At 44.0% G+C, this 1,096,053-nt stretch overlaps 9 protein-coding genes across 29 annotated transcripts; 6 read left to right on the forward strand and 3 right to left on the reverse strand.

Annotated features, from left to right (window-relative positions):
• The first annotated feature begins 58,961 nt into the window (after positions 1-58,961).
• WNK1 (WNK lysine deficient protein kinase 1) lies at positions 58,962-204,681 on the forward strand. 8 transcript variants are annotated; one of them, XM_059726498.1, is made up of 29 exons: positions 58,977-59,868; positions 100,040-100,212; positions 109,700-109,920; positions 111,853-112,010; positions 146,706-146,794; positions 149,914-150,133; positions 150,318-150,654; positions 151,500-151,687; positions 161,057-161,134; positions 162,525-162,674; positions 163,763-164,236; positions 165,287-165,568; positions 165,707-165,760; positions 166,224-166,312; positions 166,947-167,109; positions 167,825-167,941; positions 170,237-170,410; positions 171,094-171,139; positions 171,294-171,434; positions 171,901-173,336; positions 176,322-176,405; positions 182,189-182,275; positions 183,137-183,206; positions 188,442-188,515; positions 189,390-190,039; positions 191,513-191,715; positions 192,476-192,670; positions 200,758-200,945; positions 201,599-204,681. In XM_059726498.1, the coding sequence occupies exons 1-29, from the start codon at positions 59,164-59,166 to the stop codon at positions 201,911-201,913; spliced, it is 7,161 nt and encodes a 2,386-aa protein (XP_059582481.1). In that variant the 5' UTR covers positions 58,977-59,163; the 3' UTR covers positions 201,914-204,681. The 8 variants fall into 8 exon arrangements, with proteins under 8 accessions (XP_059582488.1, XP_059582483.1, XP_059582481.1 ...); XM_059726500.1 differs by lacking the exon at positions 176,322-176,405 and having other exon boundaries at positions 58,976-59,868; XM_059726499.1 differs by lacking the exon at positions 165,707-165,760 and having other exon boundaries at positions 58,978-59,868.
• On the forward strand, positions 154,284-161,050 carry LOC106740227 (uncharacterized). Its single transcript, XM_059726513.1, has one exon. It carries the CDS (start codon positions 156,518-156,520, stop codon positions 157,844-157,846), a length of 1,329 nt encoding a protein of 442 aa, XP_059582496.1. The 5' UTR covers positions 154,284-156,517; the 3' UTR covers positions 157,847-161,050.
• Positions 204,382-235,129, reverse strand: RAD52 (RAD52 homolog, DNA repair protein). Of its 3 annotated transcripts, none has more exons than XM_014609154.3 (12): positions 234,995-235,129; positions 225,381-225,468; positions 224,211-224,312; positions 222,200-222,293; positions 219,963-220,030; positions 219,556-219,674; positions 219,377-219,452; positions 211,606-211,805; positions 210,513-210,649; positions 209,799-209,879; positions 208,209-208,454; positions 204,382-207,876 (listed from the first exon to the last, which is right to left on the reverse strand). In XM_014609154.3, the coding sequence occupies exons 2-12, from the start codon at positions 225,465-225,467 to the stop codon at positions 207,818-207,820; spliced, it is 1,269 nt and encodes a 422-aa protein (XP_014464640.1). In that variant the 5' UTR covers position 225,468; positions 234,995-235,129; the 3' UTR covers positions 204,382-207,817. The 3 variants fall into 3 exon arrangements, with proteins under 3 accessions (XP_014464640.1, XP_019344929.1, XP_019344930.1); XM_019489384.2 differs by having other exon boundaries at positions 204,382-207,879; XM_019489385.2 differs by lacking the exon at positions 209,799-209,879 and having other exon boundaries at positions 204,382-207,879.
• Positions 235,130-235,198: 69 nt separating this feature from the next.
• Positions 235,199-725,243, forward strand: ERC1 (ELKS/RAB6-interacting/CAST family member 1). 9 transcript variants are annotated; one of them, XM_006258283.4, is made up of 19 exons: positions 235,201-235,310; positions 256,634-257,459; positions 349,280-349,696; positions 371,195-371,269; positions 376,245-376,400; positions 377,994-378,077; positions 380,837-381,004; positions 396,122-396,289; positions 425,441-425,578; positions 427,508-427,648; positions 429,191-429,331; positions 439,236-439,429; positions 488,369-488,504; positions 511,875-512,006; positions 536,698-536,858; positions 599,721-599,865; positions 640,161-640,262; positions 661,113-661,301; positions 691,271-698,377. In XM_006258283.4, the coding sequence occupies exons 2-19, from the start codon at positions 256,791-256,793 to the stop codon at positions 691,406-691,408; spliced, it is 3,354 nt and encodes a 1,117-aa protein (XP_006258345.1). In that variant the 5' UTR covers positions 235,201-235,310; positions 256,634-256,790; the 3' UTR covers positions 691,409-698,377. The 9 variants fall into 9 exon arrangements, with proteins under 9 accessions (XP_059582493.1, XP_059582495.1, XP_059582490.1 ...); XM_059726507.1 differs by lacking the exons at positions 377,994-378,077; positions 691,271-698,377 and adding an exon at positions 702,535-707,191 and having other exon boundaries at positions 235,200-235,310; XM_059726506.1 differs by lacking the exons at positions 377,994-378,077; positions 691,271-698,377 and adding an exon at positions 680,538-680,714 and having other exon boundaries at positions 235,200-235,310.
• An 8,863-nt stretch (positions 725,244-734,106) lies between these two features.
• Positions 734,107-824,466, forward strand: WNT5B (Wnt family member 5B). Its single transcript, XM_006258286.4, has 5 exons — positions 734,107-734,237; positions 804,351-804,505; positions 804,591-804,838; positions 810,867-811,159; positions 820,546-824,466. The coding sequence occupies exons 1-5, from the start codon at positions 734,232-734,234 to the stop codon at positions 821,002-821,004; spliced, it is 1,161 nt and encodes a 386-aa protein (XP_006258348.2). The 5' UTR covers positions 734,107-734,231; the 3' UTR covers positions 821,005-824,466.
• On the reverse strand, positions 776,800-780,159 carry FBXL14 (F-box and leucine rich repeat protein 14). Its single transcript, XM_006258285.4, has one exon. The coding sequence runs from the start codon at positions 779,537-779,539 to the stop codon at positions 778,337-778,339; it is 1,203 nt and encodes a 400-aa protein (XP_006258347.1). The 5' UTR covers positions 779,540-780,159; the 3' UTR covers positions 776,800-778,336.
• Positions 824,467-827,985: 3,519 nt separating the features above from the next.
• Positions 827,986-901,344, forward strand: ADIPOR2 (adiponectin receptor 2). Of its 2 annotated transcripts, none has more exons than XM_006258287.4 (8): positions 827,986-828,069; positions 866,251-866,495; positions 890,902-891,021; positions 892,467-892,638; positions 894,360-894,546; positions 895,954-896,141; positions 897,391-897,584; positions 898,614-901,344. In XM_006258287.4, exons 2-8 carry the CDS (start codon positions 866,325-866,327, stop codon positions 898,743-898,745), a joined length of 1,164 nt encoding a protein of 387 aa, XP_006258349.1. In that variant the 5' UTR covers positions 827,986-828,069; positions 866,251-866,324; the 3' UTR covers positions 898,746-901,344. The 2 variants fall into 2 exon arrangements, with proteins under 2 accessions (XP_006258349.1, XP_014464655.1); XM_014609169.3 differs by lacking the exon at positions 827,986-828,069 and adding an exon at positions 851,912-851,933.
• Positions 901,345-910,928: 9,584 nt separating this feature from the next.
• CACNA2D4 (calcium voltage-gated channel auxiliary subunit alpha2delta 4) lies at positions 910,929-1,090,668 on the reverse strand. 2 transcript variants are annotated; one of them, XM_059726514.1, is made up of 38 exons: positions 1,090,015-1,090,665; positions 1,080,648-1,080,729; positions 1,062,722-1,062,838; positions 1,059,372-1,059,431; positions 1,057,444-1,057,606; positions 1,053,211-1,053,342; positions 1,052,239-1,052,299; positions 1,051,113-1,051,263; positions 1,048,960-1,049,034; positions 1,047,864-1,047,953; positions 1,036,517-1,036,630; positions 1,034,877-1,034,955; positions 1,034,032-1,034,165; positions 1,028,201-1,028,278; positions 1,026,707-1,026,787; positions 1,025,010-1,025,084; positions 1,023,439-1,023,525; positions 1,014,309-1,014,380; positions 1,010,062-1,010,123; positions 1,009,043-1,009,110; positions 1,008,824-1,008,869; positions 1,002,863-1,002,960; positions 996,441-996,534; positions 994,141-994,236; positions 988,761-988,888; positions 985,227-985,307; positions 944,555-944,616; positions 938,804-938,848; positions 936,823-936,885; positions 927,927-927,997; positions 927,005-927,080; positions 925,656-925,708; positions 924,649-924,704; positions 923,195-923,215; positions 918,485-918,602; positions 914,084-914,196; positions 913,091-913,173; positions 910,929-912,321 (listed from the first exon to the last, which is right to left on the reverse strand). In XM_059726514.1, exons 1-38 carry the CDS (start codon positions 1,090,119-1,090,121, stop codon positions 912,226-912,228), a joined length of 3,288 nt encoding a protein of 1,095 aa, XP_059582497.1. In that variant the 5' UTR covers positions 1,090,122-1,090,665; the 3' UTR covers positions 910,929-912,225. The 2 variants fall into 2 exon arrangements, 1 of the variants encoding a protein (XP_059582497.1); XR_009461800.1 differs by lacking the exons at positions 910,929-912,321; positions 913,091-913,173; positions 914,084-914,196; ... (2 more) ...; positions 924,649-924,704; positions 927,927-927,997 and adding an exon at positions 943,059-943,073 and having other exon boundaries at positions 1,090,015-1,090,668.
• LRTM2 (leucine rich repeats and transmembrane domains 2) lies at positions 961,173-975,719 on the forward strand. Of its 2 annotated transcripts, XM_019489618.2 has the most exons (4): positions 961,173-961,656; positions 963,147-963,306; positions 968,760-969,350; positions 971,627-975,719. In XM_019489618.2, exons 2-4 carry the CDS (start codon positions 963,240-963,242, stop codon positions 972,079-972,081), a joined length of 1,113 nt encoding a protein of 370 aa, XP_019345163.1. In that variant the 5' UTR covers positions 961,173-961,656; positions 963,147-963,239; the 3' UTR covers positions 972,082-975,719. The 2 variants fall into 2 exon arrangements, with proteins under 2 accessions (XP_019345163.1, XP_006258351.2); XM_006258289.3 differs by having other exon boundaries at positions 961,173-963,306.
• Positions 1,090,669-1,096,053: the final 5,385 nt, after the last annotated feature.

Genomic DNA, 1,096,053 nt, shown 5'->3' on the forward strand with positions numbered 1-1,096,053 from the left:
TAGCAATTTGTTCTTTACCCAATTTAAACGTTCTGACTGGAACCTCTTTCTATATGAATAAGAAATTTCCCTTTAGACATAACTGTTGCAAACATTAATACAGAGAATTACCTGCCCTAAGTTGCTTTTCTTAAAGAAGTCTATAAAAAGAGGCCACAGCTCAGCTTATTTATAAGCATAGTATATTAATAGGTAATATATACATATCCAGATATACCTTGTCTTTTCAGCCAAGTCATGAGTTCTGAGGACAGTTCATGCAATTGTTCTTGTAAGCAGGTCTGTGAAAAAAGACCCATGAGTCCTTGCCACAGATTTGCTGTCCTCAGATATCCTCCTACCTGTTTCATGGTAGGCTCAAAATATATTTCTGTGGTAAGAATGGAGGAAGTATCTAACTGGGTTTTTTTTAGAAGACAAATATCAGTACTAATTTCAGTCAAGACCGCAAGATATCTAACAATGCACCTTTTAGATCAATTTCTCTCAGTACTTATCTGAAATTTTTGCCATGCTCTCCAGAGAGATATCTCAAAGAGTAAAATCTTAGACCATGCACTCAGAACAGCTGAAGAAATCAAGCAAAACTTACAGTAACCCTTCTGTCCTTCCAGATACCTAAATCAAACCCGCGTTCCCAGTACCCTCTCCCAAGATAGCATGAAAGAGTCTTTCTTCAGGAACATAATATTAGTAATGATGGTATGCAACCTCCCTCAGAGTGTCTGGAGCCGAACACATTAAAATACAACAACTTCAAACAGCAAAATCTCTTTTGGAGATTATTTTTGTATCTCATATTAATAGCAAAGCTATGAATCTGAAAAAGCAGAAAGATAGCAAAATGGGTTTGTTTCCATTTAATTTTCATAACTACTAGGGGAGGAAGATGGAATGCCTCAAAGGAAAATTCCAGTGTAACAAAAAACATGATTATTAGAAGAATAAATAGATGTCTCCAGTAATTATTAACTATCATACAAGAATCTGCCATCAACATGGTGTAAAAGAATAGTTTGGGACAGTATTTGCATGCTGGATCAGTTTACAAAAGGAATTATGCCATAGAGTTGATGGCGATAGGAGTGACTGGCAGAAGTTCCTTTCCAGTTTCAAGTTCCTAATTCACCAGAAAACAAGAGAATTCTAAAGGCTGTTTTTTTCTATAGCATACAAAAGGATAGAGTAAATGTTATATACACCTGAGAACACAAAAGGGAGATGGGTGGGTAAAGTGTATCTGGAAAGCAAAGGGATGTCACAGGAATGATATGGGAGCTATGTGCCACTTAGGGGCCAAGTTGCATGCAGCTCTTGTGGTAGAGGGTGAGAGGACACAAAAAGAATCTTCTTTGTGTTCCTCCCACCTCCCATAGGATCTTGGCTTCTGCTAAAGGGGTATGGAAGAAGGCAGAGCCAAGCCACTGTTGCCTCAGCACCAGCTAAAAGAGACTGCTGACTGCAAAGAAGAATTAATGCACATTGTTTTAAGGGTGCTGCAGCAACTACAGTCCCTAACAGCTCTGACGTGCACCATGATACTCTAGAGGGAGCCGCAGTTTTGTCCTCCTACTCAAAAGCAGATGAATCCTACCTTAACTCCCCCGCTACAAGAAAAAAATACTTTTGAGAACTCCTTCCAATCTCTTCCAACCCCTGCAGTCTAACCAGAAACTAAAAGAGGGTGATCATTCTAGGTGCGCAGAAGGGATTCTAGGATGATCAGAAAAATAGTCTATATTTTGAGAGGAGACTAGAATAGCTTGCCTTGTTTCACCTGATGGAATGAAGGCTGGGAGGGGATATGATTGCTGTCTATAAATACATCAGGGAAGTAAACACCAGGGGGAGAGAAGACCTATTTAAGCTGAAGGACAATGTTTGCACAATAACAAACGGGTGTTTCTAACCATGAGAGTAGTACATTTCTGGAATGGCCCTCCAATAGGCCTCCAGTAGGGGCAGGAAGCCCAGCCAGTTTTAAGATCAAGTTGGATCGATTTACGAAAGGGATTCTAGTTGCCTGCAATAGCAGGGGATTGGAGTCAATGGCACTAGAGATCCTTTCCAAGTGTGTGTCCTATGTTCCTATGTTCCATTTGTGAACTTCCTGTGGGTCACACTTCTGGCTTGATAGCCCATGTTGTAGGGTATATGACAGAAAGGGCAACATTTTTTAAAGTGCTGTGACTGAGGAACCTAAGGCACTTTTGCAAAATTAACGCGGAGACTAAGGAACCTAATTCCTCATGGCATTCAATAAGCAGTACATTTTCAAACATCTAAATCCTGTCTGGCAGGACTGGCTTGGCTTGCAATTGCAATAGGCCTACATAGAGCTTATTGCAGGGCCAGGCAATTATTTTGGGCAGAAGGCCTCTTACTGAGTTTTGGCAAGCCATCAAGGGCTGCATAACAGGCAGCCCAGGGCAGATAAATATTAATTTTCTAAATTTTTTAGGGGCCCTGTGGGCCAGATAGAATGGCCTGGTGGGCCACATCTGGCCCCCAGGCCACATTTTGCCCACCCCTGGCTTATTGTAACGCTTAGTAATAATATTTTAGAGGCCTCTTGAGAGTAGGGGAAAAAACCTAATGATTTCATTAAGAGATCAAAACCAAAGCTTACCTAAAATTATGGAGTAAGAGGTATTTGAATTCAGTTCTATTCTTGCAAGAAGTCCAACTAGTCAATATTCCCTGAAATATACTGTATCAAAACATGCTCTGCCAGTGAAAAAGATAGAAGAACTATATCAAAAGAATACAGTGCCTCTGGCTGATCACATCCCAAGGGTAGGACAGTTGCATTCTACTCTCTCACTCACCTCAGGTGAATAATTTTAACAGACAAAATAACATTAGTTTGAATTCCCTAAGCGTCTTTCAGAAGCTGATGATTTTACAAATCAACCATTCAAAGATGTTAAATACAGAACAGTTAATGGGCAGCACATATTGCAGGACTCACCCTTCAAACTCCTTCAGTAGAGGCTCTCAACTCAGTTCAGAAGCTGGCTAGATGGGAGAAGGAAAATATGAGCCATGTCTTCTGGTGGTATAAATCAGAGTAGGTCCATATAAGCTTACTGAGCTATACCCATTTACACTAATTTACAAGAGAAGGGAGAAATACCATAGTAGTTATATGGAGGGCTCTGATTGTCCCTTGCGTGCACTATGTATAGTTACTCACACTGAGGAAGACAGACTGTAAAATACTAACAACAGTATGAGTTAGTGCAGGGGTCAGCAAAATGTGGTCCAGGGGCTGGATGCGGCCCACCAGGCCATTCTATCCGGCCTGCGGGGCCCCTAAAAAATTTAGAAAATTAATATTAATCTGCCCTGGACTGCCTGTCATGTGGCCCTCGATGGCTTGCTGAAACTCAGTAAGTGGCCCTCTGACCAAAATAATTGCCCGCCCCTGAGTTAGTGGATAATTTTGATTTGATGGCATTTTATACCCTCTTTTACAGGTGAAAATGGCCATGCAGCGTGCAAGGCAATGGAGAAATCAGTTCTGTGTGTTTAGATTGATAGTGGGAGTTTGGGACCCAGTCTGTAATTACTGTGGGGATCTGGCGCAGAGTGAATTGCCTGTCCTTTAGAGAAAATCACTGCTTCCAAACAGAATGTCAGGATAGATCAGAGACAAGAAAGGGATTCTTTCTGCATCATTCAACTCTTTTAGATTTTGTGGTCAACCATAAAGAAACAGACAGTGAGAATAAAGTAAGGATGGGTCAATATTTGGGAAGTCAGAGGTCATCTCCCAATTACCAGCTGAAGTCCATATTACTGAATGGCTCCTGAAAGTCCCAGGAAAACTTTGCAATCTTGTTTGTTTTAGTGTCTGACTGAAGGATTCAGAGAGGGGAGACTGTGATCATTCTGAAGCACTTTATGATCAATTCTTTGATGATACAAGCTTGTTTATCTTCCCTAGACAACCATCTGTCATGGGAAATGAGTATTAAGAAAGTTGATTCAGTGTCATCTCCACTCTAAGCTTTCATACCTCAGTAATGTCAGAAGAGCATATCACTGAAGAAAGAGGAAGCATAATCAGAATACAGGGAAAATGTCTCCTGTATGGGTTCTTTTAAGATGCGAGTGAAGAACAGACATCAGTCCTGATGCATGTAAGAGAAGGGCTTAGAAGCCAGAGCAGGACTGCTTATGTTCTATGGTATCTACTCTCAACTCAGTTACCTAGTTGTAGCCTGAAAAATTCCAGGTCTCCACATGCACTGTTCCTTCTTGATCAGTATGGCTTCCTACTGGAAGCCCATGGATTGAGATGGAACATTTGCATACTTAGTTCTGTAGTCTCCACAGGATGCAGTCTCCACAAGCTACAGATGTACTGGAAACTGCATTTGAAGGTTCTCACACAGCTTCCATTTGACAAATATCTTTTGGAACATGACAACAGGTTCACTAGTCTATAGGTTCTGCAGGCAACCAGTTGTGTGCCTACTGGTTCTCCAGTAGAGGCTGGTAGAAATCAAGGAGGCCAAATAAAGGATTCTAATAGATGACTGAAATTTTTGATTGGCAAAGAATAAATAAGGGCAAAGGAAAGAGTAACTGCAGTCTGCAAGATACAATCCTCATTCCTAGGCTGACAATAAGGAAATCCAGGACAATTGGGACATTCATCCTGGACATCCAGGACATGGCTCCCCCTCCCACCCCACCCTGATCTCTCAAAAGTTAGTGGGGGTGGGGTGTTGTGCCAGGCAGGCAGCAGTACCTGCTAGGCCTGTGTGCAGCAACTAGTATTCGATTCAGATTCGGATTCGGGCAATTCGGGGGACAGTGATTTGATTTGGTGATTCAAATCACTGTCCTGATTCAATTCGGCCGAATCTGATTCGGAGATTCGACAGCAGCCAAATCTCTGAATCAGCCAGGCCAGGCCCATCCCCTGCCCATCTCCCAGCCCAGCAATAACTGCCCGCCCCCTGCCCCCCGGCTCCCAGCACTTGGGGGGAAAAAAAGCCCCAGTGCTCACTGGGTGCCGCTGGGCAGGGGCCAATCCCCACTGGCCCCCACATTGCATGGGGGCCTCTGCATGAGCCCCCGACCTCCCCCACCCCCTCATGGGTGCCCCACACGGGCCACCTCCAGCCCTTTAAGAAAAAAAAAACCTGAAGAAACCCCGGGACTCACCGCTGCTGCCGGCGGGGTGCAATCCCCACTGTCCTGCACCATGTGGGGGTTCTGCAGAAGCCCCCGAAGCCCTGAGGCTGCACCAGGAGCGGTGAGTTCTGGGGCTTTTCTCGGCTTTTTTTTTTTTTTTTTAAAGGGCCAGAGCCCTGGCAGCCAGGGCAGCCGGGGGTGGGGGGAGTTCGAAGGGACTTGTGCAGAGCCCCCCATGAAGTGGGAGGCAGTGGGGATTGCCCCCCGCCCAGCAACACCTGGTGAGCACTGGGGCTTTTTTTTTAAAGTACCGAGCTGGGGCGGGCAGGGACAGCCATGGGGAGGCTCTGGGAGTGGGCATGGGTTGGGGCTGGGGGAGATGGTGGTGGTCAGGGGGACTCCCAGGGGTCGCCCCCATGATTCTCTCCCCCCTCTCCCAGCCCCCACTTCCCTGCCCCTAGTACTTACCAGCTTCCTGCTGCAGCCACTGGGGACTGCCCGAATCATCAAAGCTCTCCAAATCTTTGCTGAAGATTTGGAGATCTTTGAATCAATCCGGACCTTTAAATTGGTCCCCTGATTCTATTTGGATTTGGAGATTCGGCCACCGAATCTCCAAATCCCCTCCAAATCGAATCACCACCCAAAGCTTCGCAGAGCCCTAGTACCTGCCTGCCCATCTACAAGGTTCCCTGCACTGCCCCGACTCCTGGCCAGACTGTGCTCTGCACCTCTGTGTTTCTGGGATGCCCATTATAAATCTCAACAACCATCTGGGAACACCCTCTGAAATCCAGAACTGACCCAGCTAAATTGGGACATATGGTCACCCTGCTCATTTTCCAAACAGATTGACATTATGGACTCTGACAGGACAAAGTCACCATGCTTTTGCATTAGAAAAGAAGAGAAGGTAAAAAGACTGGAGAGAAAAGGTTTTCTTATACTTGAATTAACAAGGCAAAGACCTAGTAAGTAGGGTTGTAAAAAGCAGACCCTATTTGATTCAGATTTGGCCCGAATCAGGGACAGTGATTTGATTAATTGATTCAGATTACTGTCCCTGATTCGATTTGGCTGAACCTGAATCTGAAGATTCAATGCTGATTTGGAGAATCAGCGATTAGGACATAGACACAACTTTAAGTTTTTTCTACATACCTCAAGGTACCAGCACAACTTGTGAATGCTGCAATGCTGGGGTGCATGGAGGATCCGACAGGAGTGGGGAGGTAGGGGGGGCCTCCACATGCTCGGCAGCAAACCCAGAAGTGGACTGGAAGTACTTCTGGTCCACTTCCGGGTTCACTGGGGAGCATGATGGTCCCCCCCGCCCCCCGGCTCAGTGATTGGCCACAGGGGTACCCCAGACCCAGGAAGCATCAGTTGCCGAGCTGGGGAGTGCCCGGGGGGGGGGGGGGCCCAGCACACCTCCTGATGCACCTGGAAGTGAACCAGAAGTGCTTCTGGTCCACTTCCAGGTCTGCTGCTGAACACGCTGGGGAGCCCCCCACACTCCTGTGAGACCCTCCATGTACCCCAGTACTGCAGCATTCATGAGCCACCTGCTACCTAGAGGTATGTAGAAAAAACATTTAAAGCTGTGTCTATGTCCAAATCGCTGAATCGTTCTGAATCTCTCCGAATCAATTTGGAGGGTTCTGATTCAATTTGGAGAGACTAAAGGTCCTCTGATTTGATTTGAATTTAGAGATTTGGCCACTGAATTGGGCCGAATCTCTGCTGAATCAAATCAGGCACCAAAGCTTTGCACAGCCCTAATAGTAAGTTCAAGGGACTGTTTCAGGTTTTCCTTTACCAGGCATTTAGATTTTTCTGTAGTTAGATATTTGACTATAGTCTCTTATTTATATATCTGCACCAAACCCTGGTACTTTATAGTTACTAGTGATGCAATTATTAGATATTTATAAAAACCTCTTCAAACATTCAGAAGACCCTCTCCCTCAGTAGAGAGAGGTAGCTAATTGTACTAGTCTGAAGTCAGGCAGAAGACAGGGCACAGATGCTCCTTATAGACTAAGTGAATCTGAGATGCTTAAGCTTTTGTGAGCAAGAGCACATTTCATCAGCTGCTTAGCATCTGATGGAGTGGGCTCATGAAAGCTTATGCATCTCTGATTCAGTTACTCTGTATGTATGGTGTACCTCTACCCTGCCCTCTGCCGCCTTTCTCAGTGATAACTCTAAACCTAAAATGCATCGTCATATCCATAGTGATGAATTCCTGTCTAGTATATCTGTGCTAAATTCACTGGATTTGCACTACTGGTATGTCTTTGGCCCTGGCAGTATTTCATAACCTGCAGAGATTAAAAACCACTGCCCTGTGTGAGGGCTGGAAACTAATCTCATGCAACTCACATTCAGACTCTCACTTTCTCTTCCTCCAGAAGCTTCCTCTGAATTTGTCCTTTGGGAAGTGAACAGGTTGGTAACTTCCATGCTTTCCATTTGAATTCTCTCATTCTGGTTTTCTCAAACACAGCCTCTTCCCCCACCTTTGAATCTGTCCCTAGTGGCAGGGCCAGCTATACAAGAAACTTGCACAACATGATCCAATTTTAAGGAATCCCTTCTGCAAATAAGGCTTAACGTGGTTTAGCTGGCATAATTTTGAGTCAGGGTGGGTGCATCTACACATGCTGATTTAAGGTGCTTTAGTCTGATTTAAGGCGCATTAAGGGCACACATCTAAATGTGTGCACCCTTAATGCACCTTAAAAATGGTGATTTTAATCTATTTGAGCCTAAATTTGATACCTGTGAAAGCTGTTGGCCAGGAAAGATGTTGGCTCTGCAGAGGCAAGAGGCAGAAGGTTTTTGTGAGTTTGCAACATTTGAGAGATAAGATGCTCTACTTCAAGGCCCCGGGCACTGCCTGGCCTCAGATTGGATGGCAACAACATGTGGGCACCCAGGGAAAATGGTAAGCTGGCCAGGCAGGCCTGGACTGAAGTGGGTACCGCCCAAGGCCCCCATCGCCACTTGTCCCCTGGGGGCCAACTGCAGGCTACCTGCTTCCCCTGTCTGCTTCCCAGGGCAGGCCAGGCCAGGCTGCTGGCAGCACCTGCTACCACAGCCTCAGCCCTTGCTGACCCCTGCCTCTGCCCCTGCAGGACCACCACTGTGCTCTGCTGCCACCCAGCCCCTGGCACCCAGGCTTGGGGTGCACAGGGCTCCCAAACAATGGGGGCGAGAGGCTGGCCACAACCTCACGCTCACTGCAGAGGTCCTCTCCAGGGAGACACCCTGTGACTGCCCCCACCATGCTGTCACTGCAACCCAAACATGCCCCTGCTGCACATGCCGTGGATGGTGCACGATGGGCTGATTGTGCAGGTGGAGGGCTACCCCAGCCACTATACCCCACTGCTGATGATCCTGCTGGTGCCCCAGGCACAGCTGCACTCCTAGATTGGGACCCTGAGCTATGACAGCACAAAGGGCAAACCCAGCCTGCCCCACAATGTCTGCTGCTGCATGGAAGGCTACCTGTCACAAATGCTACATGTTCCTGCCCCCAGCCACTGAGGAGATCATCACCAGGCAGGATTGACAAGTTCCTCAGTGCATGAGAAGCCTGTGCCCACCTAGCTGAGGGAACCCACCTAGCTGAGGGAACACGGCCTGCTCAATAAGGTTCTGACCTGTGTCCTGCCTCCCTGCATGCTGTGGCAGGAAACCCAGGAGCAGAGGAGTGGGGCCAAGTGGGACAAAGGGCAGGGGCCAGGGCTGTGGCCAGGGACTGGGCCTGGGAGGACCTGCCCCCCAATGCAGGACTTACCATGGGTCTGGGGCTGATGAGGCTGGCAGCTTGGCACAGGACTCCCTGTGCCAGGCAGCGTTCAGCTCTATCTGGTGTCTGCAGCCTGTGGTGGACCAGGGCTGGCACCTGGCCAGGGCCTCCCCCTGGGGAGGAGCTGGTGCTGCTGGCAGCCAGCAGTGGTGTGGCCAGCCACTCCTTGTGGGCGGCTGTGGGGTAGGACTGAGGCTGAGACAGCCACTGGCCAGGGCTCCCCAAGCTTCCAGTGGGCACAGCAGCTGCAGAAGGGTGCAGGGCAGGGTGCTGGAGGTCCATGGCCCCCTCCCCTGGTGACAAGTCACCAGAAGTGTCAGGGTGGTGTATGGGCATGGCTTCCCAAGGTGCCAAAATGTGGGTCAGCTCCCGCATGAAGGGCATGATCCTGGGGGGACCACCAGACTGGCAATTGTGGCCAGTGACCCATACCATAGAGTGTTCAAGCACCCAATGTGGGTGTGGGTGTTGAAGTGCCCAACCTGGGCAAACTGCCTCAAGACATCCTCTCCACCCCACAATGCCACATATGCAATATATGTGATATAGCTAGCTCAGCAAAGCACTTTATATGTCAGTATGTTTGATATCTTGAGAGTGATTATTGGCTCTTGCCCTACAAAGGCATACTTACCCAGGTCTGCTCTCTGGATGGCAGTGGCAGGGGCCAGGCCAGCTGAGAAGGGGTAGGAGCTGGGCTGGGAGTGATGGTGGCTGCTGTACGTGTTCACCATTTAAGTGGGTGCCTGGGACTGATGATGTCCTTGTCACCTATGCCTTGTTAAGCTACTTTTGACCAGTGACACTCTGAGCTAGCTACATTATAGTCATTTTTCCGTTTTGGGATGTGGCATATATATATGGGGCAGGGGTGCTGTGCTTCACTGCAGCATTCCCTAGCATGGTTCTTTGATGATATATACATGCCCTCATTGACTACACAGTGGGCTTTGTATCAGCCCTGTGGGGAGATAGCTGCAAGAAGAAAGCATTCTATCAAAAATGGAAACATTAAGAAGGAAAGGGAATTAGTTAGGGAAAGAAAAAAGGGAGTTAACTAGAGGTAATAGGATGAAATTTAAAGGGATACTTTGGCTAAATAAGTGCAAATGCTCCTGACAGTAACATATTCTGGCCTTTGTTGTAATACTTCCCCAGGGAAGCAGAAGGCCTTCCAGAAACAGAAATCTGGGAAATGTCTGATTTGATTTAAGAGAATGTTAGTAAATATACAGCAGTAACAGAGGGGGATGGGACTGGAGACTCTAAGCTGTTATTTGTACATACTATATTTTCTTGCATACAACACACCCTAGATTGAAATATGCACCTTGTTTTTGAAAGGCAGAATGAAGAAAGAAAGATATTTCCTTGTAGTGAGTAGCTGAGTAGCAGCAGCAGCTAGGCAGCCAGCCCAGCTTTTTGCTCTGCTCTCTGTGGAGGTGTAACTTTAGGTTTCATCTAGTAAGTGGCAAAACCTGTTCTTACCATATTTCTCACATATAATACGCATTCATATTTCCAGCAACTTTTTTTTTTTAAGGAAAAGGTGAGAGTTGTTTTCAAGAAAATATGGTACATTCATAAATTTCTTTGCTCTTTTACTGCTAGAAGCTAGGGTGAAGACAGAACTCTTAGGAATAAGTTCCAGCATGATAAACTATGATAGATCCTAGCACAGAGGAGCAGTGTGTCTGTTTCAAAATGGGGAACTTATACGGATTTAATTTCTGGAGCCTTCAAAAAGTTTTGGCAATGCATCTGAGAAACACCAGCCTTTTAAGACTATCTGTTCCAATTAAGCCACCATATGTTAGAAATGCTGTGGTTAAGATAGTACATAAAGCCAAGACAAAAAATAAAAGGAACAGTTATGTATATCATTTGAAAAGGCTTGATATGAAAGAAACTGTACTTCAAAATTGATCCAGAACTCAATGAAGTCAGCAAAAAGACATTCTTTGGCTTCCAGGGCATTAGGCTTGGGCCCATAACAATGAAGTAACCAAATGCAAAATATGTGCTTAACCTGCTGACAGACTTCATTTCTTGTACTGCAAATTGCAAATCAGAAACTTCTGCCTTATCTGTGATGACAGGTACCTTGCATTTTGCAGTGCAAACATGAATCCTAATAAAATGGTTTTACTTTTATAGTATCACTTCCGCAGCATTTGTGACATTGGTTGAAGAAATGTTATGAAGATCCTAGCAATTAAAGCTTTTTAGTTTAAGAAATGTGCATTTCATTGCTAACAACATGCATGCTCCTCTCATAGTAGTTCTCATAATATTTTGGGTTGCATAATCATTTTAAGCTTGTTTATGAAGTGCATCTCTACCCTGCCTTCTGCCTTTTTAAGTTTGTTGTGCTGCTGTGTGTACCACAATGATTCCATGTTATGAATTTTTTAAAAAGCATCACTTAATGTCACTACAGCCACACTGTAACCTCTCTAACCACCTCAGAGGTATTGCAGAGTTATTGTTCATTTTAATTTTTTGTCTTTTTCTCCATTTACATTTCTCCTTTCCTCCTTCTGTTCTCACACTTTCTTCTTTTGCAAACTCTATAGAAGTTCCCTATGGACCTCCAGAGATCTGTGTACCCAAGTTTGAGAAATATTGGTCTGTAATTGCTGATTTTTTAAATTGGGCCATGTGTATTTTCATTGTCCATTTGTTGGTCTTGGCTCTTGAGTACATTTACCACTCTTCAACATAATGGGCATGTCTATGAGATATGCTATGTCACTATAGCGACAAGCTACGTTGCCTCAACTCGTTGATACAGCAACGTAGTGTCAGTGGGCATGAACCATGCTGCTAATGCTATTGCATAATAGCTTGTTGCTGCTGCACAGTAGCATGGAAAAAAACCCGTGCAGCATCAGAACTGTTTAGTAATAGCTGTTGCAGTCAGACGCATGTATAGACGCACCCAGTGTTTTTGAAACATCAGGTATACTATTGAGACACAGGAAGACTGCAAAGAACTACCAGAGATTGGAGAGGCTCACTCACTGAAACCAGCCCTTTTTGGCGCAGTGGTAAATAGTCACAACATTTTTATATTAGTCTAAGATCAGGATCTGTCCTTGGTTTCAAGGGGACTTGATGGTAGGAATATATTACAGACCTCCGAATCAAGTGGAGAAGCTTGATCTGGAATTCTCCAGAGAGCTGGAAGAGGCTGCATGCTCAGGGAACATGGTCATTATGGGTGACTTTAATTACTCAGACATCTCATGGGAAGAGCACTCAGCTATATCCGAGCGGTCATGTAGCTTCCTCACTTGCATTGAAGTGCATGAGCCAACCAGGGGAAAGGCACTCCAGTGTTTAGTTTTGGCCAAAAAGGATGATCTATTGAGTAACCTGAGGATCAAGGGTAATCTAGGCCAGGGGTTGTCAACTGGGGATATGCATACCTCTGGGGGTACTTTGAAAGATTCAAGGGGGTACGCGGGGGTGGGTGGGGATGGATCTCTGCCACCCCGCACTGTTGCTCACAGGAGCAGGGCTGGGGCGAAGCAAGAGCAGGGCTGCACAGACACTGCACTGTGGCCGCTTCGCTGCCCACCAGGTCCCCACTCTGCATCTGGCCACTTTGTCACCCCCCTCTCCCCCTGCTCCCCATCCGGCCACTCACCACTCCCCCTCCCCACACTCTGCAGCCACTCACCCGCCGCCCCCCCCCCCCGGGGTACAGCTATTAAAAATGGGGCTGCAAGGGGTACATTTCTTTTAAAAGGTTGAAAACCCCTGATCTAGTGACTGTGAGATAATCCCCCTTGATCAGTGACTGTGAGATGATCACTTTCACTATCCATCATAAGGCAGGGAAATCAGTAGAGTAGAAACCCTTGATTTTAGGAAAGCTGACTTAGGAGATTGGTGGATGAGGCCCTGCAGGGCCACGGTCTGTTGGGGAAGGGAGTCCAAGAAGAGTGCTCATTGCTCAAGGGCTGGGTCATTCCTCAAGGGCTAGGAGACACCCTCCCCCCTGCCCCCGCCCCCTCCCCTGGCTCAATAGGGAGGTCACGGACCTCCTGAAAACAAAAAGAGAAGCTTATAAGAGATAGAAACTGGGATTTACCCCAAAGAAGGGGTACACAGGAATGGGCTGCACCTGTAGGGAATGGGTTATAAAAGCAAAGGCAGAAACTAAATACAAACTGGCAACAGAAATCAAAGACAACAAAAAATTCTTCTTAGATACATAGGAAGCAGGGAAAAAATAAGGGAAATGTAGGACCTCTGCTGAATGCAATGGGACAGCTGATAATCTATGCTCAAAAGAAAACTGTACTCCTAAATGAATACTTTGCATTGTATTCCACCAGACTAAGGATATTAACTTGCCTGACAGAAAGCAAGATGGACAAGGTGGGAGTGATCACCTACCTATAATCAGTGAAGATCTTGTAAGCGAATACCTAGAGAGGCTGGATACCTATAAGTCAGCAGGACTGGATGAACTACAATCAAGAGTGCTGAAAGAACTGGCTGATGTCATCGTACAACTGATGGCAAAGCTATTCAAGAACTCATGGCGCTTAGGTGAGGTCCCAGAAGACTGGAGGAGGGTCAGCGTGGTACCTATCTTCAAGAAAGGAAAGAAGAGGGATGCAGGGAATTAAAGGCCAATCAGTCTGATCTCAATCCCTGGAAAAATCCTGGAAAAATGTATCAAAGAATCCATCAGTGATAGGCTAACAGAAGGCAGTATTCTAAAAGACAGCCAACGTGTCTTTGTTATGGACAGGTCGTGCCTGACCAACCTCATCTCCTACAATCAGGTAACTTACCACCTGGATAAGGGAGATGAGGTTGACATCATATATTTGGATTTCAAAAAGGCCTTTAATTTGGTCTCCCATGATGTCATAGTATCATAGTAGCTAGGGTCAGGAGGGACCTGAACAGCTCATTTAGCCTGACCCCTTGCCACAGGCAGGAATGAATGCTGGGTTCACAAGACCCCAGACAGGTGATCATCCAACCTCTTGAATATACCCAGGGTAGGGGCGAGGACCACCTCCCTGGGAAGTTGGTTTCAGATTTTGGCCACCCTAACTGTAAAATACTGCCTTCTGATCTCTAACCTAAACCTATTCTCCATCAGCTTATTACCATTGTTCCTTGTCACCCCAGGTGGTGCTGGGGAAAAAAGGGCTCTACCTATTTGCTGTTGATCTCCCCTGATGAGTTTGTAGGCAGCCACCAGGCCCCCCCTCAGCCTCCTCTTGCTGAGGCTGAACAGGTTCAGGTCCCTCGGTCTCTCCTCGTAGGGCCTGTCCTGCTGCCCTCTCACCAAGCGGGTGCCCCTCCTCTGAACCCTCTCCAGGCTGGCCACATCCCTTTTGAAGTGCGGCACCCAGAACTGGGCGCAGTACTCCAACTGCAGCCTGACCAAAGTCGCATAGAGGGGGAGTATCACCTCTCTAGACCAGCTTGAGATGCACCTTTGGATGCATGACAAGGTATGGCTGGCCTTGCTGGCTGCGGTCTGGCATTGGCGGCTCATGTTCATCTTGGAGTCAATAATGACTCCAAGATCCCTTTCCGCCTCTGTGCTTTCAAGAGGGGAACTCCCCAGCCTGTATGTATGCTGTGGATTCCTTCTCCCAAGGTGCAGCACCCTGCATTTGTCTACATTGAACCCCATCCTATTCTTGTCTGCCCACTTTTGTAGTCTGTCTAAATCTAGTTGCAGCCTCTCTCTCCCTTCAAGCATGTTCACCTCACCCCACATCTTAGTGTCATCAGCAAACTTGGACAGCGTGCTTTCCACCTCCTTGTCCAAGTCGCTGATGAAGATGTTAAACAGTGCGGGCCTGAGGACTGAGCCCTGGGGTACCCCATTGCTCACATCTCGCCATGTTGAGTACAACCCGTCCACCACTACTCTCTGGGTGTGCCCCATCAGCCAATTTTTTACCCATCCAACTGTGCAGGCATCAATGCCACAGTCGCTTAATTTATTGATGAGGATGGGGTGAGAGACAGTGTCAAAGGCCTTCCTAAAGTCTAGAAAGACCATGTCCACAGCGACACCATCATCCAAGGATTTAGTTACTTGGTCATAAAAGGCAATCAGGTTGGTCAGGCAGGACCTGCCTTTGATGAACCCATGCTGGTTGCCCCTGAGCATGATCTCCTCTGCAGGCCTCCCACAGATATGCTGCTTGATGATTCTCTCCAAGATCTTCCCGAGCACCGAGGTGAGGCTTACAGGCTTATAGTTACTTGGGTCCTCCTTCCTCCCTTTCTTGAAAATTGGGACCACGTTAGCCAGTTTCCATTCCCCCGGCATCTGACCAGATGACCACAAATGCTCATACAGCCGGGCCAAGGGCTCCGCGATGACCCCTGCCAGCTGCCTCAACACCCTTGGGTGGAGGGCATCTGGACCTGCAGAATTAAAAATGTCCAGCCCTTCCAGAAGATCCCTAACTACATCTGTGCTGACTGAAGGCCTGACAGAGATATCCCCAAGACTGTCCCTGCCTCTGGTAGGTGGGATATCCCGGTCCCTGTTCAAGAAAACAGAGTCAAAGAAACTGTTAAAAATATAAGCTTTCTTGTCTGGCGTAGCCACAAGATTACCGTTTGCATCTTGGAGGGGCCCTACATTGCCTGGTGCCCTCTTCTTGCTCCCAATGTATTTGAAAAAGGACTTTTTGTTGTCCTTAATCCTAGATGCTAGCCTGAGTTCCATCTCTGCCTTGGCCTTCCTAATAGCCCTCCTACACTCCCGGGCCGAGGAGGAGTACTCCTCCTTGGTGATAGCTCCTCCCTTCCACTGGTTGTACGCCCCCCTTTTAGTCCTCAGGCATTCCTGAATGCCCTTGCTGAGCCAAGGGGGTTTCTGAGTATTCTTACCCCCTCTGCTTCTCTCAGGGACTGTTATCCTTTGGGCCTGGAGGATCACCCCCTTAAGGTACGACCATCCCTCATGGACTCCCATCTCCTCTACCTTCTGGGCCCTCAGTGCCTCCCCCACTAGTCTCCTAAGCTCGTTGAAGTTGGCCCTTCTGAAGTCAAGGGCTTTAGCCTTGGTGTAAGCCCTTGACGCCCTGCATTGGATAGTGAAATCCAGCAGGTGATGATCGCTATCGCCCAGGTGGTCGAGGACCTGCAGTCCCCTCACCAGGTCATCCCCTGTGACCAGGACCAGGTCCAGCAAGGCGTTACACCTAGTGGGGCTGCGCACTTCCTGGATAAGGTGAAGGGCCTGTAATACAGCCAGGAACCTACGTGAGTGGTCAGACCTGGCTGTCTGCTGCTCCCAGCAAATGTCTGGGTAGTTCAGGTGACCCATGACAATAACATCCCTTGACCTAACTGCCTCCATAAGCTGGGTGGAGAAGTCCTGGTCCAGATCTTCTCCCTGGTTGGGTGGTCTGTAGTAGACACCCACTGTAAGGTCCCTTTCACCACGCCCCCCTTGTAGTTTGACCCATAGTGTCTCTGCCCGACCTTCCTCTAACCCGAAGCTAATCCTTGATGATGCGAGGTGCTCTTTGACGTAGAGCGCAACCCCTCCACCTTTCCTCTCTGTCCTGTCTCTTCCATATATGGTGTATCCCCGAATGCGCACCACCCAGTCATAGGTAGGGTCCCACCAGGTTTCTGTGAGTCCTACTAACTCTGGGTTCTTACTCGCAATCAGGAGGCACAGTTCCTCCTGCTTGCTCCCCATACTACGAGCATTAGGGTAGAGGCATCTGAGGCCTCCTGAGGGTGTACGTGCCTACCTCCCACTCCCAGGACAGTTGTGGCCCCCTACTCCCAGGACATTCATGCTTACCTGGGCTTCCCTTCCTCTTGTCACCCTACATGCTGGTGAAGCATCCTCTCCACTCAAAGCAGCCCCTTCCCCCAGTGAAGTGGCCCCTTCCCCCTTCATTTAACCATGTCCTCATGGTTAAATTGAGAAATTGTAGCCTCAACAACTTAACAGTCCAGTGGCTGGGAAACTGGCTCTGAGGTCAGACCCAGAGACTGTTAATAGATGGAACCAGGGTGATATGGCGAAAGGTGATCAATGGTGTCCCTCAAGGTTCAGTACTCAGACCAGCGCTTTTCAACATTTTCATCAACAATTTGGTTACGGGTGTGGAAAGCATACTGGCAAAGTTTGTGGACGACACCAAGTTATGGGAGAGTACCATCATGCTGGAAGACAGGCTGAGGACATAGGCTGACCTGGACAGGCTTGTAAAATGGGTGGATCTAAACCTGATGATGTTTAACACCAAGAAATGTAAAGTGCTCCATCTGGGGAGAAATAATCCACAACATATTTACAGACTCAGTGGTGCTAGACTAGCCAGCACCATAACTGAAAGAGACCTGGGGGTCATGATCGACCACAAAATGAACATGAGCCACCAGTGCAAGGCTATAGCTGGCAAAGCGAGCAGGACTCTGGCATGCATCAGCCAATGCATTACAAGCAAGACTAAGGATGTCATCCTGCTGCTCTACTTGGCATTGGTGAGGCTGCAGTTGGAGTACAGCATCCGGTTCTGACTGCCACACTTCAAGAGGGACGTAGAGAAGCTGGAAAGAGCCCAAAGGAGGGCCACGTGAATAATTAGAGGTCTGGAGAACAAATCATATGAGGAGAGGCTGAAGGACATGGGACTGTTCAGCCTAGAAAAGAGAAGACTCAGGGAGGACTTTACACAGATTCACAGAAGTTTAGGGCTGGAAGGGACCTCGTGAGATCATCAGGTCCAGCTCCTCTACTCTGGGCTGGAAAGATTGCTGGGGTCAAATAACCCCAGCAAGGTGAGTGTCCAGTCTCCTTTTGAAGATCTCCAGGATAGGTGCCTGCACCCCCCCCCAGGTGGAGCACTTTATGGTTCTCAGTGTTGAACAGCATCTGGTTCTGGTCCGCTCATCTAACTAATCTGTCTAGGTCCTCCTGGTTCATCAGCCTACCCTGATGCATGACTGCACTTTCCCAAAGCTTAGTATCATCAGTGAACTTTGCCAGTGTACTTTTCACCACCACCTCCAGATCATTAATGAAGATGTTGAAAAGCATTGGTCCAAGTATTGAACCCTGGGGACCCCACTGGCTACCTTCCACCAGGTCGACACAGATACATCCATTAGTACTCTCTGAGTCTGACTGCACAGCCAGTTTCCCACCCATTTGGCCATTGAATTGTTCAGCCCATAGCTGAACAATTCAACTACATTACCTGGAGAGCGTCATGGGACACCAAGTCAAAGGCCTTCCTAAAGTCCAAGTAAATGATGGCAACCGCATTTCCCTTATCCAGGTGGTGAGTAACCTGGTTGTAGAAGGAAATGAAATTAGTCAGATATGACCTACCTGCAACAAAACCATGCTGGCTGTTGTTCAGAATTTTGCCTTCTACTAGTTAATCACATATGGACTCCTTGAGAAATTTTTCAAGGATTTTTCCTGGGATGGAGGTCAGGCTGACTAGCCTATAGTTCCCTGGGTCCTCTCTCCTCCCCTTCTTCAAGATGGGCACAACATTGGACTTCTTCTAGTCTTCTAGGACTTTTCCTGAGCCCCACGAATTCTCAAAGAGGTTTATCAGCAGTCCTTCAATGACTTTGCATATTTCGTTCAGCACTCTCAGATGGAGTTCATCCATCCAGTCCTGCTGATTTATAGATATCCAGCCTCTCTAGCTGTTCTTTCACCAGCTCTACATTGACTGTTGGTAGGTGTGACTATTTTGTGTCATATTTGCATTCAGTAAGCTATTACTCTTAGACTGGTGGAATACAGTTTTGTCCTTAGTGTTGGTGATCAGATGTCCAGATGCATTGAGCAGTGGTCCCATGTTTCCACTGGTTTTCCACCTGTTACCTATGTACCTATAGAAGGACTTCTTATTGTTCTTGATTTCAGTTGCTAACCTGAATTTGGTCACTCCCTTTGCTTTTCTAATCTACCTCCTGCAGGTGTGGGCCAATCTTATGTAGTTCTCCTTGGGGCCTTATATATTCCTAGCTTCCATTTTGTTAAGCCTCCCTTTTCTTTTTCAGAAGACATGCAACTTCTCTATTGAGCCAAAATGGCCTCCCAGCCCCTATGCCACCTTTTTTGTATACAGGTATGGACAACTTCTGTGGACTGAGAATCGTGTCCTTGAGGAATGACCACTCTTCAAACACACTCTTTCCCTGCCACCCATGATCCCGTAGGACATTACTCACTAAATTCCTTAGCTTATTGAAGTCAGCATTTTTAAAGTCCAGAATTTGTACCTTACTGACAAATTTCCCAGCCCTACAATGGACAATGAAAGTGACAGTGTCATGGTCACTGTCGCCCAGGTTACCCTCTATCATCAGATCACTCACCAGGTCATCCCCCTTGGCAAGAACTAAATCTAGGAGCACATTTCCTCTGGTCGGCATGTATACTTCCTCAGACAGGTAAAGCTCATTGATACAAGTGAGGAATCTATGTGCTTGGTCAGATCTGGCTGAGAGTGCTTCCCTGGAGATGTCTGGGTAGTTAAAATTGCCCATGATGACCATATCCCATGCTCTTGCAGCCTCTTTCAGTTCTCTGGAGAATTCCAGATCTAGGCCCTCATCTTGATTCAGAGGTCTGTAGTATATTCCTACAGTTAGGTCCCTTTTGCATGTCCCCCCCATATCTTGACCCAGAGGGTCTCAAGTTGCCCTTCCTTAGTACCAGTTTTGACTTCCAAGGATGTTTACTACTCCTTTTCACATAGAACCACACCTCCACCCTTTTTCCCTGTGTGATCTGTCCTTTGCAGGGTATAGCCCTCTATAACTATGGTCCAATCATGGATAGAGTCCCACCAGGTCTCTGTTATCCCTATGATATTGTAGTCCCTTCTGGAAAGCAGGAGGGTCAGTTCCTCCTGTTTTTTCCCCATGCTCCTGGCATTTGCTCACAGGCATTTGAGCCCTTCACTGGAGGTCCTCGGTTTCCTATCACATTGAGGGAGCTCCATTCCCTCAGCTCGTGCTGTAGTGTCTTTCCTGTCTTCTCTTGTTGTAATGGAGGTTTATTTGCTGGCCCCTGGACTTGTTCCATTCATTGTCCCCCCACCCCCTGGCAATCTTAGTTTAAAGCTCTGTCCAGGAGGTCTACCATCCTGGCCAAGAAAAGAGCCTTCCCCTTTGGTGTGAGTTGGATACCATCTCTTCCCAAAAGGCCTCTGTCTCTGAAGTGCATGCTGTGGTCAAGGAAGTCAAAACCCTCTCAGTAGCACCATTGCTGGAGCATAGGAAATGCATAGGGGGGCACAGGGGAGAGCATGTGCCCCCCTGAGATTGGCCTTTACCAGCCAGGGCGTGGGGGCATTGAGAGAAGCAGTGCCCCTCCTGAGAAGCATCAGTGGCACTTCCAGTTTTGCCACCAGCGCTTCCGGCCAGCGATTGGCCGCGGGTGTGCCCCCCAGACTCAGAAGACACCAGTCACCCATGCGCTGGAGCCTTTGGTTCACCTCTTTGATACATCCATCTCCCTTAGGTTCGCAGCCTGCAACTAGGAGGATGGAGTAAAATACTACCTGCATCCCCAACCCCTTAAGCCCAGCCTCCAGAGCCCTGTAGTCACTCATGACCAGTGAGGATTGCTCTGAGCCATGTCATTGATGCCCACATGGATGAGGAACATGGGGTAGTTGTTGGAGGGCCAGATAAGTTTAGGAATCCTCTCTGCCATGTCCCAGATATGGGCCCCTGGGAGGCAGCAGACCTCATGGGCCAGAGGGTCAGGGTGGCAGATCGCTCCCTCTGTCCCTGACAGGAGGGTTTCGCCCATCATGACCACCCGGTATCTCTTCCTAGGGGTGGCAGCTAGATGCCTTCCCTCATCCAGAGCCAGCGTTTCTGCTGATGTCTCTGCTGGTGGTGCATACCTGTTGCCCAGTTCCAAGGGAGGAGTGACCCTGGTATTGAGTGTCTTGGGACCTAAGATGACAGGACCCTGATCTGACTTGATGGCAGCCTTTAAATATATAAGGAGTGAACATCAGGGGCTAAGAGAACATCTGTTCCCCAAGGCACCCCACAGGAAGACTAGTAATAATGGTCATAAACAGATAGAAGATTGCTTCAGATTAGACATAAGGAAAAACTTCTTTACACTTTGTGTGTCCCGAGTCCGGAACAGAATCTCTTCAGAGGTGGCATAGTCAGCTTCCCCGGAGATCTTCAAAAGATGACTGGATGCACACCTTGCTGGGGTCATCTGACCCCAGCAGCCTTTCCTGCCTTAGAGCAGGGGGACTGGACCTGATGATCTTGTGAGGTCCCTTCCAGCTCCTAACTTCTATGAATCCCAGGAATCCCCAGAGGCATCAGCAGGGTTAGACTGGTGTTGGATCAGTTAAATCCTGCAAAGTGCTAAGCACTCAGATCTCAGTCCAGCAAAGCACTTAAACCTGTGTACATAAGCAGCACCTTTAGCTTCAATGCAAGCCAGATGATCTCTTTGTAGGGTCAGGACTATAATGTCCCTCACTTTGCATGATTAAGACCAGGTTGTCTGTGACTATATGAAATAATTTGTGCTCTGATCTATTACCTCATCATCAAGATGTTTGTTTATTCTAGATGGGGTACCCCAACACAAGGGGTGTGAGAGCACTGCCACTGCCAATGACTAGCCTTTCTCAGAGTGAGGTTGTAGAGCTAGGGCATGAATTAATGGAAAATAACAACCTGAGGGCATCAACAGCAGTATTCATCTGTGTATCTCAAATCAGAAATGAACTTTCTGACTACAAGGGCAAGCAGTTGTTAAAGCACAGTGTTTCTTTAATTAGTCTTCTGGGATAAGAAATGTTTTGAACCGTTTCTTGTAGCCCTGGGAACCATGCAGGGAACAGCAGCCAACTAAGTACTATGGGGCCACATTTTTTTCATTAGATTCTAGTTCCTCCAAATTTGTCTTGATCTGGCTGAGGTCAGAAGTCTTGGAGTAGGCCAAAAGTTTTGGACTAGGCCAAATCCTGCTCTCCTCTGCACCTGTGATGCTCCATTAACATTACTAAATGGGAGAAGAATTTCGTCCTCTGTGGGTGCGTCTACACATTCATTAATGCACAGTAGTTACTGAGCATTTAAATTAGTACTTGTATAATCAAGTGCTAAGTAAGTGCACAGTAACTGGAGTTACTGCACAGTAGTGCCACCAGACACCTTTTTAGTGATGCTACTGTGCAGTAGCCTAATAATACTGTGCAATAGCATATTAGCACTGTCCATGCTGTGATGTGCTACTGAGCAGTATTATTAGGCTACTGCACAGTTAGCGTCTTATGTAGACATGCCCTGTATCTCTGTATGCATCTTTCATGGAACCTGATTGAACAGATGAAAAAATCTGCTCAGCTGCTGCTGAGTCAGTACCTGGGACAACCACAGCCATGACCAGTGTGCTAGAAGTTGAACCAGGGATCTCCTGAGATAAAAGTATGAGCTGCTGCAGCTTAAATCTCACCAGGGGCTGAAGCTGACTCATATCCTCTGCACACTGGTGCAGCAGGGGACCTTGTAACGTATACTCACCACTGAGTTACATCAGCAAAGTTGTTCCTCCATGCATGCATTTTGAGTTGAACTGAAAAAAAAAAAAAAAATAGCTTACTTTTTTCTGATGCACTACTAATAATCTATGTACTCCTCTTGATCTGCAGCCAGCAGATGACTGACCTGACTACTTATGGGCTTGTCAATCCATGCTGAAATCCAATGGAACTGGTACAGAGAAGGGAAAGCCTCTGCCCTGTCTGTTTGTAGTGGACCTGCAATAGCCCTCTTTTATAATATACTTGAGTGTTATAAGACCTCAGGAAAAGGCTACTGCCATAGGAAGCTATACACACAAAACTCAGTAGGTGCCACTCTTACTTGTGAGCCAATATTGAACCAATCCCAGCTTGGAGTTTAAGAGAAACCATGCGTTGAAGGTTGCCATCTTTCAATTCAGAGGTAAAACTAAGTGTGTCAATTAAAAAAATCCTGTAGCACTTTTTGTAAGAGCAAGGATATAATATATCCTATTATCCCAATTAAATTCTAGTTGGGTAATTAAATTCTGTCCATCTAAAATGGAGCTGCTGGGAAGAGATGGTCTCCACCTCTCTCCCCTAGGGAGGAGGCTCTTCTCAGCCAGACTGGCTGACCTGCTCCACCGGGCTTTAAACTAAGCCTGCTGGGGGACGGGGGGACTACCGCCACTGCTGGCCCGCTGAACAATCCTTGCAAAGCCAGCGGATCACGGCACTCAAGGGAGCCCACCCCAGCCCCAGCCCTGGTAAAATCTGTGGGCAAGGAAGGAGCCCCCCAGGGGGCGCTTGCCTGCCTGTACACAAATGCCAGGAGCTTGGGGAATAAGCAGGAGGAGCTCATCCTCCTGCTCAGTGCAAACAATTACGATGTCATAGGGATCATGGAGACCTGGTGGGACTCCACCCATGACTGGACCACGGGGATAGATGGCTATACCCTGTACAGGAGGGATCGTGTAGAGAAAAGGGGCGGGGGTGTAGCTCTCTATGTTAAGGAAAGCTACGCGTCCCTGCAAGCCGATATTGGCGACCAGGGTGGACGGCTGGAGACCCTCTGGGTTAAAATCCGTGGGGAACACGGCACAGGGGACACAATGGTGGGAGTCTATTACAGACCTCCCACCCAACGTCCTGAGCTAGACCAGGAGTTTGCCCAGGAACTGGCTGAGGCAGCTTGCTCCAGGACCATGGTTGTCATGGGTGACTTCAATTACCCAGACATCTCGTGGGAGGATCGCTCAGCAAAATCTGAGCGGTCGCAGAGCTTCCTCTCGTGCGTGGATGACCTCTACCTGACTCAAGAAGTCTATGGGCCAACGAGAGGCAAAGCGCTGCTCGACCTGGTGCTGGCTACTGGGGAGGACCTAGTCGGCGACCTAGTGATCGATGGGAAACTGGGTGACAGCGACCACGAGCTGATCACCTTCACCATCCGCCGAAAAGCTGGCAAGTCGGTCAGCAACACGCAAGTCCTTGACTTCAGGAAAGCCGACTTTGACAAGCTCAGGAGGCTTGTCAGTGAGGCCCTAAGGGACTGTGACCACAGGGAGAGGGGAGTTCAAGAAGAGTGGTTGCTCCTCAAGGGAGCGATCCTCAATGCACAAACTAAGTCTATTCCATCTCGGAGGAAAGGCAGCAAGAGGGCACAGCAGCCCCCCTGGCTCTCCAGGGACCTAGCAGACCTCCTGAGGCTAAAACGAAAGGCCTACAAAGGATGGAGGATGGGAGTCACCTCCAAGGGGGATTATTCTGCACTGGTCCGGTCCTGTAGGGAGCAGACCAGGAAAGCCAAGGCTGCAACTGAACTCCAGCTAGCTTTGAGCATCAAGGACAATAAAAAGTCCTTTTTCAGATATGTGGGGAGGCGGAGGAAAAGCAGGGGCAACGTTGGACCCCTGCTGAACCAGATGGGGCAACTGACAACTGACGCCCAGGAAAAAGCCAACCTATTAAATAGGTACTTTGCCTCGGTCTTTCATCAGCCCCATGGGACGCCCGTGCCTGCTACAGGGCCGGGAAGTCCGGGTGAGGGTGATCCCCTGCCCCCCATTAATGCTGACTTTGTGAAGGAACATCTTGAGAAGCTGGATACCTTCAAGTCAGCCGGCCCTGACAATCTTCACCCCAGGGTACTCAAGGAGCTGGCGAGCATCATAGCCCAGCCTCTAGCGCGGATCTTTGAAAACTCTTGGCGCTCTGGTGTAGTGCCCGAAGACTGGAAGAAGGCCAACGTGGTGCCTATCTTCAAGAAAGGGAGGAAAGTGGATCCGGCTAACTATAGGCCCATCAGCCTGACTTCTATCCCGGGGAAGATCTTAGAAAAGTTTATTAAGGAGGCCATCCTTAATGGACTGGCCGACGCCAACGTCTTAAGGGATAGCCAGCACGGGTTTGTTGCGGGTAGGTCTTGCTTGACCAATCTCATTTCCTTCTACGACCAGGTGACCTATCACCTGGACAAGGGAGATGAGATTGATGTCATATATCTTGACTTCAAAAAAGCCTTCGATCTGGTGTCCCATGATCGTCTCTTGGAGAAACTGGCCAATTGTCGTCTTGGGTCCCCCACGATCCACTGGCTGGAAAATTGGCTCCGGGGTCGGACCCAGAGGGTAGTAATTGATGGAAGTCACTCATCGTGGTGTCCTGTGACCAGTGGGGTCCCCCAGGGCTCTGTCCTTGGACCCATACTGTTCAACATCTTCATTAATGATGTGGACACTGGAGTCAGAAGCGGACTGGCCAAGTTCGCCGATAACACCAAACTTTGGGGCAAAGCATCCACACCAGAAGACAGGCAGATGATCCAGGCTGACCTGGACAGGCTCAGCAAGTGGGCGGATGAGAATCTGATGGTGTTCAACGCCGATAAATGCAAGGTTCTCCACCTTGGGAAAAAAAACCCGCAGCATCCTTATAGGCTCGGCAGTGCTATGTTGGTTAGCACTATGGAAGAAAGAGACTTGAGGGTCATCATTGACCACAAGATGAACATGAGCCTGCAATGCGATGCTGCGGCTAGTAAAGCGACCAAAACGCTGGCTTGCATCCATAGATGCTTCTCAAGCAAATCCCGGGACGTCATTCTCCCCCTGTACTCGGCCTCAGTGAGGCTGCAGCTGGAGTACTGCGTCCAGTTTTGGGCTCCACAATTCAAAAAGGATGTGGAGAAGCTTGAGAGAGTCCAGAGAAGAGCCACGCGCATGATCAGAGGGCAGGGAAGCAGACCCTACGATGACAGGCTGAGAGCCCTGGGGCTCTTTAGCCTGGAAAAGCGCAGGCTCAGGGGTGATCTGATCACCTACAAGTTTATCAGGGGTGACCATCAGTATCTGGGGGAACGTTTGTTCACCAGAGCGCCCCAAGGGATGACGAGGACGAATGGTCACAAACTGCTACAAGATCGTTTCAGGCTGGACATAAGGAAGAATTTCTTTACTGTCCGAGCCCCCAAGGTCTGGAATAGCCTGCCACCGGAGGTTGTTCAAGCGCCTTCATTGAACACCTTCAAGATGAAACTGGATGCTTATCTTGCTGGGATCCTATGACCCCAGCTGACGTCCTGCCCTTTGGGCGGGGGGCTGGACTCATAGATTTCATAGACATTAGGGCTGGAAGGGACCTCGGAAGATCATCGAGTCCAGCCCCCCGCCCAAAGTATGGGTCCAAGGACAGAGCCCTGGGGGACCCCACAGGACACCACGATGAGTGACTTCCATCAATTACTACCCTCTGGGTCTGACCCCGGAGCCAATTTTCCAGCCAGTGGATCGTGGGGGACCCAAGACGACAATTGGCCAGTTTCTCCAAGAGACGATCATGGGACACCAGATCGAAGGCTTTTTTGAAGTCAAGATATATGACATCAATCTCATCTCCCTTGTCCAGGTGATAGGTCACCTGGTCGTAGAAGGAAATGAGATTGGTCAAGCAAGACCTACCCGCAACAAACCCGTGCTGGCTATCCCTTAAGACGTTGGCGTCGGCCAGTCCATTAAGGATGGCCTCCTTAATAAACTTTTCTAAGACCTTCCCCGGGATAGAAGTCAGGCTGATGGGCCTATAGTTAGCCGGATCCACTTTCCTCCCTTTCTTGAAGATAGGCACCACGTTGGCCTTCTTCCAGTCTTCGGGCACTACACCAGAGCGCCAAGAGTTTTCAAAGATCCGCGCTAGAGGCTGGGCTATGATGCTCGCCAGCTCCTTGAGTACCCTGGGGTGAAGATTGTCAGGGCCGGCTGACTTGAAGGTATCCAGCTTCTCAAGATGTTCCTTCACAAAGTCAGCATTAATGGGGGGCAGGGGATCACCCTCACCCGGACTTCCCGGCCCTGTAGCAGGCACGGGCGTCCCATGGGGCTGATGAAAGACCGAGGCAAAGTACCTATTTAATAGGTTGGCTTTTTCCTGGGCGTCAGTTGTCAGTTGCCCCATCTGGTTCAGCAGGGGTCCAACGTTGCCCCTGCTTTTCCTCCGCCTCCCCACATATCTGAAAAAGGACTTTTTATTGTCCTTGATGCTCAAAGCTAGCTGGAGTTCAGTTGCAGCCTTGGCTTTCCTGGTCTGCTCCCTACAGGACCGGACCAGTGCAGAATAATCCTCCTTGGAGGTGACTCCCATCCTCCATCCTTTGTAGGCCTTTCGTTTTAGCCTCAGGAGGTCTGCTAGGTCCCTGGAGAGCCAGGGGGGCTGCTGTGCCCTCTTGCTGCCTTTCCTCCGAGATGGAATAGACTTAGTTTGTGCATTGAGGATCGCTCCCTTGAGGAGCAACCACTCTTCTTGAACTCCCCTCTCCCTGCGGTCACAGTCCCTTAGGGCCTCACTGACAAGCCTCCTGAGCTTGTCAAAGTCGGCTTTCCTGAAGTCAAGGACTTGCGTGTTGCTGACCGACTTGCCAGCTTTTCGGCGGATGGTGAAGGTGATCAGCTCGTGGTCGCTGTCACCCAGTTTCCCATCGATCACTAGGTCGCCGACTAGGTCCTCCCCAGTAGCCAGCACCAGGTCGAGCAGCGCTTTGCCTCTCGTTGGCCCATAGACTTCTTGAGTCAGGTAGAGGTCATCCACGCACGAGAGGAAGCTCTGCGACCGCTCAGATTTTGCTGAGCGATCCTCCCACGAGATGTCTGGGTAATTGAAGTCACCCATGACAACCATGGTCCTGGAGCAAGCTGCCTCAGCCAGTTCCTGGGCAAACTCCTGGTCTAGCTCAGGACTTTGGGTGGGAGGTCTGTAATAGACTCCCACCATTGTGTCCCCTGTGCCGTGTTCCCCACGGATTTTAACCCAGAGGGTCTCCAGCCGTCCACCCTGGTCGCCAATATCGGCTTGCAGGGACGCGTAGCTTTCCTTAACATAGAGAGCTACACCCCCGCCCCTTTTCTCTACACGATCCCTCCTGTACAGGGTATAGCCATCTATCCCCGTGGTCCAGTCATGGGTGGAATCCCACCAGGTCTCCGTGATCCCTATGACATCGTAATTGTTTGCACTGAGCAGGAGGATGAGCTCCTCCTGCTTATTCCCCAAGCTCCTGGCATTTGTGTACAGGCAGGCAAGCGCCCCCTGGGGGGCTCCTTCCTTGCCCACAGATTTTACCAGGGCTGGGGCTGGGGCGGGCTCCCTTGAGTGCCATGATCCGCTGGCTTTGCAAGATTTGCTCAGCGGGCCAGCAGTGGCAGTCGTGCCCCCGTCCCCCAGCGGGCTTAGTTTAAAGCCCGGTGGAGCAGGTCAGCCAGTCTGGCTGAGAAGAGCCTCCTCCCTAGGGGAGAGAGGTGGAGACCATCTCTTCCCAGCAGCTCGCTGCCTCTCTCGCCAAAGAGCGGGCTGTGGTCATGAAAGCCAAAGCCTTCCTGACGACACCAGCGCCGCAGTCTTTGGTTGACCACATAGATCCTCCTGTCCCTTCTCAGCCCATAGCCTGAGACTGGGAGGATCGACGAGAACACCACCTGTGCCCCCAGACCCTTAAGCCCCGCTCCCAAATCCCTGTAGCGCCTCATGACCTGGCTGGGAGTGCTCCGAGCCGTGTCATTGGTGCCCACATGAATAAGGAGCATGGGATAGCGGTCTGTGGGTTTGAGGAGCTTGGGGATCCTCTCCGCAATGTCCCGGATGCGGGCCCCTGGGAAGCAGCAGACTTGCCGGGCTAAGGGGTCAGGGTGGCAGATTGGTTCTCGATGATCTTCCGAGGTCCCTTCCAGCCCTAATGTCTATGAAATCTATGAAAATTCCATTCTAGCTTCACAGGATATGACGCTTTCCAGTTTCTGGCCAAAACTGTTAAATAATAGTACCACCCCCTGCTTAAAATACTGCCTCCCATCCCAGAGGTGGCTGAATTTCAGTGGTGAGTAAAATGATCTTTGTATACATAGTTAGCAATCAGTTGCTTATTTTATTAGGTGCTTGGAGGTCTTTGGATGAAAGATACCCTATAAATGCCGGTCACTGGCAGGAGCACTTGCAGAACCTTTGAGTGATGGGCAAGGCAGGAATTTTAGGAGTGCTGAGTATCCATGACTGGTGAGGCACTGGCCTAAAACTAGGTATCCTCAGAATGATCATGATTCATAGCTCTCCCCATTTTCTTTTATTTCTGTAGTTTTCAATTTTTTATTTTAATTCCAAATAAAATTAAAGGGATCTTTAAAATTAGTTGGGCAGGTATATTTCCCCTATACTACCCTGTCATCATGTCTCATCTTTAATTTGAAGGATTTACCTCACTAGATAAGAAGGCAGGGCAGGGTAGCACTTTAGGGTTCCTATACATGAGCAGTGAGGCTGCTCCAATGCACTGTAATTTCAGCACATTGGAGCAGATTCAATTAACCAAGTCTGCTGAAGAGGGGCAATTACTGCACTCCAGCAGCCTCGTGCATCTTGTATATCAGTGTCCCCATGCTTCAACATGGTGGCAGGGGCATTTTATCTAAAGCTTATTCAACAAGCCATTTTGAAGCACAGGGACGCTGACACACGAGATGCTCCGGACTCTTTAATTAGAGCGGTTCTCGGAGCTACTCTAATTCTACATTCTAGTTTTGAGCCTGTTGCCCAAGGAGTAGCCAAACTACAGCTCACAAGCCATGTGTGGCTCTGGGCAGTTAATATGTGACTCCTGAAAAAAAGAGAAGCAATTAAATAAATACATTTTTCCCCCACTGTCTGTTCAATTATTAGTTTCTATTTTTTTTTTTCATTCTTACTTATTATTTATTCTAAAGGGTCATCTAACAGCAAGAGCCAGGGAGCTGTATGTAGATCACTGGTTCTGGGTCATGTTCATGGCAAGACCTGCGGCTAGAATGGCTAGAAAATTTAGCCAACCTCACCTTAGTCCATGATTGCTACTGAGTGAGTGTCATTCTTTGAAAGCTGCTAGGTTAACAGCAATGCATCCTCTTTTTATCCAGAGATCACTGACACCACAAAACTAGGAATGAAAGCTTTCTCCACACTGATCTCTGATCAGATGTCTTAATATTGAGGAACATTCATATTCCGGGCCTATTAAGTCCTTGAATACTCTGCAGCAAAGGTGCTTATCATGACAGTGTTGTTTGTGATACATCTCTGCGCTAGGACCTGGACCAAGATACCTCCCCACAAATTGTTTCACAGAGATGAATTCTGTTAAACATTAGCATGTCTGGTGCTCTAAAACAGGGGTCAGCAACCTTTTAGAGCAGCAGATCCAGCTGTTGCCACAGGTTGCCAATCCCCTGCTGCTTTGATCCCTCCCCTGCTCTTTGCCCCCCTCTGCTTACCAGGTCCCACTGAAAGCTATACCAAATACCAGTATGGAATGGCAAATTCAGCAGCAAGGGCACAGAACAAAAAGCCTGAACTACCCTCTTTAATATGCCCCTTTTAAATCATCAGTTAATGCAGCTTCTTTAAAATCAGTGCCCACTGCATCTCCCCCACTGAATCAGACCTTTTCTGGTTGGATCCAGCCTGTGGGCAATAGGTTACTGACCACTGCTCTAAAATATTTGAGATTAAATTAGTTTAGCTTAGATTAGATACAAAACTATAAAAGACAGTTCAGAAAATTAAGTTTGTTTTGGAACAAACAGGGAATTTTTCTAACACTATCTCTATGCTAGAAAAAAATGGTTCCCAAAGGAAAAATGTTTTGTTTTTGTTTTCAATTGCCCACTAAAAATTATGAAGTTATTTTTGGATTGAAATGCCTGAACTTTGAACACCAACAAATATGATTATGGAGGTATTTCATACAAACATTACATCTTATAAAAATGATAAGTAAAACAGTGATTGCATTAGACATCTGTGATCCTTTCACAGAAATAATCATTCCCTGGGTATTGTAACATAGCACAGGCAAGAAAGAAACAGTTTTTGCTTGGCCAAATACATAGGAGAAGGGTGGAAACTACCTGTAGGAGATGTTGAATGTTCATTCCAGCCAGCTTGGCAGGCCAGCCATTTTCTAGATCTGAGACAGGCGAACAGAAAAAAAAAAAAAAAATCAGCATTTAAAGTAATTAAACTTTATCCTGGTCTCGCTTTGTTTTTCTAAGTCAATATTAGAATTACTTTTGCAGACTCACTCCTGCACTTTTCTTTGACAACTGGGTTGGAAAATTCTTTATCACTGCCCCAAGTTTCAGTCTAAAATGGCTTCCTGTAAAACTGAAATGTTATCCTAATTACCTGAAAATGTAAGTTAGCCTTCAGTGCGTCTCTACCCTGGAAGCATCAAACCCAGCTGCTTTGTCTCACCAGTAAAAGCTGCTGGAACTATGTGCTATTCAATATTGCTGGCTTATAGGATGGAGAGAGAAAGGAAAAGTGGATCACCAGCAATCAAGACAAGGAGGGAACAGTGGTTACTCTTAGCTGGAAGCTGCAAGGAGGGACAATTTCTCTCTCCCACTGCAGTCCTGAAATGAGAGAAGCATTTTACCTTTCAGCACAAAGGGACCAGAGGTAGAGAGGAACGAAAAGAGTGAGAGATTTCCTATCCAAAAGAAAAAGGAGGGCATAATATCCTACCACTTAGTAGCCAGAAGGATCCTGTTTTCCATGGATACCTTGCTACCTGTGCAGCAGGGGCCAAGTCATTTTTTCGTAGGAGTGGACTTTGTGGAGCTAGAGAACTGGAGTGTAAAAGTGGTTTGCTTTCTTGGAAGTGGAAAAGACAGGAGATGCTCCCATCATCACTCAGGATTATGACCCTGGTTTATTGTTGTTGTTTATGTGTGTGTGCATATGTAAGTGTAACTGAGAGGCAAGAATTCTTGTGAGACACAAGCTATTGAGTATCACAGTACCCTTCTCGGGCCTGTGTACTGAGGTGTACCATGCAGCTGTATCAGGCCCTGCCTTCATTGGGCCCTGGCCCCACACAGCTAAATGAGCCCTGGCCAGGTTAGTGTTGTTTACCAGATCAGGACCACAGACTGGATCCAGCCTGCAGACCAAACTGGCACCACTCATCCAGGCAGTGAGGTGAAAAGGTTGGGCACCACTGTCCTGGACCATCATGATAACAACATCACCTCAATGCTACTAAAAGATGAAAGTAACTGAGACACCCTGGGGCCTTCAACCATCCCTTATGCCAAATGATAGATTGATGGTGTACATAGTAGAAAATTTTAGAACTCTAGACATTAGAAAAGGAAAACAGAAAATTAAAAATAGCACTTTTTAAACAAATAATTACATTTTACATTTACAAACATAAAAACCATTGAAGTGCAGCCTCTGGCTGGGTAGGGATCACTTGTGCACAGACTGCAGTAGCACAAAGGGGTAGTAGTAATGTTGGCCATTGACACAGGGAACAAAATTAATCAAGTGAGAAAAATGTAGAGTAGACAGGACTTCAGTTTTGAAAGTCCCATTGGAAAGATTCCCCTGTGGTAAGCTGTAAGGGACTGTACGTCAGGGGATACCACAGAAATGCGCAGAACACACTAAGATTGAAACTTCTCTCACAACCATGAAAACTTTTTTTTTAAATGTTTCAAGCTTTCTTTATTGTGTTTAGCTATGTTCTTTATCTATTTTAAATGTCTTCTCTGTATAAAAGTTTGATTCTCCTTTTCCCTCTGTTAGTGTAAATCAATGCTGTTTCACTGGTGTAAAAACCAGAGTGATAATCCTGTATTTTTTGCTTTTCCAGCAGCATAGGCATTTCCTACACCTCCCTTATCCCCCTCCCTTTTTCCAGTCATCTACTCTGTATATTATTTTAAGTACACCAATAACAATATTGATATAAGTACAGAACTGGCTGCTTAAAACACTAGAAACCCACCAGCCAATCTCCTCATTTGTTTCTGTGCTCTGCATGGAACCATTAGTACAATAGTCGACAACTGATAATGAAGAATCCCATAGGGAAGAATCCTGGAATACAGAATTGTTTATACAGCCTGATCCAAAGCCCAGTGCAATCAATAGGAGTCTTTCATACTTGGAGTTCCAAGGTTATGGGATGGTATCAGTTTTAAGAGAACATATAATAAGCTAATTGTTCTTAACAGATAAAAGCAATTTGCAGCTGGATGGTTATAATGTAGTATTTATAAAAAAAAAAAAAAAATGTATATTTGGTAAAAGCAAGTTTGCTAAGTAGATTTATGGAGGATTATAATACAAGAAGAAAAAAACAATTCTTTCTCTGGATCAAATTCTTCTCATAGATATGCCCATTAGCACGAACTGATTTTATCAGGAGTTGCATATGCACACGAGACAGAATTTGGCCCTTAAAATGAAAGAACAGCTACAATTAAAATGGCACCACAAGCTCTTTGTGAATTTCTCTGCGTTTCAAAGGTGTCTGTCTGAAGAATTACTAGACAATATAGTGAAAGATATTCAGAAATGCATTATGAATTTTATTTGTCAGAAATAATATGCAACCCAAATTACAGGGTGAATGTTGGTTCTGTTGTTGGTTATAACTCTGCAATCTCTGACCTTTGTAGAAGTAACATGGATTTAAATAAAGGTTGGAACACACAACATGTTAATATCAGTGTAATTTAAATCAGTTTTGTACAATGTTGTAAGTTACACCAGTATCTAGAGAAGACAGAGGACTAGTTCTCCTAGAGCAGTGATGTCAGGCTGGACCAGATCCAGCCTGGGGAGCTGCTTCATCTGACCATCTGGGCTACCAGAGGGCTACTGTAAGTTGGGGGTGGGACGTATCCAGGGGAGAGTGACTTACTGCAGAATCTTTAGCCAACATGATGATAGGCAGCAGAAACGTGAGTGAGTATTGTGCAAATACAGCCCCATTTACCCTGCAGTCTGCTTTCCCTATTGCCACTGGTCTTGCCACAGCCACCATAATCTTTGACAGACCCCACTATCACCCCCCCCCCCCCCCCTGTGTCAGTCCTGACACCCCACCATAGCCACAGGTGTCACTGTCCACACCACTATCTGCACCAGTCCCACTGCCACTGCTGGCCCCAATATCAGGCCTGCTGCCATTGCCAACCTATGCTGCAATCCAACCCAAAAGGAACTCCACAATCCAGATCCAGTCCAGGGTATGGGTTGAGTTTTATAACCTAGTCCCAGGGTATTTGCCACAATATGTGCTATTACCAAGCCTCACCAGCAGGTGATAGGGGAACAGATAATAGCCTGTTTACATTGTGCAAACTGCCACTCCAGGATAGAAGCAGGCATATAACTCCTAATGTAAATTGTACCAGTATAGTATTATTTTTGTTTTTTCCTAAAGCAGCTTGTGACAGACTCATGTTCTACTTACTGCTGTACCAGCATCCAGGTGTCGAGTCTAAGGACAAGCTGGCTGGCATCAAGCAGCCAGAGGAAGCCTTGCCGGTTGGTACGGTGCCTGGCTTAAAAGGCTCCAGGCTTAAAAGAAGCCCAGAAGTTGAACCAGTGGAGAGAGACATGGGAGTACTAAAAGCAGAGTCAAATGCTCTCACTGTGGCTGGAAGTGATATGGCACATCTGTGCAGGGCCAACATGCCCAGAGAGGCAGCACCTGCCTGTCTCATTGCTGAAGCATCCAGGGAAGACCTGAACATGTACTATATATCCAGCAGCAAGCTGGATGCTCTCCCCAGGGCTGAGCACCCCAGAAAAACAGGGAAAGCCCAGATCACCCCAGCAGCCCCAGGAATTGAAGCAGGCATCAGCTTGAGTGTTGCAGCTGATGGGCCAAGTGGCCCAGACCTGACACTGTTTTCCAGCACCTGCAACAACCCCCACAAGAGTATAGACGTCAGCTGGGGATGGGGGAGGGCAGCCCAGTGGCCATGGCCAGAGTCTGCCAAGGGGAGGACTCAGCACAGGACCCCCAGCACCACACATCCAGATGGAGCATCTGCGGACCTAGAACCTCCCAGCAGGGAATTGGCAGAGCCATGAGTGCCACATGGGTGTGGAAGAACACACCTCACAACATCACAACAGTTGGTCAGGCAGAATCTGGTCCAAGGCATATGCCCAGCAAAGGGGCATCCAGGATGTGAGACCACATGGAGGAAGGGTGCACCCAACACCAACAAACCCCATATGCTGAAGGAAAGCACTCAGTGTGGCGGGCACTGTTACCCTGGCCACCGCATCACCTGAACTATTTTAGTTGAATTATTGTTGTGTTGTAGTTTTCTAGCCTACAGGGCTGCAGCCAGACCTCTTGACATCACCCTCATTACAGGGCCTCAGTGCAGGAGAGGGCCCCATCATCACATGGGAACACCATCAAGGCCGATCTGTAACACCTGAGTGGAAAAGGGTGGGGTTTAGGGGAGAAGCAGCCCCACAGAAGACATGCCAGCAGAGTCACCTGGGGTCCCAGGGAGACCACTAAATGCCTCCGGAGGTAAAATCCCACTCTACAACAAGTCATGGCAGGAAAGTAGAGCTCAGTGTGACAGCCAAAGAGGAGGGGTATGCCATTGGCAGTGGGGTGGTCGTAAGCCTGTCACACAACTCTATACTGGATTCAAGCTACACTGGTGTAGGATTATTTAAGTTGTGTGTCCACTCCATTTTTATACTAATATAACAACAGATTACAGTGGTATAAACATGTTGCACATCCAGGTGCTAAGAGTAGCATTTGACTCAAAGGACATATGCTAGTCTTTTGATAAAAGGGGGTAGAATAGCTCATGAACAGCAGACAGGAGAGTTCCAGAGTGAGTGACCACTGTTAAAATGAGAAGCAGGTATAGTTGCTGTTCTTGGAAAATGCTGGGTGCCTGAAAATGAGAAGTTGTTTGGTAGACTCTGTTTTCCTTTGTTTGGAAGTTCTGAGGGGAGAAAGGAGAGAAATCAGCTGTTTGAGTAACTGCTTATAAAGAATGGATAAGCTTGAGGCAGTTATAGTGGATATAAATCATGAAATCCTTTGAACAGCAAAAAGAGAACTTCCAATTGGAAGTATAAAAGTTACCGTATCTACTCAAATGTAAGACAATTCCTACAGTCAACATTGGGAAAAGGCCCCTTGTTTTAAATTTGCATACAAGGAAATTTCATCATTTCATGCTAATCCTATCCTGTCGCATAGGATTAGCATGACCTTGCCCCCCCCATGAGGTGAACCTGGACCAGGTTGCCTTGCACCTCATCTGTATATCAATTTTTGGAGGATTCCAGGACTCATGACAAACACCTGGTTCCAGTCATGAGTGAGGAGCTAATTACCACATGGATCCTTTGTGTGTGCCTTGGTGGGGAGGGGTGTCTGGAGTACACACACACATACTGAGAAGTGCTGAGCTCTGTGGTCATCATGGCTTGAAATGCTGTTGACTTTGCTGAGGTGCAGACCAGTGAATTATATGCCTTTGGACTAATATAATGCATAGTTTGTACTATATACAAATAGGTATAGAAGTGCTATTTAAAAGTGCATTTAGGGAGTACCTGTGCTAAATCTGGCAGCAATCTCAAAAAAGGTAAAATGCATCATTTCTGTATGAACTAAGTCTATGGGTACTATATGGAAATTACTACAGCTATGTTTATTTCAATGTCAGGTTTTTTTCCAGATTTTCTCATCACTTCCATGTGCTAAGGGAGAGCATTAAGGATGGTGGATGGGGATAGGAGGAGAAGTTGATAGGACAGAAGGCAAAAGGCCCTACCTGATCCCCCATATTTATTTTCTCTGCTGTAGCAGTGGGAGAGGGATAAATTCAAGACAGACCTCCAATAATTAGATTCTATACCTGGAAAATTACATCAATTTTCCATATATAGAACCTAATTGTTGGGGGGGGGGTTGTCTTATAATCAGTGTCATCTTATATTTGAGTAAATACAGTAATTCCTTGAAATCAGATGAACCAAGAAGAATGGCATCATCAGTGTTCTTAAGCAGAGGCAAAGAATTGAATTATCAGGTGTTAGGCAAAGATTAAGGAAAGTAAGAAAGATGTGACCACTATGAAGTGGCGGAAAAGAACCTTGCATGGTGTCACTCAACTAAACATCTACAATAAAGGATACCCTTGAAAAGGAAATGTAAGACAAAAAGGAAAACAACCCAGCCAGTGAACAAGAAATGTCTGAAAGGAAATCACCAAGAAAAAGTAAGAAGCAGGGGCTCCTACTGTTCACTGTACTGTGAACAGATTTTTATGATCTTTATAGATGTGTCAGGCTAAAGACCCTTCTGAGACCAGGACTCAGATAAAAGATATCATAGACATTCATCTCAATATTTTTATAGTATAAAAGTGGTCTGAATTGCCTTCCGGGATGGAAGGTGATTGGATGGTGATGGAAGTGATGAATCTCTTATTGATATTTGATTTTTTTAGAAGTAATATTTACTTCTTGGTAGATCCTTTCGTCACATGAATACTCATGTACTTGTTATCTGAAGCACTTTATTGTTCCATAGAGAAGAGTTTGTGATTTGCTCTTGTAGTGGAATTGTGACAGCAGTTAAGGAAAAACTGCAGACTAATGTAGAGCCATCATAGTACTTGAAAGACCCAGAAGTAGGTTCCATAGGATCAGCACATCAGTAACTCTGAAAAAAGGTAGAGGCACAATGTTATCAAATGTGAAATCCAGCTGGTGCCATGAGGTCATTGCTTGGAAATCTGACAAACACTGTTCCTTCTGAGAGGCTGTTGAAACATTAGGGAGAATTATAGTTGCTGCAACATGTTAATATCTTGCAGTTCCTTGTGAGCTGCAAACTCCTTTGGGAGTTGTATGTAAATTTCCTCAAATAAAAACAACAAGACAGTAAGTGAAGAAAGAGAAGAGAAGAATGGGGCAGAATGGATGGAAATATAGGATAGTCAGAGCCTCAGCTCGTAGAAATTAGCATAACTCCACTGAAGTCATTTTACATTAGCTGAGGTTTTGGCTCCATGCATCTCAAGCTGGGCTAATCATCTGATTATTCAATTGGAGCAGATAATATGGATACGGGGGCAACAGAAAAGGAAATGGAATAGATATCAAATTAAAGCTTTCAAGAAGCTGTAAGAGTTGTCAAAACCTTAGCAGCATCCCTAAAACTCATTGAAACTATAAGATGTATTATCTGTCAGATGTAACTGTCCCATGTGTGAAGGGAAAACTGGGAGAAGACCCTCCTTGCATTTGAGCTAAGCAAAAAAAAAAAAAAACAGGCCCCAAAAGGAAAAGACTAATGAGGAAGGTTGGAAAAAAGCACACTGCTGGCTAAAACAGACAGAGACAACCAGCACTTCTGTGACAAGTACTCACTCTGGGCCGCCCTTAATGTGGCCCACACACCTGTCTCTGGGGCAGCCGCCCGCCTACTCGCCTGCCATGCCTTGATGTCAATTAATTAATTAGTATTAATTAGTGGGAGGCTGCCCTTATACTGCCCCACTGCTAGGGGGTGCTATCTGCGGCTCTGCTTCCTCCGCTACACCACAGTCCACACCTTGCCAATGGAAATCGCTGTTGTCTCAGTTCTCCCGCTATTTGGCCCCTTACTGTTCTCCCTGGGCCTTCCTTCCTTTAACGCACGCTCCCTCTGGTGCTAGGGCTCCCTCCAGCCCTCTCTCGCTCTGTGCCCTCTTCTCTGGAGCCTTATCTACAATGCTGCCCCTCCTGGGGCTTTCTGTGCCCACCCTTGGGCTTCCCAGTAAGGCTACCCCCTATCTGGGGCTCTCTATGCCTATTCTTGGGCTCCTCGATAATGCTGCCCCTACCTGAGGCTCACCATGCCCAACTTGGGCTTCCCAATAATGTGGCCCCCTATCTGGGGCTCCCAGTGCCCACACTTGGGCTTCCTAATAATGCTGCCCCCTTTCTGGGGCTTGCCGTGCCCAACTTGGGCTTCCCAATAATGCTGCCCCCTTTCTGGGGCTCGCCATGCCCACACTTGGGCTTCTCAATAATGCGGCCCCCTCCCGGGGGCTCGCCACACCCGCACTAGGGCTTCTCAATAGCACTCCCCTCTCGGGGGCTCGCCACACCCGCACTGGGGCTCCTCAATAGCACTCCCCTCTCGGGGGCTCGCCACGCCCGCACTGGGGCTCCTCAAACACCCCTCTCTGGGGCTGGGGTCTATGCACCCCGTGTGCTGCGTCCGCTGGCGCTGGGGTCCTCACACTCCACTGTGAGTCCCCTATGAGGCCTCCTCCATCCCCTTAAAGCCTCACCCAAACCAGCGGTCTAACCAACAACAAAACACAAGCCCCTGGGCTGTAACATAAATTGAAGCCACCTGGCTAAAACAATATTGCTCAAGCATCTTAGAGCTGCCATATGCTGTACCTGCGGTCAGGCTTCTTCCTGCACCCTGGCTTAGGGAGCTCCTGCCTCTCTGGCTGCTGGCAGGGAACTGCCTCAGGCCTCGGCTCCTGGGCTTTATAAGGGCCAGGCCCTGCCCCTTCTGGTCAGCTGACCTTCTTTGGTTGCCCCGGCAACCCACAGCTGTGCTCCTTAGTCACTGCTAGGGCTCCTTCCCTAGCAGTTTTCCCCTCTTCAGGCACAGGGCACCTCAGTGCTGTGACAACTTCCCTACAGACTGAAGGAGGAGCCACTGTCCTAGTATCACTATCAACCATTTTTTTTTCAAAAGAAGCCTCTTTGTGGGAATCAGGAGGCACCATTCTACTGGCTGAAGAACAAGTTTCAGTCCTGAGTTATTGTTCTTTATTCTTTGTCCACATGAAAGTTTTCCTATGTCTCAATAATTGTCTATGCCCCATCTCTCAGTTCCTCTGTTTCTGCTTTACCTTTTTTTTAATGGGGAAACTGGAACTGAGTAAAGTTTTCCAGGTGAAGATGCACCCTGATTTATATTGTAGCACTATAATATTTTCAGTGTTATTTTCCATCGCAGTCCTTGTGTGCCCTAATATTTTTGTTTGCATTTTGAATAACACAGTGTACTATGAATGACTTTCACTGAAAAGTCTACAATCAATATGGTTGCAAGAAAAAAGATGCAAAATCAGAACTTGAAGATCACAGTGATCCACAGTGCTTGAGGATGTCTGGAACATTTAGTTTATAGCACCGCCTTACTGTATTCTTTTGAACAAAGGCTATTGAATAGTTTCTAAAATAGTAGGACATTTGTTGTAAGTACTGAATGCCTTTTTCAAACATGACGCAGCCCACTAGAAGTTATGGTGTTTCACACAAGAAGCAGTGGGTGAAATTATATTGTCTTTTTTTGGTAGGAAATAAAGGTTGGATTATCATAATGGCGTTTCCTCCTTCTGGCCTTAAAAACTGTGAATCCTAGAATAAGTAGTCAGTAACACCACGTTTTGCATCACAAACACTAGAATGAAAAACACCACAGAAGTGCACTAACACCCAGAAATGATGGCACAGAGGAACCATGTGGCTTTAATAAGTCAAAAGAGGTAACAATGGAAATCAGAAGGAGATTAAAAATCTTGCAGTTAAAATCATAGAAAATCACCTTGGTCACTGGCAAAGGACATATTGGCATAGACTGATTACAGCAATCAAAATCCATATAGAGTAGGTTAAGCTAAACAAGATTTTATTAAAAGGCTGTTCAGACATGCTCTGCTCTTGCCAGCTCAACTCAGCCCACATAGCGAGAGTGACCTTAGAGTCTTACAGTCACTTCCTATGCTTCTCTCAAAGGGACAGGGCACCAGTTATCTAACTGTGCATGAGCACAATACATAAGAGGTGCCTTCAGATAAATAATAACTGGAGACACCTGATGGCAAGGCCCATCTAATGCATTCCCTGGCTTTGAACTATACTAAAGTAACCAAATCTGCTGTGGACCAAGTCCTAATCTGTTTGAGACTAGGATGATGTAATGGTGGGAGATGGGCTGACACTGAGTAGCTGAAGAACTTCCAAGGACAAAGGACACTTCTTAGTATTTTGGTGTAGAGCATGGGCCTGTGGAAAAGTTGGGGATACCTGCTTCAAGGAGAGTCCCAGTAAAAAGTAAAAGAGAGGAAGAGGGGTCAGCAGTAAGGGAAAACACCCACCTGCCAGCCAGGACTGAAGTCCCTGGGAATGGGGCAGCATACTTATTTGGTCTACAGAGCTTGGAGGAGCTCAGAGGAGAAAAAAACAAAGGAGAGGGAACTCCAGCTCCACACTAATTGACTGCAGCAGGTGTTCAATTAAGCTGGCGGGATAGCGATTAGCGGGGAGCAGAAAAAAAAATGCTCGATTGCTGGAGCCGTGATCGAGAGTACCCAGAAGGTAAATGGGGAAGGAGAGCAGCCCCAGAGGTCCTGACCTGTGGGCAGAGAGAGAGAGAAGGAGAGAAAGAAGATGCTGTCAGGATTTTTGAGTTTTCTTTATTTTTCTTTTCATTTTTTTTATCTGGCTGCACCTTTGATCTGAATAAGTGGCAGTCAGTTTTGGGTCAGGTAAACCACCATCCTCCCAAATTTAGTTAAATCATCAAAGTCATGGCAGGCGAGATAGCGGAGAAGAATTCTGACCTAATTTTGCTGACTGACACCCGCCCTGGTACAAGCAAGGCAAGTGAATGTCATCAGGATGTAGGGGCCCTTGTCCATATCCTGTAATATCCTGGCAGGGCCTCTGTCACAACTAGAGCTGACCTGGATGCAAACAAGTTTGTAGAGATGGGTAATGATATAAATTGCTACCTGCTGGCACACATTCTTGGCATGGCCATGGCCACCATTGAAGATGTTGTACAAGTGCAACAGAATTATATGAGTGTTCACAAAAATATCCCTGAGACTGTAAAAGGCTTTCAGAAATTAGTTGGGATTCTCCATCCATGATACAAATATTCCTCACTTACCTGTTTAATGCCCATCACAGAGATACCCCAGTATGTCAGCCAGAAAGGCTACTCCTTCACTGTGATGCAAGACTGGGTGGCTCACCACTTCTTTGAAGTTTATAGCAGCTGGCTTGCCAACATGCAAGGTGTTTGGTTTTCTAAGGGCTCTGTCTCATAAGAAAGGATGGCAAGGGACATTTTGACCACCTTAAACAAGAGAAAAACTCGGGTCTCTGCTTATATGGGAATCCTTGGTAACCTACTTGGATTACAATGTACACATTCTTATTAATGAGCCCTTGCCTGGATTACACCAGAATTGCTTTGGATAGCAGTCAAGTGCTGGCTGAATGCAACTCTGAGAGGCAAAGCTGAGAGAGGAAGAATCTTCCCTGTCCCTAATGTTATTTTGGTATATTTTATTTGTCTCAGTATTGGGAAAACAAAAGAGGTTTTCTATAGGGAGAGGAGTAAGGAAGCAGGAAGGGCTAGTAAATATGACCAGCCAGAAACTCTTAGGGTGTTAGAGTCCAGCAGTGCTGCAAGTGTCAACAGCTCAAATATAATACAGGAAGTCCTCTGCCAATATTTTGTTGCTGAAGCAACAAATGGTGAGGAAAATATGAATTAACATCCAGTACCAATGGGCTCGGTTCCATCTTGGGACCCTGTGCTCCAAAGGGTTACAGCAGCAGAAAGTCTGCAGGTCCTAGTTCAGGGAGAGTGTCGCGGGGCACCTCGCTACCCCGCTCCTAGAGAGTGGAAACTGCCAGGGAGAGAGAGCCCTGGCAGGACATAATGAGCACAGCTGTGGGTTGCCCCGGCAACTGAGAGTCAGCTGGCTGGAAGGGGCAGCGCTTGGCCCTCATAAAGCCCAGGGCTGAGGCCAAGCTAGCAGTTCCCTGCCAGCAACCAGAGGGGCAGGAGCTCCTGGAGTTAGGATGCGGAGAGAAGCCTAACAGCAAGTACCGCTCGATCAGAGTTGAGCAGTGTTAAGTTATAGCCAGGTGGCTTTGAGTTGAGTTATAGCCAGGAGGCTCGAGTTTGTTTGTGTTGTTGTGTATTACACCGGTGGTTTGGGTGAGGCTATAGGGGTTGGAGGAGGCCTCATAGGGACCTACAGGAGGTGGGGCCCTAGCACCAGTGAGGGTGAAGTATTCTCAGGGGGAACCCCAGTGGTATGGGAACCCTGGCGCCAGTGAGGGCGTAGCGCCAGTGATGGCACAACTTGCGGGGTGCGTAGACCCCAGCCCCAGAGAAGGGCAGCTTTGGGAAGGCCCAGCGCGGGCGCGACGAGCCCTAGAGAAGGGGCAATATTATTAGGAAGCCCAGTGCGGGCGCAGTGAGCCTCTGAAGAAGGGCTAGTGCTGCGACAAACCCCAGAGCAGGGTAGAGTGCTGCGGTTGCCCCAGTGAGAGGGGGTAGTGGCGCGGTGGCCCTGGGAGAAAGGGGTAGCAGCGTGGTGGGCCCGAGAATCAGGCGGCGTTGCCGAGAAGTCCCCAGAGTGGGCGCAGAGAGCCCCAGACGGGGGGCTGTATTTTAGAAGCCCGAGTTCGGGCGACATTGCAGGGGGAGCCCCAGGAGGGGGCACTAGTGTAAAGGCCCCAGACAGGGGGTGACACTATAGAGAAGGCCCCAGAAAGGGGCAACAGTACAGGGAGGCCCCAAGTGGGCTCGGAGAGCCCAAGAGGGAGCAACACAGAAGAGGAGGCCCCAGAGAGCGGGCAAGAGTATATAGGGAAGGCCCGAGAGATGGGCCGTGTACATATAGAAGGACATACCAACGTCTATCCCATCAGCGAGGCTTGGGGTGTGGTATTAGGGGTTGGTAGGAGCCACGCGTAGCCCATAAGGCTAGGGTGCCTGGGGAGCACCCAACATACTGGGAGACCCCCCAGGGGGTCCGGGAACACACAGGGACAGAGGTCCCAGCTAACCATGCCCAGGGAGTCGTAAGGCAGCCTCCCAACTTTATCTAACCATCAAAGACGTGGCGGGCAAGAATTTGAGGGTGCCCTTGGGCCGACTTGGCACAGTGAAGGGGCCGTAAGGAGATCATGGCCCTCCTGAAGGACCCCGCCGTGACAGAGAGCCTGGCACAGGGCTGGCCAGGGAAGATCATGACCAGGCCTCCTCAAGGATATACTTATGCAGAATATCCCATTAGCAGCCTCTATGGCAGGGTCCTCTCCCAGCTGCTGTCTCCCAAGATAATGTCTGGGGTTAATTTACCCTTTCTGAAAATTCCACCCTTCTGCACCAGCAGGTGTGAATCAGCCCAGTAGCTGCTGTGGGCAACAGATTGAGCAGTAAATTAGCTCATGTTAGTCATCTTCTTTCCAATTACATACAGTATAGTGCATGCTGATTTCATCATCACTGGATGTGGGTGGGGGCATGGGAACAATTTTCTGACAGTAAAATCATCAACTCTTTGAAAAGATGTCTCTTGTTGATGCTCATCAAAGCATTTAAAATAAAAAGCTGTTTTCCCTGGTAGAACAATGGCATCACAGATTTTATAACAAACATTCAACAAACAAGAATCCAATCCAGCACCTAAACTAGGGCTTAGATGCGGGTATAGGTGACACTTGTGGAGATGTTGTGTGTCCCAGCAATCAAAATAACATGTGATCTGTTTGAATAAGTAGCAAAGGGATGCAGGGTTCATTGCATGTGAATAAGGCAGTCTGGAAGGTGTAAAAGAGAATAAAAGCAAAGTTGTTAGACAGGAAGATACTTAACCAACACTGGTGGAGGAAATGCTAGGTTACGAGGTTCAGCTATGCTCTCAGTGTTCCTTTCTCATGCCATCATGAACATTCTCAATGGTCTGACTAACAAACTGAGCCAAATTCATCACCATTTGCCTGATATGGATCTCTTATTTTTGTAGTGTCTTACTATTATTAACATTGTGGTGTTTAGTCATGATACTGATAAGACAGTGTATAAGTAGGAAAAAATAACAGTACAAGTAAAAGCAGTTCTACAGGTTTTGCTTCCTGTGTTCATCTGCAATCTTAGTGTCTAATCCTCCTCCTGCTTTTACCAATTCTCCATATCCTGACAACCATTTTTTGTTTTTCTCTTACTCAAATGCTACTCAGATGCCTTCCTTATCTCCCACTCTAGGAATATTTTATACTTTGGCAAGTCTTTCTTCCTTCCAAAGGCCTTAAGGTGCCCTGCATGGCCATTCTTGGGATGTGGCCATTTGTAGGGTGTGGAGACATCTACATGGCTACTAACACTTTCTTCCTCTAGTTAGTTCAGCAGAGTACTGAAGTCATCAAGTTGTAATAGATTCTAAAGAAAAACATTAAGACTTAATTTGGATTCTGTCCAGTCCCAGTTTCTCAGATTTAGAACAAAGCTACCTGCTGACCACATCTGCATGAGACACTGGCTGCACAGTAGCCCGATACTGCTGTGCAGTAGCATCATGAGGCAACAGTGATGCAATGCTATTGTGCAGTAGTCACAAAAAAGATCCAATATCTGTATTTAATCCATGATTTTTTGTATCCCGGAGGTTGATGAAGTGAAGTGCATAGCCTCGTCTCTGAGAAGTGTTTTGTAAATTTCCTTTGAGGATTAGAACTGAGAGATCCAATCTCTCAGTTCTAATCCTCAAAGAAAACTTACAAAACACTTCTCAGAGACAAGGCTGTGTACTTCACTTCATCAACCTCCTGGATACAAAAAATCATAGACTAAATATAGACATTGGATTTATGATGCATTATAACCTGCCTGACATCTGACTCCCCAGGTACCTTTCCACTATTTAACTGCTACATTCATCCCCCTTCTCCCCACCCACCCAGCCTGTCTCTCACCCACTGACTCCTCAATTTACATCTTCACTGACTGCTTGTCTTGCATGAGTACCAGCCCATCATCTGGCTCCTTCATTATTCATTCCATCCAGGAAGAGCACACACCAACTGCAGAGACTTCCTCAGCCTGACGAAGGGTTTTTAAATCCGAAAGCTTACTAAAAAAAAAATCCAACTATTTAAGTTGGTCTAACAAAAGATATCAGATTCACTCAAAGAACCTCATCGGCCTATATCCTAATGCCATTCACTTGTAGTGGTGCACTTACTATTACTATTAGTACCTGAGCCACATTGGTGGTTTATAGCATTTAATGTAAGTAAGTATGGATATGAACTTTTAATGGACTTCAGTTAGATAGGTCTTTTATTTGGATTGTTTTAACTTAGTAGATTTTAAGTGACATTTTTGGTGTGTCATCCAAAGCATGTCAAGTATTGGGGCATCCATTCCCTCCTTTTGGGAAACAATTCCAGAGCCAGATACATCTGCAAGAAAGCTCTTTCTGTCATTCAGCCCACATTTTCCTTTCTGAAATTAATCCCAGTACTCCTAACACTACTTCCCTGCATCACAGTAAGTAACTCCTTTCATGGGTGTTTCTACCCTCTAGATTCATAGGGCTGGGAATGGTCCCTCAGGTGTCCTGAAGTCCATGTCCAAACAATTTCCAGGTTGTTGGTTAGCTAAGGAAATGTAACTCTTTAACCCTTCTTTGTAGTCCATTTGGCAACAGGTGACAGGTATGACAGCTTTCTGGAAGCAAGAAAGAAAATAGGAACTACAAAAGGAAACAAAGATACTGTTGATACACATGATATTTTCTTTTGGAGGTCCTTCTGTTGCTGTGTGTAAGGGAAGAAATGAGAAAATAGTTACTAAAAGCTAACTGGTAGTAGAGGGAAGAAAATTAGGGAATCATGGACCACTTGTGTGATACAAAGAGGTTCTTAGGGAGATTGATACCATACATACTCCATTCAGATCCAGTCTTGCATGAGTAGAGCAATTTTACAAGTGTTTGTATTTGGTAATAATAATGGCTAACTTTAAATAGATCACATGTACTTTTCATATGAAGTACTTTATGATCCCACAAACAAAAATTTAACAAGCTGTTAATTTGTTTCTTATGTGATGATCTGAAGTTAAAACTAATCATGAATAATATACTTAATATGCTTAATAACTACTCTTCAACTATTTAGGTTGGTCTAATAAAAGATATCAAATTCACCCAAGGAACCTTGTCTGCTCATGAATAATATAGCATTTTTGTGTCGCATGTTGGTAAGAACAAAGGGGGGGGGGGGGGGGGAGACCTTGTCTGACCAGGGTTTCATTTTTAATTTCTGTGAGAAAAGCCCAAATTTGGCTGAGAAATTTTCAGTGCTGGCAAGAAATCTTCTGAAAAACTTAAGTGCAGAATTTATACAACATCAGTCTTTTATGGTACTTCTGCCTCAGTTTATATCAAATCTAGCTGGTACGGCAAGATTATTTCTTGGAGCACTGCCAGTAGCATTCTTTTCTGGAGGCTATTCAGTACTGCTGCAGAGATTTATGTTGCAAATATATTCCCAACAACACATTTAAATGTAATTTAGCACCAATAAATTAGAGGCCTTAATGTATGTGTATTTGTGTTTGCTGAAGACTTAAAAATTTCACCTGAAAACTACAGCCATCACTATGATCTTGCATTGTAACATGGTAATCAGTGTTAGCAACTGATGTTTGGTTCAGGATTTTTAATGTAGTATGAGAGTTTAAAAGTGCTTACATTTTCATGGCATACACTGCTTTTTGTTTTAGTCGCAGCACTTGGAATCATGTAATCACTCAAAGCCTGATCCTGCAAACACTTACAGTAGTAAGCACCATTCCCGGAAGAAAGTATCTGCAGAATTGGTTCCTGATAGTGATAACATACTCTTATATACCATGCTCCAGCCATACTTGTAAGGCTACTCAAGAAAAGAGGGAGTGCAGAGAGCCAGCTTCTTATGACTGGGAACTTCAGGCATGAGAAGTCAAAGCACCATCTGTGGTACAAGATACTTCAAAGAAGGTGGAGTCATGCTAGGAAAAAATCACCCTGCCATAGTGACTTGTGCCACTCTAGGCGGTCAGACTGTTTTTGTCCACCTCAAGCAGAATGTTTTATGGCTATTGTTGCATTAAAGCATACCAGGCATCTTAGGCTGTTAGGTGTACAACTGCATTAATATAATTCACAAGATAAACCTAGAGTTTTCAAATAGGAATCAAGTGTCAAAAACTTTCTGGTACCTGTTGTAATCTTTCTGAGTTCTTTGCAGCAGAGGAATTATTTTTTCCCCTCATCACAAAATGGTGAAAGCTAAGAGCTGGCATTTTCTAAGGCATGTCTTAAATCTAACAAGGGGTGCCTTGAGTATAAAAAGGCAGAGAATCATTGACATAGTGTTTGTCCAGTTGTCCTGAGCAGCAGTTAACAGTTTATGGGAAGAAATAATTGAAGAGAGACCAGAGGTAATTGCCAGAGAAGTGCTCCTGGAAAGCTTATATATTTTACAGGACATCATTTACAATATAAAGAAGAAGAAAGAGGAGGAAGAGGGTGAGGGAAGAGAAGTAATAAGAAACAAGAAAATTCCTGACAGTGGAGTTATTAATGGCTTGAGGGGAAATCAAATAAATGAAATCAAGAGGAGAGGAGGCTGGAAATGAAGGAACAGATGGATTGGAAAGAGGTTACAAGGCTGACAATCAGTGCTTAACATTGGAACTGGAGCTGGTAAATGAGATTACACTTTTGAAAATAAGGATCCTAACAGAACAGAAAAGAAACAGATGAAGGACAGAATGGACAGAATAGGAGAAATTGTTAATGGTGTGGACTTGGAATTGGAAATAGCTACCCCCATTCAAAGAGAAAGCAGTTGAGATAGTTGAGATGGAGGAGATGAAGTGGAAAAAGGGCAAGAAAGAATATGAAATAAAGCAAAAAGTTAAAGCGTAGGTTTACAAGACTAAAAAGAAATTTCAGGAGTGAGTCAGCAGAACCCCATAAAATGTGTCTTGGACTGCCTTTCCCACACCAGAAGAGAAGGCTGCCCAGCCTGGATCCACCAGTAGGAATACAATAAGGCTGAAAAGACAAATACAAGTGTTAGCTATCACTCTCCCCACTGTCTCAAGATAATGACAGCCAGCAGAGCTCAGATTCATCCCACCTGCTAGCTAAAAAGCATGACAACTATCAGGTTCAGCTGTTTTCAATGAATGTGACAAGAGATCACTACATCAAGGAATGTAATATGGACACTATATACTTCACACTGAGTTATGTCAATAACTAGGGAATACAAGAAAGATCTTGTATTGACCTTGCACTGTTTCAACATTTATTTGCCCTGAAATAGTATTATAGTAATGTTTTTTACAAAGTGCTGCAGTTGTGGGAGCATAACAATCATATCCTTCTCCTTGGCCTTATTCTTGTCCTTGCCTGACATATAACACCGTGCATAGAGTTTTTTCCCTCATTTGCTCCAGGGATAATTTTTTTGGGGTGTGAAAAGATTTAAAAATACAGTGTAGAAAGAGCATGAGCATATTTGTTAAAATTGTTACAGCATATTCCTTTGCATTTATTTTGCTTCAGAGTTAATGATTGTCTTCAGTGGAAATACTCCTGATTTACACTGTTGTGAGGGAAAAGCCAGGTCATATAAACTGGTTGTGATAAGGCTGATGTATTAATATGTGGTCATTAAATTTTCCATGTGTGGTCTTTTGCCAGAGAATTGTTTTTATGGAAATGTTGGGATGAATTGGACAAGTTGTTCCTGAGATAAGAACTTGAGAAAAAAAATACATGTTATTGAAAATATTTCTAAAGATTTTTTTTGTCACATCATATGTAAGAAATGGTTCAGCCTAGAAAGTTCACATTTGTTTTATTCAAGAATCCTTGATGAGACTTCATGCACAGCAGTTGCTTGGAGAGGACAGTATTTTGTTATGGAGTTATTCACTAGCAATTTGCTACGGTCCTAAAATTCTGTCAGAGGGTTGCCAAAAATGTTGAAGCCCTGTCAAGGCTGACATAATTCAGGTGCTATCCCAAGAGCCCGGTGAAGATTGGGAAGTGTGCCAAAGGTTTAGTATTAACATGCAAACCTGCATAGATATCTCCTCCAGGGTTCTTCTTTCCCATGTGGATTTTTATGGCATTCAGGTCTCACAAGAACTCTGGTGGACATAATTCCCTGTGGAATTTTGCTTACTTTGCAGAAGAAAGCAGAGCACTGTCAGTGAGTCAACTACAGTTCCTTGATCCTTTGCACTGCCATGGATGCAAATGAGAGCTGTCTGAAAGCTGCTCTAATCAATGCCAACTGAAAGTGGGCCCTAAAACCACTGTACAGAGGATTGTTTGCACCAGTATAGTTACACAATATAAATGCACCAGAGCCAAAATATCCTACTACAAACAGCTGGCAGTAGAACGGCTTACCCTATAAACTGTCAGAATCATGGAAATTATGGCTGGAAGAGACCTCAGAAGGTCATGTAGTCCAATCCCCTGTGCACAGTGGGATCACCCTTGTTTAAACAATTCTAGACAAGCTGCACTGGTTTAAGTCCTTTTTAGTACTGGTGTATTATATTTACAATAAGGGTTTGCTCTGCAGCAAGAGTTGCCACTGTAGATCATCCATCAGCTGGAGACTACCAAGGTACATTACAGTCCAGCCTCTTTTTTCTCTGTGCTCAGACACCCACTCAGTTATACCGCCTGAAAGAATCACACAGACAATGGGGAAACTGATTCCCTCCCTCTGCAGGGGAAAGGATGAAAATGACTGTACAAAGTTCTGCAAAATACATGAACTGAACAGTTCCAATGATGGCCAGGCTGTGTTAAGGATTTTACAAAGAGAGAAAGAATGATCCAAGAAGTTCACAAAACATTTATAATGCTGTCTTCAGTCAGATGGTTACATATTGCTCTTTCTGTTGTGCCCTTGTGTTATTAAAGGCTTGATCCTATAAAGTGTCAAGTGCAAGCAAGAGGGCCTGAGTGTTTTTTTTACTCCCACAGCCTTCAGTGGGAATTGAGAACACTCAATATCCTAAGGAATGTTTTGCATTTAGAAATGCTGAGCACCTTCCAGTTGCATAGCTGGGATAGATAACAGAAACAGACTCAGGCTTTTCCTTTGGCCATATACTGTACTGCTAAAAAACCTTGGGCTCTTGTTTATGCTGTTCTTCAGGCCTTCTCCTGTTTTGACTGAAGTCAATGGTATCTTTCTCAACTGGATGAAGAGAGGAGCAGGACTGGGTCCTCCATTAGAAGCCATTGATTTCCAGTAGCTACAGTTGGAAAATGGCAAATAAGACAGGGTGAAAGCTCACAGCAGCATAATACAAGTACAACACCATCTCCTTATGAAATTCTTTTCTTTATCATGCCTCTCTCATCTCTCCTTATTTTTCATCCCATGTCTACATTAAACCAATGCCTCTGCCTTTGTGCTTGCCTTAGTTGTATTATGAATGTGATACAACTGTGAAGTGCAAAGCTCACTCAAGCATAAGAGGCAAAAAAGAAAAAAAAAAGACAAAGACAACGCCCCACACATTCACTGTAGGCACAGAAAAATGCAGAGTAAAATGCTGATTCCAGCAAGCACGTGAGATTGAAACAAATGCTATCTAGGAAACGCGCACACACACACACACACACACACACACACACACACACACACACACACACACATGCGTGCAAGGATCCTGGCATGAGTGAGCATGAAGATAAAACATAATACCTGGAACAATCTTCAACTACTGCACAAAGTGGGAGCAGCAATGTATTTGGCCCTAGTATCCACCATTATTGTTCAGTAGCTCTGAAGTAGAAAGTTACAACATAATTCAACTTCACTCAGATAAGATTTACAGTGTTGCCATTTTTTAAACTATCCTATGTTTTCCCATGGTTTGACCTTCGCTTCCTTGGAAGGACCATGCTTTCTTATACATGATGATATATATATAATAAATATTTTTAATTGCATTTAAATCTCAAGTAGACAGAAATAGGATCAGCAAGAACTCCAGACTACAAATGGTCACTAATATCAATGAAAATTATATCTCTGCCATTAAAAAACTTTGATGATTAGCCTCTGGTGCCCTATTGAACCAGGTCTCTGAAAGCAGTGTGCTTTCCCATGCCTGGGATATGCTTGCAAAGAACTTTGATCTGTTCTCCCTTGTCACAAGAGACAAGTATGAGTGGGGGAAAAGAGAAGATAAAATTAAGCTTCTTTTCTGTGTAGGTAAAATGACAAAAGAGATGACAAAACCTTAAGCTTCAACTTGGCCAGCAAGCACATGCTAAACAAGTGTAGAACAGGATAGAAAGTGGTAGTTCATGTGTTCTCAAAAAAGCTGACACATTTCTTTAACCAAGAGAAACATTCTGACTGCAATCCCACTCCTCTGAAGCTTTTCAGTTCCAAATTAGTCCTAGTCTTGTCTCTGTCTGGAATTCATAGAGCTTGTCTGCATCAGCCCCAGGCCACCTGTTGGAGTGCACTGCTAAGAAGTGTTCCTTGGCGCACCTATTCCAGGCCATCTTTTCCCTATGTTGCTACAGAATGTATAGACCCTGAAGGCCAAAAGAGGTTATTTGAGAGGAGGGCTTTAGTTTTAAGCCCTGCCATACCCAAGGCTCTTGCTCTTTGGCAGATCATCTGGACCAGAGAAGCTTATAAGGTTTGTGGCTGTCATCCTTCTGAAGGATATTTCTGCTTCTTCAAACTATGTGCCCTATGAAAATCTCTTGAGGACAGACCAGACTTCAATAACTTTGTCAGGGCCCTTGAGGATTTCATTAAGGCCATCCATAGATGCAGGAAACCTCTCAGAAATTCAAATTAATATTTACAAAAGGAACAATCAGCCTTCTAAAACTTCATGAAAGCACTAATACCTCATTCAGGACAAAGAAATATAAGAAAAGTGAAGAATGTAGGTAGCAATTAAGCATGATGTTCTGAAAAAGTCAGACTTTCCAGAAGGTAAAATGCTTGTACTTCCCAGCTAACCTCAAGCTGTAAGAACTAACTAAATAAAAGAAATACTGTGCAGAAAATTAGATATGAGAAATGTTAAGGGGGAAAGGGGCTGTTTTGAGGAAGTTGTGGTGGGAAGACTGGGCTAGTTACTGACTTTACTGCAGAACTGCTATCAAAACCTCACAATGAGCAGTAAAACTTGGAGATGCTAAGCACTTTTCTTTGCAAACCTTTTAAATCATGAAATAAAATCACATGCAGCTAAGCTATGGCATTGCCATTTGTACTGCATTAAATATTGCATAAGTGGGAAAAATAATAACTGTTTCACATTAGGGCTGTGTCATGTGCGCAAAACATGAATGCCAACAGCTAATGAAATCTGTGCTATACAAAAACAGAACAAGAAAAGGAGAAAAGGCTTCTGATTCAAGAGTTTTGGTCAACTCTAAAAAATCACACTTCATTCAAAATTATTTTTAAGTCCTATTGTTACAAGTAACAGCAAGATGAAATATAACCAAAAGAGATTAGAGGGGGAAAAAATCTCCTGTTTTTATTATTTGCATGTGTCAGCTCTTTGAGCTTACTCAAAGACCACTAGAGCCAATGGGAGTCTATTTATCCCATTTAGTTTCCCCAGTATAGTCTGACTTCCTCTTGTTTGTGTTGGGATTTGACACAACAAAAGTAGAAGAAAACATTTTTGAAAAATAGGAAAAACGTATTGTTAAGCCACAAAAGCTGGCAAAGTAGCTCAGGGACTGCTGTAGTACCTGAAGCTATTTTTTTTCTGATTATATTTTAATTTAATAGAGTCCCTTTACTGTTGATGTGTTGCTGAGAGGGAATGAGTCATTCCTAAAATATGTGGATATGCTCTTTACTGAGGATTTGATCCTATACCTTGAAGTCACTGAGGGTTTTACAATTGGCTGTAGTAGCCCAGAGTCACTGTAGTGCTGTGGCCCTGTCATGCTGGCCCCATCCAGACAAAGGTATTGCAAACTTGATGAATTAGGCACCAGTCCCTGTCTGGCGCAGGCGGCAACTGTGTAATGCCTGATGCTGAGAGTCTGCAGGGCCATAGTCATGATAAAGATTAATTGAGAGAAAGCAACCCTTGGGGCCCTGGAAGCTAGGAGCAACTCAAGTCCACCCTTTGAGCTGCACAACCTGATTCCAGAAGAATTCAGAAAAGGTAGTGTTAAGACTCCTCTCCTTCCCCTCGAGGCCTGTGCCAAGTAGAATGTGGCTACACCTGAGAATCAAGGAGGATCAACCCCTACCTAGTAGAAACTACTATAAATATTTAAGTCTATATCCTCTATCCAGCATCTCACACAGACAGAGGAGCCAGAATAAGCTGCAGGCTGGAAAAATTCATTGGATGCTCTGGGAAAGGGTCACATGAATAACCTCTGCTACCATATGCTGTCCTCTTAACATCTGGTCAATAGGCAGCAGTGGAGCCTTAGAGGAAGCATGTTTGTGCCAGGGCTAGTGCAAGGCCATGGTCCTGTCAACACTGCTGCTGCAGGAGGGTGAACTCTGGTCACATCTGTTTTGTAACATGGAGTATGTCACTTAGTACTCTAAGAGGCATTTTCTGTCTTTTAAAGCTGTAATTGGTCTAACCTGTGGTGCTAGAGCAGAGCTTCCTATTCCCCAGTGCAGATCAGCCTTGAGAGGTAAATATTTAGGCCCTTAATAAATCTACCCATATTCTGTATTTAATTTCTGTTAATGTTTAAAATGAGGGTCTGTGAATATTTTATGCTAATACTTTATGACATTTTGCAGCAACATTGAAAAGTAAATTCCCACTTAACCTAAATACAGTTGGACAGATTAAGAGAACAGAAAATTGAACTACAGTGGAAGCAAAAACCCTGAAATGTAAAAATACCCACAGTAGGAGGGCATCTATTATGAAAGAAACAAACTCACAAATAATAATAATAAAACCACCCACATAACACAGAGATGCGCAAATCATTCCGCGTAGACTTTTCAGAGACAGAAAAGACAAAATCCAGAATTCCCACCTCCAGGTCAGATCCTAAAGCAGGGGCAGGCAATTATTTTGGGCAGAGGGTCGCTTACTGAGTTTCAGCAAGCCATTGAGGGCCACATGACAGGCAGCCCAGGGCAGATTAAAATTAATTTTCTAAACTTTTAGGGGCCCCGCAGGCCAGATAGAATGGCCTGGTGGGCTGCATTGGGCCCCCGGGCTGCATTTTGCCCACCCCTGTCCTAAAGCTTCTCACCAGACACATTTGGCACAGAGTGCTATTCACACCTCTCACCAACAGAGGTGCTAGTGAGGAGAGTTAAGAATTTGGGCTCCACTGGAAATCACCACACTCAGATCACTGCATTTGACTTTAATGGGATTGCTCATGTGCTTAAGCATTTGTAGGATCAGATCCTTGGGGAAGGTACCTAATTTGAGTAATGGTCAGCATTTCTGATGAGAGACAGCCCCCAGCCTCCTTGTGGTTAGACAGTGCAAGGCTTCAAATCTTTTGTAAAAGGGCTTTGCTTAATTAAGGCTGGAAAAAATATTTAATTACTGTAGGTGAAATTCACTTGTGTGCAGACAGCCTACACATGACATACAAACACCACTTAAACCGTATGTTAAGACCCAGGGGCTTGCTTTATCCTGGTGTTACTTCAATTGCATGAGCCGAGAGTTACTGGGAAAAGGCTGGGACAAATATGACTCCATGTCTCTTTCTCAGCATGGATCAGAATAATTGAGCTGTGGTTTGGGGATCTGTATCAAGGGAAAAAAGGAGTCATGCCTCCCAGGCCTCAGAGCTGTAGCAGAGCCATTTTGTATCTGCTGATTGTGCTTAATAGCTGGAACAGTGTGCAGCCCAACTGGACCCAGGAGAGGGGAAAAAATGGAGGATCTGCAGACGTGCCATAATGGTGGTGGGAGGGCAGCGAGTGGGGTGACTGTCCCAGACACCGAAGTGCAGGGGAACCAACAAATACTGCCCAGCCGGGGTGGGGCGCAGGACAGAGCCACAAGCGGCTTGTTTAGTGGGGCATTGGGACAGGGGGAGGGCGGTTCCCAATGCTGTATGCAGTCCCGGGTAAGCATGGGGGGGGGGGGGTGTCCCCCCTGGATTTGTGTGTGGGGTGAGGGCAGGCTGCTGCTGTGAGCTTTGCCCTGGGTGCCAAACTTAGTTGCTATGGCACTGTCTGCATTAAGTCTTCTATATCGCTGTCCTGTCTTTCCCACAGGATCCCATGTATAACAATAACTTGGGAACTCCAACAGAGTGGTGTTCACTTCAGGGGTTGCAAATGTTCTGCTCTTCCCAAATTCTTCCCCACCTTTTGCCCAGTGGAGCTGCACTTATTCCATCACAAAAGAAGGAACATATACCTGGAGATGTTGGAGCAGGATTTGCCTTCACTGCATCCTTATCTTGAGGTATAACTTTAAGTTTTGCCTGTAGCCTGATTGCTACCCACACACACAGAGTATGCCTATAGAGCAAAATGAAGATATGACTGCAGTGCAGGCAGGCAGGCATTCCAATGTTAACTTTACTCTAGCTAGCAATGTTAACAATACCAGTGAAGAACCACAAGTACAGGCTGGCAAGTAGAGTATGCAACAAGGTCCCTTGAGAGCTGTGGTTGCTACCCTATGTTCAAGCCTGTATTACTTCATTTCCACTGGTATTTCCTTCCCTTCTTATTCATGATGGTACTCCCATTGACTATGATAGACAGCTCTTATGAGTCAGAACAAAAGTGCTTAGTCGTGATATTAATATGAAAGAGGAAGATGATAAAAATATACCAAATGAACGTTCTGTATCACTGATTCTGATGCCTTGGAAGTCCCTGATTTGTGTGAGAGTTCCCACCGCCTTCTATTGCTGTTCCATTGCATACTCTTCGTTTTCAACAGAACAAGCCAGGTTGTGACTCAAACGAGGCAAGAATAATGATCTTAATGGCAAGATTTGCAAATGCTGGACTTTTTGGAGCTGCAAAATAATGTGGGGCACACATTTGCATAGCAGTCATTTGCACCTACAGTTTATATCACTTCTGTATCTCAGTAGCTGACTGTGTCCACGTGCCCAAGCAAGGAAAACTGAGACAAAAAAAATATTGTGAGTGTACCACAGCACCAATCGTGATTTGTACCCATGATTTTAAGGAAGCAAAATGGGGCTGAGACCTGGGTGAGAACAGAAAGTTGAATATTTAATTCGTAAACCAAAAATCTTCTCTCATGGAAAGAAGTCACTCAAAACACCACTTTTAAGGGCCTCAGGGCTTTATCCTACATGTCCAATGGTTGACTTGCATCATAACTGAAAGCACCTACTTAAATGCTTTGTTGGGCTGGGGCCAGAGAGCAAAGGGCTTTTCAGGATTGAGCCCACAGATTAGATAAATTTACCTGTGTTACCTGGGACTCCTCTTTATGAAACTGATTTTATAAACTGTTGCACCCTGTGCTATTAATGCTGTCTGCATAACTGTGCGACTGCACTGGGTTTGTGCAAATTAACAAAACATCACCAATAAGTTTCACTGTTCTTCCAGGTTGTTTCAGCCAGCTTCACCACTCTCAGAGGCTCAGGCCCAACCCGAGCGCTGCACTGCCACAGAACTACTCAGTGCCAGAGCAGGGGTAGAAACTGAGGGCTGGTCCCCAGGGCTGTGCCCAGGGGTAGATCCAGGGGAATGCACTGGTGCACTTGCACCCTGCTTCGATTCCTGCTCCACCCAGTTTCAAGCCAACTGCCTGGCACTGGCAGCAGCATTTCTAGTTAGGCAGTATTGAGGGGGTCAACTGACTCCATGTCTTATTATAATCTAACTTTCATTTCACTTTGTTAATGGTCTGGATAGTCCACCAATCAGGCTAGCCTTTGTTCTGCAAGTCCGCTGTCTGTTAGCTGCTCCTGGTAACAAAGCTCCTATGTCTCAGCTGTGCAAGTGGTTTTTAACTCATCTTCCAGTGACGTTATGTTTGTTTTTTGCATCAATTCTACACTGAATAATGCAGCCCTCAGCCTCTAGGATACTGATAAAGCTTCTAGGTTGTTTTTTTTTAAGTGCGGAAAAATAGGTGTTGTTTTCTATGTGAGGATGCATCTCATCACTGCACCTTCCTTTTCAAAATTTTACATCCGCCCATGGCTGTGCCGGCTGCACAAGCTGAAAACATAGAACAGGCAGATTTGGGATTAAATGAAAACAAACAACAAAAACAACCCTTTTTGGGGCAGAGGGGGGCAAGGATGTCTCAGGCCCCGCCCTGTCATTGGGATAAAGTTAGACACGTTTTCCCATGCAAGACTTTCTTCCTCAGGTCTGATCACAAGAAGCCAGACAGCGTCCTGCATGTGAAAGCGCCTCGATTTATCCTAAGCATGGAGTGGGTCCAATAAAACATAGCACCCCGAGACACCCTTGCTTCTGCTGTCAGTCCTGGGCCATCCAACAACAGCCTTGCTCTTGTACTAGCTATTTTTTCTTACAGGGGTGTAGGTTGTAGCCGTGTTGGTCTAAGGACATAGGCAGACCAGGTTCTTTGGGTAAATCTGGTATCTTTTATTAGACCAACTCAAACTATTTGAGCTAGTTTAATAAAAGACATCAGCACCCAGGGAACCTTGCACTACCTATTTTTTTCTTGACATTCAAAAAGAAACCCAAGACCATCCATCATTTCCCACCCTTAGATTCTCTTTTTGGAGAGAATCCCTCCCAGCTTCTTTATCCCCTTGGATTTGCTCATCCCCAGCCCGAATCAAAGACTTTTCCAAGTAGATTTACAGCAAAAAGCGGAGGTGGGGCCTGCCACAACGGTGCGCGCTGCGAATTAGGCCCTGCGGGCTGCCGCCCAGCCTGCCCCGCCCCCCCCCCCGCATTGTGCGAGCGGCAGGACCCAGCAGGAAGGCGCCGTCGAACTGCAACTCCCGCGCTGCCTTGCACCGGCGCGGTGCATCACGGGAGCCGTAGGCCGGCGCGGGGCTCGGGCCGCGGCGGAGCCCAGCCGAGAAAACTCGACCTCCCGGCGAGCCCCGCGGCAGCAGCACAGGCGCAGAGCGGCGAGGGGCGGGGCCGCGCGATGAGTGTGTGTCGGTTTCGGGCTCCAGTCGCCATTTAACGCCGAGGGCCGGCAGCAGCGGCAGCTTCCGAGCCACTCCCCCACCCCACCCATTGGCGCGCTCGCGAGGGGCCGGGCCGGGCCGGGCCGCGCCGCGCCGCCACTTCCTCGCGGGAGGCCGTGGCCGCCATGGCCGTGTGAGGCGGGCCGGTGCGGGGCCTGCTCCATGTCGGCCGCACCGCCCGCCGCAGCATGGGCGCCGCCGCTGGGCCCGCGCTCGCCCCGCCGCGCCCCGCGCTGAACAGCCCGCGGGACCCTCCCTTGTGGCAGCAGCTGCCGCGAGCAGGCGCGGCCTGAGCGCTCCCAGCGCCATGTCGGGGGGCGGCAGCGCGGGCCCCCGCCTGCTGGCGCCGCCGCCGCCCAAGAACGGCTCCAGCTCGGACAGCTCCGTGGGCGAGCGGCTGGAGCAGGCGGGCCCCAGCGGCGGCGCGGGCCCGGGCGGCGGCGCGGGCGAGGAGTACCGGCGCCGCCGCCACACCATGGACAAGGACAGCCGCGGCGCGGTGGCCACTGAGCACCGCTTCTTCCGCCGCAGCGTCATCTGCGACTCCAATGCCACCGCCCTGGAGCTGCCCGGCCTGCAGCCGCCGCCGCCGCCCGCCGCCCCGCTGCGCAGCGCCCCGCCGCTCACCTCCCCGCCCGAGCCTGCTGCCCCGCTGCCCGCCCCGCCGCCGCTGCCGCAGCCCGCTGAGGAGCCGCCTGCCGCCAAGGACCCCGCCGCCGCCGCCCCGCTATTGCCCAAGGAGGAGCAGGAGGAGGACGAGGCGGGGGAGGCCCGGCTGCCCCCCAGCAGCAGCGCGGGCAGCGCCGCCGCTGCAGCTGCCAGCCGCGAGGCGCAGGAGGACCGCAGCCGGCAGCAGGAGGACATCGAGGAGCTGGAGACCAAAGCCGTAGGCATCTCCCCCGACGGCCGCTTCCTCAAGTTCGACATCGAGATTGGAAGGGGCTCGTTCAAAACGGTCTACAAAGGGTTGGACACCGAGACCACGGTGGAGGTCGCATGGTGTGAGCTGCAGGTAAAACATGACCCGCAGCTGGCAGTTCAGTGGGCTTGTGTCTTGCCTGCCCACCCACTAGCCGCTGTCAGGGATGCAGGTGCAGCCTGTCCTGCCATGCTCACTACCCAGCCACTCCTCAAAAGGAGGGTGCAGCTGCTTCCCTGGGTCTGGCTGCCCCCTCTATTCCCAGGACACGTTTCCCTTGAGAGACCAGCCTTGGAGAGGGGAACAGCATTCAGTTTGTGGCTACACTTTTTGTTTTTGTTTGTTTAAGGCTTTACATCTTTGGGAGAATGGGAGGCAACTTGGAAGACTGAACAAATTCTCCTAGTCTTGGGGAGGCATGTCCAGACTAGAGAGGGGCTCCTAACATGACTTTGCATGGATTGCAATCTAGTTTAGGTTTGAATCTGTTTAGGAGAGGGGATGTAACTTGGAAAAAAAATGACTGGTGTACATAAGCATGCACATGTGATGAAAGCATCTGCTAGAAGCTGCTATGAAATATCCTAGCAAAATTCAAATAAAGTACTGGTAAACGGATGTCAAACTAGTTGGTGCAGTGCACTACTATTGACTTGTAGCTCCAAGTAGGTTCTGCTGCTCTTGCTTGATAAAACAGCTAGTATAAAGCCTCCTATCCTTAGAGCTGTAAAAGATAAAATTCAACATTTTCAGGTGACTACCCAGTTAAACTGGTAACTTGCTGTACTTTCCAGTTCTTGGCTATGGTTTTGCTAAACTGCACTCCCATGATGTCAGGATCAGCCTGAGCTTCTTGGCAAGTTAGAGCATGTATAACTGAATTAGAGGCAGGTTGCTGTGCAACAAGGTTAATGGGGAGGGAAGAGCTTGGAGTACCAGTTACAAACACCTGACATGTTAGTATTCTTGCTAACTGGGAGATGGGAGTCTCTGTGCCAAAGAGTGAAGAGTGCCTCCCTTTGAGAAATTAGAAGAGGCAAAAAGAAAAGCCCCAGTAAACAGTAATCTCTTCCATTAGTGTCTGAGTAGCAAGCTGCGCAGTGCTTGCTCCTCACAAATTGACTAGCTGTAATGTCATGTGCCAAAACTTGTTTATATTTTTCTGTGAAGAGCAACTATTACTGTCAGACAAAAACTACTGCAAGACTTCTCAGCTCTCTTTTGCTTTCTGAAGTGTGCTGTGAATAGTTTCTTTTAAGTGTTCTGGCTAATGGCTAGTACATCAACACATACTAGGTTTCTCTTAACTTCACAAATCTTGCGCTCCCACCACCAATTTCCGGTGCTAACTTATTATACCAATGATGCCCTTGTCATTGTTCCAGGTTGCATTTAGTGATGTTGCCCAATTAGATTTTACTTAGACCTTCAGTGCATGCTGTACTGAGAGTGGATTTTAGTAATCCCTCCAAATTAACTTTGATTTGAAATTCTTCTCAATGGTAGAAACTCTCTGATCTCATCCTCTTGGATTTGTTTCCCCATTTGTTACTGTTGTTAGCTTTGAAGTAGTGGCTTCTGACTTCAGCAGAAGTTATGACAGGGTGCTGTTTTGAATACTTTAAGGAACAAAGTAGCCTGCAGAAGTACCAGGTATCTGAAATAAATTTCTTTATAGAATTACTTTAGGGGCATAGCATTGGACTCCAGAATATGGCTACAGTACTTCAAGACATAGCATTTAATAATGGTGGTGGTAATCTTTTATTACTATATAGTAATAATCACTTGCTCTGCGTGTGTGAACTACTATATATAATGTAGAAATAGAGATTACTACTATAACTAAATTCTGTGTTTTGAAGTATTGTAGCATTCAACATTCAGCTTAGTGTATTTCTGTCTTGGAAATTTCCTTTGTACATAAAGGAAAACTTTCTGAGAGAGAAATACATTGAGCTAAATGCTGTCACCCAGCTGAATTTCAGGAATGTAATGTAGATTATATTACTCTCTCTCTGAGTTTGCTCACTGTGAAAAAATGCAAGCCTTAGAACATGAATGGAGACTTGCCCTATAGCCATTAGAAATAAGCCCTTCATTGTAAAAATATATATACCTTTTTCATTTTATGACTTTTATATGTTGGCCCCTTGCTGCTTTTGGTTTTTATTAGAGTGGGATTTGGTAGTCAGTGTTCCACTAGCTACATACTTGTTTTGGTACTAATTGTAGGAATGTGCATCACTGATCTGTCACTTGCATTGAAATGTTCTTGTACCGGGTTTCCATCACTAAAATACTACTGTATGACTTTTTGGGGATGAGCTGATGTATAATAAATATGATACTGGGCAACCAGTGTTGCAGTATGGTGACTTAGCAGGTTCTCTGTTGGCCTTGGTTGTATTAGTTTCTCCTGTGAGCATAAAACGAGCTAGGATTCCTCTATAGTTGCCCTCTGTTATGACAAGTACTTATAGTTTAGTTTGTTTTCATACTATGATATGCGATTTTTAAAAAAATATATTAATTGGCTTTATAGTTGATACAAATGGGGAGGGGAAAGAATTAAAATAACTTCATAATAATCTTAACTTCATTTACAGAAAAAGCTTTGTTTAAATCTTTCACTTATATATATTAATAATATTATTTCCTTTAGAGCTCTAACAGTACCACTGGTGTGTAAATTGGGCTAAAGGGCACTGTAGGCATTGGAAAGCTATAGAGCATGACTAACTGTCCTTTCAGCTCAGGATGCTTGTAATCAGTTCTACCATAAATCATCTCTGCACATGATTGGACCTTACCTATGTATCTATGTATATAAGCCATAGTCAGAAAACTAGTCAGGGGTGTTGGCATGAAATAACCATTTAGCCCGGTTCATATAAATGTTGACAGTCTTTTTCGATTTAGGAATGTGGGGTAGGGGGTGAGCTGTGAGGCAAAAAGTGATGTACCTTCTTGAGACATGTACCTAAAGCTCTATAGATATTGTCACAATCAACTGTCTTGGGTATATCTTTAATATCAGAGAAGCTTGAAATGCCTTTTCTCAGGAAAGTATATGATGCTAATCTTGTCCAGTTTGTCAGTAGTTCATGACTTGAACACTATAAACAATATTGCAGCAGGGCTGTCATAGGCCTTGTTCCAGGATTTGGTGCCTTTTGCAGGAAAGTCTAGAATGGGTCAGTGGGTTAACCATGAGCATTTTTAATTGGATGACATGGCTATCTTTAACTGTCTTCTGGAAACTCAGTAGACAGGAAGGATAACATCTACCAAAGCAGCTAAATATCTTGTCTTCCAAAAGCAATGGAGCGCGTAAGATGCATTTAGGTGAAAGATTGCTGTGGTTTCTGTCACCAGTTCTGTTCACTTTCTGAATGTGTGAGATGGTTATTACAGAAAAATAAAGTCTTCAAATTCTTCATACAGGTCAGGCTCTCTCTCCAGGAAGATTTAACTGGAAAGGGCCTTGCCTTTTAATGGAGAAAGGAGGACTGGTTGCAGAGACAATGGTCAGTTGTATGAAGTTAAGAGGCATTTGCTCATATATGGGCAGATGCCGTGCCACTCATTTCCCTTTATTCTTTGGTACTGCTGCTCTAAATAAGTTGCATGAATACACTGTATTGCTGATGTACCAGAATGGCAAAAGTAGATTATGTGGCATCAGTGCAGTATTAATCTGGTTAGTGTGAATCTCCAATAGGGAATAATCAGTCCTGTCCCTAGAGCAGTGTGAATGAGTATTCCAAAAGCAAGACTGGTAAAACAGTATCATGCAATAGTGGCTCCTGTGAAAGGAAGATGAAAATGGACTAGTTCAGCCATAATTTTTTTTTTTGTGCGCTAGTTTTGTTTATAACTTTTAAATTTTTCTTTGTTCTGTCCTATGATGTAAAAACCAAGTTCTAGTTATAGGTTACACTGCACTTGGGTTTGCCATTGAATCCATCTAGCCCCTCTTCCTTAGCAGTAGGTGCCTTTGCTTTGTTAGCTGTGATATAAAAATGAGTAGGTACAAACTTAATAGCATTAGTGTTCACAGTTAAGTGTGAGATTCTCTCACATGCAGCTGAGCTCAGAAAAAATGAGAGAGCATCCGGTTCTTAGACTTTTACAGCAGGAAGTAGTGAGGTGCAAAATACTTTCATATACCAAAGCTCTACTTGCAGAACACTTTGGTTTTGATGGAACATGTGCAGGAAACTTCTTATTGAGTGCAAAAAATACTCTTAATCTTCAAACAGGATATGAAGGGATCTCTGGGTATATTGGTGTTGCCCTTGGGTAATTGCTGATCATCCTGTCATGCTAGCTGTCTAACTTAATTTTATTAATGTAGCTTTAACTTGGAAAATGAAGTCTGTAGACATAAGAACAGAAAACAGTTTGTGAACATAAACATCTCTTCATCCTCATTGTGCTTCAATACTGGCTGACAGGAATTCAAATAATTATTAATATCTTGCTTTCTGAGCAGGTTGAAATTGCAAGCATTTCAGGAACTGCATGGTCAAGACTTAAGGCAAGAAAGGGTCCTGATATCTGCTAACCATACAGTCAGTTTCGATGCCTGTCCAGGTTGCACATTTAGGGAGGCCTGACTTGAAAATATGTTAAAATGCAGGTCTGTGTAGATGAATTACAACACGCCTATTTACTCTTTGGCTTTCTCTGGTTATCTGGGTCTGGAATAAGTTTTGAAATATTGATTTAATTCCTGGTTGTGCACCTTGTTGGAAAAGTGGAGGCTGTTGCTGTTCAAGATATGGAAGCATAGTCAGATTTTTCTAGAGGAACATTCTTGTTAAACAAGAATGTTTCACCTCTAAAACAGGTGAACTATTCTGCAGATATTGAGACTATCCAGTTATAATTAATAGGGGTGCACTGATAAAGATTTTCTTGGCTGATACTGGTAGCCAATTACTCACTAGGCATATCAGCAGATACTGGTCTGATAACGATTTACAGGAGCACAGCCAGGCAGCATGGAGAGCAGTGCCCTGCAGGTAAGTTGTTGGAGGGGAAGAGGTGGGGGGAGGCATATAGAGGCCTCCATGGTGAGGGAGGGAGTGGGGCTGGGCAGTAAATGGGACCCCAGGGTGGGGAGTGGACAGAGCTGTGGGCAGCTCATCCAGGGGATCAGTGTCCCAGCACTTAAAAATTGCAGTGCGGGTGCTTGAATTAAAGCTCATTAAATGAGCTTTAGCTAAAGCACTGCTGCCACCATTTTTAAGCGCTGGGATGCTTTTAACTGGAGTGCAGCTGAGCAGGGCAAGGGCTGCCTGCTGCAGCTCCTCACCCTGCTGCCTTTGCCCCTGCAGCCTGGCTTCAGCTGCGCTGTCCCCTGCCCATCCGGTGGTGGCAGCGAGCTGTGCCTCCCACTGTTGGATGGGCAGGGGATGCAGTGTGGCCGGTGCGTGAATCCCAGGGCCAAGGCAGCAGGGTGAAGAGCTCGCAGTGGGCAACCTGCCTCTGCCCTAGCCCTACTCAGCTCTGCTCCAGTTAAAAGCATCCCGGTGCTTAAAAATGGTGGTGGCAGCACTTGAACTAAAGCTCATGTGATGTGTTTTTAATTCCCTGGGGTCCCATTCACTGCCCTGCTCCTGCCCCACTTTCTCCCTCACAATGGGGGCCTCAATCTGCCCCTTCTCCTCCACAGACTTACCTGCAGGGTGCTACTCTCCATGCTGCCTGGCTGCATTTCTTGGCTTGTACGCGCATGCATGTGGCTGCTTGCATGCAAGTGGTGTCTCGGGCCTCAGGCTGGGAGGCATATTATATTTATTGGTGAACCGGACAATAAAAGCCAGCAGCCGATAATGTTAATCTTTTTATCGGTGTTGATTCAACATGGCACCAACGTTGGTGCAGCTCTAATAATTAAGTAATTTTTTTGGAGGATGTTAAGTCTCAGGCTTAACTTTGTGTTTAGTGAATGGGTTGAGATCATCTTACATCTATTTGAAGGATTTTTGCTGCCACATCTGGTAGAGTGTCTATCGGACAAAACCCCAGACCAGGTGGGCATTGAATCTGATTTGATGTAGCAGTTCCTATACCTACCTAATACTATTCTGTATGAATGAATGTCAGAAATAAATTTAATTTAATTGCCTTCTGAAATGGTGGTAGCCAATAAAGGTTTTGCAGTTGTGTACAAGTAAATATTGAAAATGTTGATAACTTTCTTTTAATGTCATGTAAAGATATAAATATTACTTCTTCAAGCTTACATGTGCATAACTAATAACTTTTTATGAATGCAGGTGCATATTGCAAATGTACCTTAACATGAAAAGCATGGAACTCAAATTTCTGGTCTTCATTCTTGATCCGTTTTTAATGTAGCATTTTATTTTTGACATTTGTAACTTGTTGAGCTTGAAACGGGGAAGGGGGGAAGGTCTGTAACCACAAATCCATACCTTGGATTGTATAACCTACCACTTCTGATTTTGAGACCTTAGTTGCATTAAGTTTCAACAGATTAGAATTTTTATTTTCAAGATTCTTTCTTCTAATCGCATAAGGCAGTTGCCCTGGATATCTTTTTCCATTGCTGATCCAAGTGGCATAGCAGAACTAGTTATAGTACTGAAAGACTTAAAGTGCCTGTAGATGTGAGAACCCATTGAGTGACTGACTGAAGAGTATAGCAGCAGCTGCCTTGGCCTTGAGTGGGCTTTAATTGAGACTATTAAGGATCTTGACAAATGAGACGGTGAAGGCAAAGTAATAGTCTTCAGAAATATGGAAAATAGTCAGGCTGCTAATTTGCACAATGAAACAAACAAAAAATGGTGCTTTAAAGCAGAGTCTAACATGAGGAGCCAGGGGCCACACTGCCTGGGGCCTGTGGGGCTTCCCAGGACCTTTTGCTGCATGTAGCTGTCTTGCTGCCCTCACTGTGTGGGTGACCTCCCCTGCTGTTGCCACTGCTGCAGTAGCTGGAGCCTTGAGAATAGTGGTGGGGCAGGAGCCTTTGGGCCACATATTCAACTGGCAGCCAGCAAGGGATTAACATGATGCATGTGTAGGGGTTCAGTACCTCTTAGGCAGAAGCATCTCTAGGGGCTTGATGCTTGCTATCCTTGTCCTTGCTTTCACTCCTTTTAAACAGCTTGCAAAAAGACCTTCAGCAACAGTTACCACCTATGGCTGTAAGTTGGATCTATGCAATGTATACCCACCATTTTGAAGATGACAGTTTTCAAAATACAAACATTTTTAAGCAGGTTTCTTACTCTTATAAAGAGTAGTCCAAAGACATGATTAAAGCTTAGGTTCTAAGTGCCTTCTCTGTTTTTGAATCTTTAAGGTTTATATTTTTCAACCTGTTAGCAGCCTTTTAGTGCTAGATACTTTTTAAAGATAAAATTAATTCTAATGTAATGGCATAACTCCAGCACTTAATGGTTTTTAAAAAAGCATTGCAAGACTTGCAGTAAACTTTTTATAAATATTTAAGCTTATAGCTCTTTCTAATTCATACTCTGACAGTTTCTTTTACTTTGTGTTACATGGTATACAGAAACTAAAAAGGTGCTTTTCCTGTATTTTTTGGGGTTTTTTTGTTTTTGTTTTTTATGACTAAGGCTGAGAGTCTGAATTCTAAGCAGTGACCTCTGTGTAATGACTTCGTGGCTCTAACATCATTTTCTGGATGAAGCAATGATGTTGTATAACATCATGTGTCCATATGTTTGGTATGCAATTCCTCTTCTGACAGGTTAAATATTGCTGCTTAAAACTGACGTGTTGATGCACTGGCAGTTGAGCATCAGGAATCCTTTATCAGGCAGGATTGACCTTCTCTTGAAGCTATCTGAGTGAATAGGATTTAACCTTTTTGGTTCTGTACTTGCACTGCTGATTTAGGAGCTAGTTGTAATCCTGACTGTCCTGTTTTAGCACCCATTTGGTGTTCTACTTAGAAGAGTGATCAGTGCTTCCTTTAGAAGGAAACAGTGTGTGCAGTTCCTAAGAAAGGGGACAGAGCTATTTAAAGTCTGGTTTGACTTAATATTTTAGACTTGAGGTGTCCCTTTGCATTGCTGTCTGTGTACTTAGGCAGAAAGTGGCAAAATTACAAGCTGTAGAAATATATATTTTTTTTTTATTGTTTGAAGCACATGTGTCTGTTTAAAATGTCTGTGTATTGCCAAGTGATGCATAGACAAAGGTGGCAGGAGGAAATTGTTGCGGGGGGGGGAAGGGCACCCTCCACTGCTTGTTAAGTGGTATTGCAAGTGCCTGAGACCTTGGGTACTGATTCATACCATGGCTATCACCTGGGCAACAGCTGTGCAAACATCTTCACTCTGTCCTAACAGTAGAACTAAAATGTGGTGGAAGAGCTGCCAAGAGATGTATGCTGAGATTGCACGTTTCCATGTGCACCACACATCTGTACACTGATTTGATAGCAGTTTGATCTAGAGCTGTTGGATACTACTTCACTTAGGCCAGTGAGCATTTATCAAACTAAAACTTCTGACAGCTCTCAAACTGGGTATCTAGCTTTCTGCTGTAGTATTGACCAGGGTGGGAAAGTTAGGACCCCTTAGGCAACTGATCCAGGGGGAAGAGGTCCTGCCTTATTCCTGCTTTTGTTAATTTGAGTTAAACTTGCAGCTTCTTAAATTCAGCGTACTAGTGGCTGAAGACGGTGGGCTTCACTTATTCAGTATATGATGAGAAAGTGGACAAAAAATAGGGAAGTTAGACTCCCAGCTAAGTTAATGTGTTTTTTCTCTCTGCCTCTCAAACATGCATAATAGTAGCATAGGAATATAGGTATTTATGTGTGTTGGTATAGTTAAAATGGTCACGGTGATACTATTTGGAATACAAGACTGTAGATGAGACTATAGTTTTGGCTGTTGAGCAGTCTACTGAATTGTATCAGTGTTACATGGCTCTTTCTCTGCTGGCCCCTGTCCATATTAGCCTGCTATCTTCTCATCTCCTGTCTTGGTGTAACCATGTGATTGTTTTTGTTATATCGACTCTTGCTGGCAAGCTGCTTATGACACCAACACATGTATTTTGAACGCTATGGAAACGCTTACTATTTCTATCCTGGTGAAGGCTAATAACATACAAATGATATAATCCAAAAATATTGCAGTCAAAGCAGTAAACCAGGTAGGCTTTAAAAAAATAATCTTAAACATTTAAACACCGTGTATGTTTATGTAACCTGCATCTCTCTTATAGCAGCTTTTACTGCTAGTATTTAGTTAAATATTACAAAATGTTAGAATATCTTTTATTCTTCATATTGGCTTCTTTTACATAAGGTTTCAAGTCTTGAAGGATACTTTTAATGAGCAACTTTTTTTTAGTTTTGCTCTTCCTTCAGTGGACTTCTTACAATCTAATATCAAGATGCAGTCCATTTTCCTTGGTAACAGTGACTTCTTTTAGTGTTTGGCTAAAACAAACTTGTTTCACCTGGGAATAATACCAGTCTATGATGAGGCACTAACCTCTGCAATACTGAGTGGGATTTACTGAAGCAACTTGTTCTGTTTTTACTAAAGCAGGTTAGGGCCCACAGAGAATCAGATCTCTTTAGATAGAGAAGGAAACTATGACAAATAAAACTAAACTCAAGTTGAAGGAAGCAGTTGAGAAGCAGGCCATGCTATAGTTGGCCTACAGTAAAAAAAAAAAAAAAAAAAATTTTTTTTTTTTTTTTTTTATCTTTTTGTTATATAGGAAATGCTAGCCTAAAACAACTCTTTTTTTTTTTCCCCTTTTCTGTAGTATTGCCCTCTACACACCATAGCACTTATATATGTTTTAGAGTGGTCCTTGATGGAAGCTTCCTAAATTAACTGGTTTAATGAGTTATGTGATTTCACCGAAGTCTTATGCTATGCTAGAAATTGTTTAAACCAAACACTGAAGTGGTTGATTTGGGTATTTTGGTAGTGTTCCCATTCCTTCCCCTCCCCCCCCCCCCCCCCCCCACTTCCTCTTAGCTCATCTGTCATGGTTTTTCAGTAGCATCTCTTATCTGACCTTTTTTTAATGGCCATTATGGGATGCATTGGTTTTTTAGTATGGCTTTTGCAGTTTTTGGTTCTCAGTGTGTAGGTCAAACAGTGCTACTTCTATTTTATTTTTGGTGAAAAGGAATAGTGGCTAATATTGGGGTGAGATGTTTGGTTTTGGAGCGCAAATGCTTCTAGGCCTTGCTTGCGTCAAATTCCTGGGTTTTTTTTTTTTGTTTTTTTGTTTGTTTGTTTTTTTTTCAGCCATATCCTTAGAAGCTACGATGGAGAGTGCTAGTGTAAAAAGGGGTCTGAGTGTCTGTTGACTTAAGTACCCTGTTTATGTATATAATGTAGAATTGTATGAATCAAAGCTCTTAAAACTGTGGCTGCTGCCTGAGAATTCACCCAGACACCATTGATGTCAATAATGGAACTGTAGCATCCCCGGTGGGCCTGTTACTTGACCTCCCCATTGCCTGCTCCCCTGTAGCAGTGCTGGGCATGAATTGAAGATGACCCCCCCAGTAATTAGATTCTATACTTTGAAATTTATAACAAATTAAAAATTTCCATGTATACAGTATAATTATTGGGGGGTCACCTTAAATTCAGGGGTGTCTTGGATTGGAGTAAATATGGTAATTTTTGTTTGGTTAATCATCAGAGGCTTTTTCCAAAGGCCCTAGATCAGATAGTGGGAAATCTTACAATCAGCCGTTGTATTCTGTATAAACTCATCCTTATTAGTACTGTTAAGCTAAGGAGCTCTTTTCTGCAACTTGCACAAAGCTTTGCAATTCATAGACTGCAGGGACTGGAGCAGTAGTGGAGTTCAGGACCACTGACCTGAGCATGGAGTTCTGAGGGTTGGTAAAGCAGGGGAGGAGAAAACCCTTGGTCCCAGACCTCATGATCTTAAACTTGAAGTAGATCGTGAAACTTAAATTACATTAGTGGATCACACAACAAAATTCTGCTTATGATTTTCTCCATGAAATTAACTGTATAATGTGCTTTTGTGTAAACTGTAGAAGACTTATTCTAGATGCTTGGGAGTTAACAGTTTAATTTGAATTTTGGATGTAGTGACATCCACTTGTCTTGTCTAAGCCACTTAATTTTGCTAAACCTCAGTTTCCTAGTTTACACAATTATCCTTTTGGGGTCATTGTAGATTAAATGTCTGAAATTCTGAATGTGAGGAAATGGAAATATACTCATCTTCTGAACTAGGTGCGGCAACAAGTTTTTAGTAGGGTTGCACCGATAGATATTTTGGGGGCCAATACCGATAGCCAGTTTTTAAGGAGGCATATCAGCTGCTACCAATCTGATTTTCTGATACAGCTGCGTCCAGCTGGTAAGTCTGTTATGGTGAAAGGGGAGGGGGAGGGAAGGGGCATGGGGAAGTCAATCAGTGTGCCCTGCAGTGAGGGAAGGAGTGGGGCTGGGGTAGGTGCTGCCCAGTCAGGGCAGGACGGAGCTGCAGGAGGCACAGGACCCTGTGCCCCCAGCTGCTGCGTGCCGTTCATCCAGCAGCTCCTGCTGCTGCTCCCACCACTTACCTGGGAGGGCACGGGGGGGGAGGCCAGTATAAGTATTGATGTGTTCATCTGCCCCCCCCGCCCGTGCCCCTTCCCTCCCACTTCCATCACAACATACTTACTAGCTGCATGCAACTCTCCACCCTGCTGGGCTGTGCTTCTTGCTGCCTGTGTGCTGTACTGCGGCTACGCTCATGCACGAGCATTTATCATCCACTTTAGGCCAATTTCCAATATAGTCAATTTTATTTATATTGGTACCAATCCAGTATCAGACTGAGTATTGGTGCATCTTCTCGTTTTTAGGCATTATTAATAAGAACATCTGGTCTCCTGTTGTCAAAGTCAAAATGTTAGCATATTGTGGAGCTGCATAGTTCATCTTTGGCTGGAGGTAAGACTTGCTGGTTATAGTAATCTATTAAGAAGCTTATTAGAATTGCAAGGAGCAGTCAATCCTGCAACAGCATCCATGGGCTGACTTGTGCTTCATGATTAGGGAACTGTGGAAAGCTTTCTACAGGAGTTGAGTTCTTTGAAACCTTTTAAAGGTGTCCAGGCAAAAGATTAAGTAGCATGAGATTAAACTCCTTCAGTTTAACTGCAAATGTAGAAATTTTCATTAACATTTTGCTTAGGTGGGGAGACTCGGTGCACAAAATGAAACTGCTGCATTCCTGTTCCACCTCCTCTAGCCCCCGCCCCCCCCCCCCAGCAGTGAGGACATAGGTGTCATGAAAGAGAGGTTCATGGCTCTTCAAGAATCAGTAGTTCAACACTAATGCTGAAGTGTTACTTGTCAAGTCTTCTACCTAGAATATCTGCAAGTCCGAGAGTTGCCCTGGGTTGTGCTGTTCTCATACTTCCAAAATCTAAGTTTTTAATTTGGTACCTGAGGCATTTTCCTTTTGAATCTTTTTAAATCCAGTGTTGCTTTTATTCTGAGCTACCTTGTGCTTATGCTAGGAAAATGGACTGTGCACACTAAAACAGCTATTAATTGTGCTGCTGGTAAGCTTCTGTTGCACTTCTTTTTGTAAAGATGCTAAATTGTCTGGTATCTTTTACCTAATGTCTTTTAGCTGTATCAAAAAGCAGTTGTGGCCTTTTTGTAGGAGAAGATGCAATTATTACAGTACTAGACTTCTGAAATGCCTTTCATCTTGATGTTATTTCTGTGTCTTTCCATCAGCCAGACTTCTGTTACCCATCCCTTTTAATCTTGTTGAATTCCTTTTTTTATGGAGTTGAAGATATTTCTTTATGGAGGTGGCTCTTCTGCTCTTCATCTGGTCTTGACAATGTTTCTTGCCATCTGTCAGGAGCATGGGAAAAGCTATGAGGGCAGTTTGTAATTATAGTGCTGTCTTGCCAAAATCTGGTTGGCTGCTATCTGCATGTGGTCTGTGCAAAAACATCTGTTAGAGCAGTGAATGGTTTCTCTACGAGTCCTGCACACTTTGTGGAAGAAGGGGAATTCTTCAGGTATACCATTCACAAGAGTAGTGATTACATTTAAAAACTTTAAAAAGTTTAAAACCTATGAGCAAGAACACTAAGATTTGTCTGGTTCCAAACTTCAGCTGGTAAAGCAGTCCTATAGACCAGCGATGGCCAACCTGTGTGACACATGCCACAAATGGGACAGCCAGCACAGCAGCAGATTGGGCAGGGGCAAGGGGATCAGAGTGTTACTTTAGGAGAGTACGGGGCTAACACCTGCTGAAACGGTTGCCCCCCACTGTAATGGCCAGTAATGTCTGCAGGTGTCTTTAAGAATCTGTTTCTTATCGTTTCTTATTTTCACTTCTCAAATCTCTTTCCAGGAAGGGAAAAATCCATGGACCATACTAGACTACAGCTGAAGGGGTGTCTCATTTCAAATATGCCTTCCGCTGCTGCTTAGATGACCAAAACATAAGCGACAGCTGAGTTTTTCCCTTTGTGTGTGGGGTCAAGGGCAGTCCAGCTCAGCAGTTTCCCTTTCCTCTTCCCTTCCTGAGGGTGTTTTTTAATGTTTGGAAGTAGCTGTAGATTGTCATTATGAACAGTCATCCTCATGTCATCAAGACTAGATGGAAACATGTCAGTTGTTTCACATGGAACTATTCAATCCAACAGCTGTGAGTTTATCAGGTTGGTAACTTGGGTGTCACTTTCAAGGATTGTAGTCATTGCTTTAATAAAAAAAAAAAAAAAATGGGAGGAAATTGTTCCAGAACTGTTCTGATAAAGCAGAACTTCAGCAGCTGTTGTTACTGGCAAGACTCACCAAAACAGATTATTTTGAAGGAGTGAGGTTGGACTTTTTTTTTTTTTTAAGTGAATTCCTTTTTCTGTAGTCCTCCAGTAAATGTGCTTGTGAGCCTGAGGTCCCAACCTCTGCCTCTGGATGATGCAGGATGAGGATTCTATGGATGGCCATCTCAAGCAGCCACCGGGGTGGTTGTAGAGTCGCCTTAAACTTTTCATTGCCTCTTCAGCAGTACTCTTGCTTCTGGAGTGAGCTTTGCTGTTGTTATTCAATCTAGGTTAAATTGGCATCAGCTGGTTACTTTTTAAAGCATAAATAAGCGGCTGGTTACTTTATCTAAACATAAATAAGCAGGACCCATATCAACAGTAATGATATTTTACTTGACATTACTTGAGTTTACTTGACGTAAATGGCAGGGGTTAACTTTTATTTTGCCAGTGAAGTGAGTTTTCTGCTGCCACCGGAGTGCAAATGAGTCTTAATTTATTCCAGTAGCACTGGGGAAAGGGGATTGAAGTCTGCCAACAGCCATTGGCTATTTTGTTTCAAAATGTGATGTGTTGCATGCACTGTTGAGCATAATGTGAAACAAAGTACCATAAAAAATTTAAGTACTGAGTAAAAGGCTGGAAAAAAACCTTTAATGGGAGAACAGGCTGGGTCATTAATTTTGTGCAATAGGTTTCTGTGGAGGCAACTGTGTTGTGTATCAGTCATTTCTGACTAGTAGAGGCGGAAGTGATCAGAAATAGAAGCTGAATTCAGCTTCTTTCTCAAATTAGTAACATGCTTATCCTAAATTGTTGGGGATCTAATGCTATTCCACTTGAATCAGTTAACTTTTTCCTAATTTCACTTAAAATGGTCTGCTTAAGTTGTGGCTTTTTGATTGAACCCAAACGGGTGCTCAAAGATTTCTTGACCTACAAAGTTCTAAGATGATCCTTTCTTTAAGTGTGCAGTTATTAACCAGCTCCACTTCCTTAAATGTTCCAGCATTCACTGAACTGATTTAAAACCAGTGACTGACCTGACAGTAACTGTGGTTCAAGATAGCTTTCTATAAGGATTCTGCTTTTTGTGCACATGCACCTCATACATTAGACCAGATCCTTTGGTTGACAGTATATATTGGGGCCACCTATGTAACTGATATGACAATAAATGACTTGCAGGTCTTGAGTTTATAGACTAGTTTAGATATTTAACACAAATTTAAAGAGAGCAGAGCCATGATCCTGAACTTTAACTATAACAAGTGAGCTTTTTGTGATGTCAGAGGACCAGAATGGGGTGCCAACATCCCCCTTCTCTTTGGGATGAAATAAGATGTCTTTTTAGTGCTTTGAGATCTAGGATAATCCACCTCCTTTCTTGAGTAGTAACTTGTGAAAGGAGTCCCTGGAGAGAGAACAGATGCATGAGTAAGATGGTATTGGAATGCTCCGCAACAGTGGGTAACCAGTTGCAATCTTTCTGATCCATTGGTCCACAGTGATCCTAGCCCAGGCTTCTGGAAGAGGAGAGCTTTCAAAAAGGAGAGTAGGAATATCACAGGCCTGAAATCCATACCTGTGTTGCTCAAAAGTCAGCTTCTGGAGTCAGTCTAACCTGCTAACTTGCAGTTTGGTGTCCATGGAGAGCAGAAAGGATGAAGATTTACTCCATCTTTTTAAGGCTCAACAATGCCTGGGTACTTACTACTACTCATTCCTTCTCTCTTGGTTGGGGAAATAACATGCCGTTGTCTCAATTTCTGTATATGGTACCTTGGATTCAGTAACTAAAGGTTTGAATTGGTACAGCTGAGCTACAAGATAGAAATGAGATCTTGGTGTTGTAACCTGTATGATGGCTTGGTACTAAGTTTACTTTTTGACCTGCAAGCAACAGATCAGAAAAGAGGAGAGATGTCTGTGGGTTTAATTGTTATTGCAGGTACTTTGCATAGTCTGTGCCAGGCAGCCAGCTAGGATCTGTTTTTGCTTTTTCTTAAGCTGTACAGACAGTAGCCAATGTGTTGGCAGTGTCCAAAAGAATAAGAAAGTGAGCCTTTGTGTCTTGGAAAGCTTTTCTAGGTGTTCTATATAGAATATTTTTGGTGAATATCTTCATTTTTGAGTGTGCCTGGAAAAAAAAATGGCAGATGGAATCAAGATCAGAGATGTGCCTGTTATCTGCACAAAAAATGTTGCATGGTTTAAAAGCACCTTGTCTTTTAAACCTTGGATCTAGTTTCAAGTGGTTGTTGTTGGGTTTGTTTTTTTGGGAGGGGGGAAGGGGGGAGAGGTGGAATAAATCTTAGTGAAGTCTATCCATCTTAAAAACCCAAATGAGCAAGCTAAAAGAGTTCTCTAAGTAGAGAGAATAAAGAAAATGTTGGTAGTGGCAAAATGACACCCTTGATGTAGCAAGAAGGAATTTGAGAGATTATTGGATCTGGTTTTTTTTATATAGGAGCAGGAGGATGTGTCTTACATGGGTATAGCCTCAGTGGATTCTGCTGGCCAGGAAGATTTGCATCTAGTTTGAGGGAGGGGAGGTAAAACTCATAATTACAACATCTAACTTCAAACCGTCAAAATGATTAGAAGACTATAATTGCTGCTCACTTTGTGAAACCATCTTCTCCAATTTTTAGTTGGTATCGGTTCTGTTTTTCCTGGAAGTATATTATGGCTCACTGAATCACCATGCCTCAAAATCATGGTTTTTTCAGAGGAACTTGTACATCTGTTTACATAATGTCACCACCACCAAAAAAAATTCACCTATCTCTTGCAGTTGGCATGGGTACAACTATATGTAGTGTCTGACACCAGTCTGTTTGCAAATACAGGAAACAAAGTCTGTTCAGCATTATAAAAATCAGTGTGGCTTCTAACTTGGGCTTTGAAAATTAGTGTGAGTCTTTATTGCTTGGCTCGGAATTGAGGAAGCATTTTTATATGCCAGTTGATATTCTTGTTCAGTACAATGCTGCATATGACGAGTATGCTTCTACTCCAGATGACAAAATAGGTGCTCCTCACAAAATATTGCTGTTCACTAGGAGAGTGAGTCCAAATAGTGGAGTATGAGCCGACAGTGTACCCTTGTTTTGAAGAGGACTAGCAGCATACTGGGCTGCATTAGTAGGAATATTACCAGCAGATTGAGGGACAAGATTCTTCAGCAGTGACTCTAGAAATCAGTAGTTAAATTCCAAAGATATATGAACCTTTTTCCCCCAAACTCAGGCATGCGCATTGTGGAGCAAATCTGTCACAGCAGTGCAGCCTTGGTGGCAGTATGCTGGGCTGGGGCTGTGTGGTGGTGCTTTTGAGGCAGGGTTCCTTGTTTGTTTCTTTCCCTTGCCTCTGGTTGTTTGGGCATTTTGGAGTATTTGGAGCATTTTGGAGTTGCATAACTTGAACGAAGAAGGAACAAGAGTCAGATCTGGGGAGAGAAGGTGAGGGTGGGGTAGGAAGAGGGGTTGTGGGGGGGGGGGAAAAAAGTAGGGCGGGGACCAGATTCATAACTGGAGGGTGGAAGAGAAGGAAACAAATTGGGAATTAGGTGGAGAGAGAATGCAATTGACTTGCTAAAAAGAATGGATCAGGTTATAGGATGGAGGTTAATCTAGTCTGATATCTGAGATTGGGACTAATCAAGCAAACGGGCAAATTGGGAACCTCTGGGATAGAAAGATGTGTGGGGTAAGATGGAAACAAAGGGTAGGGGAATGATACCTGATTCTTGGCACTTCCTTTGTTTCAGTGTGTGTGTGTGTGTGTGTGGGGGGGGGGGGGGGGACGGCAGCCTACTACTGCTAGTAGCTAGCTTAAATGGTATTGGCTTGTGTACTGGCTTGAAAGATGGTTGGCCTGCATTGATTATAATATTCTATAGGATAGAGTTTTGGCTTGCTTAAAAAAAAAAAAAAAAAAAAAAATAAGGTAGTTTAAATAACCGAGTTAAAAACTTCAGCCATGCTCTAATGGAGTCCCTCAAGTTGGGAAATCAACGGAATAAAGGTTTTCTTTGCAACCCTAATTCAGTCTGTGTGTACATTTTATGATGGTCTTCAATTACCATATTTTCTTGCATGCCAGGTGCTCCAAATAGCATGCACACCTTTGTGTTTTGAGAAGGCAGAGTAGAGAGAAAAAAGGTGGTTTTTTTTTATGGCTGCATAGAGCAGGAACAGAGCCCAATCTTCAGCTTGCTCACTTGCCCTTTTCCTGCTCAGGCAAAGGCTGCAGTTAGTGCTTTCACAGCTGAATTATCTGCATCTTTTGGTTGCTTAACCTATAGTTTCAGCTTTTGGTGCTGATGAGGTTTGGCCTCCATAATTGGATGTAGGGTTTTGAAAAGAGCTACAAACAGATTGCTGAGCTACAAAATAGCAGGGGAGAGACCAGGAGTAGCTAATAGCCAAAGAAAGGATAGCTCAATTTTAATGTAACATGTTGATCATTAAAAAGGAAAGGGGGTTGTTAGCACCTATGAAGTAAAGAGCAAATAGGAGAAATTGAGTGTATTTGAATTGTGGAGTCAATTGTTTTCATAGTTGGTAGGGTCGGAAGGGACCTGAGCAGATCATCAAGTCTGACCCCCTGCCATGGCAGGAAAGAGTACTGGGGTCAAACGACCCCAGCAAGGTGTTCATTCAGCCTTCTCTTAAAGACCCCCAGGGTGTAGGAGTCAGCACCACTTCCCTTGGAAATTGGTTCCAGATCCTAGCTCCCCTGACAGTGAAGTAGCGCCTCCTGATATCTAGCTTGAATCTACCCTCTGCCAGCTTGTGACCATTATTTCTTGTCACTCCTGGTAGTGCTCGGGGGAACAGGAACTCCCCCAATGCCTGCTGGTCCCCCCTGACTAGTTTGTAAACAGCCACTAGATTCCCCCCTCAGCCTTCTCTTGTGGAGGCTGAACAGGTTCAGGTCCCGTAGCCTCTCCTCTTAGGGCCTGCCCTGCTGTCTGCTGATCGTGCAAGTGGCCCTCCTCTGGACCCGCTCCATCTTGTCCACATCCCTCCTGAAGTGCGGCGCCCAGAACTGGACACAGTACTCCATCTGTGGCCTGACCAGTGTTGCATAGAGGGGGAGGATCACCTCCTTGGACCTGCTTGAGATGAATCTGCGGATGCATGACAAGATACGGTTGGCCTTCCTGACCGCTTCCCCGTACTATCGGCCCATGTTCATTTTGGCGTCAATAATGACTCCGAGATCCTTTTCTGCCTCTGCACTGACAAGAAGGGAGTTCCCCAGCCTGTAAGTATGCTGCTGGTTCTTCGTCCCCAGGTGCAGTACCTTGCATTTGTCAGTGTTGAAGCCCATCCTGTTCTCATCTGCCCACCTCTGTAACCTGTCCAGGTCCGATTTTTGCAGGCTATTCCTCTCTTCTAGCATGATTTCCTCAGCCCTGTCTGAATAGAAGTGCTGCTGCTGCCAAGTGGTTAGCTGGAGCAGGAATGCTCCCCAGCATGAAAAAGAGCAGCCAAGATAGTGGCCGTGCCACACACCTGCCCTCCCCTTTCCGATTTAGTTAAGAGGGCTGCCTTTTCTGTGGCCCTGCCCCTTTCCACCAATCGGTGACGAGGGCTGGGGCTACTGGGTGCCCCTTGGCCAATCAGCGGCTGGGGGAGAGGGGACTCTCGCCAAAAAATGGTGCCAGGCACCACAAATGGCCCAGGACTTTTACATCACCTCTGCTGTTTTGAACATTTTAAATTAAAATGGTTTAACATCACTTTTTGACCTTGCAGTAAGTTGTACTTTTAAAAAAATAATTCAGAATTTATTTTTAAGAGAAATCTGTTTGATTTAGACCTTCTTGCTTTGTAGAAATATATCTACTGACCATTAGTCTGATGAGATCTCTTGGAGAGGTGGTGATACTTTCATGGCGTGGAGTACACTCGTATGAAAAGCTTTGGTAGTTTTATGATAAACTGAACATGGGACTTCTGTGCTGCTTTTTTGAAACATCATTAGCTTTTAGGTGTATTTCATGGTTGTTGGACTAGATTTATGATTTAAGTTCTTGTCAAGCTAGACTGTAGATGTGAAAAGACTTTACTTCCCTAAAAGGTCCTATTTTATATTAGTTTTGGTATTTGTCAGTTGCCAAATAGCAACATGTCCAGTAAAATTAAATTGTATCCAGAAGCCCTGATTCTCTGTAGGGATGGCTTTTTGGACAAGTTGAGGTGGCAATTCTTATTTATTTTTTTTTTTTTGAGTAAATGCAGCCAAATCTAACAAACTGTACTGGAACTGCAAGGGATGACAGATTCTTGTATTAATTGTCTGACATACTTCTTTGAAGTCAATTAACTCCCCTGGGATTGTTACACTGGATCAGACTCCTAGTCACAGTTGGGTCTTTAGTGGTAGTCAGACTCAGATGCTTCAGGGAAAAGTGCAAGTGTCTTACCATAGGTAGATGGGTGGTCATATCTAAATAATCACAGTTTAAACCAATCTTTAGTTAGTAGTTAATATCCCCTTGTCTAACTGTTAATGATGCCCAGGTGCCGCTTGTAGTTTCAAACAGTTTTTTTTTTCATCTTTTGAGGATGGACAGCATGGATGCCAGCAGTGGCAGGGAAGTGGGGGTGTGCCTTTTGGGGTGCCGGTAGTGGAATTCTTGCCTCCTTAGGACTAAAGTCCCTGGCTGCTACGTCAGCCTGTTCCAGAAAAGGGAAAGAGGCTGCGAGTAGAGGATGCAGTTACCTCTGCAGTGCTGGTCACTGCTATCATGCTCCCCTTTGTAAAATCCTGACCTTCTCTGAATTTTTTTCCCCTTCTCCTTTGGAGTATAACAAAGGAAAAAAGGGTTCACTACATACCTTTCGGAAAAGGAAATGCAGTCAGCAGCAGAAGAGGTATTATGCAGTCCTGTTGGTAGCATAAGACTTTAAAAACTAACAAACCCCCCCTCAGCCAAACTACCCAAAAAAAACCCCAACCTTAGCAAGCTTGTAGGGATCCAAGTAAGCAAAATGCATGGCAAATCAGTATAGAGTAATGCACTTGCCACAGTTACTTTTGCTATAAAATGTGTCTAGAAATGTGCTGTTAAAGTGCTGGGGGGGGGGGTTTGTTTGTTTGTTTCTTAGAACTTTTTAACTAAACCTAGCTTAAAAAGCATAATTGTGTTCTCTAGTGTAGGTAGAGCTTGGCAGAAAGCATTGGGTGAGCTGAAAAGGAGGAAGCTGTGTACAGGGTGTGATGACCCATTGAATGGAGGCCTTCTGGACCATGCCAACCTTAAGGTTATAGTTTGAGTCTTGACAAAAAAAAATCTCAAACTGTTCTTATTGAAGCTATTGAAATATGAAATGGCAGGAAACCAAGGACAGTGTGTGACTAAAACATTGCAATAAGAAACAGATTTTCCTGTGGGTAAACTACAAAGTTGAAAATAACTGATTCATAGGTATTTTCAGCTCTTAACCTCTGAACTTCTTAGGTTGTATCTATTTTCTTGCTTGTGCAGGATTTTTTCCCAATAATGTTCTCTCGTCAAATACCAAATGACCCTAGTAATGACTGTGACAGAATTTAGATTTTATATTGGGGGAAATACTTTCTAAATATCCAGCTTAATCTCATTATCATTATCTTAATTTTAATTAAATTTTGCCTACCCGTCCTCTTCAGATCACTTAAATCATTGCTTCTTTGTGTCTGTTCTTGTATCTACATGGGGTTTTGTCCTATGCAAAACCCCTTGGTTCTGCCACACAATATATATATATATATACATCCGTACTCTGTGTATGTTTGGGGGTTTTTTTAGTGGTGTGTGTGTGTGTGTGTGTGTGTGTTGTGTTTTTTTTTTTTTTTTTTTTTTTTTATTCAATACCTTTTTACCCAAAATACTGTAACTTCTGTCAGGCTGTAGAAGGGGTTGTCCCTTTATTGGTTTATTGTAATCAGGAACTCTTTTTCTACCTGGCATTCTGAGCTTATTTCAGGAGCTCATCTTCACTTCTTCAGTCTTTCTAACTCACTTGGACACACCACAATCAGAGGAGGCATCAAAATCTTCAGAGACAGATTGTGTATAATCTGTGAAGCCTGTGCCCACTGTTTTAATGTCAAGTGCCATATAACCCTGAAAATCTGTAACGTGTTAAAGGTGGGTTCCCCCTTTCCCCTTAAAGAAATCAAATTAAGATTAATTTTTGCTTCCCTTTTAAGATGATCTTATACCCTTGAGAGAGTTATGATATTTGCTCATTGCTTTTGTCTGGATCTGCTATTCATGCAGAGTAGAGGAGGTCTAACAAGAAGTATTTTAGTTTAGATTAGATTAAAATACTTTGAGCCATTCAATCTATGCACACCTGTTATGACAAATAATAGAACACCATAGAAAGGTCCCACAGAGCTAACTTTTGCTCCGTGCTAAAATTGTTGGATGAAGGTATCTTGGTTTTTATTTTACTTGTAGAGATAGAAGCTAACTGTCTCCCTTTTTAACTAGTTTAACCAAGGTGCCTTATGAAGCCTTAAGGTAAAAGCAGCTTGAAAAATTAGCATCTAGAAGTCTTTAACAGCACTTTAATGTCCTGCCTTTTTTAACTCTAGTTCTGTCTTAGAAGGGAACTGCTTACTCACACTTACATGAATCCCAACTATTTAATGGTGTTCTGATGGAATTGTATTAAGGTCTGAATTCTGTGTGCTCAAATCTGAGCCTTGGGGGAGTCCTATGCTGAGCTGAGGGAGGGAGTGCTTTTTTTTTCTTCTTGCTCTCCTCTTAGCTCTCTGAAAGTCTGAGGGGAAGCTGGCAAGAGGCAACAGCAAAAGTTGTAAAAAGGCCCACGGGAATGCAGGTTACTTGGGAAAGAGGTTATTAGCAATCATGGTGGAAGGCTCAAAATCTGACTTGCTGCATGTAGAACAGTTGGAGGAATGGCCATTAGAACTAGTTAATTAGACTATTTGCATTACTTGAACATTGACAGCAGATCTCAGACTTAGTTTTACACAACAAAAGATTACTTTTTGTCTGCATTGGGCTCCATCTAAACTTTAAAATTGTGTATGTACTGCCAGTACATGCATGTTGGACGTGCAGTGGGCTGCAGATAATGCTGGGTCACATGTTTTGGTTGGGGATGTGAATGGTTAAATGCTTAAACATTTAACTGTTCACATATTGATAACCAGTAATACCTTTATAAGGGAGAGGGAATTAGTACCTAGTACAGAGGGGAAAGTGGTGGGGAGTCATGGAGGGGCCCGATCCTTCTTGTGGCAGTGCAGCCCTGGCTCTTTTTTCTTGCTGTGCATACACCTAGTGCTGGCAATGAGCTGGGACAGGGCTACACAGACCCCAGAGCAGCTGCCTACAGCCTCTAGGTAGGCCTCTGCCCACTATGGAGCCTGGGCTACTCATGGCAGATTGCAGGGAGGCTGCAAGCAGCTGCACCGGGGTCTGTAGAACCCTGGTCCAGCTTCTTGCCAGTGGCAGGTGCATGCCCACCTCAGTGGATGGTGGGGAAACAGCCAGGGATGCACTGCCACAAGAAGGATTGAGACCCCACTGCTTCCCTGCCATCCTCCCCAAGGTGCGTGTGTACTTGCTGCCAGCAACAAGCTGGGCTGCAGCTCTGTGGACCCTGGTACAGCCACTTGCAGCCCTGGCCCCTGGGCAGCCATGTGCCAGAGGTGGCAGCGGGCAAGGGGCTTTCTCAGCCTGCTGCTGTCACCAGTGCATGGCTGCCTAGGGGCCAGGGCTGCGGGTGGCAGCAGTAGCAGCGAGCCCTGCCACAGTCCCATAAAGCCACGGGCCGCAGCAGCCAGCAAAGGGCTATTTCAGCCTGCTGCAGCCACTAGTTCATGGCTGCCTTTGGGGCTGAGGCTGACTTCAGGCAGCAGCAGTGAGCCCTGCCACAGCCCAGTAAAGCCATGGGCAGCAGCAGTGGACAAGGGCTTTCCTAGCCTCCTGCTGCCACCCAGAGAATGAGTGAGTACAGGCACATTATCAGTTAACTGTTTAACTGATAATGTTAGTGGAGTTTGAAAGGGTACTTAATTGGCATTTACACCCCTAGTTTTGGTCATGCCCTATTACTGATTCTTTTTGGAAAGAAATCATAACTACAGTTAACATAGTTTTGAACACAGCACTGACACCTTTTGGCAATTGTGTGTCATTGGGTACATCTCCAAGGAATTCAAACTGGTCCTTCCCGGATCGCAGTCTTACAGTGCATGTTATTAGTGGCATGCATATTACTGTGTTGGAAGAGTAGGAGTTCTCCAAAAGTCAAAATCTGGTATGATGAGAGAGTCATGTTTATTAGATTTAACTGCTATGAAATGCTTTGCTGTAATTTGGAAAGAATTATTAGATTATTTTGGTAACTAAAAAATTAGTCCTTGCATACTTCTGCCCTGTTTCTTCTGTCCCTCCCTCTTTCTTCTTTGTTTCTTTTTTCTTTTACCCCTTTATTATTACTTATTGTAAAGTATATACATAGTTCATATTTCTTATTTTTGTATCTCTGCTAATGTTTGTGTGTACAGTTACATGTGCACACAATAAAAAGGAAGAGGAGATAGTTAATTGCAGACTGGAAAGCTGAGCTGGAGCTAACAGGATAAAGGTCCTTGCTGACAAGCAAGGTGCTGCACATTCAGAATAATAATCAGAAACACAAAATGGGGGACAACTGACTGAATGGCCACACTATGTAGAAGTAGCTAGACATATTGGTGGATCACAGACTTTATATGAGTTTGCAAGCTGATGTAGTCACACAAAACAAATGTGGTTTTGGGATGCATCAGTAGAAGCATTGAGTCCAAGACATGGAATGTGATGGTGCCTCTACTTAATACTGGTTAGGCCTCATCTAAAGTATTGTGTGCACTTCTGGACTCCATCTTTTAAAAAGGACATGTAGAAGATGGGGTCTAGAGGCAGGCAACAAAAATAAAGGGCTCTGAAAGCCAATTTCAGTGAGGAGAGTTTGAAGGAAATGGCCATGTTCAGCTTGTGGAAAAGGGGCTTGAGGGAACATGATGGCAATCTTCAGATATTTGAAGGGCTGCCATAAAGAAGGGAAACACCTTCGCTGTCTTGCTGCGGAGAGCAGGATGTGCATCAGTGCCTTGAGGTTGTAGCAAAGTAGGTTTAGAGTAGATACCAAGAGAAACTTCTCTGTTAGAGCAATGAGGCAGTGCAATAGACTGCTTAGGGATGTTTTGGATTCACCATCAATGGAGGTGTTTGTGAAGAGTTTAGATAAGTATTAGTCAGGTATGATCTGGGATAGGCAACCTCTGGCACACATGCCAATTAGTGGGACATGGAAATATTTTCCTGGACATGCCAGGAGATGTGTGATGAAACATTTAAAAAAAAAAATAAAAAAAAAAATTGTTGCTCTGGACTCTCTGGAGCAGCCACCTGTCTCAGTTCCCAGGGTCTGTGGGGCTCCTGTGGTCAAGCCCTTTCATCAGGGGCAGCTCTGCCCTACTTGCCCTATGCCCAGCACAAAGGGAGGCTGAGCCGGGTGCCTCCCAAACCCAACGTCCTGCCCCAGCCAGGTGGCATCCCCTCGTGGACAGGATAACTGGGGCTCATCCCTGCAGAGCTGCACAGGCCGGGCCCCACCTTGAGTGCCGCTGGGCGCCCCCTGCCCACCCGCCATGGCTTGAGTTTACAGGGCCCTGGAGCAGCCTGTGCTTCCCACCTGGTCCCTGCTCTCTTCTAGCTGCCATCTTCCCAAGGGCCTGGCTGGGGTAGCCTGCATGTGGCGCTTTGCTCTGGGCCTGCTTCTCCCCGCTCTGGCTGGACCTTGCCCTGAGCACTTGGCCCCAACACTGGGTGCCCTGGTGCTGCCCCTGCATAAGTGGGATGGGGCATCTGTCTGCCTGAGCCCTCTTTCCCCCCCACCCATCCATGGGCCCAGGCTCCCCCTGCACTAGGCATGTCAGGGAGGTCTGAGCACCCCAGCATTGGCAACTGCTGGTGGGATGTCACTGCTTCCCTCCACCAGACACTGCCCCAGACCGGTGGGCCTGAACTGCAGCCAGTAGCAGTGGGAGACATGGGGGCGAGGGACAAACCCTCTTTCTCTTTTTTTCCTTTCTTTCTCGCTCTTTTTCTCTCTTCCCCCCTGTTTATCTCCTTTTTTTTCTCATTTTCTTTTTTCTTTCTCTTTTCCTCTGTTTTCCCACCCTTCTCTCACCCTCTTGTCTTTCTCCTCACAACATGCTTAAGAGAAAAAGAATACACAATGAGAAAGGTAGTATATGAAGTTTTATCTATTGTCACCAGGCTTAGAATTTTTAGAAAACCCAGTATTTGCTTTTTTTAAAAAGAAGCAACATTTATGATTATTAACTATATTAATATGAAGTGTGGCCTGCCATGTTACCCCGGTTTTATTTTTCTGGCAGGAGGCCAGAACATTTTCATGTTTATCCCGAATGTCAGCTATGTGTAGAGGCTAAAAGATGATGGAACACATTTTTATTTGGGAGAAATGCAAAAATTCTTTCAGACTAGAGAGAGGGACCTACATAATTCGCCATTTCACATACAACTGAGAAAGCCGGGATTGGCTCCCAGCATTTTCTTTTAGTTTTTTATTGCTGTTGATTTCGGGGACAGTGTTCCTTGCTGACTGGTGGGCAGCAGACAGGATGGCAATCTGCCAGGGCCTCTCCACCAATCAGCACCGAGGGGCAGAAAAACACAAAAGGCCACCAGCAGTCAAGATGGTGGTCATCTTATCCTTCTTGCTCCCTGGGGTCTGTCTGACCTAACTATATATGATACTAACTTCAGAGTACAACCATCCTAATACAGGTTTCCCTTGATTTATATGATGTGTGTTCCTGGAGCACGGCACATAAATTCAATTAGCATAAAGTTAATCTATTTTATAATGTAACAAATAGGGATGCATTCCCTTGGTGATGAGGGAGGGAACGAGGCTGGGACTAGGAAAGGGGAGGGGTGTGACTCAGCCTGTTGGCAGCTTCCTGGGCTGCAGCAGGTAGCAAAACGGCAGGAACTGTGAGTGGGTATGGGGTAGGGAGGCACAGCTCTTACTGCTACACGCCCCCTGGGAGGGTTCCAGGCTGTGCCGGGTTTTTCTCGGGGCAGTGTGGGCCCCCGGATCTGCACACGGGACGACAACAGGCTGCTGCTGCAGCCTGGGGCTGGCGGTGGGACCAGGCTTTCCTCTGTGGGCAGGTTGGGTGGGATACAGCAAATTTTGGGGTAGCAGCAACCCCCACCCAGTGCCGCTGCCTACCCACTGCACTGGGAAGAGCCTGGTGCTGCCGCAAACCCCAGCCTTGCTTTCAGGAATGAGGTGGTGTGCTGGGAGGCGGCACTGCCACCCCAAAACTTGCTATGTCCCGTGTCATCGCCCCCCCCCTGGGCGCGTGCCTGCTGAGTGCTAGCAAGAACCTGAGCCCACAGCAGCCTGCTATTGTCCCGCGCTTGAATCTGGGTGCCCGCAGCCAGCCTGCAGCTCTCCCACGGTCTCGTAGCAGCAAGAGCTGCACCCATGATTCCTGCTGCAGCCCGGGGCCTCCGCTTCTCTCTGCTCACCCCAGTCCCTTCCGCTGCTGCCGCAGGAGCAACCAACGCCAGCTGCCTGTAGCCGTTGGGCTGTACCATGCCCCAAACTTCCCAGGGCTCTGCTTCTCCCCACTCACCTCAGCTGCTGCAGCAGACCTGGGAGCAGCTGATACCACCTGCCTGCACCAAGGTACAGTGCAGCCCTGTTGCATAAGAAAAAAGGTGATCACATAAGAGCTAATTTGCATATATGAAACCTGCATAAGTTGAGGGAAACCTGTAGATGAGAATTCTGTAACTTTTTTTTTTTTTTCTTTTCTTTGTAGTTTTCTAAAAGATGTAAGGAACACTTCAGTCTTCAGTTTTTGCAAAAAATAATTCATGGTTTGAAGCGGGGGGGGAAAAAGCCCAGGTTTCTAGTTCGGATGCTATAAATACCTATGGATATCAAGTCCACTGCTCACTTTGGAGACTGCAGGTGGCTCTAGTGCTGTGCTCTTGTTCAGAGCTCTGTTTAGCAACTCATTGAAACTGGCAATCTCCATTTCATAATCCTGTGGGATTGTCCATCCTAATATTAGCTTCAGTTTTGGGCTGCTACACGAGAAAATTGAATAGCAGCAGCCTCTGCAGTAACTAATTGCAGAGAGACTACCTACCAGAAAGGGCAGAGTCAAAATTATGATTCATAAAGGCGCTCTGCTTTCCCACCCACAGGATCTAGCACTGAGTTTTCCTGGTTACATTCACAGTCTCAGTGCCAGGGTATATACAGTATGGTTCTTGTGCTGCTATGGAAGGGTTGATTTGCAGCAGTCTGTACAGCCACTGGAAAGAACCAGGTGGACCACTTTGTGTCCGAGTCACTTATCTTACTGTTTTAGTTACTTAGCAGCTCATAGTATAGTTTGGGTAGCTGGAATCATTTGCCTTTTGATTATCCTGAGACTTAGATCCTTAACCTGACAGGTAGGCTTAGTACCATTGGGACAGGTGCTACTATCTCTTCAAGAAAAGCAGAATACATGTGTGGGAGGAAGCTGCCTCGTCTGAAGTGTGAGCAGCCTCTTTCCTGAGAGGAAGGAAAGAGCAAATAACTTCCTCTCTTTTCTTCTTCTGTGCTAGGGTCTTCACGAAATGTCTCTGGTTAGTGGAAGCATATCTGCTGCAAAAGTTTTTGAAACCTAAACCTAGAATCCGATCTCACCAGTTTCTCTAAATTCAGTAACTTGCAGTACATTTCCTGTGATCTGCAGGTTGGTGATCAACCACAAGTCATCTTTACAGCCTGTACAAATGATCAGCTTTGTCAGGACAGTTCTAGACCACCGCAGCTGGGGCTTTACTTGCAAAAGAAATTCCAAAAGACTCAGGAAGAACTGCATTGAGTCCTTCGTTAGGACTTCTAGGTCTCATGCTTCTTCGGCCAATATTAAATATTTTTGTCTACAAATATGGCTTATACAATGCTGGGAATGCCAAATAGTATTTCTCTTCTGAGGTACAATCTGAAAAGGTTCACTAGTCTCCTGTGCCATTCTTCTGCAGCCTCCCCCCACACCACCACCCAAGGTGCTTCAGTTGTGTTAAGAGGTTAGACCGACTCCAAGAGGTGTTGTTCAGGTCCCCTCTACACGTTACAGGTGTTGCATGATTACCTGGAGATCAGCTACATGTCCCAAGTAGCTGCTGTCACACAGTAAAAATCTCTTGCCAGCTATAAAGTTGGACCTCGAAAGTGTGTACTAACTTTAAAGCTCGATAGCAACAAGCTATAGTTTGCATGTGTAGCAGGGTCTTCTCTGCTGCTGGGAGCCATATCAGCTGACAGGGCTCCCAACCATAGGGGTGCACCTTGTCCAGCAGAAAAAAAACCCTTGAGCCCAAGGGATTATGGCTACTGCAGTCACCAGGGTCCAGGGGTTTCACACCTTTCTGCCCCCCCGCCCCCCCCCCCCCCCAAAAAAAAAAAAAGCCTTAGGGCAGCCACGATTGCCAGAGTTTGGAGGTTTCCCTACACCAAAGGGGTGGGGGGATACTTTGGCCCTGAAAGTTTCCCTACACCCCCAGGGCAGGGGGATTGTCGCAGCAAGAATCTACCCACCCTAGGGATGCCTGGAGTTCCCCTGCGGCTGGGAGCCTGCTTCTTGCTGGTGCAGTTGGAGCCCAAGATTGGGCTCCCTTTGCAAAAGCAGTGAGGCACGATGTGATATAATGCACCATCCCAGAGTTGCATCTCCTGCCATGCACGCATTAGATCCCATCATGCCTTTATCTGCACATTTAGATAAAACTCAGTTTTAGATGAGTCTTAAACTCAGTTTTTAACACCCTAGTGTTAAATGACACAGGCTCCTCCAGTGTGTGTTGGAGATCTTGTTGGGTGGCCACTGCAGCACTTGGCAGTCCAAACCCCATGTTGCTGTTCTGGAACTCAAGACTCTGATTTGACTAGAGGCAAGGAAATCTTGACTCCAGTGCTCACCATCAGACTTTCCTACTAACCATCCCCTCTAGGTAGAGAACATACAGGTACATGCTGTCAGAGGAAAATCTTATTACCAAGATTACTGATCAGTTTAGAGATCATTTAAAGTTTCATTTCTTCTGTTGGGATCAACCACACACTCGCCTAACTTGTGTCTAATTGGAGCGTCAAGGGTCTTCTGTAGTACATCGGAGTTATAGGAACAAGAAATCTTTGTTACTGGCTCTTCTTACAGGATTAGAGCAGTCATCACCCTGCTTCCTGTTACCTTGCTACTCAAAAAAAGGAAAACGAGAGGGCGGCTAATAATGCACTTGAGTCTACATCCAGCTCTGCCAGTCTTGATAAACAGATTTCTCGGAGAACCGCCAGTTCCTCTCCTTGATGCTCAGTATTCAATTCTGAATAAGGGGAAGATTCGTTATCCAAAACCAGAGATGTTATGTTGGGTTGTATGAAGTTTGGTCTGCCAACTTTTTGTTCATAATTCAAACACTACTGTTACAGTCCAGAAAGCGGTATTTTGAGCTTGAGTTAAAGGGGGCATTTTACAGGCTGGGCAGAAAAGAAATGCTTAACTCAATAAATGAGAGTTCCTATGATTCTAGTTGGATTTTTTTGTTTGTTTTTTTTTTTTTTGCTTTATGAGACTCCAGCTTTAAATAGCTTCTATTTGGTTACTTCTCGGTACAGTGGCTTTTAGTTTTCCTCTGTCTGTTTTGGAGATGAGCCTTTCTTTTGCTTCAGTTTTCATGGAGGTTTTTTTTGTTTTGTTTTTTTTAAGGCATGATTGATCTTCTCCTCTACTAGAGAACTGTCTCCAATCTTGGCCTTGAATCTGGTTTGAGTGAGGCTAGTAAGTCCACCTTGAGTCCTTTCTCAAATTTCTTGACACTTGTTCATCAGAACATCATTTCTGAATAGCTATTTACTACTTCAGGGAGGTTTTGCTACTCCATGCCATGATAGTCTGTTTACCTCACTCAGTAATGCATGAATCGTTTTGAGACTTCACCTCAGCTTTTTGGCTAAGTGACCTATGAAACCACACTGCATTGCCCTCCATTGTCTTCCTTGGATTCCATATTCACCCAAGGGAATCCTAATCATAGACTCTGTAGCTATAAAAAATACCCTGAACAGGGTTAAGTGCTTCAGGTAACCCAATAGATTTTGTTGTCCATTTGGAGCAGGGCAGGGGAGAACTTATTAGTAGGTGCTTTTTTTCCCCACTGTATTAAGAAATGTTGAGCATTGTTGTAGCTTAAAACCTGTACCTCTTTGGATTTTATTCTATAAGCGTCTTCCACTAGGGTTACACATGCCTCTCTCTTGCTTAGCTGGCTTCTAAATGAGAAGAGATTTGCCAAAGAGCCCCCTTTTGCGGGTAGTATGTGGGTATTATTTGTTTGCACTTTAAGTAATATTTTTCTTTGGGTTTGGTTTTTCTCTCCAGGAGTTTAAGTAACTAGTCTATTTTTTGTTTTTGTTATTTTTTTTCCAGAACTGTTTGTTAATGGGGGAGCATGACTTGTTAAAGAATGCATAGATGCTGTTGAAGAGGAGCTTATTAGCATGGGTTTTTTTACTTGCTTTTGTATTCACGCTGTCCACTCATCTTTCTTCTCTCTTGGTTTGTTTCAAGATTCAAGGGCCAGGTACAGACATTATACCAATAAGCATGTATGTGGTTGGAAACCAGTCTGTGCCCATAACAGAACAGAAATTTGGCGCGCACAGACTAGTTTTAAAATTAGCGGGATCTGGTATAAGATTTGCCACCCCTAACAAATGTCTTCTATTCAGAACTGATCTAAACTAGGCTGCTTACAGAAAACTGCGTAACCTAGATTGATTCTGCCTCAGGCTTTTTGAATGTGTGTACGTAGCACAGAAGAAGAACAAATTGAGGCAGTCCAGGAATTAATGTAGACATGTTGTCTTTATATAGAGACTGAGGTCTGTCTGGCCTAGTTGGTGGGGATGGTGGGGGGAGCCTAGTATACCCCTCTAGCAGCCACAGCTTTGTACAGTTTCATAGCTTAAAACTAAAGGTGTGCAAAATATGGCCTGTCAAGGGATTTTATCTGGCCTCTGGTGTGTTGCATGGGCGCAGGGGATAGATAGCCTGTACTATGGCATGTGAAGCTGGTCCCGCTGCTCCCCAGCACTGTGGGGCTGGGGTGGTGTGACTGGACTTCAATTGTGCCCAGGTAGCTGCACCCCTCCCCCCCCAATGCGTACATGTGCACATCTTCCCACCCTCTCTGTAGGGCAGGGGCATGATGCAGGGAGTGGATCGTGATTCTGCCCCTGGCCCTATGCTGTCACTGCCCTGTAACCCTGCTCCATGATCCCAGCTTCACCTGCCCATCTCACTCAAATGTTGCTCCTCACCCACAGCCCCATCCCACATAGCCTACAACTCATCAAACCTCCCTATGTCAGCATCTCCTCACCATTCCCCACCCCTTCAACAACTTGCCAAAACTCCCTATGTGGGCCCTGGGCCCAAATAATTGCCTACAAATATTTGTTTAAAATGTAAGATGTGTTAATTTTCAATGCAACTTTATGGCAGGCAGGTTTTTTGGTGCATCTGCCCCATTCTGTCTCTAGCAAGTAAGTTTTGTTCCTTGCATATGTGCATGCAGTACTTGATTTAAGGGTTCAAGCAACCCCCAGTCTGAAGATGGAATTGATGGTGGTTGCCATCCTGTAGATCAATTTGACCATAAGCTGCAGTCTGGCATGCTGCGAACAGAACTCTTCCTAGTTCTTACTCTACCAGTGTTCCTCCCACGGCCTTTTTCAGTAACCATTCCTGCCTCACAGCTTGACTTGTCTTATTTACCATCTACTTGAATACTGAGCTGGTCAGTTTCTGTGAACTGAAGATATTACTAGTTGGTTTTTTTTTCTCCTTACTTTAAAATAAAGTAAGGGAGACATCAACCTGTTTTCCCCAAGGAAATGTACACAAATGTAAATATGCATAAATCTTGGAAACTTATTGTGGTGCTAAGTGCTTGTCTCATAGTTTCCCTGAGATGGGCAGGAAGATGGAGTTAGTTCTAGAACCTTAAATGTCAAACTGTGCTGAGGCAAATGCTTTCTATTAGACATGCAAGTTCTGGTTAGTGATCGAGTGTCTGCTCTACTCTGCTTCGCTCTTTGGCTTGTGAAGTTGCACAGCACTTAGTCCTAGAAAGGATTACCTATCTTCTATGTAAATTTGAACAACTCTACTAGCTGTCATGAAAAACTTGTCATGCATTGGGATCCCTAGGTGCTGTTCAGCTAATTTTAATTACACTTTTGAATAAACATAAGACATGAAATTAAATATCTGTGGAAGGAGCTATTGGAGAGATTTTTTTTTTTTATCTGTTTTTGGGCCTACTTGATTATTAGGCCTACATGGTTATTAAAGTATCTTTTTTTTCCTGTGAGTCTTTCCCATAGCAAACTGTGGAGTTGACATTAAAGAGTAGATGCAATTGTCCTCTGTCTCTGGGCCTCCATTTCTTGGTTCTTAGCTGCAGAGAGATGAATAGTTCTTGACGACAAGCTCAGTGGATTCTTTGTTCGTATGCTTGATAATCTAGTTCTGTGGACACTGCTGCATTTTCTTCCCTGTAGTGCTGAATTTTTTCAGGATGAGAACACTGCAGCCTGCAAAGCCTCTGTGCCATTGACAAATTCCATTTGAATTTGAGCTCTGCCTTGCAAGTGTCTCCCCTAGTGACCCCTCATTAACCTTGTCTGAAAAGCTTGGAAAGTTTTCTTATCAACTGGAGAAATCCACACAGAAGAACAGTTGTCTCTGCAATGTAGCACTTTTTTCTTTTTTTTTTCCCCTCTGCATAATGGGCAAGAAGCAGCGATGCCCTCCCCTCAATCTTTTAAATATCCTTGGGAAGCTCTGATACAGAGCCTTCTGTGGGAGAATGTTGGCACAGACGGCAAGCTTCCTTTTTAATAAGGTCTGGATTACTTATACTACCAAAACACCTAGCTGCCCTTGTCATTGACCAAAATCACATTGTGCTAGGTGCTGTACAAAAGTAGTCCCTACCTGTCTGTCTTGTACAAAAGCTGCATGTGTTCATTTTGTAAGGCTTGCTTTCACTTGCTGCATCCTGTATCTATAGGTAGATGGATAGTACCAAGAGTGTTCTTCCTGTTTAGTGAAGTGTCACTTCTCATTTCTTATTTTTATCAGTGTCTAGTAGAAGTTATGACTGTCTCCTGTGTGCTGGTCCTTTTTGGGGGGTGGGAGAATTGTTGCTTTTTGTTTCTTGGATAGCATATCGGTGCGCACAGGAACAAGGGTTTCGGAAGAAAACCTCGCCATACTAGTTTCTTACTTATTACACTTTTCAGTACAGTGGAATGATCTTTGAATGCAGAAAAGAGAACAGCTCTTTTTAAGGGGATCAACCCTGGGAAAATGCTGAGCTATCAGATTCTCCCCTGTGCTGCCGCTGCGCCATCCCCCCCCCCCCCCCCCCCGCAAGTTCTTAAACATTAATTCTCAGTCGGAAACTGCTGTAATTCATCTGGGTGGGGGGGGGGTAGCATACTGGAAGACATCAGCTATTTAGTAAGAAGTATGGTGTGGTGGAAGTAGCTGGTTCATTGACTACAAGTTAGGACAGGTTAACCATGCAGGATATCAAACAAGCATTTTCAAAGCTGGTGCAGAGATCTGTGCAGAGATGTGCAGACCTGAATAAATTGGTCAAGTTCAGTATCTCCTGTTAAATTTCTGTTGCCAGAGACCTGAATTCAAAGATGGCATGTTCCTATAGAGCAGGGGTTGGCAAAGTTTTTTTTGGGCATTGTCAAAAATACCCACAACCTACTTGTAAGATGTTGGCGTACCAGAGGTGGATGGCGGAGGAGCCACAAGGGCCAATCCTTGTGGCAGTGCAGCCCCTGCCCCCTTCCCCACCATCCACCCCAAGGCTCATATGCCAAGCAAAATGCCTTCACATGCCATACTCCAGCACAATTGCCTACCCCTGCTATAGATGTCTCCAACAGGTGGCTTTGTGGAAAGTAAATAGTGCACAAGTGGCTTTTGTGTTTAACATTGGTTCTGGGGTGTGGGGGTGGTGTGGAAATCCTAGGTAAGAGCTGTGTGGACTTCGGCTTCATTCAGAACTTGGTTGGTTGGCATTCCAGGCAGACAGAAACCTGCAGGAGTTTGGTCTGCATGTGTTTGATAGTTTGGGTTGTCAGCCGGGGGTACGCAGGAAGGCCCTAGGCAGTATGCATGGGTAGGCGGAGACGGAGCACTGCCACCAACTACCCTGCACCACGTCCCACCCTGGCCCTGCTCCTGGGAGGCAAAAGGCAGCTGCTCCTGTTTGTGGGCTGCGCAGACACCACCCAGCTGGCCAGACGTACCGGGTGCGCGGGGAGCTTGCATGTGACGGCAGCTGCTGCCACCATCTACCATGCCACGCTGGCACTGCGCTATACCTGGCCACGTGCCAATGTGCCCATCACCGCTGCATGCATGCGCCCCTTCCCCCCCCCCCCCAGCTCTGTGTCTGGCCACCAGGAGTACACTTATTAAAAAAAGGTTGAAAACCCCCGAGGTAGAACATAAAAGGTTAGCAGCACTTTCTGTGCCAAAAGTTGAGAAATTTTAATTCAGAAGTCTATGTGTTAACCTCCTAAAAATAGGGAAATGGAACACACTTAACTAAGTGCTTCCTGGATGAGAGCACATGCGCTGTCCTGTCAGGAGGCATATTTATGGATTCATAGCAGGAGGCGCATTTATGGATCCATAGCAGTGCCTTTTATGTAAGGTACTACAGCTATTTGGAAAGGGGTAGGGTGATGGTGGTTGAATACAACTTGCACGGGCAAGCAAAGTAAGAAAAGGAAGAAAGAATAGTGAGGTTGTGCCTGGCTTAAAGACACCCAAGGTGGATCTTTCAAATGTTTTCCCAAGGTGTACAGCAGTTCTGATGCAAAAACAGCTGCCTTAGCTGAAGAAATTACAATGGTAAATATATGGATAGACAATCTGCCAAGAAGAAAATTGAATAGTACTGAGCTGAACAATTGTTTCAATTGCTGCCTGTTTCTGTTCCAGGCCCCTGGCACTGCAGAAGTCCAGGTCACGTGCTGGGTAGCCTTGCATTTTGTTGTTCTGGCTTGTCAAAACAATTTAATGTAGGTGGAAAGGAATGAATGAAATGAACAGAGTGGGTTTGATGCATCTGTTTCAGTTTGTTCTAAAAGCACAACCCTGTGACTGGGATAGGACACTCGAGTCCTTGGGAGCGGTTATCAATTCAGGAAGAACAATGCTTTCTGTCTTGTGGAAAACTAAAAATATACAGGCTATTGGATGCTTCTAGATTTTTATTTTATTTTTTTTCTTCCTAAAATGGATTTTAACTACTTGGCTATGTATGTAGGCAAGGCACACATAGGTTGACAACCACTAGTCTTAACCATCTTAGCCTTAAGACTACTCTTCATAATTCTTCTGTGTTGTAAAGCCCCTTGCAAAGGCTGTGCGCGCTGATTTTTATGGTTGGGGCTTTCTTGTTTTTGTTTTTTGTGTGTTGTGTTTTTTTTCCTGCTACTGCAGTTAGGTTACCTCCCCAAATGACAACTTGAACTAACAAAGCCCTCTTCTGTCTACCGAACTACAGCTGAGGAGGGGGCGGGGTGTCCGCATAGCTGCATTGTTTACAGCAGTGGGGGCCAACTTTTTTTTTTTTTTTTTTGTCAGGATTGCTACAAATTGGCCCCACACCCTCCTCAAGTGACTTTCTAATCCCCTTCCCCTCCCCAGCTCTGCTGATCTGCTTTCTGCTTCCTGACCTGACCCATTTGCTGGTCCCTTTCTCTCCTGCTGGATGCCACAGGTTGACCACCCCTGGGTATGAGAAGATGATATCCTTAGCTGACAACTGTGCTTGCAAAACTCCATAGTAGAACCCTGGTTGGAGTTGCAAAGAACACAAGGAAGTCCTTTTAAGCCTCCTAAGACAATTTGGTCTTGCAGTCGGAACTAACATTCAACTCCAAAAGCTGATGCAAGTGCCTAAAATATGTTTGCTGCTTTTGTACTTCTAGATTGAAACTAGAAGTGCCATGCAGTCATTCTTGGCCATATTGAACGTTAGCAGATTTTTACAAGTTAGGAAAAGATAAATGATAGAAAAATCACAAGCTACCTTTTTATGGCTTAAACTTTAGCACTTCATTTCTTGGTAGATGATGAGACCAGGATTAAAAAACACGTGCAGTATCTGAATAGATCTTGAATGCTTTCCTTAAACTAGGTTACGGAGAGACGTTTGCGAAGTAGTCAGTTTTGAGCTGCGTGCACAACTCCAGTACTTGGTACTAGTTACTTTTAAAATGGATTTAACTCCAGTTTTCACCAGGAACAGTCTTTGTGGTTTTTAAATTAGTGTTCCATCTGGGAATAGTTCAAATTCTTCCAGAACCTGAGACTGATGTATGGACTTCTTGGAACCAATTAAAGATCTAAATGAATGGGGGATGGTTTAGAGTAGGAGTGACTACAGAGCCCTGTCACTCAGCCCATGATGCTGCTTCTGGGTCTCAGATCAGCCCCACATGCTGCATGCAGCAGCTGTGCTAGATTGGCCCTACGTGCTGGATCTGAGGCTGGTCTGTCTTGGCCTCACAGATCAGCTCTGTGTACCAGATACGATATGCAGGGCTAGGCTGTGCATTACATATAGCATGCTGCATATGGTTCCTGGAGCCAAAACAAGTACACACGCTGCATGCAGTGCACAGGGCTGGTCCAGGGTACATGTTGGATCTGGCATGCAGGGCTGCTTGTGGAGCCTGATCTAACCTGAAGACCAGCTTTGTGCACCTCATCTGCCCTGCAGGGTTGGGTGAGTTTGATACCCCTGATTTAGAGAGATTAGTATGGCTGAGTAGTATTGAGAAAACGTACTTTCTAGTAACAAAAAAGGAGGAATTATTGCCCTGACAGATGATCAGGATTTTTTAACACTATAAAGATACAGGATTTATGAATACTACCTATTCCAATTAAAAATAAAACCTGCAATTAAGTTAGCTAAACTTCACTTTCACATAGTGAGAGAGATCTTGTGAGAAATTGTTTTAATAACTGATGGTCTGTTCAAACTATAAAAATCCTTGGTTTCTGAAAAATTTCTCTTCTTTTAACCTGTTTGGTATTGATCAGAACTAGGTGACTGAAGCATGATTCCGATGAGTGAGGTAGTTGTAGTAAAATGACAGAAGCAACTCATGAATATACTGAAGCTATTTCTCCCTTCCCCCTTCTAACCCCAAAGATGTGCTGCTGACACTAGTAACAAGTGTTCAATCTGGATTATATTAGATCCCCAGTTGCTGTCAGATGATATAGCAGTAGTGTCCAAGAGCACATTTTTAACAAATCTAGCCAGAGAAATGATACTACTTTTCAAATACAGACCTTGTTTTGTCTACCTCTGGGTGGTGCTGACTGAAGCGTGCTTAATGTTGGGCTATGCTTCAGGTCAATTTGTTAATTTAAACTAGGGCAGAATGCAGTGGGTTGTGTCTAGGCATTGTCTAGTAGCAGCATGAGATCCTGGTGTTCCAATCTGGTTTGGCTGCCTATTGATGCTTGATCTGTAAAGCTTTAAATGGCTTGGGACCTTTCTGCTTTCATAGAATAGGATGGGGAGGCAATCTGTTGCTTGCAAACGGTCATATTTTCCAGTCAGGCCCTCCTAAACGTAAGAAGGAGGGAAAATGCAGTAGCATTTTAAGAACCTTAAGTTCTAGAATGAACACTTATTGCTACATTTGACCCTGCTAGAAATTCTTTTAGTCTGTTGACTTTGCAAGATGGCTATGTACAAAGGCTGTTACATGGGTGCCTTTTGGGCAGAGATCAGGTTTGTGAGGAAGAGGGGTGAGTCCGACTTGGGAGGTTGGGGGGGGGGTAGCTTGCTTCGGTTTGCCCTCCTTCTCCCATGACCAGGGCATCTTTGAACACTGAATAGTCATTTTTATGAGTATATCCTGCCCTGAATAGTATATACTCTTTAAAATAAGCCAGAGGTAGGAGGAGGAAGATGAAGGCACAGTAAAGCGAGTTGCTCAGGGTCGTATAGTAAATTAGTGACAGAGTCGAGAGTGACAGTTCTCTCCTAATTCCTAACCCAGTACTCTGTCTGGTGTCTCCCAACTACTATCATCAATTCTTGAAAAATATTTTAATTCATATTTGTGCAGTACACTCAAACAGTTGATTGGAGATAAGAGAATGTTTTAAAAGGACTGACCGGTTTTCAAGGCTAGTTGGGAATCTACAGTTCCAATCTAATATATCAGTCTGAAAAACTTGCTAGTAGCTACTGGCAAAAACCTGAAACTAATATGTTTACCCTTTCTAGGGATCCAGAGTGCTCTATCATGTGGACAGTTCCAAGTTAGGGTGTGTGTATATGGTTCTTTTTTTTTTTTTTTTAAACATGTATACTGCTTTCAACATTAGATTAGCCACATGGGCATCCATTAATCTAGATTTGGCACATTTAGTCTTCAGTAAATAGATGCTGGAGTGCTATGAACACTTAAGCATACAGAATAAGCTGTGTCTGGTAAATAGCTTCTGCTTTGCCACTGCCCTTACGTGATGGAGATCAAATCCTTTCTGTCTGCTGATTCTTCTTCTCTTTTTCTGCTTTTAGCAGTCTTATTTTTGGGTAATAAACACATTAAGTGTTCTTTTACCGAAGAGAAACTAATCCCAATTCCCTTATCCTGTACAAGTTTCAGTCAGGAGTTTGGTTCTGTGGCCAGAAGGAAGAGCAGAGTATAGCACCTTGGAGGCCAGCTGCTTCAAAGAGGCATAAGCTTTTATAAACAAGACTAAACAGAAGAAATTCTAAGACATGTTTTTTGGGGGATTTTTTGTTTTTTAAAGATTCCCAATTGCCTTAAAGCAGTTAAGATTCCTATTTCTCATGCAACAGCAGCTGTAAATCCAATTTTATTGGGAGAGTAATAGCTTTAGAGTGTGAATAAGAAGTTACACTTTATAAAACAATCAGACTGTGTAGACTATCAATATCCAGTAAAAGCCTCACTGTATAGAATATATTTGTACTTAAATAGTGCATGCAGTGATGGGGAGTGTGCACCACGCTCAGTCAGCCTTTGAAAGATGGTTGGGTACTCCCAAATTATTAAGCAAATCTATATGGATGGACACATGCATTTTTGCCTTTGATCTAATAACCTGATTGATAATTTTTATTTAATATTTTTGGCTTGTGGCCTTCCTCTTCTGTTGGCTAGCTACTTTCTTGTAGTTTTTATGTGTGTAACTTTTTTTTTTCCTTTTCTTCACTAGGACCGGAAGCTGTCCAAATCGGAGCGGCAGAGGTTTAAAGAAGAAGCTGGGATGCTGAAAGGGCTCCAGCACCCTAATATTGTTCGGTTCTATGATTCCTGGGAGTCTACAGTGAAGGGAAAGAAATGTATTGTTCTTGTGACAGAACTTATGACATCTGGAACCCTGAAAACGTAAGTGAGCTCAGACCAGCGAGGTGTGTGACGATGCTTCGCGTAACATCAAAGTACAGAAATGAAATGGAAACTACTTGCCATATTGAGGATATGGCTTAAGACTAATTTTACCACAAGATAAACGGGAAGGAAACTTATTGTGCCTATACATGGGCACAGTTGCCTCATAAGTGGGAGGTAGCTTGTGTCCCACTTTCACTGAGCAGCGAGTTACCTCGTGCTTACTTGTGGGTAAAGCGCACATAGGCAGTTATCAGTTCACTATGTAGCTGATGTGCTGTAAAGTCACTTTTCTTCCCTTATGGTAACTTTTTACTGTAGCCTTGCCAAAGAATCCTGTTGCTGGAAGTGAAGGGGAAATAAAGCTTTTACAGTAAAAGTGAGCAGGCAGTATGCCCTTGGCACCAAAAAAGAGCAGTGGGACAGCCTTTAAGGAAGTGAGTTTGACAAATCATAATCAATCACTTCCTATGAAGCAAATGCAGAAAAGCCTTTTAAATTTCAAGGGTAAGAGCACTATGCTTGTTTTTCTGTTTTAAATCTGTTCTTGCTTCTGCCTTGCACTTAAATCCTAGATGTTAGTTTTGTTGCTTTTGTCTCACTAAACAGCAACTGTCCACATATCAATGCTGTTTGTCCCACTTTAAAAAAAAAAAAAAAAAAAAAAAAAAAGCTGATTTCTCTTCTGCCTTTCAAATTGACAGATTTGCAAGAGGTTGCTGTTTTGAATAATAAAGTTGTTATGGAAAAATCTTGTGATGGATTTAATGTGTGGATGGGTCTCCAACCCTCAGTATCCCACATGAAAGCTGCGGCAACATTTTTAAACTGTCCTGGTGCTTTAACTATCCCCACTGGTGGAGACTACCCAACTGACCCTTGCTCCCATGGGTAGCTAGTGGGCAGCCCCATCAGCTGTTGCTACAATGGCAACAGCTGATAGGATAAGCCTGTCTTGCTCACTGACAAGCTCCCCCATAGGAGAAGGGAGCTGAGGAGGAGCCCCCCACCCCCCCATTATTCCCTGGCTGGGAACCTACCTTTGATTCAGCTAGTGGGCTATGCATGTGTGCACACCCCCATAATGATCTCTCTACCTGTGCCACAAACTTTTGTAGCACTCCAAAAATAACATGCCTAGTAGGGGTGTGTGAAATGGGCCGTATTCGATTCAGGACCGATCTGAAATGGGGACAGTGATTTGATTTGTTGATTTAGATCACTGTCCCCGATTTTTATTTATTTATTTTTTCAATTACACTGAATCCAATTCTGAAGATTCGATGCTGATTTGGAGAATCAGTAATTCGGCCATAGACATGACTTTAAATGTTTTTTCTTCATATCTCAAGGTACCACGTGTGACTCGTGAATGCTGTGATGGTGGGGTGGATGGAGCGTCCCATAGGAGCGCGGGGATGCCCCCCACGTGCTTCGCAGTGAACTCAGAAGTGGACCGGAAGTACTTACTTCTGGGTCCATTGCCGAGCGCACTGGGGGGGCCCCCCCTGCACCTCCCCCTGGCTTGGCGATCGGCTGCAGGGGGACCCCAGGTGTACCCTAGACTCGGGAGGCATCAGTTGCTGAGCCGGGGGAGGGACCCCCAGTGTATTCCCTGGCAGACCTGAAAGTGGACCGAAAGTACTTTTGGTCTACTTCGAGGCCTGCTGCTGAGCACGCTGGGGACTACCTCATGCTCCTGTGGGGCACTCCATCTGCTCCACCATCTTGGCATTCACGAGCTGCTTGGTACCTTGAGGTATGTAGAAAAAACATTTTAAAGCTGTGTCTATTGTCAAATCTTTCCGAATCGATTTTTGGAGGGTTCTGATTTGGTTTGGAGAGATTAAAGGGTCTCCTGATTTAATTTGGATTCAGAGATTTGGCTGCTGAATCTCTGCCAAATCAAATCAGCAACTGAAGCTTCACACAGCCCTAATATCTAGGGCCTTAGATAGGAAGGTGTTTTGTACAGTGCCTAGTATATTCCGGTCCTGATCCTTGACTGGGGACTTGTGGTGCCACCATTTTATTTTTGCACGCGCACACACGCACACGTGTGTGTGTATAAAATAATTTCTAGACACTTGCTTTACTTTCAGTAATGCCTTCATGTCCTCCATTTTTAGCTCTTCGTACTGCTTCAGTTGAAGAAGCTCTCCAAGTGAGCTCTATTCCTTTGTATTCTGTATGTAAAAAAATACATACAAGGAAGAGTACTCACTTGAAGAGCTTCTCACTTCAACTGAAGCAGTACGAAGAGCTAAAAATGGAGGACATGAAGGCATTACTGAAAGTAAGCAAGCATCTAGAATTCCACACTGTCATTTAGCAAAGTGAAATAGACTCAAGTGCAAGCTGAAGTTGGCCCAAGGAAATCAGGCCCAAGGAAATCAACCAGGAGAGCCCTCTAGTGGTGAGTAACACCCGGAGTGAATTGAATTGCACCGGAGTCCAGTACTTTGCAGCCTCCTGATGCATAGCCAAGAGCTGAAGTGTGGTCAATAAAGATCCAGTTATGGCTAGAAATACTTCAGTTAGTATTTCTGGGCAAGAGGCTGATAAGAAATTAATTTAAGTCTGATGGGCATTGCATTTTAACAAATAAATATGCAGCTGGTGGGAGCTGGAAATAAGTCCAGAAGCCAGACAGCTAAAATAGTTTGAGTTTTGTCTCAAAGATGAGCAGTGTTTAACTTAATCGGAGAGAATATAGCACACAAGGCATTGTTTGGTGCTTTTCGGACTGAAATCAAGTCCTAGGACTAGATAATTTGAGTCTTAAGTAATTTAGATGCTTGAATTTAAGCTAAAATGTAGTGGTATGAACAAGATTTCCATGCACCTGTAGATAAGTGCTTGCTGCTTTCAAAAGGAAGGGAAAACATAGAGACGTAGAGAAATGAAATATGCTGAAGGAACTCTGGGTATCCTTTTACATGAATGTTACCTAAGTCATTCCATTTGGCTCAAAACTACAGAAATTGCACATCAGATCACCTCCATATGACAATGTCCAGTACCAGATTCTTCAGAGGGTCATAATCTAAGAAACCCTGTAGCAAACCCTGTTTGGAAAACCTGTCTGCGGGAAGGTATTTTCCCTGTAACACTTTACACAGGTCATCTTGTGCTTTTGAACTATGAAGGTATATTTTAACTTCTATCACTAAGAATTATATGAAACTTAATTAGAAGTTCCAAAGGCTTCTGATTTGTATTTGAGACCACAGTTTATCTATCATGGATACAATATTTCCCTTTTATCTACTTGTTGCCTTGAAATGTCATTGAATATTCTTTTGTTCCTGAGGCATGTCTGACTGTCATTTTAATATCCTTCAGTATTTTGTGTACCTCTCCCAGGTCTCTCTAAATATACTGTATGCTTTCCTGGAATTAATAAACAGTGTTTTTTAGCATACCCAGAAATGTGAAAAATGTATGTACTAACTTCTAATGACTGGCTTTTAAAGTATAACAATTTAACCTGGAGTTCTCTGGCTTTTGAAGAACTGTTTGAAACTGCTTGAAAACCCTCGGATAAAATCCTGGTCTCACTATTGTATTTTCTAGGAGCAGAATTTTTTGGGTGAATTCTTTTATTGGACTAACTGTGTAATTGGGTTAGTTAGACAAGCTTTAAAATTCAAAGTATTCTTCTTCAGGTCTAGGGAAAGCAAGCACAGTGACTTTTTTTTTTTTTAATTGTATTTGAGAACAATTTATCCCTTGTCTAATGGAAAAACTTATTCAATCCTTATTTAATTCAAATACAGCCTTAAAGTCTTGAGACTTCATTGAATTAATTACTTAGTGATAATGATGCAAATTCATAGCTTCAGCAGCTTTTATTTAAGGAAACTTTTTTATAATTGTCTACTTGCCGGTTCTCCATCTAATCTTGCTCGTCCTTAGCTGTATTTTGCTAAACCTTTGTCTCTGAGGGAGGCTTAAAGATCTTACAGCTTTGTGCTGCCACCTATGGGTGTAGTGTTTTCAGTGCCTCCCACATATGAAACCCACTGTGGACCTTTTATTCTTCTTAATGCATTTCCTCTGAGTGTGGGAAAGTCTCCTCTTATTAGAGGAAGAGTATTCAGGTCCTCACAACTTTTCATACCAAGAAACTATCAAGTGGACAACAGCAATTTTTATATTGGAATCTTGTAGATCAGTGATTGTCAGCTGGGGGAACGCATACCCCTAGGAGTACTTAAAAAGGTCACGGGGAGTACAGAAGGGCTCCTGCTGCTGCACGCACCCTGGCAGAGGCCCAGAGGGCACATGCCCCCCAGATCTGTGCACTGGGTGGAGGCAGCTGCCACTGCGCCAAGCTTTGCGCACTAGTGCAGCTGCCGCAGGAGCTGTACAATGTCATGTGCATCCCGCTGCTGGGTGGGCAGGGGGCGCAGCACAGCCTGGTGGCGGCAGGCATATGGCGTTGCAACGCTGCCAGGGCAGCTGCAGTGGCACACGAAACCCAGTGCACAGCAGCAGCCGCCTCCACCCCACACAAAGATTGTGGAGGCACGTATTCCCCCGGGCCTCCACCATGGTGCATGCAGTGGCAGGAGCCCCTCTGTGCCTTTGGACAAGCTGCCTGGGCTCTGACTTTTGTCCCATGACCTGGCCCGGCTGGAGCCCCACTCTCACCCCAGCTCTTGCCTGTGCCCCACTCCCTCACTGCAGGGGCCTTGACCTGCCCCAAAGGCCTTGCCCCCTCCCCTACAGACTTACTTGCTGAGGGGTGGGACATGCATGCACATTGCGTGTGTTAAGCCCCCCCCCAAATAATTTTAATATAAAGGGGTACGTGAGCTAAAACTGAGACGGAAGGGGTACACTTGTTAAAAGGTTGAAAACCCCTGTTGTAGATCATATTTTGCTACTTCTATTAAGCACTCATTTTGCTAAGGAACCTGCCCACCTGAATCTTAACAGGTCTCAAAGTAACTTTTGGCAGCATTTAAAAGGCATAATGTAGTCAGACTTGTTGTTTTTTTTTGTTTTGCAAACAATATCCTATACATCTCTGAAATGGAATGGAAGTTTAATAGCAAACATCGCAAGTATTCATTAGTTCTACAGTCTTGTGCTTGTGCACAATAGAACGCAAAGACTCTGTTTACTGAGAGATGGAAAAATGCAAAAATGTAGAAAGCATAAGTAGAGTTTTTGGCTTTAAGGTACTACTGCCAGTAGAGGACGCTTTCTTAACATGACTTGGAGCAAATACCTTCCTGAGCTGTACACTGGAGGTGTTGCAGCATTTGTTCTCTCTTCTTCAAAGAAAGCTACAATAATCAGTCTTTACCATTTCAAGGCATATTACAAAAATTGTTTTAAAAAATAGTAATTCTGTGCTTTCTTTATTAGTTTGGGGTAGTTTTACTACTTGGGAGAGAGTAAACTCCATTTCTGCTAAGATTCACATTGAGACGCATACAGTTGAACAATGAATGGGGAAAATCCCATAGTACATATTCAGTTTTACTGAAAAAAATAATTTGCCTTAACCACAATTTCATTCTTTTGCTAGGTTTTTTAGTTAGGTTTTTGTGTGTGCATGTGTTTTGCTGCTCTATGCCATGAAAAGATCAATTATAGATTTTTGTGCTAGTTTTTAACTTGAAGGGTCTTGTGGTACCTTTCAAGGTGTGTGTGTGTGTGTGCGCGTGCGCGCGCGCGCATGTGCAGGGGGGAGCAGGAGCTAACTCTATAATATTGGCTCTCAAAACTTAACTGAAGGAGAAGGATCCTCAATCTTTTTCAAATGACCTCTCTCCAAGATGTTGTCAATACTCATTTCTAAATAGCTAGTCAATTTTTTTCCCCCTTTCTTTAGCCATTCAACTTTCACTCCATTAATATTTCACTACCACTAATGATTATTAGAGTGGAATTGAATTGCTAATTTTAAAACATGAGCAAGGTTAGGGGAAGGGGATGAGAGGACTTTTAGGTCCTTTTTATACATAAGAGGATCAAGCCAATTCTCCTCCTCCTCCTCCTCCTCCTCCCCTCCCCCCCCCCCCAAAAAAAAAAAAAAAAAAGAATTCAGTGTAAGGATGCCTTGGATATGCATAGTTTGGAAATCTGACTTCCTATTCTGATTGTGCTGCATTTACGGTTGGCTAAGACTACATCACTTACTGTCAGGGTAGCAGCTTTCTGCTTCATGGTTATTTTTGAGAGAGTTTATAGTTGCTAGTTCTGCTTTGCAATGGGATGTTTAGAATAACTTGCTATTGGGTTCCTTTTTAAATGTTAGTGTGAGCTTTAAGAGTGACAAGTGACTACTAACTTTTGACATTGTTTTGGAAAAATTATAGCACTGCCACAGGGATTCAGGATGATGGTCTGGGCCCAGGTCCTTAAGGAGTGAAGAGCTGGCAGTATACCAGCATGTTTGAGAACCAAGAATGTAATTAGAGATTCCAAATGCAGAACTCAAGTGCCTCTACCATGTGACCCTTGAAACGGGCATGAGAGATGAAAGTGTGTTGTGTCAGTAGCAAATTTCATGAAGCCAAAAAATGAGTGGTAGCTGACATGACCCGGAGCCTTTTTTTGTTCCATCTCCTTCCTGGACTTGCTTTCACTCGCTTTGTCCTTATTTTGCTTCAGGATTTTGCTCCCTTGCTGTAACTGGCTCCTGATTTTATTTTTGCAGAATTGTTTTGACCACAAGATTATTGCTAGCAGCCTAACTTTTTTTTTTTAAAGACCTTACTATGATTTTCTAGTTCAAAGAAATGGGGGATTTAATGTCTGAGCTTATGCTGGGCACTGGCCCAGATAATTTTGTAAAGTCTGGCTCTTCACAAAGTGGATAGGCAGAAACCACAATTTACATATCATTTGTATGAGATGGTACTCTCCACCCAGGGTAGGAGTAATACATAATACTAATACTCTAAGCTGGTTACAGGGTTTGACGCCTCTCCTGTAGGTTCTATGCAACCTTCCTCCATATGTGTAAAGCACATCTCAATATTGCTTTATCCAATATACACTCTTAACAGCATGTTGATTTAACAAAAGTTAAACCAAGATCCTACGCTCCCATCCTGGAGAGAGGATGGGAGACCAAGCAAATACATAACAAAGGTTAGGTGATGCTTATTGTGCTACTAGAAAGTAGAGATGCACCAATTTTATATCAGTTGCATATTGGATCAGCACTGGTAACAGGAAAACTTAACGTTTATAGGCAATTGGTGTTTTTTGCCCAATTAACATCACCAATAAATGCTGTGTGCATGTGCGCAGCTGCAGCATGCACGTGGCCAGGAACGCAGCCTGGCAGCTTGGAGAGCAGTGTCCTGCTGGTAAGTCTGTTGGTAGGGGAGGGATGTGGGGGAGCTTAGGGCTCCAGAGGGAAAGGCAGCAGAGCAGAGTGCCCAGAGCATGAGTGGTGCTAAGGGGGGATTTGGGAGGTATATAGCCACCCCAAAATTCCCTGTAGTCACTACTTCCAGCGCTGCCATTGCTCACCCTGCCCCTGCCTGCTCTGAGCGCAGCCCCAGCTCGGCCTTCTCCACTAGGAAGAGGCTGGTGCAGCCCCTGGACCTGAGTCTGCAGCAGGTCGTCTGCCCTCACCCTTCACACATCTGGGGCGGGGGGGGGGGGGCACATGCCCCTGGTGCTCCCCCAAGGTTGTGTGTGCAGTGGCAGGGAGCTGCCCCTCCCCTCATGCCCCCTGGATGAGCTGCCCATGGCTCTGTCCTGCTCCCAGCTCTGAGGTCCTATTCATTGCCCTGGCTGGGCAGCCTCTGCCCCTGCCCCACTCCCCTCCCTCACTTTGGGGGCCTCAATCTGTCCCTTCCTTCTGTACCCCATTCCCAGAAGAATCTCTGTTCACTAGAGTAGAAGTGGGCACTGTGCTAGTACCCTTAGTTGTGTCAGTGAATCTTGTATCTTGGACTTTTTTTTTTTTTTTTGACCATAAATTTCAAATGGCAATGAGGCGGAAAGAGAATTATTCACATCAGGCTTGCTGATTCAGCTTGTGATGTGTGGTGTTGGTTTACCTGGATCTTCTACACACATGCTTTTGTAGGGATAGAGGCCTCTTACCTTTCCATCTTCCACACTTGGTATAAAGAGTGAGTTCAAGTAATCGAACCCTGGCTTGCAGTTATCAAGTGATCATTGAGAGGTTCTGTATGCTTTAAAAACTTTAATGATTCAAATAGAGATAAGCTTGAATTAAACCTTGCATCCCTGGTTGAGCTGCTTGGATGAATTTTGAGTATTGGAGTGGTTGTTATTTTGGCTTTGTAGCTGTTGTCATTGCACTATGCCACAATACTCTTTTCAGAATAATTTATATTTTCTAACTTTTTTCTTTGCTTACATGAAAAGACATTATATATAAGATTAAGCACTGAAGGAGATTATATTCTTTAAGATGAAAGATGACTGTTAAATGAGAATGTAGGACATTATGGAAGATGACAGGTTTTGAATCGGTAATTGTAGAGGAAGTGTTTTAGAATTAGGAACAAAATTTGTAACAGCAAGTCTCACTTTCAGGTCTGCATAAAGCTATATTTTAATGAATTGCTGAGAACTGTGAAGTTGGTATTCCATTTCTTCCCATAACTAATGAACAGTTTATCCTAGGTAACAGTAGATGCATATGCCAACCTGGCTTTCAGGACTATTAAGATGCCTTGGGGCCAGCTTGTTTTAAAGCCATATCCAAGCTTGTACTATATAGGCAGATTAAGCACAACATGATGTGGAGACTTTAATTTTGTTTTAATCGGTATTTTTTTTTCACTTTTTTTTTTTTTTAAAAGAACTGCAGGCAGTTGATTAGCCTGGTGTTGGCCAGCAAGACCAGAGCAGGACAGTAGTCCAAAAACAGCATGGAACTTTGAGTCATACTTATCACAGTCTACTCTTTTTTTTTTTTTTTTTTTCTATGAAGAGGGCTTGAGAGAGTCACTTTCTTTTGATTTGTGCATATTTAAAAAATCACTGTTTATTCTCATGGTGTACTTAGAGCTGTGACATTGCCACCACTTTCCCCTCTGGAGACTGATACTCTGTAGTGGAACAGAAACTTGGAGTGGGACTTGCTCTCTTGAATGTAATAAACGGGCCGTAAAGAAATGGTAGTCAATTAGTATTACAGGTTTGATTGTCTATACCAGAGCTGGTCGGCCTGCGGCTTGGGTGTCACAAGTGGTATGTGTAGCTCCTATGTGTGGCACACGTAGATCAGAGAAGGGACTGGCAGCATGGTAACAGGGCAGAGGAGAGCATCAGATCAGGCAGGAAGCAGAAAACAAAGCAGAAAATTTGGGGAGGGGAAGGGAATCAGTGGCACTCAGAGGGTTAGGGGCTAATTTGTAGTACACCTGCCAGAAAAGTTGATCCACACTAGTCTATACATATTATTTAGTTGGCAAAGCTTAATGACTTCTGAAATGTCCATGATCTTATTTTGCAACTTTTTTCCCCCCCTCAGGTATTTGAAAAGGTTTAAAGTGATGAAAATTAAAGTACTAAGAAGCTGGTGCCGTCAGATACTAAAGGGCTTGCAGTTCCTGCACACTCGCACACCCCCTATTATCCACAGAGACCTAAAATGTGACAACATCTTCATCACTGGCCCCACTGGATCAGTCAAGATAGGAGACCTGGGTCTGGCAACCTTGAAACGAGCTTCCTTTGCCAAGAGTGTAATAGGTAAGCTTTTATTGTTTTGTAGGCTGGCAAGCCCAGTCAATCTACTTGGAAACTTGACCCTTCTAGTAAAATAAAGTACACTTCATATATGTTGTCTGAGCCCCAAAAGTGCAGGTCTTGCTCTTGTATTATGGGCCTTGTTTTGCAGGCTTAATGGTTTTATAGGATTATGTTTGCTTCTAATATGGATATAATCTTTGGTATATTTGATTTATTACCTTGCCCCTGAGGTTTTGGTTGAACTCTGTTGATAAAACCACTTTATCAGCGTCATACTAGGGAGTAAAATGGAATTAAATTGGAAAATGAGTGGCCCATTTGTGTACTAGATGTATACAAAGGGTTTTGGTAACAAATTATCCTTTGTAACTATTGTACAGTGCTTCTGATTTTATAGTTTAGCACTTTTGGTCATGTATCAGAATCTGTTAGATTGTCACCTGTGACATTGTAAAGCTCCCTATTTCATTTATGAGCTAATTTGAGATTGGGACACATTTTAGATTATTTTAAAGGACTCGTTTTATCAGCTCTGTTCTAACAGTCTGAATACAGTGCAGACTAATCATGGAGCAAAGTGCTCTTTTTTTCGTTCAAGCTCAACACTACAATTTATTAACATACAGCAAGCTAGTATTGCTCAAGCCCTATACGTGTTTTCTCAAAGTTTCATTAGAGATACCCTCTTGCAAATTTCTTGCACATTGTCACTAAAAAATTTCCTGCTTCCTAACCAGGTTAAAAACAATTATAGAAGTTGAAAGTATGCAATGGAAATATATTTTATATTTCCTTAAACACATCCTTTTCCAGACTTCTAATCTGAAAATCATCCTAGTGTACTTACTCATAATTATAACCAGTTCACCAAATACTAACTTTTGGATTCTGAGGGAAGAGGAAGGAGCAGTGTGGTTAGGCTGATTTGATCTGTAAATTGGCTTAAATCTGGCTTGTTTGCAGGAAATAACTCTTTTCAAGTAAAAGAATCTTGCACCTATAGCTTGAAAGAAACCTGATCGTACACTGCAGTTCCTTCATTCAGAGGGGCTGTTGTGATTGAGGCTTCAGGGGCAATGCATCTTCTGCAAACTATTTAAATGGGACTTGTTAAATCTCACGCTCTGTCTGTAACTCAATCTCTCTGTATTTCTAAGTATTTTTTTGCCTGTAGGATATCCCTCACTATTTCCTGTATCTGCAGTAGGCCTTTAAATATACTGCAGGTGAGAAGGTAAGTATGTGAAGAAAAGGGCTCTGGTGAGTGGCCTTCGCAGAAAATTATATTTATTCATTCCTTACAAAGCTTTTTATCTGTAGTAACTGGGTTTTTCATTGCAAGGCCTTTTCTGAATAGCTGCACTTCAGAAACAAACAAAAACCAACCTAACCTGTATGAAGTCTTATAGGTCAGAGACTAGCTATGGGCTCTTACCAGTACTACTTCTTTGCAGCAGAGGGCAGTTGGAGGGCAGTTGGCACTTCAATATGCCTCCTTTCTAACAGGGAGGAAAGGTAAGTGTCTAACTCTCTCTCCCGAGTACTAGGTTTGCAGCCTAAGGCTAGTCTTAAGTTTTGTTTTGGTTTTTTTTTTTTTTTTTTTCTTCAGTTGTTTCAACTAGATCTTTATCTCCTCAGCCAATTCTTTTAACTGAATTTTTCTGTTTTTGGCCCCTACATTTAGCAGTTTTTGCAAAGCGGCAAAAACATACTGCCACTCACCCTGTTTTCTCCTTATAAAGGCCTTGCAATGGGAGACTCGTGGGGCATATTGATGCAACAGACTGACTAAGGGTTTCCTTCCTCTTCTTTTTGCCTCCACTTTCTCTTCTCTCACAGGTCTGCCCATCCACTGCCTTCTGCGGTGAGTAACGCCAGCAGCCTCTACTCGCTTTGAGACATTTAGAGTCTGAATCGTTCTTTTAATTTAAGGTACCCCAGAGTTCATGGCTCCCGAGATGTATGAGGAGAAATACGATGAATCCGTTGATGTATATGCTTTTGGAATGTGTATGCTAGAGATGGCCACGTCTGAATATCCTTATTCTGAGTGCCAAAATGCTGCGCAGATCTACCGTCGAGTGACCAGTGTAAGTCTTCCCATACCCCCCTCTGCTGATTCTAAAGCTGTGCCACAGTTAACAGAGGATTACAAACTGGACAGCATCATACCGTGCAAACATGGGGGGGGGGGGGGAAGCAAGCTGACTCTTTTGATGGGAATATGAAAGTCCAATTTAAGAGAATTTTAGAAGTGCATAAACAGTGCTCAAAGGAAAATTGCCAATGGGATGTAATGCACTATTAAAAGTAAGATCTTTTAAAGCTCATCTTTGATGCAATACCTCGTTACCTGGTTTTGCCAGAATACAATACAAAGTAATATTCAAAGATTTAAGGATATTTTCTGAAACAATAGAAATATGTTTTGGTCTTTGAAAGTTAATTTGATGCTCTTCTCTGAAATGAATGAACTTGGGGTACAGATGCTAGAAACTTCATGGTTTCACTGCCATTCCAGACTATAAATATTTATGGAGTCATTGTAAGTTAATAGTTTACTGCTTCCTATTTTGCTTTTGGCTACTGTGCTGTCAGGTGCACTTTCCATAGTTGTTGAGTGTAAATACCTTAGATAACAGCAGCTAAGTAGGTTACTGAATGCAAGGTAGAGCAAAATGGAGTGTTTAAAAAGGTGGTGGTATCCTGACCAGACATGGGTGGGTAGAGGGTTTGAATTTCTCTATTATTCAGAAGGGGTGTGAACAGGCTAAAAAAACTGAGTCTTGGCATAAAAACAGGGTTTTAATGTTGAATAGTTTTTGTTGGGCTTCTAAATACATCATGAGGGGACCAAAGTTGATCATAAAGATGAGAACACTTCTGCCTTGCAGTGGGTTGTATAGATGTCCTCTGAGTGCTCAGAGATGAGATATGAGGTGGAGGCAATATAAAGAAATACAGCTTTTCACATTGCCCATTGTTCTTGATGGGTATCTCTGGAAAAGATATTCGTTTAAAAAAAAAAAACCAAAAACCAAGGTTTTCTACTTGCATATTATACCAACACAGACCTTCCTTCATCTCCAGGTGGAAGTCCAAAAAGTGCCCAATGCATTCTCTCTCTAACCTTTTTATTTGCACTAGCTTTTGATATGTTGATAGCTTAAGTAGCAGTGATGTAGGCAGCTTTAGGAAATACATTAGAACTTAAATCACTTGCAGGGTTTGTTCTGCAGCAGGCAGCTGTATAGGACAGTTGAGAAGCTCCAACTTGGTGGAAAAAGCAGCAACCATAGAATTAAAAGCCCCATTTGAACAGCTGCATAGATGTGTTCTCGACTCAGCAACTGACCATGAATTAAGTGGGTTGCAGATGATAAGCATATGACTTTTATTGGTGAACCTGAATCCTAGTCTGTAGCTCCTGATACTTGAATCTACAGGGAAGATAGTGAGAAGACTGACTGAAATAGAGGGAGAAAATAACTTTTCCTGTAGGCTTCATGGAAGTGGTGAACATGAGGGATTTGAATACTAGAAGGGGGATGGTTTGAACCAGACTTAGGATTCCTTTTAAGGGGAGCCTGGAGAGGCACAAAAGCATAGTTAGGAGGAAATAGAATATTTAGGTTGGAATTGTCAGCATAAGGGAAAAATTCTTGCTCGTCAGGAATACAAGTGCTGTTCTTATTTAATCTGTCTTGCGCTTATGGGCAAGGTAAATCCTGGATCATCCCAATTCTTCAGTTTTTTTCAAGGGCTTTTGCCCTTTCTTCTCTCATTTTTGATTTCTGCTTTGTATGTGGTTAACCATGGCTGATGGTGATCTCCATCAGAAAAAGCAAAATCAAGTGGAGGAGGACCTCCACAGCTTCAGTCTTGGGCCTTTTGAAGTAGTCTTCTGCTTTAATTATGAAGCCTCTGCAGCTTTAGACTGCATTAATTGGTTTTAAGACCTGTGGGTAAGTTTGTCTCAAGGGGAAGAAACAAGAAGGGCAGAAACTCTTCTAAAATAATAAACCAAGGCAGTAGCTGATGCTGTGACTAGCTGTGCCAGCTTACTCAGCTGATGTGAAGAGGGTAAACAGTTGGGCATAGTGGGGTAGGAAAAATTTTCATCAGGACTCTGATTTGAAAGAAATGGAACTCTAGAGCTTCTACTAGTTACATGATCTGCTTTTCCCTGTCCTGTGAAATGCTTGAATAGTTTGAATTTCTTATTGTAAATTTAGCAAAAAGCTAGTATTTAGAGAAGTGAGGAGTTACCTGAGAGAGATTCACAGATACTTTCTCCCTCCAGTTTTTGTGATCAACTTCCTATTATCTCTTGCATACTGGAGTGAAATGTCCAACACTGAATTAGACTCTCTTAGAAAATAAGGAATACTTACTGAAGTATGTTGGTTGCAGAATTCTATGTTAATCCTTTTCTCAGTGCAGCATACTAACAGCCACTTCCTTTTGAGAGGATTTTGTTTAAAAGTATCCCATAACAAATACAAATGATCTCTACTAAACCCGGTTTTGAATTCATGATTTCTCCTGAACTTGCGTAGCTGCTCAGTCCTTGGGCTGCTAGTCTGTAAGAGTTTCCTGGGGACAACATAACAGCAAAATTTGTTCTTGTTTTTAATGTGTATTTTTTTTCCCTTTTCAGAATCATAGAAAATTAGGGTTGGAAGGGACCTCAGGAGGTCATCTAGTCTAACCCCCTGCTCGAAGTGGGACCATCCCCAACTAGATCACTCCAGCCAGGGCTTTGTCAAGCTGGGCCTTAAAAACCTCCAAGGATGGAGATTCCACCACCTCTCTAGCAAACTTGTTCCAGTGCTTCATTACCCTCCTAGTGAGAGAATTTTTTTCCTAATATTCAACCTAAACTTCCCTTGTTGCAACTTGAGACCATTGTTCCTTTTTCTATCATCCATCACCACCTGAGAACAGTCTGGATCTATCCTCTTTGGAACCACCCTTCATGTAGCTGAAGGTTGCTATCAAATCCTCCCTTAGTCTTCTCTTCTCCAAACTAGATGAGCCCAGTTCCCTCAGCCTCTCAAGTTATGTGCCTCAGCCCCCTAATTTAGTTACGTTTTTGTTGCTCCCTCTGGGTTCTCTCCAACTTGTCCACATCCTTTTTATAGTGGGGAGGGGGGAGGAACTGGACACAGTACTCCAGATGTGGCCTCACCCATGCAGAATAATTACTTCCCTTTAATCTGTTGGCAGTGCTCCTGCTAATGCATCCCAGTATGCTGTTAGCCTGCTTGGCAACAAGGGCACACTGTTGGCTTATAGCCATCTTACTGTCCACTGTCACCCCCAGGTCCTTTTCTGCAGAGTTGCTGCTTAGCCAGTGGGCCTTCAGCCTGTACTGGTGGATGGGATTGTTCCTTCCTAAGTATGGGTGCACCAAACATTTTTCTTGGTTGATACTGATAGCCAATTATTAACCAGCCATATTGGCCAATACTGATCTGATAACTGACTTGCAGGAATGCAGCTGGGCAGCATGGAAAGCGGCTCCCTGCAAGTAAGTCTGTGGAGGGGATGTGGCGTGGGGGAGGGGGGAACAGATTGAGGCCCCCATGGTGAGGGAGGGAGTGGGGCTGGTGGTGCTGCCCAGCCAAGGCAGCGCATGGGACCCAGGGCCAGGGCAGGGAGCAGGATGTCCTGGCACTTAAGAATGACAGCAGAGGCACTTGAACTAAAGCTCCTCAAATGACACTATTCTAAAGTACAGGGATGCTTTTAACCAGAGCAGAGCTGAGCAGGGTGAGGGCAGATGTGGGCTGCCTGCTGTCGCGTGTGCAAATGCCCCCGCTGTTGTCGGGTGGGCAGAGGATGCGTGGCCGGCATGGGACTCCCAGGGCAAAGGCAGCAGAGCCCCAAGCCCACTGGGAGCAGCCCACATCCACCCCATGCACAAATCTGGGGAGCACATGGCCCCCAATGCCTCCCCTGGGGGGGTGCATGCAATGGCAGGGAGCTGCTACTTCACACTGTCTGGACAAGCTGCCCATAGCTCCATCCCTCTCCACTCACTAGCCCCAGGTTCCATTCACTGTCCTGGCTGGGCAGCAGCCTCAGCCCCTGCCCCATTCCCTTCCTCATCGTGGAAGCCTTGATCTGCCCTCCCACGTGTCCCCTGCCCCAACCCTTCTGCTCCAGAGACTTACCTGCAGGGAGCTGCTCTCCATGCTGGTGTGGTTGCACACATGCATGCCGCGTCCGAGGGCCCTGGCCAGAAGCCATAATTAATTATATTTATCGGTGAACATTATTGGCTACACTGGCCAAAAATAGCTGATGGTCGATAATGTAAGTTTCCCTTTCATCGGTGCTGATCTGATATGCAACCGATATATTTATGCACCTCTAGTTCTAAATTCAGGACTTTGCACTTGTCCTTGTTGAACCTTATGCAATTCTTTTGGCCCAGTCTTCCAATTTGTCTAGGTCACTCTGAATCCTAGCCCTACCCTCCAGCATATTTACTTCACCCCCCCCAGCTTGGTGTCATCTGCAGACTTGCCAAGGGTGCACACTATGCCATCTTCCAGGTTGTTGCTGATGATATTGAACAAAACTGGCCCCAGGATCAACCCCTGGGGCTCTCATTTGATACCAGCTGCCAACTAGACAGTGAGCTGTTGATTACCACTCACTGAGCCTGACTATCCAGCCAGCTTTCTATCCACCTTGCAGTCCATTCATCCAACCCATACTTCCTCAGCTTGCTTGCAAGAATGCTGTGGGAGATGGTATCAAAAGCCTTGCTAAAGTCAAGGTATATCGCATCCACTGCTTTCTCTGCATCCACAGAGCCTGTTTTCTCATCGTAGGCAATCAGGTGGGTCAGGCATTACTTGCTTTTGGTGAATCCATGCTGATTGTTCTTAATCTCCTTCTTCTCCTCCAAGTGCTTAAAAATGGATTCCTTGAGGACCTGCTTCATGATTTTTCCAGGGGCTGAGGTGAGGCTGACCCATCTGTAGTTCGCTTTCTTCCCTTTCTTAAAGATGGGCACTATATTTGCCCTTTTCCAACTGTCCTGAACCTCAGACCCATTTAAAGGAAACCTCACTCCTCTTCAGATGTGTCTAGTAGCTTGATTACCTGGCTTACTGCCAAGTGTATCTGGAAGGCTAATTGAGCTCTTGCCTCCCCACACGCAAGTACAGGAAAGGCTAATTTGCCCCTTCATGGAGCCTGTCCAGACAGTTACCTGAACTGTTTCACATAGGGAATGTAATTCAGGGAAAAGAGACCACCTTAAATTCCTTCAGCATGTGGAAAATGTATCCACTTGCATCTGACACTATTGTAGTAGATGTACTAAAAAAAATGGGCTAGCAGCCCTCTTAAAGAATCCCTCCCCCCCCCCCCTTTTTGGTTCTTTAATAAACAATTGTGTATCATTTAGGCTTTATATTGCTGTAACTACAAATGCTGGTTATATTTTATCCAGGAGTTGTTTCCATGGATTTATTCTTCAGTATAGTCCCAAAAAGGGATTTTTTTTTTTTTTTGTAGACTTGACCATAAAACTTCACTACCAAGACTTGTCTATGGACACACAAACCTTGGTTGGAAGCCTAGATGCTTTGTATTGGTTTACTATGAATTTGCCACCTTCTGTGGGGTGATGACTCATTGTAATCATAATGAAGGTGAATCCGATATGCAGACCTGCTAGTGCTTGTCCACTTGATATACTCCTCTGCACATAAAGACCTTCCTTGGCATGGCAAGTTTCCCCAAGTTTTAGACATGGCATAATGCTATTTGGAGGAGTTTTAGTACCTACGATCTTTGGTCAAGACAGTGCTGCTCCACTGGGAAATCTGTTATGGTTTGTATGCAAAGGAAGGAGGGGAGGAGGCTTTTGTGTGGTGGTGGTTTTGCCCATTTCCACATAAGCAGGGAACTTTCCCCACCTTTATGTTGGAACTCTGGCTCATGATCTGAAGTATCCTAGAAAATACTTTTTAGTTGAAACTTATTCTGTAGCCTAATTTAGCAACTTCTTCAGGGTCTAAGCGTTTTCTGCTGAAATTTTTTTTTAAGGCCTTTCTGCAGGGTTGCAGAAATCTCGATTGGTTCCACACTTCGAAAGTGACTGTTTTGTGGTCTTTCATTTTGTAACTTTAGCTTTATTCAAGCCTAGTTCTTCATTTGACATATGTGGATGTGTGTACACATGCACACCTGGTGCACTTGAGCCAGAAATTTTAGCCACCAGGTGTTAGTGTGGAGCATGCTGATATGTAGTTGGCATTGTAATATACTTGTAAAGAGTTTTCAAATATTTGATTAGTAGTTTAAGTGAAGTACCCCATAGATTTTAAAACAATGTGTAAAAGTCTCCAGGGTTTAAGCCTGGTGGCTTATGTATGCAAATAATGGACATTCTTCCTGCTTGTTCTGCCTTGGGGAAGGGCATCTAACAGTCATGTGACCTATCTGTAAGGTGTTTTGAAGTTTGTTTCATGATGCAGGTGGGGTATGACCCTGAGATGCTTTACCTGAAGGAGCATCTGATGGAGCAAGCTATGTGATCTTCCTTTGTTCACATGGTTCTGTCCTGGAGAGTCCTCTTAATAGAAAACCCTTTTCAGTCCTGCTTCTGGAGAAATTGCACAGATGAGACTAACTAACAAGGTAGACATGTCTGACTTAAAGTGTGTATGGAGTGGGGAAGGGGGCGATGGACTCTGAAGAAGGGTCCAAGAAGCCTGCCTCATGCCTTCAGATCTTACAAGCATAAATAATTTTCACTTGGTTTAGGATTGCTTTACAGAAGAAACCATCTGGGGTGGTGTTTGCTGTGATTAAAATAATGGTCACTGTTTTGAGTCCAGCACCATCTCCATTCTCTTGGATATAATTTACTATTGTTCTACCTTCAATAGTATTGTTGAGTTCTTTAACTTCTTCTGCTTCTACATCCTTACACTACATTCCTCCTATCACAGAAGACTTCCAAACTATTTCAGTCCTTCTGATATTGCAGGTAATCTTGGTGACAACTGCTTTTGTCTTTGCCTTTGCCCTTCCATACTAGCCTCTCGTGATTGGGTCAGCAACTGGTTACTGGTATCTACTGGTGGAAAAACTTCATAAGGATTGTAACTTGAGAAGTAGTTTACATTTATAGTTATTGCTTAACTATCGTCATCTACAATGACACTAGCAGCAACTAGTAACTAATACTGCTTGCGGACTTTTTTTTTTTTTTTTTAAATAAAACTCCAGAAAACTACCCATCACTTTAAACTGTGCCCGTTCCTGTGCCAAGCCCAGTGCATGCCCAGTAGAGGCAGTACATTAGCTGGACCCCAGCTCAGCTGATGTCTGTATAGATTGGGTGCTGTAGTGGGTTCTTTTGGCCCTTTTATCTAATAGCTGATTTGAATTGGCTTTAGATAAAAAGTTCCAAAAAGTGCCTGGCTGAAGCACCTGATCTATGCAGATACTGCAGAGCTGGGTCAAAGTAATGCACTGCTGCTTCTGGTAAAGTGCATGGGGTTTTCTGTGTTTTTTAAATGTCTGCAAGCAGTCTCTATTCCTACGCAGTTGAACAGTTCTAAAACTGCAGTAATAAGACCTCCTTTTTGTTCTTCAGGATTTATTTCTCACTTTCATAAACTCTTTCTTACTTAAGATCCTCAATCTCCTTCAACTCTAATCTCCGCAGTCATAGATCCTGACACTGGCTTCAGGATGTGTACACTTAATTAAACCTGTGCACGTTTAATTAAACCTTTCTGTTAATGAGAATGATACAGACATTAACAATATGAACATGAGCCTTCAATGTGATGCTGCTGCTAGTAAAGCAAGCAAAACGCTGGCTTACATCCATAGATGCTTCTCAAGCAAATCCCAGGACTTTGTTCTCCCGTTGTACTTGGCTTTGGTGAGGCTGCAACTGGAGTACGGCGTCCAATTTTGGGCTCCACGATTCAAAAAGGATGTGGAGAAGCTTGAGAGAGCCCAGAGAAGAGCCGTGTACATGATCAGAGGTCAGGAAGACAGACCTTATGATGAGAGCCTGAGAGCCATGGGACTCTTCAGCCTGGAAAAACGCAGGCTCAGGGGTGATCTGATGGCCACCTATAAGTTTATCAGGGGTGTTCACCAGAATCTGGGGGAATGCTTGTTCACCAGAGCGCCCCAAGGAATGACTAAATCGAATGGTCACAAACTCCTCCAGGACTGTTTCAGGCTGGACATAAGGAAGCACTTCTTTACTGTCCAAGCCCCCAAGGTCTGGAATAGCCTGCCATTGGAGGTGGTTCAAGCACTACATTGAAAGTCTTCAAGAGAAATTTGGATGTTTATCTTGCTGGGGTCCTATGACCCCAGCTGACTTCCTGCCCCTGGGGCAGGGGGCTGGACTTAATCTTCCAAGGTCCCTTCTAGCCCTAATGTCTATGAAATCTATGAAATTAGTTACCTTGTTGACTGCTGAGCTTTTTGTAGTCTTTTTGGCTAAAACCTTGCTGTTGCTGTGCCCTGCCGTGCCCCCGCCGCCCAGAAACCCATGCCATATTCCAAGGGGATTTAATATCATATTCTAGGCCTGGCTGGTATGTCTCAGGCTTCAGAAGGAGAAATTGCCTGTTCCTCCATGTTCATTTTGTAGCATTAGTTCTGCTGAAGGTAAAGATATTTTTGTCTCGCATTGCTTCTGCATCTCCAGATGATATGGTGGGACCAGAATCTGCCTCCTCAGTCCCAGAGGACTTTCAGGTCTGTCAGGCTTAGTCTTATCCAGAGAGTAACTTTGGCATTAGGGGCTGCAGTAACAGGCGTGAGAGAACCAGTAACATCTTGTAGCCATTTTACAAATCCTTGTGTCAATTAACATAATGCTGCCTGCAAATGAAGCCGTATTTGCCAGGACACTTTGGCATAAGCAGGCATTTACTGCCAAGTTTCAGAAAGGCAGGTGATTAGGTGTTATGAAGTTGAAGCTCAAGGATTTGAAGCTCTCCCCCCCTCCTCCCCACCCTTCCACCTACCTTGTTAGTCTCCAGGGTTCCTTGTAGTAGCAGCCATGAATGAATATGCCAAGCAACTTCAGGCTATACCTAAAGCAGACAATAAAGATTAGAAAGAACTAGATCTGTTTGAATGCAGGTTGTGATCCGTGGCCTGCTTGCATATAAGAATATCAAATTATCTGGCTTTATTGTCCAGATAATTGTTGACTGGGATTCCATCTCTAAAATTTCCTGAAGATAAAATTAGCATTGCTGAAGATCCTCTTGCAGTAAGACTCCTATAATCTGCATCTGATTACTTTGGATGCTTACCTTCCATGCTGTAGTTGTGATCTTCATTGCTGCTGGCTGTGACAGGAATTTTCTGAGGAGGTTCAAAACCAAAGACTTACTATGTGAAGAACTAGGCCTTTTCTGACATGCATGAAGAATTCCAAAGCCATACCTTACTCTCTCGAAAACCAGTGCCAGAGGAGAGAAACTTGTATTGAGGATCTGATTTACTACAAATACTTCTATCTGTGTAAATAGGTAGACCCTAGTTGAGAGGCATGATAAGCCTACTGAGCACAGATGCACATCATTGACTGTTGTTTCCACACAGTGAGGATTGACCACTTGCTAAATAACTTTTGGTATGTGTATCTAAGTTGGGAATCTGTTTCCTAAGATTTCCAAAAGGTAGAGGGTAGGTTTTGTCTTTTACAGTACCTGGACATCCAGTTCTTCCAACAAATTGATTCTAAGCTTTGTGGTCAGAGATGATTCAGTTCCATTTCTTTCCTCAGCCTCATCTACCTTCCTTCCCCAGTTTAGTGTAGTTTTACAAGAAAAGTTCCTATTACATAAATCTGAGTATTATTAGTATTACTAGATCTGGGAGCTGTAGAGGAAGTTGGACCACAGTATGTGAGGGATAGTTGCTTATTTCTGTTCCTTCATCTGCAGTGAAAGAGATTAGTCTGAGACATCCTGGATTTAAAAAAAGGCTAAAATCTTATTATAGTCATAAGAAGTAGGGTAACTTTTATTCTTCCTTTTGTTCTCTTCTTTGGTATGCTTCCTTTTGAACTGTAGGATGTGTGTTTTATATAAAAGGGTTCACCTAAGGCCCTAGAAATCCTTAAGATTTACTGTGAGAATCCCAACAATCTTGGCTGAAAAGGTCTTAAAGGAATTGTGTTTTATTGATCTTTACCAAATCTATGGTGGGGAATGGCTGCCTATCTTTTGATCCTTGGGTGTCCAAGCCTTCCCTTTCTTGGGTCATAAGCTTGTCTAGGTCTGGTCAGAGATCAGGTTACAGACTTCACGTACATTTAGCTCACATTTTATGCAACCAGAGTTTTTAAAAGTGCTTTTTTTTAAAAAATAAAAACTCTGATAAAATAGTCATAGGAGCTGCTTTTGAGGAATCAAGGACTACTTCTTCTGTACTGCCAGACAGACTTGGAACAGTTCTGCAGAATGTAAACAGTAGAGCCAAGAGTGATTGTGGCTTTCAGGCTTGCCTTGCTAGAGATGCTATTGCAACTTAGTCAAGTACTGTACCTTTTCAAAAGGTGGGTAAACCCTGTGTGTGTGCCTGAAGGTCAATCTACACTTTCACTGATCTTGCTAATTTAAGATGTCCCAGTCAGTGGCTGAGGTGTTCATGTCATAAGTCTAAAGCATTGTGGCATGCTATACACATGAAAACATGCTGGAACTGCAGGAATGTGCTAAGCATGGAGCATATTTTCTCCTTAAGGAAAAGCCGTGTAGCATAGGTGCTGCCATGTATTGAACAGGCAGGCTGGGGCAAAATTCAGTCTGTACTATTGAGATGATAAATCTATAGAATCTTTGTATTCACATGGAAGGCATTTCATCTCCTAGGAGAGAAACTTGGTAGTGGAGTCCTTCAGCTGGTCCTCTTGTCTCAGCCATGAGTGGCAATTACAAGTAGTAGCAGCATTCATAAAACATTTTGCAGGTGAACATCATCTGTGGCCAATCTCTTCAACACCTTTCAGAACAACAACAGTCAAATATATTGCTTCAGAGTAAACTAAAGTACAGGTGGATTTTGTGATGGATGAATTTCTTTTCTTCATGGTCCAGAGACTTGTCATGTGTTTCCTGAATTCCCAGCATTATTGAAACACAAAGATGGTTGAGCCTTAAAGATATTCCTAGTGTTAACTCAACCAAGACAAGGCTTGTATGTTGATGTGAAGCCTGTCTACACAGATATGAGCTGCTTGCACTGTTATATGGCTTGCTGTCACAGAAGCAAGGCTATTTAGTTAATTTAAATCTCTATAAGTTAGTTCTTATAGCTTGGCTCATCGATTTCTGAATTCACTTGAGAGTCTAGATAGGATAAGCTTAAAATACACTTTATATATAACAGGATGAAATCTGACAGCAACTTGTTACTAAATTAAAGATTCTCAATCTGTGCCTAATCCAGCCATCCATCTCTGACTAAGCAGGTATTGCAACACCTTTTTGCTTCTGGTTTTAATTGTCTAGCCAGTAAGGATTCTACCACATAGCTCCCAGTAAATAAAGCACCATCTCTCTCAAGGGGCTCTTTAACCACCAATTTTCAGACATGGGTCACCCATAGGATTTAAGCTTCATCCTTTCTTAGCTTTTGTTTCTTGATCCTTGTGTACTGCCTTGTTTATCCACCTTTTTGGAGAAAATTACACTTTCATGACAGTAATACTAGCTAAAAAGAATTTCTGAAATACAGGCCATGATAGTCATTATATACATTTCATGAGGATAAGAGTTCTTTGAGGCTTTATCTTAGTCGTACCTAAAATCATTATACATATTAATCTGAATCAAATAGTACTTGCTATTGATTTTCCTAAACTACTGATGCCTAAAGATTAAGAGACTTTTATTCTTTTGATTGTTCTCAGTGCTGTTTGCCAGCAGTAGAGCAAGCCTATTCAAAGTTTAGTCAAAATGTATCTTTCTGCTTGAGAAATTTTAAATTCAAAGAGCCAGGATATTTCAGCTCAGGATGCCAAATGTTTTACAGTATATATAAACAGCGTTCTGCTACTCCCTTTGCTTGCAGATCTCCCGCTTTGAAAGCTTCTGCACATTTCACTACAGCACAAATTTAATTCAAACCATCAGTTGCAGGTAGAAAGAACTGAGGAAGGTGTTGCAGCCATTCCATTTTGTGCCAGGATGGTGTGTCAAGCACGTAGTCTCCCTCCGAACATTAAAGGGAATAGATTCTTCCCTCTGCCTCCCCCCACTCCCCCATCCATTCCAAGGCTTACGAGCAGGCCTTGTGCAACTAGATAAACTTTATCCATGATGTTTCTGGTAGTCACTAGGAGCCTTACAAGTCCACCAGATCTCTCACAAGTGTCAGTTAAAAAAACATCTAGCTGAGCAGTGGGCAGCAACTTGGCTGAAGAGGCAAAATGTCTGGACAAGCATTGCAGGGGTTTAGGCTGTAGCCGTGTTGGTCTAAGGATATAGGCAGACAAGGTTCCTTGGGTGAATTTGATATCTTTTATTAGATCAACCCAAATGGTTGGAGAATAGTTATTAAGCAAGCTTTCGGGTTCAAAAACCCTTCGTCAGGCTAAGGACGCTGCAGCAGTTGCTGCGTGCTCTTCCTGGGTGGAATGAAAAGTAAAGAAGCCAGGGGCTGGGCTGGGCTGGGGAGTCAGTTGCCAGGCAGATTGTAATGTATCAAAAATCCAATGTCTGTGTTTAGTCCCTGATCTCTAGTATCCAGCAGGTTGATGAAATGGAGCTCATAGGCTCGTCTCTGGGATGTGTTGTGTAAATTTCCCTTGAGGATCAGGACTGAGAGATTGGAGAGAGAAAGTGGCCCTCCTGTGAGAAATATGCCCCCACCGGTAATTGGGTGTTTCTGTCTTTGATGGATTTCCGGTGTGCGTTCATTCTGGTGCGCAGTTGTTGTCTGGTCTCTCCTACATATCTTCTATCAGGGCATTTGGTACATTGGATGAGGTATACTACATTCCTGGAGGTGCAGCTGTAAGATCCTGGGATGCTGATGGCTCTGTTGTGGGGTGTAGTAATAGTGGAGATGGTGGAGATGTGGGGGCAGGTTTTGCATTTCTTGTCCTGGCACGGTCTGGATCCTTTTGGTGTGTTCTGGGGCTGAGGAAGTTTGCTTCTTGTCATTTCGGTGGAAATGATTTGATGGTATTGTTGAGTTTTTTGGTGAAAAGGGGAGTAGAACAATGAAATAATCAGCAACACGCGCCACCACAACAACCTCTCTCCACCAGAGAAAAAGGCCATAGAATCTCTAAGATCTAACCACCAAATAGTAATAAAACCAGCAGATAAAGGAGGAGCCATAGTCATCCTAAACCGTGAGGATTACATAAAGGAAGCCAACAGACAGCTCTCTGACACCACCTACTACAAAGAACTACAAGAAGATCCTACTCCCCTTTTCACCAAAAAACTCAACAATACCATCAAATCACTTCCACCGAGATTACAAGAAAAACTACAGACCTTGATCCCCCCACTACCTAACCCAGGGACTTTTTACATGCTCCCTAAAATCCACAAACAAGGGAACCCTGGCAGACCTATCATATCCAACCATGGGACCCTAACTGAAGAAATATCAGGTTTTTGCTGAATCCGTCCTAAAACCGCTTGTCACCCACAGAGCAAGTTTTGTCCAAGACACCACAGACTTGCTACGGAAACTTAAAAACATAGACCACCTGCCCAGCAACACACTCCTAGCCACCATGGACATTACCATGTAAGCATAATCTCAGACCAGGAGTCAGCATTGCTTTTGAGCAGAGCGCCAAACACACAAATCGAGGTTATTGGTGTAAGATGTTGGCATGCCAGGGGTGAATGGTGGGGGAGTCGCAAGGGGTCTAATCCTGGGGGCAGTGCAGCCCTGGCCCCTTCCCTGCTGTCTGTCCCAAGGTGCGTGTGCCAAGCAAAATGCCTTCGAGTGTTACACTTCAGCACCTGTTCTGGGGTTGCTTACCCCTGTCATAGACAAATCCAGGAGCTCTTCAGAAGTTTGGAATAACCCTGCAAAAGTAAAAAGATCAGGCAAAATAACCTGGAAATAAAAATGAACTCCACAAATTGCATCTTAATATTTTCCCCCATCCCCCTAAAAAAAGCTTTAGATGTGTTGTATGCAACTAGCTTGGGCACCAAATGACCTACCTGTATGCTGTTCCTAGAGTAATAATATCAAACACAATTTTTTTTTTCTTACGTTTTTTCTACCATTTTGTAATATCCGAATTCTCAGAGCATTACTAATAGTGGTAGCAAATTCCTTTGTCAGGTATGAAGGGAAACTTATAGTTGTTTAGTTTTGCAGTTGCTTGTTTAAGGGCTGCACTATTACTGGGCAGCACAGTGTAGGACTCGCGTTAAAATCGTATGCAGAGTCTGCTAAGCAGCCTTTGCTGTCACATGTCCATTTTGTCTGGTCTGGGTTTACTGTTAGCCGATGTCTTTATCTAGGCGGCTGTACCTGATTGTAAGGCTTTTGTAGCTCATAAAGGTCTCAAGACTGATTATGTAAGACTCAATTTATAGATAGCCCCTTGAAATGATCAGCCATTACTAACTTGGAATGAAATGCATCTAGTTTTAAAAATATTTTGTGGTCATATTCTAGGATTTGCTAATGAGTTTACGGATATGGAAGATCTAGTTTCTTCCATTACAGAGTTCAGCTGTTGACACGACAAGATGTTGGAAAGGGGCAGCATTGAAATGGGCCATTATTCCAGGTAATGAGGGGTGATATAGTTCCTTGACTTTTTATTAGCTGTTAAAGGAACTGGATCATTAGGTTAAAATATTAAAGTGTATCTCTTGTTTTGGACTTGGTAGCCTCCTCTGAATATAGCCTATACAAGTGAAATAAAGACTTTTTTCTGCTGCACTCTTGGTGTAAAACTTAAACAAGCTGGTTAATCAAGTCAGCCACCCAAACCATGTTAATTACTCAGTGCAACAGTATTGAGTTAAGCTATTAAGTGTTTTTGCACCTTTCTTAGTGTAAATAGACAACATTTGGACATTAGGCTAACAGCTTGTACCTGCTGACTGTAGACTGTCTTCAAAGCAGTTTTGAATGGTGACTTTTCTAGACAGCCAGCTGAGTGGAAGAAAAAAGTGACTGTCTCAGAGTATGGTATAGAGCAGATAACCATGCAACTATGTCGTCGTTTTGCTTTACTTCCTCTTTGGCAATACCTCACGGTTGAGGATGATTGTCTCCCATGATTGCCTTACCTGTGGGTCCAAACATGGCTGATAAGACTGATCTAGGATCACTAGACTCTGTTGCAACTCAGGGATGCGTTTCCCTGCAGGCTGGGTGGTTCTGGATTCTTGATTCTGTCTGCAACCAGCTGTTTCTACCATTCCCGCTTGTCTGTCTTGTGTTGTTGTCTTAAGGTTTCAAAGTACTGAGATCCTTGCAACAGACTCTTCTTCCATTTGGGGTGGTCCTGGTTGGTGGTCTCCGATGAATTCATGTTGATGTTGCATCTTTCAAGTTGGCCTTGAGGATGTCTTTGAAGTGCTTTCTCTGCTCTCCTCTTGAGCATATGCCTTGACTTAGATAAGAGAATAAACCTTGTTTTGGGAGTCTGGAGTAAGACATACAGGTGATGTGGTCAGCCCAGTAATGTTGATGTTGGATGATCATCCCCTCAGTGTTCATGGTGTTTGCTTGCAAAAGGATGCTAATATTGGTGTGTCTTCACACTGGATTCGAAGGATCTTCTGCAGGCAGCATTTATGGTACTTCTCCAATGACTTGGACAACATACAGGAGACACCTCATGTCTCAGCTCTGTACAGTAAGGTGGTTATCATGACTGCTTGGTAGACCATGAGTTTGGTTTCAGATCTGATGTTACAATCTTTGAGCACCCATTTTCTCAGTGTCTCAATGATGCACTTGTGCATTTGAGGAGATGTTGGATTCCTTTGTCAATGTCAGCCTTCTGTGAGAGATGGCATCTGAAGTACAGGAAGTACTCGGGTGTTATGGTGTCCATTATGCTATTGAATGTGTACTAAGGCTTCTGCAGGTACAAAAATAGATACTGTACCTCACTCAAAGATTTGACTGACTTGCAGTTACTAGCATGCTTGAGATGGTAAAAACTGATGCTTAAAGAAAGCAGCCTGATATGCAGTTAAAGCAATAACTCCAGTTCTTGTGCTCTTGGGTCAGCTCCTCATATTGCTTTGAATGAGTAAAGAAGATGAAGATCTGACAAAGGTGTGGGGAGGACCAATCAATATTGAAAGAAGCCTTAGACTTGTAAAACAAATGAAAACATTCTTAAAAGTGAAGTGAAAGAGAAGAGGTTCACCATCAGCTTTTTTGAAGTTGAGTCTGCTCTTGAAGAAACACCTCTAGAAGTGACCTTGTAAGAAATATGTTGACACCATCTCAAAATTGTCTAGGCTACAGGTCAAAACTGTCTTATCAATGCCAGGTCTACAAACTGAACTTGGAATCTAAGGCTGCGTCCAGATGAGGGCAGACATATGGTATTAGATGCTGCAGACATATCTGTGGCACCACATATTGCATATTTAGCTGTTCTCTGTGCTGCAAGGTAGAAGTGCAGGAGGCTTTTGACCCTGGGAGATCCTGGGGCCAGAAATGCGCAAAAACTAAAGCGGAGCGTTGCACATGGGGACAGCACGCATTAGCTACAGCCAGCCAGGCTCCAGTTTTAGACACACTCCAGCTGCCAGCCAGGCTCCAAGCAACAGGGTCATCGCTGCTGCAGCCCTGGGAGGCCCCTGAGGCCAGCCATACTGGCTCCAGCCTCCTTTACCCCACCTAGGGTAACCTGTTGTGTGCCAGAGGGCATGTGGCACAAGCATTCCCTGGGGACCAGCAGCAGCAGCAGCTCCTGCTGGTCCCCAGGAAAGCGCACAAGGTGTGCTGCTGCTTGTCCCCAGGAAAACAAACGTCCAAGCTGTTGTGGACTCAGCCTAAGAGTCGAGATGTATCTCAAGTCAGGAAGAATTCCTCACATGTATGTGTTTAAAATGGACCTCTCTGCAGAGGAGTTCACACTTTTGGAATTAGATGTGACCTGAAATGACAGAAAAACAAGGAGGACAGAATTTGGATTGGACTTCATAAAATCAAAGGGGTTAATATACCACTCAAAACTTTATCTGAAACTTTCATAAGTAAGGATCCCCAACTTGTTTAGGCACCCAAATTATATCCAGAATGTTTGAACGGAGTATTTAGCTTCCTCTGAGCTGAATGTGAATTGGGGGTGTTCAGTTTCTTTTAAAATTGGGCTCCGTTTGATTAAGGAGCCTAACCTTGGATACTTGTGTTCAGAGACTTTTGGTATCATTAATTCTTCGTTCTGGTCTCTCACTGGAACAGTAGGGCTGTGCGAAGCTTCGGTCCCTGATTTAAATTCGGCCCGATTTCAGTGCCTGAATCTCCGAATCCATATCGAATTAGAGGATCCTTCAATATCTCTGAATCAAATCAGAACCCTCCAAATCGATTTGATGATTCAGACATAGACACAGCTTTAAATGTTTTTTCTATGTACCTCAGGATACCAAGCAGCTTGTGAATGCTGGGGCGGATGGAGCATACCACAGAAGTGCAGGAGGCTCCCCAGCGGATTCCACAGAAGACCCAGAAGTGGACCAGAAGCACTTTTGGTCCACTTCTGGGTCCATCGGAGTGTGCTGCATGTGCCCCCCTTCCCCCCCCACACACACACACACTCCCCCCCCCCCCGGCTCAGCAACTGGTGCCTCCTAGATCTGGGGGGGCACCAGGAGTCCCCCTGCACCCAACTGATGAGTTGGGGGGGTACGGGGGGGCCCCCCTTGCGTGCTCCCTAGTGGACCAGAAGTACTTCTGTTCCACTTCTGGGTTCACTGCTGAGCACGTGGGGGGGGTCCATCTGCCCCAGCTTTGTAGTGTTCACAAGCTGCCTGGTACCATGAGGTACGCAGAAAAACATTTAAAGCTGTGCCTATGTCCGAATCGCTGATTCTCTGAATCGGTGTAGAGTCTTCAGATTCAGTCTAATTGAATCGCTGTCCCGGAATTGGGCCAAATCCAAATCGAATCAGGCCCGCTTCACACACCCCTACTGTACAGGCTTCCTGGTTTTTCTTTGGGATTGAACTGTGTAACTGAGGGCAGTAATTGGTCCTGCATTTGAATTTACTTTTAGAAAAGAAAGCAGTAGCCAGTAGCTTTTCCAGTACTAATAGAAATAAGAAGACTTTACATTATTTCACAGAGTTGCCACAAGGAGCAAGCTGGGTGTTTCACATGGTCACCTCCTGAGTGTAGCATTGTAATCTTAAATTTTGCCTTATTTTCTATCTTGAGGAAAACTACAGGTAGAGTGGTGAGTTCCCCAGAATTTCCAGTCTTGTGGAGGCTAACAGTAGCTTGGGGGAAGAGGGCAACCAAATGCTTTGATACTGTAAGGATTCCCTAGAATGGTTGCACAGTTATTACATGATAACCTCTTTTTTTTTTTTTTTTTTTTTTTGAGAATTATTTCTAGGATTTAATTACGTGGGCAACTATATGCTAGTGTTCATTTTCAAAAACAAAAGCTACTGAAATACCTCCAACTGAGTATTTGTGAGGACTTTTCACCTGGATGGGTCTTTTTTTTTCCTCTCCCATTTGGAGAGTAGGTTATAACCAAGGATCCTGGTTTACTCTGTTTAAAAATCCCACATTCTCTGATTCTTAAAAAACAAATCCAAAATTCTCTGACTAAAACCCCCAAATTCTGTTTTTTCTGCAATTTAAAGTGAAACGCCATGATAGAATTATTAGATGAACACAATATTTTGTTGATATATTTACAAATTTAAAGCAGTTCAGAAGCCTACCAGTGCCTCAATCATGATGATAAACTACATTCTAAATACCTGTATATTTTGGTATTTGATTTTGTGTGTTTTTTATCATGGAAAATCAGAGCTGAGCAGCCCTGATATGCCAGTGCCCTGCTCCTCCCTTCCTCCCCCAGTGGAGGGGGGCCCCCAGCTACCAGGTCTATGGGACCATCTTGTCTGCTCCTTGCTCCATAGGCGCCAGCTGCAGCTGGTCAGCAATGGCCGGACCCCAACTGCTGCTGGAGCTGAGCACAGAACCCCCCGCCCTTTTGCGGGAAGATGTTGGCTGCCTACTGTGGGGCTCCCTGCCCTGCTCTGCTCCCCTCCCATGGGCTTCCACAGGTCAGCCAGTGGGACCCAGCACAAGCGGGCAGAGTGGGGTGAGGAGGTTCAGTGTTGCTGCCACTGCAGCCAGGACCCCTGCACCAGCTACAGCTCCATGGTGATATGCCCCCTGCCTGCCTGTCAGCAGCTGGGAGTGGTGTGGGGGGGTTGAGGGGGGCAGTGTGGAGTTGTGCCCCGATGCTATTGCTGGGTGGGCATGGGATGCCTCGCCATGATGGCACAGCCAGTGCAGATCGCCCAGTAGTGGTGTCACTGAGCCTCCATGCTCCCACACTGGGTTCTGCTGCTGGGCAACAGGGCAGAGAGTCCTGAGCCTGCAGTGGGCAGCCTGCATCCTCTCCCACCCTGTGCATAAATCAGGGAGGGGGCACATGTCTCCCCTTATCCCTCCAACAGATTGCCTCTAGCACTTAACCCCTCCCTGGGAGTATGTGCAGCAGTGGGGAACCAGCCCTTGCTGCCCCAGCTGGGCCCTGCAGCTGCACATTCTTGCCAGCACCCCCGGTCGACCCTGCCCCACTCTCTCTTTCCCTCATTGTGGGGGGGCCTCTGTGATGCTCCTTTAAAAGAGAAAAATCAGTGTTTTTCTGTGGCAAACAGAAAACCTGGATCCCTAGTTATAACTGTGGTCTTGCATTAAATCATTTAATCTCTAATCATAACTTCTAGAGACACCCAAAGAGTGTAAATTTGTCCTTTAGTTTTGAGGGGAAACTATCCATAGTACACCAAAGTATGTTTTTAATGAGAAGTCAATTATTTAGTTTTGTATTTTAAGCATGTGTTTGGAAAAGTTAGGACCCTTGGAGTTGTTGTTAACCTCTGAACTTTTAGTTGGATTGAAAAGCAAGACCCCAGAGGAAATCAGACTGTTGTTTTAGAGGTGGTTACAGTGCAGCTTTTGAATCGAATGGGAGCCATTCTTTGTCCTGAACACATTTGCTAAAAGCTGTTTGGGGAGGTTGCTGATATAATCTGCTAGCCAACAGTCTGTAATAGAATTTTGGACAGTTTGACTCCATTTGGTAAGCTGTAATTTTTTTGGCACCTTCCTGTGGCTTTCTTGAAGACACTTAAGCAGTGTGTTTACTGTATAAACTAGTTCTAGAATATAACTTTCCTGTCAGGCTTGCAGCTGTGTGACAGACAGTGTAGTTTGGAGTCAAGTGCCACTGTCTCCAGAGTTTTTTGGAGTATTTTACTCATAGAATCATCATAGAATCATAGGGCTGGAAGGGACCCTGAAGGATCGTGTCCAGCCCCCTGCATGAGCAAGAAAGACATCTGGGGTCAGGTGACTATCCAGCCTTCTCTTGAAGACCTCTAGGGTAGATGATTGCACCACATCTGGGGGGAGCTTGTTCCACAGTCTGGACACCCTAGTTGTAAAGACGTTTTTCCTAATGTTCAGCTTGAAAACCATCTTCCAGGAGTTTTTGGCTGTTGTTTCTAGTTTTCCTCCAGGGTGCCCTGGCGAACAGTTGTTCACTGAGCCCCTGATGTATGCCTCTGATATAGCGGTAAGCCTCAATCAGGTCCACTCTCACTCTTCTTTAGGGTGAAGAGTCTGCGATCCCTCAGCCTCTCCTTGTATGGCTTGCCATGCAAGTCCCTGGTTATACGGGTGGCCCTTCTCTGGACTTTTTCGAGCTTTGGCACGTCCTTGAAGTGCAGCGCCTAGAACTGGACGCAATACTCCAGCTGTGGCCGCACCAATGTTGAGTAAAGCGGGAGAATCACTTCTTTGGATTTACTGGAGATGCATCGATTGATGCATGCCAGAGTTTTATTGGCCCTAGTGGTTACTGCATCACATTGCTGGCTCATATTCATGCTGGGGTCTGTTGTTACCTTCAGATCCCTTTCATTTGTAGTGCTGGTCAGGTTAGTGATGCCCAGCCTGTAGGTGTGCCGGGGGTGCTTCCTTCCCACTTTGCATGCGGCACTTCACATTTCTCTATGTTGAACCTCATCTGGTTCTGTTCTGCCCAACATGCCAGCCTGTCTAGGTCTGCTTGTAGGTCTAGGTCACTGAAACCTTACTTTTTTTTTTTTTTTTTTTTTAAATCAAGTCCTTAATTCTGTACATCTAAACACTGCATTGAAACTAGTGTCTGTCAGTGTCTTGCTGTCCCCTTACTTTGAAAAAGTTTTAAAAATTACTCTAAACAACTAGGGTTGTTTTTATGCACAAGCCTGCTCCAGCAAAAGCAAAAAAAAAAAAAAAAAAAGAGGCATTTTATTCATTAAATTTTTGATGCCAAACAAGATTAGATTTATAAAAATACAGGGTTACTTTGGTCCATTTTGTCCTTGGAATCCATGTAAGAGTGAACACTGGACACCAGTCCGTTTGTCCAAGGAAACGGAAGTTTTTCTCTTGCAAACACAAATACTTTGCACACTGTTATCCTGCTCCTTCTGAAGAAAGTCCCTTTGGTTGTTCTGGTAATGAACTTTGGTATAGTTTTCTATATTTGCTCAAAGGCATTTCTGTGCTCTCTCTCAGCCAGGCACTCCCATCACTATTGCAATATTTCTGTGTTTTGGATTGGGTATATGTTACATAGAACACTAGACAAGGACTCTGTCTTGCAAGATACTATTAGAGGGTACACTATGACTGGTTTGTCTCTATTCAGGTGTAAATGTATCCTTAGTTGCAGAGAGTTCAGATCCTGATTTTACTTGGAAAAATACCAAAAGACTTCTAAAAATTCTCTATACAGAGAGTATGTATTAAAGTTTTGCTTTAAAATGTGCAAGAAGGCCTGAAACAGCTTCTCCTGAAAAAGGGTTTCCAGGATTTGTAGTATTTTCACACTTTTTATTTTATTTTTTATTCCACCAAGATGCACCATATTCTTAAGCTGTAGATGTTCCTCAGTTTTCTATAATGCTAAATATTTGTTTAGTCAAGTAGAAGCTTCATGGGACTTAACAGCTAGCCTAGTGTTTTAATATAACCTATTGCAATACAGCTGTCAATTAAATAAATAATACTTTTGATTAATCCAAATAGGATTAATGTTTTTTTAGATCAAATCTTAGCTCTTTAAATTTAATGAGGGTCACTCATTCAAGCAGCAGAGATATTTAATTTACTCCAAGATAGGGGGAGTATGTCACATGCGCACACTTGTTTGGATAGCCTTGGATTTTAAAATGATGATAGTAATCTTCTGATGTCATCTTCTATGACTTCAGTATGAGTAGGAAGAGGTAGTTAGCTGTGTTAGTCTGAAGTCAGGCAGGAGGCAGGGTAGAGATGCACTTTGTAGTCTAAATCAGAGATGCATAAACTTTCCTAAACTCGCTTCAGTAAATATGTAGTAGAGACACTTAAAATTTAAGTGACTTTATATATAAAATCCTTTTTAATGTTTTTAACATTTATCCTTTTTTCTTTTGTCCACAAGAGAAATCGGTATACTTTTATCTGAAGAATGAGATGCACAATAGTCTTGCAATGACTGTTTGCAACTAACTACCCTGTTGACCCCTGTGTGTTAATAATTAGTTGACTCTTTGAAGGTTAAGCAAGAAAGCAGAAAATGGAAGTGGGGTGGGGGGGAAGAGATACTGCCTTAGTTTCCATGAGAGAACTATTTTATTGACATGGCTGTCTCTTGAGGGTGAAAGTTCTTCTGTGCTCCCATTGGTTTAACGCAGAAGATTTTGAATCTTTCTGGTAGCATTGAAGAGTGGTTCTAAAAAGTTACTAAGACCTACTTTACTTGGAGGAGAATAGATTAGTTTCTATGCCTGAAGAAGGGCATTTGTGCCCAAAAGCTTACAAAGAACAATTTTTTCCAAACTGTTTAGTCTAACAAAAGAGATCACATCTACCCAAAGAACCATGTCTGCCTAGAGTACTAGATGCCATAGTAGTGTGAGATTTTTAAATTTAGAGAGACAATGAAGTGAACTTCCACCAGTAACAATTTGTGAATCAGCGTATAAATGCTACTTACCTTTTTGGCTTTTGTAACCCCTCCTTTCCCTTCTCTACCTTTTTTGTTCTCCGAATTTCCACCTATTTACTTTGCCAGTGACATCCTGTCACACTTTTAGCTTCTCTCATTCCTTGGAGTTGCGGAGCAGCGGAGACTTCCTATGTTTAAAGAAGGGCGATTGTGCCTGAAAGCTTGCAAAGAACTTTTTTCCAACTACTCAGTTGGTCTAATAAAAGATATTGCATCTAACCAAAAAATCTTGCCTGCCTAAAGTTATAAGTAGAACTTGCCGGAATGAAAACCAGTATTATACAGTCTTTCATGTAGTCTCACTAATGGACATGTTTGTCATATACTCCAGCTGTGTCTATTGGGAAATTATGCAGTTTGGAATGAGTGATAGTCTGCATGCAGAGTATAGAAATGAATACCTAAGAAAGCATAAGAAGCTCTTTCAGTGCAGCTTAATTGGGGGTTTAGGACTGGTATACTGAGCTGAGGATGCAGTCAAACACAAGGTGCATTGGCAAGATCGTGTGTTTATGGGAGATGGGGATGTGGAAGAGTTCATAGAGGCAGAGGCTGAACCACTGACTGTTCTGGTAAATTACAAATTTATGCAAGTTATTAGGAGAAGAAGAAAGGTGAGTTGGTCCTTTTTTTCTGCGTAAGTGTTAATGTTACTGTTCAAATTTTTTTCTAATGGCGATATTGGAGCTGGGTTGGACCAGCATAAAGATAAAAGAGAAGATTTGTACCAGGAGACAATCATTGCACATGTGAACCTCTGGCTTAAAGCATTTTCTGCCAGTGCTCCAGGAAAGAGCATAATGCAAAGGTTTTGTTTCTGGAGAGCCCATCAGAGTTTTATGGTTTATCTTTTTTTTTTTTTTTTTTTTGTTTCTTTTTCTCTTCCCTTGACCTGTTGCACTTTATCCTAAGAAATGGTTCAGTTTTATAGGTTCCTAGATTGGGCAAGTAACTAATAGCAAGTGTAGACATTGTAGCATATCGTGGGGTAAACTAATCTAATTGCCTTGCATAGAGTTGCCTTAGGGGGCCTTTTGGCTGGATGAGGGTTTAGTTGCATGTTTTTTACATAGGTTCTGTTTTAAATTCTTTAATAGTTATAGCAGCCCAGATCTGGCTTAAACCAGCATCTTAACAGCCAAACAAAAGAAAAAAAAATAATTACCTTGTTTGTGTAATTTGACTTTGCAGTCCAGAGGCTAATAGAATCAGTGACCAAGTCTGAATGTTATGTTTGAGAAGATTAAATGGTTACATTAAAATTCCTTTTGGGCCATGTACTTCATGTACTTGAGTAAAGCAGGCACTCTGGTTAGGTAGGGGGTTGAGAAGTTGAAACAATAAAATACGCTGTACAACTTGTACTGTGCCAGGAAAATTAAGCCAGAATTAAAGGAAATAAGCTTATTTAAAAAAGAACAGAATCTCATTCCTTATTTTGATTCCAGAAACAGGTATTGCATTAAGCTCTACCAAAGAAAAAACTTAAGTTAGCATGACTTGTCATTGAGGCTGCTTACAGATGTGGGGAAAAAAAACAAATGGCACTTAACATTCAGCTCAGCATGCCACCCCCACACTGAGCTCAGTGCATGCCCAGAAGAGGTATTGTGTTAGTTTGACCCAACTTGCCCAAATGTCTGTATAGATCAGGTGCTTCCACAGGTCTTCTTGGTGCTTTTATCTAACAACTGATTGAATCGGCTTTAGGTAAAAGCACCAAAAAGACCTGTTGAAGTACTCTATCTGTACAGATGTTTGGGGGAGCCGGATCAAATTAATGCAGTGCCTCTTCTAGTAAAGCACTGGTGTCTTTCACACCTGTCAGTGGCCTGAGTTATTCAGTTTCAAGTTGCAGGATATTGTGACAGCAGACTGTTTAAAAGTAGCTGATTTATTCACTTTTTTTTTTTTTAGCTTATGTACAATATACTTAATATGAGCCACTAGTGTGCTGCTACAGTTAGCAGAGCAAACAATATGCTGGCATGCATCGACTGATGCATCTCAAGCAAAACTAAGGAAGTTATTCTCCTGCTCTACTTGGCACTGGTGAGGCTGCAGCTGGAGTACTGCATCCAGCTCTGGGCGCCACACTTGAAGAAGGATTTGGAGAAGCTTGAGAGTCCAGAGAAGAGCCACTCATATGATTACAGGCCCGAACAGCAAGCCATTCAAGGAAAGGCTGACAGATATGGGGCTGTTCAGTCAAGAAAAGAGAAGACTTTGTGGGGATTTGGTGGCAAGTATATCTGGGGCTAGGTGAACCAAAGTGCCCCAGGCAAAAACCAGGAGCCACAGTCCTCAACTAGAAGGTTTCAAACTGGATGCAAGGAGAAACTTCTTCATGGTTTGTGAGACCACACTCTGGAATAGACTCCCAGCAGGTGTGGTGCAGGCACCTACCCTGGAGATCTTCAAAAGCAGACTGGAGGCTCACCTTGCTGGGGTTATTTGACCCCAGCAGTCTTTCCTGCCCAGAGCAGGGGGAATGGATTTGATGATCTCACAAAGTCCCTTCTAGCTGTAAACTTCTGTAAATTGGACTGAGGGTCAAGTCAGCACAACAATATAGTAAATAACCCTTTAAATCAGTTTTCCACTGATTGTTCATAAAGTAAGCCTTTTTAGTGAGCTATCCCAGAATGTGCTACTAGATCTAAATGCAGCAATGTACTTGTATTTGCATGCACTTGTGGTGCTTTCAGTCAGGAAGGAGAACCAAGAGGAGTTTGATGTGAGGTGGGCTTAATAGCTTCTAAAGTAGTAATTCAGTTGCATGAAACTGACTTTTCACTGACTAATACTTACTTCAGGTCTTAATTCAGTGGTGGTCAGTGAACAACTGAGAATTTAAAAATTATATCCAGTAGATTATTGTTAATTTGATATGGTCTCAGGACTCTGTTGAGGAATCTTCATTATAGCTGTTCCAAGATCTTAATAGCTGTATGGATTAATGATGCTGCATTTTAGAATCTTAAGGAACTTGGATATTTATTAATTATCTGTTTCATAATGCCTATCTGAAATTGGGTAACAACAGATGTTTGAGTCTTGGGGAATGAAGAGATAAGGGAATAAAATATTGTGATAAATATAGGCATCATCTTGAAGATTACAGGGCACTTTGGACAATTCCTTGTTATCTAATCGTTTGGTCTCCGATCTTCAGGGAAAAGGTGGAGTGACAGATGTGTTAATTATTCAGGAAACAGTAAATATAATATTAAGGGAAGGGACCAGAGTTGCTAATTGAGCTAGAACCATGCTGTAATCGGCCTGAGTATGTAGACAGAATGCTTATAGCTCCGTGCCTGTTCTGAATAAATTAGTCCCAGCCAACTTTTTGGTTTAGGTGTTGCACAAAGTATTTAGCCTTTTCCTTTCATTTCAGTAGTATTTTTCTGTCGTGGGAGTTGAGCCAAACTGTTTTGAAGTTGAAACTGGCAGCAAAAGTGGGTGGAGAATGGGGAAGGTGGGACTGTGCAAGTTAAGATCATTGTTCTGCCAGGCCCTGTTTGTGTCCACAGTTGGGGGGGGGAGAGAAGAGGAGGAGCAGTAGTACTTGTTGCCTAGCATTTCCTTGCTGTTCAGAGATTTGAGGCAGAGCAAGCAGATAAGTGTCTGGAGTTTTTCAGACTCATGTACAGAACTTGGGGAAGTACAAGTCTTGTCAATTGGGGAACAATGCTCCCTTCTAACTTCTATGTCTGCTTTCCTTCTGCGGTGCGTTAAATCTGCAGCTTAAACTCCCATATTGGAATTTTCTTAGACCTTCTATTTATTTTGATGCCGGTCTTTCCTCCAATGGATATTACAAAGAGAGAGATTTGCCCTGTATTTGTCATAGTTAATTCCCACTGTTGCTATTGCTCTCACAAGGACTGTGCTAAAGAGGTAAGTTAGAATTTCAAATGTACTCGATAGATGAACATAGCTTGAATAATGGATGTAGTTGTAGATGGGTCAAGACCCTTTATGGATGGAGTCTCCTGAACTTAAGTCTGCATTTATGTAAACTATTCAGTGTTTTAAACAGTTGAAAGCATTACTTTCTTTTTCTTGAAGAACCAAGTTCCTTTTTTTAAGTAGAGTAAGAATTTGGGAATATCAAAAATTGAGTCTGAAAATGGAGGTTTTACTTCAATTTGTTTGTGCCTGGCATGGAGATGTGATTGGCTCTGAGTAACAACTCTTGAGTGAGGGTTATGCTGTTGTCCAGCTACTTTTATACATCGAAGGCTATGGGTCATACAACCTTTAAAACTAATCTTCAGGAATAGTTTTTATTGAAATAATAAGTTAACTAGCCATTCATTTTGCACAGATTATACTTTGCCTTTTTAATGGAATGCAGTAGAAGAATTCAAAGACACTTGAATAGTATTTAGATCCAAACAAAGCAGCTCTAATATGAGACATCTAGTTTACCTCTTAATTTGGTCAGACTCATTCAGCATTAAGCGCTCTTATGTAACTAGTGATATATTTTTAAAACAGTAAAGGAAGTTGCATATTTCCTGGATGTAAGTGTGGTGGTACAACTAATAAACAATAACTTATGCTCTAGACTACAATTGTGTGCAGAGATGCAACACATTGGTTTCAAATGGGCATTCAGCAGGGTGGATTTGATTTAAATTGAATCTTTTTTTAATCTTTTTTTTTTTTTCTACAAGAAGTGCATTCTTGTTTTGATATCCTTTATTCATTTAACTTCTTGAAATTTTGCAGTTCTAGAGAAAAGTAAGGGCTTGACTGTGTGTACACAAACTTGCAGAGAGACAATAGGGCTGATGGGTAGGTAATCAGGTCTGTTGTCTCTCATCTCCGTATACTGCTGTTAACAAGGATGTTATCTCTGAGGAGGACAAACTCTTCCTATGGCTGAAGAAGGGCGTTTGTGCTCAAAAGCTTGCAAAGAAAAATTTTTCCAACTATTTAGTTGGTCTAATAAAGTATCACATCTACATAAAGAACCCTTCTCTGCCTGTGATCTCTGGAGACACACAAATCCATGGTTTGAGAACTGAAACTAAGCATCACAGAGATGGTTAATGGGGTCTTCCAGACTGAGCACTGAGTTCCATTAGGTAGAGTGGTTTTCTTTAATCTTTACTAATCTATAGAGGAGCCTCTGGGGAACCCCATAAGATTGGGCCCCTAATATGGTCCATAGCTTGATGTGACCTATTTATAAAACTTTTCTAAAAAGGTTACATGAATAAGTTGTCTCAAACAGTATATAATTAGAAGTTATAATCCCTATTCCATGATGATATCTTTGGGCTTTAACATACCTTAATTTAAAACTATCTTTATATAAGTTTATTTTTTTTAAAAAGCATCTTAATAAAAAAATAAAAAATTAAATAGATTGATTTTTAAATAAAATATGACTTATTTTATTTTTAATTGGGGTTTTTTTTGTTTTTTAATCCACCCTAGCATTTAGAGTCTTTTGAAAGAACAGAGTTCAGAGAGGTTATATTTGTATGTGATTTGTTCAGTTGTTGTGAAAGACAGATTTGAAGTCTCCAGTTTGATATTTTTAAGTTCTTAAACAGATCTTCAGCACAGCATATAGGTATTTATAAACATAAATGACTTCTGACTCATTTAATATTCTACTATACCTCCAGCAACCTTCTATTTACATATAGACAGTCATTGTTCTTGCGACACAATTGGTTCCTGAAAACCGCATCTTAAGTAGAAACGTTGCAACTCAGAACCAGTTTTTTAAAGTTACTTATTTATTTATTTTTCCATACAAAACAATGTTATAAATAGGGGACTGGTTTCTGAACCAAGGCCTGATACCCTATTTTCACCAAAAATAACCCAGAATTTTGTACTTGGTCAATTATAGATGAGTAACATGGATAGCTACATTAATGTATTTATATTGTAAATAGCAATCATATTGATTTGGAAGGACTTCTTTCAGGTAACTTTGCTGGACTTCTTGAAGGGCTCTTGGCTGGAGTCTTCTCACGAGTCGTGGCTGCAGGTTTTTCTGGAGTCTTGTCTGCTTTCTTAAAGTGTCCAAGGAAGTTTTGGACAGATGTTCTCCAGGCAGATGGGCAACACAGTGAACTTGTTCGCTGGTGCTGCGTCACGTCAGATCAAGTGTTGTAAAGTCTAAACTGACGTCAAAGTTGAAACAGGGTGTCAATTTATAAAAGTTGTAAGTGCGAAACGTTGCAACTCAAAACATTGTAAGCCAGGACTGCCTGTAATTTACTCTTCATTCACTTTCTGAGCTATTCTGAGTAGCTGTTAGAACAGGTTAGACTAGGAGTCGGTAGTCTACAGCCCATGGGATGGATCTGGCCTACAACAGTGTGGGGAGTCAGCAGAATGCAGCTTGGCCCAGTGCATCCCTCTTTTCTGCCCTGTGAAGTGCTGCTGACTCTCACCCTCCACTCCCCTGTAGTGTGGCCTACCTTACTTCTCACCATGGCAGGTGCTGCTTACCATTACTACCAAATTCAGCCCTCCCCATTTTCACTGGATGGGTGTTGGCAGTGTGACTTCACAGTGCCTACGCTACTGTGCCTGCTTAAGAGTGTTGCGGGGGGGGGTCTCCAGTGGTGGTTAGGTCACATGGGGTGGCCTGCTTCTCTGAAAGGCTGCTGACCTTGGGGTTGTAATGTTTGGTGTGAATAGAATATTGACTTGCTCTGGCTGCTTCTTAAGATAAGAACTTCTAGTAACCAGGGACTAGCAGTATTTAAAGTAGAACAATTAAAATGTTGATATCTTCCCAAAAAGACTTCTGTATGCCTAGAGCAGATATCAAGCATGTGTTGTTCTCTTTAAATCTGCTGTGGGCAAGGACACTTTACTACAGATAACAAAAAGGAACAATATACAAGTGTTGGTATGGGGCAGATCCAGAGGGGGTGCAGCTATGTGTTGCACCCTCTTTTGGACTGTGCTGTGGGAGCAGCAGCCAGGGAATTTTTTTAAGTCCTTGAAGCAGGTAAGAGTCCACCTCTCCCTGCACACCTCTCCCTTCCCTTCACTGCTCAGTGGCACTTCCCCACCCCTCCCTTTCTCCCTTCCCCTAGCTGATGCTGCCACTGTCCCTGCTGTCCCCAGCTGACCTGGGGGGGGAAAGGGGGAACTGCTCCATAGCCACTCCTGCCCCTCTCCAACCAACTGGGCTGCTTGAGGTGCTGGGTTCAGTTGGGGATAATAGCAGTGGCGGGTGGGTTCTCTTCTCTGGCAGCCCAGGAGCAGACATGGAGTGGGGAATGCGTGTCCCATTGCTGTCCGTGGCCAAGCCTGACTCCTCACAGAGCTGCTGTCTGCAGCTTTGGCTGGAGCAGGGCAGGAGGATCTGGGACAGCCCAAGTGGCTGGCAGGTCTCCCTGGGTGCAGGGAGTAAGTAGAGATGTACAAGGAGAGGAGAAGAGGGGAGGTGCTGCTGAGCACAGAGAGGAAGGGAAGGGTTGCTGAGAATGGTGGGCTGGGGGAGGAAGGGAGATGGGGTATTCTTATTGCCACTGAGAAATGGAACTGGTAGCTTCTAAGAAATGCAGTTGCTTTTTCTTCTTTTACTGCTGTCTCCTGATGCTGCTTAGCAGGCTTGGGGAAGGCTGAGAGGTAGGATCTGCCAAACACATGACACTCTACTGCATAGCATGACTTTTAGTAGCAAAGTATGTTCTGAGTGTCTGTCTTTTTTTTTTTTTTTTTTTTTCCCCGTAGGATTATTGGGAGATTGTGTGGTTATTCACAACTTGAATGAATTGGTCAGGGCATGCCCGTGTCTCCCTTTTTTGCTCCTCTTTTGGCCTGAGCAAGTAAGAGCAGGGAAGCTCTAGCTGTAGGAGAAAAGTAGATCGCATTTTTGTTGCACTCTTATTTGAGGAGTTTAACACAAGTTTTAGTGTAGCTAAAGCAGTGCCCTGAAGGAAGTACCTGAACAGACTATGGGTGTTGCATTTAATCCTTCTTGGAATGGGAGAACAGCAGTCTGGGGTCTTCTGGTTGTGGGCCTTCTCTTCTTGCCTCTCAGTGCTTTTCAGATTTTGATGCCACTGCAAGAATGATGCATGTGATGATGTATCATCAAATGAGGAAATTCTTCTGCTAGTTTCCTTGACCTTATATTCTAGTCTGGTTTATATTCTATCTTTATAGTATGTATATGTACACTGTCTCAAATGAGACATTTCATTGCCACTGTTGGTGCTGTAAACTGGAGTGGACTGTTGCTATGTTACAGCTCAGGTTTTATTTTACGAGTTCCTTGCGCTAGAAAGTAATTTACCTGTCTGTGAATTTGGGTACAAATCTGCACCAGAGACTATGTAGTCAAAGTAACCATCTTACAATCTGAATGCCTGGTCTTAATTTAAGATGGACCATAATTTAGCCTTGACAAGAGTTAACACTTCTTTAAGCAGTAATATGATCACAAACAAACAAACAAAAAAAATGCACCAGGAATTTGGAGTAGAAGGTGAAGGTTAAAAATTTAGCTGCCTTGAATATCTCTTGTAGCATCGTATGGTGCTGCTTAATGTCCTGCTGGAAGGCTTTGCATGCCAGGCTGTTGTATCAGATTCATTCTTACAAACATTGGCCTGATGTCTTATCGACAGAGACATTGGCCTCTGAAAGTCTCATGTTCAATAACATTTTTAAAAGCATTAAGCTAATGTTCACTATGGGGCTGTACTCCAGGGCTTGCTTGCTTTTTTGTTGTACTGTATTGCATTTTCAGTTTTTGAATCTTAGTTGCAGGAGGCTGTAAGCAAGAGTACAGCTTAGAGCAGAGGTGGGCAAAATATAGTCCATGGGCCAAATCCAGCCTGCCAACTGATTGGATTTGGCCTGTGAGGGAGCACCTACCAATTGATTAGACCCAGCCTGCGGCTGCCCTTGCAGTGCTCCGCATGGGGACGAGCCTGCACTGCACTCCAGCCCATACTATGTTCCAGCCTGCACCACATGCCTGTGGGCCCAGCCCCAGTCACAGTGCACAGCTTCCAGCAGGGCTGCTTCTAGTGTAGCTGCTGCTCAGCTTTCCTTGCATCCAGTGGCAGCTCTGCCTCCTGTTCCTGCTGCACCACTTGAGCTGGGTGGCTCCTGCCCCAGTGTGTGGGGCTCTGACTCTAGCTCCTGGCTGCCATCCACCCACTCTGCCTTCCTGGTGCGAGCCACCGAGTGGATGGAAGGCAGCCAGGAGCTAGAGTCGGAGCCCCACGTGCTGGGGCAGGAACGTCCCAGCTGAAGCTTCCTGCTGGGCCAGAGCAGCACAGCAGGAGCAAGAGGAGCTGCTGCTGCTGCTGGAGGCATGGGGAGTGAAGCAGCAGCTACACTGGGAGCCTACCAGAAGCTGTGCGCTCTGGCCATGGCTGGAGCAGCACTGGGCTGCCCTGGGTGGGGCTCAGCCCCATGCGAAGTGCTGTGGGGGTAGACATGGACTGCACCGCCTGGGTGAGCTCTCCTGGAAAATAGACGAGCAACATGTGAAAGGTCAAAAGAAAAAAATCCTTCATTTTGAAATCCGTGCTAAAAATACCATGATTCTAGCTCCCTCTCACTTTAAATGGTAGACTGTTGGCTTGAATGCTATGGTTCAGGGCTCTCCATCTTTGCTTCCTGCAACCTCTTTCTCATTAGCAGTATGGGAAACGCATGAGTGAGGGTGTTGAAATGACCACTTTGAGAAGACGTTGGCCTAGTTCAGGGGTGTCAAAATTTTGGAGGGCTGCATTCCCTCTTTTTCAGGGACCTATGGGGTGCACACCATCTCTTGTATTGGCAGCCCTAGCAGTACCAAGGACAGAATCCCTGCCATTGTGGCCACAGCTCAAGCTCTGGCTGGGAAGGCAGCATTTCTCTCAACAGCAATCGGCATACCAGGGCAAGGTAGGGTGTGGGCAGCCACAGCATCACCAGAGGGGAAGTCCTGCCACTGGCCATGGTAGAGAAGCTTCCTGTGGTGGCAACCTTGTGGGTAGAAGTTTCACCACCATGGCTAGAGGCCCCTAGTTTTGGTCATGGTGGCCATCCTAGCAGCACTGCTGGCAGAAGCAATGCCTGGCTGCAGTCAGTGCCTCAGCTGCCACAGTGTGTGCAGCCTCAGCAGGCCAGAGGTGAAAGTACCACCAATTGTGGCCGGAGACCCAGATCTGGCTGTGGCGGTGGGGCTTTCTGCAGCAAGAGCTAGGGCAAAAGTCTGCAGGCCAGACCTGGCCTGTGGACTATGTTTAACATGCTTGTCTTTGTTGCTATTAAACATGGGGGAGAAACAGTTAACTGGGACCCAAAATGTTGTAGGTTTGAAGTACGACTTCTGACTCTGTTCCCTACCAGCAAATTCAGTGTTAGCTCTTGCTTTTTCTCATTGTCATATGCCTTTGTTGCAGGCTTAGATGCTTCAGTCATAGAGCTACTGAAGGTGGCTGGCACCATAAATAAAAGATTTGCTTACTGAATTTCAGTTTAGTGTGGTTGGCTGCAAAATGAGATTTGAGATAACTGATCATGAATAAACAGGGATGGCTGCTGCCTTTTCACTTGGTATACTGCTGTCTTAGGCACCAAGTTGAAATGAAGACTGTATAAAGTGAAACTTAAGCCAAAGAAAGTTGATAATAGTACATAGTGAAGTTCAGCCCTTCTTTGGCTGATTTTATTTTTTATTTTTTTGGGGGCTTTTTTTGGTGGGATTGGGTTTTTGGGTTGTTTGTTTTGTTGTTGTTTGTTGGATTAAGTCTGTTTTAGTTCAGCATATAGGAATGCATTATACATATGCAAGGGCACATAATGCTTGCTTCCTTCTCTGTTTTTATGTGCCTGTCTAGCCAACAAATCCCTTTTCTAGGAGTTAAAAGATGTTCTTGGAATAGCAGTTAGGCTATATTCAGTTAACACTCTGAAGGAATAGGAACATTGCTGTTTTTGAAAGATAAGTAAAGAATGACTGAATAGTGGGATCGTGGGTCAAACTTCTTTGGAACTTGCACTAAGGGAAAATGTGTCTGGATATCTATAGAACAGTGGGCTTTGGAACTGGATAGCTGAAATATTTACAGTGGTATTGTTGATATTATGTGGTTGGTTTAAAAAAAAAAAATAGTGGACATATGATACCACACCACTAAACTGGGCTAACAATCAAATCGGGGGGGGAGGGAATTGCCTCTGAAAGACTTGGTGTAAGTTTTTAGACCAGTTAGTTTCAGCTGTTTAAGAGTCCAACCTGACCTAGCTGTATTGCTAAAGGCAAACTGCTTCCTCCTGTACACAACACCAGTAGCAGACTTGAGTAATAGCTGCCTACTGTGAGAGCCACCCTGGGATAGCTGCTATCTCTCTTCTCTGGAAACTGGTGGAACTTGCATTAATATATGTAAAACTGATGTAAACTACACTGGTATATGTGTCTATCTGTCCGGGGCCCTTATGAATGTGCATTACTACATGGGGTTTTAAACTTTATCTCAAGTGTACCTGTTTGTGTGTTCTCACTGTTTCTTTATTTTAGGGAGTCAAGCCAGCCAGCTTCGATAAAGTAGCAATTCCTGAAGTGAAGGAGATAATTGAGGGATGCATTCGGCAAAACAAAGGTGAAAGGTACGGTCCTTTTTCACAGTCTGGAGGCTTGTATTTTAGTACAGACCAAAGTTCCGGAATATCCTGTAAGGCTGCAGATTTCCTGTAAGCTCTCCTCTTTCGCTATGAATGTTCATATGCAAGACTCTGATTTCTGGATCTGCCCCATGTTTACTGAAAGCATATTTATTGGAAGTAAGCATTTTAAGGACTCTAAGTGACAGTTCTATGAACTTTGCTCTTTGGTAGGTTCCATTTTAGCACAGTTGTTAAGAAGACTTTGCAGGGGCTGGCAGTGAAGATGTATGAAGGTACTAAGGATGCAGGTCCTGTATACGAGTCAGCACATAAGAATTTCCAAATTAATATCTTTTGTGTAGTCAATAAAATGGTTAGGGAGTAATCTCTGTGGGTTCCTTGGGTCACATACTCAAGTTTCTTCTTACTTTTTGAGCTCTGATTCTACAGGACTGTTTGGGGTTTTTTTGTTTGTTTGTTTTTTTTTCTGTATCTCTGGTGTTCTAGGCATTGCCCCCCTACTTTGTGGTGTCTCCCCCATGTTACCTACACTGAGTAGAACAATGACTTCTGAACCATTTCCCCTATATTAGTGATGACTTACACAATGCCTCTTAGCATTTAAGTGAAGCTGTTCCAATACTTAGTTCTCTGTGCTGCTAGTAGTAGTTGAAGTAAAACAATCTAGTTTCTGCTTAGGTTAGGTGTTTTTTCCCATGCACTAGCCTTGTTGGTTCTTGATGTTAATACTAAGTTTCTTCCATTAACTCCTTTCAGTCTTAGGAAACTCTTTAGCCACATGCTATTTGCTGAAGTGCTGTGCTTCTTGCAGCCCTTCTGTAGACCATCCTTTTTATTCCCCAGCCTCAAAAGGGTGTTGCTTACCCAGAGGACGGTACTTTTGACTGTCATGAATCCCATTTTTACTTTGGTAGCTTTTTAAGCTACTCTAGTCCACTAGTCATACTTGTACCATACTACTGTCATTGTCTTCAGGTTCGCTTCCTGATTCTGGTTAGATGATCTGTGTTGTTTGCTCCTTGTTCTGTGCTGACCATAATGTTGTGGCCCATGTTGGCTAAATCGATTCTTTGCAGTTGTAGTCTGACTTGGTCAACTTTTGCACTGGAGAGCAGTGACTCTGTTTTACTGTACCTATAGTGTGACATCACCATTTACGTTCTACAGGGATCTAGTTTGGACATGCTTTGCACTGGTGTTTTCCAGGTGGTGGCAGCAGTGACATCAACTGCAGATTCCAGTGTCATCTTGACTCTGGAAGTACCTTAATTGTTTCTATCTCTTCCTTACTCCTCACCATCTTTTTGCTGTAACTTCCTCATAAGAACCACCTCTTAAAGTAACTTCTTCCTCACCTTGTCTTCTATTTTTTTTTTTATGTTGCTTTACCTGTGCTGCATTGTCTTTTCATATGTGCATCTTTGACATTTTGTGTAATATCCTGTCCTTGCATATCCTTGTTACATTTTCAGACTACATCAGCCTTGCTTTTCTGCAATGGATCGTTTTGCTCTCCTGACTTAAACTGCTTCAGAGACTGTTTTTCACTTTGAGCTCTACTTGTAAACTTCACAGCAGTTGCCCTTGAATTCACTTCTGTAGCTTACTTCCAATTGAAATTCCTCTTTCTTGTGGTCCAGAGGCACATAACAAATGTGACTGGGATGATTACAAGCATTTAGATTTGAGTTAGTTTTCGTGGGGTGTGTTTAACTATCCTGCACCAACCCTTTAGTGCTTCTATAAAGGCTTCTTGCCAGTTCTTCTCCAGTCTCTTCATTGCTTTTGATCACCAAGCTAGGATGCTTAATTTCAACAGCATTTAACTGGGTCGTCCTCTAAATCTAACTTTACCATCTGTGATTGCCTTTTTCCTTGTTACAACCGTTTTCACATTTCTGACTTGATCTTTATCTCCAGTTCTGCATTTGAGGCTCCATGCATCAAGATAGTATTGCAGTATTTCCATGCTTCCATCAGAAATTATCCCATCAGCCAACATGGCTTTCACTTCCTTGCCATAGCCTCTTTCTTTTAGTGACCTTATGGTTCTTCAAAAGATAAGGCACCAAGTGCATTACATGCTTTAAACAGTGCTTTATATATAAAATCAAGGGAACAAGTCTTCCCTTACCAAAAAAAAAAAGTGTAATATTTTTATGGCTGGTTTCCATTTCCTTTTTTGTGGTGCCATTTATTGCCTGGAAGTGTGGCAGGGTTGCTATTTGAGATGCACTTAAGGATGTAATTAGTCTATTAACTGTAACACATCTGCTAGGGGCCCAAGCCACACAAGCTTTAATTGCATTTAAGCTTTCTAGATCTTCTCATAGGCTGCTTACAGATGTTTAAAAAACAAGCAAACTGCACTTTACCAGAAGAAGCAGCACATTAGTTTGACCCAGTTCCACAGCATCTGTATAGACCAGACGCTTCAGCTTTTTAAAAAATCTAAAGCTGATTCAGTCGGCTATTAGATAAGTGCCACAAAAGCCCCACTAAAGCACCCAATCTATACAAGTGTTGGGCAAGCTGGGTCTGACATGCTGCTTCTGGACAAGTGTTGGGCTTGGCACAGCAGCACATTGAGTTTAAAGTAAAGCATGGGTTTTCTTTTGCTTAACATCTGTAAGCAGCCATAAACTTTAATTGCATCTAGCCATTCTAGTTCTTCCCAGAACTCTTCTCTTGCTATCGTATCATACACTTCACATATCTACTAAAGGGAAGGTAACATTTCTTATACTCTCAACTCCCAGTGCTGTCTCAGTTTATTAGAGTACCTGTCTCTTCTAGTTGCGCTAGTATGCTGTTTATTATTGTAATTTAATTAAAGTGAAATACAACTGATAAGAACTTGAATGGCTATGCAGGTGAATTTTTAAGCTGCATGAATCTGGAAAGCTTTGATTATTTTATTGCACGTTCCAGTTCCAGTTGCTTTAAACAGATTTCAGTTAAGAGGTTCATTTTCCTCTATTAGAGCAGGAATTTTAGTTGGAATTTATATGGAATGTTGTAAGTTTTTGGAGTTGCCATTATGGAAGACGGTGGTCATATTGAAACCTAATATTCTTATTTCTTTCTCCTGGTTTGCCTAGATATGCCATCAAGGACCTTTTGAACCATGCTTTCTTCCAGGAAGAGACTGGTGTACGGGTAGAACTAGCAGAGGAAGATGATGGAGAGAAAATAGCTATCAAGCTCTGGCTACGCATTGAAGATATCAAGAAACTTAAGGGCAAATATAAGGATAATGAGGCAATAGAGTTTTCCTTTGATCTGGAAAGAGATGTCCCAGAGGATGTAGCACAAGAAATGGTAAATACAGTTGTCTTGTTGACTACTTGTCACTGTCCTCAGTTTGGCTGGAACTAAATTTCAGAGGAGATGGGAAAAGTGAGGATTGTTTGGGAAAGACGTGCTGCTTTTTGGGTATTGCTATAAAAGGCCATGTGTCTTTCATATTATGAATCTTTATGAACACATTCATAATCTCCCTTAGGTGGAATCTGGGTACGTATGTGAAGGGGATCACAAAACAATGGCTAAAGCCATCAAGGACAGAGTGTCTCTCATCAAACGAAAGCGAGAGCAGCGTCAGTTGGTGCGCGAAGAGGAGGAGAAAAGAAAACAAGAAGAAAACAGTCAGAAACAACAATTGGAACAACAGCTACAGGCAAATGCTGCTCAGGCAGGGGTAAAACATCCACCATTGGTTACTGGCACCACTTCTATCCCTACTACTTCTGCCTCAGTTTCCACACAAGTAGAGCCTGAGGAACCAGAGGCGGATCAGCACCAACAGCTACAGTATCAACAACCTAGCATATCAGTTCTGTGTAAGTATCGCCTGGTTCTATGCGTTTTTGTGCATGATTCTAATGCCTTTTTGATAGCTTCTTACTGACTTTGCTTTCAAGGGCAAAATAGGCCATGATGATAATCCTGCCTACAATAGCACTTTTAAAACCTTGTTGATTTTTCCCGTTGTATTAGAATATGATAGTTGATCAAAGTGTATGCATTAATTCACTGGGGAAGAGAAATGAACTAGTACTTGCTGTGTAGGCAGTTGAGTTTTAAGATCACTATTCAGTATACATCTTCTGCTGTACAGGTGTTCATCCCATGGAGGGGTTCTAATATTAGATTGCAGAGCTTTTTAAATTGGAATACGTATGGGTATTTCAATATGCTTTTATTGCTCTGGGAGAAGAATCTTACTTTTGCCCTGGCTTACTATTCTTTAAATGTTGCTAATATGCTGGCAAAATAGAAAACCAATTAAGATCTTAATCAAACACCAGATGTGTTGGAGAATGGAGAAGAAGTTGGGATGTTAGTCACACCAATGGCATTGTTGCATGCAGATGAAAATGAAGTGATGGAGGCTTAAAGGTTAGGATTTTCAAAAACGGGTGCCCAAAATTGACTTGTAAATCCATACTTAAACCTGAAAATGGCCTGACTTTAAGAGCTAAGTATTTGGAAATTCAAATTACAGTAGGAACTGATGTGAATTTGACACTTGTGATATATAATTGCTTGATATTCAAAGCCTAGTTTTAGACACCTACTTCTGAAAAATCTTGGCTTGAGATGTAAATTCAAGAAAAACCTTAGGAGTTGTGAATCTACAGTGCAGCTTTTAAAAATGTAATCTTGTGTTCTTTAATATTTGCAGCTGATGGGACAGCTGACAGTGGACAGGGGTCATCAGTTTACACTGAATCATGTGTGAATAGCCAGCACACTGTGTCATATGGTTCACAGCATGAACAGGCTATCCCAACAGCTACGATTCAGGGGTACACACCTTCAGTTGGTCAAGTGCAGTCACAACAGCCTGGAGGCTATCAGCCACCCACAGTGGTAAGCACACACTTGAAATCATGCATAAGAAAATAAGCCTTGCTGCGTGGTGCATTTCTGGTTGTGGCATCTCAATCTGCATTATGTACATTGCACACAATATACAAAGTGCAGACTTCACCGGGAATTAGGGAGGGCATGGTAAAACACTTCAAGCTGTATGCAGACCTAAATGAAGTGTTATATTAGGGGACAAAAGAGGAAGTAATTGTTTGTTTCTGAGCATGCATGGGTGGGGAAAGAGATGAATTGATAGAAAGCTTGAATGGCAGCACCCTCAGTACATGGTTTCTCACTTTTTCAACTTTATGGACTTAGCTGCATTCAAGGTGGTGGTGGCGGTAGTGTTTCAGCATACTGAATAGTGAGTGGGAATTCCCACTCATGAAAACTTTGTAAGAACTTGGAAAGGGTTAGAACAATTTTTTAGTGAGAGCTACTCTATAATGTGCGATTACTATGTGTTGTTTATAAGGTTTTGATTACAGATCTTACAGGTAAGAATTTTGAACCATTATAGAATGCTGCATGTGAGAACTCCAGACTGAAGAGATCCCACGCCTGTCTTTCCATTTTATTTATAGCTTGTGTTGAGTTGCTCATCAGTTGTCATGCATATTCCTTTCCCTGGAAAGTCTGCAATGGGCTCAGATACCTTTCCTACTATGTTCATTTGTATTACCCTTTTATTTAATACCTTGTTTCCTTGGTATATTGTTAACGCAGTCTTCAGAAACATACTCCCCCCTTCCACAGTAGAACTTAAGCTTCTGAAAAGGTGCTATCCTCGCTAGCTCCCTTTAATCTTTCTGGCTCAGAGACTTTGCAAATATCTTGGCTTCAAACAACGATACTATATTTGGAAGAAGAAGACTGATACCTACATTTGTGAAGTTTATTAAAGAGTTTGAGAAATTCTCTTCTTCTGTGAAGATACTTGCCAGTTTTGCTTATAAGCAAATGGCCTCTCCATCCTTTCTGAAGGCACTAAACTAATGCTTGATAAAATGTTTTATTTGATTTTATTTTTGTTAGAGTCCCTAAAAACAGCTCATGAGTTGCTCCCAGACTAAAATATGGATTCATAGCATGTCTTGGATCCTAAACTATTCCACAATCTTGGCATGGCCAGCTTCCATATTGAATGACTAGTGACCTTTGAGAGAGGATGAGAGAACAAATATATTTAACAGATAGTCATGTTGCTTAATGTATTACTGGGTGGCATTCATGTACCAGAGTGATGAGACTGGTATAAGAACCTTCACAGAACACAATAGTAGAGAAATCATGAGCAGTCTTTTGGATCAGTCAAGTAATTGGTAGGGCAAACTTTGTTAAAATTAATTGCAGCTCTTCAGACAGCCACCCATCTAGTAGACTTCTTGCAAAACATAGGACTCCAGCTCAGTTCCCTTTTGAGGGAAGGTGATGGGCCAGGTTACTTCAAGTCTCCAGAGAGAGAAGTACATCTTGAGATTTTTGGGCTGTCCTCTAGACTAACACTTCCGTCTTTTATTTATTTTAAAGCAGTACAATTCTTTAATTTGGTCAGATCCTGATGTTAATGGCTTCTTGCCAGGATGTGGCAAAACTACCAAATTTTAACTTTTTTTTTAAATACAGTTACTAGAAAATACATTCTTATTTTAACAGTAGTCTCATACTTTGAAAATAACTTTACATTTTGCTTTACACTCTATTGTGGATGGTATGTTCTATTTCTTATGTAATGAGTTGGCTGAGGAAAGCACTAACTGCTTTCTGTTAGTTTAGTTGTATGTTTAGGAAACCAAACTGCTTTCTCAAAAGCCTCTCTCAAAAGTTGGAGGGGCAAATGACACTAAGAACTTTGACGTGCATCACTTATTACCACCTCCTCCCTGACCCTAAAGCAGGCATCTAAAGCCTCCTTTTATAAGTTTGTAGGGCCTTTCATGGGCTGAATTGTCAGGCACTGGAAACACCACTTCACTGGCTCTGGAGAGCTTTATACTTTGAGCAGATATATCTTCTCATCTCTGCTGTGCTCTTTGTGTGCATATACAGGTTGTCTTGTAAAAGCACAAATAGAAATTTCTTTGCTGTTCAGTTTTATCTAAAGCAAACTTGAGTCCTCACAGGTACACACACCTTATTCAGTGTGTGTACTGGCCTTCATTAAGCTCCTTCATATATCCTTTTGTACACATAGCAGTCGGTACTAGCTGATCATTGCGTGCATCTACCTTTCTATCTCATTAGTTTTGCAGTTTGTTTTCATTTTCAAAATATTCAATTCTTTAATTTTTGTTTTCCTCCTTAGCCTCAACGTGGTCGTAGCATGTCAGTTTGTATCCCCCATCTTTCTGCTGTTCCCTTTTTGTCCTGCATCCCTCCCAGTGCTCCTTCCACCCCACCGCCAGCGCTGTCTGCACCTCTTTCTCCTTCCTACCTTCGGACTGCCCCTGAAGAAACCTTTGCAGAAAAGCTTTCTAAAGCCCTGGAGAGTGTCCTGCCCATGCACTCTGCCTCTCCACGCAAGCACCGACGCTCCAGCCTGCCATCCCTCTTTATCAGCCCCGTATGTGTTACCATATGCCTCCTGGCACACTAAGATAAGTTACCATTAAATACATCCTGGGCTTTGGGCGTTTTAAAGAAGAGTAAAGGAGATGACTTTTTAACTTGTGCCCTGTGCTACTGGAGTGCTGATTCCTTTTATTTGGGAAGCAGTGTGCTTATATGGGTAACAAATAATTTTTATTAATATTAGGAGTATTTGACAGCTTAAAGCTTTAGGGAAAGGACCAACAATACCAGTGAAGGTAAAAGGAGAAGCTGCAATCCAGTCCCTGTCTTTAAAAGGTTAGTGAATCGCCTCTCTGCATCTGCTCCTGAGCAGTCAGTGAGATTAACAGTTGTATGCAAGATCTGACAATGTTGTTACAACAAGCATTAAAATGTAACCTGTTTGTAGCTAGTTTGCCCAAGGCCTGTTTCATGGGGACAGTGACACTTATTAATTTTCAATGTTATAACAAATATGACTGTTCCCACCAGTGTGAATAGCAAATACCACTTCAGCTTCCTCCTGTTTGATTCCTAAGGGAAATTGTAACTTTAAGCTTTTGTTCATTTCCATATAAATATTCTCTGGGAGGGATTTTGACTTTTTTGGGAGGAGATTTTTTTGGGTGCCAGTCCTCATAAAGTAACTTAATTTTGAATCCAACTGAAGGGTGTTAAATCCAAGAATATATAAATTGAAGCTGAGGAAAATTTCTGGCTTCTACCCTATCCAGTAGAGCACAATACAACTGTAGACTCCCCCTCTGCCTGAAGAAGAGTGTTTGTACCTGAAACCTTGCAAAGAACTATTTTTTCACTACTTAGTGGGTCTAATAAATATCAGATTTACCCAAAGAACCTTGTCTGCCTATGTCCTTAGACCAACATGGCTACAACCAACACCCTCAAATCAAAGAGGAAGTTGGAGAGCATGGACTCAGTTTCTAGAACACGATTTAGTCTTTCTTTCTTGCTCTTTTCCTTATTCACAACACTGCAGTATGGGAGTTTGTTGCTGCTTTTCCAGGGGGCAAATGGAATGACCTAGTTGATAAAATAAGCACAAACAATTCTAAATGTTGTTGTAAAGAAATCAATTGTTGAGAGAATCTACAAAAGTTTCCTCTGAAAAGGGTAATATTGTGCCATGGCTCAATATGCTGCACATTAAGATAAAATGATCTGCATAATCTACACCTTTTTATTTAATACCCTGTTGGATATTCTTGAACAAAATCTTCCTTATTTTGAACTCTTTGTTGGTTGGGGCAACCTTCTTGATGTTTTTTATCCTGTGAGTCTAGAATATGGTACAGAAGGTGCGCACACAGTTGCTACTGTTCTTTCAAGAGCAGTTAAAAATACATATTTAATATCAGTAGAAAAGTATGAGGCACTGCTGTAAATCAGCGCAACATTTCAATTCACAGTAGTTTTTAGTAATTGTGTGACTTCCCAATTTTAGTGTTTGACCTGGAAAAAGGAAAAGGTTTTTTTTTGGGGGGGGGGGAGTTGTGTGGTTTTTTGTTTGTCTTTTAATCCATCTGTCTAATGCAGGGGGATGGCTTGAGGACTTCACTGTAGCACTGTCATAAACTGTCTGAAGTTTGATATCCAGGTTAAATGCACAGGAATGGTGTAACCAATCCCAGTGAGTGTTGATAACTAACTAAATGAACACCAAAAGGAAAGAAGTAATAGTAGAAATCGACTGTTGAGGTGATGCAGTGTAATGGGCAACTGTATCAGGTGGCTTAATCTTGTAGCCCAAAGAGGAACTTTTTTCTTTTCCTGTAGTCTGCACATGTAGACGCTGGGGCTCCTTAGAGGCCAGCAGTACTGTACCCTTTTATCCATGACTAACTGAATATAATGACCCCCAAATACCCCTGAACATCTCTTGCTGTTGCTTGTCTTTTTGTGGGCTTGCAAATACAAAATTGTTGCTGCATTCTCACTGCTAGTTCATTCTGAACCTTTCTTAAAGCAGTTGCAAATACTCCTGGACAACTTATGATTGGTATGTCCTATTTCATTGTTACTGGCAAAACTATCTTCCTTTTTTGTGAGAAAGTGGGCAGGACTGGAAAAGCAGCTACTAGCATAAGCAAATACTTCCGTATTCAGCTGTGATCGCCATGGATGTATTTAATGGATATTTACAGCATTCCTAAACCTAAGTATGTATGTGTTTGAACATGCACTGAGTTAGGCATTCTATAAGGTTACTACCCAGAGCTGCCTAGTGAGCTGTGCATGTTAATGTAATTTCACTTCTAAATGTATGAATTACTTGTCTTGTTCATATCAATACAGCCTCAGTCCATGGTGCATCCACGTGGGGGAACACCAACGTTCCCAGATTCACAGATATTTTTCCCTACCGTTCATGAACGGCCAGTGTCTTTCTCGCCACCACCTGTTTGCCCGCCAAAGGTGGCAGTTGCTCAGCGGCGCAAGAGCACTTCTTTTCTGGAAGCCCAAACCTGCCATTTCCAGCCCTTGCTGAAGACTGGCCAAAATTTAGCTCCCCCAGGTGGTAGTCCAACAAATTGGACCTCAGAGGCAGTGGTTATGCTGGGCACACCTCATAGGGTCACTGGAGAGCCACTGCATGTACAAGTCAATCCAGTGTTTGAGCCTGCTCCAGTGTATAGTGACTGCAGATCTGGTCCAGCACCTCCTGAGGATGCTCACTATAGAATGCATCCAGAAGCAGTGTATTTAGTGGGTATGCACTATCCACCGCAGTTGCAGGAGCACTATGATACAATGGCATATAATTCCCAGGGGACTGAACAGCATTTGAAACAGGTGCCTGAACAGAAGCATGTGCAAGGTGGCCTTCCCCAGAGCTCTGCTTTTGACTACCAATCTGGGCAGACATTCCTGGCAAGACCCTTTCAGACGCTAAGACTGGATTCTGGGATGGGCCCTCTTTCACCATTATTGAGTGCTTCAGCTCCATTAAGTGCAGATTCCACACAGATGAAGTTCCACCAGGTATTTGTTCCACATTCTGCTCCTGCTGTGCTAACCCACAGTGGTGATGGGAGAGCAAGCTGTGTCTTCGAGTTCCATGTGCACACGCCAAGTTCTGCTCCAGGAGAAGGGGGCGTCTTACCCCAGCGTGTCTACAGAAGCCGTTGTGGCTCCACGGATTTTAATCAGGAGGAGTCCACTCAAAGCATAGGGCTGCATGGTCGTCTTCAGCCTGTGACAGAGGAGCAGTGTAACTACCTTGGTCCTGAGCTAACAGTGCCTAGAGGAGGATCTTTCAGATGGAGCTGGCCAGAAGGAAGCCCAGAATACTCAAGTGACTCATCACAGCTGACTTCATCGGATATTGGCGATTTCCAGTCTCCTCCTCCTCCTGCAGGGCAGTCTTCTACAGCTTTTGCTTCAGACTTCTCATTCCCCATTGTTCAGCTGCCTCAGAAGGTATTGCAAGAGTCGCAGCTCTTCATCTGCTTCCCACAGGGAGCCTCAGCTCAGCAAGCCTTGTCCACCTTGCTTTCATCAGGACCATCTGCACTCTATCCTCAGGTTATAGGAGCAAGCCCTTCCAGAATTTCTCTGCTTTTTTTTTTAAGTCATCCTTTACACTAAGGAGAAGGGTTCTTTTTCCTTTCCCTTGCATTTTCCTCATCCTTGTTGTCCCGTCCCGTCCCGTCCCGTTCCCCCCCCCCCAACACTCAATCCAAGTTGTTCTAGATCTTGGAGCTGAAAGAGAGATGTGTTTCAATAATAGAAATTAAAAGGATTTTGGTATCATACCGGGTCCCATCTAAGTAATGGTGGAGCATCAACAGTTTCCCAAACTATTGTCTGGGCAAAAAACATCTTCGTAGGAGAGGGCCTTCTGACAAAGGTAACAAATAATCAGTGCTGTTTAGGCTGGTCAGCTTGGGTTCAAGTTGTTTGAAGTACAGGTTTGACCTTCAAACCTGGAAAGTTGGTTGAGTTGCTATAAAAAGGCCTGACTCATTGGCAGGGGTCTGCTTAATTTACAGTTATTGCAGAAACCGTGAAAACAGCATTGCCTGTGATGGCCTGGAAATATTGCATTGCCCGTGATTTCCTGTGAAATCAACTTATTTTAAAAAAAACCAAACAAACCCAAACCCCAACGTATTATTCATATAATGCACTGGGACATTCTAGAAGAGTGTTTACTGCAATGTAAAGACAGTGTGAGCATAGATTGTGATCGAGGGTTACTGTCTGCTAGTGATTTAAACTAAGTGAAGGTGCCAGTCAGTGAAGTGAAAATGTTTCAGTGCCATCTTTTAAGATGTTAAATGCAATGCCACTCTGCCAATTGGAGGCTGGGGTGGGGCTGCCAGGAAATGCCTGCAAAATCTGTTCTTGTGCCACAACCAAGCTGCAATAATTGTTTTGTCTTCCCGTGAGTTAACTAGTCCCCTAGTCACTGGTAGGAGGAAATGCTTGACTGGAGGATCTTGCTTACTTTGGTCACACAGTAAGAATATCCTTCTTTGAATTTTATACCATAGCAAAATACATTGTACACCATGTAGAATAAAAAAAACCTGAAATGCCAGCTGACTTCTTCAGTGTTCAAAACCAAAAAAAAATCCTTTTTAGGTTTAAGGGATTTTGAGGGGTGGAAAATGTATTTATACACATCTAGAAATGTATGTGTTGATGGAGAACTATATGTAATAGTAATATTACTATTAAATATTAATATTTAATTTAACAAAACTAGCCCTTAAACAAAAGCCAGCAGCTTTTGTGATATTTGAGTTAAATAATTCATAAGGTAGCACTTGCACAGCTGCAGGATATGGGGCTATTGAAAAATGACCTCATCCTTAGATGTACGTGTTTAATCAGCATGTACAGGACTTCCCTTTTTGAGTGCCTCTGTAGTATCCCACACTACTGTGTGTACCATCAGTGGTATATTTTAACTGTGAGGTATTTACGTGATGTACATAATTTAAGTCTCACAGCTTTGTATACTTAAAAAAACAAAAAAGCAAAAAACCCCCAAAACAGGCCTCTCTAAACAGAATTTCTATAATGGAAGAGGAACTTCCTGGAAGTAGGCATCTTATCCCTTGCTCCCTTCCCTTACCTCTTTGTTGCAGGAATGAAATAAAGGCTCTCTCCAACCATGCCAGTTGTACAGGGTCCTAAAAAAAGCCTTTTGGAATGGGAGATGATACCTTGGGAAGGAAAATAGCTTTGCTTTCCTACTAAACTAAATAAAGTAAAATCCATAAGTATTTCTTTCAAGTCAGAACATGAGATGGTATAGTTTTGACTTTCTTCTTTCCTTCCTTCAGTCTGAGGAGAGAATGTGTTGCATGCAGCTTTTACTCATCAATCTTAATGGTGGTTTCTGCTGTCCAAGAGAACTTGCCGAATGACCATTCAGCACAAGTCCAGTGAAGTGTTTTGAAACCACGTGGTATTGTAATACTCAGCTGGCCTTTCATTATAATGAACTTCAGTAGGTAGTTTCTGTTATACATGAAATAGCTGAGTACACATGAGGTGATGAAACACATTGCCTATTAGAGCTCTTGATTGATACATTAAAGTAGTGCAGGTTTTATAGGTCTACGCTTTAACCCAATGTGGATAGATGGTTAAGCAGCTGGACCTAAAACGTACCATTTAAAATCATAGATAAGAGAGCTTCAGGCCCAACTTAATATTTAGGGAATTTTCTTTGGGGTGGCACTGTGCTTTCCAAAGGGTTCCCTGCCCCCAGTTGCATAATAGGAATGTTTGTAAAAAGTGTTCAGAGAAGAAACACTGCATTGCAAGCTTCTATAGCTTGTATCCAATCAGAGGACATCTATTTGTTATTAAATTGAAATTGTAGGGGAAGATTTGCCTTCCCATTTCAATACTTTTAGATGCATTTATAAATATATCAGATATTCTTTGTAGTCGGGCTTCCCACTGAAGTGACAGAAATATAGGGAAAGCTGCTAGAAGATCTTTCTCCTGTCCCCTCCCCCTCTCCTCTAGCTCTGTCCCAGTATCTGATAAAGAAATGTAATATTGGAATAAAAAAAAAGAATGAATCTGCAGAAGTGTTGATTGCCATAACATTTCCTCAATCTCTTTCACATTCATTTGTAGTGTCATTCATCCATTCTTTTCTTTGCTTATTCATTCAAAATTGTCTGTTTTTAGCTTGGACTCTGTGGACTGGGGCTTTCTGTCTCTCTCCAATAGCTGATCCTTTTGATGGTTTCTGAGCTCTCCTGAGAGCCTAGAAATGATCTAGCTTGTATTTTTGGCATGCCTATCAGTGAGCCCATAACATGCACGTGCACACAGAGTAGAATTTAATAATGATCTGGAATTCTGTATATCTTTGGATGGTGCTCAAAGATATAGATTTATTTCCTTTTCCTTGCCTTCTCTCTGCCCCTTGCCACCTGTGTGTGTGCCCCCATTTGGGGAAGGAGGGCATGTGAAAAATAAAGTTTGTGTTTTGTTTCCTGGTCTTGATCCTGATCCAGATCCTAAAGAGACGCTTCTGAAGAATGAAGTTGGTAGGCTGATTTACCTAATGGGCAAGATTTGGGTTGTAAAGGCATTCTGGGGTGTTTTTGTTCTGAAATACTTGACAAATGGAACTCGCTACTTCCCATAGTGCTTTGTTCTGGATTAGAAGTTGCTATAATAGAATCAAATTATAGAATACAGTCATGAAAACTGTGTAGGAACCTGTTCCAGTTAGGCCATCTTGGCTAAAAAGGAATTTTGGTTGCTTGTTGCAGAAGTTACAAATTGCAGAGTCTGATTCTACTTTCCGTTTGATTCCTCTAGACGCAGGTGCAAGGCCAGGCAGCTTCCAGTACTTTATCAGGTGGTGTGCCATCCCAGCCTACCCCGCTCGCTCAGCAGGTAAGAAAAATGGTTCCAGAACTGAATACACATTTAATTTTTAAAACTTGCTGGCTGGCTGTTTTTGCTAGTCCTAAATATTTTCAGTGTTGCTTTCTGTTGACTTGACAGGCAGGGAGACATCTCTGTAGTTTCAAATTGGGGAAGGGGTTCTTGAGTTTAGATGGTATGTACCAGTTGGTCTGGCCCCAGTCAATGGTGCAACTTCTGTATGGTTTAGTGACTTGTACTGCCTTCATCTCGACTAAGATACATCAGTGAAGACCTGTTTTGGATAAACTCTACTTTTGCAGCTCCAAGGGGGCTCCGTTTTTGTTTTAAATAGGCAAAAGGGGACATCTTCTCTACTCCACAGACTCCTTAAAGTTACCATATTTACTTCTAATATGAGCTTGTTTTAGAAGCTGGAATTTTGAAGTATGCATTTTGTAATGGTATATGTGGAAGATGTGAGGCAATCTTAATGAGAATTTCTAAGCATGTACACTTTGTAGGTAATGTTTGAAGACTTCGGTCTCTTGCCTTGGGCTTTTTTTTTTTGCTTTTTACTATTGAAAGATACTAGTCATCTTGAGCTTTGGTACAACTATCTTTCAGAAGTGTTTTGTGAATACTGTTTTTTTATGCCTTGTAGGAAAGGCATATAATCTTTCCCTTTTATCTTTTGGAAAGGGAATTCAGACTAACCTAGTATAAGTAACCTAATTTATAATAATTAAAGAATGTAAGTTGGTGCAGACATGAATTGGAAGCACCAACCTTATGGTAACTCTATCCTTTTCACCATTTTGGTATTCCAGTTCCTATATGTGTAAAATCTAACTCTCTTTTTTTCCAATTTCAAGGTTCCACTTGATGTCAGATGAAAACAGACTTCAGTCATTTTTTTTTTTTTAATTTCTTGACTTTCTTTAAAGTTACACTATAGCTATCACAGCTTTTAATGTTAAACAGCCAGACTTGAATCCTACAAATTAATATCTGTATGTGCATTGTTTTTTGCTTGGGTTCACAGAAAAGATTCCACTCAAATTGTCAGTTGTTCTCTTGACACCTTAGTGTGCTCTCTTCTGGGTAGCACTGTATCTGTCTTTATATACTGCACAGTATCGTTTATTACTTTTGCACTGAAAATCTGTGTATATGCATTAATTTTTGCTGTGACAACCTTGGACTAGGGATCAGTGTTGGTGTTAGGTTAGTACTGATTATTAAAAATGGTTCTCCTGAACAGACTGCAGTTAAATTTTTGAGAGCTTAGTTGCCTGGGTGGGGGGGAGATGGGCAAGGAGGAGCTGACTCATCTTGGGGTGTTTTTTGAAAGTGGGGAAACTTGAGAAGCTTTCTCTACAGAAAAAAAAAAATTCTTATCACCTCCTTTCTGCCACAGAGTGCACAGCAGCTACCTGCTTCCCAGCAAACAGGACAGTTTCAGTTGCAGCAGCCACCAGGTTCCAGTGGAGGTGCCCCAACACAGGCTGTTACTCAAACCCAGGCTCCACAGATCATGCCAATGCCTCAGGCACCAGTTGGGTCACAGGTAAACAAGCTTGGTCTTTCTGATGCGAGGCATACTCTCTTCTGATGGACTTCCTGGCTGTCCCTCTTATGTTCCATCTTCCTTCTCTAAAGATTCAGAGTTGCAGGAGGTGACATGTATATCTTGCTTACCAATTTGTCAGGAAATGCTGCATGTGTGTAGCTAGAAAGAAATGTTCTTTGGAACATGTAGCAGGAGTTCAACAATATAGGTTGAGGAGCCATAGCACCTGAAAGGAGACCTTGCTTATGCAGATCTGTCATAGTGTCTGAAATGTGACTAAGGTACGAGTTCAAAGATTAACGTATACTGTATTATCTCCATTTTGAGAAGTTTTGTTTACCATTATTTTGAAGCCCTGGATGAATTGCACTTCTAGGACAATAATATTTATATAAATATCAGAAACATCAGCTCTTTAGGTGATGAGCCACATGTACCTTCTCTTTCAGACCTATCTTCTTGCCTAGCCAGCCTTTCCTTCTTCCTTGCCTAAGATGCTTCTCTTTCTGAATGGTTTTACTGCAAACTGGCTTACATCTCTATCTTGAATGTGTGAACCTTAATAATTTTTTTAAACTCCTTTTGTTGCCTATTCATCACCTAAATGCTTTTTCCAGTTACGTTGGTTTGCTTCAATTTATGATTTATGCCATTCTTTGAATGCTGGCTCAGTGACTTTTTATTCCTCATTGCTTCATGCTTATATCCAGAGGAGGCCGATTTCAATGCTCTTTGTTGGGGGTGGGAGGGTACTTTTCCATAAGAAAAAAAGATTGGCTTCAGGGAGAAATTGAGGAGATCAGAATCTGTTTATATACGAGCAGATACTGTAGCAGTGGTGAGACCTTGCTGGTCCATCACGGAATGTGCATTTGTTGGAAAAACTCACTTGAAGACCTTCAGGGAAAGTGTTTCAAAATGAGAACTTTGGGACTGTAATCTGTTTTCCAGCCACTCTGCCAAGTGCACCCTCCACCCCACTCCTGAAAACTTGTGGTAACTAATTCTTTCTTTAACTAATGCATAACAATTCTGCTTTCTGCAGCCCTGCTTCCTAAAAAGTCTGTTTTTCTTTACCTCCCCAGCTTCCTGTTTCCCAACCAGTACCGATCATCCAAGGCGAACCTCAGTTACCTGTTGCAGCATCTTCTCTCCCTCAACCATCAGTTGTCCCAAATATCCCTGTTGGTTCTCATTATATCCCTGTGGGACAACCCTTGCCAACTTCCCTGCTCCCCCAGTTCTCAGCATCTCAGCTGCCCATGGCAGCACCTCATGTGTCAGTGGCTCAGCCAGGTTTCCAGTCTCTGCCCATGTCTATGCCAGCTGCCATTAATCAGCCACTACTCACTCTAGCCACATCTGCTGCAGCAGCTGCTATCCCTGTAGGATCAACTGTTGTCCCTAGCCAGCTTCCTACGCTTCTGCAGCCTGTGGCCCAGCTGCCTAGCCAGGTTCTCCCACAGCTCCTGCAGCCAGCTGTTCAGTCCGTGGGATTGCAGGCCAGCCTTGGACAAGCTGCTGAAGCTTCACTTCCAGCTGGAGATGCTTTGTACCAGGTATTATCGCAAGCCAGAGAGAGCCCTTTTCCACGTCTTGCAAGTTCCTCTAGAGCACTAAGTCTGAGTGGGCGCTGCAAATATTAGTGGATATCTGAATTTGGTATGAGTCAACAAGTCACACTTGCACTAAACAAGAATTCTGTCATTACAGATAGCATGAGAAGGCTGTAGTTTCACAAAAGCTTTGTTGAATGGCTAATATTGTTCTTTTTAATTATTATATTTTTTGGCAATGGAATTTTTAAAGTGTCGGGGAAAAAAAGTAGATGCTCAAAGATACTGCTGTCAATTAGAGTAAGAAAACAGTAGTGTCTGTGCCAGTGATCTCAACGTGGTTCAGTGTCTTGGAAAAAACTGTGTGATTACACCAGTAATTAGCCAGTCTGTTGATCCTAAAATTAGCTGAAGTGGCAGATGCAAGCCATGAAGTGGAGGGATAGTGGAAAGCACTTCGACAGCTTCTGGTTTAGTCGAATAATTTTATTTTTGTACTCAGTGTGAAAGTGGTAGACTGCATAGCAGAGGAATGTTCAAAGTGTGAGCTTCGCTGTTTTTAATGTAATGCATGCACAGTGAAATGCGCACAATTCCAGAGCACGTGGTGGTAATAAGTACTGCTTGCTTGTATGTAGAAGCGTTCTTAATACTCAAATAAGTTCAGTTGATGATGGATGGGTAGTAGGGACATTAACTATAAGTTACTGAATATTAATAGCATCAGTTGTGTAACAGTGGGCATTCAGCCTGCAATTTCTTCAGATTTTCCATTTCAAGATTTCATAGATAACTATGAGGGAAGGTGAGGATACTTTCCCCTGGGAACTCCGAGAGCCTTGGAAAAAATCTTCTGGTTCATACTGCATGGTATCTCTGGAGGTGGGCTTGTAAGGTGGTCTCTGAAAAGCTTGAACAGTGAAGGGCATTAGTTTGGAAGGTGCATCTGCTGCTTTACTTGCTATGTTTTTTCCCTTTTCTCAGTTTGTTTCTTGCTGGTTTCTTAATTTTGTCTTGAAATGCACTAACTTGGCTCCTTCATTTCTGTCCCAGGGCTTCCCATCTCGGTTGCCGCCGCAATACCCAGGAGACTCAAATGTTGCTCCCTCCTCTGCTGTGGCCTCTGTTTGCATCCCTTCTGCAGTACTGTCCCCTCCCATACCCACTGATGCATTGGCTCAGCCAGGCTACCTTACAGCAGTGGTTCAGCCTTACGTGGAACAGAACGTTTTAGTTCCTTTGGGTGGTGTAGGAGGACAGGTCCAAGTGCCCCAACCTACAGTGAGTTTAGCACAGCAGGCCTCAGCTGCATCCTCACAGCAGGCAGCCTTAGAGGTAAATGCAATCTCTGTGTTGGGTAAATGTGTAAACTCTACATTTCAAGGCATGTGGGTGTATGTGGGGGAAACTAACCCCTTCCATGTTGGTCTTCAGATGGGCATTAACGAATTTAAAAATGACTTTTTCTTACAGCAGAATGTCATGCCAGTGTGGGGACCTTGTTGCCACTGGTTGTTCTGTTGGGAAGTGAGTGTGCCTCCCAGAGGCAAAACCTGCTAGCACTTCACTTCTTGCTAGTACTTTAGATCCTTTTTGTCTTATACAAGACACTGCAATTGATAATCCTTTGAGAATCTCTCATTATACCTGTTCCCTGCAGCATTGCTGTTGCTGGGGGAGAGATTTGAATGGTCTTTGTTCTGCATTGGCTTCTCTGTTGCACATTCTGCTAGTAAGACTGGCTGCATGGCAAACTGTAGTGTCACGTTGTAGCAGATAGGATGGCTGACCTCACCAGGCACTGAGATTTGCTCTAGAACTCTTTGTTGGATGCCAAGATTTGAGCCTACTAGATGCTGGTTGTTTAATTGTTTGAAGGGTAGTGCTTTTGGCTTCACGGATTGATTGAGGGAGAAATAATGAAATGTGAGTGAGAGCAGTGAGGATACAAGACTCAGTGAGTTTCTTGAAAAGTTTTCTCTCTTCACAGGGGGTTTCTCAGGCTTCTGTTCCAGAGTCTCTACCACCAACACAGCAACCTCCTGCACAAACTACTCCATTGACTTCTTCTATGGACAGGCAAGCGTGGATTTTTTTAAATAACTAAGTTGAATTCAAATGCTTAGATATTGGCTAAGAGAAGACTTTTTTTTCTTCTAGGGTGGTTATTAAGCATCTGTTCTTTACGTGAGATGATTATCAAGAGCTTGGAAAATAGAAATAGACGTAACTTCCATTTTCCATTGAAGGCTTTTCTCCAGTGCTGAGAAGTATTATTTTTAAGCAGGGCCTGGGGAGAATGCACATTTTGTGCAGAGACCTGATTCTCCTAATCTGTTGTAGTTGCACACAGTAGGGTGCTACTCAGTCCTGTTATTACTGATACTTACTTCAGGGGTTGTATCTTACAGAGCTTGATGCCTCATCCAGGAAAATACGCTTGAACTGATTAACTTCAAAAGATGTATTTTACCTTAATAATGTGTGGTAAAATACTTGTTATTCAAATGACCATATAATATAAGGTTTAACCCTCCTCTCCCTCCCTCCATCCCCCTCTTTCTTCAACTAACCAACATTATCCTGAGAAGGCAACCAATCTCTTGGGGTGAGGGGAGGCAGGGATTAGTTGGTCACAAAATGCTGAAGAAATAGTTTTATATTAATGAAACCAATTAATGAAAATTTAAAATTCTTGCTTTCATTTTTTTAGTGCCCATTCTGATGTTGCTTCAGGTATGAGTGATGGCAATGAGAACGTTCCGGCATCTAGTGGGAGACACGAAGGGCGGACTACCAAACGGCATTATCGGAAGTCTGTACGCAGCCGCTCTCGCCATGAGAAGACTGCTAGGCCAAAACTGAGAATTCTTAATGTGAGTTAGTACTCATTTTAATTGTTGAAAACTGTTTTAGCCAGTCTGCTGAAGATGAATGGCTTATTCCTATCCCCTTCTGATTTTAATTAATCATAAATACTGATCAGCTTCCTATTTGAAATGATTACTTTTACCCAGCTTTTTTTCCCCTGTGTATACCAACATATAGCTCAATGGCACAAAGCATTCTTTCAGCTTTAGAGGTCTTTGTTCTAGAGATCAACTGAGAGGTGTGCAGGGGAGCATTAAATACAATAGAATATTGAACTAGGAAGTTAAGCTAGAAGCTGCTCCTGAGTATTTGGTTTGCATGGTGGTTTGCCTTGCTCTCAGAGTTAGGTTAGAAATGGGTTAATTTTAAGTCTGGAGTTTAAGAGATCTCATAATGCTTATTGTGTTACCAGTATATTTTTTCTCTAAAACGTTGAGGGTAGACTTTTTTTCCATTTCTTGCTTCTGTATAAGCTGTAAGGGTTAAAAAATCAGCGTTCCATAGAAAGGTGATAGAAATAAGGCAGTCATTCAGATTGGTGTGGTTTAGAGTTCCCCATGAGTTTTGGCATTCAGTGCATGTGATAGCAGGTTAGCAAGTTAATAAAAGGGCTGTAGGAGGTAAAGATCCTTTTATCTTGCCTCCCCTTGCTTTTAAAAACCAGGGAGGTTGTAGTGTCTTCTGCAGTTCAAGCTGGAAAGCATATTTCTTTTCTTCTAGGTTTCAAACAAAGGTGATCGAGTGGTAGAGTGCCAGCTAGAAACACACAATCGGAAAATGGTTACTTTCAAATTTGACTTGGATGGTGACAACCCTGAGGAAATAGCATCAATTATGGTAAGTCATAATTTAGATGTAAATGAGGAATTGAACCTTGTTGTTAACCATATTAGTAATGCAGAAGTAGTTTTGGACCTGCCTTCCTGAACTGCTGACATGGTACTGGTTTCTCTCTGTTACACTGTCTTTGTTTTCTGTTCCACTAGTTTTACCAATACCACAAGCAAATTTGTATCTCTTGGGACTATTCTCAAGAGTAGAGAATAAGTCCAAAGTTGACACATTGTTATATTCTTCTAAGGATTTGGGTCAGCTTTTGTTTGAGAACTTTTGTCCTCTGACTTTACTTCAGTTCTTACATACTTTGTGGTCTCAAATCTTATTATGTTGTCTTGTGAGCTGAGATAAGCTGCAGCCTCCATTTCTTCCAAATGTATTTATTTTCCTGTTACTGGGGGAAATGTCATTCTCTTTCATACCATAGGTGTGAATGCTATATGGCTTTTATCTACTTTGTGCATTATCTTCAGTGGCAGAAATACTTTAACTGCTAGTTATTAGTGGCTTGGCCTAGACAGTTGAAATACCACTTCTTAAAAACTGAGTTTGTGAATGGGACTCTGGGCACAAGTAGACTATCAGCCAGCTACTGAGTCCTCATTTGGACAATATATATGCCTTAATTGCTTAAAACTAGTATTGGCATAGGTTAAAGAACATAGCTCTTTTGTTCACTCACCATGTGAAATATGCATTGACATAACTTTTAATAAATACTTTTAGTACATGTTATTCATTAATAGGGGTAGTACCTCGAGAAAACACCAACAGTATATATAACACTTCAAAGTAGTCATGCAAACCTTGTAAAAGGGGCATCCCAACCAAGCCATAGAATGCATTTGTGATTTATTTAACTAGTGTCTGTATCTTCCATATTCACTGTATATCAGCAGATGGATATTTATAAAAATAACACTCGCCTCCCACCTTCCCCCCCAAAAAACCCAAACCCCAACAAAACCCTTAACTGTACTGCACATGTTTTCCCTGTAGAGAGAATGAGCATGTGACAGTCTTATTGCCTAACATGGTACTTGATAAGGATTGGATGATATGGTGATGAGGGTAGAGTAAGAACTTTGGAGTGTTCTATCCATCAGTGTCCCATTTCCCTCCCTCCCTCCCACCTCCTTCCTTAGGATTAGTTCTTGGTGTCTTTAACTGGTAATTAAACTTTTTAGATGCTTTTTGAGCGTGTGTCTGATTCTTAATGTAAGAAGCTGCAAGAGGAACTAGTTGAGCTGCCAATTTTCAGTTTAACAAACTGCACCAAGAAATTAACCTGTGATGCCAACTTCTTTAGATAAATGAGACTTGGACTAGAAATGAAGTAGATCAGCTGTGCCAGGATGCTAGCAGAGCTGATCTGTTTCACTGGGTGAAACATCTGTCACCCATTACCCACCTGTTGATTTTGTGGGACAGTGGGTGTTATGTTCTTTTGGAGCTTGAGGGGCCCAGTCCTGCATGCCCTGGAAATCCTTGCATGGGATCAAGCCCTGGGAGGGCCTGCCTAGCTTTCCAGTCTTAGAAATGTGCCCAGGGAATCTTGGGACACATCTCCACAAACAGGGAACCTGGGCTTTCCTTGCTTAGACATGTACCTTGGGGAATCTCAGGGTATGACTGAGTGGGGAAAGTTCAGCTTTCCCCACTTAGACACCTACCTCTGGATTCCCCAGGGCACATCTCTAACTGGGGAAAGCCAGGCAGGCATTCTTAGAGCTTGGGAGGGCACCCAGTCCTGCTCAGGAGTTCCTTGGGTGCACAGGATCGGGCCCTTTCAAACACCTGAAGCACCTGCCTGGGGCAGCTGGAGAGCTGGGCTACCCTGGCTCTCACACCACAAAGCAAATGGAACCCACTGCTAAATAGCAGCACAAATTACTACCACCTTTGTTGTGGCCACAAATTTTGGGCATTTATGGAGCAAAAAGGGACATGGATACTTGTTTGCTTGGCCTTTGTGCCACTTTCCTCTTTGAGTGATAGACCAGTGCAAATAATGGAGGACCAACTCAGCGCAAACCTTGCTATTCTTGTGATGCTAGAAAAAGACACAATCCCTTTCTGCATAATTTGCAATTAAAGCAGAAGCATCTAGTTAGCTAGATAAGTGGTGTTTGTTTTTTGTTTTTTTGGTTTTTTTTGGCGGGGGGAGGAATATAGGAGTAATTGAAAGATAAGTATAGGTATTTGAATGGCTCGTGACCCATGGCTTTGATGGGATTTATTATTGTCTCCTACCTATTTTTATTTATAAGTCACCAGGTCTTGCTTTATCTGCAGGTGCAGAATGAATTTATCCTAGCGACAGAGAGAGATTCATTTGTAGAGCAAGTGCGAGAGATCATTGAGAAAGCGGATGAAATGCTTAGTGAGGATGTCGGTGTGGAGCTAGAAGGTGACCAGGGGTTGGAAAGTGCACAGGCAAAAGATGACAGCTTCTACCCAGGAACCCAGGTAAGTGGATGAATTGGCCATACTCTTTATGCCTTCCACTTTGAGTGTGATACCAGTGTTTTTGTGAGTACAGTTGCCCAGAAACTGGAATTCCCATTTTATAGGAAATTCCAAAATTAAAAAACAAAACAAAAAAAACAAAATAGAGAACTTCATTTAGAAAACAAGAACACTTTGACTCTACCTTTCTGACTTTTTTTCTAAAGCTTCCCCAGCTATCTGAAGCCCCAGCATCCTGCTAGATGGTGAGCTAGAAGCTTTTAAGGTAGTCTACCCAATAGACTGCCAAGAAGCTGGGTAGACAAATTGGCAGGAATTTGTGCAGGTGTTGAAATCCCCCTGGAATGTGGAGTGTTTATATAAACTTTTGCATAACTTTGAAATTGCCATGCTTCCCTGGAATGCTTTGATGAATATAATTTTATCAGAATTCTGTTCTGATGAGAAGTCCATCAGAAAAATGAATGTTAACTTTGAGACCTACTAAACGATTAAGTGAGAGGAAGATATAAAACATGCTAATGAAGGAATTGTGCTTGTTAACTAGGTACATTTTCACCAACTGGTTACTGTAACTGGATTTATGTTATTGTATACATTTTATCAAGACAATAAATACTTCTAAATATTTCCTGCTTTTAAGTGCAACCACTTAAATTTTAACTTTTTTTTTGTCTTTGCAGAAACTGGAGGGGGAATTCAAACAGCCTTCTATGCCCCAAAGAATAGGTAAGTTTTATAATGCTTTTCCAATTGCCTACCAGTCATGGTTTCATTCTACTGATGGATGCAAGCACATGTAGCGTGCATAGCCTTCATGGTGGGACATGTTGTAGCAAGCAAGATATGGTGCGTGTTTGATTACTGAACTTCTTTTGTTTAGGTGTGCCCCCTAGCTCCTTCACCCAAGTTGTCCATTCTGCTGGAAGACGATTTATTGTCAGTCCTGTCCCAGAGAGTCGGTTAAAAGAACAGACGTTTTTCACCACTCCTATTCCCATAGGAAAGGAAATTCCAGATGTGGGTAAGTTAGCCTGGGCCCTCATTTTGGTCCCTAAATATTTCATTCATATGTTCAGTTAGTGAGACTTAATTCAAGTGGGCAGTTCCTAAAACAATAAAAACAAAACCACAAAGTGAAGTATAAAGAACTGACTGTTCCAGTTAAAAATAAGTATTTCTGGACAATGCTATCCATGATTTCTCTTTACCCCCTCCCCTTCTTCCCCCACAAAAGCCCAAGATGTTTCCTAATTTTCTGATATGCTAGGCTTTCACAGGGTTCTTAGGGTGTCTTAATCCCGATTTTTTTTTACAATACATACTCTGGTTTTGTGGTCCTAAATCTTTTCGTTTAAAAAAACAAACAAACAAAAACCATCTTTATCAAGCCATAAGTAAAAGTGGTCTTAATTGAGTAGTGGGAGATGAGACGTACTTTAGAAAACGAATTCAGGTGAACTAATTCTCTCTTTGTCTCTTTCTTTCAGTTGCTGCCTCTCCATCCCATGGTCCTGGGATGAACCTCTCTCACTCTGCATCATCACTCAGCCTGCAACAAGCCTTTTCTGAGATCAGACATGGTCAAATAACTGAAGGACCCAGCACAGCTCCTCCAGTTTTTAACCAAACTGTACCACCATTTCCACCTGCAATTACTAGCATGGCTGGAGGCCAACAGCCTTCATCGGTGACTCCTTCGGCATCTGTCCCCTCGACCACTGGCATTTCTCTTCCAGTAACTCAATCTGTTATATTGTCTGCAGTACAAGTGACGTCTGGAGTGGCACCAAGCACAGGTGTATCTGATTCTAGTCCTCCACCATCGCAGTCTGGGCAGCAAATAGCTGGAGTGACTTCCAGCATTAGTGCACCTGCTTCTTTTTCAGTAGCTACCACTTCACAGACTGCCCAGACGACTGGAGAAATTATCCCTAGCGTCAGCATGCCTGCTTCCTTAGCACAAACACAGCAGATTTCTGGAGTGGCTGCCCTTGTTAGTCTGACGGGTGCTGTACCTCCACCTGCAACATCTCTGTCTGTTCAACAGATTGGTAGTAGTACTGCAGCTCCAGCAGCTCCACAAATGTCTATCCCACCTATAGTTCAGAATGTGGTTTCACAGCCTTCTCAGCTGAGTAGCAGTAGCTGTACCCTCAGCCAGGCAGAAACAGTTGTTGTTAGTGCACCACAACCTGAGAGTACACAAATAGTAGATAAATCACAGCTCTGCAGTGCATCTGGGCTGTCCCTTCCTATCTCTGCACCATTGTCCTCAGCAGTAGTGTCAAGTATGTCCAGTTCCTTCACTCAGCCAGCAGTGGCACATCCTTTACTCATCCCATCGGCACTTGTACCAACACCCATTTTACCCCAAGCAGTAGGTGCAGTCTCAACACCTGTATTGCCTCAAGTTCCTTTACTTGGCATCCTCCCACAGCCAGTTGCAAACCTACCTGCAGTACAGCAGACTTTGATACACAGTCAGCCTCAACCAGCTCTACTACCCAATCAGCCTCATATGCACGGTCTTGAGGCAGATGTTGACACGCAGCCTAAAGCACCTGGTATTGATGACATAAAGACCCTGGAAGAAAAGCTACGATCTCTCTTCAGTGAACATGGCAATATTGGAGCAACTCATCCATCAGTATCTCTAGAGTCATCACTGGTAATGGAGACTCCACTCATCCCTGGCATACCAACCACTGCTGTTGCACCAACTAAGCCCATGACATCCATCAGCACTTCTCTACCACCTACAAGTTTGCCCCTTGGACCAACTGGTTTAGTGGCAATGACACCAGTAGCCACACCTGGGCAAGTAGGAACCCCAGTCAGCTATGTTTCAGCACAAGGCAGCATTGCAGCAGCACCAGTGAAACCAGGGACTCCTCCCTCAAAACCACCTCTTAGCAGGGTACCGGTAAGCAATGTAGCAGTTTTGTAAACAGTTTCTAGTGTACCTTGCCAGTCTTTCAAAGAAGACTTTTCTTTTGTAGCAAAACCTGAAATCCAAACAAATGTGGCCAGTCTGTGCATTTCTTTGTTTTATTTCAGTTATGATGCACGAAGGAAAGAGAATCTTCTGTTTTACCATATCGCATTTAAATCTTTTCCTATGGAAGCAAATATCAAACTCTATATTATATCTCAGCAAAACCAAATAGGCTAGTTTTGGAGGAGGAATAAATGAGCAGGTTTATTAGGAAACAAAAACAAACAAACAAACCAGCAGATGGGTGTTTTCAAATCTATTTGACTTCGGAAATCTTTAAAGTAGCAGTCTTATTCCATTCTCTATTTTGGTAGTCAGGCATAATGTATAGGGAGACTGAAGCTTCTCCATAGTTGAGCCCTGCCTTCTGTTATAAACCTAGTCTTCAGGTGTGGCATTGTATCCTCCAAGACCCTAACATCATTTGTGTTTTGAGGTCAGTTTTTCTGTCTTCCACATGTGTAGATCTGAATAGCCAAATTTTGAGACACTTTTGTTTAGAGAAGACTTGACAGTCTGCAACATCCTTCCGTGGAGGAGGTAGGGGGCAGAATATTTGTACTTGCACCTTACCAGGAAGAGTCCAGGACAGCTTTTTTCCCCTCAGGTACAGGTAGGAAATGTGGCATCTCTCCATATGGTGATGGCACTTATGTTTGCTTAAGACCAAGATAAAAAAAAAAAAAAGACTAGAGAAGGAGCCAAGGAACTTAATACAGGCCATGAAATGAATTCCATTTTATGATATAATGAGAAGGCACCAGCATTAAACAAACATTTAGTAGGATCAGGACAAGCAGCTGGACTTCTAGACACAAGTAGACTGCCTTAAAGATTTCCACTACTTCATTTCCATCTGCCAGTGTCAGGAGTTCCTGAGATCTGCAGGTTTCCCTAACCTCAATTGATCTTGCAGTCTTTTTGCTCCCTCTTATAATTTTTTTCATTCAGGTTTTGTATTCCTGCTACCTGTCTTAGATTTGTATCCTTGAGGATTTAATATAATGTAATGTATAGGTGTTTCCAAGGACTTCTGTCTCGGGTAGCTCTGTTTTTACTGATCTTCCAAGCTCCATCTTGGAGCCTGGTAACAGGGAAGTAAATCAGCCTTGGAGAAAAAATTAAACACGCAGAGGTGGAAGATGGATATAGTAACTTGAGAGACTGTTCATGAATAGGTTGAATGGCAACACGTTGTTGCTGTAGTTGTTTGGCTTCCAAGGTTTTTGTGGAACTTTGGACCATGACAGGTATCCATCTCCAGTTAAGGCTGCGATTTATGGATGAGTCTTAAAATGCAAGCAGAAGCTTTGCTAAGCTGGTAGATGACTGATGTTAAATAACCATAAGTACCTGTACTCACTTCATTTGTCTTATGGTGGCAACTGGGACCAGGTCTTCATGGTACTAGGTGGTATTAAAACACAAGAAATACCTGCTGTGAAACACAGATTAAAAAGCTTTACAAGAATGTTGCACATGCAGGTGTTTGAGGAGAGGAATATAAATGCAGAAAAATCAGACTAAGTTGAAAGAGCCAAATATCTGAAAATAAAGTAACAGAAGATGAGAACTGGTAATGCGGTGATGTGGCTGTGATCCTTAGCTATAATTTCAAATGTTTGTATTTAAATTTATTTGCATCTGAATGATATGTAATGTTCTGTTGTGGAAAACTTCTTTGTAAATTTATTTACCTGTAAATTGTTTACTTATTTTTAAGTTTAATTTTAGGTTAATGAAGCTTGCCTAGAACAGTTTACTGTGTTTGAAGTTAATCTTCACATTCCTATTTGAGGTTTGGGGAGAGCAACAGGAGTGTGCCTTCAAAGCATTCAGTGTAGTTTAAGGCATTAGTATCTAATATGATCAATATGTACATTTCAGGGGCTTTTAATGCCTTATCTCTCAGTTTGAAGTGTAAGAGAATTTGGGGTTTGCTTATGAATGACATTCTATAGACTTCTGGCAGATGGACTGAAGAAAAAACTGATGCAACAAGGGACTCCCCATGGTTTTTTGTTTGCTGGCCTGCAACAGAGAAGGCTAGTAGCCAGTGTCATAAAGCTATTGTACCTGCATTCTGAAGTCTGCCAGTTGTGCCCTTGAAGCTTGGACATAAGATGGGGAAAAGAGTTAACTGAATTGCCTTGTATGGATTTTTATTTCAGTTGTTACTGAAGTGGGAGGGCTTAAGAACTGACTGGAATGTGCTGCTGGACTCTGCTATGAGGCTTAGGTGCCTCATTCTACCATTTCTCAATCTCTCTAACCCTTTCCATATAACCTGGCTAGATTTCCCCTTACCAACTTGCATGTCCCAGTCATCTGCCTGGGCTATCAGTGACTGCAAGTTCATGAAGATGATGGGTTAAAAAAAGTGACGCAGGGAGGTAACAAATAATGTATCTGTATGGGTGAAAACTTCCTCATGCATTAGAAGTGCCTGTTTTCTTCCTGTAAGAATTGCTTGGAGCAGTGTGCTACATTGCATGTGTTCTGCCACTATTAAACAGCAGTGGAATCTGGATATAGAGGTGTCACAAGGAAACTGGGTACAGTTTGATCCCTTTCTGGGTGGCTTTGCTTAAAGGTCATCTGCCTTTCTATTGGGAATTATTATAGTAGCACTTCTCATGAACCTTCCATAAAGATGTTAAGGTTCTGGTTCATAACTCAAGTAACTGATTTAAATTGAATTGTGATAGGCTGTTTGTTTCCCTGTGGCACCTTAAAGTAAAAAAGCCAGTAAGTATCCTAGTTGCAGCAAATGTTACCTTAAAATCCTTGCTTTCTTCCTAGGAAGTCTCCAGAGGAGAACTTTTTCAGGGTGATATGACTTATTGTAACATACTGTCTGATTCTTCTGTTTCCATGTCTGATGGACTCGCGTTTCCTGTTCATTATCCATAGGTGCTACCAGTAGGTCCTGAACTTCCAGCTGGCACTCCATCCAGTGAGCCGCTGCCACCCTTTCCAGGACCTTCACTAACTCAGGTGCTATATAACTTGGCAGACCTTCTCTCTTTCAAAGAGCATGTTCCAATTAAACACTTCATTGCATGGTCTTGGCCTTCACTTTCTCCTCTTTCAACTGTATAACCCCTTTGTATAATTGCAGCATGGACCAGAAGGTTGGAAAGGCTCACCTTTGGGATAATAGACTTTAATTTGAGCTGTAGGACCAGTGAATCAAGCTTAATTTTTGCCATTTTTTGTTTTGAGAGGTCTCTTAAATTAGAGACCAGTGTGTCCACAGAAGTTTGCACCAGGATTTTTTTTTTTTTTGGAGAGCTTTAGCATAGATGCTAGTTTGTCACATAGCTAGGTTTTGAAGTATATGTCTTCACAACGGTATATTTGCAAGTACATTAAGCATTGCCTTTCTGAGTTTCTGTTGCCAGTTAAAACTTCTGTAGAGCCCAGCAAATCAAAATAGAATATATTTCTGTAAGACACTTTCAATTGTGCTTTCTATCATGTAAGTTCGAAATCTTTTTGAATCCAGGCGACAACTTCAGAAATGGCCATAAGTCAAAGTCAGTGAAGCTAGCTAAAGCAAAAAACAGTTTTTGGTTTTCTTTGTTGGTTTGTTTTCCAGGGACACAAACTCTTTTGCCAAATAAAATGCACTTAATGAATGAATTGTAAGTAAGTGAAAGGAGGCATTTAAACATAATGCTGCTAGGGTGGTCATCCTAGCTGATATAGTAGGATCTAGTAGCAAAACTAACTCTGGAGAGAAGACTAGATATTGCAATACAAAACTTTATGCTGCAAATGCAAAATCACTACCTAGCTTCACATTTTCAGAAAGCTCCATGGGTTTTCATAAGTATTGCCAGAGATTGCAGTGTTAGTTTTGTACCAGTTTTTAGCATAGCTCTTTAAAACATCAAGTGCTGATTTTAAGGGCTGTTGTTCAAGCAGAATTGAGAGATGCATTGGGTGAACATTTGCCACATGGATAGCTGAGAAATTCTTTTTTGTCTTGTTAACTGGAGTTTGGCTTACTGCCTTAAAGATGCACACCTTGCTGACTGTTGCCACCTTTCTTGTTAAAGTTAAAGGACACTTCATAAAATGGGTTGTGCAACTCTTGAGTATGTTTGCAAGCAGTAAAGACTGGCAATAAAATAGAATATTTTCTAGATATGAAGCTATGAAGATAGAGACTTGTGCTGTGTACACACGTTCAAATGATCTGGAAGAATTTCCCCTGGCTCTTTTTGTTCCTTATCTGGAGATGCATGAACAGACATTAGAATGCTGAGCCCCTGAAGAGCAGAGAGCTTGCAGTGCTGATGCTGGACAGCCAGGGAGCCCCTGTGCACACGTTTTGGTGGGCTCTGCAGATTCCCTCAGTCTATCTAGAAACAGAGGGCAGCAGTGCATACAGAAGCCCCGATTGCCTGACCCAGACTGCTCAGGGTCAACCTGTGTTTCTCTGCAGCACGATATGGGATTGTCAAGAGGGTGTGTTGCTCCCTGCTCAGCTGAAGCATCAGTGTCTAGTGAGCGACACTGGCTCCTGTGCCCCAACCCCAGGGAGAAAAGCACTCTGGGATACTGGAAAACCGCTGTGGCCTCTCTCAGAAGGAAACACATACATACATTTTCTCCTGGGAGTGACTTGACCCTGGTTGTTCCTGGGTTATTTTTCTCTTTGGAGTGGCCATTTTTGCTCTGGGGAAAAATCCTGAACATCATCTGCACACTTGTGGCTGTTCTTGGGAGAGCAGGAACTCTCCCAGGAGAAACGGAGTGTTTGCACATGGCTGTAATAAGCAACAACTTTAGTGTCAGACAATTATTTTGTGAAGAAATGCAAGCTCCATTTCTCTTGAAGCCGCTGTTCAAGTGTACTTTGCTTGCAAATGTAACCCGATTTAGAGATTTAAACTTGTTAAGGAAATATGGATGCAAGTAAGCATCTGTTAATGCCTCCCAGACCTGCAAAATGACCCTGTTATAGATGAACCTTTTCCATTTATTATTAAAACTTTTCTAAAAGTATTAACCTTTTTTGGAGATGAAAATTTTCATGCATGTTTTTTGTCCAAAAGGTGAGTTGTTCTGCAGTTCTTATCTAAAAATCCTTTCCGCCACATTTGGTAGACATGAAACTATAGTCTCCTTTTAAAAAGATGCAAAAAAATCATGTTGTTATAGCCATTTTGGCTGTAACTTTTAAAGCCTTAATATTAACATTGAGTTTTTTCTCACTAGTGGGAGGGGCAGAAAAATGAAAATTGGAAATCTGTCTGCATAGCTTTAGTGGGTATTACTTCTAGCAGAACTGAACTAGGATCTGGTGCTTGGTACTGCAGTACACTCTCTCCCCACCCAATTAGACATGCATAAGAACTGAAAGTGTCAGACTTCTGCTGGGGAAAGTTGCACTCAGTGGGCCTTTTTGACTCGTTGTCGTCCCTTTTTTCAAGTCGGCAGAGGAGCTTATGGCTCATCAGCAGCAAAGATTATGCTAGTTACATCAGTGTGGTGTGAAAGATTATTCCTAACTGAAGCCATTAAATTCCAGAAAATGAGTGGTCATAGGGAAAAGTAGCAATTAAACTACAGGGGTTTGTTTTTTTTGGTTTTTTTTTCCAACCTTAATATTAGATACTTTCCTACTCCTGGGTATAGCTAGGATAGCAAAGTGTAGCCATCTTATTGGTTGAGTCCTCTGGCCTTTCAAAAGATGTTTACTAGAATGTCTAATAATAAATGAAAGGTGTTTTTTTTTTTTGATGGGGAGCAAAGAGATCTCCTCTTGCCTTGTACAAACAGGGTTGTATCTTAATCTGTTTTACTAAAACCAGAAGGCTATAATTTAAGATTAAGATGAAACTCCTGGTTCAGGTACCAGTCCCTGCTATGGTTAGTTACCACTTTACAGAACATGTTAATACATTTATCAAACTCAGCAACTTAACTAGTTTTAAGGCTTGCCCCTCTCTTCCTGGTTGGGGGACAGGTGTGTGTGTGGAAATCCACTTTTGGTTAGGAACCTTCTAATTCCTGATCTTTCTATATATAAATAATATATTTTACTTTTTTTTAGCTTCCTCCCTCTATGATGTGTACAACAGTGCAGCTAGAGAGAGCAGCCCTTCCCTCTCAGCTTTTGCTTTGCTAGGCTAAACAAGCCAAACTCTTCTAGTCATAAGAGGCTCTCCATTCCCCTGGCATTTCAAGTAATCTTTCTCTATACTCTTTCAGTTAACTTTTTTCTTGAACTTGGATAACTACACCTGTACACAGTATTTCAGAGAAGGCATTACTTAAGGCCTTATGCTATACCATTGTACTAAGTAGTCTTATGTTGCATGTTACACTTAGTTACATGTAACAGTTGTATATTAGATTTGTATTAGTCATTTAGTATGACTTAAAGCTTGCTGAGCAGTTGTATGTTAATGTTTGCTACAATCTAAATATAGAAATACAGATCTTAGTACTGCTCTGGAGTGTTGTTGGCTCCCATGCAGTCCCAGGGCTGAGACCTGAAACTCAGATGATTTTTGGGTCTCAGCCCTGGGATGGTACAGGAGCCAGTTCAAGACTCCAGTGCAGTCCCAGAGCTAAGACCTGAAAAATCAGTTTTGAGAGAATTCCCTGTAGCCCCTCCCCGCTCCCCTGCATTCTTGTCTAGGTGCAGGGACCCACTTGAGCCAGTTGGGAACTTCTGTGCAATCCTGAGGCAGAGACTCAGTATTATGGGTCCTAGGCTCAGGACTGCAATATTTGTATTATTGCAGTGGAGCAGTCTTGTATTATAGAATCATAGAAAATGGGGGTTGGAAGGGACCTCAGGAGGTCATCTAGTCCAACCTCCTGCTCAAGGCAGGATATCCCCATCTGGATCATCCCATCTAAGGCTTTGTCTAGCCAGGTCTTAAAAACCTCCAAGGATGGAGATTCCACCACCTCTCTGGGTAACCTGTTCCAGTGCTTTACTACCCTCCTAGTGAGAAAATTCTTCCTAATATGTAACTTAAACTTCCTTTGCTGCAACTTGAAACCATTGCTCCTTGTTCTGTCATCTGCCACCACTGAGAGCAGTATAGCTTCATCTTCTTTTGAACCCCACTTCAGGTAGCTGAAGGCTGCTATTAAATCCCCTCTGTCTCCTTTTCTCTAGATTAAATAAGCCCAGTCCCCTCAGCCTTTCCTCATAAGTAATGTCCCCCAGTCCTCTCACCATTTTTGTTGCCCTGTGCTGGACCCTCTCCAATTTGTCCACATCTTGATACTCCTCCTTCAACATAATTTTACTATGATTCAAGAGCACTCAGCAGCATGTCATTCTACTTGAATGCTTGGACTAGTATTTTAAGTGTGGTTAACGCATCAAATATAATTTGCAACAACCCCCTAAGCTGTTTGTTGGTCATGAGCGAAGTCAAAGATAAGTAAATCTCCACAGTGTTTTGTCATCAGGTTTGTAAGGAATCAGGGTCTTTTTTGAATTCCCTGATTTTTATGTGAGATTAATATGATGCTGATGAAGATGCCCTTTGAGCCACTGAGTACCTATGCACTCTGGTTTCTTATAAAGGTCATTTTCTCTTGTAGCAGTGTCCTTGGCTAAGAGCATACATTTCAGGACTTAATGATCTAGTTTATATGAGAGTGGAAATGAATAGTGGTGCTGTGACTTGCAGATGATACCTTTTAAGAGATTCCATGAAGGTAGAAGTCTCACAGCATCAATTTTTCCCCCCCAGTCTTTGTGCCCATCCTGGCGATGCTAGGAAGGGAATCTCTTGATTTTTGTCATACATTTACAAATGAGCTAAGCCCTCTTCTTGCCCTTGGAATCTTTCTTTTAGCGTGTCCTCCTTAAGCTGACCACATTTTAGAAGGCTCCACCTTGAGTTGTTTGAAGTTTCAAGACTCCTTCTTGGGGAGGCATCTCCCTCTTTCAAGCAAAATCCTTTTTCATCTACATGGTTTGCTTTGGCTTAATGTTTATTGCTGTTTTCATTTATGGATGTTCCTCTTTCTTGAAGGGTTTACTTTGAGCTGCTTGCACTCCTGACCAGATGGTACCTTTAGAAAGACTGAAATGGATAGATTTGTAACTGCTTCTTTGTGGAAACTTTTGAAATGAATTCTTCACCTTTTTTGCATCAATTTGAAGAGGAACCTACTTCTGAAATGGTTTTGCTACCCTTCTAGCACCTTTTTACTTGCTTGTTTCTGTGATTCTGCAGTGGACTCCAATGAAGAGCCTTTGCTAAAGTGGGTGCGCTGTCCAGTCTATAAACTACTGCCAGTGCCACATCAGCCTAAGGAAGCAGCAGGCACAGGCAGCATCAATTTCTGGTTGCTGCTGCCACTGTGATCACAATTGCATGGCTGTGGCAAAAGCAGTCTTTTCTGTGTTACCACCCTCGCCCTCACACCACATTCAGATTCATCTGAAACTTAAATTGGTGCCCAAGGTGGTTGCCCCTGTCACCCTACCCTACTTACACCACTGTACTGTCCTTAAGGACTAAAACTGGAAAGCTTGGGAGGCTGTTTGGACTGAGTCCATTAAGAATCTTCAGAGAAATAGCATTACCAGTGAAGTGCTCCTTCCTGTTTCTGGTTTCTCTGTATAGCTTAATATGCCACTTGTATACAGTAGATATATACCACAAGAAAGCTAGGAAACAAAGGTACTGGAGGTATTGTAACTGTACTGTCTGTTTATACTACCTCTGCTCTTTGTGGTTGGGACATTGGGCAGCTGATAACTGTTGCTTTTTTTTTTTTTTTTACTTCAGTCCCAGCAGCCACTAGAAGACCTGGATGCTCAGCTAAGAAGAACCCTCAGTCCAGAGACTGTCCCAGTAATGTCTGCTCCTGCCTGTGTAAGTATCTTCAGTGTTTGGTGTTTAGTAGTCTTAAAATGATCAAATCTGTGCTCGCTTAAATTGTCATTACAGGGTCAGTTTTTCAGGGTGCTTATTGCAGTCACTCCTTGCTTTCAAAATAAAAATACTTTGAAGATTCAGAAGCTAGTAAATAGCATGCAGGATAAAATACTGCATGGCTTGTCCACAGTGACTCTTGGAAGCTTTTGAAAAGTTTTCTACTCTGTTGGTAAAGATTCCCCATTTAAAACAAAAATACTAGAACTGTTCCAGAGGCTTTGAGGATGCAGCAATTCAGAAGACTTGGAATAAAGATTGACCTATGGGCCTCTGGTACTGAGGCAACTGGAACTGATAAGTATATGCAGAATGTGTACCTTAGCTTATGTGGAAGAGGAAAGAAACTACTCTTTCTACAAAGGCACTAGGAAATTGTAATACCAAATCTGAAAGTGTACTGTGGATAGAGGGTGCAGGGACAGGAAAGCTAAGTTTTTTGCATACACCCCTGCATACTTAAAATTGAGTAGGAAAACTCAAAAGATCCTAACCAGTGCTGTATAGATAAGAGGAGGGGGTGAATCTCAATTTGATGCTGTAATCTGCTGAAAAGGAGGTTACATATTCAAGTAAATGGTGTTTCTATAACAAGTAAAACTTTGCTGTGCACAGAAAGAGGAGTTCTACTGGCCACCAGATCGAATTGGTTGTGCAAGAGATTCACTGAGATCACCTGTTACTTTTGCCTGCAGTTGTCCTGAAGGAATTGAGAAAAACATTGATCCTTATCACAATCTGCCTAAAGCATCTTGCAATACCCAAAGGACAGCTAAAAGATTTTTTTTCTTGTGTTCATAGCCTGTGCCAGCAGTTACCGCTCCAGTAACCATTGTAGCAGCGTCTGCACCTACACAGCCCCTAAAAGATGGTAAGAATCCTCTTGATCTGGTGCTTCTCACCTCACTTCTTTGGAGGAAAGTGAATAGAGTTGCTGGGCATGATTAAATGTCAAAACCTGACATTGCAGGGTTCCCTCCTCTCTTCCCCCAGGGAAGGTACTAGTTTTGATACAGTAGGCAGCCATTTTGTAGTATGGCAGGCTGAGGCAAGGGATATACTAACGAGTTTAGCTCATACAGGTTTTAAAACTCTTACAATGTTAAATTTTTATATTTGTTTACTTGAATGTTCATACATTGCTCACTAAAGTATAATTTCAGAACTTGGAGTGATTTGTTTTAATCTTCTGTGCATGTTAATTACTTGACAAGAATAAAGATTACATTTCTTATCATGATCTTTGTGTACTGCAAAAAGAGGCTCTCTTTCCTTTTCAGTGGAACCAGATTATTTCTCCTCTTTTTCCTAAACAGAGTGTAAGCCTGATATTAAAACAATACTTGGAGAAAAGATTTGCTTCCTGACTTTATTCAGAGCAGATGTTGGATTTTCAAATCCTGAATCTATCCATCTGCTATTTGTACAATCCTGTAAAGGTTCTAGGAAGTTTCAGGTATGTCCATTAAGGCTGTGTGAAACACCATTTTGTTTTGACATCTGTTTTGCTGTTACGAAGGGACAGTGTTTCGTTTAATCATTTCAAAGCACTGTCCCATTTTGTTTCATCAAAACTGTTTTGCTGTTTTGACTGACTTCGACATTTTGCCCATAGGGTATAATGGAGAGTCATGAAGATGCCTAAAACGTTGTCATTGCTTGCCTGATTCAGATGCAAATTGCAGGGATGGTAGCCCCTTTTGAGGGCATGAAGCCTGCCAGGTTTCAAGGAGATTAGATATAGGGGTTTCTCAGAAACTGCACCCCGAATTTTTTTTAAAGCAAAATTTGCCAGCAGCCTTATGTCATCTGGCATGGAGATCCAGGGGCTCACCAGATCCAGCCTTCCAGAGGGCTGCAGGGCTGTGCTGGACTCCTCCTTGGGGTGTGGGGCCCCCAGATCTGCGCCAGATGACATAAGGTTGCCACCTGGGACCAGTGCTGGGTGCAGCCTGCACCCAGCGCTGGACTTTGTGGAGCTCAGTCCGGCAGCAGGAGATAGCGCAACCCCAGCTCTGCCCACCTCCTGCTGCCAGGCTGTGCTCCGAGCAGCTCTGCAGCCCTATGGAGCTCAGCCTGGTGGCGGAAGGTGGCCAGAGCTGCGGCTGTGCTCTGCCTCCCACCACGGGGCTGAGCTCCGTGGGGCTGGCAGAGCCAACTGGAGTGCAGCCCGGCTGCAGGAGGCAGGGAGAGCCAAGGCCGTGTTACCCACCAGACTGAGCTATGTGGGGCTGCGGAGCTGCTTGGAGCACAACCCTGGCTCTCCCCTGCCTCCTACCACATGATGTTTTGATGCTTTTGGTTTCATTTCGATTTTGCTGTTTCGAGCTCGAAATCAATCGAAACAGCTTCAAAACTAGACACTCAACAAAATTTTGCACAGCCTTAATGTCCATGTCTCTACAAAAATAGTCGATGTACCTGGCTAGTTAAGTCCATAAGGTATGGACTTACGGGAGTGTTGAAGTATCTGTTGCAGGTTGTCTTGTCTAGTTTTAAAGAACCTTGGTTACTTTTTCCACGAGTGAGTTGTTATACTGTTAGCTTTATTAATAATGAAATAATTCTAGTAGTACTCAATGATTTTGCCCCATCTGTGTTGAACTTTAAATTTTAGGTCAGTTGAAATCTTTAATACAATGAATTTACAGCTTTACCATATTCTTGGGCAACTTTTAGTTGTATGGCTGGAATGTAGTCCTGTCTATACTGTTCCTTCAGCCATGACTGCCTTTTAATGGGATTTTTAGCTGTAAAGACAGAGATGTAGAGCTATGTTGTTTCTTCATGCTTCAAATAATCTTCCGTGGTAATTAAGCTGATCTAACAGAACACACAGTGTGGTGGGAGGGGATTGCATGTTGCCAGCCCTGAAGACAGAAAATGAGACTAATGTACTGAATAAAAACAGCAGTCCTGAAATTGTTTAGTTTAACCTTTGAATCTTTTTGCATTAATAAACTGGCTCCAGCTTTCATGCTGCTTAACACCTGGTTATCTAACATTTTGGTACTAGAGATTAAATATAAAACTATAAATATATATATCTATAAATACATAAATATACACCCATATACGATTTATATATTTGTGTGTGTATGTATATGTATATATAGATTTTTATCTATCGGGGGTGTGTGTGTGTGTGTGTGTGTGTGTGTGTGCATATATATAAAAAAAAAAAAATTATCCTACTCATTATGTTTGCCTCAGATGCATATTTCCAGGTTTAAAAGATTCCATTTTGCTGGCAGGGTCACCAAGGCAGTGATGCATCTTAGAGTGAGAGAAGTCAGCAAAATGAGATGGCATAGGTGTAACTTCTGCTTAGCAGAATACTAAAACTGTTCATCGTTCTGGGTAGCCGAGTACTAATTCTGCTAAGTAGAATTTACACCTATGTGGTCTCATTTTGCTGACTTCTCTCACTCTAAGGTGCATCACTGCCTTGGTGACCCTGCCAGCGAAACAGAATCTTTTAAACCTGGAAATATGCATCTGAGGCAAACATAATGAGTAGGATAAACATACTGAAAGAACAGTGTGGTCTCAAGCTCTGCATAACAAATCACTGTGAGATCAGGTGAGGTATACCAATACACTGGTCTGTATCACATCAGCACAGATAAAAGGAAAATTGACATTATTGGCAGTTGGCTTTTTTTTGGCTGAAGTGGCCAGTAATGTTGCGGATAAATACTGCGTGCATCATGGGTGCAGTCACAGTATGCATACAGCCAAGAGTACAGCCCGGCAGCTTGGAGAGCAGCATCCAGCTGGTAAATCTGGGGTGGGGAGGACAGATTGATACCCCCATGGTGAGGGAAGGAGTGGGGTTGGGGTAGGGACAGACGCTGCCTGGGTGGGGTGGGGCACAGGATGGAGCTGCAAGCAACTCGTCCCAGTGGTGTGGGGAGGGGGGCAGCTCCCGCCACTGCGTGCATCCCTGGGGGAGGCATGGGGGACATGGGGCCCCCCCAGATCTTTGCGGGAAGTGAGGGTGAATTGCCACTGTGGGCTGGGGCGGGGGTGGTGTTAGGCTTTTCCTGGTGGTGGGGAGCTGTGCTTGGGGTGGGCAGCAGTGCTGCAAGAGGGGCTACGAGGTGGGCTACAGCTACCCCAAAACTTGTCGTAGCACCCCCCCTCTCCCCTCCGCTCCTTCCCAGTGCTGCTACCTGCCCCAAGAGCAGCCTCAGCCCAGGACTTCTGCTGGGAAGAGCCCAGCACCAGCCCCAGCCTGTGCAGAGGCAGCCCGTCCTCACCCCACGCATAAATCCAAGGGGTGAATGTCCCTCATGCCTCCCCTGGGGGTATGTGCAGCAGCGGGAGCTGCTCCCAGATGGAGCCACTTACGGCTCCGTTCCACACCCTGCCCTGCCCCAGCTGTGCAGCCCCAGTCCCTGCCCCAGCTCCACTCCCTCCCTTGCTGTGGGGGCCTCAATCTGCACCCCCCTCCCCCCTTAATGCCTCTTCCCTCCGTCTCACCACTTCCTCCCCACAGACTTGCCAGCCAGACGTTGCTGTCCAAGCTGCTGGGCTACGTTTTGGCAATCGGACCAGTATCAGCCCAAAAAGATCTTTATTGGTGCACTCCTAGAGGTCAGATGAAGTCCATGAATTTGGAAGACTTAGGATCTGAATAATGGATTCACGGAGTATTTGGTCTGGATTAAGTAAAGCTAAATGAAGTCTGTTCCATTCCTCCCTCCCTCCCCTGCGCAAAATGCAAAACTGGGAATATCTAACTACTTTCCTTATGCAAATTTCCTTGCATCTTGATTTGCTTTCAAAGGAGTGAAGATAATTAAATTACTCTTGTATAAAACTTGTGGTTAAAACAGGTTTGCATCAGGTAGTCATATCTCCCATTAGGCTAAAGGGGTGTGGCAGATTGGGTAAAATGAGGCCCTGGAGTAATTAAATAAGATTTAGCCTGTGACCCTAATGACTAGTTGGAGGAAGATTTAATTTCAGTGGAGTGATTTTTTTTTTGTAGCACAGTTGACTAGTGAGTATCTGAAAATGCATCAAGAATAAATACAACAATTGGTGGGGAAAAAATACAGACATTAATTAAGCATGCTGCGCCTTTTTGTATTTCAGTTTTTAGGTGAAATACTGCTAAAAACTCCCTCTTTAATCTCCCATTTGACTGAAGCAGAGGAATAAAGCAGTAATTTTCACTGCTTTGAGTGGCGTTGTGAGCTCCTTAAAAGGGTACCATGGCCCAGTCTCCTGACAGCCCTCCCCACAGCCCTTCCCACCAGCTTCACAAGAATGGGAGGAACAGGGAAAGGAGCTGAATTAAAAAGCACAGCTTTTGTTCCCAGCAGCCCCTGTGTCAACTGCTCCTGTGCTTCAAGCTGTGCAGTCTCCTGTGGGTGGACAGGTGAATGCAAGGTTGTACTTTCTCAGCCCAGCTCATTCCCCGCTCCTTCCATGCTCCCATGGAGTTGGTGGGAGGGACTGTAGTTAATGGTGCTCCAAGCACTGACATTCAAGTCCCTAGAGGAGCAGTCACAGCTGAAGAGGCCATGGTAGAGATGGTGGCAGGGCAGGTTTCTACCCCTGCCTCCTTTACATGACACGAGCAGCCACTGTTGCTCCCGTCTGCCTCCTGCAGGGACAGCTGCCTCCTTCAGAGGTCTAATGACCCACCCTAACCTCCCTAATCTGCCCTGCTGAGCAGCCCCTACTCGCATGGAGCACCATACCAGGGTCTCAGGAGTGCCGTGCCCACCCTGCCACACCATGAAACTCTTTTAGGGGTGCCACAGAGTGTGAGGAGATGAGCACTGTAAGGGATTAGACCTTAAATGGGGTGGCACTAAGTTCCAAAAAGTCATGGAGGGTGCCTCAAGTTTAACACAGTTGGGAGCCACTGGATTCAAGAAAGGATGCCCTCCAGTAGTGAAGGTCTTACCTAAAGCTGATGGAATGCAAAGACGCTTCCTGAAATTTTGCACAGTAGCAAAAACATGAGTACTGGGCTGGGGGCAGTGTCTAGGGTGACTGTATCCTTGACTATGAGGGCCAGGAGGAGAGAGAGGGGATTGCATTTCTTTCTTAACCCACTTCTCCCTTCTACCCGATCTGTCTGTTTCAGCATCACAGAGTGCAGAGAGCAGTGCTGCGACCACCACTGCAGGGACTGGAGTTTTTAAGATGGGCCGATTTCAGGTAAGAGATGTTACTTTGGAATTGCTTCTGAAATGGGAATTAATATAGGACTATCACTTCCTATTAGGGTTGGGCAGTACTAGGCTGAAACCATTTCCTGAAAGGTAGTGCCAGTGTTGGAGCACAGAATTCACATCAAGCTTAAGGGTAGAGTTCACAAGCGAGGCTAAGTGTATAGGTACACACAAGCTGTTTGTCATGAACGATGGGACATTGCTGTTCTGTGGTAACTGCCTGCCTGCATGCTCTTACCTTGCAGCAAATGAAAACATGTGGAGTAGCCCTCTTCCCATTAATGTCTTTCTTTTTATTTACTATAGAGGCTGCATATGGGCCCTTATTATGGAGCTGCTGATGTGCAGTAGTATCCCATATTCCACTGTCTTCAGTAACTTGTTGCTATGTCTGTGCCCTGAGATTATACTGTGGTTTATTTACTTGATTACTTATTTTTATATTTTGCGACCCTTTAAGCCTTGACATGCATCTTGTGTGATGACTGTTGGTTGTCAACCTTACCTTAAACATCAGTTACTTGTTGATTGTAACACATCAGTGGTCTCCACTCTTTATTATTTTCCATGTTTTATTGTGAAGGAAACCTCCTGATCACTAATTCTTTCAGGAAGAAGGCATAAAGGTGGTTAAAAGCTGGATGATTTAGCTCTGGAAAAAATGAAAAATGTTGTTCTACCTTATACTTGCGGAGATATGAGTCTAGGAAATTGAGAAGGTAGCTTGCTTTGCATTCCTGCAGGGAAATGAATCACTTTCTCACTTTGACATACTTCTGACTGGGGAAGGTGAAACGAGAGCCTGTCATTGTTTAGGATTTGAGACTGCTGTGCTCACTGAGTGTTCCTGTCACTTCCAGGTGTCTGTGGCAACTGATGACATGCTGAAACCTCAAGAAACTAAGCCTGTGCACTTTGAGACAACCTCCTCTGATTCTTCTTTGTCTGGCAGTAGTCCAGAGAGTACTCTGGTGAAGCAGACTTCCAGTCAGCCAATGGAGACTGTCATTGGCACTTCTGTGGATGTGGTAGACAGTGTTCTTGCTCAGCCAGTTCCTGCCACACAGTTGCCATCAGAGGTTGGGCAGCCAACTAAAGTTGGGCGCTTTCAGGTGACGACAACAACAGACCAAGTGGGTCGCTTTTCTGTTTCTAAGACCCAAGATTCAGTCACCTGTGGGGAGAAAGAGCTTCTTTCTGTGGACTTGGAGCAAGTTTCTTCTCCAGGCCTGACTCCAAAGAAAGGTGTACCAGAGTTGATGGAACCAGAGCAGTCTCCGCATGTAAATGGTCCATCGTATGAGCTGGAGGCTGCCTTCCTGAGCGGAGCAGCTAAGGACTTGGATGATGGCTCCGGCAGTCCAGACTCTCTGCAACCAGGGGGTTCCAAAATCAGCCTCCCCATCCAAAGCCTTAGCAACTCATTCAACTCTTCCTACATGAGCAGTGACAATGAGTCGGATATTGAAGATGAAGACTTAAAATCAGAGCTGCGGCGGTTACGGGAAAAGTAAGCTTCTTTTTGATTGGTCGTTAAGTTTGTGGGTATGTTTGAAGTATGTGCAACAACTTCCTAGTCAAGTGACAGAGCTGCTTTCATTTAGGAGGCAACAAAAGACACTTTTCCCCTTAAGGGTAAACCCCAGTTAAAACACATTTTTTCCTGTAGGGTTTTGTTTAAAGTTGTTCTATGGGCTAAAAAAATAACCTCTAAATACACACCTACAATTCATAGTTTATGCACAAACAAAGAAAAATGGTACCAGGTAAACTGTCTCACATAATACCTTAAATGCAGACTTACAGCTTACTGAAATTTTCTGGGATTATGGAGGCTGTTTTTTCAGTTTTGAAAATGGTTCCTAAATCTCTTAAGCCCAGGACCAAGAAGGGAATTGCACTGAGCTTTCTGGTGTCTGGTTCTGAGAGTGGAGTTTACAAAACAAGCGAGGTGTCTGTACTTTCAGATGGGCATAGCTGGACATGTGAATTCTTATGCTGAAGGGGTGGCGGTGGCTGGAATCTAGTCTTTAGATCTAGGTTTAATTCCCCCCTTGGCCTGAGTGTATTCATACCCACACCTCTTACTTCCTTAGAGTGTCTAAACCACAGCCTTTGTTGTCAAGGTTGCATAAAGTACACTCTTCACCCCTTCTGTTTGAAACTTGGCTACTTTGAATCTTGCAGTATGCAGTTGGTAGATAAAATGCATATATGGCCTTGGAAGCATTAGTTGGAACCCAGGAGTCCTTTCCTTCCTTTTCCCTGAGAATACTCTTATCACTAGGCTATGGAGTTAAGTTAATTGCCCTCTTCCTTACCCCTGTGGCTTACTTGGTGAGTTCTGTGATTTGCTTGCTTTGCCTGGAGCTGCACCTTTAGCTACGTACATCCCTTTTAGATTTTTTCCTTTAGGGACATCTAAAAGTTACTCTAAACAAAGAGGGATAGGGAAAAACACTGTAACAGATCAAGGAAATGTTGAGCTGCTGATTTACCTTTTGCTCATGGATCTAGGGTGTGAGGATTCATGCATGAGTGTCTGCAGAGAACTTGCATGTAATCTTACAGGAAAGGTGGTGGCTTTGGATCTTGTTCATATCTAACTGGAAATATCTTGGATGGCATTAAGCCCACTGGGAAATACAGGAGCCTAGTCTCCTCTCTTTTTTTTCCCTTTTACAAGAGTGCTTTTTCCAGCCCTGCAGCATTTATGTAGAAGCACTAGACCATTATAGTTCATTCTTGGCTGGTATAATTGCAGTGCTGAAGGGGAAATGTTACATTGGCACTTAAGGCAGTATTAAAACAAGAACTTTTGACATGACTATCCAATAGCTAATTGTGGCCAAGAATTCCAGTCCTGTTCCTCACCTTAATGGATTGCCCAGGGGGAGGGGTGGGGCATGGAGGGTGGAGCTTAGGAGGGAGAGAAATTGGTAGGTGTAACTGCAAGCACCTACATGTGTTCATAATTCCTCAGGCACCTTAAAGAGATCCAGGAGCTGCAGAGTCGCCAGAAGCAGGAGATTGAATTGCTTTACACAAAACTGGGAAAGGTTCCTCCTGCAGTGATTATCCCCCCAGCTGCTCCTCTCTCAGGGCGAAGGAGGAGACCTACTAAAGGAAAAGGTAGCAAATCCAGCCGCAGCAGCTCCCAGGGCAATAGGAGCCCCCAGCTGTCGGGTAAGGCTTCCTACAAGGCTCTGAACTGGTATCGCATGCAATGAGTTGTTCATGGCAACTTTTGATTTGGTCTTAAATCCTTTTCCAATGTGTCATGGGACTCTCAGTGCTCAAGCTGATGAAGAAGTTGGTTGAGGTGGTGGCTTCATCAGATTTCCCTTTTGAATAGTAGACTCAATTGAGTGATGTTTCTCATTTGGGGTGGGAGGTGATATATATTTGCAGCCTTTGCCCATGTGTAGCTTCTCTGGTCACTCTGGTTTTTGAGTTAGAAATTGGGTACATTAAATTGTCTTGGAAAATCAATTTTAAAGACGGTTCATTTTGAACAAACTGATTTTTGCATTTAGTGGAGGGTAGTCATCATGTTTCCTGCTGGAACTTCAGTCTAACTATTGAAAATGTGACCTACCTAAATATCTGATAGTCCAAATAATATTCTGGTTTCTTTCTTAGCAGCTGCATTAGCCTCTTCATCCCTCAGTCAGCATGAGAGCCTAAATATGAGAATCTTGCCAGAGGCCCTTCCCTTCTGGTTTTCCTGCTTGTCTTTTATTTTTCCCAGCTCTTCTCCCTTCTGCATACCCTTCCAGTGATACCTACTTTAGTTGCTACAGATATTTCTGTCTGAATCACCCAAGTATACTTAGCTGCAGTTGTGATCCTCCTATGTAGTGGAAAGAGTCTGGGCTGCACTGAGGAGACCCCAAACTTTTATAATGTACCCTTGTGTCCTGATTTTTATGATTTCTTCTTGTAGGTAACTTGTCAGCTCAGAGTGTCCCTTCAGTCTTGCCCCCACAGCAGACTCTTCATCCTCCTGGTAGTGCTCCAGAGACTGGGCAGAACAATCTGTTACAGCCCCTTAAACCATCTCCTTCAAGTGAGAACCTCTACTCTGCCTTTACCAGTGATGGTGCCATATCAGTACCAAGCCTTTCTGCGCCAGGCCAAGGTAAGACTTTGGATGAAATTTAATGCCAAGTTTTCCAGCAGCCTCATGGCTCAGGAAGTTCTCAGGCCGGGGGACACCCAAGATAAAATAAAGGTCCTAGATAAGGGGTGTCGTTTGTGCTTAGAAACTAATCAAGGTGCATATGTGCACCTCTGGGCCACATGTTTGCTGCTGTTGGATTTCTGTGTTTTCGGGTAGGGAGAGCTGCAGGTGAAGTAACCAGGGGGTATATCGCACAACCCTCTGCTCAGAGGCAGTTGCTGAGGGGAGTGTAGAACCAGAGAGTACTGTTGGACATGCTCGTTACAGTGGTGCTGAAGCCCACTGAGAATGGATCCTATTGTGCTAGGCCTTGTGTAATACATAGTTAGACTCACAGCCAAAAAGCTTTCAACAGACTAGACAAGGTGAGAGAAAGGGTCCAACACAAGCAGAGTGCATGATGTGGTAATTCAGCATCTAGATAGCTTCATGATTTTGGGGTGGGAGGGAAGGTTTAGTTAGTTTAAACGATTGGTGGGGGTGGGGAAACTGGGAAGAAGAGGATAAGAGGAGAGGTGTAACTTGAACCAGAGATGGAAACTGGGGGAGAGGTTAGACCAAACAGTCAGGGAAGTCTAGATGAAACTAGATAAAATTTCGCTGCCAGTGCAAAAGTCCCTGCTTTGGTAGCTCCTGCCACCTGAAGTGTTCTCGTGATGGGGGTATAATTTACGAGCACAAACTGGGAGGAGTAATAGCTCTTATGCTTGTAGCCTCCTAAGTGGGAAATCATATAAGCCATTTTCAAACATTCCCCCTGAAAAGCTAGTTCAGTGCAGTGGTCTCAAGTGGGTGGTGTCTGGTTGGCACAGAATTGCATGGGGTAAAATGTAGGCATTGATGATGAAAAAAAGGATGAACAAGTGAAAGAGGAATTTCTCATAGGAATTCTCCCATGTTAATCTCTTCAGGAATATTGGGGCTACTAATTGTTGTTAAGTTGCACAATGTCACATGTCACCAAGTGCCTTTGACAGGTATGTTGAATTAGACATGGGAGATTTACCAGTTCTTTGCTGTTAAAAATGGTGGTGTAAAGGCTGGAAGGATTGAAGGAAACCTTTGTATTGTGTTTATATATCACTCACTGCTTCCTGAGGTTTGTTCTCGTGTGCCATGTTAATGCATTTCACCCCTCCAACCTCAAGTTGCTAACATCTTGTAGTTGTCTGTCCCTCCTCCTCTCCTTTTTCTGTTCTTCCCTTTCTTGTTTTATCACAGGCTGTGCGAAGTTTAACTGTGCATCTGAGAGGGTGACGTTCAAGCCTGGTGGCAGGAGGACCCGATTTCTGAGTACGCCCTGCTTGGCTCTTTGTGTGTAACACCTTTACTCCTTCCTTGTCTCTTCTTTCTTTTTTATTTCCTGCTGCTTGGGTTTGTCTCCTGCAGCCTGTTCTCATCTGCTTCTCTGTATTCCCTCCCATCCCATGGCTTGGCTCAACTGCTCTTTGTACACTTTAGAAGTTTGGATTCTTGGATTAAGCCCTCCTATTTGTAACTGCCCTATAACAAGCACTTACCTTCCATAAAGTTTGAGGGAGACTTCCCTATTGTGACTAGTATTCTGTAAGGAATCTGCAGAAAATCAGGAGGGATCACAAGGGCATATGGATTCCTGGTGCTTTCATATGACCCAGTTTATGATCTTGCTACAACACATGCTTGTGGACACACACATCATTGAGAAAAATCTGGTTCTCTTGAGTGGCAGTGAGGGCTGCCTTGACCAGATGGTGGCAGCAGCAGCAGGGATGTCCAGGGTGTGCTCCCTTGTATTAAGACGGTTTTGTTACTAGTATTTAAATGCTAAATAAAATGACTGCTTCTGCAGTGCATCTCCTCAGTAGGTTGGGTTAATTATCTACAGCAGTGCATCTCCTCAGTAGGTTGGGTGAAGCTCAGCATCTCATAAACAATATTTTGGGGTTGCACCAAAAGCTTAGCAATGATCACTGCCTTCAAGTTCATGGAGTTAGCTAGTTGCTAAAAAAAAAATGGAAGTATTTAAGGGAATTATACATGTTTGCAAAGGATCCTTCAGAAACGCTTCCCATATTAGTAGCCAAGGATATGATGCCTATATTCAGAAAAGGCTACTCTTGCTGGGGGTTGGAAACTAGCTAAACATATTATTTGTGAAGTAAGGAAGGGAAATAAGGGTCTCCCAATGCCTTTCCAACCCCCCAGAATTCTCCACACCCTTACTTACGGTTTTTCCAGTTAAGCCTCAAACTTCTGATGTGGTTATCTGGAGTATAGAAATGCATGGGCGGAGGCTGCAAACATATTGTGCTGCTTCTTGGGGGTGCTACCAGATCTTCCATGCTTCCTCTATAGGCTGGACTTGTGAGTGCTGTGATATTCCCTCTTCTGCCCCCTGCCCCTGGAATGACTGCATCTGAGAGCTGGAAGCCCAGTGAAGTTGACCACCTTTTGCCACATTTCACACCAGTTCCTCAGATTTGTATCATCTGTCTGTCTTCAGCAAAGTAGCAACTTGGCTGTGCCAGGGGATCTGTGTATGGATGAACTCCAATAAAGAAATCGGTGATTTACAGAACTAGCTTTCTACAGAGACAGCTGCAATGGAACGAGCTAAAACATTCCCCTTTGTTTGGGAGGAGGGAGAGAAGATTCTTTTGTTGCTTTTTCTCTTCAGACAATCACCCTTAGCTGGATTTCCAATGTTGGGACAAAGTATGTCTTAAGACGCAACTGACCAGATCACTTTTCTTTCCCTTCTCCAGAATTTCAAAACATGTAGTTCAACAGTGTTGGGCAGGTAGAAGGGTTATATACTGACTGGCCACTTGGGTTTCCAAGCTTTATAACTTCTTTTAGTGGAGAAATGTTAAGACTTATAAAAGTAGGCTTGGCCTGGCCCTTTCTTGGGAAGGGGAATATAAAGAACAGTTGGGGTGGGACTTGATCATTCTCTGGAGATGACAGGATGGCATTTCTGAGCCGGATGTACTTATGGTCAAGGTGCTTGCTTATATAGTAAAACACGCTGAACTTGTCACAACCTCAGGCCCACTTTCTGAGGCCAACTGTAAAGTATCATGTCTAGGGGAGGCTTTGTTTTGTTTTTTTCTTTCTGTGCCCCTGCCCCTTAAACTTGGGATTGCCAAATGGGGAAGGGTGGGCTAAGGTTCCTTCTGAAAAATTTGTTGTAGCTGTCCTGTAAAAATGGGTATTGCTTATGAAAGCATGGCTTGGCTTGGCTTGGCTTGATGCTTAATTTTTACAGGTTGCTCGCTTCCTGGAATCTTGTACCTAAAATGTTATCACAGGCCATTCTGGGCAGTTGGGGAAAGATGCTTAGTATAGAATCAGTAGTGTTGAGGAAACAGTGTAGTGATCAATAATGATGCTTTAAACTCGAGAGAGAGAGAGGAACAGGCCCAGCAGGGAAATGGCTAGCTTTTTCTGTTGACATATTTCAGAAAATGGGGAAGGGAGGAGTGGTTATAGTTAAGAGCAAACAATCCAGTAGCCAAATGCTTGGAGTATCTCAGTTTTGGGCAAACGTTACCCATAAGAGACTCTCTTCCCACTTGTAGTCTCCCATGTCTGTCTACCTATATCTGCCCTATGTGCTTACACTTCCTAATGTTCTGCACTAGAGTCCAGGGAACTATTGAACTGGCATGCGGTCTCTCCTTGTTGAGAGCACTACCAGAGAAATGCTGCCAGAAAGTTATACAAATATCTAGCCCAGGAAGCAAAAACATGCCACTAGTGGCCCTCGAAAGCATACCTGCAGCACTGCTCTACTGTGCCCTCTCCTCTCTTTCTCACTGGGCTTTTTGTACTGTTTGCTGATACTAACATTTCTCACTGTTTCTCTTATTTAACAAATTACTCTCTCTTTGTGCTTCAGGGAAGATGGTGAAAAAAGTCTGTCCTTGCAACCAGCTCTGTAGTAATTATCTTATCTGTTACTTCTGATCCTTGACTGCAAAGCTGTTCATGAGTCTTCCTCTGTCATTAGAGCCTAATCTCTCTGATTCTGTCTCCAGCACAGCACCTGTCTCTGTCATGCTCTCTAATGTGTGTTCATTTTGTTTAACATGTTAATAGGGTCCAGCTCCCCAGGCATATTTACAGATGGATGGGTGGGGAATTAAGCTGCTGCTCTATGCTTGCTAGACATCACCTTAGTTATGGAGCTGATTGCATAATTCAGTGTTTCACCAGTAGAGCCAGTTGCACACAATAACATGGTGAGCTTGCTTCTTGTGCAGCTTGCTCATAGTGACTCTGCTTGGGGTTTGCCTCCTGTCACCTGACAACTAGAGAGAGACTCCTCCTTACTGTTTAAGATCTAGAAAGCCATTAAATGACATGCCACTAAAGCAGGATATGTTTAGATGTATCTAATTTGATTACTGGTCTTATCTAGGGATGCTGTAAATCTTTCGAGAACAGGTGCTCAGGGTTGGCCTTGGGGGGTAGGATGAAATTAGGTTGGGGTCACAGGCTGAAGGGAAAAGCCTCACTTTTGTTTCCAATCCTCCTTATCAGACCAGATATGGGGACTTTTGCTGTGACTGAGCAGGACTGGAGGGATGTTATTTCCACTGAATGCTACGTTTTAAGTGCTCCCCCTTTCAGACTCTTCTGATGGCCTTTTTTATAGGTTGGGATTGCATCAGGACAGCCAACTAAAATCCAAAATTCCTGAGAATGAGGGGTTTTATTTATTTTGAACTGTTAAAAATGGGGGCTTTGTAATGTTAGGTTTGACATCTAACAACATGAACCAATCTGTCTCTGTCCCTCTGGTGAGCCTGAGACAAGAGCTCCCAAGCAAAATTTACCCTATAAGCAAGAGAACCGGGATGTTCATATCCCATTGCATATCTCTAGCTGAGTACACCTTGATGTCTCTTGACTAACTGTTTTTGCCTCTTCCTACGCTGGCTTGGGTGCACTCTTTGGCCTAGACCAAAGCCCTCAGAGTGTGTGCTGTGTAATGCATGACCAAAACAAAATGTATGCTGTATAGAAATGTTCCCAGCAGCAAGAAGCAGATTATTGGCCATCAGGAAGGGGTTGAGAGGTGCTAGTCCTTGCATGAACCTGTGACTGGAATGTGACTTGTTTGTTTTGGCACCTTCTTTTGAGTAGAGTTCTGTTTTGTTTGCCTGTGTATGTACTAACCTCACCCTTTCACTTTTGTGCTGCTACTTTGTTCAGTAATTGTATGTTTCAGGCCCCATGTTAATGTCACACGTGCTTGATATCCTCACTGCTCCATCACCCTATATATGATGTTCCTTACTGCCCTGTCTGATGTTATCCTGTTACACTGTGTTCTGAACTCCCCCTGCACACTGGTCAGGGAGCCCCTTCATCACCACTGTGGCATGAGGCTCCTTGTACCCACACAGTTAGGCAGCGCTGGTGAAGGGCAGCATGCCTCTCCTTCCAGCACTGTCTGCTCCAATAGCACCTTGCTCAGTGCCTACAGGAAATGTTCTTTTACTTCCTTGGTGTCCCTTGACAAGAGATCCATTCTCACAGAAAAGCAGAGGCTGCTCTTTCCTAGGCAGAAAGGTTTTGCAGAGATGGTTGGGCACAGAAGCACTGCAGTTGACTAAGCCATAGTCACTTGGCTGACTTAGGTGTGTGTGAAGTGGGCAGTATTTGATTTGGATTTGGCCCTATTCAGGGGACAGTGATTTGATTCACTGATTCAGATCAGTGTCCCAACTCAATTCTGATTCAGAGAATCAGCAATTTGGCCATAGACAGCTTTATATGGGGTTTTTTCCATGTACCTCAAGGTACCAGGTGCAGCTTATGAATGCTGAGATGGTGGTGCAGACGGAGCATCCCAGGGGAGGGGGGTGGGGGGGGGTCCCCTGTGTGCTTGGTACCGGACTGGAAGTAGTTCTGGTCCACTTCTGGGTCCGCTGCCGAGTGCGTGGGGGACCCTCTGGCGCGTGATCGGCTGTGTGGGGAACCTCAGGTGCCCCCCTAGACCCAGGAGGCACCAGTCACTGGGCAGGGGAGGGGGTCCCCCACACACTTTGCAGCAGACCTGGAAGTGGACCAGAAGTACTTCCAGGTCCACTGCTGAGTGCACAGGGGACCCCTATGCGCTCCCATGGGACACTCCATCCACCCCACCATCTCAGTGTTCACAAGCCACACTTGGTACCTCAAGGTATGTAGAAAAAACATATATAAAGGTTGTGTCTATGGTCGAATCTTTGAATCTCTCCAAATCAAATTGAAGACTTCCGATTCGATTCAGAGAGATTAAAGGGTCTCCTGATTTGATTTGGATTCAGAGACTCGGCCGCCATATTGGGCTGAATCTCCTCCAAATTGAATCCGCAACTGAAGCTTCGCACAGCGCTACTAGTGACTCCTTGGTATCTTGTGTTGTGCAGTAGGGAGGTGATGATTCCTCTGCTGGGGTCTTTGGTGCTCTGGAAAGGTTTGCCCTGCTCACATCAAGTTTCCCAGGTGCTGTTTCAGTTCCAGCCTCAAATCCTTGAGACCTTTTAACCCAACTCAAGAGTCAGGTGGCCTACACAAGCTTGATTCCACACCATGGTGAGCATCTTCCATGGACTTCCAGATGAAGAGAAGTCTGGTGCCAAGCAAGGGTTCAGAGATGTAGGGTCTGTTCTGGGTTTTCCTTCTGACGAGAAGTGGACAATGGATTTGGGGGGGGGCTGTGATTATCTTTTACTAGACCAGCTGCAAGGCTGGAATAAAGTTAGACAAGCTTTTGAATGCGCAGCATTTTTCATCAGGTCCTGCATTCAAAAGCTTGTCTAACTTTTTTTTTTTTTATTCCAGCCATGCAGTTGGTCCAGTAAAAGATATGACACTCCCCTCCCTTCCCCCCCCCCCCCCCCCCCCCCCCAAATCCTTGCCACTCACAATTCTTGGACTTTCATGGCTACATCTTCACTGTAAGACTAGAGTGATATCCTCACCAAGACTACTTGCCCCCTTGGTAAATTGAGGATCCCTCCAGTGCTGTTGTGAATCTTGCGTGAAGTGCTCAGATCCCTGCAATCGTGGTTGTTGTAGAAAAGTTTAAATCTTGAATGCAGCTCTTCTTGTTCTGCAGTTGCAAATATAAGGCTCAAGGTGTGTGAGGTTGCACATGACTGAGCTGCTTATCACTGTCTCCAAGGAGTTGTCTTTTCAAATAACTTTCAGCAAACTCTCTGGCAGAACTGAAAGCAGCCTGTCCACTGGCTCCTAATATTGTAGTGCAGTCAGTTCTAGATGGGGAGTGGCATCCCCATGTCCATTTTAGGAGCTGCTCTCCTTCCCCTTCAAGCTACCTTTGCTGTGTACATGTGAAAACGCCTTGAATCATGATAACACAGCAACCTTCCAGGAGTTCTCCATATGAAAAAGCAAGCTTCCTGTGAAGTGTACGCTGCCTGCTAGGTGGAGACAGACCCTTGCACATAAACCCCTGGGAACACGAGGCTGGTAGCGGTTGGGTGTCACAGCCCTGGCAGTTACTGTTGCTCATGTACATGTGCTTACTTATAATCTGTGAGGGAGCAGCTTTTTCTCCATTCACAGGATGGAGATGGCTGCATTGTAGAGCAGTGTGGCCTGTTTCTCTATTGCTTCTTCCCTTGTGCTTTGAGTTGGATTTGAAGTGTGGTGTAACAGTGGCTACTACTACAGTTGTGATGTGCAGTGAGAGGACTTTTGCTGCCATTCATCGCATGTCCTGTCACTTAATAGTGAAACCAAATTCCACTAATCTTGCTTCCAAAAAGAAATATGTAGGCAGGAGCCATTCCTCTCCTAGACAACTACAACTGCTTGCAGAACTCCTTGGAAAACTCATCTACAAAAACACTTAATTGAGGCAAATGGCAAAGTGAACCCTTGGAAATCCCACTCCAGTGTATACTGGAAATGAAATCTAGAATTCATGTGCATGGCTTTTTAACTTGTGTCTTTGTATTTTTCCACCATTGCCATAATGCTTAAATTCCCTGGGAAAACAGAAATCTCAGTGTAAAAGCCACTGTTGTTCCTTTTAATTCCAGGGACCAGCAGCACTAACACAGTTGGGGCTACAGTGAACAGCCAGGCACCCCAGTCTCAGCCGCCTGCTATCTCCTCCAGCCGAAAAGGGACCTTCACAGATGACCTGCACAAGTTGGTAGACAATTGGGCCCGTGATGCCATGAACCTGTCTGGCAAGAGAGCTGGCAAAGGACACAGCAACTATGAGGTGAGAGTCTCTTCTCCCCCTGCCCGCTTATGGCCCTCTATTACACCCTTGAACATTTGGAGAGACCTGTTGGTGCTAGCACTAATGCTCACTCAGTGTGTTTAATATATGTAACTAATAGAGCCAGACCAAAATGATGCTCTAGTACAGTGATTCGCAACCTTTTTCACACTGGGACCCATTAGCATAATTATCAGCTTGGTACCACTGGGGACCCACAACTCCCTAGTCCTGACGGTCTCTCTCCCAGGGTCTCCCCCCTCTGGCTGCTGCATCTGGCCCCCTCCCTCTCCAGCTCCTGGGGCTGCTCTCACAATCAACATGCCTTCGGCTGCGTGCCAGTTCCATGCAAGCTGCCAGTGTTGCAGCCTGCAAGGGGAAACTGCACAATTCCATGGGCACTCCCTGTGACCCTTTACAATGTTCTTGTGACCCACTTGTGGGTCATGACCCACGGGTGGAGAAACACTGCTCTGGGAAAATACTGGCATTTGCTTAAATGTGGAGGGTTCTGCTGCTGCCTCTTCTGTCGGGTACTAAAGAAAGGAGAGTTTTAGGTGGTTATCTTCCTGCATGAAAGAGCAGGGGTGTGGGGTGGTTGCTGTTTCTGCTACATTATAGTAACTTCTTTTGGGGACTGGATTTTCTTTCAGGGCCCTGGAATGGCAAGAAAGTTCTCGGCACCTGGCCAACTCTGTATATCTATGACATCCTCCCTGGGTGCTACACCCATCCCTGCAGCATCAGCTACCTCTTTAGGTCACTTCACAAAGGCTATGTGCCCACCACAGCAGTACAATTACCCAGCAGCATCCTTTGCAGCTCCATGGAGTGGGACAGGTGGTCCAGCACAGCAGTCCCTCGGCCAGTTCCAGCCTGTAGCTGCTGCCTCTTTGCAAAGCTTCAACATCGGCAGTTTGCAGAAATCTATCAGTAACCCCCCAGGCTCCAACTTGCGGACCACTTAGCCACACCCAGAGACTGAGCTGGGTAGACCCTGGGACAGGGAATGAGGCCTGTATCAATACTAGTGCTGCAACAAACTAGCTGTTTCTGCCACAGTGGGAATGAGCTTCCCTTGTCCAACCAGTGCTGTTAGCTCTCTGTAAAGAGCCACAAATCTCAAGGGGGAGGAGGGTAATGGACAACTTTGTGATGGGACAGTGCTTCTGACTAGATGCTCCTGCTCGTGCGACAAGCGATGAAGATGGATGTCATTTAGTCAAAGGAATCTCGCTGTAAAACTTCGTTCTTGGTTTGAGTCTGAATCCATGTGCTGGTGGGAGAGTTTAGTCCTAGTTCATGGCTTTAACACATTTCTCATGCCCTGAAGAATCGAGACCAGGAGAGGAGCTGTCCAAATCCCCCTCCTCTTCCTCTCTCTAAACAATCGTCTTTGGCTCCTGAGTGGTGGGGGACACAAATAGACTTGCAGTGCAGCCCATGCTTGAGATAGGTCATTACTGCTTTAAGTAAAAGATATTAACAGCTTCAACAGCAGCATTAGAGCAATTTAAATTGTTTAAAAAAATTTAAAAAGTTCCCAGCGGACATGTACTTACCATCAGTTTTGATGTGGAAACACTGTGATATATAAATGTTGTTGGACAACAGTAGCTTAAAATGAGTGGAATATAGAGGGTTAAAAAAGTTAAAAAGTAAAAAAATGTAAAAAAAGCTAGCTATATCCTTATACTTATTGGAGACACTTTAACTTTTTCCTTTGTATTTTCATTGTATTAGATAAATAAATGTGAATGTAAAATTGTATAAATTAATGTACTTGAATACGTCTGTTCTCCCAGTATGCTTGCTGGATATTTTAGTGCCTTGGACTTTTATTGCTTCTGCAGTTAGCATCACCTTCCCAGCAGACCCCAGATGAGAGAGGGCAAGCTAAGAGAATGAATTGTTTGTACCTAGTGACCAGGATACCAAAGGGTCAACAAGTTGGATGTGTTGTTATAGTCATAATGTAACAGTCTAGGGTAGGTGTCAGAGAGGAAGCAGTTGAGGCTGTAGGTTGAAAGAGTTCTGGTGCTGGGGAAAGCTGCCCATATGAACACATTTCAGAATTGATGAGTCAATGCTGATGTGACTGGGGGCAGGCTGGGGGAGGGACATAGGCCACGGACAAAACTAACAAACGCTGCCTTGAGACTTAATAGAGCTGGATCAAACTAGAGGGTGGGGAGAATGTGTGTATATATAGGAGAGGTTCAACTTCAGATGTGGTTTGACTCAAGTTAGGAAGGTGTGGTAAGCATGTGTGCATGAGGTTGGAGCCATTGGTTTTTGTGGAGTGGGTTGTCTGCTGGGACTGCTTTTCTTACCTTTTTTTTCTAATCCATTCGTGCCAGGAGTACGCTTTCCCGGTGCGACGTCCATTGCCGGCAATGGATGCACTTGAAACAGCCGGCATCAAGGAGTTCCCTCTGTGTTATGCATGCAGAGGACTTAATTTTGTTCACTCTAAAAAATTTCAAGCTGGTACCAGGACCGTAACTAACTGTGCCACCTGAGTATAACTGTACTGTACCTTCTGCTTAGTTCATTCTCTTCCCTTCTTCATATTTACAAATACTGGTTCCCTGTTCAAAGTAATAATACTGCAACCAACCAGTATTACTTGGTGTAGTGCTGCAACAAGCTGTGAAGGTCAAAGTACTGCTTCCTGGTACTTGAGAGTAGTTCAGTGGCATCCTGGAAGCGTGTGCATCAAATAAGTCTTTTTACTTGTCTGAATTTTCTTCTGTGAGTAATGCTTCCCTGGGGGGAGAATTAATTTGGGGTTTCTACTTCCTTTCTGTGGATGTTTCACATTTTACCTATAAAGCCCCCAAAGGCACAAGATCTGTCTGTTTCCCTTCATCTGGTTTTGATGTTTACAACATCTTTGTTTGTCAGCAAGGGTGTAGGCAAACTGAAGAAGTCCTGGCGGATGAAAGATAGTGGCCAGATGACTGGGTTCCAACAGTTTCTCAGATGTTTGTGAGTGGCTTCTTCCTCCTTTAATTCCTTTTAACTAACATGCAGGCTCCATAAAACTACAGGAGGAGAAAGAAGGCTCACAGTTGTATGTGTGATGGGAAGAGAAGGAGAAAAGGGGTCCCTGCTGGTAAAGTTAGTAGAAAGCAGAGGCTTTCTGATTCCTAAATGGGTGAGGAGAGGAGGTTCTTGGATACACCAAATATGGGAGAGGAAAAGTGTCCTGTATAACAGAGCAGTCACAGGCCTGAAGCAGTAGTGGGAGAAGGGCAACACTTCATGGCAGAAGAACTGATAACTGAAAGCAGCACATGGTTATTTAATTGATTTAATAAGTTTGAGGTCGGTTTTTTCTCTTAATGTTATGCAAGAGCTGGTTTTATTTACCATTGATTTCCCTCCTGTGGATGAAATAACTGAAGTCTAGAGGAATAAACTAATGCTACTGAACTGTTAAATTATTTTGTGTTTAATATTACACTTTGAGTATCTTTTTTCCACATAAAATCTGTTTCTGAATTTACAAATGTTTTCTTTACATTATTTAACAATGTACACTGTAAAAAGGCAAAAAAAGAAAAATAAACTGAATTCAAACTCTGGGCTTCCCTGGCCGTAGTTAGTTGTATGTTTTGCACTAAATCCAGGCATTGCGCTTCTTGTATGATTGCGCTTTGTGCTGCAATTTGTTACCTTTGTAGAATATTTAATGAAATCATTCAAATAAAACAAACCTGCTTTTGTTGAACTGTGGGTTTTCATTTTCAGCTGGTTCCTACCTCTTCTGTCTCCCTTCTCTGGATAATTATCTGCAGGTGGGTTTTTGTTGCCCAGCTCCTAGCTAGTTTCCTCAGGAAAGTACCTACTTTAATGAGACACCAAACTTGTCAAAAGCAGTGGTCAGAAATAACAGTTTGACCTTTCAACAAACTACTCTGAAAAATAAGCAACAGTAAAAGACAGTTCATAGATGCTGGGTCAATGACTTTCTGCATCAGGAAGTCTAAAGGGTCTTGGCTAACAGGTAATTCAGGCAACAACACATTTCTGGTGTGGTGTAGGTTGGCTTCAGTATGAAGTTTTCCTGCTCTGGGGACAGATGGTTGGACAAGGTCTAAATAGCTGGCATTAACCCCAGGGGGTTGGCAAACTCCCCTGTCTACTGTAACCTCTGGGTCCTGGCTAATTTTTGGAGACTTTGTGCTGCCTCTTAGCAACTCTGTCAGAGAGGAATCTGTCCCTGATGAAAAGGGGTTGGCGAAGGTCAGTCTTTGGTTAGTTCTGCTTTTCTTTCTGCATCCCAGCTCCCTTGCTTGGAAACTAAGCTAGAGGGATGCGTGCCTACAACACCATGGAGTGGAAAACCTGGTGAAGCAGAGCCCAGATGAACTCCACCACAAAGACTTCTTGCTATTGTCAACAAACATAGAGGGTCAAGCTTGCTTGGCTGGTCAGGGTCCTTCAAGCAGCTGTAGTTGGAACTAGCAAAGAGCTGTCTGAGAGGAGTAATGTCTTTACTAGGAATGGGGTAAGAGGCATCTTGGGAATTGCAAAGAATCTCCATGTCTGCTCAAGCCATTCTCTGCCTCAGTGGGATTTGCATGTCCTTGAGGCAGCGTGTGGTAAATTGCCATTTCAGCAACTCTCGTAGCACTAGATCATATGGGCCCCTAGTGTCTTCTGGAGGATGGCAAGTGAGGTGCAGGGTTTTTAAATAGTAACAATTTGCTAAATCTCCTTTCTTTAGGAAAGCTTTTGTTGTTCATGCTGCTGCAGGCTGGGATCCTGTAGGACTCCCTCCTTACTTAGGGTTCTTAAAAGCCCTCCAAAGAAGATGCAAGCTTTGGGGGTAAGCTTTATGATGCACCAAGGTGGGGCATCTCTCCAGTCTTGAACCAGTGGTTCTGCATGCACTTGAGTTCCTATGACTACAGCTTTTTTTCCAAAAGTTAACCTTGTGGCTCGATCCTCCATTTTCTTTGTGTGATCCAAACATGCTCTTCCTTAATAGCCTTTGCCTTGGCTTAATGTGGGATGCATGAGCACTGACTATAGTAAGTAATGAGATTTTTCTTAACCAGTGTCATAAGCATTCTCTTCCCAGGGATGGGCTGGGAAGTGATAAAGGCAGGCTATACACTGACACCTTAAACAGGAGTGGTCACCTTCAGCTATCCTCAGTTTTATGAGTAAGGCAATAAAGGCTACTGACAATTTTATAGGCAGATGTTCTGGCAAGGAGGCAGCTTCATACAGCCAATGGGGTATTGAGGCCACTTGGGTATTTTCAGTTCTACATTTTGCTGCTGGAAACAGTAGTGTGTGCGTGCGCACATGCTTGGAGGTGGGGGATCGGTTTTTTCGTTACTGGAGAAACATGAGATTCTGTTAACAGGGAAAGAGCATGGTAAAGCTTGCTTTCAATTTCAGTGTTGTATATCTGACTTACTGTTTAGCTATGAGACAGGACATATGTCTTATGATTCACTGTCATTAAGACTAGTCTTGTACTATACTATCACTGTGCTACATGGGCAAGTTCCTGCTTTAAGCAGAGCACTTGCCACTCTGGGTGGTGATTTTAAAGTTGGGACTGGAGTGGGCTCATCTACTTGAGATGCTTAATGTGTACTGGACTAATTCTACTACAAGTTAGTGCAGCTGGCAGAAACCGTGCTAATGCACAGATTTAGTCTAGTGTGCATTAAGCATCACACAATGTTCATCTGCACTAATATTCAGTAGTGCTAATTATGGTACATTAAGTTAGTACCTGTTGTTACAGGTACTAAACAATGCACTGTAATTACAGTGTATTAATGAACTGTTAATTAATAACAATCTCATGTTTCTCCAGTAATGAAAAAAACGATCCCCCACCTCCAAGCATGCGCGCACACTACAGATATGCTCAGTAACTCCTATTCTTTGCTTCTAATGCTTGCCCCGTTTCTCCTGATTATGCTTCATCCCACATGTTTAACTAAAAGTGTATAAACCTCTTGTATCTCCCCTGGTGTTGCAGGCAATGGTGTGATGCATCACTCTCCTCCCTTAAGCTACAACCTGGGAGTAGACAACAAAACACTTGTGGTTTGGGCTTCTGTTTAATTTCAGACTTGTTATTAGGTATATAGTGCTAATCTGCCTTCGGCTTCAGGAAGAGGGAGTTGGGTTGTCAGGCTGAGTAGCATTAAACCACAAGAAGTCAGTGTAATAGAAATCTTCCTCTGTCTAGAGGACCTGTCATGTATTCAAGATAGCTGTGTTGTTGACCCACTTGAACAGCTACACCATTTATTCATGTTTGCCATAATAAAAAGGGGATAAAAGTTAATATAAAAACAAATTAGTAAAGGAACAGAACAGGTCAACCCCACTCCTCATATAATGGACCTGGCCAAGCAGAATTTTAATACAGGATGGGGTCAAATGATTCCTTCCCCAGTTTAACTTTACTAAACACTGTTTGCCTTCAAAAGAGAAATGCTTCCTCTACAACATGAAACTGCAGAGGAATGACCCCCCCCCTCCACCCTCACCCTTCATGCATTTCATTCTAGGAACCAGTTTCTTAGAACAGCACAAAGGAATTTAAAATTACAGTGTTTATGACCTGATACAAGCCATGACTTGAAGAGCCTTTCCACAGCCTCTGAATCTGGAGTCGGGGAGAAACGCATTTGAAACATTTTTGACCGCACAAAAGGGGGGGTGTCAAGCCCACGACTGTGGGCCAACTTCCTGTCCTGCATTCATAGTTAAGCTTATGCATCACCGAAGGAAGGGCCTGGTCTGCTTGATTATCTTCCTCATGCCACTGAACAGATTGTTTGAAATAATGACAGATCCAGAGGCAAGAAGTCAGGAGCTGCTGTCATTCCTTAGGTGGGTTCCAGTTTCCTTTTCTTCATACCTTGGCTCCTTCTGTAGGGGCTGTAGTCTGCTAAACAGGAAGACAGCTGGTTAGAATTGGACCAATAGTTTTTGTGCTTTTCTCCATGGCTAAAACTGACCTATTTCAGGTTAAGCAGGAGAGGGAATGGCAGGATAGCTAGGTTCCTTCTTTGGCAAATGTATAAGAGGAAGTTTTCGCATTGGTTGTGAAACCTTAAAGCAACCTGGGTGAGAACAATAGGTATGCCTGAGACAGAAGCTGCTTAGAAGCCTTGTCTGTGAACAGGATGCTTTTCTGGTCACCCTCCAAGAATTACACTCCTCTAATCAAAAGAGTTGCATCATTGGCCTCTGCAGATATTACACAGCTCCACCTACCTACTGTATGCTGGTTGGCACAATGGCTAAAAGTCCTCTGGTCGACAGACACTTGCCAGGGTGTAGGCCTTGCACCTGGTTTGTGATAGCTCATCTTCTGAGGAGTCTTGCTCCGAGTAGTCATGTGATGCTGTCCAAGTGGGGTTGCAGGAGCCTGTGGCTGGGCTGGCATATCTGCCATTTTGTGGCTAGCAGCATCACTGAGATTGGTGGCCTCTAGAGGAATGTCCCAAAGTTCAGGGTCATCTGGAACAATTCAAACAGATATGCCTCAATGAGGGAAGAAAGCTGTGACATCACAGGGATAGAATTATAACAGGGATAGGTCCAGCACACCTACAGCCTAGGGAATGACCTGCTGAGTGGCACGGAAGTGGAAAGGGACCTTGGAGTCCTAGTGGACTCCAAGATGAACACGAGTCAGCGGTGTGACAAAGCCATCAGAAAAGCCAATGGCACTTTATCATGCATCAGCAGGTGCATAACGAATAGGTCCAAGGAGGTGATACTTCCCCTCTATCGGGCGCTGGTCAGACCACAGTTGGAGTACTGTGTGCAATTCTGGGTGCCGCAATTCAAGAGGGATGCGGATAACCTGGAGAGGGTCCAGACAAGGGCCTGCAGACCAAGCCGTACGAGGAGAGACTAGAGAAACTGGACCTTTTCAGCCTCCACAAGAGAAGGTTGAGAGGCGACCTTGTGGCTGCCTATAAGTTCATCACGGGGGCACAGAAGGGAATTGGTGAGTTTTTATTCACCAAGGCGCGCCCCCGGGGGTTACAAGAAATAATGGCCACAAGCTAGCAGACAGCAGATTTAGACTGGACATTAGGAAGAACTTCTTCACAGTTCGAGTGGCCAAGGTCTGGAATGGGCTCCCAAAGGAGGTGGTGCTCTCCCCTACCCTGGGGGTCTTCAAGAGGAGGTTAGATGAGTATCTAGCTGGGGTCATCTAGACCCAGCACTCTTTCCTACCTATGCAGGGGGTCGGACTCGATGATCTATTGAGGTCCCTTCCGACCCTAACATCTATGAATCTATAACACCAGCACAACCCCTTCCCATACACTGGCAAATGGAGAGGCCAAAACAAAACCTTGACAGCTTTTACAGCAATGGGAAAATTAAGTGAGCAACATCTGAAAATAAATCTGTTGCACTGTGTGAGACTAACATGGCAGTAAGAAGGGATGCTTAAGCCTGCATCGCTCCTCAAGCTCTTGGTAGGGGGTGGGGAGGGAAATACTGGAACGCCCAAAATGAGGGGGTGGCTCCCAAGGCTGTTGCCAGCCAGAAAGCTGATGATTCCTGCCACTTGTAGCACCTGTGTGGATAACTGCTTGAAAAGTAAGGTCCTCTGAGCAGGAAGGGTCAGAGTGGTACCCGTCCCAGTCAGTGTAGAGGCAACTCATTCCTGCACCCCTCCATCTTGGTTTTTCTCCAGACTATGACTATTAAGACCATAAGATCCTGCAGCTTGCCACAGCCAAGCCCGTGTCCTTGCCCTCTTCTCCCAACACCCTGATATGGCTTGCCTGCCCATCAGAGTTGATGCCATTTGCCACAGCTCAACTGCCATGTTTTGCTGACCTGCAAAGAACTCGTCTTCTGCAGTCGGTTGCTGTTGTGCTGTGACTGGAGTGCTGTGCTTCACAGGAGGAGGTGGTGGCACTGAGTAGCATGGGTAACAAAGGGGAGAGATTCATGCAAGGAAATGCAGATGGGTACCTCCACCTCCCACTCCCTCCGTTTTAGGAGAAGAAAGTAAATCTGTTCAAGACAAGTAGGATGGACTAGCCATCTGACTGCCAATCCCAGCCTCTTGTTAGAAATGGGAAGCAGGGGGGAAGGAGAGGTAGGATAAGGACAAATGGACTACCCTGAGGTTTCCTGCACCAGGAATTGAGGTATGCTACCTTCAGCCATGCTGCCTGACGGGGAAAATTTGGGTATTCGTACTATCAGGACACAGTGGCAACTTTTGCCAACAGGTAGGGATGCACCTGTGTTAATGGTAGTGACAGCCAATGGCTGCATTATAGAATGTTCTAGGCTGATCAGAGCATTGCGGTTTGGCCATGTTGGGCGTGGGCCCACCTCTCTGCCACTTCGGAAAGAGAAGCTATGCTTGCTCAATAGGCAACTAATATCTCGTCTCTTCTTCCTTTGGTCTCTCTCTCTCTCTCCTCTAGCTCTCTTCAGTCAGTAAAATAGTGGCAGTTAGGAAGCCAAGAAAGGGTCCTGCACAACTACCTCCCTTAAGTGGATGGTGCTGGAGCTGCCGAGTCTCTCTGTGCATCATACCATGTTTGCAGACTGGAGCAACTATTGGGATCTGAAGTTTTTTCTCCATCTGTTCCCGGAACTGCTGCTGTAGCTGCTTCTGCCGCAACTTCCGCTGGTAAGTGGCATCACACTCGGTGGCTAAAGAGTCTGTGTTTCTGCTCCCACAAAATAAATGCACCATTAACAATGTGACTTAAGCAGGTTTAAATTATATACAGTAGGGATGTAAACATCAATGAAAGCAGGGAAAATAGAATAGTTAGTTTTGCTATGGTGCCTTCTGCACAGAGGTCTTTGGATGCTTTAGAAGCACTGCCTGTTTGCTAACCTCAAAGATTTTGTGACAGTGACATTACTGTTTCATAAATAGGAAAATGTTAGTGGGGTGGCTAAAACTTATACTTGTTCCTGCAGGAGGTCTGTGGGTAGAAACCAAATCCTCTGACCCCGAGTCATAAACGCAAACCCCATTCTTCCCCCATGTCCCACACTCCAGGAGCGGAGGTTGGTTTGAATGCTGCCTGCTGACCACATCAAAGGGTAGGCCCTGCAAATTCCAGGGCTAAAACCATTGCAGGCACTGGAAGTGCAGACAAAAATAGACCCAAGTACTTTGCTTTTGTACAAGTAAGAGTCTGGGAGCCTCATGATTCTGCTCCCACCCACTGAAGCACTGCAAAAACTCCTCGATTCTGCCACAAATGGGTAGTACAGTGGGCTCTAGAGACTCCCTTAAGACCAATTGTGTCCTATGAAAACACAATGACTCCTCTGGAGGGAAATATGGTATAACAATCATGGCTGAACTATACAGAGTGAAATACTGCCTGCATTAAGGAGACAAGATGCAGAACACTCTGTGGAAAGATCCACCTAGTAGCCATTAAATGACAGAAGAGGAGGTTTACAAAGGGCTGGATTGAATTTCTTTTAAATCTTAGAAGTACAGGGTGAGTGTGTACTTGAGTACTGGGACTTGATGGGGGAGGGCAGGAGGGAGCAACGTGTGTATATTTCAGTCCAGCACCAAGGAACACCTGAATGTGGTATGAGCGCTTATTTTTAGCACAGCATAAATGAAGTACCAGACCTCTTGGGGTAACAGTCCCACCTGGTGCTGTGTGGATGGTCCTGTTCCATTCTGTTCAAGGAAGCTTCTGCCTGGTCAGATTTGCAAGAGAGCGCCATCTCACACTGCTGCTGCTGCTGCCCTGCACTCTGCTTCTGTAAACAGCTGTTGTATCTTGCCTTCTCTATTGAGGGCTCAAAGTCTTGCCTTTTAGCTTTGGCCACATCCAACGCAGGGAAAATCTAGTAAAAGAATTGGGAGGAAAAAAATCCATTCAGAAATTTTCCTTCTCATATCAACTTGCGTAAGCACCCACAAGCCTTGTCTACCTGGTGCAGTTACAGCAATTTAATTGTTTTGCTCTGAATGCAGCTGTTTATCTGTAACTAGCTGGGGTGCATCCATGCAACTGTGCGAGTCTGAATTAGCAGCTCAGCTATGGTACATAAACCACAGTGTACTTCTACATTGGTTATGCTCTATGCTCTTATTTTTAATTTTTTTTGCATATGCCTTCTGGGATGTATGCTAAAGCCACAAGAAGTCTAGACCTACAGAGTCCTATGATTCCTCTTGACTTCCATTAATTTTGTTGGTGATATATTCAAACTGATGTCAGACTTCAGGAAGGAGCTAGCAGGAAATGGTGTAATCATGGGAAGCTTTAATATGAAGGATAAGGCACCTGCATTTTGAGCTTGCAGGCTGATTGACCTAAGTCTGTGGTTACGTAGGACTGTTGATGCCATTGCAATAAAGTAAATAGAGGAGGAAGAACAGATGGATTTAGCTGAGCAATTACATTGACAGGCATGTGCCTGGAGCACCTTTATTATGTGGCATGCTGCTTACAGGCTCAGCTGAACAGCACCGACTGGCCCAAGAAGGTAATGGGACAAAGCCAGGGTAACAGCTTTGGTGGCAGAACTTTAGGATGACACAGGCAGCTTTCCTAGAAACCTTAGAGGAGCAGCTGTAGCAAAGTAACAGGAGCTGTCCTTAGTGTAGCAAAGCATGTTACTATCATCACTATCATCGTCTGGAGGTTTGCCATGCAATGCATCACTAGCTAATACCAATGGTGTTGGTCAACTGGCAGGGGTGCTGTCATGGAGATTTGCAATCCTAGGAGTTCTGCTGTGCTATGCCAAAGCCTGCCAGTGCACAGGAGGTCACCGGTTTGAACAAACAGAATTCACTTAACTGTTCTTTGTCCCCTCTCCACATAAGGTCAAAGCCTACTGACTGGAAGAAGTATGTTACTATGATGCTGAAAGGCCTGCTAAATCGCTACAGCGGACACCAAATATGGTTTGGAAAGGTGACTGCTTCCTCTGATAACTGCTTCTGAGAATGAGCAAGGGAACTTCAGCACCGCAGAAAATTGTGAATGTTAATGGAATGAAGAGCTGCTCGTTTATAGAGGGTAAGCTGTGACTGGAGGGTTTTGGCTTGCTAGATGGCTGGACAAGCAGAAGTGGCAGCTTAACTTCATGCTGAGTAAATGCAGAATGTCTATGGAGTCTGCCTGTGGAAGGCTAAAGAGAGCTGTAGTGGATTCAGAGAAGCCTGGATGTTTCTCATTTTTCTGCATTTTGTATGATAGATGCCTGCTTATTCTGCACAACACCTCTGTGTCCAACAAAGAAATCCTGGAAGATGGCTGCGAGCAGGAAGTAGAAAGACACTCAAAATTAGGACAGCTGGAAAAGGCCTCTTGCAATAAAGTCCAAATAGTCAAGTATGCATGATACTACTTCAATGAAAGCAGAGCAGTGCAAGTTTAAGACCAACAGGAGTGAAGTATTACAAGAAGGAATCACAGAATTCCTGACAGTAATGCATATAAAAGGTTTTCAATCTATTGTGGGGGTGGATGCAGTAGGAAGGTTCTGAAATTAGATTCACTGAAATGTGACCTGAAACAGAATCACAAAAAATTAAGGTTGGAAGGGACCTCAGGAGGTCATCTAGTCCAACCCCCTGCTCTCAAAGCAAGACCATCTCCAACCACATCATTCCAGCCAGGGCTTTGCTGAGTCAGGCCGTAAAAACCACCAAGGATGGAGATTCCACCACCTCTCTAAGTAACTTGTTCCAGTGCTTCACTGCCCTCCTCATGAGAGAATCTTTCCTAATATCCAACCTAACCTTCCTAAATAAGCTCAATTCCCTCAGCCTCTCTTCATAAGCCCTGTGCCCCAGCCCTACCCATTTTTGTTGCCCTCCGCTGGACTCTCTCCAACTTGTCCACATCCTTTCTGTAATGGGAGGCCCAAAACTGGACACAATACTCTGGGCGTAGCCTCACCAGTGCTGAATAGAGGTGAATAATTACTTCCCTCAGTCTGCTGGCAACCATGCCCCTACTAATGCAGCACAGTATGCTAATCGCCTCTTTGGCAACAAGGGCACACTGTTGGCTCATATTCAGCTTATTGTCCACTGCAACCTCTTGGTCCTTTTCTGCAGAGCTGCTGCTTAGCCAGTCAGTCCCCAGCCTGTACTAGTGCACGGGATTGTCTGTCCTAAGTGCAGGACTTTGTACTTGCCCTTGCTGAACCTCATGAGATTTCTTTTGGTCCAATCCTCTAATTTGTCTAGGTCACTCCTAGCCCTACCCTCCTATACCCCTCAGCCTGGTTTCATCCACAAACTTGCTGAGGGTGCACTCCATCCTATCTTCCAGATAGGTATTGAAGATATTAAACAAAACTGGCCCCTGACCAACCCCTGTGGCACTCCACTTGATACCAGCTGCCAACTAGAAAGTGAGCCACTGATCACTACCTGTTGAGCCTGACAATCCAGCCAGATTTCTATCCATCTTACAGTCCATTCACTGAACCTATACTTCCTTGATTTGCTTGCAAGACTTCTGTGGGAGACTGTATCAAAAGCCTTACTAAAGTCCAGGTATATCATGTCCACTGCTTTCCCTGCATCCACAGAGCCAGTCATCTCATCATAGAAGGCAATCAGATTGGCCAGTCATGACTTGCCCTTGGGGAATTGCTGATCACTTTCTTCTTCAAGTGCTTAGAATACCCTGGTGATATGTTCTCTATATTCTGCAGGACGTTATTGTAGCACTTAACATTTGTAATTAAAGGGTCTCTATTATGGCTGTTTGCACAGTCTTCCTTTCCAGGGCCATGTGCTCCATTTTGAACACTTGGGAATACTCCAGGAAAGCTTCTTTTCACATCTGCTTTCCTATGTTGTGAGACATTAAACATTTCATGTTAGAGTGTGTCATTAACTCTTTTTTCTTGTAGAGATATTTTCAGAGAAGCTGTCAAACTCCTTTGAGTGACTATAGGGGCTAGGAAGAACTGGAAGAAGCAAACTCACATACTTCCCTACTTCTCACAACCTTCATATTGAAATGTTTCATTTTCTGCTGTGTCCTTTTTCAGAAGGGAAAGCATTTTCCAATTTACCTTCCTATGCCATAAGACCCCTCTACTTTTCTGAAGCTGTGTGCCTAACTTCTTCATTCTTGTATGAAATGGGGGCTATAAGGCACATGCTTGGAGACCTCCCATTAAAGGTGGGTGTGGGGTGTTGGGCTCTGCACTTCTGCTTACGCTGAAGGATGTTATCTGGAGGATCCCCAGGAGGTGGGAGTGCCTTGTTCCAGAGATCATTCAGTAAATGTGGAAGACAAGCAGTGCAAGGATGGTTCCATCTCCAACCTGGTCAGAAACGTAAGGAGAATGCTGTCTCTTTAGGTAGTGCTAATGATTTGGTTTTGCCAGGTAATATCTTTGCCTTAAGCTTCCTTCATTGTTGGAACAGGTTGGCAAAAAGTGCCAAGAAAAATTTAGGGTTCTGCAGTGACTTATACACCAAACTGCATTATAATGCCTTAAAAGTATCTATATATTTTGAAATGCCTCAGAATCATTTAGGGGAATCTCTAAAGTTCTGTAAACACTGAGTGTACCGAGGAGAATGTGGACTAATTTGTTTTTAAATGTTCTGTATTTGGGCTAAAACAATGACACACATATTGTGTTTTGCCTCTTTAACCCTGTTTTGTAGTAGTAACAGGAAAATACTGTAGGTGCAGGTAAATCAAACAGCTCAAAAATTAGGCAGTAAGTGTAGTTAATGGTTGAGTGATTTCACACTGCGGAGAAACCTTCGAAGCGGTTTGATTTTCCATCAAAGAGAACTTACCAAGTAAAAAGGGTATCCATGGCAGGCTTGGAGCAGAGAGCAAGGAGAAAGCAGATCAGTTATGGAGCAGGGTATAGACATGGATTGTTTGACTGGTAGTTGTCATTTGTGGGATGAGATACTGCAGAAAAAACAAAATGTCTAGCCTGGATACAATAGAGACCATGCTGGGCAGGAACGGGTTAAATGGTGAGAAGACAGCAGATGCTCCAAACTCTGCCCAGTGCTATATTGCACAGTCCATAACTAGGAAAAGCAGTTTAACTCTTTAGATGGATGTACTGTAATATAACTTATGTTATTTTTTGGCACTGCACCCCATGCAGCAATGTCAGGTAGGGTGTTGATATAGTAGTCCTCCATAGCGGTTCTCATAGTGTTGTCCCCATGGGGTTTCACCCTAATCTGCTAAAACAAAGATGTCAATTGCCCCAATAATCCTGGTCAATCCAATAGTATATTTAGGATTCAGGCTGCTGTTGGTGGTTGCAGTGCTTATTCACATCACTCTTAGCTTTAATGGTAGCATCACTTAACAAAATTAGCTCTACTGCTCTTAGTATGGATTAAGATATCTTGAGATGCCTCCACTGGAACTCCTATCCTTTGATTCAGCACTTGGGAGTGTCCCATCAACTTGCTTTGCTATGACAGTGGCCTGCAGAAGTCTGTGTTGCCATCATTTTTCTTTCAGTAGGACAGGATGTGAATTTATCCAAGTACAAGCTCTTTCAAAGAGTTCATGCAGAAACATGTGGCAGGAAGGAATGGCTGCATGCAATGGGCATGTGGACTCCTTACTGTTGGTAGGCATCAAGAAGTGCCCCTTTTCTACTGTGGACAGTCATTGCCTTCTTGGTTCCACAATAATTATAGCCTTTTCCCACATTGGGCACATACTATAGCCAATTCAATCCTTGCAAGGTCTTCTGTGGCCCGATAGTGCCTGCCAATATTTAAAACAAAAATAACATCTGGTCCAGATGCTCTCAGAGTAGGGAGCACACAGGGAAAGAGGTCAAATCTGGTGTGAAACAGTTCAGCGTGGAATACTAGCTGGAGGACTGCCACCAGCACAGTATATAGAAACTGGTTCACATGAACCTTAATGAAAACTCACCTAGTGCAAAAGTGAATTTATTTCTGTTCCAAGGAGGATTATTTCCTACAACCTATGGTGTCAAATCAATTTCTGTAAGAACAGTTCTGGTGTGGGTACAGGATACTTCAGCACAAACTAACAAGTGTTAGTACAATAGCAAGGCTTCAAGGTATAGCATCTTGTAGAAGTATTTCTTGTTTTTCTTCTCTATCAGTACCTCTCTAACTGTTCTCAAAGGGCATACGTCTAAGAGAGGATGGCAATGTGCAATTGATACTAGCATTGGACATTTCCCATAACTAAATGAACTACAGTTAACCAGGTCAAACAGCCTCCTTTCACTGAAAAGCCCCAAAATAATTTATCCCCAAACTTTTTCAGCAAAAAACAAATCTCACCATTAAACCAGATTCAATAAAATTAGATTAATTAGAAGTAAATGTAAGTGATTCCCATTCACCAGACACACTCCAGCCCACACCCATCACTAGACCCGGTGATGGATACCTTACATTCACACGTGATAGACTACTGGATAGGTGGGAATATGAGCATTTTGGGTTACAGTAGGTAAGAGAGTCGCAAGAAGAGAACTGTGATTTTGGATTGTATTAACAAGGGTACCATATATTAAAAAAGGTAACTATTGTTTTTCACTACCTGACCCAGGCTAGCTCAAGTCCTCCAGTCCTACCCAGATTACCACATTATAAGAGAGAAACTAGAGAGTGCCCTAAAGACATCAGACATCAGGCTGAGAGCTAGGCCTGTTTATCACCTGCTGGAGAAGAGAGAAGACTGCATACCAAAGGGTATTCATCAAAAGAGAGCCAGGTCCTGTTCTGATGAAGCACTAGGCAGCACTTGACCTCTGGAACAAAAGGGCCTGGAAACCAGATTTGTAAGTCTGTACCTTTGGCTTCAGTTCCTCCTCCTAATTTCATCATGACATGTTTTTAGTTTTAACCATTAAAGTGACCTGTTACTCTAGCTGCCTCTGACCAAACCAGCAAAGGCCAAAGGACCATCAGAACCAGTCAATCTTAAAACAAGCTGGACATGCACAAATTTGGGGATTTGCAGTTTCTACATTTAATTCTCTAGGAAGCTTCAATACTGTATTTCAGTTGCAATGTAGTGCATAAGTCCATATAAATCAACAGTTCCAAGCCCACTCTCACAATTTCAATATGGCACCTTACGGTTCTTATGGCTACTTTATTCTGTTTCCTATTTTAAGGGAAAGAAAACCCAGGTCTCTATTTCCATATGCGAATTTCTAGTAATCCCCTCAGATTTCTGTAGCAGACTACAAATTCCATGGTATCACCAAGCATAAAGAATCTGGAAGATTTTTACTATAATGAAAATGAATACTACAATCAGTGTGGTCAACTGCAAAGCTGTGTTGACATTAAATCCAATTCTACCAAGCACCTCTATTTTCAGTGCTCTGTATATTGTACATTTATATATGGCAACACAATATTTATGCCAAATGATACAACTAGAGCAGGGGTATCAAACTGTTCTGGGACCCTGGACCAGATCTGGGTTGCAAGGGTCCTGCAGACTGGATCCAGCCCAGGACACAAGGGCAGATGCAGTGGCCATTGTAGCAGCAGCAGTGAGTGGTACAGAGTTGGTGGTGACATTGAACCAAGCTCACTGCTGATAGCTGTGGCCAGTGGGGCCAAAAGGCCCTGAATTCTGCAGCAGACCACACTGCCCAAGCTTCAAGTGACCCACTGGTAGCCTGTTGGCCAGCTAGAGTGACTTTGCAAACTGGATCCAGCCTGTAGGCCATATATTTGACAACCCTGAAGTAGAGCTTTTGATTGCTTTGAAAAGGAGAAAATATTGTGCACACTACAGTAACCACAGTGGTCTGAGATGCTGAATACATGTGTACCTAGGGCGGTATCTGCACTGACTACAAGATTAGGATCTTTTGAATAGCAGTGTCCATCAGGGTTGCATGTACACCCTGCTTCTCCTCATGCACTTAGGTTATAAGGGGTGGATTTGCTATGACTGTGTTTCAGTTCCCTCTCAATTTGAAGCCTATGGTAGGTGAGGACTGTGAAAATGAGACTGTGGGTGGGTTGTTGGATCCATGCTGACCACATTATCATTGTTATCATGCAGTGAGCAATTTTTCTTTTCTTTGAATCTGCATTAGTGTGGGATCCCAAAGCAGGTGACTGGCAAACAATGCGTCTTAGGATAGTAAGAACGTGTGTCAACTACTTTGGTCAGAGAAAGGAGTGTTGCCCTCCCAGACTTGGTCCTCAATCCAGCAGCTACATATAGAGCACAATTCAGATTATCTAATAAGCAGCCTAGGTAGGCTGTGGAATCATCACTGGAGACAGAGATGAAACCACACAATCAGCCATCAAGGATAGTTTAAGCATAATTGTTTCAATTCCTTTCACTAACTTCACTGGACCAAAGACCAACTAGAGGCTCCTTACAACCTCAATTATTCCGCTTTTCTCTTCTCCAAAATTCCACCTACCGCACCTGACGAGGAAGTTTATTCACTGCTTGCAGGTAGTCTTTGTCCAAGATGCAGTTCCCAAGCACATTTCCAAAGCACCTATGGGATAAGAGAGCGCACCATGACTAAGAATTTATCATCTTATTCTTACATCACCTCCAATGTGTGCAAGTTATAGCAGTGCACACTGATACCCACTTACCTGAGTGCCCTCTTCAGTCCATCTGTCACTGCTTCCTTTCTTGCCTTCTCTAGAGACAAGGCCTTAGACTTCAGGCCCTCACTCACTCCATATCCCACATCTTCGTGGTATGACCCATCCTATGGCATGAATTAAAAATACTGAATAGGCTCGCTTGTAGTCCTACAAACTTATGTCTCTGTGTGCCAGTTTTTGCTTTCATGTACAATTGATTATAAGTCTTGACATCCCATGTGAATTCAGAGTAGAGTGGATTGGTATTTTATAGTAGGCGTAGCTTTCCAGGGACCCCCAGTAACTTAGTGTATTACAATCTAGTTTCATCCTTATGACTATATCGTCAATCATGGCTCTAGGCAACTATAAGATCAGCAATAGATGCAGCAAATAAAAATTCATCAACTTGCCTTAAGTTGAACTTTAACAAATGCACAGACCCCCACATAGAATCTGCCATTGTTCAGGTCAACAAAATCTGGAAGATTGAAAAGGAGATACTGTTAATACAGTTATCCGAACAACATGACATGGGGTGAAACTTCTGACACATTCAGCTTTGTGGGAAGCAAGAAATTAAAAACCAGTAAGAGGAAACTTATTCATAAAAGTGCGAGGGGCAACACATTTGCAAAATGTACAAAGTATGAGGGGCACCCCTGTTTTAGAGCTGAGAGCTGTCTGCTTGGCATTGCGGAGTGTATTTGCCTCTTCTTCAGGGGTGACATACTGTGTAGACATATTCTCCAAAAGCAGAATCTATTTGGACAATTACTTGAACAACGAATAATTATTTACCCTAGAAGAACAATGGTTCTTCAATATTTATTTTCACACAGATTCCTTGATCTACTTTTCTTTCCTGCTACGTCAGAGTTTTAACCCCATGTGATTCTGTATTAGTGAAGGGCCCACCCTACCCTTTGTGTTTGGGTGGATATCATGGGAAAACCAAAGATGCAAGTTCAGCCTTGATAGACTTTGGCCAAAAAAAAAAAAAAAATCCAATTTCCTGGGTTTGGGGTCCACAATAGAATTTGGAGTGCATCTTTGAGTGACTGTTCACATAGCCATTGTTAGGGTAAATAACTGTCCTTCCCCTTGTCTCTTGCTGGGACCTATTAAGTTTAAGAAATGTTTGTATCAGTCTGTTTCAACACTACAGTTCCCTGCAGAGAAAGAAAGTAGAAGAGCTGAGGCATTACCTGCATCACAGGCTTCTACTCTATTTCTATATCTTGCCAATTCCAGCTAAGATGGACTTACCTGGCATTGTGTTAACCTCCTTAGGTGTAAAAGCTCTACTAGTCTGAGAGCGATCTGGCAGCATGCTTCTCAGATCTTTGAAACACAGGGACACAACTCTGGGCTTCCTGAACAGACCTTGTTACTGAGGGAGTCAGCACAATTGCACTAAGACACCTGGTTTAGGAGCTCCTGAACATAATTCTTGCACCAGACTTAAGAAGATACAATGTCAGTGTTAAAAACTGCTCAATTTGAACCAAGCTGAGTCTCAGTGTAGAATGTGTTGAATGGATCTCAATAGTTTTTTAATAGCATAAAGAATCTGAGATTGCTTCTCTTCTCTACCCTAAAGGGTGAAACTGAGGCACAGACCACACACAATTTGGATGTGGCCCTTCAGACAGGCACCTGAAAGCATTGTTCAGGGTCATCCTGGTAACAATGCACGGTGCACATAAACTGAAACTCATCTTTTTACCTGCAACAATTACAACAGAAGCTAAGAGAGGGGGAGAAATAACTGGGCCTGAATAAGAAATAGAGTGCTGGCCACAGCCTCAGAATAAATGGGTTGTGGCCAGTAGATTCATACCCCTACAGAGAAGCAATAGTACTTCCTAAATATTAAGAAAGCAGTGAAAACTTAACTGAAACAAAAGACCACCCTAATTCAACCAAAGGAGAGCAAAGTGAAGAAAGTATGGGGGATGCTTCAGCATACCAACTCACAGAGCTTACAATGACTGGAAAGAACTTAGAGCAATCAGTACTGTGCTCTCCTACTTGATGCCTGGCAGTGAAGAGGCAGTATGTCTAGCACAAACACGTAGCTATACAAAATGTTCTGAGCTTGTGCACCTGAGTGTGGGGATACATAAAAGTAGCCAAAGACTCTTAGGACAGGATGTTTGTGAAACCAAAGTGCTTGTTAGAAAGACTTCATTGCTGAAGAGATGGAGGGGGCAAAAGCTGGTATGTCTGTCTTTTAGGGGAGCAGCTGTAGGCAGACATGAATGTTGCTGAGGTCTACTGGTGGTTGAACAGGCAAAAATCCAGTTGCAACTCCTTTGGGCCTAGTCATCAGCACACAGATGGATAATTTAGGAATAGGATTACTCAAATCTGGGCCTGCAAGTATAAACTTAGGTTTTCTTTATACTAAGACAGGTGCTAAAACACAGACATTCCACCACTGCCCCATTTTGCTATCTCTTCCCAACTGTCAAGGAACCGGAAAACTCCATCTGCTGCTTTTACAGAGAGAGTCATATTAAAAGTATGCCTCCCACAGTTTCAAGTAGTCAGATTTCAGAAGGATGAACCCACAGTCTATCACTTCACACCTTCAGTATGAAACAGTGGGAATGCAAATTTTCTAACCGCAGGAGAAGATATTTACCGACATTCTGCTGAGTGACTGAATGAGCCCAGCCATTGAAGCCAAACATCTCATTGGCCAGACTGACGACCCTGTGACCCTCGATGTAACAAACCTGAAAGAAGAATGAATTCAGAAATTAATGTAAAGGTCACAGCTGCCCTGCATGGAGATGCTCTCCTGATTTCAGGTAAGATTCTGATTCCTTGAATGAAAAGGGAACAGAACAAATCTGCTACTGACACAACTACAATAGATTTAATAGACTCAAAGGGAAAAAAATAAACAGCATCTAGCATTTGTGTGTTGTGAAGCCTTGTGTATTCTATGTACTGAACAATAACGTAACTGATAACTCTCCCATTTAAGAATAAGGAGACTGAGACACCAAATAAGGGATCTGTCCAAAATGTCAAGGACTAAGTGACTGAGGTGCCAGAGGACTGGAAAAGGGCCAATGTGGGCCCCATTTTCAAAAAAGGGAGGAAGAAAGACCCAGGAAATTATAGGCCTGTTAGTCTTACCTCAGTCCTGGGGAAGCTCTTTGAGAAAATTATCCAGGTGCACATCTGCGAGAGGCAAGCAGGGGAGTGTATACTTAGGGGCAACCAACATGGGTTCATTAGAGGCAGGTCCTGTCAGACCAACCTGGTGGCCTTCTATGACCAGGTCACAAAATCCTTGGACACAGGTGTTGCTGTGGACGTAGTCTTTCTGGATTTTAGGAAGGCCTTCAACACTGTCTCTCACCCCATTCTTGTTAAAAAATTTGGAGATTGTGGTGTTGATGCCTACACAGTCAGATGGGTCACCAATTGGCTTGGAGGGCTGCACCCAGAGAGTGGTGGTGGACGGGTCATTTTCGACCTGGAGGGATGTGGGCAGTGGGGTCCCCCAGGGCTCGGTCCTCAGGCCTGCACTGTTCAACATCTTCATCAGTGACTTGGACGAGGGGGTGGAAAGCACCCTGTTCAAATTTGCGGATGACGCTAAGATGTGGGGAGAAATGGAGGAGAGGGACAGGCTGCAATTGGATCTGGACAGGTTACAGGGGTGGGCGGATGAGAATAAGATGGGATTCAATACTGACAAGTGCAGGGTACTGCACCTGGGGAGGAAGAACCAGCAGCATACCTACAGGCTGGGGAACTCCCTTCTCGTCAGCACAGAGGCAGAAAAGGATCTTGGTGTCATTATAGACTCCAAGATGAACATGGACTGCCAATATGGGGATGCAGTCAGGAAGGCTAACTGCACCTTGTCATGCATCCACAAATGCATCACGAGCAGGTCCAAGGAGGTGATCCTCCCCCTCTATAAGACATTGGTCAGGCCATAGTTGGAGTACTGTGTCCAGTTCTGGGCGCTGCACTTCAGGAGGGATGTGGACAACATAGAGAGGGTCCAGAGGAGGGCCACTCGCATGATCAGGGGCAGCAGGGCAGGCCCTATGAGAAAAGGCTAGGAGACCTGAACCTGTTTAGCCTCCACAAGAAAAGGCTGAGGGGGGATCTGGTGGCCATCTATAAGCTGGCCAAGGGAGATCAGTAGGCAATGGGAGAGTCCCTGTTCCCCTGAGCACTACTGGGAGTAACAAGGAATAACGGCGATAAATTGACGGAGAGTAGATTCAACCTAGATATCAGGAGGCGCTACTTCACAGTCAGGACGGCTAGGATCTGGAACCAACTTCCAAGGGAAGTGGTGCTGGCTCCTACCTTGGGGGTCTTTAAAAGGAGGCTAGACAGACACATTGCCAGGGTCGTTTGACCCCAGCATTCTTTCCTGCCATGGCAGGGGGTCGGACTTGATGATCTGCTCAGGTCCCTTCCGACCCTACCAACTATGAAACTATGACTGAGCTAAAGCTGGAATTTATAAGATCATATGCCTGCACTTATTTCTCTAAATGCAATGACTATGGAGGACCAAACACTTTTTGTCCCAAAGTACTTTTATAAGCTTTTCATAGTGGAGAATTTCTCCCCCACTAAAAATTAAATAATGTTTTCGTACACACACTCATCCATACCTTCTGTCCACCTCCAGCCTGCCTGCTGCTGATGTACTCTGGACCAAGTCTTTGACGCAGAGCATTCTGGATGGCCTGGTATTCATCTGCTGTGTACTGGTACTTGAATAGAAACATAGCAGAATGTGATAAATTTAGTTTCTTTATTATATTTCCTCACTCCTACATAATGCCATTTTTGTTTTGCTGTCTTCCAAGAGAAGGTAAGTAATCCATACTCATACTTCAGGATGTAATTGGTAGGGAAAAAGCTCAGGGAGGAATTAATTTTGCCCCAGGAACTGCATGCATTATTCTGGCATTTTGCCTTACATAAGACAGTCAGTTAGGCATTACTTCTGCTTACTGCCGAGACAAAAATGTTACTTAAGCTCTATGTCCACTCTGCAAAGAAGCAGGCAGACCTACATCTGTGAACCCCGAGAGGTTTAACAGCAGAAAACCTGAGTTCCTAATTTTTATTGATACAGGAATGTGTGGGACATTTTAGCTCCTGGATGAGGCTCTCTTCTGCCTAATGAAGGAAAGAAATGGACTTCTCCAAAAGTAGTCCTATCCATTCCTTAGCCAGACAAAATTTGTCTGGTTTTTTAAACTGGAGAGATTGAGGGACCTGTATCCTGTACTTATTCTTTCTGCTAAAGGAATCATTTTAAATTGTACACTGTTTACTAGAAACTTTAATAACTTTAACTCTCTTTAATATAGGTTTTAATTCTAATTTATATTTCAGTATAGTGTATCATTTAACTTTGCCCATTTCTTTGTCTGGCACCAATACATAAATCTGTAACATTAGGAAAAAGGGGGAACAGGGCACTTATGTATCCTGTTCATTTGCTCACTGCATACAGATGGCATGGGGAAAAGAATTCATCACTTATTTTGAATAATAAACTTAATCTGTATATAATTTGGTTTGTTCTAATGGTTGAGGGAAGGCAGCAGTCTTCTCTGAACTGGTAGAGAGAATTCATATAAATAAGTGAGGCTGATGCATACTTCTTGCTCTTTAATTATCAAAATCAAAGGCTTTATCTGTACAGTCCAAATAAAACTAGCTTTGTTAAGGAAGTATGTAGTTCTGTTATCACTGGGAGAAAATGTAATGGAAATGAAATTATTACAGGTGGGCTGGAAGATGACTAATCTAGGTGGAGAGTGACTGACCTGTCCAAAGTACACCGTGGAGCTGGCATTGCTGGGACTTCTCTTGCTGACGTGGCTTCCACTGCCTGAATTTTGACTTCCAGACATCCTTATAAATGGGAGGGGGAAAAAAAGTTAACATTAGACACAAAGCAATAGAACCAATAACCCCACTGAAGACTTCTACAATGGGGAACCGGAAAGTCCCAGTTGGTAGCACATTCCCCTCCACATGTGTAGAAGAAAATTCCCTCATTAGGGATGTGCCGAATATCAAACCCATATATGCTATTCAATTGAAAAACCAAATCACAGCACCAGTAGGAATTCAGATGTGATTTGTTCTTCCTCTTACTGCATCCCAACAGCAAAACAAACCAGTATGTACAATGCAAGATATTGTAGATTAAGTTTAAGAAAAGTAATTTAAATTTATGCAGGTACTGATAGGTGTTAACAAGAATTCCATCATCTTTTTTCCATCCAGCAGGGAATCAAGGATACCAGTGTAATCTCAGGCAGAAACACAGGACATTTTTCAGACAATGCTTAGAATACCACCCCCCGCCATACATATGTAAGAGGTGTTCCTTTAGATAGTTCTAGGTTATCTGGGCATTTGACTTGAATTATTATAACTCCTCTTTTAACTTTGATCCTACCAAAACATGTAACATTTGAGGAAGTTGTAGATGCTCTAAGTCTCATTCATTTTGGTTTCATTGTAAAAATGAACCACAGAAAGAATGCATCGTGACACACAGTGCTACTTAAGGGTTTGTTGCTGTTGGTTCTAGTCAAGGGATCCTGTTATTTTTTTAACATATGCAGAGTTCTTCATTTTAGGGCCCTGACTGTTTTCTTTCAATGATGCCAACTGAAAATTCTCTCTCTTACCTAAAAGAAAAAAAAAATTGATTGGCATGAGATACACCTGGACTTTTGTCATAGTATCTCTAAGGAGATACAAGTTCAGCTGAGTTGTGTGAAATATTTGTTTCTGAGTCACTAGTGTGACAGTGTGCACAAACTAGACATAAGTCAGGAAAGAGTTAATAGGCTTTTGGGGGCTTATCACGCCTGTCTTGTATTCTTTTTATTTATAATATTATTAATAGTTTTAAATCACTGAAAATACATTTTAATACTGCATGGAAATATTTATTTAAAAACAATGGCATGCAGGTATTACATAAGAATCAAAGAGACCAGAAAAGGTGAGATAAGTGTTCATTCTTGCATTGCACAAGATGAAAAATATAAGATTCTAAACCAATAGTGCAAAAAATGAGAAATAAAGCTTTTCTGGATATAACTGAGTACAGCAGCTTACTAATACAAGTGAGAGAATTAAAAAAAACCCCCAAAAACCCATATCTTGCTATCCTCTTTTAAACCCTTCTCCTCCAAGATTCATATTATATTTGAGATCTGGCAAGCAAAAGTAATAGGATTCAAAAGTTGTAGCTAACCCAGAGGCATGAGCTTGATGGTTAGTATTCATTTTAGACTAGTGGCGTTTATTAATTTTGCCTGAGATCACATTGCTTGAAGCTATATTATCCCATTTCACAAATGAAGCAGAGTTGGACACCACATGGAACACTGAACTGCTATTGATTTTTTGCTGGTAATTCAGCAGATGGCACTCTTTCCCCTGAGCTGGTAGTGAATCAATACCCGCTACAGGGAGATGCAGTTTTTTTTAGCCAAGATAGAAAACTGATGCAGAAGAGCCAAAATGACACAGGTGAATTGTTTAGAGTGGGGACAATCTTTCTGTTGTGTTTGTACAAGGTCGAGCATGAGGCCTTAGTTTCTCTAGGATAGTGGTTCCCAACTGTCTTAGATTCAAGGCACCCCTAGAAAAATACCAGCTCTTAATTTTTGTTCTTTTTTGACTACAAAGTAACAAAGAACAGATAACAGAGCAATTCTCATCTTTGCATACTATTAAATGGATAATTCCTATTCATGCTCTAAATGGGATCCCATGGTAAGTGAAATCTAAAGCAGAGCAACTTAGCCTTTTTCATTCAAGGGAAAATTGCCCCAACTTATATTCCATTGGGATATTTGCAGACTTGGGGGCAGCTACTGCAGAGCAGCTAAAACACAGAAAATTCCATAATTGGCACGTAATGTTGTTATTACACACATGAAATTGTCTGTAAGTGGAGATGCAACTGACAAAGGTTTGAGAACTTCTGCTTCAGGCGTACAAAGACACAATCTAGTTATTTAATAACAAAGTGCATAGGTAGGCAGGGTCTGGATGAATGTGGCAGGTATACTTAACCAACTCTGTCACTAATTCCCCAGTTTCTAAAAAGAAAAAAAAGTGATATTTTGTAAGGGAAAAAATGTTAAAAGAAGCATTGTATCCTTTGACCCTTCTATATAATGTGGCCCATTGTTGGTAGTTTAAATTCCAAATGAGATCCTGCTTTTGAGTGAGTTCCAAATAGGGCATGGGAATCAGTTTGTGCATGTCCAGTACTGGGAAATTGCCTAACTCATCAAGCAGCATTAAACCACCCCCCTGCATTTTCCAACTATGACATCAACTGTGTTAATCAAATCTATATGCCTCTGCTTCTTTATTGTACTCTTTAACTTGATACATGTGGACACTTCAGGCAATAGACAAGGTAATAAAAGCAGAATTTATCATCTAAGGACATTGCTCCAATACTTGTTTCACTTGATTATGATAGTTTTCATTTTTTCACAGGGAATTTCTTTTCAGTGTAGCCCCATAATGCTCCCAAGACAGTTTTATCTCTTCACTGTGAAACAAGACTGCACAAATAAAAGGTTGTGCATTGTGCTTCAAAAACATCAGGACTCATGCTATCCCAATTTAGTAAAAATTCTATAGCCAATGACACATTTAGATTCTTCTTCATGCCTGCTATTGTAGTAATTTAATACCATAGAAAGTTCTCTTTATAACCTATTTAAATTGCTTGTAATTTTTTTTTTTTGAGAAAGTACTTGTTTTGGGAAGACCAAATAGAACATATTTATATTTCTATATTATTCTAAGAGAATTTAGGTATGTAGGCATTCTTATCTATTGTGGCAGTGAGTTCCACAGCCTTTATTTTCTGTTCTGTCTGTTCACAAGTCTGTGATTCTGTTTCACTGTTCAAAATTAACATCACATTTGTAGGAAGCTATAGTCAAAGATACATATTCACTAAATATATACATGGAAAATGGCTTTGCCATTCACGATGCTTCCCCCCCACCTCAGCATTTCTTTACTATGTAATAAGAAGTTTCTTTAAGACTGGAGCTGTGGTTTGCTGAGCAAAAATATTTTGCATTCTTTCAATAGCTTTCATTCCACAAAGGCCACCCAGAGCAAAATGGTCATGCACATAGGCAAAAAAAGTAACTTATCTGGAGATAATCTAGCATACTTTTGCCCAAGACTCCTATTTATCTAAGGAAAGGAAACCAGGACAATTATAAAGGGTATTTCCTCCTAAAGGATCCCATACCATTTTACAACTCCTTCCCCAATATAAACAATATATGCAGACTGCTTCATCCACTACTGAAATGCTGCCAACTTTGCAGTGCAAGGTGGCAAGTGTTAAACGAAGCAGTACTGAACAACAGTTTAAGACAAATGGTGGAAATATAGTATCAGATTAAAAGTACAAAGGGAATTTAGATACAATGTAACTCTCAATTTGACTATAATTAGTATTTCAGGATAGGATTTGCATCAGTCAGAAAACCCCTGAGACTTGTTTTCAACCAGAATAGGTGGTACTCTACATTTCTACAGACCAGGGATGTAAAACTCATCTGGCCCTATGGATGGGATGAGGAAAATGAGCTGGTTGGTAGGTTGGATAGGGACCATGCTGCCCCCTACAGGGCTGATGCAGCATGGGTGCTGCATGTAGCACGGGTGCTGCATGTAGCACACGTCCTGAACTAACCCACATGCTGCTTATAATATTCATGCTGGCTCCAGACCCTGCACTGGATATAGCACATACTGGCCCCAGCCCTGTGTACAGCATGCAACACCTGGGGCCGAACCAGGGAGTGCACTAGTTATGGTGGATGGGGCTGGTTTAAGGCACACATTACGCACAGCACATGGGACCAGTCTGAGGTGAGCACTGCATGTGGAGCTTGCATCAGACCAGCCCTTCACACCAGATCTAGCACATGGGGTTAGTCCATCGGCCTGACCTGGACTGACCCCAGATTCAGCACGAAGGGTTGGTCTGGTGTGTGCACCAGACTGTCCCCATGTTCAGTACATGGTGGCCCCAGCCCCACATGGTGCACAGCTCATTCAGGGGGTGTGTTGTATAGGGCACCGGTGCCAGACTGGCCCTGCATGCTGGATTTGGCATGAGTAGCTAGTCTGTGGGCCTAATCCAGACCAGTCATGGATCCAGCATGAAGGGTTGGTCCAGCACAGGTGCTGGATGCCCCAGACTGGCCCTGTGCCACATGCAATCTTTGCCAGATGAGCTTGCTTGCTGTGTGTAGTATATTGGGCTAGGGCCTGCGTATGCTGCATGTGACACACTGGTTTGCAACTCACAGGCAGCACTGTGGGCTGGGTAACATGGCTCTGTGGCAGGCCTCATCTTTGACACCCCTGCTGCAGACCATCTGAAGGATAGCTTCTATCTTGCCTATGGTACTCCCTACCACTATGCCTGCATATGTGGTTGATACTGTACAAGGACAGAGATTTCAAACTCACTTTGTGCCCTGGGCCAGACTTGGACTGTGAAGCTCCTTGTGGGCCAGTCTGGCTTGGAGTATGAAGCAGAGTATGCCAGTGGTACTCCCTACCACTATGCCTGCATATGTGCTTGATACTGTACAAGGACAGAGATTACAAACTCACTTTGTGCCCTGGGCCACACTTGGACTGTGAAGCTCCTTGTGGGCCAGTCTGGCTTGGAGTATGAAGCAGGTTCCAATACAAATTGGCCAGACCAGCTCTGCCTGGGGCATACAGCAGCAGCTGGAGTTGCAGCCATGAGCCCGTTTCCTGTGCTGTAGGGGCAGCTCTGGCTCCTGCACAGGACATTCAGTGATGGCTCCAGCATGGCACAATGGTGAAGCCTGGTGGCTGAGGACAGGGCTGCAGTGGTGGCAATGGACAAAGCAGTCAGCAGGTGACTGACACTGTATCTGCTCTCATTCACCCTTCTGCCACTGACTGCCATGTCCACCAGGACCCAAAGGCTTTGGATTCTGTGGCAGGCCCTCTCCCCTGGCCAAGCCCCTCAATTTCTGGTTGCTTGTCAGATCCCTCTCACAAGCCATGGGTTTGACACCCCTACACTACAGAATCTGACCTGAATCAATACCAGCTGCTACATTAGCTATGTTTTTCTTTGAAGATTTCAGTCAAATACTGATCCATTAACACAGTTAATCTTATAGAAATTGACAGAACCAGAGCAGCCTGTAGGTAATATTCATACATTTTATATTAAGAGCTTTTGAAGCATCCTTTCTTTCTATGAACATAGGTAACTCCTCCAAAATCTGCTCATAATTTAGGGCCAAAAATCAGATCTGGTCAACATTCCCACTGACTTAAGTGGAAACAGAAGTTGTGTGAACTCAAGAACAGAATTTGACCATTTCTCAGACCTGTCAGAATCTTTGTTTACTTGTACTTCCAGGGTGATAACATCCTTCCTATGATATGGGAACTGATAAGAATTTTAACAGAGAATTTGGCTGATGAAAGTTGTCACAAATATTGCATCTCAGTATAAAGCCTTTTATTCCCTGCTTGTAGCCTGGCTTAGTGGTATAAAAAACAACATATACTTTGTACTGTAGTATCTCCACAATAATAGCATTTCTCTGAACTGTTCATTCACTAACAAAGATTAAGGGTTTTATTTCTAGAATAATACGACTGGTATTGAACCATAAAGAAAAGGCTGTTAACCCCATAATGAAAATGGACATCCTCTTACTTCCTGCTCAAAGGCCTATGTGTTTGTAGCAACACAAACTGCATTTATTATGAGGCAGACTTCATCATGACTACATGACTTTTTGTTTTTGTATTCAATAAGAGTCTTTCTAAAGAAAGACTAAGCCAGAGAATCAGTGCTTTTCTGATAGCATAGCCCGTAAAATTCAAGGAAGCTACAGACTGTGCAAAGTAGTATATTATTTTCGCAAACACGGACAATTGTGAACTGCAACGAAAAAACTGTATGGGCAATTGGTAGAATACATGTGTTGATATGAACAAAAACTTTTTAACCTGTGTAACGTATACATGAAAAAAAGACAGTAAATCCAGGCAACCACAGGTATTCAATCCATCTATTTAAGAAGGCAAGAGTCATAACCAATTTGCAGAATTAGAATACTTAAGCAAAAGAAGTGAAATTACATAGGCCTAGAGGGGACCTGCTGGGGCTTCAAGTTCAGTCCCTGCATCCATCACTGGCAGCTAAGTCATATAATATTTTTCATAAATGGTTTAAGCTCTATCGTACAACTACCTGGGTTTCTTGTCCTCACTATTCCTGTTGGAAAGTCCTTCCAAAAAAATCTCTCTGCTTTAGCAGCTAGGAATATTCTATGAATTTCCAGCCTAAAGTTATTTGTGGTTAATCTATACCCATTTAGTTTGTTTTTTAAGCCATTTGTTCTTTTCTTCTCCTTGGTGATGGTCTCATGTTCTTGCATCTAATTACTCTGGTTCCAATACAAATAATATCTTTCTACAACATGATTTAAGCCACATTTTTTATTTTAGCAAAAGTGATGCTATGTTATAAAGAGAACCAAACTGATAATGGAACAAAACCCCTACATTATACAGTTCAGTATGGGATCGATAGGGGTTTTATTCTGTAAAATGGGTACACTCTCATTCACCATCTTGAGGGTTGTTGTTTTTTTTTTTAAAACAAGGCCATTGAGTGGGTACTGGAAGTGAAAAACACAGCACATGTAACTGCAGTAGCAATGTAGTTTTGTAGAATGTAATTACCAGAGCAGAATAAACCCAAGACAAAATCTACCACCTACTACTTTTATAATTTAAGATGCTATACAATGTTGCTTAAGACACAAGTAGTTAAATATTTTTACATCAGATGCCAAAACAACACTTTCAGCAGCAGAACAGGTACAACCCAAATGGAGCAGGGAAATAAGTTTAGCGGTAATTAATAGTTCACTCTTTTGAGGTCTAACTTTGCCTCTGTTCTACCCATGCTTAACATTATCTTTCTATAACTAAAAGTTATTTAAATTTGAAGTTGGTAGAATACTTTAGTCCTGTGAAAGCCAATGCCTGTTTCTTCCCTTTGAGGTCTCCATGATATTAAAAGAAGTAGATCCACCTCATCTTTTCACTCATACTTTGTTTTCCCTGCTTTGCTAGAGGATGTGGGGTGTTCTCTGTCAGACTGCATTATAAAATTTTGTGCATGTATTTGCCAGGATACAGACTGGACTAAAATATGGCAGTACAGGTAGTCCTCAACTTGCAAAGTTTCGAGTTACAACGTTTCTAAATTGACACCGTTTCAACTTTGCAATGTCAGTTTTGACTTTACGACACTTGATCAGATGTGATGCCATGACAGCGAACCCCCAGCCTCCTAGCCAAGCTTCCTAGCCAAGTTGCTGTGTCACCCATCTCCCTGGAGAACATCCATCCAAACTTCCTTGGACACTTTCTTTAAGAAAGCAGAGAAGACTCCAGTAAAACCTGCAGCCAAGAACCCTTCAGAAAGTCCAACCAAGAGCCCTTCAAATAGTCCAGCAAAGTCACCTCAAAGAAGTCCTTCCAAATCAATATGATTGCTATTTACAATATAAATACATTAATGTAGATGCGTAATATAGGTATAACTGATTGAGTACAAAATTCTGGGTTATTTTTGGTGAAAACAGGGTATCAGGCCTTGGTTCAGGAACTAATCCCCCATTTATAACATTGTTTCCTATGGGAAAAATCGGTTCCGAGTTGCAACGTTTCAACTTAAGACGCTGTTTTCAGGAAGCAATTGTGTCGGATTGCCCCACTCTCAAGTTGCTAGTCATTTCTCCTGAACCTCAGTTGCTATTTTTTAAAATTAAAACCAAGTCCCTATTTTTTTCAATGATTAAAACATGAACCAAAGCAGAGACCTCTATATCAGTCTTTAGAGCAGGGGCAGGCAATTATTGCCAGTGGAGGGCCGCTTACTGAGTTTTGGTGAGCTGTGGAGGGCTGCAAGGGTAGCCCAGCCCCTTGACAGGTATCCCACGCCCTGGTTGCCATCTTGGGACGGGAAGTCCCCAAACCCCCTCCCCTGCATCCCTGAGCTTTACCCTGGGAAGCACCCTCCCTTTGCCCCCAGAAGTACTCCTTTTGGAACCAGAAATAAACAAATCTCATACTAAAAGTCAAACACGTACTATAACAAAGTTTAATTTTATTACAAAAAATATTTGCTGTATTTTGCACAGCCCTGCTTTAGAGGACCTTCAACAAGAGCTCTAAAAGGTCCAAACTACCTTATTTATTCTCAGTGAGTGATAAGCATCTAAAGCAGGGGTGGGCAAAACGAAGTCCATGGGCTAGATCTGGCCCACCAAATGATTTTACCGAGCCCCTGGCTGCTCTTCTGAAGGCGAGTTGTATATGGCCCACGGCTGCCCTGGCTTTCGGTGCCTCTCGTCCTTCTACCTTCCTCATGCCAGCTGCCTGCAGCAGCAACTCCTCTCCATGGTGGGCCTGCCTTGTCCTGTCCCCCAGCGCCCAGCCCATGCTCCAAAGCAGGGGGTGCTGAGCTCCTAGCCAAGCTTCTGGCCAACCCACTGGTTGCAGAGTGGGTGCAGGGGGAATAGGGACAGGAGCAGGGGCAGGAGCCCAGCAAGTGATCTGGGTTCTGCCAGGCCAGGGTCTGGCAGGGGTGTGGGCGCTGCTAACATGGTGCTGCACTGTGTTCCCGCACACTGCTTCAGGCTGCATAGCACGGGCACAGCTAGAGCGGTGGGCACAGCTCCTACCCAACCCCGAGTGGCTAGCACATGGCCTGTGGGCACAGGAGCCGGAGCGGCTGCACCTATGTGGCCCCAAGCGGCACAGGGGGGCATAGTGCAGCACCAGCCGGGCCGCGTGCTGGGTCCGGAGCAGGGACGGGGTACAGGCACGAGAGCCCAGCCGAGTCCAGATAACCCACAGCTCCCAGCTCCCTTCTCGCTGCACTCTCCCCCCTGCCCCGGGTCCTCGGCATACAGCCAGCCTGCCCCGCGCTCCCCTGGGAGCCGCCCTCGCGGATGCGGACCCGGCGACAGCCCCGCGCCGGCCGGCCCCCCCGCCCGGGAAAAGCGAGGGAAGCCCCAGGTGCCGCCGGGACGCGGCTGCCCAGGGCGGGAGCCCGTGAGCGACCCCTGCGCCCCGCAGCGCCCAAGGCCCGCGGACGGGCTGGCGGAAGCGGCGCAAGGCGGGAGCCGGGGACCAGCAAGGGCCGGGGGGGCGTCTAGGCACGCGGCGGGAGAGGGGGTCGCTCCGGCGGCCGTTACAGCGCGCACAGCCCCGCCCCGCCGCGTCCTGACAGAGCTGACGTCACGGTGCTGTCCCACTTCCCCCGCCCTCGGGCACAAGCCGGTACCTGCGCGTGGGGTAGGAAGGAGCAACCCCGTCCCCTCCAACCGCCCCTCGTCCGTACGGCGAGCGGGAAAAGTCAAACTTCCTGCCAGTCTCTGCCGAGTCCAATGAGGACACAGGGCAAGTTCGGCCGCCGACGCATGCGCAGATGCCGAGTGGGCGGGAACGCACGGGGTGACGAGCTGGGGGGCGGGGCCTGGCGGCGGCTCGCGCCGGGGGCGCGGGAGGGGCTGAGGAGCCGCGCGGGCAGCCGGGAGCCGGGTTCGCTTGGTGTCGCCGCTGCCGCCCCGCGCCCAGTCCCGGTGCCTGACAGGCGGCAGGTGAGAGCGGGGCCCGCGGGCGGGGGTTGCCCTTGAAGCCTCCGCGCCTCGAGACGCCCCCCCCCCCCATCTTCTTTTCCCCCGGCCCGCCCGTCTGTCCCTGGGTCGGGGGCCAAGTCTAGCCTGGGGCCGCCCCCGCCCCCCCCATCGCCCCTCCCGGGGTCCGGCCGGGTGAGCGGCGGGTGGTAACGGGCTCGCGCGGCCCTTCGGGCCTCCCCCGGGGGTGGCCCGGGGGTGAGAGGGGCGGACGCCACGGCCCAGGCTTTGCCTCAGGCCGCACCCGTCGCTTTGAGACGAGCCACGCGCCTCCGTTCTCGCATCGCCCGGCGGGGTGCGCAGCATGAATCCTCCCGGCGAAAGCCCCTGTGGTGCCAGGAGCCCCCTCCTCCTGGCCCGTGGTCGCTCCCCGGGGTGAGGGGTGGAGGAGGCAGCAGCTCCCTGCGGGGTGTGTAAGGGGCTGTGTGCCTGGAGGAGTCGGTGAAAAGGGGAAGCCTAGGAAAGAGGGTGGTGGGAGGGGAGAAAGGAGAAGTTAGTTACTTGAGACACCGCTTTGGATTTAAACTTAGGGTCTGATTCACAGCCCGGCACAACGACAAGGATATCAGACAGTTTCCAGCACCCAGCAGGGAGCATCACCTGCTGTCAGTTAAACTGGCACCCAGTGTGGTTAGTGGGGACAGGGGAAAAGTCAAAATCCAGAAACTTGTGTGTGTTAGGGTTGTAAAGGCAGGTCGGAAAATCATCCATTTTTATCAATCATACTTCACTTGAATTCAGCCACTGGTTTCTAAGCCATGATCGTTATTGGTGAGGGTGCTGTGCCAAGTGCAAGTACTGTTTTGAACCCAAAAGCTTGCTTAAATTTTTTCCCCCCAACTATTTGAGTTGGTTTAATAAAAGATATCAGATTCACCCAAAGAACCTTGTCTGCCTATACCATATTACAGGTTTAATTCAACAGCTTAGTTTGGTTCATGGGTTGTCTGTGCTGCTTGATATGATCCAGTCTTTCTCACAGTGGTTGGCCAACCTGCATTATAGCTAACTTACTTAACATGGAGAAGTGGTAATAGAGGCTTTGTATAGAGGTACAGTGGTGAACTCCTCTTATGCATACTGGGGAATTGCACCTCTTGCTATGGCGGGCCCAGTTTGTTGCCTGGTACAAATTGCAAAAATAATAAGAAGCACCCATTACCCTCAGGCCTGTTAAGTGTATAATTGACTTAATGCAGGGCATCTTTCAGCCTCACTGTCTACTTTGTAACTAAATTTTATACTCCAGTTAACTGCTTAGTAACTGTAACCGCATCCATCTCCTTTGTAACTAGGTGTATTCCCTTTAACTGCTCCAGGAATAGTAGAAGGGGAAGCGGTTATCAAGGGGCTCCTATTAGAAGTCTACAAAATGAGGGAGGCTAGTCATGCTTGTAGTTGCAGTGCCAGCACCAGAGCTGTTTTGGGTGATAACATATTGTGGGTAAATGCATAAACTTTTTTCAATTACTATGCCATGCAGTTAAGCGCAGTGTGATGTACTTAAAAACCCCAAATCTGTTACCCAGAACTATTTTAAAGTATCATGTGCTTTTCAGAAAAGTGTTAGTACTGTTTTGGTGAACCATAACCTCTTACTACACTCTGCTCACACAAGAACTTTACTTCTTCAATAACTAGTTAGAGGCATGGTTGGCTAAAAATGTAGTTGGTGTTCATGTAGTACATAGTTACTAAAGTGTGAATCATAATCAGGGACCACCCCAATAGTGGGTAGAGAAGTTCTTATAAGCCAGTGGTTCTCAGCCAGGGTGTTGTAGGGTGCCATGCAGTATTAGCACTGTTAGGTATGCAGACACTGGCCACACACATTCCTGCCCAAAAGAACATGCCATCCTTTTACCCTTCTGTGAAATATGAAACATGATAACCAGAAGGAAACATGACTACATCCTGCTTGCCACCAAACAACTTTGAGGTAAACCGACGATTCCAACTTTTCTCTGAGCCTAACCTGCGTAAAATAAACTGTTCCAAAATGGAGATTTTACTACACCTTCAACTCTCCTATGAAATATAAATTTTCATTTTTACCTAGGAGAACTTTTATAATCTTTTCTCTTATGCCTAAAGAAGGGTGCTTGTGCCTGAAAGCCTGCAAGTAAACAATTTTTTGCAAAAATCTGGTTGGTCTGATATCGCCTCTATCATGAGTTTGGGTTCCTTTTGCCTCTAGACCAGTATGGTTACAACCTGGATACCAGACACTTACCAGTGATACACAGTATAAACCCAGAGATTTCAAATAGGATTTTTTGATATTATGGATTCCTGATTTTATTTTTCTTTCTGAGATTTTTTTGCAACAGAAGAATAGTTCTATTACTTTTTTTTTGACTATGGGAGAATAAGTGAAAGCTAAGAGCTGGCATTTTCTCAGGGATGTCTTGAATCAAAAAGGTTGAAAACCATAGTTACAAGTCACTAGCTGCACAGTTGTGTAGATTGGCATCCTTAACTGTGCCATTGAAGCAAATACATCAGATCTTCCCTCTTTCACTTATTCTGTGCAGTGAAACATCTTGCTATATGGTTTTCCTCATGCATCACTGAGCCTAAACCATGAAGGTTTTTTTTTTTGGTTTTTTTTTTTGTGTGTGAACTTCACCAGAACACTTACCAAGCTATGTCACTTGGAAATGGTGGATAGATTTAAAATATCAGATTTGTTTTGTTGGACTTGCTTTGCTCACAACAGTATGGATACACACCACTGTCCAAGTAGCTGTACAGAAAAATAGAGATGGTAAACCTGTGGTTCTCGAACATTTTTGTGCCAGGACCCATTTGTAAGCATGGATAGCCAGTCCCTACCCAGTTCTCTTCACTCCTGACCTGCTGCCCCCTGCCCCTAGGCCCCAGCCCCCCAGCGTGTGGGGTAGGAGGTGTGTGTGTAGGGCGGGATGTGGGGCACGGAGGGCCCCAAGCAACCTCTTGCAGGCTGCAACTCTGACAGCATGTAAGGGAAAAGCCAATTTCCCATGTTTTTCTCCTTTAAAAGAGAATACATTTTTAAAGTTTGTTTGTGACCCTTGCATATATTCTTAAAGCCCACTTTTGAGTCATGACTCTCAGCCTGAGAAATGCTGTACTAAACCTTGCCAGCTGTACTGGAGTAAGAAGTGCTTTCAAGCAGGCTTGGTTCTTCTGAAATGTGAACAGGAAACATTTCATCCAGACTGCTAATAAGTGCTGTGTGGTGCTACAAATAATTTTTGGAAATAGAATGTTTAAGGTCTGGCCTATATTGGAAATCAAATAGTCAATTTACTTGCATAAACTTTGTGCAACTATGGCTAGCACTGTTGGGTAGCCTAGTTGGGACTTGATTATGGTACAGATTCAGTTGGATGGAGCATGTTTTGCTCAGAGCAGAGGTATTGTCAACATTAAAAATTGCACTTGCAATTAGCCACCTGCAGAAATTCATGGGTGATAACAATGGAGGAAATGAAATTTGGAACTCTGGCATTATTATGCTGTTCACAAAATATTTACTTTGTGATTTTTCTGCTGTAATGAGTAATTGTAAGTTCAGTTTCCTATAGACAGATTGACACCATATTATAACTGTTGAAGAAATAATAGTCCTGTTACTTTTTGCAGCATCATGCATCTTTATCTCATAATGCATATGCTTATAAGAGGACACAAGGTTCTTTGGGTGAATCTTATAATACACTTATAAAAATCCAGGTCTAAAGTTTGTTGATTAGAAGACAGAATTATTTGAACCAGAGTTAGTTACCACAGGTACGTTTATGTCCTCGTGTGACATTCATTATCTTTTATTACTGTGTCTGCTTTTCTCTGATTTCTTTTTGAACATGCTGATTTTATACATCATTTATGTTTTGTTGGTAGTTGTTCAAAGTGTGTGTGTTATGGACATGTTCTATCTGTTATGCAACACAAGCCCCAACTTTTCCACCCACAACAATCTTATTTTTAACTAGTGAGTAAGAAGAGAGATACCTCTGGAAAAAGAGTTTGGATGACAACTAGTTTGAATAAATCTAAATAATTGGATTGAAGAACAAGCCAACAGTAATAAAGTAATGTTTTGTGCTTCTCTGAAAGTCTGGAGATTAAACCAAGTACACAAATTTCAGGAAGGTACAAAATCAGGAGGCATTTGGCAGCCATGGTGGGGCTGGGGGAGCAGGTAGGGGATGGGGCCTGGCAGGGGTCCTCCCTTCTGTAGCCCCCGCTCCCCTGCCCCTACGTGCCAGCTCCAAATCTGGCTGCAGCGGGCAGGGATTGTCCGAATCATCAAAGCTCTCAGAATCTTTTTTGAAGATTCGGACAGCTTTGAATCGATTTGGACCTTTTTATTGGTCCCCTGATTCTATTCGGATTTGGAGGTTCGGCCACTGAATTGGGCTGAATCTCCTCCGAATTGAATCAGCACCCAAAGCTTCGTACAGCCCTAGTACGTATATATTATAACAATGAATAGTCTAATTAGAAAAATAGTTTGCTTTAGACAGTGGAATTGAGGAAAAGATAATAAAGGCGTTGAATGAACTGTAGAGAGCAAGAGGTCCTGGTTCTATTTTTGGACAGACAGCTAAAATGAATTTTAAAGAATACATGCAAGACTTACTTTTGGACAAAAATCTCTGAGAAATGAAAGAAATAAATCAAGCTACATCTCACTTCACTGTATGAGTATGCAGTGAGTCAGGTAAAGCAAGTACATTAAGTCAGGCCTCTTCTTCTCACAAGAACCTGTTTTGTTTGGTCATGTTTCAAATAGGTGAATTTAAATTTGAGTTTAAAAAAAAACAAACCATTTATATAAAGGTTGCTAGACATAATATGGTGTTGGTGCATAAATAGATATCAAAAGTACTGTACATCTGGCAAAGAGAGATGAGTCTTATGTGAACGGTTGGCATTTCTAGTTTTTCTCTCACTATTTTGTTCATTATTTATTTTAATTATTTATTGCTGTCAGGACAACAGGGATAACAATTATTTGTTTTGAATTGGACAAACAAGTACAAATTCCACTTATTCAATACCTTGTTTATATAGGATTCTCAACATAGGCTGGTTTGCAAACACTTCTCAAGATGCAATCCCTTCTCGTTTCTTTTTTTTTTTGCATTTATTATTCACTAGTTTATTTTAACAAGAGGAACAATGATCATTCCTTCATTCTAAGCCAAAACGCATCCAGATTCTAGAATACAGAAATGAAAATGGTTGCACTAAATTCTATAAATACATGCTCTAACATTATAATTATAATGTTGCACACCAAAAATAGCAGCAATTCACTTGTTTCCTGTTCATTTTGGTTGGGGCACCTATAAGTTGTTGTGAATCTTGTTTATTTTCCTGTGCTGTTCCCTTGCTGTATAGTGAATGTCCATGTACAAGTGTCTGGAGTTTTGACTTGAATGAGATTTTATATATTTTTCAACTCTCCTTCCCACTTCTTTCAGTTCAAACATCCAGGGCCCTTTCAGTGCTCTAGTAATGCCATTTCTTAATTAGCCACCAAAGGAGACAACACTTTTTTTTTTTTTTTTAAATAGAAGTTGCACTGTGCATTTGGTAGGCTAGCAAGGTCACCATCAGAATGAAGGTCGCTTCCTTGAAGGTTTTTTAAACTGCCACCATGATAACAATATGAGATTCAAAATAGTCTTGGTGCAACACCAGAGGTCAACACCAGAGATCTGACTTTTCTGCAAACTGAGCTTGTGGCTTCTGTCATGCTAGCAGGAGATCACAGAATAGTGCCTCATAGCTACTGTTCCTTTAGAGCTGGCTACTCTTGTCTAGCTAGCAATCAAATTGTTTGACTGTTGAACAACCATCAGTAATGCTATTGCGAAGCTAAAGTGGAAAATATGTTGCTACCATTTTGTTAAAATTTACCTGTAGTGGTCTCATAATTTGTGTGTATGACCAGAGATGCAAAAAATAGCATTTCCCCTCACCCTGTAACATAGCAAAGATTTTCCTCAAAATTTTTAAGACTCTATTCCCCCCCCCCAATCAGTGCAAGCAACTTCTCTTTTATAGTGGTTGGCATCCTTAGTTTCAGTGCTTTGGGGTTTTTCCATACCCAACTTCTGTGTTTTGCGGTTGTTTTTCATTTGTTTTCGGCTTCTCAGCCCGAGGTCAGTTTGGTCTTCAAAGTTGATATCTTAGCCTTGGAGTGTCCTTGCTGCCCATCTGGTAGGATGGGTGCATTCCTTCTCCTCGTTATCTTCTTTGTGCCCTAGGCCTGAAAGAGATTCTTCAGCCATTCATTAATTAGTTTACTGACTGGTAACTTACGTTTGATGCCTTGTTACCTACATAAACAGTTAAATCTTTTCCTGTCTCTACTTCATTCTCTCACCATTCACCCTTTTACACACACTCATACATAAAGGCTATGCAGAGTTCATTCACTTATGTCAAGCAGAAAGATACAAAATGGAGTTTTCAAATTACAGGACAGAACTAACATGGCTACATTTCATTACTTACACTTTATGTTAACATTGGCTACATTAGTTCAGTTCATGCTACAGTAGTATGTCATAAATCCAATGTCAATATTGAGTCCATGAGTTTCTGTATCTAGGAGGTTGATGAAGTGAAGTTCATAGGCCCGGCTGTGAAAAGTGGTTTGTAAATTCAAACAAGCACCGAACCTCGCTAACCTCATCACCAGAAGCCAACTTACTACAGCCCAAAACACAAAACCTGCCAACATATCTCCAGTACCCCCATAAACTGCTCATCAGAATTATCAAAAACAAGAATGCCCAACTACCTGTGGGGGCACATTTCTCACAAAAAAACCCACTCCGTCTTCAGTCTCTCAGACCTGATCCTCAAAGGGAATTTACAAACCACTTTTCACAGCTGCGCCTGTGAACTTCACTTCATCAGCCTCCTAGATAATAGGTACTGAAACTCATGGACTCAATATAGACGTTGGATTTATGACACACTACAACCTGCTGGACATCTGACTCCCCAGGTACCTCTCCACTTTTATCTGCTGCATCCCCCTTCCCCCTACCCCAGCCTGTCTCTCTCATCCCCTGACTCCTCCATTTCCATTTTCACTGACTGGCTTGCTTGCTTGCATTGCATGCCAGCCTCTAGCTTCTTTACTATTCCTTCCACCCAGGAACAGCACACACACCAACTGCAGGTGCTTCCTCAGCCTGACAAAGGGATTTTCAACCTGAAAGCTGGCATCCCAGGTAGCTAAGGTGAGCTCACCTGGAGCCTCACAACTCCACTGCAACCAGCAAGCCTCAGGCCTGTCAAAGATGTGACGCGTCTGGGCCTTCCTCAGCCAGAACTGTGTACGTGCATGTGGTGGCTGGAGGTGATGGCGCCTCCTACCTGCTTTTTACCAGGGGGATCCTCGGTCCTGGCATTTCCTGGGGCTGCCACACCGCCATCAGTCCCACCAGGCCTTCTGACCCTGGCAGAGTGCAGTTTTAGTGGTTATGCTCAGGACCAAAGGCCTCCTCCTTCCCCATAGCCCCAGGCCACACCTCCAAGTTTGTCCTGGCACGGGAGCTGAGCAGGGACATGTTCTTCTCCTGCTGGCTGGTGATGCAGTGAGTACCTCCTCCAGTTCAGAGAGTAGGGAATTAACTGCTTTAAAAAAAAAATGGAAATGGGTGCGGATGGGGTGAGGAGGGTGGCACTCACTCCATATGCAGGTGGAGCTTGGGGAGCCCCAGCAGCAGGAGTTTCACCTTGAGGAACACCAGCTGCTCCACCAAACCAGGGTCCAAGGAGGTGTGGTGGGGTGTTGCAAGATCCCCAGCAATGCTGAACATCCTTTTACTCAGAACACTGGTCGGTGGGTAGGACACGTATTACCAGGCAACCATGCCCAGATCGTGCCACATCGGGCTATGGGTTGCCCAGTAGGCCAAGGGGTCGCAGTCCAGTGGTTCTACGTCCTCGGCAAGATAGGTAGCCACCGAAGCCTCAGCGCTACCTGCCTGAGGCTGGGGTCTGGTACGTTTGGACCCCAACATTGAAGCCATGTCCTTGGCAGATGCTGGTGTGGAGGAGATTGGCTGGTGCTGCTGCTGGGAGTGCTGGCATGGGAAAGTGGATCTTTCACGTCCTCTTGCCTCTGCCCTTCTGCCTCTCTGACTGTCGACCAGCACCTCCGTCCAGTGATCAAGGGTTTTGGTGCTGCCAGTGCACATGCTCCCCTTCACCCTCAGGTCACACATGCCCGCCAGCATGTGGACCATACTGAACCACAGGGGATCCAGCCATTTCCTGATGCCTTCAGCCGCCTCACCAGTGTCTGCACGTCTGGTGACAGGCTTACCCCAGCCAGGAACATTGATCCCCTGGAACTTCTCCATTTGGTTCTCAAGTTCCCTCACTATGGGGATCACCTGGCTAAGGAGGGCATCGCCAGCGCTGATGGTTTTGGTGGCCTCGAGGAATGGCTTGAGGACCACCAAAATCTGGGAGATGGTATCCCACCCCGCTTTATTAAAGGGCCTGCTGATCCCAATCTCCCCAAGCAAGGCCATCTCATGGGTAGCCTTCTGTTGCTCCACTAGCTTTTCCAGCATCAGGTATGTGGAGTTCCACTGAGTCTCCACATCCTGCATGATTTTGTGCTGCGGGATGCTCAGTTCTGCCTATTTCTCCTGCAGCATCTTGCCCCCCTCGATGCTGCAGTGGACAGCCTGACACCTTCCTGTGTTTTGAAATCAGCTGGGTGGTGGTGAAGGTGCCATCAACTGGCAGCTCTGTCCCCCTCCAAGGCATCCCTGACAATGAGGTGGAATTTGTGTACCACGCAGCGGATGTCAACAAGATTGGCATCATGGACAGCCTGGACCATATTGGCCCCACTGTTGCTGACCATGAACCCGCAGGTGAGCTCAGCCTGCCCAGCGAGCCACCCCTGCACCATGCGGTTCATGGCCACCATTATCTTCCTTGCTGTGTGAGACCCATCGGCTTGGAGGAGTGCCCACTGACGGCCTGACTGATTGCACCGGTGCCCTCTGAGGGAGAGGTAGGCGTGATCACCTCCAACATCTGGAGCAGCAAGGGTGGAGAAGTGCAAGGCTACCTGCAGCCCTGCCTTGAGCAGGTCCTCTGTCAAGTACTCCCAGCATGCCTCATACAGGGAGAGCACCACCATCCTGCTAAAGGTGGTATGTGTGGGCACTTGGTAGGATGGGGCCACGAGCGCCATGAGCCACCTGATCCCTTACTTCCTAACTAAGGAGAAGGGCTGGCCATCCAGAGCAAGCATCTCTCCAATGCTCTGGATGACCTCGCTCGCCTTTGAAACACACCTCCTTCTGTCTGCAGCTTTCCCCCACTGCTCCAGGGTGGCCTGCCCCTGTTTCATGGGGACTGGGGCTTTGGTGCAAGAGGGGGACTTTCCTTTGGGCACGCTTCCACTGGTGCCAGGCCAAGGAGGAACAAGGGCAAGGGGGTGCTGCTTCCTGAGATGCAGCAGCATCGCCATGGTGGTGAAGTGTTTCACTTCCTTGCCCCGGCTGATCTGCTTTCAGCAGTGCTAGCAGATAGTGTACTTGGGATCATCTGCCACCTCAAAATGATTCCACACTACACTACCCCCCTGCTTCAGGGTTGAGGGTGGGGATCCTGCCTTTTCCCCCCCTCAGCAGGTAGAGGTACAGCAGGGGAAGCTGAGCCACCTGCCCCCACAACCTCCTCTGAGGTACCTTTCTGAGAAGGAGACCTGGTTGTAGGGGAACTTTGAGGGGTGCAGAGGCAAGAGAACGTGGAAGATCCGCTTTCCCACCTCTGGCGGCAGTTTGTTCCAGGCCTTGGGGGTTTGGACAATAAATCAGTTCTTCCTTGTGTCCAGCCTGAAATGGTCTTAGAGGAGTTTGTGACCGTTTGACCTTGTCATCCTAGGAGGCGCTCTGGTAAACGGGCGTTCCCTCAGATCCTGATGTTACACCCCTTATATACTTATAGGCAGCCACCAGGTCCCCCCGAGCCTGCACTTTTCCAGGCTGAAGAGTCCCATGACTCAGCATCTCATCATAAGGCCTGTTCTCCTGCCCTCTTATCATGCATGTGGCTGTCCTCTGGACTCTCTCAAGCTTCTCAAGGCCGAGTACAGCAGGAGGATGACATCCTGGGATTTGCTTGAGAAGCATTTGTGGATGCAAGCCAGTGTTTTGCTCCCTTTACCAGCTGCGACATCGCATTGTTGGCTCATATTCATCTTGTGGTCAATCATGACCCCCAAGTCCCTTTTGGCTGTGGTGCTAGCAAGTGTAGCACTGCCGAGCCTATAAGCATGCTGCGGGTTTTTTTCCCCCCCAAGGTGGAGAACCGTGCATTTTTGGTGTTGGATGCCATCAGGTTTTCATCCGCCCGTTTTCTGAGCCTGTCTAGGTTGGCCTGGATCACCATCCTGTCCTCAGGTGTGGACGCCTTACCCCAAAGTTTGTTGTCATCGGTGAACTTGGCCAGTCCGCTTCTGATACCAATGTCCACATCATTAATAAAGATGTTAAAGAGTATATTCCCAGGGACGGAGCCTGGGGGACCCCACTGGTCACGGTGCACCATGATGATTTACTTTTGTCGACTGCCACTCTCTGGGCACGACCTTGGAGCCAATTCCCCAGCCATCGGACTGTGATGCAGCCGAGGCCACAGGTGGCCAATTTTTCCATGAGATGATCATGGGACATCAGATCAAAGGCTTTTTTAAAATCAAGATATATCACATCAATCTCTTCTCCCTTGTCCAGATGATATGTCACCTGGTCACAGAAGGAGATGAGGTTGGTCAGGCAAGACCTACCCACAACAAACCCATGCTGGCTGTCCCTCAGGATGTTGCCATCAGCCAGTCTGTCAAGAATGGTCTCTTTGATAATTTTTTCCAAGATGTTCCCTGGTGTGTGTGTCTGACTTCTTCTGTGTTGTGTTTAGTCTGTATCTGTGTGTAACTATATAATATCTCCTCTTCTTTGCTGTGTATGTGTGCGAGTATGTGTAATGTATGTGCTTTCCTGCACAGTAATGGATCACACTGCCAGGGAAAACACAGCTTTCTTTTTATAAAGTGGTTGTGGGGAAGGAACCAAACAAGAAGAAATAAGAGGTTTTTCGGGGAAGAGTAAGTTGAAAGAAACAGATTGGATAGGGATAAGTAGAGGGATTCTAGTTAATAAGCTGTATCCAGTCCTTTCCAAGAACAGAAACTATCAGGAGACTGACTAAATAGGAAGCCAAGCCAGTCCTGTACCTTTCAGATGCAGTTGCTCAGGCAGAAACAGCTCACAAAAGGCACAGAAAGGCTGCAGACAGAGGCTTATATGCTGTTTCTACATCCCTCACCCAGAGCACTGTGAGTGGAAGGGGACTCGGGAAAAATGACAGTCACTGGCCAGCTAGAGATGTCAGTCTTTTCCCCCCCGCCCCTGCTCCCTCTTCTCAGTTTCTGTTCCCCTGAAAAACTGCATTCTGAATCTTTTCCAAATCGATTCGGAGGCTCCAAATTGATTCGGGGGGGGGGGTTCTTCCAATTCAATTTGGATTTGGTGATTCGGCCTCCGAATTGGGCTGAATCTTCTCCAAATCGAATTGCCGACCAAAGCTTTATATACCCCTAATATCTTGGTCCGGGAGGCCCCAAAACCCTCAGACCAGCCACCACCTCTCTGTTCAATGACAGGCAAATTTTATTGATACAGAGTGATAGAAGATAAGAATAATGCAAACAATTCTATATCTACCAGGCCTAGAGCTGTCACGAGAGGGGAAGGTATGTCTGTCCAGTATGTGAGCAGCATCTTAATTTCATCCTAATTTGGTTACTTACTGGTTTCTCCTATTTTGATCTATCTACCGAAACTGGAAATCCCAGGGGCTCTGCAGTTTGGCACTGTGACTTCCAGAGAGTCCCTTATCTCTGTTTAGGTACGCTGTTCATAAAATGGAACAGTGTGGTACATATCTTCAGTTTCCCAGCCTGTGGTCTGCTTGCTGTTTGCCTGTGTTGGACACAGTGGGCCTTAATGGAAATTTTGTCACAAACAAGCCTTTAGAAATCAGTTAATCCTAGGCATGGCCCTGGACTGTTCTAATGCAATATCTACTTTATCTACAAGTCAGCTCCCAAAAGCAAACCTCTAAACATTGGGGATGCACTGAAAGATTTTTTGGGCTGATAGCAGTGGCTGATTATTGACCAGCCATATTGGCCAATACCAGTTCGATCGCCTATATGCAGCCCAGCAGCTTGGAGAGCAGCATCCAGCTGGTAAGTCTGGGGGGGATGTGTGGGGGGGTGGAGATTTCAATGAGGGAAGGAGTAGGTCCTGGGGCAGAGGCAAGTCCTGCCCACCAGGGCAGGGTGTGGGATGGTGCCATAGGCAACTTGTCTGGGGGGCAGAGTGGGACACAGCTCCCTAACACTGCACACATACTGGCAGAGGCATGGGGGACACGTGCCCTCTGGATCTGCATGCTTGAGGCCATGCTGCGCCAGGCTCTTCCCAGCAGTGGGGGCTGGGCAGACAGCAGTGGCACTGGGAGTGGGGATTATGGGGTGGGCTACAGCCATCCTAGAATTCACCATAGCCCTTCCTCCCAGCTCTGTTACCACCTGACCCAAGCGCAGCCCTGGCCCAACCCCCCTGCCAGGAAGAGGCTGGTACAGCCCCAAGTATGCAGTAGGCAGCCCGCCCTCACCTCATGCACAGATCCAGGGACCCTATCCCCCCATGCCTCTCCCGGGCTGCGTGCAGCAGCAGGAGTCACCATCCCTCCTGCGGCCCCCAGATGAGCTGCCCATGGCTCTGTCCCATGCCCTTCCTCCTGCCCCATCCCAGCTGGGAAGCACCTGCCCCAGCCCCACTCCCTCCCTCACCGTGGGGGCCTTGATCTGCCCATCTCTCCCCCACACCCTTTCTCCCCAACAGACTTACTGGCTGGACACACTCTTGGCCTCGTGTGTGTTGCAGTTGCACGTGTGCACGTGGAATTTATTAGAGACATTATTGGCCACATCAGCCAAAACCACTTGCTGATAATGTCAATTTTCCTTTTATCAGTGCTGATACGATATGGATCAATGCATCAGTGTGCCTCTACTAAATATCATTTTCTAGCCATCAAGCAGCTGAGCCTCTGGGCTCCCCCTCTCTTCTCTGGCTAACACCTTTTTCTTCTGATCAAGGGTGGAGTGACATAAGATGGGGTGCTTAGGGTCAGGCTGGGGCTGTGCAGGTACATGGTGCAGTGGTTGGGATGGCTCCCACGTAGTCATGCAGTGCAATCATGGGAAGAGGGGGCTCCCATACAGTGTGGGCGGGGAAATTGCATGGCATGTTGCCTTAGAGGACTTGGGGGGTGTTTCCGTGATTTTCTGTGGCGTGGCCCACAAATATGTGGCCTCTAGCCACTTAGAAGTCGGACAGGCCTGAATTTAACTAAGATTATTTAAATTAGCCATTTTGGCCCTTTGTACACGCCATATTTTTTGCCCTTTCTTGCACTGCGACTGTATGAGCGGGTTTTCTGGACACTTTAGAAGTCTTTCTGGTGCAGTGAACTAAAACTCCTCAGATGTAGTTTAGTTTGGCTCGTTGGGAATTAAATCGTTGCATCCATGGATTCATTGCATGCAAACACAAAGGCACTCAAATATGTGTAATGAGCCTCTTTGTCCGCCAGATGGCGCTGCGACTTTTTTGTAGTTCATCCCTTCGAATTGCTTTCACTTTTGAATTGCTTTTGCTTTTTTTTCTTACATGGTTTCCTGGCTCCCTGCTTCCACAGCTGTGTGGTGGGGCATGGGCACAGAGTGCGTGGGGTTCCCCAGGCCGGGGGGCAGCACCAGACCATCCCACTCTCCTGTGGCACTGGCCAGGGACCCAGCTTAATTTGTTTGACAACCTAGTGCATGTAAACACAGATGCGACACTCCAAAATAAACAATTTTAAATTTTATAAACCTATTTAATTTAACGAGGATTAAAACCTGTGGTGTGTACAGGTGCCCTTTAGTCTTGATTTAAACAATCAACTAGAAATCCGTGACTTAAATAATTTTCATCAACTCTTCGATTTGTACTTTAGCCATTTTCTGAAAAGATGAATCCACATTCTCATAATGGTTCTATTGACCAAAAATTTGCAGTTAAGTCCTTTGTGCTAGACTTGGTGTATCTTTTTGGTACCAGGAAAAGTATACTTTTAACTATATAAATTAAGCAATTATAAGGACTAATATTTTCAGGACCGTATTTTTTCATTACGTTAGGAAAAAGAGGTGAATGATATATTGTTTATAATTTACTTTTCGCTTCCTACTAAATCTTTCATTACATAGGAAAAATAAAGGCTATATCTCACCCATTGACTCCTCAGTCTATATTTTCACTGACTGCCTGTCTTGTATGCATACCAGCCCAGCCTCTGGCTTTTTTACTTTTCATTCCATCCAGGTAGAGCACACATCAATTGCTGAAACTTCTTTAGCCTAATGAAGGATTTTTGAACCCAAAAGCTTGCTTAAATATTGTTCTCCAGCTATTAAGTTGGTCTAATAAAAGATTAGATTCACCCAAAGAACCTTGTCTGCCTTTGTCCTTAGACCAACACAGCTACAACCTACACCCTGGCTATATCTCAGTGTTTTTCACAAGGTCTAATAGAGTTGGCTTGCTTATCTTTTATATTTATCTGGAGTTTCTACTTTTTGGACGTAACATATTTTGTCTTACATTTAGAGTTTTTAAATGCAGAGGAACCTCTAAATGATAAAAAAAAAATCATGTTTAAATAATGACTTCTTTGGTTTGGTTATCTTCCCAAATTAGGAGCTGTTTTGCGGTTTTTTTGCCATCCCAAAGGCTACTGTAACCAGATTCCCTTTCCTTGGCCTGTTCATAACACATGGACTAATTAGTTATATAGGTAGGGGCCTCCTCCAGTCTCTTGATGGGTTGGAGAAAATGAGAGCTGAGAGAATTTACTGCACTTTAGCTTGTTCTTTTGCCTCTATTGGTAGGCTTATAGTACTTTCTCTTTTGCTACCTCAGGGAAATATTTGTGACAGAATACAGGAACCAGATGGGTATGAAACAATAGGTAATACTAATCAGTGTTTTGGTATCGACAAAAAGTTGCCAAGTGTTCTATTTCTCCTGTTGGCACCATAATACTTGAATCTTTGTTCCTTCCTGGTAACTACAGATAAATTCAGTAGCTGGTGAAATAGTTGTCTGAGTCCTTGGAGCAATTTGACAAATGGTGACTTAGGAGAAAGAGAAGAAATATAAACTAATCCTTTGTTTGAAGTCTAGTTGGACTTTTGTAAGGATATTTAGCTGACCCCAGATGTGTCTGTACTGCCAATAAAACAAATCACTTGTAACTGTTTCCACAGCATAAATTTTGGTATTTCACTCCCAAGTCCTTATTTACTGGTGATTCCCAACAAAAAGTGAAACAGCTAAAGGGTCCAGAGCAGGTTGTTTTGTTCTGTCCAGCAAAAGTTTCTGAAAAAGTTGCTATGTAGACATGGGTCATTACAGCCTTACCACTTCTAGCTGTGAGACTGGATACCCCCATTCTGATAATCTTCTTTTGAGATCAAAACATGGTTGCTGAGACTTGCTTTTTAAGTGTATCCTTTGTGTTTTATATCATTACTTGGTTATATTGGTTTGATGTCTGATATTATTCTTGTATTGTTGGTATAAGTCACCAGGTGAAAGATCTCTCTTGTCTCTGAGGCTGTACTTGGAGAAAATGAAATTAGAGTCATAACGTGGTCTCTAGGAATGGAACAGTCCAGGCAAAAAAGGGTTGATACTGGATTTTGAGTGTTTTTGTTTTTAGAAAAATGGACATTGAAGTAGTCACTGTCCCAGCCCATTTGTAGAGGGTTGCAAAATTTCATGAGCCAAACTAATGACATAGAGGGAATTAGGTTAATTAAAGGTCCAATTCTTTAGCCCAGTGATCCTTGGCACTCAACTGCCTTCAGTTGTGATGGATGGACTAGGAATCTTTATCCAGTCTTCATTTCTGCTACTCTGCTTTTTTCTTCTTTCCTTGATGGTTGTGTTTCCTTTTTCTCCTGGAATTACCACAGATTTTAAAGTTGGAAATTCAGCTCTGATACAGATTATGGTTATGGTTCTATTTCTCCCTCTTTTGACCCTTTGAATAAGGCATTAAGAAGTGCAGAAGTTCATTCCTTGATTCAAAGTGAATAGTTGCAGATATCAAGAACTGTCCCAGGCTCCTATCATTTCTACTTTTTCTTTGTGAAACTTCAAGTTCCATGGTTTCATTAGACTAACCTATTGAAAGCACTTTGTGAAATATATTAACTAGTTAATTATCTGACCTGTTGTTCCAACTTGATTCTTTATTCCTTCCTCTACCTTCTTGCCAGAATGGTTAAATTCATATTAGGCAACAGGTAGGCAATTTAGTACTGTGTCTGTCTCTCTAATGCACTTAATTCATAAGACTGACACATGATGCAGGGGTTGTTCAGTTTACCGGATGTCTGTTAGTCAAAAGTTTATATAAAATGTGGGAAATGTCATCAAAGCATAGAGAATACTTTGCTAAGATTCCTGCTAAGGTGCTATCCATAGACTTCATTAGTTCTATATCTATATCCAGGGTCTAAGACAAATTTTCTTACCCTTAATAGTCCTTCTCTCCTTCCTGGGATTCCTGGAAGGAAGCTAGGAAGCTTTCATTCCATTCTTCCAAATCCTGCCTATTGCAAATGAGAAAAAGAGTCTCTGTATCTTACGTGGTTCTATTTCTGCAGAGGTTTTGCTAGTGAATACATTCAGCACCTACCTCTGCTCCTCTTTGTAGTGTTTCCAGATGGAACCAAGGTGAAATTCACATTCTTTGGTAGTAACCCTGTTACCAGGGTTTGGAATAGCAACTACCCTGTTACCAGGGTTTGGAATAGCGACTGAGTACATAGTATAAATTCCATACTTCTGTAGGTTGATAAATCTTTTCTTGACAATAAAAGGCACTGAAGCTGATTGTATGCTCAGGTAGGTGCATTTAGTTAATATTTGAAGAGTATCTACAGCCACAAAGGCTAGAAACTTTTTTTTAAAACTGAAAACTTAAAATTCTAGAAATATTGAGAGGCTCCCAATCTTCAGGGACTCGTTCACTGTTAATTTTGAGTTTATGACAATATAACATGAGGAAGGGATGTAGCGCAGTTCCTAAAGAACTTCTTTGCATGTTATGTTTTCTCATTTAAAAATAAAAACAAACTTCCAGTGGCTCCCCACAAAGTCTTAACTGAGCACCAGGTTCTGATTTAGTTGTTGATATCTATGGTTAAGGTAACTTAATTCCCTTGAGTGACAAGGAGGGTTTGTCTATCTACTAAGCAGTACTGAGAGCTGAATTGACATGTGCCTTGTTTGCACTTAAGGTGTAAAAGTATAAATCTGTTTGCATGGTAGATTAGCACATAGTTTTAATATAGAAGATTGTGTGGGACCAGCTGCCTTCAGCTACTTGGGAAGTTACTTTTCTGTCAAGGACATGACATTTATTCTCTAAAGAAGCTATTAATAGTTTGACAAAATGCTGGCTAAAGCAAAGAGGGCAGTTTTTTGAATCTGTATTTAACTGTGCCTTCTGGAGTCATGATTTATATAACAGTCCACCAAAAGATTTTTGTTTTGTTGTGCTGATTTCAAATTCATTATTCAGAAATGTAAGGATTTAGTTGATGCTTTTTTACTTTCCAATTTTGTACTTGTATCAGTGTTGCCATGCTTTTCACTGCATTAGATATTATATACACTTTTAAGCAACTAAGCTGAGTTTAAGTATTCTGTTAAATTGAAATGCATAGAACAAAATACATAGTACCCTTCAGTTGAATTAAGCTAAACCTAATTAGGGATGCTTAAATTCAGAATTAGTGTGCTACTGGAGTTCAGTGCTATTTCACTCATAAGCTTTATATTCTCCCCCCTGTTATTTCAGACAGTCTTTCCTGAGAGTCTCCATGTACACAAGCCATCAGTGAATGCACTTTTGTTTTGGCAATTATGTGTTATCTGTTTTTCATGCCCAGTGAGGTGGAGTTGCTTTTAGCAAACTAATCATTTAGACACTATGAGATTAGTTTGAGGATGACTTAAGCTGACTTCCAATTCATTTCTTCTAAAAGAAAAAATGGTCTGTTTGCCAGTGTTCAAGATCTGGAGTGTAGCATATTGACCGTTGCAATTAGGCTGACCAAAGCACTGGCAGCTGGCTCACATAGAGGTAGATAAACCTTTCCATGTCTTCTCTCTCTCTCTCTCCTCCTGTGTAGCCAGTAGTTTACTAAGATCAGCTCTTTTCCAACTACCTAGATATATTTTGACCACTTCAAGAAAAGATTTAGGTAAGAAAATACTTCAGTATGGATGGAACCAGTTCTGAATTCAGCATTTTAGCAATACTATATTTATCTGCATACCACATGCATATTACCCTCAAAAATTAGCTCCCTGAAATGGGATGTACCAGTTTCCCTCGATTTATGTGGGTTCTGTATGTGCAAACTCGCTCTTATGCGATGACCCCTTTTTATACCCCAGATTTGTTATATGCGAGGTAAATTCACTCCTATGCCATCAGGTCCAGGGCTCTGCTTGTCCCCACTCACCCCAGCCCCTGGGATACGTCATCCTGTGGTGCAGGCAAGTGGTGTCGGCTGCTCCGGGGACCACTGCATCAGGGGGTGGGGTGAGTGGGGAGAAGTGGAGGCCTGGGGTACAATCAGGTAAATCTATAGGGGAAGTGGTAGGAGGAGGGGTGCGGTGCAGCCTGTTGGCCACTCCCGGGGCTGCAGCAGGGAGCAGAGGAAACTGGGTGCAGGGTGTGGGATGGGACAGGGGTGGGGTCTTGCTGCGAAGCACACCCTGGCAGGGCTGTGGGCTGGGGGACTGCTGGACTCTTCTCTGGGGGCACATGCCTGTGGATCTGCTTATGGGAGGAGAACAGGCTGCCACTGCAGGCTGGGGCTGGCAGTGGCATCGGGCTCTTCCTGGCACTTGGTGGCAGTGCTGGGAGGGCAGGTTGGGGTGGGAGCTATGGCAAATTTTGGGGTGGCAGCAGCCCCCCTCCCATTGCTGCAGTCTGCCCTGAGCGTAGGGAAGAGCCCAGTGCTGCTGCTGGCTCCAGTCTGCCGCAGCAGCCTGCTCTCCTCCCACGTGCAGATCCGGGGGCATGCGCCCCCCGGGAAGAGTGTGGCGCAGCCCTCCCGGGGTGCACGTAGCAGCAAGAGCTGTGCCCCCTTGTCCCACACCCTGCATCCACTTGGTTTCCTCTGCTTTGCTCTCTGCTGCAGCCCCAGGAGCGGCTGATGGGCTGCGCTGCACCCCTCCCACTGCCCCTTCCCTAGTCCCAGCCTTACTCCCTCCCTCCCTCACTGCTGTGAGAATGTATCCCTATTTTTTACATTGTAAACTGAGTTCCCTTTATGCGAATTAGATTTATGTGCAGCTTTCTGGGCATGCATGTACTGCATAAATTAAGGGAAACCTGTATGTCTTAAGCGGGGAAGGCAGTTTCTACACTGAAATAGAAGCATGGACACGCTAAAATGGCTGCTGATGGCGCTACTTCTCTCCCTTCTCTGGGGCTAGCATTCATCTGGGGCAGAGTTCAGTTTCAGCCTCTTGTAGCTGCTGCTGAGTTGATAGCAGCTTTTGGTTTCTGTGCTATGTTTGTTTATATTTCATATATTTAAAAATGGGACTCTTTATATTTTTCTTTCTTTACTCAATTTTTACAGCTTGTTATGTATATTTTCTTTGTCTTCAGTATTTGTCCTCTCTCTACTGTTGTCCCAATCACTGGCGACATGTAGGGGGTGCACGCAGGTGCACGTGCACCCCTTGCTCTCAGCCATGCACCCCCTGGAAGCGCCAACCAGAATCAGAAGCACATTTCTGGTTTCGCCACTGGTTCGGTGATTGGCTGTTGGGGGATCCCCTCCGCCCTCTTTTGGCGATCGGCTGGCTGGTGCCTCCCCCAGACTTGGGAGGCACCAGTTGCCCGTGGTCCCAGTATTTTTCTCCATATTGGGTCTTCTGATTCACTTATTTGTTTCTCTACCCATTTTTACTGTCTCTTTCAACACTGCTCTTTCTTTTTAATATTTTCCATCAGTTTTTTTTAAATTCACTTTACTCACCTAGTCATAGAAACACATTCGTATAGATCTGGGCAATTTTGCTAGTGACACAGCCAGAGGACCACATTTACTGGCAAAAGCTGACAGAAGGGAAAGGATGAGACAGTAGCTAGTGTAAGTGCACAAATGAGACGTCAGCTTAATTTCACTCCAATTCATGTGAAAGGAGAAGGGCTGTGATTCATATTACAGTGCTCTCCCTGCACTTTATTCAGGGATTCTATTTTTATTAGCTCTGTCTAATGTGTGTGAAAACACTTGAACTTATGATGCATTTTGAAAGGATGAAAGGGCATTGTTTTTTTTTCTTTTTTTCCCCTTTGTGCTAAATGGATAGACTTGAAGATATGGAGTAGAGATATATTTACATGAGTAAGTGGGTAGAAATGAGGACAAGACTCTCTCAAGCTTCATATTTGGGTCTTTTACAGCATAATAGAGCTAATATCTGTACCGTTTGCTACTTAGAACTTTGCTGGTAGCAACAGAAATTAAAAGTGCTATGGTCTTGTCAGTTTTGCTGTTGACTACTTAATGTAAATGGCAGCAGTAAAAAATAAGACAGTTTTAGGAGTGGTAATAGGACTGGAGCTGCCTACCAGTAGACTTAAGAAAACACTGCATTAGTGTATATTACATTTGCAACTATGGGAGGGTTTTCGCAACCATTGGGACTGAAGACTCGGAAGTGTAGTATTCTTACATAGGGAAGAATTTTGTCTACTGAGCAGGTCCTTCATCTTAATTATAAAGTTTAAATTCCAGGCATAAGTTGCAGATGACGATTGAAGTCTTCTTTGCAAGGGAAAAAATTAGGCTGTTCTGGTTCAGGCTGTGCCTATAGCAATATAAATAGCAAAGTAGAGAAGGAATAAAAATTTTACCTGAGTTTCAAATTTTCTGGTTTTGAAAACTATTTGTAAATTGCATTTTTGAGCATGACATCTAGCTGGGAGCATATTAGAGAAATGGAGCGCTAATTGAAGGTGTGGGATAAAAACTGATGTATTTTGAGAAAATGGATATTTAATTTGTGTTGCTTTAATTGATACAGATACGAGCTCAAACACCATGAGTACATGACTTCAAAAATGGACAACTGGATCTGCAATAAATTGTGATTGGCCTTAAACTGACTTTCAACCACAGAAAAGCCTCACAGGATCTCTCCTTTCTGCTTTATATAGTCACCTCACACCACCTGTCCAGCCATGTATGGAAGCGCTCGGTCAGTTGGTAAGGTTGAACCAAGCAACCAGAGTCCAGGGCGTTCGCCAAGGTTGCCACGATCACCACGCCTGGGTCATCGTCGAACCAACAGCACTGGTGGGAGCTCTGGAAGCAGTACTGGAGGTGGCAGTGGGAAGACACTTTCCATGGAAAATATTCAATCCTTAAATGCTGCCTATGCCACATCTGGCCCTATGTATCTCAGTGACCATGAGAACGTGGGTGCAGACACCCCTAAAAGTACCATGACTCTTGGTCGATCTGGCGGACGGCTGCCTTATGGTGTGAGAATGACTGCAATGGGTAGCAGCCCTAACATTGCCAGTAGTGGTGTTGCCAGTGATACTATTGCATTTGGAGAGCATCACCTTCCTCCAGTGAGCATGGCATCCACTGTGCCTCACTCGCTGCGCCAGGCCAGGGATAATACTATAATGGATCTGCAGACACAGCTCAAAGAGGTATTGCGGGAAAATGATCTGCTGCGCAAGGATGTGGAGGTGAAAGAAAGCAAGCTGAGCTCCTCCATGAACAGCATCAAGACCTTCTGGAGTCCTGAGCTAAAGAAGGAAAGAGCACTAAGAAAAGATGAAGCTTCTAAAATCACTATTTGGAAGGAGCAGTATAGAGTTTTACAAGATGAAAACCAGGTTAGTCATCTAAGATCTTTATGTGAAGGGGGAAGGAAGGGAGTTATGTAGTTGGTGAAGGAGAGTGGGACTTGCATGGGTTTCTGTTTTGCACTGGAAGTTAATATTGGGTTCCACCCCCTGCTTAGACACTGATAGAATTGTTGGGGATTTTTCCACGTGAAGGGAATAAGTGAGTGCTGTTTTTCAAACCAAAGTGGTGTTTGCTGAAAAGAAGTTATATTGGAATCTGCTTAATTAATTGCTGGGAAAAATAGTCACTATGGTCTTATTATGTGGTGCACTGAATCCTGACCAGATTCCTGTTGAATTGTACACAGAACACTTTGGCTAATCCATCATCTGTTAAAGCATACTTGTTCATTTCCAAATGAACATCCCTTGGCCTCCAGCTGGGGAGGCATACTAAATCAGAATTGAATTTGTTCCTCATAATTAGATGGCTTTAGAGGTACTGAACTATGTCCTCCATAGCACCTGTCAAGCCAGCTGATGCTCACAAAGCATTGAATACTCTTCAGCTTTTCTTGGCTCAACAAGACATAGGTGATTCATTATTCCATTATGCAAAATTATCTTTTATGTTGGCAGTGAGTGCATGTAAGAGCAACATGCTTTAACAGACTATTTTATTCCCTTATAATTATGTAATTCTTATATAGTAAGCACTCTGAATTTTTGTAGTAAGAAAGTGTACATTTAGCATTTATCTATGTTATGTAATTCTCAAGCCAGGGTGCATACAATTTGCACTTGAGATTTTTATAATATATCTTCATTACAAATGTCAAAAAAGGTCTTTATTATATTCCAATATGGCATGGAGAATAATTAAAAGTGGCTAAATACTGGTGATAAATGACTGGATTACTAGCTGTCATTACCAACCCTGTGAGAGTGATGTATTTAACCCAATTTTAGTGTATACCAAAAGATTTCCTGACTCTGAGCATGGGTAGCTGTTTTACTCTTATGTCATGTAATCTAACCAGTTAGATGATTTTTCTTTAAAAGTCAGGTTCCCAAGCAATGCAGGGAGCTTGGGGGTGCAGGCGGGGAATGAGGCCAGGTGGGGCAGTGATCCGGGGGCAGGCAGGGGATGAGGCCGGGTGGGAAAAGTGATCCGGGGGGGGCAGGTGGGGGATGGCGCCAGGTGGGGCAGATATCCAAGGGACAGGTTGGGGATGGGGCCGGGTGGGGCAGTGATCCAGGGGGGCAGGCGGGGGATGGGGCTGGGTGGGTCAGTGATCCCAGGGGCTTGGGGAGTAGGCAGGGGATGGGGCCGGCAGGGGTCCTCCCCATGGTCCCCTCCCCCTCCTCCAGCCTCTGCCACCCTCTGCTGTAGTGGCATAGAGCCCAGGTCCAGCTAACTCTGGCTGGCACGCTGCTTGCCCTGAATGGGCAGTCAGCATGCTTCAGCATTGGGGTGAGGACCAGCCATCAAGATGCTCTGGCTGGCTACCAGGGTGTCTCGGTGGAGGACCTGAGTCTCCAGTTGCCTTAGTGCCCCATGCCCTGCCCTGCTTTTTTTGCCCGGGGTATTTTTTGACCTCTGGATATCCAGGGGTCTAGTTTTGCCCCAATGCTGCAAATTTGAAGTGCGGGGAACATTTTTTTTTTGTTCCCGACCGTGCCTCTTGCAGCATCTCAAACAGCTTTCAGATGCTGCAAGAGGCATGTGCTTGCTCATCTGGATGTACCTATGGTGTGTAGACCAGGCTGGCGTGCCCTAGAAGACTAGAGGCGTTATTTTAACCTTCTAGTAGACATAACTTTTTTCTCTCTCAAGCTTCTGTTTTACAAAATATGCCTTTTGAGTCTTTTTTTATATTGTGTTTTATGACATAGGTATGGGTTTAACTTGAGAACAAAATCTGTCCATATTTACCCAAAGTAGAGAGAGAGAGTTAACTGTGTTAGGCTGAAGGAAGACAGGGCAGGATGGCACCTCATTGACTAACTTATGAATTCTCTAAGGTGCCATCCTGCTTTGCCATCTATACGTGTGCATTTATGCTCAGTAACCGCAATTACTGTGCAGTACAGGTGAATGTCTACAAGTGCATGCCCATACTGTGCAGTAAATATAGTGACTTATGCCAACTTGAGCAAAAATTTGATACCTTTATCAAGTAGGTATCAAATTTATGGCTGATTAGTTACTGCACAGTACTGCACATGTAGATGCCTTACTGTGCTGTAACACTGTGTGTGTGGCCTGATTTGGGACTAAAATTAGCATTAATGTGCTTTAACTCCTGCACATGTAGATGCCAACCTATTCCCACTTACTGTGCAGTAAATTTAAGCCAGCATAAATGCACTTGTAGACACACCCATAGTGAACCAAACTGTTACAAGTGTGGTTGGCAGACAAGGTTCTTTGGGTAAATCTGATATCTTCTGTCGGACCAACTAAAATAGTTGGGAAAAATTCTTCTTTGCAAGTTTTTGGATACAAACACCTGAAAGCTTGCAAAGAAGAATTTTTCCAACTAGTTTAGTTGGTATAATAAAAAATACCAGATTTACCCAAAGACCCTTGTCTGCCTATGTCCTTAGACCAACACAGCTACAACCAGTAAATGTGGTTAAGCACAAGCATGAACAACTATTAGCTTCTGATTTAGTAGGCCAGTTTGGACTTGAAATTTTCTGTGCTATAGTTCACACAGTTGCATTCAGTTGTCCAGTTAAGCAAATTGGGTGAAGACCTGATTCTTTGTAGTTTAGGAGCCTAGAATTTTCTCCTAGCCTTCCTCAGTGGTCAGCATTGTGTTCAGGAAGTTATTCAGGATGTTGAGAACTTTGTGATTAAGTCTCAACATACAGTCTCAAAAGTTGCACCTAAGTCTGGGTTGACTTTTATTTGTCCATCTCTGATTGTCTGAAGTAAGTGATTGCCATAGTTAAGATGTGGCAATACCTTGTAGTTCTATTTATATATTCATTCGTTTAGGCAATCTTCACTTTTGGTCTTGGAAGATGGGCATAGGAAGAAGGTGTCACAAAAAAATAAAGCAATGGCATTGGCATATTTTAAAGTTGCATTACTCTCTGCTTCCAGATGAATGATTTCATATTTGAAATCACACAAGACTTGAATGATTCAGTAAAATCCATTCATTTGACATACTGTAAGCATTTGTTACCTTGGAAATCACCTGAGATTATTTTTTTAATCTTATTTTCTGCTGACTTGAGTAACTGTTTAGGGGGAAAAAATCAACATATTATTTAAGCATAGGGCAAAACAGAGTTTGTCATACTGGTCCATAGCATTACTCCTAATGTGTGATAGTATGCATGAGAACATGCAATTTGTGAAAGTTCAGTATCCCAATATGACACGGTTTGTGTATTATTGGATTGATAAATATCAAAGAAGGAAAAATGAAGTAAATGGAAAAAAACTTATTTTTTAATATTTAATGTTCAGACAACTGTAAAGTTTGTCTATTGGTTGAACTGACATACCAGCAAAATGAAATCTCAGTTCTTATCTTTTATACCAGGTTGGGCAAAATGGGGGATCTGGCCAGTAGCTGGACTCCATTTCCCAGCAGCTCCTGCCTGTGTTGCTGCAGCTGTTTTTTTTTTTTTGGAGACCCCAAAAAATGACAGCGTAGGGCTATGACAGTGTAGGGCTGGGGCTTCCACAGGAACCATCCCAAGCAGTGGTGGTAGGGAACTGCTTCGGGGCTGAAGCTGGGATTTTGTGGTGGTGATGGTGTGGTCCTGAGCCTGGGCACAGCCATGATCCACTGCCCACATGCCCACTGGAGCAGAGGTGTGATTTCCTGCCTGCACACCCCTGCAGGGTATACAGGTAGCAGATTGTGGCTCTGCCCTGACTCAAAATCCCTGCTGCAAAATCCCATCTCCAGCTCTGGAGCAGCTCCCTGCCCAGCCACGCAACCTGCAAGTGTTGCTTGGGTTGGTCTCCGTGGAAGCCCAGGACTTTGCCTACCCCTGTTTTACACTGTTTTACCAATGGGATAGTATTGTAGAAATCTCAAGATTCTCCTGTCAGAACTGTCAGACTTAAATACTTATGTTTGCATTACTTTTCATTGGCATTAAGAGGTTGAAATTCCACCTGAACAAGACAGTTGAGAAAAATGTCTTGTCTTAAAAGAAAACCTATTTTTTTTCTTCAAATGCTTGTTACAACATTTGAACATTTTATGAAAATAGAGTACAGGTATATAGTACACAGTTGGCTTCCTTGGTAGCTTAAACCCTTTGGAATAGAACATTCAAGTGGTTTGTTATACTATGAAAATCATATGTAGCGATTGAAGAATATTGTTTTTCTTTATTCTCTTTCCTACTCTTCCCCCATACTCTAATTAAACACTTAAGACTATTGCAGGACTCTGTTCTCAAGGCACCCACTATAATTACCACTGCAGTGTTGGGATTGCGTAACTTTAGTCCAAAAAAGGAAGGGTGCAATTTAATAGTAAGTGAAGCACTGCAATGAGATGTAAAAACTAGAAATGCTAATTAATAGATTATAGTTAGCTAAGAGTATGCCCTAATTAAACTGAATTCATTATGTCCTCTGTAGCCCTCTGGAGTTGATCATTTCACCCTTTCTAAAGGAGATCAGTTTAATAGGATTTATTGTAATTAAATAGATTTTTCTATTTAGACTCTGAACCTGGCGTTTCTCTGAGATCTATGGGGGCACCTGAGATATGTCCATTGCCCCAGTAAAATTGAATTACCCTCATATTATCTTCCAGAATACTTGTAGGAATTGATTTTAGATGCCAATACTTGTCCTTCAATACATCTTGTTTAATAAAGCACCTGGCCATTGACAAGGCCTAAATGTTATATTGAGTTTAACTAAACACAGAAGCATCTGGAAACACTAGCTTTGTTCATGGAGCCAAAACCTGGGGTGTCCTCTGTCAGGGGAGAGCTCTTAGCTTTTATTTGTTGCTTGACTATGGAAAACTAATAGCTCAATTCTTCTGTTGCAAAGAACTCTGAAACACCACAACAGGTCAGAATGCTTTTGACAATATCTATTTGAAATCTCTGGGTTTATCTTGTGAATCATGTACACACCTAATAGTGCTAATACTGCACAGCACCCCAAGGCACCTTTGAAAGGATCTTACAGCACTTGCTGGTGCTGTTGCCCTAAACCACTCATTGTCGAAGACCAGTGGTGCTCAGTGCTCAACCTTTTTGGCCAGTGGACCAGATGAGCAGTGCCCAAGCCATCTGTGGGCTGGATCTGGCCAGTGGTCCCAATCTGGTGCTCAGGGAAGGTGCAGTGGGTGAGGAGGCAACCTGGACCCAACTTGGGCCCCTTTGAGGGAGGGAGGGAGGGAGGGAGTGGTGTGGCCTGGCTCTAATCTAGTTATGGGGAGCTTGGTGTTTGGGAATTTGGCAGGGAAGAGGGTGTCTATGTTATCTGCTACCGTTTCCCTGCTGCTGTAATTTCTGATGTGGGGAGACTGGTGGGCCAGATGCAATGGCTCTGCAGCCAGCACTTGGCTAGCAGGCTGGAGGTTGAGCACCCCTGTCATAGATCAGTGATTCTTAGCCTTTTTTAGACTTGAGGCACCCCTTGATAGACTCCAGGTACCTCTTGGAAAATGGCAGCTTCTAGTTTTCACTCAATTTTTATTATGGAAAAATAACAGCAAATCTTCTGTTGCAAAGAGCTCAGAAGGACCACATTAGGTCAGCATATTTTTAATGCTATACAATACTATTTAAACTCCCTGGGTTTATCTTGTGAATTGTGTTTGCACACCTAACAATGGTAACATTCCATGGCACCCTCGTCACTAGGGGTGGACAGTTGTATGGGCCGGAGGGCCACTAAAGGGCATTCTGGTGAGCTGTCATGGGCTGGGTCAGCAGCGCCCCCCACCTCCCCTGCAACAGCTCATCATCATTTCCTCAGTGACCCTCCAGCCCAAATAATTGCTTCTCCCTTCTCTCTAAGGGCAGAGAGCACAAAGGTTAGGGGATCCTAAATTTCTGTTCCCCCTTTCTTTCTGCACCCCCTCCCCTGCCCTGGGTCTCTGGCACGTGGCTGGGCCAGTGCTGCACTATATTCCTGTCCACTGCCTTGGGCCACATGGGCACAGCTGGCATGGCTCCTGTCTGATCCAGCTGTGTGCCAGGGACTTAGAGTGGAGGAGGGGATGCATGGAGAAAGGGGGGAAATGGAGTGTGGAACAGGCCCAGCTGAGCCTGGATTACCTGCAGCTCCCAGCCTCCATCTCTCTATACCCACTCCCCTGCCCTGAGTCCCTAGTCACTAAAAAAGTTGACTAAGATGCTTTTAGAGACTTCTAAACTCCTTTGAGGTGTCTCTGCTTGTTTTTGCTAAGTAGGATACTTGACATTTGCAATATGACAACTTAAAAAAGAGTACCTATTTAATATTTATTTATTTATTTATTTATTTAATTTACAAACCAAAATGTGTTTAGATTGTGATATTGAAGTCTGTGATGGTCACATTATGGAGCTGTGTGTGCTAGAGACATTCTTTCGTATTAAAGTTTTTTATGCTCTGAATGAGATCTTAACAAGGAGTTAGGGCTGACAGTAAGAGGTGTTCTGATGTCTGTCATCTTCTTCCGCACCTTACTGTTACTTACCATATATGTTATCCAATTTTTCCTAAGATATTTCCAGTAGCAGAGAAAATGCAAGAAGGAAGGTTCTTCTGAGAACTTGTCTGTTTTGTTACATGTCAGATTTGTTCATTCTTTTGTTTTTCCATAAAGTATTTACCTGTCCCTGACATTGGTGCAAAAATCTTGCTACTGTTGAGAGTTAATGAGATGAAGAAGGCATTTTTCTTTTGGAACTAATTACTCATTTTATGGTAAATCCCAGGTAGACTTACTACCAATTTGAATCTTCTGTAAAGAAATGTGATCAGTCAGTTTGCTCTTTGCTTTGGGATTTGTCTTTAAGGTAATCTTGTTCTTTCACAAAAGAATAGAGAATGCTTTTTATACAAGTTTTGAGAACACTGCAGTTGCTAGCATCTTCAGAAATGTTTTTTTTTCTACTTTATGGTGATCAGCAGGCAAATATTGCCTGGTATTCATAGATTTTTAAGGTGAGAAGGTGGGTGATCATCTAGTCTGATCAAGTATATATAGGCCACAGAACTTCCATAAAACAAATTTGTGCTTCAAATTCACTTGTAGTTGAACTGAAATGTATCTTTTTGGGGGTGGGGAATGCAATTTTGCTTTAGACTTCCAATAGAGAATATACCACAACAATTCCTAGACTGTCCCAGTAATTAACACTTCACTAATAGAAAAATATACCTTATTTCCATAAAATAAATATTAATTATGAACTGCTAACCTTCTTTCTGGTTTCTTTACTGAAAATTCCTTTCTTGAATATGAGATTGTCATGCTTCTTTACCTGGTTATGCAACTACTCAGTGTCTCTGTTCCCAAATGTCATTACATATCCATATATATTTTCTTCCTGTACAACTACAAAATTTCACTTTATACAAGTGAATTTTCTTCTGGCTTCAGGCAGGAAGCATATAGCATGCATTGCAGGTCATAAGAATTGATCCGTTGCTTGCTAGCACAATATGTATTAAGTGTATGACTATATGTAAAAGGACAAAGCCTCACAAATTCATTCTCAGATCCTTCAACTCCCCCTTATTTCCTACTCAGGTTTGCTTGTACTGCTGTATCCCAAGCAAATCCAAGACTGAACGCTTTTTTGGGTTGTGTCTATTTTCTTCCTTTGTTATAAAAGTGTGTGCCGCACTTAATTGTTATCACATTATCAGTACTACAATTCTGTACCTGTGGTTTTCCTGAAGTTCAAGGACCAAAATATACTATCCTCTTTAGAAATGGACATGCTTTTATTTATATTGCTTTGAGATAGAGAGTAAGTTCTGAGGCATTCTGTATAGAATATATTGCCTTTCGTTATTCTTCCAGAAATCTTTATATGGCAGTGTTTCTGAAGCAGTTCAAATTAGGAAATCAATTCTGCTTTGCTGGAAGTCCAAAATGAATGTTTATACCTACTCAAGTCTAACTAAGCCTTGAGTATACAGGGAGGAATTTATGGACCTAACAGTAGGAACCTGTTTTTGGCAAAGAACTACTTGCCTGAATGCTGATGGGGGTGTTGAAGTACTCTCTCATTATGTCAGTTGAACATATCTTCTTCTAAACTTATTTTAGAATCGATTCAGGACAGTGATTCGAATCACTGTCCTCTGAATTGACTGAATACGAATCTGAAGCAAATACTAGCCACTTAGCACAGGCCTAGCAGGTAGCACTACCCCAGTGCACTAATATTGGGTCCCAGGGAGCTGGTATTACTGCCTCTTCCCAGCCTCCCACACCAGGATTGGGATCTGGGGCCTCACACTGCCCCCTCTCAGCACCCTGCATGCTGGGATTGGGCACTGGGCACAGCACCACTCCTGCCTGGGCATATAGGCCGCAGTGCCACTGGCTCTCCAGCCACCAAATTTCTGGGTCTGTGTGGAGGAGCCTTGTGGGCCAGATGACACAGGACCACAGGCTGGAGGTTGAGCAATCCTGATTTGGACCTGTACCTTTTATATCTAGATCACGGGAAGTGAAATAGATAAGGTCCTGCAGCATCCCCTCTCTGCTCTTTGAGAGAAGAATAATGTTCTGCCATACTTCCTAATTTAGAAAACATTGAGAAACTGGATTCAAGAAGAGTGCTGCTTTGCTACTGCTGCTCCTCTGTCAGAGGAAGAGAGGTCAAGAATATCACTGATGATGTGATATGTGAACTATGAAAGGGGAAAAATCTATCCCACAAGTCTGAATACTGTTTCTTTACTCCTTTTCCTTAAAAGATCCAAGGATAAACAAGGAAATGAAAATGGGTACATTTCCCTTCCACTAGCTGCTTATCATGCATTGATAATTGAAATATATTTGATATGATAAATTGATTTGAACTAACAGTATTTCCAGATAATCAGTTTGGCAAGTTACTTTTTACATTCATTCATAGGTGTTAAAATATTAGGAAGTTTTGAATAGACAAAATATTTTTTTTCATACAACTTGATTTGCTAATTTTGAGTTCTTTTCAGGTTTATGTTACAGGATATAAGAAATGAAAGAGCACATTTCATTAAATTGAAATAAGGGAAATGTAGTTTGAATATTAGTAAGAACTTTCTCACCTTGTAGGTTAGAACAAAGTGCCCAGAGGGGTTGTGAATTCCCCATCCTTGGACATTTAAGAACAGGTTGGATAAACACTTACCTGGAAAGGGTCTGAGTAGAGGGTTGGGTTGGATGAGGTAGCCCTGTTTCTCCATAATATAAAATAAGCAGTTCTTTCATGCAGAAAGGGCCACATTGTTCACAATTTCAGCTGAAGTTAGAAGCATATCTGGCAATCGTAAAGAGAGGGGGTGACCTTGCCCTTTCATAGCCCACTGGGTATTTTTCCCCCTTTTTTGGCTGTTGTCATGACTGCTGAAAAGCTTAAATTTTGAGAATTTGTCTCAATTTCTTATTGAACTTTCCAATTTTTTCTGTTTTACCATGTGAACTGTTTGTTGTGGAAATCTCATTGATATAGAGTCTTGTGAATATCCTGATGCAGGGCATTTGCTCCTTTATGGTTTGCCCTTGTCATCTTTCTTGCTGTTGCAGTAGGTAGGAATTGTCTCCCTTCCTAAAGCAGGGCTGTCCATCTTCTGAGGAGCCAGGGTCTGCATGTCCTGTAGTTTCATAGGTGGCACTGCCCTGCACTCAGCGGTGGGCACAGGAGTGGGAGCCCAGTGGTCCCAGGCACAGTTGTAGTTGAAGTGATTGAGGGAGGCTGTGCTCAGGTAAGAGCTCATGGGATCCAAGTGGCCTGCAGGCTGCCAGTTGAACTGCCCTGCCTTAAACCATTTCTTCTTTCAGAAAAACGGAGAATGACAGTAGAAAAAATAACTTGGCTGCATTCAAGTTAGTTTGACTTGGGGTCAGAGGGGACCTGGGTTAGGGTCAGAAGGGAGAGCAACAAGTGTGATGTCATGGGGGACAAGGATCTGTTGGGAGGCTAGTCTGAGGGGGGAAGGAGTCCAGGAGAGCGAGTTGTATTTTTATGAAACCTTACTGACTGTCCAATAGATACTGTGTACTGCTCTGTAATCCTGATTAAAAGAGGGAAAGAAGTGCTTGAAATGAGGGTGGCCAGCAAAGTACCAGTAGCACAAGCTTGAAAATACCGAAATGCATGCTGGTGTTTGGGTTCCACAACTCTAGGTTGCAAGATTTTTTTTGTCATTAAGGAATAAAAGGACACTTCTAAAAGCTTCATAGAAATGAGAAAAAGTACAACAGAGGCCAGATGCAATACTGTCATTCAGTTCTGACTCACAGGAAGGAAATACAATGGGATTTACTTGCAGGAAAATGAATGACTAATAAACAGCCTGATTATGGTTTACATAACTCCTGAAGTATTAGTGAAAGAGAAGCTGTGTATTGACAGTGTGCAAAAAAAAAAAAAAAAAAAGCCAGCAGCATACTGGAGTGTCACTTGCAGATTAAGGGAAGTGATTCTCTTGCTCTGTTCAGCACTGGTGAGGCCTCACCTGGAGTACTGTGTCCAGTTTTGGGCCCTGCACTTCAAGCAGTATGCGGACAGTTTGGAAAGAGATTACAGAGACAGTGGTGATGGGCTTTTCTTTGTGGCCATAGGGGACAGGACTAGGATCAAATTGCCTAAAGCTACAGCAAGGGACATTTCGTTTGGAGATTAGGAGGAACTTTCCTAGTCAAGCGTTGGAACATGCTACCTAGAGAAATTGAGGTAAATCCATCCTTGGTAGTTTTCAAATGTATATCTGTCCTTGGAACTTTTCAAGGCACTTGGCTGGGATTAGTCAAGGGTGATCTTGCTTTGAGCTAGATGACTAGCTGACTTTGTGAGATCCCTTCCAACCCTGCTTTCCTATGATTACTGCCAAATACAAACATATGTGTCTTATGGTAGTGATTCTCAGCCATGGTGCCATGAGACCCTTTAAGGGATTCAAGATAAGAAACCAAGGTGCAATGTTCTGTCAGCAAGTAGGCATAAAGGTTAATTTGGGATTACTTTCTGTGTGCAAAGATTAGTTGTCCTTTGTTGTCATCTTCTGCAAGTGTCAGAGAAGCTGAAAAATAACAGCAGATTGTCAATCACAAGAGCATTCCTCATATTGAACTGTATCTTTGTAATCTAGTTTTTCACAAGACTTCAAAGTTATTGTGTCTTGAAATGAGAATCTTTGGAAAATAAGTCTCTAATTATTATGGACAGTTTGCTGGCAGCATATTAAGGGTCAGGTGGACTTGTGGTTGTTCATGTTGTACATGGGTTTGGGGACTCATCTTCATCTTCCACAGCCAAATCACATAGCTTTGTACTCTGGACCCAGCCTGTGGAGCCAGAAATTTGGTGGTGGGAAAAGCACTGCTCATCCCACCACCAAATTTCTGTCCCTGTGGGCTGGAATCAGCCCATGGACCGCATTTTGACACCCCTGCTTTAAAGGCTCCCTTTTGTTACAGTTACCCACCTCAAAGGGCTTTTTGTTAACAATATAGTTCTACCTTTTGATATTTTATCAAATCTACACTTCAGCAAGCATTATGAAAACTTTTCCACTAAATTGAGTTTTGGTAAGTATTCACTTCACTTGTACAGAGGTTGTCCCCATAAATTGTTTGTGTGGTGGATTTTTGGAGGACAAGAGCTTGCTGAAAGAAAACTTGATCTTGACTATTTAAAATTGGACAGAGCACATAAAAGTATATTTTCAATAAGCATTTATATGCTAATGTGCTGAAGCAGGGGTGGGCATCCTGTGGCATAGGCAGCCTCTGTCTGTAGTATGCAGCAGACTAAAGAGGGGGCAGGCAATACAGTGGCAGATAAGGTGAAGGGACAGAAAGCAGAGCAGCAGATCAGGCAGGGAGTGCAGAGCAGGCAGCAGAAAGAAGAGCAGTGGCTTGTGCAGGGGAAGGGGTTTGGAGTGGCATTCAGGGAGAGTGTGGAGTTAATTTGTGGCACATCAGCCAAAAATGTTTGTCTCCACTGCCCTAAGGAGTAGATGGTCCAAGAACACTTTGAGGTATTTGCACTTACTGTATACCTACACATTTATATATAGTTTGAAAGAGTACTGGAGACAGGCCAATGTAGTGACCCTACTTAAAAAAAAAGCAAAAAGGAGGACCCAGGGAACTACAGACTAGTTAGCTGCACCATCTGGGAAATTACTGGAGCATATCCTAAGGAAGGTCATTTGTGAGCATCTGGAGGAGGAAAAGCTGAACCCAAGCAGCCAGCAAACAGTGAGGCTTTTGACAAGGTCTCACATGATGTTCTCATAGCCAAATTGGAGAAATGTGGGCAGCAAGGCCAATTTAGATTGGTTATCCAGAAACATTTCTTCACTGTGAGAATAGTGAGGCAGCAGAATAGAGTGCTTAGGGAAGTTGTGGGCTCTCTGTCACTAGAGGTGCTCAAGAAGAGGTTAGGCAGCCATTGCTTGGGAATGATCTAGGCGTAGCTATGCCTATGTAATTTCATGGGTATTTCCCATTCTTCTGTGGGCTTTGCTGGTTGTTACCCCCTTCCCCCCCTTTTCACTCTTCCTGTTAAATGTCAGGGTGTTTTTAAGCCTTCCTCAGAGGCATTGAGTGTTGGTTACAGCTAAGGCTGGGCATTATGACTGGTCGTGCCAGTGCTCCTGCTGGAACCAAAGCCAGAGGTTTCTGGCTAGAGGGTCTTTCCTATCTGTTCAGGGTCAGTCTGATTGCCATATCTGGTGTCAGGAAGAAATTTTACCCCATGGTCAGATTGATGTAGACCATGGAGATTTTGCCTTCCTCTGTGTCACAACCCAAAGTTGTGATTTTTGTTTTGTGTGTGCTTCGGCACTGCTAAATTATTTTCCCGCTAAATTGCAGCTTCTTTGCACAGTGGAGTTTTCTGCTGCAGAAGAGAACCCCGGTGCAACAGAGAATTTCCCGCCAATTTGTAGCTTTCTTTGCATGATGCATTTCTTTTTGCATCTAGGAAATGCTCAGTGCAAAGAGTTCCCGCCATTTGTATTCAAATTTGAGCTACATTATTGGTTCATGTTAAATTATGCATACGTGGCGGCTAGCGATTGGCTTGCTAGCCGTATAAAGAGCTTGGGTGGTTTCCGCCCAAGTTGGAGAGAAATTGGAGAACTCTGAGGAGAACCTCCGCAAGGGAGGACTACACGAACAGACTTCACGCTGTGTGAAGATCTCTAAGCGCTGCGGATCCTTACAGACCCAACGCATTTCTTAAAAGGCAACGGGCCTGACCAGCCTCTGGCCTCTCCCCGTCGCCGATAGATTCCTAGATGTATCCCTTCCTGCGAGAAAAAAAAACGGACCCACTGAGCTTCAACAACTCCGTGGGAGAGAGTGAACTTGTCGTAATCCTCAAACGAGGATTTAAGCGGAGCTGTGCCTGGAAAACTGTCCAGCCTACATCACGACCATCTTTGGTGTAAGTAAACAATCTTTAAATCAACCACTATGCGTCTGTGACTAATTCTAGCTTGCCCCCGGTCTTCTCCGACCCCACGTGCCCGGGCTGCTGGCCACAGCCCGCGTGCGCAAAAACAGGCCCGGATCGCTCCCGGCCTGTACACTCTGTAGTGGAGGGTTTTGCCCTCTACCTGGGATCTCTTGAGCATATATATACAACATTTCAGAGGAGCAGAACATTGGCTGTTGTGGTTCCCCCACTTTACTTTTAGCAAGTCAGAGTGTTAATTCTGTGTTGTGTCAGGGTAGTCTTACATGGAGTTCAGATTATAGATTGTATGGGATGGTTTGGATAGGGATGATCATGCCTCAGGCAGGGTGTTGGAGTAGATGACCTCTGGAAGTCCCTTCCATCCCTAGTTCTCTATGATTTGACTACAGAGTATAGACATGCACACAGTGCAAAAAACTGCAAAAAAAAAAAAAAGAAGTCTGAAAAAATGTGAGAAATTAACAATAACAGCAGCAGCCTTAGAAAAACCATTATGCCAGGGTTCAGCCACATACAGCTGATGGAGCCCCTGGGTCTGGCCAATGGAGCTGCAGGGCTTTACCTATGCTGGGGCTTAGCAGTGAGAAGGAATGGCAGGGCCAGGGAGGTGGAAGCTGTGCCCACGCTGTTGCTGCTTCTCTTCTCCATCCCCAAACTGTGGTATGGGCGCAGCTTCAGTTGGAGGGGAACTGTGACACGGCCAGGCTGGATGAGATGGGACAGGGAGAAACGGGAGCAATACAGAAGCAGCTTCCAGTTCCTCAATCTTGGCTCAGCTGCATTACGGGTGGAAGCTGCATTCACACTGCAGCCAGTGGCTCCTGTTTAGATATTATAGCACACTGAGTGATTCCTGCATGACACAATGAATGCTGAAATACAATTCAGAGGGAAAGTCAAAAAGTCATAGCATTAGAATTGGATATCAGTCAGGTTTTACCTGTTGTTCCCCACTAGTTGTGAACATTGCTGACTGAGGAACTGTCTTAAGATGTCACCATTCTGGAAACGTTTTAAAATATTGAAACTTCACTGTAACATGAGAGCAACAGCTAGAGCAGATGAATTGTGCTACTTATCTCGAGGATTGGAGAGAGGACCAGGCCTACATACAGAGATTGCTCTGATCTTATCAGAGTACTAGAAAACTTCACAACAACACTTAGAAGTGATAACAGGAGAGGCTACTGGAAAGTATATTCTTTTGCCAAGCATCACATTATGCCTTTCTGACACAGTTCTACCTTTTAAGATATCCAAGAGGCAATTTTGGGTCAGAGGAGCTTTTGCAATGACCAATAACAAAGGCCAAGGTCAGCCACTTGACAGAATAGATGTTTACCTTCTACAGCCTGTGTTTAGACACAGATAGGTGTATGTTGTACTGTCAAAAGTGAAAATCATTTGTCAATCTGAAAATGCAAATTATACAGACAAATGATCTATTACCAAACGTAGAAGGCATTTACATGAAAAACATGATATTTTGCAAATTCTTCCAATGATGTTTTGTATTATACTGTCACCCCCTCAAGATCGCATATTATTTATCTCTCCTTCATAATTTTCAAAATGATTGAACCTGCTTATGTTTAATTCAGTGATGTATTTGAAACCCTTCAAATGACTCCAAGTTCAACAAGTTTATTTCCAAAGGCAAGTGAACTATTTTGTTGTGTTTTTAACCTAAGTTTTGTCATAGGATCCTGTGGAAATATTTAAAAGTCTGTGACTTTAAATCTCTCCTCAGTTGGTTGTACAGTAAGGTTGAAAAATTGAAAATTCCAATGGACCGGGACAAATTTTTAGACAGAATTGGTTATGCTCTGCTTTACTCATGATTTGAAGGGGTTTTTTTTACATGACCTTTACGTGAATTCAACACAGAATTTGACTGAAAATCAACAGGAAAATCAGGAAAGAGCCGAATGGTAAAAGAAAGAACTATGGCACTGTTGAAGGAAGAGGAGGAGATATTGTGAAACCAGATGAATGAGTTTGAGTTGATCAGCGGCATAATGTTTAAGCCTTCAGAGAGCTCTCAGTTGGCAAAGAAAGTTGGTATAAAGTGTTATTTGAGAGAGAATCTTATGTCTAAAGGAACTGTGCAACCACAATTAATGCTTTTAGCAAAAATGTACTGGTTAGACACTTGCATAGGAAACCTGAACAGTTATGCTTGTGCAGCCACAAAGGTAAAAATACTCTATGATTTGTTTCTTCAATTTTAATTTTAGCAACTCAGGCTGGATGTCAAATAGCAGAAGATATGTTTACAATTTAATAATGAAGAAATCTGAATATATCAATGCATGACATATTTAAGACCAAAGGTTGATCAAATAGAAGTCACACTAACTTTTTTTTTAATAAGGCTATTTATGTTATTTGTTCTTTACTTTCTATTGAAATCTGACAGTGCTAGAGTAAATGTTTTTATTTAAATTTCTAATTTAGTAAAATATTACATTTTACATAGCAGCATTTTCTACTAAAAAGTATAAGCTTAAAATGTTCCAGTGTGGTACAAAAGCAAGCTGAGGGTACCATTAACAGCTTACTGTGAGAACACCACAAATCCAGTTGCACAATTCTTCATGCTAATTTGCTACTTCATCTTGCTCTTGCATCAGTGTAGTCAGTCACTGGCAGCAGAAGAATGCTTTCCCCAAAAGTTCAAAACAAAACACAAAAACATAGCAGCCAGCATTTCATTTCAGTCCTCCCTGCTGCCTTCCCTGCCCACCCCTCTTCCCCCCTTGGAAAATGATAAATATTTATCTTTAACTCTTTGACTAGCAGTTTGGCAAAATCTATTGGTCTTATTCCTAGATGTATTTTAGGTTTTGCAACTGCCCATCTCCTCAGCTTTGCTGCATCTTCTGAGGTATGTATGATAGCTGGTGCCCTCATAATCTTCAGGAAGAGGACTAGGCCAGTATAACCCAGGGGCTAAAGGAAAGGCCTGTGCCTCCTGTACAAAGATTTTTCTATTTAGTATTGCAGTCTGGCCCTTGGCATGAAGAGGTTGGACACAGCTGTTTAAGGTCCTCTGTTGGGCACACACTAAACTGCTAGGCTGAGTCCTAATCCATTAGACCTGATGTGTATTAAACCTCTCAAGTCTGAGCAGAGCTTGGTATTCCCCTAGATTGGGGAACAGATTTTGTTTAGCACACCCTCCTGAGAGGTAGAGGTAGAAACTGTAGTCCAGCTGTCTGTCTTCTGGGTCTAGTAGTGACCAATCAGTTCTCCCTTTGCTTAAACATACCCTCTTCTGTAACTTACCATGGAAGATGTGAGACCTGGTTTACCGTTTAACTGTTCAGGACTACATGATAAATGCAAGTGCACCCAAAGGCCTTACACAAAGTTTATGAATACACTGTTGCTCTTTACTTAATAGCAGGAGAATTGCAGAAATTTAAACAAAAATAAACCCTTTTGTTCTCTTGATCATTCTTTGTCCTGTAGTCAGAGACATAACTAGCTATTTTGGCACCTTGGGCACTACAGGGAAGAGGACAGTGTCAAGCTCCTGCTTGCACTAAACACCTATGACTTAGTGGAGCTAACAGAGACCTGGTGGGACTCATCCCATGACTGGGCGGTACATATTGAGGGCTATAGATTGTATAGAAAGGACAGGTCGGGGAAGAAAGGGGGGGGGTTGCACTTTATGTCAGTGAGCAATATACATCAACCCTCATCAAGACAGAATCCGAGTTTGAGGAAGTAGAAGGATTGTGGGTTAGGCTACATGGGGGGCAAGGAGAAAGGGATTTGGTGGTAGGGGTCTGCTACAGACCCCCACACCAAGGGGAAGAAATAGATGCGGGGCTCCTAAGGCAACTCTCGGAGACCATAAAAACTAAAGAGGCGGTAGTCATGGGGGACCTAAACTACCCAGACATCTGCTAGGAGACGCAGACAGCAAGGTCCCATCGCTCACGCAGGTTTCTAACCTGTATACAGGACCTCCACCTGACACAGGAGGTGCATGGTCCCACTAGGGGGAATGCCATACTGGATCTGGTATTGGCAACAGGAGATGACATGATAGGGGACCTCCAGATCGGTAGCCATTTGGGAGACAGTGATCACCTTATAATAGAATTCAACATAAGACGGCGAGTGGGTAAGGTAACTAGTAGGGTGAAAGTGCTAGACTTTAGGAAAGCTGATCTCAATGCACTCAGGTGATTAGTCAAGGAAGCACTGCAGAGTAGGAGTTTTGAAGGGATGGGAGCCCAAGAAGGGTGGCTGTGCCTAAAGGAAACGATCCTTCGGGCACAAAGCAAGACGATCCCCGAGCGAGGCAAAAAAGGGAAAGGGGCCAGGAGGCTTCCATGGCTGACCAGAGAAATCCAGGGCAGCCTAAGGGCCAAAAGGGGAGCACATAAAAAGTGGAAACAGGGTGAGATCACTAAAGATGAATATACCTCCTCTGCTCGTGCTTGTAGGGAGGCAGTTAGACGGGCCAAAGCTACCATGGAGCTGAGGATGGCAACCCAAGTAAAAGACAACAAGAAATTGTTTTTTAGATATATTGGGAGTAAAAGGAAGGCCCAGGGAGGAATAAGACCACTGCTAAATGGGCAGAAACAATTGGTGACAGACAGAGGGGACAAGGCTGAACTCCTCAACGAGTTCTTTGCCTCAGTGTTCCTAAGTGAGGGGCACGACAAGTCTCTCACTGGGGTTGTAGAGAGGCAGCAGCAAGGCACCAGACTTCCATACGTAGATCCTGAGGTGGTGCAGAGTCATTTGGAAGAACTGGATGCCTTTAAATCGGCAGGCCCGGATGGGCTCCATCCAAGGGTGCTGAAGGCACTGGTCGACATCATTGCAGAGCCGCTGGCGGGAATATTCGAACGCTCGTGGCGCACGGGCCAAGTCCCGGAGGGCTGGAAAAGGGCTAACGTGGTCCCCATTTTCAAAAAGGGGAGGAAGGAGGACCCGGGAAACTATAGGCCAGTCAGTCTCACCTCCATCCTTGGTAAAGTCTTTGAAAAAATTATCAAGGCTCACATTTGTGAGAGCCTGGCAGGACAAATTATGCTGAGGGGAAACCAGCACGGGTTTGTGGCGGGCAGATCGTGCCTGACCAATCTAGTCTCTTTCTATGACCAGGTTACGAAATGCCTGGACACAGGAGGAGGGGTGGATGTCGTATACTTAGACTTCAGGAAGGCCTTCGATACAGTATCCCACCCCATACTGGTGAACAAGTTAAGAGGCTGTGACGTGGATGACTGCACAGTCCGGTGGGTGGCGAATTGGCTAGAGGGTCACACCCAAAGAGTCGTGGTAGATGGGTCGGTCTCAACCTGGAAGGGTGTGGGCAGTGGGGTCCCGCAGGGCTCGGTCCTTGGACCGATACTCTTTAATGTCTTCATCAGCAACTTGGACAAGGGAGTCAAATGTACTCTGTCCAAGTTTGCAGATGACACAAAGCTATGTGGAGAAGTGGACACGCCGGAGGGCAGGGAACAGCTGCAGGCAGACCTGGATAGGTTGGACAAGTGGGCAGAAAACAACAGGATGCAGTTCAACAAGGAGAAATGCAAAGTGCTGCACCTAGGGAGGAAAAATGTCCAGCACACCTACAGCCTAGGGAATGACCTGCTGGGTGGCACAGAGGTGGAAAGGGATCTTGGAGTCCTAGTGGACTCCAAGATGAACATGAGCCGGCAGTGTGACGAAGCCATCAGAAAAGCCAATGGCACTTTATCGTGCATCAGCAGATGCATGATGAATAGGTCCAAGGAGGTGATACTTCCCCTCTATCGGGCGCTGGTCAGACCGCAGTTGGAGTACTGCGTGCAATTCTGGGCGCCACACTTCAAAAAGGATGCGGATAACCTGGAGAGGGTCCAGAGAAGGGCAACTCGTATGGTCAAGGGCCTGCAGGCCAAGCCCGACGAGGAGAGACTAGAGAAACTGGACCTTTTCAGCCTCCGCAAGAGAAGGTTGAGAGGCGACCTTGTGGCTGCCTATAAGTTCATCACGGGGGCACAGAAGGGAATTGGTGAGTATTTATTCACCAAGGCGCCCCCGGGGGTTACGAGAAACAATGGCCACAAGCTAGCAGAGAGCAGATTTAGATTGGACATTAGGAAGAACTTCTTCACAGTTCGAGTGGCCAAGGTCTGGAACGGGCTCCCAAGGGAGGTGGTGCTCTCCCCTACCCTGGGGGTCTTCAGGAGGAGGTTAGATGAGTATCTAGCTGCGGTTATCTAGACCCAGCACTCTTTCCTGCTTATGCAGGGGGTCGGACTCGATGATCTATTGAGGTCCCTTCCGACCCTAACATCTATGAATCTATGAAAGTGCTGAACAGTGTGTGGGGGCGAGATAAATGACAAGTACAAGAGAGTGGGGGTGCAGAAAGCATCCCTTCCACTTGCCTTTCCATTTGGTATCCACTTGCTTCAACTTAGTACCAGTGTTGGCTGCTGTCATGTCCTCTGGGGATTCCAATATCCTTCTTTGCAACTCACTGATATAACTTATCTTGTTCGTGTTACAACAGGGGCAGGCAATTATTTTGGCTGGAGGGCCATGTAATGAGTTTTGGTGAGCTATGGAGAGCCACAAGGGTAGCCCTATCTTTTGACAGGTACCCTGCCCCCTAGTCGCCATCTTGGAGCTGGAAGTCCTGCCCCCTAACCCCTGACTTTTGGAAGTACAGTACTCCATTTGGGAAGGGGGGTTGCCATCTTGGAACTGGAAAAAAACCCAAATCATATAGTAAAAATAAAACAACCACAATAACATATCTGAATTTTTTTTTTAATTTTTTTCCCTGATTTGTGAGTATTTGCATCGTGTATATCAGAAGTGTCCAACCTTTTTGAATGTGGGGCTGGATCATGAACTTTTTATCACCCAGTGGGCTGGCAGGAGCGGGCGCTCATGCAGCCTGTCCAGTCTGGCCGCAGCCTGGGGGCGCAGGGGGTCAAGAGGTGCCGCCTGACCATGCCGTGTCCTCCCTGCCACCTGGGCGGCCTCAAGGATGCTCCCACACCTGCGAACGTGGGCTCAGCAGCCAGGGGAACATGTGGGGAGTCTACAGGGGGTGCAGGATGTACAGGGACACCCCCCTGCTCCCTCTCCCCTGGGGCAGCCTGAGCCCAAGCGGCAGGGGTCCCTCCCTCCCCAGGGTCCACGACTCGCCACCCCCAGCGTGATGTCTGCAGGCACGGGGTGATGCGGGGAGGAGGGAGTGGCACCGGCTTCCCGCCCCGAAAGCCACAGCAGCAGCAGCATCTCCCACAGGCCTGGCCCCAGCATCCCTCCAAGCCAGCATCCGCGCTCCCTGTGCCCACCCGCCCGCAGCACTGTGACCTGCTCCAGCCCACACGGCCGGCAGGGACTGGTGCAGGGCGGGGCTGGCATGCAAATAAGGAAGGGAGGGGTGGGGCTAGGAATGGAAACCCTGCAATGTGGGAAAGGGGAGGAGCTAACATGCAAATGAGGAAGGGAGGGGTAGGGCGAGGAAGGAACACTGTGAAATGAGGGGGAAGGGGAGAAGCCGCACCGCATCGGCAACATCAAGCTGGCGTGGTACGTGTGGGGAACCTTGTCTCTTCCCCAGCCCTTCAGCAGCCATTAGGAAGCTGCTGAGGGACAAGGGATGGGAACGAAAGTAAACAGCCCCAGAAGTATGCTGCTGTGTGTGTGGGGGGGTGTGGCAGGAGGGGTGTGGGGTTTGTGGGGAGGATGTGGGTGGGTGCAGTGTTTGTGAGGAGTGTGATTGTGTGGAGGGGAGGGTGTTGTGGGGTTTGTGGGGGAGGCTTTGTGGGTATGGTGGGGTATGCATGGGAGCCCCTCCACATACTCCCATCCCCTGCCTCCCCTGAGCTGGTCAGCACCTGTCCCCACCCCACAAAAGCCTGGAGCCTGCCCTGCAGTGCCACCCTGCCATCACCAACAGTGTGCAGCTCCTGTCCCTCTCCATGTCCACTCTGGACTCACCCTGGCAGGAGTGGACCAGCTGAAACCTGCATTATAGCCCCGACCCTAGCCTGCCCTGTGCCTGCTCCACACTGCCTGCCCATGGCGCATCCTGGGCATGCAGTGGGGCTGGGGCAGCTCCCTGGCTGGACTGCCTTCCTAGGTAGACCAGGCAGCGGCAGCTTTTTCCATCTACTGCCGCTGCTGGCTCCAGCCCTGTGGTACCAGTGGGGACTTGTACCGCACAACCTCAACCCGGCCCACCCCACGCCTGCTCTGAACTTGCCCACTCATGCTAAGCAGTTGCAGTAGCACCAGTGGGGCAGAAACTGTTGCTCAGTGCAGGGGGAAAAGTGGCCCCTCCCCCTCACCACTGCCCATGACTTCCTGCTACAGCTGACTAGAGCTTATACCTGGGCTGCACTGTGGCTCCTCTCTGTTGCCGTTGCTGCCGTGTGGGGCAGCCCGGCGGCAACAGTGACAGTGGCGGAGCTGCAGGGCATATTTTGCCCACTCCTCTGTTAGAATGATATAGCTGTGAAGGTCCAGAAAGTACACAACAAGAGAGGCTTTTTGGAGGAGTGAGACTTTTTATTGGACAGACTGCATGGTTGGAATAAAGCAAGACATTGAATCTGATGAAGAATATCTTACAGAATGTTAGACAAATAGACAAGCTTGTCTAACTTTTTTCCCCAACTATTCAGTTGGTCCAATAAAAGATATCCCTCCCCCCCACCCTCCACAATCCTTGCCTTGCACACTTTTCTCTGACATTGGTAATCTAATGGTTGAACTAGTCCTTCTGCTACAAAAGCCTGCCCATCATTTTCCCCCTCTTCGGTTTCTGAGAGATTTGTCCCAGGTTTGCTTTGTGATTCTGAGTCTGTTTATTTGTCCCAATCACATCATAATTTTTTTAAGCCATTCTTAAGTTTTCTGTTTTTCAAACTATAGCCTCTTTTCAGATAAACCTGGTAGAACTGGTTTGTTTAGGCTTTAGCTATGCTATTGTTACAAGTGGTTTGCATATCAATAGCACAGCCTACAGTTCCTGGTCTTCCAAGTAAGTGCTAGAAGCCTAGTCAATTAGATGAATATGAATTCAGCAGCATTAATTATTCCATATATTACATAACTGTAACATAAAGCAGAACTCAGAAGTGGCACATAGGTTTCCAGAAGTGCCACATTTTCCACAGGCATATATTGTGGTAGAAATATCCAGGCCCTACACATTCTAAGTATTCTAAGCATCAAGGAAAAATAGTTCTGTAAGTGTAGACTATATAACAATTATACTGGTATCCTTTAATAGGGATGTAAGTTGTTACTATAAAAACTGTTGTCTCTCCACACCTCTATAGCAATAAAAGTGTAGCACAACCTCTCCAACTTTAACCCTGCTTCCTCCAGGGTCAAAGTTAGGGTGATTTAGCTACCTTGTATTGCTACATGTAACAATTAGATCTTAATAGCTGTTTGTGCACTCCTGAGCAGCAGGTCCCCTCCCATTCTGAAACAACTAAAATGTATGTTTGCCCATACCCTTTGCTAGGGGAGATAGACAAGCTCTCCAAATCAAAATTAAGTGGTGAAATATATTACAGAAACTAAAATGTCTCTCGTAGTTGGACTGTCTTTAGAAATGTGCTGAAACTATGCTTAGGAGATGGAGTTGCCCTAAACAAATATAACCTGTATGCCCTGGGAAGGCATCGTAGAATGATGGATATTTTCTGCTGCTACTTTATCAGAAGCCCCCTCCCCCCCCCCCCCCCCAAAAAAAAAAAAAAAAGAAGATAATATACTGGGAAATTTTTATTGGGATGAACCCAGGTGATCAGGGATCTGGAGCAGCTGGCATACAAGGAGAAACTAAAAAGGCTAGGATTTGGAAAGAAGAAGGCTGAGTAGGATATAACAGAGTTCTATAAAAGCATGAAAGGTATGAACAAAGTGAATAGGAAACTGCTGTTCATCAAGTCCCAGGATACTAGAGCTAGGGGGCACCAACTGAAATTAGCAGGAGACAGGTTTAAAATAAACAAGAGGAAGTACTTTTCATGCAGCACATAAATAACTTGTGGATATCGTTTACCACATGAGATTGTAGAGGCAGATAGTATAACCAAGTTAAAAAAGGACCTAGACAGTGGAGACAGATCCATTAATAGCTGTTAAATGGTGAGACAGGAACAATAGTCTTTATGTGGAAGATAATGATGATATTTTTCTTTTTAGCTTCCACTGGTTGCCCTTTTACAAGGCCAGAAGATCCCAGTATATACATCCAACCAAACGTACCCTAGTATTCCTAAGAAAGCTAAATATGGTCATCTGGGGTACTCAGTGCTTCAAATTTGGGAAATTTTTCCATTGAAAAAAATAGCGTCCTTCTTATAAAGGTCCATTATGTGGGGGCCGAGGGGGAATCGAGGATCAGGAGTCCTTGGGAACGCTAGCTGGGGTTGCGGCTGCGATCCCATGACGGGTAGATGGTTACTCTCTATCACCGGAGCGGAATTAGGCACAAACGAGACACGTATCAATTGGAAAAACAGAGGTAGCTTTACTTACACTGTAGAGTCGTATACAGCGCAGGCAATCGTAGTTGCAACAATTCTATTCTTTAATCGTTAATCGAGGAGCTGGTTGTAGACAGGGTAGCTCGGGTCTAACTCGGGCATGCAACACGGAGGATACGTCGCAAGGCTTCGCCGACGGGGAGTCGTTGGCAGGTGATCAAGCTGCCGGAGTTCTACTCCAGGGGGAATCGCGGAGTTCTTCAACTAGGGCGGAAACGCCCTTAACCTTTTGTACGGCTAGCGAGCCAATTGCCAGCCGCCATGTGGGAATAATTTAACATCAGCCAATCACATTATGCAAATCTGCATTTCCTCGGCGGGAACTCTATCCACGCCGGAACTCTTCACCATCCCGAGACTTCCCCTGCCTTACTGTGCCTTGTGCTAGAAAGTTCCACCGTGTCGAGGCACTGATTCAAATCAGCTCTGACACATTAAAGCAGCTTAAATCCAAGTAGGTATATTGCTTCAGTACTCTCCTTTAGGTATGAAGATTCTTGGGTGGCATCAGATCGTCCAAGTAAGTAAATATAAATGGTCTCATGATGCTAAGTGGCCATCTCTATGTTTTCATGAATGTTATGTGAGAAGCAGTTTTGGAAATTTGGTCATTCTCAACCTGAAAATCCTGTCGCTAAAATGTTTGTTAGGAAAAAGGAATCAAATTTATTTTATGCAGATGTATGAGCTTTGGATCTTGAAATCAAGTGACTGGGCAAGTCAAAAGCCAATTATCTTGGGACCTTGTTGCTTGCAGCACTGTGTTAGATCTGTGGCATATTATGTGGCATTAAAGTTAGAATGAGTTCTGAGTAGTTGCATGGTAATGTTTACTATGAAGTCTACATGTGCAACTTGCACTCCGCTTCTAGAGGCCTGGTGAACAGCCATCCCAGCATGCCATGATGGATTGACTTTCTCCTATTTCTGACAATGGCTGAAAACAGTTGAGCAGAGACAAAAGTGCCAATTGGCTGACCATCTCGCTGAGGTGAGGATACAAATTCCAGTCCCTCCCTTGCCTGACATGGGACCTCCAATCCCTCCTTGACCAACTATTTCAGGTGGGATCAAATTTCCAAGGGCTTCCTGGAGAGAATGAGTGCTGGAAGCAAGCAAATCCTTGCCCTGAGCACTCTAATCCCCAGGCACTCGGTGCTTTGGTGGTATGAGTTTCTGGTCCCTTTGAGGATCATGATGCTGTGCAGGTCAGGGTGCTGTGGGCCTAGTATTGGATGCCACCTTGTTACTCCTGGGCAAGATTTGTAAACTTGGACTGGTCTGAGAAGCTTATGCGCAGAACCTAGGACAGTGAGCAGTAATGGCAAATTTTTTAGATGTCCATGGCACATTTTATGGACCTTTGTGCTGAGTTGTACCCCCTGTGCCAGCACCAGAATTTTGGGCTCTATCATCCTATGTCCCTTGAGAGGATGCATGACCCTGGTGATTTGGCAGCTGGTGAACACAGACAGCTTCTGTTCTGTCACCAACCTGTTGTAGCAGACCATGGTGATGACAGCTATGTGTGAAGTGTGTGATGCTGTACTTGAGGACCTGTAGCTTCAGTTCATCTGGTTCAGGGACCCACATGAGGTCACTGCTGGGTTCACATGTATGTGCTTGCCAAACTACATGGGTACCATGGATGGGGCTCACATACCCATTCTGTATTCCACCTCACCATGCCTTGGATTACATAAATCATATGGGGTTCTGTTCAGTTACACACTAGGCAATTGTTGATCATCATGGGTGCTTCACTAACATCACTATTGAGTGGTTGGGTCAGGTACATGGTCCCCGTGTATCCAGAAGCTCTGGCTTTCTGGAGAAGGTAGAGTTTGCTTCTGGCATTCCCACTGTAGATTTGGGTGGGCTGACCATTTCCCTCTTCATCATCAGTGACCCAATCTACCCAGTACTCCCCTGGCTCATAAAGCTATATACCTGTTGGTTGGACACCAGGAAGGAGTTCCTCAATTACCAGCTAAGCAGCTATTGCATGGTGGTGGAGTGTGCGTTTGGGCACCAACAGGCATACTGGAGGTCCCTGGGTTCCACCTTGAACTTGGTCTGAGGAACATTCCCAGCTTCTTGGCTGCTGTCTGCAGCATTCACAACATATACAAGATGAGCAAGAGAAATCTTCCTGGAAATTGGGCCAGCTCCAGATGAACCAATGGCAGGGAAAGCCTGTGGAACTTTGCTGAAGTGGGTGCTGCAGTGATGTCCTGGACTGAACCACCACTAAACAGTTCTGATCGGAGAAGCCTTGACTGACTACTTTTTGGGACACTGTTCTGCCTGGCAGGAGGGGGTGCAGGGACCTCTGAGTGATTGTGAACTCTTTACTTGTTGCACTGTACATTTTTAATGTGCTTTTCAAAAATATCTTGGTACACATTTTTTATGCTATCTGTTGGGCTTAATGCCCCCTGTTGTGGGGAGATGGGGCAAGAAGGACTAGTGGGGAGAACAAGGAATAGGAATGCTGGAACACTCATGAGCGAACTGTGGTTCTGCACTGGAAGTTTGTGAGTGCTGGCCGGGAGGGAGAAATAGAGGCATAGACCACTGGGTGGTCAGGGTTCTGAGCAAATCAAGTTGAGGCCTGGACAGGAAGCACATGGGACAGATCCGATAACTGTGAAAGTGTTGTTTCTTCAAGTAAACTGTGCAAACTTTGCTAAGTGTACAGTTGTACTAAATGTGCTTTGGAGTAGCTTTGGGTTCACCCAAATCTCTTATCTATAGGTCTCCTTGCTGGATTGGAGGGTCCCTGGGAAGGTTATGATGTGGGCATATACTCCCCCAATCTGAGCCAGGTGACTCCAAGGCACGGGATAGCCACATCTTTATGGGTGGGTCTGCTAGGGAGCTGGATGGGGGCAAATAGTGCCAGCATCCATCCTCTCATCTCATCATTTAAGTTCAGGTACCTTTTTATGGTGCTTTCCTCCCCTCTTTTGGGGTGCAGGCACTGAGGAGAGAGGTGGCATTCCCCATTGTGCCAGGGAAGGGCAGTGCCATGCCACTCCTGCCATGGTGTTCATCTGACCTGCCACTGAGACCTCCACTCCTGCTGGGCACAAGGGAATGTAAGGCTCTGGCCATCCAGAGCTGGACAACTCCAGGACAGCTGGAGTATAGGGAAGTATGCATACAGTGTGCCTGGCCAGCCTCCCCATGTTCCCACTGATCATCTGGCAACAGTTGCTGACCAGAGAAGGTAGGGAGGAGGATGAGTAGAAGGTGACCAGTCTCCATGTTAGCCTGAACTGGATTGAGGCTGGTGCCATTGCCTCTGCTTAGATGGGGGATGGTAGGCAACTATAGGTTCCTGCTGCCTTGCTCTTTTAGTATGGACATACTCCTTAGCAGCAGTAGCCACCCTGTCCAGGAAGGAGTTGTATGACTCCACAACAGACCAGAAAGGACACATGGGTCTGGGGTGCTGATTCTTAGACCTTCCCTCAGCTCTTCACACATCCCTGCACCAGTTCCAGGAACAGACAATCCTGAGCTGCAGAAGAATGCTGAAGAGCTCTTAGTAGCTTCTCTGACAGGTCCTGCCAGTTGTTGAAGGCAGCTATAGGCTATGGGTTATCCTCTGAGTGGGAGTACCCTTCATGTTCTTGCGGTAGCATCAGCACTGGAACCTCCTGAGCTCTCATGGGCTAGAGCTAACTTGGAGTGAACATAGTAGAAGCAACCTAGTGTGTTTCCATAGTTAGCAGATAATGTGTGTAGGTTCTGGATTCCCACACATGCTCTGCAGGTGTGCAGACAACAATGCACTGACAACAAAGCAGACTTTGAAATGTTATAGACTACTTGATATTATGATGGAAAACCTGAGCATCTTGCTCTCCCAGCACACTGGGCACTATTCTTGCTGCTAAGTTGCTATGCAGTGGCCAGTACTACTGAGTGTATATGATCATGGCATCCATGCAGGACTTTTACGTTGGTCTGTTTACTTTGCTGTTGCTTACTTAAATCGCTTTAGTTTGTGAAATTAAAAGTTCTCTGTCCAAGGTGAATCTGAGTGGCAGACACTGTTCTATGCACTTTCTATTCTAAAAATCCTGTGGTATCTTAGTATGGTGGAAAAGAGGTTGCATATCTGTGCTTATCTGAAAATATCCTTTTCTTGAGTAATATGATTCATGCTTCTGGCCCACCCCTGAAACAGATGGATTTTCCAGATTAGAAATTAAAATCGACAACCAAGTATTTGGGTTTGTTGTCAGTAGTGAGAAGGGAATGGAATTTCCCATGCTTTGCAATAGAAGAAACTGTTAAGCTTCAAAGGTTATTTAATTCAATCTGTAGTTTAGGAAAGATGAGTTAAATCACTCTGGCTATGGAATTTATCTCTATCAGAAGGAACATTTTGAGGCATTCCTCTTCTGTCAGTGACCCAAGGTCTGTTTCTTTTACCAAGCTGCAAGTATACTGAGATACCATAGTAGCAGATTTGGGGATCACTATTCAAATCTTCAGTGAAGCACAAATACATCTTCATATTGATAAAATATGTGGCCATAGGAGACAGGACTAGGAGCAGTGGACTCAAGCTGCAGCGGAGGAAATTTAGGTTGCAGATTAGGAGGAACTTTCTGACTATGAGGGTGGTCAAGCATTGGAACAGAATACCTAGAGAAACTATGAAATCCCATCCTTGGAAATTTTCAAGAGCAGGTTGGATAGACACTTGGCTGGAATGGTTTAGTTGGGTGCAGGGGACTGGACTTGACTTTGTGAAGTCCCTTTCAGCACTACTTTCCTGTGATCCTATAAGCAAATACGTGTACATCTGTAACACATCATCCTCCCTAAGATAAGAAAACTGTAATATGTTGACCTCTCTACCTTGTTTTGCATGTTAAAATCATGGAATTTGTTCTCCAGTTTACTCTGATACATGTTAAAATCCCATTCTTAGGAATCTGCTTTTAAACACTTATTTGAAAATTTTGCATTTTTTTAAAAGTTCCCAGTAACTTTAATGAATTCAAATCTAAATGTCTCATTAACACTGATTAAATTTTGATTTGAAGTGACAAATATTTCATGCTTGAGTTTTTAATGAAAAATCATAGTTTGAGTTCTGACAATAAATACGTGCACAAATTTACTATGGGATTATGCCAAAGATTAGCACTAACTTTAGGTGTTTGCAAGATAAGGGCATTAATTTTCAGTATGTTCCTTACATTTATATTAGTTTTGTAACAACAAGATGAGATTATACTAGGACTTATAATTTAAAGCATTGTAAATTTTATTCTTAAAGTACAGCACATTTTCAAATTAATCTTGCAAATTATGTTATAGAGTCATAGAAAATTCAGTTTGGGAGGGTCCTCAGGAGGTCATCTAGTCCAAACCCTTTCTCAAAGCAAGACCATCCCCAACTATATCATCCCAGCCAAGCCTTTGTCTAGCTGGGTCTTAAAAACCTCCAAGGATGAAGATTCCACAGCCTCTCTGGGTAATCTATTCCAGTGCTTCTACTACCCTCCTAGTGAGAAAATTCTTCCTAATATCTAACCTAAACTTCTCTTGCTGCAACTTGAGACCATTAATCTTTGTTCTGTCATCTGCCATGACTGAGAGAATAGGTCCTTTTCTGCAGAGCTGCTGCCCAGCAGTCTGTCCCCAGCCTGTACCAGTGCATGGGATTGTTCTGTCCTAAGTGCAGGAATTTGCACTTGTCCTTATTGAACCTCATGAGATTTCTTTTGGTTCAGTCCTCCAATTTGTCGAGATCTCTCTGAATCCTAGCCCTACCCTCCAGCCTGTCTACTACTACCCCCAGCTTGGTCTTCTCAGGAGTTTTGGCAGCAGGTTTTTCTGGAGTCTTGTCTACTTTCTTCAAGAAAGTGTCCAAGGAAGTTTGGACGATGTTCTCCAGGGAGATGAGCGACGCAGCAAACTTGTTCGCTGGTGTGGCATTGCATTGGATCAAGTGTTGTAAAGTTGAAACTGACGTCATAAATTTGAAACAGGGTGTCAATGTATAAACGTTGTAACTCAAAACGTTGTAAGTCGAGGACTGCCTGTATACACAAGAGTATTCCTGAAAGTTCAGATTAAAACATGTCTTCAGACTTTTGACTTGAGTAGATACGCATTCTATGTTTAGCTGATTTCATAGTGGAACAAGAGGTAGAATCCATTAATTTTATTTGCTTAGACATTATTCTTCAGATGCTTTTTTCACACTTAATTTTTTTTCTTTTGAAACACCCATTTGTTATTTAACAACTGCAGAAACTAAAACAATAAGAATTTTTGTGTTATAATTTTCTTAATTTGCCAATTAATCAACTGATTTCATTGGACAGATCTTTTATATATGAACCCTAGCCACTTACCATGCTAGCCCATGTTTTGAAAGCTGACCTGAAAAATGGCTGTATTTTTCATTTGTACCATATTTGACAGCTGAGGTCCTGAAAGGACTTCACAAATATGAATGAATTAAATATCACAATACAAAATATCCCAATACCCCGTGAGTTGTCTTATACTGTTTCATTAGATAAATTATTTTAAGTTGCTTTTTTTTTTTTGCAGTCATGCAGCTAGTCAGCATATATAATTAATTGAGTTCAAGTAATCTTTACTTTTTTCCTTGATCAAACCATTAGACACAAATATCCCTCTAATAACTATAGCAATTGAATGTATTAAGTGCTATGAACTTTACACTAGAATTATGGATCGGCTTAATGTAGGCTTTGCTCTAGTGGTGTACCGATAGAGATTTTTGCAGCTGATACTGATAGCCGATTTTTAAGGATGCATATTGGCCCATACTGATCTGATTTCTGATACCCAGCCCAGCAGTGTGGAGAGCTGCCTCCAGCTGGTAAGTCTGGTGTGGTGGAAGGGGGAGGGAAAGGAAGGGAAGGAAAGATAAGGGACATGGAGGGGGGCAGATCAACGCCCCCACAGTGAGGGAGGCATGGGGCTGGGGCAAGAGCTGCCTAGCTGGGACAGGGGGGGCATGGGACAGTGCCACGGCTTGTGCAGGGGGGGCGGCTCCCGCTGCTATGCACTGCTTGACCAGGAGCCACTGGTCCAGTGGCTTCTGCCACTCATCCAGGAGGGCATGGGGGTCATGTGCCTCTAGATCTGTGCAGGGCAGGCTGAGGCCAGGGCTGTGCCAAGCTTTTCCCAGCAGGGCAGGGCTGTGCTGTGCTGGGAAGGGGCTATGGTGAATTTGTGGCTGCAGCTCTCCCCTCCAGGAAGAGCTTGGCGCAGCCCCGGTCCCAACCCACCCCGCACAGATCTGGGGGCACACGCCCCCTCCCCGCCCTCCTGGACCAGCGGCAAGAGTAGTGGCGGGAGCAGCGGGACGAGCAGGCGAGCACCGGACAAGCTGCCAGACCAGTGGCTCTTGACTGAGCAGTGTGGAGCGGCAGGAGGCGCCCCCCACCCTGCACTCCCTGGACAAGCCATGGCACCGTCCCGTTCCCGCCCCGCCCCGGCTGGGTAGTGCTTGCCCTAGCCCCAGTCCCACTCCTCCCTCACCACTGGGGCCCTGATCTACCCCCCCCCATACCCCTTCCTTTCCCTCCCCTTCCACCACACCAGACTTACCAGCTCTCCACGCTGCTGGGCTGTGCTTCTTGCTGCTGTGCTGCACTGTGGCTGCGTGCATGCATGGGTCATTTATTGGCCAAATTATTCGCCTGATGTGACCAATTTCTGATATAGTAAATTTTCTTTATATCAGTGCCAATCCAATGTCAGACCAATATATTGGTGCACTTCTACTTTGCTCACTTGAAATAAGTTCATAAGAGTTCTGAAGAGCCCTTAATTTCAGCTGGCATGTGAAGAGTATTATTTTTCCTTTTTCCCCTACCCCAACTTATTAAGAGTGTATTCAGCTTCATTTTGTCCTAACTTGCTGTCAGATGTACTTGTCTGTCCATGGACAGTAGAGGCAGAGCTCAGTCTTTAGGTCTGAAAACCATGGTTGAATGGGGTTGCTATAATATGCAACTAACCATTAGAATAGGTTGGTATATTTTATAGGTTCCTTCAGTCCATAAATGAGAGGATGAGGGTCTAATGAATTCTTTCTCTGTTGTCTTTTCTTTCTTGACTTAAATCTTGTCAGCTAGTAAATGGTTCCTAAATGACACTTCAAATCCTTACTTGTATACTTTGTGGGAATGTGTCTTATTTGACTGAATTTATACGCAAACCATGTGTCAAAAGAATCTGTTTTTGTTGTTCTGTCCTGACAAGAAGGAATCTGTGGCATTTTTCTTGAAACTCACTCTCAGGTCCTGAATTCTGATTCAGTGGTTGACATCTTTACTTCTTCCAATAGACTGCCATAGGCTTGATTTTTTTTTTTTTGTCTTTGAAAATATAAGAATTTGATTTCCAAGAACTAGGTATGTTAAAGATAGAAGATGGATATAAGTAGCCAGCAAACGGGTCATTTTTGTTTCATCATTTAATTTGCAAAATTTATATGAGCCTGGTCCAAATTAAATCCATAGATATCCTTTTGTTGACTTCTTTGGGAAATAGATTAGGATCTAATTGAGTAAATTGCAAGATTAGTAGTAGTTAACAGGAAACAACAATTATTTCTGAATTAAACACATTTATATAGTACTAATCCTAAAATTATGAAATAAAATGAGTCAGGAAAAGCAAAAACACATAAATATTAGATTATAGTCAGTCAGCAAACTGTGCCTTATCACCTCCTGAAAATTAGTGTTTTTACTCTTGCACTTCAGAACTAGCTAAAGGGATTTTACTATCCTTAAAAAAAAAAATCATTTGATTTCTGAGAGGATCCAGGTTTCAAATATTTCAGCCTTATAGCGGAATGTAATAGAAAGGAGTGTCTTGAGTGAGAATTATATAAATGGAAAATGTTTAGGTAATATTTTGTTGATGCAATGCTAATATTGCAAATACTTTTTTTAAATTGCTATATTTACCCTAATCCAAGATGACTTCAAATTTAAGACGATCTCCCCCCAATAATTAGAGTCTATACATGGTCTATACAAGGTTATAAATTTGTTTTAATTTTCCATGTATAGAGTCTAATTAGTGGAGGGTCATCTTGCATTTGTCCCTCCAGCTGCTCTGGGGGTGGGGGGTGACAAGCATTGCTTTTCTGAGGCAGTCAGCAACTGTGGCAGCTCTTGCCTGGCTGAGCTCAGCCTGGCCAGGAAGAAGTAGGGTCACCTCCTGGCCAGACCAGGTTGTGGCTGGAGGGACCAGAACCAAAGCAGAAGGTAAGTGGGTGGGGGTGGGGGGGCAGTGTGGGGGAATCAGAGGGTAGGGAGACAGGCACAGACATGGGGGCAAGGGGTGGGGGGGTAGGGTATAGGATCCCCCACACACATACATCCTGTGTTCACCCTCATGTTTCCCCCTACTGCATGGTCCCTTCCCTGCCAAATCAGCCTTCCTGGTCTAGGACAGAGAACAGATCAGCTCGGGCTTCAGCCCTGAACCTGAGGCCAAAGCTAGGGTTGAGCTGCCACCTGTCCCAGGCTCATACTCAAATCTAGGATGAGGGTTTTTTCTCCGTGCAGGTTGAGGGGGGGAAACCTCGTCTTGGCTTGGAGTAAATATGGTATACTATACTCCTTTTTTGTTTACTTGTATTGTCACCATAGACTAAATGTAGCATCAGTTTTTATTATGCTGATTTTAATTTTTTTTTTAAATAGGAAAATAAGTGTGTGGGAGTGGAGGGCAGGGGAAAGGTGAATGTGCATTTGCTAGAAATCTCTGTGGTGTTACTGCACTGGTGATATACCATTAAAATCTATATGAAATGAACATTAAAATCTATATGAAATGAACATTCCAGTTGCTGAACTAAGGACTTAGAATTTAGGAGATGCCAGAATTTATGGCTTCCTATATATTCTTAATTAAACCCCATTGGCATATGAATTTTGATATTCGTTTTTAATTATATACTTGTATACTATTTTCAGTGGGTCTGTGTCATGTTAAGTTCACAGGATAGATAGAGCTTATTAAATAGATAATTTCTATATTTTTTTGACCTCACTTGATTTGTCTACTGCCCAAAACACCCACAACCCTTGACTTGTTGACATTCCGGTGTGGATGGCAGGGGAATTGCGAGGGGGCCCTATCCTTTCTGTGGTAGCATAGCCCTGGTCCCTTCCCCATTATCTGCCCCACAGTGCTCATGCCCACCACAGAGCCTGGGCTGCTCGCGGCAGTCAGTAGGGAGGCTGCAGGCAGCTGCACCAGGGTCTGCAGAGCCCCAGCCTGGCTTATTGCTGGCAGGTACTTGCATGCCTCAAGGTGGACAGCAGAGAAGGGACTGGAGCTGCTCTGCCACAACAAGGATTTGGCCCCTCACAACTACCCCGCTGTCCACTGTGCCTGTAGGAGTAGGCAATAGGGGTACACCGATAAAGATTTTCTTGACCGATACCCATAGCTGATTATTAACCAGCCATGTTGGCTGATATGATCTGATAACCAATTTGTTTACATGTGACACTGGAGACTGCTGGAGCACATAAAAAAAAAAAAAAGGTTTATTTATGTCATTACTTTAAAATGTACTGACATAAACCCTTTTTCTTTGATGTGCTCTAGCAGTCTCCAGCATCACATGTATCAGTGTCCTGGTACTTAAAAATGCTAGCAGAGTCACTTGAACTAAAGTTAATTGAATGAGCTTTAGTTCAAGCACTGCTACCACCATTTTTAAGTGTGGGGATGCTTTCAAGTGGGGCAGAGCTGAGTGGGGTGAGGGCAGATGCGGGCTGCCTACTGTGGGCTTGTTCTGCTGCCTTTGCCCTGGGAGTCCCACACCGCCCATGTGTCCCCTGCCTGTCCAACAGTGGGAGGCACAACTTGCCACCCTCACTGCTACCGGGTGGACAGGGGGCACATGGCCAGCACGTGACTCCCGGGGCAGAGGCAGCAAACCAGAGAGCCCCAAGCCCACAGTGGGCAGCCTGTATCTGCCCCGTGTACAGATCTGAGGGGGCACATGCCCCTCATGCCTCCCCCGGGGGATGTGCACAGTGGCAGGGAGCCGCCTCCCCACCCCACAGCCCCTGGATGAGCTACCTGTGGCTCTGAGCAGTGCCCCCAGTCCCTCCCCTGCTTAACTCCCTCCCTCACCATGGAGGCCTTGATCTGCATCCCAACATCCCTTCCCTCCCCCATACCCCTTCTCCTTCATATACTTACCTGCAGGGAGCTGCTCTCCATGCTGCCTGTTTTCCTGGCCATATGCATGTGTGTGGCTGTGAACATGCACACAGCGCCCCCTGTGTCTCAGTCCTGGCAGCTCCAAGCAGGCCCCCTTGCAGGCTAGAAAGCTGCCCTCCTTCAAGGGGAAACCTGCCATTTCCTGAGGGAACCCAGGGATCCAGGTGCCCCTGCCAGAAAGCATAATTACAGCAAAAGCTTTGTTATCTGGCATCCGTGGGGAATGGGGGGGTGCCAGATAATAAAATATGCCAGTTAATTGAGAGCCCCAAACAGGCATCTTTGCCTGTTTGGACCACCGCTTCCAGGGCATCACCGCCCCTCCTGCAGGCCCCGAGGGACAGGGAGGCGGGCCCCACAGAGCCTGCCACAGTGGGCACTTCCAGTTTCACTTTTAACTTACAAGCCGGCATGCCAGTTAATAGAGCATGCCGGCTTATAAGGTGCCAGTTAAGGCAGTTTTTACTGTAATTATATTATATTTATTGGAGAACATGTTGGGTATAACAGCCAAAAAAAGCCAATAGCTGGTAATGTAAATTTATTTTTTATTGGTGCCTATCTGATATGCAACCAATATATTGGTGCAGTCAAGTAGGCAACCCTCAAGGTGCATGTGCCATGCTCTTTCATGCGTGGTGGGGGTTGCCTACTCCTAGTCTACTGCGTTATTTTACAATACACCATCCAAATCATGAATTTAATGCAGATTTGTTTCTTCATGTATTGGTGTCCATCAGTGTATACTGAATGAAAGGGATCCTATACCAAACTGCGAACATGTAATTAGATTCTATCATAATATACAGGCACAAGTGGACAGAATTAATGTTTTATAAGCAACCTTAGTTTTAGTATTTCCTAAATTTGAGTGCTTAGTTCTTCCTCTTGAATGTTCTTTTAATGTGATTTTTTTTTTGGATTTCCTAATGAAAAAAGCACTAAAAATATATCATACAGAGCCATATTGACCCCACATCAGTGGGGCTGAAACCTTTAGATCCACAGCATAGACTGTATAGGTATAGTAAAGTATAGTACAACACAGGCTTAATGGGAGAGGTCTTGTTTCCTTCAAAGTTCAGCAGCTAGAACTCTAGTTTTGGCAGCAGAAGCTTGTATGCACGTACACATGGTTTCTTCTGTTGGTGGCTGTAGCCGTTATTTCTTTTGGCAACATTATACAACCTCTCTTAATGACAGAGGCAGTAGATGCACGTAAATGTTCCTTTGTTTCTGGTGGTTTTAGCACACCTCCAGCAGCAATACAGTAATTCTGCTGAAGCTCTGGACACCAGCTTGCACTCTACAGGTCAAAATTCAAACTATGGAACTCCGTCCTACCATTTTGGAAACCTTCCTTCCCTGGCAACACGTATATGAGTGTGCGCATGTCTGAGCACACGTGTAAAAGTCAGAGAGAGAGAGTCAGCATATTTGATGGAAACAGGCTTGCAACCAAGTCCTATGGCCCTGCCTGGGGCATGAGGGAGGCTTTGGATCTCAGGCTTTGGGATGAAAGGACTGGTTAATTACAGTTCTGTGGCAAAAAGAAAACTGCTACATTTACAATGAGAACATGGCAGTGAGAAACAGCAGGTAGTGCTTAGCCCAGCAACAGACCCTGAACTAGCATGCCCCTGTGCCCCCGAGTAATTTTTATTACAATATGAGTTGTGCAAAATCCCCCCCTGAGTGTTTGGGAGATTCCCCTGTGCCATGTGCCTGCTTTAAGAAGTTGTACCATACTCAGTTTTAGGTGGCGGGACCCCACCATATCCCCTTTCTAACCATGGATACCTCTGAGGAGTGTGTTCAGGAATCTGGGGATGGTGACAGTCTGTCTGATGAGGAGGAACAGGCGGTGGATGGGAGCCTTGGCCCTGAAACTCCCTGATGGCCATCTACTTACTGTTTTATGGCCAGGCCACCCAAAGTGAAGAGCAGTGATTGTGTTGCAGAACATTTACTGGCCTGGAACTTTTGAAGCATATGAACTTTTGAATCCATTCAGAGGGAGAATCGGTCCTAGAGTATGTGCTGCTCAAGGGTTCGTGCTCAGTTCATTTTTAAAGGAGGGAGAGATGTGATGGACTGTGCAATTTATGATAACATTTCTATGTTCATGTTACAATATGGTTGCGCATCTCTGTTTCCCTTGACTAACTAATACAGGAGGAAGACTAGGTTAAAGAGTCTGTGAAGTTAGAGTTCCTGGTCTACTAACAGGAGACATGTTAGGACATACAAGGACTTGAATGGTCTTGTTGACACATCAACAAGGTGGGCATGGGAAATGCTCAGTGGACTTCTGTGGAAGCTGAAGGAGATAAGTTTGACAGGGGCATGGCTATATAAACAAGGAGAGTGTCTGCCTGGCAAAAGTGTGTGTGGACAGATACCAGTGGAGCAGTGTTAGGGACCCTGGCTGTGTGGACTGTGAAGGGACTGCTGAGTAACCTTGCAGTGCTCAGGGCCATGCAGGTTGGATTGGCTTGGAGGCAGAGGGACTGCTTAACCCTTTGCAGGGGGCAGATAATCTTTAGGTGGGTGGCCTTTGCCTCAGGATATGCTTCTGTTGAAGAGGAGGTCTCTGTTTTGCTGCTTGGAACTTTGGGTTGCACTTGATCTCTCCAACAAGTGATTAAAGTCCCTCTCTCCTGAGCTGAACTGGAAGCTAGCTTCTTGAGTCAGGGCCACAGACACCCAGGAAGGTTTGGGGACTGAAAGCCCAGGGTCTCAGAGTGGGAAGAAGGAAAGGCTTTCTCCTTCCCTCCCTTCCCCCCTCCTCCCCTCACAGAAGCCATGCCCAGGATTGCTTTAGGGGGCACTCAGAGACCAGACAATGCCACAGAGGTCCCAAGTGAGCACCCTCCTGGGGACTCCATGACAGATGGACAGTAAGGAACTTATGGCCTCCACTTGATGTTATTTTTGCAGTGCTATAAAATATACAGCACTACAAAAAAAGAGCTATGGGCAGGCTGACATTACAGATACCTGGCTGAAGTGTGACAAATGCATGCTGTCCAGCCAGGAGGTGATAGAAGCAAACTGGGGAGTTGCTCCTTGCACCTGGGACTGCCTGCACATCCTTTAAAATTCAGGTCTTTAAAGAGGCTCAGGGCAGCTTAAAATATGAACCTGATAAATTGTTTTTAAAAAAGGATAAAATATTAATATAAAATATAATGGAACAGACTTCCCAGGTAATTCCCCCAGACCTAACCCTTTCTGCTGAAAGTCTGCTTGAATAAAAGGGTCTTACAGTGCTTCTTGAGGATGTCCAAGCTTTGGGCTGACAGACCACAAGGGGGAGGGAGTTGCAGAGCTGAGGAGTGACTATACCAAGAATATACTCCCACATACTTCTGCCAAATACAACTGGTGCACAGATGGTATTTTCAGGAGGTTGTTCACAACCCACCCTAGGGATTGTGATGTAACAAGGGAAACTGGGCCCTTTGATATGTAGTTCCCTGACTGCTTAGGTCCTTAATATGTTAAAACCAGCACCTCTATACTTGTGCTGAGAAAGCTACTGAAAGCACTGCAGACTAGAGCACTGGAGTAATTTGCTTCTGCCAGCCCACCCCATCAAGGTGGGCTGCCACACTGTGCGCCAGGCTTCATGGCAGTCCTCAAAGGCAGCTCATCTAGAGTGCATTGCAGTAGGCTAGAGCTACAAAAGACTGGACATTGGTGAAAAAATCTGAACATGAAAGAAAGGGTCATAGCCTTCTCACTACATGGAGTTGCTCTTCTAGCCACTGCTGTAATCTGATAAGCATGGATCTAATTTTCCATGATAAAAAACCCCAAAATTCTCTGATTAAGAAACTCTAACAATCTGCATTTTTTCACAGTGAGCCCCTCCTCAACAACACTGATTGGCGGAAGGGCCTTGCCCCATGCCACTTATTGGCCAAGAGGACTGTTGTTCATGTCACCTCATCACTGATTGATGGAAATGGGCAGGGCAGCATGAGGGGTAGCCCTCCCAGCCAATCAGTACAGAGGGAGGAGGAGGGAGGGGGTGCCCCATCTAGGCAGCTTAAGTGCTTGCCTGCAGCTTCTCCCCACTTGCAGGCTGCTGCAGCAGCTGAGAGAACCTCTGTCTTCCACTGTGGAGCCAGCATTTTATTCTTAATACGTTTTTTTTCCCCCAGTGATTCTGAAAGAGTCTCTGTAAAAATGCAAATTCTGTGTTTTTCTGCATTTTTCCATGGCAAACAGATTTCTAGGTTCCCTGCTGATGAGCATCCAAAAGAGACAAATCTGAGTGAGAAAAAGGAGGCTGACCCCTGTCAATGATGGGTGTGCCTATACCCCACAGATCATGAGGTGTGCCAGTTGCTATCACCTTCATCTTGTCTGGATTTAGCTTCAGTTGGTTCACTTCTATCCGGTCCCCAGCTCATATTCAGGCACCGAGACTGCAGGGCCTGAGTCGAATGAAAAGAAGAGAAAGTTGGGTGTCCTTAATGTAATATAAGATGGCACCTCTTTCCAACTTTCCGTGTGATCCTAACCAGTGGCCTCAGGTAAATGCTGAAGAAGAGTGTTGACATAGTCCGTGCTTATGCAATGCAGGAACGTATTTGGAATGCATTAGCTTCAAAAAGGATTTTTAGGGGTTGTTATAGATGAACAACTGAAAGTTCTCCCAGGGTGTGATGCTGTGGCATAAAGAGATAACACTGATACTTTTTATGCATTAAAAGGGAAATAATGGTCTTTTTCTAATTAGAAGTATGTGTTTTGTTTTTCTCCAAAAGAACCATAAATCTCGCAGCTTACATTGAGCTTGAGTCAATGTATAATTGGGTCCTTGACAGTCCTGCATGTTTTACTTGTAATTTTTTTATGCATGCAATAAAAAAAAAAAAAATCACTGAATCACTGCAGTTTCTATTGAAGTATTTTAGTGCATTTAATTTTTGTGTCCTTTCCTTTTCTTGGTTATTTCATTCTTTTGTGGGAGTTTGTAAGGGCAGTAGCAGTTCAGCTGACCTATAGTCAGGAGAAAAAAAACCTGTTTCCCCAAAATTGAACCTGAAAATGTGGGCTCAACTTTATAACGGTATGGTACAGGACAGTACAGAAAAGGGTCTTTTTTCTCTTGAATTTTATGCCCATGTCTACCCCAGGTCTTCCACTAAGGAAGTAAGTTCCGCTTCAGGTAAGCTAAGCACCTAGTGAGTGGCTCTGTGTCACTCTCTTTCTGACCCTTGAGAGACCCCTTGGCTGCTGCTCCCTCTGCATGGTTGAAGAAAAGAAGGGGTCCATCCTTATTACTGCATCCCCCTGGATCTACCCCAATGCCTCCAGTAGAATTTGGTTTTCTGTCTTTAATACTGTAGCCAAAGTCCAGTCTGTCCTGAGAGCTTTTCAATTTTTTAAGGCTTTAATGATTTTTGTTATTTCTTTTTTACTTGGTTTGTGTATCTTGCTCTCAAGAGCGTGTCTCTGGGGTATGTAAAATGAATCAAAATGAATTTTCCATTTCTAAAATTTTATTTTGGTTTATTTTTAGTATTATCATATTTCAATGTTTATCTTAATTGGCTTGGTTCAGTTAGCTTTTTAACCACTTTAACTGCACTGTTTAGTAAACCATCTTTTTGCTTTTTTTTCTAGGGCAGTACTTTCATCTTCTTGGGTCAAATTGTACTTTTAGGGCAGTACTTTCATTTTCTTGGGTTAAATTTTTCTTTTATCCTTCCTTCCTATTGTATGAATGGTCTCCCTGGAATTTTTCATCCCTTGATTTGATTCAAGAGTTTCTTAGCATTTTTTTACATCCTCCAACTAGTTGCCAAGTCTTGTGGGACAATTATTCTTTTGCATGCCTCCTTTTCTTCCAGAAAGTTTTATTATAGTTTTCCTGATATCCTTTTTTCTGCTCTTCCATTGTTATCCACTGTCAAATCTTCCATTCTAAGGGTTTTACATTTTTTTGGTAACAAAATCTAGAAGTATTGATAGATATGTTTCCCTGTACTAGATCTTCACTTTTCTGTTTTTGCATTGTCATTAACTTCATTCTAAAGATGTCTGTGGCCAGGGTATGATGGTCACAGCTTCAGTGTCCCCTTTGTGCTATAATTCTCTGTTTGACTTAAAAACAGAAGATGCCACTAATTGGAACAAATAAAAAGGAAGGTCCAAAGGGCTTGATGCTACAGCTCGTGGTAGGACTGAACACATACGTGTGATAGAGCGAGGGTGTCAAATTCATTTGACCTTGTGTGTGGGATCCACCAGACCATGGGCCTTCTCACAAGTTCTCAATTCAGTGATTGTAAAAGAGGTGGTAAAGGAAGAAGGGCAAGTGCAGTGGTGTTAATTCTCTGGGTTCTGGAGCTGCACTTCGGCAGCTGCAGTGACAGGCACCACACCCTGAATCTTGACAAAACTCCCTTTTTTATCCCATAGAATTGATGGTTTAAGGCAATTTTTTTAAGTCAGCATAAGTATGCTTGCTTGTTTTTCATTTTATCCTTTGAAGGGTATCGGTTGTTGCTAAAATCCCAGAATCAAAGGAATGTGACGGTTTGACCAAGCAAACACAAAGGGGCAGAGTTGTGAACTGTATAAAAATTAGAAAAAAGTTAAGTCAGGCTATCTCTGAAAGGGCACCTTCATTCCTTGGAAATATGCTATTGGGGCATGTTACCAGATTTGACTTGGTTTGCTGTTTTTTCTCTGTGATGTGTGAAGGAAAAGCAATGTCAATTGTATGTAAAGATTTCTGGATGCAATTGAAACTTAACTGGCTGCTGATTTGAACAAAACCTGTCTAACTCTTCTTCCTATCCTTTTTTATGGACTATGTTCCTACAATATTAGTTTCATAGTTGTTAGGGGCTGGAAGATCATCAGGTCCAGCTTCTGTGCACTTGGGCAGGAAAGACTGCTGGGATCAGATGATCCCAGCAAGATGGGCATCAAGACGTTTCTTTTCTTACAGTTGTTTTTAATAGTGTAATGGCATTTGATAATTGCTCTGGACTATATCTTTTTATTAGTATTCTATATATGTATTGTCAGAATGAAAATATGACTCTCATATGGAAGGTGTTTGTGCATGCGTGTGTGTGTGTGTTTTATATATATATATTTTTTTTTTTTTTCTTTTCTTCCCCTTCAAGTACTGTTAGGGCTATTTCGCCTTCCTTTAGACATTAAGCTTAGAATTTTTTCTTTCTTCAAAATGTTTCCAGTCTTAATGCTGAGTTAATTTATCCTTTAGAGAATTTCCATATTCCTGTTCTGCATCTGAGTCTCATTGCCTCAAATTTAAAACTGTTGGAGTGGTTATGGCGAAGCACCAACGGGGTGCTCATCACTTAGTGGGCTGTAGCAGGCGATGGTTGAGCCTTCATGGTAAGCAGCAGAGAGATCTCCCCCAGTAGCCATTTTAAGGGGGCAGGAGTGTGGCACAGCACCTTTGGTGTCTGCCACTTTAAGACTGAGAGGAGGCAGCTGGCAGGTGTAGGCCAACCCTGATGAGGTGGCCATTTTAGATCCAGGCTCTCAGGGCTGAGGCAGCTGTCTGCTGCAAGCAGTCAAAGAACAACACCTGGCTGAGCTGCTGCTCACAACACCTTGGAGGTAAGGGCAGGAGCAGTGGGGATGGCAGGAGGTTCCTGGTCCTGGGTATGACAGAAAACTGCACCCTGCTGGGGAAGGATGGCCTGGTAGGGCTGCCCATTGTGGGGTAGATCCCCAGAAATGCTAGGCTAGTTGCCTCTCCAGTGAAAGGTGGGTAGGGGCACCTTAAAACCCCAGCCCCCATACCCTGGTGCATTACCTGGTAGTAGGGACCAAGAAGACGAGCCCACGTGAGAGGGAGTGGACAAGCAGTGCAAGAGGCTAGGCAAAACCCTCGATTGGTCAATGCCGGGTCCAGGACCAGGATAGTCAAAAGGGCTAGAGTGCCCACCGCAAGGGACACCCAGAGCCAGGGGGCATGGGGTTCCGACTGGCTTTGAGGTGGGCCAGGGCCTCTGTGGCCAAAGGTCCCAGAGGTGAGCCATGCCTGAGAGGGAAAGAGGTCTAGGGAGCTGACAGCCCTGCATGATGGCAGGGATTGAGTCTGCCTGATTAGGAAGGATCCAGTGGGGTTCTAACACCAGACTTTGGGGCCCAGTGTGGGGCTGAAGCCACATAGTGGATGCCATCTGTGAGGCATGGGACACAAAGGGAGGTTGGAGTTGTGTACAGTGCCCCTGGCATTGGGACAGTGAAATGGGCAGCCTCTTGCATGTTACATCAGTCTTTTATATAAGTTGTGGCAGGCAAGACTGGGTGGACTGTCCTACTTAGACAGATGGGCAGGCCAGTGCTGTGGTAGCCCCAAGATTGTCCCCCTGTCAAAGTGATGGTTTTTGTGGGGGTGAGAGGGGTTGAGACAATTACAACATCTGTTAGGGTAGACTTTGGGTGTGGAATGCTGAGTATGTGAACAGGAGTGGCAAATAATTAACCAGTCTGTAGCTGAGTAAGAGTTAAGATTTCTTCACTTGGGAAACTGAGTGAATATAATGCAATAAGCTATTCTACTGCTAATATTCAAGAATAGCTTCTGGTGCAGACATGGTATTTTGGAATTAAAGCGACTATTCCAGGATAGTTATCTCACTTTCCGTTGATTGAATTTCCCAGTGTAGATGAAACCCTAAAGTATGTTAGATTTGTGTAGGCTGGATAGTTCTGAAGGTGAGTATGAAAATCGGCTGATGAAAACCGGAAGAGAGCTTTAAAAGATGTGATAATTAAGGCGAAAGAACTTATATAAGAAATTAGTTGATGGTGGGTTGCACAGCAGTGAGTACTTTTCTGCATCTTGAAGATTATCCATACCTTATATATTTATTAATTCTAAAAAGTAGTGGTAACTTTAGACTTTCTTGGCTGGTATCTTTTGAGGCATCTCTAAACTTTTGGAGGCATCTGACATGTAACCTGGTTTACAAAGATTATCAGAATTATTTGGATACTACCTATTTGGAATATAGGAGGGAAATGTTGCTAGAAGTGGAAGGATTCTTAGGGAGGTCAATACAACTTGTAGACATATTGTAGTAGGAGTGCACCAATAAATCAGTTGGCTATCAGATCAGCACTGATAAAAGGAGAAATGATGTGATCAGCTGTTAGCTTTTTTGGCCATTGTAGCCGATAATTATGTCTGGGTGCCTGGAGCATCCTAGTGAGCACAGTCTAGTCCCTACGCCCTGCCATCAGCCTGAGCCCACAGGTTCTGGTGAGCAGTGGGAGGAGGAGGGGGTGCCAGGGAGCAGTCACAGCTCAGCAACAAAGGGGACCATTACCAGCTCCTGCTGCCGCTGCCATGGCAATGCTTCATGCGCCTGGGACTGCTATGGAAATGGTGGGCTGTGTGTGGGTGGGGTGAGGCGTTGTGTGAGCAACGTTCTGCTTCACTGGGTGCTTTTGCAAAAGTGGCTTCTTCCTGGAGGTCACAGGAGCTTGGCTGCGCAGGGCTTGCCAGCGCTGAGGCAGCACCATGTTCTGGGGCTCCAAATGTGCCTGGTGCTGCTGTTTGCACGAGGGTCAACCCTGCCCACCAAGGGACGGCAGCACAAGCTGCGCAGGGAGCAGGACTGTGGGTAGGAGTCATGGGCGAAGAAATGATGTGCGTGGGAATAAGGTGGTCACTGCCTTCCTCATTGAGGGCTGGAGTAGGCAGGACCTGTGTGTGTGTGTTAAATGCAAAACAAAAAAAGGTTTATTTATGTCAGTAGTTTAAAATGCCTTGCACTATTACTACACATTGGTTATCAGATTGGCATTGGCTGATATGTGTCTCGGACGGCCGGAGCCGACCCAAGGTGATTTAGAAATTGCTCATTCGTCAGGGCGGGCTGGTGAATGGAGAGGCAGACGAGGTTTAATGGTGGTAAAAACTTTACTTACGTCGCGGGTGGTTGCGACGGAAACAGTCCGGTCATCTGAACAACAATGTAAGTTGTTCCAGCTGGTGAGGCCAAAGCCAGCAAATCCGTCTGTAACTTAAGCCGGCGGGAAAAGGGTACATCTGGGATTGCGCTCGGCGACGGGAAGAAGGATCGATAGGTGATCAGTCTATCGACCAGCTAGCCGCAAGTCAGATCTCTTTAGAAGCACTCTGCAGCGTGCTCAAAGTTCTTCGACTTGGGCGGAAGTTGCGCGAATTTTTAAACGGCCAGCAAGCCAATTACCAGCCGCCACGTGTGAATAATTTAGCACTAGCCAATAGCGGGACACAAATTTGCATTCGAATAGCGGGAACTCTTTGCACCGTGCACTCCTGTGCTGCAAAGGGAAAATGCACCCTGCAAAGACAGCTGCAAATTGGCGGGAACTCTCTCTTGCACACGGGTTCTCTATGCAGCAAAAACCCTCGCTGTGCAAGAGGCTCTCATGTGACTAGAAAATTCCATAGTGCCGAGGCACCAAAATCACTGGGTTGTGACAATATGATTGGTTAATCATTGGCTATCCATATCAGCCAAGAAAATCTTTGTCGGAGCACCCCTACATTGTAGTTCATCATTAATTTATTTGCCCTTGCGGCTGAGCTCTTTCAGAGTTCTCAGAGAAATATTGCTGTCTGAGGCTGTTTGAAAAATAGAGAAACAATGAAAAAATTCTTAGCTTATATAGGTCTCAAAACTTATTTTTAAGAATGAGCAATGTGTACCTAGGGTTAAACCTTCTGGGTATTTGCTGTCAAGCTTCTAAAAAAATCAGATCTGTGTGCTTGAAGCTGCCACTGAGCTTAGAGATGCCAGATTCTTCTAGTACAGCACCTGCTATTAACATTGTTCCAGTGGTTGACTCCACACAACATCAATTCCATGCCATAAAATGACAGTACACACGTATCTTAAAGCAAAATTGTAACCATTGTACCCCTTGCCTTCCAGAAAATTGTTCTTGGGGAAAGTATGAATGATCCAAGAGCAGGTGTTTCCCAGTCTTATTTTCCTCTGTCAATTTAGAGGAGATCCAGGAACAAAACACATTTGTGAACTGATATTGAGCACTGAACAGCAAAAGCAGGATTTATGAATGGAAGTGTAGGCAGCTGTTAACCTTATATCATCAGATCTAGATTTCAGAGCAAATGGATATAATTCAAAATGTCACATTAGATTAGAATTTCTAATAGAAATTGGAATAAATGATATAGCCTGAGTTGGACTAATGGGGGAATTGACCATTTTATATTTCATCAAGGACAAATCTAAGCTTTAGCCCAAATGAGGCTCTGATGCTGAAAGCAAAACCAAAGAAGAAAAAAGAAACTGTTGCAGTAGTCCAGAACAGCAAACAAAATGCAGAGGAACGTCCTTAGACCAGCAATTCTCAACTAGGGTGTCACAGCACTTTGGGGTACCTTCACATTTTTTCAAGGTTGCTGTGTGTTGCCACTCAGTGTTAGCACCGTTAGATGTACCAACATGATTCACACCATAAACCGAGAGATTTCAAAGAGGAATCCATAGTGTCAAACACTTTCTGATCTGGTATGGACTTTGAGGTCTTTGCAACAGAAATTGTTTTATTATTTTTCTGTTGTCCAAAAAACAAGTGAAAACAGAGAGCTGGCATTTTCTGAGGGGTGCCTTGAATCTATTGAGGGGTCCCTTGAGTCCGAAAAATGTTGATAGCTGCTGTCTTAGACACTCACAATAACAGCAAAATGTAGTCTTATGGTTTTGGTAATTGTTCTGTTTTCTTAAATAAGTTGAATGATTTTTTTGCTAAACAATGTGGGCAGTGATCAGAATCCCCCATCTACTCTCCGGTCGAACTAGGAGAGAGAATTGAAGTGCTCTAATAGAAACAAGCCTTTTGGAGAAGGACTTCAGTATGGGTCTTGAAAAGAGCCTTCTGGAGCACATAGCTTTTGCCTCACTTCTTGTGATTGCTGTGAGTCTTTTAGTTAATGAGCATCTAATTCATTTGTGTTCTGATTTTTCCAGTGTAAAAGCATTTTCTTAGTTTTCCACTAAAGTGTTGGTCTGACAGGTTACCTGCTGGGTGTTCACTTGGCATCTGCAACACCAGATGGTCGCCGTGATATTACACTGCAGAATGCCCATTTGCTAATATGTTGGTAATCTTCTGAAGACTCTTCTAGTGAGGTAGATTTGTCTCCTTAGATTTATGCTCCTTCAGCTCCTGATCCTATATTTATTTAAAGTCCTTGAGAATTTTGCCATGGACTTCAAAATGAGCTGAGGCATACTCTTAGTCAGCCACTGTATTAAGGTAACCTGTGGTAACATGATAATTTGTATATTTTATATACGTAGGTATGGGAATTCACTGTAGCTAGAGTTTTATCAATAGAGAGTCTTATTGCGAGTGGAAATGGAGCAGTGAGCTGCAAAATCCTGCAGTCAGTCAAGTAGTTAATCTCTCAAAACCAGGTTGACTGAAAGTTCCCACAATCATTAATACTAAGTAACTGCTTATAAACAAAGGACTCTCCTAGAGTTCTCTTTGCCAGTTATGCATTTTGGCAAGTCAGAATATTTCTGTGACAGCTATTCCCTTCACACAAGGCTTTGTGATGTTCAGGCGATCAGGGAAGTAAGGCTCACAAGCTCTATTTCAGTTCAGAAAAACATTCTTCAAGTGTGTACCCCTGTTCTAATGGAGGGTCAGAGACTCACTGATTTTGCAGCACCAAATTTCTGCACATATTACTGATATTAGGACTCCCTAATAATATGGCCAACTTTGATCGTTTATCTGTACAGTGCCCATGAATGGTGTGGTGGAGAGATTGAGGGACTTTTGATGGGAGGATAAGGAGATGCAGTAGATGGTAGGGAGAGGAAGCAGTCAGGACAATAACAAACATTGGATATACTAGCCAATATTGGTATGGAAGTTGCGGTCTTTCTGATCTGTAGTTGCCCCTCAAGGAAATCTTAGCATATAAAAGGGGGGAAGCAGCAGTGTTTTTGGGTACAGTGCCAAAAACACCTGCAATCTCAACTTGTAAGATGTTGGCAGCAGGGGAGCCACAAGAAGCCCAATCCTTGTTGTGGTGCTGCAGCCCCAGTCCTTTCCCAGATGTCTGATCCAAGGTGCACGTGTACCTGCCATCAGCAGTGAGCCAGAACGGGGCTTTGTAAACCCCAGGCAACCACTTGTAGCCTCCTAGTTGCCTGCCACAGACGGCCTGGGCTCTGAGCAAATCCCTGACGCACATCACAGATTCTGGGCTGCTCATGGCAGGTGGTGGGGAGGCTGCAAGCAGCTGCACCGGGGTCTGTAGAGCCCTGGCCTGGCTAGTTGCCAGTGGCAGGTGAACATGTGCCTTGAGGCAGACGATGGGGAAGGGGCAGGCCTGCACTGCCACAACAAGAATTGGGCCCCTTGCGACTCCCCCACCATCTGCCCTGAGGTGTGTGCGCCAAGAAAAATGCCTTCAGATGTTACGCTGTGGCACTCATGCTGGAGGTTGCCTACCTCTGGCATGTAATTTGTCTCCCACTTAAAGAGAATATGTTGACATTCTTAATAAGAATATTTTCCCACTTAAAGAAGGGTGGAGGGCAGATTCTGCTCAGGATGAACCTTTGTTTTGCATGTACTTCAAATGAATCTGATATTTTAAATTGCCTCACAAAGGAGCCACCTTTAGTTTGTAATATATTAGCAGATGTTATCTTTTAGTCGCTGTATACCCTGCATTGTGGCTTTAGTAAACGTAAAAAGAAATTAGCATGCGAAAAGGTTGTTTTTGTTCCTCCCTTCAATCCATCAAATGGAAAGAGATGTTATATTAAATTAACTCCTATTATCAGTGACACTTGTGATAAACAACTTACAGCTCTTTGGTTACACTTGTCTAGTTACTACCTGAAAAAATCGCTTACCTCTTAAAAAACAGGTCAGGAGAAAAAAAAAGTTGGGAGCACTGTATTTGCACAGTTAGGCCCCTTCTACATGTTACATTTATGCTGTGATTAACGTGTTTAACACACCATAAAATGGGGACTGGGCCATAAAAATGTTCCCCATATAATGTAGATTGTTTTTATTGCTCATTTGTATGGTGCCTTAAATATAACATGGCCAGTGGCCAACAATCAGCTGATTGTCAGCCCAGCAGGGACTTTAAACCCTGCATGGGGTAGCACTGGTTGGGCTGCCCAGCACTGGGAAGCAAAGGCTCCAAGCTTTTTTCTTCCCTTGTCAAGCCTTTAAACCCTGTGCAGAGTAGCACTGGCTGGGAAGTGGTGGGGGAACAAAGGCTTCCCCCCACTGGAGACTGTAAACCCCATGCCATACAGCTCTCACTGGGTAGCTTGGCATGGGGAGCTCCTGGCAGAGTGAAACAGAGACCCCACTCCCAGGGAATTTAAGCCCTGCACTGGGCAGCTCTGGTCAGCTGGGTCTGGGACTGCAGCTGATTGTTGGCCCAGTGGGGACCACACTGGAGCTAGTTCCAGACCCCAGTTCAGTCACTGGACTGACCTGACAGTCCAGGCCCCCAGTGCAGTCCCATGGCCAAGCTTACAATCAACTGATTGTTGAGCACTTGACTTTCAACTTGCAAGTGCAGGGGAAGCCGGGGATGGTGCTCCCAGTGTCCTCCTGCACTGGCTAGTATGGCACTATTTGGATCTGATCCATGATCCCAAAATTGCATGTCCTGCCATGCATGTGTGGCATGGCAGGAGGAGCGACTGATGGGATTAGGGATCAAATCTCATCATGCCTTTAAATGTCTGTCAGCAGCCTTAGAAACCTAAAATGTTATCTTAAACGAAAAGAAAATCTAGTAAATGCTCTTCTGTAACTTTCTTTATAAGTCTTGAAGTTGTATCTTCTCTCTTTGCATTGCTTCTGTTTTGCTCCTCCACCCATATGGGAGTGCATGTATACACTTACCAGAATGGTAAAGTTGGAATTCTGTTTTGTGTTTCAGTAAACTGATCATTTTAAACCCACCTTCTCCCCAGTGGGTTAGTTCAACTTGTTATTTGCTTATCTGGTACATTTTTGAACTTCAGTAGATATCTTTTGATTTGCTAGAGCTTTATAAACAGTTTGTATGACATATCTATTCTTTTCATCTCCTGATTTACAGCTTAATAAATGTTTCAATTTTAAAATAGCTTCAGAGGAAGGGAACAGAGTCAGAAGTTTTGGTATTCTTTAAGCTTTGCTGTTCCAATACATACTGTAATATAATATGAGTATTTGGAACGCATGTAGGGGCATGTAGGGGTGGCGGAGCCCCGTAAGTGACCATTGAGTAGACCACACCCAACCGAGTGACCCCGAGGAGGCAGCCCCCACTGGGAATATTCAAAGTCGTGGCAGGAGAGATACGGGCAGTCCGCCTCGGGAGAGAACAGCTACTTGAGCAGCAACCAGAGCGGGCAAGGAGAACATCACCCACCATACGGGGTAAAGCCACTCGAGACTGGGTGTTTAAGACCCGATGGTCACACACAGGCATCTCGATTGGCCTTCAGTGGATTGGAAAAAGTCTGTCGGGATCCAGATTCTTCTCCCCCTCTTCTCAGCAGCCAGAAAAGAAATGTTTTGAAGGATTGTTGAAAAGTTATTAGTATTTTATAATTACGTTTTGCCTTTCTAAAATGTTCTTTTTCAGTTGGAGAATATAATTGTAACTTCTTAAAAGAAAAAAAAAAGAAATTAGTGTAGCTGCTCATTGGTGGTCCATTGTCAGTGGTATTCTGTCAGTGAAAACAGTCTTATAAACAAAAAAAGGCAAACACCAGTTGCCTAGTAGAGGGTATAATAAGATAAATAATTACAGCAAAAACAAGTGGTTCTTTAGGACAAGTGTGACCCGTAATACTGACTTTATTGTATGTCTGAGAGGCACAATGTTTGTTCATTTATTATCAGTGATTACTGGAAAGGAGAAGAGTTTTTTACATAATTGGATTGAAACAGAACAGCTGCTCTTGGTTGAACAAGGCAAGAGATGTAGAATCATCTTTCATTACAGTGGATCTGGAAGACTGGAATATTACTTTATGAATGAGGAGGGGCATTTATAAGTTGATAGAAGCAGAAACTTGGTCTTTGGATCACAGAAACGGTTGGCCTGCAGTTGAAGTGATGGTGAATCATTGCCGGTCTTAGTGCTAAGAAGGAGAAGAAAATGAACCAGCCATTGATGGCAGAGAATGAATCACAAATACTTACATTGTAAGGGAAATGATTCAAATGTGGTGCAAGGGTTAAATTCTTCCAAAAAAAAAAAAAATCAAATCAGATGTTCCAGTAAAGCTGGCTGATTCGTAGGAAAATGATTTTTATGCTTTATGAATAATTCAGGTGGCATTCAGTCTTATTTCAATCAATTTTGCCTAAATATTACTCATATGTTGTACCATTCATTTATATATTGTTTTTTTAATGGGCTGTTTGATCTTGTACAGAGCCATGACAGTAACAGCAGACTTAAATCAGTCATAATTACCTTCAGGATAATTGCTAAAGATATTGTCATACAAAGTAATATTAGAATCTGTGGTATATTTTTATCTGAATAAATCTTATCAATTTATACTTAGTTTAACACTGTTTTCTTGAAGCATGTGAGAGGTATGGATTTATTTCCATTTTTCAATTAAAAACTCACAAGGCAAAGATATTAATTTAAGCAACTTGCTATAAACTCCACAACAGGGAGGGAAATAGAGAAGTGATTTTAGTAGTAGTTTTTAACTCTGTTTTTGCTCTGAATCAGTTTGTCTTTTTTTATTTTTGAAAAAGGTGCCGTAGTGTTTTTTATTGTTTATATTGAACTAGTATTTATTGGTGCTTGTCCCTTTGTGCTGTGTGCTGTCCAGGCATGACAGTTTCAGCCCTAAAACATTTATAACCTATGGCAGTGGTCACCAACCTGTCAATGCTGATTGACAGAGTGATGCCAGAGCCTCTTTTGGTTGATCCTGGGCTGGGAGAGAGCTAGGCATGTGCACATCTGCCCCCCTCCCCAGCCCCAGCAAGTCAATCTGTGGGGGAGAGGAGGGGTGGAGGCCAGATCGAGGCCCCTGTGGTGAGCAACTGACTGTGTCGCCCAGCCAGAAGCAGGGAGAGGTAAGTGGGACCCGGGTGCTGACTGGATTGGAGCCCAGAGGGATCCCCTAGGAACATGGGGGGGCCCATTTCTGCAGAGGCTGCTGCCGCTGAGCCTCGAGCCCTGCTGCAGTTGGCCACGTACAGGTGCAGCTCAGCTCAGCCATGGGGACTCATGTGGGTGTGACCCCAGCCCAGCTGGGTCTGGAAAGATCTGGTCAGCCAGGGGCACGTATGGGGGGGCTCCCACCACTGGACACAGCCTGGCGGAGGCCCTGGGGACCCATGCCCACCCCACCTGTGCTTGGGACAAGGTAGCTACTGCTGCGGGCTGCCCAGAGCACAGGTGGGGGAGGGAATGGACCCCTAGGGTGTCCAGCAACGGGAGCCTCCCCATGCACCCCTGTGCTTGTGATATGCAACTCAGTATGGTACTTCTATCTGGGTCACATACCCAAGTCTCTTCTGACTGAGAAAAAAGCTTGTGCATGCAGTGTGATCACTGTGTCCTGCCCTAGCAGAATGCTGAGGATAGCGACACTCAAACATTTGAAAAGCAGGAAGTGGAAAGTTATAGTATGTACCAGCATAGCCTTAACTCTGCCTTGGTGAAACTGGCAATAGCCACTGTAAATTATCTTTATACAGCCCATCTACAATCATTACATTAAGTGTGCCTGAATTGAAAGGTGTTGAGAGGTATCTTCAACATCTAGCCAGAATCTGTGGTTCAAGGAAAACTGTTGGGGGGTGGGGGGTGGTTAGTCAATTTCCTAGTTGTTGGAATGGAGTTGGGGGGAATGTTTGAGTTTAGGAATTAATGATAACTGAAGCAGTTAGTATCATATAGCAATGGTGGCCAAACCATGGCTTGCCAGCACATTTCTTGCGGCTTTCTGGGACTTCTCTGCCGAAGCCCTGACCACTTCTCCCTGAGGTGGCTCAGGGGGACACTGGGCTGTGGCCTTGAGGAGAAGTGGGCAGGGCTTTGGCAGAGAAGCCTCCCCCCTGCCTCCCTGCTTTGCAGCCGCAACCCTTACCCCAGGGCTTGCTCCTGGAGTGGCTCAGCGGTGCGGGGGGTGGGAGGACCACCTCCACTTTGGGGCACTCAACACCCCCTACCCCCCCTTGCTTTCTGGCTTCGGTGGAGGATTGGCTCTGGCTCCCAGGGTGAGTAACTCTGGCCACCCCTGTCATAGAGACTTGCATTTGGTATGCTATTGTGGCTTGGTAATAAGATCTAGCTCTTGTGTAGCACTTTTCATCAGTAGATCTTAAAAATGCTGTGAAGCATTATCCTCACTTAACAGATGGGGACACTTTGGATTGAAGAGGTTAAGTGATTGGCACGCAGATGGTGGAGCCAGGAATAGAACCAGGTCTCTCTTATCCCAGTCAAGTGTCCTTTCCACTACACCACTTTGTGATTCCAAAGTGCACTTCCACAGTTATGTACATTGTTAGAGTACAATGAGATATGTGCAGTGCTTTGAAATATTTAGACTACCATGTTTGCCCAAATCCAAGATGACCCTTATTTTAAGATGTCCCCCTAATAATTAGATTCTATCCATGGAGAATGTATACATTTATTATAATTTTCCAATGTATAGAAATGAATTATTGGAGAATCATCTTACATTTGTTCCCACTACCACGGCAGTGGGGGCAGGCGTTGGAGGACTGGTGGTGAGGAAGGTAGTAAAGGGACAGAGGGTGCAGTGGGAAGTGGGGAGGCAAGCAGTAGGGCAGGTAGGGGGAAACAGGAGGACAGGCTTTAGGGGTGCAGGTGGTAGAGGGAAGCAGTGGAGGGGGGCAGGTAGCTCTTGTCTGTCCCTCTCTGCCATTTGCCCCCCTTATGCCTGCTTCACCAAAGCCTCAGGCCTGCTTTCCCCTGTCTCTCTCCTCTTCCCCATCTCTTCCCTCCACCCCACTCCTGCAGCCTCTGCCCCCTGCCTGTCCCCCAACACTCCCCCCCCACCTTACCCTTGCTGTGGTGCAGGGGGTGCAGAGGTGGTGGGGGGCAGGCAGCAGCCACAGCTCTGTCTCCAACCTGCAACAGGTGCCTGCTTTCCCACTGCCTTGTCTTTCCAAGATGAAGGGCTTTTTCCCCCTATGTTAAATGGGGGGAAAAAAACCCTTGTCCTAGAATTGTGTAAATACCATATGTAGCAGGTGTGGGTCTGGTATAAGAAATCCTTTTGGGTATGAGCCAAACATATTAATATTTAATTACATGGTGATTACCAAGAGGCCAAGATTCCTGAGACCGATACCTTTTACTGGACCAACTGCATAGTTGGGACAGGGTTAGACAAGCTTTCAAATGCAAGACATTATTCATCAAGTCCTCATGAAGATGACCTAATGAAGAATGTCTTGCATTATACAAATCATCGATTTCATCCTCACCTACAATAGCTTTCAACAACTGACGCTTCCTCCAAACCATGGGTATACCGATGGGCACAAAGATGACCCCCAATATGCCAACCTCTTCATGAAGTACCTGGAAGAGGAATTTTTAGAAACCTGCATCATCAAACCTGCACTATGCCTGTGTTGCAAAAATTATATTTTCATCATCTGGATGGAACACCTGAACTTGCGTACTGACTTCCACCACAAGCTCAACAATTCCCACCCTTCTGTCAAATTAATCTAGAATACCCCTACACTACCGTGAACTTTCGAGATATTGTGATCCATATCTGGGATGACACCCTATAATGTACTATATACAAAACTCTCCCCGCAGATCCCCATACTTTCATCCACAAAACTGGCAGTGAGTCATCCTAATACATCAAGAAAGCTGTAATTTATGGTCAAGCCCTCAGATACCACTACATCTGCTCTGAGAATACTTGGGACACCACCTCACCAACCTGAAAATTGCCTTTACCTAGCAAGGAACTCCAACAGAGGAATAAACAGCATCTTTGAATGAGACGTGAAATACCCTACAATAATCTGCTATAGGACAAAAAGAAACTCCCCACTGACTGCAGACCCCTGGTTGTCATTCTACTGGTGTATACTGGAACCTATGAGAAGGATCTTGTGCAACATCTCTTGCAACTATACAGTTGGTCCAGTAAAAGATACCAAAGATAGAATATTGCCTTGCCTACATTTCCTGGGCCATCAAGACTTTAACACTAACATGAAACAATCAACTGATCCATCTTTATTCCCCAAAATGCACTCAGTGCAGGGGAAAACAAAACTCTGTACTCTGTCCCAGTCTCTAGTTCATTACGTTGACAGAACCATTCTTTTCAGGCAGTCTGTTCACCTCTTTCTGTAACCATATCTGGCCCTGTGAAAAAATAAATCTTGTGACAGAGAATGTCCAAGTGGATTGTGTGATTATATTTTTAAAAAATTGGTGAGCGTCTCCCTCCAGATGTCAAGGTGTACTTTCCTGGGGCACAGGAAATACTGTCAGACTGCTTTAAGAATGTCTTCATATCTAGTATCAGTCACACGACAATGCAGAGCATTCTCTGACTTTTGTCATACATTGTGTTTCTGATTTAGTGACTAAATCAGATACCAGGTTTGGAAAATAAGTGATTCAAGCATCAATTTGACAAGTGAAGAAGAAACTCTATTTCCACCATCTAGAAAGGGTTGTACTTACCTGTGGTGGGATCAGCATTCACATATACTCAAAAAAAAGAACAGTTACTTAGGGCAACTTTTGTTCTTTCAAATATATTTTTAATATTTTCAGATTAAGACTCTACCGGACTTCATACTTTTTATGTTACTGGATTCAAAGCTTTCCTGAAAAGCCAGATCTTCAACAGTCACTCTTTACAAAGAGGTCAGTAATTACATCTTCTTCCCATTAGCAGAAGTAAGAAACTAAACAATCAGAAGTAAAAGCTATTATTCTACAGACCCTGTGACCTTGTGATCATGACTTGGAATTTATTGAGCACATATCAACGTTGTACTTTGAAATAAAATAAATAACTGGCAAGTAACTGTGCTACAAATATATCAGACTGGATGAATAATAGAATAACCTCCTTGGACCAAGGTGATGATAGGTGATATAGAAAACAGCTACATACGAGTAATTGTAGATACCTCTCTGACATCGCCGTCTGGAGCCCTCTAGAACCATGGGCTCTATAAATTGTGAGGGGATGTTAAATAGGATAAGAACTGCTTTGCCCTTTTTACCATCACACAGGAGCACAAGGAGACAAAGGGTGCACAGCTTGGTCAATTAATTCAAAGTTTCTAGTCTTCCTCTTATGAGGTATGGTGCATGCACACCTACAATGGGATCCATGCTGATAACATTTCAAAGAACCATAATTACTCACATGTAGCTAACTGTTTTCTGTATCACTTATCACTCATCATCTTGGTCCACGGAGGTTATTCTATTATTTATCCAGTCTGATATATTTGTAGCACAGTTACTTGCCAGTTACTTGTTTTATTTCAAAATACAATGTTGATATGTGCTCATGTCTTGAAATTTATTGAGCACAAGGTTACAGGGTCTGTAGAATAATAGCTTTTACTTCTGATTGTTTAGTTTCTTACTTTTGCTAATGGGAAGATGTAATTACTGACCTCTTTGTAAAGAGTGACAGTTAAAGATCTGGCTTTTCAGGAAAGCTTTGAATTATAAAAAAGTGTAACATAAAAAGTGTAATGTCCTATAGAGTTTTCTTTAATTGCAAAATATTAAAACAATTTTGAGTATGTAGAGATGAAATCAATACTTTGTTAGAATGCTTGAAAAAAGTCATTGCTTTATGAATGACAGTTTCTTCTTAATTCTTTTTGTGAGAGGCAAGGATCTGAAAGGGCAGGAAGGATACATTGTTTGTATTTTAAAAGACTGTGCATTTAACATTTAGAAATAAGATTTGAAGTAAATACATTGAAACTATTTTAACAAATAGGTCTCATGAACATAGCTCAATGCATAAATATTAATGGAAAAATAAAACGTGATTTTTCAAAGCTTTTTTAAATGCATCTTCCATTGGTTGTCTTGAATTTAAATAATTCTTTTGTCACTGAGGAGTTGCCATTTAAGTGAAATTTTCTGCTCAGATTCCACTGTGCTAATATAGTTGATGACAAAGGAAATGGTACCTGTCAGATGAATGATCAGGAGACTGGACTTGTAATGAATTACCCTATTGTAATATTTGAAACTGTGCATATACACAGGTATACTGCTTTTGTCACCCCCCAAAAAATTCTAAGTCAGCTTCTGCATGCAACTGTAAAATCATTTTCTATTTAACATGGTCACATTAACCAATCTAGATAGTTTAATAGAGAATGAAGCATGAAGTTCTCTAATCTTCCTCATTTACCTCTTGTCCCTTGCTGTAGATGATAGCTGGCTCATAAGAAGACAGCTTCCTGTTTTAATAATTTATTAAATACTGTGGCTTTAGAAACTGGATCTTGTGGTTTTAAAAGGATGAAATGATTTTTTTTCTGCTGCTTTGGCATCAGCCAACCCATAGGAGTGTTTCACTATTGGGCACAAAAGAGGTGAGGGTAATGTGTAATTAGCTTTTCTGCATAAGGCAAAGTAGACAGCTGGGGTGGAAAGCTGTTAGGAGCTAAACTGAGATAGATGTTCACTTGCCCTTTCATACATGAACCAGTGCAACAGCAGATTTATTTTGCTTATCCATCAAAAAGGTTTTCTAGCCCTAGGAGAGAGAGGGTTTTTTCAAGAATAGATTAGCCTTGATGTCAAGATCATCCAAAGAACAGCAAACACTATCCTTAAGTGATTTAAGATCCTCCGCATCCCCTTTTCTTCTCTCAAGAAGTTGAAAGGAAAATAAGGGAAGCTACTAAAAATAAGGGAAGCTACTAGACAATAGAAAGAGGAGGAACCAGTTGAGCTTATGGACAATAATGCTGTCATCTTCAGGATGTGCTAGAACATATTTCATTGGTTGGGTAAATTTGGTAAATTTTCACAAAAAACTGTCAAGTGTGGACTGATCTGTTTTAGTATAAAGCAATTTTAGGATTGGAATGAGGTACTGATGTTTTGAGGGGAAGGGCTTTTGAGAATGACACCAAGTTATGGAGAAGCATGATTATGCTTGAAGATAGGCTACAGATACAGGCGGATCTAGACAGGCTAGCAAGTTGGGCGAATCAGAAGCAGATGAAGTTCATCATTGAGAAATGTAAAGTGTTCCACCTGGGGCAGACAACCCTGTACACACCTACAGGCTTGGAGGCACCAAGCTGACCAGCACCATGAACGAAAGGGACCTGGGGGTGATAATAGACAACAGTATGAACATGAGCCATCAGTGCGACGCTGTTAGCAGCAGGGCCAACAACACCGTGGCATGCATCAATTGATGCATCTCCAGCAAAACCAAGTAAGTGATTTTTCCGCTCTACTCAGCATTGGTGACGCCCCAACTGGAGTAGTGCGTCCAGTCCTTTAACAAGGACATGGTACAATGAGAGTCCGGAGAAGGGCCACCCATATGATTAGAGACTTGCATGGCAAGCCATACAAGGAAAAGCTGAGGGATCTGGGACTCTTCAGCCTCTAAAGGAGAAGTCTGAGAGGGGACCTGATAGCAGCATACCGCTACACTAGGGGAGTACTTCAAGAGCTTGGTGAACAACTGTTCAGCAGAACACCCATGAAGAAAAGCAGGAGTAATGGCTACAAACTCCTAGAAGACCATTTCAGGCTTAACATTAGGAAAAACTTCTTCACGGTTTGGAGTGTCCAGACTGTGGAATAAGCTCCCTCCAGAGGTGGTGCAGTATCTTACCCTGGAAATCTTCAAGAGGAGACTGGACAGTCATCTTGCTGGGGTCACCTGACCCCAGCTCTCTTTCCTGCCTGGTGCAGGGGAGCTGGTCCCGATAATTTTCCAAGGTCCCTTCCAGCCTTACAATCGATGAATGTAGAACAAAAAATGACTTAGAAATAATTCAGTCTTATTGAGATCTTTACTTGGCTTAGCACAAAATTAACTTTATTTGGGTTTTTAATCCCTTTAAAATTCATAATCTGCAAATTCATTTTGAATTGAAAATATCTGATTTTTCCCAACCCCTTAGCCCGGGAGGTCTACTACTTCCTGGGGGCCCACATCCGGGATATAGCAGAGAGGATCCCAAAGATTATCCAGCCCTCCGACCACTACCCTATGCTCCTTATCCAGGTGGACATGAACAACACGGCTTGGAGCAATCCCAGCTGGGTCATGAAAGACTACAGGGCTCTGGAAGTGGGGCTTAGGGGGTTGGGGGCACAAGTGGTCTTTTCCTTGCTCCTCCCAGTTGTGTGTCATGGGCTGAGGAGGGAGAGATGGGTCAAGGTAATCAACCAAAGACTGCGGTGCTGGTGTCATCGTGATGGCTTCAGCTTCCACGATCACAGCCCGCTCTTTGGTAAGAGAGGCAGTGGGTTGCTGGAAAGAGACAGCCTCCACTTTGCTGGGGAGGAGGCTCTTCTCAGCCAGACTTGCTGAACTTCTTGACTGGGCTTTAAATTGAGCCCACCAGGGAATGGGGGGGGACTACTGCCCCTGTAAGCCTACTGGGCAGCTTTTGTAAACCCAGCAGGCTAAGGCACTCAAAGGAACCCACCCCTACCCCAGAGTGATCTGTAGGGAAGGCAAGGGCCCCCAGTAAGACACTTATGTGCCTGTATACCAGTGCCAGGAGCTTGGGGAAAAAACAGGAGGAACTGGTCCTTCTGCTAAACAAAAAGGATTACAATCTCATAGGGATAATGGAGACCTGGTGGGACTCCACCTATGACTAGGCCACAGGAATAGATAGCTATACCTTGTATAGGAGAGATCGTGTGGAAAAAAGGGGTAGGGGGTAGTTCTCTATGTCAAGGAAAGCTACGTGTCCCTGCAAGCTGACACTGGCACCCAGGGTGGACGATTGGAGACTCTCTGAGTCAAAATCCTCAGTGAACAAGGCACAGGGGACACAATGGTGGGAGACTACTACAGACCTCCTAGCCAGGATCAAGAGCTTGACCAGAAATTTGCCAGGGAACTGGCTGAGGCTGCACACTCCCTGTGCATGGTTGTCATGGGGGATTTCAACTACCCTGACATCTCATGGGAAGAGCACTTGGCCACATCCAAATGGTTGCAAAGCTTCCTCAGGTGCATGAATGAGCTCTATCTGACTCAAGAAGTCTATGGACCAATGAGAGGCAAAGTGCTGCTCGACCTGGTATTGGCAATGGGAAATGACTTAAACAGTGACCTAATGATCAAAGGGAAGCTGGGAGACAGCGACCATAAGCTGATCACCTTCACCACATGCTGTAAAGCTGGCAAGTCAGTCAGCAAAGCAGAAGTCCTCAACTTCAGGAAAGCTGACTTTGACAAGCTCAGGAGGCTTGTTGATGAGGCCCTAGGGGACCACAACCCAAAGGGGAGGGGAGTTCAGGAAGAGTGGTTGCTCCTGAAGGGAGTGATCCTGGAAGCTCAAGCAATGTCTATCCCATCTTGGAGGACAGGCAGCAAAAGGGCACAGCAGCCCCCTTGGCTCTGCAGGGCACTAGTGGACCTCCTGTGTCTAAAAAGAAAGACGTATGAAGGATGGAAGACTGGATCCACCAAAAGGAGGAGTACTCTGCACTAGTCCGGACCTGTATGGAGCAAACCAGGAAAGCCAAGGCTGTGACTGAACTCCAACTGGCTACACATATCAAGGACAATAAAAAGTCCTTTTTTAGATATGTGGGGAGCCGGAGAAAAAGCAGGGGTAACATTGGACCCCTGCTAAACCATATGGGTTAACTGACAACTGATGCCCAGGAAAAAGGCAACCTGCTTAACAGGTATTTTGCGTCAGTTTTTCACCAGTCCCAAGGGATGGCCCTCCTCAATATGGTATGGGACGGCCAGGGCGAGGGAGAACTGTTACCCTTTATCAATGTTGACCATGTGAAGCAACACCTTGAGAGGCTGGACACCTTCAAGTTAGCTGGCCCAGACAGCTTACGCCCCAGGGTACTCAAGGAGCTGGCAAGCATCAAAGCTCTGCCACTAGCATGGATCTTCAAGAACTCGTGGCACTCAGGCGAAGTGCCCGAAAATTGGAAAAAGGCCAGTGGGGTGCCTATCGTCAAGAAAGGGAGGGAAGTAGATCTGGAGAACTACAGGCCCATCAGCCTGACCGCTATCCCAGGGAAGATCTTGGAAAAAATCATCAGAGAGACCATTCTTGACAAACTGGCTGAAGGCAACATCCTGAGGGATAGCCAGCATGGGTTTATTGCAGGTAGATCTTGCCTGACCAATCTCATTTCCTTCTATGACCAGGTGGCCTATCACCTGGACAAGGGAGAAGAGATTGATGTCATATATCTTGATTTTAAAAAAGCTTTCGTTCTGGTATCCCATGATCATCTCATAGAACAACTGACCAACTGTGGCCTTGTCTACAGCACAGTCCGCTGGCTGAGGAATTGGCTCTGTGGTCGGACCCAGAGAATGGTAGTTGACGGAAGTCAATCATCGTGGTGCACTGTGACCACTGGGGTCCCCCAAGGCTCTGTCCTTGGGCCTATTCTTTTCAACATCTTCATTAATGATGTGGATATTGGTATTGGAAGCGGACTGGCCAAGTTCTCTGATGACACCAAACTTTGGGGTAAAGTATCCAGACCCGAGTAAAGGATGGTGATCCAGGCTAACCTTGACAGGCGCAGAAAATGGGCGGATGAAAACCTAATGGCCTTCAACACCGAAAAATGCAAGGTACTCCACCTAGGGAAGAAACACCCACAGCATGCTTATAGCAAGCATAGCACTGCCGAGCCTAGCACCATGGCCAAAAGGGGCTGGGGGGTCATGATTGACCACAAGATGAATCACCAACGTGATGTTGCAGCCGGCAAAGCAAGCAAAACTCTGGCTTGCATCCATACATGCTTCTCTAGCAAATCCCAGGATGTTATCCTCCAGCTGTACTTGGCCTTGGTGAGGCCACAGCTGGAGTACTGCATCCAATTCTTGGCTCCACAATTTAAAAAGGATGTGGAGAAGCTTGAGAGAGTCCAGAGGAGAGCTACGTGCATGATCAGAGGGCAGGCCTTATGATGAGAGTCTGAGAGCTATGGGACTCTCCAGCCTGGAAAAGCGCAGGCTCAGGGGGTACCTGGTGGGTGCCTTTAAGTATATAAGGGGTGTACATCAGGATCTGGGGGAACCCCTGTTCACCAGAGCACCACATGGGATGACAAGGTCAAATGGTCACAAACTTCTTCAATACTGTTTCAGGCTGGGCATAAGGAAGAACTTCTTTACTGTCCAAGCCCCCAAGGCCTGGAACAAACTGCCACCAGAGGTGGTGCAAGCACCTACTCTGGACTCCTTTAAGAGTCAGTTGGACATTTATCTTGATGGGATCCTGTGACCCCAGCTGACTTCCGTCCCTGGGACAGGGGGCTGGACTCGATCTTCCGAGGTCCATTCCACCCCTAATATCTATGGAATCTATGAAATATACATAATTTCGGAAATGTTTCTCTTGGGTGTGATTTTGTACATTAATACAATTGATAAATATAAAATTTGCGGGTAACTAGTATGGAAAAAGGGGGAATGATGGATGAAAAATGTGAGTTAACTTTGTACGATATTAAAAATGGGTTAACAGTATGTTTGAGTAGGGGGGTTAAGTTCACTGCTGCTGGGTGGTTCATGAAATGACTTGTGGGACTTGATGCTGTTATCATTTTGACACCAGGGTATAGATTCTTCGCTTTTTTACTTTTGGTTTGTTTTGTTTCAATTCATTTGATTACATGTACTTTTATATTCTATGTTATGATCTTTGCAATGCACTTGAGATTCTTTGTCAGAAAAAGATCTTGCCAAATCTTTATTCCTTTCACATCAGCTTTGCTTACCTGCCTTTTCCCTATTAAAAGAAAAAAAGTGAACAAAGAAATTGTCTTTAAAGCATATTTTGAAAGTCTGTGCTATGACAAGCAGTTAGGAGAAGCAAATATCATAGCATAACTGAAAATGTTAATTGAAACCTTTTTATTAATTATACAGATTTTATCTCTGGTGTTTCAGCAATCTTGTTTGTCATGGGGTTACCTTGGGAAAGTTGTAGTCTGGGATAACCAGGGATCACATTCAATCTTCTGTAGATTAGAAGAGACTTTCCGAATGGCATCTTAAAGTTAATTGGAAAAATCATAGTCTGCACCTCCTAATATTTTTCAGTGTTCTTAGACATTAGCCCCATGCACTGGAAGAATGCATTGTGGCAAAGAAGTCCATGTAAGAAAGCAAGATGCATTCTTTTCAAGGTACAGCTAACAAGTGCTCCTAGCTTCTGCAACCACCTGCCATTCAGAAGTATCTGAGATGGCAGGTCTCAAATTTGGAATCTAATAGGTCAAAATAAATGTTTGGCTTTTCACTGCAATCAGCAAGCACAACTGGAATATTTAAACCTGGTATCTTGTATGACAGATTGCTGTGTACTGCTGTCACAAGACTAATCATCTTGATTTTCAATGGAATCCTTGCAGGAACATAGTGTTGACTTTTCAACCAGTTTGTGTTTTATACCAGTTTCCGTGCTGTTTGTGTAATGCTTGCACTAATGCCAGTCACTTCAGCCTTTCTCAGCTCCTTACACTTCATGAATACTTGTGCATGTCAGGTTTAATCTCCTATGCAGGTGCAGGGACGCAGACTTTTTGTTGTTGTTGTTGAAATGTCAACATATTCAATAATCCATGCTTATTTGCATATTTACTGATTAGACAGCACTTGGAGTTAAGAATAATACAGCTTATAAAGTGTTGGCAAAGCAATATATATCTGCCTTCAGTTTCTTCTCAAGCAGATTCTAACTCCAGCTGTGGAGGAAGGTTATTAGTCTGTACTTCAGTATTCCAGTTCTACATGCCCAGCTGACCCCTCTGACTAAATGGCTGATGGCAAAATGGACTTGGAGACTAACTTTTATGCTAAAGAGCACTCAGAAGCAGAAAACTAATTATCGTCTGTTTTATCTACTACTTTCTTCTTTTTTAATCTTTGGAAGCTCTACATTTGTCTGAATAGAACTTTAATTTACTCAGATTTTCTCAATTAAGTAATTTGATTGTCAGGAGAAATAAATTTAAAGTAGGTGAACATATAACAGTTATTTAATGCTAATTCCAGGGCATTTCTGGCAGTTGATGCTCATGTACACAGAAATAAATATATATAAAATAGCAGATTAATGTCAACTACCATCAGAATTGCAGCAGTCCATGTGGGGGTTAGAGATAGTAAGATGAATGACTTTGACAGGGGAATTGCTAGCTTGGTGAAATAGCTCTGAAGCAAACTTTGAGCCCTATCTCACTCTTCTTCCTTGAAACTAAATTATAAGGCTAGATTCCCAGAGGTGAAATAAAATAGGTGCTGTTTGCCCTGCTAATCATTATGAAGTGCAGCATGGCAGGTCAAAACAGGAAATCTAGGTTGCAGAATCTTTCCAGTGCATGCATACGTACACTAAAAAGGAATTTCTCCTACGTTCAGAGATAAAGGCCAGTTGTCTAAATTAGGGTTAGAGGTTATTTTACTAAAATACATTAAAAAAACCCCCAAAGTCCCTCCTCCCAGCTCTCGAGAACAGTTTGTTTTAGACTAAGTGTACTGAATTCAGAATTCATTCTGAGAATCTCTGAAACCATTCTAGACAAGGTATACCAATATATCCTCTTTACTTATTCCCTGGGAAGATATCTTAAAGGGGTGGTGATTTCTTGCTGACTCTTAAAGCTGCATTGTTGTCATTCTCCAATTATTAAGCTAATATTGCCAGATGTAAGTGTGACTAACCAGAAATTGGTTTAAAACTGTAACAGGACATAAGCTCAGTGCACATAAACCAGTTTCAAAATGGATGAAACAGGTTTAAAATACATTCAACCAGATTTATCAGAATTAATTGATATAAGCCAAACCAGTTTATGAAACTTCTGTCCCAGACCCTTTCCCAGTTCATGTTAAATCACAGTCCCCCAGCATCCAAGCATTTTGCAACCTTGGGCTGGGTTGTGCTGTCTGCTCTAGAGAGCTGGGCTGACTCCACTCCTTGGCTCCTAGCTGGAGCAGTGAGGGCTGGCTCACTGGCCCCATTGGCTGGCTTACTGCCCCCCCTGGCAAACCCCTGCTGGGTTAAACTTCCCCTGAGTACAGAGCTGCCCTGTTGGCTTACTTAGTGCTGTCTGTGTAACAGGAGGGCGGGCAGGGTTGTCATGCTCTCCCCTGCCTTTCTTCTTTACCGTGCCAAGTTGCTGACAAGCACCCTCAAATCCTCGCCCGCCACGACTTTGATGTCATATGTATTTTATAGGGAGGCTGTCCTTCGTCCTCTGGCCGCGGTTCTCCTGTTATCGCTCGTCCTGTTCCTGTACTGGGTGTCCTATGCACCCCAGCCTTATGGGCTATGCATGGCTTCAACCACCCCTGTACCACGCCCCAAGCCTTGCAGATGTAACTGACGTTATTCGGTCTCTCTCCACGCCCTCTCCAGCGCTCGGGCTCTCCGTGGCCCCGTCTCTCTCCGCACACTCTCCAGCGCTTGGGCTGTCTGCGGCGCTGTCTCTCTCCGCGCCCTCTCCGGCGCTCGACAATCGCTGCCCCTTCTCTCTCTGGGGCTTCTCGCTGCCCCCCCCCCCCCCCCCCCGGGGCTAGGGTTCCCACACTGCTGCGGGTCCCCTATGAGGCCTCCTCCATCCCCTCTTAGCCTCACCAAACCACCAGTTACAAACAGCAAACAAAACACAAGCCCCTGGGCTACAACACAAACTCCAGCCGTCTCTAGGGTGCTCCATCCTTTACCACTCTCACTGCTAATACATTCAGGTCTCTTCCCTCTGCTCCCACAAGCAGAGCTCCTTCCTCCGTGTCTGCCAGCAGGGAATTGCCTCCTGGCCTCCTGCCTGTGATTTATATAGGAGCCAGGCCCTGCCCCTTTTGTCAGCTGGCTAGGCAGGTGTGGGTCATTAGTTCCCTCTAGGTGCCTCAGCAGCCAGCACCTGAGGAGTTATCCCGGCTCTCCAAGTAGCAGGCACCTTAGTGCCCTGCTACAGGCTGCAATTGTGGACTACAAATCCAAGAGGCACTGAAAGCAGGAAGAGGAAGTGATGAGGAACCCTGCAGAGTCCTGCTGCTGTTAGTCTGGACTGAAAATCCCAGAGATCTCAGGGGTAGCTGGAAGAGGAAGCAAACACACAGCCCATGCTGGCTACATGCCAGAGAGCTGTGCTTTAGCACACCCCCTGGGCTTCTGGCTTGAGCCACTGCAGGCATGTGGCTGTATTTCCTGAATCAAACGTGAATGCCTGTTCATTGGCTTATTGGTTCAATCTTCGCATCTTAGACTAACCTGCCAAGAGTGAATCAATTTAGCCTTGGACTTTTTGATTGTCTGTACTTAGCCAGTAGGTTGCCATACACTTACCACCATTTTCATTTCTCCTCTGGCCCTCGAAGTGTCCAGAGAGAGGCAAGAGCAGAACAGTCTAAGATATGGCAGCAAACAGTAAGGCTTCTTTTTACTCATCATTTCTTTTTGCTTTTCTCTGGTTCTCATGGTCCTAAGTCAGTCCAAATTTCATTAGTCAAAATACAAATGTGTATTTTAATACCACAACTAAATGCAACTCTCTTCTGGTGGTCAGGAACTCCCTCTAACTAAGGAGATGATTTTTACCCAAAAGAACAGCCTCATAACTATATAGACCTCTTGTAGGCAACTAAGTCCAAGTAGCAATTGCCTTAGCCCCCTTTGGGCATAAAAACTAAAGATAATATCAGAAAACCAAAAGTTATGAAGTCAATCCACATATTATCACAGTCAGTACTGACATGGGTAGACAGTTGTCACTGGTTATTGTCCAGGAAGGATATACTATTGAGCTGCGTAAGCATGACAGGAACAGCTGTGGTAGCCTCTTGTTCTCAAACAATCTATGGAAATGTCAGGACATAAATGAAATCATACATCATTTTCAGCTTGTAGCAATACAGCCCACTCACCATCTTCCTATCCTATTTCCAGCCTCAGAGAATTGGGAGCAAACCAAACTGAGCTCACTTTGAAACAGCTAAATATGTTCCTAAACAAGGTTTCCTTCACTGTCCTACTTTATTACTGCATATTGTCCGTCGTACATATTGATGGTATTTTTTTCCCCAGCTTACCTGATTACTAGTTCTTCTATAATATATTATTTGGGTTTCTTCCTGGATCCTATTAGTATTAATACTAGTGTTAAGGAAGAAGGAAATCCACCTTCATTTTCTTCCCAGACAAGTTTTTTTGGTCAAGGCTGTAAAGAGTCTAAACTGATACCCAGTATTTTTAATGCAGATGGATACTCATACAACTTTTTCTGTTAAATATCAAAGTCTATTGTTTAGGAGCACGAAAACCTCAGGAGAAGAGAAAGTGTGTCTCCTGAGAGCTGCTAAGTGGCTAGATGATCATCAGTGCAAAAAATAATTAAATTCTACATGTTGGTGATACAATGAAAGCTCTCTTTGCCAGTGATATTTTTGGCAAAGTTTTGTCCATGTGCCTTAGTGTATGTAAGAAGATAGAATATTTCTCATTTTGGATTAACATATTCAAAAGAGGGTGCTGCTTTCTACCTCAGGGCTGTACACTTTGAAAATTCTATTATAGTCGGCTGATAGATCTCAGTATAATAAGAAATTGGAATATTATCTGTGTTTATCCGGTGAATTTTCTTCAAGTAATAAGGTCTGACCATGGAAACATAATGATCATCTACCATCAAAATATAAATTTAGATATTTCATTGGGGAGAATTTTCTGTGCACTGTGTTAAGCGGAATTTTAGTTTTCCCCTCAAAGGATATTTAACACGGTGTGTAATTTAGGAAAATACAGTTGAATTGTTCTGGCTGTTGTCTCAAGTGAATGGAACTAGAAAGGGTAAGGAATTTCCCTGCTGCCAGTGGCTAACAAGTCTCATTCAGGATCCATTAATAAGCTCAAGGTTCCTTTTTTAATACATCTGGTACAAATTCTCCTACTGCTCTAAGAGAATTTTGAGGTAATAATAATACCTAGTTTTCATATAGTATTTTTGCAATCAATAAAAGTATGGCCTTTTTTTAGCACACTGAACAGTCTCTTAAAATGAGCAGATATCTTAAGGTTTCAGCAGGCAAATTCCAATCCCTGCATATAGGTGCTTGAGGCTATAAATCAAATGTCTTTTACATGGCTGTCTTCCATGAGGATATAGCTTTATAGCCAGGGTAATTTGTGAATATCTTGAATACCTCAGAATGAGACTACAAATGGAAAATAGATTATTAATATCCATATTTTGTTTTGAAATTGGGTTTTTGCTTGTTCCTGAACCATTCTCTTGTTGTATACTTTGTACTTCAGTAGTATATGTATGTGTAGTTAGCAAACCTCTCTCAGTGGACCACCATGACCTTCATCAGCTGGAATGTGTGATTTCAGAACTCTGTATATATGTTTGATCCAAAATCACAGCTCAACAATGTATTCCTCCATTCACCAGAAGAGTATTCAACTGTTCATGCACTCTTCCTACTGTCACTCTCAGGATTTCTGCAAGTAATGCTAGAATATCTGTCATTATCACCTCTCAGATGACTCCAGGGACACATTAAATAAAAAAAAAACATGTGACATGAGGAGGGCATAAAGCAGGGGTGGGCAGTTATTTGGGCTGGAGGGCCACTTAAGTTTTGGTGAACTGTTGAGGGGTGTACATACTCCATGGCCCAATGCACACTGCCCCCCTGAAGCTGGCACCTGCCACCTGTGTCCACAGCTGGGGGGATGAAGCCTGGCCATGAGCCTCTGCACTGTTCTTCCCCATCGTCAGGGCTCCTGGCCCCATCCTCCCCGCAGCTCCCAGGAATCCTGATGTTGGGGTGGGACAAGACAGTGTGGAAGCCCACGGACAGGGCATGGATGAGCCACACTTGGGCCCTGGAGGATGATGGGAAGAAACAGCCCTGCCTGCCTGCCTGGTACCACGTGGTGGCCAGAGCCAGAGCTGCCAGGGCCTGCTTGGTGGAGCTGCTTCCACCTGGTATCCCTTGTGGAACCTGGGAGATGTAGTCCAGCCTTGTAGACCCTGGGCAAGCCACACACAGTCCCTGGCCTCTGCTGGCAGATGGCTCCCAGGGTCTGTGGGCCAGACTGCACCTCCCAGGCGCCACGGGAGACTCTGGATGGAAGCAGCCCCAGCTGTCCAGGTAGTGCTGCATGGCAGGCCCTGGGTGAGCCGCGCTTGACCACCCCACCTCTCCTGGTGGACAACACAGGATGGAGCTCTGGCTCCAATCTCTGCTGGTGCTATGCAGTGGGACTTCTTCCACCCAGAGACCCCCACAGCGCCTGGGAGATAAAGTCCAGCCCTGCAGGCCCTGGGTGGGCCAAACTCCACCTCCCAGGCTGGCATGTGGTGCTGAGTGGGTGGGCAGGGTTGCTTCTGCCCAGTGCCCTCCATGGCAGCAACAGAGGCTGGAGCCAGAGCCACCGCTGCCTGCCAGCGAAGGCAGAGGCCCAAGCATGGCTCACCCAGGGCCTGCCCCATGGTACCATTGCTGCGCTGCCCACCCGCAGGCCAGATAAAAATTAATTGATGGGACAGATCTGGTCTGTGGGCCATATTTAGCCCACTCCTGGCATAAGGAGCCATTCTAGCTTCCTGTCACATCCTTCTCTCTATGCATGGCTGCACGTTATAAGTTTCCAGCTATATCTCTGAAGATCACTGTTCATCACTTGGCAGCTTTTTGTATAAATAGAATTTGTTTGTACTTAGCACTTAGTTTTAATAGCCCTTTATTCGTTTTTCCTTTGCTTTGTCTTCTATTTCAGGCAAAAAGGGTTTTTTTTTCTCATTTATCTCTTAAAAGATACTCTGGCATGGTTTTATTTACATGGGGCTTCAAAGCCTTCCCAACTTGGGAGGCAGCAGTGTTTCTAAATGATGAAGGCACAAGGTGTTCCTTCTCTGAAGTGAAAATCACATTACAAAAAAATATACCATATGAAGTTTCTTCTGCCAAAGGATCCAGAACATTCAGAGAGTCCCATGTAAAGATGTACATCATGGAGAGTTACTTGGCTGCCCTGATCCAAGCACCTTTCTCAGATGTGCTCCTGTAGTTATTCAGTCCTTCATTTCTGAAGAGGAGAAGAGGAAAAACCTCCAGAAATAGAGTGCTGGTCCTAGTTTCCATAACTGTCATCTAAAGCCTCTTAAGTTATGTCAGTTTTGAGAGTGAGGGGGAGAGGAGGCAGAGAAGGAAAAGAGAGAGGGGGAAGGGGCAGCCTTAGACTCTCTTTAGCATTCATTTGGGCTGTGAGCATTAGGAATCACTATGACCCACTTTCTGCACTCTAAGCTTTGCTGTCTCCATCTCACAATGTGATTGTTGAGTTGCTAATGACATCAGAGAAAAGAGTCTGTTCTAATAATATTGAAACACCCTTGTTAATAGCAGTGAAAATTCAACCTAAGAGTACTTGCATAGCTAAGATTTTCTCTTTGGACCCAGCATCACCGATTGTTTCTGTCTTGTTTATCTAGCACTTTTTTTTTCTGCCCCTCATTTACATGCTTAAGGACTAACCAAGTTCTTGCATGCTGCTGCAGGAGGACTTCTGAAAGATTTAATAAGTATCTTTAGCACTAAAAGAATTTGTACCTCCCTGGATCCTTCTCTTGGCTTTTGGCAAATCTTATGGGATTGTCTTTGCGGTGACTGGCCTCTTGCTTCCTTTTCCATTTGTAAGTTTAGACAGCCTATCTGGTTGTGGTAATATTAGCCTTTGGGGAAAAACTACAAGCCTTAGTGATTCATAGATTGTTAGGGGCTGGAAGGGACCTTGCAGATCATCAGGTCTAGCCCCCTGCACTAGGCACAAAGACAACTGGGGTTAGGTGTCCCCAGTGAGGTGACTGTTCTGTCTCCTCTTGAAAACCTCCAGGGTAGGTGACTGTACCACCTCTGGAGGGAGCCTATTCCACAGTCTGGGCACCCCGACTGTGAAGGAGTTTTTCCTAGTATTAAGCCTGAAGCAGCCTTCCAGGAGTGTTGGAACCCCTTAGGGAGGAGCTAGAGAGAATTTTCCATAAATAAAACTTTTTTCATTTGAAGTATTCATCAAAAGCAGTCTCAGATCCCATTCGAATCACATAAATGGATCTATTGGTATTCTTTTCTTCTTTATCTCTGTGTGTGTGGTTTCAGACTGCATTCTTGGGCATTTCAGAGTCTCTTTTTTCTTTTATATTGCCAGAACAGAGTAGGCTAGTCCTGTGTGACTCCTTGTAGCTTATATTAAAAGTACATGAGGGCAAGCTATAGCAGCTTAAGTAACTTCCAAGTAGTGCTCTCTAGGTGTCAGGACTTATTGCCTCCACATTCTACCGGAACTCGGGAGATGGAGACCAAAGCCCTAAGGTAAGTGGGGAAGTGGGAGACTTGGAGGAAGAGCAAGCAGAAGGGGGCAACAGGTAAGGTGCTCTCATACTTCCAGAGAAATCAAGGCAATCAACTAGTTACTTCAGGTGACCGTACACAAATGCACAGAGCCTGGGAAACAAGCAGGAAGAACTGGAAGTCCTTGCGCAGTCACAAAACTATGACATGATTGGAATAAGAGAGACTGGTGGGAGCTCTCGTGACTGGAGCACTGTCATGGACGGCTACAAAATGTTCAGAAAGGACAGGCAAGGGAGAAGAGGAGGAAGAGTTGCATTTTATGTAAAAGAGCTGTATGTTTGCTCAGAGCTGTAGTATGAAGTTGGAAATAGGCCTGTTGAGAGTCTCTGGGTTAGGGTCAGAGGGGACAGCAACAAGGGTGACGCTGTGGTGGGGGTCTGCTGTAGACCACCAGATCAAGAGGAAGTGGTGAATGAGGCTTTCTTTAAACACCTAGTGGAAGTTACCTGATCACAGGCCCTGGTTTTCATGGGAGACTTCAATCACCCTGACATTGCTGGGAGGGCAATACAGCAGTGCACAGGCGATCCAGAAAGTTGAGTGCCCCAGGGGTTGGTCCTGGGGCCAGTTTTCAATAACTTCATCAGCAACTTGGAAGATGGCACAGAGTGCACCTTTAGCAAGTTTGCAGATGAAACCAAGGTGGGGGGAGTAGTAGATATGTTGGAAGGTAGGGCTAGGATTCAGAGTGACCTAGAAGAATTGGAGGATTGGACCAAATGGAATTTCATGATGTTCAACAAGGACAAGTGCAAAGTCCTGTACTTAAGATGGAACAATCCCATACACTGGTACAGGCTGGGGGTTGACTGGCTGAGCAGCAGCTCTGAAGAGAAGAACCTGGGGGTTACAGTGGACAAGAAGTTGAATATGAGCCAGCAGTGTGTGCTTGTTGCTAAGACGGCTAATGGCATACTGGGCTGCATTCATAGGTGTGTTGCTAGTAGGTCAAGGGAAGTGATTATCCCCCTCTATTCAGCACTGGTGAGCCCACATCTGGAGTACCGTGTTTAGTTTTGGCCCTCCCACTACAGAAAGGATATGGACAAATTGGAGAGAGTCCAGCGGAGGGTGACAAAAATGGTGAGGTGGCTGGGGGACATGACTGATGAGAAAATAAGAAATGACTGTGGGAACTGGGCATATTTGGTCTAGAGAAGAGACTGAGAGGGGACCTAATAGCAGCCTTCAGCTACCTGAAAGGAGGTTTGAAAGAGGATGGAGCTCTAGACTGTTCTCAGCAGTGGCTGATGGCAGGACAAGGAGTAATGGTCTCAAGTTGCAGCAAGGGAAGTTTAGGTTAGATATTAGGAAGAATTTTCTCACAAGGAGGGTAGTAAAACATTGGAACAGGTTACCCAGAGAGGTGGTAGAATTTCTATCCTTGGGGGTTTTCAAAACCCAGCTAGACAAATTTTGGCTGAGATGATCTAGTTGGGGATGGTCCTGCTTTGAGCAGGGGGTTGGTCTAGGTGACCTCCTGAGGTCCCTTCCAACCCTAACTTTCTATGTTTCAAGCTACCTCGGTGATCTTCCTGAGGAATGTTCTGGCTGTATATATTTGCAGAACAGCAACATAGACCTCAGTATCAACAGCAGACTTCAGAAACAGCCGTCCTATAATCTCCATTCATATAGATGGTGAACATGCACCACTGAAGGAGAGAATCACCTTGAGAGGCAGAAATAGTTACTCACCTGTACAGTGAGTTTGTTTTCTTACAGAAATTAAGATGATAAAACTGAGAATAATTGATATTCATTATAAAGCAAGAGTGTAGTTAATTCTTAATTTCCATATCATGTTGACTAGGTGGAGAGCATTGTACAGTAGAAAATATACCATATTCTTATCTTTTCATTGCCCATCTAGATCAACTAGCTAAGTAATGTTGCCTAGTACTGGCTATTTTCTCCTTTATCCTTGTACCTGTCTCAGAAGAATTCTAGTTCATTGTCATCTTCTATGAACAGAAGAAAACACATACACACACTTTAAACAATAACTTTCCTCCCTTTCTTCAAATGCTTTAGTATCTGTTCACATTTGTCTTTTTTCCATAGATGTTCTAACCATAGAGAAAAGATAGATCACAATTACTTCTGTTCTAAGTCTGCTTTCTAGGTAAAGCAGTTATGTAGATTCTGAAAGCTGCCAAGGAACTAAACAGTCCTTTGATTTCCTTTGTTTAGTAAGGGATCCTGTAGTAACTTTACGGTAGATGCTTGGTATTGTGCAGGACCAGATTTCTAAAACAGTAGTGATAAATATGCCTTGAGATAAATGTTTGTATACCTGATGTCCACTATCCAAATAAAAAAGCCTTTAATATGTTGTGCACCAAAACAGCCAATACTTTCATTATTTTTAGGGGGCAGGCAGAGGTAAAAATACTGCAGCAATAAATGTTTCCATTAGAGACATTTTGAGGAGAATTGTATTCTACAGCCATTGCAGGGAAAGGCAAGCTCTGTAGATATTTTTCCTTAATTAACTTATTTCTTAGCCATGAGGCACCTGAGTCCTTTAATAATATTTAAGCTCAGAGAAGGGAATTGAAATCTCTATTTTGCTGTTCCCCCTGCCTACCCTCCTCAAAAATCCAATTCCCCTCATTTAACATTCTTCAGAATGCTTCTGAAAAACATCATTTTTCCTTTCTGTATTAGAATTTGTGGATTTTTTATTTGGCTTTGAAAAATATTCAATCTTATTCTTAAAAAGAACATCCCCTTTTAAATCTCTTATTTATAATGTCTGCACCTTTCTTGTTAGATAGTTCAGAGGAAACAAATTAATCCTGAACACATGTGCATCAAAGGGCTGCATCTGAGCATCCTTAGATTATACAAACCACAAATTTACACATGTGTAAAATGATCTGAATATGAAGTTATAGGCTTAATCTAGGGTAGTATTCAGATGACTTTAAGATTCCCAGACCATCAGGTATTGTTGGATCCAGGAATCTTTTTTTTTATCTTGTGGAAATGGCTTCCTTTGTAGACTATATTCAGACAGCTGTTGTGAGTCTATTATTCCTTATCTAGTAAGACTGTTATAATTGCTTGTCAACTAATATGCTTGGGTCAACTATTGCATCCGTTCTTCTATAGAGAGGTTCTTAAGTCCTTACAAATGACGTAATTTTAAATTCATTTTGTTCCTGAAGTTAAACTGTTCCTGAAATTAGGAGTTTGTCATTACTTTTGTGATTACTTCTCTATAGGATCTACATTGTTTAGATATTACCCATCTAAGAACTGATTTGAATAGCACTGAGTTGTCTAGGAATTCACTCTGTTTTATTTGGTGTCTCAAAGAATGTATGGTATCCAAAATGTTAGTTGCTAGGTGGATATTCTACATCTGTTGTTAGGTGGAGAGCATACTGGGAATCAAGGAGGCTTACAAGAGGATTGCTGTTCTGAAAGGAATAGAAACACTTCAGTAAATGGTCAGTGGTGACTTTGACATTAAAGGTTAAGGTTTCATTAGGCAATACATACAACTGCAAAGTGGAACACTGTGTTTGTATATGTATTGCATATAAAAGGTTAAAAGAACATTACAGTTTCAAAGTTATGTATTCAAAATTAGGAAACACTTGTGCTGTCTTAACTTGGTCCCTTTTTTGCACATGCTCATTAGTTGAACCCTGTTTAGAAAATAGAAAATAATTTACATCATGGGTTTTTCTGTAAATCTTAGATTGGATTTCATGCAAATCTCAGATTAAATTTCAGTAGTCACTGCCATCCATCACCCTGCACTGCTGCTGTTCCAGCCTTGTGCCACTGCCCCTCCCCCACCCCCCATCCCCGCCTCCGGCTCTGCATCCTACCGTGTGCCACCTCCCCACCCCCCTGCGCTTCATGTCCAGCCGTTGGAGTGGTACACTTTTATTTTAAAAGGCTGAAAACCCCTGATCTATGTCGTAGGCTGCAATATCCACCGTGTCTTGCAAATGAAAAGATGCCATTGGATTGAGTTTTTCTGTAATACCTATTACTATAATATGAGTACTTCACAGACATTAATGAATTTATCTTTATAAATGCCCCTCTAAGCATGGGGCAACTGAAGCACAGAGTTTAGGTCAAAAGTTTCCACTAATTTGGGGTGCATGCATTTAGAAAATTAAGATTAATTGTATAGTGCTTATCATGTTTGAAGCAGAACTCTAATGTTTTACCCGTGAGTGCTAAGCCTTTACATAAATTAGACTCTAGCATAGCAAGTTGGTTACACAGAAAATGAAGGATATGCAATTCGTCACTTTGAACCAAGCTACACAAAACTTTGTGGCAGAGGCAGGGCAGAAGCCAATTCTTCAGGGCATTATTCAAATTAATTAGCCATGACACTGAAGGCCTATCCTAGGGGGGCTGCAGTGGTGCAGTTGTACCCCTCCCTAATTTGATTCCTGTTCCACCCAAACTTTAAAACCAATTGCCTGGGAGGGGTGGCAGCACTTCTATTCAGACAGTGCAGTGTGTGTCTGCTGACTTCATGAATCATTATAATCTGCTTGACTCCTGCTAATCTCTCTTCATTCCACAGGTGTTAATGATCTATTAGTCTTGATGTTCCACTAATCAAATTACCTTTCTTCATATTATCCTTTCTTCATAATCCCTGTGCCAATTTTGCCCTCTGTTAGCTCTTCTTGGTAATGTGTCTCTTCTATTTCACAGCCCTGAAAACAATTTTAGTTCTTGCTAAAAGACTCAAGTGTGGTAATATTAACTCAGGTGAAGAAATGACTGACAGTGAAGTATTAGAGATGCTGTCAAGACGCTTGAGAAGACTAGGGGTTTTTTTTACAAATTTGAATAAGAGATGTACACTTAAGTGTAACAGTTGCAAGATTAATTTTTTTTTGCTTTTTGCCTAGGTTGTTGTGTTTTTTTTTTTTAACTTGATGTATAATCTAGCAAATTAGTGCACATTCCACTGAAATTATATTTGTTTTTGCTTTGATTGTAAACCAAATAATTGTAATGCCAGGCCCCTAGTGTATTAGTAAAATGTCTAGTTTCTCTTCAACTAAAGAAATTGAACGTTATGTTACATGTGGGCACCCACCCATATTGCAATTGCGCAGATTTTGTGGAACTCCTGAAATCAGGTGATCTCAGCAAAGTCTGCAAGGGGGGAAAAAAAACTTACTAAAAATAAAATGCTGACTCCCCAGTGGGCATCACACTCTGCCCATGAAAATGGATGCCAAGTCCACATTTTCCTGTGTAAAGCATCTGGCAGCCACCTCACGTTTGGTAGGACCCTACATATAAACTAGTTAGGTTGTAGTAAAATTAAAGTGGGGGGGGGGGACAGGAAGTTCAGGGTTTTACTGAGCATAATTTTCTGTGTGCATGCTCTTACCGTGTGCTAAATGAAAGTTAGCCTGTAGTAGCCAGCTCTCTTTCAGCATAAACATAAACTACCATGGTTTCATTTGCTGCATGTTAAAAGCTTGCACATGAGTAGTTAATAAAGAACAGCTGACTTCTGAGAATCCCTACCCCTTCTTTCTTCATGGTAATTAGTTTTTGTGTATGTTATTGCCTAGGCTTTTAAAAAAGCAAGCTAAAAAATACCAGAATTGTACTATTAGCCAGGTTGAAGCCCTTGCACTCATAGTGTGAAACACTGAATGGTGTAAGTGATAGTAGTAGGTGATGGTTGTCCTTTATGTGGACGAGCCATTAGCAGGGGTTGTCACAAACTTTGCCAATAGCTTTCACAGGGGGACAGTGGAGGAGTTGCAAGGGGTCCAATTCTTGTTGTGGCAGCTCAGCCCTGGCCCCTTACTCCCTTCCAGCAACAAGCTGAGCTGGGGCTCCGCAGACCTGAATACAGTGGTTTGCAGCCTGCCACAGATAGCCCAGGCTCTGGGCGGGCCCCCGCCGCTTACTATGGAGCCTGGGCTGCTTGCAGCCCTTGCCCCAGGAGACAGGGCAGCAGGGCAGTACAGGGAGCTGAAGGTGAGTGGGGTATGGTGGGAAGGCACAGTGCCCATGAGGGTGCACATTACAGTGGGGGAGGGAGGGGAAATTGTGTACATGCAGTGCAGCAGGGATTTGGGGTGCATAGTGGGGTGGGGGGCATGCCTGCTCAGCCAAGCATCTTATAGCTCATCTATGGCCTCTGCTGGTGTAGTAACCGAGGTGTGTGACCTCCAGGGGCTTAGAAGTTGGACAGCCCCGCGGTAAAATATGCAGCTGTAGGCAAATACCCAGGCTGAAAATTTTTAGTCCAAATGGTTTTAAAGTTATGCAGCTAAAAATAAACCTTCCAAATGTGAAGTTTGGGGCAACTGATCGTAGATAATATATTCAGGCATTTGTTATGAAATTAAATCTATAGTTTCCAACAGAGACATAATTTTACCAGCTACATTCTGTCACCAGTTCAGCATTCCCCCTTCCCCCACACCTATCAGTCTCATACCTATTGTCTCCTGTTCCCTCTAATTCTCACTGCTGTGTATTTGCATTTTCACAGACCTGCATTTTGCATATTGGCTTCTGTTCCACCCAGGAGAGCACACAAAACACCAGCAGACTCTCCCTGTGTCTGAAGAAAGGTGTTTGTGCCGAAAGCTTGCAAAGAACAATTTGTTCAACTGTTTTTGGTCTGATAAAAGATATCATGTCTACCCAAAGAACCTTGTCTGCTTGTGTCCTTAGACCAGGGGCAGGCAATTATTTTGTGCAGAGGACCACTTACTGAGTTTTGGCAAGCCATCGAGGGCCATATGACAGGCAGCCCAGGGTAGATAAATATTAATGTTCTAAATTTTTTTAGGGGCCCCACGGGCTGGATTGAATGGCCTGGTGGGCTGTGGCTGGCCCTGGGCCACATTTTGCCCACCCCTGCCTTAGACCAGCACAGCTACAACCAACAACCCTAATTTGAAATATAAACTTTTTTTGTACTGGGATCTAGCAATGGTTTTTCTTTTTGTTGATAAAATTGATACTTCAATCTGTCCAGGTTTAAATTCATACCTTTATTTTCTTATCTAAAGTTTTGTCATATGCTAATTAGTTTGTGGTATTTTATGATTTTTATATAGGAACACATGTTTTATGCTGCTGTTTACAAAATAGGATGTACTATTATTATGACACTGAAAAGGTTAATGCAAGTTAAATTCAGTTGACTCAAGTTTTTGCTGATTTTTAGTTATTCCAATTAGGCTGAGGGAAGTTCATCATGCTCCATCAACTACTAAGTATTCTTACTGTCCATTTGCGAGATGGTGTGTAGAATAAAGGTCGGCAACCTACAGCCTGTGGGCTGAATCCAGCCTGGGAATGTGGGGCTTCGGTGGCATTCAGCAGTGGAGCTTCAGCAGTGGTCACTTTTCCCTGCCCCTGTGGAGAGAAGCACTGGCTGCAGGCCAGGCACTGTCCCTGTGCTGTGGTGGGGAGAAGCATCAGCTGTAGCAGGGTCCTAGTACCCACCTGCCTCTGGCCCAAACTGGGTCACAATCTTTTCTTTAATACTTGGAAAAAGAAAAAAAAATCACAGAATCAAAATTAGATTTTTGTGTTCTTACGAGGTCCTTATATTGAGGGGTTTTTTCTTCACTGTATGAGAATTAAGGTATACTTAGAAACTGTAGCTGGAACTGAACGACATGATTCTAAAAATAAAAATAAAAAATCCTTTGCAATCTGTAGCATAGGAGGGTGTTTGCCTTTTGTCAGATAATATTACAAACCAACTTACTCTGAAACCAAGTGAATTAACACAAGTGTATTACAGGCCAAACTATGGTAGCTAGACAAATTTTTCAAGAAGCATTTTTACTAGATCTGGCAGCATTCAATTCAGAATTTCTGTTTGTCCTGCAAGCTTTGAAATCTTAGGGTAAAATGGTCTACATAGCAGTCTTGGTTCCTTTTGGACTATAAGACTCTCTACTCCTGTCAGTTTATATTTAGGCTTTTAAATTTACTCTTGATGCTTTGCTTTTACACTTTCTTGTGGATGTGTAGTTGCTGTAGAGAACACCCCTTGAACCAAATGAGTCATTTGTGTGAGTCTAATTCAGCTGACAAATATACTACTGACAATCTTAAGCTTTTTCTTTATAGCATTGCTTTTTCTTCTGATTCTATTGCATAAGACAGAATTCAGTGTAAGGTTGTTTTTTTTTTAAATACAAGTCAATTTATTTGCTCCCACTTAAATCCTTTTAAAATTACAGTTTTGCTTCAAAGCTAAGCTTAAACACTGAAAAAATCCCCCCTTATTTCCATACAAACAAGGATTCCAGTGCGCCACAGCCATCTTACTGTGAGCACACAGTGGTTTTGGAGTCAGCTAGTTCTGTTTCATCACAACCCTGCTGGACACCTGACATTAGCCCTTTTGTCGGTTTATTTGCGTGGGCTGCAGCTGAATGTCAGCAGGGACTCCCTTCAGACAGCCAGGCCTTTGCCTCCAGTATGAATTCAGCAGAATTTACTTCCAGATAATGTTGCCAAAATGTTAACTCTTTAAGAGCGAGGAAGAGATATCCCTGTTTCCTCTCTTGTTTTGTGTCTGAAATACCAGTATGCCTTTAAAATCCAGTTTGTTCTAGCTGTTGGAGCAATGATTTCTACCAAGCTCAAGGCAGTTCATCGTTTTAGTAACCTTTGGTGCACAGGTACTGTAGGGAATGCTGAAGGAATCATTTCTGCGAGTGTTCGAGTTTTCATGTGTGCTGAGCTGTTGGCGGGAAAAGTAGATGCATGTTCTTCTGGAGAGTCTGCCAATTTCTGTAACTGCTAAACATCTGAGAAAGGGAGAACTTGGTATGGGATCCCTCTGCTGGTTATTCTCATGCCATAAAATACATCATACAGTTATTGCATCCTTCATTTTCAGACACTTTCTGTAACTTTCCGAAGAATTGTTGTCCTTTTTTATATAATTTCCTTTCTCTAAATTTCCTTGTTTTTACTTTATGCTTCCAGAATGTACTATTGATCATAGAAATGTATGTTAAACTACAAAGAATATATCATTAGCTCAGGTCTTTCTTAGTACATAGCATTTTGCATTTGGAGAATACCACGCTTATTGAACAGTAGCTGGATAGCATGTATGCATCATGAAAGCTGTACAGGACATGCTATATTCTCATCATGTAGTTGCACTTAAGCCACTTAAGTAAATTTTGACAACATGGTTTTCCATCAGAAATACAGATTATTAAAAAAACAGAATATGTTGTGTAAGAATACCAGTTTCAAGAAAACTCAGTAAAGATTTCTCACATCTTACCTAGAGACATGAGACACGTTTCTGGTTCGAACATAAGAAAGTGAAGAGTTTAACCAATAGTCCATTAGCCAGTCGTCTTGTCAGGTATACTACCATGGGATGTGGAAAACAGTTGAAGTTCCTTCTTGATCTAATTCAGACGTGGGTCATAAACCTCAGTCTCCCACAGCCCTAGTGAATATCTTGACTACCAGGCTATTGACTATTCTATAATGGTTCTGTCTCAGTTCCTCCTCTTGAGGCTGTTTCACTTTGTGTAACTGTACACATTGACCATATACCCCAGTGGATATGCAACTTAAACTGGGATGTAGGAGACCTGCAAGTCCTTGCTCCAATATATATTTTGATTATTTATACAAAAGTAGATCATCTTTAGCAGAAGGTTTGAGAGACCCATCCCAGAATACCTTGTAATGGTTAGAGAACTCGCTTACAACATGGTAAGGTGGTAGAGTAGACCTCTGGGATACTCCGGTTTGTATTCCATCAACCAGGCATTTGGCTATTCTGAAGTGAAGATTTCTCCTGTATGGCATGTGGCAAGAGTTAGGCAGCTGTGGAGGGAGTTCACAAATGCAGCACACTAAATTGAGAGCAGCCTAAAATTAGTGAATAAAAACTGGTGAGGGTAGGGATGTATTTTAATGCCAGAGGGGGACACTGACTTTACTCTGGTCTTCAGGGAGGGACCTCCCTCCATTTCAGATTCAAAGCCCTAATACTTCTTCTGGAATTAAGCATTTAAAGACCTTTCTTTCAAAATTGGAGCTAAGAGCTAGTCGTTTTTTTCAGAACAGTGGTGGTTCCCTCCTTTTATCCAGTAGCTCACTAGCTAGAGCATTCAAGAAGTAGAAGACCCATACTTTTCTGTCAAGGGATAGTTATATCCACATCTACCTCCCCAAGAGAGTGCCTTTGAACCAGATTACAAGCCTCTCTGGGGTGTAAATCTCTCAATTTCTCTCTAGTTGAATCTGTTCAACTTTGCACAAAATAATTAAAGATTATAAATGTTTATATGTAAATACTAATTGAGGTGGGCACTTCTAAGTGCCCAGATTTTTCTACTCTCAGGCTAGATTAACAGACATGCTTCTGTTTGTTCCTTCCTTTAATCTCACATCCCACGAAGTGGAATAACTTTAATAAGAGAGATTGGGAAACCACCATCCCAGATTGGCCTATATTCTGACAGTTATGCCACTTTCTTGAGAACTGGGAAACTTGGATTTAAATCCTTAGAGACCAAGAAGAGGAAGACATTTTTGAACTCAGGTCTCCTGGGTTAATTTATTGCACATCTTCCTGCTTGTATGGAATCTGATTCATGAGATGTATGCTGAAGGCACCTACTACTGCATTGGTTTATTCACCCAATACAAGTGCAAAATACCTTTTTTCTGTATGTGGGTGGAACTGAGACATAATGTAGGTGATCAGTACTGTCAATATTGAGATGCTTTTAGCCATGTGTAAAAACAGACCTTTAGACCAGGGGTCAGCAAACTACAGTCTGTGGGCTAGATCCAGTTCTCAAAGAAGTTGGATCTGGCTTGCAAAGGTCTGACTCATCCAGATTGGCACAAGGAATTAGGTAGAATGCAACTATGTTGAGCTGCTCATCTCTGCTTATCACCCCCAGAGGCCTCCCTGCTGTTCTCTCATGTGTGTTCTTACCCTCACTGCAGAGGGGTAGGGTATTTACCGCTCTGCAGGGGTAGGGACTCAGAGAGTTTTAGTGAACTGATCTTTGTCATCCTGGTGAGAATTGGGCAGAGGTGTTCTGCAGGGGTCGGTGCTTGGTCCAGTTTTTTTCAACATCATTAGTAACGATTTGCATGTGGGGGTGAAGAGCTCACTGGCCAAGTTCGCAGATGACACCAAGTTGTGGAGGAAGTGTGGTCATGCTTGAAGATAGGCTACATATACAGGCAGACCTAGACAGGCTAGCAAGTTGGACGGATCAGAATCTGAAGAAGTTCAACAATGAGAAATGTGAATTGCACCTCCTCGGGATGAGAAACCCTCAACACACCTACAGGCTTGGCGGCACCAAACTGCCTAGCACCACAAATGAAAGAAACCTGGGGGTAATAATAGACAACAGTATGAATATAAGCCGATAGTGCGATGCTGTAGCCAGTAGGGCAAATAATACTTTGGCATGAATCAATTGATGCATCTCCAGCAAAACCAAGGAAGTGATTCTTCTGCTCTACTCAGCACTGGTGAGACCTCAGCTGGAGTACTGCATCCAGTTCTGGGCACCACACTTTAACAAGGACATGGACAATCTTGAGAGAGTCCAAAGAAGAGCCCACCTGTATGATCAGAGTCATACACAACAAGCCATATGAGAAAAGGCTGAGGGATCTGGGACTCTGCAGCCTGAAGAAAAGAAGGCTGAGAGGGGACCTGGGAGCAGTTGTACTCTACACTAGGGGAGTACGTCAAGGGCTCAGTTAGCAACTGTTCACCAGGGCACTTGTGGGGAAAACTAGGAGTAATGGCCACAAACGCCTGGAAGATCGATTCAGGCACAACATTAGGAAAAACTTCTTCACAGTCAGGGTGTCCAGAATGCAATAAGCTCCCTCCAGAGGTGGTGCAATCACCTGCCCTGGAGATCTTCAAGAGGAGACTAGACGGTCATCTTGCTGGGGTCACATGACCCCCAGTTGTCTTTCTTGCTTTGTGCAGGGACTGGACCTGATGATCTTCCAAAGTCTCTTCCAGCCTTATAATCTGTTGCACAAACGGCTAGTTTCGTGCCTCTGGAGGCTTGTCCAATCCACCCCCAGGAGAGAGTCACACACACAGGCTAGGTCCAATTTCAAATTTATTGTTTGCAAACAGATCGACCCGGGAGCTAAACCGCTCAAATCAGAGTCGACCCCAAACTGTGTCTGCAACTTCTTTTTATAGCCAATGTAAACAATAGATTTCAACGTGTCGTGCAATTATTGGCAGACTTAGCATTACGTCTTGCATCGTATGTCTAGCAGTTGCATGTTCTATGACGGTTTACATACATGTCTCATTTACATCTTAAATCCCCTCCCAGGGGCAGTTCTTAAGCCCCCCCGCGGTCATCCTTCGGTCAGGGTCTGATCTCTCCACATCAGCATCTTTCCCTGTCCCTCTTCTCTTATCTCTCGTAAGGAGTTATTTATTGCATCTGTTCCTGGCTCTGTCTGCAGAAGTTTAGTGTTACTCGTAAATCTATCATTAGCATATATGCCTTAGCAAAAGCAATTGTGATAATTTGCAGAAGCAATTATAAAAGCAGGATGTATAGATTATGCTATATTTTTACCACAATTATTCCCCCCTCAAGATGCTTTCTAACTCTAATTTTAATAATTTTTAGCTATGGCTAACTTCTGATAACGCACAAACATCTCTCGGTTGACGACCGACTGTACTGTTCGTCTCACAAGAGCCATGATGCAGGGTATAATACAGGGAATCAAACAAAGTATCAACATTAGCAGACAAAAGATTAAGAACGCTCCCCTTAACCATCCAAAATTAGGGAGCCAGGATGTAAACCAATCAAAATTCCACCTGTTCCATGTTTGGACTGGGACATGTGCTACCTCCTCTATTTCATCCGCTAAGGCCTTTATCAGTTCACCATTATCATCAATTTCAACACAACAATTTGATAAATTCAACTTCCTGCACACCCCTCCTTCACTTGCAAGTAAGTAGTCAAGAGCTAAGCGGTTTTGCAGTACCGTAGTACGTAGTTGAGTGAGCTGGTTGCCAATCAGACGCAGGGCTGCGGCAGTTTTATTGGTGACAATTTCTACTACGGCCTGGAGTCTAATAATTCGATTTGTCAAATATGTGGGCTCTCTCCCAACCACGTTTGGCTCCCAAGTTGCTGGACCATAGTACTGAATGATTCTCTCTGCTGGCCACTCATCATTTTTCCACTTTTGGCCTCCCCCTGCTGCAATGCCCTCAAAAGAAACATCAGTATTGCATTTGGCTCGATGAGTTTTGGGTTGTGTTATCTAAACACCCGGAATTAAAGCCCCCAAATAACAAGTCCCAGCCCAATTGACGGGAAGCTGTCTATATGCCCATCGCCCACAAATCCACTATAGCCCACAGGCTTCATTTGTGATGGTGGAACGAGAGCTCATTAAAGTTAGAGTTAGTGAGCTTCTTTTTGTTGAACTTCCACTCACCTTGGTACCATTTCGATAGTGGGTACAATTAATGCCCCAAACTGAAATCTACTCCTTACTCAATAGGCAGCTACAATTGTCAAACTTGTTATGTGCTGGCTGCGTTTAGTCAACTTCATAGTTGGTTTCCATTACTGAGCATGTGCTACTTTTGGCAGCAGTTTAATGATGGACATTGTACTTAATGTGCTTTCCTTGTATGTGATAATAAGATGAGAGGTTTTTCTCTCTATACTGGTGGGGAGGGGAACCTCATCTTATATTCAAGTAAGTGCAATAATTTAAGTCTTATTTCTGGTGAAATTAAATAGTGACTACTAAGTATTATAAAATTACAAAAAAGGGCATATAGACTGTGTAAGTGTGCAGTAGCACTCACTGGGTGTGTGGGTTGAAGGAAACCAAGCCCTAGAATCTTTAAATATCCTCATAGTGAATAAAGGAAGACTGGAATAGTTTATAGCTCTACTGTCTGCTTTCATACATCATTCTCTGTAACACCAGTAGTTGTTAAAATCCCTAAGAATACACTAAATGAATGCATGTGTCTATCAAGTACCAAGCTTCGCTCCCTATTTATAGGCTTTCCCATAGGAGTTGGAACAGATCATTTCTAGAGGAATCACTCCACTCAACCTAGATTACCTCTTTTCTTCATAACAAATATTGCAATGTAATTAACATTCTGGACTGTTCATATAAAAATGAGTTTCCTTGTTTGAATAGTTAAGGATTTTATTTAGGCCATAAACCTCAGGAGTATTGTATTTACTTGTGTACCAAATGCAGTATTTCTTCAAAAATTAGCCTTCCAAAATTGGGGTGAGTGTCTTAAATGGGGAAGCTAATTTTCTGCCCAGAATAGAAGCATGGAGATGCTATAAGAGAGCTGCTGCTTCTTTTGCTTCCTTTCCTTCCAGCAGCTGCATAGAAGATGGGATGAAGTAGAACAGGGGCAGATCAAAGTGTTGGGGGGCAGTGATGTGGTGACACCCACTTTGATTATTGCTCCACCCAGAGTTTAAAACCAGATGCCTGGCAGCAGCAGTGGCATTTTTATTCAAACAGTGCTGAGGGCATCAAATGACCACATGGCTCATTACAGCAGGGTTGGACAATTATTTCAGCTGGAGGGCCACTTAATGAGTTTTGGTGAGCTGTCCAGTGCTTCAAGGGTAACCCCACCCCTTGACAGGTACCCTGCCCCCTGGTTGCCATCTTGGGACCTGAAGTCCCTTACCTAACTCCTGGCCTTGGCTACCAGAAGTCCTTCTCTTTGCCCCAGGAGTACTCCTTTTGGGAGGGAGAGGACAGAGGATCTTGAAACTGGAGAAAAAACAATTCATATACTAAAAAATCAAACATTTACTATTACTTATTTTAATTTGCTCTAAAAAAATTGTGTCTTGATTGATGTGTGTTTCCATAGTGTATCTAGAGGCAGTTGCTCAAAATACAGTCTTTCTTTTGTATATTGTGTGGGGGGGGTGTGTGGATGGGATGGGTATGGTGGGGGTGGCTGTGAAGGGGTGTGGGGTATGTGGTTGGGGTGGGGATGTAGGAAGGTGTGTGTAGGTATGGTGTGGGGACTGTGGTGGGGTGTGGGTATATTTGGGGGTATGGTGTGTGGGAGGGTGTGGGTGTGTGTGGGTATTGTGGGGTGTGTTGGGAGGGTGTGGGTATTGTGGAGGGTGGGAGTGTGTTTGGGGGTATGGTGTGGGGTGGGAGTGTGTGTGGGCTGTGGGGTTATGGTGGGGGTAGGAGGGTGTGAGGGTGTGTGTGGGCGGGGGAGAGTCCTCAGAGACTCTCATGTATGCAGGTCTCTGAAGCTACATGTGATGGCAGCAAGTGGGGCCAGCCCTACCCACCTTCATAGAGCGCAGCTTCCCGTGCTTCCACCCCAGTCCTCGGCTGCAGGTGATGACAGTGTGCAGGGCCAGCCCCACCTGGTCTAATAGTACTGCCACCCCTCTGAGTTCCCAGCTACATGTGGTGCAGGACCAGCTCTACCCAGCTCCATAGTGCACACCTCCCGTGCTCCCACCCCAGTCCTTGGCTGCAGGTGGCGACAGCATGTGGGGCCAGCCCCCCCAGTCCCATAACATGCAGCTCCTGCCCAAGTCTCTGATTGCACGTCAGTAGTGTGTGGGGCCAGCTCCACCCAGCCCCATAACGTGTAGCTCCTGTGCTCCTGAAGTGTGTGATGCCAGCCCAGCTCAGCCCCATAGCTACTGACAATTCATGTGTGAAAGGGTTAAAATTATGCCTTTGCCTGAACCGGAAAGGGGAGAGTGAATAAGCTGAAGATTAAGCTCTGTCCTTGCTCTGTGTGGGGGAGACTAGAGAAATCTTTTTTTTCCATCACTCTACCTGCCCCAAAACAAGTGTACATCTTATTATGGAACATGTGACGTGAGAAAATATGGCGTTTTGCCTCCTACACATTATCAAACAGTGGAATGGGGTGAAATCTGTTTCGACTAGTGCTTTCATTTTGGCTACCACTAATAACTGAAAATTGATTTCATACAGGCAGTTTTTCTACCGAAGAAGTCTTGGAGATCAGTTGAGCTGTCCTGTTCATATACAAACTGACCTGTGAGAGTGTCTTTGCCTTTCCCAAGAGGAAGGAGTAAAAAATATAATTCTGTTGTTGTCTCATGACTGGCAGTCAGACCTGTGTTCTCTGCTGCCTTTCTCGATAGAGGGCCTGCCCCTGGTCAGGTTATTTCAACCTGTGCCTTTATTTTATTTTCTATAAAGTGAGAGTAATGCTTACCAAGTCACATGTGTATTGTATATGGGTTTGAATTTAGTTATGTTCCAGAAAGCTTTTAAGGTTTTTCTGCTATCATCCAATATTGTCTCACTTATCCTTGTTTTCCTCTTTGTACTGCATCTTTCTTGGGGATAAAGCAGTACAAAATCTATAACCCCTTTTTCATCATTTGATTTTCTCCTTGCCCTACTATGGTTTCTCCTCTTAGTACAGGGGTGCTCAAACCCTGGCCACAGAGCCAGGTCATCTGCTCTCAGGTTTCTCCACTGGTTTGAAAATTGGGTTGTGGGGGAGTATTGGCAGCATTAATTGCTACTCTCCTGCTGTTAAATTTTCAGACATATGGGGAGCCCTGCAGGTCAGATAGTGTTGTCCTGTGCATGCTAGATGGGACATGCAGGGCCTAATCCAGGTGCCAGTCCCACATGGAATCTGGCCTATGGATTGTTTCCTCGCCATTCATCTGGCCCATAGGGCCAAAAGGTTTAGCATCGCTGCCTTGGTACATGAAGATGTCAGCACTAATTATCAGTATACTCTTGTTGCAGAAAAAGCCAACAACATACTGGGTTATATAAATGGCAGTGTTACTTACAAGTCAAGAGAAGTGATTATTCTGTTCTGTTCACTGGTAAGGGGTCCACTTTTGGGCCCCACGCTTCCAGAAGGATGTGGACAGTTTGGAAAGAGTCAAGCACAGGGCAACAAAAATGATCAGGGTCCTGGGAGAAGAGATTTATGAGGAAGGACTTATGAGGATTTGATAACAGTCTGGAAATACCTGAAGGGTGATTATAGAGAGGATGGAAATGGGTTTTTCTCTGTGTCTGTAGGGGACAGGACTAGGAGCAATGGACTCCAGCTGCAGCAGGGGAAATTTAAATTGGAGATCAGGAGGAACTTTCTGACTGAGGGTGGTCAGGCATTGGAATAGGCTAACTTCAGAAGTTGTGGAATCTCCATGTTTGGGAACTTTCAAAAGCAGGTTAGACAGACACTTGCCTGGGATGTTTTAGTCAGGGATGATCCTGCCTTGAGCAGGGGGCTGGGCTAGATGACGTTATGAGGTCCCTTCCAGCTCTATTTTCCTATGATCTTATGCTCATCATTATGCTTTTGCTTAAGAGTTGTAAGCCTAGACTACCCCACATAGTTTTGCCAGAGGAATTTTAAGTTTTGCCTGCAAAACTGAGAGTCCTTCCCCACTTTCAGCTTGCCTCTTATTGCAAAATCCTTTTTTTTTTTACGGGCAGAATAATGCCACCTGCTCCCTGACAGCTGGAAAAAGTGTGTGTAGGCACATTCCTACATTTTCCTGACTGCCACAATCTCTTAAAAAAGCTGGTCCCTCACGGAATGCACTGTGCACCTTGCTGGCTTGGTTGTTGTAGTACAGCCCTGTCAGTAAGTACATGGTCTGGCAACTTTCCTGTGGCAGCTACTATCTGTCAGCAGAGATTTTGCCAGCAGAAGGCATGTAATGTATATACACCTTTAGTTAGAAACTAGGATAGCTTGAGCTAGTCGGTGTGAAAACTCTAGTATCAACAGCTGTGTGTTCCTTGTATGTTTGAGGTCATCGAGTTAGTTGCTGTAGTTCTTTTGACCTCTGATTCAGAAGCTGCTTTGGCTAAGTACAGACAGTCAAAAAGCCTGAGGCTGAATTGATTCATTCTTTGCAGGTTACTCTAAGCTGCAAAGATTGAACCAATAAGCCAATGAACAGACATTCACTTTTGATTCAGGAAATGCAGCCACATGCCTGCAGTGGCTGAAGCCAGAAACTGGGGGGCACTAGAGCACAGCTGTCTGGCATGTAGCCAGCATGGGCTGTGTGTTTGCTTCCTGCTGTCTGTGAGGTCTCTGGGATTTGCAATACAGACTCACCACAACAGGACTTTGCAGTGTTGCTCATCACTTCCTCTTCCTGCTTCCAGGTGCCTCTAGGATTTGTAGTCCACAGGTACAGTCAGCACTAAGTAAGCCAGCAGGGCAGGGCAGCTCTGTACATGGGTGAGTCTAACCCCTCTCACTGGCCCCAGGCCCCAGCTGGGGTTTGCTGGGAAGGGGCAGTGAGCCAGCCCTCACTGCTACAGGTAGGGAGCAGAGGGACGGGGCCAGCCCTGCCCTCTGGAGCAGACAGAACAGCCCAGTCCAGGGCCGCAAAGCATGCTGGGATGCTGGGGGGCTGTGATTTAACTTGAACCAGGAAGGGGTCTAGGACAGAAGTTTCATAAACCATTTTGACCTAAATCGGTTAAATCTGATACTACCTTTTGCCAGATTTATCTTAAACCAGTTTCAGCCATTTTGAAACTGGTTTATGTGTACTGAACTTATGTTCTGTTACAGGTTTAAACTAGCTTCTGATCACTTAAACTGGTTTATGTGTAGCTTCTGAGGCTAGAAATAGATGTCAAATGAAGATCAGCTGTGCTGGGATGTGTCCTGACATAGCTGATTGGCTTCATTGGGCAAAGCAGGACATTTTTAGATCAAGCATTGTCCTGCCCATTGGTGCTGCAGGACAATGGGCAGTATGTTCTCCTGAGGCTTGACGGGTCTGGTCCTATGTGCCTCAGGTATTCTCATACAGGATCAGATCCCTCAAGCCCCAGAAGCACCTGAACATCTTTCCCAGCTCACAGAGGGGTGCCCCAAGGAATTTTGGCATGATTTTCCATAAGCAGAGAAAGCCAGGGTTCCCCACTTACAGAGATATGACCCAGAGATCCCAGGAGCGCATCTCTGCCAGCAGAAAACCCTGATGTACCCTGCTTATGGGAATGTTCCCCAAGATTCCTCTGGGCACCTTCTGTAAGCAGGGAAAGCTGGCGAGGCACTCCTGGGACACGAGGCACCTGATCCTGCCTGGAACTTCCTGGAACTCATGGAACAAGGCCCCTCAAGCCCCTGGAGCATCTATCTGAGACAGCTATAGAACTGCCCCCACTCTCCTGCCATAAAGCAAATAAACATCTGCCACTAAATAGAGACACAAATTAATACCACCTTTGTCCTGACCACAAATTTTGGGCATTATTGTCATGACAAAGGAGTGGAGTGTCTGTTTGCTTGGCCTGTGTGCCACCGTAACAATTTTTATGGTAGTGTGAAAGCAATGAAAAGTGATACGTTTTCACCCTTAGAGTAGTAAAGAGTGCATTTATTCTTGCAGTACTCAGATTTTCCCTGGCAGTATTTTTATGTTCCAAATGCCAACTTGCATTACAGGAAGAGGAGTGTGACAAAAAAGTTGTGTTTAAGGGATTTCTAGAGTTAAATAGTCTTTCCCAATCATAAATTGAGGGAATTGAAATTTGCAATTGGATAACTTAGTTCTTCCATGAACAGAATTGTCTGCTGTCAGAAATTAATGTTGTGTGGTTGGCCAAGAAGATTTAAGAACCCCAACCATTTCTACTTTTTCTCTAAGGGAGGGAATTCACTGATTTAGGTTTCTATTTTCAGCATATGCAGATGACTATCCAGGCTCTCCAGGATGAGCTTCGGATCCAGCGGGACCTGAACCAGCTTTTCCAGCAAGACAGCAGCAGTAGAACCAGTGAACCCTTTGTGGCAGAGCTAACAGAGGAGAACTTCCAACGGCTCCATGCAGAGCATGAACGCCAGGCCAAGGAACTTTTCCTGCTGCGCAAAACATTAGAAGAGATGGAGTTGCGCATTGAGACTCAGAAGCAGACCTTAAATGCTCGTGATGAGTCTATCAAAAAGCTGCTGGAGATGTTGCAGAGTAAAGGGCTGTCGGCAAAAGCCACAGAGGAGGATCATGAGCGGACAAGACGGCTGGCTGAGGCAGAGATGCATGTCCATCATTTGGAGAGCCTGCTGGAACAGAAGGAGAAAGAAAACAACATGCTGAGGGAGGTGAGTGACCCAGCCATGCATTTGTCTCAGAATTTTTCATTCTGTGGGCCCTCTCCTTTTCACTGCTCCTTAGGCTTAATCCCTAGTGATTCATATTTTTCTGTCTTGCTTTTCTTTTTTTTCCTATCTTAATGCTCTTTACTTACTTACCCCCTTTCACCAGTGTGTGGAAGGTATTTTTCATTCTGTTTGTAGGCCACCATTAAAATACGACCCCACTGTATTTGTTCCCTCAACCAAAGTCAACAAACTTTTTGATTGTTTCTCTGGTTTTCTTTTCCTTCATTCTGTCTAAGGTCCCCTTTGCCCTTCTTCCTCACACAAAGCCCTGGAAGTTCACCATTTCAGAGAATGTAACATTCACTCCACTGTTTTCTTGTATTTTGAAAGCAAGTAACTACCTGTATTTAGGAAAGAGCTGCAGGAAATCTTGGCAGCAGTAATGGATGATTGCTCTGCAGTTTCTATGGAAACAGTTGCCTTGCTGTGAAGGGTATTTGATCAAACTATTAGCTGCCCTGGATGCACAGCCAAAAAAATATTATTTAAAGGTATATTGCAAACAAAATGAAAAACAAATTTAGATTTGCAGTGTATGTTAAGGATTTATCATCCCCAACCAATTATAGGAAAATGTGGACTAGTGATCCTACAAACAGTACTTACCTATCTTAGAGAAATGCATGAAAATGAGCAGTGGGAGTTCCTCAGTATGCAGCCCGAGTCACTGAATTTCTTGTCAGTGTTAAATGCATTTCTCATGTCACGTAAGTAACACATTTCCAAATTAATTTTATCATTAACTTCTACAATGCTGATGTTTTCCTGTTGACAATATGTATACATGCATTTAGCAAAAGCAAGATTTTCAAAGAAAACAACTAACTTGCATGAATAAGTTACTTGCATACATAATTCGATAGCTGTACATACTTGTAATTAGGTTAATAATTTCCTGATTTGCTTTGCATAAGTATATTCATCGCAAAATTAAAGTTATATTTTTTACTCCAGACTTTTTTGAAAATCAGCATGTTTGTGCACTTGCACATAGAGGATCAAACCTGTTCCTGTGGAAGCCAGGTTATGCACAGAGTTTCCGAGATGAGCATGCTGCACCCATCCCAGGGGTGAATACCTTCTTCTTGTGCACTTCCCATAAACTGTTCATTTGTCTTTGTCTTCCTGTAGCTTTTCTCTAGAGAAGCTAGAATCCATTGCATTTCTGACCCTGTCTTAGGTCATTATTAGTTCTGGAATATCTGGAGTGAACAGAAATCACTTCCATTGAAAGATTTTTTTCCCTCTTTGTAGCAAATAGTGATAAACCCTTTCCCTGCTTTTTGTTTCTATATTTTTATGTCAAAATGGCTTCTGTTTGTTTCTGTTCTGTGAAGAGTATTGGTAGTGGGAAGTCAGCAAGAATGTATGATTTTTTTTTTTTATTTAAAGCCAATGGAACATTTTCTTTTGCAGCAAATCTGTAGATGTTGGGGATATATTAGAAGGTAAGGAGTTCTTATATAGTCAGGCAGATGGCAGTTTTATGGCATATATTATTTAATCCCTAACCTGTCTCAATAAAGGAATACTTGTGAAGAGAGAAATAGAGAGAGAATTGTTTGATTAGTTTTATATGTGATAGAAAAAAGGGCACGTGCAACTTTTCAGTTATTGCTTGCTGCAAACCCAATTCTGAAGCATCAGAAGGATCTAGCAGGACATGGCATAATTTATAGCTTTAAACCATTTTCAGGTTTTTGCCTTCTCTGCTGTGTAGAATCAAGGTGTTTGGAAAAAACAACAACTTCTTTTTGGATAAGTCTCAGAAATAAAAATATTTTTGAAAATAAGGAATACTGTAAATGGGTAACTTATAGTTTTGAAGTGCAGTACAGGCTAGGATTTAGAACGGGTGGGCAACCCCACGGCACGCATGCCAAGAGCGTGGCACGCATGCCTTGGAGCAGTCAGTGAGGAAGGGGCTGGGGCTGTGCTGTCACAACAAGGATCGGGCCTCTCGCAGCTCCTCCACCATCTATCCTGATGCATGCATGCACCTGCCATCAACAGCAAGCCAGGCTGCAGCTCCTCAGACCTTGGTGCAGCTGCTGGTAGCTTCCTCACTGCCTGCTGCAAAGCAACCTGGGTTCTGTGGTAGGTGGTAGGGGCCTGCCCAGAGCATGGGTTGCCTATGGATGTTGTAAACTGCTGCACTGAGGAATACAGAGCCTTGGCCCAGCTCATTTCTGGCAACAGTTGCATGTGTGCCTCTGGGTGCATGGTGGGGAAGGGGCCGGGGCTGCATAACCACAACCAAAGTTAGGTCCCTTGTGACTTCTCCTCTGCCCACCCCAACACGCTAACATCTTCCAAGTTGAGGTTAGGGTGTTTGTGGCACTCTTCTAAATCAGGGGTCAGAAATATTTTTGGGCAGCTTGCTGAGCTCCAGAAAAGCCAAAGAAGTTACTTTGTGTACTTCAGGAGCTATATTTGTGAATTAGCAATCTACCACTGCTAGTAGCTGATGACATGGTTTTATACTTAAAATTCGTATTCTGATTTTTTTTTCCCCATCTGATTTGGGTAACAATGCCAAATACTAGGTTATATATTAAATAGAAGTTGTGTGCCTCTGTTTCTGTGTATACATTGAGAAACATCTGTCTAATTGAATTAGATGTTCTCTGTTCTTCTCCCTTAAAAGTGTTATATTGTATAGGACTGGAATTTGTGATAACATTCTAAGTATGTATAGCCTAAATTTTCAAAAGCAACTAGTGCTTTTACATGACATCTGTTTTTGGATGTCCAACAGTGAGATGCTTCAAAGAGAGCCCATTTTCACAAAATGTTGGTCCCTTGTCCTCTCTGAAAATAAGGTGCTTCTGTGGTATGTCAAATGAGGTCACCACAAGTGGAGGCTTTCAGCATCACTAGTCACTTACGAAGCAGTAGCTTATTATGTATTTAAATACTACCATTTCAGTATTAGTATAATTTAAAACACTTTATGTGGGAGCTAAATGAAAATTATGTTCTTAAATGGCTTCTGTATATTTCTGCTTATGAGACATGGGTATGCCATATGTTGAACTATGGAAATAATTTCAAAAACTGTCTTAGTTGGAAGGTGCACAAAAGGTTTAATCTGAGGATTATGTCATCACCATACTCCATAAAATGAAGAACATCCTCAATACTTCAATTCCAGTGCTACTTCTGAGAGCAAGTGAAACTCATTTCTGTGTCCTTCAGCTCAATCATCTTCTCTTATAACTGCTATAATTGGTTTATCTCTGAATGGCCTTTGTACACTGCCACTCTTGGAATGTGTGATGGTACACTTTGGAAAAACAGGAAAGAGAGTCCAGATGATCAGTTTCCAGTGAAATATACTGAAGTCTCTGGTTGCTTTAGTCTTTGTTTTTGTAAGCTTTTCCTTTTCATCTGGAGATGATTGTCATTATGCTAGAATATTCAAATAGAAGCAACTTTACATGGCAAAAACTGCACTAGTGTAAATAGTAGCTTTATGTGTCCAATGGTGTTGTTTTGCATCATTGGAACTATCCCAGTCACTGACTGCTTTGGGGGAAAATTCCCTAATGTAAAGGAAGCCCACATAAGACTATATAATAATAATGTGTGTTTTTCTCTATGTAGCTTCCAATTGCTTAGATCAAGGGTGGGCAAAATGCAGCACGTTGGCCACATTTGGCTGATGGAGGGACTTTGCCTGGCCCAGGGCAGGTCCCTCAGTCCTGCCTAGGCCCAGGTGCCATCCAGCCCATGGCATGTCCCACCACCCGCTGGGCATGCAGCAGGGCTGGAGTAGTTCCACAGCTGAACTGCCTTTCTAGGCAGCCCAGGAGGCAATAGTGGTGGCTCTTTCTGGCTGCCACCACCAGCCCCAGCCCCATGGTATTGGCAGGGACCCACACATGCAGCCCTGCCCCTGGCCCACCTTGCGCCCATTCCAGACTCACCCTGGCCAGAACAGACTAGTTCTGGACCAGCCAGAACTCATGCATACAGCCCTGACACCAGCTTGCTCCACTTCTGCCTGCTCCAGGCTCACCTGCTTATGCTGAGCAGCAGTGGCAGCCGGGCAGAAGCTGCTGCTTGCCACGGGCAAAAATAGGCCCCTCACTGCTGCTGGGTCCCTCTTGCTGCAGCCCCTTGGAGCCCATGCCTGGGCTGCCCTGAGGCTCCTCTGCACTGCCACTGCTGCCCCACTAGGCAGCCCGGAGGTGACGATGATGGCAGCAGAGTGGAGCCCCAGGGCAGCCCAGGCACAGGCTCTAGGTTGGCTTCAGCAAGAAATGCCTGGCAGTGGTGAGGTGGAGGGGCTGCCTTTCCCCTGTACTGAGCAGCAGCTTCTGCTTGGCCACTGCCCCTGCTCAGTGTTGGTGGGCAGTCAGGAGCAGGCATGGGGCAGTCCAGGGTCAGGACTGTGTGTGCAGGTTCCAGCTTGTCTGCTTCGGCTGGGGTGAGTCTGGGGTGGGCCGGGTTTAGGGCTGGGGCTGTGCACTGTTGGCAGTTGCGGGGAAGAGATGCAAGGCACGTGGGCTCTGGGCTTTTGAGGGTGGTTAAGGGTGCAGCTGCTCCCCAGAACTGCCGATGTGGCCTGTGGTCCCAAATAATTGCCCATCCTTGGCTGAGATACAAGTTCAGATACACTACCAACAAGTATAACTAACATTTGATGAAGGTAGTCAAAATCCATATCTTGAGTCTGCTGTTTTGGTGTGACACAGACATTGTACAGGAATAGTTCTCCGTTTTTATATGAACTTTTAATGATTGAAAGATTTATAAAAGGGCATCAGCACATGAGCCGTGGAGATTTCAGATATTTATTTTATTAAATTAATACAAATTCTTTCTACCCTTACTCTTTGGGGTTGGGCTCCAAATTGTAAATGATTTCCCAAAAGCAGGGTTTGAGATTTGAAATTTGTGACCTACATGCACAGTTTATTAATGATGTTTTCTTTCTTATGTAACTTGCTCTATTAATAGAACTTAGAAAACTTTACAAATGAGATGAGTAACATTATTCTGTTTTATAGATGAAGAAACTGAGGTACAGAGAAGTGAAATGACTTGCTTATAGGTCCACAGCAGAGGCAGAGGTAGGCCTCAAGTCTCCTCAGTTCTAAATCTATACCCTGCTTATTCAGCTTTGTCTCTGGGGAGGAAGCAGTAGGTTTAAAGGACAGAATTGCATTTTGGGTGTTCAGACTGGGAAGGGCTGTGACCAGTCTTGCCACAGGGTATATGTCTGCAGACAAATGTCACCATAAAAATGCTTGTGGCATCACGAAACCTGAGTAAACAGATATCTGTATTCCTTCTTTCACCGCAAATGCCCAAAATTGGGTCCACAACAATTTCTAGTAATAGTTTCTGCTGCCTTTTTGTGGCACATGTCTGTTTACTTATGGCACAAGTCCATGGGTAGCCTAGGGCTGCCTGAGCTCTCCAGTTGCCCACAGTGGGTGCTCTTGGGGCTTCAGGGGCCCAATCCCGCATGACAGTCACACCAGATGCCTTGCCCCAACCTGGGGCCTGATTCTGCAGGTACAGAAAGGGAAGCGCATTGGTTTACCCCACTCTCCATTTGTAGACGCACACCCTGGGGATTCCTCTGCAGGTGTGGAGCAGGTAAGACCAGTTCACCACTCCACATCGGCAGGGTAATTTCCAGGGTGCATGTCTGCTGCTGGGGAGGGATCCTGTCCTGCAGAGGGACTCCTGAAGCACATGTTTACAAAAGGGGAGAAACCATGGGGGATTCCTGGGAGTATGCATTTTGTGCTGCCATTCCCTGGGATGGGCCATGGTCAGCAAGCGCCACACTTGCAGACATGTGCCCCAGCAATCCTCCTGTAGGGGATTCCCACACCATGCGTATCATGCTGCCACACCCTGACCTAGGTCACACATCTGCAGGTGTGTGGGGTGTGTTCCCCAGTTTGAGGTGTGCACCTGGGGCCACTGGGGATATGACTTATGAGGAAAGACTGGGGGAACTGGGTTTATTTAGTCTAGAGAAGAGGAGACTGAGAGGGGACTTAATAGCAGTCCTCAGCTACCTCAAGGGGGCGTCTAAAGAGGATGGAGCTAGGCTGTTCTCAGTGGTGGCCGATGACAGAACAAGCTGCAACCAGGGAAGTTTAGGTTAGATATTGAGAAGAATGTTCTCACTAGGAGGGCAGTTAAACACTGAGCACTTGTGCACCCTTGGTAGTATTGATGTGTGGGACAGTGATGGTGGCTCGGCCTATATAGTACAGTGGCTACTCACTTTTGCACCTCTTCTACCAACTCAACAGAACAGTCATCCCCTCCCATTAGCTATACTACTGATTGTTTGAACTTGATATTGGACAAACAGGGACAGTCTTTTATTAGACTAAAGAATTTCAGGCCTCTAGAAACTATACTTTGTGCAACAGAAAAACCAAATGAGACTGTCTCTAGTGGGTTATGGAATAGAGAAAATCCCACACAATTTACTGATTCGTTTTGATGCACTGGCTGGGGGAGTAGTTAGCTGATTGCACGATTTCACAATGATTACACACTTAATTCATACAACACAATTTTATTTTAAAACTCTTTGCTACGTATATAATACTGCTTAGCTTTAAGAAATACCACAAACATTAAGAACACAATAATTACTTATATCAGAAACAATGCTCCGAATGCACTTCCTTCCCAAACAATGCTATAAGAATTAGTATTACAAAAACAACTACAATTACAACTAAAAGTTAAATTTGAATCAATACTGTTATTTTTCATAATATACTTACAATCCGAGAATTCCGAGAAGCCAAATACCAAAATATGGTTTCATTCCTCAGTAGTACAATTTAATGGGTTGGCCTCAGTAGTACGAATGGGCTCGCCTCAGCAATACGATTCAGTGAGCTGGCCTCAATACTGATAGGAATAAGTCCCCTTCTTTCAGTCCCTTTCGGGCGCTCTGCAGCTTCAGCGTGAACTAAGAGATTCGTGTTCACGGAGAGGTTGGTTCAGGTAATCAATCTGATCCGGCCTACACTTGCGATTCTTCCTTCGTTGTTCTGCAAGTGAAGTCACCTCCAAATTGGGACAGTAAGTTACAGTTTTTATTGAGTGAGCTGCCGTCTTGGGCCACTCCTACTCAAGCCTGTCATTACTCCCAAATTTGGGCTCGGATCTTACTCAACAGATTCTTTTGCTTAGTAATTAGTTTCCTTTGAGCATTTTAAATTACTTTTGGGAAACTTCCATATCACTGCAAGTGCCCTTTTCTTACCAATCTGTCAAAAAGGCTCTAGGGTTTGATCTCTCAGAACTCAGGATATTTGCTCTTTTTGTAAAAGACTTCTAAAGATAGCAAAGTCAGGACCTTTTGCACGTAGTCCAAAAACAATGACTTAGATAAGGAGATAAGTCTTATCTTCTTCCTGAAACTGGCTAATGGGCAACCATTACAAACATTCAAACTATTTCATTCAATATGACAGAGACCAAGATCCTGGGAAAACATACATGCCCTACAAAGAGCTCCAGAAATAACCCTGAATGAAACAGCAGCTATTTGGAAGTGTGTTATTTTGAAGCACTTACAGTTATGTCCCTATGCTCTACAGAGCAGGACAGAGGTTTGATTGGTCCTTTGGCATCTCATAATGTTCAGCTCTTCCCCTTTCTACTCCATGGGGGAAGTCAGAGAGGGGAGACAGTGTTGCAGAGAGTCAGTGAATACTCTCCTGTGGGCTCATCTATCCATGGAGCCTGAGATGTCAGGAATCCCTGCAATGCCTCTGGTCTCCTGTTTCCAGCAGGAGGGCCTTGGCCATCCTCAGCAGTTTATAGAACCTGAGAGCTATTCTTTCCACCCCCCTAGCTGGAGAACCCGCTATTGCATGTTATCATGACTAACTTGAAGATCTCTGGCAGGAAGCTGCATGTCTGTTTGTAGCACAAAGCAATCCAAATTGGAAGTGCTTCAAACATGCATCTATCCAAGGCCCAAGGTATTACCAGTGCTTGAGTGGCACAGGATTGATTAGGTGAGATATGCTCATATGATCCCAAAATGAGCTACATTCTAACTGTGATTTGTCAGCTGTCTTGGAATGGAAACTGGAATTCAGTGAAAATACAGAAATGTTATTTCTTTTATTTTTTCATACTTAAATAAAACTACATTAATAAAATTAGTTATTTAAAAAATTATAAAATCTGAAAATGTTTTTATGATTGTTCACCCTGGAGTATCGATATTTGCTTTAAAAGATTTTTTTAATATGAGCCACAAATGCTCTGACCATCTGGAAGGCAATGCAAGTAATATTCTTTTCCCTTTGAAAAAATCAGATGAACAGGAACATTCACAGATTCAGATTCTAAGGGCAGAAAAGGCCACTATGTTTCATGACAATGTGGCAGATACAGGTTGAAGAATTTCTTTAGGCAAATAGATTACTATTTGATCCATTTTCAGATGCTATTAGGTTCCTTTGTTCTGGAGGTTTTGGATTGTCGAGAAGCAGAAAAGGGGTCCCTTCAATAGTTCCTACTAGGAGCTACTAGGGTTTAGCCGTGGCCGTCCAGGAAGGGTACGAAATGCAAGGGATTTTTTTGTGATATCTTTTACTGGACTAACTTTATGGTTGGGAGAGCTGTTGGACAAGCTTTTGGTCACCACTAAATTATTACTTGCTACAAATGTTTGCCTGTCTTTCTGTGACAAGCAAGTGGTCTTACAGAGCAATGGATAGGTATGCTAACTGTTGTATTATATGCTAGTGAAAGGGAAACTACCTTTTCTGAATGTCAGAGAGACAGTTAAATAATTGTCTTAGTTGGAATTGGATGGCACGAAGCAGGATGACGTGGGCAATTACAGGTTGGCTAACATGACATCATTCCTGGGCAAAAGTAGTGGAAAATTCGATACAGGATTTAATCAACAAAGAATTTAGTGATAGAGATATAACTGATACTCTTCATCATCTTTTCAAGAGAAAGGAGTCTTGTAGTGAGGCCAACGTGATTCATGTGTTGGTAAAATAACAAGCTTGATTAGGAATTGTGCATCTGTGATACGCTTAGCCTTTTGTAAGGCATTTGACTTAATGCTGTGCAACAGTCTGGTTAAGAAATTGATATGATACAATATCAGTAAAGATCATGACAACCACTTCTTAGCTAGTTTAACTTCCAAAAATTGTCAGTGTGAAATCCTCACTGAATGTGGCAGTTTTCTAGGTGGGTTATGCCAGGATCATTTTAAAGTTTAATATTTGATAGTTTTTCAATGCTTTGGAAAAAGATGCACAAATCACTGCTGATAAAATGTGTAGAATAAAGTAGTCTACACTACGCTTTACAGTGCTGTAGCTAAACTGTTGCCAGCCAATTTAAAGCTAGTTTGGGTGTGTGTTTGCATTACACTGTAACTCACATGTATGCAAGACTGCAGTGTGGGCATAATGCTGAGAGAAGATCTCTCCTTTGCTATTTGCCAGTTCCGGTGGTAGCCTGAGCTGTAGTTGACAGAGAATTGGAACATCTAGTGGACAAAATATGTATAGCAGCCAAGTATTATGTTGCAAGCCCCAGGCTAACCTTACCCTTTTTACAAGAGGTGTGATAGTTTTGTGCTGAAATGCAGTGTCATTACAAGGAAGAGAGAAGAACTTCAAGTAACTTAACCAGTGGTTCTCAAACTTATTTGGGACAAGACACCTTTCCGGGAATAAAACTGTCACCTAAAACCTGATTTGAAACAAATACTGAGCTTGTGAGTGTTCATGCTGCTGCCTAAAAGCTAACCATTTTGAGGTTGCAGCTCCTAGCTTGAGAGATTCTATTTTAACTATTTCATAGATGATTGATCTTCTTCCATCTTAAGTGTGGTAGGATATGGCTTTTCTTTCTCTCCAAGGAAGTTTTCCTTCTGTTAAGTAGAAGTTGTATGTATAAGTACATACATCTCTTTAGGTACAGCTCAACTTTTGAGTTATTAATGCAGTAACTTCAGAATTAATCCATTATGAATTCTCCAGTGACCAGAAAGGTGTCTGTTGCTTTGTCTGAAGAGGTTTTAGTGGATTTTGATCAGCTGTAAAGGGATGACTCATTTTCATGCATTTGGTAGAATCTCTTATCCTGCTTTGTTTTAACCTAAAAAGGGGGAGATTCAGAAATCTTAACTGGAGTAAAAAATGGTTTTTTTTCCTCAATGAACATTGTTCTCTGATACCACTGGATTTCGTACCATAACCATTCAACCAGATTAGTTCTCATATGGGAACGCTATAGGCAACTCAGCAATAGTTTAGAAGAAAGAAACTCTTCCATGATTAGATGCTGACCCACTATAATACCAGGGATCTGATGAGATGTGAAGCAAAGGTTCTGCTCACTCAAAGTTCTGCTTACTCTCCCCTTGAACTTTTCATAGGAGGGTTTCAGATTCTCTACCTGACTGGTATAGGGAATAGTCAGATTAAAATCAGATAATGGGGGAAGAGGTTTACCGTGGAAGAGCTGATTCATGTTAGTTGTTCATGTACCTATGGTAAGTGAAAGCTAAGTCAGGGCAATTTAATCCTTTTTCATTAAGCGGTTATCTGCCCTGGTCTAAGTTTTCACTTACTGTGTGGTAATTGCAGGCATGCAAACAGTAACTATTAGAGGTATGCAAAACAGGCCGTATTTGATTCAGATTCGGATTTGGCCTGAATCGGAGGCAGTGATTCAATTTGTTGATTTGGATCACTGTCCCAATTCCATTCGTCTGAATCCAAATCTGAAGATTCAATGCTGATTCGGAGAATCAGCAATTCAGCCATAGACATAGCTTTAAATGTTTTTTCTACGTACCTCAAGGTACCAGGCATGGCTCATGAACGCTGTGAATGCTGAGATGGTGGGGCAGAGTTCCACAGGAGCCCGGCCCCCCCTCCCCCCCATGCTTGGCAGTGAACCTGGAAGTGGACTGGATGTAATTCTGGTCCACTTTCGGGTCTACTGCCAAGCGCGCTGGGGACCCCGCCACGCTCCTGTGGGACACTTCATCTGCCCCACCATCTCAGCATTCACAGGCCACCTGGTACCTTGAGGTATGTAGAAAAAACATATAAAGCTGTGTCTATGTCTGAATCATTGAATCTTTCCAAATCTCTCCAAAACGATTCAGAGGGTTCTGATTTGATTCAGAGAGATTGAAGAGTCTTGTGATTCGATTTGGATTCAGAGTTTCGGCCACTGAATTGGGCCAAATCTCCACTAAATTGAATCGGTGACCAAACCGTTGCACAGCCCTAATAGCTATGTATCAGCTGCTCTACAGTAACCAGCACTGACTTGCTTTAATTTAATAATTTGTTCGTATCCACAGTACCTTTCCACTGGCTGCTGGTGGATTGCATAAGAATTATTTTATACAAAAGACCAAACAGAAGTGGTGGAATGTCATGCTTCTCAAAATTTTTCAGCTCTTAATCAAATAGGGCTCTCTTTCTTTAAAGTGGCTTTTTGTAATTTACTTAGCACATGGAAAATGAATTTGAGGTCTGGTTCTTCAGGAAAAAACCAATGATCACTCATGCCTTGAAGTGGTTGGTAAAAAAATGCTTTGTCTAAGCGGAGAGATTTAAAGACTATTACATCCAGAAGGGACACATGATCAGCTAGTCTGTTTTTCTGTAGAACACAAAACACAGGACTTCCCTCAATTAATTTTTGTTTGAGGGAAAAAATATTTAAAAATCTCAAGTCGATTTAAAAATTACCCATTTGGAGAATCTAACACAACTCTTGGTAAATTGTCCCCATGATTAATATGTTTATGATAATGTGAGATTAAATGGTATAAATGCTAAAGCCAAAGAAGATTATGATGTTCATTTACTTAAAGAACCTTCCATTTTTATTTCTTTTGTCTGGAGGTGAGATTTGTATAAAAAATGCAGGAGGATCTCTGAATCTTTCATGTTGTTGGCAAAAGACTGAGAGGCATAAATATCACTTTAAAGCAGATACTTGTATTCCTCTTGTATGTATTATTTTTTACCACTTCTCTGTTAACGTGTTGTGTGTTCATTCACTCCACACCAAAGCCTCTTCTTTGGAAGTTCTTTTACTGAAACCTTGCCAGCACTTAGAATTTGCATCCATGGAGCAAATTCTAGCTCAAGGAAATTTGGTAGAAACAAACCCTGAATCAGACTGCCTTTATTCCAAAACACATCTTGCTGTGATGTGAGAAAACCAGGTGGACTTGCCACATTCAATTATGTGTTGATGCAATGTGGCTTAGAGCTCTGCTGCTTCAGCATGTGGGAAACATTCGATTTTTCTGTTGATGTGCGAACACGATCTGTACTTTAACCCACACTACAGCTGCCTATCCTTTAATAAAAAATATCGTCTAATTTTATTACTTCTTCCTGAGTTTCATATACTGTTAAAGTAAACTCAGCAGCTTGAGAACACTGATGTTTTAAACATTTTAATAAATATTCTGCTTACAGCCTGTACAGTGGCAAAGGAGCAACATCCTGGACAATGTCAATGACAAACTGCTATACAGCATGCAGAAACATTCACACTGGAAAGGACTGGTTTTAACTATATATGTTATTTCTGTCAAGGGAAGTTTAGAAAGATACAAATAGAGATGAGAATGGGCCTGTGGTGTCCAGCCTATAATGTTTTCCCAAGTTTGGTATTCTAAATTGTGGTTCTTTATAGCAAATTGTACTACAAAGGAATTACTTATTTAACTGTGAATTGGCATTTTGTTCCCTGAGCTTCATCCTGCTATTTATAAACTGAACTCTTTGAATTTATGCCTGTTACTGTATAATAGGAGAAGGGTTGATTCTTCTCAAGAACTTCCCACTGCTTTATCTGTAGCCATCCCTAAGAGGTGCTCCTATTTGAGTTAAGGAAAGCTTTAAGCAGCTTTTACTATTACAATACCACAGCAACTCTCCCACCTGCTTTACTGCAAAAGACGGAAGAGAGAAGTTTGTTGCCTGCTTTGCTAGGTATTCCTCTAAGTTAGGGGTGGGCAAAATACAGCCTGCAGGTCAGATCTGGCCCGCCAGGCACTTTCCTCCTGTCTGTGGTGCCCACCAACAAATTGTACCTCATCCAGTCCTTCTGCCGATGAGGGTGGGAGTGAGGTGCCCATGTATACACACACTGCAACATTAGCGGTGCGCGGTGCATGGATAAAGATTTTTGGGGCCAATACCAATACCTGGTTTTTAAGGAGGCATATCGTCTGATACCAGTCTGATTTCCGATACACAGCCTGGCAGCTTGAAGAGCTGTGTCTGGCTGGTAAATCTGTTGTGGTGGGAAGGGAAGGGGAATGGAGGCAAGTGTTGCCCAGCCAGGGCAGGGCATGGGACAGAACCGCGGCTTGTCCGGGGGGCATGGGAAGAGGGGGCAGCTCCTGTTGCTGCATGCACACTGAGAGGCATGGGCGGCATGTACCCCTGGATCTATGTAGACTGAGGAAGCTGGGGCTGTGCAGGGCTTTTCCCAGCAGGGCTGGGGCCGGGCTGCACTCAGGGCAGGTGGCAGTGGCACTGGGAGAGGGCTATGGGGGGGTAGGGACTGCATCCACCCCAAAATTTGCTGTAGCCCCCGCCCCCCAAACCTCCTCTCAGTGCCTCTACCACCCTCCCCAAGCACAACCCAGCCCAACCCCTGCTGGGAAGAGCCCTCGCAGCCCTGTCCTCAGTCACCTTATGCAGATCTGGGAGCACACGCCCCTCTCCCGTGACCTCCCGGGATGCGTGCAGCAGTGGGAACCACCCCACCACTTGCACTCCCTGGATGAGCTGTGGTGCCATCCCCTGCCCTGGCTGGGCAGTGCCTGCCCAACCCCAGCCCCACTCCCTCCCGCACCACCGAGGCCTTGGTCTGCCCCCCGACACCCTTTCTCTTCCCCCTCCCCTTCCACCGCAACAGACTTACCAGCTGCATGCAGCGCTCCAAGCTGCTGAGCTGTGCTCCTCACTGCCTATGTGCTGCGCTGTGGCTGTGCGCATGCACAGGGCATTTATCGGCCACATTATCGGCCACATCAGGCCAATTTCTGATGCAGTCAATTTTCTTTATATTGGTGCTGATCTGATATCAGACTAATGTATCACTGCACCTCTATGCAGCATACCCTGTTTTGCCTCGCTGTCACCCTTGTGGGCGGAAGAGCCCAGCCCAACCAGCATGCAGCTTCTGGGTGGGACTGCTGTAGCTGCCACAGGCTGACCTGCTTGGCTTCCTCAGCATCCTGCCCTTTCTGGACAGGAGGTGGGGGGTGGGGCGGAGCTGCAGCTAGGTGGGAGCACAGAGCATGTGGCTGAAGCTGGCAGCAGCATGGAGCCCACGCTCAGGGTTGCTCATGCCCAATGCAGGCACTGGTGCCTGGCAGCGTTTGGCTCCGGCCAGTGCTGCACATCACGGTAAGGAGCACGGCATATGTTGGGCCACCTCAATCACCGGAACTCTCTGCTGCACACGCACAGCCCCTGCACTCACACAGCACAAAAGGAAAGCCCCATGTGCTGGTGGCAGTTGTCTTCACCGCCCTCTGCTGCGCAGGTCCCAGGACACTGCCAGATGTGAAGGAGAGCCCTGGCCCCTGCTTCCCTGTGGAGTCCCGGGACCTGCGCATGGGGCTTCCCTCCTGTGTTGTGCAAGTGTGAGGGCTGGGTGTGTGCAGTGGGGAGTGCCAGCAATAGAGATGGCCTGGCAGGGCCTGCACTCTTTGCCGTGACATGCAGCACTGACCAGAGCCACACGCCACCTGTTACTAGTGCCTGTGCTAGGCACCAACACCCCGAGTGCCCCTGCCTGCTGCTTTGCCATGGGAGGAGTGTGCTGGGGGCTCCCCCCACTCCCTAACCCTCCCTCACACTGCACAAACATCACATACTGATACCCTGCCCCCACAACTCCCCATATATACACAGCCCAAACATACCCTATTGCCCCCTCAAACATACAGTCACCCCCCAACACACATTTTCTCACACAATATACAATACTAAGAATTAATTTTTGAGTTTTTATGCAATCACCTCCATATACAGTATGCAAACACAAATTATGGCAAAAATATTTTTTGTAATAAAGTTAAAATACACTAAAAATCAAACACCTACTATATGATTTGGGGTTTTTTTCTGGTTTGAAAATGGCAGCCACCCTTCCCAAAAGGAGTATTTCTGAGGGACGGGGAGGGACTTCCAGTGGCAAAGGTCAGGAGTTAGGAGTGGGACTTCAGTCCCAAGGTGGCAACCAGGGGGTAGGGAGAATTGTCAAGGGGTGGGGCTACCCTTGTGGCCCTTGAAAGCTCACAAAAAGGGTCATAAAATGCTTAGATGCAGGAGTAGAGGTGGATGTCATTTTCTTGTACTTTAGCAAGGCCTTTGATATGGTATTGCATCCTATTCTCATAAATAAATTAAGAGGCTGTGACATAGATGTTTACACGGTCCAGTGGGTGGCAAATTGGCTTAGCGGTCACACCCAGAGAGTGGTAGTATACGGGTTGGTATTGACCTGGAAGGATGTGGGTAGTGGGGTCCCGCAGGGTTTGGTCCTTGGACCTGTACTCTTCAATATCTTCATCAGTGACTTTGATGTGGATGTGAAGTGTACTCTGTCCAAGTTTGTGGATGATACTAAATTGTGGGGTGAAGTGCATACTCCAGAGGGTAGGGAACGATTGCAGGCAGACCTGGACAGGTTAGAAAAGTGGGCAAGTGCATCTAGGGCGCAAAAATATCCAGCGCATCTACCGGCTGGGAAGTGACCCTCAGCAGCGCAGAAGTGGAAAGGGATCTCAGAGTCACAGTGGACTCCAAGATAAACATGAGTCGTCAGTGTGACAAACTCATTAGCAAAGCTAACCGCACTTTATCAAGCATCAGCAGATACATGACAGATAGATCCAAGGAGGTGCTACTTACCCTCTATGTGGCATTGGTCAGGCTGCAGTTGGAGTACTGTGTCCAGTTTTGGGTGCCATACTTCAGAAAGGATATTGATAGATTTGAGAGGGTCCAGAGCAGGGCCGCTCATGGTTAGGGGCTTACAGGACAAGCCCTATGAGGAGAGACTGAGGGACCTGGACTTCTTCGGCCTCAGCAAGAGAAGACTGAGAGGTGATCTTATGACCGCCTACAAATTCATTATGGGGACACAGCAAGGGATCAGAGATGCTCTGTTCACCAGGGCACCTCTTGGGGTAACGGGGGAACAATGGTCACAGACTGACAGAGGGCAGATTTAGGTCAGATATCAGGAAATACTTCTTCACAGTAAAGGTGGCCAGAATTTGGAATGGGCTTCCAAGGGAGGTGGTCCTTTCCCCTACCTTGGGCGGGCTTTAAGAAAAGGCTGGCTAGGCATCTGGCTGGGGTCATCTGACCCCTGCACTCTTTTGTGCCCAGACAGGGGGTCGGGCTCTGTGATCTGTTGAGGTCCCTTCCGACCCCAGCATCTATGACTATGAAAAAGGATTCTTCATTGAATTCCATGAACAAGCAGTCAGGACTCATAGTAAAGGTGATATCTTTTATTAAACCAACTAGATTTTTGCAAAAAAAAACCCTTTAATTGCAAGCTTTCGGGCATAAACACCCTTCATCAGGCATCAGAGAAAAGATTAAATTGCAATTAAATAATTTTTTTTTGCAAAAACCTAGTTGGTCTAATAAAAAGTATCACCTCTACTATGAGTCCTATTTGCTTTTTCCTCTAGACCAATATGGCTACAACCTGGATACCCAATTCCATGAACAAAGAATTCCTAGTTTAAATGTAGTCTCTAGAAACTCAAACATCTTTTGTTTAGGCTTAAGGTATTATTTAAACAAATGGTGTATGTTTCCATTTCCCTGTTGTTGGCTGTTTCATTCACAACATTTTCTTGTAAAAAAGTCTTGTCTGTTTTCCTTCTAAAAATCCACAAAATAGAGTCAGTCAAAAATCTTTCCAAATCAACAAACCCTTTTCAGTTACTATGTAATTCCAGGAATTCAATCATTCCATCAGGTGTTATAAACGTACGCTTGCTGGATTAGTAAGGCAACCTCACTAGAACTTCATATCTCTGTCATATTGAAAATGGTTGGGTTTTGTTCCCTTTTTTTCCTCCTAATACAGAACAAACTTCATTATCTGAAGCTTGGCTGGAATGATATAGTTGGACATGGTCCTGCTTTGAACAGGGGGTTGGATGAAATGACTTTGAGGTCCCTTCCAACCCTATTGTTCTATGATTCTATGTCAGTAGAAGATTGGGTAGATTTAGAAATTGGAAGTTTAGACAACTGAAAAAATATTTCTTTGTTACAAATGTTAGGTACATGACCTGATTTCAGATAAGTTAGATCAGTGATTCTCAACCAGGATGTGATAGCACCTTTGGGTGCCTTGAGATCCTTTCAAGGCTGCCATGAGGTGCCATGCAATACTAGTACTGCTAGGTGTGCAAACATGATTCATAAGGTAAAATCAGAGATTTCAAATGGGAATCCATAGTGTTAAAAACAGCCATGACCTGTTGCGGTTTTTCTGAGATCCTTGTAACAGAAGAATTATTCTATTAGTTGAATGAAATTTAAGCACTGACATTTTCCAAAGGGTGCCTTGAGCCTGAGGAGGTTGAGAACCACTGATTTAGGTTATACTTTCCATTGTCTTGTCTCTCTCACACACACATTAAACATTTAACTAACTTACTTTCCTCAGTGGGACTGCAAGTAAATTAAGACTTGCAAATGCCTTCTGTTAGGGAAACTTGCAACATTGCCTGTAGTTTTTGAGCATCAGGTTGTATTCTGGGGTTCATATTCTTACTTTCTTACTCTGCTCTCCCTGAACTAATTGGTAAAATGATTGCATGCTTCTGAAAATCCTTTCTTAGTGTCCACTCCTACTCTGTTCTCTTGTAAAATTGTTTCCCTAACAATCACAAGATAGGGAATCCATTAATGATTATTTTATTTTATTTTTTTTCTAAAGATGTACTGTATTGTGTTATAGAGACAGCACAAAAAGCTTTTGCTGTCTTCAGTTGCACTTGCTCAGTGGTTCTGCAAATTAGGCTCCATGGTTCAGACAAGGGAAATTGTACTTCTAAAAAATGAGGAATGTATAATTGGTGGCTCCTTAGAATTTAGATTTAGAAATTGAGTATTCTCTAGGAATTGCATGGTATAGATTGGGTTACTGCAAAGTTCTCATGTGTGACATTCACCTCCTTTTGTCATAACTTGAAATGTCCTCATGGTTTTCAGAATTTAAAAATATACACATATGCAAAATGTCAAGGCAAAGCAAAACCCAAGTCTTTCATCTGTTGTGCATTACCAGTTGCCATAGTAGTCTTTCTGCTGCTTGAGCTAAAGGATTTTTCTTCTCCTCCTGCCAGTTTATGTATAACCATTTATGTTCCATGAAGTAGCTGTAGAAGAATTCATAACATGCTGAGAATAGTATAATATCCATGTCATCCCCATTTTACAGATGGCATTTTCAAGGACAGAGGTACAACAGGTCTTCACTGAGAGACAGTTTAGCTAACCCCTTTGTATTTAAGTGTGGTATAATAGAGCTATAAACTGTTACCTGCTTGTGTAACCTGAAAGAGTTCAGAAGTGCATGTAAAACTCCTGTTTTTGTCTATTGTTATTATTATTAGTTGTATGTTATAGTATTTTACACTGATAATTCATAATACTTAATAACAAAAAATATTGTTGTTTTAGGGGTTTTGTTGTCCTGCCCCACGATTTGTAGCCCTGTGGTACTATTGCCAAAGGGGTGGGTGCCCTCCAGATTCTGTCTTTCTATTTTGCTTAGCAGCAGTGGGACTAAGCATTTTCTCCCTAAGGTGCTTAGTGAGGTAGATGCTGCTGCATGGGGAGATAGCCTTGGCTTTATACTCTTTATGGTTTTTGGCATGCTGTCAGAATTAAGCACTAATCACACAATGCAGAGATGGGATACAGTTATTTGGCTTATAAGTTATCCAAGTCAGAATGGAATGGTATAGGATGGGCAAAATACATCTCTGTAAATGTAGGGCATTATCTTTGCTAAAAAACAAAACTTTGCTGCAAATGGGCTTCTCAAAAAGGGTTGCAAAAATATTTTATAATGTAAAGTTTTGTGCCTCTTAATGAGCAAGAATAGTGCAGGAATTCTCTGTAAGACGTCCTGTGTATATTCTGTCATATCTGTCTTTCTGTCACTATGGTGGGGTTTTTCTAGTTTTGCAGCTTCAGGGAAGGGACTCTTTGTACATTAGTGAAGTTTCTAATACACAGTGATAACTACTAAAATAGAAATAATATCTTGTACAATACAAATTTTTGGCAAAATCTTTTTGGCATTCCCTTTCCTTCAGGTCTCTCCCTCTTTCTCTCTCTCACTTAATGTTTTAGGAATGGTTGTTTATTTTTCTTTTGTTAAGAGCTCCTGCCTTTTTCCTTGCGTTACTTTAGGGGGAAAAAAGACTGTGTGCCAGGAGCAGTTAAGCATATCAGTTTTATATTTAGGAGAAATTTATATAACTCAAAACAGGATACTTTTCGTTAATGGGTCCACCCAAGTGTGAAGAATTCTCCTCAGTGCTATTCCCTCTTTTTATACATTTTAAAATTAGGCAAGTCAGAGAAATAACCATATTTTTAATGCTGAGGTCAGTGGAACCCTGTTTGCTTTGTCCCCTATTAAAAATTAACTGGTTGTAAAAAATGGTGACTTTTAACTTCAGAGGGTATTGTTAAAGATGTTGATTTCAGTCTTCTGTTTTAGACAACTTTTTATTAGGTGCCATTCAACAGAGATTTCTGGAATTTAGATTGATATCGTTGTTCAGCTTCTGTCCTCACTGAAACATTGAACTTGGGCTTGTTGATTTCACATCTAGGAGTACCATGTTTACTGTGAGAGGCTTTCTGGCATAAACTTAAGTTTAGCGTTTTTGCCAGCATTCTAAAAATAAAAAACAATCTAAACTGGAAGTTGGGTTCTGAATATAGCACCTGTTTCCCACTGCATATATCTTTTCTACTATGCACAAGACTAAACTTATGTAAACAGGTGTAAAGAGTCCAGAGTCAGGGTAGTCTAATCTCTAGTAGTCTAGAGTAGTCTGGGAGAAACATTTTTGACTGCTAGGCTGTACTCTGATAGACTCCCGTTGTGGCCTTTGTCAAATCACTTCACTGTTCTGCTTTGCTCTACCCTAACAGCACTATAATGCTGGCTACCTACCTCGCTACCTCAGATTTAATTAATGTTTTCAGTCTTTTGAAAGCAGGGTATGAATCAATCTTGCATATTTATTTTGTTCATTTATTTAGTAAGGAAGCTTTTTATCAGCAAGTAAAATCTTTCATCACCATCCTTATAGAAGGTGTGGTTGAATACATTTTTTAATGTGATGTAGTAAATGTTCTTGATTCTTTTAAGGTTATAAATATCTTCATTAGGTTAATTAACATCACATTTTTAATTGTGTGCACAAAGATGCAGTAAACTATAGGGTTTCCAAAGGTTTTTGACGTCTACGTTTCTCTCATTTTATTTAATATTGTAGTGTGTGACACAACAGCAGTACCTACATTTAACATATAACCCTATGGATGATTCATTCTTCAAGATCAGTATAGAGGAAACACACTAGTCAAGATCTGCTTTTCCCCTTAATTGTTTTGTTTTGTTTTTTTTATCCTGTAGCAATTTGGAAAGGGCTTAGAGCAGTTCAGCTCTTTGCCATTTTGTATTCTATAGGCAGCTCCCTGGAGCATGCTAGCAGAATGACTACATGCCCTTCTCATAGCTACAGAAATATCACACAGGCATTTGTCATCCTCCCCATGGCACACTGTAAACCTCTGGAGCAACTTAACCATCCCTTCATGTTTTTTCAGCCACCCTTGCAGCCTCTGTGGAAGCAGGCTTTCATCCCAGGTAACCAAGTTGTTGCTACTCTGGGGTAGAAAATGTGCGAAGCAGCTTTATCAGCACAGATGCTCCCAATACCTTGTTAAACACAAAATAGATTATTGTTGTGGTTTTTTTAAATGAATCCTCCCAAACTTATAAAATATTTCTATGCTTCACAAGAATTGAGTTACCTTTAAACATTTGATGACTTGCTCACTTGCCAGGTAGCAGGAATTTTGATTGGCTTCACTTGTATCAACTGAACAGTTTGCTGTGGATTGGTAGGTGCTCAAAGATCAAGTTATCTGTATGTTTGTTTAAATCAGCTCATGTTCTGTCCGGTAGGCTGTAGCCTGTCATTTCTCTAATATGTGAGATCACACTAAACAAAATTTAGATGTTGGCTGCATCAGAAGGCAGAGAGACAATTCTGTTTTATTAGAAGGCTTTAATAACTTGGCTTGGTGTTAACTCTTTGCTTGTTTTCTTTTGGTGCAGGAGATACATCGTCGGTTTGAAAATGCTCCTGACTCTGCCAAGACAAAAGCTCTGCAAACTGTTATTGAGATGAAGGTAAGAGATACCATATTGCAAAGAAGAAGATTCTGTTCTCTGGTACAAAGTGAGCAGATGGAATTTGGCACTAAAAATCTGAGATGCTGTATGAGATATAGTGCCTGTTCCAGTATTTTTAATTAAAAAATTCTTGGAGGATTTTCATTGTAGTTTTATTGTGCTAACTTGTGCCATGACAGATGCCTATTTTGTCTGCCTCTACTGGGTTTTATGGTTTCCAAGCAATTAGTCAAGTTTTCATTACATTCTGAGGATGAGAATGATGAAATAAATGGGTGTCTTAATGATGGTAGTGGACATTCTTTTCCTCTATAGTATTTTCTCTTCCCAGAGTATAGCAGCTTCTTGACAAGCAGTGGTGGCCATCAAAGGGTTGAGAATTGCCTGTGTAAAGCAATACTATGCAACATGGAGGTTGGAATAAAAAGAGTTTGAAAACACAACAGTGATGTTGTTGTTTACAAGCCTTATGCCCATGTTTGTAACATAATAATAACCATCTCTTGCACAAATCACACACACACACACACACACACACACACACACACACACACAGGATATGTGTGTTAACTGTAAGCCAGATATAATTTCTGTCAAGAGAAAAGGGTGCTGTGTGTTTCAATGGAAATGGAGGCTCATGCTTCTTCACAGAAGTGAATGGAAAGCCTGTGTGTTTTATATCTAGACAAATTCATGGGTGATAGACATATTAATAGCTTTCAAAGAGAACTATTGGAGATGTTTTCTCTGGCACCGTTAAACTGATAAAAGTGAATCAGGGATGGATCACTTTAGATATAGCCAGTGCAACAGTCTCCCTCTAAATCAGTGATTCCAACCAGGAGATAATGGCACCCTGGGGTGCCTGGAGATTCTTTTGAGGAGGTTGAGGGTGTGCCACGCAATGCTTGCACTGTTAGGTGTGTAAACATGATTCACAAGATAAATCCAGAGATTTTAATAGAAATCAATAGTTTCATAGATTTCATAGATATTAGGACTGGAAGGGAACTTGAAGATCATCAAGTCCAGCTCCCTGCCCCAGGGGCAGGAAGTCAGCTGGGGCAAAGGATCCTGGGAGGATAAGCATCCAAACGTTTCTTGAATGAGTCCAGAGTAGGTGCCTGCACCACTTCTGGAGGGAGTCTATTCCAGGTCTTGGGGGCTCAGACAGTAAAGAAATTTTTTCCTTATGTCCAGCCTAAAACAGACTTAGAGGAGTTTATGACTGTTGGTCCTTGTTTTTCCTTGGGGAGCTCTGGTGAGCAGACGTTCTCCCAGATCCTGATGTACCCCCTTATATACTTATAAGCAGCCACCAGGTCCCCTCTGAGCCTGTGCTTTTCCAGGCTGAAGAGTCTCATGGCTTTCAGCCTCTTCATAAGGCCTCTTCTCCTGTCCTCTGTTCATGTGCGTGACTCTCCTCTGGACTCTCTCAAGCTTCTTGACATCCTTCTTGAATTGAGGAGCCCAGAATTGGATACAGTACTCCAGCTGCAGCCTCACCAAGGCCAAGTACAGTGGGAGGATGACATCCTGAGATTTACCTGAGAAGCATCTATGGATGCAAGCCAGAGTTTTGTTTGATTTGCCAGCTGCGACATGGCATTGGTGCCTCATGTTCATCTTGTGGTCAATCATGACCCCTAAGTCTCTTTCGGCCATGGTGCTAGCAAGCGTAGCACTGCCGAGCCTATAAGAATGCTGTGGGGTTTTTTCCCCTGAGGTGGAGTAACTTACATTTATCAATATTGAACGTCATCAGGTTTGTATCCGCCCACTTACTAAGTTTATCCAAGTCAGCCTGGGTCACTAGCCTGTCCTCAGGTGTGGATGCTATGCCCCAAAGTTTAGTGTCATCGGCACACTTAGCCAGTGCGCTTCTGACACCTATGTCCACATCATTGATAGTTGTAGTCTTCCAGAGTTTTTTGCAACAAAAGCACTGCTATATTATTTTTGTATAATTAAAAAAAAAAGAGAGAAAACTGACAGCTGGCATTTTCCAGGTCATTCCAAGTAAGTTTCCAAGACCCAGGGGTGCCTTAAGTCTTTAAAGATTGAGAACCACTGCTCTAAACCATCCACTTCTGCCACTGTTGGAGACAGGATTCTGGGTGAGATGGAGCATTGGTTCGACCCATTGTGGCACTTTTTATGTTCTTATGTCCTTACATGTAAGCACAGAACACAATGTTAGGAGATATTCTAAGTTATGCCATGGCATCAGGTATGACAAATCTACAGGGAAGTTGTGTGGAGACAAACTGAGTGAATTAAAATAGTCTTTGAAAAAGCAACAATCCATTTTCACACAAGCACATCCTACAAGTAAGTGTTGGAATAGTTATAGTTAGCTGTGTCCTTTTCCAAGAAATAGCAGCTGTTTCAAAGCCCTTTTGCTGAGGTAGAGTTCCTAAAGAAAGAAATGATGAAGGCTGCAGACATTATGTGCCTACAGAAGTGACAAACTTACGCAAAAAGCAGCCTCTCAAGAAACATAGCAGCCAACAAAATCTCTGATTTATCAGATAATTTGCAGTCACCTGTAAAACAAGGAAAAGGCACGTGCTTCTTTTTCACTAGCTATTGAAGAAAGCAAAGATGTGAATGATGTTGCACAGCTAGTTGTGTTTGTTCAGGTTGTCAATCAAGAAATGAATGTGACAGATGGGTTTTTGGAGTTAGTGCCAACTAAAGGAAAGGACCTTTTCAACAGATGACCACAGCTTTGAATAAATTAGATGTGGACTGGAGAAGGGAACTGAGTGTTGCAACAGGCAGGACTTGTTCCATGTTGGGAAGTAACACAGGATTTGGGGGAAAACTCAAGAGTAAGGGACAGAGTATCTAGACCGGGGCGGGCGGTTATTTTGGGCAGAGGGCCGCTTACTGAGTTTTGGCAAGCCATCAAGGGCCACATGACAGGCAGCCCAGGACAGTTTAATACTAATTTTCTAAATTTTTTAGAGGCCCCACGGTCTGGATAGAATGGCCTGGTGGGCCGCATCTGGCCCCCAGGCCGCATTTCGCCCACCCCTGATCTAGACCATGAGTTCTGTGTTTTTCATTGAATTCCACATCAGGAAGCTCTCTCTGCCAAAAATGGACATTAACAATCAAAACTGTGCTCAAGATGCAGTGAAAAGCACTTGAATGTCATCCTGAAAGTGGCTCTGGCACTGTTGTTGGGACTAAACTTACAGGAAATAATTGCAGCCAAGAGGTGCCAGGTGTCCAGAAACAATACTAGCAGTTTGTAAGATGTTAATTTGTGCAAAATATTTTTTTGTTTTGCTTTAAATTCACCTTACATTCTCTTTGTTTTCCTAATAAGCTCTGTAGCAAATACTTTTTTAAAACAAATTGATGTTTTCACACATTTGGATACTTGTTTGTAACAATTTTTTATACAACCACAAATTAAAAAAATGGTCTGTGCTGAAAACATAGGTATGTCACAAACATAGACTGAGCTTACTGAGTTAATAACAAATTTGGTGAAAAATTTAGGTTGCGACCTGCAAGTACCTGCAAAGCAGGGGATATGACTTGCTCACTAATGTGGGTTTAACATCCATGAGTAGAGCGATGGCTGCTTTTAGTGGATGCAGTTTGGAAAATGAATAATCATTATTCATATGTACATTATTAAGCATAAAGTTCTGGGCTGTGTACATCGGTTCCCACTCTTCCTAACACTAGAGAGTTCCATGGAAAAAATGCATTGAGCAGATTGGAAAATTTCCATTTAGTCTCTTAAATCAAAAAAAATATGAACTATAATATTTTACCTGTTTGCTTTTTCTAGCAATGTAAAAAAGTGTGAACAGCTGACTATAGGTTGGCATCCCCTACAGCAGGGGTGTAAAACTCACCTGGCCCCGAGGGCTGGATGAATGGTGAATGGTGTAGGGCTGGTCCATGGGCTAGAATAGGCCCATGCCTTTTTCCTCCTGCCCCCCACATGCCTGACCCAGTGTATGTGGAATTTACCCGTCTGGGATGCCAGCCCAATTGGGCTGTGTGGGTGGTGCAGCCCAGGACCTATCCCCAGGAAGATGCCCATTTGGTGCAGCCTGCGATCTGGACCGAGTAAGTGGTGCAGTTGGTGCAGCCCCAGGCCTAGATCTCAGCAAGCACTGCAGTCAGCACAGCCCAGGACTGGCCACAATGGGCAGCACAGCCTAGAACCCAGCCCTAGTGAACACTGCAGATGGCATGACCTGGGATCAGCCCCAGTGAGTAGTGTAGCTGAGAATCTGTGCCCAGTGAGCATTGCATGTGATACATCCTGGGTCCGGCCCCAGCAAGCACCACATGCCCTGGGCACTGTGTGTAGGTCTGGTCTACCACAGCATGTGGTACAGCACCAGGGACCAGATTATGGGGCTCCATGGGCCAAGTTCAGCCTATTGGCCATATGTTTGACACCCCTGTCCTAAAGGCTTATCCTTATGGGCCTATATTGATATTTGTGCATCTCATCTTTACTTTATAGTGCTTATTTTGTTCCCCAACTTCTAACCCTCACCTCATTGAACTTAGCTAAGTAACATGTTTCATGTGTTTTTATACCATATCCTTGGATTAGAGTTGATGTGAATCTGCCTTTTCTACAATTAGAGCTAAACATGTCCCATCATATTATCTGTTGTACACATTCGTGGACTGCAAGCTTACATTTTTCACATGGCCTTACTGCTCATTCCATTCTCTGGCGCTAGCAACATGCTAGTTTAGCCTTAAACTTCTCCTTTGCTTTCAGAAATGAGGTGAAAAAATGGCTGTCTCACAAAATTTATATGCTAGCTTTCAAATGGGTGATGTTTAAACTGGTGGAGACCAGTTCTTTTAGGATCATCTATTGAAGGGTAGTTATAGCTCCAGCACACCCATGTCTGCTGTTCCTCTCATGGTTAACAAGTCATTTAACATTATGTTGCTTTTTATCTCATCTTATCCTTTTTAGGACTCAAAAATCTCCTCCATGGAGCGAGGTCTCCGGGATTTGGAAGAGGAGATCCAGATGCTGAAGTCAAATGGAGCTGTGAGCACGGAGGAGCGGGAGGAGGAAATGAAGCAAATGGAGGTGTATCGTAGTCATTCCAAATTCATGAAAAATAAGGTAATGAGAAAAGTGATAGTGATATCATGACCTCTCTAAATATTAGGGAAGAGATGGGAAAAGTGTTTATACTTAGCTATTCAACCAAGGATGTAGTTGGAACTTGCATATTACCCTAACCACTTGGAAATGATGCAAAGGTATCTACACTTGGCTTTGAAATGGAATAGCCTCATGATTTTTAAGAGAAACTAAGGAATTGTATGCTCAATAAGAAAAAGGGCCAAATTCTGCTCACTACTTCTGTTGACTTGGTTGGAATTTTTTGTGCATCTCTGGGCCCTTTATAATCCTTTTGATAGGTTTAGGTTAATTTAATCTAACAGGCTTTTTAAATATACTTTATAGAAGGAAAAAACTATTTCTGTATGAGCTGATGGATCATTATGCTATGACCAAAAGGATTAACATGATTTCAGTGTTGTTTTGAGCATGAGTGCTTAGGTTTCAATTGTGTTGTCCTTTCAGTAGTGTTGTCACAGGACAGACAGATTCCACTGTAGCACTGGTGGCTAGATGCATTTATACATTTGGGGATGTTTGTATGCAGGTGGCATTGGGAAATGCTGGTCCTCAGGCACAGAGGTTGCACAAATAAATTACTGTACTGTGTAGAATTTACAGTTGATTTATACTTTATTTCTACTGGATTCTTTGGAGCTCTTATCACTGTACTGAACTGATGTGTTTTATACTTATAGTTTTCACTTACTGGAGAGTGTTGAACACAATTGTTGTATCATCTTAAAGAAGAAATATACATTAATAAGACTTAATAAGACTTGTTAATAACCTTCCACTAAATCCAGCTTAATGATTTACTCCAAGAAAAACTTTTCTCCTTTCATCCTGTTGAACTATCACTAGAAACTGAATACCTCCCCCCCCAATAATAAGAATATGAAAAGACCATTTAAATTGTTTTCTACCTCATGTCTGCTACTAAATTGTCTATTATTTCCTGCCTCACCTTGTTAGCAGTTTGCTTCTCCATCCCTCTCTTTAGGCCTAATGAACACATTCTCCTTTGGCTTATTTCTGTCCTGCTTCCGTCCCTTGTGCTCTCTCTTTTCCTGCTGACAACTTGCTCCCTAACTCTAGTTGGTTTAACAGCCTGTTCCCCCTTGTGACTTGTCCAGCTCCAATCCTGATGTCTCAGCCATACCCTGCAGTCCTGTCTTGTTTTATAAGTACACAGAATCATCTTTTTAATAAGATATTTTGTTGGCATCAGTAGCTGCCTCAGGATAGCTTGTCCCTCTAAAGCTAAGGATTTTCTCTTACTATTTCTGCCTGAATTTTCTATTTGTTTCTTATTTCAGAATGGTTGTGCCACGTGCACTACAATTGAAATAATAGCTGCAGCCACATTTGTAGTGTCAATTTTTGCAAGGATGATAATGAAACTCTTGCCTGAGCACTTGACAGTATAGTGACTTTAACCCCCAGAGATCTTGACAGAGAAGGGAATGAGGGACCAATCTTGACCTTACTATTTAGTTTTTAATGAGTTGTAATCATTTTGTTGGCTGAAAGAGGTCAGCTAAAAGATGATAAATGTTGAAATTGAAAAGAATAACAATGTCGTGGCAGGTAGATCAACTGAAGGAAGAGCTAAGTGCCAAAGAGGCTCAAGGGGAGGAGCTGAAAAAGATAGCGGCTGGTCCCCAAGCTGAGGTCTCTGCCGTAAGATTTCTCTCTTTGTGTGCAGTGGCCATTTGCTGGGCCTTTGCCAGCTCTATGACTTTCTGGGTAGCTTACGCTTCTCTTACACCTTGCGTCTTTAATAGTAGAACTAACCAGTCTCCCCTACTGTGCATCTGTCTCTTGTTCACATCCTCTTGGCATCTGTAGCCTCACTGTTTAAAACACACTCTGACTACCCATATTTGCTCTCTGAGACAACGATTCTACTTTAGTGATTATTTCACAGATGGGCAGCGTTTCTAAAGTGCATGGCACCCACCATTAGGATCAGATTTTCAAATGATGCTATGCTTCACTTAGGGATCAAAATAAACAGCCAATTTAAAAAAAAACAAAAAAACCATGCTCACCTGTCTTGTAAATGTTTCCATAACTATAACAGTTTGAACTGGTGTGTGCTCAGTACTTTTTAAAATTGGCCTTTGGTTAAGTACTTAACAAAGATTTGAGTGCTTTTGAAAATCTGCCCCTGTGTTGTGTTAGCAGTGTATGTTAAAACTTTTTCTTTTTTAAATACTGCATGTGCTGGGTGATCCGTGTGCGTCACAGAGAAGAAAGATATGAGCACTTAATGCTGCCTTTAACTTTCTTTGGAGCTCTGAACACTATCATATTCTTTTCCAGAAACCTTGAGCATAGGGGCTTTTTGGGCTTGCAGCTCAGATGTTGGGTTTCTAGGTCCAGTAAATTTAAGGTTTTGCCTGGGACTTTTAATATTTTGTACTGTCCTTGCATGTAAGCAAAACACTTTACCTGTTTAAAATATCTGTAATTAAAAAGGTGTAGAATTTCATTTCAAGATGGATCTGAAGTGTCTTTTCCTAGCCTATGTGTGGCTTTTTAATGGGAGAAGTTTATTTGTCTATCTAGACAGATAGATTAGATATAGATATGTAGGGAAAAAATTGTGTGTGTGTGTGTGTGTGTGTGTGTACACACACACTTTTTGGTTTAGAGACTGCATAAAACTGAACTATCCCCAAATACTGCAGTCACTTGCTTTTTCTTGTGGTGTGCCTAAGGATACTAACATAGCTGGGGGGGTTGGAGTAGGAGTTGCAGTGTGAGTTCTTCACAGTAGAAGCATAATTTGAATGCTACAATACACACTTGCATATTGCTCTGCTAAATGAAATGGAATTTTTTATTGGAAGTTTTTGATAGTAGTAAATAGAATTAAAGTTAGAAATAGACTGCCTCATCTCCAGTCAGAATTAAGTAAAGAACATTTAATAATTCTGTAAAGGAAATTCTCTTTAACTCCCCTCCATTTTATCTATTACAAAAGGATAAAAATCATGTTATGCTGTTTTCAGTTTCTACACAGTTTCTACACACACAAAATGTTCCTCCCTTTGCTCTCTCTCTCTTGCTCGCTCTCTTATATGTCATTTTATAATGGAATGCAGCAGTGTTTGGTGACATCATTTGGTGCTAGAAAAACTAACATCCTCTGGTAAAGATGTACATAAAAGCAGCACTTTAGCAGAAGGACATAGGAATTAAATTCATTGACTTTGTTCCGTCCATTCATTTCTAATATCACCTTATATTATTACAATTATATTTTATCATTCATTCTGTTTTTAGTGCATGTCACTCATCTGGGGGGGGGGCAGGAATCTGATTTTTTTTTTTTCATTATCTCCTTCAACTTTCTGATTTGCACATATTTAACATGATGCTAATAGAGTTGGGTTGCCAGCACCACAAAGGAAGTTGTTTGCAAGTTGCTTAAAACATTTCTGTATATATTTGATTTCACAATGAACTATCCATTTTTTGGATCAACCTGTTAATTGCCATTTTTTGTTGGAAAGTGGGGAGGCATACAATAGGTCTGATTAGAAACCTAGAATTTATGTCTACCTTAAGGCTCAATGAATTTCTCATTAAGCATGTACTCTTGTCTTCAAGTCTGAGTCAGTGTGTCTGAGATGGTAATTGTTTTTAGATTGTGCTTTAACACCATCTCTAAACAGACCTTTGAAATTTTTCATTATTTGTGCATGAATAGGACCACACCTTGACTGAAACCTATGGAAATGTTGTCACTGACTTCAGTGGACTTTAAAAGTGAACAGTGATCTTCACTACAGGGCAGTTTCCAAATACATTTTTTGGGAATGATAAGTGGAAATTTTTGGTATCAGTTATTTTATAACGTATTCAGATCCACTTCAAGAAATTTCTTTTCCTAGGAGGGGTGAAATTGTAGTTTCACAAAGAGTGCGACAATTAAAGGCATGTTTCAGTGATGTTCTTTGCGGAGATGCAATTGGGATGGTGACGAAGGCAAGAAACCTGTCATAATTGCCCTGGAAAGGCAAACACACCTTCTAAGGAGAGCGCTCTAAAGCATACTAAATATATCTGATTTGTTTAGGTCTATAAGAGGCACCTAACAATTGTACATATCAAGTACATGTCTGCTTCATATTCAGTAAAAAACTGCCTGTCAAGTAACTAATCATGGTTGGCATGATGAACGATGGCTGAGGATGGGTTTCACTCATTACTTGTCTGGTCTTCTTTTTTCTGATATCCTGTGTATGAGGTGAAACCCAACCTTGTAGATACATGAAGTCTTTAAAGTTCTGTGGTGACAATCTTTAAAATAGTATCCTTTTCATTGGTAATTGGATGAATACTAACTTTTCATTGCTGTTTTAAAGGTGAGACTGTTAATTATCTTCTTTTCTCTTCCTCCTGTTGGGTTTCTCCTTTAGATTGGTCAGGTGAAACAGGAGCTGTCACGTAAGGACACAGAGCTGCTGGCTTTACAGACGAAGCTGGAGACCCTCACAAACCAATTCTCTGACAGCAAACAACATATTGAGGTGCTGAAAGAGTCTCTTACAGCAAAAGAGCAGAGAGCAGCCATCTTGCAGACAGAGGTGACACAAGCAATTTTGTACCTGTTAGCTATTTTGTGGGGAAATATAGTATGGGTTGGGTGATCTATTTCTTTATGGTTTCTTGCTTTGGGAATAGAGTACATTCAAAATTCTTTTCTCTGAAGAAGCTTGCCATGCTCAGTGATTCTCAACTGGGGTAATGCAGCACCCCTTCCTTTTAAGGGTGCCCTGGTGCTCTTCCCACCAAGTGGAGGTGCCTCATTGCTCCTCCCTGCCCTTTCCTGCCGGAGTCCCCATGCTCTTGTTTGATCTCTGTGCAGCTCCCACGCTGCTCACACCTCAGTACCCCACTGCCCGTCTACTTACAGAGCTGAGCACTGGTGCTTGCAGTTGCTGCTTCTCTTGCAGGCTTCACTCCCATAGCAGGTACTTTATAGTCCATGACCAAACCTACCCCAGGAAAGTCCATAATTCCCTCTTGCAGAATGACAGCTCAGCAGCAGCCACAACAAAGCTACTTCTGTGCTTCCCTGGCATCTGCACAGCTTGCTGGCACTGAGTCCAACCACCCTCTCCCTTTTGAAGCCAGGGCAATATCCCCATGCTGGCATGCTGTATCCCTACATCACAAAATGACTGGCATTGAATGGACTAGACAGTGTGGCTCCCCAGACCTGCCAAGTCCAAACAAGCCTGCTTTGGTAGGAGGAGCTGGGCACCATAGTTCCCTGAAGTAGTGACTTGGGCTCTCCCCTATGGCTGGTCCTTGGGGCCGGCAGGATGTTCAGTCAAGCAGCAGCAGCCGGAGGAGAGGTGTGTACTTGCAGAGGAAGTTGGAGTCCTCTGGTGATCTTGGGAGCCTGCTTCTCTGGGGGCATGGGGTGTAGGAATTCAATGGGGGGTAGTTTAAGCCACAAAAGGCACTGTCCTGGCCATTGCCACACACTGAGAGAGAGAGAGAGCCCTCAGCAGGATGGCATTGGAGAGTCCCAACAGCAGGACTCTGCTGAAAGGCATCATCCCCTTTCATCACTTGAATTGCATTAGGGGGCTGACACCTCCTAAGGGGTAGGTGTGCTTAGGAAAAACAAGCACCTCCAGAAGACCCATTTATTCCCAGTGCCTGTTTCTCATTGTTTTCTAATTTTAGAAATGCAGCTGAAAACTGGGTCTGGGAGGGAGAGAGAGAGCATGTAAGGCAGGGAAGAAAATCATTCTCAGCAATGATTTAAAGAATAAAAATAAAGCCAAGCTTGACTATCCCGTCTTGCAGACAATGATCCTGGTCTTCATAGAGTGAGAGCTCAACACTTCTGTAAAATCAGCTTTAACATGTCTCAGCTGAATCCTGTAAGAAGTGGAGCACCTAAAACAGCAATTTTCATCTAGGGTGCCCCTGGGATGCACACCTCCAGGCAAAGGCAGAGGGGTATGTCTCCTTTGTGCAAAGCAAAGGATGGGCTCCCTCTGCCTGCACTCACAGAGGCTTCTGCTAAATACAAAAAAGTTATTCAGTAATGCCTTGAATATGAAAAGGTTGAGAACCACTGCTCTAGTCTGCTGGGCTGTGGACAGAAGTTACACATAAGCAGGTTTAAGTGATCAGGAACTGGTTTAAACCTGTAACAGAACAGAAGTTCAGTACACTTAAACCACTTTCAAAATGTCTGAAACTGATTTAAAATAAACCTGGATGGATGTAGCATCAGACTTAGCTGATTTATGTCAAACCAGTTATGGAACTTCTGTCCCAGATCCCCTCCTGATTCAACTTAACTCACAGTCCTCCAGCATCCCAGGGTGCTGTGCAGCCCCAGGCTGTGCTCTCTGCTCCAACAGAGCAGGGCAGCCTGGCCTCCAGTTGTAACGGGGGTGGGGATTCCCCAGCTCTGGTCCCCACTTGGCCAGGGGGAATCAGCCTGGCTCCCAGCAGGAGTGGAGGAAGTACAGCTCCACTGTGGGCTTCCCCCCATGCTGGCAGGGGGAGTAAAGACCCCACTGGAAGCTCTACCCCATGCTGGGCACAGCCCATCCAGGGTTCTGGAATGAGGGGAGGGGAGGGGAGGGGAGGGAGAGGGTGGCTGTTCCCCCCCCCCCCCCAAACTCCCTTCTCAGCCTGCCCACTGGCCAGAGAGGAAGCATGGCCGGGTGATTGTCCTGGCTCCTGGCTTAGGTGTGGGGAGTAAAGCCCCCACGTTGGGCCCCTCCCATCCTGCACCAGGCACAGCTTGGCTGGGGTCCAGGGCCAGGCGGAGGGGTCCATCTTTAACCCCCATTTCCTCCTCAGCCGGCCAGCCAGCCGGGAGCAGGTGTGGCTGGGTGATTGCACAGGCTCGGGCTGGGGGAATAAAGTCTCCACTGCAGGCTTCCCCACAGCCAGGAGCCAGGGCAATCACCCACCATGCCCCCTCCTAGGCCAGAAGATCAGCTGAGGAGGGAGTGAGGGAGAAAAGGGGCCCCCTCACCTGGCTCTGGGCCCTCAGCCAGACTGTGTCTGGCACGGGCAGAGGTAGCCTGCACTGGGGGCCATTTTACCTCCCATTCTCTTCTCAGCCAGCCTGCCGGCCAAAGAAGAAATATGGCCATATAATCGCCCTAGCTCCCAGAAGCGGAGAAGCTCACAGTGGGGGCTTTACTCCCTCTACCTAAGCCAGGAGCTGGGATGATCACCTAGCCACGCCTCCTCTGTGATCACCGGGCCAGCTGAGGAGGGAGTTAGGAGGGAAAAATGGCCCCCACACTCAGCTTTCCTTGGCCCCCAGCACTGGGCACTGCTCAGCTAGGGGTCCAGAGCCAGGCAGGAGGAGATAAGTTCCCCCCCCCTCCCCCCCCCCCTCCTTCCTCAGCCGAAGCTGGTAGTTGGAGCCATCATTCAGCCACACACCCCCCTTGGCCAGCAGGTTTACCAAGGAGGGAGTGGTGGGGGAAAAAGGTCTCCACTGCAAGCTTCTCTCCCCCAACCCCCTGCACTCAGCACAGCCCTGCTGGGGAGTCCAGAGCTGAATGGTGGGTGGCGGGGGGGCATGTTCTTCTCCCCCCCCTCCCCCCCCCCCCCGCACCCCTCAGCCAGCCAACTGGCCAAGGAAGGGACATGGCTGGGTGACTGGCCCAGGTCCTGGCTTTGGGTATGGGGGGTAAGAGAGGGAGAAATGCCCTGCTGGGAGCTTCCTTCTTCCCCACCTTATGCCCACACCAGGGAGACCCCAGCTGGGGGTCCAGTGCAGGGTTGGGGGGGCCCACAGTCCCTCCTCAACCAGCCCAGGCTGAGGAGGGGGCATGGCTAGAGGGACCAGATCTAGGCACAGGGTCCGGGGGGGGGGAGGACAAAACACCCAGCTGGGGCTTTTCCCTCTTTCCCCCCCTTCCCCAGTGCTGGGGACACCTCAGCTGGTGGCCAAGTGCGGGGGAGGGTTCCCCCCAGGCCCTCTCCTTAGCTGGCCGGAGGCTGAAAAGGAAGCATGGCTGGGGGAACTGCCCATCTCCCGACTCTCTGCGGTGACCAGCAGGCTGAGAGGCGTGCTCTAGTGCCCCCCACCTCCTGATACGGGGCACTGCAGGGGTCTGGCTGCCTTTCTGGTTTGAAAGGTGAACATCAGTTCTTTTTCTTATTGGTTCAATCTAGGCAGTTTGTAGATATCTGCAAAAATTGAAATGATTCAGCCTCTGGCTTTCTGACTCTCTTTATAGTGGCTAGCTTTCATGCTGCTGGGTCTGAGCTCATTAATTTCTCTTGTTCCCCAAAAGTGAGGTTTTTTGTAGGCAAGAACTTTGATAAGGTATGTGCATGCAGCAGTAACATGCCATGAGCAATCTGATGTTCTTAGGTGCATGTTAATTAGTATTTGTTTCTGGCTGAATTGGATGGGTTTACAATCCTAAATGGAGAAAGTGGAGGAACTAAAGACATATACTGGTGGTTGTCACTGCAGTTTCATTACCTCTCTCAGCACATACTGGAACTCTTGTACGTCAGCCTGGACTTGCAGCTGAGACATGAATATTATTTTTCAGACTTTATCATCCATTCTGAAAATAGTGTTTTCTTAATTTAGGAACTTTGGGACTTGATAACAAATCCTTGGTAAGCTCTCAGTTTATCTAAAGCAGAAGTCTGCACTGAGCTTCATAAGTTTTAATGAGCACCTCAGTTACAATACTACTGGAAGTTCTTCAAGAATGAGCTCAAATACCTGCTGTGTAAAGACAGCATTTAAAGGTAGAAATAGACATAAGCTGGTATCTCATTTGTGCTGCCATAAAAAAATATATTTTGAGTGCAATAGACATCTCTGTCCTGCATTGTGCCACAGAAGTGGCACAATAAAAGGTAGTGGCACTTTATTGCAGTGGACATCTATTTGCTCTGCGGCGGGAGAGTACAGGCAACCTGGATCTGCCCACATTCTCCAACGGCTCTTGGGGGGCACCCCAGAAATTTCCACGCAGGATCAGGCCCCTTAAGCTTCAGGAGCACCTGCTCAACTTTCTTCACTTACACAGACATGCCCTGGGAATCTGTGGGTGCTTCTTTGTAAGTGGGGATCTCCAGAGATGCACCCTAAGTGGTGAGAGCCCTCACAGGTGTCAGTGTAAAGGCACAGGATCCAGGGAATCAAGTGGGTGAAGCAAGAAGGCACAGGACAATGCAGGATCCCAGAGAATTTCAAGTGCTGTGCGGCCACACACTGGGTCAGCATGGGTCTAGGCTTGGAGGCTCAGGATGTTGGGTATTTTCTGGGTCATGCATCTCCGTACTGGGACCCACAATGACCCTTGCTTACCTCTGCGTGGGTTGGCACATGACCCTGGTCCCATCAAGGAGGCTTGTGGCAATGAGGAACATGGGAAATTCCTGGGCAAGGGGAAAATGTTACCAGTCATCCCACATCAAATCCTTGTCTGATATGGGACAGTGGGCAACGAGTTTTATCCAATAAAGAAGATAAGCTCCAGCAGGACAGGCCATACCACAGCTTGATCCACTTCATTTGACTGTGTGTGTTTTTACCCTCCGTTCAATAAGATGGATAAATGTAATGATGGGAAAGATCCAAAAGAGGGCACCCATGTATCAGAAATAGTTTCTCTGATTCATCACAGCAAAAGCAATATTTAAAGGTGTCCTGCGCATAAAGGAAGAGAAGTGAGTTTGGGGATGATAATGATGCAAGCCATTCATAATACAGAATATAAGAAGAGATATTTGTAGACTTTTTTTCTGATTAGGAATAATTTTTTCTTACCTGCATCTAATAAATTGTCACCTGTAATCTGTAATTGGATTCTAACCACATATAAAAGAAAAGTTATACAATGAATGTTTGTGGTTGCTGTGTAGTAGTTTTTGTGTTAACTCTTAGCCATGTGAGTGACTAGTTACTTTGATTTTTAAATCAGCCATTTTAATCCAGATTTAATTTAGCAAATAATGAATTTTAATCTTATTTGTATTTATTCTAATTTGTCATTTTATTGAGAAGGGATTTAATTTTTCTGGGGTGATGTAACCATTAAAACATGATTATTTGCAACTACAAATTTGCTAAATTCGGTACTTTTTGTTAACTAGAAAAAGACCATACATCTACAAACATTTCTGTAGCTCAAACTGCACCTTCTTAATATTTACATTTTATTATGTTAGAAAATGGTGAATGACTCATTTTGATATCACAAACAAAAAAATCATTTAGCAAACATATCAAACTACATTTAGATGAAATTTGAAATTCATTGACATTAATTTAAAACATTTAAAAATATTTTTGTTTCCATAATATCATTAGTATAAAAAGGGGGGAAAAGTTACTTTATCAAAACATATCTTGCATTTAAAACTGCAAAATAAAATTTTATTTGGTAAACAGAATCTCAGACGCTTTAGGGGGCGTTGGTTGTAGCTGTGTTGATCTAATGACATAGGCAGGCAAGGTTCTTTGGGTAAATGTGATATCTTGTATTAGACTAAATAGTTGTGTTTTGCAAGCTTTCAGATACAAACACACTTCTTTAGGTACCCAAAAAGCTTGCAAAGAGCAATTTTCCAGCTATGTAGTTGGTCTCAGAAGTTTCAGGCACTTGTGGATTAAGAAAAGTGCATAGTAGGATTTCTAAAAGTTCAGATTAAGTATCCAACTCCCACTAAAGTCAATGGGACATAAGTGCTGAAGCAGTGAAATTTCAGAAAAGGTCCTCGTTGGAGTATATTTTAAATAATTTTTAATAATTTGGAGTATATTTTAAAATTATTTTAATAGGATATAATAAGATCAGGCTCCTCTAAAATGATTTCAAATATAATTGTTTTCTAAAGCATTTTTTATTCATACTGATTTAGAAGAGTAGTCGAATGAATATTTTTCTGTCTTAGCCAAAAAGCACCAATAATTTTGCATTTTAGAATGATGATTATATTAAGTTTTCTAACTTGTAATATTTAATTATATAAAGCTTTGGGAATAATTGCCTTAGAGAATATTAAAATTGGACATCCACATAACATCATTGTATAGTGCAAGAACAAATGTGAATCTTCCTCTAAACCAGAAGTACTTTTCTTTTTTCTGGAACTTTGGAGAGAGGAGGACTATTATGTTTTCTATATACTGTTTTTTAGCACTTTACATTCATAGATTCATAGATGTTAGGGTCGGAAGGGACCTCAATAGATCATCGAGTCCGACCCCCTGCATAGGCAGGAAAGAGTGCTGGGTCTAGATGACCCCAGCTAGATGCATATCCAACCTCCTCTTGAAGACCCCCAGGGTAGGGGAGAGCACCACCTCTCTTGGGAGCCCGTTCCTGACCTTGGCCACTCGAACTGTGAAGTTCTTCCTAATGTCCAATCTAAATCTGCTTTCTGCTAGCTTGTGGCCATTATTTCTTGTAACACCCGGGGGCGCCTTGGTGAATAAAACCTCACCAATTCCCTTCTGTGCCCCTGTGATGAACTTATAGGCAGCCACAAGGTCGCCTCTCAACCTTCTCTTGCGGAGGCTGAAAAGGTCCAGGTTCTCTAGTTTCTCTAGATCTACATTGTGTGACCAAAGATATTTTTAATCCGTTCAAGATTTTTGGGGCTACTGCATGACAACTATAGTGACAATGAAAGATGGGCCTAATTTTTTTTTTTTATGCCTGAGATGCTACTGAAGTCTATCTTTTCTGTAGATGAAAAGAGGACTTAAGTCTCTTGGCAGTGAACCTAGCAACTGCAACTTACTGAATTCATGTTAGTGAAAGAGAGAGATCAGTAATGTGAGGAAAAGAGGAGGAAAGAGGCCAAAAGCAGCTCTTCTTAGGATTAGAGAGTACTATAGTCTCAGTTTTAACATGCACTGTTATTGGTCCAGAAGTTAATTTTGTTACTGTTCAGAAAAGTCTGGAGCAGAGATAAGTTAGACTTGGTGAAAGTAAGAGAGTCATTGCCATGTCCTGCTACATAAGCATTAATTTGATAGGTTTCTATTAAACCCAGAAGTGGGAAGTGACTTGTCTTAAAAGTATTTTTAAAAGTATGAACAGTATTTTAGGAGTAGATTTAGTTAACTTGGCTGCTTTTTTTAAGGTAGTGAGCAGCCAATGTAGTTTATGGTTCAAATTAAAATGAGACAGAATATCATGATCCACCAGTACCTGAGCACAAAATGCTTTGTAGCCCTAATGGGTAATGCTGCTAACAAATGAAGAAATTTAACTCGTTAACTATAGGGAACTAAATGGAAATGAAGACATAGTAAACTGTTCATCTAAGTGTATTATTAAATTATTTCTAGCTTATGTGCATTAAAACCAACACTTAGTAAAATTTTCATAAGTTAGAAATACTTTAAAATACATTAACATTTTGAGGAAAATGGCTTTCTCCTCTGTCTTTCATTCTTCCATTAAAAACAGTTAAGTGGAGGGATGGACACAGGGTACAGGACTTAGTATCCTAGAAATTAGACTTGACACCTGCCATATTGAAACTACAAGGCACAGTGTCCTATTTGGGAGTTGTTTATGTTGAGGGCTAGTGGGTGGAGAGGATATTGTGGTTACTTTTTCCGTTTGTAAAGGAACCTTTATAAATAGTTCTGTAAATTTACAATCTCTTTGTAAATAAAGCAAAAATAAATCAATATTTGTTTTGGAGTTAAAAGACTCCATCCATATAATGTTTTTATTATGTCCTACTGAGTCCTTTTGCTTGGATCAGTGCTGGCAGGTATGTGGCTTCAAAGCAGGTTAGTTCAATCTGTTGAAATATTCTGCTTTATTTTTACACACTGTCCAAGTTGGCATGATTCTGTGACCTGGACCTACTTCATATGGCAAGTGATGAGATTCATATTCAACAGAAGAATGAACCTAATTCCCACAAGGTGTATTATTTACATTGAATGTGTTAAATGAGCACTCAGGTCTTCAAGGGTCTTGTCCACATCAAGGTTTTGTAATGTATTTCAGTGCTATATCCATGCACTTTTGCAGGAAAACGTGGCTTCTCTGCCCATTAAGTACTTTTATAGCATGCAGCAGGAAAGGATACAAGTCCTCAGGGTTGATTTCTAGCACAGTTGTTTATGAGAAAATCTTTGTCTAAATTAAAGAACTACAGTGTGTAAATTACTGTTGCATCCAGAATTAGTTGTCAAGCACAGTACTGCATGTTGACCCCTCTGTATGCTAGTCAGGGCTTTCTTTAAGAGGATATCTGTTTAAATATGTTTTAGTTGAGAGCAATTCAGTTTAACCAGACCACTTCAGCAGCTGGTTTAAAATATGGTTTCTCATATACCTTGTTTCCTGTAGAATAAAAGAAGTATTTGATATTAGATGCCTAATACAGATCTGTATCTCCTTTTGTGGATTCCTTAATCATGTTTGGACTCTGTATATTAGTGTAGACAAGCAGAGCTGATCCTAAGAGTGTACAAGGCCCAGGGCATATCAGTGTGTGTGTGGCAGAACTGGCAGCGTGCAGTGGCCATGGCAGGGTTTGTATGGCACTATCTGCGGGGCCCAGGGCAGCTGCCCCACTTACTCCCCACTAGGGACGGCCCTCTAGACAAGAACACATGAATGTTAACCCCTAATGAAGAATGAGTAATACACAGTTTGGGAAAGTGCGAAGAGGAATCATTAAATACTGGGTAACTCAGTTTCTCAGTGGGACTCGATTTCTGGTATAAGACATCATGGACAGGTCCTTAAACATGATTACAGTACATCACTGTCACAGAGAGTTACAGATCATTACTTAAAGGCCGGGTAAATGTTTCAAAAGCACCAAAATACTTACAAGCCAGAGTCCAAGTAACATGCAGGGAGAGTTCTGAAGTACCTAAAACATGTCAGAATATTATATAAATTTTCCCCAAAATTATAGATTGGTAATATTTTCAAAGTAAAGCCTCTAGCTTGACTAAAGATTCCCAGAGGGAAAAAAAAACTTTAACATGCTTATTTAAATGTTTTATCTCTTCATGTGATTATTGGAGTCCTATTCTCTCCCACCAGAAGACATTGTAAACACAGACTTGCAAGCATTAGTTGAACTATATGTATTCCAGTTTGAGCCAGAAGAAATTTCAGAATCTGAGTTCTTGTGTGTTTAGTTTTTGATCATACATAGTAGCATACTGAGACATGCAACCCTGGATTCTATCATTGGAGAGCTTTGTAAGGAAAAACCTAGTAGTTACCCAAAACACATCTTATCTTATTGGGTACTGGCTTGAACAATAACCAGAAAAAGTTGCAAAAAGTATTAATCTTCAACAGATTGTGTTCTGATGGGCCATTGAGGGGGCACTCTGCAAGGTGGAAGATGAACAGCTGGTCTTTCGTGAATAACCCCATGGAGGGGGAAGGGATTTCAGTTTCGTAATATGGTATTTTTTTCTAGATGATAAGTGTTTTATGCTCAGCCTCTGGAAGGGCCAGATACCGTTGCATTTTTATTTGTTTTTAATATTTTTGTAATAAACATTTCAAAAAAGTAAAAATAAAGTTAAGCAGTTACAAAACTGGGAAGGATTGTGAATATGTTGGAGGATGCAAGTGCAATTCAGAAGGATCTCAACAGATTGGAAAGCTGGGCTAAAGCTAAGGAATGAAGTTCAGTAAAAACAAATGTAAAATGATACACCTCAGGAGGGAATAATCAAAAACACAAATATAAAATGGGTGACACCTGGCTGGATGGGAGCACTAAGGAAAAGGATGTAGGAGTCTTGGTTAATTACAAACTTAGTATGAGTCTGCAGTGTGATACAGCTGCACAAAAAGGCGATGTGGTGCAAGCATTAGGTGCACGACACAGGAGGTGACAGTGCCTCTCTACTCAGCACTGGTTAGGCCTCATCTGGAGTACTGTGTTCATTTCTGGGCTCTGTATTTTAAAAAGGATGTGGAGAAGTTAGAGAGGCCCCAGGGGCAGGCAGCAAAGATGATCAAGGGCTTGGAAAGCAAGTCATACAAGGTGAGGTTGATGGAACTAGCCATGAAAGGTGTTTAAGGGGATATGATAGCAGCCTTGAAATAGTTGAAGGGCTGCCATAAAGAAGAGGAAAACTTCTTTTTTGTCTTGCTGCAGAGAGGAGGACGTGGACCAAAGGCTTGAAATTACAGCAAAGTAAGTTTGGACTGGATATCTGGAAAAAAATATTCACTGTGAGAACAGTGGGGCAGTGGAATAGGCTGTGTGGGGAAGTTGTGGGCTCTCCATCACTGGATTTAAAACACAGTGCAGCAGTGCACGCGTAGATGCTGAAGGGGTGGCTGGGACATGAGGCTGCTTCAGTGTGGGGGTTTCCTGCTGGCTAGCCCCACACTGAAGCTCCCTTGTGTCTCAGCCAGCCCCTCTGCAGCACATTGAACCAGTGGAGCAGCCCTGGGCTGGCAGGCTGACCCCCAAGGTCCCCTGCCAGTCAGGGCTACTCTGACCCAGCTCCATTTGCTGCACATGAATAAAGTCTGGAGCATATTGCTCCCAAGTTAATTGTTCCCCAGTGCACATTCAAGTGGCATGCCCAGGAGCAATTAACTCCAGAGCAATAAACTCTGGAGTTAATTCATGCATAGTAATAGCACATGTAGATACACCCTTTTTGCCTTGTGTTGTAGTGTAGGGGCAGACATGGCCCTCTACATAGGATCTCTTGAGCATATATTGGGAGCATTTTGTTGGAGAAGGACTTTGGCTGCCATGCTTCACCTGCTTTGCTTGTGGCAGGTTAGGGTGTTATGTCTTTGTTGTGTCAGGGTTCATGGTAGTCTTAATGTGGAGTTTAGATTATGGATTATATGGGATGGTTTGCATAGGAATGATGCTGCCTCAGGCAGGGGGTGGACTACATGACCTTTGGAGGTCCCTTCCTGCCCTGCTTCTCTAGGATTCTGTGATGATTGTGTATGTTCACATATCTGAGGAAAGTGTGTGATATCCAGCTGAGAGAAAGCTCTGGAGTCTCTTGTACTTGCTGCGCATGTGTGCAGGAAAGAGAGTTTGTATATCAAGTTGAAGATGGCCGCTGGTAACTGATGTCTGAGATACTTGTGTACAATGAGGAAGATGAATAATGGGTGCAGAAAGGTTGGCAAGCACATTCTTGCATAGAGGCCAGTCACAGCCCTATCTCCGTGAGTATTTTACAGGCTGTAACAGAGACATATAATTAAAGATATGAGTGACGATTAGTATGCAAGTAGGCAACTTAACCTTGGGTTAAAATAGTACTGCCCAAGGAACAGAAGTCAGGAAAGGGCTGGCAGCACCTGAGTGGTTGTTTGCACAGGCATTTCCTTGTGCAGAGAAAGACTTGCACTCACTTTGTTGAAGTTGGCATCACCTGGCTGCCACAGACCTTGATTCTTGTCATTATGGGTGGATGCCATCCATAAACTAAGCTGATATGAATAAAGAAATGGAGTCTTCTGCCAGGAACAGTGTTAGAGTGATGACTATGTGTCCTGCCAGCCTTTGAGGAATTTTCCTGAAAGTGTTTTCTGTAGTTTTTGAAGCATGGACCTCATGCAAAATAAAACCAGGGCTTCAATTTATCCAAGCCATAAACCAATACAGAGTTCAAAGGGAATAATCAATCAGAAAATGGAAGGCCTTTCTGTGGGTGAATGTCTGTTTGCAGATACTGTATGTTTACTTAGTGTTTGCATCAGTAGACTTGTGCGCCCAGGGTGCCTCAAATAATACACTGGAATTGAGATATGAAGTTAACACAACCATTTGGGGACATGTGGGATTGCTTGTGGGGGCAATTTTTAATTTCCTTTTCAGAATGAATGAAAGTGCCTGTAAAATTTAGGATGGTATGTATCTGATATACAACATCTGATAAACCTGTGCAGGACAAGGACTAGGAACAAGGAAAAGCAGTAATAAAAAAGTGTTTTTAAATCTCAAAGGCCAATCTTAATCTGCCAGCGAAATTTACTTATAAAAATATATTCTCTTTCTAGCTGTATCTCTTTCAGCTCTCATTTATCTGGTGCCCATCTCCCTGGTATCCTTGCACAACATGCTCTCTTTCCTTACTCCAAAGCTAGCCTTAAAGAATGAAAGAGAGATTAGGAGTGCAAGCTAAATAATATATGCATGAGAAGGGAGACTCTAGTAGCAGCAGGAGATGAACTACTACAGTGCTGCTTGAAAGACTTGGGCTGCTCTTTTCCCCACTGGGGATAGCTTACTGCTCCCTGTAATTGGGATCAGACAAAAAGTTTTCCGTTAGAGTTATATACAGCAAATTTTGAGCATTTGAGAAGAATTTCAGTTAGAAGAATGAAATAAAAGTGAATTGACTGTGATATGCAAAACCTAAAGCTTCAAATACAGTTAACTTAGGTTGCTTAATTTCTTTCTCCCTTTGGAGTTGTCCAAGTTTTCTTTTCACTTCATGTGTCTGTCAGTCTGAGCTATTCAAAAGTGGCAAAGGATTCAATAAGCACCCTACTTACTCACCGTGACTGATGTCCTGTAATGGATTCAGCTAATAGGAACCAAATCTGATACTGTCAAATAGGATTAGCAGCCAAGCTGGCTGGCTTGAGCTTTGCCTGAATGCCAAGTGGATAAGGGTCAGTGGGTTTCTTTTGGTATCCTGAGCAGCCTGGTGTTGTCGGATTTCATATTCCACAATAGCCTTTGAGATTGTTCTTTGCTCTGTGGTGGCCTTTTTCTTCTGACTGAATTTGTATTCAAATAACTTTGATGCCTTCTCCTACTTTTTTGCACTCTTTTTTGCCTTGTAAGATCTTTCTAGCTTTAATAGGTTCAAGAGAGAAGTAAAGGGGAAAACAGACACTCGTCAATATGTAATTTCCAGGTTCATTTGCAGATGGCACAGAATTCCCTTATTTTGTTTTCGCTTTGACTAATACCAAAATATGTTTATATAACCTAATTGCAGCCAGTTAAGACCTGCCACGTGACCTTTGTTTGCCTCCATCTTCAGAGAGCTGTTTTATGTTCGCTATGGTATGCAGCAGGGGTGTCAAACTCATTTGGCTGCATGGGCCGGATGAGTGTCCCTGAACCAGTCTGCAGGCCAGACCAAGACCAACACCCTATGAAATGGCCACAGCATCAGGTCCAGTCCATATGCTGTGTGCAGCATGCACTGGCTCCAAGGTTCAATGTGCACACACCCCCAGGGACTGGCACAGGGCTTGCTCAGCCCGGAGCATGTAGGCTGGACCCAGTGCTGCGGGCAGCACAGGGGGTCACTCCAGGGCACAGCTTGAACCCCATTCCCCGCATGCAGTGCACAAGGCTTGGGCCAGTCCAGTGACTCACAGGCCAGATCATACAGCACAATGGACTGGATCTGACCTGGGGCCATATGTTTGACACCCTTGGTGTATGGTGATAGAGTCCTAGTAGACTCTGCTCATCTGTTGCATTTCAGCTGTTGTTTAAGACAGAAATGCTTTTAGCCATCTTCGGATAACTAGAAGATTGTTTCCCTTGTCATGTGTAGACCTGCACAGATTTATGCTTTTATTTCTTATGGGCTAATACAGTATATTATATCTGTAGATAACTGATCATTCAACAGAATATTAATACTGTTACAAGATGCTTTGGTATAATTCCATGTTAGCTATATTTCAGAAGGAAGGAAAGCTTTCTTAATTTTAAGAGAATCTCTGTTACTCAGCAGAAACTATACAAACACTTCATATCCCACATCAAAGCAGACTTAATATAAGACTATGAAGTCAGGTTCATGTCTGGTAAAATTAGAAAACCTGTTCTTGAAGCATGTGGTGAAAGAAATGCTTCATATTACTGAGTGGAGAGGTAACTTACGGGATTTACTTGGAATTAGTCAAATACTACACTGTCATATCTCATGGCATCGGGCTGATCAGCATGTACAGAAAATGTTGTTCAATTATGCTGGCTGGGGACATGATTTCATAGAGAATCATTGTTATTCATATATTGTTTAGGAAAAAAAAAAAGAAAGAAGAGAAGAAGAAAAAAGTTACTTGGTTATTTTTGTTTGCTATATATTTTTTTTTTAATTCCTGTGCTGCTCTGAAGTATTTGGTATTGACCACTATCATTGTTGCAGGATACCAGATATGATGAACCAAAGGTATATTTCAAGCTAGAAAATCTTGTCTCCTGGCTGCTTGTATTTTTTTTTACTGTGTTGATTTCATTAGAAGTGGTTTTCCCAAATATCTATTTAGTTGGGCAGTTGGTTGATATTCTGATTTTATTTATATTATTCCGGTATCATAGAACTTTTGAAATTGGAGTTGTTGGTCAGTTTTCCCTACCCTGAAAAAATATTGCTCAAGTTACTGCTTTATGGGGAGCACAGTTCACTTGTTTTCATTGAATAGCCTAAGATGTTTATAAAAGGAGCAGTAGCAATATATACAGTTTGGGTTTTAAAGTCTGTGGTTATTTTTGGTGTTTAAACATCAGTGTTTATATAGGCAACTGGTCTTGACAAATGATTCTTAAATAGTAACCTCTTTGCTAAAGCTGTTGTATTTCACAGTCTTAATGGGAGAGGAGATTAATTACCTGGGGTTATCTGGGGTTTAATGGCACTTACTTTCTAGTGGCATATGTATCTTGTCTAACAGCTTTCTGCTTCCCTACTCACCATATTTCTGCATGTGCCAACTCAGGTGGATGCACTCCGGTTACGTCTGGAGGAAAAGGAGACCATGCTGAATAAGAAGACAAAGCAGATTCAGGAGATAGCTGAGGAGAAAGGCACTCAAGCAGGAGAAATTCATGATCTCAAGGATATGCTGGATGTGAAAGAACGCAAGGTCAATGTTCTTCAGAAGAAGGTAAGCTTATGTTCGTACAAGATTCTGTTCTCCTTTCTGACGCATCCTTATTCCTGCTTCATAATATCCCAAAGCTTACCAAACATCTTTGCTTGAAATGACATTTTTGAGGTTAGTGGTTGAATCTAGCATAAGGGAAAGATTGTTAACAATAAAGTTGTGAGCCTAGTCAAAGTTTTTTGAGGGAAAAAATGAAAAAACAAAGCAAACATGATTCTAAGCTGTTCTATGATCCTTTGTACTGCCTCTTTTTTCTGTTCAGTATTTATAATCACTGTGTGTGTGGAGGATGCACCTCCTTGAAAACTCATCTTTTCCCACTCATTGATTGAACAAAGCCACAAGGCTGTGAGGCATCTCAGTTTATAATTCTAGAGTGACTGTGCTATCAATATGTGAATGAATAAAATGAAATACAAAAGGAAAAGAGATCAAGTTAATTTATCTATATCTTATGGACATAAAGGTGCATAAAGAATTTACTATCTAGAACTCTTGTTGCAGATGCTTTCTAAATGTACATATTTATGTTTAACAGAGCTTGTTTTGGAGCTACTGGAAGAAGGTAATCAGGGCTCAGTCCAACCTTATCTGCCTTTGCTTTGCCTTCTTTGGCTAAGGGAATATAAACGCTGTCAATAAAATGAGGGTGGTTTCCTACGTAGCGTCCTTTGACATCCTTGTCATTGCAGGATGAATGCTTATGACTTGCACATGGCATGATTTTAGGTACGTCCTACACACATTTTTTTTAAAAAAAAGGTGTATGTGTATCACTATGGCTTTAAATTCACTGTACATTTTTTTTCTTTGTGGCTGTGCAGAAGCTGATGCTTGGTGCTGGTGTTCAAGATGCTAGGCTTGTAAACATTGGAGAATTTCACGGAGTTCTTGTACTTAATTTAGTAATTCAGTCCATTGATTCATTTATGCGCTAGTTATCGCTCACCTGGGCAACAAAGTTTATTTTAATATGTGGCTATGAACCATGTGAGCTAAGGATAATGTTGAGTTCCATGACAGTTAACCTTGCACAAAAGGGGGAATTCAGGAATAGACTAGACACTAAGGTGTTTACAGAAATCATGTATTTACTTCTCATAGTTGATTAAATCAAAAATATTTAGACATAACATCCATCTCAAAATCCTTAAAACTCTGGTACACTGTGGAATTTCTCTTAAGCTGTTCTTTTTTATTTTATTGGTTTTTTTACCTGATGTGTTTAAGCACAGACTCAGCCTGTCAGAACTTCAGGTCACTCTGTTTTTAATATTTTTATTATTAGTTCAGATCTGTTTAAGTTTTGAATTTTCTGGCAGCGTGATCATTGCTTATATTTTTGTTATTTCCCACCCCTATGGAACCCTTCGACAGAGAAATGCAGTTTGGGATGTACCTTAAGGGTGTTAGAGATGTGTATTTTTCTGCATGCTGTAAAATTCAGGATTATTTCTGTGGTAAAACTGTTCCTGCTGCAGGAAGATATTAAGCTCCGTTTTAAATCTTTCTTCACATTCCCATCTAAAATAGTTGAACCTGTCTTCTAATAATGCCAAATGTTCTTCAGCCATGGCTCCCAAAAGGATCTCTAATATGAATCCATGTGTAACCTATGGGAGTTCATTTTAGCATTGCTTATGAAATGAAAAACAGTTTCTGTCTCCCTGTGTCTGTTTTCTCCAACGATTGTCTATTAGAGCTTCTAATGAAAGTTCAGTAGTTAATAGACATTTTTACAGCCTTTAAAGTTCTGTTGCTGTTAGTTTGGTTGTGCTACCTTAACCTAGGGTTTTTTCTCCCTCTCCTTAGGAGTTAAAACTGGCAGCTTCAGGGAGACTAGATTTTAATCTGTGCATTCTAACTGGATAGAGTATGGATTAAAGACCACATAATCCATGATTTCTTTGCATCTCATCATACACTAGTTTTTTGCTACTAATACTTCACAATACTTTGGCTAATGTGATGTTGGAAACTTGCTTTAGCACTACCAACATGATTTAGAGGGAGTTTGAATCACTTTAATATAATGCAATTATTCTCTGAAGTGAGGATGTTGCATGGAAAGATGGCTAAATATTTGAGAATGTCATCAGCTTCATCTGCCCACTGATGATGGCTGTAATCAGCTTCTGCTGAAGATTTGCAACTCTGACCTGTTTCGCATCTTCCCTGACCCCAAAAATCAGAACAGAAATGAACACTTGCTGCACAGAGGGCACTTAAACTAACAGTAAGGCTAAAGAAATACAACCTGAGAAAACTGGTTATTTAAATGCTAAGTACAACGTAATCTGAAGACAAAAAAAAGGTTATTAGATACTTTTAAACAAATACTTGGAAGTTAGGTACAGAAATTGCACATAAACTGGCATAAGGATCAGAAGCCAGTTTAAACCTGTAACAGAACAGAAGTTTAGTGTACATAGACTAGTTTAAAAATGGTAGAGCCCAGTATAAGATAGACCTGGACGGATGTAGTATCAGATATAATCAGCTTAAGTTAGATCGGTTTCACATCCCCTTCCGACCCAAGTTAGGTCATAGTCCCCCAGCATATGAGAATGCTTTGCAACCTCCACTAACTTTCCCTTGACTGTGCTCATCTGCTCTGGCTGAGGTGGGCTAATCCCACCCTACCTGCAAGCTGCACGGCCAGCAGGCACAGCAGTGGGTGAAAAGCCCCTGCCACATGGACCCCCACAGTTGGGCAGACCCCAGTTCTGGGGGAAGGGAGCCTGGGACCATGGCAGAACCCCCTGTCACTCAGAGGTAGCAACTTTTGATGGGGGAGGGAAGGTTGCTGTGCAACCCAGCTGGCCAGCCAGCACAGCTGTGCATGGATAGCAGTGGGGGAAAAGTCCCCAGTGCACAGACCCCCCCCCAGTTGTTCCGGTTGGCTTTGGGGTGCCAGGTCTGCATGGGGGAGGGGCTCTTCTTTATCCCTTCCCCCTCCCATCACAGTGGAGTGGGGCAGATACTATGCTGGCTCCCCCATCCCTGCAACTAACTACACGGGGGTGGGGCCTTGTGCTGGGCAACCACTTGGGGTTGGCCCCACCTCAGCTAGGCTTGTCTGTCCTCAGCCATGCCTAGCAGACTGCGAAGCCTTCTGGCTTCGGCTACTGCAAGCAAATGCTTGCCCTCCTCAACTGAAGGGCGACTGTGGGTCCCATTCACTAGTAATCCAATCTACACATCTTGGAGAAACCTGCATAGATTGGATCTATTCTTCCTCAGGCTTTTTGAATGTCTATACTTAGCCATAGTAAGGTTGGAGCGATGTTGTAGTCATGGTGGTCCAGAAAATGTACAAGAAGCAGGATTTTTTTGTGATGTTTGGGGTAAAATATCCCAAGAAATCCTTGCCTCTTGAACAAATACTTGAAATATAAAGGGTATGTAGCACCAAAAAATATAGTGCTATGAGGGCACACCGGCATTGTAGCTCCCTGTCTGGAAAGCTATGGAGCCACCTCAGAAGTGCACTCTCTAGGCAAAGGGCAAAATGGGGTTGCTTCTTTGCTCCCCCTAACTCCGGGGCAGAAAGGCTGTCTCCAGTTGATGCCATGTGCAGGGGAAAGGCAGCCCACAGGTGCCTGTGGGGAAGATGTTACATGCTTTCCTCACCCCTGTGGGCAAAATGGGGACTGTGTTTGACAGCTACTGCCCGAGGAGCAGATCCAGTCCCAGGGCAGCAACAGTGGCTTGACAGCCCCCAGCCACCCTTGGGTCAGGAAGGGGCATGCTCCCTGCCCCTGCCACTCCTGCAAGTGAACCAGGGCTTTCCCTAGGTTGCTGTGGGGTGGGATGCAGATCCTGTAGCTGCCTTATAGGAACAGGGGCTTAATTACAAACCTTGCTGCATCAGTCAAGGGTTTGAGGTAATAGGAAAAGAATAGAAAAAAAAATCAATACTGTATCGTTACAGTAGTATGCAACAGCCTCTAGGACTATGGACATGTGGCTATTACCATGAGACTAAAAGGACCAGTAACATGACATCCCTCTGCTTTGGGAGGTGGTTGTGTTTTGTGTCCTAGGGGATTTATGCCACTCTCTCAGACAGTTCATTGTGCAGTGCAGCTGCCACTTGACAAAACGGCTGTAAGTATTTATCTCTGAACATGGCTTTGTTTTGTAGCAGCTCCCCAGACAGAGCCTGACACAGTCCTTTTGTGAATTGAAGAAGGAACTCAGATGCGGCCTGGTTGTGCTGATGTTAGCTGACTAGGCTCCATCCAGAAACAATCCAATATGCTCTTCCTCACTCCTGTCATTAAAGGCTGCCATGCATCTTATTCATAATGAGAGATGCTTTTCATGCCTTTTACTGCTACAAAGAAACTCAGAAATCAAGATCTTTCTCTTCACAAAATAGCTGAGAATACTTTTTTGTTGGGGGAGGGAGACGTGGACTATGTTAATAACTAATAGTTTTATCTTAGTAAATATATTGACTAAAAATGCACGGTCATGGAGGTTTTTATAACTTAAATAATCCTCCTTGTGATAAAAATTTTAGAAATTAAAAAACCAAGTGAATGCCTTGTGTATCTCTTCCTCCACTTTATATGAAAGTTTTGTTGCATAAATTCTGTAAGAAACATGCTTTTTTTTTCTTTGGAGTGCTGGTCATCAGTTCTTTTCTGAGTGCTTTTCTACAAATATTCCACTCTTGGCTATATTGCAGCCACCACTGTGTCACTGATGTCCTCACACTCCCCTACCTGAGAGTATAAAGGGCAAAGAGGTCTTATAGTCCTTCGGGTTCTTTTTACTGCTTGTAGCTATGAGACTATGCTTTTTGGCAATGTTAATTTCCTTTGTGCATTATGCAGTTTAGTTTAACTTAATTATTTAATGTATGGTGTTAGCACAGCATTAGTAATTAGAATTAGAGAACACATTTAATTTCCTTTTCTTTGTTGGCCTAAATTATATTATACTTTCCATAATTTAGTTAGTGAATTTCTGCTATTTTAGGTGTAGGCACACACTCATACAAGGAAATTGGATCATGGCAGAAGCTAAGTCACCAGGGTTTAAGATCTGTGCTTTGTGTGACACTTGATTGGTCACTCTGCTTGATTGTCTTGAGGAAGGGTGTGTTCCATAATTGTTCCATGTTGTGTTCTTTATCTTAGCAGTCAACTTGGTTCACACAATTTAAGTCCTTTGTCTTGGTAGGAAACAAAGTCAGAAGAGAAATACTAGCTGACTGACTCAATGTTTAGCATTTGTAGAAGCCTAGTTAGAGTCCAGGTCAGTGCGACAGATTCCAAGTGATGATAAATCTTAACAGTCAGCATCACGCTTGCCTAAGAGCACCTCTGTTAGTCCCGGACCTGATGTATTTATTCCCAGCAGTTGCCAGTAACACTGAGGGTCCTAAAGAAACTGTGGCAGGATGAGGACATGTGGTCATGGTAGCCATAATAGCCCTGGCATGGACCAGACCATTTTGGTATTTGGATTCAATAAACCTCTTTTCACAGATCTCCATCACTTTACTTGTGTTACTCAGCATAGAACAATGGTCAAAACCTTCACTCAGACTCAACATTCTTGTACTGAACAGTTTAGTGCTGACTGCAGTGGGCTTCTTTTAAAAGTAACTAGCTGTTCAGCTTCTTTTTCCAAACACTACTATAAAGCAGTAAACTTTTGACCAAACTGTCTTACAAAGCTAAATGGACACCTTAGCACTAACTTTCCCTCCTGACAACACCAGTTTCAGCAATTCGAGATTGTTTATAAACCTTAAAGCAGTCTGGACTTCATCAGCTCTACATGAGGCTATCAAGCAGCAGTACCTGTATATCCCTGTATTTTTCCCTCCCGCCCAGTAACAGAATTCCCCAATTAGAGAGCACCTCATTCCTGAGAAACCTCATCCCAGGGTTGTTTAGCCCTTGAACAGGCATGGTCTGTTAATGCCTGGCAGAGTTAAGGCACAATTTATGTTCTCCCAGAAGTTATTCAAGTTGGTCTCTTAGGAATTGGGCAGGAAAGATTGGCCTCCTCGTTCTGTTGGAGTTCATTCCACTAGGACAGGCAACTCCTGCTTCCTGTTCTTTGAACTTTCTCATGTCTAGATATGTAGGGCAGCTGCCTGGAAGCTCAATCCATACATTACCAGTTGTTCTTCCCCAATACAAGCTTCTGATCAGATGCCAGTTTTAGTAGGGCTGCCCTGCAGTTGCTGTTTAGACAGGACTTGTCATTCCCACTTTCAACAATACAGACATTTACTTATTAGTAACCAGGAATGGAATCAGTTTGGACAGTCACTCAAAGAATCAAGAATGAAGGCTTACTCTACAGTAACTGTGGCACTTGTCAGTTGTACCTTCCCTTTCTACTGCTTCAGAGTGTTTCTCCCATGATGTTGTTAAGGAACAAAGGAATGCACGTGTCCTGCTTTTTATGTTCGTAAGCAGAATAAGTGTAAGGCTTCCTAGAGTGCAATCCCAGTTCCAACATACTTTCCTAAGCAAAAAGAATCCAAGCCAATAATGGAATCTGTATGGCAATACGTCTTGAAAAATATTGTTTTCTGTAAGGTAGGTAACCTTACTCATCACCAGCTAGGATTTTTAAAAAGTCACCTGGAAAAGAAGCCCAAATAAAAAATACTCTATGGATTTTGAAATATTTAACAGAAAAGTATGAGTGTTTTGTGTGTTTTAAAGATAAGCCTTAGATTTATATTAAGATTCATATTAATATAGTGAAACTCATTTTCTTTTGTTCCAGTCAATGTATATTTGTTGTAAGATGTCCAAAAATGGGCAGTTAATGCATTCTGGAACTGCCTAATAGAGGCATAAAGGTTGCCAGGCAAATTATTTTGCATTTTTTATTGCCTCGCATACTGAGGGATTAGAAAAATGGTGAAAATTCAGAAGAGTTAGCTTGGTCGGTTGCCTTTAGGATATTCTTGAAACAGTTTCTTGGGCAACTGCTCTTTTGCTTCCTGTATTTCAATTGACTATAGCTGGGTCTTCATTAGTAGTGACTCAGTGGACATGCAGTCAGCTCTCTGTGGGAGTTTGTCACTGGTCAGTGTATATCACTTCACCCAGAATAGGGTTCAGAACTGCACTGGAACATCTCTACTTGACATATATGCTTTCTGTGTGATGGCCAAGACTGACATCTGTACAGTAGCACAAGAGCTTTATACTAGGGCGGTGTGAAGCTTCAGTTGCTGATTTGATTTGGAGGAGATTCGGCCCAATTCGGCAGCCGAATCTCTGGATCCAAATTGAATTAGGAGACCCTTTAATCTCTCCAAATCAATTCGGAGAGTTTCGACAATTTGGCCATAGACACAGCTTTATAGGGTTTTTTTACGTACCCCAAGGTACCAGGCATGACTTGTGATCGCTGAGATAATGGGGCGGATTGAGCATCCTATGGGAGTGTGGGGGAGTCCCCTGCGCGCTTGGCGGCAGTCCCAGAAGTGGACTGGAAGTACCTTTGGTCTACTTCTGGGTCTGCCGCCATGGGTGTGGGAGACCCCCCTCCAACCCCAACTCCTGTAGGATGCTCCATCCGGCCCATCATCTCAGCATTTGCGAGCCATGCCTGGTACCTCGAGGTACGTAGAAAAAACATAAAGCTATGTCTATGGCCAAATCACTGGTTCTCGGAATCAGAATCAAGTCTTCAGATTCAGATTTGGCTGAATCGAATTGGGACAGCGATCTGAATCAGCAAATTGAATCGCTGTCCTCCGAATCATGCCTAATCTGAATTGAATACTGCCCACTTTGCACACCTTTACTTTATACACCTTTTATTTGATGGAGAGGGTTTGATCTTGGCTGATTCCGTACTCATTTTATAAGCCTGCCAAAGCCCACGCAGACTTCCTGCATGCAAGACTACCTCCACATCACTGTTGTTATAATTGTTCACAATGCTTCCGAATTAAGTGAACTCAAGAATTACCAGAAGTTCTCTTCTGCAGATGAATTTGGAAGAGATGCCATACTTTATTCCAGGGACTGGCTGATGCAACAACTCTTTTCCTTAACTGATGGCTGCTCCAGAGTTGGTTGCAGAGGCAGTAAAATAATCTACCAACAGCTGAAGATCTTTCCTAGAGTAGGTCACCAGCACTTATCATCAGCCTACACAAGTTCCTGTATTGTTTGTAGTCAATCTTAGATGAAGTCTGCAGTCTGGAGAGGTTGAACAACTTGCCTTAAGTTTGAAAGTTGATTTAAACATCCTCATTAAGGTTTTGGGTTGCCTTGCTGAGGAGCCCTGCATTAAAACAACATAAACATGATCTGCTGTGAGATGTATTTTTGTTTGACATCTCTTGCCAAAAAGAAAGGATTGGATAGATTAGGCGCACACATTATCATGAAATGTGTCTCAAGGCAGAATCTTTCCTGGACAACTGAGTTTGTACACAAGGCTCCAAAGTCCAAGTTGGCACACTGTATTATACATTCACATATTTTGATTATAGGGAAAATTGGGTTGATGATTGCTTTCCAATATTAGTAATAGTGTCGTAAGTATTTCTTGGGTACATTGTAATCCTATGTCAGGGCTTTGTTGGTTATGAGCTAGGGCTAGGAAGAAATTGTTTTCCCCTCATGAATGCTACTACTTTTTTGATTGTATGGTTTGGGGTGGGGGTTTTGCCTTCCGCTGAGGAATTGGGATGTTGGCCTTAGATAAAACTGCAGGTGTCAACTGAGGTGTCCTCCTGGTACTAGAAACCAGAAGTTCTTGGCTAGAGGATTTTGTTCGTCTGTTCTGGTTCATACTCATCCCCAAATTTTGGTGTTAAGAAAAAAACTCTGGGGTTATTTTGCCTTCATTTGTAGTTTTTCCTTCCTAAGAATATCTTCTCAAGATCATCTGAGCATACATTAACTAACCACTTCCCTGTTGCAGTGCCTTCGTTTCTCCAGCTTTTACCTGTGGTATGCTATAGGGCGTTTTGGGTGTCTTGAATACTGTGCCTTGTATTTGCATGCAAGGATTCAAAGTGGTGATTTGGGGAATTCATTTGGTTAACAAATACATTCAAATCTAATGCATGTTCCCAAATTCATCCATTCTTGGAAGCAGAATACACAAATTAAGTTTTCTGTAAAGGTCCTCTTTTCCCCCAGCTTCTGGCATGTTTTCAAATGACCCCATAATAGTAGCAATAATTGAATAGTTCACATGAAACGTGTTCACCAGAGTTCATCATTTACAAAAGACCTGACTATGTGGCTCCTCCTTTCTCCACTGTATGTTTTTGTTCTTCCACATGTTCTTCATGTATATAATGAAACAGGACAATAGCAGTTTTTTGGGCATGCCCTGAAGTGGGATTAGTATTTTTCCTCCTCCCTAGGACATTCCCCTGTGGTTTAATATGTTTTTGTTTTACTGTAAATTTCTTATTGTTGTAATAAATCACTGACTTGGAAAATATAATTGAATGTTTGAATCTGAACCTCATTTAGAATCTGTTAAAATTGTACAACTTTCTGGCTGACTGATTCTCGATGATAACGTAGATGGAAGTTTAATTTGCCAACAGCATTCTGTGTTCCCGTTCTGTTCCACTATCTAGCATTCTATATTTGGCCTCTTTATTGGTTTTTTGATTTCTTGTCTCATCTATATACGTCCTTCAGCGAACTCAAATTTTCCTCCCTCCAGTCTGTTTTTGGTACTTTCTCTGTTACAATGAGAGAGGCAATATAGAGGGGTATAGTACTTGCATATCCAAGTTGTAGTATTTAATTAGCTACTTGTTTGTAGAGCAATATTCACCTTCTGAATGGTGAGTGCTGTCAAAAAAGTAAGGTAGGAAAAAAGCAATACCATTCCTGTCTGCACAGGGCCAGATGTTGATATGGAATCATGTGTGTTTCCATGATGATAAATACTCTAAATGCTATTCTATGAGTTTCTCCAAATGAATAATATTAATCACAGCCTAATGGGACTTTTTCCTATGACACTTAAATATGCAGTTTCAGTAATTTTATAATGCCATTCTTGGAACATCTTTTGAACATCTCAGTGTCACTGTGCTTTGAACAAAACAGAACATGAAATCTCTGAGCTACCTATAACTTTTTTCAGGCTTTTCTTTCTGAATTATACTTCCACAAGATAGGAGGATCGTCTGCTCTGAGATATTCTGGTCTTCTTTATTTGGAGAACTTGGGGAAGGCCAAGTAGAGAGAACAAATTGCATTTCTTGCATTTTTCCTGCAGTGAGCTTTATCCAAAACAAGCCATTGCACATATTTCAGCAGAGCACATATCAACACTTGATACAAGATCAGTGAATATTCCTAATGTAGCTACTTTTTAGCCTCTACAGGCTATTCTCCATTGGCTTGAATGGGTGCCAGGAATGAAACTTTTGAGGACATGGCCTCTGGGAGCACTTAATAGCATCAGCAGACACAGGATTTAATATAGCACTGTTCTGTGGAATTAGATCAGGATTTTAAACCAAATGAATATAAACCAAAATTAGAATGTAAAATATGTAATATTAGTTTTGCTTGTCAGTATCTGTGGCGTTTTAATGTATATGAAAGCAGAACAAAAACTGAACATCTAATTTTAACAGTAAATTTGGGATATTTTGGTACAGCATTCCAGACAAGCAGAATGCAGAGAAATGTTTCTAACCAGTTATAACAGCATTTTATTTTAATTTAATTAATAGAATGAGACTGTGGCTCAAATTGGGCTGAGCAGTTTTTTTTGATGGACAACCAAGTTTGAGTCTGCTGACAACTGATCAACTCAGGTCAATAAATGGTAGAAAGTAAGCCTGTTCTCCCAGCATAAAAACAAATGGTCACTCAGCAAAATGTAGAGGAAAAACTGTTAACAGGAAAAGCAACTACTTTTTTATTTATTGCAAAATTAACCTATGGAATTAAGTGTTTCAAGGTATTATTAAAGCAAAGATCTTATTAAATACTTAGAAAATGAATTTTTATATGTGCAAGAACATTCCCAGTTGCATAAGATACTATAGGTTCAAATTAAATCTTCATCCTTCAGGATATAAGCCATTTATACACTTCTTCAGGTTCAAGAGAATTGTGCCAGTCCCTATGGCTGAACTTTGTCAGAATGAAGTTTGTTTCACAGCTAATATGAACCTTTGCTAAGTATTTTGCTCATTACTAACTTGTAAGTATTCCAAGAAAATGCTATGAAAATTGCTTATGAGGCACTGGGACAAGACTCAGTGGGATTCAGATTAGTGCCCTGAAATTACTGCATTTCAGTTCATGGAACTGATGAGAATTGAATTCCCTGTGCTGAGATCTCATCTCTTTTGTGGCAGTGGTTGCAATATACTAAAGGCCACTTAGATTCACAGAAGTTTAGGGCTGGAAGGGACCTCAAGAGATCATCGGGTCCAGCCCCCCTGCTCTGGGCAGGAAAGACTGCTGGGGTCAAATAACCACAGCAAAGTGTGCATCCAGTATCCTTTTAAACATCTCCAGGGTAGGTGCTTGCACCACCCCTGTTGGGAGTCTATTCCAGAGTATGGTCACACGAACTGTGAAGAAGTTTTTCCTTATCCAGTCTGAAACCTTCTTCTAGGAGTTTATGACCATTGCTCCTGTTTTTCCCCCTGGGGTGCTTTGAAGAATAGTTGTTCACCTAGCCCCTGATGTTGTCCCCTGATACATTTGTAAGCTGCCACCAACACCCCCCCCCCCCAAAGTCTTCTCTTTTCTAGCCTGAACAGTCCCATATCTGTCAGCCTTTCCTCATATGGCTTGCTTCAGGCCTCTAATCATATGAGTGGCTCTTCTCTGGACTCTCAAGCTTCTCCACATCCTTCTTGAAGTGTAGCACCTAGAATTGAATGCAGTAGTCCAGCTGCGGCCTCACCAGTGCCAAGTAGAATGGGAGTATAACTTCCTTAGTTTTGCTTGTGATGTATCAGTTGATGCATGCCAGCATATTGTTTGCTCTGCTAAATGTAGCATCACACTGGTGGCTTGTATTCATTTTATGTTCAGCTATGACCCCCAGGTCCCTTTCTGATGTGCTAGCTAGTGTAGCACCACTGATCCTCTAAGTTTGTTGTGGATTTTTCCCTCTCTAGATGGCACGCTTTCCGCTTTCCGGTGTTGAACAGCAACTGGTTCTGGTCCTCTCATTTAACTAATCTGTCTAGGTCTACCTGGATCATCAGCCTACCCTGATGCATGGATGTACTTCAACACAGCTTAGTGTCATCAGCAAACTTTGCCAATGTGCTTTTCACCCCCGCATGCAGGATCATTGATGAAGATTTTGAAAAGCATTGGTTCAAGTACTGAGCCCTGGGGGACCCCACTGACTACCTTCCACCAGGTTAGCAGTCAGAGACAACCATAGCAGGGTGTGGGGCCTGAGGCAAATCAGTCTGTGCAGGACATGGACAGCAGTGGTGGTGGGAAGGGGGTGTTGGTGAGTGGCTGGACAGGAGCTGGCTGGGCTCCATGGGGCCCCCCAAAGCGCAGGGCCTGGGGCAGTCTTCCTGATTTGCCCACCCCCCAGGGATGGCCCTGGACACAGATCTGTCTATTAGTACTCTCTGGCTCTGACTCCACAGCCAGTTTCCCACCCATCTGATGGTTGAATTGTTGAGCCCACAGTCCCCTAGTTTTACCTGGAGAGCGTCATGGGACACCAAGTCAAAGGCCTTCCTAAAGTCTAAGTAAATGATGTTGACCTCATCTCTCTTACCCAGGTGGTGAGTAACCTCATCATAGAAGGAGATGAGGTTAGTCAGACATGACCTATCTGGTTCAAAGCCATGCTGGCTGTCGTTCAGCATTTTGCCTCTACTAGTTTATCGCATATAGACTCCTTGAGAAATGTTTCCTGGGATTAAGGATTTTTCCTGGGATTGAGGTCAGGCTGATCAGCCTGTAGTTCCTTGGGCCCTCTTTTCTGCCCTTCTTGAAGATGGGCATAAGATTGGCCCTCTTCTAGTCTTCTAGAACTTTTCCTGAGCACCACGAATTCTCAGAGAGGTTTGCCAGTGGTCCTGCAATGACTTCACATAGTTTGTTCAGCATTCTCGGATGGAGTTCATCCAGTCCTGCTGATTTATAGATATCCAGCCTCTCTAGCTCTTCTTTCACCAGCTATACATTGACTGTTGGTAGGTGATCATCCCTACTGTGATTCTTCTGTGTCACATTTGCATTCAGTAGGCTATAACTCTTAGACTGGTGGAATACAAATGTGAAGTACTCGTTCAGGAGTTCAGTTTTGTCCTTGGTGTCAGTGATCAGATGTCCAAATGCATTGAGCAGTGATCCCATGTTTCCACTGGTTTTCCTCCTGTTACCTAAGTGCCTATAGAAGGACTTCTTATTGTCCTTGATTTCAGTTGCTAACCTGAATTTTGTCACTGTCTTTGCTTTTCTGATCTGTCCCCTACAGGTATGGGCCAATCTTATGTAGTTCTTGGGGTCTATTCCTAGCTTCCATTGTTGGTAAGCCTCCCTTTTCTTTTTCAGAAGACGTGCAACTTCCCTATTAAGCCAAGATGGCCTCCCAGCCCCTATGCCACCTGTTTTGTATACAGGTATGGACAACTTCTGTGCACTGAGGATCGTGTCCTTGAGGAATGACCACTCTTCAAACACACTCTTTCCCTGCCATCTATGATCTTGTAGGGCATTACTCACTAAAGCCCTTAGCTTATTGAAGTCAGCTTTTTTAAAGTCCAGAATTTGTACCTTACTGACAGATTTCCCAGCCCTATGACGGACAGTGAAAGTGATAGCGTTGTGGTCACTGTCACCTAGGTTAACCCTCTTGTCATAACCCAATGAGTTTGGTGCCTCGGCACTATGGAATTTTCTTGACACCTGGGAGCCTCTTGCACAGCGAGGGTTTTTGTTGCATAAAGAACCCGCATGCAGGAGAGTGTTCCCGCCACTTTTGCAGCTGCTTTTGCAGGATGCATTTTCTCTTTGCAGCACGGGGGTGTACGGTGCAAAGAGTTCCCGCCATTCGGATGTAAATTCGTGCCCCGCAATTGGCTAGTGCTAAATTATTCACACGTGGCGGCCGGTAATTGGCTTGCTGGCCGTTAAAAAACTAGCGCGACTTCCGCCCAAGTCGAAGAACTTTGAGCACGCTGCAGAGTGCCTCTTAGAGATCCGACTTGCGGCTAGCTGATCGATAGACTGATCACCTATCGATCCTTCTTCTCGTCGCCGAATGCAGTCCCAGACGTACCCTTTTCCCACCGGCTTGAATTACGGACGAGTTTACTGGCATTGGCCTCACCAGCTGGAGCAACTCACATTGTTGTCCAGACGACCGAACCGTTTCCGTCGCAGCCACCCGCGACGTAAGTAAAGTTTTTTGCAACCATTAAGCTTGTCAGCCTCTCTATTCACCAGCCCCCCCGACGAACGGGTAAATTCTGAATCACCTCGAGTCGGTTCAGCCCGGCTGAGACACCTCTGTCTTCAGATCACTTACCAGATTGTCCCCTTTGGCCAAAACTAAATCTAGAAGGGTATTTCCTCTGGTCAACCCAGATACTTCCTGAGACAAGTAGAGCTTGTCAGTATAAGTCAGGAATCTATGTGACCAGTGAGATCTGGCTGAGTATTGTTCCCAGTAGATGTCTGGGTAGTTAAAGTCACCCATGACGACCGTATCCTATACTCTCGCAGCCTCTTCCAGTTCCCTGGAGAATTCCAGATCTAGGTCCTCATCTTGATTCAAAGGTCTGTTATATATTCCTACAGTTAAGTCCCTTTCACCGTGTCCCAACCCCCCTCCCACACCCACACCGTATCTTGACCCATAGGGTCTCAAGTCGCCCTTCTTTAGTACCAGTTTTGGCTTCCAAGGATGTGTAGTGCTCCTTTACATATGGAACTACACCTCCACCCTTTTTTCCTATGCAATCCCTCCTATGCAGGGTGTAGCCATCTATAGCTATGATCCAATTGTGGGTAGAGTCCCACCAGGTCCCTGTTATCCCTATGATATTGTAGTCCCTGCTGGAAAGCAGGAGGGCCAGTTCCTCCTGTTTGTTCCCCATGCTCCTGGCATTTGTTTACAAGCAGTTGAGCCCTCCGCTGGATGTCCTCAGGTTCCTGTCACATTGAGGGAGCTCCATTCCATAGATTTCATAGATATTAGGGCTGGAAGGGACCTCAAAAGATCATTGAGTCCAGCCCCCTGCCCGAAGGGCAGGAAGTCAGCTGGGGTCATAGGATCCCAGCCAGATAAGCATCCAATTTACTCTTGAAAGTGTTCAGTGTAGGTGCTTGAACCACCTCCGATGGCAGGCTATTCCAGACCTTGGGGGCTCGGACAGTAAAGAAATTCTTTCTTATGTCCAGCCTGAAACGGTCTTGTAGTAGTTTGTAACCGTTCGACCTCGTCATCCCTTGGGGCGCTTTGGTGAACAAACGTTCCCCCAGATACTGGTGGTCACCCCTGATAAACTTATAGGTGGCCATCAGATCACCCCTGAGCCTGTGCTTTTCCAGGCTAAAGAGCCCCATGGCTCTCAGCCTGTTGTCGTAAGGTCTCTTTTCCTGACCTCTGATCATGTGCGTGGCTCTTCTCTGAACTCTCTCAAGCTTCTCCACATTCTTTTTGAATTTGGAGCCCAAAACTGGATGCAGTACTCCAGCAGTGGCCTCACCAAGACCGAGTACAAGGGGAGAATGACGTCCCGGGATTTGCTTGAGAAGCATCTATGGATGCAAGCCAGCATTTTGGTCGCTTTACTAGCCGCAGCATCACATTGCAGGCTCATGTTCATCTTGTGATCAATGATGACCCCCCCAAGTCTCTTTCTTCCGTAGTGCTAGCCAGTGTAGCACTGCCAAGCCTATAAGGATGCTGCAGGTTTTTCCTCCCAAGGTGGAGAACTTTGCATTTTTCAGTGTTAAACACCATCAGGTTCTCATCCACCCATTTGCTGAGCCTGTCCAGGTCAGCCTGGATCGCCCTCCTGTCTTCTGGTGTGGATGCTTTGCCCCAAAGTTTGGTGTCATCGGCAAACTTGGCCAGTCTGCTTCTGACTCCAATGTCCACATCATTAATGAAGATGTTGAACAGTATGGGTCCAAGGACAGAACCTTGGGGGACCCCACTGGTCACAGGGCACTATGATGATTGACTTCCGTTAGTTACTACCCTCTGGGTCTGACCACGGAGCCAATTTCCCAGCCAGCAGATCGTGGTGGACCCAAGGCCACAACTGGCCAGTTTCACCAAGGTGATCATGGGATACCAGATAGAAGGCTTTTTTGAAGTCAAGATATATGACATCAATTTCTTCTCCCTTGTCCAGGTGATGGGTCACCTGGTCATAGAAGGAAATGAGATTGGTCAAGCAAGACCTATCTGCAACAAACCTGTGCTGTCTATCCCTCAGGATGTTGGTGTCAGCCAGTCCATTAAGGATTCCCTCAGCTTGTGCTGTAGTGTGCTTTCTGTCTTCTCCTGTTGTAATTGTTGTTTGTTTGTTGGCCCCTGGGCTTGCTCCGCTTTTCGTCCCTCCATCTTCTAGCAATCTCAGTTTAAAGCTCTGTCAAGGAGGTCCGCCATCCTGGCCAAGAAAAGAGCCTTCCCCTTCAGTGTGAGGTGGATACCATCCCTTCCCAGAAGGCCTCGGTCTCTCAAGTGCATGAGGTGGTCAAGGAAGCCAAAACCCTCTCAATAGCAGCATTGCCAGAGCCTTCAGTTCACCTCTTTGATGCATCTGTCTCGCCTAGGCCCACCGCTCGCAACCAGGAGGATGGAGGAGAAAACTACCTGTGCCCCAGCCCCTTAAGCCCAGCCCCCCAGAGCCCTGTGATTACTCATGACCTGGCCAGGATTGCTCTGAGCCGTGTTATTCATGCCCACATGGATGAGGAGCATGGGATAGTGGTCAGAGGGCCGGAAAAATTTAGGAATCCTCTGTGCCACATCCTAGATACAGGCCCCTGGGAGGCAGCAGACCTCACAGGCCAGGGGTCAGGGCAGCAGATTGCTCCTTCTGTCCCTGTCAGGAAGAAGTTGCCCACCACAACCACCCTGTATCTCTTCTTAGGAGTGGTAGCTAGCTGCTTCCCCTCATCCAGAGCTGGTGTTTCTGCTGATGTCTCTGCTGGTGGTGTGAGAGATGTGGACCCATTGCTCAGTTCCAAGGGAGAAGTGACCCTGGTATTGCATGTCCTGGGACCCAAGACGACTGTCTTCCAAGCAGCCTCCAGGTGGGCGCTCAGTGGCGGTGGGGCCTATGCAACACTAACCACAGGGCCCAGGACGGTCACCCCGAATGCCCCCCCCACCCCCTGATGGCCCTGCTAAGGAGCATACCCCACAGTTGGGGGTGACCTTGCTCCCATTCCTAGTTGGTGGCAGCTGTGGCAGGCAGCCCCCGTAGCCCGGAGCCAGGGGCTCCATCTGGGTGGAGTTTGGAACCATAGGTTCCATCTGGGTGGAGACCTCAGTGGTGCAAAGGGAGGGAGCGCCACCTGGGGCTGAGGTGGGAAGCCGCAGGGTGTGAGGTGTCCCCACCACTGTATAGTAATAGGCTATGCTACTATCCATAAACTGGCCCACAAACTGCCTACAAGCTGCTTACCCTGTTTGCAGGCTCCCTGGTCACTGGCTAGTGTTCTCACTAGATCCTATTGAGAAAGAAATGCCTCTCAGTGTGAATATCCTAAAAATAATACATCTGGTTGAGGAAATCTGTGTTAAATTGTTTTGATAGAAATACTAGTCAGGAAGATTGCAGTTGTGATGATGGAGTCCAGAGAATATAGTTTTAAAATTCCACAATGAAATTGTCTGGCAATAGAAACCAAGAGTTGAGAGGGGAATATACTTTATTTTCTAAATTCACTTTAGAATGAGAGATATCACATTGGATACAGAACTTGGTATCGCTCCAGTTGTTTCAGTCTCTGGAGTTGTAATCAGGTGTCAACAAGTACACATGAACAGAGCGTGATAAGTATGCATAGGAAAGGAGTTCAGGAAGGAAGCAGGGGGAGGGTGTGGAAAAACCTCCTTTGGGAGGGATTTTGTAAACTTAAGTGAACTGTTCTGCAACTTGACAGGATTCTGCTTGCAGAGCATCCTCATCTGTGAAGAGATGCAGAGAAGAGAATGGCAGTTGGATCAGTACCAATTGTCTGTTAGCTGCAAAACCAAAGGCTCAAAATAATCAACTATCTGAAGAGGTTATTAAACTAAACTTTGATGTAGCAGCTCCTCTTCCTCCCTTCTCAAGTTGTGGGAGGCAGTTTTGTGACACAGGCATGAAGGTGAAGTTAGCTTCAAGAATCAGACATGAATTGTATACTTATCTATTTCATCTGTGTAATTGCTCAATTTCCTTTTGCTTATACTTCTCTTTGGTCTGTGAACATTTTCTTTGCAGTAACAGCAATATACAGGTCTGTGGCTCATGTTCTGAGAATAAGGTGCTTTTCTATAGAAATTTCTATCAGAGCTTCTTTTCCTGTCACTTACTTAAAAGTAGGAGTCTACTTAATTACCAGGTTCACGGTTTTCATGGAAACTGCAAAAATCAGCGTTGTTTGTGATTGCCAGGAAATATTACTTTGACCATGATTTCCCGTGAAATCAACCTAAAAAACTCCAGCATATTATTCAGATAATATGCTGTTTTAGAATGTCTCAATGCTTACCTCAAATCAAAGGCAATGCAACAATCACTACAGCCATAGATCACGTGATTGAAAGTTACTGTCCACTAGTGACATACTAAGTTAGGAGTTTTCAACCTTTTTTAATGAGTGGCGGATGGACCTGGAGCAGGGGGAAGGGGTGGTGGCACAGCCAGACACTGAGCGAGGGGGAGGGGTGCACGGCTGAACACGGAGCAGTGGTGCGGGGTGGTGGATGGTGTGCAAGCTTCCCCTCCGGGTGGCACCTGTGCAGCCTGCAGATGGGCACCGCTGCCCCGGCCCTGCTCCCAGCGCTCCGACCCTACCCACCCATGTGTACCCCCTAAGGCCTTCCCAAGTACCCCCAGGGGTATGTGTACTCCTGGTTGACAACCCCTGTACTAAGTGAAAATGCCAGTTGGTGAAGTGAAAATGTTTCTATTAAGGTTAGCATTTATTAGTATTTCTAAACTTTTTGTAGAACGCTACATACAATAATAAAATATGATTATATACGTTGCAATTCATGTCGAACCTCAATCTATATTTACTATATATTTAAATGTAGATTTAAATGTAACATTTAAATATAAGAATATATGATACAAATTATATGATATATTTTACTTTCTGTGGAATTTACTATTAAATTATATGGTATGTGTGTCTCCACCAATCAGTGGCAAGGGGCAGGGCCATTGGAAAATGCCCTCAAAATCAGTTCTTCATGCTGCGACCAAGCCATGATAATTGTTTTGTCTTTCTGCGAGTTAAGTAAACCCCTAATTATAAACTGTGTAGCTAAAAATGCCTAGCTAATTTTGAGTAAAAATATTGTATGCTAGTTTTGAAGCAGTTTCCAAAAAAACCCCTGCTTGTGATTATATAAGATTTTGTTATGCTTTCAATTGTTTCATGGAATTTTACCTGAATAGCCAAGCTATAGCAACTCATTATGTATTGGATTTGGTATATCGCTGCATTCCTGCTTTAAACCTTCCTCCTTCTAGCTACACCCTCAAAATTCTCTCTCTCTCTTTCAAACAGTTACAGAGTAACATGCTGGATAGAGGCAGTACAAACTGTCACAAGCCAAGTGCGTGATTTTTGTTTGTGTGTGCTTCGGCACTGCTGAATTATTTCCCGCCACTTGTAGCTTTCTTTGCAGGGTGCATTTCTTCGTTGCAACACAGAAATGCACGTTGCAAGGAGTTCCCGCCATTTGTATTCAAATTCGTTCCCCACTATTGGTCAGTTCTAAATTATTCCTACGTGGTGGCTAGCGATTGGCTTGCTAGCCGTATAAGAGGCTTGAGTGGTTTCTGCCCAAGTTGGAGGACTCCACGAACATCAGGAGAAGGAGACTTCACATCTCGTGAAGATCTCTAAGCGCTGCGGAGCCTATTGGACCCAGCGTGAATTTCAAGAAGGCTACAGGGGTCTGATCAGCCTCTCGCCTCTCCCCGTCACCGCCTAATCCCTCGACGTACTCTTCCCTGCGCGCAAAGTTCCACAGAGCCTAGCAAACTTCATGTGAGTGAATCCAGAGCTCTGTCCAAGTCCTTAAACTGGGACTTAAGTGAAGTTTTCCTGGAAGTTTTCCCGCCTGCACCGCGACCATCTACGGTGTAAGTAAACAATCTTAAATCAACCATTAAGCGTCTGTGCCTAATTCTAGTGTGCCGCCTGCCTTCCCCGACCCGGCGTGTCCGGGCTGCTGGCCACAGCCTGCTGCGCGAAAAAAGGGCCTCAGACCGCTCCCGGCCCGCACGCAAACCTCTTCCTCTAGTGGGTTTCTCAGTTTCAGTGTAGTTCCAAAGCACTGTAAAGATATCAAATAAGCATTTCCTAGAAGGGGTGAAGTTTGAGATGATAGTAGTGTCTTGAGAAACAATATTCTTTTATAGCCAGAAGGAAGAAGACCCATCCACTACTTTTTAAAGAACACGAGTGTTAAGCTTAGTAGCCAGGGTTTCTAAAAATACAGTGCTTTCTCAGGTTTTGTTCTTTGGGTTGTTTTTTTTTTTTGGGGGGGGGGGGTTGGGGCGGGGTGTAATAAAAGCTTTGGATGCTTTAATCATGTAGATGTGATGTTCCCCTGGTTAGAGTTCTCCTCTGTCTTTCATGCTTTCAGACTTCCTGTTTCTGACTTTAAGATAGTGTTTTTTCAAGTAGCAGTCAGTAACTCCTTTAAAATGTTAACTTGGTGTTATGACCTACTTTTGCAGGAAGTAGATAAAATTCAAATACAACTTCCCTGCCCTAGACAGAGTCATTGACGTGAACTGAACAAACATTTCATTGTTTTATCAATGACTATTCATAACACTTAACAGTTGACCACCTCTGTCTCCAGGGGTTGACCTAGGTCTGTGGAATTGAGAATAGAGAAATAAAGCAGACTGGATATTGTACACGTAATGGTACCTTCCATTTAGTTAATACTTCAAAACCCAAAGGATTCCAAATTACTTTATAAACTTAACTGATGCATACGCTATATAGGGATCACTTTTGTTTATAATTGAAGTGCCAGTACCTCTGGGGTATAACAGTGCTCAGTACCAACAACTTGGGATGTAAAGTAAAAGGAACTTATTGAATCCTATTGAAACTCCAAGGCTAGGGACGGACATTCCAAAAGCTGGAGCCTGAATTGATTCAGTCTTTGCAGGTTAGTCTAACTTGCATAGATTGAACCAATTTGCAAGTGAATAGATATTCACTTTTGACTCTGGAAATGCAGGCACATGCCTGCAGTGGCTCAGGCCAGAAACTGGGGGGGCGCTACAGTGAGCACTCATCTGGAGGGAACTAAGCTGAGGGGGGAGTGGCCAGGCCCTGGCAGGCCATTGAGTATGATTGGGGAGGGGTTTAAACCCAGGGAGAGGCACCTGTCACCCACTGCCTGCTCATGGTGGTGCCGAGCACTTGGGGCAGGTTGCCATGGGCCAGTCACTGTCTTGGCCCCTGGGCTGTGGGACCAGGCTGGACTGGGATGCCATAATTCATTGCCTCCCCCTACCGCTGCCCATGCCCCCAGCCCACAGAAGCCCATCCCAAGTGCCCAGTGCTACCATAAGTAGATGACAAGTGCTTCACCTGTGCCTGCTGTGATAGTTCATTCCACCACTGCTGGGAGGGGGAAGGGGACCTGTGCTGCAGCTGCGGCCTGCCTGCAAACCATGGCCCCCTATGTGGGGCTGGAGATGTTGGGCTCTGAACACCATCCCATGGGGCAGCACTGGCCTAGGCCACACTGCCGCCACGGGAGATAGCAATGAGTAGATTCCCCCCCTCACTGCAGCCAGGTCACATCTCTCCTCCCCTCCCTCTCCCTGATGCCAGCTGGCCACTCCTTGGAAGGACTCAGCTTGGGGTACCGTATTGGTGTCCCTCTGCTGCTGCTGCCTGCAATTAACCCCCCACTTCCCCTCAGGCTACTGGCGTCTGGCCTGCATGGCCCTCAGTGCACGGCCCTGAGTGCATGAGCAAAGCCTATTAGTGCCCATGCTGCCCCTCCCCCACAATGGGGGGATTAAACTCCTGCTTTCCCCCATGGTTTTTGCATGATATTTTCAGAGGCAGGTGTTAGCAAAAGTGGTCATCCTGCCCTTCCAACAGAATCCCAAAGGAAGCCTTTTTCTATTTTTGCTCTAGTGATTAGAGCCTCCAAAGAATATATTCCATACAACTGAGAATAAATCAACCAGGTTGAAACGTGATACTGCCTGACAACAGACAATGTTGATAAAAAGCCAAATAAAATATTTCAATAAATCTTTCCCAGTGAGGGAATAAGTATGTAGAGTAGATGATTCTAGCATCTACCTTTGCAGTCAACATTAGTTTTTCCCAGTCATGTGTCAGCAATTATCTTTCCCTTGGAAAATACAGATTTACAGTGGGAATAAAGGGGCCGTGATAATATAATAATGATTATATTTGTTCTCTTTCCAGCCTGAAAATCATGGGGTAGAAGTTTACATTTCTTAGGTTGAGGTCATTTCAGAGGAAGATTGTTAGTTCAGTTAAAAACTGTTGCTGCAAACTCCTGTCTGTCTATCTCCTAAAGCAGGCTTGTCCAACATACGGCCCGCAGGCCGCCATGCAGCCCGCCAAGTCATTTTCTGTGGCCTGAGGTCCCTTGCTCAGGACAGGTGGGTGGAGGAGGGGAGGGGAGCTGCTCACTCCCGTGGGGCCGGGCTCGCATGACCTCCTGTGTCATGTGAGCCGGGTCCCACTGCCGCCCCGAGGGCTGCGTGGCATGGGGCTGCCCCAGCTGCACCTGACGGGATGAGCTAAGTACAGCGCCCGCTTTTAGTTGTCTCCGGCTCAGCTCCTTGCCCCCGGCGTCTCTCCCACCTCCCAGGACCTGGTGGGCTCGGCGGCTGTGGGGTGAGAACGGGGCGCAGTGCCTAGCACAAGCAGTCGGGAGAGCAGCCCCGGGGGGGCCTCAGCAGGGGGGTCCTGGCATGACCTCTGTGGGGCGAGGCGGCGGGATCCAGTGTCGGAGCGCTGAGACCACCAGGGCTGCGTGCGTGGGCAGCCAGGCACCATGGTGAGCAGGGCCGTGTGGGTGGGTGAGCGAGGGGCTGTGGCGCAGCGGCCACCTCACTCTGGCCCCCCTCGGGCAGTGCCAGCTCGTGGGACTGTGCTGCTTTGGGGCTGCCCGAGGGGAGAGGGGGGATTGTCACTAACTGCGGCTGGGCCAGGCACTGTTCTTCTGCTGCGGCGGCTGCCTTCTCCTTCCCTGGGGCCATTTGCCTTTGCCACAGGGAAGTGCAGAGGAGCAGAGCAGCCCGTGTTCCCCTGAGGCCTTCCCCTGCCAGAAGCCGCCCTGGGACCCTGCCAGGATGGGAACCGGCTTCGCTCCTGCAGTTCCACCGTCCCCCGTCTCATGCGTTGGCTGGGCCCCAGCTGTGTCTGCCCAAGCACTGCCAAGACTTTGGGCAGCGGTGTTGCTGGTGTGGACAAGGCCTGGGGAAGCAGTGGCATAGGTGGCCCCTTGGCCTGCATGAGAGCACCAGCTACATCGGTTTGGTCACATATTTTAACACGGCTGGCAAATATCTTCTGGGGCTGCTTTCAAATGTTGGTCGTAGTAGGCAGGAGGAGGGGCCCAGCTGCTGGAATGGCTGGTCCAGGACATCATTTGCTGTAGTTTGTCACTAGCTGAGCACAGGTGGGGGTTTATGCCAGCTTTGCGTTATTTCAGGCTTGTCCAACATACGGCCTGCTGGGTGATAAAATATGAATATGGCTCGCTGGCCCACTGGGTGGTAAAAAGCTTATGATCCAGCTCCACATTCAGAAAGGTTGGACACCCCTGTCCTAAAGAGTATGGAGAACCAAGCAAAATTGTGTTTGCTTGGGGACATGGAAGTGTGGAGCATGTTCGAGATACCTAGCTTGGTTTTGCATGTTATCTGGTTAATTTGGTGCTCGGTTTTTTAATGGGATGAGGAGGAATGGAGCAATGTTCAGTCCTTAGGAAGGGAGCATACTACATTGCTTGTGATACAATAGGTAGAAAGTAGCAGTGAATATTCATTATTTACCAATGTATGGCCAGAGCAAGGAGTATTTTGCACAGATTTTCTTGGGTATGTGCAGCATTGGAGAACCTATAGCTTCTGTCTCTGTTTTGAGTCACTTCTGTGTAGGCTTTGGGGAAATTTAAGTACAGGTTACTGAATGTCACTGACTATTTCATAAGGGAAATTTTACTGATATTTCTATACTGAGCATGTGAAATGGGACAGTTTGTTCCCCATAAGCCCATTCTTGTTTTTTCCTTAAATTTTAGTTTAAGGACAAGTTGTTTTTTTATTGTGGAACAGCAATTATATGATTCTGCAGAAAGTGGATCTGTGTTCTGCACATTTTCTTTGTTTGCTGAGTAGCTTTTGATATGGTTTGAATGCTTCAATATACTTGTTTTAACCCAAGGCATCAGGACCAGCTCAACTAAACATGCAGAGTAGACGTTCTGTTTAGAAATACAAAGTTTATAGCAAATATTAGGCCTGTGCAAAATTTTGCCGGGTGTTTAGTTTTGACACTGTTTTGAGCTTGAAATAGCGAAATTGAAACAAAATGAAAAGCTTCAAAACAACCTCGAAACAAAACGAGGGTACTTGAAACATTTTGAAAGTTTCAAAACATTTTGAGTTTCAAAGCTGGGCTTGCTTGCAGGGAAACAGAAAGTAAAGAGAGGGAGGGAGAAGAGAGGGGAAGGATGGCTCTGATATTGACATATGTAGCTGGCCGGTGACTGTGATCCTCCCTGAGGTCCCTTCCAATCCCAGTGCTCTGGGGGAGGGATGGAAAAACAGCTGTGCCACACACACACACGCACACACACACGTATGTCACGAGTTTTGCTTGTCAGCCACACACACACACACACACACACACACACACGTGCGCGCGCACGTACGTCACGAGTTTTGCTTGTCAGCCCCACACACACACACGTGTCACGAGTTTTGCTTGTCAGCAGCTTGAGGTGTAATTTCCCAGAACTCCCTGCACCTATCATGGCCTCAGCAGGGGCAACCATCCCTGCAGTTTTCACTCCACTGCATCTTAGCATGCACACAGTCACACGTGTCACGGTTTTTGCTCTGGACAGTTTGAGGTGCAGTTTCCCAGAAACCCCTGCATCTATCTCCTTGAAACTTGGCAGGCTTCATAGCCTCAGCAGGGGCTACCCTCCCCACTGTTTTGATTTGAATCAGGCAAGAAATGACAAAGTTATAGGCAGTTTAATGATTCCCCATTATAGCCTATGGGCAAAATATTGAAACAGCAAAACAGTTTCAACAAAATGAAACAGAACAGTGGCTTTGAAATTAAACGAAACCCTAAACGAAACACTGTCCCATTGAAACAGCAAAACAGAAGTCAAAATGAAATGGTGCTGTTGCACACAGCCCTACTAAATATGTACCTTAGACACTCTCTTTTTAAATGCAGCTATAATGAAGGGAATACAGTAGTCAAAAACTATCAGATGACTCTGGTCACATAAATGTATACATCTCTTTCAACTGTTCATAGTCTTGGCCAGCTGATTGATTTGCGTCCATGTTTGGTTGTTTAGGTGTGCTTCTCTTGGAGTTACTTTCTCAGAGCAGAAGGTATCTGTGTGCACTTTCTTCTCTGTCCAGCCTGTTGGAGCATTTACTGCCAAGTATTTCCCTTCCAGAAGTAAGCAGGAGTCTAAGAATAGTTCTCACATCTTTGTAGTGTATTTTCTTGCTTCGCTATCTAAACAGTTGGTCTGTCTAGACAGCTGATGAAACTCTGAAGTCTCATCAAGTCAAAAACAGCCACATATGCTACTGTATGAGACATTACCTGGTTCAGTTTAGAAATAGGTGCACCTGTGTGAGCATGTCAAGAGAGAAAGAAACTGTTCTTTCAGAACTGTTAGATTTCTGTTTTGTGGATGATCCTGTTTAACCCCAAGGTGCCACTAGTGCTACAAGAAGATATGAATAAGGACATCATACATATTTCAATTTAAAGAAAGGAGAATTTCAAAGATTCTCATGCTTTTATTTTCAACAGGTCACACTCTTGTTACCTGTTATAACTTTGTTTCTGTCTCTATTTAATGTGTGTTAGGCATGATTTGTGTTGTTCTTAAATGTATGTTGTCAATATAAATATAGAAGTATACTCTTTCAGTACTTTACTTGCCAACTATCTTTCCCTTACTGTTTCAGTTTATAACTGATAGTGTAGACACCGTATGCATTTTTTGTATGTGTTCTGCTATATAGTCTTTGTGCATACCTGTACTATATGCGTACATATGCATTTGCAAGCAAATGTAATAGTTTGGAAATCTTCATAGGGGTAACCTGTAAGTAGCCTTGTGTTTTAATAAAAAACTAGTCTGTATGAGGCTCCCATAATCAGTGCCAACTTCTTGCCTTCCATTTTTAATAGTAAGGCATTCAAGCCCCTTTGACAAAATTAATGGAATTTGAGTCTACCAAAACAGCCCCTTGGGAGATGTCTAGTTAAGCAAATATCTGTGAAACAATTACCAGTTTGAAAGTCTTAAGAAGATGCATACTATACAACATAAATACTGTACGTGCATGTTACTGTTTTCTCTTTCTTTCATTCCTGTTATATGCCCATTTATGTAGAAAATATGTCCTTTCTGCAAAGAAACAGAATTAAAAAAAAACGCAGGATACTAATCCTCTGCAGATTTGATTATATCAATTGGTTACACTGTTTACAGGCTACCAAAGTTTTCAGTTCCCTGAGACATGCAATTGTGTTTGTGCACAGAACTATATGTAATTATGCTAGTGGATCTTGCCATTTGAAGAAAAGGTATTTTCTGAATCACTACCAATTAAAAATATTCCAACAAATCTATAGAAAATCAGGTCAGTATATCTCAGGTCAAAAAATGTCTATCAGGTCAAAAGATGTTAAGAGACTATCAAAGTCCAACTCTCACCAAGCCACCAGTCCTAGCTGTAAATCCAGATGCCAGTTGTGTCTCGTCATCAATACTGAACATATCATCACTCAGCCAAACCACACAGAATATCTGGGGTTCATTTACCCACTCCTCTACCAATGCAATATAGGCCATCACCTGCTGTCTACCTTGTCCCTCTGCCATTTACCTCGGCCAGGCAGGGAAATTCTTACATAAAAGAGTGAGTGGACATCAATTTGACGTTAAACCCAGAAACAGACAGAGACCCATGGCAGAGCTCTTTAAGCTCCCTGGACAGTGCATCATTGAGCTCAGAGTAGCTGTCCTTAAACAGAAAAAAAACCAAACAGATTGAATACGAAATTGCAGAACAAGAAATCATCCACAGGCTGGGTTGTGTTAAGTTTGGTCCCAGCAGAGAGTAAGAATTCTTACCCCCTTACCTGGAATAGCTTTTAACTCCACTTGTTTATTCCTGTGTCACTCATGTTAACTAATTTGGTTTTCCCTGTTGACCTTTTCAACCCACCTTTTGCCTCTTTCATCAGTGTCCCTTCCCCCTATCCTTTTCCTTTGTATTTAAATTCCTCTCTCTTAAACTGTTTCTTTCTCCAAATCCATTTATAACATCTGACAAATGAGAGCCTTTGCCTCTGAACCAGTTTGTCTCTAAGGGCACTTATACACATGCAGTGAGGCTGCTCTGACACACTGTAATTACAGTGTGTCAGAGCAGATTAGATTAATTGAGTCTGCTGGAGCATGGTAATTACTGCACTCCAGCAGACTCCAGCATCATGGGTATCCGTGTCCCTGCACTGAAAAATAACAGTGGGGCCACTTTAACTAAAGCTTGTTGAATGAGCTATAGTTAAAGCACCCCCACCACCTCTTCTCAGTGCAGGGACACTGATACACGTGAAGCTCCGGGCTCTTTAATTAGAGTGTCTCTCGGTGCTGCTATGATTAAAGCACCCTCCACCCCCCATCTCCAGTCCCAGAGCATGTGTATAAACTTCCTAAGGTGCCACCGTGCCCTACCTTCTGTCAGAGGCCATACTTAGATTGTCTGCTTTTTCCCTTAACTATTTCATGGGGTAAAGGACATTGTATAAATATAGTAAGGAACAGGATACTGAGGATAGTGTCCATTTCAAGGAAGTTGCAGACTGTTTTCTGCCTGAAGTAAATTCGCATCCAAGTGCCTCCTGTTTGCGTCCAGAAAAGTGTTTGGAGCACTCAAAGCTATTCACTAAATTATTCCCACTGATGTTATATTTAATAACTGCAGTGATGTTTCTGCATGCAGTCAGTTGCTTTGGTGATATTTTTGTTAATATATAACCTAAATGTTCCTTTTTTATCTGCAGTCTGTTCCACATTTTCCTACCATCTTCCAAGACTGTAGATCAGGGATGTCAAAGACCCGGCCCTTTTGTCATCTGGCCTGTGGGCTCTTGACAGGGCCAGCTGGGCAAGTGGTGGCAGTGCTAATTGCTGCAGCTTCTTCTACTGCTACTGCCAAATTTCTGAGCCCACCAGCTTCCGCTTGGGATAGATGACACAGCCCTGTGCAACTCATCCAGCCTGTGGGGCTGGATGAGTTTGACACTGTAGCTGTAGATAATTCCCTTCCTTTATTTATACTATTTTGAAAATATTTTTAGGCTATATTTTTTTCTCAGAGCTCTTTCCTAGATACTCAAAACGTTGCTTCCTGTCTCACCTAATGTGCTTAAATTGTCCTTCAGTTTTAAAAAAAGTTCATATATACTACTTTTAGTTGCATGTTTCACCATATTTTGTGATGGACACCCAAAAGCTAAAATCTTGCATGTGGCTTTTTTCTTGTGGCATGTTTTCCTTTGATATAGAGAGCTGAACCTGCAGAGGTTTGATGTTTTAATATCAGTATATTTCTTTTAGAAATGCATTATAAAGCTTTGTACACAGTTAAATTCTCTTAAGTCATACTTTTCTTATCTTTCCTTTCTTAAGATTGAAAATCTCCAGGAACAGTTAAGAGACAAGGAGAAACAAATGAGCAGTTTGAAGGATCGAGTAAAATCCCTGCAGGCTGACACCACCAACACTGACACTGCCTTGACTACACTGGAAGAAGCACTTGCAGAGAAAGTGAGTCTGAAGGGCATAAATCCTTTAAATCCAAAGTCCCTTAGACTAATCATCTGTGTAAATCCAAACTTTTCCAGCAAAGCCTTGAATTGTACATAATGGATGAAGTCTTTTTACAATGTCGTTGTGTTGTTCATTGTTCTCTGAATTGTACATAATGGATGAAGTCTTTTTACAATGCAGTTGTGTTGTTCATTGTTCTCTGGCAATTGTTGCAAGAAGTCAGAGGATGATTTGAATAGCAGTTATAAGGAAAGACGGACTTCACTAGGGGTCAGCATAGGATATTCTGACAAGCACTGTGCTGCCACTCAGACTCATGTTTTGCATAAAGACATTGAGTATGGTTCTCAGTGTGTCTGCTAGAAATAGGACTCTTGGGGTGGGGGTTAAGAGACTTAGGTATAAAGTTGTGGTGTGCGTGGTTTTGGGCTGCAAGATGCTATCCTGTGCATTGGGTCTGTCTTATAACTGTAAAATAGAAAAAGTTGCTCCATATACTCTGCCAGCCTAATATAAACTTGCATAGGATCTTGCTCAGGCTGTTTTTATTCTGTCAGTGGTGTAACTTTTCCAGTTAGACTGATGTGTTGTTTATTCTTTTATTCTTTTAAAAAATTTTCCTTGTGTGTTTTATAAGGGATTTTAAGTTCCCTATCTAGAATCTATCTTTTTTGTTTCTCAAAATTAAATCAAATGTTACAATGATATGGTAGTCTCCTTTCTTCATGACCTTATTGTCTGACTGCATTTTTCATGTTTGCCCAATTCTGAGGGGATTGGTGACTGAGGGAACTACCATATATATTCTGTTTTGAACATTGGTTCCCTAAATCTGGCTGACTGTGAAGACAAAGCTTTGATATTATGTTTGTCTGATATTAGGGCTTATTTTATATATAGAATGGTCTCACTTTCAAACTTGGTGAATATCTGTTGATACTTCATGTAAAGAGATTTTTTTTTTTTGCTTTTTCCCATGCTAGTTTTGCATTCCACAACTTTTACATTACAGGTATTTCTGTTTGAAGGGCTATAGATATATTGCAACAGCTCAAAAAAAGTAGAATTGGAATAAGTAAAGAAACAATGCCTGATGTACCTTGCTGTCAGATGCGACTAAGCTTCTGTTAATGGGAAGGTCTAAGTACAGACAGTCAAAAAGCCGGAAGCTGAATTAATTCAATCTTTTTAGGGTAGTCTAAGCTGAATAGATTGAACTGATAAGCAAGTGAACAGACATTCACTTTTGATTCTGGAAAGGCAGCCACATGCCTGCAGTGGCTCAGGCCGGAAGCCAGGGGGCTCTAGAGCAGTCCTCCCTGCTAGGCTGGATCAGACAGCTTGGGCCAAGGCTAGCCAGCCCATCCTGCAAAGGGAGGTTTGAGGAGCGGTGCAATGCATCCGGGGATGCTAAGGGACTGATTTAATTTGAATCTGGAGAGGATCTGGGACAGAAGTTCAATAAACTGGTTTAACCTAAATCAGTTAAGTCTGATATTACATTCATCCAGGTTTATCATAAACTGATTTTGGCCATTTTGAAAATGGTTTATGTGCCAGTGCACGTAACACACGATTTCTGTTGTGCTAATTTTTTTACCTGGTTTCTGATCACTTATCCTGGTTTATGTGTAGTTTCTGTCCCTAAGGTGGTTAAATATGGTTATACTATATTAGTGTTGTTAAAAAATCATTGATCGGAGAAGTTGCAGTAACAAGATGCCTAGAAGTTATATCTAAAATCAAAGAGGTTTCAAAATATTTTCATCCTTACTGGGGTCTGGTAGGGAGAGATGCAAGAGGAAAATGGCAAAACTACATATTTTCTCCCCTAAAACTAGTAAGAAGAGATTGGACCTGATGTCATCACAGAAGTAAGCTGACTCAACAAGATTTTCTTCACTGAACATTGTGTTCTTTTGACAGGAGCGGACTATTGAGCGCCTGAAAGAGCAACGGGACCGGGATGAGCGAGAAAAACAGGAGGAGATCGACAACTTCAAGAAAGATATTAAGGACCTAAAAGAAAAAGTCAGCCTCTTGCAAGGAGATCTCTCGGAGAAAGAGGTTAATGCCAGAACTAATCTGTCCTATTGTTAGATTTGTTTATCCTGAGCGATAGAGAGAGAAAAGAAGGTGTTTTATAGTCATGGTTCTTCAAGAAATTTGTGCACTGCATATCTACTGTGTGGTGCACTGCAAACATAAAAGTCTCAGGAAGCTTTGTTATAGCTTAGCATGAGGTTAATTTTTGCTGTTTTTGCTGTGGTTTGATCACTAGCATTGCTGTTGAAGTGAGTTGGTTCTGTGGTCATTGGGAGCACTTATCTGGGGCTCAGTATGTTTGGAACAGACCTACTGCATATTAGATATGCTGAAGTGAATGAGAGAGAGAGGAAAATTCTGTTGATCTGATTCTTTCAACCAGGGTGTCATAGCACTCTGGGTTGTCTTGAAATCCTTTCAAGGGTGCCATGTTAGCACTGTTAAGTATATAAACGTGATTCACATGATAAATTCAGAGATTTCAAATAAAAAGCCTTAGTGTTAAAACATTCTGACCTGTTCTGATCTTTCTGAGTTCTTTAAACAGAAAAGTTGCTGTTACTTCTCCGTAATCAAAAAAAACAAGTGAAAACTAAGAGCTGCCATTTTCCAAGGAGAGCCTTGAGTCTAAAGAGGTGAAGAATCACTTCTCTAAAAGTAGTACAGATCAGGGACATGTGATGCAATAGCATCTTCTCAGCTTGTTTTAAGATGAATGCTGCTTTCTTTTTGAGTGTCTGGGGGGAAGAGAAGAGGTTGATCAAACTTGTGGGTGCAGAAGATATATAGACAAAGATTTGCTATATCCTCTTCAAGTTTAGGTAAATAGTATTTCTATCCTTTCTAGCATCTTATTGTAAATAAATAAACTTCTTCCTTATGATGCCTGTAGCCAGGCAGCCAAATTAGCATGTTTATATCAAGATACACAGACTTCCTACATTCATCTGGGGGTTTAAAACTTCAGTCTGGTTAAATTTAAAAAATGTATTTAACAAAAACAATACAAAAAAGTTGTATGTGTGTGTACAAATACTCCCCTTTCCCTCCATACACACACATCTAAAAGTGTATTTGCTCAACAGTGTGTGTGTGAAAGCAGAGAAAAAAGTTGTAAAAAAAAAAAAAGGGAGAATCCCAATGAATGAAAAATTCAACATTTTGGACAATATTGGAAGTAGCCAGGGGAGTAAGTTTCAATGGTTAGGGGCCACCAACTTTCTTTGAACACTTTTTAATGTTGTATATGTTTCTTCAATCCTTTTAAAACTTTGCATTTAGACATTATTGTTTTAATTGCTACAATGCCATTTTAAGATATCCTCAGTAATTGCCAATTCATTCTAAGGGAACTTAGATTGGTTCCTGATTTTGAAAACATGAAGCAAACTGCCTTAGATGAGCTCCATGAACAGTGTCCAGTCAGATCTCTTGCTCCAGAATGGGAGCCAGAATACTGAGTTTACAGATGGGAGGAAAGCAACAACAAAAGGAGAAATCTGAAGTATAGCTACTATGTATGATTATATATCCATTTGCAATTGTTTTTCTTGCTTGTTTTAGGCTTCTCTGCTGGATCTGAAGGAACATGCTTCATCCTTGGCTTCCTCAGGTCTGAAGAAAGACTCCAGACTCAAAACATTAGAAATTGCACTGGAGCAGAAAAAAGAGGAATGTTTGAAAATGGAAACTCAGCTGAAGAAGGTAAAAAGCTAAATATTTTTCCTGATATTACAGGCAGGGGTGTCTAGTGCAGTGTCAGACATCCTCATCTTTGCGATTCTTTCCTTTTCTACTGTGCACAAAAAAGCAAGCACAGTCCTTTTGTTCAACATCAACCAACTACACTGCTCTTCTGTCAGTTGTAGGGGCTGCTGCTAACACCCCATGTAAAGGACAGCTGCATTTTGCAAGTCTTGTATAACTGTTGTTCTGTCTTGTTTGTCTTGTCTTCAGACCAAGCCTAGCACCTTCAGATACTGCATCAATGTATCAGTAGCGATTATTTGGGAAATATCTTTTAAAGTCATTTAAAATGTGTACAGATACTTGGGTAAGAGTTTTGCTGTTTATAGACATAGACAGCTGCAGTTAAGAAATTAAAGTTAAAAGGCACTTTTTTTTGCAGTAGTATGAAGAGAGTATGTACAAATAAAGTTAAATTTGAAAATAAATTGGTGGAAATGAAGTCATTGGGAACATATTCTGTTGTGCTTTAGTGTTTCCACAGAGGATATTCACAGCACACAGGTACCACAAGTATCTCATCGGTATGGAAAGAATGAGGAAGATGGCTTACCTGTAGCACAGGACAGTTAGTTAAAAGATAGCTCATTTACACTGCTGTGATAATATTTCAGTATAATTCCTTCAGGCCTCTGCTTTTGCTGTCCCCATTGTACAAAGTCTGTGCTTTATAGAAAAATCTGTATAAAAGATCTCAAAAAGTTAAAAAGTGACAGATTATAAGGGCAGATCAATGGACAAGATTGAATTAAAAGATGGTTAAGCCTATGAAGTTCATAAAAAAACATTATAACCTTCCACTTTCTGTTAACGTATACAGTATAATGCTCTTCAACCATTACATCAGAAATCCTTGTTCTCCTAACCTTCTCCTTCTCTACTCCAACTGCCTTCTTTCTGAGACCTCTTGGGTAGTTTCTGATTATGCAGACTACAGAAGTAGTCTCTTAGGCCCTACTGAATACTGAGCAAGGTCTAGAGTGCATTTCCTACAGGAATTTTGTTTTCATACATGGTTCTCTTTTGACTGCTGTGTGATCTTTTCTTCTTGTACCACTGCATTCCTTTATTGCTAGGAAAAGTATGCATGCCTTTTCTTAATTTGGTATTCCTACTGACTGGCCTATTTCCTTTCTTCATCAAGTCGTCAGTGTTTTTTACCAAAGAAAAGATGCCACTCTAGTGCTTATATCTATTCTCATGTAATTCTAAGCAAATTGTAGTTACTCTGTCCCTGCGAGTGTATGAAATAGTCACTTTATATGAGACTTCCTCAGCTCTTAAGTCCAAGTCACAAACATTCACAAAGATCTAGGAAATAGCAATTGTAATTGCTATACAATTGTAATACAGAGGTATAGATATGTTGGAATATGTAATTAAAACCTTCTTTTCAGTTGCTCATAACTTTCTTACATTTTCCATGCTGGTAATTTTTTTTTACCCTTTTCTCCACCAACTTGTACTGAGCTTAGTAGCTACCTTGTCCTACATTGCATGAGGATTCTGTATGAAAGAAGCTCTCTCCTTTTGGAGCCCCTAAACTTCATAGGACAAAGGATTCTCTTTTTCAGGACAGCCTCTTAGCATAATGGTGTCTCTTTTATAATTTTTCTTTTCCTTGCCTACATTTCCAGTCCAAGGTTAGCTTTCAAAAAACCAGAAAGGTAACATCCTAAAAATTGTCACTTTGGCAGAGTACTGAAATTAGTGCAGTTTCATGACTCCAGATGAAAAAGGATTTAATTTAAGGGTAAGCCTTGGAAAAGACCTTTGCTAGTCTTTATACTCTGTGTATTCTATGGAAAAATCAGTGTGGTCACTATAGATTTCCTTCTGTGGTATACAAGGGATCTAACATTATGCTCAAATGGAAGATTCCTAGGCACCTGGAGAACAGCAGTGCGGGTGTTCTTTCTTGCTTATGCAGTTTCTGTGTGTAGGTGTCTGCTTTTCATGGATACTGCTTATTTCCCTACCAGTGGCTGTATTTTGTGAAGACCTCTGTATTCTTATTGAATAATTACTGCTTGCCAGTCAGAGAGCAGTGGTTTTCATAATTGTTGTACCCTTATTTTCATAAGAGCCGTACAAATCTGTGTATTCTGAACATGCTTCTTCCTCTACTGTCATTGACTCTTCCAGTTGGAGTTGTAAGACTGTCAAACAGCAAGTGCAAAAAGAAGTGGGAGGATAAAAAGTAAGAGATTCTGATTTTTTAAAAGGAGGCACATTTCTCTTGCATTTTTATGTCCAGTGAGCCTACCTTATTGGGGTCTCCATTTTTGTTGTAAAAGCAGTTGAAGGTTAGGGTAGGGGATCAGTCCTATGGGGCTCCTGATACATTTCTCTTAAAAATGTTTTGCTGCAACCCTCATTTTCAAACTTATATATTTTCCTTTTGTGGAGGGATTTTACAGATGATATATTTTCTCTGTAGTTCTTTCTGCCCTGGGATATTTTCATTTCTAGCTTCTAATTCTAGCTTTTTCCCTCCCATGTGAAACACATTCTTATCTGCTTGGGGAAATATAACAATAACAGAATTGGCACCAGCAATGCAAGTCTTTCTACAGCAGCTCCCAGCATAAGATGACCTCTTTTCCTACAGCCAGTGAAGGAACCAAGAGCCTCTTTTGCCCATATGAAAACAGGCTGCTTGAATCTAGAGAAGAGAAAAATCCAGGAGCACCTGGTAGCAAACTTTTCCCTTCAGAGCAGTTCTTACAACTTTAAACCAGAGAAGAATGATAACATAGGCCCTCCAGAGCTGACAGGTACACTATTTGAGCATAGTCCTGAGAGCCTCTTTTGCTAGGATGTCTTTCCTTCAGCCTAGGAGAGGAACAAAGACTTTCCTGAACTGCTTACTCAAATTGTGGGTTACCTAGTATTTTGAACAATTTAGTCTGACTTGGGTCCTGATACTTTTCTTGTGAAACTGGAAGACCAGAAATCTTACATATGGACTGGTCAAGAGAATAGTGCCACATTTCATTCACAGATGGTTAACATTCAGTCTCAAAAGTTGTTTTTTTTTAAAGGAAAGCTTTAACACGCTCAGCGTAGCAAATTACAGGAAAGAAAAGTTACTAGGGGAACATGGTTTCTGTAATTTAATTTTTTATTCAACAGTCTTTTATTTTAAGCTAATTTCTGAAACTGCTTACTTGTTTGTTTGGTAATTGAGCTAGGTGAGGCATTAGAAATAAATGGCGTTTATACACATGCTCGGAGGGGGCAGGGGGGGCACTTCAATGAGAGCAGTTCTGAAAGCGACTCTAATTAAAGCACCCACAGCGTCATGTGTATTCAGCATCCCACACTTCAAAATGGTGGCGGGGCACTGTCAGTGAGCTTTAGTTAAAATGCCCCTGCTGCCATTTTGAAATGCAGGGACACTGAATTAATGTGATGTGGAGGCTACTGGAGCATACTAATTAGCACACCCCAGCAGACTCGCATCAGACTAGATTAATCGTGTCTGCTCCAACACTTGCTAATTAGCACGCGTTGGAGCAAGTCATCATGTGTATAGGTGCCCAAAAGGTCTGGGCAGCCTGTGAAACTATTTGTCATTTGTAAGGCAGATCTAAGACTGAATAGCAAAGTCTTGAGAGCTGGAACGAAACAAAAAAAGAAAGTGGTCAGGGCTTGAACGCTGAACATTTACAAAGTGTTGGACAATGTTTTGTCCTATTTCAATTTTTTTTAATAATAAATCCTATATTAACAATCTGAAGTGGTGTTGTCTTACTACATAAATGTGTTTACATCTATCTGTAAATTGTTTTCTTGTTACATCATTATTTTTTCTTAAACTGTTCCTTTTCACAATTTCCCCCTCTTCCTATCTCTTTTTTACCTTTAGCATCCTGAAGTTTTATTGAGCCATCCATCCAAGCCAGTAAGTGCCTTGGCAAACTGGAAGGCTATTGCCAGCCCCATTTGATTTTATATGTGTTGCATGTGTACTCACTTATTTTTTGGCCCATACACATAGTTTATTGATGAGCTATTTTGGGTGTAGTTCTGGACAGGGTGGGTGGGGAGAAGGGAATTTTTAATATGTCTGAGCAGCTGGACTTAAGATAGCCTTGAGAAATGCGTGTGTATTACTTTTTGCTGATTTTGCCTAGCTTTACTTTCCATTCAAACCGCTTGCTATAGTGCAACCCCTTTGTTTCCCTTTATCCCAGTTGCTTGCAGCATTCTGTAGTTTTTCTGTCACCTCCATTATATGTGTATTGTTAAAGCAAGATGGGAATAGAATTTCCACACAAATGTGACTTCTTGTTTGAAAGCATTCTGGTTAACCACTTGCATCATTGCATTGAAAGATGATGATCAAGTTACAGCAAGGAGAGAAGCTGCTAAAATACTTGTGCAACTATTATTCCTAACTAACGTTACTTTTCGGTTTAATTCTGGACCTTATCATGCAAGCTTTTCCACTTGTAGTCAGTGAATTCTTTGTAATAAATGCACATGAAACTTCATATTGAAGATTATACCATCCGTGATGCTTTGCATCAGAAATTTTGCTTTGTGTGCGCGTGCGCATGCACACACATGCATACACTTTCATAGCATTAATTCATAGTTTTAATTGTCTTAGAGTGTGGCTACAGAGCAACTCCACTGCTTTTTTTGTTGTGGGGAGGGGGACACTACTGAAAATACTCCACCCACCTCCTCTCACATAGAGAACACAGGGGAAGAAGGTGTGAAGCAAGGTCCAGAAAGAATAGTAGAGATAAAAGCAGTTTTTAAAGAACTGCTTGCTTGGAGCATAAAAACTCGCTCAACGTATTTTTTTTAAATGTTAACCATGTACAAAAAATAGACATTAAATGTTCTTAGGTGTCCATTGCACAAAGATCAGGCAAATTCATAACGTAATATTTCCCAAAGGAAATAAGATAAATATAATACTTGAAACATTAAGCTATTTCACAGTAGACATCATTATTTTTTATAAGGAAGGGTAGCTCAATGCAAGTAAAATTAAGCAATTTAAAATATAAAATTGTAAGAAAAATTTACAGATTGTTATTAATCATGTGATAGAAGGCAGTGAATTAATTAAAACATTCAAGCTTTTGGTTTGAAGTGCTGTCTCCTTCACAACAAGAAGTATTAAAGATGTTCAGTACAGATAAACCAGTTTGAAAATGCCTGAAACCAGTCTGAGATAAACCTGGTTGAATGTAGTATCAGACTTAAATGATTTGGGTCAAACCAGTTTATACAATCGCTGTCCCAGACCCCTTGCTGGTTTAAGTTAAATTAGAGTCCACCAGCATACTCCCTGGGCTGGGTGGGGCTCTCTGCTCTACAGCAGGGCTGGCTTCTCCCCTCTGCTCCCTGGCCAGAGCTCCAACAGAGACTTCCCTGTGCCTCTCTCCCCCACCCCCTCACCACTCACTGTTAAGCAGGGATCCCTTCCTCCTGTGCCACAGCACAGACCATAGCCAGCATGTGGTATGCTAGCTAATGCTGTGTAAGGCTCCAGCAGAGACTGCAGACACAGCAGGGTCTGCCTGGCTTCCCCCTGCCCTACTCCCCAACCCTTGCTGCTTAAGTAGGAAATCCCCCCTCCTTCCATCCCATCTCCCACAGCATGGACCCCAGCCCCACGGACCCTAGGCACGTGGTATACTAGCTAATGCCAAGAGGTGTCTACACGTGTGCCTCTCTCCAATTTCACTGGGGCAGGCAGACAGAACAGTGGCTGCTTAGGGCTGTTTGGAGCTGATCAACAGGTTTGCCAGTAAGCTGTTTTAGAAGTCTGAAGTAATGTAGAGAGGCCATTGTTTTGCTAATCGGGTAATAAAGACTTATCACTGTCAGCCCCCAGCTGGCTTGCTTGCCTGTCAGTTTGCTGCAGACAGTATGATGAAGCAGGGAAGGAGATTGAAAAGCTCCATATCATCATCCGATGCACGTACTGCAACTCCCCCACTTCCCCACCTTGCCTCAGAGTGCTAGCCGGGGCCTGGGGGCTGGCAAGACTCCCATCCCTTGAGCAGTCAGCAGGGAAAAGCCTGGGACCGTGCAGGCAGACCTCCACAATGAGAGAGTCTTACTGAGAGAGTCGAACACTTATCGTCAGCGCCTGCGGGCAGTCGCCACTCACCACCCCACCGCTGACACCGCCAGCGGCATCTGCAGGCGGTCCACAATCCCCACTGACCACTAATGCCGGCAGTGACTGTGGGTGGTCGTCATCCCCCCTTTCCCCACCTGGGCCCATACGGAGCAGCCGGGTGCAGCACCCGCTGCAGGAAGCAGGGCCGGGCTCTCCCATTTGGCCCCCGGGTGGGGCTTGCAGCTCCCAGTGGAATCTTTAGAGGCAAGGCTGAACCCAGAGACACCAGGGTGCAGCTGGGACATGCCCACCCATGGAGTGATTCCCATGGCCCCTCCTGCTCTGCCCAGGGTCAGAGCTGGGATCCCTGCACCCCTAGGCAGCAGCTCCAGCCTCCTTCCCCTGGTCCCCATGTGGCCGCTGCTATCCCCTCCCTTGTCCGGCTGGAAACCTGTGCCTCAGGTAACCAGCACTTTTAGCTTACCAGCACCCCCACTCATGTACCCAGTAAAACTGAGTGAACTGAAAAGTGGGTGTAAATCAGTTAAAACTGAGTAACTTCGATAAAAAAAATCAGGGAATTTATCAGTTAAAACCAATAAAACTGAAAATGCAGAACACTATGCATGGGCCACACCATCAGAGACGAGAATAGTGCCAGCCATGGGCACAAAGGCCATGCCACTCCCACCACTTCACTGTGGGCTTCCCTGGTGCCATTTGCTGCACCACCCCACCTCCAGGGCAGGAGCAGGAAGCAGATGCTCATAGAGGCAGGGAGCCTAAAGACTCCAGTTGCTGCAGAAACTGGAAAAATAAGGGGGATATCAGCCAGGTAGAAGCCCAGGGGCTGCACAATAATCCCTCACAGGTTGTATGCAGCTTCTGGGCCACGTGTGGAACAGTTTTGCCCAATACCCTTTCAAAAACAGTTCAAGCAGTAGGCAAACTTAATGGTTCAGCTAATGCAGTAGTTACAATTGTCTAAGACTGTGTCCTGTAATGCTGAGTTGCCAGGGCAAAAGAATAACCGTTTCCTATGTTGCCTGCCTTGGCAATAAAAGACAATGCATACATTAAAATAAAAATGTGGGATTTGCCAAATATTGCAGTCAACAAAAATTGTGAAAACAGTTTAAATTCTTGAGATAGCAGTATCTTAACACCTTTGATTTTCCTCTTTGTCACGTGGATCACTGAGGTCAGGGAAGGAAAATGTGCAGAAATTAATCCAGTCTAAGCAAAATGATTTTTCAGTTATTCAAATGGGTTAAGGGGGTTTTGCTCAAATTTACCTCTCCAAAACTCATTATTGAACAAAATTGAAACATGGGTGAGTTTATCCCCAAAGTAATATGTCCAAAAGTTCTGTGAGTGAAAATAGAGGTATAATTCTAATTGATCTACAAGCTTAGCTATATAGTTTGATACTATGCAAATGTGACAATAAGGATAAGCTTGTGTCAAAGACTAGGAATTACATACTTAAAGGGAAAAACAATTTTATGTTCTCTGTCAATAATATGTTATACTTCCTTCCATTCATAGACCTCGGAATGCTTTATAACTTTCAGTATCAGACCTGCTTTGGAAGTAAGAAAACCTAGGCAAAAAATTATTTTGAATTTGTATTTGAATTTCCTTTTCTTTACTCTAAAAATGTTGCTAAAATGAATCCTGTAGTGTTAAATTGGGAAGGTAGCCAATTTAATGTCTTCCAGAATTTGATGTGAGTTTGTGGGATACCTAAATGCATTAGATTTCTCTTGTAAAATAACATTAGAATTTTAGATACAGTCGCATAACACATTGTCCATGTAACCCACAAAATGGGCCATAGTCAGTGAGTAACTTACAGTCCAGGAAATCGTTTCCAGTTTGCACATGATCACATAACATTTTCTTTATGTGAGATGAGAGCATCTGTAATGATGTGTACTGTATACAAATAGCATGGGTTATGAGTCTTTCCCAGTAACATCTGTTGTGTAAGTAGTCATTTAATTCTATAAGAACCAGGCACTCCAGCTTGTTGGCTAATTTTTTTAAAAAAATTTAGAAGGAAATTGATTTCTTTCTTTCAGTAGAGTCTCTTGGGACATTGCCGAAGTGCTTTTATTAATAAGGAATAATAAAATTCCTGGAGTCTCTTGATAGAACTCCATTAACTCTTATAGATTATTTGGAATGCTATAGCAAAGTAATCCAATTAGCAGCCCAGCTTCAAATTTTTTTCCAAAGTTTCTGATCATCTGATTATATATCTTAGATGACTTTAAAGGATGTAGAAGAGCATTTTGAGAGGTTGGAAATGCAACTAAATTCAGTAGGAAAGAATCAGGCTGCTAAATGAACTGGAACTGTGCACCCTTATGTTCTGTTGGTATGGCTGGCTTCCTAGGCCTGGTGCTTTCAGCCACACTGCCCTTTTTGAGACCTGCCATTCTCAGGATCTCTGTTTCAGGGCAGATGCACAAGCAGATTGTCTCAGGGCTGGGGACATGAAACTCCCGGAATTCCTGGCCCTAAGATAAATCTACCTGGCATGTTGGCCCCAAAACTGTGGATGGTGGAAAACTGGCTTCTTCACCGTGGCCTCTCAGTGTTCTGTCACATTATTTTTTTTGTTTTTGTTCAACATTCATTGAACCTAAGATGGCTCAAATGTAGTATTTCAGGCTCAATGAACTGACATTTTTGAGAGAACTTGTTGGAAAACCACAAGCAAAAGCTATACCTCTTGTATTAGTACTATTAGTATATTAAAGTTGGTCTTCCAAAAGTAAAAAAAAATCTATCCTAACATTTATTTTGCTATCATTATGTCTGATTACATTTAATGGCACCACTTGGAATCTTAGTTCTGATGATTTAGATTTACTTTAGAGCAGAATCTTGGAACCTTGTATATCTCCTGTTCACATAGAAGACATATGTGCATAGAAGAGTGAGTTTTTTAAAGCTGCAGCTGCAATTCTACATCTCATAGGTGTATTTTGGGAAAGGCTAAGATGAGTACAGAATGTGTTTGTGTATTCGTGGTTGGCAAAGTAGCTCCTTGAAAGTTACTGCCAACTGAATCAAGTTTGAGGCACCCTCAAGCTGTTATAATTTACATCAAGGGCTAGTTCTGCATCCAAGACCAAATGAAGGCTGGAAGTTCACATGAAGACAGCTTTGCTCTCTCCCCCTCTCCTCCATAGCTGTGCTGAGAATTTATCTCTGAGATGCCTGGGATTCCAGTTCCCTTGGTTGCTTTATTTGAATGTCTGAGTGTGTTTCCATTTTATATGTACTTTTATGCTGCTTAGAAACTTTTCGATTAACTCCCAGCTTATATACGATTTTCAGGAGAACAAGATTCAGTTTGAAACAAACCCTCCACACTTTTCCTCTATACCAGTGGTACCTAATTTATCTGGCTTTGAGAGCTAGATCTAGAACATGAAGTCAGTCTCTGGGCTGTATCTGGTGCATTGAGTCAGTTCTGGGCCCCACAGGGAATACATTTTGGCAGTAATGCGGCAAGTGAGAGCTGTGTTAAACCCTGCTCCAGATCTGGAGGAATCTGATGGTCTGGATCTGGCCCAGGGAGGCCAAGTAAGTTTGACACCCTGGCTTAAAGGAACCCAGTGCTCAGTACATTTATTTCCATTTTAATAAGTCACTTTATTCTTTAGAAGTAGCTCTCTGGGTCCAGAGTCCCCTGTGATGGTCATTATAGATACAATGTATATGTACAAGATGGTTCTTGAACTCTTTTCTTTGCAGGCTCATGAGGCAACACTGGAGGCTAGAGCCAGCCCAGAACTGAATGAGCGATTCCAGCAGTTGGAGAAGGAGGTAGCCCGGTACCGGGAAGAATCCAGCAAAGCTCAAGCTGAAGTAGATCGCCTTCTGGAAATACTGAAGGAGATGGAAAATGAGAAGAATGATAAAGATAAGAAGATAGCAGAATTGGAGAGGTGAGATGGATGTGTAGGTGGAAGGGAGCAAAGGGGGTGAAGAAAGTGGAGAACAATTGTTTGGGGAAATCACTGGGTTTTGCAGCTTTGATTCTCAATCTCAGTATTTTAGAAATGTAGAGCTCCTTTGTTACACTTATCTGCCTGACTCTTCAAAAAATGTCTGGCTGTCTCCCTGAGTTTTAAGGGAAAGGAGATGGTAAAAAAGCTGGTGAAATCATGGTGTGTTTGGGGAATAAAATAAATGACATTTAAGCTTCTGGTTTAATAATTCAATCAAATATCTTTGCTCACCACTCTAAACTGGGCAAATAGACTTAAAGAACCTGCAGCATTAATTGTCCAAGTCCCACTGACAGATGGTCTTGTTATTTTTCTAGACCTTATTCATGTTTTGTTTGAGAAGCTGGGTGGTGTATGGTGAAACCTTTGGCTTTCTGGATCAGAATTGCAAGTAGTAGATGGCAGGGAAGGCATGAAAACCAGCTTCGCACCTTACTTACTTAACTTATCTTCCACTAAAACAAGGCATATGTTACTTTCTGACACTTAATTTTGCAATGCGCCAATCTCTCTTTTTTATTTTGGGTAGCGGAGAGAGTAAAAGTAGAAATAGATGTATTTTTTGTTGACTTTGTTATTTACTTTGAAGATTGACTACCCAGGAGAAACTAAATGAAACATTAACTTAATTTTCCTGCATGCCTGGGTCATGTCAAGTGCCTTTTGGATGTTAGAATGGCTTCCCATCACGCTTGCATATCAAAATTTTTAGCTGCGTTGCATTCAATATTAGAAAAAGTACACAAACCGAAGAAGAGACCTTTCCTTTGGGACACAATTAAAGCCAAGAATGCAGGACTTGATCTCCTCCTTGCTGTTGCCACTTGTTTATTGGCAGGATGTGGCTGGCACTTAAATTTTACAGTTTTCTGAAGGGGCTTGAACAATGGCTTTCTAAGGACTTGTGCAGATTCTAAATCCATTCAGATCTCTATCTTCTGCTTTCAGTGCATTTCCAGGGTGAATTAACTTGAAGGTATATTTGCTTCCTATCTTCTGTAATTTGTGCCTCTACTTTATGCACTTGTGCTTTTTCTCACAATCTCTTCCTTTGCTGTAGTGCATACTCAGATATAGAAGTGACATACATAAAAATGTCTCTGAACCCATTGGCAAAAATATTGGTAGTTGATGGCATTATGCTGAAACCAGTGAATTTGGATGACTCTACCTGGATCAGTCTTTGGATGGACTTCATTCTTGTTGCACTGAAACTGGAATAACATTTTGAAGTATTTCCACAGTCTTGTCTGTTCGCTTGATCCTTTTCTCTTGTTTTGTTTTGGGTTTTTTTCCATAGGCTTTTCTTTTATTTAGCAAGAATATTCCATGCCTGTGGCAGCAGGCAAAGCAGCTGAAACTGAAAAATGTAATCCCCCTTTTTTGTCCATCTTTTCTCCTTGCTAAACTACTTAACCCCACCTATGATATGTGCTATATTTAATGGGACATTTGGGCAATGGATATAGAGACTGGATCTACTGAGTGTCCTTGAGGGAGGCAGAGGAAAATAGCAGGTACAGTTTCATGTCATATTTGTCTGGATTTTTTTACTTTTTGTAGCATATCTGTGTTGAGCATGTAGCTACCCTGATGCTGTCAGGACAGCTGATACCAGTTTGAGAATGTAACTGCATTATCTTTTAATCAGAGTAACTAAGGGTGGAGGTGGTTTTAACTGATTCATGGTCTTCATTCAAAAGTACTCTCCAGCTAAAATAATTTTTGAAATCATATTTTGGAAAAAAATCTTAGAAATTTTCAGCCTTCCTCGTAACTTGTTCCCTTAGAAGAGGGGTACAGAAGAAAGAAAATGCCATTATCTGTTGCTTTTTCTGCACTAATGTTCAAGATTTAGCTCTCAAAAGCCACTGTCAAGATCAGGACCTTGCCATGCTACGCACCTTATAGGCACATAAAGGTATGGCCTCTGTCCTCAGGAGTTTATAGTCTAAGAAAAATACGAGAACTTCATAGTTCGTAGGGTCGGAAGGGACCTAAGCAGATCATCAAGTCCGCCTCCCTGCCACGGGCAAGAAAGAATGCTGGGGTCAAACGACCCCGGCTAGGTGATTGTTTAGCCTCCTTTTGAAGACCCCCAGGGTAGGAGCAAGCACTACTTCCCTTGGAAGTTGGTTTCTATTGCACTCTAGTGCAGTGGTACTCAACCTTACAAATGTTGGAAAGTGACTTTTTCAGTAAAGAAACGCAATTCCAGAGAGTTGCAAAATAATTAGGGAGTGATTTTGTGTTGTGATGTTTGTTTCCTACTGTTTTTAAACACAAGTTAAAGTCTTCCCATATTAATGGAAGCATAGTATCACAATGCCTGGAAGTCATTCCAGTCTGCTCCACTGATAATTTTGCAGTAACCTATGACTGTTCAATGCATGCTAGTCTTATTCTGTGTTCTGTCTCTCCTGCTATAAAGTAACACGTGGTTTTTTATCTAGTCATCCTGTCCTCCTCTCTGTTTGGCAGATGAGATGGCATAAAGTAGTTCTCCTTCCTTCTCAAATCCGTGGTTTGGAAGGATGGGAAATTTGTCTTAAGTATGCAAGCAAAGAAGAGAACACTATTATGATCAGCATTCAGTGTTCTACCTAGGACTGTGTAAATCAGGATTAAAAACTAATCAGATTCATGCACTCTCTGAACCCATCTACTGGGTCAAAAGGTCTTTTACCTCCAGAGGCAGAAGCTGAATATCATTGGTCTGGCAGACCATGAACTCATCAGTTACTGTGAGCAGTCATTTCAGGTCAAACTGTAATTTAACTGTAGTAGGAAAAAAGCTGAAGGTTTTAGACCCTTATAGCAAGGTTTCCTGTAGTCTAATTTTAATGTATCCATATTAATTTATGCATTACTTACTGTCCCTGGGTAGTGTTGTCCAAACTATTCTTCATTCTCCCCATAGTCACAAAGTTCTCATATTTTCACACATGAGCACAGATGTAAGTGCTTGCTAAGTGTACATATTGGGTCTGTTTTTTTGTCTTCTGTGCTTGTTTAAAACATTGTTACATGTTCAGCTGATATCCATGGCAGTATTAGAAAGGCTTCTCTCCAGCTACAGTCTGGTTTTGATTCATGAAGAACAGTCTGGTCACATGTTGACTGCTTTTTTGCTATTCAAGCTCTTCAGTGCAAAGAAGACCCTTGGCAGTTAGAAAGACCTAGAGCAGTTGGAAATAAGGAAGAGCCAACCAACTCTCTTTGCTGAAGCCAGTCATTACTTTATAGTGGAGAAGAAATGAGCTACATTCAGAGGACAAGTCTAATAGTGATGAAGATGTGAACTTTCAGCAACAGAAGAAGGTCAAAAGTCCTTCCCTGCACTTCCAGCCTCACTAAAAAGAATATAAGGCAGTTAAACAGCACGCCCTGAGGAGAACGGAAATAAGTAGCAAGACTGTATGAGCATAGGGAGAGAAGGAAAGGGAAACCAAGAAAAAGGGAAATAGAAGACGGGATAAATTGGAGAGGGAGACAAAATAAAAAACAAAATGGCATCTTTTTATGCTTTTCAAAGAGGGGGAACAGCATTAAACCCAGTTTAAAATATGGACATTCTCTCTTTCTTTCTCTCTCTCTTTCTTTCTTGTAGTTTCTACAGAGGTGTTATTCAGTTATGATTGGGAGGGTATGGATCCACAAAATACCATATTTACATGAAGTTTATATAATGAAAGAGCTTGAGAAGTGTACTAGAGTCAGCAGCAAATTCAAAGCAGCAGCTCATTAATTTACTATTTCTTTTGTGGGTAGGTCTTTGCTCCCTCCAAAGGGGATGTGGGAGACTGGGCTTGCCCAGCATTTCCTTTGTGAATGAGCAATTTAATAGGTCCCCTTTGCTTATGTTGTTGTACAGGGACATGTTTGGCTATTCAGTTGTTTTTACTAACTGTTGGTTTTCTGTATTGCCATCCCCTAATTGCCTCTCTGTGTTCCTGACTTTTCATTTGATATATTTTGTTTGTTTTCCTACCCTTTCTTTCCATTTTTGTCTTCCAATGAGTTGTGTTGTGTTTTTTTGTTTTATGTGTGTGGGGGTTTTTTGGACTTGCTTTTTTCTTAGAAAGCACGCCTACCGCAAATTGCATCCTCCATACCAGGTGTCAGTCCCTGCACCGCAACACGTTGTGGGGTTTGTGTGGGACTTCCTGGGAAAGTGAGTGTCACATAAGGCTACTGTTTCTTACTGGGTTGGAATGTTACTGTTGGCTAGCTGAATGAACGGATGGCTGCTGCTGCTGTTAGCGTTTGCTGCAATTATGCTTTTTTTTCTTTTTTGGATTGAAACAGAACTAATTATGCCAAATTCAGTTCTAACTGTCTTTGTGTTTGTCATGTTGCAGTGGTTATGGGCACAGTCCAAATAGCTTTTGTCACGACTCCTTACATTTGAAACATTGCAAAAGCTATTTTTATTCCAACTTTTTCTTCTTAACGTCTCTCACCCTTGGCCCAAAACTCTGCCACCACATTGGACCTATACTAAACAGCTCCAGTACTATAAATTCTTTCAGAATTTGAGCTGATAAGTATTGCCTTATTCCCATGTCTTTGAGTGACAATCAGCATGTGGTAGAAAAGGAAAATTAAAATGGAAGAAGACAAATGAAGAATGGCATTGATCATCACAGCTATTGCAAGGGTTAAAATATCTACATTGCAATATTGTGTGGACCACACAGTGTTGATCCTGCGTCAAAGGCAGATTCATAATTACTCTCTTCCTGTCCTTTGTATCTCAGCACAGTAGGTAGTTTCTTTTGGGGTAGCCAAAAGAAAGAGAATTAGTTCTCTATGTCCCTACCAACATCATCCTTCATGCACAGATGCTGTCGTATTTCAGTATCTCCTAAAAATTCCAGAAAGCCAGTAATTTCACTCAGATTAGAGTCATGTAAATGTCTAACTTGTTCAGGGTTTTAATAAGAATGGAGAGGCTTTCCTCTGAGCACATTCCTGGTAATCTCATCCTTACATACAGTACCTTGAATTACTGAGATTTCATTTTTCTAACTAGGTAGCTCACTTTATTACCATGTTTGCCTAGATTTTATAGCAATCTTCTTCCAAGAAATTTTGAGTAGAACAGGGGTACGCCATATTTTCCAGCAGGAGGCCAGAATGACCCAACTTGGGTCTGAGTTGGTAGGCACTAGGACCTGGCTGCCTCTGCTGCTTGTCCCTGATGCTCATCTGTGGCACTGCTAAGGGGGAGTTCCCCACTCTAGTGAAGCCCCCAGAATCTGGCTGCAGTGCAGCATGGGTGGAGACCCCACCGGCAAATGCTGCCGAAGCCACAGGCCAGATCCAGCCTGTGAGCCATAAGTTGCTGACCCCTGATGTAGAAGGTTAATTCCTTACCTACCATGCAGAACTACATTTAGTGCTGAGAGAGAAGGGCAAAGAGAAGCTAAATCTTGATATAATAAAATATGGGGTATTTCATTACTAAAAAAGAAAAGCTTTTCCATAGCAAATTAACTCTCAACATTTTTACTTTACCCTAATATGCCTAAATACATGAGGGATGTTAGTGCTGTCTCTAATCAGTACTGTTTAAGCCTCAGTTCTAATATTGTGTCCAGTTCTAGGCACCATATTTTGAGAGGGATGAAGATTAACTGCTGGGGATCTGAAGGTGAGCAGCAAAGATTATAAAAAGATTGGAACTGTGAGCTGTATGAGAAAAGATTGAGAGAACTAAGTACCTTTAGTCTAAAGAAAAGGAGAGTAAGAGCAGACATGATTGCAGTTTTCAAGTGTTTGTATGGCTAATATGGAAGAAAGAGAACTGTGATCTTTTATGACACAGGGGAGGACACAAGTCAGTGGGTTAAAAGTGTAGCAAAGCAAGTTTAGATTAAATTCCAGGAAAGAACCTTCCTAACTGTAAGATAAGAAGGAAAATGAAACAGGCTGCCTAAGGAAATTATGAAATCTCATTCATCAGCAGTTTTCAAGAACAGACTATATATAGGCATCTGTCTGATTTGGTTTAGGTCAGGAGTAGGCAACCTGCACATGGGTGCCACAAGTGGCACAGACAGCCTCTGTGAATGGCACATGACAATGGGGGAGGGAGCAGAGGGCACAGTGGCAGAAAGAGCAGGGAGTATAAAGCAAAATAGATCAGGCAGGTGCACATGGAAAGAATCAGGAAGCAAAGCAGCAAATCAGGCAGAAAGCACAGGACTGGTAGCAGAAATCATAACAGCAAGTTGGGCAGGGGAAGGGGGTCAGAGTGGCTCTCAGGAAGGGTGCGGGTATAATTTGTAGCAAGCCTGCCAGAAGTTTGGCCCCTAGTGATATAGGTGTAGCACATCGTGCATCTGTGCACAGGGTGGAGCTAAATTACTCTCCAGTCCTATGATAAATCATTCTTCTATCCTAGCAAATACACATGCTTTGCCCCTGTGCCTCTTAGTTATTTCCACATTTCATCATGGCATACTTTGTAGAAAGTCTCAGCACCATGCATAGTAGGGAGTGGTAAACCTGTTCAAGTTCTCAAGTTTCACATTTAATACAGAAGTTTGGACCTCAGAACTGCACTGCTGACTTCTTTTCCTCACTTTTTCTTGTACTTCTCTGCTAGAATAAATCTACAGTCGCCTTCATGCTCTCTGGGTGACAACACTGAGAGTACAAGAGAAACAATGTCCCGGCTCTCAGAACTAGTCTAGCAACAGAGAAGTCTGTGGCAGTTAGGAGGAGCTATTTCAAGAATTTTAGCCTTTAGAGCTCTGAGCTAAAGAATGCTTTGTTGATTGAGGGAGGTGGTACAGGTGCAGTCCAGTCAGCATGTAAGACCTATCAAGAGATGCAGCACAGTCAGTTCAGATAAAAATATATCAAACTTTAATATATCTCTGCTAGGGCTATGAGTGAAAATTATGACTTTTCATTAAATTTGGGTGAATTTTCATAGAGAAGAAAAAGCAAATCTACCAGATATCAAGGCAGTCCCTAGCCAAATTTCAAGCCTTTGCCCAAAAAGCATGGAGTTTCTAGAACAACTCAGTAGTTAAAAGAACTCCATTAACATGGGCAAAACAATCTATTTTCTCACAATCCTTTTCCTAGCTAGAAGTAGCTAAAACAATTTATGTGAAATTCCCCCCCCCCCCCCCCCAAAAAAAAAAAAAAAATATTGCCTGAGGTTTCCATGACACCTGTCATGGAAAATGTCTTCCTGACTACTAATTTAGCAAAGTTATAAGCAACTGAAAACAGGAACTTGTAATGGAAAGACTTAAGTAACTACCTCCAACTATAATAAATATTAAAGAAGTACTCTTGCACACATCTAATAGAAAATTAAGATTGATCATGTGTTCCGAAGAAGGAAATGGAAGAAATCTGACTAAGACCTAGTTGCTTCCTTTGTGTTTCTTAATATTTGTAAAGACTGGTACATCTTTGGCTTCAAAATATCTTAAATTTTCTTCTTGAAGTAATTTTTTTCTTACTGTACATATTTATTTTTTTAAGTGAGACAAAGGTAGATTTGAGGCCTCCCCCCCAATGGTTCTCTCTGGTCCTTCATCCTCCTTCTTACGTTATCTTTATTCAAAGTGAACAATCACTTACAAAACCCAGGTGGAGTTCTCTAAAGGAGAAGCGTATTCATTTTATACTATGATAGCTACTCTGAAGAGAAAAGAATATTAGGCTAAATTTTAGAAAGTTATTTGTGTTGTGGAGCCCCTGTACTTGTGGGTACCTTACATTTTAACCTCTCTGGAATGACATTGCTGATCTCAGAGTGGCTGTTCTTATGCAGCAAAACTTTAAGAACTGATTAGAATTGGAAATTGTGGAACAAGAAATCATCCACACACTGGATTGTGTTAAGTATGGTCTAAGACAGAAGTGCTCAACCTCTGGCCCATGGGGCAAATGAAGCCTGCGGATCATTGGCATCTGGGCCCACAGGGCTGGAAATTTGCCAGTGGGGGAGCAGTGGCAACTAATACTGCCACCTCTTCCCCATTGCCAATGTCCAAGCTCCACACAGTGTGTCTGAGCCAGGCCCCAATCTTCCCTCTGCACAGCCAGATTGGGGTCGTGTCATGCCCTATCCCCTTGTGCAGCTGGTTTTGGGCCAGCCCATGCCCCCTTCTTCTGCTCCTCCCCTGCTCCACTGTGAGTTCCAGCTATACCTCCTTCCTTCCTGCCTGGCCAAGTTGGAGTTAGGCCACACACCCTCTTACCACTGCAGTGCTTGGCCATGCCCCCTTCCCTCTCACACATTCAGGTTGGGGCTGGGCCAAACCCCCTTCCCCTGCATGGCTGGATCAGGGCAAAGCTGCCTCCCCCACTCCCCTCTGTGAGGCCAGATGGGGCCCCACCACAACTCCCAAGAGTATCAGATTGGGTCTACCAGCTGGATCCAGCCCAGAGCAGGATCAGGTACTGCCTGTCCAAGCCCCTGGGAAAAAATGTTGAGCACCACTGGTCTAAATCAAGATTACAGATTCCTATCCCATTACCTGGATTAGCTTTTAAAACACCTATGTCCCTTGATGGGTTAAATGTTTTCTTTTTTCTCCATCCTGTCCAACTTGTCTCTCTCACCAGGACCCCCTCTTTTTTCCTCCCTACCTTCCTACCCTTTGTATTCTAATCACTGCTTTCTATTTAGAAGCTCTGCTTCCTGCAGTTCCTTCAGAGCATCTGATAAAGAAGCCTGCTGTTTACAAAAGCTTTGACTATGAATCTCTGATTTAGTTTGTGGTGGCACAGTAGGGGATGCTACTATGCAGAACCACCCACCTCACTGTATCAGAGCCAACAACCTCACTTCAGGAGCCTCCCACAGGGTGCCTGCCACAAGGCTGTCCTGCTTCCTGGAGAACATCCACAAGCCTGGGGTAACGCTGCCACCACCCAGGCACTGACCTCTGTTAGGGCTCTGTGCAGCCCAGGGCACATGGACTCTGCAAGTCTTGGGGGTGCTTTGCCCACTGGTAATATTTCTGGGTTCCTCTTTTAGCCCAAAGCCTCCCAGGATCATCTCAGGTAGGACTGACAGAACATAAACAGGCTAGCTCTGCTGGCCAGGCTGGAAGCAAAAAGGCATGACTCTCCCCTCTACAGTGAAACATCCAGGCATGCTGTAACCAAATACCTTTATTGAAGGGGGGGGGGGGTAGAACAAGGAAGTCAGAATACACTTTGAGCAAACATAATCAGTCTTACACAGTCTTGGACATAATAGTCCTTTTAAAACATGTCTGCCTAGATATAAATCCTAACTCCTAGCTAATTTCCAAGTTTTTACTTACAGAAATTCATCCAGGCAGCAGCCTGGAGGCAGTGTGCTTGTGACTTTTCAAAATGCCTGCTGGAGGAAGAGCATTCCCCCCTCCCCTCAGGAATTTATCTGGCCCGGTCACCTGGTTGACCAGTCTGAACCAAATAGGTAGCAAGCAGGACAGAGAGGGATACACCTGGAATGACCCAAGGGAGAGCAGAGAGAGCGGGATTTCTTCACATAGTCTACAAAGTGCAAATGGACCCTGCCTTTTACCTAACTTAAGACACTTCAAAGCAGTTTGGCTATCAGAAGGTAGGTGCTTAGCACCTTTAAAGAAAATGTTGAGCACTGTACTCTGAACACGGGATTGTATTAAGGAGTACTTGGTTGTGTGTCTAAAATTGCTAATCACTTTTGAAATGTAGGCCAAAGTAAAAGGGCAGAGAAGAGATGTAGATATAGCCAGCAGCTGCAGTTGTTTTCATGGACAATCTGTAAAAAGCCATTGTTTTGTGGTGACATCAATTTTCTCTTTCTTCCTCTCTCTTTCTCTTGAAAAAGCAATTCCCTGGATTGGGGGTGGTTCTTTCCCATTGGGGGTGGTTTTTGGTTAGCTGCTGTTTATTTCCCTTTCTTTCACTTTTACTTTGAGGAAGCAGCGAGTGGTGGTGAGGAGATGAGTACTTACTTTTTTTTTTTAAAGACCAGAGAACAGGGATAGTTCAACCCTCCACTTATCCAGAGGTCAGGCCTGGTGCACTTAGCTGTTGAATGAGCTGTGTGTGGTGCCCCATCATTGACCCTAGCTTGAGTGAGTGGCACTGATCAGCTCCACATTCAGTCAGCAAGACTGACACTCTTGAGCACTCTGTTGAGACTGTCCCTGTTATTGAATTTGGCAGCGAATTGGGAACTGTGTTTTATCTGCTGTTCCCCAGACAAAGGGCCAGAGCGTGATCTTGTAAAAATGTGCGTGTGTGTGTGTGTGGGGCGCACGCAAGAGAGAGAATGAGAACTCTAAGACAGGAAATTAAAAAGAGGGCTAGCTCTTTCTTGTGAGTAGTTCAGGGTTAATTATCTGGTATTATTTGAGTCTGTCATTTACAGGGAAATTAAGAGTTGTTGTTGCCTTTGATGAGGATTATACTTTGGCACTATAACAGTGTTGAGCTTAAATTTTCAGCTATCTCCCAGAGCAACTGCTAGGCAATACAATAGACAAAGAATCTATAATTGCATATCAAGAACAGTGGTATAATGCAACAAAAAAGAATGCAACTTTTATTTACATTGTTTATTTACATTATTAAAACATGCAAGCTAAGGGTTTGCTTAATGAGGATTGACTCTTAGGTGCTTAATCTGCATTTTATGCAAAGAATTCCAAAAAGACTGCTAGCCAACATATTGAAGAAGCTGAACATTTCTATATTTACAAGCTGGTGGCTCAGGAATATGAAATCTGTTACCTTCTGCACCACAGCACCTCTATTGCGACAATAACAATAAAAAAGGCAGATGTCAAGCACTGCCGGCAGAGCACATCAAGAATGAACGGGAACTATGGCAGTCGCTAGAATGTAAATGAAATAAATGCTGGCCCTGCTCTGCCCAGGACATTTGCAGTGAAGGAACACACATGCTCAGGCACATGCACACCAACTTCCCCATGTTCTGCTTAAGTGAAAGGAACAGATCAGTCCTCTGCTTTCTTCCAAAAAAATGAAGTCTTATAAAAAGATTCCTTCGTGGGTGCAGCCAGTTCTAACAGTTGAACTGTTCCAAAAATGTCACCAATTGGGAACCATTCCACAGCAGTTCTCAGACAGAAGTGTCTACATGTACACTGCTAAGGGTTCTTAATTCCCCAAGAAATCCGTGGCTTTTCTAACCACTTAAGTACCTTGCCTTTTCAGCAATTGCGTAGAGATGTGTGTGCAGGGTAGAACGTGCTGGGCAAGGCTGGCTGCAGGAGTGCAGCACAGAGAGCAAGGAACAATTAACAGTTGACGGACTAATTCACTTCATCTTGAGCACAGAATTGGCAGCCATTCTGTTCTATTAAGTGCTCATAGTGCAATGGCTCTTTCCCCAACCACCCAGCAATCAGCAGGTGTTTACTGTTACAGGCATAACCCTCCTCTCCCCCCCCCCCCCCCCCCCAACACATACACACACAAGCAGGGGGCTACAAGCTCCGCCACAAACCTGACTGCCGCATCACCCCCAGTAAGCTTGGGACACCTGCCCAGGCTCCCTAGCAAGGAAGTGACATGGAAGGTTTCTGCTTTCTCACACCTGTGGGACTCTGGTTTCTGTAGGCAGTAGATCTTTGGGCAGTATTGGGGTTGCATCCCAGAGCAGCTCCATTGCCCTGCATGGGTTTGGGAGCGGGGTGGACGGGGAAAAGAGCAGTGCAGTTTGGGATGCCTGGAGAACTGACTAGACACTAGGCCTGGAATGTTGTGTTTGCACATAACTTTGAGCCAATTCAAGGAGGGCTGGCTCAACATGGTATGTGATTTTCCTGGTCCGCTTTTGAAACATTTCCAGAAGTTTAAACTGGACTAAAGTGGTAAATTCATCTAGACTCTTGGGGTTTAAAGTGTGTTTAGAATGTTCTGAGTGTTATATCTGCCCACAGTCACAGTGTGGCTAAAAGAAAAAGCACAAATGGCCTTTCTTTCCCAGGACAGCTAGAATGAAGACAATGTCCCCTTTGCTGTGCAGCTGGAGTGAAGGAATCACAAACAGTATTAATATTAATCACAGTACATAATCACCAAAGCTGGAGAGATTGGTGAGAGATTACCCATGGATCCTCTCTACTCAGTCAGAGTTCAAGAACAGTCATTTTATACACTCATCCCCAAGTGTCTGAAATTAAAGAAACAGACGTGTCCCCTCCTCACTACAGACAGATGGGAGGAATGTGCTCAAGCATGTGGAATAAATTGTGGCCAGATTAAATCATACTCCTTAATCAACACATTTATATTTTTCCCAGGGCTGAAATGGTAAAATGATATGCATCTTATCAAATTTGTTGATATATTACTTTAAAATCTTGTTTAGTCTGGCTATAACTTTGGTATAAGCTGACACAAGCTTTTAAAAGAAATGTGATTCCTTTTAAACTAGCATTTAACTTTACAATTGTGTTGTATCTGTCTTTGAATGTTGTGTCAGAGTTGCACTTAGGGGGGCTGGGGAGAGAGGCTGCTGCTGGATCTTGTAAGGAATGCTATGAGCATGTGTTCTTGCTTGAAGGGAACTTAGCTGTATGAAATAACAAAAATAATTACATTGCTTTGTAACTTAACATGTCTTATTATTTATCTGATCCTGCTTGCTTGGGCCTGCTTTATGTGGGAGGATGCTTGCTTCTTTGTGTTCTTTTCTTGGCCAATTTCACTGATGTGGAGCAAGGAAGAAAGACTGTGCACTGAGATGCTATTACTGAATCTTCCTTTAGTTTCTTGTGAGCATAGTCCTCTGGTTTATGCTTTGTGACTTATTTTCAGTACCTAAACAACAGCACAGTTCCACAATTCTAATGAGCCTTACTATAGTTTAAAAACTCAATACTGTATTCATGTCTCATATTGTAGGCATGTATTAAGATGGTCCTAAAGTCCTGTTTCGCAATTTTCAGAGTTTAAAGGCTTATAGAAATTGTTAAAAGGGATTCAGAATAATATGTACTTCCTTTGTCTTGGTCAGAAGAGCTTGCTTCTTAAAAAGCTAAGCAGGTAGTGCGATTTAGCTCTGTATGAATCCTTGGCAGCTGCTAAATAGCAGAGAAATTGTAGGTAACCTCAGCACAGATTTTCCAAGACTGTTCTGTCTCTCTCTCTACCACCAACTGGAAGAACTTATGCTGTCATGAATTATATACCAAAGTCTTGTTTCCACTGAAACAATACCTATTAACCATAACACAAAAAGTAAGAGTAACTACAGCTTGATTGTGACACACGATGTGATATAGCTTCACTACTCAAATCACAGTAGACCATTGCAAGCCACATAATCTGTTTCCCAGTGGACATTTGTCTTTCCCTTTTGTATTTTAATTTTATTTTTAATTAACTTATTATATATAGGTATTCAGTTAAATTTCTGGAAAGCTGTAGTATGGTTACAGTTTTTACAATTTTCTGTATATATTAACAGAATCTATTGACGTGTTAATGACAAAATTCAAAACCCTAGTAATTTTTTTCAGTCTTTTCCTGTAATCCCAATCTACCTACCTTTCAATTTTACCCCATTTAGAAGGATTTCTCTTGCACAAATATTTATATTGGAAAGAATCATGAAACTCAGATAGTAGTTTATTTGTGCTGAAAGAATGAACACCATAGTATTTAAACTTTTCTTTGTCCCTCATATGTTTGTATGTCAGATTATATCCCATTTTGGGCTTTTGGTATAGTGAGAGGTCTGGCCCTCAAGGGTTAAAAGGCCAAATTGACCATTTTGAAACCAGGAAATTTATTTTTCATTCCTATTTTTATTAAACAATAGACTAGAGCATAAAGTTTCAAATCCAAGTAAGACAATTATTCTGAATTTATGGATGTTTCTTGGTTATATCACTCTTATCAGTGAAATTGACATTGCGTATCTGTGGGGAAAAAAGTTATTAGCATTTATTATACAGGGAAACAATAATGAACCTGTGGGGCCACTTTCTGTACAGAGATCTCCAACATGCCATCTTGATCTTTCCTGTTCAGCAATGTTGGAGAGAACTGTCAAAGATAAGCCCGTTTAATCATTATTGTTTTTAGATTGCACCTTATATGTAATTTGTGGTAGGTTTGAATTAAGACAACATCAGAATGGGATAGAGATGCTTTTTTCTTTATCTTGGATAGTTGTAGTATCAAAACTATAGAAGTTGGTCTGGGTTTCCTTTCTGGTTTTTGATTTGATAAAACCTACAGCCTTATTCTACTTAATGTTGTCATTCTGACCCTTCCTAACAGACCTGTATCATCATCAGCAGGGGATATAGTTCTACTTAAATACATCCCTTTTTAATCACTAAGGAAAAAATAAAGCCTGGGAGTCTAAGAAGCCTACCAGGGTTCTAAAGCTACCATGTAGTCAAAAACCGCATTTTCAGAAATATTAGAAGTATTATTCTTGAAGTTGACATTCTAGTATGGTACCAGAGATATCGGAAGTTGATTTTTTTTTTTTTTTTCAAAAAAAAATTGGTTATACTCGAGAGAAATTACCTCAGCGGAACTTGCCTCTAAGTGGACTGGTGTAATCTAATTAGGACACACATTTTGTGAACTGGATGTTTGCAGACCTTTGGCCCTTTGTATCTCTGAAGAATTGTATGTCTGTGTGTGTGTATCCATCTTTAACTAATGCTGTTACTTGTTTTACCCTGTTTTCTTGAGCAGTGTTATCTTTGGATATTATTCTCATGAACCCTTTCTCTAACTCTTTCTCTTTCGCATCTCCTTCCTGGATTTGCTGCTTTCTTCAGCCTCACCTCAAGGTCAGTATCTACCTTAAACAAGGGTTTTTATTAGACTTCTGTGTTTTAATTTAACATTGAGATCTAATTAAAGATCAGAAATCACATGACATAATCCATAAAGCAGAGGACCAAGAGTCTGGTCCATTTTAGGCAACAGGGTGTGGTAGTTTGGAAGGTTAAGGAATCCGTTTTAAAAAAACACAAGAATTGGACTTGATCATCTGACACAATTCTTTATTTTAAAGCCAGTGCATGTTAAAGGATGTCAAAGATTGTAATGCACCAAGGACATGAAATTTGGAAGAAGGAGATGAATTGGTACCAATATCTTCAGGTTATGTGGTTCCAGTAATGGAAAAACTTTATGGAAGCAAAAAAACTACATTAAGACGCTTTGTTTTGGTGTTGTTGGTTTTCTGTTATTTTGGGAAGGAAAAGCACTGACTAGTGATCATGGTCTCTGATTCATATTAAATGTAAGATCAGTGTATTAATTGAGTGGGCATATTTTAATAAAAGAGAGTGTGGCTTTGCAGGTGTGGCTGAGACTTGGCTCTGTGATGCTGCAGAACCAAATGCAGGGTAGTTGGTTCTTGTTGACTAGTCATTTTGGCATAACAAAAACAAAGGGCTGGAAGTTAGCCAGACAAACTAAAATTAAAAATTAGGTAAAACATTTTAAGAGTGTGGATGATTAATAGGGCTGTGCAAAGCTTCGGTCCCTGATTCAATTCAGTGGAGATTTGGCCTGATTCAGTAGCTGAATCTCCAAATCTGAATTGAATCAGAGGACCCTTTAATCTCTCTGAATCAATTCGAAGAGATTCAGACAAATTCAGCGATTTGGACATAGAGGCAACTTTAAATGTTTTTTCTACATACCTCTAGGTAGCAGGGGCTCTGAATGCTGGAGTGCTGGGGCAGATGCAGCGTCCCACAGAATCATGGAGGGGCTCCCCAGCATGCTTGACAGCAGACCGAGAAGTGGACCAGAAGTACTTCTGGTTCCACCGGGGAGTGTGCTGGGGGCCCCCCTCATATACTCACAGCTTGGCGACTGGTGCCTTCTGGGTCTAGGCGGGGCACCTGGGCTCCCCCTGCAGCCAGTTGCTTGCCTGGGAGACCCCCTGCATGCTCCTCGGCAGACCCAGAAGTGGACCGGAAGTAGTTCACTGCCAAGCATGCTGGAGAGCCCCCACACTGCTGTGGGATGCTCCATCTGCCCCAGTACCACAGAGATCATGGGCCGCACCTGCTACCTCAAGGTATGTAGAAAAAACTTTCAAAGTTGTGCCTGTGTCCAAATCGCTGATTTGCTGAATCAGCATCGAATCCTCAGATTCGGATTCAGCCAAATCAAATCAGGGACAGTGATCCAAATCAACGGATTGAATCACTGTCCCTGATTTGGGCCGAATCCGAATCCAAATGTAATAGGGCCCGTTTCGCACACTCCTAATGATTAACCAACATCTGCCATCTTAAAATGGTAGAAACAAACTACCAGAGGAACCAATGATTGCAAGTCTTTAAATCAAGACTGGATACTTTTCTGGAAGGTAGGCTTAGGCAAATACAACTTAATGTGTTTAAATACAAGAACAACAGGATGAAATTCTATGACCTGTATTATAAGGAAGGTAAGACTCTTGGCCTCTTTAAAGTTTAATCTATTTTGGATCCTTGTCTTCCTTGGCTGGTGAAATCCTGCTGGAAAATACTGATAAAAATTGTCAGAAACTCTTTTGGAGCAAATAGAGATCCTGGTGTTCTGTTTTAAAATCACAAATTGTATGATTAAGTCCCCTCCCCCCCAAAAATACTTTGATTAAAACCCTAAAATCTGTGATTTTTCGTGATTAAAATGAAATGGCACTATATATATATAGGTATCAGTGGAACACAATATTTTATTGATATATTTGCAATTTTAAAGCAATTTGGAAACCTACCAGTGCCTCAGTCACCATAATAAAATAATATTCTAAATATTTATAAATAATAATAATATTATAATAATACTAAATACCTATAAATTCTGGCGTTTGATTTTTGGGTTTTTTATCATGGAAAATCAGAGCTCCCCCTGGCCCCTTCACTTACCAGGACACAGGTGCAGCTGCAGCGATCCCTGCCCCCACTGCTTGTGATGCTGAGCAGCCCTTATGCACCAGTGCCTTGCCCATGCCATTGCTCCTCACTCACGACCTCCCAGCCCTGCTGGTACTCCTCACTCCCCACCCCCCCCCCCCCCCCGCTGCTGCCCCTCACTCCCTAACCTTGGCCCCCTGGGCCTGCTGGGCAGCCTGCCCCTGCCTCGCACACAAATCTGGTGGGCATGTGTTCTCCATACCCCCTGGGAGTGCATGCAGCCCCTCCCCTCCCCTCCCCTCCCCTCCCCTGCCCACCAGATGAGCTGTCTGTGGTTCCATCCCATTCCCTGGCTGGGGCCTGCGGCCACACATTCCAGCCCCAAGCCCCACACGCCACCCTGGCTGGACAGGAGCTCCATCCCCAGCCCTGCCCAACTCACTCCCTCCTTCACTATGGGGGCCTGAGTGTCCCTCAGCTCCCCACGCCAGACTTACCTTCAGGGTGCTGCTCTCCAGAGTGTCTGGCAGCCATGTGCATGTGTATGTGCACAAATGCACATGGCGCCCCAGTGATTGCCCTTCTCCAGCTCCCTCTCAGCCCTTTGCAGGCTGGAACTCTGCCAGACCGCAAAGGGACACTCCTCCCCCCCGGTTTCCCATGTTTTTCTCTTTTAAAGGAGAAAATCTGGGTTTTACCATGTTTTTCCATGGTGAATGGAAAACCCATACCCCTGGAAGTGCATGCAGTGGCAGGTAGCCAGCCCCTCCCCTCCCCTGCCCACCAGATGAGCTGTCTGTGGTTCCATCCCATTCCCTGGCTAGGGCTTGCAGCCACACATTCCAGCCCCGGGCCCCAAGCCCCACACACCACCCTGGCTGGACACCCTGATAATAACTGATGTATGCTCCTGCATAGCAACTCCCCCTCCCTTTTTAAAACAGCTAGAAAGTAGGTTTGTCCATAGCTTTGGTGGCTTTGTTTTGCCAGATCCCTTGTATATTTTTAACTATATTTCATTACTTAGCTTATCTTTCTCTGAATACCATGTTTTAAACTCAAAGCATTTCTGGTAGGATATAGCTTTAGTTTCTTTTTAGTATTGTGGTTCTTTTCATTTACCCCAAAGAGAATGTGTCTTTCTGAAACAGAATTTGATATATGCAAAGCACATGAGGTGCAAGCCTAGTAAGGATAGTATGCATTTTTAAAGACTTCCAAACTCCTCAAGCCACAGTGTGCCTTTTTGTAATCAACATGAAGGCCCTAAGTTTTCAGCAGATGGATTGATGGATCATTCATTAACTCTCTGGTTGATAAAGTCTGCTGTTCAAAGTAGAGCATATTTCTGTAACCTCCACCCTTGGAATAACTTCTGTCGGAGAAATTATTCGCTTAAGCTCCCAACCTGGTAAGGGAACACTTGTGAATACTCCTGACCCCAACGGGGCTCGTTTCCCAGCTGAGACTCAAATATGCAGGAGACGAGGGTGTGGTCTTTCCAGTTTATTCGGCCGAAGGTCCCCCGACCTTAGAAAGGCAGAGGGGCCCCGGTTGCACTCTCACACACACATTTATATTCTCTGGTTACGTGAGATTTTCGCATGCGCAAAGCTTTAGCGGAAAATTACTAGTATTGCATGACTCTTCTTCAACCTACGGGGGTAAGCTCCAATCACAATACAATTTTAAACAATTTACCAAATAAGGCACAGCTCTGCCGTTAAGCTTGATTATCATGCTTAGTTACTATGGGGGAAGATGTGGGCACCTGAAGGTGCAGGCTGTGCTTCCTGTGTTGCTAGAGAAGGAAACCCCCTTCTCTGCACACAATTTCTAACACTTCTCACTGTTCTAGTTGTAGAGACAGGCATAATAGTTGACCAGCCAGAAAGAGCCATATTGAACATATTGTGTTACATAAGACATTAGGAACAGAAGAACAAAACCTAATGTTTTTTGTAAAGAAACACTTAGATGAATACTAATACCTACGGTTATATTAAATAGTATAAATGTTTATATGGCCCCTGGCAGATATTACACATAAGACATGATTAACCAGTTAATCATATCTTAAGTAGTAACCTGGCCGCACATTAATGCAAGTAATAAAACAAGGAATAAGCCACAAAGTTATTACATAAAATACGTGTAATAACTTTGTGGCTGGTTCTCATCACATCTTAAATTGAACATGTGGCCAGGTATCAACTGATTTGGGCTTCCAGCCTCAGGGACTCATGGGAGCCCTTGACTTCCATGTGCCCCTGAGGCTGGAAGTGGCAGTCATTTGATCATGGTCCCAGGCTTCCTCTGCACCATCCATATGGTGTGATTGGGATCTGATTCCCCAATCCCACGATCGCACCTCCTGCCATGCATGTGTAGCATGACAGGAGGTACAATAGTTAGAATTGTGAATTAGATCCCATATTGCCTTTTAATTGAATATCTGCCAGGGGCCTAAGAGACAGGCAATTTATATACTTAAGAGCATGAATCAATCTATGATTAGAAAGGAAGTTGAGGTCAGTACATTTTACTTATGTGTATCTCTAGTGTCTGTAGTTAATAATTCTTAGATTTTTTTCTATTTAAAATAATCATAAAGGATATTTGCATATTAAATAGCTGGTGGTTGCAGAAAAGTGTGTGTCCATGGGAGTTCACATATTGAAACTTGTTTCTTCTTTCAGCAAACTCAGATTTGTTAGAAGTTCTAGTTTTATTGATTGAAGGTTTTCTTGTGCAACCTTGAGGACTAGAGACATACTTTTTTAAAGATTAGTGAGATTTTGGAGGATAAGATGGCTCCTTTTAACCCCCCCCCCCCCCCCCAGTTCCTAGCTCATGGACATGGCACACTGGAGCCCAATTTGAGGCTTGGTCCTATCATTAGGTTCCATTCCCTAAGTACAGCAGCTGACCACTGGGCAACTCATGTGCTGTGCTAATAGAATGTTGGGGAATTCTGCCATGCCACCAAGTCAAATTGTGCTGTGTGAAGCAGACAGGGAATGACTGTTCAGCAGCTTGTAACTCTGCTATATCGTAACGCATTTCCATGAGGCCTGCAAAAGACACATTCCTGATCACAGCATTATATCCTGACAGATTTCAAAGTTATGCTGCAAACAATGGGGATGTTGGACTTTGTAACGGAAAGGTCACAAACATTTTTTGTAATTGAAACTTTAGAGAGCAAAATATTGAGATCCCTGATGCTCCCTTTGTTATTAATAATTATGACTGTTACAGTAGTGTCTCTATCTCTTATTTTTCTCCTCTGATGGTTCATTCTGGAGCATAGTCTTTGTCTTGTTTCACCCAAATAGTTTCTATGAAGGTATTTTTGGTGGATTGGGTGACATCATGAACACTATGTTCTTTCCATATGATGAGATTATTTGTTCAACTGCATTTCTTTATTTTGAAAGAAGCAAGGATTTCTTCATAGAATCATAGAAGTAGGGTCAGAAGGGACCTTGTAGATCTTCAAGTCCAACCCCCTGCCTGGGCAGGAGAGAAACTGGGCTCAAATGACCCCAGCCGTGTAGGCGTCGAGCCACTTCTTAAAGACCCCCAGAGTAGGCCAGCACCACTTCCCTTGGAAGTTGGTTCCAGATCCTAGCCTCCCTAACTGTGAAGTAGTTTCTACGGATGTCTAATCTGAACCTACTCTCCAACAACTTGTGGCCGTTATTTCTTGTTATCCCGGGGGTGCTGGGGGAAACAAGGTCTCCCCCAAACCCTTCTGGTCCCCCCTAGTGAGTTTATAGACGGTCACAAGGTCCCCCCTCAGCCTTCTCTTGTGAAGGCTGGACAGGTTCAGGTCCCGTAGCCTCTTGTTCTAGGGTCTGCCCTGCTGTCCCTGGATCATGCGGGTGGCCCTCCTCTGGACCCTCTCAATGTTGTCCACATCCCTCTTGAAGTGGGGCACCCAGGCTGTGGCCTGACCAGTGTCGCGTAGAGCGGGAGGATCACCTCCTTGGCCCTACTCGAGATGCACCTGTGGATGCACGATAGGGTCCGGTTAGCCCTGCCAACCGTGACCTCGCATTGTTCGCCCATATTCATCTTGGAGTCCTTGATGACTCCAAGATCCCTTTCTGCCTCCGTGCTCTCAAGAAGGGAGTTTCCCATCTTATAAGTGTGTTGCCGGTTACTACTGCCCAAGTGCATCCTGTTTTTGTCAGCCCACCCTTGCAACCTATCCAGGTCTTTCTGTAGTCTTTCCCTCCCTACTAGCATGCCCACCTCACCCCAGATTTTGGTATCATCAGCGAATTTGAACAGGTTTGCTTTTCACCCCATTGTCCAAATCGCTGATAAAGAAATTGAACAGCGCGGGCCCAAGGACTGAGCCCTGGGGGACTCCGCTGCCCACTTCCCCCCAGGTCGAATATGACCCGTCCACCACCACCCTCTGAGTACGACCCTTCAGCTAATTAGCAATCCATCTGTCCGTGTAGGCATCGATGCCACAGTCACCTAGTTTTTTAACGAGGATGAGGTGAGAGACAGTGTCAAAGGCCTTGCTGAAGTCCAGAAAGACTACATCCACGGCGACACCTGCATCCAATGCTTTTGTGACCTGATCGTAAAAGGCAATCAAGTTGGTCTGACATGACCTGCCCCTAATGAAACTGTGCTGGTTGCCCCTCAGTATCACCCCTGATGCTGGCCCATCACAGATGTGCTCCTTGATGATCTTCTTAGGCTGGTATCTTTTATTGAAACAGTGGTATAATTGGGATAAAGTTAGACAAGCTGTCAAATGCAAAATATTCTTTATCAAGTCATTTTGAAACTACTTCTGATCACCACTCCTGCCTCTCTGTCATTCTTCATTATTTTAGTGACTGCTTTGACTTTTATAGATTTAAACATTATGGCCATGTCCAGATGAGCGCGGCCATGCGGTATGTGGTGCCACAGACATGTGCCTTGACCCTTCATCCATTTGGTTACCCTCTCCTCGGGTTACTGTGGGGCTCTGCCCCTCCCACTGCTGGTAGTACTGCACCTTTCCCACTTTGCTATGTCTGAAATGCACTAATTGGCCCTGATGGATTCTGGGACCTCCAACAGTTTCATAGATAGACTTCACCAGTGCACATTCTGGTAAGGCACAGACCCAATCTGGCAGTGATAGAATCTGTTGAAGATACTCCGCTTGCTTCAGGGCCAGTATCCCTGGAAAGTGCCTTCCTCAGAGTCAACTTCCAGGACCACGCATATGTGCTGCAGTTCAGCCTGATCCAGTCCTCACATGCCTCTATGATGCTAGGGATCCTCTGTCTTGCCTTCCATAATACACAGGTCCATTAGCAGTATAGAACTGTGAAATTCAACTTAGATTACTGCCACAGGCTCTGTATCATATGCAAAAGCCATCATACTGTTAACACCACCCCACCCCACAGGGAAATGCCACATGCCTTAGAACTCAGGGACTGATGTAGGCCAGGCATCTGTTTACTAGAACTTTCCCCATGCTACTGGATCAGGGGCCCTGAGTGGAGCAAGACTTTTGATTACCATAAGGTACACATCTGTGTTCTAGAACTACAATCTTGGTTGGATGTTCTCAGGCTCATCCATGATTCCTTATTGGGAGGACACTTTGGCTGCACCATGACTGAGATGTTCCTGCCCAAATTTTCTGGTGGCCAAAGATGCAGGCCAACATCAGTGCCTGCCTACATCAACTCCTGTGAGACCTTCTCCGACACTGAATCCTGTTGGGCCAAATCCTTTTGTTTCCTTTAGCCCCTGTTTACTACTCCCAGGCCCTGGGCTGTGGTCTCCCTGGATTTTGTCACTGACTTTCCCTGCTCCAAAGGCCATAGCACAATGCTGGTGGTGGTAGATTCCTTCACCAAGATAGCCCAGTTGTTCCTAGAGAACATCTTTCAGCTCCATGGATGCCTGTTAGTATTGTGTCAGACTGAGGACCCCAGTGTGCATTCCACTTCTGGCAAGAATTCCTTTGGCTTTTAGGGTTGGGGCTGCATCTCTCTTCAGTATACCATTTGCAGGCAGGTGGTCAGATCAAATGGGTCCATCAGATGCTGGAGCAATACCTACATTGCTGCTTAAGTTTCCAGCAAGATAACTGGGTTGTCTTCCTGCTATTGGCCAAGTTCACCTACAGCAACTTGGACCACACCTGTACCCAGAACAGTCCCTTCTATGCCATCTATGGATTTAATCCCTACTTTCATCCAATCCTGTCCACCATTGAACACCTGCTGCCACCAAACTGGTGATCCAATTAAAGTGGATCTATGAGGACCTGAAAGGCCACCTCTGGCAGGCTAAATAGGCCTACAAACACGACAGGGACCAGTACTTCTCCAAAGCACTCACATGAAGGGTAGGGGACAAGGTATGGCCATCTACCTAATATGTAAAAACCATCCACTGCTCCCCAATACTGGCCCACCGGTACCTAGGACCATATCTAGTTACAGCAGTGATCATCCCTTTTGGCTTATGGCGTATGGCCACCTGATTCCTTGTAGATCCACCTTGCCTTCCATGTCTGTGCTAAAACTGTATATGGAGAACCCATTCCCAGGTTGTTCCACTCCTCCCCACCCCCCAAACTGTCCTGGTTCAGGGGCACAAGTAATTCATATTCAGGGGAGTCCTTGATAGCTAGGAGATTCAGGAGAAGCTCCAATATCTAATTGACCAGGAAGGCTATGAACCAGAGGAATGCTCATGGGAGCCTGCAGAGCATGTGCACATTTCCAGTTTGGTCCAGGTGTTCTACCAGGATTATCTGGAGAAGCCTGATGCAAAGATGTGCAGAGGTCACCCTAAGAAGGGGGTTACTGTAATGAATTTAGATCGGGGCCCGGGGCCAGCTGGTTCTAGTCAGATGATCAAATCAATCTATCCCCTGAGGCTTCAGAGAAACTGACCACACCTGCAGCAGGCTCAGATCAGTGCCCTGGGCCCAGCCAATCCTAATTGGCTAGTCAGGGCAACCAGTCCCACTTGTTCCATCCTTTAAAACAAGGATGGAGAATGTCCAGCCCATGGGCCAGATCCCGTTGGCCAGGGACTCCATTTCCCAGCTGCTCCTGCCTGTATGGCTTGTGCTGGTCTCCACAGAGACCCCAGTCTCAGCCATGGCAGCAGCGCACATGGCAGAGCAGCGCAGGGGGCTGCTCTGGAGCTGCTGGGAATGTGGGATGGGGGACAGCTTGCTCCAGAGCCAGGGCAGAGCCACGATCTGTAGCCTGCATGCTCTGGGCAGAGGCATGCATGCAGGGGATCGGGGCTCTGCCCCTGCTTCTTGCAGCAGTGACAGCCTTTCTGGAGCCAGGACAGAGCCACGATCCCCTTCATGCGTGCCCTTGCCCGGAGTGTGCAGACTACAGATAGCAGCTCCAGAACAAGCTGCCCCCATCCCACATTCCTGTCAGCTCCGGAGCAGCCCCCTTTGCTGCTCTGCCATGTGTGCTACTGGTACAAGCCATGCGGACAGGGCCGGCTGGGAAATGAAGTCCCTGGCTGACTGGCAGCCCAGAAGTTCTCCATCCCTGCTTTAAAAGCTGGTCCCAGTCAACAGTACACTGACTGGTCAAAGACACTGGCTCTTGCTTCTGATCCTTTGGCAGTACTTAAACTCACTATTGGAAACTCCAGCTTCGACTCCTGGTGCACCCTGTCTCTGGCTTTGATGTCCACCTTACCCAGAATGCCAGTCTTGACTCCTGGATTACTATAACCCTGGGCTTGACTCTTGCCTCGCCATGAACCCTGTTTCTGGGCTTCACCTGATTACAAGGTGACCTTCCCCAACTGCCCGCAGCCCCAGTCCCTGATGCCTTTCAGCTCTCAGTAACAGAAACAACATTATTCTAACCTATCACAAATCTTGTTTTCCCAATCATCAGATGCTGTTTTCTTGTGACTTCCCCACTGCCTTGTTAATATCAATCTGGTTGTGTGCAGCACTGATGAGTACCTTTTCTTTTTTTATCATTGTTCTGTGTTTTTTAATATATTCACAAAGCTTACAGTTTTCCTTTGGTATTTGAAATGTAGCTTTAGAGGCATATATGCATTCAGGCAATCCCCCCATGGATATATCAACTATATTCTTTGCATTCCAAATAACTCTGTGTGGAAAGATTTAGAACCAGAGGAGTTTCTTTTAAGTTTTTTGAGAGAAAAATTGGCAAATCACAACGTTTTCTTTTACTATGTTTATACAGAATCTTCATTTAAAATACAGCATATCTTTTTATTAGCATATCCAAAAATAAGCAAATTATCTGGAGTGGCACCATGAAAAGAAGAATTGAAGTTATTATCAAACTTCAAGAACCACTAAAGCTTTTGGTGATCCCTGATGTGTCAGATTACAGTTAATCAAAGAAATATAGCTGACAGGTTATTTTTCATCCTTAGTGAGTAATTTATGCGTATTTAATAAGAAAAATAGGCAGCTTTTTTCTCTCAAAGACATATAAGTCTGGTAAGTCAATGTTTGCAGATGCCAAGGTAGTTTAAGGTTAAGAGTAAACAGACTAGCTTCTATAATGTATGTCAAAATTGTTAGTTGAGTAAGAATTTATGCTTACAACAACTTTTGATACAAATGCTTACTCCTGGCAAGTGGCATCTCACCACCAACTGTTTTATCAGTGTCTAGACGTAATAATATTGTAATTATTAGGCACACTGCATTAATAAGATTTTGTTTCCTTATCCAGTTTTTTTTTTTCTGGGTGTGTATGTGTGTGTGTGTGTGTGCGGTGATCTGAGGCTAAGTACAGACGGTCAAAAAGCCCGAGGCTAAATTGATTCAGTTTTTGTAGGTTAATTTAAACTGCAAAGATTAAACTGAAAAACAACTGGACAGACATTCACTTTTGATTCAGGAAATGCTGTCACATACCTGCAGTGGCTCAGGCCAGAAGCCAGAGGGTGCTAGAGCATGGCTCTTTGGCATGTAGCCAGCATGGGCTCTGTGTTTGCTTCCTCTTCCTGCTGCCCCAGAGGTTTCTGGGATTTGCAATCCAGAATCACAGCAGCAGGACACGACATGGTTGCTCATCACTTTCTCTTCCTGCTTCCAGGTGCCCCTCGGATTTATAGTCCATGGTTTTAGCCAGCAGTAAGTTTTTAGCAAGGCAGGGCAGCTCTGTACTTGGGGGAAGGTACATTTAAAGCTCCTCCCTGGCCCCAGATCACTACCAGAATTTGCTGGGGAGTGGGGGGGGGGGGAGGGCAGTCTTGCCCTCCCCTCCCACCCCAAACCCTTCTCTGCTGGAGCAGACAGCTCAGCCCAGGACTGGAAAACATGCTGGGATGCTGAAGGACTGATTTAACTTGAACCAGGAAGGGGTCTGGAACAGAAGTTTTATAAACTGGTTTGACCAAATCAGTTAAGTCTGATACTATATTCAACCAGGTTTATCTTAAATCAGTTTCAGCCATTTTGAAACTGGTTTATGTGCACTGAAATTCTATTCTGTGACAGGTTTAAACCAGTTTCTGATCACTTAAACCAGGTTGTGTAACTTCTGCCCCTAGCTTCAATATTCATGTTCTTTATCAATCTGCAAATCCACCCAGCTTGGCATCATCTGCAAATTTGCTAAGATTGCACTGTTAATAAGAGATCAGATCATACTGTAACATTTCAGTCTAGTTCTCACTACCCTCATGGGACCCCTTTTTTGAGCCTATGGCATCTATCTTCCTACCGCATTAGTCAATGACGTTACTATTGCTGGTTGGCTTCACCTTAGGTGGAGGCCCTTGCGGTTGATTTTCCCTCACCACCCAGTTTTCCTTGCAAGTGAAGTCCTAATGGCTGGTGCCCCCATATTACTTACCACCAGGACACAATATCTATAAGGATTTACTCCAGATTCCTGGTAAAGAGAGAATGGCACCTAAACTACTAAATTAATCTTCTGATAGTTCTTCTGAATCCCCATGCATTCAGGATGGAATATTTATTCTATCCCCAAATATGAAACACACCGTCAACTGGATTTCTGTTTACAAAGAATTAAACCAGTTCAGTCATTTTCCCCTTCATCAGGCTGGGACTTGAATCCAGCTTTAATTATTTTTGTTGGTCTGTCCAATAAGGCTGCTTGTACACATGACAGGGGTTTAGTCCCCTAAATTGAAATGATGGGTTTTTAACTGTGATAATTTAAAACCCAACATTTCAATTCAGGGGCTTCCATCACTGTTACAATGAAGGGCCCAATCCTTTTTGGTTTTTTTGTTTTTTTAGTCGTGCCTGCCCATGTCTCCCATGGCTGGTGGGGAGCTGCCGGTGGGCTGAGTGGCCCCTGAGCTGCAGGGGGTCCCGGTCCTTTGCTCTGCAGTGGCAGCGCACCCCAGGGCCACCTGGGTGGGCTAAGGTGTGCTGCCACCACGGAGGGAAGGTCCAGGGCCTATCTGAAGCTTAGGGCCCACTGGCAACTCGCCCCCTGCCATGGGAGAGGGGCAGGCTCCATGGGGAAAAAAAAAGGGTCAGGGCCTTTGCCACTCCCTACTCCCCACCCCCAGCAGAGCCTGCCTGCACAAGCTGCCCCTGGGCTGTGCAGCCCTTTAGCTGCAAGGGGAGGGGCAATTCTTCCCTCTGGGAGAGGCCCACTGGGGCCTCCTGGGCAGGGTGCTAGCTGCACGCCACTGAAAGCCTGCCAGGTGCTGCTCCCCACACAGGCTTGGGAAAGAGTTGGATCCAGTGGGTGCTGCCCATGAGCTAGGGCAGCATCCATGCAGCTAGCATCCTGCCCAGGGGCCTCTCCCAGAGGGAAAGTTTGCACACCACAGCTCCACAGCTCAGGGGCTGCACAGCTCAGTAGCAGCTTGCAAGAATAGGCTCTGCTGAAGAAAAAAAAGGTGCGAGGGGCCTGATCCTCCTCCCTCCCTCCCCCCTTCCCCCCCCCGCACGCGGAGCCTGCCTATGTCTCCTGTGGCTGGGGGGTGAGCTGCTGGCGGGCCCTGGGCTGTACCCTAGACCAGGGGCGGGCAATTATTTCTGGCAGAGGGCCACTTACCCAGTTCTGGCAGGCTGTCAAGAGCTGCATGGGTAGCCCCCCCATAACAGGTGCTCCACACCTTGACAGGTGCTCTGCCCCCTGGTCACCATCTTGGGACCAATGTCCCAATGTCTTGGGACCAGTGTCCCAGGGCTAGCACCTGTGGGGCCAAGAGTGAGGCGCAGGCTGGCAGGGGTCTGTGGAGCTGGGCTGGGCTGCACCAGCAGGGAGAGGGGGGACCTGGCCCAGCTCCATAGAGCCCCTGCCAGCTGGGACCCCGCACTCCTGCCACCCTGCTCTGGGCCCCACTGACACTAACCCTGGGGCACTGGTGTGGGCCCTGTGCTCCTGCTGGCTCCCTGCCCACTCACTCCCAGTGCCCCCCAGCCCTGCGGTACAGGTCGGGGGCAGCATACAGCCCCAAACCCCTGCTCTCTGGCAAAGAAGCAGCTGGTGCTGAGTGCAGGGAAAAGTGGCCCCTTGCCCACCCCATGGCCGGTGCTCCCTGCTGCAGTCACTCACAGCCCACGTGGGGCTGTCTGGAGCAGGCACAGGCAGCCCGACTTGGGCTGCAAGCAGCTACAGTGCAGGGTGCCAGCCACGGGTCGAGCGAAGGGCTGCTTTTCCCTGCTCTCAGCACCAGCTTGTAACCCACCCCTGCTGCCAGCCTGGGCCCTGTGCCAGCTCCGGGCTCAACCATCGGTGGCAGCAGCTGCAGCCCCCCAGCTTGTCGCACCAGGCAGTGTTGTCTGCTGCTGCCCTCCTGGAGCTTGCACTGGGTAGCCCATAGGTGGCGGTGGCAAACACTGCCTGGCACTGTAAGAGGTGGGGACCGCAGCTGCTGTCGCCATGCACAGCCCCGACGGGTGAGCCTGGAGCTGGCTCGGGTCCCAGGCTGGCAGTGGGGCCGGGTTACAAGCTGGTGGTGGGCAGGAAGTGGGCCCTCCCCACCCCATGCCCGACGCCCTGCACTGCAGGTGCTTGTAGCCCACCTGGGGCTGCCTGGGGCTGCTCCTGACAGCACCGCATGGGCTGCAAGTTGCTGCAGCACGGGGTGCAGTCCACAGGGCGGGCAAGGGGCTCCTCCCCCCCCCCGCACTCCTCTGCCCTGGGTCCCTGCCTGGCGGGTGGAGGCCGGGCAGGCCCTGCTGTTGTGGAAGCCTACCAGGCTTCCCCTGGGTCCTACTGCACTTGGTTCCTGTCATTTTTGACAGGAACCAAGGGCAGATAAATATTAATTTTCTATATTTTTTAGGGGCCCTGCAGGCCAGATAGAATGGCCTTGTGGGCCGAATCCAGCCTGCAGGCCGTATTTTGCCCGTCCCTGCCCTAGACCTTCCTTCCATGGCGGCAGCAGCCCCTGGCACCACCTGGGCAGGCAGCTAGTGGGCGTGTGCTGTCCCAGCTTGGAGGCAGCACCCAGCCTGATGCAACTGTTCCCTGAGCCTGAGCTGGGGCAGCACCTGCCAGCTAGAAGCCCACCTGGGTGGCCCCAGGGGGCTCCACCACCATAGAAGGAAGGACCAGGGCCCTCCACAGCTTAGGGGCTGCTCAGCCCACCAGCAGCTCACTTCCCAGCCGTGGGAGATGTGGGCAGGCTCCATGGGAAAAGAAAAAAAAAAGATCAGGCTCCTCGCCACTTATGCCTTCATCCCACCTCCCCCCGGGGGGGGTGTTGCAAGCTGTCAAAGGCTGCAATGTTACAAATAGCTACATTGCAAACTGAACTACATACAGATGTGGTTTAGTTTACAACATAGCAAACTCATTTGAATCGTAAAAAAAACCCTCACGTGTCCAGCATGATGCAATTAAACTGGAAAAAATGGCCAGTTTTCACCACATGTACAAGCACCCTAAATCCCAGTCTCAAATATCTGTAGAATAGTTTTCTACCCAGAACCCGAAACCTTGCTTAATAACTATTCTCCAACTATTTGGGTTGGTCTAATAAAAGATATCAGATTCACCCAAGAAACCTTGTCTTTCTACCCAGAAGGCATTTTTAATATCTGTTACCTCTGCTAGAAAGCCAAATGTCTTGATACCTTATCTACCTGATAACAGCAATAAATGAATAAGGAATTGTTTGGAGATGTCACCCTACTTTTCTGTGTAAGGTTATGTTATATTTATGTTGGTTACAATGAATCTCCCTCCCCATTTACTTCCCTAGACTCCCATGGAGACTGTAGGATTGACTGTGGGTCACAGACTGGCTCCATGTGCTGACTCCTTTACACTGCATGTGGTGTGTGGAATGAGTCTGCTGTGGGCTACAAATGGCATGGGGGCTGGCACCAGTGTGCATGCTTCATGCAGCACACAGGGCCAGTCTGGAGCATGTGCATCATGTGGCACTGGCACCAGATCAGCCCTGCACACTGGATTTGGCCTGGTGCACAGACCCTGTCTGATGTGGGCACCGTATATAGTATGCACCCCAGACTGGCTCCATGCACTGTGTACTGTGCAGAACTGGGGTTAAACACATGTGCTCCATATGGGGCCGGTCTGGAGTACACACTGCATATGGTGCATGGAGCCGTCTAAGGCACGTGCTGCACATGGCACCCATACTAGACCAGTCCAACATGCCAGATCCAGTGCGCAGGGCCAGTCCGGCACAGGAGCCACATGTAGCGTGTGCCCTGGACTGGCCCCATGCACTGCGTGAAGTATGTCGGGCTCGGGCTGGTGCATTCTGCATGTGGTGTATGGGCTAGAGCTGATGCACATGTTGTACATTGTATATGTCATACCAAACCAGCCCTGCATGCTGAATCAAGCACAAGGGGCCAGTCTGGGTCTAATTCACCCTGCACACCAGCCCCGTGCCATCATGTGGCCTGTGGGAATGGAAGAGTTTTGACACCCTTGCTTTAGGCCATTGCTTGCTCTGGGAGCTACTAGATACACAAAAAACTTGTTGTGTTACCACGGCAGAACTCAACTCTTCAGAAGTGTAGCAGGTTATTTGTTGCCTATGGAGAGCATGTTAGTAAACAGATTCTTTCCCAATGGTTTAGAATAGGGGTGGACAAAATATGACCCACAGAGGGGCTTTGTCCAGCCTGCGGTGGGTCCCTGCCAATACTGTGAGGCTAGGGCCAGCAGCTGCCTAGAAAGGCAGTCCAGCACGGAGCTGCTCCAGCCTTGCTGTATGCCCTGGGGGTGGCAGGATGCACCATGGGCAGGCTGTGCGTGTGTCTAGCTCATCCACTTCTGCTGCTGTCAGTCTGGATCTGCCACAGGGTGGGGCTGGGGTTGCGTGTTGTAGGCGGTGGTGGGGAGGCACTGCAGGGTGCACAGGCTCTGGGTTGTTGCAGGGCAGAGGTGGGTGCTGACTGGCTCAGGGGTTCACTTGCTGGGGGGGTCTTCCATGCACACTCCACCATACCCACAAACCCTCCCCTGCCAATCCCATAACCACACTCTACCGCTCACACAATTGCACACCCCATAAACACTGCACCCCCCCACACCTTCCCCACACGTACCCACCCACAGACACCCATGGGTCTCTGGGGGGAGCCCTGCTCACTACTACCTGCACACACCCCACCACACACATGCATCCCCCCATACCCACCCACACATCCCCACAAACACAGCACCCACAAGCCCCCCATACTCACCCACATCCACACATACCCCCAAACCCTCCTCCACATCCCTCCATACCCCTTCTCCCCTGCAATATACAAGAGTAAGACTTCATTTTGAGCTATTCTACAATCACCTCTATGTACATGATGCAAACACACAAATCAGGACAAAATAAACTTTAAAAAATAAAATTAAAAAAATGTACTGTGGATATTAGATTTTAGTATATAATTTGTTTTGTTTTTTTCTGGTTCCAAGATGGCATACTTCCTTCTGAAAAGGAATACTTCTGGAGCAAGGGTAGGGACTTCTGGAGACAAAGGTCAGGGGTTAGGGGGTGAGACTTACAAATTTTCCATGTATAGAATGTAATTACTGGGGGGTCCTTGACAGTCCTCTTTGCTCATGTGTAAATTATTGTTGTTGCTAATTAAACTTCCAGTCATTGAGTTTATAGTACCTACAGACAGCAGCTTAGAGGCCATTCACTTGCCATGCCTATTTAGAAGAGATGTAGGGGTTCTCATCACTGAGGATCGATATTCTTTTTCTTTTTCTCCACTAGAAAATTATCTCTACTTCATCCTTCTTTCTATCCTGCATGACACTGGAGACCAGAGCAAGACACCAGATTCCTCTCTGAACAGGATAAGAGTTAGTGACAGATGAAGAATCAGTATCCTGATATTTTCTTGTGTCCTCTAATATATATCTAGATGTTTATTAGTCCTGGCTGTGCAAGATGCTCTGGACTACATATACAAGCCCCGAAGCTAATCTGTTTTGCTCCCCACTCCAGAGTTAAATCACCTACCCCTGAAGAGTGAGGAAGAGAGAAACTCCAGGACTCCTACAGCTAAGGAGTCTTGATCCTCTGAGATTCTGTGTTAGAGGAAGAACTGAGGGACAGTTGGGTCAATTCCACCCTTCATGGCATTAGATGAGAAGAATAGGAGGACACCTAATGGAGAAAGGCAGTGCAAATAGATACAACTGGCAAAGGGAAACTGATCTTTCACACCTAAGGTGCATGACTGTACATCAAGAGATGAATTCAGGCTAATGTCTTTTCTCACAAAGAATCACGTGAACTATGAACATAATCTCTCTGCACCTCTTTAGCTTTTTTTTTTTTTTTTGCATATTCTACTAACATTTTGGAAAATATGTTTAATCAGTTTACATGGTTGGGCTTGCTGGCTCTGTAGTGCCAGAGACAAAACATATAGGGACACCCGCCGCCCCCCCTCCGCCCCCCCAGAAATACTGAGGCACTGTCACAACTATAGTGGAAATATATAAAGTAAGGAGGTTTATATATTCACTAGCAGAAGGACCCATTCTTCACCTGGGTCATTATTTTTGTAATTATAGTGTTTGTTTATTTTCAAAGAACTTAGTATAACATATTTAGGTAAAAATATTGTTTATTTTTAAAGAATGTAGTACAACATATTTAATATTTAACATGGAGCGACATTTCAAATGACATTCAAATGAATGATTTTTATTGTAGAACTTCTTTGTAAACAGTGTTCTCAGTGGTTTCTGTTGGCGCCGGTATATACAACCCTCTTCGACTACCAACTCTGGAGCAAGCCACATATAACTGTCCATGTGAAAAGCATTGTTCTAGTGAAATAGTCACTAGAAGCCCCAAAAAGGGTCAAGTGAAAAATAACCAGCATATAATTTTCTTTGGGTAGTGACTTTGGAAGGTTTAGAGTGGCTAGGAACAGCCATTCTCAAGTTATAAGTGAACATATAATAATGACAGTTGAACTGAATCCTGAATGGAGTGCTACCAGTTTGTTACCTGAAAAGTGAAGGAATTCCAGTCAATGGAAGCCCCCAAAAGGGTCAAGTGAAAAACAACCTGCCTGTAATTTTCCTTGGGTGGTATCCAGTGATCTTGGAAGGTTTAGAGTAGATGGGACCAGCCATTCTCAATTATAAGCAAACATACATACACACACTTCATTTAATATATATATATATATATATATATATATATATATATATATATATAGATGTATGCCATATTGTATGCCATATTCTGGACCTAACTTAGTCCACAGCGTTCCTTTGATACTTTGACCTTGTTTTAAATTGTACTCGGACCAATAATATTTCATACGTAATTTTGCTTAAAGGACAGATCTTTACATTTTAATTTTAATTTTAAAAGAATAAGTTTCCACGTTTATAACATGTATGCTTAAGGTAGGGATAAAATTAAAAGATTGAACGGTCTCATTTAGGAAAAGGGACTGCTGTAGTTTAACTTATTTTCTTTTCTGGCCAGTAGGAGTTTAGTTAAAAGCAGACGTGTATGATCTCGGATCACAAAAATACCATCTAAAACCCCAATAAAATGTCATTCATAAAAAAAAAGATTTAATTGCATTTCAAAAATGCTTTTTTCAGCTAACGTGTGCAGAATCTTACAGGCCACTTGAGTAGAAAATAGCTGCCTATGTGTGAAGTATTCATAGGGTGGCTGGCTCCTACAGTGGAGTTCGAGGTAAAAAGAATAACACCTTTGGGAGTTCTTCCCGCACCTTTAGGGCCAAATATAACTAACTCAGCATGTAGCAGGGGAAAGGAATCTATGCTGAGGCCTCATCAACCATTTTTAAAATATCATTTTTGGCTTTGCATCTGTTTGCACAGTGAACAAAAGCAAGAAAGAAAACAGCAAAACAAATGTATCTTGGATTACCAACTGGTGTTAAACCCGGTCTACACATTCTTAGTATTTTTTTCTAGTAAAAGAACGCCCACATAGCTCTTTCTAATAACGAAATTTCTGGGTTTGCCTTGTTTATTTTTGTATACCTGAAATGGATAGGCCCTCGTCAGTTTTGGGACATTGCTAATTTCAGCAGAAGCAACAAATTACTAAATTACTAGTTTGGGGGTTTTTTGTTTGTAGCCTATTTACTATCAGCTTCCAAATATTAAACATTATTGAAATGCTTCTAGGCAACAGTTAATACATAGTCTAAACTTTGAAAACTGAAAAGCTAGCTTTGTTCTTCAGATGTAAACATTAAGTCTCTGAACAGATCACTGATCTTTTAACTGGTTGATTAAGAGAGTTTTCTCATCTGTGTGAAGAATACTGAAATGTGCAACATTTGTCTCTATTAGGCCCGTGGCATACATTCATGTAAAGGTGCCATGGGATCTGATCCCCAATCTCAATAATTGTGCCTTCTGCCATGTCAGGGTAGGAGGCAACATTTTGAGATCTAGGACATATCCTAATCATGCCCTTTCCACTTGCCAGTACAAAGCGCATGGGATCATGATCCTGGTCTTCTCCATAGGCAAGCTGGAAGTTAGGTTCCTGTAACCTGTCATGACCAAGGGCAGTCCCACAACTGGTTCCCAGGCTGTTTTTGGGCCATTTAAAGCACCCACAGTGTCACATCTATTTAGCATCCCACGCTTCAAAATGGCAGAAGGGGCACTTTAACTAAAGCTCATTAGTTAAAGCCCCCTGCTGCCATTTTGAAACATGGAGACACTGAATACATATGATGCAGAAGCTGCTGGAGCATGCTAATTAGCACGCTCCAGCAGACTCGCAGAAGACACGATTAATTGAGTCTACTCTGACGAGTGCTAATTAGCATGCATTGGAGCAGAGGTCTATCACGTGTATAGGTGCCCTCAGTGGCAATTAATAGCTCCTCATAATAGATACACCTGTAACATTAAGATTTTGAGATTTTTAATTTCTTTGTGCTTCGTGATTGAGTACAAGACCCTATAAATTCATAGAATTTAGTACAAGCAGCTGAAAAAAAATGTAAATCCTCCTGAGCTACAGTAAGTTTATGTTCAGAAGTTTATGGCCAGATATGTAAGGGTATCAGGATTCCAAGGGACAAGATTAGTTTCTTTAGTCTTCTTGATAGAATACTTTACCAAGAGAAGTGATGTAGTGATACTGTCTGCCATTCTTTAAGAGAAGAAACAGTAGTGTTCAGTTTATTCCATATTCCAGCAGGAGAGCTAGATTAGAAACAGATCGGGCACTTTCGTATACAGTCAGCCATAAGACCAAAAGCCTTTTGGGATGTGTCCCCATGAGCACACACGTGCAGGGGCGTGTGCTTCCTGCAGGACAAATAGCAGCAGCACCTATTTGTGCCACTGGTATTTTTTCCCATGTATGCCCCTGCACACACACTCCGGTGCGTGGCAAATTGTACCAGGTACCGTATGAGAGGCTGGGGCTAGACCCAGAACCCTTCCTGAGGATCTGGGGGCCTCTTGGGGCAGCAGCAGTGGTGATCTGGGTGCTTGGCACCTGGCTGGCAGCCAGAATGTGGCTCTGGCTGGCCAGGCTCCCTTTCTGGTGGTGCACACTGCAGCTATATGTCACACTGCTTTTCTTAGCAGCGTGTTTTTTTTTTGTTTTTTTTTTGACACTGGAATCTGTTTGGGATACACCCTGGTTGCTTCTAGAAAAGGTGAAGCGTTTCTGTTGATATTCAGTTCATCTACCTATATTAACTCCTGGTGGCCTTTCACCAGTTGATGTTTGACAGTGTCCTCTCAGCAAGAAAGCCACTTAGTGATAATTTGATCCCAATCTCAGTCAAAATATTGTGTACCTTATAGTCTGTCATTAAAGTAGTCTGTTTATAAGCTTCTTTCCAAAAGAGCTTTAAACAATAGGAATTCTTGTGATAAGTAAGAATTTCTATTAGGTTTTAGTTTTTATCAGTTCGATATATCGATCATTCTGCTGTTTCATTGTTATTCCTTCTCTTGGTTCTGCTGGATAAAAAGGCTGCATGTTTAACTAGAGACAGTTCTCTGCAGAGCATATAAGAAAGACAGTACTGGAGGGTTTCTCAAGGTAGGAGCCTGCGGATAATTCTTCTACTAAGCAGGGAAAGCAAAGGCCCAGTACCGAGTTGCAGATTAGAATATGATTTGCTTCTGGAATTTGACTTCTGTAACACTGTCAAGTTCTACTTCCTAAATTTTAGGGTAAATTGATTTTCTCTGGCCTTTCTATTCTACTTACCTTACCCCTTCTGTACTTGCACTTTGTTTTAAAATCTAGGTTTCTTTGGCTTCAGGAAACCAAGCCTACTGTCCCCACCTCTTAAAGTACCTTTGGGACTTCTTTTTGGCATACATACAAAAGACTAGTTAAATTTTCAGAAGCTGTTAAAGTAACACACATTATTTTTGTTGGCATCTCTTACCTTGTCTTATAAATGCCATGGAACAGTGAGGAGCAGTATAACAAAATGATGAGGACCTTTGGGAAGCAGATGTTCACAAGTGGGAGTGTTAATTTACCATATTTACTCAAATATAAGGTGACCCTTACTAGAAGACGCTTCCCATAATAATTATATAATATATGGAAACTTTATACATTTGTTATAATTTTCCAGGTATAAAACCTAATTATTGGAGGTTTGCTTTGAATTTGTCCCCCTTGCACTGCTCTGGCGGGGAAAATAAATCTGGGGGGGATCAAGCCTTCTGCCCCCCTCGCAGCTTTTTCCCCCTGTAGCCCCTTTCCCCACTCCTTACTGTCAGACCCTGCTCTCCCTGAGCACTTGGAAGCAAGGGGCAAATTTGAAAACAATGACTTTGAAATAAATGTGCCTATAGTAATTTGCATATAGGAAAATTACTGTGGGTACCCATAGATTTAGTTAATCCAGAATTGACGCATTTTACCTTTTTTTAAACTGCTGCAAGTTTTAGCACAGGTACTCCATAAACCACTTTTAAGCAGCGCTTTTGTACCTACTTATATATAATACAAACTATGCATGATACTTGTCCAAAGTCAAAGGGCTCATGATTTACCATATACCTCATTGGACTGGGCCCCAGCAGGACCAACAGCATTTCAAGCCATGGTGAACCCTATAGTTCTGCACTGTTCAGTATGTGTGTGTACTTAGATGCTCTCCCCCCCAACTCCCACCCCAAAGGATCTGTGTGCTAATTAGCCCCCACTCACGATGAACTAGATATTCTTGTCACAAGTCCTGGGATCCTCCAAATATTAATATGCAGATGAAGCCTAGGGCAACCTGGTCTGGCTTCACCTCATGGAGGAGGCGGCCACACTAATCATATGCAACAGGCTGAGAGAGAGGATGACAGAAGGATTCTGGGTGAACTGTTTGGGGCCCCATTTTGTGATGTTTGCCAGAAATTTTAAGGCTCGGGAAGAAGCAGGAATCATTGGAAAGGTGCAGCGCAGCTGTGGGAATAAAGAAGTCTAAATGTATTCAATGTAGTGGCTCACCATGTCTTGAAAAAAGTCTCAGTGCTGAGGGGGACCAAGCACAATGAGCCATAACATACATTGTATTCAAATGGGCTGCACTAACTTATCCTAGTGGTAGGTTTGTACACAAACACGTGCATGCACAAACAGTTCTCATCAGCATGTTGCCCGATATGGGTCATGTGTTTTATAGTCATGCTCAGTGTTGGCATTAAGCTATGCATTTTATCAACTTCATAGTTGTTTTCCATTGCGTGTATTCTGCTTTTAGCAGCAGTTTAATGATAGATAGTGTATTTAACAAGGTTTCCTTGTATGTGAATGTAAGATGAGGTGCTTCCCCCTCACCCCCCCATGCTGAATGGGCGGGGGGAGGAGGAGGTTCATCTTATATTCAGGTAATAAATATAGTAATTCACTATCTCTCCATTTGAACAAAGGTGGCTCCTTGACAGAACATTGTCTGATCTTTAGCCATCAGACGTGTGGCTCAAACACAAAACTAAATCAAGATAAGAAATGCTACACTCTGGAATAGTATTCTGAAACCAGCACTGTGATATAGTGTGGTTTTTTTGTGATTCAATTTTTAAACACCTTTTTTAACTATACATTTGTTTTTGATTAAACTTGTTAAGCTTTTGATAAACTAGGATTTATGGCAATAGCCCAAAAAGGCAAACAAACTCTGCCCTCTCAGGTCAAAGAGGGGGCCATAGAACCCAGAAATCAACAGCTTCCAGTGGAATGTATATATGGACGAGAGTGAAGGTCATGCCATGTGGTGAGAAGAGGGGCTTCTCAGGTGGAAGCTTCTCAGGTGGAAGCTAAACAGAGACCCAGACAGCACCCACACCCATTGCTTTCAGGAGGGGTTGATGATCAACACCCATATAAACTTTTCCTGGAAGTGTGGACAGAGAAGAGACTTGAAGAAGTTCAGACAATATCAAAGAAACCTTATACCCAAGAGGCTGCTCAGTGCTCCTCAAGGCTTTAATTGTCTGCTCGCAGAGAAAGGAAATCCAGTGTTATGTCACTGTAGCAATCATCTTGTGCTATGATTTTGTTAACTTGTAAACTTAGCAAGGAAAACAAAGGGCAAGATAGTTGTCTGGGATACCTATAAAGAAAATAAGGTGCTGTAAGAAATGGCGTTAGTGATGCAGCAGGAAGTTGGACACTTTTTTGTGAGTTAGGGTAGTAAGGGTAGAGACTGAAATAACAATTATATCAATATCAAATGATACAGATATAAGTGTTGCTGTATGATTTCATTCTCCTGTAGTGATCGAAGTGTTACTGATTCAACCCTGTTTCATTTAGGTTTAAAGATATAGTGAAAGGAGTTAAAAGTTGCATTTGTCCCTAGGCTCAAGTCTCCAGCCTCATGGAGCAGAACAGCAGGAGGGTGCTGCTGCAAGATAAGGTGTCATGGCCAAGAACCAGGTCAACCTTTCCCTGACCCTTCAAACACTGCAATTTTATGTCATGCAAGAATCCAAAGCCCTTAATTTGGTAGCTGCTGCAGGATCAGGAAGATCTTAACCCTGCTCTTGGTGGTAACATCTGTCACCTCTATATCCCATGTAACTGAAAGCTCGAGTCCTATCACACCTCCTTTACTGAGCAGCTCAGGCTTGCACGTCATACACCGTGGCTACCTGTGACACATGTACTGTGTGTTGGCCACCCCTGTTTTATTGCTTTCTGGCACTTGGCCCTAGCCTTAAAAAGAAAAACAAAGTAAAATGATTTCTTGTAAATACTCTGAACTAGTGTGGAAGAACACTGCTGTGCTCTAGCTGCGTACGGGGAAAAGCGAGGGAGTCTCAGGGTTGAGAGGGTCCCATGTTCTTTATCAACTGCAAAAGCTTTATTTTGAAGGCAGCAGCTGAAACAGATACCTTTACCTTGTGATAGACTCAGCTGAGGCACTTAAGATGCCTTCAGTGATTGGTTTGCATGTACCAAATGGCAGTTTCAGGGCCCACGCTTCCATGCGGCAGACCAAGCAGGGTCTGAGGGTGTACCAGTACTCTGGCATATGCAAGACCTCATGAAGTGGCTATCTGTGGGCCAGGTGCTGTCTTCAGAGTATCACAGGGGGTCTCCTGGAACAGTCTGCTCCCCCTTCACTGGGCATCCCTAGCAGGAGCTCTCTTAATGGGGTTGCCCCCACTCATATGCTCAGGGTCCAGTTGGGCAGTGCCCCCAGGGTCTGGGTGATTCCATGAGGGAGTGGGCAGAAGTGTCCCTGAAGGTTGCCTCTGGGGTAGTGACACCCCGTGATGTCCTGGTCTTAGGACTCCATGTGGGGCAGTAATGTTGAAACCCTAGGTCCAGGTGTAACTGGAGTGGGGGTGGCTGTCGCACTCTGGGTGGAGGGCTCAGTGTTGGTCAGCACTTGGGCATGTAGAGCTAAATTGGGGGTGACCTGCTGTATTTCTGGGGGGACCTGACACAGAGAACTTGGCAAGGGGAAGTGATCAGGCCAGTCTCACTCTGCAGTCCCCAGACTTGGAGCTGTTTCCACCCAGCCTCTCTAGTGGCCTTTGTGTGCCACACATAGTTGCCACTCCTGTCCTGCATGCAATTTAATTTATGTTCAGTAATTAAGTATTCGATACTTTTCTGGTCCAAAGCAAATGCAGCCAGTCTGTCAGGAGTAGTAGCTGCAACAACAGTGGACTGTCCTGTGGGTGGTGGTAACGCTTCACCAATAAAGGTCTAGCTACATGCTCTCTCTCTAACATAGCTAACTGATAGCATGTTTACTACTTACTTTTTTCAATGCAGAAAATTTTTCGAGGCAGCTAAATCAAATGAATGGAACTAACTCTTTGTCCTGCATATGCATAAAATCTGTGGGGTTTTTTTCCCTGGGATTTTAGAGCATTCAATCCTTATGAGAAATATAACCTCTCTGTGTGTGCATGTGTACGTGTATTTTATCTGAAGTCATAAATTCTGTAAGGCAGTGAATGTGTTAGGACTGTGGTAATGCACTATAAATTTAAAGTGTTGCATAGAAGATTTAAAAAATATTTTATTGGATTTTAAGCACCTAAGTATGTAGAAAAATATGTTTTGAAAATAATCTGAATGAGAAAAGATGAATGGTAATCAGATTGCCATCTGCATTTTTTTCTGTGTTTAAAGTTGATGTGTTTCCATGGTTACAGATTCAATGCATTTTAATAGTTACTATACCTGGTTGCAGCACCACACTTTATTATTGAATTCCTATCAAGATAAGTAAAGAGAAGGTATTTGTTGTCTGACATTTATAGTGTGTCCACATGGAAAATAGTCATAAAGCTCCACACTGTTGCCAGCTAGAGTGCTGCTCAGACATAGATTCTCTTCCTGGCCATTTTTAAACCTTTAAAATTATTTAATTTTTTACAAACATGCTAATGACACAGGCTTTTTAAAAATAGGAGTATTCCTTTACTATAATTATCTGTTGCATACAGGTAATTACATTAAAAAACTTCATTAAAAAAAATTAAGAACAAGTATCCAAAGTGAGAAAATATCAGAATTAAGGTCTATTTTCTTCTTATCCACATAATCATGCAACATGGTGTTTTCAAAATTGTAAAAACCACAAATTATTTTTAAAAAATTTATGCTAATATATTTTACCAGGTAAATTGGGACCTTTAGCTACACAGCAAAGATCTCTTCTACTTGAGATAAATCAGTAGCTGAAAGCAGTAGAAGGCTGGCATCTTTGTTGACCAGTAAAAAAGGAGAACCACAGCTTACCTATGGTTTCACAGATATTGAGACTCAAGAGTTGCAGGTCCAGTTCAAAGTTCTTTAGGGTACTACAGTGATTTTTTCGCTTTCTAAAGTCACAGAACTTTTTCATATCACCTCTTCCATCGCAGAACCCCTGGCTCCATGACCTGTGCAAGTAGGTGTGGAGTCAAGTGACCTGGCCTGCAATGGCAGTGCACCATCTCCCAGCTCGCTCCCCCATTAACCTCATTTTCTTTGCAGAACCCCTAATGAGCTATTGCAGAACTCCAGGGTGCTGCGGAACAGTTTGAGAATGACCAGGGTAGTATATTCTGGTGGCTGTAAACCCTGCCGTCACCCTTCCCCCCTTGGCTTATCCTTATCTCTCTGTTTCTGTCATCTCCACAACAGTTTCTGTTCTTATTCCACCCCACTCTTTTAGCTTGTGTTATCCCTTGCTCCTTTGCCTGTCCACCCCATCTCTTCAACTTCTGTCATCCCTGCTTCTTAGTGTTGTTCAGCCCTTAGCCATTTTGTACTTACTAAAGAAACAAGGTATGAGAGACTGAAAAATAAGCAGTATATAGGGGTACTTCTCAGGTACCCTCTGTGTTTGATGGGTAGAACAGGTAGAGTTGACACTCGTTGATAACTTGTGTTTGAACTGAGAGACCATGAACAAAGACTAGAAGTGTAGCAGTTCTGATGCTCAGGGTTATACCAGTTTCCATATTTGGGAATCAGGAAGAAATTTTACCCCATGGTCAAATTGGTATGGATTGTGGGGATTTTTGCCTTTGTCTGTAGCAGGGGACATGTGACACTTCCTTGCATCCCTCAAGCATATTTTAATAACCCTAGCAGCAGCAGGACAGTGGCCACTGTTGTTCCCCTGCCTTGCTTTAGGATTACTTTAGGTTTCACTTCAGAACTGTGGCTTAGATTTTGTGGTTCAAAGTGCTGGGTAGTCGCATAAGCTTTCTGTACACCTGCTTTTAGAAAGTGCTGAAGAAGTTCTGACTGGTTACTGCTTCAATATTGTAATACTTCTGTATACTGTGGGGCAGAGCTGTGCTTCTACCCAGCATATCAACAGGTCATGGATAGTGGGATGACCTTTAGGGAAGGTTAGCTGTGAAATAAGCTGGAGTAACTCATGAATAAGCAGTCATGGGCCAAGTAGTGGCAGCACCACTAGGATGTGGTGAGGACAGCAGATGGCAATGCTTTCCCTCCTGAAAAGCTACATATATCCTTTGACAGTGCTGTACAGGTCGCCATTATAATAAGTCTGCCCTGTAGGGGTGTGCGAAATGGGCTGTATTTGATTTGGATTCAGAATTGGCCCAGATCAGGGACAGTAATTCAGTTCGTTGGTTCAGATTGCTGTCCCCAATTTTGATTCAGCCGAATCTGAAGATTCAATGCTGATTTGGAGAATCAGCGATTTGGCCGCAGACACAGCTTTAAATGATTTTTCTACATACCTTGAGGTACCAGGTGCAGCTCGTAAACGCTGCAATGGTGGGGTGGATGGAGCGTCTCACAGGAGCATGGGGGGGGGCCCACGTGCTCAGCGGTGAACCCAGAAGTGGACCCCGTGCTCCTGTGGGATGCTCCATCCATCCCACCATCACAGCATTCCTGAACCGCCTGGTATCTTGAGGTATGTAGAAAAAACATTTAAAGCTGTATCTGTGGCCATATCGCTGAATATTTCCGAATCTCTCCAAATCGATTCAAAGGGTTCCGATTCAATTCAGAGATTTGGCCACCGGATTGGGTCAAATCTCTGCTGAATCTAATCGGGGACTGAAGGTTCGCATAACCTTACTGCTCAGCCCCCTGCCATGGATCTGCAAATCCTCAGTGGCAGAGCAGGCAGAAGATGCTGGAATCACAGTGGCTGCAAAAGCAGATGAGGGCTGCAGCAGAAGAACCCCAGTTTTCTTGGTCTTCTTGCCATTGAATCAAGGTCCCATATTGTCAAGAGCCATGTGGAAGTTCATGTGCAGCAGCTTCTCCATGATAAAAGAAGTCATGCACAGACGTCTTCCATAACAGTTTTTCCAGCACATTCCTGAAGCCCTTTGACTACCAGCTGATAGTGACAGGAGTAGGATTGTAGGTCTGGAAGCTCTTGGTCATGAACTGGCACAAAGGCAGCAGTTACAAGAAGATTGTCTAGCACTTGGATGAGTTAGGAGTGTGATTTGGAAGCGGGAACTGTGACTGAGCAGCCCTCTTCAGGATCCGCTGTGCTTATTCCGCATAGGGAGGGGGCTAAGAAAAGATGCCCTAAATATAGCCTGTCTAATACAGTATTCTGTATTCCTGACTGAATAACTGCATCCAGTGGGATCACTTTTACTGCAGCTGAAAATAACAGCGAAGATGCACCATCATTTTTGAGACCTGGAATATCAGGACCCTCATGGACAACCCTAATAGTGAATGCCCAGAGTGCTGAACTGCAACCATGACCCAAGAACTCAAGCTATACAACACTGATGTAGCTGCACTGAGCGAGACTCAGTGAGTAGGAGTTGGACAGCTCAAAGAACATAGGGGCAATTATACCTCCTGACATTGCCAGTGAAACCAAGAAGGAATACTATGCCAAGTTTGACAGATTCCTTTCTGACATCCCAGAGGGAGACAGGCTTATTCTTCCCGGTGATTTCAAAGCCACAGTTAGAAGGGACTCTAAACTCTGGCATGGAACCATCAGTAAGGAGGGAGTAGGAAGATCAACACTGGCATTCTCCTCTTGACTAAATGTGCGGAGTATGGATTCAACATAACCCAACACCATGTTCTGCCAGAAAACGGGTACAAGACATCATGGCAACACCCACAATCTAAGCATTGGCACCTGATTGACTATGTCATTGTCCATGTCCAGAACTGCAAAGATGTCCGCATCACCCAAGCTATGCTAGGAGCTGATGATTGCTGGACTCATCGCCAACTCATCCACTTGGTTATGTCACTGAAACTGGCTTCCAAATGATGGCTGCAGCAGAAGCAATGCCAATGGAAGATCAATGTTGAAGGACTCAAGGACCCAAGCAAGCAAGACCTCTTCCACCAGTGCCTCAACAAAAAACTGGTGAATTCCAAACAACAATTAAAGAGTGTCAGCAGCATGTGAGGTTCCCTCAAGGCCACCGTCATCAGCACCTGTGAAGAGATACTTCAGTTCTCTACCCGGAAACAAGACTGGCTTGATGAGAACGACTGGGAGATCCAAGAGTTGATTGATTGCAAGCGCAAGGCCCTTTGTGCTTGGCAAAATGACACCAACTCCAAGCAAAACAAACTGAATCTCCGACAAGTCAAGGCCTCCAAAGGAGGTCCCACAATATGAAAAAAAAAAATGGTGGGAAGATGACACTAAAGAGATTTAACATCTCACTGACACCCACAATATGTGCAGTTTCATAGTAGCTAGGGCCAGGAGGGACCTGAACAGATCATCTAGCCTGACCCCCTTTCTTCTACAGTCTAAGCCATCTACGGTCTGCGCACTTAGGTTCCCCTTTGAGACCTAAGGAGGGAGGAGACCTGATCAATGAAAGAGGATTCATCAATGCCCATTGGAAGGAACATTTTGAAGATCTTCTCAATTTAGACTGTTGTTGATGAAAGTGCTCTCAGCTCTATCCCACAACACTTGGTGAGAGATGATCTCGGAATCCCTCCAACCTTTGATGAGGTGAGGAAATCCATCAAGCGGATGAAGAATGACAAGGTATCTGGAGTGGATGGAATCATTGCAAAAATCTTAAAGCATTGGGGAGAGGAGCTAACATCACAGCTTCATTCCCTCGCCTTGAGGATCTGGAATGATGAGGAAATCCCAGACATCCTCATGGGTGCTATGATTGTGACAGTCTTCAAGAAAGGAGACAAGTACAACTCGAAACTACAGAGGGATCACCTTGCGGTCCATCACAGGAAAGATCACTGTGAGAACCCTCCTAAACCATCTCCTTCCACTTGCTGAAGAAGTCTTCCCAGAAACTCAGTGTAGGTTTAGGACATCAACTGACATGATCTTCACAGCTCACCAGCTGAAGGAGAAATGCTGGGAACAACATAAGCCTCTACATGGCCTTCTTTGACCTTATGAAACTTTCGATTGTCAGCTGAGAAGTGTTGTGGAGGGTCCTTCTGAAGTATGGATGCCCTCCAAAATTTGTCACCATTCTCTGCCTGCTGCATGATAGTATGTGAACGGTGGTCCTCAGCAATGGATCTATCATAGATCCCTTTGAGGTTAAAATAAGGAGTTAAGTAAGGCTGTGTCATCGCTTTAACATTCTTTTCAGTATTCCTTGCCACAGTGCTACATCTGACCACCAATAAGCTTCCAGTTAGACTGGGGCTAACCTACCAGATGAATGGTAAGCTGTTTAACATCAGCTGACTCCGAGCCAAAACCAAGACCACCCCAACTTCAGTCACTGAGCTCCAGTACTCTGATGATGCTGTAGCGTGTACTCACTCAGAAGCAGACTTAGGCAGTTGTCGACGTCTTTACCGAGGCATACAATAAAATGGGACTGACGCTTAACATTTAGAAGACTAATGTTCTCCACCAACGAGCTCCTAATGAACAGTCCCCAGCTCCTGTAATCCAGAACCATGGTGAAATTCTGGAGGAGAACTGAGTATTTTCCATACCTCGGAGGCCATCGCTCACAGAAAGCTGACATCAATGAAGAAATCCAACATTTGAGGCAATGTGCAAGTACAGCCTTTGGTCACCTGAAGAAATGGGTGTTCAAAGAGCACAACATCAGATCCAAAACCAAGCTCATGGTTTATTAAACAGTCATGATCCCCACCTTGCTGTACAGAGCTGAGACATGGCCAACGTGCAGGAGACACCTACCTAAAGTTGTTGCAGAGGTACCATCAACATGGCCTGAAGAAGGTCCTCTAAATCCAATGGAAAGACAGATGTATCGGTGTTAGCATACTCCTGCAAGCAAAGACCACGAGTACTGAGGTGGTGATCATATAACATCAACTTCATTTGGGCCAGCCATGTCATCCAGATGTCCAATTCCAGACTCCTGAAGCAGGTTTTATTCTCCCAGCTCAGACAAGGTGTACACTCAAGAGGAGGGCAAAGAAAGCATTTCAGGGACATCTTTAAAACCAACTTTAAAAAAATGCTATCGCCCAGGACCACCCCAAATGAAGGAAGAGTCTGCTGCAGGGTTCTCAGGATTTGAAACCTCATGACAACAACAGGAGATGGAAAAGCACAAGCTGCAGAAACAGCATGTCTCAGACCAAATCAAGAATCCAGCACTACCCACCCCACATAGAAATATATGTTGGCTTCAGTAGACTCTGTGAATCCCAGATAGGCCTCATCAGCCATCTTCAGATCCACAAATAAGACAATCATGGAAGACAGTCATCTTCGACTGTGAGGGCTTGCCAAAGAAGACACTCCTGTACACAATATGTGGGCTAATTTCTTATCAAGACTTAGTATTTTGGCTCGGGCTCCATGCAACAGGCTCTGTGTCAAAAATCTATTTAATCGGTCTGCTCTTCAAAAGAGATTTTTGGAGTCTGAGGATACCTATTTTAACCAGCAGTGTGAGTTCATTAATCCTTGTAGTCCAGATTGCTCGAGCAGATTGTAATAACAAGGGATAGTTTTCCAGCTGATAAATCAAGTTATGCAAATACATCAAAATTAATCTATACATCTACATTTAATGGAATGTAGGAACTGACTCAGTGCATCAAAATAAACTCACATGTTGGGTTTATTTTTTTTCGTTTGCTGTTAAAAATTAGCTCTAATTTTGATGTCTGTTTTACAGTACTAACAGAACTGTAGTTTGGTGTAGTGCCAGGTAAATTGTTTAATCACTGAGCAAGTCTGCTTTCAAAGTGGTCTCTAGTACCAAAATATGGTATTAGCCCAGAACAGATTACCAGTTACATTACTGCATATAAGAAATATCCTGGGTCAGATCAGCTTTTTGGAAAAGGCATTAATTAGGTATGCTGAAGATTCTTTAACATAATTTGCAAAGGGTAATCCCTTCCTGATCCCTCAGTGCACCTCCTTTTGTTGAGAAGACCTATAAGAGATATTTCTGGAGGTCAGCAACACTGTTCTGTTCTCAGCAATGACTCAAGTCTATTCAGCACCAAAGAAAATGTACTACCTACAGTTTTCCTGCTCCCACCTAATTCATATAACCTAGGGATTGAGTACAAATTCCTTACATGACAACAAAGAGTCAAAATTGTTTCTGACTTGTTCTAAGTGTATTTCAGAAATGCCGTCAGAAGCCACTCTTCTCCCTCTGTGTGGGTGGGTGTGTGATGCACCAAAGAGGGAAAGGTAGTTTGTGATTCTCTTTTCTAAATGATAAATTAGAGAGCTCTTTATGCTAGTTGTATGATATTTGGGGAGGAGGCTTGGGACTAAAGAATCAGTCTTTTTCTTCCAGAGTCCCAACTCCAGATATAACTATGGAGAAAAGGGCTGAGGAAGCAAAGCTGGACTATTTTGTTTTGATTGGACCAGAAAGTTTAGATTTAAATTCTCTGTGGTCAGGAGACATGGATTAAAGGGTCTGTAATTAGGTTCAATACTCCATGTGTCTTAATGTCCAGAAAGGCCAAACCTTTTCTGCAGGCAATAGTAGTTGCCACGACTATCCAGAATAATTAACAGACACAAGTGAAAAAGGAAATTATGCACACTTTCTGAAATAGTATGATCTATCTTTCTTGTCTCCATAAGAGAAAGGGGGAGGGGTGGGGGTGGAATCCCACAAAATCTAGTAAACAAAGGTTAGGAAGAAAAAGCTTTGCTGCTGGAATTCATATTTGATCCTGTATATTTTAGTTGTATTTCATATTTTGTTATTCCTCCTTTTATCCATCCTTACCTTGGATAAAGTATGGTGGTACCCAAGCCAGTATGAGCTGTTTCTTTAGTTTATATGGTCTACCTGTTTATGCAGTCCAGTATGCAACTCACCCTAACTAGTCACCAGCAGATAGGTATGTCTTAGTTCAGCAGCTCCTACTAATGTAAGAGTTTTAATTTTTTTTCAATATAGTGATACAGACAGAGATTATTTCAGGAATTTCCAGTTGTTTCTCTTAATAGAGGTAAGTAAAATGATCATGTTGACACTTGAGGGAAATTTGTAGACTCCTATAGTATGAATGGGATTGTTTCTGGACTTTCCACCAATTTTAGGCCCAAGGCACCTAAGAATCAAAATAACTGAAAAGCAAATATTCTGAGCTGGACTGTGAGTGTATGTTCTTTCTTTTATAGGCAAGTCAAAGACCAAAATAAGAAAGTAGCAAACCTGAAACACAAAGAACAAGTAGAGAAAAAGAAGAGTGCACAGATGTTAGAAGAGGCTAGGCGGAGGGAGGACAATCTCAATGACAGTTCCCAACAACTTCAGGTAACATGAAAATATATGTTGGAGAGATACAGCTGATACAGTCTTCTTTTGCTTCTCTCTCTGCTTTACCTGCTGCTTTCTTTTTGGACATATTTCATAATAAAAGAAATGTTTTGTGTTTAGCATAACAGTTTTACCCAACAGAGCTTCGCGGATACCAACCTCTGGCGGCCTATGACCCATTTTTCTTCTGCAGCTTTATCCATTTTTGTAAGTAAAAATATAGGGATTCAGCTGTTCCTCTAAAGGGGGGCACAAATTATTTTATCATATGGGAATTGAAATTGGAATGTTGATTTCTGCATAGTTGCTGATTCTAAGAACTTTCATTGTTCTGGGGCATTTTCACAAAGCTTTGAACCTTATTCTCCATTAAGTGAAGAGTGAGAAGCACACTTTCATCAGTATTGCTGTGGCAATAGAATTGTATTGTGGATTACCTGGACATTCCTGTTTTCTTACCCAGAGCTTCCACTTAGCAATGAATATTACCCATACTCCTCATCAGCTCCAGATATACTCACATATATGTCACACATTTCCCTTTACCTATGAAATCACTGTGCTCTCACCACTTGTCACAACTGTGTTATCTCCAGCCCCCCCCACAATGTTATTAGCGAAATAAAACCGTAGGTTTGAAACTAAGTGAAATATTTTTCCACGTGCTGAATTTTGATACTAGCATCAGAAGTTATGTCAAACTGAACAATTAGGTGTTGGGATGTTACTTGCTAAGCTGTTACGATGCAGGGACTATAGAGAATGGAGTTGTTCAAAATGTTTTAAATGTTTTAATTGCTTTAGTGTAGCAAAGTAATTTCAGTTAAAAATAATTCCTTTTTCTTTCCTGGATAACAGAGATAGTGCGAAGAAATAGTCTGCCCTTTTAGATCCTTAAATATTTTTATTTTGAACTCTTTATTTTGAACTCTTTTGCTTTACTTGATATAATTGCTGTAATGTTAAGCAATTTTTAGAATGTTAAGATTTTTATTATTGGCAGGTATTTGATATTACTTAACTAATAAAAACTTAAGACAGAATTGTAGTAGATTACTGGAAGTTAAATCCCCTACTTAAATTAAACAGGCAGTTCTTTGCTGTAGTCTGCGGAAACTTGATGGGATAGTTTCAACCCTTCAAATGTTGTAGAAAGAACCACAGAAACATATGTTTGTGTGCAACGTTCTTGGCAACACCATCTTGTGGTTTTTCCTTCAGTGCCAGTCTTGTATGCAGTGCACTGTGTACTGAAAGGGTTAAGTTCCAAGTGCAGAGAATGATTTCATGACTCTAGACTTTTAAAAATCCTGGCATGTTGGATTTCTGCAGCAGCTAATGGGGTCTGTGGACACAATGCTACAGAAATCCACAAAGACTTAATTATGTGACAACTTATGTTCAAACAGCACAAATTTTTGCATTAGAATTGTTTTTTCTCACTTGGTTTCCTTCTTTTTGGCACTACTTCTTTCTGCTTTCCTCCTCTTCTCAAAGAAACACGTGAGGAAAAAGTAAGCTAAAATTTCTTCTTTATTCTAGTTCTAGGCTTTTCATTTACAAACTAAAATTGATGGCATTTTTGGACAGAAAATGACACTGTTCATTGATTATTGGTTTTCTATGCAGAATTTTTTCTTTTGTGAACTCACCACCAAAGTTTACACACTTGGTAATTATTGGTCAAACTCATTTTCATCCCAGCAGTTACATTACTGAGGATTTGTACAGTGTTGGTGAGAAGGACATTAGGAAACAAGCTTTTGCTCAGAAATCAAGCATCGGGTCAAGGAAAGATGCTTCTTTCTGTCTAAAATTGTCTAAGAATTGTATAGGATCTTTTACAGAGAACTGTGGTCTTACTCATCCTGTAAGCAGTTAGATTCATTTTCCTTAGTCTTGTTACATAATATTTGTGCAAGAGAGAGACCACAAGCAATATTTTTCTAAAAATATTGTAGAAAATATGAAGTAGCATTGTTCACCTGTTCAGATGTAAAATTAGAATCTGAATATAAGTAACCAGTTAAATCCATGAGCTAGCAATAACTTACCAACTTCCTGTTCTGAGAAAGAAATGTTTCTCTTTTACCCCTGTGAGTTCATATTAAGTAAGGTTTTCATAGATTAAACAAACACCAAAAGTTCACTGAAACCAAGCCATTAGTTATCTGTGTGCCATCTTCCTACTCAGCTCGCTGTCACCTAGATACTAGCTTCACATTTGGGTGGGCTCATATTTTAAAGACTCCCCATGTTCACAGAAGGCTGAAGGGAATGCTTTCTTTCAGGGATGAAAAAAGTCTTTAGACTACTGAAAATATCAGACTAAGGTAAAATATGGAGTGTTTAATGACAAGTGACAGCTCCAATAAAAGCCCTTTCCTTTGGACGAACTCTCCTGTTGCAGCCTCTCTTTCTCTTTCTCTTAGACTAACATTTTTGTTTTCTGAAAGTAAATTTACCAAATGTTGCATTTTGATTCATTTTCCAGGGAAGTCTGTCTTTCTCCTGGGTCTGTAAGGGCCATTACATGCTAATCGATTAAAAAAAAAATTAAACCCAGGAGGAAAATAGATACTTTATATACATGCATTGTTGGGTTTCGGTCAGGACACACAAGCACCAATTTCAGATAATTTTGGTCTGGGTGGTTTTGGCTGGAATTAATAATAAGGTATTATGAAATGCTTAAAAATACAATCTCCACGTTCCTGTGCTGGTCATCTGCAATCCAACCGAATAAACATGCCTCCAAGCATATATTCCACTCTTTCTGTCTCCGTCCCTAACAGGCATGTGGTTTCTTTCTTCCTGAGTCCAGTAACAAAGTGTTCGTTTATTCAGGGAGCTCGGACGATGGAAATTTGGCATTTTGAGGAGTGGGGGGAGAACCGGGGGAAGAATGAAAACCATAATGTCTCAATTTTAGTGAACTGGATAAATGTATTTCTAAATTTGTCTCTCCCTTCTGGGTTCCCTTAAAACCACAATTCTCCAGAGATTTGTGAGGTTAACGAGTGTCTGGCCTATAAACAGAATGACAAAATAGCCTGGTAAGCCCGAGTAGAAAAGGGCAACATATAAAACTTGCTTCAAGAAACTGACAAATCAGCTACTAACTTATTGAAAAACAACTATAAACACAGGAAATACTATCTTGTCCTGGAAACATACCATGGTGAAATTTAATTAAATAGACATTCATGGGTTGATATCTGAGGGAAGAATGGATATTCTCTTTACCCTGCTGCTCCAGGACTGTGGAAGTTTTTTGATAAAATTAAAAGGACATTGCTGCATTTCAGTCCTCTAGCATTGCACCCATATTGTATTTTACATGCCCAACATCCTCCAAGTAACTGTGGTCACTGCACAGTTATTAGCTTTCATATTATAATAAGGAGCGTGTCTAGACTTTGGAAACTCAAGTGAAGCAAATGATGAGGATGGCATAGTTTCTGTTTGAAGTTCAGAAGGGAAGGTGTAAATAAATCATTAGTGATTTGCAATGAAGATTTTGGAGCCATAGTTATAGAATCGCTTCCATGCCATTTAACTCATCTTTAACATTTTCAAAACCTCAAAATTAATACAGAAGTTAATTTTGAAGCTATATTGTCAAGAAAATTAAATTCAAGATTTGCTGTAAGCAGTACTACGCATCATTGGTTTCAAAACCCAATTTATTGTTTATCGTAGGCTGCTGACAGAAGTTCAGTTAAAGGCTTATAGGGTCTGCTTCCCAATCCCAGCAGTCATGCCTCCTGTCATACCACATGTGCATGGCAGAAGGTGTGATTGTAGGATTGGGGATCAAAACATATTCTTGCTTTATTGCTGGTGCACCAATAACTGGGAGGCCAGTCAGCTGATCTAGAGTTTCCAGTCCCAGGAGCACACCAGCCACATATTCAATATAAGGTGGAATGGGAAATGGCCACAAAAGTATTATACATAATATGCGTAATAATTTTGTGGCTTATTCCCTGTTTTATTCCACTATTAATTGTATGAATGTGGCCGTATTGCTACTCAGGATGTGATAAACTGGTTAAAGTATCCCCTAAACTGTTCCCTCCCAGGATACACACAGAAAAGAACAGGAATGATGAATAAACAGTCCAACTTCATGTTTCTTTTATGCAATTTACATATTGAAATAAGCACAACAGGGAAGGAGAAGTAACATACAGGTTGATGTAGTCTAAATATGAACTTCTTCAGGAAAGAAAGACTTAGGAGATTTTTCATGGTTCTTATATTTTAATATTTGTCATTGCATAGCACAAAAGGTGGGATGAAGAGAAAAAATTACTGGACTAGTTTGAGTGCAAGTGCATAGTATAGTTGTCTAATATGAAATATCTTTTCATTTGAGGACTGCATTATAGAATTCCAGTTCTTAACAAATTTAATTTCATACACTGGAAACAGAGGAGTCATAAGCCTCTGTTTAAAAACAAGTTTCTGCCATTTTCCTTGCAGAGTGAGTACAAAGTGTAATTGGATTCCAAGAAACATCAGAAGAGCTCCAACAGGTCACTTAAGACTAATTGAGAAGTGTGTATAGAGGAGGGAACTTCACATCTCAAGGCTCCTTATTCATGCGCAGTATCCTTGTGGACCTACTGCTGTTTATAGAAGCGCAGAACCCCTACTTACCATAAGAAGGTTCACCAGGGTGTTTCTTTATCCCGACTGACCTTTAGGGTTTTCTCTGTAGCTCTGTTCCCCCCCCTCCCCCTTTAAGCCTTCCATAAAGAAGTTTGATATTCCTCTGCAGGGACAGAGTCCAAGGTAATTTGGGTGCCTCACTAGAGAGGCACAGGCTTAAACTCCGCTATTTCCTTGTTTTAGAACTTTTGAGAGGTTTGTTGTTTGTTTTTTTTAGCTAACATTCTTCTAATCTGGCAGCATCGTTATCTTTAGTTTTAACAAAGCCTTTAAAAAAGTCTGAATATCTCTGTTAATATTTGTAGGGTTGCATGTCGAGAAGCAAAGCAAAAATGTTACATTTTTGAGGGAAGAATGCTCTGTCAAAATGCTAAAGGAATTTCTCTTTCTTTTATGAACACAGGTTGGTATTATTAAAGACTATAGGTATTGGTTTTCCCTTCCTCCAAAGCATAACAGGCAGTCTGGAATGCCAAGATAGATGGCCTTTTTTATTTGATATGACAGTTCTTGTACACAAATGGAATCTGTCATTTCTAGGTGACTGATGTTTATGGCATTAAAAAGGTTAAGGGATTACCTCCTCTTTTATTAGATCAGAAGATAGCACCCTATAGAGAAGGCTTGCTACTGTAACCTCTACAGAAGCTTAGCCTGAGAACACAGTTAACATTTAGAATGGGGCAGTGGATCCCCTGATAGACACTTTTGCATTTGTTTAATTTTTTTCACTTTGTAGTTTCATTTAGAACAGGTTTGAATAACACACACACACACACACACACACACACACACAAGACTAAGTCATCTTTGCTTCCTTCTGGCAAACATTAAAAAGAATCCAGGAGTCTTTGATTCTTGCTTTCCAAATTGTATAAAAGTACTCTGCAGTTTTGAAAACACTGCTTCCCATATTTACCCCTTGGCAAACTCTTATTTACACCAGAATTAGGCAGCACGTCAAGTATCACAATGCTTCCTAATTATACATTGATATTTTGACTGGGAAAAAGCCACTAGGAACCTTGAGACCTTTTAAAAGTGGAAAGAAGGTTCCATTCCTCTCTGTATGGCTTTGTGCTCAATCAGGGATAGTGTTCTCCAGGACACTACCTCAGGTGTACTCAGCTGCCTGCTTGGCAGAGAAGCACATTGGTGCCCTTTACAAGCAAGAGATTAAGAATTGTGAAGACAGCACTGCTGACTATGTGCCAGCAATCTCAGCCACTAGTTACTTCTTGCAAGGTTTTGGGTTTTTTTTTAGATTAGTATCTGAGTTCAAAACCCTTTGCTAAAACCTGTCAAAGAGATTAATGCGACTGTTGACAACATACTGTGGCACCTGTGAGTGAACTCTCCTGAGACTAGAAAGCATTGAGAGCTAGGTTTAAGCAAAACAATAGAATTACATTAACAGGTAAAACCAGATTTTTTCCATTTTGATGTTTTGTTTCATGGGGTTGAGAAATGGCAATAAATTTGCATTTTCCCTTCCTCTGTTTTTTTCTTTTTTTAAACTTTTTTTTCAGTGTTTTGAATTTTTTCCCTAATTTTTCCCTTATGGAGACAAAAATGTTCATTTTGCTGCCATGAATTCTAGAATGCCATTACATAAGAGAGTGAGTGCTCTGCTTTCTATTTGATGTGGCCACTGAGAGGAGAGATAGTGTACAGCTTACCTAACGAAGAGTTTGGAATTTTTGCTTTTAAAATCTTTCTACTAAACGTGTTTTTTTATGTTGAGCTTTTATTTTCTGTAAACCAGTGGATAGATAATTCATTTAATTTTTTTAGCATAATTGATTTGCAAGTGGTAATAAATGAAAGCAATCACATAGCAGAATAAAAATCCTATCTGAAAGGAAAACTTTCTACCTGTGGTAGAAATTCCATACTTGAATAAAAAGAATATAGTACTAGGATTGTACTACCAACCACCTGATCAGGAAGGTAAAGGGGATTATGAAATGCTTAGGGAAATTAGAGAAGCTGCTAAAATGGGAGAAGTAATAATAATGGGAGTCTTCAACTATCCTCATATAAACTGGGTAAGCACCTCATCAGAGCAAGATGGAAAGAAAATTTCTGGATGTGATAAAAGACTACTTTCTAAAACAATTCATCTTAGAACCCACAAGAGGAAAAGCAATTCTAGACCTTATCCTGAACAACACCCAGGACCTGGTTCAAGATATATTTGTGGGTGATCCAGTCTGTCATAGCAACTGTAACATAAGCACAGTCAACATTCTGGCGAGGGGGAGTAAGCCAAAAAAGTCCACCATGCCAATATATAATTTTAGGAAGGGAAATAACACAAAAATGAGTAAGATGGTTAGAAAGAAGTTTAAAGGAGTAGTCAAAAATGTAAAAAGCCTACAAGCAATTTGGAAGCTGTTTAAAAATACCATATTAGAAGCTCAGGAAAAATGGATACCACAAATCAAAAACGGTAGCAACTGAATTAATAAAACCCCTGTATGGTTTAATAGCAGAGTTCACGAGTCCATTCAAGGCAAAAAGGCATTCCTCAAAAAATAGAAGACAAGACCAAATGAGGAAAACAGGAAAGCCCACAAACTCTGGCAGGTTAAATGTAAAAGTAAAAGAACACAGCCCAAAAAAAGAATTTGAAGAGCATCTAGCAAAAGAGCCTAAAATTAATCATATTTTTTTTTTAATACATCAGAATCAGGAAGGCAGGTAGAGAATCAGTGGGACCATTAGATAACCAAGGTGTAACAGGTGTACTCAGCGATGATAAAGTAGAGAAGCTAAATGAATTCTTTGCATCAGTGTTTCCTGCAGAAGATACAGGGGAAATTCTCGTACCAGATCAATGCTGTCTAGTAAATTGGTCTGAAAAGTTGGACCACTTTGAAGTGACAAAAGAAGACATTTTAGAACAAATTGATAAATACTAATAAGTAACTAGGACCAGAAGGCATTCACCTGAGAGTTCTGAGGGAACTCAAAGGTGAAATTGAAGAACTTCTGGAAATAGTATGCATCCTATCCTTACAAATGGCTTCTGTGCCAGAAGACTAGTGGATGCCAACATAGCATGCATCTCAAACTGATGGAGAGGAGCCGCAGAAAGATCTCACCAAGCTAAATGAGCGGGCACAAAAAATGACAGATGCACTTCAGTATTGACAAGTCCAAGGTCATGCACATGAGGAAAAATAACCTGAACTAAATAAGTACTCAGTGCAAGTTTCTGACCTAGCTGTTACCTCAGGAAAGAGATTTTGGGAGTCACAGTAGATGGTTCTCCAAAAATATCAGTTCAGCGTACAGCAGCAACCAAAAAAGCCAATAAAATGTTGGACATAATTAAGAAAGGAATTGAAAACAAAATAGAGCACATCATCGTGCTGTTATGCAAATCCATAGTGCACCCACATCTTGAACATTGTGTACAGTTCTGGTCCCCACATGTCAAAAAAGATGTAATAGAATTAGAAAAGGTACAGATAAGGGCGACCAAAATGATGAGGGGCATGGAGCAGTTTCCATACCAGGAGAGACCCCCAAAAAGGTAAAGACTCTTCAGTTTGGGAAGGAGAAGGCTGAGGAGGGATATGATAGGGGTCTATAAAATCATGCAGGCTGTGGACAAAATGAACAGGGAACTGTTATTCGCCAAGTCCCAAAATACTGGAACTAGTGGGCACCTACTGAAATAAGTGACAGGTTTAAAACTAACAAGAGAAAGTACTTGTTTATGTAACACAGGAGGTGGTAGAGGCAGACAGCACAGCCAGGTTTAAACAGAACGAGACAAATTAATGGATGAAAGATAGTCATAGCTGTTGAGCAGAACAATTGGAAGTGTTTTCCGTGGCATCCCTAAACCAATGATGGTGGATTCCAGGGAAGGGTATTGAATAGGGGATGCATCACTGCAGGTATATTTGGTTCAATGCTCTCCCTCTAAAGCAGTGATTCTCAACCAGGGGATCATGAAACCCTGGGGTGCCTAGGGTCCTGACCTATTCTGTAGTTCAGGGTTTTGAGTGCTGTGCTGGCACCTAGAACCTTGTGAGTTTAAGGCTTCATATAGGCCTGGCCCCTTTGAAGTGGCAGAGAAGCCCTTGTGGGTTTCAAAATTTTGGGCTGCAGCACATGACTATTGAATAGAGGTCTCCAGAATTTGCACTAAAAGTATGCGATACAGAAACTTCTTTAATCTTGGAGTTTCCCCGAGAAAAGGATATAATTTGATACCAAGGAAGGAAAATAATTATTTAAGTTTAGAGGCACTGTTGGGACAGGAATGGCTGATGTAAACTGTCCGTGAATAAATGTAGGTTGGAAATTAGCAGAAGATTTTTAACTGTCAGAGCTGTGTGTCGTGGATTTACCCCAGTCAAAGTTACTTCTAGGAGTTCACAGTGTGGAACGCATAGATATTCTCCCAAATTAGGTTTACTCTGGTGTTTAGTCTCTAGTTGTAGCTAGTGACACTGCTAATGCAAAGCAGTGTTCAATTCTATTGTTCTCATATCTGAATTGTTATACTCTTTGATATAAATGTAATTTTGATGCATCTTTCTATTTCAGCCAAGGTTGTGTCAGTATCATAGTAATTAACTTGAGCAGCGCTCAACTGTTCACACTTAGAAGAGTTAATGACTGAGAATTTTACTTGGGTTGTTTAATGGTGCAGGGAGCCTGGGTCTCACCAGGCAATGATAAAGCAATATTTTAAAAGAAGAGCTAGAAGCTTGACACTTGGCTAGTCAAACTGTCATACAGGAGAGGCAGATATGTGAATCTGTATGTTTAAAAGGAATGTAAATTTGTTGCAGGGATGCATACCGCTCCCACGTTGTTTAACATATACTTCTCATTCCTGCTTCAACATGCATTCTGTAATGTTTGAGAGGGTGATTATCTCAGCACTAGACATGATGGAGGACAGTTTAACATTGCAAGGTTCAGAGCTAAGGCAAAGGTGGAGGAAATCATTGTAAGGGACCTGTTGTTTGCAGATGGTGCAGCCCTTGTGGCTCACAGTGTTGATGCTCATTACCAAGTTCTCAGGCTCATGCAAGATCTTGGGGCTAGCAGTAAGCTCGCACCAAGGCTCTTCAGAACCATTTCCAGATAATCACCCTAGATAGTACTCATCTGAATGTTGCTGATCAGTTTTTCTGCCTTGGCTCTACTGTTACCAGCACCGTAGATCTTGATGTTGAGCTCACTAGCAGAATCAGCAAAGCAGCCAGGAACCTTGGTCTTTTGCAAGATAGAGCCTAAAACAATAACAAATTGTCAACTACAGTGAAAATTAGGGGTGTGTGAAGTGGGCAGTATTTGATTCGGATTCGGCCCAATTTGGGGGGCAGTGATTTGATTCACCGTCCCAATTCAATTCAGCTGAATCTGAAGATTCGATTATGATTCAGAGAATCAGCAATTTGGCCATAGATGCAGCTTTATATGTTTTTCCTATGTACCTCCAGGTACCAGGCATGGCTCGTGAATGCTGAGATATTGGGGCAGATGAAGCATCCCATGAGAGCACAGGGAGGTCCCCCGCACACTCAGCGGAGGACCTGGAAGTGGACTGGAAGTACGCTGAGCTGGGGGACCTCCCAGTACTTCTGGTCCACTTCTGTGTCCGCTGCCGCCAAGTGCATGGGGGACCCTCCTGTGCTCCCGTGGGATGCTCCGTCTGCTCCACCATCTCATTGTTCATGAGCTATGCCTGATACCTCAAGGTGCGTAGAAAAAAACATATAAAGCTGTGTCTATGGCGGAATCGTCGCATCTCTCCAAATTGATTTGGAGAGATTAAAGGGTCTCCTGATTCAATTCGGATTCGGAGATTTGGCCGCTGAATCGAGCCGAATCTCTTCCGAATTGAATCAGCGACCAAAGCTTCATACAGCCCTAGTGAAAATCCGTATTTATAAGACATGTGTTTTATCCACTCTTCTATGTGGCTCAGAAACAGGGACAACCTATGCTAAACATTCAGAAGACTAAACAGCTTTCATATCAGATGCCTGCATAAAATTCTTTGAATAAGATAGCAAGACAGGGTAACAAATGTGAAAGTGTTAAATCATGCTGATATGTCTTCCATGGGAATGTTGATTAGTAAGAAAAGACTCAGGTGGCTTGGTCATGTCAAGCAAATGCTAGATCACAGGATCCCGAAGAATGTGCTGTACTCTGAAGCTCATGAAGGGTCTAGAAAGAGAGGCAGACTGCTGCGCAGATTTCAGGATGCTTATGAAGATGACTTATCATCCTTTGCATCCCCAGCCATGACAGTTACTGCTGCTTTTCTGTGCTGCTTAGCTGCAGTGTTGCATGGGTAACTTAAATTCCCCACTGCCATACTTCAGTACAAGTGGAGCCCTGCACTGATGAGGCTCCTCTCACCCACCAAATGCTGCCAAGGTCCCAGTTCAACAGGCCATATTCAGTTCACAGGCCATAGGTTTCAAATCCCTGTTCTAGGTCATTTTCAAGACATTTCAATTGGTAGTTGTCTCATTTTACCCATGCTTAAAAATCAATTTTAACAGTTCTTTGCCAGTATTGTGGTCAGATCCATGTTTCAGACTCAGGTTAGGATTCTGAATGTTTAAATCAAAGCAACTGAGCAGGGCAGCAATCTTAACTCTCTCCGTTTTTCCTGAACAATTGTCCCTAACATTTTTAAGACTCCTATAGTTCTTCAAAATCATTTAGTAGTGCCACTGAAACCAAGAACATCTTTGAATTCCACATCAAGAACAACACATGGATAGTGGTGGCATTTCTAAATTGTCTGGAAAGGATTACAGGCCCAATTGAAGTTCCATTCAAGTTACTGAAAAAACTTTGGATCAGATCCCAAGAGAACAATTTTTAACCAAAAAGGCTATCAAAATCCTTTCAATTATATATAAACAGGATTTCTCTGTTCTCTGCCAAAGCAACCCAGAGAATATGCTGTCTACTTGGCCAAAATAATTGCAGCACATCTTCTTATGCTTACTATAAATAACATCTATTTATTTAAACAAAAGAACACCTTTGTCTTATAGGGGTATTAGGATTAATGGTGTGACATTAATAGTATGGTTATTAAATTACTTGCTAGAAATCTGACAACTGCTTATGTAATAAATAACTGTTTGAGCTAATAAAGATTGACATCAGTATTTTATAATCATTGTTATATGCTAGTGCATGATTATAAAATGTGTACATTTATTTTTAAAATGCATCTTTCACATACCTTCACATTTTTAACAGTTGAAGTAATACTGATCTCTGCACTGCCTGGATAAGATATTGAGGGAAGAGAAGATGCATTTTAATGTATAAAACAAAACACTTCCTTAAGATTAAAACACAGTTCTGGTTTGTATATGAATCCTGTCTTTGCACTGGAAGGATTTTGTTTTTTTGTTTTTGTTTTTCTTGAAATGGACTTCACTGATGTATCTGACTTCAATATTTCCCAGTAAGCTTGAGGGTCATTGGTAATTTAATTTTGACCTGACAAATTATTTTAATGAACTCTTTTTGGGATGGTTAGAGAGGAAGGATGTGTATGATAAAGTTGAGTCAGCAGATTCTTTGCTGTGTCAACACTTTAGTTGTACTGTATTATTGTACCACCAGATATTTTATTTTACATTTAAGTATGAGAGCCGAGACACTCAGTTTTGTTTCTGAAGGGCTGTTTCAGAAGGGCAGTTTTGGGTGTAGATAGCATCAAAGGGGCTTGTGGACTTCATTTGGCCCTACAAGTGATCATTTGGGAGCCCCTTTATTATAGGAAAGCAAGATAGGAAAGGGAGAATGATTTCTTAGCTATGTTTCCATGTCTGTTTCTTCAAGTGCTTTCTTCTTGCTGAATGTTTGGATTGGAAGTAGGCAGAGGAAGATGCATCTTACAGCTGCTGTGTGACACATCGGTAGAATGATGATGACAAGACTGACATTAGGAGGCAGAGTTCCAAAGGAGAAGTGAAGTATCAGGGGAGTTGCTTATGGGTTCAAACTTCTTGTTAATCTTTTTAAAATGAAGTTACTTACAGCTGTCAAAGATTTTGCCCCAATACCATAGGAGTTTTTGGTTTTGAGTCATACTGCTGATTTATGTATGATGTAGAGACCATTTGGTAGTAGCCTTGCCCCATTTAATCTTCTACAAGAACAAAATTGCAGACACCTTTTGCCTTGACTCGCTTCAAAACATTTTTAGTGCTTATGTATCCAGTATTGAATGCCGTTAGGCAATGCAGTGAACCAATATGTAGTAATCTGCAACAACTGAAGTACAGTGGTATCCCATGATAGCATCCTGTGTAAACTGCTAAATGGTAAGGAAAGGAAAAGCTGAAAGGACAGACACATCCACAGCATTGGTTTTGCTGTCAGGACCAGATGCCAAAATGTCCAGTTGGGATCAGTGAGTGTCTTACGATTCTTCATCTTTAACTGACCACAGCCACTATGCAACAGCTACCGGTACCTATCCCCCAACCCTGTTACAAATAATGAAACAAAAGAATTCTTTTCTCAACTCATTGAAGTCCTGTCATCTGTCCCAAAAGAAAATAAGATCATTCTTGTGGGCAGTTTCAGTGTTTGAGTATGCAGGAAGTCTGAGTTATAGAAAGGAGCACTTGGAAAGGAACAGATGAGAAAGTCAATTCAAATGGAATTTCTCTCCTGAACAGGTGTTCAAAACATGGTCTCATCACCAAAGCAACAAATGGAAGACATCATGGATGCATCCCTACTCAAAACAGTGGCACATGATTGACATTTAACTCATGCCTAGGTAGATCGCAGTGTCAGAGCTCATGCCTAGGTACATCACATAGCCAGAGCTATGACAGGGCAGACAACTGCTGGGTGGATCATCATTTGATACTTTCTGTCATGTCCATTTATATTAAAGAAAAGCAGCAACCAAAAAGGAAGTTCAGTACTGAGTGCTTGGAAAACCCTGCTAAAAGCTATCATCTCTAGCACTATCTCAGTTAGAAACCCTCCAACTTCCCTGATCATCTTAACAGCACTTATCACTGAGAGAGCCTCAAGAAAGCTATCCATGAGGCACTCAAAGAATCCATGAGGTGCACACAGGCTTCGCCACAAAGAAACACTGGTTCAATGAGGATGATAGGGAAATTCAAGATTTCATTGACAGAAAAAAGGAGAGCCTTCAGAGCTCGGAACATTAAAGCTGAGACCCAGAGAAAAATTCATAAGTGAAAGAACAGGTGGTGGGAGGACAAACCAAAAGAAATTCAAAAGGTTGACAGCCATGATGTATAGTTTCTTTAGCATAACCACGCTATCAGCCAAGCACAGACTAAGCTATCCCTCTGGGGCTTCCGGGAATCGCTAATATCTGCCTCCATCACTGTAGGACTTGTTATTGAGGGAAGATGCTTGTGCCTGTCTTCTTTTAATGTGGGGATGCCATTTCACATCAGCAACCACACAGTAGTTCAGAGGAAGGAAACCTTAATCTGACAGCCAGGAAAACCGAGACAACCACAACAACTATTTTGCTGCAGCCTTCGTCGGGCTTTTTAGCCATTGTGACATAATCTGCTCTGCCACTGGGGACTTTTATTTTTATTTTTGGGTTGCTGTTAGCCTGCAAACCTTGCTCTCAGCCTTGCTGCCGCGGTTGATCCTACCAGGATTACAAAACTCCAAACAGCATCCCTCTTGAAGTCATTAGTAGCACACAAGCCTCTTCACAATTTCCACCATGTCTAGGGGTGTTTGAGATGCCAAACTTAGACTAACAAAGAAGTTTCAATAGCCCGGTAGCTATTAGAAAGAGAAATTATCAGTTTCTCAGTCTTTAAACTGTTCTTCCTTTTCTCTTTTGCTTCTTGGCATTCTGTTTAACACTTGCTACAATGATTTCCCTTCCTTTTCTTTCCCCAAGTTTCTAGAATGCAACAAAATTACCATATGGTTTAATCCAGAGGAAAAAGTGGGAGAATATAGTATTTTGTAATAAATTTGACAATTCAACTATTATTCATTGGTATTCTTCCTTGTTGCAACCTAGAGCCCTTGCATACATGAGGTACTATTGATGTAGAGAATAGCTGGTTTATATATATGGATACCCTTTTAAAAATGATGTCATGCAAGTATAAGTGATAACACAGAAGATAACAGAAAAAAATCTGAAGGAGTGAAGGATGAGTCTAGGATGTTCCAGACTTTTATGGGAGAGTCCATGTATATCATTCTATACTAGTGGAAAACTAGTTCCACAGTCCTGTAGGCAGCAATAGAAATACAGATACTTTCCATGTTTTTTGTTGATGATTTATCATATGTTATCAAAATGGTCAATAAATTCCAGGAATGTGAAGAAAAGTGTTTCTCTTGAATTTAGCTTTGTTCTCAAGGGTTTTTTTTCCTCTTGCTCTCTGAAATAATTCAATTAAATCATGTTAGTTATGGTTGGACAGAACTGTGTATTCAATTACAGTAGTTTTTTCTTGTAGGATTAGTCTTGCACTTCGCATGTCCTTTGTATTCTCCAATCTGTCTGTATTTTTGCAACAGACATTTAGATGCAGGCAATTTGCTAAAAAGATTACACCTGTGATGTGTATCATTTTACCCCAAAATTTATTTTGATTTCATTCCAGACATGGTTGCTTTTATATAGGAAACAATTGTATCATAAGGCAATGATTTTGTGAGTGATTTTTATTGCTTTTCTGTGGTATGCTTCTTTTAAATGCACCAATTAGTTCAGCTGATTTTAGACAGTTGAATTGGTTGCATCTGTACTTATTCTATTAACTTTGGCAGTATTGTGGGCTTTTCGTGATGTTCAACATCTGTTTTGCCTACTGTGTAATTAATTCTTGGTGATACCAACATGTTTCTCATCACATGCTCTGCCATGATGTTATACATACAAATTTTACTTTCTGAATGTGTGGGGTTTTTTTCCTGTGCAGTTCACTGAGGTAGGTGGACATGAAGATTTTGTTCAGAGTAATACAGTTTCTTGTCTATTTTCTTTCTTGTATTTCATAAACTTGTACTCTTAAAGATTTGTATAACTAAAGTAGTTTTCCCTTAAGTGATTGTCCATTGATATCTGGTACAATTATTTCACTTCAGAATATGACTTATTCTGGTATTGGATATACTAGTTCTCATTACAGTTGGTACCATCAGTGCCATTCCTTTTCACTGCAGCTCCACTGTTTGCCTCGCACCCAATAATTTATATAGTACTGTACTGGGAAACCTACAAGCATTGCAAAACCATGATCTTCTGATACTTTTTTTTTTAATTAATATCTTTTGTTATGGGTCCATTGTCATCTGCAATTCCAATATACATGTCAGAGTCAAGCTACATATACTGCTGCTGCTGAAGCATTTACAGTTTTTTCTTCTACCTCCATCATTTACCCTTTTTTATTACCATTTTCTTCAGCCTATGATGATAAAGACAGTGCGAGAGAGACTCATACAGTCGTAGGACATCTGCTGCCTTGGTTAGTCACCAAGGCAGTTTTTTCCTGAGGTAGGTTCTGTGCCAGCTGCCATTCCAGACATGGATCACTGTTTCCTATACCGTGTTTTTAGTTTCTGGTGCATTGTCTGATACAAAAATATGGCTGTATTTGAATTATGGGATCCCTATAATCTAAAACTTCTTCTTTTTTACCATAGGTCTTCCTCTGTGTCACTTATTCAGGCTATCCCAGATTAAGTAATGTCCTCACTCACTCATGTTGAGGAGCCAAGTGAAGATGGTCTACCACGTTCAGCTAACTTACAAAGCACTACAATTAAATCCAGATGAGGCTGTAGTCCGATCTATCATATCATCTCTAGATAATTTTAAAGGTTTTAAAGATATCCTCAGGAGGATTGAAGAAATACCTGTTGGAGAGGCATAATAATCCTTCTACAAACTAACTGATGTTCTTTAGTCATCTTTTACTTGGAGAGTAGCCTCCCCAGAATACTGTATTGAACCCACCAAAAAATTTATGGAGGACCCATAGTATGGCATATCCCAATCCTGGAAAGCATATAGAAGCACTGTGTCCTTTGCCACTGTGCTTTTTTTTTTTAAACGCATGCATCCTGAGATTATGAATACAAACAAGAAATCAGGGCAGCAATATAAAACAATATGAAAAGGTTTGTATTTATTTGGTCACAAATCATACACGATTTGCAATTTAGAATTACAGATTAGCAGGCCCTGTTGGCCAAATAGGATTTCTTGAATTATTTGTCAAGACAAATTTGAGAATGTGGCCATTTTGAAATTTCTGGCCATGGACAGACAGATACCTAAAGCTTTAAGTTTGAAGCACTTCAGACCACAGAGAGGTATGAAGTCTCCTGCTGGAGCACTTCAAAATCACTGTGATGGCATGCAGAAGTATGTTCTCCCGCCAGGGGGTATAACAGAGAGTTGCTTGGTCCTGTAGACCATTCCTCCCCACCTCCACAGAGGATTGACTTCTGTCCACTTGCTGTTTGGAGGGTTTTGTAGGCATTTGGAATACTCCAAATATTACATCTGTCCATTGCCTGTGATAAATACACTTCTAGTGCATGTCGGGCTGGTTAAAGGTGGCATATATTCTCAGCAAACATCAGTTGAACATTCCTCCTACATATGTTGCAACTGGTTCTCCTCTCTTGAATTAGTGGAAGACCAGAAATGCATGCAAAGGAATGCCATTAACACTTCCTTTTCTGATCTAAACTATAAGTAATGGATCACTAACTATTGGAATGGGGAGCCATAATAAATCAACATGAGGGCAGAACTTTTGGACAATATATAAATCAGCTTGATTGTATGGATAAACTTAACTTTGATTTGCAGAGCTTGCAGAGCATTCCTGCTGCATCAAAATCAACCAGTCCAAATTATGAAAGACAAAATGGCAACTGTATTTTACATAAATAGGTAAAAAGTGGTGAGATTTGTCTCATATACCAAGAGGCAGGAAGGTTATAGAATTTGATATATACTGCATCAAATCTCCTTCTGTTAAGTATACTAGGGCTGCTAAATAGCTTTTTGGACAAACTGAGGAAATGCTTCTACCTCAGTTGTAAGTGGAAGACAAAAAAGGTTTAGTCCTTCACAACATCTTCTAGCACTGGTGTGGTTAAAACCATTTCTATTCCCTATATATTGAAATGGTAATTCTGCCAACTCAGGACACTGCTCCTAATTCTAAACCTGCAGGTGGAACCCAAAGGAAGTAGTCTTCACTGAGACCTACAACTCCTCTATCTCATTTGCTGGCTGTTGCATAGATGTCAGACTGAGACAAGTCCTGTTGTACCTCTACATAGTAGAAAAAAATTCTATAGGATGATCTGTTTGACAAAATGAACAAGATTTTCTCTTTATTATCAGCAGAAAATTTAAAATTCCACAGGTCATTAGGGGCATTTTTACATGTGCTCTGGGAGTGGGTGATTTAATCAGAGTAGCTCTGAAAGCCACTTTAATTAAAGTGCCACAGCATCTTGTGCATCAGCATCCCCGTGCTTAAGATGTCAGTGGGGACACTTGAGCTAAAGCTCAATGACAAGCCTTATTTAAAGCACCCTGCTGCCTTTTTGAAACACAGGGATGCTGATACATGAGACCTAGAGACTGGCTGGAGTGCAGTAATTACAGGCAGTCCTCGACTTACAACATTTCAAGTTACAATGTTTTACACTTACAATTTTTATAAATTGACGCCCTGTTTCAAAGTTACAACGTCATTTTTGACTTTACAACGCTTGATCCGATGTGGCGCCATGCCATCGAACAAATTTGCTGCGTCACTCACCTCCCTGGAGAATATCTGTCCAAACTTCCTTGGACACTTTCTTTAACAAAGCAGACGACTCCACAAAAACCTGCTGCCAAAACTCCTGAGAAGACTCCAGCCAAGAACCCTTCAAAAAGTCCAGCAAAGTCACCTCAAAGAAGTCCTTCCAAATCAATATGATTGCTATTTACAATATAAGTACATTAATGTAGCTATATTACTCATCTATAATTGATAGAGTACAAAATTCTGGGGTATTTTTGGTGAAAATAGGGCATCGGTCCTTGGTTCAGGAACCAATCCCCCATTTATAACATTGTTTCTTATGAGAAAATTGGTTCCAAGTTACAATGTTTTGAATTAAGACACGGTTTTCAGGAACCATGTGTGTCATAAGTCTAAGGACTGTGCCTATACCATGGTCCAGCAGACTCAATTAACCAACCATGTAGCTGGGATAAAATTAGACAAGCTTCCAAATGCAAGACATCTGAAAGCTTGTCTAATTTGATCCCGACTACATTGTTGGTCCAGTAAAAGCTATCACCTTAAGAGATCCTTGCCTCACTTATAGCTCAGTCACATTGGTGGGAAGTTAGTGAAATCCCGGCTTCAAAGACAGGTCTATTTTCTACAGTTTTTCTCTCCAACTGAAATATCCCTCATGAAACATCCAAAGTTTTCTTTTTTTTAAACTGTTACAAATTTTCATCTGAACTAATAGATTCATTTGCCTGCATTTCATCTGCTCTTCTAAGGAAGGTGCTAAGTTAGTATTTTGAATGTTACAAGGGCACTGGTATTTCACTTGCAAAGGAGTAAGCCTTTCAGATCTATACAAATACTATTTGTAACAGTACAGAAAGTATGAAAAGGGGAATCCGCCATATCATAAAAACTATCCAGAAGAATATCAGAATGTGCAAAAGTCTTATAAGGTGGCTAAAATAGATCTACTTGCTACCATCACAGCTGAGTCCACAAGACTTCACGAATCATGGCATCTCTGAAGATTATTTCCATCCTGGATATATGTAAAAAAACCCACCTGGGTCCTGTAATACATTCAGAAGGAATTGCACTATGCTGAAGCTGTAAATCGGATGCTGTTTTTGCAAGTACTGTAGTCGAGTCTTTAAGTCTCCTAGTCCTGCCCCCATTACATTGAACCATTGCCTGAAAGTCACCGTACATGAAACATGTATGTAGGCAATCTCGCCAAGGAAAAAGAAAAGTGAATTACCTATACAGTAACTTGAGTTCTGAAGCGGTGTTGTACATATATGTACTTCATGACACTCCCTTCCTTCCCCTCTGCTTCAGAGTCCCATATCCATCAGATTCCATGGTAGAGAATTTTGATTGGGATAGCCCTCTACTCTTTATTCTTTTGAAGCAGAGCACAAGAACAATAAGGGTGCTTATGCAGCCACAGTGGATACTGTGGAACAAAAGATCAAATGCACAAAATATATACGCACCACAAGTGATTATGTGTATGAACAGTACTTCTCAAAGAACTCCTGTTAGTGTTCAGGTAAATTACCTTTCTTTTTATTTTTGTTGCTTTTTGGTGCAAACACTTTTTTTTTGTTTTGTATGCTTTTATGAGAGTACATATATGTCTGTAACTAATGCTATTTAGTAAGATTGGCACTATGAAGGGGTTTTTCAGCTTAATTGTAAGAGTAGTGTTTGAAGAGTGTATTCTTATAAATTAGTCATGTATTATGTCCATTTGCAAAATCTGTCAGAATGCATCACAATACAAAATGATGTATTGTATTCCATATTTTTCGTTTTGTTCCAGCTACCTGTGATGTTGCTATTAATAACAAAATGTAATACATTTTGCCCAGCTGCTTTTGCCATTCAGTCTACTACTTCAGTGGGTTAGCCCAATATTATGGTATACCAGCATCTAAAATATCAGGAAATTTTCTTCTTTCCCATATTTGGTAGCACCCTACATCCCAATCCAGAAGAATGTATTGCTCTTGGTTCTTCTCATGTTGTGACATTGTGACAACTATATATAAGTTGCTCCATTATGCAACTTAAATTTCATGTGTGGCGAGGAGAAATCCTTCTTGAGGTGCCCAGGATCAGATCAAAAATAAAATTCTCCCCCCAACCCCTGCCTCAAATATCAATATCATTACAAAGTATTGAAATGATTCAGTAAGAAAAAGATAATTGTACTCAAAGTGTTTTTCCCCCAGAGGTTACAGTCCATCCCAAGAAAGTAAAATATTTTATAAGGTTAAAAAGCAAAAAGAAAAAACAATCTGGAGTGGGATCCAGTGCAGGATTTACCCTGCAGTTTACTCAGCCTGACCTTTCTAGGGTCATGCGCCTATCTCAAAATAACAAATGCTATTCTGTGATCTGCAATTTGCTGTCTTTCTTCCACCCTGCTTTTCTTTCTGAAAGGGTGGCCTTGGTGAACATATTACATGTAACTGCTTTACTTGGCAATCGGCTCTACAACTGTTTTGTCAACAGTATTGTTTGTGTGGTGCAGAATCTTGAGTTGATAAAAGCTTATGTACTCACTATTCAACTCAGGCCATTAATAAGTGCAGAGTATCTCAACCTTTCCTCTTTGAAGGACAACATCTAAATCAATGTTTGACACTTTATTGCTATTATTGTGACTTAGAAAATAGGACTAGCATTTTTGTTCCTTCTACTTTTCTCATGACCCGGTCTTTGTGATACCTAGGTAAAAACACTTTATAAAAAATAATCATTTTTGTGTTTTTCTGTTTCCTACAAAAGACTCTATAGAGTTGGCTGATATGCAAAGGATCTTTCTCACATTCATTTCAAGCAGTAATTTCTAACTAGACACATCAGTGAGGATTTTCACGTGCAAGAATTATTGCTCTGTTCCAACCTGCTCTGATTTCATCAGTTGGACTGACTTACTCTTGTTACTGTCCTCCAGACAGTACAGCCTAACCACAGAGAAGATTCCAAGGAGAGCAGCCTGTATTCTGATAAAATGGAGGCAAACAAGTGATTATTTTTCAAGTCTGGCACAACTAATGCTCTATTCTGAGATTTTTTTTGGGACTCTCTTTTACCTACCTGTTTTGAAAGGAAGACTCTGATCAGGCTAATTGAGAGTTCCCAAGTAGTTTTGAGAACATCAAAGGATTTCATCAGTACTTCAGAAGGATTCAAAATGGGGTAAAATTCTACTTCTGCAGCTCAAGTTTTTAACATGAAGATTTTCCTGTTAATTTTTTGAGCACTTCACTCCTTAACAAACTCTACTTTTCCTGGTAAATCCATTTAATTTACACTTTTCTTTGAAAAAAGATCCTCTTTTAAAGTCTGTTAAATAATATTGCCTGTTCTAGTGGCGGGCCAAGTCCTGTAAGTCTGACTCAACTGGACAGTAGTGTCAAAGGTCTGCGTTGCCCTCTTACAGACAGATATGCAGCTGAACTGACTGGTTAGAAATGGCAATTGTGAGAAGATCCAGTAGCAGTCTTCATTGCTCAGCCCTCCTAGGTAATGCAGCCCAACTCCTACAGAAGAGATATATGAGGATCAGCCTTTTAAACTCCAATGATTTACATTAGATTAATGGAGAATGCAAAACCCAAGCATTTTCACAGTCAAGACTGATACTCATTATTCTTACATGTTGTGAAGTGTTTTAAGAGGAACAGTTGGAAGATTTCAACATCAGGAACTAAAAGAGCAACAAACATATATAAATATTGCCAGCACTCCTTCCCTCGTTTCACCTATTTATCGGATAAAAAGTGAAAAATGAGAAACAAGGTGTTTACAGAAAGGAGAAAGACTAACCCTTTTATTAAGGCCTATGCTTTGTGATTACTTTAAGATCATGTTTCACACTGGCAACTCGTGCTGCAAGACAAGAAATGCATAAATATGCCCCCAACCTGCTTGGTTTACTTGAAACTTTAAAAAAAAAAAATCAGAGCCTGCCACATGCAAAGAAATGTACCCACTAACGGGAAAGTGGCTTCTTTTTTGATCCTGTCACTACTACAGATCCAGGGGACATGTATTTATTAGTCAGAAAAATATCTCAGATGAACAGGCTCCCCCATAAAATTACATTTAATTCTTTTTTGTAATTTTGACAAGGTAGTTAATAGATTTTTGTTTCCTTGTGACCTTATAGTGCCCTTCAGTGGCCATTGACTATACATAGGACACCTGAGCTTACAACTGTGAAGATATGATTCTTAAGCAGCTCTCAGAGCTGTTAACAGTTTGGGTGCTGGATATCCAAACTGCCAAGCTAGACCTCCCAAGCTAACTTGTTTTTTCATGCAATAGTATTTGATGAAAAACTGACTTGTCTGAAACTGTTGGGAAATCTGCCCTGTTTTTTGTTGGGTTATATATACTTCAGACAGTGACATATTTTCTTTCTGGATATAGCAAATCTCTAAACTGCAATGTTATGTTTTTCTTCTGTCACACCTGCTGGTGAGAATGTGAGTGCATGAGAGAATCCCAAAGCCTGCTACTGTCCCAACACCTCTGGCTATTATGCTCTTATGGAACGGCACGCTAAAATTTTCTTTACAAGCATCCCTCTCTTACCTGTGCTTTCTGATCTGAAAGGACTGTAGTGCTCCAGCTGCTGAGGGCAAGCATATCTGTCTTGCTTTTGCTAGCTTTTTCCTCGTTCTCTTACGTGCTTCTTCCTTCTCTTCCTTCAATTCATCTTTCCTTCTCTTTGTGAAGATATTTTGATGTGGAATTGCACCTTGGGAGGGAGAGTGACTGTATAGCTGGCATAGCACTTGGTTGGTTAATGGGCTCTGATTCCATTTCCAAACTAATCCACTTCACCTAGTATCCCATCATTTTCCAGGACAACCTACGTAAGAAGGATGATCGGATTGAAGAACTGGAAGAGGCACTCAGAGAAAGTGTGCAAATAACTGCAGAACGGGAAATGGTGCTAGCACAAGAGGAGTCAGCCAGGATCAATGCTGAGAAACAGGTCTGCAATCTTATAAAGTCACTGGTATTGCTGGCAAATAACAGATGCAGCCTGACAGGAAATTTCTACTAATTATTCCTTTTCGTTTTATAATACTTTTTCATCTGAGGACCCTAAATTGCTGTTCAGACGTAAGTATAAGGGCGTGTGAAGCTTTTAGGTTTTCTTTGATTGTTTGTTTTTCCATTCCTCGCTGCTTATCTGCCTGGAAAAGGAGTGAGGTGTTTTGTGCTTTTGAAAGAAGTTTCTGTAATATTGCTCTGAGATGTCTATATGTTCTTGAGCATAAACATGCTCATGTGCTGTAACATATGTTTTTCCTTGTATACCACTTAGGAGTCCTACTCATGGACTCCTTTGTGTTTTTCACTGTAGAAACTCAGATCTTTGCCCTAAAGAATTTGCCCACAGAAGATGGCATTTAACTATCTCAGTTGTGATCACTGGCCAGAAATTAATAGGAAATGATAAACTTTCCTTAACCCATGATCCTAATTATTGTAGGGCACTACCAACAAAAGTACACAGTACACTTGAAGATCTAGTAGGGGATGGTCCTGCTTTGAACAGGTGGTTGGACTAGATGACCTCCTGAGGTCTCTTCCAACCCTAATTTTCTTTGAGTCTATGATTCTACTTGTCAAGCAAGCCTAGGAATTTGTGTTGCATATGGGTGGCCATATACATCCTTTGAAGGGTGTCTCGGGGTGTGAGGCGATTAGTTATGTGTGAAGAGATAAGCAGATAGACAAGACAGCCATCACCCACAGCCACCGCCCAACCCCTGGGTAAGGAGGTAAGCTCTGTAAAACATAAATTAGTTTTAGAAACTGAGTGCCACTCATGTCACAAAAGTTATGGAGCGGTGTCTCAAGTCCATTGAGGCATGCCATGAGTCCAAAAAGGTTGAGAACTACTGCTTTACATTGTATTTTATAGACCTTACCTTTGTTCCTTATTTGAACTGAATTTCCAGGTATCGTCATCCAGTCAGTGATGTTGCAGCAGCTTGTCTACCCCTCAACTCTGCATACACAAAGTTCTATCCAACTGTTTTTAAAGAATAAAAACACACTGGGAGAGGGAATGGGTCTGAGGGTAGGGGTGAAGAGAGAGTTTTTTCAAAATGTACTACTGTACTACATGCTTTCCCAAGAGGTTTTTGGTCTTTCTTTAATTAACAATGACCTACATTCTCCTAAAGGAAATCATGTCCACTTCTTAAATATTTTTTTGGTTCAATTCAGACTCGGTTACCTTATAGAATCCCTGTTCTGAGACTGCTTCCCTATGGTGATGCTTCTCTTTATGAGTATTAGGTAGTCCTCCACACTCAGGAGAGTGCCATTTCTCCAACTTCCTTCTAAGAGAAACCATACCTTGAGCAAAACAAGAATTTAAAGTGTATAAAGAATATATTTTCACACTTTGATTTGAAAAGACAGGAAAGTATAAAGGAATAATAATATAGCATAGGTCAGCATGGTCAGTAATCTCCCCAACCAACTTTTTTCAGGATGGGTTTTTTATTTGCTTGTGTTTTGGCATGACAAAAAAAAAAGAACTATTAAAAACAAAGGGCATTTATAGACGTGCTGTGGGAGGGCGCATTAATTAGAGAGGCTCCGAGAGCTGCTTTGATCGAAGTGCCCTGAGTGTCATGTGCATCAGCCTCCCAACGCTGAAAAATGGTGACAGGGGTGTTTTAACTAAAGCTCATTGAACAAGCTTCAGTTAAAGCATCCCCACTGCCACTTTTTAACATGGGGACACTAATACATGTGACACTCAAGTCTGCTCCAATGCATTGTAATAACAACACTTCGGAGCAGCATCTCTGCATGTGTATGAGTGCCCTAAGGTAATCTTCCAAGTGTGAAGAGCAACACAGGAAAAAGGAGATAGTTGAGAGGGCTTTATAAGGGAGGCAGGGGGCATAGATTGAGTTTAGGGGTTTTTTTGGTTTTGGATTTGTTTGGTTTTGTTTTTGGGGGTGTTTTTTTTAAGCCTTCATGGGCTTTTGCTGATGAACATCCAAGAGGCACCGTCAGACTCAGAAGCTGGACAGAAGGAGAGGGCGGTAGATTTGCAAGTCACCCACACAGAGGTGGCAGTTGAGTTCATATTTGTAGATGAGATTAATCAGAAATTAAGAACAGTGAAATGAGAGAAGCAGACCAAGGACAACTCAGTGCACAGAATGTTGTAAATAGAGGGGATGAGAAGGCTCTTCTGAAGGTCAAAGAGAGACGAGAGCAGTATTTAGAGAGGCAAGTGGGGTCAAGGTTGGCAGGTGAATAAAACATATTTGGAATGGAAGAACTCAGACTGTTCATAAAATTTGTACCATAGAACAGGAATAGAGTGAGTGAACGGTGATAGTGTGACCTGGGGCTGGGGTTTGGCTTTGCAACTGGAGAGGTAGGCAAAAGATTCAAAGCATGGAAGGAAAGTGTGCTGCGGGCAGCGGATCACATATAGAGAAACAGCCACCATATCAATAAAGAGATAAATTAACTGGAAAATGCAGAAGGGCCAAGTGACTTGGTGGTAGGCGTGCTTAGCATGATAGACAATGCTAAAAGAGCCCAGGTGACAATCAGAGAAGGGGAACTCAGGAACAGGGCTAACAGAAACCTGGTGGGATTCATCCCACGACTGGGCGGTACATATTGAGGGTTACAGATTGTACAGAAAGGACAGGGTGGGGAAGAAAGGGGGAGGGGTTGCTCTCTATGTCAATGAGCAATATACATCAACCCTCATCAAGATGGAATCCAAGGATGAGGAAGTAGAAGGATTGTGGGTTTGGCTATATGGGGGGGCAAGGAGAAAGGGATTTGGTGGTAGGGGTCTGCTACAGACCCTCACATCAAGGGGAAGAAATAGATGCGGGGCTCCTGAGGCAGCTCTTGGAGACCATAAAAGCTAAAGAGGCGGTAGTCCTGGGGGACCTAAACTACCTGGACATCTGCTGGGAGACACAGACGGCAAAGTCCCACCGCTCGTGCAGGTTTCTAACCTGTGTACAGGACCTCCACCTGACACAGGAGGTACATGGTCCCACTAGGGGGAATGCCATACTGGATCTGGTATTGGCAACGGGGGATGACATGGTAGGGGACCTACAGATCGGTAGCCATCTGGGGGACAGTGATCACCTAATAATAGAATTCAACATAAGACAGCGAGTGGGTAAGGTAACTAGTAGGGTGAAAGTGCTAGACTTTCAGAAAGCTGATCTCAATGCACTCAGGCGATTAGTCAAGGACGCACTGCAGAGTAGGAGTTTTGAAGTGATGGGAGCCCAAGAAGGGTGGCTGTGCCTTAAGGAAACGATCCTTCGGGCACAAAGTGAGAGGATCCCCGTGCGAGGTAAAAGAGGGAAAGGGGCCAGGAGGCTTCCCTGGCTAACCGCAAAAATCCCTGGCAGCCTAAGGGCCAAAAGGGGAGCACATAAAAAGTGGAAACAGGGAGAGATCACCAAAGACGAATATACCTCCTCTGCTTGTGCTTGTAGGGAGGCAGTTAGGCGGGCCAAAGCTACCATGGAGCTGCGGATGGCATCCTAAGTAAAGGACAACAAGAAATTGTTTTTTAAATATATAGGGAGTAAAAGGAAGGCCCAGGGAGGAATAGGACCCCTGCTAAATGGGCAGAAACAATTGGTGACAGACAGAGGGGACAAGGCTGAACTCCTCAACGAGTTCTTTGCCTCAGTGTTCCTAAGTGAGGGGCAAGACAAGTCTCTCGCTGGGGTTGTAGAGAGGCAGCAGCAAGGCGCCAGACTTCCATGCGTAGACCCTGAGATGGTGTAGAGTCACTTGGAAGAACTGGATGCCTTTAAGTCGGCAGGCCTGGATGAGCTCCATCTGAGGGTGCTGAAGGCACTGGCCAACATCATTGCAGAGCCACTGGCGGGAATATTTGAACACTTGTGGCGCACGGGCCAAGTCCCGGAGGACTGGAAAAGGGCCAATGTGGTGCCCATTTTCAAGAAGGGGAGGAAGGAGGACCTGGGCAACTATAGGCCAGTCAGTCTCACCTCCATCCTTGGCAAAGTCTTTGAAAAAATTATCAAGACTCACATTTGTGAGAGCCCGGCAGGACAAATTATGCTGAGGGGAAACCAGCATGGGTTTGTAGCAGGCAGATCGTGCCTGACCAATCTAGTCTCTTTTTATGACCAGGTTATGAAACGCCTGGATACAGGAGGAGGGGTGGATGTCGTATACTTAGACTTCAGGAAGGCCTTCGATACGGTATCCCACCCCATACTGGTGAACAAGTTAAGAGGCTGTAGGCTGTGACTTGGACGACTGCACGGTCCGGTGGGTGGCGAATTGGCTAGAGGGTCGCACCCAGAGAGTCGTGGTGGATGGGTCGGTTTCGACCTGGAAGGGTGTGGGCAGTGGGGTCCCGCAGGGCTCGGTCCTTGGACCGATCCTCTTTAATGTCTTCATCAGTGACTTGGACGAGGGAGTGAAATGTACTCTGTCCAAGTTTGCGGATGACACAAAGCTATGGGGAGAAGTGGACATACCGGAGGGCAGGGAACAGCTGCAAGCAGACCTGGACAGGTTAGACAAGTGGGCAGAAAACAACAGAATGCAGTTCAACAAGGAGAGAAGTTTGAGAGGCGACCTTGTGGCTGCCTATAAGTTCATCACGGGGGCACAGAAGGGAATTGGTGAGTATTTATTCACCAAGGCGCCCCTGGGGGTTACAAGAAATAACGGCCACAAGCTAGCAGAGAGCAGATTTAGACTGGACATTAGGAAGAACTTCTTCACAGTTCGAGTGGCCAAGGTCTGGAACGGGCTCCCAAGGGAGGTGGTGCTCTCCCCTACCCTGGGGGTCTTCAAGAGGAGGTTAGATAAGCATCTAGCTGGGGTCACATAGACCCAGCACTCTTTTTCCTAACTATGCAGGGGGTCGGACTCAATGATCTATTGAGGTCCTTTCTGACCCTAACATCTATGAATCTATGAACAGAGAATCAAAGCTTAATAAAGAATGAATCAAGTAATATGTCACTTTTGGTGAGTGGAAGAGTAGATCACAAGCTACAGGTTATGCATAATATGAAGACAAGGCTCAGGGAGGCTAGCAACATGGATGTTCAAGTCACCAAGGATGAATGAGAGTTTGTGATATAAAGAGTGTTAGGCGTGAAAAAATAGAGAAGGAAGACTGATGGGAAAGTGCTGTGTGTGTTAAGGGAGACAAGACAAGACTTGGATCCAGTGTTTGCAAGAATAGGGAGGAACAGGTTGGAAGTAGTAGAAAGAGCAGAGGAGAAGTCCATACACCCCCACCACTGCTGATTTGACACCAGCATCTCATTCCTGCAGAGAAAATATACTTGCCAGCTGTGGGGATCATAAGCAGTGAAATATTGCTAGCAGACAGTATAAAGGCAAAGCCAACCCTGTACCTCAGTGATCTGTTGCACTTAGTACCAAGACAACTGTCCTGTCCTATTTTGTCTGACAGTATTCTGCTTCAGTATTAATTAAATACAGTTAGGCAGAGGAGGGATGGCAAAGCACCATTGTTCTGAAGTGGGTAGGGGGATTTCCTGCCAGCTGCTTTTTAATCGTCTTACGTTTTTAATCAATCTTATTTTGGTTTATTTAATCTTCCTTCACTTTCAAAATGTCATAATTGTTCCACATTCTGTGGAAGTTTATATGAGTTTGTGAAAGTCTCCCACTGAAAACTGGGTGCTTTACAAGTCTGGGGCCCACACAAAGAATCTTCACAACTGTGATAATAGAGCTTTAGGTTGGATATGTGTGATACATGTGTGAGAATTTAAAATCTTAATGTTGCCCAAACTGGTTATAATTTGCTTTTAACTGCATGCTTTTTCTTTCCCTCTCTTCTGTCTTTGTTGTTTTCTACCATTCTGCTACTCACTGCCTGTCTGAAGCTGTTAAATGAAACAGTGCATGAGGCCTACCATTTTGGCTTTAAATGGTTCAAGGTATGAGGAAACCTCATTTGTGTATACCCTTTCCCTTGACCTTTGCTTTAATACTGTTTTGTAACCCCAGTGCTGTCTAGCCCTACCCTCAGCCATCTCTTGTGCTGTGGCCCTCTGCTGTACTTCAGTGTTTTGTATGGATTTCTTTCTAAATGTTCTACAAGTTTCAGGTTCTTTTTTTTGCTGGAATTATAATCTCCATGAGCTTCTGCAGGACTCCAAAATTCAGACTTTATACCTAGACAGTATTCCCAAATTAAAAACATTCCCCCATTGGTCCTATTTCTTGCCATTTGAAAATATGCCATTAATGACTGCACTTAAGTGCTTGCTAACAAGATTTTGGCAAAATTTCTGTGATTGTAATACGAACACAGATAGCTTTTCTGTTTGAGTACCCCAAGGTGGAGGTCTGATCAGTTGCTCTTTTATCTATGGCCATGTGTGTAGATGACTCCCTATAAAAATTAAGTTTTGGGCACCCCCTATTAGAATAAACCCAATTCTCCAGTATTTTATATCTCAGTAAGATAGGCATGATTTGTCCCTCTACTGAAAAGATGAGGGCTTCCTTCAGCTTTGAATCACAGTGGATCACAGCTCTGCCCTGGCTCCAGATCATATTATCACTGCACAAGATCCCAGCCCCAGAGCAGCTCCCTGCCATGCCATGCACCCAGCCAGTGCTGCTGGGGCCAGTCTCTGGAAACCCTGGCCTTGTGGGACTGCTGGGGTCTCCATGGAAACCAGCTGCAGTGATGTGGGCAAGGGCTGCTGGGAAATGGAGCCTGCCCTGGGCCCAGTCTGGCCCATGGACCAGACTGTGTCTGCTCCTGGTTTAAGGTAACAAAGAATGAATAAAAGATCTGGTCAGAAAAAGTATTTATCTTACAGATCCTAATCTCAGTCTTACACCAGAGGGAACACCAGGGCTTTATTTGCCCAACAAGAGGTCTCCTTCTACCTTCACTGACCCCAGCACAATTAGAAGAGTCCTATTTGAGCAGTCTGCCCCAATTGTTTCCGCAGCTTCGCTACAATTAACCTGCTGTGCAGTTAACCAGAAAGTTATTGTTTATCTGCAATGACCACTGATTGCAGGGGTGGCTGCTGCCTCATAAATCCAAAACTGTTTCAGTAAATCAATCTTATTTTGGTTTGGTCACCACCATAGTGTTGATCCCCAGGGACATTTTGGGAACCAAGAAAAGTTTTAAAAAAATCTGTCTTATCAGAATTAAATATTCAAGAGAATTTTTAGTAAGTTTTAATAATGAAATACAGATAAGTTATAAATAACCAAGCATTACAGATAAGGCATACAAGAAAATGATTAAAATTGATCAAATGTAAATGCACCTAAAAATAATCTTAATCTTGGGGGAAAAAAATCTTAAAATTCTGTTAGGAAAAAGGGCTTCTTACCTAGGTTTAAAAACTGAGTTTTAAAGCAGCACATTTATTTTGGTTTATCTGCCACTGGTCTATTCAGCAAGAACTGTAGTTCAAGACTGAAGAGAAAAGATTCCAAGGCAAACCTAGATTTTTATACTTAATTATCTGGCTCGCACTTACTTAATACAACTAGAAAATATGGAAACATTCCTAATAAGTTATATTTTAATGAATATTAATGTGCCTATTTTTATCACCTATTTAAACTATTAAATTCTTGTCCTAAACTCAATCTAACTGGCACAAAACCACTAAAAGCACGCAAAGCAACCTTTAGCTGGCTTCTTTTGACCTGTCTTTTTTTCACCTTTTAAATTCTTCTCACGTATGACACTCTTGCCCACTCATTTCCTTTGCCATCTCTTCTCTTACCAAAACTTTGATAACTTGAATACAAGTAAATGTATTCCACTGCCATTAAACAGCTTAGGATCTACTACAGTCTACAGTAGAAGGGTCTGGGAAGGAGTTACACTTTTAGGAAACAGCCACTCACTCTCTTTAAGAGATGAAGGTAGGGGTTTGGGAGGGACACTGTGGGAGGAGGGAGGCATATCCCATTGGTGTGAGTCAAGAATGTGGGACTAGGCTGGCCTGTCTGAAGCAGAAGCATCATTCTATACAATCTGCAACAGGATTCTTACTTGCTTCTCAAGGCATAGCAAATACATGGCCACCTAGAAAAATATTAATTATGTGGGCACCAACCCTACAGCTGTATTTACTCTGGCAGACCCCTGGGACCATGTGGACACTCGTTGTAGTTGAGGAATCTTCTGCATGAGAATAAAGGTCTCTTAGCAACCCTTTCTAGAACTGAGACTGCAAATGTCATCCTCAGTTGTTTTTTCCTTGTCCTTTCACAGTCCTTTCCTAGATCATAAGGCCTGAGTAGGATCATTGTGATCATCTAGTTTGATCTCTTGTAATTGTAGGGTATTTTTCTTCTGGCAGTGATCTCTTCATCTTGACCAAATTGAATTGTCTGTCACAAACCTAGTAACATGGAATTTTCAGCTTTTTTGATTGTGTCGTAGAATCATAAACAGTTAGGGTTGGAAGGGACCTCAGGAGGTCCTTTAGTCCTACCCCCTGCTCAGAGCAGAACCATCCCAAACAAAGTTTTGTCTAGCCAGGTTTTGAAAATCGTCAAGGATGGAGCTTCCACCACCTTTCTGGGTAGCCTGTTCCAGTGTTTTACTACTCTCCTAGTGAGAAAATTATTCCTAATATCTAACCTAAACTTCCCTCGCTGCAACTTGAAACTGTTGCTCCTTGTTCTGTCATCTGTCACCACTGAAAACAGTCCAGCTCCATCCTTGTTGGAACCTCCCTCCGGGTCGTTAAAAGCTGCTATTTAATCCCCCCTCAGTCTTCTGTTCTCTAGGCTAAATAAGCCCAGTTCCCTCAATCTTTGTTAATAATTAATGTCCCCCAGCCCCCACACTATTTTTGTTGCCCCCCACTGGACTATTTCCAAGTTGTCTACCTCCTTTCTGTAGTGAGGGGCCCAGAACTGAACACAGTACTCCAGATGTGGCCTCACCAGTGCTGAATAGAGGGGAATAATCACTTCCCTTGACCTACTGGCAACACTCCTACCAATGCAGCCCAGTATGCTATTAGCCTTCTTGGCAACAAGGCCACACTGCTGGCTCATATTCAGCTTATTGTCACCTGTAAGCCCCAAGTCCTTTTCTGCAGAGCTGCTGCTGACACAAAAAGGAAGCAAGTAAGTCAAAATGCAAAATGCGTATGATGTGTGTGTGTGTGTGTGTATGTGTATATATATATATATATATATATATATATATATATATATAAATGAGAGAAATATGGGAAATAAATGAGATGAACTGGAAGCTGCAGCCTGTGAAAAGAACTATGATCTGATTTGTATCACAGAGAGCAGGTGGGAGAGCTCTTATGACTGGAACAACAATGTTGAGGATTCAGGAGGAAGAAGATAGCAGAGCAGAATGCATTTGGGTGAAAAGGTGAAAGATACAGCACTGATATAATGCTGGAGATTTATTCTAGACTGCCAAATCAGGAAGAAGAGATGGATGAGGCACTCTTCAAGGAGGTGATAAAATTATCCAAAATCTATGAGATGGTAGTGATGGGAGACTTCAATTTTATGGACATCTGCTGAAAGAACAATACAGTCAAGCATAAAATGTTGAGGCAGTTCATAATCTGTATGTAGGAAAATTTTCTGTTCCAGAAGGCTGAGGATACAACTAGGGTATCATTTATCTTGGACCTTGTCCTGACTAGTAGGGAAGAATTGGTGGAGGAAGCGATTATGATATGATAGAATTCCAGATACTGAGATGAGGAAAGCATGAGGTCAGCAGAACTAGGACATTAGATTAAAAAACGTGGCTTTAACCTGATTCAAGGAATTAATACGTATGGTGCCATGCGAAGACAGACTGAAGGATAAAGCCACCCAAGAGATCTGGAAGCTTCTAAAGGGCATGGTATTGGAAGTCCAATGAGAAACTGTTCCGACACAATGAAGGCATAACAACAGTTAGAGACCAATGTGGCTGCACAAAGATCTTTTAGGATGCCTCAAATACAAAGGAAAGCATACAGACAAGGGAAAAATGGACAGGTCACCAAGGATGCATACCAGGAAACAGCAAGAAACTGCAAGGACAAAATTAGGAAGGCAAAGATAGAATGAGCTGCACCTAGTGACAAAAGTTAAAGGCAACAAGAAGAATATCTGTCAGCATGTTGGTCAGAAAAGAAAGACCATACAAGCTGTGGACCCGCTGTCATATAGACAGGGGGAATTCTTAACAGAAGATGTAAAGAAGACAGAGCTACTCAACACCAACTGTACCTCGGTCTTCACAGAAAAATTAACCTACAACTAGACATCTAATAAAGATTATTTGGATAAGAAAGGGAACAAGTACAGGGATGAGATAACAAGAGACAGAGAGCTTTTGATATGTGTGAATGAATTCAAGTCAGCAGGGCTTGATGAACTTCATCATCAGGTGCTGAAAGAACTGGCAGAGATCTCAGAGCCCTTGGCAGTAATATTTATAAAACCATGGGATATGAGTAAAAGTCTGAATTGATTCAATCTTTGCAGGTTAGTTTAACCTGGCTAGGCTAATCCAGTTTGTAACTGCACAGACATCCCATAAATGCAGGCACATGCCTGCAGTGGCTCAGGCTAGAAGCTGGAGGGTGTTTATGAACTGGTTTATGTTCACTGACCATCTGTTCTGTTACAGGTTTAAAAAATGTTTCTGATCACTTAAGCCTGTTTATGTGTAATGTCTATCCCTAGCCTTTGACTCTGTACTTAGCCCAGAGGTCTTTAAGGAAGCATGCACAACTTCCATGTAAACATAAACAAACGGAAGAAAAGTCTTCCTTATGGCCTTTCCTGGCAGCTGCTTCATCTTTGCTGGCCCCAGGCTCAGTGCAGCAACATTTACTGCCATGCTGACAGTACAATAGTCACCTTGAGAGGCTGCTGCAGGTGCTTTTTATTTCTCCCTCCTGACCCATGTGGCCTGGCTTCTAATGCCCTGCGTGAGCTTCCTCGCTGAAAAGCTCACCATCTCTACCCATAGTAACAGGGCCTGGCCTTGTTACATACATGTCAGGGGGATTTTTAAGACTTCCTTAGAAGCATTTGGTGTTGGCTGGAGCCAAGGCTGGGGATTTTGACTGCTGCTCCTCGGACTTAAACCCTTGCTAGTTCCTGACTAGAGAGTCTTCACCCTTTGCTCAGGGTCAGACCAGTTGCCATATTTGGGGTCAGGAAGGAATTTTACCCCATGATCAGATTTCTTTGGACTGTGGGGGTTTTTCCCTTCCTCAGGCACGGACCTCTTCCTGAGCGCTCTCAAGCATATTTAACAATCTTTGCAACAACAGAATGTTAGCTGCCATGGTTCCCCTGCTTTAAGTGTGCCAGGTTAAGGTGTTAAATCTTGTATTCTTGTATTATGTCTGGGTTGACTGTAGTTCTGCTAGAAGGTTAGAAGATGGATTCATATAGGATGATTTGTATAGGGATTATCTTGCTTCAGGCAGGGGTTTGGACTCAGTGGTCTCTAGAAGTCCCTTCTAGCCTGACTTTTCTATTATTTTATGATTTAGCCCAGGGTCAGGGAAGTGCCCAGCACCAGGATCATTTATATCACCTGTTCATTTTGTTCTTCTCACCCCATGAAGTGTCCAACTCAACTTTACTCTTGAGTCAACTCGCTCTCCTACTGAAGAGGGCACAGTTGCAAAGACATAAGTCCATTTTTGAGAATCTGACCTTAGACTTCTTGAGAGGTTCAAATTGTTTTTGCTCATGCTGTCCTGAAATTGCTTTCTCCCATTTCTCAGGTTCTCCAGGGATTGGCAGGTTTCTACTTATAATGAACTGCAATTTTTCCTCCAAAATCCTAAAGGATTTTTGAAAGATGGCATGCACTTGCCAACCAAGCTGCTCATGTCAAGCAGAGCTGGGTGCATAGTGCTATACTAATAGGAATGTAAAAATGTCATTAATCTTTAATGCAATAGCTAGAAAAAATAATCCTGTACCAACTGGTTTCCCAGGTAAACTACACTGATAGTTAGCTTCAGTGAAAACCACAAAAAATACATGATTGAGATAGAGCAGGGTGACTGTCAAGCCAGTGGTTCTTCCTCCTGTTAACGCATCTAAATTGCATTAAAACTATCCAGTGGAAATGATTTTCTTGGAGATTAATTATAGAGCCACATCCTCAAATGGAACTCCTCCAAGGATATGAACAAACTCTGCAGGGTTCCATATATGTGGTCCACATAACTTGGTCCCAAAATGTTTTGACAGCTGTACAAAACAAAACAAAAAAACCCAACAAAAAATGAGACCATACTCTGCTTATATAGGCAGCCCTGAATCTAAAATGACTGCTGCAATCAGGCACTTGCTGGCTGCTTGGCTTAGGTCTTAAAGTGGCAGGCACAAACAGTGCCCTGCCACAGACACTTATTTCTGTACAAATGAGCCACTCCTTTGTAATGATTGCCAATTTTTAAATCTTAAATTGGGTTGTTATCCCTGATAGTATGCTGGAAAAGTGTATTATCTGACTTCATGGTGTGACAACCAAGGACAAACTAAAGTGGAATTTTTCATCAATTTAGTGAAATTCCACGGCTTCAGAAATCTGACATCTAAGTTGTAAAAGTAGCTATGTGACTGTAACCGAGTATGGCATGACTCACTTCATTCAGACTAGTTTCCTTCAAATATGAAAGCAATGTGCCTTAGCACTCTTTAGCTAAGGTGGCAATAGCCCAGTTCTGTTCTGTTGTATGACCCAGCTACTAATGAGTATCCTTCCACCCCCAAATAGTCTTAAATAATATCACAAACCTGATTTCAAAGGGGGAATAAAACCTCACTATGAGTCAAAGAATAACCCAATAGAAGTATTTTAGTACAGCTATCTTCAGTTCACATTGGAATGTACTTTCTAGAGACAAGGGTGTAAGAATCTAGGCCCTTGTCACTGTATAAAAATGGAGTGGAGTTCAGGTTGTTTAGATGATTACTGCTTTCTGCTTTAACACGCATTAGATCTTCCTCCATTTAAAAATCCACTTTGCCATTTCCACAATAGGTAAGAAAGTTTGGAATCTGTCCTATGGAATTTTGTATACCAATGCTTTTTCCTCTGCTTTTAGTTTTTAATTAGGCACACTGAGACAAATAGCTACTTTGTGGCTAATCAAACTATCCAAGTAAAATAAAGTGAGTAGAGGTTAACTTCTTTCCATATAGTGCCAAAGGGCCATGAATGTAACAAGAATACTTCTGTTATCCAGGAGTAGAATTAAGAAGATACAAAACAGTTCTTACTGGTTCCAAACTTTAAATGACAGTATAGTCCTCAGTAGAATATGGGCAGTTAATATCCCACTTTATCCTTTCCTCGTTCAGCAGTCTCTTGGGCTGAAAGAAGCCCAAGCTACAGCTCCATTGCCTTCTCAGGAGCACATTTTTCTCACAGAAAACCTGTGTTAGTTTATAGGATTTACGGCTCCCACTTATGAAGCATAGCTGTCAAACCTTCCTTAAACAACAAAGCAAGACATAAAAGCCAGTTCCTCTCAGGTTTGGCAGCCTTTTAAGAACTTTCTTCTATCAGAACACTGAGAGTTTCAATCTGTCCTGGTTCAAGCAAGGACAGCACTTCATTCTTGGAAGATGGCTGAGATAATTCCTCCCAGTGATACTTGTATCTTCCATTCCTGGTCAACAAAGCCCTTGTTTGTGCTCTCTGTGTCAGGACAAAGATTGTAATGGCAAGTATCATCTAGCCTACTTATATTAAGGTCTTTCATTGCTTGCAGGTACTCCTGTCCATGATGGAATAGTTATTTTGTGGTTTGGTCTGGAGGTGGTGGAGGTATCTTAAGGAAAGCGCTCATGTCTCAGGAAAAGAAGCGAGTGAGCTCTGTTGGTTCCAATAGAATTATAGAAAATTAGGCTGGGAAGGACTTCAGGAGATCATCTAATCCAACCCCCTGCTCAAAGAAGGACCATCCCCAACTAGATCATTCCAGCCAGGGCTTGGTCAAGCTGGGTCTTAAAAACCTCTGTGGATGGAGATATCACCACCTCTCTAGATAACCCATTCCAGTGCTTCACCACCCTCCTAGTGAGAGAGTTTTTCCTAATATCCAACCTAAACCTCCCTTGCTGCACCTTGAAATCATTGCTACTTGTTCTGTCATCTGTTACCACTGAGAACAGTCTCACTCCATCCTCTTTGGAACCACCCTTCAGGTAATTAAAGGCTGCTATCAAGTCCCCTCCCAGTCTTCTCTTCTGTAGACTAACTAAAAGCATTCCTTCAGTGTCTCCTCATAAGTCATGTGCCCCAGCCCCCGAACTATTTTTGTTGCTTTCTGCTGAAGTCTCTCTCCAATTTGTCCACATCCTTTCTATAGTGGGGGGTCCAAAACTGGACACAGTACTCCAGATGTGGCCTCCCCAGTGCAGAATAGAGCGGAATAATTACTTCCTTTGATCTGCTGGCAACACTCCTATGAATACAATCCAGGATGCTGTTAGCCTTCTTGGTGACAAGGGCACACTGCTGACTCATATCCATCTTATTATCTACTGTAACCCCCAGGTCCTTTTCTGCAGGGCTGCTGCTTAGCCAGTCAGTCCCCAGGCTATAACAGTTCATGGGATTCTTACATTCTAAGTGCATGACATTGAACATCTCCTTTGAACCTCATGATATTTCTTTTGGGCCAATCCTCCAATTTGTCTAGGTCACTCTGAATCCTAGTCCTACCCTCCAGCGTATCTACTACCCTCTGCAGCTTGATGTCATCAGCAAACTTGCCGAACATGCACTCTATGCCATCTACCAGGTAATTGATGAAGAGATTGAACAAAAATGGCCCCAGGACCGACCCCGGGGCACTCCACTTGATACCAGCTGCCAACTAGACAGGGAGCCATTGATTACTACCCACTGAGCCCGACAATCCAGTTAGCTTCTATCCACCTTACAGTTGTTCATTCAACCCATACCTCCTCAGCTTGCTTGCAAGAATGCTTTGGGAGGCAGTATCAAAAGCCTTGCTAAAGTCAAGGTATGTTACATCCACTTCTTTCCCTGCATCCACAGAACCAGTTCTCATCATAGAAGGCAATCAGGTTGGTCAGACATGACTTGCCACTGGTAAATCCATGCTGATTGTTCCTAATCGCCTTCTCCTCCTCCAAGTGCTTAGAAATAGATTTTTGAGGACCTGCTCCATGATTTTTCCAGAAACTGAGGTGAGGCTGACTAGTCTATAGTTACTTGGATCCTCCTTCTTCCTTTCCTTAAAGATGGGCACTATATTTGCCCTTTTCCAGTCATCCGGGGCCTCCCCTGATCGCCACGAGTTTTTAAAGATAATGACCAGCAGCTCTGCAGTCACATCAGCCACCTCCCTAAGGACCCTCAGATGCATTGCATCTGGCCCCCTAGACTTGTATACATCCAGCTTCTCTAAATAGTCCCTAACCCAGGAGTGGACAACATATGGCCTGTGGCATCCCAGGAGATCCTGCCCATCAGTTCCCCGAGGAAGTCAAAGTCTACTTTTCTGAAGTCCAGGATCCGTACTCTGTTGTTCTCCTTCCTTTTGTCAGGATCCTGAACTCAATCATCTCATGGTCATCTCATGTCCACTTCTACCTCCCCCACCAATTCTTCTCTGTTTGTGAGCAGTAGGTCAAGAAGAGCACTACCCCTAGTTGGTCTTTCCAACACTTGCACCAGGAAGTTTTCTCCAATGCTCTCCAAAAACTTCCTGGATTGCCTGTGCACTGCTGTATTGCCTTCCCAGCAGATGTCAGGGTAACTGAAGTCCCCCATGAGAACCAGGGTCTACAATCTGGAGATTTCCTCTAGTTGTCTGAAGAAAGCCTCATCTACCTCATCCTCCTGGTCTGGTGGTCTATAGCAGACACCCACCATGACATCACCCTTGTTGCTCTCTCTTGTAACCTTAGTTTCATACTGGAGCTCTGAGCAGTCATACAGCTTTTTTATATACAGTGCCACTCCTCCTCCTCTTCCTCCATGCCTGTCCTTCCTGAACAGTTTGTACCCATCCATGACAGTGGTCCAGTCATGAGCGCAATCTCACCAAGTCTCTGTTATTCCAATTACATCATAGTTCCTCAACTGTGGGAGGACTTGCAGTTCTTCCCTGTTTGTTTCCCGGTATAGACTCTTGAGGTGACTAGCCAATTGCCTTACTTTTTCAGGAAGAATGAGGCCTTCCCTGCTGCTGCCTCCTGATTCTGCTTCCTTCAGATTCCATTGGGCTTTGAGTAGCTGTTCCTGAGCAGCTAATGAGTGGTTACTCTTATTCTGCCTCTGGTTTCTCTTGGGTACCTTCACTGATCATGCATCTCCTCCCCAAGGAAGCCCCCAATACTCACCCGCCATGTCTAGATGTTCTGTTTAAGAGTGGGAGGTTCCCTCCAGATTGGGACTTGATGGGAGGTATCAGCAGATGTTTCTGGAGCTCTACCTCCCCTACACCCTCCCCTACACCTCCCCATGTACCAACCTGCTGGATTTGCCTGGATGTTAGTCTGACTGAGCATGTCAGGTGCTGGGCCTCATGGCGAGATCCTGATATGGGCTTTGAGTGTAGCAATCTGACCACAGTGTCAGGTTGCACACTGTGTATTGCACTTAAGTCCCTTCCTCTGGGTCTGGCCTAAGGGACCAGCGATACTCCTAGCGGTCCTGCTTATTGTTAGGAACTGCGGGCCTTCTGGCTCCTAGGCTGCCTGATAAGCTTTAAATGTCCTCACCTGGAGTCCCTGAGGGCCCCTGGTCCCTTGGCCACGGCGTGTAGGTTATGGCCTCTCTCCGGCCTCAGGGGTGATGCAAAATACAAAAAAGAAAACTCCAATGAAAGCTTCAGGGAGGGAGTGCTCCTCCTGCCTGCTTACATGTCCTGCATGCTGCATAGAGGTCCATCCCCAGCATCCGTCCCTGCTCAGTCACCAAGTGCCACCCTGCTGTGGGAGAGATCCCTCTTCAGGACCCTGTCCTGGGTCCCTGTCCCCTTTTGAGACTCTGTATCTGGTCCCAGCATGGAGGCATGTCTGGCCATGCTGGCTGGAGCACACAGCTGCCTCCCAGCTGTTACTCCCTAGCTTCCCTCTCACAGCTGGCTTTTATTGGAGGCAGCTGGCATGTCCTGGCAATGTCACTGCCCCATGCTGGTTCCAGCCCCACTAGTAAGCAGCTGTTGAACTGCACAGGTGGTTTCTCTAGCTGCCATCATTCTCCACGCCTGCAGCAGGTAAGTTTTTTTTCTATTTCAGGACTGGCAGTATTATTAATGCCCACATGGATGAGCAACATGGGGTAGTAGTTAGAGGGTCATATTAGTCTTGGTAATCCTTCAGTGACATCTCGGATCTGGGGTCCAGGGAAGCAGCAGATCTCCCAGGATAACAGGTCAGGCTGGCAGATGGATCCCTCCTTCCCCCACAGATGGGAGTCTCCAACCACCACCACCCATTGCTGCTTCTTCATGGCAGTGTTCTTGATCCTAGTTTTTTGGGGGATTCCTGCCCTTGCCTCTACCACCAATGGAACGCGCTCCTGATCTTCTGTTGCTAGCACTCCATATCTGTTCTCCAGGCAAACCACTGCACATGGGGATGATGACTTCTTGCTGCCAAAAGATATCTGGTCCCCACATGGATAAGAAAATATAAACATAGTTACTCTTCATTTTTACTCATATTACTGTTCAGTGTGTTCCTCCCTTTTTCTGTCCCACCTTCTTCCATATATTTCATCCTAAGAATGTAATAAAGGGGAAAGGTAGTCATTTAGTTATGCTACTGTTTTCTCATATACAACATGCCCATAATAAAATATGCATCTTGTTTTTGAGAGATGGAGGAAAAAAAGATCTTTCCTTGAAAATACTGGTAAGTGGCAGTAACTGAGTAGCAGCTGCAGCACCATGAATCTCTGCCTGGGAGGTGAAAGGGGAAATGGTGGATGGAAGTGTCCATAGCCAACAACTAGGGAAACTGCTGTTACCATATTTCCCACTTAATAACACACTCCAATTTCCAGGAGTTGAATTTTGCAAATAAAGGAGTGTGTGTGTGTTGTATGAGAGAAAATATGGGAATATATAAAGTGCTGTGAGTGAGCTAAAGTTGTTTTGCATATAACTTAGCTAATACAACCTAAAAATAAACAAATCAAAGCTTAGGATACCAACAGTACCACACTCCTTTTTACGAACAGCATAACTTCCTTATACAGCCAAAAACTACCAAATCTTAACTGTCCTCTGAAAAGGATACAAATTATGCTACCTACCTGCTTTCATGGTTACAATAGTGGTGAGATGTGGGGTCTGTGGGTTTAGGGAGCGGGCATTGTTTGCAGTTATAGGGTTTTACTTAATCGCTTTATAGATTTTTCATTGGGAGTGTTACAGATAGAGTCAACTTAATGTTTATGGTGTTCTGCTATATTAATTTTCCAGTTTTTTATATAGAGATTTCAAGTAAGCAATGGCTCCTCTCTTGAAGGTTATCCTGTTCCCTGCTGTACATAGGGCTTTACTATAACATTCCTTATTCAATCCCACACAAAGCAAAGTAAATGTTGAGATTTATATGAAGTGTTGGGAGAAGGATTATGTGTGTGTATGGGGGGAGGTTTATACTGTATATAACTGTAGAAATCTAAATCTTGGGAAAAGGGCAATATTCCCTTAAATGTTCCCTTTACAAGGATTAGTGGGTAGCAGAACTTCATAATGGAAGATACAATGGCTGTTTCCTTCATCAGTCTATCTTCAAACACACAGATCAGTATTGGGTTAGACAGGGCTGACAGAGGCCAAAGATCCTTCCCACATTTTTGGGGCAGAATTCGCTAAATGATGTTTTACAACCACACTGCAGCAGTACTACTTTTGGAAGTTCTGCTTAATAAAGGGTTTTCCTTAGCTTCTATACTATTTGTAAACTTTATATTTAACAAGTAATGAGTTTGGTGCTTAGCATTGTTTAATTTCTACTTCTAATATATTCTTGTTTACCAAAACAAGTGATAAGCAGACAGTATTCTAAGTATCTTTAAAAATTCAGAAAATCATTTGCTTGGTTCAGAATAGTTAAGAAATATTTTGGGTATAGTCTCTGATACCACCTGAAGCACCCTATTGCTTTCTTAAAGAAAATGTGTCTGTAGTGAAACCATAATTCATTTCCTTCGTATTTTGCATAAAGGTTTATTAGCTTGTGATTTAAGTGAACCATCTGGTCCTCCTGGCACGGTACAGTCAGACCCAATGCTTTTTCCTTGTAATATGTTACTTGAGGCAGTTAAATTACATATTTAAGTATCAAATCTGGCCTGTGCTTTTTCCATGTCCTAACATCTGGTCTTGGAAGGTTTTTTGCAACCCAAGCAAGGTCACATGGAGCCAAAATGCTTGCCTTTCTTTTATGGTTGTTTCTTTCCTTTTCCTTTGTCCATCTGCCACAGTGTCTTATTGGTAAAAGTGAATGCAGAGATGCATAGTCGTTTTATGATCTCAGTCAGATGAACACAAACATTTAAAGTTAAAATAACTGAAGACCTGAAAGAATTAGCTAAACATTCTCTGAGAGAGTGGTAGAATATGAGGAAGATTGGTCTTTTTTTTTTACTCCCAAGATAATTTTTTTTTTTTAATCTTATCCCCAACTTCTTTTTATGTGCTGGCCTTACTCAGCTGGTCAGAAGTGTAGGCTTTATAACACCCTTTGTGTCTTGAACACAGTGGTCCTTCACAGATTATTCCCATGAAGAAATGTAGTGTTCAAGTGATCAAATTCAGCAATTGAATATATATGAAGTTGGCTTGGAGTTTGGCTTGGAAAATAAAGTTTCTGATGGAGTCGCACAACACTAATAATAAGTGAGTTACTAATACTGGATACTGAGTAACTGTATTCTCCCAGGTGCCATCTCTTTTTATCCTGTCTAGAATATTTGATGTAAAGATTGAGCAAACATGGCTGTGCTTTTGTCCATAGATGTAGGAAGAAAATATTTTATATTAAACTTTAGTTTCCTAATATGGCTATACTATCCTATAAGTATTCTGTAAACAGGATGCTATTCAGTAGTCTCCCTGTTCATAATTCCACTGGGTTTGAGAGCCATGAAAGTAGCACTGGCAACTCACTTGAGAAGGAAATTTGTTATGTGATTTTTTTAAATGACCTCTCAGATCTTTACTTATATGTTAATAGGCAATACCTAATTATCCTCTGGATGTCAAATTACCCCAGTACCAGTTTGAGGGTGGGCTGGAATGAGTTGCTTTATAATTTCTTTTTCATTAAATGCTTATTTTACTGCTATTCTGAACACTGAATTTCTTTTCAATAAGTATCTCCTATTACGTAACTGGATCCCTGAAATCAAGAAAAACAAATCATCAGTAGCATTTAAAGTTATTTCAAAATAAGCAAGCACACCAGACACATAAATAGTGCTTACCATTCCTTCCAGCATGCCTACTGTATATTCAACAGTCAAAATTGCAGCAAAATTGATGAGTCACCAATACACTAATATTCTTTTTTTTGTTTAATTTAAATGACCATAATGAAATGAGCTGTAGGTTTACAGCTCTGTAATTCTGAAATATGGACATATGTATTAAAAATGTATCCATTGCGATTTGGCATAGTTTGTCTTTACTCCTCAGAAAAACTCAACATGAAGTAGGTACAGTAACAACTGGTTCTCTCTGTGCAGAATGGGTAATGGTGAGACAGTTCAGTGAAGTAGTTCATTAGTGGCCACTTGCATTGCACTTGTCAGAATCATGACTAAGGGACCCATGCTTCCATGAGGACAGCAGTTTAGCAAGAGCATACAATTAAGAGAATTACTAGATGCAAAAAAAAACACACGCCCAAAAATTCAGCAGATGACAGCCCACAAAGTATTTTATCCTTTCTTGAAGTTTAGATTTTGCCACCCATCAAAAGGAGCCTTGGCCTATATATTAGCTGCTGGCATCAGTGTGTCCTGTTAATAACTCAAATTTGTCATGCTGCTGGTTTGGAGGATAGCTGGGACTGGAATAGTGGATACCAAAATCCTTTTCCCCCTAATTAGGAAAAAGTCTGTTGCCACAAGGGTTACATCTTGGCAAGCAGCCAACTGACACAAGCCCTTGTGTTTGTTGCAGTTGGCTGGGCCTTTGTTTAATTGAGGTTACTGTTTGTTACAAAACAGATGGTTTTAGGGTTGGTGTGCCCCCTCCCCCGCCCCAAATTAAAAAGAAACTGTTTACACAGATGTTCTGATCGTGGAACCATTGCAAGAAAGTAGAAGTGACTGATACACTCCACACCTTGGCTTCCCCATTGTGCTTTTACCGCTTTTCCCCTGGCTATCTTCAGTTTTCTTTCTGATGCTTGTTTCTATGTTTCGCACCGACTTACGAACTTTTTGTTTCAACTGCAACTTTTTTTGCTTTATTTTTTATTCCATTCTATGGAATGTTTCTCTTTCTGGTTTCAAGACACAATATTTGCTCTGTTTTGCACTCAAAGAATACACCACCACAGATTGGAAAAGCATGGTTTGGATAGAGAAATGGCAATTTTATATATCCTAGCCAGCTTAAAATGAATTTCATTTTTAGTTGCGTGTCATTCAAGGTCTCCTTCATACTCTTGATCTCTGGACAAATTCATTTCTGTATATCTTGAGCTAGGAGCTGTAGTGTTTGTTATTTGGAAATCAGATTTATAACATAATTGTAAAAACATTTTCAGTGAAAAATGAAACCTTTATTTTTAAAACTATATTGTTTCTTAATTTGATATAGTTGGAAATAGAACGTGGTTTTTGTAGTCAAATATATTAATGTCAATAGATATGATACTCTTCAGTAGTGGATCTATTCACCTGTTGTGTTACATAATTTACCCTGTAAAAACATGTAAGTGGAAATTGAGCTTAGTGTAATTTTAAAAATCTATTTTGGGAGTGTGACTGGGCAGATGCTGGTCATGTGGCAATAGAGTTTTTTCAGGTTTGTTACATACAGGTGATATGGTTTGTACTTTTACCACTAAAGCACATTCTAAAATACTTGTATCATTCTTTGCTGAGCTGTCTGAATGTTTTTGTATGACCAACTTAAAGTATCTTTTTACAAGAAGTACCAACCACCTGAGATTATAGCAAAATTATTAACAATATCTGGTGAATTTCTAATTTTAGGATATGTCTGCATTTGAATGTCTGCTGTTTTTTAATGCTTGATAGATAATACAATTGTAAATTTTAATCTAGTGTGCACACAGTTGTTTGTCCATTTGTTCATACTCATGTTTTACCATATGCTACACTAGAAACAACTGTGTAATGTCTACCCTAAAACACATAAACATGCTAGTTCTGAATCCCAGTATTTCCCACAATATCAAACATCATTTAAAGCATACACAAGACTCTGTCATCCCTGAACATCCTGGGTTACTCTTTGTATGTCTCCTATATTGTCAAGTACTAAATGTTCTCCAGAAGACTTCTCAATGGAAGAATTTTTACAGGTTAAACCTTTATGTGCTCCTCCAACTGCTCAATGGCACACTTGCTATGGCAGGTGTTCTGGCTTCATTCTTAACACATCCAAGATATTTCCATCACCTTTTCTAGGTAATTGTAGAAAAAGAAGGTTTCTGTATTCTCTGACATAATACTGCATTTGTCATCAATTAATTTTATTTAATACTTAGTCTTTACTAGACTGTTGCATTTGTGGTAGAGTGCAAAGGCATATGCATTCTACAATAGTGTCAATTACAGGTTTCCCTTGCTTTATGCAGGTTCTGTATGTGTGAATTCGCTCTTATATGATGACCCTTTTTATACCAAAATTTTGTTATATGAGAGTTAAATTCACTCTTATGTGAGCGGTGTAGTGGAAGCCCACAGTCAGCTGCTTTGTGCGGTGCATTGTGGGAGTGACACACATCAAAATATAGTCTCCTGTGTGGATCTGTGCTCTTCACTCGTTGTCTGTGACATGTTTCTGGAGTTCCTATTCCCATTATGATAGTGCCCTGTGCTTGTGTGTACCTGAATTGTCTTGTAAAAGTGGTAGAAATAGGTCTGGGGGTCAGTGCAGTCGAGGTCTTGGAACATATCCCTATTTGTTACATTGTAAAGTGGGTTCCCTTTATGCGAATTCAAGTTATGTGCCGTTTTCCAGGAACGCATGTACAGCATAAAACGAGGGAAACGTATATTCAAATACCATGTGTCTGAACTATTTAGTTATTTAACTACAGGACACATTATCAGCCTGTGGTACAAGTGAGAACAATGGCAACTAAAAGAACTGTTTTAGTGATTGGGGAAAAATAATAAACCTAAAACAGGGCAAACTTGTTACTAAACTTGTTTTAGAGTATAGCACTGGATTATGTTAATTTTATTCATGTTTCATTAACTAAACAATTCAATTTCACAAACAGGTTTTGGTCCCAAGTAGTTTGGATAATTATTGCCCTACTTTATTTATACCTGTGATGGATTTCCATATGTTAAGGTGAAAATAACATGAATTGAAGATTAAATGGTATATTTTCAGTGACCAAATTGTTAGTGTGTTAATTAATACATGTTAATACATGACCAAAAAGTCAAATGGAGATAAATTTTCTATTGTACATGTTACTTCTATATTTACTCAAATAGAAGATGACCCTGTTTATAAGATGACTCCCCAGTAATTAGATTCTTTGTATGGAAAATTTATACATTTGTTATCACTTTCGAGGTATAGAATCTAATTATTGGAGGTTGCCTTTTGTTTGTCCCCTCCCATGACTACAGTAGGTAAAAGGAAAACTGAGGGGTCAGGTAACCCCTGACTGGAACCAGGTGTTCTTGCCATGAGTCCTGGGATCCTCTAAAAATTTATATGCAGATCAGGTTTGGTCTGGCTTCACCTTGTGGAGGGTGGAGCCACACTAATCATATATGACAGGCTGAGAGAGGGCTTCTGGGTGAACTTCTGGGGCCCCATTTGGTGATGTTTGCTAGGCATTTAAGGCTGGTGAAGAAACAGGAAAGATTGGAAATAGAAACAAAAGGCACAGCTCAGCTGTGGTAATGGAGAGGAAGTCAAAATGTATGCAATGTAATGATCCACCATGTCTTGAAACAGTTGGTGCTGAGGGGGACTGCACTCAATGGGCATCCAGATATAGTTTATTTAGATGGGGTGCACTAACCTATTCTCATGATAGGTTCCCATCAGCATGTTTTGCCCAGTATGGGCTATGTGTTTTATAGCCATGCTTAGTGTTGGCTGCTTTTAATCAACTTAATAGTTGGTTTCTGTTACGGAGCACATGCTGCTTTTGGCAGCAGTTTAATGACAAACAATGTATTTAGTGTTTCCTTGTATGTGAATGTAAGGCAAGGACCTTTACCCTATGCTGATTGGAGAAAAAAACCCTGTCTTGTATTCAAATAAATATGGTACTTCCTTCTCTCTATATCCCTGTCACACACATGCCAGAAGTATAAGATATTAATGGCACCAATTCATTAGTTATGGTGTCTAGTAATTTTCTGTTCATCATGTCATACTCTTTTCTTTCTGTCTTCTCCAACTTCCCCGTCTTAGGTAGAGGAATTGATGATGGCTATGGAGAAGGTTAAGCAAGAGCTGGAGTCTATGAAAGCAAAACTTTCTTCTACTCAGCAGTCTTTGGCTGAGAAGGAAACCCATTTGACCAACCTGCGAGCAGAAAGGAGGAAACATTTGGAGGAAGTCCTGGAGATGAAGTTAGTATTTCTTTCCATTTTAGATCTGTTATTCTAGCATCCTTTCACTGCTCTTTCATTGCTGCTTTTTGGTGAACCAGAAACCATTATTCTGTTTACTTATTGATGGAAAGTTGCATCTCTATATACTTTCTTAAAACTCTAAAAGAATCATGGACCATGAGCTATGCATATTTAAAAAAAATGGAATAAATGGAGTATTTTGTATTACTACTTAAATACTATTTATTTCCCTCACCCCTCAATCATCCACTTTCTTCACATTGATTGATTTGCATTTTATTGGTATCCAAAAGTGCTAAATAAGGGATTTATTGTGTGGTGTTCTTCCTAGACCATGTGGTCCTGCTTTATACATCATATCATTTTCTTTAAGGCAAGGCACAAATAAGTATAGCAAATAAGAGGAAGGAAGGGAGGGAAAGGTAAAAAATAATAGTAACATAGTAATAATGTCCTGAATGAAAGTGCAGATGTCTTCAGTGCCAGCTGATGATTTTTTCCTAAGATCATGACTGATTTATTAGCATTATTGGAATTAAGTTTGAACTTCTATATCAATCATGTTTTTCTCTCCTACCTATGTACAAAGAGTCTTGAATACAACCAAGCATTGAGGAGGTGGGGTAAGGTGGAGAATTTGACTTCTGAGACTTAAGTACTTCCTAATTTCTGACCATCCATTATAGATAAATAGCTATCCTTAGTTTAGGGAGACGTGGATCCATTTTGTTCAGTGATGGATAGGACTGCCAGCAGTTCATTAGAAACACTTTCAGTTGTTTAGCCAGCCCTGAAGAGAGAGAACATTTTTATTGGCAGGGCTAGCAATGGCTCCTCCACTGTGGTTTTGTGAGCCATTATTTATTTATTCAACTTTTCTATGTTAACCTCTTTCCTTTTTGAAAAAAGAAATGATAGAAAAACAGCTGTTACAGAATGGAAAGAGAAGTGGCTCAAGTTTAAAGCCCTAAGTTAAGAGTGCAGTGTAAACTGGTTCAAGCTCCCCAGGTTCATACCTAGCTACCTAATACAGTCTCAAGCTCCCCAGCTTTATATCCAGCTACCTAACACAATCTGAGCTGGACCTGGCACAGAGACATTACAAGACTGCAGCCTTAGAAACCACACATTTTATTTTTAATAAAAAATTTTATTGAGCTATAAATTTGACTGCCTTGAGAGTTGGTGTATTGGGGGATGGGAAGAATAGCTCTTAAGTTGATGTGGGAATCCAAAGCAACTTGAGATATATCCCATATCCAATCTTCTGGCAGCCCTCTGCTGCCAAACTGCTGTTCCAAACCTTCACATTAAAATATATACATCTTATACAATATATCCTGAAATGTATTTGGAATCAGGTAGCTCAAGAATCTTCAGCATAACCACTCTTTTTAAAAATGATAACCTATCTTAACTAGTTATTGTTAGAAAGTGATTGTGCTGAAATTGAATCTCAAGACCTAAATATACTGGTAGATCCATTGTGACCTAAGAAGGAAGAAGAGTAGTAGAGAAAGGTATTGCTGTCAGCACATAGATGGACAGGTGGAAAAAGCATTACATTTGTACATTTAATTAGTTTAATATGTTCTAGGCATAGTTTGGCCTCCTTTACAGTTTTGTGAAGCTGATACAGGCATTCAAACTTTAATAAATTGGACAGCATCCTCCCCATGAGCCTCTGTTGTAAACTGGTCTTTGTAGCAGTTTCTCAGTTAATTAAAGAACACTAGAGGTGCACCAATATATTGATCCGATATTGGATTGGTACCAATACTTATTGGATTGGTACCAATAAATGCCCATGCTGCACACAGCCACAGTGTAGCACTCAGGCAGTGAGGAGCAGAGCTGGCAGCATGGAGAGCTGCCTCCAGCTGGTAAGTCTGGTGTGGTGGAAGGGGAGGGGGGAGGGAAGGGGTGTGGGGGGGGCAAGTCAACTCCCCCTGTGGTGAGGGAGGGGGCAGGGGCAGGCACTGTCCAGGCGGGATGGTGGGGAGGCCAGAGCCATGGCTTGTGGGTGGTTTGTGACTCCCACTGCTGATTGCACCCCAGGAGGGCAAGGGGAGCATGTGTCCCCTCCATCTGTGTGGGGTGGGGTGGGGTGGGACAAGCTGCAGCTGGGGCAGTGCAGGGCTCTTCTCAGCGGGGGCTGGGCTTAAAGTGAGCACTGGTAGGATACTGCATCCACCCCAAATTTTGCTGCCGCTCCACTCCCAGTGCCACTGCCACCAGCCACCTGGGTGGAGGCAGGGTGTTGAGCCAGGGCTGCGCCAAGCAGCTGATGGCGGCAGCACTGGGAGTGGAGCAGTGGCAAAATTTGGGGTAGATGCAGCATCTTCCCAGCGCTGCTGGTGCCCACTCTGAGCCCAGTGCCCACTGCAAAGAGCCCCATGCAGCCCCAGCTGTAACCTAGCCTGCCCCATGCAGATCCAGGGGGCACACGCCCCCCTGTACCTGTCTGGGGTGCAAGCAGTGGTGCCCCCCTGCTGCCCAATGAGCTGTGCCCCTGCCCCCCCCCTACTGCCCTGCCTGAGCAGTGCCTGCCCCTGCCCCCTCCCTCACCACAGCGGGCATTGATCTTCCCCTCCCCTGCCACCACACCAGACTTACCAGCTGGAGGCAGCTGTGTCGGAAATCAGATCAGTATCGGCTGATATGCCTCCTTAAAATATCAGCTATTGGTATCGGCCCCAAAAATCTCTATCAGTGCACCCTGAAGTAATACCTCACATTTCATAGATTTCATAGACATTAGAGGCTGGAAGGGACCTCATGAGATCATTGGATCCAGCCCCCCTGCCATAAGCAGGAAGTCAGCTGGGATCAAGTGACACCAGCAAGAAATATATCCACCTGTTTTTTGAAAGAGTCCAGAGTAGGTACTTGCACCACCCTGGGGGGAGTTTGTTCCAGATCCTGGACACTCGCACCATAAAGAACTTTTTTCTTATGTCTAGTCTAAAATGGCCTTCCTGGAGTTTATGGCCATTAGACCTTGTTGAAACGAGCACAGTCTATCCTGCTCAACCTTTGTGATTCAGGTTTTTTAAAAGTAGCCTCTTCTGCTCTTTTCAAGTGATGCAAAAATTTTTATTTTAATACTACCAAATTGCCCATCAAGAATGACGGATGAATTTCAAATACAAAAACAAACATTTTACTTTTTGTATTTATAAAATATTTTAAAAATTATTAAATAAATTAAATATTACAAAATTTAAATAAAATAGGCTGAGCATTTGAAGATACCAATCCCTTCTTGCACTTCCTCTTGTCCAGCGGGCTGGAGGCAGACCCACCCATGCTGCTGCCTGGTCACCACCTGCACGCCTCTTTGCTGGGCAGGTGAGCGCCGTACCTTGCAACAGCTGCCAACGCCCCGGGGCTTCCTCTGTGCCGCCCCTGAGTGCCTCCTTCCCGGCTTGGGACAGAGCTGCCGCTGCTTGCTCACTGCCTTGTGCCTCTGCCCAGCTCCCCCTTTTCTTAGCTGTCCCTTCCCCCTGCCCTCCTCTCTGTGCCACGCTCACCCTAGGCACCTCCTTCCCTGCTCGGGACAAGACCACCACTGCTCTCCCACTGCCTCGCGCCTCTGCCCAGCTCCCACTTTTCCACAGCTGGCCCCTCCCTCTGATCTCCCTGCTGCATCAAGCTCCCAGCACCCTCCCAGGAGGATCTCAGTAGAAACAGCCCTGGCCCCTAACTTTTTTCCTAACTCTGGAAGTTGGGATCTTCCTGACATGGTCAATAAACAAATGGTAAGGTTGAGTGAAGAAATGTATCTGAAGACACAGATGTTTTCTCTCTTACAGTTTTCAAGATATTCTCATTTAAAGAGCGTTGCAGAAAGACAGACACGCAGACAGATGGACTAAGCCCTTTATATGTATAGATCATATTTTGTTCTACTTCAGCTCAAAAATACCTTTGAAAGAATATAGTCAATGTTATATAATAATCCTTCTGGTATCACTCATCCTTAAGTGAAAACTGTAGCTGTTTGCCAGTTGCACAAGGATTCAATCAATATTTGTAAATACAGGTTAAAGGACAGCATTTATCATACATATAGATGACATCAAATTTAATTCTGGGCTATAATAGTGACTGTCTTCTTAATACAAAGGCTAGGTATGATAGACATTCAGTTACAAAAATAAAATGTACTTAGAAGACTGCTACTCAGAGTAGAATATGTGTTTATTTATAGACTGTAGTATGTCTGACTAGGTCACTTCACACTATTGAGGGAATAATTTGCCTATTAAAATAGACATCTATCATAGGTGTGAGCTGCTCCAAAGAAGGAATTTCAGTCCCTGAAGAAAATGATCTCTTATATAGCTTGTCAGAGTCTGGTATTTACCTGTTGTTTAAAATAATCTTTTCACTGTAAAAAAAAATAGAAGTTGGTAATTATCCCTTAATTTACGTTGCTAAATATTTTCTAATATAAAAAATATTAATTACTTGCTTTGAGGCTTTTTCTCCTTTAGTGCAGGAGTGGGGGGACTGGTTAGTTTTGTATTGGTATTGGGGTTTCTTTCTTTTTTATTCCCCCTAGAAGCTCTAACACTTGCATTGTTTGCATCTGGTCTTTTTAAGTTTGGCAGGAAGAAGACTCAGTGTACAGAGGAATCCCTGTTTTTTTTTTTTTTGTCCCATGAAATTCTACTTGGGCTTAGCTGAGTTTATAAACTGTTGAAAATCACTCTTTTCCCTTCTTTTACTTGTGTTGTCAGCAATATTTTGGAAGCATGCAAAAATAACTGAGCACAAACATTCTCATCTGAGGCCAGAATTATGCCAATGTCAAAGCTGCACCAGCAGACATTTCGCTGAAAACCCTGAAAGTAGAGATCCTGGCTCCATTTGAGTTAGGGATTTTTTTTTTGAGGGAGGGCTACAGCAGTGGGGGAGGCGGCGGGGAAGGCAGTGGAGAAATTGTTAAGGCATCGAGCTGTCCTGGAATAGCCCCAGGGTCCTATTTTCTCTTCCCCCTTCTTTGGAGCATTAGCATTACCATGTGCATGTTCAGCTATCAGACTCAAAGACAGGCTCTCAGGGGCAAGAGGGGAGGAGGGGTGAGGGTGGAAGCAGCCCCTATCATTCCCTAACTAGAGAATGAGGAGACCTCATAGCACTGCAGGAATGGGGCTATGAATGTGTGTGCCTCCTTAGCACTCTATTTTTGTAGCACTACAAAGTATTGAGAAGCTCTGTAGGACTTCAAATGAACACATGTCCATAGCTTGTGCTGAAGTGCCAAAACCTTCAGGTGAAGCTGATGAAACCTGATGTTGATGCACTGCAGTGCAGCCATTAAAGTTACTAATAACAGAATTTGTTTTTATCTTTTTTCTTTAAAAATTACCAAAAGATGCAGAAAACTAAATACCACTATCTAGGTTTCAAAATAAAGTACTCAGAAGTTAGGAAATGCCAATATTTAGGTTACTAATTCAGTATTGGTACCATAGGATCATAGGAAAGTAGGGCTGGAGGGATCTCATGAGGTCATCTAGTCTAGCCCCTTGCTCACAGGAGAATTATCCCTCACTAGACCATCCACCTTCCAAGGAAGTTTCAAGAGCGTGGTCAAGCATTGGACTAGGGTACCTAGAGGAACTCTGGAATCTTCATCCTCAGAAGTTTTCAAGAGCAGGTGAGACAGACACTTGGCTGGGATGGTTTAGTCAGGGATGATTCTGCCTTGGGCAGGGGGCAAGACTAAATGACCTCATGAGGTCCCTTCTAGCCCTGCTTTCCTCTGAGTGCTATTAAAAACTCTGCTATTTATCTTTATGAAAACCTCTGCTTTCTTATCACAAAAAAGCCTTGCCTCTCAAGAGCAGGTTAGACAGATATTTAACTGGGATGGTTTAGTTAAGGATAATCCTGCCCTGAGCAGCAGGCAGGGCTAGATGACCTCATGAGGTTTTGCCAACCCTACTTCCCTATGATTACTATGATACCACTATTGAATTAGTCCTGGATCCATTTAACAATCAGTTGATCATTAGTCAGCAAGGACTGTACCAGGGCCAGTTCAAGCCCCAGTGTGGTCTCAGATCCAACTGACAATCAGCTGCTTGTCAGCCAGTGGGGAACCACACCAGGTCCATTGGGGACCCTATTGCAGTCCTGACCCTGCCACACATTCAATTTAAGGCATAATGCAAACCAGCCACAGAATGATTACACATTTTTATGTAATACTTTTGTGGCTGGTTGCATTTTTTGTGACTCCATTAATTCCCTGAACATGTGGCAGAGTTACTGTTTAAGACATGATAAACAAAATGATCATGTTGTAAGTGTAACATCTGCTAGGGGCCTTAGAGACTAACTAGTTGAGAGAGGGATGAGGTTTCTTAGGCAACAGCCTATTTCACCAGTGCCACCCTACCCTACCTTCTGCCTGACTTCAGACTAACACAGCTATCACTTCTCTGCTTATAATCAGGTGATGTAAGATATTAGACCTTATTAACTTTTCAAGTAGGTAAGGTGTTCATCTGGTAGCAGGATGTTCCGCCAGCCATCAGGCACTTGTCAGCTGCTCAAAATCTGCATTCTGATTTAACTTTCATAGAAATGAAAGAATGAGTTTGCTTGCTATGATGGTTACTATAGAAATTATTCATTGTGCCTATACATACCATTCCTCCAGAATAATAGAAGAGTGAGATTCTTTAGTGAAGGAGAGATTTCAAGCTTTCTGCATGTGTAAATAGTTTGCTAGCAAGCACACTAGAATGTGGTTAGTTCAACTTCACCATCTGTACCACAGGGCAGTATTGTTCTAACTTGTCACCTACAATGTGTGACTTATTATGGCAAGCATAATTCCTCCCCCAATCCAATATACTGTACTATATATTGTACAGGTTACCTGGCACTCAGAGCAATGGAAGCCATTACTCCCCCTGTAGTTATTTTGTTTAATTTTAAAATAAGGCCGAATCCCACAGGGGGCAGTGCATGTCTGTAGAAACTACTGATTTAGGGTAGACTTGACTAAATACATCTGCATGTATGCATCCATCCTTGCTTTTCCTCTAAGGCTCATATTTCTGATTGAAAAACTCTCCTGAAGGGAGAGCACAGAGTGAAAAAAACAGATAAAGGACAGCCACTACTCTTATTTTATCCCCTTTGATTTTCTAGCCTAAATACACATATTTTGGAGGGCAGGCTAAAAATTATTAACTGTTTTGTTAGGTGTCGACACCTGACCTGTAAAATTTTCAATTGCAAGCCTTTGAAAGATGAAAACATGTCCATTTTATATGGCATAAAATAAAAAAATTAGGTCAAATTAGTGGGAGCTGATTATCAAAATGTTGCCCGTCATGGAATGAATGTCACAGAATCGCCTAGAAAACAAAGAATATACATAGAATAGTACTTCTGTTTATATAGATTTATACATCTTCTAGCATTAAGAATCCCTGAAAATCACTTTTGCAACCCAAAAAGCAGGGTTGCACAATATTCTACTTTCTTCAATTCTTATCACTGTAGTGAAGCTTGTTTAAAGAAATATTTTTTGAAAACCACATCTACATTTTATCCTTACGCTTTTGGGTGTTCTGAAATCGCCAGCTTCACTGAACTGAGTCTTGAGGGAAAAAAAGAACACCTTGTTATGATCTTTCGTATTTTGACAAGTGAGAATTGAAGGCTATTTTTCATTGCTTCCCTGAATTTTCTGTTGTTAGGATGAACCTTCAAGCACCTGTTGTAAGGTGCTCAGTAAGTGTCATCATCAGAGACAGTCTGCATCATCTTAAAATAAGCAGGATGATGTTTAATTTAACAAAAAGCTCTCTTGGTCAAATGGTCCAACTTAATCCAATTTTATTGTAAATTTGTTGTTCGTGTGAACTTGTCTCTCAAACATTTTACAGGAAAGGTGAACTGTGAAGTGATTGAGTGGGATTTTTAATGAATGAATCATGCCATGAGTAAGGTGTTCTACATCTGCACAGATAGAAAGAGGGTACTTGTCTTAATCACATTCCTCTTTAGCATCCAGAAGTTGTGCATGTCTTATGCAGATAGTTTGTTTTTACAGTTACCTTCCTTAAAAAGTTGCAAGGCTTCTTCAGATACTAAAATCCTGGCACCGCAGCTCAGAGTTCCATTCCATCTCACGATAAACACCTCCATATCTCATTATATTTTGAACTGCGTGGTCCCTGAGAACAGCCTTATAGAGAGAATGTACTGTACTATCTAAATGAGCCATGACAGGCTTGGGAGCAAGACCAACTGCTGAAAAATGCACCAGGTGGTGTTAAAGGGGTTTGTTCCACTCAGTAATTGCTAGGTCTGTTAATGTTGTAGGAGGAGCTGGGAAAGGAGGTTCTTTCAGCCGTTAACTTCCTGAGAATGTAGTTACACTGTGCTCTTGTTTCCATGCTATACCACTGGAGATTTTTTTTTCCCCCCTTCTGGATTTGTTTTCCAGGGGCTGAATTCAGTGTGACTGATCCCTTCAGTAGCTCTTGGACCAAGGTTTCTAGAAAGGCAGCACTAGGAAACCAGACTAATTCTAGTTGCATTGTGAAAAACTGCAGAACCACACTGTTGAGAATCAAGGCTGTGTTATCACATTTTAATCTTGTTAAAAACTACATAAATATTGTAAACTAGGAAAAAGGACTCTGGTTGAGAATCATCTCAGCTAGAACGGATGACTGTATTTTAGTCTGGTCTTTCCAACTTTAGCGGTCATTTTTCCTTTCATTATATTCCAGCAGGCATGTAGAAATTCCCTTGAAAATCAGCATCTGCTGAAAAGCATTTGTATGTATGCATACAAACCACTGGAATATTGTTTTTCATTGTTCCTGAAGGCTTACATAATGCTACGTGAGTGAGTAAATACCCCTCTTCTCTACTACCTGCTAAATCATGTGTGCAGATAAGCTTTAGAGCACATACAAGCACAGGGTAACATTGGGATATCATTAGTGCCCTATCTCTGTCAGAGCAGAGTTGTTTCCGTAAATCTTTGCTTTTTTCAGATCCTGTGCACTGATTACCTAGAAGAAAGAGAGAAATCAATTTATTTCTAGAGATGGTTAGTCTGGTCAGTTTATGTTGATTGCCAAAGAAATGGGTGAAGGGGTAGTTTTATTCTGTTCGGCATTATATAAAATAGGTTGTGAGGTAGACTAAAGTCGGACAAACTGTTGTCTCCTCCTTGTTATCTCTAAATATTCAACTTTAGCTCAGAATATTCTTCTCCTGTTACACTCTTCTAGTATCTGTAATCAAACAAAAGCACCAGTAATGTATGGAGTAAGGCTTTGTTTGTTCAAGAGTGTCCTCAGATGTATATTAATCCTTGCTTTCCACCCTCTTTGTCATTACAACAGGATTAGCAGAGTAGTCTTCCATTAGTACCCTGTTTTCCCTGTGTACACATGCACAAAACATCCCTGTTGGATATGTTTAGTTTTAAGAGTACAATGTGCAGAAGTTATTTTTGGCTCTCTAATGGCACTGGTACATTCTGTAAGCTGGACATTTGTCACATTCGTGACCACTGTTGCCATCCAGAATTCAGCCATAATACTTTGGGGGCTTCTAGGAGTGTTGCTAGGCTAAAGCAAACCAAGGACTTTTGACTTTCTGTTGAAGTCAGAAGAATTGCGAGTTCCTCAGGGTGCTTTTTCCCGTTTTTTTTTATAAATGCAAACTGTAAATACTGGTGCATATAAATCAACTCTGACCATGCTGCATATTTCATTAAATACAGCCAAACTGTGGGTTAATAAGAGTTCCAAGTGAAAATATTATCTCATTGCACATATTGTAGATTTAATGTAGTGTGAACAATAGTAGCCTCGAGCCATTGTAAATCCCATCCGGACATCGTCAACATGGCTCAAAATACATGCAGGGAAATCCCAAAGGTTGTATGTGCTCATATGGCCTCTGTGCATATGTAAGTCATTCTTTCATTATTTTTAAAAATAGAAATGTGGCTTTTGGAGGGAGGGAGGAATAAGGAGGAGCCGAATACCATATGATTTTTGGAGCTGATCTGAAATTCCTTTTTCCAGAGCAGTAGGGTCACTTCAGATTAATTGTAGGAATAACCTCTGAGCCAAGTGGCTGGTTCCCTTGGATTTTGAAGGATAAGTTCTGGCAACTTTGACAGCAGGTGGAATGGCTGAAGTGTTGGGGAAATGGGAGAAAACTGCCAAAAAGTTCTTGCTTCCCATTTTTAACAGAAAAAGGCAACATTAGACTGAGTTTTGTTAAAACAAAAAAAGTGAACAACCTGCAGGTGTATGGAATATCTGAAAATTGGTCTCTTATCTTTTTCTTAGTATTTTGAAGTGAAATGGCTCTATCTAAAGGCAGGTGCCAGAGATGAAACCAGATTATCCAGGAATCCTAAAAGAACACATTAGACACAGTAAAACATCATCCTCCAAAATAAATAGACCTCACTGCTTGCAAGATTTGAAACACAGTTCCTTCTTAAGAAATGCATCTAAAGCAAAACTAAGGATGTTATTTTCCTGATCTGTTTGGCTTTGATGAGGCCGAAGCTGGAGTACTGCGTCCAGTTCCAGGCGCCATGCTTCAAGAAGGATGTGGAGAAGTTTGAGAGCTTATGAATATATCAGGGGTGAGCATCAGGGGCTAGGCGAACAACTATTCACCAAAGTATGCCAGGGGAAAATCAGGAGTAATGGTCATAAACTCCTAGAAGAAGGGTTCAGACTGGATATGAGGAAAATGTTCTTCATGATTTGTGTGACCAGACTCTGGAATAGATTTCCAGCAGGGGTGGTGCAAGCACCTACCCTGGAGATCTTCAAAAGGAAACTAGGTGCACACCTTGCTGGGGTTGTTTGACCCCAGCAGTCTTTCCTGCCCAGAGCAGGGGAACTGGACCCAATGGTCCCTTCCAGACCTAAACTTCTGTGAATCTTCCCCTCCATTCAGTTAATAAACATTACAATAGAACACACATTGCAGAAGTAGGGAGATATGATCTTTCATACTGGATATTGGTAGAGGCAAGATAACAGATCAACTTTTGGATATAGTGGAACTGCCCCTATATTCCTAAATCTGGGTTTTTGATTAATTCTTCTACTACTGTTGAGCTGCAGCTTCCTTTTCCATAAACCAATATCTGAATATGTCCCTACCTTGTAGTTTACAGATGTATTGTATAGAATCTTTATCTAGACTTCATGTTAAGCCATTTTAGCTTGGTCCCAACAAAACTAGTAAAACTTTTTGAGCCACTTAACTGATAGATTATAAAACCAGAATAGATCACTATGATTTTTAATCGTACTTCCTTTATATCACAGGCTATAGGACTTCCATGAATGAATACCAGTTTGAATTAGACTAGAGCATACCTTTTAGAAAAGCATCTGGTCTTGATTTAAATATTGTTCTGATGGGTATCATCTTCTTCCTATTAACACTAACTTTTGTTTATACAGGGCTTGTCTACACATGCAATTACAGCACCTGAATAAACTATGGAGCTTATTGTTTGAATGTGCGCCCAGGAACATTTTACTCCAGATCGTTAGGCACAGTACATGGAACACGGGCAGAGCAGCCCAGCCTGTCACGGGGCCCTAGGGGTCAGCCTGCCAGTCTGGGGCTTCTCCCCGCCCTGGGTCAGTGTGCTGCAGAGAGGCTGGCTGGGGTATGAGGGAGCATCAGTCCAGGGCTAGCCAGCAGACAGCCCCGACATTGAAGCACCCTTGTGCTCTAGCCAACTGGGCAGCTTCTATACATGCACTGCTGCAGATTTTTTTTTAGTCTGCATCAGGATAGTACTTGTATTTATAAGTACAATCCTGCTGCAGAGTAAACTAGTTTACTCCAGCCTAATAGGAGCACATGTATAGACACCAAGATGTTTACTGTGTAGCTGATTAGTCAACTGTGCGGTAAATATCTCATGTAGATGCACCCACAGTTACTGAAATAGTATCTGATCTATTTGGTATATAGTTTGTTTAAGGTATGTCCTTTTTGGGTGAGCAGTCTAAATTGCATAATATTTTGCTTCTAGACATGTGAAGAGCATACCACTACAGGTGCAACCAGTTTCCTCGCTGGTCATTATTGTAGTAGATCTTTAAAGTAAATGTAGTTTTCATGGTCTTTTATAGAGTGCTGGAGCCCTTTTTTTTTGTTGTTGTTTTCAGGCTGCCTTCTGTGTCCTTGGTCTAGCACAGGTGTTTTCAACCTTTTTGGGTCAGTATACCCTTGGCAGCTGGTTGAGAAGGCAGGAGTCTTCCGGCAGCCAGACAAGTTGGGGGGTCCCTCCAGTGGCTGATCGGTGATGGGGGGGGGGGGTCTCCCAGCAGCCAGTCAGTGGGCAGGGGGTTCCCCCAGTAGCTGATTGGTGACTGGTAGGAGGGGTCCCACAGCAGCAGCAGAAGTGCCCACTGCCAAATACCCCCTGAGGCCATCAGAAGTACCACCAGTTGAAAACCCCTGGGCTAGCAGGTGTTTCTAGCAAATTATATCATAAGTGTAGCTATTTAATAATAATATTTATACTTTTAGAGATGTTCATCTGAAAACTCCAATTCATTTTATATGAATGGGTAAATATTATCCTGGTTCCACCACGAGAAAACTGAGATCGGAGTGATGAAGTGACTCATCTTCCTAAAACCCCATAGCAACTCAGTGGTGTCAGGAATTGAGTACAAGGGCCCTAGTCATATTACCCAATCAAACAGGTACATTGCTATCTGTTTCTAATTCTTGGAGTAATTTCTGACCATGCTGATATAGTACAGGTGCTCCAAATAGATCACAGAGGTTATATGTCATAGATCATTGGCCCTCTCTTCTTGTCTTCAACTATAAATTTTGACTATACTAAAATAGTAATTTGGTTTTAAAAATCGTTACTGGTTTTAGACCTTAAAGTGAACATACTGAACATTATCAGAGAGTATAAGTAAAAACTCCTTGGAGAACTCAGATTTCAAATTACAGTGCACGCTACTACCATATAAGTATCTAAACTAATCTATTTGCAGTTTAATACCCCTATGAACATCATGTCTAAAGGTTATATATAATACAGAAAACACTTTCTGGCTTTCCCTGGTATTGCCTGTTTTTGAAAAACATTTTTTCTATTATCTTTGAGCCTTTCTCATTATGCCATCCTTTTGCTTAGAAATAAAATGCTGTTATGGCAGAAAGAAGAAAATATGTTAAATAATTGAATGGAGTGGTAGAGCATGTACAATAAAATCTGAATTCTGGTAATCTGAGCCAAATTGCAGATTAAACATAATTTACTCTGTTCTAATTGAGCATTGTTCATAGCACCATCTCTGGTGAATGACCTCTGGAGCAATGTTATTGTTTACAGTATTTACTCATTTGTCTAAATGACTTGGCTTAGGAATGTATGTCTAAAGAAAAGGCCAGATATCTTCATTTCCTTAGGTTTGCTAGACAATCTGTTTTTTCTTTAAAAAGAATGCACCTCCTCTTTGCTCTTTCTGTTGTTCCTTAGTGCTTTATCAAAAATTGCCTTTTTCATTACGCCACAGAAAGCAAGAACTTTTATAGTTTATGCTAAAGTGTATAAATTATTATTATAGTTTTATAATAAAATTGTGAGTTTGTATTTCTGTTCTGTATTTCTATCCTGCAGTTAGTTTTGCAGTGCTCCCTTTGTACCCCCTAGGCTAAGAGGCTTGACTGCAAACCTCAGCCAAGAGAGATGCTTTAGAAAAACAACTAGCATAGGGAGCAGTAGAGTCATGTTGACCCTCAGGCATTGTTGACCCTGGCATATGCGGATGGTATTTTTGAATGAGTACTCCATGTACAGAGAGAAGTTGGACCATTGCTCACAGAGTGATTCACCATAATATCTTTTTCAGTCCCAATCCACTTATCGTGTTGGTCTCAAGGCAGTATTCTGGTGACTTTTTGCTAGAACTTTCTATCTGATTCACAGTTTGACTCAAAATCTAAGAGGACATAATTTCTATACTTAAGATCAGTGACCTGTCACTTGTCCCTGATATGTGATGTTTTTTCAGACTTTGTGGCATTGGTGTTGATTATTTGGTTTTCCATTTGGTTTCTTCCTGGAGAGGGGATATTTTGTCTTCTTGCCAACTTACCCTCCTTACCAGCCAAAGCCCTTCCTGCCTTTGCCCCTCTAACAGCTTTCCTCTTGATAAGAGTTCCTTTTATTTGTAAAACACAGTTTTGTCACCTATGCCCCCCCTCTTTTGGCCACCAAGCAATTTAGATTATGAATTTTGCCCAGTTTTAGAGAGTATAGATCTCTTAAACAGATGTTTAAGAAAATTGTGCAGATGAAGACACATGCCTTTCTTTTTGTCTCCCCATCCTCATATCATATTGTAATACAGACACTTCTGTATTATAGTTTCTCCCTATATTGAATGCTAAAATACACAATTTGCTATGCTCACCACATCCATATTGTGTTCTAATCAGAGAGTAGCAATATGAATAGTTTCTTTGCTAAGCTGATCTTCAGACTTGCCTTTTTTCTTGACGCTTGTTAGATGCACATTATACTGAGGGCCTTGGCGTAGAAATTATAGAAAGAAAGAAATGTAACCAGTGGGATGTTAATTTAAAATAAAAACAAAATCAATTTTGTGCCTTGTCTTGAAAAATGTGGAGCTGTTTTTGGACTACAGTTTCATAGCTTTTGTGTCAAATGAGGCGTGAAACAAATTGGCAAATCTGTAGTGTCCCAAGTACAGTGGTACAGTGTGCTCTCTAATTCCCAGCTCCCAGGATCCCAGCAAAGGTCACAAATTAAAGTCAAAATTAATCAGATCTACAATCAAATAAAATACAATCATTAAGGCTTTCATTGACCACAAAGGAGCAATTGTGTAATTGTGAGTGAGGCACTGGAGAGGGCTCTTTTGTGCTGTAAAGAAAAATCAACAGTAAGGTGTCAAACAGAAAAATTAAACCCCGCAGGTGAAAGCTGTCTTTGGAGCCAAAAGAAACCAACATTTTGTGCAGAAATGCAGGCGAACTGTTGGAGAATGAAAAAGGTTTTTGGCGCTGACCTGCAGAATGTGTCAGCATTGGTCTTGGCCCAGACAGAAGGGGCCTGTGGACTGCAGTTACTTTTAATCGAGTAGCTCTGCACTCATGCACAACCACTTCAAGCAGCTTTACAATGCAGCTTCGGTCCAGTGGTCTCAACCACCGTAGCTTTTGCCTCTTTTGCAACATGGAGTGTGGGAGTCATACTTCCTCACTGTGGGAAGTTGAGAAGTATAGTCAACAGTGTCCAAAAACAGTCTGGCTGACAGCAGACATTTTCATATTTTTCGTGTTCTCCTCTTGGGGAGATACAGTGTGGCAAATGACTCTGTGGTGCATGTGGGGTACAACTCCCTTGCCTTAAGTGTAATTACTTGTATTTATACCAGCATTGAGTTTGATCCAGCATGTCATCTCAGAGACAGATGTGTACTTTCTTATTACAACTCAGACCTCAGAGAAAGAAAGTCCTTCTGTGCATCCTGATCTTAAAACAGCCGGTAGGCTTTTAACCACAATTAACAAAGAAGTAATTTTAGTGGGACAGAAATTATGTTGGGGTAATGAGCTCCTTGTCACTCCCTGTGATATGAATAGTGAGACAAAGTTGAAGCCTTTATCTCCCTTCCAATTATATTTTTACCAACTGATGTAAATATAGGAGTATGGAGTTAACATAATGAGGAACACCAAGCAACGCTTTCTCCAAACTGGTGAGACTTCACAATAAAATATGTGCCTTTGATTGAATAACTCCACTTGGCTAATCACTGTTCCTTTACTTTTTGTGCAAATATTCACGAGTGAAAAGTGTGTGCATGGCCATTTGTGTTTCTCTGTGGATACGCATGTGTCTACATTATGTGTTATCTTTATTTTATAAGCCAGTACAATTAATTCCCTGAAGCTGGCAGGTTTCCACAAGAGGAATGATTTCTGACTGAAGGTGGTATTTACACATATGCAATGCAGGAATATCAATTTATTTAATAACTTTCAGATGATGTTATGCCACATGGAATAAGTGTGTCCAGTGTTCTTCCAAAATCACTCTACTTCCTAGTGTTCCCCATGCCAAGTCATTTACTTTTTGAAGTAGTTTTACCTCAGGCAGCAGAGGTGTTGTCTCATACAAATTTTCTTGTCAGGGGATGCCCAATTGGAAAAGACTTTTGGAAACTAACTCCTAGTGACTGGTGATCATAAATTTTCAATCAAGCTCCCAAACACCTCATATTAGAGACCCAGAAAGTGTATTGTGAAAGACTGAAATTCATCTTCATTCAGTGGCTATTTCCCAAAGTAAATTCTCCTTATATGTGACAAAGTCAGTATTTCAAACACAAATTACAATTATGCATAGCGTGGCCACAATTTCCAAATCTACCCTGAGTAGTTAAAAAAAAAAAAAAAAAAATGTCCTGTTTTCTCTTCATTTCTTTCTTCTCACTCTGAAGCTTTCCTTTTTCTTCTTCTCCTTCACTTTCCCCTCTAAAACCCCCCTCTGCTGCTTTCTTCTCCCACAAGTCTACTTGTACTCCTTGGCTTGTATCAAGTATTTTCTCTATTCATTTCCATGGGTTTGGATCAGGCCTTATGCTTTTTTGTCTCCCCTCTTCTCAATAGAAAGGTTAATTAAAAAAAACTCTCACGGATTAGTTTCTGTTAAATATGCTTTATGTTTAACTTATAGATGATGCAAAATTAATTAAAATTGCAATGGACCAAAATGAAGCACTTGGCAATCTGGGTAGTGTTCATTGAGCCTGCACATCAGAGAAACAGGCTCTGTGTACCTATCCTAAATTTATGTTTGCTCTTTGTATTTTTTATTAAGTACCAGTTTTGCAAGAAGATAAAAACTAATGTGATTTGTAGTTCTGACTTAGATCAGCACTCAGAACATGTTGTATGAAGCTGGAGGTTGTCTGTTGTCATGCAACGGCTGAATTTGGAGAACGGCTGTTTAGTGCATAAAAATGTTGGTGCATAACAGTTCTGGTAGACTCTATGGGCATTTCTGCACGTGCTACAGGGGTGTGTGGAGGAGGAAGGCAAGGTGTTTTGATTAGTGCGGCTTCAAGAGCTGCTCTAATTAAACCGTCTGGAGCATTTCATGTATCAGTGTCCCCACACTTAAAAATGGTGGTAGGGGCACTTTAGCTAAAGCTTATCAAATGAGCTTTAGTTAAAGTACCCCCACCACCATTCTGAAGCACAGGGATGCTTATACCCGAGACATGGAGGCTGGCTGGAGCATGGTAATTACCACAGCAGACTCAATTAGTAAAGTCTGCTGCAACATACTGTAATTACAGTGCATCAGAGCAGCCTCCTGGCTCGTGTATAGGCACCCTATAATTCCTTTTTATCTCTGTCACAAATCTCATGCTGGCACCTGCATAGGATAAATCATGCTTTACTATTTCAGAGAAATTCTTACCTACTATCTGCTGTTAATTCAGACTCATTCTGATCCTATACATTGTTCAGCTAAGTTCACTCATCAACAGGTCACAGATAAAATACTGCTGTGCTTCTGTAGCATAACCATGGATATTTTGCTGACTGTTCTCTCTCCAGTCTGCCATGTGCCATAGACAGTAGTTGCCTGTGCTACTTGTGGCGTACAAGCCACAGGTTGGCTACCCCTGCTCTAAGCTAGCTCAACCTCTGGCCTGCAAGCAAATTGCAACCCATGGAGCCATTGCATCTGCCCTACAGGTCTGGCAATTTGGCAGTGGGGGAGCGATGGCCATTAACACAGCCACCCTCCCCCCTGCCAAATCCCCAAAACCTCAATACCTGCACCACCCATCAGAGCCAAGCTATGCTCCACTTCCCCTATGTGGCCAGGCTGCTCCGTCCTCTCTTCCAGATCAGGACTGGCCAAGCCCCCTTCTCTCCTGTTGGGGCTGAGCCATACTCCCTTTTGCCCCTCCCCACCCCACTTTGGCCAGGCCATGTCCCCTTCCTTTTTCAGGGGGCCCAGTTAAGCTCCTTTCCCTTGCAGGGCTACAGAAGAGCCAGCCTGCTGACCCTCCTCCCTCTCCCCCCCACCCCCCCAGCACTGCACAGCCGGATGGTACCTGCCTAGGTGCCAGATTGGGAGCACCAGCTCAATCCAGCCCCCAGATGGACCAAGCACAGTCAATCCGGCCCTCTGGGCAAAAAGGTTGGGCACCAGTGGTTCAGCCTATTGTAATTGAAAAATGCATGTCTTGCACTTGTAGTGAACAAGAACGAGCTTACAAGTATTGCTAAGTGATTTGTGAAAGCTGGTCATCACCTCCGTTCTAAAGCCACCATTGCAAATCTTCCAGTTCCAAACCACTTATCTTTAACTAAATGGCCATTTGTACTGGCGAATTGCTGGGCAGTCCCACTATACTACCATTGCTTCTTTATTTCAAAAAGAGCAAAATGATTAGGCTTCCACCATCTGCTATCCCTGTTGTAAACTTGAATTAAATGAAAGCTCACTTATGTCTATACCACGTCTCAAATGTCATATAACCATTGTTAGAGCTACACTGCACTGGGTATGTGCCACATGACATTTTTGGTATTGGCATGCACAGACGAAGAGTGAGTGGACAGCATGTTTTCATTCCCTCGCATCATCTGATGCAGTATAATATGCCCTTATACCCTGTTTTGTTTGTTGCTGTTAAACTCTAATGCAACATAAAATTTACAGGAAAGGTAAAGTGAGTTCATGCAACAAGTCCAGTTCATATTGCAGTGGAAATGTATTCAGGCCTCAAAGAATGTTGTTACATTTTGGGAATTAATTTCTCTCCCCCTACTTCTCCATTCATGAAAACAAGTATTTTCTGACTGAGGCTGAATGATTCACAGTGCTCATAGCTCCTTGCTTAGCTTTGACATTGTGGGATATTTCTGATAATTTTTAGACATTTCTGTAAACCTTTATTATACTTAAGTTTTAAGGTTTTTTGTTTGAAATAAGTGGAAACAATAACAAGGAAAAGGAGGAGGGGTTCTAGTTAGCCCGCAGTCCCGTGTAAGTTGGTGACTCAGTGCTGAATAAGTAGCCAGATTTCCAGGAAGCTGACTAGAAATGCAAAACAGTTTAGAAGGAAAATTCCAGGATGGACCTCTAGCCATCAACTTAAGTTACCACGTGGGATGTATGGATGGCTGATCTTGCTATGGCCAAGTGTCTGAACAGGGAGTATACTAAGAATGATTTATAGGTTTTAAAGGTTCTGCTGGTTCTAATGGAAATTCCCATTTTAAAATTTAGAATAATATATGTGGAAATCAGTAAACTCTTTTGAACCAGGGATACATGTTAAGAGTGTAAACTGTACTAGGTGGTGCATTTATCTGCTTACCTTGTTCATCCAATTGAAAATATTCCTGGAAGAGCAAACTGCATAGGAGAACTTGGTTGCACCAGTAAGATACAGTTCCTTTAAAATACCACATGCACTCTCATAGATAATTGGAGAACACGAGGACTCTGAACCTGGTTTCTAATGCAAGTGGAGCCAGAGGTTGATGACACCCTTATTTTTCTTCAAGAAACTCTAGATAAAAATACTGCAAAATGCAGTGTTCTCTGTACCTATTGAAATCAATTGAGAGCTCTGAATCTTGATAGCTTGTGACTTTTGCTCAAATGAAAAGTGTTTTATAGCTGTAAGTGTGGGAGGGAGGCATTCCTAATCATCTGTTACTTTGTAATGTGTTAAATTGAATGTCCCCTTTCAGAAAATATGCTGGTTCTTCAAGGTCTTTTATTTTCCCTTTGGTGTCCTTTTTCCACCCTTGCAGGTGCTCTGTTAAAAATGTAATGTACTTCCAGTTCCTCATAGCTCTGAAGTTTACTACATCTGCACCAAAGCAATGGTTACAGTGTTACAGCATTCAGTGGAAGTGCCATGACCAAAATTAATAGTCATTTGACTATCAAAGCATTATTTTAAATTTATTTTGAAGAGATGTTTCTTCAAGATAAATGCTAGGTTAAAATTACATTAGGGCAATTTAAAATAATACTAAGCATTAAAATAATGCTTTGATAGTCAAATGAGAATTAACTCTTTACAAAATATCTGAATTATAAGGTAAATTAGTATACACAGTATTTCTAATGGCTAGAGACAAAAACTATTTACAATATTTTGTCAAAATGCAGTTTTAAATAGAGATGTGTTTGGATTTTTCAAGTCTTGCAAGGTAGCTAATAGGGGGTTGGATTAAGTAGAAAGTACCTCACCAGTTTTGTTATTATGGATTTACTTTTGTGTTACAAAAAAGAACTGCATATGGAAAACGGGAAAGTTGTGGTCTAGACAGGTCCAGCATATATGAAGGTCCATTGAAGTTTGTTACAAGTACCTGAAAGAGGAAATATGAGTATTAACTATTTTACTTAGATATACAAACCCGGAGATTTCTGAATGCTTCTCCTTATCAGTAGCTACTGGTGAATCCCAAGATACAGTTGTTATACTAGTTGCTGGGATTTTCATTTCAGCTAGATCCACTTGTATGCTCATGAGGGATATGACTCCCCTCTTCTTATCACACTTGTGAGTCCTCACACTTCCCCATAAGCTTTTGAATGACTTATATCCCTACTATGGCATTCTAACTCATTCTGTAGCATGTGTATGATTAAACCATTGAAGTTGAAAGGGAACTTTTAATGGGCCTACTCAGTCTTCCAACACTGAGGAAGAACTGATTTCATTTATTCCTAAAACATTCCTAGCAGCTGGCCATTCAACATCTCTAGTGAGGGTGATTCCATAGCAGTTTTGACATCTCTCTCCATCATGGAACTGCACTTAAAGTTTTTCCTTATATTTAATCTAAATTTAACTCTACTGCATATTAAATCTATTTCTACTTGGCTGACAATAATAGATCACAGGATATCTGAATGCCTCACAAAATTATGAAGTGAGTACACTAAAAATATTTCTCTTTTTAAGTTACCAGAGGACTTGGCTTTGTGTTTTGTGATGAAATCTAGTTTTGACTGTCTATGATTTTCTTTTTAGTCTAAGGATCATCTGGGAATGAATTCCAGGTTCATAGGCCAGTTGCAAAGAAAGTGCTTTCTCCTGAATACACGCATCTTGTACTGGAGGCTAATCATTACATTCTTTCAGAAGCTGCCATGGAGGTCGTGGTCATACAAGGGCCAATCACTTGGAAGGCTTTGATGAGGAGGATCAGAATTTTTAATTTTTAATTTTAGTTTTGAAGTTGTCTGGAGGTCAGAGAGTGGAGCAATGCAGTGATTACTTCTAAGCAATTCGTGTTCCTAAGCAGAAGCATTGCAGTGTTTTAAACCTGTACTAATATTTTTGAAGTTGGTGATTTCCTACCAACATATATAGAAGTACAGGCTTAGAGCTCATGAATGGATAGATTGCCATGGACAACTCAAATCCAACAGGAAGGCACATTATTATATTATGGACAGAATGGTTTTCATAGCTATGATCACTGAAAAACACATTGTGAGTGAGGAGTTCAAATGAATACTCAGGCTGTGGGTACTGATGTCAACTGATGGTAGGTGCCCTCAGATTGAGAGTAATGTTTATAAAAAGGCTGGGGGCTTGCTATATCTTTTTATTTTTTAGCAAATGCTTTCCCTCCCTATCAGCATCATATTAACCTTTCTAAGATGCATGCATCAGCGAGCTGCTCTTCATCCAGCCACAGATTTCACTCAGATAATTTGATAGCTGGAAGATGGTGCCGTTTATATCTGATGTTAAGTTGATATTCAGGCAAAGTTCTGTATTTTGCATATTTTGGATATTCAGTCTGCTCTTTGTCACAGCTCTTTTGCTCCCTTTCTTCCACCTCATGATTTCATATGGATGTTGAAGAAAGAAAGGATGTATTGTGGGATTTCATAGACAAGACTGCTGGGGGGCAGCTGAGCCTCTCTTTAATCTCTGGTTACAATCTTAGAAGCATAATTTAAAAGAGCAGTTTACTCCTAATTCCTGCCACATCTGATCCATGGCCACAGCAGTGCAGCTCTGATAAAACTTACCCACAAGTCTATGGTCAACTGTTTAAAATGCTACACATAAATATGGATGTGGAGATAGGTTTTGTCTACGGCTGTAATCACCTTTGAACTTTTCTTGATTATGCACCTTGTTATTCCAAATCTTTTGCTTTTGCTTTTTTGCTCTCATGCTTGTTTGTCTTTTTCAAAATGCTCCATATATTTTCCATGCAGCTGATTAGGCCTTGCTGATTAGGTGTACCACAAAGAGAGAGGTAGAAGAAATCCTACAGATATGTTAACTCAGTAAAAGCCACTAGCTTGGAACATTCTGCACGAGACTGAACTTCACATTAAAAGTCTCAGTCATGAGTTACCTTTCATTCATGTAGGCAAGTACCAATGCTGCGTATAGAGAGGGAAATGAAGGCATTGGACTAAGTTACACAAAGTGAAAAAAAATGCTTGGAGGGAAAGACTTCTGTTCTTCATTCCCATCCTATAAAATAACTCCTCACCTTTAAATTGCAACCCTGAGTAATTATCTCCCCATGCTCCCTAATCCTTTCATCAGCTGCTTTCCTTTTCTCATCAGAGGCTCCTTCCTTCTATTTCACTCGCCAAGTCAAGTGCCCTTGCCAGACTGCTTTTATCACCCTTAGTGCATCAAAAATGTATTAGTGTTCTTTTTCCATTCTTGAGATGTAGCAGTGAAGTTCTTGAGCAGCTTTTCTGGTGCCATTTTGTTGATGCATCTAGTGTCTATCCGTCATTCCTTGCCCTGAGTGGATTGATTGGACTGATTAAAGAGGGTATTTGGATGTCAAGAGTTAAAGAGCATCCATCTGTTCTGGATTTACTGTGCTTGAGAGGAGGCAGAAAGGCCAGGAATTAGTGAGTGGCTTAGTCTTTTCTCACTGTTGGCAGCTGACAGGAACACTGATGAGGTGATAATGTACTAAAAAGTCTGCCCTGTTGGCTGGGTGGGAAGGGGACCCAGACAGTGGGCAAGTTTCACCCTGGTTCTTGCCAAGATTTTCACTTTTATAAAGAATCCACCTAAAGCAAAGTTACCAGGTATACGTTCCTGGATGAATGTCAGAAATGTAACTTATCACCAGCGGATGCTAGAGAAATATATATACTGTGATATTTGCAGCATGGCAGTTCTATAGGGTTCAGTTACCAACTGCAGTCACCAGACAGTGTAATCAGATATAGGTAGTGGTGGAAACAGGCCGGAATGTACAACTGTTTATCAAATAAAAAAATAAAATGTAACTCTTTTCAACATGTCAGATTAATTTCTGCAGAACATACTACTTGAAGTTGATGTTAGTTCTGACTTCTGGCAACTTTGCAAGTAGTCCCTAGTTGTAACTTTCAATCAATCATATAAGCTTCCAAATTAGAGTTTGCAAACAAAGCATTAAAGATATTATTTTGTGTTTCCTTTTGTTGTCATTAGGAGCTGTAACCTGGGTTATTAGTCACTCTTGTTTCATCTTAGATTTGCTTCATCCACTGTAATATTGTTATTTTTCTATAATCTCAGATCCTTTCAGTTCTAATAGGAATGAGTGTAATTATGTGTCAGAGCAGACTAACTGAGTCTGCTGAAGTGTGGTAATTATGGTGCTCCAACAGACTCCGGTGTTACGTGTATCAGTGTCCCTGTGCTGAAAAATGGCAGTGGGGCATTTTAAACTAAAGCTCATTCAACAAGCTTTAGTTCAAAGCACCCCATTGCCATTTTTCAGCATGGGGACGCTGATACATGTGACACTCTGGGTGCTTTAACTAGCGCAGCTCTTTGAGTTGCGCTAATTAAAGTGCCCTGCCTCCTGGTGCATGTCTATAAATGCCCTATGTGTTTCAAGGGAAAAGTGCTAAAAGTTAGAGGAAGTACTCAGGGACACAGTGTATACTCAGAAGGCTTCTAAAGTGAACACGTGGTAGAACCAAGGATACTTTTCTTGACATAACTTTCAGTGTAAGATTTAATAATGTTCAAGTCTTAATTTATAAAGAGTCTATGGAGACTATCAAAATGAAATCCTTAGTCTGTGGTATTAGGGTTTGTGTGATGTTTAGGAAATAAAAGAGTTTATTGGGCTGGGCAAGAGTCTTTCTTCCCTAGCTCCAAGTGTATGGAAGAAAAATTTATTCTGAGAAACTAAACTTCTTTGACCTTTGTTCCTGAGGTTGGGGTTGGGGGTAGAGAAAGGATATGAGCAGCAAACCCCCTGTGGCTGGTGTTTCACAAAATAAAATGGCACATTATATTTCCTTCCAAGGCTTGGTCTACACACAGGTTTCTATACCAATTAACTGTTTTAGTTACAGGTACATTTTTATTTATCTGAAAGAATTAAATTGGTAAATAACCTCAGCATGGATGTAATAATGTCAGTACAAATTTGGCCTATGCTTATATAATTTATTTCATCAATATAACTTGTTTCCTCAATTTATAGATATGAAGCATGTAAGTTATATCCATATAACTGTGTGTACACTAATGGAGTTGTGCTAGTTCAATTATTGTAATACACTTTTCATGTTTAGACAAGCCTGAAAAGGAAGGGTGCATATCTCCATCCTCTTTCCAAAGAGAAATGTTCTTCCCTTTTTTTCCTTTTTTTTTAAATAAATTAATGTAGTGCTAATGAAAGATGTCTTATTAGCAGCCCTTATTATTAAAACTGTAATTATCCACAGAATTGATATTAAAAGGTCAATAATAAATGAAAGACTATTGCAACTGCCCAACTAGCTTGCTTCCACCACAGTTTGGAAGGAATCACCCCTAAAAATGAGAAAAGAATTCTGCCTTTCTTCTTGTTCAGTCCTCCTTTCAAACTTTTCCATTTAAGAGATCAGTCAGTGAGAATTGCTCTGTTGCTGCTGTTTGTTTGGGTACTTACCCACCATGAACTGAACTGAAAGTCCCATTTTCTCTCATATAACCACACAAAGAGCCATGTAATGTAAGGACCTTTGATTATTGCCAGATTTGAAAGGGCAATGCAAAAGAAATTATTTCAAGTAGTATGATTTGCTACTAAAACTAGTTGAAAGCAACACATCTACAAGATGTCAAAGTTTTTTCTTGTTTCCTGAGGCTTGATTTAGAATATTTTTTATTTGTTTCAACATGGAAAAATACAAAATTATTGAAATTTCAGGTATGTGGTGTCTTCCTCTTTCCACTTTGTCTTCCATTTTATCAGTGAATGCAGTGATGAAGATGTGAGATGCCTACCTGGGTCATTTAGAATCTTCCTCCTGAAGTAGGTGATTAAAATTGGGATGTTGCCCATCCTTTAAGTTTAGGCATATACCAAAACATTTGATGATGACATTAGTGTGTAGTTTGCAAATAAATTAATGTAAAAATGAGCACGTTTGTTTTGTTCAGTCATCCTGTTTTAAGAGAACTGCCATTGATAATTTTTGGATAAAGCAAGGCTTGAACTGAACTCTACCTGGTGACTCTCATTACCTGATAATGCGTCCCAAAGAGTGATATCTGGTATATCTACTCAGCTTTCTTTTTCTCATATTGCTTTCTAAGCTTTGTGGCTCACCTTAGGAAAAAAAATATTACCAGTAGTGGGTACAGATGCTGATACTTGTTGAAGATAGAGTTATTTTTATTCTTCTCTTTCCTAAAAGATTGCCAGCTTTGCCCTGGAATTTCCAACAAAAAAGTTACATTTAATCAATGCAGTAATGTCAGAATTTCCCCTAGAATCATGTTGGGCACCAGATTCAAACACTGCTGCCTTGAACAGGAGTTCTTAGTTTCTCAGCCATTTCATAATTAAATAGTGAGGACATGTAATTTGAAACAAAGAAGCAGTCATGACTCCTCACCCATTTGTGCCTGTTATTGCAATATCTCATTCATAAATCACATCAGTATTTCATGATGTATTTGCCCTGCAGATGGGAAGATGGCTGTTAAAGTGCATGTGTATACAAAATGACGTTGCCATCCCCTTGGTTACCACATTATTGTATGTAATTCTTGTCTCCTTCCTCCACCTCTTTGTGCCAAGAGGGTGCTAGAGAATCAAGCCCAGGAAGCTGGAGCCATGAAAGGAGAAGCCAAAATCCTATCTCCAAGTTCCTTTCATACTGTGGCAGGACTTCAAGTTTAAGACACTAAATATTTTATCCCCTGTCTAATGCACATTTCTCTCTTTCTTTCAAAGCTCAGTATGTGTACAGCAAACTGGTAGAGTCAAGCATGGGAGAGTTGTGTATTTATTTTTAAAGAAAAAAATTAAGAAGAAAACCAGATGATTCTTCATTAAAGTATTTGTCAGTGCTTCTTGGAGTTCATATTGATGAATATTGTCAGGATTTCAGAGCCCCTTTATATTAAGCTTCATTTGACATATCTCAAGGAAACCAGAGGGAATGTTTTAAATGTAATTATAGGCTAGAAAATGCCAAGTAATTATCTGCCCAAAAAATGTTTGTTTGTTTTTTCTTTCACTGCTTTTGTTTGTTTGTTTGTTTGTTTGTTTGTGTGGGTTTTTTTTGTTAACTATGCCTAAGAGGATGGGCTGGTCAGGGACACTTATCTTCCTGAGTAACCATTTCAGTCTGATTTAGTCCCTTTCTATTACTAAATCAACAGTTTCCCCCCTTCAAAGGTTTCCCCCCAAAGCTGAGGTAACTATCTGTAGTATACACATTAATGTAAGGGCATCTTTCCTAGAATAGTGCGATACTAAGAGTAGGGGTTGAAGAGTGAGACTTCAATACAAGAGACATTTCATCTTGCAAACGCCTATGCATTTTTAAAACTTCCTGAGCTTTTTTGAAGGAGTATATTGAAGCTGCTGATGTTACAATAAAGTTTCCTCGTATCACTGTTCATTGTAACTGGTGAACTATACTAAATGTTTCTCTTCTTGTGGGATAGGGGAAAGAAAATAAGAGAAGCTGTGTGAAAGTAAGAGAAGTAATGGAAAGACTTTTCCAAGTTGACTCTCATAGCTTTCACATAGTATTATAATATAGCTCTTTTTTTTACTCCTGGGCAATAAAGGAGGATAAGCTTCCCTTTATGCTTTGGTTAATTCTAAGATTAAGTTTTGGCTAATTCCACATCTGGATCTTTCCTGCTTTCAAAGCTACCTATCCATGTGAACATCTAAGCTTACTTTCAACTAGGCTGTAAGCTCATTTTTTGGAGCAGTTGTTTGGAACTTGTATTCTAACCATTTAACTATGTATATATATTTTAAATATTCTTGTCTACCTTTATGGCATGTTACAACACTAAAATAGCCTTTATTAATTAAATAGTTTATGCCTTTTGAAAGAACAAAAACAAGATCATACCCTTTGTTGGAATTTTCTTACAGCCTTTGACAGCATTAACTATACAGTGATGCTTATAAAAGTACAGTCACTGCTGAGACATCTCTCATTCTTGAAACGGAGGCCTGAAAAAGTGATTGTGAGGAATTCAGCATCATTAAAGTGGTCTCTTCTCTGGGGTACCCTGGGGCTTTATGTCATGTCTCCATTGCCTAATATGCTACAGATGGCCAAAGCAGGATTTATTTGGTAATATCTTCTGTTGGCCTAAATATATAGTTGGAAGAGATATTGGACAGATTTCCATGTGCAAAATGCCCCTCAGATGCAATGGCTGAAGTAGATCAGTGTCACCAGTGATACATGTACATAATTTTATACTTCCTCCTCTTATTGCTCTATTACCTATCAGAGCCTGTAGCTGATGGTTCTTTTTGGCTGTCATACAACTGGGAGAAATTCAGTCCAGGCAAGGCTGAGGTGGTGATGTAGACAGAAGAAAGCTCTTTTTAAAAATGTAATTAGTTTGGGCATATTCTTTAATTCAGGAATTTTTGCCATCATTCAATACGTTTTTTCCTAATGGTTCTTAGGGTCAGTCCATAGTTTGCCTAGTTGATCCCAGTTCTTAGGACTGGTACCTTTTCTTATTTAGTATTGCTTCAATTGGTTGGATATATATTTTTTCTCAGTGAATGATGTCTGTTGCTCTCTTGTTTTATATTGTATTTGACTGGTTGCTTTTTTTGTTGAATTGTTAATTTCTTGGTTTAAATCATGACTGTATTCTACTTCCATGTCTCCTAGGTGCATTACATTATAAATAAACTAACCTATGTTCTTTTTTTTCATCCTCTGTTAATAGATTAACTGCCAGTATAAAGTACAATCTTTCCCACAGGAGATATGGTTCATTCAAGTATACCAGTCTCTATGAGTTTACAGTGTTCAAAAAGTCCCTGTCTGTATGCTGCAGTCTGTATGCTGCATTGACCTGGTCCAGGCCGTGGAAGCTGCTAATTTTACTGTTATAGCAATTCTTGTTTAAGGGTTTACAACAGTTTAAAGGCCCGTTGACAAATGGCATGCACAGTCCAGAGTGTTCTCACAAATTGGATTAAAGCAACATTCAACAGCTGAATAAACAGCAAAAACAAGGGAAACTACTGAGAGAATAAAGGGGCACAGTAGAGAAGAATGCATTTACAAATATTAACAGTTGCAAGAGATCACCAGCCTAGACAGTGCTAGATAACAGCAAGTTGTAGATATCATGGCAGAGAGACATCACTAATCCTTCTGGCCCCTGCTTCCTTCCTTCCACCTCTTTCATGAGAGAGCATGGAAACCTGATCCCTCAATGAAAATTTAGAATAACCTTCTGCTTAGTACATATCTAGCACATTTCATCAGAGGACCTCAAAGTATTTTACAAACATTAATTAAGCTTTACAATACTAATGTGAAGTAAATGTGTATTATTCAGATATTGCAAATGGGTAAACTGAGGCAAAAAGCAAGTAAGTGATATTACCAGAATCTCTCAGTCAGTGGCTAATCAGAGAAGGGAATATCTTGTTGTTTTATATGTGGGTTACATTAATGTTTTATTATAAATTAGTAGCAGGGCTAGGATCTGGACTTGAAACATTTAATGTGTTAGGAACAAAAGGCTATTTCAAGTGCCAGAAGTTCAAAATCAAGCCTTGGGACTACAATAATAGTAGCTCAGCAAATAACAGTTACTATGTCACATGGAAAGATGAAAACTGAGATTAAAGCTTCAGTCCCGTGTTACAAAACAATTGCCAATAGAAACAGTAGAAAAAGTTGTGCATGAGTTATACTGTAACACAGGATTTTATAGGCAAGTGCTTTAGATTTAGATAATTGCACCCAGGAAAAAGAACAGCCCCCGTGCCTCACAGACTGCAATTAGGGGAATATAACTAGTGCATATTGAGGAAAGATTTTAAAAGGTCAAACTGTACAAATTTATGTGCCCAGTATATCCCTGTCAATATAAACAATTTGAAAATGCTCTACTGGTGATAACACATGGGAAGACGGATTAAGAGGTTAGGCAGTAGGATGGCGGTTTAGTAAGGCGGACTGATAGAGGAAGTCTTTCCAGGCGACAGGAGCTACACAACAGAAGGTTTCTGCACAAGTAGTATTGAAACTGTGTCAGGACAGAGAAAAAGCTGGTGCCGTAAGTGGAAGGAAGTAAAGGAGAAAATATGGTAGGGGATATACATCCATAGAGGGGCTGAAAACACAGAGGACCACTTTCAATTGAGCTGAATTGTGGGTCAGTGACTTAGTTTGGGGATGAAGAAGAAATGTGAGGTGTATGTGTAGGAATGCTTACAGCAGAATTCTGCTCCTTCCAGAGTTCTGGGAATGGGACATAATTAAAAAACATCTTTTGAGGGGATGATTGCAGGGCTTTCTCTAAATACTTTAATCTTACCTCACTTCAGACTTGCCCAACATTGCTGTGTTACTAAAAATCTCCCAAAGTTGTTCAGGTTAAATAGCTAGTTAGAGTTCAGACCATCTAATTTATACCAGTAAAGAAACAGTGAGTATCAAAGAAAGGTTGTTTAGGGTTTTTGGGGAAAGTGGCATCAAATAGATTTGTATCCTGTTCAGCCACACAGTAATCCTTGTCTGACTGGAAGTAGTGTATGCTGCAAGTTTACCTATGCTGAGCATCCGATGCTCTTGTGCTATAGCTAGAATCTCCCACTGCAGTTATTCATGTTGCAATATTGTCTTGCTTTACTTAAGGTTTTTTCCATTAATTTCAGGAAATAAGAGACTGACAAATAATACATGTGAGGAAAGTCTGGTCCCTGGCATGCTGATGTTTGAAGCTTGATTGATTAGTTGTTGGTTCTCAGAAATTAAATTCAATCTTATCCTCTTTGATTGGGAATAGTGATGGCTGAGGCCAAAGTCAGTTCCCAAAGTAAGGGTTTAGGACATTAGCCTTACACTTTCCAAACTGAATTGTTTCCCTTCTGAAGAGACTCTGGAAAATAGCTTAACAATTCCTGAGGGGGCTAAGTTATAAAACTTGAGATGGAGATATTTAAATCCTATGATCTAGGCAGCCAGCAGCAGTGAAATTGGCCATCAGAACTTGTAAAAGTCTCAACCAGTCTTTTGTATTATCTTGTGACTGAAGCAATGAGACATCTCAGCTTTTGTAGAATGAACTTTTTTCCCTGTCATATACTATTTGCTACTATTTGTTTTTAAGCAAGAAGTAGTGAGTTTGATACCTGAAATTTTAAAGGAAGATCTTTTAAGAATGAACATAGGAAGGGTTATCATGGAGATTCCTTACCCTACTAATGCTTAATAATATGTGAGTGCATTAATTCTGAGATGTTACAAAGGCTACTGAATTCACTAGGGCCCACCAGTTGAACATTTGAAACTGGTAACAGTGTTTCAAGTTTCTTTAGGCAACATTTTTGGCTAGCTAAGATTGACCAGAAGAAGTCATGTACAATTCATTGCCACTGATGTGCAATTAAGGTCCAGAATGTCCAGAAAGTAGCACATAAAATGCCGCTTGTAACTTCTGTATTCAGTCTGGAGGTACAGTTTGCAGAGACTACAGGTTTCTGCATATAACACCCAGTTTTGATCTGGTAAACCTTCTACCATGTTCAAATTATTCCATAATCCCTGTAGACCACACTGCTACCTAATACAGCTGCTGTTTTATTCAAGTTTAAATGTAATCCTCAGATTCTACCTGAGTTGCCAGTGAGGTGACCATCATCTGAAAAAAAAAGAAAAGAAAATTAGGAACCTGTGGTTTATGTAGTACTCTAATAGATTTTAAATTCTAGACATGTTGCTTCACCACTGATTTTTGTAGTTTTGTATGATGCTGTTTCAGGCAATTGTTATGTAGATGAAACTGTATTATACCAGCTCAACTTTTTTAGCCTCCAGGCACCCTTTCATAATTTCATAAGCTAGAATCTAGTTTATGCCAAGTGTTGTGCGGGGGGAGGAGGGGGGTGGCGGCCCACATGCCCTCATCCCTCTTTGTTCTGTCCCCTCCAAGGCCCTGGTCTATACCTGAGGGGGCAAGCACTGTTCCTCTACGGACTCAAATACTGGCAAATGGAGCCACCAGAGGCCCCTCCCACCAGCCCCAGGAGTGTTAGAAAAAAGGGGGAAAGGATTGGGGATGAGCTGGGCTGATAAATGAAGCCTTCTGAGCCATGGCCACCTACATGGCCACCTACTTAGCAGAACATGGGAACTGGTGGGGAATGGAGAGCAGCCACAAGTGCTTCCTGTTTGTGGGACACTGGGATGCCCAGTGCCAAGAATGATGAAAAAGATCTCTTTTCAGCTGGCACAGGGACCGGAATGCTGCAGCATCCCTGTTGAGAATCACTGCTCTATAAAGTAGAAGTCATCTTTGATGTTTTTTCATTGATGACTCCTTTCCTGAACTCAGACTATATAAAGGATTTCTTGAAAGAAAGCAACTTCCTGAAAAGAAATAGTCAGGATTTAGATTCTTCATAAATATCAGCTAAACTGCTTGCATAATGCCATTTCTTCTTTTTATAACCGGGTCCTCCTTTCCTCTTTGGTAACTGAATTATGCATTTCTAGTAGCAGTTCTTATACAGGAACTTCTCCTCTTACTAGGCAAAGGCCCTCTGTCAGAGTGTTTAGGTCAACCAGATATCTGGCTGCCGACTTGACTTCTTTTCACTCTTCTGCTTCTTTACTGACATTGGTTCTGTCTTTTATTGATGCTTGGTTTGCTAGATCACAGCATTCCAAACCCACATTTGTGGTGTTTCAAAGTCTACTTATGACCTTTTTAGAGTAGGGTGGGACAGCATATGCTATACAATTGTGGTCACTGTGGTTTGAAACAAAATGGGGAATTTGGTTAGTCTAATTCTTATAAATTAGTCAGTAAAAGAAAGCTTAATCCAGAAAATACATCTGAGAAAGAGAAGGTTTCCAATGGGAATTCATAAGAGATGATGTTTTTCTGTTGAGAACTGCAAAGAGCTAACTTTCAAATGTAAATCTGCTGGGAGGTACAGAGAAGACTTCATAGAATGTTTGCAAATCATGCTGTTTCTTTGCTGTTCCTCAATGTAAAATTATTTTCTACTTTGTTTAAAGAAAACAATCAGTTTGCCTCTTCCATCAAGAAAGAGCAGCAGCTATTACAGGCTCATTTAACAGGCAAAATATAAGGATTAGATGTGCACTATCAATTATGGAAAGATAGTAACACTGAACAAAAAACAAAGAAATGGGGGGTTTCTCCAGCAAGTACTGTTTGTGGTTGAAACATGCATAGTTGATAGAAGGATTGCTGAAACTAATGTTCTCTCAAAATAACAATGGATGTTGACACCTTGTTTATAACAATGTTAGTTGAATAAGAAAAAGTCCTTGCTCCTCCTAGCCTGTAAATACTACATTTCTGCAGCAGCCTAGTGTTTTCTGCCTTTCCTATACTTGCTGCATTGGCATTTATGAACCTGCCATTATGGTCAACAAGTCCTGTAGAATTTGGGATTGTACTTTTGTGGTGTGTCAAGATCAGTATTTCTCTGATGTCTGTGAAGTGCCGTTAAAGTGTTTTTAAGATATTTGAGTAGAAATATCTTGGGCAACCAAATGAAGTATTATTTTCTTAATTGGTACTATAGTGAAACTTACGCCACATCAAAATCTCTCTCAGGCTGTGTCAAGAAAACTTGATTCTATAGAATATCAGACTTTAGTACAGTGGCCTTCCTGTTTCTTCACTCTAAGATCAAAATATTTCTTGGAGGCCAATCTAATATCTTTCCACCACTAGGTAAATAAGTACTATAATCACTTGCTTACTGAATTGATGACAATCTGAACATCTGATAAAAATTCCTTTATCATCTGCCCGTGAAATATTCATTTTTGTAGCTATAGCATCAACTGGGACAGCTGGTACAATCCAAGCCTAAGTGGGTGACTGAGATTACTTTTGGCTAAGGAAAAAAAGTAATGTTTGTCTTGATGGAGAACGGTTTATCTCCTACCAGAATATGTAAAATTAAATCTGGGCTGCATTAGTAGCAGTGTTGCCAGCAGATAAAGAGAATTATTCCCCTCTATTCTGCACTGGTGAGGCCACCTCTGGAGTACTGTGTCCAGGTTTGGACCCCCCCACTATGGAGAGGATGTAGACAATCTAGAGAGCAGCAGAGGGCAATGAAAATGGTTAGGGGGCTAGAGCTCATATGACATATAAGGACAGGGTGAGGGAATGGGATTATTTAGTCTGCGGAAGACAAGACCGAGGGGGGATTTGATAGCAGTCTAACTTCCTGCAGGGTGGTTCCAAAGAGGATGGAGCTAGACTGTTCTCAGTGGTGACAGATCATAGAACAAGGAACAGTGATCTCAAGTTGCAACAAGGCAGGCTTAGGTTGGATATTAGGAAAATCTTTCTTACTAGGAGAATGGTGAAGCACTGGAACAGGTTACCTAGAGAGGTGGTAGAATCTCCACCCTTGGAGGTTTTTAAGGCCCAAATTGACAAAGCCCTGGCTGGGATGATATAGTTAGTGGTGATCCTGTTTTGAGCAGGGGGTTGGACTAGATGACCTCCTGAAGTCCCTTTCAAGCCTAATATTCTATGATTCTATGAAATTAAGATTTATATTAAAAAGTTTTATGGTAGCAGATATGCCAATCCTTGAGACCATTGGAATGCCCTCTGCTGATTCCAAGCACCTTTGGTATTATGCCTTTGGAATGCTCAATCATTGAAATGTGTCCAGTGGTAGAAACAGTAGCTCTGCTTCTCAAAACTCAAACAACACCTTTGTGCCACACATTCTTCTCATTCTCAAAATCTTATATTCAGTATGGAAGAATAATCATATGTTTTAAAATATCAACCCCATTCCCACCTCCTTGGAGAGATTTCACTTGTCGAACTTGCATATACACTTTTCTCATACCCCCAGCTACGTTCAGAGTGAATAAAAAGCACTGAATTTTGATAAGGGATGATGACTAGTATTGTAACCTTTCAGAGAGTCTTGCATTATTCAAATCAAGGTCTTTGTAGCTACAAAATAGTAAGAGCTTTCCAGAGGATTCCTGGCATGGTATATTCCAAGAGTGTGGTTCTGTGTCAACCCAGAAAACATCTAGGCAGTTCAGCAGCGGAGCCACCTCTGCCCTGCTGCATGTCCAGAGGGTGGCAGGACGCACCATGGTTGGGCAGTGCCTGGGCCAGGCAGGACCCAGGGATCTGCTGCGGGCTGGATCCAACCTTCGGGCCATATTTTGCCCACCCCTGCCATAACCCACATGGTAGGAAGGTGCAGCTTTGACTGTTGTGAATAGTTAGGAGCAATGCCTCCTGATGGAAAGCACAGAAGGTAAAGGTAATGCACAGGTCTATTGTGTGAATCTGCTTTAGCAAATCCTTGCTAAGGAAGTTTGTGAAGAACTAATATAGTAGTAGAGGAATTCCATCTTCATTGCCTTTCCTAACCATGCTGTAAAGGTAGGAAGTTGTAAGTCAAACTAAATGCACAGTTAATACCTTCTGCCATGTTAAGGATCTGTAAAGAGTTTCTTTAATTGCAAAATATGGCTGACATCTTACTCTACTATATGCTCCTAATTTCTTTCCTTTTTCCTGAGTGCTGACTTTCCCTACTATTCCTGTCTCATAGCCCTTACTTTTCTGTTTAATGCTTCATGGAAGAAGTAGTTTTATTACTGTTCACATGCTCAGGTGTCAGGGACCTGCACACACTCAGCCAGTTTTTAAAACATACTGTTGATTATTTCATTTTGTGGTTTAAATAGAATCTGTGTGGTCAATATTGTTGGGTATGAGAGTTCTCTCTCTCTGCATTACAAGCATATATCATACTGGACTGGATGCAAGATCAGCATCAGACAGGTCCCCAGAACTGTTGTGCCATGCCACTCCCCTGAAAAGATGCAATTCCTCTGCAGCGCAGAATGAAGGATGGGTTGAAAGAGAGTCTTCCTCTCTCTCAATGAAAATTGCCTTAGTGTACGAACTTCATGCTGTGGTACCAGCAGGGCCATTCACTTCACTAGCAAATTTTGCTAATCTGTTTGGTTCTTCAGCTGCCTCATGTTTAATTATTGGTAACAATTCTTTCATTCCCCAGCTTCATTCTCCTACAAAGCGCAAGAATTCTCCTTCAAGTGAGGAATTAAGTACTCTCTGGAGAGTTTTAATGAAATAGAAGTTCTGTGTCTACAGGGCATCAGTCTTGTTCTGTCCCTCTATCACCATCCCTGCACCCCTCCCTAAAACCCCTCAAACTAGTCAACCTAACATTGGGTGCTCTGAAATGTTTGCTAAGAAAGCAGCCCTGTTTTGACAGACAGCAATTACAGCACCTGGGCTAAAGGCAGACTTTACAGCTCTTCTGGGAATCCTTCATGAATAGTCACCATGAGCTTGGCGCAGCCCTGCGCAAACAAGCTTTGTAATCATATTGAACTCAAAGCCCCCTGTTTCTCTGACTGCCCCCTACCCCCCCCCCCCCAAAAAAAAATGTGACTGATTGATATGGACATTCCTCCTCTGCCGACACAAATTCTGAAAAGGTCCTCACAGTCCTTACTAATGTTGAATTTCTTAGGATGAGGGGAGAAACTCTAACTCTGCTTAACCGGATTTGTTTGAAGCCTTTTTTATGTGTATACATACACATACCTTATTTAGCTTTCTGCCTTTATGGTTCCTTGGGTTTAAATAATTTACTTCACATTTGTGAAGATCCCCTGAAGTACAACTGTGAGGGTTGTTGCTGTTCTAATTTTATATGAAGCCAAAAATATGACTTAAATAATAATATGAATAAATAGCTTCTGTCTTTGTCTTTTCTGGATGAAGATTGCCTGATTTTGTTTATGATGGTGACTGAAGTGTTCATCGCCCATGCAGTGAAAAAAAAATTGGACTCTTACTGGTCTTCTATGGTAAATTAGTCATATACTGCTGTTTATAGCTTGCCTAGTTCCTAGTTCCTCTGATGTGATCTCTTTTCCTTTTTGTTACACTGTTTGTTTCCATATCCCTCATTTACTTCCAACCCTCACTGTTTTTGGTTCATTCCTTATGTCTCCTTATTTTGGGAGGCTTGGGCTATGGTAGCTGAAAATTCCATGTCAGCCAGTAATCTTTGAAGCCTATATTAGGAAAAAGGAGGGTTTGGGGGTTTGTTTGTTTGTTTTTTACATGAAATGAGATTTGCTAACACAATATATTTCTCCCATTGTAAATTCCTAATATAGACAGGGCAAATGGTACTTTTAGGTTCACTTTGAGAAGCAACATCAAGGTAAAACTGCTACTTGCCAGTACTGTAGTTTCACAATGAGAGCCATCTTGTCTAAAATAACAACTTTTCCCTAGTGTTGACACGGCCACGGAGAATCTTTTGGGCCACTAGTATTTGCAGTGTTTTCTGATAGGCCATAGTGGGTTGGATTTGGTGGCCCATGTATAACTTTTGTGGATTCCTTGCTCTATTTTTAAGTGAACTCCTTCAAATTTTATCCAGAGTAAGGCATACAGAATAGAACTTTTCTGTGAAGAAGGGGTCTGTTCCAGTCAGGCTGTTATTGCTTTTCTCCCCTCAGCGTGACCTCTGCTTAGAGCATGCACTGGCCCCTGTCAGCATCTTCATGGGGAAGAGAGGTATTCATACATCTTTGAGCACACTGTTCTCTTTGCAGTGAGACGAGAAGGCGTTGATCTCTGAGGATCACAGTAACGGCTCTGAAGCCACATGAAAGCTAGCAGTGTTAATCCCCTTGCTGTGGCTTGTGGTAAATTTCAGTTACCATGTTACACCAAGGGTAAAGATTTTATAGGACACACTAGTCTTGGGGAAAAAACCATCCACTTGACTTTTGGCTGGAGCCTCAAAAGTATCACTGTGAAAGAAGTGGCAAACTTAGAATGCTGCTGACCCTTTCATGAGATCTTCTGCTAATAACCTCACTATTGTTACACACCTGAGGTTCCACATTGAGCAAGTTATGCTATGTATGCAGTCATTGTGAAGTTATTAATTTTTAGCTGCTAGGTTTTAGATATATTAAAGAGAAGACAAGAAAATATTCCTTTTTTTCCCTCTACTTTTTTGCTTCTATCCCAGGCAGAAAATCAGCTACCCCACTTAATACACCCACGCCTATTTTGGGGGTGCTGATCTTGGGAAAACAGAGGTAGGTAAGAAAATACATTAATTCCAGCTCCATTCCACACTTGAAGAATGATTGGACAGTGTAATTGTAGTCTCAGCATTGCCATATCAACCCCAAGACGCCTGTATAAAGGAATGCCATGTGATGCTGCAGCTTCCCTCCCTGTTGACCACAGTATTCATTCCTGAGCCATGTATACCTAACAAATTTATCTGAACAAAATACTCATTGATGTGAGCATGACCAGTGAGTCATTCTTTATCATAGGATTAGCCATAGGTTTAGAAGAAATAAACCAGTTTTTTTTGCCTTGGCCAACTTTAGTATTAGGCCAACATAAGCATCAGATGACTTTGTTTGAAATAAAATCCCCAAATCCAGTAGGGAATGCCAAGAATACAACCAGCAAATGGTTAGCCTTTAATTGGGAGGCTACCATGACTCTAGAAAACAAGGTAGTTCAGAACCCATAATTTCTTCTCATGCCCAAGGAGTTTGTGTAATTTGAGTGGTTAGGGCAGAAGAGTCCCCTATAATATTTATAATACAAAGTGTTCAGTCCCTTGTTTGTTGGCTCTTTTTCCATAATGACTTTAGAACCCTGTTACTCTGAGAAAAAGATGAGAGTTTTTAGTACTATACTCTGTATTACTACCTGAGTTTATTTTAAGATGTCAGAGCCAAAAGGCAAAGGCTAAAGGCTTGTATGTCAGAGCCCTTTATCACAAATTTGTAATCTCCCTATTATAGCCCAGACTCCACAGCAAGATCCTTGTACCTCAAAATACCCCAGTGAATACTCCGCTAACCTGCTCTTTATTAGAAAAACCGGTGGCTGAGTTAGCCTTGGAGGAGTCCTTTGTTTTCTTAACATTTTGGTACAAAGAGTTTTTGAGACAGAAAAGAACTAAAAACTAAAATGTGGAAGAAAAACAACACATGGCAAATATTTATTTCTTGGGTAGAGAGCTGGGTCTGGAGGATGGGATTATTGTAGTAAGTTTACTCCACAGTCTTGTCACCACAGCAATTTGTTGTAGGACAAGATCATTTCTAAAGCTGGTATTTACTGCTAAATGCAACAGGCCTGGGGCAAGTGCAGGCCAGCAGCAAGAGGCAACAGTGAGGCAGGACCTATTGTTTCTTTAAGTGGTTTCAGGGCTGTCCAGGTGTCCTGATTTAAAGGCTGCTCCTTGAGACAGGAAATTGTATCTTGTTCTGAGGTTTACTGTAATAAAGTACATAGTCCTGGGGGACGGCACTGCTGGGTCCATGAATCACTTTATGGGCTGGCTGTTCTGACCTCAGCCCTGTGATTTATTCATGCCATACCAGAGCAGGAATGGCAAAAATGTAACCAGCACATGGTCTCCCCCCAGATGAGTCTTTACTAGGAGTCTGCCATAAATCCATAAAGCAGCTTTGTTCAGGGCCAACTGTTTCACTTGCTTTGCCCAAGAGGTCTCTGCTGTGTACCTGTTAAAGGTTTCAGAGTAGGGGAATCCCTACAGTTCCCAGGTGTTTCGCTAATTCTTTGTTCTTGTGTAACCTGTATAGCATCTTGAATTGCTTGTTTGAAAAAGAACAAGTGGATCTGCAGCCATATTACACTCAGCAAAAATCAGAGCTCTGGAAAGCCCAGGAATTTTGTAAAATTTTTTCACTGTTGGATTATTACTAATAAATACTCTATTGTAATGTCTTCCATCTTAGTTACTTCAGAGCACTTTATAAATGTTAATGAATATGCCCTTAAAACACTCCTATTTGCCTGATAAGTAATATTTTCCCTAATTATAGAGGCACGGTAAATTAAGTGACTTGTCCTGGGTCACACTTAAAGTTATGGCACTAAAGAATAGATCCCCAAACCTTAACAATCGTTCTGTATTAACCACTACACTGTATTTCTGTTGTAATTTGATCAAGTTAGTTTACTCAGTTCAGAGCTGCCAATCCACACGTCTAAGTTGAACTGCGTCTTTCTTTGGTTGCCTTTGCTTCTTGGCTTAATTTATAAAAATGTAATGGCAATAAACATTTTTATATTTCTCCCTACTTAATACAAGTTCCTAAAGTCTCAGAAGCTCTTTCAATTCTCTAGGAACCTTTTCTCCTTCTTTTTCCTTACTAGCAGCCAGAACACTTTCTCCTTCTTATGTCTAAATTTGATTCTACTCCACCCTGCTCAAGTCCCTGGAAAACAGTTAATATAGGAGGTGTGAGAGTCCTCCTCCCTGCTGCTGTTTTTTGTGATTCAGTCTTAAGAGTAAGATGACCATGTGTTACAAAAGTAGTTTCATTAATGGATTTTCGATAACTTGAAAAAGGCTGGAATAGAATCTCACTGACACACCTACATCTACTTAGATGCCTAATGGGTGGAATGGAATCTAGCCCCTGCTTATGTAACCCCTTCTTCTAGAGATGAGAGCCTCACACTCTTGGTTTTCTGTTCCTTGTGAATCTCTGGGGCTCCCAACCAGTAGAGTCCTCCACACATATCATCATATTGTTTCCACCTCACCATTTTAAATAGATTAGATAGCTTTGGGATCTCACAGAAAGACTTGTTCACTTCCAAAATCTACCAAGAAATGTTATTATTATAATGAAAGTATTATCCCTAAAGTGTTTCCTTCCCAACTCTATCACTTCTGCCTTAAACGTTTCTTAGTCTCTTTCTAGCAACCAGTTTAAGAAAATATAAACACATCTTTATGTAATGTCGATAGGGTTTAACTTTCTTGTAGCTTATTTGTTACAAGAACTTAAAACCCACTTGCAATATAGGTACAATCCAAAATGTGTTTTTAACAGTGTGATAGCCAATTCAAAGGTAGCTGCAGTGTATCAAGGTTCCCCGGTTTTAGAAGAGCTTTAAATATACACCACGTTACTCACTCAATCACTATATATCCTCTCTCTGTAACACCAAGCTTGTTTCATTTTTTTTAAAAGTATCATTCCTCTCAAGTTCAGAGACCTGGATTTTGAGTTTCTCACTTGATATGTATTCAAACAGTTATGTTAAAGCTTTTGACACCATGTACCATAAGCAGGCACCTCATTGCCTCAGTCTAGCCCTGAGTGCCCAGATAGGCCCCCAGATGCCTGGATCAGATCCCATACAGTCCATGTGCTAGGATTGGGCCCTAGGCCCAGTGCTGTTCTGGCCTGGCACTGCGTACTGAGTTTGGGTACCTAATCTTGGACACAGGGTGTGGGGCTCCCCATGGGTCTGGAAATTTAACAGCAGGGGAACAGTGTCATCACTCCCCTGCTGCCACATTTTTGGACCTATGGGAAGCCTCAAGGACCAGATGACATAACATCAGGAGCCAGATCTGGCCTGTGGGCAAGGGGTAGAGCACCCCTGTACTAGAACAAAAGAAATGTCATTTACTAGGTCAGGCTATAGGTCCATCTAGCCCAATATCCTGTTTCACACAGTGTTAGAGCAGGGATGCTGAGGGGGAGGTTGAACAGGGGAAATGCAGAATCTTCTACCCTCTGTTTTTTTCCTGTAGCAGTTTTTAATATTCAGAAGCTTAAGAACTATACCTAGTAAGTATGTACACACAAATGTTCAACCCAAGAATACTGTCTTCATGGGGTTTTCATATGTTTTAAAGTTACAGGGCTTTTATACCATTTCTGACCTAGTTAATGAGTTCATAGACATTTTGTTACCATCAGGAAGATCATCATTGTCTAGTGATTACAGCTAGACTGATGTTTCATATGTCTGCAATACAGTCCAGGATTCACCAAGGATTCACTCTGAGACCTTCAGTAAGTCACTTCAGCTTTCTACGCTGTTTCCCACCTAAAAAGATGGTGGTGATACTGCTGGCATCATAAGATAGTTGAGGCTTCATTAGCATGCTTATAAAACACTTAGAGATTTGTGAATGAAAAGCACTGTAGAAATGGAGTGCATCATTATAACCAACACTGATCTACTAACGAAAGTCTGTCAGCAGTCTGCTTCCATGGTTTAGATTAATCTTGCAGTGCTTGTCTGGAGCAGTATATGCTCTCCCTCCCTACAGCGTGCAATTCAAAGTTCAGTGCAAGAATAATGCAGAACAAAGATCAGATGGTGCTCAAAAATATAATATTATGATCCCGACTTCACATAGCATGCAAATTATTTTAAACTAGACATCTGGAGAATTGTTTATCCTAAAAGCACATCAGTGAGTCAGAATCTAGTTGCATTGATAATTCATATAGCTCTCCTCTGCATTAAAAGACTTTGAGTTAGGTCACAAAAAAGAATTATCAAAGTAGGCTCCCCAGTGCTGGTCTACCTACCTGCTGTCCAAGTATTTATTTGTTGTAAGGAGTTTGCAAAAACAGCCTCATCATAAAGCTCTAGCAAGCAGTTCTTGGATCTGCATTACTATACCTTTTGTGCTCTAACATTTTTAAGATACTTCCCATGAGTATATCCATCAGTAGAAAAAATGGTAGCAATACTATGTTAACGAGGGTTTTTATGTCAATATGGCAAACTTTTTCAGAAATTTAGAATTGGTTAATAAACTCAACTAGATAGAAAAGCTTAGGAACTCCAATGTGGAAGAAGCTTGAATTTTATTTAAATCAAAATTTCAAAAATGATTTGGAATTTATGTACCAAACAAAAGGGTGGTGGGGGGAGAAACCTTATAAGGAAAGACTCCAAATCTAAGTGCATAAACAAAACTTCAAAAAAAGTAGTTAAGAGAAGTCAGAGAGCCTGGCCTACAAAGATAAAAAGTAATATTGATCCTCAAAGAAAGCTACATTCTAGAGGTCAAAAAGTGATAAAGTAAGAACCGAAAGACATGGCAAGTTAGATCTCTCACAGGGAATTAAAACAAATAGTAAAAGAGTCTATAGCCAGAGAACAGGAAGAGAAGTGAGACCACTTTATAGTAAGATTAAAGATAATGTAAATGTGGCACCAAAATTAAAGTACCATATTTACTCAAATACAAGATGAGGTTTTTTTCCTGATAAGCATGGGTGGGAAAGCCCCTCATCTTACATTTGCATAAAAGGAAACCTCATTAAATATAGTGTCTATCACTAAACTGCTGCCAAAAGTAGCATGTGCTCAGTAATAGAAACCAACTATGAAGCTGGTTAAATGCACCCAGTACTGAGCATGACTATAAAATACCTAGCCTACATGGGGTAAACATGCTGATGAGAACTTTTTTTGTGTATGTATGTGTGGCCCTCAAAAGAACAGATTGGCATTCCCTCCATAGGGGACTGGCATGCAGCTTGGAGGTACTATAGTACCTGGTCGCACCAAGAGAGCCAGAACCAGCCCTTACACCCTCCCCTTACTTTTTTTTAAAGAAATTTTGTGTTCCAAGCCAAATCAGCCAAAGCACATCCAAATCCATGAGTCAGTCCAGAACCATAAGTAGCCCTCCAAGCCCAGAGGTTTGGGGTTCAGACGCTCCAAAGCTTTACCTGCCCTCAGCCATATGGCTGCAGGAACAAGCTAGGGAGAAAACTCCCATTTCCAAAAAACAGGCATTAAGCCCATTACCAACACCTCAGCAGGTACTAAATCATGCTAGAAAAACAGTTATTCCTGAGAGGTTTAAAGAAAACTGCTTTCTTGAACCCAGATGCATAGTATTTCTCTCCCCTTACTACCAAAGAGGCTAAAATGCCCATCTGAAAAGGTCATACAGTATGTCCCATTGAGTGCAGTCCACATCAGCGCCAGCTCTTTTTAGGTCATGGTAAGCCACTATGTTGCATACATTTAGACTTCCTCTTCACTCCCAGAGCTGAGCTGTGCCTTTCTTTTCCACATCCAGTCATTCCTTTTTCTTCACCAGCCTTAAATGTTTGGAAAACATCACCAAACAGAGCCCCAAACACTTCACCCAGAATATCCCTCTGTTGCCCCCACTCTCAGCCTGTTGCATATAATTAGTGTGGCTCTGCCCTCTATGAGGTAGAACCAGACCATGTTGCCCTGCACCTTATCTGCATATAAAGTTTTGAAGCATCCCAGGATGCATGGCAAGGACACCTAGTTCCAGCCATTTGGAGGGGGGGCTAATTAGCACATGGATCCTTTGTAGGGATATCTGGAGTATGCACAAAGACTGACTCTGGGGAGCCCAGCCTAACAGACTATATGGTTAATCCTGAGCCTTTTGCCTTTGGATTAGTGTCATGCATAAGGGGTACATCTACACATTCATTAATGTGCTTTTGCTAATGCACATTAAATTTAGTACCCGCATTGTGAGGTACTAGAAAAAAAACACATTAGCCTATTTTAATGTGCATTAGCAAAAGTGCACGGGTTCTTATTGTAATGCTTTAATGTACATTAAAAGAATGTAAATTAAAGCACACGTGTAGACATGCCCAGTTTGTACTATATATAAAGTAGATGCAAAAGTGCTGCTTAGAAGTGTGTTTATGGATTAAGTGTGTTAAAACTTGCAGCAGTTTCAAAAAGGTAAAATATATCAATTCTGGATGCACTAAGTCTATAGATATTATATGCAAATTACTAAAGGCATGTCTATTTCAAGGTTATTGTTTTCAAATTTACATCTCACTTCAACATGCTCGGAGAGAACAGGGTCTTGACAGTAAGGAGTTGGGGAAGGGGCTGTCATAGGAAGAAGTTGGAGGGGCAGTGCTCAAGGGGGCTAGCTGACCCCCAGATTTATTTGCCCTGCTGTAGCAGTGGGAGGGGAACAAATTAAAGGCAAACCTCCAATTATTATATTCTATACCTGGAAAAGTATAACACATTTATAAATTGTTCATATACTTAATGTAATTATTGGGGGGTTGTTTTATGATCAGGGCCATCTTATATTCGGGTAAATACAGTAATACTTTTGCCCTAGTTTTCAGGAAAGATGATGATGTGGGGCAAAGGAGCAAATGGGAACAGCTAATGGGAATGATTATGTTGAGATGGAAATGATCATATTTGAGGGAGAATCAAAACTCAGATTAATCTGGCATACTGCAAGAAGCCAGATAATCTCCATTCCAGGATACTGAAGGAATGGCTCATGAGATTGCAAAACTGGTAACAGCCACTGGTATCGGGGAGCTTCCATATGACTGGAGAATAACCAATGTAGTACCTATATTTAAGAATGGTTGGGGGAGGTGTTTGGTTGACTAGAGACCTGTTAATTGAACCTCAATAATAAGCAAGTCTTTTAAACAAATTTAAAAAGCAAAAAAACAAAGGGAAAATGAGATTAAATGCATCAGGGTTATAACAAAAATAAATCACATCAGATCAGCCTGTTATCTTTCTTTGGGTGCATCTACAAGAGACGCTTTACTGAGGAGTTGATTAATTAGCTCCTCAGTAAAGCATCACCATCTACACATGTACCCCTATTAGGCTGGAGTAAATTAATTAACAGTGCTGTAGGATAGTACTGCCCAACACAAGTACTGTCCAATGGCAGAGTTATTTATTCTGCTGCAACACGCATGTAGACAGTGACTAGAGCTGGCTGGGGCACAAGGGTGCTACAGTGCGGGGGCTGCCTGCTAGCTAGCCTGACACTATAACACCCTCATGCCCCAGGCAGCACATTGAGCTGGGTGGAGGAGCAGCTCTGGGGTGGCAGGCTGACTCCCAGAGCCCCCTGCCAGCCAGGGCTGAACTGTCCTGCCTCAACATACAATCCTAGTTGCACATGCAAATGCTGTGCATGGGAGCAATAAATTCTGATGTGAACTGCATGAGAATTTATTGCATCTCATTAATATCATGTGTAGATGCACCCTTTGATAGGACAACTGATTATTGTAGATCAAAGAAATTCAGTAGATCTAATATATCTGGACTTCAGTAAGATACTTGATATAGTGCCTCATGAGAAATTGTAATTCAACAGAGGATGAGGTTAGTACAAGAATTGTAGGGTAGAGTAAGACATTGGATAAAGTAAGCTGTGTTGGATTTGGGACTGTCAGACAAGAGGGCAGCTACTGCACAATTGGAGCTAATCTTTTGAAATATTCATGAATATTCATGGAATATTCATGATGTTTAACACAAAACATAGGAGTGTGCTGATATTTATTGATGGCACAAAGCTGGATAGCATCTTGTATACAAAGGAAGATTGAGCTCTCATACATAAAGAACTTTTTGAGGACTAATGAGACTAAGTTCCATAGTATAAAAATAAGATTTCTATGGACCAATAGTATTAGAAGCAATGGATTGTAGGAAAACTTTGAGGAGGCAAACACAATTGTTTTGTAAGATATACCAGTAGAACTGTCTTAAAGGTGGCATTTAGGAGCACAGAGTTATTGATCTGTTCAGGAGGAGTAAAATGACTCCCTACCTCTCAGAGTCTGTCCACCAGTGTCAATATAATTCATAATTAATTTCAGGGTTGTTGTGAAGTGTAGAAATGTGCAGTTCCCCAGTTAATTCACGTGGCCAGTTTCTCTCTTAATGTGGACCCTAAAAAGAAGAATTTGAAATTAAGAACGCTTAAATTAAAGCAGAATTATCTCTTATACCATGTTGTTTGGGTTTGGGGGGGAGGGCTTTGGTGAATGGGGCGAGACTGGGGGGAAATGAGTGAAATTATACAGACTCGAAATAAATTTTAGAAAACAAAGTTGTACTAAAAATAAGACACATTTTTAACATAGTGGAGAATTACCAGTAGTAAGCCTACATAGTAAAGGGATATTTTTTCATCATTTGAAGTCTAAAATTAAGACTGGTGATGGTATAACTTTCCAAAAGACAAACCACACCTCAAACTGAAGTTATCTGCTTTATGCAGTAATTACTGAGCAAGGGTCCTTGACCTGTGTTATGCATGTTAGGTGATGATTATAATGGTCCTGTCTGCCTTAAAATCTATGCATATATAGCTTTGGAAGTCTCCTAGCTAATTTCATGGCAAATAGACCTAGAATACTGTGGAAATAGAAAAAGTATAAGTCTCCTGAAATGTGGTGCAGACAACTGAGTAGACATGAGTTATTTGTTACAGAGAAGGAAAGGTTATGTAAACATCAGGACAGTGACAAAGTGCAGGGATTAGGTGCTTAAAATAGTCAGTAATACTTTAAACCGACAGCTAGATAAATGAAAAATTTCAGTAGCTGGAACTATGGGCAGAGACAACAAGATGACAGCTTTGAAGAAGCCTTTGAATTTGGGAGTCAGGTGATCAGGATTAGGTACAAGTGTACGTAGGATTTACATAGGGTTGAAGTAAGAGGCACTTATATATCTTGTTAGTCAAGTCTTCTTCCAGTCTATGTTGCTTGCATCTAACCTTGGGTCATTTGTATTATTTTTTTCATTCCAACATGGGGAATACATTTTCCTGTCTACATTCTGTCCAATTCTTAGTCATTCTAAAACAATTAGAATATTTGAGTATTATTAGATTATCTGTAATGGTTATTGTGTGTTCCTCCAATTCAACTTTTTGTTATGAAACTTGGATTCATTATTTTTTGTACTGTGCCAGAGTTTAGTGAGGTTAATGAAAAATCAAAACTGTGATTTTTCTTCTTTTTTTGCTTTTCAGAGTCTGTTAAATAAAAACACATTAGTTTTAGGCATCTGACAGGATTTGGTTAATCTTTTCTTAATATAATGAAGAGTACTGGAATATGGATAGATGCATATTTCTTTTTAGCATGTCTTCCTGCCACCTCCAACTAAAAAGTTCTTTGAGATTTACGAATGAAAAGTGCAATATGAGAGTGAAATAGTAATAATAGCACTATGGTTACAGGATGGAAGAACTAGAGTTGTTTAAGGATGAAAACAAGACACCAGGAGACAAAATACTTGGAAACTGCTATTGGTTTCTACCACTTGACTTTTCCCTGCTTTTATTTATATAACTATTAAAGAGGTACTAGTGAATGCTTGTTAAGTGTTCTGCTCTCTCAGGCGTTCAGGAGTGTTTTCTGTGTTCTGTTCAAATGTAATGGAAGTTTTTTTCTCATGCAAACATTTGAGCTTCTTCCAGTTATTGTGAAGGAAAAGTTCCCTCATTAACTCTAAACTATAAAATGTCATAAGTCCTTAAACATACGGATACAGTCCACAACGGAAAACATTTTAATCCAAGAGCATTGTAAGCAGTACCATTGGTTTGAATTCTTTTACCTAACAAACACAATTGTTATTTCCCCTTTTGAACAATTTTACTGAACAAGAAGTTGCTCATTTACCAGCTGTCCAATTATAAGGTATTCATTTAATCAAGTTCCCTTGATCACGTGAGTGTCTGATCTCTTTTCTAAAGGGAGCATGTTAACAGACTTATTCTTATTTGACTGCCTATTATGTTTAATTTAAATAGACGTTCCTTTTTATGATGAGGCAGGCAGAAGGCCAATGCCGTGCCAAAGACTGAGGGATTAGCAGTGGATTGAGAAATCCTTAATTTCTAGTTTTAGATTCTTTATGGCAAAGAATCTATGTGGAAGCTGAAAGACACTACCATTTCTCCTTATTGGAATACGTGGTAGCGACTTTCAGTCTATTGAAATAATGTGCCACTGTGTCCTGTTGACCCAAAGTGTGAAACAAGACTATGTGGAAATCTGACTGTATCCTAGTAAGAATTAATTAGCAGCAATGTTTCCAAGTGAAGGAATATAAACAGAACTAGAATCCAAAAAACCTACTTGATAGGGGTGCACCAATAGAGATTTTTTTGGCCAATACCGATAGCTGATTTTTAACGAGCCATATTGTGTAATACCAATCTGATTGCCGATATGGAGTGGGGCAGCTTGGAAAGGAGCATCTGGCTGGTAGGTCTGTTGTGAGGGAAGGGGCAAGGGGAGGGAAGTGGCGTGGCAGGGAGCAGATTGAGGCCCCTGTGATGGGGGAGGGGCTGGGGCTGGGGCAGGCACCACACAGCCAGGCCAGGGCATGCAATGGAGCTGCAAGCAGCTCATCCAGGGGGGATGGGGACAGGGACCGGGGGGGGGGCACCTCCTGCTGCTGCACGCACCCCCAGGGGAGGAATGTGGGGGGTGTGCCCCCTGGATCTGTGCACAGGGCAAGGGCAGACTGCCTGCTGCGAGCTGGGGCCAAGGCAGTGCTGGGCTCTTCCCAGCAGGGGGCTGGGCCAGGCTGCGCTTGGGGTGTGTGGTAGCAGTGCTGGGAGGGGGCTACGGGAGGGGCTGCAGTCACTCCAAAATCCACCATAGTCCCCCCAGTCCTCCCCCTCCCAACACTGCCATCGCCCGCACCAAGCACAGCCTGGACCAGCCCACCCTCTGAGAACAGCCTGGCACTGCCCTGACCCCAGCCCACAGCATCAGCCCACCCTTGCCGTACACACAGACCTGGGGGCACATGTGCCCCATGCCCTCCAAGGCGTGTGTGTGCATAGGGGCAGAAGCCACCACCCCCTCCCCACTCAGTCCCACACTCTGCTTCGGCTGGGCAGTGCCTGCACCTGCCCTAGCCCTGCTCCCTCCCTTGCCATGGGGGCCCTGATCTGCCCCCCCTTGCCCCTTCCCCCACAACAGACTTACCAGCCAGGTGCAGATGCTCTCCATGCTACCAGACCACGCTCCTGGCCACCTGCATGCTGCGCTAAAGCTGTGCAAATCTACATGGAATTTATTGGCCACATTATTGGCCATGTGAGTCAGCCAAAAAAAGCCGATTGCCAATACAGTCAGTTTTCCTTATATCAGTGCCAATCTGATATTGGACTGATGCATCAGTGCACCTCTACTATCTGAGTTACAATATTCCATACCTGTAAAACCAAACTGAAATCTAGAAGGAGATCCAGGGGTGAGACACTGAGAAGTGCAATATAAAAAGTATGCCCATGTTCCTGAATATGTTAAGGACAAAGGTTCTGGAAAACATTTTTTTGTTATCAATGGTTCTATGAGCTATCTGCTTAAAAAGATGTGGAAATTATGGAAGAAAGAGCAATGCAAGTAATTGTTTTATCTTACTAAATTTAACAATCACTGGTTTCAGAATTTTCATGAAGTAGCAGTGATGAGAGAGCCATTACAGCCACCTACACACGTGCACTGAGGTGAAGGAGGAGACTCGATTAATTGAGTCTACTGGAGCGTGGTAATAATTACTGTGCTCCAGCAGACTCCAGCATCAGCATCCCAGCACTGAAAAATGGAGGTGGGAATACTTTAACTAAAGCTTATTGAACGAGCTTTAGTTAAAGCACCCTCACTGCCATTTTTCAGTGTGAGGATGTTGATACACATAACGCTTCTGGCGCTTTAATCTGAGAGGCTCCCCAGTTTCTCTGAGCTGCTCTAATTAAAGTGTGCCTTCCCCTCCCAAGCACATGCATAAATGCCCTATGAAACGACAGTATGGTCTAGTGAGAGGAAAAATGGTTTTGTTTTTGGGTTTTTTTCTGGTGATCCTTTGTTGCCTTGCAATTGTTGCCACTGATGTATAGAAGGCTTCGGGGAAGGATAGTGAGGAGACATAGATTGAAAAGATTAGTTTTCTGATTGCACACACCATTTTTGTCTCCATCTCAGCTTCTCCAGGTAAAACAGACATTTGCATTACTTTCTATATAGGGAAGATTGGAACATGGAATAGAAGTGGGTGGCTAAAATTCTGCTTAGACCAGGCAAAGATGATACTAGTTGAATAAGGCAAACAACCAAGAGGAATGATATGAATGGTATTGTCTTTTGGTTCAATGTATGAGTCTGTTGTTTGTGAATTGAGTTTGAGTATAAGGTTTTAATTTGACTCCTAGTTGCTAGTAGAAGGGCAAATAGCATCTATGGTCAAACGGATTTTTTTTCCCTGTAGCAAGAAGTTTTCTTGTTTTTTTTTCAGATGTAAACCCTGCAATCAGCATACATACTTTTGCCACTTCTGGATTTTGTTGCTTCCATGTGCTTTACATGGCATCTTAATCCCTACAGAAAACAGATAATCAACATTTGGCAGCTGACTTGTCAAGCAGGGTGTCATTTCATGAGCATTTTAAACCAATGCTCAGATGTGTACAGTGACTGCCTGTAGTTTACCAGGTTCATTTTAAGATGTTAATTTTGCCCAGTAAAGCTCTAATGACTGGGCACCTACCCATTTATGAGTCTGCCTCTTGCCTCATGATATACTTTTACAGTTAGCAGAAACATTAGAGCTAAGTTCCACTGATTATAAAAGAGAAGAGGCTGTTGGCTGAGCACTTCCTGCTAGGGCTCTAAACCTTTGTTTCACCCTTTTATTTTGTTTCTGCCTCACTTTTTAACCATCAGGTCATACTGCATGGCCTGAAAAGAGCTGGAAGGGTTAGGTTGGAAGTCCAATGGTAGTATTTTGTTGATGGGCCTTATTTTTAAACTCCTTATGTTACAGCCAGGAGAGTACACCCCCTGAGTAAACTGGTGAGTAGATTTGTATTTACAAGAGTTTGTCAAGGGTACTCGGGACATTTTTGGTGCTGTCTTGTACAGTTGGTACAAATTTCTTTTAATAAATAATAAATAAGATCTATCAGCTTTATGTTCTCAGCTCTCACATATATTTCTCCCTAAGAATCCTCATGCTGACAGCTTTAGCAAATCCTGCTTGCCCAGCAATTCCTTATATTTCTGTTCAAAATATTGTTGTCACCATTTGGAGGCTATAAAAATGCCTGCACAGTACTCCTGCCACGAGGGTACCACGGCTGTGCAAAGCGAGAGGAAGGTGTAACAAATAAACTGTATTGAGACTTATCTGCAAGAAATAAGTTGTGCTTAGCATGACAGGAGAATAATGGTTTTGAAGTGTATATGGCGGGGGGGGGGGGGGAGGGGGGGAGGAAGGGGGTGCTTGTAGAGGCAACCAGAAGTAATGCAAGGCTCTTGCTTACAATGGCAAATCAGTTACAAAAAGGATCATAGGCGGGATCAGAGGAAAGTAGAGCTGGAAGGGAACTGATGAGGTCCTGCTCAAGATCATCCCTGACTAAACTATGCCAGCCAAGTGTCTGTGTAACTTGCTCTTGAAAAATTCCACAGATGGAGATTCTGCAAATTCTCTAGGTAGCTTGTTCCCATATTTGACCACACTTACAGTCAGAAAGTTCTTCCTAATCTCCGTCCTAATTTTCTTCTGCTGCAGTTTGAGGTCATTGACCTTTAATAGAAAAAAATCAAAGGTACAATCAGAGATTTCTGTAAGACTGGAGTTTATAGGTTATGGTATGTTACCAGGAGAGAAAACAGATTTGATCCTTTGGATGAGATCAGCATTGCTCTGATTATGCCAGTTCAGCAGTGATTGTAAAACCTTTCACAGCTGATCTTAACTTTCAGTCATGTTATTGCAATATATACATGTTCTACAGATGAAGAAAATCAAACTTATTAAAAGTAAAATAATATCCAAAGAATGGAAACACCATCAGTCCTGCACTGATTGGAACCTGTTATCATTCTGCTTTTACCACTGATACAGTGCCCCACAATCACAATCATGAGGAGTATGCTCTGGAATACAAAATCCTTTTTAGAAATCTTTCCAACTCTGTTTACCAAAAAGCCTCCTTCCCTTTTCGAGACTTGCCAGGAGAGACCTAGGAAGGAGTGTTTGTAGTTCGCTGAAAGCAGAGTTCTGCAGGAGAACAATTTTAAAGACATCCTGATTTGTATTAGGATTTGTAGGTCAGAGGGCAAATTTGGCTGGTCTGGTAGTTAAAGCATCAGTGGTGAATTGAATGGATCATTTTTATCACTTCTTATTGGAGTTCTGCTGCTACCAGCTCACTATCCAAGGAATACAACGTATTAACCATTCAGTGCTAAGGCTTACTAAGTAGTTTGGAAGGCTCTTGCTTACATTATCAAAAGTATGTCATGGTTCACCAGAGAGAAAAAAAAAGGAACAAAAATGGTGATTCTCATACATCGAGGGTGAGCAGCATTTTTTATATTGCAGTTATAGCATTCACGTCTACCATACTGGTGTTTTGCATGCTAATAACAGCACATGTCAGGGTAAATCTTTGTGAGCTGTAATATATTACTTGCTTTTTTTTCAAGTTGGTTAAAAATACTTTCATGAATCTCAAAATGCTTGGGTACTATAACCATCAAATCCTGAACATCTTCATTAAACACTAGCACGAGAGGTCTCTTCTGTGCCATATGTTTCTTCTTTAAAGGCCTTTGAATTCCTGTTTATGTGATGTTCCATACAGCACCCTAAAACTCTCATTCAAAGCCATTGCAGCAGTACCAGCCCTGACTAATGACATCCCTGTTCAACTCCTGAGCATATATGAGGGACAATAGCTTCCAACCAGTTCCAGTTATTTCAGTTAATCTTTTTCTGTCATAAGTAGAATAGGAAAAACCTTTCTGTCTAGTTTGCTTTACTGATTCTTATTTAGTTCTCTTTTTTCTGTAGTTCATATTAATAGCATATATTAGTAGTCTTCTAATTGCACGTAGTTAATTACAGATTGTTTTTCCTTTGATTAAAGGAGGTCTTTAAAGTTTTGCCTTAATTCCAAAATCTACAATGGGGATAAAGCCACATGAGGGATTTAAGTAATACACAATTTGTCCAGTTGTCTGCACAGTTAGACAGACATTGAGCGCTTGGAGGAGATACAATCTTTAGCACAAAGTGTTCTTTGTTGTGTATTCACTCCAAAGGCACCATAAGATTGCCACTTGAGGCTACAGGCCTGCTTCATCAGGATCTCTCTGAAAGCATAGGACTTGGCACCAGAAGATTAGGGTTTTGAACAATACCTACAATAATCTTTGCCAACTTCTACAAAAATTTCTACAAAGTAGACAAAGCTGTCTCGATTCTGGCCGAAGAACTGACTTCAAAGAGATGTTCCAGTGTGGGATCCTTCATTTCTTTGAATTCTTCTGTCATAACCGGAGTTCTCAATCATTATCATATATCCTTGGCACTGGAGGAATGCAACCCTCAGTTTCAGTTAAGCAACTGAACCACCAAGGATACAGTGGATGAGTGAACTTCTTCAGCCCAGCCATAGAGCACAAAAGAAATGCTGAGCATTTCTACCCTGGAGCAACCTAAAGCAGATGGAAAAAAAGACCTCCCACAGCCTCCCCTCCAAACAGCTAGTACTCTGATGAAGTCCCTAGAAAGAAAAGGTAGAATGATTGATAATCTTGAAAAGATACCTAGCACTAATTTTAGAAGTCTGAAATTGAACCTACTAAAAATTGTACTATTTTAGCAATCCACATTCACTGTACGATCTGTTCTTACCAAGGCTCAGCACTGATCTATATAACACTCATTCCTCCAGTGAGCCCCTTTTCTCCATTCCAAGCCTATGTCCAACCCTCTGGAACTGAAGTTTTCATACTTCTGGCACCCTGAGCCATTCTTGCTGTCATTAGGGAAAATCTTAAAGTATGCTTGCATCATGATGGTAGCTTACATTGACAGACCCAAGCTTGCTTTAAAAAGTTCATTTTTATAATTACTATGTCCTCTGGAATATTATTGTCTGAATCCTGGAGTTTTGCCTCAAAGTAGCCACCATAGCTTACAAAGGGCAGAAATACAGCAAGGCACCCTCCTTTGATACTGCACTAGAGTTATAGCTATGGGAATTATGGCACAGGTTATTCTTGGCTCCAGTTCTCTGAATCAGAAGTGAGGAATATAGACTTAATATTTGAAGAACAAGGGTCCCCTTACTACCAAAACATACTCTATTCAAGAGAAACTGCAAATGACCAATACTGTGGCCCACTCTGCAGACTGTTCCAGCCTAGCAGTGGCCAGAAAAATAAATGATTATCTATAATGCCTTGTTCCCAAAAGCCAGTTCCTGTTACTTTGTCTTATGGATACTTGTCAGGTTGCTGGCAGTCGTCATAAACTGGTTTCTCTTTTTCATAAAGCAAGGACAACATTCATCCAATGGCTCTGTATCTGACAAAAGAAAAATGTGCAGTCAGACTCTCTTACTAAACAAAGCCAAGACCAGCAGAAGCAGTACTTAAATGTATGTGCCTTTACCCATCTCCTCCACAAGTGAGGAATGTCTGTAGGAGAGGTTTGTCTGCAAGACGAACAGTAGGAGAGGTTTGCCCTCAGGAATAACCCCAAATATCTCCTGTTCTGTTTCAGAGTAGGGAGGAACAAAGCATATTTTCCTCCTGTGCTAGCAGGAAGGACCTTCTCCACATGTTTCTTCAAATACTTCTTACCCATTGGATAATTCTAAATGAAGTGGAGAGACAGGGACTGCACATTTGTGGCCAAGACAACAATGGTTATATCCTAGCCTGCTTGAGTTATATCCTAGCCTGCTTGGGTTATATCCACTGGCCCTCTGTTTCCCTGCTCCTGTCTGAAAATCTGCTCTGTCATGGGACTGATACAGGATCACAGCATCTGGCTACACAGATGTTTATCTGTTAGCCAATATGGACCTTCTTGTTTGGGTCTAGGACATCCTCTTAAATCTGAGAAACCTGTCATTGTGCAAGGTTTTTGCCACAAATGGAGAACATTTTATTTTGGGAAATGAATAAAGGAATATCATCCATTTACTTTCCCTTGAGTACCCAAGGACAAAATAATCCTCTCTTGACAGCCAAATGGCATCCGTAAAGTGACTAGTATCGCCAGCTTTCTCATCAACAGACCCATTTTCTTACTGGTCTTTCCCCCCAAATTTCACATTAACCTAGGGAGATGAATCTTCTTTCTTTAGATGTATAATGGACTGTAGGCTTTTACCTAGAGTCAACTAATAACTTTAGGCAACTAATAACTTGTAATCTGGGGAAAAGTTGTAAGAGAGAGCCTACTTCACTTCATAGGTTGTCCAAATATGTTATGTTGCATATTGAATTATGTTAACTGTAGTCAGAGTTTCCATACAAGAAAGGGAACAGGGCATTATTTACTAGGGCTACTGTTACCATAGGCCAGGGGTGTTGCACATGCCACAAGTGACACATGGCAGATTAGAGAGGAGACAAGTAACACAGCAGCAGGCAGGGCAGGGAGAAGAAAGCAATCAGGTAGGGGAAGGGGATCAGAATAGTACTTGGGGAGGGTGTGGGGCTCATTTGTGGCATGCCTGCCATAAAGATGGCCCTCCCCACTATTTTAGGACATGGCATACAAAATGTTACACTAGTGTAAAAAGGAGGAAAGCCCTATGCTGCTCTAATTTATTAAAATCCAGTGTAGAATTCTCCTGGGAAACTTATATACATGTTGTGTTGTACATAGCTAATCTTAGGGTGGTCAAGGTATAAATGGGCTCTTTACCTGCTCCCCTGCTGTCTGGTGGTGAACTGCTGTAATAGTAATCTGTTGTATGCACCTATACCAGCGCTAATCTCTCTGATCCAGAGCCTGGTGTATGTCATCCTGGTGTACAAAATCAGTGCAAATTACTACATAAATGTCATTTTTCCATTGTGAAGATTTGCAGAACACCTACTTGGGGTTCAGTTGATACTTTACCAAGTACTACTTCTTGGACTTTCACATCATCTATGGATGCTTGATTTGGGAGAGCAGTTCTACAGTCTTTATTTAGATGAGAATTCCTCTACCCATAGGCACTGACTTTTATTTTTGCTGAGCAGGCCTAAGATGATGGATATATGGAAAGCTTTATGCATTTCAGGTGGCCCTCTTCGCAAGGGAAGCAAGAGCCCTCAGGCCTCCATGTACTTGGTATCTCTGCCAACTTTCAATCAGAGGTAGTGCTGCTTATTAATTGTGCTCATATTTGGGAATCCATGGAGGCCCTCAAAGAAGAAAGAAGTTACCCACCAGTATATTTTAATTGTCTCTTTGCAGTCACACTGCACTGCATGTGGCACATAGAGCCTGTCTGGTGCAGGTTGGACATGGCACAGGGGTTAGGTCTGGGGCATATGCTATATACTGGATCTGGGGCCAGTCCAAATCAAGACAATAGACTAACTCTATGTGCAGAACTAGCAAACGGAAGCTAAACCTGGACAGCTGAATGAAACAGAGATATGCTGCTCCTCTGTAGCTTCTACCTGCCGTGGGATGGGAACTGACACACAAAACAGTTCCCACAAAAGAAATGGTTATGCAGTTAAGTCTCCCTCTTCCCCCTTTAATTTGCTGTACCTTTTTGTAGGGGACAGGAGTGGACTCTCAAGACAGTTATCATGAAAAACCTAATATATGCTAAGCTCCTTCCCAACTTGGTCTATCTTGTTCTTCCATCCATATCCTGATGTCAGATACAATTTAACCTGTAGACAAGCCCTTAGAGGGCAACCTTACCACTAATGATTCTGATTCTTTCAAAGAGGGATTGGCTGTGTCTGAGAACCACTGAGACCAGGAGAACAAACAAGGAATGTATAATGGGGACATCTTGAACTCCTTTACCTTAGAAGTTATTTTCCCACTTAACATATTTTTCCAAGTGGTCAGTGGATATTTTTAGATGGGTACCCTTCAGTTATGGAATAAAAATCACACTGGACCAAGGTGTGGGACTTAATATAGCAAGTTCTGGAAATATGCCAAAAATCCTGCAAGACCAAAGAAAAGTGATGGTGTTGAATTCTGATCTCTTTCAAACCTCTAGAACAGAAACTAATTCTTTATGCATCACAGAAAACTTGTGATCTTAGCTATATATCCATATGTAACATTTGTTTCTCATCCTGTTTGACATCAAATTTTAAAATGATGCTCGGATGATTACATTATGATTCCCCCTTATTACAAACTTCTGTGCTTCTTAGATATTGGCGTTGAAAGTATGTCAAAATTGGAGAAAATGCAAAATTGTACTAGTAATTGTGTATTTTAATGTGACTATCAAAGAGTACCAGGGCTAGAAATAGTAACAGATAAGTACAAATGCTTTCACAACGAATTGATTTTTCTAAGCAATGGTACTGAACCAACATTAATTTTGATTTCTACGTCAATGCTTGCTAGAGTTTTCTTGCAATAGATATCCCATTACTTAAACCATCCGTAAAGATGGTATTCCAAGTAGCGAAGGACCAAAATTCTCAAACAAAAAAGAAAAACCTTATCATTATTGTCAAGAATATATTTCCCTTTTAAAATAACAATGGTAGACTGCAATTGTTTTAAAAAATGCTGAGAACTCATGACATTTATTATTGTAGTGTCCCACAGCAGCCTTGATTTTAGTTTTGCTCACCTTTCATCAATAGATTGCAGACCTTGGACCACTTGTACCATGTAGTTTAAGTTGGAGCCTATGAATTCTAGAAGTTTGGTCTTCAGCTATATCGTGCATAGCCTAAATACTTGAAGTTTGAGCCAGTACAGAAGAAGCTTCCATTGTGTATTGGGAGGACATCAAGATAGATTCTCTCTTATCCATAGCACTGTAGTAGAGAGCCTGGTATGTCCCCAGGCAGGGGAAGACTTATATGCTGAAAGTGCCCACGGCATGGCTAACTGCCTAGCAATAGGACAACAGGGCAGAGCCCTGTTTAGGCAGCAAGGGCACTACTGCAGCTTAGCCAAAGAAACAGCAATAGGATGCTCTAGATGTTGATGGGACACAACTGTGACCAGTCAGGAGAACATGTGACTGGAAGGGAAGTAACCCAGGGGACATAAGCCTGCAGGCCATTTCAGGTATTCCCAGGGCTGAGAGAGCCAGTGAGTGGGGAGGTGGTGGTATGATGGCCCAGAGGGGGACTTTGAGTGGTTGCTTGCATTTTGGATTTAGTTTTATACCGGAAATCTGGGTGGTAACTGTAGGGGTGGTAAGGAGGCTACACAGGGCTATCTAAGAGGCATGCCAGGCTTTGAGCCCTGCCAGGGGCAGAGGCACCAGACAGAGGGAGATAGGCAGGCTGAGGTTAAGAGGTCAGAGTCTGAGAGTGAGGCACAGGCAGGTCAGAGGCTGCGAGGGCCAGAGCCTGAGCCACAAGAAAGCAATACAAGCAGGCTGTGGCTGCCGAGAGGCTGAGACTGAAAGGTCAGGCCAAAGCAAGTGGGGCAGGCTAAAAGTGTACAGCCAGAGTAATCTGTAGGCCAAGGCCCAAATCCTATACAGGAAGGCAAATTACAAGAGTAACACCTGCAGGACATGGGCATGACTATGGGCGAGGCTGGAGGCCACAATGAAGAGCCTTAAGACTAATTAGGATCAGTAGTGCCATGGATAGTGACCGGCTCAGAGTAGTGGCAGCCAGGCACCGGTAGGCCTGCCTGGACTCAAGAGACACCCATGAAGAACCATGGAGTTTTGGTTAGTGGGCAGAAGGCCATGGGAGGTCAGTTAGGTTGGTTTGACATTAGTGAGAGTACTTCAGGACTCAGGGGAAGCCTCCCAATCTGTCAAAAGAACATGAAGGAATGAATAGTGAGATGAACAGGAATGTTATATACAGGACTGAGACTATGGGCAGAATTAGGGAAGCCTAGGGGGCATCACAGCTGCCCCAGGGCCTCTCCTGCCACAAACACTTTATGAGTTTGACTGAATTGGAAATCTACTTCCTGAAATTGTTACAACTTAAAAACCTTAAAAATTTAATGTTGCCTTTAGCTTAAATCTAAAGGTGATTTCAAGGGATACAAAAACTTTAGAATGCCTTCTTAGTAGTGAAAATCTGCTACTTTTGAAGACCCAGCTTTAAACTCTGTGTTAGATGAGCATATTTAAATGAATTGAAATAAAATATCTGCCTTTTCCTATTAGTCTCATTCTTTTGAATCAATTCCTCTCTCAGTCAAAATACCAGCGAAACATCATGCAGCTGTTTTATCCTTCTTGTTGTCCAAGGTAATAAAAGTCTGTTGCGGACTTCTATGTAAAATTTAGAAAAAAGTACATAGGGAGACAAGGAAACTGAAGAAATTTAAACAAAACCTCTGTTGATCCTACCAAAGGATTGGCTGAAATCATGTTTAGTTTAAGAAGGATAATGAAATAGCACATGAATAGATCAGAAGTGGTGTGTCAGAAATTAAGCCTCCTTTATGGACAAAATAATAGTGGGTTGACGACCCAATAATCCCTTTTTAGCATCCTCAAGAAAGAGACTTTGGTAAAAAAAATAATGGTGCCAGGTTGGAGATGTGTGGGCTGGAAGATACAAGCTTTACCATAATGGCTGCCTTCTGTATCATTTCCTGGGCCACTGGTACCAATCATGACATTATCGACTTTTCTTATCTTATTCTGAAAGATGCTCTGACTTTATTAAGCCAGAGAAAAGGATGCATGTGACATCCTGATCTCCACCAGCTAGGTTCTCTGTATAACATCTGGAATATGAGAAATGAATTCCTGTTGTTATCCTCTCCTTCTTCCTTGTCTTCCCCCGCCCCCCCCCCCGCCTTTCTTTTCTCTCTTTGCTTTCTGTTTATTAAGAATCTAATTTAACTAGCCAACGCTGTTAATTTTATAATGTTACAATGATCCCTTGATTAGAAAGACGATTAAAAGTAGTGCCTAATTCTGGTATGAGCCACATTTCAGAATAGCTGATAAGATATTGTGCTGTTCCTGTGTGTCTCAAGCAGCCAGAGGGAAAAAATCCCTACATGAGGGACAGAAACTGCATTTTCCATTATTGTTCCTCCTTTGCATCCCATTCTCTGTGTGTTTGTGGAAATAGGAGGGGATTTCCATGAGAATAGCAGCAGCTCCAGCTCACCTCAGCTAACTTTTGCTTTTTCTCCTCAAAAAAGAAAGCCATTGCCATATTTAATGCCATCTAAAAAAACCTGTCAGACAGTGGGTACCCTTAGGAAAACTGTTTACAATGAAAACAAAGGAGGATGTTGTTAAAATGAAAGCTTTGCACAATACTTGAGATTTCAAATGTTATATTACTTTTCCTTATTTTTCTTATTTTTTCATAAATGGTTATAAATATGTTTTAATGATAGGATTGATATCAGCATATCTCTATAGTGGAAGCCCTAAACACATGCAAGTGTTTCATGCTGTACTGTGGAAGGGTCATGTTTACACTTCAACTCTAAGCCCATTACAACTGCAATTAACAGATTAGCAAAGGGAGCTTTTTTTCAGAAAGGTCAAAATGTAGATTGTGATGGAAATTAATTTCTGTCATTAGTGACCCCGTCTGCAGCTTTAAGTTCAAGTGGAATTTAGATATAATACAGTATTATATAAATTGACTTTTGCTTGGGACACCTTTGCTCTTAAGGAATATGCTATCTTTAACATGTCCACAAATGGTTAGGCCCTTTTTTATATCATCCAGAAACTGGAATCCTTTGGGATAAGTTGATACAGTACTGACTTAGTGGGAAGTGTGACACCTATTGGACAACATCTGGGTTTTCCTTCAAAGCTGTTGCAAATATTGATTCGGCCCAACCCTTCTTAGGTTTGAGTTCAAAGTGGGTGCGTCTACACATTCCATTAATACACAGCAATAAACTGCAGAGCAATAAGCTTGTTGGTCTGTAGTTTATTGCTCCCAGGAAGCTCCTGAACACGCAGTTTATGCATATGCCTGGACTGCAGCACATTGAGTTAGGCTGCAACAGCGCTGGCTGACAGAGAGCCCAGGTGGGAGGGGGGCGGGGGTCAGCCTGCCAGCCCGGGGCTGCTCTGATTGGGCTCAGTGTACTGTGGAGGGGCTGTCTGGGGCATGAGGGTGCTTCAGTGCAGGGCTAACCAGCAGGCAGTCCCTGCACTGAAGCACCCTCATGCCTCAGCCAGCCAGCTCGGTATCTACACATGCGCTGCTGTGCATGAAAAAACTCTGCAGGAGGGTAGGTTGTGTATTTGTAAGTCCTACCCTGCTGCAGAGTTTATTAGTTTCATGCACCCTAATAGAGGTGCACATGTAGATGCTGAGACATTTACTGCGCAGTTAGTCAACTGCTTGGTAAAGTCTTGTGTAGATGCGCCCAGTAAAAGACAAAAGTATGATTGCAAGAAAATCAGATAAACACGAATGTGCCTTAATATTATATACCTATGTTTGATGCATGTAAATTTTTCATATTTCTCAAGCTGGATAGTAATGTTTGTCTCCCATTCTTCCAGTATGTACAAGATACTCCCAATATTCAGAGGGCTGTGTGAGAGTTAGATTCACCTGGGAAGAAAATCAGATAAAGTTAAATTTCTATACTTAATTATCATATACCTGGACCTTGGCATCCTGTATCAGTATTTTAGCTCCTGCCATTTCTAGAGAGCTATCAGTGATTTTCTCACAGGACAAACCTACCTTTGTCTCAGTCTCTCCATGCAGACAACAGACAAGCTCATCATTATTCTGTGTACTGATAGGGAAGTCACAGTCAGAACATCCTTGATACCAGGGGGTACCCTTTTTTTGTCTCGTTAACCACTGTGTTTTTTGCCACAGGCCACTTCAGCACTTTCCAGATAACCAAAAGGGTCTCAATCTTCCTGTTACCTTAAATTGCTTCCAGGAGTACTGTGCCCTATTAAAATGAACTTGTTTAACTTGGCATGCACCAACTTTCTCTAGAAAGAGCTGTATGAATAGACAACATAATTTAACAAGATTAATATAGAGGTCGTTTGTACTCCAAAATGTATGTGTGTGTTCTTAGAATAACTTGGGTAATGGGAATTTTCTTTGAACAGCCAGAAGAACCCAGATGCTCAGATAATACAGTGATGGATAAGAAATTTTGAGGCTGCATACAGGAACACATTCAGTGCATTCATTTCCATATGTCACTCTTCTTCTATCCCACCTGACAATGGTCTTGATAAAAAAATTACACAATTTTACAAGCTGTTTGCACTATTGTCTGACATGTGGTAGGTCTTCTAGAAGTGGATACCATCCTGATGATCTGTGTCTATATTTAATCCTGCTCCCTGGCATCAGACTCCCCATCAATGGCATAGCCATTCAATGGCATAGCCAACTCATGCACAGAGATTTCCCCTACCTCAGTGGTGTTCAACCTTTTCTCATTTGCAGCATCTCAAATGGAAGTGTAGACTCCTTTGAATGCCAAATGTATGTATTCACATACTTTTGATTGATCATAATCATCTTTTGTGGACCTTAGACATTGTGGACCCCTGGGGGTCTGCAGACTGACCAGAGGTTGAAAATCACTGACCTAAGTTGTACAGAACACTTAGGTATTAATCTGCTCTTCTTTTTTCCAGACAAGAAGCCCTTCTTGCTGCCATCAGTGAAAAAGATGCCAATATTGCTCTGCTGGAGCTTTCATCCTCTAAGAAGAAAACTCAAGATGAAGTGGCTGCACTGAAACGGGAGAAGGACCGCTTGGTACAGCAGCTCAAGCAGCAGGTGGGTAGGGGCAGGAAAAGAGAGAACAGGACCGCAGGGGTATTGGTGTGGGCTTAATTACTCCGGTCTTTATACCTTTATAAACTAATAATATGGAGCCTCATTGTGTGTTGTGACAAGCAGGTACATGAACTAAATTCAGTGATAGTAACTGCATGTTGATTTGTTATATGGAAGATCATACTTCAAACTCTAAAATCTGAACATCAGTTTAAAACTCCATGGTAGTATGGTGGGGAGGGCATGATCTTAGCACAAAGGATTTCTTTGTGCCACTGCACTGACAGTCACCATGGTATTAAATTAGTAAAAATGTATTTATGAAAGGGACACCCTTTGGTGGGTCCATACTTTGTGCTATTAGGGAGGAGGTCTGGGAGAGAATGTTGCCTCCTGTAAAGTTGAGAACACCCTGCCACCCTCTAAACTGGTTTGTCAGTTCTGAAAGAAACACTACACGGGAATGCCATGTAGCATATGGACAGATGTAACGTGTAGTGCTGTAAACACACCTGTAGCGCTAAAAGGTCTAGGCAGACAAATACATGTGTGTCCTGTAGTGCTACAAAATGTCAGATGTGCAACAAAAATGTTGCTGGATGAAACAGCAGCTTCTCTGTAGCACTACGGATTACATGTGGACAGTGAACACTAGAGGGACCAGTTATCTCTTTGTCCCCCAGCATCCCACAGTGCTTTGTTTTCTCTATCCAGGAGGGGAGGGAGAGAGTAGCTAGTTAATGAACACTGCCCTAGGTACTTAGATGTCATCAGGACAGGAGACCAAAAAGCCCTGTACGTCTCGGTCTCCTGGCTCTGGTAGAGGGGTAGGGAGCAGAACTGCAACCCTCAGGAAACTTGGGGTCTGCAGCATGCTCACTGATGAGATCCTTTCTCTGCCCTATGTGGAGGAGGGGAGCCAAGCTGCAGGGCTGAGCAACCCCTCTATCACACCTTCTGGCTAGAGAGTGTGCTGCTGCATGCCTTTGTGGCAACTTTGTAGTGCTCTGGCGGAGTGGGGATAGGGTGCAGCAGGGCATTACGTCTGTCCAAACATGTAGCACTACATTTCCTTAGTGCTTCAGAGTGCTGCAGCACTTGTCACACTACAAATGCTATATCTGTCCACAGCCATAGTTGTAGGCAATTTGACAGACCTCACACTGGTCAGGGGAAGGTTCTTCCCTCTTCCCTTTCTCCTCTGTCTACCAAACAAAACAAAACAAAATAAGAAAAAGAAAAGTTGAGGAACTGAGGAAAAAGATTTGGGACCTATAAAGTCTGTTTAGCAAGCTATAAAAGTCATTTAAGCACCACTGGTCTCTAGTAGGTTTCTCCTCAGTCACTCCCATGCTGTATTTCCCATAACAGCACATACTCCACTGCCAGCTACTTGCATGCCTCCAATGACTGCCATCACCCTGCAAATTTCTGTATGTCAGTTTATCTGTCAGCAAGATGATTTGTTCAGCTACCAGAAGCAGAAATCAGAACCTTTTGCCTAACAGTTCCTGTCAGCCTGTGCCTGCATATTGCTCCCTTCAACCTACTCCTCTGCCCTCCAAAGTCATAAAAGGCCAGAGTGCAAACAACTCTTCTCAGTTCCTTCCAATCACTCTTGGCTAGGAGAGACAACAGTTAGCAGTGTTCTCACTATTGGTAGTTTTCCTGGCTTTTTTCCTACTGAAAATCTTGTATAATAATGGCTGGTTAATAGTCATGTTGGACAAAGCACTCTTGATTCTGTTAGCTGGTGATTGTAATAAGGAATAGCAAAGTAAGAAGACTGTTCAGAGTTCCATCCAGAAACTCTGGATATGCTTGATACTTTGTTGGATTTTCATTTGTTGTTAGAGTATAATTACAGTTGTCTGAGTTATGGTAGTTGTAGTATTACAGTATATTACCATGCTTTGTTTTCAGAAATCTAACACTATCTCTTCTAAAGTATAAAATGTTTTGTAGTTCTCTTTTGTACTTTTGCTTTGCTCCAAAGCCCCTCACCCTCTCCCCACAAAAAAAGAAATAGCATCCTGCACAGGAAGGTTATTGCATTGCTTCCCCCTTCTCTTGTTTTTCATCTCAGATGTTCTTGCAGCTTGTGTTGCTTTTGGATTTCATGTCTGATGTCTTGCTCACTCACTTTTGGAGTAACAGTCAATCCATTGTGAATGCCCACCCATTCCTTGAAGGTTTGAAGCAGAATTTCTTCAGGTGGAAAACTATTTCCACTTCCTCATATATATTGTAAATCATGTTAGTATTTCCTGCCTTATGGAAGCAATTATGAATGGTATCAGCTTTAGGAGAGTCCCAAGAATGACTTGGCATGTGAAGAGCACCCAGAAGCATCATTCCATTGGCAACAGCGACATTTTTTATTTTGTCAATTTCCATGAGTGTTTTGTGACATGATTTTATTTTTTGTATCTGTTCTTCATGTTTTTGATAATTATTTGGTCAAGAGGCTGCATGAATGAGGACATGCTGGCAGGAAAAAAATAATTGATGTTCTGTAATACTACATTTGGCATATGTGCAGTAGAATTATCCAATGATTAAACAATTTCTTACCTTTTCTTGTAAGTTAAAGTTCTCATCCATTTAACAATTCCATGAAAATTCTGCTTGTATTTCATCATTTTTATTTGTTCTGATGAGTAATCTTGACACTATGGAAGCATCATGGACTCTCTGTTAACCAATGGTCTTCTTTCATTGCCTGATACATTGCAGGTCAGCAGCAGTGTAATGTAGCCTTTCTCCTTCTTTCCAGCCCAAACAGACTGGAAAGAATGCTGAAAGCAAGGGTCTGACTGAAAGAAAAGGCTAGCTTCATCTGTGCTGAAAATATCATCAGCAGAATACTCTTGCAGCAGTTCAGGCAAAACCTATAACACCCATCTTTCTGCCAACATCATTCTGCATCAGCATTCTGCTTTTCACCATTCAACTTTTTCAGCATGATGCAATATCTTTCCTTCCATCTGCTAAGCCAGTCAACAGTGGGTTTAAAATCATTATGCCAAAATATCATTGGCAATCTTATTGCCTTCTTGACAAAAGATATGGCAATTGATTAATGCATTATGCTGTTGTGTAGGTATGAACCAAAACAGGAGTGTTTCTTCTACTTCACTGTCTTTCTTCAATTTCTTGCATTTACAGTTGGCGTTGAGGTTCCCAACGTAAGTGGATTCAAGCTTATCTCTTAACTTGAAAATTCTGCTGAGACAATTGCAAGACAACAGCTTTGCTATTGCTTCTCTTTGATGGCACTTTCCCAACTGCTGGTACTCCTACAATACAGTTAACCTTTCAGAAAAAGCTGATGCCTTTTCACTCTTATTTGTAGTTTCGGTCTTATTTGTAGGTTGATCCCATGAGAGATGATGTGCTCAGCAGCTACCTGCTGTTGCACAGCAACCTAGCTGTGTACATATAAGACAATATGCATGCACATAAGCAGTGTGAACCAAAGTAGATAGATAGCTGGCAGAAGAAAGGGTTTCTTCACATAGACTCTGCTTGAAGATTTTGATTTTAATATGTGGCTGATTCAATATGTACAGCGTTTTGGTTTTTGATTTTGAGTATTAACATTCAGCTGATTCATTAATCAAAATGCATTCATGGCCCAAGTAGTCTCTAAGGTGCTTGTACAGGTGTGGGGATGCTGCTCCAACATGCTGTAATTACAGCATGTCAGAGCAAACTTGATTTATCGGGTCTGCTGGAGCATGCTAATTAGCAGCTTTGTCTCGTGTATCAAGCTCATTGAGCAAGCTTTAGTTAAAGTGTCCACGCGGCCTTTTTGAAGCGCAGGGATGCTGATACACAAGACACTGTGGGCACTTTAATTAGAGTAACTCTCAGAGCCACTCTAATTAAAGTGCTGCCCCCCTCACTTCTGGAGCACATGTGAAGATGCCTTAAGATGCTACCCCACTCTGCTTTCTGCCTAGCTTCAGACTACTTCTCTCTATGTCAGGGGCGGGCAATTATTTTGAACGGAGGGCCGCTTACCCAGTTTTGGCAGACTGTTGAGGGCCACATGGGCAGCCCCACCTCCTGAGAGGTGCCCCATCCCTTGACAGGTGCCCTGCCCCCAGGTCACCATCTTGGGACCAACATCCCAATGTTTTGGGACCAATGCCCCAGGGTCAGCACTGGTGGGGCCCAAAGTGGGGCGCAGGCTGGCAGGGGTCCGTGGAGCTGGGCTCGGATGCACCAGCAAGGAGGGGAGAGCTGTCCCGGCTCCATAGAGCCCCTGGCAGCTGGGACCCCGTGGTCCTGCCACCCTGCTCTGGGCCCAGCCGGCACTGGCCCCAGGACACCGGTGCAGGCCCCATGCTCCCACTGACACCCCACCCGCTCACACTCAGTGCCCCCTAGCCCCGCGGTACAGTGGGGGGGCAGCACACAGCTCTGACTCCCTGCTCGCCAGTAGGGAAGAAGCTGGTGCTGAGCACGGGGAAAAGTGGCCCTTCACCTCCCCCATGGCCAGCGCTCCCTGCTGCAGGTGCTCGCAGCCCTATCGTGGGGCTATCTGGATCGTGGGGCTATCTGGAGCAGGCACAGGCAGCTCCAGACAGGCCGTGAGTGGCTGCAGTGCGGGGCTCCTGGCCATGGGGTAGGCGAGGGGCCACTTTTCCCCATGCTCAGCACCAACTTTTAACCCGCCCCAGTGCCAGCCTGGCAGTGGGGCCAGGTTACAAGGTGGTGCTGAGTGCGTGGGGGGGGGGCGCGGAGACAACAGCCCCTCCCTGCCCCCATGCCCGGCAGCCCACGCTGCAGCCACTCGCAGCTGGTCTGGGGCTGCCTGTGCCTGCTCCAGACAGCCCCGCATGGGCTGCGAGCGCCTGCAGCACAGGGCCACTTTTCTCCACGCAGGGAAGGAGCCCAGGGAAAAGCTGAGTGCAGGGAGGAAGTGGCCCCTCCCCCGCCCGGTGCCCCATGCTGCAGGCACTCGCAGCCTGTATGGGGCTGTCCAAACCAGGCACAGGCAGCCCCACGCAGGCTGCAAGGAGCCGCAGCGCAGGGCACCAGGCATGGGTGGGGAGGGGCCGCTTCTGCCCTGCGTTCCTTCCTTGTCCAGGATCCCCCCCTTCCACTTACCTGAGCTTCCTGCTGGGGCAGCCATGTGCTCCCAGCCCAGAAACCCCAGCTGGGGCTTCCAGCATTTTTGACAGGAACCAAGGGCAGAGAAATATTAATTTTCCAAATCTTTTTAGGGGCCCCGCGGGCCAGATAGAATGGCCTCATGGGCTGAATGTGGCCCGTGGGCTGTATTTTGCCCACCCGTGCTCTATATATTCTTAACAACACTTGCCATTTTAAAGATTAGTTTTATATACACACCTCAGCTGAAAAGGAGACAATACAGTTAGCAATCAGAATTGAGACAGATATCTGAACCTTGCTCCTGTTCTTAACATACACAGTTGAACTTCCAAGAAAGAAGCAGTGCTTCTGCAAGAAGCACCCTTTGGCTTTTTCTGTGCCTACTTCTTTGTATCTGCCCCCAAACCATTTGGTAGGAAATTTGATGGTCCTTTTGGGTCTATTTCCATTCCCCATCCTGTCTGGAGGCCATCTGATTTATTTTTGGGAAGCCAGGAACAATAATACAAAAGATCAACAGGTACTCAAAATTACTCAGATTACATATCTGTTTGTTTCTATCTTGTTTTTTTCTCTACCCGTCATATCCACCCTCCCCATCTTTTATCAAGCATAGATCTCATGAGGAGATTCTGTTATTTCTCAAAACTTCATATATCTATTTCAGATTTTAAAAAGTTTCCTGATTTCCTCCCCCACCCCCAAGCCAAAAAAAAATTTTGAAAAACAAAATCGGGCGTAAGTAACCTCCATATTCATTTGCAACTCAGATTGAGAATAGCATTCCTAGCCTCAGTAATTCCTTCCCTAGTCCCTAGTTTGCAGCTCTCAAGCTCCGTCTCACAAATTTTCCTGTATTGATCCATCCTGCTCACAGGAAATCAAATACCATCTGTTGTGGGAATACACAGATTACAACGCAGAGTTCTCCTCACCATCATGGCAACATTTCCCAAAATGCAAAGCAGTTGTGTTTACCCTTCTCTTGACAACTGAAGGACTCAGCATAACCTCGCTCAGCAAGTCTCATGCAACATACAATATCATTTTAAAATGTTTACCATCCTCAGGTTTAGGGTAAACAGGAAGAATCTCGTCTAATGCCATCAAAGAAAATAGAATTTATAAAGTTATTCTTGATTCCACCACAGTGTCAGCATTTCTCCCATAATTCAAATTTGAGGTTATAACAAAAATTATAAACCTATTACAGAAAAATCCTCAAACAACAATAAGCTCATGTCTGACAGTTGCAGGGCACAACATCTGCTAGAAAGTGAAACTCTGGAAGAGGTTGTCTAGGAATGTTGTGAAATCCCTTTCATTGGAGGTTTTTAATAGCCCGGCCAAGTAAGCATTTGCTGGAGACAGTCTAGGTATACTCAATCCTGCCTTAGTTGAAGGGTTTAGATTAAATGATCTCTTGAAGCCCTTCCATCTCTGTATTTTTGTGATTTTTATATAGATGTTCCTTTGAGTGTTCCTTAGCACATACTTTCTTCTCTATATTCATAAAAACCCTGAATATCATATGCAAGGTGTTCCATTCTCAACTCCTTTAATTCATGTTAAAGTGGTGACAGAAACTTCCAAAATGTGTTGGGGTGTGCACATATCATCAGTCTAAAGTCTCTTGTCAAGGGATGAATTTTGCCTACAAATAAATGTCTTGGAACTCAGAGCAGTACATCTGGTGTATGTACTATTTTTACATGTAATCCAAGTCAAGATGATAGAGGTGTTGACAGACAACACCACTGCAGTGTTTTATATATGAGGCAGTGGAAAGCAAGATCATCTCTTCCATCAGGAAGTGGTCCAGCTACAGAATATGTGCTGGAATGTGTATCAAACACTGACTTGTGAATACCCTTGTGGCTTGGCTGAGAAGTCAGTTTTTTCAACCTCAAACTGTTTATCAAGAAGTCAGATATTTGGTTATCCAGAAATGGTGTTGCCCAGCCATAGACTTGTTTGTGATGGAAATGAACACCAAATGCAACACTGAATGCAGCAACATTTAATAGCAAGTACTTTAAGAAGTCTTAAGCAAAATGCTGCAACACTGATATTAACAGCACCAGCTTGTCTACAATTTTGGTTTTCAGACCTCCTAAAACTTTTGCCACAAACTCCAATGACTATACTACAAGCATTGGGCTTCATCTGCCAAAAACTGAGAAGACCCTTGATCCAGACCCACCATCTCTTCACTTTACAGTTAGAATGCTTTCTGATGAACTACTAAGGGAAAATCTCATTCCAGGGTTATCCAGAAAAATCTAGTTAATATGTGAAAGGACCCCACAAGATTGTCTTACAGTTCCAGATGGAAAAGAATTACCATTTGGACAAAGCAGCATCACCCTTCTCCCTTTCTAACAGAGATTTCATTAATTATGGATTGAGTATTCTTACTAAAATCTGGACTTTCACTATAGTTTTGTAGGAGTTCACTTAACTGCCTATCATTCTCTAATTTGAAATTACAGTTTTTCAGACTGTATAGTGTTTAGGTTTGTAAAGGAATTAGTATGTCTTCTATCCAGTGAGAGAACATCCTTCCTTGTGGTATCTTAACATTTGTATTCACTGGTCTGGTGGTTCCTCAATTTGAAGCATTAGCTTCAGGATCATTATATCATTTTTTTAATTAAGATATCATTTTATGTGGCCATTATTTCAGAAAAGGTTTCACAGCAGGTACATAACACACCATCTTTTAAATGGATAAGATCTCTCTCTCAGACCCCATCCAAGAATCCTATATGAAATATTTTCTGATTTTCATATTAATCAGACTATTATTTCACTGGCTTTGTATCCCAAAATGCATGGTAATATTTCTGGAAGAAAACTGAACTTGTTTGATGTCTTTAGAGCAATCTTTTGTTTAGATAAAATTAAACCATTCACAATCGCGTCTTAATTATTCATAGCCTATGCCAAAAGAGCCAAAAAGAAAGCTGTTGCTTCACAGAAGTTATCCACAAGGATTTCAGCAGGTATTAGGATGTATTATAAAATAGCTAAACTCAGTCCTCTTAACAATTCAAAGTTCATTCTACCAGGGTTCACAGCAGCTTCTTAGAGAATGTGGTCATCACTGAAATGTGTGTAGCTGCCACCTGCAGTTCAATTCTTACATTTACAATGCTGGTACTAGGGAAATGCATCCAGGGCTGAAGCAGTCATGGTAAAGCAATTTTTCATTCACTACTTGGTTAATACTCTGTACCCCACCCCTTGGCCTAAGTTCACTGCTTGCAGCTCACCAAGAATGGACTGCACACAGATAATTTCTGAAGGAAAAACAAGTTAATCATCTTACATTAACTGGTGTTCTTCACAGTGGGGTATCTATATGTGTATTAATGTCCATTATAATTTGTATTCTCTTTGGCAAACAACCAAGGCATTTGGACTTTCCCTGGCTTTTAACACTCTCTGGGTTTGGGAGTGTGAAAGATTGAGGATAGATAAAACCTGGCCTGATGAGCACTGACCAAAAGGTTCTGGTTTCCTGGTTTAAGGAGCACATGTGCACTAGGAATGGAATCCATGAGGATAGAACCTTTCAAAGAGCACCAGTTACTGTAGGGTGAGTAGTCAGCTTTTACCAGTTTACTCATGGTGTGAAGTACTTCTTAGCGTGTTGGGATGAATATTAGGGAAGGAGACAAGCTTTTAAGATGTAAAACAACACCAGCACAAGATCAAGTGGCTACAAACTGCCTACAGACAAATGTTTAGATTGGAAATTAGGGAATTTCTAAATATCAGAAGAGTAACATTTTGGAATGGTTGTTCAAGAAAAGCTGTGGGAGCAAAGAACCTGAATCACTTTAGGGCTGAAATAGATAACTTTATGAGAGGGTTGGTATGAAAGAGAGGGTCCATAATCAACAATCAGTGTATGTGATATGTGAATTTATGTGTTTGCAGTCCCCAAGTTGGGAACTAGAGGTAGTTCTCTTGGTGGTATGGAAGGTATCTAGCAATCCCATGTTTCAGGGCTTTTGCTGGTCACCACTTGTGACCAGGACAAAATCTTTTTCTCCTTGTGAATGATACTAGCTTCAAGAGGGAGGTGGGGAAGAAAGAGGGAGGGTTTGTCTTCCTCTGAGGAACAAGACTGTTGACCCCGGCTAAGGGTGAGTCCAGGCTCTCACTCCATCCAGCTCCCCCTGGTGCAGCACAGCATACACTGCAGTGCTAAGGTCTTGGGGGAGCCTGGGATCTGGGGTGCCTGAGGTGCAATGCAGTGGCAGGGAGGAGGGCTTGGGCAGGGATGGTGCCCAGGTAAGCAGTACAATGGGGTATGCAGTGGGCAGCCTCAGGGACCCATGGGCTCCACTGGTGTGGCCCCTGCTAGTGCAGCCTGCAGGGTGTATGGACAGCCCTGTTGTAGGGCTGTGCGATGATTCAGCAGAGATTTGGCCCTATTCAATTCTGTGGCCAACTTGCTGATTCTCTGAATCAGCATCAAATCTTCAGATTTGGATTTGGCTGAATTGAATTGGGGACAGTGATCCAAATCAACAAATCAAATCACTGACCCTGATTTGGGCCAAATCTGAATCTGGCCCATGTCACACACCCTGTTGTATAGTGCTCTTATTGTTTCAGGTATCGTGCCTTATAGTTGTTCATGGGGGTTTAAAATGGCAGATTTTGGAGATTTCTTGGACAAATAATTGCCTTCAAATGCAGAGGACTGGACTTGACGGCCTAAGCGGCCCCTTCCAACCCTGTATTCCTTTGAAGGGCTCTGGGTGGAGCCTTCCCGTAGAAGGAAGCAGTGTTGTGTCTCCATTGCAATTAGTAAGTATTAATGGATTGGTTTAACATGCCCTGGTAGAATGGAAATTGTGCTATTCTACGGCCTTTGAAGGAAATCATTTAGTTGCTTTAGTACCCACTGGTAATGTGTAAGCTCATTGGCTTTTTAAGAAAAAAGCATGTCAATTTAAAATTGATGTAAATTTCCAAAACAATTGAATCCACATATAAGCCCCAATTTACTTCCTAACAAGCAGTTCCTGAGTTCTTCATCCCTTCACGTTTGCAAGGTTTTCCTGTATTTTAAAATACCTCAGTAGACAGATAGGGATTCATTAAAGCAAAAAGATGCATTGATTCAGAGGGTTTCTGTGGTAATTCTCTCCTTCATCTTTTGCTTTCTTTCTTTCCCACACTGTATCATATTCCCACCCGCTCAAATTGCAAGTGTGTTACTGTGACAGAGAATGAAGGAGTCCTGCCAAAGACATTTTGGTGCTTTAATTTCTTTAAGTGTGTGTATTAAAGCTTGGATGAAGGAGAGCCATTTTGGAAAGAGGATATGGCATCAATGTTGTTTTAATTTAAAGCCTCTAGGCCCTGCACTGCAGGAATGTGCCTCAGTATAGAGACCATTTCCTAACAAAGCATTCAGCATTGACTAGGCTTTCCAAGAAATGGTGCTGTCTGCTTCAGATTGGTCGTCAGCTTCCATGAGGGATTTCCTCCATCACCAGAGGGAAAGGAGGTGAATTGCGGGGTGAGGGTCACCAACTAATGTGGTCCCAATTTAGTTGCTCCCAAGGTAGTTTGTCTCCTTGACTAGTTCATGGTGAAACAGTGGTTGGGAGGCTGCTTCAGATGAGGGGGCCAGGGTCGATGCAAAAAACAGAGCTGAAGGTTGTCTAACAAAATCCAGATGTGCTGTGGTGAGTGCCAGCCAGTGTGTTCAGACTGTAAGTCACAGAGAAGCCCTTGCTGTATGTGTTTTGCTAGCACCCACACTGAAATTAATGTAAATCCAGAAAGCTTTGAGCTGCTTTAATGTAGTCCATCCTCTAGCCATCTGTCAAAGAACAGTCTGTCTTTCAATCACTCATTTTCTTTGCAGACTAAGGTTTAACAATTAGCACACAATAATTATCATAGCCTAAAGTCCTATTCTGTAGCTGTGAGTTATAAATGGAAGGTGCATAAGAATAGTTGGGGGGGGGGGGGGGTTACCATCTGTGGTCTTGGTGCCTTAAACCTGTGAAGCTTCCTAGTATAAGCTGTTTGAAGCAGGTCTGTCACAATGGAGTCTTCACACTTCCACAATATAAACACTTAATACTAATGATGTTACCTCCAGGTCTTTCTGGTACATGGGACTGAAGGTTCAGATTATTACTGATTTAGATTATTACTGATTTGTTTGTGAATCTTTATATATGTTTGTGATACTATATAAAAGTTTTAAAATAATTCTTATATCCCATTTAATAGAATCAGCAGTACAGGACTAGCTAACTTATTGGAACAGGCTACCCAGAGAGGTTGTGGAATCTCCTGGGTGTTTTTACAAGCAGATTAGACAGATACTTGACTGGGATGATTTAGTCAGGGAGGGGAATGTCCTGATCAAGGGGTTGGACCAGATGACCACCTGAGGTTCCTTCCAGCCCTCCTCGTCTATGATTCTACCTCATTACATTGATAATGGGATCTTAAACCTCCTGTATATGTGGTAGATCACTTGTTTGAATCCATATTAGGTCGTTCTCCTTTAAGTACATTTTTACACACATATTTACTAAGGATTAAGTGAGTACGATCAATGAATTGTCCCTCTGATCCCTAATGTTCTTTCTCTGAGGGTTTAGGGCATATCTGCAAGGGGTGAGAGAGAGAGAGAATCTGCCTGTGGACAGGTGCAGCAGTGATATAGCATCTTTCATCAGTATTTAATACATTTTTTTAATTAATAAAAGACACTGGTTGTGTTAAATGCTCATAAAAAGTATTATCAGTGTCAGGTGGAACTGGTCACTTGCTTAGGTTCACACTTATGCTTCTTTACCCTGAATAACTATCCAAAGGAAGATGAGAGCTCACACAGAAATGGGTTTGTGATAGACTTTTGTTCATCTTACCTCTGACAAGCTCTGCTCTGGAGTAACAAAGAGACAAATAGGCAACCTTCTTTGTTGTCTCTTCTTTCTGTTTCCTACCAGCAGCAAGATATATGGCAGTTCATAGTCCTCATCATCAGTGACAGCAGCTGTGGACATTAGGCCTGTGCAAAGGGGCTAGTTTTCGATTCGGATTTGGCCAATTCAGGGGACAGTGATTCGATTTGGTGATTCGAATCACTGTCCTGAATTGATTCGGCTGAATCTGATTCGGAGATTCGGCGGCTGAATCTCCAAATCACCCAGGCCAGGCTCATCCCCCACCCACTCTCCCAGCCTGGCAACGGCTGCTCTGCCCACCCCAGCTCCTGGCACTTTGGAAAAAAAAAGCCCTGACTCACCGAGTGCTGCCAGGCGGGGGGTGATTCTCGCTGCCCCCAACTGCTCCACGCTGTGTGGGGGGGGTTTCTGCATGAGCCTCCTGACCTCACCTCTGCTCCCCCAGTTCTCCCTCCATGACTGCCCCACCCACAGCAGCTCTGGCCCTTTAAGAAAAAAAAAAAAAAAAAAGAGAAACCCCCCCCACACTTACTGCTCCTGCTGGCGGGGGTGATCCCTGCTGCCTCCCACTGCCCCCACCATGTGAGGGGCTCTGCACAAGCCCCCCTGAAGCCCCAAGGCTGCTGCAGGAGTGGCGAGTCCCAGGGTTTTTATCATTTTTTTTTTTTTAAAGGGCTGGGAGCTGGGGTGGGCCGGGCAGGCATGTGGGGGCTGGGGGAGCAGGTAGGGGATGGGGCCTGGCAGGGGACCCCCCCATGGTCCCCTTCCCCCTCTCCCAGCAGCTCTGTGCTGCAGCCAGCAGCGACTATCCGAATCATCGAAGCTCTCCAAATATTTTCCAAAGATTCGGAGAGCTTCGAATCGATTCAGACCTTTTTATTTGTCCCCTGATTCAGTTTGGGATTTGGAGATTTGGCTACTGAATCGGGCTGAATCTCCTCCAAATCAAATCACCACCTGAAGCTTTGCACAGCTCTAGTGAACATATATCCCCTTACATCTGCCTAAACAAGCTGCTCTTGTTCATTCCATTAGCAAGATGGGTGAGATTTGGTCCATTGTTGGTATAACAACTGCATAAACCTGCTGAGCAACATGAACATATAAAAATATATGTTACAAGGCCTTTTTGGAGAAGATGTCAGGTGGAGGAAGATGACACTGAAGTTGTAAAGCTTCCAAAGTAACATTCTCAGAATAGTACTATTTAAAAATTAAATGCTTCTTTGGCTAGTTGGGTATTAGTGTTAAGTAGTGTTTGACTGCTGATCTCTCAGTTGTTGCAAAAAGAGCAGGACGCTGTGCTGGAGTCCATACGCACTTTCTGCCTGTAGCAATCTCCAAAGCTTATCCTGTGGCAAGTTATAGACTTTGGAGGAGTTGTATGGTTGCAGATGAGGTTTTAGTTCCCAGCATCCCTGCCTGTGAGTAATGAAGAGAGATTACAAGCCTTTAGCTGTCCAAGATACAGTTTACATGATCAGTCTGTTTTTGTGTTTAGAGAAGATTTTAATGTATGTAAAATGCTTCTTTGGGTTCCTGTAATTTCCTCTTCCCTGTTTCTGTTATACACACAGCAACGTGAAATGGTGGACCTTTGCTTTCTACCCATAGCTCTGGTGCACAGAAATTAACCATTTGTGGAGCACTAGCACTATGCTTTAATAATAATGCTTAGCACTTATAGAGTACTTTACATGCTATTATAGGCATCTGAGTGCTGAAATCCTTTATGCATTGCTTTATTTCCTTCACGCAAAGCTTTGGCTGACTTTCCTCATAAACTTAGGTACTGCAGAGATTTCATTGTTTCTAAAGTTAATGTGTTTCTTCAGAGTAGGGGGAAGAATGAAGTTTTTAGTCTCTCGAATAACCTCCCCCCTTGAAATATTAGTTTTCCAGGGAAACAGGTAACTATGGAAACCCAGTACTCTGACACCTGACACTCTCCTCCTGCTATGAACTTTTCCAAAGTAAAGTTCCACTGGTTGAAACATTTCTCTTTGTAACAAGAGACTATAAAACTGGGTCAGAAGTGGCTGACAGGCAAGCAGTTCCCTCACTTACTACAATCAACCTACATCAGAATTTCTACACTTCTTGCAGGTTTTTAACAACATATCTGAGGAAACAGTACAGACCTTTTAGGAATTGCCGTTAATATCTGCTTTGCCTTGTCTGTCTTAATTTAAGATCAGCTCTGGTAATAACAATTACCAGAACAAAATGATTTTCTAGAATAGCTGATTTTTATGGGTCTTTGTGTTCCCACTAATGGGAGTGTGAATGAATAAAGGCAACTCTCAAATTGTAATTACTGTTAAGTAGCCATTCTTGCTATTAAAAAAAGGTAACATTTAACTGTTATACCATGTAGCATAGCCAGTAGAGAAGGAGGATTATCAGAGTATGGAAGAAGTGGCAAAGTGTCTTCAAAGCTCCAAAGCCCAAACTTTGATTCCATATAGCCCTGTCAGAGGAGGGCACACAGAAGGTAAAGATTATAGAAAGGTTGTGTGAATTCTACAAATATATTGTTGCCACTATCTTTTCTTTCCTGCATAGATGTTTATGCATGAAAGTAAAGTGGCTCAGGGAAGTTGGATCCATCTTTTTATTTCAGAGCTCTTGCTCATGTATCTCTGATTCAGGTGGTTTATAAGGTGCATCCCTGCCTTCCACATCACCATAGTGCTTTTTCTACTAAAAGTGAAGTATTGCATGGGGAAATGTAACCTATGCAGTAAAAAAGCCAGAAGGAGTTGAAGAGAATTTGTGTATGAACATAAGCATCATTTATTGGACAAAACTGAAAGCTCTTTGTGGCTCCCAAATGACTGTTCCAGCCAACGAAAACCACAACATATGCATAAACGATTTTCACTTTCTTTATCAGGAAATTGTCAAACAAAGCATAAAGAATTATGAGAAATATTCTCTCAGGCATCAGCATGGTTTCCCAAGCAATTTAAGATAGTCACAGCCTCATCTGTATCTAGGGCAGTGGTTCTGAACCTTTTAGACTCCAGGCACCCCTCCAGTACCCTATGTCAAAAAACTGTTCTATTTCTTTACAGAGCTTACCACCTTGAAGAGGGGCTAGGCAGTGGGGGCAGAGGAACAGCCAAGCAGGGATGTCCCATGGCACCCTGGTTGAGAACAGCTGATCTAGGGCATAGATTTACTGGGTGCATCTACATGTGCAAATAATCCAGGAGCCATTTACTCTAGAGTAAAGTGTTCCTACTCCCTACAGCCCTGCACTGGGCCCCTGCAGTAGCCAGGGGCAGAAATTTCCCCTGGGTGCTAGCCCAAGGGCTGGCAAGGAGCACAGGGCCAGGAGACAGCTGTCTCCTGGCAGGGGCTTGGACATTGTTTCCTGCCTCTGGAAGCTGCTTGCTGCCGAGGTAGGTTCCACCACCAGAGCCCAGGTGGGGACAATGTTTTCCTGCCCTGGCAGCAGGGAGCTCCCAGCTCCAGCCCTGCAATCATGTGGCCAGGGCTGGGAGATCCTTCTCTCCCGGCCTGAGCCTTATGGTCAGGGCATGGGTCTGGGAGATCCTTGTCTTATCTTGCAGCCAGAGCTCCATGGTCATGGGACCCGGGCTTGGAAATACTTATTTCCCATACTGAGCCCTGCGGTTGCAGGGCCTGGGCTGGGAGATTCTTCTCTCCCAGCACTAGCACTGGAGTTGCGGCGCAGGTGCTGGGAGATCCTTATCTCCCAATGCCAGCTCCACAGTCATGGGGCTGGCACTGGGAGATTCTTTTCTCGCAGAGCTGGCCCTGCAGCCACAGACCTGGCAATGGAAGAGAAGGATCTTCCAGCCCTGGGCCCACGATTGCAATCTGGGAGCAGGGTTGGGAGCTCCCTGCTGCTGACAGTGAGACATTGTCCTTACCCAGGCTCCAGTGGCAGAGCCTGCCCTGGCAGCACGCAGCTCTTGGGGGCAGGGAGAAATCTCCACCCCTTGCTGCCTGGCTGACTGGGAGCAAGTGTACTCCTGGTCAGGCATCTATGCATGCGTAACTGTGCAGTAAGTAATCTTGAGTAAGTTTGCTACCTATATTTGCAGCTAGTAAGGGATTTGAAGGGTAACAAGCAGGGTTTCTACAAGTGTGTTGGTAGCAAAAGGAGGATCAGGGAAAGTGTGGGTCCCTTACTGAATGTGGGAGGCAACCTTGTGACAGCGGATGCCGAAAAGCTGAAGTGTTCAGTGCCTTTTTTTGCCTCAGACTTCACAGGCATGGTCAGCTCCTGGACTACTGCACCAGGCAGTACAGTTTGGGGAGGAGGTGAGCAGCCAAGAGTAGCAAAAGAACAGGTTAGGGACTATTTAGAAAAGCTGGACATATATAAGTCCATGGGGTTGGATGGGATGTGCCTGAGAATGCTGAGGGAGTTGGCTGATGAGATTGCAGAGCCACTGGCCATAATCTTTGAAAACTCATGATGATCAGGAGAGGTCCTGGATGACTGGAGAACATCCACAACATTCTTGAAGACAAGCAAAGGAAGTATAAGCTGGATGAATGGGCTGAAAGGTGGATAGAAAACTGGCTGGAGCATCAGGATCATCAATGGCTTGATGTCTAGTTGGCAGCTGGTATCAAATGGAGTGCCCTATGGGTTGGTCCTGGGGCCAGTTTTGTTCAATGTCTTCATCAGTGACCTGGAAGATGGCATAGAGTGCATCCTCAGCAAGTTTGCTGATGACACCAAGCTGTGGGGAGTAGTAGATATGCTGGAATATAGGGCTGTGATTCCGTGTGACCTAGACAGATTGAAGGACTGGGCCAAAAGAAATCTCATGAGGTTCAACAAGGACAAGTGTAAAGTCCTGCACTTAGGACAGAACAATCCTATGCACTGGTACAGGCTGGGAGCGGACTGGCTGGGCAGCAGTTCTGCAGAAAAGGACCTGGGGGTTACAGTGGGCAATAAGCTGGATATGAGCCAGCAGTGTGCCCTTGCTGCCAAGAAGGCTAATGGCATACTGGGCTGAATTGGTAGATACGTTGGCAATAGTTCAAGGGAAGTGATTATTCCCCTCTATTCAGCACTGCTGAGGCCACATCTGGAGTACTGTGTCCAGTTTTGGGCCCCCCGCTACAGAAAGGATGTGGACAACTTGGAGAGAGTCCAGCAGGGGGCAACAAAAATGGTTCAGGGGCTGGGGTACGTGACTTATGAGGAAAGACTGGGGGAACTGGGCTTATTTAGTTTGGAGAAGAAAAGACTGTGAGGAGATTTAATAGCAGCTTTCAACTACCTGAAGGGAGGTTTGAAAGAGGATAAAGGTAAACTGTTCTCAGTGATGGCAGATGACAGAACAAGGAGCAGTGGTCTCAAGCTGCAGCAAGGAAAGTTTAGGTTAGATATTAGGGAGAATTTTCTCACTAGGAGGGTCTTAAAACACTGGAACAGGTTATCCAAAGAGGTTGTAGAATCTCCATCCTCGGAGGTTTTCAAGACCTGTCTAGACAAAGCTTTGACTGGGATGATCTAGTTGGGGGTGGTCCTGCTCTGAGCAGGGGGTTGGACTAGATGACCTCCAGAGGTCCCTTCTACCCCTAATTTTCTATGATTCTGTGATTTGCAGGTAGCACATTTTCTTGCATTTAGAGCCAATTACTGTGCAGTAAGCATCTGCATGTGTAGACAGTGACATTTACTATGCAGCAATTAACTTTGATCTCAAGTAAATCATCTCAGGTAGTAAATGCCCATGGTGAAACGTTCTGTTTTGTTCAGAATCTTAGGCCATGACCTAAGGGTCAGGCCATGACCATAGAGTAATTCACTGACTAAAGCAGAGCTGTATCAAGAGTTAAATTTGTTACATTTTACATATGAAAAAGACATTTTAGATGCTAAGCTACACAGTTTTTGTAGCATGGTTTTAACTCTCCTGATAATAGAGCTGTCATATAAGTGGACAGACAGTGAAGGAAGGTATTGTATTTGTACACTCCTATTCAGGAAGCTATTGGAATAGGAACAGAAGAAAGTTCTGGATAAAGTGAGTGTACATCCACTAACTGGCTCTTATCAAGTATTGCCAGCTGTCCAGTTTGAGCACTGTGGATTTTGCTGAAGGCCTGTAATCCATGCAGATTATCAATCACAGAACTGCATCTTTTGCCAACCTTTGCTTCTCAGTAATTGTTTGTGTCAAGCAGGGAGCAATGCCAGGGAGAAAACCGCAGAACCTGACAACAGCTGAGCAGGCACAGAGCACAAAACTATACCATACCCTTGAACACCAGCTTCCTGAAGCCCAGCATAAGAAGCAGTTACTGATTAGAAACAAACTACCCTCACTCATACTTTCCAGGCTTTTCCCCCCATCACTTTTGGTTCATTAGTTTCCATGGTAACAACATTAAGTGCTGTGTCAGCTGCCTTCTCTGCAGGGGCAGTTCACTTTCCTATGGTATTAACATTTCTCTTGCTGCCTTTCCCTACTTATTTATTAGAGCATTACCCTTCTTCCTTTTATGTTATTGAATAACAGCTCTAGCTCACCTGCAGGTTAGATCCTAGTTACACCTGACTCCAGATTCCTTTACACATAATGTTGGAGGAATTTGCTGTTGACTGGCTGAGCTTTAACCAGTTGTGTCTGTTGTCTGTACCTGAACAAATGTTCATATCCACTGCTGCTGTTGCAACGTTGTGACAAACAGTAGCTTACGTTAAAGAGGCAGATTCACTAGTTCATTGAAGTGCTGAGGTTTAATAAAAATATATGACACGATTTGAGAACTCACGATTTGAGGCTTTATATAATCATAAAGCAGCGTTATTAGCCTTTTTCAGGTATTTATAACTTACTAACAATCACTCTTTGGTTTATAATTTCCCATATTTTCTCTCAGCCCAAAGAAAAATGCTTTTGTCTTATTACAGTGGGGTTTTTTTCCATTTCCTTTTATAAATTAATATTCATCCCCAGCTGTTGCTTAAAGTAATAACATTTTATTTCTTCTGAGATATATATATATAATAATAAAAATACACAATCCAGTTCCACTCTTATAGCATTTTTCACTCGTGTGGATGACAAAGCAAACTTTTACAGGGTTAGATAAGCAGCATCATTCACAGTTGAGAGAAAAAGAAACTGAATATACGTCTTGTAGAAGAGCCTTTTTTTTATAACTCATAAGAACCAAGGTGGAATTGTCTTACCTTTTATGCACTGAAATGGCACTTACCCAGCTGCATAAATGGTGTTTTGGGCATTTATACACAGTTTGCAATTTGACTTACCTTCTCTTACAGAGTGGACATGTGAGCATATGCATGTATACTGAACAGCATGCTCCATAGGTTATGTAGTGGCCAGGCAGGTTCACAGCTACATACCTCCGCGTACCCCCTGCCCCCCCCCTCTCCCCCCGCACACAGCTTCATTCATGCGTGTGCGTACACACATATCCCCAATTGTACATGTGTAAGTCAGAGTTGTAGCTGAATAACACTAGGTATTAGACACAAGAAAAAGAGAGGACCTTTCCAAATTTTAGCCCCAAAAGCTCCTTCTGAAGCTGAACCACTGCATTTTGCATCTTGTAGGTGGTGGATAAAATAGATGGAGAGCAGTGGGATGTTTCTGCCTCCCGGGAACCAAGAGACCAAGTTAGAATCTAGGACCTGTTCCTTTCCAGGGCAGAACCATCTCAATGAGCCATATTCTGTTGTTGTCCTTGTGAAAAATCACTGCACTATTATATATTTGATCAACAATTGATTGTATTAAACATAGGTAAACGCATTAGAGCAGGAGTCTTCAATCTACAGTTCCTGATCCCAAAAGTCACAACCACTTCTCTTTTTTCTCCTGTTCCAAGGTTGTAGTACTCCCCTTGGAAGTGTAAACCAATGCAGTGAAACCTGCCTGAATTTGCAGACAGGCTTAAACAATAGATCTTAACACTCTGAATTACCTCCATTCATCTCCATCAAAAAGTCCATTATTCAGCTTTCAGAGAATTTGACATTTGTCAATCCACCAGAGAACACTGTTTTTTGCCATGGAAATTTCCTTTTTCCTGCAGCCAGGAGCCCAGCAATATTTGATGTCTTTCTCTCTTGCTGGGATCGGCCTGTAACTGCTTCTCGCTCTCCAGCTTTCCCTACAACAGAAAGCCAGTTGGATTATAGTGCAGGTTCCCAAAATTGTACAATGGTGAAAAAGCAGCTGCAGTCATCCTGTTTTTCTTACATTTTCATTTTTCTTCTGTGAATCTGTGGTGCAGTCTAGTTTTTTTTTTCTGATCAGTCTAGGAACAAAACTTGCAAGATTGTTAGACATCTACTACCATATTTCAAAGGAGTTATTGCAGTAGCTGACAAAGGATTCTGATATATTCATGAGGCCATTAAAACGAAGAAGTGTTGCATAGGTATTTGGAAAGTATTCATCCATTTTTCTTTAAACATGAATTCTTCCAGGAAAAACTTGTGGGATTTAAAAAATCATGGCTGCTTTATTGAACAGTCGTATGTTAAACCCCAAAGCTCTCTGAGTGTTTTGCCCATCATCACTGTGGGTAATAAAAGCCACCAAACCTCATGTAATTAAGAAAAGGTTGATTTGCTCTGCATCATGGATTTTGTTTCTACTATGTTGGGAATTGCTGCCACCAGGCAAGTTAAAGTTAAAATTTCCCACTTCAACAATGTAGTTCACCAGGGAATACATAACATGCCTGAAGATGTTCAGAAACAGCTGTTTAGAAGAGGAGGAAATTGTGTGCTGGGCAGTATAACTGATGAAACTATAGATGTGCCAACTTTTGCCCAGCTTTCAACTTTTATCTGATATGATTCTTCTCCATAGATGATGCCTTCCTGTTTGTTCTCCTTTGACAGGTTGAGCCTCAGGGAGATAAATCTTTTAATCTTTCCAACAATCAGTTTTTATAACTAGCTTGGTTTTGGTTTCACTGTGTTGATATTTGTATTGATAATGCCTGAGTTTTTGCAGGAAAATGCAATTAGTGGCCATAGATCCAAACAGAAAGATAAGATTATTGTTCAGGGGTGTGTGAAGATCTCATAGACATTAGGACTGGAAGGGACCTCCTAATATCATCGGGTCCAGCCTCCTGCCCAAGGGGCAGGAAGTCAGCTAGGGTCCAAGGATCCCAGCAAGATAAACATCCAGAGTAGGTGCTTGCACCACCTCTGGGGGGAGTCTGTAACAGACCTTGGGGGTTCGGACAGTAAAGAAGTTTTTCCTTATGTCCCGCCTAAAACAGTCTTGCAGGATTTTGTGACTATTGGACCTTGTCATCCCCTGGGGTGCTCTGGTGAACAGGTGTTATCCAGGTCCTGATGCACACTCCTTATGTACTTATAGGCTGCCACCATGTCACCCCTGAGCCTGTGCTTCTCCAGGCTGAAGAGTCCCATAGCTCGCAGTCTCTCTTTATAAGGCCTGTTCTCTTGCCCTCTGATCATGTGCATGGCTCTTTTCTGGACTCTTTTGAGCTTCTCCATGTCCTTCCTAAGTCGTGGAGCCCAGAATTGCACGCAGTACTCCAGCTGCAGCTTCACCAAGGCTGAGTACAGCAGGAGAACGATATCCTGAATCTTGCTTGAGATGCATCGGTAGATGCAAGCCAGAGTTGTATTCGCTTTGTCAGCTGCAGTATTGCATTGGTGGCTCATATTCATTTTGTGGTCTATCATGACCCCTAAGTCCCTTTCAGTCGTGGTGCTAGTGAGTGTAGCATTGCCAAGCCTATAAGTGTGATGTGTGTTTTTATTCCCGACGTGAAGCACCTTGCATTTATCCATATTGAAAGCCATCAGGTTTTCATTCACCCGCCTTGCAAGCCTATTGAGGTCGGCCTGGATCACCAGCCTATCCTCAAGTGTGGACACTCTTCCCTAAAGTTTGGTGTCATCAGTGAACTTGGCCAGTCCGCTATTGACACCAGTGTCCAGATTGTTTATGAAGACATTAAAGAGTACAGGTCTGAGAATGGAGCCTTGGGGGTCACCAAGTCACCAAGTGCCATGTTGATTCGGTTCTGTCAACTACCACTCTGAGTCGACCTTGGAGCCAGTTCCCCAGCCATAAGACTGCGGACTAGTCAAGGCCACAGTTGCCCAATTTTTCCATGAAGACATCATGGGATACCAAGTCAAAGGCCTTTTTAAAGTCCAAATATATAACATCAGCCTCTTCCCTTTTGTCCAGGTGATCTGTCACCTGGTCATAGAAGGAAATGAGATTGGTCAAGCAAGACCTGCAACAAACCCGTGCTGGTTATCCCTCAGAATGTTGCCTTCTGTTAGCTTGTCAAGAATGGGGTTTTTTGATCATTTTTTCCAAAATCTTCCCAGGGATTGAGGTCAAACTGATTGGCCTGTAGTTTCCCAGGTTTTCTTTCCTCCCTTTCTTGAAGATGGGCACCACATTGGTCCTCCTCCAAACTTCAGATACTTCACCTGAGCGCCACAAGTTCTCAAATATCCTTGCCACTGGCTGCACTATGATGTCTGCCAGTTCCTTTAGCATTCTTGGGCATGACCTATATGGACCAGCTGATTTATGAGGGTCTAGCCTCTCAAGATGCCCCCTCACAAGATCCACATCAATGGTGGGCATATATTCATCCCCACCCTGGTCATCCCACGTCATGTTAGCCAGGGTGGTCCCTTTGGGCTGGTGAAAAACAGATGCAAAGTAATCATTAAGCAAATTTTTTCCTGGGTGTCGCTAGTCAGCTGCCCCAGCTGGTTTAGCAGGGGTCCAATGTTGCCCTTGTTTTTCTTTAGACTCCCCACATATCTGAAGAAGGATTTTTTTATTGTCCTTGATTCATGTTGCCAGGTGGAGTTCAGTTACAGCCTTGGCTTTTCTAGTTCACTCCCTGCAGGTGTGGGCCAGTACAGCTTACTCCTCCTTAGTGGTGTTTCCTGTCTTCCATCCTTTATACACCTCTCTTTTTAGACATAGGAGATCCATGAGTTTCCTGTTGAGCCAAGGGGGTTGTTGAGCCCTTTTACCACCTTACCTATGGGTTAGGATGGACTTCCCTTGTGCTTCTAGGATCGCTTCCTTAAGAAGCACCCACTCATCCTAAACTCCCCTCTCTGTGAAATGATGGCCTCTCAGGGCCTCAAGAACAAGTATCCTGAGCTTATGAAAGTCAGCTTTCCTAAAGTCAAGGACTGCTGCATTGCTGGCTGACTTGCCAGCTTTGTGATGAGTGGTGAAAGTGATCAGCTCGTGGTCACTGTCACCCAGCTTCCCTTCGATCCTTATGTCGCTGATTAGATCATCCCCTTTGGCCAGTACCAGGTCCAGCAGTGCCTTGCCTCTTGTTGGCCCATAATCTTCTTGAGGCAGATAGAGCTCATCCACACATGTAAGGAAGCTTTGTGACTGATCAGATTTGGCCAAGTGCTCATCCCATGAGATGTCCTGGAAGTTTAAGTCTCCCATGATGACCATGCACCGAGAGCATGCAGCCTTGGCCAGTTCCCTGGCGAATTCTTAGTCAAGCACTTGTTCCTGGTTTGGAGGTCTGTAGTAGACTCCTACCATTGTATCCCCTTCACTATGTTCCCCTCATATTCTAACCCAAAGGGTCTCCAGTCATCCTTCTTGGGTGCCAATCTCAGCTTGTAGGGATGTGTAGCTCTCCTTCACATGGAGAGGTACATCCCCGCCCCGTTTTTCAGCACGATCTTTCCTGTACAGGTTATAGCCATTTATACCAGTAGTCCAGTCATAGGAGGAGTCCGTGATCCCTATGAGATTATGGTAATTTTTGTTTAGCAGAAGGACCAGTTCCTCCTGTTTATTCCCCAAACTCCTAGCGTTAGAGTACAGGCAGGTAGATGTGCCGCTGGAGGCCCTAGGCTTACTTGTACTCATGGAGAAGCTCTGTTCCTGGGTTCAGGTGGAGGTGGGTTCCCTTGAGCATCCTAACCTGCTGGTTTTATGGTTGATGCTTGTTGAGTTTGCTCTGGTGGTTGTCCGCCCATCCCCCGGTGAGCTTCTGCTGCCTGCCTCTTGTGTGAAGATGGAAGATTCTTTTGTCACCTGTGCCCATGGCCTGGAAAGCAGTGGAGAATTGATGCTGGTAGAGATTCTGTTGGTGCTTCCTCCCTTTATTTGGGAGGCTTAAGATCATACTTCTCTATGTGCTTGCAGGTTGGAAGTTCTGAAATTTTACCACTAGAACAGAAGTATAGCAGTATCTGTACTCTGCTGGCCCTGAGTGGATCTCCTGGGCTTGAGATACAAATTCTCAAATCTAGGTATATCAAGAGAGAGAACATTTTCCTCTTTGCCTTAAATGTCATAAATGTGTAGAGAAGGACTTATTCCCTAAAGTCTTTTCAGCACCAAAGAATGCTTTCAAGAAGTGGACCACAGTTATTCTTAAAACAAACAAGTTTAAAACTTGAACTTCAAAAGGCTTCTCTCTTTTATGTTAGTTGCATGTCCTAACTATTATATGGTCACAAAAACTCAATTCTAAGGGTGTATTTCGTATGTAGGGAAAATGACCCAAATTGCTTAACTTTTAAAACGTTAATAATCTAGAAGAAAGTTCAGATTTATGGTGTCATTCTGATTGCAATTCTGAGGAAGTGTAATGGCCTTGTACTTTCAATCCACTCTGAAGAGTAGTCATTCTGTCAGGGTTTTGTTTAATCAGAATATAATTAGTGACAGAACATAAGGCCATATCCAAAAAGATATGCAGGTGCCTACACTCCCATTGATTTAAAAGGCAGCTCAGGAACCTAAATATGTGGTAGGTGCCTAACCCATTTTTAGGTCTGGCTTTTTGTCCTTTGTCCCCTTTCTTTCTGCCTGCCACTAACCATATCTCTTCTAGTGTCTTCATACAGATATTTTTCTGTCAACCCATGCTACATTTCAGGCAAATGTTTGCCTGCAACTTCCTGGGTAAAAGGAACAAAAGGAACTAACCCATCTGACCTGGTCACATTCTTCATAAGGTTTAAGTCATGAGTAACATAGGTATCCACCTTACTTTTACAACACAAATACTGCTAAGCTGTTTTTTCTGCTTATTTGGGAGTGTAGAATTTACAGTATTGAATTTCACCATTTGTGCCCCAATTCAACCAAATTTCTGCCAACCGCTGACATTAATGCTGGTAAAAAAATAATAGAGGCAATTTAATAACCATTATGACAACATATATGTATATGTTGTTTAAAATGTGGATGACTGCAGAGGTTTACTTGCTCTGCAGAAGCTGTAAGTAATGTACTTTTATTTTTTTTAATACATTTTTCCTTTTAGTTCACCCTTCAAGCCTCTCTTGTATCTCACAAAGATGCACATCAGGTTTGAATGAGTTCAGTTTGACTGGTTTAACAGTTTGGGAGATATGGGGCTAAAACCAGTGTCTTATTGTCCATCTGTTCTTTCTTTCTCCTCATTTCCACGTGTTTAAAAATACTTCTTCAGAATGTTGAGATAATGCTTTCTTTCCTCCTCTCCACCCTCCACAAGTATCAAACCCAGTGGGCATGTCTACATGTGTATTTATGCATGCCAAACTTAATGCACCTTTGCTTAAGGCGCATTAAGGTAATTTAGGTGTGCATCTACACATGGACGTGCTAATGTGCATTGAGGTGCATTAAATTTAGGGACAAATAGCTAAGTCACATTAGTGCATGTGCAGATGCGCTAATGCATGTTAATACGGTGTGCATCCATTGACACAGCCTTAATGCTCAATAGTGCGTCTACACGTGCATTGATACAACTTAGCTATTTGCACCTAAATTTGATACCTGCTTTATGCAGGTATCAAATTTAGGCTCAAATAGCCTAAAATCACCATTTTAAAGGCACGTTAAGGGTGCATACATATAGACGTGCACCCTTAATGCACCTTAAATTAGGCTAATGCGCATTAAATGTGCACATGTAGACATGCCCAGTGTGTCCTTCCCATTGTCAGCTTGCTGCCTTTTATGCTATTATGGGACTTAAATAAATCTTTTGGCTTTTCTGATCCCTCTCAAGTTTTCCAGCTGTGAATAAATCAGTAAACGTTTTCTGCCTCTCTACTTTTGCTCCTTCATCCATACCTCTTCCTCTGCTTCTGGCACAGCTGCCTGATTTGCCACATCATTTGAACGGGCTTACTGACCATGGACTGAAGATATCATTAACCATAGAACAGCAAAGACATAAAACTGCATGATCAGTCTCGCTTTTCACCTCTTGCTCCAAGGACCTCCTTTTTCTGTGTGACCTTTACAATTGAGATATAGGACCACTGTACAATGCCTTTTCTAGAGTGCCTTTTGACCCAGGGCTTTGTACTGATGTGAAAGGGCAATATGTTGTAGAATGAAGAAGAGTACCTGATTTTAAATAATTTAGCAACAGAAGCACTGACTGAAATGTAGGTACTTTAGAGCATGGGTGGCCAACTTGTGGCACATGTGCCACAAGTGGCAAAGGCAGCCTGTGTGGATGTTACAGCAGATTGGGGAAGGGGGAGGCCACACATTGGCTGATAGGACAGAGAACAGAAAGCAAAGCAGATCATAAAGAGGAAAAAGATCAGAGTGGCACAAGTTCTTGCAGGTTGGCACCATCATCCAAATTGTCATGAAGGCTTAATAAGAAAAAAAAGCAATCAATACTTGTAAAAAGAAAAAACATTGCTGTGTAGTAATACTCTTTGTTCATGTACCATGTGCCAGGAGCAGCGTAGGAATTCTTCGACTCTGTGTACTGAACATATGCTGCTGTATGTACAGTGATAGGAATTTTGCCTGTAGACCAGACACAGGGACTGTGTAGATGGACAGGGATTTTAAATCTGTGGACCACCCACAGGGTTTGTGTAGGCAGACAGGAATTTCATGTTTGTGTGTTTGTATGTTGTACATGGGGAAGCACTGGCTTTAGCAGATGCCAAACCTAATAATTGGCTGTACAAAAAATTCCTAATATTAATTTAGTTCAGCTTTAGCAAAACTCCTCCTGCAGTTGTCTAGGAAGAGTCTCTTGTGCTCCTCCCTAAAATAATTATCACGAAGGTTTTTGGTCAGATTGAAGGATGAAAGCAAGTCAGAGAAAGAGACAGAAGATGAAATGGTTCTTTTTTTCTTTATACAGCAAACTTTGAAAATTAATCTGCCAGAACTAAACTACAAACAAGTAGTTTTGTGTATTTTTTTAAAATAATGTTGCCATCAACACTGCTTATATATCATGCAGACACACAGACATGCTCATGAATATATACAGAACTGGGCTCTGGGCTATTGCAGACAGCCTGTGTCGAGATGACATTGAGCAGTTCACATCACTTTAGAATCTAGGAATTTGTATCTATTCATAACTTTCTTTGCCAAGAACAACTCATGGAGTGGGGGTATACTACTAAAGACTCTTTGAAACTGCAGGCAAAGACTATTGAAGTGCTGGGTCATATAGCAACAAAAAAGTATGTCTAAAAAAAAGTTCTGAGTATGTAGGTGTTGATAGCTTATTGAAACTTGCTGATATCTTTTAAAATACAAAATCCTGATGTTCTTTTCTGGGTGAAAGAAGATAATTAGTTGTTTATTGGTATAGGAACAGTGTTGCAATATATCTACGTTTGAAAATGTTTTAAAAACATTAACTAGTGCTATCACATGTAAAGGTCTGCAAGCTATTCACCTATTCATGTTTGGTTTTAAAGCAGGTGGGCATAACTTGCAAGTAATATTCTGCTGTAGGTTGCAACTTGCTGTGTGACTTCTCTGACAAAAATAGTTTTAAAACTAAAGAAATGGCCTAATGTTGGACTTCCATAGGAATTACAGTTTTGGTTGTCTGCACTAGTGTCCATGTTCTTACAGTGCATATTTCTGTTTTTGTATCTTTCCCACACTGTATCTCAACCTAACAACAATACATCTGGTGTCTCTTGGTAATGTATGGAAAACAAATACATCTTAAGCCTATCTTTAAGACTACACCCGGTCAGAAAATCTAACTGGAGGAACATCTGGAGAAGTTGTGAGAGCAGGGGCTGCTACACTGTGAGAAAAGGGTGTAGAATGGCACCCAGACTGGGAGGTGCAGGGATGGGTGACCCAGACCTGTCACAGACACTAGGGGCACTAAAACCTAAGCTGTATATCTCCTTCTTCTACCCCACCTCAAATGGTCTTGAATAAAAGTTGCAGGGGGGAACCAATGAGGAAATCTAGCCACTAGAAACAACTACTGAAGCAGCAAAATCAGGGACCTTAGGCATTCAGAGAACTTTCTTTAGTTTGACTGGACTTTTTGTCTGCCTTGTTCTGATTTGACTAGCTGTTCCAGCCTTTTACCTCCCTTACAGTCTGTATACTTATGCTTCACTCCAGACCTGCATTTCTGTGTCTCTTCCTCTGTCCCTTTCACCCTCCTTCCCCTTCCTATCACTTTTAGCTTTCTCCTCCTAAGTGAGCCCACCCAGTTATGGGGAAACTAACATGTTTGCTTCCGTTACATTGTTCACTCTGCTTGTGTCACATTTCTTCTCCCATGCTGCATCTGGTTAGATCATACACTTTTGTTTATCTCTTTAGATCATAAACTTTTGAGGGCAAGGGCTGCCTCTTACGTACAGTGCCTAGGACAGTGGAGCTTCATTCTTGGTCCATGAAGCATTTATGCGAATAAAGGGTATAGATAAACATACAGTTGGACCCTTTTCAAAAGAGCACTAGCTGTAACGTTGTAATTGTTATGTATGGACAAGCTGGGACTGATACAGATGTACCAAAGCCTCTTCAAGTTTAATACTGCTTCATCTAGTATTAAAGCTAAAGCATGAATTTGTATCATTCCCAGCTTGTCCACACTTAATAATTGGGATGTAAAAGCTGCTGCCCTTTTGAAAGAGCTAAATATACAGTGTGTCTATATCCATAATACACATGATCAGTAGACAGCAGCTGTCTTCTAAACCAGCTGGGTGAGTGTACAACCCACACAAATGAGCAAAAAAGTTCCTGTGAATTAAATAGTGATACATTGGTAAGTATTTTATTCAATTTGGGTATTAGTGCAGACTTGTGGATATACTTTCAGCAAAGGTCTGTGATGGCTTTTCACATTTGCAAATGCTACCTACTGTTGGAGCCTGCAGACAGATGAACTGTACCTTTCTACTTCTCTTTGACACTTTAAGCTCTACTTCTCACCTTTCACTCAGTTGGCAAAACACTTCATCATCTGGACACAAATTGCCTTCCATCCCTTTTTTATTACTAGAGTTCACAAACTCTAGAAAACCCACATTAGGTAAATGAGACTGAAGAAAATTTTTCTCACATATTACTAATTATTTTTATGCTAGTTAGTTTGCCTTGACAAGTGTATTTTGAATCCCTGAATTTAGCAGTTTCTCTTCCTTTCCTAAAGACAAGAATAGTCATGCTATCAGTAGAAGATCTATAACACATATATTTGAACAGTTTGCAGTAGTAAGGGAACAAAAGCCCCAAACCAGCAAAACTTTTCCTGATGAGATGCCATAATCTTGCAGTCATCAGTTTCAGACAGGAACAGAAGCTGCAGTATTTGCATCTCATATGGTGCATGTTACAAGTAACACCAGTTTGTCCAGCATCTTAATGCTACTTGATACAGTTTATCTAAGTAAATTCTACTCATTATTTTATCAGAAATAGGATTCATCCCTGGAAGGCCATTTTAAATGTAAAAGAAATAATAAAAGAAAAGAAAAGAATACTTGAGGGTGAAGTTAGCATTATAGTTAATTATAACTATGTTATAGTCTTTTAGGATGAGAATTCTTACAAGAACATAGTAGTGAGATTTGTATGTATTCTATGGCTATGGAATGTACCACTGCTAAAAAATTATGCTCTGGACTTTTGCAGACGAACAAAATTTGGTGACTGAGAAGTTTGAACTGGCCCTTCTAATCTTTAATGGGTTGGTTTCTCTGAACATTAAAGGCAGCATCCTAGAATGTGTTGAAAACTGAAAATATGAATATGTCAAATAAATTGAATATCAGAATAACAATAGAGAAGACACTGGGTTGCTGGGATGATAACAATAGAAAGGATAATGGCAAAGTCCTGCACTTAGGACAGAACAATCTTATGTACTGGTACAGGCTGGCGGCTGACTGGCTGGGCAGTGGCTCTGCAGGAAAGACCTGGGGGTTACAGTAGACAATAAGCTGAATATGAGTCAGCAGTGTGCCCTTGTTTCCAAGAAGGCTAATGGCATACTGGGCTGCATTGGTAGGAGTGTTGCCAGCAGATGAAAGGAATTATTCCCCTCTATTCAATATGGTGTCCAGTTTGGGCTCTCCACTACAGAAAGGATATGGACAAATTGGAGAGAGTCCAGTGGAAGGCAGCAAAAATGGTTCAGGGGCTGGGACACATAACTTATGAGGTGAAGCTGAGGGAACTGGCCTTATTGAAAAGTGCAATGGTTTCAAGTTGCAGCAAGGGAAGTTTAAGTTACATATTAGGAAAAACTTTCTCATTAAGGGGGTAGTAAAACACTGGAACAGGTTACCCAGAGAAGTGGTGGAATCTCCATCCTTGGAGGTTTTTAAGACCCAACTAAACAAAGCCTTGCCTGGGATGCTCTAGCTGGAGATGGTCCTGCTTTGAGCATCATTTGGACTAGATGACCTCCTGAGGTCCCTTCCAACCCTAATTTTTCCAACCCTATGATTCTATGAATTGCTTGTTGTTTTCATATTTAAATCAATAAAACTTCCATCTATGTTATATATTTATATTCAATTTTTTATGCTGCCTTTCCCAACCAGGGTTCAGGGTGGCTTATAAAATTGGAGAATGATAACAGAGAGCAAAACAACTTAAAAGGGAACATAAACCAGAGTCCCCATAAACAATATCTCAACCTGTCTTTGTTTGCTAAATGCCTGCCCAAATAGGGAGGATTTACATTGCTTCTGAAAGATGTCCAGACTTCACCTCTGGAGGGAGAAGGGGTTCTAAAGCTGAGGAGAGACTACCAAGAACAACTTCTCATATGTCTTTGCCAGGTTTATTTACCACACTAGTAGTATTTGCAGGAAGTTCTTATCTTGGGAATCAGGAATGGCAACAGGACTTCTGTCGTCCTAAAAGACAGGCCTCACAATACTTTTGCACAGCCAGGTTTCATCATCTTGAAGTGGGAATGTGTCTGCTGTATGCTATTATGCCATACACAAAGTCCTTTCCTATAGTGATGTGGATGGGATTCCTGGAGTTAACACCTCATTAAGAAACATGGAAAATTCACTTCTGTCAGAGGTTTTCTTTCAGACTATCTAAGCTCAAGATGACATCCCTGTATAGGATAGCAAGCTTTTCTTTTCAGAGTAGAGTTTTTTTTAACCAAACTCAAGTGTCTGTACCTTATTTCATTTCTTCTCTAAGGAACTAGAATGAAAGTTATTTGGTTACCTTTGCCTTCAAGTGTTTTGTGGGTTTATCAGTCTAATCTTGTTTCTCAATCTTCTGTCTTTTGACTTGCATATTTTAACTAATTGCAGTATTCTTTTAAATACTTTCTCATAATACAAATATATATATATTACCAACTTTACCTTCAGGTTTTATTGTATTGTTTCATCTAGTGTTATGAATTTATAGACCATGTCCAGTGGGAAGGACAGATCAGATAAAGAAAAAAAATGTAATGACATGATTTAACTTAAAACACTAAAGGCTAGGGCCAATTTAAATCAATGAGACTTGCCTGCTTTTGGGACATCCTTTAGCAAGGGTGCCTAGTATTACTTCCGTACTAGAAAACTGAACACTAGATGATCCCCTGTCTTGCAAATAACTTAGAAATGAGAGCAGACTTGTCCTTTCCAACTATAACTGCAGGACACATTCATGAAGTGAGAGACATTCAGTCATGTACTTTAAGGCTACGTTATGAATGATTTTATATGCTATTTCTGTGAAGAGCAATGTAACCAAATATATGATTCTTATCCTAAATATGAAATGAATAACTTCTTATAATTATTGTCATTTTCAGATTGGTTTCAGTAGATGAATCTCAAGGTTCTTTACAGTGTGAAATCCAGTATTTATTTAGGCCATCATAACAGAATGCTATGTCTTTTTAATCTTCCTTTAAAGCTTTGAATCACAAGCCACCCAGGTAGTATAACTGAAAGATACAATACTGTGGTAAACATTCTCAGACTCCATCCCTTGTTCAGAGGTCTCAGAAATAAGGCAAAACACCTACCCAGCCTTTCTTCCTGGAATGCTTAGATGTGGTGTTCAGAAACTGAAGAACCAACATACCTTCCACCTCTCACAATAGTTAGCAATGATCAAGACTGCAGTTTCTTTTAGAACAGATGCTAGTAAAAATGCAGCCTTTATTACTTTAAAGGTGGGACCAGGTTGATTCAGACTCTTGTAAAAAAAAAAAAAATATCTGTAAGAGAGGGAAATGCTGATCAGTGGGCACATCTACACATAATGAGAAGTAAGTACATTTAGCTTAGTACTTGCTTAATGAAGTACAAACAAAATGAGCAGTAAATACATTTACTGCACAGTAACATGGCACGCTTTTTTTTGTGATGCTTACTGCACCATAGCCTAGTAACACTGTGCAGTAGCATATTAGCACGGTTTTTGACTGACACGCTACTGCACAGTGTTATTAGGCTACGGTGCAGTAAACGTCTCGTGTAGACATTTGGTAAATTCTAAACACTGCTTTGGGCAACTCTGAAATGAGCATATGGGAACTGAAAGAACGTGTGCTAACCCATTAAATATGGATACAGAATTACAGGAAATCCAAAACTTACAATTTGGTTTGGGATAAATTTTGTATCTCAGTCTTTATAGTGGTATCCAATCAAAGAAAAACACAAGGGAGCACACAAAGCACAGCAGTTCTAGCAGTCTAACCTGCTGGTAACTTGGAAGGACTTTCCAATTGGCTTCATCTGAGAATATTAGCCTCTTCATAGTTAGGCCAGCCCATAATAGGATCTCTGCAGGTAATATACCTAAAAGGAAGCAAGGCTATTTATAATGTCTCTTTTGTAAGATACATGCCTTCAGGACCTCAAATGTTGTAAGTGTGGCTATAGCTCACCTAAATCAATTTCCTTAGTCCTCTGGAACTCTGCAACAAAATCATGAGAGGTAGTTATGCAAGGCTTCACACTTGAATTATCCCTGCAGAAAAATAATTAGTGAGGGAGGGATTAACATAGGCCTTGTGCTCTCCTTCCCCAGAGAATTTCAATAGGAAGATGCTGGGGGCATTTGCTTAGGAGGTTGCTTTCTGCATATTGCTTCATCAGAAACAGCATGGTGGGTTTCACATGGGTCCTTTACAAAGATGATTTTTAAAGGTGCTGAATATCCACAATTTCCACTGAATCCCAGTATCTCAGTCTCTCCATTATCCTTGCAGCAGTATTGAGGAAGAAGGTTTACACAGAGCATTGCTTTTGGACAGCTGTTCAGTTAAATATTCAACTTGAACTAAAAGAAATGAAGCAGAGAGCAACATGCAAAGATAACTCCTTCTGCACACACAGAGATTGACATACTGTCTCTACCACATACCCATGTGTTACAAGTACAGATATTATATTATCATTTACTTAATCTGATTTTTTTTAAGTTGTATGTTAAGGGATTGATAAAGCTTCCTTAGGCTGGATAGCAGAGCCAAAAACTTTACTACTCAAAAATGAGTAAATAAGTAGTCAATGATGTCATTGTTTCTGCTGTTCTCTGTGGTAGGGGAATAGGTTTGATGAGTACCCCTTTGTGTATCACACAGGAAAAAATGACCACAGTACTAACTAGCATGAGTGAACGCAGTGAATGTGTAGTTTCTAGTGTCTCTCTTGCTCCCTCTACTCTTTGTAGCAGCTCTAGCTGGAGAGACGGGATGGGCTGCCCCTATAAATGAAATTTGAGTTCATAACCATGCTAAGTGTTGCCTGATATTTTGGAAGTTAAGAGATTGTACTCTTCAGAGATTGCATAGTACTCTGGGACACAGGTCTTTCTTTCAAACCCATTTTATTAGGCGAGTAAAAGTACAAGAGAAATGAAAGATAACGCACAGTTATACTATTGTTTGACAGCACACTTAGCTCCCTTGCAATTGAAGTGGGCTTACCTCATGGTGCTGGGGAGCCTGATGGACTCTTATGGATTCATCAGAGGAAAGTGAGTCCTATCTACTCTCTCTTATCTCTACCCCTCTACCATTTTTTATGTCCAGGTGGCTCCCTTTGCAGCCCAGCAACATGCATCTGATTGGCCACTGACCTGACATTGCCCAGTAACCCACATCTGGCTGGCTATCAGCCAGACACTGTCCAGGAACTATTTACAGAAACCCTAACAACAAACATACAGATTAACTATTTATAGATCCTTGCAGGCTACCACTGACAGGCAGGTCAGCCCCTAAATTGGATCTTCACCAAGTAAAAGATTCCTCAAGATGCTGATCATCCTGCACAAAGTATTTAGGGAAAAAATGCTGTGTATGGCAGAGATGTGACTAGGAATTTTGGCATCTTGGGCCCCAGGAACTGACTGTCTAAATCAGCACACCAGTACTTACGCCTCACTTGCCCACCCCTAGTTATGCTACTGATCATGGTACAGTGCAACTCGGTGTTACCTTCCATTCAAACTGTACACTGAAATGCAGTGGCAGATGCAGAGAAGGTGCAATGCAGCTGTCTTTTGCCACAGGGTCTGCCCAGAGTACAGGGTGTGAGCGTTGCCACTGCCATTCAACCCCTTCTTTCCCCTGCTGCTGAATTGAGCTGGAAGGGCAAGGGAGGAGAAGGGTAAATGCTGCTTCTTTCTGCCCCTAGGCTCTGGAGCTACCCAAAAGCAGGAGCTTCAGTAGGAACTGCACTGACCAAACAGTGAGTGAACTCAGGAGTTCACTGCACATGCTCAGTATAGCTAAAGGGAGTATAGTGAAAGGGAGCAACACACCCCTTGTCTCATTCCTGGATCCCCTACTGCTAAAATGTTTTATACAGTGAAATATGATGTCAGTGGTTTTCAAATTGACCTGTGAGGTATAGTGATGCCACATCAGTCCACCTTCAGGTAGGGATCATTACCCAGCACAGGACCGTTACAAAGTTGACACACAAAGTCTTTCACCAACTAAAATCCAGAGTACTTCTCTCTGTATCCTTATACATATGCTTCCTTTCAGTCTTTGTCAAGTACTAATTTAACTGCAACAAAATCTGTAGGTAGGAACCAGAACTGGAGTTTTAGTGAACACAAAAAGTGAGCAGAAACAGATGAGTTTAAAGTGTAGGAGTTAGAAATACAGACTAGTAAGGGTGAAGTTCTTGACCAAGATATGATAATTTGGGAAAGCATATTTTAAAAGAAGAGCTTTCACCAAGAAGATACGTTCATTATTAGAGTTAATTTTTATATTGTCTATGTTGAAATGATAGTGAGTGGTGTGTAGGATCTAGATAGGAAGTTTGAAAGGGAGGCATGTTATAGAGTATTTTGTTTCAGAAAGAGAAGAACTTAGAATCACACACTTGACACAAAATTAAATGGAATAGGCAAAGAAGAAAAGAGGTTTTCATATTAGATTTAGACTAAGAGGGAGAGCTTTTGAGGAAGGAGGACATGGAGAGGCTGTTCTTGTATGGTAAAAGATGCAGTATCTTCTAACATATTTGATTAAATTGTTTGAAGGGAGAAAATGGAGGCTGGTGTTAAATTGGAGGGAGGATCTCCTGGTACAGTATAACATGAGAGAGTCTAATGTAAATTAATGGAGTTTTAGTCCAAAAAAAAAAAGAAAGTGTTTATGGTACTGGTGTAATTCAGGAAACAACTTGAGGAAACTTTTTTGTTAGACCAAATGCATATCCTGTACCCTTCCAGAGCTGATGGTCTATTTGATTCAAATTCTAATACCCCTTTCACATGCAAAAACTGACACATGTGAAAACATACCATGACTGGGAACCATTTTTCCTTAGTGGGAGGTTCTATTTGATCCTGAATATTAAATGAGAATTTCTTCTTTTGGGGGGTTCTCTTTTTGTTAAGAGATTGGCAGCGAGTAGGAAAGGAATCAGTTACTAGAGAGGCCTTTGGTGTACCAGGCACATCTGCAACATCAAAGAAACATAGCAGTCTGTATTTAAGAGATGTGTTTTGGCCTTTTTTCCAGTCTTACTTTTCAGTGGCACATGCACACAGCAAGTACTGCCTGGAGACAAAATCTGCAGTCCGGCTCTTGTAGGCAGTAGTTCTGATTGTTGGTCCTGCAGTTTCTAGCCTGGGACATTCCTCACACCACAGATTTATCTATATCACTCATTTCTTTTCCCACAGATGTAGTGGTTAAGCCACTGTGTTGTTCATGGATATCTTACAGTGGTGTAAGAATGGTTGTTATAGGATCTTACCAAGGATTAGCTACAGCCCCATAAGGTGAGAGAGGAAGTGATTTCATCATAGCTGGGTGACATAGCAGTTAGGACTGCAGGATGTTGTAGCAGGGAACTGAAGTGGTTCCCCACAACAAAGTAAGCAGCCTTTTTTTTCATAAACCTAGCAACAGTAAGCCTATGTTCAAGAAATTTCCATCCTTTTGAGCATTGTGTAGTCATAGGAGAGGAAATCAGTAATTATATGTGGTAGTTTGCAGACTCCTCATTAGAAGTTCCCCAGTTAAAGTTCAGAAGTCCACACAAGAAGCTTTTGATTTGTTTGACCACCACAGGACTATAAAAATCCCTCTTATTCTGCGGCTGTATCCACAGGAGTAGCAATGGATTTCATCATCTGCTGTTAACCAGGAATGTAATTCCAGTTGCATCTTCCTTGTGTGCTGCTGGCTAAATAAACTGGCATGTCTTAAACTTATTGGCCTGATGTACCACCTTATTCAGGATAAACCTTTCATGTTTCCATTCGACCATTAGCCAGAGGACTTTTGCTTTGGCCGGCCCCCTTAACATGGATCTTTCATTTTAGTTTCTAATAGTATAGCAATAAACTTTGGCGTTTCTATTTTGTTGTTTTTGTTAAATTTTAAAGATAATTGTGTTCAAACTTAATCTCTCTAGCAGCTGCTATCTAGACCTTCAAAGAAGTCATAATGTTGATTTTTGTGATATCTTCATGTCAAAGCTGTTGATTACCACAAACACCAGGTTATAACGTAACACTAAGAACAGCACAAGGTGAAATTGGGCTGAGGGAAAGAGAACCCATTTTAGAAGGTGAAATGCAGAAAATGAGTGGCCAGATGTATTGTTTTTATATATTTTCCATCATTACAAGGGTACTACAGGAATTAATTTGGATTGTAGTTTTCAAAAGAGCCTAAGGGAATTAAGTAATTAAAACGCATTGTAATAGAAAGGAATTTAAATGCCTAATGCATTAGTTCACTTTGAAAGCCCCGGTCTAAGTATCTGTAAAATTCTCTGAAGACACAAATTTGTATAGTAACTAAGCAGTTGTATTATATTTTCTGTTGAATCACCCTGAAACCACTTGAAACCAAATGTGTGATGTGTACAACATCTTCAATTCCACTTCACAAGTTTTCTGAATGAGAGGTGTTATATTTCCAATGTTTACCTCTGTACACACTTCTATTCCTAAGATGGCAGTGAGATAATTTTGTCAAGTGCTACAACGCACTGAAACTTGTCAGCTCACACCATGCAGAGCTGCTCAAGGTTATTGCTTTTACTTTGTGCAACCAGTGTCCCCTCCCATATTGAAGTTAAAGTTAAATCTCCTCTCCATAAATCATTCTTTCATATATGATTCCCAGTTCATGTAATAATTTTTCTGAAAAAAGTCTTATTTGTTAATATTCTCAAAAATCCAGATCAGAAATTCCAGTGTAATAGAAGAGATTTAAATCTGTACATTTAATAACAAAGAAAAGGAAATTATTAAAAACCAATCAGTTAAATACAATAAACACAGTAAGCTCAGAGAAGGCTGCCATCTTGAGAGCTAATGAAGTCCTGAATAAGTCCCAAGTACTGTCCGATAGAAAAGAATACAGAATTTTTCTGGCTGAATTAAAAAAGTAAACGTTTGTATCATTTCCTAATGGTAGGGAGTTTTTTTAAGTATAATTTAGTAGTAACCTACTGTTAACCCCAAATTTAAACACTAGAACTTGCCTATAACAGCCTTTAAAGTCCCTGCTATTCTCACGCAGTCAAATGAAATCTGAATTCTCAACTATAAGAAGGATTATTAAAATTGCAGCTTCTACTGAGAAACCATTCAGCTATGTAGAGTGTGAAACATTAATAGGCATCTCTACAGATAACTTTGAACAGTCATTTAATGCATATTATTATTTTAGTAGCTCTTCAATGATGTAATGATTCACTGCAAGCCCATTGGGTGGCATGGAACAGGTACAGAGGACGGATGCATGTCTCAGGGTTGGCCCTGTGGACTGGATTAGGCCCACACTGCCACCTCTCCCTTCCAAACACTGAATCCAGTGCCCACGGTGCTTGCTGTAACCAGTCCAGAACTACACCACACATAGCACCCATTCCAGCCAGTCCAGGGCAGATGCCATGTGCAGCATGGGTCCCAGACTAGCTGGAGTGGGTGCTGCAAGTCGCACAGTCTCCAACCAGTTACAGCGAGCAGATCTGTTATGCAGGGGACCGACCCACAGAGTCCCTTCCCTTCCCTCCCCACCCCTCCTTCCCATTTCCCTTCCCCTTCCCCACTTGCTGGATCCAGAACTCACTGTAGCTAGTCTGGGGCTGCACTGCATGCAGTGCTTACTCTAAGACCCATCCTGTATATGGCACCCATCCCAAACTGGTTGGAACAGGCATCACATGCAACTCACATCCTGGAGCAGGTGCCACATGTGCTGGATCTGGCATACGGAAAGGGATCAGATGATGTGGCACCATGAGCTATATCTCTGGCACCCCTGATTTATTGTATATAGATGTACATATATTTACTATGCATCTTGATTAACACAGGAGTTCTCACATTGTTTCACTGTTGGGCACCACATCTTAATAGAAATATTGTCTCAGGACACTATCCCTTGCATTTGCATTGATGTAGTATTTCCTATAACCATGACAGCCATTTTTATGTGAAATAATATTTTTAGGATAGGTTGTAATATATTTTTAGATATTTTTTAAAGCAGGGGCTAGATGTGACCCATATACCCATCAGATCTGGCCTGCAGGGCTCCCCACAGGTCAGGAAATTTGGCAGCAGGGGAGCAGTGGCTATTAATATCAATTCTACTAGACATTTGGCCTCAACAGTATCTTGTGGCCATGGGTTCCATATGTGGTTAATATTCTGTGTAAAAAAATCCTTCAAACAGTTTTTCATTCTTTTCCTCCTAATTTACATAGTTATATCTTGTTCTTGCATCACAAAGTCATAATTAGGAATTCCCTACTAACTTCATACAGCTTGTTGTTTTATGAATTTCCATTATCTCCAATTCAACTTTTTTATATACTACTACTTCTCACCTTTTAATCTAGGAAGATTTTTGTCTTCTCAGTTCTTTTGACCTATCTGCATTTTTCTATTTTTTGCTTTATCCTCTTTGTAAACAGAATTTGACATTCCAAACTAAGACCGTATTTTTTCTTCTAGAGGTTAGATATACATTATGGTATTCTTAGTATTTTCAGTGTTCATTTCTCTTCCATATGTTAATATGCCTTCACAGTTTGTTTGCTTTCGATGAAGTCAGCACGTTTAAAAGATGTTTTCACTGAGCTGTCCACAGTGATGTCAGTGCATTTTTTAAAGGTATTTAAACTGAGGAGTTAGTTTCCATGTGTATGCATGCACAGTACAGCCCTCATTAGAGGCATTTTAGAAAATGAAGCCGTTACAAAGCAAACTTGGCTACCAAATTAAGCAAACTGCATGTACCCTCCAATTTTCATTATTTCTTTATGGTTATACTTAATATGTAGTATATTGTGTCAACAGAAATTACTGTATTCTTTTCATATTTACAGATTTCATGGAGTTTGGCATACATAATATAGTGTGCAGTGTTGAAAGGTGCCTTTTTTGTCTGTTCCCTTTAGCCTTTATGTTTATTTTAGAAGAACAAACTGAGTTTCTCATGGTTTCTTTTTCATAGACTCAGAATCGCATGAAGCTGATGGCAGATAACTATGAGGATGACCACTTCAAATCCTCATCCCATTCCAATCAAACCAACCACAAGCCCTCCCCTGACCAGGTAATATTTCCCTTCTTTTTTCTTCTAAAATGGTTTTTAACTTGACTATTTTGAGCCAAATACAGCTTTTCCTAATGCACCTGCAGTAACTGGGAAGAAAAATTATATTCCTTACTGAACATATATGATGGAAATGTTTGCAGCTGTTGCATAGACTTTGTAGCAGATCTTTCTAAAATGCACAGATGTTTCCAAGTACTAAACTGAGTGTTGGAGGGGGAGGGGGAAGAGCCAGCAACAATGTTAATATTTTGAATGTCTCATGAAATGTAAGGGAAGAATTGTCTCCTAACTTATTCAGATTCCAGTAATTTAAGTCAGTGTTCAGGTATTTGGAATAGTTGTGTCATTCTTCCTTTAACTCATGAGAAGAATAATTTATTATACTAAATGTCCTGAATTGATTCTCTCCTTAAATAACAGGGAATCTCAGTCAGGATCAGCTTCCTAATCTCTGGATTCTGTGTAAGCAGTTCCTTTCATTTCCCATGAGGAAATACTGGCTTCTATGCCAAATGAGCACAGACTACTCCCTCAGAAACTCAATGGGCCATGAACTGAAAGAAAATCAATTTGCCATCTCCAAACCATAGTACAGCTTTGTGTCATTTGCAAACACAGCCATGGATTTCATAATTATCAGAGGGATTACCTATCCCTTGAGTAGCTCAGGACATGCAAGCCTAATTACAAATCCATGTTGAAATCTCCCCCTTTTCAGTTTAATTAAAATATTCACAAACTTTAATCATTGCCTGGACTGCCTTGCAGGAAGGAATGCCTTGAACTTTTCTCAGTCCTTTGGTTTGATATAAAAAGGGTAATGATGACCTTCAAAGGAAGCTGCAAAAGACACTGGTCTTTTGAAAGAGTGGATCATGGTAATGGGAACCAAGAGGAGGATGACCCTGGAAGAAGGAGGGAACCTAAGTGTAAATGCACATATACCCCCCCCCCCCAAATCGTTATCACAGTATCTTCCTCCATATCTACAAGAGACTCCCTAACACTATGAGAAAAGTTGTTAAGACAAACATGGATTTCTCAGAAGGATAAAAGTAATGCAAACAGGAATGAGTATCTCATTTCCAAACATCTTTCTAACCTCTCTTCCAACTGGCTTGAGGTTACAAATTAAGAATTTAGTGAATTGAGTGATTTGAGTCCTCCAGGACATTATTTGAAGATGTCAGCCATATTTCCTTTGTAAGAGGAATATCAGTCTTGCAAGTTAATACAGTGGTTTCCAAATCTTGTTTTTGAGTGAAAGTTTATCCACCCTTTTACACATTGAAATTCTGTGATGAAACTCAAGACATTTCCATAATGTATATGAGAATAAAGGCAATGATGGCTTGAACAAGGTAAGAACGGAAAGGATTGCTAAGAAGAGAAATATATAAAGACCTTTTTTCAGTCACATCACAATGGAGGACAGTTTGCCTAAACACATTCTGAGAAATTGAGTAAAACTTAAAAGAGAATTTAAAAAGCTGTTTCCAGTTGTTCAAACTATTGGAAGGTGATATAGCAGAAAACACAGGGAATTGGAGACCATTCTTTCCTGCTATTAGTGTTTTGTACATATGTATGTGCTTTAAATACTAACCAATTCTTTATTTCATTCCCATGCTGCTCTTGGGGCTTTTTCCCATTGTCATCTCTCAACCAATAGGATGAGGAAGAGGGTATTTGGGCATAACCAATCAGATGCTTTAGTTCAGCCATTTTGTTCAGAACGGTGAGAATTTACTTTTCTTACCAATAGAAAAGTTTCCCACAGTCACTCTCGCATCTTGCTTTTGTGTGGTTTATGAAACCTGGGTGTGTTTTCTTTCCCTTTTCTCATGTGGCCTATGCATGTGTATGTTTTGCATTTAATTTTTGTGGGGTTTTTTAAATTTCTTATGTATTTTAAGAATCAAGCACTTGTTTGAAACATTCTGGGGAGAACTTTCCAGGGCATGTAATTGAGTTTATATGCAAAGCAATACCCTGATTTTTGTGAAAGAAAGCAGGAAATGGGACTGGTACTATTAGCCTTTTGGTGGGAATAAATTTTCACTCAGCCCCTTTAATTTAATAGGGCAGTTTTTGTTGTGGCTAAATCTTTTTTCTTTTTTAATTCTGGTTGATAATGATGAGCTCAAACATAACTGATCTACCTGTAGATTACCAATTTTATGCATGTGGCTCTATCCTGCTAAATTTACCTCCAGATAAGTGACCCAAACCACCAGGTAGTCCCAAAATTTAACTCAGAAGAGCTGACTGCTGAAAATGACTGCTCAGAACAGAAGACTTTTAAAGAAGTAAATAGCAGAAATATAACTCTCCCACTTATATCTACACTTCCCCAAGTAACTGCCATGTTACCTACCTGCCACTCCCCACCTCAGCCCCTCCCTTTCAAGTCAGTTGGTTGGAAACCTAATCCAGCTGGGGCAGTCAAACTTTAATTTCATGCCTTGGGGTTTGAACTGAGGAAATCCCTTTTGTGGAACAATGGTAATATAATTAATGCACACTCATGGGCGATCTCACATTCCTTTTGAGTCACTTCTCTTGCAATGCTTGTGTGTTGGTGTATGGTGTTATTTTTAAGATAATTATAATGTTTCTAAAGCACTTGCTGGAGATTGCCAATATGAAATGAAAGATGAGGTAAGTTGATGGTAAAAAAGAGGAAATCATTATGAAGGTAGGACTCACTATGATTGATTTTCATGCCAGAACTAAGAAAAAGATTGTTAGCAAACATGGATCAGAAGATCTTTCCTTTTGCTCCCTATGAACTGCAAGAGGAGCAATTCTAAGGTAATAAGTGTACTTCTTCACCTTTAGAGTTGTTGGTTGTAGCTGCGTTGGAATCTCTCTATACGTGAAGAAGGGTGTTTGTGCCCAAAAGCTTGCAAAGAACATTTTTTCCAACTATTTAGTTGGTCTTATAAAAGATATTAGGGCTGTACGAAGCTTCGGGTGGTGATTCGATTCAGAGAAGATTTGGCCCAATTTGGTGACCGAATCTCCGAATCCGAATTCAATCAGTGGACCAATTTAAAGGTCTGAATCGATTCAAAGCTCTCTGAATCTTTGGAAAGGATTCAGAGTTTTGATGATTTGGACAGTCCCTGGTGGCTGCAGCAGGGAGCTGCAGCTGGATTCTGAGCTGGTAAGTAGGCTGGGGTGTGGAAGACCCCTGACCCCCCCTGCTCCCCCAGCCCCCCCATGGCTGCCCCACCCACCCCAGCTCCTGGTCCTTTAAAGAAAAGCCCTGGTGCTCACTGGGTGCTGCTGGGCAGGGGGACAATCCCTGCTGCCCCCCACTGCATGGAGAGCTGTACATGAGCCCCCCAACCCCCACCCTTGCTCTCCCAGCCCACCCCACAGGTGCCCCGCCCAGGCCAGCTCCAGCCCTTTAAGAAAAAAAAACAGAGAAAAGCCCCAGGACTCACCACTCCTGCAGTGGCCTCAGGGCTTTGGGGGGCTGGTGCAGAGCTCCCCAAGTGGTACAGGGCAGTTGGGTTCAGGGGGGAATCACCCCCCACAGACAGGAGCGGTGAGTGCTTTTCTCAGGTTTTTTTTTCCTTAAAGGGCCAGAGCTGGCCCGGCACCTTTGGAGGGGCTGGGGGAGCAAGGGGGGCTCGGGCAGCTCATGGCAGAACCCCCCATACAGTGGGGGGCAGCGGGGATCGTCCCCCTGCCCAGCAGCACCCAGTGAGCCGAGGCTTGTTTTTTAACAAGTGCTAGGAGCTGGGGTGGGAGAGGCAGCCATTGCCAGGCTGGCGGGGATGGGCCTGGCTGATCCTGACAGCAGTCAAATCAATTTGGGATAGTTATTCGAATCGCTGAATCAAATCACTGTTGCCCAAATCGGCCGAATCCAAATCTGAAGTCAATACTAGCTGCTTCGCACAGGCCTAAAAGATACCACCTTCTTCACCTTTATCACAGACTAGAAATTTGCCAAATTAAGATGGATGTTAGTTTCTTGCCGGTTAAACACAATACACTATACACTGCTTTCTACCTGACAGATTTTCTTCAGCCGCACACCATGGCAGCAAAAGCATAGAGCGCACACTACAGAATATCCCAGTACAAACTATTTGGTACCTAGCAGCCTCTTTTCTTATGTATCCCAGCAGAGATGTGTATGTCAATCACAGACTCTCTTTATGAAGTGCAGCAGGGAAAAGTGTGTGGAAGATAATTGTCCCCTGACCCAGTGACTCCCAATAAGGTAAAAGTTTTTAGCACTGGGTTCTGTCCCCACTGGTAAGAAAGTGTGTATCTATCTCTTTTGTATATGAGAAAGAGAAGGGATTCAGGCCAGAGAATCCATAGCCTATCTGATTGATTTATTTAAGTGCTAGAATTAATAAATATATTGGGGCCCATAAAAGTAAAAGATAGCACAGGCATTAGAACCCACCTTTTTTTTTTTCCTTTTTTTGCAACTAGTTACTCTAACTGTGAGCAGGCCTCTACCTTGTCCTCTGGTCAGTACTGAAAACACACTAGATGCTACCAAAGCACTTACAACATTCAGCTAAAAATGAATACCATGATATTCTGACCCTGAAACAAATTACTGATGATAAATTATAACACATTGGCAATGGTATTGCACACATTCTCGTAGCACAGCTCTGCATATAAAAGCATCTGGTATACTTGCAGCAACATAGTTTAGTGGCTTGTTTTCAGAAGCTGCAAACTAATAGAAGTGCTTTACCTTAGTTGTTGTAGTTTACAAAATGAGTGTGAATATCACGTCCTATCCTGAAATACCGAAGCTTCGTTGCCTTGCATCCTGGATTTCTTGTACCATGTCCTTTCATTCCCCATATGGAGCTCATATTAAATTATTTTGGGTATCTTTTTCCCTTATTATTTTGTAAAGAAGATGCTTGTTTTATACTAACACTAGTTGTGTCCCTTTCCTTTTCAAGCATCAAATTATCCCAGACAATCACAATGGAAGAAGCAATGTGGGAGGTGCGCTAATAATGTGCGGTACTATGCTTTGGTATATAAGCCAATTGACACTGAGGACATAAAGGAATCCATGCATAAACCACTGAAATATTATACATCTGGTTCAGTTTTCTGACTTAGATTTTGCTATTCACAATCCTCCCATATTGCCATATCTTCTTCTTCTTCCATTCTTGATACAGATAGAGGTGTGGACAGCATGTTGATCATAATTCAGAGGAGTTGATGCTACTGAATGGGAATAGTAGACATAAGACTAATAAACTGTGAGGAAGTAAAAGAGAAGCAGTAGTTACAGGACACATAGGGAAGAAGAAAGAAAGAAAGAAGTAACTACACGGGTTAAGAACAGAGGAATAATCAGGAAGAATATCCTACATTGTAGCACTGAGAAGTTGAGAGTTTTGTCCCATTATATAATTACTAAATATTTTATTTCTAGGTATTACTTATAACTGTGCATCCTTTTATACAGTGTTCTCCTTCATCTGTGCCATGGCTCTTGGCCTGCAAAATTATTTTGGAATGTAGTAGGTGTCATTATCACATTGCCTTTCTGGACTTCTTTCTACAGAAGGATTTTCTGTAAACTGGTTCCAAAAATCTGTGAAGTCATTGGTGTGCCTGTTAATGAACTAAACATTTGGTTTTGCTGTGCATGAATTTCAGGAACTGAAATCTGAAAGCAGATGTTATGCTTATAAGAGCAACACTGGAGCATCCAAGAAACTGGGATTGGGCTAGCATATTTGTAAAAAAACTGATTTTGTTAAGACAATGGGGGGAAAAAATTAAGTTCCTGTTACTGACATTACTTTACAGTCAGAGCTGCCGGGCTCTGGAATTGGCTCCCAAATGAGGTGGTACTCTTTCCTACCTCGGGGGTCTTCAAGAGGAGGCTGGACAGATATTTGGCTGGGGTGATATGATTTGGCTGGGGTGATATGACCGCAGCACTCATTGCTCCCCCGGGCAGGGGGTCGGACCTGATGATCTGTTTAGGTCCCTTCTGACCCTAAGCACTATGAAACTATGTAAGACATTTAGAAAAGCTGCTTAGCTGTGGGTTTGGGTTACACAAAAATTTTCTCTATAAAAATAGAAAGCAAGGCAGGATCTCTTTAAAAATAGTAAATATTCCAGTTGTAACACTATAGGCATAAATATAGTTGAACAAGACTCTAAGGATTCCATAGAAAATGCCTGTGGTGGAAAGAAGGGTTAACTCATTGTGGGGAATACTTGGAATGAGAACTGAAAAAGGTCAGCCTGGCAACTTTTCACAGACTTCCCTCCAAAAAGTACTAGAAGTTATACCCTGTACCTGCATCAGAAAAGCTATTTTGTGTAGCAAAACATAACTTGTGAATTTAAGAATGGGCTCATCCAAAAAATTCCTATAAGAGTCCTCTAATCTTATGAATCTGAAATGAAATCTTGAAACTCCAAGGGAAATTAGCCATCTGTGAAGAATGTAGCTCTGAAAAGTGGGATATCTTGGTGGATTTGGAACCTGATACTAAATGATTTATATTAGAAATTAAGTAGATGGAAGATATAATGGAATTATCTAATAAAGAAATATCTTTGTAATATTTTATGGTGAAAGACTTCTCCAGTGAGAGGTTTCTTTCTGAGTGCATCCCAGTAACCCTCATTATTGGTCATTGTGAAAAGGATGATGGAGGATAGGTCACATGTCTATTTTGTGTCTATGAAGAAAATCTATATCTATTAGTATTGTGCAACTATGTTCAGTAAAAAATGAATGATAAGGTCAGTTAAACTACATTGAGGAGAACCCAGTACCTGCAGATGTATGCAAAACTGAACTGATGACACAGGCACTAGTCTGTGCCTTTGCCTTTCCCATAGATTTCACATAGAGCTTCTCAAATCTGAGTGAAATAGGGAAATAAACATAAATACCTTTTGATTATCTTGATTATCTTCCCCTTCACTTTGTAAGTTAGTACAAGTAAAAATGCTAACAGAGGTGGCAAGTCTACACAGGTTTTCCAGAACTTAGGATTTTCCACCTAATTGCACTGGATTTTCCACCTAATTGCACTGTCAAATTTCCACAATGACACTTCAAGGAAAAAAACAGGGTAATGAGAGAGTGAAGATGTATTTTAGTTATAATCTAAAATCACACATTTTCTTGTGAAGAAAATGCATGTTTCCTTCCAGTGCTGTCTAGCACAGTAAGCAGCCAAAATTGTATAACCAGTATATAACAATGATAGCCAGTGGGCCTTTGTGCATGCCACAAAATTGACCTTTAAAGTGGCTTAAATGACCTTTTGCACTGTTTCAGTAGAGTGGCTTTTTGCATTGTTGGAGACATAATGTGCTTTAATGGTGCAGCTGTTTACGCTGTCGGCAGGTATTGCACATTAAATGACCTTGGGATGCAGCAAATTTAAACGTCAGAGGTGCTTTAGTCTGCTACCTTACAGCTGCAGAGGGAAGCACCAAGCACCGTGCAGCTCAGGGGCTGTGCAGGCAGCCCATCCAGGCAGGCTCCACTGAAGGAAAAAAAGAAAAGTGTTGAGTTTGATCTTTTTTTTTTTCCTCCCTGGAGCCTGCAAGGGGAGGGGGAGGGAGTTGCTTCCATCCACAGCTGTGGTACTGCCCAGACCAGGTGCCTGCAGGCGAGTGCCACCTGCGGGGTGCTGCTTCCGTGGAGAGAAGCCGCCCCCCCCTCCCCCCCCAGCATCTCAGGGACTGCTTGGCCTATCAGCAGCTCACCCTCTCCCCCACCGCTGAAGAGGCAGGTAAGGATTAGGCCCAACCCTTGTATACACACCATGGGGGTTTATTTTGTCCTAAATTGAAGCAGTGTTTTTAAAAACTCACTGCTTCAATTCAGGGAGAATTAATATGAAGCAAACCCCTGTAGCATGTACAAGCAGCCATAGGCTCTAAAACAGGGGCAGGAAATTATTTTGGGCAGAGGGCCATTTATTTAGTTTTGGCAAGCCATTGAGGGCTGCATGACAGGCAGCCAAGGGCAGATAGATATTAATTTTCTACATTTTTTAGGGGCCCCGCAGGCCGGATAGAATAGCCTGGCAGGCACAATTTGACCACGGGCCACATTTTGCCCACCCCTGCTCTAAAAGTACCTCATCAATTGCTTCACTACTCTAGGGTACATTCCACCTGGCCCTGCTAACTTGAAAATATCCCACTTCTCCAAGAACTCTCGAACCTGATCTTCCACCACTCCAGGCTGTTTGTCTCCTTCCTTATTCTGGCTGCCAACTGAACTTACCGTCTGGTAACCTTCCATATTCATGAAAACTGAAGTAAAAAAGTAATTAAATACTTCAGCCTTCTCTACATCTTCTGTTACTAGGTTGCCTTCTACGTCCAGTAAGGGAGCTACACTTTCCTTATGCTTCCTTTTCCTTCTGAAAAACTTGTGGAATCCTTTTTTTTATTGTCTCTTATAAACCTTGCTAGTTGTATCTCATTTCCCTGAAAACACTGTAAAATATAAATATCTACGTGTTGGGATGTTTGCAAGGCTATAAATAGCAATTCTCTTCAGTTGCTTTAGTGAAACACACATGTCATGAACAACTAGTTTGTGGAGTTTGAATCTGTGGGGATCGCACTCTAGGTGTGCATTTATAGAAAATCAGGGCATCTTTGTATGCTAGTTGGATTCCTTCTTACAACCCATGTCAGCAATGTTCTTACCAGTGTTCACCCCGCTACCTCTTAAAAATTTACCAGTAGGATAATTAATTAGGCTAACAGTGAATTAGGTAACTAGTGTTAATTCTCTTCAAATTTATTCCTTTTTATTATTTTATTTATTTTGTCATAGCTTCCGTGAAAAAAAATGTTTTTTGAAGAATTACAAGTTATGTTCAATATCCACAGCTGAAACTAGTAGTAATACAAACATCAGTCACCAATGTTGATAGCATAAAAATATGATATGTATAATATCACTATAAGAAAAGCAAACCGTGTTCCCAGCACCTACATGGATATCCAGTGCATGTTTCTGACCTCTTAATGTTGAGGTGGCCTCAAAGGTTGGTACAACTTCTTGTCTGTTTATCTCCAACAGGAGGAGACAACTTTACTCCAGCATCTGCTAAGAAGACTTTTTTCATTCAGGTCACTCTGGGACAGGGTGGGCAAAATGGCAGATCTGGCTGGTAGCTGGACTCCATTTCCCAGCAGCCCTTGCCCACATCACTGCAGCCAGTTTCCATGGAGATCCCAGTAGCGGTGGTGCTGTGACAGCACATGGACCAGGCTTCCATAGAGACCAGCCCCAGAAGTGGTAGGGTGTGTGGCTGGGCAGGGAGCTGCTCCAGGGCTGAGGCTAGGATCTTGGGGGGCTGACAGTATGGCCCAGAGCTGGGGCAGAGCTGTGATCCACTGCCTGCACACCCCTGCCCAGGGTGTGCGAGCAGTGGATTGCAGCTCTGCCTGGGCTCTGGATCACTGCTGCAAGATCCCAGCCCCAGAATAGCTCCCCTCCCAGCCACCTATCCTGCCACTGTTTCTGGGGCTGGTCTCCTTGGAAACCCCGGCCTTGCGCTAGCACAGCACCACCGCTGCTGAGGTCTCCATGGAAACCAGCTCCAGCGACGCAGTCAGGGGCTTGGGAAATAGGATCCATGTGGACCTGATCTGGCCCACGGGCTGGGCTTTGCCAGTCCCTGCTCTGGAACAGCTCTCTCTCTCTCTCTCTCTCTCTCTCTCTCTCTCTCTCTCTCTCTCTCTGTGCAAAAGATACAGTAGATTCTCATTTTGGAATCCACCTCCAATATGACAATGGCCAGGGCAACAAAATCTGAATGAGCCTTAAATATGCAGCTCACTGCTCTGACATATTGGGCATAACAGAGGCCTTGATTTCTTCCCTGTCATTTGAAGAAGATCTCAACTTTCCTGCTCAACTAGGATCAGAGTGAGAAGAACAAGAGCAACTGGCAAAGGGAGAACAGGCATTATCCCTCAAACAATAGAGGTCTTTTCAGCTTATGAAAAGACAAATCAGACCAAGAGCACAATTAAAAACAAAATCCAGGATCTAAAAAATTCATCATGTTTTGACGAAAGAACCATTAATCAGCATCACTGCAGCTATGAATTGCAGTTACTAGTCCTTATTTGCAAAATATAGCTAGCTCACTAGGAATAGGATAACACTAACATTTTTCCACAAGACTCCAGAGGGGAGTTCAAAATTGATTAGAAAACAGTTAGAGATCTAATGTACAAAAACACATCATATAAGGAACTAGATATTAGTTCTACTGCTACTACACCACATTTCACAGAGATTAGATGGTATGGAGATCTTGATTAGGGACAGAAGTTACACATAAACCAGTTTAAGTGATCAGAAGCTGGTTTCAACCTGTAACAGAACAGAAGTTCAGTGCACATAAACCAGTTTCAAAATGGTCAAAACTAGTTTAAGATAAACCAGGTTGAACTTAGTATCAGACTTAACTGATCTGAGCCAAGCTGGTTTATGGAATTTCTGTCCCAGACCCCTTCCTATTTCAAGTTAAATTAGTTAAATTTAGATTCCTTCCTAAATTTCACTAGAGTGCAAGCTCTCTGAGTCTTCTGCTTCTTTCAGAAGCTTGCCCATATCCAAAATTTTCAGGATAGCTATATGAAGTAATGTTATTATGCCCTTGGCCTAATTACATAATCAGATGCCAGATTTTATAGACCAGTGATATAGTCATTGTTTATTTAATGACTTCAGTTCTGTCTTCCAGTTGTATTGCTACTTGTCAGTCACCCACAGTAGAATCCATGCTAACACATACTTGGAGAAGGTAGCTCTCCTAGGAACCTTATACATATGGGTACTTTACCTTATACTTGGGTACTTTACAATATACTATATATATATATATATATATATGAGACAGGTCTTTAAGGTGTTGTCGTCCATATTGATTCCACACCATCCCTGCTTTTCTGTAGTCATCATTATCTGAGATTCTGAATCAGTAATGGAACTGAAAGATATAGTCACCCTGTCCTTTATGCTCAAGTGAGAAGACAGCAAGACATTCCCAAAATAGATGTGGGTTAATAGATACTCCCATGCCAAAGATTCTGATTTTGTGCTGATGGGACACAGATGTACCCAGAGTATAAAGTAACCTTTCTTTCCAAGCCATATTCCAGAGTTTACCTTCTCTCAGGAACAATATTGCACCTTTCTTCTCTGCTAGAAGTCTGATGGCTGTGAGAAATTGAAAAATAACTGGGTAGTAACTTGCCCACTAAAATATAGGTACCAGTGCCATAGCATTGGAATGAGTATCAAATGCTATGGTAGTAGCAGTCACTAAATTAAGATGAGGCTCATCTCAATGCCGATAGTTTTCTCAGATGGTTAATTATCTAGCATTTTAAATTGAAGACATCCCCTATTTACCTTTGTCTCAGTCCATTGTCCACTCTAACATGTAGTCTTTTCACTTGACAAGCCATGAGTTGTTCTTCTAAGCTCTCCTGTTCCATTTTAACATACCCACCCTTAGGATATCACTAATATTTGCCCATTACCCTTCTCTGTTTCCTACATTTTTCATTAACTTGTTTGTAATTCAGAACTAATTTATCCTCTAGATTGTTTTATGTTTGAAGAGTGTGTTCTTTGTTGAAGAATGTCTTATCAGCCAGAACAAAAGAACTGATCTCGCTGTGTTATTCCTCTTCTTCCTGGACTAAAGTTTCCAGATGGAATATTATTATCTACAATTCTGTGGATGAATTAAATGATCATGACTGAAGTGTAGCTGGATTGTATCACTGTCTTTCTATTACTCTCACAGATCAAAGAGCACAAATAGATGCTTATTTTCTAAAATACTCAAAACAGATGCCTAGTTTTGTTTTGTGGATATTTGGACCTTCACTTACAAAAAGCCCTCTACTTATTTTCACCAAATGAGCCTGAGCTCTGCGATACCTTTTTTTCTTCTCTGTTTTACAGCTGAACAAGTTCATGTAGTGATGGTTTGGTTTCTGTATCAACTGCAGATTCTGAAGCCAAACTTAAGACATCTCTAGATGTCATTCATAACTGTTGTGGATTGTAGTATTGTTTTATAATCCTATCTTTTTCCTGGTGTTGTGCCATCCAGCTCTTAAAGCTGTCATCCTCCTGTCAGAGAGCAAGCAGGCAAGTCCAGGGTTTTTTTGTGAACAGTGGTTGGAAACGGATGTCACTTTTCATCACCTTTCTGCTACCGTAAAAAAAATTATAGCAGCACAAAATAAAATAAAATAGATGCCCATACCCTTTGTCATACCACAAATGCCCAAATTTATGCCTGCAACAAAAGTAGGCATAATTTGTTCTACTTTGTTGCAGCAGATGTCTATTTATTGCCCACACTCTCCAGCCACCCTGGGGAAGCAATCCGAGGGGCTGAGAGTCTCAGTCCTGCATATCCCAGGAATTCCTGCATAGGATTGGGTCCCTCAAGCCCCCAGATATCGTGTCCAGCTTTCCCTGCTTCCAGTGACATGCCCCTTGGGTCTCCAGGCCACATCTCTGCAGATGGAGAAAGGGAAGGTTTCCCACTTCCAGAGATGTGCCCCCAACAATATCCAGAGTGTCTCTGGAAGTGGGGAACCCTGCCTTTCCCAGCCCTCAGAGACATGCCTTGGAGATTGCTGGGATGCATCTCTGGGAACAGGGAACATGTCACCCATTGTCCTACAAAATCAACAGGCAGAACAACAGGTGAGGTGTATTTCACCCAGGGAAGTAGATCAGCTGTGCTAGGACACATCCTGGCACAGATGATGCACTTAATTTGGTAGCATGAGGCACCTATACACATACGGGACATCTGCTCCAACATGCGCTAATTAGTGACTAATTAGCACATGGAGCAGACTTGATTAATTAGCATGCTCCAGCAGGCTCTGTGTCATGTGTACTCAGCATCCCTGTGCTTCAGTATTGCGGTGGGGGTGTTTTAACTAAAGCTTGTCCAGTGAACCTTAGTTGAAGCGCCCTGCCGCCATTTTGAATCGCAGTACGCTGAATACTGATGACACAGTGGGCACTTTAAGAGAGCCACTCTCATTAAAGCACTGCCCCCACCCTGGAACATGTATAAGGATGCCCATCTGTTTCTATCCAGTAGGTGAATAGTTGGGACCCTAAAGAAAAAGGTGCTTCAGCTCAGACACCCATCTCACATCCATAAGACAGATGAAGTCATAGGAATAGCTGTGGCAAGGCTGTGTTCTTTTCAGTCCTGTTAGGATTTAAGTTGTGAGAAAAGGAAATTATAAAGAAAATAAAGTTAGCAATATGAGAGCTGGGTTCATTAATAAGAACAGGAAGGCCAAAACTCATTTCTAGTATTAATGATGAAAATAGGTCTGTGAGAGGAGTGACTAAAATAAGAGCTGATAAGGGAATGTAACCGATCTAGAAGCTGTGCTTTCTTGGCTGGTACAGGCTATAATTACTGAGAAAGATGCCAGCATTCATAGTCCCAGCTCACAGTAGCCTGGGCACAGGCAATCAAAACACATTCATCTTTAATATAGCCCATACAGGAACCATGTTACTTTCATCTATGTACATACATATCTATTCTGGGGTGATGCATTTAAATGTATAGCATATCAGAGATAAATCCAAGAGACAAGCAAGTCACATGGTTCCCATATGATTTTGCTTTAAAAGATTCATGTGACAGGTGAAGAACTCTCAGAGCACCATGAAGACCAAATATCAGAGAGAGGAGAGACAGAGATTCATATCACGATTGAAGGAGAGCTATAGTTCATCTGAACAGGAAAAGCACAGATTGTGTTCCCTGGTAGATTACTTAAAGCAAGCTTTCCATTTTCCATCAGCAGTATAACAGACAGCAGAGGGACAAAAGAATGCAGTAACTGATATGAGTAATCATGCAGGCAGATTGCCAGGGTATATGCAGTGTAATTGTTATGTTTTAAGCAAAGTCTGTACTTGCTACTGGGCCCTATTGTTCCTTGTAATGGGAAGAAATAATAGACAAAATAGCAGAACAGTGAGAAAAACTGATAGTAATGTGGATTGTGATACGTGGTTTCTGGATACACACTGTTACTTAAAGAATCAACTGCTATATAGTTTGCTTGGGTAAAACAAAATACAAACACCAATGGACACTCTTATTTCTTCACTGCCCTTATTTTCAGAAAGTCTCTATCCTTTATCAGAAAGAGAGGATACTGCCAACATAAAATCTAGTGAATTCTGAAGGGTTGAAACATTCACTTGCTCCATGCTTACACCTAAGAAATTAAAATGGGGAAACTATTATTTCAGTCTGTAGTTTCACAGTATAATTTTCAATGAGATTTTTGGAGTGCCTTTCTTAACATTTCTGTTAGCTGGAGGAACACTCTCTTCCCCCACTTTTCTTCTTTGACTATATTCACACTAACTACCTCACAAATATGACTATCCCTTATGAGGTTTTTTTTATGTAGGGTTGTTTTATGTTGGTGGTGTTAGTTGCATTAGTTGTTGAAAAGTAGACTACTTGACTTGGAAACTGTCAAAACTTAGGAACTAACAAAATGAACTTCCCCAGACCAAGTAGCCTTTGATACATTGAACAATTTCAGTATCCCTGCAATCAAAGGAAAATCAAGGGGAGGTCTGGGGGGGTGCCATCCACTAAAATTTTAAAACAAACTGTCCAGCAGAGACAGCCACATTTCTATTCAGGTGCAGCTGAGGGAGTTGAGTAACTTCATGGCTCATTACTACCTACTTGATTTCTGCTAATCTCTTCACTCAATAGGTGTTAACAGCCCTTCATTTTCCTCTAATCAACCTGGCCTTTCGTCTACAATTATCCTGTCTGTTATCTATTCCTAGTAATATTTCTCTGCTCACCTAACAGCAAGTCCAGTAAAGGTGTGCTGCTGCCTAGGAACCTGTACTTGGGTGGCTTTGCTCCTAGAGGATTTGAATTCACAAGAAATCAGACAGAGAAGGGAGGGGTAGGGCTGATGGCATGCTGAGCTGTGCAGTGGTCCAGCAGTCAGAGGCAGGAGGGAGTTGTAAAGGTGAGACAAAGAGGTAAGTTACTGCAGTGACCCTTTTCTGGGCTAGTCATTGCAGCCGATGATGGAGATTGTGGGAGTCTGAAACAGTAATGCAGGCATGGTTGGATGAGAGCAGGTGGTCTCCTCAGGTAGGGGCACTGCCAGTGACTGAAGCAAGTTGTCCCCTGACTACAACTGCTTGTTCCTGTATGTCGAGAGTGGAGGGCAATGGAGGGCAGCTCCGGGCATACTTTGAGCAGGGCAGGAGTGCACAGGGAGGGGCAGTTACACCCATGCCCCAACCTTCCCTGCTGTGAGGGTGGGGAAACCTGTTTGGGAGAGGCTTTAAGGAGAAGGGGTTCCTCGGGGCCATGAGGGAATGGTTGGGGGATCATGGGCATGAAAGGGCTTTTGTGGGGAGGGGGTCTGTGGGGTAAACTGGTGTGGGGTGAAGAGAAGCTGGGTCTTTCTGGGAAGGAGATGCGAGAGGTAGATGGGGTTTGGGAATAAGGGAGTGGTTGGTTCTGTGCAGGTGAAATTGGTTGAGGAAGAGGGTTGGGAGCAAGAGGGATTGTGGGTGAAGGGGTACAGGAGGTGAGGGGCTGCAGTAAGGTTTGAGTGCTAAGAGGGGCAGAGGATGTCCGTTGGACTTTCAGGGGGATGCTGAAAGCTCAGTGGGGCTGAGGAGTGAGGAGATGAGTCTATGCACGGTACAGTGAATTCATGGAGCAGTGAGGGAGCAGGGACTCAGTGGGATGTTGGGGGGATAATGGGATCTGATGGATTTGGGGCATGATGGGGTGGGGCTGAGCAAGGGGCTAGATGGGATAACAGAGGACAAAGTGGAGCCAGGGGGCATTGGAGGTGGCAGGGGCAATACCTAAAGGGCATTGAGGAACACTTTGGGGCCATAATGGAGTGTTTGGAAGATTTGTGTGAGAGGAGCAGTTGTGTTTGTGGCCTGAGTGGGGGATAACAACTGTACACCACAGCATCAGGTGCTTTCTGCACCCTGGAGCTGTCAGGTAGCCTTCCTCCCCCAACTCAGTTATTTTGTTTTTGCTTAGAACTTAAACTGAATAATACAGCCCTAGGTCCCTAACAGGTTAGTAAAGCTTCTTGTGTCTTTTTAATTGGAGAAAAATATGTGTTTTGTTATGAGATAATTCACCATACCACCTGCACCCCACTTTTCAAAATCCTAGACCCACCTCTGCTACAATCATGTGGTTTCCTCCTTCCCATCTCTCCCTGAAACCTACTTAGTTCTAAACCATTTGCCAGATCCAGGAATTTGGGGGGGAAACAAAAACCCTAGACAAATAAAAACAGCATTAGAAGTTGCTATACTGTGATCTCACCTTGCCCTTAGTCACAGCATTCTCTGCTTTGCCTCAGTAAGGCAGAAAACTGACCATTTCCAGTCAGTACATTACAGGAGAAGATGAAGGTCCATGTGTATTATGTACAGTGATATTAATTGCATTTGGGGTGTGAAATTCACTGTAAATGGTATTGCTCAGGAAAACTAAAAGTTGTCAATACAGTCAATATTCAGGCTGAGCTGGCTGCGTGCAGACAACCTTTCCAGCTCTGCCAAAGTGCTTCATTTGTGAATTATAATACTCCTTGCTGTTCCACTCGTAGTCCCCGCCCCTCCCCCGTCCCCCGATTCTGGCAGCATGTCTCAGTTCTGACCATCAGCAGCCTCTACTTTCTGACCTTGCTTCCTCGCAGAACTCTGCCAATTATTTCTCAATATTCCCTGCTTTTCAGATCCAGAGGCCATATAAGCAGGTACTTCCAGTGGTGCTAAACAGGGTTGTGGATTTATTTGGACAAATGTCTGTGAAAAGACATTAAACACTCATAATCCTTAGCAGAACAGACCACTGCAAATCTTTTTGATTCATCTTTCTGGAATATTTTTCTGTTTCTAAACAGGAAGAGTTGTTGGAGGAAAAATAGCTCTCCTCCTTTTGTCTTTTCCTTGTTTCCTTGTTTGTTCCAACCTTCCCTGAAGTCTGGATTTTTCCCAAAGTGAAGAGGATAGGTTCTGGAAGTTATTAATCCCTGGGATTTGTTCATGGTATATAAAAATTCAGAAAGAATCTGCTTTATAAATATGATTTCCTGATTGACTCTGGCAGAAATGAAACCGGAAAAGACAGTTCTGTCGTAATAGCCAAGGTCTCCTTCAACATGTCATATGCATGTTTTGTTTTGTTTTTGAGAGGCGGAGTGTGACAGAGTATATTTTTAAACCCATTTTTTCTTAAATATCAAATCTAAAGGAAATTGAAACTTCTGAATTTTTGTAATGCAGCCTTATTGGGGAAAACACCCAAGTATCTTAATGCAATAGTAGACAACTGAACTGAGGACAGGTAATGTCTTTTGAGTGCTTTCTTCTGTTTCCATTTAAAATAAGGGAAGGCATCAGTAATAAATAGTTCTGTTCTGGGGAAAGCTTTGCACTTCCTGAGCCAAATTCATGCTTCAGATAGCTCCACTGAATTTTATGCTTACACTTTTGCTGGATTTGCCTCCTTAAATGGTTGCCAAACAAACTGAGGTCCTCTGAAAAGGGAGCAGATTTAATTCAGCACATATGCGCTCCCTACAAATGTTTCCAGACCAGAGCATTTGGTTTCCTAACATGTTTCCAACCCTTGCAACAAGAGAATTGTATTTTACTATAGTCAAGATCCCTTTTTCTAATAATAGAATATCAAATCATATATGCATTTATCTTCTCTGAAAATCCAGGAATCAGCCAAGCTCTCCACCCATCTGTATCTCTCACCCACACCCTTTTTAGGTCTTTTTGCATCTTAATTGCTTTTTAACAAGCAACTTTTCCTGTCAAGTAGCTTGGACTGTTAAACATTCAGTGGCCTCAGTCCTGTCTGCCTGGTGCACAGTGATAGGGTTGGGGAGTACATTTTTAGCTGCAGCACCATTGCATCTGTTTGAAGCAAGGTTTGAAAAACTGAGGCTGCAAATTATTTCACATGTTTGCATACCTGTGCTAGAAATGGCTGACAGAGTAGGAAAGGCTGTTTTCAGGTGGCCAACCTCAGCTTGATTGCATTTGAGCCATGCACCATGTCAGGTCTTTTCATTATTTGGGAACTCCTTTTGTGGATACTGTGCTGATCAAACCCAAATAAACTGCCAAGAGGAACCATCAAGCAGGAATCAGTCCAGAATGCTATAATCCAGAATAGGAAGCTACATTAGGATGCTTTATGAATAGTCACACACACTTACTCTGGAAAACTCGTATTTTCTTCTCAATTTAGTTTCCTGTTTCTGCTTCTCAGGACAGATAGACAAATGGTGTTTTTGACCTCATTTAGTTTTATTTGACCTCCAGAAAATATCCCAATTTCCGTTTCTAACTTTTATTTTTGTCTATTCTTTCCTAATTTAACTTTCCCCAAGTTTATGACTTGATGGCAGGGTTGAGATAAATTCAATGAATTATTTAATCATGAAACTGAAGGCCAGTTATTTGCACTGTTAGCTCCATCACTATTTCAGTGTTATCTTTAGTCTGCCCCAGAAAGACTGCTGAGCTACGGGAGGAATATTTATAACACTTCTGCCAGTAACAAGTATGGATTTAGCAGAGTATGTTGACTTGGCAGTAGCAACACAATTCTATTAGTTGTTTTTGGGTTTCCGTCTTGCACCTCCCACCCAAACACACATAGACAAAAAACATACACACTCTTCCAGAAAATGGTATTTCTGCAATTGAACAACATGCCAGGTTCTGATGAGTGAGTGCTGGTACACATCACATAAAACCATTCTTCATCCTTCAGACATTTATAGACTATCATCATCATATTTGCCACAAATTACATTCCCTTACATTCATACCATGTTTCCCCTGGTGCTCACACTCCTACGTGTTTTTACATATTCGTGTTTGACATCACTCGGACCAACATCTGAACACCACAGTCTCTGTACATGAGATGCATTGATCTCTCTCTTAATAAAAGAAATAGCCAGACATTTGGATAGGTCTGTCCAACCAGTCAGTACAAATATAATTTATTATCCATGCTTCACATCTTTCAAGTTTGTCAAGCTTTTACCAAAATACAGCCATTAAATAAGTTGACCATTAAGTAGCAACAGCAATTCCATAATTAAAGCAACAGTGGCTATTTGATTTTAAGCTATGTTTTTCACCTCTCTAATTTCTACAAAACTATGCTTAGGGCTAAATTTGTTGTGCTCAGTCTTTCCCAAGATAACAGTTTCTGGAAAGTCTCAGGAACTTTGGATAAGTTTTTTTCAGTTAAATTTGTTTTGAAATACATTCCCACATTTCTTTATCAGATGGTAATTTCAACATGGTTTGCCTTTGTCAGACTTGTCAAGCATTTAATGTTTTCACTTCAGCATTGTAGTGAATTGCTTTTGCTAGATGAAATACATCTTCAACCTTAACTGTGCATTAACCATGTTTTGAGCATGACGGTATTTTAAGCAGACTCTATTCCATGTTCTGATGGAAAATATTCCTATGCCTTGAGGGAAGCCAGTTTGTCCAGTATTTCCCTGGAAAGCTCTACAGCTGTGTACAGACACATGACTGAGCTTATAAAGCCAGTTCTGCTCTCCTTTCCACTTGGCAAGTGCTCTTGCACCCTCTTGAGATAAGGTAGTGGCAGCTCTGCTGTGTGGGAAGCACAGTGCCTTTTGCTAAGTGGCCAGCTCAAATTAGATATGGAAGGAACGCAGATAAAAGGGCATTTCCTACTTGACTGGCAGGGTTTAATGGGTCCCAAGTGAGAGAAATGATTGCTCTGTGAACAGTTCTGGAAGCTCTGATAGTTAAGAACTTTCACACGCCTCATATGGCTAATCTCCAAAAAAAGGGAGGGACACCCCTTCCTAACATAAGAAGGGAAGTGTCAAAATTAATTCTGTTTTGCAGGGAATTTTAGTGCTCGAGGAATCCAGTTCAGCTTCCTTGCATAAATAAAAGCCTCTATAAACACCAGTCAGATAGTTCTACCTTTATCCTTCTACTACTCCTTTATGACAGAGGACCGCACTTAAGAATGATAGTGATACTAACTTTCAGCTTGAAATCCACACATTCCATCCAATAGAATCAAATATCTGAAAGAGAAAACAAGGCAAACAGGAAGTTTATTGATTATCTACCAGGAACTAAATCTAAAAGGTGACTTAGGTGAGACAGTGCTGAGCAGTCATGCACCTAAAATTTAGCTGCCTGGATTTGTCTGTGGAACTCACAATTTAGTCATTTAAATTCCCTGTTCTTTAAATGGGGAGACTTAGATTGGGCCACCTAGGATTTGGGATTCACAATTCTCAGCATGTTATGCTAAGCAGAAGGACACAAAAGGCAGCCAACTGGAAGTGTGGAAGAGAATATCTGTCTGTCTGGAATCCCACCTATCTCCCACACTTACTTGTTGAATTCAAGACTGCAGATAGGCACCTGTGTGAAACAGGGCTTCATAGCCTGAAACCCCTGGGATGAGGAGGAGGAAGAGCCCACTTTTCGCACAGTAGCCTAGAGTACCCACCCCAGAAGTGAGACATAGGTTCTAGGTGGTTGTCAGTCTGAGGGGGTCCAAACACATAATGCAGATTAATGCCTTATGCATCGCGTGCAACCCGCAAGTCACCAGTTGAACACTCCTGACTTGGGGGTTGATCTTTGACTTCCTAGTTGTTTGAGTCTCAGGGTGTCCCTGACTTTTCTTGTTCTTATTTTAGATAATTCAACCCCTCTTAGAACTTGACCAGAATCGCAGTAAATTGAAGTTATACATTGGACACCTGACAGCCCTCTGCCATGACCGTGACCCCATGATTCTGCGTGGACTCACCCCACCTGCTTCCTACCACCTGGATGATGACCGGGCAGCTTGGGAGAAGGAACTGCAGACGATGACTCAAGAACAGGTGAGTCTGTCCTTAGGTCCTTCATTGGTAGAAGCTTTGAAATATTGACAAGGATCTTGCTGACATATAGCACAGGATTCTGTGAAATGATTCTCTAAAAGCATTAATAAAACTAGCTAAGATTTATTCCTCAGGTGATGGTGATGGTGACAGAATTACCTTTTGACCTTTTAACCTTGACTAGGCATTGTATTTGTTTTACACTATTTGTTCAAGGTGAGGGCATATTGTGTTTGCACAGTTTTGGGGAATGTAAGCATTGAATAGGGATCATTCTGAATCTTTTCACATGCATATTAATTAAACTTTCATTCTGTAGGCTGGAGTATTCCAGGAAAATAGCAATCATCACATTTTATCTATTAATGTATTGTACAAGTTTTTTTATAATTTAACATAATTAGATTAATCTTAAGTATTTCTCAGTGACATATCAAGTTTACTTAACCTGTAAAGGGCACAACAAATTTGTTCTTATGAATCAGCTTACTCATTTAAGAGTACAGTACATGCTTATATATTCCCCTATCGCGACAAATTTTGTTAACACTGGATGCATCTACAGGAAACTCTTATCTCACCATAACAACAAGCTATGGCGATGTAGCATCAGCAGGCACAAACCATGGTGCCAAAGCTATATCACGGCAGTGATAAGCTATGTCACCATAGCTCATCGCTACAGCAACCTAGCACCTAAAAATAACCATGCTTATCCCGGATCACGCAGTACCGGCGGGTACTGCACAGTCATTTAGTACTTACTTTGGCAAGACATTTAGTACCAAATGCATAGTCAGGGGCACATGTAGACATGCCCACTGTTTATACCATTTTTTGTAGTACCAGTGGATCTAGATACCTTGGATAAGCCTGTGGCCTATTTTATTAATTACTGTGTTGCATATATGAGATGTGCTCTCTGGTAGTGTAGAATTAAGACGTTCAACAGAGTTTCTCCAGGAATCTTGGAATATAGAATTGAGGGGAGGAGATGTTACTAGTGGCTTGTCTGATGAAGTCACTGCATTATGTTTGGGTCTGTACACGGTATGCTGGACTCTTACTAATTGGTTGTCCTGCAAACATGAAAGCAAAAATCATTAAAAATTACTGGCTAGGGTTAGACTCTCAAGTCCATATTTAAATATCTGGGTTTTTTTAAAAAGGACACTTTTTAGGTGAGGCTGGGTGGCCAGGGTTTCTGTTTAGGTGCCTAACTCATTCCATCCAGGAAGAGCACACACCAACTGCTGAAACTTCCTTAGCCTGACGAAGGGTTTTTGAACCTGAAAGTTTGCTTAATAACTTTTCTCCAACTATTTGGGTTGGTCTAATAAAAGATATCAGATTCACCCAAGGAACCTTGTCTGCCTATGTCCTTAGACCAACACAGCTACAACCTAAACCTCTGTAACTGTAGATACCTATTTTTAACAACATTTGCCTAATGCCTTATTTTTTTCTATTTGTGTTATTAAGACACCATAATGGTCCATGTACATCCATATTTTCATTTCTTTCCCATCCTAAAGCAACTTTTAAGGGGCAGTTCAATATTTGTGAACTTGTCTTTTGATTTTCTTTAACCAGTGCTCTGCGATCCCTGCCCAAATATCCTGTTCTTTCTGCTTCCTGACCTGTGCCGTCTGCCTGATCTCCTGGTCTGCCTTCTGTTCCCCACCTGTCTGCTGCTCTACTGTCTCTCCCCTTCCTGATCTGCCACATGCCACACACAGAGGCTGCCCATGGCACTCATTCTACAGGTTATCTATCCCTGCTCCAGACTTTCATTCCTGTTGTACTCAGCCCCTCCTTCAGTAGCAGGCCCTTCTGCAGAGAAACCATTTTTCCATGCATATGGGCTAATATTTTTAAAAGTCCAAGCCAGTGGCTCCATATTAAAGTCTATTTGGTGTAAGTGTGTTCTGCCACTTTAAGGGTGAGAAAAATGGGGCCAGCCAGTCCTATTTGATTAATAGACCCAGCTAGAAAGGGGCAAGGTGTTGCCATAAAGCACGGGTGTCCAACCTTTTTGAATGTGGGGCCAGATCACGAACTTTTTATCAGCAAGTGGGCCGGTGAGCCATATTCAGACGTCACAGGAAGTGGTATCGTATCAAGAAGTGATGTCACGTGACCTTTGACATCAATGAAGTTGCAGGAGTTGACATGGTGCTGGTTAACATGGCACGCATGCCCAGGTTGACATGGTGCTGCAGGAGTCGCTTGGCTACAACCGGGTTGATCTGGTGCTGGAGAAGCCATGGGGACAGGCCGGGGTTAACCTGGGGCCCGCCCGGCCTGCTGGTGCCATGCCCCGGTTGACGTGGTGCTGCAGGACCTGCCTGGGCAGAACCGGGTCGGCACTAGTCAGGAAAAGCAGCATGCAGCTGAAGCTGGCTTCCCATGTGCTGCTGGGGATGGGAGGAGGCCGGCCAGGTCTGCACCCCGGCCAGCAGAAGTGGCAGCGGAGCCATGTGCCACTTGGGACTGACCAGTACAGGCTTGTCGCATCCCGAGTGGCACACAGCTCCGCCGCTGCTTCTGCTGGCCAGTGCAGACCTAGCCGGGCTCCTCCCATCCCCAGCAGCACATGAGAAGAGGCCCCCTTGGGGCCTCGCATGCGGGCGACTGGGCCCGGAGAGCCACAGCGCCCCGGAGGAGACTGGCCGGGGGAGCAGGCACCACTTTGCTGTGGGGCAAGGCAGAGCAGGGCAGCGGGGCTGGCTTGAAGTGGGCAGGTGAGGAGGCAGGCGTGGGCCAGCAGTGCTAGTGGCCGCTGCTTGGCCTCCTGCGCAGGGCCACTCCCCTGGGCCCCACGAGAGTAAGCAGCTCCCCTCCCCTCGCTGCCGGCTGGGGCCTGTGGGCCCGCCCTGCCTGCCTTGCCGTGGCCCCACTGCCGCAGCGGCTCCGCACTCCATGCTGCCACCCCGCGCTCTGCAGTGGTGGGTCCGCACTGCCGCTCTGTGCTCCATGGCTCCATGCTCCGCGGTGGCAGTGCTGCCACCGCCATGGCCCAGATAAAAGGCTTGGCGGGCCACATGGCAGACAAGCCTGCCATAAAGAGACTGAGAGAACTCAGTTGAAAGAGGTGCTGCAGAAGGATGGTTGGTTTCCGTGATGGGCCATGGAGCAGAGAGCAAGGGGATATATGCACACGAGCAAATTTTCAGGAGGTAAATTATGCTGGGGATTTGTAGCTTGTCAGCTGTTCTACAGTAGCTGCTTGTGTACATGTTCTTACTCCATGGCAATCTGTGCAATTTTAGCTTTTCACTGGTTGTGCCCAAGCCACAGAAGAGGAAGATACAGGGTAAAAGGCTTCTGAGTCTCTGTACCTTGTGCTGGTCAGAATAACAGCTTTTGGATTGCTTTTTACAAGTTCTTCTTTTATTTAAAAAGCCATGTCCTGAGGTAAAGCCATGAAAAAATTTGTTATGTGATTTTAATCCTCCCTGTGCTGGGGGAGAAGGGACAGCATCCTTACAGATGCTTTCTCAGAAGTAGTTCTTCAATAAGGTATCAGACACATCCCTGAGAAGGACATATTTCTGGAATCCAGCAAAATCAGCTTGCCCAAAGGCAAACAGTTTTATACAAATCACACTGCTAATATTCTACATCTAGTGTGACACAGTGTTCATACTCTAGTACTGTTGTATCCCATGTTCTTACATCTTGGAAAAAATATAATGCAGCATTAAACCCAAATTAGTCATTTTCATTTATACAAAGAAACCTTCACAACACTCCAGCAGATAACGGTACCTTAAAGTGTCCTGTATTTATTTATACGTTCAGTTTATATACTGCCCTTCCTAACAAAGGCTCAGGGCAGTTTATAATAAGGGACTTAAGGGAGCCCACCCCTGCCCCAGCCCTGGTAAAATCTGTGGGCAAGGAAGGAGCCCCCCAGGGGACACTTGCTTGCCTGTACACAAATGCCAGGAGCTTGGGGAATAAGCAAGAGGAGCTCATCCTCCTGCTCAATGCAAATAATTATGATGTCATAGGGATAACGGAGACCTGGTGGGACTCCACCCATGACTGGACCACGGGTATAGATGGCTATACCCTGTACAGGAGGGATCGTGTAGATAAAAGGGGCAGGGGTGTAGATCTCTATGTTAAGGAAAGCTACACATCTCTGCAAGCCGATATTGGCGACCAGGGTGGACGACTGGAGACCCTCTGGGTTAAAATCCATGGGGAACATGGCACAGGGGACACAATGGTGGGAGTCTTCTACAGACCTCCCACCCAAAGTCCTGAGCTTGACCAGGAGTTTGCCCGGGAACTGGCTGAGGCCGCGTGCTCCAGGACCATGATTGTCATGGGTGACTTCAATTACCCGGACATCTCGTGGGAGGATCGCTCAGCTAAATCCGAGCGGTCGCAAAGCTTCCTCTCATGGGTGGATGACCTCTACCTGACGCAAGAAGTCTGTGGGCCAATGAGAGGCAAAGCACTGCTCGACCTGGTACTGGCTACTGGGGATGACCTAGTCGGCGACCTAGTGATCGATGGGAAGCTGGGTGACAGCGACCACGAGCTGATCACCTTCACCATCCGCCGAAAAGCTGGCAAGTCAGTCAGCAACACGGAATTCCTTGATTTCAGGAAAGCCGACTTTGACAAGCTCAGGAGGCTTGTCAGTGAGGCCCTAAGGGACCATGACCACGGGGAGAGGGGAGTTCAAGAAGAGTGGTTGCTCCTCAAGGGAGCGATCCTCAATGCACAAACTAAGTCTATTCCATCTCGGAGGAAAGGCAGCAAGAGGGCACAGCAGCTCCCCTGGCTCTCCAGGGACCTAGCAGACCTCCTGAGGCTAAAAAGAAAGGCCTACAAAGGATGGAGGATGGGAGTCGCCTCCAAGGAGGATTATTCTGCACTGGTCTGGTCCTGCAGGGAGCAGACCAGGAAAGCCAAGGCTGCAACTGAACTCCAGCTAGCTTTGAGCATCAAGGACAATAAAAAGTCCTTTTTCAGATATGTGGGGAGCCGGAGGAAAAGCAGGGGCAACATTGGACCCCTGCTGAACCAGATGGGGCAACTGACACCCAGGAAAAAGCCAACCTATTAAATGGGTACTTTGCATCGGTCTTTCATCAGTCCCATGGGACGGCCATGCCCACTACGGGACAGGGAAGTCCGGGTGAGGGTGATCCCCTGCCCTCCATTAATGCTGACCTCATGAAGGAACATCTTGAGAAGCTGGATACCTTCAAGTCAGCCGGACCTGACAATCTACACCCCAGGGTACTCAAGGAGCTGGCGAGCATCATAGCCCAGCCTCTAGCGCGGATCTTTGAAAACTCTTGCCACTCTGGTGTAGTGCCCGAAGACTGGAAGAAGGCCAATGTGGTGCCTATCTTCAAGAAAGGGAGGAAAGTGGATCCGGCTAACTATAGGCCCATCAGCCTGACTTCTATCCCAGGGAAGATCTTAGAAAAGTTTATTAAAGAGGCCATCCTTAATGGACTGGCCGATGCCACCATCTTAAGGGATAGCCAGCACGGGTTTGTTGCGGGTAGGTCTTGCTTGACCAATCTCATTTCCTTCTATGACCAGGTGACCTATCACCTGGACAAGGGAGAAGAGATTGATGTCATATATCTTGACTTCAAAAAAGCCTTTGACCTGGTTTCCCATGATAACCTCTTAGAGAAACTGGCCAGTTGTCGCCTTGGGTCCTCCACGGTCCACTGGCTGGAAAATTGGCTCCGGGGTCGGACCCAGAGGGTAGTAATTGGTGGAAGTCACTCATCATGGTGTCCTGTGACCAGTGGGGTCCCCCAAGGCTCTGTCCTTGGACCCATACTGTTCAACATCTTCATTAATGATGTGGACACTGGAGTCAGAAGCGGACTGGCCAAGTTCGCCGATAACACCAAACTTTGGGGCAAAGCATCCACACCAGAAGACAAGCGGGTGATCCAGGCTGACCTGAACAGGCTCAGCAAGTGGGCGGACGAGAATCTGATGGTGTTCAGCGCTGATAAATGCAAGGTTCTCCACCTTGGGACGAAAAACCCGCAGCACCCTTATAGGCTCGGCAGTGCTATGCTGGCTAGCACTATGGAAGAAAGAGACTTGGGGGTCATCATTGACCACAAGGTGAACATGAGCCTGCAATGCGAAGCTGCGGCTAGTAAAGTGACCAAAATGCTGGCTTGCATCCATAGATGCTTCTCAAGCAAATCCCAGGACGTCATTCTCCCCTTGTACTCGGCCTTGGTGAGGCCGCAGCTGGAGTACTGCATCCAGTTTTGGGCTCCACAATTCAAAAAGGATGTGGAGAAGCTTGAGAGAGTCCAGAAAAGAGCCACGTGTATGATCAGAGGTCAGGGAAGCAGACCCTACGATGACAGGCTGAGAGCCCTGGGGCTCTTTAGCCTGGAAAAGCACAGGCTCAGGGGTGATCTGGATGGCGGTCCTTTCGAATGCCTCGATATAGGCTTCTGGGTCATCTTCCCTAGTCATCCGGGGCATTTTAAATAAAGCAGCATTTCGCTGTATCCACTCCTGCTGGTGTGCGCCCTGTTGTTGCTGCACTGCCAGCACCTGCCCTATAGCCTGGATAGCCTGCGTAAGCAGCTCCGTGGGCGCGAGGGCTGGCTGCTGCATCGCTATCGGGTCCCGGGTCGGGACACTGTCCCTTTACCACCGTCCGAAAAATGATGTCGTTCCCGGCCAATGCACCACTGTGGAGTCCGTGCCTCGCTCCGCCTGGCCTATCAGGGTGTGGCCCCTCCCCTCAACTCGCCTGCCACGACTTGGATGTAATCGGTTACGTTCAGAGGGGTCTCCAGTGGAGATCTTTATCCTGGGTGGGACCTCCCGATAGACGGTGTTACTCACGGTTACGGGACGCGGTGATCCACGGGGCTCCGCCTCCCCTACGCCCCGTCCACACGCCAACCACTGGGCGATGTTGTCCAGATGTTGCCAGGCCCAGTATGATGGCCCCTGACCGGTTCCGGTCGTCCTCCCTCCTGCTAAGAGGGGTTTCTCCTTCCTCCTTCCTTAAAGGTAATACTCCTCCGGACCAGGGGGAGCTGGTGGGTGCTTCCCCTGGTGCCAGCCCCCTCCCGGGGCCTCCGCTGTCTCCCCTCTCCTCCCGTCCGCAGGGTGCTCCCATGCCTCCTGTGCGTTTGCCGCTTCAGGACGCTGAGAGAGTGCCTCGGCGTGCACTCTCTGGCTGCCTCTCACTTGGCTGCCGGCGGCAGGCTTCCCGCTCCTGCCTACGCTGCCTGTTTGAGACCCGCAGATGGGGTCCTCGCTGCCCCGTGCGCAAGCCTGCGGCACGGGCAGCACACCCGTACTCTCTCTCCCTGGCTCCCGCGCGTTCCCTGTTCTGCCGGCGTTCTTAAATCCTCCCGCCGCGGCCGCTGGGATTGGCTCAGCTGTTCGCCACGCGGGGAACAGCTGTTGCCAGAGCCGGCGTAATGGCGGCTCGCGCGGCTGCGGCCGCGGATGTGGCTCTTCCTCCTGCTGCCCCTCTGACAGTGCGTATGCCCTTCTGGGGGCTTGTTCTCGGGGTCTGGGGTCTGTGGGTTCCCTTTGCTCCCCCTCGCTTGCCTGTGGGGGTGCTTCACTGCCACAGCCACCTACAAGTTTATCAGGGGTGACCACCAGTATCTGGGGGAACGTTTGTTCACCAGAGAGCCCCAAGGGATGACGACTAGGTCAAACGGTCATAAACTACGACAAGACCGTTTCAGGCTGGACATAAGGAAGAATTTCTTTACTGTCCGAGCCCCCAAGGTCTGGAACAGCCTACCGCCAGAGGTGGTTCAAGCGCCTACATTGAACACCTTCAAGAGCAAACTCGATGCTTATCTTGCTGGGATCCTATGACCCCAGCTGACTTCCTGCCCTTTGGGCGGGGGGCTGGACTCGATGATCTTCCGAGGTCCCTTCCAGCCCTAATGTCTATGAAATCTATGAAATAATAAGAAAATAGAATAACATAAAACAGGAGAGTGACAAGAGGAAGGTAATTGACCATAGTATTAACACGAGCCAGCAGTATGATGCTATAGCCAGCAGGGCAAATAATAGGGCTATGTGAAGCTTCGGTAGCTGCTTTGATATGGAGGAGATTCGGCCCGATTCAGGGGCCAAGTCTCCAAATCCAAATTCAATCAGAAGACCAACTAAAAGCTCTGAATTAATTCAAAGCATCTGAATCGATTCAGAAAAGCTTGGGAAAAGATTCAGCTGATTCGGATATTCAATCATAGACTAAACAGGCAGCTGACAGCTGCCTTCAGCTGGTAAATCTGTTGGGGGTGGGGAAGGGGAGAGAGAAGGGGCATGGGGAAGGGTGGGATTGGGGCTGGGACAAGCTGCCCAGCCAGGGCGTAGGGGTGTGTTACTTAGGGAGGGGGGGGCATGGCATTGCTGGGAGTGGGGGCTCTGCCCTGCTGTTGCTTACTCAGCTGGGGCAGGGGGGGCGGGATGCGGGCGAGGATTGCTCCAGGCAGAAGGGGGATTGCTCCAAGCAGCAGCTGGCAAGTGGTGGCAGGGCAGAGCCCCTGCTACTAGCACTGATGCAGGCACAGCAGCGCTGGGAGCAGGGGCTATGCCCTGTGGCTGCCTAGAGCGAGGTGTGCCTGCATTGCACCCCCCCCCCACCGCCCGGTTGGGCAAGCGGCAGCAAGGCAGTGCCCCTATGGCTCCCCCCACCAGGACAGAGACATGCACAGCCAGATGAGCCTCAGGAGAAGCCCCCATGGCTGCCCTGCCCAGCACCATCCCCCACCTGGCCCAGCCTCCGACACTTTAAAAAAAAAAAAAGCCCCACACTCACTGGATCTGGCAGCAGGGATTGGGCCATGTGGCAGAGCCCCCCTGCACAGCATGGGGCAGTGGGGATTGCCCCCGCACCTGGCACCCATGTGGCAGCTGCCCCATGGCATGGGTGCAGCACAGCTCAGCAGGGCACTGCGCACGGTGTGGGAGCTGGGGCAGCTCCACATGTCAGCCAGAGCCTGGCAGCACTCAGCTCCAGCAGCCCCAGCTCCCAGACAGTGGACAGCGCCTTGCTGAGCCATGCTGCACCCACGCCATGGGGCAGCTGTGGCACAGGTGCCAGGTGTGGGGGTGATCCCCATTTCCCCCCACTGTCCTACACTGCATGGAAGGGGGGGAGTTGTGCCGGTAAGTACAAGGCTTTTTTTTTTTAATTGCTGGGATGCTGGGGCTGGGCAGGGCAGCCACTGGGGCAGGGATGGGCCGGGGGGGGGGAGAGATTGAGGAGCAGGGGCTGTGCAGAGGGACTCTGCTACATGGCCCCAGAGCTTCCACAGCCCCTGCTATAACTGGTGAGTGTGGGGCTTTATTTTATTTTATTTTATTTTATTTTATTTTATTTTTTTAAGTGCTGGGAGCCTGGGGCTGGGTGGGGGCGGGGGCTGAGCAGGGCAGCCATGGGGGCTTCTCCGTCGGCTCCCCCTGCCCAGGGGGAGGCAGGCACAGTGGTGGAGCCACCTGGTTGTGCCAGTCTCTCCCGAGCCAATCCGAATCACCGAGTCTCGCCAAATCTTCCGAAGCTGATTCAGTCGAATCGATTCAGGATGGTGATCTGAATCTCCAAATCAAATCACTGCCCTCGAATTGGCTGAATCTGAATTGACTAGTTCCCTATTTGCACAGACCTAGCAAATAATACTCTGGCATGCATCAATTGATGCATCTCCAGCAAAACCAAGGAAGCGATTCTTGCTTTCTACTTGGCATCAGTGAGACCGCTGATGGAGTACTGCATCCAGTTCTGGGTGCCAAACTTCAACAAGGACGTGGCAAAGCTCGAGAGAGTCCAGAGAAAGGCCACCCGTATGATCAGAAACTTGCATGGCGAGCCATACAAGGCAAGGCTGAGGGACCTGCGACTCTTTAGCCTGAAGAAAAGAAAGCTGAGAGGGGACTTGGTAGCAGCTTACCACCACATCAGTGGAGTACATCAAGGGCTCAGTGTACAACTGTTCACCAGGGCACCCTTGAGGAAAATGAGGAGCAGTGGTCACAAACTCCTGGAAAACCATTCCACGTTCAACATTAGGAAAAATTTCTTCAAAGCCAGGGTGTCCAGACTGTGGAATAAGCTCCCTCCAGAGGTGGTGCAGTTTCCTACCCTGTAGATCTTCAAGGGGAGACTGGATGGTCACCTTGCTAGGGTTGCTTGACCCCAGTTGTCTTTCCTCTTTGGTTCAGGGGGGCTGGAGCCGATGGCCTTCTGAGGACCCTTCCAGCCTTACAATCTATGAATCTGTGAAGAGGACCAAAACAACGTAAAAGGAACAAGAACATCAAGATAACGTAATTACATGTAATGTTGTTATATGGAACCAGAATTTTAACAGTAAATTTAGACTTGAGGTTCTAAAGCTTTGACTTTCATTGGGTGTGGGGACTATAATAGGTTGTCTCATTAGGAAATTTTTCATTGGGTAATGACATTTTCTATTAAAAAATTCACCATGTAATGAAAAAACATGTCTTCTCATCTCCTCCTTTTCTGTGCATCCAAAATTCAGCTTCTGAAGTCATCTTCCCCTCTCCCAACTCTGACTAGATCACACCCTTCATAATCCCTTCACTGGCGACCTTCTCTGTTATACTGCATCATATCCTTGTTTCTCATCCCCCACAACCCTCTGCTCCCATTTCTTCATCTTCACTTCAATAACTTGTTTAATTTTTAATGATGCTCTTGTATAGAATGCATAAACATGCTGAGCCAAATGTGTGTCTGCCATAAGCAAAAAGATTTTAGATGAGAGATGGCTCATTTTATTTTATTATTCACTGACCTAAGAATATCATTGCTATTTCTATGACTGTTGTTCATCTTCAAATACATATATACACGGAGTCTGTTGTATACATATACCAGTGGAAGCCATGTACTGTTGAAAGGATGGTTTCTGGACAGTGAGCACCAGCCTGACTTCTAGCCTGAACATTTTTGCTTTCCTTTTCTTTTGCGATGCTTGGACTCATTTCCAAGCACTTTCAGCTGAAGACTAAATTGTGGTCCAAAAAAATGAGACTGCAGCTCACCTACAGAAGTAGGTCTAACAATTCCGAAAGACAGACCTCTGAAGATAAATGTGTTTGTAAAAGAACCCAGTTTCTGTCTTCGTACCCGTCTTGACACAGTTGTTAGAAATACTCCACAATGCACCATCCCTCTTAACATCTGCCTTAACATAACTACCTGACCCTTTCTTCTTTTTCTAAAGCAGCTTTTACAAAACGAATCAGCCTTTTTGGCAGTTGGATTATGTGGACGGGAAGTTAAAAATAGTGGTAGAAATAGAATTCTACAATATGATCCACACTGTCCTCCTCTAATTAAAAGATATGGTCCTCAAACTACATGCAGTGTACTATCTTGAGTCATATAGTCCCTCAGATTAAAATGAAATATTACATTCTAGGACCTGTAGCATCTTCCAAACCAAAAAGTAAAGACAGTTGCCATCTGCTGCAAATGGATAAGGTTTGAATGTCTCTGAAATAAACTAAGTACCATATTTACTCAAATATAAGTCGAGGTCCCCCCCCCCCAATCAAAAACGAAGGAGCCCCTCGTCTTACATCTGCATACAAAGAAACTGCATTAAATGCATTGCTTATCTTTGAGCTACTTAAAACACCACTAACGTATCCAGAAAGCTGCTATTTTGAGCACAGAGAAAGAGAATTCCACCCAAAGTGTTTTTAAGAATACAGGGTACTAAAAGTTGCATCTCAAAAAAGCTATCATGGAGAAGAAGAGAAAGTTTCACTTTCTGTCCTGTCCCCTCATTGTCTTAAGGTATAAATGGTTATAACAATTGCTCAGGTGATGCATGCCTCCCGAGGCTGTGGGGGGCACAGTGACCGCCTGCAAGTGATGGTGGTGGGGGCATGGCAGTGGCGAACAGGGACCACCCACAGGTCGCCGTGCTGATGTCAGCGGCGAAAGCAGGCCAAGCGGGGACCGTCTGCAGGTGGCTGCGGTGGTGGGGGTGGGGGAGGGGTCCCCCCATGGCCAATCGCCAACTGGGACTCCTCCTGCGGCTGGACACTGAGCCTAGAAGTGCCAGTGGCACTTCTGGGGGGGGCATCAGTGCTCCACCTGCCCCCGCCTTCCCGTCGCCTAAGCCAAGAGCATTCACTCTCATGGGAGGCACCAGCACTTTCAGGGGATGCATGTGCACCCCCATGCAGCCCCTATGCATCACCTATGAGTATTTGTATCAGTATCAAAGGATACCAATACAAGCTGGGCACGTCTACACATGAAATTAGTGCGATGCAATAAACTCTGGCATAGTTTGAGCTGAATTTATTGCCATCCTTCCTCCCCCTTCCTCCCTCCCCCACTGGCACAGTGTTTACAGGTGGGACTGCAGCACACTGACCCAGGGCAGCACAGCCCTGGCGGGCAGGAGCCCAGGCAGCCCCAGTAGCCCCCCCTGAACTGTAGCACCCTTATGCCCTAGCCAGCCCCAGTCACTGTCTACATGTGTGTTGCAACAAAGTAAATAACTCTGCTGTAGGATAGTATTTGTGTCAGACAGTACTAATATGCAATGGAGTTAATTAGTTTACTCCAGCCTAATAGCTTCACACGTGTAGACGGTGATGCTTTACTGCGGAGCTAATTGGATAACTCCTCAGTAAGCATCTCTTGTAGATGCCCCCCTGTTATGATACTGTTACTTCTGCATGATTCCATAGCATTATATAAGTGTAGCCAACCCCTCCAACCTTGATCCTGCTTTTTTCAGGGTCAAAATTAGGGTGTAATTTGTATTACTACAAGTTTATGCATATGTAACAGATTATAACAGCACTCCCTTTGCCTTTTAAAGCGGATAAAACATGTTTTTCCATACCCTTATTTCCACTTCCCTTGTCCTATGTATTTAGCGTGAAGTTGCTGTTCTGCCTGTGCTTCCCCTGTACATACAGTTAATTTCTCAGCAACCCTTGCTATCCTTTCCCCACTTAAGTGGATTTTGTTTTAGGATTTGGGGGTCAAATACAAAGAAGGAATATTTTTCACTTTATAAAGCACTGCATTTATTGAAGTCTCAGAGTTTTTATCTTTCTAGTTAATTTTTCCTCTGTGCTTAAAGTAGTCCAGTGGGAGAAGGGGAGTTAGTTCTCCAGGTTCATAGAAACCCCCGATAGAATAATCATTCATCATCTTGGAATTTTAATGAGTTTTGTGAATTATATCAAATCCAGTGCATTAAATGCATGCCTGTCCCCTCTAATATGATCTTCTGGAGATAATGTTCCCCCAGCACCAGTGGGAAAAAAATAATCCTCTTGAATGTTCAATAACACTAACACGATTAGGGTGGGCATGTTAAACTGAAAACCAATAGTGTTTAAAGACAAGGGAAATATATCCATTGCTTACCAATCAGATTGTTTTGTTTTATGTTAGTAATAACAATTCAGTTTTTAATACTGCTACTTTTTCAGCTTTTCAGTGCAACAGATTTTGTTGCAAATCTGCTAGTCGCCTTGTGCTTCATCATAGTCAGTGCTCCTATAGTTTTGTCATACCTGCTGGGGAAAGTTGGGACAGGAATGCTTTGAGTTTCTTTGAAGCCAGCATTCCTACACAAATTCCAGTAATTTCTCCTGGTTGACATGAATAGAACTAGTGCAACAGTCTAAGGAACTGAATATATAAATAGGTGTTGGAAAAATGTCTGCTGACCTACTACAGAGGTTCAGGGAGAAAATGTACGAAAAGCATCTTAGTGCATTCTGACATAAATAGCCATGTAGATCCTGAAATGAAAATGTTTCTTAGAAAACAGTGACTACCGTGCATAACAGAATTTCACTACGGTGTTGTAAAGCCAACCTTATTTCTGAACATCAGTGACCCTTATCAGCAGGTGGAGCTGGAATGCCATATCAGCCTATGCTTTATCAGTAGCCAGTTGCAGTAAAACTACTGCATTGTTCTCATTTGGACCCTCGCTGCCCCAGTGGCAGCAAGTTTCCCCACAGCATTGTTTTCCCTGTATTTTATCCAATGACTGTTACATGCAAGGGGCAGGAGCTCAGCTTCAGAATCAGTGCTGGACAGAACACTGGGTATGTCTGACCTGTGCTGTGTGGTTAGAGCACTGGGAAGTAAGAGATACAGATTTAAACTAGCTGTGGGAAAGAAGAACTTAGCGCCAAAGTCTCCTGCTTTCTGGGAAGGTGCTCTAACCATTCAGCTATTGGGTTTACAACAGGGAAGGGCCCTCCTCCCTCCCCACTTTTTCATAGATTTCATAAATTTATAGATTTCACAGACATTAGGGCTGGAAGGGACCTTGTGAAATCATTGGGTCCAGCCCTCCGCCTAAGGGGCAGGAAGTAAGTTAGGTTCAGATCACCCCAGCAAGATAAGCATCCAAGTGTTTCTTAAAGGTATCCAGAGCAGGTGCTTGAACCACTTCTGTGGGGAGTCTATTCCAGACTCTGGAGACTCAGACAGTAAAGAAGTTTTTCCTTATGTCTAGTCTAAAATGGTCTATTGTGGCCATTAGACCTGGTCTTCCCTTGGGGTGTGTGGCAGAGTGGGAACTCCCTGACCAGCCACAGTGCTGGTTTTCCCCACCTGCCTCTGGGCACGCCATCCACCTGTCTTGCCTGTCATGCCTTGTTGTTCCATAATTAAAGGTGTTAATTAGGCAGGAGGCTGCCCGCTCTTGCCCCGAAGCCAGGGGGCACTATCTGTGGCTCCATTCCTCCCCTACACCACAGCCCAACCCTTGCAGATGACATCCAGATGACACAATGCTCCTGGCCTACAGCCGGACCAAGCTTAGCCCTTGTTGTCAGGCCTCAGACAGACACACACATTCATACTGCTCTTCTCACTAGGGCCTCTTACACTCTAACCCCTCCTACAGGGTCTCTTTCACGTATCAACAACTTGTACTGCCTTTCTCCTTCTTGGAGCGGGCCCCTTCGGCCATAGGCATTATCTAGCTCATACCTTGGGTGACAGATATACCGTCTTTTGGGCCTCTCCTGCAACGCTCACCGGAGTAGTGGCCAGCCAGTTACCCAACCAGGGTCAAGCTTGCTCTGGCCCCTCCTGGGGCAACTCTATTTACTCACACACACACATACTGGGCTCTCAGCCCTCTGGTTTCCCTCTCACTGGGGCCACTCCCTCATTGGGGCCTGGGGTCACACGTGCGCGCGCGCGCACACACACACACACACACACACACACACACACACACACACAGGCTCAGATGGCTGCAGCCATGCCTGGCCCTCCCAACTACCTCCGATATTAAATGACCCACCCGAAGGTTGGGCTGTGGTTAAGGTGCCCCGACCCACCTTTCACCAGCGTGGTAACTGGCCTGGTATTTCCTGGGGACTCCTGTGCCACTGAGAGCTCCACCAGGCCACCCACTCCTGGCAGGGTGCAGTTTTAGGTCATGCCCAGGACCAGGAGCCTCCAAACCATCCCCCATAACTCCTACCCTTACCTCTGGGATGTTGCATTTGGTCTTTCAGCCAGGCGATGTTTCTGCCTGGCCTACCAGCAGCAAACTGCTTTATCTATATAGGCAACCAGAGATCTAAAATGGCCGTCGCAATCAAGCATCTGATGGTTGCTTGGGTCACCCCTTAAAGTGGCAGGCACCAACAGTGCCCTGCCACAGGATGCCCTGGTCAACAGACATTCTGAATGTTTCTGATGCACACCCCTTATATACTTATAGTCTGCCACCAAGTCACCCCTGAGCCTTTGCTTCTCCAGACTGAAGAGTCCCATGTCCCTCAGCCTCTCCTCATAAGGCCTGTTCTCCTAACATCTAATCATTCATGTGATTCTCCTCTGGACTCTCTCAAGCTTTTCCACATCTTTTCTAAAGTGCAGAGCCCATAACTGGATGCAGTACTTCAGCTGTAGCCGCACCAAGGCCGAGTAATGTGGGAGGATAACTTCTTGGGTCTTGCTTGAGATGCACCGGTAGAGTTTTATTCTAGATGACCGCCCCCCCCTCCCAGTAATTAGATTCTATATATGGAAAATTTATGATCAGTTCATGCCAAGAAACTAGGCCCAGTTCTAAACAACAGCTGTCATGAAATAGTCCTCCAAGAACTTTGCACTCTTAAGATCACCTTCCAGGTATACCATGTACTAATGTGGAGTTACCCATGGTGGAATTTGCATGTAGAGAAGTACTCAAAGGAGAAAGAGAAATTGCTCCTCAGCTGCTGAAGTTCTTCAGAATATATTGGCCATATCTACATTCCATATTTTGCCTACCCTCAGAGTCTTCAGTCTATTGTTAGGAAGAAACTGTGGAGCAGGAAGCATATGCTGCCCTTTATGAATTTAGTGAGGGGCATTTAGTGAGTTACACACAGTACAAGTGCCGCTTGCAGGACAAAACAGTTTCTGAGCTTGCAAGTGTGAGTTGCATTTGCATGTAAAAGTGGAATGTGCATATAGACATCACACCTTGAGGAATTTCAGTTACTGGTAAGTAACTTCTCTGTCTTTTGCAGCAGCACCAGGGAGTTATCCAGCAAAGATTTTTATCTTGTTTCTTTAAAAACAAAACTATATTCCACTGTACTTGGCACTAGCACTTGCTGCGTTACCATAATAACTTTGGGAGGAACTTCTCTAATCTCTTCCCTATTAGCTTATCTTCTCCCTTCCCTTCAGTTTATTATTTCTATTCTTATCAGCTAAATACAGGTGATAACCACCCCACCACCCCGCCCCCCCGCCCCCCCGGCAGAAGCACTCTATTGTGCTTTACTTAAAGCATTATCAAGTAGAGCGTGACTGAACAGAACACATGGACAGTATGGTGTGGGGGCTGCCTGCACTGGCCAAGAGCCTGCCTGTACTCGCATGCCTCCCAGTGTGCTCTGCAGGCTCCCTGGGCTGTCGAAGATTCCTGAGCATGGCCAAATGGGGTAGCCATCCCTGATTAGCTGCCTGGCAGGAGGGAGCAGTCCCCACCCTGTTGCTCTATCAGTGACAGCTTGGCGCAGCAGGGCTGACAGCACTCAGACAGAATAAACAAGCTCTGCCTGAGGCTAGAGCACAATCCTGCGCAAAGCTGCCTGATATAGTGGCAGAATACAACTTACCTTAACTCGCAGTGGATGTGGTACAGACATTCAGAAAAGCACTCTAACCTACAGCACTTTGGTCTAATACCACATTCATTCTAACTTAGAGCACAATCCACCAGTTTTAAAGCACTCAGAGACCCATGATCATCTGTTCAGTTACAGCTTTAGAGCACTTTCTGGGCAATTAACGTGCGATAGATGTACCTAGATATGTAGACATGTACCTAACGTGCTATCTGTACCTAGACATCTTTATTTTGTTATTACTGTAGGGAAAGGTTCTGTGTTTTGAGACAGTCTACTCATGAACTGTGTATGAAATCCATAATAATTGCAATAATTTATATGCTTATTTGCAAAGCGTAAACTTTATTTTTAAAAATCAAGGAAGAAAAACAGTCTTCTGACAGATGATGTCCAATCTAAATAGTTTAAGTATGTACTAGTACCTCCATCATTAAATTATAGTTTCAGGTTTGGGCAAAGGAGAAAAAACCTGCAGTCTACTTCATAATTTTCAAATACTAATAGAAGATATACGGTAAATATTAATAATAAATCAATCTAGCACATGCACACATGTGGAAGAGAGTTGTTGCCATTAATTTTTAATGAAAGTATACAGTGCTAACAAAAATATTTTTAACTTGAGAACAGGGAGGAAGGGATGTTAAACAGTGTCTTACAAGATATAGTCACATTTTTTATATAGTTATAAATAAAGAAAAACTGGGAAAACTTCCCCTGTAAAAACAAAAACTTTTTGCATTTCAGTCCATTGTAGGAGAGATCATTTTCAGAGATGACCTGGGATCTGGGTTTTTCGGTTGCTATGGGAAAATGCAGATTTTCTCTGTTCGTGGAGAAAAATACAGATTTTTAATTGCAAATAGCAGATTTTTAATTTAAAATAAAAAATGCAGTTTTTAAACAGAAAACCAGGATCCCTGGAAATGACCTTCCAATTGTTTCCACTTCCTTTCAGAACTTGTATTTTCAGTTCTGACTTTTCTCAAGTATTTTTACTTCTTAAATTCCATGTTATTTGTCTTGTTACTGTGCACTTACCTAAGCTGGGCAGGAAAAATAAATCTAACCTGTCTGTCTTTTGAGGCCAAGGCCTTTTGCAGTTGGAGGAAAATAGCTCACTTGTACTTTTTTTTTTTGGTAAGGCTTGCTTCTTGAGGGGAAATAAAACCAAGGGTGCCTATACACATAACAATTTTCACCATGTCAAGCATTCTAAAGCTGTCGCTTAATACATGTGGGGAACTTTAGAATGTTTTTAAAATGGCAGAAGTCACCATAAGTAAAACTCACTGTATGTGTTTTAAATGTAAAGTGAACTGGAGTAGTGCTTCTCAGCCTACCTAGTTTGCCTTTATTGCACGCGTATTTAACTTGGTCTTTTCCAACTTCTTTACTGTCTGAGCCTCCAAAGTTTGGAATAGACTGCTGCCGGAGGTGGTTCAAGCACCTACTTTGAACGCCTTCAAGACACATTTCACGACACAGATGTTTATCTTGCTGGGATCCTATGATCCCTGCTGACTTCCTTCCCTTGGGGAAGGGGGCTGGTCTTGATGATCCTTCAGGGTGCCTTCCAGCCCGAATGTCTATCAAATCTATGAAAATGGTAATTACTAATTACTGCATTGTACAGCATCCGGCACTCCCAGCCTCCTAGTCTACAGAACTGCAGCAAGACATGAAACTCACACCAAACCGTGGAATGTCTATTAAGTTTTAAGGTGCTGTACCTAACACACGCTTTAAGTAGAGCGCAAAACTTACAGGCCTTTGGAAATGCCTGCCCTTCATGTGTATAGGCACCCTTAAAGTCTTCATGAACTTGACTTAATCCTTGCTTCTTTTACAGTCTAATACATTTGGTTTTGAATGTCTGCCTCACTCCTCATTTGTGTCATTCAGTGTTCATAGATGAATTCTGTATAATAGCAGTTGTGCAAGGAATGAAGGATTCCATAAAGTGCCTCATTTTCTGCAGTTGCCCATGTGTCACCATTTAACTTCATCACTTGTTTTTTTAAGTTCTCTGTTTCCATCCTCTTAATGTATTTTATTACCTTCCTAAAGCTGTCTGAGGGAGCCCAAAGTGGTTTGATCAGAGCTTCAAGGCATGCTGTGATGTTGTATCATGAAGAATCGCATCAACCTCATGTGGGCTGCTCTGAAGAGGGCAGGAGTAGACTCATGGTGCAGCCACACACCCCCTTTCCAGGTGAGGGGAATATGTAGTGAGCTGTCTGAGCTAACTGGTTTGTCAGTGCTGCTGTTGGGAGCTGCTGCATTGGCACAGGAATGAACACTGTCGCCACTCAGCCCCGTTTTCCCCTGCCACTGAAAACAGTGGTGGGCAAGGGAGCAAAGAGCTAAGCAGAAGCAGCATTCACCTCTTGGGCTCTGCCAGCAGCCGTGCTGACAAGCCAGTGAGCTCACTGCATGTGCGCCACACAGCCAAAGGAGATTCTGGCCATACCCCTTCTATACCTCCCCTGGATATGCCCAAGGAAGAGGACATATCTTGTTTCTCCAAGGGCATCCTATTCCTTCTCACTCTTCTTGCTAGTCATAAGAAGTTTAGATACCCTGTGGCTTGTTCAGTAAATGCACTGTTTATTGAAGCTGTTCAGAGAGTCTTCTGGTTATGTTTGTTGCATAACAGACCACTTGGGAGAAGTCTGTGGGCACCCTTTTTATGTAAAGGGAACCACACTTAGAAACAGTTGGGTTCTTTGTTTACTTGGGTTGAGTTTAACTAGTCTGTGTGGAATCAAAATGACCTTTTCTTCTCTCTCGTACAAGTTACCCAGATTCTTGTGCACCAGTTCAGATGCAGAAGTTGTTCTTTCTCCTAGGGAGAAAAAAAAAAAGAGGCAGGCAGATTATGATCACCAATATGACTGACATACAGTACAAAGAAGGATACTAAATTAGATAGCCCCTCCTTTTATCCAAGCAGTTCCCTCTTTGTTCTCTTTGACATGCATGTCCTGTCCTGTGCAGGTCTGAAATCCTGGGCCGTACCTGCTCTGGGGTTCACTTTCAAAAACTGTCCGGCAACCCTGATCAAGCTATACCACACTAGGAATATCCCCATAGTTCTCTCATAACCTAATTAATTTAAATAAATAATAGCAATAAAAAAATCTTTAATTTAAAAGGTTTGTTATGGTATCTTTCCCTCCATTCCAAATATTCAGACCTATCATCCCAGGCCCTTTTCTTATGCTTTTTCTATTGCCAGTAATGTGGCATAACAACAACAACAAAAACAATAACAATTTACCTGTAGTCACCTCATTTCAGAGTTGTTTTCCAACTTAAGTCTGACTACATCCTTGTGAAACATTTGCCATTATAAAGAAGGGTAAGCTGAGACACAGTAAGATATGGTTATTACTACATGGTAACAGACTAAATAGCAGGTAGCATTAGAAACCAGTAGTTCTGACTTCCAGTTTTTGCTCTAGCTTTTAGAAAACTCTCCTTTCCCAAATTCATAAACTATGCCTGCATGAGAGCCTTTCAGGTTTGTCTTGCCTAATGAACTGGGCTTGTAGACAAGTGAATTTTCTTTCAATTCTGGGGGTGGTTTCTGCCTATGATAAGTAGATGGGATACTCAAGGAAGCATCTGGGACAGACTTACTGGTTACATTAACCTGCAGGTTATATGCTGAGTAAAAACCAGTGTGAATATCAAGCTGGCATCGCCACGGCTATAGAATGGCACTCTTAGGGCACGTCCAGACAAACTTATATAGACTTGTGAGCATCTCTAAGTCATGCCCATAGCATCAGGCAGCGCCATGCTGCTGCGGGGCAGGTGTGGGGACAGGCATGTGGCAGCCCCTGCTCAAGCACGTGCTTCTTGCAGCAGCCCAAACCAGTTTGAGATAATGCAAGAGGCACGCTGCGTACAAAAAAAATGTTCCCCACACGGCAGTTCTAAACCTATTTTCAAATTCCAGTAGGATTGGGCAAATAAATTTAGCCAAAAAACAGAGTTATTCTGGAATGGTTAAAATGTTCTGATCTGATTTTTTAAATGAAATGTTGAGTCTGCTGTTTTAAAATGGCATTTTCATTTTCAAAAAATTAACACATTTAAAAACAATTAAAAAAAGAGATCACCTAAAAATGTGAAATATTTCATATGCTTGAAAAAAGATATTTCAGGTCAAATTGAAACTAAATTGCTGAGGGGTTTGGTTTTGTTTGTTTGTTTCTCCAAAAATAATTTAAAATTCTCTTTTGGGTTGACCAGATTAAGAATTCTTTTCCATTTTTCAGTTCTGCTACAGCTCTACTAACATGGGTTAGGAAATGGAAGATTGTATATAATTGGTTTTCATTATATCTTGTGTACTGCTGTGTATATACCCACACCAATTGATTTTGGAGAGACAAGTTGAAATGTATTTCTTGTTTCTTGACTGAATAGATAAGGTATTAATAATTTGATTTAAAGCTGATACATTTTATATGTGGAACAGAAAATCCATATCTTTAAAGGAATGGATGTAGTCAAATAGATCTTTTAAAACTGATTTATGTGATCCTAAACACCTTCATATGGCCCGATATAAACATCCAAGCCTTGTAGAATCCAGATCCCAACATTGTGGTTTACACCAAACCCTTTGAAATATTTTGTGATAGATTTTACCTCTTTACCTCAAGGCCTATATGCACTGTCCATCTACTTCTGGCATACAGTTTTCTGTCTGCTCACCCACCTCCTCAGAAATCATGCAGGTTAATAATGGGAGAAAACAGGTAATTGAAAATACCTTTCATAAAAACAAACTTAAAGGCTCTCAGACAAAAGGTGCCTTTCTACAGTAGGGAATACAGTCTGCATTCCATATACTAGTGCTATAAGCACAGAGTGTACATACAATTGAGAGGCATCAGGTCAGACACAGCAAAGGTTTTCTCACTTGAATACCTGACAGTCTTCAAGCAGCCTCTGAAGTGCAGGGGTGGAGATCTGAGAGAGAATACACTATCCTCCTAGTGATTTATTTGTTTTTCAAGAAGGCAGTAAAATTATACAATAGGAAGCATTCCTGTTCTGAGACCAGGCTGGAGTCAAGGGGAGAGATTTTGAATCTACTGTAGATTATCTGAAGGCATTGACCCCACAGAGGTGTAGAGACATTTCCCACTCTTCTACTTGAACATGAAGTATAAATTAGTGTGCAGCTCTTCGCTGGGGTCCTTATGATTCCTTCTCTTCCTAAGATACCTATATTATACCTGCCATCACCTACACCCACACATGGCCTTTTCCCCTCTCATGTCCTTGGGCACTTCCATGAGAAAAGTATATAATTCTCATCATGCCTGGTCTTAAGAAATAAACAAGAAAGAAGGAGTGCTCCCATATTCATCAGGTTCTTTCTCGCCACAGAGAAAGGGAAATAAGAAAAGTTAGCACGTTGTCCATCTGTACCCAGTACCACAGCTATAGTGCATAGAAAGAGAATCTGGTCCAGGCAAAATAAACTCATTAGGAAATGTTCTTCAAAATATTGGTACTGACAGTCCTCTAGATTTATCTGGTAATAGCAGTGAGGCTCAGAAGCTCTTCACTTCTTAAGGAGCTTGTCTGAATGGAACTCCTAGCAGAAGTCACTATAAGGGATGGCATAAAAGCACTGACTGTAGGAAAGGTAACAACTCAAATATTACATTAATATTATAATGTTAAGTTCATGTAGAAAACAACTATGCTGTCATCTTGCATCTCCAAAGACCTCTCTGCTAATAACCTAGTGTGTAGTACTTTCCTAACTTTCATATTTCAACTGTTGTCTGTGCAGCTGCCACCAGCCTTATAATGGCTTTTTTTTAAATTCATCATTGTAAGTGTGGTCCCTGTTGAACCTTACCTTTGGGCAGCTTGAGTGAAGCTATTATAACCACACTTCTTCCCTAGTTTGACAAGTTCTTGAGTATTCTAGTTGGATTATGATGATTTATTTAGAATTGCATAAGGTGCTAGACTCATAACTCTGGAAACTGAAATCAGCTAATCAGCATCAAGATAGATATGGCAGAGGCAAGCTTTAGGTGCTAGGTTCTGGGGATGAGAGGGGAGTTCAGCTTCCCTGTTTCCTCTCATTTTAGATGTATTCTCTTGTCTTCAGATGGCATTTGTGTTATGGTGTTCAGCACCCCTGAAGTATTGAACCCCAGTGATAATATTTTCTCCTACTAAGTGACACCTGCAGACTCTGTCACCAGTGGCACCAGTTTCTAGGTATTACGTGGAGGATGCAACTGTGAGTTCTCGATCCAACTAGGACAAATCAGGTCCTGAGATTCCTGCTACTTTCTGAGAAAACGTCTATACTCTAAAAAAAAAAAAATTGTGCAAGATTCTTACTCCTCGGTCTTAAATTCAAAATGGGAAACTAACTGATTAAACATCCTAAGCTTTTAAACTTTCCTTTGTCTTGGAGGGAGATGTAGTTAAGTAAAGTGTAATCTGGGACCCTTTCTGGTCATCACGTGCCATTCCTGCCTTGTAGAAGTTTCAGGCAGTTTCTCATTTGCATTGGGCAAAGGAGCCCATAGAAACACAGTCACTTGTGTGTTGTTGGTTTTCATTGGACTTGCTCTTCACCAGGATCCAATAATGCCTCATTTGCTATCCTTTTTCATGTTACAACCCCGGCTTTCAGTCAGGCCCAGTATAGGCAACCCCCACTTAACGCTGTTTCACTTAGCGCTAATTTGCTATAGTGCTCATTTTAGATTGATATCCGATTTCACTTAGTGCTCAGTGAGTTTCATTATAATGTTCGCGGTCGCCATCTTGGGTCATTAAAAACAATTGCAGTTGCTATCTTGGGTTGTCAAATACTTTCGGTTTCGCTTAACGCTTGTTTTGCTTAATGCTCAGTTTTTCAGGAACCTATTAAGAGTACTAAGCGGGGGTTGCCTGTATGGTGGTTGAAGTTTTAAGTGTTGTGTGTTTTAGCATGCTTCTTGCGGTGTGTATGGGTGGTTTCATTTGTTTGTTTTATTTTGTGTTGTTTTCGCCAATGTTTCTGCTTTTGCTTTGGTGCCTGTTTTCCCAGTGCTTAGCACTTAGGCACTCAGGTGACCACCACTTTTTTCAGTGCTTTTAGGTTTGTGTTGGCAGAGTGTCACAGCTGAATGCCAAGTTTGCTAAGGCTACTGAGTGACAGTGTTTTCCCTTACATAAGCCCAACAAAAGAGCTATATTACCAAAATGTATGGCATCATTAAGATTGAAGACTTCACCAGTCATTGATCCTTGACATACTCAGAACTCTTCACCTAAAGTTAGTGGTAGTGAGTTCTGGTCAGCAGCTGTCTCCATAAAAATGGCCCTCCATGTCATCACTGAATGGTGAGACTACTGGACTCACAATAATTAGTTGTTTTGAATCTGGAGATCTCGAATTTAAAATATACTGGCTGTGGATCCACCTAACCTAGAATGGAGACCTTATATAAAGGAATTGGATGCCCAGGGAAAAATGGGGTTCAGGAACTGCTTTTGCTCATATATATCCTGAAAATAATGGGAGACTTTCAGGGATCCAGTGTCTCAGTCCAATCCTTGTTTAAAAGGGACAGTCAGTCAGAACCTGGCAGAAAATGGATAACCAAGCAGGGAAACAGTTTGCATGAGGTTTGTGGGAGGCCCTGAAGGTATGAGAATGGGTTCTCCCATATATAGTCCCTGGTCCCTTGTTTTCCTTCCGAGTAAGAAAACCAAAACAAGACTGTCAGTTTGTGACTGACGTTTATGAATGGTCTTTGCAAAAAAAATGTTAGATCCATCTCAAGTGAGGACACCATAGGTGAATCTGTTTACCATTCACCTGAACAAGAAAGTTGCCAATTATTTTGGGGGCTCCAAGAAAAGATACCTTCTTCAAATATTGTAAAAGATGGCTCCTGTAATTTTTTCATTGGCTGCATTGATAGCAAAGTACTGCACCATGATAGAGGCATTTTCAGTCATTTTAGTAATCCCATACTAGTCCAGGAAGTTTTAGTTTGAGATCAAAGATAGTTCCATCAAGCTAAAATTGAGGCCTCAGGTCATCACGTGCAGACCCAGGGAATCATATTCTGTTCCATCATGGTAGCTTTCTCCCTGAATCCTTTACCCATGACGTGATACAGATTCATAGGTATAATGTCTCTTAGCAGGTGGTCTGTATTCCCTTGGGTTCTTGGAAGCCATCTACCAGAAAGACCTAAAATATTTTCAAGTTGAAAAATTGTGTGATTCAGTCAAGCTCTAGTTGGACCTCTTTATTTGAGCAATTCAATTATTTATTGACTATGTTATCCTTTTGTCTAAGTCCAACTCCGATTAATTCCATTGAAGTATATTTGGCAGATACACTGGTCTGTCATAGCCTAAGGTAGACCACTGTCTACATCCCCTGATAAGTATATTCACATAGGGCTTGACACTTTTATGCCTTTTACCATTATAAACCTTCCTGTGGCATGTGATATTTAGTGGTCTTTACAAATTCCCCTTTGAACTCACTTCCTGTGAACTTAAGCTTTTTTAACATGAAAAGATATATTTGCCTGGTCACCAAGGTATCATTTCATTGTGAATAAATTTCAGGCTCTGGTGTTTAATTCTCCCTTTACAAGACTTTACAAGGATGGGATTATCTCTGAACTCACCTGAATTTCTTCTCCAGTTGGTATTGAAGTTCTGCTTTAATTAGCACATATTTGTCAAGATTTTTTCTACATTCAGATGCCCATTTTAGTGAGGCTATAAAACCATACCCTTGATGATAAAAGGACTGTAGTGTCCTACACGATGCAAACTAAAGTCAGTAAACAGTCTGCTCAGTTTTGCTTATTTTAATACCAGTTCATCTGGCAAGGATTTTACTAAGAGAACTTTGTCTAAGTGGATATCCAGTTATATTTCACATTGTTAAACATGACTGGTTTGAAGATGGAAAACCCTTTCAGTGATCACTTGATTCAAAATCAGGCTGCCACCATAATCTTCTTCATAGAAGTTTCTGTTATAGATGTCTACAAATCAGCTGCATGATCTTTTCTACACATACTTATTTACAAAGTAGTTTTGCTTGAATTTGCTCTCCAGTGGGAATCTCATTTTGGATTCTGGATGCGTCCAAACTTGTTTCAAAAGTAGCAAAAAACAAGCTCCTATCCTTAGAAAGATTTGCTGTTCAATCATGAAATATTTTATTTTCCATTAGCTAACTTTTTCCCCCTTTGGCACAGGTTATGGGTCCATTCTGTTGTGCTTACGCTGAGCTTGCCAGGAATCTTAGTAATACATATGCATTCAGATATATAAATATATGACACAGATGGCAGGCATGTTAAGCACAGGGGAGATTATTTACCTTGTAGTTCTGCTTTTTTGAAGATACCATCTTGCAGGATTTTCACTTGCCCACCCACATCCTTATAGTTTTGGAGGATCTCTTTTGAGGTATTTTTATCTTACATTGATAGTCATAAATTGTTTTTTTTTTCCTGAGAACTTCATCTTGCACTCCATTGAAGGAACTGACTTAGATGTTCAGAGGTAGCATTTATGCTCATCAGAGAGCATGACTAGTGCTTTCCCTGCTAACACTGCCCTCTGGTGGTATTGCATGAAAGATTCAAGGTGCAGGTAAGAATCCTGCAAGGTGATGTCTTCAGAGAAGCAACATTACATAAATTGTTTTTACTTCCGCTCTGCTTAAATACCCCTTGTCCTTCCTGTCCTCTGCCTCCATACTTACACACTTCTGATTGCATCACCATGAGGTCCTTATTCTGGTATGGATGGCCCATGAAGCCATACACATGCTGTTCTGGAGATTTGCCAGTAGGTGGTACCTTACTGAATGTTGTCACTGGACTCTGGGTAAGTTAAGAGTTTCAGTAGCCTGAGAAACCTAAGGTTCAAAAAGTAGTTTATGATGCCAATTGTAATAATCAGCTCTGCTTCTTGGTGACTGTGTTGCCTCTTTAAACCCAGTTTCCTGGCTGGACTTCTAGCTTTTCCACTGAGTGCACACTTCCACTCACTAAAGCTGCCAGGCTGTGGCTCAGCTACTGGAACCAAGCAAATTACATATCCAACAACATGATGTTTCTAAGCCATGCTGGGTTACTTTTAAATTCCCTCCCTCCATCCTTTCTCCCATGAGAGCAGTTACAGAGCCGAGAGCACTCCCCTCCTTCTCCTTTCTGTGCTTCCCCAGCTCATGTCATTCTGAGAGTCAGGATCAAGTTGCTTTTGCATTGTGATTCTTGGCATAAGAATCATATTACTGTTCTGTGAGTATAGCAAGGGCTTGAGACAGCCACTAGGAACAAAATACAAAAGAACCCATTAACCTTCTTCATGCAAAAGCCAAATAATTTACTATATACTACTCTAGTTTTATTCACAGAAGCCTGAAGCATTAACTTCTTCAGAATACATTTGCATTTAATCTGTTTTCAAGTTTTAGGGTGTTTGGTTTCATACCTCTTCTTGCAGTAACACTGTAGCAGTCAAATATGCATCGCAAGCACTGCATTGCATTTTTCATTTACTGTCCCTGTGTAGAAACATACTGTTCCATCTGCTTAGAATTTAAATTGCAGAAATATAGTCCTCCCTACTGCATAGTGTTTTCACTAAGCCAAGCACAGAGTGTTGTTGTCCTAGTAGTCCTAACATGTCTGCTGGTTAAAAATACTTCAATTTTTAGAACTGCTAGGATGATCAGTGCCATAGGATACTTAAAAATAAGGCAGAAGGTGGGGTAGGGTGGCATCAGAGACTGACTGGTTCAGAGAGACATGAGGTTTCATTGGAAACCTACTTCATCAGATGCTATGAATGGACTGCTTGAATTTCCTGAAAAAATTAGGTGCCATTTGGTAGGAGAGATCATCCATTTAAACCCAGCTGAGTTTGATGTTCTCTTCATATCACACATGTGCACTCCATGATTCCTTTACAAAGTATAATATTAAGTTAGAGAGAACATACCAGTTACTTAAGGGTAGTACACCTTACAAAAATGTTGTGTATAGTTATAGTTTAAAAAAAATAGTATTGGAAACTCAGGAAATTTAATTAGATACCAAAGTTTTGAAAGTATGGAATTAAGTAGTAAATAAATAAATCAACTTCAGAAACACTTGAGAGAACCTCTCCCACCCATAACAAACAGATTGTCCCTATCAGTGGGCGTATCTACACATGCAATTAATGCACATGAATAAATTCTGGAACCTATTGCTCTGGACTTTATTGCTCCCAGATGTGCTGGTTGAACATGTGTCCAGGACCAAAACACATTCAGTTGGATCAGAGCATCCCTGGCTGGTAGGGGCTCTAGAGAGTCAGCCTGCCAACTAGGGGCTACTTCCCTCCAGCTCTGTGCCCCCCCCCCCCAATATTCAACATGTCATGGAGGGGCTGGCTGGGGCATGAGGGTGCTTCAGCAAGGAGCTAGCTAGCAGGCAGCCCTTGTACTGAAGCACCCTTGTGCCCCAGCCAGCTGGGGCAGCATCTACATGTGCACTGCTGCAGAGTAAAAAAAACTCTGCAGCAGGATAGTTGACCTACTGCCGAGTTCATTAATTTACTCTGGCCTAACAGGAGCACATTTAAACATCTGTAGATGTGCCCAGTGACCACAAAAGTGAGAATTTCTTACACTTCATCATATTGCACTCTGGCCTTTTTTATGACCATACTTAGTTCATAGATAAGGGCATACTTTACAAGTTCCTGATTAGACACTGAAAGCTGTCATTCCTGAGTCTTCATTAAGATTCCTTGGGCCACTAACTCCACAAGTGTCATTAAACACAGAGCAACTTCCTGTATCTATGCATACAAACCTGCTAAGCTTAGGTTGTTAAATAACAGCACATACTTGAAAGGCACAGTTTAGAAACTTTGCAGGGAAAGAGTTAATGTTTTGCAAGCAACGTTAACTGACTTTTTCTTCATTTCAATACATATGTGTGCTCCCTAGAGGTATAATTTTGCTTCACAGATTTATTAAATATAAACGTTTCACGGGTGGGAGCATGTGCTGTGACAAATTTCACCAAAATACAAATTATAGCAGGTATATATTGTTTAAATAAAGTAAGTAAAACTGGCTGGGCAAGTATTTTCCTGTGTGTCATTCCCAACTTGCTATCTTAACAAATCTCTACAGAAACTAAGAATACTGTATAGGCTGCACATTTCAGCCGTGCAAGGGGGTGCTTCATGTTGTCCAACAGGTACCCTTCTAGTTATCAGAAGGTGGGTAAATGGGCTTTCACACTGACTTATCTAAATGGGTAAACTGGGCAGAACAAGCTATTCCAGAACAATTTATTTTGCAGTACCTATTCCAGAAATAGCCTCCCATGTTCCAGAATTACCACACTCACCAAGTGTGCACAGTTTCCACACAGGAAGCATTTCTGGAGTATTGCAGAATTGCTTATTCTACAATAGCTACTCTGCTCAACTTCCCCATGTAAACAGGGGCTCTGGAAAAGTGACCAGAGAAAAATTTAAACACTAATCTGAGTTCCTAAAATGTTAAACTGCTGTTTGTCCCCTCTCTAAATCTGATGCTCTAGCCCAGACCTTCCCAAATTATGAACTTTCTAGAATAGGGACTGCATTGGTCTGATTAGCTCATTCAGTGCCAGGTCTGACAGTGTGCCAGTCACTGTCCAGGACCCTCATTTGGTTCCACTATATAAATAATAAAAATGAACTGATATGTGTTGTTTTTGGGGGGGGTTTTGCAGCTTCATGATGAATTAGAAAAGGGCGAGAGGGACAACGCAGAGCTGCAGGAATTTGCTAATGCCATCTTACAACAGATAGCTGATCACTGCCCTGACATCCTGGAGCAAGTCGTCAATGCACTTGAGGAGTCGTCATGACCTCAGCCGCTAGCCCCACAGGAGCAACAGAGCCTGTGGCCAAGCTCAGTGAGTCCAAGGAGTCATGTGAAAGGAAAGGAGTGTGAGAGAGACAATGGAATAGGAACTTTTGGTGCACCTTTTACAAAGAAAAAACCTCTATAAACTACATGCTATCTGGGTTCTTCCAGTCTATGACTGCTGAATCCAGTTTGCATTCATCTTCTCACTGCCTTTCTACTTTGGAATCTGTTTCCCAGTTAACTTTCTTCTTGGTATTGAGGCTTTTGGATACATCTAAGCAGAAAATGTCTGAGTCCACTAAGCACAGAAGAGGGCATCCACTGGACACAAGCAGTTCTTCGTGAGGTCATGGAAGGGGGCATTTGCCTTTTGTTCTTTTGTTGTTGCTGGTTTGTTTCTATGAAAATGTAAAACCTGAATTTCTTAATGCTAAAACAGAGCATGCTCTAATTATGAGCTGCAGCTGGCCTGCATCAGCTGACAAGCTCAGGATTTGCTGCCTGTCTCTAAATTTCTTATGAAAAGGAGGGAAGTATCACCAGGTAAAGAGAGAGCAAGTTTCTCTGTTTGGTCTTGCTGGTCATTTCCATCCAGCAGCTGTGGGGCAAGAGAGGCATATGGGTGCTTTTTTGTTGGTTAGTCTGTTTACTTAGCCTCACTTCTGTTATTTCTGAACTGGCTCTGAAGTGCCAAATGTGGCTTATTTTCAGGTTGTTTTCTTTAGCTCTTGGGGTCTTAGTTATGTTTTTGCACCATCATGTACCTCGCCTCTGCCACTTGCTTCTTGTTTTCAGAGAGTTCCCTTCTATCAAGCAGGTCAGCCTCCAAACATAGTGTGTGTACCTTACCCATTGCTAATGTTTCAGGCAGTGGTTTTGTGAGCTCTAATTGCAAGCAGAGTAGTTCTAGCATTATCTACATAAGAAAGCTGCACCAGTTTGAGTAAAGAGGTGATTTTTAAATCAGTTAAGATAAATGGGTAGAATTGGCTATATGGACACTCTTGCTTTAATATAAATGAATTTCCTTTTGATTTTTCTTAATTTTATTAAGCATCAGTTTAAAGTGAATGGAAGTAAGCCATTCTTAAACTGAACTAAGAAAATTTACTTTGGGGTTTGCATCCATTTAAATGAACTAGTTTACAGTCACACTTTTTTAATTAAACCACTGCAACTGTATTACCATCCATCTTTTGCCTTTGCCATCCTCATGATAGCCAATACTGGCAAGTGATATAACCCCTAATAAGTGATCTGCTTGTTATTGCCTTAGTAAATTAGAATCTATTCCAGTGATAAGGCTCCAAAGGTTCATCCATACCTTTTGGTCTTAGTGTGAAGACATGATTTTGCTCTGGGTGCTATTTGTGTCTTCAGTGTGCTTCTGTTGATACCCACAAGACTGAATTCTTTGGCATCACCCTACAAGATCACTAAAGGAATTATTCTCTATTGAACTTTTGGCTCTCTAACACTTCATGTTAAGAAAATAGACTTTTTCTCTTTTGTTACATTAAGAAAAAAGGGTACATTAAACATTAATGCAATAGTGCGGAGATTGCGGGCTCTTCAACTGCTTTTCCATCAGGATTGTTTCAATGGTGAATGCCCTGCCTACTGATGCAGCAAGCTGCTCTAGCACCAACTGATCTTTCAGAACCTAGAAATATCAGATGTTAAGTATCAAAATCCAAACTTTTGGAGCAGGCTCTCCCCATTCAGAACCCACACTACAACTCCTGTAACCCAACACTGAGCTTATATCACTGCCACTTATGCTGCCCAAATCCTACAGTGCCTTTAGGTTTACTGTCTATTTCCTTGTCTTTCACACCTGCAGCACAGCTCCTCTGCCTTTCTTCTACCCATTGTTCCATCTTTTGGGGGGACTGATCCCTCTGCAACTGGCAAACATTTGAGTGAGTCAACACTCACCCTTTGCTTATCTGAAAATTGCACTAAAAGTCCAGGCAAGAAAGGCATATCACTTGCATTCCTTAAAATGTAATGAGCAGTTCAAAATAAATCCTTTGCAAGTTTGTGAAAAGATCCAGCAGGTCATCCATTGCCAGCAGCAAACCACATCAGGGAATTCAGTACTCTCTCATTGGCATATACAGGGGAACATTTTAATCTGAGGCATCCTTTAGAAGGGGGAACTGTGTCAACAACCTTGGTGTTAATTGGTTTAGAAAAAAAAAGGTCTGCTTCTCAGTTTCCTAATGGGAAGTTCATAGCTTCCTGTCCTTGCTTTGCAAATCAAGAATTATAGCTTTAGTTCTCACTGCAGTTATTGCTTCTGTCTGAGCCTTTTCATCATCGAACAGGAAAAGAGTGGGAACCTGAATGTTTGCGAGGGTGACTGTACCGGAAGGCATATAGACAGTGACTGTATATACCACTGAGCCATGCCTCATACCAGAACCAGCCCTTTGGCCCTATTATTTGAGTCAGCATGTTTTGATAGGAGCCGTAGTTTTGAAATCTTTCTCTTGCTTTTTTTCTTCATTGCCCCTAATTATTCACTGTAGGAATTTAATGCTGCCTGTAAAACCATCATAGCCATCAGCCTAACATCATCCTACCACCACCATTCCCTGACTGTCCCATTAACTTATATGGTCAAATCTCCAGCTACCCATGTTCCCTGCTGTAAAACAATCCCTTCTCTGTGAGAAGCTGTGGAATTTCTCTTATCGATGCTTCAAATGACTCCTGCTCATAAACCTCTTACTGAGATGCTCCTTGATAGCACTTTGACTATAGGGTAGGGGGAAGGGACAGGAGTGAGTGGTGGTCATTTGTGGCTATTACAGCAATTCCATGTTTATTGCATGGCCCGTAAATCACAAGAAAGCTACAACTGTCGATGCTGGGATTTCTGGAACCTTTAACTTAGCTGCTGCCATGTGGCTGTGCTTCTGGAGAATAAAATCACATCTATCTCATGAAAGTGGGTGCAAGGCTTATGTATTGAAAACCAGTTAAGTCCCACTGTTTACACTCAGTGGTGCTCCCACCATGTTCTTTGGAGAGATTTGTGAAGGAGAGCCAATTTTCACACTGCTCATTAGGTCTTTATCTTTGAGCCGCCCAGTTGCTATTCTCTCCAGCTGGATTGTTGTGCCCATCTACAATTTCTCCAATTACCTATTGTCATCTTCATGGGCACCTACATCTACTACCTTAAACCTGGATTCCCCAGTAAAGTGCTTTCAGGGAGAGAACAAGCCCTGATCTGGGAACAGCTCTGATCTGACTTGATCTCTGGTAAACCATTGCAGGTAATCTCTATGATCCGGCTTGGATAGAGGTCCTATCATGTTGAATACCCATGGGAATGGTCTGATTTAAGGAAAGGTGACTAACCAGGATTTAAGGCTGACTATGACCTATCTTAACTTTTTTTTTCTTTTATGGAGTGTCACACCACTGGCCTTAGGGTAACTTAGCTGACATGCAGTCCATCATAAGGTAGCATATCACGTGCCTAACAGAATGGGGTGCATGTGTGTGTGGTATTTGTGTTCACCCTGGTAGCTCTTTTAACTTGATACCTCCCTGTTCTGCTTCCAGGGAGATCAAGCCACAGTGTCCAGTAAACACAGCTCCAGTACAATGCCATAGTAGGCCTGGCAAATTCATCTGCTCGTGGTGTTTCTCTGCCCTAGAATCTAGTTTCCAAGAATAACACAGAATGTGTGAAGAGGGGTCCTGCAGGATTTTGCTTAGTCTTGCCACATTAACAGAGTTCAATTTGCTGTGTTATAAAGGCTTTGACTGCTTTCAAATTCTTTTTTTTCCAGATATCAAAGTGCTCATTTGTGAAGCAGCTGAAAGATTCATAGACAGGAAGAGCTCCCTATAGTTAATATTACTTTAGGGTTTGATATATAAGTGGAGCTCCCTGAATTTTGGGCCTAGTGTACACCCTGACACTCACTCCACCTGTTCACAATCCCCAAGAATCCAGTTTCTTCTTTTCCTCTGCACCAAACCTCTTCTAAAAACACTAATGAAAAAGGACATGACAGCACTGGAAATATCCTGAGCATAGTGACACTATTTCTGATTAGAGGAAGAGCTGACTGAAGTCCATCCCAGGTAAAACTCTAAGCTTCTGGTATTGTCTCTTACATTGGTGAGATCTCCATCTATAAAATGCCAAACCCTCCTTGGAAGAACCATGCTTCAGCCAAGCCCAGGAGGGTGGTGGGTGATGATCATGTGATACAGAAGTGTCTATGTGCTGTTTCCAGTTGTACTACTGGACTAATGTCTGCTCTAAAACATTTTTTGGTACTTGGTGTCTCTCTAAGTATTATGCACAAGAGCGTGCTAATGTTATAGGTCCCACCTGCCAACACACAAATGTCTACCCATATACGCCCCCCCCACCCCACCCCCACCAATATCCACCCTGCTTTCTGAACCCAGTGGTATATTTTTACTTGCCTGTAGTGCTCCCACCCATAGCTGCTGCTAATGTTTACTGTGTTGCAAATTTTTTGTTTCTGCTAAAGGGTTAATGAAGCAGGGTTCCCACTCCCATACCCCATCGTCAATTATTGCCAGAAAGGGTTCTTTACAAAGGGTGGTGAATATATGCTGATTCTGATATAAAGCAGAAGTTCCATTACATTACCAGTGTACCTATTCCACAATGACTTCGATGAAATAAAAAGGAAAACAGTACAATCAAGGTGTCTGGGGTTAAAAGAAACCCCTACTCAGCTGAGCATCTGCACTGAACCAGAAAGCAAGAGAGATGGGAAACTGAAGGTTGTGGATAAATAACACTGCCCCAGTGAAGCCAGTGGGGTGAAAGGGTCAGGCACAGGGCATGCTTGGACTGCCACAACTGACAAGATAAGCTTTCTGCCAATCACTTGCTCTTGTCAATGTCTTAGAAAATCCAAGTGTTGTTTTTTAAAACAACATTTTAAATTGTTTTTTCCACCTAAGCAGAAGAAGCCCTACGCTACAACAAATCTTTCTGAACAAAATGGCTGTGTCCGCTGACTATTTTTAAAAAAAAATAAAAGAAAGAAAGAAAAGAAAAACTGTTTTGAAACTTTTTAGTGTCAAAAGCATAAACACAAGAATCCTGACTTTTTCCAGTGGGTGTGGTGAGTGATGTAACCCTGTCATCGGTATTGTCCCTGACTTTTTCAGGGGTGATTTTTTTCCTGTTTTGTTTTCTGCTTGTCGATATTGTCTGTGTGGTCCTAAGGCTGGGGCAGTTACCAACAATATGTGTCTGTCTGATAGTAGTAGAAATGAAAAAAGATGTGTGTTAAAAATATAAAACTAAATGTCATCCAAAGGAATTCAAGTTAGGCAGTAGCAAAGCACAGACTCCTCTTCCCAGGTTTGTGAGGAAAAGGATTTGAAGGCTCCTGTTTATCATAAATGGCCTTTAACAGACTATTGAGGGCAGAATAGTTTGGCCTGTTAGGAAATGTTACTGGCCCTATATTGTATGTTCTTTCTCTCCCTTGGTTCTGCATTGTATCTACTAGATTCAGAATATAGAAATGGGGAAGGCAAAAAATTATCTTAGAAACCAGTCTTTACTAGGAATAGTTACTAGTGTTGAGTGTCCTGTAGACTATCAATTATCGGTGCAAGTAGAATTTTCAGACATTGTCTCTTGAATTGCACCTATAAATTGTGTAGGCATGTGCAGATGTATATGAGCTTTGTCAATTAGCAGTTTACACATGTGCATGCTTACTTTGCAGGTGCCTGTTTTTAAAAAAATGTATTCCTTAAAGTCCAGCATGTGTCGTGTTACATTAAAGGACTTACAGCCCTTTGCTGCTATAGTTCTGTGGGAGACTGGACCATGTAAGAGACACTGTCAATTTGAAACTGCATGTATAGCAAAAAACACATTTCTTTTGTTAGTGATGCTTAAATTATTTAAAATTAATATGTTTTGTAAAATCCATCTTATTTTTTACAATGGCATTTGTTTGCTTTTTGCACTTCTTCTAGTTTAGACATTGAAAATCAAGTCAATGTCACCTTTTTCAGGTTCTCAGTGCTCTTTATTTGCTCAAAACAATTTTTTGACTTGGAAATAAAAATTATAAAACCATTTATATTAATATTATGTACTTTTAGATGTTGTAAAAACTTGGTTATCTAGAATCTAAATTATAAGCCAGACTTTTGTAGACACTAACCCTTTAACAGACTTTTCACCAGGCAGACAGCACTCCCAGGGCCAGGTCATTCTCAGTGGTAGTGAAGTGTAATGGCTCTTTTGCATTTAAATCCATCAGCCTCAATAGCTGCAAAGAGCACTGTTTTCTTTCTGGCCTGTACTCTATGACAGACTTGAAGGCAATTAAGTTTGGCTCTTATTGATGTACTTCTTAGTAGATCCTGAGGATGCTGTGTTGGTAAAATAACACAGTTCTGAAGGAGGGTGAGTCAGATGGAGCCATAGACAGGGGAATGATTTCTGTGCTGATCTAACATGTTGCTCCACTAAAACAGTATTGCTGTTTCCCTCTGATTTGCTAAATGAGGAGGGCTGCATGCCAGAGCCTGTTGTACCAAATAGTTCACGGAAGTAGCCTGGGGGACTGCCATGAGGAGTAAAAATGTGTGGGACAGTTGACACATGACTGGGATCCCTCATTTGCTTTGGAAGAGACATGTTGCACTTTAGTGGAGGAGGAGATGAGCTTTGGGTATAGTCTGCCATACTTGAGTTCCTTTTGGAAACAGCAGCAGCAGGAGACATTGATGTCTGTGATACAAGTGTGCACGCTGCCTTCAACTTGTGTGTGTTTTATTGCTGGAGTCATGTTACTGACTGGATAATGAAATTGCAAAGAAAATGTGTTATATTCAATTTTGCCTTGATAATATAAACACTTTGTTCATTTTTTCTTCTTTTTTTATTCACAAACTAAATTCATCAGGAAATTATAAAATTATTTAAAAACTCTGTGCTGTCTCTTCTTTTTCAGTCCCATTATGTCTTATGCAATGTTTTCTCCCCACAGATCTGAAATGTGGAAGATGGGGAGAAACCCATATATTCTCCACACTGGGAATAAATACACAGCTGGAGATTGAAACGAGTATATGGCAATGCAGAAAAGAATGCCAGAGAGTAGAAAGCAAAAAGGACAGTGGTAACATTAATGAAAACAGAAGCTAGGCAGGTATTTCAGGCAGTAAACTGGGAGTACCTCTTCAAACTTGAAACTCTCAGATAAGGTCAGCCAGAAACAATTGAAATGTTTGGATACCACTGCAAGGAGCTCGGGCAATAAATGGAACAATCAGAACGCCTGGAATGGGGCATGAAACCAGATGTTTTATGAGTGACAGGGACATGGTGGAATGGTAGTCATGACTAGAATACTATTACTGAAGAATATAAACTATCTAGGAAAGAGAGAATAAAGGTGGTGAGACAGCAGTGTACATCAGTGAAGCAGTAGAGCATAAAGAAATAAAAAGCAATGGCACAGACAGAATAGAATCCACTGAGGCAAAAATCAGGCTGAGAAGGAACAGTGAAATGGGCTCCATAGGGATTTTTCTGGGGATTTGCTATATGCCTCTAGGCTCAGACTTGAGAGAGACAGAGACAGAGAAATCCCCGTAAGAATGTGGGAGATAGTATCAACTATAGAAATTGTATGATTGTGGAAACCTTTAAATTCCCAGATATAGATTGGATAACAAACACTACCAATAGTAGTAGGACAGTGACACAATTGGATGAGTTAGCTGATAATTTCCTATCAAAAGCTGAACTAATGAGAAGCGATGGTATTTTACGTTTGGTTTTAGTAAGTAGTAAGGGTCTTATAGAAGCACTGTTTTTTAAAAATGATCTTGATCTGATAATCATGAGCTGATTTAGTTTACGGTAGACAAGACTAGGTCTCAGCTAGATTTTTAGACTTCAGAAGGGGGAACTAAAAACTGAGACTAGACCCAGGAACTCAAAAGTTTTAATGCAGACGAGGTTTCAAATCAAAAGTTCAAATACCATCTGGAGTTTGCGTCCCAAGCAAGAGACCAAGCACTTTGTAAAGAAGGGCTACAGATCTGTTCCAGTGACCAGTCACTTTAAACAAGCTACTGAGAGCAAACAGAGAATTTGCAAAGAAAGGGGTTTGTTCAGCAGGGAGAGCTATCTTTCAGAAGTTATATATAAAGAAAGAAAGACTGGTACTTGAGCTACTAGTAGATTTTGCAAAGAGAAAATGAAGAGCAAAACTTCAGATTCCTCAGACTAGTAACTGTTCTATTATTCCAGTGGCAGAACTTCAGCTTGTCTTCCCTGACTTATACCTGTGGCATATTAAAGGAACGTTTAATTTAATTTTGTTTTCTTGAGGTGCCTTATGGCTATGGTATATGTGAGGGACTGTAGTAAATGGTTTGTAGGACTCCTTGGATACATAGTTACCTCTAAATGTAATAGACTGCATTCAGTGGTCCGGGTCTGTGCTTAAGTCATATAAATAATAAGAGGAGGAGGAGGAAAGAAGTATGGGCTACTGTACACTGAAGATGGGGCAGAGCATAAGGATAATATACTTCAGTAGGAATCAACCCTTTTGGCAGGTATGTCATACCCTTCCTGAGTGCCACTCTGATCTCCTATTTCTGCCCAATCTGCTGCTCTGCTTTCTGTTCTTTACTTTGCACTTGCTGCCCAATCTCTTTCCTGCTCTGCCTTCTGCTCCGTTATCTGTTGTAGGTCCTGCCTGCTCTCCCCAACAATTTGTTGTGTGCCACACACTGAGGATGCATATGTGACTTAGGTTGGCCACCACTGATCTAGATATAGCTCAAGTGCTGAAGGAATACTTTGTTTCTGTCTTCAGTAAGGGCAAATATGTATATAAAGATTGTGGCAAAGTACCAAATGGGAATTAGGATATAGGAATAGAAATTAACACATCTGAGATGGAAGGAAAACTAGGTTTGCTTATTATGGAAAAATGGTGTGATTGAGATAATCTTTCAGTGTTCTGGGCTAGAACTGGCACAATAAATGAATGAATCTATCAATTTGGGAGTAGTACCCAATGACTGACAAAGAGTAAATATAACACTTGTATTCCAAAAAATAAAAAGGCAGGGGAGTGGGGAGGGGAGGCATTGTGGGGGGTAGAAAAGAGACCCAAGCAACTGGAAGCCAGTTAGCTTGACCTCAGTGTTATACTATATCTTAGAACAGATGCCAAAGCAAGAAAAAACAGGGAGGAAAACAGAAAATTATAAAATACAACATGGTTTTAGCTAAAGAAGCTCATGTCAAGCAAATCTAATACCCTTGTGTATGACAAGGTAACTGACTTCTTAGATTAAAGCTGTGCAGTGGACCAAAGTACCTCAGCCTAAGCATGTGGGAAGCATGTTGGGCAAACTTTACAGTTGGGATAGATGTTAGACAAGCTTTCAAGCACAAAGTGGCCTTGTGCCAGACCTAAGGTAATGCACACTGTACCCAAAAGTTTGTTTAGCATCTCTCCAAATTAGGAAGTTGGTCCAGTAAAAGATATCTGCAAAAAAAAAAGCCTTACTTGTTGCACATTCCGTGGACATGTGATTCTCAACCAGGGCGTTGCAAGATCCTTTGAAGGGTGCTATGGGGTGCCTCACAACTTTAGCACTGTTAGGCAAGCACCTATGCATGATTCACAAGATAAACCCAGAGATTTCAAATAAGAATCCATCATTTCAAAAACATTCTGACCTGCTCTGGTCCACCTGAGTTATTTTTGCAAACAGACAATTCTTCTTATTCTTCTGTGGTCAAAGAAAACAAGTGATATCTAAGATCTGGCATTTTTGAGGGTGCCTTGAATTTAAAAAGGTTGAGAATTACAACTGTGGGCCATCACAGTTACAGCACCACGCCAACCCTAGATTTAAGGATAGTGTTCAGTACTATGCTTCATGGAAACTTATTAGCTAAGACAGGGTTGAGTAGTAAATTGTAGGCAGGATAAAGAAACTAACTGAAAGGGAGACTACCAGAGATTATGTGAAAAGGGGAGTTAGTTGGAAAGAGATCACTTATGATGTTCTTGGGAATTGGTCTTGGGACCCATCCTGTTTAATATTTTTATTAGCAACCTTAGTGCAATAACTAGATCTGGGCTCATTGAAGATGAAGACAGCACAAAATTGAGAGGTATGGACAGTACAGAGGAAGACTGCTTTGAACATAAAAATTAGGTAGCTTGAAGTGGAATAATAGCAAGGTACAAACTTTAATGGTACAAAATATAAAATCATGCACTTTGAAACTAATACCAGTAATTTTTGCTATAACATAGGGAGGCTTATAGATTGGGTGCAACAGAAGAAAAAAGGTAGATTCATTGGCAGATCGTAGGAGGCTGTTAAGCCTCCAGTATAGTGCAAAAAAGGGTGAAGTTACACATTACGTTTAGACCATACTAAGGGCACTTAAAATGTGAGCACTTGCACATTAAAGCTTATTAACTTGTGTTAAGTGGCTTCTGAGCATCTCAAAGTTATGCCACTTCAGGCAAGGGTAAACTCTGGGCCATGTGGACTTCCATCTGTCCACAGATATAAAACAAGAAATTTGCAGTCCTCCAGCATCCCAGGATGCACCTCTCCCATTTCCCTACCATCAAGAGTAGGGCTAGAGCCCAGGTGTCCTGGTTTCAAGCCATGTCCCTGCTTACTTGCCCGTTAGTGGCAAGTCAGAACTGCGCAGGCAAGAAACAGTATTAACCCTTAGCATGTAACTGCTCACAGCACTTCTAACTTTAACACAGCTTAATATACAAAAGACTTGGTATGGTCTAAGTATAACATGTAACTTCACCCGAAGGCTAATGAAATTTTAGGGTGTACCGTGTGTGGTATTTTAACCGTTGTGTAATGCATTATTAAGCCCCATGTAAATATTGGGCACAATCCTGGTTAGCTATATTCAGAAAAAAATATTTTAAACTTGAACTGGTGGGGCACATCCAGACAAGCACAGACGTCTGGTATGTGGCACCTCAAACACATTTGCAATGCCACATACGGCAAAGTCTGGTGTTCTTTGCACTGCAAGGATGCGTTGCCTGAGCCCATTTTTTTTTCCTGCAGGTTTATTTGATCCTTGGATATCCAGGGGTCCAAAAAAAATGGAAAAAGAAACCAGAGCAGCGCACGCTCGGGCAGCATGTGCTGCTGAAAAGTGGAGCTGGGTCACCCATCAGCACCATACTAGACTCCTGGTGGCTCCAGGTGAACTTTTAGCATCAGGCCCCCCTTTGCCAGAGAAAATGATAATTATAATCAGACAACAGGAAAAAATTACCATTTTTGGGCCCCATTTCTGCCTCAGCCCCAGGCAGCTGCCTGGTTCACCCATGCCTTTGTCTGGCCCTCCCACCTGGAGCTGTGCTGCAGCTGCCAGCCAGGCTCCATCTGGCAGGATTGCCGCTGCTGCAACCTCGAGAGGCCCTCCAAGACCCCAGGTAAGGCTGTTAGGGCCAGCCCAGTACTGGCCCCAACTTCCCCTACTGCCCCTGGGGTAACTTGCCATGTGCCAAAGCGCATGTGACCTGGGCATTCCCCGGGGACAACTAGCAGAAGCACATGGTGCACCACCACTACTTGTCCCTGGGCAGCCAAATGTCCCCACATGTCTGGATGCGCCCATGTAGTGAGGAGCTATAAGGATGATTAGACAAATGAAGGATGTATCTAGTGAGAGGAGATTAAAATAGTTTTGTTTAGCAAAATAAAGGTTGAGGAGCTATGATTACTCTTTATAAATATTTTCAGAGGTGGAATATTAGAAGGAGAAGATCTGTTTCATTCAAAGGACAATACTGGTCTGAGACAAATGTGTACAAACTGGTCACAAATAAATTTTGACTGGAAATTAGAAAAAGTTTTTGAACCATTAGAGAAGTGGGGTTGTGGAAGGTTGAGTGAACAAAATGCTGCGGCCAAGAAACCTGAATTGCTTCAAGGTGGAGCAATAAGTTTCTGGAAGGGAGGGTTAGGTAGCATAGGGATGTTTCTGTACTAATAATCATTGCATGTAATATGAAGCTTTAGTATCTGGAATCCTTAGGAAAGGCTTGAAAGGTAACTTGATTATGATGCAAGTTGCTTGCATAAGTAGGCAGTGTCTGGCAATCCAGTTCTTCATGGCTCCTACCAACCACCATGAGTGGATCTAGGATTTTGAAAAGCGGGGCTGGTGCATCATCCCACAACACAACACACATTTTTCTCCAACTGAAAAGAAACTAGAAGTTTTTACTAATACACTAGGGGCTTGAGGCTATATTATTCAGTTTAGCAAAAACAAATATAACAGCTGAAGGGCAGGGGGGAACTGACCGCCAGCTCTAGGAACCTGGTGCTGTAGCAGGTATAGCTGTTACCACCAGCCAGGCCATGGACAGAGCTGCTCCTTCTTCCCAGCACAAGTACTCCAGCCATTCCACCATGGCCCCAAAGTGCTCCTCACTTTATACATTGCCCCTGCCACCTCAAATGCCCTCTGCTTCCACTCTGTACCTGGTTTTCCCACATTCAGCCCCACCCATTTGTGCCCCAAACCTACTAGACCCCACAATCCCCCTCATGCCTCAGTAAGTCCTGCTTGGCCCTATACAGCCCCCATGAACCCGCTGCACTCTGCACAGACTAGTCCCCATCACACCTCAGCCCCACTGACCCTTCACCATCCCCCTCAAACTCCAGTGAGCCCTCACCTGCCCCTTTGAGCATTCAAACCTCATTGCAGCCCCTCACAACCCCAGGGCCCCATCACCCCCCCAATCCCTCTTGCTCCCTGCCCCTCACACTCCATTTCACCCCCACAGACCCCCACTAGCCCAAACTGCTGCTACCCCTCACACTTCCCCACCCCCATAACAGCCTAACCTATACCTCTCTACCCAACAGATCCCCCTCTCCCTTGGTGCCCATGATCCTCCCTCCAACCCCTCATGGCCCCTAAGAGCTTGTTTCCCTAAAATCCACCCCAAACAATTATCTCTTATCCCTCACAGCCCTCAGGTAGGGGCAGGGCTGTAACAATAGCAGCCACAGGCACCAACTTAGGAGCCAGAATTGTCCCTGACCCCTGTAGAGTCACATCACAACAGGAAGAGCAGCCGGGCAGCCTTGCTCTTGCAGCAGTAGCCAGGGCACAGACACCATTCCGCTGCTGCTGTTTTAAGAGCAAGAGCTGCCACAGTCAAAGCACACATTGGCAATAGCAATGGTGGCAGTAGCAGCTGCCATCAATGACTGGGTAAGACTCCTGTGCCCCCTGCCCAGAACCCAGTCCCAACCTCTTGCTACTGCACCCCACCCCCTCCCCTGGGTTTGCTCAGGGTACAAATCCTTCTTGTTTTATCACTAGGGGAAACCATCCCCTCTCATCCACTCATGCCCAACTTTATGCTACTCTGGTTGCATTCTTGGTTTGGCCTCCCATATCCTCAATCATCTACTGCAGTGAACTCAGAAAAGGATCACTACAGTGACTTCTCTCTTTGTTTCACCCTTACAACATCCTCCTGCCTCTGACTGCTGCACCACTACACAGCTTAGCCTGCTTTTAGCCTTACCCTCCCTTCCCTGTCTCTGATTTCTTTTGAGTGTGAGTCCCCTAGGAACAAAGGCACCCAGTACAGGTTGGGGATGGGCCACACCACCTCTTCCCAGGCACTGGATTGGGCCACTGAGCAGTTCCAGTCTGTGGACAAACTGGGCACAGTCCATCCAGTCCACTAGCCAAAAAGATTGAGCGCCACTGTTTTAGATACATGTTTAATATTTGTTTGCCTTTAATCACAAGGGACTGGACTCAGGGATCTGGGCTCTTATTTACCATTGGAGAGCCAGGTGTGACTAGAATGAGCTCTTTTCTTTATCTCCCTTCGTCTTAGTGTTTCCCAAATAATTTGACTTAAGTCAGGGATAGACAACTCTCAGCATGTATGCTAGAGTGTGGCACACAAAGGTAGGTTGCTTGGCGCACATGCCTTGGGGTGGATGGTGGGGACAAGTGGCCGGGGTTGTGCTGCCACAACAAGGATTGGGCTCCTCAGACCTCCCCACCACCTGCCCCTGGCAAGCTAACATCTTACAAATTGAGGTTGCAGGTGTTTTTGGCACCCTGCCCAACCCTGACTTAAGTATTACTCTAGAGAGGGACTGAATTCCCTGCATTGAGACAACTTTGGGGCTGTGACCTCTGGAGTCACATGTTTTCATGTGCCCTGCAAAGAGTGGCAGGACATCATCCCTAAGATAAAATGCCCAGCAGCACGTCCAATGTGCAGTTAAAGGAGAGCTTTGTCCCCAGAGCATCAGATGTCCCAAAATGCGAGGAGAGATTGATTGGATTGCATAAATGGCCAATGCCACACTTTGCAGCCTGGAAAACAGCAGCAGATCATGGGTACAGGAAATTACTTGGACACTATCATTCAAAAAGATGATTTTTTTCTGGAAGGTATAATTGGTCTAAAGACAATACAATAGCAACAAAGTCTCAAGCTGAAGCAAGAGATATTTAGGTTGGAAATTAGAAAGATCTTTCTGACTCTGAGGGTGGTCAAGCATTGGAACAGACTATCTAGCAAAACTGTAGATACTCCATCCTTGGAAATCTTCAAGAGTAGGTAAGACAGACACTTGGCTAGGATAGTTTAGTCGGGAATGATCCTCCCTTGAGCAGGGGGTTGGATTAGATGACCTTGTCAGGACCCTTCCAGCCCTACTTTTATATGATCTATGAATGGGCCCTAGGTACCTAATGGGAAAAACATCCATTTTAAATGCATTTAGTTAGATTCTGCCCAAAGACACATTCACCCTAAGGAGAGTGCCCCTATACAACATCATGAGCCACTGTTTGCTCCTGACAAATTCTTCCCTGAAAGAATCTCTCTTCCTTCCCTTTTGTCTATCTACAGAGCAGATTCCCCCACCACCACTCCACCCCCTCTCTTCCCCACCATTGAGTTTCTTGCTAGGCCTACTCCTGCTGCTTTCTATTGATTTCTTGTCTCTTCAAGTGACCCCTGAGATCCTGATTCATTCTTTCCATAACAGTGACTTACATTTGTGGCAGGAGATGTGCCTGGAAGTTATGTGCCCTTTGTTAATTGGATTTCAATCACTCGGTTCTCAATCAAACAAATAAAACACACATGGGGTGGAAAAAGATACATTAGTATTCGGGGTCTCAGGAGCTTTGCAAGGAAGAGTTCAGCAGTCTTTTGGTTCTTAGTCTATTTTATGTTCACTTCAGTGTCTTTGGCTGAGAAGAAAATTCACGATTTCAGTCAAGCCAAAGCATGCCTGGCTCTCATACTGGAGTCCAGATCAGCTGAATGAAGCCACATGCATGTGATTTTAACTAGCTGTTGTATAATGGGGATATCTATCAGTTTGCAAGCAACATAAATGCTATTTTTGAGTGGTCCATCCTTTCAAAACCTTAGGATAAATGAAGCCGAGAGTAACAGACCCAATCAGTGGGAGAGCACATCTGCTAACAGAATGGAGCCATTAACTGCCAGAGTGCACACTGACTCTCTCTACTTGGTATGTTGTGCTGCTGTTTCCCTGCTGTCTGACTCATGTTTTGGATGGCTTGTAACAATAACATCGTTCATGCTACAAAGCAAAGATGCCAAATCCCTTTTGTGTGTTATCAGGTTACATTTTATGTATTGTGCAGTAAAACAATACAAGGGAGCTGAATAAAACTGTCTCTGTTGACTGCCATTATTGTGACACAAAGCAGATGAGGCTGAAGTAAAAAGGAGAGAGATACTTTGGAGCAGCCAACCTAATGATCAAACGCTCACGAGTTTAAACATTTTCCTTTCTCTTCCTTATATTTCAAAGGTAGGTTACTGGCAAGGTCCCTCTTTCCACACACTGGTCACATACATTTCAATACTTATATCACCTATTTTTGTGATAGAAATTTTTATTGCCTTTCACTTTTGCTGTGCTATATAAAATAGATACCTACTACCTATATCTTTTCTGTCCTGTTATGCAATGAAGCCTCTCCATAATGTAGAACAAATTACAGCAGGGAGGACTGACATGTTTCCTTCCTATACAAAGGGTTGGCAGCTGAACAGGAACATAGAGAAAGGATTGTATGAAGTCCCAGCATTAGCCAGAATCATGTTTAAACATGAATCACAGGGATGCTACTACTGCTTCAATACATTTTCTTAGTCAGTGTTATCCAGGTCTCTCCATTTTATAAGCAATCTTTTTCTAGATAGAAATCTATTCTAGCATAGACTGATATGCAAAATGGCATTTTTAGGTTACACCAGCCAAAGAAAGTGCGTTGAAGCCAGCATTAAAACCCCTGACTGGGAAAAAAGGAGTATTTACTTTAAAAAGTTAGTTTTGGCTAACATCTGCTGTTTCAGATGGAGTTAAAGATTTTGCATAGGTAGGTTCTAATTTAATGATATTTTTTCCAACACCCCAATAAATTGTCATTGATGGCTGTACAGGTTTGAAGCTCTGGATACAGCAACTAGCTTTTACCAGAGCTTAAGAACTACAAATATTGAATTTCACTAACTAGAAAAAATATATAAGGCCAGATCCTGAAGCTAGCTTGCATGAAACAGGGCACATTGACACGTGCAAATGCTCTGGAGTGGGTTTACTGTAGAGTAAATCCACTCCAGGCAAGTATCTACATGTTCAGGGAAACAGGAGCCGATATGCTGCTCATGGCAGCAGTCTCCTCCCACTCCGCCAGCCCTGCACTGTCCCCCTGCAGCAGCCAGGGGGAGCTCTAGGCTCCCCCTGGGTACTAGCCCAGGGACTGGCAAGAAGCAAGGGGCCAAGGTACACCTGTCTCCTATTGGGGACTGAAAGATTGCTTCCTGCCCCCAGGAGCTGCCTGCTGCTGTGGTGGGCTCCACCACTGGAGCCTGGGTGGGGGCAATGTCCCCTTGCTCCAGCAGCAGGGAGCTCCCAGCCCCCACTCCATGATTGCAGAGCAGGGGATGGGAGATAATTGTTCCCAGCTCTGTGATCGTGGAGTGGCAGCTGGGAGCTTCTCCCTGCTGCAGGGACACGGGGACATTGTCCCTGTCCAGGCTCCAGTAACAGAGCGTGCCACAGCAGGCAGCACCCAGAGGCAGAGAGCAATCTCCTACCTCCTGCTGCACAGGAGCACATTTGCTCCCAGTCAGTTGTCTACATGTGCTGTACTGCGCAGTAATTACTCCTGAGTGAGCTTGCTACTTGTACTTACAGGTAGCAAATGTACTCGTGATTAGAGCAAATTACTGTGCAGTAAGCATCTGCATGTCTAGACAGTGATGCTTACTGCACAGTAATTTGCTCTAATCTCTCAAGTAGAGCATCTCATGTAGACATGCCCACAGTCCCTTATTGCAATGGGAGTTCTTTTGCTAGTGTAGTGCTGAGAGAATGGCGCCTAAAGATGGGAAATCAAAAGATGGTTGATTTCTTTATATATTCAGAGAAAGGAAGAGTTCACACTCTTAACTCAAAATCCCTCCAAAAGGCTCTCCTAGTTTCAACAAACCTTTCATTTGCTATCACAGTGCATCATTTTGAAAAAGCACGAGTCATGGAATTCACATGAACCCACTTCAGTTCCAATCTCAACTTTGTTCCGATCTCAGTTCTTATCTCAACTACAAGACGTCACCTTGGAGTCCAACGTATTGAAATGGATCTATGACTCTGTGTATGCCTGTGTCTTTGTAGCCATGCAAATGTGATTATGTACTAAAAGCTTAACTGGAGGTAGCATTTTAAGTTAACAGAATCACACACTTGAAAGTTAGGGAATGGCAAAATCCAGGTTATTTGTGCAACCTAAATTTGACTTTGTGGTGTGTATGTATTGTTATATATTCTTTCCTTTTACACATTTACATACTATTTCTCCAAAGTATCTACTCTTCATTTAGTGCCCAAGATGTATTTTATACTTGTGAAAGTTAGTCGCTACAAACACAAATATTAGTTTCTTCTAGGACTGTCAGTTAATCACCATGAATGTGTGTGATGAATGCGTTAATTGGTTTTTGTGTTAATTTTTTTAATGTGTTAATCATGCATGTGGTTTTGGAGCCCATACCCGGACTCCACTCTGCCGCAGCCACCTCTGGGTTGCCCAGTGGGCCAGCAGTACCTGTGCAGAGGACAACAGGGCAGCCCAGGGGCGAGCCCTGGGTGACTGCAGCAGGAAAGGGTGGGGGCATGCACAGACATGGACTCACATGAGCAGCTGCAGCATGCACATGGCCAGGCACGTGGCCAGGAACACAGCCTGGTGGCATGTAGAGCAGTGCCCAGCAGGTAAATCTGTGGAGGGAAATGGGGCGGCAGATCAAGGCCCCCGTGGTGAGGGAGGGAGTGGGGCAGGGGCTAGGGTGAATGGGACCCCGGGACCAGTGCGGATCATGGGATGGAGCCACGGGAAGCTCATCCAGGGGTACAGGGGGAACAGCTCCCCACCACTGCATGCACTCCCAGAGGAGTACACCCTGGATTTGTACACCCTGGATTTGTACATGGGGCAGAGGTGGGCTTCCCGCTGGGGGCCGGGGCTCTGGCTATGCACTGACCATGTGTCCTCTGCCCTCCCAGCGGCAGGAGGCACAACTTGGCATTGCATGGCTCCCGGGGCAAAGGCAGCAGGGCTCAGAATCCCAGCCTGCAGTGGGGAGCCTGCCCTCACCCCATGCACAGATCCAGGGGATGCACGTCCCTCATGCCTCCCTTGGGGGTGCACACAGTTGTGGGGAGCCGTGCCCCCCACCCTGCACCTCTGGATGAGCCTTCCATGGCTCTGTGCCATGATCCACCCGGGGCCCCATTCACCCAGCCCCTACCCCACTCCTCCCTCACCATGGGGGTCTCAATCTGCACCCCCTTCCCTCTCTCCTTGGCCTTCCCCCTCCACAGACTTTCCTGCTGGATGCTCTGTGTCTGTGTGTGTCTGCCCCTCACTCCCAAGCCACAGCCCCCCAGTCCTGCTGCTGCTTCTCACTCCTGACCCACAGTACCCTGCCAGGGCATGCGGAAACTCCCCCTCTCCCTGGGCTCCAAACCCACCCCCACCCCCAAAACACACAGCCCCCCACACCTTCACAAATTCCCACACACACCCCCCACACACACCCCAACCATGCAAAGTACCTACATAATTTTGCATAATTTTGAGTTTTTAGTTGTACAATTAAAATAGCGATTAATTGCTACTAATCTTTTTTATCACACAACTAATCATAATCAAATTTTTTAATTGTTTGACAGCCTCGGTTTCTTCCCATCAAGTTATACAACCATCCTACCCTTCCCTCATACATGCTTTTTACAAAGCTGCTGATAGTCTATTCCAGACGTCTAATCTATGTTCATGATACAAATTCAATGGCCAAGATCCACACAAAGCCAAATCAGTAGGAATCTGAAACTTGGGTTTATGATTCTAAATGTCCAATTCTGCAAACTTTCTCATAATAGAGGTCTCATTGAAATCAATGGTATTGCTCCTGTTCTGGAAGGAATGCTGGAATATGGATGGATTTATAGGGCCAGCCTCTCTTTTCCCATATCTCTTTCAACAAGTGGAGGTGGGCTCCAACTAAATCCCTGATCTGAGCTCATATCTGAACACACAGCTAGAGCTTGTCTCTAAAATGAACCAGATCCTGAAACCAATGAAGGCTCAGACTTCAAAGTTCAGGACTGCTTGGAGCTGGGGTTTTGGTCTGGTCCACTATAAAATTAGGTTATCTAGATACAGCACTACATTTTGCTTCTAACCCTTTTATATTTTCAGGTTTTCTTTGCTTAAGTTAACCGTAAAACTCCTTTTGTTTTCTGGGGATGTGAAACTAGTAAGGAGGACTCTTGCACAATTGTTCTTTTAAGTGTTGAAATTAAATTCCCTTTGATTTCCTTTATTCCTGAGTCAGACTAAGCATGCAATTTGCTCACATACTTACCTTCCATAAAGGTACATGACCCTTCTATTGAGAACATCTAAGCAGAATGGCTAATGCAATAAACCAGCTGCTCCTAGACATGCCTCTCCTTCCACCTCCAATCTCTGCTGAGCACCAGCCTGCTCACTGATTACTGTGACTAGTGCTGCTGTGATCCCCTCATGTCCTGGCATTTCCCACTGCCATGAGTTTTATGAACTTTAAGTTCATCCAGTTGCTCCTAATGGCTGTGATAATTTAAATCTTCACCTTGCAAATAAGAATCTTGTTTCATCAAGCAGTTGAACATTAGCTTTGTTCTGGCACCACATGCAGGGTCCAGCAGAGACTGCCCAAATCCTGTCAGAGAGAGCCAAATACTTAAAAAGAAATCAAATTTGCATCTAAAACAAAGGGATTAATGCAGCTTTGTTCCTCCTTAGAGGCTAGAAAATTATTTCACTTTCTCAGCAAGGATCTTTTAAGTAGCAGATTAATCCTCCTATATATATTATGTACTGTAGTGCAAATATGCATACTGTCATGTAGACAGAATAAAGTATTCTGACAGGAGGGTGTATGAGTGTAAAGCACATCATAATTTAAGTTTTCCAGATGTCACATGTGGGTACTTAAAAATGTTGAGGAATTGTAATATACATGAGCATATGATTAAAGACAGAATGCATAGGAGCAGGGTTAGGGATGTTCATGTAGGCTTAACTTTGGTTTATGGTTTTTGAATGATTATCATGCAGCTTCAATATGCTGTTTACACCTTTTTTGCATAGATTACTCTTTTGTGGTGTTGGTTATTTTCATTCAATCATTAAAGCATAAGTAAAACAAACTAAACATTATTTAGGGTATTTGAACCACTGCCACTTATGTAAATAGGGGGTTCTTTGTGCTGGTGTCCTTTAAATTAGTGTTCCTTGGCTTCAGCTTTATTTACCCTATCCTAGCTGGGGAGATAATTGTGTAGAATTATTTTCACAGGGAGCCAGGGTCTGGGGAAGCCTGTGAAAATCTGTGGGGCTCTGGGAGTGTCCAAGCCAAGCCAAGACTGTGGTGCCAGCACTTTGCAGAATCAGGCCCTTCATGCATCTGAATGAAACATGAAAATAAAACAAAACTGTCAAGTCAGATTATTCTAGTTCAGGCAGATTATGCTTTGACCATCATTATGTATGGCCTCACACAATATTAAAACGTCTTTTAGACACTTTCAGTTGATACCAAACACACCAAGATTTTACCAGCCACAATAATGTCATCTGTATTTGTTTCCCTTAAGAAACATTGTTTTGTAGTCGACGGTTGTGAAAAGGGCCAATGTAAAATTCTGGCTGAAAAATGGTCTGTGATTTATGTTTTGCTGAAAACATCCGGAGCAGGTTTGTTTTATTAAAGTCAATGGTCACTAGATGATGGGAATAGATTACTTGTCCTGCTGGAGCAAAAAAAAGAAAAGAAAGAAAGAATATTCCTATTGCTGTTTTCTTTCTTGATCTGATATGGGACAAAAAATATCTAGTGTTATTGAATGGACTTTTCTGTTTCACATTCTGGATGGCTTTGACTTGGAGGAGGAATTTATTTTTTGGATTACCTCGCTTACAGGTAAATCCAATGAAATTTCTCTTAGCAAAATTTATATGTTCAAGCTCCCTGAACTTTGAGAAAATATATATGGACAGGATATTCTTTCTTCTCATTTCTAACCTGTACCACTTAGCAATTTGGTTATACAATGAAGTGAATATCAAAGACATTGATAGGATTGTACAGAAACATTGACTGTATGGGCCATAATGTTAACTCTAATCTATCTAACCTGAATTCTTATGTTCTCAGGGACTGTGGGGATTTAAATTGAAGTAGGATAAACTGGAAATCATGTTTGTGTCTAGTTATCTACCCAAAAGTCAGTCCCACCATATAGAATTGACTTGAAATCAATATTTATGATCTGTGACACTTTTGTGAAGATCATCTTTCCATGACTCAGAAAGAAGAGAAAAAGAGAGGATGGAAAGCTATTATAGCTTTCTATGATATTGCACCATTATAATTAATCTCATTAATAATGATTCTCTTTCCAAATTCAGTTGCTGGAATTATTACTACTTAATGCTATGGCCAAGATTTAAAAAAATAGTGTAATGCAGCTCTAATAAGCAGTTTGGACAGACTATTAGACTGGGACACAGGAGGCTTAAATTCTGTTTCCATCTCTGCCAACAGATCTTTTTTGTGATCTTAGGTAAGTCACTTTGCTTTTCTGTGTCTCAATGTTGTCTCTAAAATGGAAATAATACTGTCATCACTGTTAAACCACTTTAAGATGTACTAACACAAGGCAATGTAAAAAAGCATAAGGATGTATTTTTTAATGATTGTATAATGTTTTCATGTAATATTTTACTTGATGTTAGGCTCTTATATCTGTATTTAGGCACCTGCCTAAGAAGTGTTGAGCACCAGGCAGAATTAAATGGGTGCCATAAACATGGATTTAAAAGTCAAAATTTAGACATTTAAGTATTAGCCTAAAATGCCATTGAAAATTTCCTGGAGTGTGTGCATGAGAAATTAATATAATGTTGAGAGAATTTGATTTATTTTTCCCCAACAATACCTAAATTTTAGTCATTAACATACATAAGCAAAAAAAACAGCATCATTTAAATTATATAGGAGATTATCCTCCTGAACATTAACCTAATCAATTCACATTTCCAAACAAGTACAATAATGAATCTTATTGATAACTACAAAACAGTTTCCATAAATCTTACCTGCTGTTACCATTTTATTTAACTTCCAAAGATATAACCAGCTGGTATAATATTCCTTCATAACTGAAGGAACATTTTAACTCCATTTTAAATCAATAGAGCTAAGACAATTTATATCTGCTAAGTTCTGGCCCACAAACCTATTCTACCAGTGCATATCCTGACACAATTTTCTAAAATCATAGAATTCTAGGAAAGTAGGTCAGGGGGAGACTACAAACTATGAAAATACATGCAGTTAAAAACTTACTGCCTGAGTGAAAATGTATTTATTAGCTCCAATTCCTTCTGAAGGGTCTTCTTTTATTGGACTGGCAAATGTATCCCATTATTAATCCAAAATACAATAGTTCTTAAGTCTAGTTCAAGACATGAACATCACTCCCAAGTCACTCTGAAATATGAGCAGCAGTCCAGATTTCTTAGAAAAATGTAACCAGTAGTACTTGGAACATGTGAAGATACTCTAAAAGCCAGAGAACTACAGCCATCAGAACAAACTGATGGAATGAACTTAATTGTAATAACTTTTTAGAAACCCAGCATCTATTTCTTTCATCCACTATTTTTTATGGGGGAGGGCAAGTTGAGGACAAACCACTACCTGGCTTGTGAGGACAGTCACACACCTGCACACCCTAAAAATTCAATGTGCAGGTGTGGAAAAGGGAGTCTGGCCAAAGAGCCTGCTACATCCCCACCTTATTATAGAATGTAAGCATGGTGCCCATGGTGTGGTAGGCAACAGCATAACACAAAGTTAGTTTATGTGCCTAGAAGCAACCCAAATTAGGGATGTAGTTTCAAGGAGGGGATTTGCCTTTTGGGGTCCTTATTTCCTTGATCAGTGGAGAAAGAGCTGATTTCTGAGTACAAATGTCAGTATAAATCCTTATTTTCATGAAATAGAAAAGTAACTCAAGCATCCATACAGCGTCATAGGTTAAGACGGCATTTGTAATGCACAGTCAAAGGCTTGCTTTGTGTGAGGTAACAATATGGAAAAGTACCTCATTTGGAAATCAGTTGTGAATCACTGTAGCAAAGGTGAGGTCCTCTGAGGTAACTCTGACCTTGGCTTCTTCTCTTTGTATTTTCACACAACTCAGGAATGACAGGATTTGAAGACTGTGACAGCAAGTTCCCCCCACCCTCCTTTTTTGTTTTGTTTTGTTTAGCTTTTGCTTTGTTGCTAGGCTACCTTATTTGATACTGAAACATTTCTTATAGTCATCATTATGTGTACAGCTTTTAAGGCAATAGCTAGGCAGGTTCGGACATGATTAATAGCTTATGGTTCTGTAACTGCAAAATGCCTTAACAGTCTGCTGTCATGCACTTCGGCATAATTGATCATTTGGCTACAGTCTTGAATGTGTGTGAAAATTCAGTAACATATTAATCAGCAAAAACAAAACAAAAACCCAGACCTGGTTTTACTGCTACAATTCTGGATGTGTGTAAGCACTGCTGAGGCCCATAACAATGCTTCCACTATGAATTAATGTGTTTCTGTCAGGGAAAAAGCCAAAGTGGGGCTGAAGGGAAAAAGAGAGGTAATTAAAAACTAACAAAATAAGAAACCAAGGACCCAGATCCTTAGCTGGAGTATATGGGTGCAAATACAGTTCTACTGTCTCCAATAAAGCTATATCTATATCCAGCAGTTAAGGATCTTATCCAACAAATATAATGGTGTTGGGATGTACTCTAGAGTGTTAAATGCCACTGGTTGGGGAGGATTAAGTTAATAGCCATGAGCAATGCTCTCATTCCAAATTCATGGCAATTAAATAAAAACAATTGCATTACTACCTACACTCATGTATGTTTTTAGATGGAACTATATAACATAGTAATGTATTTCTGTAAAATGTGGTGTATACAAGTCAAATCCTTAAAGGTGTCGAGTGCAGTGCTATAAATATTTACAAGATTTGGGTTCTTCTTCAAACACTGACTCCTGAAGTCATTTGATATTATTACAGGTTGATTTTTTTTTTAACTTGTCATACCTGAAGAGAAAATACTGTAAATATGACCAGAATGAATATGAAGGGCTCCAAAACAAATACAGAGACCCCACGATTTTTTAAAAAATCATGATGGCTTTTTTGTGGAGGAAGCAGACTCATGATTTCTGAGTTCTGTGGATGTGTGCACATGTAATAGATCTTGTGAAGTCTCTTTTAAATGTGTGATAATTTTACCTAGACATTTAACTTGACACACCTTTGGTGGCCTCCAAGGGTGGTGGGTGTTCAGTGCTTTCTGGAAATCAAAAGGGGCTCAGAGGAATAAGTCACTTCCAAAGAACTTGACCCTACACTACATGGGAAACACATAACATTTACATTTATTCTGTAAAGTACTGAGTGACTTTTGCATATTGATCTGCTTCCTGTTATCAGAGTCAATTGAACTACTGGTAATTGTTTTATTTTTGTCATTTATTCATTTACAGGTTTTCCCTGTGTAGTTGCATATCATTCTCTATTACTGAACCCATTCAAAATCGGCAGTCAGTCCCTCCAGATCAATAAATATACTGCTTAGCTCTCCCAGGTCAAATGACTTCAGGAGTCAGAGTCTGAAGAAGAACCCAAATCTTGTAAATATTTGTAGCACTGCACTCAACACCTTTAAGAATTTGGCTTGAATGCAGCACATTTTACAGAAATACATACTATGTTATATAGCTCCATCTAAAAATAAACATGAGCGTATGTGGTAATGTGAATTCTGAGTAAGAAGCTGAAATGCACGAGGACCCATTGTGCATTTGGCACATCGGTATCCTGTATACAACCATTTGTCTGGTATGCAGGTATTTTTGCCGTACATTACATCAACCTATCCAAGTGTTCAATAAGAAAAATGAATCGGAAACCTCTTGCCACATGGATTTCATCTCCTACCATATTTTTTGGCTGTGATGGGTAATCAGTTTTAGTTGGGGGCGGGGCACTTGGTGACTTAATTTAATTCAAACTCATCAAAAGCTCTCTGACACACTCTTTCATGATCAAGACCCTCTGTCTTTCCCCTTACTTGTCTATATAATATTTGTTAGCTGTGTGGTTTCTATCACTGAGGACAGCTTCAGAGTAGTGACAGTGATGGGTGTCTTGATACACAAGTTTTATTGTTTTCAGAATTACTTGCAAGTGGTAAAGCCAAGAGTTGTGCAGACCATCGTAAGCCTTTGGTTAGTCTCTTCAGTTATTCCTGGGCCTTTGTGGGGCCCAGAAATGATTACAGGAAACTACCTATGGTCTTACTAGCACAGAATAACAGGGGATTATCACCTTACCTAGGGCTTCCTCTTTAAGGCAGCACTGTCCCATGCCCCTCTTGTATATAATTTTTTCTCAACACTCTTCCTAAACCTTTGTCCACATTGCTGCCCACTAGCCAGCTTTCTCCAGCTATTCATTTCTACTTGCTGAGATGTCTCCTGTTATACTATCTGCATTCATTTAATCTTATCCCATTAAATTTTGCCCATTTTCTGACCTCTCCAGGCCTTTTTAGATTTATTCCATGGCATTAACTGCACCCTCCTAGTTTTACGACATGAGCACTTTTTATTAGTTTAACATCTACCTCATCCCCTGGGTCTTAGATAATATTGTATATATTGATAATAAACCTGGTTTAGAATCATAGAACCACAGAAAGCTAGGTTTGGAAGGGGCCTTAAGAAGTTATCTAGTCCAACCCCCTGCTCAAAGCAGGACCATCCCCAATGAGATCTTCCCAGCCAAAGCTTTGTTAAGACGGGCCTTAAAAGCCTCCAAGAATGGAGATTCCACCACCTCTCGAGTTAACTTGTTTCAGTGCTTCACCACCCTTCTAGCGAGAGAGTTTTTCCTAATATCCACCCTTGCTGCAACTTGAGACCATTGCTTCTTGTTCTGTCATCTGCAGGAATCCAGGTTTTCTCTGTTTAAAAATTGCAAATTCTCTGATAAACCCCACCATCCCCACAAATTCTCTGATAAAACCCCCAAAACCCTTGATAGAAATGAAACATCACTACATATATAGGTATCAGTTGAACACAATGTTTTATTGATATATTTACAATTTTAAAGCAATTTGGAAGCCTACCAGTGTCTTAATCACTATAATAAAATAAGTTATAAATACCTATACATTTTGTCATTTGAGCTTGGATTTTTTTATCATGAAAAATCAGAGCTCCCCCTGCCCCCTTCACTCACCAGGATGCAAGTCCAGGCCCCTTACTCCCCACCCATATCCCTACAGCCCTGCTGGTACCCCCTGCACCCCACCCACAGCACCCTTCCCCCCCAAACCTGCCAGAGGGGACCCCCAGCTGCCAGGGCTATGGAGTCAGGGTCCCAGGTCCACAGCACCCAAGACCCAGCTGCCACCCATGGGAGGCAGCGGCTGCTGCAGTAGAGCAGAGCATGAAGCCTGGCAAGGAGCTTCACCACCCTGCCCGACTCTGCCCTGCCATGCCAGGTCCTGCCCACTGGGCTGTGGCAGCCCTATGGGAAGGCAGCAGGGTGGGGAGCCTGAACCCACAGTGGGTAGCGTGCCCCTGCCCCCGTTCCTACCCCCCACTCCGTGCAGAGCTCTGGGGGGCATGTGCCCTGCCTGTCCCCCCTGGCATTGTGCACAGGAGTGGGGACCCAGCCCCCTGTCCCCCAGGTGAGCCACCTGCAGCTCCATCCCACTCCCCACTGGGGCCCTGCAGCTGCGCATTCCAGACCCAGGCCCCGAGCCCCATGCACCATCCCAGCTGGGCAGCAGTAGCTGTCCCAGCCCCAACCCTGCCTAATCATTCCCTCCCCCCTTCCCTCCCTATGGGGGCTTCAATCCCCCCCTCCCCAACTTACCTGTGGGAGCTGCTCTCCAGGCTGCCTGGCGGCCATGTGCACGTACACATGGCACCTCCTGACTGACCACCCTTCTTCCACTCCCCCCAACCTCTTGCAGGCTGGAACTGTGCCAGCCTGCAAAGAGCTCTTTACAAAAGTGGAAAATCCATGTGTTTCTCTGTTAAAATGAGAATGTGTTTTTCTCAGTTAAAAGGGAAAAGCCACATTTTATTTACTTTTTTGCGTGGGAAATGGAAAACCTAGATCTCTGGTCATCTGCCACCACTGAGAATAGTCTAGCTCTTTGAAACAACCCTTAAGGTAGTTAAAGGCTGCTATCAAATCCCCCCTCAGTCTTCTCTTCTCCAAACTAAATAAACCCAGTTCCCTCAGGCTCTCCTCATAAGCACATGGCCCAGCCCCCAAACCATTTTTATTGCTCTCTGCTGGATTCTCTCCAATTTGTCCACATCCTTTCTATAGTGAGGGGCCCAAAACTGGACACAGTACTCTAGATGTGGTCTCACCAGTGTAATGAGAGTGCCATTAGCCTTCTGGCAAAAAGAGCACACTGCTGGCTCGTATTCAGCTTATTGTCCACTGTAACCCCCAGGTCCTTTTCTGCAGAACTGCTGTTAAGCCAGTCAGCCCCCAGCCTGTATTGGTGCATGGGATTTTTCTGTTCTAAGTGCAGGACTTTGCACTTGTCTTGTTGAACCTCATGAGATTTCTTTTGGTCCAGTCCTCCAATTTATCTCGGTCACTCTGAATCCCAGCCCTACCCTCGAGTGTATCTACTATACCCCACAGCTTGGTGACATCTGCAGACTTGCTGAGGGTACACTCCACTGCATCTTCCAGATCATTAATGAAGATATTAAACAAAACTGGCTCCAAGACCAACCCCTGGGGTACCCCACTTAATACTGGCTGCCGGCTAGACATTGAGCCATTGATTATTATACTTATTAGCGGGGATCCTGGTTTTCTCTGATAAAATCACAAATTCTCTGACAAAAAAATCACAAATTCTCTGATAAAAACCCCCAAAGCTGTTATTAAAATTAAAAGCCCCCTAAAGCCCCCCCATCCCTGATGGTACCCTCACTCACCCCCAATGCCTTCCGCAGCCCTTCTGATGCCCCTCACTTGCCCCCAAAGCCATCCAAGCCCTGCTGGTGCCCCTCACTGCTCCCACAACAGCCCTCTGCTCTACTCATGCATCTTGCCCCCACCCACAGCCCCTGCCCCCTGGCCGTGCTGGAGGGGGCCCCCAGCTGCCAGGGCTATAGGGCCAGGGACCCAAGGCTGCAGCTCCCTGCCCCCAACAGCAGGCAGCTGCAGCAGAAGCAGCATGGAGTTGGCTTCCCCATTGCTCTGTCTGTTTCGGTGGGGGCAGGGCCAGCTCCTGGCTCCCACCAGTCCTGCTGGTGCCCCCAGCCATGACCCGCACCCCACCAGCCCTGCCAGAGAGACCCCCAGCCCCCTGCAAGCTCCACTTACCTCAGGCTCCAGGAGCAAAAAGTAAAGCTGAGCTAAGCAGAGCTGTGGCTGACTAAGAGCCTCAGGCCCCGCCCTTCACCCTCTCCTTCCCCCTCCGGGCACAGCTGGGGGTTTCCCACCCTGTTTGCAAACAGCTCTTGCAGGCTGGAGCTCAACCACCCTGCAGAGCTGTTTGCAAAAGCAGGGAATCTGCGGGTTTCTCTGCTAACCCTCTGTTTTTCTGTGGGAAATGGAAATCCAGGATCCCTGCTTATTAGTTATTATACTTACAGTATAGTAATTCCCAGAGGCCTCAAGTAACTCAGAGACTCATTGTGCTGGAAGCTGTCTGAACATATTTTAGGGCTTGGCCCATGCTCCAAAAAGTTTGCATGCTAGAGGCAAGGACAAGAGTTAATAAATAAAAAGAAGGAATGGGGGAGGGAGGAAGAGGGTCAAAGTGATAGAACATATAGGTGCAAGTGCCAACTCTGTGCACAGCCTGCAGCAACCTGGAGGCTTGATCAATTATTCTTAAATGATATAAATAAATGGTAGGGCCCAGACTCTGGCCCCTACTAGGCTGCTTGGTATTGCTCAGGGCTTCAAACCAGCTTAACCAACTAGTTGGGAAATCCCTAGTGACAAGGAACCTCCACTTCATATAGAACCTGTGACTACACAAACAGTCTATGGCAGAGCTGGCAGAAGAATCAAAATCTCCTGACATTCATCTCTGTGCATAACCACTATAATTGCTTCCTGCTTAGGGTGCACCTCAAGTACAAGCTTCTTGAAGAACATCCTCAGACTGTTTTCAATTTGCCCAGCAGATACTTTTTAAGAACCCAGTTAACTACGTCACTCCAAACTGAGTGTGTCCTTCTGTGCTAGTCAGCTTTATAACCAACCCAAGTCCTGATGACCCTTCATCAATTTTGTATACTTATTTTATTGCAGTAGGTTAATGCAAAATTGGATCCATGACAAAATGCAGCAAAAGGTGTTTCTTCTTTTAAAAAAGCAAATTATAAGAGAGAGAACATTTCATTTTTTTTTTTCTGTACCTGCTTAAAAGGAGAGAGAGAAAAAAAGAAAACTAGAAGGAAACCAAATAAGGAAAATTAGAGTTGAGTGGTAAAGTCAGCATTTTCTGCCTAGATTTTATAATGTACAGTCTGTTGTTGTTGCTTTTGCTGTTAAAATAATTTGCAAAAGAGCACTCTATGTGCATGTCTTCTCTAAATACAGCTGTGCAGATTGATGAAGTTCCAGGTCCATTTAGCCTATTTCAATGCAGAGGGAGAATTGGGGCTTTTCCATCTCTTATAAATAATTGTTGGCTTCTCATGTGTGCTCACATTAAAGACTTCACTGAACTTTCATCTGCTCACTAGCATCCCACTTCCCCACTAACTAGAATCCCATCAGTCATATTGATGTAATCTTCAATATTACATAGGTAACACCCATGCAGTGACTCTGGAGATGGCAGGAACTTAACAGTTGTAGTATTACCTTCACCTTTGCTGCTGAAGTAAGGTGCACAGGAAGTCATTGAGACTAAAAATTCAGTAGAATTCAAAAAAATATTAGACATGTAAATAATTAAAAAGAATACTCAGTGCTGTCTTAATTAAGGATGACAGATATTTTTGGAGACACTATTTAACCCAGATATTACAGCCAATCTTTAAGTAGGCAAGATCAGGATGACAGTAGATTACCCCACCTCTGCCTGCTGCAGCATTCATAAACCTTCTTTGGAAGCATCAGTGTATAGACAGGATACTGGACCTGTTTGGTATCTTAGGACTTGTCCAATATGGTCAGTCCTATCACCCACAATTGTTCTTTGTATATGGAGGAGAAGGACGACTCTGGGTTGTCTTTTCTAGCATGTGGTGTGGGGGGCACTGTTCAAAGAGGAGCACAAGCATCTCTGCCTCCACACCTCTTTTACACCTATAGTTTTGACCCCTGGCAAGAAGCTATCTAAATAATTGTACCCCTTAGGGTGCTCAAGAACTCTGTGTGCTAGCATCTGAGATGAGCCTAACCCAACCTGCCAAGTGCTTCTTCCCAAGGATTTGGACGGAAGCATCAATTGAAGTAAAAAGGGGAGAAAACATTAGCTCATAGTGTATGGACAACCCTTTGCCCATGTCCATCCACCCCGCTGTCCATTGCTCTGCACTGGCCCTGTAGGGCTACCTGGAAAATTCCTAGTCTTGCTTGCTGTACTTTGGCTGTCATATGACCTGCAGTTTCCTGTTTGGGTTGACAGAGAAACAGTCGGTTTTAACCAGCTGAACATTGTCATTGGCATGGAGAGGGCTGTCTTATGATAAAACTCCAGAACTGGATGGCATGAGCTTGGTCTGTTCTGCTACTATATGCTGTGTGGGAAGTCAGTGCCCAGAAGCAACCTGTCTACAGTCAGGACCTCTCTAACTACTGGGCTTTCTTTTTCATCTTAGCTCTCTTCAGAAGACTTCTAAGGGCCCCATATTCTAGGAGTTTAGTTATTAACAATGGGTGTTTCCCTTTTGTTTAATGATTAAGGAGAGGAGGGGAGAGAGAGGGACAGGGGCTAATCCTTTGTCCTCGTGACAGTCCCTGAATCAGGGTGGTCAGAAATGCAGCCAAGTGGCCTGTGGAGCCCAAGTGTGCTTCCCGCAGCTGCCCGTACCCTGTAACTGCTGGATGGGAACAAAGCAGATGGGCCACAGGCCTTACAGCTGGTAAATGTAAACAAGCCATCTCTCAATGAAGACATGAGCATGAGCAAATATTATCAGCTGTGCCTTCATCTAGCCCTGACTGTAAAGTGTTATGCAAAATAGCCACAATTCTCTAGCTCCTGGCAGGTGTCCAACCTGAGCTTCAATAGGAACAACTCAACTCATAAAAACATCTCCAAGATCCTGGGAATCCTCCTAGAAGCAAAGTAGCACATCGCTCACAGGAGTAAAGTGAAAAGCTTCCACATCTGGAAACAGTGTTATAAGGATCCAGCTGCAGAGATCTCTTGAAGGTTGCTGAGACCCTTCATGGTCTGTCCCAGTGGAGGCCAGTTGCTATTTGAAAGTGGAAGAGGTAGAGGGGATACAGCTAACATGCATCCAGGTGAACTCTGAGCCAATTTACAATGGTAGGCAAAGTGTACAGTATATCTGAGACTCAAAATGGCAGGTCCTGCCTGCCCTGTGCAGCCATCTTTCTACCTCTCCATCTTTAGAGCGGCGCCCTCCAGACTCCAGGACAGACATTACCAGCTCTGGATGGTGTTTGGCAAGAAACCTTTTAGAGCTGACAGTAGGGGAGACCATATTTTATCAATTAGTGTTACATTTTGGTCTACTACATCTAGCAGTTAGAGCTAGAAAGGATTGCAATTATTTAATTCATTTACACACATGTTTCCCTAGGGACCAATGCAGGAATGTTCCCAACGCTATATTCCCCAGTGCTCTGTCCAGTCCTGCTGCAGTGATTCAAGGAAGGAAGTTTCCACTGTGTCTCTGGGGAGACGGCTTAAAAGATGTCAACATTAGGAAATGTTTCAGATATTTAGTCTATATTTCCTGTTGTGGGGCACCACAAATTCCCAAGCCGTGAGCATTAAGCCTCAGGGAAACTGGCTGGCTCCCATGTGAATAACAGCTGAGAATAGATGGCTTCCTAGGCATTTGCAGGGGCAGGTAAAGAACACAGGTGTTAGGTCATTCAAGGTTTTAACACCAAGGAGGCAGGTTAGATCAGGTATCTTGTCTGAAGCATGTCCTGCTTTGGCAGGGAGCTGGACTTATCTTTTTCATCTCCCTTTTTTGTAAGTCCCATCTAGGCTTACATTAATGCTTCTGGAAAAATCACAGTGTCTTTTTAACTTAACCTGTCCCCTGCTTGGGGTTGTAAGTAAAGAATGAAGCATTTGTCCCCAAAAAGAGCAGCAAAATGTTGAACAGAATCTTTGAATAGGCTGGAGTCTAACCTTGAGGTTGTCCTACCTGCTGGGAAGAGAAGAGATGAGGTGGGAAGGGGACAGTGGATGGGATAGACTCAATATTGATGGTAGGAGCTTGCCAAGAAATAAGAGATTCAGAGTCACAAAAATGCCACTCTGGGCCTTCCTCTTGCTACAGGGAAGAGGCAGCCATGTTGCTTTTACTCTCTGATAAGGTCTAGATCTCCCTTTTCCCAGCATCTTGGAATTTACAGGCCAGTAAATGATATACTTACAAATTTCTTCCTCCTAAACAAAAGGTCATGCATGCTGGATACTTTTTAGAGTTCTCTTTCTTTTACCACATGTTCTCATTCTATCATTTTTCTCTTGTTAAACACAGATTGCTCAGATGCATGGCCTCCTTATCTCCGCTTTGCAGTGGCTGAAGTCAGTCATCTGGGGAGCTGGCATGCATTCTCTTGGTGGAAGGGAAAGGTAGGTGTGGCGAGATCAAGAATGTTATGGTTTGGGAGAAGAAGAGGACAGAACTGGCAATCTTATACTGTTGGGTTCCTGTAAGTGTTAACTTACCTACTGCAAATAATCAGATGCAGCAGGCTCCCATGCCAGCTGATACACGAGCTGCTACAACACTGTCACCATAACTTGTCATCATTGTAGTCACATCCCAGACTGTAATCATGGGGTAAAGTCTAATCTAGGCTGTTTTGGCCAATGCTGTTTTTTAAACCAAATAGGACTTGGTCTGTGTGCTTCCATTTGAATTTCAGGGGGTGGCAAACTAAGACACGTTCTTCAGGGGATCTTACAGAAGTGGCAGCTGATGTTCAGTTTATCCTATGTGGCTCCAGTGACTACGTGGCCATCTTCCCTGGAGGCTGGGAAGTGTTTTTAAAGCACAAGAACTAGGATGGTATATCCAGGGGTGTTTTGGAGAAGCATTTTGGTGAGGGATAGAGAGCTTTGTAGGGCAATGGGGAGGAAAAGAGATGTCCTCTCTTCTCCTCTTTCAGAAAGAAAAACAGGGACATTTTACAGTAAAGGGCAGAGCAGAAAAAAATAGTGTGTATTCTTTCATCACCCCCTACTTTTCCCCCACCCCACATAGGTCCCTCACTAATTTATCCACATTTTTGTCCTGCCTGACTCCATTTCTCTGCTCTCAGATTTACCAGCCTAGCCCACTCCTCTGTCAGCTCCAAACCTTCCTAAACCTCCTCATCAGCTCTCTCTAGCCCTGCACTAAATCAGAACTAGCTCCCTCCCACACTCTTCTTTCCAGGTTAAGAACCTTTCCTCTTTGCATCCAGCCTCCCTCAGCCCTGAATTCTTCCCCAGCCAACACCCTCAGTCTTAAAACATATACAGTGATCAAGAGTCCAAGTATTCTAGGACAGTCCTGAATTTTTGGGCTGTGTCCCAGCCTCCCCAGAGTTCCTCAAGTGCAAGTCCTGTCCCAGTTTTGAAAAATCAGTCTTGCATTTTAAAAAGCCACAGACAAAGCTTCTAACTGCAGTTCACTATAACAGCAGTTCTCAATGGGTGAGCCATGGAAATGCCACATGTGTCACAAAAGCATGTAATGTTGGGGGTAGCAAACCCACTGAAAGTTTTCACAGCACCAGACAACATTCTGCTGAGATGCTGTTCTACTGTGCATGTACTAATTAGCCCTGCCTCTCAACTAAACTAAGTAGCTGGTCTGTAGTACCAAACCAAGGTGGCTCTGCTCCTTCCAGTTCCAAAGGTCTAGAGTGGGCCTTGGGTCTGTGGACTGTCCTGGATTTTGCTACCCAGCACTTGGTTGTTTGGATGTAGGCATCAGTAGCATAACTGATGGGGGGTGACCAGGTGCTGCCTGGGTGCTGCCTTTGATGAAAGGGGAGCAAAAATAGCTGACTGCACCACTGTGGTCAGCATGGCAGCCAGCACTGCTCCATGCACTGTTGCTATCCAGGTTACAGAACTGCTTGGTGTGCCCCTGATACTTGTACACAACCCTCCAGGCTCAGAACCCACTTCTGCTGCCAGGATCACATACCCTCCCTTACACTAGCTAGGGCTAAAGCAACAGGATCAAAGACAGGGAGGAAGAGCATGACTGTAGGGGAGAAGGTGTCAGAGCCCTATACTCTCTCTGTCTGTCTCCTCTCTCTGCTGTGTAGTGCAGGAACCTGTGTACCTCACCCCAATATTCTGCCTCTGCTGCTAGCCCTATGACAGATGATGCTCCCAGCTCTGTGCCTTCTACTGCCAGTAGAAGGCAAGGTAGATTTGCACCTTATAAACTAATTTATAGTTAGTTTATAAGGCACAAATCCACCTTGCCCTCTACTTGACTTCAGACTAATGTGGCTAGTTAATTACATCTCTCTTCTACTTTACCTTCAGCCCCAGAAGTCCCCTGTGGTAGCCAGATGTACTGCAGCCTCCAGGAACTTGAAGCAGCCCCATCCTTACTAGTAATCCTTACTCAGTACATTGGCCTCACTACATAGTTGTGGCATCACTGGTGGAGCATTGGCCCATTAATCCCTAACAACTAGGTGTCCCTGGTTATCCTTAGTTTAAGCTGGGAAGACAGCATAACAAGCTAAGTAGCATCCCAAGTAATGTGGTGCAAATTACGATACCTTATCGCTGTGAAATGGCCTCTCTTCCAAAGAAAGATTCCCTGGAGCTGGTTCCTCTGTGTGTGAGTGAACAAAATGCCCTGTGTGCTACTATTTGTGGTCTGGAGGCTCAACAGTTAAAGTTCTGCAGACAGAACAACATCCCATCTCATAAAACACATTTACCTCAGGGTGAGAAAAGCTGGCACCCAACACTCACTGCAATGAGTGCAATTTTGAGGCTGCTTTTCCCCTCTAATTAGTCGGTGTTTGCTATAACAGCTATTATGTTTCTGGTTATAAAGTGCTGAGGACAATGGTTCCTTATTTCCTACCAAAAATACTGCCTTGCTATTTATTTCCAGCCGCACCTCTCCTCTCCCAGGCTCACACTGAAAGAAGGTATCGCTAATGACTGCAGTGATAGGAAACACTGGATTATTTGGTCATAAATTAAGAGGGCCAAAACCTTCAATTATTTTTTACTGGATATCCTGTATTCAGGCATTTACCTGTTACTTTAAAAATGCCCAGATGAATATTTCCACTCTGGACAAGAACACAGGCTCAAAGCTGTTTGAAACCAGATACTAATGTCTGGGTGTGTGCCTCAAACTATGCTGGCTAAGCCAGACCCTGAGTTCATTTACAGTGGTGTACAGCTAGAGATATTCCAATGAGCCAAATTAATTCCTGGTATAAATCCACTGTGGTGTAAGTGAGAGTAGACTGTAGTGCACCCCTTCCATCTTTACACTCGTGTGTGGGCCCTTTCACATCCTACTGCACTCTGAAGCTGGACCCTTGACACCGGAGGCCTCAAAGCCAACACAAAGCCTGGCATTAGTGTATTGGTGTGCAGATGCCTCTGAATTCGAAGGCTGGGAATATAATCCTGCTCCTACTGGACATTTATAGTTTCATAGTTGGTAGGGTCGGAAGGGACCTGAGCAGATCGTCAAGTCTGACCCCCTGTCATGGCAGGAAAGAATGCTGGGGTCAAACGACCCCGGCAATGTGTCTAGCCTCCTTTTGAAGACCCCCAGGGTAGGAGCCAGCACCACTTCTCTTGGAAGTTGGTTCCAGATCCTGGTTCCCCTGACTGTGAAATAGTGCCTCCTGATGTCCAGCCTGAACCTACTCAGTCAATTTATGGCTGTTATTCCTAGTTAATCCTGGCAGTGCTCGGGGGAACAGGGTCTCTCCCATTCCCCGCTGGTCCCCCTTGGTAAGTTTATAGATGGTCACCAGATCCCCCCCTCAGCCTTCTCTTGTGGAGGCTGAACAGGTTCAGGTCCTGTAGCCTCCCCTCATAGGGTCTGCCGTGCTCCCCCTGATCATGCGAGTGGCCCTCCTCTGGATCTTCTCAATGCTAGCCACATCCCTCCTGAAGTGCGGTGCCCAGAACTGGATGCAGTACTCCAACTGTGGCCTGACCAGTGTTGCATAGAGGGGGAGGATCACCACCTTGGACCTGCTCATGATGCATCTATGGATGCATGACAAGGTGTGGTTGGCCTTACTGACGGTGTCCTCACATTGGCAGCCCATGTTCATCTTGGAATCGATAATAACTCCAAGATCCTTCTCTGCCTTTGTGCTGATGACAAGGGAGTTCCCCAGCCTGTAGGTATGCTGCTGGTTCTTCCTCCCCAAGTGCAGTACCTTGCACTTGTCAGTGTTGAAACCCATCCTATTCTCATCCACCCACCCTTGTAATCTGTCCAGGTCCAGTTGTAGCCTGTCCCTCCCTTCTAATGTGCCCACTTCTCCCCACATCTTGGTGTCATCCGCAAACTTGAACAGGGTGCTTTTCATCCCCTCATCCTGCGTGCCATCAGGGACTGTGAGCAGGAGATAGACTCCTACTGCCAGGCCCTTCTCCCCCGGGAGGCAGAGGGTAGACCACAGTCTCCCTCCAGGCCAGAGGAGGACTCTGGGACCTCCTGCTGTGTCCAGCCAGGGGCATGGACCAAGGTGGTCAAGGGCCCTAAGGCCCGCCGTACCAAGGCCCCTCCCCCGCCAGAACTGAGCAACAGGTACGCACCTCTTGCTGCCCCAGCAGAGCCTGCTGAGTTGCCGGCCCCCACAGGCAACATGGGCCCAACTGCAACTCCCGCCCCTGCTCTCCCCAAGACAAAACGTAAGGTGTTTGTTGTGGGAGACTCCCTCCTGAGGGGGACGGAGGGGCCAATCTGCCACCCTGACCCCTTAGCCAGGCAAGTCTGCTGCTTCCCAGGGGCCCGCATCCGGGACATTGCAGAGAGGATCCCCAAGCTCCTCAAACCCACAGACCGCTATCCCATGCTCCTTATTCATGTGGGCACCAATGACACGGCTCGGAGCACTCCCAGCCAGGTCATGAGGCGCTACAGGGATTTGGGAGCGGGGCTTAAGGGTCTGGGGGCACAGGTGGTGTTCTCGTCGATCCTCCCAGTCTCAGGCTATGGGCTGAGAAGGGACAGGAGGATCTATGTGGTCAACCAAAGACTGCGGCACTGGTGTCGTCAGGAAGGCTTTGGCTTTCATGACCACAGCCCGCTCTTTGGCGAGAGAGGCAGCGAGCTGCTGGGAAGAGATGGTCTCCACCTCTCTCCCCTAGGGAGGAGGCTCTTCTCAGCCAGACTGGCTGACCTGCTCCACCGGGCTTTAAACTAAGCCTGCTGGGGGACGGGGGGACGACTGCCACTGCTGGCCCGCTGAGCAATCCTTGCAAAGCCAGCGGATCATGGCACTCAAGGGAGCCCGCCCCAGCCCCAGCCCTGGTAAAATCTGTGGGCAAGGAAGGAGCCCCCCAGGGGGCGCTTGCCTGCCTGTACACAAATGCCAGGAGCTTGGGGAATAAGCAGGAGGAGCTCATCCTCCTGCTCAGTGCAAACAATTACGATGTCATAGGGATCACGGAGACCTGGTGGGACTCCACCCATGACTGGACCACGGGGATAGATGGCTATACCCTGTACAGGAGGGATCGTGTAGAGAAAAGGGGCGGGGGTGTAGCTCTCTATGTTAAGGAAAGCTACGCGTCCCTGCAAGCCGATATTGGCGGCCAGGGTGGACGGCTGGAGACCCTCTGGGTTAAAATCCGTGGGGAACACGGCACAGGGGACACAATGGTGGGAGTCTATTACAGACCTCCCACCCAAAGTCCTGAGCTAGACCAGGAGTTTGCCCAGGAACTGGCTGAGGCAGCTTGCTCCAGGACCATGGTTGTCATGGGTGACTTCAATTACCCAGACATCTCGTGGGAGGATCGCTCAGCAAAATCTGAGCGGTCGCAGAGCTTCCTCTCATGCGTGGATGACCTCTACCTGACTCAAGAAGTCTATGGGCCAACGAGAGGCAAAGCGCTGCTCGACCTGGTGCTGGCTACTGGGGAGGACCTAGTCGGCGACCTAGTGATCGATGGGAAGCTGGGTGACAGCAACCACGAGCTGATCACCTTCACCATCCGCCAAAAAGCTGGCAAGTCGGTCAGCAACACGCAAGTCCTTGACTTCAGGAAAGCCGACTTTGACAAGCTCAGGAGGCTTGTCAGTGAGGCCCTAAGGGACTGTGACCGCAGGGAGAGGGGAGTTCAAGAAGAGTGGTTGCTCCTCAAGGGAGTGATCCTCAATGCACAAACTAAGTCTATTCCATCTCGGAGGAAAGGCAGCAAGAGGGCACAGCAGCCCCCCTGGCTCTCCAGGGACCTAGCAGACCTCCTGAGGCTAAAAAGAAAGGCCTACAAAGGATGGAGGATGGGAGTCACCTCCAAGGAGGATTATTCTGCACTGGTCCGGTCCTGTAGGGAGCAGACCAGGAAAGCCAAGGCTGCAACTGAACTCCAGCTAGCTTTGAGCATCAAGGACAATAAAAAGTCCTTTTTCAGATATGTGGGGAGCCGGAGGAAAAGCAGGGGCAACGTTGGACCCCTGCTGAACCAGATGGGGCAACTGACAACTGACGCCCAGGAAAAAGCCAACCTATTAAATAGGTACTTTGCGTCGGTCTTTCATCAGCCCCATGGGACGCCTGTGCCTGCTACAGGGCCGGGAAGTCCGGGTGAGGGTGGTCCCCTGCCCTCCATTAATGCTGACTTCGTGAAGGAACATCTTGAGAAGCTGGATACCTTCAAGTCAGCCGGCCCTGACAATCTTCACCCCAGGGTACTCAAGGAGCTGGCGAGCATCATAGCCCAGCCTCTAGCGCGGATCTTTGAAAACTCTTGGCGCTCTGGTGTAGTGCCCGAAGACTGGAAGAAGGCCAATGTGGTGCCTATCTTCAAGAAAGGGAGGAAAGTGGATCCGGCTAACTATAGACCCATCAGCCTGACTTCTATCCCGGGGAAGATCTTTGAAAAGTTTATTAAAGAGGCCATCCTTAATGGACTGGCCGACGCCAACATCTTAAGGGATAGCCAGCACGGGTTTGTTGCGGGTAGGTCTTGCTTGACCAATCTCATTTCCTTCTACGACCAGGTGACCTATCACCTGGACAAGGGAGATGAGATTGATGTCATATATCTTGACTTCAAAAAAGCCTTCGATCTGGTGTCCCATGATCGTCTCTTGGAGAAACTGGCCAATTGTCGCCTTGGGTCCCCCACGATCCACTGGCTGGAAAATTGGCTCCGGGGTCGGACCCAGAGGGTAGTAATTGATGGAAGTCACTCATCGTGGTGTCCTGTGACCAGTGGGGTCCCCCAGGGCTCTGTCCTTGGACCCATACTGTTCAACATCTTCATTCACGATGTGGACACTGGAGTCAGAAGCGGACTGGCCAAGTTCGCCGATGACACCAAACTTTGGGGCAAAGCATCCACGCCAGAAGACAGGCGGGTGATCCAGGCTGACCTGGACAGGCTAAGCAAGTGGGCGGACAAGAATCTGATGGTGTTCAACGCCGATAAATGCAAGGTTCTCCACCTTGGGAAGAAAAACCCGCAGCATCCTTATAGGCTCGGCAGTGCTATGTTGGTTAGCACTATGGAAGAAAGAGACTTGGGGGTCATCATTGACCACAAGATGAACATGAGCCTGCAATGCGATGCTGCGGCTAGTAAAGCGACCAAAACGCTGGCTTGCATCCATAGATGCTTCTCAAGCAAATCCTGGGACGTCATTCTCCCCCTGTACTCGGCCTTAGTGAGGCCGCAGCTGGAGTACTGCGTCCAGTTTTGGGCTCCACAATTCAAAAAGGATGTGGAGAAGCTTGAGAGAGTCCAGAGAAGAGCCACGCGCATGATCAGGGGTCAGGGAAGCAGACCCTACGATGACAGGCTGAGAGCCCTGGGGCTCTTTAGCCTGGAAAAGCGCAGGCTCAGGGGTGATCTGATGGCCACCTACAAGTTTATCAAGGGTGATCACCAGTATCTAGGGGAACGTTTGTTCACCAGAGTGCCCCAAGGGATGACGAGGACGAATGGTCACAAACTACTACAAGATCGTTTCAGGCTGGACATAAGGAAGAATTTCTTTACTGTCCGAGCCCCCAAGGTCTGGAACAGCCTGCCGCCGGAGGTTGTTCAAGCGCCTTCATTGAACACCTTCAAGATGAAACTGGATGCTTATCTTGCTGGGATCCTATGACCCCAGCTGACGTCCTGCCCTTTGGGCGGGGGGCTGGACTCGATGATCTTCCGAGGTCCCTTCCAGCCCTAATGTCTATGAAATCTATGAAAAGTCACTGATGAAGATGTTGATCAGTGCGGGCCTGAGGACCAAGCCCTGGGAGACCCTACTGCCCACATCCCTCCAGGTTGAAAACAACCTGTCCACCACCACTCTCTGAGTGCAGCCCTCCAGCCAATTTGTGACCCATCTGACTGTATAGGCATTGACACCACAGTCACCTAATTTTTTATAAGAATGGGGTGAGAGACGGTGTTGAAGGCCTTCCTAAAGTCCTGAGCTCAGAGTAAAGACCAAATGTCAGGTTGCCAATGTCAAGATTTACACTCTCCCGTCTAGCAAGATCTGCATGTGTGACCACTACTGCTGATGTATGCTCTCAGCACCCGGTATCTTCTACCCCACAGGGCCATATGGCCTGGATTCACAATACCCACCCGGTGGTCCCAGCCTACTGAGTGCTGTTGTCAGGATGTGCACAACCCTCCAGGCTCAGGACACTTCCCTGCCTCCTGACACCCACCTCAGGTGCTGGGATCACACACACCCCCTACTCTAGCTAGGTCTGAAGCAGCAGGGCAGAGACAGTGAGGAAGTATGACTGCAGGGGAGAAGGTGCCGTGAGCCCCTGCACGGTCTCTGGTCTGCTGTACAGCTCGTGTACCTCACCCCATACTCTGCCCACCTGAGTACCGGGGTGCTCTGTGCTGAGAGGTCCTGCCCTCGGGGTGCCGGTGCCAGGAGGTGCCTGGCAGCCCTGGAAGTTACTCTGTGCCAGAGCAGGGGATGCTTGGGGCGGGAGTAACCCTTTCGTGGGCCTGCAACAAACTCGTGGGCTTCTACTTAATACTGTATATTTATATTCCTGTTTTTCACTCAAGAAGTATAACCTGCACAATAAGACACAAGCGGGCCCCTTCTTCACTTGGGCCCCAGGCTCGTAACCCGGCCCTGGGGACACCGGGAGGGGAGAGAGCCCGGCGCGGAGGGTGCTCCAGGGGGCGGCGGGGACATGCAGAGGCAAAGGCAGGGAACGGCCCTGGAGGGGTGGGGTGAATCCCCTCAGGACCCTGGAGAGCAGAGGGATCCCCTCGTGACCCCTGGCGGGGGAGGATCCTCTGTGACCCTGGGGAGCGGGGGGTGGGGGGGAAGCCCCTGATGCCCCCCGAGGTGGGGGCGCTCCCAGGGGTCCCCGGCGGCCCTGTGGAAGCGGCGCGGTCCCTCCGGGCAGGGCTGTCCCGCCGGCTCGGCGGCGCCTCCGCAGGCAGCGGGCCGGGGGCGGGCGCGGGCGCGGGGGCCGGGCGGGGCGGGGCGGGGCGGGGCGGAGGCTGCGGGAGGCGCCGGGAGGGACCCGCTCGCCGCGCTCCGGCCGCTGCACTCGCCGCCGCCAACTCCGGCCGAAAGTTGCCCCGCGCCGGACGGGCTCCGGCTCCAGCGTCAGCCCCGCGCCCCCAGCGCCGCGACACCTGCCCCGGGGCCGGGATGCAGGTAGGAGGCGGCGGGAAGGGCCGCTCCCCGCAGGGGCAGGCAAGGGCACACGTGCCAGCCCGGCCCCCCGCACCCCTCCCGCGGCCCTGCCTGCAGAGAGGCGTGGGGGGCCCGGGGCAGCCCGCCCGCCTGCGCCTGGGCACCTCTTGGCCCTCGCTCTGGCCCACTCCTTCTCTGGCCCCCAAGCCAGCCCCGCGTGGGCAAGTGGCTGGGTGGCTCAACTCCACCTGGCTTTGCGGCCCCCTGCATCCACCACGCTTCCCACGTGTGGGCACTCAGGTTCCCCCCCACGTCCATCCAGGGCCAGAGAGAGCTGGTGCAGGCACGGTTTTAACCGGGCACATAGTGGTGGGCCTGCCAACCCGCCTTCAACCTGCTCTTTCCTGCCTGGTGGGGCAGGTGCCCCCTCAGCCCTATCCGGCATGCATGTGTAGGGCTGCTGGCAGCGGCTTCTCCCTGGCGCTCTTCCTGGGCTCGTGCGTTGTCACACCTACGTGTACAAAGGCTCACTCTTTTGCACGCTTCCCTTCAGGCATATGCTCACCATCTGAACCTACTCGCAGGTTGTCAGCTGCACCGTTAGCTGCCTGGCACGTGTCTGTCCTCGGTCACACGCACACACACAGGTGACATTCGAAAAGGGGCATGAAATCATGTGCGTCTCCTTCAGAAAAGAGAAACTCAGACTCAGGTCTGACTGGAGCTCTGAAAAGTTGAATAAAGTGGCGGGTCGTGAGAGAGAAGGGGGAGTGAGAGTGCTCTCTTTTACAGCACTGCCCTGTTTGTGGGCAGACAGAGAGTTAGGGCTGGGCTGAAGGAATCCCGGTGGCATTTCTTTGCACCAACCTGTGTCAATATGCAGAATAAGTCTCCAAGTGTGGCAGCAGCTGGTGTAACTAGTCAGGTCTTTCTCCCTCTTTTAAAGAAATTAGCCAAGTACATGGAGGGAAAAGCATGAGGTCCAGCTGCCAATTCAGAGTCAGAGGCAGAGTTGGACAGGCAAGCTGGCCCCTCTCCATCTGTGGATTTCCTGTGCTCCCAGGCTCCTTTTCTCGCTTGTGTTTTTATGCCCAGGAGTGTCAGTGAGGGATTCCTCCCTGCTGGAAAGGAGTTCCCCTGCTGCCTTTTTTTTAGAGCTGTACTCTTTCTTCCTAGCTTTACACAGTTCCTGCATTCCCCCTTCTTTCTCAGATTGGACTCACGTGCTGTGTTAATAAATCATGAGAGGACATTTCCATTCTGAACTCCAATGTAGAGTACAATAGCTGAAAGGATACTACAGTCTCACTTATAACATTATTGCCAGTTTCAGATATTGAAAAATCTTTGGTTGGGCCCACAAAAACAGCAGACTGGCTTAAAAGTCATGAGTGTTTTTTAATGGGTTGGTTTGTGCCTTGTATGTATGCATGCATTTACTTATTTATATTTGAGACTTTAGGGTGCTCTCGAGTCATATTTTGAAACTCGTTTTCTCAAAAGACAGCAAAGAGGTGAAGTGATTATGGCGTCTAAGTGCTTCCATGAGAAAATATGGGGTACTTAATGGTCTCTTTAATTTATCACAGAAAGGCAAAAGGAGGATGTATGGTTGGAAGTAAAAGCTAGACTAACTCAAATGAGCAATGAGTCGCCCATTTTTTTGTAGCAGGGTGGTTAACCATTCAGACAAGCCACCAAGGGATGTGAAGGATTATCTCTCTCTTGATGCCTTCAGATTGAGACTGGATGCCTTTTAGGAAGATATGCTTTAGTCAAATGATAATTATTTGGCTTAGTACAGGGCTAATTTGGGTAGCAGTCTACAGACTCCCTCATATAGGAGGTGAAACTTAGTGAACCAATGGCTCCCTTCTAGCCTTTAGTCTGTAAAGCTTATACGGATTTTCCATGTGAAGCAAGGAGAGGCAGTGGTGTTGAGGGAAGTAGATTGTCACTATTTAGCACATATTTCACAAAGTAACTGTTCTCTCAGGTATTTCATGTTCAAGCATTACCTTTTATCCCAGATTGCTTTACATGCTAAAGCTGATACATGTTACAAACTATATATGTGTCAAGCTCACATCACTCATTTGCAGCAGCAATAAAATGTGGCACGTTTTTTAAGGTGCTCACAGCACTGCTATGTTGACTACTGAAGGTCAGGAAGTAAAATAGTCCATATCCAGTTGAAGTTGCAAGGAAATTTAAGTTGAGAGAGTCTAGTTTTACTGTAGCTGGAATTTGGCTAAAACAGCAAGAATTTGAATTCTTGCTTTTACAAAAAGTACTACAAGCAGCCAAGCTTCTGGTTTTACATATCATCATCTGAAGGGGCTTAATACCACGTTGGGGTACTGCTTCTGAATTATGAGGTGGAAGGAAGAGCTCCACCTACTGATTTGCCAACATAATTTCCTGGCTCTCCTACCTTCCCTGCAGCAGTCTCCCATCCTAACTTTGTCCTGGTATGCCATAGTCCTTCAGCTGTCTTCAGCCCATGCTTTCACACATGCTCTCATGAGTAGCCATTCCTTCAGGAGAAAACCCTGTACAGGGGATAGATGTAGAAGGAGTAACAGGGAAGAAATGCCCAGTTTGTTAGTCTTTCTACCCCTGCCATCCTGTAGGATGCTGTGGGCTGCAGCTTCTGCCCCCTCTGTGGTTTTGTTGTGGGTGCTCCTGTCAGTACCTGGCAAGAGCAGATGGCTAGGTCTGTGTGTACACGATCCCTGCCACCGCATATGTTTACCTGTCTAAATTTAACTCCCCAGCCACTCTCATCTATCTATCCCAGGCCGACCTGTTCTTTTGCGGCTGAGCTGTGGGTCTGGCTCTTGCACCAGCATTTCCTGGCTGCTTTGAGTTCGTGGTTTGCTGCCCAATCCTTCTCTCCAGCAGGCGTACATTAGACATGTGTTCTCTCTAGGACTTTAGGAAGCTGCATCTCTCTCTTCCTAGGTTTTATTTTTAAACCTGGTGGTACAGAGAGGAACCTTAACAGCTCTTGGGTTCCCTGGTCCCTCATCTCCAATTGTTTATTGCCTCTGAATAGACCCAACGCAGCAAGTTTCAGAAAATCTCCTGTCTGCCAGTTACAATCCACAGTAGTTTATGCTCGAACTCTGATCGTTCCCAAACAGAGACCAGGCATGCTGAGGGACCCCACGGCAATCCTTAAAGGCACAGTGTTTCTCTTTCAGGTTCAGTTAGAAACCAGAGATGGCTTCGGCAGATATTTCCCACTGTATGCCTCTTTCTCTTTCCACGTTGTTTGGAATTGATTTCCTCTGAGTTCACTGTAGTTTTTAATTTGCTTCAGAAAATCCTTACATACACCTCAGCTTTTAAAAAGCAGAGGAGAGAGGAGTGAAGCCGAGAAGAGGAGGAATTCATGGTTCTCTGTTGGGTTGAAGAGCATGAATTTGCTTTAAAATGTTAGTTCAGAGGCTGGCCCAACCCTGCAGGCCTTATTCAGCTGGCCAAAGGCTTCAGGATCAAACTAGTAGTGCCCTACATAACATGGCAGGAGACAGCTGGCTGATCTCTGCCTTTCTGGGCATGCCTGGTTGTCATATATTAATACTGTGGTCTACCACATGAGAGAACAGTTTGAATCTTGGCTGGGGCTATTGCTCTTTGAGCTAACCCGGTGGCCTCGTGGTTAATGCTGTTGTGTTTGGAGTAATGGTAATTAAGGTCAAAGTTTGAAGAAGTGACTGGTATTTTGGGTGCCTCTGCTTTCGGGCTGTTCAACTGGAGACACTTTAAATGGTCCTGATGTTCAGAGGGTGGATGCTCATTGCTTACTGAAAATTAAGCTGTTTTAAGTCATCTGAAGGTTATTTACTCAAAAACACTAGTTGCTTTCAAAAACCTTAGCCTAAGAATCCAGAGCAGGAGTAGAAAACCTGCATTTATTGAAAGACTAATTCAGTTACACAAGCAAGAAGAGCAGGGGAAAAAACCAATTCAGACCCTAAACTCAAAAAATGCTGATCACATGACCTTTCAGGATTGACATTCAGTTAGGATAATCTATTTTAGGTTTATCAGTGATCTGTGACCAGACACTCGCACATAGTGTGACTGCGCAGTAGTGTGGTAGTTAAAAACTGTGCTAATAGCCTACTGTGTAGTGTTATTAGCCTAGTGCACAGTAAGCATCACAAAATAACTATGTGCTGGCACTACAGTGCAGTAGCTCTAGTTATTGCACATTTAGTTAGCACTTTATTAAGCAAGTGCTAAATTAAATGCTCAGTATCTAAAGCACATAGCCGAATGTAGAGATGCGCCCACTAGGGAGGGGACTGGCTATGGGAGGTAGGATGTTTGAATCTTTAACAAAGACATCTTTTTCCCAAAGTGATCTAGTTATTAGAGGTAAAGAGTGTTTACACATTAGTTTTGGTTTGATTTAAGTAGTTAGAGGAAAAATATCTTCCTCTCTTAATTCCTAAACTTTTAGTTTCTTGCCTGTTGTGATGCCATCCCCAGTAGTTCTCTTTTATGGTACCTTGAAGACGGACAAAATCCAGCTTTTGGGGACTTTCTTTTCTGGTTAGCCACACCTTTCAGCCCTCCTTTGTACAATCCCTAGAACAGTAAAAAAGAGCACAAGGCCAAATGTATCTCTCTCAGCAGGTCGCTTTTAAGAGCAAATCAATTGTTTTGTGGCTGTCATGTTTATGCTATGCCATGCTCTGAAACCTTGGTTTTCACTAAATATAGAAAGTGGCTACAATACAAAAAGCAAGCAAGATGGATCACTGTATAGTTTTATTTTAAAGAAGTAGTAAGTCCGGGAGGTTCCAGCTACACTGCCTGGCTGAAGGCTCCAGGCCTGGTGCAACATCACTTTTTTTTGTTGAGGGACATTTTCATTTGTGTGTCATTTGTTTGGAAAGATTTGAAATTCACCACTGCAGACTCCACACAGCCTTGGGTCTGAAATAAGGCTTTAAGGTCCATTATCAAGATGTAGCACAGTTGTACCATGTAAGCATTCAGGGAATTTCATTATTCCATGCTCTATAGCTAAGACTCCTTTATTTGAGCTTTAACACCTGTACTGATATACATATTAGCGCTGGTGCCAGATGTATGCATTAACCTTTTCTTTTCTTTTTCTTTAATGGGATGAATTCCTTTGGCATCAGTTATGTGTCCCCAGAAAACTGCATTTCCCTGACAAAATAACTTTCTTGATGGGGCTCTGTAATCTTTCAGTATCTTACTAAAGCACTGAAACAAGTTATCCAGAGAGATTGTGGAATCTCCATCTTTGGAGATTTTTAAGACCTGGGTAGACAAAGCCTTGGCTGGGATGAGATAGTTGGGGAGGGTCCTGCTTTGAGCAGGGGATGGGACTAGATGACCTCCTGAGGTCCCTTCCAACCCTTGTTTTCTATGACTATTCTATAACTCTGACACACAATGACCATTTCTGGTCCCTAATATGCAAGGAAAACCTTTTGCACACTAGTGAGCTCATATGAAAACCTGCTAGACTAATCCTGATCTAGTAAAGATAAGGCTTTAGATAACATGGACTATCTGAACCCAATTTTCCTTGAGTAGATACAGGTTAATGCTGTTAGCTCCAACCTCAACTACAAAACTCCTAAAATAGAGCTAAAGGTGTTACTCTAGATTAGTGGCATCAAAGATTCTGCCCGTACGCCACATCTGGCCTGCGGAGTCCCATCACCTTGTCCCTTGTGCTGCCCGTGGGTCTGGAGTTGACACATGTAGCATGTGGGGTATGCTGGATCAGCCCTTTGTGTAAGACCCAAGGCGCATGCCATGCTGGGCACCAGCTGGGACCCACACTGGACATGGTTCCTGCCTCAGCCAGTCTGAGCACATGTTGTATGCAGCACCAGTGCTGGCTGGTCTGTGGCCATGCTGCATTCACCCCGCTCCTGGCTATTCCAGAGCAGGCACCATGTGCAGCACAGGGCCTTCTTGCAGTAGATCTGGCATATGGGGGGTGGGGGGTGGACAAAGAAATAGCCTAATGGGCCTAATCCAGCCTACGGGGCCAGCAACACACCACTCAGGCCAGATGAGTTTGATCCCCCTGCCCTAGATGAATACTAGGAAGAGTAGTTGAATATAGGCTATACATTTAACGTGTATTAGTGAAACCTAATTCAGACCTATGAGTATTCTACCATAGACAAAGTTATAAGAAAATACTTCTAATGAACAAATGGTAAGGTCTTGTCACCGTCTGGTGAGCCTGTTTCAAGTCTAATTTGGTGAACTTTGCTTTTTATGCTGACAGAAGGGATCCCGCAAAAAGTGAATAAATGACCATCTATACCAGTGGTTCTCAGCAGGGTGTCAGGGCACTCTGTGCCCCGCCCAGTGCCTGGCGCTCCCTGGGGTCCAACCCATCTGCCAGACATTCCGGCCTTCACCTCACCTACAATCTCTGCCTATTGCTCTTATTGGCTTACTGAGGAAGTAGTCCCTGGAGGCCAGGAGAGTTCCCCTGGAGCTCCCAACTGTTGGCTCTGTCCTTGAGCTGCTAGGTCCACACAGTGCTGAGAGTCCCAGTGTTTCTCTAAAGCAGCACCCGTTCAGGCCTCCAGGCACTTGTTGGAGCTTCAGCCATCCTGGTCTTGGACCCTTTTCTTCTGGTTGAGCCCGTAGCCCACAATCAAGGACTTCAGCTCCCAGGCCTTGGCCCTAGCCTGCCTCTCTTGGCTTGTGCCCAGGCCCAGGCTCTAGCCCTTGCTCAGCTTGCACCCAGGTCTTGGCCCTCTCAGCCCTTTGGCAGGTCTCAACAGCCGGTGCCCAGCCACTCTGTTATGTGGTCTCCAATCCACCCCTACAGCCACAACTCAGTCCTCCAGTCAAACACAAACATAAAACACCAACCTAACCAGTGCTAACTCAAATACAAATGCCTCCAGGTCATTCAGTCTCTCTCCTGACTCCAATCTCCAGCCAGGTCTACTGAGAGCTCCTTGCCCTGCAGCAGACAGAGTCAGACTACCTACTCCATGACCACAGGCTAGGCTTGTATGCCCCAAACCCAGCCCCCTTCCGGTCATGTGACCTCATCCTCTGCTCTAATGGCTCAGGTGCTGATGATTCTGTCATCAACAGCCTGCCCTTTTGCAGCCCATGGCTCAGTTCTAGCAGCCCCTTTGCCCTTAGGCTCTCTGCAGCCTGCTTCTGGCTACACTTCCCGTTTCCTAGTAACAGAGGTAGGGGCTCCCTGTTACACAAGATAAACCCAGAGATTTCAAATAGGAATGCATAGCATTAAAACCATTCTGACCTGTTTATGTTCTTTACAACAAAGAGTTGCTCTAGTATGTTTCTGTAATAAAAAAAATGAGTGAAATTCAAGAGCTGGCATTTTCCACGGGGTGCCTTGAATCTAGAAAGGTTGAGAACCACTGATCTAACTAATGTGCCCTTCATTATCACAAAGCACTCTTCAAGCAAGTCTCTCATAGCCACAAATTCATACTCCACCATGGAGTTCAGGTACACACACAGAAAGCTTCAGCATGAGAGGGATCTGATGGATGATTTTTAGGATTCTTTGGACAACATTGCCTGCTTAGCAGGCCACTTCCAGCCCTGTGACCCTAGTACTAGGGAAGATTATCCCTTTATTTTCCAGCCTCTGAGTTACAGCTACAGGACGAGATTCTTACCCTACCTACAACTCCCTTGTCCTGGGTAAAGAGGATGGAGTGACATAAAGGAGCCTTAAAAGCTCTGTTCTGGCTGAAAGATGGTCCTCTCTAGTATGCACATGATAGAGAACAGCCTCACACATACCTGTCTAGGATGTCCTAGAGCCAGGATGGGCAATTATTTTGGGCACAGGGCTGCTTACTGAGTTTTGGCAAGCTGTCAAGGGCTACATGGGTAGCCCCACCCCTTGACAGGTCCCTGCCTCCTGGTTGCCATCCTGTGACTGGAAGCCCCACCCCTACCCCTGACCTTTGCCACCAGAAGTCCCACCCCTTGTCCCCTGGAAGTACTCCTTTCAGCAAGGGGCTTTGCCATCTTGGAACCAGAAAAATACCAAATTATATTCTAAAAAGTGAACATCTAAAACATTAATTGGATTTCAAAAAATATTTTTGTCATGGTTTACATGTGTTTACATAGTGGAGATAGAGGTGATTGTATATAATAGCTTAAAATGAAGTCTAACTCTTGTATATTGTGGTGGGTGTAGGTTTGTGGGGGGCTGTGGGTGTGTGGGGGAGGGTGTGGGTGTCTGTGGGGGGTGGATGGGTGTGGGTGTGGGGTGAGGGAGCATGTGGGCGTGTGTGTGGATATGTGGCCTGTGGGTGGGTATGGGATTTGTAAGGGGCTGTGTGTGGGATGAGTGTAGCTGAGGTGTGTGGGTGCGGAGGGCTGTGTGCATGGCAGTGAGAGGGGGGGTGTTGGTGTATGTGTATGGTGGGGTGTGCGTTGGAACTCACCCTATGAACAGATAAACATACAGTCCCTCCCTTGGGCCCTGTGCTCCCTGGTCCAGCAATGCAGCTGGAAGCCACATGGTACTGGAGCAGTGCTAGAGAAGGAAAGCAGGGAAATGGCTGGGGGTGGCCTGGGGCTGGGCTGCTGCGTCTTGCTGATGGCTCCCTCTGGGTCCTACTGCCCCAGGCTCCTATCATCTTAGACAGGCAGCCAGGAACAGATAAATATTTTCCAAATTTTTAGGGGCCCCATGGGCTGGATAGAATGACCTGGCAGACCGGATCCAGCCCACAGGCCATATTTTGCCCACCCCTGTGCTAGAGAGAGGCTAGGTACTAGAGGCCTGGAGCTGCTGGACACAGAGCAATAGAGATTCTGGCTACTGTTGCATCAGTAACATAGACTGCGAGGCTATCTGCACTAACACCAGTGGTGCTCAGCCTCTGGCCCATGGACCTTTGCGTCTGGTCCAGACCTTCCCCACAGGTCCAGAAATTTGGCAGCAGGGGAGTGGTGGCAGTTAACACCACCACCACTCCTAACACCAAATTTCCAAGCCCTGGAACCAGATAACATGGCCCTTCACCTAGGTACAGGGCTGCTAACCTGACCTGGTGCATGGAGCTGGACAGCAATGAACTGGTACATGAGACTTCCCCATGTACCAGTCTGTTTGAGCTCTGGTCTATGTACCAGAATGGGCCCACAGACCAGATCTGGCCCATGGACTGATCCTGCACCACTCATTTGGCCAGTGGAGTCCAAAGGTTGGGCACCACTGGCTTAGTCCCCCTGGTCTGTCTAAACTATGTCTGGACCCTCCTCAGTCCTCTAAACAGCCCAGGATTGGAGGTATAGAAAGGGAAGAAGGAAGCCAAACCTCCTCCTCACCTTCCCCCTTTGCCTCAGCTACTAGTTCTTACCCAGAGTATCTGCCAAATCACCTGCATTTGCTGCTTTAAAGGTACTGCTCTGTCATTATATCTTTTTAGAATGACTTCCTTTCAAACTATTGTTTTATTGCCTTTAACTAATGCTGTGTACAACTTGAATATGCAGGCACATTCAGTGGACAGTGACTCTTCTGCATTGATGTTATGGCCTACATCTCCACAAATAATCATTTAGCTTTTCCACCCAGTGTTTGTCCAATTGGGCAGAGCTATTTGCCTCTTTTATCTACGATGTTAAACTTACTATTTAAACCCAGCTGGGAGGTTTTTATGTACCTAAAGTCTTATTTTCCAGCTCTAAAGTTATTTTCTTTTAGGTCTTGAGAAAAAGGTCCTACCAAAGCGGTGACTAGGTGCTCTGACTTAGGCTACATTGCAAAGTCTGCCAGGCTCCAGCATGGCTCTGTTGGTTGGGGGCATGAAAAGATCACCCCTAACAGCAGATATAGCTATGCAGGCAGGACTCCAGGTGTGGACTTGTGCTGGCTGAACTTTGACTTTCAGGGAGCTGGTACAAGTCTAGCATAAGCTATGTTGTACTTTGGGCTCTTTTGTTAAAGCTATATAATGGTAGCACCCCTATAATGCAGGCAAGCTCTAAGCCCTCTTTATTGGGTAGCCCCATCCCATCCCCTTGCTTTGCTTGTGTCTTTAAATGATGAACTGTTCGTGGTAGCCTTCTTTGTTAGTGTTGTACCCAGCACAATGAACTCCTGATTCCAGTTAGGGCCTTGAAGTTCTACCGTTATATATACACACACACATACACACACACATATATGTATGTATGTATATATGGTAGGGAGGAGGGGTGTGTGTGTGTGTGTGTGTGTGTATATATATATATATATATGGGGAGTATATATATATAATATAATATTACAATGATGAATGCTTCGGAGTGAATCTGGGTAACATTTTATGACCTTAGAGAGACAATAGCAGTATTTTGTTCCTGGATGTTTTTTTGAAGTGTTCTTGAAAATGTTTTGAAATGTTCTTTGAAACCTATTGGCTTCACCTGCCTAATGCTGAAATTCCATATATTTGGCCATTCTCAAACAGCAAAACCAATAAGTATGAAGCTGGTCAAAGCTTTTCAAACTTAATTTTTTAACTAGACAGAGTGGTTTGACCTAAATTGTTCTGCATAAAGTTTCAGTGTCAATGATGATGATTTTTTTTTAATTTCCAGTGTGACATTTCAAAATGAAATTATTTGTTTCCAACTGACATTTCAACTTATATCATATTCAAATGTAAATTTTAACCTGAAACAAAATATTTCAACAGGAATTATTTCAAATCAATTTTTTGTGTAGAGTTCTGTTCCAGGATATTAGAAAGTTTAATTTCAGTCAACAATATCCACATTTGGTTTTGACTTTTCCAAATTAAAAAAAGATAAGTTCCTTATATGAAATAATCTGTTTTTTCTGACCTTTCATCTTGATTCTGGAGGAAAACAAATATTGAAATATTAGAATTTCCCCTAGAGCAGAGTTTCTATTCTCTAACTAGATCTGTAAAAGTCTGTTCTCATGGTTCTGCTGGCTGCCCATTACAACTATTTGTGTGAGGAAGATCCATAATTAATTGCAGGTTGTATCTGTTGTGTGTCCACACGCTTGGTCTGGAGAGGTAGAAGGAAGTAAATCTTCTTGCTCCATGTTGTGCTTGTAAATAAATATCCAGAATTCTTTCCCAAGGACTGATTTTTCTCCTCATGTCTATTTGGCCCTTCTTTCTGCTGCACAGCTTCCTAATTCATGCACCATCCACAAATCATATCTATATGATTCTTACAGTATAGCTATGAACTCTCTCATGAAATCTGGATGTTTTAAACCTCTGACAACTTGTTCAGCTGTTGTCTGTAGTCTTGGCTGCTATCCTGTATCTTTCAGCTAAGAAGATTTTTTTCCTTTCTCCTTAAACACTTTCATTCCTCCTTTGTCAGGAACCTTTTATCTTTTTTTGTGTCAGGCTCTAGGCCAGTTGTTTCTAAAATATTTTCAGGCACTCCCCATAATTGCTAACACTCTCTTCTGAGGCTGTGTTAAAGCATAGTAATCCAGACCAACCTGTGAACCAAGCATCTTTTTCTCTGTTAAGTTTTGCTTTGTTTTGTTCTCCTCCTCTTCTAAAATGTCTTTGATTTCATCTTCATTGCTAAGCTGTTGTGCCTGGAATAAGATAACTGAAAAATCTAGGGACCAGGCACACACACAGTTATATGTGAAATCAAATCATTTGCACAAGCATGAGACATGTTCTTGAAGGAAGAAAGATTATTTCTCAGAGAAATGCCCCTGTGTGTTTCTTTGGATGGGCTATTACAGACATTACAACATTGGAACAGTGATGAGGTAAGGGGAGATTGCAAATGTTTTTGATAATGTGAGCTACAATTAAAAAAAAATAACAGGGTAATTGTAATCATACACATCTATGTATGCTCCCTATGTTGTCTATGAAAATATAATAGCATTTTAACGTTTTAATGTAGAAACATTTGAAGCAAATAGACAGCATGGGTGGAGCTTGAATTTTAAAGTCATATTTGCATTAGAAACCTGGTTCAAAGAGTTGTACTATTCCATTCAGAGATGAGAAACCATAGCTTGTCACCTTTATGTATTCAGTCAAAAGTTACCACCCAGCTTAAATTTCAAATATATACTTGCAGCACCCTTCTTGCAGTCAGTCTGCAGACTGGGAAGCATTTGCAGAATCTTTCTGCAGAACAGTTTTGATTGTAAATTAAAGAAAACCAGATATTGATGTTGATGCATAAAAAGAGAGGGAAAGAGTCAAATTTAATCAAATTCTGCATTACAAATTATTACTAAGCTGTATTGTTTGAGAATCATAAAGCGGGGCATTGTCACCTAGCATTTTCTAATGCCTGATTAACTGTTGGTTTTGTGTTACATACACCAAAAGCTTCCTTGATGGAAGACCTGCTTCATTTCCCATCCCTTCTTAGTCTCTTGCTTTAGGGCTAGTTACATGATCAGGGGTCTGTAGGTCAGTTGGCATCACCAGGAGTTAGGAACTTAAAGGTGCAGATTTGTGGATTTAGCTAAGAAATAACTGAAAAGTACCTAAGCAGGTTAGTCACCTTAGAGAGAAATGTAACTTCCTTAGTTGTTTTTGTAAATCCTAATGGACACTTATCTGTGTCTTTAGGCTCATAAATATCTGTAATTCTTGCCCTTAGCCTCTGGCTCAGTTTCCTATCTGTGAAGTGGGGATCACAGCACTTCCCTACCTCATGAGGATATTGCAAGGATGAATACATCAACACATCTGAGTACCTGGACACACAATGTATTTACACTGGAGTAACTGTACTCTGTTTTATATACCAGTGTCACTTGCACCAGGAACCAGAGTGGACATGTGTGCTTCCAAGTAGCTGCTTGCAGTAGGTGCTACTTCGGTACTTTGCCACTAGGTGGCAAGGGAGCAGGTGACAGTCTGTTTTACTATAGCAAACAGCTGCCCTGGGATAGAAGCAGACACATAACAGTTGCACCAGTACAACTTGCACTTGCACTGGTGTAGCTCTAGTCCTGATTTTTCCTGGAGTAATTCTACACTGGACTAAAATATATTATACTGGGGTAGGGCTGTCAGTCCTGTGTCCGCTTCTTTTCCATATTGGTGTAAATATGCTGTGTCCAACCCACAAGTTGCCCAGCTCTTGTGGTAGTGGGGCCATGATATAGGTGCCATAGGTAGGAATATCTTAGTGCTGCTGCCCCCACCCCTCACTACTACTTTTTCAAAGCATGGGGGACTGCCGCATATATAGGAAACAATTTGTTGTACAGATAAATGTATAGTCACTGTTTTCCAGAGTCTGCTCATAAATTCTGGATGTATTGGTTGACCAGTAGGTGAAACTTTTTCTCATGGCTTAGTTTCTATATTTCTTAAAACAAAGCTAAATTAGCTTTTATAGAAGCTTTTTATATTATAAAAATTTTCCTATCAAATAACAGATGAAATGGATGATTTGCCCAGTCTCTTTTCTACACTGTGCCCCACACTGCTGCACACTGCACACTGGAAAGGCTACACCAAGCTAAATATATTTGCACTCTCCATAAAATACAGAATGAGATACCACATCGTTTGATGGCATTTACATAAGGTGGGAGCCACCTCTTATTTTCAGCCATGGGTTGGATGCTTTGGTTAGTCACCTCACCAGAATTCTTGAGTTCAGATCAGCAGCTTGTCCTTGAAGGAGGGAAGCAAACCCTACTTTTTAAATAAAAAAAAAACACACCCTAATTTTAGCTACAAAAATAAAAAGACACAGCTATATTTTTTTTCTTGTTCAACAACCAAATTTATGATTTGAGAGTTGTATTTGGATGTCACCTTAAAATGACAAAAATTTGGAGCTCACACATGATGGCTGATTGGGTACAGGAGTTGGTGTGGTGCTAGGTACTCTGGGGCAGCCTCCTGACCTATTTTGTCATGGCAGCAGACTGTCTCTGAGAATCTTTGGATTTCCTGTTGTATCGGGACACAGAAATTCCTAGATGCGAGCAATTCCTGAAGATGGCTAGAGCAGCGATGTGGTTTGTTGGCTAAAGATATTTAAAATGCACACTTCCTAGGCCTGATTCTGATCCCCGTTTCTCTGCTCCCTATCCTGGTAAAGCCCCTGCACTCTTAGCTAAAGGTGTATGTTTGTAGTCTCTGTTGACCTACCTTGTCTAGTTTTAACCTCACTAGCTTAAGGAACAATAAAGTGAAGATACAATGGCATGGGCTCCAGAGTGGGCAAGCTAGCTGGGGATTGTGGATACCATGCTAAAGTTTGCAATACTGCCTGTTCACTGCTTCTATCTGAGTTAGCTCAAGTACATGTGCTGCAGTCCCACTCTAACTGCAATGCAGAATTTCCCTTTGTTACTCCTGATTTCCTCTGTTGTCAGGGAGAAGGGAAGATTTTGGGGTTTCTGGTGGGAACACAAACAGTGTCTAGAACTGAAACTGTCCAATCTTAGTCTTAATTTATGTTGATGTGTAAATCAAGAGTGAAACTTTCCTGTTTGTCTTTATAGCCTGAACATTGGGTTCCTGGACGCCAGTGCAAGACTAGTAAGCATTTGCAGACCTCTTTGCTTTTATAGGGTGTGCTCGTGGAGCATCCTGTAAAGAGGAGTGCTGGTCCTGGGACATTGCTGTAATACACATAAGTACAAACTGAAATGTCCCTGGAAAGGTACACTTGTTGGAGTAGGAGACTGGGAGTTAGGATGCCTGGGTTCTGTTCCTAGCTCTGTGACCTTGGATAAGTCTATGTGCTTCATTTTCCTTGTCTGCAATGACTGCCTCATAAGGAGGTTGACAATGAATGTTTGTGAGGCACTGTAAAAAGTGCAGAGTATTATCACTGTCATCTAGCCCAGGGCTGTTTATTCTCTCTCTGGCATAATGGTGTTGTTGAGAGGAGAGGCTGTGATATTTTTCTTTAGCCCTTATCACAGGTTTTGGCTGCCCTGTCCTGCCCTCTCCACTATTGTTAGGGAGGCTGCAATTAAATCAGTGGTTTATAGCAGACATTATTATATAAGGGCAGCTTTGTATTCCTTTAAATATTGTGCCCTTTATTTCTAAATAATCATGCTTAGAATCTTACACCTCCAGAGTGAACAAAAGACTAATTAATCCTCCCAAGTAGGCATTAGCATGCCTGTTTCATAGAGGGAGAACTAAGGCATAGACAAGCCGAGTGACTTGCCCAAGGTCACCCAAGGAATCACTGGCAGAGGCAGGGTCCTATGGCTCCCGGTCCTCTAGTGTAATGTGCTCAGTGTAATGGGCATACACTTGAGGAGTAACATTCACTAGAATAGAAAAAGCAAGATTGTCTCCATGCATGGTATGCCAGCCAGACACCATTGTAAGGCAAAGAAGTCATGCCAGATGGCTAGCAGAGCCCTCTAGCTCTCTCTCTCCCTCTCCCCTATTACCATATAATTAAGCACTAGGGAACCAATATTGTCCCCATGGGAAGCAATCCTCATTAACATTATTCAGCGTTGTCCTGGCTGTGTCCATCAACCATTCTGCTATGATGGCAAATTGGAATCTTGGTGCCTGTTCTTTGAACTGTGCCCAGAGCAGCTGCTTTGCTTTGGATTCCAGCAGTGGAATATGAAATTGGCTGCTTCAGTCAGTACATCTGGCACAATGGACACATTATATAAAACCAGTGTGTGATAGTGCTGCACTTACATATTAACTTAGATGTCAAGGGGATGCTCTGTCCTGCCAGCTAAGTTGCTGGCATTTAAACTAGCCTGTATGAGGATAATTGCAGGCAGTGGAGCTAGATTGTGGGATTTGGGATTTAGATCACATTTTCAGTACATTAATAGTGAGTCGTGGGGAGAACCACAGCCTGGGATTTAAAAAAGAGGGAGAAGTAGTTGAACCACAGAGGATCATCTCTTGGGATTCTGACATCCTAAACTATTGTTTTTCACAGATCTCCCCTGGTGAGAGAATAAAGAGCACCGTCAAAGCAAACAGGCAGTGTGGGCAGGAAAACTTGACTGATCTATGCCAGGTCTTTCATCCTGATGCCCACTGGAGATATGCATAAAAAGCCCAAGATAGATCCTTGGAAAGCACTACAGTACTCACTTCCATTCCTGCAGGGGCTTGTCAGTGCCCCAGAGGGTGCCTCAAGTATAGAGGACTGCCTTTTAGGGAGCCCACTTTAGCAACAGTGCTCATTTGAGCTGTTGAAAGCATGAGCAACCATCAGAAAAGGAAGCAGAGAACTGGGACTGAAAAGGCCAGGAATAAATTGAAAAATGAGTGCTGCGGCAATGTAACTGGAGCACAGGTTAACAGACTACAAGAGGCATTACTATAGCATTTGTACTGCACTTAGATACTATGATGGTGAGAGAAGGATATTTCCCATATCTGTGTGTGTGTGTGTGTGTGTGTGAAACATCAAGAGAAATAGTTAGAACACACTGCTATTAATTCTTCCTTGTTCCCTACTCCTCCTGCTCTATTTCCTAAACTAGGTATTCATAGATTCGTAGATGTAGGGTCAGAAGGTACCTTGCAGATCTTCTAGTCTGACCCCCTGCCCTGGGCAAGAGAGAAAACTGGGCTCAAATGACCCCAGCTAGGTAATCGTCAAGCCTTCTCTTAAAGACCCCCAAAGTAGGAGCCAGCACGACTTCCCTTGGAAGTTGGTTACAGATCCTAGCTGCCCTGACTGTGAAGTAGTGCCTTCTAATGTCTGGTCTGAACCGACTCTCAAGCAACTTATGGCTGTTATTCCTTGTTACTCCGGGAGGCGCTCAGGTGAACAGGGTCTCTCCCATTCCCTGCTGGTCCCCCCTAGTAAGTTTATAGACAGCCACCAGGTCCCCTCTCGGTCTTCTCTTGTGAAGGCTGAACAGGTTCAGGTCCTGTAGCCTCTCCTCATAGGGTCTGGCCTGCTGTCTCCGGATCATGTGAGCAGCCCTCCTCTGGACCCTCTCAGTGCTGTCTGCCCTCCTGAAGTGCGGCACCCAGAACTGGACGCAGTACTCCAACTGTGGCCTGACCAGTGTCGTATAGAGGGGGAGGATCACCTCCTTGGCCCTGCTTCTGATGCATCTGTGGATGCACAACAAGGTGCAATTAGTCCTACTGACCGTGTCCCCACATTGGCGGCCCATATTCATCTTGGAATCGATAATGACTCCAAGATCTCTTTCTGTCACTGTGCTTTCAAGAAGAGAGTTCCCCAACCTGTAGGTATGCTGCTGGTTCTTACTGCCCAGGTGCAGCACCCTGCACTTGTCAGTATTGAAACCCATCCTATTCTTATTTTCCCACCCCTGTAACCTGTCCAGGTCCTTCTGTATCCTGCCTCTCCCTTCTAGCATGTCCACCTCACCCCAAATCTTGGTGTCGTCCACTAATTTAAACAAGGTGCTTTTCACCCCCTTGTCCAAGTTGTTAATAAAGAAATTGAACAGTGCGGGCCCAAGGACCAAGCCCTGGGGAACTCCACTGCTCACATCCTTCCAGGTCGAATATGACCCATCCATGACCACTCTCTGAGTGTGGCCCCTCAGCCAATTTGCTATCCATCTAACTGTGTAGGCATCAATGCCACAGTCACCTAGCTTTTTAATAAGAATGGGGTGGGAGACAGTGTCAAGGCCTTCTTGAAGTCCAGAAAGACTACATCCACTGCAACACCTGCGTCCAATGATTTTGTGACCTGATCATAGAAGGCAATCAGGTTGGTCTAACAGGACCTGCCTCTAATGAAACCATGCTGGTTACCCCTGGGCATCATCCCCGCTGCTGGCCCTTCACAGATGTGCTCCTTGATAATCTTCTCAAAGAGCTTCTCCAGGATTGAAGTAAGACTAACAGGCCTATAGTTGCCCAGGTCGTCCTTCCTCCCTTTTTTGAAGATGGGGACCACATTGGCCCTCTTCCAGTTATCTGGCATCTGGCCAGAGCACCACAAGTGCTCATAAAGCCATGCCAGGGGCCCTGTGATAACCCCTGCAAATTCCCTCAACACCCTGGGGTGGAGAGCATCTGTACCTGCTGATTTGAACATGTCCAGCCCCTCCAGAAGTTCTCTAACTTGGTCCTCCCTGACCCCAGGCCTGGCAGAGTCTCTCCTGAGTCTGTCCCGTATGGCTGAACTATGATAGGAAACCTCCAAAGAAAGCTCACAAACTGCAGGAAGGGATGTAGGAGATGTTCTTGTCCCTGTGTCAGCTAAACTAACATGCCAGCAGTGAGGTAGGCAGCACTGTACTGTTAAAGACACTGTCTTTCACTTGAGATATAAATCTATGGGTCTGATCTCTTATAATCATTAAAATTTCCATGGTGTTTTTCACAAAAGGAGCATCATATGCCATTTTAATGTAAGTTAAACATACAGGCAGTGAAAATGCCTGGGAGTATAGAATCATAGAATCATAGAAAATTAGGGTTGGAAGGGACCTCTGGAAGTCATCTAGTTCAACTCCCTGCTCAGAACCAAAGCTTTGTCTAGCTGGGTCTTGAAAACCTCCAAGGATGGAGATTCCACCACCTCTCTGGGTAACCTGTTCCAGTGTTTTACAACCATCCTAGTGAAAAAAAATCTTCCTAATATCTAACCTAAACTTCCTTTGTTGCGACTTGAGACCATGGCTCCTTGTTCTGTCATCTGCCACCACTGAGAAGAGTCTAGCTCCATCCTCTTTGGTACCCCCCTTCAGGTAGTTGAAGGCTGCTATTAAATCACCCCTCAATCTTCTCTTCTCCAAACTAAATAAGCCCAGTTGCCTCAGCCTTTCCTCAGAAGTCATGTGCCCCAGCCCTCTAACCATGTTTATGCTATCCACTGGACTCTCTCCAAGTTGTCCACATCCTTTCTGTAGTGGGGGCCCCAAAACTGAACACAGTACTTCAGATGTGGCCTCACCAGTGCTGAATAGAGGGGAATAATCACTTCCCTTGACCTACTGGAAACACACCTACCAATGCAGCCCAGTATGCCATTTGCCTTATTCACAACAAGGGCACACTGTTGGTTCATATTCAGCTTATTGTCCACCGTAACTCCCAGGTCCTTTTCTGCAGAGCTGCTGTTTAGCCAGTCAGCACCCAGCCTGTTCCAGTGCATGGGATTGTTCCATCTTAAGTGCAGGACTTTACACTTTTCCTTGTTGAACCTCATGCGATTTCTTTTGGCCCAATCCTCCAATTTGCCTATGTCATTCAGAATCCTAGCCCTACCCTCCAGCACATCTACTACTCACCCCAGCTTGGTGTCATCTGCAAACTTGCTGAGGGCACACTCTATGCCATCTTCCAGTTCGTTGATGTAGACATTGAACAAAACTAGCCGCAGCACTGACCTTGATACTTGATACTGGCTGCCAACTAGCCATTGGGCTGTTGACTACTGGTCTTTAAGTCCAATGCTCACCAGTTTTCTATCCACCTTACCGTACATTCATCCAGCCCATACTTCCTTAGCTTACCTGTGAGAATGCTGTTGGAGACCATACCAAAAGCCTTGCTAAAATCAAGGTACACCACATCCACTGGTCTCCCCACATCCACAGAGCCAGTCATCTCATCATAGAAGGGAATCAGGTTGGTCAGGCATGACTTACCCTTGGTGAATCCATGCTGATTGTTCTTAATCATCTTTTTCTCCTCCAACTGCTTAGAAATGGATTCCTTGAGGATCTGCTCCATGATTTTTCCAGGAACTGGGGTGAGGCTGACTAAATCTATAGCTTCCTGGATCCTCCTTTTTCCCTTTCTTAAATGTGTACACTATGTTTGCCCTTTTCTAATCATCCAGGACCACTGTTGATCACCATGAGTTTTCAAAGATGATGGCCGGTGGCTCTGCAGTCAGATCAGCCAGCTCCCTCAGCACCCTCAGATGCATCCCATCCAGACCCATGGACTTGTACACATCCAGCTTTTCTAAATAGTCTCTAACTTGTTTTTTCACCGCTGAAGGCTTCTCACCTCCTCCCCAAACTGTGCTGTCTGGTGTGGTATGGAGAGACTGAAAAGATTTTGCATGCAGAATTTTGACATAAGCTGAATTAAAAGGGGTACATAAAGAAAGATGTAGAAAAATGACTCTCAACCAGTGTACCAAGGTGTTTTTGAAGGGTGCTGTGGAGTACTCAACAATATTAGCACATAGAGATGTACAAACATTTATATATAATTCACAAGATAAACCCAGAGATTTCAAATAGGAATCCAGGGTGTCCAAACTAGGGGTGTGCGAAGCGGGCCCCATTGGATTTGGATTCGGCCCGAATCAGGGACAGTGATTCAATTCGTTGATTCGGATCACTGTCCCTGATTCGATTCGGCCAAATCCAAATCTGAAGATTCAGTGCTGATTTGGAGAATCAGTGGTTTGGACATAGACACAACTTTAAAAAAATTTTTCTACATACCTTGAGGTATCAGCACAGCTTGTGAATGCTGTGATGTTGGGGTGCTTGGAGCATCCCACAGTAGTGTGGGGGGCAGCAAACCCAGAAGTGCTTGGCAGCAAACCCAGAAGTGGATCAGAAGTACTTCCGGGTCAGCTGGGGAGCGTGCTGCCCCCCTCCGGCTCAGTGATCGACTGCAGGGGGACCCCAGGTGCCTCCAGGTGCCCCCAGACCCAGGAGGCACCAGTCGCCAAGCCGGGGGAGTGCAGGGGGGCCCCCAGAGCACCTCCCGGCGTACCTGGTAGTGGACTGGAAGTGCTTCTGGTCCACTTGCAGGTCTGCTGTCGAGCATGCTGGGGAGCCCACCATGCTCCTGTGAGATGCTCCATGCACTCCAACATCGCAGCATTCACAAGCCGCCTGCTACCTAGAGGTATGTAGAAAAAACATTTAAAGCTGTGTCTATATCCGAATCGCTGAATCTTTCCGAATCTCTCTGAATCAATTTGGAGGGTTCTGATTTGATTTGGAGAGATTAAAGGGTCCTCTGATTCAATTTGGATTTAGAGATTCAGCCACCGAATCGAGCCGAATCTCTGCCGAATTGAATTGGGGACCGAAGCTTTGCACAGCCCTAGTCAAAACCATTCTACCCTGTTGTGGCGTGAGCTATTTTCAACAGAAGTATTACTCTACTTATCTTTTCATTGTTAAAAAATGAATGAAAACTAAGACCTGGCATTTTTGAGGGGTGTCTGGAATATAATGAAGGGTGCCTTGAGTCTAAGAAGGTTGAGAACCACTGGTCTAGAAGCTAATGAGTGGTCCAGACAAGAAAACTAAGTATTCTGTTTCATACTGACACATAATACAAGAAAATGTGCAAAGAAATTAAAACGCAACAAACATGACATGGGAAAAGGAAATAATTTTGTACGATACCCAATTAACCTGTGAAATTTAATGCTACTAGATAGGGCTGAGACCAAGAATTTTAAGTTTATTTTAAAATGAAATAAATTGTGAGCAATCCAAGTCCAGTGGTGAGAGCCAGTTAGACAGATGCTTGGCTGGGACAATTTAGTCAGGGATGATCCTGCCTTGAGCAGAGGGCTGAACTAGATGACTTTGCGAGGTCCCTTCCAACCCTACTTCCCTATGATCCTAAGTCATGAAATGAACCTCGTAGGTTTCACTGTGGGCCAAACCGTCTCAACTCTGAGCTTTTACTTTTACTCGTGCTTGAAAACAGTGTGTATTCAGTTCCATTCTGATCTTCATCACTTATGTCCAAGTTATGATTGTTCTTAGAAACTGATTATATTGTAAAAGGTGTATAACTGCCTTAGGATTTCCCAAGTCTGTCACTGTTGCAAACAAAGCAGTTTTAACTGGCTCAAAACAGCAGCAGATTGAGGAATGGGGCAAAGGGGGTGCAGTGCCATAGTTTGGGCTGTGCTGCACAGGCACAGTGAGCTTTGAATGCACTCCCTGATCAGCCTGGGTTCCTGTTGAGGCGCTGTGTGAGCTCTGAGCTCACCAGCTGATCTGGGTGAGGTCTGGATAGATCCCCTACTTTCACATGGTCTGGAGCCCAGGGGGTGAGCACTGCTGCTATTTGCCCTTCCTGTTCCTCCCCTCCACTCCCTTCCCTTCCCCTCCCCTGCCTTTCTTACTGAATTCAGTGACAAAGGAAAGGAGGGGATGAGCAGCTGTGGCAGAACTCACTTCAGTCCCACACAGGCTCCACAACCAAATGAAAGCAGGGGCTCAGATCAGACCCCATGCTGAGAGCTCACATGCAGAACAGCCAATGTGGGAGTGCAACCGTATAGCTGCACCTGCTCTGGATTCAGCCCGGATCAGAACGGTAGTCCCTTGGTTTCGACAGCTCTAGTCCTTGCCAGTTTTACAGAAAAGAGCCTATAATGCACAGCGGACCTTACCCTTCCATCCAGTAGAGGGTGCTGCTGAATCTCCATGCTGGCCACTTCATGACAACTGTTCTGATCTGTCCCTCACTACAGATTCCAACCTTTTGGGGCCAACTTTTTGGTGGTTACTGAGTTGATAGTGCTCATCAGGTTGGCTTTCAAGCCCCAAGCATGCATCAATCAAATCTGCCTTAAGAAACGTGGCACTATAACATTTCAAGGGATGTACCAGGTTTGCAAGCAGAGAACGTACAGCTCTGTATGTGGAAGTGTGCAGTTGCTTGTACAAATACTGTGTGCTTAGCAGGTTGAGCCAAGCAGTGTGGAACAGAGAAATTTTGGATTGCGGGGGCCTGTGCAAACGTTGTATCTATTTTTAACTCACAGGCGTTTGTAGCCTCTGTGTTGTATATGGAACCTCTGCCTGAGCTGAACCCAAAATTTCAAAACGTAGTTCAGTCAAAGCTGGTGAGTTTGATCTGGTTTTGTATCCAAATCACAAGTTACAATGCGGAATTGTAAGTGGGTCCCAGCAGTGCTCAGAAGAGTCTCAGACCTTTCCACAAACCCAGGCTAAAGTCGGCTGAAGTACTAAATCCTCAGAACCAGGTGTGTTTTCTCATTTATTTTTGGGACCATGTTGTAAATGTCATGCATCTCAAATATTTAGCCCATGCAGCAGCTATAGCATGTGATGGCAGCATTGGGATTTGGGGAAAAGAGAAGGAAGGTTGTTTATCTAATTATAGGTAATTGAGTTTTCAGTGTCAATAATCTGATTAATGTTCCACAACCTCGCAGTAGTTGTTATACCCAGGAATCATGAAACTTCTCTGTGTGTCAAAGGGGGAAAACTCCTGTCTGGAAGGGGGGTGTGATAATGATAAGACCTAGTGCTTAGGCTTTCCATCATCAGATCTCAAAACACGTGACCCAGGAGGTCAGTATCATCACCCCCAAGTTATGCATGGGGAAACTGAAACTTGGGGAGGTGAAGTAATTTGCCCAAAGTCATGCACCAGATCAGAGGTCGGGGTGGGAAATAGAACCCATGCCCCTGAATCCCTGTTCAGTGCTTTATCCAGTAAAGTACACTTCCTCTGTTAGGTTCACATCACGTACCTCTGAAGTGGAACATAGGAGCTATTCAGCAGAGACACAGTTTGGGACGGAAGGTGGGGGGAAAGGTCCCCAACAGAAATTTCAGGAAGAATGTGGCAAGTCAGGAAGAATATGACAAATTATTGCTCACACTGGTATTTAGCCAAGCTAACACTCCTATGCTGTAAGAAGTGCATGTTGTCTTTAATGACCACAAGTGTGGTCAGGCTCTCGTTTATCTCATCTGAAAGGCAGCATGTCCAGCGGGTCACCATCCATTAATGTTATGATTGAACTTGGTTCAGTACTGACTCAGAGGAAAGAGTGCCACTGACTAAGTCACCCACATCACTTCCTGCAGCACCCTGGGTTTTCCTTGGAGTACTGACCAGACCCAACACTGCCTAGCTGGTGAGATCAGATGAGATCATGACATGAAGTGGTCTGGCTGCAGTTAAGTATAGAGGCATATTGAAAAAAGCAATGCTCCTTGTAAATGCTGGGAGGTTTTCTGAATGATTGGGTCTTGGGTTACAGATCTCAAAAACAAGAAATCTTCTTTAACTGACCTGGTAATAATAATAGGGTTTTAAAAGTATTTGTTTGGCCAGTGCTGACTACATGCTTACACAGTTAGCCCTGGCCTGGGAAAGATCTAAACCACAATGGCTAAGTATAGAGGTCTCTAAAATATCTTCATATATACAGTGCGTGAATACACAAACACAGCCAGTCTCTCTTCTGCCTACAGAAACAATATTTTTCCATAAAATTTGTATTGACAGAGGTTTTCCCCTGGAGTTAGGCTTCTCTAATATAATAATATAAAAAGCTTCCAAAATTGTATCCTTCTGCTGAACCCCATTTCAGCCCTCCGTTTGAACCCAATATAAGCAATGTCATTTCTTTCTGAGGAAAAAATAAAGCACTCTTCATTCTGCGGTGGAATAGCTCCTGACTGGGGCTTGTTGAAAACACCACACAGGCGGTGAAATAGGAAGATGATAGAACCAGGACTCCCTGCCCTGCCTTCTGAGCCCTGCAGAATCCATGTATTTGGGTGAGCCCTCATTCTGGGAGTCCTTCCCTGAGCCTTGAAGCATGGAAGAGGGCATATACAAGGCAACCAGAGGCACAATTCACATTCCTCACCTCTGGGAATCCATGTGTAGAGAAAGCGCTTCTGTGTGCAGCATGGAGAATGCCTACTGAGGTAGACTCCCGGTTTGAGTGCAGCAGTTTGGAGCCTGGAGGCCTGGCTTTACAGGCAAGTCGGTCCTGCCCTTTTCTGACAGTAGGGAATGCTGTAGTGAAACCCGATGGGCCTGTCCCAGGCACACTACCTACAGAACTAGACATAATGCAGCCATCATGCCATGGCATTTTGTTCCTGAACACTCTCCTGATGAGCACAGTTTATGGGGCACACCCAGCTGGCTAAGCTGGCTATGTTCCAGGTTGGGAGGGTTGTGCATGTAGACCAACTTCAGGCACATTTGCCACAAGTAGTGTGGGCAGTCTCTGTATGGCATGTGGCAAATTGGGGAGAGGTCAGGCAGTACAGTGACAGATAGAGAAGAAAGCAGAGGAGTGGATTGGGCAGAGGAAGGGGACTGGAATGGCACTCAGGAAAGGCACAGAGCTTAATTTGGGGCACACCTTCCAGAAAAGGTTGACCTCCTCTGCTGTGGGATGTCTCACTGAGGTGTCCTACCAGTATTTGGGGAAGTGTAAACATGCCCTACATCTGGAGCCTGACACCCTGACTTCCCTGTGTGCCTCCTTCTGAGTCTTAGACAGATAACCCCTTCTAGGCCCTTCTAGGCTGGGTCACTGTATATTCCTTCTCCTTGAGTGTCCTACCTCCAAGTTCCTGCTGTTACTGAGCCTTGGGCCTGCTGTGTGCTTATTTGTACGTTGATGCAAAGTATTCTTGTGTATATGGTGTGTGGATTCTGTGCTGGGATGAGCACTGACTGTAGCTGCCTGTTCTGAATGTACCTGTAGTCAGTGTGCGATGCAGTGCTAGTGGGAGTGATGTCCCAACTCAACAGGTGGGTTATGTGCTGGGTGGAGAGGTATCTTCAATGCATGCCCCAATTTTATGCTCCAGAGAGTAACACCTGTTTTATGAGAGATGCACAGATTACAGGGTAGGAGTGACACTTTGAGTGTCTACAGACTGCGCAGTTTCAATCAGGATTCTCCACTATGGTTCTGGATTACTTATTTACTGGCACAGAACCAGTCCTGGAAACCCCCAGTGAACTTGTTGCCCTTATTAGAATCGGTCACAGCCTCTTTGTATCCTGGTGTCAACTCAGAGCTGAATATGAGAAAGCCCTCATAAGAGCTTTACCCCAGTCTATTTGTATATACTGATGTTGATATATTTGAAAAAAAAAAACAACATTTCTCACTTTGTGCGAAACCCATTCTCCAGGAAAACAGAGCATGGAGCAATCAGGAACTTCTCCTAGTGCAGAGAATGGGTTTGAGAGCTTTCCCATGTTGTAGTAGATTGTTGTGCTGGAGGTCATTTAATACTCTGTGCTTCTATGGTGTCTTCATTCTAGGGGCTCTAAGTTCTTTAAGAAAGTTCATTAACTTAGCATCTCAGGCTGTCGTAGGCAAGCAGTATTGTTCTCAACGTAAACTTGAGGACACTGAGGCACACAGCACTATAGTGGCTTGCCTAAGATCCTAAGACAGAAATAGAATCTTAATGGGCTTATTGTTTCCCAGAGGTGCTGAACACCTGAAGCTGTCACTGATCCCAGTGAGATGTATGTGCTCATCTCTTCAAAATATCAGGCCATAAGTCTCCTGTCCCCTGTTCTAACCACTAAGCTATCTTGTTGCATACGGTATGCAGGGCACGTAGGTTTGATTTCCTGGGATGCAATGTTATTGCTGTTCTTTACCCTGCCTTTTTATTTACATGAAATTCAATACCTCTATTCAGCTACCCTCTCTGCGAGTGATAAGACTGTGAAATTGTAGTTGTATTGTGAAAAAATAGTGCCACAGAAAGAAAGAGGCCAGTGTATGGTTTTAAATAAATCCCACAACACTGCAGCTTCCATTCAGCATGCAGTCCCTATGTAGAACTGAGAAAGGGTTTCCTCTACCATTATTTTCTTGTGGCATTCAGTTAGTGCGGAAGGACTGGCCAGAAACTTGCAAAGTGCAAAGGCCCACAGTGTTAGTACTGGGATGGGCTAATTTTGTGAATTAAGGACCAAAAACAGGCATGATAGGAATTCCTTCCCCTCTGTACTCAGAGGCAAATCCCCTCTGTTCCCACCCCTGCCTGCTCCCCTCCCATTCCCTTTTTCCCCACCTGCCATTGCTGCTGTCCAGAAGTGAGGGGACCTTCTGTCCTCCTTTAGCTGGGTTCAGCCTGGGACAGTGGTAGCAGCAAGGAGGTGCATTTCTCCTCCCTGCCTGGTCCACTGGGTATTCCCTACCAGCCTGGGTGCAGGCATGGTGGGGGGGAAACCCTCCTGCCACTGCCACTCTCCTGAGCTAAGCCTGGCCCCCACACAACAAGGCTGGAGTGGCTCTGGAGCTCCCCTCACCCCCAGGACAGTGGGAGGACTGGGGAAGGGAGGAGATGTGCCTCTAAGCAGGGAGAGGAAGGGGAAGGATTCTTACCTGCTTTGGGGATTTAAAAATGTCTCCGCCTGCTGCTCCGGTGATTCAGTCTTCCTGCCCTGGTGGGAGGAGGCTGGGAGTGGGGGTGCAACCACCCCTGCAGCATGGGTCACTGCTTCCACATCCCCTCTCTGCAAAATCCTGGATCTGCTTCTGCCCATCTCTCCCATGAGAAAGCCAAAACTACAGGAAGTGTCTGAGAGTTTGATCCTGCAAACACCTGAGTGCTTCTTTCAAGGTGCCAAACACTTTCAATTCTCACTGACATCAGTGGGAGCTGAGGGATCAGCCCCTGTGTAGGGAGAACAGAATCACAGTTCCAGTTGGTCTCTAATAGAATATTTCAGCTGAGTGATTGAGCTGTTTGTATGTGGAAGAAATTAAGCAGGAAGGTTTTGGGGGTTTAAAATAGGGCCGTATTTGGGGGGGGTCTAAGTGGCCTGGGGCCGTATGCCCTGCAAGCCACAACAATGGGGGCCACACACACTGGGGACTGAACTGACAGGCCCCTGGGCAGCCCCCTTCCACTTCCCTCCACCCCCACTGCACTGCACGTGCAGGTGTCAACCCCCCAACACACACACATGAGGGAAGCCTCCACCTTTGCTCCCTGGCCATGGACTCCCCCATTGCACCATGCTGCAGGCTGAACTGACCACTCCTTGGCTAGGGGCAGACGTTACACATAAACCGGTTTAAATGATCAGAAACTGGTTTAAACCTGTAACAGAACAGATGTTCAGTGCACATAAACAAGTTTGAAAATGGCAGCAACCAGTTTGAGATAAACCTGGTTGAATGTAGTATCAGACTTAGCTGATGTGGCTCAAACCAGTTTATGCAATGTCTGTCCCAGATCCCTTGCTGGTTGAAGATAAACCAGACTCCCCCAGCATCCCAGCATGCTGTCTGGCTGGGCGGGGTTCTCTGCTCCACAGCAGGGCTGGCCTCTCCTCTCTTCTTCCTGGCTGCAGCTCCAGCAGAAACTGTAGGCACAAGAGGGTCTGCCTGGCTTCCCCCTGTCCTACCCCACCTTGTTGCTCAAGCAGGAATCCCCCCTCCCTCCCATTTCCTACAACAGGGACCCCAGCCCCACAGACCCTAGGCATGTGGTATGCTAGCTAATGCCAAGAGGCATCTGTGTGTGTCTCTCTCCAATTTCACTAGGACAGGCAGACAGGACAGTGACAATTTAGGGCTTTTTGGAGCTAATCAACAGGTCAGCTGGTAAACTGTTTAAGAAGAGTTTGAACTAATGGAGATAGGCTATTGTTTGGCTGATGGGGTGAAAAACACTGTTATATCAGCAACCTGCTGGCTGGCTTGTTTGCCTGTCAGTTTGCTGCAGACAGTATAAAGAAGCAGGGAGGGAGATTGAAAAGCTCTGTATCATCAACAGATGCATGCACTGCACACTAGGGCTGTGCGAAACACCATCATTTCGTTTTGATGTCCATTTTGCCACTTTGAAGGGACAGTGTTTCGATTCATTTTTCGTTTCATTTCAAAACACTGTCCTGTTTCATTTCTTCAAAACTGTTTCGCTGTTTTGACTCATTTCAACATTTCACCCATAGGCTATAATGGGGAATCATGAAAATGCCTAAAACATTGTCATTTCTTGCCTGCTTTGGATGAAGATTGCAGGGATGGTAGCCCCTTCTGAGGGCATGAAGTCTGCCAAGTTTCAAGGAAATAGGTACAGAGGTTTCTCAGAAACTGCACCTCAAAGTTTTGAAAGCAAAATTTGCCGGCAGCAGCAGCCTCCTGTCATCCGGCAGGCAGATCCAGAGGCTTGCACCCCTAGGAGGGCTGCAGGACTGTGCCGGACTCTTCCCAGGGGTGCAGGCCCCTGGATCTGTGCTGGATGACAGGAAGCTGCCGCTGCACTTGGGACTGGTGCTGGGTGCAGCCCATGCCCAACACCAGGCTCCATGGAGCTCAGCCTGGTGGTGGGAGGTGGATTGCAGCCCTGGCTCTGCCTGCCTCCCACTGCTGAGCTGCACTCTGAGCAGCTCCGCAGCCCCATGGAGCTCAGCCCAGTGGCAGGAGCTGGGCAGAGCCGGGGATGTGCTCCACCTCCCACCACCGAGCTGAGCTCCATGGGGATGTGGAGTCACTCAGAGCTCAGCCCGGTGGCAGGAGGTGGAGTGCAGCCCTGGCTGTACCTGCCTCCCACCACTGGGCTGAGCTCCATGCAGAGCCATTCAAAGTGCAGCCCAGTAGCAGGAGGCAGGCAGAACCAGGGCTGCGCTCTGCCTCCTGCCACTGGGCTGACCTGCATGGGGCTGTGGAGCTGCTCAGAGCTCAGCCCGGTGCTGGGAGCCGGAGCACATCCCCGTCTCTGCCCGCCTTCCGCTACTGGGCTGAGCTCCATGGGGCTGGCAGAGCTGATCGGAGCTCAGCCCGGTGGCAGGAGCCAGGCAGAGCCAGCACTCCACTCCAATCAGCTCTGCCAGCCCCACAGAGCTCAGCCCGGCGGCGGGAGGCAGAGAGAGCCAGGGTTCTCTCCACTGTGCTGAGCTACGTGGGGCTGCGGAGCTGCTCAGAGCACAGCCTTGGCTTCTCCCCTGCCTCTCACCAGTGGTTTGCTTTGGAACTTGAAATGTTTTGAAACTTTCAAAACATTTCAAGCGCCCTCGTTTCGTTTCAAAGCTGTTTCAATGCTTTTTGTTTCATTTCAGTTTCGCTCTTTCGTGTTCGAAATGCGTTGAAACAGCTTCAAAATGAAACACTTGGCGAAATTTCGCACAGCCCTACTGTACACCCTCCCTACCCCACCCCTTGCCTTAAAGTGTTAGCAGGGGTCTGGCAACACTCCTACCCCTTGAGCAGCCTGCAGGGAAAAGCTGGGGATGGGGCAGGCAGACCTCCCTAATCAAAGTGTCCTGCCAAGGCCTGACCACATCCCCCCTCCTCAGCTCAGCACTGTGTAAGGGAAGGGAGGGCTGTTCTAGCGCCCCCCCAGCTTCTAGCCTGAACCACTGCCGGCATGTGCCTGAATTTCCTCAGTCCAGAGAGAATGTCTGTCTGGTTATAAACCAGTTCTGCCTAGCCAGGTTAGACTAACCTGCAAAAATTGAATCAATTCAGGCTTTTTGAATGTCTGGCTCTTGGGGTACAGGCAGATAGTGAAAGCCAGAGGGAGAGAAGGCAAGCCCAGAGCCCTGGCTACTGCTGCAGCAGAAGCTGTAAGGGGAGTAGTGCTCTGGCAGGAGCTGGGGAGGGTGCAGTTTCACCCCTCTTGGGCTGCCTGCCCTGGTTTAAAGGAAGGCAGCAGGATTGGTGGTGCAGTGGGAGAAGGTTGGTAATTTTCTCCATGGGTAAGGGACCTTTCCTCTGAAGCCTCAAAGTCTTCTCCACACATCCAATGATCCATCTTCATAACACCACTGTGACCAAGTGCCCCCCAATCATTGGAGTGCTGCATTCAAATCCTGTTGGCCATAAGCTTTTGGAAGTTCACAATAGCTGTAGGACACATTTATTTCAATTTCATACATGTAAGTCTATAATGTAGTGCAGGATGTGGTGTCTTCACAAGAGAGGCCTAGGACAGGAGTTTCAGGGGATGCTGCAGTCCAAACTTGAGATTTCTTGACAGAAGTTCGAGGTTCTGTTTGTTCATATGAGGAAAGTGGGCCCCAGACCCTCTGGCTGTACTTGCTAATAGAGACTGATGGTCTCCAACACCCTCCATAGAGAGCAGGCTGCATAGCATCTTCATAGGGGGAACATTCATATAGGGCTGGAGGGTGATAAGCCTTGCAAAATATTCACCCATTAGGGACCAGTAAAGTGTGGTTTGCCTGTTTATACCTGGTGTCATCCTTTATTAAGAGAAGCAGGTGGAACTAAAGCTGTCTGGTCTTATAATCCCATGTTTCCAAAAATAATTTATGAAAACATTCAGGCTCAATTTTTCAAAAGTGACTAGTGATTCTAGATACCTCATTTTTTCAGTACCCAACTGGAGATATTCTAAAAACCTGATTTTCAGGAATGCTGAATTACCCATCTTCTTAAATCCAGGCCCCTTGAAGGTAACTCAGGAACATCGTATCAGTCACTTTAGAAATATTTGGCCATTGTCCCTGTTCCTCATTAGATTTCAAATACCTTTTTTATAGAAACATCCCCATTTTAGAGATGGGGAGACTGAAGTACAGAGAAATTAAGGGTGAAGGACAGCATTTTAGACTTAACTGTATCCTCAGCACGCCCCTCTTGGCTAACTCCAGGCAGCACTCTGATCAGCATGGTCACTTCAGGCAGCCTCCTGGCAGTACTGGCTGTTTTTGATTCCAGTCTGAGGTGCTCAGTTCTCCCTAAATACTGGATACCAAGGTGTGAATTGCAGGGTTTCTTCTGGGGGCCAGGCAACTAAAGGTTAAGCATTTCAGTACTAACTTTTAGGCACCTAAGTCCATTATTGGATCTAACCCTAAGCAACTTGTGCAAAATCTCAGATAGTAAGTTTGCAGGAAACTGCCCATCTCTCCTGAGTCTTGGTTTCATGCTCTGTTCAGTGTTTCATGCTGTCTTCTGGTCCCTTTCTTTTGGTTCAGCAAGACCCACGAGGCTAGAATTGGCTGGGTCCTGAAAAAGTTTTGACCAAGAAACATTTATTGTCCTGCATCCTTTCGGTGGCAAAGACTTTTTCCTTTAGAGCTGGAGTTTTGGATCTGGTCCTACGCGGGTACAGAGATGAGACTGTTGTGGCTGAGATGCGTGGTGGTTTCTGCAGATCCAGCTGCAGAGGGCAAGGCTTCTGGCTGAGTCTGTCTGAAAGCGGCACAGAGCAAAAAACAAAGAGAGGGAGGGAGAGTCATAAGTACCTTCCATTCTCTTCTGATAATCCCTTAAAAAATAATTGCAGGCCCAAACCTCTGGCCTCCAGCAAATTTTTCACTCGATTAAAGGCTTTTGTGAGGCTGTGGAAAGGGACACGCAGACTTGCACATTGTAACGGTGCCCGAAACTTCCAGCTGGGATTTTTTCCATCAAAAGGGGATTTTAGTAAAACCATTATAAGGGGCTTAGTCACAGAAAAGCAGTTGAGCTGTGAGACAGGGTAGATTAGCATTAACATGCTTGTTTTTGGCACTAGGGACAAGGATAGAACTTATCCCCAGCCACTCATATGCAACACCCCTCGGTCTGTCTGTCTGAGTTCCTGGCAGGTGTGTGACAGACATGTCATCTCAGCACACCGGGCACAGTCCTGTGAGTAAATACTGAGATGGAGGAGGGGACTGTATGGCTCAGATGCAAGTTCTACTGCAATGCAGTCCAGGTCAGTAGACTGAAATCCACTGCCATCTCTCCGATCAATGTTTGGTATGGCCAATGTAAAATGAAGGGGTAATAGATGAGTGCATCTTAAAAACACACCATGAATATTGGCACATTACTGGCAATGTCAGGGGCCACCTGACTATGCCTCTTGTCTCTACAGGTGGTCCCTTCAGATCAAAGCTAAAACAGAGTTAGCAGCTGACACTGCTTCCATCAGTGCTGTGTTTCCTGAAAATAGAAATCTTCACTCCCCAAAACTGTCAGGCCAGCACCCAGGACACGATTTCACTTCATGAAAGAAGCATAATGTTGCCTGAAATAAAAGCTGTGGTAAATCCCATTGCTGGTAGCAAAAAACCTAGGAATGCCTCTGTAGTAGCAGAGCTTGGTGCCACCAAAGTCAGGAGTACTGATTCTTGCAGAACCTGTTCTTACAAGTCCTTCCAGATCTAGTTTTAAGAAGTCTAAACAGACAGCAGCTCAGGCCACCAGAAGATGTAGTCTAAAGGCTAGGGCTTTGGACTGGGAGTGAAAGGGAGGTAAGATCCAGTCCTGGTCCTGCTACTGACCTAATTCTGAGTTCTAGTAGACTAGTAGGTAGCACTTCCTGTAAAAAGGGCAGTGTCAGTACAACTGTGTCAGAAACGTTAGAGATGGAGAGGACCTATTTTTCCCACTTCATGTGCAAAAAGGACACCCCCTCCACTTCTCCAGGCATCCTAATAATTACAAGATGATTGTTAAAAAATAACCATGCAGCAGAGCACAACAAACCCCACACTCAGCAAAATGAAATTAATGTAAATAGTCATTAAAGTGAAAAAAATATACCCCACTCTGTTATCATTCCCACACCTTCAGACCTCTGAAAAAAGCCCAGCAAATGAATTACCCTTTTTGTCCTGACCTAAGGCTAGATACAGACATTACACTTCTACTGGTATACGTGATCACAAACCAGTCTATACCCATAACATAATAGAAGTTTGGCATACAGAACCAGTTTATACTGTATTATAACAGAAGTTCGGCACACAAAAGTGGTCTATACCTGTAACAGAAGAGAAGTTCTGCACACAAAGATTGGTTTAAAAACAGTTGAACCTGGTCTAAGATTTGCACACCCCTTTTCCCCTCATGACAAGGATGAATGTGTGTTCTGTTCACTACCAATCTACACTACATTGCTTACAGAAAACTGTGTAACTTATATCAGTTCTGCCTCGGGCTTTTTGACTGCCTGTACCTAGTCTAAGTGTCAAGAGATTTGGACCCCATAGTACTATGGTAGGGAAAATGTTGGATCCAGAATCCATGGGTGTACATAGACAGTACCCAGGTAGTAACTGTCTCATGTCTCTTCCAAAGGGTCTCCAGCTTGGGCTTTTCCATAATTACAGCGGTGTGGGCTCATGCCACCAAAAGAGAATCAGTCTCATAGGGTGCTTATACACATGCATCGAGGCTTCTCCAACATACTGTAATTACAGCATGTTAAAACACACCATGCACCATGCATGTTAAAACACATCCCTGCACTGAAAAATGGCAGCAGGGGTGCTTTAACTAAAGATAATTTGACGAGCTTTAGTTAAAGTGCCCCACCGCCATTTTCAGTGCAGGGATGCTAATACACGTTATGCTCCAGGCAGTTTAATTAGAGCAGCTCTTGTAGCCGCTCTAATTAAAGCGCCCCTCCACCCCCACCCCTGCCACCCAGGGCACGTGTATAAACGCCCATAATCAGGAGGATTTGAAGCCATTTAGGGCCTTCTAGGTCAAAATCAGTATCATGTGCAAATCTACGGGCAACTAATAGAGGTTCTGGAACCAGCATTCCCTCTAAGCTGTGTGGCATGTACGGCCGTGCAAGCGTGCCTGGCAGTGGGGCATAAGCGCACCTGTTCGGCCACACACACCACACAGCTTAGAGACAACACTGCCTGGAACATGGGAGTCAGATGAGTTCTTGGTAATATACATAGCTTAATAACCAGGCAGCTGCCTTTTGCACCTGCTTTAGTTGCATTTAAGGTGTAGTTCCATATTGGGCCTTGTGTTCACTAGGAAAAAAAGAAGTGTGTTCTTGAGTTAACTAAAGCAAGATAAAATCCTAGTGAAGACACAGTAGTCTGTAGTTTTCTTGCAAGTAATCAGCTCAATTTAAAGATAGCAGGGTAAGTAGTCTAGTCTTTAACTCACATGAAAACCTCCAACTGCCTCATCTATGTTAAGACTTTACTTGTGTTAGTTAGCTTAAGTTAAAAACATAGATTTTTGCCCCTAGGGAACACACAAGCAACAGCCCGTGTGTTCATTTCATCTGACTTACGTGTGACAATGCACTGACAGCAATAATGAGGTCCACCATCAAATGAAAGGACAGTGACCTCCATGGTCAGGCACAGATGGAAAAATGCTGCCCTGGTTATTTGCTACAACAGAGTTGACAGTTATAGGTACTGAATGCTGACAGTCAAAAAGACAGTTATTGTCTCTGCTCAGATGGTTTTCCCCACTCCACCATCATTGCCTCAGTCTTTTCTGGATTAAGCTTTAGCCAGCTAGACTTCAGATGTGCTACAGCCTTAAGGAGGTGACCACATTGTCTGGGTCAAATGAGATAGAGACAGAGTTGGATATCAGTTGGCAGGAAAAAATACCATTGCCCATGCTGCTTTACTCACCTGTCTAAAAGCTCCACATATGCACTGAATAAAAGGGACAATGGGATGGTGCTTTGTATTTCCATCCCTTTGGAAGGTGGAGCACTTGTTCACAGTTAGATGTGCAATTTCTGAGATCACAAAGCGCTGCTGAAGGACAGTGCTTTCCACTCCTTGTTGCATCCATAAGCTACTCAACACCTGCTCCTATCAACAGTATCAGCAACGACACCTGATCTTCATCCAGTGCCAAGAGATCATTCACCAGTGTTGTCAGTAGATTATCTGGGCAAAAATCTAGTTTGTTCCCTGACTGACAAAGGTCAAGTTGATCAGAAGCTTCAAAATGCTCTGAGAGTCATCTTGCCACAGCCTTCTCAACAATCTAGAAAACTGAATGGTATGTAACCAGTTTATCAACATCAAGTAGTGGTTTCTTGAGCAAAGGCCAAAATAATGTTTTTTTTCAAAGCAAAGAAAGAGGGTTTTACTAGTGAAAATAATCCTGGACACAGGAATCCTGAATACTTGAGTATTCCCCACTAATCTTCAACAGAAATGGCTAGACACAAAGTGCAGGTAGGCCTCAGAGCAAACTACACTGAAAATCAAGCAGACAAGACTTAGTATTCAGTCCAAACTACTGTTTTGCCCCATGGACACAAATAATTTATTCTGAATCTGTTCAGTTTTGTTTTGTCTGGAGGAATTCAGACTAGCCACTAAACTGAGACAGCCTGGGTTAACCAGTCTATCAACATCCCAAAACGAATCTGTTGTCTGAGGTTTTGTGGGTGATATGATGAAGGTACCAAAGCATATACCCTGTCTCCTGTACAGCTATAGCATACAGCTTGCAAAATGTTTATACTACAACTAATCAGCTTTGTCATAAAACTGACACTGATGCTGTGAGCATCTTCTTATCTCTTCGCTCATATCAGGTCATCAGCAAGTGTGGGTGGCCTGTAAGGATGAAGCTGGGGAAAAGAATGTCTGAGCCTACTCAATTAGTGGTGGACCAAAGTGCATTTTACAATCCTCTTAAATTCTTGCTGGAGGTGTCTGTCAAAAGAACAGCATTCTTCCCCTGGAAGTATCTTGGCTCTGTTAACCCCCTGAAGTGGACCATCAAGACAGGTCCTTTGACTTAACAGAGGAGAGGGGCCTCACCCTCAAATTGCAAAAAATCACTTTGTGAAGTAAATGTAATAGTTACTGATTCCCTTAGACAAACACACTAAATCAAAAGTGTGCCTAGCTGCATGAACTGAAGTGCTTGCTTCCTGTAGTAATGGATCCGTAATGATAGCCAGGAAGTCCTGGCTATTGAATATGGATATTGAATTCACTTAGCAATTCACCAGTGAAACTAATACCACAGTCATGAGAAACGTAATAGGTTCATGCAGGACTTTTGCCAGTAAAGCTGGGAAATCAGTACATTCAAACAAATCCTATCTTAACTGCATACCAGGGTTTGCACGCAAGTAGGACACAATCAAGCCAAGTGTGGTGGCAAGTGATGCTTTAGATTCAAATTGTGCCGTTGCCAATATCTGGTTTGGCTCATGATCACTTGAAGACCTGACTGGTGACAACTACGCCAAACCTCAGCCAGCAGTGCTATTCAAATACATGCCAGTTCAGTGTGCAGTTATGGAAGGTCTTATCCTGTATGAGACTGAACACTTTAAAGCGCTCCATGTATTTTGTTTTCATTTATCAAAATTAGCGGGACCCTTGTCCGCAGACACCATCCTTCGAAAAAAACAAGTGTGAGTGAAGCGAAAAGTATTGAAAATAAGCACTGTATCTTGAATTCAAGCTTCCCCAGTCTTCATAAAAGACCTTCCTGGCTCATTACGGCAGGGAGCAGAGAACTGGCTCCTGCTCAGCCACACTCTTATCCTTCATTCTAGGCCTTGGTGTTCCCAGTGTAAAGTATCTTATGGCATCCAAGGGACAGCCAAGAACCTAATAAAAACCTTTGTTGAGTAGAGGTGGTCTGTCTCAGTCATGCTACCCATGAGGGAGTCCTGGCTGGCTGAGAGCAAGCTGTGCTGCAATAAAGGAGGGATGCCTGGATCCTGGCTACTTAATCCAGTAGTCAATCCTTTGGATCATGGTGTACACATAAGAGGTTGAATCAGATGCCCCATGATTCCAGTTGTGGCTGATAAGCCCAATTTGAGAGTGACACAGCTTGTTACAAATCTCATAGATCCATATGTTGTTTGAGTTGGAGTACAAGTTTACAGCACGCTGCTTTCTTCTTTCTCACTTTGCTCGTATCCTCTGGATTAAAGCCACTTCATGTTGAGCTGCACCCAGTGCCAGATGTTCCCTCCAGATCAGAGGGGATTCTGCGTGCTCCTCTCAGCTTTCTACACTGGTGTTGGACGACTTCATATAATTTTTGCTCACATTGCAGTACTGCTCTAAAAGGCAACCCGGCTTAATAACCAAGAATGCTTAACCTGTGTCTTGGCAAAGCACAACTGTTATATCTGATGTTTAAGTTTTCCCTTCTAAATCAATCTCCATGATCTTTTTCTGTTGCTCTTCTCTGAACCCCATCCAGATTATCAATACATTGCTGGTATTTCTGTGTGCAAAACTATGTAGATGATAGTCTAGGTTAGGTCTCTCCAAAGAGGGATTATTTCTACTTCAGCCATGTAAGGCGATGCTGCTTTCAGGGGCTGAAACCCCAGCTGTGGGTAGGCAGCAATTCACAGTCTGCTTATCTGGAAGGCTGGGGGAAAGCTGCAACTGATGATTAGTAAATGAGAGTGGAGCCAAGAGGGTTAATAGCTCTGGAGGTGAAAGGAGAGGGAAGGCTGTGGCATTGGGGGAGAAGCACAGAGCCCAAGTTATCTTCTCAGGGGTTGAAGAAAGACCACAAGTTTTGGTTTCTCTGTGTCTGTTGGTTTGCATAGTGTTTGTTGCATTTCTGTGGGGACAAGTTTGCGCCATGAAAAGTAAACTGGCTGGAAACAGAACCGGTGGGCCTTGAGAAGGAAGCTGGGCAAGTGCCCTGTCTGCAACAACCCCACCCTAAAGCCTAGCCCAGTATGAGGTTAAATTGTGGAAGCGTCACTTGGACAGATGGGCTGGTCTGTCCTGTCCCATTCCTTTGTGTGCCAGTACTTTTGTCAAACTACAGGTGACACCTCATACTTTGCATGTGAAGTAAGGAGGATCCTGAGATCCCTGCGGCTCAGGCCCTTCTGCTGTGCTCGGGTTTGGGGCTCACAGGCTGCTAGGCGCAGGCGAGTGCTCAGCGCTACGGAGCTGGTAGTTTGCCCAGCGCCCGTGGGTCTGCGTGGCACAGCGGCGGGGAGGGGACAGGCTCTGGGCTGCGCTGCGCGGGCTGAGGCCTGGCTCTCCAGGGCGGGCGGTGCTGCTCCGTAGCTCCTTGCACAGCTGAGCAGCGGTTACATCTGTGAGAGCTAAAATGACCCTCCCTTCCCCCCGCAGCACTGCGGAGTAGGAGCAGGTCCTGAGCAACCTCAGCTAAGGGGCAGGGGGCTACCGGACGGGGCCCTTCCCTTCCCAAGCGCGGGGGGTGCTGCTGCTTCCCTGCCCGTGCGCCGGCCGCTCCTGCCACCCCGGGTTGGGGGAGCCGCGGGAGCCCCCGGCCTCTCGGGCTGCTTTCACGCCGGGCCGGGCGGGCGGCGCCGAGCTGCAGCCGAGACCTGGCGGCGCTGGGCCCCGCTGCCCCAAGCGGCGGACAAGGCTGCCGCCTGGCGGCGCGGGCCGCTCCCTGCACTACCCGGCCTGGCCCGGCCCGGCGCCGCCCCCCGCCCCGCAGCTCCGAGAGCCGCCCCGGCCCGTGCCCGTGCCCGTGGCCGGGGGCAGAGGGACCCGCAGGCTCCCAGCGGCAGTCCCATGCCCCGGGCAGGCGGCGGGAGCCAAGTGGCGCCTCCCCCACTCCCGCCATGTGGCCTGGGCCGGGAGGAGGGGCTGGCGGGAAGAGCCAGCTGGAGGCTGCTGCCGGCAGGAGCAGCTGCAGCAGCTGCCGAGGCTGGGACCGGCTCGGCTCTGGCTGCTTCCTGCAGCTGCCCCCTGAGCCCACCCCAGCCGGGGGGCTCCCAGGCACGGGGCTGCCGCCGCCTTGTCGGGGCTTAGACCCCATCGCAGCCGCGCCTCCCTTCCCTTGGGTCCTCAGCTGTCAATAATGAGGACTGAAGTGAACGGGATTTGTTCGTCTCCTGCTGACTTCAGTGCTCAAGTTGAGAAGTCACAAAGCCGGCACCCAGGAGACCTGCCTTGTGCTTCCCTGCTGCAGCCAAGTGTCCTTCTCCGCGGGTCCCTGACGAGGATTTGGGTATTTCCAGCTGGATAGCAAGTGGAAGGGTTTTCACGGCACCTTTCTTCCTATGCCAACTGAGTCATTTCATGGGGACTCTGCACTGACCCACTTCAGCTCAGGAGTGACCCGCAGGCGACCTCTTCGGTCCCTCTGTCGCCTTCACAGAATGATGGGGTGATTGGAGACAGGTTACTCTCATCTCACACCCCATGAAGGCCTGCCCACCTTTTTTTTGGAAACCTTCTGCTTTGGGGCGAAGGTGCATTTCTCCAGCTGAGACCGTTCCCAGCAGGGAGACTCATGTCTGGGACCATGAGAGCATTGTTACCCCTGAGCTTCCCAGAGGGACAGCCACGAGCCAGGTCTGCCCATTTTCTAAGGGTACTATTGGACCTTCTAATAATTCCGGGCTGTAGGAAGGCTCTGCTTTCAGCAAAATTGCAAGAGCTTGAGCTATCTTTAAATAGCACACCGGGCCGCTTAACTCTTTTGTGGGGAGAAGTTACAAACAGCATTTTTGCCTCAGAACTGTCTGATTCCTGACTTTAGGATGTAAAGGACCACACACACACACATGCCTATAGCTTCTTAGTCGGACATCCTCCCCCATGCAAACATTGTCCAAGTTATTACAGAACCATGATGGGGAGAAGCGGTCTATAATGCTGTCTGTTCATTGGGATCCTGTTGCTACAGGCTCTGTTCTAGCGAGCAAGGTGCAATTTACCATCCCTGCCTGTGGTATCAAATGTTACCGTAAATGCCATTGGCATTGGGAACCTGTTTGGAAATTCCTATTGTGTACTGGAGTTCATACATCCTTTTTTCTGGTCAAGAAGTTTGTAAACTTTTTTTTTAAGCAGAAAAGAAAGACCCCACACCTCCTTCCAAGTAAAGGAAGATGGATATAGTGTCAGGCTCAATTAGATCCAATTGTGATGGCTTTGCAAGAGGAGAACAACGTAGCTTTTGTGATGAACCCCCCTGCAAAAAAGCTTGGAAGTTTTACAATAATAATAACAATCCCGTGGCATCTAGGTGTGAGCCTCCCTCCCTGAGGTGCAGTGCAACTCTGCCCTCTTCACAGGGAGAAGTTTTTGACTTTGAAGTGAGGCCTCAAGAGATAAGGTGATACAATTATAGCTTCAAACAAAGCATTATGTACACTTTGCTCTGAGTCAAAAATATAGTGAAATGTGCAAGTTAAGCAGCTTACAGCTGAAGGCAGCCATAACCCCTTTGCCAGGGCCACACTGATATCATGGACCTGCAGCATAACCACCTGAAGTCTAACTTGAGAGGTGTTTGCTCCAGGAGAATAGTTTGGATGAAACAGACTGGCCTGCTTAGCACTGGAAGTGCTTAAAATGCAAATGTACAGGAACTCCAGACCATCCCCCACCCCCTCCCTCCTCTGCATGAAGGAAAGCAGCTTAAATACAGCCAGGCCTGGAGAGGAATGTTAAAAAGAGGGGAAGAATCACCCTCCTCCTTTCCATAGGGACCCTCACACGGGGAGATTCAGTATGCATGACTGAACAAGCAAGCAAGGACAGCTCCTCTTTTAACTTTCCTGAACAATGGCTTCAGCTTCTTCCACCATTTCACATTCTCTCTACCCCCAACCCCTCCTTTAAAAAAGGAAGGAGGGAGGAGGCGGGGGAGAGAAAGCCCTGCTGCAGGACTTAGAGGGAGAAAAGCTTTGTTTCATGCCCTATAAACACAGCTTAAACCCAATCTTGAACAACAATAAAAGATCCACATCACAGTAGCCTAAAAAGGGCCCTATCAGGTTAAAAGTCATTCATTAGAGAGAGATTTGGATGGTACAAAGGACACCTTAGATTATTCAAACAGAATTTTTTTTTAAATCCGTTTCTTTTCTACTTTGCATTTATCTGTTTTGGCAGTGAAAATTGACTAGGCCATTTCATTTTCCCTGGTCATTCATTTCCAGGTTGTTATACTCTAGCAAGAAAGTGCAGTTTTGGGTTATAAACATGGCAGGGAAACTCTGGCTTTTTGGCAGATGGTAAAGGGGACCAATTGCCCTGTATTAAAGAAAAGTCACAAGACAACCACCTTTTGTCTCAAGTTTTTTAAAACTTCCCCTGCACCCAAATGTCAAGTTGGATCTATTACATGGTGTGTCAGTTGCTTCATTAACAAAGTGCCAGTTGCAGTCAGTCAATCTAACCCCAAACTGAATAGACACCTACAATTTGTAGTTTGACTCTTTCTCTATAGACCTGGAGACTGGTCCTTCCAAAGGAAGCAATTTTTGCAAACTTCTAATTATGTTGCTCAACATCCTGCACAGGAGGGACCAGACTCTCCATTTCCTTTTACTCATTAGACTTAATCAGTCATTGAGACAAGAAAACAGCCCAAACCCTCTCTAAGCCATGCACCATGTTTCTCAGAAACCAGTGGACAATGTCTTTAAAATGCAAAGACAACACAGATACAGCTTTTTTTCAAAAACATACTTCATATTTCCTCTTTTATTATATAAATATCAGTTTAACCTTTTACTGTAAGAATATAAAATGTTTTAAGAGGATCTTTGTTATTTTTTATACAAATTCACAAACAGTACAATTAATCCATAGGGGTCTCTGGGTTTGCTTTAACTCCATGGTCTGGCCTGTTACTGTGGAGGATTTGAGGATCTGAACAACAACCAGGTGGGGGGAGGGGGAAAAAAGCCAAGGAATTTTTCTTCAAAAATTAATCTTGTATTCTTCCTCTTTAAAATTATAATAATAATAATTATAATAATAATAATAATAATTAAAAAAATCTAAAGAACCAGCTCCATTTTATTGGCAGAACAGAGATAAGACTGAAGTTCATCTGTCTCCTCCCCTTCACATTACAACCTCAGGGCCTGCAGGCCTGCTCTGCTCCTCTCTCCATTTAAAAACAGGAAGCCTCACACAGTGACCTTTTTTGTAGGTGATTTGAAAGGGAGGGGGAAAATATTTGCATATATAGGTCTATATATATTTAAGAACTGAACTCGCATTTCACACATTTCTTTTAACAGTAGCCCAATCCTTGGATGGATGCTCATGTGTTACACGTGTTTGTGCTAGGAGAGTTTCCAAAAACAAACAAACAAACAAAAAGAAGAAACACAGAAGCACAGTGGGGTCCCCAAGCCCAGCTGGAGAAGGAGTGAGAGGCACAGCCAGAAAGTGAAGGTGGGAGGGAAAGCTTAAAAAAAAAAAATACAAACCCAAGGGGCATTTTTCCAGTCTAGGCACAAAAATGTTTGTCTCAAAATCTCTTTCCTGTAAGAATTCCAGGGCTTTTGAGAAAAAATGTAACAAATTAAAACGAGGTAGCCAGACATCATATATATATTTATATATATAGAATATATTCAGCAGAAAAAAATGTACTTAAAAATCCACAAGAACAGCAACTTCAAATGTCTTTAAAAATAAAACCATGTAAGAAAATGAATACTGCAAAGAGAGGAGAATGGATGAGGAAAACTGGAATCAGTTACAGGACATAAGCAAGGGGAGTGGTGGGAGAGTAAGAGGCTGTTTTTGTAGTAGTTACTTTTTTTTAGGCATTTCAAAATAAAAACAGGTCACAGTATCTCAAATGAAAGCAAAAGTGAAGCTGGAGATTCTTCCTTAAGTCCCCTGGGCAGGTAGGTGCTAGTCACCTTCTACCTGCTCACCCCAATCCAAAGAGGAATGGATATGTGGCTGGATATGTCTTTATTCCCACTGCCAAGAAAAAGGAAGAGAGAGAATAATGAAAGGAAAGATGTGTGGCTAAGGTGACTCGGGCCTTCCAAAAGCTGGGAGCTCTGAAGGTGGGGAAGAAGGAACAGAATAGAAGGAAACTGGGTTTTCATCCCCAGTGCAGGGAGATGGGAAAAGAAGGGAGTGTCTCGGTTTTCTCTCCCAGGGTGACACCGAGGTGCGTCCCCATGCCCCTGGTATAACTCTTCTCTGTTCCCAAAGCACGGAAGAACTGGAATGGCGGGAGATTATCCACCCCCAGTACAGGAGGGGAGACTAGAGCTGGGGGCCTGACTGAAGTGAATGGAATGAGTGCATGTGAGGAGGGTGCTTCTGTGGCCATCTCCAGATGACTGGGGGGGAACAGGCAAAGGTGGAATGGTCTGAGCAGGTGGTCGGTGTCCCTAGGAGAAGAGGGGATAGCTGGACATGGGAGGTGGCGCTAGTAAGCTTTTTTTTTTCTTTTTCTATTGAGGGGGAGGCAGGGAGAGAAGAGAGGCCTGTTCCCACCTCCATTTCCACCCCCGCCTCTGCAAAATGTTTCCAGTCCCCAAAATGTAGTTGGACTGGGGATAAATAAGGATGGGGAAGGGTCTGTCTTTATCCATCCCTAGTGCACAAGGGGATGGACTCAGGGGGTCATGGGTAAAGACGGGTATCTCCAGCCCCAGTGCATAAGATTGTGGACCTCTATCTCCTATGCCAAGGCAGGAGGATGAAGAGGGAGTGGGGGGAGGGGAGGGACATGGACACTGCATCCCAAGTAGAAACCCAGGGGCATGGCAGGGCACAGAAGGGACAGGCATTCTCTCTCCTGCCTCCCGGCCAGCGCAACCACAGGCAGGTGGTGTAGGACAGGGGTACTCTCTCTGTCCCTCCCTCTGGTGCTGGGGCAGCGGGTAGCATGGCTCTGTGCGTGCCCCTCTCTCTCCTCCATTGCAGCAGTCACTGAGTCCCTCCAGAGGGGGTGGAGGTCTCGGGTGCCCCCTCATCTCACCTGACCTTCTCGCTCTCAGTCATTTGCCAGAGTCCCAGGTTGAGCACCTTGAGGCAGGGCAGCTGGGTGATGCGCTCCAGGCCCCGCTTGGTGATGCGGGTGCAGCCGTAGAGGTCGATGCCAGTGAGCTGGCTGAGGTGCTCGGCAATGAGCTCCAGGCCCTTGTCGGTGATGCGGACGCACTGGCCGATGTTGAGGGTGCGGAGGCCGTGCATCTGGCGCACCATGCGGTTGATGCCCTCGTCGCTGATGTGGCAAGAGCAGAGGGAGAGGGAGCGCAGGCCGTCCAGTCCCTGGGCGATGTAGGCCAGGCTCTGGTCGCCCACCTTGTCGCAGAAGGAGACGTCAAGGCCGGAGAGGCGCAGGCTGCCCATGGCCAGGTGCATGATGCCCGTGTCGCTGATGTTGTCGCAGGAGCGCAGGTTGAGGCTGCGCAGGCTGCTCATGTGCGACAGGTGCAGCAGCCCGGCGTCCGAGATGCCGCCACAGAAGCTGAGGTTGAGCTGGCGCAGCCGGGCCAGCCCCCGGGCCAGGTGCTTGAGCGACAGGTCGCTGAGCTTCTGGCAGTCCTGCAGCGTGAGCTGCTCCAGGCCCAGACAGCCCTCAGCCGCGCTGCGCGTCATGCCTGCCAGGTGCCCAATGCCCACATCCGAGAGGTGGCGGCAGGAGCGCAGGTTGAGGCTCTTGAGGCGCTGTAGCCCCCAGGCGATGAGCAGCAGCCCCGTGTTGGTGATGTTGCTGCAGCCGCCCAGCTCCAGCACTTCCAGGCCCTTGAGGTACTGGGCGATGCGGCCCAGGCTGCTGTCCGTGATCTGCTTGCACAGGCTCAGGTTGAGCGAGCGCAGGGAGCTAATCTCGGCCACGAAGGCGTGGCCCAGCCCGTTGTCAGTGAGGTTGTAGCAGCCGCTCAGGTTGAGGCTCTCGATGTCGGCCATGCCCTGGATCACGTAGCTCAGGCTGCGGCGCAGCGACAGAATCTGCACCCGCCGGATGCCCCGCGCCGCCAGGCTGGGGAAGAGCGACGGGTTGGCGCGGCGCAGGTGCAGCTTGGCCTCCACGCCCCGCCACACGGAGCGGTGGTAGGCGGCGTCGCGCCACGCCGCGCACACCTGCGCCGCGCGGCCCTTGTCCCGCACCTCCAGGTAGCCAAAGATCATGGCCAGCAGCTCCGGGAACAGGCACGAGATGTGCGTCTCCATCGCCCGGCCCGGCCCGGCCCCGCGGCCGCTCGCCGAGGGAAGCAAGGAAGGAAGGACGGGACGGGACGGGACGGGCCCGGCCCGGCCGCGCGGCCTCCGCTCGCCTCTACCCCCGCGCCGCGCCGCCGCCGCCGCCGCCCCCGCGCCGCAGCCACATGGTGCCGGGCCGGGCGCTCTCGCGGCCGCCGCCGCCGCTCCTTTGTCTGCGCCGCTGCTCAGGCCGCGCCGCCCGCGCCCGCCCGCATCCCGCCTCCCCGCGGGGAGCTCGGGCAGGCCGCGCTGCGGGCGCGAGCGCGGGGGCCGCCGCTGCCGCCGCCCGGGCCCGGCTCGGCCCCGCCGCCGCCGCTCGGCTCCTTGCTCCGCGCTCGCCCGGGCCCCGGCGCCGCGTCCGGGCCGCGCGGGGGGAGGAGGAGGCGGCGCTGGGCTGGGTCTGGCGGCGGCTGCGGCCTCGCTCGGCTCGGCTCGGCTCGGCTCGGCGCGGCGCGGCGCTTCACGACTCCCCCCCCGCGCCTCTTGCGCAATGGTACGATCCGGAACACTCCGAGCCGTCGCCCTGGCAACAGCGCGGCCCGTTCCGGGCCTTAACCCCTGCGGCGCCGGCGGTGCCGCCTTTGCCTCGCGTTCGCTCCCCGCCGGCGGCCCGGGTTCCCCCGCGCTGCGCCCCGTAGCGGGAGCCCGGCAGCGCCCCCGGCAGAGCGCGGCCCGCACCGCCCGGCTAGGCACTGCGCGCGGCGTTTAACTGGGGGGGAGGGGAATGAGCACCCACGCGTGTCCCCGTTCTAGGCATGTGCGCTCCTGTTCTGGGCACATGTGTGCCCACGTTCCGAGCACATGCCCCCATTCTGAGCACGTGTCCCCATGGCAGTGCCAGGGCAATGTCGTGCGGCCTCATAAGGGGTGCCTTGGACTGGGCCGCACCATAGGCCCATGGTGCTGTCACTCGGGGGCTGAGAGCAGAGGGTGAAGTGGGGCTAAGTGCAGGGTTTCCCACCCTGCCTCTCTCCTTTGCAGCCTCCCTCACTGGAGGTGTAGGCCAGCAGTAGGCTTGTTTGCTTGGACTCAAGGTGGGCCTGGAGCCCACTGTCTGCAAGAGCTAGCTGTCCACAGGCTTTTCTGGGCCTGCATCCTGCAGCCTGAGCCACTCGGCAGCTCTCTGAATTCACAGCGGGCAAGGGGTTTTACAGGGGACCAGCCCTGTTCTCAGGATGAAGTTAGGCTCTCAGATGCGAAGCTGCCTTTGGGTAACTTCTTTGCAGTAACACCCCAGGGGCTCTTCCTGGCCTGCAAGTTTTGATTGCATGTTTGAGGCCTTTTTCCCTCGCCCACACGCTTTGGCCAAGGGACCCTGGTGCTAGACCCTAATCCAAGCTGCACCATTGAAGTCGCTTGGGTTCCTCGCAGATGCAAGGGGATTGCTGAGTGGATATGGTGGCAGGTAGTAGGATGACTTGAGTAGTCTTCATTTTTTTTTCTCACTGGAAATAGCATTTTTTTACTCTCACTTTAATGTTAAGATGATGAATAGCTTTTGTCAAATGAAATAAAGCCCTTCACTCCGATCCACCAAAATGAGATGGTATTTGATGTTAAGAGCAAGTGAAAATTGGATTGTAACGGAAGCCCTTAACACTACCAGCTCTTTCAAGCGCACACATTATATACTCTCTAGACCGGGTTTGACAGCATGTGTTTATGAGACCTGTGCCCAGTAAAGGGAATACAACAACTTTCATGAATAAAGTCCACAGAATTGAGACATATACATGTCAGGTCAAATATGAGAGATGCTAAGGCCATGAGATGCTGGGATACAAAGGAGGTATTGGGATGACTTTAGGATAGTTGCCTTACTCAAATTAGCAAAGCTACAAGCACGTTAAATCAGCAATCCTGTGAGAGTCTGAGTCCTAATGAAACCTTTATACTATTCTATCTTGTATCCTGTATGGGCTACACTTCTTTAACCAAAAAGATCTAGCTTAGAAATGTGACTTTTTTTTAATTACTATTTTTAAATCACTCTACCTTGCAAGCTAGAATGGCAGAAAAATAATTAACGCCTTAAACATTACCCAGAATAGTATTCCTATGTATATATGTATGTATGTATGTATGTATGTATATGTGAGGTTGTCATGGTTTTAATATCTGCTGTGTTTAACTAACAAAGGCTATAACAGCTTCTGTATATCCCTGGAGGCCCTGAAGTCCCCTTCTCTCCTGACTTGCAGCAAGTATATTTAAGTCCTGGTTTCTCACTGGGTATCAGACCTTGAATCTCTCTCTGGTTCAAAATTGAATCTGATCTTTATACATTTAATCCTTGATCCATCATGTTTTAGTGGAGAAGGACAGAAAACATTTTTGTAGGAGGTTTTTACTTTTTAGTTTATCAATATTCCAGCTGTTTGGATCTAGCCGGAGCTCTAGGAAGTCAGAGTGCAGGTAGGACAGTCAAATGCACAGAAAAAATGCAGTTTATCCTCTTTGATCACATGTGACCCCATATTTTCAGAAATAAAGCAGCGTGTGGCATGCTTGCCATGATCTCATGTGGTGGAAATGCTTTGCTATATAGGAGGTCTGAGAGACTGCGTTCCATCCAGAATCTCTGCTGGCCTCATGGGCACTCTGACTGCTGATCTGTCCCCCTGGAACTGTTTCTGACATCCCAACCCCTCAAACAGCTCCCAGCAGCCACTTTCTCATTTTGAAAGTGCTTGCCAAATAAAGGTTTCATTCTCCCTTCCCCACCACACCCCCGATTACAGTGGTGTTCAGTGCTGGCGGGACAGTTTTTATTGGCACTAGTTCAGGAAGAGCTGTATAACTCACTTGGGCTTCAGCATTCGTGAGTAATTCATGCTATTGTCCATCCTGTATCTTGCATCATGGGGTATAGTTATGATGTCCATGCATCTTTCTGCACTTCTTGTCACAGTGCACCCCTATTTATTTCTCTTGCCTTTTAAGTCATAGCACAATGTTTCGATGCATAGCTCAAATGAAACATTTAGGAGATAATGAATATAGAGCCCTTTCCTGCAAGTGCTCCCCAGCCACTGAAATGGAAAAATTCAACCCAATCTTATCCACAGGAAATTCCCGGTTGATAGGGGCTCTCTTGCCAACGAGTGGTGTTGTTGTGATTCCAGGGAAATGAAGGCTTCTGCCTATTAAAACAATGATGCCCATGTCCCTCTAACCCTTTTCCTCCCTGCCATCCAGCTCTAACCATAATCCAGTCCTACCCCAATGTATTCCATGCCCCATCTAATTCCCTCAAATACTGTCTTTAAACTGGCTCCTTGATAAGCTCCTTCCCTTTTGCTGTGACCCACCTCACTGATGATGACAAAGCTGCCCTCGTCCTTTCTTCTTTTTTAACACCTGATCTCTCCTTCCTAGTTCCCTTCAGTCACTGGGCCCCAAATGCTGTGCTGTCCTGTGCTGAGACCCCACAGGAGCCTGAGAGGATCAGATGGACTCTGGAATATTAATGCTCACATTCATTCAGCAAAAAGGAGTTCCCTTTGAAATTCAGTAGAAGATGGGCACCTCTCTCTTTCATGTCTTTTGGAAACTTCAGCCTTTATTCTGAAATAAAATCAAACCTGACCAACACAAAAAAACAACCCACACCCATGACTGAATCCTTCGCTTCTTGTGCAAGGCTTGCAGGGCATCCTGTGCTGTTGATGTTGTATGTTGGAGCAGTTTTTCAGCTAATGTACTCTGCCTGCCTTATGTTAACTTGCCAGTCTCTTGAGGGTCTGTCTCTGCATGTTTTATTTGCCGGTGTGAGGCATTTCTCTGAGGTCTGTTCTACACTCAGGGAGTTTTCCCCAAATTCTAACTGGTTTGAATTGTAGTACAGACCACGTTCCAGATGGCCAGAATCCTATTTAATGAGATATTTTTGGAGCAAGTTTGGACCTGTGTGTGGTGTGGCTCCAAATTATTTTAAAGTTCAATAGATAAACTTTTTTTAATGAGTGCTTGGGGTAGTTTTCCCATACAGGCTAGACCTACATGCGCTTCTTTCAGTGTGCTGGCTAGAGCCACAGTTGCCCTGGCTTGTTTCTCACAGGCTAGCAAAGAGAAGGTGCCAGCATGTTTTCTAGAGTAGCAGTGTCTCTTGGAAACCTTTTGCTTCTTTTCTATTTTTAGGTGAGGTTGACCCCATTCACGTTGGAGAGTTTTCCTACTGTTGATAATAAGGCAAGAGAGGCACTACAATGGGAAAGTGAGGGTGATGGGAGGGCTTTTTACCTTTTATTTTTCACATTTTCAGCAGAAATTATTCTTGAAAACACCTCCATAGTACAATAAATGCTGCCTTGGCAAAGCTACACTGGATTTATAGTGAGATCTGTTCTTATGAATACAACCAAGGCAATTACGTATTGCATATAACTTACATCAGGCCTATCACATGGGTGGATTTCTTTGGAAATCTGTATTGTTCATCAGGATCTCACCTGATCCTTTCCCTGCCTCTGTACCATAATAAAAAATGTATAAGCAGCCAATGATTTATCTGTTATTGAAACATTGCGTTCCTTCTCCCTCATAGATCTTTTGCTTTAAATACCAGGCCACAATGGAATCTTGATTAAATAAAACCCATACAATTTTATTTTTCCTGTAAACTTTCAGGCAATGCAGTTATACTTTGTAGTGCTAAAAAGTATTCTCTATATTACAGTTTCTTGGTCAGAATGAACTAAGTCTGGTCTGCCATTCATCCACCACTATTGGGGTGAAGGATATCATTCAATATATGAGGAAATGTAAATGTATATTAAGATTGTGGACCAAGATTTAGATTTAATATCTCAGTGCAAACACCAGCTCTAAATTTGGACCTTGGGGGGTTTTGAGGGGAGAAGTGGGGTTGATGTTTTTAGTTTTTCAATTGTTAACCAGTTAGCTTGGAGAAACATAATCGTGCCTACAGGAGGGAGCATGCTTTCAAGGTTAGAGTGCAGGAGTGCACCAGGAGTTCTGGGTTATATTCCCAGCTTTGCTGCTAAATCTCTATGTGACTAGCAGACACAGGGAGCGACCTATGTGTGAAGATATGTGTGAAGAACAAAAATAATACCCTATGAGCCATGGACTCATCCATCTGACTGCTGTGGTAGACATGGTGTATGTGTGCATCTCACCTGCTTCCATGTGACCGGATGCTCTTGTGGCTAAACCAGATGACTGGGAGTAAGGAGATGACTGGGCCCATGACCACAGGAGGATCTCTCCCTTTCCATGTATGATCACTTCCTTTCCTTGCCTTTCCTGTGAGTGCTCATATATTAACATTTGCAAAGTCTTTGAGATACGTGAAAGAAAAGCTCTGTAGAAGTGCAAGTTATAAAATCCCAAATGGTAACACTCTTAATCCATTCAACGATGGCCTTCTTTGGAGTGAAGCTGCATCATTCTTTTTTTCTTAGTACCAAAAAAAAAGAGTAGAGAAGAAAAAATAGTGGATGACATAGCAAGTATTAACAGCCATAGCTTGAAAAGTAAACAAAGTAGTCACATAGCAATCATCTTCACCAATCACAGACCTTCCTCTATAAATGGAAGGCTTGCCAACTTGAACTTAAAAGAGTAACTCCTGTATTTTTAGTAAGTTTAGCATCTGCAGAACTTCTGCTAGACTGAGGGTGATACCTAATATATTCTGGCCAATGGGTTACAGTCACATAGCTAGGAAATGTGACCAGCCTGGGGTGGGCTGTCCTGGCCACTTAGTTCTGAATGAAACACTAAGAGCCAAACTCACTTCTGGCATAACTCCACTAAGTGAGTGGATTAAGTACAAACCAATATAAATGTCCATGTCCGGCCCCTGGGGAAGGGACTGTGGGTAAAACAAACCATTTTTTGTGGGCTGCCTGTGCAGCCTTTGTACTGAGCAGCAGAAGCTGGGTTGGCAAGAGGGTAAGTGAAACTTAAAGCTGCTTCCCTCTGGCTAAAGGGAGTGCAGGCACTTTTACTATCATCAGCTGTTACCCAGGTGAATCTTGTCTGAGTAAATAGGACCAGCCTTGTACAGGGAAGTATAAATCACCTATCTCTGCATTAGCACAAATAGATCTGGCCCACAGTGGGAGGAATGGGTTTGTCTCTGGAAGGGATAAATTTAGCCCTGCAGCATTTAAAATAAGGCATTTTTATATTCTTGGACTATACAGAGTTGTTAGGTTTAGCTATTGACTTCTCCCTCTCTCCAGCAGAGCCATCACTATATTTCTAGATAGTAAATCACATTCTAAAATTGGTGGCTCACTAGAATTGGACAAAGTTATGTCTCTTGCCCTATAAGTATTGGCTCCAAACAAATCAGAGAGGAAACCTGGAAAACAGGACAGTGTTGCTCTGGAAACATGCTGTGAAAATCTGAGTAACAATTAGAGCTCAGCAAAGAAGAGCAAACACAAATGGAAGGTATATAATACAATGTATAATCTTAAACCCACCACTGAACTTGCATTCACATTGGCTGGAGGAACCTTGGTTTGACACCTTTTTGCTCCAAAAGAAAATGTCAGTCCAGACCTTCCTGGTGTTAGATATACCAAACCATCAGAACCCCCACCCTCTACCCATTCATTTTTTACTCTTCCTTTTGCTCTGTCGAGACCCGCCCTAGGGAGAGGTGCTGTTTAGAGACCGCATGACCTCATACTTCTATTCTGCAGGAACACTGATACCTCCACTTGGGCTACAAAATTCCCTAAAGCATGCTAGCATTCCTTGTGCATCAAAATACCTGAAAATCCCTTTGTAATGGTATGTGCATATGTGAGTAGATTAGTGAATGTTGGGAGTGGGGGTGGGAGGTGGTAATGTAAAAGGGTAGAACACCTGACCTGTGTTCTGCATCAGTTTCTCACTTCAGATGATTTCTGTTTTCTCCCTAAATGCAAAATGATCTATTGTCTTCAGCAGTGGCATAACTAGGCTGGGGCAAACCTGGGCACTTACTTGCATGGGCCCACCATGCCCCAACTCAGCCAGTCTTCAGCACGTTCATTTTGTCTAGGGACAGACATTACACTGGTTTAAGTGATCAGAAACTGGTTCAGACCTGTAACAGAACAGTTGTTCAGTGTACATAAACCATTTTGAAAATGGCTGAAACTTGTTTGAGATAAACCTAGTTGAATGTAGTATCAGACTTAACTGATTTGGGTCAAATCAGTTTATGCAATATCTGTCCCAGACCCCTTCCTGGTTTAACTTAAACTAGACTCCTCCAGCATCCAGATGCTTTACAGCCCTGGGTGGGGCTCTCAGCTCCAGTGTGCTGGACTGGCCCCACTCCTCTGCTTCCTGGCTGGAGCTCCAGCAGAGACAGCAGGCACAGCAGCATCTGCCTGGCTTCCCTGTGCCCCCTTCCCCCCACCACTCGCTGCTCCCCCCTCTCCTCTCCTAGAGCACAGACTGTAGCCAGCATGTGGTATGCTAGCTAATGCTGAGAGGTGTCTGTGTAAGGCAGACAAGACAGTGTCTGCTTAGGGCTTTTTGGAGCTAATCAAGAGGTAACTGGTAATGTCTCTCCATTCCTTCCTTGGAAAAAGCTGTTTAAGAAGAGCTTGAACTAATGAGAGAGGCTTTTGTTTTGCTGATGGGCTAATAAATGCTTTGTTATCAACTCCCTGTGTAATTCCCTGCTAGCTCCTTGGCTGGTCAGGAGCAGTGAGGGGGGGATGGGCCCCTCCCTAATCAGAGTGTCTTGCCCACACACCCCCTAAGCTCAGTACAGTGGAAGGGCAGGGAAGGGAGGGCTAGCTCAAGCACCCCTCAGCTTCTAGCCTGAGCCACTGCAGGCATGGACCTGCATTTCTTCAGTCCAGAGGGGATGTCCATACAGTTACAAACCGGTTCAGCCTAGGCAGGTTAGACTAACCTGCAAAGATTGAATCAGTTCAGGCTCTAACTTTTTGAATGTCTGTCTCTAGCCCATATGACAAGCCATTGTCCTGTGCAGTGAAAGCATCAAGTTCCTTCAATCTGCACTGCCCCTGACTTCCAAAATGGACATGGGAAAGAATCCAAGCTAGAAGCATTTCTTTCAGTTCCATTTCTTGACTTGCAAAAGGACTGAATTGTGGGAAAAAACAGGTCTCTTATTGCTTTACCAACCAAACCTTCCGTTTCTTCCTAGCCCTTGTGATTGCTTATGTTCCATACCTACCCAGTAAATTGAGCCTGTTTCATTCTGGAATCTGTAAATCTTCTCAGAAAGAAAGTTAAGATTATTCCTTAATGCTTTGAAGCAGAAAACAAACAAGATTTTGAAAGATACTGAAAACTGTAAAAATATTGGTGGAATAAACATGGGTACCAGGACTTGGGAAGCAACAAGTGATTAATAAAAAAATCTTTGTATATCTATTAAAACTTTCATTAAAGAATCTGAAAGCTCTTTACAACTTTTACACCTCACTATACTCTGGTTAATTAGTTTGGTATTATCACTGTTTTATTTATTTGGAATCTGGGGCACAGAGCGTTTAAGGGCCTGGTTTTGATAGCTGATTAGCATCTGCATTATGACTTCATTGACAGCTAGAGGGGAAAAAAATGGTTCCTGGCTTCTCTGAAAATCAGGTTCAGGTTGTCTCAGACTGAACACACAAAAATTGAGGCCTGCAAATCCAGTAGCCATGTTTGAAAACATAGGCCTAAACAACATTTTTAAAGTCAATATGCTGAGTATGTGGCAGGGCTAGGCATCTGGCAAAGATTTCTTAACTTCCCGCCGATGCCTAAGCCAGTGGTTGTCAAACAGAGAGGGTACTTTGCCATCGCAGGGCTGGGTGGCCTGGCTCCACATCACTTGTTAGGATGGGGATAGGGATTCCACAGCAGAAGTGACAGGAAAGGGTTCTGTGACTTTAGGACATTTGAAAACCACTGACCTAGATCACAAAGCCAGTCCCTAGCTCGGTTTCAATAGAGCCAAGAGAGCAGTGACCTTTGAGATGGTCAGTTGGCCACATAGCTGTATTTTCACTAAGGTTCACATTCTTCCATCACATTCCCACACTGAATATTCCCAGCTTCCTATTTTCATCTAGTTATCCCAGCAAGGCATATCAAATATGCAGATGTTCAAGCATGCACACATACACGTGCTTTCCTTGAAGCACCCCTCAGAGTTTGTCTTAGATGTTTGTTTTACTCTAACTCCTCTGATCCCCAAAGTGACTTTAAACTTTTTTTTTTTTTGGTTAACCTCTGTATGAAACACTCTTTCTTTCTCTCTCTCCCCCCCTACCCCCCCCCCCCCCCGTTTTTTAAGAACGTGTGGCTTCACTTACACTTTGCCAGATTCCCAAAGACCTGTATACTAGGAGTACCATGTAAATGAAAACCTATTATTACAACACAGAAATGTATTTTCAAACACATTCTGCAGATATTTTTCTGGAACATAATCTCAGTTACACACTTGCACATGTTGTTGAATCCTGCAGTGTAATAAATAAGTAGGTTACTGGGATGTACTTGCACAGTGCTAGTTACATAAGGAACTCACCATGGTCTGCAGATGGGGAAATGGAGGCATGGAGAACTTAACTACTTTGCTTAGGATCAGAGAGCAAATCAGTAGCAGAGTTGTGAGTAAAATTTCTGAATGACAAGGTTCTTTGGGTGAATCTGATATCTTTTATTAGACCAACTCAAATAGTTGGAAAAAAAAATTGTAAGCAAGCTTTTGGGTTTAAAAACCCTTCGTCAGGCTGAGGAAGTTTCTGCAGTTGGTGTGTGCTCTTCCTGGATGGAATGAAAAGGAATGAAAAATGGAGTGAATTTCTGAACAGCCTTTTCTCTTTGATCAATGGGCGTGTTCCTTCCCGTTTAATGAATCCCTGAGTGCAAACAAAAGGCATCCTGCATGCCAGCTAACTCATACCTGTGTAACATCAAAGGGAGAAAGGACTTTCCATTCTAAAAGCAAGCCTCTGCTTTAGATTAGGAAACTACCTATTAGCTAGAGTGATAGAGCCGCATGTATCCACAAGATTTCTTGTTTCCTTGGGTATACAATCTAGAAGCACTAACTCATTTGTCCCTTCTCCCCCCTCACTTCCCCTCTAAACACATATTTTTTTATACAGATTTTCTCTGGACTACATGACCTCACAAAAATGCACATGCAAATCCTCCTGCAAACTGTATACATGCCTTTCCTCCAGCAAACCACCCCTTTCACCACTTGACACAAATACACTTAATTTCCACTGGACAACTATTTATTTCAGTGGAAGAATATTAACCTGTGTTTCATCAGAAAGCCAGACTTCATTCCAGATCAGTACACACTGGATTACATTTTCAGAAGAATTTGGGGCCAGATTTGCAAATATTTAGCATTTGTGGTCTATGCCAGATTATCCAAAGGGCTCAGTTCCCATTTAGACACCTAAACGAAGGCTGAATTTTCAAAAGTGTAACCAGCAGCTTGGTTTGTGGCATTTATATCCAAATGTTAGTAATCACTGGGCGTGTCTACACATACAATTAATGCTATTTGGCTTTACTGTATAGTAAGTTTACTGTGCAGTAAACTAATTTACTGCACAGTAAACCCCTGCATGTGTAGACAGTGATGCTTTACTGCTCAGTAGATTAGTCTACTGCGCAATAAAATGCCTCGTGTAGAGAGAGTCTTCTGAAGACCTGGTTATTTATTTCAGCATTTAAAGAGGAGGCAGGTTCTTCTGAGAAAAGGGCCCCAGTGGGAGGGTTAAAGAGAGAACTGCATCCCATGTCTGTCTGTCACTATGTTTAGATGATAGTTTCAAGTTGTATCAACTGGCTTTGCTGATAGCAAAACAAAATCTCACACAGGTCAATCACAGCTCTGGGGAAAGAGCTTGGGTTGCATTCTGGCCTCTGCAACACCAGCAAAACTGTCAGTATAAAACTCAGACAGATGGAAGAAACAGAGAGAGCCAAACTAGTGGTTCTGATCCCAGCGTGCTTTGTAACAAAATTGCTCTCTGGACATGCAAACTGGATCTGAATGTCACTGAAGAAGGAATATGAGAGAGAGAAAAATGCACTGGCATCTTTAGTTGCTTTTCAGATTTAGCCCTGAATTTTCTTTTCTTTCTTTAAGAACAGAATTTCAGGGCCAGATTTTCAAAGAGGGAACTGCCAGGTATTACTGCAAAACCCTTACATGTGCAAAGCAGGTCATTGTATGCAGAGGTTCCTTTATGTGTGAATGTATTCATGCCTCTGTAACTACCCTGTTGCGTCTTGATGTTGACACATTAAGCTTTAAAGGGCAAGGTCCGTACAAAAAAACAAATGGGTATGAACCAGCCATGAATAAATTTAGGTGGAAGTTAAAAATAGGTTCCTAAACATTAGAGCAGTGAGGTTCTAAAGCAGCCTTCCAACTGGAATAGTGCAGAGGAAAAAACTAGCTTGTTTGAAGATGCGGCTTGCTCAGTTTGGGAGAGGAATGTGTTGTGGTGTCCGTGATAGCAGGGGGATGCACTGAATGACCCAGGTGGTCCCATTCAGTCCTGCCTTCCTCCTGTTTAGCTTTCTCTGCACAAGAAACTAGTACTGCTTGAAATAAATCTGTTTAGAAAATTATTTAGTTAAATGGCTACAACCCCCCAGCTATGGATACTCTTAAGGTATTTCAGTTGAAGGGCTGAACTATACATATGCCTGAAGAAGAATATTTGTGCCCGAAAACTTGCAATTTTTCCAACTGTTTAGTTGGTCTAATAAAAGATGTTACATTTACCCAAAGAACCTTGTCCGGACTATACATAAACACTTTGACACAACTGGAACAGCTCTAATTCACATATCTAGTTATTCTGGTGCAATTTTTTGGGAACTCTTATTTTGGCATAAAGTGCCCTGCTTCCACTTTGCAATCAACATAAGCAAGAGCTAAACAGGCCACTTTTATTTTGAAATAACAGCAAATACCTACTAAGCTGCACTGAAATAGTTGAGGGTGAGAATTAAAATGGATCTGGTTATTTTGGTACAAGTTTATGCATAAACTAGATCTAAAAGTATCTCATATTGATTTGGCTTAAGGTTACTGCTTATTGGCTTAAAATAAATCAGTGACACTCTTAAACAGAATGAGACACTCCACATAAGGCTGCATCTATATGAGTGGCAGATTGCGCATTTGTTACTGCACAGTACCATCCCCGCACAGTTTTTTACAGACACTACTGCGTGGTAGTAAGGAGCTACTGTGCAGTAGCATCGCATTGGGGTTAGTGCCTGCCAATGCTACTGCATAGTAGCATCTCCTCTAAACGTGCCCAAAGGGATTTAACTGATTTTAACTACTTGGGTTTTCAACTTCATTAGTTCAATGGAAAGAATGTGTCTTGTATCAACCACACCTTATTTTTTGTGTTCTGGTGTTTTGTGTCAATGTTTTTATTCTAAAGCAAGTTTTAAGTATACTGTGCAAAATGGGGGTTTCCTGTGCTTGGGAAACAGGGTGCCAGAAAGCAGAAAGTCACGGTAAATGAGATGGTTCATTTGAGGTAATAGTAGCATTACTTCAAGTGTATCTTCCTTTTTACTTTTGGGGCTAATGCTTTTTCTCTGAACAAAAGCCTTCATAATCAATGGAAGAATCATTTTGCAGCCAGAGGGTTGAAATGGAGGAGGGAGATTTTTATTTTGGTGCAAGTGCAGTGAAGCATTTAAGCACCTGTATAACTCAAGCATATGTTTTAGTACTTCGCTGAATTGGGGTGATTTATCCGAGCTCTGCCACAGATTTCCTGCATGGCCTTAGCCAGGTCCTTAGCCTTTCTGTGCCTGTAAGAGGAAAATGATAATGCTGACCTCAGGGGTTTTGGGAGATCTGACTCATAAGGTTTGTGAGCTTTTGCTTCCAGCAGCATTATTATTTTTATTACACTGATTCTTACAGCAGTATCTCTGAAAACTTGAAAGGGGTAGAGAGGATGAAAGAGAGAAGTTACATTCAATTAGGATTTTTAATGGCTTAATATTTTGCAGGTTTGTTAGCATCTGTACCCATTTATCAGATATTCACACAGATTCACAGAAGTTTAGGGCTGGAAGGGACCTTGTGAGATCATTGGGTTCAACCCCCCAACCCTGCTGCTCTGGGCAGGAAAGAGTTCTGTCAAATAACCCCAGCAAGGTGTGTGTCCATTTTCCTTTTGAAGATCTCCAGGGTAGGTGCTTGCGCCAAAACCTGCTGGGAGTCTGTTCCAAATATTGTTCACCATCATTTCAATTTTGGGGTCAAACCAATTGCCATATCTGGGATCAGAAGGAATTTTATGGTATGATTGGTAAAGACTGTGGGAGGTTTTGCCTTCCTCTGTAGCAGGAGGCATGGTCCTCTACCCAGGACCTCTTGAGAATATAGTAACATTTTAGAGAAGCAGGGCATTGGCTGCCACGGTTCCCCTGCTTTACCTGTGGCAGATTAGGGTGTTAGGTCTATGTTGTGTCATGGTTGAGGGTAGTTTTATGTAAAGTGCAGATTATGTTTGTATGGGATAGTGTGGATAGGGACGATCTAACTCAGGCAGTGGGTTGGACTAGATGATCTCTTCCAGCCCTAATTCTCTATGACTCTGTCTTAAGAAACCTGGGTCTTGGTCCTGTAAGATATTAGAGGTGTTCATTACCATCAGCTCCAACTGACTTCAACTGAAGTTTCACATGCTGAACACCTCCGGGGGGGGGGTTCACAATACCTTTGTAGGAGCAAGAAAACATATGTAAGGTCATCTAGCACGTTCCCTTTCTCTGACCTGTTCTTGAATCTCTGCAGAAGAACTTATCATATTTCACTTTCTGCAAGTTTATAATGTACAAAAGTGTGTCCTTACTCTGTAGCCTCATCTTAAAGGTGACTGATGTATTTCATAGACTTCATAGACTTCATAGACATTAGGGCTGGAAGGGACCTCGGAAGATCATCGAGTCCAGCCCCCTGCCCAAAGGGCAGGAAGTCAGCTGGGGTCATAGGATCCCAGCAAGATAAGCATCCAGTTTGCTCTTGAAGGTGTTCAATGTAGGTGCTTGAACCACCTCCGGTGTCAGGCTGTTCCAGACCTTGGGGGATCGGACAGTAAAGAAACTCTTCCTTATGTCCAGCCTGAAACGGTCTTGTAGTAGTTTATGACCACTCAACCTAGTCGTCATCCCTTGTGGCGCTCTGCTGAACAAACGTTCCCCCAGATACTGGTGGTCACCCCTGATAAACTTATAGGTGGCCATCAGATCACCCCTAAGCCTGCGCTTTTCCAGGCTAAAGAGCCCCAGAGCTCTCAGCCTGTCATCGTAGGGTCTGTTTCCCTGACCTCTGATCATGCGCGTGGCTCTTCTCTGGACTCTCTCAAGCTTCTCCACATCCTTTTTGAATTGTGGAGCCCAAAACTGGACGCAGTACTCCAGCTGCGGCCTCACTAAGGCCGAGTACAAGGGGAGAATGACGTTCCGGGATTTGCTTGAGAAGCATCTATGGATGCAAGCCAGCGTTTTGGTCGCTTTACTAGCCGCAGCATCGCATTGCAGGCTCATGTTCATCTTGTGGTCAATGATGACCCCAAAGTCTCTTTCTTCCATAGTGCTAGCCAACATAGCACTGCCAAGCCTATAAGGATGCTGCAGGTTTTTCTTCCCAAGGTGGAGAACCTTGCATTTATCGGCGTTGAACACCATCAGATTCTTGTCCGCCCACTTGCTGAGCCTGTCCAGGTCAGCCTGGATCACCCGCCTGTCTTCTGGTGTGGATGCTTTGCCCCAAAGTTTGGTGTCATCGGTGAACTTGGCCAGTCCGCTTCTGACTCCAGTGTCCACATCATTAATGAAGATGTTGAACAGTATGGGTCCAAGGACAGAGCCTTGGGGGACCCCACTGGTCACAGGACCCCCTCCCCTCTGCCTTGCTGAGGAGGTGTCTGTGTATTAGCTAGCAGACCACATGCTGGCTATAGTACATGCTGAATCAACAGGTAGCATCAACAGGCAGAATCAACAAGTAGCTGGTAATGTCCCTCTGTTGTTTTCTTAATTGGGTGATAAACACTGTTATCCATTCCCTGCTGGGCTAATCAGAGCTCCTGCTGGGGTCTGGCCATGTCCCCACTCCCCCATCCATGCTGTGGAAGGAAGGGAGTGCCCCCTAGCTTCTAGCCACTGCAGGTATGTGCCTGCATTTCTGGGATGTCTGTCTGATTACAAAACTGATTTAGCCTAGCCAGGTTAAACTAACCTGCAAAGTTTGAATCAATTCAGGCTCAAGCTTTTTGAATGTGTGCCCCTAGTCTCTATGGCTCCACTCTCATTTACTGATCATCAATTACAGCTGGCCCCCAGGCTTCCAGCCAGGCAGACTCTTAACTGCTGGTTACCTGCAGTGTCCTATCCCTCTGCAGGATGAGCACCTCTTTACACTCTTCTTCTCCCCACTCCCAACCAGCTGTAGAATTGAAAACAAGCTAGAGAAGCAAAATTTGTAGAAGTTTCCTATTATCTTCCCTGTCCCATAAGCATCTACTGTTTCTCCATTTTTCCAAGGAACTCTGCAAGTGGTGACATGTAGGGGGTGCATGGGGGTACACATACACCCCCTGAAAGTACTAATGCACCCCCTACACTTCCATCAATTACTACCCTCTGGGTCCGACCCCGGAGCCAATTTTCCAGCCAGTGGATCGTGGAGGACCCAAGGTGACAATTGGCCAGTTTCTCCAAGAGGCTATCATGGGAAACCAGATTGAAGGCTTTTTTGAAGTCAAGATCTATGACATCAATCTCTTCTCCCTTGTCCAGGTGATAGGTCACCTGGTCGTAGAAGGAAATGAGATTGGTCAAGCAAGACCTACCCGCAACAAACCCGTGCTGGCTATCCCTTAAGATGTTGGCGTCAGCCAGTCCATTAAGGATGGCTTCTTTAATAAACTTTTCTAAGATCTTCCCCGGGATAGAAGTCAGGCTAATGGGCCTATAGTTAGCCGGATCCACTTTCCTCCCTTTCTTGAAGATAGGCACCACATTGGCCTTCTTCCAGTCTTTGGGCACTACACCAGAGTGCCAAGAGTTTTCAAAGATCCGTGCTAGAGGCTGGGCTATGATGCTCGCCAGCTCCTTGAGTACCCTGGGGTGAAGATTGTCAGGGCCGGCTGACTTGAAGGTATCCAGCTTCTCAAGATGTTCCTTCACAAAGTCAGCATCAATGGAGGGCAGGGGATCACCCTCACCCGGACTTCCCTGTCCTGTAGTGGGCATGGGTGTCCCATGGGACTGATGAAAGACCGACGCAAAGTACCTATTTAATAGGTTTGCTTTTTCCTGGACGTCCGTTGTCAGTTGCCCCATCTGGTTCAGCAGGGGTCCAACATTGCCCCTGCTTTTCTTCCGGCTCCCCACATATCTGAAAAAGGACTTTTTATTGTCCTTGATGCTCAAAGCTAGTTGGAGTTCAGTTGCAGCCTTGGCTTTCCTGGTATGCTCCCTACAGGACCGGACCAGTGCAGAATAATCCTCCTTGGAGGTGATTCCCATCCTCCATCTTTTGTAGGCCTTTCTTTTTAGCCTCAGGAGGTCTGCTAGGTCCCTGGAGAGACAGGGGGGCTGCTGTGCCCTCTTGCTGCCTTTCCTCAGAGATGGAATAGACTTAGTTTGTGCATTGAAGATCGCTCCCTTGAGGAGCAACCACTCTTCTTGAACTCCCCTCTCCCCATGGTCATGGTCCCTTAGGGCCTCACTGACAAGCCTCCTGAGCTTGTCAAAGTCGGCTTTCCTGAAGTCAAGGACTTCCGTGTTGCTGACTGACTTGCCAGCTTTTCGGCGGATGGTGAAGGTGATCAGCTCGTGGTCGCTGTCACCCAGCTTCCCATCGATCACTAGGTCGCCGACTAGGTCATCCCCAGTAGCCAGTACCAGGTCGAGCAGCGCTTTGCCTCTCGTTGGCCCATAGACTTCTTGCGTCAGGTAGAGGTCATCCATGCATGAGAGGAAGCTTTGCGACTGCTCAGATTTTGCTGAGCGATCCTCCCACGAGATGTCCGGGTAGTTGAAGTTACCCATGACAACCACGGTCCTGGAGCACGCGGCCTCAGCCAGTTCCCGGGCAAACTCCTGGTCATTTATTACCTGATAGAATCTGAGATCACATCTGTGTGTTCAACAGGTCTCTAGCAGAGCAGGGAGTGGTATTCCTTATATTATTTGAGGGATCCTTTAGTTTATATAATCAACTGTTAGAGGCAAAACCTCAGTTCCCATTCTCAGCTGCTGGTAAATGGGGAGGAAATTATGTTCATCTAGTTTACTCTCTTTATCTCCATTTTCCCTCTTTAAAAGGTTAATCTGATCAATCCTCTACCTCAGTTTAACACACATGAAAGGTACCAGGTAGTTGGCCTTAAGGACTGGAATCATTTGTGTATAGAACATGTATGGCAGCTGGCAGCAGCACTGCAAATTTCCCAGCCCTGTCTTAAACTAGAGGTCAGTCCTGCTTGATATGATGCATCTCTTCTCTAGTGTGAAGAGAGCTCTGAAGCCCTCTGAAGAGGGGTTAGTTAGTGGAAATTGGTAGCTTCTGTGACTGGAAACTAGACTGGGACTCTAAATACGAACAGTCAGATGGTAACATTTTACTTTTTAAAATACACGCATTTAGTAATTTTGTAGGCTACACGTACACATTTTGTGACTGATTCACAATCTTAAATGGTTGATTCATTTCAGTAAATAAGACTAAGTAGTTTTCAGTCTGGGTTTAGAGTGAATATACAGCTCTCCCAAAAATAAAGGCATTCTCACAGCAACAGAAATAAGTAAAGTTCAAAGGCTGGGCTGAATGCATCTCATCCATGGGTCCAGCATGCCTAATTCAGGTCTTCTGGACCTATGCTCAGCTGGGGTCTTGTGGAGGAAATGTGGAAGCGGGACTTAAGTCACCTACAGTCAGACTGGAGGAATGACTGAATGTAAATGCATCCCAGACTGGTGTACAGCGGTCATACTGTCTCTCCTGCTCTCAGATCCTGATGCTGAGGACACAGCCCTGATGCTCTGAGCCCTGGTGGTTCTTAGGTAGTAGGCTGTTCTAGGAAAATGTTGCAGTTACAGGAGCACCTTGGCTATTTCAGTTTAAGTATGAGTCAACAATTTGGGAAGAGAAAAGGTGTTTCAAAATTTCCTTGCCACCCAGCCTCCAGGGCTTGGCAAAGGAATAGAGGAACAAACAATCAGTCCTGGCCTTCATTGACTTGCCATGTGATTTTGGGAAAGTTGCTGAATCTCTTTGTGCCTCAGTTTCCCCATTTGTAAAAATTGTTAAGAAAAGGAGGAGGAGGTAGTGGTACTTAATTGGAGGTAAAATAATTGGAGGTCTAGGTAGAAGTGTTAAGCATTAAGATGACCTTGTATTTTTATCCAGCTTTTCTGACTGGAGTGTTGTTTTTTACTGAGTCTCTTAAAGTTTTGTCTGAAGTTTATGGCATTGGACATGATCAGTGACTGAATACTGACCTACACGGACCCTGGCTCTGATCTACTATGGGAATACACTATTGAGCTTGCATCATGGGTTGTATAGGGTGAGTGTTCCTTCTTGGACCAGTAGGCTTGGGTCCTGCCATAAAATATGCCAGCTTTATCCCAGACTTGGCCACATTTAGTAGATGAAGTGATGCTGTTGCAGATGATCTTGATATATGGCTTGTAATATATTGTGATTGAATGGGATTATAGCCAGAAATGTTCACATGCACCTGTACACTTCTGTACTTCAGTCAGTAAGAAGCAAGCTTACTCAAACAATTATGGCATTTTTAAGTACACTGGTTAAAAATGGTGTATCCTACCTAGTATCTGGATCTACATGGGTTGCTTTTAACAATATTATTTTTTTCACTATATACCTCCATTCTTTGTTTACTTGATTTGGCATCTCGGAGACAGCTTAGCTTTCTGTCGCATGGTTTGCTGAGTCTGGCAGGTATAGCTTGGCATTTCCTACAATGTATGACAGTAAGACTGAGTAACACAGGCCAGAGGCAGCACAGAAAAGCAGAAGAGTAAGGAGAAGCAAGGTAGTAGGGAAAGAGAATCTAGATATGCCACAGAGGCTGCCTAGTGCTGAGGTGCAGCAGGCACACCATGAGCACCCCTAAAAAATGAAAGTGGTCTACACAAGTACCAAAAGAAACAGAAGCAGAAATGTGTGCAGAAGCAGTTTGACAGGAAGAACATCCCCTGTTTGTGGAAATGGACAGATTATATAAAGAAGCAGGGGAATATCATGGCAAGGCAGCCAGGTCTGGAGGATCTGTGTCTGGAGATATTTCCAGGTGATTTTATAACACCCTGATTAAATTCAACCTGAAGCTGGAATAGTGCAGTCAGCTCTAGTAGTGTTTGGCTAATAAAACCTAAAGACAAATAAAACAAAGCATTAGCTTAGATTCGGAAAAATTCACAGGGAAGAATCCACGGTTGCTACAGAGCTAGTAGATGAAGAGTATCCATGAGAGCAGTTGAAGAGCACAGGCTAGGACAACCAGAGGAATCAACAGCTAGATAGAGTTCTGGGTGGTAGAGATACTGTGGCCTCAAGAAATGAAAAATAAATTAATGAATGCCTACTTGTTCTTACATAAGCTTAGAGGAAATAGTGGGAGGGCTAGTTTAGACATCAATCCTGAGTCTTCCACCAAAAGAGTGGTAAAAACAAGCGGCTGCTGGAACCTTGTCTACACCAGGGCTCAAGGCACCCCGTGATGCCTCTCATAATGGAAATTCAGAGTTCCTGTGACAGGCAGAGATTGCAGCATTCCGCTTTCAGGTGAGTATATGTGAGTCTCCTTTCTAGACAATGGATCCCTAAGAATCCTTGCTGGTTCCTGATTTCTTCATGAGAAACTTTATTCATCAGGGGAAAAAAATACGTGTCTGTTGCCAGTACTGGGAGGGACAGAGGGAGTCATCTAAATCACAGTACGTGCGTGCTCTCGGATGCATTGGATAAACCTGATCTGATCTTAAGGGAGGAATGTGTCACCAGTCCCTCCCAGTCCGCAAGAAACTGAACAAAATGCAGGAATGATGCAAATTGCAATGGAAAGAGATTTTATTTTTTTTCTTTCACCTCTGTTTACAACCCATGATAAGGCTATGTGTCACTGTTGGGGAAGCCCCAAGTGCAAAACAAAGAGGATAAATTTGTTTGAGCAATTCTCTTTCTCTAATTGCTCAGGGCAAGAGTTCAACTTTTTTTCATAATGTGTGCCAAATCTTAGCAGATGAACATGCACAGTCCCTGGCCTGTCTACAGCCATGGAACTTTCATCTTCCTAATGCAGCAGTAGGAATACTAGGAAAGTAGTGATGGATTTTCCACTGCATTTAATGAAAAAGAATGCAGTTCTTAAACTCTGATGCTTCAAGTTAGTTGCCTGAATCCATATTCATTATCTCTGAAAATCAGGCCCCTTATTTAGGTATCTAAATAGGACTAGAAGTGCCACCGTAAATTATCACAAGTTATTTTTAAAAAGTTTGCAGTAAAGAACCTGAGGAGAACTTCAGAAGCAAGGAAGAGAGTTTTAAAAACATGACCTAATAGCTTCTTGCAGACCTCCACCCAAGTGATCTGCATCTGAAAGTTTGGGAGCTGCTGCCAGGGGTCAAGCACTTTATCTGAGACCATAAACACAATCAATAAAGAAGTTATCTTCAGGATCTGAAGGGGGAATCACTTTCACAATTCACATTTTAAGTAAACAGAACTGTTGGGCTACCTACCTCTGTGCAACTGTAATCACAGCAGAAGTCACAGCTGCAGGGTTGCTTCTTTGGAGCATCTGGTACTGGCCACTGGGTTTTGTTTGGTTTTGGTGTTCTGTTACTGAATTTCTGTTCCAGAATCTGTGAGCCAATATGCTGCTGCGGTGGCCTGTATACAAGTTAAAGAACACTGAGTACTGCAAATTTGCTTTTCAATACATTTATTTGTATCTACAGCAGACTTCAATAGGCAGTTACACTGGCAATTTACAGTGAAGCACTAAGTCATACTAAAGCTGATGCAGCTGTCTGAGATCTAGGCATTCTAGAGTTACTATTAAAACAACATTGCTAATGTCTGTCTTTATGTATATTTTGAAGGTTTGGGTAGACTTTTGAATGCTAAATCTGTTATTTTATGAGTTAGATTCACTAATAAATAAAGTTTAAAGAAAAGCATTGCAAAAATGAAAGCCAGGCCGTATATTTTTATATAACAAATGCATTACTTCAAAGACAACTTTAGTTTTCAGATAACACGTTTAAAATGTTATATCATACAACTAGAACAATGCTGCAAAAAGACACGTGCAGTTAAAAATAACAGTGCAAGAGGCTGCAATCTAGTCTATTAAAAGCAGGGTTTCTGTGCATTGATTTGTTAATATTGAGGAAGAAATAATAGGTTTAAATAATTCTGGAAGCTGCTGAATACTTCTCATATTTCAACTGAAATTTAAAATAGTGTTGTTTTTCAAACATTTTGTTCTGTTCAAGTCTAAGATGGTTTCATTCTAGTGAAAGCTGCTGGATTACAGCAGTACTGTACTTTAGTTTACAGGACAGGAGCAGAGGCAGCAATACAGTGTACTCCCTGCTGCCTTGCCTGTGCCTCAGCCAGGAGGCAGAGAACTCAGTGTCCAGGCCTACTTGATCCTTGTCCTTTTGGACAAGAGTGCCAAAAGTTGACATATGTATGTCACAGGCTGGAAGGTGGGATAGGGGTGTGGGGGGACAGGCAGCCAAATTGTACTCTACAATACCCAGTAGGAACTGGTGGCAGAATATTGGGGTGGATGTCTCAGCGTTTTCGCCACTATGGCCATTTCTATGGTTCTGAGCTTCAAAGTGAAGATCACTGCTTTGTTTTCAGATACTAGCTATTGGGATACTGCTAGTGAAATGTAGGATATTTCTCAGTTACTCCTCATCAGCAGCTTTGTTTAAATATTAATAATTAACCATTAGGAATGTAATAATGAATGCTTTTGACTTGTATCACCTTTCATTCAAAGATCTCAAAGACTCTAAAAACTTTAAGGAGCTATGCCTAACAGCTACAGTATGTTGCAAATTAAGGCCTGGACCTAAAGTCAGAGAAAGTCTGTTAGTTCCCACATTGTGCCTTAGATTTCTGCAGTTTGTATGCCCACAGATACAGAAGTTCACATGCATGTCCTCTCTGTGAGCCTTTGTGAAAATGTATCAGCTATTCCATTCCCACTTGGCCAGTAGGAAGGGTCAGGAGGATGACTTGTGGGGAGCTCATAGTTCATGCCACTCCCAGATTCTTCCAGGACAGGGCTCTCTAAGAAGTGTTGGGTTATGATAGAGCTGAGAGTTACTCCTCTCCTGGCATAAATCTTTCTTTTATATGCTAGAGTGAGGAGGGGGGGGCAAAATATGGCCTGCAGGCTGGATCCAGCCTACCAAGGGATTCTGTCCAGCTTACGGTCAGTCCCTTGGACCCACCTGACCCAGGCGTGGGTGGCAGTCTGGGCAGTGGCACATGTAGCCAGTTCAGCTGCCCTGGGGCATGGAGCTGTCAGCTGGTGCACAGTGCAGCCCACCCTATCCCCACGCACAGCTCTTGGGCATGCTGGGAGCTGTAGTCTGTGGGGCCAGGCAGCACGGAGGTGGGGTGGGGGTAGTGTGGTAGCCCCCACAGCAGCAACCCAATTCCAGCTGCCACTGTGACTGTTGCCATTGCTACCGCCAGACCCGGCCCCAGCTCTGCTGCCCAGGCACCCCGGCCCATCCACCCTGCAGTCACTGAGGACCACTAGACAAAGCAGGTGGGCAGGCAGGGTCTCCATGGAGACTGACCTGGGAAGCCTGCGGACAGGGTGCACTTGGCTGGGTGGATGGGATAGGGCCACGGGTGAGGAACAGCATCTGGGAATGGGACAGGCAGACTGGGCCAGGATCATAGGATAATGACAGCACAGGACTGGGGCCCGGGGCCCGGGGCAGAGCCACGATCTGCTCCCTGCATCTCCCTGCAACTGATAGGATCAACTGGCACCTCCCCCAACACTAGGCAGTCTAAACAGCTGTCATGGGGAGCCAAGCCTGGGTCAGCACCTTAGCCCCACCCCAACAGCTCACCAATACTCCTCAAGTGGCCCTCAGCCCAAATAATTGCCCACCCCTGAGCTAGAGCACAGTGCACATGGACACTCTTCTTTCTGTCTTTCTTCACTGCTGTGAAAGGGGAGGGGAGGCTTTCAGTAAGCAGGCATTCTCTCCTCCACCAGGGAAGAGGGGTTTCTGTACCTGAAGCTGGCTGGAAACTCTTTTGGCAACATCATACCCCCTCTATGCTGATTCCTCACTTGTCATGGAAGAGCCACGCATCCGTGCACATCTTCCTTCCTCCCCAGCCTGGAGAGAGAAACTTTCCAAGCTGTCTATCACCTATAGAAACAGACCCATCCTGTCCCCTTTTCCCCCCTTATGGCCCTCCATCACATACAAGGACATGGTAGGAAGAGGGAAGGGATATAATATGTGAATAATGTAGCCCTGTTTTCTACCAACATGAACCATGCTGTGCCTGGGCAGTGTATCTTGCCTCCTTTTGAGGTTGCGGGTCTCACAAAGCCTTTTTTGTCCTGAGACTAGTTCTGGCACTTGGTAGCCTCACATCTGCCGACCAGGTGAGACAGGTCCCCAGGTGCAGGTACAGCACATCTGGGCTGTGGAGGAAGCAAAGTCCGGTACAAACAAACAGAGCAACTGCACCATAGCGGGTGAGAGGGATTTGATAAAAAATACTTTGGCGGTCTGAACTGCTGAGCATGATGATTAATGTTCCCGGTGGTGTTTATGAGACCGTATGAAAGGCAGGTCCCTGCAGAGCTTGGAACAGACCCCGTGTGGTCACAACTTGGCAGTCACTGGAGGGGAACCCGGCGTTCAGCCTGCTGAGGCCTTGCAACCTCGCTGCAGAACTGCAGCTATATGGCAGCAAGGTCAGGCCTGAGCAGGTGACGGGGCAGGTGGTTGTAGGGGCACCGGGAGGCTGTTGCTGGAGGGGTGCCCTGGCTGTGGGAGGAGAGAGGGCACGGGGGGGGGGGAGAGGTTGAGCAGGCCACTGTGACCAGGCACTGGGGTTCGCAGGAGGCCTGGGAGGTGGTGGGGGTGATGGGCAGGGAGGCAGATTGGGGGGTCTGCGGAGGGAGCTGGGAGGGGAGAGCGGGAGGGCATGTGGCTGGCCTTCCTGAGCAAGGACGGGGGAGGCCTTTGGACACCAGGAGCGCTTTGAAGCCCCCTGTGCCTGCGCCAGCTCCCCACCCCCTTCCCTCTATAAAGCCATTAGACTCTCTCTGGTGCCAGCCCTATCTCTGCTGCATCTCTGCCCCCACCCCAGCAGCCGGCCCCCTTGTGCCTGCCTCCAGCCCGGGGGGGGGGGGGCCGGGGTAGCGCGGGGTCCTTTGAAGGGGAAAGGCTATTTGGGGCTGTTTGCGGGCTGCCGAGGAGGGCTACCCATTTCCGAGGGGGCTGTGCATGACAAAGGGCAGGGAGCGGTTTCTCCCTTTGATCTGGGGGGTCCTCCCTTTCCCCTCACACGCCCCCCAGCAGACCCTGGGCGAGGCGGGGCGGGGCGGGGCGGGGCGGGGGGGCCCGGGGCGCGGGCCAATGAGAGGCGGCGGAGGGCGCCGCCAGCAGGTCCCGGGCCTGGCCGGGCCCGCGCGAGGCTCCCGTGTCGCCGCTGTTGTTGCAGGGAGCCGCGCCTCGCAGCCCGACGGCAGTGAGACGGCTGGTCCCGGGGCGCCGCGGGCGGCAGGGGCGCAGGATGGGCGGCGGGGCGCGCCTGCTGCTGGGCGCTGCCCTGCTGTGCGGATGCTGCCCGCTCCCGGCCGGCGCCGGCTCCTGGTGGTGAGTGCCCGACGGGGGGCGGAGGGCACCGGGCACCCCCTCCCTCCCTCCCTCCCGGCCCCGCTGACGGCGCTGCCCCCCGCAGGTCGCTGGCGCGGAGCCCGGTGCGGCGGCCCGAGCTGTACATCATGGGCGCGGCGCCGCTGTGCGGCCAGCTGCCGGGGCTGTCGGCGGGGCAGCGCAAGCTGTGCCAGCTCTACCAGGAGCACATGGCCTTCATCGGCGCCGGGGCCCGCCGCGCCATCCAGGAGTGCCAGCACCAGTTCCGCCTGCGCCGCTGGAACTGCAGCACCGGGGATGCCGCCTCCGTCTTCGGCCGCCTCGTCCGCATCGGTGAGCGGGGCCCGGCGGGCGGGGGACAGACCCGCACCTCGCCCCGCACCTCGCCCTCCTCGGCCCTGGCCGGCTGGGACAAGGGCATGGCCCGGGCTGCTCCCCCAGCAGCACTTCCCCCATCCCAACCCACCCCCATCATAGCCCTGCATTGCTCACCCCATCTGTGACTCCCCCCAGCCACCACTTCCCCTATCCCAACCCACCCCACATCCCTCTTCCCGAATCGCTGCTCTCCATCCCTCCCCCCGCATCAGTTCCCCTAGCCATTGCTGCCCCTCCACATCACTTTCCCATCCATTGCTCTCCCTCATCACTTGCCTCCATCACTGCCCCTCCAGCCATCACTACCTTCTATCCCAACCCATCCCCTCCATCCTTCCCCCTGCATCCCTCCCCCAGCCATTACTGCCCCGACAATCACTTCCCCATCCATCACTTCCCCCCAGCTATCACTCACCTTCCAGCCATTACTTCCCCCAGTGCTTTCCCCCTGAACCATTACTTTCTCTGCCATCGCTAACCCCACCAGCCATCACTTCCCTACATTGCTCCCCCCACCCTGACATTGCTTCCCCAGTGCCAGGAGTCAAGGACCAAAGACTAGGTGCAGAGGGAGCCCTGAGGTGCTGCATTTGTCCAGTCTCAGAAGGAGCAGGGTGCCCTGAGGGAGACATCCCTGAAGCAAAGCAAGAAGGCTCCTTGCCCGGATGGGCCAGCAGGCACCCATGCCAGCACAGGTGGAGTGGCAGCAGATTACTGCCCCTTCCCACCTGGTTGGGGTGCTTCTTCCCTGGCCAGGACTCCCTTGGGGCTTCCGAGAAAGCTGGGTGGGTGCCTTGCTGGGCTCTTCCAGTCCCAGAGGAAGGAACGTCCCTGCAGGGCAGGCACAGGAGCTGCACATGAACTGGGAGAGCTGAGAGGAATCCGTGCCTCGGGAAAGGTGGCTTTGAGGAGTATGAGAGAAAAGCCCCCCTCCCCACACCCCTGCCTGCACCTCTGCTCTTCCCTCAGTTGGATCCAGGGCATGACAATGACGTTGCAACAACGCAGCAAGGGCAGAAAGAGCAGGGGAGCATCCAGTGTACAGGCAAACTGGGAAGAGGGATCTGAACTAGATAATGAAGGATGGGGTGAGGGCATGGGAGGTTCTTCCCCTCTTGGAATTAATCCTGTTACTTGAATTAGGTCCAAATTTGGGTTGAGGGAGGAAAAGTGGTGTGTGCTGGGTCTGCAGTTAGGTGCCAGGGATTGGTGTAGCTCTTGCTGGGACTTCAGTGGGTGTTTCTGCTTTCAAAGGCTCCAGTACATGTAGTGGCATGGGAATGTATCTAGGCCCCTGCTGGCGATAAGGTGTGATGGTTGGTGGTGACATGATTTGTCACTTCTTGGCCTTTTGGCTCAGATCAAGTTTAGCTGCCACTGAAAGGTTAATTTCTAAGCAAGGGACTTGATCCTGGCCCCTTTGCCTTAGTCCTGTGGCAAGTAGGAAGCAGTTTTCCATTTCAGGTTCGTATTCCCATCCAAACTGAAAACACTGGAAAAGGAATTTAGATATGTGTTGCCAAAGTGAGCTTCAGGGTGTCATGAATTTGTTGACCAATATTATCTAGTTCAGCAGTTCCCGAACTTTAACAGATTGCACACCACCAATTTAAAACTATACAACCTTAAGTACCACCAGCAAATCTTCAGTTCAACCTTAAGTACCACCAGCAAATTTTTGTCATATAAAGTAATTATAATAAATCTGTTAACGTGTACCGCTGACAGGTTGTCTGAGTACCAGTGGTGGTACCCATACCACAGATTGGGAACCTCTGATCTAGTTCTTTGTGATGAGTTAGTGCATAGAGTGATGAGATTTCTGTTGTCTTTTTCTCCTGAGGCATATGTAGTTTTGTCCTGTCTGGTTTTTCATTTGGGAATCTTTTGGAAGTTCAGATAAACTAAAAATATTTTGCTTCTGTTTTATTTTGGAATAGAAAGCAAACCATTTTGGTCTCAGGAGTGGCATGTTGGTTGTAAAGTTGTCTTTGTGCTGTGTACTCTCACTTTCATCCTCTAGGGCCCAGGTCAGGACTATGTAGCCTTGTTTCTTTCTGATGTTCTGGTGGCTTGAAGGTGATAGAAACCAAATGTATTCTTTTGTAGGGGAGTACCCCCAGTGGTAAAAGGGCATGCCAGTGTGTGGGTAGGGGAAAGCAGAGATAAGTATTGGGAAAGTTATGTGCAGAATACAGCGCTCTTAAAAATACCGGGCTGCCTGCTGCAAGTGGGATATAAAAAATCCCAGCCCTAGGCTGTGCTGAATTATGCAGGGAGCTGAACCAGTCTGCTCTAGTCCAAAATCAGGCAAGGTACAGGTGGTGTGAAGCTGCCCTTTCCCTTCACTCTCATATGACTGCATATGACAGCTTGGTTTGGCTGCAGGTTAGAAATCAGGGGTCATAATTTATGGTTAGTCTGTATTCAGTGAGTCTACCTTAAGTTTTGTGTATTTTACAGTGGTGAAGCAGTCAGATTTTGTGGAAGAATTTCAAGCACTGAAGCTTGTCTTTTATTCTTCCCAGTGACTGTGTTTCTGTGAGCGTTGTTTTTAAGTTTTGGTCTAGCCTGGTCTCTGGTTAGTGAGGGACAGAAATTACCCTTCAGAAATTGCATCCCTGTGCTATCAATAGAGAACTCATACATTCCTTTCGACTGCATTTCTTCAGGGGAGGCATAAAGCAGCAGATAATATAGCATCACAGTTTGCTGCTGGGAGTATATTCTGAGAGGAAACCATATTCTGTCCCCACCCCAGCATAGTTCTGCCTGCCTGGCTGGGCTGTTCCCTGTTACCAACTCAGCCCTGTCATTTCTGGAGTTGGTAGGTTTCATGAAAATATTCTGGGTCTTGGTTTGCTTTATGTTTTCCCCTTCCCTTTTTCAGCAGGGGGCGGGGGGAAGAGCGACACAAAAAGGTAGAAGGAACTGGTAAGAAAAAAATCAGAACAGTTCTCATATTTTTTTTGTTCAGTTGGAAACTTTAAATAAAGCAAACACTTTCTATACAAGATTTGAAAATAAAAAGCACTTTTCCTTTAGAATGACACTATTTTATCAGCTCTAGTTACCTTTGCTTTACCCTCCCCACTGAGTTCAGTTCTGTCTCCTCTCTCCTCTTGTTCAAGTCCCTTAAATTTGTTCCCCATTTGAGACCAGAAGGGCACATATACAGCCAGTATTTTTCAAGTATTCCCCATACTCATTGGATCGGTCCCATCCTAGGATCCCCATGGTGGGTTATTCTCCATACTTTCTGTGGTAAGCAATGACCATTGGAGGGCAGCAGAGCTTCAAAGAGGAGGCACCAGAGCTCCTCCTACGGACATAGCTGTTCTGCCAAAGCTGTAGTTTGTACCATTATAGTAAAACCTTTCCCTACAAGCCAGGAGTGTCACAGATACAGCCTGTGATCTGGATCCACAGAGCCCCATCATCCAGCCCCTGGTGCTGCTCGTGGGTCCTGGAGTTGACACAAATGCTGCATGAGGTGTGTGCTGGATCATCCGGCACATGGACTGGCCCCAAGCCAATCATCCTGCATACAGGGCCTGATGAGTTTGACACCCTGACTCAAGCAAAGCAAGGCATACCAGTAAAAGAACAGGTTTGCCATTATAAATTAATTGCCACAGTGATATTGGTTAAGGTTCACATCTCTTCACACCCCACACTTGTCAGCCTTGTTGGAAGAACTCTATAGTGTACAACTTGGCTTCAATTAGAGGAGTTTGCCTTGAAACTTTTCTCAGTTAGTTTGGTGCCCCTCACACTCCTGCCTTTGTCTTGGGTCATTAGCCACTAAACTGGTGATAAGTTGATAATAACAATGGTGCAAAATGTATATGCATTTTGGAACAAGGGGACACCCAAAGCACTGACACAGTCCTATTGAGGGAGCTTACTGGCCTCCTTTGTTTATGAAGTCTACCCAGGGTATTATTTATTTATTTATTTATTTATTTATTCAATTTACATGACACCCTTCCAAACAAAGGCTCAGGATAGCTTACAATAAAAATGGATAACTTATGAAACAGTAGAATATCAAGAGAACAAAACAGCTCAAAAGCTGTAAAAGAGAATTAGATTAGAATATAAACAGTAGTTCAGCTTAGCTTTGTTTGCTAAACACCTGCCCAAACAGGTAGGTCCTACAGTGTTTCTGAAACCTCTGGTGCACATCAAGGGGGGAGAGAGAGCTGAGGAGTGACTGCTGAGAATGACCTCCCACACATTTTCGCCAAGCAGACTTGGCGCACTGACAGTACTTGTAGGAGGTTGCTCTTGGCTGGCCTTCGGGTTCACTATGGGGTATAAGGGAGAAGGTCGTCCCTTAGGTATGTAGGGTCCAGACCATTTAGGGCCTTATAAATCAAAAACAGCACCTTGAATTGCACATAGGAAGCTCTTGGGACCCAGTGCAGCTCTGGAGCACTGGAGTTATGTGGTCAAGGCAACTTTCACCAGAAGGTGAGCTGCCACATTCTGCAGCAGCTGCAATGAATGTATGATGGTCTTCAAGGCCAGCCCTACATATAGCACAGTGGAGTAGTCTTAACTTCAAGGTTACAAAGCCATTGGTGATTGGATGACATTACAATATGATTGAGAGTATTAGGGGTTAATTTGGTACCGGGGATCACTCTTGTAACTCTTCATGTTTAAAATACTCATTTAAATGAAGCATCAGTAATAATCATTGTCTAGAATCTGAAGGCTGTTTGTTGGCATGTAAGTAATGACTCGGAGAGTGTCAGTTCAGTACTTTGTTGTACTGAGTGGTGACAATACAACATGTAGATGGAGACATCCATACCCCAGCAGGCTGTAATGTCAGCTGGACAGTCAATATGACTCAGATAGAAAGCAGGTCATCTGACAAAGCAAGCATTGAGTTCCTCCCCATAATGCTCTTTATGTTTGTCACTAAAGTCTCTGCTACATGAGGGAATTTATGGAGCAGTTTAACTTGGGCTTTGTCTACACAAGAATCCTTATAGCTTATATGAATAAATGGAATTCCTTGGACTAGTAGAATACTATAAATATAGTTATATTAGGTCTTTGGTGTAAGAGTAGCTTGTTTTGGTTAAGGTTAAAGCAATTCCTAATTTATTTAAACAAAAATAAGCTGGGTTTTAACTGATATTGCGGTGTCCTTTTAGGGTTTGCACCAGTTTAGCTGAACTCATTTGAAGTCACCTATAGTTAAATGGGAGCAACTTTCTTGGGTAGCCAAAGCCCAGTTGCATGCCCTCTTCACTAATTCATTCACACCAGATACGTCAACAGTTGAATTTTCATAGAGAACAGACTGCCTTCTCCCTTTGTGAGTGTTTCCTACAGGTTAGAAGCATACTGATGGTTTGTTGTGGGATGAAGGTTTGGCTATTGCTGTCCACACTGCAGCTGTTTTGTGGACCAAGGGCCTCAGTCTTCAGGGCTCTCAACAGGGCAAGTGCTATTCTTATACAAATAATAATGACCTTTGATCAGCAGCTCCTATACACACATGCTTCTCATCCTCCCTAAAGCAAGAGATTACAAATTTTTTGCGGTGGGGTGGGCAGGTTGCTGCGTGTATAATTATTAGGGAACTTACTTCTTGACTCTTTTCAGGCCTCAGGTAGGGTCCCAGTCCCTGCTAAAGTATGCCAAGGGAATCAGAATTGTTATTGGTACTAAGACTATTGGGGAAGGATAGTTGGATTCATGGGGTTGGGCACCCTAAATACAAGCAAAATGGAATGTGAACCTGTGCTATGGGCAGCTCCTGTTTGAATTACCCATCTTGTCATAGCCTGTCAACCAGGGCAGGATTGTTCCTTATACTCTATAATCCAATGCTTGGTTCAACCCCTCAGCCCACACCGTCTTCAACTGCTGTACATGCTGTTCAGTCTCTCTCTGAGAGTGGTTGTATTTGTCAACGGAGGTTAGTCTTTTGCTGATTTTTTTCATCTTCTCTCCTTCCTAGGTAGTCGAGAGACTGCATTTACTTATGCCGTTAGTGCTGCAGGGGTGGTGAATGCCATCAGTCGTGCTTGCCGTGAAGGAGAGTTGTCCAGCTGTGGCTGCAGTCGGACAGCGCGCCCTAAGGACTTGCCTCGAGACTGGCTGTGGGGTGGCTGTGGCGATAATGTGGAATATGGCTACCGTTTCGCTAAGGAGTTTGTGGATGCCAAGGAGAGGGAGAAGAATTATGCAAAGGGATCAGAGGAGCAGGCTCGCATGCTCATGAACTTGCAGAACAATGAGGCTGGCCGCAGGGTAAGATGGCTGCTGGCCACTTCCTTTTTTTGGAGCAGAGACAGATCAGAAATTCACTGTGTGTTCATTATGAGTATTAGGTTATGGAGGGACAGTTAGTTATGAGGAACAGTGAGTCAGTCACCCAATGAGGAACCAGAACATAACCCACTAACGCATTTGGTACAGTTACACCCTGGGGAATTATGCAATTATGCCCCCATGCAATTTTGCACATAAAAGCATGACTGCGCATAATTGCATAATTTTACATAATTTAACTGTGGCAGACTCTGTGCCTCCACCTGCATGATGTAGAGTCACAGAGCCATGTGCCTGGAAAGCTGGTAAGTGGGGAGGGGAGCTCCTGCCTGTGGGTTGGGGGTGGGCATGGGGCAGGGGGTATGGGTGGGTGTGGGCCACATGCCATTGGGCTGGGATGGCTGGCTTTATTCCTCCATGTGGGTTTCCAGTACTCCAGCAGGAAGCTGCATGTGGTGGCATGAAGCCTGCCTGGCCTGATGGCATGCAACGTAGTGGTTCTATGTGTGGCTTCCTGCTGGAGTGCTGGAAGCCCCATGTGAAGGGCTGGCCTGGCCCAATGGTGCATGGACCAGGAGCCATGCGCCACTGGCCTGGTGGGAAGCCACACATGAAGGCATAGAGTCACACCATTGGGCCAGGCGGGCTCATGTTTGCCTCCATTTGCGGCTTCATGCTGGAATGCTGGAAGCCCACGTGGAGGCATGGAGCCTGCCCAGCCCAGTGGTGTGCAGCTTCCAATTCATGCGCCATTGAGCTGGACCAACCAGCTCCATGCCTCCATGTGGGGCTTCCTGCACTCCAGCAGGAAGCTGCACGTGGAGGCATGGAGCCCGCTCAGCCTGACGGCATGTGGCTCCCGCCTGCAGTGCCACAAACCCCACATGCTGGCACAGAGCCAGCCTGGGTTGGTGCGAAGGTGCACACCAATGGGCCAGGCTTACTCCATGCCAGCATGTGCAGGCCCTGGGACTCAGCCAGAGGAGTGTGTTGTCAGGGGCTCTGCTGCTGCAGCCATGAGCGTCCTGAGGGCCCATTGCCTGCTGCTGCTGAGCCACCAGCAGTAGGGGCTGTGCACCATGGTGGAGGGATGTGTGGTGGGGGGGGCAGACCTACCTACAACTTCACCTCACACATCCACCCTTTTACAACCCCCCAACCCCACACCTGCCCACAAACCCCACACATACACCCACACGCCCCACACCCCTCCACAAACCCCACACCTGCCCACAGACCCCACATACCCACCCATACCTCCCACATCTTCACAAATCCCCTCACATACACACCCCACACCCACCCTCCAGCCATACAAAGTACTTGTATATATTTCTAAAGAAGGTTCAAATGGTGTTATGTTTAGTTTAATTTGTAAAAAAAAAAAAAAATAAGTAATTCATTTTGAATAACTGAATTTTTCTGCGCATAACTTTGAATTTTTCTGCACCTAATTCCCTGGGGTGTATATCATGCACAGTCATGGCTTCACCATTCCTCTGAGAATCCTACAGGTAAGGTGCAGTTTGGCAAGGGGGAGGTATTGTTTGGCAAGGGGGAGGCTGGCAGGTGAGTTTGGGTCAATGAGGTGCTTCAAGCTGTGTCTAAAGCTGTTCATCTGCTAAACTGGCTGACACAGGCACTCAAGGCTAAATCCTCAAAATAAGCTTTGTGTTGCTGTGGCACACTGCGATTTCAGCTTCAGTTATTTTCCTTCCCAACGCAAAAACCTCACTAGGGTTGCTAAAGTAGGAATGTGGTGGCAGGGGACAGATCATTCATTCAACACACTGAATTTATTTCACCTTTGGCATTCAGTGAATCAGTGAGCTTTAGGGCATAGATGATTATTAGATGTGACTTGTATATCTGCATCCTGTTACCCCTATATTGAGCCTGGTAACTTAGTTTAGTTAAAGTTCATCTTACATGAAGTAGTCCAGTTTTGATCTGAAAACATTAAGACACAGAGAATCCACTGGTTTCTTTGATAGTTTGTTCCAGAGTCCTTTAGTATCTGGTATTATCTCTTCTTCATGATGGTACTTATATACTGGAATCAAATTACCTCTCACATTTTCTTTTGACAAACTAAAGGCTTGAACTCTTCATGTTTGTCATTATAATATGTTTTTCCAGTCCTTCAACCATCTATGTGCCTCTTTCTGTTCCCACTCCATTCTTTTCAACATATTTAAAGGTGGTAGACAGCAGAACCGTATATAACATTCTAGTAGTAATCTCACCATTGCCATATGCAGAGGTGAAATTATCCTTTTATTCCCATTTACTAACACTTCTTTATATGCCCAATGGTCCTATTATTCTCTTTTGCCTGGCACTACATTGGGAGCTTGCAAGGAGCTGCTTGTCCACTATTATCTTTCAAGCCTTTTCAGGCTTACCACTTTCCAAGATTAAGTTCACTCTTCTGCAGGTGTGTCTTGCATTTCTTGTTACCAGATGTGTAACTTGACATTAGGTTGTATTCAAGTGCATTTGTCTGAATGGGTTCAGCTTGTTCCATTTGTCTGCCCTGTGTTCATTGTTATTTATCATTTTTCCAATCCCTGTGTCATCAACAGTTTCATCAGCAATGATTTTTATACTGACTTCCAGATCACTGATGAAAAAGTTAATCTCTTTGCGACCCAACTAGGAACACTCCGTTCAGTGATGCTTTCCCATTGACAACTGCTTTTTCACATCTGTCAGTTCATTTCTTAGTCCTTTTATTATGTCCTGTAGTGAAATTGCAGTGTCAGTCTTTCAATCATGTGGTACTATGTCAAACAGGATGTAAAAGTCTGAATCTGTTCCATCTATACAGTCACTTTATCAACCAGACTTATAATTTCATGAAAGACTAAACTCAGATTTCTTTGATGAGAGGCCTATTTTCTGTAAAACTGTATTGACTGGCATTAATTATATTCCTGCCTTTAAGTCTTTACTAAGTGAACTTTTTGTTAGTTTTCTTTCTTTTATCCAGTACTGATGTAAGTCTAGTGAATTTATAGGGCACATCTACACAGCCTTCCCTCCTGACCCTGTGGTCTACCATTGACAAAGTAAGCCTGGCCCATTCTTCTTTACTTGAGTGGTCTAGAGACCAGTATTTAGGCAGAGCAGGGCACTTGAAGCAGTCCTGATGGTACGTCCCTGATTATAATCAAGTTCTGTATCTCAGGAGAGATTAAGAGCAGTGCTGAGGGAAGAGATGAGCTCAATTCTTCTCTCAGCTGCATTTGCCAGTTTCTGGCTTACCTGAGAGGAAAGGGGGAGGCTTATTTTGCCAGTGGTGGACCTGGGACCAGGAGGGAAATAGACATCATAGCTGTATCTAGACCATCGTGCTCTTCCTTTTTGGTATGTTGGTACATTATCGCTCTTTTGATTTTCTTGAATGCCCTCAGGAAAATAGTATAAAATAAATTAAAAATGGAGCATCAGGTTTTCCAGATCTCCTTAGCCAGTTCTTTAAAGACTCCTTAGTGACAATTATCCAGGCGTGCTATTCCTAGTAGAAACTTAGAATTCTCTTCACTTTCTAATGGAATGGAAATAACATAATCCTCCTAATGATCTGAGTATCTTATCTTCCTTTTATCCAACTGTAGAGCAGAAGGATCAGAATTTTAATAATGATAGGAACTTGTTTACCATTGCTATCAAGTAGTAGCTCTATACGATAGCTAATATTGATTTTGTTTGTAATGTACTTAAAATTTTCCTTCTTCTTGTCTTAGTCTTGCCAGCCTAAGACAAGACAGGCTTTTCACTGGTGTGCTTAGCTTCCTTTATCATCTTTCTCTCTTTCATAGTGTCCCATATATATTGATTATTATGTATTTTCTCCATTTTCCATTTTTATGTTGCTTTTTTATATGTAATTCCTGCTTGCCTTTGCAACTGAATCAAGAGGGGCTGTTAGAGTTATTCTCATCCTTGATTGCAAATGGCATATTTTTGTGGCAGGCATGTAAACTGAAATGAGTTTCTGTATTCCTGTTCACTCCTTTTAGAAAGCCAGTTTTGGGGTAAACTTGCAGTTAGTTGGTAAAAAGCATCAGATTCACAGCCCTGGAATTCACATTTCTTTTCACCTTGGGAGAGGTAGGGGATTTGGATTATAACTGTGGTTGCTCTTTAGAGGGATTTAGGTTTCTTCATTAAACAGGCATTGTAAAATGTCATTATTCTCACTAGAACTCCCAAGATGCATCTTAAATTAGTATCTGGGGTCACTGTGGGTTGGTCTGACTGCTACAAATGAATATCTTCTTCAAAATAAGGAGCAAATGCTTTATGTACTTCTTAGTGGTCAAGCCTGCTTCCCTGAGAGGGAAAGACTATTTTGTCTGGTCATCTGGATGAGTATCTGTGTTGTGATTTTAAACAATGCTACATTTTTGGATAAGGCAGAGCTATAGCATGTTATAGGAATGTAGTTAAAAACAATTGAATCTTCACCTCAAGACAGAATCATGTTTGTTACTACATAGCATCCCAAACTTGTATTTCACCTCGTTTCTTTGTGTAGCTGAATTTGTAGACAGGGCTTTAAGAATGAGATTTCAATGTTTGCAGCTAGTAAATAGTCTGAATATAGGCTTTACCAAACAATGTGCTATATCCTCCATCACTTGAGTCCTTGAATGTTTTTCTAAAAGATAAGCCATAGATCAACCACATGTTAATTGAACAGGTGCAAGGATCATTGGGTGAAAAATCTGACAGTTCCTTCTGGTCTTAAAGAGAAGGATTTTACATCCCAATGGGACAGTGACCAAATTTGGGCCAGTAGATGTTTCTTCTGGGACTGAATTCCAGTAGTGAAGGGGAACACACCAGTTTCCATAAATCTCTTCCTTGGAACAAACACCTACCATGATCTTTTTGAATGGAGGTGCTTGGGGAGATTTAGTTATCTGAGATGACCAGATGAAAATGCAAAACAAAACATAACCCTACTAGACAGTTAAAAGCAGGGCCTGTCCCCTAGACAGTGACTCAAGCTGCTCCTCTCAAGGTTGGAAACTTTATGAAGTTGGAACCTGAATAGACAAGAAGGAGAAAAAAATTGTGTGTTTCTGGACCTGGCGTGCTGTGCAACTTATCTCCATGGACTGTTCATGAAGCACCAATCAACCTGCCTGCTTATCCTTTGGCTACTGTACTAGGTAGTAGATCTTTATACTGTACATATTGTGAATTTTTTACTTAAAAGAGTTTGTTTGAAATCTGGAACTAAGAAGGGACTGTGTCACTCCATATACTTGGAGCGAGGAAGAGAGGAATAGAAAAAAGCATTAGAGGGTCCCAGGGACTGTGTATACAAACCACAGCATGGCTAGCATGGCCATATGCAGTGTTCATTCCTGGAGCAGCTAGTGGTCATTAACAAGTGACTATTGATTTCTACTCCATTCTGATTTTTTTGCTGTTGGTGAGACTCTGCCTTCTGGTTACTAGGCAAGAGTTTACGTAGAGGAAGAGGGATTTTGCCCTTTTAATTTCTGGGCAGAGTTTTCCTATGTCCCCATGGCCTTTGTTCTTAGATCGGATTTGTGTGAGAGAGAGTTCTTCCAGATCCCGGGCTCTGATTGTGGGAGGGGAATTTTGCCCTGCTCTGGTTCCCAGGAGGAGCTGGGGGGAAGTGAAGGGGACACTGTTCTTTTCTGTTTTGGGCACTCCTGACCCCATCACCTTTCCACTCCACTCCCAAGCTTTTGAGTGCTGGCTCCTAGCTTTATTGCCCTTGTTTGTTTATCTTTGACTGTTATCTCAACATGTCCTTTCCTTCCATCTGTCTTTTTTGCCACTTGGTCTCCATTACCCTCTTTTATTTCCCCTCATTCCTTATCTGTCTCTCTGACTTCAGCAGTCTGTCCCTCTGCACTGTTTACCCACTCAGCATATAGCAAGTCTCAGTCATCAGTCACTCCATCCAGTGCCAGTTGAGATGGAGAAAGGACCTGACTAATTAACCACACCGGAATGCTCCATTAATTCTCTTCCCCTGGCTTGTGTAGGGGACTTTAATTATTTCCATTAGAGGTATTTTCAGTCTGATTCTGAGCAGGGTAATTGATCAGACTCAGCTGTTAGGGCTTACTTTGATGTCAGGTTATTCTTCACATTGATCCTGGATCAGCCAGTAAAGAGCCCACCAGTTTTGCCTCAACTCTCCCCATCCCATCAGCTCAGGGAGAGGCTTACAAGGACTTATGCGGGGGTGGGGAGGGGGGGTAATGCTATATATGTAGGCTGAGTGGCACCATGCTTAACTGTCCTTAAGAGTTAGTGATGAACTGGTAGCATATGCATTCCACATGACCCACAGATGTTTTGAGCATCAGCCACTTAGATCTAAGTCAGAGAAAACTCAGAAGGTCCCATGACATTAACTGAGGGAATCAAGTTGCAGTGTTTTTTGCAAAGGAACAAAGCCCAGGATTAGGGAGAACCATAATACTTTATAAAAGCATAATCAAGGGCAAGCAAATAGCTCTGGTTTTGACACAGCAATAACCAAGGAGTCCTAGCATAAGCTTTATAACAAGCTGGCGAATCAGTCAGAATTTATTAAGTGTTTGGTGGTCTGGAAATTCAAGTGTAGTTCCATCGTGTAGGATAGAGCAGGGATCCTAAGGTAGCAGCGTGGTTGGTTCCACAGTTATAATCCAATCCAAGGCAAATCCAGAGGCTTCAAATCAACAGCTGTTACATTGTACTATGAAGGACAGTCACCAATAAATCACAGACAAGAACAGAAAAAAGTCTCTCAGCTCTAAGGGCTCAGCCTATTCATTTCTTAGGGTATTGGACTAGGCCCTATAGAATTTACTGCTTGGACTAAAGCAGAAGTTCCAGTAGTGGTCCATAGTAGTATGCCTTTGTTGCCTCTTGTATACCTAACAGTCTTAGGAAGAATAATGTGGTCTCTTTAAGCTAATTTAGAATTTGGTTTCAGCTTAGGACAAGGTCCAAAGAAGAATAGTATTTAGGTGCCTAAACTTTAAGCAGAATTTAGACACACAAATCTAAACAAAAATCCATGGAAACACTGCCTAACCCCTGTGGTGTCTGACAGTCCATAGACACCTGTGTTGTCACAAAGAAACTTAAACTTTAAGAGCCGTAGTTTTACTGCTGCATATTTTGGGAGGCACCAGCCTCTTGGCTAAGTTGACTGTGTTGGTGTCTATCTCCACCTTTGTGGTTAGTGAATGAGGGGCCCTCATAGCTGAGGCCCCTGAAGAACACAGTCCTGTACTCATAATGAGGGCAAGTCCTGGGGTCTGGTCCCTGCTTTAGTGGCTACTTACACATTTTGTATTGGAGTCATTGGATTAAATCTATAATAAGTATTGGGAGATTCCAGGACTCCTACATCCCAGAGGAATGTCCTCCTTACTGGGCAAGAGGGTCGTAAACTCTTCTTGTGCTCTCTCCATCTGGGCCCAGGAGTCTTGCATTCTTTTCTGCACGGGTGCCCAGCTTCAACAAGAGGGGTGGAGAGCACCTTCAGTCTATCTTATAGCCCAGTCAATGGTTATGGTACTTTCTCAGGAAAGGGAAGATGTGGGTTTGAACCCCTTCAGCCTCGGTCATTTGCTTTCTGAGCAAGTCCTCCAATCCAGTCTTTTGCAAACTTTTCTGGGACAGGGCACCACCTCCACCACTTTTTAAGAGCCACTGTTGGTGCTGCTTCTCAGCTGGGTTATGTTGCCTGCAGAGAAAAGTGCCCCATATGCACATGCTCTTTCTGCACTAGGGCTGTGATTAGCCTAAAGCTGGCAGGGACTGCCTCAGGCTGTGCAGCCCTTCCTGGTCTGGCTTGCCCTGCCCTGTGCTTCTCCCAGAAACAGGGGCACACAGGTGGAAGCGTGGGAGGGGTTGGACTGGGGAGGGCTACAGTGGAGCCAGCTCCTGCCTGACATCACCTGTGTTTCAGTTCATTTTCACAGGTTTTGAACTTTTCAGTTCTTTTATCTTTCTCCCCCTCCTGTTTCCCCCTCACCCCCGCTACATAAAGGCAAAAAGAATCATGACTTTTTTCCCCTCATGCTATGTGCAAACATCCTACTGAGAGTGACAGCCCTACATTTTCAAGTGGTTATTTATTTTTGGCTGTACCGCTTGAAAACTCATGAGCCATCTGGGTGCCTGTAGCTCCCACTGACTTCTCAAAATTAGGCCCAAATGATCTCAAGTTAGAATATGAGGCACTGGTTGCTTTTTAAAATGTATGCCATCTTATGTTGTTAGATAGTCTGAGAAAGCTTGGACTTATTTTAGTGAATGAAATAACTGGACACTAGGTGGTGCAAAGCTTGCAGATAGGGCTGTAGATCTGTGCTAGTCTTACTATCAGTGCGCAGACTGATGGCTTATAGAAGAGATGTGAACTGTCCTGGAAGCATGGATGCCCTGTTTGTACACACCGGGCGCATTCAGATGAGTGTGGCCATGTGGTATATGGTGCCACAAACACATCTGCAGCCCCACATACTGCAGTCAGGTGTTCTCTCAGCTGCAAAGGTGTGCTGCCCGTACGTGCGCAGCCCCAGGAGGACCCCAGGTAAAGCTGCTGGGGCCAGCACAGTGCTGGCCCTAGCCTCCCCTACCACTCCTTGGGTAACTTGCTGTGTGCCAAAGCATGTGTGGCACAGGTGTTCCACGGGGACAGGTAACTGCAGTGCAAGGTGCACTGCAGATATGTGTCCCTGGGGAACCAAACGTCTGTGCTCGTCTGGATGTGGCCACTTGGTATGAATATATTAATTCTTTGTCCTATTTCTCCCATTCCTACTGTGCCTAAAGGAACTGTATTTAGAATGGACAAAACTATGGAACTGGAATAGAGGGAGGGGGCGTGGGTACACAGGTTCCAGAGCATGTAGATACAATGCTAGAACTGTAGCACCATTATTCTAGGAAGCTCTTCTCTTCACCAATTGCTTCTATGGGCGTTGAGAGGAGAGAGGGATGTAATGTGCTGGTCCAAAAAGTCGAGGAGCATTTTCACCAGGAGATAACGCATGGAGATCTCTTCCTCCTTGATGCTTCTATTCTTGACCCAGGCATCTGTCATGAACTACCAATGGAAATGTAGTAGGAGCAGGAGAATGTTTGTGAGGGCTGTGAACACAACTAGAAATGCCAAAAAAACCCAACTATACTAAGGTGAGTAATTTCAATAGGGTAAGGAAGGATTTTGTCTTGGGAAGAAAGAGAGATCAGGAATTGGGGGACAATTAGGGCAGGTAAGAGAGAGAGAGGAACTCTACATAACCGTGCCAGTGACCTGTGCTATAAAAATGAACACATCTGTTGTCTGATTGCAATTTTTCCTGCAGGCGGTATACAAGCTGGCAGATGTGGCCTGCAAGTGCCATGGTGTGTCGGGTTCCTGCAGCCTTAAGACCTGCTGGTTGCAACTGGCTGACTTCCGCAAGGTGGGTGACCTGTTGAAAGAGAAGTATGACAGTGCAGCTGCCATGAGGATCAGTCGCAAGGGAAAGCTAGAGCTGGTAAACAACCGCTTCAACATGCCTACTCAAGAGGACCTGGTCTATGTTGACCCCAGCCCCGATTACTGCCTGCGCAACGAGACCACTGGCTCACTGGGCACTCAGGGCCGGCTGTGCAACAAGACCTCAGAGGGCATGGATGGTTGTGAGCTGATGTGCTGTGGTCGGGGCTATGACCAGTTCAAGAGTGTTCAGGTAGAGCGCTGCAACTGCAAGTTCCACTGGTGCTGCTATGTCAAGTGTAAACAGTGCCCAAAGATCGTTGACCAGTACGTCTGTAAATGAAAGACCCACCAAAGCAACAAATCTATATTATATAAATCTATAAATATATTTTATATTTGTATAAATAAATCGATGATGATAATTAAAGAAGCTTATTTAAAAGACATTTTGGTTCTGAACTTTCCCAATCAGACTGGCTGTTTCTTCGCTTCTTTGATTCAGCTGGAGAGCAAAATGAGAATTCGCCCTTATGCACATTTTTACTAGGATATTACAACTGGGGTGAAGGGACCAAGGAGTTGCTAACAAAGGAACTCCCAACCCTCCCCACACCACGATCAGTTCACTCCAGAAGCAAGGGATTCATGGCCAGAGAGGAGGTGAAGGGAGGGTTCTTTGCTGTCTTATCATGTAAATGTCAACTGTGTATGTGGTTTTGGACATCTGGAGTTACAGCCAGACATGGGGGAGTTTTTAGATATTATGGTTTCAGCTCTCAATCCATTGGATGAACAACATGCAGGGACTTGGAGCCATTTTTTGGTCTCTATAAAGACGGCACTAGGGCTTTGTCAAACCGGAGAGAAAAGTCACTCAGGTCTCATGTTCAAGACTACGGATTAAAATACAGAGTTCCATTGACAGTGTTTGGAATAGAGCAAGGACTCCTGCGTGGTGGTGAAAGGCCACCTGCTCTAGGTGACAAAGGAAGGTATGATCTTCTCTGGGAACTACTGCCTTGTCCAGTCTAAGGGAATCCAGTGTCTTGTTCTTCTGTACCTCTAGGGCAAAAGGGAAATCTGCTAAAGACCTGCCTGGGCTCATGTCAAGAAGGAGGGTTTTTTCCCGCTACCAAAGCCAGTTTGTCTTTGTAGAGAAAAACTATTAAATGGACTGTTTGGGAAAGAAATATGCTTCATGTGTCTATCAGTGAATGGGGTGAGAGAGAGATGCGCACATGCATACATACCCACGCATATACACACAAGCACTCGCAGAAACACACAATGGGGACCAAACAAAAATGCACCTCAGTCCTCACACTATTGGTATCTTTTCCCTTTGAAGTGGACACAGATGGTCACTTTGCCCAGGTCTTTTCAATCTGTCTGCCATTTCTGTGGTAGCTGTACAGTTTCCCTCAAGCATTAAATGCCCTTCATTGAGGATTCTGTCCCTTTTGTGGGTGTGGGGGTTTGGATGTTTTGTTTTACTCTGTTTTGCTGCTGTTCCTTTTATAGTTCAGGGGCCAAACTCTTCCCTGGGGTAAACACATTGCAGTCAGTATAGTTATACCAAAGACCAAGACGTCCCCAGTCTGTGGGAAAGATGTTCCAGGAGTGAGGCCTTATCTTGTGCTGTCATTTAGTGATAAAGGAGAAAATAAAATTGTACCAGGACAGAGGCCCATTAGCAAAATCTGTTAATTTCTTGGAATTTTACTAGGCTCAAATTTATATAGATATGTAGAACAAATGTAGTTTCTAGTACAGGACATTTCCTGGGCCTCACACCATCTGTAGAGCTCATTTATAAGCGTAGAGCAATCAGAGAAGCCAGTCCCAAAATATAAACATTATTATGCTTCCCCTTTTCTATTGACATTCTGAATTGTTTACTGATAGTTTTTGTGTCCAAAAATTGCCAATAAGTAGAAAAAGGCCATCGACCATAAAATTACATTTCAGATTTTACAACTCCTATTGCTGATAAAACATGGCAACTTTACAAAACCCATCAGAGAAACCTGCAAATTCATATTTCATATTTAAAGTATTTGAAGGGTCCAGAAATACAAGAGGGAGAACAATGATGCTTGATAATTAATTTGTTTTTTTTTAATTTACTGATGTTTCCAGTATTTATCTTGTTTTTTATCCAACTGTCAATGTATTTGCTGGCATTGCAGAGTGCAATTTCTTGTGATATAAACAATGGCCTAGATTTATTTTATTATGTAAAATACAAGTCAAAGGTATAGTAATTCAAAGGAATGGAAATACTTTTCCATGCATGGAAAAAATGTGAGTATGGTGGCCAAGTCCAACTCCCATTAAACTTCAGTGGGAACTGGACTGAGCCCAAGATCACTTCAAATGTTCAGATGTGAGCTCTTTACTTGGGATACTATACATTTCTTGCTTAGCTATAAAAATCATTCTACCTTGGATATACCTTTAAAAAAACTAAAAAAAACCCCAACCCCCCTCCCCAAAAAACCCTTTTCCATCTTGCACGCTCACCCCATGTTCTCTCCCGTCCCTATCACCTCAGTGTTTGAAGGGTTCAGACACTTGTATATGACAGCTGCAGGCATTATTAATATATCCAGACATGGAAAATGTTTTAATTTTTGGTTCATATCAAAAGACCACACATTTAAGGGAGTCTCAATTCAGACTGTAGTTCTGTGTCCCCATAATTAATTTTGTGGAGGTAAAAAATTGTGAGAAGTGATGGCATGGAGAGACGCCCTACCTTCCTCCAGTTACAGTGTGGGTGATAGCCCACAAAGAAGCTGGAGTAGTAACAGGCCTGTTATCTTTCCATAAAGATGTCAGTAGGCAAAAAGTAGATGACTGGTCTTCTTAAAACATTTAACAGCAGGAGAAGCCTTTTGAGAAGGGGAAATTGCTTGGAGGGATTTCCATGAGTTTAAGAGGCCTTCAAACTTTGAATTATTCTCTGGAATGCAAATTTGGGGAGGCTCTGATCATTGAGAATTTTATTTTTTAAAAACCCTAAAGCTCTCAAAGGTGCCTAATAAAACCTTTGGGTAGTTTCTCAGCTTTTTGAAGAACTGACATTGTTTTGTTTTGCTTTCCCCCCCCCAAATTAATTGGCTTTCAGCTTTCCCAAAATACAGGCAGTCTGGGTCCAGCAATCTGGTTCATCTCATTTCTAGTTAAAGGATAATTTTTGTGGCGCCCATACATAAAAGAACTTTAAGTTAACAGTCAGAATGTCAATGAGAACACATTCTGAGTGGCTGTAAGTATGCAAAGCGAAGGGAAATTGAGTGGCAGATAAACTGCTCTTTTCAAGTGACAGGGACAAAGTAGTGAATTTTACATTATGCATTAATAGATAGGAAGTTTGGTCCAGAGGCACAGAATGGGGAGTTGAGAGAGATTCCTAGCTCCTCTGATGACCTGTGTGACCTTGGACAAGTCACTTTACCCTCTTTGTGTTTCAGTCTCCTCAAATAAAAAGAGGATTATGATTCTTGCTTTCTATTGTGATGTCCTTTGAGATATATAGGTGAAAGTGCCATCTAAGAACTTGGACTTATTACTTCTTGTAGACACGCAGGCATACACCATTGTGCTGTAAGAATCACAGCTCTGTCAAAGCTGCACAAAGAAAGGCTGTACTTTGTACCTGCACAAGGGATAGGAATCAACAATAAGGTGGTGTTGCAAATTCAGCAGGAAGTGCTCTGCTTTCTCAGTCTCTGTTAAACAAAAATGTGCACCAGCATGGTGTTGAAGTGCTGTTTTCTGAATAAAATGTGAAACTACAGACTTGTTCATATATTGTTGTTATGTATCTCATGGTACTCTCTAAGGATAAGCAACAGTAAAATGAGTTTGGTTTCTGAGCCAAACTATTTACTTAACTGGTGCTTGCAGTTTCAAACAAAGAACCTAGCCTGAACTCTTATGTAGTGTGGTGTGTTTTTAACAAGCTGCCACATTCCTACCCTGAGGTGTCTGAACTGAATTGAGTGATCCTTGCTATATAATGTAAGTCTGTAAAACATATTGGGATTAAAGTCATATACATGTCCAGTTGCTACAGTCAACAGGCACAACATCAGCTCCTGGAATTAAGAGAATAGGATTTAAATCATTTATCACATTTTAACACTTTACTAGTCTTTAGGGTATATAATTCATGAATGAGGCCTTAGGAAATCCCTGCTTATTACAATCTGATTCAAGACAGACTTAGAAACAGCTAATCACAAAGGGGAGGACTAGAACCATTGGTAATGAAAAAATGCATTTGTGTTTACTTATGGCAGGCTGATGTGACTACTGGGTTTGTGATAAAGTTAAAATGAACTAACTCTTTGATGGCAGAGGGCACTGAGCCAGTCTGCATTGTTCAGTTGTTCCAAGTCATATCTGCCCCACTGAAATCCTGCAGTTTTCTGCATATATAAATCTGGTAATGAGGCTTCAGCCTTTTACCGTAAGTGAAACAGTTACACTGAGCCCAAACATCTATCACAACTTCACATTGTCTTTCAGATCTCATCCTGCAGTTCCAACAAAATCAGAATGAAACAGAATTTGTTCAGGGTTATCCTAATATTGAATGAGAGTAACAGTAGGCATATGCAGATGGTCTCTCTCTGCCTCACCAGACCCCATCTGGGGTGAACATTCATAAGCTCAGGCAACCTTGTGGGAGCAATTTGTAACAATCTGTGGCTGCAGAAATGTAGATAGCATTGTCATCCACTGAGGGTGCACACACAGCGTTCCAAAGAGACTGCAGGGGATAACTTCTACCTACTGGAAGGCAGTACAGGCTATCTGTTATTCTAAAGCGGCTATCATAGGCACAGCTTTGTATAACCACACATGCTTTCTCATTCATGTAATTTCAGGTTACATTTTTTCATGGAAGAGCCTGTGTGACATAGAGTTCCATCACATGGCAAGCTGTAAAGAAATATGCCATATACCCAGAAATACACATAAGCAGATGTGACATATCCCAGGCAGAGCTGGAGAGAATGGCTCAGCTGGGTAACATCAGGTTTGGTAAGCCTTGATTTCCTGAAACCGGAGATTTGAATATTCTTGCTCAAGGTCACAGTGAACCAGCAACAGTGCTGAAAATAGAACTCCAAACTCCCAGTCATGTGCCCTGTTCACTGGACCACAATTTCCTGCCCATTAAGGGCGGAGTGTGTCAAAGATGAAAAACAAACAAACATACTGACATCAAAACACGTACCAGGAAAAACAACCAGATCTCAACAATCCTAAACCCAAGAACAAGAATATTTTTAAACATCAATATAACAAAGTATAGAGTTCACCTCTCTCTGTTCAATCTCTCCTTTGCCAGTCTTTTTCCTTCAGTGTATGAATGTACAGCTGCTGCCATTCTCTTTATTCCTCTTCAGATGGCAGTGGGTATCTACTGCTCCCATTAGGAGAGCAATGGAGGGTATAAAAACACACACTGGGATCTTGTGAAGTGGAAGGAGAATAACAGTTGATGCAGGAGCAGTTCTTTTTTTTCATCTGGAATGTGGCAGCTTCTCTCATTTTTTGGGTACAAGGGAGAGTCCTTGCAAGTGGAAAGGGGAAGATGAAGCTACAAGCTGGTAAAGAGATGCACTGGTTTTGTAAGTGCAGGGAGGAACATCTGCAGGGTTATATTACCCTATTTCCAGGGTTGTGTCTTAAGGAGAAACTCATGGCTCAATGCTCACAAACGCCAAAATAAAGAAAAGGTTTTGGAGATTAAATGTATTTGAGAAAAACCAGGATGATAAGTCTGTCAAGAAAAATGGACCAATGTCTTAAGTTGAGGTGGGGAGGGAGAAAAGACTTTTTCTCTCAGCCAAGTGGAATTGTGGGAAATACAGAGCCATGGTGCTAAGATTTATAAAGCCTCTGCAGCAAGATATGCTGAGCATCAGGCAGCCTCTTGACATAACACCCTGCTTCAAGGCTCAGGGGGTTTTTTTACACCATTTTTTTTTTCAAAGTGGGTTGCTGCATTCTCTTGTCCCTAATGTTTCCAGGTTCCTTTCTGGTATGCTTAGAGGCCTGCCCCCTAGTCTAACCCATGAGCAAAGAGAAGTAGTTAGCCAAATTAGTCTGAAGTCAGTCTTACTAAATAACAGTTAATAAATATATATTATTTAGTTAATCTATAAAAATGCACCTCTACTCTGGTTAGTCCATCTCTACCATCTAGTGTTTCTCTTTGCCCTTCTCTCTCTATATTATTATATAAAGGGGTATATCCGCCTTGTCTAGTCTATATATATATAGACTCATAGAAAAGTAGGGTTGGAAGAGACCTCATGTCACATTTAGTCCAACTCTGCTCAAAACACAGCCATCCCCAACTAGATCATCCCAGCCAAAACTTTATCTACTCTGGTCTTAAAAACCTCCAAGGATGGAGTCCATGACTTCTCTGGGTAGCCTGTTCCAGTGTTTCACTCCCACACTAGTGGCCTCATTTACAACTTGACCCATGGCAGTGATCATCCTCAACCCTGAGATTGGTGATGATGACATTTATATATAAATAATGTAGTTAACCAATAAAGGTGCATCTTTAACAGAGGTGGATTAATGCATGGGCCCATGGGGGCAACAGCCACTGCAGGTTGCCTCTGATGGCAGTTGAATCATGGGCAGTGGGGTGGCCCTCCAATTTTCTTTTTGCCCAGGGCCCCAATAAATCTTAATCCACCAATGTCTCTACCCCTGCTTAGTATATAAATATATATGTGTGTGTGTGTACACACACACAGATACCTCCTGTGAACCCGTGTGTGTGTATACACACACACGTGTATATATAGCACTTTTGTGAGGGTGACTGCCCATCCCGCACGGGCATGGGCTCAACACAGCGCGAGCTCCCCACGAGTGAGGAGCACGGCCCGCGGGTGCCCCCGCAGCACAGCCACCCTCCTGCACCTACCCAGCCACCCTCGAGGCGAGCTCAGAGGACAGAAAAAGCCCGCGCGCACGTCACGAGCTCCCCTCAGCCAATCAGAGGCGGCCGGACGCCACATGGCTCACAACCGGCTGCAGGGAGCAGCGTGACAGCAGCTGCGTCAGCGAAGGAAAGTGGAGGACCGGGACACGCTCCAGCGGCCCGCGCCTACAGCGCGCGACACACGCATGCGCACTGCCCCTTCCCGCTCGCGGCGGCCCTGACTACAAGACCCAGCAGGCCCTAAAGCCCGGCGCGCGGTGCGCGCCTCCTGACAGTCCCGGCCTCTCATTGGCTGCCACGGCCTCGTGTGATGATGACGCTATAGGGCAGGCAGGAGGCGATAAGGGAGGGGGGCGGGGGCAGGAGCGGTGGCGGCTGCTCCTGCGGCGGCCGGAGGAGACGGGGCGACGGCGGGGCCAGGTGAGGGAGCGCGCGGGGCCTACAGGGGCCCCCTAGGCGGGGGTCACGGGGTGGGCCCCTTTGCCTGAGCAGCCGGCCGGGCGCACCTGTCGCGCCAGACATGGCTCTGCGCCCCTCCACCCTTTTTAAAATCCTGCTTGACCGAGCAGCGCCTGGGCTGTTGCTGTCCCTGCTGGGCTGGGCTTGGGGTGGGCTGCGCGGGGCAGGAGAGGTGCCCGCAGGCAGGACCCCGGGGGTGGCAGCCCCCAAACCAGCGTTTGACACCCCAAAGGGGCGCTGGAAGTGCTCAAAGACACGGGGCTGAAGAAGGTGGTGCACACCCCAAGAGGGGCCGGTTGGCAGGGCAGCAAAAAGGGGCTGGGGTGCTGCAGGGCTGGGGCCTGGAACCGTCCTGCCCAGGGGTTGTGGAGAGGACCCCAGCTTCCCCCACCACCCAGTGGGTCACCCTCACTTGTGGGTGAAGAGTGGCCAGCCTGCGAGAGGCTGGTATCTTCTACTCCCTTTCATGAGGGAGGCTGGCTGTTTTCCACTCTCCCACCCTGGCTCGCTGGAGGACCAGTCGCTGTTGGACTTGGATACTTGTGGGCTAATATCGTGTGTAGGGAGTATGTGAAGTCCTGGACTAGAGAGTGTGGGGTGGAGGAAGTTTGTCTGTAGTATCTGGGGGCATCCACACATCAAGATCTCTGGGCTTGGGCCTGCACATAGGATGCCTGCCTATGGATTCGAGACTATCTGAAGCCCCAGGGTGAGAGGTCTGGGATGGAGGGTGCTTGCTGGTTGCAGTGCTGTACGTGGTGTTTGGAACGATTGAGTTCTGCCTGCTCACTCGATACGGGTTTGTACCGAGCAAGTTTTGCTCCATTGAATGTGATTTGGAACGGATTTGGCTGATTTGATTTGGAACATGAAATATATTATTAAAAAGAAAAACAAAACAAAACTTGGATTTGCATGTCTTGGGGGCTGTTTGACAGCATGTGGCAGCTCGGGCCTAATATATATTATTATTATTGTTATACTAGAGAGGGATGAGTCCAGGCATCCCTGTGACACTTGACACCACCCCGCCATTGCCTCCTGTCCTTCAGCCACTGCAGGAGCAGCTGCCTCCAGCTCCCCCTTATTATAATACTAATATTATAATAACATACATTATAATAGATTATGTAAACTTATCACTAGTGCATTATTACATGAGCACTGTACACATATTGCTACTGTAAATGGACTCTATTATAAAGTCTTTCAGCTGACCTGCCAGCTAAAAGCAGTTGAGGTGCTGGTTTTTACTAGCATAGTAATGTTCAGAATCATGTTATTAGTTTGGTGTTGGCTGATGACTTGTCCTTGTCTAAACTGCCAGATAAACTTTGTTTAAATAAATCAGTGAATTAAATAATTAGCAATTGGTCGAACGTAGAAAAAAATTGCTGTGTTTGGCCTGATCCCTTGGTAGGCAGATTTGCTAAACAGGTCTTGATCTCAGCTAGTGATGTAAAGGTTAAAAGCTCCATATCCCACAAACAGTCTCTGCTCATCCAGGTTTCCAAGCTGACTTCTGAGTATAGCTGCTCACTTATGATCTTGTAAAAGGGAGGAATTAATGTCCAGTATGCTCTTAGTTGAGAATTTTAAGGTGAGTTTTTTATACACGGTCTGACTTTTGGTAACTGAATCTATCTCATGGCAAATGAATGATACATCTTAAAATAAGTTTCTTATTGCCAGAGTCACTTTTTTTCTCTCTTTCCTATTCTTTTCTTTTTTTAAGTACACCAGTGACATTTGTTGCTTGCTGGCTAACAATATGCTTATTCTAGGACCACTAGGATGCACTTGTATGATTGGCAAAATTAGTCTTGTACCTTTTAGAGTCATGAGTACTGATCTGAAAGAGAAATACTAGATGTTGTTCAGCTTCGCATCAATGTAACTGGTGCTAGAGTAGGCCAGTAACATAACAAAAACTTACCCAAAGTCCTGCTTCTTCACAGTGGGTAAAAAGGATGTTGAGTCAAAATGGGCCTCTAGAAGCCTGTATTTGCACAGGTACTAGAGCTGCTGCTAATCTCTGAAGCAGTAGTGGAGGGAGCATAATACTTAACACCATCTTGTCATTGTAAGTTTGCATGTGGGGATAAGGATGTGGAGTTTTGGTGATCTTGCTACTTTCTAGTAGGTATGAAACCTACAAAGCATTTCCAACAAAAATATAAAACTTTGGAATATTAACAGCTCTCTTGTTTGCTTTTTTTTTGTTTTGTTTTTTAAAAGACATTTTAAGCATATGCGGTTGTATAACTGCTGTCTCAGAATGATGTGAAACAAGCAGACTTGTTTGCATCATGGGAAACCCTTGTTTCTTGTCAAAGAACTTTTGTCAGAAAGCTTTCAGGCTTTGCTTTAAGTAATTGTAATGTAACCAATACATGAAACGATTAGTCTTTCTGCTTGTAATCCTGTTTTTACTTAATGTTCCAGGTTTGAGAGCCTGGATTTGGAGTCCCTAGATGGCCTTTTTGGTAGTAACACAAGTGTAGGAAGCTGAGGCAGTTGCGTAAGTGAATGCAATAGCTTGGTATTGGTTATGAAAGCTCTTTAGCTGGATGTTTGGTGGAAAACCTGTGTCACTTTAGTTGCAGGGACTGGCTCTAACTCTTTCACTTCCTGGACCAGGTGTGGGTCTCAGTTGAATTTGGACACTTCATCTTGCAGCAAAATGTGGACAAGTTTGCATCATGCTGGGCTTATTGAGGGGCATTGTGCAAGGTGGCAGACAGATGGCTAGTCCTAAATGTGTAATCCCTTGAAGTGTGTTGGGAAAAGGTGGTTTCAGTTACTAGTGATACAGATATTTTGTTCCTGATGAGGGTCGTGGGGGGGTGGGGATCACTTGCAATTTTCACCTCTTTTAACTTTTTTATAATAAAGGCTTTGACGTTTCTCTTTTATGTAATGAGGTTGCCTTGGCAAACAAGACCTACAAATAGGTAAGTTTGGATGAAGGATCAAAGTTAGGTGGCCAAAATTTAGTTAGTTGTTGGCTGCCTGTTTTTTTGGTTTGTTGGTCCCTCAAATGCCAATTTCGAAAAATGTTTGTTTTATGCTAGTGGAGTATGATGCAGTGTTTTTCCTGACACTTGGGTCACAAAACTGAGCCACAGCAGAAACTTGCCAAGATAAATACTGCCTAGACATGCCACCTGTATGACCTGACATAAAATTAAATGTTCATCTTATCCTGTCAGCATGAACTGGGTTAAGCTCCAAGGTTCTCTGTGAGAGCACAGAGCCTGGCAAAAATTTCTTTGTAAATGTATGTCACTAGTGTGGCGATTCTCAACCAGGGTGCCATGGCAAACACGATTCATAAGATAAACCCAGAGGTTTCAAATGGGATTTTATGGTATTAACAAAAAATTCTGACCTGCTGTGGTCTTTTTGAGTTCTTTGCAACAGAGGAATTGGTCTATTTTTTTTTTCTTTTTCTTTTTATTGTAGTCAGAAAATAAGTGAGAACTAAGACCTGGCATTTTCTGAGGGGTTCCTTGAGTTTAAAAAGGTTGAGAACCACCAAGTCTTCTGCATTGTGAGGTAGCAGTTGGTGTGTGAGGTGCTGTTTCTTTTGACAGATAGGTTCCTCCACCGAGGCTGCTTTTACTTACTATAAGAGATGATGAATAACTGACTTAACCAGGCAGGCACTGGCAGTATGGAGGCCCTCAAAGCTTGTGGGGCCACTGTCAACGCAATAGTTTTCTCTTAACAGGTGTTAAGTCAAAACAGAAATCTAATTTACAAGTTGGTTGTACTTCCTGGTTTTTGAACACACATGTGGTGCTGTCTTGTTTTACGTTTCCAACACCGCATGCAATGGTATAAAACCTTCACTATTTTTTTTATTGAATTGCTTGTTTGGAGTTGGAGAGGGATGATGAAGAAAGGAAGGGAGCATTCTCCCTTCCTTTCTCCCCATCTAAATCTTGGCTTCTAGATCGCTCGATTTTTCTCTTAAAACTGCTTGAGTAGGAACTGTCTGATATAGGAATGAAACAATTGAGCAGATTAGATGCTGTATGTACGTGGCATTTGCTGTAATCGTTCTTATCTCCTACAGTTTGTGTGTTTAGCCCTTTTGTAACAGAGTGTTCCTCATGAAAGAGAATTGGCCTTCCATTTTTCCGCTCAGTCAAGATTCCCCAATGTGCTGAGTTCAAGACTGCTCAAGAAAAAAACATTGAAAATGTTTGTTTGGGAATCCAGGATGCTGACTGATAATGGGGATCACTTGTCTTTAAAGCTGTAGATTACGCGCATAAAAATGTCTTTGCACCAGTAGATTGTCATGTGTTATATTAGCATAGAGAAATTTACAGTAGTATTCAAATAGTTTTCAGTGGCCATGAAACCTAATGGAGTCCTCTGGGAATGTGCAAGCTGCTGTAACTCTCTATTAGCAAAGTTAATCAAGCCCTGTGAGAATGGAAGGTACTCAGGAAATGCTAACAAGAGGCAAGGCTTTAAATCATTCTGTTCATTCATCAGGAAAGAGCTGGGTGGGCAGGGACCAGAAGAAGGCAGCAGCACTCTGGAGCTCTGGGAACATGGGGAGAGACTGTGGTCCTTTGGGGGGGGTAGGCCCTGCCTGGCAGGCACCAATGGAAGGGTGATCTGGCCCCTTGATGGCCACAACCTTCAGCCCCTCCAGGCAGCACAAGGGCAGTGACTGGGCCCTGGGGTAAACCCCATGTACCCTGCCCCAGGCATGCTGCTTCTCCCTGTGTTCCCATAGTTCCCGGCCTGGCCTGGCCCGGCCCAACCACTGCCCCTGTCCTGTCTAGAGGGGCAAGAGACCATCACTGTCAAGAGGCCAGGTCACTCCTCTGCTGGTGCCCACCAGGAGGGGCTTGTTCCGTAAAGGAGAGTGGGAAAACTGCTTCTCATCCCAGACTGACTGGGAGGCCGCTGCCTCTCCCCATGGCTCCAGAGCCCCCGCCTGACCCCGTCCCTGTGTGACTGGGGCAGGGGCCAAACTCCTGTTGAGTCCCAATCACACAGGGTCTGGCTCAGGCTTGCCAGGAGTTTGGTGTTTGATCCCCGGCTGGGACCTGGGAAGAGTGAGCAACCAGCAGCACTGGGATCCTAGCTGCCCACAGCCTTACCAACATGGCCCCCAGCTCCTGCAGCAGCTGCCCAAGTTGCTGCCAGAGGAGCAATGCACAGATGGCATAGCCAGAGCGCCCCCCCCCCCCCCCCCGCAGCTGTGTGTGTGTGTGTGTGTGTGTGTGTGTGTGTGTGTGTGTGTGTGTGTGTGTGATTTCCTTATCTGTATTGCAGATTTCTTTTTTAAGTCTCCTTTCTATAAATTTCAGTGATTACCGATGGTCTGTGAGTGACAAGTGAAATCTATGTGTACCATTAAGCTTGGCAAGATTCAATTTTTTAAAAAGATACTGTGTGATAATGAGGCACTCCCTTGACTGATTCTATCTTGCATAATTTTGATATCTCTTGCAATCCTGATGTTTTTACGTGAAGGGGCATGTCTTTGTGTTTTGCCACCTGTACATTAAAGTTTTAGAATAGGTCTTAGGGTAGCTTCCAGTAGTGTAGACTCACATTATTTTCAAAAAGCAGACAGCAAGAAGCAATCCTCCAAATCATGGATCTTCCTATGAAAATGAATAAAGTCTTCAAAGCTAGGGGACAGGAAGAGGCATGTGCACTTTTTAGGGTAACTCTTAGTTTTGTGAATCTAATGACAATGAAGATTAGATTTTGCTAATCTGTAAGGGCAATGAGTTTAGAAAGCAGTGCAAAACAGGTCTAGCCCAGGGGCAGGCAATTATTTTGGGTAGAGGGCCACTTACTGAGTTTTGGCAAGCCATCCAGGGCCGCATGACAGGCAGCCAGGGACAGATGAATCTAAATTTTCTAAATTTTGTAGGGGCCCTGCGGGTTGAATAGAATGGCCTGGCGGGCTGCATTGTGTGCCCCCCCCCCCTCCCCTTTTTCCCAGTCTAGCCACAGCTGTTCTGTTTTGGGAATATTGGCAGGCTTCTGTCTGAAAGAAAAAGTTGTTCAGTAGTTGGAGCAAGGAGATTGGTAGCTGGTTTAAAACTGTCTGTCTGAGTGCATTTCTTTACTCTGAGCTAGTTAGTACCTGATGCCTATTTTTGATAGTTAAATCTGCTATGGGGCATCTCGCAGTTGGCTGCTTATGAAGCTCATCTGCTTCCTGCCTTGGCTGCAGTCTGCAGCATATATAATGCTGTATTTACTAATGTCTAAGATGAGGCTTCTCCCCCCAACCCAACTGGCATGGGAGGGGAAAAAGCCCCTTATCTTATATTGGTGTAGGAAGGGGCTGCTGTGACCCTGATTGGCCCCGAGTCTGGGGTCAGGGCCAGTGTCAGATCCAGCTACTTGCCCTCTGCAGCCCCCATACCCACCCTGTCAGGAGCAGCTTGGTTCCTGGGGCTGGGTTTCCTCCCAGGTAGGGAGCACATGGAAATTCAGTCCCCCTACCCAGCCAGTCAGTAGTGGTGACTGCTGCATTGCCTGCCCAACCAATCAGCAGTGCCAACAGTACTGTGTGGTCTGCAAGGACTGAACTTTCACATGCTGAGCTCTGGGAGGGAACAGAACCCAGCAGTGTTGGTCAGTAAGGGGGGATGGGAGGGAAGGGGCAGGAAGGCTACAGGGGGAAGAAGTGGAGCCAGGGTAAGGGGGCCATTTGACTGACATTTCCCTGCTCTCCCCCGCCACTATTTCCCCTGATGTAACAGTGGGAGGTGGACAAATTCAGGACAGCCCTCTGATGATTACATTCTATACTTGGAAAATTATAACATTTATACATTTTCCATATATATAATCTAATTATTGGGGGGGGGGCATCTTAAGTTTAAGATATACTTAGATGCAAGTAAATATGGTACATAAAGTTACTGCACTTATGTAAGTAAAGTTCTTATCAGATTTACCCAATCTTTTAGACCAACTCAAATAGTTGGAAAAATTCTTCTTGGCAAGTTTTTGGGCACAAACACCCTTTGTCAGGCTGAGGAAGCATCTGCAGATGGTCTGTGCTCTTCCTGGATGGAGTGGTAAGCAGCCAGAGTATCTATGCAAGAAAGCCAGTCAGTTAAGATGTGTTTATGCAAAGTTTTAATACTCTGTCTTGCTTTCTTGGGTTGGTGGATTTCTAGGCAAATTTGAGTGTGAAAGTTGGTGCCCTTCCTGGAATATGTTGCTTCCTGATATCATGGGATGAGAAAGTGCTGACCTGATTTTTAAAGAACAGGGTATTTTGCAAGTAATGTATTCATTTGGTTTTATACTTTTTGAAATGCATGTTCAGGTCCTTAGATGTGCACCAGTGTCAGAGGGTTAGGTGAATGGTAAAAATGCCAGGCTGCCTGTGTGCCTACTTCCCTGTCATTCTCTGCATGGTTTAGTTTCTAGGTAAACAGCTTGTGTGTTAATGGGACATTATGGTAGAAATAAAAGAAAGAACTTGTTTGGACATCACTTAAGTAATTAAGTGGCAAGGTGCCAGCTACTGGCTTTCAGCCCTCTCTCCCTTGGGTGCATAACAAGCTCTGTGGTTAGCTTCTGAGAAGGGAGTAATGTCCAAAATGAAGAAAACAGGCAAAACAAAGACAGCCAAAGGCCTGTCTTTAAAGTCTGACCTGCTTTATAATCGGTGTTAAGGGAAAATGCGTATTTTACATAAGGAATGTGGAGTCAACATGGTGTCCAAATAGTGGGTCACTGTCTCTGAAAGGCATCTTAGTGTCTGACAGTTCTATCAGTTCTTACTAATGTTACTGCTGTAGCTCCAGTACTTAATGTTTTCCAAGAGCTTGTGCTATTCCTGCTAATAACATCATGATGGCTTCTCGGGGCTTGCTTATTACAAATTAAACCTTTTTTATGGGGCACTTCCCAGGCTGTCTTGTGTGGGGAGAGAAGTTTAAAGTCTTCCAGACAACCTGGTAATTCTTCCTTTTACTCCTTTCCAAAGACGTTGCATCATGGTGACTTCTAGTCTGATTCTGCATCTGTCATAACAGACCCTCTCTCTTCCTTCAGTACTCCTCTGTAAATTGCTCTGCAGAAATGTAGTGTTTGTTATACACCCATTCCCCCTTTTGGATTATTTGTATGGGTGTTGTGGCAATTGTGCCAGCTCAGAGTGGAAGGTAGAACAATAAAATGTAAAAATTTGTGTAAGTCTAGAAAAGAAACTATAGCCCCAAGATTAAGAATCAGTCAGAGGTGAATTGGGATAGCAGAGCTATTAAGTATATTGGCTGGCTTTATTTTGTAGCTGTAAAATTCTGTTCTAATTCAGCTTTGATCCCACATTTTGAAGTTAAGAGCTGTGGTATTTCCTTTGTGTCATAAAGGCAAACTCAGAGTTCCAGGTGAAATTGGTTTCTCATGGAACTGGAGAAGCATGAGAGAGAGCATACATGGGTTAATGACACTTGCTTAAAGGCTGCTGACTGATCCAAGTAATGTACTTTCAGTGCTGTTGAAAACTCCATGTATATTAATGATCTGTCTGGTGGATTCTTTGTGCAGTTTTTGCTTGATGGGAGAGGTGGAAAGGAGACTATTGGTAAGGCTGGACATTTTTAAACTCCATTCCTTGGAGTCTCAGAACAGCGGAGACTTCCTATGCCTGAAGAAGGGTCATTGTGCCTGAAAGCTTGCAAAGAACTTTTTTCCAACTATTCAGTTGATCTAATATAAGATATCACATCTACCCAAAAAACCTTACCAAACTAGAAAGTATGCCTAAAGAATATCTGCAAACAAGGAAAGGATTCATGTGCCCACCCACACTGAGTATGCTGGGCCTATTTTTCTGTCTTTCTGAACCATGGAATTAGTTTCAGAGCGCTAAGACCAGGACATCATGCTGTTGGTGAAGATGGATGTTTTTGGGAGGTGGGACTTTTTTTAATGCTGGTCAGCATCCATTTTGTTTTTTTCCCAGATGACTTGTAATTATAATCAAACTCAACCTGTTCAAATCCGTCTCTTGCCACATGTCACATTAAAGTCTTTGTGGCAGACAAAACATAATCACAAGCTCCATGACTCCTGAAATCTGACATCTCGGCTCCATCTCAATACATCATTCTTATGTAAGTGCTTTAGTATTTATTTCTCAGCAAGGCTCATGGATGTTTTGTGACCTCTCTCAAAATTGACTTGAAGAATGTGAAATCCCAAATTACAATGTGGTTAAGGATACACACTAAGTTGAAGCAGAACATTATTGCCTGAAACCTTAATGTATTGTGAAATCCCTTACTTGCCTCACCTGTGGGAGAATGCTCTGCACATTTTGATAAAAATAATGAAACTTGGTACTTGCCTCATACAGATCCTGTTCAGATGCAGCTCAACATAGAGAATAGAGGGGGATTAACAAGTAGATGGTCATATTGGGGTGCTCCACTTCATATTTGTCCTTGAAGGAAGCGAGCAGCTTCCAGAAGAGTGTAATTTGGGAAAAATGTTTGTAGGCTGGTAACAGTGGTGACATCTGTGAGGGTGACTAATACTCACTCATGTTACTGGTCTCCTTGTACTATGCCAACTAGTTACACAAGTGGTAAAGCCACTATGAATTGCCCACATTTGCAAATAAGCAAGGAAGCTGAAATAGCAGGGAAATAATTACAGGGCATTAATTACAAAATCTTGCCTTTTGAAGTTTTGTCTTACTTCTAAGGGATGTGGCATCTAGTGGGCCTATGTCAATGGCACGCAATGCAACTTTGACTAAGGAAACTTGCAGGGAATACATTCTACTAGTAATTCATTATGAAGGGAATGATAAGGTTAGCAGGGCATTCAGCTGAATCTTTTGCCTAGAACGGAGGTTCCCAACCACAAGGCTGCAGTTTGGTACCCAGTCGTGAAGGGTTTGTAGGTCATGCCAGGTCGTGGCATGAGCCCCCTGCTCAGACCTCTGTCTGTCCACTTAGGTGAGCGGCTTCCACTGTCGGCAGTTGCTAGAGGGGTTAAAGGTGAGCAGTGGGGCAGCCCTGGGGGAAGGCAGTGGACTCTGTGTGCCCTGTCCTGCTCCCATGCCAGTCCACAGCATATAAAAAAGGTTGGGGACCACTGGCCTAGAACAATGTTTCTCAGCCAGAGTGATGCAGCACCCATGAGATCCTTATAAGTGCAACATTAGTTTTTAGGTGTGTGAACATCTGTGGATGATTCATGAGATAAAGCCAGAGATTTCAAATAGGAATCCATAGTGTCAGAGATGGATTTGTTTTGGTCTTTCTGAGTGTTTTGTAACAGAAGAATTGCTCTTATTTTCCTGTAGCCAAAAATGAGTGAGGGTGTGGCATTTTCCAATGAATTCCTTGAGTCTACTGAAGTTGAGAGCCACTGGTCTAGAATGTGACAGAGTCCAGGCTCATCTGGTGGATGCTATGGAGAAAAGACTATTTACATTAGAATATCACTCATCCCTCTAATGTGACTAGCAACTCCATCTGTGGGTTTGAAGATACAAAGCTTTTGTGGCCCATATTTCAAGTTTCAAAACAGATTTGACTAGGAGTGTGACTGGTACTAGTACCAGTGGTTTTATATTTATATATGTTTATTTTTATATCTATATAGAGCTAGAGATAGCTATAGATATCATTAGTAATTCTAGGAAAGAGTTTTTCTTTGCAAATATTTCTGCATATTTAAAACATTTTCCCCCCTTTTTAGTAGACCCAGTGTGTTGTGATTTGAAGTCACTGTGTAATGAACAAACGCATAGAGTGTGTATTCAATTTTTAAACTAAATGCTCAGTGTAATGAAACTAATGATACAGGTCTCACTAACATGAGCACAAACTTCCTGTGTTGTTATTTTAGGTTGCATGAGGACATGCCTTACTAATTAAAAATGAACAATATGGAAATAAGGGTGGAATATCTTGCGTTTGTTAATGTTTCCACGTGGGTAGCATGCAAGAAACCCGGGCAACTTGTTCTTGCCTTTTTCAGACTTTGAATTGGTAGCAACCTTAAGCAAATGTAGCTGTCACCAGATTAATTTAATGCACTTTGTAGACTTTTAAGATGGGGTTGATACATTTAATTGGGTACACAAGCAAAACCACTTCCTAATCCTCATTCCTGCTGAAACACCTCTATTTTAGCATGTATTCCTGTAACTTAAGGATAATTGTACTTAAGTTACATGTGCTACTGGATGCTTATTTCTTGTGTAAACTTTAGTTTGTGTGTAGGAACTTGAAAACAGCCTTATGTAATCATATCATACCCCTTATTTGAGGGTTCAGCCCGGGATGCATTCTAGACTTACATATCCCTAGTTTAGATCTGAAACTTATAGAAGTAATTTCTCTTTCTGTATAAAAGGACTTAACTTTCTGGGAAAGGCTTGATTAAGGAAATGTTTTCTAGATGGTAGTAGCAAACCAACAAATTAGGAATTGTGACTTCTAAGCTTTAAGAGAAGGATGGGTTAGTGTTTAGGATAACAGCATATACAATCTAACTGAAAAGAAGTGGGGCAGAATAACTTTAATTGGAGTTTGTCATATCAGAGTCCTGAATTCTGTTATAGGCTGTTCCTGTAGAGGTTGCAAAAGGAGTTCCACTTTAAACTGAATGACATCTCATGCTAGCTTTTCTTGTAAGTTGGTTTTGGTGGGTAATAGTGGAAAATGTAAAACCATAAGATTTTGGTGGGTAATAGTAGAGAATGTAAAAAGTCAGTAAAGTGAGATTTTTTTTTTTTTTTTAAACTTATTTCTTCAGTTCAAGGAATGTGCTATATACTGGTGACTCATTTTTTGTGTGTGTGTGTGTGTGTGGTTGTTTTTTTTTCCAGCTAGGAGGCTGTGGCACCCTGGGATGCCACAAGATCTTTTTAAGGGTGTTTCAAGCTTCGGTTGCTAGGCGTGGACAGTTTTATATGTAGTTGCAAAATTAAACCCAGACGTGGTCTGTCTTCAGTTCTTTGTAATAAAAGAATAGCTCTCTTATAGATTTCATAGATTTTCATAGGTCCCTTCCGACCCTAAAAATCTATTAGATCATCGAGTCTGACCCCCTGCCCTGGGCAGGAAAGAGTGCTGGGGTCAGATGACCCCAGCCAGGTGTTTGTCCAGTCTCCTCTTAAATATCTCCAGGGTAGGGGACAGCACCACCTGCCATGGAAGCATATTCCATATTTTGGCAACCCTCACTGTAAAGAGTTTTTTCCTGATGCCCAGTCTAAATTTGCTCTCCCTCAGTTTGTGGCCATTGTTTCTAGTTACCTTGATGGGAATCCTGGTAAACATCATATCCCGTATTTCCTACTGTCCCCCTGCCCCGATGAGTTTTTAGACAGCCACAAGATAACCTCTCAGCTTTTTCTTGCAGAGACTGAAAAGATTCAGTTCCCTCAATCAGTCCTCATAGGGTGTTTTTCTGTAGGCCCTTAACCAGACGGGTGGCCCACCTCTGAACCCTTTCCAGGTTATCTACAACCCTTCTGAAGTGCGGCACCCAAAACTGGACACAGTAGTCTAGCTGTGGCCTGACCAGTGCCGCAGAGGAGAAGTATTACTTCCCTAGACCTGTTTGTGATGCTCCTACTTATGCAAGAAAGAGTGCGATTAGCCTTACTTATTACCTCATCACATGTTTGTACACTAAAGAAGAGTGAAGCTAAGGCATTTTCCAGGGGGTTCCCTGAGTCTTAGTAAGTTTAAGAACCACTGCTATAGACTGTAGGTGCATTTGGTTGGTGGTAGGAGGTTGGGGTGTTCCTTTCACACTTCTAGTAGTACCTTCACCTCGAGCAGCTGTGTTGCAACATCAACCATTTCTATTTGACAGCTTGGGTCAGCACATGTTTAAGTTGTGGAGAAAAGTTAAAAATTGCAACACAAACACCCATGCATAACTGGCTTTACTGCCTATATTTTGTATTGTATTTAATCTGCATGTAAAACGTGGCAAAATATTGCAAAGGGTTTTAATTTTTTTGCAAAAGGTGTCATAAAAAGGTGAGACAGTTCAGTGAAGCCTAAACTGTCTTTCAGAATGATTCCATTAAGTTGATAGTTTTTTTTGGTATTCAGTTTATACATAGTTTCTTGGCATTCTGATATTTTATAAACATAGATATAACATTCATGTTTCACTGAACACTCTTCCTGTATCTTAAGTGTTCATCAGTACTAGATTTTAAATATAATCTTGTTTTTCCCAAGTGGATTGATTTCTTAATAATCTAACGAACAGTTCCCATCGGAAAAACAAAATGTGGACTAGTACTAGTTGGTACTCTCATAAGTATGAAATCTATTCTTTTTACAGTATATGATACCTAAAAAGCACAGCTGCTTGATATCTTGAGTCTCACTATTGCTTCAGATTTAGTTTCCTTAGCGTACAACTGTTTGTCTGTATATGTAGGTTAAACTGTCTAACAGCTAGACCAGCCTTATTTGTCACTGAGGACTTTGCCTTTACTTTAATATTTCATGCAAAACAAGGTAGGTGGGTATAACTTGGCTGCATTTATCATCTGAAGTTTTTAGGGTCAGCAAACAGCCTTGATTACCAAAAGCATGTACCTCAATACTGCCCTGTTGCTGCTTTAAAATGTTCCTAAGATCTGGTAAGGGCTGCATGCTACCTTTTCTTGGTAATGCACTCTTGCATTATCCCTTTCCAAAAAATCTAAAAAGGATACATGGGTGTCATTAAGGGTTCCTGTGCAGCTTCAGATTGTGCTTTTTCAGTTTTCTTCAGTTTATGGCCTACCTCTGATCACCATGGCAGTGGTTGCTTTTCTGTCTCCCCCACATGTATTCCTTGAATAGCCTATATCAGGAGATGCCAACCTGCAGCACATGTGCTACAAATGGCATGGGCAGCATCTGTGTGTGGCAAACAACAGACTGAGTAGATGGGCAACACAACAACAGATATGGGAGGGAGGCAAAAACAGAGTACCAATCAAGCAGGGAGCACAGGGCAGGAAATGGAAAGCAAAGTAGCCAATTTGGTGGAGGAAGGGGATGGGAGTGTGGCACTCAGGGAACACGTGGACCTAATTTGTGGCATGTCTACAAAAAAAGGTTGGCCTCCACTTTTTTTGTTTTAGGAAGGCAGACCCTTTTTTGTCTTAGGAATGCTCTTGTCAGAGCATTTAAATGCTTTCTTCCACTGTGAGAGAAGAACTAGTAAATGATCAAATACCCACAAAGTCTTCTTGAAATATCTTCTATAACATTGTTCCCATGAGCAGTAGATTAGAACTGCCAGACAGGCAGGTTAGATGCTGATACATGACTGCAGTGGCATGTCATGCTAATATGAGAAGCAAAACTGCAGCCATCATTAACTTAAAATAACATGGCTACAGGTATTCACCATGGTACTCTCTTATCATTTATCCTCTGATGTTGTTGGGTTCCATCTTGTGTTGGATTTGGAATAGCATACTTCTTGTTCTTGTTCTTTTTCTTTCACCTTCTACTTTTAATGGCTGTGCATGTTTCTTCATGCTTATACTTCATTTTTTCCCCCTAAATCTGCAATATGTAATTTATAAAAAGCATAAAACATTAATTCTATTTAGTAAAGCTAATTAATCTGATCACTTCTTTGCAGATGATACTGTGAAATTGCCAAAGCTCTGTGTAAACAGCAAGAAAACCTTTGTTAAACAGGTTGTGTTTAAACAGTGTGCGTGCATGTGTGTACACAAGGCTTAAACTTGTGATCTAGTTCATAAAACCGGTGTCTTTCATCTTTGGTGTCTTTTTTGGTTTCAGTTATCTGTATTGTCTCCATACTCAGTCCTGTGCCTCCAGACATCCTGTGTCATGTGTTCTATCTAAGGTTGGATTCAAATTACATGTGGTTTAGTATAGCTAGATAGAGATGGTGTGTTCTGAGTACTTTAATTGTGATGTATGTCAGTTTGTATCATGTTTTCTGTGAGGATCTGATCTCCATATCTTGTCTAAGCAATAAGATATTTAATGTTTATACCTGTTCTTGGCATGTGCATTTTGTAAATTAAGTTACTTATTGTGATGTAAAGAGTCCTAGCTGGTGTGTTGCTTGGGATTCTGAATATTGAGTTGGACTGGGTGAGGTTTCTGTGCAGCTGTTCTTTCTCAATACTTAATAGCAACTCTTTCTTAGTGAATTAGAAGAGATGGCTCAATACAAGGCCTGTCCACACTGCTGCTACTGCTCTGATGCCTGAAGGTCACACCCGAAGCATGAACAATATGCTCTTCTGCATTCTAGTGGCTTGTAATAGTCTGCTATGAACACACACTGTAGCGGTGTTGCATTTAACCCTGGTTCTTTTTACAGATGAGTAAATTGAGGCAAAGGGAAGTCATGCGATTAGATAAATCTCTTAAACTAGAGCAGTGAATCTTAACAAGGATGCCATGGCATTGTGGGATGGTGTGAGATCCTTTTAGGGGTGCTATGAAGTGCCATACAATATTAGTAATGTGTGCAAATGCCTACACATGATTCATAAGATAAATCCAGAAATTTCATAATGGAATCCATAGTGTCAAAAACATTCTGAGTTCTTTGCAACAGAAAAATTAATTTGTTTTCCCATAGTCAAAAAACAGTGATTCTCAACATCTAGACTTGGAATTTGTGTGTTCCAGTAGTTTCGTGTGGCCCATCTTAATAATAGTCTCTTTCTGTGCTGCAAATATGATTTTCCCCTTCCCCCCTGCCCAACCTCCACCCTGGCAAAATCAGTGTATCAGATTTCAGATTTAATTTCATACATCACTACTAAAATTATTAAGCTGCATATATTACACTGAACATTTCCCTTCTTTACTAACTAAACATGGTGCTAGTTCAGCGTTCTCTGCTTACTTGTATTAAATGAAATACAAGCTTCTAAAAGAGTAGGAAAATGTAGTTCCCAGCCCTGTACTAGGGGATCAGAATAATAGCTGTTCTGAGGGAGGGGGAAAAAAACCCAGCCAGATGCATCTCACTGCAGCTTGAACATTTTGAGAAGAAAAATGTATTTATGACTTAATGAAAGTACTGTATGAACTAGTAAGGTGCACGCATAACTGTTTGGATCCTTGTGCTCAGCACTTCCTGTCTACTTGGGAGGCAGAATCAGGTAGAGTTTCCCATGGGTCAGTCCTGGGTCTGGTATCGTTTAAAGTCTTTTGCTAATGATTTGGAGGATGGGATTGAGAACGAGTTTAGCAGATTTTGTGAATGACATCAAATTGGGTGGAGTTACAGATCCTCTGGAGGACAGGGCTACAGTCCAGAACTACCTGGATAAACGGGAGAAAAGGTTATTGTTGAATTCAGTCTGTTGTGGTTTCTGACAAATGCCAAGTCCTGCATTTTAGGATGGAAAAAAATACATGCATAAATATCAAATCAAGGGAAATAATTCTTCTGCCCTTTGGCACTGGGGAGGCCTAACCTGAAATACTGCGTCCAGTTTTGTGCCCCTTGCTTCAAGAAACATGTGGACAGTTTGGAAAGAGTTCAGTGGAGAGTGGCAAAAGTTATTAAAAACCTGGGAAGCATGACTTAACCCTAGTTCTATTCAGCCTTTCCTTGTTATTTAGTATGGAGAAGACGACTGGGAAGATTTGATAAATAAGTCTTCAAATACCTTAAGGGCAATTTTATGAAGGGGATGGAGATCTTTATTTTCTGTGCCTTTGGGGAACATGGTTAGGAACCATGGCCCCAAGTTGAAGCAGAGAAAGCTTAGGCTGAGGAACTTTCTGATTTGGGAGATGGTTAATCATTGGAACAGGCAAATGAGAGAGGTGGACAGACTAGACAAACATTTCAATGATCCTGCCTTGAGCAGGGGTGGGAGCTGACTAGGCGACTCCTCTGGTACCTTCTAGCCCTACGCTTCTGTGATCCTAAATTGTAAACCCATGTATTTAACAACTTTTAAGGACCGTAAGTAGATTGTCTTGATTTGAACAGCTCTTCAGTTCACATACGCATAATGTTAATTTAATCTGTTCCCCTGCATATTGTAAATTACTGTATTTATTATGCAAACCCAAGGTGACTTCAAATTTTAAGATGCCCCTCCACTCAAATTGTAGACATGGAAAATTTTATAAATGTGTTATAATTTCCTGTGTCTAATTAATGGAGGATCGTCTTAAATTTGTTCCTCCCCACCACCGCAGTGAGCAGTGGCTGGGAGCTGGGGGGAGCAAGCAGTGGGGAAGTCAGGTGGCTTGCCTCTTCCCACCCCCCCACCCCTGCTGCCGCCTCTTATCTCTCTATTGCAGCTGTGGCTGGGGCTGCCTTCAGGTCCAGTCCAGCCATGCAACAGCTGCAACACGGAGATAAGTAATGGCAGGTGGGTAGCAGAGGTTGTTGGTGGTGGGGTGTGGGGCAGTGGTTGCAGCTCCTACTCTGACCCTGGCCTTGATGTTAAAATCAGTGTCACAGCCCCCCTACCCTCCTCTCCCACCTCCAAGTTTTAATCGAATCTAAGACAAGGGATTTTTTTCCCATGCTGAATGGAGAAGAAAGCCTTGTCTAGGATTCTGATAAATATGGTAACACCTGCTCCACAGTCTTGTGAGCTAGCTATGTAGTAACTTATCTACCTCTGCTGTGAAATTCAGTAGCTACTCAACACTGTATAGCGTATCCCATACAGAATTATTCACCTTCTTTCAGTGTATTTGGTTGAAGTTGCAAAGGAAATTTAAGACGATGAAATTTTAATTACTTAAGCTGGAATTTGGCTAGGCTGTATTTGAGTGTTGGAGAAAAGAAGTTTTAATATGTGACTGTTCTGACATACTGAGCTTCTCTAGTTGGAGAATAACTCTAAGAAGGATTACATTATTCTGAGAGGTACTCAAAAAAATCTGAGAAATCCTGTTGTTTCTTTTTTTCCAAGTCTGTGCTCTCAGTTCACTTGGTCTTGTGTAAAACTGTTGAAATCCAAGTTTGTTTCCATGACTCGTTACATTTATTCAGTAAACATAAATGGTTTTTCTTCTAGCTGCCAGGCCTATAACCTTAAATTGCAGTCTGAAACTGTTTTTTATTTCTTTTTTAGGCATTGCAGCTAGCAATAATCTTCTCTTGGAATAGCAAAGTCTAATGTAGGAGCCTTATGGCTAGCTTGCAGGTGGTAGGGTTATCTCAGTGGATCAGTTTGTTACAGATTGTTTTCAGATTTGTTTTCGTGAAAACAGTCTCCTAAACAATTACTAAATGTTGCTGGTCTCACAGGAGGAAAAATATAACTAAAACATAATGTGCATCAGTTAATATATTCTTTCTAATGTATTTGTCATTGTGGAGACCACTTGTTCTGATAAGCAAATATTCAATATCCATTCTGCTGCCGCCGCCACCCCCCCCCCCAAAAAAAAATAAAAAAATCATGACCAACCCAAAATACCTAGTTAGGGAAAAGCTGATGTGGGGAATGGCCTTATATTGCGTTCTCAGTTTAAATATGAGCTTCAGTGAACAAATTGTAGAAAATTGGCTCCAGAATTAAAGTAGTCTTACTTGAAACCCCTTATGCTAATGTATTCTGTTCATATTGGGTGGGTAACTGTTTAGACTCCCACATGGATCTTGGTTGCTTTGGTATAACGTCCTGTCTCCAGGATATGGCAAGCATAGTTTATTCTAAATCCACTTGGGGTGAAAGCTTGAATAAAAAAGCATTCTGTCACTAACCACTTGCTCGCAGTAGCAGCAGTGGCATGACAGAAGCTGTAACACAAGGCCAAGAACTTTAACTCTGGGATTATAGTAAGAAAATGGATTGTGATTTAGTTTTATTCTGGGTGATGATATGAACTTCTGCAGTTTCACCTAAAACATTTTAGCTGTTTGAAATGTTGCCTTTGACAGTTTCAACAGAGATCTTCTGGATTCTGTAACCATCAGACTCCACAATATAGTTCAGATTTAGGAACATCTTGCACTTTATTTTTGCCCTGGTCAGAGCTCTAATTCAGAGGAAACAAAGCCTGGTTAAATGTGTCTTTAAAGGAGGACAGTAGGTGTGACAGTACAGTCAAAACATCGTTACTTCATTTCTACAATAAAAAAATCTTTATGGAGACAGAGAGAGAGAGAGACAGAGAGAGAGACAAGCAGGGGAAGGCAATTATTTGGGCCAAGGGGCTGCATAGGGAGTTTTGATGAGCTGTTGCAGGCCACTCCTCTTTTTTCCCCCCCCCCGCCCCCCTCCAAAACTCCCTATAGGGCTTTGGGTTTGTGGGGAGCAGTGTTAGGGAGCAAGACAGGTGTGATCTGCTCCCTGTATGCCCTTCCCTGTGGAGGGGTGGCAAGGGGTGTATGGGGTTGTGTGAAGGGGCATGTGAACATGTGGGGGGGATGCCTAGGAGCCAGTTGGGGGGGAGAGGGGAAGGTGGGGTACACATACAGCAGAGCTTGCCCAGTTGGTGCCTGCCCTGCAGTGTTCCATTTGCAGCTTTTCCCGGTGTGACAGGAGGCGAGGGGGGCAGAGAAGCACCCAGTCAGCTGTAGCTGCCCCAGAAGCTGCGCTCTGGCTGAGGACAGTGGGGTTGTTGTGTTCCTCTCCAGCTCCTGCCCCTTCCATGCCGCTCTGGGTGGGTGGGTGGTAAGCTTCAGCCAGGAGGCCCAGCAAATGGAGCTCTAGCTCCTGGCTACCTTCCATCTGCTCCAACTGCCCAGTGCAATGAACAGCCCCCGAGGATGGGTGAAGCAGGTAGTTGAATGGAAGCTGGAGCCAGATCTCGATGTGGTGGAGCAGGAGGTGCCTGGCTGTAGCTCCCCCCACACCCACCTGGAGTAGCGCAGCACGGCAGGACTGTAGGAGTCACAGCTGGAAACAAGGGGAGCAGAACAGCCTCGCTGATCCTGGCCAGCTTCCATTGGGGCTGGTCCTAGTGTGGCTGCAGCTGGTTGGGTGCTGCTTTGTTTCCCTTGTCTCCAGTGGCTGCTGCTCCTCCTGTTACTGCCCCTTTTGCGCCCTTCCATGCAGGCAGGGTTTCAGCCAAGCTGTTCCTGCTGCAGGTGAGGGGAGCAAAGGAACATCCAGCTGGGTGCAGCTACACAGGGAATAGCCCTGCCAGAATCTGAGTGCTGGCTGGGGTTGGTGGCATAGTGGTGTCAGCTGCCCTGGTGGGAGCGAGTGGGACTCACCCCCATGTGGAGTGCCACAGACTGGATCTAGCCAGTTGGAGGGCCAGTTCTGACTGCATTTTGCCCGCCCCTGATATAGAGCCTCTATTCTAGTTACGTTTGCTTATTCTAAACTATATTTTGCAAGTTCTTTGATAAGCTTTTGAATGTAGACAAGCTCTGGATTTAAAACTAGTATTAGAAAATTCTTCAACAGAAAAAGTAGGGCCCATTTAATCTGCAAAATTTCAATACAAGGACTTTGTTCTGCTGGCATCTTCACAGTGTAACTTTTTGGAATGTCCTCTAAAAGATTATTGTAGTTCTGTAGAACAAAACAGACCTGCTGTGTGACCCAATACCACTTTCAAAGTTGGAATTCTAACGAGTCTCTAGAATGGGAATTTAGACTTGATGCATTGTCTAATAGTCAGCAAGGACAGGCAACCCATTTTCAAAGTGGTGGGTTTTGTAGTCTTCAGTATAGCAAACTTTGCAGCTTTTAAAATAGGTACTCGACTTTTGTTCAGCTTTGGAGAGCAGTCAAGCCTATAATTATTGGCTTGGGGATAAGCTTTTCTTGCTGAAAACCGTATGACTTCTAATCAGACACCACCATCTGAGTGTTTTTGGACAGTTCTTTTGATCTAGTTTCTAGGATCCTTAGATTCAAGCACGCTTTCCTCCTCCCCCCCAGAAATCTATAAATTACATTTCTGGTGCAGACAGGCTTTTACTTGGCTGTATCTGAGCACCTTGATTCTTGGCTTTCATTTCTGAGACATTCCAACAATTTCAGTCTCACTTGTTTTAGCCTTAGTATGCTAAATAGGCAGAGAAGCCTGAAAGAAAAAAAACTATTTTTTGTGAAGCTTTTGTTGAGAGAGAGAAAAGATCCCTAGGATCACTGAGGAGTGCTTACTTACCCTGAGTGCTCAGCTGCAAGTGTTTTATGCCCTATTTACATTTGACCCTCTCAGCTAGATTTCCTCATCAAATAGATATCTGGCATGCAGGGTTAGTGACTACTTTCTACTTAATACTTTATGGAGGCTCTAGTCCCTTTCTCTTGAATAAGATAACTACATTTCTTATTAGAGAAGCCCTGCAACTTGCAGTTCTGTGCAGAAATAACTGCAAAGGAGCTGAGCTAGTGCAGGTGGAGAAAAATAATACATTTGGATTTACTCTTCTTTTCAGGTTTATTAGGAACAAATGAATAAAAGAAAGATAATACTGCAAGGGGGATCTCAAGTACTTCACAAAATCCTTTAGCCCACCATATCCTTGAATTAGAAGATATGAAGTAAGAGAAATGAGTGCCTGACCTCCCTGCTTCTCACACAAAGCCATGGTTGTTTTTTTTAAATACTTGAGCATAGTAGTCAATATGTTTCTTTGGCATCTAGTAGTAATAATAATATAAAAAACCCTCTCAACAACAAATCCACAAGTGCAAAGCATTTTTCAATCTAAGAACAATTTTTCTCATAAGAATGTATTTATTAGTCTGTTAACTCTGCTTTTTTTCATAGTTGCTTTCCTGTTCCTCTCAAACCAGCAGTAGGAGAGACTTGTCATTTTGTGTTCTGGGTTGCGCATTTGAGTTGAGGTAATTAGCCCTGTTAGTCTGATGCTAAGCAGAAAACAGAGCAGGTTGGCGCCTCATAAATAGGGGTCAGCAACATGACTAGTGGGCTGGTTCCAGCCTGCAGGACCTTTGGATCTGGCCTGCAGACTTTAGTGGCATTCACCAGCATGGGATGGATGCCGGGTGCAGGCCCTCTTCCTGTGCCACTGTAGGGACTAATGCTAGCCTTCAACCTGGAGTTCAGTTATTTTGACCTGCAGTAGGAAAAGGTTGCCTACCCTTGTTTCAGACTTAATTTGTTCAGTGGCATAAGCTTTTATAGGCAGCAGCCTGTTTTGCCAGGTGTTATGTATTGTACAGAGCAGGGGTACTAATGGCTGAGTTATTGAAGCAGCTTTGCCTTATGACTCACAAGGCGTGTCAGATTATTTGCAGTAACTTTGGAATACATCTTCTCATGTGCCTTTATTGTTTTGAAAAGGAGCATGTAAAGTAAACACTTTAGATATAGGGGTGTAGGTTGTAGCCATGTTGGTCTAAGGACATAGGCAGACAGAGTTCTTTGGCTGAATCTGATATCTTTTATTAGACCAACTTAAGTAGTTGGAAAACAACTATTAAGCAAGCTTTTGGGTTCAGACACCCTTTGTCAGGCTAAGGAAGTTTCAGCAGTTGGTGCGTGCTCTTCCTGGATGGAATGAAAAGTAAAGAAGCCAGTGGCTGGGCTGGTATGCATACAAGACGGGTAGTCAGTGAAAATGTAGATTGAGTGAGAAACAGGCTGGGGAGGGGGGGAAGAGAGAGAAGGGGGATGAATTGTGGAGAGATACCTGGGGAGTCAGATGTCAGGCAGGTTATAATGTGTCATAAATCCAATGTCTATATTTAGTCCATGATTTCTAGTATCCAGGAGGTTGTGCATACCAGGCTTGCTTAAGTGGACCATGTCGCATGCAAGTTTTGAGAATTTCAGTTGAATTTAATTTCTTGGATGTCATTAGCTGCAGAGAATCTTTAATGCACTGAACAGATTAAACTGATTTAAATTGACATAAGTTATTTTGAGTCTACAGTAAATCAGAAGCAACTGTCCACAGGCATAAAATTCTTTCCACCAAAGTACTTATTGGTTCTAAAGCTCAATGAAACGTGTGTGACAAAACTAACTGTTCCAGAGCTCATTACTTGAGACAATAAAACTTGAAAGAGTAAATGGAGGATCCCAGAGAGATTGTGCAATATGGGAGTTTGTGCAAGGAATGAAATGCTCACAAGGAAATAAACAGAAGTAGGTAGCATCCAAAGCGGACCAAGCTTTCTTTGCCAACACTACAGTGAGTGTGACAGTAGGTCCTGAATAAAGCTTAGTTGCACTGTTTCTCTTTTGATATTTTGATCTAACATAGGCAGGAAGCCTGGTTCTTTGAGGTGTTGATTATCCCAGCTTGTGTTGATCTGAAATTTGTGATTTAAGGCTAGTACTGTTAGTAGGGACTTGGCCATTCTGGTATAAAGGTGGCATAGCTTATTCCTTTACAGGAAAGGGAATGTATTCTACTAGCATATAGAAGTTGTAATGCATTTGTATACTAGTACACATAAAGGGTTGTATTGGCCTCTAGCCATCTTGATAAGAAAAGCAAAGCACCCCTAACAGGAATATTTGCAGCAGCACAAAACCTATATAAATTAGACCCTAGCTACTGTGGGTTTGAAATAGTATGCAAAAGGTTGTTCAGCTGCTTTTTGAACAACTTTTGCTTCCCCCTGGTAACTCTCTTCTCACCCCCTTGGTGCTTTGCCAAGTGTGCCAATCCTAAATCCTCTGTTCAAAGTAGCACTAGTTCAGTTTCCTCAGCGCAGTGGAGTAAACTGTTGCCTGCATGACTTTTGAACCATTCTTTTGTGCAATTAGAAACCACAGATGATAGCATGAGTTAATGCCATAATCACTCTGTCTATATATAGATGCCATCACGGAACTGTTAGTACTTCAGAAGGGGGAGTAGGGAGCCAAGATACATTGACGCTGAAGGCAGTGGAGCTTTGGTAGCAGAACTGTCACCTAGAGGTACAGTACAAACTCTGCAACTTACTTACCTTGTTACTTTTGCTGTAGTTCCTCCTCAACTAGGCAACTTTTTTATTGAAGTACTTCAATATTAGAAATGATCTTCAGAACTTCAGTGGGGAGGGAAAGAGATTCATCCACAGTAAATGTCTTATGGCAATTGAGTACAGCTCATTTTCTAATACTTTATTGCTAGTGTGGATGGGACCTAATGTTCTATACCTGATGGTAGACTAGAAGCTCCCAGCAGTTCTGGAGTTGGTGGGCTTTCCTGTAACTACTAGATTGCAGGTGAACTTGCAGGGTGGGTAGGCACAAGACGTTATGTGCCTTGCCGTGAATTCTTCTTGTTAGAAGATGGTGAGATAAATGACTGATTCTGTGTAGGATTAACTTTTGGGCGTGTCTGCTTTGGAACCTTCTCTCTTCTCTCCTATTTATGATGTTACTGCTTCTATTTTGCATATAATAGTAATTAGAGGTGCACCCGATACATTGGTGCAATATCAGATCAGTACCAATATAAAGAAATTTGGCTGTATCAGAAATCGTCCCAATGGGGCCGATTAATTTGGCCAATAAATGCTCGTGTGTACATGCAGCCACAGCGCAGCACACAGGCAGCGAGGAGCAGAGAAGCCGGCAGTGTGGAGAGCTGCCTCCAGCTGGTAAGTAGTTTGTGATGGAAGCAGGGGGACAGATGAAAGCAGGGGGCGGGGGCAGGGGCAGGTGCTGTCCAGCCAGGGGGGGAGGGGGTTGGGGTCCTGCTGCTGCTTCTGCTTGTACCCTGGAAGGGTACAGGGGGGTTGGGGCATGTGCCCCTAGATCTGCACAGGGTGGGCAGGCTGGACTTGGGGTGGGGGCTACAGAGGTGTCTGCAGCCACCCCAAATTTCAACAGTGGGGCATGGGGCTACAGCCTGGTCGGACCAGCACTAAGCAGAAGCTGCCTTCACGGCCGAGTGGGTGGGACCTGGTGCAAGAGGGGAGTGCTGTGCTGCCATGGCTGTCAAGGTGAGGTGCCCTCTGCCTTCCTGGCAGCAGCGGGGGTGCAGGCATAACTTTACACTGCTGCCAGGAGTCCTGTGCCAGCTGCACTGCCATGGGCATCAAGGTGAGATGCTGTGGTGGCATCATGAAGTTGTGCTCCCCCCCCACACTGTTGCCAGGTGTACAGGGGGTTCCTCACCTTGACAGCCGTGGTGGTGTGGTGCTCCTGGTGGCATCAGCACCAAGCTTCTCCACACCACTCTGCCCTCCTGTACTGGGTCTTGCCTGCTGGGCTGCGGAGGTGGCTTCTGCCCAATGCCAGTCCAGCCAGCCTACAGTCCTGTGCCTCGCTTGGGCACAAATCTTGGGGGGGCACATGCCCTCCCATTCCCCCCATGCATTGTCTATGTCCCCCCTCCCCCCATAGACTTACCTGCATGGAGCTGCTCTCCACCACTCTGCCTGTCTATGTTGCCAAGCACTTGCATGTGTTTGCACACCCATGCACTTGGTCCCCTGCCTCTGATCTCCCTCATCCCGCTCCCCCCAGCCTTAAGCAGCCTGTGGTTTCCTGGGTTTTTCTCCTTTAAAGGGGGAAATCCATGGTTTTCTCTTTTAAAGGGGAAATGGAAAACCTGGATCCCTGCTTGTCACTATTCAGTGACTTCCCCCCAAATCCCAATAACAATTCCTTCCACACTAAATCTATACTTCCTTGTCACTGCAAAATAGGTGACCAAAGCCTAACTCAGAATCCTGTGAGAGTAAATGCCTGAGCCAGTTAGCATAATTCAAACTAACTGTGATCATTATCAGACAAAAGGTGTGGTAGATTGGCACCTTATATACCGACTGAATCAGAGATGTATATCATAGCATTTTATAAGCAGAGGACTTATGTCCTCAGATTAAAGGTTATACTGTACATCTCTGATTTAGTCTACAAGGTGCAAATCTATCCTGCCTTCTGCCTGACTTCAGATGAACCTGACTAACTATCTCTCTCTTTTCTAGTCAAGTGCTACCCCTAGAGTATTTCTGTCAAGCCTTATTCTACTGTACCGGTAACACGGCTTTCTTCTGTCCAGATGAAATACAAAAATATGTAAGGTGGTGAAAGGGGAAATATGGCTACTCTATCATTTAATCTAAAGCAGTGCTTCTCAAACTACCTGATGTGGTGGACCGGTAATTTTTTTCCAGTGGGCCAGGGACCGGTGCCTGGTTCAGCTGGTGGCAGCAACTGCGTGTAACAGTGCTACGCAAATGTGCGACCGGCTGTTTCTTTCTCTTTCCTCACCTTGCACGACACGACGTCACCTGGAGTGTTGGAATGTACAAACTGTGGTGCTATGATATATCAATGTTATGCTTCTGAAAATATATTTCTTTCTTTCCTGGCAACTCGCTGCGGACCGATGACCGGTGGCTCGTGGAATTGCACTGGTCCGTGGACCACCACTTTGAGAAGCACTGATCTAGAGGACTGTTACTAGGACCTCTTCCAGGAAGAGCTTATGAAACTGAAGTGACACAGGCCAAGATTCCTGTAGTGTCCTTTCAGGCAAGGCTGGAGCCTTTTTGAGTTTGTGCAGTGAGGTTGGCTGACTTGCTGGGATAGTCTTAGACTGTCTAGATGCTTAAATTGGTGACTCTGGGTATTGACCCTTAAAGCATTAATTTGGTGTATTTTCAATTTCCTTTAAATTAAAATTGGCTTATAGTTTGTGCTACAGTGCTTAGATTTAATGTATTTCATCTTGAATTCTTGACAACAAAGTTATCAGTTGACCTCTTGTTCACCCAGAACAGCTCTGTCCTCCACAGTCTTAGGGCAGACACCAGCAGAAAGCCCTCTTATTGTTATAGCTCTCACTGTGAGGAGCTGGTTAAATAGTACTGGCAAATTGTGCTTGTTTTTTCCTGATTAAAAGCTGCTGCATCTTCCGTAGCGAGGGCTGGCAGTATGGCTATTCCAATGTATTTATACTGGCAAGCCCTCTTACAAATGGGCAAGGCCATAAAAGATGGGTTTGTGACCAATGGAGGTCTGGACTTGCTTACATAAACACCATAGCCATATACCCCACATGGTTAATGAATAAAAATAATTATCATCTATGCCTGTAAGATTTTCTTTGTGAAACTGGTTGTCACTAACTGGTTTAGAGATGCTTAAGCTTTTATAGGCAATAGCCTACTTCGGGACTGTCCAAGTCTCAACCTGCAAGAGATTAAGTTGCAGTCCCTGGGATCCCATCTGACTGCTGTTTTGTCCCCTTTCCTCTTCCACATTGCTCTGGCTGAAGAAGCAGCCAGGGGCTGCCACTCCCTCATCCTTCACTGTCCGAGGGGGCAGGGAGGTGCAGCCTACAGAGCTGGGGGAGCCCACAGCCCAGAGTGATGCCATAGGATATCCTCTGGCTGGGGAGCTTAGGGGTGAAGTGGGGCACGCAGTGCAGTAGGGACAGCAATGTAGGAGAGAGATGACATGTGTGGCTCCAGCTGCTTAGAAGCTGGACAGTCCTCATCTATGATGCTGTCACCCACAAAAGCTTATGCCTCTCTGAATCATTTAGTCTATAAGATGCTACCCTACCCTGCCTTCTGCCTGACTTGGAATTAACATGGATACATACCTTTCTAGTTGTCACTGGTTATTCAAAACGCTATGGAAAAGGCAATGTTATTAGTACTGAGCTTTCATCTTACCCTAGAGCAGTGTTTCCCAAACTTTTGATACCTGGGACACTTCTGGATTAAGATTGATAGCACTTCTCACTCATACAACCAGGAAGGGGGTGGTTGCGTGAATGCATGGGGGTGCCACCTTTCAGATCAGATAAGTAGTGCCAGGTTAGTCTGTAGGCTGCATCTGGTCCATGAACCCAATGCTGTTGTCTGGAGCCTGGGAATTTGGCGGTGGCGGAGCGGTAGCAGTGTTAAATGCCACTGCTTCCCCCACCACGAGATTTCTAGACCATGGGGAGCCCTACCAGTCAGGTAACATGGCTCCACAGCTGAATCTAATATTGATTTAAAGCACCATTTTTTTTTTTTTTTTTTTGTGGGACACTTCTGCCGCTCTTGCTGCAGACTAATGTGCTGCGGCTCACGCTTTGGGAATCACTGTCCTAAGTCTTCTGAGGCCTGGACTATAGCACTGGGACTGAGAACTCAAACTTTAATTCTTTATTTATTGCTCCTGAAAAGCCTGTACTGAGGCTGCTCTGTAATAAAAGAAATAAATATTACATTTATCATGCAGTTTGCAACATGGACAGGAGAGTAAGTGCTCTAAGCAGACGGACCTTGGGCACAAGGTTAAGCCAGCTAGTTAAGTTCCCATTGGCAGTACAATTTGCAATAGTGTTGTAGCAATGTAATTGGGTCTTGTAAAAAAGGAGGTGTTTGTAATGTAGATAGGCCCTTGTTTTCCCCCTTTCTTTGGATCTGAATACTCAGAATGTGCTTGATTTGTTTCTCTCTGTAGCCTGCTGTACAAGACCTCAGCTTGCAGTGACCAGTGACAGTTCACAGGTTACAAAGGCAGCTCTTTGGCCCCATTGACCCTCTGCAGGAGGCTGTTATCTTTGTTTTGTAGATCTCTCTCTCTCTCTCTCTCTCTCTCTCTCTGGGGGAATTTAGCATCTCCCTAATGAGGAAGAAGAGATGCACTTATTTTCATCTGTTTCAGGTTGTGAAATTCTTTTCAAGCCATCTTTAGCAATTGGGCCCATTTTTTCCATGATATATATGGATATGGGAAAAAAAACCAAACCTGTCTGTCCATCTCTTTACCCAGCACCTCCCACTGGAATCTTTTTGTTTTGTTTTGTTTTTTTCATATATACTGTGTATATATATTATAATCTAAAGATTTTAAAGAGTTATATAATAATTTTTTATAATTTCAGACTTTAAAAGATTTGTGAAGCCTTATCTGCTTGCTCCTTCCCTCCCCTACCACCTCCTGGTTTTTCTGGGGAGTGTCTGGAGGCCTTGAAGTTGCAAGTATCTTTTAAATATACTTTCTTTCTCTAAATTAACCTAGCCTTTTTCCTTGTTAACCATCAAAACAATAAAAGAAGGAATTTCTGGACTGTTCCAATTTTTGTGTGCTCAGCTTTTTTTACTCTCAGATTATACTCTAGGATACTATTGTTTCATTAGTTATTCAGTTGCTTGAAAGAGCTGATGGAATCCCTGCCAAAATCTTCAATAAGCGGGGAGAGGAGCTTGCGTCACAGCTCCATGCCCTCATCTTAAGCATCTGAAATGATGAAGAAATCCCAGATTGCCTCATGATCATGACAGTCTTCAAGCAAGGAGACGAGTCCGACTGTGGAAATTACAGAGGGATCCCCTTACTGTTCACCATAGGAAAGATCATAGCAAGGACCCTCCTGAGCTATCTCCTTTCACTTTCTGAAGATCTCCAGGAATCTCAGTGTGAGTTTAGGACATCAACAGGCACAGCTGACATGATCTTTACTGCTTGGCAACTGCCGGAAAAATGCCAGGAACAATATACACCTTTCTATGGGTACTGACAGACACGGGGGAGGGGGGAGAACCCCCCAAAACAACACTTTTACTGGAAAAGGAATTGCTTCAGTTTGCACCCTGCTCCCCAGTGTCCGTATGGCTTCCATGCTTCAGCAAGGCTTTTTTGGCGTTTTTATTTAATAGCTGATTCAATCAGCTATTAGATAAGTGCCAAAAAAGCCCCACTGAAGTGTATAAGCTATACAGACAGTGGATGAACTGGATCAAACTGACATGATTTGTCTTCTGAAATTGCTCTATGCTTGGTGTGGGGGCATACTGAGCTGAAAGTATAGTGCTGGTGGACTTTTTTTTTTCTCCTCGTGTCTAGGCACCCCACATGGCCTTCTTTGACCTCACGAAAGCCTTTGACTCTGTGAGCCAAGAAGTGCAATAGAGGATCCTTATGTAATATGGTTGCCCACCGAAATTCATCACCCTTCTTTGCTTGCTTCGTGATGGTTTGCAAGTGGTGGTTCTCAATAATGGATCAATCCCTTTGAGGTTAAGGTGGCCGCATCATTGCTCCAACTCTCAGTATTCCTTACCGCCGTGCTACATCTGAGTATCAACAAGCTTCCAGTTGGAGCGGACCTAAACTACCAAATGAATGGCTAGCTGTTTAACCTTGACAGACTGAGCCAAAATTCCAAAATGAACACGGGCTGCCAATGTGAGCTCGCCGTCAAGAAGGCTAACCGCACCTTGTCGTGCATCCACAGATCACAAGCAGGTCCAAGGAGGTGATCCTCCCCCTCTGTGCGATGCTGGTCAGGCCACAGTTGGAGTACTGCATCCAGTTCTGGGCACTGCACTTTAGGAGGGATGTGGCCAGCATTGAGAGGGTCCAGAGGAGGGCCACTCACATGATCCGGGGACAGCAGGGCAGACCCTATGAGGAGAGGCTACGGCACCTGAACCTGTTCAGCCTTCACAAGAGAAGGCTGAGGGGGGACCTGGTGGCCGTCTATAAACTTACCAGGGGGGACCAGCAGGGAATGGGAGAGACCCTTTTCACCCGAGCACTTCCTGGAGTAATAAGGAATAACGGCCATAGGTTGCTTGAGAGTAGGTTCAGGCTGGACATTAGAAGGCACTACTTCAGTCAGGGCGGATAGGATCTCAAACCAACTTCCAAGGGAAGTGGTGCTGGCTCCTTCCTTGGGGGTCTTTAAGAGGAGGCTTGACGTTTACCTAGCTGGGGTCATATGAGCCCAGTATTCTCTCCTGCCCAGGGCAGGGGGTTGGACTTGAAGATCTACTTAAGTCCCTTCTCACCCTACATCTATGAATCTATGAAAATGCAGACCACCCCAATCTCATTCATTGAGCCTTCAGTATGCCGATAATGGTGTAGTGCAGCGATCACCAGTCAGTTGATCTCAATCAACTGGCTGATTGTGGGAGCCTCTAACAGTCTATCTCAGTCTGTCAGAGGCTCCACGATCGGGAGCAGCAGGATGCACGTGCCTGGGCTGAGCCACACTCCCTGCCACCTGGGCCGGGCTGGGTGATTGGGGTCAGAGTCTGGGAGGCAGGGGCCAGCAGGGTAGGGTGGGGGTGGTAGATTCGGGGGTGCCCTTTACTTACAAAAAGTGATCTTCACCATAAGGTTGGAGACCACTGGTGTAGTGTGTGCTCTCTCAGAAGCAGACCTTCAGGCAATTGTCAACATCTCTACCAAGGCATGCAAAAAACCCCAAAAAACAGGGGAAAAAAAAATGGGACTGACACTAAACATTTAGAAGGCTAAGGTCTTCTATCAACAAGCTCATAATGAGCAGACTCCAGCCCTGGTAATTTAGATTCATAGTGAGACTAGAGAACAATGAGTATTTTCTGAACCTCAGAAGTCATCTCTTGCAGAAGGCTGACATCAGCAAAGAAATCTGACATCACTTCAAATGTACAAGTGCAGCCTTCGGACACCTGAGGAAATGGGTGTTCAAAGATCATGACTGCAGATCCGAAACCAAGCTCATGGTTTATCAAGCAGTCATGATCCTCCCTTACTTTTATGGAGCTGAGGCATGGATAATGTAAAAGAAACGCCTCATGTTGTTGGAGAAGTACCATCAACACTGCCTCTGGAAGATCCTTTGAATCCAGTGAGTGTATAGATATAGCAACATTAGTGTTCTCTTGCAAGCAAACACTACAAACATTGAGGTTATCATCATCCAACATTAACTTCTCTGGGCTGGCCATGTCATCCAGATGTCTGACTCCAGACTCCCAAAGCAATTTTTTTCTCCCAGCTCAGTCAAGGCATACGCTTGAGAGGAGGGCAAGAAAAAATGCTTCATGGTTGCCTTTAAGGCCAACTTGGAAAAAATGCAGCATGGATATCCATTCATGGGAGAGTATCACTCAGGACTGCCCAAAATAGAGGAAGAGTCTGCTGCAAGATTTCAGTATTTTGAAACCTCAATGACAACAGGAGACAGAAAAATGGGAGTGGCAGAAACAGCATGTCATGGAGTGAACAAAAAACCCAGAGCCACCAACTCCGCATGGAAGCATGTGCCCAAGCTGTAACGGTCTGTTGATAACAGATGGACCTTGTCAGGCATCTTTGGACCCACAGATAAGACAATCATGGAAGACTCATCCTTGACTGTGAGGGATTGCCAATCTTCAATTATTGTTTCCCAGCATAGACAGGACTCTGAATTCAAATATCACCCCAATAAAGTAGAAGTTTTGTTATATCTTTTGGGTTTTCTTTATACATAATGAAGAGAAGAGAGCAAGTCACTCTTTCTAAGCCCCATTCAAACCTAAATAATTTTTATGTTGCTGAGAGGCATCTCCTGTTGTGTAGGTAAATTTTAGTTTCCTTTAGTACAGCCATTTCTCAACCAGGCCACATTTCCATTTCAACACAGGTGTGCCAGCAGAAATTTAGTTGGTGTAATTTGTTATTTCCTGGCAAATATAGATGTACTGTAAGTATCAGGGGTGGGCAAAATGCAGCCCGGGGGGCCGGATGCAGCCTGCCACGCCATTCTATCTGGCCCACAGGGCCTCTAAAACATTTAGAAAATTAATATTAATCTGCCCTGGGCTGCCTGTCATGTGGCCCTTGATGGTTTGCCGAAACTCAGTAAGTGGCCCTCTGCCCAAAATAAAGATGGTAAAGATGCTGCTCTTGCTGGTATAACTATAGCTTTTGTTCAGGGGGAATGAAATAAATTATATGGGCAGAAGAGCAAACTTTTGAATAAGCTGTGTTCATACTAAGAATGTTTTGGCTACTGCTGCTGATGTACAGTAAAGTACTTCCAGTATAGAGCTGGTCCCAGGCTTACAGGTCAGATCTACTCTGTTAGTTGAGACCTATTCTAATTTTTTTTTTTTTTTTTTTTTTTTGTACTAGTGGAACTACTTTTGGAGGGGTGGAGGTAGTTGCTTGTTACTAAAATTGTACATATGAGTGTAACTGCCTTGAGTGTCCTTTGTCACAGCATAGTTTGAGATTTGGTTCTCAGAATATTGTCTTGGTTAAACTTGTGAACTGTGTTTTTGGGAACACTGCTCCATAATGATTTAGAATTTTTAACTGTGACTTTCTCTTTTTGTAACTGATATGCTGCTCCAGTATATCCATGTCTTTGTCAAAACCAGTCTAAATTTTGACCAAGTTGCTCTAGTTCTAGATACTGCTCATAGTAGCATGTGGCACACACTGAAGAGGTATAATAGTGAGCAAACCATTAGGTGTCATTAACACCAAATATTAACTTTTACTGAAAAAAGAAGTTCCTTTTTCCCTAGGGGTGCACCAATAGAAATTTTGGGGCCGATATCAATAGCCAGTATTTAAGGAGGCATATTGGCTGATTTCTGATACAGCTGCATCTAACTGGTAAGTCTGTGGAAGGGCAGAGTGGAGGGAAGGGGCATGGGGGGGGTCAACACCCCCTGCGGTGAGGGACAGGGCAGGGGCAGGTGCTGCCCAGCCAGGGCGGGATGTGGCAGGTGTGGGACACGGCCATGACTCGTGGAGGGGGTGGCTCCTGCTGCTGCTTACACCTGGGGAGGGGAGGTTGGAGGGGAGGGTGGGGGGGGCCTGTGACCTCCAGATCGGGATGGGTCAGGTGGGTGGGCTGCAGTGGTGGGCGAGAGCCAGGGCTGTGTGGGGATCTTCTTGCTGGGGGCTGGGATTGGAGTGGGCGCCAGCAGCCCGGGGCAGGGAGCTGCAGCCACCCCATATTTCATCGGAGCCTGGCTCCCAGCGCCACCGCAATGCACCCACCTGGCACAGCCCCAGCTCGATCCCTGTCTCCACCCATGTGCTGGGAAGAGCTGGGGCCATGCCAGGCGAGTGAGAGGTGGTGGTGCTGGGAGCTGGGCTATGATGAAATTTGGGGTGGCTCCAGCACCCCCGGCGCAAAGAGCCCTGCACAGCTCCAGCCCACTGCTGCAGCCTGTCTTGTGCAGCTCTGAGGGGCACCCCCCTGGTTTCTGTCTGTCTGGGTTCTTATACAGTAGCCATTACCATGGTATCTGAAAGACTTGGATACCATGGATTTCTCTTGGTGTTTGGCTGTATCTTGGCAACTGATTGCTTGCTTTCCCCCCCACCCCCTTTCTCCTTGTCATTTCATAAATTGCAGACTGCTGTAAATCTCTGGAAACCCTAAGTTGAGACTTCTGTTCTGTTTTAAATCTGTGGGGTTTTTTTGTTTTTTGTTTTGCTGCTAATCTTAAAGTGCTTCAGCTTTTGAGAGATGTTTCAAGGAACTTTGAGACTTGAATCTACCCTGTCCTGGTCTGCCACTGAACATGCTTAAGTTCCTTTGTCTCCCCTTCCTGCTCCCTTTCTCCCCCTATTTCCCTTCTTCCCCCCCACCTTTCCCCCACATGTTAGCTTCTCAAACACTCTAGTGAGGACCGCAGCTTTAATAGAAAGCTTTCTTGCCACTTGTTATATTCATAATTTCACATCTCTCCTACTTGTGATCACATCCCTATGGCGACTACCAGTTTATTAATACAGAAAAGTATTTTTAGGATGCATATAATTTTTTTTTTAAATTTAATACACTAATATATATTAGTGCCCTCCAGAATGAGGCAATCCCATTAATTACAACTCTGGGACCAGCCTCTAAGCCAGTTATCCACCCACCTCACCATAGGCTGGTCCAGGCCAGTACTCTCCAGTTTAATTGAGAGAATTTCCTGGGAGACCGATTCAAAGGCCTTATTGAAGTCTCTAGGTAAATGATATGTATCTCATGTCTCTTGTCCAGCTGGTTAGTTACTTGGTTGTAAAAGGACACCAGGTTTGTTAGGCATAACCTACCCTCCACAAAGCTGTACTGTTTTTTTTCTTAATACCCTATCAGCTATAAGCTTGTGACTGATGACCTCCTTAACAATTTTTTCAAAAGTTTTTCATAGGACTGAAGTCAAACTAACTAGTCTATAGTTTGCAGGGTCACATCTCATCCCTTTCTTAATGGGTCTGCCCTTCTGAAATCTAGGACCTCTGTTATACTAATTGAAATCCTAGCCTTCCGGTGGATGGTGAACCTAATCAGGTCATGGTCACTGTCACCCAGGGTACCACCAATCATCAGGTCCCCTACCATGTCCTCCTCTTTGGTAAGCACTAAGTCCAGAGTGGTTTCCCCCCATGGCAGTCCTTTGACAACCTCTTACAGGAACAGGTCATCAATAGCTGCCAAGAAATTGGCTGACCTGCTGGAGTTGGCTGAAGTTCCCCCCCAGCAGATGTCAGGGTAGTTGATGTCACCCATGACAATCAGGTCTTTAGTGCTGCCTGCCTGAGTCAGTTCCTTGGAGAGCACCTGATTTGTTCTCCTCTTCTTGGGAGGGAGGCCTGTAGTAGACTCCCACCATCAAGTCTCCCCCTCCTGAACCCCCTTGTATCTTGACCCAGAGGGTCTCGAGGGACCTTTCCCCACTATCGAACCTGACCTCCAGGGAGGGATACCATTCTTTCACACAGAGGGCCACCCCTCCTCCCTTCTTCCCAGTGCGATCCTTCCTGTAGAACCTATAGCTGTTGATGTCCACTGCCCAATTGTGCATGTCGTCCCACCAGGTCTTTGTCAACTCAATGAGGTCAAATTCCTTGTCTATTGGAAGGAGAGCCCGTTCTTCCTGTTTGCCCATGCTTCTGGATTTCTCATAAAGACACCCGAGTTCTCTTCTGGTTTCTGTCACTATGCAAGTATCTCAGGGTGTTGGTGCTCATCTGGGTGTCCACTATGTCGATGCCCTCTCTTGGGTCATCTTGAAAAGAGGATTCATGTACAACAGTGGTATGTGGTGTGGCTGCAGCACCCGCCCCGGAAAGAGGAGGAGGAGGGAGGGCTTGAGGCATGCTCCCCCAGGGAAGGCTGGAGCAGCGGGAGGTGCTGGGCTGTGCTGTCCCCCTGGAGTCACTTCTGGGAGAAGTGGGTGGGGCTTTGGCCAGTTTCCGAAGAGCTGCAAGTACCATGATGGCAAGCTGCACGCAGCTCATGAGCTGTAGTTTGGCCACCATGGGGTTATACAGACCTACATGATGCCAGGTCTATTATAAGGTGTTAGTTAAGGACTATCTGAAGTTTGTGGGAAATGCTGAAATGCACTCAGCTGACATGCATGTTGAATATTATCCCTGTTTTGTGTGTGGTGCATTCTTATTGTTACCTTTTTACTAACCAGTTTTGGTTATTGTTCTCCTTTTATATAGTATGCTTCCATATGGTTTTAATCTCTAAAATGTTCTCTTGTCAAGATGCCCAATTTTTAAGTATTGTTAGAAACTTAATGCGGACTATTTGCTACTGTTTTCCTCTCGGCTTTATTTCTAAACTTTCTCGTGTATATTCTGAAAATTCCACCTTGTATAGCGCATGAGAATTGGGAATTAGCTGCTTTGCACAATGCAGGAGCAGGCAAGGTTTCAATAATCTGGGCAGAGCCAGTTTACAGTCATGGTTCTTGTTTACATAAATCAGTTTTCTGCTTAAACCTACTCTCAGGGAAGTGGCAGGCAGAATTCTTAACCTTAAATGGGCCAGATATAATCCTAGCCTAATATCCCTAGTCGTTAAAAACAAGGGATGCTTTTTCTAGGTGAAGCAAGCTATATCTATCTTTTTAGGCTTGCTTCTTTTGATGTACCATACAGAGTCTTTTAATCCTGGCATTTTCTAACTCTTGAAAGAGTTCTGACTTTGAAATTTAACTCTTTGAATGGGGGCGGGTCATTTTGTTTTGTTTTTTAAGGGAAGTGTTCTAAAATACAATACAGAAAGGGTAGTAAATCAGGTATGCGAGATGGGAATTAAGTATCTTCTCAGTATGCTTCATCAGCCACTAAGCTTACAACCCCAATCTAATGATATACTCCCTGTGATAAGTTAAAGCCTACTTGATTATGTTGTTTACTTATGACTAACTACGTGTGTGTTAATTGCTCAGATATTACAGTAGAAGGAGTTTTGTTTTGAACTTCTTATTTAATTTATAAGTTGGCGTGTGTTGTCGTTCCTTCCCCCCCCCCCCCAAAAAAAAAATACAATAACCCACCCTGCTTATCTTATCTCTAGGTACTTTGACTCTTGTTACCTTGGCTCTGAAGTGCCTAGCATGCAGTTCTTATTGTAGATGTAGAAGATAAATAAGCCAGTAGATAATACTTGGGTAGGCGAGGTGTAGGGTGATGGCTAACCTGAGTCATCCGTTAACTATCTGCCACTTTACATAACAAAACTAGTACCTTGACTTCAAAGTTCTCAACTTTTTTTTCTGCAATGCCGCCATGTATGTGCAAATTTCCTTCTGAATGTTTAATAGACATCTGAGAAAACAAAACAGCTCTTCAGAACCAGGAAGGTAAGGGCTTACTTCTCTTTGTGACAGAAGACGCACCACTTAAATCTGTCTATGATAGTCTCTCTTTAGCAGGAATACTTTGCTACTAGGTGCAGTCCCAACGATGGTAACTAGTGTGGGTGTGCTCCCATAACCAACCAGGACAACAGGTAGCAGCTGTATGCTATAATATGTATGAGCTGGTTCTTCAGAATAGGTCTAGATATGATGCTGGGGGGGAAAAAAGGCAAGCAAAATGTAGTGAACATAGTTGTTGTCAGTGGAGCAGCCCTAGTGTTGTGTTTGTGTTCTAACCTAAGAAGTGAATTATAACTTAAGAACTATAACCTCCTATGTGGGTGCCAAAAATGGCCATGTCTCTCCTGGGGCAGGGAGGAAGGAGGGGGACAGTGAAGTTTCTAGAATGAGTTTGACAAATTGCTTTTTATTTTCTAACTGCACAGATTTAGCTTGAAAACTCTTTCTGTTCTGAAGAGAACAAAAAATAATTTAAAGTTTATTTTGTTTCATGTGTTGTAAATTGATTGATATGCTGAGGAACTTGTTGACTCGTTTGGAAAAGAGCACTCTCTTTTAGTCACCTGGTGAAAGACACAAGAGAAGGCGAAATATTACTCATGTAGGTTTTTTTTAAGGCAGTTAACCTTAAAAACTATTAGTTGTATGAGACAATGACTTCAGTTTCTGTTTCGTGTTTATGGATGCTACAGGAGCGTGGGCACAGATGAGGGAAACCTGTTTTCTTCAAGTAGACAGCCTGAGCTGTTTGGAAAAGGGCGGCATAGAAATCTAATAACTAAATGAAATAGCTTGTGGTTACACGAACTAAAAACATTCTCCCTCCTCCCCCCCGCCCCCCCCAGTTCGTTTCTTTAGAAACCTTTCACCTTTCAGTTACATAAACTCTGCTTGTTTTTCAGAGTCATCACACTGTTGGCAAAACCAGTCCCAAAAGAGGAAGCATAATACTTTTTGAGAAGGCCCCCAGGGTCTCATGAATGATCCAACAGATCTCGATGACACTGGTTCTCCAGAGCCACTCCTACGGCTCAGGAAAGGACACATGCCCGACTCATCAGGGCAGTCTGTTTCTGACGATGACCACGACCACTCTGATCAGAGGCTCCTCTTAGCAGAGCCATCTTCATCCTCTGGCCAGGAAAATGTAAGTTGGGTATCTTGAGACTGTGTGCAGTTCACTGTCAAAACTGCTAGACCATAAGGGCTTCATAATTCTAGAAAATGTGAATTAAGAGTCTGCGGTCTAAGTATGCCTTCAGGAAATGGAGTGTTCATCCATAGCCCAACTTGGGTAACGTGATGATCTGGGTTCTACCGTGACTTGAAACCTGCTTAATTTGCAAGAGGTTGTCAATTTGAGGACAAGCTACTCATGTGTTTGCTTTGGCTTGTATTTTAAAGGATACTGCTTTCCCATTCAGCTGAAGATTGTCTGTTTGGCTAATTAAAGTGGAGCCCTCTGAAATAAAAATCGCAGCAAACAGCTGGAGTGCCTCAGTGGCCCTGTGCAGCTGTGTGGCTTTTTAAGCCCCCAGTTTTTTGAAAACTTTCATCTTCACACTTGGGCAAGGAACCAAACCAGGCAAAGAATCTGGGTTCTTCTGTACCAAGATCTAGCATGTATGTAAACTTCTGAACAACTAAAGCTATGGGACCAAGTCTCAGGCCCTTCACCTGGGGAACTGGGATGGGTCAATATACTTGTTCTATATATTCTGTCTCGGCAACCAATCAGAGTGTGAATAAAGCATTATGTGCAGCAGGTGGTGGAGTGCCACCGTGATGGTGGGGCCAGAGGGGATGGGGGGCCAGGCGAAAGCTGGGGCCAGGTAGAAGCTGGCCTGGGCCCCCCCTTCCTCCTGCTCTGTGGAGGAGGCAATGGGGGGGGAGGAATGGGGTCGGGGCTGCCATGGCAAGGGGGGGGGATGGGGAGTGACCCTGAACACGAGTCACCAGGGGAGAACGGAGTCAAGCCCAAATTGTGGAGGGGGGGGCCGCAGGACTGGGAGCTGGGCTCTGTTCCCGCCGGACCCCTGGGTAGGGATGGGAGAAGTGGCCCCAGCTCCAAAGCAGTGGGGGCAAGGTTGGGGGGAGTAAGCCTGGCCCCGGGCCTCTGCCCCCCCCCCCATGCCAGGCTGTGGCAGCAACAACGGAGTGGATGGGCCAGCAGTGCTGGCTCCATCCCACCAGCAGCAAGGCCAGCAGTGCCAGCTGGCCCTGGCCCCCTGTCCCTGCAGGAGGCAGTGATGAAGCAGACGGAGGGGGGCAGCCTATACCCTCCCCCCCCCCCCCCCCCGGTCATTCTTGATGGGCAGTTGGCTAGTTTATAAATAAGTGTCCAAGAACAAATGTACCTTTTTACAGAGAACCAAAAATGGGAGGACAGTCTCTACTCAATTGTCCATCAGAGTTTATAACCACTTGGAACCAGGGCGGACAAAATAATGGCCTGGGTGTGAGGGGCAGCCTGAGCCATGGTGCATGTGCTCAGTCCTGCCACCCCTGGGCACCTGGCAGGGCAGGTGCAGCGTCCGGACTCCACTTCCTGGAAGCCTCCAGTGGCAGCTCCTTCCGGCTGCTGTCACTACGGTCTCTGCCACTGCCAGACTTGGTCCCACTGCCTGGGCATCTTGGCTCACCTACCCTGTACCCATTACTAGGGTTGCGGGACCATGTAAGTGGCATCTCCCTGGAAACCAGCCCAGGACCCCTGCAGGCTGGGTGGATGGGATGGGGTGAAAGGTTGGGCGTATAGTGGTGTCTAGGAGTGGGATGGGTGGCCGGGGCCAGGGCTGGGGCCAGGACTATGAAGCGGTAATGGCATGGGCCTGGGATCTGGGCCTGTGGCACAGCTACAATCCACTCCCTGCATGCCCCTGCCCTCGGAGCCAACATGCATCACAGGAACGTATGGGGAGCAGATTGCAGCTGTACCCTGCGCTGTCACCATATCGCAATCCTTGCCCTGCCCATCCATCCTGCCCCAGACGCCACTCCCTTCCTGCAGCCCCATCTCATCTGCTTGGCCCAGCGCTCTCTGCCTGCAGGGGTCCCAGCCAGTCTCCATGGAGACTCCGCCCACTCCATCCAGGGCCCCCAGCAGTGGGTGCAGGGTGGACAGGCCTCGAGCTGGAAAGGATCAATTGTCCCTCTCCTTCACCCCCTCCAGCCTGCAACGACTCAGCAAAGTTCTGAAAATGGCCCTCCAGCCAAAATAACTGCCCACCCCTGACTTGGATAGTTGATACTGTATTTATTTGCATACTGCACTCATATGCCCTGAATCAGCCCTCCAAAATTGGAGGGCCTGTTTTATGTTGAAGTTGATTCTTCTTTGCTGCAATAGAAATGGGGAGGAATAGAAACATGCTGATGCTGCTGTAAGGGCTACCAAGATGGCTGTTGATTTTCTTGCTCCATCAAGCAGATGGGGCAGAGTCCTATGTTAACCCTCTCAGCTGCTAAAGAATTTGCAGTAGCTATTGGCTAAACACTGTAGTTTGTGCCTGAAGCAGCACTTGAGCTAGCTCAGAGCAAGTGAGCTGCTGCATGCAGTCTGTGGCATCTTGATGAGGCTTGTGCAGTAAAAAACAATACTTTTTATGTATACAAACCTTTTCTATAAGAACTATTACAGTAAGAAGTAAGTTTTGCTACTGCCTTTGCAAGGGTCTGGGGCCTAGCCTTATTGCCACCCTAAGCAGTTCCTGGTGCCTCACCCAGGTTGTCTCTTGGGATGACACATTTCCTAGACACTGTGTTCCTAAGGAGGACTTGCCCTGTCACAGTCTGCCACGACACTGAAAAAACCTTGTAGTCTGCAAAAAATATGCTCTGAAGATTACTGTTATGGTTTGCCTCTTACTTAGATGTTATCTGTGAAACGCACACAAATGGCTTGTGTAAAAGATCCTTTTAGTTTGAGGTAGGTATATTAATTAATGTAATTGCCTGCCCCCTAGGTTGCATTTTGGGTGTCAATACAAATATCCCAGTAATGAGGGGGTTAGAACAGATGCCTCTCATGGAGGATTGCTAATAAACAAAGTCTCTGTACTTGGAAGATATTTATAGTAGCTCTGTATGTTAAAGGGCACTTGGGGCCTTCCTCTCCTTTCTGCACTTCTGAATGTTCAGAGTGCCTAGGAAACAGCGCCCTTTGCCACCTTGGTGCCTTCCAGTTGTAGCAGCAGATGAACATGAGCTACTTCTGATTTGGCTACTTCTCTCTGATAATGTTTGCCCTTAACTTTTCTTCTTAATGGGGTTAGAGATGGTTTGCTGGTTATCATCTTCCTAAATTGTTCTGGGTAATGTTCAGAATAGAGTTCTAACTATTGAATTGACAAGAGTCTAATAGCTGAAAACTGGTTTTTAAGAGGTGTTCTTTTGCAGCAGTCATCATTTTGCAGTCGCACATACCAGATTACTGATTTGCCTTTGAGGGTCACTTTCTTTCAAGGTGCTCAATTTGCAGCATGTTTATCCTGTGAGCTTGCAAGCAATGACAAAATATGCTGCAGAATTTTAATGATCTAAAAAGCTGTAGCAACAACCTCCTAAATTGGACCCATCTAATGGATTAATGTGAGGCTCGTTGTCACTTCAGGAAGCTAAGATGAAGAGCACAGTACAAAAGGTCTCATTCTCTACACCAGATTTAGGATCAAAGAGCTGAGTATAGTCTTTTACCAGATCATCAGATCTAACCCAGTTTTGGACAGTATAGCTTCTGAATTGGAAGCCAGGCCACAAGAAGAACCATCAGATCATGTTTCGTGAAGTCACAGGGCAAGAAGTTACCTGTTGGTTGAGCCAGAGAACACTTGGGGGGAAATCATGCAGTCTTACAAAACACTGAGGTGGGGGGAGGGGAAAAAGAAAAAGATTAAAATCCAGTGCAGGATTTTCTTCTATCTAGCAATTACAGGAGAATACTAAAATGACAGCAATAAGCCAATTCCTCCCCAGAGCAAGGGTTTGGACTCTATCTTAATTTCTATGATTCTGTGAAAACCAAGGAAAAGCATTGTGCCCTTGGTTTCATGGAACTATGCACTACAGCTGGGATGAGATGGTTTGGGAAGGGTCCTGCTTAAATCTGATCTGAGGTCCTTTCAAAACCTTTAATTTTCTATGAGTCTTAATGCACATATAGCATATAGTTCCAAGAGGAAGGAGTAGATTCTGATGGTGTCGGGCCACAGCTCTTTTCTTTTGTCTCTTGTCTGTCTGCTTCCATGGGGAGGAAATTTTGCTTGAAATAATCAATGCCTTGGTGTACATCACGATGCCTTTGGGGACAATTCAGTGCTCAACTCTCCCAGGTGTTGTTAATATTGCATTTCTCCAGATTGGCTTTTAAGGCATCCTTTAATCTCTTTTTTTTGCCCACCTCTAGAGCAGTGACCATTGGTGAGTTGGGTGTATAAGACCCATTTTGGGAGCTGGTTGTCAGGTGTCCTTATGAAATGTCCTGTTCAACAGAGGTGGCGCTGCATAAACATCATTTCAGTATTGGTTAGTATTCATTCTTCTGTCCTTTCAGTTGATTTGGAGGACTTTCCAAAGACATTGCTTATAGAAAGGTTCCAAAGCTTTTGGTTGTTTTCAGTTTCGTCCAAGTTCTACACCCATGGAACAGAGTAGGAATGACAGCAACCTGGTAGATGAGAAGGTTTACTTGGATCCTAATATCATGATCAGGGATCCAGGTTTTCAGTTTTGCCATGGAAAAATTTGGATCTTCTCTGAAGGAGAAAAACCCAGGAAACTGTGGTTCTCCCCTTTCAGGCTGGCAGAGTACCATCTTGCTGGGGGCAGTGGGTTGCAGTAGGCAAGAAGTGTCGCATGCATTGATTTCTCCTGAAGTTGATAGTCGGTCCAAGTATTGCATATGCTTCACAGAAGCAAGAAAGAGTGACCTGGAACTCTGTGTTGTGTGCCCACTCAATTGAAATCCATCAGCATATTGAAGATCAGCAATGGAGGAGTTGGTTATCTTGAATTTGGAACATGAAGAGTTGATGTTAAAGAGTTTTCTGTCCTTGTGATACTGGCTGCTGACTCCAGATGGAAGTATATAAGTAATGAGATATGGAATAGCTGTGACATATATATGGACAAGTGTGGGGCAATCGCACATCCATGCTTGACTCCAGTTCTGATAGGCAAGGAGGCTGTTTCTGAGCCATTGCTAACAACAATTACTGTCATATGGTCGTGAAGAAGTCTGATAATGGTAACAAATTTCGGCAGGCATCCAGATCTCGTTAGGATCTTCCACAGGGCCTCTCTGATTGAATCAAAGGCCTTAATCAGGTCAGTGACGGCCATGTAAAATCTCGGTGTTGCTTGTGACACCTTTTCTTTGCAGCTGCTTAGCAACAAAGAACATATCTGTTGTACCACTGAGTTGTCTGTAACCACACTAGGACTTGGATAGAATTTCCTTGGTAAGGAAAGTGAGTCTATTAAGGAGAGAGCAGGTGAGGATCTTACCAGCTATGGAGAAGAGTACAATACCACAATTTGCTGCAGTCCTATTTATCTCCTCTCTTAAATATGGCAATGATGCTGGCATGTCATAAATCATTGGAATTCTATTCGTGTTTCCAGATTTTTCCATAATGATGATGCATAGTCAGAGAGCGAGTTTTGTTTGTTTCTTTGTGCTTTTTGGTTTTTTTTCACCCTGTTTTATACATTTCAGCTGGTATTCAGTGGCTTTCGAGACCTCTTGATAAGTTGGTGGATCTGCAGGGTAGCCCTTTATGGGCTGCTGTGGAATGGCTTTTATGGTATTGTTTTCGACACTGGAATCAAGGTAGAAGGAGCACTTTCAAGAGCTCTTGAATGAAGCATTGACGATACAGGTGTCTTTTTTTGATGAGTGTTGTTCCATCCTTGTACTTCAGAGGGACAGCATCTTGTATGCTTGGCCCATAGATAGCTTCAGCTGTGCCAAAGAAACTACACGTGGTATGGCTGTCAGCAGACTTCTGAATCTTTTTGCTTTGTCCTCCCACCACTTGTTCTTTCACTCTCAAATTTCCTCTGAGTCTTGGCTTTAATGTGGTGAAAAGTGTCTTGCTTCTTGTTGTAGTTGATATCATTCAAGCTTTGAAATTTCATTGACAGGAAAATGGGAGCCCGAATTTGTCTCTCATTGAACTAGTCCTGATGTTTCTTTGTGGAGAAATGCAAAGAATCTCTAGGCTTCTGTGTCATGTATGCCTTCCTTGGGGCTCTCCCAGCGATACACGGTGTCAAGAACATCAGGGAGATCAGAGAGTGTCTTGCTGAGGCAGTGCTGGAGATGGTCACTTTTGGTGGGGTCTTTAAGGTGTTCGATATTGAACCTCTTCCTTGGTTGTTTCTTTTGTTTGCTTTGTTCCAGGGCAATACACGTGGCCATGACAGAACATCAAATGATGATCCGTCCAGCAGTCATCTGTGCTGGTCATAGCTATCACTATACAGATGTTGTGATGTAGTCAATCAGGTGCTAGTGTTTCAAGTGGGGGTGCATACATGATGTCTTCCACTTTGTTGCTTTGGTAGAAGGGGGAATTTGTGATGATGAAACCACGTTTCAAACACTTGCTCAGGGGAGGAATTCCATTTGAATTGATATTCTTTACCTGTTCCTTTCCCAGGTGTTTCTTTCCATAGCTCAGAGTCCCTGCTCACTCAAGCTTTGAAATTGCCAAGAAGAATTATTTTATTTTCTCTGGGGACTGATGACAGGACTTGGTCTACTTGAAAATACAATTAATTTGTTCTGTCATCTGCATCAAGGGTTGGGGCATACGCGCTAGTGGCTGTTCCACATTTTCTGTTGGTGAGTTGACAGAGGATTGTGACATGCTCACTAATGCTAACCGGACATACTGGCATCTGAGTAACATCCAGTGCCATGGATGTATATCTTTTGGCTTTTCCTTTCCAAAAAAAAAAAAAGATGTAGCCACTCCCATACCCTTGTAAGCTGCGCCTCTCTTGTGCATCTGGTCTCACTAAATGCAATGTCAATAGAAAATTATGTAAATTCCCTAGTCCCAAGTGCTGTCCTTTGATTCAGTCAGCACAGTTAGGGTTGTCCATCAGAGTGCAGACTTGGAAACTTTTGTTCCTTGATTTATACCACACATATGCAGTAAGACACTGGATGTGTTTTCCTTTTAGGTGAAATGAGATGGATTATGTTTAAGGGACCTTTTTCTAGCCCCCTTCACATTTTGGGGTGAGCAGAGTATATCCTACATAGGTCTGCTCAGTCATAATTTGCTGCTGCAGAATTGCACACCTGTCTCGGTTCCAAGCATAAAATGGCCATTATACGATCATTACCTCTGTGTAGGTCCATGACTAGGGACTTCTAGTAGTCTCTAGCACCTGCCAGTCACCAATTGCTGTAGGACTTGCTGTTGAAGGAAGACAGCTGCACATGTTGTCTTGGTGTGGGAATGTTCTTGTGCAACAGCAACTGTACAATACTTTGCAGGAAGGAAACCTTTAAGCCAACGGCAAGGAAAACCTAGATAACCTGAGGTTTCTATTCCACTGCAGCCTTCATCCACCTTTGTAGTTATTGTGAAATAGTCTGTCTTGAAATACTGTTTCTCAATCCACCTACTCCACCATTGCACTATTATTTTTGGTTTTGGATTGCTTTTAGTTTAGAAATCAGACTAATACCAGTCATACTTCCTTCCTTAAAGCCTACACTTGCCACCATGTGCCTATAAATTACTGTTAATTGGTATTAGGCAAAAAGGAAGCTGAAGAGGCCTTGTGTAAACATGCAAGTTGCCCTGGTTTAACTTTTTTTGTTATTTTTAAACCAACACAAAGTGAGGGAAGATGCTGCTGCTATGGGGATTCCTGTCTCCACTGCATGCACCTAGAGCCTCAAGCCCTGCTGTCTCCATTGTGGCACCTTCCTGCACTTATAGTGCCCAGTGCTGATGCCTGGTCATCCATCCTTAGTTATGCTACTGCTCTTCTTGTCTGAAGAAAAGGTGACTTGATTTGCTTACTCAGAGTCTTGGAATTTCTGAGAAATTGGTCTGAAACAAAAGAAAACTCAGTGTAAAATGCTAAGATGTAATAAGAAGACTGTAAACAGGCTTGAAAAAAGGATTCATATATCTTCTAGCTCCCTCTCCTATTCCCCACAAAGTAGGCACTCTTGTATAAAGTCACTGTTCTGTTTCTTTTTGTCACCAATTCATGTAACAGCTTGTTGCGTACTGAAATATATTTGTGTTTAATCACCATGCCAATACCCACCTGGAAAAAAAACAACCTCAGGCAGTTTCTTGGCATGGGCAGAATGAACTATCCAGCTTTTTCCTGAGAGGAGTCAGTTCTGTAACTCAAATTTGTTCTTTTTTCAGTTTTGCCCACCTTGCTGAACACTAAAAATTCTCCTTGCTCTGACTAGGAATAGTCCAGGAATCTTTTGGAAGCAATAAGAATATAACTATGACACAAATATAGATGATTTGTAGCACCTTGGACCCTTGGCCTTTGGATGGCTATCTTCCCTTTTCAGACTTTATCATGGATTGATTCAGTTTTTTTGGTTTGAAGCCTTACTACTTGCAAGTCGTGATTGCTGGTTGGCACTATACCTTCGTGGTGCTGTTCCTCTGGTTGGTTTACATTTCTTGGCAGATTGCTGCAAGACTAGCAAAAGAAAAATAGCTCATGATCTCTTTCTGACAAGTGTATTTGAAGCTAAAACACTTGGAACTTACATTCCCAGCGATGCTACATTACAGCTGTTCTGATTTGAGCAGCACACCTACTGGGTTGGGGCTAGCAGTCCTTTTTAGTATATGCATTTCTTAAAAATGGCTTGTTTGAAAGGTACAATCTGGTTGTAACATTTGATAGCTAAATCGGGGTTGATTCAGCAACCAGCTGATTTACTACACCACAGGCAAGCCTTTCACTTAGCTGAGTGCTGGAGAGTTCTCTTCAAAAATGCTTTCCTCTCTCAGTTCCAAAGAAATAACCTATCCTGTTGTTCCCTTCCCCCAGCATCCTGAGCTTTCAAAACCTGAAAAAGGAAAGAGAACTTAATGGAAGTGCTGGGAATGGGAGGCTTGAGGGGAAGGAGCTTGTAGATGGCATTTTATCATCAACAGCTTTCCTTTTATACTGTAAACTCATAGCTGGAAAAAAGACTTTTTAGTAATGTGTTCACATTGCCCTTTCTCCTTAATTGCTTGATTACAGATGGAAGAGGCTTAGCCCTTGCTTACCCCTAGCTTTTTATTTATATGGCTCAGTGAAGGTGTTTTAAGCAAAAAACATTTACTGCTTCCTGGGGTCTGTCCCTGGATACACATTTGCCTGCCTCAGCAGAACTTCACTGGACAAGCAGATTAACTTGAAACTACCTTTTTAACTTCCCAAGCTATTAGCTTGTTACTCCCTCCTGTTTCCAAGTTGCTGTCAGATCATATCATGTCAATTATCTATTTTATTTATTTATTTTTAAGCTTAGTTTCCCTCCTTTACAATGAAAAATGCTTGCTGTTGCCAAGGCTGTCTCACTTTCAGTATTGTATTTTTCTCTAATGTGGTGCTGCAAATGCTTTCCCCCCTGCTTCTCAACTCTTGGATCTTGGTGCTTCTTTTGAAGCTCTCTTTTAGTTTCCACTCATTCTTGGCTTCAACTTATCCTACATAAACTACTGCTCCAGTTTTCTTTCTTGATCCCTTTTACTCAGAGTAACCTTTATTTTTGCACATGTGCTTTTTTGCGGCGTTTTTGAGACGGGGGCAAGAGGCACGTGTGGGAACGAAAAAATATTCCCTGCGCTGCAAGTTTGTGGCATAGGGAGTAAATTAGACCCCTGGATATCCAGGGAGCAAAAAAAAAAAAAAAAAAAACGCTCCAAAGAACAGCGGAGCCAGCAAGGAGTAGGTCCTCCACAAGAGACGCTCTGGTTTCGGCCAGAGAGTCTCTTTGCTCCTGCCCCCGGTGCTGTCCATGGTAATTGGGGGAATGGGGAATATTGGGTGGGGGGGTGGGGGGGGAATTTGAGGAGTAGCAGGGGGATGTGGCAGCATTTGGGGAGTGGTGGGAGGGATGTCCCCAGGACTGCAGGGGGTGAGGACCAGGCCCAGACCTGTGCAGCTCGCTAGTTCGGCTTTGCACGGGAACGGGCCGCATGGCTCTGGGAGGCGCACACAGGAGCCGCACCTCCCAGAGCCGTGTGACCTGCTCCGGTGCAAAGCCAGACTAGTGAGCCACATGGGGCTGGCTCAGGTCCTGCCATGTGCCACCTCCTCGCAAGCACAGTGGGGCAGAGGCAGGACCCGGTGTGAGCCAAGCTGGGTCCTGCTGGCCCTGTGGCCCCTCTGCTGCCGGGCTGGGCTGGGCCCATGGTAGCAGGACCTGGCATGGCACGTGTGTGCCGTGCCCAGCCAGGTCCTGCTACCCTTGGGGCCCCTCTGCCTCCCGTCTGGCCCATTGCCATGGCAGCAGGACCCAGCGCAGTGCGCAGGGACCGCTCAATGTGCCCAGCTGGGTCCTGCCTGGCCCTAGGGGTTAAACACCCCCCCCAACCTCCCACAGAAAAAAACCTGGAGCAATGCACACTTGGCTAGCACATGCTGCTGAAAAGTGGAGCTGGCTGCCCAGACCCAGGCTTCACGCAGCAGAATGGCTGTAGCTGCAGCACTGGGAGTCCTCCAGGATCCCAGGTAAGGCTGCTAGGGCCAACACAGTGCCAGCTTCTCCTACCCCACCTGGGGTAACTTACTGCACGCCAAAGCATGCATGGCACAGGTGTTCCCCAGGGACAAGAAGCAGCGGCGCAAAGTGTGCTGCCACTACCTGTTCCCGGGGAACCAAACATCCACACACTTCTGGATGTGTCCATGGTGAGAAAGTTCTTCCTATGTCTAACCTAAACTTCCTCTGCTGTGGTTTAAGGCCATTGCTTCTGGTTTTGTCTTTTGAGGCCGCAGAGAATAATCTATCCCAATGATTCTCAACTGGAGTGCTGTGGCAACCTGGGGTGCCATGACACCCAGTCCCTATGTGAGGACATAAATGCTTTCCTCCTCTGTTTGGCTTCCTGTACCTGCCCCAGCTACTCCAGCAGTGCCTGCAGCCACTTTTCTGGAAACTTACTGCTGGTGCTACCTTCCCCTGCCCTTCCCTGCCTCAGGCAGCCCCCGTGCCAGCCCTGCACCATGCTCCCAGCAGCACGCTCTGCTGTGAGTCAGTGGATGCACGGAGTTGTGCTTTTCAGCCTGACTCTTCCCCTCCTCCTTCCATGCTCCCAGGGCTGTAAGGTGGCATTGTTTGGGGCAGTCATTAGTGTGTGCAAGTTCCTGCAGGGGCAGCCTCAGCAGTGGGGGCTGCCCTTGACCCCTGAGATGCAAACTAGGGGCTGGGAGAGGCAGACAATGGAGAGAGCAGAGCAGGGCAGGGTGAGGTTGTGTCCCTGCCATCCTTAAGTGGTACAAGTAGTTTTCACCTTTTTTTTTTTTTTTTTTTAGCCTCAAAGTCCCCATCTTCTTTCTGAATTTAGATCTAGCTCCGTGATTTCCCCAGCTCCCCCCATCAGTTTTGAGGTGTGTATTGTTTTGCCTTTTCCTCCTCAGTAGAACTGTGCCTGTTAATCAGGCTTGTCTGTCTCTACCTTCTAAGACCCATTTGATATCAAACTTGTTTCAAAATTTCTTTTGAAAACGATTCCCTTTCCTTAGCCTGTGTCCATGCATGTTAGCCACTCCTACTCTAATAAAAATAGGTCATTGAGGCCTAGGACTTGGTGGTACAGTCTGACTTAATTTTTAAAAGGTCTTGGATCTAGAGAACCATTAAATTCAGGAAATGCTATCTTTATGCTGTTAAAGCTAGAAGTACTACTCCTTAAATTGCCATATGCTGCTCTTGATATAGTAGCCACGCCTAATCCTGGCAGTCAGATACATTGGTCTTCTTTTTTTAATATTAAACATCCTGATTTTTTTTTGTTTATTTGTTTTAAAGCAACCTTGACTTCAGCATTGAACTGTTTTCTTACCATAGTGCCAGCTGCAGAAGTCTCGGGAATCTGACTTTACAAACACACATCCATAAAATACAATGTTAAAATGCCACTTTTGTAAAATATGGCTGTACTTTTAATACATGTGATGCCAGGGAAGAACCTGCCTAACATGTTTATAAATAATTCTAATAAAGCATTTATGCATATACACACCAAGGGCTTGTTCAGCTTTTGTAATAGTGACACAAACAGATATTCAAGCCTTGTGTCACTGTTGTAACCTTCTTATACATGAACCTGTTCATTCAGGTCATGTGTACAGTCCTGAACCTTTTTAGAGGAGCTGTTTATCTTTCTTAATAATAGCAAATAAAGTTCAGCATTAATTTTGTTGTTGTTGTTTTTGCTTTTGTAGAGTTGTCGGTGTATCTGAGTGTTAAGTAGTGTTAAAGGTTCGTGATGATGATGGGAGCTGGACTGGACAAATTGAAGTTGGTCTAATAAAAGATATCAGATTTACCAAAAGAACCTTGTCTGCCCATGTCCTTAGACCACCACAGCTATAACCTACACCCCTGTAATCTTTTTCTTGTGAAAGTTACCTTCCCTTTTTTGGGTGGGTGGGTGAAGGATCTGTTATTATTTAGGTGTTTCCCTCTTCTGCATCATGTTGGAATGCGTGGCTTCCATGACAGCATGTTTTTCTCCCTTTAGTGTTTGTATATCTGGATTGTCCTTTGTTCCCCTTCTGTACTTCAGGCAGCGATATCGCTCAAAGAAATGCCTCTTACTGTGGCTTTGTTGACCTGACACAATCAAATGCATGTGACCCTTTATAACCTGATGAATGGGCTTTTTATACAGCCCTGAAAACCTGTGCTTGAGTCTTTCCTTTTCTACTTTAATCCTTCAGTGACAGGAGGTAGACAAAAGAACCATTTTCTTCACATTTATTCTAGCCATCACAATCTTTTGTACTATTGAATGATGTTTTCTTTCTTGCGGCTGAGTTGCACTGTGCATTTGCAAATGTGTGGCATGAAAGTGCCTATGAAATGGAGGAGTATTGCTCTCAAGGATTTGATGTCCTGTGTTGGTGAGGGGAATTCAGAGCACTTGACCACTTTTTGTAAGTGGATGGAAGATTTGCCAGATGTGCAGCTAGACTGCTTCTTAAGGAGGAGGAGTGCTACGATTTCATGATGCAACTTGTTTGTCTTATGAAAATGTAGTGTCAGTATCTTGGTGTAAGAGTCTCTTTGGGGCTTAAAGCACAAAGGGTTTAGATAGGGAAGGAAGAAAGGAATCTAAAACCTAAAAAAGTTTTTTGACTAGCTTGAAGGTGAGGAAAAGTTTTAGGATGCCTAGGTAAGACCTCCAGAAAAATTTCTGCTGAAGGTTCTCACTGCCAGTAACCCTACATTTCAAAAAACAGCTTTTCCATCTGTGTGCATTACAGCAAAACTTAAGACTTAGAATCTTTCATTCCTGCTCAGAGCCTGCAGGAGCCAGGATTGTTCGAGTTTTCACTCTGTTCAAACAAACTTAATTTCCAGTCCTACCCTCCACCCTAGCTTTCCAGGATGTCTTACTCTTAACATTTTTTTTTTTTTTAATCTCACCTGATTTGCTGCCTCTTCCCTCCTTTTTTGTTTTAATTGTGAAGTGTTTGGGACATCAGGCTTTATTATTATTTAAAAATATATATTTTACAGTGCTTGGCTCAATGGGGTACTAGATCCTTCCATAATATAAGAGAGTTTAAATCTATGATGATTGCAGGTTTACAACCCAAATCTTTTGAGGCAGCTGGCACACCTTTGAAGTGGAAGTGGAATAGCCTGTGAGCTTGCATGCAGTTTTAAAACTTGAGAGCATGCGCTGAAGAGGAAGAAAAATAAGTGACCTTCTTAATCTTGACTAGGCAGCATCCCATCCAGATAACCAGTAACCTGCCAGAATTGTGTGTGGTGTTCTTATCTATTGCTCTTAAGAAGAAAAAAAAAGATTCATACTTAGTAGGGAAAGCTTTAAAGTGGTATAGCTGCTTACAGTATAGGCTGGTAAAACTCAGCCTTGGCTACTTTTTAAAATTTGTTTGTTTGTTTTTCCTTGTGGAGTTTTTATTTATTTATTTATTTATTTATTTAAAATCTGGAAGCTACTTTACAGTTGGCATGGTGCTTTGTTTGGTGTCTGTCAGCTGGTTTTGTAACTATCCCATGCTGTGCTTTGGGGGTGGGGATAGTTGTTTATCACTGGTTGATTCAGATGTTTTTCTGTGCAAAAGTATATTCCAAAGCCACATACCTCTTATTCTCCTGGGGATTGTACCTGTCTCCAGGAGAACATACTGGGTGAAGTGACTTGAGGCAGTATTTCCTAGCTGGTGATGCTAGGAGAAACAAGATGTGGCACTTGTGGGCTGTTTGCATTTTCCCTAAACAAACTTTTTAAGATTCCCTAGTTTAGACTATTACTGAACCCTAACATGATGGGATGAGCCAGCTTTCTCTGCAAGTCCAGTGCTAGCCAGCCTGCCTTTTCATGCTGTTCCTACGGGGATTAGCAAATTGACAAAAGCAGTGGAAAAGGGTGTGAGAGACTCTTCAATAGCAGGTGCAATTTTTACAGACCTTTGGCATGGAATGTAGCAGTGAGCAGACACATGCGCTAGGGATCTCCTGTCCCTGTCACTATTTAACATGGGCAAACAGATCAGTAGCTCATCACGCATGTACAACAAACAAAACTCTTTCAGTTGAAGTCATGAGGGGATGGTTCTAATAAAGGGATGTTGACACATTTGCTAAGGCCAAAATCCAACTGACCCTGCAACTGTGTGTCCTAAACAAGTGCTCGAATGTTGGTGCTTATTTCTTTAATTAGTGCCAAGAAGCAATTGCCCATGACCAGTTTCACAAAACTGTTTCAGGGTTTATATGGGGTGGGGGGTGTAAGAAGTGACATACTGAAATTCCCGGGGCTGTAGGCATTCAGTACACACTGGCCAGCAGCCAAGCTGAAAGGGATTTTGGCATGGCACTAACAAAAATCTAGTTTTCTTTCGGGTCCCGTGACAGCTCTTGCTTGCAGCACAACCCCAACACTGGAACCTGCATGAAACTGGCTCATTTTGGGGTTGGAGCTTGTGTACATTTGAAAAGTTTTTTTTTTAGTTGAACAAAAGGTATAAACTTAAAGTGCAGTAGCTATTTCAGAACAGCACCCTGTATAGCTAAATCCTGAAGGAAAGTTTTGGGATTTTTTTGGTTTTTTTGCATGGAAAAAATGCTGTTTATTTATCCCAAAGTACATAAGCTGAAGAAACCCTGAAAAATGTGTAATAAGCTTTAAAAAGGGAACTTGGATTATACTGCTTGCCATCACTTGCCTCATTCCCTGAAAGGCCAGCTGGTAAGAGGTATTGCTAGCTTGGGACTTGCTAGAGTCACTGAAAAGAATCTTGGAAAGATGAGGCTGGGAGGGATCTCAGGAGGTCATCTAGGTCAACCACCCTCTGCTCAAGGCAGAACTGTTGTTGCCCAAACCATCTCATCCAAGTGTTTCTCTAATTTGCTCTTAAGTTTCAAGACTAGAGAAGCCACAGCCTTTCCTGTTCTTAACCGTTCTTAGACTGAATATTAGGAAATATTACTGTCACTATAAGTGACAGTTTAAGACTCTTACTGCTTGTCCTGTGCCATGCAGACGCAGAACAACTGAAGGATGGTTATAAAGAGGAAGGTAATCATATATTTAAAGATGATAAAATTTCCTCTTTCAGTCTGTCTTCTCCAGACTAAATGATCCCAGTTCTTCCAATTCTTTTAAATGTATGGTTCCTAGACCTTTCATTTTTGTTACAGTCTACTGGATTCTTGCCAGTTTGTGTATATCAGTGGTTCTCTACCTTTCTGGACTCAACACCCCTCCATAACTTGTGTGAATTGAGTGGCACTCAATTTCAAAAACGAACTTACATATTACAGTGTTTACCTCCTTGCAGAGGGCTAGGCAGTAGAGGTCGAGGATTGGCCAAGCAGGGACAAGCCTGAGACCTGCATTTTTCTTTGGCACCCTGGTCTACATCCTCTTATGTACAGTGCCCTAAACGGGACACCCACCCTTGTGGGTAACACTCCTGTTAATATAACCCAGTACACAATTGACTTATTTTGTAATAAGAGCACACTAACTTTTTCAACTTGCAGTCCATTATAACCCTCAGGTCACTTTCTTCTGTGGTGTAGCCTAGGCAGTCATTCCTCAGTTTGGTATTTGAACTGGTTACAGGAGCATGTGTTAGTAGATAGCTTTCAGTCTATAGTACTTCCAGCAAAATGCCACAATTCTGACTTATTAGATTTTAATTGCAGAGCTTTTAACAATCTTGGAGAGGCCCCTCTAGGACGTTAGCCTCTTAGTAAGGGCTAAGGGCATTTTATACATGTGCTGCATGAAAGGGGGTGCTTTAATTAGAGCGTCTCTGAGAGCTGCTGTAATTAAAGTGCCTGAAGTGTCATGTGTATCAGTATCCCCGTGCTGAAAAATGGTGGTGGAGGCACTTTAACTAAAGCATGTTGAATGCCTCAACATGGTGTGGCTGGCATGGGGTCCCTGGCAACAGCACTGAGCTTCCCTGCCCTGCTGTGCTGCAGAGGCCCCCTGGGGGAGGGCAGCAGGGTGGGGAGCCCCAAGCCCACAGTGGGCATCCTGCATCTGCCCCTGCCTTGCATAGATGGGTTGAATCCAGGTAGGTTCTCTCCCTGAGCCCTGCCAATAAAGAAGGCTTGGGATCATTCACATCCACTGTGTCACAGACCTACTGAGTACTGTGTCCAGTTTTGGGTCGCCCATTACAGAAACTCCTCCCTATCCCCAAGGTGGAATCTTGGTCACAGCTAAGACCATGCTGGGTGCTGAAGGACCTCAACAGCTCTGCAGATTGCTCTGTCACCTGTCATCAATGTCAAATTCACTTTGTGCTTATATGTTATAGGATATAAATTGAACCTTTGTAATTGATTCAACATGTCAGGCCCACTAGTGGAGTGGAGGCAGTATTCTAATGAGAAGTCCAGCTTTCTTCCCACTTGCGTGAGGTTGCTGTGACTAGTAGGTGTTCTCTCTGGACTTTAAGGGCACTTATACAGGTGACAGACCTATGCTTCCACATGTGCTAATTAGCATGTGTCGGAGCAGACTCGATTACTTGAGTCTGCTGGAGCATTCTAATTAGCATGCTCCAGCAGCCTCCGTGTCACATGTATTCAGTGTCCCTGCGTTTCCAAATGGTGGCGGGGGTGCTTTAACAAAAGCTTGTCAAACAAGCTTTAGTTAATATGCCTGCACTGCCATTTTGAAGCATTGGATGCTGAATACACGTGATGCTGCATGCACTTTTAATTAGAGCAGCTCACAGGTGGGGGGGCATGGGCCCCTGGGTCCACCAGGCTGCACCCATTGGCAGGAGCCCCCCACCTGCCCCTGGAGATTTCCAGACTTGGCCAGGCCAGGGCTGATGCCATGTTCCTCTGGCTGCTGGGTGAGCATGGCTCACTGCAGCCGCAGTATGGAAATGGGATCAGGCCCCGGTCTGGTCGGATCTGGGACACTCCTCAGTCCGGGACACATGGGGTAGGGGGCAGGGCAGAGGCTGGCAGGAGTGTGGTAGATCCTGGGGTGCCCTTTAGATCCAAAAAGTGATCTTCACCATAAGGTTGGAGACCACTGCTCTAAGTATTAGTTGCAACAAAAACCTTGTTAAACAGCAACAAAACCTTGTCAAACAGACATGATAATACATTTTGTTTAAAGTGTCTAAGGGCTAATTGACCTCTCCAGTTTTCCACAGCAATGCTAGGTATTTTTGGTTGAATGTCCTATAAGTGTACTGGTGATTGTTCCAAGTTTAGGATTTAGACAAGCATTTATAGAACTAGATATTGACTGTAACCTATCTAGGTCAGCACTGATTCTCCAGCTTCACCAATTCCTGCCCCCAAATCTAAGTGTTTGAACATGTATGCAGAAGCTAATAATATGCTAGTCATGCCCCAGTACATTTAAGGGAACAGTTTCAGTCTTCTGCTGTATCCTCTAGCATCTGCAGTTGGTTTTCGACATGCAGGTAGAACCAATTCTCACATTTTAACACTTGCCTACTCTGAATTTTGCTCTGTGCTTGTTGGATCTTCACAGTCATGGGAGAAGTGGAAAAATCGTAGGAAAGTGTAGAGCTGGAAGGGACCTCAGGAGGTCATCTATTCTAATCTCCTGCTCAAGGCAGGATCATTCATGTCTAAAACATGGTAGTCAAGTTTCTGCCTAAGCTGCTCTTGAAAGTTTTCAAGGATGAAGAGTCTACCACTTCTCTGGGTAGCCTGTTCTGACACGTAATCACCCTTTTAGGGAGAGAGTTCTTCTTGATATCCAACCTAAATTATACCTGTTACAATTTCAGACCACTGTTCCTAGTCTTGTCCACTCTTGCTTTAGAGAAAAGGCCATCTCTATTCTCTCTAATTGTCTTAAGGTATTTGAAGACTTACTGAATCCCTTCCTCAATCTTCTTTGACAGAATAATCCTATTTCTTTAAGTCTTTCTTCATAAATTGGGTTTCCCAGGCCTCTAATTGTTTTTGTTGCTTTGCACTGGACTGTCACCTTTTCTTGAGGCGTGATACCAAAAACTGGACATTGTACTCTAGGTGAGGCATCATCAGTGCCAAATAGAGTAGAAAGATCACTTCCCTGGATTTGAAAAATGATGTTTCTGTTGATACACTCCATTGTTATGGGCAGGTACTAGCTTCCCCACTGCAGAGCTAAGTTGGGGTCCTGATGTCAATAACAGAGTTGAGCAGCCAGCAATATACTCTCTAGCTCTGTATATCAGGGGATAATATTTCACATGGACCTTGGTCTTTATCAGTTTAGTGTTTCCTGGCAACATGTGATGGAATCTTTTTGCTCTGTAGCACATTTGTGGGCTCTCTGTAGCCAGTCTACTGAACAAAAGTGTGAATTAAATTAAATGGAAAGGCAGAAATTAGATGCCACATAAACAAGCTAAATGATGCCTTGTCTCCACAGGCTCGTTTTGTCAATTCTTGCTATCCTTACTGTAAGAAACTTGGCACTACTTTATTGACTTTTATTGTGCAGAATATTGTAGTGAGAAGTAAGTCCCAGTCTTGAAGAAATATGCATTTACATGTATGGGGGGAAGACTTTTTTTATATTGAGGTTTATTACCTGAGGGAGTTAGAAAATTTGTCGGTACCAAAAAAAGAAAATTCTGAAAATTGGCTAAATATTTATATTGTAAATTTGAAATGAAGTTGGATATGATGCATCATATTCACTCAAATAGAAGACAACCACCCAGTAATTAGATTCTGTACCTGGAAAATTATAGCAAACTTATAAATTTTCCATATATAGGATCTAATTATTGGAGGTGTGCTTTGAGTTTGTTTCCCTATAGCAGGGAGAACAAGTCTGTGGGGGAGGTAGCCCTTTGCTCTCTGCTTCCCCTCAACGTTTTCCCTTGACAACACCTTCCCCGTCTTCTTATTGTCAGACCCTGCTCTCCCTGAGCACATGAAAGTGAGCAGCAAATTTGAAAACAATAACCTTGAAATTAAACATGGCTGTAGCAATTTGCATATAGTACCTATGTACTTGGTTTATGCAGAATTGATGCATGTTCCCTTTTTTGGAAACCGCTGCAAGTTTTAGTATAGGTATGTCATAAACACACTTGAGCAGCAGTTTGACACCTGCTTATGTAGACACACTCAGTTTGTGCTACATGTGCTCTTTACTGCAGCGTTGACAAATTAGCTCTGCAGTAAAGTGTCACTGTCTACACATGCGCCCCTATTAAGGTGCATTAAATTAATTTACTATCCTACGGCAGAGTTCAGTGCACCGAAGTGCATGCGTAGGTGATGACTGGGGCTGGTTGGGGAGTGAGGATGCTGTAGTGCAGGGGTTGCCGACAGCTGGCCCCACACTGGAGTACCCTTATACCCCAGCCAGCCCCTCTGCAGCATGCTGAGCTACGGCAGTACAGCTCTGGGCTGGCAGCTTCCCCTGCCCCACCCCCCGCCCCCGGGTCTTCTGCCAGTTGGGGCCGCTTCACCCCAGCTCAACATGCTGTGGTCCCAGATATCAGCGCAGCACCTGGGAACAGTAAACTCTGGCACAAACTGCACCAGAGTTTATTGCTATGTGCTAATTGCATGTATAGATATTAGTCCAAAGCCAAAGGCTTCTGATTTACTGCACAGTTCATTGGACTGGGCTTCACCAGAGTCCACAGCATTTCATGCCATGGTGACCCCACACCTCAGTACTGCTTGGTGTGTGTTCCAGATACCCGCACAAAGGAGCCATGTGCCAATTGGCGCCCCATCCAGGACTGGAACTGGGTGTTCTTGTCACAAGTCCAGGGATGCTCCAAAAATGTATCTGCAGATGAGGCACAGGGCAACCTGGTCTGGCTTCATCTCTTGGAGGGTGGAGCCCCACTAATTATGTGCGTCAGGCTGAGAGAAGGGGCAACGGGTTCTGGGTAAGCTGTACACAATGTGATCTCACCTTGACATGAAATAGAGTTGGCAGTGAGGAGGACTGTGCTTAATGGGCATTTTTTATGTCTTATTCAAATGAGCTACACTAATCTGTTCTTGTGGTAGCATGTTTGCCTAATGTGGGCCATGTGTTTTGCAGTCATGCTCAGTCTTGGCTGCATTTAATCAACTTCATAGTTGGTTTCCATCGATGAGCACATGCTGCTTTTGGCAGCAGCTTAATGATGGGCAGTGTTTTTAGTGAGATTTCCTTGTATGCGATTATAAGATAAGGGGCTTTTTTTCCCTATGTCAGTTGCAGGGATGGAGAGGGGAAGGAGGGACAGGAACCTCATCTTGTATTCAAGTATATACTTCCTATTCCAGCAGTAGATATGGAAAAGTGAAAGCAATTAACATAATGTTTAAATGCACTAAATTGTTTAATGCAGTGGGCGCAAGCCTTTTTAGCAAGTCTATCACAAATTAGCCCCACAACCTCCCTGCGTGCCACTGATCTGCTTCTTCTGCCCAATCTGCTGTTTCCTGCCGTAACTTGCTGTGCCGCCTGTCCCTTCCCCTATCTAGTGCATGTTCCTCACAGGTTGCCCTTGCTATTTGTGGCATATGCTGTAAATGACCCACCACTGTTTTAATAGATGGCTTTCAAAATGTAACTGGCAGAGAGATCCTCGAGTGTGAGGGTGTATCAAATGTTGTCCTCCAATGACTGATTTTTAGCCTAAAGGTACTTTTATTAATGATCTGGAAGAAAATACAGGATCATTGCAGGTGAAACTTATGCAGAGATGGGAATTGTCAATGAAAAAACACCAGCTCTTTTGTACAGAATGATTTTTAGGTCCTGCTGTAAACTGGGTACAATTAAGCAGCTTCTCAATACAGCCAAATGTGAGGTAATATATCCAGGAATTTCACAGGGTTGAGGACTGTATTCTAGAGAAAAGTGACTGAATTAAGTTAGGGTAGACAGCTGAAAGAAGAGGGTCCCTCAGTGCAGTACAGTAGCTATAACATCTGCTGTACTCCCTGTATAAACAAGTAGGAGTATGGAATTAATATACTGCTCCATACAGCTTTGGGTGAAGACTTGTTGGTACATGGCCTGTCATAAGCTGAAAACTTGTAGAGTTCAGAAAACTGAGTCTAGAGCTGGAAAATGTTGGAAAAATGGGGCTTATGGAGTTTCTTCAGTTAGTCTTATCAATGAAGTTTAAAAGGCAACAACATGATCTAGAATAACAAGCTAAATGTCTTCTAAGTTACAGCAAAGTACAACAAGATCCAGTGTTTTGAAGCTGAAAACTCAAACAGGAAATAAAGTTTAAGTTAACACCAATAATAATTGGTCAAATGTTTGTATAAAAGGATATGTTAGACTGTTCATTAGGGCTGTGTGAAATTTCACCAAGTGCTTAGTTTCAAAGCTGTTTCAATGTGTTTCAAGCTGAAAACAGAGAAATTGAAACAAAACAAAAAGCATTGAAACGCCTTTGAAACAAAATGAGGGCACTTGAAACATTTTGAGTTTCGAAGAAGTCTGGTGGTGGGAAGCAGGGGAGAGCCAGGGCTGTGCTCTGAGCAGCTATGCAGCCCCATGGAGCGCAGCCCTGGCTCTCCCTGCTTCCTGCTGCCAGGCTGCGGTCTGTGCCAGCTGTGCCTGCCTCCTGCCATGGGCTGTGCTCTGATCGTCTCCACCAGCCCTGTGGAGCACAGCGCTGGCTTTGCCTGCTTTCCACCACTGGGCTGCACTCTGTGGGGCTGGTGGAGCAGATCAGAGTACAGCACCAGCTCTGTCTGCCTCCCACCTCTGGGCTGTGCTCCAGTTGGCTCTGCCAGCCCCATGAAGTGCAGCTAGGAGGTGGACAGAGCCAGCACTGCACTGTGCTTCCCACCACCAGGCTGAGCTCCATGGGGCTGGTGGAGCTGATTGGAGTGCAGCCTGGCAGCGAGAGGTGGGCAGAGCCAGGGCTTCACTCTGCCTTCCGCGGCCGGGCTGAGCTCCATGGAGCCTGGTGCTGGGCACAGGCTGTGCCCAGTGCCAGTCCCAGGTGGCAGCGGCAGCCTCCTGTCATCCAACACAGATCCAGGGGCCACACCCCCGGGAGGAGTCTGGCATAGCCCCACAGCCCTCCTGGGGGTGTGGGCCCCTGGATCTGTGCCTGGATGACGGACAGGAGTCTGCTGCTGCTACCTGGGGCCAGTGGCAGCATGTCTTCGCCGGTGCTGGGTGCGGGCTGTGCCCAGCGCAGGTCCCAGGCAGCAGCAGCCTCCTGTCATCTGGCACAGATCCAGGGGCCCACACCCCTGGGAGGAGTCCGGCATAGCCCTGAAGCCCTCCCGGGGGTGTGAGCTCCCGGATCTGCCTGCTGGATGACAGGAGGCTGCCGCTGCCAGCAAGTTTTGCTTTCAAGACTTTGAGGTGCAGTTTCTGAGAAACCTCTGCACCTATCTCCTTGAAACTTGGCAGGCTTCATGCCCTCAGAAGGGGCTACCATTCCTGCAATTTACATCCAAATCAGGCAACAAATGACAACATTTTTAGGCATTTTAATGATTCCTCATTATAGCCTATGGGCGAAAGAAGTTGAAACAGCGAAACAGTTTTGACCAACTGAAACGGGTCAGTGTTTCAGAACTAAATGAAACAACAAACCGAAACACTGTCCCTTCAAAACGGCAAAGTAGATGCCGAAATGAAATGGTGTTTCTCACAGCCCTACTGTTCATTACTTCAAGACACAAAATCAAAATTGGATATCAGTAATGCAGTCACAGATCGTTAGCCTTGAGGCAAGAAATCTCTGTAGCTTTCTTGGTAATGCCTGAAGGACACACAAGGTTTAGCTTTCTTTTGCTTTACCTCCTACTAAGCAACGAGTGGTGTGAAGGTTATTTTTTTTTTTTGTTTGTTTTTTCTTTTTCCCTTCTGCCTCTAGACTGTTACCTTGGAAGTAGGGTCCCTGATGATACAGAGGATTTATAATAAGCAAACCAGACTCTTAATGACCCGTATCATTATTTTCTGAAATTGGAAAGCCAAAATGTATCTAATTTGCTGTCTCTATAATCTCTTCCTAATTATAATGTGACAGAATATTGCTATTGTTGATGCCTTTCTCCTTTTTATGACTGAGAGTACATAGAAGGATATTTTTTACTAATTGAAGGTTCAGACTCCTTGTTTTTCTGCCTGCACTTACTCTTACCCATGGCCTCTGGGGATCAGGTGTTTCCTGTGACTAATATTTGAATCTTGCCAAGAACATGGTCAGATGGTTTGGTTCCTTTCCTTAATGGATCCCTATTTTTAGTCCAGTACTCAGACTAGTGTCCAGATTCGGGATGGCCAAGGTTCTTACTGGAGCATCTTGAAGTTCAGCAGATGTGAGCAAGCAGCACACTCTTTTTTATAGAACAGTCCAGCGGTCATACTTTGCAACTAAACAGTAGAGTGAAAACTAAGTTTACCTAACCTGTACTGATGTCTGAAGTCGAAGACTTGAAACTTGACTTGAAACTTGAAGCTTATATTGGTTTATCCTGGGCTACCGGAATTCCAAACCTCATGTGGCATGAAGATAGGGACCTAGAGGGACTGAAACATAGGGTAGGGGACTGGGCTACATAGCTTGATATCTTGTTTTGTGCTTCTAGTAAAATGCACAAATTTATACAATAGCACTGTTTTTCCAGACTCTTGTGCTTGCTTCCTTCACCCTGGGGAACACCTAAAAAAAAGAATCCAAGTCTGTTTCAAAGATGGGACTTGCATACAATTATTTCTTGTCTCAAACTCTTGACTTCTCCTCTGTGCGGTACAGTAGACTGTCTCAGTTACTAGCTTGTGTGATAAGCAAAATATGCTGCCTTTCACTGTCTGTTTCTATATGATTTCTTTTCTTTTTTTTTTTTCTTTTAGAGCTGTAAGGAATTCAACTGCAATGAAGAACCACCTCAGGAAGATGAAGGGTTCATGGGCATGTCCCCTCTTTTACAAGCCCACCATGCCATGGAAAAAATGGAGGAATTTGTGTGCAAGGTAAGAGGTATAAAAAAAGCTGTTTAAATCTGTTGTCAGAGTGAAGCTAAGAGCCATGTGTCTTAAGTAACTGCATCAATAGTAAGTGAGGCACAGCAGGTGCATAAAGTTGATAACCAAAGGTCACTGTGATAGCAGCTAACGTGGTTGGTTGTGGATCACCTTCTGCCATAAATAAACACATTGTTAAGCACGGGACAATAGGGATGACATCTCTAAAATGACAGGCTAAAGCTGATGGCATGACTGGGGAGCCTCCCTTTTGGGGAACATCTGTGAGTACACACAGAGTAATAGCACTCTGCATCCAGTGTTTCCAGTTCACGGCACTTTCATTTACAAGGTCAGCTTTTTCCAGACTCCTTTAGACTTGCAAATGTTTGCTTCCATAGTGCCATTTGTCTCCATAGAAGGATAGGGTTAGTCTGCTACCTAAATAGAAGAGTAGTTATGTTATGTAAATAGCACTGGCCTAGACTCGCGTCTCTTAAAGCTGTAGGGCCCAGTCTGTGTTAGCCTGATGGACAACCTGAATTTGGGGTTGAGAGGAGAGCTGCCCCTGATGAACAGAACAACTGTGTTATAACAAATCATTTATAACATACCTCTGTTTTTAACAATCCCAACAAAAACACATCCCATCCACCCCCACTGTAATGATGCAGCACATTTGCTAACACAAGTATACTAAACACCCTATTTTAATTAACTTTTTTTTTCTCCCAGTCCCATGGCAGTTTGATATAATGAGGCTGTACTGGTGGGTGGGTGTTGCTGTTGATTCCACAAATTCCTGTTTGTCACTGTTTGACTCAGAATTGCATATCCCTCCCTACAAACCTTCAAGAACCTGTCTGAAAATTTTCTTTTGTGCTTTCTCTAGAACGAGATTGTCACAGAATCATGCAGATTCAGTGAGCAGCAGAGCAGAACAGCAAAAATTTAAATAAAAATCATCTTTTGGGGTTCTTGCCTGAGCTGGCTAAATGTAAGAATTGTCATCTTTTCGAAGGAGAATGACAGTACAGCCAGGCTTTTAACATTTCTACTCTCACTGTCAAGATGGAAATGTGAATCCAACAGTTTAAAATTCTTCAAAATTACATGATTCTCTTAGTTCTGACAAGCTTCTCTGGCTCATCCTCCCCAGCCAGGCAGGCAGATCCAAGGAATGTGTCATCTGTAGATGGAGCTTCTCACAAAACCCCAATACCTGGCAGGGCTGGTAGTAAAACCAACTTTAAGATATGCATCTTGTTCTGTGCTATGCTGAAGAGCAGCTACAAATACAGTTGTTTTCCTTTGGGACCTTCTGCCTGAGTAGGTGCACCTGCAGGATGGACTACAACAGAGTTGGAAATGGCCAGTTGGCTTTCTGCTTGGGCTGGGAATTCTGGAAAGAGATCCCATTACTTGACATTCTGTCTACATCCTCTAACTTACAGGTGTGGGAGGGCCGATGGCGAGTCATCCCCCATGATGTTCTGCCTGACTGGCTAAAAGACAATGACTATTTGTTGCATGGACATAGACCACCAATGCCCTCCTTCCGAGCTTGCTTTAAGAGTATCTTCAGAATACACACAGAGACGGGGAACATCTGGACACATCTCCTAGGTATTTCCATCATGCTACGAAGTCTGTAGTTACTGGTCTTTTATTCTGCCTATTGTAAGAGTTGGGGGACTTAACTTGCAGATGAGTTTAGACAGGATTATCCTTCTAGTGGTGATATGCTGGATAGGGTTGAAGGCATCATTTGTTAAAAATCTGCCACCAAAGTTTAGGGAAGACAGAGGTTGGGGTTTTTTTCTTTCCTTTTTCCCTTTGCTGCAAACTCACCAATGATGGATACCACCTCACCTTTCCCTGGGGCCCACAAACTTCTGGAAAGTATATTTCTTGTCTTTGGAGTGTATTAAATGTTGGAGAATTCCCAACTTTCAAAAAACCTATTGGGGGAAGGATGTCTTATGCTCCCCTTCTCCTGCCCCATTTTTCTAATTGTACTAATAAAAACCTTTGCAATACTCTAACTGTGTGTGGAGGATTTGGGAACAAAGCATGAATATTTTGAGCATATGCACTTTTGTCTGACAAATGTAGTTGCCTTCCTGTTTGGTTGTAGTTTAAATAATTTTTCTTTTAGTGACAGAACAAGGTTTACCTACTTGGTTAACCTACTTTCCTCCATATGCACTGTATATCAGAGTAAAGAAACATTTTATGGGAGTGTTAAAGTAGTAGCACTTCAGTATATTTCAAAGAGAAGTGGATGCAGTTGTCAGACCTGCTAGTGCCATTCTGCATTTTGAAGGGAAGATGCACAACTCTCTCTTCCTCCTTTGGAAATTTTTTGATGTCTCTACAAGACTTTTCCATTCCCTGTCAAACTGGGAGTGAGTGTCTGGCTAGAAAATCAAACTTCAGGCTCCCACATATCAATACAAAAAATGTCCATTTGCTTCACTCAGATTTTATGCAGGTACTGCTCTTTCCCTGCTAGAAACATCTGAAATATGACACTTGCAAAAGGGCAACTTTCCAAGTATCTTTGGGCTGAGTACCCTCCTCCTATCCCCCAGGGCTCCATTATCATGCTCTGGGTAGAAGTTTACTGACCACAAATTTAATCTTTAAATTGGCATTGCAGTGACCATATTCCACCAACCCTTCAGCTGAGCTTGGGAGGACAAAACCAGCATTACGCTCCTCCAGCTGATGAGTGCACAGCTGTATTCTTTGGCAAACCATTTAACCTTCAGAATGAACCACAGCAGCAAATTTTGCAGGATTACTGATCTGTGGAACTAAGTGGGCTGAGCTTGCTTGCTGCAGTTTATACAAGGTCCTGGATGTACCTGGAAAACCAGAAACAATAGTATTTTCACTTCTAGCTCAAGCTTTCTGGGTGATAGTGGGTTTTTTCAAATGAATGCCAGAGTCTGGAGAATGTTCTAAGAGGGCCAGAATATCTGCTTTCCAAACTCTTCTGTGGGGGTGGAGGAAGCAGTGGATGGTATTTCACCTGACATCAAGGCTTTCTTACCATTAAATTATCAGTGGTAAAACAGACTTACTATGCTACTGATAGGTACTGAACCATATCCCAGACACCACTAAAACAAATGAAAATAGGGTGCATTTGTAAAGGGTATACAGGCACACATCTGTAACATGTAAGTGGTAGTCAGATACATGGCTGGATCAGAGTTGGTGGAAATGTAGTATTATGATGGTCTCTTCCTTTGACATTTTCCCCCATTTCTTTCAATCTAGCTCCATAAAATATAGCTTTCAAAGTGCATGTGTCTGTGTTCATTTTTTCCCTACCTCAGGTTGCGTGTTCTTCCTCTGCCTGGGGATCTTCTACATGTTTCGACCAAACATGTCCTTTGTAGCACCCGTGCAAGAGAAAGTGGTTGTGGGATTGTTCTTCTTGGGAGCCATCCTCTGCCTTTCTTTCTCATGGCTCTTCCACACAGTTTACTGCCATTCAGAAGGTGTATCCCGGCTCTTCTCCAAGTAAGTATTAGAGATGTAGGTTAGGTAGAAAACAGTTGGGTTGAAACATGTGACTGGGATTTGAGCTCTGCTATAGGAGCTGCATTTCTAGCAGAGACACTTTTGGTCAGTGAGGTTGTGTGCAGTTCCTTCCAGCCCAGCATTCCCTAAGAGTACCAAAAGTATCAAAACCAGATTTTTCAGCCTTGTGTGAAAGACGGCTGTGAAAAGTGAAATATTTAGGCAGACTAGATTTTAAATCTTTGGGCATAAAACTGCTCTCTTGGAGTAATTTGAAGAGGGAGGGGGAGCTGCTCTTCTGTGCTGCATAGCACCTGTTACATTGTGGGCATGAAGCAGTTACAAGCCTGTGGTGACTCAAAATCTGGGTGGTTTTGTTGCATCTATTTCTACTTCAAGTAGAAACCAACCCTTTTGGCAGATGTGCCACAAAGAGCGTGCAGGGCATACCAAGTGCAACTGCTATCCCCTTGCCTTACCTGATCTATTGCTCTGCTTTCTGCTCCCTGCCCTATTTGTTAGTTTCTTGCTGCCTCTGATCTTCCACATGCCCCACACAGGTTGCATGTGACTGGCATGCTATGGGTTGGCCACCCCTGCACTGTAGGATCATGCATCTGTAGCACTTGGAGTGTACCAGCTGCTGGATGTCCCTGAACAGCAGCAGCAGCTCTTCTTCCTCTTCTCCCTCTGAAGCTGCTTCGAGCAAACAGTTTGCCCATGCTTCTTAATGTAGCTTTTTGCCTTTCCATTTTTCTCTAATTTCGGTTTACCTCGGCCATTAATGGCCAGGCTGGCTCTGTTCTAAAGAGGAGGTATGTTTTTTTTGTTCCTGCTCTGGCTCGGTGGTAAGAACCGTTTTTGTCTTGAAGTCACCTCAGTTGATGGCAGTCAAAAAAAAAAAAAAAAAATCACTTCTTAGGCAGTCAGTCAGTAAAACCTTTATGGTTAGTTTGTTCCCAGCCACTCCAACAAATCTGGGCCGTTCATATTCTCTCTGTGTACCATAGTTGGACCCATAAAGTTTATTAGGAGATGCCTTTTTGTGCTTGAGGGAAACTTTTTCCTGTAAGTCCTTACTCTATTCCTTCTCTTTCCCAAAAGAAAAGCTGAAGGGCTGTTAAGTGCATGCTTCATACCTTTTGGTCTGTGGAATACCAGCTGTGGAGAACTGCACATATCTGAGTATTCAAAATGGTCTTATTGACTACATGGCCATTCAGTTGAATTCTGCAGTAGGAGGCAGGATCTCCACAGGTGATTCATTCCTTGAACAAGAATTGCTGCAAAGGAAAAACCCCATTTTGCAAGGGAACATGGACTCTTAAAATAAGCAGCAGAGCACTTGGGTACAAGAATTTTGGGGGTTTGCAGTCTACAGCAGATATGTTTTGTCTCCTATTCTAGGCTGGATTACTCTGGCATAGCACTTCTCATTATGGGCAGTTTTGTTCCATGGCTCTACTATTCCTTCTACTGCAACCCTCAGCCCTGTTTCATCTACTTGATTGTGATTTGCGTCTTGGGCATTGCCGCCATAATAGTTTCTCAGTGGGACATGTTTGCAACCCCTCAGTACCGGGGCGTGCGGGCAGGTAAGAATCTAAGCCATTTTTTTTTCTTACTTGACTTGTCTGTCCTTCTTATTGAACCATTCATTACAGACCCTCATTACAGACCCTGACTGTCAGGAGAGTGTGCACTGCCAAGTTATGTCTGGGAATATGATTAACACCACTCGTGGACACTGAACTTGGTATATTTTCATAAGACGTGTTGGCTTTGAGTTTGGCCCTCTGGGTACTATGTTAAGGGCATCTGAAGGGGTGGGGGGAGGGGCAGCGAGCAGGATGGCAGAGGTACCAAAGTATTTGCAGCTTTCTCTAATAATTTTTTTATCCTTTTCTGCAAAATAGATCTTGGGGAAAGGTCATTCTGACTTTGTATATGCTTCTAGTCCTGCTTGCTTTGCAGACATTGTAGGTAATCCTGAGTGCAGTTGAGCAATTGTCCTGAGAGATTTTGTATGTTGTTTGCATGTGCCCTTGGTCCTTCTGACTGGGGTGAAGCAGAATGCTGATGATTAACGCTGCTTCAGTACTCTGAAGTGGTGAGTTGAGGGAGACCTGCAGACTTTGAGGTCAGCTAGATTTCTTACCAGTCCATGTTTCCTATCTGTTAGATGTATAAAACTGGTGTGTGCTCCTAGGTACTGTTTTTTATGTCTGGGAAAGCTGAGTTATCAAACACAGTAAGGAATTCAACCTTCGAAACAAACCATACGGCAGATATAACTTCCCATTTTATTATCCACATCTCAGAGTTCTAGAAAACAGTATTATTTCAAACAGCCAAGGTCTGCTCTCAAGTTACAGAGAGAGATCAGCCTCAGCTGCTGCTGCTTCGCTCATTCCTGGGATTGCCTGCATGGTGTATTGTACTGGTCACTTCCATTTTCTTGTCACTCTCCACCATGGTCTTTCAGTAGCAGAAGAGCCTTTTATGGGATTTAGGCGCCATCTACAGCCCAGGAGCTTTAATCTGCTTGAAAAGAATTCTTAACCCTCAAGTTGACATACGCATTGCCTGGATGTAGAGACACTAAAGTGAAGTGAGACGCAACCTGTTTTATATAGTGAGTGGAGCTGCTGATCATTTAACTGCTGTATAAAGGACCTTTGCATATTCATGAACAGTTTGACAACATAAGCTTGCTGCCTTGCGTGGGACATTCTGCTTCAACTGCTCCATCTTGTACCTCTATTGGGGATATTGATTTTGCTGTTCATTGCTGTTCATTGCCATGACCAAACCTGACTCTCCCCCATTTTCCTTGCTTCGTAGGAGTATTTCTGGGTCTGGGTCTTAGTGGCGTCATCCCCACCCTGCACTTTGTCATCTCGGAGGGGCTACTGAAGGCGGCCACAATGGGGCAGATCGGCTGGCTGGCACTAATGGCGTGCCTGTACATTACTGGTGCTGCGCTGTATGCTGCTCGCATTCCAGAGAGATTCTTCCCTGGCAAGTGTGATATCTGGGTGAGTCTGGATTCAGAAACTGGCACGTCAGCTTGTTATACTGAGGGCTGGAGTACTTGTTATGCTTTTTTTTTTTTCTCCAGCTTCAGCCACTAAAACTGGTGCAAAAGCTGCTCTTTGAGACTTCTTTATCTGGTCAAGATGAGTGTGCTAGACTATTGGAAAGCCAACAATGTATTGTTAGTTGAATTCCTTCTTTTGAAGGTATGCTCTGGTACTGTATCATTCCACTGAGGTTCTGACAGGTGCCTGTCACTTCCCCAAGTTTTCCGGGGAGACTGTAAATTGATATTTCGCACAGAAGCTATCTAAGCCTATTGCCTGTATTGGCACTTCAGACTGGGAAATGCACCCTGTTGTTTCACTTCCTCATGCTTTCTACTCTGCTGTACTCAAATCATGTTCTCCATCACTTGCTCATATCCTAGATTTGAAGTTACCAAACTTCAGACTTTAATATTAAAAAAGACCCCAACACACTTGTTTACTCAACTTCTGCCCAGCTTCCTCTGCGGTAGAGAACAACCAGAACCGTTCTTTTCTGAAAATCAACTGGTGAGATTATGCCCAGGACCAGAAGAGTTCCAGTACCTATCCACTTGTGTAAGGTTGGCCATGTCACTAGCCCCAGCAGGCATTGTATCAATCCGGGTCTAAGAAACATTTAAGGCCTTTGTCCTGGGAACTGGAAACGACTTGGTGTGATACTAAAGATGGATGCGACAGAATGGTTTATAGTACATTGGAACATGATTAACTCACAGTAAGCAATTCTAGTACTTGTACTTAAGGAGATACTTCCCGTGGTCTCAGCATGCTTGGCTGACAAAGGAGACAGTTGTCTCTTTCTCTAATTAATGAGATGATAGGGATGGGCTTTGAGACTTTGCATTGCATAGCCCAGCAAGTTGATAAGATCCTGTTGCTGCATGGCATTGTGCTTCAGCCTAACATGTGGCTGTGTAGAAAAAGGGGTGGCATTGGAACTCCAAATATTTCTATCTGAATGGTGATGTTTTGTTTCCACAGTTCCACTCCCATCAGCTGTTTCACATCTTTGTAGTGGCTGGAGCCTTTGTGCATTTCCATGGTGTGTCGAACCTTCAAGAGTTCCGCTTCACAGTTGGAGGAGGCTGCACAGAGGAGGAACAGATGCAGTAAAACCAGCCTTCCGTCCAGGGTCAAAACCAAAATGGGACCACAAGTGTGGTTGAAGCTAACTAGCTAGTGAAGTGAATACCTAAGAATCTGAGCTTTGCCTACTTGGGCACGGAAGCTTTGTGGGGATTCTGACTAACAAAGAAATGTATACCTCAAACAATGGAGTGTGAATCATTTTGAACACCAGGAAATTCTTAAACCCTAACTTTATTCTTGGGATCTACAGATCAAGCTACAGAGGACCCTTTCCGAATCGGCTTCTGTTCAATGCCATATTTATTTGTAGAAGATGGGTGGGACAGCTTAGCATTTTTCTTTTTAAAATCTAGAATAAGAAGATTTATAGCCTCTTCAAGGGGTGGGGGGGTTGATTTTAGATTATGCTCTTTTGGGAGAAAAAAATTGTAAATAAGATTTCTAACTTTGTGTTTAAATAAAAAAAAAAAATTTATATAAATGTTTTAAACAAATGGGGTTGGGGAGAAAAGGGTTTTGTAGAGAATGCAACTTGCAAGTACCACACACTGTTTCAATTTTGTACAAAACAAGTGCAAGAGAGGACCAGGTAAAATCCTCAGGAGTGAGACATGTGGGTCCTGCTGACTCTGGCCAGTCTATGCCAGCTTCAAGGAAATCTGGGATTCTGCCTGTAATTTGGAGCAGGCTCAGTAATATTTTATACCAGGGGTGCAGCAGGCTCAGTAATGTGCACAAAGGTTGGAAAAGATCAGATGCCTACGTTTTAATCGAGCTCTCGTTGAAGTCAGTGTTAGTAAGTTTAGCTACTCAAGGAACTGGAATACATCTGAGCCCTGTCCAGCTATATGGGACAGTTGTCTTCTGTGCTATTTGGCTTCTGTGGGTTTTTTGGATTATGGACTTGAAACCTAATTTGCAGGGGTTCTTGCCACGTGAAGCAAAATGCTATGGGATAAGTGTGTGATATAGTAAACAAATTGACTCCATGGGTGCCTGTCTGTGTGGAAAGGTTTCTGTTGGCTAGTTTTCTGGTGACCATTCATGGATCTGCTCTGGTGGGATTTTTTTTTTTGTCTGAATATGTAGGAGTTACGCTTGTCAAAGAGTTATCAGCTGTCTGGTTAGTAGACTGTGGGAGCAAAGGTACGGGGTGAAGGATGGGCTGCTGCAGGTAAAGGAGCAACACCTTCACATGTGCAGAGCTCCCTGTGCTTGTGGGATCTTGTGGGCTTTTTAAATCTGCAAGAAGCCCTGCTCACTGCCCGCTTTCCAGGTCCAGTCACAGTAACAGTCACAGTTCTGGAACTGTTGGCTTTTTTAACTCGAAGAAAAATGAAATGACTTTGGAGCAGACGCATACCAGTCCCTCTGTTAGGGTGGTGTAGCTTGACCTCTGGCCCTCAGTCAGAAGCCAGGGCAGATTGTTGGAGAATCTTCTTAAGTCTTAGGATGAAACAGTTCTTGTAGTTTAAGGGTCAGGTGTTTCCTGTAATGAATGTCAAATTGCTGAAAATTCAAACCAATTACCTCATACTTAAATGGCTTAACTGGCTCCTAAAATGTTGTTGTGGTTCACAAAGCAATAGGAATAGAACACTGTTCAAAAAAATGTTTTAAGGGTGAAAGTTCAAATTGGCAAGTAAAAACCTTGGATTGCAGAGATTTGACTAACAAGCACTTCTGGGATCCTAGGATATCAATGGATGTTTTAAGGGGTTATTTTTTCTTAATGGGGTTGATTAGAAGTGGGATGCCTTGATTACTTGCACCGTTCCTTAACATTTCCTACAAAAAGGAAGTCAAAATTAAAGACTGGCCATAAAAGAGGTGCTGCATTGGAGCTTGTAGGAAGGGCACGTTCTCAATAGGATCACCATACTGGCCAACAATAAGATAGGAGGAAACATTTTTGTCATGCACTAGTGTCATGCTGAACTGAAATAGAGCAGTATTAACTTAATACCTTTCCTGAAAGAGGGCTAATCAGCATCGGAGCCTATAAGAGAGATTCATGGGGCTACCTAGCAGCACGTGTGCTCTGCCACTTGAGACAGCAGTGGTACATATCAGAATCAGATTTGTTCTGTAAAGCACTTTGGGGTACCTCTGTATCAATACCAGCAGAAGTGGCAGGTTCCATCCTGGCTCATCCCATGCTCGCTCCCTGAAGGGACATTGTGACCTGGTCCTACACAGCACAGAACTATTACAAAAACACAATAGTCCACCTGCTATTCTTAACCCAGTCAGTCCCTCTCTCTGTCTAAAAGGTTTGTGTGTTCCAATAAAGAACAGCCTAGCTGTGCACTTTTTTTCTGTAGTGCTTGCTGAGAACTCTTCCCAGGTTGGCGCCTGAATGCCTTACTCTCAGCAGTCAGAGGCTTGCTTGCTCTGTGTGCAGGTTATTGCCATAGAATAGTTAGGACTTACAGCTTCTTTCCTTCCCCATTAAATAGTGGCCTTGTTCAGTATTTTCTTTTTAAAATTGCTTACTATTGGAAGCAATGAAGCACATTCTGGGGTTTTTGATGGTTGGGGTTTGTGGTGATGGTTCCATGTGAGATGGGATCTCATTACTTGCTGTATTCTTAACTTCTGCTAATAAAAGAACCAAATGGAATATTGACTAGGTTTGGCTCTTTATTCCTGCGCTGTACCGAATTGGAAGAGTAGTCGATTTTTCTTTCTTCCCCTCACTTAATGGCCAAGTAGCCAAGAAGCCAAATCAAAGCCTGGAGACATTTCATTAGTGCTTGGAACTAGGCTGGGAGGTAAATGGTGAACACCATAAAAGTAGGTAAATGCTGGTGAGAGGTCTAACAGATGTTGCTAAAGAGCATCCCTTCAATCTGTGTGCAATTTAAATAAAGTAAGTACAAGTCCAATGTGACCCATTAGATTTCAGTATTGTTTTATTTCTTTAAGCCCTGCTGTGAACAAGAACACCAAACTATTCTGAACTGCAGCTGCCATGCGTCTCTGGGATGAGACTTCGCAAGTGGAGGCTAGACTAAAGTATAGGCTTTGCATTTGTCAGTTGTTCCATCTCCATGCCTACTATGTGAACAAAGCAGGACTCTAGTATTTTTAGAGGGGGGCTGAAACCTCCCATTTAGGGCAGCATTCATTTAGTTTTGACTTCTTTTTGCCAAACTAGTAATTTGAAAATTTATCAGTTGGAGCATGCAGCATTTTCAGAGAATGAGAGTTTGGGAAAAGGCGTTGGCTTTTCAGTGTATACAAAATAAAATTATTTTCTTTTTGGAAATGTCTGAAGTCCCAATACTTTAGCATTAAGGATTTTGGGCAAATTCTCACAGAGATGAAGAATTCAGAGTGTTTTTGCCCCCCGATTCTTTTCCTGTAGCTTCTAATATACTGCATACAGCATCCCCTTGGAGCCATATCATTCTTCAGCCCAGGGCTACAGCATCTCAGAAGGGTATTTCCTTTAATTGATGCTGTGGGCTGGGCACCAGAAATAAGTGGGAAGCCTTTGTCACCCATGCACGCAATGACCCTCTTTCCTTGCCCCTTTCTCTCCCAGCCCTTCCTTGATGGCATCCAGGCAGTATGGGCAAGAAAGCATCCGCTTTGCCCAGCTCTTGTCTCCTTCACATTCAAAGGTGTGGATAAGGAGTAGACAGGGATAAAATATCCAACTGGTCAGGGGTGGGGTAGAAGGAAAGGCATGTTAACTGACTGGGCAGAACGGCTTGTACTGGGAAGCCCAGGGGAAGGGCATGGTTGGGGGTGGGTGGGCAAGGAGAGTTGAGGAGCAAAAGCTAGGCACTGGACTCTAGTTGGCTGTGGGGGGTGGAGAGGGGGCAGCACTTGTCAGATGAGTTTAGCATATTCAAAGATTTAAGAATACTGGGCAGGAAGACTAACTAGAAACCAGCTTGAGTTGGGGGGGCGGGACACAGAAGGGATACAAATCTGACCTGATTTGGTTAATTGTACACTTAAGTGAGATCCTGTGGACTGAATTAAAGTCCTCTGGGAGAAGTAATAAGCATATGTATATGTAAATTTGGCCAAATATAAGGTTGTACAAGTAGCCTTAATTCTGGCATTTCTTGAATATAGATTGCAACCTCTTAGTAGGAGGTTTTCCCTCCTCCCTGCCCCATGTGTAATGTTATTGTGTGGTGAAATCTTGTTTTGACCTTCTTGGATATTGTATGCCCCAAGTCCTGAATTAGTCTCAGACTTTAAGTAGGCTTTGCCAGACAAAAAACCTCTCAACTCTGTCTCTAAAACTGGATTGGTCCAGCCAAATAATTCAGTCAATCATGAATCTGTTTGTATTCCTAGGGGAATGGATGCCTCTCCCTGGTGTCTCAATCTTGCTTAAAATGGCTTGGTTGCTTGTTATAGAGCAAATGACCTTTGGTATCAAGTGGTTAGTCAAATCAGGTTTATATTTCCTTAGCCACAAGTTTTTGACTATTATTAGATTAGGATTGAGTTCAATGGTAAGCAGTACTTCAGATGAAATATCAGGTTTGCACCAGTTTTAATTAACCAGATGCGAGTTTGTCTAGATGAGAACTTGATGCTATAGATTTGGCTTCTACTGAATCTTATGGTTGTCACCTTCAACTAGCTGCTTCTGTTACCTTCAAACCCCTTTCTGGGTACTTAAGATTTTATTGGTCTAGGTAGGCCAGAACATTTGCCACATCAGATGATAGTTATTGCTGGGTTAGGTGTTTTATGAATTATCAAGGTGCAGCCCTTGTTTTTCTTTTTATTTTTTTTTGCAAATGTGTCTTGCAAATCTGTCTCTAGCTTTAGGATGGTAAGTCAAATTATCTGTCTGGTATGGATTTAAAAAAAAAAGTGTGGAGCCCTGCTAGAAGTCAGAACTCTAAATCATAATGTCCTAGGGTTCCAGAATTGATTCTGCTCTCAAACATGCTCAGCATTTTTAGTGATGGTGAGTAAAGCTATAAAGGCCAGTCCTTCAGCATGCCAACTCAGACACTTTGTTACATTCCAGAAGAGTCTGTGTGTTTGCATTGGTTTCCCTTGCTTTATGCGAGTTCTGTATGTGCAAATTCACTCTTACGCAATGACCCTTTTTATACCAAAAATTCATTATATGCGAGGTAAATTCACTCTTATGCGATTGGTGTGGTGGAGGCCCGCAGTCATCTGCTTTGTCCAGCGCATTGTGGAAGTGACATGCACCAAAATGTAATCTCCTGTGTGGATCTGTGCTCTTTGCTCATCTGCGACGCATGTTTCTGTAGTTGCCATCCCCATTATGATAGTGCCCTGTGCTTGTGTGTACTGTCTGCTGTTGGTGAGTACCAAAATTGTCTTGTAAAAGTGGTAGATATGAGTCTGGGGATCAGTACAGTCAATGTCTTGTAATGTACCCCTATTTGTTACATTGTAAAGTGGGTTCCCTTTATGCAAATTTGAGTTATGCGCTGTTTTCCAGCAACACATGTACAGCATAAAGCAAGGGAAACCTCCTCTCCCTTGTCCTGCTCCTCCAAAAGAAACAGGTTCTCCTGTGCTCCCATTTACAACTTACAGCCAGAGTAATTGCAAAGAGATGCAATGTGGCTCATAACATAGATGAGAACTTCACACAGTTATGAAACAGGATTTTGGTTAAGGGCAGGACCATACTTTAAGGGCAGGACTGAAGGATTTTTGTTAATGTAACTAAGTCAATTCAAACTGGTGCAGCCTCCTGATTTATACATATGTAAGCCAGTTTAGGTAAGCTAAATCTGTGTAAGTGTGTCTATATTGTCTTTGCCCCAGTGCAGTTACATGGATTCCAAGTTAATTTAGTCATCAGGTCATGCTTTCTAATAGGCCAGGCCTGACTCATAGCACGCAAGGGATAGGCAGAAGTACACTTGTTTGGCATGCAGTACAAAGGTGAATAACAAAGCTGGTTGAGTCAGATGCTTCCCTGTGCTCTCTCCTAAGTGACCTTCAAACCAGTGACATCATTTTTGTAGGCATTGCAAAATAAACTTACGTAATCTTGAGGTTTTGTAAAAGCTTCAGGGCTGGAACTGTTTCTTGGTCCCATGCTCCTTTGTTGGCACAGTGATATGCAAGTTAACATGTACAAATAGACAGTGAAGATCCTGACAACTCCATGGATCTATTACCAGTGTCAAATGGTGGTACTATACATGAATGGAGGGCTTCCTCTCTTGTCCCTGCTCTTTAAATCAGCCCTGCTGCTGGATCTGCAATATCAGCAGAACTAAGCAATGCACTTCAACATCTTCCTTTGAGTAGGAGGGTAGGATAGTGCATCCCTGATTTGTAATTTCTGGGCCAGATCATGGCAGACATATCCATGGTGAGATCCATTGGTTCATCATGGTCTTTGCTTTGTTGCCAACGCAGGTAGACCAGGGCAGCTCTCAGGGCTTCTCTGTTTTCCACTGCCACTTCAAGTTCTTTGTCTTTGTTGAAGCCCTAACGAATTGGAGCCTCGCCATTACTGTGTTCTAGCCAACATAGCAGGATATGTGGCAAGTCCCTTTTTCAGGCGGTGTCTTGCTGGGGGAGCTCTGGGGTGGGGGTGGGGGGGGGATGCATTTAACAAACTTAAACATTTTGTATAAAATGATCTATCCATTCACACAAACTTCTCTTTGCCACTTAATTTTTTTAATCTTAGCAACTCCCTCCCTATAACCGTCCAGCGCGCCATATGATCAGCTCAGTTAGAGAAGCTATAAAAAAAACAAAAAACCCAAAACAAACAAACAAAAAAAAAACACACACACTCCACGCACTGTGCTAAGGCCAAGAGGATTTCAGATAGCTATTCCAGGTAAAGATGGGAAACTGCAGAGAAGAAGAAAAGAAGCTGTTTGTGTAGAAAACTAAACTCCTTGGATTCAGGAGGAATTGTGGGGTTTGGGTTTCTTCTCCTGTTTTGAAAAGAGAAGCAATTAAAACCTTCTATATAAAAAAAACCAAAACAAAAAAAACCAAAAAAAAATTGTTTTTTTGGCGAAGAGGAGGCTTGGTTGGTCCCAAGTGATGGGATTTTTGTTGTCACTTAAAATGGCATGCTAATTTTCCAATGCTAATACAATTTGTGTAGGACTCTACGAACAAGCCAGGCCTCCTACCTCCCTCCACAACAAAATTTGAGATCCCTAGTGCACATGCGCGCACACATTTGAACACACTTTTGCTGCTTCTCCGAGCAAAGAGAAGATGGTTACAGCTCTGATTTACTGGGTCACATCCGAGTGGCAGCCTAGTGCTTTCAGCTGGAAATGAGCAATGGCTGCTTTTACAACTACTTAGTTGCTAGTTTGCTGCTTCGTTCTCAGGTCTCTGCTTTCTAAGCTGACCTAATTTTTCGCTTGGTCTGCCAGTGCCCTGGGCTGAGGAAGTTGGGCGCTAGAGCAGCTGCTTTTCCTGGGCATTCTTCCTTGGCTCCATGGCTGGGAGAGAGTGACATCCTTGCCAACAAGCAAGCAAACAACCAGAGCATGGAAACAGCAAATTGCACTCTATCAGAACGAGAGAGCCTTAGGTACATCGCAACTTTTGGTGGCACCGCTACCTAGTTAACAGCAAATCTTTCACCCTTCCAAGATGTAAGAATACCAGGACAGTTGCAGCCAAATCTCCATCAGGCATTGGGGGGAATCGGCCTTTAGCCACAAACAAGTGTACGGAGTAACAATAGAGGGAGCAGAAGGGCCTGCTTTGTAGGGAATTAGCTCAAGTTGGTGGCGTCAGTGGAAAGAAAGAGCCAGGGTTCTTTTTGTGATCTTATTTGGACTCATTTCTCCTCTCAAAAAAAAAAAAAAAAAAAAGTGAATGCTGCTTAAACAAATCTGACACGCGGCAGTCTCTAGGATCCTTTTCTGGCTCGGCTCCAGCGTTTGCTGTCTCTCTCCAGCCTGTCTGGCTCTTTGTGGTGGCTGCCAGCAGGGCTCTGGGAAGCACAGACCCTGCTGGGAGTGGTTTTGAGCGAGTGTCTGCTGAGTCTGGGGAGTGCCCTTGTGCAGTGCTCTTTAGACTGAACTTGATGCCTGATGCAGGCAAACTTGCTTTCCTCTGCTTGCACATGGTCAACCTGGCTGTCACTGCTTTACCACTGAGTCTATAAATCATGTCCCTTTCCCCAGTTGGCAGCAGGGAGTCCTAGACAAAGGAACATCCAGCATGAGCCAAATGGTGCTGTGGGTTATTAATTGAAGCTCAGGACAGCAGAGCTTTGGTGTGTGGAGGGAATGCTTGTGAAATATTTATAAATGCATCTTATCAAAATGCAGCGTCGCTGTCTAAAAACTCTACGGGAGCTTTCTGCCGTGGAAGCAGATGGCACTGCCTAGAAAGGGGGCAGGAGAGAGACCCTTCCCCCTACACCTCCAGCAAAGGCTGCGTCAGGGGAAACAGATGGAGCTGTCTGGAGGGGCTGGAGGCAGTGGCAGGCAGGAAAGGCAAGGAAGCCTCTACCCTTGCAATTCCCCTCTGCCCCCCATCTCCCCCTCCAACACTCCCACTGGTGTTTTTTGACACTGGAGAGAGCTAGGCCCCTCTACAGCAGCGGTGCTCAACTTATAGCCCCTGCAGTGACTGTGGGGGGGAAGCTTGGGGGGCTATAGCCACCCCTCTCAGCGCCACCCCTGTCCAAGACCCCCACTTCCCCAGAGGCCACCGCTGCCCACCCTGCGCAGCTGAGCCCACCTTGCTTCCAGCCCAGCCTCCAGGGCCCGTGTCCCACCTTAATATAGCACAGGCCCCCAGTTTTTTGTCAAGCCCACCTCAGCCCCCCACTGGGAAGAGGCTGGAGCCACCCCTGAGTGACTGAATCTGGCCTGCAGCACAGGATCAATGGCAAGTTGTTCAGCCCAGTACATCTGCTTGCCTGCCCTGCCCTGAGCTGTGCTGTTGATTCCCCTCTGCAACACTCTCTCCTTTTCTCTCTCTTGCCCCCTCTCTCTGACATTGGCAGCCACCTCCCTCTCCCCACTACACTACTGGAGGGGAGTCGTGGCCCATGGCGTAGCCCTGGCCTGCTCTAAAAGGCTGAGCTCCTCAGCTCTAGAACTTCTCTTCCTGGCTTGCTTGCTTGCTTGTTTGCCTGCATGCCTTCTTGCTCACTGCAAGGCCTACAGAGAAAAGCAGGCTTTGGAAAGGGGAAGTTTGGTTCAGATGGTGCAAGAAAGTGCAGACGATAGGGACTGATGGATAGAGAGTATCACAGAGCAGACAACACTCACATTGGACTTCAGCTTCATTACTGCTTACATTGCAGCAGCATCCAGGGAGCTCTGTGGTAGGTGCTGTACATCTAACCTGTTAGGCCTTGTCTACACACTGCTTCGTTTACACAGCCAATGCAAACTTCAGCGTGGAAACTCCTATTTAAGCTTGGTTTAATCAGTATATTGATTTAAACCAAAATATGTGTTGTGTTCGCCCAACATTTTGCGTTAGTTTGACATTTTTGTGTCAGATTAGATCGCAGGAAAAACTTGGTAAGAGTTAGAACAGCAAGGTAGCGCAATGGCCTGCCCCTGCGGAGCTGTAGCATCTTCTTCACTGGCAGTTTTCAAGAGGAGGCCAGATCAGTGTGGGGCAGGGGTAGTTTAGGAGTAGCATTCCTGCATTCACGTGGAGAGCTGGACCAGATAACTATTAAGGCCCCTTCTAACTCTATGAGACTACGTCATTTTGAAATAACACCTGAAGTTATAGTGAAATTCTCTGGAAAAACAGGCCCTCAATGTGTTTTTAAGTGACCCAAGGGTGGGATTAATTTGTGAGCAAATGCTTATTTTTGGAATAAGAATTGTTTGCAGTAAAGGTTGGTCCAGTTTTTGACCAACTCCAAGGCTGCTCTTTGTAGAAACAGTCACTGCTATAACTAAGCTGGTTTTAATTTGCACTTTTACTACTATGATTCAAGTCTGTGTGGGGGTGGGGGATATTTGCGTTTGATTAAAAATGTCCATAATTAAATTAGTTTAAGTCTTGGGTTTTTTCAGTCAGCTCCAATGGAATGGAAATGGGACTCATTCTTTCTGATAAGTGAGGTTCTCGCTAGGAGCTGTACCCCATGGATACCAGTGCCTCCAGGACATGGAAGGGAAAGAGCACAAAGCACAGGTGAAGTACCTGTCAGGTGACAGACTGAGTCAGTCTGTCAGCACTCAGTATGTGGCTTTCAAAACATCTAAAGGTTTGGGAGAAGGGACTGCTTTATTTCTGGTGTTGTGCTTCATGTTCTTTTAATAGTTCCCTTCCTCTTCATTTATGCATGTCTCAACCATACCAGAAGGACATGTAACATTACAGGAAAATTCCTTTGATATCAAGAGTTAAGAATTTGAAAAAACAAAACAAGGGGTGACTTTTCTGTTGATGCCACAAAAATCCCCAAAAGAATCCATTTCAATTTTGCATTAAATCTTCTCAGTTGTTAGGAGGATATTCATGTAGTGCATGTACAATCAACACAGTTTTAAAAAGTTGTCCTCTCCCCAGAGAATTTAGTAAAGTGATATGTGAAATCACTTTAGTGTTTTTCCTACAGCAAGAAGAATAGGGTAAGTGTGAAAACTCTGATGGTTTTTGGTTACATTTTGTACTGCAGGTCCAAAGCTCTTTTGTGCTATGTACCATGCTACAATAAGGAAGTGTTCCTATTCTATGGACTATAACCTGATTTGCTCACATGCCACACTTGCCTTTTCCCCCAAAATTACCCCTAAAATTGGGTTATGTCTTTAGTGGGAATCTGATTTTTTTTTTTTCTGGCCTAGAACAAAAGCATGCAGATACTGGAGGAGGGCTGCTGCTGCTTCTCCTTTTCTTTGCGCCTCCCCTCTATGCAGCTGCTGGAGCAGAGTCCAACAGATGCAGATCCATGGCTGGGGTGTACAGTGGTGCAGTTGCACACAGCTTTGATTGCTGGTCTACCCAAAGCTTAAAATCAGCAGCAGCGGTGGCATTTCTAGTCAGGCAGTGCTGATGGAGGCAACTAATTTTAGGGCTCATAAGCTACCTGATTCCTGCTAATTGCTCTCTGCTCCACAGGTGTTAACAACGTGCTTTATTTTAATAGTCTGTGTCCTACTGATCAAGCTGTCCTTTTTCAGGGATTTTGGTGTCTGTTGTCTACTCCTATTCTTTCTCTCTCTCTCTCTCCCTCCCTCTTCTATTTCATAGCCCTGCAAAATGTTTTTTGTTCTTTTCAAAATCCTACATCTGTCCATGGAGTCAAATCTTCAGCAGTAGTTTACAGTTTCAGCCAAGAGCTCCTTGCACAGCTGCTGTGAAAGGATTAAAACTCTGGCTTTTGCCAAAACAGGAAAGGGGGAGAGAGTGAGTATAAGATTAGGTTCTCTCTCCCTGCTGTGTTGCCATAACTCTGGACAGTTTTTTTTTTTTTTTCTTCATTCTGCCTTTGCCAAAACAATATGCATTGCTGTGTAGGATGAGCTATATCATACAGGGCAGCGTGGAAGAAAGTACAGAGGTGTCTATGATAAGAGTGAACAATGGAGAGCAGGACAATCCATGAAGCAGGGAAAGGCAGAGATGTGAAGGACCTTGGATATGAAGGTAAAGTGCTTGAGCCTGGTGGGGTGAAAAGGAGGGCCAGTTTGAGGATCTGAAAAAGGCATTGACATGGCCAGGGGGGTGGACAAGCAAAATCTTCTGTCTGGCCCGGAAGTGGGTGTTGCAGGCATGGCTGCAGTACAGGAGGTTGCTGTACTTAAGATGAGAACCCATTTGAGCACCATGCCTGTCTGAAGAGGATGGCTGACGTTGAGTATCAGGGGCTTTCCCCAGCTGGTCTCCTGTGATGTGATCCTCAGGGAGGAGAGTGCACATTGATGCTGAGAGCTCTCCCTGAGACAGGATTCACTAGGAGCATCCTCAGCCTTGTTGTGCACTGAGCACACTTTGACCCTCCCCTATTTTGAGGGTAACTCGAAACTCCTTATAGCAGCCCTTAGTGCCAGTGCAGCCTGTGGATGCTCCATTCTTACCCACTGCAGGCTCAACTGAGTCCTATGAGTCTGTAATATTAACAGAAGCAGCCACCACCTACTCCATTTTAGGTGAATTGGGTAATGCCCTAGCTCAGCCAACCCTTGTGCTCTGGGCTCTGCCAGGGGGTAATCACCAGTGGATAGAGAGGTTGTGATCGATATTGAATATAACACAGAGCAGCTTAAAGATTATGCAAAATACACTGTATATTTGTGTTTTGAGATGGTGTCCAGTAATTCATGCAAAAAAAAAAAAAAAAGCTTTCTTATCTCTCCCACCCCAAGGTTATGTGTAACATTCTCTTAGAAAGCAGGAAAGACATGCCTGCAGCCAAGAACAGCCAGAGCCATGCAGGGGGGTGCCACTCTCTCCAGCATAGCTGGACACAACAGCAGTAGCACAGCACTGAGCTTGCAGAACAGCACTCTTCTGCAGGGAAAGCAAAAAGGCAGCATACAACCCACTTTTTAGTGAGTGCCATATACGAAGCAGCCGCCTTCTCAATAGTAATTCTACAGGGCAGAAGGGGGATTTTCTTTTTGCATACACAATCCTTTGGGTCTATTAGAGCAGCTTTCAGATTCTAATAATTTGGAAACGGGCCCATTCTGGAGACCTGAGCTCTGGAGCAATGCATTTAAATAGAACTACTCAAGCAGTGCCATTTCCTATGACTGGATCTCATCCTACTTTAGTGCAATATTGGCTATGAGTTATGTGTCACACGTGGTAAATCTGGTCTCTTAATTTCCCCATCCTGGGGGATTTCATGTTGTACAGATCTCTGAGAGGTATTTTGTTCTTCTACTCAAGCTGCCTCCCCACTTCCTTCTACTCGAGCTGCCCTGCTTTCTTTACCAGCTATGCCTAGTAACCCAGGTTGTTGAAAACCCCTGACTCTAGTGAGCAATGTGTTCAGGAAATATCATTTCATATTTTACTTGCTCCTAAAGGGCAGTGTGCACCCACTGCAGGGAACGGCTCAAAAAGGCAGGTCACAAAGAGATCACTTCCTTGCGATAGAATTGGTGAAATCCCCAGGGCATGTGTGTTGGCAAGGGCAGCTAGTGAGGTGCCAGACTTGGTGGAGCCAAAACCTCCCACATTCCTGGGGTTGCTGCTTCCCCTTATGAGCTCTTCTTGTTTTTTCAGTAATGTTCCCTAGGGCTGAAAGCTCCAGGTCCAAGGCTTATTGCACAGCCTTTTGGTGTGGAGCACTGGTGTTCAAGGCTCAAGCTGGAAGCTCTTGAGGAAGACAAAGATTCCAGTGTAAACGCATACAAGAACATTGAGCCTTTTTGTGAGAGTTCAAGGCCGCTCTGTGGTGGATCTCTCATGCCTTGTCCTCACAAGCTGACAGGGAGTTGTAGGCTGGTGTTGGGAAGTGCTGGCCTAGTGATCCCTTCCCTTCCCTTCCCACTGCTCCAGCTCTCTCCCTTGAAGAATGTCCTGCATTTTCTTATGCTTGTGCTAACTGCAAGGATCATGGCAGGAGAAGAGCAGAGGCTGCCAGCAGCAGAAGAAGCAACATCAGCGAGGCTGAGATCTCAGCAGCTCCACCGCAGTCCTGGGCATTCTCCTGAGAACGAATGGGAAGGAGGTAAGACAGGTCAGCAAATCAATTTCTGAGGTCACAAGAGGACAAAAGAAAAAAAAGATTTGACAGTGATTTGGGAAATAATGATGGGGCCAAGGAGGAGGCCACCAGAAATAAGGGTCACCCTCATTGCAGTGAGAGAGAATGCAAGACTGTTGTCCAATGTCTCACAGAGCAGAGGCAGGGACCGGCAAACAGAACAAGTCTGATGCCTTCAGGCTGGAGGCAGCTCCTCCCAGACCTCAGCAGATGTTCAAGCTACTTGTGAGGTAGAGGGCTGGCAAACCACATGTCTTGTAAATTCTGTCATTAGGCACTCAAGCCTACATGTCAGCAGCAGGAATCTCTTCCCCAGCCTCTGAGTGTATTAGGATCCCCAGGGGACATCGTACTCCCTGGGCTAAAGCCTGCACTGATGTGCACCCTTGGCAGGCCCATTAGGGGCCCTTGGTGGGTAGCTGGACCCACACATCAGCTCATCTGTGCAAGGGGCTGCACTCCATGCCTTGACGTGCAGGAGCTGAAGTGTGAGCCTCTTAGTTTGCATTGCATCCACCTTAATAAATCCATGGCTGGAAACCAGGCCTCTCCCACTTCGATGCAGGGTATCTTTCCCAGCAAGTGTCAGCTGTTTACTAGTAGTCAGTATGCTCTCCATAGAACTGCAGGTGAGCAACACAACTACAAATGCTTAGGTGCTTTGACTATCTAGAAGGGATCTGCACTGTGAAAACACACACGTGCACTGTACCTCATAGTGAAATGCGTGGCAAGTGTCTGGGCGCCGTCTCAGTTTCTGGGTGCGCATCCTGTCACACTTCACCGAAGCATTGTGTGTGCTGCTGTTAAGGTCCATAGCAAAGGGAAGAAGAGACAAGGCTACAGGATCTCTAACATGGCCAGAGCAGCTGAGAACAAGACCCAGGAATTCAGTCTGGGAGGAAGGATAATGGCAGAGGGAGGCATGCTTACAAAGGGCTGACCTCACAGGGGCTAAACTGAAGAAATGGAAGCAAAGGGCTGTGATGGTATGCCTGAGGCTGGAGAGAGAGTAGCAAAGGCTAAGGAGAAGGTTACAACGCTCAACCGAATTGCTTTGTTTCATGAGCAGGCAGGAATGGGCTAAAGAAATACAAGCTGCCTACCTGCATGTACAGCCTCAGGTGAACCAGGCCCACCATTCTGATTTTTGCACTTTCTGTAGTAGACAGAGGAAGGACACTTCAGTGCTTAAGGATCTGGCCAGGGAGCAAGGAGGTGCTTTCTGTTCCTGTCTCTCCACCACAGGTTCCCTCTATGAGCTTAGGCACATTTTTGTGTCTTGGCTTCCCCAGCTGTAAAGTATAGATAATGTGATTTTTCCCACCTCTCAGGGGTGGTGCCTGTTAGTGTTTGTAAGCCCCTCTAAGGTCCTCCAGTGGGAAACGCTGTATGAAAACCAAACGTGATAGATCTTACTCTGGAAGTGCCCTAATCGGGTTCCCACAGGCTCTTCAATGACTATGAGTGTTTGTAGTTTCTGACCCTGGAATGCCTTACAGCGACATTTCCTAATCACTTGAGTTTGCAAAATGCTGCATTGGCAACCTGCCAGAATGGGTGCTAACCCATGGAGGCCAGTTTCCAAAGGGGATCAGACTGGGGGGAAGGGTAAGCAATAGATTCTTTAGAAGGGTGACAACAGGAAGGAAGGGATTGCATCCTCCTCCAACAAGGTACAGCTCAGCCTTGAGCCCAAGGATATATTTGACTTCTTTTGCTTCCAGTAGAACAGGCGGGAAGATGCTGCAGTCACAGACCGCATCCGTAATCAGGAGCAGGAGGTTACTGTTGGCAATCTGCTGCGCCACAAACATCCTGCAGTGGCGAGAGAGAGAGAGCGAGCAAGAGAAAGAGCGCGCACATCTCCACCTACCCCAAAGCCAGCAGTTAGAACAGAAGCTGTGAAAAAGCTGTGGAGACGTAGGGTGGAAAGGGCCAGGAACAGTGAGCAGAATGCTAGGGAGGGGGGAAGGGGGAGAGCTGAATGGATAAAATCAGTCAGGGGCCCTTGTGTCCTCTGACTGACTCCAAAGTGGCTTACGTTTAAACTCCGAAGTCAGCAAGCTATGCAGGTCCGTATACCACAGGTGACTGATAAGGGCAGGCATTGGGGGGGGGGGGGGCATGTACCACCCCCCCCCCCCCCCCCGACTCAGGACGGGGCAGCTTTTTGCTGCGTGGACTGGTGGCGTGTTGTTGGTGGGGAGACATTAAGCTGCGGTACAGGAGTGGATATGGGCTTTTGGCCTGTCCCTGGGCCCACCCACAAATTGTGCCCCCCCAGACTCAGGAGGCACCGGTCACCCCAGCTGTATACACATGCACATGTGCGTGCAAACTCATGACTGCTCACTTGGCAGTTTAAAAAGCAAGGCTTTACTCTGCAATGGCAATGGTTCCCATTTTAGAGCTGTTCCAGAGGCAGTCCAGGTACGAATGTGTGCATGTATGTGTGAGTGGTTGTGCACAAACAAGTATGTCTGTGGGCAGATGCCACAGTGAATGCGCACCACGCTGATGTACTTGAGGTGTGGGTACTAGAGCCATGTGATTGTGTTACAGTGTATCTGTACATGTTCAAAGAGGTGCAGGCATGCCTGTATTACTGCATGCATTTGCATGTGCATGGACATGTTAGTGAGTCTGGGATCCGATACATTTATACACCGGTAAGTATGCATCTGTCCTGGCACAGCTATGCATGGGTACATTCAGGAGTATGTGTCTGCTAGTCTCTTTAGCATGCACACACATTTGAGTGGTGCTCTGTGTATACAAGCATGTTTGCAGGGGGAGGACATGTAAGTTCATGGTGTGTGCAGGAATGTGCAACAATATTACTGTTGCGATGGATAGGTGGATGCATGCAGGCAACAGAGCACTGTGAATGAAAGGTGCCAAATTAAGTGTAATATGTGAGACACTACAAGCCATGAATGTGTGCAGGAGCATGAGTTCATGCAGGTGGGATGAAGGTATGCGTGGAAGAGGTGTTCATGTACAGAACCATGTGTGCAGGTGTGGGAGATGACAGCTATGTGTGCACTTGTACTTGCAAGCATGTCAGTGCACGTGGCCAAGAATATCCTGGCTATTTGAATACGTGCCCGTCGGTGTATGGGAGCTTGCAGAGACGTAAATATAAGGATTCCAAGGTTTCATAGAAGGGCCCATCATGAGCACTGAATCTGTCTTCCCACATTACAGGGCCACTGACTTCCCAAATTAATTTTGCTTTGAACTGGAGTATACTAGAAAAACATCCCATCCTGATTTGGAAGTTGCCAGTGTGGGAGAACCCCTAGTGACACCAAGTAAAGCTGCTGGGTGGTTAGCTGCCCTCCCTGTCATGAGCCTCATTTCTAGTCTGAATTTGCCTAGCCTCAGCTTCTGTTGTTGGAAGTTATTGTGAGACCCCCCCTCAGTTCAGCAGCAAATTCTGTCTTTAACAGGGTGACTTTTGAGCTGGATGCTTCTCCACGATCCCAAGATGGTTCTTGGATGACATGCACAAGGCTTGTAGCTGTGCCCGTGATCTGAAATGGCATTTGCTTCCCCTCTGGGAGTCCCTGGGCGACAGACCTGCTGCCTGTTTCCCTGCCATGTCCTTGGGAGGACACACATTCTGACACACCAGGCTGAAGCACAGGTGAACTATGGTAGTCTGCTGCCCTCTGCTGGGCATTGTAAAGCTTCAGTATCTCGTGCATTGGCATGGCAAGGAAGTATTCAGACAAGGACTCGAAATATGAATGGCAGGAAGGAGATGCTGTGCAGCAGTGTGTGAAAGTGGGGGCAAAATAAGTATCTGTCCTTCCAGTTGGCAGCTTCTAGAGTATGTATTGGCTAAGCTGCCCCTTGGACTGTGTATACATGCATGCAAGTATGGAGGAATGAGAGCACACTCTTCTTTTGTGCTCCTGGGCCAGCTGACTGGCCAGTCTTGGGTCTAAAGAGCACACACTGCAAGCTGGATACTACTGCTTCCCCACTGAGTCCAGCAGTGCTGGGGCTGTTGGTGCTGGTTAAGATGGGGAGAGTGTGGAGCAGGGAAAATGACTCCCATGCACAGTTCCTTATGGCAAGCTTGCAGTCTAGCCCTACAGGTTTTATTCCTCAGTCTGCACACTTCAGCCCTTTGAGGAACCGAAAGCCCAGAGTGCCCATCAGACCGTCTAGTCTGACCTCCAGTATATCAGGCTGTTATGCTTCACTTGGTTGCCCCAGTACTAAGCCCAGTTACTTGTGCTTGCATTTCACTAAGGTGAATCTCCCAGGAAGGCATCCAGCTTCAACTGGAAGACCTCAAAACGTGAAGAATTTCTTCTTCCCTTGAGAACATGTTCTAGTGGTAAATCATCATCATTGTTAAAAAATTGTGCTTTGTGTCCAATTTTGAATTTGGTTTTGGCTTTGAATTTGGTGGACCCAATAAAATATCTTTGTGGGCTCGATCTGGCCTGCAGGCCATAGGTTGCTGACCCTGGCCTTAGATAAAAATCACTTCTACTGCTCTTTGCTATTCCCGTCCATGCATCTGAGTTGTTCGCCACATCACTACCTACTTCTCAGAATATAGTCCTTCATTCTACACATGGCCTGAATCCTTGTTCTCTTAGATGTGTAACCTTGTATTTGGCAGTACAGAAGTGAATTGTAATTGAATGAATGGCTCAGTTTATCAGCAAATCTTGATAGCTTTGTATTGCTATCCTGTCCTCACTGATATTTACCCATGTGGCCAATTTCTGTCATTTTTCTCTTTCATCAGCAACAATTTTATATTTGTCTTCAGATCATTGATATCATATTGAAGCATGCTACACATTTTGGTACTGATCCCTGTGGAATACCCCTAGCAGCATCTCCATTTGATAATGTCTGCCTGATGAGAGAGCAGTCATTTAGCCAGCTCTTAATCTCTTTATTGGTGCTGTACAGTGATAGATTCTTCATGTCACGCACCTTACAAATCTGTACTACAGCCCTCTAGTAACCTTCACCAACCCCAACTGTAATCTCCTTTAAGATTTAAATCAGATTTGTTTTGACAAGACTGTACTTACTTAAAGCCATGTTAACTAGCATTCATTGTGTTCTTCTCCATTAATTCTGTTCCCTTATTTTGCCCAGGCCTGATATCGTACTCACTAGCCTGTATATAATATACCTAGAATACCAGTTAAATCCATTTATATTCCACACATGGTTCTGTTTAAGATTAGTTTACACAGGAATTCTTAAAAATGAATTAATGGGAATGTTTAAACATGAGTTTTAATATCTTTCTGCAGTGTGTGGATAACAAATATTTCAGCTTTAGGCTACTGCATGGCAACCAGAAAAGCTATGAACATGCAACTCTCCAGGATAAAGGATAAAAGTCTGTTTAATACCAACCATTCTTTCAGCATTAATGATATATGGGATTATTTATGGAACTAGTGTCATTTTTGTCATAGTTGGAGAATAGCCTTTACTCAGCAATGGAAGGGTTTTTTTCTGCAGGCCTTTTATTTCAATTTTTGATGGAAATTGGAAGCAAAAAAGAATTTCTGTTCTCTACTTTTCTGGTTTAAAATTTCTTTTCTTTCCCTTTTTGCTATGGCAACATGGAAGAGGACAATAGAGAGGGAGGAGAGATGGGGAGGGGAAAGCCAAAAACTGCCAAAAATGTAAACTCTTAAACAGATTTATTTTTTTTTTACTTAAATAAAAAAGAACAAATAAAAATAGTGTTCCTTTCTGAAATCTGTTGAGAAATGAGGAGTGATATTCTTTGTACTTTCCCCTATCCCTAGTTATTAATTGAAGATTTGCTTTTTGGGTTTTATTTTTAAAACCAAGAGATTGAATGTGATATAATTCTTCACCCATTCTACCAGTCTTATCAGTTTGCTTCTGCTGGCACACTCTGGGGGGAGCACATCCAGAGAGATTCTCTAGCAAGAGCTACCTTAGAAATGTTGGCAAATAGATGAGTATCATGGGACTTCTCAGGCAACCTTCATTCCCTTTCAACAAGGCTCATGTACCATCACTGAAGAAGAAATAGGGGTCTGCATGTAAAGTGCTAAATGGAAAGAGGAGGCTTATTCCTTACTTCTGGCAGTCTCCACACTCGATCAGCCCATTGGTCTCCCTGATGGTGGTGTCATACACGAAGGCAGGGTATTCTGTGTCGCATGGCTGCAGTGTGTCCTGCTTCTTATGTTTGTGAGCTGTGACAGCAAAAAGAGAAGCAGAAGGGCAAAGGGTCAATGGGCTGAGAGAGGCAGAGCCAAAGAAACAGATGTAGGAAAAAATTGTAGAAAGGGAAAAGGCAAAAATGTTGGCAGTGCAGTGATACTTGCATCCACTAGGTGGTGCAGAAAACCAGTCTATGGAGGGAAGGGTTTGTGATATTTTATGGTTATACCCCTTGGGTTTTTTTGTTTGCCCACTAGTATTTTATTGAAAGAACTACAGGCGAGTTAGGCTGATACAAGCCTCTGCTTCTCTTTCCCTTTTGTGGATGCAGTTCAAGGAGTATAAAAGTACCTTATATCAGTAAATCTATTCTCATGCAATAATGTTATTCTTACCTGTATACTAATATTGCTGAGTTTGCAATAGGAACTGGACCTGTTTTACCAAAAAATCACACCCAAGCAGAACATGCTGGTACCAAACCTGTGTGCAGACCAGGCCCTAATACTAATGCTTCTAGACCAACCCAGGTGAATTCAAAGGCTATAGTCCAGTCTATTACTAGGAGCCAATAAAATTAATGGGAAGTCACTTGAGTAATAGTGCCAAGCTGTAAAATTCAGATTTAGAGTCAGATTCTGGTCTCACAGGCATGTTTTGATCTGAGATTTTGGTTCAGACCATGCTCTAGATTGGGGCTAGCTGCAAAATTCTGACCTGGAACACAAAGCTGTAAAATGACCATATAGTACATTATCTTGCCTGACTAAAGCCAGCACCAGATGCTTCAGAGGACAGTGCAAACATTTTTGCAAAGTGGCCAAGTATGGAATAAAGTGCCCTGGGTCATTTTTCCTATCTCCAGTTTGTTGGTGGTTGGTAGAAGCAAGAGGGTTCACATCTTTTCTACTTAATGTAACTGCACAGGTTTTCATTATCTATATCAATGATGGTTGCTTTTCTGAATCCTACTGAATTTCAACAATACCTTTGTGACCTGAGCAAAAACAAAACAATCAGCATTGAATACTAGTGAAGGACAGGGCAAAAATCTTTCTGGGATGAGGGAGAGATGCAGGTAGTGTGTGGACTATTGCCTAGAGAAAATTATACATCAAGGAAGCGGGGAGCAGGACAGTCATCAGTCATTGTTTGAGAAACACCTGGCCTGAATCCAAGGTGATGTAAATAGAGTTGGAACTGCTTGTCTTCCTTGTCAGCTCCACCAAGAGAGACAAAAGTGTCTTTCAAGGTTGGACAAAGTCTCTTGCTCCCCTAGGCCAAAAGCCTTGCAGCCTATAGTGGGGCTGTCTTCTGCGGATACGTCTGCTAGATGAGCTATTGCTGCTCTCAGAGACGAGGCAAGATTTAAAACAACCATCCTCGGTTGACGTGTGAGGCTCTGTCCCTAGTATGGCAGCAGCAGCCGGGGCTTTTGTAGCAGTGAATACAGGAAACAATTTTCTAACGAATCCTTGGGTTTAAGAAGGCCCAGACTGCTGTCCTGGAACAGACTAGTGCTCTGCCTAAATAAATTCTCATGGAGGGGCTGATGCAGAATGTGCTTCAGATGAGGGTTAAAAAAATTGCATGAAGTGTAATGGTTACACTTACTAGGGGGAATTCTTTTCCGACTTTAAATGGTAATAAGCTGATACCCTGGACTAGAGTATGCTGGCTCTATGCAGTGAACAGATTTTAATCAGTAAAGTCATCAACTTGGTCTTGAAGATACCTGGAGAGCAGAAATTATTATTAGTCTTATTTGTACTGTTCCAATCCATTGTGCTGGGCCCTGTACGAGCACATAGGGCTTAGGGCAGGGATGGGAAAGATGGCCCCAACCATAAGAAATTTACAAGTCCAAAGAGATGAGCAAGACTATGTGAGATAGTAAGGATTACTATCTCCATTTTACACATGGAGAAGAGACAGAGGGATTCAGTGACTTTCCTAATGGCTCCTAAGATATCTGTAACTATAACTAAGCCAGGAACTGAACCAAGATCTGAATCCCAACCTAGTGCCTTCAGTGTAAGCCAGTGTAGAATGCAATGGGTGATCTACTTTCCCAGGCTGGCTACAGCTGCAGCCTTGGAGTCCTCAGCAGATTGCTCTCAGCTTACCTTGGGACTGTCCCAGTACTGTACATGTCACACATGGGGCAGACTTCTTTAATCCTTGCAAGCGTGAAGCTAAGCTGTCAGTGAAGTTCTCTAGCTCATTCCTCCGGAAAGAGGTGTGCATATGGCTTGATTTCAGGTCCCTGCCTCACTGCATGGTCAGCCTCAGTTTTCTCTAAATGATCCCATGATACTTGTTGCATCAGGATATTAGAGTGAATCTGTAGCCAGCTCTGGGCTGCCTGATTTGCTCCTGTGATGGGACCCACGACCATGCACAACATCATTCTGTAAATGAACTGGCAACCTAAATCCTCCTGCTTCAGGAGCACAGGCCTTTCTCCATTAGCAAGAATCTTTGTTACCTGCTGTATAAGGTCTTTGACACAGAGTTGAACAGTTGTGATGTTGTTGAATACATGGTGCTCTGTTATTGAGGCAAATCCTCACTTTCAGAGGAGGATTAGACCCTTCTAGTGAAGGAAGCCATAGTGCCAGAATGGACAGTAGCAAGGGACTTGCACCACAAGGGTTTCCTTTTCAGAGCAGCTCCAAAATGGATGGCTACATTCTGATGCTGACTAGCTATTGCCAGTGATGATCATATAGGAGGCACAAAGAGCATAGCTGCATAATGATCAGGTAGATCCCAGATTGAGTCTGGAAAAATGATTGGCCTCAAAGCTTGAGGGGCCAGATTACTACCTGTGCCACACCATGATATAGCAGGCATGAGGGAGGGTTAACTGGATGTTGCCCCCTTACCTCCCTGTGCTGGCAGTGGGGAAAGCAGTGTGAGAGGGTCCATTCCCAGGAGTGAGTAGAGAGTGGGCTCTGATTCGGCAGGCTCTTGAGCTGTACCAGTGGGACACAAGCTACTCTAGGTCTAGGGCCTTGCTGCAGGTCTGCATGTGGGAAAGCATGCTGCTTATTGCCCCTGGCTCAGGACTAGTGGCAAAGTGACAGTTTAGCTCTGATAAATGCTTGGAGTCGCACAGCATTACTTTTAGACTCCCTTCTCTGTGCAGAATTGCACTTGAACAGTAGCAAAGCTTTTCAAGACAGACTGTGCAGTTCCTTGTACACAACAACAACATTAATAAGATTAAAGCCAATCTGAGAAAGGTACAGTACAAGTGATTGCATGAATTCTGCTGATCACTAGAGCTGGAAGTACAAATGGTCCTTGATAAAGAGATTAGTCGAGTTCATTTCCTCCAAATTCAGGACCGGATTCTCCATTATGCCACATTTACTGATGCAACTTCACTAAAGGTGGTGAACTTGCAACACTTCTGTGTCACTGTAAAGGAGAAAAGACTTGGGCCCTTAGGCCTGGAAACCCTAAGAGAGTCAGTGGAATGGTGCTAATACTCGCTGAAGATCAGACCTTGCTTGGCTTGGAAAGAGAAAATCTAAATCACATTTGACCAGCTCAGGACAACCTGGTGCACCCAGACAATATCAATTCTGTTGCTCTCAGGCCTAATCTGCACACAGGAGCTACAGCTGTTACCTAAAGCTGTGTTTTTAAATTGAGTTATGGCAGTGCAAACCCCTGTATGGGCATTCCTGATCTAGTTTAAAACTGCTTTATGTTGGATTAGCTTGTGCCAATAAATTTACCAACCGCAGTGTGTATAGAAGACTTAAGAAAACAGTATTAAGTCTTTCACTTATCCCTTTGCCTTGTAGTTGCAGAAGTATTTGGATGTTCATAGCAATACCATCACCTACAATAAATCTGGATTTTCGGAGAATGTTCTGATGGTCGCTATGTTGTTTGCCAGAAGCTCTGAGAGTCTGGCGCTCAGAAATTAATCAACAGTTTAGCTCAGTGAAGTGGCTGTTTATCTCAGTTTGGTTGGAGTATGGTACTAATAACACCAAGGTCACAGGTTCAATCCCTGGTTGGACAAGACGATTTCTTGAGGTCCCTTCCAGCCTTACTTCTGTATGAAATTCTCTAAGAAGGTTAGTCAGAGGAGCTGACAGCAAACTACATGCTTGACATAAAAAAGTAAGTTAATTCTACACTGCTAGGCTGCCCTCTGCCCTTTGAGGGAGACGAGCTTCTCTGTAATAACTGCTCATATCCACATCATTCTCTGTAGTAAATCCACAATGGGTTGCCCCTCACTGACATGAGTGGGCACGCAGGCAGTGACTGCAGAGCAACTGACATGCTGTCAATTCATGCCTACCTGTCTTGCCTAGATGATGGACCATCCCTGGAAAAAATCCATAAGCTCATCTTTGCTGTAATGATCAAGATATAAAATGCCCTTTGGAACTAATCTATTGTGCTGGTGTACATGCATGCCATGCCACTCCCTACTGGACACACTTCCTTTCTCTCACATGCAATTTAGGATTGGCCAGAGATAAAACCAGAAGACTGCTGCTCTTTCCCTGGCTTAAACTTTCTGGCTACGTTCTTTGTGGAGCTTCCCTTGCATTGCCATGACACTTGACTCACTGATAATGATGATTTTACTTACAGTGATGGAAGACAGCTTTGGCTGTACAAGTCGCATGGCACGTCACATAATGAAGATGGATTCACATGACAGGTTCACCAGATGGCAGCACAGTGAAGGTGTGAAGTCACAGAGGGAGGTCATGGATGGAGGGAGGGGACGATTAAAGAACATGAGCAGAGAAGGAACATGAAAATGAATAGTGGAGGAATTGGAATGATCCTCCTTCAAGACAGCAATGGTTAAAACAATACATCCATTTAAAATGACCCACAGCCCTATACAGGAACACAAGCTGCTCCCATGCCGTCCCCCCCTCCAATATAGTCACTACTAAGAATGTTTTCTTCTGCACGCTTGTTAATGGATTTTTTAATTGAATAGGGATTTGTTAATCTAATAGCCCTCCCCCTTCCCCCCTCTAATTTCTATGAACCTTTGCATTCCTGAAAGAAAGAGGCTGCTCTTCACATAGGCCATCACATTTATCTTCATACTGTTCTGGACAAAGCTCACTCCTGTGCAGAGGACATGTACAAGTCTCATTGCTACATGATGCCACAGTTTATTCCCTATGATGAAAGTTATAAGTGGTATTTAAATGGTTTCTGGTTCTTGTTTTGACTGTCTGAACAGAGGGAAATGTCATTGCTTAGAAAGAGAGAGGTAGTATCTGATGAAGTAGGTTGTTGCCTATGAAAACTTACGCTTCTCTGAACCACTTAAGTTTCTGAGGTGCTATCCTATTCTGCCTTCTTACAACAAGGTTGCTTCAAAACACCAGGAAAATCCAAAACTACTGAAGGCCACTCCCAAAGTTGAAAGGGATTTTGCCATTGTCTCCAATAGAAGCGGTATTTAGCTCGCCGTGACTTAGGAACTTGAGGACTTAGGAAGAGCTCTATGAATGAGGTTGTATTGTAATAACTATCTCCTATCCTGAGGCATTGTACTCAGGAGTTGTGCAACATTGTGTTTTATTGTATTGATGCACAGGTACCTGTAGATAACCGAATAGGAAATGAGAAGGCTTATGTAGGGTTTTTTAACTTTGCTGTAAATCTAATTGAGTCATATGTTGGCTGCAGAGTTCAATACGATGGTTCAGAAATGTGTACGAGGGAGATAACGGTGTTTTTAGAGTAGTTTCAAATGATCTTCATTAAATTCTGAGGAGACCTTTTGGTTTCATCCTGACTATGCTTTGTCAAACACTTCCACAGGGGGCAGAGGCCTACAGCTGATAGTCTGTTTCCCACTGTGTAGAAAGCTTACTAGGACCCAATTCGAAACCTCAGGAGGGCATTAAATATGGTAATACTGGGTCCTATGGATTAAATTCCAATCCCAGCCTACAGAAGGGAGTGGGAAAGGGAGTTGTCCTGGCATTGGGCAAAACTCTGTATAATTCCTTTCCACTGGCAGTAGCTGTAACATTTATGCGCTATGGGGCAGCTGTATTCCTGCATACTCACCATCTGCCAAGTTGTCTGTGTGCCAGAAGCTACTCATGTTAAACTCCAAAAGGAATCTGTCAAAAAGAGCAAGGAGAGAGGACATTTTACAGTACTCCAGGCGGATTTGCATGTTAGAGAGAGATCTCTCACCGGCCTGGTCGTGGGGCTAAGAAGCACCAGTTCTGAAATGAGCAATATGAATTTTCTGGCACCAGCCAAAACCTGAGACATTCAAACCCTTCTGAGGGGCCCTTTACTGCCTCTGGTTTTGGGCTGAACTATCCACTGAGGAATGACTAGTTGTGCTTTATTCCACAAGCATGCCATACACAGTTGCTTGCCCAGTGTGAGCTTTAGCTCTGTGGCCTTGAGAGCTGAGAAGTGACTCTGTCACCTTTGAAAACCATCTGGGGCGCAAGGATTGATCGCTGCGACAAGCGGGCACCATGCATGCACAGTGACAGATGCAGACTGTGAACTACACTCTACTAAAGATGAGCTCAACTCGTGGAGGCTGAATCTTTTCTAGGGTTCAAGGGTGTCTGGATTCAGTACTTTAGTTGGGGCCCAATGAAAAAAATGGTCTGGGCTGAAACAGACAGACCTAGATATGCATCTGAACTCCCCCACAATTTGAGGGAAGGTTGAATTCAGTGCGTCTAAGTACCCCACTGCCCTTTACACTCCACTAGCATGTTTACATGACCAGATTAATTCTTCACCTCTTTTGAACTGAATACCTGTTCTCATGTGGTCATTTTCTAATTGCAGAAAGGGAGGGCTGTTTTGTGGGTAAAGGTTCCAAGAAAAGTGATAATGCAGGTGCTATTTCTGGCACTGAGTAACCTTGGGCAAATCATGTAACTACTCTGCAACCACGGTTCTCTCTGGTGCTGTGTTCAGGTCACACAGTGATGAATGTCAAAGAAATGTCTGGAACTAGGTCCTGCTAAGGGAACCTGTACAGGTATATTTCTTAGCTCTCAGCCCTGTTGACCCAGTCCTCCCAAGCCTTTCGTACTCACATGAGGAAATCACTTATCAGCCACTTCAGTGTAGCCAGAAAGGCATAAATGGGCTGGAGAAAAAGGAAAGCAAAAGAGAACATTAATATCTGGTAACAAAAATCCCCTTGCCCCAAAGTCCAGTTTCTTCCACTATCCAATGCTCTGGAAGACAAGCTATGTCAGTCGATAGGAAATTTTCAAAATGCATCAAAACCCAGACAAATCTCTGCTACTCGTCACAGCGCCTTGCCTCCTTCCAGAAAGGGTCAGGAAGCTTATCACAAATGTACCAAGGACTTTGAAGATGTAATTGCTCAGTGATTCCTTTCCAGTCTGGATAATCTTGAGAGCTCAGAACAGGAGGGACATAAAGCTAAATGGGACTGCCTTCTTCAAATGTGTTTATATTCCATTTTTTTGGTACAAGCTGCAGTATTAGCAGCCTCCCACTGCCGTTAGTATTAGCTGCTATTGGTGATGCAGCATCTTAAAATATATCTTTCTTTAAAATGGCACTACATCTCCATGCAACTTTCTTTCCTTTCTCCTACAGACTAACCTAAGAAACGTCTAGCAGTGTAGTAATGAGAATTCATTGCATGTAGTTCTGTAGCCAGGTGGCTCTATCTCCCTTCTGCATCATAAACCATGTCCTATTCAACATTTGTGTAGGTGGTAAACCCAAAGTAAATGAGCAAGCAGGGAAGTGTAGTCTTGGTTGGGAAATAGCATTATTTTCCCATGAAAAATTCCACTGGTGAATGTTTTGTATTTGATGCATCTCTGCAACACATTTATGGCTTTTGTTGGGTGAAAACAAAACATCTCCCGCCGCCATCCCCCAAGCCATTTTTGTTCCAATTGTTGCAATCGGAACCTAAAATGTTTTAAAAATGTGTATGTTTTCAGTAACTAAAACCATACAAAATTTGTCCAGTCACATAAACATTTTCAATAAAACCAAAAGTGTTTGTCTATCTGGCTAAAAATTACAGACTTTTAAAGCCAAAATATATCTATTTATATAATATAGCCAACTTCTTTTAAAGCTTTCTGATGGAAAAAAAATTGACTAGTGCTAAAAACAGTATGCTAAAAAATTTCTTCAGTGCACTAAGTTTTTAAGGCATCAGAATTATCCTGACAATAAGCAGGTCCCTGTTTTGAATTAATTAATTAGAATAGGATTATCTAGTTGGCTTTGCAGTGGACTTCTACCAACTGATATCAGACTTGAACTTCCCAACATCTGAAAGAAAACACATTCTTATATCTTAATAGGCATGTGCTGTATGGCATTAATGAAACACTGGACCAGACTACCAGTGAATGCTAATGCAATGGGCTGACTGCAGAGAAATACATACACTCAGAAGAGGCCGGGCACCGCTGTGATGTTGGTAGTGGACTTTACACATTGCTTGATAATCATACAGCTGCACCCTATAAAATCAAAATGAAACAAGCACGTGGTCAAATATAAGAAATGCAACCACCTGTGAATTCTTTGCTCAAGCATGAGCTAATCTTTGCCCTACCTGGACTATATTTTTACATACAACAACTGCCACACCAGTTAGACAGACAGTCTGCCTAGTTCCTTTCTCTGACCCATGCTGTGTTCTTCAAATCAAGGCAGTTAACTGCAATACTGTCCCACAGAAGGAAGATTCTCCCTAACTTCAGATGGTGCTAAGTGTATTACCTGGAACATGAGGGTTATCATTTTTTTATTTACCTAAGTACCCCTAGATGTTGGTTTTATTTCACTGAAATATGTAATACTTTTTGTGGAGTGCATTGCAGTATTAGTGGGTGCAAAACCCAAGATAATTGCAGGAGGGCCACTTTCAACCCAAATGCATTGCCTCCAGAGGGGCAGTGCAGCTGACCAATCTGATACGGGCTCTCCCGGTATAATGAAAATTCTGAAAGGCTTGCACCTCGCAGCAAAGAAGCTTTCCATGTAGTACCTTCAGATATAAGGGCCTGAGCAGGAGGTAGTACAGAAGTGGTGCAGTTTGGGATTTGATGTATGCCATGATGTCTTGCAATAGCTGGTGCCAATTAGCATGGGAAGCAAGTAGTGTGTGGATACTACTAATGAGCAAGAAAGTCAATGAAGGAACTTTTGCAGGGAGACAGATGCTAGGGAAATAAACTTAGTCCATCTCATGCTTTGCCTCTCTGCTCTGCTTGCCAGGTGCATTATTTTCATGGGGGTAAAACATTTAATCCACACTTCTCCCACTTCCTGAAAGAAGGATATAAAGGAAAGTCACTACTTACTGACTAAACATTCCCATGTTTAGCAGTTTTGTCATTACTGAACCATCCACTTCACCAAAAAATTTTCCAGACTGCAATCAGAAAAGATTAAAGAGAGAGAGAGAGAGATCATTGGCAAAGCTTTCAATGCTGTCTACTGTTGCAATTAATGCATTTCTAGAAGGTGAAGGATCTATTGCCTGGTGAATACTGTTAACAAATAGGAAGGATTTTAAGGTGGTACCATTTAGGTTAGTTCTGCCTTTTATATCCCTGGCTGAGAGACATGAGAAGTGAGAACTTCATCACAATTTCCAGATGGTCTTTTACTCAGCTCCAAATAACTTGAAACCTCGAGAGGTGCCCCTATGGCTCCAGAGAGAGAGGGAGAGAGAAAGCAACAGAGATCTAGACAGATTCATTCATTTGAGGCCATTTCGTTCTCTTGTGATTTTTTTGTAAGCTTGTAGTCCTTGGATTTGAAGGTAGAAAAGCCTGTTCTGTTTCAGCTGAGATAACCCAGCTCTGCTAGCTCAGAGGTGGGAGCTGATTCAACCTCTCTGTGGTCCAGAAGGGACAGAGAATGGCAATATAGAAATGTAGGTTGCACATGTATCTACCTCCAGAGACTCTTTAAACTCAAAGGCAATTCTGTTTCCACTTACTACTAACTGTAGCAGTCACTTGTGGGTATGTTTAAAATGGTCAGGTTCCGTGTCTTTTTTGCTGCCAGCTGTCCTCTGTGTATTGGATAAAATTGTAACAAAATACCTAAGTATCCAGATGGTTTCTGGTCAGTTTGCTGTGTTCATTTTTGGAGGGTTAATCTCCCTGTAAAGCTGAATGCTTGTATCTTATAGAACCATTTCTCCAGCATGAGGGAATGTGTCCTTCTCCACTGAGAGGCTCTCAGTTATTAAGCAGCTAATAACAGATGAGGATTAATTCTTCATGTCTTTGAGCATGACCATTTCCATTAAGAAGTTCCAAAGGGTCATGTGACATGCATCATCCAACATGAGTAATGTTTAGTTTTGAACTACCTCTCAAGTGTCACTAAGAGCCTGCTCTGTTTGGTGGAAATACCAGTACAGACACTTGAAGTCAACCTTCACGCAGTCCAGGGAGTCTGAGGAAGCTGTAACTCTTTCAGCTCACTGGCTCTTTCAATCTGATTATAGTGGTTAGAGATCCATCTGCTTACATTTAATTCCATTCTGTAGTATTACTAGGAGTCAGAGCAGTGGGATTTAACACAATATAATCTGCAGCTGCCATTGCAAGGTGAAAGGCCTGTTGTCGGACTACAGGTGGAGCCTGCTTCATTTGGGGAGATCAGGCCTTGTTACTTAATTCCTTCAGTGCCTCCTAAGCATGAAGAGGTTCCATTCTCATGTGTCTAAATGTACTGGGGGCCTTAGTGCAATTAAGCATAAGGGCTAGGAAGCAAATCCAGAAAAGCAGCAATGAACTGGCCTTGCAGCACAAAACTGAGGATCAGACTGGGCACAGTTTCAGGAACTGAGTAATAACATGAGAAACTCCATTCTTAGCACCCCATGAGATCTTTTGTAGAGTGCCAGTGAGGAGATAAGCAGGCATGAGAAGACAAGTGCAGTTTCAGGCTCCTCCCTGCTTGGCTGCTGCCCTAACCCACTGCCCAGCCCCTTTGCAAGGAGGTAAACACTGTAATAAATACATTTGTCTTCGAAATGGGGTGCTATTTAATTTAGAAAAGGTATGGAGAAGTGCCTCGAGTCAAATGAGGACTGTTTTGAATCAAACAAGACTGAGAACAACTCCTATGGGTACTTGCAATTTCAAAGAACCAAAGATTTTGGAGTCATTATGATCCTTTATTCTGACATCCTGCAAAACATTGGCCATGGACTGTAACTATGTAACAGCAGGCATGCTTTTATGTCTACCTGATGTGCACACCATAATCTTTCACACACATACAAATGTACATGCACAGGAAACCAGCAGACATTTATAGGCCACATACTTTGTGTGTGTACACCTGGGGTAGTTTGTATACACATCTTAGGTGGATGCAAGTGTCACAAGCTCATCTGAGGGCATCTGATGTTGAGTCTACATCCAGATGTTCTGCTGTGTTCTGGAAAACTATTCAGGGTATTAAATAAACCTGCCTTGTTTTTAGACAGAGAAATGGCTTGCTGGTATGTGTTGGAAATATGTTACGGCTATGTTATGACAGGCCTCAGCAAGCAATGTGCGAAGCTACTGCTAGACTGCAGGGTTGGGGTGGGAATTACTTTTTCCCATATGCCACATGAAAGCCAGTGCCCTGCAATGGAACTCCACAGGCCGTCCTGAGACTTGCACCAACAAGGTATAACTGATACCTGTACCTGCCAGGGGCTCACCAGAAAGAATAAGTCAAGGGATCTGTGTGGACCCTATAGCCCTACCTCGTTCAACCTACTGAGTACCCTTGACCACAAGACTCCCATACCCACAACACTCAACCAAAGACAGCTGCCCTTCAACCTCTGCTGCAGTCACACTTTGTGACTGGGTGCTTTTCCTGTCTCCCTCCCTCCCACAGCCACTCATGCACCTGTACCACCCTCACAGAATCACTACAGGGAAACAACTGAGGAAGAAGGCAGCATTAGAGAAATACACTCAGCCAGTGAGGGGAGAATGAGATGACAGAACTGAACTGTGAGCTGAGAGAGCTCAAGAGACTTCCAATGCTTAGTGCTGCCTTAGGCACCAGCCCTAGCTGTAGGTGTGTGTGTGTGTGTGTGTGGGGGGGGGGGGTGTTGGTAAAACCCACATCATGTATCATGGGAGTGATGAGCAAACACCTATAGAAACAAAAATGTTAAATCAAATGCAAAGCAAAACAATGATGCAACCATGGCAGCAGCATTGGCTGCAGCAGGCAGGGAGGGCTGTCACCAATGTGTGCATGTGTTGGGAGGGGATTGGGTGAGTCCACTGGGGCAACTTTACTTCATGGTTTAACAGCACCAGGAACTGCTTCCTAAACACAGTTTACATTACAATACAGTCCATTCCTAAGACTCAGCACTCAGTTTGTTGGGTCCTCTGTCCCCTCCTTGCTTTTGAATTGTCCTACTAGCCCTTTGCACACTCCTGAAGGGTTCAGATAGGGAGACTTATCTCAATTCAGATCTTTCCAGTTCCTCACCAAATACCTAGCTCCCCACTTATTAAGAGTCTGAGTCTATACCTTTTGTAGCTTTTAGCTGTCATCTAGCTCCTGGCTTCCTTTGGGAAGCAGTTTACTAGACAGCCCTGGATCCCAAGCCATGGATGCCCTCCTTCATGCTTGGACATTTATTCAGGGCCCTTTTGCTATCAATGCAGGTTGCTCAGTACTTGGATTATGGATGGGGAAATAGCCCCTACATGAAGTGGAAGGTAGGGTGGAGGAAGGGTGAGGCGGTAGCTTCAGAATAAAGCACAGGAAAAAAGCAGAAATCATCTTACAGCACCTGGAGTAGCCATGGCAATTCAGTCCTACCTGCTTACGTCATCCCTGTAAGAACATATGCACTTTGGCAATTCTCTCTGTTTTTATTGTGCAATGTACCCCAGGAAGCATCACACAGTTGGGAAGTTCTGTTGGTTATAGGCCTGAAACCAGGTCCTTGGCTACCTGCCTTGGAGCAAATACGGGTGGAATAGGAACCAGGGCCCAGCACTGTTCCTACTGGAGTAGAAACAGTCTGTGCTGCCTGGAGGGGCAGCTGAGGTTTGCAGAGAGCTTCCTCTTGAGACACACAGTACTATATGACTCACTGGAATCTCCTGCATGGGCTTATTCAGGATCTGATGTGCTTGTACTCATCCTGGGTTGTTTTCCAGGATGGGCACTGTGGGCAGGATTTTTTTCCTGTCTTTTACATGCACACTGCTCTATCAATTTTAACTGCATTCACTTGCAATATACTGGTACCAGCAGCAGTTACAAATCATGTAAATGGACTAGTTAGTGAAGATAGGGCTGCAGTGTGGTGACCTGACTGACCTGTCCCTTCAAGAGAATCCAAAACTAGGAATGTCACTGGACTGGTATGAGGCCCCAACAGACGGTGCAGGCTATAATGTGGTGAGGGGCCACAGCTAGAGACCAGTACTGAGACCAGCCACAGTGGTGAGATGCATCCCATAGAGACCCAGCACCAGGAAGCCTGCCTTCTCCAGAACTTGGGCTGCTGATGTTGTGATGCTACTCCCTGTATGTTCTCCCAGTTCAAGTATCTGCTGCTGTGATAGCCATGGCAAAGGAAACAGATATAGGGAACCCAACTAAGACTCAGTGGGTGCATCTACACAAGACACTTTATTGCACATGAGACTAATCAAATGTGCAGTAAAGTGTAACCATCTACACATGCGTGGGATTTACTGTGCAGTAAATTAGCCTAATGCATCATTTGCTAGTACCAGGAAATACAGGTACTAGTTTAATGCCACATTAGCTACTGTGCAGTGGTTCCATTCAGGGGGCCCACTGGTGCCTGGATAAGCCCTGATGCAGAGCGGGGAGCTGTGTTGGCTTCTGGGGCAGCTGTCTCCCTGCCACATAGGGATCAGGACTGTCCCGAAAGTTGTCCTGGCAGCTGGGACTGCTGTATCCGAGCCACATGGAGAAGAACAGGTCCCGACCTCATCCCCATGTGGCCAGAAGAGCTGTCCTGGAAGCCGGGACTGCTGCATCCCAGCCAAGTGGAGATAAGGTCCCAACCTGATCCCCATGTGGTTGGGAGTGCTGTCCCAACAGCCAGTTTGGGACTATCTCTACGTGGCTGAGAGAGCCATCCCTACTTGGCAGGGACACTGTCTGCCAGCCATGTGGGGACCCCTCCTGCACATGTGGGGATTGGGATTGGCTCCTGTGCCCCCTACCAGCCCCAGGGCTGGCACTCAGGTGAGCCTGGAGCTCCCCTTGGCTGCTGCAGGCAGAGCAGAGCAGGAGCAGTCCTGACCTGGGCTGCTCCTGTCAGGTGCAATTTGCTCCTGAGAGAGGTGTACTGGTAGATGTGTGCCCCAGAGCACTTTAATGAGCCTGAATTTTCGGTGAAGAAAATTCAGGCTCATTGACTTCACATGTAGACATGCCCAGTAAGATGGAACCAAATGATCTGGGGGGAATAAAGTTCCAATCTGCATACAAATGGAGCAACTGGAATAGGAAGAAGTCAGTCAGCAGGGAGTTGAGGACTGGGAAGAGAAGCAGTGGTGAATCTCTCTCTCTCTTGGTAACAGCTGGAGAAGATGATTGCTTTGGGGCTTGCCAAAATACCTGATCTCGGAGTCTATCTGCATCATGTTTATAATTTATCCAAATCCACTGTAATTGCAGGTTTTCACTGGTTAGCTCTGCCAGAGAGTAGTTTTCCATAGCACCCACTTTCTGAAGGGAAATGTGGAGGAAGAACAGTTGGAATACAAGTTCCCAGAACAGACTTTCTCATGCCAAACAGCCTGCAGGCATCCTTTTGGGCAATTGGCTTCTCCAATGAACTTGTTTTTGTTTGTTTTGTTTTTATAACAATGGGAAGATGAGTGTGAGGAATTGGTTGATTTTTAGTATGAAAAATAAAAAAAAAAACCCCTTAAAACTGAGCAGGAGCATAGGGACAATGTTACAGAAATGGATCAAATGCCAGAGGCCTGCATCTTACCCTGTATCCCATCTGTGCCAGTAGCTAATGGTAGAGGCTTCAGAGGCAGGTACTGTATAAGACTTGCCAGAGTAGACTGTTATGGAAAAATCTACCCAAAGAGGAAATTCCTGCTCGACTCCCCTCTTAGCTGGTGCCTGTTTCATCTTCTAAAAGTATTGAGGGTTATCTTGTCTACAATCTCTATTTTTCACTTGGCAGTAATCATAGATGGTCTCATCAGCCAGCTTATGCCCATCCTGTTTTGAATTCTATTAAGTTCTTGTCCCAAATGACATCTTGTGACAGTGAGTCCTGCATGTTACCTGTCTCCTAGTTCTTCCTTTTCAGTGCAGTCATTATTTGTATACCACTACCCAGGTTGTATTTTATTTATTCTCTCTTTAAACTAAACAGTACAAACTTTCTCCATCCCTTCCCACATGGAATTCTCCCTGTGCTTCTCATTGTTTCTCCACTATCTCTGAAGTCCCTCTTTTTCTGCTGCATCTTTTAGAAGAGGGAGACCTGAACTGAGAACACTGTTTCAAGTGAAGGCATACCAGTGACTTGTCTAATGGTACTATACTAGCTTTGCTGTTGAGTTCTGCCTTGTTCTTTACACATCCTAACATTTTTTGTTTGCTTTTTTGACATGACTGCACAGTTGTTTTCACAGAGATGTTCAAAGTGCTGGCAAGGTTTCTTTCATGAGAGGCTACAGTTGAATTAGGAACCAGTAACATGTATGCACAGTTCAAATGATTCCTTCTAAAATGCATTACTTTGTATCTGTCACTAGTGAGCTTCCTCACTCTTGTCTTGTGTTACCTAAAGAGTGCTGTATTATCTGCTGAGTTCACTGTCTTGCTCTTCTCCAATCCCCTTGAAGCATAAGACCCAGGACACCCTTCTGCTACACTGAAATTGGATCACTTATTCATATTCTTCTTTTTCTGTCTTTTATCACTTTTGGATCTCTGACAGCAGTTTACTTCTTTTTCCATAATGATACAATTTCCTAAATAGCTGCTTGTGATGGACTTTCTCATGTACTTTTGGAAAGTCCAAATAAATTATATAATTGCTATTTCTTTATCTATCATTTTTGCTGACACTCTCAAAGAATTCAAGAAGATTAGCTGTATTTTCCTCTACAGAAGCTGGGCTGCTTTGTCCCAATCTTACTATGTCTGCTTGGGGTTTTAGGATGTAAAAGGACAGTTACAATATTTGCAGCTCTTCTGTCCTCTGGCATAATGGTAGTTTTAATTAAGTTTCATACTCTGTTAGCAGCTTAAAAAGTTCTATTCTCTAGCCCCTTTGTGCTGGCTGGTCCTGGTGACTCGTTGCTTTTCAGTTTATGAGTTTGTTCCAGAAGTGCCTTTTAAAATACCCAAATCTCTGATATGGAGCACAGAGTAGGTTTCTCTCTCTGCACATCTCTTGTGAAGACACACAAAGAAATCAGTTCATGCCAGGTATTGTCAGCGGCTTACTTCATTCATAGTCCCACTTCACTCAGGTGGGCTACTTGTGGACTAAGGTGCTTGTTCTTCAGTAGGTGAAACAGGAATAGACATTTTTTCATCAGTGCCTTATTTCTTTTTACTTACTCCCTTTATTTCTTGATAATCCAGTGGATCCATAGATTGTTTTACAGGGCTGTGCTTATAATTTACTTAGAGACTTTACTTCTTTATTTTTAACCTTTAGCCTTTTGCCCTTCAGATTTCCCCTTGTCCCCACAAATTTTTGCCTCTATGTACTCCTTTCTCCTGACTTCACTTGAGCTGGATTTTAATCTCCTGCAGGATGCCTGTCAGGCTTGAGAACCCAAGCCCTCCTGCTTCCTTTTCAGCCTAGGGGGCATGCCTTCTGGCTGGGACTCTCTTAGGTGATGTTTCAGTAGTGTCCATGGAAAGTACATGGTTTTCAGTGTCCTTACCTTTGACATAGATTTTTGGGCTAGCTTCTTTATCATCTTTAAAAATCCCTGTTCTAAGGCTGGGTGTCATTGCATCTTCTGGACTCTCCTTTCCCCAAGGATGTTGAACTGAATTATACCATGGCTGCTCTTCCTTGGTGATCCACCTTGAGTCACTTCAAGAAGCCTCTCCCTGTCACTTAGGACCGGCTCAAGTGCAACCTCCTTTCCTGTTCACTGCATAATTAGCTGCTGTAGTCACTTACTGTTGACGAAGTCAAGAAATTGCATCCCTGACCCTTGTCCCACTGTCTCTACGTGAGGAGATGAAGTTAGCCCATTTATTTTCAACCAGGCTTTCAGGACAAGCAACAAGTCTTTGTTGTGACTTTCTTTTCTCTTTGTAGGAAGAAACCAAGCCACCTCAGATGAAAGAAGCTTTCAAAAGCATCAGCCAAGTGAGAAAGTGATTGTGGCAGCCTGGGGAAGAGCAACAGGTGCTGCCTGAAGAGAGGAGTCTCCAGCTGCTGCTGCTTTGAAATGTGCACCCTCTTTTGTTCCAGGTTTGAAGTTTTGAGGAGTTGGTGAAAAGACATTTGAGTTTGCCCTGCTTATGTACAGTAGGCCTGTCTCATGCCTCACCCTCTGCTTACAAACCAAGGGGATACTGCCCTGTTCCCCTTAGAAACCTGTGCCCTTCACAGCTCTGACAGGAAGCTGAGCAAAGCATCCCAGAGCCAGAGTAATGTTAATGCTTTGCACTTCCATAGCACCCTCCCATCAGAGGAGCCCAGCACATGTCACAGATACAAATGCATTCATTAACAAATGCTCCCAAGAGCCCTAAAGAAGAGGGAGATATTACTGTCCCCATTTTAAGGATGTGGAACCAGAAGGACTTGAGCAACTTGGTCAATGCTTTACAGCAAGCCGGTCCCAGAGTTGGGAAGATAACTGAGATATCCCAGCTCCCAAACACCTGCTCTTACCTGTTTCAACCTCTGCGATCCACCTGCCTGCCAGGAGGGGCTCAGCTGCAGCCTCATGAGGGGCTCAGCAGCATAGCTGACAAACAGTAAAGCCAGGGCATTGACATCCTGCTGCACAGCTGTTGGCCCTGAACACCCTCCCCACCAGCTCTTTTATCTGATGTACAGAAAGAGGAAAGAGAGCAAGAGGCATCCAAGGGCAGAGGTCCCCAACCCTGTTATAACCCATTTTAGGGTAAGAATGGTGCTGGATCCCCTACTGGGCTGTGCAGAGCCCAGCTCCTAGCATAGCTCTTCTCTCTCCTGAGGTCTGCATCTATTTGCTGTCTTACCTCTTTGGATCCTTTGGAAATGAGGATAAACCCATTGTTATCAATGAGGAAGCAGTTCACAATCTGCAGAGATGAGAAGGAACTGTCATTAGAGATAGGATTTAGCTGTACTTGGTCAGATGCTGTTCCTAGCCTGTCAAGTGAGGTAGGACACATGGTTCTCATTTCTTGCTCTGCCACTGACTTGCTGCATGACTTTGCCATGTCACTTCCCCTCTCTGCCTCCATTGTGCAGTTTAGCTAGTATGGGAAGGGTCTGCCTCTTACTGCTTCTGGGTATGTGGGATGCTACTATAATAGAAATAATATTTAAGAAGACACTGCACCCCAGAGAGAGACAGCAGTCTTTGCCTTTATCCAGCACTTGCCATCTGCAGAGCTTTGTGCTGTGCAAAGAGTGGTGCATTAACTTCTCAGTGTCCTTGTTACTATTCCTGTTTTACGCATGGGGGAAATGGGAGCCCAGAGCTTAAAGGATTCTCCTGATGTCCTGCAGTAATCAAGTCAAGAACAGAACCTAGGGCTCCTGAAAAACAATCCCACTGCTCAAAGCATTAGAGGGCTCTGCCTCTTTCCACCTTTTTTTATAATAGTAAAAGATTCCCTGTTCTCCAGAGACAAAGAATCTGGGGCAAAGGTGGAAGGGCCTGGCCAGCCCCTACAGCACCACAGAAAAGGCCTAGCTATCTTTTATATTCTGTCATGTGCCCAAGTGTCTCAGACCAGGGCTCAGTTCAAGATCCAGAAAAGACCCTAAGTGAGCATGGAAAGAAGATCCTGATCTGAGCCCACTCTCTCTGGAGGATGCTTTCTCTAAAGAACACAAGTGGGTAGAACAGTGTGGGGAATCCCAGGGTGACACGAAAAGGAAAAACCTAACACACACTCCCCTTTCAAATCTCTCCTTCTGAGTAGTCACTGGAATTGGAGTCAGACTCAGAGCTCAGCATGGATCCTGGCATGCTGGACTCCACATCACCAAAGTAGTCTCAGCTGACCCCAGGTAGATAACACTGTAGTTAGGGAAAGGCTTTTACTGAAGGCTTAGTTCATCAGCCTGAGCATCCTCCCGGGATGGGTCGAGCACTCTTTGGTTCCCACTGATTTTGGGGGCACCAAAAGTCACCAAGACCTCAAATGATGAAATGAGTGCCTGCTATTTCCAAATGAGTTAGCTTTCTGCCTCATATTAGTGTTCTGCATTCTCAGTTTTTATTTAAAAACAAAACCAAAAAAAACCAACCCCCAAACCTAGTCGGGGCGGGTAGCAGTACCAGGAAGGGGGGGGACCCAACCCCAACCTCAGCACCAGCACCACCTGCCCCACCCGGGGTCAGAGCTGGGAGCCCCATGGCCCTGGGCAGCAGTTCCAGCCCCGTGGGCCCATGCTGAGCACCTGCTGCTGGGAGTGGGACTGGGCTCTCCCACCTGACCTCCACGCAGCAGGGCTCGGGGCTCACAGCTCCCAATGCTTGGGGCAGGGCCAAAGCTGGAGCTACCAGGGTGCAGGTGGGACCCACCCACCCTGGGAGCAATTCCCACGGCCTGTCCTGCCCTGCCTGGGGTCACAGCTGGGAGCCCCAGGCAGTGGCTTCAGCCACTGTCCCCTGGCCCCCACGTGGCCACCGCCACCCCCTCGCCTCCCACTCTGCATGCCACTGCCCTTCCACATCCAGCTGGAAACCTGTCCCTCAGGTAACCAGCACAGCAGCACTTATAGCTTACTGGCACCACCTGTTTTTCAGTTCAAATCCCTGTTAACTGGCATGAGTGGGGAATAGGCCATTCCCCACTCATGCCAGTTAACAGCGATTTGTACTGAAAAATGGGTATAAATCAGTAAAAAATGAATTACTTAAAAAAAGTCAGGGAATTTATCAGTGGGGGGAAAAAAAGGAAAAGAAAATCAGTAAAAACCGAGAATGCGGAACACTGCTCATAATCCTTGAGTAGACACTTGGAAGAAATCGGGGAAACTTACATCATCCTGACAGCTCAGTGGACACAGACCATCCAGGCCGCTGCACTGGAAAAGAACAGGAGAAATGATGTGATGATTGTGCCTCGTCTTACTATCTGCCCCTTGGCAAAAGGTCTACCATATTTTCTTGAATACAACATGTACTTCCCTGTCTGAAATTAGCCCTCCTCTCCCCCTGCACAAATTGAGGTGCATGCATTGAGTGGGGAAGCTGATTTTTTTTTTTGCCTAAAATAGAAGCACTCTGCTGTAATCCCTGCTACACAGTGCAGCAGCTCTGGTATTACTCTTCAGGCAGCTAAGGAAGTCAATGGCCCATTGTTCTTCACTTCGCAGGAGTTAACAATCATCTCTCCTACTTAATGGTCTTCTACTAATGAAGCAAACTTTTCTTAGGGGAATGTTGCCATCTTCTAGGGCTTTTGGTCTCCTAGGTCACAGCTGTTTCCAAAATCATAGGTCTGCCCATAGAGACCAGTCTTCAATAGCAGCTGCAGCGGTTCCCAATCTGTGGTATGCGTACCACCAGTGGTATGCAGACAACCTGGCAGTGGTACATGTTAACAGATTTACTATAAATTACTTTATATGACAAAAATTTGCTGATGGTACTTAAGGTTGAACTCAATAATTTCCTGGTGGTGCTTAAGGTTGTATCATTTTAAATTGGTGGTGTGCAATCTGTCAGAGTTTGGGAATCGCTGAGCTAGGGTTTTATTTAGTTAAGCAGGAAAGGCAGGGCGAATCAGCTGAAGATTAGGCTCTGTCCCTGCTCTCTGCAGCCATAACTCTGGATTTTTTTTTTCTTCACAAGGCTTTTCAAAAGCAAGGTGCATATTCTTTTTGGGGCCCTGAATATATGAAAAAATGTTATGAGAGGTGTGTGAAGGTTGATGAGTTAGCTGTGATTTTGAAGCACGTTGTGTATGTATGCCTGCCAAGAAGGCCAATTTATTGTTCTGCTTCCTACCCAGCGTTCAAGTCTTTGCAGTAATAATGAGAATTCTCCTTTCTACCATGTAGTATGAGCCTCTTTCAGTTTCCCTTACCCAGTCTGTAGTATCTTGTTCTTTGAGAAAGAACTGCTCTCAGATCAGCTCTGTGCATAGCGATAGCCAGTTTAATATAAAACTGGCAGAATCAAGCCCTCTGTGGTTGATAACAAAGATTATTGAACACTGAAAAGAAAAATGGCGGGTGTGCTTTGCCAGCTGATAACATTTATTGCACTTTAGTGCTGGATTATTTGAAGACAGCTTTTTTCTAAAAACAGCTAATGATAAAATAGGATGTGAATAGGATCCAGTAGCCTCAGGCACCGTCTATTTGTTTCACCAAGAATTTATGTGTACCAAAGCAGACACATGTGGGGACAGGAGGGGCTAAATGGTGAGTAAAAAAGCCCTTCAAGTGCTCATTGATTTCATAATCATTTTATGTTTGGAGTGGCTGCCTGTGTCTGTCTCTTTGTGTTAGTCTGTAATTTTTTTTTTCATTGGGCAGTGAGGGGAGAAAGCTGACACAGTGTCACCATTTCTGTCAAGGGCTCCCTTTTATTTGAATTCACAGGATTCAAAGCTGTCAGGTCCTGCCTATTCTAAGATAATACAGGCACCCTGTATTGTTTTAAAATAGTAAAAACATTGTGTATAGTTACAAAAACATCACCCCTTCTTATTTGGTTCTGAACAACAGGAGATAAATCTATCATTCAACCAATTAAAACACTTTAATTGACTGCTAATTCTCTGGATTACCCTGTAAACCAATTTCAAGAGACAGCCAAAGACTCCTCATGGCTTTGTAACACTGTATCCTTAATATCATGATGATGTTTCAATGGAAAACTGTCATAATATGATAGTGTAAACATTGCCTAGTCATGATAGGATTGTTCCGTCTTACAGGACAGACACAAAGCAGGTGGCGGCCCTATAATTCATATTGGGATTTGCTCCGATTTGTTTTGCTGAGAAATAGGGCCACAATAGCTCCAGAAGTTTCAGGTGAGCTGCCAAAATGAAGTCGGGTGAATTAACCCCAGGAATGGGTTTCAGCCAACTCTATGGGTGCCTATAGACATGTGGGGGTGCTGCTCTGATGTACTGTAATTACAACACGTCGGAGCAGACTCGATTAATTGAGTCTACTGGAGCATGCTAATTAGTGCGCTCCAGCAGCCTCTGCATTTCAAGTATTCAGCGTCCCTGTGCTGCAAAATGGTGGTGGAGGTGTTTTAACTAAACCTAGTTCAATGAGCTTTAGTTAAAGCACCCCCCATTGCCATTTTGAAGCACAGGATAATGAATACAGAAGCCACTGTGGGTGCTTTAATTAGAACAATTCTCAGAGCTGCTTTAATTACTGCCCCCCCTCCCCCCCCCCCCCCCATTCACTCCTGGAGCACATATGAACATGTCCTATACCTTTTAGGCAGACAAGGTTCTTAGGGTAAATTGTCTGCCTATGTCCTTAGACTAACACGGCTAAAACCAACACTCTCTATATCTTTTAGTTCATTGTGTATTTTATCTTAGGGTTGACATCATTTCTAAGATCTGCCAGCTCCACCACTGTCCAGCCATAAAATATCATTAGTTGATTAATAAAAAAAACAAAACAAACAATTATATTGGGCAATAGTGGATGTAACTGTGAGATGGGTCTAGCTAAATCCATAATTCAAAGACCACAAAGTGTAGGGCTGTTCAGAAGGGAGGAGATTGTTCACTGCAAAATAGAAATTAGTGGCAAATTCAACCCAGATGAAGGTTTCAGCTCTCTGGCAAAGGGAAGGTCTTGAGTTTTGGTTCAGGACCATCTCTACACACATATATGTGTATGTAAACAGATAGATATATGAATATGTGATGGGTAGGTATGTAGGCAGATATACAAGTGTGTCTACACACACGTAACTGTGTGTGTGTGTGTGTGTGTGTGTGTGTGTGCATGCATGTGTGTGCATGCACACGCCTATTGATGGGAACACAGAAGAGTTTTCAAGTGTACAGCTGCAAGGGTGGAGGCCACAGTGAAATTTGGTCGGAGGTAATTAGGGTTGTATCAATCCAGTTTGTGGCTAGCTGGAAATTGGCTCAAAACAGATGCAGCTAAGGGTCTTCACTACACACCAGCTGCTCCATGGTAACTGCTAATGTGCATGCTCTGACCTTGTGGTAAAATGCAGCGAAACCATGGTAGCTCAGCCCTCAGTGAAAAGGGTAATTTCAGTGGCCTGGCTTCCATTTACCATGTGGGCAGGCACCAGGACAGTTTCTGTGGAGCAACTGATGTGTGTCAAAGCTCCAGTCCCTTTTACCTCATGGCAAATAGTTTGTATGTCCAGACCCAAAGACTATTCAAATCCATGAGTACAGGAATAAAAAATGGGAGCCAGGTGAACCCAGATTTGTTTCCAAAATTAAATGCCCTCAAGCTTGTTCCTGATCAACACACCTCCTCTGTGTGCCTACGTCACAGCAGCATTTGGGCAGATCCTCATCCCAGCAGCATCAGCGTATCTCTGCAAGAATCCCTAGAAAACTTCTGGCATTACTATGTATTGGCGAAAGACTTGAGAGAAAACTACCTCAGAGATGCTCAAGCAGGGTGTTGCAGCATCCTCCGATGCCACAAGATCCTTTGAAGGGTGCTGCCAGCCACCACACAATATCAGCATTGACAGGTATGCAAACACCTATACATGATTCACAAGATATACTCGGAGATTTCAGAAAGGCACGCACAAGGCCAAAAACATTCGGACCTGTTGTGGTCTTTCTGAGTTCTTTGCCAGGGAAGACTTGGCCTGTTATTTTTAGTCACAATATGAGTGAAATTAGATTTTTGAAACAGGGTACAACTACATTCAGAGAAGTGATGGAAGAGCCCCTTGAGGTTGAGAGGGATTGGGATAGTGGAACCTGTGCTGCTCTCTACCACTTTAAAGCCTTTTGAATTGCAGTCTCTCCCCAGAGGTGCACCTGCCTCAGAGCTGCCAGCTGCTCCTGGTCAGGTCTCTGTAATGCTACAACTAAGCCTACTTCAATCTTTACCAAAGATGCCTAATTAACTGTGAAGACAGAGACAGTCTCAGACAGGCTTGGAGTGTTTCTGGCTATTACAGACAAGGGCCAGCCTCTACTGCACAGCAGCATGCAAGCTACATGCAATAATCAAAGCTTGATAGGCAGGCAGGGACACAGCAGGGAATTCTGGGATACCTCTTTATTCTCAGCCGTTGTCTACTTACATCAGTGTCATTGGACTTAGAGATGTTCAGTGGGAATGTGGACATTCAGAGCAGCACACCATGCGACAAAGCGATAGAGAGGAGAGAGAAAAACATCCGTTAGTGACTCCTTGTTGCACCACTGTTGAGTCCTATTAAGCCAGGGACAGGCAATTATATCGGTCTGAGGGCCACGTAGGGAGTTTTGGTAAGCTGTCATGGTGTGTGTGTGTGTGTGTGTGTGTGTGTGTGTGTGTGTGTGTGAGAGAGTGAGTGAGTGAGTGTGCGTGTGTGTCCTCCTAGAATATGGCATCCCCAAAAGATACTTTCAACAACTCCATTGGTAAAATCCCAGGACCTTTTTATTAGTCCATGGGAAACTTCTGAACTCAAGCTACCATATGCTGGATTAGAAGGGAGGACCAAAGTTTTTGGCAGGTATGCCACAAATTAGGCCCCATGCCCATCACCAATCCCCTTCCCGTGACTCATCTGCTGCTCTCCTTTCTGCTTCTTGCTCCGTGCTCCCTCCCAAACTGCTGCTCTGCTTTCTGCTCCATGCCCTGTGCTTCCAGTCCAATCTGCTCCTGTGCTTTCTGCTCCCTACCCTTTCTGCTGCTGTGCTGCCTAGCTTCTCCCTGATCTGTTGTATACCACATACTCGCCTACCTGTGCCACTTGTGGCATGTGCGTCACAGCTTGGCCACCCCCATGCTAGACATACCAGCACCACACCTTGGTTTCCAGCCTGCAAAAAAGCCTTCCCTCCACCAAAGCAACAAAAGATTATTTTTCCCCATTCTCCATATGTTCTCAGTCATAACAACCAGTTTCCTACTGTTGTATCACAAGGGTTTCAATCTAATGGAAGTTCCTTCTCCTGGCAGCAGAGAGACATTTCTGTTCTGCTTCTTCAACCTTACTGGACACCTTCCCACAAATATTTTGTCCTATACCTATATCTATACCTTAAGCTTTTGAGAGTGCCTGCTGATGGTCATGAAATGGCACTTGTTTTTTGTCTCTCTCAGACTGGGACACTGAAATTCCATTTCCAATTCTCTCAATACAGGGAAGGTGTCCAAAAGTAGCCTAGCCTTATAAATTTCTCTTTTTTTAAATTTAGTAGGATTTCATCATCATTAGGATGTTTTCCAAAGGCAGGTAGATTTTGGGCCTCCAATGGCAGCTTTCTATGGTGACTCTAAAAGACTGAATGAGTGCAAACATATTTCCACAATTAAACCCATCATCTGCAGTGGAGTGAATGCCAGGCCAGGATTCTGACACCATTAATGCAGCATCCCCAGAACAGACGTGCCACTCATGCCACATTAGAGCTGTCAAAGGATTAGCAAAATGTGTAACTTAAAACTAATCTAGTGCATAAATCTGTTTAATACAAATTTTGCAAAAGCTCTTGTTGAAATGGCACCAACATACCAACATACATAGCCTGAGACCAGCCAAAGGAAGGTCATTAAATTGTATTTATGCATAATTGCTGCCATTCCTACCTGCCGTGCTGCCGTCCAGAACTTGCGTTGGAGTAATTCTAGCTTAATTTGCACGCCCACAGCTATGGGGAAATAAAAGTAGGGAGGGCAGGGTGTGAAAGAGAGAGAGAGATGCAAGTTAGGAAAGGGGGAAAAAAACAAAACACTTGCATGAAATAACGGGCAAAGATGACACTTGCAACTGGCTTCCAAGTGCAAATGATGAGCTGGCAGGTAAGCACTGAGTCAGACAGTCAAGTGAGAGTCAGAGGTTTAACAGGGTGGGAGAAAGGAGGGGTTGGTCGCTGTGTTGCAATACTGACACCTCCCTCTCACTGAACACCACAGAGATGCAAACAGATAAAAAAAGCCTTTTATCTTTGGCTATCATAGATTATCAGGCCAGAACAGACTTTCTTGGCTTAATCTTTCCCTTGCTCTGTCAGATCCCTAGTGTTGTCTACTGGGTGTGGGGCACATTGCCACAGGAAAGAGGAGAGCACTCTCTTTCTTTCCCTTGTAGAATGACATGAATGCTTCTACACTCAAAAGTAGCGATGCAATTGTGCACATCCCTGTGGTGTAATGCGGTAACTGTCAGTCCATGGAGTCAGCTTAGAGGGTCTTCAGGAAACCCAGCCTCATGCTTGCAGAGAGCAGCAGAGACTGAGTGCTGGTCTCTCCTTACTTACTCAGGTATCAACTGGCCATTTTGTACAATAGGGTTACTTATGATTTACCTCAGTGTAAGTGGGAGATGAATCAGGCTCAGTGATTTCATGGTATGCACTGGGATGTGTGGTTGCTTTAAAGTTAGCTCTGTGATTAGATGCTATAATTCAGCTGAGAAGGAATTAAAACCAGAATGTACAATTAGGTATTTTCAAGCTATGTGCACACAGAACCTGGCAGCTGGCATCACAGCCCTGGTGTATCATCTCTGTCTTTAATGCCAGGGCAACAGTTTCCTTCTTTGTCACATCCCTATTGCTGGTCCATCTTACAAAATCCCACTTAACTGGAATGCTTCTACCCAGCTCTTCCTGTCATAAAATAAATCTGCCTGGTGTTAACTAGAGAAAGGGATTACTTCTTACAGCTGCCTTCTCCCTAACCCCAAGCACACACAAACCAGACAAGACAGGATATTCCTTTAAGATTCATACAATGCTGCTTCTGAGAATATAAAGAAAGAAGGCTGAATTCACCTTGGATGGTTACCCTAGGCATGGATTTGGCGCAGTGTCTGCAAAGAACAGTCTGTGGTCAGTAATAGACTGTAAGTTATGTTGTTATGGTTGATTCTGTCTAACTAAAGATTGTCTTGATTTTGCGTCTAGCTCTGAATAAATTCCATGGTTATCCCTTAAAAGCATCTCAAGTAAGAGTCATTCCCCTTTTCAGAGCAAATCACATCAACAGTAGTGAGCATTGCCCAGGACATGCAGATTTGATAAGACAGAAGGAGTTGGTACCAGTACATCTAACCATGGAACACAGGGACTTACTGAACAGCTTGTCTTTTAGCCAGGAGGAAGCTAAATCTTGAAACACCATTCAAAGAGACTTAAACCCTTGGATTCTCACTTCACACATGCCCAGAAGACATAGGCAATTACATTCCAGAAGAGAGTTACTTGTATCATGAGGCAAGCAAGATTCTTTGGGTAGATGTGATATCTTTTAATAGACCAACTGAGTAGTTGGAAAAAAGTTCTCAGCAAGCTTTTGGGCCCAGTCACCCTTCTTCAGGCATAGGGCGTCTCTGCTGCTCTGAGGCTCCAAGGAATGAGAGAAGCTAGAAGCGTGGCAGGATGTCAGTGAGAATGTAAACAGGAATGAGAGAAGCTCAAAGTGTGAGAGGACATTGTGAAAATACAGGTGGAAAGGAGAAATAAAAGGTAAAGCAAGGGAGAGAGGGGAAGAAAGCAGGTGGGGAAAGGCCGAAGGAAAACATTACAGAGGTAATAATACAGGGTAAGGAAGAGGCTCTCAATGAAGAAGGAAATAGGAAATTAGGGAGACAAAGCGCAGAAAAGTAGGGGAAGGGAGGAAAGGGGAGAAAAGGTGGGGGAAAAGAAAAATATAAGAGGTCAGGTCAGGCAGGTACCTGTTGAATCAGATGTCAGGCAGGTTGTAATGTGGCATAAAACCAAAAACCACAACCATAAACCCAGCAACTCATATCATAAGGAATAATAACACTGCAGACTTGCCCTCGTGCTTTGTAACAGCCAAGAGAAAGACAAACCTGGCACTTCGCTCCTTCCTGCACCACCTGGTAGCTAGCTCCTCTGCCCATAGAGACTGCCAATATACTTATCCCTTCTGTGAATCCTCCTCTGTATGTAGTCCTGGCCATCCTATGCAGCCTTCTGTCCCTTTCCATGGTGTCCAGTAGCTAGCAGTATGAAGGCTGTCTCTGGAGGGTCTCCATCCAGGGAAACAGGAGTAGGAAAACCTTTCCTATCCTTGTATCTCATTTGTTGACTGGAATCACCTGCGATTGCTCATGCAGATAAATTAGTGGTTCTCAGGGTGATTTACTGTAATTGCTTTTGTATTCATGTAGAGCCTGGTGGTTTGAGGAAAAGAGGTAAGGGAGCAGTGGTAATAGAGGTAGTGGCCTGGTTGCCCTGAAGACCCATCATGACTGGGGTGGGTAGGAGTGGAAGGAGGCATGCAGAGGGAAACTTTCAAAAGTTAAGTCTGATGCTAGGTGGGATGAAGGAAAGACTGGAGATAAAAAGTCATTGCACGTCCCAAAGATTAGTGAACAGCGATCTAAGATTCTTTACTCCAGTGGTAGGGCCTGTGTTTGCAGAACAGGAAGATATGAGTGTGACATTAAGGGTGGCCCTAGAGCAGAACATAGCAACCACCAAGGAGGCTTAGGTGAGAGAATGGATATTTTTACTAAAGTTATGCCCCAGGGAAATATGTGCAAAACCCCTCAAAGTTATGTGCAGAAATAGTCAAAATTATGCAACGTTAATTGCTTTTTCTTTCTTTCTTTTTTTTTTTTTTTTTACAAATTAAACTAAATATAACACTTTTTTAACCTTCTTTAGAAATATATGCAGGTACTTGTGTGTGGGAAGGTGTGGGGTATGGTTTGGACATGTGGGTTGGGGGGTTGTGAAGGTGTAGTGGGTGTGGGTGTGTATGTGGGATTTGTGGGTGGCTGTGGGTATGGGACAGTGGAGTTTGTTGGGTTTGTGGTTAGGTGTGGGCTGCCCCACCACATGCCCCCCCCATGCAAAGCCCCCGCCACCACATGGTTTCCCCTGCACGCAGCCCCCACTGCCACACACCCTGCCCTTGCACACAGCCCCCCCACCACGTCCCCCTCGCCCCCAACACAGCCCCTACCACCACACACCCCTCCCCCCATGCACAGCCTCTGCCACCACATACCCCCTCTTGCACACAGCCCCTGTCACCACAAGCCCACTCCCCAGCACAGACTCTGCTGCTGGCAGGCCCTCAGGGTGTTCTTGGCAACAGCAAGCAGAGTCCCCAGTGGTGCGTGGCTCTGGCAAATCCTGGGGGCTGCACGTGGCAGCATGGAGCCAGCCCAATTTGGCTTGCTGATGGTGTGTCTGGGTCAGACTGGGCTGGCTTCATACCAGCACATGGGGCTCACGGCACTGCAGGTAGGAACCACATGCAGCCCCAGGTGCTCAGTGCAGCTGCGCGCTGCCTGGGACAGGCAGCAGCGCCCTGACAGTCTGCCCCTGGCTGCTGCCCACCCCCCTCTCCTGCAGATGGGAGCTCCCCTTCCCACTCACCAGCTACACCTCGGGGAATTACGGGATATTATGCAAGCTGCACGGTCATACATTTTACGCACAAAATTACGCAGGTACATAGTTGCATAATTCCCTGGGGTGTATGAAGTGCTAATAACTTGAGGCACTGGAGTCCCTCTGTGACAGCATAAACTAGGCAAAGGCAGACAACGCTATATACGGTAAATATTCAGATGCTGCTTTACCACTGATCAGCTATTCAGACATCCCAAACATGTAAACTTTCTACCAGCAGGTATCCCCTATTCATTTCATACAGAATATGCACCTGCAATACACTGCAACTGCCTCCCTGAGAAGCCACTCAATGTGCAGTTAATATCAGCCCCCTCCACCTGTTCATTCTACCCTTCACCATGTCTATCATCATTAACTCATCCTCTCTCTCTCTTCCTCTGCCTTTTCTCAGATTGTCTCTTTGTTTATCCACATGCCTGTCTCATAAGGAGCTTTCTTCAAGATTTCATTCTCAGTCTACCCCAGAACAAAGAGCAATGAGATTGCATCTGGTAGGCTGCGTATCAAGGTGGACCTCACCATGCACAGCCTTTGCTTTTGTGGCAGCTGCCTTGCTGTTTAAATTTAAAAAACCCAATTATTCCTAGGAAACAATAGATCATAACAGTGAAGCAGTCTCCCCTTTCCTAGTCCCTGTTTCTTGTGGGTGAGGCCAATCTACAATACTTTTTAAAGCAAAATGTAACTTTAAGGCAAACTAAATGGAATTGAAAGAGAACAGAGCCTAGTAGAGGCACTAGAGCTTGGTGATGGGGGCTGTTAAAGCAAGTAGGAGAATAGTGATTCTTGAAGGTTTTATCTGATGAGGATCGGGAACCCAGAGGGGAAATAAGGGGACTATACCCGAGGTGCACTGGAATGACTCTCAGAGACAGTGGGTGCATCTACACAAGATGTTGACTGCACAGTAGCCAAAAAATACTGCGCAGCAGCACATCACAGCACAGACAGTGCTAATACGCTACGGCGCAGTATTAGTAGGCTACTGCACAGAACTGTCACCTAAAAGAAGTTCACCAGCGCTACTGCACAGTAACTCTAGTTACTGTGCATTTATTTAGTACTTGTATTAGCAAGTACTAAATAAATGAGCAGTAATGACTATGCCGTAGCATCTCATGTAGGTGCGCCCAGTAGGTGGGATTCTGGTCTTGGTCATACCACCATCACTGGAGAGTAACTCCATGGACTTTGGTATTACTCTGGCCATTACAGTGGCAAACATTAGAGCGGGCTTTGGCTGAGGCTGTACTCCCTAACCAAGCTTGCCCAGCCGTGATGTCTGGGCTGGAGCTCTGTGCCACAGAAGCTCATCTCTAATCCACTCATCTCTCCACATCCCCATTCTGTAAGTTTCTCCAAATGTTTTCTGCATAGGCTTTGGGAAGCTAATGCCAGGACACGCATACTTCTCTGCTATCAAGCACTGGAGCTTAGCTTTACAATAGCCCAGTCTGCCCTGCTGTTCTCAGGCTGCTCAAGGCGACTGCTGTGGCGGACCACTCTTTATCCAGCTCTTTGTAAGTGTCTGCTGGATAATAGTCGCTTCAATATGTAACATGTGCTGTCTCCTGCCCCCACCTTGCCCTCGGGGCTCCCCATGAGGAGGGCTTTTTTGTTCCCAGACCCCAGGGCTTCTCCAAGCTGTCCCCCACCACTACGCCATGCTGTCCTAATCTCCATATAGAAACCAGCTGACACACTTGCCCACCCCCCCTTCTCTCCTCGCCTTTCTCTGTGAGTTCATTGTGAGCAGCCTGCGTTTCTTCCTTACCACTCCATAACCAGGGGGAAAGGGGAGGCGACAAGCCAGCTCACAGGTGCCTCCCAACAACCTGCTCCTAATGACTCCCACAGCTCTGCCTCCATGGGGATGAAGAGGGCTGGCCCCTCACCCTACCTGCAATCCCCTGTTCTCCATTTGCTAGGAAGGGGAGAAGGGAGGAGACATGGGGGAGATGGAGAGAGAGAGAAAGAAAGAAAGAGAGAGAAGCAGTTTCTCAGAGATGAGTTGAGAGAAATTAAAATCTTCCAAGCTCCTTCCTCTGCAAATTTGGGCATTTCAGAGTGGAGTCTGCCTGCATGCCTGGACAATTCCTTCACACTGTATGTGCGCGTGCTTATATGGGCGTGCGTGTGTGTGTGTGCTGCTGTCATCACAGATGTACCCCCAGCTGTCACTCCACAGTACTCCGTCTCTCCCTCTCCCTCCCCTTTCTGTCTGTCTCGCTCTCTTTCCCTCCCTCTTCCTATTTATTATTTTCAGAGGATTACAATCTCTCACATCCTGCCACCTAACCTTTCTTCTTCTCTGCACTTTGGGCAGTGCTAGCACCTGGATACATCGCAAAGGACAGGGGCTGATGCCAACTAGAGATTGTCAAGCACTCTCCAGGCGGCTGGCAGCTTCCACTGGATTTGCTTTGAGCTTTGTAAGGGGGTTTGTGAGAGGAGCGGGAGAGCTCTGAGGAGGGTCCGTCCCAGGCAAAGAACAGTAAGTAGAGGTGTCTCTGTTACATGTTTGTGCCCTGACTATTTGAGCTCTTTCAGTCCACTGCCATCTTCTGCCTACAGGACTCCTGCTTCTGCAGGGAAGAGGTTGTCAGGCACTGACAAAACTGTCTGCGGCAAGGTTGTGCTCTTGAAACCTAGTAACAGGAGGCTGCAGGGCACCGGTTTTACTGCCAAGGCAGAGCTGCAGAGCCCACATGGCTCATGGCACTGGTTCTAATCCAATTCAGGTGCAGGGGGCTGGAAGAAGGTGCTGCCAGTCGTGAATGGCACAGACATCTTCATATACAGCACTGACAGCGTGAGTCTGAGTGACTGAGTACTCCTGGTGCTGTGATCAGTACGTCCAGGACAATCCCCATAAAATGCTCGCTATTTTCTCACCCAGAGTGACAGTGAAGGAGTCTGACACTGGTGGTGTCACTAGTCTGCACACCACTGGCTCTAGGAAATATTTCTTGGCTAAGCTGCCTTAGATAAAAGTATATAAATGCCAATGTGAACGAGGACAGAAAGCTGATGGAGGTGCTGTCAGAGGACTGGTCCATCCAAAGTTCAGAATTCAGCATATGGGCCTTAATGTTTCCTTTCAGGTTTGCATTTTTTGGGTGTGTCTTTTACCCATAAGGCAGTGCAGGAAAATCCTGTCACAGGACATGAACCCAATGATGCCATGTCACTAGTGGAAGCCAAAAATAGAGCCCAAGTTCCATCAAGTGTCCCTGCAGGCTGAGCCCTGGGATTTCTGCTCCTCTGTGAGGGAGGCGTACTGCAGGGAGGTGGATAGAAGGAGAATTACAGCCTTTTCCAGTTTCACTGCTAAGAGTGGATCTGCCTAAGAGAAAAGGGCTGCCAGGGGAGGAAGTCGGGAGGCAAAAGAATATGAAGATTCCTGTCGATGCTGCCTCAAAAAATGTGTGTGTGCCCACACGCGTGCATGTGCACATGCATGCATGCCTGCATGTGGAGGGAGACACATGCATGGCACACAGTTTCCTGCCACAATGCTTCCATTTCATATCTTGCCTCTTATGGCCACTGCGTCTCATTTCAAGTAAAAGATGAAAGATCAGACCTAGAGCTGGATGCTGAGCCACACATCTCCCTTGGTTTAGGAATGCTTGGATCTGGGGCTCCAGTTCAGCTCATGACAGAGACAGACCCAAGCCATGATACTAGGATCTGGACTTAAGCTTCCTCAATGATTTGAATTCCTCATTCAGGTCCATCTCCAGTTTGAAGAATGAAGTTAGGAACAGCTAACTTTGCTCCACTCCCTGGGACTATTCAGCCACTGAAGGATGTAGAGAAAATTTAAGCAGAGCTCATTTTGATAAGGGCTGGAGCAGATGGTGTCCACTGTGCTGGGACACATCCCACAAGAAGGGGACACTAAAAGGCAGGGTTGCCTTTAAAGCTATCTATGTACTTGTCACAACAGTAACCAAACAAAGGACATTTTTATATGTGGGTGTGGTGGTGGGCAGGGGGCTCCCCCTGACCATCTCAGGGAGAGCCTGAGATCTCAGACCATATTTCCCCAGGGCTTCATCACTAGGGTCCATTTTAGGAGACCGGCTTTTCCTGTGACTGAGCAGTATTTGCTAATGAATTATTCCAAATGAATGAAGGGCCTAAGGGAGCAGTCTCCCTGCCAGCCAGCATGTGCTGTGTAAGGGAATATTGTTTACCTGGGGCATTTAAAGGTAAATCCTAGAAGAAGGGATCTTTGGGGGAAGCCCTTTAGCTATTTTCCTCATAATAAACTGCTGTGCAGTCTTTGCTTCCAGCCTCGGTAATGTGCTGCTAGAATTTGAACATCTTAGTAAGCTACTCGGGCCTTCAGCCCCTCATTTTGCTTTTTAAACACTTTTTTTGGCATGTTAAATATTCTCTGGATTCTGGAAGACAGAAAAATTGTGGTGAGGAGACCTGCCACCTCCCTGGAGGGGTAAGGGGGGGTACATGGGCAAGATGGTACCAAGACTGGACCATTCAGAGAAGACACCTGATATTAGCACTAAGCAACTTGGGTATCATAATGGGGGTGGGAGGGTGCATCCCTTCAAGAGTGGGATAGACATAAGGGTAAGGGTAGACCCAAAGACCCCAGGGACTGTTCAGTACTGAACCTGTTGCTGGTTCAAAGGAATTAATCACTTACTTCTGTTTGCTAAATTTGGTTACAAGAATCTGATTAAGGTGTTTAAATCCCGGTCAGACACTTTCCCAAGTGCCTGGTGCGCAACCAGCAATACTCCAAGTTTGTCAAGGTGTCTCATTCATCTAGGTACCTTGTGGGCCCCAGACAATAGCTGGAAGCACTAGACAATGACATGTCTGGGACCCAGATAGAATAAGGAAGCATGGGATCATGTCTAGATTAGACAGGGTAGGGCCTAGTTTGGGTACTGGAAGCTGCCAAGGACCAGGTGGAAGGTTAATTTACCCAACTACATGGCAGGATACGCAGCTCAATATGGAGCTCTGTGTTGCTGCAGCTAAAATGCTCCTGGCAAGCAACTGGGATCAAGCAAGCTAACAAGGGGAGCTCTACACAATGCTTCAGTCAGCAGTGTAGACCTACCCTGTGTCACATACCTGAGCCCCCATGTGGCTTTCAGAAATGTTGACTCTAACCTAGTGCTAGCGCTAACCCAGGGGATTGCTGATGGGAAGTTGCGTCATTTGTTTCTTTGTCACTGCTTCACATCCAGGCCAGTTTGGGAGGAAGTGAAAGCTGCTCCAATATACAGCTTTGCTGGATGTCACATACACAATTACATGTGAAACAATTGCGATGAAATGATTAAATACTATGTTTTTTGTAAGACTCTGTCTCATTCACTGCCCATGATGAACAGTGCTCAGGGAAGGAGGCAGCTGGACAATACTTTTATCCTACCAATAAAGGTGTCCCCTTGTATTATTTACTTAGGATGTGTCACCCAAAGCTTGGCTGCATCAGTATTCAGTTCCTCAGCCTTTTCAAGCATATTCATTATTGTAGTATCTCAATGCTTCACTAATAGTAACAGATTTCTCCCTCTGTGAGTAAAGAGAGGATTATCATCCCTCTTTATACAAACCGGGAAATGGAGACAAAGAGACTTGGGCTGTACACTGAATCAGTGGTAGGGGCAAGTTTAGAAACTCCCTACATTCCCAAACCTCAGCTACACACTCAGTCCTTGACTAGAAGGGACAGCAATGATAAACAGTTCCCGCTGGCTAGAGTTTCTGCACTTATGTAAATCAGGCCCAAGGAGCTCATATTGGACACCCATAAAAGGAGAAAAGCATAATTAGGGGCTGCATGCCGAAATTTTTGGTTCAAGGAGCTTGCTCAGCATCATACAGAATGTCTGTGGCAGAGACTGAGTCAGGACAAAGTCTGGCATTGTAGGCAACTACCTCAACCACAGTACCAGGCTCACTCTTCCTGCTTTGGTGTGTTCACATCTTTTCACTCCTTACAGAACCCATTTATCCTGTACACTGGATGAGGCCAGGGTCCTGTGTAAAAACTAGCATGTAATTATATAATTCAAGACTGCATTATAATGCATGTACACAAGGAATTAAAACTGAGGTCGCAGGAGTGCCCTAAATGTTAGGGTAATGCAGCTGCCCAAGGAGGCCAAATTAAGGTTGCTGAGGCAACTTTAACTGTGGCATATTCTAACTTAGAAGTCCTTCACTTTGCAACTTAAATGCCAGCCTTCTTATGCAGTTTTTAAATACACAGTGCCCTAGACTGTCTCTTACATGGAAAAAATAGAACACAAATTCTATTACCTACAAACTTACTAACCTCTTGCCCCTGTCACTGGTAGCATTTAAACCTTAACTTCCAGCCTCTCAGCACTACATGCAATACACAACTGACTGCATTAGTTAGCAATGGGGCCGTTATTCTGGGAAGGAAAAGATAAGCATTGGGACTCTAAAGCCATGTGGTTGGTTGGGCTCAGCACAGTCCAACCCAGCTAACTCTATCTCCTCCAGACTGGGGAAATGGAGAAGTTCTTTCCCATATGGTAGCTACATGGGGACATAAGTCTAGTGAAGGGTTGTTTGAATGGCTTTTAGCTCACATGTCTTGCCCTGCTCCCAAAGACATTGTCTGCTTATGGTGTTCCCCAGAGCAGGGTTGTTTGTGGCCACTGCTTTTGTGGCAGCATCAGGCCTGGAGTTTCTTTTTTTGGATCATTTGTGCTTGATTATTTTGGCAAGCTGTGAGGGCTGCTGTACCAGTTCCCTTTCTGAAGCTAAAGAAGGGCCTCAGTTTCCAGGGCTGTCAACGCAACAGCTTTCACATGCACGAAGTTTTCACAAACTGTGAGGGGAAGCAAAGCAAAACACAGCCATTCATTTAGTGTTACATCAGTGGAGTACATTGAGGGCTTGGTGAGCAACTGTTCACCAGGGCACCCAAGGAGAAAACTAGGAGTAATGGCCACAAACTCCTGGAAGACCATTTCAGGCTCAACATTAGGAAAAATTACTTCACGGTTAGGGTGTCTAGACTGTGGAATAAGCTCTCTCCAGAGGTGGTGCAATTGCCTACCCTGGAAATCTTCAAAAGGAGATTGGATGGTCACTTTGCTGAAGTCACCCGACTCCAGCTGTCTTTTCTGCCTAGAGCAGGTGGCTGGACCTGATGATCTTCCAAGGTCCCCCCCAGCCTTATCATCTATTAATCTATTTCCCAGTCCCACTGGACTCCATACAATAGAACTGGGGGTACCACAGCCCAGGCCAGCCCAGCTTGGCCCATTGTAAAGCTCTGGGTTGTGATATATGCACCAGCCAGGCTTGCTGAGCCATGAGTAATGTTCCAAAGCACCAGGTCATGGTGCATCAGTCCTATTCTGATGATCCCATATCACACTTCTGGAGTGGCAGGCTGGGATATGCATCCTGAGTGCTCTGCATGGACCTTTAGCAATTGCTCTGAAGATGTCCCCTTTGGAACCTGCTGGTTGGTGGAGGATTTGGAAGTGGTGGGGAAGTCTGGGGAGACATCAGGCTCACCCAGAAGGTGAAGTACAGAGTACTTGTGACACAGAGCAACTGAGCGAAACAAATCCATGCAACTAACTGATGCAGAAAAAAGGAATCAGCAAAATGGTTGTTTTAAGAGTTCAGTGTAAATGTAGTGAAACGCAAGCACAAGGGTCAGCCTTTCTCTGGGATTCTTGCCAGCCACTGTGGGTGCATTGGGTCATAAACCCCCTTAGGATGGGAGTGGAGATGGATCATTACTGCTGGCATCTCACGCTATGCCACATGGTGCTGTGTGTGACACAGACCATATGCCTCTGAAGCTTTGGTGCTGAGATAGAGCTATTCTCAAGACCTCAGAAAGACCTTCCTCTTCTCCCACAGTCTTTCCACCCGCCTTTTGCCCCCCCACTGGCAAAGCAGCTAATGACTATTCAAGCAGCTGATGCTCTGAGTCTGACTGGCTGGCAGCCAGAAGCACAGCCAATGGCTCTGGGTAGGAACAAGTAGGAACAGAGCTCTCACTGGACAGCTTGTGTGGCAGAAACTTTCCACTGCACCAGGTTCTCTACTGGGCGGTATGTCTGCTCCCAGGAGTGAATGTGATAGTAGCAGTCAAGTGCCAATATGGCTACTCACAGTCTAATATTGAACTAGTGGCTTTGGCTGTTCACAGAATGTGAACAGAGGCAATTAGTTATTGTGCCAATGCAGACCCTATGCCTACAACAGACATGATGGTCCCGCTGCTGTGGGTTCTTTTGTGTATGTTGAATCATAAAGGCTTGCAGGCTTAAGTTGCTCTGTTCATAAAAGGCACACAGGAGCAAGGAGGATCAGGCAAGAGGGCTAACAATGGACATGCCAGGCCCCATGCAGGATTTAATAGGGACTGGCAGGTGTTGACATGGAAATCCCTTTGTCTGCCTTCAAGCCAAGTAACGTGCCAGGGAGATTCCCTGACATACAGTCCTGCTGGGGAGATGCCTGGCCTAGTATTCTAGGAACCATGTGGCATTGAGGCCAATGCTGGATGCCTAAAGCAAGGTGCCAAAATAGCCAGTCATGTCATAACAGTGGCTGGGTTCTCAAGACAGTCGAGTACCAGCTGGATCCTCTGCACCTCATATGTGCGTTCGGCTCTGTACAGAGACAGAAAGGGCTCCTGCAATGGATAGACATAGATGCCTGAGGATTTATTTGTCTCAGCAAGCATAGGGCCACTCTCCCTCTAAGTTCCCTCAGTCTAAATAAGGAGGGGAACCACTCTTTTCCTTGGCTCTGGGTCTTTGAGTTTCATCCCTCCATCTCCACTTGGGAATAGTAGTGTCCCTTCCTCCTGTCCTGCTGCAGCTCTCCTCACCAGCTGGCATGCAACACCATCTCAAACTCACCAGGAGGGCTTAGAGGGATGAGGGCAGGGCATGCTAAATGCCAGCAGAGTGAGAGGCTTGTGCAGGGTGCACAGAGGGCAAAGGGAGCAGCCCCACTGAGAGCCAAGTGATGCACTCCCTCTGCCAACGGGCTGAACGAGAGGATTAAAGGCCTGAGCCACTGCTGACCACAGGATTAACCCCTGTAGGAAATTAAAGCTCTAGAGAAGGCTCTTCCCTCCACAGGTGAGAGAAACTGGGATTTGGATTAGAACTGGCAGGTCTGGTAACAAGCTGCCACCCACATACAACTGTTCCTGGCTGGATCACAGAGAGTGCTATCTCTGGCCTCTAATAGAATCCCCTTCTCTGCTTCATTTTACTATTCATTTTCTTCCAATGGAGCAAATAAAAACTCTTCTCTGCACTCAGTGCTGAAGAGGAGGGAGCCAGAGAACCTGCTTATGAGACCCACTCCCCCACTTCTTCACCAGGTCTCCATCTCAGCTTCTTATCATTCCTTCCCTCAAGAGGACATACGTGTTATCTGTAGTGTTTAATATTACTCTAAAAATGCTGGCAAAGACACAGGTAGATGGCTTCCTTTATTTGCCTATTCCTGCCATTCTGGGTCTCCACCACGCACCACATCCAAACTCCTTTGGGACCCTCCAGTCACTCACAATTGGACAATCCCCAGTCTCCCCCACCCTCACTACTCTCACTACTTCCTCAGATGCATCCTGCATCGTTGTTATCTTTGGCCACTCAGGGTCTTTCCTATCCATCTCCACTCCACTTGCTCTATACATTTTCTTTAGGTTCTTTGAGTCTTGAGACCTCTACCATCCTCAGCCTCTCTGATTTCACCGCTGGTGGTTTTGGAAGCCAAGGATAAAAATAACAGCATTTTGCATAAAGAAATAGCCTGGGAGTCCAGAGCTCTGGGTTTTATTCCTGGCTCTGCCATGGACTCATTGTGAAACCTTAAGCAAGTCACTTACCCCATACTTCCAAAGGAGGTCTCTACTCAGGTACCTCAGGTTTTTAGTGCAAAACTTTGATAGGCCCAATACTGCAGAGGTGCTGAGCAGAATTATTTCAGTAGGAGATGAAGGCACTGAGCACTTCTGGGAACTCCCAGGCTGGGTGCTCATGCCAGATTAGTGAAAAAACTGTCATAACCTGAGCAACTACAAGTGAGACAGCCAAACTTAGTGGCCACACTGAAAACGTAAGCCTACATGTCTCTGTGCCTCACTTTACCCAGGTATGAAGTGGAGACAGTATTGATCTCTCTCACAGGGATGCTGTAGGTCTAAATTTTAATTTAACATTTGGACAGCCTTGACTGTTAAGTACCATACAAATACCAAGTATTGTTAATTCCCGTTGCCCAGAGCAGTGCTTTCCTCAGTCAATAATCATGTTTGCACATCATAGGACATACTTCAGTTCTGAGCCTGAGTGCTATGAATTCAACAGGAGGAAGGACCAGATTTTCTCTCCTCACCGTATACTTGGGAACTGAGGGGAGCAACATAATTCATTATTGGCAGCAAGCAACTTGGCAGATTCCACCATTATCATTTCCTTGAGCTTATTCAGTGTAATGTGACATTACTTCTGTTTACAGCTGGTTATTGGAGCTGTAATGCTTAGTTGTGACTGATCAGCCTAAGTCGCATGGTGCTGTTTCTGTTCCCATATTGTTTCTCTGATCTGCTGGTTTCTGGTGTGAATTTAAAACATGCTTTTCCAAGGGTACACAATTTCTACAAGCAAGCGTGTGAGTAACATGAAAGGTTGCAGAAAGCAAGTTCCAGTTTAGATTGTAACTGTAAGCTCCCTGGGGATATGTGAACATACAGGTATCAGGGAACCTCTGATCTTGGCCGGCCCCTCAGCATGCTATTTTAGTACAAATAAACCAATCCATCATAAACTGAAAGGGTGTGGCTGCATTGGGAGCAAATATAAATCTGAACATGGTCAATTTTTGCAGCACGTGGTCAGGTTTCTTGGGATAGGCACATACGCCCATGTCACTTACCCCAACCTGGAAGTGGCAAGCAGGCCAGTAGTTCCTGCTAGGATGCATCTGCCAATTGTTTAATGTGTTTTCTAATTGCTTTAATCAGACCACATGTTTTCTGCGTCTGCCTGCCCCTATGAGGCCAGACTTGCTCTCTTATGGGTGACAGAGGTGATACAAAAAGACAACTACATGCTTTAATCATGGGACATTGGATATCATCTTCCCCTCCCCAACATGGGTATCAGGCTATAATAAAATAGGAATCTCAGAAGCAAAAGTCTCCCGGAGGAAGAAAAAAAAGATAATCTCCTTAAAGCATCCGCCACCCCTCCCATACCCATCTGGTTTCCTGATAAAGGCTAAAGCAGTTTAACAGTAGAGAAGGACTTTACAGTCAGCTGTGAAAGGTAGGGCATGGTATATGTGTGTGTACTTGTTTGTTAAACTACTTCTGGCATTTCTTGTAGCCTCTGTAACCTCTGCTTCCTTAATACACATCCCCCATACACCCTGCCCATCCCAACAAGACAGGTTGCCTGATCATGGACCTGCAGTCTAATGTTAAGTGATAAACTCTGGTGAATGATTACAGTCAAAGATTCCTGGACTCTCTGCCTGATTATAGGCCAATTTCTATCATGAGCATGTCACAAGGTCTCCCCATGCTTCCATATCCCTTTGTATGAAAGGGGGGCAATAGTCTCTATGGTTCTGTTATTGAATGGTGTTTCAGGTATGCTGGACACCACCAACTCTAAGAGGCCAGTCAGTGGGAGTTGCAGGTGGATGGCACTTGGGGCAAGCCTGTTGTTCATTTATTAAATCCACACTGACAGCAGTGAACACTAGTACAGAAAGTGGGGAGGTAGTGTTGGCTAGGATTGTGGAGTGTTATTAAAACAACATGTGGAGGTAGCAGGCAGGGGCCTGCAGAGATTCACACCCTCACAGGGTTGCAAAAGGGAAATGGTATCTCCTGCTGTTACTTCTATACCTAGGCACACCTGACAGCAGCCACCAGAGCAGCTCAAGGAAACAGTCAGGTGCTTTAGGATTACCTCACAACTCTAGAGACATGGAATCCCCTAAACAGTGGAGGAGTACTTCAGTTCTCAGCCTTTCTAAGAGTCATAACTTGAAGCCAGGCATGAAATAGCTCAGTATGCTGAGCTGGAACTGTAAGCACTGTCCTGTGGTCTAGTGTGTAAAAGGTGATAATATGAAGCTCTCCCTAGCCCTGTACAAGCATGGACATATGTCTGCATGTGCATACGTGACACGTGAGATAGATATATATCTATATTTGTGTACTTGCACGTATGTATGTACAAATGTACAGATCATATTTACTGAGTGCGTATATTTATGTGTGTGTCCATGCTCATATACATGCTTATGTCTAATGTCAAAATGTGCACAAACTGATGTAACTCAGGAGTGGTCATACCTATGCTTACATCTTGTGTTCAGATAGGGGCACATGAATACACACACATGTTTTATATGCTTTTATACAACCATGTGTTCATAATACCCATCCCTTCTTGTGCCTGCTGTAGTACAGAGAGAGAATTAAAGCCTGAACAGGTGTTAATCACTATGCCACTATGCATTGCAATACGTTTGAAAGGCAGAGAAAAAGCTTATTTATACATATCTTTTCCGCCCACCCCACACCGTATGCCTGAGCCTTGTCACTGTAGAATGGGAAGGGGAGCCTGTGAGGTACTATAATTTAGTACCTGAAGAGAACTTTCTCTGCAGGATCTAAGGGGACTAGGATTAGAAACTCTTACATTGCTCAGGTACTGTAAAGTTACCTTGAACCCTCACTATGGGTTAGTTATTGGGGTGATGATGAGGAAGGACTGCACAGAGGATCCTGTGGGGTGATATCAATATGTAAGGGACTGGAGAGAGGGGTCACAAGGCAAGCAGAATTTTTTTAAAGCTTAGCACCCTTGCTTGGAGCAGAGCCAGGCAATATAGATGGGGTGTTACCAAACAACAGCCCAAAGGCAGCAGCACAAGGAACAGAGCTATCTATAACACAGGCAAAGTTAAATGGAGTGCAGGGAGGAAAAGACAGGCAGAGGGTAACAGACAGTCTCTAATGACTAAGGGGAGGACAGGATCATTCAACAACAGGATTTGAAACCGATCAACTCTATATCCAGCAGCCGGATAAGTCTCTGTGGCTGTCAGCTTAACTCTGCCGTTTGTTCCTGTGGTGTGTGAAGTTAAATAGGACACAGAGAAAGCCTGTTGGCTGGGAGTGAAAGTCAAGGAGGGAGAGAGAAGAGACTGTAATTGGACAGTGCCCAGGGAGTCGGGTGGAAGCACCTGCAGGCAGAGCCCCTCCAGGTAAGTGCTCTTGGCTTTCCATTGCTCTTAGTGTTAAGGACAGACAGATGGATTTATTGAGGACAGAGCCTGATGGGGTGAAAGCCCCTCTCTGAACCCAGGCAAGCAAACATTGGATAGGGGCAGCTATTTGTACAGGCTCTCCCTTCAGCTTGGGAAGGCAGAAAAGACATTCCAGCACAATTTTAGGGGCTGGGGGAGTGGAGAGTCTTTTTGGTGCTGCTCTTGCTGTTAATGTATCTTTTTGAATTAGCATTTTGATATGATTACCTATAGCAGCCTTGCAAAACATACCAATCCAGCCACTCAATCTGTTCATTTTTCTTCCCCAGACAGCAATAATTAAAATATCTCTGGGTGTTTTACTCACCTGTCAAAAATAAATTAGCCATGGGGGAGGTGGGGTGGGCAAATGGGATTGATAAACATGTGCTGGGAGAGAGTGTCCCAATGGGTCCAATGTGCATATCTAAAAAAAAAATGCTGTGGAAACTGTCAGAGCCCGGTGGAGGGGCACAGAGTGCAGCACGTTCCTGTGCATCAGTGGGAATTCTTCCATTCCAAGCCCCAGCCCCAGCCCTTGCTGTGGCTGCTGGAAAATATCCCCTGGCCTCCCCCTGAATGGGTACGCAGAGAAACAGAAGGGTCTTCTGTAGTTCCCCCTACCCTTCTTCACTCCTCTTTATCCAGAGAGAAGGCGGGGTGGGGAGGACCTGTTGTCATAGTCACTTATTGTCAGGGGAGAGTTTATGGTCTTTGGGTTTTTAATTAGGAGGAGCATTTCTTCCTCCTTCTAACTGAGAGGTAATTCTCCCCCTTAATCACACCCTCCCTCCCTTTTCCTCCTATTCTGCTCACTCACTCTTCAGCTCCTGCAGCTGCTGCAGTCTGAAAACCTCAAGCTGATGAGCTGTGTTATTACATCCCTGCTGTAGACATTACATCCATTTTACCTCTAAAGGGAAAGGGAGCATTTGTGAGAGCGGAAGGGAATGTAGCAGCTACCAGGGGACAGACCACCGTGAATCTGACTTAGAGGCTTCAGTGCAGAGTGGATATATGGGAGGTGTCAGGCTGAGGTGGGTGAGATGGAATGAGCAGAAGGTTATTGTTCTAGGGGGGTCAGCCCAGCAATTCATATTAACCTCTAGCATAGGACAAAAATAAGGTTGATGCATTCACATCAGACAACTTAAACTGAGCAAAATCTAAGCAGAGACCTGTTAACTCATCACACAAGTGAACAGAGCCCAATTTTACCATTGTTCCATTCTGAACTAACCTTGATCCTTTGTTTCACTTTGCATCCTTCTGGGTCTCAGTCACACTCTACCCTCCTCCCAAAAGGAACTGATGTCCCCCCCCCCATTCCCTCCCCCTTCCAAGCCAAAGGCAAAACATTAACTGGGAAGGCAAACCTGGAGTCCATTCCTGTCTCCTCCATTGCCTTGAGGACTGACTACCTGCTTCTGCTCTCCTCTTCCTTTTAGGGTCTGCCAGGCTGAGACTGTTCTTCTGACCTGTGAAGACCTGTGCCAGGCTGCCTGGTGGATGTGAAGACACACTAGAGAACACTGACCATAATGCTGTTTATGAGTGCTGGCCACTGGTGGAGAAACAGGTTTTCCATGCCATGGCAAGAGGCCTGTTGTAAGTGCTGCTCATTTGGGTGATGGGGTGCTGCGTACAGTATTTCTGCTTCTTAGGGGATTGGGAAGAAATCAGGGTGCTGGGTGTAGGGGTAGGGTGGAGAGCAGCTAGGAACTAAGACATCTAAGCAAGTTCCCAGATCCTCAGGCACTGAGTGACTGGTCAGGCTGGCTGTCTATGGTCTATAGAATAGTTTAAAGTGGTACAGCAGCTTAATGGGTGTTTGAATTCCAGTTTCACCAGTCCTGAAAGGTGGGGAACAGGGAGAAAGAAACCAGGGCACAACTACTGACAAAAGGCAACACAGGACACTATCAACTCCAAAGCTTGTAAACAGCAGCTTTCTCCTTATGGTGCAGGCTTGATCTGTGTTGATTGGCAGGAATGCTGGCTATTTGGGAGGAAAGGAGCTGTGGCCGTGTTAAAAGGGAGTCGTGATTCGACCATTGCTATACATGGAAAAAAAAATCAAAGCAAAATCTATATACCCACATCCTGATTTTTGCCTCCCAGCCACAACTGATAAAATACAAGTTCAATTCATCCTTCTTCCTTCTGAAGGGTTCATGCTGGGGCAGCTGCACTAGCATCCCAGACTGTGGCAAACATGCTACTAGGGTGCTCCAAAGCAAGCTGGCTGACACTTCAGGGATGGCAATCAACACTCTGGGAATCACAGCAGAGGGATGGAGGGCACTTTGAAGAATGTGCACATGCTAATGAGCATGCAGGCAGCCCTTGCCTAAAATTTGGACCTGGAGCTGCCAATGCACAAGAGTTGAAGGAATTATTCCCTTCTCTGTTGGAGACTTGTCTTTGTAATTCATCCTCGCTCACTAGATTGCTGTGTAAATTATTTATGGGGCAGGTTATTGAGCCCTGACCTAATCTGATATTCCTGGATCAGCTTTCCACCACCTAGCAGGGTCACTGAACACCCCACAAAGTAACATTACCTTACTCCCAGTGCAAGTGTGCACTGCGCGCAGACCCTGGGAGTGCAGCACTGCACCTCCCTGTTGGGAAGAAAATGTAAGGTTTGTCTACCACTTCCCTGCTTTGATTGGCTGTGGTGTTGGGCACTCATTGATGTAATGAGTTTCCAGGCCTCGGCCCACATTCAGCTCAGAGTCATCCTCAGGGATGACTGGGGCCTCCTGAGTCTGGGGGGGGCACAATTTGTGGGCAAAAGCCCCATATCTACTCCTACACTTCTGTACCGCAGTTTAGTGCCCTCCCTCCCCCCCAACATGCTGCCGACCCACATGGCAAAAAAACTGCCCCACTTTTGGTGGCCAATCTCAGGGGAGGCATGTGCCCCCCCTACCAGTCGCCTGTGGCTATCCTTCAAGGACAGGGGAATGAAAGCAGACCTCTTCCTTACTCTGAATACAGTGGCACAGACTCGTTTCCAAGAGTTCTGTGGGTGGTCAATACGATGCCTCTCTTCTGGCAAGCCCTGCATTAGTGCAGAGGTCTAGAGTAAATCAAGTAGTTCAACCACAGGCAGCTGCTCATTATTATGCTCCTGCCTGCCAGGGCCAGCTCAAATGGTGGAATCCCAGAGCAGATCAGTTAGGGGCCATTGGAGGGCAGGTATGTGCAGAGACAAGAACACAGCCTCACCTGTATAGCATTACCTGGTGTGTTCTCACCTTTCCCTCTGTACAAAGAGGCTAAATGTTATCTCATCATCACAGCTGTCAATCTATTATTAATGCTATACTTCTGTCAGGCATCCAGGAAAAGGCAGGGTCACTCGAGTGACTCATGGCTTTCTCCCTTCCTGTCTTTTTCTTGTTCTTTCAAGCCCCATCTTCCAGCAAGAGAGTGATGCGTTCTGAGTGGAATTCAATACTATCCAGCCAAACAGCACTGCCAATCTACCAGTGTATAAGCTATGATCTGCTTTTATGGCAGCCTCAGTGCTCCTGACCCAACCTTGATATGTCAAGAAGGCAATGGGTGCTTAGGATAAAGATCTGCCTTCTATTTGGCAATGATGAGCTGTAATTAACATTGGGGACAGCCGGTACAACACAGGCCTGATAAGGATCTCCTGGGACTAAGTAGACTTGATCCCACTAGACTGAGACAAGAATTTCTGAAGGAATGAGATAAGATAAAGACAAGAAAAGCAAGGACTTCTCTTCAGACTTATCTCATAATCTGGTCCCTTAGAGAGTAAATCTTCCTATGAGTCAAATCCTGAAGTTCTTTTTTCAGTCATCACTCAGTCCAAAGTCCAGCAAACTCACACTGGAGTTAATGGTAGTCTGTGTACCAAACAGACCTGATTAAGGCCACAGGATTTGTGTAAAAAGGAAGCACTGTTGATTGGAACCAAATCAATAAAAATGGACCACAAACAGATTAAACTCTGAGATTACATGAGGGTAAGAGTGCCTGCACAAGCATGTGTAGTTTGTAGCTATTCCAGTTCCTACCCCTCCAAAATCCTTGCCTCTATCAACTGCCTTTCCTAGATATTCCCCAGGCACTTTCCAGAAGTCCCTTGGGGTTAGTATAAAACTCTTTGGGTGTTGGTCCCTATACCAAGCAGACAGGATAGGAGAATCCTATTCCAATCCAAGAGAGAGAATGGTGGAATAACCTGCACATTCTTTGAGTTCCATAGTCTTTTATATTGTAGCAGAGTGACTCTAAAGACACAGAGCAACATGTTCTTCTACAAGGAAAGTGAAAAGAAGAAAGGACTGGACATGAACAAACCTAGGAAGAAGTAGGAATAAATCTACTTTAGTGTTGGTTAGCATGACTGCTTAAGTATGACTACAACTCATCTCTCTTGGGACGAGCTTATTCTCATGTGAGTGCTGTAGTGCTGTGTTGTCGCAGAACCGAGGTGCCCATGTTGAATGCCACACATTCCCTATCTGGCTTGAATTTTAGAAGTGTTACACAGCTACAAGATCTCTGCCAAATCCTGCAGTGGTGGCTCTTTTTTTGGCTAATAGGACCAGCTCTGCAGAAAGCAGATGCTATTGGGAAATAACTGTCTATATTCAATATTCAATACCCTCTTCTCTCCCCTCCCCTGTCTAGGCCAGGTGTAAACTTTACTTATGAGAAGGTGGGTTCAGCTTCTCATGACCTTGCACTTTTTCTTCTGAGCCCTTCCATGCCCCAGGGAGTTTGTAGGCTGTGCATCACAGTCAGCATACTGCAAGGTTTGCCAGCTGCTCAGGCGAGCAAAGGTTTTTTTGAGTTTTTGGCTGTGGGCTTCACAGAATCATAGAAAATTAGAGTCAGAAGGGACCTCAGGCAGTCATCTAGTCTGACCCTCTGCTCAAAGCAGGAGCAGCAAAAACTATATCATCCTACCCAAGGTTTGATCTAGTTAGGTTTTCAAAACCTTCAAGGATGGAGATTCCACAACCTATCTGGGTAGCCTGTTCCAGTGATTTTCTTCCCTCCTCATGAGAAAGTTTTTCTTGATATCTGACCTAAACTTCCCTTGCTTGAGACCATTGCTCCTTGTTCTGTTTGGAACCCCACTTCAGGTGGGGTTGCTATTAAAGGCTGCTATTAAATCTCCCCTTACTCTTTTCTTCTCTATTCTAAATAAGCCTAGTTCCCTCAGCCTCTCCTCATGTCATGTGCCCCAGCCCCCTCACCGTTTTCACTGCCCTCTGCTGGACTCTCTCCAATTTGTCCATATCCTTTATGTAGTGGGGAGGGGGCAAAGCTGGATATAGTGTACTGCAGATGTGGCCTCACCAGTGCCAAATAAAGGGAATAATCACTTTCTGTGATCTGCTGGCAATGTCCCTACTAATGCAGCCCAGTATGCCATTAGCCTTCTTCACAACAAGGGCACACTGTTAGCTCATATTCAGCTTATTGTCCACTGTAACTCCCAGGTCCTTTTCTATACAGCTGCTGCTTAGCCAGTCAGTCCCTAGCCTGTATCAGTTCATGGGACTGTTCTGTTCTAAGTGCAGGACTTTGCACTTGTCCTTATTGAACCTCATATTTCTTTTGGTCCAATCCTCCAATTTGTAGAGCCCTCTCTGAATCAGCCATTGACAAATTGGAGGACTAGACCAAAAGAAATCTCGTGAGGTTCAATAAGGACAAATGCAAAGTCCTGCACTTAGGATGGTACAGGCTGGGGACTGCCTGGATAGCACTGAGACAGCAAAGCCAAGGGCAGCTATTCCAATGGGCTAGAAACTACCTTACTGGATCATTCTCTAATATCATTTAACTCACACAGGATGTGTCTACATGCTCATTAATGCACCATAATTATGGCACATTAAGTTTAATACCTGTAATAAGAGGTACTAACTTAATGGACTATAATTGGCAGTACTGCGCATTAGTACAGATTTGTGCTTTTGTGTGATGCTTAATGCTCATTGGACTAAATCTACTGCACATTAGTGCATTAGCATGGTTTTTGCCAGCTGTGCTAATGCACAGTAGAATTAGTCCAATGAGCATTAAGTATCTTGTGTAGACATACTCACAAAGGCCTTTCCCCCCCCCGGGCTTGGCCAAAGCTGCAAAGTATAGACCCAAGCTGAACTCACCTAATTTAGAGGTTGAGTTTAGCCCCTTAGTGAGACTGTGACCACCTACAAAATGTGAATGTTTTCTCATGTTCAGATGTTATATGCTTACCCAACCCCCCCTGAATCTTATAAAGTAGGTTCCTTTCCTCACTGGCTAAGGAGATCTAGCCCAGTTTCCCCACAGTAGGTGGGGCTGGGCTCAGAAGCAGGGTTTAGTCGCAAGGCATTATATTCTGTGGGCCGTGGTCTGAGCAGAGAATGGGCTCTGATCTGAGAAAAGATATATTAAAAGAAAAGGGTTTCATTGAGATGCCTATTTCTGAAAAATGTGTGGCTTTGAAAAATATAATCTTTTATTTTTTAAATCACAACATCTGATGAAGTTTGCTCAGGCTCATGAAAGCTAATGCAGACATCTCTGATTTACTTAGTCTTCAAGGTGCAATTCTAGCCTGTCTCCTTTTAAAATATGCCAGCGAAAGGTAAAAAAAAAACCTTTCTATTTTGAGAGAGTCCCTCTTTAGCCCATGTTTCCCTTCATGCTCCACTTTACTCTGTTCTAATCACATAGAGCATTCTGGCATCAGGCAGTGGGAGTCACTGACCTTTCTGCCTAGTGAGACCATGAGGATGTTTACTTACCCATCCTGCTAGCTCATAAAAATATCAACCAGAGAAATACTAAGAGGAAGCTCATGCTGCCAGTGATCTAGCCAGCAGTACAAGGCTACACCTGAGAGAAGCTCATTTTACTGCAAGGCACTGCTGTGAAGAGTTCCACTGTGATGATGATCATGCTGTAGCCTTAACTGCATTCAAAAATGGGTAAAGGATTGAAGAGGGATAAGCATTGTTCTAACATACTCTCTCTCTTTCTCTCCCTGCCCCCGCCCCCTATCCCTCATCCACCAGTACTTGGCTGTTGGTTCTCTTTGTGTGCTGCTGAGTCCTTTTTTGCTTGCCCTTCCTCTTGCAAGTGTAACAACAGCAGTCTGGAGGTGGACTGTAGTGGCCTGGGCCTCTCATCCATCCCCTCAGACATTCCTACAAACACCAGGACCTTCCTCTTCCTCAACAACAAACTAAGCACACTGCCAGGACCTGTCTTTTCCAACCTCTCTGCCCTACAGAGGCTGGATCTTTCCAACAACTTCTTGGACCAGCTTCCTCAGAACATCTTCAATGACCTAGGGAACCTCACAGAACTTCAGCTGAGAAACAACAGCATCAGGACCCTGGACAAGGATCTTCTGCAGCGCACAGCCCTACTACGTCAGCTGGACCTATCCATCAACGGCCTTGCTCAGATACCTTCAGGCATCTTTGATGACCTCCCCGCTCTCCGCTCACTATCCCTCAGGTCTAACCGCCTACAAAGCCTGGACAGAGTGACCTTTGAACCATTAGTCAGTCTTCAGCAGCTCCAAGTTGGGGATAATCCTTGGGAATGTGACTGCAACCTGAGAGACTTCAAGCACTGGATGGAATGGTTCTCTTATCGAGGTAGGTGCCATGGGGAATGGGATCCAATTACATGGTTGAAAAATGACTGGTAGGCTTTGCAGTGAAGGGAGAAAGAGAAAGGTAGACAGAAACAAAATGCAGACAAGCAGACACATAAGACATTGGCTTGACTTCCTTGGCCGAAGTCTAAAATTTAGAAGAGGGACAGTGCTCTGATATACTGTATTATAGTATAGATATGTTACAATTTAGTAATGTTGTCATCAGGGCCATCCCTAAGTGGGGGTGAATTGGAGCGACTTCCCTGGGCCCCAAGCTTTGGGGGGCCCCGCAGAGCCGGGCAGAGCAGTCGCAGCAACTTCGTGCTGCCGCTGGCTTCATGTCTGGCTGCTCGGCACCCCCCTCTGCCACCGAATCTGCTGCCAGCTTTCTCATGTCCAGGGGTGGGGGTCCACACAGGCTGATTTGCCCTGGGCTCCGCACCCTGCTTGGGTCGCCTCTGGCTATCATTTTGGTTGACAAGGTGTTTACATTTTAAAAGTCTCTTTTCAGATACCAAGACATTCTCCTACTTCCTCCCAATCCAAAGGTGATTTTTTTTTGAAGAGGGAGAACTCAAAAAAGCTTGGGAAATTTAGCACCATGAGAACAAATATATACCTTTTATGCTTCAAAATAGTTCTCCAACATACTTCCCTGTGTTAGCATAACTAAAAACATTGTTGATAAAGCATCAACTTTGCCTTTAGTAAGGCAGATGTTGGAAATGTTTATATGCTTTTAGAGTGTGGTTTAAGATATCTATTATTGCCAAATCCAAGCACTGAAAAATCAGCTGTCAGGCCACTGCAAAAAGGTGAATTTTCTTAAATATCAAGGGGTCTAGAATTCATTTTACTTGCCTTGGGATGTTAGAATCTTTAGGGTTTACATTTCATGCCTTTTTTTCCTCCAACAAATTAAGCTAGAAACAAAAAAAAAAACAATGAAAACTGAGATTTTCTCAGATTTATATGACTTTAGGAACTGGCAGTTTCAAAGAAAAAATATATATTATGAGAATGGGCAATGAAGAGGGATTGATTGTTCTTGTTGGAATCAATGAGAGAAGCAACAGGCCTCAAATTATCAAAATGGCAACAGTCATATTACATCTACTGATCTTGATCACTCTGGGAAGGGGTTATGTGTCTGCATGACTACTAGGCTTCAATGTGAAATATGGTTTATTGTGAGCACAGTCAAACAAATACATTAGCACCTTTATTCTTTTCTCTCATTTGCTTTTTTCAACCCTCTTTTCTTCATTTTTTTATTCTTTGATGTGAAGGTTACCAGCACACAGAATATACTCGATAGTCTTTCTTCCAAAGCAATGGCATTAGCACAGTAAAGTGCCTGGTTTAGCATTTTCACTCAAGGTTATCAAAGTATGGGGGTACAAACAAGTTATTAGATTGGAACATGGGAATGGGAGGTTTAGCATGTGTTTCTGATCTAGGCTTTGTCACAGCAAGTCAATTGGAGAGCTAAGATTTGAGATCAGCAACTCAAACACAGCTATTGCCATTCTGATAAGTTGAGACTTGCCCCTGTCATTCTGTAGGCCCCAAACTGCAAAATGGGACTAATAATACCTAGAGGTATTAGGCTTATTTAACTTATGCTTTAACATACTTTAATATAATTGGATGGTAAGTTATAAAGCATTACTATGTACACATTATATGTATCAGAGGCATTAATGTAGCTTTTGGAGTCTTGTCTACATAAGGGAGAATGGTGGCATACTGCAACCTCCAGTGGCAGCAGTTGCAGCCATCTGGCCTCCAGTGACAGAATGCTTCCCAGGCTGGAAGACCAGAACCACATACTCCTCAAGCTATGACTGCAACCTCTAACCAGACTGAAAGTGAATGGAATAAGGCCATGTCTCCATCCTGCCAACTCTAGAGTATATGAGACCAATGGCCAAGTTGTGACTCCACACACCCCTTTCCCACCCAGGCCTACTGGGAATACAAACTGCTGGATTCTGGCTGCCTCTTGGGGTATGGAAGGGTTCCCTGGATCCCATCCACACTTCACTGTGCATTCATGCAATAGGGGTCAGATTTTAGCCTCATAAGTATAGCAAGGCCTAGCTCCAGATACTAAACTGGTATAAACAGTTAAACTGACTTACACCAGCCAAAGATCTAGCTCTGTGCATCTAAGTGCTCAATGATGACACTGTAATAACAAAACTTATTGCACTGAAACTAACTCTGTTTGGCACTCAGCTGTAAATCACACCTTTTTCTCTGTTGGGGCAGGAGGGAAGATAGACCAGCTGGCATGTACCCTGCCTAAGGAGCTACGGGGGAAGGACATGCGAATGGTCCCCATGGAGATGTTCAACTACTGTTCTCAGCTGGAGGATGAGAACAGCTCAATTGTGCTGGACAATCCTGGCCCACCGTGCACTAAAGGAAGCCCAACTCCTTCAAAAACCAAATCAGGCCCAGAACCAGAAGTGGAACCCAGTGTTGTATGTCCCCAGAAACAGAGATACCGCCCTGTTAGCGTACGCCGGGCCATTGGCACCGTGATCATAGCAGGGGTTGTGTGTGGCATTGTGTGTATCATGATGGTAGTGGCAGCAGCCTACGGCTGCATTTATGCCTCCCTCATGGCCAAGTACCACCGAGAGCTGAAGAAGAGACAGCCGCTAATGGGCGACACAGAGGGTGAACATGAAGAGCAAAAGCAAATCTCCTCAGTGGCATGAAACTCTTCTTGGAAACCAGGGACAGGAGTGAGCAGGGCACTTGAGTGCAGTGAGGCCTGGATCCTCTGACAGTATGCCATCCCAGACAGACTGTGCTGTCACTTCACTCATCTGGCTAGTGCAACATGTCTCTGGGGTTAGGACACCTGGCTCTAATTTCCATTTCTCTGCATCAGGCCTCTTTGTATCCTTCTACCTTCCTGGTCTCCCAAGTGAAACTGTGATCAGACCTCAAGTTCTTGCCATGCTTTCTGCTTGCATGGAGTACCCCTTGGACAGTCGCTACATGGACAACCAGCACCTTCCAAGAGCCCGTCATCCTGACCTCATCATCTCTGCTTCACTCTCTACTCCATCCAAAATTCTACATGGCTCTGCAGCACCCTCCCTCCACAGGCAAGACAAGCAGGCAGCTGTGGGGCACAAATTCCCGATACGATGAGCAAGATGCCAGGGCAAGTGCATACGTCTCACAGTGCATGCTGTCACATCATGGTAATGTACTCCCCACCACCTACACATTTAAGGAGAACCTGATGAAGAGTCCACTGAGAGAGAAACAGGGTCAGAGGGAGATGCCCCTTACTATGTCCACTGCTGGAAAGAGGCATATACAGCCCCCGAACTCAAGATCTGTGAGTACCAGGCTCCATCCATTCCCCCCTAGCAAACACTGAGCCCACACACTGCCAGTCATGCACCTGTGCCTACAGACAGCATTGCATGTACACTGACTGCCCACATTTACTTGCTTGCACATATACACAATAATAATGCATAGATTACTTAACAGTGCCTAGGAGTGTTCCTGGCACCTCTGAATCCAGGCAAAAGACATGTTCCCCACCCCAGGGGGCTCACAGAGAGATTTCAGACATGGCACAGATGGCAGGGAGGGGAAGGGCAGAGTCAGTGCCAGGCAACTTGCAGCATTGCTTAGCGAAGACTCATGCACAGTATGATAAAGACAAAACATGTTTTTGTATCCATGTTATGTTTCTGTAAGGTAACTAGAGACGACTTGGTCCACCAGTGTCTAGTAGATGTGGCAGAGGAAGTGGGCCATCAGGAGGGATTTAAACAAGGACCTAACTAACCAACTCAGGATGCATATTTCGTGTGTTGGGACAATGAGGAGAAGAGCAGGGAGGGAGGATACGCACAACAGCTGCCTTGCCTAGCCAAAGGAAGTGGCATGAGGAAGGGGCACTGTGATTAGTACAGAGAGGCTGAGGTATGGAGGGCCATGTGGGGAGGACAGGAAACTAGTACCTCATGTGATAGACAAGGGGAAGCCAGGCAGAGGTTCGAGGAGATGGGTGATGGGGTCAACATGCCCCATTGACACAGATGTGTTCACTGCCATAGCTGCACACAGGCACTTATACAACTTGTACAAATACAAGGCTCTCCACACATGTGTACACAAATGTACTGATGAACGTATAAGCAAGCACATGCATGTACTCACAGGCACAAGCATGCACAGACTCTGTCACTTAGGAAAACTCTTCCCAAGCCAGATTTTAGAACTCACAGAGTCTCATTTTTGCTTCAGCTCTTTTCAAACTGATTTAAAAAAAGCAAAAAGAAACCAAACATAAGGACTCATTTTATATCATTGGAAGTGGGATAAAATGCTGTCTCCAGGGGAGAGTGCGGATTGCCATGGTAACCTGCTCTAACCCGTCACAGTGGGTATTCCTTGGATAGGAAGATGACACCAGAGGTCATGCAGTCGCAATGTTTGTGGATGGTGTGATCCTTCCAGTCATGACATGCTCTGGCAGCTAGCCCAGACTTGCAGGGTATTTCTCCAGTAAACCAGACACAGAGACCAGCAATTACTGCACCTGGGCATAGGCAGGTCACAGCCCTTCCTTCCTTTTCCTATTGTTTCCTGATGCCATCCAGTGGTTTGCTGTCTGTCCCTGACCTGCTCTTCGATTCCAGTGGAAATAACACATATTCTATGTCAATTCCTTGTGGCCCCTATCATGCTGTCAAAGCAAGAGCACTACCAAGTATTTATATACAGTTTGGAGTGGCTGAATTCATTCTACCCAGCCTAGAGCCACCAGATCCAAAGAGCTGGAACAACCCCGGACAAGTTAAATTTGATTTCCTTTTCCTGAGGGGATGAAGGAACAGAGGCGAATGTTCCCCATGAAGCAGAAAGGAGGTTGCCATGGAGTAGGAAGGAGAGAGGCAGATTAAAATCCCCACCCCTTTCCATGTGCTGTGTATGGAAGGGTAAGTGGAAACACTATGGAGCAAATGGGGACTTATTCTCCTCTATGCATTGTGTAACCCTGCCATCACCCCACCCAACCCTCTGCTTCAGCTGTAGCCCACTCTGAGGGGCAGAACTGGTGTGCTACAGTCTTCTCTTGCCAGGAAAAGTGTTACTGCAGCTCCATATCCTCAGTAAGTCAGGACTAGATTCTGCCCGATGGACCCAACTTCCTGAGGGAACTTACCATGTAACACACTGGACTCCACAGTCATACTTGAAATGGAACTTGAGTCAGAGCTGTATATTTATAGATCTATATTTTACTTGTAACAAATAATGATCAAGCAATTGCACAAAGCAAATGGGGTATGTGTGAGTGCATGAGTGTGTGTGAATAAAAGGTGGGGTGAGGAGGTTTGGAAAAGGCAAAAATCCCCCCTCCCTCTCTCCTGTCCTGGACAATTGTTCCTTTTTTGCTGGTAAGAGTTTTGCATTTCCTATGCTGTGGGTTTGATTGTGACCTTAAACCTCACCTCCTGTTATTTCTCACTGGCATGGCAAATGACTTGGTGAACACTAGATTGGGACTTCCAGGATTAGAAAACACTCAGAAACAGGAGAGGCAGGGAAGGGCAGGGGAGAACATGAGGAGCATTTGAGAAAAGTAAGGGCTGGACACTGGTGGGTCCCAAAGAAATGCAAATGCATAGAAAGACAATGGGTGACTGAAAACAAGGACTGGTGCTGTGAGCCCTTCTGGGCTGAACAATGCAACAGGCTCTTACACCCCAGCTAGGGAATGGGTACTTCTGTATTGACCTGCCACACTGGGAACACTGGCTTTGCTGAGATGCAGGTTTCTCCACAGCCACGAGGCACTTCTGGGAAACGTGGTCCTCCAACATAGCCAGAAATTAAGCTCACCTCATAGTGGGAAGGATGTCTAGCCTACTGCATAGCACAGGGCTGTTTGGGTGCTCAGTAAATGGGCTGCTCTCATGTATCTGGGCAGTGGGCTCCACTCCTCTGCAAGCAGGCACAGAATGGCTTCTCTTAGAGAACCTTGCCAGCTTTGTCCCTCCAGTGAAGGCAGCCATACCATCCTCCATGCAGATGGGTGCCTTCAGGAAGAGTGTTACCCTGCTGCAGCCAGGTCCAACCAGCACCCCCTGGTAATGGGCTTCCCAGGTCCAGCTCCTCCTCCCCACAGTGGTCTTCCTGCAGGGAGCAGATGGCACATGCAATCTCTTTTCTTTTTCATTAATATTTGAGGGAGAGTGACAAGATTTTCTAAAATGGTTAAACGGAGGTTCCTTTGGCAAGAGACAGAAGATTTTTAAAAGGTATATTATATTTCTGGCTTGTTGTTACAGAAGAATAATAAAGAATGTATTTTCCTATGCTCCTCCTTGTTTGCATGATATCTCTGGTTGTGACTTCCCCCAAAAATAGACACTGGAGGGATATAGCCAAAGAAAAAACAGTAGGCTTCTGAGGCTGCATGCATACACACACAAAGTGCTACAGGTGCTACCCAGGCAACAATGTCAGCTCATTGCCCCAAAATCTGAAAGGGCCAAATTAATTCCTAATGTAAAACTGAAGTCAGTGGAGCTACATCAGGGTGGAATTTGGCTCAAAGACATGCCTCTAAGTTACAGTACATCGTTCAATAAAACATACACTAACAAATAAGCCACAGGCTCCAGTAGCTTCACATTTCTCACTTGACTGAACACCATGGCTGCTCTAAAATGAACAGAAACAGAGCTCAGATCCTCCCATCTCCCAGTTGCACTGGAGCTTATCCCTTGAGCAACAGGAGTTTCTCCATGAGCTGTGAGCTAGTAAGGTCTAAGACATTCAGCTGAGTAGTTTAAAGTCTATCCTGCAGAAGGCAGTGATATAGAGCCACAGTTCATTGCATATCCTTCCAGTTAAGAAAAATATATTCTTAAGTGCATGAGTTTTGCAGGAGTCCAAATCTCACTCAAGTTAGTGTAGCAAACCCATGACATCCTAGGATTTCATAGATGTCACTATGCTACTCATTGTGGTCAGAGTGATTCTCCCACCAGGGAGCTAGCATTTTTTTTAAATTAAGGGTTTTTTTCTTGATTTCACAGATTTTTTTAGGACAATCCTGGATTTCGCAGGTTCATCAGAATCCGCAAAACTCTGAATTAAGTAGGTCCCTACTCAAGGGCAGCTTATTGCATGCCCTTCATTATGTAAGTGCTGTTCATAACATCATAGGAAAGTAGGGCTGGGAGGGACCTCATGAGATCATTTAGTTCAGCCCACTCAGAGCAGGATCATCCCTGACTAAATCATCCCAGCCAATTGTCTGTGTAATCTGCTCTTGAAAATTTCTAGAGATGGAGATTCTGGAACTTCTCTAGGTAGCCTGTTCCAATACTTGGCCACCTTTATAGTCATAAAGTTCTTCCTAGTCTCCAAACTGAATTTCCTCTGCTGCAGCTTGAGGCCATTGCTCTTAGTCCTGATCCCTTTGGCCACAGAGAACAGTTGGGTTAATTTGGACTGGGTGTATAGATCAGAGGACCAGTTTCTGTCTTCTGCTCAGAGGAATGTGAACTCTGAGAACTGAGTTTCTGATGACAGAATATTTATGAACTCAAAATTCCCTCTCTAAGGACATTATATAATATTCACAATCTACTGCCTGGCTTGTGAGGCTGCGTAAAGGGGCTCATCATGTCAGTGGTAGCTGTGTGGGAGGGGGAGAAAGTAGTTCTCACAGGGCTGCTACATTTCTGTTAGTACACAAGGGCATTCAGCTTATTGCTTCACAGAACTGCTCCTCAACAGAGTTGTACCAGTGTCTAATATAGACCTGGTGCAAGGGTCTTGATGGGATGGGAATAGCAAGCCAGGAGCAAGCTCTGAAAGCACTAGTCTGCCTCAGTCTGCTCCTGAGGCAGTCTAACAGTGTGCTGCCCACTTTTCATAGCTCACTGCAAAGTTGCTGTTTAACCTTTACCATTTGTTATTTCCATGGACTGGGAGCAGATGCACTCATTGGAACAGTGGTGGAGAGTGAATGGATGATAGGCACAAAAAGAGCAATCAAGTCAGGTTTTTTTCACTTGAGTAAATACTACAGAAGATATACAGAGACACTCACCCAGCTCCACAGGATGCTCTGGAGAAACAGCAGAGTAAAAATAACGCTTTGCATTTTTATAGCACCTACCTTGTGAAGCTTTCTTTGGGCATTCAGACATTAATGAATTCAGAAACGCACAGATTCAGAGAGCCTAAGGCTATCTAGCCTGACTTTCTGCCTATCTCAGGCCACATGGAAGGTGGAGAAAACAGCCACAGAAAATATTTGTGGGCTGAAACAAGTGCCTTAGAGTGACAGACATGTAGAGCTCAGTCTGTTTTACTTGTCAATAAGAAAATGGAGGGGCTATTCCTGTATTTGTGTTTGGCTAAATCTGATTTTCCAGAAAGGCATCCAGCTTTGCTTTGATAATTTGCTGTAATGCATAATTATCCTCAGTGCTTGAAATATGCACCTAATGTCTTATTTGAATCAGTGTGGCTTTGGCTTCCAGCCACTGATTCTTGTTATTCTTTTCTCTGCTTTTTATTACCCAGTATTTTCTCCCTGTGGCATTACCTGTGTGCTGCATCAAATCACCCCTCCAGCTTCCTTTAGAGAAACTGAACAGATTGAACTCTTCAAGTCTACCACTTTCCTCCAGCCCTCAAATAATTGTTGTGGCTCTTCTCCGCACTCTCTTATTTTTTTACAACCTTTTTAATAGTGTGGTATAACATACTATCATGGTGTCTGCAGTCTTCTAGTATCAATCTAATCAAAGCTGAAGTAAAAAAATCACCTTTCCTACAGTTACTCATTAGTTCAGTTTCACAACACCCCCGCCAGGTCTGTGTGCATTATTTCCTCCTTATAGACGATGGGAAAGCTGAGGCACAGGGCAATTAGCTAAGGTCACATGGAAAGATTGAGGTAAGAACAGAACGCATGGCAGTGCTAACCATCTGGGTGCTGGCCATACAAACACAGTGGCTCTGGGTGCTGCAGTGAGAAGCCCCATGGACCAGATCTGGAGGTAAGTTGTCCAGCCAGAGCAGTGATTCTCAGCCTGGTGCCATGGCACCCAGTGGCACCACCAGATCCTTTGAAGGGTACAGGGAAGTGTGAGGAGATAAGTAAGGTTGGGCCTATCCCCCACCCCAACTGCCTGGCCCCTCTGCCAGGGGGTAAGCAGTGCAATATATGGTATGAAGGTAATATATGCAAGTTGTTTTTTGAAACTGGATGTCACAAAAGTTACCGAAGGGTGCCATAAGTCCCATGAGGGGTGCCTTGTCTCCAAAAAAGGTTGAGAACCACTGAGCCACAGAGAAGTGCCATGAGCCAGACAACCCATCTTTGCAGGCTGGATCCAGCCCATAGGATGTGTATGTGACACCCCTGCTTTATGTTAAGATCATCCTCTCCTTCACACGGTCTTTGTTTCCTCCTCCACTCTTGGACTCATCCTGCAACTTTACACCTCTCCCTTTGCACAGACTATGCTGGGTTAAGTCTTCCCTTGGTCTAAGCATCTTTGATTGCTTTTCCTCTCCCTCTCCTGTTTTCCTTCCCCTAAAGACTCAGCTTTTCCTTCCATCTCTGACCAAGCTGCTTTTCAGATTTCCCAGCTCTGATCTTCTCAACTGTCACTTCTCAGCTGCTGCAAAATCTTCCAGCCCCCACAGCCCCATCTGCCTTTTAAAAGGTTTGTTACCATAAGCAGGGGCTTCTCCTTCTCACTATTATTTTACTTCACAAAACCCTTGTCAGACAACAGGGATGGGTCTTCTGCAGCCCTTTCCCAGGAGCAGTGGGGTCCAAGTTGAGGCCCTCAGCTGTGTCCATCATGACTGGGAATCCAAATCACTGCCAGTGATACAGGGAGGAGGTGTAGGGGCTTCCTACTGCTTCCAGCCCTAGAGGAGCAGCTCTGATGCAAGCTGGGAGTGCACTGAGAAGCAGCTGTCCTTTCCTGGCTACAGCTGTTGGGCAACCTCCCCCACCACCTTCTGAACTGCAGGAGAGGTGTTCTGGCTGCTCCTTTTTTTCCCCCATGAAAGCCAAAGGGAATGCAGCACAGGAGTATTAAAAGGGGACACACATGTGCAGTCACCCAGAGCAGCCCAAGAGAGGAGAAGGAAAGTATCAGCCATTTCTTCCATCATCCTATTTCTCCAGCTCAGGCCTGGTACAGGACCTGCTCTAAACTCAGCCCCAACCAATGACGCACTAGCTGGGAGCAGTACAGTGCCCTCCAGCCATCTCACCTTCCTGCCCTGACAAGCCCCTGGCAGCAGGGACTGTGAGAAGGGATGCGTTGGAACTGCTGTGCCAGTCCCATGCCAGCTGGAGATTCCCCTCCCACACAATGGAGGAATCCTTGCCAAGGGGCTTATGGGTAACTTCTGCTCTTTTGGCAATGACTGAGTGGCACAGAGGGGAGCGAAAGGGGAGGACAATTTGCTCCAAAGTCTGCTGAATGTAGTGGAGGCTAGCAGGGAGGTGAGGTCAGGGTATGGTACCACAAGGTGAATTACTAGCTACCTTTGGGGGTCTGGTCACACTCGACCCACTGGAAGCATGCAAGCAAAGGCATGTTGGCTGTGGCTCTGGCCAGGGAAGCACAGGGAAAGGTGGAAGCTAAGAGGGTGCAGGCAGTTTGATTCCAGCTCAACCATCAACTCCTTGTGTCACCTTCAGTTCTTCTTCATGACCTCTGTCCCCTCATCCCTAGTAAGTGTGGAGGAGGAACTCCCTGAAGGTTTCTCCCTTTATCAAAGCTGAAGCATCCTAGGTAAAGGCAGTGCAGGGTCCCCACAGTGCAAACCCTGGCACAAAAATAGGCAACATTCCTCAGAGCCCTCATCGCAAAGTATGCAGCCTGCTTCTCTGACTCACCCACAGACCATCACCTTCATTTTCTCTGTAGCACAAGTAAATAACCTCTCTCCTCTCCATCGGGGTCAGGCTCTCCTGTGCATTAGGTGCATCCAGATATGCACAATTTCACTATCAATAGATTGCACTAGGAAGAGTCTGGGAGAGGGTCAGTTCACACTGTACTGCCCTGTCATTGATGCAGAGACCCAGACTCAAATTCTGCTATGTCAGGAGTGTCATGGCACCTGCCTAGTAGCAGGTCAGTTCTCATGTGGATCCTACATGTGCAGTCCATAACCATTAGCAGACCTTGATAGTGAATGATTAGCAGCCCAGCAACAATTCTCCTGAACAGCTGAAGCACCTTTACAGACTTTTATGAACCCCCTCCCCTTCAGGACAACTCCCATGGATACATATACATGTGCACCCATGGGTTCACATATTTTATATATATATATAATAATAATAATATATATTTTATATATATATAAAATATGTGAACCCATGGGTGCACATGTGTATGTGTGTGTGTGTGTGTGTGTGTGTGTGTATATATATATATACACATGTGTGTGTCCAGAGGCATACCCTTAGGGCATATCTACATGTGTGCACCTCCTAGGGCAAGTTTATATGAGATGCTTAATGTACAGTAGACTAATTACTTTGACTAGGCTGACTAGGCCATGGCAGGGGGTCGGACTTGTTGATCTGCTCAGGTCCCTTCCGACCCTACCAACTATGAAACTATGAAACTATGAATAAATTCTACTGTGCATTAGTGTCTCATGGAAAAAGTCATGTTAATGCACTAATGTGCAGTAGAATTAGTCTACGAAGCATTAAGTGTCACCAAAAGACTGTGAACCTCTGTTACCATGCAGTAACACTGGCTACTAGGCATTTAGTTAGTACCTCATATTAAAGATACTAAACTTAATGCGCAACAGCATCGGAGCATTAATGCAAATGTAGATGTGCCCCTAGTGAAGATATGCACTGCTGGTTCTTGCATGTCCTTTGCCTTGTACATATAAGTTTTGTTTATGCAAAAACAAAGAAATTCCCTCAGGCCAGGTACATCCCCACTTCCCCAGTCTCTACAAAAATGCAACATGGTCACAGATACTTATGTGGTCCCCTATGGACTAGGTGTACCCAGACACTCCTAGCTCTTGCAGAGAGGTAGGAGTTAATACAAGGAGGGATGGAAAGGAAATTAAATGCAAAAAGTTGAAAGCCAAGCACATGATTCTTCTCCTATCACATCTGTGAATCCTGGAGCGCGAGAGTAATTGTCTGCAATGAGTCAGACCAAAGGCGCAAGGAAACGGTTGCTATAGCAACCCCCTCACTGCTCTAATTCCGCTCAGAATTAAAACGATATCAAATAATTTGTGAGCAAAGAGAACCTGGCAGAGTCACAGGGTGTCAGTCTCAAAAATCCAACTGTACGTGAGCCTCTTTGGACCCAATGCCAATGGCTCCTTTCCCTTCCAGCATGACAGCAACAGTAATCAGAAGAGCCAAGAGGGGGGAGTGTGATGGATGACCCTAAGCTAGGTGTTTTTTGCTGGGTACAGGCAAGAGCCAGCTCCTGGGCTGGAGTCCCACTCTGGAAGGGGTATCAAGCCAATAAGCAGGGGACACATGGCTTTCCCAGGGAAATGCTTACTGGTCTCTGAAAGGAGAAACCCATATCTTACTACCAGCCAATCTGTCCCTGAATGGGCATCAGCCTAGTCAAAGCACAGGGATGCTGCATAGAGCCTGACCCTAAACAGCAGGCTTATTTCTGAGCTATGCAAAGCACTGTACTCTGATTGGATAAGGAAGGGAAGGCTGATTTACATAATTATTGCACATTTTTCCCCTGAAGAAGTGGTGCAGTGTGCAGATCTCTGCACTCAGATTGGCTGAGGTTATTATTAGTAAATATTTATATTGCTGTCCATCTCAGTTAAAGTTGAAGCTCTATGGTGCTGGCCACTGGACAAATGCACTGGGGGACATGGCTCCTGCTCCTAAGAAAAGGACAGCCAGGTACAAGGAAAACTACATCCAGACAAGCGGAGCAGTGGGAAGGAGAAGGGGGCTGTCCTGGTAATTTTGTATGACAATAAGTGACCCATACATGTTCCCTTTTGTATGGGAGTTCCTATACCTAGTGGTCATGATTTCTGGTTTGATTGCTCATGATATTCATCAGAGCCTAATGCTCCTTATTCAAAATAACCTGCAGAAGACCCATCCCTGTTGTCTGACAAGGGTTTTGTGAACCTGTTCTCTTAAATTACTAGATGTGTTTTGCTGAGTACTTAGGAGGTTATGCTACTAAACTCAGAACTCAAAGACAGATCATAAGGTCTTTGGGGCCGGAGATGTAGATGGCCAGACTGATGGGAGACTAACATGATGCAAGGAGACAGCATTGTTCCAAATGGGAGCAGTGATCTCAGTGCACCAATGACACTGTGCTCCACCTATGCCCAGGGCTGGACCAACTTTAAGGCTGTCCAAAATTGTGGCAGATGATGTTCTGCCTTCTGGGAATTGCTGGAGCAAAATCAGCCCCTTCCCTTTCCTCCACTCAGTGCCAAACACGCTGTCAACTATGCAGTTCCCAGGCAGTGCCACTTCAAGAGGCTGTGGCAACAGCTGCTCACCCCATTAGGGTGCTACTTTCCATGCTTTTCTGAAGTTGACTGCTCTATGAGTATGCAGGAGGAAGAGGTCTGAGGAGCCGAGCAAGTTGCCTCTTCTCTCCTATGAAGCTACCATTGGATTTGAATGGCTTAGGGATTTTAGTACTTTCTCTGCCACCAAAGTGCCAACCAGCTGGCCCCCAGAGAGTCTCACCTCCTGGTGGTGTCCCAGCAGCAAATTGAGGTCCTTTTTCCTGTAATAAGGTCACTCACTGCAGCTGACAATGTTGTTACCACACTGCTGGGGCATGTGCATATGAGCATGTGTGAGACTAAACCCTGATCTCAAGTTTTGGACGTTTTTTGATGCCCTATCAATCTTCTTGGAACACAGGCCTTTCCTGCATGTTCTATGCAGCTCAACAACTATTTCCCACACAGCAACTGCAGTAAGCATCTCTTAAAAAGGAACTCATGCTCAAAATGGTGGCCTATGACCAAGCAAATAACTCTTTTGTGAACAAGGTGATGCAGCAAAATAGATGTAATCTAAAGACAGAGAGCTAAATGCCTGCACAGTCTCTAACAGTTTCACTGGGATTTTAAATCACTAAAGTATTTTGCCAGCAGCTGCATGTGACTATGGCAGCATCCCCCCTGAGAAGGGTAAAGCTCCAGGTTACTGACTCCCTAGGGACTTACAGTCAACGTCATGTAATCTGCAGGCAGGGCAGCAAGGGCCTAATTACCATTTCTTAGTTTTTATTTCTAGTGAAAGGCACTGGACTGACATCCCAAGAGATAAACTTCTGTCTTATTAATTATGATTAATAATCTAGACATTAGTTAATGTTTGCATAATGCTTTTGAGCTTCAAAGCACAGTGTAACTGGGAGATGTTATTACTTCACAAAGAAAGACACAGTACAGCTAGTAGCACTGGAAGTTTCCCCCAAGACTAATCCTTCCTCCCACCCTGATCCTAGGTCCTGGTTGGCCTCTACATGCCAGTCCAGCCAGGGCTCTAAACTGGGCAGGACTGGTCACCAAGGTATATTTTCAAGTGCTGGTGAGACCTCCAGGTGCCTAGAGCCAGCAAATAACCCTGTACTGACAGTGCCTCTTGCAGCATTTGCTGTAGGAGCACAGTCAGGAGATAGATTCACCGAAAGCATAAATGTTTTGTTTTAAACTATAAATGGCTATTGCAATATAGCATAATTTAGAGCAACCCCAGACGCTTATACTTCTCAAATCCCAGGCTATTACTGAGGGTCACAGTATCTCTCTTCTATAGACCTCTCAAGCAGACAATAGTTTCTTCATATTGGTTTTGATAACAGTTTATGCTGCCTAAGGGTCTACCCTTAACACCATTTACTCAGTAAATGCAGTAGTTGACCCTCTGATCTGACAGCCCAGCCGTGTAAATCCTGGGACTCTTCTTAGCAATCACCATTGTCAAATGCTAATGTAAATAGGTCACAGATATTCTCATCACCTAAACCTGCATAGACAGGAGAAGCAGTTTCTAACTGACTTCAGTGGCAGCTGTATGTCAACACTGATGAAAATTGAAAATAATCATTTGGTACCTATACTTTTAGTCTGCTTCCTTGTACTGTGCCACAATTGATTCAATTAGGCCTAAACAATCTTGCACAGGTGGCTGTCAATCTGTGACTATCTCTGGTGATGGTGACTCCACAACCTACTTGGGTAACTTTGTTTCCTCACTAAGCTGAATTGTTTAAGTTAGAAAACTTCCCTTAATATTCAACCTAAATTGTCCCTGCTTGGCTTAATTTCATCTGAGACCTCCAGCTAGATATGGAACTCACTCTAAATGGGATCCCTCCTCAGTTCACTCCAGAGGTGATGGATATTATAAAGCAGTTTCTCTGGCTAACTGTAAAGTTCATGCAACATCTTGGGATCTCTTTACGAGGTAAAAGATCATTACTTTCCATGACACTCAGCAAAACTTCTTCATCGGGGGTCTCAAAGCTTAGATTTTCAGGGAATTAGGAGGGATTTAAAGGAGAAACTTTGAAATCAGGCCTCATGCCCCTTTCCACCAGCAAAGGTTAGTTTCCAACTCTGCTGACCCAATGAATATTAGCCGTGAAGTATACTGTCTAGTGCTTTGCAATGTCACAAATAGACTGAACAAATGAGAAGTATCCCCACTATGTCCTTAGCAAGACAATTCCACAGCAATAAGATCTCACCAAGATCACACCTTCCCCATTATACCACCATTCTTGGCTTAACAGAAAACAGAAACCTGTACCTAATTTCTTCCTACCTGCAGCAATAGCTGTCTTCCCATCCACAGTCACAGCTACAGCTGTGCTCACAGTCACCACCTCTGGTTTGTCACTTCCCTCTGTAAAAACAAAAAGACAACAAAGATGATTACTTCCCCTCTATTGCCAGTAGAAGCGGGTGTAGAAATGCACACACTTGAGCTCTTTATTTTCCTTGGAGGGGGGGGGGAGACCAGAGAGATCACTAAAGTGCAGTAGGAATAGCCACCTCACGCCCTCCTTTTTCATCCATCCAGTCAGCATCAAAGGAGGCCTCCAACACCGAAGAGTCCAAGACTTTAGTCTAATGCCTGCATTACTTAGTTTGCAGAAGCACCAAGCACCCTGATTGACTACAAGGAGGCAGGTTTTCCTCTTGGGGGTATGTCCTGTGATGAAATGGAAAGGACATTCTCCTTCAGCCAGTTGTATTATTGTATTGCAAGGCCAAATTTTGGTCTCAATTACACCTGTTTAAACTCAGAGTAACACCATTCTAAGCTAGCTTTTCTTCCTCCCATTTTTCTGTGTGACGGGATATTCTGGAGGGCATTGCATCTCCCTCGGCTGGTATTGCTCCATGCATGGGTCCTCCATGCTCTTATTTCTGCTCAAATTTTCTCAGAATGCACTGATACAAACAAGGGTAGTATGTATGAACACCCAGGGTGAATCTACATGTTGCCATATTGTGACATTGTTACAGTGCCATGCTTTAGTATTTCTTTTTGGAAGTACTAAAGCATGGCACAATACGGGTGGTTACTATGCCATGTGTGCAGCATGTGGGTAGATTTCGCTGCTATGTCACTGTAGCAGTATGCTATACCTGGGGAGTGCGCTGCTAGAAACCTGTGATCCTATGTCACCGTAGTGCATTGTACACTGTCACACCGTGTCACTACATTGCTGTAGGGTGATGTGTAGATGTGCCCATACACATACTCTGGCTGTTACTGTCAGATATGGCTCCTAACTCTTGTGCAATCAAGTAAAGGACATCATAGGTTAGCCCTGTGCCTGTTATAACAGTCACGTTAGTACCACAAGCAGGATAGAAAAATGGCTGTACTTCTAGAGCAAATATGTATTTTACAAGTTTGTTAATTTAGGGTATGGACAGATGTAACTGATATACTGGTATAAGTGGTTATCATGTAACAGTTATGTCTGCAAGTTCCTATAGTCTTATGTGAGTAGCAAATCCTGGCAATTTTTACCCTCTTTAATTCAGAATTAAACAACAGTGATTTTGCTACCCTTATAGCACTATAAGAGCATTCAGGGGTAACAGATACATCACAGCAGCTCCTGTGCACTTCCCAGCTGTAACTGTCCCACTTTTACAGCAGTTGAAAAGTAAATTGACATTTCAACAGTAGTTGAAAATTAAGTCTGTTCACAGCCTCAGTTGCTTTGCTCTGCAGCTGTCCTAGGGCCAGATTCCTTTTTTTGGTTTATTTAAAAAAATCTAGTTATTGGATCTATTTGTAGCACAAGTAGGGCTCAGGGTTTTTCTCTTTTTTTTTTAATAACTCTTGGGAGGATGTTTTGAACGTCAGTATTTCCAAGCATATTTTTTTTTCTGCAACTGAAACTTTCCCAGCATATTGTGGAACCTAATATTTTACCTCAGCCAAGAGATGAAGGTCCTTTTACCTTTCTCAGAGTTCTGGCATTTCTTTCTTTTTTGATTTCTGCTTTCATCATTCTTGCAGGTGCCTGACACATCCTGCACAGGACTTTGCAGCTGCACTGTGTGACTTAGCTTGAAAGCTTGTATAGAGTTTTCCTGACTCAAGTTAGACTGACTTGCACAAGGGCAGAGAACTGACCTGCAGAAGCATCCTGCCAGGAGGATGCCCATTGACTGACCTGATCCTGCTTCTCTTGTGACCCCAAGCTCCCATGCAACATGTGTAAAGGAGGATTTGGGTCCACAAAAGTAAAGAATCAAACCCTCCAAAGGGACATCATATATTCATATGACACTGGTGAATCACACTTTTCTTTGGCACTCAGTTGCTATTTTGTGAAATGTTGATGATCGTGTTTCCTTTCTGCTTTGTTTATCTAGGTCTTTGGTTCTGTGGTTCTCTCTTACAGGGAGGATGAAGAGCATTCAGCACAATGGGGCCTGATCTTGGCTGGGGTTTCTTATATTATGGAATATCCCAATATAAGCAATAGCAATAATAGTCCTAACTCAGGCAAAATGACTTCCATAGGAGCTTACCTAAATCAGGACCTCAGGATCTGGCCCACAATACCTAGCAGCTTGTAGAATGGTACCATGGGTAACTGTTCATAGGGAATGAATGTACAACATCCCACTATCACACTGGCTGTCAGCTGGAAACTATACAGGGATTGTAGGAGAAGGCATCCAGAAGGATGCCAGTGCTTGGCTTTCTAAGCTTTATGCCATGCAATGAAGTTGCAGGCAATGGAACAGAAGAGATCTCCTGCTACTGCCATGCCCATGCTTTTTGCCATCATCTGTTCTTTATCTGGGGCCAGAGAGGAGGGCAGAGCACGAGTGGAAGGTTCGGTGCATTTTCTCTCCCTGTCTCTTTCTAGCCTGGTTCATCTTCTATATCCCAATCTCTCTCTTCTTTATTAACTCCTCTGTGCTGTACACTTCCCCACCCACCCATCCTCCCACCACAATGCCACAAAAAGCTTGAACAGCTAAAATGCTGTACTCTGTGACAGTGCATGAGCACAGGGGGCTGGGGAGGAGCACAGAGGGGATTTCTGCCTTCTTTGTAGGAGTGTCACATACTATTTTGTTCTGATTTTTCTTCCTGCACCTGCCCATCCTCCTCCCCTGCAAAGCTCTCTGCAGGCTCTGGAGATCAGGCAGTCACATCCTGAGCAAGAGACACAACAAATCTGGTAGGCAGCTGTCACTTCAAAGCTTCATTTCTAGGGTATGTTGCCCAGCATTACAGGACTGCAAGGGGAAAGAGGGTATTTTGGTAGGGATCACTGAGATACCTTTGGCAAGGAGAATGAAGCTGCTCCTCCCACCCACATGTGAAAAAGCAATTTCTCCCCCATCAGTATGGAAGATCATGAAAAATAATCGACTCTCTGACAGCCCTAACTACTGCTTACCTGGCTGACTGCTATTCAAATTATTCCAGGCAACTGGCCTGCCAGTCTTCTCCCTGCCCAACATTTGCCTCACAGACTACCCTAGACATCAATTCCTTCTCCAGTGCTTTATCTTCCCTTGTTAATCAAGACTGCTGCAGCTCCCTCTATTCCTCACCTCTCCAGGCCTGCTCTTCCTTTATCTCTCCTACCCATAACTTGCTGTGAGCTTTCTCTTGTTTTGCCTGTGCTTATAAGCAGCCTATGGCTGGATCTCAGCCTCTTCCTTGGCTGGGAGGATGGTGCAAGAGTTAGACTTGTAGGATAATGATAATGGAGGAGAGTGGGGTGGGTTCAGGGACTGGGGGGTTGTGAGTGAAAAACTCAACATTCTCCTTATCCCCCCTTAGCTCTAGTGCAAAGCCAAGAGTCACCTGGACCTTCCTCTGAGGAGATACTGTAAATGAAGCTCCCTGAGGGGTGTTCAGCTGCTCGCCGATACCAGAGGGGGAAGTGATCCATGGTGAAGATACTTGACTTGTCCTGTTGTGTCAGGAACTTCCTGTAAGAGGCAGTGAAAATAGCCATCTTTATTTGGAAGAGAGAAACCCATTCCTCCTGCACGTAGCACTAGGCCCACAGGAGGGAACCCACTGCCCTTAGCACTTCCAGGGCACTAGCACAGCATCAAGGTAGTGCTGAGCAGCTGCAATACTGCCCTTACATTCCAATAGCACCTCTCAACCCAAAGCCCCCAAACAATTTACACATGACATACTGTATACAGGCTTCAGTCGCAGAAACAGCTCTTGCTGGGGTGGGAAGTGTCTGATGTCTAGTAGCACAGGGCCACATCAAACAGCTGTTTCAGGACAGAAGCAAACTGTGTCCCAATAGCTACAGGGGAATTTAGATAGGCAGACTAATCACTCAAGTAGGATGCTGGTTGGGATGTTGGGGTTGCATCTGCAGGAAGTACTATGGCTTTCTAAAGGGTAACAAAGAGGTAAGGACAGCTATCAGGCCAAAATGTCCAAGACACTTCACTAGGTCAGCCAATCATAGATGTGGAAGCACATGACCTGAGCAAAAGTTCTTTGGATAAACTTCTTATTGGAAATGTATGCAAGGAACCACAAATGCATTCCCCTAACCATATCAGGCTCCTTTCTCCACTACCATTGTGACATGCCTTTACTGCTTCTAGTTGTTACCCTATACCTAGGAATGACTTAAGAATGCCCTGGGGAAACTTCAGCTGATTCAGCAGGCTGCAGCTTATCTTCTAAAAGAAGCACCTCAGTACTGTCTCAGACCAGTGCTCTGGGCTCAACACATACTGCTCATCATATTTCAGGATCTACTTTGAACTCTCAGGGCCTTCAATGCATTAGATCTGACCATCACAGGGAAGGTCCCCTTCTCTCTGTGCTGCTCTCCAAGAATTCACAAATCTACATGGTGACTGCCACCACCAGAGCCAAGTGTCAGTCTCCTGGCTGCCAAGGAAAGGCAGTCTGGTAGAGGGCCCTTGGCTGTAGCCCCTATACCTGGAGATTGCTGTTAGCCAACATCTTTTTTCAAAAGCAGGTCATGTCCCTTTGCAAAGATTCAGCTCCCTGTAAAGAAGGCTGTGTAATACATTCAAGCCCAGAGGGGAAGTCCATATAATCTGCTCCCAACATAGTCCATCACATTCTCTCCCGCTTATGGGAGAAGCATAGTCCATTTGCAGACAAGAAAGATACACATCTTGTGCATTAGACATAGAGACTAAGGTGGCATGTGTTTTATAAATGTTACTGGTAGAGACAGAGGAGGCAGGCAGACAGAGTTCAGAAATATGATTGATGTTGCAGAGGATTATCTGCATGAACCAACAGCTTCCTTTCCCAGCTATGCTGTTGCTTGGTTTCTGCTCAGCCTGCTACATAGAACTTTTATTTTTCCAGTTTGAGTCACCAGGTGGTGCTGTTGACCATATCAATCTAATTGTCAACCCCCCACCCCCCAGGCAGTTCACCCACTCCATGTCTCTAAAGGTAAGTGTGATCAATATAGCTAGTAAGTAAGATGCTTGAAGCTGTAGTTCCTTACTTCCCCAGACTGGCATTTCATGAGTAGGTAACACCTATCTCGTTATCTTGCACTAACATGGATTAACCATCATGGTAAAAAATGAACCACAGAATACATGAAAGGGAGATGCAGGAAGTGCCTAATAAGAATCTGCACTGTGCAGTGCTGTGCAGCTGAAAACAATGGGTATTTTTACATGTGCTCCAGGAGGCTTGTGGCAGGGGGATGCTTTAATTAGTGAGCCATGGTAATTAAAAGCACCTTAGCATCATGTGTATCAGTGTCCCTCACACTGAAAAATGGCAGTGGGACACTTTGAACTAAAGCTGTCGAAGGCGCTTTAGTTCAAAGTGCACCACTGCCATTTTTCAATGTGGGGATGCTGATATATGTGATGCTAGAGCCTGCTGGAGCGCATTAAATTTCCACGCTCCAGCACTCAATTAATTGAGTCTGGTCTGATGCACTGGGTTTCCAGTGAGTTGGAGCTGGCTCCCTACACATGTATTGAAAACCAATGCTATCTCTGCTACTCAGAGCTGTAAAGGCAGCTGTGTATCAATTTGTCTTGGTGCAGGGATGATGTTATCTCAACTAACAGCTAACATCTGTAGCAGGAATATACTAACAGGTGTTCCTACATGTTGGCAGTAAGGATCTTGTTACCTTAGGTAACAGCAATCATGTTGAAGTATCAACAGTGCCAAATGTAGCAAAAGGGGTGCAGTTACCTCAGGGCATGTCATAGCAGGAGATACTGAGCAATGTTCTTGTGCTTGTGAGAGGCCTGCTGCTTGTTGTAGGAGTGGGAAGAGTTTTGAGTAATTTTTTTGGAAGTGCCAAGTCATGTTTTGAAAAGTGAGTAAAGCATTTGAGAGCCTAAATTCCACTGACTTTCCAGAAGACTTAATTTCCTCAGCACCTAAATCATTTGGAAAAAAAGGGTTGAGACTTCTTGTTACATCTTACTGCACATATTAAGCTCCTGGACAAACACCTGACCCCAGCACCCTTTCCTGCCCAGGGCAGGGGGTCGGACTCGATGGTCTAATACAGGCTTGTCCAACATACAGCCTGCGGGCTGCCATGTGGCCCTCCGAGCTGTTTTCTGAGGCCCGAGGTGCTGCGACGGGAAACAAAAGTAAACACTGTACTTTTGTTTCGGGGAGAGGTGATAAAAAAAGACTGCTTCCTGTGAGGTCTTTGAATATGGCTCACTGGAAGTCCCAATATTTGTAGTTAGGTAAATGAAAGAAGACCCCAAGTTTTTTGCCTCACTGAAGAACCTGGAACTGGCTGAAGTGGTCAGTTAAAGGGAAATGAGATGGAGTTTGAAACTTACCTGAGCAAAATAAAAAAACTAAAAAAATAAACCCCAGACAGTCCTAAAGATCAGTACTAAAAGGGCAAGAGAGTGAGTGATGAGAAAAATGGTGTCACCCTGAAAGAAGAACCACATTTCAGGGGCTCACTAAAGGAAAAACTATGAAGAAACAGGATCTCCCAAGGGCAATATGCATAGACCCCTAGGACCTGCACCTGCTATGGAGAAAATCTGTGATTTGGGAAACCAAAGCAATAATTGGGCACTAACTACCATGAAGACCTTCCTCCCTTTCCTACTGAAATACTATTATTCCAAGTTTTTCATGTTTTGGGATACTTTGACAGGACAGTATTTCTTTAGGGACGTAGTGCTTTCCTGTCAGAAAGATTCCACAGTGCTTTGTATGCTGGACACAGGAATGTATATATGCTGCTAACAGGAAGTCACCTGTGGAGTGATGCATCTCCCTACTGTTTAAACTGCTATGCATGTATGATATAGGGCTAGCACTGATGTTCCCTGGACTACTTAATCAAGTTCTAGGGCACATTCCTTATCTTTATAGTGCTGAACAGCTTGGACTTCCCATATCTACAACCTACTTAGAGCTCCAAGATGAAACCTGTGGTTGCCAGCTCTGTTCCTCAGACACAAGAGAAGCCTCTACAGCAGGGTATATCTGGTTGAGAGATGGAGCTTTATTGGGAGCTGGTCTGAGACAATGGAATAAACTCCCAGAGAAACTGAAGACCACCCCAACATCAGTGCCTCCTGCTCCATGTTCAGTAAGAGCTTATATGAGCTATATTCTCTAGTAGAAACAGGATCCAGCATGCACATTTACAAAAACAGAACTCTAATAAGTCAAAATCTTCCACTCCACATGCAGTTCACCCCACAAGGCCAGGATGAGAGAGGAGAGAGAACAAACAGCATGTAACAGACATTAGTCACACCACTTATTGTTTCACTGGAGAGTCCTTGACTATTACAGTGATATGGGCAGTGTGAGAACCCGTATAGAACAGAAAAGAAGAAATGCAAAACCCAGCAGCTGAAATTACAAGGGGAACAGGGATAAACAACAGGGATGTGTGAAGCTTTGGGTGCTGATTTCATTCAGAGGAGATACGGCCTGATTTGACGGCTCAATCTCCGAATCTGAATTGAATTGGGAGACCAATAAAAAGGTCTGAATCGATTCAAAGCCTCTCAGTCAATTTGGAAAATATTCAGAGAAAGATTTGGAGATTCGGTGATTTGGGCAGTCCCTGCTGGCCGCCGCAGGGAGCTGGACTGGGGCTCTGTGCCAGTAAGTAGGGGGCGGGGAGAGGGGCTGGAGGGGGGGACCCCAACCAGGCCCCATCCCCTGCCTGCTACCCCAGCCCCCCTGAACAGCCCCTGACTCATGCCCACTCTCCCAGCCCCATTAATGGTTGCCCTGTCTGGCCCCAGCATCCCGGCTCTTTAAAAAAAACAAAAAACCCCCACACTTACTGGCTCCTGCCAGGCAGGGGGCAGAATCCATGCTGCCCTCCCACTTCCCCATGCTGTGTGGGAGGCTCTGCCATGAGCCCCTATCCCCTGCCTGCTCTCCCAGCCCCGTCAATGGTTGCCCTGCCTGGCTCCAGCGTCCTGGCACTTAAAAAAAAAAAAGCCCTGCACTCACCAGCTGCTGCAGCAGCTGTTGGGGCTTCTGGGGGATCATGGCAGAGCCTCCCTATACAGCACAGGGCAGTGGGGGCAGTGGGGGTCACCCCCCTGCCTGGCAGGAGCCGGTGAGTGTGGGGCTTTTTTTTTTTTTTTTTAAAGTGGGGAGCTGGGGCTGGGTGGGGCAGCCATTGAGGGAGCTGGGAAAGTGGGTGGGGGATGGGCCTGTTTGATTTGGAGACTTGACCAATTTGGCGGCAGCCAAACCTCCAAATCAGATTCAGCTGAATTGATTCAGGACAGTGATTCAAATCACTGAATTGAATCACCGTCCCCCAAATCGGTCGAATCCGAAGTGAATACTAGCCACTTTGAACAGGCCTAATACGCAATTCTGAGTTGGAATGCGGACTGGAAGCTGATGAACACTCCTAAATGGGGCCAGAGGGTCTCTTCTGTCTGAAGAGGTCTTCTCTATTTCCTGACTAGGACTTTGGAATGATCAAAGGAAGGATTACAAACCTCTCAGAATATTCACTCTACCTTTTATAGTGAAACCAGTGCCATCGTGGAATGAGATTTTGCCATATACCCAAAACAACCAAAGAAGGAGCCCCTCCCTTCCCAACACAGTGGACTGACCTGCCCCACTAAGCTCTCATAGTTTCCCATTCCATTCACTGTCAACCTGAATACAGTTCTAGTTTCTTAGAGACTAAAAGAAACTCCTCAGTGAACTTGAAATTGCTAGGACTTGCCTGTCAGAGCGTTTCTCAGATCCCACGTACAAGATGTTCCTGATGAGGCCAGCCCGGGTGCCCAGAAACGCCACTTCGACCCCCTCATTGGTCTCACTGTAGAATAGAGAGATATCATAGTGCAGAATCAGTTTCCAGAGCTAGAGCCAAGTCCGCGCTACTGCTGTGCTCTAAGGACCTTCCAAAATGGAAGTTCAGTGAGTAACATGTTGGAGTGGAAGGCTTCTTAATCAGTTGAGATTAAGTTCACGTATGGTATAGCACAGCACCTGTAATGGACTTACTCCAGCAACTGGAGCTGGCCTGCACCTCCAAACACCTGCAAATTGTATCATTCATTAGCATAATTACTGCATTATTCATTCTTGTATTCCCGCTGTCTTGATTTGTTCATTTTATGTCTTAACAAGCAGGACTTAAACTCTTCTACTGCCACAAGCCCAGTGCCAAGCTGGTGCATGTGTGGGACTCAGGGAGGGAGTAAAGTGATAGAGAGGTTTGTGTCCTAGTGCTTAAGCCAAACCCTAGGACTGAGCACAACTTCTTATCTGGGACAGACAGGTTAAGGGATTGGGAGGTATAAAGTGGCTGAGTGACTCTTAGAGACCATGGAGTCATGCGTGGCACAGGTGTGACATTGTTGTGAAGAACTTCACATTGTGAATGGCCTACTGCTATGACTATTGAAGGTCAAAGATCCACCTGAGGCAAACAGCCAGCAAGCTAGTGTGGTTGTGGTGTGCCAGTTGCTACAGACAACAGCACACAGCTAGTGATGTGGCTCATGTCACACCTGTCTGCCTTTAACACTCCAGAATGAATGATCAAGTACCCATCTACAGCTAGGGTCAGCCTTCAAATCAAATCCAGAGATGAACTCAAACTCCTGCTTCTGGAGCTGTAGCCAGGCACCATTACTGCTCTGTTACCAGGCTCTGGCACTAGGAACACGGTACTGTTTCTTTAGAAGAAGTTAATGTGAAGAACTGACAGCTTAAGCTGTGTCTACACTAGGATTTGTCAGCAAAAGTTTCCTGCTATTGCTGCCCATGGTTCAACTCCACCAATAGCAGGAGGAGGAGGAGCCCAAATGCATGCCAGCCTCCCACAACCACCAATGATTTTAACACAATATCAACTGACTGCTGAAGGCAGATCTGATGGACACAGTACGTGGGCATATATATCTCAGGGGTAGAAATTATGGGAAAATCTGGCTTCCAAAAACCCCAGGGGCAGGCACAGAAGATTTACGTTCCCTCTAAGTGCTGGCATCAGTAGTACATGCTTCTGCAAGTGTGCCTCAGCTCAAGTTCAAAAGCATCATCTACAGATGCGAGATGGTGGATCAGTTTCTATGGCCCATCATCCTTTAGCTTCACTGCTAATAAGACAGCCGACTAGCATAGTATCTTTTGTGATAGTCCGATGGGAACTAGCTTAAAGCCAATTCATTTTATATACAGTTGAAGGAACAGCTATCACAGAAGAACAAAGCTTGGTCAGTACCATCCTGAGGAGACATTCAAACTCATGACCTTGAAGTGAAAGTCTGTATCCAGTATCATTTCCCCATGCAGAAGACTCCTCGAAGGAGATTCATTTTGCCAAAATCCACTGCTGAGAGGGAGACCGATACCCAGTGTCTATTTCTATGGTCATTTTAATGCTATACTACTTTCTTCTGAACAAGGTCAATGAAACTACAGGCAGTCCTCAACTTACAACATTTTGAGTTACAACATTTCGCACTTACAACGTTTATAAATTGACACCCTGTTTCAACTTTATGAGGTCGGTTGTGACTTTACAATGCTTAATCCAATGCAACACCATGCCAGTGAACAAGTTCGCTGCATCGCTCATCTCCCTGGAGAACGTCTGTCCAAACTTCCTTGGACACTTTCTTTAAGAAAGCAGACAAGACTCCAGAAAAACCTGCAGCCAAGACACCTGAGAAGACTCCAGCCAAGAGCCCTTCAAAAAGTCCAACCAAGAGTACAAAATTCTGGGGTAGTTTTGGTGAAAATAGGGGGTCAGGCCTTGGTTCAGGAACAAATCCCCCATTTATAACATTGTTTCTTATGAGAAAATTGGTTCCGAGTTGCAACGCTTCAACTTAAGATGTGGTTTTCAAGAACCAAATGTGTCATAAGACACATAAGACACTGCCTGTATTCCTTCATGTGAAGTAGAAACTTTTCATAATGAAAACAGGAAATCCTCTCTCAGCTCAAACAAGCTCAAACAAGTGCATGAGATCTGATGAATTTCGAAGGAGGATCTTTATATACACTTACTCGGACATGTTGAGAGCCAAGGCTGTCCAGTAGGCCTCCATGGGTGCAGTTACCACAGCATCAAATAGTAACTCCTGGACCAACTCCTCATCACCTGAGTATGAACATAATTGTAGAAAACAGATGAAAGTGGTCAGTACCATCCTTCTCCTTCCTAGATGTTTCTGAGAGCCAATTTGTGACAGATATCTCATGATTCAGTGGGTTTAGCATGGCATGGCCAAACAAACCACTCCCATAGACAGTCTAGTAGGAGTGAGTCAGAGTGTTCTGTGTCCAGGGCAGCTCATCATCACAGTGTCCCTAAGGAGCAGTAACCCAATGCTGAGGGTTCTGGTGGTCACTCATATTGCTCAGGACTCTGGTCACGCTTTACATTGCTTCAAAAGGCTGAGGGTTCACTCTGTCAGTCTGAAAGCTTCAGAATTGAGAGGCTGAGTGAACAAAACTCTTTCATGTGAATTATTTGCTTTGCCTCCCTTTTAGTTATGGCCTGAACAGGTGGCCTTGTTGGCCTCCTTGAATTTTAGCCTGGGTCTACTGTAGGTATGACTCTATCAACTTCACCTCACCCCATTCAAGCTGCTTTTACCAAAGCCTTTAAGACCTTCATGGATAAAATCTCAAGAGTCTGTGCTCGATTCCTGTGTTTTTTGACCTTTCTACTTTGCCTTGTCTACACAAGACTTTTAGAATGTGTAAGCTAGCACCTGACAGCACACCTCTTCACTCTGGTGTACGCAAAGTCTGTGTGCCCTGTTTTAGTCTTTTCTCCTCCACTCTCCAGAAGGATCTTACTGGCTCCATTCTTGGTCTTGATTTCTTTTTGCTCTAGTCACACAGCTTTATTCTTGTTTGACATTAGTGACTTATAAATCCACTTCTCCACTCCTGACTTTTTACTGTCTCCTACAACTGTACCTAAAGGCCTCATTACCTGCTTAAATCTAACATGGCCACAACTGACTCCACTGTCTCCTCTGCTGGGCAAGCTTGCAGGAAGATTGACTGTGGCATTCCCACAACAGCTTCATTTGAAGCCCTCAACTCACTTGCCTTCCCATCTCCTGGTTATAGGTTAACCTCCTGGTCTTCGCCTTTAAGGACCTTCACTATGCAGTCCCTCCCTATTTATCTTCTCTTGTTACCCTTCTGTCTCCCATGAAATATCAGACTCAAATACCCTTTGTCTATCTCAAAACACCAATAAGATTTCCTTATGCTAACTCTCAGACATAGAACTCAGTCTGAATTCATAAGTAAGGCTACCACCATCTTCTCTCTCAAATCGAGGGTGGATAAAAATCAATGATTTTTATTTAAAAATAAAAAAAAATCAGATTTTAAAATTTAAATTAGATTTTTTTAAATGTAATTGTATTTTTCATTTTCATTGTTAAGATGCTTTTTTAAAAAAAATAAACCTACATAAAGATAGTTTTAATTTAAGATATGCTAAAGCTCAAAGATATCATCATGGAAAAGGGATTATAATTTATAATTATAAACTATTTGAGACAATATATTAATGTAACCTTTTTAGGAAAGCTTTATAAATAGGGCATAACAGGCTATGGACTATACTAGGGGCCCAATGTTATGAGGTTCCCAGAGGCTCCTCTATAGATTAGTAAAGATTAAAGAAAACCACTCAACCCAATGGGACTCAGTGCTCAGTCTAGAAGATCCCATTCAATTTCTCTGTGATGCTTAGTTTCAGTTCTCAAACTGTGGATTTGTGTCTCCAGACATAACAGTCTTGTTAACAGCAGTGTATGAAGATGTGAGCTAACAGACCTGATTACCTACACATCAGGCCTATTGACTCTCTGCAAGTCTATGTACAAAGAATCAAGCCCTTGCCTCTCTCTAAAAGTGCAAAGTTTCAAGAAGTTAAATGAATAGAGGATTGTTGGGGTTGGAGTAGATCTGGGCAAGGAGGAAGAGTCTGGAGATAAATGCAAGGCAGGAGGGGCAGTAGAATCAAAAGAAACATTTTGAGCATAATATTCCAGAAGTCTTGAGGAATAAGTTTCTGAGTATAGCCTCTCCATTAATTTGAAATCTAGTGAGGGAATGGTATGGTAGAAGGAAAAACCTATCATGGCAGCAGGCTTGCCAGGCTGTAAATGAGACCCTGTTTGGGAATATTTTAATAAAGTTCCTCTACCTGTGGGTAAGACAGGCATGCATACAAAATGCAAACAGTGCAACAAAGAAATGCAAGGCCTGGTTGCCTGAGTGAAACAACATCATGAGGAGTGCTCTTTCTCAGGAGGAAGCTGCTCTGAAGATGATGAATGGAACATGTCTGAATATGCAGGAGCTCCAGGTCAGTAAACTTTCTTATTTCATACTTCTTCCTTAAGGACTGCCTGTCTTCCCTGTCCCTAACTTTTGGGTGGACTTCTGGACTACTTGAATTCTCATAAAAATGTTTGAGCAAAAATATAGTGGTTACTTTATGGAACTATCATATTTTTAATGCAGTTGTGATATAAAATAATGGCGGAAATAGGCAGCTCTTCCTTTTACAGTTATACTTCGAAAGTAGTACTGAGTGCAATGAATAATACTAAATTAGCAGTACTGTAACAACTGCACTGACGACTTTTGTTCAGAATAATCCATCCTCAACATACAGGATTCTGACTATCCATATTCAACATCATCACTGTCTACAGTTTCAGAGTTATCTGTTAATGATACCAGTGTTCCAGTCAAATGTATGTCACATAGTATATCACATGTAACAAAAAGCAAAAACAATGTCCATCATTCAGAAGCAACAATAGATAAGTTTGTAATAAGAAACAGCAGATTGCAACAATAAGTAATTCATGAAAAAAATTGCTTGGGTTGTTTATGCAACAAACTCTCCTTTCTGTATGGTTGAGAACACACACTTCATTGACATGGTTCAGTCATTACGACCAGGATGCAGTCTACCCAACAGAGCAGATATTGCAGGCAAATTTCTGGATAAAGTAAGTGTATAAGAAAGAAATTGAACAGTGTGCAAAAAGTCTAGAGGGGAAATTGTTCACCTTGGGTGGGGCAATGTCCACAATGATCCAGCAATATGTACTTGTGTGACAACAGAAGAAGGGACTGTCTACCTCACAGAAACAATTGATACATCAGGAAATGTACACAGAGCAGAATACTTATAAGAAGTATCAGTAAAAGCTATACCAAACTGTGAAAAAAGGTAAAATATCTAGTACACAGCTTTGTCACCAACAATGCTGCAAAAGTATCAAAGATGAGAAGAAATCTAGAAGAGAGTGAAGAAAGCCCCAAACTAATAACACATGGCTGCAGGGCTCATTTGGTGTGCCTCTTAGCTAAAGACCTCAGTGCTCCAGAAATAAAGGCTAATGTTGAAATGGCAAAATACTTCCATAACAATCACTTCACAGCAGCTGCTCGGAAGCAAGCAGGAGGAACCAAACTAACTCTACCACAAGACTTGTGATGGAACTCAGTACTGGACTCATGGGCGACTAGTGCCGCCTTAGTCAGGGGAGGGGCACATGCCCCCCCTGTGACCAGTCCTGCTGACTGGAGGGTGGGGTCCCCCATGGCCGATCTTACCAACCGGGGGGGGGGGGGGGAGGGAAGACTCAGCATCCAATCCTGCCGACTGGCGGGGTGGGTCCCCTGTGGCTGATTTTGTTGCCTAATCCTGTGATGCCCGATTGCTGCAATCACTTCTAGGAGTGGCTGCAGCCGCTTCTGCAAGTGGCTGCAGTGATTGGCTGGTACTTGCAGGGGAGGCACTGGCGCTCCTGCCTGTCCCCACTAAGCGGTGAGTGTGGCCAGTCAGGCGGTGCACCAGCCCTCTCAGGGGGTCACCACTGACTGGACTGTTTTGAGCAATGTATTGAGAACTGGCCTAAGCTGATGACAATTTGTGAATGAAATCATGACAAAATAGATGGAACTGTCATTAGCCAAAGTTCTCAACATTGGGCTAAAGAGAAATGTAGAACATATGCAGATTATCCTGAAGACTATTTCTGTAGCCTTGAACAAAGTGCAGGGAAATCACTGTTTTATTGCTGATGCTGTTGAAATTTGGAAGGCACTGAGTGAGACCTTGAAAAGAGAAATATGCAATGACAGTTAAATTACAGGCATTAAAAAATGAATGGATCAAACACCATCTCCAGCTCATTTTCTTGCCAATATTCTCAATACTTGGTACCAGGGTCAATGCTTAACTACTGAAGAAGAGGAGTTGGCTATGACAAGGGCATCCAGCAATCATCCCTCCATAATACCAACTATAATAAATTTCAGGGCAAAGGGTGAACCATTCAAGACCTATGTTTGCTGATGAGGTTTTAAAGAAAGTCATACCAGTGAACTGGTGGTGTTCACATAAGCACCTGGATCCATCAGAGACTATTGAAATGATAATCTAGCTTTTAACAGAAGGTGTAGAAAGAATATTTTCTTTCTTTGCACTAATTCATTCTAAATTGTAAAATCACTTGGAAACTGAAAAAGCAGGAAAGCTTGTCTTTCTTTTCCTGCCTATGAATAAACAGAAAGAGGAGGGTGAAGACTGAGTTTGCTGCATTACCCAGTATTTTAAGTTTTTCATGTTGAACTGACTGAAATAATCTATTTAATTTTTGTTAAAAACACATTTCACATTTATAACTAAAATAGTTAAAAATTCAAAAACACATATACTTGTTTTGTTAAAATAATTATACATGTTTTCTGTTGAAGAGAAATATCCAAAATATGTAAGCTTGCTGTTTTAGTTAAATAAAACAATTTAAATGTCTTTTCTTTTTGGTGATGGTTGTTGTTGTCCACCTAATACAGTATGGCAAAAATATCCCCCAAATATCCATGATTAATCTAGTGATTAGAAATAATTCACCTCCCAATGACTTCACAAGTATCTGCTTCAGTTAGCTTTGGCAAATTAAATAACCAAATCATACTACAGTTTTTTGATGTAGCTAAAAATTAATCTGTAAAAAAATCAAAATAAATTACTGCTTTAAAATGTATAGTGTGTACCTTCTGAAAATGAAACCAACATCCATCTCTGACTTGTGACTATATGCATTGTTATATCAAATAACAAGAATGCACTTTTTTGTAGAAAACAATGATTAAATCGAGGCTTCCTGACCAGTGATTTAAATCACAATTTCAATCATGATTAAACTGATTTGATTTAAATCAGATCCACCCTGCTCAAATCTCTTCTTAAGACCCATTTCTGGTAAGTTTATCTGGTTCCCAGATTTACAGTTAGACTGGGGTTCAGGAAGTCAGGTGAGGATGAACAGCAGGAAGGAGAGAAAGGGTTTGAAAGAGCCCGAATAGGGGCAGCACGCTAATTAAAGCTGTGAGGGTTTGGAGAAATCAGCCTACCAGGGGGGTTCTAGGGTGAGTAGCAGGTGGGGACATCTGATTTAATTTGTTGACAGAATAAACCCACAATATAACTGGAGATGCTTGGAAACCTCAGCAAAACACCCAGCAAACACACTCAGGGGTGCAATAGCTAACTTATGTAAGTATATGCTCTATTTGTTACATTGTCCTCCCTCAGCCTTTTCCGTCCTCCTGTTTGTCACATTTGCTTATTTCAAAATTTGACTGTTAGTCCCCTAGAATATAGCTTGTACGAACAGGCATTCATTTCTCAGAAATGTCCACTGCTAGAAATCTTCCCAGGAGAGGGAACAGTTCAGATGTTCACCTTGCAGCTGCATTCTCTCCCTTGCTCCCTGTGCATTCCTCAGACCAAGGTCACCCTTGGCCTGGAGTGAGGAGAGGGAGCAGTGGGGCAATTCTCCCTACCCATTCCCCAGACTGGGTTATCCCCAGATGTGAGGAACAGTGAGCAGCTGCTTCCCCACTCCCTGTCTATCTGACAATGTGCCCCCGCCCATTCCTCAGACTGGGGATACCCTGCTCTCATGAAAGCTCAGCAGACACTGGCAGCTCAGATCCTTCATGATCAGGAGAAGTCAAACTGCAGAGAAATGCCCTCCACGATCTCCAGACAGAGGGGACTCTGGTCTGGGAAAGGCACAGAGGAAGCTACTGCTCAACTCCTCCTGATCACAGAGTTGCTGAGCAGAAGCATACAGGTGTGTTCATTCTAGCAGGAGAAACTCTCACAGGGGAGATCTTCCAGGTGCTAGCTTTCTCCTGAAGGGGGCATGTTTCCTCTGGGAGAAAGTGAATGAATGCCTATAGACTGGCAATTTCTCTTGGGGGATCAGTGATTCTTCTGGTAGAAGCATAATGCTTGGCTTTGTCTTTTATGCTGTGGTGTATAAGGCCTAATGTAATGAGGTACCAGCCATAAATGAGGTCTTCAGATGCTCCCTGCATGGGTAAAAGAACATGCCAACAGGTCACTTCAAGTTTTCAGCACTCACATTCCAGCTCTGTATCCTCTCCCTTGAGAAAGCGGATCACGGCTTGCAACTGGCTGAGCTTCCTGTGATCTGGATCAATATCTGTGATGCAGTAAATCCTGGGAGGGAGGGAAACAACATAGAGAATCACATTAGAACAAACACACCAGGGAAGTAACAAATCAGAAACAAAGTCTGACCTCCTCCTCTTAACACTTGCTAGTTGCAAGAGTTTTTTTGAAACTCAAACGTCAGGACGTCTCCAGACAACTCTATGAGTGCAGAGAGAACTGACAATTTTCTCCTGATCTGGCCCCGGAAAATGCTCTACAGTAGGGCTGTGCAAAATGTTGCCAGCAGTTTTGTTTCGACACTGTTTCGACTCATTTTGAGCTCGTTTTGACCTCATCATACCAAGTGCTCGCATGCACCACCTTCAGCAGGATGGTGGTGTCCTCTCTGTATGAGGCATGCAGGGAGTACTTGAGGGAGGAGCTGCTCATGGCAGTTCCACAGGTGGCCTTACACTTCACTTCAGACATCTGCAGCAGCTGGGTGAAGATCACACCTACCTCTCCCTCACAGGGCATCGGTGAGACCAGTCAGGCCATCAGTGGGCTCTCCGTCAAGCCGAGGTGATGGATGAGTCCCACACAGCAACAGAGATCATGGGGGCCATAAACCACTTGGTGCAGGGATGGCTTGCTGGGCAAGGTGAGTTCACCCGCGGGTTCACGGTCACCAACAATGGGGCCAATATGGACAAGGCTGTCCATGATGCCAACCTTGTTGGCATCCGCTGTGTGGCACACAAGCTGCACCTCATTGTCAGGGATGCCTTGGAGGGGGACAGGGCTGCTGGTGATGGTGCCAGCACCAGCAGCAAGCTCATTCTGAAATACAGGAAGGTGGCAAGCTACTTCCACTGGAGCATCAAAGGAGGCAAGATGCTGCAGGACAAACAGACAGAGCTACACATACTGCAGTAAAAAATCATGCAGGATGTGGAGACTCAGTGGAACTCCACATACCTGATGCTCTGCAGGCTGAAGGAACAACAGCAGGCCATCCATGAGATGGCTTTACTTGGGGAGATTGGGATCAGCGGCCCCCTGAACAGAGCTGAGTGGGATACCATGTCCCAGATCTTGGTGGTCCTCAAGCCCTTCCTTGAGGCCACCAAGACCCTCAGAACTGGCGATGCCCTCCTTAGCCAGGTGATCCCCGTAGTGAGGGAACTTCAGAGTCTAATGGAGAGCTTCCAGAGGATCAGTGTTCCTGGCTGGGGCAAGCTGCTGTCACCAGATGTGCAGGCACTGGTGAGGCGGATCAAGGAGGGCATCAGGAAATGACTTGATCCCTTACAGTCCAGTACAGTCCATGTGCTGGCTGCCATGTGTGACCCGAGGGTGAAGGGAAGCATATGCAGCGGCTAAATCCTGAATCAGTGAACGGAGGTGCTGGTGAGGAGAGTCAGGGAGGCAGAATGGCAGAGGAGGGGGGGACTTGGAAGAGGGGGATCCACTGTTCTGTGCTAGCACACCATCCACCAGTCAGTCTCCTCCTTCATCACAGGTGCTGCCAATGTGGGCCAAGGGCATGGCTTCTATGGTGGGGTCCAGAGCCACCAGACCCCATCATCAGGCAGGTGGTGCTCAGGCCTTGGTGGCTGCCTATCTTGGTGAGGATGTGGAAGTGCTGCTGTGAGACCCCTTGGCCTACTGGGCAAGCCACAGCCAGATGTGGCCAGATCTGGCCATGGTTGCCCGTGAGCACCTGTCCTGTCCACAGACCAGTGTTCCGAGTGAGAGGGTGTTCAGCATCAGTGGGGATGTAGTGACACCCCACCGCATCTGCTTGTATCCTGGTTTGGTCTAGCAGCTGGTGTTCTTGAAGATGAACCTCCCACTACTGGGGTTCCCCAAGCTCCACGTGCAGACAGAGTGAATGCTACCCTCCTTACTCCATCTGCACCTATTTCCTTTTTTTCATTTTTTAAAAACCAGTTAATGCCCCACTTTCAGCTGGAGGGGGCACTCACTGTATTACCAGCCAGCAGGGGAAGAACATGTCCCTGCTGAGATGGCTCCCATTCCAGGATGAACTTGGAGGTATGGACTGGGGCTATGGGGAAGGAGGAGGTCCCAGGTCCTGGGCATGACCCGTAAAACTGTACCCTGCCAGGGTAGCGAGGCCTGGTGGGATTGCTGGCAGCATGGCAACCCCGTAAATGCCAGGGCCAATGATCCCTTGCTGAAAGGTGGGTAGGAGATGCCATAGACTTCAGCTAATGCACGCACGCATACAGTCCTGGCTGGGGAAAGCCCAGACCTGTCACATCTTTGATAGGTCTGAGGCTTGCTGGTTGCAGTGGAGTTGTGAGGCTCCAGGTGAGCTCAGCTTAGCTGCCTGGGATGCCAGCTTTTGGGTTGAAAAACCCTTTGTCAAGCTGAGGAAGCACCTGCAGTTGGTGTGTCTGCTGGTCCTGGATGGAAGGAATAGTAAAGAAGCCAGAGGCTGTCCTGACACACAATGCAGGCAAGAAAGCCAATCAGTGAAAATGGAAATGGAGGCATCAGGGAGTGAGGGGCAGGCTGGGGTGTGGTGGGGAGGGGAATGTAGCAGCACAGGTAAAAGTGCAGAGGTACCTGGGGAGTCAAGATGTCTGGCAGGCTGGAGTGTGTCAGAATTCCACTGTCTAATCTATATTGAGTCCGTGAGTTTCTGTACCTAGGAGGCTGATGAAGTGAAGTTCATAGGCCCGGCTGTGAAAAGTGGTTTGTAATTTGTTCCCTCTCAGGATCAGGCCTGAGAGACTAGAGACAGAGTGCTTTTTTGGTGAGGAATGTGCCCCCACAGGTAGTTGGGTATTGTTATCTTTGATAGATTCTGGCGTGCAGTTTGTAGGGGTATTGGAGATAGTTGGCAGGTTATGTGTTTTGAGCATTAGGCAGTTGGCTGCAGTTCCGGTGATGAGGTTTGGTGCTTGTTTGAATTTACAAACCACTTTTTGGAGCTGGGCCTATGAACTGCACTTCATCAGCCTCCTAGGTACTAGGTACAGAAACTCATGGACTCAATATAGACAGTGGAATTCTGACACACTGCGACCTGCCAGACATCTGACTCCCCAGGTACCTCTGCACTTTTACCTGTGCTGCTACATCCCCCTTCCCCCTACCCCTCTCCCAACCTGTCTCTCACCCCCTGACTCCTCTGTTTACATTTTTACTGACTAGCTTTTTTGCCTGCATTGCATGCCAGGCCAGTCTCTGGCTTCTTTACTATTCCTTCCATCCAGGACCAGCAGACACACCAACTGCAGGTGCTTCTTCAGCCTGACAAAGGGTTTTTCAACCTGAAAGCTTGATAAAATAAATTTCTCTAACTATACAGTTGGCCTACTTAAAATACACCAGATTGTCTTACCTGTTGTCCTGTAAAGTGGTGGACTGGACTGAGGCTATAGGGGAGGAGGAAGCCTCATTGGGGAACACTACTGTGTTGTGTAGAGGCCCCAGCACCAGTGAGAGCACACCTTAATACACACAGTGTCACTCACCCATGTCATGAGTTTTGCCTGTCAGCAGTCAGAAGTGCAGGGCCCCAGAACCCCCTGCACTTATCTCCTTGAAAGCTGGCAGGCTTCATGGCCACAGCAAGGTCTAGCAGGCCTGCAGTTTTCACCGCTTTGTGCTCTAACACAGACAGTCGCACAAGCACCCATGTCACAAGTTTTGCCTGTCAGCAGTCAGAAGTGCAGGGCCCCAGAACCCCCTGCACCTATCTCCTTGAAACTTGGCAAGGTTTGTGGCCTCAACAGGGGCTACCTTGCCTGCAGTTTTCACCCCCCTATGCCTTAACACACACACAGTGTCACCCATGTCACGAGTTTTGCTTGTCAGCAGTTTGAGGTGCAGTTTCCCAGAAACCTCTGTACCTATCTCCTTGAAACTTGGCAGGCTTTGTGGCTTCAGCAGGGGCTACCATGCCTGCAGTTTCTCACTCCACTGTGGCTTAACACACACACACACACACACACACACGCACACACACATGACATGAGTTTTGCTTTCAAGAGTTTGAGGTGCAGTTTCCCAGACCCCTCTCCACCTATTTCCTTGAAATTTAGCAGACTTCATGGCCTCAGAAAGGGCTACCATACCTGCAAGCTGCATCCAAATCAGGCAAGAAATGACAAAGTTATAGGCTGTTTCTCACTTCCCCATTATAGCCTATGGGCGAAACGTCGAAACAGCGAAACTGTTTTGACGAAACAAAATGGAACAGTGGTTTCGAATCGAAGCAAAATTCGAAATGAAACACTGTTCCATCAAAATGTTGAAACGCAAATCAAAACAGAACGATGCCATTTCGCACAGCCCTACTCTACAGCTGTCACCAAACAGAAGCGCACAGCTTCAGAGAGCTTAAAAAGGGCCCAATCCCATGAAAATCCAAAACCTCATTGCATGACAGTTCAGATGAATATGCTCCAAAACAGTGCACATTCTGTAATTTGTGTCTGTGGGTCTCCCAGCCTGACGCCGTTTTCAGAATGGTTGGAAGAAAGGGAGCAGAGGGAGTTTGGTCTGGGGTTTTTTCAACTTCCACTGAAGGGTGGGGCATGTGAATTGGACCCTCAGGGAGTGGGGATGGGGGGTGGGGAGGAGGCTCCAATCCACCTGTCCCAAACTCCAGCACTGGCTGGGGAACCCCAAGAACGAGCTCCCTCTGCTCCCTTTCCTCCCTCCCCTTCTGAAAACAGGATCAGGCTGGGAGTAGCATTGCTACCGAGACCAGGCTGCAGGCTTGTAGCAAGCGGCTGGAATCCCCAACTCCCAGACCCAACAGCAAACTTGTGTTAAGTCCAGGGGATCGTTGCAACTCATAGCGCTTCCTGCAAAGCACTATGAATTGCAGCAGGGACCTGCTCCTAGACCTTTGCATAGCTACCTGCCTGGAGCACAGCCCACTTCATAGGCAAGCCTGGACCAAGCTGAATCACAATTCATGAGTAAATGCTAAGAACTTATACAGCTGTATATGGACCATTTAGGTACAAGAAGTGAAATAGGATTTAGCCCAATAAGTTTCTACAGTGATCTATATCATGTAAGTGGGAGGGCTGAGGTGACACAGGTATAATGGAAAGGTTTTTTTTCAAGGCTTCTTGCAACAAGTTGCTTTGGTATTGATCCATGTGGGGTTCACACAGCTGAGTTTAACTATGAACTTTAGGTGCACACAAATCCAGAAAGTCAAAATGAAATTTGAAACTGCCAAGTTTTACTTTGTTTCACATCCAAGGCAAGAAAAAACACAGATCACACATACTACTGATGCAAAATCACCAATCAGCTCCAACCTCATTGTATTGTGTCTGGGCTCAGCAAAACGTCACATGAACTTAGGTATCTCACTGAATTTAGAACCAGATTTTTTAAATGTGTATGTGCTTAGTCTGACCTTGTACCAAAATGAGCCCTTGCTAAGCTTTCTGTGGCTGAGAGTTCTGGGTGTGATTAGGACCTATGTGAGGAGTTCAGCTAGAAGGGAACGTAAGGTAAATATCAGGTCTTTTCTGACAGTGAAAACCTCAAGACATAGTGTAATTTCCCGCCCCCCCCCCCCCAAAAAATGTATTGGAAATCTTACTTTTCATTCCATCCAGGAAGAGCACACACCAACTGCTGAAACTTCCTTAGCCTGATGAAGGGTTTTTGAACCCAAAAGCTTGCTTAAAAATTCTTCTCCAGCTATTTAAGTTGGTCTAATAAAAGATATCAGATTCAGCCAAAGAACCTTGTCTGCCTTGGAAACCTAAGGAATTTGCAATAAACTGTGGAGGTTCAGTTTTTACTTTGGACAATTCCTGGATAGTACTGCTTTTTCTCAAGGCTTCTGAGGATGGCAGACCGAAGCAGAAAGGCCAGTGAAGTCAACACAAACCACCTCATGAGCAGAATTTCTTCCACTTACCATTCATTAGCTAAGCTCAAGTCTGGCTGCAGCAAGTCATGCAAGCCTGAAACCAGAAAACAAATAATAAATCCATTTATCTGTCACTGAGTCAGATAGAGAAAGGCTGGGGTAGGTGGAAAAGGAGAAAGTGAAGCACCAGCCCACCTCTGGGAAGGCAACAACATTCAATGTTGTTTCCTTCCACAGTTCTTCTATAGCTGTTTCAGGTTGACCTACCATCTTCCACTGAAGTGTTCCCCAGCAGGATGTATTCCCCATGCCCTCGGGACAGCACTATTGCCAGACTGCAGGCAAGGAAAAACAGAGAGTTTGTGAACAAAGAAACATGTAGCTCCCAGGTGTCAAAATCTAAAAGCCTCACAGAGAGGCCAAGATCCTCAATAACTTTAACTCTCTCTTTAGGTATTAAAGCAGAAAGTCCCCCAAAGTAGTAAGTACAGTAGGATAAACAGGACTGCATGACTGGGGGTGCCTATAGATGTGCTTGTTTTTGTTTTAATGAGAACACTCCAGCATCATCTCACCGTCACGCATATTAAGCCCCCGCGCATTTCAAAATGGCTGTGGGGGTGCTTTATCTAAACCTTGTCAAACGAGCTTCAGATAAAGTGTCCTATGGCCATTTTGAAACATAGCAGGGCTTAATATACATGATGGTGAGCTGTTTTAATTAAAATAGCTGTCTAGGAACTGCTCTAATTAAAACACTGCCCTCCCCCCACCCCACACCTGAGCACATATGTAGGCAGCCTGGAGCACCAGCCCTGGGCACAAGAAAGGTAGCTGCCGCTGTCAGCCCAGCTATTAGTGCTGCCACAGCTAGCCCAGCTTCTGCCATTGCTGCCACCCAGCACACAGGCCCTGGTGATTACACCTCTGACTAAGAGCGCCTCAACACCAGCACATGGGAATGAGGAACCCATGTAAAGCTGAGAGAAACTGTTTCATTCAGATATTTGCTTCCATTTTATTACAAGAGTTAAAAGCATTTTTAGAAAGCTTGAAAAGGAAGAACAAGTTCATTTCAGAACAAAAAAAAAAATGTGATCTACATTTTTTTTCCAACTGGTTTACCAAAAATTTGAAAAAATGGTTCATTTTGCATCTACTTGAATGATTTTTTGAGGGGGAAGTGCAATACAAGAGAAAGACATCAGTTATTCACACAGGTCTTCGCAGGCATCAGGGCCATGAACAAGAAGCTCCCAGCCCAAGACATAAATACACTTGCTCACCTGAAAGGTGTAGCTCTGATGTGAGTGAAGAAATAATCATTAGTGAGGAAGATAACTCGTTTCTGGAATAAATAAATAAATGACCAAGAAACTTTTAGAAATGCACTGAGCGGGGTTCAGGCCCACACAATCCTACCACACCATGGCAACAACAGGGATTGGGATGCATGTCCTCAGAGGCAAGTCCAAGTGTCTGACTAACTTCAGAACTATCTGCAATCATAGCCCCAGTGCCCTAGGCTTGCAGTAGAGGGTACAGTGGTCACCAACACCTTAGCTCTAGGATTCCAAGCCACAGTGCAGGAAATGGGAGAAACTTGCTTTCCCCTTCACGGTGTGACTAATGCAGAGATTTCCAAGGATATCAATATTTTTTAGTTTGCACAGAGCCATGCACATTGATTCAAATGCCGCCATGGGCCACAGTGAACCATCTACATCAACTTTCTAGTTTCCCACTGTTACTGCTTGGCTGGGGTTTCAGTGAGGAGGACTTGAGGGTAGGAGAAGGAGGTCTGAAAGAGCCAAAATGTAGACTGCAGGGTGATTAAAGTCGGTCAGAACATGGAATTTCCATCCTGCAGGGAATCGACACTTCAGCATTTGGTTTTATCCCAAATTGGGATGCTAAGAAAGGATTAGCAAAATATGGATTTAAATTAAAACATTTTGTTTGATACAAATTTTGTTTGGTTGGGGTTTTTTTTTTCAAATTGACATCCAACTTTAAAAAGATATTCAGATGTTACTTTGAAGCATCAACATTTTTCAAAGTTGACCTTCTACTGTGGAAATCTTGGTTTGAACATTTTCAGCCAACTCTAGTACTGATATTCTGAACATTAGGGTGGTTAAAGTCCTACAGGCTGACTTCAAAACAAAACTAGAGGTCTGATTCCACAGCAAGACCTGCCTCTCTGAAGTTCCTGCAGTGGAAAAAAATGTCTTTGAGCACTCTCCTTTCCTGCTGTCTCTATGTGATGAAACAATAATCCTCAGCATACTGGAAATCTGCACTGCTGTAATGGGTAGAAATTCCTTTCTATAAGCAGGCAGGGAATGAGATGGAGAGAGAGACAGTCTGTGTGTATATGAGTAAACATAGGAAATATCTGAAGATCCCGGGCAAAGGCCTGCATGTTCCAAACCACTCGGAGTTCCTTCCAAAAACACCATTGGAAGTGGAGCAAAGCACACAGGACCTGCTCCTATCAGCTCTCCACTGTGTCCTAGACTGAAACACCCAGCAGATGAGTACAGCAGGGGCTATGGTTAGGGAGCTGGGTAAAGGGATACTGGCAGCAGTGCAGCCTGCTTCATTCATGATGACTGTTCATTTCTCCCAGGATCACGTGAGACTGCATGCATGTGCATGTGTACCTCTGTCTGTGTGGCAAAACACTAATCCTCAGTGGGTGTGTCTACATGTTCATTAAAGTGCCATAGTTCCTGTGCATTAAGTTTAGTACTTGGATAACCAAGTATTAAATCAATGTGCAGTAACTGGTGCTACTGCACATTACCCTAATTGTGCAGTAGTTTAATATTACTGTGCAGTAGCATATTAGCTACTTTGTACAGTGTTATTAGGCTACTGCGCAGTTAGCAGCTTGTGTAGATGTACCCAGCATCCTGGAAATCCATCTAACACTGTAACAAGCATCAAGGGGACTTGAGGCAAACAGTTCATATTACACCCACCCAGCTGGTTGCATTAGGAGATTTGGAAACTGATGAGAGCTCAGATTGCTCCATGCAAGATTTACAGATTTGGGTTCTCCACCATGTAACTTAGACAGCTGTAGAAGGAAAACTCCTTTTTTTTGCCTATCTCTGGGCACATCTACACATGCATTAATACCCTGTAGTTACCATGCATTAAGTTTAGTATCTGTAATAACTCAATGTGTGGTAACCAGTGCTACTGTGCAGTAGCACTAGCACACACTTTTTCAGTGATGCTAATGTGCAGTACATTAATTCTACTGCACATTAGCACAGCAGAATTAGTCTACTGTGCATTTAGTGTCTCATGTAGACACGCCCTCTTGGTTTGCCCCTGGCCATTGCTCCTATCACCAGATTCAAACAATGGCTTATGACAGGGAGGTTGTGTGGTTTTGTGGCAGTAAAATACTTCCCTCATGGAAATGTAACAGAGAGTAATGTGGCAGGCAAAGGTTGATACAACTGGAAACTGGAAATGGGTAAGGAAGAAAAGGATAAGAACAGAAGGAAGAAAGAAAACTTGTAGAAGGGGTTGAGAAAGAGCATGGGAAAAAGTCAGAAGGTGGAAATGGAGAACAACATTGGAAAAAAATAGGTGGAATTGGGAAAACATGGGGGAAGTGGCAAAGCAAAGTGACAGATGGGAATGCATAAACAGAACAGAGAGAAAATGTAGGCAAGGCAAAGAAACAGACCTTTGTGTATTTGTGATGCCCTTAAAAATACTGAAATAAAAAAATTCCTTGGAATGACTCAGAGAAAACTAGATTGTGGGTCTCCAGTAATAGAACAAAGAAAGAGGATAATAGAACCAAGAGCAATAAGCAGCCTAGATTTCTGAAGAATAGATCTTGCCTGACAACCATGATTGCTTTTTAGACAGAATAGCAAAGGTAAGGGATGAAGAGACTAAAGAGCATGCAATATATCTAGATTTACAGAAAGCATTTGTTACAACTCATGAAATTTTATTCCCCCAAATTAATTAATATTGGCCAGATAGGATCAGGTTCATATGGAATGAAGACTGAGGGCAGCAGAGTAAACAAAAAAAAGGTAAACATTAGCGTGTCAGGAGGTGAAGAAACGTAAAATGAGGAACTGCCACCCTCTAGACAAGGGAGCAAACAGCACGCTGAGGATTGGAAGAAAAAAAAATACCAAAGGATGTAAAGACTGAAGTGATGGGCAGAAAATAAGGAGTGGATTCAGTCTTGCAAAATGCAACTTGGAGAAAGTTCACTGGAAATACAGTGACGTAACAGGAAGGAGAAAGCAGCAATTGTAGGCAGCTAGTTAGACAAGAATGACAAATGCATCATAGCAGCAAAAAACAAAATGTAGGACTCCATCTACAGAGCTCTCATCATGCTGTGGAACTGGAAGACAATCATTCCCCTATGCAGAGCTGCTCTGGATCAGCACATGGGCTATTGGGACTCATCACTAGACAATCCAGTACCAGACAGATGTGGACAAGTTAAGCAGCAAATAAAGGAAACAACAATAATGAAAGGGCTGACTGAAATGACTTCTGATGAAAAATGCCAAAGTTCAGAACCTGGCAATGTAATAACTAGGGTTAGGAAGTCAAGACAACCATCAACCAGTGCTTGAATGGGATGATGTCTAAGGACAGAAAGGAACAATTGACATAGGTAAGAGAGTAATAATTACTGCTAATCAAATGAAACAGAGCCACTGCTTGCTCTGGGAAATTGCATCATTTCAACAAATAGGTGTCATTGAATTGATGCTGAACATGATTTAGCTATAAATCTAGATAAGTACAAACTATGTTCATCAGCAGGTCAGTAAAATAGAGTGCTGAAATGGTGCTACTTCCTACTGTAGGCAAGATCTTGGAAAACAAAAACTTCTTAACAGAGTTATCTGCAGAATTGCTTGTAAAGGAGGAACTGGGTGGAAGTTCAACACCTTGGGAGACAGTTCATTACAACTGCTCTGAACGAAGTGCTGGAGAATACATGCAGGAGGGCTAATTTTTCATTAAGTACAGGGATGGACAAGAGAACTTAAAATGAGAGAAAGTTTGCCAAATTCAAGATTCTATTAGGATTTTTCATCACATTTCCCAGAATGTTTTTAAAAAAATGTAATAATAAACCTCAAATTTTAACAAAAATAGGAACAAAATATTCATGAAACATTCCCCCTGCTCCCAAAATAGAAATGGCTTTTAACTAGCTCTACTGAATCGCTGTACTTTTTTCACCTCTAAAGTCCTATGCTTTCATGTCTTCTTTTAACTATAGATGATAACCCCTAAAATCTCTGGACCAAGTACTTCTTAAATTTGTCTGGAGAGACTAATGATTTGGGAAGCATCTCTTAATACTTTTTTCTGAACAAGTTAAATATATATTAACTTCCCCCTACCCCAACACACACACATACAGAGCATAACAAGAAAATCCTTACATAACATGCTAAACCTTAGCTCTGTATCCTCCATGGATCCCTGTACCCAGTACTAGAATACACCCAGCATAACTTACTCCTTTATCTACAGGAACCTTCACATCCATAGAGAGGTATCCAGTTTCTCCATTGATCATAGCTGTTCTCAGCTGTGAAAACAAACAGATTAGCCTTAGTGTTGCTGCCTCAAGGACAGGATTTGGAGTGGTTTATAACTAAGACAGGGAGTCTTCTAAAGAGGGATGGCTGGCTCTTCTATTTAAGGCAGAGGACTTGGAGGCAAGAGAACTGCCAAATTATGGTACAAAATTCAATTTGTGATGGTAGGCAAGTCACCTACTTGCAGTAATTGCACAGAGCTTTAAGATCTTCACAGAGGGGGCTCCCTAGTTCCCCAAACACTAGGTCATTCAGAACAATCCCAAAGCTCCTTCCAAATGTTAAGACTTATCTATAAACTATGTCTACAAACCACTACTGAAACATTACATGGCTGCTTCTGGAGTGAAGCACAGCATGTGAGGCAACATGGACAGGGAGAAAGAGATAACCATATTCAGCTGACACCAAAAGAAGAGTTTCCATAGGTGGGCTGTAATTTCCTAGGGACTTCCCAATACTGCAATAAGTTCCAGACGATTTTGAAGTGCTCCTCCTGTGATTTTTCAACCCAGAGGAGGTTCCTGCCGAGAGAGTTTTTTCCTTCTGTTCAGGGGCATACCAATTGCCATATCTGGCTCTTGAACCAAGGCCTGATACCCTATTTTTACCAAAAATACCCCAGAATTTCGTCCTCGATCAATTATAGATGAGTAATATAGCTACATTAATGTATTTATATTGTAAATAGCAATCATATTCATTTGGAAGGACTTCTTTGAGGTGACTTTGCTGGACCTTTTGAAAGGCTCTTGGTTGGACTTTTTGAAGGGTTCTTGGCTGGAGTCTTCTCAGGAGACTTGGCTGCAGGTTTTTCTGGAGTCTTGTCTGCTTTCTTAAAGAAAGTGTCCAAGGAAGTTTGGACTATGTTCTCCAGGGAGATGAGTGACACAGCAAACTTGGTTGCTGGTGTGGCGTCGCATCGGATCAAGCGTTGTAAAGTTGAAATTGATGTCATAAAGTTGAAACAGGGTGTCAATTTATAAATGTTGCAAGTGCGAAACTTTATAACTCAAAATGCTGTAAGTCGAGGACTGCCTGTACTGTTTACTGGGTAATAAGGAGGGGACTTGAAATTTCTAAAACAAAAACTCTTGTCTTTAATAAGAGAAAGATATACAAGGGTGTTTCGACTGCAGCCAGCCTTCAGGCTTCCAGGAGACTCCTCCAAAATATTCTTCCTTCTCAAACTCAAACTCCTCTCTCTCTCAAAATCCATGCAGCTTGCTACAGTTTGCCTCTTAACTTGTTGATGATGAGACATCCCTTGCACAAACAGTTGCTGACTGCCTGGAGCTACACCTACACCTAGACAAGGCCTTCACTGCCAGCCCATAAGTACCTGTTGAACCTCATGTTCCTTCAGCTATGATGGTCTTTGAACTAGTCTTCTACTCCTTGTGTAATTGTTTTTCAGTGTTACCTTCATTCTGTTAGATGACATCCTGTTCATTTACTATGTAATTTATATTCCTTGTTTGCTCCAACTTTATCAAGCCAGATGATGACTCAGGATCTAAGTCTCCCTGGTCTTAGCTAGGGGTGCCAGGTCAGAGCAGCCCCAGCTGGCGGGGGGGGGTCAGGGGTTCAGCCTGCCAGCCTGGGGCTGCTCTAACATGGCTCAATGTGCTTCAGAGGAACTGGTGCTCCAGTATGAGGATGCTCCATGGGGCTAGACAGCAGGCAGCCCCCCACTGAAACACCCTCGTACCCCAGCCAGACCTATCAGTGTCTAGGCCTGCGGTGCTGTGTGCTAAAGAATGCTGTTGAAGTACAGTGCTTAGATTTACAAGTACTAACCTGTGGTGGAATTAATTAGTTTCCTGCAGCAGCTGCACATGTAGATGTTGAGACTTTACTGCAGAGCTAATTAGGTAGCTCCTCAGTAAACATCTCATGTAGATGTGCCCACTGTCATTTAATTTCCACTACTGTCCCAAGTCTTTGGCTGCCTCATAGGACTGTATCTCATGGCAGCTTGGGTCATTCCCTTTAGTCACTGATGGTGGGAAAGCTCACTTGTTCTTAGTGAACTCAAGTCCTTGTTGCCTTTTCTGTAGCCAGCTACCTGCCTAGGCTGGTGTTGTCTGAACAGCTTCTGTGTCATATCTGTCATTCTCTGCGGAGAAGCACAGCCTCAGTTCTCCAGCCATAAGGTTTTAAGCTACCATCTACTCCCTGGGATGGTCCATTGCACACACAGGGATAATTTCCCTCTGGGACTGAATCATTTCAGTTCTGAAGCAGTGCACAGTGTCTGGCCATGGTATGTTAGGTATTCCAGACCTTGTAAAAATTTGCCTTCAATTTTCTGATCATGTTTCATGCCTGAATAACCTCCAGAAACTGCTTTTCAGAAACTGGATTAGCACTCAAATGTCACCACATAGTTTTTGCCAAATAGTTAAAAGCAAATAGTTTTTCTGTTCTGACCAACTGGCCAACTCTGAAATACTGAAGCCTCATCTTGCTTAGTACTTTTGTTGAACTGTCTGGAGCCTCCCAGTGATGTACCAGTATTTTGGCATGTGGATTATCTCCATCTCCTCCTGTACTATATTCAAGAAGGCATGTCCAGCAGTCAGGAGCTTCCTGGGCAGTGCTTTTTCCTCACCTCATTGTGCTGGAATCTCAATAATATGTGTTGCAGACACTTGGGTGTGTTCAGCAGTAGCTTTTTCATGATGGCTTTCCAGTGGCTTGTGATCAGACTGGAAGCCAGTCTGATCTTGTGCTCAAGGCTGAACTGATCATATCATTCCATTCCAAAGAGCAAAGCCAGTAGCTCCTTTTCTGTTTGAGTACATCTGCTGCCTGTCTGGAGTTGCAGGTTTTGAATCAGTGTTGCTCTAGGTCTCTTCTTGTGGTATTGCACTGCAGTTCTGTCTGCTTTGCAGGATTGCAGTACTTTGGGATTGCTGTCTTGCTCAGGATTTTCTTTACTTTTTCAGATGTCTGCCCTTGAGTCTCTGAACCTACCTACACGCACCACAGGTTGAAATCTGTCTCCAGGGTTCACAGGCATGCATAGAAGCCCTACTTCTGGACTCCCTTTACATCTACGGTCTGGGCATCTCTTTAATGGTTCTCAGGGCCCAGCTAAAGTTCCTCAAGGCGACCATAAGCATCAAATACAGAGAACTCAGTTCCCCTCATTTTCACAGTGCCTGATTCAGGATAACATTCCACTCCTGGCATCTGTTTAGAAATGGTCAAAGCTTGGTGCCCTGCATTGCCTAATCACTGCCAACTTCTCCTACAAATAATAAGAATTTCAGTAGCTACAGTCTTGAAGCATCAGGATCCCTCTAAGGCCTTGTCCACTTTATATCAGAATAATTTTAGGTTCCAGCTGAAGCGCACTGGCATTTGTGCCAGCAGTGCCTGTCCAAGAGGTGAAGCAAAGTTTGCCAGGTTTCTGAACACCTCCTCTAGCTCAATATGACAGAACTGTCTTTACATCACAAGCAAGGGACACCTTTTGCACTGGGCAGATCAGGTTGTACACCCTCCATTGCTAGAAATAGGCAGCAACTTATTTTCAATGCCTCTTTAAGTGTTTTGGCTCCATGCAGATCCTCTGCTTACTTAAGGGTTTTCAAGTCAGTACAAGACAGCTGACCTGCCCTGTGTTCGTTTCAGCAGCTGAAATGATGTCTCCTGTTTGTAGGCTTGTCAGTTCCTTCTTCAGTGGCTCTAGCTGAACTGACAATATCTTGCTTTTTACTGGTCTCTTGGGCTGCATGAGTGGGTGTCCATTTAACTTCAGCTTGCTGTTGACTTACATGTCTTCTTGAAATACGTCTTTGGAATACTACAAGAGGGATGTGCCTCTTCTCTGACCTCTCTCATGGAGTACTACATAGTTGCTTGTGCTCAAATTCATAGGGTGCACTGCCCTGCTGCCCAATGTGTTAACTGCTATAGACTTTAAGTGCTATTGTCTATGGCATCATGAGTTTCTTATTGACAGCTTACACTTTCCCTGCAGGCATCAGAATGGTTGTGTTACTACACACTGGAGGCTCGTGACTGAGCCTTAGCAATATAATATTGCTGCCTATCAGTGTTCCTGAGATTAAGCTGCAGCTAGCATTGAATCTGTCACTGATCTTATAGCAGGGGTGAGCAAAATCTGGCCCGCGGGCCAGATCCAGCCTGCCAAGCATGTCCCTCCGGCCCACGGAGCCCCTTCAAAACCCACATAATGGCGGCTGCCTCTCTAAAAGCCTCCAGCAGTGCCAGCCGCCGGCTGTAGCACCTCAGGCTGTTTCCTTGGGTTCTGGTTGCGAGGCAGCCAATGCTGACCTCAGCCCGACCCAGCTGGCCTCACTCCACCCCTGGCTCAGGACACGTTTGCAGCTTGAGAGGGGCCACGGGGGGGCTGGGCCAGAACCTGTGGTGCCGTTGAGGGGAAACAGTGTCTGGGCTGGGTTCTGCTTTGCTGCACAGGACTGGAAAGGGCCCTGGCCTGCAGGTAAGCCCAGGAAAGGGGCTGCTGGACAGGCTTTCTCTGTGCTGTGCCACTCAGGCCATGCAGGGTCGGGCTGGGCCAGCACTGGGGAGGTGAAGCAGCAGCTGGGCCACAGCTCCGGCCCAGTCAGCACCAGTGGGGAAAGGTGGTGGTGGAGCCATGTGCTGCTCGGGACAGGATGAACCCAGCAGGGGCTCAGCTGCATTTTCCCCCCACATGAGCTGGTCAGTCCTGAGCAGCATATGGCTCCACCACCACTTCTGCTGGCTGGTACAGACCCGGCTGAGCTCGCCTTGTCCCCAGCAGCACCTGGGAAGCTGGCTTCGGCCGCATGCTGCTCCGGATGGGACGGATGCAGCTGAAGTCGGCTCTTTGCATGCTGCTGGGGATGAGAGGAGTCTGGCCAGGTCTGCACTGGCCAGCAGAAGCAGTGGCAGAGCCATGTGCTGCTCAGGACTGACCAGTGCAGGCAGGAGGAAAGTGCAGCTGAGCCCCTGCCGCTCCAGCTGGGCTCGTTCTGTCTTGAGTGGCATACGGCTCCGCCGCTGCTTCTGCTGGCTGGTGCAGACCCGGCCAGGTTCCTCCCATCCCCAGAAGCACGTGAGAAGCCAACTTCAGCCACATGCTTCTGGGGACAGGAGGAGCCCAGCTGAGTCTGCACCAGCCAGGAAAGGCAGCATGCAGCTGAATTCGCCTCCTCACGTGCTGCTGGGGACAGGAGGAGCCTCACTGGGTAAGCACCAGCCAGCAGAAGCAGTGGCGGAGCTGTGTGCCGCTCGGAACTGACTGGTGCAGGCAGGGGGAAGATACAGCTGAGCCCCTGCTGCTTCGACTGGGCTTGTCCCATCCCAAGTGGCACATGTTTCCACCGCCACCTTTCCTGGCTGATGCAGACCCGGCCAGGCTCCTCCTGTCCCCAGCAGCACGTGAGGAGCCGACTTCAGCTGCATGCTGCCTTTCCTGGCCAGTGCAGACCCAGCCGGGACTGTTCCATCTGGAGCAGCATGTGGCTGAAGCCAACCTACCAGGTGCTACTGGGGATGGGGCAAGCCTGACTGGGTTGGCACTGACCAGCAGAAGCAGAGCCTCCTCCTTTTGGGACCAGCTGGCACAGGTAGGGAGAAAGTTCTGGGGGAGGTCTGATGCCCCTGAAACCCCACTGCTGGGGCAGGATGTTAGAGGGGTGTAACAGGGGGCCTTCTTGGGGCTGATTTCCCAGCGGCCTGCCCACCTGTTTCTGGGCTAACCACCTGTCTTCTTGCCTGCCATGCTTTGTTGTTAATTGTTTAATTGATGTTAATCAAGTGGGAGGCTGCCCATTTGTTGCCCCGATGCCAGGGGGTGCTATCTGCAGCTCCGTTCCTCCCCTACACCACAGCCCAAGCTTCGCAGATGGCATCCAGATGTTATCAATATCACTGGCCCCACACTGGGCCCCATAATCCTACTAGCTGAACCCCACTTAGATCCCTCCATTCATGTGGCCTATTCTGCCTTCATTCCCAGCTGCATATCTCCCTGAGCTGCTCCCCCTTATGGGTGTGATACCCCCCCCCCCCCGGGACTTTTGGCTACTAGCCCTGGCCCACGTCCAGGCCAGTTGGAAACCCAGACCCTCAGCTCTTGGCCATTCCTCATGGTGGGCCCCCGGCCCTTTCACCCTTCCAGTCCTGGCCCCAGCATTGACCAGTCAGGGGATGTTCAGACAGGTTCTTCAGTCTGTGGCCTCATGCTCTCTTTGGGGTCCACCTTCCAGACCCTACAAGGGGATAACCCACCCGGTTGTGGGAGCTGGGGTTAAGGCACTCTGACCCACCTTCCACCGGGCTGGTAACTGGCCTGGCATTTCCTGGGGGCTCCTGCACCACTGAGAGCCCCACCAGGCCATCCATTCCCATCAGGGTGCAGTTTTAGGTCATACCCAGCAACAAAATGCCCTGTTTATATGGGCAGCCCTGAATCTAAAATGGCTGCCCTAATCATGCACCTGCCAGCTGCTGTCTTCTGGCCCTCAAAGTGGCAGGCACAAACAGTGCCCTACCACAAGGGGTAATAACGCCTTGCTACCTGGTAAGTTGTGCAAGGGGAGGGACTTCCAGTGGCAAAGGTCAGGGGTCAGGGATGGGGCTTCCGGTGGCACAGGTCAGGGGGCGGGACTTCCGGTCCCAAAATGGCAACCAGGGGGTGGGGCAACTGAAGGGGCGGGGCTACCCATGCGACCCTCGACAGCTCGCCAAAACTCATCAAGCAGCCCTCCGCCCAAAATAATTGCCTTCCCCTGTCTTATAGTACAGCTGCAAAAACAGACAGTTAGAAGGCTGATAGCCTTCTCTGGTAGATTTGCACTGAGGCCCAAACCCAAGTCTTTAGATGGGAAAGTAACATTTTTTTAAAGTCCCCAAAGCAGGTGAGACTCTCCCCTCCCATCCCCTCCATGCTCAGAGGCTCTCCCCCCACTTCCCCCGCTTTGAACCCTCCCCCCCAACTCCTCCTGTTGCTGCTGTTTTCTATGCTGTCTTGAGCTCAGGGGAAGCTTCAGAGCTTCTCCTTCCCCCTCCAGTCAGGTTCTGCAGGGGCTGGACTCAGTTGCAACAGTAGTAGCGGAAGCAGCAATGGGCAAAGGGTTTCCCCTCACTGCGCCTGCTCCTGGGGAGAGCAGGTAAGGTGGGAGAACCCATCCATCACCACTGCTTGAGCCCAGTCCATATGCAGCCCAGCTGGAGGAAATGACTCAGGAGCTTTCCCTGCCCCCAGGAGCAGCGGGGAAAGCACCAAGGGCAGGTGAGGGAGGGAGGGAAAGGGTGAGGAGGGGATGTGTCTTTGACCAGGGAGGAGAAGAGGGGCAGGATTCTTACCTGGTTTTCAGGATTTTAAAAAGTTCCCAAAGGCCCTCTCTGCCCAGACTTCCTGCACCAGTGGGACCAGTGGGTGGGGGGGCAGAGGCTCTAAGTGAGAGGTGCAGCTACCTTTGCAGCAAGGGTGGCTGCTCCCATACCCCCGCTTGCTAGATCCACCCCTGCAGACAGCTACACTCTGCCTGGGATACTCTTCCACCTGGGAAAATAAGGGCTACTTAAGGGCTCTAAAGGTGGAGTTAGATTTGGGCTTGAGTCACACTGAGTCATCTTTCTCTTACTGCAGGTCTCTTGTTTTTAGTAACTGTATGTGCTGTTACATTTTACTTTGTGGGGCATCTGCAGTGCTGGGACAAAGAGTAGCACTACCTCCCTTGCAGAAGTTGCCTGTAGGCTGAGCATTTTTCTTTCAGCCTTTTATATAACTTACCTCATTACATTCACTGGGCCATGAAGTCTGCCTGTTCAGGCAGTCTGTCTCAGTTCTACTTCCGGGACTCTTTTCTACTGAGTCTATGTATTTGTTCTACACGAGTGGCTCTCATTGTGTTGATCCCCTTCCTGGACAATTTGCTTACCATTGCCATTTGGCTGCATTTCTCAAGTGTTAAATCTGTTTTCCTCAACCATGTCTTCTGTTAGCTGGAATTATTTGTCCCATGAGAAAACCTGTCTCTTTAATGTCTCTATAGCTACAAAAGGATGCCTGTGTTTTCAGCTCCATAATGTGAAGTACTAATTCTCTATTTTGCTATTTGTTTTGGGTAAAATGATTCTACTGTCTCATGCTGTTTGGGGTCATAGGACTCAAACACTTCAACTGGCCATTATTTCTGGCTCACTTGCTCTTTATTTCCCTCAAAGAGACAGTAAAAAAAGCTTTGCATTCATGCTTTTATTTTTATCCCTCAGGGTCAGCTATTGCTTCCACTGTTTCCAGGCTTGTGCAAGGTTGTTTTTAATCTGGCAATCCAGCATCCTAGGAGTTTGATCTTCTCTGTGCTGTCTTTTTCCTCCCTGCCACAATTTTGAAGTGAAGGATGCTGAATACATGTGATGCGGCACCCCTCTCCACCCAGGAGCATGTGTAAATATCTCCCTTGTGATCTAACTTGACTTCACTAATGCAACTCAAGATGATACATCGTGGAGGTGTATTATCTTGTGCTGCATTTAAGTCGACTCTGCTCCACAGATGTGTGTATGCTCTGACAGTTATGTCAGCTTAACTGCCAGAAAGTTAATACATGTGTATACTTTCCTGGCTGTGTGATTGCTGCCACCATGTTCCAGGTACTGCACGATGGGCAAGAACATGAGAGGACTCCATGTTTCTAAAATTAGACTATTAAAGAGAGATATTCAAAGAATTGCTGTGGCTGCAGTGAGCACTCCAGCATGTGCACACAGACCAGCTTCCTGGGGTTCACCAAGTTCTTCCTTCCTGCAACATGTGCTCCTGCCTCCACATTCCATGCAGGGACCTAGGCCAGGCAGGATGACATGAAATAAGCAAAATCTTCAGACTAGAAAGAAGGAGACAAGCACTTTGGAACCAAGTGAGAAAAATTTGTGTAGATTCAGCCTTTCTTTGTAACGACCAGACAATAACAGAAGAAAACAGGAGCTCCTGTAACCTGCTACAGAAATTCCCCCTTTCACCCCAATACCTAGGAGAAAAGAGCTATGAACAGGCTCAAATCCATTTCACATACTTACTATTTCATCTTGGTCTTCCCACTCCACTTCAGAGAGATCCACACTATTGTAGTTTGGTTTAGGCTTCAACTTCTTCCCCTCTTTATACTGTGGTTTATAAAAAAGACAGAGCAAATGGTGAGCTAGCTTTTCAGGACAACCTTATAGTGAGTCAGCCAGTCAATATTTGATTTATCTAATGTGGAGGTCTTGCTTAATGTTGCCTGACTGACAGGAGGGATTCATCTTACCCCAATGACACTGTATTTCTTACATGTGGCCAGGGCCTAAAGATGTAAGGATTTCTTGTCAGGACATGCCACTGCGAGAGAAAAAAAAGCGTAGCAGGAGACTAGATGGGGTTGCTGATAAATGGTATAGGCTGGTTTAGGAGGATGTTCTCTCAGATCAGTGCATGGAAGAGAGTGCAGTACAGCTCCCTTGACACAGGAAAACAGATGTTGGCCACAACTGAAGAACAAACCCATTATAAAAACAATACTAGATCTGTTCTGGTGAAATTTAGGTGTTGTTTTCACTGATAAAAAAGGCATGCATTTACCACTGGGATAAGCTAACACATTAGAAACATGGGAGGCAAGGCCCTGTAATTTACTGTGAAATAAATTAGGAGAGGTCAGCCACAAGTTGGGAGGCAGAGTGCTGCCTTGGTGGAGACTCCACCAGTGCCTTGTCTCTACTCAGCATTGTAAAATGAGGTAACTATTGTATGCTTGCAAAACTCCTGCTTTTATGTCAGTGAAGACAAAGTCTCTATGTAGCACTCACACTTGCACACACAAACTTGTGTAGCACTCACACTTGCACGCTCATGCACACATAGATACACTACTCCCATTGCTGTTCACAGACAGACACTCTGGATGGAATTCATCCCTGTGTGCACAGGGACCAGCAAAGGGATGGAAGAGGGTTGGTTTGTGCCTACCCCTCAACCTGGAGCTTCAGGGCTAGCATAGATCCTAAACTGGGCCTGACTGGCCAATACCACTATGGGGTTTGGGGCAACTGAGGAACAGCTGTGAAGTGCAGGACAGCTCTGGCTATTTAGTCTTATACCTGAAATGCTGCCTCTTGTTTCTGAGACATACTAGGATACTCACTCTATCAATTATATTGGTAGGGCCCCAGACCTACCGCTAAAAGGCAGCCATTATTTGGGTGCTCTACCTTCTCAGTCTCTAAGTAAGACCATCTTAGTGTGTGTCACTTTTTGGGAAATCAGCAAACTTGTATCCAGCCCTGAAGTCACACATGGACTCTGATATAAATGAACACACAAATACAGAATATGTATGTGGATGTACACCTACACATATATGCACATGCATGTGTGCATGCACACACACACACACACACACACACACACACACACTGGACAGAAACACACAAGCACTTAGAGCATACTACCATTTACATGTCCATTAAAAGAGTTGCTCTGGCTCTCTGCCGATACATTTGAGTAATTCACACAAATAAGCCTGGTGGCAAGAAAGTGTGTACACAGCAGGAAGCCCCTGCAGTGACCCAGCAGCCCGAACGAAGATACCCACATTTCCTAAGTTACATACCAAAGGCCGGAGGTCTGGGTGTGAGAGGATGTAGCCATTGTTAGTGTTCATAAAGGCGTATCCATGGACACCCAGCTGTTAGAAAAAAAGTATTAGAAAAATTAACCTTATTCCTTCTCCGGGCACTACTCCCTAACAGGGGACCATTTTGTTCATTGTCCATCAACATTCAAAAGTCTTTCTTTAATGAGTCCAGCCATCAAGAAAAGGCCTCAATACCCAGCTACTGCATATCAGGTCATAAGCTGCCCTCTGTGTAGTGAGAAAAATTTGACTGAGCACTTGTGTGCAAAAACAGATAGACAGACCCCTATCAGGTAGCTGAGTTTTGTATGCATTTACAGTGAATGTTCATGAGAAGTAAGGCTTATCCCTAAAAAGCAGCTGACAATTGCCATTTCAGAGGATAGAAATAATTTTTCAAAGGTACATTTAGAATGTGAAATACTGCAAATACTACAATGGCAGCATCATACATACTGGAGAAGCTCTCCAAATATTTCATGGTGATTACAGTAGATACACAACCATTCATGCAAAACTGAGCATAGATTTCATAGCTCACCCTCTAAAAACTAAACTTTCTCCATCATGTCTGAGTCCTGGAAAAGCCAAACCCAGGAGAGGTCAGTCCTGCATTTTCAGGTTTGAATCCTGTTTAAGAAGTAACATAGGCTACTGACATCTGATATTCAAGAGAGAACCACAGGATGAAGCTTGCATACTAGCCAGATGTACCTTCCCTTCATGACAGCCCTAGGACTGGTAGGTATAGAATTGGGGGGAGAGGGGTTATTTTGTTTGCCTTGCCTGCATTATTCTTATCTGCTATTTATGTGTATCAATACATTTGCTTGTTATCAAATGGAGACGTCGTGGTTGGTCAGAGGGCTTGGGTTTGCCTGGAACAAGGTACCTGGGTCATAAATCCAGTGCCAACAATGATATGACAGCATTTCCCTATAAAATTTTACTACCATTCTTTTTTTTTTCTTTAAATGAGATTCACTGCCTTCCTCCTTCCAAAAGATTTACAAGTGAATGCAGAGCTGATGAAAAGTACACTTAACAGCCCCAGAGAATAAATTTCTCTATTGACATAAAGGATACAAGATAGTGACTGACAGTGCAAGCCTCCTCCACATGACCCTCCCAACAAATCTCAACCCAGACCTTAAGGAAGCACCTGTAAGCACAGTAGAATACTTTGGTCTTCATGGTCCATTTCATCCTTAGAATGCATCTGGAATCTACTGGCAGCATCAGTGGTGATACCAGCTGATTTGGTGGATTTTGTCTACTGGAAACTGGAAGGAAGCTATCCACTATTTTCAAATAGACCTCCAAAGGGTCATGTAAAGGTGACAACCCGAGTCATCATCATCACAGAAAGAGATTTAAGTTAGTGACCAAGGGGCAAAAATACTCCGTTGTTCAATTACTAGTCCCCTGACTCATTAAGTCCCTGTATTTCTAAGGCAGTCCATAGCCTTGTCATGGAAAATGATCACTGTGTACAAATCAGGTCTCTTGTTTTGTGTGTGTGTGACTACATACACATCTTGTTTTGTGTGTGTGTGACTACATACACATCTCTGTACAGTAAATGATTGATCATTGGATCATATACACAAGAGCAGTGATTGGTCATTTAGCTGTGAGTGATGGCAAATGCTATATATGGGCTTGAGTCTTACCTTGTATCGTGGGGCCAGTTTCAGTAGCTCCCTCAATGGAACATCAGAGCCTACTACTCCCAGGAGAATACCATGAGATCTCTTAGAAATAAAGGAGAAATTGTTATCAGAAGCAACACTCCACAAACTCTTAGACAGCTGTCAACTGCATCACCCTGTCAGGGTACAGCCAGGGCTTGAGTGGGATATTTTTGTTAAGAACTGCTCAGCTGATGGATCTAAAAAAATAGTCACCAGTGAGGAATTCCCATAGAACAGGATTAATGCTAATGGAGTTCTGAAGGAGTAGGTACCTGGTCCAACACTATTCAACAAGTACATCTATGACTTTCAAATAAACATAAAATGGTTGCTGACAAAATTTGCAGTTGGGGCATAGATGGGCAGAGAGGTAAATAATGGTGAGAGTTGAACAATCATGTAGGATTATCTTGGCCCTTTAGTAAACTGGGTCCAGTCAAACAAATCACATCTGAGTACAGCTGAATTCAAACAAATACATGTAGGAATAAGGAATGCAATCCAAACCTACAGAATGAGGGACTCTAAAGAAGGTTTAAAGGTTGCCTTAAAATAAATAATAAAAAATAATAAAAAAATCCAGGCATGAATAAATCAACATGAGCTCTTACTGCAGTGCTAGGGCAAAAAGAGTGAATGCTCTCTTTGGGCCTATAAACAGGGGAACAGTGAGATGGCTTTATCCTTTCTGTACAGCCTTGATGTAACTGGCACTAGAATCCTTCATACAGTTCTGGTATCTCTGTTTTTTGTTTCTTTGTTGTTGGTTTGTTTTTTACAGATGTTGGAAAGAAAGTTGAACAAAGCCACAGAAGCAGTTTCAGGCCTGGAGAAAGTGCCTTAGTGACAGACTTAAGAGCTCAGTCTGTCTAGTTTATCTCAAAGAAGACTGAGAGGTGACTTAATTATAGTGTATAAGTAGTTTCATAAGGAGAAATTACCAGCTACTCCAGGGCTCTTTAATCTTGTGCTGAAAAGTAGAACAGCCACCTAGGGCTGGAAGTTGAAGCAAGACAAGGAGCAAAGAAGCCACAGGTTTTTTTTTCAAGCTGTAAAGGCGCTTTACAATTAACTACTAAGGGAATTTGTGTGTTCTGCAGCTCTTGATGCCCTTCTAGAAGCTATATTGGGTCCAACAACTTATATTTGGCTAAAGTGGGCGAAGTAAGGTCTGTGAAATACAGGTCAGATTAGAATGGTTTCTCCTGGCCATAAAGTCTATGAATCTGGTGTTTGCCTAGGTATGAGGACAGTGCGGCTAAGAGGAGAAATGTCTTATTTAAGTGATATTTGGAAGAAGAAATATTCAGAGAGAAGGGCTGAGAAATCTGTTCAAGGCTGAGTACATGGCCACAAAAGCCCTTCTTGCCACTGTTTTGATTAGGCAGTGGCTTAAAAAAACTACAAAAAAGCATTATATCCTTTTAGCTGCACTGGCTTCAAGGAGAATCAAGGGACTGAAAATCCACTTACCGTTTCATTCTTTTTGCTGAAGACTGGCATGGCCACTGTTGTCATGAGCAACAGACTTTGAGCCTGAGATGCAAAGAGCTGCCACAAGAAAAAAAATTGGTGTGTTAGTGAGTGGAACAGTACAGCTGGCTCAAGGTCAGAAGCAACTGAGTTTCCGGGAACCCTCAAATGCTGAATACCATTATGCAGCAAAAAAACCTCTATATCCAAAAAAGGATCTTGGAAAGAATGCTTGCTGGTACACAGTGATGCTGCTGGGATGAAAGCCAAGGAAATTTGTCAAAGAAAGAGGCATTAAAAGGTCTAATTTAATGTTAATGAAGAGAAGAAATCTTTAGAAATGAGAATGCTTTATGTTTATCCACGCCAAGGGTATAGAAGCATACACAGAAACATACTTAAATACCAAAGCACACGTGCCAGAGTTATGAGAAACACAGATGTGTGTATACTCATGGATGCACAAACAAACAGCTTGCATAAATATAACCCAATGACACATGCAGGAATGAGAAACATCAAAGGCACATGTTCAAAGGGGGCAAATGACAAAGAGTATACAAAACACACCTATCGTGTACATAAAGACTGCATAAGAAACTAGAAAGACAGGAGCAAAAACATGAATATACAAAAACATTCTTAGCTACACCCATAAGCTTGTACACAGGACACAGCATAAAAATACATGCAGTGTGCTGGCAAAGGGCTGTCAATACTTCGTGAGGTATGCATTCTAGAAAAGCACAAATTGCAGAATGAATGGTAGCATAACTGAAGGGGGGGGGAGGGAAATCAAGGTAGCAGCCCCAGGGACTGCTTCTGTTTGGGTTAGGGGGTACAAAAATAGCCACTGCTACAGCAGAGGTGGAGTGACCAGACCACTGCAGTCAGCATAGTGGCAGCCTGCGCTGCCCTGGGAGTTTGTGACCATCCTGGAGAGAGCTGTCCTGCTATGCCTCTGACGATAAACACATGCAACACACAAGACACATGCAGAAGAGACTCACAGACATACCCAACTCTAAAACGAGACTCTCCTTTCTTAATATATGAAGTGGCTCCTTTGCATTTTCCATGTGGACAGGTAAGCAGTTCACCTTTAGCTGCATCACAAATTCTTGCTGTGCATGCTGGGATGCAAAAAGGAGCCAGCCAATCTAGATGGTAATGTGAGGAAAAGTCAAGCCTGCATTACTGGGCTGGACATGTCCTGCTACCATACCAGTTTCTGTGTGGATATCTCCCATTCATAGCAGTATCAGGACTGACACAGAGAATGGGTACTTTGTGCCCAGACAGTGTACATATATAAAAATACAACCAATGAACTAAGCTAAGGTACAGCACAGATCTCTCATACCTATTCTTAAGCCACAACACAGCTCCCAGTACATCCAGTCTTATCCATTTCCCTTGACAGGTATGCTATAATGCTCCCTCAATGTTGGAAACTCCTCCTATCCCTGGATGTACAGTACAGCAGGGACAACACCAATTAGAACAGAAAACACACTGATGGGCACAAGGGGTATGGTACGCTCACAGAACACGAGATAAATGATTACCTCCTCAGTTTGTGGCAGCTGGCAAGAGACATGGATGGATAAATGAATAAATACATTAATGAATAAAAAGCATGACAGGAAGCAAGACAGGACGTGAAATGCAAGCCAGAAAAGAGGGGTAGACAAGAACATCAGTGGGCAAAACACCCTTTCTGGGTGATTATGATGGCTTCTCCTGACAATGTGTTTTCCAGGAGGAGCAAACCATGGATCACCTCCTAAGATGCCCTGTAGCACCACAATGAACCCCACAAGATCTGGCAACACCAACACCAGAAGCAGTGGCCTGTGTAGAATATTGGGAACAGACCATATAGAATGGTTGGACTGAAGACATGATGATGAAGAAGAAGACACTCTCTGGGCTTTTGACACCACATACAAGAACCAGGTATCATAAAACTTGCTGTGTGGCAAGGTAGTACTATTGTTGTTTTTTTCTCAGTGCTCTCCGTTACTGTCTCATTAATGACTTGTGTACATAGTATGCTCAGCTGAATGCACTTATTGTTCTGCCTTCAGAGAACAGGTGAATTACTTTGGACATGGCAAAGTTCCAAAAAAATACCTCCATGTTCCACCATGGCACAGAACTAAGGACCAGCCTTTCCAGGGTTTAATCAGCAGTCTCCCAAGCATGCATCAATGCAAAGACTATGTGCTTCAACACTTTTAGAAGAGTCTTGTTGAGTTTAACAACAGTATGATGCCCTGGTTATAGAATTTGTCAGCTAGCCGACAGACTTCCAGAGAACTCTCTGTTATACCCCGCAGGCTGGCCCTAGACATTCTATGCAAAGGAGATCTTTCTATTTTAAATTCTGTAGGCTTCTGGAGTAAACCCTGTAAAATCCTACTAGTTTCATCCCTACTGAATGACTGCTTCTTTTGTTACTAACCTAACTCCATATATGCTTTATACATTTCAGACAACTGGTTTCTATGGGGACCCAACCCATTACAGGACACCTACCTACCTACCCATAACAAGCATCATACTATTACATAGGTCCTATTAGAAAAATCTGTATTCTGAAAAATTGTTAGTAAGCTCTTTTGGTAGGAAAAATGCCAAATACACCCTAAGGTAGTGGAGGAGCTAATCAACAGGGCATAATTATTGTTTAATTATTTCATAACTGGCAATTTCTTTATTAGGGTCTTTCACCTGGATATTCCATATTGTGATTACTATATATTCTTGCATACAACATGCCCCAGAATAAGATACGCACCTTACTTCTGAAAGGTAGAATGAAGAAAAATAAATATTTCCTTGTAGTAAGTAACTGAGTAGTAGCAGCTAGGGAGCCAAGCCTGCTCATTGTTCTGCTCCTTGTTGAATATGTACAGACTTCAATTTTACTTTTGTTTGGTAAGCTGCAGAAACATCTCTTGCTGTGTTTCTTGCATGTAATACATACTCTAATCTCTAGAAGCTGATTTTTAGAAAAAAATGTGTGTACTATATGCTAGAAAATATGTTATTTACCTTCTTTTCCCATTGAATTGAGATGGGAATAAAACCAGCATTGCTACAGTGAACACAGGTTAGTGGACCGAGGGGCTAAACACGGTATCATCCTCCTTCCCTTTATAAAACAACCCTGCTCTACTCAGTTCTGGCCCTGTCAATCATGCTCCTAGTCATAGTCTGAACCCTCTCAAACTTTCCCACCTTCCTACACTTTCTTTATGAGGTCTTCCAGGTATCAAAGCATATCCTGTGATCTGGCTCCTTTCCTAAGGATTGGCAATCTTTTAGCAACAGCTGGGCAAATTACTGCAGTTTGATTAAAAAACAGTTTGTTTTTTGTGACCCAGCCACTGTTCCCCCACCTCCAAATGTTGCTGGTTCCCCTTGGTGCCAAAGTGCTACCAGTGCCTTGGCTTTGCAGGCTGGAAGAAGTTTCTTGGTAGATCAGATCTGGCCCATGGGCTGTTAAATTGCCAATCCCTGCTGCAGGGGCTTCCATTTCTTCTTAGCAACTCTTTTCCACATAAAGTGGTCAAGTTCCCCAGATGCCTTGATGTGGAAGGAGGTGCTGTTACAACACCTGGGAAGACATTTTTAGATGGAACATCTTTTTGTCAAAAATGCTCATTCACCAGTACTGGCACTCAAGAATCTTCCAACAAAACGCAGACAAGTTCCAACTGCAACATATTACCAGGTCTCTGTTGGAAACCTGTCTGTTTTTTTCTGTCAGGCCTGCCACCCATCATGTGGGGTACCCCAACATCAGGGACCCTATAATGTCCAGCCTGTTTCCTATGGTATTGGAAGTCTGGCAAACCTGGAGATCCAAATAACCAGAGATTTAGTTCCCATGATTTAGGCTGCTGGATCTGTCCAAGGATGCCTGGAAGCCTTGCCTACAACCTCTCTGGGGAGGACTGCTCCCAAGTATGACCTGCCCACCTGGTCCCATTTGCATGTGCCAGCCCCAGCAACATGGCAGTGAAGTTGCTTCAGGGGTGTCTCCCATGGCCACTTTTGAGCACATATGAGAAAGTGGTTGAAGGCTGTTGTGGAAGAATGCCTACAGAATGGCTTCATTTCTAGGTTTGGTATGTGCAAGTAGGAGCTCATGGGAGCAACTTTTACCAGGCATGCCAGTGATGCAGCATAGATGAACCATCAGGCTCCCAGATGCCAGGGCTTTCAGGTTTCCTATTGTGCAGCTGGAAGCCTGAAAGCTTGGGGGCCCTTCCAGCACTTCTAGACTTCTAGTCCTGCGGCAGAAAGCCTAAAATTGCTAGAAGCCATGATCATGAGACTCTCAGGTAGGATTCTGTTGGAGCTTGGACTCTCAGGTAGGATTTTTTTTGAAAATGTCTAAAACTGAAGATTGCAATATCCCCTGCTCCCTGAATTTCCTTTATGAAAAAGAACAGCATTGTTTCAAAGCTTCAGATTTTTCTGGAAATGGGTAATTCCAACTTTTGATCAGCTCTAGGTCACTTCTATGCCATAGACTATTAGGTGGAATATGTTTATAGATTAGGGGAATACCAAACCCACAGATGCTGAAATCACCAGAGGCACAGTTAAGATGCCTTTCCTTCCAGAAACAGAAAATGGACTGAGGCAATTAATGGATTTATTTTAGGAAGGGCAATAGAAGGGTCCTTACATAATATCCCACTCCTCTTTCCTGATCTAGACTTTCTCTTGCTTTCACAGGCACTGTGTTGTGGCACTTTTATGTTCAGAATATCTCCAGTTTTCTCCCACCATAGGCCAGAGACAAAAGGAGAAACTAGATAAAAAATGCAGTAAGTCAACAAAGAGCCAACATGTGGCCTACAGTTGCACAGTGACGAAGTCACTGGAAATCACAGATCTATGCACAGTCTGGGCACATCTCACACATCGGCCCTCCAAGTGACTACAAGGTATTCCTTTATCCCAAAGGTTGTGCCTATTGTGACTGTAATCACCCTACATTTTGCCAACCCAGAGAACAAAGGAATAAGACAAACACCTAGAACAAGATGTCTCCTGGTTTGTGATGGAGAGCAGGCTGCTGACCACAAGGCTGGAGGAAGAGAGTCTCAATGACCCATATCCTGAGCTACAATTAATCTCTTTCTTGTGAATAATTTTTTATGAAGTATCCTCTCTGCATGGAAATACTACTTAAATCATACCACACTTGTGTAATTAACTTTAGGCTCCTGGATCACTGCATAAGCTCAAGGGAACTCAAAGCTGCACAGAAGATTCAGTTTCAGGATCAAGGGGAAAGAAACACTGTCTAAATGGTGCTGGAGCATAATAACGTCTTTATAGACTTGCAGGTCTAGAGCAGTGGTTCTCAACCTTTTTCACACTGGGACCCATTAGCTTTACTATCAGCTTGCCATGACCCACACCCTTTCAGTCCCTGACCCATACAGTCTCTCTCTCTCTCTCCCTCCCTCCCCTCCTTATGCTCCTGTTCTATCTGGTCCCCTACCTCCTTCTCTCCCTCCCTCTCCCCGTCTCGTGTTGCTTTACATTGCTCTGCTGCAGTTCTTGCCATGCCCCCCCACACTGTTTGCCAGCTCAATGAAGCCTTGCAGCATTTCCCTCAGATGTCCCCAAGACTTTTTAAAATCTTCTTGTGACCCACATTTGGGTTGAGACACACAGGCTGAGAAACGCTGTTCTAGACGGCTTCTCCATGTGTTCCAGGTAAAACATGCCTGCTCTCCAACCTTTCCTTTGCACAGGCCCTCCCATCAAATGACTAAAAGCTTTTTCCTCAATGTTCTTACCACGCTGTCCATATAGGCTTCAGTCCAAATAATGTCATGATCGTGGTTGATGACCATTGGACGACTAAGCACATGCAGATACTCCATCACATTCTCTTGAACGTCTGCCAGGGTGGAGATCTGAGTGTAGTAGCCTTAACGAAAGAACAGAAGTGCATCACTCTCCCAAGGCCTTTTCCTGGATTATTCATGAATGTTCATTTGTATTCAACAGGCAAAATATCAAGTCAAAACTACTTGCAACCCTTTTGTGTGCAAGTTAGAGCTCAAATTTAGCAACTGGGAATACTCATAAAATGGGGGAATTTTGAGCTTAAGTGCCTGCCTGGTTAACAAAAGCAACTGTCAAATTTCATAACTAATCAGGAATAGGGCAAGTTCCAATCACAAATATTATAATTGAACCTCTGTATTCAACCAACCTTTGTTGATAAGTGAAATAAATCATCCAATTAAGAACGAAATCAACTTCTGACTCAGGATGAAATCTATAAAAGTTCATTTACCTAATATCTAAAATTCACAAACGATCTACAGACCAAGAAGTATTTGCTGAAGATCATTAGGTAAAAAAGAAAAGAAAAGAAGAATCCCCCCAAAAACCTAACCCTCTAGAAAAAGAAACCCCACATCTAAGCAACTTGTAAGTTGGTTCAATACCAAGGGGCTAAGGCAGTGTAACACCAATACTACTACTTGCAATTCCTATATTTTCCTTGGATGTCCTCAGCCAAATGCTAAACAGGCTCAAACTGCATTGCATGAGCTCTAAAGGGTCTGCAGTCCAAGAACATACAGCTGCAGTCTGTGGGGGAAGTGTATAGTGATTTTTCATAGTACAGCACCTTTGTTGTTGCAAGCTATCCATTTCACGTTTTCTGCAAAAGTGACTTCCCTTCCAATGAGGTAAGTGAAAACCCGGACCTGTGCAACAAGAATGCAAATGTAAGGATTATGGGGAACTCTCACTTATTTGCAGGAGTGCTAAGTCAGTGCAAAATGATTGCAACATGCTGACAGTAGCACATCTCTGCAATGATGTACAGTGTGCTTGAATAAGTTCTAGAACATATTGCTCCGGAGTTTATTCAAACCAGGTGTGTGCCTACACATGCACCCAGGATTGCAGCACATGGAGCTAAAGCAGAGCCCTAGGGATCAGCCTGCCAGCTTGGGCCTGCTCCCTCCTGGCTCAATGTGCTGTTGAGGCTGGGGCATGAGGGTGTTTCAGTGTGGGGCTAGCCAGCAGGCAGTCCCCGCAATGAAGCACCCTCGTGCAACTATAGACATGACGAAGCTCTGCTAACTAGCATGCATCAGAGCAGACTCAATTAAATACCAGTCAGAGCAGATTCAATTAAATATAAGTACTATTCTGCTGCAGAGTAAATTTGCTTAGTCCAGACTAATAGGGGCGCACATGTAGATGTGAGACATTTACTGAGCAGCTAATTAATCAACTGTGCAGTAGACATCTTGTGCAGATGTGCCCAGGATAGATGACTGGTAAAAGGTACAATGCAATGGAGTACCTGTCTCTTTGCTTTAAAACAGTTTTGTTTCATTGAGTCTTATATTTTATTCAGGAGAACTTCATCATCAATAATAATAAACTGGTCAACAAGTAGCTCTACATACAGGCCCAGGGGGCTGTACTTTGGAGACAAGACCTCCTAAATACTAAGTAGGTACAAATTGGATGTATTATTGAAGAAGCTCTGTGAGGAAGATCTGACAAGACAAGACAGACAGAAGTAAGTTCTGTACTGACAAGACAGAAGTAAGAATTCTGTTGGATTTTACAGTAGCAGCCTAGCCAGGCTCTTCCATACATGCACACAGATAGCTTTCTGACCCCTAGAAATGTTAAATTTCATGAACCATTTAAAGGGACACAGCCAGGTATTTATGTGTTTTGCAAAATATCTTCATCCCTATGACAAATAACAATCTTTAAAAAATCCAGTTTTCTTTTAGCATATTATGCTGTTTATTTCCTTTGTGTATTTCCCTAAATTTGGACAAGGGGAAAAAACCCAACCATATCAATTTGGTTTAGAATAAGTGATCCTGTTTTACTTCCAGGATCTCATACTCTCTCACAAAGCTGTGACATGTGACTTGCAAATATCATACAATAAATAATGCTCATTTTTTGTAAAAAAGAATGTTTCAAGTTTTATTTTTTTTAAATGACGAAAATGTTTATATTATCCTCAGCTTTTGAAAAAACTTTAAGAAGCCCTACATTAGGGTCAAGGTTGACCTGAGAGTGTTCCTTTTAAGACTGCAATACATTTAAAGTCATCCCAATGTTTTTTGTGCATCTGCTTTGTGTTGTTTTTACTGTAAGTGTTTATGGTAACTTGATGTGTGAAAATCCTCAGCCATCTCTTGCACACTGGCTGGTGCTATTCTATTAACTCTATTTTGTGTCTTTCACACCCTTCCTCCTCTGCCTTCTTTTATCACTGTTAAGACAAACCTTCCGATCAGGCCAGTTGTACTTTTCAAACACAGGTTCATAATCCTCGACTGCCCCATCTGTGATCAGCATGATGGCTTGGTTACACAGGCATCCTTGACCAGCCTCTCTGAACTACAGATAGAGAGGAACAGAAATATTAGTATTCTCAACATTGCCCTAGTTCTTATTGCTGTGTATGGGGTAAGAAGGAGGTGGGGATTCACATGGGTTAGTCAGGGGCAAGCAATTATTTTGGGCAGAGGGCCGTTTACTGAGTTTCGGCAAGCCATCGAGGGCTGCATGACAGGCAGCCCAGGGCAGATTAATATTAATTTTCTAATTTTTTTAGGGGCCCTGCGGGCCAGATAGAATGGCCTGGCAGGCCGCATCCGGCCACCGGGCCGCATTTTGCCCACCCCTGGGTTAGATGATAGGATGGTATTGGCCCATGTGGATGATCTCATCCCAGAGCAGATGGAAACTAAGCCATGGTAGGTTAGCCCTCAAAGGTTAAGAACATGCATGTTGGCAAGTACCATGGAGCAGCATCCCCCTTTTATCCCATAGGAAATTAATTGTAGGTCCATACCCTTTATTTATTATAGCCCAGGTTCTGAACTTCTTACTGAATTCTTACTCAGGTAAAATTCTAAGTAAGGACTACATCACGGTGCTAGGTACATTTTTATTTACATAGTGGGTGTGTCTACATGTGCAAATGCTGCTGGATGTAAACCCACCCTGGGCAGGCATCTACATGTACACCCATTTGGGAGCAGATTTGCTGCTCCTGGAAGTAGTCTGCTCTCACCCTCTCTGGCCTTCCACTGGCCCCCTGCAGCAGCCAGAGGGAGCAATATGCTCCCCTTGGGTGTTAAATCAGGTGCTGGTAGGGAGCACGGGAACAGGAATCACCTGTCTCCTGGCAGGGGCTGGGAGATAGCTCCCTGCCCAGTGGAGCTGCCCTCCTGCTGGGGTAGGCTCTGGTGGTAAAGCCCAGGTGAGACAATGTCCCCCTGCCCTGGCAGCAGGAAGCTCCTGGCCCCAGCTCCCCAACTGGGGGCAGGGGGCTGGGAAAAAGCTGCTGGGCTGAGATCTGCCCCTGACTGGGACAGTTCCCAGCCAGACTGGGCTGCATGGGGAAGTCTTCATGTGCAGCCCAGAGCTGGCAGAGGACTGCCCAAAACAGCTCCAGACTGCATGTGCAGACTTGCCCACACAGGCCAGGGTGGCTGGGAACTGTCTCAGTCTGGGGCAGGTCCCAGCTAGCTCCAGGCTGGGCAGGGAACTCTCCCCATGCAGAGAGCTCTTTGCCCCATTCCCAGAGCTCCCTGCTGCTGGGGCAGGGGTACATTGTCCCAGCCTGGGCTCTGGTGGAAGAGCCTGTCCTGGCAGCTGGCAGTTCCTGGGGGCAGGGAGCAATCTTCTGTCCTCTGCTACCCTGCCAACTGGGTCCTACTGTGCAGTAATTACTCAGCAATTAATTTGCTACTTGCATTTGCTACTTGCGCAGTAAGAGTCTGCATGGGGAGATGGTGTCACTTATTATGCAGTAATATGCTCTACTGCTCAGTAAAGTGTCTCATGTAAATGCACCTAGTGACTCTCATATGCTTGCCCAGGTTCCTTACAAATGTTAAAAGTAAAATAATAACAACAACAATAACAAGCACAGAGACAATAGGTCTAATTAGTAATTACTGTCTTACAGCTTTCATAGTAATGTACATTTATGTAAACGGAGCATAGAATGGATATACAATGCTATTATTTTATTTCACAGAAACATAAAATCATTGAATCATAGAAAATTAGGTTGGAAGGGGCTTCAGGAGATCATCTTGTCTAACCCCTGCTCAAAGCAGGACCGTGCCCAACTAGATCATCCCAGCCAAAGTTTGTTTAGCTGGATCTTAAAAACCTCCAAGGATGAAGATTCCACAGCCTCTCTGGGTAACCTGTTCCAGTGCTTTACTGCCCTCCTCAAGAGAGAGATGTTCTTAATATCTAACCAAAACTTTCCTTACTGCAACCTGATAGCCATTTGCATTTCCCTTATACAGGAGTGAGTGCAAGAGCAAAGAGCCAGCTTCAATATCTCAGGCTAAATTAACCACTTGTTCAAATAAAGAACAAACAAAAGAAGAACAAGTGAGCTAAGGTCAGAGTGGCAAATATTTTCTCAGACACAACATGCACCTTTCCTCCAAAAAACAGGTGCTGGAAATTGGAGTACATGTCATATGTAAGAAAAAAACTAAAAACAATTTCTGCCATTGTAGGTGAAACGGAAAATAAAAAAAATAAAAAGTGATCCACAGGAAGCAGAACAATGAGCCAGCTCAGCACCCTAGTGGCTTCTACTCAGTTACTTACTACAAGGAAAATAAGTTTTTATTCATTCTACTTTTAAAAGAAGGTGTAGGTTATATTTTGGGGTGTGTTATAGACAAGAAAATATGGTAGGTCAAGAATGAACCAAGTAGAAAGGCCATAGACTGAGCTAGGGCAGAAGATCTATTACCTGCCAGTAAGTGATATGTAATAGGGAACAGGATTACACTGAGACCTATTTGTTGAATGAGTATTGAATGTGTGTTTCCTAGGAGTAGGCCAAAATTGGTTTATCTAGCTGGCAAGATTAATTTGGTTAACTGGGATTTCTAAAAGGTGTATTTCCCCTCCCCATTAGACATTCAACATCAGGACAGGAAATGCAAACTGCTATTGTGCCTATTTAGTAAGGGCTGTGCAAAACAGCACCATTTCGTTTTGACTTCTGTTTTGCTGTTTCGATGGGACAGTGTTTCATTTTGAGTTTCATTTAGTTTCGAAGCACTGTCCTGTTTTGTTACATCAAAACTGTTTTGCTGTTTAAACGTTTCACCCATAGGCTATAATAGGGAAACACAAAACAGCCTGTAACTTTGTTATTTCTTGCCTGATTTGGATGAAACATGCAGGGATGGTAGCCCAATCTGAGGCCATGAATCCTGACAAGTTTTAAGGAGATAGATGCAAGGGTTTCTAGGAAACTGCACCTCAAAATCTTGAAAGCAAAACTTGTGTCACTTGTGTGTGTTAAGGCACAGTGGGATGACAACTGCAAGAATGGTAGCCCCTGCTGAGGCCATGAACCCTGCCAGCTTTCAAGGAGATAGGTGCAGGGGTTTCTGGGAAACTACACCGCAGGCTGCTGACAAGCAAAACTTGTGACATGTGTGACTGTGTGTGTGTGTGTGTGTTAAGGTGCAGTAGGGTAAAAACTACAGGGATGGTAGCCCCTGACGAGGCCATGAAGCCTGCCAAGTTTCAAGGAGATAGGTGCAGGGGTTTCTGGGAAACTGCACCTCAAACTGTGCAGAGCAAACTTGTGTCACTTGTAAGTGTGAAGGCACAGAGAAAGCTCAGTTCAAACAATGCTTTTGATTAAGGCTGTGCGAAGCTTCACTGGCTGTTTTGTTTCAATGCTGTTTTGACTCATTTCAAGCTCGGAACAGCAAAATCAAAATGAAATGAAAGGCTTCGAAACAGCCTGGAAACGAAAGGAGGCCAGTTGAAATGTTTCAAAAGTTTTGAAATGTTTTGAATTTCAAAGCAGCCAGCCAGGTGGTGGGAGGCAGGGGAGAGCCAGGGCTGTGCTCCAAGTGGCTTTGCAGTCCCATGTGGCTCAGCCTGGTGGGGAGCTCAGCCCTGGCTCTCCTCGCCTCCTGCCACCGGGCTGCACTCTGTGGGGCTGGCAGAGCAGATCAGAGTGCAGCACTAGCTCTGCCCGCCTCCTGCTGACGGGCTGTGCTCCGATTGGCTCTGCCAGCCCCATGGAGCTCAGCCTGATGGCAAAAGGCGGGCAGAGCCAGGGCTGCACTCTGCCTCCCACCACTGGGCTGAGTTCCATGGGGCTGTGAGCCGCTGGGAGCTGAGCCCAGTGGCAGAAGACACTTCCCCCCCAATGGGCTCAGTTCCCAGGGCTGTGAGCCTCTGGGAACTGAGCTCGGTGGTGGGAAGCGCCTCCCACTGCCAGTCTCCGTTCCCAACACTGGGTTCCAGGTGGCAGGAGCACCTCCTGTGATTCTGCAGGCATATCAGGGGCCTGCTCACACCCCCAGGATGGCTATGGGGGCTCTGCCGGACTCCTCCCAGGGGTGCGGGCCCCCAACCTGCCTGCCAGATCACAGGACACTGCTTTTGCTCCCCAGCTCCTGCTCGTCAGCAGCTTGAGGTGCAGTCTCCTAGAAACCCATGCACCTATCTCCTTGAAAACTGGCAAGGTTCATGGCCTCAGCAGGGGCTACCATGCCTGCAAGTTTCATCAGAATCAGGCAAGAAATGACAAAGTTATAGGCTGTTTTGTGCTTCCCCATGATAGCTTATGGGCAAAACTGTTTTGATGAAACAAAATGGAACAGTGGTTTCGAAACAAAATTAAATGAAACTCAAAACAAAACACTGTTCCGTCAAAACGGAAGTTGAAGCGGAACGGTGCTGTTTCACACAGCCCTATTTTTTTATGCTGTTTTTCTGTCCCTCCCCCTGAGCACTGGAATTGGAAGGGACCCCAGGGAAGGATCATAGTCACTGGCCAGCCAATATCACAGTCAATATCAGAGCAGTCCTTCCTCCCTCTCCGCCCCACCCTCTCCTTAGTTTCTCTTTAGCTGCAAGCAAGCCCAGCTTTAAAACTCGAAACGTTTCGAAAGTTTCAAAACATTTCAACTGCCCTCATTTCATTTCAAGGTTGTTTCGAAGCCTTTCATTTTGTTTTGATTTTGCTGCTTCTGAGTAGAAACGAGTTGAAACAGCGTCAAAACGAAACACCCAGTGAAATTTTGCACAGCCCTACTATTTACCTATTTGGGATTGGGGAGGGGCTGGAATAGGCAAGCAGGCCGAGAATGAAATCCTGAATGGACTGACCTGAAATACACTACTTTGCTGGCTAGGGTACAGCTATATAAATACCTTCCATAACAATAAACACAGAAAAATCCCTTTGTATCATCAAAGTACTAGCTCCACACACAACTTGAAAAACTGGCCCTGAGAGACTAAGAGTTTGCCTAGACTAGGAAAGAGGTCGAGCATAGCAGGCATATGCTCTCTAATCCCAACCAAATCACAACCCTAGAGATAAGGAACTGCTGGCAAGCCACTACTGACAAAAGAAGTTTAGAGAATGGGCACTACTGTCAATTACTAAAGTCTTGTCCACACACCGTTTTGTACCAAGTTAACCATCACTGTTTAAAAGCAGGTATAGATAAATCCCTTGTGTCAATGGAAGCATACTGGTGTAGCTTATTCTCATAAATCCAGGAGATAATTATGCTGATAATTATACCAGTACATCTATGTCTGTACTAGAGAAGTTGCATTGCTTTATCAAAACTGATTTCAAACCAATGGATTTAAGATGGTGCAAAAACTTGGCACAGACCAGTCTGTATGCGGTGGAACAAAAAGGAAATAAGTCTGGGATTTTAACTCTGCTCTGAGATCTCAGTCCAGGTGGTACAGAGAAGAGCTGAGGACCACAAGAGAGAAACCTAGAAACCAAACACAAGGTACAGCTAGAGAGAAGCAGTGCAGAGGTGACACTGAGACTGGAAGAAAGTTAGAGACATGTTGCCAAACATCCTTGGGACTTGCTAGTGGGGGTCCCAGAATTGGAAGGTCCATTGTAGGTGAAATCTTGGAATGGAGACCAGAGGTAATTCAGACAACTTCACTGACCTTGAGCAGAAATGGTCACTCCCTGAATTAGATTTAGATAATTATGTTCTTTATATACCATCAACAAAACCTTGAATTTTATCTGTGAACTTATCAGCAACTGGTGCAAATTCCAGAGGAGAAGCTTTACTTGTAGGTAAGAGTAAAAAAAAGTGACTACTTGTTCTGGGTTCTAGATCAACTTCAGCATGTAGCTCCTCTCCTTAGAACAAGGATCGTTGCAGTTATAAATATAATTAGAATAATGGAAGGGCTGACCTGTGAGGGAGGTTGAAGAAACTTGCACAGGTTAAAAATATGCAGGGAGGAAGATATGATAGGTATTAGAGACAAATGAGAAGCAACAGCATGAAACAGGGCACGCGTGGGAGACTAATTTAGAGGTGACTAAAGCTGCATTGCAAATACTAGTGGTTTTAAATTAAAGGGAAGTTTCAGGGGAGAGATGAGGGGGAAAAAGCTTCCTAACAGAGTAAAACCAACTGAGAGCACTATCAGCTATACAGAGTGCAAGGCACAAGGGAGAGTCCATGGCATAAACAGGTGCAGTGGTTTGAGCTCAGCTCCTACAATTTGATAGCAAAATGCTGTTAGCTAGCCACCTGGACAGCACAATTATGTTACCACCCCTATTATCATCAAAACCGCTGGTACCATCACTGTGCTAGCGGCACAGATTATCTTTACTATGCTCAGCATCTCCATTACTGCTCCAACTCTCATGGCACCATCACCAGAATTGTCATCACAATAATCATCCTTCAAAATATTACCTTCCTCAGGCTGAACATCACAGCAGTGGTGACATCACTACCATAAACCTCATTAGTACTGCTTCTATCACAACCTTCTGCTCCTGTGCTGCCACCACTGCCGTAATGGGCTAGTAACTTGCCCTAAGAGGTGGCTGGGCACGGTGCAGGATCAGGAGCTGAAGGTTCACTGCTGCTGGGGATTCACCTTGTTTTCACCTCCTTTTTTTTTGCTGCTGACAACAAACCCAAGGAAACAATACTCTTTCCTCAGTATGAATCCCTTAAAACCTCAAAAGAGAGGGAAAAACATGGGAGGAGTGAGGAGTTCTCAGACACTGGGACAATTCTCCCTCTCTCTCCCCTCTACCTGAACTTCCCTTTTTGCCATCTGCATCTCCTTCTCCCTTGGAGGAGATGCTACTCTTCAGGAGCTCCAACCAGCTTTTTCTCTCCCAAACCAGCCTAGCTCCCCTTATATCCCTTTGTATGTCATCACCCTGGACTTGTCCAGTCAGGGAGTGCCACACTGCAGTATCTCTACTAACCAATCAGCCTAAAGAATCCTCTGCTTCCCCTGGCCAATGAGGTTATAAGATTTTACATATTTTCCCCAAATACAGGTCCCACTTGCCATGTGCTGAGCACATTGGCCAGAACAACAGGGGGCATCTTGCCCATGTCAAAACACGCACACACCCAAAATACAGTATACAACCCAGTGTGTGTGTGTGTGGGGGGGGGAGGGTTACACATGAAACAAGTTGTTTCTGTTTCCCTACACAGTCCCATGCACACCACCTCTCTCCCTGCCCCCTGGCCTGAAAAGCCTTGCTTAAAAATAGGGAATCTGGGTGTCCAGGTGGCTGGAATTTGGCACCCTTTGGCTATGACAGAGAAGCATCAGCATCTGCATAAACAGGTGAGTTCTTATGAAGTGCCAAAGCACAGAAACCTATTAAGAAAAAGCTCAGGATGGTGGCTTAAACTGTCGCCATGCATCAAAAGCATCATGAAGTGATCCTTAGGTACAGATGGAGGTTAAAGATAAAGATGCTGAAAGCTACAACTGAGGGAGGAAAGAATAGTGAAAATATGCTAAGGATTACTGGATCTTTGTTTTTGCATCTTTGGTTAGATCACATTGTGACCAATCAGATAAATGAACTACAAAGAACATAATTTGCAGTTTGCAAAAAAGCCTTATGTGCTATTTATATAAAGAACTGAGAGGAATGTGGGTGAAATAGAGCTATTATACAATAAAGACAGAACACCAACTCTGTTTAAGTTGCACACATTTGATACTTCATCGAATGCCAATTTGGTGCCAGTTTTATCAGTTTTGACTGATTTGTACCTGACATGTATATCCCATACTCCACCATTTATGTCACTTCTGAATGTGACACAAAATCTGATTGACAGTTGAATGGCAAGGTGTTAAGAAGAGAGAGTTTTGAATGTGGTCTCATAGGAGCAGTGACTGACTTGAGCCTTTTTTGGGCAGTTATAAAAGGGCTCTCATGCCTTGATAACTGCTGAAAAAACAAAGAATACACCTTCTGTAATCAAGGAAACACCTTATTAATCCCTCTTTTATTTTATGTGCCTCCTGAAAATTGAGAACCCCTGTCAGACAAAGTGCACACTGCTTCATCTTAGGAAACTCATTACAGAAATATAAATACATTTACATAAGAAGGATTAATCATAGGCACAATATGCAGAACATGAGACTGAGTGGTGGCTAAGAAGGAATACCAGATCAACTCCATATCAATTAACAATGTGACACTGTCAGGAAAAATGTAACTTGATGTACTGAGTTGGTTTAGGAGAAGAAAGCTTATATAAAGCATGCAAGGTGATTATTCTGCTCTGCTTGGCCGTTGGTGAGCCTCAGCTATAGCCCTGCATCCAATTTAGAGCTCTGTGTTTTGCAGAAGCTAGTCAGACTGGAGACAGTTCAGGACAGAGCAAGGGACAGAATGAAAGACTTGGAAAAATAAGGCCTGAAGAAAAGACCGCAAGACCTGGGGAAAGCAAGTTTGAAGAAAACAGGAGACTGAGGGGAGATGGCATACATGTTCATACACACACAGGTAAGCAAAACATGCATAGCAATTTGTAGGACTTCAAAGCAGTTTATCCACGGTAAGAAACTAAGCCTCTCACCAAGTCCAAGGCAAATATATATTAATATACCCACTTTCCACACTTTTTCCATAGATCAGTTATTCTAAGTCAGCAAAAAATAATGGCCAAATTTTCAAAAGTAATTTAGTTATGAAGATTAAAATCGATTTCACCACAGAAAACATAAAGCTATACACTTCTTCTAGCTAAGGGACCACTAGCTAGCTACCACATTCCTTCAATATACAATGCACTGTTTAGAACAAAACATTTTTTCTAGAGTGGCTTGTATCTTAAATTAGATTTTTAAAAATGGAAGAGAAAGAGAAAGATAGAAAAGAAAGCTTGTATATGCACCATAGATCTACCTGTATTAGATGTTAAGACATCTAAACAAGAATAATAAAAAATATTTTTTTTCTTAAATTAAGTATCACAAAATTTGGGCATAGGTTAAATTCAGCAGCATCTTATAGTCAAAGGAACACAGTATTCCAAGATAATAATTTTAGAATTATACTACTACCAATTCCCTTGTTCTTTATATTATCATCCTCTTGGAATTGCCATCATATCATTATTAATAGAGGTACTAGCATATTATTACCACAATCATAACTCCAAACTTTCATTTTCAGACCATTCTTACATCCATAATTAGCCCTATTACTCCCACTGTGTCCTCTCAGCTACTGCCATTATCCACAATGGCAGCACCAGGTTTGATTCTGATACACTTGCACTAGGCTGAATAAGGGACAACATCCTCAAAACCAATGCAGTCATACTTCTGCAATACTGGTGAGAGCAAAGAATGTAGCTAAATATCTCATCACCTCTGACATGGAAAAGTAAACATCAGTACAGTACCATTAAACAATTTAACACACGCCCTACTGTCCTTATGATCACCACCACCACCAGGCCACTTCATACCATTCCAGGACTGAAACCATATTTAGGACAGTGGGTTTCACCAAGATTTGGGAGGGTTTTTTCATTGTATTTCCTTCAGCAATCTTAAAGACCAAAGCTGAGTCATCCTTTTGTGTCAGGCTACTGAGGTCCCAATTGCTCATGAAAGGTAATCAATCCTGAATGAATGCTTTGAGCATAGAACATGTTCTGAATTACTTGGCTGATTCTCACCTTATCTTGTTGTACATCTGGCATTTTCCATATGAACTGTACTGATCCTCAAAAAATTATTACTAAACTGAAGAATAAAAACAGCCCTCAGTGTCTGAATCATCACCTTTAACACCACCGCTCACTCACACCCTTCCTTGTCAGAATGAATATAATGTTATCACAGTCAGTCAAGAACATTTTTAATGTCACTATTAGTTCTACCAATATTATTATTATTACGTTCACCACAGCCATTGTTAAAAATCACAAATCACCAATAGCAACTGCTTCACAGTGTCTCCCTTGGTACCACAAGCAGTTTCATCACGAGCTTCAATGGACTATTTGATACTGTTGTGAGTTCAGGGACACAACTGGTCTCAGTACATGGATGTGAATCCATTGTCTTTGACAGGGTTACTCCTGACTAACACCAGTGTATGCAAGAGCAGAACCAGCCCCTGTACATCCCAGATAACATGAGCAGTGAAAGAAAGAAAATATGCAAAGGCACAATGATGTGGCCAGGACCCAGGGGCAGCTACCACATACAGGGGCAAGCAGCAACTTCTGGTGCTGCTGCGCTGCTGGCAAGATTGTGTGATTGCAGCAGCAGCTGTTTTCTTTCTCCTCCTCCCCCCAAATCAGCACCCGGGGAGGCTGTCCCAGTAACCTTGCCCTAGATACACCACTGAAAATATGGACCTACTCCTAAAAAACATGCAATATTGGCCTTACTTTGTTCCCATTAAAGTGGACATAAGGTTTTTACCAGCATAATTGAATTTGGCTGAACAAATCTAGGTTTATTTATGTTATTCCAGGGCTTTTTGTTCTACAGCACCCTCTCTCTCTTCCCACTCCTCCCTCCTCTCACTTGGACAGCAGTCACAATCAATCATTTACTTTCCAGCCACAGGTGGATTGGTGCAATGCGGAAATGTGAAGGAAAAGGGGTTGATTAAATGGAGCAAACTGCACTGAGTAGATGCATCATGGATGACTCAACCCACTGATCTATGGGGTCACCTTTCTCTGCAGGCACTGCAAGTGTTTGCAACAAATAGTTCTAGTCCCTATCATCTAGCCCCAGACCACTTTCCAGAGTCATACAGATGCCTTCATTGCTGTCCCTCCCCAGGGATAAGAACTGGTTTAAGGGCTTTAAACGAACAGATTTCCAACATAATATTGCTCAAGTACCTCTCAACCAAAGTCCATGTTAGAATTCACAGATTCACAGAAGTTTAGGGCTGGAAGGGACCTTGTGAGATCATCAGGTTCAGCCACCCTGTTCTGGGCAGGAAAGACTGCTGGAGTCAAATAACTCCAGCAAAGTGAGTGTCCAGTTTACTTTTGAAGACCTCCATGGTAGGTGCTTGCACCACCCCTGCTGGGAGTCTATTCCAGAGTCTGGTCACACAAGTCTGGCATACAATTGTAGCCAGCGTGCTCATCAGCAGCTGCAGCAATCATAAAACATTTGTGTCCCTGTATGAGGGCCAGGCCCCTTCAAAGCCATCCCACCTGCAGTGTTAACAGGGCTTGGAAAGGAAATGGTGATGGGAGACAATGAGTGTGCCTTGCAGCACCTTCAACACCAATGCTCCTACCTCCCTCAGGATCTTGAAAGATTCGGTCAGGGCATTGTTCACGGTCCCCACTCCTTTTGCCTGCAGCTCATCCACCAACTGCTTAAAGTGCTAGTAACGAGAGAAACATATTAAAGCTATAAGAGGCGGATGGCAGGGATGCAAAATTCTCAGTATTAGAGGGCACAAGATGGCTAGTGATGGCTGGGCAGTTTTCCATTATAGCAGATGCTAATGTAGAAGTCAGTAGGCTGCTCCAGTGACAGTTGTGCTGCAGGTCAATCTTGTTCATATATGGGCTGTATGTGATACTGTCAGAAGCAGCAGCCATCTCCTTTAGGAGATCTGCCCTTTGATGAGAGTGAAACAAAGATGAGTTTGGGAAGCAATTTAAGGAGAAAACTTCTGACAATGCTCACTGCAGACAATGTGAGGATGCACCCCCTCCAGGGGAATTAAGGAGAGAGAGAGAGCAAGTAAGAGAGAGACAGAAACAGGGAAGATGTAATAGAAGCTAAAAATACATGTATGCCCAGAGGAAGGTGCAGCTAACAGCAGTCAGACGCACAGTGACCACCTCAGGGCTGCAGCTGCTTGTCATTTCCAGATTAGAACAGCAGCTATCACAAAAGCATGCTGGAAAAGTACCCTGTCAAAGGGTGAAACCAGGCTAGAGAACTCACTGGTCACCAGGCATTTATTACAATATTAACTTCTAGGGAAATGGCTGAATTCCCTTTTTTCTAAGGGCCATGTACTTGAACAGAAAGTCTTAGTTTTTAGAAATGGAATTTGGTGTACCCAAGAGTTATGCCCTGGTATTTGTTCTGGCACTAAGGTCCAGCTTTACTGGTACAGTCTAGCAAGTGCCAATTCGGCCTGCTTCCATGGCACAAGTCAGTTATTAAACCTGCTTTAACTGGCTGGCTAAATTGAGTTTTCAGATACTTTACATAACCAGAAAAGCACAAAGAAACCAGTGGGTACAAGTGAATCTGGCTCTTTGTAACTTAAATTTTAAAACTGCATACTTTTGGGCATTGGCTATTCCCAGTCCTTAAGAGTTCCCCACCAGAGCACCACCACCTCTATGAAGCCAACTACAATAAAAGCTTACCTCTCTGTTATCTCTGTCTGCTTGGACCAGGATACCCTTAAAACAGGGTTCAACATAATGGACGTAATCATTATACTGCAAAAGAAAATTAAAAGATTGGTGTTACGACCATAAAAGAAAATTTCTGAAAGTGAGATTCATTTATAATTTTGTTGTGCCCGTCTCATGAGCTAGGGAAAATAGGCTTTTCAAAATGTCTGTATTTGAAAAACAGTACACTAAATAAAGGTTAATGTCTTGCAGAATTAAGTCCAAGCATATCCAGAAGTGGAGGTTAATATTATTTTTATTAACAGTGCTCCAGTAGGATTCTCCACACTCTGCTAGCTTGTGCAACTAGTTTAATTTCCAACAGCATACAGATCTCAGGTTAAAATATAGTTGCTTAAAGGGAACACAAATTACATTAGTCTTTAAAAAAAAAAGCACAAAACACTTTTCCAACAACATAATGATCTCTCTCCATTTCTTGATCAACACTGCTGACTCCTCCATTCACCTAGGTGCTTACATGGCTGTCATCACAGAAGTACTGGAACAACTTAGATGACAAGGTGTTTTTACTTTCTTTCCTACCATCAGGAAGGATTTAAGTAGGTTTGTTCCAGTAAGTGTATGGGTATCAGGGTACTATGGGTAGGAAAGCATTGGTAAAGTTGGGTGGTTTGAAAATGTATCTATGAAAAAGATAGCTAGCAGCCATTCCTTTTAAACCTGGTCTTGACTTGCAAAGTCTTGGTCAGGTTCCTGAGGAAGTTCTGCTTCCTTTGGTCGGAAGCTCCTTTTGTATCAGTCAATAGTCTTGTTGCCCCACAGGGATGTAACTGACCTGGGATGTCATGGGGATGTAGTGGCATTTATGATGCCAGGTCAAATTCCATGCAGGGCCTTTGAAAATTATGAGAATGACTTTGAACTGTTCTGTATTCTATAAGAAGGCAGTGCAGAAAGTGGTGCATGACAATGACCCCAGCATAAAGAATTAAAACTACGTCATTTAAGAAAATGGCTCTCTTTTAACCCCAATTAGTCAGGATCTGGTTTTTACATCCTATAAGAAAGATGGTACTACCAAAAGTAGAACGCTTCCTAGAACCATGCCAGCACATTACTAAAAGGGGAAAGCCACAGGGCACCCACCCACATCACTTTCTGAAGCATCAAGTGATCTCACCCAGATAGTGACTCAATGCCACTGGGTTTAGTCTGTGAAATATGAAAGCAGCACTGATCAAGGTGGGATAATTCCATGTAGCAGACAGAGTTCTTGTAACCTTACTCAAACATTGCTTAACTAGGAGAAGTAAGAAAACTAAGCAAAGGAGTAACGTTGCTCTGCAGGTCAATAACAGGATGAAGAAGAGGAATTAATATCTACCATCCTGATCATTACCTAAGGGGCGAAGTGACAGAATGGTTAAGGATTCTTGTGACTGCGCCAAAGGCATGAACTTAAGCTGTGGTCTAGACTCATGCAAAAGGCTCTCTCTTAGACAACCGAGCTGTAAATGAGTACTTGGCCGTTCTGGCAGTAGTCCAAGGCAGTTAGATGTGCTACTAGCCACATCTCTCCCTTGTTTACTGTTGGCCACAGAAGCAGGCATTCTTTAACAATGGTAGTAGTTTCATAGTTTCATAGTTGGTAGGGTTGGAAGGGACCTGAGGAGATCATCTAGTCCGACCTCCTGCCATGGCAGGCAAGAGTGCTGGGGTCAAATGACCCTGGCCAGATGATCGTCATGCCTTTTTTTAAAGACCCCCAGGGTAGGAGCCGGCACCACTTCTTTTGGAAGTTGGTTCCAGGTCCTAGCTGCCCTGACAGTGAAATAGTGCCTCCTAATGTCTAGCCTGAAACTACCCTCCACTAGCTTGTGTCCATTGTTTCTTGTAACTCCCAGGAGTGCTCGGGGGAACAGGGACTCTCCCAATGCCTGCTGTAGTATGGGCCACTAGGCTTGAAAAGACCTTTTACCTATTAGTCACTTTCCAAAGCACTTGCAGCTGACCTATCTAAACTGATTTCTATTTATTTCCACTTACCATCTAACATTGGTGCTAAGTACTGTAGTAATATTACTATAAGCCCTGTAGGTGTGTTAATGGGGCTGGAGGGCCAAGAGGGAAGTTTCATACTTGGAACAGGACTAACTTACTGCAATGATATTGACAAAGTCATTTTCTCCCAAAGTGTCCAAAATAGTGATGATGGTGTGCTTGGCGATGGTCATCCTCAAACCCTTCATGCTCCCACTGATGTCCACCACAATGACAATGTCCTTGGGTGAGGTGGCTGCCTGGATATACCTTCATAGGAAGAGGAGACAGAACAAGCTGGTATAGTATAAATATCTGAGAGGAAAGAATTCTAAGCATTTCATTGGCCATGCCAGGTCTGTGACATGATACTAGATGCCAGATAAAATACATCCATAGTGCAGATGCCTGAAAGATGCCTTACCATTTACAGGATGCATCACCTATACACGTGACTGTGGTTATCCTGCAGTCCCAACAGGAGTACCTCATGGGACCTCGTTCAGGATTGCTGGACAGCCAAAGGCTGGGGCTGCTAAAGAAGTGATATGTCAGTCATAGCTGACAGATGGATCAGAGGGAACTTTCTGCTAACAAGCTGAGAGTTTTAATCAGTGGCACTGATGGCATCTGAGCAGTCCCACCATGTTGGCTATGTCATCACAAAGAGGAACAAAGGAAGAAGGGAGACACTGGTGGCAATTCCAGGTAGGACATGTTAGATACCAAGATAAAGAGAAAGGCAACTAAATGGGGTGGAGAGCACTCTACTCCCATACAACAGCCCAGGCTGTAATCCACCCCTCTTCTCTCTCTCCCAGGAGCAGGGAGTGACACAGACTGCTGATTAGACTCCCTGTTGGAGTTGCTAGGCAGCCAGGTCTGTATGCCTATAATGGATATCTGTATAACCCATATTAGGAAGGAGAAGAGCACTAATTAAGATACATCAAAACTGTAGGGCCTGGGTACCTCAGGCAGTAGAGCATCTGATTTGCCTTGAGCAGGCAGCTGGACTAGGTAACCTCAAGAAGTCCCTTCCAGACCTACTTTCCTATGATCCTATGTTCCTGTGAGCCTATGAAAAGTCATTGGCTACAATATATATTTACACATGGTACTTCATAGGAGTTGTAATGGTGAAGTCCCATGCTCCCAGTTTTTACCCTCTCTTTCTCTTACCTAAAACCTCAAAGAAAAGGAGACAGAGGGAGAAAGAGAGAGAAATCCCTCCAAAGCTCTCACCAGCCTCTATTCCTGCAGTCAAAGGAGATGACGCCATTTTCATCCGGTATCCACTTTATCCCTGAAACAACAGCAAAAAGAAGGAAACAACAAGCTTTATAACACAGGAAAAAGAGCTGTTTGGTGCCTCCCTGAGGGCACCCGAGCTCTGCTAGGCCTAACTACCTTAGCTCACAGTCCTACAGCCTGTAAGCAGAGCCCCAGTAGTGACAGCAGCAGCCATATTTAAAAAATACAAGTATACCTATCCTTAGTATATTCACTTTAAAGTGTTGATAAATTTTCATTCAGAATCTGAACTCTGCCTGTTGCTTCTAGGAATGTATTTCACCCTGACACTATTTGGACATGCTTTTTGCCAGTATCCTTCTCTCGCAAAGAACAGCTAAAACTTAAAAAGCAACAAGAGAAACAGGAAAGTAACCTGGATTCAGTACAAAGGGCTCAATCATGGCTGTGCGGGAACAGGCTGCACCTCTATAGGGTGTCTCCCTGCTGAGCCCATAGGCCAGCAGAATATTTCTGGTGTCACAGGCAAAACACACTGTCTATGCTATGCCTCCCTCTAGTGACCAACTCACATATATATAGATGTTGAATCCAAGTGATGTTGCAGGTGCTTTAATTAGAGCTGCTCTCTCTCAGAGCAGCTGTAATTAAAGAGTCCCCCCAACCCCTGCACCCTGGAGCATGTGTAAATATGCCCCTAGAGAGTAAGTCTGCTCCTGCCAATAGTGTTCCTCTTTTAGCCCAATAGTAGAGGTATTCCTGTTCAATCCCCACTGGCCTCAAACCACAGTTGTGTGTGTGTGACAGGCAGGCTTGTTACTACACTACAGTGCAAGCTAGTGATCTCCCCTCTAACTAAGCACCTCACAGTGGCTTCTGTCATAGTGTGTTCTCTTCTCTGCAAAACTCACGTTTAGGCCCAATTTTTCAGAGAAAAGGCTAAAAAGGTCTGAACTCCTTTACCTGGGTAAAGCCTGAAAAATCCTGCAGAGCTGCCAAAGTATTGCCAGGTCAGTGTTGGATCCCTTTGGAAATTGTCCACAAAAACAGGATTCAAGGCTTCTGACATATAAACTCCATTTAAAATGTCTGGATCTGTGGGGAAAGCAGGAAAAAAGGGATGATGGAGAGGCAGGAGGGCAAAAGGGGGCGGGTGAGGGGGAAGGCAAGGTACAGAGTAGAGTAGTGGGAACACAGAGAAAGAAATAAAGGCAATGCAAGCAATGTGAAGTCTGGATGTGATTTTTCATGTTTCAGAACAGTTACAATGCGCGTTCTCTCATCACTGTCACACTCTTCAAAATGACAGCTCTCTTATTGAACCTGCCTTTAAATAGACAGGGCAGGAGAATTTGTTTTATCCTCAAACCAAATCCTAGAGTTGTTGTCAGTCACCACCAGCAACCAAAGGAAGGCAACTCTCCTAGCTCATGCGTCCTCCTCCATTCTTCTTGTAGAGCATCTGTGCCTAGAAGGATCTCTGGGGTAATGAGATCCTTTCAGAGCAGGATCCTGAGGAGTCATTTAACATTGTGTTAAATATACTGAGCAGACAGTGTAAGTAGGGGCTGCCCTGTTACAACATTGTCATGGCTGGTCATGGTAGTACAGCCATTTGCCGCAATGATCATAAATATGACAGTCCTTGTCTACAGCAAATAATTACAATTGATCTGTGACTCAAGCCCTGTTCTGTCATGATCTTATTTCAGTGAGTAGAGAAGCCTTTAGATTTACATGCCTTAACCCTTTCTCTCTTTTTATATTTCTTCCTGGTTTCTTTCTTTCCATCCCTCCCTTCCTATTTCTCACACAAAGCCTGACCTCTGACTCTTAATCTCACGTGTGCCTGTGAAAATCTGCCAAGTGAGACCAGCATAAGACAGTTTGCAAACAGTGTCTACTGAGTACCATGGAGGATCAGATAACAGGATATGGGAAAACAAAACAAAATGGTTACGGTGGGAGTATCTGGGTTCCCCAGAGAATTATGGGGTGGAGTACAGAGCCTTAATTCCTGTTTATTCCCTTTAGAAAGAGAAGTTTTGACTGAAGTTTAATAAAACCCTCCTAAAATTTCAATATATTGCCAAATATGTAACGCACAGAATTTCCAAACCTAACTGCAAAATTGTCAAATAATGATAGAGATTGCTTTAGAAGAGAAGAGAATCATTTTAGGTCAAAAACATCACAAAATCAGAGGTGTTTGCAAATTTGGACCCTTTCTCTGTGTGATGACAGATGGTATGATCTGAGGATTTGACCTCATGTAGTTTTAAAAACTAAACCAGGGCTGTGTCTGGTCAGTTGCTGGATAGGAGACCTCCAGGGAAATAGGAGACCAAGCAACACATGGATCTTTGATGCACCAGATAATGGCATCTAGGGCTGTCAGACCAGCATGAATTTCTTTTAAAGTTTTAAAGAAAAAAAAAATCTCTGTTTGTGCAAGACCTTAATTGATGTAGCAGCAGAGGATGTAATCACCAGCACCTGCTTCTCTCTGTTTTCCTAGTTGTGATGAACTAGTAAATGAGCCAGCATACAATGGAAGCAGTGGAGTGTTTCTTGTCAAAATGTATACAAGGGGAAGAACTGATAGTTAGGCAGGCAAAAAAACAGCAGCTCAAGACAGTTTAAAGTATCAACAAAAGAGCCTAGCTACCTCAGTACAACTGTGGTCAACTGCCTCAGCATGTAATACTATGCAGCTTCACAGTCCAGAAACTTGGCTACCAGCACCAAAGCAGATAGACCAGCTCCTGATCAGAGGCATAATGGCAGTTTTGCACCCTGGACAGTGGGGGAGGTGCACTGACCAAGTGAGTAGTGGTGGCAGCTACTGTTTTTTCACCCCCTCTAAGTTGCTGCCTAGGTTTGGTTCTCCAGTTATCCTCCCTTAGTTACGCTACAGCTCCTGACTTAGGCCTTGTGTGACTAGCAGAAAAGAAAGGGCAGGGACCAAACATAAATGCTGTGATGTTGCTGCATGAGGCACAGTGCTTTCCAGAGCTGCACACTGGCACCAAGTGACCAGAACCTTACAGCCTTGCTTATGCAGGGAAACAGAACAGTTATTCTGCAATATATTTTCTGCACTGACTACCATTAAGCATGAACACACTGTGTGGATAATTAGAGCACCCACTAGGACAATTAATGCAGAATAGCTGCTGTTATTTAAACTCATGATCTAGATGATTTCACTGGGGGAGAATACAGTTGGGTGGTGTAGTTGCACCCCCCCACCCCACTTTGATTCCTACACAACTCAAAGCTTAAAACAAACTGCCTGTCAGGGATAATTGCATTTCTACTCAGGTATCAGTGATCTATTTGATTTCTGCTAATCTTAACCCCACAGGTGTTAACAACCCTTGATCTTCCACTAATCAAGCTAGCCTTCCTTCTACAAGTATCCCGGTAAAGTTTCTCTGCTCACCTCCAGGGTGTCCAATAAAGGTGTGCTGCTGCTACCTAGAAATCTCTACTGGGTGGCTTTTTTTCTAAGGGACTCAAATGCACAATAATCAGAGGCAGGGAGGAGCAGGACTGAAGACAGGCCCAGCTGTGCAGTGGCAGTGGTGCAGTACAGTGGTCAGAGGCAGCAGGGTGTTGCAAAAATGAGGCACAAAGGTAAGTGGGAGGCTGAGCCAGTGGCACAACCAGGGTGGCATAAAGCCAGGCATAGGTGGACCTAGAAGGGCTAGTCTCCCCCAGTAGGGGTACTACAAGTAGTTGGAGCAAGTCTTCCCCCAAAAACAACTGTTTGTTTCTGTATGTTGAGAGTGGAGGGCAGTGTAGGCCACGTATAGGCATGCCATGGGAAGGGGCCAGTGGGGGCAGTTACAGCCCTTCCCCCAGCTGCCTAGTGGTTAGGAATGTAAGAGGCAGGGAGATCGATTTGGGAAGAGGTCTGAAGGGCAAGGACTCCTGGGGGCTGTGAGGGGCTGGATGGGGAGGTCATAGGACCAAGGGGCTTATAGGGGAGGGGAGTCTGTGAAGTAGAGGGGTGTGAGTTGAGGAGGGGCTGGAGCACTACGGGGGTGGGTGGTGAGGGGCATATGGGGTTTGGGAATGAGTGGGGTTGGGGACCATGGGCTGGGAGGGTGTTGGGAACAGGAGGCTTGGGTGCTCAGAGGAACAGGGGAGGTTTCATTGGGGTGTGAGAGGTGTGGTGACAGGTCACGAAGGCTAGGGTGTGAGTGGAATGAGTGGGCAGGGTGCAGTGGTTTTATAGGGGCAGTGAGGGGCAGGGTAGCTCTCAATGGGGTGTAAGGAGGATGTTGGGGTCCAACAGAGCTTGAGGTATAACTGTACCCCACAACCCCAGCACCACAGATAAGTACAGACAGTTAAAAATCCTGAGGCTGAATTGATTCAATCTTCGCAGGTTAGTATGAACTGTGTAGATTGAACTAATAAGCAAGTGGACAGACATTCTCTTTTGATTGTGGAAATGCAGCCACATGGCTTCTCAGGCCAGAAGCTGGGGGTGTGAGAACACGCCTCCCTGTTTAACTGGAGCAGGCAGCTTGGGCCAAACCTAGGCCACCCACCCTGTAAGGGGGGGGCGGGGGAGGCAGGGGATGTGTGGGGAGGTGCAAAGCATCCTGGGATGCTGGGGGACTGAGACGTAACTTTAATATAGAGGGTATTTGGGACAGAAATTCAATAAACTAATTTAAACTAAGTCTGATACTACATCCATTCACATTTATCTTAAGTCAGTTTTGGCCATTTTGCAAGTGGTTTATGTGCACTGAATGTCTGTTGTGTTACAGATTTGAACCAGTTTCCAATCACTTATACTGGTTTATATTTAACTTCTGTTCCTAGCCCAGGTACCTGCCCCACCCTGGAGATGGCAGTCAAGCCCTCCAGAATCATTTATATATATATTTTTTTTGCTTGGATCATAAACTGAATACTATAGTCTTAGGCCCTCAGCATATGAATAAAGCTTCTTTTTAACCAGAGAAAAATATGCATTGTGTTATATGATGATGCACCACACCATCTGTACCCCCTCTTTAAAATCCTAGATCTGCCCATAGATTTTACAGTAGCTTTCTTGTATGGATAAACCCTTAATTACCCTCTTTCCCCACCCTCTTAACCATACTGTTGTTCCACAGTAATCTGAATGAAAACCAAGCAGGGGTGGGACATTAAAGGTCAGCAAATCATTACCTTTGTTGTAGACATTGGTTGGGAGTTGTATGTCGCTGTATGTTGTGTTCACCTTCAGATTACTGAAGTGTTCATTTGGCTCCAGAATGAATTCATCTCCAAGCTCCACGTAATTATCATTCTCGTCCTTGTCATTAATCAGGAGAGAGTTGTAATAATCAAACTGTTGATGAGGAGAAATGAAACAATGGAAAAGAGAATGACTACAAATTAATTATCAGCACTGCAGGGAGAAAAAAGGTCTTTGAAAAGTTATCTCTGGGGAACTGGAGAAAGTTGGGTTTCAAGTCAGGTTAGAGTCACAAAAGTTGCCATCTGAAAAGCCTCAGATGACCCATGGAAGATGTGGGGGTAAGTATCCAGGTGATTAAAAAAAAATCACAGCTGGCATCACCTGGAACTCTGAGGTGGAAGGTGCATGGGGTGAGCAGTCACTTATGAGTGAATGGATACTAGGATTGAACTACCAGGTCGGGCAGTGACTTGCTGCATTGGGCACTGTTTCTGATTTTAATTTCAGTGTTTCTGCCTTGGTGATTGAGGAAGTATTCTGTTGGCTAATTTGCCTTCATAAAGCATTTTTATTTTTAGTGTAGACTGACCCAAGTGGGCAGCCTGTATTTCAACTGTGCCTGCTGTACTTGTATTGAGAATAAAGGACTTCAACATTTTCAATCCAGCTGCTTTCATCAGAACTGAATTCAGAAAGTATATGTCCATAGCTGTATTGAATATGTAGATACATATAGATAAAATCCAGTTATCTAAATTGCTTGAGTACACAAATCACATATTTGATTGAAAGTTCTGATAACTGGGTCTTTGCAGAGTAAAGGGGCACACTGGGAATCTATGAGAACGCCTGGGGACTCAGTGATGGGCTTTCTGGTACAGTGTAAATACATAAAGCGTTCTTGGATTTGACCTCTGCACCAACTTGCAGAAGCCCAGGTTTTGGTTCTTGAAAACTAACTGGGAACTTTCAGGGCATATACAGGGAAATGCTAACAAGTAGATGAGGGTGTGCACTTATAACTCACTAGTTACTCAGCACTAATTGCCCCTGTAGACATAATTAGCATACAGTAAATGAGGGGCTGATTAGTCCACCAATGAGCTCAATATCTTTCCATCATTCTTGTCATCAGCCTAGGCTCTGAGACAGTGGGATCTGCTCCCATCTAGCAAGATAGGAAAATTTAAAGCCAACTCCACTGAACTGTGTTGACTTACACTGGTTCTCCTTTGATCTAATCCTTCAACCCCATCTCTAATGGATAACATGGGCATTAGCAATATGGGGGTTCCCCAAACAGATGACCTGGTAGCCACTTTCAAGCATGCCATTCTGTGACTACAGTTGAGTCACCAACTTTTTACAGATGAATGACAAGAAGCGGGGAGAGAGATACCAGACCAGAAAAAGAAACAGCATTTCTACCTCTCCCTGTTATTTCCCCCTCTTCAAGCTGCATTTCCTCTCCTGCTGATCTCAAAGCATTCCTTTCTCTCATGATGGTGAGACACAAATGTTGACATGGATATCTCTCAGGGTGTTCTATGAGTTAGCCAGATCTGGGGATGTCAGGGAGTCAGGAATGGGAAGCATGAGCATCCTTCTTTCTGCAACACGTGCCACTGCCATTGGCACAAGTTTATACCCATCACAGGAGAGTCAGGAGATACCACCAGACCTTGAACATATAATGGAAGTCACCTATTTAATCAGATTCCTAATGAGACAGGACCCGAGTTATTACTGTGCCCCTGCATACTTTGAACACAGGAAAACTCCCCTTACACTTAGAAGTAGGAGCCTTATATACCCACGTGGCCCTAGGACTAGCAGTCAGCTTGGCTTTTAGCTAGTCTTCCAAGTCTCCTCGTCAGATAAATTAGGGCTTTGCCAGTGAAGGAGATGAACTTACCACCAGTGAGGGGTTGTATTCATGGTTTAGGTCTGCTTCTTCTGCTGCTTCCACCAGTCTCTAAAGCAAATACAGAGGAAGGGTGAAGGACACAATGGGGTGGCTCTGAACAAGACTTTTCAGAAGGTTCTATTATTTACAAAATGCTGAAAGCCTCAATGCCTCTGAGCCTTCGCATCTAGCTCAGCACCGCACAGGGACCCTATGGCAGGCTACGGATTCCCTTGTGCCCAATAACTGAAAATATTTGGATTAAAGTTCCGTGCTGCAACAGTTATATCTGCCGAGTACATTCATAGCTACTCACTCCAGAGACTTTAGGCAAACCTCAGCAATATCCCTAAACAATTAGTACATGGCACACTGCAAGCATATTCCAGGAGAAGAGATTTTGGTTGGAGAAAAAACAGCATAAAGTTTTATTCCACTTCAAGAGGAATCCTGTGAAAATGATATGGAGCAACCAATTTGGGAGAAGCTGTGCATCAGGCCATCACCCAGAGAAAGCACCTTCTGGGAATACCACCCCACGGGGCTACTGAGACAAGAAATGTGATTCATTTTTAAGGAGCGAGAAATATTATGACCAGGTATCCGGGTTTTCCATTTCCCATGGAAAAACAGAAAAAAATGCAGATTTTCCCTTTTAAGTAAGAAAAACATGGATTTCTCATTTTAATGGAGAAACATGCAGATTTTCCAAATTTTGCAAAACGCTTTCTGCAGGCCAGCAGAGTTCCAGCCTGCAAGGAGCTGGGGGAGCAGGAGGAGGGCAGGCAGGTAGGGGGCACCATGTGCATGTACATATACATGGCCGCCAGGCACCCTGGAGAGCAGCTCCCGCAGGTAAGTCTGCTGGGATGGGTGGTGGAATTGAGGCCCCCATAGGGAGGGAGTTGGGCAGGGCTGGGAATGCTGCCCAGCTGGGCTGGTGCTTGGGGCCCAGGGCTGGAATGCGTGGCCGCAGGGCCATGCAGGGAGCAGGATGGGGCTGGTTCCCACTGCTTTGTGCACTCCAGGGGGCAGGGGAAGAATGTGACCCCCAGACTTGTGCATGGGGTGAGCTGTCCACTACAGGCTCGGGATCCCTGCCTTGCTTCCCCCTTGTGGGGCCTCAGCAGCCCAGTGGGTGGGACCCGGCATGGCAGGAAAGAGCAGGGCTGGGCAGGGAAGCTACTTGCTGCTGCTGCAAGCCCTGGGCCACCATGGTGAGGCATCCCCCGCTCATCTGGCAGCAGTGGGCAGTGGGGGGCAGTGCAGAGTTGTGCCTTTTGTTACTGTCAGGTGGGCAGGGGGCACCTCACCAGGGTGGCGTAGAGCTCCCAGCAGCAACAATGAGCTTTCCCACTCTGCCCTGCAATGCCAGGTCTTCCCTGCAGGGCCATTGAGGTCCCGGGGGAGGGCAGCAGGGTAGGAAGCCCAAGCCCACTGTGGGCAGCCCATACCTGCCCAACCATGGGCTTCACTCCAGCCACGCTGCCTGCAGGGGAGGGGGAGCCAGGCCCCACACTCTGCTTCCTGCTTGGGTTGCAGCAGCCTCTGCCTCCCTCAGGCGGTAGCCAGGGCTTGGGCACTGCTGCAGGGGGCAAGGGGCTGCAGACCTGGGTCCCTGGGCCTATAGCCCTGGAAGATGGGGACCCCTCTGGCAGGGCTTGGGGGGGAGCAGGAGGCTGTGGGTGCAGGGTAAGGGTACCAGCAGGGCCAGAGGGCTGTGGGTGGGGAGTGAAGGGCCTGAGCCTGCATCCTGGTCATAGAATCATAGAAACTAAGGCTGGAAGGGACCTTAGAAGATCATCACGTCCAAGCCCGCCTTGCTCTGGGCAGGAATACTGCTGAGATCAAATGATCCCAGCAAAGTGTCTGTCCAGTCTTCTCTTGAAGATTTCCAAGGCTGGGGACTGCACCACCTCCCTGAGAAATCGATTCCAGATTCTGGTTACCCTTACTGTAAAGAAAATTTCCTCGTGCCCTCTGGGGACCTGCTTCCCAGCTGAGTCTCTGGGGCTACACCCAGACCTGAACTCACAACCTTCGTAGCACTAGCTCAGCACACAAACCCAAGCTAGACAACAAGACCAAAGTTTTCTTGTGCTTATTAGGGAAACACTTCCCAGATGAGTCTTTGGGTCCATACCTAGACCTGAACTTACAGCCTCCCCACCAACAGCTTATCACACAAACTCCTGACCCAGAGAACACAAGTGAAATCATGAGTGAAGCGGGCAAGGGGAACTCTGATTTTTCCACGATAGAAAACCCCAAATCAAGTACCAAAATGTATAGGTATCTAGAATTTATTTTATTATAGTGATTGAGGCACTGATAGGCTTCCAAATTGCTTTAACATTGTAAATATATCAATAAAACATTGTGTTCAATTGATACCTATATATACAGTGGCATTTCATTTTAATTGCAGATTTGGGGGGCATTTATTAGAGAATTTGCAATTTTTTAAATCAGAGAAAACCAGGATCCCTTATTGTGACCATTTACAAACATTGTCAATAATGGAAACTAAAATAGCCATCTGCGCTTTCAAATCTCATGCTTTGGGGCATCAGTTAATTACTTGTATACATTAAGGAGGGGTTTCTCTACAAAATTCAGCCACAGATTTAACATTGTGCAACTGGCTATTGCTAGTTTACTTATTTTGTTGTTTCTCATCAAGAATAGGACAATCCAAGTACTGGGAAAGACTGGATCTGGATCTAAACTTCCTGGATGGCCCACAGGTCTACAATGAGCTGGGTCTGACCACGCCTAAATTTAGACTTTGATCCAGAGCCAAGCTTTGCAGTTCTGATCCATTTCTACTTTACACACCATATTGTGTTTATATAGTCAGGCCTCTGCAACTAAAAGATCGGCATTTCTAATATTAGGGTACCCACACAGACAAATTCTCAGACAGGTGCAATGGCTAGGACTTGAACACCTAGTTACATGTGCATTTCTCACATTCAATGACCACAGTACATCTCCCTGAACTACACAATGCCCATGCAAGCAACTAGCGCTTAATAGTCAGTGTGTACTGTGCGGGGGACTGTTCCCTTGAAATTTCCATGCCATTATCCCTGTTTCTGTTAAGTCTATATATTCATTTCCCCCTACATTTATTCCTAAGATCAATTATTTTCTTTATCACCCTTGTCTGAGGCAGAAGCCAATGGCTATATAACCACAGAGAGTCTCCAAGCAGGACCAGGAAGTACCCAGATGAGCAAGAAAGTATTTCTAGGATCTTCACAACTAGACACCTCTGTAGTATCTATAGGGAATTCAGGGTCAGTGCTTTGTTGTTGGCAAAAGGAAACTTCCCAGTACAATTCTGGACTTCTTACCTCAACTGCTTCTACTTTTCTGTGCAGCATGGTCTCCATCTCTTCTGCAAACTTTTTCACTAGTTCCAATCCATCCACTTCCTGGATCTTTAAAGAGGGCTCCACATCTTTGTATTTCTATTATAAGGAAAGGAAAAATCCATACTGAATAAGCGGTTCATGAAGAAAGTAGTAAATCAAGCACCATAACCTAAGCACTCTAGTTAATGAGGAGAAAATGATCTACAATACAGCTTGGAATTTCAATCCAGCCTTTCCTATGCTTTTTTTTTTTGTCATGTGCAAATAATTGGGGTCTAATACAGACATTTCAGAGTATAAGCAAATTAACTGATTTGTTGGCACAAGCAGGTGCTTGCAGTTGTCTAAATTAACTCAAAAGCACCATCAATGATTAGTCATGCAAATATATGCTTGTGATTGTTTGCACTTGCAAAGTGAGAAAGGAGGCCAGGTTTGAAATCCTAGCAATGTGTATGTATAGCATGTGCATGTGCATGGACTGAGATCTGGGCAGGATTTACAAGCCAAGAAGAATGAAGGCTGATCAATACTTGGATGGGAGCCCTCAAAAGAAAAAAATAGGTTGTGCAGGAAATCGGGCTGTGGATTAAGTTCACTTTTGTCCCTGAATAAGTGCAGAAGGAATCCCCAACCATAGGGCTAGTGAGACTTGGGATGGGAGAGAGCTGTAGAGACATCCTGACAACTTTAGGTTTATCTGAGATTTTCTGATAATTTTTTAAACAAATAGGGATTTAAATCCCAGTGTTCTGTCCAAAATGCAAGGTGGCTAATTATAATCTGCCTTTCTAAATCTCTTCTACAGTTCTGATATTGGATGTAATAGTCCTTATTTTTTGGTCTTAAAAAAAACAAAGCTGGAAGAGGAATAAAACAGATGGGAGCAGGAACTGCAAAAGGAGACAATGTGATTAACCTTTCTCAAAAAGGACAGAACTCTTATCACATTATAGCTGATGATGATGACTGTGGTTTTTGTGTAAGGGGAAAAGCAAATGAGTAGGTTCACCCCATCCCTCACATGTACTGCCTGTAGTACATACACTGTTCATCCTAATAGACAGGGCTTATCACAGGCTAAAGGGGAAAGGCTTTGTTAACTCCCCTTTACTAAAATACTGGCAGCACCTCAATAATCTCAATGTGAGATTCATTTTTAGTGTGGTACAAAATGAGGCAGTGGAGGGTAGGGGATTTGATGCCTTTTTCTAATTAGGAGAAAAGCAGAGGGACTTTGAATTTCTCTGGGGGAAGCAAATAAAGCTCTTTTTGTTAGAAAAGCTCATTCATCATTAGAGAAGGATGCTGAGCATATGTGGCATAAGAAATGCCTTGAGGATGGGACAGTGCTGAGGAGGTCAGACAGAAATAGAATCACATCCAGCCTGCAGCAGCCATGTGTGGAAGCTGCTAGTTCTGCCTGGCATGATTAACAGAGCAAGAGGTTTACTGGATTAAATGACTCCAGTCCTTGCTGCTGCTGCCTAGCTGGAAAGGATGGGGGAGGGGAAAAGAAGAGGAGAGGATGATGGTTAGTGTAACAACCCTGCCAAAAGGAGCTGCATCACAGCTCACAGGCTGAAGACCCTGGGTGATGACGAGACCATGGTACTACTCATCCCAGCTGCTGCCTGTTTGATTTAACTCTGTGTCATGGTTTCATCTGCAGAGAAGCTGATCCTTGCCACTCTGGGGGCTTTAATCAAGCCCCTCCCCTAGGATATGAGGGTAATCTCTCCCTGGAATACAGGCTGCCAGGAAAAAAACTACACCACCACTTATGTGTATGCTCTATGCAAAGAGCCTGCTTTCAGCAGCGGATGTACTGGGGTAGTGCATGATGGAGTAGATCTTGATTCCAGTAGAACAGAGCTAAATGATGGGTTTCTTGTTCAGGCAGAATTGTAACAGTACTTCCATTTTGCCTTTTATTGAGTATGTTTCTGACACTGGTCATACACATTAAAGAGCATTCAATAATTGTGGGACCCTACAGAATTTACCAGTCACAGTGTACATGAATAGCCTGACCAGGTCCCAGTTTAACTATGACAATTAGAGCTGGGAAAATACTACAAAACATATGTAATATTCAGCTGGCTATTTCTAAAAATTCACTGGGACTGTGATGTTACCCACTACATAGTTTCTGCTAGAAAGTAAGAAGGGATTTTACTAGCAGGAATGTTGATAAACAACAAATTTCAGTTTTGCTTTGTATAAGAGAATATTTGCTGAAAGAGTTGCACGAGGGTATGAGATACAAAAGCTTGTGACTGTAGGTGTCAGGTAGGTAGTAGGGCTCTGTGAAGCTTCGGTCCTGATTTAATTCAGTGGAGATTTGGCCTGATTTGGTGGCCAAATCTCTGAATCTGAATCTAATCAGAGGACCCTTCAATCTCTCCGAATCAAATCAGAATCCTCCTCTTGATTTGGAAAGATTCAGAAAGATTTGGAGATTCGAACATAGACACAGCTTTAAATGTTTTTTCTACATACCTCTAGATAGCAGGGGCTCGTGAATGCTGTGATACTGGGGCACATGAAGTGTCCCGTAGAAGCGTGGAGGGCTCCCCAGCATGCATTCCAGTCTACTTCTGGGTCCACCAGGGAGCATGTAGGGTGCCTCACCTCCCCTCTGTGCCTCCCTGGCTCAGTGACTGGTGCCTCCTGGGTTGGGGTGGGGGCACCCAGGATCCCCCCCCGTGGCCGACTGCTGAGCTGGGAGGGTATGGGGGCAGGCCCCCAGTGCACTCCCCGGTGGACCTGGAAGTGGGCTGAAAGTACCAGTTCACTGCCAAGTACGTGGAGGGACCCCACGCTCCAGTGAGACACTCCATGTGCCCCAGCATCGCAGTGTTCACAATCTGCACTGATACCTTGAGGTACATAGAAAAAACATTTAAAGCTGTGTCTACATCCAAATCGCTGATTCTCCGAATCAGTGTCGAATCTTCAAATTTGGATTCAGCCAAATCGAATCAGGGACAGTGATCCAAATCAACGAATCGAATCACTGTTCCTGATTTAAGCCGAATCCGAATTGAATAGAGCCCACTTCACACCCCCCTACTAGGAAGATCTCTGTGTTGAATGAAATTTAGTATTTTGGTTATCAAATCTTTAGAACTTACTGCATGGAAATCGACTAGAGAACCAGACATCCTTGCTAAAGTTGTATAGCAAGTTATTTTCAATAAGGTAAGAGTCCAAATGCTCATAAAGTGCTCATGGAAAACTCACTAAAAGACTACATTCTTCTGAGACATTACTCCCTTAAACTACAATAACAGCTGAGATTCTCCTTCCATACAAGTCAGGGAATAACACAAGATCCAGAATTCCATATCCTACACTCCTATCAAGGGAGATTTATAGCCAAATATGTGTCACAGTTCCATAAAATTTAGTCTGTTCTAATACATAGCATTGTACCACTCTGTGATAGTGACAATATATTAAGACAAAGATACTTCACTCAGCAAAATTATTTAACATTTGTTATTTAATTGAATTCCTCTGCATTTTTATTAATTTAAAATGATTTCTAGTAATTACATAGTTGAAGCCAAATCATAGCCTCACCTTCAACCGAAGTCAGTGTGGATTTTCATAGTTTCATAGTTGGTAATATTGGAAGGGACCTGAGCAGTTCGACCCCCTGCCCTGGGCAGGAAAGAATGCTGGGGTCAAACGATCCCGGCTAGGTGATTGTCTAGCTTCCTTTTGAAGACACCCAGAGTAGAAGCGAGCACCACTTCCCTTGGAAGTTGGCTTCAGATCCTAGCCACCCTGACTGTGAAGTAGTGAAGAAGGATTTTAGCTGAAGAAGGAAAGCAGGTATTGGTTCCAATAAATAATATTCAATTTACAGTATCTAGTTAACTGACTATATTCGAGAACATCCTGGTCCCACTGAAATTAATGGAAGCTCTACGATGATTTCATTGGGGCCAGGAATTCACTCAGTTATTTGTTTTTATTCAATAAAAACAATAAAATATTGACCTATTTAGGGTCAAATCCTGAGCCAGTTGCCCTCCAGGGCACAGACATTCAGAGAATTGCCTGATGTGATTTTTGTCCCTGAACTTGTTAGTGGTGGTCACAAGCTCCATGTATAGCAGACAGCCACTGAAAGACCGCGGCAACCAGAGACAATAAAACAAAGCTTAGATTTTCTTATGCCCTTTGTTGGGTTTTTTGCCCTCTCTGCTAAGCTCTCTTTCTCAGTAGAAAGGAATAAATCATCCTTTCAAGTTTAATTACTGGAAATGAATGGGACTTAAAAAATGTTATTTAGTCTCTCTCTTTATTTTATTTTATTTTTTGCTTATTTAAGAAAATAAATAAGTAATGTAAAGTCATTTCTTTCTTTGGGCAAAAGCAATTTGTATGAAATATATACCGTGAACACAAACAGCATATGCACCATTTAATTCCCACTTAGATCTCAAAACAGTGTTTGCACAATAGGAACTACCAAGCTGATAAATGAACCTGCCCTGTCATTGCATCACAGCAGAACAAACATGCTTCAGTACAGTGGTGTAGCAACATGACTGTGTACCTGGAATACAGGGGCAATCATGACTTCTGGTTGCTGCCACATCACCAGCACAACTGAGCAGCTGCAGGCAGTATTTTTGCACCCTATTCACAGCTCCGCAAGCTGGCACCAGGGGCAGTTGCTCCAGTCACTCTGCTCTAGTTATGCCACTGCTGCAACATAGAGTTCAGTCTATCCCAAGAAAGCAACGTTTAAGTTTGGCCATGTAAAATTTGATCCGACTGTCCTGGATGATTCCTGGCTTGTGCTCAGCTGGAGAACAAATTTCTTTATTACTTTCTGGTACTGAAGGAAAAACCTGTATTTCAGTTCTTAAAAGGGCCTACGGACTCACTGGGCATCAGAGATGGGAAACAGGAATGAAAGGATCCAGTGGACTTGGAAGTTGGACATGTTGGACATGTTAGTTACAATATTATTTTTACTCTCATTCAAAAAACTAGGCCCAAATTAAAAGAAACCCAAGGAAATCCCATGCTAAATACTGAGGAAACAGCAGATTTAAAGGCAGGATAGAAATTCACCTTATAGACTAACTGATTCAAAGATGTATATCCTTTCAATAGTAAGAGAATGAGCTCTTACTCCCAAAAGCTTCTGCATCTCTGATTCAGTTAGTCTATAAGGTGCATCTCTCCCGTGCCTTCTGGCTGACTGGTGGTTCAGACTAACACAGCTAACCTCTCTCTGCTAATTGGATTTAAAAGCAGAGAAGGCAGGAAACTGAAAACCTTTGAAGCTCATAGCAATGGTAATTTAGTTACCTCTGATTTGTACCATAGTTTCTCACATACCACATGCCTCTACTAAAACACAGACCTTGTCTTTGGAAGGCAGAATGCAGAAAATAAGATTTGTCCAATTATGGCTAATGGTGTGACACAAAGTAAGCACTTCTGGGAATGCAGTATCCAGGAAATGTGGCATTCTAGGAGATAGTCTGTTCAGAGAGCAGGAACTTCCTGCTCCTGGGATGTAAAGTTTCCTGGACACTCTGGCTGGATCCAGATGTGTAGGCATGTGTGGCATGTGGTGCTACAAACCACTTTGCAGCACCACAAGCCACACATTAATTAGTGCTCGGTGCTGCTAATTTGCAGCACTGGGGCAAAATTTGCTATCGGGATTTCTTGGTAGCAAAACAAACAAACAAAAAAACCCTGGAAAAAATGTGGTGCAAACCCCACCAAAGTGGTGACCACCAGGACAAACACAGAGATGGGGGAACAGGCAGCCCTGGGCTGCCTGCTCTCCCATCTCCACACACTGTGGGAGTGGCTGGCTGGGGTGCAGGGTGCCTCAGTGTGGGGGTCCACCCTGGGCTGCCTGCTCTTCCATCTCCACATCCTGCTCCCTGGCTGGACAGGGCACAGGGCACCTCAGTGCAGGGGATGCTTAGCCCCTACTGAGGCATCCTATGCCCCAGCCAGCCCCCCTCTCCCCCACACTGCAGCACATGGAGCAGCAGGACAATGAGTCAAACTGCAAAGCACATAGGCAGGGGTGTATACTGGGGCACAAAGTAGCAGCACAAATTTGTACGGCTACTATTTGTGCTGCTGTAAAGGCATATTCCTGCTCATGTGGAACTGGCCTCTATGTTCCCAGGAGGACTTATTCCTATGTCACTCAAGGTTAGGCCCCAGACCTTGCAAGGGCAGTAGCATAGCAGTTAGTTCATTACTGTAAGTAGTTCTTTATATATGTTCCTGTAAATAACAGGTTGCTTCTCCATCACGAGCCTCATCAGGATACTACCAGCGGCTCACTTGGTGTTTCTAGCATAAGCTACAGTGTTCAACCAATCACTATTGCTATGAGAGGGTTGACACAGGACTCCATCACCCTGGCAGCCAGCTAGGCAGATGCATGGCATGCATAGTGTCTCCAGACATGCTTTTTTCCAGTGAGGAAAATGGCTTCCCCGTGAAAACCCCTCCCCCCACAAATTTTTGGGGAAAGGGTGCATATTGTATGTGAGAAAATATGGTAAATAGTGGTCTCTCCTTCACAGAAGGTTTTCAAGAAGAGTCTGGATAAGCATCTGTCTGACACAGTTTAGGAATAACACATCCTTCATCTGTGCAGGGGGTTGGACTTTTAGACCCTTTCCTTATGATTCTGTGATAAGTATATGAAGTTCTTTATGCAGGGCCAAATATGGGTATGTATATTGCCACTCATTTTTGACCCTGTCTTCATACAGGCAAGACTCCTGCTGACTTCAAAGAGAGCTTTGTCTGAGCAAAGAGTGAGTACTGATTAAGGATTTGCCCTCTACATTGTAAACCCTGTGGGTGGCAGGGAAATCCAATACAGATTACATATATAGCAATCCAAAAATACTCTTTATGACACATGCAGTGGAGTTCAAATGAGGTAATATGGATTTGGAAATATTTGTATTTGAATTTCCTGTCTTATGTACATGTGACTTGCCAACCATAACTTGCATTCATTACTTTTGTATGTGTGTGTGTTGACTTATATAAAGGCTGTCTGTGGATCTAGTCTCCTTGAGGAACTGTTTAATGTATCTCAATGGGCGCGTACACACGAGAGTGCTCGTGCCTCTTGCCCTGCCTCAAACTTGCAGCGCGGGGAAAAAATGAGACCCCTGAGGGGTCTAAAAAAATCGACATTTAAAAAAGCGAGGCAACCGGAGGCTGGGTCCTCCATAGAGATGCTCTGGCTGCCAGAGTGTCTCTATGGTTGGCCCCTCACCCTGGTGCTGAAACATGCGGCCGGTGAGGCTGCATGTTTCAGCACCAGGGTCCGGTGCTGGTGAGTAAGGGGTCGTGGGGCTAGAGGAGGGGGGAGGAACCATGGGGGGGGGACCTCCGCCGGCCCTGCCCACTCCCCCAGCCCCCCAATCCCCGCCAGCCACCCTGGCTGCAGCAACTGGTGGGGGATAGGGCCAGGTGGGGCAGCAATTGGGGGGCTGGGGTAGGGCATGTGGGCCTTGCAAGGGGGGGTGATAGCCCCTCTGGGGGCCTGTACCCCTTGTGAGAGTGTTGGGGGCCAAACCCCTTGTTTGGGGGTTGAACCCCCTGTTGGTGGCCTGTACCCCTTGTGTGGGGGTTGAACCCCCTGTTGGGGGGCCGTACCCCTTTTGAGAGGGCCAAACCCCTTGTGTGGGGACCATCGCCCTGTGGGAATGCAGCAAAACATATATTCATGAATTCATGAAATATGCATTTAGAGTTCACTTTATTATTATGATAAGAGACTTGCTTTAACACTGTAAGATATATCAATAAAACATGGTCCAACTGATCGCTGACTCTTTCTTGCTCTCTGTCTTTATAGTTGTCTTTTGTTTTACTTGTGGAGGAACATGGATTTGGGGTTATTTTACTGAGTGACTTTGGGATTTTTTTATCAGGGATTTTTCAGTTTTCTAATAGGGAACACCAGAATTCCTTCTAGGGAGACCAGTGGCAGGACCCTGCCTGCTCAGAGGTGGCACTTTGGACCCATCTGGCTGTGGTTGACCTCTTGGACAAATGAGGCCAGGAGGACATGCTTTGACAGTTCAAAGCAGGCCACCACACCCAAAACATCTTCCATGTGATAGCTGCCCAGATGGCTGGGCAGGGGCACACGTGGCAGTAGTGCTGCACAAAGGCCAACCCTGCAACCGCAGTCCACTGGCAGCTGGCCCAGAGGGGCAGATGCCTCTACTGGCTCTGTAGTCCCCATCCGAGTCTGGCAGGTGCACAGCAGGTCACAACTAGGCAACATCCCCCACTGCCAGACAGCTGCAGTGGGTAGAGGGTGCAGGGAACTCTCAGGGCTGCTTCAGCAGTCCAGCTGGCACAAGGGGTAGTATCCCCAGGTACCAGTTGTCTGGGCCCCAGAAGCCCCTGAGAGCTAGTAGCCCTGAGCTACTTGCCAGGGCAGCTTTTTATACTGCTAGGGCCAGGACAGGGTAGCTTTTCATACTGCTGGGGACAGCACAGGTGCTGGCCCCGGGCTCTAGCTCCCCCTGGCTGAAGATCTGGGAGGAGCCAGGCAGGGTTATTGTGCCCCAAGTGGCACAATTTGCTTCACATCAAAGTGCATGTTTGAGCACGTGTGCTGAAGCAAAAAGCCGCAGATCAAATTTGCATCGCTTCTATTTGAGCTGCTGCAAGTGCATGTGCTTGCATGTCTGGACACACCCAGCAGGTTTATTCATACTGTAAGGTTTAGTACAATATTTTACCAAAGGCTCCTGGAACAACTTGTCTAGGTACTTGGGGAGATGGCTCAGGGAATGAGAGCAGGGCTGTGTTGAATTGGAAATCTGCTCTGTCTCCTGCAGGAAGTGGGGATGGTGAGTAAATGAATAGCATTTTTTGCTGTGAAAGCACTGCGCAAAACAATGTCCCACTCTGTCACTTGTCTTGATTTCTAAATCCATTTTTGGCAAAGCACAGTCCATTGGTATTGCATCAGACTTCAGTCATGTTCAAGAAAAAAACAAAATGTCCTCTCTCTCTAATAGGATAGAACTCAGGATCCTTCAGCAGGGCAAGTAAAGTGTGACTATTTTGTGACTATTTTGTTGGGTTCATTAGTCAAGACTGGGTTACTTTTCAGTTATAAATCTCACTTCTTCTCTCTTAATAACACAGGTTTTTTCCAGGCTTGGTGTGTTTTTTTTATTTTTTATCTGCCCCCTGGATGCAATGGCAGTTATCCTTAGTATCCTAGTCACACCACTAGATACATTAGCTGCAGCTAAGCTCTGTGTTACAACCCTATCTACTCTGAACCTACTGACCAGATTGCACACCCTAGGGATCTGAAGTAGAGAGGCAACAGCAGGGCGCCAGACTACCAAGCGTTCACCCTGAGATGTTGCAGAGTCACTTGGAAGGACTGGATGCGTTTAAGTCGCAGGCCTGGATGAGCTCCATGCGAGGGTACTGAAGGCACTGGCTGATGTCATTGCACAGCCACTGGCAAGAATATTTGAGCACTCATGGTGCATGGGCCAGGTCCCGGAGGACTGAAAAAGGGCCAATGTAGTCCCTATTTTCAAGAAGGGGAGGAAGAAGGATCCAGGCAACTATAGGCCAGTCAGTCTCACCTCCATCCTTGGCAAAGTCTTTGAAAAGATTATTAAGGCTCATATATGTGAGAGCCCAGCAGGAAAAATTATGCTGAGGGGAAACCAGCACGGGTTCGTAGCGGGTAGATCATGCCTGACTAATCTAGTCTCTTTTTATGACCAGGTTTCAAAACACCTGGATGCAGGAGTAGGGGTAGACATCGTTCACTTAGACTTCAGGAAGGCCTTTGATACGGTATCCCACCCCATACTGGTGAACAAATTAAGAGGCTGTGACTTGGATGATTACACAGTCCGGTGGGTGGCAAATTGGCTAGATAGTCATACCCAGAGAGTGGTGGTGGATGGGTCGGTATCGACCTGGAAGGACGTGGGCAGTGGGGTCCCGCAGGGCTCGGTCCTTGGACCGATACTCTTCAATGTCTTCATCAGTGACTTGGACGAGGGAGTGAAGTGTACTCTGTCCAAGTTTGTGGATGATACAAATCTGTGGGGAGAAGTGGACACGCCAGAAGGCAGGGAACAACTACAGGCAGACCTGGACAGGTTGGACAAATGGGCAGAAAACAATAGAATGCAATTTAACAAGGAGAAATGCAAAGTGCTGTACTTAGGGAGGAAAAATGTCCAGCATACCTACTGCCTAGGAAATGACCTGCTCGGTAGCACAGAAGCGGAAAGGGACCTCAGAGTCCTAGTGGACTCCAAGATGAACATGAGTTGTCAGTGTGATGAAGTCATCAGCAAAGCTAACTGCACTTTTTCGTGCATCGGCAGATGCATGACAAACAGAACCAAGGAGGTGATACTTCCCCTCTATCGGGTGTTGGTCAGACAGCAGTTGGAGTACTGCGTCCAGTTCTGGGCGCCACACTTCAAGAGGGATGTGGATAACCTGGAGAGGGTCCAGGGAAGGGCCGCTCATATGGTTAAGGGCTTGCAGGCCAATCCCTATGAGGAGAGACTAGGGCACCTGGACCTCTTCAGCCTCTGCAAGAGAAGGTTGAGAGACGACCTTGTGGCTGCCTGTAAATTCATCATGGGGACACAGAAGGGAATTGGTGAGGCTCTGCTCACCAAGGCGCTCCTCGGGGTTACAAGAAATAATGGCCACAAGCTAGCAGAGAGCAGATTTAGACTAGACATTAGGAAGAACTTCTTCACAGTTAGAGTGGCCAAAATCTGGAATGGGCTCCCAAGGGAGGTAGTGTTCTCCCCTACCCTGGGGGTCTTCAAGACAAGGTTAGATAAGCATCTAGCTGGGGTCGTCTGAACCGAGCACTCTTTCCTGCCTCTGCAAGGGGTCGGACTCGATGATCTATTGAGGTCCCTTCCGACCCTAACATCTATGAATCTATGAATCTATGGATGCTGACAGTACCAAAAATGTAGCAAGTCAAATCAACAAAGCCAGATTCAGATCCCACTCTGACCTGCTATAATGCCAACCCTGTGACAAGGACAACAGAATCTCTCTTGTTGTCACCTACACCCCAGCTTTGTGTGGGGACACATCATTAATGACCTTCAATACCTCCTGGTCAATGAGAATGATCTTAAGGCAGCCTTGGAGTACAAGCTTTTCCTGGCTTACAGAGATCCCACCCCAATCTCAAATGTGTCTCGCAAGCAACAGGTTACCCAACTCCTATTCTCACCAAGGCACCAGGCCTTATAACGGACCCAGATGCAAGCTGAGACCCCTCACCAATACAAACCACATCATCACTAGACCAAATTACATAGATTATAGCATACAGGATTATACCATAGTCTGCTCATAGTGCTCCTCTGCTGTCTAAATTGGACAGATGGGATGATCCCAACATGAAAGAATGCTCTGACATGATCTGACATCAATCTCAGAAAGACACAAAAGCCAATGATAGAACACCTTAACCTCCTTGGACATTCCATCACTGACCTCAGAGTAGCTGTTCTTAAACAGAAGAACTTTAAAAACCAACTTGAATGCAAAATTGCAGAACAAGAAAACATCCACAGACTGGGTATGTTAAGTATGGTCTCAACAGAGACTGGATTTGTATCTCATTACCTGAACTAGTTTTTATAACCTACTATGTTCCTCACTGAATTAACTGCTTTGTTTATCCCATTTGATCTCTTCAATGTACCTTGGCCTCTCTCAGCACTGCTCCCTTCTTTTCCTCCCCCTTTCCCTATCCATTATATTTAAATTAATTTCCTTCAATCTGTTTAGGACCCCTGCTCTCTGCAAGTCCATTCATTGCATCTAATGAAGTAAGCTATAGCTTATGAAAGTTTATGCCACCCTGAATGGGTTAGTCTGTGAGGTGCTACCCTGCCCTGCCTTCATTCTTAGTAATGTTATAGTAGTACCTACAATCCCTGGTTCTATCTCTAGCCCAAACAACTAGGGCACCGTGAAATGGTACTGTTCTGTTTCACCTTGAGTTTCGATGTTTTGACGGAACAGCATTTCATATTGAATTTCATTTTGATTCGAAACAGCTGTTCCATTTTGCTTTGTCTAAACAGTGAGGCTTTTTCAACTCCATTTCAACGTTTCACTAGATCCACTGGGAACAGGGAGTCAGCCCAGCTGGGCTGACTTCCTGTCCTCCGCTCGGTCTAGCACTGGGAATGGGAAGTCAGCCCAGCTGGACTGACTTTCATCCCCAGCACTATGGTCAAAACATTTCAACTTTTGAAATGTTTCGACTAGACTCGTTTTGTTTCAAGGCTGTTTTGAGGACCATTGTTTCATTTCGATTTTGCTGTTTCAACCTTGAAATCAGTCGAAACAGTGTCAAAACAAAATGGCCGGCAAAATTTTGCCCAGCCCTACAAACAACCTTCAGTCTAAAGAGACGACACACAGAAGGAAAAGAGAGGCACAGAGAGAAATGGCTTGGTTACAGCTGCACAGCAAGTCAGTGGCTGAGTTGGAGGTAGAGCCATGGGCTAGGGACAGACATTACACATAAATTAGTTTAAGTAATCAGAAACTGGTTTAAACTTAGAATCTTAGGGCTGGAAGGGACCCTGAAGGCTCATTGGGTCCAGCCCCCTGCATGAGCAGGAAAGACACCTGGGGTCAGGTGACCCCAGCTAGGTGACCGTCCTGTCTTCTCTTGAAGACCTCTAGGGTAGATGATTGCACCACATCTGGGAAGAGCTTGTTCCATAGTCTGGACACCCTAGTTGAGAAGAAGTTTTTCCTAATGTTCAGCCTGAAAGTATCTTCCAGGAGTTTTTGGCCATTGTTTCTAGTTTTCTCCCAGGGCGCCCTGGTGAAGTTATTCACCAAGCCCCTGATGTACACCTCTGATATAGTGGTAAGCTGCAATCAGGTCCCCTCTCAGCCTTCTTTTCTTTAGACTGAAGAGATGGAGATCCCTCAGCCTCTCCTTGTATGGCTTGCCATTCAAGTCCCTGATCATAAAGGGGCCCTTCTCTGAACCCTTCCAAGCTTTAGCACATCCAGAACTGGATGCAGTATTCCAGCTGCAACTGCACCAATGTTGAGTAAAGGTGGGGAATCACTTCCTTGGTTTTACTGGAGATGCATCGATTGATGCATGTCGGAGTTTTATTAGCTCTACTAGCGGCTACTGTGTCACAATGCCAGCTCATATTCATGCTGGCATCTAGTGTTACCCCCAGATCCCTTTCATTTGTAGTGCTGGTCAGGTTAGTGATGCCCAGCCTGTAGGTGTGCTGGGGGTTCTTCCTTCCCAGATGCAGCACTTTGCATTTCTCTATGTTGAACCTCAGCTGGTTTGGTTCTGCCCAACATGCCAGCCTGTCTAGGTCTGTTTGTATCTGCAACGTATCTGCGGGTGTGTCTGCACAACCCCATTTCTTGGTGTTGTCCATGAACTTGGCCAATGGGCTTTTCACCCCATCATCCAGGTCGTTGATGAAGATATTGAACAGCACTGGACTAAGTACCGACCCCTTGGGTATGCTGCTGCCCACATCTCACCAGGATGACACCAATCCATTCACTTGGACTCTCTGCGTCCTACCCTGCAACCAGTTTCACATCTACTTGGTGGTCCTGCAGTTGAGCCCGATATCTTCCAGTTTTCTGATCAGTACCTCATGGGATACCAGGTCAAAGGTTTTCTGGATGTCGTGGTATATAATGTCAACTGCTTTTTCCTTGTCCAGGTGACAAGTCACCTAATCATAGAAAGAAATGAGGTTGGTCAGACAAGACCTGCCCATTATGAAGCCATGCTGGCTGTCATTCAGTATCATACCTTCTGCAAGTTTGTCACATATAGCCTCTTTGATGAATGTTTCTAGGATTTTCCCTGGGTTAGTCTGTGAGGTGCTATCCTGCCCTGCTTTCATTCTTAGTAATATTATAGTAGTGCCTACAATTCTACAAGTAGTACCTACTACAAGTAGTACCTACTTGTAACAGAACAGACATTCAGTGCACATAAATCAGTTTGAAAATGTCTGAAACAGGTTTGGGATAAACCTGGTTGAATGTAGTATCAGACTTAACTGATTTGGGTCAAACCAGTTTATGCAATGTCTGTCCCAGACCCCTTGCTGGTTTAAGTTAGATCAGACTCCCCCAGCATCTGGGCATGCTCTCTGGGCTGGGCAGGGCTCTCTGCTCCACAGCAGAGCTGGCCCCTCCCCTCTGTTCCCTGGCTGCAGCTTGGTAGATACTTGCAGGCACAGCAGGGTCTGCTGGCTTCCCCGTGCTGCTCTTCCCCCTTCCTCCCACTCACTGCTTAAGGAGAGATCCCTTCTTGCTCTCTCCCACAGCATGGACTGTAGCCAGCATGTTATATGCTAGCTAATGCTGTGTAAGGCAGATAGGACAGTGTCCACTTAGGGCTTTTTGGAGCTAATCAACAGCTCAGCTGTAATGTCCCTGCATTCCTTCCTTTGGAAAATGCTATTTAAGAAGAGCTTGAATTAATGAGTGAGGCTTTGTTTTCTGATGGGGCACTAAATGCTGATAAGAGAGCTGATAAATGCTCTGTTATCAATGGGGGGGGGGGGGGAAATCCCTTCCCAATCACAGCATCCTGCCAGGGCCTGGCCATCCCCCCTCAGCTCAGCCCTGTAGAAGGGAAGGGAGGGCTGCTCTACTGCAGCCTGGCTTCTAGCCTGAGCCACTGCAGGCATGTGCTGGCATTTTTTCAGTCCAGAGGGGATGTCTGTATAGTTACAAAGTGATTTAGCCTAACCAGGTACTGCCCACATACTCAGATTTTGCCTACAGCATGCAGCCAGCATACGACAAATTTAACTTATATACAATCTTCTCAGGTAGGGCACATGGCTCTGTTCCTTGAACTGCTGCCAGAGGAAAAGCAATTACAGCTAAGAGCAACTGGACGACGGTAGTACTGGCTTTCCAGGTTCCTGACCATGATTGACAGTCTGCCTACACCACCTTTTACTATCACAAGAGCCATCAGTGTGACACATGCTTTGGTACTAGCCAGTTTTACAGTGTAACTGGAATTCAGTGTGGACACTATTCTGACTTACATACTCTTATTCCCCAAAAGAAGTCCCCAATTGCTTTTTAAAAGAGAGGCCCCTTGATGTTGGGGTCATTAGGATGATAACTGTGCTCATGAATGACTGGTGCCTTCTGAGTGTATTTAAAATGTGGGTTTGGCATTCGCGAATATTTGAAACCACAAATGCTGAACCTGCGAATACCAAGGGTTTCCTGTATATCATGTCCCCAAGTCACACATACAGGCTTCAAGTTAGCTATCTGTAAGCAGAATTTAGACATTCAAACTTGTAGTAAGCAAACTCATTGTTTGAGATTATTAACAAGCTGTTAATTTCAGTGAAAACCTAAGACGTATTTTTGCTATGTTAACCAATTTACAGTATATTCTATCTGAGTTTATGGACCTTGTGAATCAAAGATAATGGGTCAAAGTCCCTGCTATTGTAAATGGGCAAAATTCCATTGAAGGCACTGAAGCTGCAACACTTAAGTCAGCCAAAAATTTGGCCCAATGTTCCCAATCAGAAGGTTTTTGGCTCCTGGAAAGCTTAAGAATTGGAGGATATGAAGTTTACATTTCTTGTCCTGAAGTTGCAGAATTATGGATTAGAGAACCATGCCTGATAAGCTAGTCAGGGTGAAGCACTAATTAGTTCTGAGTTATGTTAGTTTTATAAAACTGCTTTAAGACCTGGCATCACAATTGTTTCAGGGAACAGAGGCTGGAAAGGCATTTATCTGGAATAACATAGTAAATAGCACATCCTGCATTTGTTTAGAGGATTGAACTAAATGACCCTTGATATCCCTTCCAACTCACTGGGCATGTCTACACATGCATTTACTCTGGCCCAAATTTACTGTGGTGTAAAATACTCTGGAGTAAAGGTTTCATCTACACATATGGTGATTAAGGAGCAGATTTCACCCAGTTCCCTGCAGTGCCGCAATGGGCCTCTGCCACCCCTATGGGGAGCTCCAGGCCCCCCCTGTGTGCTAGCCCAGCAGCTGGCAGGGAGCACTTCCTGGCCCCTGTTGGCTGCCTGCTGCTGGAGTGGAGCAGGGACAATGTTCCCCTGCCCTAGCAGCAGGGAGCTCCTGGCCCTGGCTTCCTTATAAGGGCTCAGGCCTTGGAAATAACTCCAAGGGAGGGGCAGGTCCCAGCCCCCAGCCCCGATCCACTGCTGGTACAGCTAGCAACTAGCAATGAGCTGGTGGATCAGGACAGGGGCTGGCACCTACCCCATTGCTGCAGCTCTTTCCAAGCCCCATGCCTCGATCACCTGATCAGGGCAGGGGGCTGGGACCTGCCCCTGACCAGGACAGTTCCTGGCCAGGCCTGGGCTGCACAGGGAAGTCTGCACGTGCAGCCGGGAGCTGGCTCAAGACTGCCCAAAACAGGACGGTCTCCAGCTACCTCCAGGCTGCTCATGCTTCAGTCAGCTCTAGGCTGGCCAGGAAACTGTCCCCATCCAGGGGGCTCCCAGCCCCTGCTCCACACTTTCAATTGTGTTCATGGAGTGGGAACTGGGGAGCTTGTTTCCACAGACTTTGTTCCCAGCCCTTGTGGATTGGGGGGTTGTGATCATGAAGCAGGGGCTGACAACAAACTCCCAGCCTGTTCCTAGCCCCCTCTCCACAACTGCAGAGTCAGGGCACCCAGCCCCTGCTCTGCAATTGTGATTAAGGAGAGGGGGCTGGAAGCTCCCTGCTCCTGGGGCAGGGGGACATTAGTGGGAGCTAAGGAGCTTGTTACTAATCTTGAGTAAATTTGCTACTTGCATTTGCAGGTAGCAGTTTTACTGGGGATTAGGGAGGTGTACTGCAAAGTAAGCATGTGCACGTGTAGATGCACATGCATGGGCTGCTGGTGCCTCCTGAGTCAGGGAAGCATGTGTCCCCCCAGCAGCCAGTCAGCAACTGGTCTTGCCAACCACGGTGGGGATAGGGGAGAATCAGTGGCACTCCTGGAAGTGCCAGTGGAACTTCTTCTGGTGCCCCCACTCTCCAGCCGGTGCTCACAGGTTGGGCACTGGTGCTCCCACCTGCCCCCCTGCCCATCACCTAACCATGGAGTGCTGGCTGTCAGGGGGTGCACATGCACCCACGTGCACCCTACGCATCACCACTGTGCACATGCTTACTTCTCGGTAAACTATGCTAATGTGAAGTTAAGTGTCTCATGTAGACGTGTCCTTTGATTCTATAATTCTAGGAACTACTCTGAAACTCAAGAAACAGAGAGTTTTTAAGCAAGATTTAAAGAGATGTAAGGGACCCACAGGGAGAAGAACATATGAGAAATGAACCAGGAACTCCTTGCTGAGATAACTTAGAAAACAAGAGGACAATATCAGGTGTTAGGTCAGAGTGAACAGATGGGGAATAGGTGGGTATGCAGTAAGTAATGGAGGAGAGGAGTGAATGGTCCTAAGGGGACAGAGGTGGATTCAGTCAGACAGGAAAACTGAACAATACTTAGGCAGAGTGTTAAAAAACAGAGCATTTCAGAGTTAGAACCAGAAATGGTAAGTGAGCCAGTGAAACCTGTCAAGATAGGGTGTAAGTTTGATACAGTCTTGTTTACTGCAATGTAATCTAGTGGCATCACTCTGGCCCTATGAAGGTTACAGGGTAGAGATTAGGAAGCAAACCTAAATGGTCTTCAAAGTTAGTGGAGACCTACGTGTGTTTCCTCTCTCTCCCTGGTGTCCCCAGGACAGAGAGAAATAATTGAAGAAAAAGGGAAATCTGACACCTGCAAAGCTCCTTTGCAGGTCTTGCCTACCTTCTGCAATAGGAGAGAGCCCGAATACTTTGTTGAGATGGCATATAACTCCCCACCAAAGGTATCTGCCCACAACTTCACCCTATAGTGGAAAAAAAGAAAAACCAGTGGTGTTAATACCTCAGGAAGGTGAGTTGCATCATGTCCCAATGACACTATTCTCCTACAATAGAAGCTTGTCTTCTGTATGAAAATCACCCTGCATACCTACAACTCTGAAGGCATAGTGATTACATTTGTCTCTGAGCTGCTGGTGAAACACACCATAATTGAGTAACAAATCACTATTCTCCTTTCCCACTCTGCAGCCTGGGCTTTAATCAATAGGTTGTTTTAACACAATATCAGATTTTGAGGGTTTTACTAAGGGTGAGGACAGAAGTAATTTAAAAAACTTTTCTAGGTATAACAGGCTTGGAAAAGTTTCAAAAGGGTAAAAGGGTAGCACTTCAGCCAGGGGACATATGTATATCCCTTCTTATACCCTTCAGCTGGACTATTTCAAAATTTCAGTGGCTGAGCAGCTATGGCTGTCCTGCCAGTAGGCACTATGGGGAGCAAAGGATTTCTCTTGCTGGAGCAGAGGGCAACAGTGTGAAGTCAGCAGGAGGTTGGCAGGGGAGCATAGATGGGAGCTCCCTGCCATGAGAACTGTAGCTCTTCAGCCACCATCCCCTGAACTCTTCCTCTCCCCCACTTGCCACAGGCAAGAGGTAGAGGGGGCATTTGGGACTAGAATGCCTGGCACCAGTGGTGGCAGGGGACCCATGTCAGAAGGGCTCTGGTAAAGGGTAGGGATAGTGAGGAGGTCTCCCCGCCAACAGAATTCCAAGTCTTTTGTGTGGGATGGACACAGGTCATGGTGGGAGGTGTGGCGATCCCAATGGGTCCCCAGCAGCACCTCAGATGCCAACAGTGCTTCAGAACCCAGCAGCTGGATAGGCTGGCAAGTTGTCAGTCAGCCTGACAGACTGTCCACCCTGTTCTCCCTTTCTCCTCTGTGGAGGCGGGGCAGGGAGCAGAGCACTGTGGGATGCTGAAGGACCTGTGGATGCTCTGTCCCTGTCTTTCTTTTTAATTCTTCTCACTCTGAAACGAGTGATTTTTTTTTGGCTTGTAGAGTGAATATATTGCTTTCTGCATCCTTTGTTAGCCATAGCCATGTTTTAAACCTGTCCCAGGTATAACAACTGTAGCAAAACCCCCAGGTTTTTCTTTTTTTTGTTTACTTAAAAATACATTCCCTCCCCTTCCCCAACCATTTCTGAGTCTTTCTCTGCCCCCTCTATCCCTTATAAGTAGTTATAGTTAGTCATAGGTAAGCTAAGTTCTTATACTCCCTTATAGTAACAAGCCCCTTTTATAATGTGAATAGTGTTGTTACGTTTGTGTTGATTTTTACAGTTTTATATTGAATTCATATGATTTAATGTGTCTGTAAAGTAGTCAAGTAATGTCAAGTCTCCATTTTGTATGTCAAGCCTCCATCTTGTGTCCTCTGCCCAGGTATAACCTATTGTATAGTATGTTGTAACTGTGACTCATGTCTAACCAGTTTCATGTAAATTGGTTCCTGAATGAATGAGGGTGCTTGAGGCATAATGGTAGCAGGCCTCTACTGAATGATCAACTCAATGATCAGACCATCAACTCAATGACCGGACCATTGCCTTGCATTGACTCACCCAGGAACCACAGACCTCACCCAGGAACAGAGACAAAACCCAGCATTTGAAAGATAAAGAACCTGCAGGAACCCAACACTTGGAAGACAAAGACCCTACAGAAACCAGCAACTCCACCATTGTGTCCCACCAGACAATGAGGACACCTGGATCTGCATGTATGCATCTGAGCAGGATTGTCCTTGCCTGGACATGTCCTTCCGATGGGAGACACAGGTAGCCCACCCCTATAAAAAGGGTGGGAGAGTGTGATCTCTTTGGGATGCCCTCTCCATCTGGACCAACACTACATCATAGCACCTATCCCCCCAGAGGCCCTGCAGGCGACCCCGCTTTGGACAACACCTTGCTAGAGAAGACCCCGACTGACCATCGAAGATCAACTCTCAGCCTGGGATAGGTAGCTATCACCTACCTTCTTCCCCCAAGCAAGGGACCTGAACTCTGTCTCTGCCTACCTGGGCCTCAAATCCCTCCATTAAGCCTTTCCTTTCCTGCTACCATTGTGTGGAGGGGGTGTGTGTGTGAGTGTTTGTGTGTGTGTGTGGGAACCAATAACTTTGTGGGGCTGTGTAGTGTGTTGCCTGTTTAATAAAACTGTTATTCTGGAACCCTGAGTTGGGTTTTTGTCTTACTGACCTCCTGGCCCTGCTCCAATCTCTGCTTTCTGCCCCTCTGACTTCTGTTCTGTCTGTCTGTCTGTCTGTCTCTGCCATCTCAGCTTCCTCTCTGCCACCTCCAAAACACTGGCTTTTTCCCTCACTTCCACCCCAGCACCAGGTGACCCCAAGTAACCCTGGGGCACTAAGTGATCCTAAGTAACCCCAGCGCCTTGACCCCGAGTAACACCAGCACCATGACCCCAAGTAACCTCGAGCCCAAGTTACCCCAAATGCCCCATAGTGTTAACACACAGCCACAGAAGTGTGTGGTTGTGTGTCTGTGTATGTGCATGTGTGCCATAGAGTGTTTGTGTAGTTTCTGTTTCCGCATATAATTTTGTATCATGCCCTCCTTTCTAACAACGTAATATTGAGATTCTGAATGTTGATCTGGCATGTGTCAAGTCAACACAGCCAGTGTCTGCACTTTGAGCAATAGCAGCGGTGACAGAGGCTGGGCCAGTTGTGGTGGCTGCAGCAGCTGGGCCAGCCCATCTGCAATGGTGGCAGCTGGTATTCATGCAACACCTTTAAGTGAGTGCCCAGGGTCCCAATCACCAACTATTTGTTACATTACTGGGTCTTGTGAAAAATTTGAGAGTTATTTTTTAGCACTTCATCTGCTTTTGGAGTATTTCAAAGCATGTACATTTGTACAGATGGCCCTTTGAAGTGTTTAAATGGCATTTGAAATGTTTCAGTTGTTACTTCTGTCTGCACCCTAAGTCACAATTTGTTGATGCTAACAAGAGTTAGCTAACTTGAGATGTTAGCTAGCATGAGAAAGGATCCAGCAAGCTTGCAATTGGGATATCTGGATTTGCCCTTAGACTCCATAATATTTGGGGAAGGGACAATGAACTAGACTGTGAGCTTGGTTACTTCAGTGTGAATCCAAAATCCAGGGCACTTTCCCTGGAGGTCTTCCAGACTGAGACTGGTGTGAAGTGAAAGCAGATTCTAGCTTATGTCTTACTGCTCTGTAAAGCACCATGAACATTTATGCCATCCTATAAATAATTGGCAATAGCAACACCATGCAGAGATGTGCACACTGAGCACATCCCCCTCCTCATTAGAATAGATGGCTGTTGTAATTAATTGAATACTTAATCACAAATCTGTTAGATGAATCACACTAGGCAGTTCCACCTACACTCAGTTCCTTTAACAAAGGTTCACTTAGGAGGGGTCTACTTTATGGAATACCATCTGCACTCATCAGAACACACCAGTTTTTCATGAGGTACAGATTTTTACCTACCATTTTCAGTGGGTTCCTCTCAGATTTAGGAACACATGAAACCTAGAGTACCTATTATCCACTGCCAGGTTTATGCCAGTGTAAAGCAGCAAATGGCATAGAGTTGCACTGGGGTATAACTGGTATAACAGCACAGTGAATCAGGTATCCATCCTTTAAAGTGCTAGGTGAGATTCTTCCCACTGAAATCAGCGATTTTTTTTGGTGGCTTTTAGAGTGAATATGTTGCTTTCTGCATCATTTGTCAGCCATACCATGTTTTTAATCTGAAAAAAAATGCAGACTATATGTGTTTGATGTAAAGACAGCATTTACTGCTCCAATTCAGACTGCTGTGCTGTCAAGCCCAGTAGTTTGGCTGTGTTTGAAGAAAAGCTGGAAAGTAAAAACAATATACCTAGCTCACCACTGAAATGAGATACAGTTGGGGAATATTTTCCAGGTTCTTGTGACAATCAACTTCTGCCCCCTGAAGCTTGAGAGCTTGATTGCCCTAATATCAGATTTAATCTAATGGCCACCTGAAGTAGCCAGTTTCACAATTTGCTTATACAAGACTTTTAATGTTAGAACAAGAATTTTACCACAAGGTTCAAAATCTTATTCTTACTAGAAAAAAGGAAATGATAAGAAACCAAAGCATGGGACTTGCAGAGATAACTGCAGCATGGTTACCAACAAAAGCAATGTTATCACCTACCAGGGTTTTTTGTCTTAGGCTATGCCTATATCAGTCTGCTTCTGCAGCCAGGCCACCAAAATGTGCCCACATCCAGCCACTTCTGGTGGGGCAAAGTGCACTCTGGGAAGGCAGCAGCTACTGAAAGGACCACAGAGACAGAAAGGGGGAACCAGACTCCAACCTGGGGAGCTAGAAAATGATGAATAGATGGTCAAAAAGGAAGGGATGAGCCATGAGAAGACACATGGGAGGGCATTATAAGGGAGTCAGGGGAGACAATGTAGGCAGACAACTGAAGACATGGGGCACACATAATGGAGATGTAAATGGAGGGTGTGTGTAGGCAGACAGAAGGGCAGAAACAAGTTAACATCACAAGAGGGCTACTGGTGAAAGTGCAAAAGGGTATACCAAAGTCAAATTACAGGATACTTTATAGAAACCAGTGATTTGGGATGGAGAGTTGAATAAATGTTAGATTGCATTTGTCTCTCATTCTTATGAGAAATTAAAACAATCCAAAATTCACCACATTGCACATAAATTTCATTTGTAGCTGTTAGCAACCAGGCCTCTATTTACATGCAGAATTGTCCTGGGAATGGGGAAGGAAAACAACTTGTGATGTTCAGACATAGATGGTTGTTGTGAGGTTAAGCTTGCCCATCAGAAATGTTACTTGTAAATTATGAATACAATTTTGCAGGGCTGTATTCCAGATATCAATTCTGCTTTGCAAATTTATGAACAAGCTGGTGATGAATCAAGAGAGGGGACACAATGTCACACACAAGGTAGCCCTGTATACCTGTTCATCATCACATCAGTCAGTTGTGCTTGAACCCAGCTGGTGGGTGTTTGGTTTTATGCCCCCAAAAGTGTTTCATGCAACTGATCTATCCATTCATCTATCAGGTATGTTTTCTGTTACTTTGTCTCCAGGGCTAGGAACAGACATTACACATAAACCAGCTTAAGTGATCAGAAACTGCTTTAAACCTGTGGCAGAACAGCTGTTCAGTGCACATAAACCGGTTTGAAAATGGCTGAAACTGGTTTGAGATAAACCTGGTTGAATCTAGTACAGGTTTCCCTTGCTTTATGCAGGCTTTGTATGTGTGAATTCACTCTTATACGATGACCCTTTCTATACTAAAAAATTGTTATATGAGAGGTAAATTCACTGTTATGTGATCAGTGTGGTGCATTGTGGGAGTGATGCGCACCAAAATATAGTCGCCTGTGTGGATCTATGTTCCTCACTCATTGTCTGTGACATGTGTTTCTGTAGTTGCCATCCCCATTATGATAGTGTCCTGTGCTTGTGTGTGCTGTTTGCTGTTGGTGAGTACCAAAATTGTCTTGTAAAAGTGGTAGAAATGGGTCTGGGCTCAGTACAGTCAAAGTCTTGGAACATATCCCTATTTGTTACATTGTAAAGTGGGTTCCCTTTATGTGAATATGAGTTATATGCCATTTTCCAGGAACGCATGTACAACATAAAGCAAGGGAAACCTGTATCAAACTTAACTGATTTGGCTCAAACTGGTTTATGCAATGTTGATCCCAGGTCCCTTGCTGGTTTCAATTAAATCAGACTCCCCCAGCATCCTGGCATGCTCTCTGGGCTGGGTGGGGCTCTCTGTTACACAGCAGAGCTGGCCCCTCCCCTCTGTTCTCTGGCTGCAGCTCTGGCAGAGACTTGCAGGCACAGCAGCATCTGCCTGGCTTCCTCCTGCTCTCCCCCTCCTCTCACCACTCCCTGCTAAGCAGGGATCTCCTGTCCCCTCTGCCTTACACAGACACACAGCATTATCTAGCAGACAACATGCTGGCTGCGGTCTGTGCTGTGGCAGATAGGGCTTTATGGAGCTTATCAACAGCTCAGCTGGTAATATCCCTCCCTTCCTTCTTTGTTTAAGAAGAGTTTGAACTAATGAAAGAGCATGTTTGTTTTCTGATGGGGTAATAAATGCTGATAACAGAGCTGATAAATGGAGGGGGGGAACCCCACCCTTATCCTACTGAACCCTGGCCACATCCCCCTCAGCTCAGCTTTGTGGAAGGGAAGGGAGGGCTACTCTACTACCCCCCGGCTTCTAGCCTGAGCCACTGCATGCTTGTGCCTGCATATCTGAGATGTCTGTGCAGTTACAAAGTGATTTAGCCTAGCCAGGTTAGACAAACCTACAAAGATTGAATCAATTCAGGCTCAGGCTTTTTGTATGTCTGTCCCTAGCCCAAGTGTGCAACTGCCCAGTTTATTCTTTTATTATTTGGTAGAGCTTTCTCTGTAGTTTTGTTAATGAGGCAACTTCTATGATTAAGTTAAAACTATGTTTTTGATGATTCTACTGATTCTATGATTCAATGATAACATCAGGGATGAATTTAGCTCTGTATCTGGTTCTGACACACGGGAGCTTTTTTTCTTCATTTTATTTCCTTTGCAGGGATTTCTGTGAAATGGAGCACATAGTTTGCTTGGTACTGAAAGTCTACAAGTCACAACCAAGCACCTCAAAAACTGATTGGTTAGAGACTGCCTGCCTATAATCCCTCCAAAGGTTTTCGGCAGTGAAAAGCAGTCAAAAGGAAGGCCTTACCCTAGTCTGTATAATCAGTTTAGGGACCACAGAAATCTAGTATGTACCTGACTCATGATTCAAAGTCTTCTTAATACTGCAGATTTCAAGACTGAAAGGTATTTCTATGCAATATTTACCTACTGCATACACAGAGCTGTTTGTTAACTTAATCAGTCCCAATGTATAACTTCTTGAATTTTATTCTGTGCAGGTGAAAAAGTGTATTTATGAGTGAACTATTTATTTCCTTGCAAAGGTTCTTTTTAGCTGAATTTTTAGAGTTGCTTTTTTGGACATTTGTCAATGGAAACACACAATAATATGCACAAATTGGTATAAATTAAAGACAGTTTCACAACAGAGCAAACAAGAGTTCACAGATTTGGGAGAGGCAAGGGAGGGCAGATAAGAGGTAATCACTACTCTGTAATCTCACCATCCTACTTCAGAAACCCAAAAGATCAGCAAGAGCTGGGTAAAGCTTATGGTACAGTTTCATGAGAAACCCAGGGTAAAGTCCCTGAGAGGGGCTACAAAGCACTGGAACTCTTGGTCAGTACAGGAAAGATTCCAATGAAGAAATTACTTGTTGGTCCCTTTGAAACAAGAAGCCTTAAGGCATTTGAGTGCAAAACACTCCTTTCAGTCTCAGGAAGAAACCTAAGCTTTCTTCTGCCAGTTAAGCTAATAGAACTCTTTCTCCAATACAATATCAATTTTTTCAGCCCTTATAGGAAAATATTTTTTTTGCCTCCCAAAGTCATTGTCCTGAGAAACAAAATTTCCAGGCACAACAGTGTTCTCTGCTCTCTGAGCCAAGCTATTCTGGCATGCAGAAATATCCAGATCTCTTCCCCTTCAGACAAAATGACCCATATAAACATTTACACACAATGTGACCATTATATTTTTAATCTTAGAGGATTTAAGTTGCTTAAATCAGCTTAATAAAGTCAGATTTTTTTAACTCTATTTATTCAGACCTGTTAGTGTCATGGCAATCTGCCAAATAAGGATTCAAAGCCAATATGGCTCACTTTGTAGAATAGAGCCCCTCGACAACTATCCATGACATGACTCTAAGGAAGAGTATGCATACCAACATGCAGAGAACATGCATACACACACACACACAAGTATAGAATACATACACGTCTGTATGCACATACCAAAGCATGTGGTAGGAAAGTCTGTACATAAATTCATATATGTTCATGTATATATGTGCACCCAAATGTGATGCATACAATACAAGGTGAATAGTATTTCACACTGCTATCGTGCTTTCCATCTGGAGATTTTAAAGTGCTTTAAAAAGGCAGGTAAGTGCCATTGTTTCCATTTTACCGATAAGGAAAGGAAGCCCAAGGAGATTAAGTGATCAGCCTGCCCATACACTAAAGTAAATGTGTGCATGTACATATGCTGCACATGTTAGTGATTGCTAGGAAAACTTTTGGTATAGTGTTGTATGGACCTGGGGTAAAGGCGCAGTAGCATACATACATAGAAGTAAAAGGAACAACAAACCTTGACCTGGACCATCTTGATCTAACAGAAAAAAAGATGGTTGACAAGGTACAACTTCACTCACTGATTCCTTTTATCTCATAAGAGTTCCAGATCCTGCTCTGTGCTATGGCCGTAAGGGCTGTTACAAGGCTGCATAAATAAGGAGATTACACTGGCCTCCAGCTCTCCCAAGCATCTTTAAACTAAATCTACCTGCTGTACCAGGCAGAGCTGAGGAATTGGAACAGATACTATTGGATATCATAGCAGTCTTTAGCTTTTATATAGCACTTCATAAAGAATGTAAGACAGTATCATTATCCTCTCCCTCCTTTTTATTACAAACGGGGAAAGCGAGGCACAAGGAAGAAGTAATTTTCCCAAGGTCATGAGCAGACCAGGGTCAGAGCCAAGAAATGAACTGAGGTCTCTGGAGATTCAGTCCTTTGCCCTGTCCATCAGTGGCACCCAAACATCACTGGGCGACAACCCGCAATCTTAAAAAGTGGTTGTGAAGTGAAGTGAGGGAATACCAAGCTCACCTACACTCAGAGATACACATACCACAGTCTGGCAACCACAGGTTGTACTGCATATTGTGAAAACAATATTTTTCCTGTGAGGTCCAGTGGGACTGATTCCCACTCTAGCCTGGATCCAGTGATCTGAAAAGGTTTTGGATCCAGAGCATGAAATCGGGCCAAATGAATAAATAAATAAAAGAGATTTTTCATACAAGTTAAGCTCTGCTGGCTTCAAGCCAAGAGTTATCTTTGTGAAAGGTGAGAGTGACGGTGGTTCTTTCAGACAAGGCAGTGATGCTGTTACAAGGAAGGACAAAAGCACTGCAACGAAAGGGGATGATGAAGGGCAAGGTGCAGAAGGGGACTAGTAGTGAAGGTAGACAGGGCAGGGTAGTGTGAGCCATAGAGGGCAGAAGAGTATTTGGAGAGAGGTGGGAGGGAACCACTTACGTTTCTAGTGGTATCTTCATCTGGGACCTGGTGGAGGGCAGGAGACAGCTAAGCAAGAGAAAAAGCCACAGGATGACTTCTGGCACCATCCTCCATGCAACACCCATCAGCAACAGGTCCAGTGCAGAAACATAGATTTCCAGCCAGGTTTGCCACCCTAGGAAGGTCCCAGCACTGTCCAGGCAGGACCCAGCATGGCGTCCTGCTGGGGGTCAGGGGTCAGGCTGAGAAGCAGAGTCGTGGGGACCTCTTAGGCCACATGCAGCCACCTCTCAGTGCTGTCCCTCCTCGCTGTCCCCCTCCAAGTAGAGGGTAGCTGCAATAGGACAGCAGAGCTCCACCCAGCTGCAGCAGATTAATTCTCTAGAGGTATTTGGAGGGCAGGTTCAGAAGAGGCCTCCCATGGCTGCCAGGGTGACCACTGGATTCAGTCCAGCTTGCGTCCTGCAGAAATGGAAAAGACTTGAGGGAGCTCTGCAGCAGCCGCAGCCCCTACATAATCCACTGCGAGCCCTTTAATCCCCTTGCAGAGCAGCAACAGCAGCAGATTTAGAGAAGTGGAGTGGGATAAAATCACCCAGGATTACTCTGATTTCTGAAGACAGGCCTCAGTTTGTCCAATCAGAGGTCAGAACAAGCTCCCTCCAAGCCTGTTTTAAAGGGACAGCATTGCCTCTTTAAAAAAAATGCCTCCTGACCTTTGATTCCTGCTGAGCAGCACTTTTCCTTTTCATGTGGTGAGTGCTTGCAGATTGCCATAATGTCTTCTCCACTCTGCCTTCGATCCTTTCACAACAAACTGTTGATTTGCTTTTATGTCTCATCCTCTCCTAACTTTGTCTTGCAGGTACTAAATATAGTGAACAATATCATGAATGACTGGTGCCTCCCGAGACTGGGTGGGGGGCCACCATTTGTAGGCAGCAGCATTGCTGGCAAGTGACGACTGCATGCAGATGCTGCCGGTGGCAGGGTGGGGGGCAGCGAGCAGCAAGTGGGGACCACCTACAGACATCAGCAGTGGTGAGCAGAGACTGCCCACAGACGCCAGTGGCTGTGGGGGTGAGGGGGCGAATGGCGAGTAGCGACCACCTGCAGAAGCTGGCAGCAGCGGCATTAGCGGCCAATCTCAGGGGGACATGTGCCCCCCCGTACCTCCCTTATGAGTCGCCTATGAACAAAATCCTGCTTTCCCTTATGCCTATGCGTGCAACCCTATTAAGTCACAAAGGCTACCCAGGTATAAAGAGCAAAGTGAATAGGGCAGCTGGAGTTGGTTGTGAGCTCAATTACACTCTTGTGTTAGGACACTTGATTAATATAATTATCGCAGAGTTCAGTGATGATCAGACCTGGAGACCCACTGGCCAGGAACTGTAAAATTTGTCAATTTAATACAGTCTATGGCACAAAGAATGGATGATCTATGATAATATCTAAGGGCTGGAGATAAAAGTAAGAAGGGGAAGGAAAAAGGACACCAAGCATAAAATGCTGTGAAAGAAGAACCAAGACTGCCAGCTAATTAGTCATCTGTAAATGTGAGTAATTATTAATAATAGAGTTCAATAGCTCAATGCAGGAAACAGCCCAGATGGCCGTATCCATGGTTCTCAGCCTGGGTCTGGTTACTGCTGCTAAAGCCAGGTAAAGGTGCTCCTGCATGCCTCATGCACGGCCAGATCAGGAAATGGCTATAGTAGAAGTGCATGCATTTATCAGATCCCTTTAATGCAGTCGGAAGGGGCTGCTCTTCCTGCAGACCTGCTCATCTTGGACACAGAGGCAAATGGGAAAGTTCCCCCAGCAGGATTGGCCTTGAAGGATTGCAGCAAGAGTGCTCTCTCCTGCCTGCTTTATCAGGTAACCCTAATGCAGGCAGGAGCCCACATTCATGACACAGCCCTTCTCAGTCTGGCTGTGCATGAGGGGCATGGGGCAGTTCCATGTGGCTGTGGGGACAGTACCCCTGAAATGCTCTCATGTCACCCCAGTTGAAAATCATTGGGATACAAAAACTGTTGTGTGTTTTGAACCCTGTCTGGAACACTGAAAGAAAGGTAATTACAGCCAGGTAATTACATTCAAACATTAACTGAGAATACTACTGAGAAATGAAAAATAATGACAGTACTTGGAGAAAGTTTAATTTGGCCAGTGCATGTATAGTTATTTCTTCAGTGTTCAGTCACTGCTGCGTGGAGCCTTTGGAATGCAGGAAGGAAATCAACAGAATCAGATGCAAAGCAGAAAACTTTTAAGACAAAGTCTGTGCAACTGGTGAAAAACAATCCGGAAAAAAACCCTGAAAATGGAATGGAGAAACCTGTGGAGGCTGCAAGAGGTTTAGGGGTGAGAGTGAACAGCAAATTATAACTGCATTTCTATTCAATGGGACAATAAAATGAACCAGTTCAATTCTGACCTGCATTTGTACAGGTATTGTGTCAACAAGCAGAGAAGAGATACCTGTTTTCTGTATAGCCCTTGGATGAGTGGACCTGAGATACAGAATTCAGTTCTGGGCATCTTGTTATCAAAAAGATAAGGAGGAGGCCAGAGAAAGAAACAATATTATCAGAGTGATGTAGTAATGTATGAGGGAAGATTATTAAAAAGCATAGCTTGGCTGCAGACTGACACAATCATGTTCTACAAATATCAGAACACAAAATTATATGATGTTGAGGTGGGATATAAATAGGGAGAAAGGGATGAGCTTAAAGGGAAAAACTAAATTAAATATCGAAAAAGTTTCTTATGAATGAGACGGGCCATGGGATGGCTTCCTTGGTCACTGGGTCTGCCAGTGTGGAACTGTTCTTTATTATGGTGCATTTTCTTCTCGTAAGTACTTGGAGAATCAGGAGGAATAGAGGGTATCACAACAGCTGGGAAGGCTGAAGGAGAGGACCCCAATGAATGTTTGAGGATAAAGGAAAGGAAAAGACAAATGAGGCTGGAGAATAGTGGATATGGACAGGAGACTGGAGGGTGGGGTGTCAAAAGGTCTTAATGATGAATGGTATAATGCAGTAAAATAAATGGAAAAGACCATTAGAACACTTCTTGTCAATAAAGGGCTATTAGTTACCATACCTTAGTGTTTTTTCTAGTCTGGTTCTCAGTGTTCAAAAAAATGCCCCCTCAGCTGACCTTGGTAGGGAACAGCCCACAGAGTGGGTGGAGAGGGGAACTGAGTTCCTGATTTTAAAATCTAACCTGGTCTTCTAGTATCTTTACTGTTCCAACAGGATGTTGTTATACTTTGCACCAGTCCTAATATTTTGAATGGCAGCTAAATGCTGTAGCAGCGAGCTCTACATGGGGTGGCTTCTTTAAGGATAACACAGGATCAATGGGTGAAGGGGTGAAGTCAGAGTGGGCCTGCTTCTTTTGCTGGACACATCAGTAACTTGTCAGTTGATACTGCAAAAGGCTGGCCTTTATTCCATCATGAGCCCAAAACTTAGATAGCTGTGTTGTATAGGATTAACAAGGGCCTTGTTACACCTTACACTGTGGGCTGCACAAATGTTGATCGATCTGTCTGCAGCAGTCACACATGCAAGTCAGCAAGGGCCTGGAGGACTGAAAGGTAAGAATCCGCACTCCCATTCTGGGCTTCCTTCTTGTCCCTGTCACAACCAAATTAAGTAGTGCCCATGTCACAAACAAGTAAAACCATTCAAAACAGTTTTTTTCTGCACTAGGTTAACTAAGGGTTAACAATAATGATAGTAACCGCTTTTTTTTTTGCTGTGCATGTCAAAAAGAAATTTATAACTGTGACACTAACAGAGATAAAAACTTTTGCCTTCTTTGCTTTTTATAAATCATTGTAATTGGTCGAAATGACAGGGGAGTGTCCGGGAGTGTCCCTATGATAACACCCTAGCAAAGACCGCTAGATAATTGGCGATTCTAATTAAATTTATGATGTGGCGAAAAGCAATTGGCTATTACACAAATAAAACCCGTCTTCACTTCCGTGAAGAACGGGAGACCTCCGCACACACACCTGAAAAAACCTTTGAACGTATGCGTGAGAATAACTGACAAATTGATCGCTTGACAGTCTCCCCCATCTCGACCTTATCAGATGTAAATCAACAACCTGCCAGCCTGATTTTTTCTCCGTTTATCTGCCTGACCAAAGACTTTCATGCAGACTGACCTTCGAACCTTAAGCTGTAACTAATCAAGTATCTCTAACCTCAGCTATTCACCACCTTGATGGTGTGAGTAAATAATCTTGCTTTGCAACCGATAAGCGTCTGCCTAATTAATTCCACTCCATGCATCACAAGTACCTGCCTGACGGCCTTCTAAGGCCCTGGACCCTTATCTGCCCAGGTGGGAGTCAGGGAGAGCTGCTGGCCGGCTGCCCTGGGTCCCGACAGTCCCAAGGGCTCCCCTAGTTCCCTCCTGCCTCTGGGTCTCCCACCCTGCCCCACCCACACTGTCTGTCCCAGGGGAACAGGCAGGGAAGGGTTAACTTGCCTGGACAGCCCGCACTGCCAGCAGTAGCTGTGGTGGTGGTGGTAGGGCAGGAAGATTAACCCTTTCCTGCCTGCTCCCCTGAACAGACAGCCTGAGGAGGAGCAAGGGGGGGGGGGGGGAAGTGAGTGGGGATATGAGGGAGAGCTGGGGGGGGGCCGCAAAATTGGGCCTGATCTGGGCCAATGGGGAAAGGGAAGCAGGTGTGATGTTTATGGTAAGGTATACCTACAGTGGCTACGCCTTAGTGCAGGGGTAGGCAAAATGTGGCCCTTGGCCCACCCACCTCGCACCCACAGCCGAGGGCACTGGATGGACTAGGTGGGCAGAGTCTTCATGGAGACTGGACCAGGAATGGGGAAATGGGATGCGGCTGTGGGCAGGAGGGAAGCTGCATCTAGGAGTGGGACAGGTGGGTAGGACTGGGGTCAGGATCTTAGGATGGTGACAATGCAGGACTGGAGCCTGGGGCCAAGCCATGATCAGCTGCCTGCATGTCCCTGCAATGGGTGCTGGTTCTACAGGCAGGAGGGGTGCTGGGAGTGGATCATGGTCATGCCCCAGACCCTGGCACCACCTGCCCATCTTGCTTGGGGAAGCTGCTCCCCACTGGCCTGCAGCCTCATTCTGTCCTCTCTGCAGAGTATGCCCCCACACAATGTAGCTTCAGGCTCCAGGGAAGAACCACTTAGGGAATTTTGGTGAGCTTTGGTGAACAGATGGCAGGGCGGGATGCTGAGCTGACCTGTGACAGCTCACCAAAACTCTCTAAGTGGCCCTTCAGCCCAAATAAATGCCTGCCCCTTCTTAATGCAACATGAGCTGGGTAGTGCAGATCAGAGATAATCGTGCCCTGGACTGGTGTAACTTTGATCTACCTCATGAGTGCTTAAAACTAGTTTCAGGTATTAATGTGCAGACAATACAGGTGTTAAGAGCTCCAGGAGCCACCCAAAATTACCATGTAATGGGGCCTTAAGAAACTTTTAATTCTATTTTTGCTTCAAATGTTCAGGCTCTGACCAGCAATTGAAAATATTTCCACTTTAGTTTATTCTGTCTTTGAGTGACTATTTTTCTCCTTAAAGAATGATGAAAACTACCAGCATGAGAGCCAGTGTTTGAATAGGTAACAGGAGAGACATTACAATGCTGTTAAGATCATAATCAACTCTCTGACATTCAACCTATCTCCCAGTAGGTCTAATCAGATGAATATCGAGGTGTGAAAGCTACTTGACAATGCCCCTTTAAGCTCTGTCCAAGGATACTGCTTTAGAAACATGCCAGCAAGCTGTATTAAACCATCAGTCTTTTCTGAGCAGGTTTTTTATGACATTGTGGTTAAATGGTCCTGAGCCCTGTCTAAAATAGCAGCATAAACCTAGTGCAGCTGGTTGCAATATGGTGCTAATTGTTCCAGGAATGGGAGCACAGCTTGAAGGTTGAACCCCAGGAAGACATAGGAAATCTTGGTCAGCTTTTGGCTCTTCCATTGACTGTCCATGTGACTCCAACCACTTCATGGCTCAGTTCAGC

Source organism: Alligator mississippiensis, chromosome 4 (assembly GCF_030867095.1).
Source record: "Alligator mississippiensis isolate rAllMis1 chromosome 4, rAllMis1, whole genome shotgun sequence".
Taxonomy (NCBI): Eukaryota; Metazoa; Chordata; order Crocodylia; family Alligatoridae; genus Alligator; species Alligator mississippiensis.

Coding starts and splice junctions, on each gene's coding strand:
- WNK1 (XM_059726498.1), top strand. CDS start 59,164: ATGTCGGGGGGCGGCAGCGCGGGCCCCCGCCTGCTGGCGCCGCCGCCG. Junction 171,435..171,900: donor AAAGGAAATTCCAGATGTGG/GTAAGTTAGCCT, acceptor TCTTTCTTTCAG/TTGCTGCCTCTCCATCCCAT. Junction 191,716..192,475: donor TAGGAGCCCCCAGCTGTCGG/GTAAGGCTTCCT, acceptor TTCTTCTTGTAG/GTAACTTGTCAGCTCAGAGT.
- LOC106740227 (XM_059726513.1), top strand. CDS start 156,518: ATGTATGAATTACTTGTCTTGTTCATATCAATACAGCCTCAGTCCATG.
- RAD52 (XM_019489384.2), bottom strand. CDS start 225,467: ATGTCTGGAAGTCAAAATTCAGGCAGTGGAAGCCACGTCAGCAAGAGA. Junction 224,313..225,380: donor CCACGGTGTACTTTGGACAG/GTCAGTCACTCT, acceptor TTTCTATTCAAG/TACCAGTACACAGCAGATGA. Junction 210,650..211,605: donor GACCATCCACACAGCACCAG/GTGGGACTGTTA, acceptor TTGTGGGAGCAG/AAACACAGACTCTTTAGCCA.
- ERC1 (XM_006258283.4), top strand. CDS start 256,791: ATGTATGGAAGCGCTCGGTCAGTTGGTAAGGTTGAACCAAGCAACCAG. Junction 257,460..349,279: donor TTTTACAAGATGAAAACCAG/GTTAGTCATCTA, acceptor TTCTATTTTCAG/CATATGCAGATGACTATCCA. Junction 427,649..429,190: donor GAGATCTCTCGGAGAAAGAG/GTTAATGCCAGA, acceptor TGCTTGTTTTAG/GCTTCTCTGCTGGATCTGAA.
- WNT5B (XM_006258286.4), top strand. Junction 804,839..810,866: donor CGGCCGCCTCGTCCGCATCG/GTGAGCGGGGCC, acceptor TCTCCTTCCTAG/GTAGTCGAGAGACTGCATTT. Junction 811,160..820,545: donor ACAATGAGGCTGGCCGCAGG/GTAAGATGGCTG, acceptor TTTTTCCTGCAG/GCGGTATACAAGCTGGCAGA.
- FBXL14 (XM_006258285.4), bottom strand. CDS start 779,539: ATGGAGACGCACATCTCGTGCCTGTTCCCGGAGCTGCTGGCCATGATC.
- ADIPOR2 (XM_006258287.4), top strand. CDS start 866,325: ATGAATGATCCAACAGATCTCGATGACACTGGTTCTCCAGAGCCACTC. Junction 891,022..892,466: donor TGGAGGAATTTGTGTGCAAG/GTAAGAGGTATA, acceptor TCTAACTTACAG/GTGTGGGAGGGCCGATGGCG. Junction 897,585..898,613: donor CTGGCAAGTGTGATATCTGG/GTGAGTCTGGAT, acceptor TTGTTTCCACAG/TTCCACTCCCATCAGCTGTT.
- LRTM2 (XM_006258289.3), top strand. CDS start 963,240: ATGCTGTTTATGAGTGCTGGCCACTGGTGGAGAAACAGGTTTTCCATG. Junction 963,307..968,759: donor GCCATGGCAAGAGGCCTGTT/GTAAGTGCTGCT, acceptor CTCATCCACCAG/TACTTGGCTGTTGGTTCTCT. Junction 969,351..971,626: donor GGAATGGTTCTCTTATCGAG/GTAGGTGCCATG, acceptor CTGTTGGGGCAG/GAGGGAAGATAGACCAGCTG.
- CACNA2D4 (XM_059726514.1), bottom strand. CDS start 1,090,121: ATGGGTGTTGCATGGAGGATGGTGCCAGAAGTCATCCTGTGGCTTTTT. Junction 996,535..1,002,862: donor AGAGGATACAGAGCTGGAAT/GTGAGTGCTGAA, acceptor GTTCATACTCAG/GTGATGAGGAGTTGGTCCAG. Junction 936,886..938,803: donor CACTGAGCTGTCAGGATGAT/GTAAGTTTCCCC, acceptor TCATCTCTGCAG/ATTGTGAACTGCTTCCTCAT.